The sequence below is a fragment of the Staurois parvus genome, unplaced genomic scaffold (genome assembly GCF_062004578.1).
Source record: "Staurois parvus isolate SC_StPar_1 unplaced genomic scaffold, SC_StPar_1.0 ptg000634l, whole genome shotgun sequence".
NCBI classification, from domain to species: domain Eukaryota; kingdom Metazoa; phylum Chordata; class Amphibia; order Anura; family Ranidae; genus Staurois; species Staurois parvus.
The window spans coordinates 15,214,343-16,367,775 of NW_028318430.1; the positions used below are offsets into that span (position 1 = coordinate 15,214,343).

General features: G+C 40.5%; 1 protein-coding gene and 1 long non-coding RNA gene across 2 annotated transcripts; both read left to right on the top strand.

Annotated features, from left to right (window-relative positions):
* The first annotated feature begins 114,513 nt into the window (after positions 1-114,513).
* NALF1 (NALCN channel auxiliary factor 1) lies at positions 114,514-662,613 on the top strand. The gene is made up of 3 exons (XM_089693604.1): positions 114,514-116,601; positions 641,254-641,425; positions 655,678-662,613. Exons 1-3 carry the CDS (start codon positions 115,864-115,866, stop codon positions 655,971-655,973), a joined length of 1,206 nt encoding a protein of 401 aa, XP_089549730.1. The 5' UTR covers positions 114,514-115,863; the 3' UTR covers positions 655,974-662,613.
* A 165,276-nt stretch (positions 662,614-827,889) lies between these two features.
* LOC149449289 (uncharacterized) lies at positions 827,890-833,186 on the top strand. The gene is made up of 2 exons (XR_016315442.1): positions 827,890-828,440; positions 832,203-833,186. It is a non-coding gene; the product is annotated as an uncharacterized LOC149449289 (long non-coding RNA).
* Positions 833,187-1,153,433: the final 320,247 nt, after the last annotated feature.

Consider the following 1,153,433-nt stretch of genomic DNA (forward strand, 5'->3'; position numbering starts at 1 on the left):
TAGCTATGGAGTGGGCACAATTGCATTCCAGGGAGCTTCAATTCTTCCTCCTATCCTCCTGGAACAGGAAAGAGAAGTTGCTGGATGAGAGGATTTCCCTCCCAGAGAATGTAAAGATCTCTTTGGGTGATGGCTCAAGCCCCAGAATTTGGGGGCAGGGACACCGTGGATGCAGTGGGACCCAGTTCGGGTAACCACAGATTCAAGCGAATGGGGCTGGGGGTCTTATCTAGAGGACCAAGAATCCCAAGACCAATGGGAGTCACGCCAAAATGGGACCTCCTCCAACTGCAGAGAGCTGTTGGTAGTAGGTCCTTTGCAACCAGGATCAAAGGAAAGTAATTCCAAATTCTGTCAGACAATATGCCGACAGTGGCATACCTGAATCATCAGTGGGGCACCAGATCCCAGAATCTCCTGGACCTATCACAAGTGTCTATAAGATATGCAGAGAGCAGAGTACTTTTGGTGTCGGCGGTCCACATAACAGGGTCGGTCAATATGAAAGCAGAATTTCTCAGCCAACAGTTAGTGCACCAGGGAGAGTGGGAACTCAATCCCGGAGTCTTTTTTCAAATAAGTCAGGTCTTTGGCTGCCTGGTGATAGACCTTTTTGCCTGCAGGAGAAACAGGAAGGTGAAACAGTATTTCCCATTGGCTCGGAAACAGGGATCCGAAAGCCTGGACACGTTAGCACAGGTATGGGATTTCGAGCTGGCATATGCCTTTCCGAATAATAATAAGTGAAGTCTTGTGAGCTGCTATGGTATCTTATTAAATATTAGTGCCAATCTGAGTGAATATTAGCAGATCGCTCGCACTATACACATACCCATACAAATGTGCAAATACTTATTAAATACAAAACTAGTGCCGCGCTCCACTGAACAAACAAATGTATAAATACAAAGCTTCCAAAATAATACAACTCTTCCAAAATTAAACCCAATGTCCATGTAACATTAGTGATATTTTTCTATTTCAAATGATGTTAACGGATCAGCTGCTCCTTGATTCACCTCTGGTGTATTAGCAAAACAACCACTTGTGCACCTTCACCAGTTGTGCTCTCACCTTGTAAATATGACCAAACCATTAAGTGAGGTCATATACAGCCTGTGTCCCTTATATGGACTGTGGGTGGATGGGATTGTATCCTATGATCTGGATTCCCCTCAATTCTCTAGTGGTCTTCCTCCATCGGTTCAGATGCCATAATAAATAATCATAACATAGTGTCTTATACTTATTTAAAACATTTATTTATACACTGTATTGCACTCACATATACTGTATATGATGTTAAAACACTGTTGCATAACAAAACTCCAAAACGACTGCTTGTGATTCTGTGCTGTAATCCTGCTGCTACCTCTCTCTCTATCCTGATGAGGATGCCTTTCCCCCCTCTACCGCTGATCCCCTGAGTACTCCAGAAGCTGGCGTGATCAGGTTGTAGACTGATCTTGCTAGCCCTGTGGTGGCAAAGAAAGGCCTGGTTCGCCACCTTGAAGAGGTGGGCCATGGCTCCTCCGCAGAGTCTCCCAGTCAGGAGCAATTTTCTCCTACAGGGGACAACTCTACACCCCAATCCGGAGTTTTTCCAGCTAATTGCTTGGCTCTTGAAAGAGAGATCCTTAGAAAAAAGGGGTGTTCAGAGAGAGTAATAGACACTCTCCTCCTTAGTAGAAAACAGGTCACCAGAAAAATATAGACCAAGGTGTGGAGGGTGTTTTCCAGTTGGTGTCAGGAACAAGGGGTTTTCCTTTTCACGGTCCCAGTGATCCTGGACTTTCTCCAAGCAGGGGTAGATAAAGGTATAGCACTAAGTACCCTAAAGGTGCAGGTGGCAGCCCTGTCAGTCTTTCTGGATCAAAGACTTGCATCAGAGCCACTGGTTAGGAGATTTCTGGGGGCCAGAGAGAGTGACCCCAGTTAAGTTACATGATTTTCTGGCTTGGAATTTGACCTTAGTATTAGAGGCTTTGACTAAGTCACCGTTTGAGCTAGTGGCACAGATTTCAAAAATGTATTCTTTAAGGTATCCTTCCTGTTAGCCATCACAACAGCAGGAAGGATAGGCGACCTTGTCAATCAAGGAACCCTTCCTGGTGGTGTTAGAGGACAGGGTGCTGTTGTTGGTGTTTACTGACATATTTAAATAGAGTAAGTGACTTCAGGAAGTCAAGTCACCTTCTAATTTTGTTTAACGGTCCAAGGAAAGGACAGCAGGCTTCTAATCAAACAATAGCTAGATGGATCAGACAGACCATATCCTTAGCTTATGAGCAATCAGGAGTCTAAGTACCCTCTCACCTGAAGGACTATTCTACTAGAGTGCTAGTGAACTCTTGGGTGGAAAGGGTCAGAGCCTCAATTGAACAGATATGCCGAGCAGCCACGTGGTCAAACCAGAACACCTTCGCGAGACACTGCTTTGTAGAGTTGTTACTTCAGGATCGGCATTCGGCAGGAAAGTATTACAGGCAGTAGTCCCGCCCTAAGGTAACCCTCAATTCCTGGCTTATCATCTCAGGTATGCTGTCCTTGAAGATGACTAGAGAAAAGTACCAGTTACACTTACTGGTTACTGTGTTTCTGGGAAATCTTCCAGGACGGCAGGCCTACTTTCCACCCATGTCTGATGTTGGTTATTTCAAGACAGATTGCCTTTCATGCACCAGGATGTGGAAATGCTCTTAAATAACTGAGGAGTGGACTGAAGGGTGGGGAATTTAAACTCTGTCAGTTGTTGATTGGGTTTCCTGTCAGGTGGAGATAATCATCTCTCAGGTGTGCCGTCCTGGAAGATTTCCCAGAAAGACCATTACCGGTAACTGTAACTGGTACTTTTTATTCAGATGGCGACTTATAGTGTGAGCTGACACAGTTGTACCCTGTGCTTGAAAGTCAGTTTGAATTTGTCTGGAAGTTGATCGAGGTTCTTTAGCCATCATTCGAACAATCCTTTGTTGCAATCTTTCATAACATTTTCTCTTTCGTCCACGTCCAAAGAGATTAGCTGCAGTCGGGCTGTAAACGTCTTAACGATGTTGCACACAGTGGAGATGGACTTGTAACCTTAAGATTGTCCATGTTTTTCCACAATATTTATTCTTAAATCCCCAGAAAATTCTTTGCTCCTCTTTCTCTTCTCCATGCTCCATGTGGTACACCAACACACATAACAGAAAGGTTGAGTCCATTTTTCACCATTTACAAGAGCATCACAAACTTAGAATGTAATTATTTCTTACAATTTTGAGAAGGTGCCAATAATTTTGTTCAGTCCAATTTTGGGGTTTTGCTTGGAATGTGTCAGATTTGGCTTTATGTTTCTCCATTTTTTGTGTCATACCAATACAAACAAAAGAAATTTAAGAATACCTAAACTTTTGTAATTGCCACATTTTTCTAGGAAAAGTGGTGCATTATCTAACAGAAATGCAGGGGTGCCAATATTTTTGACCATGACTATATACATGTACACATCTTCTTGCATTTCTACTTTAAACTGACTGGGTTGCTTTACAAGGTGAGGACTAACACATACTTTAAAGGGGATCTAAACCCATGTATTTAATTGTTTCCGAAAACAGTTACATTTAAGGCATGCTGTGCAGGATTGACAACCCCCCTGTGATCCATTTTACTGGCAAAACATGGAAAATGTACTGACAAAGCACATTTTTACTGACAACCTGAATCATGACAGAAACTTCCACTAGTAGCAAAGAGAATTTATATATTAACAATATGTAAAAATGAATAATACCCAGGACAAATAATCTGCTTTACAAATAAACAGCATGACTAGAATTATGGAAACAATGGAGCAAAAAAACAAGTTCTGTGGCATGCAAATGCACTGTGAAACATGGTGGTCATGGTTACACTGCACCTAACAGTGGGAGGGTTTTAAAAAAGGATGATTGGGGGTGTGACCTGGCACAGCATGGAGTAGGACGTGGGTGAACTGGGTTCCGCTGGTTATACAATCCTTTGTTCATCCTGCCACACATCCGATGACTTTACGGCCAGCTAACTCACCCGGAGAGCTCTCTTGGGCACTTGCACCATGTCTCCTCCGCGCATAGTCTCAGAAGCCAGTGCAAAGCTGTACAAATTCCACTATCAGGCCAGAGATCAATAGGAAGATGACCTTGAATACCACATGCGGTGCAATAATCTTCACTTTATTGGCCTTCCAGAAGGGTCTGAGGGTTCACAGCTTGCTATGTTCCTTGAAGATCTGCTTATAACCACCTATGGCTGGGGAGTAACATCCTCTGTGGCAATACCAGAGTTTTCCCCGACTTCTCCACTGAAATCCAACCACTTTACAAAGGTTTAAGAGGTGCCTTTGAGTACTGCTATGCTGTATCCGGCCTGCCTCCAAGTAATGAGAGAAGACAGGGCTCACTTTTTCAAGGATCCAGAAGTGGCTACTGACAGGCTGGATCACCTGGATTCCACATGAGTTATGAGTACTGTATTCCCCTCCAGTTATGTTATTGTGCTATCCCCCTGGCGATGTGCCATTACTTTCTCTGTCCTGAATGAGTACCTGTTGTCCCCCTATTGTCAGTGGGGGGTTTTATCACCCTTTTTTGGCCTATTGGCCACTCACACTCCAACTTATTTATTGGTGGACTTTAAAGCGGAGCTCCACCCAAAAGGGTAAGTTCCGCTTTAAGGACTGCTCCCCCGCTCCCCATTAAGGATTGGCACCTTTGGGGAGCAGGAGGTGAGCTGGTACCCGAATTTGACAGGTACCCACTCCCACTTCTGGTCTGATCGCCTAAGCGATCGGAAACGGAAGATGTCCTCCCTCCCTGTAGTCTTTTGGGACACGTGACGGGTCCCAGAAAACTACAGGACCATTCACAAAGCGCAGCGCTACTCGCGCATGCGCATTGGGTACCGGGCTGTGAAGCCGTAAGCTGTCACAGCCGGGTGCCCACACTGAAGATGCCGGCCTCCTGGAATACAGGACAGCCGGTGAAACGAGCTGTGGGGGACACACCACGGGACCGAGGGACAGGAAAGTGGCTGTTTTTTAAAAGTCAGCAGCTACAGTTTTTGTAGCTGCTGACTTTTATTTTTTGATAGGTCAAGTGGAACTCTGCTTTAAGACTCTTTGCTGGCTCAGTGCTTCTTTTGCTATGGCATTATATTTGTCTTTGCTCGAGTAGATTTTGGGCCCATTTTTGTTTACCACCGCTGGTCCCCTGCAGAAGGTCACCTGCTATCCTGCTGACTGCTTTGTTTCTTAGGAGGACATTCGTCCCCATAGTATATTGTATTGGACTATGTTTAGCTATATTACCCCAGCTACTGTTATCCTACTTTATTCTTGTGAAGTGGTCGAGTTGGGGTGTGTGCATAGATGAGAGGGGGGGTTTACTTTGGCTCTAATTGTGACTTGTTTCTCTATGCAATATTCAAGGCTTGTTTTTTTTCATCCACAATGACACACAACTGTAGATCCATTATTTCTTATGTATTGTATGGATTGTTAATCTTTACGCCCACTCTTGGAATCCACCCCCGCACAGCTGTCATGACCTTTCTCAAAGGTCAGCTGGCTGATATGGTCCTAGTGGACATATTGAGGGTCATTTGCAGCGAGCCCTGAAAAAGCCCTGGATCACTTTTGGCTTATCACGCCACTCACATTACTTACTCTAGAGGAGTGTCTATCCTTGTTGCTGAATCGGTCTCATTCAGTGGTGATGAATCCCCAGGGTCTGTATATATTTTTAAATACATGTATTTAAGGAAATCCCCTACTAATCTTAGCTTGATAACTGCCTCCACCATATAACTCTACCATACTAAGTGAGGGCTTTGATTATGTCTTGATATCCATCTGTCCCTGCAATGTGGTTGGCGATTTTAATACAGTTTTTAATCCTAGCCTGGACAGACAGGGATCAACCTCTCATTCATTTCACCTGGACAATGAGATTCGTTTTAGTTACCTATTAGCTGACTTTGCTCTTATTGATACCTGGAGACATCTATACCCTCAATAAAAGGCATACTGCTGTTTCTCCACCACTCAGTCTAAGTTTTCACGAAAATACTTTACTTTACCTTGCTGGTCCCTTGTACCTAGATTACAGGCTGCAGACTTCTGCCCTCACCTGCTTACAGATATCATGCTCCCTACAGGGTCTCTCAGGATGATTAATGGAATCTGAGCCTAGTTGTTGTATACACTGCACGCCTATGCCACAGTCCTTGTACCCAAAAATACACCTAATTACTGTGTCACAAATTTCACAAACACATATAACTCTTAAGATAAATGATCATTTCATAAAAATAAATTTTCAGTTAGAAATTATTTTTTGCACCCAGAAAGATATTGCAGGTGTTTTTTGGCACAGAGGGAAGGACAATGATCACTTCCAGGGGTGTCTCCTCTGTAGCATCTCCTTCCACGGGACTCTGCAGCTCTGCTAAGTGTAGGAATTTGCTGCCTTCTGCTGTCTGAATTTGTAAATGCCTTTATATATATTATGTATGCGCTTCCTGTCACTGTTTTGTTGGCTTTTAAACACCAGAAGGAGAAATTGAAGAGAGAGAGTCTCAATCATGTCTTATCCATGCTACTAACCTCTCTTACTTCTGGCTTTATTTCATCTATATAGGGGTAGAAAGTATCCATCCCCATTCTTTGTGCCACAGGTGACAGCCAAAAACAATACCAAACTGATATATATTGTCATAGGATTTTTTTGTGTTATTAGTACTTTTTTAATTTTTCTGTATATAACAAGTGCCAGTATGGCCATGTTTCAAGGTAAGGAATGGGATTCATGAATGTCAGAAAGTATAAAGATTTTGGCAAAAAGGAATCAATAGATACTTTATTTTTCCATTTAAAGAAAGTTGTGGAGAAAAAGGCCCTGCTTGTTTGGCATATTAAAGGAATCCCCCCCCCCCCACATAGGTACAGGTAATGCACATGGTATAAGCAGCAATCACACTGGCAATTCTAGTGGTGATATGTCTTTGGTGGTTGGGACTGTTTCTGTAGCCTCAAATGAGGCAGGCTTTACAACATTAACACAAACACAGAGTTTTTTTTAGGTCTAACCCGCAACAATTCACATACACCCAGAATAGGGAAGGAAAAGGCAATAGAGAGTTCTATGACAAAAGTGAATGCAGAATAAGTGGATTAAACATTTTGAATCTCCATAAACATGTCCTATCTCATGATGAAATTAGGGTCTTGTTGAAGGGCCTATGTTTTTTCCCCAGTCAGAATTTAGATAAATTTGAGGTCATCAAGCACCTCTAGCTTTTCACATGCAAGCTTGTCCTTAAAAGTTATACAATAAAACTAATGTTGGGCAGAGACCCTAGGGCTCTTCGGAACAAGAAGCCATAGACAAACTTATCTTTTTGATGGATCAGGACAACCAAGTTGACCTAATTGATTATTTGGACATTGATTCACTATTGAGACAGGAAGGAGAAGAAGCTATTGAATCTCCGAAAAATCCATCAACAAATTTCTGTCTCCCAACTTGAATCCAAATGTAGCGGCTTTTCTAACCCTTACGTCTTGAAAAATAAAAAGACTACGGATTCTATCAAATATTCCGCTGGCCTTATTTCTGCCCACCTGCCGGTGTTACGTCTGTTACATAACCCGTTATTCCCTCCAGGTCGGGACAACCCCAGGCATTTTACCTGGTGGCAGACGCATGGTTTTTATGATGTACATTCGCTCCTATCTCCCACCCGAATACTTACCTTTGAAACTCTGCGCTCTTCTTATAATATTCCTCTGCGGGAACACTTTGGTTACCTTCAACTTCTTCACTTTATTAATACACTAATACGTACGCATCCGGTACCTTATCGTCTGTCCCCCTTTGAAAGCCAGTGCAGACATAGACCTCATGCTCTGGGTTTGATATCCTTGATTTACTCTTCCATTATTTCTTATAGAACCCCTCCGGTTCGTTCCTATCATCAGCGTTGGCAGTCTGAATTAGGGGGGACTTTGGATCAACAGGATTGGCGGACCATGACCCAAGCATTATCTAAATGTTCTAGGAATGTAATTATTCTTGAGAATGCCTACAAAATTCTTTATCAATGGTATTATACGCCTGCTCGTCTAGCTAGTTTTATCCCTACATATTCCCCGGTTTGTTTTCGGGGATGCCAACAATTGGGTACCATGGCCCACATCTGGTGGACTTGCCCTAAAGTAAGCAGATTATGGATTAGGGTGTATGCCCTCCTCCGCACTATGCTTCACACAGACATTAAGCGTAACCCGTACGAAGCGTTTCTATTTAAACCACTGGAGGGCCTTCTCCGTTCTGAACGGCAGCTGGCATCACACTTATTTATAGCTACTAAATTGACAATTGCGGGAGCTTGGAAAACTCCTCTCCTTAGCTTCGAGGCTGTCAAAAACCGGATGAACTTCATAATGGTTAATGAAAAATTGACGGCCATATTGTTGGATACCCATACAAAATTTCTGCAGATATGGCGTCCCTGGTTGGATATAGCCCAACCATCAAGATTCGACCAGTCCCTTCTGTCGATATGAGGATGGATTCTGCTGTGATTGCCTCGGAGTCCCCTTTTTCTTTTTCCTCTTTGTCCATGTCTTTTCACTGAATGTCTTTTTCTAATCTCTTGTCTAATCTGTTCTTATGCATATTGTACTGATTATGCTCACTGTTCTATGTACTACACCTGCAATACTACCTATGCAACCTGGATTTCTTTATGAGCCCAAGGTCTGGAATATATATTATTACTTGGAGCGGTTTCTTCTCATGCCTCTCCTGTTTTCTATATGTTGATGTAGCAAAACTCCCTCTTAGAGTCTACATTATCATTGACCCTGAAAGGTTTATTAATCATTTCCTTCCTACCCCTCTCCCCATCTTCTCCTCCAGGGCACTTATGTAATAAGTTAAACCTTATGCCTCTACCAATACATGCCTTGAATTAGCTCCCAATTACACAGTACAATTCCTATTTGTTGGTCAATGAATCTGTGTTCCGAATGTTTGTTTATCTCTGCTTAATCTACAATAAAACTCTTTGTAAAAGAAAAATAAAAAGACTACAAGTAGGCAAATCACCCAGTACCATCACAATACAGGAAAGACAAGCACTACAGGAATTGAGCATATGCAGAGAATGGTGAGAAAGTGTATTGATGGAGTTTAAACAGTATAGGTCAAACCAAACAAATGGAAACCTCTGCTCTAACACAAATGTATATCCAAAACCATATATATTATGTTTCAACTCCTTGGTGTTTTGTGTTCAAACACCAATACAAATCAATATGGAAAACGTGAAGCACAATCATTTGTATAATCCAATATAAATGTGCAAAAAAATGTAAAATAAAAATTACAAATGCATGTATACACATTTTAGTTGCATACTTATACCTTCAGCATGAAGTTTTCTAGCAGGGCTTAATTTTCTGACTAGTTTTCCACTTTAACCATGGATGCTGATGCTGGCACCATTGTGACAGAAGGATGATGTCAGCAAAAAATGTAATGTAAGTGATTGCCTGATATCCAACAAGGTTCCTTATGTCCTTGTATAAAGAAATCATGTTCTGATATAAATTGTTTCATTTCAGACTTTTGACTACACCCCTTCTGTTGTGCACCCCTGAAGAAGGAAAGCAATTTTCTGAAACATGTCGGGTACTCCTCACCAGCAAAATGTGTGTTTATTCACATGGAGATGGATTAGAGAGGACTTTGAAGGCTGTGCACTGCAAGTTTGTTTTCGGGTATGCATGTAAAGCAAAAATGCCATCACATTTTCTTAAAAGTGGAATATACAAAATTTAACAAATACACATCCCCCCTTTTTTGTTTCTCTTCAAAACTTGATAAGCTTATTGTATGCATGATCAAGTGCCTAGGGAAAGTTTTGTCATGTTCTAAATTCTGTCAAGCTCCACTTGCTAATTCATGAAAGTGTGTAGTGTTGTTCAGGCTTCCAGATGTTTGTGACTTCTAGACATACCACCCAATGTAAGCCAATTAGGAGCAGTGTCTTGCCCGACCATAGGATCTTGAACAGGCACAAAGCTGCTCACATGATAAGTTTATCCATTCTACAGCCTTTAGGTTACTGATCCCAACTGGCTGTTGATTTGCACAGGATTAGATAGATTCAGGTCAAACTTTGATTTGATTGTTGGCTTGTCTATCTTCTCCCACTGGCCCCAGATGAGGGTAGTTGCCATTGCGTTTCTTTTTTGCATCACAAAAAGATTTTGCTGTGACCTGGAAGTTCTTGGGGGCTTAAAATTTGTCATTATGGTTAATGGATCACAACCTCTGGTCCTTCATTGTATGTGGTGACATCAGAGAGCTACAACTGGCTAAGCAGCGAAGTGAAGGAGCTTCAAGGGTCCAGTGAAATGGAGAGGAAGTCTGTGGGAACAAGAAATAAGGTAAACATTTCTACCTAATCCTTTCCCTCGAACCAAACAAACATTTAACCCAAGGTTTGTGTGTGTACATTTAACAGCAGCCCATAGTAACGTTTTAAAGCATAACTAAAGTATCTATGTGTCTTGTAGTTTTTCTAGAAGGTCTCCTTGCAGGACCTGGGATTTTGTTTGATGTATTTCCTTCAGCTCCACAGGCTGAACAGTCCATGGGTCATAGGCCCCTCCATTTCCTTAGTATGTTATTATACCTCTATATCTGCATAAGGAGCAGAGACCATTACTGCACAGAACAGTGTGACCTCTCCTAGTTCTGTCCTGTACTCTGACTTCTCATTTGTGGACAGCTACATTTAAAACAAGTAAAAAAGAGCAGGAGAGAGGGAGGATTGGTTGAAGATAAACCTGCCCTATTAAGTGTCATATTCTTGGCAACAAATAAAAACAATGTTCCTAAAGAGAACTTCCTCTAAGAAACTTTCTTAGATGGTATAACCCCTTTGTCGCCTCCAGGTAATGATGAAGAACAGACTAGGCGAGATGGCGTATGGATAATTTAAAATCTGGATAAAGCAAAAGGTAACACAGCTTTGCAAGTATGCATGCCTGACAATTTTTAACTCATGTTTTCAGAGTGTGCATTACAATTAGATGGGTAGTCTGATTACAAGAAAAGACAGCTCCCTCTGATGGCTCATACAATTCATTACATTTAATACAATAAAAACATAAAAGAGTAAGCATAGAAAAATATTGAATTAAAGCAGAATTAATTTCAAAGATGAAAACAAAATTGCTAGGGGGTAGGGATTTTTGGTCAAACAGACAAGCAAAGTTTTTCTGCCTAAAACATTCTCTTTCCTCTAGCAATTTTTAATTTTTTTTTTTAAATGTGCATTTGTTGTACAGTGTACCTTCCCACCTTATTCTATACATTTCTCCATGGACGATGTAATGCCTATGTGCATGTTACATCATTTTTGGTCACCCAGTGGCCAAAAAGAACAGCTAGAAACCTGGAGAAGCAGCATAGGAGATGGCCGACATCTGACAGCCGGATTGGTTGGCACTGGAGAAGGACAAATATGTAAAGTGCATATACCCCAATGTGCAGTTATGCTGCACATCTCTGCACATTAGGCTAAACTAGAGTGGAATGTGGGTGCCTTTCTCATATATGCAGGTTATAATTCTTGCTTCTTCTAGAAGGGGTTTTATTGAGTTCCTGTTCCTGTAGTGATGATTTGTTCCCCAAATTTACTATTCATCATGTCATCACGTTCTCATTGTTGTCACCATGTAGCATGTGGAACTAGCAGCCAATGCTGTCCCTGCATTTTTCATGATGACTTTGAGGGCCCATTCTGGGGCAGATGTGAAGAAGACCGGATGTCCATCTGCACTGTGACCGTGGAGTAAAGTAAGTATTCCTCATTATTCCTCTAGGCTAAATATAGCCTGCATATACAAGGTACCAATGTTTCATTTTGTTTAGTGACTGGAGTTCACCTTTAAAATTTTTGTAACCTATCTTCGGACTGTTACATACGTCCATAAAATCTCCCCCTCTGTACACAAGGCATCTCCTGTACATCCAGGAGACTGCCTGCAGTTTCTCCTCTTTCCTGCTCCCTCCCGTGCACAGTCCTGTAAGACCTGGTGTCTGTAGAAAGAGGAGGCAATCCTACGATTGACAACTAATCTGAAGCCTTCATCATTGAATGATCACTGTGACAGCCAATCACAGTGGTCATTCAGTGTAACATTTGTAAACAATAACAAAAGTAACACAGTATTGGCCTTATCTCCTCTGTTGCCTGACAGACAGCCTTAATTAACCCATACATGCCCTTATTTAACCTTTATTTAACTTAAAAATGAATTTAAACATTTATTGTAATAGATCACCCTCCGTATAAGCACTATTTTGCAGTTTCATCTCCTGTTCCATGTTTTCATTTTAAATTATTTGTTGAAAAAAAATATAGAATATGGTTAAAAAATATATGATCTAGTCTGTATCTGTTTTATTTTAATTCAGTAGGAACTTTAATTTTACCGATGCATTTTGAGAACAATGAAATAAATGCAAAAAACTTTATTTCTTTAGTAAATAACTTTAACATGCTTTGTACCAAAAATGTAAATGTAGTGTTGCAGTAAATAGAACAAGCAGCAGAATAAAATGTATAGGTTTCCCCACAGTAATGGTACTTGCGTTCAAAATATTGTTTATGAAACTCGAAAAAATTTAATTTTTTTCAAATATTCACTAATTTTTCCCCTAAAATTCAAAACATTTAATTTTCAGAAGACCTTAGGATCAAAAGAGAGTCTCATTTGTCTCTCCCCCCCCAATAAAAAACAAACAAAAACCGATATATGTATCAATTTTGTATCATAAGTGATTACAAAGTTGTAGACTCATGAAGAAACACATAGCGGAAATGTGAAAATATGGTCTGGTCCATAGGGGGTAAACAGATGTGAGAGCTGAAGTGGTTAAAAGAAGCCTGTCATGAGAAAATGTGAATGCTGCCATTATTGACCTCTCTTTTTGGAAATGGTAGCTGTATGGCTGACCCTTTTTTTCAATACTTTGAACCACTTACTTGGAACCTTTTGCGACGTGTTTCAAAATAATATTGAATCCAGAGGGTCAGACCAACAGGCCGGCAACTAACATTTTTATAATTTTTAAGTCAGTATTGGCAGACAACTAGCATTTTCATAAAAAAAACGCTTCTTGGAAATGAAAGACTATACATTCACGTTTAGATGTTCTCAGATATTTAATTTTCTTGATATCTAAATTGTTTAGTATTGTATCTGCTGTGTGAGTAAATATGATTAATCCAACTATGTGGTGTGTAGTAACATTAAATCTTTGGAAGGTCTTCTGTAATCCGTGTCAGTGTTTTATCCCACTATCAGGCTAGATTTGTGATCATTGGAGGACAATGAGCAAACTATGGAATCGTTCATGTGATCTTACATTACCTGCCACTTATGGAGTGATTTATTAATGTAATGCCAAGAGCAATGAGGCTGTGAAAAGTGTAGTAACCTAAGCATACTAATCAGATGTCGATTTACTAAAGCAGGATGAGTGGATGATTTCTAGTTGCTGCCTATTAGTTATTTGGCTTTGTGCTATGGTGCTTAATAACTAAAATATGCTGAAAAGACAAATGTATACGGACTATGAACATTAAACTTTCTTTTATTTCTTTATAATTGTTTTCCAAATTTGATTTTTGAACTAAGAAAAACTGACCTCTGTGCAAGAAGAAGAATTTTCTTGTTTATGCGCTTAGGCATCTTTACATGCCTATCCCCAACTTTACTAATAGTCTTTACACACAGTTATTTAACTCAGAGACTTTCTGTCAACAAGTTCTTGTGTAAACATCAGTAAATTATGATGCCTGTGTGCAAGGGGTCCGAGTCTGTGTAAAGACCTTGAGTCATGTTCAATACAGACATTTAACCACTTGCCTATCGGGCACTTATACCCCCTTCCTTACCAGGCCAGTTTTCAGCACTGTCTCACTTTGAATGACAATTGCGCAGTCATGCAACCTTTTACCCATATGAAATTTTTATAATTTTTTCGCACAAATAGAGCTTTCTCTTGGTGGTATTTACACCTCTGGGTGTTTTATTTTTTGGGCTATAAACAAAAAAAGATTAAAAAAAGTTTTTCTTTGTTTCTATTATAAAATTTTGCAAACAGGTAAGTTTTCTCCTTCATTGATGTGCATTGATGAGGCTGCACTGATAGGCAGCACTGATGGGCACTGATAGGTGGCACTGATGAAGTGGCATGGATAGGCGGCACTGATAGGTGGCACTGATGAGCTGGCACTGATGGGCACTAATAGTTGGCACTGATGGGCACTGGCTGATGGCACTGACTGGCGGCACTGCTGGGCACTGATGGGTGGCACTGCTGGGCGGCAATGATGGATGGCACTGCTGGGCTGCACTGATGGGCACTGGTGGGTGGCACTGGTGGGCACTGATGGGCACAAGTGGGTGACACTGCTGGGCACTGATAGGCACAGGTGGGTGGCACTGCTGGGCACTGATGGGCATATGTGGGTGGCACTGCTGAGTACTTGTGGGTGTCACAGGTGGGTGGCACTGCTGGGCACCGATCATCAGGGCACTGATCATCAGTGCCCTGATGATCGGTGCCGATCCCTCCTCTGACAACTGTCGGTTCTCACCAGTACTTTCCTCATGCTGTGACAGTGTGAGGAAAGTGCAGCCGATAACTGGCAATTGCATTTCCTGGTGATCAGTGTGTCATTGGACATGGCTGATCACGTGGATTGGCCTTTTACCATATCAAGTGATCAGCTGTGTCTGTAGGACACAGAGACACAGAGATCGCTGGGTGCGCGCGCAGGAGAGCGCGTTCTGGGAGGACATTATATGACGCCCTCCCAGAACTGGCAGTGGAGCCATCATTTGGCTATCTGCGGTTGGCAAGTGGTTAAGCTAAGAGAAATTATATTTCTGTTTTTTGGCTCTGTACTCTGCACTGTCTTACTGATCTTTACTCAACTGTGTGCAACTGTGTTCCATGGACAACAATGCATCTCATTTCAAATCAGTAAAAATAGTGGCATATTTTACTCCCGTATGCAAGCGGCCTAAATACGCATGTAAGCCCCTGTCCCTCTTCTCACAGTATGTACAGCAGAGGATCAGCCAGGACTGGAAAGAATGCAATAGGGTTGACTGAGAAGAAGGCTATTCCTAGAAATGTTGGTAGTTGTAAATGCAGGGGTTATGCCTGTGATACCCACGTTGGCACGTAAAGTGTTGTTTGCCCTCAGGAATGAGCATCCTTGGTTGACAACCATGCTCCTTTTAACTGGATGGTGTCAGTAGGGGAATGAATATGAGGCTGGACCACATTATTGATGTGGAGTTTGAGCAGAGCAGATATCTGTTTAAGGGAAATGGAAGGACAGTACAGAGAGCAGATATACTTTAGGAGGATACAAATCTGACCTTTTAGATACATTTTAAGCACAAACGTTTTTGTTCTCAAAGATCACAAGAAGAACTCTATAGTTGAGCTTCAGTCAGTTTCTAACAACTATGAAAAACTGTGTATTTACATTACAAAGCAAGTAGTGTGTATACATAAGTTTCACTGGCTCATGCAGCATACAATCTAAAAGGGAAGTGGTACAAGATGTAATGGATGTGGGGGATGGGCTGATGGATATAGTAGGTGACCATGGGGGTGTTTGTTTTTTGTAGCTGATAATAGGGATCTTGAAGCTGTGGTAGAATATTAATATAAAGGAATGTTATTCTGTGACCCTGAATAATTATAACTTTTTTTATAAAACACTATCATCTTCTGTGGTATTGTATGGAAATGATATAGAAAATGACTAATACAGCTAATCATGCATACAATATTTTTACTGACAAGCACCTGTTGTTGTATAGCAAAATATATGCAGCAAAAGATACAGATCTTTAATTTTAGGTGCAGTACTCTCAGTACCTATATGAAGAGCTTGTTTTCTGCTTTCGGGCATATGTCCCTGAACACATAGGGTCCTAAATACAAGTACCACTCAGGACAGCGTTAAGCCCCATCCAGCTGCAATGTGCCTGGATGCTTCCCCTGTCCCTCCTGGGTGCACTAAAATGCAGGGCAGGATGCATAATGGCTAGAAGCACACATGTGCAAGGAGCCTAAGATACAAAATGCCAGTATTTAGGCACAAAACTCTGTAAGGAGCTCTTGATTTTGATCAGCTTTCTACTGTGGAGATGGAAATTTAGAGGTGCCAAAATGCTGATTTCTGACTTCTGAGTGCTGGATAACAATAACGTGACCTATATAAACTATGGTTCAAATTTGGTACACATTTTTCTACAACACGGTGGTATAAGTTTGCAAAAGTGGAGTATATATCTCCACTCTTTTTATTTGAGTTTGAATTTCCCGTATAATAGAACAAGGCATATAATTGCATTTAGTTAATTGCTACTGCTGTTTTTCAAGATAATTTTTTTGATTTTATTTTTGCGCACCGTTAATGCCAGATATTCAGTGATGTATTTCCCAGCTCTGGGAAGTTCAGATAGATATCAATAATCACATCCACTACTTAGCACGCTATTTAAAATAATTTTTTTAGAAATATAACTAAAAGTACATTGTCAGGATAGAAAAAAAATGTTTATACTGAAACTGATCAAAAATATTTCTTTGTTTGATAGTCTATTAGGGTAATGTCGTACAGGGCATTCTTTAAAGACAGGAAATGTGCATTATACAATTTTGTCTTTTTAAAAGGATGATTGCTATCCTGTGACCATGAAAACATCAATTACCAATATGATTTTTACTATTTCAACCTTCCACAATACCAGTCAAGCATGCATTCAAAGTTTAAATGTCACTACTACCTCTGGTTTTCTTAAATGAAAATTCCACTTCAGTTTAAAAAAAAAATTGTAATTTAATCTTGTTAAATTTACCTTTATAATTCAGTTTCCTAAACTGACATATTTTGCTTACATACAGTAGAACCATAGCAACAGATTATTTGAAAGGTTTCTGTACACAGTTGGCTAGGGTCATATGATTGCACAAGATCATCCAGTGACCTTGAAATTTAATTTTCCATCCAACCGGTGTTGCCAGAGTCCCAGTAGGAGACCTGCAAAGTGAATAAATAAGCATGTCCCAAACAATGGATGCCATCTTCAGGTCAGAGCAACACTTTGCTTCACCCAACAAACATGGTTCAGATTAATATATGCTTTCAGACCAATCGGTTAGGAGAGTGCTTGGCAGTCATTAGAATTTTCTGTCAAATGCTATCTCTTAGAATCCATGTGAATCTAGATTAAATCAGCAAATCTGAAAATTGAATTAAGATATTACAGTAATTTTCCTGTCCTGACAAGCTCCGTATTGGCATACACATGAGAATACTCTGCCCTCCATGATCCTCATCTGTGGGCTGAGCTGTAGCTGTCAGAAAAATCAAAAGACCGAATTCAGATTCTGACTGCAATTTTCCTTTCCCAACCAAGTCCATGTCCTTATACAAATGAGAACAGAGAAGAGTAGAGTCTGTCTACTTGATATGTAGCTGTCAAGAAATTTCCTGCTTGTGTGATTATTTTTTGTCCCCAACTGTGCACAGAGATAAAAGTAAAAATTCAGGCACCTTGTCCTAGGGTTTGCTGTAGTACGCCTTTTGTCTTTAGTGACAGTTTGGCTATACATACAGTATTTAGGAGTGCTGGGGATGTAGCTTTTCTCTATTACAACACAAGGATTCATCAAATGATTACGGCAAGCAATGATTACGGGAGCACCCTCCCACTTACAGTGAGTTTAAGGAAATTATTGGAGTAGCCTATCTCCGTAACAAGAAGCAGGTAAAAAAAGAAGTTTACATAAATAATTGAAATGCAAGAACTTCCTGCGCCAGGAATGGGGCCCTATTCACCAAGCTGCTGACACAAAACTCTTTACCAACCAAAGTGAATGAATAAATATATATATAAAGTGCAGCGCTATCTCTAAATATACTAAATAATTATAAATATAAAGTGCAAACTGACTACTAAAGTGCTCCAAATATTACCACAAGTACTAAATTAATGTGCAAAAAATGTGCATTTACAAAAAAATTTTTTTTTTTTTGCTGTGCAACCCCGTGTATTCCAAATCTTACGGATAAAGTGCAATTAGTGACAAACTTAATCACTCCAACCATCTAAAAATATGATGATATGATAATAGATCCACAGAAAATTAATTAAAATGTCCAAATGCAACAAAAAAACTTTTTCCAAATCTTCATGCATGTGTCACACGTGACCACTCTATGTGAATCCAAAACTCTAGCCGTGATGGCCTCTCACCTCCTTGCCACGACCCCACAGGGTCAGCTCGCTTTTAAACAGGACACCACTTTAATAGCTCACCAGGACCTTCCTCGCCTCTTATACTCTATCAGCAGTCTCCTCCTCGGTTCATGTATAAACACAAGAGAGACTCACATAGTGTAAACCTGTTTATTTTATAAAATAGGTATGGAAAAGATTGCCCACTCACATTTATATTCATCTCCTCACAAGCCTTCAATACCCCATGCTATAAATCTCCTGCATGGGTATTTTGATACAGGGATTTCAAATATGGCCGCCACGCCGGAAATGACATCACCGCGCTCCCAGAATCCTCCTCGCGTACCGACGCGTTGCGTCACGGTAACACGTGACTTCCTCAGTTACCCTGAGGAAGGTCCTGGTGAGCTATTAAAGTGGTGTCCTGTTTAAAAGCGAGCTGACCCTGTGGGGTCGTGGCAAGGAGGTGAGAGGCCATCACGGCTAGAGTTTTGGATTCACACAGAGTGGTCACGTGTGACACATGCATGAAGATTTGGAAAAAGTTTTTTTGTTGCATTTGGACATTTTAATTAATTTTCTGTGGATCTATTATCATATCATCATATTTTTAGATGGTTGGAGTGATTAAGTTTGTCACTAATTGCACTTTATCCGTATGATTTGGAATACACGGGTTGCTAAACAAAAAAAAAAAATTTTTTTTGTAAATGCACATTTTTTGCACATTAATTTAATACTTGTGGTAATATTTGGAGCACTTTAGTAGTCAGTTTGCACTTTATATTTATATTTATAATTATTTAGTATATTTAGAGATAGTGCTGCACTTTATATATATATTTATACATAAATAATTGGGCCAGAAATATTTTTTATTATTATTGTTAATAATAATAATAATAATAATAATAATAATAATAATGGAATTCCATTTTAATTCATTCAAGGTTGCAAATGTTGGCTAGCTCCATGTATATCAGAAAACAGTGCTTCTGTAAAATAATGTACACTGATAAATACTATACCCACACACAGGATTACACTAGCAGTAATAGCAGCTGTTTCTGTGCATTGTATGATATACTTGGTTGTAGCTAGAGTTATTAGATCAAGCTGTTTTCCCTGGATACAGACACACACTTTTTGTGGGAAGGTGGTGGGGGAAAGAGTGATTGTTTCTTTTTACGTAACAATCTCAAACCTGGGTTAAAGATCTATATTTTGTAACATTTTACTGTCTGAATAAAAAGTTCAAGTGGCTAAGTTGTTGTGTTTGTCTTTCAGAAAAGTTCAGGGAAGAGATAATATAAGTTGCAAAATCACTGTGTGCAATAATGAGCACTCATGAGAGCTGGAAACCCTTGTTGACACCCTCCAGGGAAACCCTTCACAGTGAGCTCTGCACCCAGTCAGTTGCTGGTGCATTCTCTTTAAAGCTTGAATGTCTTATTTATTTTATTACCTATTAAAGGTATCACAGTCATAAAACTTAAAAAAAAAACAAAAAATTCCAATAAATTACAAAGATTACAATTAGAGATGAGCGAATTTCTCAAAAATTCGATTTGGCTGATTCGGCGAATTCCAGTATGAAATTCGATTCGATGCGAATTAATTAGCTACGAATTTAACTTATTAAAAGGGTTTCTAGGCTTCAGAGAGCCTTTAAATTAGTGCAGAACACTGTACCTTTAATTTAAATGCCCTTGGAGATGAAAACAAATGGAAACAAATAGATACAATGTTTCAACCGCTGTATGGAGTGAGTGTCCCAGAACTGTCATAAATAGTCTATTTCTGACAGTTCTATGACATTCCCTCCATACAGCGGTTTCAACCGCTGTATGGAGTGAATGTCCCAGAACTGTCATAAATAGTCTATTTCTGACAGTTATGGGACATTCACTCCATACAGCGGTTGAAACATTGTATCTATTTGTTTCCATAAATGACATTCTGCAGATACACTTAGAGGAGCGCTGCAGGTACACTTTTTGCCGGCTTGGAATTATTCTTATTTTCATCCTACTTCTTCTTCTTCTTCTTCATCCTCATCCTCTTCTTCTTCTTATGAGGATGAGGATGAAGAAGAAGAAGATGAAGAAGAAGTAGGATGAAAATAAGATTAATTCCAAGCTGGCAAAAAGTGTATCTGCAGCGCTCCTCTAAGTGTATTTGCAGAATGTCATTTATGGAAAAATATAGATACAATGTTTCAACCGCTGTATGGAGTGAATGTCCCAGAACTGTCAGAAATAGTCTATTTCTGACAGTTATGGGACATTCACTCCATACAGCGGTTTCAACCGCTGTATGGAGGGAATGTCATAGAACTGTCAGAAATAGACTATTTATGACAGTTCTGGGACATTCCTTCCATACAGCGGTTGAAACATTGTATCTATTTGTTTCCATAAATGGAATTATTCTTATTTTCTTATTTTCATCCTACTTCTTCTTCTTCTTCTTCTTCTTCTTCATCCTCATCCTCTTCTTCTTCTTCTGAGGATGAGGATGAGGATGAAGAAGAAGAAGAAGTAGGATGAAAATAAGATTAATTCCAAGCCGGCAAAAAGTGTATGTGCAGAGCTCCTCTAAGTGTATCTGCAGAGCTCCTCTAAGTGTATCTGCAGAGCTCCTCTAAGTGTATCTGCAGAATAGAGGAACTCTGCACATACACTTTTTGCCGGCTTGGAATTATTCTTATTTTCATCCTACTTTTTCTTCTTCTTCTTCATCCTCATCCTCAGAAGAAGAGGATGAGGATGAAGAAGAAGAGGAAGTAGGATGAAAATAAGAATAATTCCAAGCTGGCAAAAAGTGTATGTGCAGAGTTCCTCTATTTCTGACAGTTCTCTGACAGCTTCTTCACATGTACAGCGGTTGAAACATCTGTATCCTAAATGGAAACTAATAGATACAATGTTTCAACCGCTAAACATGTGTTCCTTCTGTCAGAGAACTGTCAGAAATAGCGGAGCTCACTGCAGGGGCACTTTTGCCGGCTGATCGGGAAATATTCGATTCGCGCACCCGAAGTAGGCAAAATTTCGGATTCGACGCGAATCGAATATTTCCTGAAATTCGACTCGAATTCCGGTTCGCCTGGTTCGATTCGCTCATCTCTAATTACAATATTTAGCCAAGTACACAATCAACCATATTGGTTTCAATATATCATCAAGTGAAAAGACATATCCAACAACTGCCCATTCTGGAATCTTGGGGTGTAAGTTCGAACTCCTTTTTAAAAATGATTCTCTTTGTCAGCAGCATTTTGTTCAATGATCCTTCTTTGGTTGGTCTGTGACCAACAACTTATCTAGAAGAGTATTTAGTTAACACTAGGATGGCAAAGAAATAGCACACAAGAATACTTAATTACAAAAAAGTGATATCAAATAACATTTGAAAATTACATTTACATGGCTAAAATAAAGCCCCCTATTCTTGTGTTAAAGTTTTATAAATTGAACCTTTAGGTTATTTGTTAAGGAGGAACTTCAGCTTGTTTTTTAATTTTTTTTCAAGTCAACAACTACAAATACAAAACCAGGTACTTACCAGTGCCTTGGGTCCAGCGATATATTTCCACAGCCAGTTCCTACTGTTGTGTGTCCCAATGCTGCCATCTTGGATTTTTCTGAGGAACCACAGCTGGTTCCCCTCTGCACATGCGCTAACTTGTGAAAAATTTTGTGTCTTGCAGCCTCTTGTCTCAGGAGGCTGCAGGAGGGGAGAGAGTGAGGTAAGGAACATACTTTTGCCTAGGCGAGGATTGCGGAAGTGGAAGTGGGTATTGATATAAATCGGTACTCATTTCCCTCCCCTCAGTTACAAGCTGAGGGGAGGGAGTGAACTGGCAGTCTTTGACTTTTTGAGTGAAGTTCCACTTTAACGTCTACCCTGCTTGGCTGTCATCAGTGAAAAGAAGAATGGGAATACTGCTTCTGAAAACTGCACATGATAAATTTGGCCTCAAAATAACTTGTACTGGGAAGTTTATCACACATCTCCATCTCTCCATTTAATATAAATAATTAGTAGATAAATACTCACCTTAATTTGGTTGATCATCTATTAGGAACCTGGTTATTGGAGCCAGATTGAATTATAAATATAATAATCATTTTAAAATGGGTATAAAAATTCATAACATTTCTACAAACTACACAAACAAGTGTACTAAGTAAGTATACTAAACGTTTTACAAACAAGTGAGTCCTACATCTATTTTTTGGTATGTTTTACATCATGTCTACAGTTTTCTTATAAAGTAACTATAGGAAAAATTGAAGGTGACATACTGTATATGATGTAATAGGGTTGATTTACTAAAGGCAAATAGGCTGTTCCTCTTACAATAGAATTTTCACTGTGCAAGGAGATAATCCCTTACCTTAGTGACTGTAAGAAAACTTCACTTGGCAAAGAATAACCAAATTTTTGCAAGGGAAAAAAGTATTTTTGCTTGCATATTATTGGATGATAGAAGTCAGCACAACTTCACCACTTTCACTAAACTAAAGGAAAAAGGCCCTTGCAAAGTGCAAACTGCCTTGTAACATAAACATCTTTGTCTTTAGTAAAAGAACCCCAGTCTGTCACTAATTTTAACACACCAGGTTTTGCTTTTCCAAGAGTCCCCACCCATAACATACTATTATTATCTGTTGATCCTACCAGTAAATCCATTATTTTTCTACCCTGCATGTGGTCCAGGACCCTCATCAGCATTTCCCGCATGGCATATTAGGACATAGTGGTTGTGTGTCCCAATAGAAATAAATGGGACACGAGCACGAGGATGCACGCAACACCTGTGCAACCTGGTGACAGGAAAAAAAAAATCTGCAGGGGGCCTGCAAGTGCCCCATATGAAAGAGCCCTAAGTATTTAAAAAAGTCAGTTGACATAATACTTTAATGCAACGGACATTTTCTAAAAATCTAAGGAGATTTTATTCCTACGTAATCTTTCTTAAAACAGGTTTATGACAGAAATGGTGTCTTTGCTTTAGGCAACATATCAGTGAATTATTCAGCAATCATCCCAGGTCAGCAATCATCCTATGTCATTTTCATCCCAGGGTAAATAACTTTTGTAAAGTCAGCTACAGCTATTGACTGAGAAAATGGTCATATACAGTTGTGTTCAAAATAATAGCAGTCAGACATCACTAACCTGATCAGTCACTGTTTTTGGTAGAAATGATATTTCTACATGGCAAATAATTTACTAGCAGGTGTAGCAGAGTAATAGAAATCCAACAGACCCAACAGTCATGACATGCATGCTGCTGATTCTGTGTAATTGAATCACTAATTGAAAGGGGCATGTTCAAAATAATATCAGTGTGGAGTTCTATTAGTGAGGTCATTCATTCTTTGAAAAACAGGTGGCAATTGTTGCCCTTATTTAAGGAAGGAAGGCAGCAAATGTTGTCCTTGCTGGTTACAGTGCATTTCTCTCTGAAATTCTGAGGAAAATGGGTAATTCCAGACATTGTTCAGAAGAACAGCGTACCTTAATTAAAAAGTTGATTGGAGAGGGAAAAACATATAAAGGAGTGCAGAAAATGACAGGCTGCTCAGCTAAAATGATCACAAATAATTTAAAATGGCAACCAAAACCTGAAAGACGTGGAAGAAAGCGAAAAACTACCATTCAAATGAATAGAAGAACAGCCAAAATGGCAAGGACTCAGCCAACAATCAGCTCCAGGAAGATCAAAGAAGGTCTAAACTGACCTGTGAGTACTGTTACAATTAGAAGACGCCTATGTGAAGCCAAGCTATCTGCAAGAAGCCTCCGCAAAGTCCCACTGTTGAAAAAAAGACATGTGCTGAAGAGGTTACAATTTGCCAAAGAGCACATTGACTGGCCTAAAGAGAAATGGCGCAACATTTTGTGGACTGATGAAAGTAAGATTGTTCTTTTTGGATCTAGTGGCCGGAGACAGTTTGTCGGACGATCCCCAAACACTGAATTCAAGCCACAGTACACTGTGAAGACAGTGAAGCATGGTTGCAAAAGCATCATGATATGGGGATGTTTCTCATACTACGGTGTTTGGCCTATTTATCGCATACCAGGGATCATGGGTCAGTTTGAATACATCAGAATACTTGAAGAGGTCATGCTGCCTTATGCTGAAGAGGAAATGCCCTTGAAATGGGTATTCCAACAAGACAACGACCCCAAACACACCAGTAAACGTGCAACATCTTGGTTCCAGACCAACAAGATTGACGTTATGGAGTGGCCAGCCCAATCCCCGGATCTTAATCCAATAGAAAACTTGTGGGGTAACATCAAAAATGCAGTTTCTGAGGCAAAACCAAGAAATAGAGAAGAACTGTGGAATGTAGTCCAATCATCCTGGGCTGGAATACCTGTTCACAGGTGCCAGAAGTTGGTTGACTCCATGCAACACAGATGTACAGCAGTTCTCAGAAACAGTGCTTATACAACTAAATATTAATTAAGTGATTCAAAGGAAAGCAAAATCTTCAAACATTTTTCAGTTTATATAGTGAATGTTTGCGTTTGTAAAGAAGAATACAAACACTGCTATTTTTTTGAGCAGTCTAATATTCACTTTTCTTCAATTTGTGTAACAACACAAATTTGATATATTTTTCTTCTTGTTTTGATTTGGAATAGAATGTGTAGTGTTCCCAATGCATTTGTGTGTATGGAAATAAAAGCTACTAGAAGGATTTTGAGCTTTATTCACTTTTTTCAACACACTGTTATTATTTTGAACACAACTGTATAATGAAACACTATAGCAAAATATATTGTATTCTTATAACTGTATCTTGCTAATACCTGAAATAATAGTGATCAGTATAATCATTTCACCAAACATGACTGCCGCGACTTGGGATCCGACTTGTAAGACCCCAAGTTGCATGACGTGAAATCGCCTGTTAGTCAATGAGAGCTGTCTTAATTAGCACTACTGAATTTGCTCCAACTTTAGAAAAGGTTCCTGTACTACATCAAGGTGACTTCTATCCGACTTATGCCCATAGACTTTAATGGAAGTCACCTTCAAGTCGTATCCTCATCTATATTGATGTGATTTAGATCCGACATTACAGGAAGATTACCCAGGTAATCCCTAAAAGTTGCATCAAAGTAGTACTCAAGTCGCCTGGCAAAGTCGCACTGTAAGTCTCCCGACTTTCAGGTCACAGTAATGTGAACCGAGACATAAGGGTTTAAACAAAACCAATTAATGCTGCTAACAGTCAGTTTGTATAGGATGAAGAGGACCAGGCAGGGGCACTTTCTAAAGCTAGGCTGTGAAGCTTTGGCCAGGGCTGCACAGTAAATATCACTGGATCACAGAGGAAGGTAGGTATTTCACCAGGTGGACTGCACTCAGGGATTTGAAGTCCTGCCTTAAAGGACAACTCATGCCAAAGGTAAACACACTAAAGGAACTTAACCTTCAATGGTGGGGGTGAATTGCACTGCATATTTGCACATTTTGTCACCTCCTAGAATCACTGATGATGATGGGTCCAGGTTCCTGTCACCACTTTGTTCTCTGCTGCCACTATTTCTACTTCTTCTGGACCCTCTAGAGCCTGGGTTGTACACTGCATAGTACCTTCACAAAACAGAAAAGCTCACCAGGAGCCAGGAAAATGTTTTTTGTCTGGCAAAAGAGACTTTGCATATCTTGTGTGCCAAAAAAACTCCATGTCCTGAGACTTTTTCATTTGTGGGTCTTTAGTTCCACTTTAAGACAGATTACATGTGAATAGGCTGCTAATGCACCATTCAATGCACCTGTACTATTTTTCCCAATGTAGCATATCACAATACATAACAGAGCTTTACCATGCTTTGCAGAGTGCTTTAAAGCAAGTCCATTTCTTTAGTGCATTGAGGTGCAAATAAGAATGAACAGCACCTCAATTCACTGTGCTGTGGTATGTGTTTTTAGTAGTAACCAGCTTGTTAACTCAACACATAGGTATACTGCCAGCCTAATATGTATAGTTTTATTATATATATTTTAATTCTTGTCTATTTTAAGGACTAGAAAAAAAATTTAAATATTTTTTTTTCTATTTTTTAAACAAGTAAATATATTATTGTTAAACATTTTTTTAGCCAGTTGGTGAATCTCATGGCTCATTTTAATGTATCTCTTTTTACATCATGTTTAAAAAAGCATGTTGCTCACACAGCTCAATAGCTCAATCTATAATTTACACACACAACAACTCATTACAGCTACTCATCCCTTATCAGCTGGCTGGTTCAATGCTTCAATCGGACAAGCAGAATGCATGTACTGTGCTGTTTCTTAAAGTATAACAAAAAAAATGACATCAAAGATTCAGTCTGTCAATAGCAATAGCATGAAAGTTTTTGTCCCTCCTGTAACATAGTGTTATTGCCTGTTGATCTTGACAGTAGATATAACATTTTTCCAATATCTTATAATAGTCGGCATTTAAACTGTTCGCAGGTGGGCCTTAATGCTGAGAGGCCACATATATGCATACCAGAATGTAAACACAGCTGTGTCGAGAGCTTGTGCCCTGCGCACTCCCAGCATAGCAGCTAACGGAAAGCTCCTGATCGCAATTAGTGATTGGGAGCTTTCTGATCATGTGACTGCTGTGACAACCAATCACGACAGTCACATGATCAGATACCCCTGCCCCACATCCTGGCATCAAAGACCCCTAAAGGGCCAGGAGGTGCCAGCATTAAGGGGTTAAGCATATAGCTTAAACCTTTTTCCAGATGAAAAAAGAAACTGTTGTTGTAGCTACTTAAAAAGTGTTATCTGAAGGTTAACTTAAATTGTTTGTCTTTTCCTTAAAGCAGAACCACCATCTGCAAAACCTACCTCCTCCCCTTGTCACTTATGAACTTGCCTGGCTTTATTCTGAGTTAGGTGTCCGTGGCTATCTTGATTTACTGGCCCAGGCTATGCAAAACTTTTTAGAACTCATTTTTTTTGTTATCTGTATATGTTAGAGACAGAATTTACTCTTGGTTAGTTGTTTCTTTCTAGAATACAAACAAAAGCGAGTAAAACTGTAGTAAGAAACCATCATGTTCCATTGATCACAGTGCATGAAAGTAAAGTCAGTTTGGTATGGGTTTTTGCATTTTGCTAATATATAATATTTTAAGTGCTTCCCTACTGAATAAGCCTGAAAGTGTAAAGCAGTAATTTCCTCACTGGAATCAGGAAGCAACCCAGTGTCACAGTTCTCACCTTGCTTGTGCTTTAAATAGAGAGAGAATATTTTTAACATCTTCACATTTAGTAACAGCAGTACTATCTCATGTCATAGCATGCAATATGTTTGTTGTAGTCTAAAGACATGCAAATGGTTCTTAATATAAAATGAAAGTTAAGTATCTTTTAATTTTAAGACCATGTTTGAGAATATTCATATCTATTGACTAGATGCTAGTCTTTTATTGTGAGTTGTATTGGGTGCTGTATTCCTTGCAGCAAATTCAGAAACGATTTAAATGCACTTTTCTCTTGTATGGAGTTATTTTAATAGTTAACATTAATGAAAACCCTTTTCTAATTGTGTTCTTTTCAGTCTAATGAGAAAATAATGTATCTTACCCCTGCATAGATTTCCAAGCACATATTTCCTTCCATTTCTCTTTCCTTGTGCTTCCTTTTTGAATTACCATAATGAAAGCCATTATTGCAGTCTGCAAATTAGCGATGTTAACTTGAGATGTACTCTGTTATACCAGATCCCACATGTAATAACTGTATAACTTGTGCCAATCAAAAATGCATCCTACTCTAATTAAACATAAATTTTGCATGTTAACCATATGTACTTCCATCTTTTTCAGCTCCTTGCTTTATTTAAACACCTTCTTCTTCACCCCTCCCCATCCCCCACCAGAGATGATGCTGTATTTGCAATAGTGATATCAAAAGTCTGGGAATGCTGTAGCTCCAAAATGGCATCCACTGTAGTTTGTTGATTTTCAGGCTCTTAAGTCTCTAGTCATTACTTTGTTAAATTAGAGCTATACAGTACTACAAGTACAAATTTGTTTCTGACTTTAGGCAAACCTATCATAAACGAAAAATCGCAAACTCCACCCTGGGATAGGAAGTATAAACCCTCTGGAACCTATATTCATTCTAGCTTTGCTCTCTTGTTGCTCTAATCCCTGCTGCCCCTTCAAATATCACTAGCAATTACGGTACTTATTATTGGCACTAACTGCTCACTCTATGACCTCATACACATGGATTTCTAGAGGCTTCAGAGTCATCCAGCATTATTCCTGGTGATTTTCTGGTCGAAGGGAGTCGCAGTTACCACATGCAGCTGCCCATACAAGTGCATGGCTATATTTGCTCAAACATTGATGTCCTCTGCATCAACATTTACCTAAGCTTGTGCAGCATATTTTTTCGAATGCACCACTTTTTTGTTTGGGGAAATACACTATGCACACATGCGTGGATAAATGCTGATGTAGAAGCCATTGACGTTTACACAACAGGAGACTTTGGATAAGGCCTATGGCAGTGCTAGGGCTCACTGACATATCAGTCATTTTCTTGTTTACTAAATACCAGGCCATTTCATTTTTGACTTGAGTAATCCTTGCTGATTAAAAAAACCAACCTCTAGCCAAAGTTTAAGCGGCCATAGAAAAAAAAAATGGATGGGGAACATCATATGAATTTTTTAATTTCTTCTACTCAAGACTGTATAGATCAATCGATAGACATTTCTCGATTTTAGAGAAGTCTCATCAGCCATGTTTTTATGTTTCCACTTCTTTACACCCTTTGAACTACTGATTAGATGTTCAGTCTTGGAACTTTGCCAGTATTTTTGCAACTAAATTTGATTCCACAAAGACTGAATTGATAGAGCCATGGGTAGTTACATTCCATATTTGTAGCCATTGGATTTAGGGACCAATACATGTTTTAATAAATTCAAGGGGGTAGTGGCAATTGGCTTCTAAGAGAGAGGCATTTAATAAGACACTATTCCCTTCTCATGAGGGGAAGAAATGATGTATTCTAAACAAGCAGTAACCTCTGTAGCTATAGGCATTGTGGATGACTTCACCTTCAAATTTACAACAGAAGCACTGAAATCACAACTTGCTTCTCCTTTACTATCCATGTAGTGAATTTTGCAGAACAAAGTATGCACATAAGGATCTCTTTAAGAAAATTCAGAATCAACTCTCTCTGTAGTATACCCAAAAAATGCACCCCCCCCCAAAAAAAAAGAAAAAAAACCTAGTTTACCATAGAGACCAAAACAACATGACATCCTCATGTTTGTGGGGGGAAGGGATGCAATGGAGTGAGCACTGTTAAGGTTGTATTTGGATTACAATCTTGAGATCCTCTAGGGAAAGGGCGCTCTCTTTTTTTTACTGTGTGTGAGGTTCATGCCAGACAGCGGGGAGGAGGAAGTTGCAGCTGCAGACCTGTGAGTGAAGCAAGGTTTCTATCTCCCCCAGTTTTAGGGGAGCATCGTTGGTCTGTTCTCCAGGGAAGTCTTTACAAACTCGATAGCGGGGACTGGGTGCATTTTTAATGTGGCACCCAAACTAAGTTATTGTAAGCAAATGTATGACAATACTCTATGTGCACTGGGTTTCTATCTTGCTGGAGAGAGGTTGAGAAAGAACATGTTGAATTGAAAAAACATGTTTTTTCTTATTTTTCTATTTACAAGTAAAGCCTTTTTCTCTATTTGAACCATTTTTGTCTAGACATTCTGTTGTTTATCAGCAATGAATTATGGGACTGTACAGAGTGAGAAAAGGGACCTTGTTTAGATATAGAGAGTGTAACAAGAACTTTGCAAACAGTTGCTGGGCCTGTGAGGGGCTGATTATGTGAATTCCAAGTGGGGTTTGAGGCATTATCCAGGACTTGTCCTCTGTGGCCACTGTTTGTGATTTGAGTTATTGTCCATGAAAGAACCTCTGTGTTGCTGCCCTGACACTCGAAGAGTCTCTGAGAATGTGACTTAAGAAATGTCCTCTGTGTCCTGTCTGTGATTTGAGAAGCTGTCAGCTTGTCCTCTGTGTCTGAGAAAGAGAGAGCCACAGAGTTCTATGGAAGAACTGCATAGTGGAGAGCAATACCATCTGCTGGTCCTTTTAACATATGATTGGACAATTTAAAGAGAAGCAGTGGACTCATTAACTTATCTTTCTGTCACTCTATCTACTCCTATTAGGATTTTCATTGTTGGCACATGAGTAGGTTTGGCTACAGTAATCTCTCTTTCTTATTCTAATTGCTGTTACATGTCAAATGCAGCTACAGTACTTACATTTCTTGCATTTAAAAGTATACATTTTCATGTATTCAGAGTTGCATTATTTTGTGTCTTTAATATCTGCCTGGAGTTTGGATTTAAGGCAGCTTTTCCTTGAGTTTTTTTCTAAAGAGAAAAAACTGCTTTTCACGCTCTAGCAGTATGACAGTCTGTTCATACCAATCTTATCCAGAAGGATAGCAGAATAATGAAATAAATATATGGGTTGGCAATTTTCTTTTCAAAATATAGCTATCTTAGGTCTTCCTGAAAGGAATGGTTGAGTAAAAAAAAAAGAATGCGTTTGGTTAACTTTATTATTTTCATGATGAGGTCCATTAGAGTAAGATCTCAGTTTAGCTTCTTGTCAGCCCATAAAGTGCAACAGTGACAAACCTGAAATGGAAACTACAGCGTGACATTTCATGTAACTGAAATCAATGGAGTAATGCTACTACGTGACAATGAAATCTTCATTGCTACGCAAAAAGATCTCTAGCAGTAGAGATAAAATCATACTGTTCACATTTAACTTAATTAAAATAAAGGGCAAGGAACATTCTTGACCCATGGGGCTGTGGACTTTCTAAATTAAAGTTTTTTATGATGGGATGGCATAGCATGCTTGCAGTGTTTTTCCATGCAGGTAATGATCACTCTTGCTTGCACATCCAAGCATATCCATGTACCCCCTAAGAACCCATTGGATCAAAGATATTTAATTTTTTCCATTTTCAGAAAGTAGCATTATTATAATGTTTACCTAAAAATATCTGAAATTCACACTTTTGCATAATATTTTTGTTACATTTAAGATAGAGAGATGACTGAAAGAACAATTTGTACAATTAATTGTTGTTCCAAAGAAAGAAATTAAAGATAGAAGCAACTCCAATTTGAACTTCAGTAACCTGTTACAAGCTGCCATAGTATGCCAGAAGCAGAGACACACAGGCCCAGGCACATCTATAGGTATGTGGGAAATCAATGGAACTGTACAGATGGCTCCCATGAAAGACAGCCATCTGGAAATTGCCAGAAGGGATGGCACAGCTCCAGACAAATGTATCCATGTTGAAGTGCTGACAGGAATACTATTTAATGGGGCATGGAGGAGATGCCCCCTCATGGAGAATGTTCAAAATACATTGAAGGCAGCCAAGATAGGCAAGATCATCATCCCTGTGCTGGTGCCATCAAGCAATGGGACAGCAAAGTGGAATGACACCCCTATCCAAGGTTGAATTGAAAATGTGGGTGAAAAAGTCATTGACCTGGCAGGTCATACTTTGTAGGGCTCAGGCAGTGGGGCATGAGGGTTTCCACAAACATTTAGTGATGTTGTGAAGGATCTCAGTATTGGTAAGTTCCTTGTCACCTGCTGAAGGTTCAGTCTTGCTACTGTCATTAGTACTTTGAGATAGAATCTCACTGACACTTCGATAAGATGATTTTTCTCATGTTGCTGCCATCGTTTACTAGAAGTTTCATTGTCAGAGTTGATATCTTTTTTGGGGAATTATTATTATTTCAGGTATTCACAATTTCCTGTAGCATGAGTTTTGATAGCTGAAGGCAGTGTCAAGAATTTTCTTAACAATTTTTCCACAAGTGCACACACTGTTTGAACTCTACTACTTAACGGAGAAAGGAACACCAATAATGACCCAACTTAAGTCAATCCTTTGGGAGCAGGCACTGTTGATACAACCATTGAAATGTTCCTGTATTTTGTGCACCTCTTGGATGTCTTTTCCCAGCAGAAGCTTGATTTTGGCGTTTTTGTTAAGTGGGGGGTTGTAACCAATCAAATCAATGTAAAGAACATGACGTGTCTTCTGGTGTAGGGATTGCCTGTCTGTCATTCGGTATTTGGCTGCATTCGATAAGTGTAGGAAGATTTATTTCTTTAGTTCTTTTTACGCCTGAAATAATAAATTCTTCAGCAGCAGCAACTCTGCATGTGTTTTCTACTGTGCCTGCTCATGTGTGCACTACAAATACTTCTCACTTTTCATTTAAACATGTCAAAGAACTTAGAAGTGGCAAATGAATAACTGCTTTGACCAGCAAGAAAAACACACATCTCCACAGCTTCACATAGTGTCATAGCTAGTGAAAAAGAAACAAACCATCTAGTACAACCAATAGGAAATAAATAAATAAATACATTGAAAAACTCCATGTACAAAACCCTATGCCCATGGGTGGACCAGAGGCAAGCAAAAAACCCTTAAAGCATGGTCAAAATTATTCCATCATGGTAAAAAAAAATCCTTTCTAATCCTCTATTAAAGGTGGATATTCCCTGGATCGATAATCTGTGGTGGTATTGCTTGTAAATGATAATAGCCAGTTATATTATGTGAATTCAGTAATGGATCTAGCATTTTATAAAACAACCAACTGAGCTGACTAGAACTAGCTCCTAAGGGAGTCTATTCCATCTTTTCACAGCTCCTACTATGAAAAAAACTCTTCGTAAGAGGAAGTTAAACTTCTTTTCCTCCAGTCACAAAGCGTGCCCCCTTTTCCAATGCAATAACCTTAAAGTGAATAGCTTTGCACCAAGTTTACAATATGAACCATGTGTATATTTATACATGTTGATCGTATTCCTCCTTAAATGTCTCTTTTCTAGGGAAAATAAATTAATCCAAGTTAATCTTTCCTTGTAGCTAACGTCCTCCATGTATCTAATGAACTTGGTAGCTCATCTCTGCACTCTCTTCAGTCCCCCAATATCGTTTTTGTGAACTGATGCCCAAAACTGAAATGCATATGCCAGATGAGGTTTTACTAATGATTTGTGCATGGCAAGATTGTGCCTCTCTCTCCCCCCTCTCTCCCTCTCTCTTCCCCTCTCTCCCCCCTCTCCCTCCCCTCCCTCCCCCCTCTCCCTCCCCTCCCTCCCCCTTCTCTCTCCCTCTCTCTCTCTCTCTCTCTCTCTCCCCCCCCCTCTCTCCCTCTCTCTTCCCCTCTCTCCCCCCTCTCCCTCCCTCCCCCCTTCCCTCTCCCTCTCTCTCTCTCTCTCCCCCTCTCTCCCTCTCTCTTCCCCTCTCTCCCCCCTCCCCCCTTCTCTCTCCCTCTCTCTCTCCCTCTCTCCCCCTCTCCCTCCCTCTCTGGAGTATATGCCTCTTTTAGTACAAGAAAGTATTTTGGTTGCTTTAAAAACTAAAGCTTGACCTAAATGGGTATCTAATCAGCCTCTAACTTTGAAGACATGGATGCTGAATATGAATAGAATTTTGCTTTTGAAAAAAGTACCCATCAGTCTGGGGCTTAACCTGAAAACACTTACAACTATGGTCTTGCTAGCTAGTTTACTGGTCTTCTCTATTGCTGCCTCTCTCATCTTGAGCACACAAGCCTTTCTGGGAGAAGCCAAGTTTAGACATTGTATTTGATCTTTGCATTTGACTTTGTTGATCAGATGTCCCACTGTGGCCTCAAAGTTTTGATATTGTCATTATATACAGTACTTGTTTGTACACACTCTTGGAACGTTATGACTGTATGTACAGTGATAGATCTTTGTTCCTCTCATACCTAGTCTAAATGTGTTTCTTTCTATCTGATTAAAAAAAAAAATTCAGGTCTGCTTGAAAGTTGGATACATCCTGTAATGACATAGCTTGGTGTCATCTACAAACACAGAAACGATACTATTAATCCCAAACTCTGTATCATATATGAATAGGTTAGAAAGTAAGGGTCCTAACACTGAACCTTGGAATACACCACCAATAACCTTAGACCTCTCAGAGTATGAACCGTCAATCACTGCTTTATGAATGCAGTATTTAAGTCAGTTTCTATAACTTTTAAAAGCCTATAGACCTTACACATTGGCTGTTTGTGGGGAACAGTGTCAAATGCTTTTGCAAATCCTAAGTATACCATATCCAGAGCCACCTCTTTGTCTAGGTTTTTGCTTAGTTACTCGTAAAAATAAAGCAGATTGTTTGACAATGTTGGCCTATCATGCTGATTATCACTTTGAATATTGTTTTCTAGCAAAAACTCATCTATGTGGTCTCTTATAAAACTTTCATTGGAGGACCTCGAAGAAACACTTTAGCCAGAGATATTTTAGAACTGGTTTTCTCTGAAAGTCCTTTGCTATATTGTTTGCTATATTTAGAATATAATCATAGGAAGCGATTGCTCATGGCTGTCCTCGTTATATTCTGACGTGTAATATCTTCATTGGATGTGGAGTCCCATTTAAAGTGGCCTCAATGTAAAGCATATACATTACGTGTCTATAACTGTCCCATTTTGAGCATTTAACTGTAGCTTTGCAATCTCTGGCTAAATGCCATACCTTTGAAACAAATAGCATGCTATCCTAGAAACTTAGTGGGTTTTATTTACTAAATCTGGAGACTGCAAAATCAGGCTCTGCATAGAAACCAGTCAGCTTCTAGCTTTAGCTTGTTCAGTTAAGCTTTGGCAATAAACCCTGGAAGATGATTGGTTTCTATGCAGAAGTGAGCCTGTTTTTGCACTCTCTTCCTCCTCAAAGGGCTTTCCCTCGAATGAACCATACTTTCAGAGAGGATGTGGCTCATCATTACTGACACAGTAGGAGCTTGTACCATTTTTCCTTATTTTGTTCTTTATAGTGGGTGTAACTTCCATCTTTCCAACTGCGACAATGCGGCTTAGCTTAGCGAATGAGTTGAAGAGAAGATTGCTCACTGTCTAACTGTAGTGGATGCACAGATTCTTGAAACATGTTATTTTGCGTGCAGTAACAGGTTATGCAGAAAATCAGGCTCTTATGTAGTGCAGAAATCAGACATAGCCTATCACAACACAACAATTCCAGCTAACACTAAAAATCCAGTTCTTGTTATTCCATAAGCAAATTTAATACACAGAAACGTAATGTATGCACAGCTTTCCAGACTGTAGAAAGATTTGATTCCAATAAATGAGAACAAACATATGAGAGTTTAGATAGCATACGGTAATCTGTTTCTCAGTTGCTAAAGGTAGTGTTATGCAAGAATATATCTTTCTATAATGTAGCCATGTACTCACTCAGATGACAACTCTCCTTAACCGCTTGCCGCCCTGCCACTGTATATATATGTGTGCAGGGGGGGCACTCAGGCGCAAAACCACGTTATAAAACGGGTTCCGCACTCCCGACGTTTTCGCTGGCAGGGGGCGCGCGCGCTGCCGCCGACCCGCGGGTGACACCATTCGATCCCAGAGGGATCAATCATTAGATTTCAGCCAGTGATGTCTGGCTGAAATCAGATGATCGGTCCCTGTCCTATCCTGTCCTGTGTTGACATTTACACAGGACAGGATATGATGTCATTCTTCTCTGCCTGGACACATTCTGTTCCAGACAGAGAAGAAGACATCCAAACAGTGAGTACAAAGCACTACACTAACAGTTAGAACACTCTAGGACACATTTAACCCCCTGATCGCCTCCCCCCAGTTAACCCCTTCACTGCCCTGTCACCAGTGTCACTGATCAGTGAATCGATTTTTACTGATCACTGTATCAGTGTCGGTGGCAACTTCCAATAGTGTTAGCGCCCCTCCCAGATAGCGCCAGTTTGCCCGCCAGTACACCAGTAATCCCGTTTAACCCCTTAATCTCCCCCCAGTTAACCCCTTCACTGCCCTGTCACCAGTGTCACTGATCAGTGAACCGATTTTTACTGATCACTGTATCAGTGTCGCTGGCGACTTCCGATAGTGTTAGTGCCCTCCCAGATAGCGCCAGATTGCCCGCCAGTACACCAGTAATCTCGTTTAACCCCTTGATCGCCCCCCCCAGTTAACCCCTTCACTGCCCTGTCACCAGTGTCACTGATCAGTGAATCGATTTTTACTGATCACTGTATCAGTGTCGCTGGCGACTTCCGATAGTGTTAGCGCCCCTCCCAGATAGCGCCAGTTTTCCCGCCAGTACACCAGTAATCCCGTTTAACCCCTTAATCCCCCCCCCCAGTTAACCCCTTCACTGCCCTGTCACCAGTGTCACTGATCAGTGAACCGATTTTTACTGATCACTGTATCAGTGTCGCTGGCGACTTCTGATAGTGTTAGCGCCCCTCCCAGATAGCGCCAGATTGCCCGCCAGTACACCAGTAATCCCGTTTAACCCCTTGATCGCCGCCCCCCCCCAGTTAACCCCTTCACTGCCCTGTCACCAGTGTCACTGATCAGTGAACCGATTTTTACTGATCACTGTATCAGTGTCACTGGCGACTTCCGATAGTGTTAGCGCCCCTCCCAGATAGCGCCAGTTTGCCCGCTAGTACACCAGTAATCCCATTTAACCCCTTAATCTCTCCCCCCCCCAGTTAACCCCTTCACTGCCCTGTCACCAGTGTCACTGATCAGTGAACTGATTTTTACTGATCACTGTATCAGTGTCGCTGGTGACTTCCGATAGTGTTAGCTCCCCTCCCAGATAGCACCAGATTTCCCGCTAATACACCAGTAATCCCGTCTAACCCCTTGATCGCCCCCCCCCAGTTAACCCCTTCACTGCCCTGTCACCAGTGTCATTGATCAGTGAACAGATTTTTACTGATCACTGTATCAGTGTCGCTGGCGACTTTCAATAGTGTTAGCGCCCCTCCAAGATAGCGCCAGTTTGCCCACCAGTACACCAGTAATCCCATTTAACCCCTTGATCGCCCCCCCAGTTAACCCCTTCACTGCCCTGTCACCAGTGTCATTGATTACAGTGAACAGATTTTTACAGATCACTGTATTAGTGTCACTGGTGACTTCCGATAGTGTTAGCGCCCCTCCCATTTAGCGCCAGTTTGCCCACTAATGCACGGGATTTTTTTTACCAAAAACATGTAGCAGAATACATTTTGGCTTAAATTTATGACTAACTTTGAGTTTACAATATATTTTTTATAGCTGAAAGTAGAAAATACAGTTTTTTCAAAATTTTTGTGTTTTTTTTGTTTATAGCGCAAAAAATAAAAAGCGCAGAGGTGATAAAATACCACCAAAAGAAAGCTCTATTTGTGTGAAAAAAGGACGTAAATTTCGTTTGGGTACAGCATTGCATGACCGCGCAAATATCATTTGAATTAGTGCAGCGCCAAACAGCAAAAAAAGGCCTGGTCATTAAGGGGGGTAAATCCTCAGGCGCTCAAGTAGTTAAACCCATTATGTCCAGATAGTATGACCCCTTTCTTACTTGGCAACATCCACTGTAAAATCCAACTTAAATTACAATAACAGTCTTTACAAGAGTAAGAAGACAGTGAAGACTTTCTACAACTTGTACCTGTGATGGCTAATACTGACTGAGAGAACAGGAAGGAAGCAGGGAGGGCCTAGCTAGGAATGAACTAACTGGATCTAAACTGGAGGGGAGAACAGAAAGAGATACCAAATACATAAGATAAACAAGTTGTAGTGGCACTGAACCATTACTAGATATCAGCATACTTCAGAACATCAATAAACATAATGCAGGTCAATGAAACAAAAACATAAAAATACATCATAGGTGGGACAAAACAAAAGCTGGGTTTAACTTATTATAATTTTAGATGTGTGCTTTATATTTCTATTTATTACATTACAAAGAGAAGCAAGACTTTATTTAACTTTTTCCTTGAAAGTTTGATGAGAATATTCACTTGCACCATGAAGCTGTTGTGTTAGCCTTCTCAGGTTATATTAAGTATAAAATAGCAAAGGGATCATAAAAAAAAAACAAATGAATAAATGAAGTTTTCTAGGCAAATAGCTATGAACAATGTATTTGCTTGAAGTAGAAATGATTCATTAGCATGCAGAAGACAGGGTCAGTTCTACATACCACACAACACAACTGTGAGAGACAGAAGGGCAGATTCATTGTTATTAAAATGAAGTGATTTATTATAATGCTGAGATGTTTCATGTACAAAAACAGAATTTAAAAATGGAACACTTTAAATCAAATCACTGTACAGATGATTTCATAGCAAAACTATGCAAAACTCTATGCCAAATAACCCTTTTGCTGCTGGGCACAGCATCTCATTTTTTTTTTACTTTTCACTCCCATTTTTCACTTCAAACTATATTTTCAATAATAATAGAGCACACAAATACAACAGGACTTCTTATTAAATCTTATCGACAAAACTTTATTAATGTTAAATAAAAATTTCCAAAATGTTGTTTATGAAATATGGGTCCAAGGAACATCTTTTTTTTTTGTTCAATGAGTGAGTTGAGTTGAACAAAAAAATTATGATCCGATTCCCCCATCCACACACTTGAGGTGGATGAGGGAATCACTCCGGCTGTGGCATTGTGTTTAGACAGCTGGGAGCCTTCCCTGTTGTGGGAATACAATGATCAGTGCTGTCACCTATAGTCAGTGGCACTGATTGATCAGAAAAAGCAAATTAGGCAGGTTGTACATAAGTCGATCTGCCAATCAACTTCTGTACAACCATGGTGCCCATATATGGAACAAAATTTGTCCGGCCCCAGCTAAAATTCCATCCATGTATAGCTGGCTTTTGAGTAATATTTACACTATATTGCCAAAAGTATTGGGACACCCCTCCAAATCACTGGATTTCATGTGTTCCAATCACCTCCATGGCCACAGGGGTATAAAATCAATCACCTAGGCATGCATATTGCTTCTACAAATATTTGTGAAATAATGGGTCGCTCTCAGCAGGAACTCAGTGAATTCAAGCGTGGTAGCATGATAAGTTGCTACCTGTGCAATAAGTCCATCCATGGAATTTCCTTGCTACTAAAAAATCCATGATCAACTCTTAGTGGTATTATAACAAAGTCAAAGCAACTGGGAACAACAGCAACTCAGCCACGAAGTGGTAGGCCATGTAAAATGGTAGAGCAGGGTCAGCGCATTCTGAAGTGCACATTCTGAATGTCCATAAAAATGCAGAGGAGGTAAAGCTTCCTGAGGTGACCTGCTTCAAGCAGTTCTGTTCCAACCCTTACGTCCATCCATGGCATAGAAAAAATAAAGCCTGACTCTAGCCAACAGATTTGCTTCTTGTTTTGCTTATCAGATTTGGAATGGTTTGAGCTTTTGTCAGGGTTCTATTGTTGTCTCTGTTAAAGAGATTTCCCTTCACTCCATATACTGGTGACCGGTACTCACCAGAAAAGAAAGTGAGGGCAAAAGCTCTATAATAGGAATACAAATAGTAATAAATGCAACACATTCTATCAGTTGCTCACTCTATCCATAGCTAAGAGGGAAAAATGTTGAACATACTAAAGCTCAACAAAATCATGAGTACAGTTGTGACAGGAAACAACAGGGAATATATCTATACTTCACTGACTTTGTCAAAGCATTTGATCAAGTTAAGCATGACATTCTCATAGAAACACTCTCGAAAAGTATGTGTATGTGAAAAAGATGTCAGTCTTTTAGCCACTATCTAAAACAAACAGCAGGAGTTTATGGATGCTAAACGCGAACATACAACAACAGTAGAAAGAAGCGTGTGCCAAGGTTTTGTCTTGTCTCCACTACTATGCAATGCCTATATAGATGAAGCTTTTCAAGGTATTTATGAATGTGTTGTAATTCCAGTATATACATCCAAGATCATACAGAAAAAAAGATATACAGACACTACAGTTTTGTTTGCAGAATCTGAGGAAGACCTCATAGGCTTGCTTAAATTGATTGCAAACGCTCACCTTGTAAAACAACCCATGCAGCTTAAAATAGAAATGAAAGACAAAACATTTGTGTGTAGATATAAAAAAAAAAATGATAAATACCTTTTTTCCTCTTTTTTTTTTTTAATAAGTGATCGCATATCCTCTGTTCTTAGCTGCATAAGAGCTAGGGGAAGAGAAACAGCAGTACACTGAACTTCCCAAAGAAAGGCTGTTGGGACAAGCCTGATCATTAGAGGAGAGCAGGCTGGGTTCCCAGCACAGCTAGAAAACTGACCACAGTGTGTTCTCCTGCCTAATGTGGTCAGTTTTTATTAGAAAAGCAGAGGGACTGGAAGGAACACCAGAGAATTCACACAAAATAAGCAATACAGAGAGACCAGGATACTTTTTCATACAAATACAGTACATGGTACAGCTGGCACATATCAGGAATATGAAATGTTGGGTTTACATATTATTTAATGAAATAGCAGCAAAGAACAAATACGTCGCCTTCCAAATAAACATTTAAAAGGCAAAAGCAAGGTTGTAACCACATTTTCAAAGGGTGGTGACCCTGGATGGTCTGTAATTTTACACTGGTCAAGATTCTTTTTGGATATGTATAGTACTTTACTACACCTATAGGTATTTTATTTGTTACATGTTAAAGTGCCTCTCACAGTGTTTGATATACTACAAGACTGTAGCCTTATAAGAGAAACACAATTACTCAATGTTTGATCAACTGGAGAGTTGGGTTCACTTGTACTGTATCTTCCACAGGATTTACACGCAGATTTTTCTTCACTCCCAAATTTTCCTGGGTGAGGAAAGCAAAATTCTTAAAGGACATCTTTGTTAACTATCAACCACTAAAGATAGTATATATAGAGATGGTTTTAATGTAAATTATAGTTTGTTTGTGTATGCTGCTCTCATAGTGCAAATGAGTATAAGCTATATTCCATAGATTGGATAGCTTACCAAAAATTCCACTGGACATCAATGGACAGGGATATTACAATGGCTTCCAATATAAGGGGTATTTCTTCACTGATAACCAATGTAAAGGGCCACTATAATGACTACCAATGTAAGGGGCATTTTTTTCCCTTGATCCCTAATGTAAAGCGGCATTCTACTCACTGACCACCAACATAGGGGGTCTTTCTCTCACTGGACCTTAATGTTAGTGGGCATCTCTTCCACTGATCACCAACATAAAGGTGCACAACACTGACCTCTAATACAAGAGAGCACTTTTCTACTGACCATCGATGTAGGGAGGCGCTTTCCCATTGACCACCAAGGCAAGAGGGCACTTTTTCACTGATTACGAATATAAACCTTTCACCAAACCGACTACTAATGTTAAGAAGAATTTAACAACTGAAAATCAATGCAAATTAGCACTAAAATGACCACTAATGTAACATCTGTTGCATATATTGACACTATATCACTGGAGAAGGATTAAATGTTAATCTCCAGGTAAAGAACTCTTAGATTGTAAACTCTAACAAGCAGGGCCCTCTGATTCCTCTTGTACCAAATTGTATTGCAACTGTACTTTCTGCCTTTTTGTAAAGCGTTGTGCAAACTGTTATATACAATATAAATCCTATATAATAATAACACATATAATGTAGAGTTGTAAGTTTGGGTATAATCCCTAAAAAAATGTATCCATAGTTCCTAGGGCATAGCTCATACTCTCTGCTTCTTGTTCCCCACTGTGGCTCCCTGGTTACTATTACCAGTAAAATCCAGCTGTTCAAATTATAGTCAAGACTCACTCTGAGTGACCAGAGTGCTCCTGTGTAAAATGATGCAGATAATATCTGCAAGTGTCATTGATTAATGACTGAAATTTAAAGGGAATTTTAAATAATCTAGGCTGCAACAACCATAAAAGTACCAAAGAAAAAGATTGTTTTTACTTAAATGTGTTCCTATTTCATCCCCTTTTAACTCTTAGTTTCCTTAATGAGCCCTAATTAACTTCCTCACCTTCTCCCCTCAGCTAATATTTTCTGCTGTTTTTTTTTTTATAACTTTTCCATTTATTCTTTTGTAAGATTGTTAATGTTTATACTTTTTTTGCATTTTTATTATTAAAAAAACAAACAAAAACACCCTGCATTTGATTTGTAAAGAGCTTATCTATGCCTTGTATTAGCAATTAGATTTCTGCATCATTTTAAAGAAGACAAATGGTAAAGTTAAATGCATACTTACTTTAAAACTCACACTTGTGAAAGTAGGAAAAGATACAATTTTCACATCTTTTCTTATAGGCAGCATAGAAAAAAAAAGACAATCTTGCAACCCTCCCCCCTCTTTAAAAAAAAAAGTGTATGCATTATCTTGTTATCTTACACTATGACAAAATAAACAGGCATAATTGTAAAAATTGCTGTAATCCTTTGGGGGTATACCGATGCAAGTGCAAAGGGAGTTAAATATATTTTTACTGTTTTACCTTCTACATTATTCTAATTCTTTTCATCAAATTTTGTGATTTGCTCACCTCTGATATACTGAGCATTCAGGAAGAGCACTCACTTACCCATTCAGCTTTCTACTTCTTGGACTGCTTCCATGTTAATTGAACAGAAGTAATGATACTGATTTATTGGTCGGTGTGGGCTGGTGGTGGAGAGATGACATAGGAAACTGCATGCTGAACCAAGAAGTAAGTGTTTTACCTACCTTACTGGCCAGTATATAAATGAGTTATGAACGCTTTGACTGAAAGACAGTAAACATATGTATTCAAAGTGTGCATTACACTGTGTTCTGAGGTTACACTTTAAACTCCTTTCAACTTGCTACACACATATCTTGCTTTATAAATGGAAAATTGAAACAACACTTGAGGTAGAGTCTAATGGATTAGCCTTGGTTGATATTTATTTTATATTTTGCTTAAAATATGTGTTTGTGTCATTTATGTAATTTGATTTGTGTGTCCATGTATTTCGTGTAATCAAAATGAGTTTTCTGGCACTGTATAATGTTGTGAGGTATTTTGATGTGTTCATGTATGACATAGTAAAGTGGGTAACAAATAGACAGCATTATTGTGTTTTATGTTTGAACAGAATGTCATTAGACAATGAATATCGGATACCAAAACAATTATCAAGAAGCAGATATACAGTGCATTTCACTATTATTCCTTTACCAATGTTTTACAGCTAAGAGAAACACATTATGCATTTTAAGCAATGAAACAAGTTATTTATAGACATCATCAACTGAAATAATAAAATAAGAAGGATGTCGCCAAGTGACAGCTCCTGCAGTAGATAGTAAAAGGGTGATGTCAAACATGTCTAATGCATTAAACTGCAGCATTGTCTTCCACCCCAAGGACAGTGCAGAGGGCTAGATGCATTAGTCTGATTATAAGGGAAAAGCTGAATTAACTCTACCAGCAGCTGCTTCCTTCTGCTAGTCTGAAAACTACTGTATTGGGCAGTGTCTAATTTTTTCTTTTGTAATTTTGACAGTTACTGTTATTTATTCTTTTTTGAATAAAATCAAACATTAATACCTTTTTTGAAGTACTACACAAGAGACGGCATATACAATGTACATAAAAAATACTGAATAACTTGTGCAATAAACAAAGTTTCCTCTAAGTGATTCAGTAGCGCAAAATATCATAAACATAAGTGTAAAGGTGAAGACTCATACAAGGGAACAAAGTCCAAGAAAAGTCCTTCTTTATCCCAAAATAATTCAGATTCTCCAAATAAAGTCACCACGTGTGCAAATAATATAGTGTCCCCCTCTCGGGTGTGCATTCACCACATGAACATGCCTCCCATTCTCATGGTTGGCTAAATCGCTTAAATGATGTTATCCACAAGACGTTCAACTTTCATACTTGATGACAATCGCCTCCTCCAATTCACCACAATCTCCCTTATTCCAAGGTATTCCAATGGCTTAGCACTGACAGATAGGTAATTGGTGTAAAGGAACCAATGATGGTATACAGCCAACTTCCTTCCTCCTATGTGAACGTCTCTCAGATGGTCATGCAAAAGACAAAACACAAAAGAACCCCAATGGTGCAGTACAAAACAACTCCTTTATTGCCTCAAATAGACAGCCACTTACAAGATAAAATTGATAATCAAGCCCAATGATGTTACAGATAAAGAACCAGATAACTGGACTAGGAAATCAATGCAGTGCTCTCACCACTGCCCAGTTCCACAAAATGGTGTTGCCTGCATCACTTCCGGTTCCGATCACGTCACTTCCTGGTTGCCACACAGTCCCGCCCTGACGCGCTTTATCATATCCGACTTACTCATAGGGGTGACTGTGCGGTGCGGCACTCCATCTTTATACCCCCTTCCATCCCGACGTCACTGCCATTGATAGGCCGATGGTAATCCTCACAAGCTCCCACCCGATGGTTGGTTCCACCCATAACCTGGAGGAACACTACCTCCATCTAAGCTGGATAAAAGGGCATAGCAAATGATTTAGCCAACCATGAGAATGGGAGGCATGTTCATGTGGTGAGTGCACACCCGAGAGGGGGACACTATATTATTTGCATACGTGGTGACTTTATTTGGAGAATCTGAATTATTTTGGGATAAAGAAGGACTTTTCTTGGACTTTTTTCACTTGTATGAGTCTTCACCTTTATACTTATATTTATGATATTTTGTGCTACTGAATCACTTAGAGGAAACTTTGTTTATACTGATTTATTAGAAGTGGCAGCAATAGAATATTATTTATTAATTTAACACATACTTTAGCGCAGTTTTTTGGTTTTCTTTAACTCGTAAGGATAGCTTTTCATGTGGAAATGTCCTTAAAAATATAAATGAAACATCAAAAAACTATGAGGGCAACATGCAAAAGCATTTAGCAAATTTACAAGCTGAAAATGTGCATTTATAGATGCTAAACAATGCAAAAAAGCATACATTGCTCATTGTGGGAAACTGCTATTACCCCTGCCCCAAGCCCCATGCTCTCTCAAATGCCAGAGCCCATGGAAGGAGTTAATCTCAATACAGAACAAAAACTGTGTCCTGAGTACAGCCTAGTCCTAGGTTCCAAGGGATGCCTCAGAAACCATTTTTTGGTGAAAAAATATGCAGTACTTTATTTTATATAAACTATATAAAAAACAAAATACGTAATTGGGGTATATTCCACCATGTACTGAGATGCAGCTACATTAAAATACAGTTTCAAACACAAAATAAATACCTTTGCTCTGTGGTATGATGCTAATGCATTGTGTGGAGCAAAGTTCCCTGAACCATCATGTCATGCATGGTGTCTCTTAACCCAAATGCATTGTGTGAATGCTAAGCTCCAACTGAAATACCTAGCAGCACAATGTCAGATGTGCATTGCCTGAGTTAAACCTGTCCTGCACATCCTACATGACACCATAGGAAATAAGTATAGCAAACCATACAACACTTCAAAACAATTCAACAAGCAACAGGTGTGATGGTGCAAAGGAAAGTGGGATAAGGGATGGGAAAAGTGTTCATAGACCTGAAGCTTTATTGAAAGGACAAAGGCACAAAACAGATAGGTATCTACTGTTACCAAAAGGTACCTATACCTTAACACTTTCTTACTTTAGGACAGCTTTTCTCAACCTCCCTACTATGGAGGAACCTTTAAAAATAATTTTCCAGTCCAAGAAAACCCTACTAAAATTACTATATCTACAAATCACAGTATATTAGCATGGTCTGTACATTGCAGATTTAATATTATTAATTTCTTTTTAGTCCTTAGACATTGAAAGGAGGAAAAGCTGCAAAGGCAGAGGAAAAGCTGCAAAGCATGCATGGAGTTCAGGAAGTTGTGGAAAGAGATGACGAGCAGAGAGGCAGCACTCCCAACATGAAAGACATTTTTTTCAAGTAGGCTTATTTTGTACTGGTAATTATAACTATTGTTTGTATTGTTATTAAAGTTCTGATATAATAAAATAAAAGTGTATGCTGTGACCATAGAACTCCTTTATATGGCCTAAACTGTGGAATTGCTATAAAAAGAGGATAAATAACTGATCATAAATACTGCCTGTAATTGCCCTCTACAACTGATCTTTTTGCTATTGCTGATTTACCATACTTTTGTCTGCACTGTTTCTTTGTATAGAGGCAGTCATTTTGAGAGGAGCTTGGCTTTGCTTCCTCATATCAGAGATGCCTCCTGTCCTAATGAGTGGTGATGTGATGACTGATAGATGACTGATTATCAAGAAGTGAAAGGAAAAGCACAGATCCACCGAATGGGTGAAGAAGCAGGGAGCAGTGAGCAGTGCAGTAGTCATATCACCAAATCTCTCTCCAAATCTCATAAGGAGAAACAGTACCTAAGATAATATCGCACTGCACATGTACAGATACATGCCTACAGAACGGAAGTGCCTACATAAGAAGTTTCATTGCTAGTTTTCAAGTGGGAATTCAAGACAAAAGACAGATTTTACAGGTCCACTAAGGGCTCCGTTTATGGGTTAGGGTTAGGAATTGCATTTAACCACTTGCCTACCAGGCACTTATACCCCCTTATTTACCAGGCCAATTTTCAGCTTTCAGCGCTGCCGCACTTTGATTGACAATTGCGCGGTCATGCAACATTGTACCCATATGAAATTTTGATCATTTTTTTCTCACAAATAGAGATTTCTTTTGGTGGTATTTAATCGCCACTGGGCGCTTTACCTTTTGCGCTATAAATAAAAAAATTGCAAAAAATTTGAAAAAAAAAAAAGTTTCTTTGTTTCTATTATAAAATTTTTCAAACAGGTATTTTTTCTCCTTCACTGATGTGAGTTTATGAGGCAGCACTGATGGGCACTGATAGGCGGCACTGATGGGCACTTATAGGCAGCACTAAAGGGCACTGATAGGCAGTACTAATGAGGTGGCACGGATAGGCGGCACTGATAGACAGCATTAATGAGGTGTCACAGATAGGCGGCACTAATATGCAGCACTGATAGGCGGCACTGATAGGTGACACTGATGATGGGTACTGATAGACGGCACTGACTGGCATCACTACTGGGCACTGACTGGCGGCACTGACTGGCACAACCCCTGGGCACTGACTGGTGGCACTGACTGGCAGCACTGCTGGGCTGCACTGGTGGGTGGCACTGGTGGGCAGCACTGGTGGGTGGGCACATGTGGGTGGCACTGGTGGGCACAGGTGGGTGTGCACAGGTGGGTGGCACTGCTGGGCACAGGTAGGTGGCACTTCTGGGCACAGGTGTGTGACACTGCAGAGTGGCACAGGTGGGTGCACTGCTGGGCACAGGTGGGTGCACTGCTGGGCACAGGTGGGTGATCTGCTGGGCACAGGTGGGCGGAGCTAGTGGGCGCACTGCTGGGCACAGGTGGGCGGAACTTTCGGGTGGCACTGCTGGGCACCGATCATCAGGGCACTGATCATCAGTGCCCTGATGATCGGTGCCGATCCCCGCTCTGACAACTGCCGGTTCTCGGCAGTACTTTCCTCACGATCTGACAGCGTGAGGAAAGTGCAGCCGAGAACCGGCACTTGCATTTCCCTGTGATCAGCGTGTCATTGGACACCGCTGATCACGTGGTAAAAGGCCGCTGTGATTGGCCTTTTACCACATCACGTGATCAGCTGTGTCCGTAGGACACAGCGACCACGGAGATCGCCGGGTGCGCGCCCCCTGGGGCGCGCAGGAGAGCGCGTTCTGGGAGGACGTCATATGACGTCCACTCAGAACTGGCCGGCCGCAGTGCATCCATCATTCGGCTATCTGCGGTCGGCAACTAGTTTAATTAAGAGTGTGTAAGTAATTATTACTTTTTCAGTAGTGATGAATTAAATTTACAGTGGATAGGTGTATAATACATTTGATTAAAACAATCTGTGCCTAAAATTTATGCACTGAGACTATGTCATGACAAACCTAACACGCCAGATTTTCAGAAACCAGCTTTCTGCTAAAAGAGTTTAAAGTCTAAGTTCACTTTTTTTTTTTTTTCTACATTCCAGCTCCTCTATGTACCAATATACCATTAATGTACCTCGGTTGCAGAGAAATAAAAGCTTTCTTTGATTTTGAGAACAAGGCCTTTCCTTAGCCCTTGCTTTATTTCTTAGAAAGCTTCATCACTTGCTGGTATGTAGTGTTAAGACAGAAAAAACAGTAAGGCCGGCCATACATGGGTCCATTTCTGAACGATTTTTCGTTCGAAAATCGGACCTAAGAATACTCGGCCAATTTTCGCTCAGTTAGTAGGGCAATGGCACCAGTCGATTTTCATGGTTCCTCCTCATTTCGTTTATTGGGCATGTTGGAAAATTCATGAAAAACGACTGATTTTCTAAATCATTGGTGGCACCATCGGATTACAGAACAAACTATGTTTTCGATTTTCAAATGAAAAATCATTCGGAAATCGACCCATGTATGGCCTGCTTTAGACAATGGAAGGATTTCATCAGCTGACCTCATTAGCAAACAGCTGTGGTTCCCTTCCTCCCTTCCAGCAGATCACTTCCACAGATGAACAGTTTTCCAATGCAGTGCAATTATTCAGTGATCACTGTTCTCACTTATTACACACCCATAACAAACGCATGCAGGAATGTGAGTTTTCGCTACGTGGAGATGTGAATGGAGCCTGACAACTGAGTGTCTCCATGCACTCCCTCCAATGTACTTGTATAAACATGGCCATACACTATGCAATATGATTCTACAATTGACCTTAGATGTACCAGAACTACGGAACAGGAGGACACACCTGAACAATCTATTCAATTTGTATCACATCAGACAGACCTTTGTACTACATACTGCAGCTGATGAGAGATCTAAAGAATACTGTACAATCACATTGTATAGGAAGGTAGTATTGTAATGAGAGAGGTTTGGTCCAGAGCGGTGAACACGTCCTATCACACCCTCTTCTGATCTGCATCAAGGAAGTGAAGGCTTCTGGGAGATGGCCTACAGGAAACAAATTCTGAAAGGTGATCTACAGGAAGTGATGGAATCTGAAAATCTTTTCAAAAATTCAAATAAACTGACAAGATTTTAAACCTCATGTGGATAAGGTAAATGAGAGAAAAGCACATGGCAGGGTCAGATATGGCATTGGAAAATGATTCTATTTATTATGAAAATTGAAATTCTGCCCAAAAAGGTGAACTTATCCTTTACCTCCCTGGCGGTATTCCCGAGTGTAGCTCGGGGTAAAGTTTCAGTACCATGGTGTCCGTTTATGACACAGAGAATAGCTGCGATTCAACGGATCTCAGCTATTCTCTGGTCATTCACAGTTTATGACACTCAGGAGATCATGTCAGCCCTTCACTGGAGATCTGTGTTCTCCCTCCAGATTCTCCAGCCCAGAGCTGGAGAATCGGAGGGACCGCAAACTAAGCAGAGATAATTTACCTCTGCTTAGTAAACTGATCTTTTACTGTAATCTCGCGAGATTATAGTAAAATCAGCCGTTTTCCAGAGTTTGTAGACCGTTCTCCAGCGTTCGGAGACCGTTCTCCCTTCGTTCGGAGAACTGCTTCATAAACTGCATTCACAGGAGAACTGTGTTCTCCGAGAATGCCGGAGAACTGAGCAGCGATCTATTACCGCTGGTTCATAAACGGACACCCAAAAGCGGTATCCCTGAGCTACACTCGGGCTTACCATGCGGCGTTGTTTAGGGATTCCCTGCAGCGCTTAACTTGTCCTTTGCTCCGGCGATGTCCCTCCTGCGGCGTCCCCGGCCATCTCCTCCGGCCGATGCCGGCATCCGGCTTCCGTGTTCCTGTCCCTGTGACGTCGGGCGCCGGAACCGGTGGCAAATTTACAGAAAAATTACAGTTTTTAAAATTTTTAAACGAATATTACATAGCAAAACATTGCTGTTTCAAAGCATTTCACATACATTTTGTCCCTACTGCTTTGTCCTGTGCCCTGCCTGCATTTTGACTGTTCTTTCTGCCTGGAAACTGGGAAAAGTCTATGGCATCCAAAAAGCATCCTTTTAGGTCAAAAGCGGTTTTAGACCGGCTACAGAACAGTGATAGTAAATCAGAACCACTTTCAGAATTAAGTGATAATGATTTGTGGGGAAATTCGTCATCAGACACTGGAAATGATTTTGCGACTTTGCTCAGCAATGTGCGAACTCGGCGCTATATTTCAAATTTCAGTGTTTTTGGTTTGATTATATTATTGAATTACATGTATTATTATTATATTATTATTTTTTATGATTATTTATTAAATTATAATTTATGCTTTCGTGTTTCAAATTTTATCATACTTGGAATGTTTACTAGACTCTTGTTCGAACAGATTTTAGTGAGTTATTCCTAAGAATTACAGGCCAACAATAAAAAAACTACATATTTCCATGCAAAATAATGGTACCGCTTTCAGCACCAAGAATCGGAAATAATCATACCACCAGGGAGGTTAAACTATATTTTTTTTATTATGCAGAGTTAATATTTAGATTTTTTTAACAAGAAAGAAAATGATATAAATGTATCTATGCATGTCACCATAGTACGTCCCATGGCAAATAGAAAATATTTTGTCAAAAAACATACATACATACTGTACATGCATACAGCAGAGAGAACTGATGCTTAAGGTGTGAAGGTGGCTTTCTTTCAAGCTCCACTTGGGATGTAAATGTGGCCTTGAATCCTTGTAACACAAATGTTTCATGTTTAAGAAACTGAAAGTTCTTTTTTTTTTTTCTTTTTTCACTTGCAGTTTTATGAACTGTGAAGTTTGCCTTCCTTTATATAACTCATGTTAAAGTACAGCATTCATCAGAATGAAGAAATGTTTGTCTTTCTATCCTGGCACTTATGTAAAGGTTTAAGGTTGACAGTTTCTGAAATGTTTCCAGAATTAATGGCTTAAAGATTTCACTACTGAACTACAGCAGAGCCTGGAACTCAAAGTGACACCGTAGTTACGATTAAGCAGAAAAATGTTGGCAGATGTCAAATACAAAACTCATAGGTCGCTGTATGTTTAGTTATCTTCTACTGTGCCATAAGAGCCTAAAACATGATGTGCTTAGTTAAAATGTGTGTCAGGGCAAAAAAAAAAAAATGCAGCACATCTTTGCAAAGCATGCACATTTCCCCATATTTCTTTTTCAATTTAAAATCCCTGAAAGTACAAACAAATACCAGTGATGTGCCAGAAATGCACAGTCTACACAAAATACTGTGTTGTCAGTTGTTTTTGGAGCTACGCAGTGTCATCCCTGCCCAGTATCTTTTGATAAACCATTTAGACTTCCTATCTGCACAATATAAAGGCTAATAATTCTGTAGTACCAAGGTAAGAATTGTCTTTGGTATAATGCAGTAAGTTATAATGCAGTAAGTGTGCACTATGAAGACAAATCCGCATAGGAGAACTGTTACCATATCCAGTGAAACCACACAAACATACCCTATGCACTAACTTCCAAATCTCCAAATTCTAAAGTAGGTCTGGAATAATCCCATTTGCTAGATTGCCATAAAGACTTGGATATCCTGCCATCAAGCTCCCCCAATCTGACTGCTGAACTTTGCACACGTTACATGATGCAGAGTACAGAGAATGGCCAGCTCCTACTAGCAGTGTGCACAGGGCGGTTGGAAGCTTTCAGTGATTACTTCTATTACTGGCCACTGCTGGATAAACACTATACCATCAAAGATAAGTGACGTCAACCATATATATATATATTTGGTCAATAATTTCATCCAAGAGCCACCAACCATTTACTCTGTACTCCTTACTCATTCACATGTGGGGGCTGGTTTCTGGATGGCCCCTTATTGTTTCTGATTTCTAATAAGCCCCTTGCCTGCAGACTCCCACCACCTCTAAGCCAGGGTTCTTCGAATCAGGCAGTAACCAGACCCCAATGCCATTTAACAATCCCTTGCCTATTAGACTAGAAAATGGCCATTACTGCTTTTTTTTTAACTTTCAGCAATTATTGACTTCAATAAGATTTGGATATGACACCCAAACTTTAGAAATGTTCTTTGAAAATGCACATCACTAGTTAGTGTTGGGGTAGGACTGTATATATGGCTGATGTAATGTGAAGGTGGAGAGAACTACATACACTGCTAAAAAAAATTAAAGGAACACTTTGAAAACACATCAGATCTCAATAGGGAAAATTATTATGCTGGATCTATACCAATATAGACTGGGTAATGTGTTAGAAATGTAAGGATGCCCCATCGTTTGATGGAAATGAAAATTATCAACCTACAGAGGACTGAATTCAAAGACACCCCAAAAATAAAAGTGAAAAAATGATGAGCAGACTAATCAGTTTTGCTGAAATTTCATATCAACAACTCAAAATTGTATTGCATTGTATGCATGCCTGACAATGTTGGGGCATGCTCCTAATGAGACGATGGATGGTGTCCTGGGGTATTTCCTCCCAGATCTGGACCAGGGCATCACTGAGCTCCTGGACAGTCTGAGGTGCAACCTGGCGGTGTCGGATGGACTGAAACATCCCAGTGGTGTTCTATTGGATTTAGGTCAGGCGAGCTTGGGAGCCATTCAATCGTAGCAATTCCTTCATCCTCCAGGAACTGCCTGCATACTCTTGCCACATGAGGTCGGGCATTGTCGTGCACCAGGAGGAACCCAGTACCCACTGCACCAATGTTGGGTCGGACAATGGGTCCAAGGATTTCATCCGATACCTAATGGCAGTCAGAGTGCCATTGTCTAGCCTATAGAGGTCTGTGCGTTCCTCCATGGATATGCTTCCCCAGACCATCAATGACCCACCACCAAAACGGTTATGCTGAACGATGTTACAGGCAGCATAATGTTCTCCATGGCGTCTCCAGACCCTTTCACGTCTGTCACATGTGCTCAATGTGAACCTGCTCTCATCTGTGAAAAGCATAGGGTGCCTAGTGTTTAATGGCAAATGCCAATCAAGCTCTATAGTTCTGGGCAGTGAGCACAGGGCCCACTAGAAGACGTCAGGCTCTCGGGCCACCCTCATGAAGTCTGTTTCTGATTATTTGGTCAGAGACATTCACACAAGTGGCCTGCTGGAGGTCATTTTGTAGGGCTCTGGCAGTGCTCATCCTGTTCCTTCTTGCAGTTCCTGGAGGATGAAGGAATTGATACGATTGAATGGCCCCATGCTCGCCTGACCTAAATCCAATAGAAAATCTCTGGGATATCATGTTTTGGTCCATCTGACACTGCCAGGTTGCACCTTAGACTGTCCAGGAGCTCAGTAATGCCCTGGTCCAGATCTGAGAGGAAATACCCCAGAACATCATCCGTCGTCTCATTAGGTGCATTCTCCGACATTGTCTGGCATGCATACAAGCACGTGGGGGCCATACAAACTACTGAGTACCATTTTGAGTTGTTGCAATGAAATTTCAGCAAAACGGACTAGCCTGCTGCATCATTTTTTTTCACTTTTCAGGGTGTCTTTGAATTCAGTCCTCTGTAGGTTGATTATTTTCCCACTGCCAGGGGAAGACTGAAGAGGAAGAGGGCCTTGCACACCACATGACTGGCCTGAAGAGGTCAGAAAATATATCATAATAAAATTTAAAAAAATGCATAACATACAAAGCAAAATAAAAATGTGAATAACCAATAAAACTTTTAAACCATTTTAAATTAGAGCAAAGCAGACAGAATTAGGTATTCAAGTATTTTATACATAGGAACATGCTAAAGAAACCACTGTTTGCTCACTAATTTATATTTTTTATAAATTAAACAAAAACTTCTGACTATAAAAATCACAGTGAAATCACACGGTAAAATGATATAAGTAATGTCAACATTAATGAATAAAATCACCAATACAGTGAAAAAAGTGAAACTGTATTCGAGAATTTTTATACAGTATTGTTTTACAAATATCGAATATGGTTTCATTTTTTTCACTATACTGGTGATTTTATCCATTGATATTGACATTATTTATATCATTTTACTGTTTGATTACATTGTGATTTTTCCAGTCAGAGGTTTTACGCACTCTTTTTGTTTATTATTTTGGTTTTCCCTGTATCTGCAACACACTGTGCAGAATTACCCTGTAGCACCGAGCGTGTAATTACTTGGTGGTTTATATTTTTAATATACTGTACATGTCATGCCTAAGCTGTATTATTAGTTTGGCATTTGAAATTTCCTTGTATAAATTACCTTAAAGGCACACTCCAGTCAACATTAAAAATTACCTGTGAAAGAAAGGTATGCAGCATTGGTCACCTGGCTAAGAAATATGCAAAACTATGGATTTTAATTTCCACAAAGTATCAGAAGATTTCTGTGAGGTTTTGTCTTTTTGTCAAAATGCATTGTAGACAATGAGGAAAGTTAAAGCTTTAAAGTTGTTCTTAAGGTTTATAAAGCAATAGGATTTAAAGCAGAACTTTGAGCAAAAAAAATTACATATATGATGCGCCATTAACCTAGCAGCTTTTGCTTTTCTGAGTCCTCCCTGTAACAGTCTTACTATACACTACTAGTCTGCACTGACAAAACTGCCTCTAAATAAAGAGTTTTAAAGCCTGTTGATGTAATTGCTTAAAAAACTTGGGCTGTAGCTTGTTTATCAACTACATTTCTTTGAAAACGTTCCTGTCAATATAAAACTATTCTCTCCATAGGGTTATAACCAGGGGCGAACTGACCATCTGGAAACTCGGGGACTGCCCGAGGGCCTGGGGTCAGTAGGGGACCCCATGAGATGCCCCTGGTACCTTTTTCATAGGTTTTTTTGAGTTTGGGCAAGGACACAGGGGCCCCATGATACCCTATTGCCTGTGGGCCCCATGAGTTGTCAGTCCGCCCCTGGTGACAACACTGCTTTGCGATCTCATTGCAAAAGGAACACTGAAGTGGAAATCACAGCTCTACTGACTGGATCAACAGGTAAAAAAATTGTATTACAGAGAACCAAAAACTATGATAATGCTAGCAACAGACTTCACCATATACTGTATGTAATTTTGTGTTTAATGTAACAATTGTGTGGTTTTGGTAGGGGGATATTTAGAGTGCTAGTGTTCTTTGCTTTTTTTTTGCATTATATCACAATGTGTGTTCTGCTGCTTAAAATGCTTAATAGGTTTCTATGGCACGCCAATGTAAACAGGGGGGCTCCCATGTCTTGGATGACTCTGATTTAAGGAGGATTCTAATATTCAATGCAAGATGGGACTGCAGTGTAAGGGGCTCTGATGTATGAGTAGACTCTAATCTAAGAGGGAACTCTGCTGTAAAAGGGGACTCTTGCTTTTATCAAATATCCCTCTATCATGAAAGAGGAGACTTTTTAAAAGTCTGTTCTTTGATGAAAGAGGGGACTTAGATGTAAGCAGAGACTCTTTTATAATGGCTGACTCTGAAGTAAAAGGAGACTCCTGATGTAAGGGAGAATTTTAATGTAAGAAGAGACTCTGATGCAAGAGGAAACTCAGATGTAAGAGGAAACTCTGATATAAGGGGTGACTCCTGATGTGAGTGGGGAATTTGATGTAAGAGAATACTCTGATGTAAGGGATGACTCCTAATGTAAGTGGGGACTGGCACATTTTGCTACAGTCTGGCCACAGTCAACAGTTGACATGGCATACTGTGTGCAATGCTTTATTACTGGGGATAGTTTTTTGGTTTGGGAGGAGGGCAAGGGGGTTTAAAAAATTGTACATATGAAGGTAGCTGCAGTATGGCATGGCATGGCTTTTTGCTCTGCATTGTTGAAGGCTCACAGTGAGGCCCAACTTGTGTTCTTACACATAGGCCCACTGCATTCAGAAAACACTCCTCCTCCAAATTATATATTCCGTCACTAAAGCCAGTAGGAGCATCAACAATACTGTCCCAGAACCCATTATGGTACCTGGGACATGAGGTAGGGCCAGCCACTGTCACCTCCTGGTAGTTGGGGGTGCCACAGATTTTTACAAGATTTGAAGGTGTCTCCTTCACTTTTGGAAAATTGATGTAGACACTATCAACAGTGTTTTTCACACCACAGTTTCCTGAGATCTTCATATATACTTATTAGAATCTCCAGAGGAAGAAGAATTCCCCCTCCACAATGTGTTCACTACCCACAGAAGACATGACAACACCTTTAGGCCATGTACTTTAGTGTGGGGCCATAATACATTCTGCTTGCTTTGTTTTTGGTACACTTTCCAGGAAGAGTATCTTACAAATAAATGCCCCGAACAACATATAGTTGTGTTCAAAATAATAGCAGTCAGACATCACTAACCTGATCAATCACTGTTTTTGGTAGAAATTATATTTCTACATGGCAAATAATTTACTAGCAGGTGTAGTAGAGTAATAGAAATCCAACAGACCCAACAGTCATGACATGCATGCTGCTGATTCTGTGTAATTGAATCACTAATTAAAAGGGGCATGTTCAAAATAATAGCAGTGTGGAGTTCTATTAGTAAGGTCATTCATTCTTTGAAAAACAGGTGGCAATTATTGCCCTTATTTAAGGAAGGAAGGCAGTAAATGTTGTACATGCTGGTTACAGTGCATTTCTCTCTGAAATTCTGAGGAAAATGGGTCGTTCCAGACATTGTTCAGAAGAACAGCGTACCTTGATAAAAAGTTGATTGGAGAGGGGAAAACATAAAGAAGTGCAGAAAATGATAGGCTGCTCAGCTAAAATGATCGCAAATGCTTTAAAATGGCAAACAAAACCTGAAAGTCATAGAAGAAAACAAAAAAATTCCATTCAAATGGATAGAAGAATAGCCAAAATGGCAAGGACTCAGCCAACAATCAGCTCCTGGAAGATCAAAGAAGGTCTATAGTTACCTGTGAGTACTGTTACAATTAGAACATGCCTATGTGAAGCCAAGCTATCTGTAAGAAGCCCCCGCAAGTTCCCACTGTTGAAAAAAAGACATGTGCTGAAGAGGTTACAATTTTCCAAAGAGCACATTGACTGGCCTAAAGAGAAATGGAGCAACATTTTGTGGGCTGATGAAATTAAGATTGTTCTTTTTGGGTCTAGTTTGTCAGACAACCCCCAAACACTGAATTCAAGCCACAGTACACTGTGAAAAAGAGAGTGAAGCATGGTTGTGCAAGCATCATGATATAGGGATGTTTCTCATACTACGGTGTTGGGCCTATTTATCGCATACCAGGGATCATGGATCAGTTTGAATACATCAGAATACTTGAAGAGGTCATGCTTCCTTATGCTGAAGAGGAAATGCCCTTGAAATGGGTGTTCCAACAAGACAACGACCCCAAACACACCAGTAAACGTGCAACATCTTGGTTCCAGACCAACAAGATTGACTTTATAGAGTGGCCAGCCCAATCCCCGGATCTTAATCCAATAGAAAACTTGTGGGGTGACATCAAAAATGCAGTTTCTGAGGCAAAACCAAGAAATAGAGAAGAACTGTGGAATGTAGTCCAATCATCCTGGGCTGGAATACCTGTTCACAGGTGCCAGAAGTTGGGTGACTCCATGCAACACAGATGTACAGCAGTTCTCAGAAACAGTGCTTATACAACTAAATATTAATTAAGTGATTCAAAGGAAAGCAAAATCTTCAAACATTTTTCAGTTTATATAGTGAATGTTTGAGTTTGTAAAGAAGAATACAAACACTGCTATTTTTTGAACAGTCTAATATTCACTTTTCTTCAATTGTTTTAGAGGAACAACACAAATTTTATATATTTTTCTTCATGTCTTGATTTGGAATAGAATGTGTAGTGTTCCCAATGCATTTGCATGGAAATAAAAGCTATTCGAAGGATTTTGAGCTTTATTTACTTTTTTCAGCACACTGCTATTATTTTGAACACAACTGTATATATATATATATATATATATATATATATATATAAAGCCAGTGCAGTCACTTGCATTTACAAGGTTCTTGCATGGAAATGGTGCTTCATTGTCATCTAGGATGGTTCTGTGCCCAACACAGGGGCAGACTGACCATTTGGAAACTCGGGCACTGCCCGAGGACCTGGGGTCAGTAGGGATGCCCCTGGTACCTTTTTCATAGGCTTTTTTGAGTTTGGGCAAGGACACAGGGGCCCCATGATCCCCTATTGAGGGCCTGGGGTCAGTAGGGAGCCCCATGAGATGCTCCTTGGTACCTTTTTCATAGGCTTTTTTGAGTTTGGTCAAGGACACAGGGGCCTCATGATCCCCTATTGCCCGGGGGTCCCATGAGTTATCAGTCCGCCCCTGGCCCAACATGTAACTGATTGTTAAGGCTAGGCTTCTCCTAGTGGCCAAAATAAGTCACAGTTGCCACCACCCCTTCCGGCAGGTTCATCCAAGCCTCAGGACTTTCTGCAAGGAGTACAAAAAATGGCCACTGCCCCAGTCTATAACTGACTTTTACAGCAAGGAACACATGGACAGGCAACGCATGTCAAAAAAAGAAAGTTCCCAGCTCAACTTGCCATCCAGCTTGCTAACAACTGAATTAACCTGTCTAACAGTATGCGTTAAAAACAGGGGTTTAGTTAGCAGACATTTGCAAATACATATGTAAGCCACAGAGCCACGTCACGGCACCCCGATATTCTGTGGTCCTAACGCTACAAATTTTGAGAGCCCCCATAATAGAGGCACATATTGGGGTGCCGTGATGTGGCTCTGTGGCTTACGTATGTATGTGCAAATGTGTGCTAACTAAACCCCTGTTTTTAAAGCATACTGTTAATTCAGTTGTTAGTAAGTTGGCTAGCAAGTTGAGCTGGGAACCTTCTTTTTTTGACAAGCATTTTCTAAAACCTTCAGATATAGGAAGGAAGGTAACCCAGGCCAAATATATGGTTTGCTATTGCACAATTCCACATTAGAATTGGAATAAACATCTTACATAACCTTTAGCTATTGGGTGATCCCAGTGACATGGGTGCTCAGTTAAGTAATCCTTAGATTATACGATTTTCTTTCCTTCCAGCACGGGTGGAAGGAAAGAAAAATCACTTGATTCCCTATCAACAAAGTCAGTGTTGATGGATAATTCCCTCTCGTAGTGCTATTGTGTTCTGCTTGCGGCGAGCCTTCCCTGCCAGCTGAACACAATGATCGTTGCAGGCTGCTACAGCCACCAGCAGTGATCACAGTGGTCTGGGAGGACTGTTTGTTAAAGTGAGTGCAAGACAAACCTAAACTAAACTTCTCAATTTTAAGTCCTGAAATGCACCCGAAGGAGTGGACTGACCCCTTGAAATGCTCTTTATTTGATGCTGATCCCCTCTTGTATCTGCTTGCCTTACAGTCCAAAGATGATGCTGATCCTGCTTTTGTAGCTAATGTTTTAAAGCTTCTGCAAAAAAAGAGAATAAATAAATACATCAAAATGACTTCAGTGCTACAAGCTGTGTAAAACATCAAATAAACTTCAATCGGTGTGCAAACTTTGTTCACAAATACAAATGTGTTCTATGTGCTTTGCCTGTTTGGTCAGCCATTTATTTCTAATTTGACATTGATTAGGGTTACTTGGAGATCTTTTCTTATTTTACTTTGCTATAAAATACACGGTAGTATTTTCTAGGTTTTGTATCTGCCTGTCATTTTCCCAGTGCCTGTGTTGCTAGTGGAGGCCAATTGGAGGCCACTGCACAGGGTGAGAACCTTGCTGACCCTAGAGAATGCCACTTTAGACACAATTCTAATTGAGTCAGGAACAGATATAGCATTGTCCTTTGTGAACAATTAAATTACAGCAACTTTAGAAGTTAAATACAGTACCTCTAAAGCCAAAATAATTGATGAATATGTGTGTATATTTTTAAACTTGTAGGAAAATTCCTTTTTAATTTTTAATGCAGATTATTTCGGGTGATTTTGATGGGCCTGAAAATTCCTTAGAGTGTTGCCCATGAAGAATAAGGTAATTTATACAAACTTTAATCTATTCTGATTCATCCTTAGACACTGATTTACATATCTGCCAGGCCTCAGTGACACTGAATGGGTTATACAAAATTTGCATGTATTTTTAAAATGCCATTGATGTATTTTTTATGCAATGCTCATTTTATTATTTGCATTAGGCATGTATGTTGAATGACTGACATCTCTTTAGGTTTCGAAAGTGTATAATCATAATTTGTTAACTCTTTCGACTATATAGTCCACATAAAATAGAGAGGAATCATTTGTTTCATTACAACTAATTTAATAGTGGATTATAACAAGATATGACAGGAAAAGCAACATGATTTCATAATTCATAGCTGATAGTAAACACACTGTAAACCTAACCATGTTCAAAATAAACAATTAGAAATGTTAGTAATGGCAGCCCAAGCAGTTATTGTGGTAAATTTATGAAAACCTGAGGAAAGAACAGTGACTGTATTGCTTGTAGGAGCTAGTCAGGCAATTGCCTTTACTCTGACTTGCGATAGGGAGATTTTCTTCCATACCTATGTTAATATAATTTAGATCCTAGATGTACCATTATGTACAACTGCATTGTCTCTTCCTTGTCCATTTGGTCCATACCACTCCAGCGGCGGACTGACCATTTGAGCACGTGGGCACTGCCTGAGTGCCCAGGGTCAGTAGGGGGCCCCATGAGATGCTCCTGGTACCTTTCATTGGCTTTTTCATAGGCTTTTTTGGGTGTGGGTGAGGACACGGGGGCCCCATGATCCCCTATTGCCCAAGGGCCCCATGAGTTGTCAGTCCGCCCCTGTACCACTCTATTATTTATTCTCAGAAATCTTTATAAACAATAATATAACTTTTGCCTGGGCTTCCAGTGTCCAGAGACAGTAAGGCTATTACCAAGGATAGAGCCAAAGCAGGCACTGTTCAGAGACAGATAGTCCATTCTCCAAAGCTAGAGTCTATGCAGTCAGCTTTGAGAGATAGGCAATCCCTTATTCAAAGCAAGAAGTTGGCAACAGTAGAAACAAGCAAGGTAAGTTAGAAAAAAATATGAGTTGGAGCAAGGCAGCTAAACACTATCACAAGCCCAGAGTTCTAGGTTTGTGATGCTTGAATAGAGTGCCCAAGCACCACAGTGGTTTAAGTTGACTGCTGCCTATCAACTGGGATGCTGTCTGTGACGGTGGGTCATCACTGGCTAATTCAAGCTGGGGGGGGGGGTGCCAGAGAAAAGTGACCACAGGCTGAACAGGAGAGTGACTCACTCTCCTAGCAGCAGCATGAGAGAAAGTGCATCTCTCTAAATGCAAACTTTCTTTTTTGTAGTTTGAGTGAGATCAGACTAAAACCCATGTTGGTGTATTTACTGTTGTCATGGCCTCCTTTAGAAAGAGTTACCTCCACACTGTCTCAGTGAAAATGGTTCCACCAGAAAGGAAGTGAGGAAAAGGCTTTAACTTGGGTACAGATGGAAATCTAAAGCTGACAGGCGTTCTAGTCTACCCCTACTTAACTAAAAGTGAAAAAAGCTTCATATGTTTTGCTGTGCACTATAAGAAAAAAGTTTTTTGATGAAGAATGACTACATATTTCACTACACAGGGCTTTGCCAGGTGAGCTTAAAGTGGAACTAAAGTGTAAAAACAAAAATCCAGACGGCAGGCTATTTATTGCCAAAGAGACATGATGTCTCATATGCAGTAAAACAAACTTACCTACCTATCTACAATCTTCTGTAGAAGGCACTGAAGGCCAACATTACCAGTGTGAAGGGGTGCTATATGAAATTACCTTACTCCAAGCCCACATTTAGGCTCCCTTCTCACACTTGGAGCATCATTCATTTCAATTGGCTGCCTTAGTCACAAGAAGTCTCTGACCATTTTACAAAATCTCACCACACTATTTAAATCCTGTATAACAATATTAATATTACCTCAGTAGACCCAAGTGCAAGGCAAACTAATGAGCCCCAAGCTGTGGTCACAATCTCTGCCCAGACTCCTCATTTTTTTCCTTATGCCAAAACAAGACATGAAATGCACTTGGAGCCTGCCCTCTCTACCCTAGACATCATGTTGAATAAGAGCATGGGGACATAAGCCATGTAGCCAATCTATATTGTATCCTACCCTGGAATGCTTGTGGTAGGTGACATCCCTGGGGATAGCTCGGTGTTTGTGTTAGGGTGTTGGGCTTGTGTGCTGTCCGCCATGTCCCTGAATGGGAAACAGAAGGGATCTACAAGTACGAGGCACCATAGACCGTGTATGCCATGAACTGGAGCATGAGGCCGGACAAGAGGTTTTGGTTGGCTCTGGGCAGTTTTGTGGAGGAACATTATAAGGTAACCAGGGGCTGAGAGAGAGAGAGGGAGGGAGAGAAAGAAAGAAAAGAAAGAAAGCGAATTGAAGCAATAGAATTGAATTTTTAGCAGCTTTCAATTACTGTTGGGGCAAAACACACTTTCTCCTTTTTATTCCTCACCTCAATCATTGCTGCAACTTCTTGGCAGAGCTGATCCACCACAGCCGCAACAACACAGGAAGTCCACGGGATAACTTTTGGGAAGTGATGGACACGGCATCCTGTGTACCCATTGGCTGGGAGACAGTGGGAGATGGTGCAGCCTGACTTCTGCTACCCCTTCAGCCAATCGGTAGCTAAAGTCCTCCTTTAAGTCCCTCTCTCTTGACTTCACCTGGAATCTCCCAAGTCCCCATCCAGCCAGCTAGCTTACCATGTGGGCGTGCCGGGATGACACATTTAATGTTGTGGACAATCTCATATTAATGGAGGATGGTGGAAACCCGTATGTACAGCCTGAATGCTGCGCAAACCTTAGGGGACCTGGGCTCAGGCAGGAGGAGGAAGCTAATGGTCGGGGGGGGCTTAAATCGGCCATACACAGAACATGATGGCAGAAGCAGTGCAACCTTTTTATGGGGCAGCAGACTGGCGTAGGGGTGATTTCTACTATGACCCCCAGCCCAGTCCACCTCTTAAAGTAACCATGGTGATGTCAAGAACATGCAGCCCTGGCCCACCAGGCAAATGCTCGGTGTCCAGACCTGCTTACAGCATGTTTCCATTTACACTTGTAGGATGTCCACAGTTCCTGACCTTTACTTCTAGCAGTCTGACAGTCTTATGTAGCATTACATATATTAAATATTATGTGCAATGTATTGGTGACATCACCAAAGGGTAAAATCTAGCTATTTCATTTAATTCTGATATTTCCATGTCTAAAAACTCTATTTTAAAAATGAATACATGTATTTGTATGATATTTTCTATACTGGTTATGATCCTAAGAAGTCCCTCACCACTTAATAAATTAAAGGAAACTGCAATCTGTTATGGCCCAACTCAACCAACACCATTAAAAAAACAAGACAAGACTTATGTCTTACAAAACAACAGGGACGTTTATTTTTGCCTTGCGAATCATGCAAACTGTCAATTGTTATTTGCATCAACTGTTTATTGCACATAATGAACATTGCTTCTTACATACAGTACATCCCTAATGTAATGTGTAACTTAATCACTTCATATCCTGTGGCTTTATGCCCCTTGTTACTGAGCTTTTTTTTTGTTTCAAAGATGCTTCATTTGTTTCTGTTATTAATTTTGCTTTTATACTAGCAAATAATGCATATTATTTTGAGGAGAAAAAAAAATGTTCCAAAGAGGTGCCCAAACTGCTGGTGTAACAATGTGCACTGCAAAGTCCAGACAATTTTTTTTTTTTAATTTACCTACAGTTGGGATGAGAACCTTTGTATTTGGTTTTTAGGAAATCCCCTCTATCTGGGGAAACAGACATAAAAACTTGACAGAGGTTCTGATTCCTCCCCAGAGACCACATAAGAAATGAGGAAACATATCCTCAAACGGTACAGATCTAAAAGCTATCTAAAATTTTACATTTAAAAGAATAAAGCCAAAGCCTTCAGCTTTTTACAAATTAGCCAAAGACAAAACACAATTCCACATTCCATGAACCCCCTCCCATCCCCATATATCAAATTATTCCCAAAATATTAAAAACACAAACTGTGTTGGTAGAAATTGACTAGCATCAGGGCAGTATTGAAATACACAAGGTAGGTTTTATATTGCAAGAAAAAAATCTGAGTCTGTTATCTGAGAGACAATAGCCACAAATACTGTTCAGTGGCTGGATAGTAAGTAAGCAGCTTGGTTAGGTCACAATATAAAAGGAGAAGAGGAGGCAGGTTTTATCTTGAAATCAACATTAGAGTGCATTATTTGAGTATTTATAGCAACAAATTATTTACAGTGGCTGGACAGTGCAGCTCCAGGTCATGCTTGCGTAATTGTTTCCCTCTCAGGCACTTAGCAGCTAGCTGAAATTTGTTTCTTGTTTATATAATCAATGAATTAAAGTCAGGGCACTTGGCTGCCCATCCTTCCACAACACAGCGGTAAGAGTGTGCAGCAGCAATGGGGGGGGGGGGGGGGGATAGGGTGCCACCCCTCCCCCCCAAAAGAAAAAAAATGAAAAGCAGGCATAAAAAGACAGGTAAAGGTGCTCCCAGCAAAGTTTCCATTTTCATGTATAACATTTGATTTTTTCTTCACTTTCATATATATAATGCACCCTTCGCCTCCTCCACGTTTACTCCTCAAAGGTGCAGAGCAGCCACTTACCTATAGGTGCTGCTAGTGTGCCCTTTTACCCACCTTCTCTTCCTCTACTCCTCAAGAATGCAGAGCAGCCACTTTCCTGCAAGTGCTGCTAATGCATCATTTTCCTCCTCTTTCACAGCCCTGCAAACTGTCTATGAGGTGTCTGCAGAATTTTTGGCCAGTGCTATACAGGTCTGGGGAGAGCGGGTCTGCAGTGTTTTGTGGGTTTCTTTGCCTTTGTGAGTTTTTTGGCCTTTTAAAAAATTCTATATTGTAAATCACCCCCATGTCAGGGTCTTAACACCAGATTTGTCAAACGAGCTGTGCTAACCACAGTAGCAGGTGTCCAGCTATCATTATATTGCTTATATTCCCCAATCACTATTATTGTGCAAAGAAATATATCACTGTCCTCCACCAACATGTGGAATGGAATGAGGCAGCAGAGGGTGGAGGAGGAATAAGAGGAGGAAGGTTGGAGTGCTGGCAGCAAAGAGGGGAGGACTGGTGTGCTGGCATTGAGGAGGATCACTGGGGTTCCGGCAGTGAAGATTATGATTGGGGCACAGGAGGGAAGGAGGGTTGAGGTTCTAGTTGTGAGGAGAAGGAGGGTTGAGGTGCTGGCAGTGAGGAGGAGGAAATAGGCGAGGCAGAAACCTGACTTTTGATAGTGCTGAGAGCCAAACAATGGTCCAGACCCACTCATTTTCCCACCTGCCAGTAATACACTGCTCAAAAAAATTAAAGGAACACTTTTTAATCAGAGTAAAGCATCAAGTCAATTAAACTCCTAGTATATTGATCTGGTCAGTTAAGTAGCAGAGGGGGTTGTTAATCAGTTTCAGCATCTTTGGTGTTAATGAAATTAGCAACAAGTGTACTAGATGGGCAACAATGAGATGACCCCCCAAAACAGGAATGGTTTTACAGGTGGAGGCCACTGACATTTTTTTCCCTACTCATCTTTTCTGACTGTTTTTCACTTGTTTCGGCTAGTTTTTGGCTAGGGTCAGTATCACTACTGGTAGCAAGAGGCAATACCTGGACCCTACAGAGGTTGCACAGGCAGTCCAACTCCTCCAGGATGGCACATGAATATGTGCCATTATCAGAAGGTTTGCTATGTCACAAGAGCATGGAGGAAATTCCAGGAGACAGACAATTACTCTAGGAGAGCTGGACATGGCCGTAGAAGGTCCTTAACCCATCAGCAGGACTGGTATCTACTCCTTTGTGCAAGGGGGAACAGGATGAGCACTGCCAGAGCTCTACAAAATTACCTCCAGCAGGCCACTTGTGTGAATGTCTCTGACCAATCAAGCAGAAACAGACTTCATGAGGGTGGTCCAAGGGCCCAATATCCTCTAGTGGACCCTGTGCTCGCTGCCCAGCACCACAGAGCTCGATTGGCGTTTGCCACTGAACACCACTGGTACCCTGTGCTTTTCACAGATGAGAGCAGGTTCACCCTGAGCACGTGACAGACATGAAAGGGTCTGGAGAAGACGTAGAGAACGTTACGCTGCCTGTAACATCATTCAGCATGACCATTTTGGTGATGGTTCAGTGATGGTCTGGGGAGGCATATTCATGGAGGGATACACAGACCTCTACAGGCTAGACAATAGCACCCTGACTGCCATAAGGCATCGGAATGAAATCCTTGGATTGTCAGACCCTACACTGGTGCAGTGGGTCCTGGGTTCCTCCTGGTGCACAATGCCTGGCCTCATGTGGGCGAGAGTATGCAGGCAGTTCCTGGAGGATGACCCCCACGCTTGCCTGACCTAAATCCAATAGAACACCTCTGGGATATCATGTTTTGGTCCATCCAAGAGCTCAGTGATGCCCTGATCCAGATCTGGGAGGAAATACCCACAGAACACCATCCGTCGTATCATTAGGAGCATGCCCTGACATTGTCAGGCATGCATACAAGCACATGGGGGCCATACAAACTGCTGAGTACCATTTTGAGTTGCTGCAAAGAAATTTCAGCAAAATAGACTAGCCTGCTGCATCATTTTCTCACTTTGATTATTAGGGTGTCTTTGAATTCAGTTCTCTGTAGGTTGATCATTTTCATTTCCATCAAACGATTGGGCATCCTTCTGTTCCTAACACATTACCCAGTCCATATCTGTTAGAACCCGCCAGGTGGTGCCCCTGGCTGCCCACTTGACAGACCTACCCAAAGCGTGGAGTCTAAGTCCCGGTCTGTGCTTTCACCAGGGCCCCTGATGGTGGGGATGGACTTGAAACAGACCGGGACCAGGTCACGACCTCCGAGCAGGCCCACCAGTGGCAGGGGCAACCTCCGGGGATGTATTGGTACCGGGAGAGCCAGATGTGAGGAGGACGGCAGGACCTAGCAGGATGGATCACGAGCGGGGGTTCCGTGGGGTAGGCGAGGTACAGAATTGGCAGGCGGAGAGTAGTCAGGTCACACGCAGGGTCAGCAGGATAAGTCAGTCCGTAGAGAGGTCAAAACAAGCCGAGGGTCAGGATGGGAGAAGGCAGAGTAGTCAGGTACAATCCGGGTCAACACAGGAGTAGGCAGCGTAGTCAGGGTCAATCAGGGTCAAAAACACAGGTACAGGACTCAGGAACTCAGATAGACCTTGCGGCGATTACTGACAGTGCAGGGCATCTTTAAATATTGCACCCTGCACTGTCATTGGCCGCTCGGGACGCGCCCCCGGGCTGTCATTGGCCGCCCAAGGCGCGCCCGCGGGTCCCACTGCGCATGCGCGGCATCCTGTCATCCACGGCTCGCCGGGACCTAGTGCCTGTGTCCCGGCGTGAGCCGTGGCCAGTGCGCATGCGCCGGCCGACAGGACGCCGCGATCCCTGACATTGCCCCCCCCCTATGGGCACCCTCCGGGAGCCCCACTGATCTCTCCACCGCGGGTGGCCACGAAAAAATTCCCGGATGAGTCTGGGGGCGTGAACATCCTGGACGGGCACCCAAGAATTCTCCTCAGGGCCATAACCCTTCCATTTTATCAGGAACTGCGTCTGGCCCCCCCTCTTTCGGCAACTGAGAATAGTTTCTACCTCATATTCCTCCTGGTCACCTATGGCGACTGCCTCAGGAGGTCTGGATTGGCGATCCGGGAAGGAATCTGGTCTGGATGGTTTCAGGAGAGAGACATGGAACACCGGGTGTATTTTGAAAGACTCCGGGAGCTCAAGTTCATAGGCCACTTCATTGATCACCCGTTTAATTGGAAATGGTCCTAGGTACTTCGGTCCTAACTTCCTGGAAGGACACAGCATTTTCAAGTTGGTCGTAGCCAACCAAACCTGATCCCCCGGCTGGAGCAACAGCTCTCCTCTTCTCTTCCTGTCGAACGCCTTTTTACTATCTTCTTGGGCCTTAGTGATGGCCTCCTGAATCGTTTTGTTATTGACAGAAAAGAAATGCAAGACATCTTGAGATGCGGGTACCGGACTTTCGGGCGTTAGGTCGGGGAGAAACGTAGGATGATATCCGAAATTGGTAAAAAACGGTGATTGTCCCGTCGCTGAGTGGCTCGAGTTATTATAGGCGAACTCTGCAGAAGGCAACAGTGTTAGCCAGTCGTCCTGGAGATAGGAGGTGTAGCATCTGAGGTACTGTTCCAATGTTTGATTGGTCCTCTCTGTTTGCCCGTTGGTCTGTGGATGGTAAGCAGATGACAGTGACAGTTTGATTCCTAATGCTTCACATAAGGCTTTCCAGAATCTAGATGTGAACTGGACTCCCCGATCCGATACTATGTCTTCGGGTATCCCATGTAGCCTTACTACTTCCTTGATGAATATCCGTGCAGTCTCCGGTGCCGACGGGGTTCTTTCCAAGGGCACGAAATGAGCCATCTTTGAAAAGCGATCCACGATCACCATTATAGCAGTGTAGCCTTGAGACGGTGGGAGTTCGACCACAAAATCCATGGCAATCATTTGCCAGGCCCGTTTGGGTATCGGCAATGGACGCAACAATCCCCAGGCCTTGCTTCTGGAGGGCTTGTTCCTTTGGCAGGTGGGACAGGTCTGGACGTAGCGTTCGCAGTCTTTGACCATGTTTGGCCACCAGAATGAGCGCCGTAGTAGCTCCAGAGTCTTCGCCACCCCAAAGTGCCCTGCCATTGGATGGTCGTGGCAGTGCCCCAGGACGAAAGTTTGAACTCCTTCTGGCACCACGATCCGATTTTCCTTCCAAAGCAGACCATCGCGGTTCTGGAGAGGCGACCCAGGCGGGACTGGCAGTCCAACGGAAGCGTCAATCAGTCTGGAGCGAAGTTCCGTTTGCAGGACGAGGAAGCTTCCGGATGGCAAAATTGTGTCAGGTAACACTGTATCGTCGGGGTCCTCAAACATGCGGGACAGAGCGTCTGGTTTTGTATTTTTAGACCCAGGTCGGTACGTTATATGAAAGGTAAATCGAGAGAAGAAAAGAGCCCATCTCGCCTGGCGTGGTCTCAGTCGTTTCGCCGTCCTTAAATACTCGAGGTTTTTGTGATCCGTGAATATTAGGATTGGGTGTGTGGCTCCCTCCAGGAGATACCTCCATTCTTCTAGAGCGGACTTGATGGCCAGGAGTTCCCGATTTCCAATATTGTAATTGCGCTCCGCCGGAGTCAACTTCCTGGAGAAAAACGCCACGGGATGCAGTAACTCCTTGGTACCACTCCTTTGGGAAAGAATCGCTCCTACCGCGTTTTCGGAGGTGTCCACTTCCAAAACATATGGAAGAGAAGAATCTGGATGGCAGAGAATGGGAGCAGAAGTAAACAATTTCTTGAGCATGTCGAACGCGGTCTGGGCTTCAGGGGTCCATTTAAAACGAGTCCCTTGTTTAGTCAGTTGCGTGATTGGGGAGACCAGCCCTGAGAAGTTCCTGACAAACTTTCTATAAAAGTTTGCGAATCCAATGAAACGCTGTACCCCCCTCTTATCGGTGGGTGTTGGCCAATCTAAGATCGCCGTGACTTTCTGGGGATCCATCGCGACCCCCGCGGGAGAGAGGACCAGTCCCAAGAACGTTATTTCACACTGTTCAAAACAGCATTTTTCTGCCTTGGCGTAAAGCCCGTGTTGGCGTAAACGTGTTAGGACCCTTGCCACATGCTCCCTATGAGCCTCCAGTGAGGGTGAAAATATCAGGATGTCATCTAGGTAGACAACCACGAAGACATCGAGGAAATCACGAAAGACATCGTTAATAAAGTGTTGGAAGGTGGCCGGTGCGTTACAGAGCCCGAACGGCATCACCAAATATTCGAAATGACCGAATCTCGTACGAAAGGCTGTCTTCCATTCATCCCCCTCCCTGATACGTACAAGGTTATATGCCCCCCGCAAGTCTAATTTAGTAAAAATCGCTGCTGACCCTAACCTCTGGAGGAGCTCAGGGACTAGGGGTAACGGATAGCGATTTTTTACTGTGATTTTATTCAGGTCTCGGTAGTCAATGCAGGGCCGTAACGATTTGTCTTTTTTTTCTACAAAAAACAACCCAGCCCCGGCCGGGGACGTGGACGGGCGAATAAATCCCTTCCGCAGATTGTCATCAATATACTCCCTCAAAACCCCTGATTCTAGTTCAGATAATGGAAAAATGCGACCGAATGAAATCTCAGATCCGGGTAGGAGGTCTATGGGGCAATCGTAGGAACGGTGTGGGGGAAGAATGTCTGCTCCTCGCTTACTGAACACATCTAAGAAATCGTGGTAGGCCGGAGGGATAACCTGAGACAGATCCGTATCACCATCCATGCATAGGAGAAACCGGGGCGGCACGGGCCCTGGGACGTGGCAGTGATCCCGGCAGTATGGTGACCGAAACTGAACCGTTCCCTTCTCCCAATCAACCCGGGGGTTATGGGCCCGCAGCCAAGGAAGCCCCAGAATGATTGGGAAAAGGGGGGATGCGATGGCATCCAGACGGAGGAACTCCTGATGATGGTCAGCCATCGTGGTAAAAATAGGGGGAGTCTCCTGATCCACCACTCCCGACTTTATGCTAGACCCGTCTGCCAGGAAGATGTTAAACCCCCTTTCTTTGGTCTGGAGGGGGATCTTTTGCCGGTGAGCAAAAGTAAGATCAATGAAACAACTACATGCTCCCGAATCAATGATTGCGGTCACCGACAGGGTTCCTCTGGGAAGCTGTAACGACACAGGTATTGCCAGGTAACTAGATAGGTCACCCCTTTCTGTAGGTAAAGGAAAACAGGAAGCGGACTTACTCATTTTTGCAGGACAGGAGCGCACCTGGTGACCAGCTTCCCCACAGTACAGACATAGGTTCTGCGATCGTCTCCTCTGACGTTCCTCGGCCGATAACGTGGAACGGGCCAGTCCCAGTTGCATGGGTTCTCAGGTGTCCCCTGCTTCCGTGCTCCGAGCATGGCTCCCTGGGGTTGGAGCTGCTTCTCTCGGTGGGATCCATGCCACCCTTTGACCCTGGCTACTCCTTTCCAGGCGACGCTCTCTCAGTCTGCGGTCAATTTGGATGGCCAACTCTATCAGTTTCTCAAGAGAGTCCGGTAGTCCTACTCGTGCTAATTCGTCTTTTAGAGACTCAGACAGCCCAATGCGGAACTGGTGACATAATGCCGCATCATTCCATCTGGTATCTCCCATCCAACGCCTGAAATCAGACGCATACTCTTCGGCCGCCCGGCGGCCTTGCCGCAGAGAGTATAGAGTAGCCTCTGCAGAGGCAGCCCGCTGGGGGTCGTCATATAGGACGGCCATGGCCTGAAAGAACTCAGTCACGGAATCGAGATGGGGGTCACGCTTCTCCATCAGGCGGTGAGCCCAATCCTGGGGCTCATCCTGAAGGAGAGAGATTATAAACCCCACCTTGACGGTCTCGACGGAAAACGTGCGGGGCTGCAGGTCAAAAAATAAAGTGCACGCGTTCCGGAAGGCCCGAAAACGGCTTCGGTCTCCACGGAATCGTTCCGGCAGGGGAACGCGGGGTTCGGGAGCTAGGGGTGCCGCAACTGCTCCGGATGCTGGAGCAGCGGGTGATTCCGCTGTTGCGGAACTTGGAGCAGGGGGAGTCTGGGTGGCAAACGACTCCATGCGGTCCTCAAGCCGGGTGCAGCGGCTGTGAAAATTCTGGAAGGCCTGGGTCAGAGTCGCCAGGTGCTGGCATATATCCTCTAGGGACGCCGGTCCTCTTCCTGGCTCTGTCATGGCCGCAAGGTACTGTTAGAACCCGCCAGGTGGTGCCCCTGGCTGCCCACTTGACAGACCTACCCAAAGCGTGGAGTCTAAGTCCCGGTCTGTGCTTTCACCAGGGCCCCTGATGGTGGGGATGGACTTGAAACAGACCGGGACCAGGTCACGACCTCCGAGCAGGCCCACCAGTGGCAGGGGCAACCTCCGGGGATGTATTGGTACCGGGAGAGCCAGATGTGAGGAGGACGGCAGGACCTAGCAGGATGGATCACGAGCGGGGGTTCCGTGGGGTAGGCGAGGTACAGAATCGTAGTCAGGTCACACGCAGGGTCAGCAGGATAAGTCAGTCCGTAGAGAGGTCAAAACAAGCCGAGGGTCAGGATGGGAGAAGGCAGAGTAGTCAGGTACAATCCGGGTCAACACAGGAGTAGGCAGCGTAGTCAGGGTCAATCAGGGTCAAAAACACAGGTACAGGACTCAGGAACTCAGATAGACCTTGCGGCGATTACTGACAGTGCAGGGCATCTTTAAATATTGCGCCCTGCACTGTCATTGGCCGCTCGGGACGCGCCCCCGGGCTGTCATTGGCCGCCCGAGGCGCGCCCGCGGGTCCCACTGCGCATGCGCGGCATCCTGTCATCCACGGCTTGCCGGGACCTAGTGCCTGTGTCCCGGCGTGAGCCGTGGCCAGTGCGCATGCGCCGGCCGACAGGACGCCGCGATCCCTGACAATATCAGTATAGATATCCAGCATGATATTTTTCCTCATTGAGATATGATGTGTTTTCAAAGTGTTCTTTTAATATTTTTGAGCAGTGTATTTTGTATGCTTTTTAATCATTATTTTGAGATTTACAATTTTCTTTTTTTTAGTTAGTTTTTTTTTATTACAATTTTTCTTTTTTTCTTGTATGGTTGTCTTTGACCAGGTAAAGTGATCATGGGCAAGAACAGCCAGCTGGCAACTAAAATGCATATAAGTGATCATACCCTTGGACTACTTGGTGTCAAGGAAGTAACAATGGCTGGAGATAGCTGAATTTGTGCTTGAGGTAACAGACTGGTCTGCTACATGTGTAGTGTCAGAGATGGCCTTCGGTGCAGTGTTTTTTGTTTTTTTTTTTGCAAAAAAAAAAAACAGCTCTTATCAGCAGGAACTGGATCTAATCACCCAAGCTAAAAGTTATAATCTAAACAAAATTAAGGGTAAGACCCCATTAAAGAAAAAAAAAAGGAGCTAAGGTGCTGACAGTTGAAGAGCAAGAATCATTTATAACTTTATAACCACCCAGCTTATATTAAGTAGGTCCTCCTTTTGCCACCAAAACAGCCCCTTTTGACACTCAAACAGACCTGACCTGTCAAGCCATGGATGCCACTAGACCTCTAAAGGTATTCTGTTGTATCTGGCACCAAACCCTCAGTAGCAGATCCTTTAAGTCCTGTAAGTTGTGAGGTGAGGCATCCAGGGATCCGTCTTGTTTTTCCAGCACATCCAACAGATTCTCAGTTGGATTGAGACTGAGAGAAGTTGGAACCTAAGTCAACACCTCAAACTCATTGTGCATTTCTCAAACCATTCTTGAACCATTTAGCAGTGTGGTAGGGTGCATTATCCTGTTGAAAGAGGTTACTACCATCAGGGAATACTAATTCTATGAAGGGTTGTACTTGGTCACCAACAATGTTGGTAATTGCGTAACAGTGTAAATGTCAAGTAATATCCACGTGAATGGCAGGACCCAGGGTTTCTCAGCAGAACAGTGCCCAAAGCACCACATTGCCTCCGTCAGTTTGCCTTCTTCCACTACTACGTCCTGGTGCCATCTCTTCACCAGATAAGCAAGACACATACACCCACCCATATACATGATGTAAAAGAAAAAGTGATTCATCACACCAGGCCACCTTCTTCCATTGTTCTGTGGTCCAGTTGTGATACTCATGTGCTCATTGTAGGTGCTTTTGCCAGGGGACACGGGTCAGCATGGGCACCCTGACCAATCTGTGGCTATGCAGCCCACACACAACAAACCTTGATGCCCATTTTTTCTACTTTTAACAAATCAACTTCAGGAACAAAATGTTTATTTGCTGCCTAATATATCTCATTGACTTTCAGATATCATTGCAATGAAATAAGCAGTTTTCACCTAACCTGTCAGTGGTCAGAAAAGTTATGGCTGATTGGTGTATGTAATGCTGACATAAAACTTTTCATATTGTACTTTTCACATCGATCTCGGCACTCAAGGGGCTTACAGTCTAAATTCCCTATATCACCCACATACATACATATACTAGGGCTAATGTATACATTGCCAAATAACCTACCAACACGTGTTTGTCCCAAACCTGAATCTTATCCCTAGTGTCAGATATGCTAGATCTGTCACCGGTATAATGGCCAAGAAATATGCCATTCTGCATAATGCCATATCTGCCATATCTGCACTGAGCACATATTGTCTGTGTATTCTGAAATTGTTAAAAAATGAAATGGAATTTTCTTGCAATATGGCAGCCTGGAGGTAAAATTACATTTTCTGCTGCATTACTGGCTCATTGTTTTTGTTTTCAGAAGTCTCAACCTAAATAAAAGCCAAATTTTAGGTATCTCTTGCAATATGAAATTTATTTTTGGTGAGATACTCTCTGTGGCTTATCCACTTCTAAAGTGAAGACATTTTTTTATCACAGCATTGATATTGTACCAGGTGGATATAATAATGCCTGACTTCTGTCCAGAAATAATGTGGTACATTCTTAAGAACAGAGAGAGGTAAGAAAGTGAAAATGTATGTTTAGGTCATTGCAATTAATATAGTTTACCTTGAGAAATTGTTTTTTTTTTCCTCATCAAAGCTTGAATTGCATTTTAAGTGCTCATATTTCCTACACTTTTATATTGCTGTCAAAAATACTATTGAAATGTACATGATGTCTAAGCAGAGTTTGTAGATATTGCAGTGGTTGAAAGAAAAAGATAGCAAGCTTTAGTGTGACAGATACTGGTGATCCTAAAAAAGGTCACTGCATGTGTTTGCAGAATATGCTAGCATAATGTGTATATGGATAGTGATAAAATGTAGGCATAGTTTAAATACCAAGCCGAATGTCTGAATCATAAGAATTTGGACCCAGGCTATAAAAGGAAGTATCCCTCAATATTTAGCAATAGATGTATATAACAATGTGTTTTTCTAATCATTTAAAATTTTGTATCTTAAGAAAGATCATGTAGAATGCACAGTTTGTACAGTAAAATAGTAGTAGAAGACAGCCAAGCATCAAGCAGGCACTCATTGGAAATAAACCTTACTTCAGACATTTAAAGATAAGAGATAATAGATAAGTTGTAGGTTAGTAGAAAAGTAATTCCTTTGCTAGAGGATGCTAAAATCAATAGTGACATTTTATGGGAAAAAGCAGACACATTTTGCAGTTGTAGGACACAGCTTAATGATGATGAGAATTTAGTACCAGATGAATGTACCACTGGCATAAGGAACTCTGGTTCTATGAGTTCAAAGGTTAAATGTATCTCAGCAAAAGGAGAGACAGATCAGAAGACTTAGTTGAATTCAGCTTTGATTCCTAAAGCCCTCTCAATAATAGAAGAATGCAGTCCATACTGAATAATCACTTGCAACAAAGGCATCTTGATTGTTTTTAGTGCAATAATCTTCAGTTATAACTACATTTTGCCTATAAAAATAAATGGATAGATAAACATAAATTTGAATTAGAATTAGTAGTAATATTATGGGAGATATCTGTATATCTCTTATTAAAACAATTTTGTCACATAATGCAGAGAAAAATTGTGTACATGTATTTAAAGGAAGCAAGATTCAGGTTCAAAGTTAACCAAGCTAGTGATTATGGTAGTGGTAATGGCAATGTATTTAAACATACAATATCTTACAACTTTTGAACATGAGAAATAGGGACACCTTGGTGTAGAGATATGCCAAAAAGCGTGGCGTACCAACTTGGTGTTGATTTAAAAGGGTGTGGTCATAAGGTGCATATTTTGACAAAATGGGACCCTGGGCAGAAAAGAAAGTAAGGATATCATTTGATTAATCTGAGTGCTGTGGGTGTATCAATAGAATGAGGGCCAAAAAAAAGTGAGTTTTATTTTCTATTGCATGCATAGTAAAATGTGTAGTAGGCAAAAAGTGGCTGTGCTTTTAATATTTGCAGCTAAATAGTGATAAATCTTTTAGCCTTACCTGAGCAGCTCAACACAGATATTTCAAAAAGGGACAGCACTTTATTGGATTAAAAGGAGGTTTGGTGGTGGAGAGTAAGTTTGCTTCAGCAATCAACAGCGTATTCAGAAGCATAACATCTCTTCAGCATACAATATTTCTTGCTTTAGCTGGTAATTGGGCCTCTCAGGCCAGCTATGAAATGTTAGACCAAAAAGGGAGGCAAATCTAGAGGAGCACTTAAAGTGGGTTAAAAATTTGTGATTAACAAGCAGACTACCATATCATAGGCACTTCTGTATTTGTAAAAATATATCCCTATAAAATGTAAAATGTTGCCAATTATCTTTAAAAATAATTTTATTCAGTGGTCATGTGACTGCAAGAACTCTGCTCAGATCCCTCTTCTGCATGGTGGGGAAGCATAGTTACAAAAGAGTTACCAGGCAAGTCCCTGCTGTCAAACAAACTAAACAGTGCTGGACAGGGGGCCTCAGCCAGGCAATGGAACTACATGAACGTGGTGCTTCCCATTGGTCTAATTAAAAGGATGCAAATTGTCCATGCTGGCACAGATCCACTTCCATATATAGCATGATCAGTATTTAGATTAAATTCTCTTTAGACATATTTGGAAACTAGTATTTGGATTATGAGGGACAGAGTATTGTAGTCCCAAAATGGTACTACAATAAAGAGGCTTAAAGAGGCATGCTTAAATAAGGTGTGAGCCTGCTTTATGCATATGCTGCAGACAACTTTAGCAGTCCTCGTACCTACACAAAGTTCCTTGATTATTGTGCTATGAGTAACATTTCATTGGACACACATAAACTGCAATACAAAGGATAATTTAAAAAAATTAAACCACTGTCCACATGCTTTTTCTGCACACAGAACATAGATATAGAGCTAACATTTTGTGTAAGCTTATCTTAAAGAGTAGCTAATAAAATAATTGAGGTCTATTTGGCAACCAGCAACTGTTAAGGCCATGGCTGTGCAGTACATTATATTTCTTTGATAAGGAATGTAATGCTCATCACAGTTTACAGAGTTAAAAAGTCAGGTCTTTGTAACATACATCACTATGTATTCTGTAAACATTACTATGTTGTATGGTATGCTGCAGTAGCCAGTAATATGTAACATTCAACATAGTGTATAGTGTGCAGAAATTAGTAGTTTGTAATGGGCTACATGGCATACAGAGGGCATGCATTGCAGTGGACAAAAGTCTGGAAAGATACTCATTATCCCAATTACAATGAGCAGATAAAAGGTCCAACGTTCATTTCAAGTGTGCTATTTGCATTTGGAATCTGTTGCTGTCAACTCTCAAGATGAGATCCAAAGAGCTGTCACTATCAGTGAAGCAAGCCATCATTAGGCTGAAAAAACAAAACAAACCCATCAGAGAGATAGCAAAAACATTAGACATGGCCAAAACAACTGTTTGGAACATTCTTCAAAAGAAAGAACGAACCGGTGAGCTCAGCAACACCAAAAGACCCGGAAGACCACGGAAAACAACTGTGGTGGATGACCAAAGAATTCTTTCCCTAGTGAAGAAAATACCCTTCACAACAGTTGGCCAGATCAAGAACATTCTCCAGGAGGTAGGTGTATGTGTATCAAAGTCAACAATCAAGAGAAGACTTCACCAGAGTGAATACAGACGGTTCACCACAAGATGTAAACCATTGGTGAGCCTCAAAAACAGGAAGGCAAGATTAGAGTTTGCCAAACGACATCTAAAAAAGCCTTCACAGTTCTGGAACAACATCCTATTGACAGATGAGACCAAGATCAACTTGTACCAGAGTGATGGGAAGAGAAGAGTATGGAGAAGGAAAGGAATTGCTCATGATCCTAAGCATACCACCTCATCAGTGAAGCATGGTGGTGGTAATGTCATGGCGTGGGCATGTATGGCTGCCAATGGAACTGGTTCTCTTGTATTTATTGATGATGTGACTGCTGACAAAAGCAGCAGGATGAACTCTGAAGTGTTTCGGGCAATATTTTCTGCTCACATTCAGCCAAATGCTTCAGAACTCATTGGACTCCAAAGACACCCAATAAAGGCACATTTGTTATATTTATATTTATTATTATGCACTGTTATGTGCTGCACTATACAGTATATATTTTTATGATTATTGCATTGTGTTGTGACACTTTTTTGTTCACTTATTTATTTATATATTGATTTTAGTTGGGAATTCATTGTTGATTTATAATAGGGTAGCACTGAATTAGTTTTTGGTTATACGTACAAAATACTTACAAAAAAAGTATACTTACAAAAAAAGTAAAAAAAAATGCAGTATAAATTTTAAAAATAGGGCAGACTCAATGGATCACTTGGTCTTTTTTGCCATCACTCTTCTATGTTTCTGTGTTTCTATAGCATCAACAGTTTTTAGGATATCCCCAATCTTTAACTTTTTTTTATATCCCCAATCTTTAACTTTTTGTTCTCACTTCATATGGATCTATACTGCCATCCTAAACTTCTGGTCTAGGAGGATGGGAAATGTGCACTGTAGCAGTCACATAAGCACTCACATCAGAACTACTTGGTCATCCCACTCATTGCACAGCGTATTCACACCCCCATTCCAGGCCTGACCATGACAGCTTTACATACCGTCCCTCTTACCCTTTGATAAAAATGCACATGTGCACCCTGTCCCCTGTTAAAAAGTATACACCTTAGTTATTATGGTTACATCCCTTGTGGCATAACAACATGGCACATGTGAGCCTTGTCCCAAGATGAAGTATGCATGTAGGGCTATTGGACCCTGCAAGACAGTGGAGCCACCCTCAAGATGGCAATGGAGAACAGAAAGGCATCTAGGGCAGAATGCAAATAAGTGACAGGTTTTATACAGAATGCAATAGCAAAAATGGTAATTCCTGTTGTATGGTGCTACATTTCCCATGAGATTTTACAACACTTTAAGCTGCTCGCAGAGATTACAGAGTTTTCACCCAGTCAAATCACATGGCATGTATAAATATACCTCTATCATTACCTCTACCTGCTCAGGCGAAAGTTGGTTGGTTGAGAGGGCTGAGACAGGCCAGAGACTGCAGCATTCCCTCTCATTCTCCCTAGCAACAAACAAATTTTCATGAAATATTGGCCATGTCAAGCATGCATAGCCAAACACTATATTAATCCATTAATACTGAGCCACACACATGTCACAGAAGTAGACCTTCTTCCAAGGCACAGCATATATATGCCTTTGATGTCTGATTTCAAAGTTCACTCCATAGCAGGCTCCCAGCAATGAGACCAAACTGTCACCAACAGTTCCTGGTTTAGTAATAGTAATCATGAACTGGAAGGGCTGGCTCATGACCACATGATCACTGTGATAGACTGTGTTTGGCTGTCACAGCGATCACTCAGTAAAACCCACCTTTGTACTGTTTTTATCCTCTGAATAGAAAAAAGATACAATTCATCTTTTTCTCCTAATCAAAGGAGAATAATGTAAAAAAAAAAATGTTTAAAAGAAAAAAGAAAGATAAAAAGGCTAGATGAGGGCTTTATATGGGTTAATGTCAGAGTCGAGGCCTAAGGCCAAGGTCAAAGGTCATGATCAAGGTCAAAGGTCATGAACAAAGTGTTTCAGGCAAAATTAAATTTTTTTTTGTTTCATTGTTTTGTGTGCTTAGGTAAAGTAAAAAAACAAACAAAAGGTGCACAGTTGCTTGGCTCTACTATGATGGACAACAAATTTACAGCTGCATCCAAGCCTTACATCACCAAATGCAATGCAAAGCGGTGGATGCAGTGGTGTAAAACATGCCGCCACTGGACTCTAGAGCAGTGGAGACATATTCTCTGGAGTGAAGAATTACACTTCTCTGTCTGGCAATCCAACAGATCTGGGTTTTGCCTGACTGCATTGTGCTACGTCTAAAGTTTGGTGGAGGGGGGATTATGGTGTGGGGTTGTTTTTCAGGGGTTGAGCTTGATCCCGTTAGTTTCAGTGAAGAGAACTCTTAAGGCGTCAGCATACCAAGACATTTTGGACAATTTCATGCTCCCAACTTTGTGGAAACAATTTGGGGATGGCCCCTTCCTATTCCAACATGACTGTGCATCAGTGCACAAAGCAAGGTCCATAAAGACATGGATGGGTGAGTTTCGGGTGGAGGAACTTGACTGGCCTCAACCCAACAGAACACCTTTGCGATGAATTAGAGCAGAGGCTGCGAGCCAGGCCTTCTTGTCCAACATCAGTGCCTGACCTCACAAATGTGCTACTGAAATAATAGTCATACATTCCCATAGACACACTCATAAACCTTGTGGACAGCCTTCCCAGAAGAGTTGAGGCTGTTATAGCTACAAAGGGTGGGACAACACAATATTGAATTCTGCAGACTAAGACTGGGACGCCATTAAAGTTCAAGTATGTGTAAAGGCAGGCATCCCAATACTTTTGGCAATATAGTGTATATATACACAGGGATTGGACAAAATTATGTAAACACCAGGTAAGAGGACAAAATCATTACTTAATAAGGTGTTTGACTGCCTTTGGCATCCAAGACAGTCTGAATTCTCCTGGGAATTGACAAATATAAGTCTTGGATGGTGGATAATGAAATCTAATACTGCTCTTCATGCAAAAATCGTTCCAGTTCTCGCAAAGATGCTGGAGATGGAAAACGAGCTTGAACCTTGTTCTCCAAAATTGACCATAATGGCTCTATGATATTGAGGTGCAGCAACTGCAGCTCCCGGGGGAGGTGCGAGACTTCATCTGCATGCTCAGCAAACCACAATTTGACAACACCAGCTATGTGAATCAGAGCTATATCATCTTGGTAAATGGTGCTGTCTTAGGGAAACAATGTCTGCACCATGGGGTGCACATGGTCGGCCACAATTTGTACATAGTCGCTGGTAGTGACTCTACCTTTCAAGGTGATGATGGGACCTGCAGAGTACAAAGATATGGTTGCCCAAACCATGATTGCACTGCCACCATGCTTTACAATTTGCACAAGACAATCCTGGTTGTAAGCTTGAGACGGTGTTTGCCCCACGTAAACACATCTGGTGCTTGGGAACAGTGTGAAGCTCATTTCATGATTTGTGGGTGTTGCACCACTCCCTCCTCTTCTAAACATTAATATCAGTCACAGGTGGTTTGGCAATTGCAGCTCACCCATTAATGTTTTGCTTATGGAGTTCCCTCCATACAGTTTGTGGACATGGGCTCTGGAAGATTGAGATTAGCTCTGCAGTCACATTGGCAGCACTTGTTTTCTTATTCTGTGTCACAATCCTGCGCAATGTCCTTTTGTCTCTTTTTGCCAGTTGACCATGTTGACCACGCTTATGCTTATCAGAGGACATTTTCCTGGAAACTGTATATGCCGTCATAACCTCTGATACTGTACCTCGCAACACGGCAAATAAATTGTCAACTTCAGTCACAGAGGCTCCAGCTAAGCGAGCACCAACAATCTGCTCTCTTTGAAGCTCAGTAAACTCTGACATGACTCCATATTACTAGCAGCACATGGAGTGAATGATGAAAGTGTGGCTTCCCACCTGTTACCTAGAAGAATGTTAAATTACTTTGCTTTCAATGTGAAACATGTTTTCACTTTCATACCTGCAAAATATAGTGTTTCCATATTTTTTCCAACTTCTGTATATATACTGTGTGTACTATATATATATATATATATATATATACACGTATATTTTCTTTCTTTCTTTTTTTTTGGGGGGGGCAGTTTTCATTTGATAATAAATCACTAAATGAAGGCCCAATTTGTTCTGCAGCAAACACGGTATAATTACACTGAATACACTAGTCGTTGTGGTGATATCAGGCGTTTTGCTAACACACAATGTAAAACTGTGTTCAGGTGTTAAGAATTGTTTTTCCTTCAGGCATTAGGGGGTTAAAGCATTTTTAAATCCAAAACCAAAATTGCAGTTTACCAATTCTAAGATATGGTGGCCTTGTTAGTTTTTTTTCTTGGCTTTTTTCCTTTATTACCACCTGGTGGTCCAACCAGTGAGTCTGTTATTTTTTAGCATCCATTTACAGACCAAGCTGTCCAGCAAAAGTGGCAGTATGTGGCTTGAGTCAAACCATTTAACACTGACAGGGGTGCTTGTGTAAAACCTTTATCCAAAAAAAACCTGTTGTTTTAACTGTTTAAAAAGTGTTACCTGGAGTTCAGCTTTAAAATGAAACTAAACTATATCTGAACACAACAAACTGAAAATGCTATTTAATTCATTTTTAATATTGAAAGAAAACTCACCCATCCATCCATGTCTCTATGCTTTATTGTGTTGAGAAATCACTTTTAACCCCATTCCCCCACACCCTGCTAGCTTTTTTTTTAGACTGGCCATCTTGAGCAAGGGCAGATGATACATGTATTTACTTCCTGGAATCCATCTGCCCATAGCTCAGGTCCATCCTCCAGATAAAAGAAAAATATACACATGATGACTCCTGGGATGTATGACATCATTTTGGCCTAAGTCATAAACCAAAAGGCAACATAAATTGGGCAACTGGTGAATGCCAGAGCATGAAACACCGTACTAGACATTTCACTTGTACATGTACACTTCCATTTACAGTATATATATGCCATAAACTGGGAGCATTCAACTATTTAGGAAGCCATAGATCTGTATATGTTTCTTAGTTATTCTATAATTTACTTGTTTAGGGACTTGAGTTTCTATGTATAGTCTACAGTATGTACAGTACTAGACTTGCTAACAATGTTTTTATGTTAGGAGCTGAACCATATTTGCAGAGTCACATACAGTACTGCATGCTACTAATAGCTGAATAAAATATGTATTTTTTCATTTCTTTAAAACCTGTCTGTAACTCTCTTGAGACATCTTTTCACTTCAGCGGCTTATAGAAATCTGACAAGGAGTTTTAGACACACAAGGGAACATTTATGTAAACTAGTGCTTGGACACAAGTAGCACATCTATAATTGTGCTGAAAAATGACCAGTTCTACTGTTCTATATTTCTAAAAATGTTGCACTGTTGCTACAGTGTGAATGTGCTATATGATGAACATAGCTTAACAAATGACTCTATCTACACAAAAATACATAGCACAGTAATGTGGAAACTCAGATATGAAAACAAGAACAGGCTAAAGTCCTTTTATTATTATATCAGATATAAATTAGTACTGACCTAAATGCAATAAAAAGGACACATTAAAGTGTATATAAACCCAAAATATATTTTTCAGTATGTTTGGCATCATGTTTTGGTCAATACAACTTTCTTAGCATTTAAATTTTTGTGAATCTATTGCTAAATTCCTTACTTGGAGCTCCTGCCAGTAAACATTTCCTATGGTAGTCTGACAACATTTACTGGTATTCCCTGCCTAGCAATTAGGGATGAGCTCAATCGTGTTTTAGACACTCCCTGCCCCACAGCCAAACTTATACACATGTATATGTGTGGCTGTGGGACAGAAAATCCCTATGCCGTCTATGATTGCTGTCGGTTTTGGCAGCTTCCTTGTGGGATAGCTCAGGAGGGTTCAGACTCATGTCCAAACATGCTTGAGTTCATCCTTACTCACAATTATTAGTTGTATTATCAGCCGTTATGCAAGCTTCTTCAGTTGGCCAATGGGCTGCCTACCAGGTGTATCAGATAGACAGCCATACAGCCACCAGAAGGAGCTCACAAGACAGGCTGACAAATCTGCTGCTAATTGCAAGGCAGTTTCTTAGCATTGTCAGCTTGCAACAATAATTGCTTTTCTTGACTAGGGATCCGACCAAACCTTGGCTATTTTGGACATTCGAATGCCCAAAAATGAACCCATTCAGTGCATGCCAAATATCATGTATAATAGCCGTATTACTACTGCTATCATACGTTACAGCTATAGAAAGTCAATGGTTGTCAAGGACTCTGGAAGGTGCATGTCCTTATCAACCTGTGATGCCACTGTTTCCATTCACTTACATGGCCAGGAATTCCTGGTGATGTAAGTAAAAGGCTGGAATGGTAGTGACATTACTGACCAAATATGGCCATGAACATAGATGAATATGACCATGTCCATATCTGGTCACAGAGTACATGCACAGCCTGTTTCTGGTGTTCCACATCTATAGGCTCCCTGTGGCCAGACTGCCCAGAGCAATCAGCATAACTGAAGAAAGAATAATAAGGACATACAGATAGAAAATAAGTCTTAAAAATGGGGCCCAACAATTATACAATTATTTTTTTAAACACTATAAACTATTTTTTTACACACATCTTCTTCTTACCAACAGGGACAGAACATTTTAAAGTAATAACTCTTCCATTCATCCTATAAACTTCCACACAACATACACATCCATTTTTTATAGCAAATAATCACTGTGTTAGATACAGAGGGTAAGCAATAGTTCATCAATTCCCTAACAGCCAAATTTGTCATTCAAAATCATAGGATTTGTTTTAACAAGTGACATGAAATTTGCACTTAAAATAAACATGTGCGTTTCATATACACTGTAAAGCAACAGATTCACTTTAATGACGGTCCCATAATCTGCACAAGCTATTCCTTTGTTCATCTTCTGAGTTGTTCATCTGAGGGCCAAGTAGTTTTCTCTCCACACCCTAGTGCTGTCTCATGGGAGAGGATCAAGTTGAATATTCCTCCATACCCAGCTAAATGGATGCAAGGGTATGAAGGGAGACTCGCTGTAGGTTTTTGGTTGGCTCACCATTATAATAAACCTGTTGCACAGATTTGATTGTATGGGTAAAAGGCAACCCATAAATTTAAATTATTTCCCATATAATGATAGTTTATTCTCATATGTTAATCTAAAACACACAGACATCAGGTTTTTACCATGATGATGAAATAACTGGATTTTTTTTGTAGATACTTATCTGTAGAATCCATTTCGTGGAGTACATTGCAGGCTATTCATGACTAAGTGGGCTTTATACCACCTATTGGTGAATAGACACTGGCTGACCAATCAGAGAGGAAGTCCTCCCCTATATAATCCCTCCTACACAGAAAGTACGTCAGTTTTTGTAGAAAACAATGAAATTCTAGAAAGAAAGGCAGGACCTCTGTGTCCTGTGATGTACTCCAAGAAATGGACTTTACAGGTCAGTATGTAGAAAAAAATACAGTATTCTTTATGATGCATTACGGGACACACATCAGGCTATTCATGACTATGTGGGATGTCTTAAAGCAATAAAGAAATTTGAGGAGAGAGTGACATCTTGATAGCCATCGCCAAAAATCCCTCAGGACCTACTCAGCCATTCGTAAAACACTGTGACCAAAGGCAGAATCTTCTGCAGCTCTGACATCCACCTGGTAGAACCTTGTGAATATGGGAACTGAAGACCATGTAGCGGCCTTGCAAACCTGAGCCACTGATGCCTGATGGCAGATCGCCCAAGATGCCTCCACACTCCTACTAGAGTGTGCCTTCACCTAAAAGGGTGGGACCTTACCTTTCAAACCATAGGCTTGAATGATTAGTTGACAGATCCAGTGTGAAATAGTCACCTTGGATGCCACCTGCCTTTTCCTAGGCCCATCAGGCAGCACAGACAGCGCATCTGACCTCCTAAAACCACTTTCAAGGAGACCCTTACCGCGCATACCACATCCAAGGTATGCAAAGATCTCTCTTGCTGAGTAAAGCCTAGGAAAGAATGAAGGTAGAACAATGTCCTGATTGAGATGAAAACTAGAAACCACCTTTGGTAAATAAGTCAGTTAGATCGCAACACCACCTTATCTTGATGCAAAAGAGCTGCCAGCTCCAACACCCTTCTTACAGAAATGATTAGAACTAGAAACAAAACTTTTCGAGTCAACAGGACCAGTGGAATCTCCATAATAGGTTAAAATCCCAAAAGTTCAGATCCCAAGGACATAAAGGCAACCTGACAGGAGGAGCAATATGCATCATTTCTTGCAAAAAATGCACCCTAAAGACTGAGACGTAATGGGCCTCTGGAAAAAAAAAAAGAAGCTAATGCTAAAAACTGGCTCCTAATGGTACCAACTGCCAATTTCTTTTCCAACCCTGATTGAAGAAACAACAGAATTTTACCAATCATATACTTTTGCGAGTGCCATTTCCGGACTTCACACCAGGAAATGTAAGCCTTCCAAGGTCTGTAATAAATGTTCCTGAAAACTATCTTTGTAGCGCTCAACATAATGGGAATAACAGAATTCAAATCCCCCCTGTCCTTCAGGATCTGGGTCTCAATAGCCATGCCATCAAAAGTAGTGACTGTAAAACTGAATGCAATATAAATCCTTGAGCCAGCAGGTCTGGCCAGCCCAGAAGAGACCGTCCACTGCCAGTTTTACTATGTCCACGTACCAGGCCCCCTTAGGCCAGGCCAGGGCAATCAGTATAACCTGAACTGACTCCACCTGCATAAGAGACTTGGCAGTAAACCATAAATTAGAGAAGGAATCACTAAGGCATCTACCCCTGCCGAACAAGGATCCCTTACCCTGGACACAAAATGGTTGACCTTGTTGTTGAACCTGGATGCCAACAGATCTATGTCTGAGCAACTCCATCGTGGGCAGATTGTTGCGAAAACTTCAGGATGGAAAGCCCATTCTCTTGGTACCAATCATTGGCTACTGAGATAGTCCGCCTGCCAATTCTCTACTCCTGGAATGAATACTGCTGACAAATGTGGAACATATACATTGGATTAAACAGAGTGCCTACTCTTATCATCCATCGATAAATTATTAGTGAAATGAATTCAATATATGTTAGCTGCCCCTTTAAAAAGTGTGTATACACTCAAAATCAAAACCATACAAAAGAAAGGTCCAGCGCTTCACATAAACCAAATGTGTTATATACCATTACCCAAAACAAACAATTAATATAATTAATATTGCAATAAAAGTCCCACATCATATAGTGTGCAAACAAAATCTTCTGGTGCTTAGGAAATTTCTTCATGCAAATCCACTTAGTGCTCCACCACCGTGTCCCAATATTATTGCACTCATCAACCATCCATGACCCATTAATTAAAATAAGGTCAAGTGTGCTTGTTCCACCAGGGCTTTATGTCTCAGTGGGTTCCTTCTCTATATTCTCCCCATGTTATTCCAATGTATCCATGTTGAATACATTTAAATACAATACAATAAATTCAGTACATTTGATCTTAGAAAGTGGGATGAGGGAAGGACCTGAAACTCCAGTCTTTACCCTAGAGGTATTGTGGAAATGACCCACTTGTCTTGGATAAGAGTCTTCCAGGCTGTTACAAAATCCAAAAGCTTTCCCCCCACCCAAACAAGTAGGAAAACCCCTTCATAAGGAGGCGGACTTTGGATCTGCTTTGGCTGACTTTTTCACCCACGGCCTCCTTGGGTTCTAACTCTGAGTCCTACCCCTAGAGGCTGGAGCCTGTGTGTGGCTATATGACTGTCTGGTAGATGAGGGGCCAGCAACCGAGGCCCCTGCTCTGTTAAAAGAAGGGCACTTGGATTTCCTCTTAAAGGGCAAAAGAGAACTTTTTGCCCCCAAAATCTTCTGGATATACTTGTCTAAATCCTCCCCAAACAGTCTCTCCTCATGAAAGGGAAACGTGCTTCTTGCATGGTAATTCTGCCAACCAATTCTTCAGCTACAAAACCCTGTGCATGTGTACTGATAAGAGGGACATGTGAGAAATTTGCTGGATTGAATCCTTAAGAGCATCAACCGCCAATATAAAGCAAGCGGAACATTGTCCAAATCCTTGGCCGAATAATCATCTTGCCCTGAAGACCTTGCAAGCAAATGCTTGACATGGTCAGAAAGACTTTGGCAAATGCCAATAGCTGCCACTGCTGGCTGTGTGGCAGAACCTGCTTGGGAAAAAGAGGCCTTAGGGAGAGATTCCATCTTCTTATCTGCTGGACCCTTAACCTCCCTGATTATGTCCATATTTCTGTGCTCAAAATGGTACTTTTTTTGCATGGAAATATGTAGTTTTTTTATTGTAGGCCTGTATTTTTTAGGAATAACTCACTGAAATCTGTCCGAATAAGAGTCTAGTAAACATTCCGGGTATATTAAAATTTGGAACACAAAATCATAAATTATAATTTAATAAATAATCATAAAAAATAATAATATAATAATAATAAATTTAGTTCAATAATATAATCAAACCAAAAACACTGAAATTTGAAATAGAGCGCCAGTTCGCACATCACTGAGAAAAGTCGCAAAATCGTTTTCAGTGTCTGATCACGAATTTCCCCACGAATCATTAGCACTCAATTCTGCAAGTAGTTCTAATTTACTATGACTGTTCTCTAGCTGGTCTAAAACCGCGTTTGACCTAAAAGGACACTTTTTGGACGCCATGGACTTTTCTCAGTTTCAAGGCAGAAAGAACAGTAAAAATGCAGGCAGGGCACAGGACAAAGCACTAGGGACTAAATGTATGTGAAATGGTTTGATATAGTAATGTTTTGCTATGTGATTTTAGTGAATTTAGTGAATGTCACTTTTAAAATTTTAAAATTTCCCGCCAGTTCTGTCCCCGTACGTCCTGATGTCGCAGGGAACGAAACCCTTAAGACAGATGCCGGCATCGGCCGGAGGTCATTGCCGGGGACACTGCAGGGGGGACATCACGGGAGCGCAGGACAAGGTAAGTGAAGAAAAGATCCTGAAGCAGCGCTGCAAGGTATTCCCGAGTGTAGCTTGGGGTTATGGCTTGTAGTGCTGAAACCTTACCCCGAATTACACTCGGGAATACCTCCGGGGAGGTTAAAGACCTGGACATTATCTATAGGACATGTCAATGGCTTATTCAGGTATGAAACAGCCGCATCCACTACAGGCATACCCCATTTCTTAACAAACTTCTCTTCCATGGGATACAAAAAGGAAAACCTTTTAGGCAGAACAAAAACCCTGTCTCAGTGATCCCTGTCAGCATACATAACTAGGAGAGGATATACTGGAAAGGCTTGAGTATTTTGTGGAGGTTTCAAAGAGCCCAGAGAAGAATAAGTAACCTCAGAGGTTTCTACTGGAAGTAGCCTGAATCCAAAGCACACCATATCAGTGAGGTCTTGCACCAATAACCTCTGAGATTTAGATACAGAGATCGCCTGATTATCTTCAGGCTGTAACCCCTCTAATAGAGATTCAATTACCTTACTTTCCTCCAGCTCCTCATCCTCTGGTTCCACCCATTCCAACTCCAGGATTGGTGGCTCTAGTGACGAGGACGTCTCCCGCTTCTTAGTCCCCTGTGAAACAGATGCAATCATCCCTGCAATCGTATCCTCTAATCCTGCTAAGGCTGAAGAAAGATTGTCTTTGGTTACATATGCGGATGCGGAAGCACCAGTCGTAGCCACGGTGCCAGATAACTGTAGTGGCTCAGACTGCCTAGTTGCCTCTAGCCTTTCAGAAGAGGATATTACAGTGGAACTTTCAATAGGCTCCTAAGGACTAACCAGCAGTAGATTGGTGACCCTTCCTGCCATGCCTCCCCCACTCTGCTTTCTGGAAGACATTACTTCACACATTACTTTACAAAACACTTTACCATGTGTAACAAAAAACAGTAACACAGAGACCAATACAGCTATGCAAATAGTGTGGCAATTAAACACTCACTGCAACCACTGCTCCCTGGGCCACCCAAGACAGCCTTCTGACTGACTGGCCTACTGCCCCCACCAAGGGGTGTACTCACATGTCCCCACTGAATAGCCTGCTTTGTGTCCCGGCCACAGCATCCAGCAGCAATAGCACAGCCACGAGTGCCCAGGATGCTGAATACGTAAACATGACTGACTTCCGTTTCTGGCCACTACCGGCGCATGCGTGCATGTTCCTCATGCGCGCATGCCTGTGGTCTTCATAAAAAAACGCAGGCAGGCATATTGGCATAAGTCCACAGCGAGCACTCCCCCTAGTGGTACAATGGCCCATTGCAGCAAAATTACACCTCTCCTTTCCCTCCAAAATTTCAGTTTGATTTTAAGAAGAGGCAGTTTACTAGTCCAGCCGCAGGCCCCTGATTTCCGTCAGGTACCAACCTTCACCCATCATGGCGGGCATTGTCATATAGGCCCTCAAGGACTCGGTCCACATTAAATGGGGTCACTGCCTCAGACCTGTACAGCACCCTACCAGAGAAAACACCCTGGTCAGTTTCCACTGCACAGGGTTCTGGTACGCAGGGTCCAGTGTTGTAAGGCTGCATTACTGGCAAAACTTTATTCAGTGAGGCTCGGGTACCAACCATTTTGGCTAAGCAGCTTTTCAATTAAAGTCCATGATTCCCCAGGGAACTCATCCAGACCTTAGGCATGCTCTTTACAGCACAAGCAACACTTTCAGTGACCTTCCACCTTACAGACACTGGCAAAAAAATGGAAGTACTTCCTTTGTAAGTGGGGCTATATAGGGGAAGATTGCCTCTCTGATTGGTCAGCCAGTGTCCATATAGGTGGCATATAACCCACATAGTCATGAATAGCCTGATCTGTATCTTGTGATGTATGATAAAGTAAATTAATTGATTGCAGGCATGCTCAGAAAATGGAATGTGGATATTGCTCTTCTTAAGTGATGTAGCAGTAATAAGAGGTTGAATATAGGAGTGAAACCCCTGTGCTACCTCAATAATGAGAAAAACCACATAAGCAGAAAATAAAATAAAAGTTGTGATGATAGTGGCTGCTGCTAACATCACATTTTGTTCCCACAATAGTAGAGCAAATGAAAAATAAATAAGTGATGTAGCACTGCTATATAATAGCTACAAAAAATTAAAAAGTAATATAACTGAATAAAATATATAGTGCTCACAGAACTCTGCCCAGAGCCTCTGATGAAGTCACGTGGGCGTGATGTAACGCGTAAGGGGCTTGGCTCTGGGCAGACATGAATAGTGAGTTCAGCTGACAACAAGTGAAGCCTGCATCTGATGATTTTATGGTATTTTATTCTTTTACTACATGTATGTGTATTACTGCTTCTTAATAAATTTATATACTAGTACATACTGCACCATGGGAGTGTCCTTTGTTCCCTCTTAAGGATAGAAATGTGTGACCTCCATCACCCTTAAAGGGACAGATCCCTGGCTCAGGTTTGACAATCTATTGAAAGCTCAAAGGTGTCTGATTACTATCACATGGTTATAGATTAAAAAAGCGAAGAATCCTTTAGTCTATTTGTTATTATAAAGTGCATTTCCATGTGCTGTGAGGTGAGAGTTCTGTGAGCACTGAGGTGGCACTATATGTTTCACTTGATGGTGTTTTGGATACCAGCACAAGAAGAAAACACATGAATTATGGAAGAATCTATATTACATAATATTAATTGATTGATTTTACATTTATGGACTCATTATGGACGTGTTATTCAGTTATGTCACGTTTTAATTTTTTTTAGCTATTATATAGCAGCGCTACATCACTTATTTATTTTTAATAATATGAAGTTCTCTTTTAAAAGAACTATTCATTTGTGCAGCATATACTCTGCTAATCGATTATATCCCTGTTATAGAGAAACTAGCATCAAAATATATATATATATATATATATATATATATATACTGTATATATATAATATAAAATATTTTTTTTTTTTTAATACAGACCAGCAAACATAATTGGTGTCTATTTATAGTTAAAGTACACAAGTACAGTTTTTATTCTTACCATCTATTACATGACGTTTAATAAACTTGGCACAGTTTACCTATGACAGGAAAGATCTCAAGCGATGACTAAAATGCTTTGGCTAGTATCCCATAGCTGTAACTTGTTGGACTGTTCTAGAAAGCAAATGACAAATAATGTTAATGCTTGAGTTCATGCATACAGTCTTTTAATATTTCATAGGTTTGTTTTTAACATTTTGGAAATGTTGCATATTTTATATGTCAGCCTAAAACAATGAAATCCATTCTTCAATGGTGAACACATGGGACTGACTCAAGACAAACATGAGTCTTGCTTCAGTGCTTCTTGCTTTTCTCACCATTCCTCCCTTAAGCTACTAGTGAATCTGTGCAGCATAAAGATGTATACACAGAGTGCAGAAGATTGCCACTAGGCACTATAGAGACACGATATTGTGCTGCCAGCTGATAATTCAATGAACATCTGAAAATACTTCTATTTTAGTGGCATTTTGCAAGCATTGATATTTCAAAATATTTTACAGATGCATAATACTGTGACCTAGTTCTTAAGTCTATACTAACTGCACAGTCCAAGGCTCCGTTTCCCAAGATGTGGCCTGGGGCTGCATGTGGTCCTTTGATACTTGTTGTGTAGCCCTTTTGGCCAGTGATTTGCTTGCCTAATTGTTTACTCAGGACTTTTGAAGAAACATAATTTTTTTTCAATAGATTGTCAGCAGCTTTAAACATATAAAATGCAGCTCTTACTGCAATACTCACCTTTTGTTCTCACCTACTGCCCCACTTCCCTCCCCCCATAGACTCACCTGCTCTACAACCCAGATTTGGATTTATAAGCACTGGATGAATACCAATACATTTAAACCTCATTAAGTTTCTTAGTTTCTTACCTCCTTTCACTTCACAAGAGGTAAGAACCCCAAGCTAACTCCAGCCCTGTTGCCTGTTTTATAATATATTAAATATATATATATATATATATATACTGCTTTGCCTCATGGTTGAGCTTAAGTGTGCTCACAGCAACTCAACCAGATGTCAAAGATAGGGTTTGACCTTTGTACTACTGCAAAGGCCACATAAATACAACCCATTAAGACTGCACAAGACAAAAACCTGATTAATGCTAAATGCTGCATGTACTGATTATTTGGAGGTAGGCTTCTTATTCTGCATTTCAGATGAGGCTGTGTGAATGACCTGTGGAGATAGCACTAGGGTCTGGAGTTTTTGGCTTGCAGAGTTGCTAAGCTACTTTGAGTGTATTGCGGCACAAGGGACATTACAGTTTAAAGTTCAACTCTGTGCTTATACCCCCAACCCCCCCCCAAACCCCCCAGTGCTCCATTTTCCTTCCTATGTTTTTTGCTTTTAATTCCTTAGGCAAAAATTAGCATTTAAAGTGTTACTAAACCCGCAGCGGTAAAATCAGTCTGTATATGCAGTAAAGCATGCTTGTTATTCTTGCTGTGAAACCTAAGGGGTTAATCCTCTGCATTGCATAAAAATAATGTTTGATCCTGTTTACTCTGATCCTCCCCTTTGTCTACTGTCCCCAATCCATCTGCTGATAGAACAGAGCCTTGGGGGCAAGCTGCACATGCTTAGTTTGGTGTGTATTGCTAGAGAGGGTTTTTTTGGTCTTGGGAGAGTTCATGTGATCAGCACAGAGCGAGTCCAGACAGAGGGTCAGGGGTCCTGCAGTCTCATAGGACAATCAGGGGAAAATGAAAACTCCTCCTACAAACTTTAGCCAGTGCTCTGCTGGACACTGATAGAAAACACAGGACTGCTCTAACTGCTCATGAGAAAAGGTATTTAGCAGTTTATATTTATATTAAATAATTGCATTTCCATGTTCTGTGTACTGTGGTAGACCAGATATAGTGAATGCAGGGTCATGGGTTTAGTAACACTTTAACTCTTGCAGTGTGGGTAATCCCCACTGGAGGGATTTTTCTTTTTCCCTGGAGTTCAGAATTGGAAAAGAAACTTTATAGATCGAGTCCCTTAATATATTGTCACTTTTCCCAATCTTCTTTCTGTCCTTTACTCTAAATAACCACTACTGCCTACTATCAGTTGAAGGCAGTAGTCAAAATAGCATCTCTTAGGTCCTAATCATAATGGCACTCCTGTGTTTAGCTTTCCAAATGCAGTTCAAGTCATCTTTAAAATATAAACAACTGTTATTGTTACATTAACCATTTGCTGCCCATCCACAGTACTTTTACTGCGAGCGGGCAGCACAGCCAGGCACAGCAATGTACTGGTACATTGCCTGGCACATGTGTACTAGCATGCCCCCTGGGGTGTGCAGCAATGCAATCCCATGACCTCTGTGTCCACAGGACATGGCAATCGGTACCCGGCCTCTGTAAGCTACTGGGGTATCAGGTGATGGTTATGATTGGTTATAGCAATCAAATGGTTATAATGTAAACAAAACAGTCATGAACGATTTCCATTCATGTCAGATTGCTTTATGTTGTAAAGCTGTGATTGGCCCACAGCTATCACATGGTACCTGACACCCTGTACCATGTGATTAGCTGTAGCCAATCTCAGCATGTCAGCAGAAAGCATGCTGTCATTAATAGAAAGCCATTCATGACAGGTACTGTAACTATTGCTTAGAACAGTGCTCATCTCTGTTATAAGCAATCACAGTGTAAAAAAAAAAATCCCTGATCTACCCCCTTCCTCCAGGGTAGAACAGTGTCACTATGGTGACACTAAACTTCTCTGATCAAAGTATGTAAAAAATCAATAGTACATAGCAAAAAGCAGTGCTAATCAAGTGATATTAGTACACAAACAAATGTGAAAATATACTCTCTGAAAGTGCCAAATCCCAATAAAGTGTCCACAGATTAAATGAAATATCCAGAAAAAACAAAAAAATTAAAATTCAATACAACTCCTCTTCTCAAAAATGAAACAATCCAATTAGGTGAAAGTGAGAGAATAACTTCTACCACTTGGTGCAATTTAGTCTGTCAGTATTGAAGAGAAATCTGCCACCTTTTACCTTGATAAAAAGGGCCTCTTACCAGGTCAGGTGGACCATTAGATTATAAATTGTCATAGTACACTCAGCACACCATAAGGGCATGGCTTATGTGTGACATCATCACGCAGCAATGTTGTGTGTATGTGTGGTTGCCAGCCTGACTTGGCGGTCTATTTGCTGGAGCCATCAGCCTGCCAGATTGATGCTTTTTTAATGTAAGAAAAACTTTTTACCATTACTTCACTTTTGCCTATTTGTGGATGTTAATAATTATTTTAATAAAAAGAGAGTTTCCAAACACACATCACTATGGAGGAATATTGTTTATCCACAGATGACATTGACTATTGAGTATATTGGTTTGCTGTGGAGGTGCTGTTTCTGATTATGGTGTGCTGAGCATATTATGACCATTTATAATCTAATGGTCCACCTGATCTGGTAAGATCATGGTGGATAACCAGGAGGATTTCTCTTCAATACTGCCTCACTACATTTCATCAAGTGGCAGAAGTTATTCTCTCACTTTCACTTAAATGGATTGATACATTTTTGGGAAGAGTTTATTGAAGGATGCTGTCAATTGTTTATTTTTAATTTTTTCTGGATTTTTAATTTAACCGCCTCCCTCCCACCCACCATATAAGGAAATGACAGGAGGGCGGCGGCTCCCTCGTTCTGGGAGGACATCATATCCCACTCTAGCTGCACATGTGCACCCCCAGGGGCATGTGGCACGACAATCGGTGGTGCACTGTGTCCCTGGGACACAATGGGTCACTGGTCGCAGTAAAGAGCCGATGACAGGCTCTATCATGTGATCAGCTGTGTCCAATCACAGCTGATCACATGTAAAAAGGAAATGTCAGTTATCAATACTCCTCTCCTCACACTGAGAGCCAGTAAGCAGCATTCCTCAGAGGGGACATCTACACTGATCATCAGTGCCCTGATTATCAGTATAGCCCCATCAGTGCTGCCTTTCAGTGCCCATAATTGCCACCTGTCAGTGCCCATCAATGCCACATACCAGTGCCCAACAGTGCACATCAATGCCATATATCTGTGTCCATCAGTGCACATTAATGCCACATATCAGTGCCCATCAGAGCTGCCTTTCAGTGCCAACTATCAGCGCCAGTCAGTGTCGCCTATCAGTGCTAGTCACTGCCGTCAATTAGTGCTGCCTATCAGTGCTAGTCAGTGCCCCTTTCAGTGTCCATCAGTGCTGCCTAACAGTTCCAATAAATGCTGCCTATCAGTGCCAGTCAGTGCCGCCTATCAGTGCCATATAGGAGTGCTGCCTTTCAGTGATGCCTGTCAATGCCCACCAATGATGCCTGTCAATGCCCATCAGTGCCACCTATCAGTGTCCATCAGTGCAGCCTATCAGTGCCCATCACTGCAGCCTCATTAGCGCACATCAGTGAAGGAGAAAAATTATTTATTTACAAAATTTTATACCCTAAACTAAGAAAAAACTTTATTTTTCAAAATTTTCAGTCTTTTTCAGTTTGTTTAGCAAAAAATAAAAACCCCAGTGGTGATTAAATACCACCAAAAGAAAGAAAGGGTGAGTGTAACTCCGCTTTAATATTTAGGTCTTAGTACATGCAAAATCTTATGTACTACATCTTTATTTATAAAGTTTTGTTACTCTTGGAGTCCAGCTTCACTGGGTTTGGAGCATTACAAAGCTACTACTGACCTAGAGCTATAATGTGATACCCATATTTAATTATCTAGCCAATCTATTCCATCCTTCATGAATACCCTATGATAAACACAGGTATGACTGTGACGGACGCGGCGTCAGACCCCCAGCCCTTCTCACCAACTTGTGACTGAAGGACTAGCCAATCTAAAACCGCGCTGTCACATGCGTAACAATGCCATGCTCAGCTGCACCCTGCATAAAGATTTTCCAGCTAATGGACCACAATCTATGTACCGCAGCCTGAGAGCGATTGTTACTGGGTCAGGTTAATTACGCAATTAACCCTTCACACTGCCATCACCGCCTTTTTGTACGGAGAAGGAGGAAACTCGCCAATCTCAGCAGTAACACTATGATATTTGAATAAGCGTTTGTATACACACTGTCACCGCAGGCAGATGTATTCAGAAGTTTAAAACACACAGTAGCGCTCTTCAGAGACAGGGATTTTTAGTTTGCATTAAAGAGCTTTAGAAACAGTTCAACACTTTTCAGATAATAGGATTTATAACAAAAAAGGTCAAAATGGTGCCAATAAAATATTTACAGAAAAAGATGTAGCCAATATATATATATATATATATATATATATATATATACAGAGAGATAAAGAAAGAAGTTTAAGAAGATAGAATACTTGCAGAAATCCTGGTTTAGGCAGCTTCAAGGGTCCTGAGCAAAAGGGTGCCTTTTCTCCCAAAGTTGGTTCCTGATGTTAAAAGGGAGATCTCTTCATCTTACTGCTCCAAGCATAACAGCTTTTCTAGGAACCCAGCAGGGTGTCTCCTTAAAGCATAGAACCAATCGCCTCATTTGGGGAGGGGTATTTTAGGTGGGGAACTCAGGCTATGACCAAATCCCTCCCAGTTTATATCATGGTCAATAACCTTCCCTAGGTACATGTAGTAGCCTAGCCACTAGTAGATTAATATGCAGAATGATATCCTGAACGTCCAGACATCAAATATGCCATATCTTACTATTTCAGCTAGAACTACAGTCATGGCCGAAATTGTTGGCACCCTTGATATTTTTCCTGAAAATCAAGTATTTCACACAAAAAAGGTATTGCATTAACACATGTTTTGCTATACACATGTTTATTCCCTTTGTATGTATTGGAACAAATATAAAACAGAGGCAGAAAAGCAAATATGACATAATGTCACACAAAACCCCAAAAATGGGCTGGACAAAAGTATTGGCACCCTTAACTTAATATTTGGTTGCACACCCTTTGGAAAACATAACTGAAATCAGTCGCTTCCTATAACCATCAATAAGCTTCTGACACCTCTCACCCGGAATTTTGGACCACTCTTCCTTTGCAAACAGCTCCAGGTCTCTCTTATTGGAAGGACACCTTTTCCCAACAGCAATTTTAAGATCTCTCCACAGGTGTTCAATGGGATTTAGATCTGGGCTCATTGCTGGCCACTTCAGAACTCTCCAGCGCTTCTTTGCCATCCATTTCTGAGTGCTTTTTGACGTATGTTTGGGGTCATTGTCCTGCTGGAAGACCCAGGATCTTGGACGCAAACCCAGCTTTCTGACACTGGGCCCTACAGTGCGACCCAAAATCCTTTGGTAATCCTCAGATTTCATGATGCCTTGCACACAGTCAAGGCACCCAGTGCCAGAGGCAGCAAAACAACCCCAAAACATCATTGAACCTCCACCATATTTTACCGTAGGTACTGTGTTTTGTTCTTTGTAGGCCTCATTCCGTTTTCGGTAAACAGTAGAATGATGTGCTTTACCGAAAAGCTCTATCTTGGTCTCATCTGTCCACAAGACGTTTTCCCAGAAGGCTTTTGGCTTACTCAAGTACATTTTGGCAAACTGTAGTCTTGCTTTTTTATGTCTCTGTGTCAGCAGTGGGGTCCTCCTGGGTCTCCTGCCATAGCGTTTCATTTCATTTAAATGTCGACGGATAGTTCGCGCTGACACTGATGCTCCCTGAGCCTGCAGGACAGCTTGAATGTCTTTGGAACATGTTTGGGGCTGCTTATCCACCATCCGGACTATTCTGCGTTGCAATCTTTCATCAATTTTCCTCATCCGTCCACGACCAGGGAGATTAGCTACAGTGCCATGGGTTGCAAACTTCTTGATAATGTTGCGCACTGTGGACAAAGGCAAATCTAGTTCTCTGGAGATGGACTTGTAACCTTGAGATTGTTGATATTTTGCCACAATTTTGGTTCTCAGGTCCTCAGACAGTTCTCGTCTCCTCTTTCTGTTGTCCATGCTTAGTGTGGCACAGACAGACACACAATGCAAAGGTTAAGTGAACGTCTCTCCTTTTTATCTGCTTTCAGGTGTGATTTCTATATTGCCCACACCTGTTACTTGCCCCAGGTGAGTTTACAGGAGCATCACATGCTTGTAACATTCTTATTTATCCGCAGTTGTGAAAGGGTGCCAATACTTTTGTCCAGCCCATTTTTGGAGGTTTGTGTGACATTATGTCGAATTTGCTTTCTTTCCTCCCTTTTTTTGTTTTGTCCCAATACACACAAAGGGAATAAACATGTGTATAGCAAAACATGTGTTAATGCAATACGTTTCGTGAGAAATACATGATTTCCTGGAGAAATATCAAGGGTGCCAACAATTTCGGCCATGACTGTATATGGCTTTCTACTCTCCTGTAGACTTTAACTAGGGGTGTAAGATATCAGGCGACTCACATTAAACTGAGCTATCCGAATATATGCTTTGTTCGATTGTATGTATTCCCTATTTTAAGTTATGAAAAGTGTTTTTTTAAATGGGGTGTATGTTTTACGGCTATTCTGGAATGTGTTTCATGTCCAGTGAAGGACTGGTTTATAGCTTTACGATCATCTCCGAGCGAGAAGCTAACAGACACCCGGGCACCAGCTAATTTGGGATTACAACCATGAAGTGTATCCAACTGTGCCTGATGTCCTTGGGAACCCAGCACACACACCACATTCCTGAGGGAGGGGGATTGGAGGGAGAGAGAATGATACAAGATGGGGAATCTTGAGCAAGATGGATGACCGCGTCCATATCTGCGTGCACAACTGCTACAATGCAATACAGTCAACTCATACATTTTTACTTACAGATTTATGGCAATGTATAAAAAACTCACACAGAGGAGATGAGTAAAAGTGGCCATACATGCATCAAACTTCAGCTAGTTCAGGAGGCTGCTTGTATAGAAGTTTATCTACTGTGTGACTTCTGTACTACCAACCTGTCGGGTTTTTGCCCAGACAATTAGTTCGAGTGTCTATAACCAGCAACACTGATCCATGTGTTCTGGCAGAAGGGAAGTTTCCCTGCTATCGAAATAAAATAGCACAACCAGAATAATTCTCCCATCGACCTTGAATGTGTGGATGAGGGAATCGGGTCCTAGTTCAAGTGCTGGTTGAACTAAAGAACTGATTAATGTATGACCAGCTTAAAGAGATCATGGTGCTAATAGTTAACAGATCAAGATCCATAACATTACTTAGTAGGGGAATTGGATACTTTTTCTTGTGGCTTCTATTTGGTTGGTCAGGACAGCACTCACAAAGCATCCTGCATACAATGTTTTAACATGGAGGTTGATCTGTCCATATACATACCCTGAACTAATACTCTCCCTAAAAAAATGAATGTTGTTAATAAAACACATAACTAAAATACATAACTGTTGCTACACTTGTAGGAAAAGTTATGTAATATGTAAGATTTGAATGGACTATTGCCTCAATATATGGTGAATTATAAGCAAGGCACTTGATAAATATTATTATTATTAATATGATTATTATTATTATTATTACAGGTACTTATATAGCGCCATCAATTTACATATATAATACAGTGTTTCCAGCCTTATAATATTGATACATGTTTTTACTGGGTATATTTTTTAAATAAGAAATAAATAATACATATAATTATATAAAGATTGAAAGCTGTGTACCAACTTTTTTATTTCCCTGATCACTTTTTACCACATTTAGATGTTCTTACTTTAGAGCAGATTTAGCCATGTTAAGCATATTTAAACCCATTTACATGTGTTTAGCCATATTTACAGTTTCTAATCAGATTCTAGATGCACGGAATTCTATTTTCTCTGACTGCAGCTAAAAAGAACACACTTAAAGTGGTGCTAAAGCCTAAACATTTTTTAATTTAATGTACTCCTTGCAATAATGTTAAAATGTTTAGGCATTAGTATCCCCTCGCACCCCCCTTTTTACTTACCAGAGCCCTTGTTTGGTCCAACTCTGTGCCTGTTTGCAACTCTTCTGTCCCCTCATTTCCTGGTATTTCTGGACTTGCTGAGGCAGCGGGAACCATTGGCTGTCAATCAAAGCCAATGAGGAGGGAGCAGGTGATGGGGTTGAGTCTTGCTATCTGTGCCAACAGATGCAGACAGCAGGGCTCGGGAGTGAGCCCACATGAGTGCCCCCATAGAAAGTGGCTTTCTATGGGGTCACTCTGTGGAGGAGAGGAACCAAGAGAGTCGGTGGGAGACTTGAGAAGAGAAGGAGGTTCGGGGGCCACAATTACATTGCATAGAGCTGGTAAGTATAAACCTGTTTTTTTTGTTTTTTTAAAGGAGCATTTACAACCACTTTAAACACAGGTAAACAATCAGTGCGAATGGTATCATGTAAAAATCATTACATGCATTTATATGCTTTTAGAAATGTCCTCTAAACACATATAAACATATAAACACAGGGGGAGATTTACCAAAGCTATAAATATATATATATATATATATTATTATTATACAGTATTTATAAAGTGCCAACAGTTCGCTCAGCGCTGTACATTACAAAGGGAGACAGAACATGTGACAGTACAATAACAGTACAATGCGATACACGAGGGGTTCGAGGGCCCTGCTCCTTGGAGCTTACAATCTAGGAGGGAGGGGATAGTGGTACAGGAGGAAATAGCTGTGGGGGATGGACTGGTAGGAAGAGTGGAGGAGGGAGGGAATTATTAGGGGGTGGAGTAGGCTTCCCTGAAGAGATGGGTTTTCAGGGTGCGCCTAAAGGAGAGGAGAGTAGGTGATAGTCTGATGGATTGGGGTAGGGAGTTCCAGAGTATGGGTGATGCCCTGTAGAAGTCCTGGAGGTGGGCATGGGAGGAGGAGACTAGAAAACTAGAGAGAAGGAGGTCTTGTGAGGAACGGAGAGTGCGTGTAGGGTGGTACTTGGATATTAGGTCGGTGATGTAGTTTGGGGCAGTATGATGGACAGCTTTGTACGTCAGTGTTAGGATTTTGAATTTGATCCATTGGGCAATCGGAAGCCAGTGGAGGGATTGGCAGAGGGGGGTGGCGGAAACGGAGCGGTTGGTAAGGTGGATGAGTCTGGCTGCCGTATTCAGGATCGACTGAAGCGGGGATAGCCTGTGGCTATATATATATGTATATATAGTGTATATATATACAATATATATATATTCACCAGCCACATTATTAGGTACACCTCACTACCCGATGTGGTCTTCTGCTGCTGAAGCCCATCTGCTTCAAAGCTCTATGTGATGTGTGTCCAGAGCTGGTATTCTGCATACCTTGGTTGTAACAAGTGGTTATTTGAGTTACTGTTGCCTTTCTATCATCTCAAACCAGCATGCCTATTCTCCTCTGACCTCTGACCTCTCACCTCTAACATCAACAAGGCATTTTCATCCATACAACTGCCACTCATTGGATATTTTCTCTTTTTCGGACCATTTTCTGTAAACCCTAGAGATGTTTCTGTGTGAAAATTACAGTAGATCAGCAGTTTTTGAAATACTTAACCGTTTGAATACAGTGTGATTTTACACCTTCCTGCCCAGGCCATTTTTCAGGTTTCAGCGCTCTCACACTTTGAATGACAATTGCGCGGTCATACAACACTGTACCCAAACTAAAATTTTAGCATTTTCTTCACACAACTAGAGCTTTCTTTTGGTGGTATTTAATCACCGCTGGGGTTTTTATTTTTTGCTAAATTAACAAAAAAAGACCAAAAATTTTGAAAAAAAAACACATTTTTCTTTGTTTCTGTTATAAAAGTTTACAAATAGGGGGCGCATGCGCGGCCGGCTCCCGTATGGACGTGTAATGTGAACCGCTCCGTCCAGCCGCCGGAACGATCGCGGCTCACACTGACCCCAGGGAATTCTGACATCACAGCGACCTGTGCGAGAGGTGCCCGATCCTCCCCAGATATGCCCTGCAGGAGGAAAACCCCGGGGAAACTCACACATTTCTTCCCTGCCATCACGGCAGGAATCCAAGATGGCGCCGGCGGCAGTGACATGAGGGACAGCAGGCAGCAAGGGGACTACTCTGCCCAGCAACAGGACCACAGGCTGAAATATCCACTGTATCCAGGGGACCCTGGTGAGTTGTCTCCCCCTCTGTCCCCCACCACAAGAAGCCCAGCTAAGTCCAGAATCAGACTGGACCCTGAGCAACAGCAGACATTCCAAGCCCTCAGTGATTCACCCCCACAGCTACACACAGACCTCCCTGTCATAGAGGCATTCCCAGCTACAGATCAACCAGTCACTGAGATATGCATGAAGAACATGCTATTATCCCTTAAACAAACCCTGCATAACGATTTATCATCATCTTTGGTTCACATTACTAACGTGGTCAAACACCAAGAGCAAAGAATACAACATATTGAAACCAAAATGGGCGACATCATTATAGCGCACAATGATCTGATTGACTCACACACCGATCATACCTCGGACATCGAACAAATTAATTTGAAACTAGCCGACCTGGAAGATCGTTCAAGGCGTAACAATATCAAATTTAGGGGTATACCTGAAAGCGTCACTAATGAGACATTGCTATCCTATATAGAACAGTATATAAAAATCCTCATACCATCCATCTCAGATCTAGAGCTGGCCATAGACCGAGCCCACCGCCTACCTAAACCAACATTCCTATCGGCCTCCATTCCTAGAGATGTCTTGGCCCGGATTCATTTCTACCACATAAAGGATAAAATTATGCTGGCAGCCAGGAATACATCTACACTACCACCGTCATATGCAAATATCCGGTTATTTGCAGATCTCTCCAAGACCACGTTGCTCAACCGCAAGAAGATGATTACCATTACTAAAGCCTTGAGGAATCATGGTATAGCATATCAATGGGGATTCCCCACGAAACTAACCGTAAAACAACACGGTAAAACCTTTGTCATTAAAAATCTCGAAGCAGGCCTAGACCTGCTTAAAACCTGGAAAATAATACCCGAAGACACACCACAAACTGCACCTACTCATTCTCAGAGTATGGAAGCTGATTAAGCATGTCACTACTCGCACCTACTATAGCATCAAAGTAGCACCTCAAAGATGTCATTTCCCCTCAATAATTTCTGGCGATCGGCCGAGTTTTCTTTTTCTGAAGTTCTATGTTACTAGAAACTGTTTGGCTTGACCTTTTTTACGGCCAAAGCCTGTTTGAACCCCCCACATCTGAAGTAGCAACACCAGCTACTCAGACCACTTGCATTTTCCGCAAGTCTTTTTTTCACACCCCTCCTTTTTCCCTTTCACCTCCCTCCTTGACACCATCACCAGTCGCTCAAATCCGCCTTATTACCTACAGTTTAATGATGAATTTTCATGGAAACTTCACTTTAATCCAGCAACCGAATCTAAACCGATTTCTCAGTTTCGATTACCTCCTCCCCCACATAGATATGCTCGCACAATTTCACATCCCTTCAAATATTACCTCAAACATTTCGCTTAGCGTTTCAAGACCTGCACAATGATCAACATCACATCCCTTAATGTCCGTGGCTTAAACTCTCCATTCAAGAGATCAATGCTCCAAAAAGAAACTAAGAAATTTCAGACCGATATAGTCTTTATCCAAGAATCCCACTTTGCTACAAACAAGATACCCAAATTCCACCTCCATCGTTTCCCAAACATCTTCATGGCCACGAACTCTAAAAAAAAAAATGGAGTCATTACAGCCATAAAAGACTCTATCCAGTTCCAACATAGCACCGAGAAAGACTTCACCTACTACTCCCCCTCACATCTTTCATACTCTAGAATCGATTTTTTCCTCACGGACAAATGGACACTGCAACATATATTATCAGCTACAATTGGCACAATTACATGGTCAGACCATGCTCCTATCCACATCTCAGTGGACGAAAACCAACGTTCAGCAATCCCGCCAATTTGGAGACTAAATTCTGCAATCCTGAAGAACCCTGAACACCAGAAGCATATTTTAGAAGCTCATAATCTATTTTTTGAGACTAATGCAACTCCGAACATGCCTATAACCACGCTCTGGCCCACCTATAAGGTTTACATGAGAGGTATCCTCATACAATTAAACTCCCACATTAAAAAACAAAGATCCCATCAAATAGATCAAATTCTTTCCTCCATTAAATGTAATGAGGAAATTAATAAAACCGCCCCAAATGCCACCATAGCCGCGACCTTGGCCTCTGACAGAAACAAACTACACACGCTTTTGTTACACGAATACGACCTTAACCTACAGAGAGCTAAATCCAAATTCTACGCACTTGGTAACAAAGCAAACGCACTCCTATCAAAAATGATTAAACAACAACGACTTAAAACAAAGATAGCCACGATTAAACATCCCACTACTCACGCACTACTAACAAACCCTCGAGACATATCCGACGCTTTCGCGACGTATTACCACACACTATACAACCTTAAAGATGATATTGATACGACCCAACCCACCACCACTACCATTCAAAATTTCCTAGACAATACCAACTTACCCCGTCTCTCAACATCCCAACTTACTTTGCTATCGATACCCATCAGCCCTGCAGAAATTGACCGTAGCATAAAAACACTACCCCTAAACAAATCCCCAGGAAATGACGGTTTTACCAACGAATACTTTAAAATAATGGCACCCAACCTTACAACACATTTATCTGAATTATTTAATCATGTTGCCTCTACGGGGATTTTCCCCTCTGAAATGCTACAGTCAGTAATTACAACCATCCCCAAACCAAACAAAGATCCCCAACTGGTACAAAACTATAGACCGATCTCTCTATTAAACACAGACATAAAGATATATGCCAAAATAATTGCCCAGAGATTACTCCCTTACCTTCCCACGCTAATCCATCCTGACCAAGTAGGTTTTGTCCCCGGTAGACAAGCACCGGATGCTACTAGAAGAATAATATCCCTCATCCACAAGCTTGAAATCACCAAACAGCCCTCATTACTACTATCTTTAGACGCTGAAAAAGCATTTGATCGAATCCATTGGCTTTTTATGAAACTCACACTCCAAAAATTTGGTCTTATAGATTGGATGTTATCGGCAATACTCGTCCTCTACTCCAAACCCTCTGCTACAGTTCTAACTAATGGTACACTCTCCAATCCCTTCCAAATTTCTAATGGCACTAGACAAGGCTGCCCCCTCTCTCCCATAATCTTCACTCTATTAATTGAACCCTTGGCCTCTAGACTTAGGAACGACCCAACATTCACAGGTATTACACATTCCAAAATGGATCACAAAATTAGCCTTTTTGCTGATGATATTATCCTAATGGTCACTAATCCCTACAAATCTCTTCAATCGATACGCATGCATCTTCACAACTACTCAGAAGTCTCCTACTACAAGCTCAATGAACCAAAATCCTCCATCCTAAACTTATACACCCCTCCTAAGACCCAAAATATGCTGAGCAAGCATTTCCCTTTTACATGGGAATTACACAACATTCCATACCTGGGAATAAAGCTTACGGCCTCAACTAACCAATTATATGAAGCTAATTATAAACTTCTACTTAACTCCATTCCACGAGAGCTCAAACAACTATATACACCAACATTATCGACAATGGGTAGAATAGCATCTTTAAAAATGTGCATATTACCTAAAATACTTTACATTTTCCGTACTCTCCCTATTCCAGTTCCTAATACCTTTTTTTCTAAACTCCAAGCGATACTAAATAAATTTGTGTGGAACAACAAAAAGCCTAGATGTACAACAAATCTACTAATAAGACCTCCTTCTAGAGGGGGAGCAGGCCATCCCCATTTAAAATCTTACTACAACGCTGTGCTCCTAGATCAGCTCTTCTTTTGGTGGCATCCTACAAAAGATAAATTGTGGACTCACTTAGAAATTCCGTCACATCTCCCATATACTCCTGATAATCTATTATTCCTCCCTCTAAATAGCCAAATTCTTCCATTCTCTAAGCACCCATGCATAAAAGCCTCTTTACAAGCCTGATCTGATCTCTTGTCCTCTCATTACCCAGACAATGACACAACAAAAATTCCTACTCCAATTTCTACATTGCACCTCATCATCCCATCACTAAACCTCACGCACTGGGAAAATCAAGGTATAACCCGTATTCGAGACTTATATACGGATCATAAACTAAAATCCTTTGCTAATCTCCAAACAAAGTTTTACCTCCCTGACAATGAAAAATTCACATACATGAGAATTGCCCATGCTTTACATACAATAGATATACCTATAGAACTAATAATTCCCTCCAGGGCACACCTCTTCTTCCAGAGATCTCATTACCCCAAGAAGGGAATCTCAACCTTCTACTCAATTATAAATCACACTCAGTTTGATATACATACTACTTCCCTGACTAACTGGGAAAAAATATTCCGCCAACCAGTCTCTCCTTACACTTGGTCGAAAACCTTCAATACCACATACAAGGCATCCAAATGTAATTCCCATTGGGAAGCATACATGAAAATCTTACATCAGTGGTATCTAACGCCTGTTAAGCTCAATCTTTATTACACACAACATTCGCCCAAGTGCTGGAGACACTGCGGAGAAATAGGAACGATCCTCCATATACTTTGGTCATGTAAATCTCTCACATCGTACTGGAACAAAATATTTCAACTGATCTCCGCCATATCGAAAGTTCCAACAAATCCAAGCCCAATTACAGCTCTCCTTCATATAGGAATAGAAAATTTCCCTGTGGACTCTCGTACTATCATAATTCATATACTAGCAATAGCAAAAACTAATATCACTAAATTATGGAAATCCACTACATCCATTTCGATCTCAACCCTCATTATAGAACTTAATCTCCATTGTGAGATGGAAAAGAGAACAGCTATCCAAAATTTTTCATACCACAAATTCTGCTTTCAATGGTCTCGGTGGCTTCAAGACCCTAATTTCTCTGTTAAGTGATAACTATAATAATATACCACCATACTGTAGTCAACATATTTGACTGGTGCCCCCCCCCCCCTCCTCCTCTCCCTCCCTTCTAACCCTTCTCCCCTCTATGGTTTATCACATTTTCACCCACACTAAGTTCGCAATCTCCTGAGCATACCTCTCAAGTATTCGAGGCCCTGCTTCATCATTCCCAGCTAAATAGTGGGAATTTGTTTTATCTAATATTCGCTTGTTTTTCTTTTGATTATACATTTTATTGTGAACATTGTTCGTACTATATCATGTAACACGTTGTGATAAATTGTTAAAAATTTCTTCAATAAATATTATTTGAATATAAAAGTTTACAAATAAATAATTGTTCTTCATAAATTTAGGCCGAGATGTATTCTGCTACATGTCTTTGGTGAAAATAACCCAAATTAGGATGTATTTTTTAGTTTGTAGGAAAGTTATAGAGTTCACAAACTATGGTATAGATCTGAATATTGATCAGTCCTGAAGTACTGACAGCCAATCTAATTTCTTGAGGTCCAAGAATGTCAGAATAGTACAGATATCCCCAAATGACCCCTTTTTGCAGAGTAGACAGTCCGACGTACTTCATAAGAGGCATGGCGAGTTTTTTGAAGTTGTATTTTTTGTCATAATTTTTCGGAAAATGAAAAAATTAAAAAAATTATTTTCACTATTTTTTTTTTTTACATACTGTCACCAGTGCAGTACAGCGTCTTCATATAACTGGCATGGCGGTGAACATGGACACTGACTGGTGACAGTATGAAAAAAAAAAATATATATATATATATTTTTTTTTATTATATTTAATTTTTTATTACATTTTTTTAAAGATTTTTTTTTCATATTTTACTATGACCAAAGTAGTACAATGTTACCATAGTAACATTGTACTACTTTGGGGGAGTGATCAGTATTTTTTTTTTTTTTTTTTTATACACAGTTTGCTTATAGCAAAGAATTACTTTGCTATAAGCAAGCATTTAGCTGAATGAAATCGATTCATTCATTTTTTTTTTTTTTTTTTTTTTGTGCTTAGCTGTGATTTGGTCACAGCTAATCACATGACATGTGCATGTGACCTGCTGTGACCATTCACAGCTAGGCACTAGTATACAATGGATGGCATCATGAATGAAGCCATCCATTGTATACAACTATCATGTGACCTGCTGTGATTGGTCACAGCAGGTCACATGGTACCAGCTACGGGAGCCGGTACTCGGATCTGTCATCGGCCGTGTCCGAGGTGCACGGCCCGTGACAGATCCCGCTGCTGCGCCGCTCTGCTGTGCCGCTCTGCTGTGCCGCAAACTGCGCATGTGCGGGAGCACGCCAAATGGCGTGCACCCGGAATACAGGAGCGCATTTCAAGCCGCCAAACGGCTATTGGCCGGGCGGCTAATGGTTAAACCAGCACATCTGACACCAACAACCATGCCACGTTCAATGTCACCTAAATCCCTTTTCTTCCCCATACTGATGCTCAATTTGAACCTCAGCAAGTCATCTTCACCACATCTACATTCCTAAATGCATTGAGTTGCTGCCATGTGATTGGCTGATTAGCAATTTGTGTTACCAGGCAATTGAACAGGTGTTCCTAATAAAGTGGCTGATGAGTGTGTATATATATATATATATATATATATATATATATAACTTTTTACATCAGTGCAGATTTTGTCTCATTAACACAGTGGGGTTAATATACTATAGCTGGTTCACTCAGAATCTCGTGCACTTCTGCGTGGAAACCAATCAGCTTCCAGGTTTTACTGCTAAAGCTTATTTGAACAAACTGAGGTTAGAAGCTGATTGGCTACCATGCAAATAGAACTTTCTTTCTGTGGTACTTGATCACCTCTGCATTTTTTTATTTTTGCTTTATAAACAAAAAAAGACCAACAATTTGACAAACTTTTTTTTACTTTTTGCTATAAAAATCAAATTTCGTCATAAATTTAGGACCAAAATGCATTCTGTCGCGTCTTTGCTAACAAAAAAATATTCCCAATAAGTGTATATTAATTTGTTTACATGAAAGTTATAGTGTCTACAAATGGCGGTATATATAGTGGAATTTTTATTTATACTAGTAATGGAGGTGATCAGCGACTTATAGAGGGACTGTGGGACTGTGGTGGGCATTCTGACACTGGTTGGGAACTGAATAACTGCCACTGACATCCCCAATGATACTAATACAGTGATCAGTGCTAATAAAAAGCACTGATACTGTACTAATGACACTGGGCAGGAAGGGGTTAACATGTGGGGTGATCAAAGGGTTAACTGTGTGCTTTGTTTTACTAGGGAGACATGCTGCTGTGTATTTCGCTGCTGTACAGAGAGATACAAAGCAGCATGTCCATGCTGACAGGAGAGAGATCTGTGTTGTTAACACCCACATCTCTCCCCTCTCAGCCCTACCAACGATCACCAGGTCCCAGCCAGGATCCGGTGATTGATATCCCCATCAGCCAATAGCGGCGCGGGTTGGACGTGTGCGTACACGCACGCCCCCTACCCAGAAATGCAAATCATGTATATATACGTGATTTTATGCAGCACTGCTGCCCTGTAACAGTACTTCTGCTATAGGGCGGAGGGCAAGTGGTTAATGAGACAAAATCTACACTGATGTGGAAAAAAAATTGATATTACATACATATATACAATCAGGGGCATCTTTAATGCAGGGCAAAAGGGGAAGCTGCCCTGGGCCCTGTCATTGTTGTGGGGCCAAAAGCAGCTGCTACTTCAGCCTATGCTGCCTGGGAACATCTGGAGCAGGGATCAGTGGGGGTAAAATTCCAGCACCATGCTACAGAGAGTGCATGTGGTGTGTCAGCATTTTCAGGCTGACACGATGGAGGACAGCCCGATCCTCTGCTCTGCCTATTACTCTATAAACCCTGCTCTGGACTCCGCCTTGTTCCTTCCTCCTGGATTGCTGCAGTTCCTACCTTGTCCTGTGGATGGAGAAGGGGGTGGTAGCCAGGGGCAGATTGACAACTCATGGGGCCCCCGGGCAATAGGGGATCACAGGGCCCCTGTGTCCTCGCCCACACCCAAAAAAAGCCTATGAAAGGTACCAGGGGCATCTCATGGGGCCCCCTACTGACCCTGGGCCCTCGGGTAGTGCCCAAGTTCCCCAATGGTCAGTCCGCCCCTGGTGGTAGCACTGCTGAAGAACATAACTCTGACAGAGTTTTTCTAGCCATGTGGAGTCGGGTCTGGAAAGCTCTGTGGTATGGGGGGCAAACAGCAAGGTAAGAACTGTGGCAAGTTTCTTATTTTGCTGACAGTGCTTTGCATCTCCTCTCCCAGCCCTGCAAAATAAATCTGCTCTCATGTGATGCTCTGCAGGGCTGGGAGGATGGAGACAGGCATGATGCTCTGCAGGACTAGAGACAGGTGTGATGTTCTGCAGGGCTAGGAAAGGGAAAACAGGTGTGATGTTTTTCAGGGTTAGAGACAGGTGTGATGTTCTGCAGGGATGAAGACATATGTGATGTTCTGCAGGGGTGAAGACAGGTGTGATGTTCTGCAGGGTTGGGAGAGGGAAGAAAGGGGTGATGCTCTGTAGGGCTAGAAGAGGGGAGACAGGTGTGATGTTCTGTAGGGCTGGAGACAGGTGTGATGTTCGGTAGGGCTGGAAACAGGTGTGATGTTCTGTAGGGCTGGAGACAGGTGTAATGTTCTGCAGGGCAGGAAGAGGGGAGACAGGCGTGATGTTCTGCAGGGAGAGGGGAGACAGGTGTGATGTTCTGCAGGGCTGGAGACATGTGTGATATTCTGCAGGGGTGGAGACAGCTGGGATGTTCTGAAGGGCTGAAGACAGGTGTGATGTTCTGCAGGGCTGAAGACAGGGGTGATGTTCTGCAGGGCTGAAGACAGGTGTGGTGTCGCCTTTTAATTCTCAGTGAACTACACTGGTGCTGTTGAGCGCTGTGGTAGTTAATTGATTCTTTCTGTCAGTGTCAAACTGCCTGCTCATACATCGTACAACATACACCAATAGTCTGAAGGAGACCTGCATGGCAACAGGCGATCAGCTGGTGCAATGCTTTCTGGGTTTCTAAAACAAAAATAGTAAATTCAAGGTTTTTTACCTGCAAAAAAAATGTGCATTTATTATTTTTTGTTAAAAGGTGAATCATTATCATTTAACAACCCCCCCTCCAATGTTTGCAGGGGGTCAATGTGTATAGGGAACTGTTTGCACAGAGGGGGCAATGTGTACCAGTGGAAGGTAGGGGACAATGTGTGCAGGGGACTGTGGTTGGGGGATTTGTTCAGAGGAAAGCAGTGTGAACAAAGAGAAATGTTTGCAGAGGAAAAGGAAGGCAGTGTGCAGAGGGTGTGCAATATGTAGGGAAGAACAGTGTGCAGGGGAAAAGGGGACTGTGTGTATAGTTGATGAATTTAATTTGGGCTATAAATCTCAGGTTTCTTCATTGTTTCTGTTCAGAATTTACATATTAAGCAATGCCCAATATTCATTTTAATCCAACCAAGCCCAAGAGGACAGTGGGGTGGGGCCAGCAAAATACACCTTCTCCTGTGTAGACAAAAATCCTTGCAATGGCCCTGCCTCTAGCAACCAGTCAGTGAACATTAGTGACCTGCTGTAACCTCTAGTAACCAATCAGTGAGTGGTAAAGATGTGCTGTAACCTCTAGCAACCTATCAGTGAACAGCAATGATCTGCTGTAATCTCTAGCAACCAATCAGTGAATAATAATGATGTGCTATAACTTCTAGCAACCAATCAGTGAGCAGTAATGATGTGATGTAACCTCTAGCAATCAATCAGTGAGTGGCAATTATGTGCTGTAACCTCTAGCATTCAATCAGTGAGTGATATTGATAAGCAGTAACCTCTAGTAACTAATGATGTGCAGCAACGTCTAGCAACCAATCAGTGAGCGGTAAGGATATGCTGTAATCTTTAGCAACCAGTCAGTGAGCCTGGACCGATCAGTGTGGACCAGTTCTTTATATTTACATTGTTATAATTTTGTGAGACAAGTCTATGTGTGTATATTTGTTTTTTAGGATGTTGAGGTGGAGAGCAAAATTGCATGTAAGGGGGCAAGAATATGAATGCCCACTGTCCAATCAATATTAAAGACAGCCCTGTATACAATATATATATATATATATATAGCTTTGGTGTGCCGCACAAATATGGTGTTCTACAGCACAAAGAATGATATAGGCCTCTTGCACACAGGAGTAAAAAATGCTAAGTTTTTTTTACTGATCTGGAATGAGCTACAGAGCTGCATTGTTGTCTATGGGATAATGCACACAGCTGAGTAAAGCATCGAGTACAGAGCTGTTATAAAACAAAAATAGAATATTTTACATTTGAGTGCAGTAATCTACAGTACATACATATGCACGTTCACTCATCTATAAGCATGTTTACATGAGTATAGTACAACAATGGCAAAAATGATGAATTTTACTCTTCTTTACACTAATGCGTCTTTACTTGACTATTCTCGACATTACTCAGGTCATTACCAGGGGCAGACTGACCATTTGGAAACTCGGGCACTGCCCGAGGGCCCGGGGTCAGTAGGGGGCCCCATGAAATGCCACTGGTACTTTTTTCATAGCCTTTTTTGAGTTTGGGCAAGGACACAGGGGCCCCATGATCCCCTATTGCCCGGGGCCCCATGAGTTGTCAGTCCGCCCGTGGTCATTACACGCAGTTTTTGTTCACTCAACAAGTCCCTGTGTAAACATCAGTAAATTATGACACCAGTCTGCAAGGGGCCTTCAATAAAACAACTTTGCATTTGTGTTTTCAACCTTCTTTGTCCTACGAGTTCCCACTGTATCTTGTTAAAAAAGAAGATAACGTATCTTTTTAAATAGAGTTATTTGATTATTGGAAAGGTTTTTTTCCTTGCCTTCTTGCTCACCTTTCATGACCTTTGGATGATGTATAAGGTCACTTCGGGGGTTTTAAAATGTTGGCTAACAGGAGGATGGTATAGTGCTGTATTGGCATGCCTGCAGTACGGGGGAGTACACCATGAAGCCTGGGCAATGTATGTAGTGAAGCTGGGAAGTCAGGAGTCATTGGCATGCGTATCAGAGCTGATTTAGAAATCCTCCATTCATGTAAAGCATAGTGATCAGAGCCTAATCACAGCTCCAGCTTAGCACTTGGGAGAAGAATGTGCATGAACAGCAGCAAGCAGCAGCGGAGCAATTTGTATTGGAATGCGACAAGCTGGGAGAGGGGCTTTCCCCTGCTCATCATTTGTGCTTTTCCTCTAATTTCCCCAGCGTTGTCACTCAGCCACTAATCTCTTTCATCAATAGCGTCACAGCAGAAAGAAAGTCAATCGGCTAGCCTGCTGCTCCTTACAAAGTGCTGAGGAAACAAACCTGTTAATAAAAAAAAAAGGAAGCCAAACACACACAATAATAGATCATCCTGACAACAACCACGCAGCAGCAGCAGTAGATCTCAGGCATGACATGAGGATGTCTTGCACAGCCCACCGATCGCCTTTCTCCTCCCGGTGATAGAACTGTTGCTTGTGTGTAGTAGTACTGCTGTTTTTTTTTTCTCCTGTTGATGGAACACTATGAGGCAGTAGAGAATTGGACTGCAGCAGCAAGCAAGCAGATGCTGCGGAAGTCTCTGGACAACTTGAAAGAAGGGAAATCTGTAGCAAAAATGACTTAGTTTTTTTATAGGTGAACTTAGCAGGTGATGTCCAGTTGTCACCCCACCCCCACCCCTGTCACCAGTGAAGCGGATCCATTCCATAATGTAGATTTATGAAGCTGCCTTTCCATCCATCATCCTTGTAGATGGCGTGTTTAATGGCACATCCTCCAGAGAGAGATGGCTTGGGAGCGCTCCCGAGGGAGCTGAAAACTTCTTGGCAGCCATGCATCTGAAGGCCAACGCTGCTGTAGAGCAAGAGAGTGAGCAGGCAGCTCCGGTCATCCGCCAGCCCCATGTCCGATGTGGAATAGCCCGATTGCAGCAAGTTGATGAGATGCGGCGGCTGCTGCCTGTATGATTTCTGTGCTGCTTCTGCTGCTACTGCTGCCTCCACCTCCTCTGCTCCTCTCTCTCTCTCTCTCTCTCTCTTGCTTCTCCCTCCAGCCCAGCGCTGCCAATGCGCCAGGATAGAGAGATCTCGGTGCCGGGGATGACGCAGAAGAGCGAGCTCCCCCCAAAAAGTGTTACAGGACGAAGATGGCGGCAACTTAGCACAGGACCAAGATGACTGTGACCATCGGAAGGCAAAAGCCAGGCTATTCCGCCAAGGAGAAGACGCCCGGCTGAAGGAGCAGAGCAGCAGCAGCCCAGCGTGCCGTGCTGCAATCTGTGTCAGGAGGAGGAAAGGGGAAAGGCTCTGCGGAAAAAGCGGAGCGCTCGGCACGGACAAGAGGCATGCAGTCAGTGGCAAGTAGCAGCATTGTGTGTCTGAGCGCTATGGAGAAGAAGCGCGATGTGCCCGTACCTGCCTTCCTGTCTTTATTCCCTCTAATTGGATGGATCTAGCTGATCAGCGGCACTGCGAGAAGAAGAAGAAGAACAAGTCCCATCGTGTGCCGTCGGCAAAACGCCGTCCAAGGCAGAAAAAACAAGGCAATCCATCCTCAAGTCAATGAATATTGGGGTCACACTGGCAAAGGAGCCGTCACGGTGGAGTCGGCCAGGGCAGCGCCTTCCCAAAATATGACCAGGGGTGCTTGGATGTGTCGGCAGTTTGATGACAGCTCCAAAATCTGCTTCGCACCCCGGGAGAACGAGAAACCTTTCACGGATTCCGAGAGGGCTCAGAAATGGCGACTGTCTTTAGCATCCCTCTTGTTTTTCACAGTTCTGCTCTCTGATCATTTGTGGTTCTGCGCCGAGGCGAAATTGACAAGGACCAGAGACAAAGAGCAGGGCACCTTAATGTCACCTACTAGCATGGCTGATCCATTGCCATCACTGGAAGGACCTTCACTCTCACCTACCATTCAATCATCTCAAGAGAGCCTTAGCCAAGGCAAAAAAGCTATTTTTCTAGGAAATTCTACCAAACCTCTGTGGCCGCCACAAGCCTGTCCCCCACATAGTCCATCTGGCCGATGTTTGGTGGTGGACGATGCTGAGTCTGTCTGTAGGAACTTGAGTGAGGGGCCATGGAAGGAGGAAGCCACTCACTACAACTTGAGTCATTTGTACCTACCCTTTTGTAATTCCTATACACTTTGGGATTTGTTTTCTGGCTTCTCCAATCCGGACACGTTGAACTGTAGTGGGGACCTGATGGAGAATGGGGATGTAGCTGGTTGCAGGCAATGTGTCCAGGCTTATAAAGGCTACGACCAGCACGCTCAGGAGAAATACCAAGAATTTGAAATTTTGCTACAGAAATATTTACAATCGGAGGAGTATTCGGTCAAATCCTGCTCTGAAGACTGCAAGGTAGGACAACTGGCTTCTCCTCCTTACTTCCTATAGGGGATGTAGCTGCTGGCCTAACGTTGAAGTTGGCTCTGGTTGAGGATGTCCAGGGACTGACAGCAGATACTTATCACTTGAGAAAGTCATTATGTACCTTCTCCTATTCCATATGGATGTGCTAGGCTTGACTTTGGCCTCAACTCAGCTTTTTAGCATGCATTGTTGTCATGGTCTGCAGAATCTAGACTGCCTTCTCAGTTCCATCCTATGCCATTTTAATGGATCTTCCATCATGGATTGCAAGTAATGATTCTGATGCATTGGTGCACTTAGAGGGCAAACTGCAGGTTAGATTAAAGATCACTGCACTGGTTTACAGGTGGTATGCTTGTGATTTAAAAAGATAGGCACTAGCTGTTTATGACTTTGGTTGTATTAGGGTCTGCCTTCACTGATTGTCTTCTCCTTGTGTATCTCTAGTGTGAAGAGCTTTAAAGAATGTATTATGATGATTAATAAACACAGGGACTTCTTGAGTGGTGGGTTTGCAGTGCTGCTCAATATGCGATATGCAGACTGTCACAATAGGTCTTGAACTCTATAGATCTGCTGTTCTGTGGATTTACAGTTCAGTGCTCCTGCAAGAAAAAAACTGTTGCAGAATTTCTAAAAGCTGTGATTTTCCTGCCTGTTGTAATACATGACTATGTGGCATTGGTGATAAGCAGATTATCCGAAATGTCCTTACCACCTATTAAGATCCTTGAGGTTGTCAGTGTTTTGATACAAAGGTGATAAGTTGGCATTTGTAATATAAAGGTAGTCTCAATTGTTTGCAGGATTCCTGTATTGATTGCGACAGCTGCGTATGTGTGTCTATGAGTAAACAGAAGCATGCACTCCTGTGTCACACTGGTGATCTAGAATGCACAGGCGGAAGGCCTGCTTACCAGAATGTGCTATCAAGCCTCATTGTAATTATAGGCACATATCAGTGCTTCATCAGACAGGCCTGTCTCTGGAGAAGTGTAGCTTACTGTGTGATTTATTAGACCGTTTCTATATAATTATAAATGACATTTTGTATTTGTTGATATTTTTCTATCCTGTTCTTTTAAGGTATTATTAGTATCTCGTATAATATTCCACAATGCGATATAACCAGTTCTCACATTTGCACTTGTTACCCATTACATATTTCATGCGTATTATTGCTATTTAACAGTTTATTGTGCAATTGGCCAACTAATGAGTGCGTCTAATCCAGTCCCCTGCTTATTGGAGCTCGCTCAATGTACTTGTATTGCTGCTTCTGCCGAGCGCTGTCCATGGTGCTGACAGGAGTTCAGGCAATGTGGTTGTATTGCTGAGCGCTGTCCATGGTGCTGACTGGAGTTCAGGTCATGTGGTTGTAGTGCTGAGCGCTGTCCATGGTGCTGATTAGAGTTCAGGCAATGTAGTTGTATTGCTGCATCTTCTGAGCGCTGTCCATGGTGCTGACTGGAGTTCAGGCAATGTGGTTGTATTGCTGAGCGCTGTCCATGGTGCTGACTGCAGTTCAGGCAATGTGGTTGTATTGCTGCTTCTGCTGAGCGCTGTCCATGGTACAGATTGGAGTTTAGTCAATGCACTTGTACTGCTGAGCGCTGTCCTTGGTGCTGAATGGTGTTCAGGCAATGCATTTGTGTTGCTGAGCGCTGTCTAAGGTACTGATTGGAGTTCAGGCAATGTACTTGTATTGCTGCATCTTCTGAGCGCTGTACACAGTGCTGATTGGAGTTCAGGCCATGTACTTGTATTGCTGCATCTTCTGAGCGCTGTACACAGTGCTGATTGGAATTCAGGCCATGTACTTGTATGACTGAGCGCTGTCCATGGTGCTGATTGGAGTTCAGTCAAAATACTTGTATTGCTGCTTCTGCTTAGCGCTGTCCATGGTGCTGAATGGTGTTCAAGCAATGTATGTATGTTGCTGAGTGCTGTCTAAGGTGCTGATTGGAGTTCAGTCAAAGTATTTGTATTGCTGCATCTTCTGAGTGCTGTCCATGGTACAGATTGGAGTTCAGTCAAAGTACTTGTATTGCTGCTTCTGGTTAGCGCTGTCCATGGTGCTGAATGGTGTTCAGGCAATGTATGTATGTTGCTGAGTGCTGTCTATGGTACAGATTGGAGTTCAGGCAATGTACTTGCATTGCTGCATCTTCTGAGCGCTGTACACAGTGCTGATTTGAGTTCAGGCCATGTACTTTTATTTCTGCATCTTCCGAGCACTGTACACAGTGCTGATTGGAGTTCATGCAATGTACTTGTATTGCTGAGTGCTGTCCATGGTCCTGATTGGAGTTCACTCAATGTACTTGTCTTTCCGCCTCTGCTAAGCGCTGTCTGTGGTGCTAAAAGTTCAGCCTATGAACTAAAATAAAGCTATCCATTATCTGGGAAGGAAGTGATCACTTTAGGTGTTTTATACTAATTTCCACCATAAGCAATAATTCAAAAGGTACTAAGGTTCTGTGGTAAAGCAGTCAAAAGCTGAAACCTTGCTTCACATTTCTAAACAGTTTTAAACAGGTTTAACGCTTTTATATGCAGATGTACTACATTTAAAGTTATTGTTGCTGCACCGTTGTCTGTTTTGCATGAAGGTGATGCTTAGTCTGCTTTTGGTTTATCTAATGCTGATTAATGAACATTGATGTCTGTTAATTTTAATGCACTAGATGACATTTCAATACAAATACCTCAATATTACAATTTTATTATTTTGTTTTGCATTGCTATAGGTTACTGAAAAGTAGTTTAGTCATGTGTGGGTCTTTATGTGTGCTTCAATTTTAAATGGGACTGCAATGAAGAATTGGATCATATACTAAAATGGCTACTTACTACAGTACAATACAACTTGTAAAATGCATCTGTAGGTCTCTTGCCATTACAAGAAGGGACACAAGGAGGTTTATTTACTAAAGCTGGAGAGTGCGAAATCAGTCTCACTTTTGCATAGAAACCAATCAGCCTCCAGGTTTTATTGCTAAAGCTTAATCAAACAAGCTGAGGTTAGAAGCTGATTGGTTTCTATGCAGAAATGAGCCTAATTTTGCACCCTCCAGCTTTAGCAAGATGTCCATTTTTGTAATTTCAAAGATCTGTTCCTTCCTCAGGTGAGGCTGCCTACTGAACTGCAACATCCTTCCTATGGGATTTTTATGAAATATTTATGAACATTTTATGAACTATTTATGCTACACAAGTAGACACCTTCACATACATCTAGGGGGTAGACGTTGATATATGTGGATAGTCCACCAGCACCGGTTTGTGCCATAATTTTATTTGTTGTTCGAGGTCTCTTGCCATTAAATCCCTTTGCTGACTGTAGTAACTCAGAGTGGCTCACATAAGTTAAAGACCACAGAATACTTTGTTAATGTGTGAAATGATCTTTATAAAAATATACAAACAAGAAATGATTATAATACAGGCCTCATCATTTGAAAAATACTTTTTGTTTTGCATTGGACTACAGTTGCATTTTTTCTGGTAAACAATAAACAGCTGATGCATGCCTGAACATATTCTACCTGCACAGTCACATGCAACATAAAAGCCTGCTGGTCCATTCATGCATAGAGCAGTAACTCATACTGGCCAGTTAGTAATCATAACTCAATGATTTCATTGTTTTAAACTGATAAAAAGCTAACATCTAATTAGCTGTTTTGTATTACTAAATTTTTCAATGTTATTTTTCTTCTTTGCACTGTTCTAGAAAGAGCCTGAGAACTGCATGAGAAATGAAAATAAGGAAAAATAATATGTAACAAAATATGTAATAAGAACTGTAGCCATGCCTTGGGCAAAGACTGTTTTCTGTTTATGATGTACAGCTTTTGCACGTTATTAAAAAAATCATAAATGCAATCTTTCTGAGATGCATTCATAATGCTGTTTTGGCATTCATACACCACCCTTTTGTGCTTGCCCTCATCTTTGGTTCCTTGTAATTATTTTCTAACTTTTTGTTGTATCCGGTGGCTTCTTTGAATGAATGTTGCTTTGAATTTGGATGATGTATGGAAAACAGTTATAGTAATTGCTTTTTTTTGGGTGGAAATAGTAAGTAGTGCAATGTAAATGTTAGAATGAAAGTCATTACAAAGTATATGGTGTCAGATGATGCAGTTTCAGCAGAAGCTGTTGCAGGTGACAAAATTTGGCGTGCTTTAAGGCCTCACTGTGTAGATTGCAGTTTTTATGGGAGTCATTTTCACAATGAATAGAACCTGTGTATTCTATAAAACATTAATTAATGTGCGGAGTTCCCTACATTTGTGTATACCTTTGTACACGATTGACAGGGAATACGCTCATTTTACCAGGAGTTAATACTATGATGTGCTTCTTTACTAAATCAAACCCATGCAGTACTGGACAACAGAGCAGTAAAATGAAGTTTCCTGGCATTAGTAAAGAGTTACTGCAACATGTCCTTGACTGTAATGACATAATTCCATTTCTTAAGTCTTAATTGGAACTACAGTTATATTTTTGCCAAGCAGTATATTATATGCAGGCAGTAATCATGTTAGAATCTCATAGTAGTACTAATGCTATCATCTATTTTTTTTTTTTGCTGTAAATGATATTGTAATATATGTTTTCTATCTCATAAAATTTGCATTGCTGTATTGTTAAGCCATGCTCATAGTCTCTTATGTCTGTGCACTCCTTCCACTTTTATCGGCTGAATGTATCATTACCACATCATAAAGCCATGTTTATCTAAGAGTTTGCTGGATAGTTGGGTAAACACACACACACACACACACAACATACAAATAATAAATTATGCTTGTTGGAAAAGGCCAAAGGGTACGTGTTTTTTTTAGAATATTTATCTATAAAGGAACAGTTGGAAAAAACATACTTAAAGGCTTTTCTGTCCAGCTGTAGATTAAATTTACTTACAGGTAATTTGTCTATAAAAAAGGGACAAGTATCCTGAAAAGCAACTCTATGGGTCAATTATCAGACCTGGATGGAGAAATCATTTAAGACCATTGCCTTACCTTTTTGGTGATGGTAAAGAAATATGTCAGTTGACGTACTTCAGATCTTCTACCATTGTGTATTTCCTTGTGAAAACTGTATACATATTTTAGCATCCCCAGTTCCTGCTTTAAAATATATACACCAGATTTGTTTTCTCCCTCTAAATAGAGATTTTGACTTCTACCAATGCACATTCTTACCACAGTGTGCTCCTTCACCACCGTAATTAGAAAAGTACAAAAGGAGAATAGAAAGTAGGACATGACCTACCATAATTAGGACAACCTTTCATAACCCACCACCTACTGAGGATGGTTAAAAGTCATTGCTAAGCAACTTGTACCATTACATATGAAGCACCACTGAGGAAAAGAAGTAGTTATGGCTTCGGTAGAGATGCTCCATTTTAGTCAAGTGCAAGATATTAATTAAACTATATGATTTTTGGTAGTATAACAGGCTAAAAAATAATTGCCTAGGAATAGAATGCTTTTTGATAAACAGTTAATACTTAAAAACCATTAAAAAATTGAGTTTAGCATACAAATATACTATGCTGTTAGGCCCAGAAAGTTTATCATTGCTGTAATAATTTCAATATCAATATATATAAAATTTATACAATAAGTCATAAGACTTATTTAAAAAATCTGGAAGAGAGGAAATATGATGTGCTATCTATGGCAACCAATCAGCTTGGACCCTCACATTTTTAATGGTAAATGTAATGAGTCATCTCAAAGTCCAGGACACACCAAATGAACAGTTTTAATTTGCTCCACACTATAAACAAGGCCTAACATTTAACAGAAACTGTTGCTTAGTGCTCTACTCTTCTTTATATATATATATAGATATGCAAAAAATGTATCTGTATTGTGGACATGATGTTACTCAGGGATTAGTGAGGACTAAATGTGCAGCCTTTATGAATTTAATCAGGGGAAATATATAATTAGTAAATTGTATAATGGGCACTTCCATTATAATAAATTGGAAGCTGATATAAAAATTATAGTGTTGATATTTTATATGCCAAGTAATTAAATAATATGGTGTCTCTTTAGTTCAACTCAAATTTGTGTAATTAGATTGATTCACAATGACTGATCCAGTTTGCTTCTTGTTAATATAAAATGTAGCTTTGTTTTATATCCCTGTAAAAATACTTTGTAAAAGCTTTGTATTAAGTAGCTGACACTAATGTAATGTATCCCTGTAAACAAATTATAATAGTTAATTATGTTATATTAGGATAACATTCTATAGTAAATGAGTTTTAAAAATGAAATCACAAATAGCAATATTTAGAGTGTTTTATTACAAATTATCTTTATTAGGTCAGAACTGTCATGGGATTTAGTCATCTATTCCTCTTAGCAGCCAATTAGTCATAAACTGGGTGCAGCTTATTTGAAGCAGTAATTTGCCTGTTGTGTTATGTGAATGTTTTATATGATTTAGAAACGTATGTTATCTGTATAACATATATAATGTTGGATTTGTATAACTAATGTGACATTATTTTTGAATGTGATGTTAAACCTGAAAATAACAACCTTAAGGCCCCTTTCACGTGGGCAGACTGATCGGGTCCGCCTATCAGTGTTTTATGTGGATCCAACTGGACCCTCCATTCACCTTTATGGAGCAGCGAGTGTAAATGGATATGTGTCCATTTGCACCCACCCACATTCAATCTGTCTTGCAAATTGGATGGCAATCAAGTGTAAATGGACAGGTAGTCTGTTTACATCCAACTACCCATAGTGGAGAGTGAGCTGTGCCTATGTCCACTCTGCATAGGCAGAGTGGACATTGTCCAGCCTTCCACCTGCTCAGCAGGGATTTGCAAACAGATCCCCTGCTGAGTAAGTTAACTCCTTGCAGAGTCTGCCCCATGTGGAAGGGGCCTTAGTTTAACTGTGGACAAAATTACATGTATGATACATTCTGGCACTAGTATTAACACAGCAGTTTTTGTTTTTATAAGTCTCCACCATAACATAGCCTAATCCTGTTGATCCTGTCAGTAAATCCATTATTTATCCATTTCCTTTAATTGGGTGACACCACTGTTCATTCTGCAATGAAATCACCAAGCAGCATTTCCACCTTATGAACAGGATAGTCTTAGATGGACATGTAAACAAAAATTGTGCAGCTTATTGTATAATTACCGGAGTGAGGATAAATTAACTCCTGTATGCATGTGTGGGAGTTACAACTACCACACCAGACAATCAAGATGACCGAAGACTACAATGTCAGCACAGACAAGGGAGCTTGCAGATGTCGCATCACTTGTGCAGAGATGAGTATAGGCATAATTTAATTTCACTATAAATGACAAACAAATTTAAGACCAACCCTCGCTAACATTTTTTAGGCACCTCCAGCGACTGTTTTTTTTGTTGTTTTGTGGAAAAAAGGTTTAACCACTTCCACTCCCTCCTGCTGACCCTTGAACTGAGCTTTAATGGCATGAGGCAGGACAGACTTCCCGATTACATGATCACTGTGATTGGCTATAACAGTGGTCAAATGATCAGGAGCCTGTTCCATCAGCTCTCAACCATACACAGAGAACAGATGCTGTCTTAGTGCTAGTGACAGACTGCAGAAAAAATTTACATTTTGATTTTGCCTATAGTTACACTTTAGGCCTCAGCCACATCAGATGTGGTGCGGCAAGTATTGTGCACAAACATGGTGTCTGGATGCTGGCTGTGAAATAACATATGACCACCAGCGGACAGCTGTGGCCACTGTCAGCCTGCCATTGCTTTGTATAGGCTTCTTGGCTGTGGCTGCCGCACAAACCTGGGCTCCTTGGTGCATTTGTTTCACAACATACTTGCTGCTCCACAGCCTATTTAGCCCTGTGAATGAGGCTCTAAAGCTGAGTGGGTCTATAGACAAGTAGCAACTCTGATAAAATACAGTGGAATGTGAGAATAAGTAGACTACTTATTATATCCACAACACATATGATGGCTTGGTGTATTGAATTGCCATTAATAAATAATAGCATTGTAGCACACAATACAGTGTAACATATGATCTTGCATGATGTGGGAATGCACAAGGCTAAAACACAAATTTGTTCTACAAATAATACACAATTTAGCAAAGTTCACAATCTCTCTGTATAACTGTGTTTCATTCGACGCACAAAAAATTCCATAAATCCACATCAAATGTGCTCCAACTGTGTTATCAAACATCACCTTCAGAAAGGCTCACTCAGCAGAAGGGATGTACCTCAAATTATTAATATTACTCTATTAAAATTGTATTTATACTTATAGCTTTCCCTCATTGAGAGAATTTAAAATTATAGAAAGATATCCTTTATAAAAATAATTGGGTATTCCTATCTGAATGTTTTTTCCCTATTAGGGATCTGGCGATAACAATGAAATTTTACATCTGACCTTTATAATTTGAAGTCCACCCCATCTGGAAAATGAGCCTTTCTGAAGGTGGTGATGGATAACACAGCTGTAGCAGATTTGATGTGGCGTTCAGAACATATGCAGTGCTGTGGATAATTTTACCCGGTTAAAGGTGGGGGATTTATTTCCAATGACATTGTTTGTAAGGTGTACAAAACACAGTTACACAGAAAAATGTAGTGCTGGTTGTGTATATGGATATAATATTATATATATTTAGTCACAGCTGCTTTCACATTATAAGGGTTTATAACAATTGATGATTTATTGGATAGAATGTTTGTAGAGGATATATTTAGGCTTCTTGGCTTTCACTTTGCATTTCTACCCATTCATAGCCTCCAAAATAATATTATATGCACATAAATGGAGCATTGAATAAAATATACCAAGAAATGCTGTGCTGCCAAGACAGCAAATAAATAAATATAAATATAATCACAACCTACTGTCATGTTTTGTATATTTTGTCTAATTATGTGTGGGAATACATGTTTAATGCTAACAGGAGCTGATAGTTTACACAGAATTATTCAAAAAGAGTTGGTATTTTGGCAAAATTTTATAACATCGAACAGTTTTTGTCTATGTTACACATTGTAGTTTTGAATGTATGCTGCTATATCTGGGATAGCAAGGAGCAGGCAGAGGGACATGCCCCTTTTGGTGACAATGACCTTACAGAAAGTCCCTGAACCTGGAACCAGTATTCAGATATTTTGTATTCTGACTTCACTACTTCACTTGTTGTGTGCTTCTTCTTGATCTGTTGCTTAGAAAGTATTATATCCAGAGAAGTGGGATGATTTTAGAAAAGGGTCAGAAATGGCGGTCCCACATTTCTCTTATTTCAAGTTCACAGCAATTACTCATGTTTCACAATGCAAACAACATGGGAAATCAGCTCTAATGCAGATCATGTGTGTTCTTGGACATATTCCCCAAGACTTAGCTGATTCAAACTTTACTGTTTGCTGAAGAATACACTGTAGCATTGTGGGTTCATGATGGACAATCTAGAACATATACAGTATATGTATTACAAAAATTGTAGGTTCAGCCACAGTTGTAAATGTATGAGAAATGTAATAGTAATAGATGTGCCATTGTTCAATGTTGTTAGAATATGTTATACACCCTATTTAGGGAACCTGCGGTTGGCAGTTTGGGGCCTACTTGATGGTTAGTATTGAGAAGTGTACCAGGAGAGCATGCATAGGGCTTATAAAGCATAACACAGCATAACACCCTTAGTCCTTTTTCACATGGACAGCTAGGGCATCAAAAACCATTAAATTTGGATTTACTATTCCCCTCACTGCTCACCTAAAACATAACATGGAAGCCAGAGGGTCTGTACACATGCGGCAGCTATGATGCTCTGCTTTTACCTGCAGCATATTTAACTTGGCATACTGAGTTTGACAGGTAGCATTAGCTTTCAAATGTTCCTATTTAAGTCAATGTGGCCCCATCAGCTAAATGGTTGCTTGTAGCATGATTTTTCTATACAAAAACACTACCGCCAAAGAAACGCAAAAAAAAAAAAACATGCATTCAAGAGAACACCTAGAAGCCACTGTTCTGCCACCATCTTAAAAGTGATTCATTACATACTGCTTTTCATGGGGTGCTAGAAACTGCCATCCATGTGAAAGAGGCCTTATAGCCTTGTTTATCACAATTGTGATGGTGTTAGGCCCTCCTTCTGTGCCAGTATAGGCAGAGGTTACACAGTATTCTCCAGGATACTGCCTGAGGGCCTACAGAGTACTGTGTCTGAATGGGGAAGACTGGGGTTTCAGTTTTCTCCAGGTTTTCTAAACCTGGATCAGTTTCTGGAGTTTGGAGAGATTCCTTACCCACAGGACTAGAAGAGTGGGGACAGCTGAGCAAGTCTAGAAGACTGAGAGAACTGAGGTGGCTAAGAGAATCTAGGGTACTGAGGGAGTCTAAGTCTTGGAGGAGCTGGGGTGGCAGGAGATCCATATTGAAAGGTCAGGGACTGGCCCTGTGCAACTGGATATAGTAACTAAAGGCTGAGAAGGCCACGAGAGCCCAAAGATATGGGAGAGCTACATCTGAAGGATCCTGGAAAGAGCAGTGGAGCTGCTGAAGAGAAAGCCAGGTAGCTTGGCATATTTGTTTCCTATTTTGTTAGAGAAAAACCCCTATTTTTGTGGAGTTTACTTTCATTTTGTTCATAAAAAGTGGTCTGGAAAGCCCTTAACTACAGTTCAGATAGGCATGGACACTGAGCTAAACAACCCCATATTACAAAAGATAGATGCATTGTTTGGATAAGCAAAAGTGAAAATCTTCAACTATGCTTCTAGTGGGGTGCCTCAAATTTTAGAACATTTGATTGATCTTTACAGTATTTGTATTCTTTCTTAATTAACTGATTACTCTTTTTTTTTATTATTATTATTATTATTATTATTATACAGTATTTATATAGCGCCAAAGGGTATGCTCAGCGCTGTATAGTAGCAAGGGGGACAGAACATGAGACAAGACAGTAACAAAACAGTACACGAGATGTTCGAGGGCCCTGCTCTTTCGAGCTTACAATCTAGGAGGGAGGGGAAGGTGATACAGGAGGAGATGGCTGTGGGGGATGGAGTGGTGGGAGGAATGGAGGAGGTTGTTAGGTGAGGTCAGGTGTTAGGAGAGGTTGGGGTAGGCTTCCCTGAAGAGGAGGGTTTTCAGGGTGCGCCTGAAGGTGAGGAGGGTGGGTGACAGTCTGATGGATTAGGGTAGGGAGTTCCAGAGGATGGGGGAAGTCCTAGAGAAGTCCTGCAATCGGGCGTGGGAGGAGGAGACCAGGGAGCTAGAGAGTAGGAGGTCCTGTGAGGAGCGGAGGGCACGGGTAGGGTAGTATTTAGGTATCAGGTCAGTTATGTAGTTTGGGGCGGCATTGTGAATGGCCTTGTAGGTCAGGGTTAGCAGTTTGAATTTGATGCGTTGGGCAATCGGAAGCCAATGAAGGGATTGGCAGAGAGGGAGGCAGATGTGGAGCGGTTGGTGAGGTGGATGAGTCTAGCCGCTGAGTTTAGGATCGACTGGAGTGGGGATAGCATTCGTTTGGGTAGGCCAGTGAGAAGGGAATTGCAATAGTCCAGGCGTGAGATGATGAGGGAGTGTACGAGTTGTTTGGTGGTGTCTGGGGTGAGGAATGTGCGTATCTTGGAGATATTGCGGAGGTGGAGCCTGCAAGATCTAGATAGCAGTTGGATGTGGGGTAGGAAGGAGAGGTGGGAGTCTAGGGTGACACCCAGGACTTTGGCGTGTGGGGTGGGAGAGATGGTGGCGTTGTTAGTAGTGATGGAGAGGATGGGGGGGCGTGGGGGGGGGAGACCAGGAGCTCGGTTTTGGATAGGTTAAGTAACATCTCAAACTTATCTCAAATGCAAACAGAATATGCCTGAAAGCAAGCTGAATGTGTCCATTGACACGCTCAAAGCCCAATTAAGCAGGCCCTCACTATGACTCTCACACTTAACCCCCACTTCTGAAATGTTCTGAAATGAAATATTTCTTTACATTTTCCTGTTGAGTTAAAAATAAAGTTTTAGATCCCAATATTAAAACCAGTGTGTACTTAAAGTTAGAGTTTGATTATAGACTTTGGCTTTTGGCTGTCCTAAACATACTTTATTTTGAAATTAGAAAAGAGTCTAATAATTTTACTAATATATATATATACAGTGGGGATCGAAAGTTTGGGCACCCCAGCGAAAAATTTGTATTAATGTGCATAAAGAAGCCAAGGAAAGATGGAAAAATCTCCAAAAGGCATCAAATTACAGATTAGACATTCTTATAATATGTCAACAAAAGTTAGATTTTATTTCCATCATTTACACTTTCAAAATAACAGAAAACAAAAAAATGGCGTCTGCAAAAGTTTGGGCACCCTGCAGAGTTAATATCTTGCACTGCCCCCTTTGGCAAGTATCACAGCTTGTAAACGCTTTTTGTAGCCAGCCAAGAGTCTTTCAATTCTTGTTTGAGGTATCTTTGCCCATTCTTCCTTACAAAAGTCTTCCAGTTCTTTGAGATTTCTGGGCTGTCTGTCACACACTGCTCTTTTAAGGTCTATCCATAGATTTTCATTTATGTTGAGGTCAGGAGATTGTGAAGGCCATGGCAAAACCTTCAGTTTACTCCTCTTGATGTAATCCCCCGTGGATTTCGAGGTGTGTTTAGGATCATTATCCATTTGTAGAAGCCATCCTCTCTTTAACTTCAGCTTTTTCACAGATGGCATCAAGTTACCATCCAAAATTTGCTGAAATTTTATTGAATCCATTTTTCCTTCTACTCGTGAGATGTTCCCTGTGCCACCGGCTGCAACACAACCCTAAAGCATGATTGATCCAACCCCATGCTTAACAGTTGGACAGAGGTTCTTTTCATTAAATTCTGTGCCCCTTCTTCTCCAAACGTACCTTTGCTCATTCCGGCCAAAAAGTTCAATTTTAACCTCATCGGTCCACAGAACTTGTTTCCAAAATGCATCAGGCTTGTCTATATGTTAATTTGCAAATTTCAAACGATGATTTTTGTGGTGAGGATGTAGAAGAGGTTTTCTTCTGATGACTCTTCCATGAAGACCATATTTGTACAAGTATCTCTTTATAGTGGAATAGTGTACCACAACTCCAGTGTCTGCCAGATCTTTCTGGAGGGATCGTGCAGTCAAACGTGGGTTTTGAATTGTTTTTCTCACAATCCTGCGAGCTGTTCTGTCTGATATTTTTCTTGGTCTTCCAGATCTTGCTTTAACTTCCACTGTTCCTGATGACTGCCATTTCTTAATTACATTCTGAACAGAGGATATTGACATCTGAAAACGCTTTGCTATCTTCTTATAGCCTTCTCCAGCTTTGTGAGCGTCAACTATTTTCAGTTTCAGTTTTCTAGACAACTGCTTAGAAGAACCCATGGTGCTGATTGTTGGGGCAAGGTCAGATGAGTGTGGGCATTTAAAACCTTTGAGATTGACATCACCTGGTCTTCCCAGACGATGATTGAGAACAATCCATGACACTGGCAGGTCTCAGCTTGGCAAAGGGGGCAGTGCATGCTATAAATTCTGCAGGGTGCCCAAACTTTTGCAGATGCCATTTTTTTGTTTTCTGTTATTTTGAAAGTATAAATGATGGAAATAAAATCTAACTTTTGTTGACATATTATAAGAATGTCTAATCTGTAATTTGATGCCTTTTGGAGATTTTTCCATCTTTCCTTGGCTTCTTTATGCACATTAATACAAATTTTTAGCTGGGGTGCCCAAACGTTCGATCCCCACTGTATATATATATATTTGGTTGTATGAACAGAGCATTTGGCAGTCAAGATGCTTAAAACCCTAAAATAAAAAAGCTCTCACACATGTCCTGATCCCTACCCACTTAATCCCTTAACTCAACCCTAAGGGCTTGTGTCAATTGGCTATTGTTCCTGTCAAAATACTTCTTTCCCTATACAAGTCAATGGAAATCCAGTATCGCTGCAGCTTAGAAGGAAGTCAACTGCAGGTCTAATGCATCTATCAGTGAACTCTGAATGATCTAACAAACATCTCAAACTTATCTCAAATGCAAACAGAATATGCCTGAAAGCAAGCTGAATGTGTCCATTGACACACTCAAAGCCCAATTAAGCAGGCCCTCACTATGACTCTCACACTTAACCCCCACTTCTGAAATGTTCTGAAATGAAAGCTAATGCAATGCATTACACTCTAATGTGTGTTGCATTAGGACAACACATTTATTTCAATGGCCTGCCCAAACACCACAACAAGATGAAAAATCGCACATGCAGCATTTTTGACAGCACAACACACTGCACGTTAAAGCCTTGCCACTTCTTCTACTGCACTGCAATACATGTGCACTGGGAAGTTGCTTTGGGGTGCAATTCAGAATGGCATTACCACAGTGTAATGGTGTGAATAGGCCTAGAATGTCATGTCCCTGGGTAGGACCAAGGATATTTCTTTCCTATTGTCAAAAAAGACAGCAATTAAAACATTTTTAATGCTGCTGGGAAGGTATAGAACTTACGTCAGGTTTTACTTATTTCTCCCATTAGGCAGATTGCAGTTACTTCCTGTTGCATCACCTGAACAAGTTAGGAGACAATTTTCCTTACATGGACATAGAAAGCAATAAAAACCTGATAGAGATGGTGCCTGAATTTAAAAATTTTTTTTTTAAGAAAGCCCAATAATAACAGAACCTGTATTTCAGAAACATTTACTGTATCTCATGCTATTTTGAACTGTATGTACATGGACAGTGTGAGGCTTAAAATCTGCTCTGACAATGTTTTTTCTCTGCCCAGAGAACTGCCACAGAGTGGCGTGTACAGTTCTCATCTATGGCTGGTGTTTGTGCCACCTGCAGCTCTCTGGGTTGGGGAAAATGCCCACATTTTATGCTGGATCAGATTTTGAGCCTCAGGCTCTTTATCCTCTGTCCATTAGGCTTAAAACAGCACCGTGTATACAAGGTGTTTCTTAACTACATGTTCTGTTATTATCAGGCTTTCTAAAAAAACAAATTAAAAAGTTAGGCGACACAGCATATTGCTGCACTACAATTTTGACACAGCTACTTTAAAAATTTACAGCATACTGCATCTAAACACAGATTTTAATGTTCAATCCATTTATGTGCATGAGATTTCCACATTCAAAGAATGTGTCATAAACGTATGCGTTTATTCACACCAATGCAGAAAAGTACATGCATACAGCCATTCGTTTCTGTGGGCAGCTGTATGAGCCACTTTTGGCTCCCCAGGTGGGAAAAAAAATGCCAGGATTTTATGCTAAGATTTTATGCCTCAAACTGTCCATGCCCATGAGGCCCTACACTAAAGAACAATATACCATTTCTCAGTAATGAAAGGATACAGGTATTCGCATTGGATTTCTACAAAGCGTACATATTTCTATAATATCCATATTATTTTCGCAATAAATTAAATATTGTATGTTTAGTAGACATAACAAATAATATGTTTACAGTATCCTATAAAATATATGCATATCCTTAGGCATGCAATTTATCATCATGTGGAGTGTAGTGAAGGCAGTTCTAATAGTATTTTATATTGGAATATGTACCTATCACTGCAGATAAAATATGTGTTTATATGTGAATTATTGTTGCAGAAAATATATGTGTTGCCATTAGAAAATTGCACATTGTAAGGAAATTTGGTCTCTGACACTATAAAATAAGGGGCATTTTAGAGGTCATTTTTGCATTTTCTTATCTTCAGAGGACTTCCCTGTGACCCTTATACTGTAGATATAGTTGAATTAAGAGGGCAAATAATATAAGCCTACTCTCCTTACTGTATATCATTAATGGTTACTTTTCTGCTCCTGAAACATGATTGAGTGTAAAAAGGGAGATCAATCTCTTGCATATCATTCATGCTCCACATTCACATATGTGCATACCATGGGTGAATGAAATCAAAAGCAGCCTTTGCAGTGCACACACACACTGCAAGGTTTAAATGCTGCTTCCCTAACTTTTGATTTTGCCTAGTGTTCAACTTTAAACCTAGAGCTAGCTATAAATCTGTTTGTATAAGTGTGGCCACTTGTACTTTCCTTACTGAATGTATGTGCATTGTGCACTCTCTCTTGGGATGAGCTCATTGGTTGTAACGTTGTGCATGTGTGGTCCAAAAGAACAGGATGGCTGTCCTTCCTGTGGCATTTGGGGCGCTGGTCCCAACAACTGCTCGGTCCCTATAATAACTGTTTATGGAGACATTGCAGACTGCAAAGAACTTTATGATGTTTCTTTTAAATGTGGTTTTGGACAATATTCTCTAAACAGAAAAGATTGGTGGTAGGTGGGTTTGGCACACTATGGTGCTATACTCATATAGAACAGCATAGCGTGCTTTTTGGTAAAGCTAAACTTACACTTTAACTTCAACATGCAGACCGTTTGCAAAATACTCCACACCAAAGTGAATAAGTGTTTTTTTTACCATTAAAATAAAGGAACAATGTGTTTTTGGTGTATTTTTTATTTGCAGTAAAGCATGCTTGTGAAAAGAGGTGTACTGTAAGTGGGCACTAATAGGGATCTGCCATAGAGCAAATACTTCTATGGGAAGCAATAGATATAATCTATGTTTTGACTCCCAGTAAGGTTATTTGTTTTAGGGTATGTACGCCAAACTGTGGGACTAATATGTGCCCCAAAAGTCAAAGAAAGGTAGTTCCATTTCAGGTCACCTCCTCCCATGCTCACCGCCAGGAAATCTCCAGAGACTATTTCCTACTCTGTCCACCTTTAGACAATCCACAAAAACTCATCTCTTTAGGGAAGCCTATGCCTCTTCCACCTAACAACAAAACGTTTACTCTCCCCCTTAAAGCAGAACTTCACTTTTTGTTTTTTTTTTTGGGGGGGGATAGGAACCTAGTTTCCACCTGAAGTTTGCCCTTTTTCCTCCGTGCCCCCAACCTTCTGGGACACCTCACAGGTGCCAGGAGACTGAGGGACCATTTACAGCTTGCACATGCACAGTGGGAAGCCAGCTTCTCACACTCAATATGGCAGGACATGGGACCTCAAGAGCAGTGAAGAACCATCCTAGGTTAGTACAGCACTGAATCCCTTGACAGGTAGGTGTCTTGTTAAAAGTCAGCAGCTACAGTATTTTTAGCTGCTGTCTTTTAGTTTTTTAAATAGTGCCCGAAGAACCATTTTAACTCATCCTCACACAATTACCTTTTTTATCACATTCCCCTTCCTTTTAGATTGTAAGTTCTCACATGCAGGGCCCTCCTAACCCTCTTCTTTTGCAATGAATTATAACTGTACTATTTTTATTTGTTAAAGCACTGCACACACCATTATCACTGTATAATTGCTGTATAGTAATAATGTATATTTTGCATTAGAACAATAGAGTCTAAATATACTACATACACTTTTTCTTTCTATTTTATTAAGGGAATATGATATAATATTTTTGTTGATAATTCTTTCAGTAGATATTTTGGACAAATCCAAAGCGTTCTTAAAATATATGTGAAAGCTTTGTCAGTGTCACACAAAGTTGAAGAATTTGTAACAGATGTGGGCATATTAATCATCTGCAGTTCCTGCTACATGATCTAATCTAGCTGTGCCTGTCAGTGGTGTGCATAATTTATAAAGTATTATTTCAATGTGCAATAGAATTGCATAAGATTGACAAGCAACTTAAAAATAAGGTGGAAAAGGTAAAGAATAGAGGTTATTAATTAGCAAGCATCTGATAAACAAAATAGGCTTCATTCTTAAAGAGACCCCTTTACCAAAACACTTAAATTGCATTTAACATATTTTGTTTGCCTGTAAAAGCATCACTTGTGTAGAAATCCAAAGCCCCAAAATGTCAGCAGGGTGCTACCATCTTAGATGTGATTGCAGCAGCCCCAGCCTTCTCAGAACTTCCACTTAGGTGACATTCTTTTAATTGATGTTGCTTCTTCTCCAGCAGCTACATACATTTTTGTGCAGGGGTAGAGACACTGGACCAGAACAGTGAATGAAAAAGAGTTTAAAGCAGTATTAAATGCCAAACCAAAAATGTATAATATTGCAGCTTACCAATTATTAGATGTGGTGGCTGCATCAGTTTTCTTTTCTTTGGCATTTTCCCCTCTGTTTTCACCTGGTGATCTGACCAGTAGGAGACCTCCTGTGTTAATGAGACACAACACTGGAGGAGTGAGGTAGGAGGCACAGCAGACAGCACCATTGTCAGTCGGGGGGGGGGGGGGGGGGCTGATAGTGTAAAATGTATTAGCAAATTTAGATACACTAACAAATGGAAGCCAAAGTCCAGCTCTCAGTCATAGCAAACAGGTTTTTTTTCCTTTTGAGATAAAGGTTTTGCATGAATATATAAAAGCCAATCATTTTACTCACCCCTGCCAGTGTTAAGTGATCTGTCACATCCATGTAAACTGATACATTCTGCTGGAGAGCTGAAAAACAATAGACTTGCTGACTGGTTCACAAGATGAAAATAACAGAAGGAAAGCTTAAAAAATGGGAACTGATGCAGCCATCACATCATCTAAGAATTGGTAAGCTGCAATACAATAATGTTTGGTTTGGGTTTAATACTGCTTTAGGGAAAGGGGAAATGCTGCAAGGAAACATTTAACATATTTTACTTAATTGTGCTTTTACCTGCATTTTGTAGGGCTGGTGGTAGGGATCTCTTTAAATGTACTGGCTGCCAAGCATAGAGACTGGATTGAAAGATATGTGTGAAGATGTCATTCCTGACAAAAGTTATGGTTGGGCATTGCTATTTACTTCTGTACATTGTTTACGCCATTGTATAATCCACTCCAAATGATATGTTATATCTGTTATACCTCTCTGTTTTAAAGAAGTATCACCACAGCATGAAAATATGTTCCATGTACAGTACTGCATTTGCATGCAACACTTGGTCCTCTTCTATTGGGACTGTGGTTGATCAAAAAAAGAACACTATTACTTTTGTTTGTGCTGGCTAACAGCTCCACCCCAGACTAGAGCCATATTTATGGGCAGTCATATGGTGGAGCTACAGTCAAGTCACTGTTCCCTCTCCTCTATGCTCTGTGTTTTCTTTTAAAAGTATTGTGATTATAGTCAAGTAATTCAGAACATACGCAAGAAGTACAGTGCAGATTGGTGTCCTGCTCCCCTCTGCTGTTGCATTAATAAATGGGAAGTCAAACATATAATCCACCTCCTCAGTTACTCTCCCTACTTCTCAATTCCTTCTTTTTCTCTTTTATTTTATCCTGCTGTCTCTCCCCAGCCCGCTACATACATTTTCCCCTTCATTCTCGGTTTCTCTAGCCAGCTGCAAATGTTTCCCTCTGTATTATTTTCTCTCCAGAAGGTTTCATACATGTGCAAAGAGGCCACCTTCAGCTCTGGCGTTAGTCCCCTCTGCTTTCTCCAGCAGCAAGGAACACAAGTGTATGAGTAGCACTGTAAGGAACTACTAGTGCTGACAATTCACTTTTCTCAACACAGGCAGGCACTTTTAGTAAGCAAAGAGCACACAAAAAGCATACACAGGAACTTTGCTGTGGCTGACAAGTCCCCCCCCCCCCAAGTCACCAAAATGACAGTGCCCATGTCCAGAGTGCTGCCAAGACAAGTGCTGTCACTCAAATCTAATAATATATATTTATAGTCGGACAGCAGTGTGAGGAGGAAGGAGGTAACAAGCGGTCAGCCATGCTACATTTACTTGGTACCCTAGGGGTCAAAAATGATTTTTTATGTTGTGATCATACTTTTTTAAAAGGTCATTATAAGTAAAAGCCTTGTAGACTTCAAAAAGTTTAACTGTTCTTGACAGACAAACCCTTGCGAGATAAATACATAGATATTTGTAACCAGTTCTACACCACCCTATAGCAGAAATACTGCTACACGGCAGCATGGGTGCACAAAATCACATATATATGTGATTTTGCAGTTCCAGTTTCATTCGCAGCCTCAGCTGTCAATCACGGGGTCCCGGCTGGTGATTACTCGCTGGAACCCAGTGATCGACAAGTATCTTTGATGAGGTAGAGACCTGTATGTAAACCTGTATGTAAAGAATACAGATCTCTCCCCTGTTAGCTCCTGCACAATGCTTTGTATGCCTCTGCATAGCAGAGGCATACAAAGCAGTGTGCTTACAGTGAAGCACACACATAGCCTCCATAGTGAAACAGCACACAGTTAACCCTTTGATCACCTCACATGTTAACCCCTTCATGCCCAGTGCCAATAGTACAGTGTCAATGCTTTTTATTAGCACTAATCACTTCATTGTTGTTACTGCTGATGTAAAAGGATGTACATTTCATTTGGGTTCAGTGTTGCATGACCGCACAATTGCCAGTTAACCTCGCAATGCAAATGTGCGGCCTCCTGGCATCTGGGCCTAGACGCCGAGCGGCCGCACATTTGTGTTCTATTAAGAAAAAATATGTGCTGAGAGCACGCCCTGCGCGCTCCTAGCACACACATTCGGTACTCACGGAAAGGTCCCGATCTCCTCTTTCGATTGGGACCTTTCCTGATCATGTGACTGCTGTGACAGCGAATCACGGCGGTCACATGACCATAAAAACCCGCCCCACCCCCCCAGCCTCTGGAACCCTTATAGGGCTGGGAGGCACCGGCGCCACGGGGTTAAAGTAATGCAGCTCCGTATTGCCTGGACAGGAAGGGGGGTATATCCTCTGGACGGCAAGTGGTTAAGAAGACTGGAGTTTATTTACTAAAGCTGGTTCACTCAGAATCTTGTGCACCTGTGTATAGTAGCCAATCAGCTTTTAACCTCAGCTTGTTTAATTAAGCTTTTGCAATAAAACCTGTAAGCTGATTGGTTTCTATGCAGAAGTGAACCAGCTTTAGTAAATAAACCTCAGTAAGTGCTGATATTTGAAGTGAAGGTAGTATATTGGGTTGTTATATTTTTTAGACACACGGCTATTAAGCCCATAGATGAAAATTTCACAACTCTTATATTGGTTAACACTTGAAAACATAGTAGTCAATGTAGAGCAATAGACTGCAAGGCAAAGTTTAATTTATATCAAGCTTATTATATTCTGTACAGGCACAGGAATACTGACACAAATAACAAAAAAATATTAAGCTGAAGTGTAGCAAGAAAAAAATGCTACAGCTGTAGTCACATAACCTACCTGTAACGAAGTATGTCCCATTCTCTGCAGGCTGATTGTTCTTGTAGAAACCGCCTTCTAGTGATGCCTGGTCCTCTTCACAGTGCTAAACTTCAGGTGCTGTGGGGGTTAATAGCTTTGGCTTCCAATGGCTTCCTGCCCCTTTCTGCCCTATTCACTATTGACAAAAGTGTTTGCATTGTTTTCACAAAACGTAACACATTCTGTGAATGAGGGACAGGTGAATGAATGGCAAAATTATCTCCTCCATTCAGGGAAGGTGTTGCATTCTGTGAAAATAAAGCAAGGACTTTTGTCGATGGAGGAAAAAACAGAATGGGGAGGACAGCCACTGGGGTCTTCTTCAATGTACCAAGTTAGACATGAATATATAAATCTCTGCAACACCAGAAGTTCAGCTCTGTAAAGATAATATTTTTTCTGTTGCTACTCTATTTATCTGATAAAAGATCTTTGTTCTTAGTACAACTCTGTGCACTGGCATGGAATGCACATATATCCAGTTTCACCTGTGTCAGACCTGTTTTACTAAGAAGCTTTGGAACAAGGCAGCACGTGCCATACTTGAGAAAAATATACATTATGGTCAGTTCACCATTTCTCTCTCATAACGACTGGAATTCATTAATTAGCAATTCCCAGCATTGCACGGAGATAGCAAGATGCTAGTAATTGGGTTTAGTTCCCTATGACGGCAGAGTAATTTTAGTTAATGACTCCCAGTGTCCTCTGAATTCCCTTTTGTATTGTGTTTATCTTTCTGGAATACATTTACAGGGGCACTCCACTTTCAGTTTAGTTTACAGTATAGTGCAGTAAACTGATGTTCCTTGTTCTTGTTGGGACACCGATAATTGGAAATGCATAAATACATCTATAAACATTTATGTGCATCTATAACTATGATCTGTCATAAATCACTGTATTAAATATAAACACATCTGCCCAAAGACAGCTTTTTCTACAAGCATATATGATATTTAAAGTAGATTTCCAAGCTAGGATACTATGCAAAAACAAATTCTCAGAGGCCAAAGGCAAACACACTAATATTCTTGGCTTAAATGGAAATTATAACATATTATCTTTGCAAACATAGTTAGATTTATTATTGCAGTGTTTGCCTTAAATTTATATGGGATTTTAACAAACTTTCTCTTTCTTATCTTTTCTTTGGTTTAAAGAAGGGCTCTAGCAAAAAAAGATCTTTTAAATATGCTAGGCTACAAATAGTTAAATCTCAGGAGGTGTATGCCACCTCCTGGATTGATGTCTGCCATTTACAATTTACACGTTCATTTAGCACTAATAGTATAACTTTTGAAAAATTTCCAGCACTCCAACAGCAGAATTTTGGCTCATATGGCTGCATATTAGGGAATGCCCTGACAGCAGCTGGGCAATGACAGCTTCCTTCTGAGTTTGGTCAAAGATGGGGCTAAATCCAATGTCAAGCCCATAATCCATAGAATCTGCTGATTCAGAGTGTCCAGGAAGATGACAATATTGATATGCAAAGAGGTTAGAGGCCATCTACAGGCACAAGTAAAACACAACCCTTGCAGTGGGTTGTCTGGTTTGTGCTTAGAGGTTGAGAAACAAGTTGGAATACTTACCGTATCCTATTCCTCACTCCAGCAGAGTCCCTCCAGTGGTGTTATCGGTCCTGCTTCTTTTTAAGACCCCAGTCAAAACTCCTGCCTGCTTTATGAACAATGCGGGATTAGTAGCTCTGCATTGTAAAAGATGAAGCAGAAGGATCACTCACAACCGAAAGGGCCAGAGTGAGAGTAGGAGAGTGCTGGAGTTGACCAGAGCACCTAGACTTAACAAACATTTAACCCTTGCAGTGCCCTGGGCCACTGCCGTGTTTTTTTTTTCTTCAAACCTGGAGTTGGGATTTAAATTGTCATTAAGGAGTTTGATCACAGTATACAATTTAATTTTTATAACATCAGTATTGTAATTTCTTGAATAACAAAACCTAAATTGACCCAGCACCACACTTGTGCTTCGCTGTGTATATGCAAAATAAATTATGATCACTAAATACATAAATATACAAGTAAGAAAGGTCCATGTATAGTTCCATTGTAAGAGCAACAAATATAGAAGGAAGTCCATGTGTTGTGCTTCACCAAATTACGCTTCAACTGCTTGATCCCTCAATTCATGCTTGTAATGAACATACTATGTGTCACATGTCCCACCAGCATTAGCAGCTATGGGCAATAGGTAATATACACCAATCCCTTTAAGGGCTGGAAGCAGATGTAGTTTTAAAAAAACACTCTCCTCTAGACCTGTTTACACCATGTATGATTGCCACCAATTCCACCAATAAAAACTCAGAGGTAAAACTAACAGACCATGATAGTGCTTTCCAAAAAAAATGCCATATTTATTAAAGTCTCGTATATAAAATCTCACTCACATTTAAAAGAGCACTGCTAAGTGGTGTACAACAGATAACTCGCATGTGTAATAATTTGGACCACCATATGGGGCACCACCATTAGATGCTGCAGCTTGTGGATAGATAATGCACCACTGTCCCCTTAAGGTTACAATCCTCCTCTCTACAAATACAGATACTGCCTATGCTTGGTTCCACCAAGTCTGTGCAAACGTCCTGCATCACCAACTCTGTCCCTTATGTGTTATGCCATGAGTGTGGCTTCTTCAGAGGGATAGGAATATAGGGATAGGTAATATCTAGAAGCCTAAGTTATTTTGAAATACTAATAAAGGCTTACTAGAAAAATCACCTTTCATTATCAAATAGCTGCTTGTCTGCTGGAAATCTCTTTCCACAACATTCTAGATTCCCTGCATGCTTTGCAGCTTCTCCTCTCCTGTTTACTTTCAATTTATAAAAACTACATTTCTCATTACACCTTGCTGTCTTCAAGTAATGATTCCTGTGCTGACTCCAACAATTGAGTACTGTCCGTGATACTTTTTTTATTTGCACTAACATACAATTTTGTTGACAAGCTTTCGGGGTATGTCCCCTTCTTCAAAGTCCAAACAGTACTATTACAAATCACAAAGTTTAAGCAGAATGTTAGAAGGGATTGAAAAAAAAAAAAAAAAAGAAGAAGAAGGCTACAGATAAGATACATCAAAAGCGAGGGGGGATACTACACTCACACAGAGGGGGTCAAGCTTCAGCTAATAGATAGTGTGCTGACTCCTAAAACTCCTCCTCTCAGCATAGCTCTAGTTCAGAAGGCAGACTTTGTGGAACTTGTGACACAACAGTGCATTTTCACAGAGCATAGTGAATATGTATCACAGAATTCGAAAAAGTAAATGTCTTAGGTTCTTCACAAGGTAAAATTTCAAGTTTCAGGATCATTCAGGTTAATAGGAGTAGGCTAGAAATAAGTGAAACTCAATGAGGAAATTAATATATTATTTAGCATTTTGACTATAGATACGCTTTATTTGAAGATGACTGTTGCAGACATTAATTCTTATATATATATATATATATATATATATATATACTACTTATTTTGTTATTTACCTTTTTCAGCATCTACCAAAAATTTAAATATCACTTTTAAATAGACACACCTGTCAAAACTGTTTAGAAAAAGTTACTATTAGTGAAGATTAGTATACAGTGCCATATGGCTAATATCACTTGTGCATTCATAATTACACTCACAGACCACTTTATTAGGTACACCTTGCTAGTACAGGGTTGGACCCCCTTTTGCCTTCAGAACTGCCTTAATTCTTCATGGCATAGAAGATGTTGGAAACATTCCTCAGAGATTGTGGTGCATATTGACACTATAGCATCACTCATTTGCTGCAGATTTGATGGCTGCACGTTCATGGGGCAAATCTCCCGTTCCACTACATCCCAAAGGTGCTCCACTGGATTGAGATCAGGTGACTGTGAAGGCCATTGGTGTGCAGTGAACTCATTGTCATGTTCAAGAAACCAGTTTGAGATGATTTGAGCTTTGTGACATGGTGCATTATCCTGCTGGAAATAGCCATCAGAAGATTAGTACACTGTAGTTATAAAGGGATGGACATGGTCAGCAACAATACTCAGATAGGCCGTGTCACTTAAATAATGCTCAGTTGGTACTAAGGGGCCCAAAGTGTGCCAAGAAAATATCCCCCACACCATTACACCACCACCACCAGCCTGAACCATTGATACAAGGCAAGATTGATCCATGCTTTCATGTTGTTTACGCCAAATTCTGACCCTACCGTCTGAATGTTGCAGCTGAAATCAGACCAAGCAACATTTTTCCAATCCTCTAATATCCAATTTTTGTGAGCCTGTGCAAATTGTAGTCTCCGTTTCTTGTTCTTAGCTGACAGGAGTAGCACCTGGTGTGGTCTTCTGTTACTGTAGCCCATCTGCTTTAAGGTTCAACGTGTTTTGCATTCAGAGATGTATTCTGCATACCTTGGTTGTAACTAGTGGTTATCTGAGTTACTGTTGCCTTTCTATCATCTTGAACCAGTCTGCTCTTTCTCCTTTGCCCTCTGACATCAACAAGACATTTTTGTCCACGCAACTGATGCTCAGTGGATATTTTCTCTTTTGGACCATTCTCTGTAAAACCTAGAGATGGTTGTGCATTCTAAAATTCCAGTAGATCAGCAGTTTTTGAAATACTCAGACCAGCCCACCTGGCACCAACAACCATGCCATATTCAAAGTCACTTTTCTTCCCCATTTTGATGCTTGGTTTAAACTTCAACAAGTCACCTTCACCATGTCTACATGCCTTAATAAATATGGGTAATTGCGAGCGCATGTACATAAAATAAGCAGCCAGCATAAAAAGGTAAACCTCTACACCTCTAAAAGTAAATAAATATGACAAATATATGCAGAGCTAAAAGATAAATATAAATAATATTATAAAATCAATCACAAAAAATTGTGAGCGCTAATAGAGCGCATATATAGTGATGAGGTAATATTAAGTCTAATGATGACGTATCAAAATATAAAGAAATCACATAAAGCAAATAATGTGACAGCTTAAACATAAAATATGCAGCGCTAAAAGCAGGATATTAAATTCTAAAAATACAGTATACATGATATACATATGCAAATGAGCAATAAGAGGCTTGGTGCGGAGACCAATGATGTAAAACTATGCTAAATATCCTGAAGACAAAACAAAGTGTATATGGTGACAATGGTGCCAAAGTCAATCTATCCGTTGGTGAAGCAAAATGATAAGAGAAATCCGTGACACCTGTTGTATAGAGAATGAATGTTGATTGCACTAACCAGATAGCAATAGATTGCGCCTTGGAGTAAATAAGACCTACTCCTGGTCACTGGATCCAAGACACTGCATGCAACATTAATGGTCATCAGGTCAGCAACCTCCAGGTACTCTGTGTCATCTCCAAGTATTCCGTCATCAGCCACCAGAGGGATGTTACACGCTCTCTTATATCAGGAATCACCTCCTGTCATCAGCCACCAGGGGGATGTTGCACACTCTCATGTGTCAGGAATCACCTTTGGGGGGCTCGTAGAATAAACAAGCCCAGGAGAGAGGTATCCGATGGTGTAGTATTTTATTTCAAAAGGTGCAATATAAAAACAAGTATTCAACTTACATAAATTTCCAAGATTCCCGCCGGTCAAACATAGGGACCATGTGGGCTAAGGTTACTGTGTGTGGGGGCACCTTTAGGGCTATTGCGCTATCTGGCTATTGCAATCAACATTCATTTTCTATACCACAGATGTCACGGATTTCTCTTATCATTTTGCAACACCAATGGATAGATTGACTTTGGCACCATTGTCACCATATACACTTTGTTTTGTCTTCAGGATATCTAGCATAGTTTTAAGTCATTGGTCTCCGCACCAAGCCTCTTATTGCTCATTTTCATATATATATCATGTATACTGTATTTTAGAATTTAATATCCTGCTTTTAGCGCTGTATATTTTATGTTTAAGCATTTTATAAGGAGGTCTTTGAGGTTTTGCCTTTTATGCCAGCAGTTTCATACCATTCATCACTATTTTTTATCCAGCACTCGTTTTACCAATTTTATAATTAATGTGACAGGAGTGAAATAGTTCATTCAAATAAACATATAGCAGATCCAGGAGAAATAATGATCGGTGTTCTGTGCTGGTGAGCTTCAGTGACGAGGACCAGTAAACGTATGCACTTACCAGAAGCTCATAAATAGTGCGCATGTATGTGTTGTATCCTTTAAAAGGTCATCTGGGTCTGGGCAGGGACTGCAGGGTCATCAAGCACAACGTGGACACACATGATGGTACTGCTTACACACAGGTCACACTCTGCTCATATCACCTCCAAAGACAGCTCCAAGACATCAGCCAGTATATAGCTCCAGACACTGGGATTTCCACCTTAAGGGGGCTCGTAAACAATGAGCCAAAGACAGATGGATGCCAATAGTGTAGTATTTTATTGATGATTAGGCAGAAATCCAGTAAAAGGTGCTTTGTAAACTCACATGAGATTTTTGGTGTAAAAAGATGGCCTTCCTCATGGCCATATTCGGCGTGACGTCACTCTGGTAGGCTCCTCTCTAACGTGTTTCGTGCACTAGCGTGTTCTCAAAGGGTGAGCCTACCCAGAGGACACCAGAACTTAAATAACTGACCGCGCATGCGTCTTATGTGTCCTATGAACCTTTTATCTTTTTACTGGATGTTTATTCGAATGAACTATTTCACTCCTGTCACATTATATGCTTATTGTGATTTCTTTATATTTTGATACATCATCATCAGACGTAATATTACCTCATCACTATATATGCGCTCTATTAGCGCTTACAATTTTTTATTATTGATTTTATATTATTATTTATATTCATCTTTTAGTGCTGCATATATTTGTCATATGTCTACATGCTTAAATGCATTGAGTTGCTGCCATGTGATTGGCTGATTAACAATTTGTATTACCAAGCAGTTGAAAAGGTGTACCTAATAAAGAGGTTGGTGAGTGTATGATGACTTTTTGTGATATCATTGCTTTCTTTTAATCTACTTTCTTACACTGCAGCTTGAAACAAATGCAGTTGTATGTTAGCTATACAAATAAATCTGGAAATAAACATTTTACCAAAATAACAGAAGTAACCTAGGGTAATATTTTTAATGGTATAGGCAGAGGAAATTATATTAGGCTTGCAAGGCACAAGGTCCCCTCATTTGCTAGTTATTAGTCAGATGAAGGTGCTTTGTGCCTTTGAAATCTTTCTATGATTTCCACTGCAGTTAGCCAATAAAGGCATTACCCTGTGCTTGATGAAGGTTGAATAGAACCTAGACAATGATGCAAATAGGGGACATACTGCTTTTATTTGAGCACTGAGTGTAAATCAGCAAGCAGTGTATTGCTCTTGCTGAGCAACTGTATGTTACTGTATGTAATGTAATATATATTATATATTATAATATATATTACAATCAGAAGCATAAATGTATTGTACTGGGATTTTATGTGATAGGCCAACACAAAGTGGCACATAATTGTGAAGTGGAAGGAAAATGATAAATTGTTTTTAAAACTTTTTACAAATAAACATCTGAAAGTGTGGCATGCATTTGTATTCAGCCCCCCTGAGTCAATACTTTGTAGAACCACTTTTCACTGCAATTACAGTTGCAGGTCTTTTTGGGTATGTCTCTACTGGCTTGCTCATCTAGAGAGTGAAATGTTTGCCCATTCTTCTTTGCAAAATAGATCAAGCTCAAGCATCTGTGAACAGCAATTTTCGAGTTTTGCCACAGATTCTCAGTTGGATTTAGGTCTGGACTTTGACTGGCCATTCTAGTCATGTACTTCACAAACCTGGCCTTTATGGAAGAGTGGCAAGAAGAAAGCCATTGTTGAAAGAAATCCATAAGAAGTCCCGTTTGCAGTTTGCAAGGAGCCATGTGAAGGACATAGCAAACATGAAGAAGGTACTCTGGTCAGATGAGATTGGTAGTGCAATCACCCTGAACACACCATCCCCACTGTGAAATAGGGATGGGGGGGGCAGCATCATGTTGTGGGGATGCTTTTCTTCAGCAGGGACAGGGAAGTTGGTCAGAGTTGATGGGAAGATGGATGGAGCCAAATACAGGGAAATCTTAGAAGAAAACCTGTTAAGGTCTAAAAAAGACTTGAGACTGGGGCATGAATTTGATCTAAACCATTCCATTGTAGCTCTGGCTGTATGTTTAGGGCTGTTGTCCTGCTGGAAGGTGAACCTCTGTCCCAGTCTCAGTCTCAGTGTTGTTTTTCTGCAACTCTCATCTGACCAGAGCACCTTCTTCCACATGTTTGCTGTTTCCGCACATGACTTCTCACAAACTGCAAACGGGACATCTTATGGCTTTCTTTCAACATTGGCTTTCTTCTTACCACTCTTCCATAAAGGCCAGATTTGTGGAGTGTATGACTAATAGTTGTCCTGTGGACGGATTCTCTGACCTGAGCTGTGGGCCTCTTGGCTGCTTCTCTGATTAATGCTCTCCTTGCCTGGCCTGTAAGTTTAGGTGGATGGCCATGTCTTGGCAGATTTTCAGACTATAAAGGTAAGTATACAGATCTTATTTTACACAGGATAGACATAATAGGTAGGAGGAGGGGGGAGGGAGCATTTTCAAGAATAGCCAGTAGCAGGCTTGAATTCCACTTTAAACTCCAGGCACAAATTCTTTAATTTAATATGTTCTTCAGTAGCTATACAGGATATAAATTCTTGTTCTGTGTACCAAATGCCTTTTCAAACCACAATATTACTTTGTACAAATAGCAGTGTTGGCTCTGATTGTGTTGTATGTAGCATGTGCAGAGAGCAGAGCTATGGGCAGAACCTGGCAACTCCACCTACTACAAGCTGCCTGCAGAAAATTACAGGGTGGTGGATACAAGACTGGTCAGTCTGCACAAGGAGAGGGAGCAGCAGTGATGTCTTTATTACAGGAAACTCAGGCACATAGGCAAAGTGCAGAAGTTCTTTCATGCTCAATTACTGCACAGATTTGGAAGAAATACAGACACCAAATTTCAAGTAAGAATACAAATGTCTCTTCTATAACATTTTGAAGCCTAGAGTTCAGCTTTAGGTTTGTTTTATATTGGTGTCCTGAGACCTCAGTTCTTCTTTGCAGAATGCCAAATGTGCCATTTTGTACAGCTCGACTCAGTACATTTTTAACCCTTGCAAGCCTCCTTCCTAGGGAATCTTCAGCTATCTTTGGAGGGAGGCAGCAAGCAGATTGGAGAGACAACTAGTGGTGTAGCTTTTAGTACTAAAGAGGTCTGGCTGTGACAGTAAACACATTAACAGCCATGATATCTTCAGAAAAAAAAGAGATAATTACTCAACAAGAGAGTGTGCGTGACAGAGGAGCTGGGCAACTGACTGAGAGCTGGCAGCTGGAGTAAAGTGAAAAACTGCATGAGGTATTCATTATAGGGCAGATCAGCCTACCGAAGCTGAGATGACACTAGTCAAGTTAGAACAGGGTATAAAAGAAACTGAAATATTGCTAGAAAAACCTTTGTTGTTCAGATGTGTTCTAACTGTATTTAAAAGCGAGCAAGAACATTTTGAAGAACTTTGTTGTTGGAAAGATCTGCAACTGAGTCTGTCTTCTCTGTAAAGAACTCCCAGGAGGTTTACATGATCCCTTAAAAAAAGAAGCCTGTCATAAGAAAATGTGTAGGCTGCCATTGCTGATGTCCTTCTAAAATTTCTAGTTGCCTGTCTGTCATGCAGTTGCTTTGGAGTAAATTCTTTCTGAGTCACTGACCTGGAACAAGACAGAGATAAGGAAATCTATTTTTTGTTTACTTTCTTTTGCTGTATGCTTGTTCCAGGTCTATGATCAGCTTAAACTGTTTCCGTTTAGACCTCCTTCCCATGCACAAATAAACATGGACACCAGGAAGAATCACTGGATTCTTGGCTGGGCTAACAGGTGGTTGTTGTTATTAGCTTTGGTCACTCAAATTGTATAAAGCAATGACAGGCTGACAGGGGTCACAGTGGTCTGTGGACCATTGCATGCACAGCAGTTACCTGCTGTCATCCATCCCTTGATGCATCTGTGTACGTCCAGAGAGGACATCTTTCCCTCAATGCAGGTAACCGCTGTGCAGATACATGTGAATATCTGTGGACAACCACCAAACCACCCATCAGCCCAGCCATAAAAATACTCTGATTCTTGCCACTGTCTGTACCTGTCCATGTCTATTTATGTGAATGAGTCCTTACTCTGTTATAATTATATTTAAATATGTTTGCTAAACAGTATGTTTAATGTGATTAAGATGTGGATAAATTAAAATGTATCTTGAACCAAAAAGCTTTTTTCTAATTTTGGATAGAGTGAGCAAGGGTTAAAGCCTCTGTCAGGTGTTTACTGTTATCCAGGGCTTAGTTAGAGAGATTTGCCACTACTTTTCTACAGGGAACAGTTTCACAAAACAGGAAGTTTGGGAAAATTTGCTGCAGGGCCACAGACAGAAGTTTACACTAAAGATACACTTTACGAAAAGGAAAAAAAATACATATATATGTATACGCTATATTGGCAAACGTATTGGGACACCTGTCCAAATCGTTGAATTCAGGTGTTCCAATCCCCTCCATGGCCACAGGTGTATAAAATCAGGCAACTAGGCAAGCAGGCTGCATCTACAAACATTTGTGATAGAGTGGGTCATGCTGAAGTGCACAGTACGTAGAAGCCGCCAACTGTCTGCAGAGTGAGTAGTTAAGGACCTCTAAATTTCATGTGGCCTTCAGATTAGCACAACAACAGTGCGTAGAGAGCTTCATGGAATAGGTTTCCATGTCCAAACAGCTTCATTCAAGCCTTACATCATCAAGTGCAATGCAAAGCGTCGGAGGCAGTAGTGTAAAGCACACCACCACTGGACTCTAGAGCAGTGGAGACATGTTCTCTGGAGGGACAAATCATGCTTCTCTGTCTGGCAATCCAATGGATGTGTCCGGGTTTGGCGGTTGCTAGGAAAATGGTACTTGCCTGATTGCATTGTGCCAAGTGCAACGTATGGTGCAGGGGGATAATGGTATGGGGTTGTTTTTCAGGGGTTGGGCGTGGCCCCTTAGTTCCAGTGAAGGGAACTCTTAAGGCATCAGCATACCAAGACATTTTGGACAACTGCATGCTCCCAACTTTGTGGTAACAGTTTGGGAATGGCCCCTTCCTGTTCCAATATGACCACGCACCAGTGCACAAAGCAAGGTCCATAAAGACATTCCCATAAATACATTAAATCTTGTGGACAGCCTTCCCAGAAGAGTTGAAGCTGTTATAGCTGAAAATGGTGGTCCAACTCAATATTGAACCCTACGGGCTAAGACTGGGATGCCATTAAAGTTCATGTGTGTGTAAAGGCAGGAATCCCATTACTTTTGGCAATATAGTGTATATATCTAAATGCTTCTAAATGTATATATCTATCTGCCTCTTTGCTGCTCAGTCATATGCTGTGGGCAGGGCAGTTTCAGCAGTACATTCCTTAGTAGTAGCACAGAAAAGAGTGTAGTCCTACTGATGTTTCTGTGTGACAGAGTTATGTGTCAGTACTTAATGGGTAGAAATGAAAATGCAGTAGCAAGCAAAAGCAGTTCCCTTATATACATTTCTTCTGTGTATTTAGATGTTTTCCTGGAGTTCAGCTTTAAATAGTACCCCTCATCATTTTAAATAGCCTGCGTATTCCTAATTTAAAAAAGCTCGGTCCATGTGGTTGTTTTTTTGTGATGTCATGACCAAATATAGAGTGGATCTCAGAGACTCAAAAAAGTGAAACCAAACTAATTAAAAAATCCAGGAGCATAAAAAAATATAGAAAGATAAATTTTCATTCATACACTACACAATCCATACTAAATAGTGGTAATTAATATCAAGAAAATGTCCTGTTATTTACAAGAGCAGATAACAGAATGTGGGGACATATGTATCCATTTTTCCAGGCACTCGATTGTTAGGTGTTAAGAATTATTTAAATAAATAAAGATACAAAGACATTTCAAACACCATGGCATTTATGTTTTGGCACACTCCATTCATCTAATGTGATATATTAACAGTGAGCTCTTTTTTTTAAGATGAAGTATACAGTTAGAGCTAATGCTAAATATAGGGTCTTCCATCTTTATCTGGTCTTCTTCCAGGTTCAGAGTCTTTGGCCATTTTGATTGGCCATGGCAGGATGACATACCTCCCATGTACGTGCACAGGGCTAATCTGCCCTGACACAGAATTATGCCAAGACTGTACACTGTGATTTATGTAACCAGTCACCTTTTGAATGCATAGAAACTTTCCAAGGTCAAAATTTCCAGTTTGCTGCATTAAGTTACTGAATGCTTGCCTTTTGTGGGGTATAATAAACTTGCATTGAACTGTCACTGTACAAGAGGCTGAATCAGCATTAAGGTGGCACCACCAGCTGTCAAAATACCCAAACAGTGTCTACATATAATTGGGTGCAGGCGCTATTCAGCTAAAAAAAATTTCCAGGCTTGTTTGATAACAGTAGATTGAACAATCAACTGTCATCAAACTGAGCAGTACCAGCAGGGCCATACATTGCTTAGATTTTGGCCAAGATACCAGGAATCAAATGACATTCAAGCAATGTATGACCTGCTTAAGGCAGGAGAGGCCCTCAGACATGGTAATGTAATTAGGCCTACTGGCCTTGAATTAACTATTTAATTGGCACTACTTGGCTCCCTGGACCAGTGTACCCACTATCTGATCTCATCAAGAGTTGTGCCATACTGGGCTGCACTTAATTACCAGATAGATGCTTGTGACATACAGTAGGAAAAAACATTTGCAAAGGTCAAATTGCTATGCAAAGTGAACCACCTATTTGACTTCAGTAAATTAACCCCATTGCCTTTATTGCATTTCAATTCCAAGCAGTGTTGTTACCCCAACCCATTTCTCCTCTGCTGGCTTACTAAACACATCCTTCAATCCTAAACATAAAGGTTAGAGAAGCTGTATAGTCCAGCAGAGAAAAACTCAAGCACAGCAATGCTTGAAATTATGATGCAGTAAAGGCTGCATTGTTAGCTTAGGAAGTTAGGAGCTCTCTGAATTTCTAGTAGATCAACAGAATTTTTTTGTACATTTATAACAAGAGACACATAGTAAAATGTGCATGCACTTTAAAGCAGTGACACCTTCATTAGACATGATTGTTTTTTGTTTTTAATTTTACTGCATATACATTTTACTAAGACTTCATGTGTATTTTTCACTTTAGCTGGTTACAGTCCCTATTAAGTAGCTGTTCACTAAACATCAAAGCTTTATGTGCTCAGTAAAGAGAATATGAACTTATGTGGTTAGAGTTTCTGAGAACAAAAAGGAAAATGTTGGTCTCACCTCTTTTGTTGAGACATAAATAAATGGACAATGACCTTTTAAACTAGAATTCCCCTCAAAATGATTACTTTCACAAGTGAAGGCTGAAAGTCTTTTACACAATAGAAAACATTTGTAGCCAGGAGTTGAAACAAAAACATCAGTACTGAAACATCAAAATTTCTTCTGAAGTTTTTATAAAATCACTTAAGTCTGTACAAGAGTGGATGAGCTAGCTTTCTCTATGAATAGTTTATCAAAATGTGACATTAGTAAATATGGCAGCTGCCAGTTTAGTATAAGCACATTTTATCTGTCTTTGATTGTCAGAGTTTATTATGAGTCTATCTTAGGCTGATCCGAGTAATGAAAAAGATAACTGTGAAAGCATCTTGGTGGATGCCGGAGAAGTAAAATATATTACAAGTTTATCATAAGCCAGAAAATAACGTGTGTCTAAAAAAACAATTCCATGAATAGGCAGGTATACGGTACTTTTATCTGCTTATACATAAATAAGACTGTTTTTTTTCAACAAAGCATTTTTTTGTTCACCATCAGTGATAAAGACACAAGGACGGAAAAGACTGAAAATCAAATTTGAATGCTGTCTATTAACATAAATAGTTTTTTTCTTAAGGATTCACAAACACGTGGCAGAAAACTGTGTTTTAAAATTGATATTGAATAAACACTGTGAGTCACTGGAAAACCAAACTTCAACAAGTAAAAGCAATGTGTTGACAGATTAATCAAAGGTTATCATTGGCAGTAAGCTTAGTGTATATCACTATTACAGTCATATACATAAGGTACAGTAGGTTCAAATGCATGGAGAATCTATCTCTCACTGAATTGTTGGGATTTAGGCCTGTTAGAATGGTACACTGCCCACATATTGGTTCTGTGAATGATAAATAATTTGTGCTAAGCCTTAATTTATTTTGCCATACAGACAGAATACAGTTTATAAAAATAGTTTTAAGTTTGCAAAGGTGGGGACAGTTTTTTACATTGATGCTATTCAGCAGACAATGTGTACCATAGTCTGTTGCATACAAAGCTGGCAGCCCTCCTCCTAGTGTCCTGGAAATAAACTTCATGAAATCTGTTCTGTGTAACCACCTTTCTTAACCATTTGCCGCCCGGCCAATGGCCGTTTGGCGGCTTGAAAGTTGCTTCTCCACTCCGGGTGCACGCCATTTGGCGTGCTCCCGCACATGCGCCGTTTGCGCTAATGCAGAGCGGCGCAGCGGCTCGATCTGTCACCGGGCGTGTACCTCGGACACGGCCGATGACAGATCCGAGTACCGGCTCCGTTGCAGGTACCATGTGACCTGCTGTGACCAATCACAGCAGGTCACATGACAGTTGTATACAATGGATGGCTTCATTCATGATGCCATCCATTGTATACTAGTGCCTAGCTGTGAATGGTCACAGCTAATCACATGCACATGTCATGTGATTAGCTGTGACCAAATCACAGCTAAGCACAAAAAAAAAAAAGCTGAATGAATCCATTTCATTCAGGTAAATGCTTGCTTACAGCAAAGTATTTCTTTGCTATAAGCAAATTCTGTAAAAAAAAAAATACTGATCACTTCCCCAAAGTAGTACAATGTTACTATGGTAACATTGTACTACTTTGTTCATAGTAAAATATGAAAAAAAATGAAAAAAATAAATAAAAAAAGTAATAAAAAAAAAAAAAAAAAAAAATTAAAAAAAAAAAATATATATTTTTTTTTCATACTGTCACCAGTCAGTGTCCCTGTTCACTGCCATGCCAGTTATATGATGACGCTGTACTGCACTAGTGACAGTATGTAAAAAAAAAATAGTGAAAATAATTTTTTACATTTTTTCATTTTCCGAAAAATTATGACAAAAAAAATACAACTTCAAAAAACTCGCCATGCCTCTTATGAAGTACGTCGGACTGTCTACTCTGCAAAAAGGGGTCATTTGGGGGATATCTGTACTATTCTGACATTCTTAGACCTCAAGAAATTAGATTGGCCGTCAGTACTTCAGGATTGATCAATAATCAGATCTATACCATAGTTTGTGAACTCTATAACTTTCCTACAAACTAAATAATACATCCTAATTTGGGTTATTTTCACCAAAGACATGTAGTAGAATACATCTCGGCCTAAATTTATGAAGAACAATTATTTATTTGTAAACTTTTATAACGGAAACAAAGAAAAACGTGTATTTTTTTCAACATTTTTGGCCTTTTTGTGTTAATTTAGCAAAAAATAAAAACCCCAGCGGTGATTAAATACCACCAAAAGAAAGCTCTAGTTGTGTGAAGAAAATGATAAAATTTTAGTTTGGGTACAGTGTTGTATGACTGTGCAATTGTCATTCAAAGTGTGAGAGCGCTGAAACCTGAAAAATGGCCTGGGCAGGAAGGTGTAAAATTGCACGGTATTGAAATGGTTAATGTTGACAAGGCATGTTCATACTTCTAAGGTAGGTTTAAGTTTCTTGAAATTTCTTTCCTTCAAAGAAATCAGCACCAGGGACAGTGCTTACCATGAATGAAGAATGTTCTGTGTGCTGGTGTCTACTTTATTCGGTTGAAATGTAAAGTCCTCTACCCCCTGATACCCTGCAGTGGAGATCTTATGATTCTGTAGGGGTTATTTTGAGTGACTGAACCTGTGACAGGCATTCGCTAAGTGCCATTTATGCTTGCCCTTTCCACCCAGATGTGCCATTCATAGAAGCTGTACTGTTGGCTAATTCTTTATCTCCAAGTGTATCTGAAGTTCAAATTTGAATACTTAATTATAGATGTTTTATTCTTTTTAATTCACTGTAAATTAAATGAAAACAATCAGGAAGAAAGCAAAACTTCATAAATAAAGAATGAACAGTTTTATTCATGTCCACAATTTTGTTTTTGATGCATTCTTTGGAAGAATGGCTAATGATAAAAATCAGATTTTAGTTTGTTATAAATTAAAGACCTTTCTTGAAGGAAAGCTAGCATTATATTTCAGACAAACCAAAGGCTTACTTGTGGCAGGAGGATGAGAATATTTTGGATAGTCCATAATATAAAAAGAAGGTATGAGGAGAAGCTGAGCAGGCACACCCAAAAACAATGCTAGATGTGTTGAGAATTCTCAGATCTGATAAATGGGGCTTCATAAACTCACACAAAAACAGGCACCAAGTAAATGGCAAGTCTAGGAGTTTTCTCAATTACACATTATGCAAAGGCATTTAAGGCATTTAATTTTAGTTAATTTAAAGAGCCACTGCATGCAGAGTCTTTATAAAGATATTACTAGAGAAATGGTGGTTGTTCTCTATGAACCAAGCTCACCTTTGCTTGACTGACAAATTATAAAGTGGAGATGTGGACTACATACATAAGGTGTTACTGGTACTTCAATTTTAAAGAGTCTGTCTACCCTAAACAAAAAATGTACTTGTAGATAGAATATAGTGGGTTGGGTGAATTTCTGGTTTCTTATATGTCTTTGATATTCCAAAAGAAGATCTGTTCATAATTCCAGGCTCTGCTACTGCCTATCAGGGAGTTGTGGGTGTTCTAACTCACTTTTTATGTTTTAGCTCCTTCTATTGTACTCTGCATAATATAAAATGCATAAAGGTCTATGTAAGAACCATTTATAATGGCCATAGCAGGTGTAAAAATACAGGAATTCACACACATACTGTAGAGCTCACAATTAGGGTCCCTAAGAGATATAAGAAATGACAGGTGGTATAACTTTTCAGCTAGACTGAAAAACTTTAACATGGAGGTGATTTGATCTACTCTTTTCGATCTTCATTTAAAGGCTTTGAATAATGTTGCCTTTTAGCACTATTTAACTGTTGCAGAAATCTATGACTAGGTTATTATTTGCTTCCATTACCCATATACTTGGATCTTTCTAATTTTGCTTAAAGTAAATCATATTTAAATGATGCTTACTGGTCAAATGTTTTGCTGTTTGAGTATATACTATACTATATATAACATATCTGTAAATAGTCTATACTATACTATATATAACATAATATCTGTAAATATTCTGCAAGTAGAGGTCAGTTAAACTGTATACTGAGAAGATATTTTATTCCTGACTGATGACATTAATTAACTGCTCTTGAGCTAGCACATCTTTTTCATTAAAGATTGTGGTTTGGGCTTACTGCGTATTCCCTTATATCATTAATTTTAAAGAAACATAGTGGAATTTTATAATGTACCTAAAATATGAACATTTCTGAATTTTATATGCCAATGGATTTTCCTGTACATTGAAATTCACATTTAGAATTCATTAGAGTCTAGGAGTATAGATAAAATGAACTCAGGTTCAGGTAAATAAAAATGAAAGTATTAAAGCACTTTATTCTTGGAAGAAATTGTAAGAATAATAATAAAAATAATAATAATAATCATTATTATTATTATAATTTGTCACCTCAGCTGATCTTCTGGTGCCTCTTTGCAGCCACTCCCTGCCTTTTCTTGGCAGTGACAACAGTGGTCTATGCCTGTACAATGTGCATTGACATGGCCACTTGTAGTTTGCATTGGTATAGCCAGTGCCCGGTTACAATACAGGAGCACAGTTGGACAACAGAAAGAGACAGTGTTATTAACCTAAAACAGGGCCTGTATAAAACCATTATTGGTAAGATCACCAGGTATTATTTAAATGAAACTAAAAAATATGTGAACAAGATGTTCATGAAAAAGCAGTTACATGTAAGGACAATGCCATAAACCAGCACATGAATAGTGTATAATATTTGGCACATTTTGTATACATATTTTGATATTAACAAAGCATTTACTGTATACACTGTTCATGTCTTGGTTTACTGCATTGTCCTTACATGTAACTGCTTTTTCGTGAACATCTTGTTCACATATTTTTTAGCTACATGGTTCTTTTGGTTACTGGACAGCACATATGCTGTGTAGCGGAACCTAATAACCCTTAAACCTCCTTCCATACTTTTTTAACCAGATTATTTAAATGAAAGCTGCAGATTTAAAAATATTGAAAATGAGAAGTTAAGTTTAAAATAAGATTTTAGTAATTGGTTTTACATATACTTTAAATATTAAGTATGGCCAAAGCTTTTTGGACATACTTCTCTTCTGGGTGAAAGAAGTGCACTTACCTGCTGTCAGCTGATGTCACAGAGCTGCTCCAGGCTCTGGAAGGATCTCAACTATATTGTCAGGATGCGCCCAACTGCCTGATTGACAGCTTGTGGCTGAGAGCTGGAGACAGCTGCACCTGCCCCTTCTTCTGCCTGGCACTCCAGTGACCTCTGAAGAAGCAGAGTGGAGAGTGGTGACTGACAGTCACAGTTTTCTGCTCTGAGAGGACCAAGAGTGGTCACTGGTCATGTGATTGCTCAGTTCCTGGTGTTATAGTCAGCATGGGACAGCTGCAGCATCACACTGATGCTGCAGCATTGAAGTGAGTATGTATGTTTGGTTTGTTTATAATGTTTCTTTAAGTATATACTAAAAAATAAAATTGATAATAAGATATTAGATGCTTACTGTTCCGTTTCAGCAATCAATAATTCCAACCATTTCACTATAGACATTGCCTCTATTTAGAGGATATTATAGTTATCTGTAACCATACCAGTATTGCTTAATTACGAACGTATTCATTATCCGCCAGCCTTGTCACTATGGGGTTGATTTACTAAAATTGGAGAGTGCAAAATCTGGTGCAGTTCTTCACAGAAGTCAATCAGCTTCCAGGTTTTTTTGCCAAAGCTTAATTGAACATGCTGAAATTAGAAGCTGATTGGCTACCATGCACAGCTGCACCAGATTTTGCACTCTCCAGTTTTAGTAAATCAACCCCTATGTTTCTTATCAAATTTTTGTGTCCCAGTCTTGAAGCATCTACCTGATGCTGAAAGTCACACTGGAAGGTATGATATTTACAGGATATCAGCATTATTCAACCAAATTTATGTGAGGCCAGAGCCAAAAGGCTCTACCCCCTGTCCTGGACTCATAGGACTCCAGTCCCTGCCATGGGCTTGGTATAAAATAATGACATACTGTTGCTCCCTGCAACTTGCTGGCAGATTTTCTTTTACTGGTTGAAATAGATGGTCTTGTGTAATTTTTTAACCTGACTATGTAAGAAAAGTGCAAAGTGGACATACATATAACTCCTTTTCTTCACTTTTTAAAATCTGGGCATTATTATTAAATCATCACAGTACCTGGTGTTAGATGGTAAAGTTATGTAATGGCTTTATACATTTTTTAATAAACTTGCTGATATGGCAGTGATTTTAAATACCAGCATTAAAACATGTTACATTATGTCATTTTTTTACATTTTCAAATGAACATTTTTATTCTTGTGAGCCATATTCTTTTTCACTGCTGCTACCATTAAGATACTTTAGCTATACAGCTCTCAGAATGTCATCACCCATAATGAATTTCAACACATATGCTTTGTAATAATCGTTATAAATCACAAGGGCAATGGTGCTTGCCACTGAATATCAAAATGTAAGGGCCAGATTGAATACCACAGTGAATTTGATAACTTACTACGTGCTACTCTGTAAAAAGAAAAATATATTAAAATACATATCTTATTGCATTATGTCAAAGAGGTTTTAGCAGAGCTGAAAAGAAAATGTAAAAGACATTTACTGTACATTTTTCACTGTTTGGTACTATAGAGAAACTTCAGGGAAATACATTGTAGGAGTGAGAAGCTTAACATTACCCCCTGTGATCTTTACTTATAGAAATCAGTATAGTAAAACTTACAAATCATAATAATGTCACAACTATAATAGCTGTAATTACTTTAAATAGTGAACGACAAGTGGAATACAAATCATAAGTCACACAGATAATTATAACCATAGATTTCAAGCAATAAATGTAAGATTTATGCTTTTTTTGCAACATCATAGCTATTAGCAAATTAAATAATATGAATGGGTAATTATATGTATTGTGATACTGAGGTGCCACTACATCTAGGTTTGTCTGCCTGTCTTCACCTTTTAAAAGAGCTAGGTAACCTATATATTAATCAGAAACTACCACCTCATTATTTCATTGAGTGAGAATACTGACATTTGTGTGGTCATTTTCTAGCCGAGATCTGTGCTATTAAGCATCTATTAAGGTTCACTAAAAGTGATGTAACTGTCCTGGAACTGAATTACCAAGGGGTTGAAGAGGGACTCCACAGTTAAAAGCTGCTCAGGTAAATATCACAATTACAAATTCACTTTAAATCCTATCTTGAGCCAACATTTTCTGTTTTTAAGTAAATTAGGGATGGGTAGAATCTCTGTCAGCAAGGCCAGAGTAAGACCAACAATCCTTAGCACAAACAAGCAATGATACCCTCTTTGCCCTTAACTCTATGTTCCAGGCAAACAGTTAAATGATCAGATGAAATACATTAGAGTTATTTTACTTTCCAAAGGATTTGGATTTCTGTCCTTCCTGTCTTGATATTTACACAACTCTCTCCTACAGCACCATCTTTTCTTGCAGGGGGGGGGAACATGGTCCTTTTCTTTGTCTACAGCAGTTTCAGTTTCACTTACAGGTCATAACCCCCATCCTGTTATTGCATACCACAGGGAGAAGCAGCACATTGATCTGCTAACCTCTCCTTCATTCTGATCTCTCCTCCTATCAGCTTCTCTCACTAGAATACATCTAACTGGCTTCAAGAGGTCGAAATCAAATCAATTTCAGATACTTACACTGCTTAAACACATTTAATAATGCATTAAATATTACAGAGCCACATTTACGTGTGCCTTTAACTTTATCAGACATTCAGACTCAAGGGCCGAAAGTGAATTACGAAACTACAAATTTAGTTTTCTACCCATGCTAGAACCACAACCACAACTATATTAAATTTCGCATTTTTTAATTAACTGAATTTATTTATAATTGAATGTCAATAAACTATATATGCAAAACAGAAAAAAATGTTAATTTTCAACACTTTTTTTCGTTAAGTAAACACAAATGTAAAAATTTAATGCAATTTTTTTAAGATCACCCTATTATCTCAAACCATACATGAGTTATTTATCATGTCAAAGATTTTTTCATAAATGCGGATAAAGGTAATTACAAAAACAAAATGACTAAGTTTGAGGGAAATGATGAGAGAGTTAGGGGAATGATAGCTAGGGAGAAATTCTGTAATGCTCCTCTACACTTGATGCCTAAGCACATACTTATCATGATAAAGGTTAGTCCAGTGTTGCATGTCTTTTTGTTATTGCTGTCCATGTGCTCATTGGAGAGATTCCCCCTCATGTTTTTTCCCAAGCGATAGGAACAGTATGTGATGAAAAATCTCTCTATTTTAGGAAGAGAACAAAAACAACAAAATGTACTTGTCCTGATAACACAAGAAATGTCTGACCCTAATGTCACAGGGACAAAGTGAAAGGGATGATCAACCCAATGGGGTTATAGTCAGCAGTGAAACCCTTACAGGTCAGTTTGCAAGACTGCATTCCCTCAAAGACCATCTTTGCTTCCAGAGCTGCACTGCACAGATGGAAAGACATGTTTAGCAATTTTATTATTATCAGGTATTTCAAAAATAGTCCTATAATGGCTATCCCCCTCGCTGGGGGTCTCCATAGGAGTTTTAGTAACCTGCTTATGTTTAATTATCAGCTTAAAATATTATAAAAGAAAAATGCAGGGTGAGAGTATTCTCTGTCAGAGACAGTCATTATTTGTGAGTTTTGGAGACACATTGCTTTACTTGAGGTAGATGGACAAGAAAAGTACAACCGAGGGCCCCATGACAACTCTAACACTGCTTGGTTACTTAGTAAAATACTTTAAAAATCATGCCATAAAGTGGCTTAGTGCTTTATGTGCGATCATCCACTTTAAAGGTAATGCTCAACACAAATAGGAAATGTTGAATGTAAGATATGGATTCATTACTCAAGAATGAATGCAGTAATTTTCAAACATTTATCAGTTTGCAGTGACTATATAAAAAAAGTAAAAATAAAATGGAGCCAGATTTTCCATCCAATTTTCAGAACTCATAATCTTATTTATTTTATTTCTTACATTTGATATTGGATATTTGCTTATTTTCTGTTTACCTGCATCTTACTTTTAACCACTTGTCTACCAGGCACTTTTACCCCCTTCTTGCCCAAACCAATTTTCAGCTTCCAGCACTCTCATACTTTGAAAAGCAATTGCGCGGTCACACTGTACCCAAACAAAATTTTTAGCATTTTTTTGAGACAAATAGAGCTTTCTTTTGGTGGTATTTATTCACCACTGGGGTTTTTATTTTTTGCTAACAAACTAAAAAAAAGACCAAAAATTCTGAAAAATTATTTTTTTTCTTAGTTTTTGTTATAAAGTTTTGTAAATAAGTAACTTTTCTCCTTCACTGATGGGCACCACTGAAAGGCTGCACTGATGAGGAGTCACTGATGGACACTGATAGGCTGTACTGATAGGCGGCACTGATGGGCACTGTTAGGTGGCACTGATGGGCACTTGTTAGGTGGCACTGAGGGGCGGCAATGATGGGCAGCACTGATGGGCACTGATAGGCGGCATTGATTCAACTGATGGGCACTATTGGCCGCACTGATGGTGCTACACTGATCACCAGGACACTGATGATCAGTGCCCTGATGATCAGTGTAGATGTCCCCCTGCAAAATGCCATTTACCGGTTCTATTCTCCTCATGCATGAGGAGAGGACTGCCGATAACCAGCATTTCCTATTTACCCTGTGATCAGCTGTGATCGGACACATGGTAAACGCGGCTGTGATTGGCCTGTTCCTTAGTCCTGTGATCAGCTGTGTCCAGGCCGAAGGACACAGCGATCACAGATCGCACACAGTTTATGCCCCAGGGGGCATGTAGGGGGTGTGGTTCTGGAAGGACGTCCATGGATGCCCTTCCCGAATTAGACGACCACTCTCTAGCCGTCTTTGGGCTATAGCATGGTCGGGAGTTGGTTAAACTGTATCAGATCTGTCTAAATTAAATTTTTTGAGGATATCCTATCTCTGCTATACCACCACCCCACCTGTCCCACTGATCACGGCCGCGGATGTCAGTCGCCGGGTCACAGCCGATCGTTACCAGCTGTGTCCCAGCGATTAGCGGCAATTACTGACAGAGAGCAGGGCTGCAGTAGCTCTGCTCTCTGTCAGTTCCCTGACAGCTCCTGACAGGCTGATCGGGAGAGAATAGTTTATCTCTCCCGATCAGCGGTGTTCCCTGCAGTACACACACCCGCCCCCTAGTAAAACACTCCTCTCACACAGTTAACCCTTTCACTGAATAATAAAGTTAATCCCTTCCTCCCTAGTGCCATTAGTACAGTGTCAGTGTTTTTTTTTTGCCCTGATCACTGTATTTGTGTCACTGGGGATGTCAGCGACCCCAAGTCAGTTCCCCCCCAGTGTCAGAATGTCCGCCGCAGTCCCGCAGTCCTGCCATAAGTTGCTGATCGCCACCATAAGTCACTGATCGCCGCTATAAGTTGCTGATCGCTGCCATTATTAGTATAAAAAAATTTAAAATCCCAGTATCTTTCCCGCCATTTGTAAACGCTATAACTTTCACGTAAACCAATTAATTTACACGTATTGGGGTTTTTTCGTAACAAAGACATGTCGCAGAATGTATTTTGGCAGAAATTTATGACTAAATTTGATTTTTAAATTTTTTTTTTACTGGACATGTTTTATAGCAAAAAGTCCAAAATATTGTTTTTTTTCCTCAAAATTGTCAGACTTTTTTTTTTATAGCGCAAAAAATAAAAAACGCACAGGCGATCAAATACCACCAAAAGAAAGCTCAATTTGTGGGGAAAAAAGGATGTAAATTTAATTTATGTACCTTATTGCATGACCGCGCAATTGTCCATTAAACTTGCGCAGCGCTGTATAGCATAAAAAAATGGCGTAAATTGCAGTATCTATACCATAGTTTGTAGACACTATAACTATCACACAAAGCAATCAATATACACTTATTGGGATTTTTTTTACCAAAAACATGTAGCAGAATACATTTTGGCCTAAATTTATAACTAACTATTTTTTATAGCTGAAAGTAAAAAATATCGTTTTTCTTAAAAATTTTTGCTCTTTTTTTGTTTACAGCGTGAAAAATAAAAAGCGCACAGGTGATCAAATACCACCAAAAGAAAGCTCTATTTGTGTGAAAAAAAGGACGTGAATTTCGTTGGATGCAGCATTGCATGACCGCACAATTATCAGTTGAGTTAGTGCAGCGCCAAGTAGCAAAAAGAGGCCTGGTCATTAAGGGGGGTAAATCCTCAGGAGGGCAAGTGGTTAAAGCTGAACTACACTGCACCACAAACCAAAAACAGCGTCTGATTATGTCCATATTTCTGTGCTCAAAGCGGTACATTTTTTTGCATGGAAATATGTAGTTTTTTTATTGTAGGCCTGTAATTTTTAGGAATAACTCACTGAAATCTGTCCGAACAAGAGTCTAGTAAACATCCCGGGTATGTTAAAATTTGAAACACGAAATCATAAATTATAATTTAATAAATAATCATAAAAAATAATAATATAATAATAAATTTAATTCAATAATATAATCAAGCCAAAAACACTGAAATTTGAAATATAGCACCAAGTTCGCACATCACTGAGCAAAGTCGCAAAATCGTTTTCAATTGCTGATGACGAATTTCCCCAGGAATCATTATCACTCAATTCTGCAAGTGGTTCTGATTTACTATCGCTGTTCTCTAGCTGGTCAAAAACTGCTTTTGACCTAAAGGGACGCTTTTTGGACGCCATGGACATTTCTCAGTTTCAAGGCAGAAAGAACAGTAAAAATGCAGTTAGGGCACAGGACAAAGCACTCGGGACAAAATGTATGTGAAATGGTTTGATACAGTAATGTTTTACTCTGTGATTTTAGTGAATTTAGTGAATGTCACTTTTTGACATTTTTAAATTTCCCGCCGTTCCGTCCCCCGTACGTCTTGATGTCTCAGGGAATGGAACCCAGAAGACAGATGCCGGCATCGACCTGAGGACATTGCCGGGGACACTGCAGGAGGGACATCGCGGGAGCGAAGAACAAGGTAAGTGAAGAGATCCTGGAGCAGCGCTGCAGGGTATTCCCGAGAGTAGCTCGGGTTACTGCTTGTGGTGCTGAAACTTTACCCCGAGCTAAACTCGAGAATACCTCCGGGAGGTTAAATAATTTTTAATATAAAAAGCAAACTCGCTTATCCATCCATGTCTCCATGCTTTATTTTTCTGAGAAATCACTTTCAAAAACACCCCCTAGCATTTCTGGCCATGGTCATCTTGAATAAGGGCAGATGATTCATGTAGGATTTACTTCCTAGAATTCATCTGCCCTTTGTTCAGGCATGGAGGCAGGAGGGTGTGCTTAACTAAGAAAACCTTTCTTTCTCTCCTGAAGACTCCTGGGATGTATGACATCATTTGCCTAGGGATGAATACCAGGAAGTAATGAAATAAATGCTAGCAGTATACGAATTGAAAGCTATCAATGTTTAATTGAGAGAGTGAAGTTCTTCTTTAGACTGTGAAGCTCAGTGAAGTACAGTAAAGTTATTTGAAGGGAACCTGTATTCACATCAAACATCCAGTTATTTGTGGGAAATTCAAATAAAAATTGAGCCTCCCATGACAGCATGTTATAAGGTGAAGTTATTAGAATAGAGATAGAATGTAACTAACAAAAGGTTTCCCAACACACTTACCGCTTAGCCTGCAAAAGAAAAAAACTAGAGTGTAACTACCTTAGCCACTTGACCTCAGGAGGATTTACCCCCCTTAATGACCAGGCCTCTTTTTGCTACTCGGCGCTGCACTAATTCAACTGATAATTGCGCGGTCATGCAATGCTGCGCCCAAACAAAATTCACGTCCTTTTTTTCACATAAATAGAGCTTTCTTTTGGTGGTATTTGATCACCTGTGCGCTTTTTATTTTTCACACTATAAACAAAAAAAGGCCAAAAATTTCAAAGAAAAACAATATTTTTTACTTTCAGCTATAAAACATATATAGTAAACTCAAAGTTGGTTATAAATTTAGGCCAAAATGTATTCTGCTACATGTTTTTGGTAAAAAAAATCCCAATAAGTGTATATTGATTGCTTTGTGTGAAAGTTATAGCGTCTACAAACTATGATATAGATACTGCAATTTACGCCATTTTTTTGCTATACAGCGCTGCGCAAGTTTAACGGACAATTGCGCGGTCATGCAATACGGTACATAAATGAAATTTACATCCTTTTTTTTCCCACAAATTGAACTTTCTTTCGGTGGTATTTGATCGCCTGTGCGGTTTTTTTTTGTTGCGCTATAAAAAAAAAGGCTGACAATTTTGAGGATAAAAAACTATATTTTGGACTTTTTGCTATAAAACATGTCCAGTAAAAAAAAATTTAAAAATCAAATTTAGTCATAAATTTCTGCCAAAATGCATTCTGTGACATGTCTTTGCTAAAAAAAAAAACAATATGTGTAAATTAATTGGTTTACGTGAAAGTTATAGCATTTACAAATGGCGGGAAAGATACTGGGATTTTTATTTTATACTAATAATGGCGGCAATCAGCGACTTATGGAGGCGATCAGTGACTTATTGGCGGCGATCAGCGACTTATGGCGGGACTGCGGCGGACATTCTGACATTGGGGGGTACTGACTTGGGGTCACTGACATCCCCAGTGACACCAATACAGTGATCAGTGCAAAAAAAAAAACACTGACACTGTACTAATGGCACTGGGGAGGAAGGGGTTAACTTTATTTTTCAGGGAAAGGGTTAACTGTGTGAGGGGAGTGTTTTACTAGGGGGTGGGGGTGTGTACTGCAGGGAACACCGCTAATCGGGAGAGAGAAACTCTTCTGTCCCGATCAGCGTGTCTTGGAGCTGTCAGGGAACTGACAGAAAGCACAGCTACTGCAGCTGTGCTCTCTGTCAGCGATTGCCGCCGATCGTCGGGACATAGCCGGTAATGACCGGCTGTGACCCGGCGACTGACATCCGTGGCTGTGATCGGCGGGACAGGTTGGAGCGGCGGCCCGCCTCGCACGCGCCCCCTACCTGTTTACAAAACACACGTTTTAAAATGTGCTTTTGCCCAGCCTTGCCGCCCTGCCGCCGTATTTATACAGTGGCTGGGCGGCATGTGGTTAAAAAATAAATCAACAAACAATGCAGGAAACAATGTACTGTATTATTATTTGTAATCAACTTTTTTTGCATGTTTAAAGATATATATGAGCAACAAGAAGGGTGGAAGTTCACTAATAAATGTTTTATAACACCTTTAAAATAAACAAATATTTAAGTGTCATCAAACTCAAACTAAAAAATTCTCATTACATGTTATATAATAGAGTGGTCATACTCACAAAGCCATTAAAGCATTTGTTTTGTGTAGAGTGAAATATACCTTTTTGTTCCCTTTGCAACCTGAGATTGTATAGACCAACTGTTGGCATCTACTGAGCATGCTCCAGTTTCAGTTTCCTTCTAAGCTGTTTATTTGCTCCTTTTTTTAATTTGTACAGCTCGAATGAGTATAGAGTCACATATGTGGGCATATACATAATAGTAAATGACTCTCTCCTCCCTCAAAACCCCTCCATGTCCTCCTATTACTAAACACTATGGGGGTGGGATATAAAATGATAATTGATTACATTCACTAAGAAACTTTAAACAGCTTAGTTTTAATGCAAATCAGTATTAAATGTGTAAAATGTAATTGCTAATACTTGTAAAGTATAAAAAAGTGCCATGGATGCAAATGCTGTCTAACCAAAATGAAAGCTAGTATCAATCATCTTTGATTATGCCTATACCATATTAATGCCCAAAAAATACACATTTGATGTTTTATAAAGATTTATAATAAGCTGTAAAATAGTTTTTGATATATATAATTTAATTTGAATTGCTCTTTTGAAACTGTTTATTTTAGTCATGTGACTGGCACAGCACCAATCAAGGTACTGTAGTCATACATTGGCAGAGTATTAGAAGCCCCTCCCAAAGATCTTCCCTGCACATGCAAAAGAAAAGGGAAAGATTATGTAAGCATGCAACAGCACTGCAGAAATAAGATACTTAGAAGATTAAAAAATGTTTTAATTTCACTTTAAAATAGTCTTTAGATTAGAAAGTCTTTTAGTCTTTTTCAGGTAATTGAAGTTCATGCATACCCATTTTAATAAAGGATTGCTGAATTCTTTTAAACAGCTCCAACAGCTTTGTCAAAATATCACATCAGCATACTATTAAAAAACACCACATACGTTATCATTTGTAAAAAGTTATTGCTCATACAATATATATGCATATGCTGTGAGTAAAAAGTGCCCTTGGCATATATAGCACAATACAAAAATACATTAACTTGTACTTCTGCAAGTGCTAAGCATTGTGGACCGGTTAGGCTGATAACATTTATGTACTGGAACTGCTGCCCACTTATTTGTATTTTGGAATCCATATCCAACATGTATAGGCTGTAATGACTTGTGCTGTCTTACTACAATATTTTTTATTACTCTTATTATTAAAATGAGGCTCAGTAGCCCCCAGGAGCCCACTAAAACAATCAGACAAGCCAGCTATTTTGGCAATGTAGACTTCACCAGATTGTCAGCCCCACTTGTGTGACTCTATAGTGAGAAATGTATCTCTGAATGTAATAAAGTTCAATAGTATAATCTGTAATGTAAAAATGTTGTTACTGGCAGACATATTGGTGGTGCATTTTAATATTCTAAAAATACAATAGTGGGTTTATTCACATGGGAAAATATGTATGTCTGAAGAGATATCATTTGACATCCAGTCCTCTGAGACACATCGCAAGCACATTCAGGATCGGCTGTTTTGCACATATAACAGTTTCAACTGACTCACACTGCATGGAGGATTCATTTGTCCACTGAAGTACTTTGCAGTTTTGCTCTTCACTTCTTGTATATAGCAATTTAATGGAAAACAAAATGAGCTACACTAAGAATCACATTGGGCATCTAATTGTATAATATAATAGCATGCTACTAATATTGTGGTCCAATACCTTTAATAGTATAGTGTAGTCAAAGTGATGGAAGATCATTTCTGATTGCATAGTTTATTCATTTGCACATTGTACATTTGCCCATATATGAAAATAGCAGATGTTCCTTCCCAGACTATCATTACAAAGGCTCACTCCAGCACAGGGAGATATACATTGTATGTCTGTATTGCACAATATGTTACTTCTACTTGTCCCCTTTATCCTGAAGTTGTGCAGCAGGTTAAATATGCAACATATGTTTGTGAAATGTGTATAAACCATAATTTCTCCCCATAAGAGTTAAACTTTCATACACGTGTCTAATTGTTTGTTGCCTTACTGAACAAAGACCTTACAGTGAAGTGATCACAAATGTTAAAAGAAAAGCAGAAGGCTTGTATTGAAAAATGAATAAAGGCAGGAAAATTAATATCTTGACCAATCATCTCTTTTGCATTTAATGAATGTGAGCTGCTTGATTAAGGCTTGTGAAACAGGCTGTAGCCAGCTTTACCGTACAAGGTCTGTAAGCATACAGATGCTGAAGAGAGCAAGAGGATGACCTTAGCTGTCCATGAGTGTGTTGCTTGTCCAAGCTGCATAATGAGGCTAGCTAAAGCTGTAGGGAGATCTCTGAAAAGAACGAGAGAGGAAAGCGACACAGATGCTGCACTTATTTGCATGCCCCAGTCAGAGTGTGCAACTTTGACACAGTAGTATGATTTAGAAACTGAAATTAGATTGGGAAACCTCAGTGAATGGTGCCAGGCAAACAATTATTCTAGGTAAACAAACCTGATTGCTATAGATTTCTGTGTGACTGACAATGACAATTTCCTAACCAATTCATTACTGGTTCAAACCTAACCTTGGATATTATTATAAGAATCTGAAATAAAATTGTGTACATGTTCATCAATTCATCATGGCATACAGGGTTAGTGAATAAGGCAAAGGGAGAAATAATACACAAAGCACAACAACCTATAGCAACCAGAGCTAACTTTCTTGGAGTTATGCCAGACAAATTTTGATTGAGTGCATTTTTCATATTCCTCTTTGTCCAATATTGATTTATTCAATAGAGTGCAGCAAGGATGGGCAGAGAGAAGTATCCCACAGCAACAGGTCCAAAAAAATTAAATCACTTACCGAACAGCATTAAAGCCTAATTCCACCCATATTTTGTTTCTTTTTTTATAGAGTGGGGAGGAATTGCATGTTTTCGACTGTGGCCCTAGTGGAAATACTTTTTCCTCACTGTCCCAGTGACAACTGTTGGCAAAATGTGTTTCTGTAGGTAAGACTTCTATCATTTCCTTTCCTGATGCTATGGTCATTGAAAGTCTCTGACCTGCTTTTATTCTTCATATTCTGCAGCAGCTGACCTGCTAGTTTCATCAAGATGGAAGGCTATCCTTTGCCTTTAAAACAGCTTCAGTCTTTGTTGGCATGCCATTGATGAACTATAGTATGCAGTGTTTGAATGAATTGTGGTCTGAAGACCATACTCCAGTTCTTTGAGAATGGAGAATGTAGAGTTATGTATGGTACAATGTCTTATAAAGATTCAGTGACTAGATTAGTTTATTTAAGAGGCCATGAAAAGCTTATGACTATCTAAATGGTGTCCATTAAACTTTAAAGGGTTTGTTCACATTTGTAACAAATTAGCCTATGCAGTACACATGCTCCAGTAGTTAACAGTAAACGTAACAGTTTTTAACATTCTTCTTTACTGCAGCTTTCATACCGCTAGGTCATTTGTGCCCCCAATGAATCCTGCGAGAAAAACTCTGATTATCCATTAGAGATCGTTACTGTCCTGTTTTCCTGGACTCCAGCATCATAGAGTGAGTCCTGTCCTATTTCAGAACCTCATGCCTTCTCAGTGTGCTCCCTCCCTGTTCCTCCCTTTCCTCTGTGTGCAGCTGGCCCGACCATGTGTGGGGGTCTTGGGCTATCTTTTGGAATGGAATAGCCTGGGAATGGAAGCAGGCGACGGTGGAAAGGGGGCCTCCTTCTGTGCCCTGTAAAAGTGATCAAGTGGCTGTAGAGCTGCACAGATCACAATTGCAGGAGAGCTCATCGCTGGCTGAAAATGATGATACCAGGATCATGATCCTTGTATAACTACTTCCTGACTAGGACATATATATATTTGTATAGTGGTTTGGAAGTGGTTAACACAGCATACCATAATGCACAGCATGTGTGCTGTAGTGTGGGTGTGTTGTGTGGTACTGTGATTGGGGTACCATTCTTAATTAATGGCACCACAACACATGCACAGCATTGTACATATTGCTGTGCATTTTTCCAATACACCTTACCATTGTTTTTTTAATACTAAGCTATTGTGTGGCCCTCTGGACAGGTTAGGCACCACTCTGGAAGTTCTTTATATTTACTAAGTTGACCACCATAGGTGTAAATGGTTGCAAAGTCCCAAAGGGCAGCCAAAACAGATGAATAGGAAATGCCATAATTGACTAGCATTACCTGTTATCTACTGTAGAAGTGAAGACAAATAAAATCTAGTTAGAAAAGCATTTTTGAATTATTATTGTTCGTATGCATAGTCTCACTTAGAGAAACAGAGTTCTGCTTCTCATTAGTTATTGGTGTGTCTTGTTTGTGTACATATATACTGTAACTGCCTTTTCTGTGTGAGGTACGTGACTGCCAGTCAGTAGAGGATTTTGTCAGTGTATGATTACATATTCATGTTCTATATTTGATAAACTATGTTGCAAGTAAAAAAAGGTAGTAGGAGCATTTTAAGACAAAGTTATCCACGCCTTTCACAGAACAGTGGTAGAAATAGGAGAACAGTTTCTTTTATTCTGGTAAAAATCTAGATGTAACAAGCATGTCGCAGCTTGTTAAGTAGAGACAAATAGTTTTGCAGAAGCAATTTACTTAATGCCATCTGCATTGCAGTCATTTCGAGTCATACTGAAAAATATTGTAGTATTTGCTTGCATAATAAAGTTTTCATGCTTTGTGCATGTCCAAAAAATATCAGCTATTATAGTATCGATTTCAGTGAAGGATAAAAATGTGTGTTATTCCATATATTGATCTTTGACTACATTACTGCACAGATCATTCCATGGAGGTGTAGTGTAAAGCCCCAGAGTTACAAAGTCATTTTTCTCCACTGTGATATCTATAAATTTTACCTCGAGCCACTATTCAATCATCGCAGAGACGGAAGTACACATTTATGTATGAATGTTTGTGTCATTCTGCTGGATGGTTACAATTTAATAGCCAGAGTATGTATCAAGCTTTCTACATACAATACATTCCATGGCTATCAGCAGACAAGATAATTGATGCCCGATATGGCCTTCATTGACTATCAATTGGCTACCCATGACCTGACCAAATACCCTTGGCCAGTCAGCCTCAGAGGAATAATCGGGAAGCTGCAATGGGTTTTCCCTGCTCATTACATCACATTGTTGTGATCTAGTATGTCTATGAATTACACTGGTTGGATCTTCCACCTGGTTGATATTCAGTATACTTTCTAAAGCAGAACTTAAGTTAAAAAAAGTTGTCAGTAAGTAGTGTATTGGTAAAAGAAACTTGATATGTATCTTCTGCCAAAAAACCTTTTTGGCAATGTATCTATTTCTGCACTGCCTGTGGCACATATGCAGAGATTTGTATACTGTTACTCCATTCCCCCACAGGCATCATTGGCTGCCAGAAATAATAAGAAATAAGACACCAGTCTTGAAGATTAGACCAAAAAGATGGCAACATCAGTGATGGGGTGGCAGAGAAAGTATGGAGCTGTCATCAATAGAGGAGGTAAGTCTGTATAACGTAACTGTTAAACTTCAAACTTTATGGGTTCAGTATAAGTGAATATAGGCCTAATGCATTAAGTTGCAGCAGTAGCTACGCTATGTGAAAAGTGTCAAACCAGGCATTATTGTAGCTGGCTATAGACACATGGGGGCATTTGAATATACAGACATACGTGGGTAAGTGTGTGGGTAAGTGTATTCCTACACATAAACTATTCACCAAAGTGTACGTATTTAGCCTATGGAGAGAAGTAATAAAAGTAATTGTACACCATGGGAATCTAACTAATCTATGTGCCTTTTCTATTATAATACTGTGAATACTGATTATTACAAGGCATATTTATTTTTTTTTTTCAGTCATACCTTCTTTCTTATACTTGTGTGCAATTGCAGTGGTGGGCCACAAAATGGTCTACCACAGGATTGTGACTGTCTTATCAGCAACAGGGAGAATCTTGGAAGATCCTGTTCACCAAATTTGCATATCCACAGGACAGTCCATATCAGGTGAACTTCATAGTATCTCCACTAGGAATGAGCTAGTGGTTCAGTACAAAGGTAGCAACCACTGGCTGTTGTCATTGGCACATTGATTTACATGGCCAAGAATTCCCAGCCAGGTAAACAAAGGGGAGGGGATAGTAGTGATGTTACTGTCCAGCAATGCTTACTTGCCATATTTAGGCAATGACATTGACTAGTTATGGCAATGGACATATTTAGGCAATAATGTTATCACTATCCCCACACCTTCCTTTATGTTTCAATATTTTTATTAATTTAAAAGAAATATAAGTATAACAAGGCATGGATATAACATTATGTGTCACTTGCCCCTTCCTTTATGTAGCTGATGACATCTCAGGGAGCTTTCATTCAATGAGGAGTATCATCCACATTGATTGTGTGCATATGTTTTTTCTGGATTTTTTCTTTCAGTGAATTAGTGGAAAACGGGATTTTATTTATTAATTTTTTTAAAGCACTTGTCAAACGGACCTGGTATAAATTATGGAGAAACTCCAACACCATTTTTTTGTGTGGGTGTCCCCCAATAACATCTATAGGGGGACACCAGTCCAGGATAAGGGTCTGGTAGAGATGACTGGAAATCCTGGCCATTTTTTTTACAAATAGAAGAAGCAGCTGAGAACTGTCATTTTGTCAGCAATTTAACAATCAAGATCAAGGCATCCATAAGACATGTTGTTTATCTCCCCTGGTGGTATTCCCGAGTGTAGCTCGGGGTTAAGTTTCAGTACCAGAAGCAGTAACCCCGAGCTACACTTGGGATTATACTGAAGCATTGCTCTGGGATCCCTGGATCACTTACCTTGTCCCGCGCTGTCCTCCCGCTGCGTCCCCGGCCATGTCCTCTGGCCAATGCTGGCATCTGTCTTCCGGGTTCCGTTCCCTGCGAGTGTCAGAATGTACGGGGGATTCAAAAATGTCAAAATTTTGTATACACATAATACACTAAAATCTGATAGTATTACATTACTGTATCAGACCATTTCACATACATTTTGTCCCTAGTGCTTTGTCCTGTGCCCTGCCTGCATTTTTACCTTTCTTTCTGCCTGGAAACTGAGAAACCTCCATGGCATCCAAAAAGCGTCCCTTTAGGTCAAAACTGGTTTTAGACCATCTAGAGAACAGCGATAGTAAATTAGAACCACTTGCAGAATTGAGTGATAATGATTCTTGGGGAAATTCGTCATCAGGCACTGAAAACGATTCTGCTACTGAGCTCAGTGATGTGCGAACTTGGCGCTCTATTTCAAATTTCAGTGTTTTTGGTTTGATTACATTATTGAATTAAATCTATTATTATGTTATTTATTATGATTATTTATTAAATTATAATTTATGATTTCGTGTTTAAAATTTTATCATACACGGGATGTTTAATAGACTCTTGTTTGGACAGATTTCAGTGAGTTATTCCAAAGAATTACAGGCCTACAATAAAAAAACAACATATTTCCATTGAAAACAATGTACCGCTTTGAGGACAGAAATACTGACATAATCAGACCGCTGGGGAGGTTAAAGGATTTTTATTTTTTTAATGTTTCATTTTAAGCGTTACTAAAATCATTACTCCCCACCAAACAAAATGTTCTACTTTTTTTTTTTTTGCTTTGGTACACTCCGATAAGGCAGTGCCTAATCCCTATTCCATTTGTTTGACAGTCCCTTGCCTATAAGCCCAGAAAATAGCCAGAACGTATTCAACTCCCATTGACTTAATTGACCCGAACTTTACTCATGTTCACTAAACACTGCTCAAACTGAACCGCTGTGCGTTTTGTATATGACTAATCTCCACAATTCTACACATTTCAGTTAATAGTGTGCAAAGCAGTTTTATTATATCTCAGTATAATCTCTTAAGGTCTTGTTTAAAAACGAAAAAAAAATTGCATAGCTGTTCATCCATCGAAGGTTAGTGTAAATTTGTTCTGTGTGAACGGGGCAAAATAAATGTTCTATATTATCTGCAATTTGAATATGTGAATGTGGAAAAAAGGCATTATGGCAACTACATGGCACAGACTTTCATAGAAAATAAGTATGCTTCTCAGCATCATCTTGTGGCCATAATGCAGTATTTTCCACATTTACACATTTGAATTGCAGAAAATGTATCCAGAGAACATTCAATTTTGCTCCGTTTGCATAGAATTCATTTAGGTGCAGTTATAATGGATGAATAGCTATACATATTTATATAAATATACCCCTTAGCTTTTCCAAATGGCATACTGCAAATTGACATCCCTATTTTGACTGTCACACATGAGAACTAGCTGATGCAGAGTAAAGAAAAGAATGATAAGCATGAGGAGTGTTCAGGAAATGATTATAGGTCCTTTGTTTTATCATCACTGAAGATACCTAACTTTTTGAGTTTCATATAGCACCTGTGGGTAGGGCTTTTGTTTGGTCCCAGATAAGGAACACTCTTACTAATAAAACAATAACCAGGGGATAGGAATCATGGAAACTTACTTATATGGAAGCATATTACTTCTGCACCTTGAGTACCTTCAGTGCACCACCAAATTGTTATGTTTGTGATGTGTTGTGTGTTTTGTGTATTAATTGTGCTTGGTAAATATTTTAAACAATACAAGAAAGAGAGAGCGCATAACCGCCCTAGTGTGATACAGTTTATTAGATCAATGAATAAAAACCTTCATCCAATGCACTCACATTTCACAAATGAATATACAACTTATCTGTGCCTTATAACAGCTTCCTACATGGTCACTGTAAGGTCTGATATGGTGTGAAGCCTCTAGGAAGCCCACTGTTGGCCAGAGTCTATGCCGAGGCCACTGCAACTGGACACCGTCGTGCCCTCACAAGTGCATATGCTGCTAGTCCAGCCACCGATGGAAGACTGCTACACAGACGAAGAGATGACAAGGCAGGCACACACATGGTGGTTGCTATGACAATACGTTTTGGAGGTGTGGCCTCCTTAAGTCAATCCCACTCTCTCTCCCTTGGAGATTTTATAGGGAGTATTAGCTCCTCCTAAAGTCTAGATCTTAAAGGGACCACACCAGTGAGGGCTAATTCATACACAGAATGGGAAATGAGACTAAAGCATCCTTTCAATACATATAAAGGATATCACGGTATCACACTAGGGTGGTTGTACACTATCTCTTTCTTGTATTGTTTCAGGCATGTTTCCACCCCCCAATGGAGTCTATAGAAGGCTCCAGTACCCAATGTTTTGGACATTGATTTAGAAAACCTTATAACCATGTTAGTGAATTAGACCAGCACACTAGCTAGTTTTGATTGTATATGCTTAGTAATAATTTGAACTAACAAAAGTTGAGTGTTTTTCTGAAGTTTGCTCATTTGTTAGTGAAGAATTCTGTGGGACACAACATAAAGCAGCACAGAAGAAGCCTTTTTTCAATCGATTTTGTTCAGTGTGTAGACTCCCTCCCTTTAAGCTGATCAGTGTACTTCAACAGACCAAAAAACTCTATCTTTGATTGACCAAAATTCAGAACATTGTTCCAGAAGGTCTTGTCTTTACCCATATCATCAATGGCCAACTGTAATCTTGCTTTAATGATCATTTTGTACAGCATTGGTGCCAGTAGTTGTAAACAATGACCAGGCTTGATGGCGGGGCAGACTGACAACTCATGGGGCCCCCGAGCAATAGGGGATCATGGGGCCTATGTGTCCTCACCCAAAGTCAAACCACACCCAAAAAAGCCTATGAAAGGTACCAGGGGCATCCCATGGGGCCCCCCACTGATCCTGGGCCCTTGGGCAGTGCCCGAGTTCCCAAATGGTCAGTCCGCCCCTGCTTGATGGTTACTGTCAGTGGTTAGCTAGAGAAGAAATACTGACCTAACCTTGGTATAAGTGGGGGAATACTGCCTCATTGCTTGTGTCACTGAAAGGAATAGTGCCCCTTCATTGGTGTCAATGATAAGAATAGGGCCTACTATTGGTGTCTGTAAAAGGAATAGTAGCCTGGGCTGCATCCAGCTGATTGCCCACAGTTTGGGAACCACTGCACTTAACAATGCACATGATCCTGTTTTTAATGCACCACAGCACAATGAAGAGATGGTTCACATTGGTACTCTGTGGTGAGTCAAAATTTACATGTGTTTAGATGCACTGGCAGAGTGCATTGGTGGTGCAATTTAAAAATAAATATTGTAGTGAGTGGGACTTTAAATATACCCCCAATGGTTATACAAATGAGTGATATCCATCATTAAGAAAAAATACATCATTTTTACATTTAAAAATATATAATTTCTTTAAAAATATAGTAGATTGCCAGTCGTGTCATAAACCAAATGAGAACTTTGAGATGTAGAGTCCTCGGAGATCATAAACATAGGTTGGCGCGTTTTGTGGGAAAACCCACTTCCTCAGGACCTTGGATTTCCGCCAAACGGGTTTTTCACCAAAAGAGTATCAAAACATACTATCAAAAAATACATACACGTATTGCATATTTGACAAAAACAACAGTAAATCAGCATTTAAGAAAATTATACATCAGTTCACCATAACAGAAATGATAATAAATCATATTAGTATATATTTAATATGATTTATTATCATTTCTGTTATGTTGAACTAATGTATAATTTTTGCAAATGTTGATTTACTGTTGTTTTTGTCAAATATGCAATATATATTTTTTGATAGTATGTTTTGATACTCTTTTAGTGAAAAACCTATTTGACAGAGTTCCAAGGGCCTGAGGAAGCAGTATTTCCCTCAAAACGCATTGATCTATGTTTATGATCTCTACATCTCAAAGTTCTCATTTGGTTTATGACAAGACTGGCAATATGCTATATTTTGAATGATATGGTATATATTTTTAAATGTAAAAACAAAGATGTATTTTTTTTAGTGATAGATATTACTCACTTTTATAACCGTTGGAGATATATTTAAATTCCCACTCCCTATAATATTGGTTTAGTACTATATCAGGGATGATACTCTCCAATGGCATTGTATAATAATACACCAGTTCTCTACTTCTACTCAACCATTTAATGCAATGCAGCACACTGCACAGCAATGCAGCACACAGATAATGCATTAAACCGCATTGCCATAATGCACAATAAAAAATGCATTTTACAGCACATTACTGTAAACCATTGTTAATGGGCACTTATACTATATTCACCATGTGGTGAATACACGATATGGTGACTGTTTTGCTTCATTGGTGAAGACAGACTATGGGTAGTTGCTTTATTGATATTGTTTGCCAAACACATTTTTTTACCAAAAAAAAAAAACAATTTATTGGAGAAGGCTAAATAGAAGAGGTACACATTTTAATTGCCTTGAAACATGCCAAGCCAAAAAAGAGAAAAGATATAATATATAAATTCACAGATAAATGTTCTAACAAATTGTCTAATTATGTTACCTTAGTGATTTGTAAGAAGCAAGCTGTTAAATACACACTTGAGTTCTAATCTGCAGTCTAATTCAAACATCTTTGAAACAGACTAAGTGAATTACATATGATGCTAAAAGACTAAAACTCGTGTTTTTCAAATCCAGCCTTTAAACATTCATGTTTACTGCACCTGTCTCTTGAAAATCCCTTTTGCTCGCTCAGTGCATGGCATTTGCTGTCATGTAAAACCTGGTATTAGCTTGGTGTGCTTTCATCGTCTCCTTAGAAACCTCTCTGAGTGATTTCCTGTAAAGGAAATTATCAGCCCACATTTAGTAAAGTACAGTTACAACTGAATACTGTTTTGACTGAATTATCAAAATTAAAGCATACTGCACAGCAGGACCATATTGAAGGGAGAAAAATCAGTATCCTGGGCACTAATAGACCATGAAGACCATGAGATCAAGTCGACTCTTTTCTTTAATAAAAATTATTAATGATGGTTCTTATGTTGGAATTAATAATACTGGGTATTTTTCATTTGAGCCACACTGGAAATCATTTTACTGTCACATATAAAGATGAGCACAAAATGTTGCAGTAGCCAAATATGACCTTATGAGTTGTATTTCATCCTGCTTAAGAGAGAAGCAGATTTGACATGTTATCCTGTTAGCCCTGGCTGATGTCTGCTGGGGAAACCTGTCTAAATCACTGGTTCTCAAACCATTCATCAAAAAACGTTAACAAGTTCTGACATAGCCCTCATAGAAAGCAGGTGACTTAGTTATAGCATGTCATTTAGATGGACTGAGGTCCTTTAAGTATGATCTTGAATCAGGTAATTTTATTTTGCATCATAATAATACATATACACAAATACAGCATATATATTTTATGTATACACAATGAAATCAGTTATAGAATAGTACAATAGTATGTATTGTGTCACTCACATCTATGATTACATCATCATTTCAGAACATAGGACATATTACTACATGTGAGAAAAAATAAAGCTGTTCTTATGATATATTGGTTGAATCCACAAACCTTAAAGTCTAGGAAAAGTATAATTTTTTTTGTAAAGTGACAGTTATTTTCAGCAGAGCCCAATGAGATTTGAAGATTTCAGTCACGTGAATGAAAATAAATTATTTTCCTTTTGTTAAGCTTTGTGAATTGAGCATATAGTGTTCTTTAGTGATTTATACTAACCTATATATTCCAATAGAAAATACCTTGGGTGTAACTTCAGTAGAGTAAGGTATATGAGCTTGCTGGGGGTATTTAACAAAAGCTAGAGTAAAGAAAGTGGAAGTGTTATCTGAGTGAGCAGTGATTATATTTGTTGTTTTTCTAAAGTCAAAGTTACCATCTGATTGGTTGATTTGAGCAACAACTCAATTTCTGCTATTCAGTTTTCTTTGTAATTGGTTTCTGGTTGGTTATTTTATGACTACTGACTTTTGCATCAAACTGGATATTCTCTTCAGCAATCTCATGCACATTACTTACATATGCAAAGTTTGTGCACATCTTTTCTTTGGCAGTTGATACCTAAGTGAAGAAAGAAGATTAGTGAAGGAAGCTAATTTTATATCACACCCATTATTCATAGATCTGACACAAATGGGGGAGGATTGATAAAACATTTGTGAAACAAAATTTGTCTGAACTTTGTCTCTGGAGAACAGACCAGCACCCTTCCTCTTTTGTAACCAACTTTTTTTTAAGAAATAGAAAATATGTTTTTAATACCCCACCTACTTTCTCTCAAACATGGCTTTCCCTTTCTTCTGGTAGTAATGCTGGTAGTATTTTCTATTTACAGAGCTTGTCTGGGTATGGCTGGAATCACAAGAAAAAAGAACCACAGCGCCCAGGACCACCTTCCTAACACACTCTTTACGTGAAATGCCACTGTACACAGGTATAAAACCACAAAATTATCAACTTAAAAAACAGCGCAAAACACAAAATCAATCAGTATATGTGAAAACAAATTATTAATAAATACCTTATCCTATAAATAATATTAATAAAAATAATACAATTTAATATAAGTGTCAAAAAAACAAAAAAGTCCAGTGACACATACAAAAAACAAAAAGTCCAGTGACACATACAAAGAAAAAGTCCAGTGACCCACACAAAAAAACTTATATTTTCATAAAATTCTTCAGTGCCAATAGTAATCCTTCCACCATCCACCAGTGCAAAACCAACATGAACCACACTCACCAGATATTTGGTGAGTATAATGCCTTTCAGGATTAATTAGGGCTCCTGGACCCCCTTTATAACCTCCAAATATTGCCACCTCTAAGTCTTGAGAACGCCCTGTGGGTGGAGCAAAACGCGTTGACGTACTTCCGGCTGGCCGTCCCAACGTCCTGCGTCATTTCCGGTGAGTGGAACGCACGCCGGGTGGTGCGTTCCAAGTGTCCATCTTGCTTAGTGGAGGAGGCTTTTTCTGAGGTCTGTCATCCTGCTGTGTACCAGGCTGTGAGGTCTTGCTACAGGAACTGTGGAAAATTCGTTCTTTATCTACAATAAATGCTGGTTATTACCTTTTAAAATGTGAGTGGTCTGGTTTAAAGCTAATTAAGAGTGAGAGTTATAACGGTATTACACTATTAGTTTTTTTCTTCTTCCTGGAATCTGGTGGAGTCGGCGAGGGGAGTAATCGCTGGAATCACCAATGACCCTCTTTTGAGAAAAGTGTTAAAACTCATTGAGAAACAGAATTTACAAAAAAGGATCTTGACTTCAGTCCATCCAGTTCAACCATTAACAAAAAAAAAAAATGGATGTCCATTTGGCAGCTCAAATGGTTTTTCCCTAGTGGCACACCATTAATTCTGTTTTTGGGAAATTAGTGCATCTCACTGGGCTGTAGGCTTCCTTAAAATGGGCATTGGAATCTGCAATCTTGTAAATATTTGTCTTCTGTTTACAAGTGGTATCCTGTCACACCATGAGCTACTAATGCTCTCTGTTAAACACAATCATTATGCTTAAAGCGGTTGTAAACCTTTACCTATACCTAGTGAAGTGACTGGCCTCAGTTGAAACAAATCCTCCTACAGCTGTATCATTTTTATCTGCAGATATTACTTCTCTACATCTGTTCAAATTCCAGAATTTATAAAAATTGTCTGTTTTTTCAGAAAACGGGGTGGAGAGCTGAAATTACACACTGCATAGCTCAGTCAAGAGGGCTGTGAGAGCTGATTGGAAGGGAAAGACACATCCCCCTTCACACAACACACAGGAACAGAGATATGGCTGTCACTCTGCTGGAGGTCCCTCCCTTGTCATCTTTTTTCTCTTGCTGTCAGGAAAACTTGTCAGAAATGGCTCTGCAGATAGCAGAGGCATGGGGCAGTAGACAGAAATGACTCTTAGTGCTCTGGATTGTGACACTATATTGGGATATACTTTGTTCATATTTCATGTCTGAGGTTTACAACCACTTTAAGTCAGAAATTTCAACGAATTACTTTAATCCCATGTAGAATATGCACACAACCCACTATTCCTGAAGTCTATGCAATTCTACTTTTTCTCCGTTTCCTTCATCACTAATTACATAATACATAATAATATACAGTATATTTAAAGGCAGGACTTTATGTGACACTAAACTCTGATTCTAAAAGATATTCTAATCAAGAATGTGTTCTGCATTCAAAAACATATTCTTTTGTTCTCAGACTTCAAATTTCCAAACTACTTTTTTTGTTTGTGCTGTAATCTAACTTCATGCTACAGGGTGGCTGTATTTTTTCTCCATGGCCCCATTGTATGTTGAAATGTAGCCCTCTCTTTCTCACTCCTAAAATTAACTAGGGATTATGGACTGTGGGATTTGTAGTGCACTATGGTGTCCTTTTATGACACAGAGAATAGCTGTGATTCAGAGGATCGCAGCTATTCTCTGGTCATTCACAGTTTATAACACTCAGGAGAACATGTTCAGCCCTTCACTGGAGATCTGTGTTCTCCCTCCAGATTCTCTAGCCCAGAGCTGGAAAATCGGAGGGACCGCAAACTAAGCAGAGATAATTTACCTCTGCTTAGTAAACTGATCTTTTACTGTAATCTCGTGAGATTATAGTAAAATCAGCCGTTTCCAGCGTTTGTAGACCATTCTCCCTTCGTTTGGAGAACTGATCTACATACAGTTGCAAGAAAAAGTATGTGAACCCCTTGGGATTACGTGGAGTTTTGCATGAATTGGGCATAAAATGTGCTCTGAACGTCGTCTAAGTCACAATAGAAGAACACAGTCTGCTGAACATAATACTACACAAACATTAGATGTTGCCATGGTTTAATTGCACATAACATGTAAACATTCACAGTGCAGGGAGTAAAAAGTATGTGAGGCCCTAGCTTAATGACTTCTCCCAGAGCTAATTGGAGCCAGGAGTGAGCCAACCTTGACTCCAATCAGTGTGATGATATTGGATGTGTTGCTGACAGCTGTCCTGCCCTTAAAAAACACACACCTGTTTTGGGTTTACTGGTTTCAAGAAGCACTGTCTGATGTGAACCATGCCTCGCAGAAAAGAGCTCTCAGAAGACCTACGATCAAGAATTGTTGACTTGCATGAAGCTGGAAAGGGTTACAAAAGTATCTCCAAAAGCCTTGATGTTCATGTGTCCACGGTAAGACAGACTGTCTACAAATGGAGAAAGTTTAGCACTGTTGCTACTCTCCCTAGGCGTTGTTGTCCTGTAAAAATGACTGCAAGAGCACAGCGCAGAGTGCTGCATGAGGTAAAGAAGAATCCCAGAGTGTCAGCTAAAGACCTACAGAAATCTCTGGCACATGCTAACATTTTTGTTGACACATCTACAATAAGGAAAACATTAAACAAGAATGGAGTACATGGGAGGACATCACGGAGGAAGCCATTTCTGTCCAAAAAGAATATTGCAGCACGTTTGAAGTTTTCAAAAGAGCACCTGGATGTTCCACAGCACTACTGGCAAAATATACTGTGGACAGATGAAACCAAGATTGAGTTGTTTGGGAAGAACACACAACACTATGTGTGGAGAAAAAAAGGCACAGCACACCAACATCAAAACCTCATCCCCACTGTAAAACATGGCGGAGGGAGCATCATGGTTTGGGGCTGCTTTGCTGCCTCAGGGCCTGGACGGATTGTTGTCATTGATGGGAAAATGAATTCCAGACTTTATCAAGACATTTTGCAGGAATCCGCAGAGGATGGGTGATGCAACAGGACAATGACCCAAAGCATACAAGTAATTCAACAAAACAATGGCTGCAACAGCACAGAATATGCCTTCTGGAGTGGCCCAGTCAGAGTCCTGACCTCAACCCGATTGAAATGCTGTGGCATGAACTTAAGAGAGAGATTCACACCAGACATCCCAAGAATTGGTTGAGGTTATTGCTGCCAAAGGAGGGTCAACCAGTTATTAAGTCCAAAGGTTCACATACTTTTTCCTCCCTGCACTGTGAATGTTTACATGTTATGTGCAATTAAACCATGGCAACATCTAATGTTTTTGTAGTATTATGTTCAGCAGACTGTGTTCTTTTATTGTTGTGACTTAGATGACGTTCAGAGCACATTTTATGCCCAATTCATGCAAAACTCCACATAATCCCAAGGGGTTCACATACTTTCTCTTGCAACTGTATGCTTCATAAACGGCATTCACAGGAGAACTGTGTTCTCCGAGAATGCTGGAGAACTGATCAGCGATCTATTACTGCTGGTTTATAAACGGACACCTTAGAGCAGTGCGCATGTTCACAACTAATGTGCACTGCTGGTTCCAAACAACTGAAGGTGAAAAGGAAAAGAAGTTCAGGGACTCATAGATGAAACTACAAGAAGGCATAAAAAAACACTAAGACACATTTTAATGAAAAATAGATTGCAGGGCCAATAAGTAGTGGATGTGTATTGATAGTTTTTACAGAATAAGGATATCATTCAGTGCCACTTTAATCTAATTTCTGGCTTTGAGAAACAGATTGTATTGCTGTTATGTGAGAAACAACAAAGAGTCCTATGTAATGTTCAAATGGCATGAATAGCTGGGTTACAGAATCACTCATACAAAAGGGAGTTGTGCCGACTAGTTTGGTAAAGTTATACTTGGATGAAAAACTGACCTGCTTAATGGGTAGGCTGTGCCTCTAATATGTGTCATTAGGTTTATTTTAAAATTTGACTGCAACAGCACTTCAGCAGAATCGACAGCAGAATTGTTAATCTGACTGCATAAGCTATTAGTGCCTTCTTGGTGTTGCTGAAGATCTCACCTCACCTTGCTTTAAGTTTCTGTTGCTTAGGAAGAAACACAATCCTGACACCTTGATTTGCTGATTGGTATGTCACACATCATGCATTGTATTTTGGGTTAGGAGCATTGTGGGATAGAAGGTTCGGAAAGTTAGGAAAGCATATGGCAGTTTTTAGGTGAGTTTCTGAAGAAGCAGTAGCTTTGTTCTGATGGTTTATGCGGCTATTTAATGCCACTATTAGATTGCAATTTTGTTTTGGCCACAGATTTTCTGTAATTACACAAGGTCAGTAGGTCATATTTGCATATGAATAAGAACACTGTTTTCAAAAGCTAACAATGTTTGTGTAGGCTCCATAAATGGACCTCCCCCACTCCCCTTCAGTAGCCTCCTGGGAAGCGTCCATTAATGTAATATTACCTATGTACAAATCGGCATACAATAATATAGGTTGTCCTGGGAAGTTTGATAAGGTTTGGCAACCCTGGACGGAGCAATGAACATGTTACTCTGTTGCTGTTTTGCTTTATAATTGGTTATAATGCCACTGACATTGCTGTGAGCCCTGCTCCTCTATGCCTGATAGGTTGCACTGATTAACCTTGTACCTTTTGTTTATGTCTTTGGACATTGTTGTCTCACTGTACTGCTTTGTACTACTTGTGTGTTGTTGTTATTGTACTATGCTATTGTTTCCACAAACAATAATCCTGGATGTCAAAGAAACAATGCTTGTGTAGGCAAACATATTGGATTAAATCAGCAAAACTATCACACGTATGCAAATTATCTTTCCCATTGTTTGCCGAAGTATTGTAACAGTTACTCATTTGCTGCCTGTGTTTTGTAAAGATTGCTAATGCATTGCCCATATATTGTCTAGATTACTCATTTGATGCCCACATATAACAATTACCCTTTTTTGCCCTTGTATTACAGTGATTTGTCAGTTTGTTGCTCAAATAATAAAATAAGTGACTGTTATCCACTTCAAAAATGCCCATTTGCAGCCCATGTATTGCCATTTGTTGTAACTGTGGTTTAGAGGAGCGTATTTCTATAATGTATTCCCCTGCAGGCTAATACTGTTAAAATATGCCTCCATTATCCCCATGCTTTGTAGTATACCATTATAAATAATTTTATATATATTTTTGATTGCATGAATGTGTATATGATGTTCAAATAAGAAAATGTTCACTATGTCTTTCTTTTCTGTCCATTGTTAGTAGTTCTTTCTTTTCTTTTTTTTACTTCTTTATTTAAGGAAAAACAAAGGCATACAATCCCAATCATAGAGCAGAGTATCTCAGATGCACCTGAGAGTTCCAGCCAAGTTACTGCATGGAGCAATGAGCAAGGAGAACTAATAGTATACACATAGAGAGACAATCAGCAATGGACAATGGTAGGATAAAAAGTCTCCCAAGAAGATAGCAGAGATCTCCTGTGCTTGCAAGATACCTGTGTTTATAAGCTTCTACTTTCCAAAAAGTTCAAGGTTATGATAAAACTAGAACAAGAGAGAAAGAGAGAGAGGTAAAATATGACAGGAGAAAAAAAAGAAAAAAAAGGGAGCAGGGAGAAGGACCAGGTTAGGAGGGCTTCAGAGGCTAGAGAATGCCGGCTTTTTTTATACAGCAAATATGCACACTTTGCCATGGGCTCGTATATTCACTTTATAATCCAATCCTGGAGGACAACCATTGGGTAACATCCAAGTTGTTTAAGTCACCTCTACATCAAAAGGGTGTAACAGCTCCTGGTATGCAGAAGAGCATGTACAAGCCTTCCAGGGTACTAAGTGTTACGCCAAAGAGAGATTGGAGGAATAATTGGTTGCTTCTACAGGGCTGGAATTCATGCCTTGGAAATGTTCAGGAGGGGAATTGGTAAAGAAGACTTACAGTATATTGAGTAAGCAGTACGGTTGTTTATTTTCATGATTATCACAAAAAATTGTTTTGATGCATGGGGGAGCGGGTGTTTAAAAAATCCCATGTCTCATATACAATCAGAACACCGGTACCTACATGCTTTTGAAAGGAAATTGTAATTAAATAATAAAGGCCAAGCTTTGATTGGTTGGTATTTAGTACTGTGCTGTTCACTATTGCAATTTATACAAGTTTATAAAGAGCAATCTCTCATGCAGTATAATATTTAATACAAAAATACAGTATATACAAACTAAAGATAAAGTATTCCTTGATTTTAGCATATACATTGCTGAGTGAGATATACATGATATGCTCCTTTATGTTCTGTCAAACATTAAAAAAATATTTTAAAATTAGGACAAGAAATTTAGCTTGCGGAAGTATAAGGCACTGTAAAGGATATTACTTTTCTCTAAAGTGAAGCAATTTAATGTGTATCACAGCATCACGAATTGTAGTGGGTGGTCAGCATGACTCATTGCTTGAGTGGTCTTCTCTTTACTCCCTCTTTTTTCTGATTTAATAGGGAAGAGTTTTCAAAATAGTTCATATAAAATTGGGTCATACTGTTACAGACAGAATTAAAACCACATATTTGGCAGTAGTTTAATATCTTCAAGTGTGGGTGGAGGATATGCATTAAGAAGACATTAGAGAAAGAGAGAGTATGTTTAATAGTACTACTGTGTCTCAGTAATTAGCTCACCTGTTGCAGTTTTGTATTTTTTAATTTAAATTCTGTTGTTTAGGTTGTTCCATATTTATTGTAGAATTGAATCATGCTATATAGTAATGAAAAAAAAAATTGAAGAATTGTACCTCTTTCCTCTTTCTGACAAATTAAATCCCTGGATAAAAAGGTTTGATACAAAATTAAACCTTATATAGAATTGAAGACTGACTGACCACCTTTGAAAGCAAATCATTCAGATCAAACTTTGTCAGGATAAAAACAAGTTGTGTGCTGAACTGTGCTAAGCATTTTATTTTAATTTTATTGAAAAAAGAAGTATGGACTTATTTTTATTCCTTTTATAATACTTAGTTCAGTGGACACAACATCGTCCCGATGCTGCATGTGTCCCCCACCAGCTCTAAGTGTGAAAACTCAGCAATCACAAGACCACTGATCGCTAAGTTCTCACAGCCACTCTGAGAAGAGAACGGTGACTGTCAGTCACCGCTGTCTGATATGCCCCCCAGCGCTCACTGGAGCACTGGGCTGTGGAGGAAGAGGGAACAGCTGGGCTGCTTGCTGAGAGGCTGAGCCAGGTGCTGTTCCAGACTCTGGGATGGATCCTGACTTTGAAGTTGGGATCTTTCCGCAGTCTGCACCAACTGAGTGATGTCAGCCCTGCAGCCCACTGTCAACTGAAAATGGGTCACAGGAGTGCAGAAAGAACTGCACTTCTGTGATCCACAGGAGAAATACAGCCAAAAGTGCTTTGGATGTACTTCTCCTTTAAACTTTTTATTAAAAAAAAACATTTTATATGTGCTTAGCTTTATGGTCATTATGGGATACAATTCCCTTTCTTACTGAGATCACCTACATAAACACAGTTTGTGAGTCAAATGCTTGGCTGGTGAATGTATAAACTGACTTTTCAGAGTTCCCTCCCTGAAGTGCAGTTGGAGCTGTAACAAATGTAGCATAGGTTGTCTGGACAACACAAAGGAATACATTGGTGATCTTCCAAGGAGGAGACTGGAAGGAGGCTGATCACTTAGCAAATTGTTTGTTTATACTGCAAAATTAATGCTAGTATAAAAAAGTGAATTTGTATTCACTTTGAATATCCAATAATGTGCAAGGAGAAAAGTTTGTATTTTTTCCTAGCAGATGATTGGTTACTGAAATGAGCACAGCTCTACCTTAGTTACTAAAACTTACTCTTTATAAAGTGAAAATTATTTTTGCTGAGTGAACCATCTCTTCTCCTTTATTAGTAAAGACCATCACCACACTATTTGGCTCAGGTACACTCACTAATGTACTTTTACTGTTTTTGATTTTTTTAATTAGTTGGAGTGCCTGTAGGTATGTGTATGTATGTATGTATGTATGTATGTGTGTGTGTTTCATATGTATTGTAGTTTTAGAATAAGCCAACATAAATGATTAAACCCTTTGTGCTAAATAGTGTGAATTCTAACAGTGCCATTAGCCTGTCTTCTATATTGAAGAATGGAACAAGCCTGGCAATTCATATTTTAATCCATCTAGAACAGAATAGATAGCGTCATTTGGCTTGGACTGTCAGGGATGGGGTAAGAATTTTCTGGCCGCGGTACTCCTTTGGTCAACCAACTGGGCTGGCAGTTTACTGGGCTAGATCTATGTTTCTATAATGATTGTCTCAGGTGGAGGGCTTTAAGAACATCTAGTTATTTATACAAATAAATACAATACGTTATTCATAGTTGAAGACTGTCTGATTGATTTTCTTGATATTCAGTATAAAAAAAGAGAATGTTTGCAGTGTTCATACATCTTGTTACAAATAAAAATGCTAAAACATTTCTATTTCTTGCTTGATCCTGTGGATATGCTGACCACCATTAAATTCTGTTAACGTAAACAATTATTGCAATAATTTTGCAGATTTATTAGGGTTGATTTTATAAAAGAGTAGAGACTGTTCACTTAGCAAAGTGAATGTTCACTGAGTTTAGTAAATAGGGTGAAGCTGTGTTCGTTTTAGTCTGCCATCATAGATTACCTTAGATTGTACATTTCTTGAGGGTTAGGGACTGATGTGAATGCACAATATATGCAAATCTCTGCGTAAACTAATGACACTCTATGAGTACCTGTAATAAATAAATAAATAAATAAAATGAGCACAAATCCATTTTTTCCTATTCCCCTTGTACATCATTGGATGATCAAAGTGAACAAAGATTTTTACTTTGCAAAGTGATTGCCAGTAAATTCGGTGAAGAATTTACTGGCAATCACTGTGCAAAGTAAAAATCTACTGCTCTAGTAAATCAACCCCAATATATTAAGAATTTCTTAGGGATAACACAACTTCTACATAGGTATCATACATCATTCAGCATGTAGTGTGCTTCTGGGATAGCACAACTTCCTTTATTAGCAGTAGAGGGACATTTTTCAGAGAGATTGATTGTTTAAATGTAGTGAATTAGCCACTGTTATTAAATTAGTAATTGGAAGTTTACAACTGATTTACAAATTTACCAGCTTTAAAAGTGAAAATTAAGTCAATGAAATAAAGAACATGCAGCAACAAAAAACTAAAATTTCCTCCACCTAAAGAGTTGTCTGTGTCATTATTTCTCTCTAATAACTACTTAGTCTGACAATTCCACTAGGGAAACAGTACTTTTTATCCAGAGGTTGAATTAGGAATCAGATGTTAGTTTTGTATTTGTAGGTTTTATTTATAAAAACAGACTATACTTTAAGAAAGTTATCTTTATTGTATGGAAGATTGGTCACTGCAGAACCTATAAAGTAGCTAAGAATCATACAATGTATTACTATCTGAAAACCCTGTAACAGGTACCATAAGCCAATACATAATTTTAAAGTAGAACAAAAGGCAAAGTGTTTTTTTTTTAATTTTGGATAGAGTAATCAGATCAGACAGATCATAGCCAGTCAGTTTTTTTCCATTTGTGTCCAATTGGGAGATTTCCCTTCTCTTCCTGTAACGTAGCCAAAAGAGGCAACCCCTTCAAAGCGAGGGAATACTTGGTTGCCACCAGAACAAGTGTCCCTATTGGACGATTACCCCTCTAATACTATTGTGGGATTTACCCAAAATTTGGGATTCAATATATTATAACTAAGATCTAATACAGCCTAAAACTCACCAAAATATTCCCTTCCCCCACTGTGATCTTTGTACTTGTATTTGATAAATAAAGCCAACAAGGCTTGTGTCCATCTGGAGCATCTTTTCACTTCCAGAGGGTGAATCTTCCTAACATTGTCAACGAAAGCAATGAAAGCAAAACCTGACACATATTTTAGTCCCCCATACACTCCAGGGCAGACAGCTACACTGACAGTCTGCAAGAACTTTGCATTGCACCTGTGATCTGCTGATCATGAGTGCAATGCTTTACAGGTTCAAAAAAAGGTGCAAAAATGTGCATTTATTAAGTGAACATAGCTTTTAAATCTACCATTTTGAGATGAGAGAAAATCTGCGCTTACTGCACAGTATAGTTACTATAGCCCTTTCCACCCACAGTTCCACCTTTTGTTTTTTTTAAACACATCATTATACATGATTGATATGGCTGAACTGATTCCCCCATCCACAGATTTAAAGTGGATAAGGGAATCCTTCCTGCTGCAGTATTGTATTTTGACAGTGGAGACTCCTCCGCTTTAAAAAGGCTTTAAGAATCATCACTGCAGTCAAATATTTTTCAGCATTCTTATTCGAGAGCAGTTGGTCCTTAGATTGGCTGCACTTGAATGGGAACGGCTATAGATGGTTCATATTTTGGCCAATTCCTGCTGAACCGGCCAAATTTCAATCCATCTATGTCTGGCTTAAGACATTAGAAGCACAATAGACATCTCTATAGACATCTATTGTAATGTAGCCACTATATCAGAAGGGAAACCTTTAGAGTAGTTCTAAAGCCTCAAGCTTTTTCACTTTAATGCATTGAATGCATTAAGGTGACAAACCTTCTGTGCTGCAGCTCCCCCGCCAGCTCCTACCTTTTTCTTACCTGAGCCCAATCCAGTGGTGTCATGAGAGCAGTGGCTCTTGCCGATGTCTCCATCCTCATTGGACAGATTGATAGCAATGGAGTACAATGGCTCCCACTGCTGTCAATCAAATGCTGAGACTCGGCCACAGGGCTGGGCCATCCACTCTGTGTCAATGGACTCAGACTCGGGGCGAGGGAGCAAGCATGCATGGGTACCCCCATGGAAACATTCTTTCCATGGGGGCACCCACTGAAGAGGAGGGGCCTGGAGCATCAGCGGGGACCCCTGAAGAAGGGGCTGCTCTATGCAAAAGCATTTCACAGATCAGGTAAGTATACACATGTATGTTATTTTAATAAAAAAACAAGGATTAATAACCCTTTAAACAAAAAAACTATAATAAGGTAATTCTGATCTCTAAACAAGATTAGCATGCCATACCCAATAGACATATGCAAATATAAGCAAAGACTCTTCAAGAATGTTTTGATTTTTTTAATATTTATATATTTATTAAATCATAGATTTACAAAGAAAAATATTATGGGAACCCTTTAAATATAAAAAACATGCAGCTTATTAGATAGTAAAATCTGGCAATGCTGTTGATGAAAATTTGTCTGGTATAGTTAAAATCATCATAATTGGTTTTATCTGTTAATTATAAAAAACAATCATAATTTGTTTTTTGGTGAATATTTACTGATAATTGCATTAGATTGAAAGCAGAGCTGAACTAGATGGGTCTTATTTGCAGTTACAAGTTACTGGGTTATGTTATGTATCTTACTGCTCCTTCAAGACACATAACAGCATACAGACACAGGGTTATCTGTAAAATAAGAGAAGGTCAGAGATAAAATAAGATATGACATTTTAATCTTATTGTATTAGAATGCCCTCTCCCACTGTAATGTGTTTGCATGGTAAAGCAAGATTTAGTAAATATAAGTATAGAAATGACTCTAATTGCAGTATTATTAGATTATTATATAACCAGTAATAATTAAATAAAAACAAATAATATAAAAGAATTGCTGTACTGAAAATTCAAACAAATAAAGCTATATTATTTGATTATCTTGATATAGCTCTATATGTTTAGAAATGCCAGCGACAAAATGTATCCACTTTGCAGACATGATGCTGTCTTCTAAAGGACTATTCTGTGCTGTTATTAACTACACAACACAAGGAAAAAAATATTTTCTTTTTTGTGCCTTGCATTTTAGACCTGTTCTTGGGATTATTTAGGGTGCTGATTCAGAAAATGTGCATTGGCTAGACTGCATCAGTTCTAGTTTCTTAGATATGGTCAAATATATGTAATTTTTTATCAGTTTTTGAAAAGATCTTGCTGATCAAAATGTTCTTCTGTTACCTAGTTTGTATTTTTGTGTACAAGTTGGCAGATATAGTGAGAGTGTTTATGTACTTCCAACTGTAATTTTACATTGGAAACATTGGATTCCAAAGTGTAAGTTATTAACCAGGGGCGGACTGACCATTTGGAAACTCGGGGCCCGGGGTCAGTAGGGGGCCCCATGAAATGCCCTGATACCTTTTTCATAGGCTTTTTTGAGTTGGGGCAAGGACACAGGGGTCCCATGATCTCCTATTGACCGGGGGGCCCCATGAGTTGTCAGTCCGCCCCTGTTATTAACTGTATTAAATGTATGATTGTATAGGAAGTGTGTGCATATTGCTACTCATATCATTTCATTTTTGCAAATCGAGCACCAGAGGGGTTATGACTACCTTGTTATGCTTTTGTGCTACAAGGACATTAAATAAAACACTACATTAAAATATCCTGATTTTTGACAGGCGACAGGAGTGAAGAGTGGTATATGGCATTTATGCTGCATCTAGAAAACTAGATAAGGATAGGGAAATATTGATGTCGATGCCATTTTTGGCAGCAGATCAAATATACTCAGGGACAGGTCTGGCAAAAATGATGCCAGTTCCCACTTCTTTCTAATCTGTGCCTAAGTAATGTATGAGTGGAGAAAATTAGAAAACGGCAGTGCATTTCCAGTAACTTCATTTCCATTGCCCTCTCCACTGCATACTTTTTTTCAGTCCTGTGGAGAGTTTGAACTTCATAAGACTAAGGATGGCCTGGAGGGGGGTGGGTTAGAAAAGTATATATAACTGAACTCAAAGTGCAGGTGCACTTTAATTTGTATGGGAGAGAAAAAGCAGTCTGCAAACTGATCCCTGGCTGACCTTAACTGATCTCAGATGCTGTGTACACTATGCCTTAATCAGACACAGTCTGCAGCCTATGTCTGTTTTCACCTCTTGCATTGTAGAAATAAGTATATTAAGAGTAAAGAAATATTAGACTATAATAATAATATACTAATGTAGATGTCCTAAAATTAGTTTGATTTCAGTAAGTCTAATTTTAAATGGCATAGTACAAAAAAATCTAATAATGGTAATATTATTTTATATATACAGTATGCCTGAATGTTTATTTGTCAAAATATTAGCATTTTTAGATTTGTATCTTAGATGTCTGGAATGGCACCTGACTCAGCCTCTCAGCAATCTGCTGAGAGCCTGAGCTAGCTGCTCCCTCCCCCACCACAGCCCAGCTCTCCAGTGAGCTCTAGGGGGACAAAGTAGATAGTGTTGACTGACAGTCACCACTCTCTGCTCAGAGCGGTAGGGAGAACTGAGCGATCAGTTGTGTCTGATCACTCAGTTCTCACTCTTAGTGCCAGCAGAGGACAGATGCATCATTGGATCGATTCTGCATCCACTTAGGTAAGTATGATTTTTTTTAAAATTCCCATACTTCTATTTTAAATTACATTATGTGAACAGCATCTGCACGTGATTGAGTATTCAAATTTAATGTGAATTTTTCGAATATTTACACAAATTTATCAAGGGAATATTCTTAACACCTTCAGTAAATCAGCCTGTCTCCAAATTATACTGTATATCATACACTATCCCCAAAATATGTTTTACACTTTTAACAAGATGCAGCTATCTAAATTCCCAAAGCTAGCATTGCAGGATAAGGATGTATATTAAAAAAAAAGATGATTAGTCCAATAAATTAAAAAAATTGCAGCCACTACATCTGAAAGTAAGGATCTATCTCCTTTGTTACAGCTTTGTGAGTTTAGCCTACTGTCTATAATATATATACTGTATATGTCACACTAGCAGAAGGCACTGTCTCTAATGCTGTTGTAAAGTTACCTTAGAAACCATTTGCTAAAGCTTTGAAAGCTCAAGCATGTGGTCATTAAATTAAATGGAACTATTTAGTTAAAAGATGGTCCACTTTGGGAAGCAGATATTTGTCACATGTGATGGAAATTCTGTACTAGTTACTCATGTTTCCGTTTTGTATTTTCTATTGTAATCACATTGAAGTCCCATTTTCTTTTGAAGTAGCCGTTTTTAGATAAGGTTAAAGTGTTACTAAACCCCAAAACCCAGCATTCTCTCTATCTGGTCTCCCACAGTACACAGAACATTGAAGGGCAAATATTTTAGTAAAATATAAACTACTAAATACTTTTTCTCATCAGCAGTTAGAGCAGTCCTGTTACTTCTATCAGTGTCCAGCAGAGCACTGGTTAAAGCTTGTAAGAGGAGTTTTCATTCTGCTCTCAGAAAATACAAGAACCCTGACCTCTGTCTGGATAGTGCTGATTGGCCCTGTGCTGATCACATGCAATGTCCCAAGAAAACAAAACCTCTCCAGCAATAAATACCAAACTGAGCATGAGCAGAGTAAGTCCACATATGTCTTATCAGGAGATAAGAGGGGGACACTGGAAGAAGGGGAGGATCAGAGAAGTCCAGATAAAACAGCATTTTTATGCAATGCAGAGGATTAACCCCTTAGGTTCCACAGTGAGTATAACAAGCATTCTTTACTGCATATACAGACTGATTTTACTGTTGTGGGTTTATTAACACTTTATGGTAAATATACTGTAATATACTTGATGAGAAGCATATAATAGAAAACTTTGTACTTTATACTTCCTATCTGATTAGAAGTATATGATAGAAAGCTTTGTATTTTATATTTATTAGCTAATTAGAAGCATATGATAGATAATGTGTATTTCACATTTATTATCTGATTAGAAGCATATGTTGGAAACTTTTATATTTTATATTTATTTTTTGATTAGACGCAGCAGGTAGGTAAGTATGTATGTTCATGTTTTTTTTTAACATTTCCACACTTCTCTTTTAACCACTTCAACATAGGGCACTTTTACCCTTTTCCTGCCCAGGCCAATTTTCAGCTTTCGGCACTCTTACAGTTTGAATGACAATTATGCGGTCATGCAACACTGTACACAAACTAATGTTTTATAATTTTTTTTTCACACAAATAGAGCTTTCTTTCAGTGGTATTTAATCACCACTGGGTTTTTAATTTTCTTTCTAAATAAATAAAAAAAGACCGAAAATTTTGAAAAAATGTTTTTTCTTTATTTCTGTTATAAAATTTTGCAAATAAATATTTGCTCTTCATAAATGTAGGCCAAAATGTTTTCTGATACATTTTGTAGGTGAAAATAACCCAAATTATTGTGAATATTATTTAGCCTGTAGGAAGAGTCCACAAACTATGGTATATATCTGAAAATCAATCATTCCTGATGTACAGACGGCACTGATCTAATTTCTTGAGGCCCAAAAATGTCAAGACAGTACAAATAACCCCTTTTTGGACAGTAGACAGTCTGCGGTATTTAGTAAGAGACATGGCGAGTTTTTTTGAAGTTGTAATTTGTTATCATTTTTTTGGGGGGGAAATGAAGAAATTAAAAAGAAAATTCACATTTGTTTTTTCCTCATACTGTCACCATGCAGTACAGCACCATCATATAACTGGTGTGGCAGTGATCAGGGACACTGACCAGTAATATATATTATTATATATTATATAAATATATATATTATATATTTTTAAGTTTGGTTTTCACTTTTTTTGTATGACATTATTTTTTCTTTTTTTTTAATAAAACACTGTTACCAGAGTAATGTAATGATACCATAGTAACATTATTCTACTCCGGGGAAGTGATCAGTATTTTTTTTTTTTTACACATCATGATTGTCTGTAGCAGTGAATTTCATTGCTATAGGCAAGCACTTAAATTAATGAATTGATTAATTCAGTGATTTTTGTTGTAATTAGCTGTGACTGTCCACAGCTAATCATATGATACAGATGGGCTGTGATTGGCCCAGTCTGTACATGCGATCACTGGGACCAATCACAGCTAACAACACAATTCTATACAATGGATGGTATCAAAGGAAGCCATCCATTGTTTACAATTGTCATGTGACCTGCTGTGATTGCTTACATGGTACTGGCAATGGGCCAGTACACAGATCGATCATCGGCTGTGTCCTATGGACACAGGCGGTAACAGATCTCTCTGCAGAGCGGCCTCATGGGCATACGCATATGACACCCTCCCGGATCTATGAGAGGCCCGCTCGACCATCATTCTTCTATAGGCTGGGTGGGAACTGGTTAATTTACCACGATAAATAACCACTGGGTTTATGTAAGTAAGCAGTAAATAGTAATTGGGTTTATATAAAAGACTGAATAATTCACAACATGCAGACAACACTTCAAAGTTTACCATAACTCAGTGTATCTGAAATAAAGTTTTTATCCTGGGAAACAGACATTTTTACAAGCGGCTGACATCCTCTGCCTAATATTGGAAAGGTACTAAAAAACTCAGCTTGATCTTCATTCTGCTGTGTACTAAAGCTAATTAGCTCCCATCTGCAGACCCTTTTTTGAAAACAATATGACCTCTGTCCTGATACTGTTTACATTACCCACTCTTAAGTATGGCCATCCAAAAGTATTGTAATTGTGTTCATGAACCATTACAAGAGGGAGCTGTAATGTTAGATTATGCTACACGGGGGCGTTGCTAGGATAGTGAAAGACATGAGATATTCTGGAGCACGTTAATGGGAGGAAATCTGAAGCAAGCAGTAGTCATTGCCATATTGCACCTAACAGTAGAATTGGCTTAAAGGATGAATAAATAGAGCCTGAACCTATTTTCTGTATAGACTGCACACATGTACTGCAGTCTTTGTATTCATAAAATGTTCCTTCATTAGTTGGTCACAGGAGACAGTTCCACAGCCACGTGTTTGGGGTTAGGTTCCGGTTCTTGCTTTTGTTCTTATCAGCAGTCACTTTTATCTTCTCTTCTGACCGTAGCAAATTTTTTTTTGCTGCTGCAAAAACGAAGTGCAAGAATAGTGTGCACCTAAACCTTTTTTAGCCAAGGTTCACACTAGTGCAGTTCCGTTAGTCAGTGCAATTTCATAGCGCAACATCAGTGCATTTAGGTCCATTTTTGATGTGTTTTTCATGCTGCTTCATTTTTTTTGTAGGAGAGAAACTCCTCGATACATAGATACTCGTTGATAAGGGACCATCGACCACCGGTATCCTAACAACCAGTGACTTAGGTCCTGGCTGACATCAGAATGTAAATAAAGGAGCATGTCAATAAAATAAAATTTAAAAAACCATCATAGTGGTACCTTCTGGTCTAGTATAGATTTTATGGGGAACCTCATGGCAAAAAAAATGGCATGAAGCCCTTCCCAAAATCCATACCAGACCCCTATTCAGGAATGCATCCTGGCTGGCCAGGAAAGGGGGGATGAATGTGTGCCTCCCCAAACCTACCAGGCCACATGCCCTCTACATGGAGGATAGTTTGCCGAATGGGGACCCTACCAGGTAAAGCACCTTGTCCCTCTGTTGATGAGGACAAGGGTCTCCTCCCCATAAGCCTGGCTCGGTACCATGTGTCCCTTACTCATTCACAAGGGGGAGTTAGTATCTGAGGGCCCTCTGATTGTTAACTGCAGGGGCCTCTGATTGTTCTCACTGCAGAGCCAACGGAGGACAGATGTAGCATCAGATCAATGCTGCATCCACCTAGGTGAATATAAATGTTTTTTTAAGTCCATACTTCTCTTTTAGTGAACATTTGTACCCATATAATATGGCATTGTTTTGCCTAGAAAAGGGGTGTTAAATTGCACCCCTCCTGCGGAACTACAAGTCCCATCATGCCTGTGCCTTTGGGAGTCATGCTTGTAACTGTCAGCCTTGCAATGCCTCATGGGACATGTAGTTCTGCAACAGCTGGAGGGCCACAGTTTGACACCCCAATCCTAGAGGTTTTTGATGGATATTATATTATTTAATTCATTCATTCATTTATTTTGCGGCTGCTCAGCTACTTCAAAGCCTACTCCCCCCCCCCTCCCCCCCTCCATTTCCTCAAAAGGGCCCAGGACCACTGAAGAAAATTTCTCTTTTGAAATAAACCTGTAGGCACCCAATTCTGAGCACTTCCAAGTCCACAGGAACAGCCAGCTGAACTGAAGCTGTGTATGGGCTGAACGACCATGAAAACATCAGGGGTCTACTCGAGCACCTGTCACTGCCTCTAATCTATCACATAGGGGGCGTGTCAAAACGTTTGTGCTGATAATGAAATTAAGTTAAAAAAAATGTTTTACAAAATAATAATAATTTAGAAAATGTAAATGCGTACCCAACATTCATGCATTTGGGATACACATACATATGTATATACCTGAAACATGTTGGGTATCCCTATGCATTACAGAGATAAAACTACTCTAAAGATAATTATTCAGATTGAACTATGATGAATGGCAAAGATTTTTTTAATGCTTTGCATGCTTAAAGTTTTGGATATTGTATTTTTTTTTTCTTTTTTGCTGTTTGGCAAGCACACCTTATATTCTGGCTAGATATTTGGTACCTATTATCTTGATAGTTTTGTATTTTATATTTAATTTGATATTAGAAATTATATTGTGTTTGTGTGCACTCAGAAATAGTGCATTTTGTTACTAAAAATGACTTCATTTGTGTAAAGTGTTCCCTTCTTACTGATTTAACACTGCTTTGTTTTTCAACCTTCCAACTGAAACGAAGATTCTAGGTAGAACTGTGGAAATGATTTGTGCTATCCCAGTGCCAGTGTGCCATAATATTCTGCAAAATGTTTAACATGTACAGTAGTTGCATGGCTAGTACTGAAAGAGATGCAGGTATTTGCATATCTTTGGGGAGAAAAACAGTTTTGCAATGACTGCATACACTGGTAGATAAAGCAATCATAGAAGCAATGTTTGCATCACTTCATCTTGGTATTTGAACAGATAGTGATCAGCTGTGGGAGCTGTTTCTATGCCATATGTGCAGTGGCAAGCACATTCATCTCTGTCTGGGGAGGGCTACACATTTCCATTGCTGAATGCATCTAATTTAGTGTATGCAGTGTCCATGATGTGTTCAGTGAACACAGTGCAACCAATGTATACTGACAGCCGAGGTCAAGGTAGACATCGGAGATATCTGACACAAACTTAAACTAGACTACATTCGGGATGCAGTGACCACAGCTTACCTGGACAAAGGTGAAGACTCGCTGCCTCTGTTTCACATACTGTGCCTTCAGCTACAACAGCTCAGCCTGCCAGAAAAATCTGACTATGCCTGTGTACCTAAAAGTTAATGTATTCTAAAGTATGATTTGTGTAAGCTGTTTTGTTTTCTCACACTGGCTCTCGTTAAATGCTATTTTATTTAGTGTGACTAGCTTCTAAAGATGCCACTTCAAGATAAATAATGAATGTGCCATATATAATATTCTGACTGGAGAGTTTTACTCACAGTCAAGGAAACCCAAGACTAAATGTCAGAGAATAACCACTATTGAGCCAAAACATATGTTACATCATTGCTATTTATAGTATTGCGCCTTGTGTATAACAAATGTACTGCTTACAGAGGAAAACACTGGGTATGATGCCAGTGGATTTAGTGAGTTGTGAAAGGTATTTCAGTTTAATATAGTTGGCTAAATCAGCAAGCTAAACATAGGCTGGATTTTCAGAATGATGTAAGCTCCACATATAATAATTGAAAGTGGAACCTCACTCTCTCAACCAGCAATGACTATATTTACTCCTTATGCTGCTAGCATTATTTTATTTTTTATATTTTGTCAATTACTTCCTGGTTTCCAGGCCTTGGCTAATGATATCATACATCCCAGGAGTCTTCAGGGGATTTTCTCAACTAAGCATACCATCCTGCCTGCACTCCTAAGCTAAGGACAGATGGATTCTAGGAAGTAAATGCTACATGAGTCATCATCCTTACCCAAGATGGCCATGGTCATAAATGCTAGGGGGAGTTTTTTTAAATTATTTCTCAGCAAAGCATGGAGACATGGATAGATGGGTGAGTTTGCTTTTAATGTCATAAATTAATAAAATAGTGTTTTTGATTTGTGGTGCTCTGATGAAGTGTAGTGTTGCTTTTATATCACTGGAGAGTGAATAAAAACAAGTCTTACATTGCAACAAACATCTGTAGCATTACTGTCTTAACAGATCACCATAAAGGCCCAACTTCAGCCATTTTTTTTAAGTTTTAGAAGCATTAGCATTTGTCAGGTCTTTAGTTCTTTTTGTAAACCCACTAAGGAGATTTTTCCTCACTTTTTACCCCTTTGTATGCCAGTACAAAGAAATCAGGGAGGCAACTGTCAGTGGGAAGGCATGGGCACCAATTATAGCTAAACCTGCCTTTGACGTTTAAATGTGGAGAGAGGGGAAGGTTCATAACAAAGTCTTCTGGAAGTATACTGCTACTGACACTTTGAGTGTACTCATTCTGCACTGACTCTACATTGACTCAGAACTCAGATTAAGGTACATTTTGGTTGCTTTACAAAGGGCTTGTTCACACTGGTAGCATGGTCCCCACCTACAAGTGATCTTCGGTGGATTGCTTTTCAGAGACAGTTGAATGGCAGTTTGCAGGTGTTTAGGAGGTGATATTGAAAAACTATGAATGTCTGTTTTGTTTCCAATCCCAAGTGAGATTTAGCATTCCAATACCATGTCACAACTGTGTACCAAGCAGTTGGAACATGGTCATATCATGGTCTCATCAACTTCCTTGGGAGTGTTTAGCAAGCAGCATCACCTCCTAAACATGTCACACCAAGTTAACTTTGCCATGCCGAAAAGCAAAACATCTCACCCATGGCAGTGGGAATTGACTTGAATAACTGCTATGTCATTTTTGGTAGGTGTTTGAGGGTGGATTGACCACCAGTTTTTACTGCCCCAGAGATGGAAATGTGAACTCAGCTAAAAAATAGTTGAGAATAACCACACAATAAACTGAATATTTATGTTGATTACATTTGGTTCAATGGAAATATGTGAATACTGCTAAAAGCATTCTATTTAACAAGTGGTGAACAGAGCTCATTTAATACAAAACTCCCGGTACATACTGGAAAAATATATAGTGGGCCTGCTTTATGATAATATATATATATATATATATATATATATACATATATATATATATTAGTTGAAAGGCTGTTATGGGCAACAACTTTACTTTGCTACAGCTTTTATAAAAAGCTTAGACAGTTAAATGGTAGCAACAAACTTGTACAGTATCCTGAATCTCTTTTTCCTTTAATGTAAAATATTTCTTGTAGTACAACAACCCAAATAAGAGATATGGTAAATTGTAACATGATTGAACCTGCATGCGATAACTGCATATCTTCAGACCATTGTATCAGCAGAAATGAGTGACCTTTATGCAATCATTTTTTTCAGGCCCTTTAGTGAATCAGTGGATCTTCTTTAAAAAAATACATATTTTATGAATTGAATACCTTGATCAAAAAGCAGAAATCATGCATAGAACAAGAAGATGAATCCCGCTGTTTACAGATGCATCACAAAAATCAAACGAAACATTAAATTGCTGCATCATGATGATAACATCTCTTAAATATGCATGTTTTATTTTTAGATGTGCTTCATAAAACTTATATATGGCACATTCAGATGTATGACCTTGTCAGTCACACAAGAATTCAGCAATTTCATTGTTGCTCATTACATGTTATAAAAACACAAGTTCATTGCCAGATTTCATATTTCAGTAGAGGCGTTTCAGAAACGAAAATGTTGTTACTGAGTGTGACAATCAAGTGACAATTACTGTCAGGTTTACTGTGACATGAAATGAAAATAATTTATCATTTCTGTGTCCAACGCAGAAGAGTAATTTATAAGCACAGAAGCATTTAAGCAAAGTTTCAGAAAGTATTAAAAGGGATTGCTTAGATTTTTCCATTGACATGTTTCATTAACTTTAAGCTTACTTAATGTGTCAAAGAGGAAAGTTTCAGAATTAAAGCGAAGCTTCATGGATTTGTCAATTCAATTTAAAGGTATGGCAGATGATGTAAATGAGAATCTTCTGTAAGGCAAGCCACACCAACGAAGATGAGTGAAATATATAATTCCTGTAATGCAGTTTCAAGCTACTGAGAGACACCTAAAGCTAATCTACCCAGCAGTGGTGGGGTGTCAGGGCCAGCAATGCCTTCTCTACCGGTATATATTGTAGACTGCCTAAACTCAGAATCACTGACTTATGTTTTAATATATTTTTTCCATGAATGTGTGTTAAATTATTCCTAATAATCTATTCTCTGCATAGCTCTTCATAGCTTTTCTCTTGGTTGCACTGCTTCCAGTAGTGTGTATTTATGTTAGGGCTTTTGTCCAATCATATTTCAGCCATGATAGTCATGATGTATTACCAGGGTCAAATAACTTGAGACCTTGAGAATCAACAGTGCTGTAGCGTACAGCAAATGGCAATGAAACTGTTGCTTTAACCAATCAGATTTAGAGTTGGCAACACTGGGGCCATGTAGCAGGCACACAATAACTCAAGGCAGATTTCTTTGACCCTGGCAACACAAGATGGCTATCATGACTCTAACATAAAACATACACTACTGGAAGCAGTGCAACTAATAGAAAAACTATGAAATGAAGTGAATAGACTATCAGGAATAATTTAATACACATTTATGGAAAAATATATTAAAACATAAGTATAAAACTAGACAGACTAAACTTTCAGCATTAGCCTCCATGGCGGCAGAAAATAACTTATTGTTGGAACTGAAACACACAGATACCCAGTACAACAAAGTAATGGAACCCTTATTGTGGAAAGAAGAAGGATGGATTTTGTATACAAATCAGTAGCTTTGGTGAGTATAATGCATTTTTGTTTACATCTTTATACAGTCAGCCCTGGTTAATCCAGGCCCTGCATTTTCCATGTCCCCATTTTTTCCATGCAGATATTTTTAAGGTTACAGCTAAAAATTACTGGAATAATTCAGGTAGGACATCACTGAAAGCTTAGGTGTGAAAAGTACAACTCACCACTGCTACCAAGTGAGATGTTTTTGCAAGATATAGATAAACCAGAGCTATGGCAGTTGATGTGAGGAGTTTGGCAACTATTAAGGCAAGAAGAGGAGTTTCTGGGTCATTTTCTAAAACCACGTTTTGGTTGGAAAGATGACATTTACTTTAGAGCAATGTTTAAATGGGAGTAAAGCTGCAGGTCCAGAAAACACAAGGAAAGAAAGCAGGGTATGCTTCAAGCAAAGAGGCTGTTCCCTTTTTGCAATGAAATTTTCACTTAGCTTTGTATTTGATCTGAAGTTCTGTTGATTTCCATGACTGAATCATCTGCAAACAAAAATACATTTTTTTTCTTGCATGTGATTTGGTATTCTTTGTTTAGTGAATTTTTACCACATTTCATAGGCTAAAGAGATAATCCCTTGCAAAGCTAAGGGAATAAACTTGCAACAGCCTACCTTCCTTTAGTAACTCAACCCCTGTGATTGTCATATTAAAGGTGACTAAAGCCAACTATACATGCATTTAAATTCAGCTGGTTCAGCAGGAACACCTGTACAACCAGCCTGTAGGATAAATACTAGCTATAGTTGTCAGTGCTGATCCATATATTCTGATGGCGAGGAAGTCTTCCCTTTGTCCGAATACAATAGCTTAGTTGGAGTGATTCCTCCATCCACCTCAAATCTGTGGATATGGGAATTGGGTCAGTTTTTTTTCATTCAACCCACTAGTTGAATAAAAAAAAATGTATAATGTATGGGCTGCCTATATCTGTGTTACATGAAACTATTTGACTGGTCCCATGTTACAAGAGATTATGAAGTTTATTTACTAAAGGCAAATAGATTGTAGTTGCACTAGAATTCCCAAGAGCTTAGTAATTTTGGTGTAGCTCTGCTGGTTTCCCTAACCCAATCACGTGCAAGCAAAAATGCAGTTTTTTTTTTATTTTCCTTGCACCTTATTGGGTGTACTTTACAAAGTAAAGCTCTGGGGAACATGAGTGCAACTATGTTTGCGATGTGTACAGTCTTTTGCTTTTAGTAAATCAACCCCTATAAGGCCTAATATACAATATATGAGCACCAAACATGGTTTCCTTTTAAAGTTAACAAATTTATAGAAGGAAACAATTTTAGCTTTTATATCTGGTCAAATCTTTTTTCAGATCATTTAAAATCGTAACTGGGAAAATGCTTCAGGCACAAAAAATATATCCGGAGTTATGCAGTAAAAAGTTGTACATGACATTCTGGACCAAGATTTATTACTATTACTGTAGAAGTGAAGGACCTGTCTGCGCTTTTTTATCAGGGTTATCTGAATTCTAAAACTGGCTGCAAGGACATGCAAAGCATTTAGGAGAGAAACATTACAGTGTACAATATACTGTATATATATATATATATATATATATATATATATATATATATATAAAATTATAAACTAGACATATCAACTGCGTAGTTGTTTTACTGGACTAAAAGAGGACCTTGGGAAATTATTATCAGGGTAGAAAGTGTCCATTGGGTTAGACAATTGTTCTATCTCCCTATTTCCACTCTGACACATAGAGGATAGTGTGCCAATTTTGAATCTTTTATATATATTTTTCCTTGATCAATCCCAAAGTGGATCAACTTGCTAAAACTGGTATGATTTGATACAATATGTGTATTTATGCAGAGGCAGGGCAATAAGTGTGTTTCAGTTATAGATTTTCTGCCACTACGCATTATCAACATAAATTGTGGATGTATGAAAATGGGATTTCCCAAGTTTTCAAATAGCAATGATATTCCTTTGTGCATTGTCTGCTTTACATGCCATAAGCAGAGAAATCACCATCTGTAAACAATACAGCCTGAAATGTTTTCAAAATAATTATAAAAGTAAGGTTGGAATTCCCTATATACGTCGGAAATAAAACCATTGTTACAAACAAAGAGAATAATTTGAGATAAGTTGACCACTATGGAGTGGTTATCTGTGTGTTGAAAACAAAAGACTGTGGAAACTGCTAACAAAGACTTGTTTCCCTGTGAAATTTATTTGAAATTGCCTTTTGGAAAATACCTTCAGATCTCTGTTTTTCAGCTCTGCATGATGTTGTCAAAGCTTGTTGCTGGCTGCAAAATGGAAAATTACTGAAGCTGTGTTGACTCCCTGTGCTGAGATGATTTTGTGCTTTTGGGGAAAAGTGTAATTTTCACCTCAGCAGCCATTTGTTGTAATTTTTCATAAACTAGAGTATCTTACCTTTTCCAGAGGGTGAAGGCATAGCCACTGTCTATCAATACAAGGTGGGGGAGCTTCATCTCTTTATTTTAATCTACTTGAAGAACATGAGAATTTTGTATGTGCATTAGGTAAGCAAAGCTGACTATAGAAACAGGATGATCAAATCCTGTAGTGTACGATGCAACTCTTCCTTAACCAATCCCATTCCCTTCCAATAGTACATTGGCTGTTCAGTGAATGATGCACCAGCTCTTCCATTATTATTTACTATAAGCAGAACAATATATTAGTTCTTGGTGAGTAGAAACAGACATTCATATATTTACAGTATAAAAATCATTTCAGATTCACATCTATGCATTTTTCTTCCTACGTGTTTTCCAGTTAGAAGGAAATGTGTGTCAGCGCACATCAAGGATGGATATCAAAGAACTAGAATGGAATTTCACACAATGATGGCATCTGACTGTATATGAGATTACTGCTCAACCACCTATAGCATTGCTTGCATTGTCTAGTTAGTTGGCTTTGGTCCTACGTTTTTTATGAATGGCAAAATCTGGCAAAGGCCCAGCCTCCAAGATGTCTTTATTTGAATATGTGGACAATGCGCAAACATTCAATAGTATTGCACTAAAATGACTCCACTTAACCTTTCGCATTTAGAAATTATACATACAGAGTAACTGTACCAATGCATTGCTGGTACATGCATGTATGTGGTATGAGTATCTTGCTGTGATAATTATCATTCACTCAGTTCTTGACAAGTTATAATCCTATTCTTTCATACATTCTTGCAATATCAAATACACATGCTCAGCTAAACCCACAACAAGAAAGATCCCTATAAACCATAGAGCAAAGTATCCGCTACGCTTTGTAAGCAACAGCAACTGCTCATGTATCTTATCATATTAAGCTATTCATTAATGTTTTCACCCACATATCACAAAATTGTTACTCAATATTGACACTTTTTTCAAATCATCAAAACTTGTGAATATTGTAAAAATCTTTGTGACTTTTGGGTAAAGTCATTGACAAATTGACTGTCAATAGTGTGTCTGTTTTCCTTCTATGAAGTTAAATTTGGCTTTGGCCACTAAATGTCTGAAGCAGTCCAATTTCACCATTTTGTGCATAGGTAAATCTGTGAGAGACTCAATCACCCACACGCAAGCATGATAAAATTAGGTGGCCAACTCTTCACTAATGTGAGCACGAAACAAGACAACCACTGTTCAACATTTGAAAGATGTGCATTTTTCAGTGGGGAGCTGCCTGCATCAATGATGTACAAGGGTTTCCTGAGCACAATGACAGTGTTGTCATTTGAACACATACAATTAAATCATCATGTAATTTTGTTAACGTCATCATGATTTTTGCATTGCTCTCAAACTTGTTAAATAAAACATGTATTAAATACATGCTTTTATTTTTCATTTTTATGCAAGGACATTTTATGGAAATTTGCATACCCTGTAGTATTGACCATTAGTCTTTAGATATCGAGGAAAACCTCAGTAAAATGACTAAAGTAATGCTGTTTATTTTCTACTGACAGCTGCCAAGGTGCTCCCAAACGCAGCTGTCATATTATTCCCTCTTTTTCAATGCATTTCCTTGTCATTCCCTCTATTTAGGAGAAAAAAAACATATCAAAGCATTCCCAGTGACTTGGTTATAATTGCACCCTCTGTTCTGTGTAATTGCTCATTCATTCAAAAGCTTTGCTGCAATATTTTGAAACAAATTGACATCATTCTAGTGCTGCAGTTAATCGACTATTCAGTAAAAACACAGCACAGGGATATCTTTCTGCATTACCAACATGCCTTGGATTATTGCAGATGTGTGATTTACAGGCAGCTATTTAACTTTTACTGTACAGCAACTTTAAACAATTCCTTTCCATTTGTGTAGTACTATTCATTGATCATTTTATTGTTAAGGTGATATCCATACAGTGCTGCATTTGTGTGTTGTTGACAGATTGATTCCTTACTATTTTGAATTTGTACACCTAATGAAAAGTAATCTGCATGTTTAAGCACTATCACTTCACAATAAAATATAAATTCCAAGTTCATGTAGCACTTGGTTCATTAGTTCCTGGCTTCTAATTTTCTTTTTTTAGGTTTCATGGGAGGGAGATTAAGTGCTGGAAATTTCAGGTTACATATTGTTAGAACAGATAACTTGCAAATGGATACATTTTTGTTGCCATTATATATTTGGCACTGACACTTTTGTTATGGGCTTATTTTGTTACAACTGAAGAAACATGACATCACACATGAAAAACTAATACCATATACGTTACTAACTGCTATTCCTAATCTGTAACCTTGGTTTATTACCAAACCCATTAACTTTACCAATTATTACATCAATAAATACTATCACAAGAAGATTATGTGAGCCTGCATCACTGAGCGTGCAGACCAGAGCATATACAAACTTACATACACAAAAACAAAGAAAAATAATTTTCTGAAAAAGGGGGTCTGTACCAATGCAGGATAATATATTATCAAGCCTTATCAATTAACTGGTAAGGCATAAAAAAAGAAAAAGATATGTCCATATGTTTATCTCTAACAGTTCTCCACATGGCACTACTCCACGGACAATAAAACTGTGGTGCAAAAATGCTAAAAACACACCCCCATCTATAGTATCACCAACTGTGCCTCAGTTTGCAAAAGTGTAACATACAGAATCAGAGAAGGACATGAACAGAACCATAATCCAGTGTTACTATGTCCTAAGAAATTTCTGAAAAAAACCCCAAAACAATACATAATTAATTACCTAAATAAACAAAATCTTATACAAAATACTAAATTCCTGGGCAAACTGGTATTGCCAGGGATTGCACCATTCTCCTTCTGTTACTCAGGATGTATTATCATTCACAAGAGATATATGTGCATATATTATTGGAAGGTTTGGAGTAGATACAGTATATCAGCTACTTTCAAGAACATGGTATTTTGTATCCATATACATTTACCTTATTTTCCGGCATATAAGGCGACTGGGTGTATAAGACGACCCCCTAATTTTCCTTTTAAAACCTAGGTTTTGGGCTATACTCGCCGTATAAGACTACCCCCCTTCCGAGGCAACACCATTTAAAAACATCAGATTTTTTTTTTGAAATGGTTATGACTTACCGGTACTTAAAATCCTTCAAAATCCTCATGTTCATCCTCTGACATCATAAGTTCATGAATGACATCTTGTGATACATTTGTAAAACAGTCATCATATGGATCAAATTCCAAGTCAGATAGTTACCGCTAGATGTGCGGTAATACGGTAGCTTCGGCTACATACAGTATATATACAGCCTGCTGGATGTGCAGTAATGTACATACAGTATACCGCGCTGAGCCAAGCTGGCTCAAAACAAATGTCCCTTTGACAGATTAATCTGTCAGCCCGCTGGATGTGCGGTATATACAGTATACTGAGTATATACCACTGTGGTATATACAGTATACTGAGCCAAGCTGTTTCAAAACGTAATCTGTCAGGCCGCTGGATGTGCGGTATATACAGTATACTGCGCTGAGCCAACATCCCTACTGTAATCAGCCCGCTGGATGTGTGTATGTACAGTAGCTGCAGCTACATACAGTATACACTAGGCCAATCACAGTGAGCGATGTATTCTACTAATGAATACATGCTCAGATTGGCTGAGGTTGTGACATCATCAGCTCACCTCTCTGACTCAGCCAATCCGAGCAGGCTTTGTATTCATTATTAGAATAAATCACTCGCCGTGATTAGTCCAGTGTATACTGTATGTAGCCGCAGCTACCGTACATACACGCATCCAGTGGGCTGATTACAGTAGGGACGTTGGCTCAGCGCAGTATACTGTATATACCGCACATCCAGTGGGCTGACAGATTAATCTGTCATAGGGACATTTGTTTTCAGCCAGCTTGGCTCAGCACGGTATACTGTATATACAGTATTACCACACATCCAGCCTGCTTGACCCAAACAAACTCAAGGTTCACATTTTATACCCCACATATAAGACGACCCCCAATTTTTGGGGTATATTTTTAAGTATAAAAAGTAGTCTTATACGCCAGAAAATACTGCACTTGGGTTATTCAACGTTGTGCGGAATACTATCACAATAGTAAAAGAGCTCAAACTTCTATCATGATGGATTCAGTAAAATATGATGGCAAAATGTCCACGCCCAAAAATATTTACAGTTATCTGGTTGTTGTACAACAGTCAACATTTTGTTAAATACTTAAAAACATGTCTACAATCGTAGATAACTTTGTTTTCATGGAGAGTACATCCATTATTTTGTGATATAACTGTAGAATTACATTTAAAGTGCCCGAGAAGCTATCAAACTCTCAGCAACATCACCTTCTAAGCAATGGCTTCACCTGTCCTATAGAACCAGTTCAGGCTCCAGGATCTAATATTTGCTAGTGTTTGCTCTACACTAGTATCTAATTTTCCCCATTCTAAGAAATTAAAATACCCACTATTAATAAATGTAATCTCTATATTTATAATATTCAATTTAAGAAAAAACAATATTTCTTTTAATATTTTTTCTGCAGCCATCACGTTTACAATGGGGCAACAAGATTAGAAACAAGCTCACAACTGCAATAGGAGCCATGAGCTGGTTTTAACATATAACGTCTGGCTTTCCTCTCTTCAGTAGAAGTGGTCTGGGCAGCTGTAAAGCCACCTAACCACCTTCTACAGATTTACAAGTAGTCAACCATTTTGTGTTTTTATTCTTTTATATTATTGTTGTGAAATTTATGGGGCTTAACATGAATATACATTTTTCTTTATAGCTCTGAATACAATTTTTATTTGCCCTACATTGTAGTACTTTATGGTGGATTTCATGTGCGTTATACAGTTTGATTTTATTATTTTTTTTTTATTATTTTAAATGTATCAAAATAAAATAATTTGCAGTATGCTATAACCATTTATCAGTATTTTAAGTTTCGTATGTAGTTTGAAGAGAATTACATGGGTTATTGTTTGAGCTTTAAGTGGAAAAACATTTTAGAAACATTTATCTATATCACACTATTTACTCTAATATGGGTTGAGTTATATATTTGTTCTGAATTATTTTTATTTATCATTTTCTTTATTCCTGTGTGGCCTTTTCCTAAGTGATTCACTAGAATGTTTGTATAAGCTATCCTAAGTTGTTATAGATAAATATGAAATCTTTTTATAACCCTATCAGATCACATTGTGGAGTTGATTGATGGTAAATTAGTACTTTCGAAGAGGTTAACAATTCCTTTAGAAGTTTTACAACTGTGCTAAAGCAGCAAACGTAAAGAAAATCACCATAATTATTATGTACTCAAGATTGTTTGTCACCACTCTAATAATAGGTATTTGCAAGACTAGTTATCTGGATGCTGATTATAACTAAAGCTGAAAAATAAAATATGCAAGAAAAATAAAATGTGACTTGTTTAAGCTCATGTAGTAATTTAATAAGTGTGCATTTTGCACATCATTAAATCTTGGTAGATACGTATGTGTGTCAACATCAAATCTCTTAGATATACATGCACTTTTCATTTTTATCCTATTTACTCTGATGGTTCAAATATATTTAATTAAAACCGAAAATGTAATTTATATTTCCATCATTTTGATAATTGTATACCTTGCACTCTTTCTTATTTTAGCTGCATCTTCCTTAAAAATGTTTTGGCTTAGACCAAAGTGTGGTTATGAACAAACATGACTGTTCAATGGCAGTGTTTGGACCGATTGGGCTTAAAAGTTTGCAGTTTTAGACTTTAAAATAAAATCAAAATGACTTGGGGTCCTGCTATTCGTGGTCTCCATCTAGTCATTTTACTTACCAACACAGATTAAATACAGAGGTTCTGTGGTTGAAGAAATCCAGATATCAAACTGTCTGAATGTGATTTAGTTGAGATTATTGTACTGATAGCTGCAAGTCAAGGAGAAGAGGCACAGAGACAACTTTAGCCCTTAAGGACTGCTGACCATAACTGTTGTGAATAGGCCTGCTGTCTAGGTTCCTATTATGAGTAGATTGGATGGTGTCTCAGAAACTACAATGGGCTCTGCAGTATGCATTAATGTTATATTTCTTTCAGTAAGAGCAGCAACTCATACACAGCTCATGTAAGCCATTGTGGGAGAACACTGCTAATCTGGAAAAAAAACTGAAGCGAAACAAAATTTATATTTTCAAAAGAAATGGGACTTTAAAGATGCCAGTAATTAAACACATTTTTCAACTGTTAAAATTATACATTATTACAGTTAATAATAAAACTCTTGTCAGGGTGATTGAATATATACAGTGCAGTATTAATATCACTTTCATCAGCTGGAAAAGCCTTAGGTATTGACTTCTACATGTTTTGCCTGGTCTGGCTTCATCAGGAAGATTTCCATTACCAGAGGTACAACTACACTGAAAGAATACTTTATAGTTGACCTTGTTGGTGGAACATTTTGATTTATATGATAGATATGGATATACTTTGGACACATTTATATTATATTTTTTAGAACTGCTCATCAGGCCATTGTGCCTTCTGCACAGTTTACCTTAAATCTGGATTTATTTATCATTTATCCCTGGTTTATTCTCAGTAGATCAAGCTCCAGGCTCCAGGCTTCAGTTGCTACTCACTTGTGGTGAGAACAAACCCACAATCTTGTTTTGAATATAAGATACAATGTATTACATTATCACAATATTTATATAATTTCTTTTCAATGTAGCTGTGCTTCTGGTAATGTAGAAGTCAATACCTGAGGCTTTTCCAGCTGAAGAAAGTGATATTCATACTGCACTGTACAGTTGTGGCCAAAATTATTCAACCCCCAATGCTGTAAAGGGGTTTAGGGACTATAGTGTACATTTGGAATTGTATTCAGAATCAAATCCTACAAGGACGTTGTAACTACCCAAATGCAACTAAAATGACATCAATTGTTTATGTAATACAGTAGTAAATGGTTCTTATGTGGTTTCTTCATTGCCACAATTATTCAACCCCTTAAAGACTACCACTCTGAAGAACAGAGGTTCATACAGGTGCTTTCCATCAGGTATTGAAAACACCTGTGGATGTCACCGAGCAGCAATCAAGCATAATAAGCACCAATTAGGCAGCTTTAAAATGACTGTGATACTCAGCTCCTTCTAGACATTTACTGGTGTGGTTACAAACATGGTGAAGGCAAGAGAATGGTCCAGGAAGACAAGAGAAGAGGTGATTTCTCTTCACAGGAAGGGCAATGGCTATAAGAAGATTGCAAAGATGTTAAACATACCAAGAGACACCTTAGGAAGCATCATTCGCAAATTCAAGGCAAAGGGCACTGTTGAAACGCTACCTGGTCGTGGCAGAAAGAAGATGCTGACTTCGACTGCTGTGCGCTACCTGAAGCGTAGAGTGGAGAGAAGTCCCCGTGTGACTGCTGAGGAACTGAGAAAAGATTTGTCAGATGTGGGTACAGAAGTTTCAGCCCAGACAATAAGACGCACACTGCGTAATGAAGGCCTCCGTGCCAGAACTCCCAGGCGTACCCCCTTGCTGTCTCCAAAGAATAAGAAGAGTCGACTGCAGTATGCCAAAAGCCATGTGGACAAACCACAAAAGTTGTGGGATAGTGTTCTGTGGACTGATGAAACAAAATTAGAACTGTTTGGGCCCATGGATCAACGCTATGTTTGGAGGAGGAAGAACAAGGCCTATGATGAAAAGAACACCTTGCCTACTGTGAAGCATGGTGGAGGGTCAATCATGCTTTGGGGCTGTTTTGCTTCTGCAGGTACAGGGAAGCTTCAGCGTGTGCAAGGTACCATGAATTCTCTTCAGTACCAGGAGATATTGGATGGAAACGTGATGCAGTCCGTCACACACCTGAGGCTTGGGAGACGTTGGACCTTTCAACAGGACAATGATCCCAAGCATACCTCCAAGTCCACTAGAGCATGGTTGCAGAGGAAAGGCTGGAACATTTTGGAGTGGCCATCGCAGTCACCAGACTTAAATCCGATTGAGAACCTCTGGTGGGACTTAAAGAAAGCAGTTGCAGTGCGCAAGCCTAAGAATGTGACTGAACTGGAGGCCTTTGCCCATGAAGAATGGGCGAAGATACCCGTAGATCGCTGCAAGACACTTGTGTCAAGCTATGCTTCACGTTTAAAAGCTGTTATAACTGTAAAAGGATGCTGTACTAAGTACTAAGATTGAATGTCACTTGGGGGTTGAATAAAACTGATAATGCTGTGAGCACAGAAAAGACATTTGTGGTTATTTCATTATAACTGTTATGTTATATTTGTCTGACCTACAAGTGCCTCTTTAATGTAAATGTAAGCAAGATGACTGAATGATCAAAAGCAATGTCAAACTGGCCAAAACACTCAATTTCAGTGGGGGTTGAATAATTTTGGCCACAACTGTATATATTCAGCCACCTTGACAAGAGTGTCTTTGCTTTTATGTCATTTTTTAAAATTAATTATAATAAAATATAATTTTAACAATTACATTTCTGGAACCTTTCAAATCCCACTTCATTTGTAAACATGAGTTCTGTATATCTAGGAATGTGGTGCCTTTTGGCTTTTCCACTATCCAATTTACCTTATGTCTAAACAAAATTTGTGTCACAGCGGCAATCAATAGTTATACTAAAGTGACTGTTGCCTCACCAAAATTATTTGAAGAATTGCTTTTTGAAATAGAAGATTGTCAATACTGGTCTTTCCAGCAGGAGGTGAACTCCAGTGTCTTCAGCAGTTAGAACATTCGGCAAAATCTTCAGCCTTTAACATTTCCTGGAGTGTTAAACGACTTCATCCTGCAAGTGTTAGTCCTGTTTTTCTAATGTGTGCTGTAGTGATGTAGGGACAAAAGGAGGAACACAGTGAGCCATGGACAACACAAACATTCAACACTCCTGGAAAGTGTTGAATGCTGAAGACTATTTTATATGGTTTAGTGACTGAAGTCAGAGTTAATTCTTACCCCAATTCTTCAAAATTTTTGGTGAAGCAATAGAATCGATTTTAAGTCATATCTAATCCCCCCCCCCCAAAAAAAAAAATGCAAGTAAGACACGTCCTTTCCTAGAGTGACAATGCTCAATCAGTGTACTGTACAGTATCTTTGATGGATCAGCATTGTCATTCTAGACTGCTCTCTTTGTTTGGATTACATACACCTCCTTCTTTCCTCACCTCCATTACATAGGAAACACTAGCTGCAAATCCAGGAAAATGTATAATTATCTCTTGCAATGGGGCTGTACCCACATTGCAAGGGTTATTTGCTTGTTTAAGTCTAGGGGGCAAAAGAAGAATTATTTATCTGATTCTCTGCACTTCTGTGATGCTAGACTGGTCCCCACAGCATCTTCTCCTCCACACTCCAGTGGTATAAGGTCCTAACTTCATTAACACCAATTCAGGCTTCAGAGCACTGCAATGGACATGATGAAGATGAGGATCAGTCCTCAGCAGGTAAGAAAAAAGTGTTTCTCTTCTCTCCTAAACAAAACAAACAATTAGAGTTGGGCTATAAATGTACCGTAAGTTAAAAAGAATACTGGCTTGCCTTAAGGATCAACAGGTATTGATCTGCATTTGCACACTTTTGTTTCTGGGTTCAGATACACTTTAATGTCTGGCACAGAGACGTATCACCATGGATTACAGCAAACCTCTGCTTTGTTCTTTTAGGGCAAAAAAACACAGACGCTGTCCCATAGAGGCACTTAGACAGCCTCGGCCCTATGTAAACTTGAACTATTGTGACTCGAAGCTTACTTGGGGCTTACAGTAGTTTCTTTTCTCCCAGCAGCTGAATAGAGTTCCAGAAATGGGAGCACTAAAGCAAACGTGTTGCTGAGCTCTGCATAAGAAAACCACAAGTTTGTGTTACATGTCAGCAAGCTCTGTTGTTCAGATATGGGTTGCAAAACCTGGTTGTTTCACACAAGATGCCTACATTGACAAGGGCAAACATAAAAGAGTAAAATTACTGACATTTTTGAATGATTGCTAGAAAGAACCTTTTACTGGCCTGTACCTTTAACATTTCTGTTGTGATCTTTTCTTTGCCATACTTCTCTATTAAAAAATCATGTAAAATCTCCAAATAGCACAATATGTAATCTATAGAGCTCTAGCTTGTTAAACTGTGTTCTATAATTACCCAGCATGAGCAAGAGTGAAACAAAAGCTCTGGTCCCAAAACACTCTTTGTAGTCCATTATGTGCTGCTCTGTCATTGGTTAGTACACACTGTATTGCAGTATTGCAGGGATTAACACCTGCAATGCACTGAAAGAAAAACACACTTTATGAGTAATGCTGTCAGTACTCACTGTTTTCTAATAAACTAGTAATCAAGTAATTTAATGATTCAATTTCATAACAAGAATATTTGTTCTTCCCCACAGAGAATGTGCCGATCAGTAACAGCAGTTATATTAACTTGTACATCAATTATTTCTTACCTGGTCTGAGCTAACCGTTAGTTATGACAAAACTGCTAATTAGAAATTAAAGGTCAACATTAATAATTGATTGATGATATAATTCTTTTCTAGAAACCTGTTAAAAAATGAGTTTTGTTAAAGGCAGAATTTCATGACTGCAGATCATGTATATGTATTTTGTTTGTTGTTTACAAAAATCTTGTGTTTTTAATTTGTACTTCTAAATTTCAGTTAAAGCGGTACTAAACTGAAAAACAAAAATGTATTTTTTTGCATTTTACAAATCCTTAACCTGTTCCTGCCCAGCCAATAGCAGAATAACGGCCAAGCAGGACTCTCGTCGATCTGGGTGGGCATCATTTGATGTTCTTGCTGGATCATGCCTTGCACATGCCCGCAGGGCTGCGCTTTGGCAAGATCTGTGACCGGCTGTGTACCTCAGACACAGCTGATGACAGATCTGTGTACCAGCCCATTTCCAGTACCATATGACCTGCTATGACCAATCACAGCAGGTCACATGACAATTGTAAACAATGGATGGCTTCCTTTCATGCCATCCATTGTACACAATTGTGTCACTAGCTGTCATTGGTCCCAGTGATCACATGTACAGACTGGGCAAATCACAGCCCATCTGTGTCATGTGATTAGTTGTCGCCAATCACAGCTAATCACAACAAAAAAACCTGCAGGAATCGATTTCATTCTGTTAAATGCTTGCTGATAGCAAAGAAATTTCTTTGCTATAAGCAATCATAATGTGTAAAAAAAGAAATACTGTTCACTTACCCAAAGTAGTAAAATGTTACTATGTTAACATTATACTACTCTGGTCACAGTGTAATATGAAAAAAAAAAGAAAAACAAATGTAATAAAAAATAATTTAAATAATTTAAATTTTCACAATGCCCTGATCATGAAGGGGGTAAAACTTTTTGGAGGTCAGGTGGTTAAAACAGCAGCATGAATGCCCTGTGTTGCGCTACACAGCTCAGTACATATTTTAATGGAATTCCCTTTCCCTTGTCATGTGAGCACAGGAGAAATATCTCTTTCTGCTGAAATTTTTGGAATATATAACCATCTTCCACCATTTTGTGACAGCAGAGTTCCCAAAAAAAGCAAGGTCACATGACTACTTTTCATGCAATGCCATAGATTGTATTTAGCATCATTGCATTAAAATACTGAGCTGATGATCACTGTATCTACTCAGTGCTGTTGTCAATAGCAAATGCATCTGATTAGTTGCTTTAGCCTGAGCAGCCAGTGAGTGCCTCCGCATAACACAAAGCCCACGTACAGCTACAGTGCAGACGTGAGGGTGAATTAGAGAGCGCGAGAGAAAGTCCACTCCATTACTCCATTATAGCAGTTATTACCAGCAAAACAAGTACTTTTACCATGACCAGACTAATGGGGCCCAGTGAACCTGAAGTCAGTTTTTGACTTTAGGCCAACTATAAAATATAGATAAAGTAGGGACAGTAATGCTCTCTCTTCCTGTATCTAAATCTATCTATCTATCTATCTATCTATCTATCTATCTATCTAAGGTACATCTAATTATGTAAACATTTTCTATGTGAGGTACAACGCACCATTAAGTAAGTTAAATACTAAGTTAAAGATGCAAGCCAGTTGCCTTCTGGCATATTTAAATTTGCAATTAAAGTGATTTTAGTCCTAAGATTTTTTTTTCACCTTAATGCATTCTCTGTATTAAGGTAAAGCATGTCCCAGTAGTAGTATCACCCTCCCCCTGTCCCAGTAGCAGTATTGTCATTGGCTCCTGCTTCTTCAATCAAATCCTATGAGCAGTGAGTAAGGGACAGGGCTATGCCGTGCTGTGTGTGTGTGTCCATAGACACAAAGCCAGGCACAGGAGTGAGTCACTTGCAATGGGAGCAGACACAGAAGAGAAGGAGCATAGAGCCCATCAGGGGATCCCAGAAGAAGGATCTCTGTGCAATAGAAAAAATACTCAATAAAAATGGTCTCCTTGCTCACCATACTTCTTAGTTAATATCCTAACCTCAAATACTGTGTATCTTAATAGATTAGCATCTCCTGACAGATACCATTACAAAATTCTTTACTGTACACACTATTGTACAGACACAAGACATATTGTTAAAATTAACCAAGTGCCCTCATTATCTAGTGAACATCATATCATGACCATCACAGTCCCTCTTTCATCATACACTGCTCAAAAAAATTAAAGGAACACTTTTTAATTAGAGTATAACTTCAAGGCAATTAAGCTCCTGGGATATTGATCTGTCAGTTACATAGCAGAGGGGGTTGTTAATCAGTTTCAGCTACTTTGGTGCTAATTAAATTAACAACAGGTGCACTAGATAGGCAACAATGAGATGACCTCCAAAACAGAAATGGTTTTACAGGTGGAGGCCACTGATATTTTTTCCCTACTCATCTTTTCTGACTATTTTTCACTAGTTTTACATTTGGCTAGAGTCAGTGTCACTATTGGTAGCATGAGGCGATACCTGGACCCTTCAGAGGTTGCACAGGTAGTCCAGATCCTCCAGATAGGCAGATCAATACCTGCCATTGCTAGAAGGTTTTCTGTGTCTCCCAGCACAGTCTCAAGAGTTTAGAAGAGATTCCAGGAGACAGACAGTTACTCTAGGAGAACTGGAAAGGGCCGTAGAACCCAACAGCAAGACCAGTATCTGCTCCTTTGTGCAAGGAGGAACAGGATGAGCACTACCAGAGCCCTACAAAATGACCTCCAGCAGGTCACTGGTATGAATGTCTCTGGCCAAACAATCAGAAACAGACTTTGTGATGGTGGCCTGAGGGCCCAACATCCTCTAGTGGGCCCTGTGCTCACTGCCCTGCACCATAGAGCTCAATCGGCATTTGCCATTGAACACCAGAATGGACAGGGCCACCACTGGTGCCCTGTGCTTTTCACAGATGAGAGCAGGTTCACCCTGAGCACATGTAACAGATGTGAAAGCGTTTGGAGAAGCCATGGAGAATGTTATGCTGCCTGTAACATTGTTCAGCATGACCGTTTTGATGGTGGGTCAGTGATGATCTGGGGAGGCATATCCATGGAGGGACGCACAGACCTCTACAGGCTAGATAATGGCACCCTGACTGCCATTAGGCATTGGGATGAAATCCTTGGACCCATTGTCAGACCCTACGCTGGTGCAGTAGGTCCTGGGTTCCTCCTGGTGCACGACAATGCCCGGCCTCATGTGGTAAGAGTATGCAGGCAGTTCCTGGAGGATGAAGGAATTGTTACCATTAAATGGACCCCCCACCCGCCTGACCTAAATCCAATAGAACATCTCTGGGATATCATGTTTTGGTCCATCCAACACTACCAGGTTGCACTTCAGACTGACCAGGAGCTCAGTGATGCCCTGGTCCAGATCTGGGAGAAAATACCCCAGGACACCATCCGCCATCTCATTAGGAGCATGCCCCAACATTATCAGGCATACATCAAGCACGTGGGGGCCATACAAACTACCGTGGACCATTTTGAGTTGCTGCAATTACATTTCAGCAAAATGGACTAGCCTGCTGCATCATTTTTTCACTTTGATTTTCAGGGTGCCTTTGAATTAAGTCCTCTGTAGGTTGATAATTTTCATTTCCATCAAACGATGGGGCATCCTTACATTCCTAACACATTACCCAGTCCATATCAGTATAGATATCCAGCATTATATTTTTCCTTATTGAGATCTGATGTGTTTTCAAAGTGTTCGTTTAATTTTTTTGAGCAGTATGTCCCAGGCACAAATGGAGCTCAGGGTTGGTTAAAATCAAACTGATTCCATCAGGGGATGTTCCCAAATGGGGGATTAACTTGCAAACAGGCAACAAAGTCCAAAGGACTGAATATATGATCATAGAGAGACTCTTCTTGTAAATAGAGTATTCCAATGACATAAGGCAAGTTATACCATAGCACAGAGCAGGTACGTATAACATGTTTGTTATTTTAGGTAAAAAACTGTTTTTTTTTAGAGTCAATTAAATCTAAAGGAAGATATTCCAACAGGAATAAATTACATTTTATGTGATGGCTGATTCTTTTCACAACACAAAGATGCAGCATGTTGAAAAACCTAAACATGCAGGGATCATTATTGTTTCTTTTGCAAACCAACTTAATCCAAAGAGAACACTAGGCCCAAGTAAATGATTATGTACACATTGTATTCGTTCTTAAATGTTATTTTGTGTGGGGTTTGCTTTTGACTATAATTTACTACCAGTACCAGTAAAGCATTTCATTTGTTGTTAATTTGTGTCTGGAATGTGATTACTTTCAATGTGCATAATCTCTTCCTTTCTACTTCAAGTGTCTCCATTTCTAATTAAATAACATTAATTAAACTGTAATAAGTGTCTGTAGTATCCATATTCTACAGGTTAAGTATTGCTCATTAGTACAATGTTTTGTTCTTTCAAAATTAAGAAATAAAGTCTTAAAATCATTTGATATTTAAAAATCAGTGGTGTCCTAATTATTTGAAACAAATGTATCCACTTTTCACAGACACTGTTTTCAAAGTCTTTGACCTAGCCGGAAGCATAGTTTGTCTAATGTAAAGGAAGAAGCATTAACATGCATGTTTTAATGGTCATGCAGATATAAAGCCAAATACAAAGCACATGAATGTATATTTATATTATTATTATTATTATTATACAGTATTTATATAGCGCCAAAAAATTTGCTGAGCGCTGTACAGAGTAGTGGGGGACAGTACATGAGACAATACAGTAACAAAACAGTATACAAGGGGTTCGAGGGCCCTGCTCTTTCAAGCTTACAATCTAGGAGTGTTGTTAACTTAGTATGGATCAGCTGCATTGACATGGAGGCTGAAAAGTTTTCAGAAAAAGAAAATGGAGTTCTGATTACATTTTTATTTAGAGGATATATAACAGTGACAGTATATAATTTCTGTCATTTACTGTATTGGTGACAAGGGTCATGGGGACAAACCGAGAGGGGGAAAATAGTGCAGACAGCAAAATGTAGACTTGGAAATAAAAAAAAAAGAGGGGCCTTCATGTTTTGCTTGTAATGGTGTTATGCACAGTACAATGGAAAACAAAATATGGTACAGCAAATGGTGAGAGCTCTACTTCAATCTGGAGGGTCAAATCTTAAAATAGAAAGAAATGGTTGAATGGTCCCTTCTTAATTGAAGTAGAGGACTTATCAATTGCTGAACCATATTTAGCAATAAAAACTTTAAAGGTGTCATTATCTTTTCCTACTTTAGCCAAAGCTGTAAAAATGTTTGACAATTCGTACACTTTCAGCCCCGCATTCCTGTGCAAATCACATGCGATTTCTGTGCAGTGTATTTTGAGCCATACATTTTGTATGGCTCAAATTGCAACACATCCCTACCAAACTAGTGCAGGACCTTGTTTTTCCACACCAGAATTGGATTGCATGGGTGACCCATGCGATCCGATTCTGCACATTGCACCATGTTTTTCGAACCGATTCCGGGGTGTTATTAACTTAAAATACACACTCACATGAACAGGGTGCAATTATGAGATGGAAATTGCGCAGTGACCGGTGCAAATTCTGCACCGCATCAGTGTGGACCAGGGCTAAATGACTTGTTTTGTCAATTAGGGATCCTTTTCAGCTTACAATTCTACTTTTTTTATCCAGCAGGAAAGTAAATAAAACATTTTCAGTACTTGCACCAAATCATTTAACTTATTTTATCAGTAGATTATTATATTAGCCATTTCAAATGAAGCATTGTTATATAATTACACATAGATGACACCCTTAACTGCCTGTTACTCAGAGCTTGAGCACCTCAATGAGATCTATTTCCCTAAACACACTTTAAAGCTGAATTCCAGGTATGGGCTTTTTGCTAATTACATGGGTCTAGTTTGGAACTAAGGGGTAGATTTACTAAAACTGGAGCACTCGGAATCTGATGCAGCTGTGCATGGTAGTCATACAGTTTCTATCTTCAGCTTGTTCAATTAACTTTGACAATAAAATCTGGAAGCAGATTGGTCTCTGTGCAGTTGCACCAGATTTTGCACCATGTAGTTTTAATAAATAACCCCTATGTAAGTATGTATATGCTATACCTGTGGTACTGCTGTGGAAACAGAGATTCACTGTAATAGTCAATGCTACTACAGTGACCACCTCTGTCTTCTGGGTCCCATGGCAGGAGGCTGTCCTGCTGCCTTGCATTGTTCTCAACGTAATCAAAGCATTCTCTGACTGGATGAGGTGGAGATTGTGGCATCGCTGTTCTTCCAGCACAGAACCCAGGAGACAGCAACAATCACTGGAGTGATTAACCACTTGCCCTCCAGAGGATTTACCCCCCTTCCTGATCAGGACATTTTTTGCAATATGGCGCTGCGTTACTTTAACTGACAATTGTGCAGTCATGCAACGCTGCACCCAAATGAAATTTACATCCTTTTTTTGGTAGTATTTGATCGCCTGTGGGGTTTTCATTTTTTGTGCTATAAAAAAAAAGAATGACAAATTTGAGAAAAAAACAATATTTTTGACTTTTTGCTATTAAACATGGTCAGTAAAAAAATATTAAAAATCTAATTTCATAATACATTTAGGCCAAAATGTATTCTGCTACATGTCTTTGCCAAAACAAAATCCCAATACGTGTAAATGAATTGATTGACATGAAAGTTATAGCGTCTACAAATGGTGGTATATATACTGGGATTTTTATTTTTATTTTAATTTCTACTAGTAATGGCGGCAGGAGTGGGGCTGCAGGACTGCGGCAGCATTCTGACCCTGGGGGGGAACTGACTTGGTGTCACTGACATCACCAGTGACATCAATACTGTGATCAGAGCTAATAAAAAGAACTGACACTGTACTAATGACACTGGGCAAGAAGGGGTTAACATCTGGGGCAATCAAAGGGTTAATTGTGTGCTGTGTGCTGTTTTACTAGGGGCTGTGTGTGTGCTTCACTGTAAACACTGCAGCACAGCCATGCAAAGCAGTGTGCACGAGCTGACAGGGAGGAGAACTGTTTTGTTGCATGTAAAAAATGTCCCAGTATTTATATCACTCCCTCACCTCCCTGGATATCTCTCTCTCGATCCAGCACTATGCCTTTCTTCAGCAGCACTGCTCTCTCTTCCTCTTCTCATTGGAACTGAGGCAGCAGTGAGAGCCATTGGCTCCTGCTACTGTTAATCAAATCCTGTGAGAAGGGAGTGGGTGATGGGGCTGAGCCACGCTGTGTGTGTCCATGGATGCATACAGCCCAGCTGGGAAGCAAGCCTGCACATCTACCCCCATAGCAAGTGGCTTTTACAGAGAAGAAGAGGAGCCAAGAGTGCCAGCGGGGGACCTCAGAAGAGGAGGTTTGGGGCCGCTATATGCAATACCATTGCACAGAGCAGGTGAGTATAACAATTTTTTATTTTAGAAAAAAATAGCCTTTACAACTCTAGCTTTACCACTAATACTGTATCATAAATGGTCTTCAATATAGCCAAACAGGGCTCTATCTCTGTATAATTTTCATTTGTATTAATTAGCCTACTGAGAGCTTATATTATTCTATACAGCCTAATGTAACCCTGCCGACTCAAAAACATTGTGAAACAGTCATTAAATTATCAGTGGTAATGTTCTCCTTAATATCTCTGCATCTCATTAAGTGTATCAAAAAAAGCTACAAGTTTAGAGACAACATTCTGGCAGACATGGCCTATTTTAGGCACTAAAGCTAAAGTCGGAATAACAACCATATAAAAAAAAAAACAGCTGCAGGGTTTGAGAATAACACTTCTATTATTTTTCACTTCAGCTTTTCTTGACAAAAAGCTTTCTGCAAAATTGAAACTCAGATTAGAATTATACTGGCATTGCTAAACTCAAGGGAATTTCTGAAAAGTAATATGTACATATGTACATTTATGGGAATATACCGGCATATAAAAGGATTGTTCTTCATATCTTTTCAGAGAATGAGTGTTTGATTTAATAACAGCACAGAGAGCAATCTAATGTAGTAGTCTATAGTAAACAGGTTTCAGCTCTCAGGTTTAGTGTAGTCATGTTAATAAACGTGGCTTTCTGATTGGTTGCGTTGGGCTACTGAACGCTGCCACATATCTAGCCATTTAATAAAATTGTGCTATATTTAGCTGCAGTATGCCGTTCTGATAAAATGTGCAATTCTTTGGTTGTTTAAAATAATAAAAAATAAGAATTAATAATACATGTGATCATTGTTTTATCCGTGGCGTGAGACATTCACTGTAGAAATTAATAAATACAATGAGAGCCTAGATTACTAAGTGTGAAATGTTGTTAAGTAACCCTTGTTCATTTCAAATGTCCAATCACAGGCAAAAGAAGCTGCATTGTTTTAAAATCTGCTGCACATGATTAACCACTTGCCCTCCAGAGGATTTACCCCCCTTCCTAACCAGGACATTTTTTCCAATATGGCGCTGCGTTACTTTAACTGACAATTGCGCAGTCATGCAATGCTGCACTCAAATGAAATTTATGTCCTTCTTTTAACACAAATGGAGCTTTCTTTTGGTGATATTTGATTGCCTCTGTATTTTTTATTTTTTGTGCTATAAACAAAAAAAATGGACAATTTTGAAAAAAAAACAATATTTTTGACTTTGCTATAAAAGATATCCAGTAAAAAATTGTAAAAATCAAAAAAAAAATCCCAATACGTGTAAATGAATTGGTTTACGTGAAAGTTATAGTGTCTACAAATGGTGGTATAAATACTGGAATTTTGTTTTTATACTAGTAATGGCGGCGATCAGCGACTTATAGAGAGACTACGGGACTGCGGCAGGCATTCTGACACTGGGGGGGAACTGACTAACTGCCACTGACATCCCATTGACACTAATACAATGATCAGTGCTAATAAAAAGTACTAACACTGTACTAATGACACTGGGCAGGAAGGGGTTAACATCTGGGGCGATCAAAGGGTTGACTGTGTGCTGTGTGTGTTTTACTATTTTGTCTGTGTGTGCTTTACTGTGTAAGCATTCTGCTTTGTATTGCTCTGCTATGCAGAGCAATACAAAGCAGCATGCTGGTGCTGACAGAGGAGAGATCTGTATTGCTTACACACAGACCTCTCCTCTGTCACTGTTCCTTGGCGATCACCGGGTGCAGGCAGGGACTCTCTGTCCAGGACTCAGTGATTGACAGCTGTAGTTGCCAGTGGTGGTGCAGACAGGGCGGAGCGCATGTGCGCTCCCTATGCGGTAATACAAATTCACATATATATGTGATTTTGCGCAGCCCTGCCACCCTGTAACGGTAGTTCTGCTATAGGGCAGTCGGGAAGCAGTTAAAGGTTTGTGTGAATGTTAATTCACCTCACTGCACTTCACCTCACTTCACACTTTTGTAAATCAGGTCCGAAGTAAGTAAGCCAGCATTTTACTCAATAGATAAACAGACAGATGCATAAATGTAGAGAATTTTACTAAATCCCAGTAAAATTCACTCCTTATATTTAATAGCTGTAAATGACAGGCAAATTTGTATTAAGTTTAATTGTATCATTTTCTACATCAATTTACAGGAAACCTAAATAAAATGCGGATGTTGTATAATAATAACTCCTTTACTCATTATGCACAGTATATCTAATGTTAAAACTTTTTTTTTTTTTTTTTGGAGAGGGTAGAGAATGGGTAAACTCTTTAACATGGTTATTTTTTTGTGAGTCAATGGGAGAGATTTTTCTTCACTTCCTGTCTCAGGACACAATAGGAAGTGAAAGGAGGTCTTAATGGTCATCAGGACCAGCAGGGGCACAAACAACAACTACCAGACACAGATTGTAACCCTTCTCTACTGTATCCAAGAAGGAACAGTTGGCTTTAGATACACTTTAAAGCCTACCTTCACGTTTGATTTGACTTTAATTTGTTTATTTTGACAAAAATGGTCCAAACTTACTGTTTACTTCACTAATACACGTGCTTGCTGTGTGTGATGTATAAACTGTACATATTATCAGCTATATACAGTATACATCACTCTGTTCAGGCAGCAGGAAAGAGACTTCCTATCCCACTCCCAGAACCAAACCAAGTCAGGCTGAGCTCTACACAGTCATTCAGGAGAAGCTTTGTATTTTATGAATGATTACAAGGCTTCCTCTGATTGACTGAGGTGGACAATGTGACATCACCTGACCAACTCTCCACCTCAGCCAATCAGAAGAAGCCTTGTATTCATTCATATAAATACAAGGCCTTCTCTGAATGGCTGAGCTGTACTCATCCTGACTTGATTTTGCTCTGGGCCCACATGGGAAGTCTCCATATTACTGCTGTAACACAGTACTGTATACTATATGCAGCTTATACAGCACTCACAACAAGCACATGTATTAGTGAAGTAAATAATTTGTTTGTATTTCAATGGTCTTTATTAAGTTTTAACAGTTTAACACAGGAGCAACAAATCACACCCACGCAGGGGCTATCAATTGCACATCAAAGTTAGAAAAAACAGTCCTCTAACACCAGTAAATAATTAGTTTGGACCACTCTGGTGCAAGTGACTTGATCAAAGCCAAATCAAACCCGAGTTTAGGCTTTATTATTGCATAAATTTAGAATATAACAACTGATAATGTATTATTTTGAATATTGTTAATACTGAATACAATAATAATAACAGCTCAACATATAATTATATAATCCAGTAGTAATATATGAAGCAAAAAAACTGAAAGATTCTTAAAGCCCAACAAAGGACAATTGAAAAAATCCCTTGCAGTAGGGCTGCACCTGCACTACAGGGGCATTAACTTGTTTTATCAAGGGGAGAGGAGAAACAGTTTTACTCACCTGACCCTCCCCTTCTCCAGCTCCCCCTTGATCTAGCTGTGGTCTGTCCCTCAGCATCCTCATATCTAGAGCAGGGTTATGCACCTTGTTCTGGTCTTGATGGCATCAGAACCCAAGACTGCTAGTGCATTGGTGTGCACAAGCTGCAGGGACAGATCTAGCTGCTGGGAGGATCGGAGGATTGGGTAAGTATATTTTCTTTTTTGTTCCCCTAGACCAAAACAACCACTTAACCTTTGCAGTGTGGGCACAGCTGCAGGGACCGGTCTATCTGCAGGGAGGATCGGAGGATTGGGTAAGTATATTTCCTTTTTTGTTCCCCTAGACCAAAACAACCAATTAACCTTTGCAGTGTGGGCACAGCTGCAAGGACCGGTCTATCTGCAGGGAGGATCGAAGGATTGGGTAAGTATATTTCCTTTTTTGTTCCCCTAGACCAAAACAACCAATTAACCTGTACTGTGTGGGCACAGCTGCAGGGACCGATCTATCTGCAGGGAGGATCGGAGGATTGGGTAAGTATATTTCCTTTTTTGTTCCCCTAGACCAAAACAACCAATGAACCTTTACTGTGTGGGCACAGCTGCAGGGACCGATCTATCTGCTGGGAGGATCGGAGGATTGGATAAGTATATTCCCTTTTTTGTTCCCCTAGACCAAAACAACCAATTAACCTTTACAGTGTGGGCACAGCTGCAGGGACCGGTCTATCTGCAGGGAGGATCGGAGGATTGGGTAAGTATATTTCCTGTTTTGTTCCCGTAGACCAAAACAACCAATTAACCTTTGCAGTGTGGGCACAGCTGCAGGGACCGGTCTATCTGCAGGGAGGATCGGAGGATTGGGTAAGTATATTTCCTTTTTTGTTCCCCTAGACCAAAACAGCCAATTAACTTTACAGTGTGGGCACAGCCCCACTACAAGAGATTTTTTTTTATTTGCCCTGAGTTGGGCTTTAAAGCACCAGTTCTGGAAAAAATTGTTAGCGTTTGACAGAACGAAGAAGTGTTAGAGCAATGTTTTTAAGTATTATTTGTTCCATCCTGTCTTGGTGAGGAAATCATCCTATATTTCCTGCACAGGTGTAAATGCCTACACAAAGTTAATATTCAGAAACAAATGTTTGACAGAATGGAGAAGTGTTAGAGCAATGTTTTTAAGTGCTGTTTGTTCTATCCTGTCATGGTGAGGGCATCATCTTCTATTTCCTGAACAGGTGTAAATGCCCACATAAAGTTACTATTCAGTAAAATGTTAAAAGTTGAGCTCCAGCCAAAAGTTTACTTTCTTTTGATAGAGTGGGTAGGGGTTGGGATGTTTGTCAGATTTTTTTTTACTGATGCTAAGCTCACTGGCAAACTCCCCCCTCACTTCTCGTACTAGAAACATAACAGGTGTGGATAATCCACATTGGACAACTTTCATTGAAACAGGTATCTCCACTTAGGGAATTCATCTCTACTGCTCTTTCTTTTGCATATTGCCTCTTTTTCTTTTATGGTAACTGCCATTAGGATAGAAAAGTGATCTCTTCAACCTCCTTACGTATAGTCATCAATAAAAACCAATCTGGCATTCTGACTCTTCCCTTATGCCATCTAAAATAAACAATTACTGGAGTTGGGCTTTTAGAATTTGCAGTGTACAAGCGGCATATGAATGTACTGTTCCCCCTTTTTTTGATAACAAGACAGTCGTGCATGATAAACTTGTATCAAGGCAGAGTCAAAGATAATGACGTATTCAGTGATTAATTGTTACAATTCTTTTTAATATATGTATCAATGTATAACAAATATTATTAGCAAACAAACCTTTAGTCTAGTAATTGTAATTAGAAATGAACAAACAATGCAATGAAACACCTGATGAAAATGTAATATAACACATACTTCCTATTAAAGAATTCATCCACCCAAAACAGACTTGGTAAACCATTGAAAAAAAATGGAACAAGGTTGCAAAGAACCAAGCAAAGTTGTAGTAGGCTTTGAGCTCAGCTGCTTGGTCTAAACTGCTGATTTCTGGAGATTTCAAGTGGAACTCATCTAGTTATCATCAGCAGGGGACTTATCTGAAGGTTTTCAACTTACACTAAAAGGAAAACACCTCTTTGATCATGACAGGGAAACCAATTCTGTTTAATGTTGTTCAAGAGTGAGAAAATACTGTATATGGGTTGCCTTTTTACATTTGGAATGACTGTATAATAATGGTTATGTGCATGCAAGTGTATGTCTGTGCTCTTATACTTGAACACCCAGAAATGTTCAAGAAAAAAATAGTCTGGTTAGACTAGTAAGGTTTCCTATTTGTTTGCTACATTTTAAATGTCTAATATATGAAGCAATTTGCATTCTGTCTGCTCTAAAGCCTACACTTTCTTCCTAAAGGAAAATCTCTATTTTTTACTTAAGTAAATGACCTTTAATAGCTTAATAATAAATAGATGCTTGCATGGAATTGCCTTTTTATCACTGAGCTCCTACACATTATCTAAAATTCCTCACCCCCTTCTTTCATTCTATAATTTCTTCCCACCTTCCTCCTAAATGTTATCTCTTTCCCAAGCTATGACTCATCGTGTCTCCTGGTATCAAACAGAATACTAAATTGACCATTTTGCACAATTATGTTTTGTTTGTCATGCATCTGTGCTTCCCTTCTTTATTCCATATACTTATTTGCTATTCTGTCTCTTACTATTTTCCTCTCTTAAAGCCCAACTCCAGCCCCACCTCATTAGATGCTCTTTCATAGCACATGCTATCCCGATTGCATTTATTTATTTCAGGTACTTATATAGTGCCGTCAATTTACACAGCGCTTTACATATATATTGTACATTCACATCAGTCCCTAACCCCCAAGGGGCATACAATCTAAGGTCCCTGACTTACATTCATACATACACATACATACTAGGGACAATTTAGACAGGAGCCAATTAACCTAGCAGCATGTCTTTGGAGTGTGAGAGGAACCAAATCACCCGGAGGAAACTCACACAGTCACAGGGAGAACATGCAACCTGCAGGCAGGAGGTGCCGTGGCTGGGATTTGAACCAGCATCCCCAGTACTGCCAGGTGGAAGTGCTAACCATTTAGCCACTAACAGTGAGCTCATTTATTCTGCTTTGCTCTCCTCTGCACACCTCCAAACTCCTGTATAGTTCATTGTGGTGTCATCATGTTGGCGGTGGATATTATTGCAGCATGTAGTTCTGCGTAATGCATCCAGTAATGCACACAACAAAGTTAATTGATGCTGCCATTACATCTGCCCATGCTACTACTGAGGCAGGTACAATACATTTCAGATTTCATAGTCCCAGAGCTGTGGTGCCTGAATTTGCTGTATGTGCACTATTTTAACTTACCCCTCTAGCTGATGCTGGGTAGGTGAAATAAGGAGAAATCACTGTCACATGACAGTGGATGTGACCATTGCAAAATAAAATTAAAAGAACATTTAAGAACAAAATTTTTAAATAGTGAAAGTGAAAAGGTGGACATGAAGCAGAGGGGTTAATTCAGTTACATACACCCTGGAATTGGGCTTTAAGGTGGCTATATTATGTGGTGATTTCCTGACCGCCTTAAAGATAATACATTCTCCAAACTAGATTAGATTTTGTGGCAAAACATTTTTGCCTTGACTTACATATGATGTCTCTGAATACCTTAAACTCTGATATTTACCCTTTGCAAACAACTCGCTATTCAGACATAGGTTTCACTGTTCTTTAGCATTTCATCTATAAACTGTAGTAACCCAAAAATGTAGCTTTCAGAAAAACTGCACTTCTTCCTTTCCTGATCTTGTTCTCATAAGCTCCCCCATACTCTTCCTTCATAAACAGACTCTTGGCTGCTCACAGTGGTCTGCTACAGCCATCTGTAAGAAAATAATTTAAAAAAGCTGAAAGAGCTCTAGTAAATCCCTACAATTATGTTATACAATATTTGTTATCGTGCATTTCAAGCCAATCCCATCAAGATGGGTTATCTTGTGTATCATACCACTTTGCAGTAACTGCCCCAGCTCTTTTAAAACCTATTAAATATTTGTTTTACATTGATTTCATACATGGTATTACCATCCACCATTTAAAACAAGTCAACTCTGCTTCCTAGTGCCGCCCAACTCTAACGTTCAAGCTCTATTACCTTCAGATCCCAAGGTGTGCCTTTGCCCTGATGGACCAGGATTAATGTCCTTTTGTCCCTTATATGAAACAACCTTGTCTTTTAGATCATTTTTTTACCATGATTTAAAAGAAGATGAACACTGAGCACAGGCAAATATTAGTTCACCTTTTTCCTGTAGTAATAGAGAACTATTGATTTTTGACTAGAGATCAGAAATTTTGTCTATGTTGCAATTTCTACAATATAACCAATTGCACATTTTCCCTCTGCTAAGATATTCTTTTCATCAATGTGTGTATATGGTAAAATATTTATTCTTTATTGATATAAAGAGGAAAATGTACAAATGAACCTTTGATCATGCTTTTAGTAAAAAAATAAATATATTAATAATAATTTATACATTTGATAGGTACAATTATTTTCAGCTGGAAATCTGTATTTTGTTTTGCAATAGAGACAAACCATACACCTGGTACTTAAACTATGTGACCCCACTTTCCCTCTTCTCCAGTATAACACAACTTGTTTTTTAATTGTTATAGAGCATTACTGAAACAATGTACTCATGCAGTGCAAGCCATGTGACAGATGTTAAAGATGTTAAAGCAAAGCATTGTGGGACTTATTTTTAGTTTTGAACATTTATAACATTCCAGACGTGGTACTGGCTGCAAAACATGTGAGGAACGATGATTATGCACAAATGAATGTGGCAGTAAATTGAATTGGAAAGTAGTGAAATTATTAAAAGTAGGGTTTCTTAAATCTAGAGTTTTCCTTTCATTGCAGATATTTTTAAGCTTTCTTGGCTTTGCTCACACACAAGCATTGTATTTTCCCAATCTGGTAATCCCTATATTACTTTGGATTGGATGTGTGCCTATTAAGAAATGGATAGCTTATCTTTAACACAGATACTATGTAATAAAGCTTTGTGGGAGCAATTATTTCTGAATGGTCAGCTAACAAAACCACATTTCAGCAGAATTTAGGACTTATCTTAAATTTTTTTTTAACAAATTATTATAGTATATTGATGTGTTAACAAAAATACCAACAGCTGTAATTACGTATTAGAAATTACATATTATAAACTTCAGACTGGCTACAGTGAACATATTTTTCCATCACAATTAGAGCCTCTGTGATTTTTTAAGGTTTAACATAAAAAGTTTAAAATGGATCTTAACAAGCTCCTCAATCTAGAGCAGTTGGCTGCAGTTGTCAGTCACTGGATGCTAATGCATGTTGTTGTACTTGCAGGTCAAGTCTGACAGAGGTGAGTAATGAAGCATGTCTGTATGATATCTTTCTAGGCTCATCACAATGAAACATTTACTTTCATGAGGTTATCAAAATAAAACTCCTAAACCTGATACAAAAATATAATAATATAGCTTTAAAATTTAATGAGTGCAAATCAACATTTGCCTTTAGGTATTTCATGAAAAACATTATCTAACAAAAAAGATATTTACGGTTTTTAATATTTAAAATATTATTAGGGTATATACTGTAGTTAAGGTGTTTGGTATATAACACCAATTTTTGCATATGATTATTTTTTGCTTCTATTTTTTGCATACATATTGGCCCAATGCCACTGTCATCAAAGGTGAACTAAAATATATTTTCAAATGTATGCAGTCAGCATACAAAATGGATAAATATAGTGCTATGTGCACCAAGAACCATTGCATTATTATGGTAAGCAGTATTATGTGTGTGATCATATATGCTGGGGTCATTGACTGTATACTTAAATGGAAGATAAAGTATCTTTGCCGTTTACATTTGCTTATCATTTCCAGCTACTCTCTGTGAACCTTTGGTGCTCATACACACTCAGTGCATATACTGTATCTCTTATTCAGGGTACTTGTCCACCAAATCAGGATCTACTCAGATAATGCATAAGTGGTATGGTAATCTTGAACATATGAGGATGATGATTTCTTTTGCTCTTTCATGGTTTAGAAGTTCAGATTGAGAGCTGAATATGTAGATACTACTACACAGGGTCATGGCCAGTCGGGTTGCACAACCAAATATGTTTCTGCATTACCAATCTGTAACATTTTCTTGAATATTTAATAACCTTATCACTGGAAAATGGATCTTCTGTAAAGAAGGTGGCTGTCAAACTGTAATTCAGAATTAAACTCACTGTACATCCAGTATATACTGTATTGTGTATGCTAAAATTAACTACTTCCAAATAAATACATTTAAAAGTTAGAATGGCATACATTATTATACAGGATTTATATAGCGCCAACAGTTTGCTCAGCGCTTTACAATATAATACATACCTACTGTTGCTGTCTTGTGATCTGAGAATGATGGCACTTTTGTCAACATTATAACAACATTATTAATAATTCATCTTCTGGATAAATTACAGTGGAAAAAACAGTAAACTTTTACCTACTATCTTTTCTTTTATTTCTCTTAAATTGTATTTAACCCCAAGAATAAAATGTAATATAGGACAGCTTGCTAGTTCGTAGCAATGCTGACTGCTTTTTCTTTCTTTTTTTAGTCCAAGTTTAATTTCTGCAAGCACAAAAAGTACCCAATGATCCTGTCAGAAATGTAATGCCTTTGTATGTTCTTGTGCACTGAGCTGATATCTCAAATCATATCATAAGCTATCCTGGCTATCTTCTATAAACTACAAAAAATGCCCCCTTATGAAATGGAGATGAGCAGAAGGGGGGTTTGCAGTTCAAATAAGGTGAGCGACTGAAGGTGACAGTGTTTTCCATAGATGCAGTGAGTAGGTGTTGTTAGCTTAGGACAGGAAAGTGTATTACTGGTAGGATCAGCATTTCAAAATAATGATAATAGACTACAAAAAGAGAATGTTTGCAGCCACCACATCTAAGGACTAGGAAGCTACATTATTTTTTATTTTTATTTTTGACTTTAGACACGCTTTAAACTTTTTCATTCTAATGGTTTTCAGTTCTTTTTAATCCTTTTAAATAAAATATAATTTTCTCCTGATTAGTTTGTATTACTTATTAAGAAAACATCACCATATTTGTTTTGTTCAGCAAATATTCATCTTATTTTTATTTTTTTTTACAATGATTACTTTTGAAGTATTGCTAAAGTCAACACTTTTAATACACATTAATCATGAGAAAAAAAGATTGAGGGAAGATGGTAATCTTAAGTGTTTACTAGTTGTCATAAGGATCACTATATCTTAAAATCTGTTTGCAGCATTATAGTTTCAGTATCACAGTTGATGATGATGACTATCATGCCTACTGTTAAAAATATAAATAATATCGGTCTATGGACAGTATTTCTTCTAGTTGTCAATTTCTTCAATTATTTGCATTTTTTCCAAAGTCAAAATGGTTTTCTAAAATTTTATTTAGGAATTGATTTGTTTAGGCTGATATAGACTATCCATAAATGAACAGATCTCTCCTAAAGGGCAATATACAATGGCAGAAGAGTTTCTTTTTCAACTCTGGATTGGCCTTTTCTGGAACCTTCCTCAAGTTTTCTTCTTAAGGGTCCTTTTACAGGCGTTCAGTTTTTTTTCATCAGTCACGTTTTTTCCAAGAACAAACGGATCAGTTCACATCAGTTTTTCATCAGTTTACATCAGTTTTCATCAGTTCACATCAGTTTTTCATCAGTTCACATCTTTTTGTATCAATTCACATCAGTTTTTCAGCAGTTTTTGTCAGTTTTTCATCAGTTTACATCCATTTCTTCATCCAGTTTTCATTCATTTTCATTCATTTTTCATCAGTTTACATCATTTTAATGTCTGTTTACATCTGTTTTCATTCGTTTACATCAGTTTTTCATCCATTTACATCTGTCTAAATCGATTTTTGTCTGTTTACATGCGTTTTTCATCTGTTTACATCAGTTTTTGTTTGTTCACATCCGTTTTTCATCTGTTCCATTTTTTTTAATGGAAGAAAAATAGGGTTTTCTTCCGTTCAAAAAAACAGATAATAGCAAACGTGGACATTAACGAATGTAAACAGATGATCATCCATTTACATCCGCTAGTCATAGAAATACATGGGTGTCCAGTTTTCATCCGTAAATGGACAGATGAAAAATGGACATATGGAACACCTATGTGAAAGAGCCCTAACTCTCGCAACATTCCTTCAGTGAGAATGGTGGTTATTCATATTTTGTTTGTTGCATGTTTTACTCTGGCAAAAGAGTGGAAATCCCCCCCTCATCCCCCCAAAAAAAATTTAGGCTGTTATAGCTAAACATATAATGTGTTTTTGAAAAGTGCTAGTGTATAAAGAGCATAAAGCTCACATTTTCCATAGCCACAGGGACATATGGAGAGGATGTTATAAGGCTTCAACACAAATTTGATCTAACTTTGGAATATTGAAGTTGTAAACTCTGGCTTTTTGTCATCTTTCAGTAATTTACAAAGTAGTCTATTATATTGTTGAACAGATGTAGCTAGAGGAAATCCTTCTTTCCTTGTTTTGATTGTCAAGTATTTTGTTTTCTGTTTATTATAGTTTTTTCTTTTTCTGTTTACCTATGCGGTAAAACAACTCAATCAACAGGACCCTCACTAGTGTTGCCGATGGGCTTCCTGCTAGATATGAAGCATGAGCCTGAACACAATGTGCATCCAAATTGGGTGACGGGCCTAAACCTCACTTAGAGGTTTTGTAATAGCATACCCAAGAGAAGCCTTTATGGTAGATGTTGTTGTTAATTACAAAACTTGTTAGTTACTAAACTTTTACCTAGTTTACTTTAAGCTTCCACAGTGATGTATTTCATCTATGGAACGCCATGAGAACAGTAAATTTTCCAGTATTTTAGAAGATCTCCTTAATTAGCACTTACATATTTATGCTGTTCGCAATCTTATTACTTATCATTTGCTGAGTGTTAGATTGGTAAATAGTTACACCAGATTCAGTCAGATTATAATGTGTAACAATTTGTTTTTGAGTATAATAGCCAGTTTGAAACTGAATGGGCTGGACAGCATGGGGTTGATTCACTAAAGACAAATAGATTGTTCACTTTGCAAAGAAATTTTTCCCCAGAGCTTAGTGAGTGAGGTACTTCCATTATCTGATCATGTGCAAGCAACAATGCAGTTTTTTAATTTTTATTGCATGTAATTGGGTATTTTTTCAAAGTTAAATTTACCCACACTCACTAAGCTCTGGGGAAAATTCAGTTGCAAAGTGCACTTTCCCTTGCAAAGTGAACAGCCTACTTGCTTTTAGTAAATCAACCCCATTGCATTACTATACATAGACAAATGCTGTGAACTGCAGTCTTGTGACCAGGGACCCTGTAAACACAGCTGCATGGTGCTATCACTACTAACGTATTCAAAAGGTCTATTAAGTCAAACACTAATGTTAAAATTAAGCCAGTTAAAAAAAAGGACAGGTTTATGAAAAAAAAAAAAAAGGGTCAGGACCGTTAGATCATTTATCATGTTTCCTGCTCATCACCACAGCAAGGAGGTAAGGGTTCCAGGCACTCAAGAAAAAGTAAATGAGATAAAAGTAATTTGTTTTATCCATGCCTTGCATGCCAACATTTTAGTTCTCCTGGGACCCTTATCATGAAGGATTCGCACCATGGATGCAATAAATTAAATTTATCCAATATATCTGCTTAATAGCATATCTAAGCAAATTTGACTTTTTATTGAACAGTTCATTTGACTCAAAAATGCCTGTTTTTCTATTAGACATTTAATTCTGTGAAGTAGTTATTAATTTGGTTTTATTATTCCATGTAAACATTGTCGCAGTCATTAGGAAGCAAGAGCCAGTTCGGCTGGTAATAGCAGCAGACTCGCTCATGCAAATATCACTAACCTATCATGGGATTTCTTCTGGATTACCTCCTAACAAATGACATTTAATTAGTCTATTGTTGTGGTGTACTCTGCATTAAATTACTTTATTAATTAAATACTACGATGACTTTACAGCCAGGGTATGTAGACATAACTTGAATTTCCTTTTTCTTTGAGTTGTTTTTATATTTGTATCACCAAACAGCAGGAAAAGAACTCATGTTGGAGAAAGCCTTTGTGTTTTCCCAAAAGTATGCGGTAGAAGAAAACATTTTTTTTATGCATATTAAAATGTTATCATTCTCTAGGAAATTCTGGAAAAGCCATCTTGAATGATTTGCACTGCTCATTGTGATATGAAAGGATCTCTTTTAGACCTGGAGATACAATAGCAGATTTCCTCTGCAGTGCCACCTGCTGATGAAAGCTGTTATTGCAGCCCAGTTATTTAGTCAAAGTAGCAAAGTTATGTTACTATATTTGGTTCAAACTGATGTAGAATGGTGGTGGTGCCTTGTAAACAAGAAGGTAAGAAGCTTTTATTGTGAAAGAAACAGAGGCATATTTATAAAGCAATAAATCTGACATTTACCAAACCTTAACCTGCAGGTGAAATTGCTGATTGTTTCACCACCGATAAGCCCCCCGCCCACATACCCCCACAACCACTGTCCAGGGTTGTGGGAAAGAGGCCCTTGTCCCCATTAACATAGGGGCTAGGTGCTTTTGGAGGGAGCCCATCTGCCTCAAAGCATGCTGCATGTGGCCTTATGTGGTTTAAGATGGAGGGCGCTCGCTCGTCCCCCCCCCTTTCCTGACCTGCTGGGCTGCATGTTCACATAAGGCTGTGATATAGATTTGGGGGGGGGGGCATGCCTTTTTTTTAATTTTGGCACAGGCGTCCCCCTCAAAATCCATACCAGACCCAAAGGGCTTGGTAAGGTTTGGGGGGACATGCCATTTTTTTTTGCCTAATTTTTAATTGCAAGCAATCTCTTTTTTCTACATTCAGCTATCAGCGGGGCAGCCTGCTGACAGCTGATGACTCATAGGTTGTTAAGGACATGGCAGCCACCCACTCCTTAACAACCATGACAGTTATTGACAGCATGTCTGGACCACTATTTGATCACAGCATGCATTTAATTATTTATTTCCTTCTGTGAATTGACTTTAAGGTCTTTTAATGTTATATTTACCAAGCGTTTTTGCTATATTCTGTAAATACTGCATACTAGCAATTGTGAATTGCCATTTTCAGTATTGTATGCGATATGTGGTCACGTCACAGACTTAACTTATACGATAACCTTTAGTGAAATTTCCCCACTATGACCAGCTTGTGTGTTTTTGTTGTCATAACTATAAATGATTACCCCTACATGTGAGTGTTTTGTGGCAATTTTTTTGTGAAGTGCATCTCAGATAAACTTCTCTACTCTATTCAAAGCGGGAAAAAAAATGTTTGAAAATGCAGAAGTGGCATTAGATCATAATGTGAATATGATCTTTGTACAGTGTTTCCTGTGATACTATCCATAAAAATGGCTTAGCAGGGACTGTGCAAATGTTCACCTTCACATCTTTAAATTGATTTTTAATATTAAATTTCCAGTTTTAAACTAATCATTAATATATACACTATATTGCCAAATGTATTGGGACACCCCTCATTGGATTCAGATGTTTCAATCACCTCCATGGCCACAGGTGTACAACATCAAGCACTTAGGCCTGCCGATTTCTTTTATAAACATTTGTGAAAGAATGGGACGCTCTCAGCAGCTCAGTGAATTCAAGCGTGTTACCGTGATAGGTTGCCACCTGTGCAATAAGTCCATCTGTGAAATTTCCTTGCTACTAAATATTCCACAGTCAACTGTTAGTTGTATTATCACAAAGTGGAAGCAACTGGGAACAACAGCAACTCGGCCATGAAGTGGTAGGCCACGTAAAATGACAGAGCAGGGTCAGTGCATGCTGAAGCTCACAGTGCGCTGAAGTCGCCAACTGTCTGAAAAATCAATACCTAAAGACCTAACTTTATGTGGCCTTCAGATTAGTACAACAGTGCGTAGAGAACTTCATGGAATGGGTTTCCATGGTTGAAAGTGTAAAGCACACTGCCTTTGGACTCTAGAGAAGTGGAGACGTGTTCTCTGGAGTGACAATTCACGCTTCTCTGTCTGGCAATCCCATCGAAATGTCTCGGTTTGGTAGTTGCCAGGAGAACGGTACTTGCCTGACTGCATTGTGCCAGTTTGTAAAGTTTGGTGTAGGGGGGATTATGGTGTGAGGTTGTTTTTCAAGGGATGGGCTTGGCCCCTTAGTTCCAGTGAAGGGAACTCTTAAGGCGTCAAGATGGCCCCTTCCTGTTCCAACATGACTGCGCACTAGTGCACAAAGCAAGGTCCATAAAGACATAGATGAGAAAGTTTTGGGTGGAAGAACTTGACTGGCCTGCACAGAGTGCTGACCTCAACCTGATAGAACACCTTTGGGGTGAATTAGGGCAGAGACTGCGAGCCAGGCCTTTTCGTCTGACATCAGTGCCTGACCTCACAAATGCTCTTCTGGAAGAATGGTCAAACATTCCTATAGATACACTCCTAAACATTATAGACAGCCTTCCCAGAAGTGATGAAGCTGTTATAGCTGCATAGGGTGGGCCAACCGATTATTGAACCCTACAGACTAAGACTGGGTTGCCATTAAAGTTCATGTGCATGTAAAGGCAGGTGTCCCAATACTTTTGGCAATACAGTGTATATATTTATGTGTGGGGGACTGATCAGTTTAATGTTTCTTTGATATCAGGTTAAGGAAGTCAAACTAAATTATAACATTTACATAAGTTCAGGTTATGCCCTATGTTTTTTTTAAGAATGCCTCTACTGAATTTTAACATCACATGCTTGCTTTACCCCATACTTGTCTAGTCTTAGTGTTGATCATTTTCAGGCACCCACTACAGCAGACATATTGTGGCAGGTTCATAATGTTATATGCTGGTATGTACAAATTGTACTATTAGTGCACATGGATCGTGTCTGAGCAAAGATTATTTCCTGATGCACTATTTGCACTGCCTTGACTTTTCTCTTGGTTCATGTATCCTTATGAATCATTCAACATTGGTTCAGCGTGTCTTTCCTCCTGTGTCCTGCTCTGATCTTTGGCTTGTGCATAGTTACTACTCTACTTTACAAACTCCCTAGTTTCTTTAGTCTTGCCAGTGGCCTTTAGTTGTAAAATCTGACAATTTAAACCTTAAAGTGTCAATTGTGCAGTCCTTCTTGTGCGGGACAAAATATCAGGTATTGCCATTCGTTTTCCAGTTTGCAATGGAAAAATTACTGTCTAGAGACATGATGTATATGTCTACTGCAAGAAATCTTTTGGTAAGAGTGACCGCGGATATCATACAGAGTGCTTTTTTTGACCTGTTTAACAGATAGGTCAAAAAAAGGAGGTGAGCAGGCACGCCTGGTGGGGGATGAGCACTGTGGTGGAAAGATTGTTCTGAAGAGTCATTTCACTTGGGGACTGAACATTGCTAGTCATTCACTATATGGACTAATATTTTTCATTTTTGCACCATCTACTCATGTTTGCTCTATGATTATTTTTTATCCTGAATATGTTTGATTGTCAGCCAGGTGTTTACTGTATTTTTATGCAGGTAGATTGGGGACTTTACGAATTGGGGGGGGTTCTTTTGAAAATACCAGTATTACTTACGATATATTGTTTTATTGTATTTGATTTTGCACTATTTTCCCTATATGGGTTTGTTGGTCATCCGGGTGTTTATTATTCTTAAATTGTGTCTATTCAGTGTTTTCGAACAGTTGTGAATTGGTGCACATGCACTATATTTTAATATATATTTTTAAGTTTAAAGAGGATTGATGGTCAGTCAGGTGTTTGCTGACACATCCATTTCTGCTTCACTTTATTGGTTTTTGATATATTATATACTTTCTTTTATTGGCCTTTGTTATTTATGTACTTATTAACAGCACCGCACTACACACAAAAAAATCCATTTGGTGTACTTTAGCAAGATTGAAGTGAGATTGCCAAACCCTGTGCAGAAAATTCAGGCCCATGCTAGTTTAGACACCCCCTCCCCCTTTTTATCTCCACCATACCCTTTTACTTGCTTTTCAGGGTTTAATTCACATGCTCACCTGCCTAATAAATCCAGCATTGTCCTGCTGTGATCTGCCAATCCTCTGCCACATCCCAGGCCCCACGCCATCATCTTTTTCTTTGACATTATTGGAGCAGACTGCCTCTTTCAGGTGCTATAGCTGGCCACCAATGTCATGCTTCTAGGTCCACCCACTGCCTGCTATGTGTCCCTGCTCCTGCAGGCTCCTGGGATTTGAAGGTGCCAAGGGTGAATGTCTGCTTTAAGTTGTGCATAGTTTTTTATGTAAAGCCACCCAAACATTAGAAGAACAAATAAAATCCATACAGAAAGTATGTGCACAGGGCACATTAACAGATTTAAACTTTTCGCACTTTCATGCCTGCATGTCTGTATCAAGTCAGTAACCAATAGGATGACAGTCCCTGGTTTTGAACAGTATGTACAGATTGGAAATAGCAGCTCCTTTTTTCTATCCAAAGATATCTTAAATATTAAGTAAATATGGTACTGTTCCTTACAATATTGGCATTTGGATAGAAGGTGTGTGTTGTAGGGTTCCTACCTTCCTTGATCCTGTGCCCAGCGTCACTCACATTTGAACCAGAATGATGAAGGAATCCTAGAAAAGGACAGTGATATACAGTACATATTTCCTTCATGTTATTAATATGTTGCTTGAATGTCATTTTAGAAAGTAAGAGCATAGGTCCAACATAGCACCACATCATTTATGCTTGCTTCTGTGTGTTTGTGCACACAGGGTTAACAGGTTTTGTTTCAGACACAGTTTGATTTTGCATTTAAAGGTCTGCCAGTGGCCAGTGACGTACATTTGAAAATTATTATTCACAGATTAGAGGCCACATGGAATATATTAGTGGAAATACAGTCTCTAGAGATATTGATTTACGCAAAAACCATGCAATTTTAAAAGAGAGGCTAAATGACAGATCAAAAACACTGAATGAATTTGAATCTGTGTGCTTGAGAAACCAGTTACAACAAGTAACTGAAAAATGAGGGATATTCAGCTGTTGGTAAATATGAGTGTTCAAGCCAACAGTCATATCTACACTAAAATGACCCACTTTTACTGAACTAGTGGGCAAAATAAAAATGAAATATACTGTATATACACATACAGTTTTTCTTTTTCTCAGAGAATAGGTGCAGGTGCTCCATTCCACCTTGGATCACCTTTGCCTCTGCCCCCTACACAATTCCCATTACTGTCCCTTGTCCTCACCCCTATCCATCTCCCAGCATCACCCCCTTTTAAATAATGAATCGACAGTAATAAAAAATGTTTCCAACAGCAATAAGAACTCCCCTAGTAGCAACAATAAATCCCCCAGAAGCAACAATATATCCCCTGCAACATCAATAAATCCCCTAGTAGCAACATTCACCCCCAGCAGCAATATCAGAAACCCCAGAAGAAACAATAAATCCCCCAGCAGCAACAATAAATCACACAGCAGTAGTAATAATAACTCCCCTGGCAGCGACAGTAAATCCCCCAGCAGCATCTATATATCCCCCAGTAGCAACAATAAATCCCCCAGCAGCATCAATAAATCCCAGAGCAGCAACAATAAATTCCCCAGCAGCAACAATATAGAGTACAGCAGTGTGGAGTAGGCAATATACAGCTTAGTATATGAAATGAGGGAGTGCAGAATAGGAAATGAACAGCATGGCATATGGGATGAGGCAATGTGGATTAGGGAATGAGGCAGTTCAGAATAGGGAATGCACAGCACAGCATATGGAATGAGGCGATGTGGGACAGAGAGCGGACAGCATGGCATATAGGATGAGGCAGTGGAGAATAAGAAATGTACAGCATGGCATATGGAATGAAGCAGTACAGAATAGGAATGTACAGCATGGCATTTTAAATGAGGTGTGTGGAAAAGGAATGTTCAGCATGGTATATGAAATGAGTGGGTGTGGAACAGGGAATGTACAGAAGAGTATACAGAATGAGGCAGTGTAAACTAGGGAAAGTACAGCATGGCACATGGAATGAGAAGGTATGAAATATAAAAATGTACAGCATGACATATGGAGTGAGCCAATGTGGAATAGGAATAGGGAATGCACAGCATGGCATATGGGATGAGGCAATGTGGATTAGGGAATGAGGCAGTTCAGAATAGGGAATGTACAGCACAGCATATGGCATGAGGCGATGTGGGACAGGGAGTGGACTGCATGGCATATAGGATGAGGCAGTGGAGAATAAGAAATGTACAGCATGGCATATGGAGTGAGCCAATGTGGAATAGGAAAAGGGAATGTATAACATGGCATATAGGATGAGGCAGTGGAGAATAAGAAATGTACAGCATGGCATATGGAGTGAGCCAATGTGGAATAGGAAAAGGGAATGTATAACATGGCATATGGGATGAGGCAATGTGGATTAAGGAATGAGGCATTTCAGAATAGGGAATGTACAGCACAGCATATGGCATGAGGCGATGTGGGACAGGGAGTGGACAGCATGGCATATAGGATGAGGCAGTGGAGAATAAGAAATGTACAGCATGGCATATGGAGTGAGCCAATGTGGAATAGGAAAAGGGAATGTACAGCATGGCATATGGGATGAGGCAATGTGGATTAGGGAATGAGGTAGTTCAGAATAGGGAATGTACAGCACACCATATGGCATGAGGCGATGTGGGACAGGGAGTGGACAACATGGCATATAGGATGAGGCAGTGGAGAATAAGAAATGTACAGCATGGCATATGGAGTGAGCCAATGTGGAATAGGAATAGGGAATGCACAGCATGGCATATGGGATGAGGCAATGTGGATTAGGGAATGAGGCAGTTCAGAATAGGGAATGTACAGCACAGCATATGGCATGAGGCGATGTGGGACAGGGAGTGGACAGCATGGCATATAGGATGAGGCAGTGGAGAATAAGAAATGTACAGCATGGCATATGGAGTGAGCCAATGTGGAATAGGAAAAGGGAATGTACAGCATGGCATATGGGATGAGGCAATGTGGATTAGGGAATGAGGTAGTTCAGAATAGGGAATGTACAGCACACCATATGGCATGAGGCGATGTGGGACAGGGAGTGGACAACATGGCATATAGGATGAGGCAGTGGAGAATAAGAAATGTACAGCATGGCATATGGAGTGAGCCAATGTGGAATAGGAATAGGGAATGCACAGCATGGCATATGGGATGAGGCAATGTGGATTAGGGAATGAGGCAGTTCAGAATAGGGAATGTACAGCACAGCATATGGCATGAGGCAATGTGGGACAGGGAGTGGACAGCATGGCATATAGGGTGAGGCAGCGGAGAATAAGAAATGTACAGCATGGCATATGGCATGAGGTAGTGTGAATAAGGAACATACAGCATGGGATATGGTGTGTACTCGCAGAAATATTTTTCTACTTTAATAGGATGATTCTGGCCAGTCAGACCTCCATCAGCATGGACTTGTCATTGATTGCAGTGATAGCATAACCTATTGATCCCCTGGATGAGAAGAGTTATTTGTCCTTTTAGTTAAGCTGTGTCCCATTCAGACCTCCTGTCAGCATGGCCCTGCATGATTGTGATGACAAGCAAGTCAGCTGATCACTGCTGTCACATGTAAACAAGCAGTCGGGGCACTCACTTCTTTTGTTAGGCTGTTTCAGATGTTGTCATTAGTCAGAATCAGGAAAAGGTAGAGAGTAGTGTAACCTTCCACTATCCACGGTCTCCGTTTACAGGTGTAACAGCAGCAATCTGTTGCGTTGTTTGTTACAGTAAATCCCTGCTGAGCGGAGGTCTGGCACAGATGAAAGGGGGCAAATATTGTTACTGTTCCTATATTTTGCCTATGGTTAGATTTTATTGATATGGAAAATAGGCAAAATACAAAAATGTATTATGAACTGTGTATTTCTTAATCCAAGTGTAGAAAATATAACACCTTCTATTCTTCTGGCAGCAGGTGACACATTTTCACAACGTTATAGTACATTAACTGATAACTTAGTGCTTACAACACAGCTTTTCTGCCCCATAACCTCCTGAACTTGCTAAATATCTTGTAAAAAGAACTGTCTGGGCATGATTACAGGCTTATTTTACAAAAAATAAAGTCCCCTACCAGAATTGTATTTAGAGACCATGCTGTGCTAGGCTCATGTGGGTAATAATTCCACTTCCTTTGTCTCTACAAGACAACCAATTTTGAACAGATTCCAGACATTTTTAAAGGATTTAGTACTTCTGTCTAACATCATGCTATGTGACATTTGGTATGAGAATGACATCCTAATTCTGCTATTGGTAGAAGCTTGCTGCCTGTGATTTATATACAGAGCTACCACTGGGCTCAGCGTTTGGCCTTCGAATAAGGAGAGATGGCTACGTGAGTTCATAACAATTTCTGTTATTGACTGCATTCTGAGCTGCCCTCTTCAATTCTGATGCCCCAGCTACTAACTCATAGTACTGGCATCTACAGTACATACTGGATGTATTGGCATATACAGCATTGGCCACTACTATGCTGTCTCCAGTTCCATAGTTTACTATTTTGTTCAACTGAGATACAAGAGCTTGGGGGAGAGAGTTGGAATAGCTTATACGTATATTGCCTAGTATGACCAGCTAACCAAAACAAATATATGCCGGACAAGGGTGTGTGTCCCTACGCACCATCCGTCCAATTGATGAATCTAAAATAGAACCTTTGTTCAAATATATAAAACGTATGCTAAACTGTAATTAATGCCTATTGGAGTGGAATGTACTGCGCACAACAATATGACTGGATACCATTGCAATTATTTACCTTACATCCAAATGGTTGATAACACCAGACCAGATCAAATACCATACCATTTTAGATGAAGTGACGGCATAAAGAAGACACTGTAGTTTGATCATAAGCCTATCAGATGGAATATGTAATCTCTATTAATTCCTTGGCACCAGCGCCTCCTGGCCCTTTAAGGGTTTCAGAAGCCAAGAGGCTGGTGGGGTTTTAGGGTCATGTGACTGGCGTGATTCGCTGTCACGGCAGTCACATGATCGGGAAAGGTCCCTATCACAAGAGGAGATCGGGACCTTTCCGTGAGTACCGGACATGTGTGCTGGGAGCGCGCAGGGCACACGCTATCAGCACATATGGTTTTTTCAATTGCACACAAATGTGCGGCCACTCAGCAGCTAGGCCCAGACGCTGAGAGGCCGCACATTTGCATGCGCTTGACGTGAAGAGGTTAAGGAGATAAAGTTACCCCATGGACAGAACTAATTGGATAATATAATCTGTCTTGCTACAGATATGTAATATGGGTACGCTCATCCACGGGCCTTAATGTCAGCCTCTAATGGACAAGCCCCATATATTGCCATATCCAGTCAAAGCATAAGGAGAGATGGCTACTTGAGTTCATAACAATTTCTGAAATTACTGACTGCATTATGAGCTGCCCTCTTCAATGCTGATGCCCCAGGTACTAACTCAAAGTATTGGCATCTACAGTACATAATGGATGTATTGGGATTTACAACATTGGCCTCTACTATGCTGTCTCCAGTTCCATAGTTTACTATTTTGTTCATCTGAGCTACTAGAGTTTGGGGGAGAGTGTTGGAATATTGCATACATATATTGCCTAGTATGACCAGCTAACCACAACATATGCCCATTACAAGCAAACCTATCACGTGCCTGTATACCAGCCAGGGGCGGACTGACCATTTGGAAACTTGGGCACTGCCGAGGGCCCGGGGTCAGTAGGGGGCCCCATGAGATGCCCCTGGTACCTTTTTCATAGACTTTTTTGAGTTTGGGCAAGGACACAGGGGCCCCATGATCCCCTATTGCCCAGGGGCCCCATGAGTTGTCAGTCCGCCTCTGATACCAGCATACCATTCTCTTTATGAATTATTAGTAAACATGACTGCAGGTATACTGAAATTACTCATTTTGGGCTTTATGTAAAGACTACAAGCATTGCAGCCTGAGGCATAGCTGGAGAGAACAACAGAGTTGCATATGAAAATATGCTTATGTGAATCTGCTAAGTAGGATTGTTAATCCTTCTTTCAGATTTAAAAGATTGTATTATAGTTGTGTTTTAACAATATTAAATATTTAGAGTGTCAGTGTGAAAGTGCATTTGTAATACTGAGAATGGTTTAAACAGCACTGAGAGCTGTTTTGTTTCAAGCTGGCTACCTAAACCTTCGTTCTCTGCTTTCTTTCACCTTATTAAAAGTTAATGTGTATTTTGCCTAGGATGTATTCATCATGTCAATCAACATTGTTCATTTTCAGGTTGATCAGTTATCTGTGGTATGATTATCTGTTGGGTAGTTGGCTAATGGTTAGGCACATTGAATGTTTTTAAAGCTGCTGTTAGGGATGCAGTGGTGTCCTGAAGCAGGTGCGGGGTGACCACACTGGGTGACACCGACCGCATGGGGTGACACCGGACCCGCACCACAAAAAGGTATGTTGTAAAGCAAGCTGAAGATCCCCACAAGATGGATATCGGCAAGATGTGACTCCCATGCAGGGGCATATCCACCGTGAGGCAAACAAGGCGTTTGCCTAGGGCGGCAATTTTTTGGGGGGCGGCACCGCCCCCCTCCCCCCGAAGAAGGGACCCTTTGAGCAGCGGCACACAGCAGGAAGATCGATGTGGGGGAGGGCAGTTGCAGAGCAACGATTGTGTACCTCTCCCTCCAGCACCTGACAAGCCAGGACCAGGGGAATGCCTGGAGCAGCGAGAGAAGCGCGGCGGAGGTGAGCTTTGTTGTCTTCTGTGGGCTCTCCCTCCTGTCATCCATCCAGCAAATTACACTGACACTGATCACTGACAGATCATATGGGACTGCACACACCCCCCCCTTCCTGCTGCACAGAGATCAGCAGCCCTTGGAGAGGGGGGAGGGGTGGGTGTGTGTGTGGTCCCATGATCTGAGGGAGGGGGGAGAGAAAGAAAGAGAAGAGAGGGAGAGGGAGGGAAGAGAGAGAGAGAGGAAAGAGAGAGAGGGGGATAAAGAGAGAGAGAGGGGGAGAAAGAGAGAGAGAAAGAAAGAGGGAGGGAGAGAAAGAGAGAAGGGGGAGAAAGAGAGGGGGGGGGAGAGGGGAGAGAAAGAGAGGGGGGGAGAAAGAGGGAGAGATAAAGAGAAAGGGAGAAAGAATCATATATACATACACACACTTATTGAACTCTCTCGCTCTCTCATTGGAGAGGGGGGCTCAAAATGTTTGTGTTGCCTAGGGCAGCACAAAGTCTAAATACACTACTGCTCCCATGTAGATATGTCCCCCTGAAGCAACTGCACATGCCCCGGTTTCAGGCACGATCAATCAATGCTAGAACTACTGCTATCACCGATTGATCGTGCCTGAAACCAGGACATGAGCAGTTGTACCGGACCCGCTTCAAGAAAAGGTAAGTTGTAAAGAAAGCTGACAATCCCCGCAGGATGGATTGGAGTCCGATCCATTATGCTCAATCCGCAGATCTGATCCATTCTGCGGGGATCATCGGAGGGGGTGTGACCAAGTGTTACCGCACCGGGTGACACTAACCCTAGGGGAGCCTCTGTAGGGATGTCTGGCATTTTTTTTCTGCCTCTAATGGTCCCTGCATGTGTCCATGCACACATAAGTATTTAGAGGCATTTACAGGGACGATTACAGGCAGAAAAAAAATACACTGCCAGTGCGTCCAGGAGCAGCAGCGTTTTGGCAGAAAACACTTGACACAGGTAAACACATCTACATGCTAGGCTCTAGGCTTGTCAAGTGCTTGAGCGTTTATTAATTTCAGTGGCCAGAATAAATTAATATTCTGACCAATGAAAAGAATCAATGCCCATGCACTTGATGCTCCTAAATGCGCCTAAACGTGCCTAGACGCGTTTACAAGATTTAAGCTTTTTTTCTGCCAAAAACCAGGATGAAAGGCATCAAGGAAAGATGGGCAAATGCCCTGTGTGCATTAAACTTCACTGACTTTTTCTGGCAACTGAGCCTGTTTCAGTGCTTCCTGGCTCTGCTTTTTTCTCCTCCAGTGGCCTGCTACTTAGCAAGTGCCCCAGTGCACACGTACACTTTCCTTGTATAACCTCAGGCATGACATGCCATTATCATTCTCAATGACTGCCCACTGCCTTCCTTAAAGTGTTCCTAAACCCACAACAGTAAAATTAGTCTGTATATGAAGTAAAGCATGCTTGTTATACTCACTGTGGAACCTAAGGGATTAATCCTCTGCATTGTGGAAAAAGGCTATTTGATCCTGTCTTCTGTTATCCTCCCCTTCTTCTACTGTCCCCAATCCATCTGCTGATAGAACAGAGCCTTGGGGGCAAGCTGCGCATGTGATGTCCATTGCTAGAGAGCTTTTTTTTTTTGGGAGAGTGCATGTGATAAGCACAGAGCTGTCCAGACAGAGGGCTAGGGCTTATGCAGCCTCATAGGACAATCAGGGGAGAATGAAAACTTCTCCTACAAGCTTTAACTAGTGCTCTGCTGGACACTTATAGAAGTCATAACACTGCTATATTCTGTTGATCAGAAAATGTATTTAAGAGTTTATATTTACTAAAATAATTGCATTTCTGTGTTCTGTGTACTGTGGGAGACCAAATATAGTGAATGCAGGAGCCTGCATTTAGTAACACTTTAAAGAATATGTCAACCCATTTCATATTCCTGATATGTGCTTGCTGTACCATATACTTGGATGAAGAGTGTGTTCTTTGTATTGTTTCCTTTGTGTGAAATCCCTGGTGTTCCTGTTAGTCCCTCTGCTTTCCTATTAAAAACTGAGCACATTAGGCATGAGAGCGCAGTGGGGTCAGTTTTCTAGCTGTGCTGAGATCTCAGCCTGCTCCCCTTCAATGATCAGACCTGTCCTGACATGCCCCCTTCTGCACAGCCATTCACTGGAAAGACCAGTGTGCTGCTGTTTCTCCACCCTCACTATGCAGCTCAGAACAGAGGGTATATGATCACTTATAAAAAAACTATTTAAATGAATGTATTTAGAATGTTTTTAATGTATACACAAATGTTTTACCGTTCATTTATATTTTAAACTGAATGGGTATTTTAAATGGAATGGTTTGTTTTACAAGGTGAGGGTTTATATATACTTTAATGGGCATTAGACTCCTGAGTCTAGCTTTCATTGTAAAGTGGTATAGTTTGGATGAGCTATTTTAATTCTAATTATGCTTTGCGTTGATGTCCTTGACTGTTCTGAGCAAACGTTGCTTAACTCTTCATTCTGAACTCTGTTATCATTTTTCTGCTCTGACTTTGAACTTTGGCTTGATCCTGAATGTGCTGTCCTTCTGCACTTCTTGACACTCTCCCAAAACTGCTGGCTTGACTTTTGGTTTGATCTTTAACTTCCCTCTTAGGACCCTCTCTTGTGTCTGATGTTCAAATAGTGACATTTGCACATTCTCAGTTTTTGGGAACGGCCAGTCGATTCTGGTCCCACAATGCATATGTCATACTATATTGCCATATATCTTTTTGGTACCCTTTATCACTAGTACTTCAAGGATCGTAGGGACTTAAATGCACTTCTAGTATTTGCTCTTTTCCACAATATTGCTCATTACCATAACCACAATGAATCCACTACTGCTTCAACTGTAAATAATTTACCCACCTACTCAGATTTTAAGAAGCCAGCTGTCACATTCACCACTATCACGGTACACTGCCAAAGAAGCCACTAGTTACTGTAGTATGAATATCACTGGGCTGATTTATGTCACTTTGTTGGGAAAATGTGCTTGATACATTCATTACATAGTAGTGAACAGCCACAGAAGTAATTATTCTCCTAATCTCTAAATGTAACTTTGTAATAGGTAAAATAAATGGAATAGTGTGAAATATAGTTTAACACATACCTACTGTCAGGGGCAGATTGACAACTCATGGGGTCCCCGGGTAATAGGGGATCAAGGGGCCCCTGTGTCCTTGACCACACTCAAATCACACCCAAAAAAGCCTATAAAAGGTACCAGGGGCATTTCATGGGGCCCCCTACTGACCCCGGGCCCTTGGGCAGCGCCCGAGTGCTCGAATGGTCAGTCTGCCCCAGCCTACTGTATATATAAATTCCCAATTTATATCTCTGGTGTATTATATTTGACTTAACCACTTCAGCCCTGGAAGGTTTTCCCCTTTTCCTGACCAGACCATTTTTTGGCTATTCGGCACTGTGCTATTTCAACTGGTAATTGCGTGGTTATGCAACGCTGTACCCAAATGAAATGTATGTCCTTTTTTTCACAGAAATAGAGCTTTCTTTTGGTCACCACTGAGTTTTTTATTCGTTGTGATATAAATGGAAAAAAATTTAAATTTTGAAGAAATATATATTTTCTATGGTTTTCTGTTATTTCCAATAAACTCAAATTTAGTCATAAATGCAGGCCAAAATGTATTCTGCAACATATCTTTGGTAAAAAAAAAAACAATACATGTAGATGAATTGGTTTGTGTGGAAGTTATAGCATCTTCAAACTATGGTATATATATTGGACTTTACACAGCTTTTACTTTCTGACTGCCTATCACATTTCTTGAAGTGCTAAAATATCAAGTGAGTGCTAAAAATAAGCTTTTTAAAAAAAATTAAAAGATGTCACTTATGCCATGGCCACATACAGGCCCCCAAAATCCATTGACCACCTTCAGGCTTTCAAAGGGCATATTTCATTATGCCACTTCCTCTCTACCTATCACAAGGGATGTTTACATTCCTTGTGATAGGAATAAAAGGGATTACTTTTTTTAAAGGGACAGGGTAAAAAAAATCAAAAATATGTAAGAAAATGTATAATAAAAACATTAAAGTGCTCTCGCCCCCCCCGTGCTTCTGTGCAGTGGTGAACATATGCATAGGTCACGCCCACATATATAAAATAGTGTTCAAATCACACATGTGAGGTATTGCCGTAAACGGCAGATGATATCAATAATTCTGGCACTAGATCTCCTCTGTAACTCCAAACTGGTAACCTGTAGGAATTTGTAAAGTGTCACCTATGGAGATTTTTACGTACTGTAGTTTGGCACTACTCCACGAGCGTGCACAATTTTAAAGCATGACATGTTGGGTATCTATTTACTCGGCATAACATCACCTTTCATATTTTGCAAAAAAAATGGTTATATAATGTGCATTGTTTTTCTTTTAATCCATTAAAGTGTGATTTTTCCAAAACAATTGCTTTTTAAAAAATCGCTGAGCAAATGCCATATGACATAAAAAATTGCAATGACCGCTATTTTATTCACTAGGGCCTCTGCTAATATATATATATATATATATGTATATATATATATATATATATATATATAAAATGTTTGGGGGTTCTAAGCAATTTTCTAACAAAAAAAACACTGATTTTTACATATACGAGTGAAGTGTCAGAATTGGCCCGGTAGGGAAGTGGTTGCAGAACAAAATGAAAGCGATATTGAAACAGCAGTCTAAAATAGATATATTAACTTTCCTATATGGCTATACTGTTTTAAGCTAATCTTAGATATACGTTTTCAGAAATACTGTATGCATGTATGAATAGTGTTAATGGAAAAAAAATGTAGTTGAGTTTATTTAATGCACTGTGTTATAACTTGCTGCTTATAATCTGCTGGTAGGAAGAAATAAAAAGCTCAAAATAGTAACTATTTTTGAAGGTTTAGTTGGAGAATAGGCTGAGTCAGGAAATATTGTCACTTATAGCTTGAAGCCAGTATTTATGGCATAAGAGTATGAGGACTACTAACATGTAACAACAGATCATTTCACATGTTAAAAGAAAGCTATTGGAGACTGCCTACATGTTTCTAGAGACCATTACATTTGCCATAGACTGGTGATATGTTGTTAGAGATTGTTGGAAACTGCTGGCACATATTTATCGACTGTTGACATGTTGAAGGACAGGTGAATATCGCCATGTCTGTTGTATTTAGAAATATATCTTTTTGTAAATGGCTATCATTAGAGGAATTTGGTAACATGAAGTATGTGAAAATCTTCTGCTGACCTGGGACGATAACAGTATACGATGCTAAAGATAGGCTTTGGGTTAATTAGGTTTGTATTCTGTAACATCTGATAAGATTTCTACATAGTACAAGGTCAGGTTCTTAGGTCAAAGCCTGTTAGAAATGTATAATAAGGATGTGGTTTGTTCCCTGATGTGCACCTGTCCAGTGGTCCATTTGACACCTCCCACAGACCTCTCATGATTTTATAAGGTCTTATAAAAAACCACCGATGTTGGGAAAGAAGCGCTAATATATTATTTGGTCTTATATATCCTTAAAATTGAACTTACTAGTGAGGTTTTCAAGTTATTAGTTTTGCTTCAGTGGTGTTATATCAGCTTCTAGATCCACCAGAACATTTCTGCCCCCTCTTAGCTAAATGATATGATGAAAGGATGCTTTGTGACAAGGACCTCCCCACCACTTAGAACACCTGTGTCCAGTTCCATCACCAGCTGATTGCTAACCAGCTTGCTGCGAAACCTGAGCATGGTCCAACATTTTGTTTTAGGTTTTTAGATCAGTAGAGCTGCTGTCTTCTATCTAGAATTCTGGGTACGTATTGATGTAGATCATTCAGTGTTTCCTGTGAGAAGAGGAAGAGAGGAGAGCAGTGCTGCAGCCAGGGACAGCCCTAAGTCATAAGAGAAGTCAGGTAAATGTTTAGGAATGGGGGTGGGGGACAAGTATTAGGGTGTTTTTACTGTAATGCAGAGAATGTATTAAGGTAAAAACACTTAGACTTTAAAACTACTTTAAAGCAGAGCTCCACCCAAAAGGAAAAATTTGACTTTAGGGACCTTTGGGGAGCAGGAGGAAGCTGGTACTTGATTTTGACATGTACCCGCTCACACTTCTGCTCTGACCTCCTAGGTGATTAGAAGTGAAAGTTGTCCTACCTTCCTCCCTACCCACAGTCTTCTGGGAAACGTGACAGGTCCCAGAAGACTACAGGACCATTCACAATGCGCAGCGCTACTCACACATGCACAGTGGGCACCTGGATGGGAAGCCACAAGCTGTCACAGCCAGTGCCCACATCTAAGATGTTGGCGCCGGGGAGAGAGAGGACGGCCAGTGAACCTGGCTGAGGTGAGTACACTACTGGATTGAGGGACAGGTGAGTGGCTGTTTTTAAAAGTCCCCAGCTACAATTTTTGTAGCTGCTGACTTTTATTTTTTTAGAGTTCACTGGAGCTTTGCTTTAAGGTGCACAACCCTGATTAATTTGAGAAGCAAAAACAGTGTATATGACCAAAACATTACTGTCTCGTGCCTATTTCAGTTAACTAGACCAATGGTAAGGTTATTGTATCCCTTTCTTTTTTTAATTTTCACGCTAGTTAATGTTGCATTACAGGAAAATGCTCAAGAATTATAGTACATAGAAAGTTGAACACTTCATCACATATTTGTACTTGTCACCTCACAGGAGTAAGCCCATAATTCATAGGACAGTGATCTGTAATGTTCTTTCTCTCCTTGCACTTTGAACCCTCAGTTCTAATTTAAAAACAACATAACTACTTTCCATTCTGTTCTAGGTCTGGACTGTGTTTACCAGACCCAAAAAAACAGTAATAAACTGTCAAATTCATAGGTGAGGACAGCTTGATAGGAACAAGAGGAGTAATCATAAATCATGTTGTAATTTCTCATTGGGAGTGATCAACTGCAATCACCCTGGCTTGTGACAGATAGGTACAACTCATATGTCCATGTTCTTTCCAAGGAATTAAACCTGGCAGCCAGTTTCCTAGCTCTACCAGTCATAGGGCACTAGGTAGCATTGCCTATATTATCTTACTACTAATCTGACCTTGGGAAGAATGAAAATGTGCACCACTGGACATGTTATTGGCGTCTCTTAAAAGAACTTAGAAGAAGTATGAAGCCCATTAGGAGACTAGGAAGGAACCATGGGAAACGCAGGTACTGTATGTTGAAATCACTGTGAGCGTGCTACTCTAGCACTGCAATTGACATATAATCCTAGATTTTTTATTAACACTAGACTCCTGTGCTTGATATCTGACCATGATTAAGACAATTCATATTTAGTTTATTTTGGATGTGAATTTCAGCCCTATCCATGTTTTCTTTTTTTATTTTTAAACAAAACTGGCCAGCTCAACATGCTAGTCACAAAGACAGGTAGCCCCATAGTAAAAGGATGTGAAATATTGCCATTTGCTATGTTGCTAGCTATCAACATGCCTTTCAAAATTGGATAGACAATTTAGTTGGGAAGTGCACAAACAATGGCCCCTTCTCGATACATATGGGTATTGACCATACCCACACCATTAGTATCCTAGGATGGTAGCCTGTTAATGTTAATCCTGTGAATTAGTGAAATTACTAAACAGTTTGAACAGGAGTACTGGAATGTAGGAATCTCAAAAAATATCATCTAGTTAGTTTTTGGGTTTATGGTAGAATCATTCATCCTGGGGCAAGTAACACCATAAATGTGTAGCTTTGTTCCCATAACTTCGTCCTAGGCAGAAATTGTAACAAAGAGGAGGACCAGTACAGGACAAAGACAAATGAAGAGCCTTCACATAAAATATTGTACTGCGGGAGTGGCTATTTTACAAGGAACCTTTTATTACTGATCTGCAGTTTTATTGGGAGAGAATGAACAGGTAAAAAGTCCAGTAGACTACATTGGATCAAGGAGTGGTAACTTGTCAGCTAGCAATAGGCTAGCACAGAGGTTGATTTACTAAAACTGGAGGGTGCAAAATCTGGTGCAGGTCTGCATATAAACCAATCAGCTTTCAGGTTTTATTGTCAAATCTTCATTGAACAAGCTGAAAGTTGGAGGCTGATTGGCGACCATGCACAGCTGCACCAGATTGTGCACTCTCCAGGTCTTAGTAAATCAACCCCACAATGTCTACAGACCTTCAGGCTCTAAAGCGTTAACCTTATTATATACTGTACGTACAATGCAGTGTTTATTTTTTCACATGGTGTGGTTAGTGTTTCATAGTATATTTTGGAGTGTATCTAATAAATCCCTTATATCTTTTGAAATGTTTATTATATCTCACAATGTTATATATGGCCATGTGGATTTTTTATGTGTTTATTGTTTTACATACTATAATATTTTATCATTGCTATAAAACACTAGTCAATATTTTAACATTTTATACATAGTGGTATCATTATTTTATTCAATAGGTTTTATCGAGTGGGCATTTCTAGTACTTTTTATCAGAGTTACATATTCAGATTCCATCATAGTGGTGTTTTTATATATTTGTAATTGTACAGATTCTTATAGGCATAGTCTCTAATATAACTTATCATGCTATTGTAAACCCAAGCCATATATAAGAGGAGAAAACAATCTATTTTTCTTTTTATTCTGAATAGTTTATTTTAATATGTTGGATTAATTGCTTGTGTTCTTCCAGCCTTATTAAACTGGGATGTTTGCAAAACACAAAACACATTTTGGATATTACATCTTGTGACATCTCGATTAAGGGCTAATAAAGTTATATGTTTGGTTTCTTTGTAAATTGGTGTGACACTCACTTTGTGCTCCTAGATATTTTGGGCTTTGAAGCAATGTCAAACTTGTTACACTATGCAGTTATAGAGCACAGCAGGAACTAAGAGATCACCAGAAAATAGATCTTTCAGCAGGTTGACTGGTTTAAACTGTATTTTAGCACAGTAGGATTGGATATTCCACAAAAGTATGTATATTACTTTACAGCTTCTTTGTCTGGTGAAGGAGTTCCTCTAAACACGTTTTAACTTCATAATTAGTTGTTTGGCCAGAACTGTCCTTTGAATACTGCAAGCGTGCTGTCTTTCAGAATATACATTCTGTGTGAAGAAAGAGAGATTTCAGCAAATTTCAATAATAAGGAATTTTTATATTCAGTGTCCTTAGTCTACACAGTGCTATTCAGACACTTTCTCATTTCACTTTAGCTGGCTCACTTTGCAAAGTTAAATATTACACATCACATACACCAGTGAAATGCTTATTCATTTCTCTTTTTGGTGGCATAGTCTGGGGAGATAATTAGATTCAGGTGGATTCTGTAGTTGCTATAGAAATATGCCTCTGAATAGGAACTGATTCCCCTTTCAATATATTTTTTATGCAAAATTACACAAAGCAAATAGACTCTGTGCAGCACTCATTGAAGCTCTATTCCTCGCTATAAGTTAGTGCGTGAGGAGGATTTTACTACACAGCTCTAATGTGTGACATGACTGGAAACAAGAATTCATTAGCTCTGGCTAATGGGAATGCTGATGTCACATTTAACATATGTTCTGTTGCATGGTAATGCATGCCTCTGATATAATATCACGGTATCTTCAGAAAAAAAACGTAATTCCTTACTAACAGCCAGTCATGTTTATAACTTTACTGTTTTGGCCACAAGGGTATATGGGTATAGTGTCTGATCGAATCCAACACTTCCCAGAATTTCCCTAGTGGAGGGGGTGGAACAAACACCTTCTACTGGTGCTATGTTTTTTTCTAACATTAGCCTTTTATGTGCCTATTGTCCCCAGTATAATGCCCCCAAATAATAAATTGGCTAAAAAGTGAAATACTTCCCAGTGTGCTTATCAAAACATAGTTTTGATCTATAACAGTTTTCCCAGTTCACATTTTAGGAACTGGACAAGTATGTGACTATTTTCTATGATCTATAATGAATGTGGAGGGAGGGGGTCTTCAGGCTTTTTTCCTTTGCAACAAATGCCATTGGGGCCCCAAAATACATATTAGACTATTTTTTACAAAGAGAAACAAGTAGGAAAATGTAATTTACCAGTAAATTAAATGGAATTTTTTTTTGTAAATGTCACTATTGCTTTAGTACATTGTATACATCTTATAGGTGCACCACTGCAAAATTAGGTTTTGGGCATCCCCAAGCATGTTGTTTAGAGGAATTGTGCATTTTTGATGTTTTGCTTTAAGCATTATTAAAATAAATGCCCCCTGCCAAACAGTATTTTGTTTTTACTTTCTTGCTTGTCCCCAGAGCAGTGCCCAGACTCCAATGCCTTTTGTTTATCACTCCCTTGTCTATTAACCTAGAAAATGGTCAGAATAATTTTAAAGATTCGGCTCCTATTTACCTTAGTGGGGTGTGGATTAATGTTTACAGTTTCAGCGCAGTACAGTGACTGACCAGTGAACCAAACCCAGGTTTGTTTGTCCCTACACTATATAGTTCTGACCTTTGTACATAGGTTGAAGTGTTAAGGACCTCCCACTGTTAGTACAATTTTGCCAAACTCATAATTCACTACAGTACACTGAGCATGCCACCTCATTCTTCTCCTCTGATTGTCTAAGGGTGCCTCCAAATATTATCAGACCTTGAGATGTCAGCTAGATAAGCTATCTTATCATTTCAAAGAACTTAAATTGCCACCTCCTCAGAAGGAAGAAAAATATTCATGGCCCCATCTCTCTTTTTATGAAAATCAAAAACTACTCACAAGTATTAAGGTATAATGTGAGGGCTCCCAGATGCCTGCACATAGAGCAATTTTCAGTACCTTTGTGCTAATGCTAGGTGATTCTGATAAACTAAACTCCAACACTTCCTGATAGTGACAAGGTTTGACACTACCATTCCCTCTGGCCCATCATTGTAGTCTGCCTCACTCGGCCAAAGCAGAGAGTACTAAAGCTGATACAGAAATTCAGGCATCTCTGGGTGCCTGTTTTGCATTCCTGTTAGCAGCATTTGACTTTCAAAAATGGCAGGGTCTTTTTAATTCTGTAAAAGCCATAGTGTCAAAATGTGTTGAAGACTTGTTTTGACATTAAGCAGATCAGAAGTGGCAAATTGTCTGCAATGTAAATTTCAAGAATTCCACTTATCACTGTCCATTCAAAATCTTGCCCAAATAATGAATATGTTGTCCCTGAAACAGAGGCTATACAAATGGCTGTGTTTGAAATTGTAATTTTTTTTTTTATTATACTTATTCTAAAAAATAAAGTCTAATGAAATAAGCTAAATCTATACATTTGACATAGCTAATCTGCTGATAGTAGTTGATCTTCAATAGCTTCATCCTTCATTTTTACATAGAGTGTTCTGAATATTAAACTACTGTAACATGTTAAGCACTGCTTGTGTAAGAGCCTTGCTGGATGACTGAGTGATTTATTTTTACCCAGCGGGTCATTTCATTTTCGTTTGAACAAGATGGCCAGTACAAAGTCTTTATGCATTGGCTTATGAAGCATGAAGACCTCTTCAGCCAAGCAAATCTCTATAATGTATGTTAGGCTTTTGCCCTAGTTTAATTTATGTCATGTATTTTATAAATTTGTAGTTTTTGTATTTAGCAAAAGGATAACAAATACTACTGTTGATTTGCATGTATTAAGGTATGCACTCCCGCAGTTTGATCTCTATGTTTATGTGATACAAACTGTATTTTAGTAGTAAATTTATGAGGTTCAAAGTGTATTTTAATATTAAATCTATGAGATTCAAACTTTGTTTTTTTTTTTCTTCAAAATTGTTACTTTCAATGGGTGTCTGCTGCATTTCATGCTACATCTTCATTTCACCTTTCTTACATTCCACCTTGACATTGCAACTTTTTCTGATTCGGAGAAAATGTGGAACAAAATAGTGAATGGTGCATGTCAATGTATCGTGGACTATGGTTTCATCTGAAAAATCTGAATGTTGTGAAGCTCTATAAATGTGGCAAAGAAAGAAAAATAGTAAGAGTGGCTTAAGCAATGACTAAAATATTAAATAGGCAACAACAATTACAGCCTATTAACCAGGGGCGGACTGACAACTCATGGGGACCCCGGGCAATAGGGGATCATGGGGCCCCTGTGTCCTTGCCCAAACTCAAGCCTATGAAAAAGGTACCAGGGGCATCTCATGGGGCCCCTCACTGACCCCGGGCCCGAGTTTCCAAATGGTCAGTCCGCCCCTGCTATTAACTAAACCAACATGATATCTTCTACAGCACAGTGGCTGAATGGTTAGCACTTCCACCTGGCAGTACTAGGGTTGTCAGTTCAAATCCCAACCACAGTACCACCTGCCTGGAGTTTGCATGTTCTTCCTGTGCCTGCATGGGTTTCCTCTAGGTACTCCGGTTTCCTCCCACACTCCAAAGACATGCTGGTAGGTTAATTGGATCCTGTCTCAATTGGCCCTAGTATGTGCATGTATGAATGAAAATTAGGGACCTTAGATTGTACACTGAGGGTTAGGGACTGATGTGAACAAGGACGGACTGAACATTTGGAAACTTGGGCACTGCCCGATTGCCCGGGGTCAGTAGGGGCCCCATGAGATGCCCCTGGTACCTTTTTCATAGGCTTTTTTGAGTTTGGGCAAGGACACAGGGGCCCCATGATCCCCTATTGCCCGGGGGTCCCATGAGTTGTCAGTCCGCCCCTGGATGTGAATGTACAATATGTATGTAAAATCACTGCATAAATTGACGGCGCTATATAAGTACCTGTAATAAATAATACAGACCCACTGTATATACCCTCAGCAGCCATTTAGGTATAGAAACCCAAGGATAAAAATCACATAGAAAATTATATAAGATTAATTTAAACTGAGAAATGATGAGATATTTGTTTTATCTTCAGCTCAGCCAACTTGATTTGGCTTCACAGCCCAATTTGTTTAAAGTAAACTTGTAGTGATGAAAATCATATACGTAGATCAGCAAACTACAGAATTGTAGGCAACATAAGCCCTGGCTCACACTATGAATTGCATATGTATTGCACAGGAATGTGCACCACATATCTGTGCAATTCACATGTGATTCAGTGCTATGAAATTTGAGCTCATTCATTTTGAATGGGCTCAAAATGTACCACATCACACCAAAGTCATGCATGCACCAATTTTAGAATGCGCTGCAACTGGATCTAATGGTTATTTTGTGTTTGCAACCTGCAATTGGGGTGTCGTTAACATTACATTGACACCCTCTGCAGATCTCAAGGGCAGTGCATGTTGAATGCATGTTCGCATGTTTCCCACACTGCATTGTAGTGTAAACCAGGACTAAAGCAGGAAACTGCACCTGTGTTTTTTTTTCAGTCCCCCTCTCCATGTCCCTAAAATAGTTTTGGGACATGGACACATGACAGCATTTGTTATCTACCTATATCTAATGTCAGGCATCAATGCTCTTTGTGCTTGTCTAAGTCTAAGCACACAGCAAGTTTCAGAAAGTCTGTATTTACATAGAAACAAATGCTCCAACAATGCTGCCAGAGGAATTTTTTCTATATGTTACAACTTTATGGTAACTACTGTTTGGTACTTATTTATCTTTAAACATTTGTTACCAATATGGTAGAAAAGGAGATCATTTTCCTTCTTCTGCACGAGATCATGTCATCACACAGTTCAGTTGTGCCATTGATCATAATGCATGTAATTCATCTTAAAAAGGCACTATAAAACTGTGTCTGTAAAATTATGAAGCAATTTCTCAGATTTCTGAGAGGTTCTGTTGAACCTCTTCCTGACCGGGCTATAGCCGAATGACAGCTACAGCACAGTCATCCAGTTCTGGGAGGGCGTCACATGACATCCTCATAGAACGCGCCCACCCCCCCCCCTCGCGCACCCCCAGCGGCACACACCCGGCGCTCTCTGTAATTGCTGTGTCCTTTTACCAGCTGATCAGCTGTGTTCAATCAGAGCTGATCACCATGTAAATACACTTGTCGGTCATCGGCAGTACTTTCATCACGTTGTCATAGTGTAAGGAAAGTACTGACGATAATTGGCAGGACTGAAAGGAGACATTATCAGTGCAGCCCCAAAAGTGCCCATCAGAGCTGCCAAACTGTGCCCAGCAGTGCAGCAAATCTGTGCCCGGCAGTGTTGCCAATCTGTTCCCATCAGTGCTGCCAATCTTTGCATATCAGTTCCGCCAGTCAGTGCCCTTCAATGGTGCCTATTAGTGTCCATAAGTGCGATCTATCAGCCCATCAGTGCCTATGAGTGCCCATTAGTGCCACCTCATCAGTGTCTCCTCGTCAATATGAACCAGTGCTGCCTCATTTGTGCTGCCTCATCAATGCAGCCTCTCAGTGCCCATAAGTGTTGCCTATCAGTGCCAACTCATCAGTGCCCATCAGTGCTGCCTATCAGTGTCGCCTATCACTGTCCATCAGTGCTGCCTATCAGTGCCCATCACTGCTGTCCATCAGTGCAGCCTTATCAATTTCCTGTTTGCAAAACGTTTTGTTTAGCAAAAAATAAAGCACCCAGTGGTGATTAAATACCAACAAAAGAAAGCTCTATTTGTGTGAAAAAAAATTATAAACATTTCATATGGATGAAGTGTTGCATGACCACACAATTGTCATTCAAAGTGCAACAGCGCTGAAAGCTGAAAGTTGACCTGGGCAGGAAGGGGCTGAAGGTACCCTGTAGGCAATTGGTTAATAACAATTCAATTAATAACAATGCAGATAACAATGCAGTAACTAAAACAGCCAATCAGAATCAACTTCGTACTGGTATGACTTCATTAACATACTGTATATTGTAATTCAATGCTGTTGGTTAGTGCATTTTTAAAGTGGTTCCAAAGCCATTGGCTCCTGCTGTTGTCAGTCAAATTGTGTGAGCAGAGAGTGGAGGGCAGTGTTTCTATGGACACACACAGCCTGGCCCAGGAGCGTGTCTGCACGTCTGCACCCGTAGCAAGTGGATTGCTATGGGGGTGGACACAGAAAAGGAGTAGCCAAGATTTGTGTCAGAAGGGGAATTTTGAGCCAAATACCATTGCACAGACCAGGTAAGTATAACATGTATAATACGTATAACATGTTTATTAATTTAATTAAACAAAAATGCCTTTACAAACACTTTAATTTAAACCTGCAAATATTTTGCACTGTTTATTAAACAATAAATATATAATTTTTGAATTTTAACATAAATATAATGTTACCATACTATCTCTGATATTTTAGTGTAGGGTGTCACTCAACAAACTCTGCAGCTTCTTGCTGTCTGCCATATTCTTCAGTTTATAGCTTTGTGGATCAATGTCTTTAATGTGTAGTTGCCATTCCCCACCCCTTTGTGACTATAACAACCTCGATTCCTCTGGGAGAGGTTTGTACATGATTTCTGAGTATATCTGTGGGATTTTGTGCCCATTTAGCCAACAGAGCATGTTTGAGTTAAAGGGCTATGTTAACTGAAAGACCTGGCTTGCAATCAGTGCTCCAATTGATCCCAAACGTGTTGAGTAACATTGAGGTCACAGCTCTATGCAGGTCACTTGAGTTCTCCCAGACCATACTCATCAGACCATGCCTTCATGTATCAGGATTTGTTCATTTGAACAATCATTTGGAGAGGTACTGAACCACTTCTAGTCATATTGTATATTTTATGAAAGTATGGAGGCTGCCTTTGCTGACTTTCCTATATGAAAATGCTACTTTCCTGACTGTTATGCTAGATTATTTGTTTCAATACTCTGAGCAGGGGTGTATTTACCACAAGGCAAACAAGGCATTTGCCTAGGGTGGCATTTCTCAGGGGGGGGGGGCAGCACTGCCCCTCGAAGGGATGGAAAATGGGACACACATGGCATGGGGACCTGGTGGATTTCCGAGAGAGTCTGTGGGTTTCATGACGTTTGCACAGACTGACTGTCGTTCCCGGGGATGGCTGGAGCTGTGAAGGTGAGTGTCTTTCTCTCTCTCGCCATGGGGGATGGTGGCTGGTGTATGGGGGCAGTGGTAGTGGAAGGCTCTCTCGGGTGGTGGGCAGGGGTGTTGTTGGTCAATGTCAGGCTCTCTCTGCAGGGGGGTGACTTTTGTGTTGCCTAGGGCAACGCAAAACCTAAATACATCACTGACTCTAGGGTATCGGCCCAGAAGACATGTGAAGATTAGTTGCTCTGAATTTATTTCAACTTTCCTTATCTATGTGCTTGTTGCATGTTAGCAACCTCAAAAAGTTAAGGGATGATTACTTTTACAACAAACATAGGCTACCTGAAAAAATGCATAACCAAAATATATCTTTTAAATGCTGTGAGATAATGTGCATCCTACAAATACAAAAGTGTATTCTTGTTTTGTTGTAAACGCAGTTTTGGAAATGGGAAGAAGAGTTCAGTAAGGACAAACAATTACATTTTATTACAACGTAATGTTTCCTATTTTAGAGTGAGACCACAATATTCCACTAATGTTCCCATGTGATCCTGTTCATTAATCCTTTCATCTTCTATGTGCACCGCCACATGTATTATTTTATACTGTTTGGAACAGCTTGCTGCAGAACAGACACTCCGATGGAAACAGTACTACTGAAATATGCATTTTATAGTACTTTTACTTCTGAATTAATTATGTGTGTTCTCCTTTCTGGGAGATACCTCATTCAAAAGTTATCATACCTCAAACCATATTTTCTAAGCTTTTGAACTAAAAGAATACAGCACAGTGATCACACAGAATGTACAGCCTGAATTTTTATCTCAGTTATCACTTCAAGTATGTATGATGCCCGTTGACAGTAGTAGAAGATGCTGACTCAGAGCCCATGGACTTCCAAAAGAAGTTGTGGACTGATTAAGGGGTGACATATGGAATGCTTACTCCAATACACACTGAGAAGGGATTGTAGACTCATTGAAGGGTGAGTTATTGGAATGCTTACTCCACCATTCATGGTAAAGAGATGGTGGAATCATTGAATCATTGAAGGATGGCATATTGGAATCCCCTGACAAGAGATTGTATGTATCAGAATATGGATGAATTCTTAAAAACAGAACAACATATATATATATATATATATATATATATATATATATATATATATATATTCAAGTCAAAATGGGACTTTTGAGTTATTATAATAAAAGAACACATTTCAAGGAGTGGATACTGCATGTATTTTCCAACATATTCCCCTGCTACATTTATACACTTATCCCAGTGTTTAACGAATTCCTGGAAATCTTTGCCATAGAAGGATTTGTCTGTGCACCTGAACCATCCTAGGACAACCTGCTTCACTTCATCATCATTGTGTTCACCGTTCCCACAGGAAGATTTGTCTATTGTGCAATTTCACAACATGTTATGCGCCGAGTCTAGGACAGCAATGGGCAAACTACGGCCCGCGGGCCGTATATGGCCCGGCGGACCTTTTAATCCGGCCCGCGGAGCTAGGCTCCTCTCACAGTCCGCCCTGAAGACTGGTGTAGCATGAAAATCTGTCTCCTATGAGGATCTGTCCCCCTCGACGTATCTGCGCATGTGCCGGAGATTGCCGATCGGCTGCTAATGCCTGAAACTGGCACATGCGCAGATACGTCGAGGGGGACAGATCCTCATAGGAGACAGATTTTCATGCTACACCGGAACGGCGCGGGAAGACGGCGAGAGGAACGCGCGGAGCAAAGGTAAGTGAATTGACACAGGGGGGACTTGGGGACTTAATATGGGGAATGAATTACTATGGGGGATGAATTACTATATGGGGGATGAATTACTATGGGGGATGAATTACTATATGGGGGATGAATTACTATTGGGGATTAATTACTATGGGAGATGAATTATTAAGGGGGATGAATTACTATGGGGGATGAATTACTATATGGGGGATGAATTACTATATGGGGGATGAATTACTATATGGGGGATGAATTACTATGGGGGATGAATTACTATGGGGGATGAATTACTATATGGGGGATGAATTACTATGGGGGATGAATTACTATGGGGGATGAATTACTATGGGGGATGAATTACTATATGGGGGATGAATTACTATAAGGGATGAATTACTATGGGGGATGAATTACTATATGAGGGATTAATTACTATGGGGGATGAATTACTATATTGGGGATGAATTACTTTATGGGGGATGAATTACTATGGGGGATGAATTACTATATGGGGGATGAATTACTATGGGGGATGAATTACTATATGGGGGATGAATTACTATGGGGGATGAATTACTATGGGGGATGAATTACTATGGGGGATGAATTACTATATGGGGGATTAATTACTATATGGGGGATGAATTACTATATGGGGGATGAATTACTATATGGGGATGAATTACTATGGGGGATGAATTACTATATGGGGGATGAATTACTATGGGGGATGAATTACTATAGGGGGGATGAATTACTATGGGGGATGAATTACTATATGGGGGATGAATTACTATAGGGGGGATGAATTACTATGGGGGATGAATTACTATGGGGGATGAATTACTATGGGGGATGAATTACTATATGGGGGATTAATTACTATGCTTACTATGGGGGAATATTACTATACTTACTATGGATGACACATACACATCATTCATCTACTCTTGGTCCGGCCCCCGGGTCAAATATATGAACCCATTGCGGCCCTCAAGTCAAAAAGTTTGCCCACCCCTGGTCTAGGAGCAGGAGTTCCACTTGCTGAATGTTCACAGGAATGACTGCTGTGGGCTGGGAACCACCACAGCCAGAATTGTCACTGATGGACGTATGGCCATCTTTAAAACATTTACACCATTCAAATGTCTTACTACGTCTTAGCGGCTCATTTCCGTACTGTGCTTGAAGTCTTCTGCAGATATCCATGGGTTTTATACCTTCGTTCACAACTTCATCACCACATGCAGTTCCATGCGTGCACTAAAACTTTTGTCTGCCAACTTGATTAACTCAGGTCTCTGGACTGGCCTACGATATGTGTGCTGCCTATCAGTAATAGAACACACTTGCCAGGTGCTTTAAGAGGTAGGATTAAAAAAACTGCCATGCTAGCATCCCTTTTTATACCTGCAAAATGAAAAGTTCTGGTTTGACTTGAACGCCATATATATATATATATATTTACATAGTTAGTATGGCTGAAAAAAAGACAAAACTCCATCCAGTTCAACCATTGAAAAGAAAAAAAAAAGTTATAATCCTATGCCCACAGTTGATCCAGAGGAAGGCAAAAAAACCCAGCAAAGCATGATCCAATTTGCTCCTGCAGGGGAAAAAAATTCCTTTCTGATCCCCCGTGAGGCAATTGGATATTTCCTGGATCAACTTTACCTATAAATGCTAGTATCCAGTTATATTCTGTGTATCTAAGAAAGAACCCAAGCTTTTTTTAAAGCAATCCACTGAGCTAGCCAGAACCAACTTTTGGGGGAGTCTATTCCACATTTTCACAGCTCTCACTGTGAAGAAACCTTTCCGTGTTGGAGATTAATAGTTATATATATATTGAGATTTAGCTTCAAATGCAGACCTTTCCATGGACTTAGTCTAGTCATCAGAATGAGTTTTAGGGCTGTTTTCCTACTTTGATTTATGTAAATCTCAGATCAATGTGTGTCTGTTCCAGACAGGAAGGAGAGAAGCATGGCCACATGACAGAACTTTTTACTAAGCACAACAGTTATGGTTCCTGCATAGTTACAATTTGATTAGAAAGTGTCTATAACATTGTAGGTTCACAATTAGTTTAAGCAGGTGCTTTAGGAGGTAGGATTAAAAAAACTGGAGCCCCTTTTAAAACATAAGCAGGCTGCTGATATGCTCCAGGCTCTTCTGTATCTTTAGTATCTCCAATAGTGTTGGAAATGTGGTGGTAGGGGTTATGTTTAACTTACCTGATCACCATGGAGGCAGCTACTGTACTTTGTAGTTCCTGTCCCGGTGAAAAACATTTTCTTTCTTTTTAAATAAATCATTTAAAACTTAGAACATGAAAAGTAGAGTGTGAACATTTTGGTTTAGAAACTCACAGCAAAAAGGATATAAGCTATTCTTAGCAACAGAAATACTCATCAGATTAAACAATCTAGAAGTGATCTATTGATCCAACCAACAATGGCAGATCTTCTACCTTCATCCTTCCTGTTTATAGCGCTCTTTCGGGAGATTTACTAAAACTGGTGCACTCAGAATCTGGTGCAGCTTTGCATGGGGAGCCAATCAGCTTCTAACTTCAGCTTGTTCATTAGGCTTTGATAATAAAACCTGGAAGCTGATTGGTTTCTATACAGAGGTGTACCAGATGTTGCACTCTTGAGTTTTAGTAAATAAACTCTTTTCTTTCTATCTATCTGTCTATCTATCTATCTATCTATCTATCTATCTATCTATCTATCTATCTCTATCTCCCTTACCTGAATTTTCTGGCATTAACTTTATATTACATACATTAAAGTATGGTTTAATATGTGTTTTTTTTCTAGTGTGGTGGTTTTTACTGACCAGTAAAGTTAATGTACTGATCCTTTTGCATTGAACTTGGGAATGACCACTCGTCTTTTTCTTCAGAAGGGTAATATCATATTATGTCACATGTTGACAAATGTCACATCATATCACATTCAATGAAAGAAGTAAAAGCTGCAGAGAAAATTGACTGGACATTTGAACATTTAAATTTACTTTTGGTATGGTACATAAACACTGCATGGATAAAAATAATTCTAGTTTTTGTAAAACTTTACTCTCAGCACATGAGAAAGCAGACAGGGATTCCTGTATTGTATACATAAAACATTTTCTAAGCATGTGTATAGAGTGTATAGTGCAACAGAACATTTTAGCAAGGACCTTTTTTAAGTTTTAACTTAACACAACAAATTGTGGGGTATGATTTTTTTTTTAGGGAGCCTGTAATAAGTATATTATTTATGGTAGCTTATGGTAAGTAATAAATTAACATGTGAAGCACATGCACTGCCAGTACATAGTATACCTCTAGAGCACCAAACACTTACAAAGCAGCTATGCAAATTGTGACTAAAAATGTTAAGTGGAATCTATTTACACAGTTATAGACATCTAGTCCCATCCACAGAGTAAAAGTTAAGGTTTATGAGACCATTAGTCTTCTGATGAAGGTAGCACAGGTTGTCCATGGTAAGCACTGGTAGAGCTGCACAGATCCTATAGCTAAAAGTGTGCGGTGTCAGCTAATGCTGTTAGTTGTCTGAAATTCTTGTTCACTACTTTAAGTTTAACCACGGGCTTGCTTGCTAACAAGTAATAAGCAACATTAGAGTGAACTTAGAACCTTTTATCTGCATATTTTTCCATGTCAATGACTTAGAAAGTGATACAGCATTGGGGCAAAAAGACAGCCAGGCAGCTAACATTTTCCTGAGATACAATAGCAACCTTTGTGTTTCTCTTAGCCAGGGGCGGAATGACAACTCATGGGGCCCCCGGGCAATAGGGGATCATGGGGCCCCTGTGTCCTTGCCCAAACTCAAAAAAGCCTATGAAAAAGGTACCAGGGGCATCTCATGGGGCCCCCTACTGACCCCGGGCCCTCGGGCAGTGCCCGAGTTTCCAAATGGTCAGTCCGCCCCTGCTCTTAGCACAAGTGTTCTTTAAATAAAGACTAACGAATGCCAAAGTGTCCTTTATATTTGTACATAAAATGTCTTTTATTCCATAGTTCTAACACATGGGAAGTAGTTAAGGTCCACCTTCAGCCAACACTTTATTTTTAATTTGAAACATAAGGGAAACATTTAGAACCTTATGCTCTTATTGCTCTTCCCCATTGGGAAGGGTGTCACAGAAAGTTATGGGAAATCATTATGATAGGGATCGAGACAGCAACAGTCACGTTTATTTAGTAGATTGGGGAGGATTTAGATCATTTCTTCCAGTACCTCTCATTTCTTATTCCTGTGTCACTAGGACAGGATGTGAGGGTAAATCTCTCAATAAAGTTTTGGCTGGAGCTGGGTTTTGGTTATTTTTAAATTACATTGTTATCGCTGTATATGTTATGTATTTTAATTTCTTACATGAAAGCTGCCCAATTGAAAAACCCATATAAACTTAGTTATATACAAGAAAGTTTTCAAAAATGATACAGCTGATTCAAATGTTACCTAAGATATATGGATAGCATTTGAGTCAATAAACAGTATGATGATACTAAGTGGTTGGTTAGAACAATATTGTTACAAAAAAGGAAATGACATGGATATGGGAGTTCTTAATGTAAAGGAGCTATTTACTTTAAACCATATGTCAATGTAAACAAAAATAATTAGTACATATCTGGAATACATACACATTTCCCTATGTTTTACCCGTATGAATGTGCTGCAAGTTTAGAAAAACAACTGTTGATGTGCTAGAAATATAGTGTGCTTCTACTTTTATTTATTCTACCTCTATTATAGGATAGCACAATGTATTCTATTCACTTTGAATTCCAAAGCACTGGGGTTTATTTACTAAAGCTGGAAAGTGCAAACTCTGGTGCAGCTTTGCATGATAACAAATCAGCTTCTAACTTCAGCTTGTTCAATTAAGCTTTGACCAAAAAACCTGGAAGCTGGTTTCTGTGCAGATTTGCACCAGAGTTTGCACTTTCCAGTTTTAGTAAATCAACCCCATGGTGTCAGCCCTGTCTGCTTAATTTCTGATGCATTAAAAGAACACAGATCTTGCCTTATATTTCTCCCCCTCCTCATCTCTATAACCCCTCCTTGAACTTAAGAAGAAAACAGGAAATGATCAGCTGGCAAAATCACATATATTTCTTGTATTTATCAAACAGATATAAGAAAAAGAATCAATTGTGTATTTAGCATACCAAAAGGGAGCAAATAAGAGAACTTCCTTGTTAAAGTTTACATACACATTAGGTTCTCTTTTTAAAAAATCATACTTACATAGGTGGATGCAGCATTGGTCCTACCTGCTCCAAGGGTAAGAACTCAGCCGCAGTTCTCACAGCCACTCTGCGCAGAGAGCGGTGACTGTCAGTCACCGCTCTCTGCTCAGCCCCCCCCAGCATTCACTGGAGCACTGGGCTGTGGAGGGGGAGGGAGCAACTGGCTCAGATTCTCAGCAGATCACTGAGAGGATGAGCCAGGTGCCACTCCAGACTCTGGGGTGTATCCCATCTTTGAAGTCAGGATCTTTCCCAGTCTGGACTGGCTGAGTGACATCAGCCATCAGCGGGCTTCAGCCCACTGTCAGCTGAAAACAGGTCACAGAAGTGCAGAACGAACTGCACTCCTGTGATCCACAGAAGAAGTACAGCTGAAAGAGCTTTGGCTGTACTTCTCCTTTAAGTCTTAAGATGAATAGCATAGTTCAAATGAGCAGGCTGTAGTGGATTATGTCTTGATGGTTATGGTACATCTATTCATTATTTTTATAAAGGGATTTCACTATGCTGTAAATGTTAAAATGGAGCTTTCCTCTTGTGGAAGTTTATGAATTCATGATATTATAATGATTGCAGGATCATGTTTTTAATGGTTTTATATGCAAGCATTGTTATGTGTGGGGTGGTTAGGAAGTTGCTCTCAGGTTAATTATAAGTGTAATTTTTGATCACTAAATAAATGTATTACTGTTATGTACCTGTTCATGGAGCCTAACATGGAGAGGAAGGCAATCTCTTACACCTCCAAGTCAGTACCCCTGGTAAAGTAACAGGAGGCAAGAGAGCCTGAAGTGGCTGGCAGTTCTGACAATGCTGGCTGCAGATGAGAAGTCTATGTGCACTCAGATGCAGGCTGAATTGTGACACAGGGCAGCAGGTACATCAGGCTGGTAGACAGGTAGCAGGCACTTGGCAGGCTGGCAGGTCACAAGCAGCAGGCACTTGGCAGGCTGGTAGGTCACAGACAGGCAGCAGCACTGGCAGGTTGAGGACAGGAGGTGCTTGGCAGACTGCAAGAGTAAGGATGACTAGCACAGGCTGGACACAGAGTGGGTCGAGCAAGTGGAGTTGGTCACTAGCAGGCATGTCAGGAACAGAGCAGCAGGCAGACGTGTAATCAGGTTCAGGCTGGAGTTGGTCAAAGAGCAAGCCAAGAGCCGGTTCAGGCAGAGTTCAGTTGTGGTCAGGCAGATCAAGCCTGCAACAGGAGATCAAGCACAGGAACAGGTAGCAGAACGCTGTAGACCATAAGGCAAGGTCCTAGTGCAGCAGAGGTGTTTAAATAGCCCACAAGAAATTCTGAAGGACCCTCTGCACACTGGTATATACCCTTTCCAGCAGACTTTGCAATAAAGAGTAGGGATATTTGGTTCACACATATTGCAATACATGTTTATGATGGCCAACTGTGTCAAAGTAATCCCTCTATGGTCAGTCCTACTCTGTTCTGCCTACTTAAATGCTACTGTGGACACAATGCCAATATAGGGGAAAAGACAAAGTGGGGGAGAGCTACCAGGTTTAGGTCTAGCTACTGACCCACAATAAAACAAACAAAATATACTTGTGCTTAAATCCCAATAGCTTTGATGCAGTTGGCCAGCTTAAACATGTACTGCAATATGTGTGAACCAAATATCCCTATTCTTTATTGCAAAGTCTGCTGGAAAAGGTATATACCAGTGTGCAGAGAGTCCTTCAGAATTTCTAGTGTTAATATGTGGTTACACCCCTTTAGCACCTGATGGATAAATGCATGCACTAGCTGTTGGGATTTGAGCACAGGTATATCTTGTTTGTTGTATTGTGGGTCAGTAGCCAGACCTAAACCTGGTAGCTCTTCCCCACTTTGTCTTTTCCCCTATATTGGCATTGTGTGCACAGTAGCATTTGCCTAGGCAGAGCAGAGTAGGACTGGCCTTAGAGGGATTGCTTTGACGCAGTTGGCCAGCTTAAACATGTATTGCAATATGTGTGAACCAAATATCTGATGGATAAATGCATGTACTAGCTATTGGGATTTGAGCACAGGTATATCTTGTTTTTTGTATTGTGGGTAAATAGCCCACAAGGTGCCAATCTAGTGGTGTCCGGCTAACAGAAATTCTCTGTCTGGGCATAATTATGCGCCAGGGCACATTTCGCCTTTCGTCTGACAATTACTTTTTTATGATTTTGTGCTAGTGGTGTGTTTATTTCCTTCCATCTCTATATAATTTTGCTTTTTTTATATGTTTAGTAGTAGCCAGAACACCCACCTAACTTTGCACCAGTCAGCTTAGATGAAGATGTAAAAAAACCTATCATATAATGTTTCTTTAAATGACCATTTGTTCACCATACCTTGTTTCCTGCCATGTGACCCTGCCCCCTTGAAAGCCACAGGACAAGTACCCACATTCTCCCAGGCTTCTGGCAATGGCCCTGCATATTCTTGCCCTGTGAGCATTATTATTTGTAGGTTTGTCCACTCAGACCTGGGAAAGAAAGGTGGGTGGAGCACCTTGTTTAGGCACTTTTTGCTATGGTGGGTTGAGAACACTATGTTCATGTCTACCAATGTTTCTTCTGTGTTTTCACCCTGTGATATAGTTTTCTGGAAACACACATTGCACAAACATGGCCCTACATAGCCACCATCAAGAATCCTTCCCTGAGTGCAGGAGATCAGCAGCACTGAGATGTAACAAAGAATAAAAAACAGGTGAAAACATGTATTTTACTTTTCCAAGAATGACAGTTGTTTATGATTTTGTGTGCTGTAAAAAACTAAATTTCATTAAACTTGAATCTATCTCTACCTTAACTTTTACAATTTTAGTAACTTATCGTAAATAAATGGAACATCTCAGGCTCTCTCATCTACTCATCTACTAAACATAGGTAAATGGTATTTTGTATTGAACCTTTCTAAACTGCTCAACTCTGTAAGATATAAAGTTCAGTCAATTTAGTGTGTTATAGTGGTAATCAGTATATTAAGTGAATACCACATTACACAGGGATAGATTAGGCAGGTTACCATGGCACCAAAAACATCTGCTAAACAAAGTCAAAGTAATAATAAACACATTTGAGATCCCTTTGTTGTTGATTTTTCTTCCAGATGCACAGAGCTATAAAAGAGCTATCAGTGAAGCTATCCATTAGTTGCCAATTCAAAATGATTTCATCAAGTTATCCCCAAGCCATTTCTAAAACCTGCCAAATGGAGTCCTACTTGAATAAAATTAAGCAGTCAAGTTTTCACTTTGTTTTGTTTTCCCTATTAATCTGCTGTGTATGGCAAACCGTGTAGATACCAGAAAGAAATGACAAGGACAACAGCTTTAGAGGAGGGGAAGATACTTTTTGATGCTGAATGCTTGATGACAGTCCAAGAATAATGATCAACAGAAGGAGGAGGGTAAATATAGAGGTTCTTAACTTTATTTATTAGAATTTTGGAGTTTAAATGATACCCTTCATTGGCTAAATTAAGTTATTAAAGATGCTAGCTTTTAAAAGGATTCTTCATCAAATGTGTGTTTTGAAAGCTGCCACCTTTAACAACCATCAGTGTAGAAAGTTTGAATTTTGGGATACTCTTTATTGGCTAAGGCTAGAGCTATGTTGGTGCCTTCTGACTGCACAACTGAAAAATTGTGTAACCATATTATTTTTATGTTCACAACTGTGCATAATCTCATGTGATTTTCAAAGATTTTTGTACTGGCAATCAATAACTTTAATAAAGTGCTCCAAACGAGTTCCAACACAAACAGTAGAAGCAATTGGTTTTCCACTCTTTTGAGTGGAATTCATCATTCAAGAGATTAATCACACATCTATATTTCAATATGCAATCTTACATATGGAACAATATTTTGAACTCTACACCCCTTTATTAAACTGAATTATCAATTGCAAAAAAAGTGGTCAATATTGGAAAATCACAAGCGACTATGCATGCTTGTGAACATTTTTTTGTAGCAGTGCACTCAAATGTTGCCTAGATAGCTTTAGATTCAGCCAATAAGGGATATCACCAAACTCAAACTTTATGTACTGATGGATGGCTTACATGCTACACTATCATGTATTCTATAAGCATTACATTTTAGGTAACTCTTCCCTCATTCTAGTATATCTTTTGTGGTAACTGAAATTAAATGCAGGTACCCTTTTGCCACAAGAACCCTAAAGACCAGAGCAACCTCAAATTTTGTCTGGCCATTCCCTTCCTACGCCCTTTTAACTACTTCTGGATGAGGAGGTCACAAATCAATTTGAAGAGCCAATAGAAGCTGTTGAAGTTGGTGCCAAAATTTCAATATTGTCTATATAGATTTTAGAGCCCTGCGTTTGTGGATTCTGATTTGCTTGTGAGAATAATAAAATGTACATAGTGTCTCCTTGAGAGTGCAAGCATTGTATTCCAGGTGTAACTTTAGTTGTATTGTAGTAAAGAAAGGGTTGCTTTTAAAAACAGTGGAAATTATAAATAATAAATAATAGCTTCCCTCATATGGCAATCATTACAAGTCTAACCAATACTGCTATTGTCACACGGGAGAGCCTATTCCTGCAACAACTCACTGGGGAATGAATTGCAAAGACAGCAAACAGAATATTCACCTGCTCCTACCTAAATACTGCCTTGATGATAGGAGTAGGTGAATGCTGACTTTAGTGATACTGTTGCTGGTGAGTTCTCATTGACATGACAGTGTGAATTATCAGAATTGTTTTGAGGACCTAAACCCACCATTAGAACTGAACAATGCTTCTGAGTTTCCTCTAAGTATACAAGTGATGCAGAAGTTCTAATGTGTTTTATATAAAAAAAAATGCAAGCAATGAAAATAAGCAGAGTAAATCCCCAAAGCAGAAACATCTAATGCTATAATAAATTTAGGCTAAGAAGGACAATTTTGTGTAGAAGACAGTAATCACAAAGTACAAGAACATAGATTTCATTTATTATCCAATACATGCTATCTTGATGCTGCATTATGGAGACTGATGGGAGATTTGATGATTTCACAGCATCTGCAGATAATGAATTATAAGAACATGTTGTCCTCTAAAATAAAGTTTTCATGATAATGTATTTTATTATAATTTATGCAGGAAATAAATAGATTTGTATTGTATGACAATAGTAATATCTATCGTTCTTTCTATCTATCTATCTATCTATCTATCTATCTAGTTATCTAACTATTATGCATACAATTGGAGGGTAAGCAGTGGCGGACTGACCATTTGGAAACTCGGGCACTGCCCGAGGGCCCGGGGGCAGTAGGGGGCCCCATGAAATGCCCCTGGTACCTTTTTCATAGGCTTTTTTGAGTTTGCGCAAGGACACAGGGACCCCATGATCCCCTATTTCCCGGGGGCCCCATGAGTTGTCAGTCCGCCCCTGAGGGTAACATTACAAAGCTAATGTTTTTCCTTTCCGTTTTCAAGGAAGTAGGCCTTAAATATCAAATAGATACATAACTATACTATAACTCTGACTTAATACATTATGGTTCAAACATGTGTCGTGAACGTCTCAGAAACTTTTAGGTAGCTAAAACAAGCAAGCTAAGAATGTTTTATGACATGACCACCTGGAAACATATGTCAATGGTTGCCCTGCACCTTGTTTGTCATCTATTTAGACTGTGACATGCCATACTTTGTAATGTATTCCAAATTAGATATGGCGACAAGCTGCTAGCTTCTAACAATGTTGACCAACCATGTTTGTGCCTCTTACACAGTATAAATAACCATTGTAAAAGAGTAACAGGGCCAGTTCTCCCCTGGAGGACTGGTCCATGCACGTGTATGTGTCAATAAACACTTCCTTTTGTTCAGCCTGAGATGAGTGGTGTGACTAAATTCCACAACAGTTTTGGTGGAGAATGCTTGGGCACTTATATTACTTTCTGGTCAGTCCAGAACAGGGAGATTTGCAGGACAGGCTAAGAAGAATGGTGCCAAATGTGGTTTTTACCTTTAAGTCTCTCCTTACCAAGTCTCTTTGGGATGATCCGTTGGTGTGACAAGTGGCTCAGTCTCTTGACGGTGGACAAATGTTTTGTTTCTTTGTTTTTACTAATTCCCTGAATGTGTATGAAAGTTAGTTTAGATTGTGTGAAATATAAAGTCTTATTTCAAGGCTTGAATGCATAAAATTGTGAATCCAGCCACAAATAGCTTCAGCTAGAATGCAAGGGCGTCACAGTTGGACACGATTGTTATTTGTTCAATGTGTGCAGTGCTTGATTGGGAAGTTCTATAAGGGTACACAGTGGCCCCAGATTGGAATCATATCTGGGTGGCATCTCTAGGAAGTGCTTTGTGGGGCTCCGGTCCACCTGTACCTCCTGTTGTGCTTGAATTTTCCCAAGGTCTGTCACATCTGATAAGATTGCTGAAGAGAGTGTTTAGGGATTGAATGCAAAAAATCTGTTATGCCCTTTGCAGGTCTAGCAGCAGAGTGAGTACAGAGTGGCCTCATGACAAATACACAGCACACACATGTGTGTTCCCCAAGTGGGGAAAGATTGGCTGAGATCCCTCAGTGACGCCATGTTCTGTGTTTATGAAAGGCCTGACACGATTGTGTGTGCAAATGTGGAATATTTCCTTGTTTTACATAGTTACAAAATTACATAGTCTAGTTTAAAAAAAGACACAAGTCCATAGTTCAACATTTAAAAAGGGGGAAACAAAATTATACAATCCTATATACACAATCCTATACACACAGTTGATCCAGGGGAGGGATCAAGCCAATAAAAGGCCAAAAAAGCTTGATCCAATTTGCTCCAGCAGGGAAAAAATTCCTTCCTGATTCCCCAAGAGGCAAACTGATATTCTCTGGATCAACTTTACCTATAAATATTAGTATCCAGTTATATGTACATTTAGAAAATAATCCAGGCCTTTTTTAAGACAATCTACTGAGCTGCCCAGAACCAGCTCTTGAAGGAGTCTATTCAACATTTTCTTTGCTCTTACGGTGAATAAGCCTTTTCCGTATTTCCTCCAGACGTAAAGAGCATCCCCGTGTCCTCTGTGATGACCATAAAGTGAATAACTCTACACTGAGTTCACAATATTGGCCACCTATGTATTTATACATGTTGATCATATCCCCCTTTATCTTCTCAAGAGAGAATAAATTCAGTTCCTCTAATCTTTTCTCATAGCTGATCTCCACCATGCCTCTTATCAGTTTGATTGCCCTTCTTTGTACTTTCTCCATTTCCCCAATGTTATTTTAGTGAATTGGTGCCCAAAACTGAACTGCATTTTCCAGATGAGGTATTACTAATGATTTGTACAGGGTAAATTTATACAGTATCTCTCTGGAGTCCATTCCTCTCTTAATACAAGAAAGGATTCTGCTCTCTGGAAATGGCAGCTTGACATTGCATAGCATTTTTAAGCTTATGATCTACCAGAACTCCCAGATCCTTCTCCACTATTGATTTCCCCAGTTGCACTCCCCCGAGTATGTAAGATACGTACATATTCTTAGCCCCAAGTGCATAACTTTACATTTATCAACATTAAACCTCATTTGCCACACAGTTGCTCAATTAAACAGTGCACTGACGTCAGCTTGACAGATATTTTGGTCTGTCGAATTATGGGAACTTTTTAAAAATCTGTCAACTTCATTGTAGTAATTGATAATTAATGGTTGTGTACAATAATCATCAAGACCTGATATACAGACTGAGAAAGTGTACATATCATAAAACATGGGTAAATTGTTTAATTTGTCAATGTGTACAATTTACAGAGGAAAGGTCAAAATGATTATCAAGAAATGTATCCTTTCCAGAGTTTGCTAAAGGGTTTGATTCACTAAAATGGAGAAATTATTAAGACACCACAACTCATTTTATCTCATTCACTTCACAAACAAAAATGTCACCAATTAATGTGGTTAGCGATGGGCTGAATATCCTACTGTTCGGTTCACGGTCGAACATTCAAACCTACCGAAAATTCGACTGTGAACTTCGAACAGGGACAATTTACTGAGCGGTATCTTACCATTCCTGAGTATGCAGTAGGATACTGCTCAGCTAGTAAAACACCAGTTATATTATTAAGTCATGTGGTATTTTAGTAGTGAAACATTCTTTCATGTTTCAGCCCTTTGGGTCTGGTATAGATTTTGAGGGGAACTCCCCATGCCCAAAATAACATCCCACTAAAATCCATACCAGACCCTTATTCGAGTATGCAGACCGGCAGGTCAGGAAAGGGGGTGATGAGCGAGCAACCTTCCTCCTGAACCAAACCAGGCCATATGTCCTCAACATAGGGGGGTGCTTCGGGGCAGGGGAGCTCCACACCAAAGCACCTTATCCCCATGTTTATGGGGACAAGGGCCTCTTCCCCACAACCCTGACCAGTGGTTGTGGGGGTCTGTGGGCGGGGGGCTTATTGGAATCTGGAAGCCCCCTTTAACAAGGGGGGCCCCCAGATCCTGCCTCACCCATGTGTATGAATATATGGTACATGGTACTGCTACTCATTCACAAAATAAATGTAGTGTAAAAAAAGACAGGAGACAGTCTTTGACAAGTCCTTTATTAAAAATAAAAATTAAAAAAAGTCCCACAAAGTAGATTCAGTGTCAATCACAGTGTCTGCTGCCACTGCCGACCCAAAAAAAGAAGAAAATCTGCTCTGCCCTCAACACTGGCTCCCGCTGTCCGACAGCTGCGCTACGATGACAGTTCTTAAATAGGGTGATGACATCACAAGGGGGTGTGATCACTCCACCCCTTTGTGACGTCATCATGTCCTGTGATTAGCCAAAGCATGGCACCTGACCTGTGGTCAGGTGCCATGCTTTGGCCAATCACAATGCACTGCCAGGGCGCAGGGCATTGTGGGGCATCGTGGGCGAATAGCCCGCCAAACGCCCAGATCATTTGTGTGTTCAGTGAACACACGAACTGCCCATGTTCAAATTGAACTTACATTCGACTCGAACATGTAGCCCATCACTATATATGGTCATTATTCCCACATAGGGTGAACATTCATCTATTGAGAATCTTATATTTTTTTGTTATTGAAGTTTTATTTCATTGCTTTATTGAAGTCAGTGTTGTTCTAAGGGCTGACAACTCTGAGTGGTAAACATTCTAAACTGACCTTGACATTGATTCATGAGGGCCAATGGAATAACAATGATAGTAACATAGTTCAAGTGGTATTTTACCTATACGAATAGGCTTAATACAGCAAGTTATGTTTTTTTGTGCGAATTTAAATTTAAATGATATGAGGTATTAGGAAGATTGATAGACAACATATGACCATCAGCAGTAAGACATTGCTTGATAGCATGTGATAGCATGTGAAAGTATGAAAAACTGTGAATACTGATTATAAAGGACCCTGATTGAATGCTTGTATAATTTAAATGGTGAATTTCAATCAGGTATTATTATTTTTATGAAGTAAAATTGTCCTTGGCAGTATTTAACAAATGGGGCACAAAGTTTGTGTTCTTCTCTCCATCTTACTTGCACAATTTAGTAAATTCATGGGTGAAAGCGGGAGGATGAGAAAGGATTAAAATGCATGTATATGTGCTAGTTGTCGATACTTTGATCTAGCCATGCCCGGCTGATGTTTGGGTACATCTCTGAGTGTTCAAATGACCACACCAGTTGTCACTTACAGAAGTCAATTTGCTCTTTTTGTCAATGCAAGATGTACATGAGCCAATCACAAAATTCTCCAGTACGCTGGAAATTTATTGATAGGTACAATGGTCATGTGCAGTTTGTGTGTGGTCTGTTTACAAACTCAAATGTTGGGCTCGGTTATCATGAATGATGCATTACTCTTTTCTCATTCCTTATGAGAATCACCCAGGGTACGGCAAGTATTGATAGTGATCCCCAGTCAGTGTTTCCTCTATGTTTATTCTGAAAGTTATGTTGGGCATGCTCTTCATACATATACAGTATATATATAAAGTGTGTGTGTGTGTGTGTATATATATATATATATATATATTTATATAACAAAGTAAATGAGATTTGGTATTGGGAAGTAATGCAAGGAAATGAGAATGCAACTCTATAAATTAGTACAGTTTCTATGACTATATATGTGCGGTGTATGTGTGAGCATTTTCCTGGGATGGGAAGAGTAATTTACAACTTAGGATGTAGTAGCTGAACCATTAGAAAAGAGTGGGGAGTGTTTAACAGTATTTCCCAAATGTGTTGTCCACTCCAGAATAGTGAGAAAGGTGACAGATACATTGCTACTTTGAAAAGATCAAGTTGCTAAATCTATGAGTTGCAGGAATGAAAATGGACGGATGCACTGAGACTAACACTTATCAGGCACACACCTAGGAAGCCTTTTTACTTTTAGAATTACCTTTTGACAAAGCACCAGAGCCTGACATAACTGACATCTTTTTAAGTTTTGAGTGGATTTGTAATGCATTTGTGTCATGCTCTAACTGACCTGCATCCCCAAGTGCTTTGCCAGATCCTGAGCTGAGAGACATTCTACAGTGTCACAGTACCAAGACTGAGAAATGGTCAAGCAGCACTTTGCCAAGCCTCTGCAGGCTCATTTGAGAGAAACCTCACCAGAACCTGCTGACTACTGCTGTGTAAAGGGGAGAACTGGCCAGTATGGCACTTTGGATATGTTTGAAAATTACTATTAAAATGTTATCTTATAAAGCCTTAATCAGAAAAAATTATTTCTTCCATAAACCCACTAGACTACCCTATTTTCTGTCAGCCAATAGCAGGTTGTAGTTTTAGGGCCATTGAGCCAAAGATCCAGCAGCTACGCTTATTAGCTAAAGTCATCCCATTAAAGCTTGAGGTTTTAGAAGTGTGCTTACTGCCCCTGTTCTGACTGTCAGCTGTATACTAGACAATTTAAAAATAGAGAAAGACCTGAAAATGAGGACATTTGAGGCACAGCATCAGTATAAAAACATTATTGTATATCAAAATACAACATATTCTGGATTTTGATATAAAATGAATAATGTTTTTATACTGATGCTGTGCCTCAAAAGTCCCCACTTTTCAGGTCTTTCTTTATTTATAAATATATATTATTAAGGAAGTGGCACCAATATATAGTTTAACATTGTTGTACTCTAGACGAATTTTCTTTTTTTTTCCAGTGACCTAATGATTTAAATAGGGCGCAATCTTGGTGCCACTTAATCCTCATGATTTGCACCAATTGTCATGATTTGCATCACTTGGCCCATAATTGATTTAAACTTTAATCCTGCCTGTCAGCTCACAAGGAAGGATGTAGTTGGTGTCTGATAAGGCCATGCGAGTACATACAATGGAAAAGGGGCGCTTCTCTGTATCTGTTGCCATCCAATGTCAATCAAAGGGATGGATGGGTCAAATTGCTACCTTTCTTAGTCCCCTGTTCTTCTTTAATCTTTCTCTGATTTGCTCACTTGAAACTAGGAAACATTTGTAGTAAAAAAATTATTGAAATCCACAAATTTGTATGGCCAGCATAACACATAGTGGACTTAAAAACAACAAGGCAGGCACACCCCCTATGACTATGTGCTAGAGCACGAAATGCGTCGGAGAGGAGCCGCAGCATCCTGACGTCACACCGCCGAGGCCCCTTGTAGGTCTGGGGGCCATCCTTTCTTCAAGTATATGGTCAGTGTTGTGATTTTCTACTTTGTTACTTACCTGTGATTGGATTAATAAAACCCTCTGACGCAGTATCAGAGATTCTGGCATCCTTTCTTGGGGCTCTTGATGAGCCTTACCACCCACAGAGCCTATTACAGGAGGAGGTGAGAGGTGCTGCATTCCACTGATGACCCAGAGGGGAGTCCATACCAGGATATAGATGTCCATAAGAGGATCCAGCTGACCCACTGAGATATTATGTTCTCAAATGCGTGATGTTATTGCGCATCTGCTGAGTGCGTAATTCTATTATTTATATATCACCAGAAGACATAAAGAGGATCACCTTTAGCTGAGACTTCACGTTTATTGATATACATATGGACTTTGTCACTTCATTATCACTAATATTCACTTTATTTGGATGATTTTTTACACTGTGTCACTTTATATATCTGCCAATGCAGATTGACATATCACTTTACTTAGCACTATCTTCACTTTAGAACTAATAAGTTTAATAATTAACTTATTACTGGTTCATGATGTTATATAAATGGTGATTTCATTGCACTTTATTGTACTCAGAGATCTTACGGATTTTAGCGCTGCACCTTGCTTTGTTTTATTTGGTCTCACAAGGTTTTTGGTGCCTTTTTGGTGTTACAGTAACTGATGTTACAGGTTTTTATCACTTATTCATGTAATTGTGCTTACATTTTTTTATATCGCAATCAGATCTAAAAATCTTTTTTGCATTAAAACAATCCAGTCTTAAGCTAGTGTATAACTGAATCTGACTGAAGAGCAAAAACGATCACAGTCAAGGGATTCTGGAAAGTGTAATGCATGAATGAAAGACAATAACATGAAGTTCTGTCAAATACCAAGTATGATAAGCCATAAGTCTTGGAGAATATGCTTTGTTGAGCTGTCACCTTGCAGGGCAAATAACAATGGAAAGGGCATCCCTGACTTCCATATCCTCACTTTATATGCACTCCTTACTCCTCTGCAACTGGTGCTGAGGTTGGCTGTATCACTGACCTGAAGGAGCCATTGCCTGCTAGGCCTGGGTACCTTCACAGGGGAGCAGGTTACATGCGCCTTAATACCTGGTTGTCTCAAGTAGTGTCTGCAGCTATGGAGGAGTAAGCAGCTGTAAGGGGGTATGGGTAAGATTAATATGATGGTGGTGGAGGATGCCTTCTCCAGAGACATTGTTATTTTGAACCTGCATGGTTCTCTTTCAGAACCACATTAGATAGCGAATCTGCTGCTGGAAGCACCATAACAGTAACAGTATTGCTAAAAATTTCAACTTACATTATCCTAAGGTGTGCATGTTTACTGCTCAGACCAATCATAAATAGCTATGCTTTTATTAGTAATTGAGTGTCAGCAGCATTTCAGGCTGAGACAGAATGATGTCCACTAGTGATAATGAAAATTGAGTTTCTGTGATTCTGCTGCATGCAAAGTGTCATGTGACCCTTGATTTGGCCCTTTTTCCAGGCTGCTATGGTTCACTGGGTTTGTAAAAAAATATATTCTCCTTGTACATTGCCAATTTAGACTGTTATTGCCCTGGATCTTGCAAATAGTCCATGGTGACGGTACAGAATAAAATGTCAAAACATGGTGTGAAGATATATGTTCATAATTTTCTGAAACTGTAAATCTGTGAAACTATATTTCTAATTAAATTATTCACCCTATTTAGTTACCAAGGAACAATGTATTGTCAGTGCTTCATGATATCAGGTTTTTTTTGTAGAATATAATAAGCTTTCCCATCCTCCTCAGCTCTTCCCTCCATCCTGTTATCGTAGACGGCCACTAACTCAACTTCAGAATAGTGAATTGCAATTTTTCAATTAGGCTCATAAGTGTGCTTAACTAGATTAATGTTCTAACATGAGAACAACAAGATTTCCTCTCCAAATTTCATTTCTGAAGGATGCTGCAAAAGAAAATGCATTCATAAAAGAAAACTGAAGCATAGTGCATCATCTATTTTATGCTATTTACTGTAAAATGAGAAGTTTGCTAAAATAAAAAGAAAAAAGTAGAAAAAAAATTAGGATTGAGGAAACCAATAGCAACCAATCAGATTCCTTGTCAAGTTTTAAAGGTGAACCTGATTTGTTGCTGTGGGCAATTGGTATAGTTAACTTTATTTTCTCTTGCTCTTCACTGTGCACAAAAATGCAGTCATTTTTTTCAGAAACAAAGATATGTGTTCATTAAGCCCAGTTTGGAGCACAGTGCCCTCAGTGTTCTATAGAGACGTTAGTTAATCAATATCCTACAAATGATAACACAGAGAGAACATAAGAGGATGCTCTGATGCAGAGGGACAATGTACCATATGTTTGTACTAACAAATCAATATTTCAGTGTCGGGGGTATAATAGAGTCTTGTTTAAAATACAACACTTTTGTCTCCAATAAGCTATATAAAAATATTTTGGTATATGATACCAAATAATACAGCTGTTCTGGAACTTGTAGGTAAACGCCAGGCAAAGAGCTAAATACACAGATGATAAAATATATGGAATTTGTGTTGACTGCTTGAAGATTTGCATTTCTGTCTATCCAGTCCCGAGTTTCACACAGCTCTGTCACACATTATAGTCCTGTCTGACAAGGCATGAGACCTAGTTTGCTCTGCTGCAGCTCAATAAGACTTACAGGCCATGTCCCTCCAAAACCTGTGACTGAACAGTGAAATGAGAAGTAGCATGCGGATGAGCTCATCTCTCTTTCACTCTGCACTCTATTCCTAATCAGCCTGTTCTACATTAGCAAATGATCACTGTAGCACAACTGACTTGCTCCTTGTTCTGTTTCTCCTCCTACAAATCTGAGTTCTGATGTACAGGGGATTTCATGAGAGTGACATGAAGTCAAATTCAGCTACCTAAAATACATTAAAATATAATGTCTGGACGTTAAAATATAATGTCTGGGCTACACCTGCACTGCAGGGGTTAATTGCTCATTTAGGTCTAGAGGGTATAGAAAAGAAGATCTATTACCCAATCCTCCACTCCTTCAACCTGCATTCCTTGCCCTGCATTATCTTCTCCCCCATGCTCTGGCGGTCCTGACGTTATCAACACCAATGCAGGGTCCATAGCCCTTACATCAGTGTAACAGAGCTGCGCTTTCTAATAGAATAGTGAATAAATCAAATGTGCAGTAATAATCAAAATTGTGAATGAATCAAATGTCCATTATTATCAACATTTTCTTCAGTTATCTTTGCTTTGTGAAATATCAATATCCTTTAAAGCAATACGCCCATCTGTGCTTGTAGCTGTACCACTATTTGACTGTGCCACCACCAGATGGGCTCTTACCTGGAGCCCATGGCCTTACCATAAATGCAGGGTCACAAAGCGCTTGTGCCCCCCTTATGTTGTTCCAGATGTTTTTCCAGTCATTGAATAAACTTCTTCCACACTATAGTGACATCATATACTCTCCTAGGAACGCTCCTCCAATCTGCAACAGGGAAAAAATTACCAAAATAGTGCTTTATAGTTAAAACTATTTATTTCCCACTACCACTGCAGAAATATACTCACATTAAAGAGGTGCTAAATCGCACCTGATATTGCCTGCATTAAAATAACATGTACAGTTTGCAAATACATCAGCGTTCTCTGGTCTAGTTACCAATACTCTGAATACTATGAGCGACATCATCCAGCACCTCCCCTACACGTTACGTCACAGGGAACACGTGACTTTCTCAAAGGTACATAGCCCTGTTTGGACATGATGACATTGAGGGACAATCCACTGCTAGAGCATGGGAGACTGACATCAGCTGGGGGGGCAGAGGATCAGGAGAGTTAAAGTGCTTCTCTAAGTAGTTAACTTTTGCATTGTAGGCACAGCCCTATTGCAAGGGATAGTTTCTAAATTTCCCAGAGTTGAGCTTTAAAATAGAGTTTTGTAAGAGACGTACATGTAGTAAACACATGCAGATTGGTGTAATCTGTTTTGCCTATCCTTTTTACATTTAAAAACTGTAATTATTTACTTACATGCTAATACTATAATTTAACTGCTTAAGGACCGCCCTATAGGAGATATACTGCTACAGGGCAGCACCTGTGCGCAAAATCATGTATATATATGTTCTTTTGCATTTCTGGGTAGGGGGTACTCACGAGCCACGCACGTGCCCTACCCGAGCCGCCATTCACGGCCGCGGATTTCAATCACCAGGTCCCGGATGGTAATTACCAGCCGGCACCCGGTGATTACTGAATATCTTCGATGGGGAGGAAGATTATTTTGCTAACAAACAATCTTCCTCCCTGTCAGTGTCAGAATGTACGTAGCAGTCCCGCAGTCCTGCTAAAAGTCTCTGATCTCCATTACTAGTAGAAAAAAAATCCCATTATCTATACTGCCATTTGTAAAAACTATAACTTTCATGTAAACCAATTAATTTACTTGTATTGGGACTTTTTATTAGCAAAGACATGTCGCAGAATACATTTTGGCCTAAATTTATGCCGAAATTTGATTTTTAATTTTTTTTTACTGGACATGTTTAACCTCCCTAGTGGTCTGATTATGTCCATATTTCTGTGTTCAAAGCAGTAAATTTTTTTGCATGGAAATATGTATTTTTTTTATTGTAGGCCTGTAATTTTTAGGAATAACTCACTGAAATCTGTCCGAACAAGAGTCTAGTAAACATCCCGGGTATGTTACAATTTGAAACATGAAATCATAAATTATAATTTAATAAATAATCATAAAAAATAATAATATAATAATAATACATTTAATTCAATAATATAATCAAACCAAAAACACTGAAATTTGAAATATAGCGCCAAGTTCGCACATCACTGAGCAAAATCGCAAAATCGTTTTCAGTGTCTGATGATGAATTTCCCCACAAATCATTATCACTCAATTCTGCAAGTGGTTCTGATTTACTATCACTGTTCTCTAGCTGGTCTAAAACCACTTTTGACCTAAAGGGATGTTTTTTGGACGCCATGGACATTTCTCAGTTTCCAGGCAGAAAGAACAGTAAAAATGCAGGCAGGGCACAGGACAAAGCACTAGGGACAAAATGTATGTGAAATGGTTTGATACAGTAATGTTTTACTATGTGATTTTAGTGAATATAGTGAATGTCACTTTTTGTCATTTTCAAATTTCCCGCCGTTCCATCCCCGTACGTCCCGACGCTCGCAGGGGACGGAACCCAGATGACAGATGCCGGAATCCACTGGAGGACATTGCCGGGGCCACTGCAGGAGGGACATCGGGGGAGCGCAAGACAAGGTAAGTGAATAACAGATCCCGCAGCAGCGCTGCATGGTAAGCCAGAGTGTAGCTCGGGGTTACTGCTTGTGGTACTGAAACCTTACCCCGAGCTACACACGGGAATACTGCCAGGGAGGTTAATAGCAAAAAGTCCAAAATATTGTTTTTTTCTCAAAATTGTCGGTCTTTTTTGAGAGTGCAGCATTGTACTCTCAATGCAAGACAAGAAGAAAACATCCCGTTTGTCCTTCCACTTCACTGCGTGCAATTCTTCATTTCTCAAGCAGGCTTTTTCCCCTTTCTAAGACGAGTATTTACAAGCCGTTGGGGGAAGCCCCGGCGATTAGGTCGCACAGTGCCACATGCGCCAATTCCAAGATTGTACAAATGTCTAACTAGTGGCATGCTTGACTAAAAATTGTCCACGTATAAGTGGTACCCCATATGGAAAAAAGGATGACTCCAAGTCCCAAACTATCTTGCCACTGCTCTCCATGTAGTCTGGGCATCTGGGGGGCTCCACATGACTATCTTTTTCCTTGTAAATCCGAAACTTATATGTAGAGCCTGTTGCCCTCTCACAGGTCTTATACACCTTGACCCTATATCTGCACGCTTACTGGGAATAAACTGTTTGAATGCAAGGCGGCCAGAAAAATGAATGAGGGACTCATCGATGCAGTTGTTTTGCTGGGGAGTATACACATCTGCAAATGTTTGGTTAAAATGATTTACGAGGGGCCGAATTTTGTGGAGCCGGTCAAATTCAGGGTCACCCTGAGGATGACTGAATGTATTGTCGTTGAACATGTCTGGCCATGGCAGCAGAGAACACGGACATATGATGAATTGGGTCTGTGGACCAATACAACTGCAATTCATTTCTTTTAGAAATACCCATGTTGAGGGTTAGGCCCAAAAAAACGTTAAATTCGGAAACCGTAATGGGTTTCCATACGAATGGTCTGGCAAGGTTTGAATTTGGGTTGGAGGCGATAAATTGTCGTGCATATAAATTGCTTTGATCCACAACCAATGCATAAAGATCATCTGTGAAAAACAGCTCCAAAAAATCAAGGGGAGTATTTAAATTTGCTGTTTCCACCTGAATTCCAGGTTGGGCAGTGAATGGGGGAAGTACGGGTGCTGCAGAATTTGTGGGCTGCCAATTGGGATTTGCAAGCACATCTGGAAGGATACTAGGGGCTCTACGGGCCTGTGTGCAAATTCTTGGTGGCTGCAGGACACTACTTCTGCTCGCCACTGCACCAGCTTGTACTGCACTTATGGGACAAGCCACATCACCAAGTGATACTGCAGTGCTGGTATGTATAAGACCAGGACGTACTAGGCCGCTGGTGCTCGCCAGTTCACCAAAAGGTAGTGTGGCACTAGCACTGGCACTCTGCTGCATATGAGACTCATCATGCGTTTGTACCACCTCAGCAACCTGGAAATGGGGTCAGGTACGCCTGATCTTAGCAGGGACCTCTCTCCATCATCTGAGCTAATTGTCATGGTGCCGCTGCTGTCTACAGGTTCATATTCTGAGGCGGATTCTGTCAGTGAGTCTTCCCCTTCACTCTCACCTGACATGCTCAGAATCCTGTAGGCCTCTTCAATAGAGTACCTTTGCTCGGACATTTTGACCACTAAATTTATAGGTACCTAGTGCGACTCACGGGAAAAAGAGCGTCTGGTTGTTAGGGACTGCTTGAACCGCTACAAAAAATTTACCGACAAGTGCTAACAGAGATCAGGCCTGATTCTGTGAACACTGCAGTTTTGTGTGTAATGTATCAAGTGACAGTTATCTACTGACACTGCACTTGCTCGGGGAGAAGGGGGGGGGAGTAGGGGCTAAACACAGGTGCTAGAAGGTGTCTGGGCTGATCCCGCATTTTTGGGGACACTATACTAATGTGAACGCTGGTATAGTGCTGATCTGATCAAAGATATTGATCCAATCAGACACTATACTAGCAATGGAAGTTTAGTGTGCAAGTGAGCGTGTTCCTGGCAATCAAGGGGTTAAATGTGATTACTGGTGTACTAGCGGGCAATCTTACGCTATCTGGGAGGGGTGCTAACTGACGCTAACTGACGCTAACACTATCAGAAGTTGCCAGTGACACTAATACAGTGATCAGTAAAAATCCGTGCACTGTAAACAATGACACTGGTGACAGGGCAGTGAGGGGGTTATCGGGGGGGGGGAGGGATCAATGGGTTAAATGTGACATAGGTGTGTTTTGTTAGTGTAGTGCTTTGTACTCACGTTTTCTGTGTCTTCTTCTCTCTCTGGGTTGGAATGTGCCTAGGCAGAGAAGATTTACATCATATCCTGTCCTGTGTAACTGTCAACACAGGACAGGATAGGACTGGGTCCGATCATCCAACTTCAGCCAGACATCACTGGCTGAAATTGAATGATTTCCCCCCCTGCCTGCGAAAACATTGGGAGCGCAAATGGCGTTTTAAAACGTGATTCTGCACAGCGGTGCCGGCCTGCCGCAGTATATATACTGTGGCTGGTAGGCAACCGGTTATGTAAACCAAACATTTGATATTCCTGATATGTGCCTGCTATACCTTTTTCTTGCAGGAAAAAGTATCCTGTTCTTTTTGTATTGCTTCCTTTGTGTGGAAACCCTGGTGTTCCTGCCTGTTCCCCTGCTTTTCTATTACAAGCTGACCACACTAGGCATGAGATCACACCCTGGTCAGTTCTCTAGCTATACTGGGACCTCAGCCTGCTCTCCTCCAATGATTAGACTTTTCCTGACATCTCCACCCCCTGGCCTTTCACTGGGAAGATTAGTGTTCTGCTCTTTCTCCTCCCCCAGCTCTTATGCAGCTGAGAACAGAGGGAATGTGATCACCTATAGAAAATGGAAAAAAGTATTTATGTTTTTTTAAAATGTGTATTTTTTTTAATTTGTACTTTAAACCGAATGGGTTATTTTGCAAGGTGAAAGTTTAGATATTTAGAAGGCATTTTAAAGGAAAAATCAGTTGGGAATCATAACATGCAGTTACACAGAACTCTAAAAAGGAAATAATTATGAAACCCAACCCCTCCACTGTTATTTTTGCTGCTCAGTTTGGTCTGCATGTAAACATAAAGAAGACTTATAAAGATACAAAAAAAGAAAAAAGTGGATAAAGACACTAAACCAGGGGCGGACTGACTATTTGGAAACTCGGGCACTGTCCGAGGGCCCGGGGTCAGTAGTGGGCCCAATGAGATGCCCCTGTATGTTTTTCATAGGCTTTTTTGAGTTTGGGCAAGGACACAGGGGCCCCATGATCCCCTATTGCCCGGGGGCCCCATGAGTTGTCAGTCCGCCCCTGCACTAAACACTATCATTACAAGCATTACCTGAATGTGGTTCCAAAAAATAGGTTCACAATGGTTGTTCCTTAAAGTCTAAGTTTAGTTAACAAAAAAAAATGAAATATCACATAGGACAGTACTTGCATTCGATGCAAAGTGTCCATTGTGCTGCTGGCTGTTGAAATCCAAAGTCCTCTGCCACCCCCAATACCACTGCAGCCATAATCGTCCAGTGTTGTGGGAGTTAATACAATCACCTGGACCTCATCAAGAGTGCCAACTATGGCCACTCTTTCCTCTCCCTTCTACAATCATATACTATATACTATGTACTATTATACTATAGCTTACATCAGTGAAAAGCGTTCTATCAGTAAAAGACATGCGGGTGAATGAAATGTCCTCCTCCTCCATTCATAGATTGCTTATCATCGAAGTAAGTTGTAATACAATTTATATGAATGGAGGAGGGTGTGGAAAGGGCAGACCATTGTATTAAACTTGAAGTATATGGCTGTGGGTGTATGGGGAATGCGGGGGTCAGAGGACTTCTAATTTCTGCTAAGAAAGCAGCTAACAATGCAAGGGACACTTGGCATTGAAAGCAAGTACTGCCCTCTGTGCCGATTTAAGGCTCATGTACACTGCAGCTGATAAACTCCTGTTTAGGAGCTTTTCTGCATTTTTTTCAGCAGCCCCTGAACTCTCCCTAATGTTTTCCTATGTGTCCATGTACACATCGTCGTTCACAGTCGTTTACAGGCAGTTGAGTTTACAGTAGTTTTTTTGAACGTACCAAACTTGCGTTCAGGAGTAGATTTTATCAGCGTTTCAAAAGCCAAACACTTGTGAACACGTGTAAATGTGGCTAACCGTGTTTATAAACATTTGCGTTTGGAAAATTTTTTTAACTCTTCCATTTCCAGATGCTGTCCAGAGCCTTTTTTCATCATGAAAAATTAATGCAATGCATTTTCCCCCTACACAGATGGACCTGGTACACCATACTTTGAGGTTTCGCATGAAAGAAAATATGTTAGACACTGCTGCAATAATTTCTGCACAGCAACGAGCTGGAACACATCCAAACACCACCAAAAAGACAGCCAATCTCAACAAATACTGCTCTCTCTGCTTCTGCTCTCTCTATTTCTCTCAAAATGTCTGAAATAGTAAATTTGTTACTGTTTTTCAGTGCATTGTGGACATTTGGGAAGATCTCCTGAGGTTAGCTTTAAAAAATGCTCATAAACGCAGTATGCAAACCAGCTAAACAGACATTTTTTAACCTACGTTTTCCAGCAGTCAGTTTCCATCGTTCAGAAGTGTCCCGTGTACATGGAGCCTATAAATAAAATTACTAACCGTAGGTTTTTAGATTTTGTGCTGCTGAGCAGGCATATGTTGGTTTTGTCTTGCTCTGCTGCCTCCAATTTGCAAACGTTTAGTTAATCCCCCAAGTAGCCCCTAAGGCTTGGTTCACATCTATGCAGATTGCAGATTGTGCGATTTCACAGTGCATTTTACAATGCGTTTTGCTTTTTTTAACACGTTTTTGATGCATTTTGCATTTTTTCTGCCAATAGGAATGTATTGACTTTGATGCAACTTTGGATGGGTGCAACTTTGATGAAACGTGTATGCAACTTTGCATGGGTGCAACTTTGAGGCAACATGAATACGACTTTGGATGGGTGTAACTTTGATGCAACTTGAATGTGACTTTGATGCGACTTTGAGGAGGTGTGACTTTGATGAAACTTGAATGCAACTTTGGATGGGTGCAACTTTGATACAACTTAGATATGACTTTGGATGGATATGATTTGATGTAACTTGAATGTGACTTTGTTGCGACTTTGGGCAGGTGCAACTTTTATGTGACTTTGATGCAACTTCGATGCAACTTTGGATGGGAGCTACTTTGATACAACTTAGATATGACTTTGGATGGATGTGACTTTGATGCAACTTGAATGTGACTTTGATGCGACTTTGGGCAGGTGCAACTTTTATGTGACTTTGATGCAACTTCGATGCAACTTTGGATGGGAGCTACTTTGATACAACTTAGATATGACTTTGGATGGATGTGACTTTGATGCAACTTTTTTTTCTAACAAAGTATAATAAAGTATAACAGTTCTGACATGTAGTGCAACTTTAATGTGATTTTGATGGAACTTTACACTCACACTTACGTTTTTGGCGTGGGTTCATTGAAGTCTGTTACATGTAAAATGCAATCTGCTATGGGGAAAAAAGTCCCTGACCCTTTCCAAAAAACGCACCGACTCAAAACGTTTAGGTGGGAATGTGTCCCATAAGAAACAATGTTAAATGGACTGTAGTGAGTTTCTGCAAAATGCAAAAAGCACTAAAACCGCATTAGTGTGAACCAGGCCTAGCATAGTTTTTTTTCCATCCTGATGTTCGGATCATTGCTGTACACATGGTCATAAATGTGTACTATATAATATAATCATTTGATCTTTGCCCGAAACACAGCACCAATTCCAGAGTGAAAATGCAGTTGTTTCTTTGTAGAAACTGGTACACTGAGGTCATGATTGTCTTCATAGAGCCAGTAGGTTGGAACAAATCAGATCAAACATATGAATTGTCTTTTATTTGTTAGAAATATATCTTCAATGTTACCTCTTTGATTGGCTTTTCAATATCTCTGAGATTACTTTAGAAATGAATCAAATAGCATTCCCATTATGTCTGTGGATATTATTGTTTACGTTTCAACCAAAATTGTAAACGTTCAGTTTGACTTAGTCTAAGGTAAAAGGATTGTTTATGAGACGGAATCAGTTGAGCAATAGCTTTGTACTTATTGCACCTGGAATTGTGGTGCTATTTTGGGAGATTAAGTAGCAGTTTATAAATAGAAAGGAGCAAATTACTTTTCTTACTCTAACTAACTGCTATTGCTAGCTGAACTGTCTGCTTTCAGGGTTTTCAAGGAAAACAAACTAACAGTGAATATTTAAAGCCCAAACAAACCTTCCATTTAAATTAGCCAAACGTTACAGGTGCATAAAAAGAAAAGGTGTTTTAGGTCTCTTTCTCATAGGCAACCAGGGGGTTGAGCCACGGTCTTACTACCCTCAAGTCTAACAATACAGCCAGAGAGGGCTGTTTACATGACACAGTCAGTTTGCTATGGGGTTTATTTACTAAAGCTGGATAGTGCATAGAATCCAATCAGCTTCCAGGTTTTATTGCCAAAGTTTAATTGAACAAGTTGAGATTAAAAGCTGATTGGTTTCTATGCAGAAGTGAGCCTGATTTTGCACTCTCCAGCTTTAGTAAATAAACCCCGTTGTGTCATGGCTACAGAAAATTTGGAGCAGCATGTTGAGTAGTCACTGCTTGTCAAACTCAAATCAATGGGATGGCTTGGCTGAAAGTTTCCATGCATTAGTTGAATTTCAAATTTGCAAACCCCCTCCCCCCAAACATTCAGGAGGCAGCAAGATTTCCTCCTGAATGTCTGACAGTGGCGTAATCTCACTGTAAAAAGCAATCCACCATGGAAGCCTTTTCAGAGAATGGGATAGTGTGAACTTAACCTTAATACCCTACAGTAGAGGAGATGTACTAAAACTGGTGCACTCAGAATCTGGTGCAGCTGTGCATGGCAGCCAATTAGCTTCTAACCTCAACTTGTTTGATTAAGCTTTGACAATAAGGCTCAGATCATACTGCCTTCGACGTGGGATCCGAATTGTGAGACCTCAAGTCGCATCACATGTGAAATCCAGTATTAGTCAGTGAGAGCTGTCTTAATTAGCACTACTGAAGTTTCTCCGACTTTAGAAAAGGTTCCTTCTTCATGGTAACTTCTATCAGACTTGTGCCCATAGACTTTAATAGAAGTCTCCTCCAAGTCGGATCCTCATCTGTATTGATGTTATTTGGATCCGACATTACAGGAAGATTACCCAGGCATTCCCTGTAAGTTGCTTCAGAGTTGCTTCAGATTTTCTTCAAAGTCGCTTCAAAGTAGTACTCAAGATGTCTGGCAAAGTCGCACAGCATGTCGTGCAACTTTCAGGCAGCAGTAGTGTGAACGGAGACTGAAACCTGGAAGCTGATTGGCTTCTATGCAGCCAAGCATTCTTCACAGCCTGATTAGAAAAGATTTTTTTTTTATTTTCCAGCATGATGTAAAGAAGGATCCTTGCTCTCTTTATGGAAACAGTGAGGTTCACCCCCCTTATAAATCAGAGCTGGAGATCTACAACCTGTGGAAAGAATAAGCTGAGTTATAAGTCTGACTCACTGGGGGTGAAAGGGGGTGTCAGACCTCTGCAGTGAAACCAATGCTGTAGAGCACAATGTTGGCAATGAACAGGCTTCTCTATTCAGGTTGTAGCTGCTTTAGAGAAAAAAAGGGAACTGTAAGAACCTGAACACCTTTTGTTTTGATTTTCCTGGATCGTGATGAGCTAAGGTTCACGCCAAACCCAGTTCGGCCTGAACCATGGGAAGCTCTCACAAGATAACAGGCCATCTAGGAATTTCCCATCCCGCATCCATATATAACAAAGTAGCAAGAATGCTGGCTATATTGTTGACCTAATATGACCATAAACTGTTTAATGGTGTAGAGAATTCCTTTGCTGCATGATTGAGTTGGTGCCCTGCTATTATGTAACAGTTTCTCATGGGTACGGCTGAACCTTAGGTCATCAGTACCCCTAGAACATTTTTAACCAGGTTAAACTGGAGATCCAATTGGGCTTTAACCTATGTTTGGTTTACCTTATGTCAGTAAAATGTCCCACAAGGAAGAAAAATATATTTTAAATATATTGTAAAAAAAAATATTCTTCCCAAATATATTGACAAATATTTGAAATACTACAATTTTGGCCGTATTCAATATATTTCAAAATAATATTTCAATATATATATATATATATATATATATATATATATATATATATATATATATATATATATAGTGTATGTTGAAATGCATTTTTATTACAAATTATATGAAAAATATTTTTAAAAATAAATTTTCAAATATACTGTATATATATACAGTATGTATACACCATATATATATATATATATATATACACTGACACTAATTGCAATTTAAAAAGCCACAGATGTAGGACATTAACCTCTAATTGTCATTTTAACCCATATGTGTCACCTTTTATGTCTGTATGTTTACAAGGCCAAACATTCCAGGGTATGTAAACTTTTGATCATGGCCATTTGGGTGATTTATGTTATCATTATGATTTAAAAAGGAGCCAAACAACTATTTGATAATAAATGGCTTCATATGATCATCATCGTTCAATAAAAGAGCATTTTTTGGCATGATCAGTCATATTTTCAATGCCAAAATGTCACAATTTCTGCCAGGGTATGCAAACTTTTGAGTACAACTGTATATATTGAAATATATTTTGAAATATATTGAATGCGACCAAAATTGTAGTATTTCAAATATATGTCAATATATTTGGGAAGAATATTTTTTAAATATATTTAAAATATATTTTTCTTCCATGTGGGGTGACAGGTACTGTCACACCGCAGTCATGGTAAAGACTTTTGCATTTTAAAGGAAACCTTTATGGACCTATCCGGCCTGCCTTCACTGACCTCCTTCTAAAAATGCTAGTTGTCCATCTTTATTCATTAAAAGTCAGAAAAATATAGTCACAGTGAAGTTAGCTTGAATCTCTACACTTGATACTTTTTCAGGTACTGAGAAATTACAAAAGGAGTCAATATCATTAAGACAGCCAAAGAACTAGCATTTTCAGTAGATGTGACAGCCCAGATGCTTCTGTCAGAACAGGGGTCCTTTAATTGTAAGAGGTCTTGGCTATTTGACTAGCCAGGATGTGACTTCTACTTCTAATTTTTTCTCAAAATTGGTTTGATATGATTAAGGGCTCAACAGTAGTCCTCACAGAACTATTGGCACCAAAACAAGTGTACATCCTGCCCCTCCTTTTATTGCCCCATGGTGAAAACTGCCTTTAAGTCTTCGGTCACATTGTATCCAACTTGATGTTACATGATTTCAAAGTCGGATGTTAGTGCAACTTCAGGTGCAACTTGAAACACATCTTTGCGACTTGTGTGTGACAGATGTTTATGCAAGTCACATCTGAACTTGCAAAAAGTAGTGCATGAACTACTTTCAAAATTGGTGTGACTCTGACAGACTTATAAAAAAGGGAAAATATAAGAATAATGTTTTTTTCATTTACAAACTGTTTATTAAGAGGAATACAGTAGTAAGACCAGTGATGTATACAAAAGCATGTAAAACTGGTTAAAAAAGATTGAATACATGGCCAAGAAATGTATATATGAATAACAAAGAAATCAAAATACAAAAAGAAATCTAAAACCATACATTGAAATGACTGTGTAACAGAAATTGAGGCATATAGGAGTCAAAGGGACCAAGCACATTTATGCTGTATGTTATAGAATCCACAAAATAAGGAAAGTAGCAATATAATTAAAAGACTTGGTCATGGATAGCAGTTCAAGGGTCCCATTTAGCATCAAACTTCAGGATTGTATTATATAAGATATGGAACATACATTCCATCATCATGATGGAGTCAATTCTAGCCAGAATTTTTGAGAATGGGATCCCAGGAGCTCTCTAGTTGGCAGATATCGCCCATAAACAGGCTACACAAAAGGTATGGATAAGCTTTGCATATAAAAAGGGACTCCTGTGATAGGAACAAACAATAAACAATTAGAGGGTTTCAAATATATAAGCTGACCTACCACCTTAGAGGAGACATCACTAATCTGTTGCCAAATTGGAGTAATCTTATTGCAGTCCCAAAAGGTGTGGATAAATGAGCCAAGCCCTTGAAACAAGTGTTAGATACTGTAGGGAACATAAAGTGGAGGTGGAGAGGAGTATAATTCCAGCAGGTGGTACGTTTTAGGGTTGTTTCTCTGATAGACATAGACCCAGTGCATTTTCATAGATTTTCTAGCATAATATTCCAATCCTGCTCCAAAACCTATTGGTTGCATTCCTCTTTCCATTTTAAAAATGGGGTAGGGGGGGTTGCTGGAGGTGTAGGAGCATAGGAGCTGTTTGTAAAGCTGAGAGATTAGTCCTTTACCTCTAGGGGTTTTGTTGCATATGAGTTCATATTCAGTGGGGCAGAGGACAGAGGAACGGGAGGCAGAGAAGGTGGAGGCAAAAAAGTGTGTGATCTGTAAACATCAGAAATATTCTTGCCTCGGAGCTTGATAATGCTGTTGTATTTGTGAAAAAGGGATAAAACTAGAGTTTGCACATAGCGACATAAGTGTGGTAAGGGAAATAGAAATCCACCACTGAAATCTATCAGGGTTAGAAAATGCAGGTTCATCCAGATATGATGCAGCTGGTGGGGACTGAATATGTATTTTTACAGGTAGCCCACAATCGGAAGGATTGTGAAACAATGGAGTTCAATTGAATTAGGTCCCTATAAGAAGTAGATTTAGACCACAAGAGGCCGGTAACGTGGAAAGGTTAGATAGAGGCAGCTTCAAATTTGATCCAAGGCACTTTGGCATTAGAAATATTCCACTACGCTGTTTTGGCTGAAACATTTTTGAAAAATCTGATGTAGGTTAAATGCCTAAATATGGGATAGCGTCTGGAAACCATACAGTATAAATTAAAAAGAGGTTTGCAGAGTTTCGCACTGGGACCCCTATCAGCATAGCCATGGGTTTCATGAAATTATCTGAAAGTCTAGCAAGGGTGGCAAATTTATGCAGCAGTGAGTCCAAATTAGGCATTGAAATGAGAGGCTATGTGAGAAATAATACGACGCCGTCTGCATAAATGCAAAGTTTATAGGAAAAGTCTTTCTTAAAATAGTAAGGGTGAAAGTGGACAGCCTTGTCTTGTCCCCTGTTCCAGCACAAAAAGTCAGCAGCCCAGAACTTTTATTCTGGTTTTGGCGGAGTGATAAAGTGCATTAAATCCATGTAAAAACCTGCAGAAGTCATATTGGGGTAAAAGGACTGACAGATATTCCCATGTTACCCTGTCGAAGGGCTTCTGAATAAATAATGTTTTTTTTAAAACCACTTGCCTACTGGGCACTTATACCCCCTTCCTGCCCAGGCCAATTTTCAGCTTTCAGAGCTGTCACATTTTGAATAACAAGTATGCAGTCATGTGACACTGTACCCATATGACATTTGTATCATTTTTTTCACACAAATACAGCTTTGTTTTGGTGGTATTTACTCGCCACTGGGTATTTTATTTTTTGCGCTATAAACAAAAAAAAAGCAAACATTTTGAAAAAAAAAAGTTTTTCTTTGTTTCTATTATAAACTTTTGCTAACAGGTAATTTTTCTCCTTCACTGATGTGCATTGATGAGGCAGCTCAGATGGGCACTGATAGGTGGCACTGATGGACAGCACTGATGGGTGGCACTGACTGGCAGCACTGCTGGGCTCTGACTGGCGGCACTGCTGGGCACTGCTGGGTGGCACTGCTGGGCACATGTGGGTGGCACTATTAGGCACTGAAGGGGACATGTGGGTGGCACTGCTGGGCACTGATGGACACAGGTGGGTGTCACTGATGGGCACAGGTGGGTGGAACTGCTGGACACTTGTGGGTGGCACTGCTGGGCAAAGGTGGGCTGCACTGATGGGTGGCACTGCTGAGCACTGATCATCAAGACACTGATCATCAGTGCCCTGATGATTGTTGCAGATCCGTCCTCTGACGATTGGCAGTTATCGGCAATACTTTCCTCACGCTGTCACAGCGTGAGGAAAGTGCTGGCTATAACCGGCAGCTGCATTTACCGGTGATCTGCTGTGTCATGACTGATCACATGGTAAAAGGCTACTTTGATTGGCCTTTTACCACATCACATGATCAGCTGTGTCCGTAGGATACAGCGATCATGGAGATCGCCGGGTGTGTGCCCCCAGGGGAACACGGGAGGGCATGTTCTAGGAGGATGCCATATGACACCCTTCCAGAACTGGCCAGACACGTCTATCTGCAGTCAGCAAGTGGTTAATATGTATACAGAAATGTTTTGCTTTCATTTCTATTTTAAACTGAATGGCTTGTTTTACAAGGCTTCCCTGCCTAAACCCAGTACAAGATGCACTTAAAACTAGGAAAAGAATACAATCTTTGAGAAAAAACTGTTGAGAGCGGTTTTACAAATCACAACTGTGGTCAGCTGTTTGCACTGGATTGACTACACTATTTTGCATGTTAACATGAGGGGCTATCAAAGGGTTAACTGTGTGCTGGGAGGATTTTACTGTAATCACTGTGCTTCACTGTAGTCACACTACTTTGTATGGCTGTGCTGTGCACAGCCATCCAAAGCAGTGTGCCCAATCTGCTTGAGATCCTCGGAAATCACCAGGCACCGGCGAGTAATCACCATCCGGGACCCGGGGATTGACAGCAGCCACGGTCGCAAATGGCAGCCTGGGTAGGTTCCGTACCCGGAAATGCAAAATCACAGTTATATACGTGATTTTGCACACTCGTGCCGCCCTGTAGCAGTATTTCTGCTATAGGGCGGTTGGGAAGCAGCTTCCTACCCAGTGTCATTAGTACAGTGTCAGTGCTTTTTTTAGCAGTGATCACTGTATTGGTGTTACTGGAGATGTTTGTGACACCAAGCTAGTTCCCCCCAGTGTCAGAATGTCCTCCAGAGTCCCGCAGTCCCGCTATAAGTCGCTGATTGCCGCCATTACTAGTAAAAATTAAAAATATCCCAGTATATATACCGCCATTTGTAAACACTATAACTTTCACGTAAACCAATTAATTTACACATATTGGAATTTTTTTTTAGCAAAGACATGTCGCAGAATACATTTTGGCCTAAATTTATGACAAATTTAGATTTTTTTACATTTTTTACTGGACATGTTTAATAGCAAAAAGTCAAAAATATTGTGTTTTCTCAAAATTATTGGTCTTTTTTTATTGCGCAAACAGTGATCAAATACCACTGAAAGAAAGCTCAAATTTGTGGGAAAAAAAGGACATAAATTTAATTTGGGTGCAGCATTGCATGACCGCGCAGTTGTCAGTTAAAGTAACACAGCGTTGTAACAGAAAAAATGTCCTGGTCAGGAAGGGGGGTAAATCCTCAGGAGGGCAAGTGGTTTAAGAGGAAGGTTTGTTTACCCCTTTATTCTGTTTTCATGGAAAATTCATGCTAGGTTACCTGAAAATGACACGTGGAAAGCTACTAATTTATGATATTGCATTTTTATTTGGTACATTTAAGACTAGAAGTTCATGCAACATGTCCATGCACAGCACGCAATCTTACTCTTTTTAGTTTTTACCAGCAGCAACATAATGCTAATGTTATAGCAGTACAATATAGGTTGTAGCAGTAGGGATGATTTACAAAACTGGAGAGTGCAAAATCTGGTGCAGCTCTGCATAGAAACCAATCAGCTTCCAGGTTTTATTGTCAAAACTTAATTGAACAAGTTGAAGTTAGAAGCTGATTGGCTATCATGCACAGCTGATTCAGATTGTGAGCGCTCCAGCTTTAGTAAATATTCCCCAGTGTGATTTTATTACTTCTGTCTACCAGTGTAAACACTAGTAATTAAATGAGAAGTGCGGAAATGTAAAAAAAACAAACACACATACTCACCTAGATGGCTGCAGCATTGTTCTGATGTTGCAGCTGTTCCCTGCCAACTTTACACTGAGAGCTGAGCAACCATAGACCTCTGATCACTCAGTTCTTCGCTCTGAGCACTGAACAGTGACTGTCAATCACTGCTCTGTGCTCTGCCCCTCCAATGCTCACTGGAGTACCAGATTGGGGTGGGGGTGGGAGCAGCTGGCTCAGGCTCTCAGTGGCTCACTGAAAGGCTTAGCCAACTGCCGTTCAGACATCTGGGGAGATCCCAACATTATTGTCAGGATCCCTGCAGAGCCTGGACTGGCTCTGTGACATCATCCAACAGTGGACTTTAGCTTGCTGCGGCTGATTCTGAGTCACAGCATTGCAGAACTTCACGCACTCCCGTGAGCCACAGAAGAATCCCTGTATTGTCTTAAAAAGAAATGTAAATCGAAACAAAAAGAGATGCGCACCAACCTTGCGCATTACCTCAGTAACCAAAGTTTATTAAATATAAAATAATACTCACAAACAGTGAATTAAATCAGGCATGTAAGTCCTCAAAGGGACCTGAAAGATAAAGAGCCAGCGCGGATCCCATCATGGGGGTAGATACTCAGTACAGCTGACGCGTTTCGAAGGGCATCCCTTCTTCATGAGCTCTGATGAACGCTTCTCGTTTTTGTTTCGATTTGCAGTATTTGTCAGGCTTCCCCAGCCTTATTTGGAGCTGCACAACTCTACATGCATTGGTGGTCGATCTTTCCAGGTCTGGTTCCATCTATTCGCCACCCGCCTGAGTCCTTGAGTGCAGGAGATTTCGCTTATTAAACAGAAATGTGCCAGAGAAACACCCTCTTCTCTGTTAGGTTCCTTTTTCACTTGAGGTGGTGTCTACCATTCCCCAAAATGTGATCTATGGTGGATCACATTTCATAGGACAGGGAAAGGAGTTTACAGGCGTTCAAGAGGTGATACTGCTGCCTTTTAATACCTGTTTTTGTTATTTTGTTTTTGTTTTTTTTGCTATGTAGCAGTTGTGCCTGTGGGAACACTCTGTAACTGTGAGCCAAGCATTTGGTGTTGGAGCATTATTCACTTACATGGGAAAGTTGACAGGCGGTGCTGCGGAGCCAGGAACCAGAGATTTTACAGTTTGGGTTCTGTAGATCAATAGAGGGCTGCTGGCTGCACCAGTGTGTGTACACACCACTTCAAATTTGTTAGGTATTTGACAATATTCTGCCTTGTGGAAATGTGTAAGCAGAGTGAAGCTTTTAATTACGTCTTTAATTATCTCTTGTCCAATTCCTTTTTCTATATTTACATAACTATTATTTCTGAATATAATATAGCTCATAACATAAGTATTCTTGAATGACTGTCCAGCTCGTTACATGCTAAGTGTAATAATACTTCAGCTTAGATAATATCACAGTATACTCTCTGAGGATTGTACAGCAAACCCACATGGTACTGGTCTACATATTTCCAATCACATTTTTAAATATTATTGCAAACATTGTGCCATATAATGATGCAGAGGGCCTGAATTAAAGTATGCCAAATTTTAATAAGGCAATGTATTTCCTATTCTGCGATCCTTGAGAATAAGAATAAATTATTCATTTAGATTATTATACATTTTCCTGTCTGAGTGATGATCTCCGTAGCTGCACCATACTTGATTTCAGTTCACTGCCTCAACTTCTGCACTGAAATATTAAAGAAGCCAGTCATAAATATACTGCAGCAAGTTACAAAAAAGGGCTGGAGGCAGTTAACCACATGGAAAAGTCCTTTTTGTCATTTGTATGGTGATATAAGAATGAGAAAAAAACTATTTCACAGTTTAGTGAAGGTTACTCTTTGCATAATTATCACATCTATTAAAAGTTAATGGAGGGAAGGAAATAGGGACGTGCTGGTGCAGTATATAATGTGGGACTCAGCTTCAAGGTTCTAGAGTCTCCATGTACAAGTAATATGAGCAGTGAGTACCAGTCTTAAAGAGTCTGAAGTTCTACAGACTCCAACTTCCAGAGTTTGGGTAGAGCACAATACAAAGTAGTTTTTTTTAGTTTTGAAATCTTTACTGAAAGTAATGAAGAAAAGCAGATGTGTTTCAGGAGAATGCACTCTCTTCATCAAGGCTAAAGTTACATGCTTTGGAATTCCCTACCCCAAACTGTCCGACTAACTCCTAATCTCTCCACCTTTAGATGATCCCTGAAAACCCTTCTATTTAAAGAATCCTATCCTTCTTCTAACTAGTGCACTGTGTTTTTACTTTCTCCAACAGTTCATCCCCCACAGCTATTATCTTTTGTATCACATGACCCTTCCTCTTCGATTGTAAGCTGTAATGAGCAGGGCCCTCTGATTTCTTTTGTACCAAATTGTATTGTAACTGCAATGTCTGCCCTTATTTTGTAAAGTGTTCCACAAACTCTTGGTGCTATATAAATCCTGTATAATAATAATAAAAGGGGGGGGGGTACCAAAAATTATAAGAAAACTTTCAAAGTGAATTCATCTATGATTATATGTAAAAATGTTCTGAAGGGAAGTATGTAAAAATATGCTAATGAGAGAACTTGAAGTTAAAATCTTGATAATATGCAGTACACTGGTAGATATATGAGATAACTGTATTTTGAATCAAAGTCAGCTTTATTAGACAATATGTACAGGAATACAAGGAATTTGTCCTCAGTTTATAGTTTAAAATGGCTCTCAACTTACTTTGTGTGTATGTGTATATACTGTATATATAAACACATCCACAATGAAACAACAGCATCACAATATGCAAGTCTTAGAATTATAGTTATTATATACAGTATACGTGACAATACGATATCACAGACAATGATTCACAGTTAGATCTGTAAAAATACAACTGCCAAAGTACTACAGAGGAAAATGGCAGTTGTGCAAGTGAAGATTTAGGTATTCATGGGTGTCATACCTTAGGGAAAGAAAATGTTCTTAAAGTGGTATTAAACCCAAAAACAAAAAAAATGCAATATTTTGTAGCTTACCAATTCTTAAATGTGGTGTCAGCATTCATTATTTTTTTTTATTCTCACCTGGTGATCCAGCCTGCCACTTTTGCTGGAGAGATTGGTCTGTTAAAGGAAGGTGAAAAATAACAGACTTATTAGTTGGATCACTGGTTAAAAAAAAGGAAAAATACATAAATATGAAGACTAAAGCAGTCATCACATCTAGGAATTGGTAAGCTGTATTTTAATACATTTTTGTTTTTGGATTTGATGTCTGTCCTGACTAACAGTGATCTGTAATGCTTTCCAGAAAAGGCACCGTTGAAACAGATAATGTCCAGGATGTTGGCAGTGATCTCCTCTGTCTGTTCCTTGACTCAGAAGTTGTAGAAATTCTGGATTACAGGAAGGTCAGCAGCAATGATTTTTTTCTGCTGATCCATCTGTCTACTGTAGTCTGCTCCTATCCTGTTGGAAGATTAGACCAAATCAAAAGGTGATGGAAGTGCAAAGAACAGCCTCAATTACAGCTATGTAAAATTGTATCAGCAAATCTTGAAATGGGTTGAAGTTCCTGACCAGACACAGAAATAACATACTTTGCTGGAATTTTTTTGAGGAATTTGCAGATATTGGATGTCCACTTAAGGTCCTGGGAAATTATAGATCCCAGGATTTTGAAGGTGTCCATAGTCAACACAGTACTGGTGAGTATGGTGAGAGTGGGCAACAACTGTGAAAGAGGAGGGGCTTCTCCTGAAATCCACTATCATCTACATGGTTTTGAGGGTGTTAAGCTCCAGGATGTTAAGACTGCACCACAAGGACACCAGATCAGCTTCACACCTATATGCTGCTTTGTTGGCATCTCAGATGAGACCGATGATGATTGTGTTATCTGCATAATTTACGCCTTAACACATGAATTCTCTGAGGTGCAGTCATTGGTATAGTAGTTGTTAGAAAGTGTAAACATGACATTGTTAGCACATACAGCTTTCATAAGTATTTGTTTTCTTCCATCAAATGGTGTTTGGAGCTGCTGTAAATTCTCTCTATTTCCTCACAGTGGTAAAGATGTATTGCCTGTTGCTCTAGCAATGCCCAATACTTGCTCAGAAGACCATTTCCACATTGGGGAAAGTGGAGTCAATGACTTTTGAGAAAGTCCCAATTTGCACTGCCAATTCAATATGGCTGTAGGCAGAACTGGGGATGGGAAGGGGGAGGAATAAGTGTTTAGGTTGACAATTTCTGCTGTCAGCTAATTGTTTTAGCATTTACTTTAGTTTTAATACTTCACACAGTGCCCCAGCAATGAAACATGTATGTAACACTTGTGTCCATTTACAAAACATTTCTCAATGTTTTCATTTCATAGCAACTCATTTCTCTGACATTCCTTAAATAATTTGTAGTTCATGGTGCTGTTTATATAGCTCGGATGCAATTTTGACACTATACTCACTTTCTGCATCAATATTTTCCTCTCCTCTGCCATCAAGTCTTGAACAGTTTGTATATGAACCAATACTGCTAACATAACCAAAGGATATTTTTAGGATGAAATTTTCCTGGTAGCATCCAGTCTTATTAATTCAGTTTTGAATATTGCCTCGAGAGCAGGCTGTCAAATGTCAAGCTGAGATATATGCTGTAGTAACATTTGCCAAGTTCTTTTTAACATTTCTGTATTAATTAGTCGACATTCATATTGCTATAATATTTGTATTTTTTCTCTAACTATTATGTTGTGAAGGAGTGACTAGCTAATATGACTATAATAAAATACTTAGTGCACAAACCAATATAATTTGATGATCTGTCTATGTACTTTGATTAAGCATACCGTGATTGACTGTATGGTCTGTCTGTGTGCTCTGACTAAATGTTTGGCCTTTCTGTGGGCTACAACTGAGCGTGTGGTATGCCTGTGTGCTGTGATTGAATGTGTGGCCTTTCTGTGGGCTATAACTGAATGTGTGGTCTGTCTGTGTGTTGTGACTGAATGTGTGGCCTTTCTGTGGGGTTAAACTGAGCGTATGGTCTGTGTGCTGAAACTGAATGTGTGGCCTTTATGTGGGCTATAACTGAATGTGTGGTCTGTCTGTGTGCTGTAACTGAATATGTGGCCTTTCTGTGGGATATAACTGAGCATATGGTCTGTCTGTGTGCTGTGACTGAATGTGTGGCCTTTCTGTGGGTTATAACTGAGTGCGTGGTCTGTCTGTGTGCTGTGACTGAATGTGTGGCCTTTCTGTGGGCTATAACTGAGCGTGTGGTCTGTCTGTGTGCTGTGACTGAATGTGTGGCCTTTCTGTGGTCTATAATTGAGCATGTGGTCTGTCTGTGTGCTGTAACTGAATTTGTGACCTTTCTGTTGGATATAACTGAATTTGTGGTCTTCTGTGTGCTGTGACTGAATGTGTGGCCTTTCTGTGGGCTATAACTGAGCGTGTGGTCTGTCTGTGTGCTGTGACTGAATGTGTGGCCTTTCTGTGGGCTATAACTGAGCGTGTGGTCTGTCTGTGTGCTGTGACTGAATGTGTGGCATTTCTGTGGTCTATAATTGAGCGTGTGGTCTGTCTGTGTGCTGTGACTGAATGTGTGGCCTTTCTGTGGTCTATAATTGAGCGTGTGGTCTGTCCGCGTGCTGTGACTGAGCTTGTGGCCTTTCTGTGTGCTGTTACTGAACAATGCAGCCTCTTGTGGGCTGGGACTGAGTGTGTGATCTCCTTGTATGCTGTTACTGATTATGCAACTTTTCTGTGGGCTGTGACAGAGTGATTGGTTTGTCTGTCTGCTTTTACTGAATGTGCAACCTTTCTTTGGCCAAGCTGCTGTTCACCTGTGTCAGGTATCTATATATGCAAGTGCGGTTCAAAAAACAGCTCCTATCAGCTCCTACACATCTAAATGAATAAATATATAGCTGGCACCCACTGTAGCTCTAGTGATACTTTATTTGCTGGAGGGAAAACAGCATACAGTCCTCCAGACTCACGCGTATCAACCCTCAGTGGGTCTTATTCATCGCCAAAATGATTAAGACCCACTGAAGGTCGATATGCGTGAGCCTGGAGGACTACATGTTGTATTCCCTCAAGTAAATAAAGTATTGCTACAGCTACAGCGGGTAACCTTTCTTTGGGCTGTGACTGAGCATGTTGTCTGTTTGAATGCCATTACTGAACGCGCATCCTCTTGTGGGCTGTAACTAAATTTGTGGCCTTTCTGTGGGTAGGGACTGAGTGTGCAGTGTGTCTGTGTGCTGTTACTGGATGTTTGGCCTTTCTGTGTGCTGTCTGTCTGGTTTGTCTGTGTGTCCTGTGCATGTATGTTGTTTCTGACTCTGCATTTTCTCAGTGTTTGTGTGCACTCCATTTTATGTGTTCTATAAGTGGGGTTCCTTGTTTCCTTGGTGTGTAGAGCCAATGACAACAAAGAAGTAGAGTAGTAGACACTCTGCAGGAGAATGTAACATTGAGGGCTTGTTCAAATGTTTTCACACGGTGACCTGTTAAACAGCCATTCAAAATGAATGGACTGAAACACACAATGAGGTGCTTCAAAATAGAATTATTATCACAGACTAATGCAAGGGACAAAATGGCTTGAGTCCAGCTGCATTGTGTTTCAGTACACAGGTGTTTTGGAGATGTGCTGTGGTGCCCACACAATGAATGGCTCTGCAGCAAGCCAACCCATGTGACATGCATTATCAGTGCAATGGCATGAATGGACCCTTATGAGGAGTGTGTATGGGGGAGTGCAAAATTGAGGGGGAGAGCAGAGGGAGAGAGGTGTGAAGCTGAATAGGTGAAAGATGCGTTCTATGCATGGCAGGAAACAGGGAGTGTTCTTCTCTGACAGATAAGATATTAAAAGATATCTGTGTAATGGATTTGCCATCTCACTGCAAGCATGGGTAATAGGAAATGTGGTGTGTGTGTATAGGATACAATATGATAGGAAAGGAAAGGAAGGTTAGGATAGTGTGGCATAGGACAGGATAAGAAACATAATAATATATATAATCTCACTCTGCCTAGGTTCCTTTGTAGGCACCATTCACACCTTCTGACACCATTGGTTAGCAAACAAAGGCAAATGTGCAGGATCTAAAAGGTTAAAGATATATATATATATATATATATATATATATATATATGGAATTTTTTTATGCAAGAAATACACAGGTATACATGTACACATTTTCAGACTTATTGAAAGGATGGAACAGGTGTAAGCATATTAGTAGAGAGGCATTAGGCTGAAGATAGTATAATGAAATGTTGTTAGAAGTGCACCATGCTGTGCTTTGTGCAGTAGCAGCAGTCTGTCTCATTTACAAACACTTATCTTTCTGCAGTTCAGAATTCCTTGCTGAGTTTATATATTTCACCCCAGTCCTGTTTCAAAACAAGAATTTTTATATATATATATGGTCCAGTGGCAAACCATGTCCAAGCAGCATTGCTCTGCACTTTTTTTTCAGCAAGGCAGCAATAAAACACTGTTTCAATGCAGAAGAGAATTTCACAGCATAGTAAGCATATTCTAGCCCAAGCAACTAACTAAACTCAGGTCAGTTTCTGAGTGTCCAATGGGTTCCTAAAACAAACAGGCAGCATGTGTACCTTTTTAGTATTATATCAGTAGACAGCCTTTTCTCCAGCAGCAGGCTCTTACAGAAGAGAGAGAGAGGGGGGGGGGGGGCAGGGACCCTGAGCTGCTTAATATGAATATTTTTTAAAGTACATTTTCAGATTTGCTTTAAAGGACTCATTGGGAAGATCAGCAGGTAGTAGATGGGAGACCAAGTCGAAATGTGCATGCAGCTCTCTCTATCTCTGGATCGACTGAAGATGATTTCAGAAAAAGTAATTTCTGTGTATGCTCATTTTCATTGTATGCTTAAATTGTCAGGGATTATGACAAGACAGACTTACATTAAATTATCATCATCCCCTTCACATGAACTTAAATTTCAGTTTAGGATGATGATGAAAAGTCCTGCATAACATTTAAATGGAAAGGAAAAGAAACAATTCAGGAGTAATTGGCAAAAAAAAAAAATGCAGTTTCTCCTGTCAGCAGCCATATCATAGTACATGCACTTTTCTCAACAGGAACAGGTATGTACATAACATGTAAAAGGTCAAGCAGAGTTGACATTTCCTTTGAAAGTCATTTCAGCTTCATAGAATGAGATTCTCAGTCATCTGGTAAAGGCAGCCATATTGCATTTGCAATTAGGGCATCTCCTAAATAAATTATTTATCTATTGCTACATACTGTATGTTGTTGATTTTCTCTACATACAGTATAAAATAAAGTAATAATAACTTATTTAAGAACAAAGCTCATATACAATTCTAATAAAAATGTAAATAGAACATCATGAATTATGTGCAATAAACTGAACATTCTGCAGCTGGTACAGAGAATCTGTAGTTTTGTGACAGTAGCTGAATGATAACTCTCAGCATGTGCTGGCAGGGAACAGCTTGCTCTGAGCTTGAAGTGAAGTATAACAAATGTTCTTGGATGCTACCTGTAAGGTAAAAATGAGTTAGCTTCACATACACATTTTTTCTTAATGATGTAGTTAGTACTTGATTACTCACCCATGGTGACAGCATATTAGCAACTATAATTTTATGCATGGCATTATTTTACCCCCACGGTGCTCCAATTCGCTAAAATCCTGCTGCCATTAATTTATCTTCTACATGCCCCTGTACGTGTGGGAATGAAGTTTAAATCTAATCATAAGAACCTCATTATTCATACATCCTAACTACTGGGTTCCTGACTTCGGATTGGTATGACACAGCAGAGAGGAAAACTGCATGGATTTGCTGCAATAGCATGTCTGAAACCATGGGAATTGGTGAGACATTTTATGTTAGAGATCTATTGTAAAGAGAAAGCCTACTTAAAACTTAAATTAGACACTCCAACAGCAAGATCTTCCTGCCATAGTTACTGTTCACCTGAACATTTTTGGTATTCTCACCTACCTTTGCATGCCCTTGCTCTTGTATTTGAATTCTTTATATTATGAAAACTAAAGAAAAAATAACAGGAGGCCCCAAAAGAAGCAAGACCCAGGAACTCAATCTTAACAATTTACAAATAGTTATAAGAAACAGGTGGTTTAAAGTTAATGTATCATGAAAGAACAGTGATGTTATGAAAAATGCCAATTGCTTGTCTGTTATGGTGACATTTTTTGCTTTTAAAACTTCATTTAACCTAGAATGGTATGAAAAAATGGAGAAAGCCAGAAGTTCTCTTTTGCATCCTTGTTGACATGAATTTAAAGTTCTGTATATTCACCTCCCCTCCAACATCTGCAAGCTCCCACTCCACCAACAAAATCTTTGCCAGTTTTCTTCCGGATTCAGCATCCTCAGTCACCTTGTTTGGCCAGTGTAGGATGATGTAAATCCTATCCATAAGCAGAGGAATTAATTCATTCCAGCACCAAGGCATGCCAAGAATGTACAAGTATACTGCACTACACATTCTGAAGAATTTTACAAGCTTAAAAAGCCTGCCTGCTTTCAAATTTCCTTAAAGTAGAACTATAGGCAAAACATTTTGGGGTTGATTTACTATAGGCAACTAGACTGTGCACTTTACAAAGTGCAATTGCATTCTGCAAGTGCAGTTGCTCCAGAGCTTAGTAAATAGTAGAACTATAGGCAAAACATTTTGGGGTTGATTTACTAAAGGCAACTAGACTGTGCACTTTACAAAGTGCAATTGCATTCTGCAAGTGCAGTTGCTCCAGAGCTTAGTAAATGAAGTAAAGCTTCCCTTTTCCAAGAATACCCAATCTCATGCAAGGAAAAATAAAAAAAAAAACAGCATTTTTGCTTGCACGTGATTGGATGATGGAAGTCAGCAGAACTTCTGTTCATTTACCAAGCTCTGGAGAAAATGCACTTTCATAGTGCACAGTCTAATTGTCTTTAGGAAATCAACCCCTTTTTTTCATTTTGTATAGAGTAAGGGAGGGTTATAACCCCTGTTAGATTTTTTTTTTCGCCATCTGCGTCCTTTCCTGTAGCCAAACAATAAGTGAGAGGAAATCTCAGCAAATTAGGAAATTCCCTAGGGACTCCCAGGTCACCAGAACTAGTGTCCCCATTTGAAGATTTTTCTCTTTTCTTGGGGCAACCCAATATTTGGGATTTTCTATTACTTTCACTTTCAATTATGGTAAACAGGACAAGTAGAGAGGGAAAATCTCCTTAACAGAGGGCCAGACAGCAACAAAAGCTGATAAGCATTCCAAGCCCTCTGCACTCTATCCATAACTAAAAAAAAAATGCCTTTTAGTGCACTTTGTGTGAAGGTGGCCATCTTGGTCGAGGCATGGCTTTGCTTTCTCATGTCAGAGCCTCCAGCAAGGAAAACAATGAACAACGCAGAAGTGAAAACACCACAGCTTGCTCTGGATCTTATGAGATTAGCAGTCACCAGGAAGTTCATTCCTCTTTTTAAAGAAGACAAGAGTTCAAGACAAATAGTAGACTTTTCAGGGTACTGCTTTGCCACAATTAACATTTCCAAATGTTTATTATATTAGCAAATCTTCACTTTTTTTATTCAGATCCACTTAGAGTTCCAGAAGAAAAGCTACTTTCAGGTCTTCTTCCTGAATTCAGGACCCTCATAGATTCTTTCATTCATTAAAAATATAATATTTACAAGTGAGATAGGAATCCTAGATTGTAAGCTACTTGAGGGCAGATAATGATGTCATTGGACAGTATATAAAGTGCTGCAGAAATTGCCATTCATACATCAGAACTTGTAATAAATATAGTAAATGTTAATATAGAGACAGGTGATTTGATGGGGAATGAAATACTCTTTTTGTTTGCAGACACAATTAACCCTAATTTGCTGTAAATGTTGAACCTGATGGAGTTATTTTCATATACCTGCTCATGTTTTTGGCACAGACAGAGGAAGAAAAAGTATCTTTGTACACTGCAGGAAGTTGTGTTAGTAGTTTTTTTCTAGTATATCTCAACCTTCATACCTCAGAAGAAACCGTTTTCATGTCTCAGGGAACCGTTGCAAAAAATCATTAAACTTACAATTCAGGATACATTAACATGATCAGTAAGTTGTTGACAATTTTAGATAAAAGAATAAAGAATGTGGCCTACTAAGTGTATTTTGACACCCCGGGTAGATCATTTTTTACCACTCCCTTGCTCTATACAACAAAATAAATATTAATAATAATCTTGAAATGAAAATAATTGTGCTGCCTCCCGCATTAATGGTCAATGTAGAGGTGACCCCTTGCATTGGTGATTAGTGTAAGTAGGTTGAGTTAGTGTAACCCTGATTGAGTAATGTTGTTCTAGAACCATTCCACAACAAGCACTACCGTCATTTAGCTGGTAAGAAATGTAACCTATCACAGCACTAAATATGCTATAGAAATCATAATAATGTTGACTATGTAATTATATATTACTTAAGGAGGACCAAGCACCTCAGCTCAAAATTTCCCCTATCCCTCCCCAAAATGCTACAAAAAAGTATCTGTAGGAGGAGATATATTAGGTAATATAGTCAATTTTGTCTGACTTCCATAGGGCAGGTGGTGACATCAACCTCCTTCCAATAAGATCCTTGCAGATTCAACGTAGTGCAAATCTCTTTAGAAGATACTGCAGCACAGTGCAGGTTCATCTTCTCGTGAGATTTGGGCTGCTCAACATTCCCTGAGATGAGACCAAAAGCAGGGTGACATCACCCTCCCCTAGGCACTGCAGTCATAAGTTGGAGAAAGATAAGTATACTTTCTAATATTTTCCCTCCCACAGGTAATTCTCTACAGTCTTTTAGGGAGGAGGAGGGGAAACTTGAATAAGTGCAACTTACAACTGAGGTGAAAGGTCCATTTTAAAGTGTATGCATAGCCAACACATTTTATTAATGTTAATGAGCTGATGAGGGGTTATAACTTCTGTTAAATTATTTCCTGTCTATGCCTCTTCTAGATATGTCTACTGTGATGTTATATTTGATGTTAACATATGGTAATCCACAGGTTTGAAGGAAGGATGAGATGGCCTAAAAAACAGAAGGGGTGTTCCTTCAGTAGGGAAAAAAAACATATTAATCTGTTATCTTTCCTGTCAAAGCTAAACAGTAACTTCTAACTAGCTTGAGACACAAAAATACTCTCACGACATGAATAGATATCTTTACATTGAGCCAGCAATTAATTCTACAGAACATATGTATGTTTACTGCTTGACATTTGCTATTAGCCCAGCATAATTATCTAAATACCGATTGGAAAGTGGTGCCTATGATTTCCACAGCAATGACAAATGACAAGATGTTATCTCAAGCTGTGATATAGGAGGTAATTTTGCTTTTTGTAGAACACTATTGTGTTTCTGAATTAGTTGTTGAACTATATGTCACATATTGTTACATATATCACCTATTTCTTCAGCTTCAAAGATGGGAATTCAAATACATTTTTTATCCCCTGGAAACATACAGTACATATAGTATCCAGGATAGAATTATTTATATGTAGAGTGTCTGAAAGAAGTAATTAGGTCATAGCTGTAGAGTATTATTTATCTATAAAAATAGTATTTAGGACTCACAGAACAGATAGATGGTCTAGAAATAGAGCAGTCTGGGTGACATTATGGGGCTGATTTATAAAAAAAACTGAGCCACGAAAATCAGAGCAAAACTAAAGCAGCTACCCATAGCAACCAATCAGACTTTTCACTTTCCCTGACAGAAAAAAAAAATATTTTGTAATATGGGTTAAATGGCATGACACTGACCATTTACTGCTGTAGGCTACAATTCCAGGATTCTTCTGAGGCAGATTTGATAAATGAGCCCCATCAGAACTCCTGTTATAACTGAAGCAGTCTGAACAATAAGCAGCTAACCTGAAAGCCTATAATAGCACCCCTCTAACACGGAAGCACATGGCAAAATAAATAATCCTCAGTGAGCTCTGGAGACTCCCCCAAAAGCCTTCCAAGATAAATACTGTATATACTGATGGTAAAACTATCTACCTAACAGTGTTCATGTGTGTTTGCCTTTATACCAAAAGACAAAATGTACTTTTAATGACCATTTCACTATTTACTAAATCCTGTCAATGTCACAATGTAACTCTTTTTTTGGGGAGGAAGATGGCACAGCTTTTCAGATATCTGTATATGGAAGTGATGGTTAAATTGGATCCTGGTTTTGGTTTCCAGCAGAATTTATTTGGGATATGTTTGGACATTTTTCCTAGATTATTTTGGTAATGGCCACTGTAGCCTTAGTGTCAGTTGATACCAGAATTGCACAGAAATGCAATCCATGTTACTATGTGATTCCTGTGCATTCCCCTCCAGTGTGATTTGGCAGCCCATTAATTTGAATAGGCTGCAAATCACCACAAACCACACAAAAACTAGTGCATGCAACCCTACTGTCCTCCTACTAACAATCTCATTTGGCTGGTGGCAATCTCAGTGAAGTTGATTACAGTGAATTCAGATTAAAATGAGCCAGTTATCAGTGGACTCATGTAGGTTTTAAAGTGGATCTTGCCCCAAAATCAAAGGTCAACATATGGGGTTACCCTTCACCTCCTGCTTTCAAAAGGCTGCATTACATATTTAAAACCAAATAAACTTTGTGAAAAAATTGTTTTTTACTCCCAGACTTGCAGTGGGCTCACTTAGGTGAGGATAAAGGCTGTGGGTCCTCTTGAAGCATCTTAGGAAAACTAAGAGTCCTGAACCCTGCAAAAATACACTCCTGCACTATACTTTCATTAAGATGTTTCATGTCTTTCATGAGAATTGAGATCCCGAGCTTTCCCAAGATCTTTCTGTGAGGCCCAGTGATGTCAGTGGCAGAAAGCAGGGAGTTGCTGGAACCCAGAATTAAGAGTCCTATCACACTAGTATGCTTAAAAATGTTGTATACATTTTACAACAAATTCATATTTAATGTGTTGTCAAGTAAATAATCACAAATCACATAATGCCTGAAAGGTAAGACTGCACTGTTTTATATAGTAAGTGTTGCCTAAAATTGCTCTTTGACTGACAGAAACTGAGATTGATTTTTTCTGCTGTGCACCACCCTCTTTAACATTTAACCAGTTCATTTCCTTGTTCGCGCCACGGTTGTAAAGACTGAATATTTGAACAGTTATGGACTTGCTACTTTGAATTAATCTAGAGATTCTAGAAGTGTTTCCTCTAGGGATACGCCTATGACCTATGTCATTAACAAGGTGTTTTGCCCACGACATTCACTGAATTATGTTTGCACATTCTCTGTAAAATTCTTGGGACTCATAAATAAAAATTCCAAGAGATTGCTGGTTTTCTGGGGTGCCAGAATTGACAAGTCTGGCATTAATAATCATTCAATGGTAAGTTTTTTATGCTCATGCATTTTCCATATTCTGATCTTTGGGTGAAAAACAACTTAACTAGTCTGCATTATTTAAATATTGAGTTACAGTCTTATCATTTGCTGTTTGGCTTTATTAATTAATGAGCAGTTTTATCTAATAAAGGTAAAAGTGTATAAAGTCTTGTTCCCTATTAAATGTGTGGTGTTAATAATGATGTGAAAGGCTATGAGAAATACACTTCCTGTTTGCCAAGCAGCGCACCTCTTATTAACTAAGTTAGTAAATTAATTGATTATTACTGTAATTAGGATTTGTATTACATTAAAGCAGAATTCCAGAAATATGCATTTTGTTCAACTATGTATTGGTTAAACATCAATAAGAGCTAATTTACACTTCAATATGGTGTGATAATGCACATGTACTAATGTACAGTATGTGTATTGCATGAAGGCAGATCAAAAATCACAATTTACTCTTTTTTAGCAATGCAGAGCACTACAACACAGCATGTAGATGCATGGTACCGCTTCCAGACTGTAAATATGTTTCTAAGACCCCATGTGATCCCGCATTGCAATGCAGGGTGCCTGCATTCCACTATAGAATGCACAGAGAGCAGTCTTTATTGTTGACTTAAGAAAATGCAAAGATTGCACACTGCAGACACCTGGAATATAGAGCCCTCATTGCCAATTGAACCATCAGATTTTCATGCAAGTCAAACTCATCAGTACCTTGCAGTGCCAGGTTTGCAGATATGTACGTTTTAGACCTGTCACCTCTGGTGACATTTACATTAGAGATATAGAGTATTTCAATGGTTTTTGGGCAGTTTTATTTTATATATAAATAAAAATTTACTGGTTTATATAGTGATGTTTTTCAACATTTGTACATCTTTAAATCTTTAATTTTACAAATAAACATTCCATACAGGGTGCTGTCTTTATTCTCTCTACTCCATTAAGAAACCCTAGCACTAGCTCTAAAGGAAAAAAGAAAGGCTACTTCACAGTAAGAGCTGGTTCTGGCCAGCTTAGTAAATTGTTTTAGAAAAGACCTGGGTTCTTTCCTAAAATCACATAATATAACTGGATACTAATATTCATAGGTAAAATTGATCAAGGAAATATCCAATTGCCTCTTGGGGAATCAGGAAGGAATTTTTTCCCTTGCTAGAGCTAATTGGATCATGCATTATTGTTTTTTTTTTGCCTTCCTCTGGATCAACTGTGTGTATAGGTGTCAGGGATCTCCTCGATCCCCGCCGCGATGGTCCCGGCGCAGGCGCAGTGCACCGCCCTGTGCAGGGACACGGGCACCAGGTCCGGGCCGGCCGCGGCGTTCGAGTTCGCGCATGCGCAGCAGAAGCCGCGGCCGCCCGCTGGGCACCAATGGCAGCGCAGGGCGGGATATTTAAATGGCCCTGAGCTGTCATTCAGTGCCTTCTGGTCTTCCCTGCATCCTGTGAACCTGTGAACCTGTACCTTGTAAGTTTTGACCCGGATTGTACCTGACCTTGCTGCTTTCTCCTATTCTGACCCTTGCTTTGCCTGACCTCTCTCCTGAATGCCCCTGATTGGATTTGACCTGCTGTTGCTGACCTGGCGTGTGACCCGACCATTCTATGCCCGCTGCCTTGTACCTTGCCGTCCTCTCTGTTACCGACCCGGCCCGTCTGACCTTGCTCATCCATCCATCCATCCCTTGCAGTGGGGTCTTCTGACCTCCTCACATCAGACTCTTCCCCGTGGGAGCCCTTGGCGCATACCACTACCACTGACGGACGCACCCAGTAGCCACGACCTGGTCTCGGGGGGCTCCAAGTCCATCCCCACCATCAGGGGCCCTGGTGAACAAGCACCCTGGGACTTTGATTCCGTGAGCTGGGGACGCCTATTCAGTGGAGTGCTAGTGGTACCGCCAGGCGGTCCCTTACAGTTTTAAAGCATGTCATGTTTGGTATCTATTTCCTCTACATACCATCATCTTTTATATTTTACCAAATAATTGGCTAACTGGATGGACTTGTGTCTTTTATTCAACCAGATTACCTAGCTCTGCTTGTTCAGTGTTCCTGCAAAATAAAAACCTTTATGCCTCGCCTCTCTGCTAGTAGTGAAATAGTTGGGGTTGGCCTTAAAGGAGAAGTAGAGCCAAAGCTCTTTGGTTCGTTCTGCACTCCTGTGACCCATTTCCAGTCAACAGCGGGCTGAAGTCCACTGTCAGCTGACATCACTCAGCCAGTCCAGGCTGGGGAAAGATCCCGACTTTAAAATCGGGATCCACCCCAGAGTCTGGAGCAGCACCTGGCTCAGCCTCTCAGCAAGCCACTGAGAGCCTGAGCCAGCCACTTTGTCCTCTTCCACAGCCCAGTGCTCCAGTGAACATGGGGGGGGGGGCAGAACAGACACAGATCTGCTCACAGCAGTGGCAAGAACTCAGCGGTCAGCAGTCATGTGATCGCTAAGTTCTCACACTTAGAGCCGGCGAGGGTCAGATGCTGCATCCACCTAGGTAAGTATAATTTGGGGGGAATAAGGCCAAACTTCTCTTTTAATCTGACTTCTTTAGCTGTTCATATATAATGTAATATGCTGCATCTCAGATTTACTTACAGCCCAGGATTTTCAGTTCATAAACAGCATAGCAGTAAAGAAGCTTTCTTAAAATGCCATCACTTGCACCACTTGTTGGCTGTAAGTGATACACATAAATATAAAACAGTATTTTTATATTTAACCAACTAAAAGTACTTTTTAATAGTTGTGCTCTTTAGTCCTGAATACAATCTATAAATAAAATAATTAAATGCAGGACTTCTATATATTCTATCTCATACATAATATTCTTAAATATTCAAAGTAGTATGGCAAAAATAATGCTGAATGCAAAAATTCATAAGCACATAGTCTATAATTGATTCATGGCAGCTACAACAGCACTAAGGTTAGTATCTTAAAATGTAATATATTTATCACCATTTATCCAATAAACTTGTGTGAAGTTTACTAATAATAACTTATCATGTAGTATAATGAATTTGTAAGGCTCCACTATTACATTTGAATCTTGATTTTCATTTAATGAAAACATTCAGTCTTCATAGGTTTATAGTAGGTATGTGATACAAATTGTTTTAGATTATTCCAAATGGCTTTGTTTCCCTCAGAGCTTGTATCATCCCATATGTATTCAATTGATGTTAATACAAGCTTTCACACCTTTCATGGGTATTATAAAGTGGAAAATATGATATGTGTCTCTTTCATCTGATCAGTTTACGGTTCATATCTTGCCCTAGCTTTAAGCAGCTTGTGCCATTCAAGTTCTTTTCCCTTGGATAAAACAACAAAGACCAAACTGCTGCAATAAGTGAAACAGTTGGAGTGGAAGATAATTAGTCTCGATCAGTAAACACCTCTGTTTTTTTCAGACATCTGACAGCACCCCAGAGCTACAAACTTCATGGTTTGCTTTGTGAAATGATAACCTGTATAAGGTCAACCCTATGAAATTACTCAGTAATGAAAGGATCATTTTTTTAGACAAAACTTTAAGTCATTCTCTAATTAGAAGTCTATTTCTGTATGAGGATAAGCATTCTATCAGGAAGAATTATATACAGCTGTTTGACAACATTAGCTACATTTGATGAAGGGAGGTTTTTTAGGAAATAATCCAATCACGAAAAGCTTTTCCTACAGGTATTAGAAAGTACTTTTCTTTTTAATTTTAGTACATACATACAAATAAAAATCTCCCCTGCACTTACCATCATCTCCTTTTCCATCTTCCATGATTGCTTATAATGATTCAACTTAAAGTGCATCTAAACGTAAAGTTTAGATCCACTTGAAAAAATAGTGAGATGGTATGTTCCTTCCACCATAGAAAGCACATTAGAGATGCTATTTTGTCCATTCAGTCCAAGGTTCCAGTGTCACGGCCTGCCAGCACTGACTGATTCTTTAATATTGTGAGTGCTTGTGCTGTGATCCAAGCTGACCCCTCTCCCTGCTGTGCTAAATAATCTGTTCATCCCCTTCTGAGTAGCATGGTTAAACAACAGTAGGTGGAGGGGGTGCTGTTGACCACAATAGCTCAGCCACCACAGCACAGTTTAGAATGGTCCTGTTAAACATCCAATAAGGTTTTTTTAAGTTGTGGTAATATTTCTCCTTTAGCTGATGCAATACCGCAATGTTTAAAGGGTACCATTTGACAGTGGGTTTAGAAGACAGTCACTAGGACTGAGTCTCCTGAATTAGGGAGTGACATATTTTCTCCCTCTATGCTCCAACAGTAACCAACACCAGGAAATTTGGTGGCATCACACTAAAAGAAAGCCCTATTTGTGTGAAAAAAATTATATAACTTTAATTTGGGTACAGTGTTGCATGACTGCCCAATTGCCAGTTAAAATAGTGCAGTGTCGAATAGCACAAAAACCCCTGCTCATGAAGGGGGTAAAACCTTTCGGAGCCCAAGTGGTTATGTTCCTTATTTAATCTCCTAGATTGTAAACTTGAAAGAGTAGGGCCCTCTAACCCCTCATGTGCTGTTTGTAGTTGCTGTACTGTTTCATGTATTGTCCCCCCCTCTATTGTACAGCGCTGGGCAAACCCTTTGGCGCTATATAAACTCAATGTAATAATAATGTGTTAACGTGCATTGTGTTAAGGCAGCTTATTAATTTTCAATTGGATGCAAGTGCACATGAATACACACATAAAAACACATGCATAAACATGAATCGTTTTCCCAATGCAGAGCATGACAACATACAAATATTTACCATCTGTGCATTGTTAGGCAATGAAACAAAAATATGCTGAGGTACACTGGCAAGGTGTGGTGGGATGCCTTTGAAATGAATGGCATTGCAAATCACCAAACTGGGGGTTGTGTGCAACCACAATGCACAGGTGAGCAGACAGCCTCAAGGTTTTTAGTTCAAGTTGACGTTTTAGGTTTTGCCATTCTTTAATTTTTACCATTTTACAAAAGGCACAATATACAATTTACAAATATTTGGTACCTTTATACAATTTTGTCTTTTAGATATAGTAAGTTTTTTTTAAAGTTAGTTTTGTTTTTGTCTTCTAATAATATTTTTAGTGTATTTTAAAAATATAGTTTTGATGAACATTTGCGCAACTACCATAGGATGTAAAATTAGTAGAACCATCTAAGTTGATTAAAATCTACAAGTTCTGTGCTTTCAGAAAATACACTCACCAGCCACTTTATTAGGTATACCTTGCTAGTATTGGGTTGGACCCCCTTGAGCCTTCAGAACTGCCTTAATTCTTCATGGCATAGATCCAACAAGGTGTTGAAAACATTCCTCAGAGATTTTGGTCCATATTAACATGTTAGTATCATGAAGATTTGTCGGCTGCACATCCATGATGCGAATCACCTGTTCCACCACACCCCTAAGGTGCTCTATTGGATTGGGATCTGGTGACTCTGGAGGCCTTTGGAGTACAGTGAACTCATTGTCATGTTCAAGAAACCAACAAACACAAACAGCCCAAAAGATGGGTACAGTGGTTACTACTTATGATAAATTTTCTCTGGGCTGGTATGCCACAAAAGCAGAACTAAGTTCAGAGTGTAATCAAACAAAAATGTTTTACTATTAAATATTGGTGAACATAACCACCAATGTGGATTCCACACAACTGCCACCATAAATACAGCAATAATTAATCATGAATAGACAAAAAGGACAAGACAAACATAAAATAAACTTCCAGATGCATATAGAATCACACACAAAATCTGTATCACAGAATACACTGAATATTGATGGAGATCTCATATATACCCTGTGAACTGAATAGTGCTATAAGGCATCAAGAGCATTAAAGTATATAATAATTAACAAAGCTAATAGAGCATGCTCAGTCTATGTAGCAGGGCCCTGAGTGAGTCAGTGCACCGCCGGACGTCCAGACGAAGCTACGCTACTGTCTAGCAAAATGCATTGACGTCACAAGCAACGTCACGTGACACAGTCTCTCAATATGGAAACCCAGAGCTGACGGTGTCCAAAGGAACCAGTGAAGAGTAAGGGGAGACATGTGATATGCACCAAGGCTAAGGGAGCAGCAGCCATCTTCAGATATATATCTGAAGGACGAGCTGTGAATGTTGGGAGCAAAGTGGAAAGCTGCAAGAAGTGGTAAAGTATCAGCAGCCTTCACTGTGAAGCAGTGCAGACCTATATGGACACTGGACCACTTAAGCACTCCCCATACACAGGGTCAGTTTGGACAAGGAAGAATATGGAGTAAAGATCCCATTCTGTTATCCATAATTTGGTCTTATACGGTTTGCTGACTTTGCTCTATACATATCTCATACCTGTGCTATTTACAGTTGACTTTACAGCTTTTGGTGATGCTGCTCAATGTACACTTAACACTCAAGCCTACTATCGCATATGATCTTCATAGTCTCCCCTCTTCCAATATCTCACATAAGGATCTCCTATGTGGGAAAAAGTTTAAGTCCACATGGTATCTAATCAATGAATGGATGAACTTGTAAATAAGGACAGATACACCGACTCACTCAGGGCCCTGCTACATAGACTGAGCATGCTCTATAAGCCTTTTTAATTATTATATACTTCAATGCACTGAATACCTTAATCCACGTTGGTGGGTCCATCCTCAGTCCATCCCCTTACGCCAGGGTACTAGGTGTAATCCTAGACTCCCATCTGTCCTTCCAGCCCCAGATCCAATCGCTGACAAAATCATGTAGACTTCACCTCTGCAACATCTCCAAGATACGACCGTTCCTAACCCCGGAAACCACTAAGCAACTTATTCACTCCCTTGTTATATCACGCCTCTACTACTGTAACTCCCTCCTCATTGGCCTACCTCATCATAGACTATCCCCCCTCCAGTCTATCATGAATGCTGCTGCCAGACTCATCCACCTCACTAACCATTCCGTATCCGCCTCCCCTCTCTGCCAATCCCTCCACTGGCTCCCAATTGCCCAACGGATAAAATTCAAAACTCTAACAATGACATATAAAGCCATCCACAACACTGCCCCAACTTACATATCACCCAAACTGTACACTCCGCTCCTCGCAAGACCTCTTACTCTCTAGCTCCCTCATCTCCTCCTCCCAATCCTCATCTCCAAGACTTCTCCAGGGCGTCACCCATCCTCTGGAACTCCCTACCCCAATCTATCAGATTATCACCTACTCTACTTGCCTTTCGGCTATCACTGAAAACCTTTCTCTGCAGGAAAGCCTATCCTGCCCCCTGCTAATTCTGGAATCCTCTACTCTTCCAACCACTCCATCCCCCACAGTGACTACCTACTGTACCATTCACCCCACCCTCCTAGATTGTAAGCTCCAGGGAGCAGGGCCTTCAAATCCCTCTTGTATTGAACTTTATTGTTACTGTATTGTCTCCCACTATAATGTAAAGCGCTGAGCAAATCGTTGGTGCTATATAAATCCTGTATAATAATAATAATATTTAAGAATAAAACATTTTGTTTGATTACACTCTGAACATAGTTCTGCTTTTGTGGCATCCTAACCCAGAGAAAATTTGTCACCAATAGTAACCACTGTACCCATCTTTTGGGCTGTTTGTGTTTGTTGAAGTATTTTTTGGTTACGATGACAACGCTTAACTTAAGCGATGGTGTGCTTGTGTACTAATTTATTGTTTATCAACCTCAAATGTTCTTTTGAGTGATATTCAAGAAACCAGTTTGAGATCATTTGAGCTTTGTGACGTAATGCATTATTCTTCTGGGAGTAGCCATCAGAAGATGCGTACACTATAAATGGATGGACATGGTCAGCAACAATACTCAGGTAGGCTGTGGCATTTAAATGATGCTTAATTGGTACTAAGGGGCCCAAAGTGTGCCACTATGGTCAATTATAGAGAACAAAGTTAAAGCTCGGTTATGGCCTCAAACAGAACTGGAATGATTTTTGCACAAACAGTGGTATTAGATTCCATTATCCACCATCCCAGCCTTATATTTGTCAATTCCCAGGTGAATTAAAGCTGTCTTGGGTGCCAAAGGTGGTGCAACGCCATATTAGGTAAAGATTTAGTTCTTTTACCTGGTGTTTCCATAATTTTGTCCAACCCGTGTATATATGCTCTTAAAAAGAAGTATTGCGTAATCAATCTTATAAAAGGAATTTACATTTACAAAACATTTTTATAGGTGTGAAATTAACTCCTTTATCTAGTTTATCACATTACAGTCTTTACACACTCCGAGTGCATAGGTAATCGAAAAAGCTCTAGATTTCTGTTTTAACAAATAATTCTCTAAAAATGATTTGAAGGAAGACAGTATGATAATACTGAAATATTATCCCTCCAGGCTTCTCAGTCCTCTTGCAGGCTGGCTTGAAGCTCTATTCCCAGGGCTCAGCCAGAGAATTCAAACATTCAGTACATTTACAATAATAGGATAATGTCATGGCTGCTCTATAATTTTTGAAAAATGATCCCTGTAATGTACTAAAATTCTGTGTTCTTTTCCAACATGTAATGTGGCACATAGTTCCAGATTGTAGTATGCTTATGCATGTGGCTGGAGGTCTATTTAATAGGTTATCTATTTTCTGCAGCATATATAATACAGATGATAGGATAAAAATGGTATTCCCTGGGAAATTGAAGAGCAACACATTTATTTAAATGTCGGTGTTCAACAGTGCTGCTTGGGCAGACTGTTCTTAAATAAGGTGGCCAATAATCTCCAAGTTTGATGTTTTGATTTACTTCTTATTTCATGAAATACTAATAGTATTTTACTGTTATGTTTGGTGGCACTTAAGGCACTGGCATCAAATAATGGCTAGTTTTATATCAAGGAATACCAAATACTTCATGTATAAAAAGGGTCCCAAAGAAAAAATGCGGTTGACCCCTAGTAGCAAGTCGGATACCACATCCTTTCTTGTGCAAAGTTTGAAAAAAACTGAAAGGTTGCTCAGGACAAAAAAACAATGTTTTCTACTTAGATATCCCCCTAAATATGCCTTTTGTGAGAAAGAAATATAAGCCCCCTAGCATTTGTCCTTTAGGATCATTCGTATTTTTTGGCGTGATGCATGCAAAAATGCTTCTTATATGTTTACTGCAGTTTCCAGCAAAAAAAATCATGTTCTGTAGGGATGAAAGGCACATGTAAAATGTTTGTAAAATGCAATGGCAGAGTTATGAATGTATCCTTGAGTTCCAGCTATTAATACAGATATCCACTGTGTTGAGAACCTATCATGTTGCAATAGCCTGGTAGGACACATTGTTTTAAATGTCATGTGTCCTTCCTTTTTTCAGAGTATCTTGCATTTTTAAATAAATTGATTACTTCTTTGCTTTATTCTACTACACTTTTATATGTGAGAAATCTCTATTATTAATTGTATTATTATTGGTAAATGTAAGCAAATTTCCAACTTTGAGCAAGTTTCCAGGAATACATGCAATTTAAATATATTATACACATAAAAAAAAAAATTCTTTTTTTTCCAGTTATAACGTCCAGATATTCCCACATTTGCATTATTCTTCAGCTAAACTGCTCTGGGCCTAATTTTACATGTGTAGAAGTGCCTTGTAAAATCTCATGATAAATAACGGTTTTCTTTTCTTTTTTTTTTTAATACAGTGCTTTCCCTAAACAGGAATAATTTATACAATAGAAAACAAAAGTTTGAGTTTGAAATTGTTTTTGAATAATGAACTCTATCATGAGGATGTCATGGAATTGTCAGAAAAGACAAAGCAATAATCAGGGCCAAACATGAGATTCGGTACACCCATTTCCACCACTAAATACCCTGTCATTGCATATCTACATCAGTTATTGAAGCATCACGTTATGAGACATAGGCTGCATTTGAACATGTGAAACTTTCTGTGGACATACAACATTTGCTATGGTTAGATTTTGTTTAGAGCATAGGCAAACCAACTCCTACTTCTTTGTCTGTCTGGAAAGTCTCAGGCCTGGTGATCGGTTATAAGGCATTTAAGCAGTGCATTGTGGGATGAAGGAGGGGTATGCCTGCTCTTCTCATATTTTGCAGGCTGAAGCTTTTCAGGAAGCCCTGACAGCACTGACAGAGGAATTTACTTATAAAAGGTGTACATTCAAGTGTTTTATGATGGCTATTATTGAGCATATAGTTCATCTTTGAATTTTATTACCAATACAGGTTTACTTCTATAATTTTATATTTCAGTAGAATGATCGAAAAAGTTATCTCTGTTGTTTCAGCTATTGGACATAGTGTAAAAGAAATGTTACATTCTTGAAATGTTCTTTATGTTTTGATATTGATTAACTGTCATGCTTTAATGACAAAGTAACAGAATCCAACAAAATTTAGTGTGCAGCTGCAAGACAAAATCACAGTGAATAACCTTTTTTGTCACGTTAAGGGTTAGAATTTTTCTATCTTGTTATTAGTTGATTGACATAATTGGTAGAACCGTTGAATCTGTAAAAAAAAACACTCATGTCCTGGACAGTACATTGTATCTCCTTTGTGCTCTTTTCTGATAGTCTGGGGGATTGCATTGACCCTTTAGGATAATTTACTAAATTACTCATTTTTTAACTAGCCTGTGTTCCTATAAAATCCAGACAAGGTTCTGGAGAAATAAGTATTGTTAAAATATCTGTTATGAGGTATTTAATGTGAACATAAGCCAATAGTGATACTCTGTTAGTAAATTGGCATTTATGAGCTTTAAACATACATTTAGAGAAGTATGGTACCTGTCATCGCTGACCTTCTTCCTGTAAATGGCACTTGACTGGCTGTTATTCTGACCTACCATATTCAATATTTTCTGAGTCATGGCCCCAGAACAAGTATGCAGATCTGGAAAATTTGAATGCAGTCAGAAGTCCCTAGAAGTCCTCAGAAGTTATTAAAACTGGTCCTGGACCAGTAACCCAAAATATTAAAGGATGAGTTCACCTTTAGTAACATGTTACATGTTACACTCATATTTTGGGTGTAACATGTAACATGTTACCAGCCAAGCAACCCCACTCACCTCCTGATCCCCAACTGTGACAGCAGGTGGAGGATCCTCTCTTCACACCAACTGTTACATTTTTAAAACCAGCAGGGCTGTATGGGGCTCCGTCCTCACAGCCATATTATTACTTCACGTGATCTGCTCAACAGCGTCCTTGTAGTTCACTGACACTTCTTGCATCTGAGTAACTGTCTGCCCGTATGGAGATACCTGTCAGGAATGCCTACCATTGTGCCCATGACTACAAAAAAGTAAACCTAGCCTTTAAATCCAAAAAGAAAAACTTTTTTTTATAAGTCAGTATAGTCATCAACCATGTTCATTCCATGACAAACTTCCATTAATGCCTAGGTTTACTTGTGCTTACAAAATAAGCACAATGGACATTTCCTACCTTTGGTGTGAAGTGGCGCTTATGATTGCGTCTTCTAGTTCAGTAATAATTTTTCTACCTTGATGCCACCATCCCTGCTGTCATCATTTTTCAGTACGGCAGGAGATAATGGAACTAAAAAGCTGTCATGTGCATTCCTCAAGAGTCACTGCCCTTTCTACCCAGCTCCTCCATTCATAGAAGCTGCGTTACAATTTCTGTGAATGAAACATGATCTATGAATGGAGGATAGATGATTAAAAGGTCTGCCTCCTACATTCATAGATCATCTCATACTGTAGTAGTATTGATATATTGAAATTTTGCACATTGTACCTAGGAGCTCTAAATGCTGAAATACTTTGCCAGCCCTTGGCATAGTGGCAAGAATTTTTTGGGACAAGTCCTCATGCTTAGTATCGACAGATTACAACCCTTTATCTAAATTATAGTTTACTGGTTTTGCACTGTACTCAAAGGGGTCATTTATTAAAGCAGAGCTCCACCCAAAAGGGGAAGTTCCACTTTAAGGACTGCTCCCCCGCTCCTCATTAAGGATTGGCACCTTTGGGGGGCGTGGGGGAGCGGGTACCCGAATTTGACAGGAACCCGCTCCCATTTCCGGTCTGATCGCTTAGGCGATCGGAAACGGAAGGTGTCCTCCCTCCCTCCCTTCCTGTAGTCTTTTGGGACACATAATAGGTCCCTGAAGACTACAGGACCATTCATGAAGTGCAGCACTACTCGCGCATGTGCAGTGGGTACCCGGCTGTGAAGATGCAAGCTGTCACAGCCGGGTGCCCACATTGAAGATGCCGGCCTCCTGGAATACAGGACAGCAGGTGAAACGGGCTGCGGGGACACTCTGCGGGACCAAGGGACAGGTAAGTGGCTGTTTTTTAAAAGTCAGCAGCTACAGTTTTTGTAGCTGCTGACTTTTATTTTTTGACAGGTGAGTAGAACTCCACTTTACATAGCTATATAACCTAACCACAAGCACTGCTGTTCCAAAAAGAAAACAAAAAACACACTTATTTTAGCTAATTTATAAAGCATGAGTATTTACAAACTGCTTTGCTTGTTTAGCCTGGTCAGCGGCCCCTTCAATGTGGAAGCCGCACAACCAGATCTTTTTGGGGCCATACAGCAGTTTGTTTCTCTGCCCTGGTCATTTGATTGACAGGTCAGTGGCAAATGGGAGAAAAAAGGACCTTGGCTGCATCAGGGGCTGAACTTAGCTCTCTCAGATGTCACAAGATCGTGAATGGCTGCCAGAAGCCTAAGAAAATTAGAGTGGCAGGAAGAGAGAGGAGGACAGTGTGGTGTGTGAGCAGGGGTTGTGGGGAAAGCCACTAGGCACTCAGCAGAGGTGACCAGAGACCCCAGGACATAATCCAGGAGCCTGAGAGTGTACTAGAGCAATGAGAAAGAGAGTACCTGATTGGATGGAGTGTGACACAAGGGAAGGAGGAAGTGTGACTTACTCATCATCTGCTTTTCTCTAATGTGCAGGAACTGCACAATAGAGGATAGACTGCATTTGTGAGGACAGCTTCTGAATATTGGTGGTGGTCTTCCTTGTATGTGCTGAACTTTTCCTGTACCTGCAGGGACACTAGTTCCACTGGCAGAGCTTTAATTAAAGGAGGCCATACCATCCTTTTACTGTCAGCTGCTTGGGGCACTTTGCATACTTTTCCCTCGTGGATTACAAATACTTTAAAGCACTCCATCATTCGCTTTAAAGTGTCCCACTGTCCTCAGAATGTTTGATATATTTACCAACTGGCCAATGGTTAGTCAGGATCTAAAGAGTGTAGTTGGGCCCAAATAGTTAACCACATTTATTTCAATACATATTGAGGATATTTCTGTCAATAACACTGTTCAACAGGTAAAAAGTTTTGGGCATAAAATTAGCTAATCTTACATAATTTTGGGGTGCTGAAAACGAAAATGACCCTAAAAAATGTTGATTGGCTCTAGTTTCCATGATATATTCACCCATCTAATGACGTAAGCCATTCAAAATTATGATGCAACTTCAGCTGCATATTGCGCAATTGATACTGGTGACCAATAGAAAATTGCATGTATACTGAGATGATGCAATATTAGCCTTTAATTGCATCACTTCACTGCATAAAAGCTGCAGTATCTGTAGCTGATTGTAGTTCGACAGCGTCTTTACATTTCGTTTTATGCTTATATAGGCTACTCAGTAATGCCTCCAACTTGTGTGAATAAAGCAGATAATTTCTGCTATATCTGCGGTGAAATAACTTTTATCTCACAAAAAAGGAGGATAACAGGAATGATTAAGAAAGCCTACAACTTGTATTTTGGCTGCAAGATAGGAGACCAGGACAAGAGCTGGGCACCACATATATGCTGCAATTCTTGTGGGACGGCACTGGAGCAATGGTTGAATGGAAAAAAGGCACCTATGCCTTTCGCTGTGCCAATGATTTGGAGAGAGCCAACAGATCATGTTAGTAATTGTTACTTTTGTATGGTGCCTCCAATTGTAAAAGGGCTAAATAAGAAGAAAAAGTTATCTGTGCACTATCCAAATATTCCATCGGCAATACGTCCAGTTCCTCATGGAGAGGGGCTACCAATTCCTAAAGCACCAGAATCCTTTGTGGTTGAGTCAAGTGAGGAAGAACCTGAAGCGTGTAGTCACGTGCAGTTGTAAGAGATAGCCCTTTCCTCGAATACAAGAGAAAAGCCAAGAGAAGCAAAACCGACACAAACTGAAGACAAAACTAGTGAGAATCCTAAGTATTAAAATGATTCAACTTAGCTTATGGCTATAATTTTTCTTGGTAATCCTATGCAATATATTATGCCATTTAGGCTTTGTTATGTAGTCAATATCACTTGCTTTATATTTGTGGAAAGACATCTATCTATAGAATTATTGTGCATTATGTAGTCATTACGCCTATAGTAGAAAACTTTCCGTTTACAGAAAAACTAGAGCCAATTGACAAATTTCATTGTTATATTTGAACTCAGAATGTGAAATTCATTAAGAAATGGATCCTTTTGTTTCCAAAACTGGCAAAAAATAAAAATTTGTTGAACAGTATAATTGTTGTTTTTTGTTAGTTGCAACATCATTCTCCAGTTCAGTTCAGGCATAGCTTCTCACTGGTGGTAAAGATAATGAACATCAGCTCTATTTTCCTCATTGTACCATTGCATACCACCACTATTGAACTGTTGCCTTTAGTTTTGTCAAACCTGTTTTTAAACCTGTACCATTCTACAGTGCTTGTTTCTGCTTTAATAAAGCAGACCTAATGCATCTGAAAACTACCTTTCATGGCAGAGACTTTGCACACCTGTATCCCAAGAGGTGACTATCTCCATAAAAGCAAAGGGGACCCCTAAAAGACCACTATTTTAGTTTGTGAATTGAATAACTAATAAATAACTATACTCCCTCTAGTTCTTGGCAGACACTAGTGCAGGAATATTTTCTTTTAACATTTAGCATATTTTCTCTTTGACACAGAAGGAAATTTTGCTATGTAACTCATTTGTCTCCAAGGCTTCCTGAGAATTCCCCATTGAGCTCCATGAAACAATGATTCCACCTGAAATCGGCTCTGTTGATTTCAGTGAATGTTTCTTGCCTGATTGTTGCTATGGAGGCTTAACAAATAACCTTCTTTCATCACCATTTGGACTTTGGATATGTAATTAAAAGCTACTGTTTCAGTCTTTGTTTGCACAAGCTTAGCACTTTCAACTTTACATATTTCACTGCTTTGTAAACTTTATTTGGCCATTGATTTCCTGATAAATACAATGAAATAAAGCTTTGTCTACATGGCTTGTCAGCGGAATGAAAATTCATTTTCTGCGCAAACAATGTTTTATGATGTTTTATGAGTTAATGAAGTAAGGTATACACTTCCTATAATAATAACTGTTTTCTCAACTACTGTTTGTCTTATCTTCATAGTGACTAGGATCTGAAAAAGTACATGCACCCATTTTTTATCGAAAAAATATACTTGCCTGTTTTACCATAGAACATAGTAGCTATAATAATTTTTTTTAACATAGTCTTAATAACCACACATAAACTTACTATAGATGTCCTAAAACTGCAAACCATGCATGTTTGTGTTTTAGGTATACTATATTGCCAAATGTATTGGGACACCCCTCCAAATAATTGGATTCAAGTGTTCCAATCACCTTCATAAAATCAAGCACCTAGGCATGAAGACTGCTTCTCCATACATTTGTGAAAGAATAGGTCACTTTCAGGATCTCAGGGAATTCAAGCGTGGTATCATGGTAGGTGGTTGCCATCTGTGCAATAAGACCACCTGTGAAAATTCCTTGCTACTAAATATTCCACGGTCAACTGTTAGTGGTACTATAACAAAGTGGAAGCAACTGGGAACAACAGCAACTCAGCCACAAAGTGATAGGCCACATAAAATGACAGAGCTGGGTGAGTACTTCTGAAGCGCACAGTGTGCAGAAGATGCCAACTGTCTGCAGAGTTAGTAGCTAAAGACCTCCAAACTTTGTGTGGCCTTCAGATTAGCACAACAGTGTGTAGAGGGCTTCATGGAATGGGTGTCCACGGCCAAGCAGCTGCATTCAAACCTTACATCACCAAGTGCAATGCAAAGCACCAGATGCAGTAGTGTAAAGCACATCACCACTGGACTCTAGAGCAGTGGAGACATGTTCTCTGGAGTGACAAATCATGCTTCTCTATCTGGAAATCCAATGGACATGATTGGGTTTATCAGTTGCCAGAAGAACGGTACTTGCCTGACTACATTGTGCCAAGTGTAAAGTTTGGTGCAGGGGGGATTATGGTGTGGGGTTGTTTTTCAGGGGTTGGGCTTGGCCCCTTCTTTCCAGTGAAGGGAACTCTTAAGGCAAAAGCATAACAAGAAATTTCATGCTCTCAGCTTTGTGGGAACAGTTTGATGAGGGCCCCTTCCTGTGCAAACATGTCTGCGCATCAGTGCACAAAGCAAGGTCCATAAAGACATGGATGAGCAAGTTTGGGGTGGAAGAACTTGACTGGCCTGCAGAGAGTCCTGACCTCAACCCCATAGAACACCTTTGAGATGAATTAGAGTGGAGACTGTGAGCCAGAACTTCTCGTCCAACATCAGTGCCTGACTTCACAAATGCACTTCTGGAAGAATGGTTAAACATTCCCATAGACACACTCCTAAACCTTGTGGACAGCCTTCCCAGATGAGTTGAAGCTTTTATACCTGCAAAGGGTGGACCAACTCAATATTGAACACTACGGACTAAGACTGGGATGCCATTAAAGTTCATGTGCGTGTAAAGGCAGGCATCCCAAGACGTTTGGCAATATAGTATATATATATATATATATGATATCTTACAGAGGTAACATTATCATTAACCAGCAATATCAAAGTAGAACTTGCTCAATACAAACACTACGTAAAACCACACATTTAGTAACTTAAATGGTAATTACAGTGGGGACTTGAAGTGCTCATTAAAAGTTGTAAAATTAGGATTTGTAATAGTGTGGAAATGTTGTTACACTTATTTATTGATATTAACCACTAGGGGACTGCTCGCAGTACATATACTGCTACAAGGCGTCCCCTGTGCGCAGGATCACGTATATAAACGTGATCCTGCATTTGCCGCAGATGTCAATCACCGGGTCCTGGTCGGTGATTACCCACCGGACACCCGGTGATTGCCGGCAAACACTGACAGGGAGTAAGACTGCATTGTTTTCAATGGAGCTCTCCTCCTTGTCAGTTTTCAGGATCGCTAAGCTCTGCCTTCCAGAACAGTGTGTAACAGAGAAGTACACACCCTCACTCCCTAGTAAAACACTCCCCTCACACAGTTAACCCTTTGATTGCCTCCAAATGGTAACCCCTTCCTTCCCAGTGCCATTAGTACAGTGTCAGTGTTTTTTTTTTGTTTGCACTGATCACTGTATTGGTGTCACTGGGGATGTCAGTGATCCCAAGTCAGTTCCCCCCCAGTGTCAGAATGTCCGCTGCAGAATGTCCGTAGTTGCTGATCACCACCATTAATCTCTGATTGCCTCCATAAGTCGCTGGTCGCCACTATTATTAGTATACAAAAAAGAAATCCAGTATCTATACCGCATTTGTAAACGCTGTAACTTTCACGTAAACCAATTAATTTATACGTATTGGGATTTTGTTTAGCAAAGGCATCTCGCGGAATACATTTTGGCCTAAATTTATGTCGAATACATTTTTTTACTGGACATGTTTTATAACAAAAAGTCCAAAATATTATTTTTTTTTCTCAAAATTGTCTGTCTTTTTTTATATAGCGCAAAAAATAAAAAACGCACAGGTGATCAAATACCACCAAAAGAAAGTTCTATTTGTGTGAAAAAAGAACATACATTTTGTTTCGGTACAGCATTGCGTGACCGCGTAGTTATCAGTTGAATTAGTGCAGCGCCGAGTAGCAAAAAGAGGCCTGGTCATTAAGGGGGGTAAATCCTCTAGAGGGCAAGTGGTTAAAATTATTTTCAATTTGTTTACTTTAAAAATCTTAAAACAAATGTTTTTTTAGGTACACAATACATAAATGGTTACTAATGTTTATGAGAGATAACATTCTACAATGTTGACTAGAGTTATTTAGTTGTATTTGGGGATCAAGAAGGATTTTGGTACACACTTTTACGTTTTTTTTTTCTTTTTGGTTCACTGTGGGTTTTGGATTTTAAAGTTGAACTTCATGGACATGTGCTTTTTTATCTTTAGTGCATCAAGACATTGTGTGCTCGAGATAGAGCCATTTAATAGTCACAGACAAGCAGTTGCCTCATGTTTCAGAGGCCATACATCAGTGTCTTCATCTCTTCATCAGGCAACAGTTATAGTGGGACCATCTGCTTTGCATCATTAGAGCACTCAGTTTTGTTTGACTGGAAAACTGTTTGGAGTGTACCATATTTCCTGTATTTTTTTACTGACACAATGGGTCTGATTTACTAAAATACAAGAAACAAAATCAGGGATAAACTATCAGTGCGTGCTTGGATTATAGGCCCACATGTGCTCACAGACTAGCGTGCATGGCAAATCCCCCCCTTAACAAAACATATAGCGGTTGATTTAATAAGGGCAAATAGACTATTCACATTGTAAGAGTATTTTAACTGTGCAAAGGTTTTCCCTTAGCTTACTGACTGAGGTGACTCTTTGCTGACTTCCATTGTTCAGTCATGGTTAGGCAAAAATACTGTTTATTTTTTTTGTTTCCTTGTGCGCCATTGGGTAATTTTTGTAAAGTGGATTTTCACCACATTCACTAAGCTAAGCGAAAAGTACATTGCAAAATGTACAGCATATTTAGCTTTAATAAATCCACCCCAGGGATCTACCTATTTATACATAGATGTCAAATGCCTTTGTCTTGTTTTGCCATGCACATTAAAATATTTCCTTTGTGCTGTCTGTTTCTATAAGTCAATGCGTATATTGTCAGAACATCATGGATCTTCAAGATAACATCCAAATATTGATTAGGGTGATCACATCACAGCGGTAAATTGCAATGATTTGGAGGCATGCAGGACCCAGCCGGCAGTTGCTACACCACCCACTTGCCTCTTGTCTTTTCCAACAGCATGTGCAATAAGAATATTGTACGTTATTCTGTTTCTATAAGGTGCACCACAGAATACACACATAATGACAGCTCTAATGTGACCTGAAGTTACCCATCTGATTATTAGTATAAACATAATAATCCATTTATGTTCCTTTTTTTATTTGATGTTAAAATAATTTGACTTTTAAATGATCCAGTATCTGGTCTTATAGTGTCTTATAGTATCTGGTCTTATAGTCTTATAGTGTGTGAGCCCTTGTTTGCCATCTATCTGATGAATAGCTAATAGTTTTTTCCACTTCCTAAAGTGTATGTATAGCCAAATCTTTTTCTGTGTTTGTATGCAGTGAGGGATTAAAACCACTGTTGAGTTCCTATTGCTGTCTGTGTCCCAGCTGGTGTGAATCTCTTCATTTTCCAGTTGACTTTTGTCACCGGGACAAAAAGCAATGGGAAATCCAAACCTGTAACCAGGAAAAAAAACTGAGGGTGAAGTGAAATTTCACCACTGGAACACTGACAGGAGTTTTAACCTTTCCCTACTCTTTACAAAACTAAGGTGTCCATTTATGAACCAGCAGTAATAGATCGCTGCTCAGTTCTCCGACATTCTCAGAGAACACAGTTCTCCTGTGAATGCCGTTTATGAAGCATATGTAGATCAGTTCTCCAAACGAAGGGAGAACGGTCTACAAACGCTGGAAAACGGCTGATTTTACTATAATCTCGCGAGATTACGGTAAAAGATCAGTTTACTAAGCAGAGGTAAATTATCTCTGCTTAGTTTACAGTCCCTCCGATTCTCCAGCTCTGGGCTGGAGAATCTGGAGGGAGAACACAGATCTCCAATGAAGGACTGAACATGTTCTCCTGGGTGTCATAAACTGTGAATGACCAGAGAATAGCTGTGATCCTGTGAATCGCAGCTATTCTGTGTGTCATAAACGGATACCTAAAATAGGAATTTCACAGAATGACCATCTGCCTTCAGGCCAACAATTCAGCATCTCCTAAATGAAAATTAAATTGGTTAATTATGTTCTATTCAAGTATGTATTCTCAAAGTAGAACTATAGGCATTTTTTTTCATTTTGTATAGAGTAAGGGAGGGTTATTACCCCTGCCAGATTTTTTTTGCCATCTGCGTCCCATTGCAGAGATTTACCTTCAATTCCTGCCCATAGCCAAACAGGAAGTGAGACTAAATCCCTGCAAATAAATAGCATTCCTTGGGGACCCCCAAGTCACCAGAACTCGTGTCCCCATTGGAAGATTTCCCCTCTATTTCTTTTCTGGGGACAACCCAAAATTAGGGATTTTCTTTTACTTTCACTTTCAACGATAATGGTAAACAGGACAAATAGAGAGGGTGAATCACCCTAAAACCTGACATGCATTCTAATCTCTCTCCACTCTATCGAAATTAAAACAAGTTTTGCCTTTAGTTATACTTTCATTGAAAAAAAGTATTTTCTATTGCTCTCAGACTGCTCCAAATTTATTTTCTTTTTTTTTTTGCTTTTATGATCTGACTTCCTGTTAGAGGGTGGCTACTTTTGTTCTTCACTATTCAACTGTATGTAGGAATGTGGCCAACCTCTTTTGCTCACTCCTGAGATGGACTATGGGCTATGGATTACTGGATGTGTAGTGTACAGTAGGAAAAGTTTTCATGATGAAAAAATTAAAGGGCCAATAAATAATTTCTGTGCATGGATTATTTTTTGGAGAATAAGCGTATTGTTTTGTGTCATTTTAAACTTAGACAACTATTCATGTAGTATTCATATCTGTGTTTTTAGCACTGCAGCTTGACACTGGACTCAATAAAACAAACCATAAAAATGTTATCTGAAAAGTCACAATGGGGGTCATTTACTAAAACTGGAGAGTGCAGAATCCTATGCAGCTCAGCATTGAAACCAATCAGCGATTGATAGCATTACCCTACAATTTATCATGTTCTCCTAGCCCCCTGACCCCTCTTACCCTGAATCCAGAATTTCCACCTGGGATTCCCTCAAGACTTACATTGCACAAAGCTGATGGCGAGCCTTTGCTAGCAAAAGATTGCTTTCATTCCCGCTTATTGAAGTCCCAAACTGAATTACAATTGGCTCTTAGAGAAGTAAAATTACCGTTTTAGCTGTTCTTTCAAATACAGAACTACGTAGTGAATACTGGTCATAAGAGACTGTTCTCTCGCCAGCTTACCCCATTTGAGAAATCTTGCTGGAGAGGGGAGGAACTCAAAAGGGTCACCTCAGTGGTGTATTCCTGGCTTCGGTTAGGATTTCTACAGGGGACAGACAGGATACAATCACAACGGGAGCGTGACTTACACATGGAAATTTCTGATGATACTGTATATGGCAAAAAGCATGTGTCTTTGTGCACAAAAGTTCTTTGTGCATGTGTAAGAAAATTCATACAAGCTTCCTACTAGATGGTATGCAACTCCAGCCAGAATCCATGGTGGGTATCCACAGGCGTCTGAGCTTTGCTGGAGATGTGACATGAGAAAGGAACCTTGATGCACATTTGGTGGCACTGTTCCTTAATTGCTCCTTTTTGGACTGAAATATGCAAATTAATTCTCCATATAATGGAGACTACTATACCTCACTATACCTCACACCAGCATGCTGCCTTCTTCACATGTTCACTTGCTCTTTCAAAAAGTACAAAAAGTAATTTACCATACATTTACAGTTGTGCTCAAAAGTTTACATACCCTGGCAGAAATTGTGAAATTGTGGCATTGATATTGAAAATATGACTGATGATGCCAATAAATGTTTTTTTATTGAAATATGATGATCATATGAAGCCATTTATTATCAAATAGTTGTTTGGCTCCTTTTTAAATCATAATGATAACAGAAACCACCCAAATGGCCATGATCAAAAATTTACATACCCTGGAATGTTTGGCCTTGGTACAGACACACAAGGTGACACACATGGGTTAAAATGCCAATTAGAGGTTAATGTCCCACATCTGTGGCTTTTTAAATTGCAATTAGTGTCAGTGTATAAATAGTCAATGAGTTTGTTAGCTCTTATGTGAAAGCACTGACTAGTCTAGATACTGAGCCATGGGGATCAGAAAAGGACTGTCAAAAGTCCTGCGTAACAAGATAATGGAGCTCTATAAAGATGGAAAAGGATATAAAAAGATGTCCAAAGCCTTGAATATGCCAATCAGTACTGTTAAATCACCTATTAAGAAGTGGAAAGTTCAGGGATCTCTTGATACCAAGCCAAGGTCAGGTAGATCAAGAAAGATTGCAGCCACAACTGCCAGAAGAATTGTTCGGGATACAAAGGGAACAATTGTTCATCATGTCGTGATACATCAGGACATGATGAAGTCACGAGGTCACGTGACGCAACGCGTCGACGGCATTCGCGTATGACGTACTTCCGGCATGGCGCCATTTTTGAATTCTATACAGCGCTTTTTCTTTATGCAATACACCTTGCACATTGGATTCTACCTTGATAACGACTGTACACCTTGCTCATTGGACTGTACCTTGATAGATTCAAGCTACATTTATGTGAGTGCACTTCTGGTTCTTTATTATATGCCATTAAACAGTATTACACTATGGGATTGTGTTCTCTCCCCTGTTCTAAGGGCATATGATCTATGTTACCTATGTGAGTGCTAAGCTGCCTGGTGACCGGTCCAGTGGAGTGAGGATGACCTATTACTGGTGACAACATCTGGTTATCAAAGGGGTACCTTGAGGATCCAGAGGAGAGGTTTATTTGCTTTCTGGCCCTGCAGGGTCATGATGTGGAGGTGAGAGGCCATTGTAGCCATTCCTTTTGGGTTCACAAGGAGGGTGTGTTGACATCCACATCGAGCATGAGAAGATCACTACACTATTTATGGACTTGTTGTACACTTTGTATATGTTATGTGTTTCACATGGTGTTTTTTTTCTGATTCCAAAGTAGGGACTCATGTTTATATTTTCATTGTGTCCCTAATAGGACGCTTGTGGGTCACGATTTATTATATCCCCATGTGGATTGAGGGCACGTGTGTTGTATGATTACTGGCTGGTCTACTTGTTAGATCTTTTATTTATACCTTATTTATACCCAATATTGTTCTCTGTATTTGGATTAGCGCTGCATCATCTATGTGTGTTTATCACATCTGTTTGTTCTCTCAACCAAACTATCAAACCATGAAATAGTTGGAGTCATAAATGATCACATGTGCAGTTACAGATCAAACAGAGGCTAAGGTGGCAGCTTCCATGACTCAAAAGATAGAAGGGTTTAGTTCCACTTTAAGCCTGAGATCAGCCTGGAATCAACCGTTTTAAGCCCAACACTGCTCCAATAAACAGTGCTCTCCATTCCTGATTGGAGCAATATTTGGGGGTTTGGGAAAGGGGGTGTCAGACAGCTGGAGAGCTGGGCAGCCGCTTTGTGTAAGACCTGCAATCTGACTTTCCTGTGTGCTTGCAGCTCAGGGCTTTTTAATCCTTGCTGTAACTGTTTACACTGTAGTGTAAAAACAGTGATAGAGACCATTGTTTATTGCTACAGTATATATGCAGCCTGGCTCCATTGCAGTAATCATTAGTGAGAAAAAAATAAAAAGGATAAAACAGTCTCAATAAAAAAATAAGGCAATCAGCTTAGTGTAGAAAAAAATCGCTCCCCGCAAATGTGTGAGTTTAAGGCCTCGTTTACATGGGCAGCAAAGGGGCACTAAAAACAGGTGGCTGATCCACGTTTTTACTGCCCAATGATTGCCCACCTAAAGCCTAATATGGCAGCTTGGTACACATGGGTTGGTATGCATGTTTGTGGCTGTTATGCTTTGCAAGGAATTTTGCAATACTTAAAAAAAAAAGAAATCCCTATTTTTTTGAAAACCTGTGTATGGTAAATTATTGAGCTTCTACCTGGAAAGTTGAATATTTCCTTTACTATGAGCTGTTTTGTTAAACTGACAAGCATTGCCTGGGGATAATCAGCAGCCTTGTATCTTTGTTCTTGACATCAATAATTATCTGATTATTGAATCTATTTTAGAACTGATAAACTGTTTAAATTGATTTCAGAGTTTATTTTCCAGAGGTTTTCTTCACTGGAAGATAATGAAAAAAATAGTGGGAAATCTAATAAAACTGTGGAAAAATGCATTAAGGGATTTTCGAAAATATAGTATGATAAAATTGTTTTTTAGGACAATGCTATTGTAACGAAGGAATAAACACGTGTGTGTGTGTGTGTGTACAGTGCTCAGCGTAAATGAATACACCCAAACAGATTTGTTAGAAAACCTTTACTTTTCTTTCAGAATCAACATTTTCTATGGGACACTATACTATAAAATGCTCCCACAAATGCAGGCCATTGATTGCAAACAAGATTTGTTCATTTGCACAGATGAAACATATTTTTCATAACAAATTCTTTCAAGACCATGTTGCAAAAATGAATACACCCCAATGAAAGTCTTAGGAGCAAAGCTAAATTTTAGACAACTAAATCCTAATTAACAAGAATTCAACTAATGGTGAGTCTAATTATTAATTAAACAGGTGTCCAGCAGACAGTTGATTATAAAAAGGCATTACTTAACCACTTCAAGTCCAGACACTTTTACCCCCATTGTGCCCAGGCCAATTTTCAGCGCTATCATACTTTGAACGACAATTGCGTGGTCATGCAACACTTGTACCCATATGGATTTTTTAGCATTTTTTGAGACAGATAAAAATTTATTTTGGTGGTATTTATTCACCACTGGGATTTTTATTTTTTTGCTATATAAATGAAAAAGTCCAAAAAGTTTGAAAAAAAGTGTTTTTCTTATAATTAAATAATATTTCTTCATAAATCTTGGCCAAAACGTATTCAGTTATCTTTCTAGTAAAACAAAAAAAAAACAAATTAGTTTATAACCAAAAGTTATAATTTTTTACAGTGTCACCATAGTGACACTGTACTACTTGTGCGGGGTGATGAAGATTTTTTTTTTTTACACTGATTGCTTTTACACCCATAAATGCTGTAACAGCAATCATTTCTCCTTCTCTCTGACTGCATTCTTGCAGCCATTGAGAAATACTGTGCAAGCTGTGATTGGTCACAGCTTGTCACACATGGTACAAGGCTGTTGTGAATAGCCTTGTACCATGTGATCTCTGTGATCATTCACAGATTTCACAATCAGTGACCACATGTTCTGGACCTCACATAGAGGTCCTGTACAGCGATCGGTGTTCTGCTGTGTCCGGAGGACATGGGCCAGACGGGAAGTGGTTAACAAAGAAGACCCCTTCCCATTTCATGCTGTCAGCAATGGCACCACATGAAAGAGAAATGTTACAAGGCCTGAGAAGAAAGGTGAAGGCTACAAGAAGATCAGCAAAGCTTTACTTATCAGTCAGAATATTGTAGCAAAAGTGATACAAAAATGTAACAAAGATGGAACTGCAACCATCTCACAGAGTCGCCCAAGTTGTCCACGGACATTAAAACCTCGCACCTGTGTACAGTGCAGAGGAATGGCTTGCATGGCATGCATGGGTGTCATCCATGAAGGAAGCCTTTCATAAAGCCCATGCACAAAAAAGCCCACCTAGAATGTGCCAGGGCTCATGCTGAAAAAGAAGAAGACTACGGAGATTCTGTAGTCTGGAATGGTGAGACCAAGATAAATGTTTTTGGAATTGATGGCTTCAAAACTGTATGGTGTTGCAAAGGTGAAGAGTACAAAGAAAAATGCATGGTGCCTACAGTGAAACATGGTGGTGGCAGTGTCCTTCTGTGGGGCTGCATGAGTGTTGCTGGTGTCGGGGATCTGCATTTCATTCATGGTATCATGAATTCACAGATGCACTTCTTTATATTTATTTATATGTATTTATATAAAGAGAAGATGCTACCAACACTCTGTGCTCTTGGTGGATGTGCACTTTTCCAACATGACAATGATCCAAAGCAAGCATCCAGGCTCTAAAAGAGGTCGTTCTTCAAGAATGAAAAAATATAGATGTTGCAATATGTTGCCAACTTGTTCATTCCATGCCTAAAAGACTTGGTGCTGTCCTTACAAATCATGGAGGTCATACAAAATACTAGGTGTAGTAGTTTTTGTTGTGGGGTGTATTCATTTTTGCATCAACTAATTTTAGTAAAACTGAAGATTTTGTAATCCAAGTTATTTTATTACCCTTACTGTCATGTAATGAGCTAAACAAATGTTCTATAAAACTCAAAATTGTAAAAATTTTGGAAATTGTTCTTGTGTTCATTGAGATATTGATTAAAATCTTACTTTTAAAAAGGGGTGTACTGAGCATTTAATATCACATAGTTGTTTGGCTCCTTTTTAAATCATAATAACAGAAATCACCCATGGGGCCCCAATCAAAAGTTTACATACCCTGGAATGCTTGGCCCTGGTACAGATGCACAAGGTGACACAAGGGTTCAAATGGCAATTAAAGGTTCATTTCCCACATCTGTGACTTTTTAAATTGAAATTAGAGTGTGTTTATAAATAGTAAATTAGTTTTCTAGCTCTCACATGAAAGCACTGAGCGGACTAGATACTAAGCCATAGAGAGCAGAAAAGAACTGTCAAAAGACCTGCGTAACAAGGTAATAGAACTTTATAAAGATGGAAAAAGAAAAAAGATATCCAAAGCCTTGAATATACCAGTCAGTACTATCCAATCACTTACTAAGAAGTGGAAAGTTTGGGCATCTCTTGATACCAAGCCAAGGTCAAGTAGACCAAGAAAGATTGCAGCCACAACTGCCAGAAGAATTGTTCAGGATACAAAGAAAAACCAACAGGTAACCACAGCAGAAATACAGGCTGCTCTGGAAAAAGACGTGCAATTTTTTAAAGGACTACAGTACAGCAATACATGAATAAAAAATGAGTCGAGGTGCCAGAAAGCTTTTACTGCACCAATGCAGCAAAAAGCCCAGTTACAATATACCCAACAACACCTTGACATGACTCACCGGGCTTTTTTTGTGGAAAAGGGAAATTTTGGAGGCGTTCGTAAATTCCTGGCACTTTGAATTTGCTATAGTTTACAACAAGAAGTAAAGGAAACTGTTTTTTTTTTTTCAAAATTGCTGCTTTTTTTCCTTTTCATAAATAATAAACAATAGTAAATAATACAATAAAAACCCCAATGGTTAATAAATATCTCCAAAAGAAAGCTTGGTCTGTATCTTTTGTGTCAAATCATCACAGTGTTGAAAACTGAAGAATTCCATGTTTCTGAAGGTGTACTCTAGTCTGGCACTAAAGTGATCAAAGCTGTGTTAAGCCCAAAATCAAATATTGAAGCTTACCAATTCTTAACTGTGATGCTTGATTTTTTTTTGGGCATTTTTAACTTCATTTTCATCTGGTGATCCTGCCAGTAGCAGACAATGGGGTTAATTTACTAAAGGAAAATATACTGTTCACTTTGCAAGTGCAGTTGCTCTAGAGCTTAGTAAATGAGCTTCACTTTGCAAAGAATACTCAGTCACAAGGAAAGGGAAAAAAAACAAAAAACTGCATTTTTGCTTACACTATTGGATGATGCAAGTCATTGTCCTCATTTATTAAGCTCTGGAGCAACTGCACTTGCAGAGTGCAACTGAGATCTGAAAGTGCCCTTTGTGTTTTAGGGATCAATCAGATGGACACTGAGACCCGTCCTCTGTTCTGAGCCGCGTTCTGCTACATCTGCATCTACCTCAGAGCTGCACACAGGCAAGCCATAGAAGTGGATGCTGATGCAGTAGCAGCTGCCAGGACACAGTCCCATGTCAAAATGTGTCATGCGGGGAGGAGCGGTGCATGGGTCAAACACAGACACTATGCATTCAGATATGTGCACTTGCTCATGCCCACATGTCAAATTTTGACATGGGACTGTGTCCGTGCATCCACTGTGTCATAGTGTGGTCCACTCTGGATGAAGGTTTTACAGACATTCAGAGCATTGCTATGCTCATACGAAATGGCACTAACCTTAGCATATTTTTGTCTGACTTTTGTTTTCTTCATACATTATTCTGGTAATATGTGGTTTTGCTTAAAGTGATTGTAAAGGATTTTATTCTTTTTTTAATAACAAACATGCCATACTCACTTGCTCTGTGCAATGGTTTTGCACAGATCAGCCCTGACCCTCACTTTCTGGGGTCCCCCACTGATACTCCTGGCACCTCCCCACTGCTAATTACACCCATAGCAAATAGCTTGCTGGAGTGCACTTGTGCGGGCACCCCCATTCTCTTATAACTGTATTTGACTGACAGCAACAGGGGCCACCAGCTCCCTCTGCTCCCACTAAGTCCAGTAAGGAGGGAGAGAGAGAGAGGCACTGCTGCTCTTAGGCACAACACTGGATCATGATCAGGCTCAGATAAGTATTTGGGGGGGTGGTTAGATGGACTTCAGTTAAAAGATTTTTTCCTCAATGCAGAGAATGCATTAAGGTATAAAATAACCTTTAGCCTTTACAGCCACTTTAAGTTACATCCTGATGATAAGGACCATTTCAATCTAAGAGTTTAGAACATTTTCTTTATAATGTTTATTTCTCAATACATTTAACAACATAATTAATGAATTGTTAACATCCTAACGTGCCTAAAATACACCTAAAATGTATTATTAATGATCATGGGAAATAAATATTGGATGTTTGCCAAAAAATAAATAGAAACTGCAATACAGGCACTCTTATGTCCATGCCAGTTTGTCTAGCATTATGCTATATTTGGGCACACCTTAAACCTTCTCTTCTACGATAGGTATGGTATTGAATTTAAAATCCCCTACAGCAAAAGCAGCATTGTAATTCTGGGGAGAGTGTAGCAAGATGTACTAGCAGATTTGGATGGACTTGACTAACAATGTAAAGCTGAACTTCAGGTAACACTTTTGATATAAAGGTTTTATATAAATAAATAAAAGCACACCTGTCAGAATTAAAGAGTTTGTTTCAACTGTTAAGTTAGCTGGACAGCTTGGTTTGTTAAAGAAAGTTGAAAAATAATAGACTGATTGGCTGGATCAGGTGAAAATAAAGAAATAAAAGACTAATAAAACCCAAAAAACAAATACAACCACCACATATATGAATTGGTAAGCTGAAATATACTGTATTATGTTTTTGTGTTTAATACAAATTGAAATCACACTGATAAAATAATTTACATTAAGATGTTCTGTTTCATCAAATATGTGTACAGTACAAAAGGCATTTAAATCAATATTATCTAAAGTTGTTTACGGGACTACATTAATTAGGATTATAGCGCTGAACAAATTTAAGTGGAATTCTAGCAAAAGCTTTTTCTTAGCTTTGCGGTGAATGTGAAGTAAGGTGCACTGTCAAGTCATTCATATCCATACATGATTTAAATTACTTCTGTTTATTACCGTAACCACTAATACAAAGTAGATCTGAATCAGTAGGTTTGAAAGGCCATAAAATGCAGTAACTCAAAGTAAAACATGTTTTTTTCTTGCACATTATGATATAGTCCTAAAGAACCTCCAAACAACATGAGACAAGAACATATAGTAGGTATTGTGCAGCTGTTAATTTTTTTCAGGTCAACTTTCAGTAAAGTATGGCTGTGAGGCATCTGTCCATTAGCGAAGGTTAAAAGCAATTTTACCTGTTCTTGGAAAAGGGCACCTGATTTTACCATCACTGCAGTCCACTGATCAGAAATGGGAATGAACAGCCCATTTCTCTGATGATATAGAACTATAGACTCCAGTAAAGTTAGAAGAGGTAGCTAGGCTAGTTGCATGTGTAAAAGTGCTCTGTTGCTTTTCATTTGTAATTATATGATAAAAGTATGTTGGCTTTGTCACATTAAAAGATGTTAATGAATCTCTACTGTACATCACTCTTTATATTTAAAATATAGGTCGATTTTCAAGCGTTAGTTCTTTCATTGTCCTTATATAACTGATTTGCTGTTCAACTGTGGCTCAAATGTATGAGAATTAATCATGATATAGTTTAATTAATTTGCCATTCACCAAATGCCAAGTTGCAAGCAAAAGGTTAATTAAGTGTATCTGTACTCATGTTTAATATGAAGCTGTGTTACTAGGCTTGCTGGGTGGACACATAATGAGTAATATAAGGATCGATGTATTTAATTGTCCTGGAGAAAATGCTTCTCTAGGTTCCCTCCAATGCTGACCACATGAAAAATGTAGTTATTTGGTAATGTAATCTCCAGTGAAGGGAAATATTACTGTACAGTATATTAGAGTTTGACTAATCCTCCCCTTCAGTGGAAATCTTTCAGGTAACATGGTATTCTGGTATTCCTTGGTGCTTGGTCACAATATTTGATTAGCACTGGAATAAGCCATGATCCACATTTTTACAAGTAAAGGTAAAACTTTAAGGCCATGTATTATTCTTTATTTATCCATCCCATGTTAACATACATTTTCTGATCTTTATCTATTCATTCACTGAAAACATATTTTAAAGGGCTTGTGCCTACCAGATGCTTTCAGGTGCAATTTTGAAATGCAACCTGAATACATGCATAGTAAAATGAATGTTTTTCTATCACTCTAGTTTACAACATTGTACCCAGTTCCAGTGAAAAAAATATACAGCAACATGCATTTTTTTTCCAGGAACATACATATAAGCTAGCATACTTCAGAAATATAAATATTTTTTCAAATTAAAAAAGGGGAAAATGCACTGAAATGTAGAAAAACACACTGAACTTAGGCTGATGAGCTTTGGCAGTGCAACACAGGCAGCAAGTGGTACATGCTTAGGTGACGTCTGTAGTTCTACATCTGTTCTGCAATAGAGCCTTCTTAACTGCCACCTTGCAATTTTCCTTAGAATGTGCATTATGCTGCATATGTGTGCAGTTGTGGGAGTTCCATCATCTGGGGCCAGACAATCAAGATAAATGATGATGCCAGAAGACTGAAGACTGATCACGGATGTTGCATCACTGAAGGGGAGGTAAGTATTAAGGAAATTCAAATTCCACTTTAAGTCGGTTACATTGAATGAAAATTGGGGCTTGTGGCATCCTTTTCATTACATAACTGTTTTGTCAAGAAGCTGTGAAAATATTTTTGCTAACATATTACCTTATATAAATATCACTTTACTCTCATTTGAGCTAACGACAATCAGTATTTTATAATTGTAGTGCCTAAAATCCTCTTTGACTTTATATGGCAATATGTAATGGGAAATTGAGAGTTCAAAGGCAAAAGGGATGGCACATCTTCAGCTTGTCATTGTCCTTGAGTATATCAAACAGATGGCAATGCCTTTGAATGAGGTTACTGGAAGCATGAAATCTGGTGTAGGTGATGATAAATGATTAGTTATTTCCAGTTTTAAAAGACTGTCCAGGAGGCTTAGTTGAAATGAAGAGATCAAAGAGCATTTCAAGATTTTACTACTTCTTTTTCCATTTTTCTGGCTAGATCTAAGATAAATTATTGTAGCAAGTTTGTTGACTGGCTTCTAATTTTTTTAAGTAAAATACCTTGTGATCATTGTACTTATGAATAGTTGTACAGAATAATGAGCCAGATGAAAGTGTTTAGTAGAAATAATAAATACTGTCAACATTGTAATTTGGTTAAAGGATTTTCACTCATCTGTTATCTTTTCCCTATTTCTTTCTATGAAAATTAAAGCAGAATCTTCTTTTCCACTTTGTGCCACCTCTAAGCTCATCCCGTTTTGCAGTAGTATTGCAGACCTACATATTTGAAGTGCTTTCAAAAAAGAGACATTTGGCAATCTTTAAATTATTTTAATGGACTGTGCATGCACATTCATGGAGCTAGGCACAGTCTGTTCTGGATCAACTGTGGGTATAGAATTGTGTAAATGGAGGTTTTCTATATGTTTTTTTCTTTTTTTTTTCTAATGGTTGAACTAGATGAACTTTTTTTTCAACCTAATTATAATAGGTCGCAGATCTCAAAAATCATTTTTGACTTTAACCTGCTTGAAAGATGCTAGTGTCATGAGTCACCATGGCAACTTGGAGGTGGACTTGTTACTGTAAGTTTGGACAATGAAGCATCCAGGAGGGCTATAGATGGTGCTGACTTCGACAGAGGTGAAATAGGGAAGCTACTGATTATGTCATACAGAGGAAATTTTGGGTCAATTAATAAGTGTGTTCAGTTTAATTTAGAATATACTTTACAGCTTTGTCAGTTATTGGATTTTTATTCCTGGCTTCAGTTAACTTTAAGCTAAAAAAAACCTTTCCTTTTTTCTCCACATTTATGTATCAATCCAGCATGCAAGGCATAATGGGATTGTATCACCTTAGTAAAAGCATGGTGAGAGCTTTAGTAATGTCTTTTTGTGTTTTCTTTAGTGCCGTGTTCTTGCTTTAAAAAAGAGGCTTAAAAAATGGGAACTTTATCCCTAAACATTAGAGCTGTGCCTAAGAGCCCCATGTTCTTCCATACCACCCTGTTTTATGTTTACTTTCAAGTACTGCAAAGTTAAGGTATCACTAATGGCTAAATATATTTTAGATCTGGATAGAGTGGTCAGGGGTTAGAACCACTGGCAGGTTTTTAGTGCTGTCTGTGTCCCTGTTTGCTTCCTCTAATTGTTTTGATCACCATTGTCATTGGAAATAAAAGTGGGATTGAATCCAACATTTTGAGTTGCCACCTAAACAGAGGTAGAATAGAAATCTTGATGAAAACTGTCTAAAAGGGGATTTCTCTCACATTGTAAAACAACTCTTGGTACTTGCCAAAATTATATCTATATTTGAAATACACAGTGAGTTATTTAGATACTCATATGTTATATATTTGAAGGATTTTAGAGTCATATTCTAGATTCTTAAAGTATTTCTAAAGCTAAAACCTTTATTTTAATTTTTCATAATGTAAAGATGAGTTATAAAGCACATTTTATTTTCTTTTTTTGCCATCTGTGTCTCATCTATCCAAATCTAGAAAAAAAAGTTTTGCTTTTAGCTAATCTAGGAGAAATTTTATTGTATTAAAAAGTAGAAAAACGCATCTGTATGCCTATCAAAGTTATTGAAATGAAGACTGTTGTGTATAACTACTGTCTTTTTCCATGTGTACGCTGCGTGACAGTATTCATTCCTACCTTTACTGGTGACCCTGTTGATCAGTCATTAAATGTGACAGGACATTAGTTCTCCCATACCAGCAGTGACACTACTAAAGAAGATATAACTGTGCAGCCTAGGAATTCCTTCTGACTTGCCAGAATCTAATAGCTGAGAGCACATTCACAATCCCAAATTCATCTAAAACACATCTTCCTTTAGCTTAAAGGCCACATAGCCCAGACGATATAAGCTATGAATAAATATACTTTTATGCACAATTATTGCTAAAAACCTCACTGGTGTACTCAGTAACATGTGCACATAAAATATGCATCATTGCTTATACAATTCCCTGTAAGTATGTTGCACCCTTTAGTTGCCTATAGATGTAAGACATCTGTGCTCCAGCACTGAAAATTTCAACAGCTTTAGACAACTTGTAACTTATCAATTAAGTACCAAATACTGCAGAAGATATTTTCAAACTAGGAAAGTGTATAATCTGTATTCCTAGCTTTCAGCATTGTCTCTGCACCACCTTCTGATTATCACTCTTTGCTTTGCAAATAGCTCATTCTGTAATGCACACCTGTCCTAATAAGGCATGCCTAAGTGGGCTGCTAGACATTAAGCAATCTGTCTGCTCATGCCTTGGAGAGACGTCTGTTTCTTGACTTCTGTCTGTCCGTTCATGTGCTTCATTTCTCCAGTGATTGTTAAGGTTGTTTTTATACTCAGCTTTCCTGTGCTTACCCTGAACTTCTGTTACCTCTGCTACTGTGAGTCTGTGTGTGGACTGACCCCAGCTTTGAAAGTTTGTTTGAAAACTTAGACTGATCTAGCATATGTTCTGCCTGTTAGTTGGCTGTCCATTGGTGACCTACTAGGTCCACCAAACTCTATGCCATTTTCTGGCTTTTTATCTTATAGTCCACTGTACTCAAGGGCCAGGGTCTGTTTAGGAGACTGGTGGGCAGAGGTTGGGGATGTTTAGGAGAAATGTTTACCAATTCTGCATACCACAAAGTTGAAAACTAACAAACCAAAAGTTGCAAAGTCAGGAAACATTGCAGTGAAGAAGACCTCTATCCACAGCCAGAATTTATGAAATCAAATGAAATTCTGTGGTTTATTTGAGTTTAAGGGATTGCACAAATCAGAAAAAGTGTTTTCAGTATTTTGATGAAAGATGTTATGCATGTATTCAAGTTGAGGTTTTAAAACAATTAAATAACTATGAATTAATCAACATCATTTAATTCATTTTAAAGGTTATCTCTATGGCATGTTCAGTATGGATTAATTTGTGCTATTTATTGAAGCCCGGATGGATAAAACAAATACAATTAGAATTATATGAGCAAATGCTATTTCTAAGACCTTCTAGAAGAAGGAAATAGCTTTATAACAAAATTACATAACAGCTGTTATTGCTAGGGACCAGCACAATAATATTTTTTTTGTCTTTCCGTCTGTCTCTGTTTCCAGAGAGAATGATTTAACCGAAGTGACTTCAAGGATATGAGCTATCGAAGCAGGCAGGGAGAATGATTCTGAATTGTCTCCTATATAATATACAAATACATCTATCAGTATAGAGCACAGAAAGTAAATAACAGATGGGATGTTATGATAGGTTGTCCTGCACTTTTAAAATAGAGTCAAATATTACCTATCCTTTTTCTTCATTTATCATCTGCAAGATTTCATTTCGCTATAGACCTGTCTTTGTAAATATCACAGCAAATGTAAAACAATGTCTAATACACAGCAAAGGTAGAGGTAGATTAGGTTATGTGTAGGTTACAGTGTATCATGGTCATGTTCATGTAAAGATGTGAAGGTTCAAAACAACCTTAAAAATAAACAAATAAATACACTATATATATATATATATATATATATATATATTTGGGCTTATTACATAAGGTCATGCAAAGTGCATTGGTTATACGTAGGCTGTGCATGTACTATTTTAAATGTTTTATATTTAAGAATAGTCCTGATTTCAATTCAATATGCTCACAGATAAAATACAGTATATTGGTGATAACAGTGATCATTTCAATTCAATGATCCTTATAAGTATGTTGCATATCTACTAGTATGTATTGAGTATCTTGTAAGCAAGACATCTGTATTCCATGCATGCATTCTTTTGAATGTATAGTGATGTATAGTGATGTCAGCAAAGCCAGAATAATGTTGTCCCAGGGGTTAAGGCACCAAAAGGTACCTAGGTACTACAGTGAGAGCTTTGCAGTTGTCTACTCTGAGCTCGCCTGCCCCCATAGAAACCGACCAACACCAAACCCCCCCTTCCCGTGGAGAGAGCCTGACACTGACCAACAACACCCCTGTTCCCCACCTAGGAGAGCCTTCCACTACTTAGAGAGAAAGACACTCATCTTCATCTCCGGACATCCCAGGGAACGAGAGTCGAGAGTCAGGCTCTACATACACCATCAAGCAGCCTGCAGCCTCTCTCAGATCCCACCTGGTTCTCTTGGCGCATGTGTCCCTTCTCTCGTTCCTTCTTCTGGGGGGAGGTGCTGCCCCCCTGAAAAATGCCACCCTAGGTAAGTGCCTTGTTTGCCTTGTCACTGTTTCCTATTGGAACCTGAGGACAGGCTCATGATAATTAATATGTAATAGGCTTACAAAGGGTTAATTAATATGTAACTGTATTATTGGTGTTTTATGTCTGCCTAGATTTCAGTCTTAAAGCCTCAACAGCCAAAAGGAAAAATGAAACCATTGCTGTAACTGCTTAAAAAGTATTAGCTGGATTTTGGTTTTAATTTGTAGCACTACCGTCTTAGGAGTCGCTAGAGATTTTTGTCCCCCTATAGTCCTGTACAGCGAGGCAACACACATTTCCTTCCAGATTTGCACTCCAAAGGCAGTAAACAGACCTTGAACTTGTTTTTTTTTATTCCATTAAGGGTATTTGAACTTGTATGGGGATGAAGGATACATGGGATGCCCAAGAAACTGCAAAACTGAGGACAACTTCCTGGAACTATGTACAAGTATTCATAAGGATTTTCTCTTCTTCTCTTGGAGAGCTATCCAGCCTCTCCTTGTGTACCACCTCAGACCCCAAATTAAGTCTCCTCTTCACACAGCTTCCCGAGGGAATCCCTGGCCAAGAGGTCCCAGAAGCTGCCACTTTAAATGAAAGCCAGATGGGGGCTTGTCAGGTTTCCCACTCAAATGCCCTTTCCCCTTATCCAGCACAGAGGGTGTGGGATTACTCACTCAGTCTCTCCTGCAAGCTTGTGGGTTGGTGGTTGCCTTTAGGCCTTATGCTGGGCTGGCTCCTTCCCTGCTTCCCTGGCTGTTCTCTCGACGGTGACGGTGAGGCTGAACAATCCTCTCTTCCTCTCATTCAGCTCCTCTGCCTGCAGGTAGGCCCCTCTCCTGGACCCCCTCCCAGGCTCCACATACCATCCTGCTCAGTCCATCTTCCACCTGAACTCTCCTGCTGCTGAGCAGGCTCACTCACACTGACCCCATGCCAAGCCTCCTGCTTGGGGATTGGCCAGGATGCCTTGAGAGTGCAGACCAGCTCTTCCAACCCCCTGCCTCTTGAATTCTTGGCACTTCACTGAGTCTCTAGATCAGGGGGAAATTCCAAAGAGCTGGTCTAAAGAGCCTCTCAGCCCAGACCGAAATTTGACCCCTCTGACTATTCCACCAGGCTGCTATTCAGCCTCAAACTAAAAAACAATCAGCTAGCTCCCCCTAACTACCTAGGAGGGTGCTACAAACTCTTTAGTCAACTCATTTAAATCTGCTAGGTCATCCAACACAACTCTCTATCCACATTGACAATGCTGCTGTTCAAAAGTGTCTCTGTTGGTCTTCCATCCAGAGTGGAGAAACTCTAAGGCAGGTGGTGACAACTCATGGGGCCCCCGGGCAATAGGGGATCATGGGGCCCCTGTGTCCTTGCCCAAACTCAAAAAAGCCTATGAAAAAGGTACCAGGGGCATCTCATGGGGCCCCCTATTGACCCCAGACCCTCGAGCAGTGCCCAAGTTTCCAAATGGTCAGTCCACCCCTGGGTGGTGTGTTATGGGACACATCACCAAATGAAAATAAAGGGGAAAAAAGAAAAAAAAAAGAAAATGAATGCAATCACCACATCTAACGACTGGCATGCTGCAGTATATTATTTTTTGGGTTCAATGTCGCTTTACCATACTAGGCATAAATTGCTGTATTTCTAAACATTAATAATTGTCAATAGCAAAAAAGAACATAAAGCAAAATATATTTGTGAATTTTTTTGGTTTTGCTGTCCAATGCAACACAACTTTATCATCTTTCTGGAGTTGAATAAATGAAAATAAACATCTGACCAGTTGATGTGAGCAAATCACTTTTTTACCTTTATTTGTTAAATAAAGTGTTTCTAAAACATAAAAACAAAGATTTGTGTTTTATATTGCAGTGTATTGATCCTTAGATGTCATGGCTTCATTTGTTTTTATTCCATTTATTTTCACCTTGTAATGCTGCAAATTACACACTTCCTCTCCCTTCATGGCTTTCCCACACACGCTGGATTTAAATAATGTCTGCCTTTGTTCAGCTATATTACACAGAGAATTAGATTTCATTACATTGAAAGTGGTAAGGACATTGCTTGCAAGATCAACAGTAATATCTGTACTTGCGAAAAAAGGTTCTTAGCATGGCTTAGGGGGTCAGCATTTCTGCCTTGCCTAGATTCCTGGTTTGAATCCTGGTCAAGATGCTGTCTGCATGGAGTTTGCATGTTCTTCCTGTGCTTGCGTGGGTTTCCTCCCACACTCCAGATAAATGCTAGTAGGTTAAATGGCTCCTGTCTAAATTTGGCCTTAGTAGTTGTGCATGTGAGATCAGAACCTTAGGTTGTATGCTACTTGAGGGCAGGTGATGTGAATGAACAGTATGTAAAAGTGCTGGATAAATTGCCAGCACTATATAAATACCTGTAATGAATAAATAATTAAAACTAGGCAGCCACAAGACCACTAAGTACTGGTAAGTTGCAATATTTAAAATTTTTATTTTTGGGCTTTGTTATGCTTTAAAATAAGATAATTTAGAATAATGGTTTCTAAGACAAATTTAGGAGAGAAAATATGTGATGGGTAAGTATTTGTACAGACCTATAGAAATTATATAAAAGATGGACAGCTGTGTAGGAAATGGGGACAGAGAAATTTGATCTAAAAGAGTGTCCTTCCAAAGGATAGACATCAGAAAGTTACTCCGCTGTTTACTATGAGCTGTGTAGTTACTTAAAGTACAACTATAGGCAAAACTTTTTTTTTCCATTTTGGATAGAGCAAGTAAGGGTTATAACCATTGTTAGAATTTTTTTCGCCATCTGTATCCCATTGCAGAGATTTCCCTTCACTTCCTATTCCATAGCTGCACAGGGAGTGACACGAAATCCCTGCAAATTAAGGAAATTCTTTGGGGACCCCCAGGCCACCAAAACTAGTGTCCTCATTGGAATATTTCCCCTCTATTACATTTCTGGGGACAACTCAATATTTGTTTTTTTTTACTTTCACTTTCAATGATAATGGTAAACAGGGCAAATAGAGAGGGAGAACCTCCTTACCAGGGGGCACAGACAGCAATAAAAACCTGGCAGGTCTTTCAATCCCTCTTCACTCTATCCAAAACTGAAACAAGGTTTTGCCTTTAGTTATATTTTAAAGTGGAACTTCACCTAAAAGGGAAGCTCCACTTTTCCCATCTCCCAATTTTGGATGTTTATTTTTTTCTTTCTTGGAGTGGGAACCTATTTCTGTTAGGTATCCACTCCACTTCTGCTCGGATCGTCTATGCGATCCAAGTAGAAGTTCTGCCCCCCCCTTCACGTCACAGGTACCAGGAGGCTGTGGGTCCTTTGAGAAAGCACAGCACAAATTGCACATGCACAGTGGGAAACCAGCTGTGAAGCTCCAGGAAGTCACAGCCAGCCTCCCACATCCATGATGGCAGTGCCAGTGAACCGAAGATTGACAAAGAACCAGCCTAGGATGACAGCACTGGAACCATGGACTGGTAAGTGCATGCTTATTAAAAGTCAGCAGCAACAGTATTTGTAGCTACTGACATTTTTTTTTTCAAGGGTGAAGTACCTTTTTTTACTTCATACTGTAAACTCTGTAGTGCTCAGTTTGTTCTAAAGGCTCTGTAGCCACTACACTGTCTACATATATACACTATATTTATAGTGTGATATAAATTAATTTGGAAAGTACGTGGGATTGAATGATATATATTTATATAAGTATTTAAACTAATTTTATAATATTTTATGTTCCATTCTTATATATAAAAAAAACAGCATTTGTATTGTTCCTAATGGTGGAATAAGCCCTGTGAGTATTCTTTTTCTGGGTTGATTAGATAATGGAGAAATTAGCCAACTTGATCGATTCATTTATCTTGTTACCTCTAAAAGAGATAATTATAGCACAGCGGCAATCTCAGCACTTGGATGAGTTAACAGAAAGAAAGATGTCTAGTGCAACACCTGTAACAATAATAAAATGAGAAAAAAAAACCCTGCTAATTGAATTAAGATAACTCTCTATGCCATTTGCTGGCCTATTGTCTCTAAAGCTATGTTAGGTATTCTTGACTACAGATACTACTTCAGACATTCCAGATCAATGCTTGGCATTCCTGTATTCTAATACTTTAGTTACTCTGCTATTTATGCATTCTACAATGCTACACAACTGCATTAAAATTCTGTCCTTGCAGTCAAGCTGATTGTGTATTCTACAGGAGCAAGGACCTTCACTCCACTTCACAAATGGCAATATTTTTCATTATGCCCTTACATTGCAAGCAGCAGAAGAGAAAGCCACCCAAGCACCTTGCAAAACAACCAACAGAAATTTATAAAACACAGAACCTATGCCAGAATTATTTTCCTTCCATAACCAAAATCAAATAATGTATGAGATTTGTTAGACACTATGCTTGTTTTGCAATGGCAGCTTCCTGGATGTAAAATATTTTTTTATAAATAAAACATTACTAAAGAACTTAACCTGGTTAAGAAGCTAGTAGGCTAAATACCAATTGAGTGGCCCACACAGCAATTAAATTTTTTTTTAGCTTTCATCTGTTAGGTCAGAAAATGTTATCAATACCTATGTAATGTGAAAGCTTACTTAAACTATTATTTAATTTTTGCTAAATCAGGTAGTCCTCCACACAAAATTGTTAGTGGTAGAGTTTAAATCTAAAATATAGTGTATGGCCAGCTTAATTTAGTTAATTTGATCACTAACAGGATAGTAGTAAGTTTTAGTATTATAAATTTAATATGTGTCAGGATTGTGTATAAATAGGATCAGACTGTCCAAGCAGATCTTCGGATTCAAAATGTTTTCTACTTGGACCCTCAGTTTATACTACCTTGTGCTGTATCAGTGCTGCTAACTACCTAACAATAGTGGATTTTTGCCTAGCTCTTGTGTTTATTTACTGCACTCAGGGCTGAAAGTTAAAGAGAAGACAGGGAACTGTGATGCAGTGCCACAATCAGGGGCGGACTGACCATTTGGAAACTCGGGCACTGCCCAAGGGCCCGGGGTCAGTAGGGGGCCCCATGAGATGCCTCTGGTACCTTTTTGATAAGCTTTTTTGAATTTGGGCAAGGACACAGGGGACCCATGATCCCCTATTACCCGGTGGGCCCCATGAGTTGTCAGTCCGCCCCTGGCCACAATGCATGGAGAGTGACCTCCTATGGCAGCCCATAAGGAGGCTGACTTTCCCTTGAGAGAAGTAGTTGGTACTGGGTAGCCATCTATTGTGATATTGTCTCACTTATGTTTCTTTGTGTGAGGTTGAGACAAGATGGTTACAATGGACAGTTTCAGAATGCTACTAAAGGTCTGCATACGGAGCAGTGGAGCCAAGCGAGAGTCATTTAGTCTGCTGTGCATTTTACTTATATTTGTTGTAGGCATCAGATAGAAACAAGGGGGCTTTGGCCTTCAAGGATTAAGACTGAATTTGAGTGACTTGCTGCTTCTTAGCATACTATTTTTAATGTTATTCTACTCAGCAACAGCACTTTTTTTGAACTGAAAAAAGAATGTGCAAACTATAATTGCCAAGGTGGCACACGCTGGCAGCAACAGGATGATGTGTTAAAAAATGTAATGGCACATTTTTAGATCACCTCCATGCAGCAAGCTCAGTCTGGCTTCTAGGCATTTTCAGGCATTTTTAATTGTCATTTTGCGTGTGTATACAAGCATTTTAGAAGTGTTTTTCAAGGATTTTACATGTGTATTCAAACTTCAGGCATTTTTGTTTCAGCAGATGGAAAGCAACGGGGGCTTAGTTGGGGGGAGGTTACGCACTAGATATGTGTCTGAAAAATACTCACAAAATGCTCAATTCAAGCATTTACATTTGTTCTCATTGAAGTCTTTGTGGCAGGACTTGCTATTGGGACATTATCCAAAAACAGTAACATACTAACAGGGTTGCAGGGGCTGCAATACACAGCACATGCAGGCTGACCAATCCTGGACGCAGACAGTTTGCACCCAGTGTTGGTCATCTGTTCTTAGATAGATATCTTTAGGATGTTCAGATATATTGGATATTGCCAAATATAGCTTTTCCCAAAGTGGCATCTTTCACCAGTAAAGCAACTTCATTCTGTGCTACTTTGCAAACATGTTAAACCACACAAAAATGCAGTTCATACCTCATAGGGTGGTATCGGTCCTAAGTGGTCAGGGGGATTTTGGGGTTCAGGTTTCATCAGATCACTACTTGTTTTATTTCACAGTTTTTTGATAATGCTGGTAACGTTAGCTGTGTAAAGTCACGTTAAAAACGTGAGTTTTTCAACGTTTTTGCACTAGCGTTTTGCTGCATTTTTCTGCGTTTTTAGTGTTTTTTAGCATTTTCTTTTACCCCAAAAAAATTTTTTGGGGTCCAAAAACGGCGGTTTGCAGTGTTTTATCACGTTTTTCAGCGTTAGAGCATTTTTACAGCTAAAAAACTCCTCTAGAAACCCACTAGTCCTGGGAGTTTTTTCCAACCAAAAAAACGTTCCAGCCAAAAAATGTTGATTACAGTCAATGTGTGCATGGACACATAGGATAACATCCTGGGGGATGGGGGTTACTAGCTGTAGGAAAAAACATCAAAAGCCAAAAACAGCCGCTGTAAAAATGTCCAGTGTGCATGAGGAATTAGAGTAGAAGTAATTAGAAATACAATTTCTGGTTGTGCTGTCTCTTGTACTACTCTGAAGGAAAAGTGCCCACTAACATTTTTAAGGTCTTTTAATGGAATGTTTATATACAATATGCTAGATATATGCTGCTTTAATGCATTTGTAAAGATATATTTTTGTTAAATTAAAGTAGCATACATGTTATACTTACCTGCTGTGCTATTGACACACACAGCATGGCTCAGCCCCCTCCCCCGCTCTCTGTTCAGAAGATTTGATTGATTGCGGTCTCTGTGAGCCACTACAGATGGGCACAGTGCTGGATTAAGATATGACCCAGGTAAGTGTAAATTGGGAGAGGGGGAGATATAAACACTGGGATATTTTGTACCCAAATACAGGGAAAGCAATAAGGTAAAAAATGCCCAGGCTTTAGAAACACCTTAAAGTTTGAAACTAATATTCAGGCATTTGAGCATTTCTCTTTCTTGAGAGAGAGCGTTATTATGTATAGTAGCTCATTTCTTTGGGTACATTCATTCGCATGAGATTGTTTGGAATTATTTTCACTGTTCAGTTGTTAGGTTTTGAGATGTGTACAGAAAACACATTTAACATCATAATTATGCACTTACAGTTTATTGCAACAAAAAAGAATTGTCATTTTCATTCTAAGTAACAGTTTGTACAATCGCTTTCATAACTTCATAATTAGTATTACAAATCTAAATAATAACAGAAAAAAACGAACAATGAGTTTAGAGTGTGATTTACATTTTTATTTATCTGGCTTTACTTTATTCTACTTAGATTCTTTAAACTGGTTTAATAAAGGGACTTAAACTGTATTCAAACCATAAAATGATGGGATTTGTGCATATTCATTTTAAGACCATGTTCACAACATAACGCATGTGGCAATGTAGATTGAGGTCATGCAAGTTAAGGGATCTTCCAAAGATAACATATTTGATATGTTTTTTAATCAAATGCCTAATGCAGTGTAAGGGCATTTTTATCTGCATTATTCCACATTTTTCTTACATTGCACATGTGGGGTAATGTTATCAATCTGAATGAGCCCTGAGCTTTCTGATATGCTGGTAGGGATAATATTGAACTCTTAGGTTGTTGTTAGGTTACTGCAGAAAACCTTTAGGGCCGGTTCACACTATAGAAATGCAGTCCAGATGCGTTCCGGATGTGTTTCCACATGCACGGTTTTTACGCATTCCGGTGCGTTTTTGATGTGTTCCAGTGCTTTTTTTATGCATTCCAGTAAATTTTTCCCCCTCTCTTTTTCTTCAATGTAAATAGGGACGTGTGTGTTCCAGCGCATTTTTAGTGCATTCCAGTGCAATTCCGGTGCATTTTATGTGTTTTACCAAGATTCAGTACAGTTCTGTGCAGAAAAATTGCAGCATGTTCTAATTTTTTTTCCTGCATTCGCAGGAACTACAAGCACTTATGTAAACTATGACATTGACAACCATATAACCTACTTTCTGTGCGTTTTAAATGCAGAAAAAAGGAACTGAAACACATGTAGTGTGAACTGGCCCTTACAGAGAGATAACTATCAGTCCAATCAAGGAGCTCTGTGTTTAAAGATATATCTCACCTGGGCTCCTGTACTGACAGTCTGACAAGTGGGCTAAAAATAATGCTATATACACTTTAAATATGGATTCATATTTCATAAAATTATTATTGTTTTGAATTATTGTATTCAATTATTTATTACATTACACTGAATTATTGTATATCACTTAAAAATGGCGTCCTCTCTTTCTCTCTCTCTCTCTCTCTCTCTCTCTCTCTCTCTCTATATATATATATATATATATATATATATATATATATGTGTGTGTGTATATACTGTATATATATACTAGGTCTGTACAGTATTATTCGATTTAGTTCTGATTCAGTGTGGATTGAAGCTCAGGTTTCACTGCTAATTCACAGGTTTACATCAGGTTCAGGACAGGTTTACATCAGGTTCAGGTCAGGATTTTATCCTGTTAAAAACTGATGACATGTGTGGTTTGGAAATGGTTCCCATAGAAGTCAATAGCCTGTAATCCACACCTTAAGTGGACTCCACTGCTCAGGAATCTGACATGACTCTGTTTCAATCCACATTGAATCCGCACTGAATCATCACAGCTAGTGCACATATGTGAACAGGCACTATAAGAAGCAATGTTATTTCACATGTCATGAGGATTGGATGCAGTTCAAACCTGTATTGTTGTTGAATTATGCAAATTTGGTAATGCTTGAGGTGTTATCATTTATATTCATCCTCTCATTTGTTTTAGTGCCAGTGAAAATTCAAACCTTTCAGGTATATCAATGTGTCTGCACAACTATGCTGTCAACATGAAAGCATTTTGAGGTGTGTGCAAGTAGCCTTGATTATCTTCTTATTCATTTCCATGTGCTTGGGGAGAACTAAATTTATATACATGATCATGGCTTATGTCCATGTTGAAGATACTACAACTTCTTGGAGCTAAGTGTTACCACCAACTCTATGTAGAATTTTAATGCACACACTTATGTTTCTCCACCGAGGAAATGTCCTCCTATTTCATGTTTTGACAGGAAGTGAGACAACATCGCTCCAGTAAGGAAATAGCCAGCAATTAAAGTGATTGTAAAAGTTAGATTTTTAGAAAAATAACAAACATGGTATACTTACCTGCTCTGTGCAATGATTTTGCACAGAGCTGCCCCCCCCCCCCACCCTGCAGAGTTCCCCTATAGCAAGCCGCTTGCTATGGGTGCACTCATGCAGACTCAATTCTGGGCCGTGCTCTGTGTATCCATTATTAATATAATTATTATTATTATAATACATGATTTATATAACGCCAACAGTTTGCACAGCGCTTTACAATATAAGGGAGACAGTACAATTACAATACACTTGAGTACAGAAGGAATAGGAGGGCCCTGCTCGTGGAGCTTACAATCTAAAGGAAGGGGGAGGTGGTACAAAAGGTGATAGTTGCAGGGGATGATCTGATGGAGGTGGCTCAAGTACAGTTCTTAGGTGGAGGTGGGGTAGGCTTCTCTGAATAAGTGAGTTTTCAAAGATTGTCTAAAGGCAGACAGGGTGGGAGTTGACTGGACATACTGGGATAGGGAGTTCCAGAGGATGGGAGAGGCTCTGGAGAAGTCCTGGAGGTGAGCGTGGGAGGAGGTGACGAGGGAGCCAAGGAGTGAATAAGTTGTTTTGTGGTGTAGTTGGTCAGAAAGGGGCAGATTTTGGAAATGTTGCAGAGGTTGAGTTGGCAGGATTTAGCTAGTGATTGGATGTGGGGCCCTGAAGGAGTGGTCAGAGTCTAGGATTACACCTAGCACCCTGGCATGTGCGGAGGGACCAATGGTTATGCTGTTGATCTTAATGGTAAAGTCATGAGTGGGGGATTGGGGAGGAGGAAATATTACAAGCTCAGTTTTGGAAAGATTGAGTTTAAGGTAGTGGTGTGACATTCATACTGATATGTCGCTTAGTAGATTTGTGATACGTGAGGAGATTTAGGGGGTGAGCTGGGGAGTGCAGAGATAGATCTGGGTGTCATCAGCATAGAGGTGGTATTGGAAGCCATGGGAGGTTATCAGTTGGCCCAGATAGGAGGTGTACAGATAAAAAAGGAGGGGCCCAAGGACAAAGCCTTGGGGTACCCCAACGGAAAGAGTAAGAGGAGCGGAGGAGTTGTTGTGTTTGGCACTGAAAGTGTGCTGAGAAAGGTAAGAGGAGAACCAGGATAGAGCAGAATCACGGAGGCCAATGAAGTGGAGTTTACTGAGGAGAAGAGGGGGGTCAACTGTGTCAAAGGCAGTGGAAAGGTCAAGGAGTATGAGTATGAATTAAAGGTCATTGGTTTTAGCCATTAGTAGGTCGTTACTGAGTTTTAGTAGGGAAGTTTCAGTGTAATGTTGTGGTCAGAAACTAGACTGTAGATGATCCAGAAGTTTGTTGTCAGTGAGGTAGCAGTGCATACGGTTGTGAACAAGGCGCTCGAGAAGCTGGAGGCAAACGGGAGCAGGGAGATGGGTCTTAAGTTATTTAAACAGGTGAGGTCCAGCGAGGGGTTTTCAAGTATGGAGGTAACCTGTGCATTCACACACAGTATGTGGATTGGTCCTGCCGCACACTCTACTCAGTGGCTGTGATTGACAATTTGTTTGTGTTGATGAGGAGAATGTCAGGTTTGTTGCATTTGACCCCATGGTTGAACATAAAAAAAAGAAAAAGTAACATATATATTCTGCTTAAAAGTGACAAAAAATTTACTCTAGGAGCCACAGTCACAACCCCCCCTCCCCCACAGAAAATATGAGCTCCTGTTCACAATAACGGAATTAAAACTGCTTTTAGTATTGGCTATGCAACCACCCCAACCTTTAACTAGTCATTGCAGCAAGGAGCAGATGGAAGGGCAAAACACATCAAAAAGAACAATTCCCAGCTGACTTACCAACTAGCCAGCAACAAAACCAAATTGACCCTAATAGTTCACGTTAAAACAAGGGGTGCCTTAACATGGACACTGTGGCTTACACATATATTTGCAAATGTGTACGACTAAACCCCTTGTTTTTAATGTGAACTGTTAGACAGGGTCAATTTGGTTTTGTTGCAGGCTAGCTTGTAAGTGAGCTGGGAATTTTTGTTTGTTTTTTATTTTGGTATTGGCTACCTGGCTTTTGTGATTTGTAAAGTTCTGTTTCAAATATTTGGATAAAGGGTCATTTGGACGTTTTTAAATGATTTTGGGCTACTACATTTATGTAATCAATCAATTAATATTCAGTGACCCTGTGCGAAGTTTAGTAAACTGTATCATGTTATTAGTAATCACCCGTACAAATTTAAAATTGGATTTGTTGCTAGAAGCAACTGCACTTCTTTCATGCTCATTTCATGTTCTAATTTCTTACAAATACCTGAATGAATACTATAGGACAGAGGAAGATCCATATGTAAATTTTCAGCTATATCTGCTTCGTGCAGTTGCAGAGCAGTGTCAGAGCAGTAACACTTGCAGGGTATATGTCAATACTGTAGGTTTACAACTTTCTTTGGTTTGCCTAGCTTGTTCCATTTTGTGGCATGACCTCAGAAATCTGACACATTTCTGCACACAGCTAGATATGGTACCAGTTACTTTATGGTATTTTCACATAAAATCAGCATGCATTTTAATCTTGTTCAGGGTCATGTTTGAAATTAGCATAGAGGTTTCTGACCTGCAGTAGGAAATATAAAAAAAAACAGCACAAAAATTATAATCATTTCTAAGTACAGTGATATCTAAGTCATGCTCTGCCCTTTTTGAACTGTAAATCTCAGTAAAAGAAAACCATGGAGGGAGACAAATATTCCATTTCAGCAGGCTGTCAGATCTGCTTAATCCCAAATCTAAGCTTGCCCCTCCTTGCTGCTTCTTCTTAGATCTTGATCAACTCTGAACTCTCTTTAGCCCCTGTCATCAACTTCCTACATTACTTTTAGACAGATCGTCTGTATGTTGTAATAGAAGCAAGTGGATTCCACACAATCAGGTTTATTAAAAATATATACTTTCTTATATTGTTTTTATTTTTTTTTAAGAAAGTACTTTTTCTAACAGGTACTTTTAACCACTTGCCCTGCAGAGGATATACCCCCCTTCCTGACCAGGCCATTTTTTGCGATACGGCACTGCATTACTTTAACTGACAATTGTACGGTCATGCAACGCTACACGCAAATTCAATTTATGTCCTTTTTTCCCACAAATGGAGCTTTCTTTTGGCGGTACTTGATTTCCTGTGCATTTTTTTATTTTTTGTGCTATAAACAAAAAAAACTACCATTTTGAAAAAAAACCTATATTTTTATCTTTTTGCTATAAAATATATCCAGTAAAAAAATTTAAAAAATCTAATTTTGTCATAAATTTAGACCAAAATGTATTCTGCTACATGTCTTTGCTAAAAAAAAATCCCAATACGTGTAAATTAATTGGTTTACACGAAAGTTATAGAGTCTAAAAAAAATCCCAATATGTGTAAATTAATTGGTTTACACGAAAGTTATAGAGTCTATAAATGGCGGTATATATACTGAATTTTTTTTTCATACTGGTAATGGCGGTATTCAGCAACTTTTAGCGGGACTGTGGGTCTGCGGAGGGCATTCTGACACTGGGGGGGTAACTGATTAACTGTCACTGACATCCCCAGTGACACTAATACAGTGATCAGTGCTAATAAAAAGCACTGACACTGTACTAATAACACTGGGCAGTAAGAGGTTAACATCTGGGATGATCAAACTGTGTGAGTTTTACTGTGTGCTGTGTTTTATTTGGTAAGCACACTGCTTTGTATTGCTCTGCTATCCAGTGCACTGGAGCTAACAAGGGAGAGATCTGTATTGTTTATATACAGACCTCTCCTCTGTCAGTGTTCCTGGGTGATCACTGGATGCCGGCGGGGAATCTCTGGCCAGGATCTGGTGATCGACAGCCGTAGCGGCGGCGCAGTTAGGGCACGTGCGCACACCCCCTATCAGGAATACAAAATATATATAAATATGTGATTTTGCACAGCCCTGCCACCCTGTAGCAGTAGTTCTGCTATAGGATGGTTGGGAAGTGGTTAACATTGGTTCAGGTGTGAGTATAAACTGTGATACCCTCATTAGGCTGCTCAGTTTGCATGGATGACCAGAAACTCTCTCTTAGATTCCATAAGGAAGGAACACCTGAAACTTTCAAGGGGAATTGCAGCAAATTGTCTATTACCTCCCAAGATGGAAATCCCTGACTGTTCACCCACATTCTTCACCAAGAAATAAAAAAGACCTCTCACTTCTCAGGTCACTGCTACACTATGCTACGCCATGCACACACGTGTACGCTTTTATTTCTGGAGAAACCTGCTAATTACATCCTTTCATTAAGAAAAAGTATGGCCTCCCATAAGAAGTGCTGCAGAACTAAATTATCAGTGCATGGGTGCCTAAAATTGTCTATGCAAAGTCACAGAAATACCTGTTATCTTGCCAGTGAAATATACCCGATGCAGTTTCCAGGACAGGATGGCAACAATGATGCACTACTCATAAATTCAGGACAGAGATATCATTTTCATGTAGACTGTGCCTGCTTGCACTACAATAGGGTTTCTGGAAGGGTGAAGCTCACATGAAAGAGCATTTTGCTCACACAGAGGAAGTAAAGAATGATTTTTGTTTACTTGAGGCTTGTGGATGACGTAACTGGATTTTTGAGTTTTTTAAACTGTCATACAGGTACTTTAGGGTACCTGTATGACATCCCCTGACATCCCCTTAACCACTTGGGAACCGCACTACAGCCAAATGATGGCTACAGCGCAGTATTCAAGTTCTAAGACGGCATCATATGATGTCCTCCCAGAACGTGTCCTCCCACGCGCCCCCAGTGATCTCCGTGATTGCTGTGTCCAATGACACAGCAGATCACCAGGTAGATGCAGTTGCCGGTTATCGGCTGCACTTTCCTCACGCTGTCACAGCATGAGGAAAGTACTGCTGATAACTGGCAATTGTCAAAAGAGATATCAGCACTGATCATCATGACACTAATGATCAGTGCCCTGATGATTAGTGCCCAGCAGTGCCACCCACCAGTGCCCAGCAGTGCCACTCACCTGTACCCAGCAGTGCCCCCCATCAGTGCTGCCCAGCAGTTGCACCCATCAGTGTCCAACAGTGCCACCCATCAGTGCCCATCATTGATGCATATCACTGCAGCAGCATCAGTGCCAGCTCATCAGTGCCACCTATCAGTGCTGCCTATCAGTGCACATCAGTAAAGGAGAGAAATTAGCTGTTTGCAAAATGTTATCATAGAAACAAAGAAAAACTTTTTTTTTTTCAAATTTTTTGCTTTTTTTTGTTTATACTGCAAAAAATAAAACACCCAGTGGTGATTAAATATCACCAAAAGAAAGCTCTGTTTGTGTGAAAAAAATAACAGTTTTATATGGTTACAGTGTTGCATGACCATGCAATTGTCATTCAAAGTGCAACAGTGCTGAAAGCCGAAAATTGGCCTGGGCAGGAAGGGGGTATAAACGGTTTGTTTATCTGTCGATTTTTCGTCCGAAAGAATAATCAACCGATTTTCACACTGTTAGTGGGGCAAAGGCATCCGCCAATTTTCTCGGTTCTTCCTCATTTCTTTTATCGGTCATGCTGGAAAATTTGTGAAAAACGGCTGATTTTCGCAATCATTGGTGGCAACAGAACGACCGATGCTTTTCGGATGAAAAATCGGCCGATAAACGAACCGTCTATGGCCTGCATAAGTGTCCATTAGGCAAGTTGTTAAAGACTTCATAACACATTATGGGGTTGATTTACCAGAGAGTGCAAAATCTGGTGCAGCTGTGCATGGTAGCCAATCAGCTTTTAACTTCATCTTGTTCAATTAATCTTTGACAAAAAAAAAACTGGATGCTGATTGTCTTCCATGCAGTGCTGCACCAGATTTTCCACTCTCCAGTTTTAGTAAATCAACCCCTTTGTGTGCGTGTGTGTGTTGATGTGATTATTAACCGCTTCCGTGATGCTCTATAGCAGAAATGCTGCTACAGGGCGGCATGGGTGCGCAAAATCATGTATATATACTTGATTTTGCAGTTCCGGAGCTGCAATTCGTCCCGGCCGGTGATTCCCCACCGACACCTGGCAATCTCCAAGAATTACTGAAGAAGTAGAGACCTGTGTATAAACAACACATATCTCTCCATAGTAAATCAAACACGAATTCTCCTGCGCTCTTGTCAGACAGGTGGTGAATAGATGGAACCAGGCCTGGAGAAATCGTCCACCAATGCATAAAGGGCTGTGTGGCTCCAAAACAAGGCTGGGGAAGCCCGATCAATACTGCAGAATGAAATGAAAACGAGAAGCGCACCAACCTTGCGCATTACCTCAGTAACCAAAATTTATTAATTGTAAAAAATATACTCACAAACAGCGAATGAAATCAGGCATGTAAGTCCTCACAGGGACTTGAAGATAGCGTGAGTCCCATCAAGGGAATGGGTGTTCAGTATAGCTAAACTGAGCACCCATTCCCTTGATGGGACTCACGCTATCTTCAAGTCCCTGTGAGGACTTACATGTCTGATTTCATTCGCTGTTTGTGAGTATATTTTTTACAATTAATAAATTTTGGTTACTGAGGTAATGCGCAAGGTTGGTACGCTTCTCGTTTTCATTTCATTCTGCAACATATCTCTCCATGTCATCTCTTGCACTCTGCTTTGTATGGCTCTGCATAGCAGAGCCATACAAAGCAGTGTGCTTACAGTGGAAAACACACACACAGCACACAGTGAAACAGCACAGTTAACACACAGTTAACCCTTTGATCGCCCCACATGTTAACCCCTTCCTGGCCAGTGCCCTTAGTACAGTGCCATTGCTATTTATTAGCACTGATCACTGTATTGGTGTCAATGGAGATGTCAGTGGCACCAAGTCAGTTCCCCCCCCCAGTGTCAGAATGCCCACTGCAGTACTGCAGTCCTGCTATAAGTTGTTGATGGCCGCCATTGCTAGTAAATACAAAATTCCAGTATATATACCGCCGTTTTATGCGCTATAACTTTCACGTAAACCATTTAATTTTTTTAGCAAAGACGTGTAGCAGAATACATTTTGGCCTAAATTTATGACTCAAAATTGTTGGTCTTTTTTGTTTATAGCATAAAAAATAAAAACCGCATAGGTGATCAAATACCACCGAAAGAAAGCTCTATTCGTGGAAAAAAAAGGATGTAAATTTCATTTGGGTGCAGCGTTGCATGACTGCGCAATTGCCAGTTAAAGTAACGCAGTGCTGTATCACAAAAAATGGCCTGGTCAGGAAGGGGGGTAAATCCTGTGGAGGGCAAGTGGTTAATTTTCAGTACCCACTACATGCTTATTACTTATCTATTGTTTGGTGCATGCAAAAACAGGTTATCGCTACAATTTATTGATGAGAGTCTGAGAAAAATTCATTTCAGCATTTTAAATAAAACTGTGACAACTAAGCCACGTTTCTTGAGACTGCTGTAAAATACATGCATATAGTAGCTCTGCAAAAAGAAATAAAAATACTTTTTATATTGACCTCTGCAGTTCACAAATGTGGAATGTACACATTGTAATCTGTACTTTATTTCTCCCAGGAGAGAGATTGATTTTTATTAGGCCTTCAAGTTCTGCTTCTCGTATAATATTTTATAAAATACACAGCACAGAGACAGCAGTAGTTAGTGACATAAAATTCTAAAGAATAGAGACAAGGAAGCCTGCATAACCTGAACAAACTAGGATGCTTTGTTACTAGCAGAATGCATACAAACAACAGGAGCTGACTGTGAGCATATGTTTCATTCATATTCTGCCCTACTGCACGGAAAGACAGAGTGCATTCAGATAACTTGACTCAGAATTCTATGTGTTCGGGTTTTTTTGCTGACTGATTAGGGCTCTGCAGCCATTCTCATGATTGTAGATGCCAGGTCCTGCCAGCTGAGTTGTATAAAGGACTGTAATGTAGCACGTCAGTGAGTAGAAAGAAGATTTTTATTTTATTGTAGTTTCAAGAGAATGTGGCTGTAGTATCCAGGCTTCTCCAACAAAATTATGCAATGCTGCTTTTCTAACTAACCTTCATACTGTTGCTGGTCATTGTGGTGCTCAGTGATTTTTTTAGGACAGAATGTCATCCCTTCATATAGTCATATTCTTTCTTCATAAGAGAATGATGACGCAGTTGCATAGCAGCCTGGAATCACGGAAGGTCTGAGAGGTGTACATTTCTCTTGTTTGCTGCAGTGCCATAATGCAGACTTCATGTCTCCATCCAAATAAATAAACTGTTTCCTCTCAATGCTGCTTTGAAAAGAAAAAAAAAAGAAGAAAGAGAAAACTGGAGCCTAATCTGTTAAGGCTCCATGTACACTGCAGCTGATAAACTCGCGTTTAGGAGCTTTTCTGCAATTTTTTCAGAAGCCCCTAAACTCTCCCTAATGGTTTCCCATGTACACTATGGTGTCCGTTTATGACACAGAGAATGGCTGCGATTCAACAGATCTCAGCTATTCTCTGGTCTTTCACAGTTTATAACACTCAGGAGATCATGTCAGCCCTTCTCTGGAGATCTGTGTTCTCCCTCCAGATTCTCCAGCCCAGAGATGGAGAATCAGAGGGACTGAAAACTAAGCAGAGATAATTTACCTCTGTTTAGTAAACTGATCTTTTACTGTAATCTTGTGAGATTATAGTAAAATGAGCCGTTTTCCAGAGTTTGTAGACCGTTCTCCAGCGTTTGGAGACCGTTCTCCCTTCGTTCGGAGAACTGCTTCATAAACTGCATTCACAGGAGAACTGTGTTCTCCGAGAATGCCGGAGAACTGAGCAGCGATCTATTACCGCTGGTTCATAAACGGACACCTTAGTCATTTACAGTCATTTACAGGCAGTTGAGTTTACAGTCGTTTTTTTAACGCACCAAACTTGCATTCAGGAGTAGATTTTATCAGTATTTCAAACGCCAAACGCTTGTAAATGTGTGTAAACGTGGCTAACCACGTTTATAAGTGCTTGCGTTTGGAACATTTTTTTAACTCTTCCATTTCCAGATGCTGTCCAGAGCCTTTTTTAACCATGAAAAATGCAAAGCATTTTCCCAGTACTCAAATGGACCTGGTACACCATACTTTGAGGTTTCTCATGAAAGAAAATATGTTAGACACTGCTGCAATAATTTCTGCACAGAAATGCGCTGGAACACATCCAAACACCAAAAACAAAAAAAAAAAAACAGCTAATCTCAACAAATACTGCTCTCTCTATTTCTCTCAAAATGTCTGAAAATTTTTACTGTTTTTCAGTGCATTCTGGGCATTTTGGAAGGTTTCCTAAGGTTATCTTTAAAAAACACTTCTAAACGCAAACGCTCATAAATGCTAAACAGACTTTTTTAACCTACGTTTTCCAGCAGTCAGTTTCCATCATTCAGCAGTGTTTTCCAAAATGTCCCATGTACATGGAGCCTAAAAGTATTCTTTATGTCCTCATGCTTTAACGGTCTGATTATGTCCATATTTCTGTGCCCAAAGCGGTACATTTTTTTGCATGGAAATATGTATTTTTTTTTATTGTAGGCCTGTAGTTTTTAGGAATAACTCACTGAAATCTGTCCGAACAAGAGTCTAGTAAACATCCCGGGTAGGATAAAACTTGAAAAATGAAATCCTAAAGTATAATTTAATAAATAATCATAAAAAATAATAATATAATAATAATAAATTTAATTCAATAATATAATCAAACCAAAAACACTGAAATTTGAAATAAGAGCGTCAAGTTCGCACATCACTGAGCAAAGTTGCAAAATCGTTTTCAGTCATTACCACTCAATTCTGCAAGTGGTTCTGATTTACTGTCACTGATCTCTAGCTGGTTTAAAATGGCTTTTGACCTAAAGGGACGCTTTTTGGACGCCATGGAATAAGTTTTCAGGCAGAAAGAACAGTAAAAATGCAGGCGGGGCACAGGACAAAGCACTAGGGACAAGATGTATGTGAAATGGTTTGATACAGTAATGTTTTACTATGTGATTTTAGTGATTTTAGTGAATGTCACTTTTCAAATTCCCTGCTGTTCCGTCACCGTACGTCCCGACTCTCGCAGGGGACGGAACCCAGATGATAGATGCCGCATCCGCCGGATTACATTGCCGGGGACACTGCAGGAGGGACATCGCGGGAGCGCAGGACAAGGTAAGTGATAGAGGGATCCCCGAGCAATGCTGCAGGGTATTCCTGAGTGTAGCTTGGGGTTACCGCTTGTGGTACTGAAACTTTACCCCGAGCTACTCTCGGGAATACCGCCAGGGAGGCTACAACACATGCACAGGATTTTAATGTAATTCTTACCTGCTTTTTTTTTTTTTTACTGAATTGACATGTTTACAAAGCTTCCCGTACTAGGAAAAGAAAAGTGATGTGATGCATCAGTATAGACTGAGACATAATACATTTTCCCTCATCTATGAATCAGGCTTGTTAAACTTTGTGAAATAATTTTAGTTACTTACTGTGTTCTTGACAGAATCTCTCAACGTGGGTTCTGTGGAACCCCAGGAATCCTTTTGAGATTTCTAGGGGTTACTTGAGCAATAAGCAGATAAGTAACAACAGAAACACATATTCTTATTAGTTGTCTGTAAAAGTGGCATTCTCATTGAGCACCTATGTAAGGGGGCCAAAAAAATGATTTATATCGATTGTTAAATATTCTAGGGATGTCACATTCTTTATTCTTTAGTTTGTTAAATCTACAATATAGTGATAATACACTGGGAACTGCAGATGTATTAATTTTAGTAGAGGTTCCCTGAGAATATTATTTTGGGGTTCCTCTGGGGTACAAATGTCAAAAAGGCTTCAGTAGACTTTCTGTTATATTTTAGAAAAGCTTTAAGATGCTAATTCTCAGGTTTTATCTGGCCCCCTTGGGCATTCTCTAGGCTCTAGTTTCTAGCCTAGTTTGCCTGGTAAATGATCGATGCTTTGTACCCAGTGTTTTCTTTTGGTATTTGATGTCTTTCACTGAGGAAATTTATTCAGGTACCTTAAGAAAAGCTGTAGCATTTTCTGGATCTCTGTTTGCTAAACTGTATTGTTATACGATTTAGAATATAATAGCATGACTCGCTATATGTAGAAAAGATTCATTGTAGAATGATTCTGTAAAAAGTTTTCTTTTATTTCTAATTTCATACAATCACATCAGAGACTGGTAGAAAAACCTTTGTTACCCAACAATCACTAACAAAAGTATGATTTAGGCATGGGAGGGCTCATGATCATCTAAGTCACCAAATACACACTTTATTATTCCCACTGATCCCCTCCTGTGTTCAGAAAAGACACACTTTTGCTACTTTATAATAAGTAAGTAGTTTATGATACGTAAAATGTAATATGTTTCAGGCCATACATAAAAAAAAGCTGGTAACTTCGTTATGCAACTTGAAAATATGCCCATGCCCTCTGGGAGTAATGTAATATTCCAATTCAGTTTTAAATTACTTTAATTATAGTTTAAATTTGTATGGCATATATTAAACTAAGTTTCCATTAACATTTATTAAATATTATTATATAATATTTTTTTTTAACGTTAGAATTTATAATGTTGCAGTCTGCAAGCGTGTTAAGTCCATGTCACAGTTAACATTTATGTATCCACTAAATCTTGCTGTGTACTCCACATCCGTATGTTCCTGATATTTGCTTGTCAGCCATTTCGATAAATCTATAGAAAGGATCTCTGTAGGTGTGCACAAATGGTGTCAAACAGGTATAAATGAACGTGTATGCAAGCACAGTTTGAAAAGTCTGGCTCCATTGAAATCAATGAAGTGGGCAGCCAGCAGTCAAATCAATCAAGTAACAAAAAGGTTATTGCAGTGATGCCAGTTGGTATTATTTTTACTTCCAGTAATTTAATTTGTTAACACATAGGAAACTAAAGTACATTTTTATCCAAAGAATTTACTTATTTTATTTCACTACAATAGTACAATACTTGGCTTTTCTGCTATTAACTATTTTGTTCACCTATAACAAGCAAGAATATATATTGTATATATATATATATATATATATATATATATTTTTTTTTTTTTTTTTTACTTTTTATTTTGTCTTGACCAAGTCCAGTCAATACACAGACACAGCCCCAGCTACTGCCTACATGGCATGGGCAGATTACTTTTAGTCCAAGCATAAAGACATAAAGAACAACATGAAAACCAGGTAGTGGATTATGCACATTTATACTAGGTGCAACAATTTAATTCCCGAAATGGACTGTAAAAAGAAAATACCAAACACCTCTGCATTCTGAAATTTGAAGACAACATTCTTTGTGTTATTCTGTCAAGATTCAAGGCACCATCTTTGCGGAAATGTTTTTCATTCCCAAATCCTTCATTAGAATCTGCCACACTGTTTTCCTGTTGATGTTCAATTCTTCTGCCATCATTTCCACACTCAGTCTTAGATCTGAGTGTACAAGGGTTCACACTCTGTCCACATTTGCATCCGCTCTTGTGTTTTTAGCTGCCCACTTCTTGTGTCATCAAGGACATCTTGCCACCTTGTATGTAAACAGCCTATGTGTTTGAAAAACACTTGATTTCTTTGTGGAATGTTCACATATGCTTGTTGTAACAGAGCTAAAGTTTCACTTGCACTTTTGCCAAGTTCTACACAAAATTTGATGTTAATCTGCAACAGCACAATGCACACACATTATTTCTTATACTACTCCGTAAAGACTGAGTCAACTGGTCTGCAACCCAGGTGAGTTAGAACATGTCAAAACACACTTAAGTGCAAGCGACCGTGTGACTCACCATTACAATGCTACACTGCAGGCATTCCGGGAATTAACTTGTCACACCTTGTATGTGACCAAACTGTGGAGATATGCCAAGGCCTCTGAAAGGCTTATTTTCTATGATTCCTAGCCCTATATTTTATGAATGAATTAATGCATAAAATTAGACCTACAGAGGTAATAGAAGGTGAACATTTACCTTTGCCCAATTCACACAGAACAAATTTACCACCCATTCTGTGTGATGAATACACAATACACATTTTTTATATAAATAAACTCTTAGGCAAATCTCTTCATGTTACATGGTTACATAGTTTATACGTTTAAACAAAAGACACAGGTCTACCCAATTCAACCTATGTGTGTGCATGTGTATATTTTTTTTTATTCTCCAGCTATTCCCATAGCCCTGTATACTCTTCTTCTTTAACCACTTGCCTACAGGGCACTTATACCCCCTTCCTGCCCAGACCAATTTTCAGCTTTCAGTGCTGTCACATTTGAATGACAATTGCGTGGTCATGCACCATTGTACTAATATGAAATTTTTATTATTATTTTGAGACAGATAGAGCTTTCTTTTGGTAGTATTTAATCATCTCTGGGTTTTTTATTTTTTGCTAAACAAATCAAAAACAACTGCAAATTTTGAAAAAAAAGTTTTTTCTTAGTTTCTGTTATAAAATTTTGTAAATAAGTGATTTTTCTCCTTTACTGATGTGCACTAATGAGGCTGCAGTGATGGGCACTGATATATAGGCTGCACTGATGGGCACTGATAGGCGGCACTGATGGGCACTGATGAGGAGGCACTGGTAGGTGGCACTGATGGGCATTGACAGGCATCACTAATGGGCACTGAAAAGCAGCACTCATATATGGCACTGATAGGTGGCACTGATAGACGGCACTGACTGGCACTGTTAGGTGGCACTGACTGGCACTGTTAGGTGGCACTGATAGGTGGCACTGAATGGCACTGATAGCTGGCACTGACTGGCACAGATAGGCGGCACTCACTGGCACTGATAGGTGGCACTGATTGGCAGCACTGATAGGTGGCACTTATTGGCACTGAAAGGTAGCTCAGATGGGTACTGATATGTGGCATTGATGTGCACTGGTAGGCACTGATATGTGGCATTGATGTGGCACTGATAGGTGGCATTGATGGACACTGACGGGTGGTACTGAAGGAGTTACATTGATCATCAGGGCACACTGATCATCAGTGCCCTGATGATCAGTGTACATGTCCCCTCTAAGTAATGCCGATTGCTGGCTCTCCTCTCCTCACGAGCTGTCAGCGTGACAGCTTGTGAGGAGAGGAATGCCAATAAACAGCATTTCCTAATTTACATGTGATCAGCTGTGATTGGACACAGCTGATCACATGACAGAGCTGCCGTCATCGGCTCTTTCCATTTAACGGTGATCCGCTGTGTCCCGTGGGTGCGCACACACGATTACAGTGGGAAGACGTCTTATGACTTCCTCCCAGAATGAGAGAACCGCCTTGCGCCCATCATTTCCTTATATGGCAGGCAGGAGGCGGTTAATAAGATGTCAACACTTTTTTTTGGCTTGTTAGCACTCTCAGCTACTACCACTTTCTGGTGGAGGAGGTTCCACTTTGCCAAACTTTTTTGAAATCAACAATGTCTTTCCTGAGCATTGGTGATCAAAACGAACATATTCAAGATTAGCTCAGACCAGTGTTTTGTTAAGGGATATAATTATTGATTTATCTCCTAAATGCATTAACTTTTACATGTATGACTGTATTTTGCTAGTTCTGTGAGCTGTGGCTTGGCATTGCATGCTATTGCTAAGTCTCTGATCCAAAAGGTAACCCCTAATCCCTTTCAAACACTGATCTCCTAGGGGAGCCCATCCTAATGTGCATTTTGCATGTGTATTTTTGCCACCCAAGTGCATAACTTTACATTTCTCAATACTGAACCTCATCTGCCATGTAGCCCAACCCCCTATACTATCAAGGTCTTACTGTAAAGATACTATATCCTGTAAGATACTATGTCTCCGCCCGTATCACAAGCCTACTGAGCGACATATCGGATTGGATGTCACTCCACTTCCTCAAACTAAATCTTTCCAAAACTGAGCTCCTAGTTTTCCCCCCAGCCCGTGCCCCCCCCCCCAGACTTCTCCATCAAGACCAACAACACCACCATCAGTCCCTCCCCTCAAGCCAGAGTACTAGGTGTCATCCTAGACTCCAATCTGTCGTTCCAGCCCCAGGTCCTTTCGCTGACAAACTCATGTAGACTTCACCTCCCCAACATCTCCAAAATATGTCCGTTCCTAACCCCGGAAACCACTAAGCAACTCATTCACTCCCTCATTATATCACGCCTCGACTACTGTAACTCCCTCCTCATCGGCTTACCTCACCGCAGGCTATCCCCGCTTCAGTCTATCTTGAATGCTGCGGCCAGACTCATCCACCTTACTAACCGCTCCATGTCTGCCACCCCTCTCTGCCAATCCCTCCACTGGCTTCCGATTGCCCAACGGATAAAATTCAAAATACTAACATTGACGTAAAAAGCTGTTCATAATACTGCCCCAAACTACATCACCGATCTGGTATCCCTATACTACTCAAAACGTACTCTCCGCTCCTCACAAGACCTCCCACTCTCTAGTTCCCTGGTCTCCTCCTCCCATTCCCATCTCCAGGACTTCTCCAGGGCTTCCCCATCCTCTGGAACTCCCTACCCCAATCCATCAGACTATCACCTACTCTCCTCACCTTTAGGCGCATTCTAAAAACCTATCTCTTCAGGGAAGCCTACCCCGCCCTCAGCTAATTACTGAACTCCTCCACTCTTCCTACCACTCCATCCCCCACAGCTATTTCCTCCTGTACCACTATCCCCTCCCTCCTAGATTGTAAGCTCCAAGGAGCAGGGCCCTCGAACCCCTCGTGTATTGACTCGTATTGTTACTGTACTGTCTCATGTACTGTCTCCCATTATAATGTACATTGCTGAGCAAACTGTTGGCCCTATATAAATCCTGTATAATAATACTAATAATAATCCTGTTCAAAATGTATTTCCCTTCATAGTTTGGTATCATTAGCAAATACTGACCTTGTGATCTTAATTCCAATTTCTATATCAATGATAGACAAATTGAACAGCACTGGCCCCAACACAGAACCCTAGGCCACACCACTCACAACTATGACTATCCAGAGAATTAGACAAGCTGACTGTTCTTCAGTTTCCTGGTATACGTCCTGACCCTTTTTGTAAGTTGGTACCACATTTGTCATACGCCAATCAGTAAAGTGTCCTTAAAATGTATAAATAGCAGCTTGAATACAACTGAGATACGTTCCCTAAGGACATATAGACCTGGTGATTTGTTCACATTAGGCTTCTCTTGTCTCTTTTGTATCTGGTTTTCTGTCAGGCACAGAAGTACTTTTGGTGAAACATCATTAATACTACTGTTACAACTATCAAACCTGTTTTTTTCATCTGTAAAAACTGATTTGATGTGCCTTTTCCATCTCATTGTGACAAGATTCCCATGTCATCTGTTATGGTCATCTGTTATCTCTTCTTTCATAACCTTTTTCAATAACTATGCTACGTTAGTATAATGAACATAGGTGAAGGCCCTCAATTAGCTTATTGCATATTAAGCAGCGTCTATTCTATTACCGGTATGTACACATACTCTTAGACCTGTCATGTCACCTGATTTTTCCAAACTCATCCTTGCCCGTCCATCTTCAGATATCATCTCTCATAATCTTTACTTCAAGGCTTGTTAGATAAGAGGAAAATAGTAAAGTTGTTACAAAGAATAACGTTTGGTGCACACTATGAAGATACATTTATCTTTATAGTTGATATTGTAACATTATTTTCAAAAGTTAAAATATCCTACTATATATTTTGGCTAAACTTTAGTAATCTGCATTATCTGCCTGTCATCAAAACTTCAAAATAATTCATATTATGAAATACTTCCATGTTGAAAACTGAATATGTTTACGTAAACCTTCTCCTTTGATTATCCAGCACATGGGAAGTATTTAAATTAGTTTGTTCAGGAAAGCATAACTATTCCCTGATCGTTACAAAGTAGTTAACATTTGGTAAAATAAAAGGAGAATTTCCACAGTCTGCTTTAATCACATATAAAGTACTGAATGTCATTAGCAGAGCTAATTTGTGTATTTATAATATTTTAGCAATAATAATGTATAATAAGCATGATATCAGTAAAAAGGAACATATAGATTCAATTATTTAAAAAAAAAAAGACTGCAAAACCTTACATTTTTACAATCATGACTCCTAAATGTGATCTCAGTTTAAAATGGATCTTTCAGTAACTTGACATGTCTGCACAAATAAACTCTTGGCATTAAGGTATACAGATCAGGGCCATACACTAATGACATCATCCATTCATCAACCATTTTTATGACAAATTAATTGGCTTCTGTACATTTCCCCGCCCCCCCCCCCCCCTTTCCTCAAGCCTTGATATTTGCCTTGGCACTTATGTGGAGAGGGATGTATTCCTTCTCAGACCAGCACCTAGGGTGCCCATTGAACCGAATACACAAGAAGCTTGGAGTGACGCTGTCTTGTTCTTCTGAACTTCTGACGTGTCACAAGATACTGCAACAGTATAAGCATTCTGCTTTAAATCATTTCAAAAAAGCCCTTGAGCCAAGTGACTTTGCCTACCCTAATACAATTTCATCAGTCTGCTGCAGACAGGAGAAAGTGATTCCTCAGTCACCTCAACCCTATTAACCAGACTGTATCTCTTTAGCAAGTCACAAGGTTAGAAGCTGTAATGGACTGATCTGTGTCAGGCATTTGTGAACCCTGCCAAGAATTCACAAGCACCAGAAATGACATGCCAGCTTTGGTAATCTCTGAGCTAGCATTGCAATTTATGAAGTAGATGCTGACCCTGGATAATGTTTGAACAAAGATGGTGCCATCCTGTTGTTGACAAAAGTGGATGAGGGCATTGTCAAGGGGAGTACTGTGATCTCTGTTAGAGGTAACACGTAACTGTAAGTGTAACACCTACATATTGCTTAGCCTTGGCATGTATACATTTAACATGAATATACAGTATGTATTGAAGGCTAGGTCAACATTAATCTCAGTCATGTTAATAATAACAGTGTTTTTTAAGAAACACACTGAATTTTTGTTGAACAAATAGATTAAACAATACAAGTAAAGCATGTGAGATTCTAGAAAAATTACATTTTGAAAACAGGAGAATTTCAGATCAGCCCAATTCAGATTTTAAAGGATTCAATGTACCATACCATGTTAAGTAACATAGAATACAACATTTCATAAGGTCAACTGAAGTACAAATAGTTAGTTACAAGTGAGACCAGTGATTGTGGGATGAGTTGGGAATGTATTTTCCATTTCTGTGTGTCTGGTTTAGTTGCTAATAAAATGTAAAATGTATGTAGAGCAATTGCTAGGACTACTATTAAATTAAAGAACTATTAAAGAACTACTATTACTATTAAATTAATTGATCCAGCATCTCACACTGGCAGAGGTAGGGGTTTCACTCTGACTTAATTAGGTCTTTCTTTCTTTGCACAGCGCTGACAGTCTTAAGCTGGGTATAAACGGATCAAAAATCATCTATTTCAGCAGGAACTGGAAATATATCTGTGTGTGTGCCCTTGTCTGTTCAACAGAATCCTGTGTTTAGCCAGTGGTGTCTGTTGTATGGTTACTTGAAAACCAGCATTCAGTCAGCACTTGCAGCAAATGGCTGCAGCACTGATCTGTGTATTCTGACTTGGTGGGAGTCCCTGCTGTCAAAATACATTAGTACAGTTGGGTAGATCCTTGCATCCACATCGCCTGTGAGTTTTTTTTTTTTTTCATTTAAAGCTCTGGTTGAACAAAAAAAAAAAGTAATTGTCCGTGTATACCCTGCTCAACTCATTAAACATGCCTACAGGAGGAATCAGCAGGCTGGGATGGGTTCTTGGTCAAGCTGTGCTGCCTAGCTACTTTGTAGGCAAAGGATCTTGGCTAGATGTCTGTCATGGATACCCGGATGACAAGACTGGCTGAAAAAAAAACTTTTCACAGGTAATATACATACATATATATGTATCTGTATTGTATTTAAGAGATTTGTCTGGGGTTTTAGCTTTAAGAGTCCCTATATTTGCATGTTTAATACATCTGATATCCTTCCTTTTCATAAAGCTGGTCTTAGTCAATAGATGACAGTCAGGGAGTTGCAAACTGTACATAGATCAGTGGGTATCTAACATGGCAGGGTGACATTGGCATGGCAATTTAACATGGTAACGTATGCCTGGCATTTCAGGGGAACATTAGCATGGCAGTCTAACATGTTAGTGTGTCACTGGCATGAAAGGCTCTTTAAACATCAATTTGTCTTGAAAACAGAAGGACTTGATAAGGGTTATCTAGTATGACTGTCTCTAGCATTGCAGCATGTGTCTAATAAGCACAAATTCACCTTGCAAATTTACTAACCTCTCATTATCCATTAAAATGTAGTTTTGTGGCCATTCGCAATAAATACATTTACCAATAAATACATCACTAAAGCTTATGAGCAAACATCCATTTATGTAAATAATGTGAAAATAAAATTTGATTTGATCATTACCAATAATCATCTATTTTGCATCCTTAATGAAAAATTCTTTGAAAATGAAAAAGTATTTTTTTTTTAAATATCAAACATGTCATACTTACCTGCTCTGTGTAGTGGATTTGCACAGAGCAGCCTGGCTCCTCCCTCCTGTCAGATGCCCCCATAGCATTGCAATGGGGGCTCCCATGCACACGTGCTCCCGCTGCATGTCCATTCACAGGCAGAGCCATGGTTCAGCCCCACCCCCTCCCTTTCCTGATTGACTCACTGGCTGTGACTGAAAACAGCAAAGACAATGGCCTCAGCCAATCAGGAGTGAGAGTCCCCAGAGAACGAAGGCTCTCATGGACATTGCTGGATTGGAGGGGCATTGATAAGTGTTGGGAGGGCTAGGGGCTGCTACACACAGAAGGTTTTTTTATCTTTATGCATACAATGCATGAAGGTAAAAAACCTTGAGCCTTTACAACCACTTTAAATTCCTTGACCTAACTACTGCCATAAGGATCTCCCATTCCCATTTTCCTTTCCTTTAATTCCAATATACTTTAACCTTCATTCACCATTTTTGTTGACCTCCCAACCCTTTCTATCCTTTATCCCTTTCATAAAAAAAACCTATAATTCATGCCATTTTCTTTATTTCTTTCTGATGGGAACTACACATAGGAATTAAATCTTGGATACCATCTTTAAAGCTTCCTCCTGCTATGACAATATATCTTTTTTGGTTCATACTTTTATCTTTCTTTTTTAATATTATAACCTGTATGCAATTTGACTTCTGTAATCATAATACAAATTATTGTATTGTTGTACTTAAATAATAAAAACCTTTAAGATAGATAGATAGATATATAGATAGATAGATAGATAGATTTATAGGTTTGTTTTTCATTTTTGGAAACCCTACTCATTTTTCATAAACTACAGAGAATCTCCTTCTGTCTTTTGCAAGAGTACAACAGCAGGGGAGTCTATAGAGATGACAGTGACATGTGAAAGTAGAGTTTGCCAGCATTTTATCTCAATATTTTAATCTCCTGCCGAGCTACAGTACACTTTGACACTCAGTACAGTCTAGTCTATAATGATACAGCAAAGTAGGGCATAGGTTGCTTACTGTATATACACAGAGATATAAAGACATGTTGTTATCTGTTATAAAAAGCACAAAATATTATTTGCTTAGCTGAGAAAGCTATACTATTATTTTGCATTCTACGGAATGTAGAGGAGTTTATTTAAAGGAAAAAAGTAACACGTATATTATGAGGCTTTATGTAGACATAAAAAGGGAAATAAGGTGTCCAGTTTGGGCACCACATTGTAAAAGGACATTGTAGTTTTGAAGAGTATTCAGAGATGGCCAGCGAAATATATACAGGAAATGGAAAACCTTTCATACAATGTAAGGTTGGAAAAAGTTGGCATGTTCAGTTCAAAACTGAGATCTTTTTAGAGGTGACCTAATTAACACATTTAAACGTATCCATGGCCAGTCTAGATTTACCAAATGAACTTATTCCAAAGACTGTAGGATAGGGGTATATCAGTTTCTTAAAAAAAGAAAAGAGATTTTACCATCAATTTGGAAAAGGATTATTTAAATTGTATGTACTTTACCTGTGGAACAAATTACTGCATGAGCTAGCAATGGCAAAAACATTGGAATTTTAAAAAAGGACTGGATTATTTTCTTTCATGTTTGCATGTTCCCCCTGTGCCAGTGTGGGTTTCCTCCAGGTACTCTGGTTTCCTCCCACACTCCAAAGACATGCTGGTAGCTTAATTGGATCTTGTCTAAATTGGCCCTAATATGTGTATGTAAGAATGTGAGTTAGGGACCTTAGATTGTGTACTCCTTGAAGGCAGGGACTGATATGAATGTGCAATATATGTAAAGAGCTGCGTAAATTGCTGACATTATATAAGTACCTTTAATAAATAAAATATATAAATAAACTAGCAATACTTAAAATACTCATAATTACTGAAGGTTAAAATATCAATATTTATCCAGAGAGTGCTCATTGTGGGGTTGCAGAAAGACACTTTTTCATCCTGTGTGTCTACATTTGCCTTCCTCTGGACCAAAATATAGGAGTTATGAGAAGCTCAAACTAATTGCCATGGATTTTTCCCCCCAAACTGATTATTAAATATTTCTGCTTCAACTGTAGTGAAAAATGTATGACCACAATTTATATTATCCCAATTATTCTGCCAATTTGTCTAAATATGGCCATATTTGGGCAAATATATCACCACTATTCCTGCCCCTTCCTTTATATAGATGACAGATCAAGGAGTCGTGTGCAGTAGTTTGTCTGGTTTTTCTTTTTTGGCAAGTTGGCGGCAGTTAGGGGCATCGTGATTCACATTAAATTTACAAGGAACTTTTTGGGGGGAATTTTTGTTTTTTATAAAGAGCTTGTCAATTGTTTTGGCATATTTATTACTATGTACCCCATACTCATTTACATTGGGAGGGGTGGTATCTGGGGAGTTCCTTTTTATTAATGGGCTGCCAGATTCAGATAAACCCCCCACCCATAGAACCTCACAGCCACCTGGCAAAGGTTTTAGAAATTAGGCTGAGGGCATGTGGCCTGTCACTGTTGAGGACGTGGCCTGGTATGGTTTGGGGAAAAGGGGGGATACACACTCACCCCCCCTTTCCTGGCCATTCACGCTGTTCAGAATAAGAGTATTGATGTTTAGAGAGACCTCACCCTATTTTTTTCCTAGGGGACCTCATGCATTTTTTTTGGATGAGGTACCCCCTAAAAATCTGTACCAGACTCTGTGGGTCCAGTATGCTTTCATTCTTGCTGTAGGATGTGCTACAGCAGGAATTACATTTACATACATTTATTTGATTTCATGTTCTCCATCTATATATATATGAGGGGCGTCCAAGTCAAACTGGGACTTTTAATTTTCCAGGTATAAAAAGGGATGCTAGCATGGCTGTACTACATGCAGTAGTAAGTGGCAAGTGCGTCCTATTACTGATAGGCGGCTCACATGTCGTGGGCCAGTCCAGTGACTGTTATTCAAGATGGTAGACAACAGTGTTAGTGCATGCATGGAGTAGCATGTGGTGATGAAGTTTGAACAAAGGCATAAAGCTCACAGATATCTATAGAATATTTCAAGCACAGTGCAGTGATGAGACGCTCAGCCGCAGTAAGACATCGGAATGGTGTAAACATTTCAAAGATGTCCATATGTCCATCAGTGATGATCCTGGCCGTAGTGGTTTCCAGCCCACAGCAGTCATTCCTGTGAAAATTCATCTCATGGAATGCCTGATCCTGGATAATTGATGCATAACCTGTTGTGAAATTGCACAATCGATGAATCTTTCTGTGCGAGTGGTGAACACAATGATGATGAAGTGAAGCAGGCTGTCCTAGGATGGTTCAGGCATACTGACAAATCTTTCTGTGCTGAAGCTTTCTAGGCATTAGTTAAATCCTGGTATAAGTGTATAAATGTGGCAGGGGAGTAAGTAAAAAATAAATGCATTTTCACTCTTGAAATTTGTTCTTTTATTATATAAACTCAAAAGTCCCAGTTTGACTTTAACGCCCCTCGTATAATAAATTATCATGAAATAATATGGCAGAGGTAATATATGAATCTATATATTCTAGGTGGTCCATTCTGATCTTTAGAAGATGTTAATATTCTTTCTTTGATTCCTGTTAAATAAATAGATATTATTGGAGAAAGATTTATAAAGAAATGGTACCCACAAGAACAGATTGTAAAAAAGATTAAAACAGTTGGTGATATAGAAAATGAAGCACTTCTGGTCAATAAAAATAAGGATGACAATGTTGGAGAGCAGGTTGCCATCATTTTAGATTTTAACGCACATTACAAGAAGGTTGAAAAGATATTTAGAAGATACTGGCCTATTCTTAAAGCAGACCCTATTTTCAATAATTTAATATCAGAACATCCCAAATTTATTTATAGAAAAGCACCTACATTAAGGATCAAAATAGTTAGAAACGTATTAGATCCACCCATTAAAGATAAGGTGGTAACATTTCTGGATCAGAAGGGTTGTTTCCCATGCACATTATGCTATGCTTTCAGGGAAACGAGAGGACATAATTATAAACGGAAATTGTTTGTGGCTAGTAGTAATGGAGTTGAGTTTAATATCAATGACTTCATTTCATGTAGGACGGAAGGTGTAGTGTATGGACTCCAATGTCAATGTGGCCTATAATATGTAGGCAGACCCAAAAGACCACTGTGGAAAAGGATTCGGGAACATGTACAAAATATAAAAAAGGGCTTCTCGAAACATAGCGTGTCAAGACACTTTTCCATATATCATGATAAGGACCCTTCAACATTACAATTCTGGGGAATAGAAAAAGGCAGGAGTCACTGGAGAGTAGGGGCGGACTGACAACTCATGGGGCCCCCGGGGAATAGGGGATCATGGGGCCACTGTGTCCTTGCCCAAACTCAAAAAAGCCTATAAAAAAGGTACCAGGGGCATCTCATGGGGCCCCCTACTGACCCCGGGCCCTCAGACAGTGCCCGAGTTTCCAAATGGTCAGTCCGCCCCTGCTGGAGAGGCAGTCACAAAGTGCGCTCTCTTATTCAGGCGGAGTCAAAGTGGATCTACATTATGCAGACGCAGGTCCCAAGAGGCTTAAATGTAGACTTCGACCTGAATTGTTTTATTAGTGATTTTTAATTTTAGGATGATATTGGAAGGTAGTTTTATATGAATATATTGATTATTTATTTTTTAGGTTTTTATTAATATGATTTTATAATATAATTTAATTATTTAATATATTTTTAGATTATATTTACATGTTCAATTTTTTATTTTTTATTCTATATATTGTAAATTTATTGGTATGTACTGATCAATCATGATGTGTATATATGGTATTTATATATATATTTTAATTTTATTATTATTTTTATAGTACATGGTTTTAATATCTTATTATGTAAACTGATGTCATGGGTTCACATTGTATTTAATAGGGAGTTAGTTTTAGATTTATTTTATTTTTGGCGTCGCTCCATTCCCCTCGGTATTAGCCTGATTGGGTTTATATCTATAGGTATTTAATAATGTAATATTACCTTTTAATTCTTTATTTTTTCTTTTTCATTCATTAATCAAGTTATTTTTAAATAGTTAGAGTTACCAATATTATCATCAGTGGGCCATTGGAACATGGCCCATGTTATGCTATTATATTGTTTTTAAGCTTAGCCTGGAGTATTTTTGTATACATTACTTACTCCATATATAGTTCCCCATTATTATATTCATATATACATTCAGCCATTTTTCATTGTAGTGGATTGAGTTGCAAGTCAATTGCCGATTCATGCCAGTACTGTTTACATTATACTACACCGGGCTCCAAGAAAATGGCCACCGGGGGTTGTCTTTCACGATGATTGATGCCCAGGCCGCCTATATAAGGCATCCATGTCACCATGGGCGTAAACCCTGAAGAAGTCACGTGGTTACCGTGACGTAACGTGTTTGTACACGGTGACGTCATTTCTGGCGTGGGCACCATCTTGGGACACCAGGAAACCCATGCAGTACACCCATTACATGAGGTGAAAGGCTGATTGCCATAGGATGAATATGTGAGTGGGCATTCTTTGGCGTTTTTACTCATATTATATTAAATTGGTTTACACTATGGAGGATCTTTTTGTTTTATAATCATGATCCTCTGATATGAGCGGCATTGCGAGTGTATCTATATTTGGAGTGAACTCAGGAGGAGTAATTGGTACCACTGATGGGATGCAGTGCGGTCATCTTTCCAGTGACGCGTTAGTTCCTGTGAGGATCGTGGTTGATCCAATAAGAGAGCTGGCCTGTTTGGTCACTATAAGGAGGTGAGGGGGCACTCAGGCCCTTTAAGGATTTTTTTCATCACGGCTGCTGGGATGAGTTTCACATTCATCACGTGCATGATCTTTGTTCGTGTTCATGTTCACACAAGTTTTTTGTATTGGACTTGTTTAGATGGACTGAACAATAATATTATTTTATATTTATGTATTTGTCACTTATTGTTTGATGTGGCCAAGTGTTTGTGACACATATCACTTTGGATTAGATTTATCCCCTTGGTAGGGGTCTCACTTAATTTTCCCCATATAGGGGATTCACTTTTATTCACTGATTATATTTATTGGTTTATTGATCCCCCAGTTGGGGATAGGGGGTTATATACCTGTGTTCCTACTTCACAGGATTTTTGTGTTACACTATTCAGTTCAGATTTTCATTATTTATTCGTTATTTGAGTATATTTATTCATGCTTGCGGTATGTACTATTATGTAGTAATTTATTATTTATGTATTTATATTTATTAGCGCTACACCATTTTATATTTATTTGTGTTAAATGACATGAAAAGATGGTTGGAAATAACTGCCATAGCTATGTGGGACCACCCATTTCTGTGACACAATAATAGCATATTTATGCATCACTACTGTAATAGGCATTTACTAAAAACAGCAGCATATTTAAGTCTACCAAAGGTATTTATATGTCATGGTTCTTTGTGGGAGCCTTTCGTTTGCATAGACCTTAATTCATCTACATGCACTAATTTAATTAAGCTAATTGCCTATCAACTCATTAGTATTAGCACAGTATGCTGTTCTAGTATAATACCAGTAAGTCACTAATGAGCCATAGTTCATTTAAAGAACACAGCTCATACAGACTTTTACCATTACTATTATTCTACAGCCATGCAATCTGTGTGAGATCATGGCATGACAGTCTTTTTGGAGTATTACAGGTGATACTGTTTGCAGAAAATGTGTTATTCATTTGGATAAACTACACAAATGTTATATGGTTCATTTTTAAATATAAGGACTACTTTTAGGTAAAAAAAAGTATATGTTACAGAATACTATATCTGATAAATAAGAAATAAAAAATGTTGATGTTTCAATATCTTTTTAAAGTTTTGCATAAAGAGAACTTTGAAAAACTCAAAATGTGCCCTCGAGGGTTGTTTTATTGGAATACCTCAGTCCATATATTCTTGGATTCTCTAAACAAGACGATGAATATATTGTGCTTTAATATGTGTGTACTCAAGTGAATGGTATCTTCTTTTAGTTGAACTGTGAAGCTACCCACTGCCTCTTATAACATCATAGTCATTGAGCTATACAAACAGAAAGATAAAAGTATAACAATTAAGTCAGAATTTACTAACTATGCTGCAGACATCTGCCTTATTTCTGAATAAATCAATTGATGTTTGGATTTTTTTTTGTTTTTTATAGGGCTCCAATGAATTGAAAGGTGCAACCTTTTCCATAGGTTTCTTAAATGTACAAAATATAGTGATCTGGTAATAATAAGAAAAAGTCAATATCCCTATTGATTAGATATAACCATATTAAAAATACATTGAGACCAAATACTATTATTATTATAATTATAAACTTGTATTACAATAAATTTGAGATTCAATAAATGTTCTTTTTTTACAAAGGTACAACATCAAAGCACATAAATGGAGAAAGGGAACACACTGTACAATAAAAGCTGGGAAGCCCGAACACAAAGATTAGGTACCAGCAAGAGCAGGTGAGGCTTCCCCTGCCACCATTCCCAATAATAATCATAAACAATGAACAATATAGAAGGCCCTGCAACTGGAAGAGAGTAGGGTTCATGGTCTACCAAAAAGGGGGCCGGTGAAAGAGCCACAGTAAGGAAAAAGATCCACAGTCAACTCAAAAAATAGCATAGATGTGTGATTACATATCTACCCAATCAGAGCTAGAGGGTAGAAAGGGAAAGGAAAAACAAAAACAAAAAAAAGGGGGGGTGCTATAGGAGAAGAGAGAGCAGTGGTGGGGGAGAAAAGCAGCAGGGAAAGAAGAGAGGAGAAACCACAAGAGAGGAGAATGCCACAACAGGTCCCCCATGTCATGCTCCAGTATGGGGGTAAAAATCGAAGGTGTAATGCCCTGTTCATCGATACTACCATAAATTTGAATTTCTTTAAGATTCATATATCTTTCAATGCATACAGATTGTTTACAATTTTTACAATATTTACATTTTCATATAAAAACAATAGTGAACACAAGATTTCATCTTTATAACATAATAAATACTATATATTCCAAATTGTAATTATCATTTACAGTCATATTGTCACAATTTCTACACTCTATACTGATAACCATGCAGGAAAATAGGTTCACTGAATAATTGTTTCCAATTTTGCAGTGAGCCCTATCATATCGCACAGGATCTAAAAGACCCCAAATTTCTCAGTAAAGTGTACCTGTCACCGCCCATACTATTACAAGGAATGTTGTTCATCCCTTGTGATAGTAATAAAGTTGATAAAAAAATTAAAATGACATTATGAAAAAGTTTTAAGTAAAATATATAATACAATTAAAAAAGAAATGTAAAGTGCCCCCCGTCATCCTGTGGTCACGCACAAATGCAAACTCATACCTATGGAGATCTTTAGGTACTTTAGCTTGTCACCATTTAGCTTGTTTGGAAGTGGGTATTCCAGCATGAAACAGATCTACATTTTCCTATATGCAAGGGTTTCCTATACTGTATTAAAGGCCAGTCTTTGTGAAGGGTGACTGGTCTTTTTTCCTCCCCTTGTAGTTTTCTGCAGGCAGACAGTAGTAGACGGACATGCTGGGTCTCTCCCATAGCTCAGCATTCTGCAAAGGCTATGTGCAGCACAGCAAATAATGGTTCTCCTTGGTATACACCTGTAACTTGCTGTTTTGCCAAGCATAGTGCAGAGTATCTAAACATTTTATTCAATAGAAAATTATTATTTTTGACTGGAGCCATTAAATAAAAATTGGGTTTCACTGTTAAATAGCACTGATGCTGCCATTACATAGGGGTCTGGCTTCCCCTGCTAGTTTTTACAAGTATTTTATATTATAAAAATATAGCAGTAAGAGTGATATGATAAAAACATAGATTGTAAAGGTAACAATTCATAGTAGTAGTTGAACAAAAGCCTAGACGGGCTTAGTGACCAGGTCTTCTCTCATAAGCTCCATAGTCAGAAGTACTCAAATGGGCGGTCTGGGAACCAGTCCCAAGAAGATAAGGAAAAATGCTTGGTCCCCAGGGCATCAGATTAGCTTGGCTCATAAAGGAAACTGTGACTTTGATCCATTATACTGCAGGATGGCTAAGGAACAGGTTTTTGGAATCAAGTTTGAAAAGCAAGGTAATTAATGCACAATGGACTATTTAAATTTCATTTTTTCCTGGAGTTTAGCTACAAACTGCTTGCAATTAAAAATCCATCAAAGTAGTATTAAAAACTCAGTGTTTTAGCTTATCACATTGAACATAACAAAATATACATTCTCCATTAAACAATTTGTTAAAATCCTGAACCCAGTACTTGTTTACAACTTTCAGTGCTTTGACTCCTGCTCTCTCAGTGATTCTGTGAACTTCTGGTATTAACAGGAAAAAGTTAACAGTGGATGGCGCGGTCTTCATTTAGTCTTTTAGCTGGAGAAGAATAGTGGAGGAGGAGGAAGATGCAGGGGAGTACCTTGCCATTTTAGGTTATGGGGCTGCGTGTTTCTATTGATGCACACAGTTTAGGAAGAAACAAGTCTAGTTCTTGCATGCAAGGGTGGGTCCATAGGAAGCTGCAAGAGAAAGCAGCCACCCTGAAACAGGAAACCTAAGGCAGCTAATCATGTCACCAGCTTAAACTGGAAAATAGGTAAGAATTAAGAGATGAAAAAGCTGCATACTCAGTAAGTGAATAAATCAGATACTGAAAGTACAAAAAAACTGAGGGTTTAATATAATTTAATGATGCATAAATTATTACAGAGCTGCATTAATTTGCTTATTTTTTTATATATTTTAGCTTTATAGTGTATTTTTATGCATTAACCACCTCCTGTCCGGCCGTTGTATATAAACGGCCGGACAGTGGCATATAAATATAAATATAAATGGCCTCCCTGCCCCCTGCTTGTGCGCACTCCCTTGCAGCGTGCAGCACCGCGATCCGGTGCCCACTGTGTCCCGATCGTCGTACGGGACCTCTGTGCGAGGTCCCGATCATGTGATCACTGATTGGCCAATCAGTGATCACATGCAGAGTAGTAAGCAAGATGTCACTTCTGCCATCATTGCTTACTACGTGTGAAATCTGTGAATAATCAGAGGTGACATGGTACAAGGCTATTCACAACAGCCTTGTACCATGTGACAAGCTGTGACCAATCACAGCTCACACAGTATTTCTCAATGGCTGCAAGAATTCAGCCACAGAGAAGGAGAAATGATTGCTTTTACAGCCTTTATGGGTGTAAAAGCAATCAGTCTAAAAAAAAAAAAATCTTCATCACCCCCCACAAATAGTACACTGTACTGCTAGGGTGACAGTATGTAAAATAAATAAATAATAATATATAAAAAAATAAAAATGTAAAAAAAGTAAAACAAAATTATAATTTTTGGTTATAAACTAATTTGAGTTATTTTTTTTTACTAAAAAGATAACTGAATAAATGTTGGCCAATATTTATGATGACATATTATTTATTTGCAAAATTTTATAAGAAAAACACTTTTTTTCAAAAGTTTTGAACTTTTTCATTTATATAGAAAATAAAAATCCCAGTGGTGAATAAATATCACCAAAATAAAGCTTTATCTGTCTCAAAACAATGCTAAAAAATTCATATGGGTACATTGTTGCATGACCGCGCAATTGTCATTCAAAGTGCTGAAAGCTGAAAATTGGCCTGGACAGGAAGGGGGTAAAAGTGTCCAGACTTGAAGTGGTTAAAGTGGTTCTAAAGGCAGAAGCTCTTTTTTTTATCTTAAAGCATTATATGCATTAAGGTAAAAAAAGCCTTCTGCATTCAGTTCCTCCCCCCCAGCCCCCCTAATACTGACCTGAGCCCAATCGTGATCAAGTGCTGTGCACAATAGCAGAGGCTGTTTCCCTCCTCATTGGTTCAGAGACAGCAGTGGGAGCCATTGGTTCCTGCTGCTGTCAATCACAGCCAGTGAGGAGGGAGCGGGGGCATAGCTGAGCCCCACTCTGTGTGTTGCACTCTGTGTGTTTATGGACACACAGAGCAGGCTCAGGAGTGATCACGCATGAGTGCCCTCATAGCAAGCAGCTTGCTATGGGGGCACTTGGAAGGGGGCAGGAGCCAGAAGCGCTGGAAGGGGACCTGAGAAGAGGAAGATCTGGACTTCTCTGTGCAAAACCACAGCAAGTATGACATGTTGGTTATTTTAAAGAAAAAAAAGATGCTTATAATCACTTTTACCATTTTATGGTATGGATAGTAGCGTCAAGCCTTTCTTTTTGTTCTTGATCAGTTATTATGACTCATACCAGTCAAGATATCTGTTACAATGTAACAGGTAAATGGATACAGAAAAGTCACACATATTAATTAAAAAACTGTCACTCTTTAACAAAAACTGTACATGAAAAGCATATCAGAACCCTTTAGCATTTAAAATATTTTAGTTTGTGGCTTACTATGCCTTGCAGTTTGTTATATGTTTCTCATGGTTTGACTTTTAGTACATAAGGACTGATTTCAAGGGTTTGAAAGATAGTTGTAGCCAGGAGCAGACTGATAACTCAGGGGCCCCCCGGGCAATAGGGGATCATGGGGCCCCTGTGTCCTCGCCCACACTCAAACCACACCCAAAAAAGCCTATGAAAGGAACCAGGGGCATCTCATGGGGCCCCCGACTGACCCCAGGCCCTTAAAACAAATTGTACTAGAAGGAATGAGGAAAACTGCTGGTTTGTCTTGCATGTTGATATTCCAAGGTTTCACACAATTAGTACATTTATTATATCTGGAGTTACATTCCCTAATGTTGTTATGCAACAAAACAAATTGCACATTCTCCGGATGTCTCCGCATCTTGGTTAATTCAGCAAGATAAATGAGTTAACTGATATTGCGCTACACCTCTACCTAAAGCACTATATTAAGAGCACTTCTCATTTTCAGTAAGTAGGCCTCCAGGAAAATTTTTAATCAATTATAATAAGCATTAAATTGAAGCCAAATGCTCTGTCAACTCTGTGAGTCACATGTGCTAGGTTGGTTTCAAGTTAGAAGAAATTTTTTTTTTAAAAGTACCTGTACATACAGAGAGCTTTAAATTAAACTGATTACTCTGTATATGTATAGGTATATTGTTTCATCTGTAGATACCTGTTCTGTATATAGATACTGTATATTCTGGGCAGCACAGTGGCTAAATGGTTAGCACTTCCTCCTGGCAGCACTAGGGTCGCTGGTTCAAATCCCAACCACGGCATCACCTGCCTGGAGTTTGCATGTTCTTCCTGTGCCTGCGTGGGTTTCCTCCGGGTACTCCGGTTTCCTCCCACTCTCCAAAGACATGCTGGTAGGTTAATTGGCTCCTGTCTAAATTGGCCCTAATATATGTGAGTTAGGGACCTTAGATTGTACGCTCCTTGAGGGTTAGGGACTGATGTGAATGTATAATATATATATGTAAAGCACTGCGTAAATTGACAGCGCTATATAAGTACCTGAAATAAATAAATATTCTGTATGCAATTAGCCATCTTCTTGGATGTATGTGAATATGAACGTGTATAGACAGGGATGTGGTCACTGTTCTGTGGAAAACTGTACAAATATTTGTCAATAAAAGTATCTGAAGCCAATAAAAATGTAATAATTTGCAGTTTACCCATCCTTAGATATAATGGCATCAGTTTTCTTTTTAGAGTCTTTATATTCCTTACTTTCACTTGGTGAGTTTGCTGGTAACACATTTTATGTTCTATGATGACAACTTTTATTCACTGTACACATGTAGATGTAGCAAGTAAATGAATAAACCTCCCAGTAATGCTACTACTAGGCTGTAGCTAGAGGGATTTGTAGTGTGACTTTGTGAGATTAACAATCAACAAGCTCATATTACATTCAGACTAAGCAAGTGAGCAATATGTGTTTTCTGTTCTCCTCTTGATACAGGTTACACATGGTTTATACTATCTTTGTTTAGTTTTGTGTTCTGACATTCATTTTCTCTGTTTAGTATCCTATATGTTAGTAATGGTAACTCTCTAATACAAATTGATGTGCTGTTTATATGTGGCCAGTGCTGCCAATATAAAAAAAGTAATAATGTGATCCATTTCTGTTTGACATATTAAACTCAGTGTGAGCAAGTGAGCAACATGTGAGCTTGCAGTTTGTTAAGGATAGAACACCTCCACCATGTGTCATTTATTAGCTGTTAATTGAACGATCGCCAAACCTCCCCCAGTCCATCCAAATATAAATTCAGTACAGTCCTTGGGACTACTGGCGAGGGGACAGGCTGGACATTCCTTGCGCAAAGTACCATTCCGGTGCTAAGTGCATGGCACTTTGAACATGGCAATTTAACTAAGGCACCTTAACCTTAACTAAGGCAAGAACAAACATTAGTGCTCCACTCCAAGTAGTCTGCAAGTGCTCTTTCCTCTACCATATTTTTCCCTCAGTCTTCCTTTGTTATATCGCCTCACTCTCCAACATGCTCTTACTAACTTTCTTTTTTGCTATAATGCCCTCTCTCCTCAAACTCTCTCTTCTTTACCCATCTTCCCTACCCCACAACCTGTACATATCACTTTCACTTCTGCCTTCTCAATATCATTGCACTTATCACCTCCTGCTTTCTCTTAGCCCACATAATGTCACTGCTCTAAAATCACTGTGGCATTTGCCCTCATATAAATTCCACTCCCACCTCACCACCCTCACCCTCCTACTATTGCTAACTTCCGGAGACATCGCCTGGCCTCCACCATGAAACTCCAACTCACAGAAGCATCAGTCTTCCTTCTCTGGCATCAGCCGCAACCCTCACTCTCTTATCTCAATTCCCCTACATCCACATGCAGGCCCCTCCCTCTTATGTGCCCTCTGGAATGCCCGCTCAGTCTCTAACAAACTTTCTACTATCAATAACCTCTTCCTCTCCCACTCCCTCAACCTACTTGTTATTACCGAAACCTGGCTCCAGGAATCCGAATCCGACTCTTTCTCCTCAGCTGCACTCTCCCATGGTGGCCTTCTCTGGACTCCCTCGCCCAGACCCAGTGGATGAAAAAGGAGCGGAGTTGGACTTCTTTCCCCACAAAGCATGTTTCAGGTTCTTTCTACACCTTGCTCTCCGTCCCTCGGCTCTTTTGAAGTGCACTGTATTTGTCACTTTTCTCCTATTTGTCTGAGGATCGCAGTCATCTACCGGCCTCCTGGCTCAGTTTCATGCTTTCTTGATGACTTCTCGGCATGGCTACCTTGCTTTCTCTCCTCTGAGGTGTCTGCCATCATTCTCGGTGACTTCAACATCCCAGTAAATGTTAACACCTCAGCCACTTCTCAACTACTTAACCTAACCTCCTCTTTTAACCTAACACAATGGACACAAACCACAACCCACTCTAATGGCAACATCCTCGACCTTTTATTCTCCCACCTATGCACTCCCAGTAACCTCTCTAACACCCCTTTTCCTCTCTCTGATCACAACTTTATCAGGGTCACACTCTCTCTGTCGCCTACCTCCCATGCCTCCAACCAGAAAACAGTTACCCGCAGAAACCTCCACCTCCTCAGCCCTGACCTTCTTCACTCTGCTACTGAGTGCCTTTATGATAAAATTGCACCCCTGTCCTGCCCAGACCTGGCTACATCTGCCTACAACAACTATCATCCTCACTGGACGCACTTGCTCCTCTCTGTACACAGAGAACCAGGCCTCGCCTGTCATAACCTGGTAAACAGATGACACCAGAAGTCTCAAGAGACTCAACCATGTTCTTGAGCAAGCATGGTGTAAAACTAAATCCCTACAAGACTTCATCCTCTACAAATCTGTCCTACTCAAATACAACTCCGGCCTCCACACTGCTAAACAAACCTACTACAACACTCTCATCAAGACCCTCTCATCCAATCCTCATCAACTCTTTTCTACCCTTAATTCCATCCACAACACCACCCCCAGCTACATCACCAACCTCATCCGCACATATCGACCAAATCGCCTGTTCCGCTCCTCCCAAGACATCTTGTTCTTTAGCTCCCTTGTCACCTCCTCCCACACGAACTTTGAAAACTCACTTATTCAGGGAAGCTTATTCCACCTCCACTTAAGAACTGTACTTGAGCCACCTCCTTCAGATCATCCCTCACAGTTATCACCTTTTCTACCACCTCCCCCTTCCTTTAGATTATAAGATCCACGAGCAGGGCCCTCCTATTCCTTCTGTACTGAAATGTATTGTAATTGAACTGTCTCCTTTATATTGTAAAGCGTTGCGCAAACTGTTGTTGGAGTTATAATTATCCTGTATAATAATAATAATGCGTTTTCTGTTTTCCTCTTGATACAGACACTATAGGCTGCATTTTTGTCATACCTTGCACTCAGATCACCGATAATCCTGTACCATAGAAACAGCATTGTTATCCTATGGCAGAAAGTGTGTTAGGACTACAGAACACCTGCCATTACCCCCAGCTCTATAACATAGATGAAAGTGTTCTATAGGTCTGTAGTTGTCAATTTACTACACGAGGTCATTAGTTCACTGGATTTCTGACTGGATTAACATGTATGTATTTTATTGCACTTATTAATCAGATTTATCAAAACAGTTTCAAATGAGTACTTAACGAACAGAAGGGAGATGAGAGAACTTCATAAAAATATTTACATATATTTGAAAGCAAATGTGTTCTTTAATCCCCCAACACGAGCAGAATATATTTATCTTTTCTTCAGTTCCCTGCTCTGTTTAATGCTCTGTTTAGAACAAGGAATCCAAAAGCATACAGTACTTTGTACTTCCCGGTATGGAGGAACACATGACTTAGCCATGAGAGAGCAGTGTACCAATCTTTATTGCTGTCACAGTGGACTACATAGCCCTCTGTGAGCTCCAACTTCAGTCAATCATAGTTTGCCCAGGGCTTTAATTTTGCTTCTGTTGGCTGAACATAGCTCTGTGGGAGGGAGGGTAAGGTACGTACATGCATCTGAAGAGGGTTTATTAAAAAAAGACACATTGGTTTCCCCTTTGTGGGCAAAGCGCAAATTCACTTTCTAGTGAAATGATTACAAATGAGCAGACATTTTTCAAAACTACATTCCATTTTAGTGCTACTGGGCACTCTTTAACTCCCAGGGAAAACTAGCTGCCAGTAAGCCATCGCACCCATGAATGATACCTACTGCTATTTAACAGTAAAATGTACATCTCAGCAATGTTTTCTGCACAATACATATTCCCTTGTATTGTGTGTCTGAGTGATCATATTTTGTTAAGTGTCACATGAATCTAATTTAAATAATTCCTTTTACAAGTTCTTGTTATCAGTAAAATAAAGCTATCTTTAGAAAAATGCTGCCTAATACTTTCCATACCCTTTTTTCTTGAAGAATGTTGAAGTATTATTGGTGAAGCATAATTTTAGGAAATATAGAATTATGTATCTGCTTTACTGATCAATGACAAGCAATGTACTCGTGAAGAGTGAAGGAATGTTCTTGGAGAAGTTCTTTCATTACTGTTCAACCCAACAACTTACTTTTTAGTTCAGAATGTCATAAAAGAATAGGAATATTTAATAATTAATCAAAGGCAGTAAATCTTTCTGGCTATTTGATGCAGGTGCATGACTCTCTGACTGATATATTTAATGCATAAATTGAGCAAATGTATATGCATTTTGTCGCTGTATAAAAACCTGCTGGGATGACAGAAAAACACAAGACTTTTAAAACAGACTTGACAAATGTATAATTCATCCACAGGGGCCCTCTAATGAAGCTATAGCATGTATCTCTAGGGACCTGTAAATGCTATTAATCTTTGCTGGCATTATCTGTTGCATGCATTTTCAGCTATATGTGACTTTGGGGCTGCAAGTGTTCCTGCAGATCATGTCACTTCTGTATATATTTCCTTTTATAACCCAATACTGGAGCAGTAAACAAATCACAAAGAGGTAATTGAAATAAGTGCAGTTCCTAAAAGATGGCAAAACAATTATGGTAAAATAAATGCATAGTAAAAATACACCCTCCTTTATAGAGATATTTCATTCTTGAACTTGAAGCCAGCCAGATGAAGAATGTTACAGTAGATGGCTAGATTAATACTGTAATTGATTGGCTTTGATGTCATTCTCTGATTACCTTGGCCAGACATCAGCCAAAAGACAGGCAAACCCTGACTTGTAGGTAGAAATTAGCTCAGTTCAGTTAGAACATAAGTTTGAAGTAAACCCAAACTTATGTTCGCAGTTATGGAAAATGGCTAACTAATGCATCCATTTTCCCCTATAGCAACCAATTGCTGACAGTCCATCCAATAGATTCTTTTGGCATCCTTTGAATGCAAAAAAAATGCAAGATTATTGTTCACATATACCACCTCCCATACTATCAAACAAATTCACAGCACTCACTAACTCCATAGATAAAATAAAATTTAAGCTACACTGGCTAGGCCTATTATTTCTGATTAAAAAGTATCTGCTGCTGGTCAGTTTTACATTTCTGTATCATCTTTGGTATCCTCAATTTTTTTTTTTTAATTTATAAACATTTACTAGTAGGTAAATTAAAACAACAGTAATAGGACATGACCCAATATTATGTAATTATTTAAAAATTATTTTCAAACAGAAAATTCAGTAGCTGCCTTAACACACTTGGGCCTTACACAATAAGCTTCATAAATGCATACATTATGTTTTTTTCCCCCAGAACAAAACAAGGTGATTCTGCTCCAAGGATTGGATTGTTTATCTAAACTCAGCTGATGCATTCTCATTGAATGCTTCCATTTTTAAAGGCAAGGCAGTAACATCTGCTTTGACAGTCAGAAAATATGCATGAGCTTTGATATGTTTGTTCACCATGTGATCACCACAACAAAGTAAACAGAATAGAAGACATTTTGCATTGGCATCCACATCAATACTCTTTGGATTTGAAGTTCCATTTAGGATGAGTGAAATATCTTTGTTACAAATGTAAAGTCATAGCAAGGTCATTCCATCACTAGACACATCTGTGGCAGCAGAAAAAGTCTGTTTTGTCTTTAATTCAGGAAATATGATCACTTGAAAGCATTTTACTTATGGCCTTGCCCTCCCAGCCTGACTTGTTTGCAGGCAGAGATGGCCTTAAAAGGAAAAATAAATAAATAAAAAATTGTACCGACTGGACCAGCATTTGGCTATTGGCACTACCATGTCTCTTTTTTCTGCTCTTTTCATCTTGTTTTAAAGATTGTTGACCTCTCACTCCTTTTAATAGATAATCTGTATCACAGATCAGCTGTAAAGCGGATCTGCTGCTACCTGTGTTCCTATACACATGTGGTTTCTCCTTTCTTTCTACAGTATGCTTGTTCCGGGACGGGGAGGTGTAGGTGTCACCTGAACTCACTTGCTGGTTTAAATGCCACCTGCAGAGTAAGTTCCCACCTAGTTTGTCGGTTACTTAGCTACTTACGTTAGCTGTGCTCAGACCAGTACATATTGCTTGAGCATTAGGTTCATTTCCTTGCCCTGATCCATGTTATTGCTGTTTCTGATTCTCTGTTTAATGACTAGCTTGTATCTGACTGTGCTTGTATTCTAGCTGCCCTGACCTGTTGTCTCTCCGTGTTTCTGATACTGCATGTCGACTGTGTACCACATTTCTTTTTCTGTTCAGCTGCCACCTGCACAGGTGTATATGAGGGCTGCAACCTGACACACATACTTCTAATGTTCATTACTCCTTGTGAAGTGCTCTGGAGAACATCTGCTGTGTGTGCTTAGACTTTTTCTCCTTTTAAACAACATCTGCAGTAAGTTAAAAAAAAAACAAATACTGTAGCTCAGGGATGTCAAACGGACAACCCTCCAGCTGTTGCGGAACTATGATTTTCAAAAACTAGTCTGTGAACTAAAATCTGCATTTAGGTGTCCTTTTATGAAAAAGGGATCAGCCGCGATCCAAAGGATCGTTACTGATCTCAGATCATTAGTTGTTTAGGAAACAGAGATGATCAGAGGAGAACATGTTCTCTGCTGATCATCTCAACACACAGACTGCCAGTGTATGAAGGAGTGATGTCAGCCCTTCACTGGCAATCTGTGTTCTCCCTCCAGATTATCCAGCCCAGAGGTGGAGAATTGGGGGAGCCGCAAACGAAGCAGCGATTATTTACCATTTCTTAGTAAACTGTGTTTGACTGATCTCTTACTGTAATTTCACAAGATTACAATAACAGCAGCCGTTTTCTAGAGTTCAAAGTGTTTGTAGATTGCTTCTCTCTTCATTCAGAGAAGCGATCTACAACGCTTCATAAAAATGAACTGAGCAGCGGTCATTTACCACTGTATGATAAAAGGACACCTTAGTTAGGTAATCTTACATACTTTAGGTCAGAAGGTTTTTGTGGGCTGAAACTGGCCAAAGGCTATTGTTCTTGGCTTCTGAGGATGAAGACACTTGGCACCTTAACTTAAATGAATTTGGTCTTACAGCCATATGTGACATTTAAAAAATGTACTAAGTTTGTGTATATAATATGTGTTATTGTTAAAGATGTGCATACTAGTCCACACAAATCTGAATTAATCGCAGAACACTGTGATTCCTTTCCTGGTAAAGGATTAATGACTGACTGGAATTTCAATGATTAGGTCACCTCTGTGCATATATTTTAAAGGCTGCATAAATTGAGTGGCCAGAAAAAAATAGAAACACTGTAGAAACGGGCTTACCATTTCAGTTTGCATATGTGGAGCTACACAAACAGAGAGATTCAACATAAGCTTTGCTTTGCATGTAAACCAATTACAATTAATAGGCTTGGAAACCTTACACATTTAGGCCTGCTCATCAGAACTAGGCATGCAGTCTTGGTTATCACCTAACAGGTGAATTGTAAGATATTAGTTGGTATGGATAAAGTGGGATTTATTCGGGAACAGTAATAGTCACAGCTAATTTACCATTAGGCAGAGTAGGCAAGTGCCTAAAGGTGTCAGATGCAAAGTTGGAATGAACATGAACACAGCACTCATAGAAGAAAACATACACCCATGAGCCCTACAATTTCACAGTGCACTGAATGCTACAGGACCCTTGTGGAGTTGCTATAATCACAGACCAAGCTAACTTCATGTGCTATTCGTAGGCATCATTTATAACTGAAAAGCAGAGTTATAATCTTCAAAGTGCCTTCACTGCATCCTAGGAATGTTTTGGGTTTCCTGAAGACATTAAAGTGTTACTAAACCCACAACAGTAAAATCAGTCTGTATATGCAGTAAAGCATACTTGTTATACTCACTGTGGAGCCTAAGGGGTTAATCCTCTGCATTGTGTAAAAAGGCTGTTTGATCATTTCTTCTCTGCCCCTCCTCTTGTTGAAGTGACCACTTGATACAGACTAAATCCATAGTCAAATGCACATGCTCAGTTTAGTGTGTATTTCTAGAGAGGTTTTTTTTTTTCTTGAGAGAGTGCATGTGATCAGCACGGGCCAATCAGCACCGTCCAGACAGAGGGTCAAGGGTTTCACATCCTCCGATAGCAGAAAGAAAACTCCTCCTACAAGCATTAACTAGTGCTCTGCTGAAGTCACAAGATTGTTCTAACTGCTAATGAGAAAAGGTATTTAGCAGTTTATGTTACCTAAAATAATTACATTTCCATGTTGTGTGTACTGTGGGAGACCAGATATAGTGAATGCAGGGTCCTGGGTTTAGTAACACTTTAAGGTTGATTTACTAAAGTCAAGTTGACTATTTGTAAGGAAAGTTGAACTTTGCAAGGGAATGTTCTTTAGAGCTTAGTGAATGGGGTGAAGCTCTGCTGGCTTCCATCATTCAATCATGTGCAAGCAAAAATTCATTTTTTTTCTATCCTTGCATGTGATTGGTTATCACTTTGTGAAGTGAACTATCAGCACTCTTTGTCAAACTCCCTTGCAACTACCCTTATGAAGTGAACAGCCTATTTGCTCTTTTGTAAATCAACCCCTTGCTGTCTCATGATACAGATGTTGTAGCAACTAATTGAGATGAAAGGTGGTCTAACTCAAAAAAGGTGGTCTAACTATAGCAGCTTCTCATGAGGGAGGATGATGTCAACCCCTGCACTATGGTGATCAGGGATAGATGAGCATACTATGTAACTATTTTCCTCACACAGTTACTTTTATACTGCGTTTTAGGGCACCCTGAACAAGTGCACCTTATCAGTGAGGTGGAAAGTCTACTTAAAGTGGTTCTAAAGTAAAAAATGACGCAGTAGCAGTATGTTCTCCCCCCCAATACTTACATGAGTCCATCTGTAGTGGCTCTTTCCTCTGCTCTTGTGAGCCAAGAGCAGGGGGTGGGTGAGCAGCACTGTGTGTGTCTGATGATGCACACAGCCCAGCTTGGAAGCAAGCCACTTTATCTGCCCCCATGGCAAGTGACTTGCTACTGGGGCAAACACAGAACAGAAGGAGAGGACAGTGCTATGAGTGATCCCACAAGAGGAGCCACCATTGCACAGAGAAGGTAAGTATAACATATTTTTTTTTATTTTCGATAAAATAAAATTCATCCTTTAGAAGTACTTTAAATAAAGTTTGGGAATGAGTATGAACAATCTAATAGGAACTTTACATGGTCTAATAAGAGGTGCAAGAGCTGCGTGTTGTTAGAGGTTTAGATGTGTTTCAGGCAGTCTGTTCAGGCCAGATCATAGCTTCTCTTATCAGGTGTGTATAAGTGGCTGCATGTGTATAGTGGAATTACTGTATACCTACAACAACATGCTGGGCTCAAAGGCTTATGTGTGCGTCCATACTCAGGAGAGACCATGTGTAATATTTACAGTGCATATGTTCATACAAATGGCAGAGTAAGTGGGTGCTGAAGCACCTACTAGCTGGAAACCAATAACATCATAAGCTGAAACATTTATTAAAGTGATCACATCAGATCAGTAAAGGTGCAATGTTTTGGGACTATGCAGAAACCCTACATTAGACATGTGATGATGAGGTTCTATGTGGCCACAAAACATGCATGCTTCCACAGCTGGCACTGCTCATGTTCTTTGCATGTTCTCATGCATATTTATACCAGTATAAGCAAAAAACATATTATGTGCAGTCTGTACTGTAGTATGCCAAAAGTGCTCGCTTGGTGGCTGCAGAGCAATGGTGACAATATAGATTCCAACACTGTTACACTCTTGTGCACTGTAGGGATTTGTAAGGCACAGCTACATGAGCAAAGAGGCAGTGTTCTGTCATATTAGTACTGACACCAATGCAAGAGGGCTGATCTAAAGTCTTAAGTGTATGGATTGAGGCTGATCTGAGGTCTGAAATGTATGGATTTAGGCTAATCTGAGGTCTTATGTTTATGGACTGGGGGTGATTTGAGGTCTGAAGGATTGGAGGCAGTGGCTTCCCTAGGTGGGTGCGGGGGGTGCGAGCCGCACCAGATGACACCAATCGCATGGGGTGACACCCAGGGGCGTATCTGCCACAAAGAAAACAAGGTGTTTGCCTAGGGCGGCAGTTTTCAGTGGGGCAGCACTGCCCCCAGGCAGAAGGGTCAAGGGACCAGGGCTTGGCAGGTAGGAAGAGCTTGACATGGCTCGAGTGGGAGGCAGGCTCAGGCGGAAGGCAGGGTTTAGGCAGGGGGGCAGGCTCAGCAAGTCTTGAGCAGGGAAGGTGGGCTAGGCTTATGCAATCCTGAATTAATGGCAAGCCGGCTGTCTTACCCTCTCTGTGCCTTCCCGGAGTGCTGATTCCCTGCTGCACCTACTGACTTTGTTAAGATCCAGCAGGAAGCCCAGGTCTGGACTGACCATCGCAGCTATGCTCCGCCCACCTGGCCTCTCTGCAGCCAGCCGGCCGTCTATTCTATTCACTGCATAGGGCCGGAGGGCGGAGCCTAGAGGTCAGCTGACCTTGAAGAGGGGTTGCAGGAGATGAGACCATCACTGCATGTCAGGTATCAGTACAGCCACAGACACCACGGACCCCAGATAAGTGCTCCATTACTTGTCAAATAGAGTCTCTATCTCTCCCCCCCCCCTCTTCTTCCCCCCTTCTCTCTCTCTTCTTCCCTCCCCTCTCTGTCTCTTCCCCCCCCTCTCTCTCTTCTACCATTCCGGGACTCTGGGAGGTACAAAGGGGACACAGAGAGGGGAAGAGCCCAGCCAGGCTGTGTGTGCACGACAGGGTACGCCTACCTCTGGAGGGGTGACACCACGTGTTACCACACCGGGTGACACCAACCCTAGGGATGCCTCTGATTGGAGGTAATCTGAGATCTGAAATGTATAAACTGGGGCTGATCTGAGGTCCAAAGCGTATGGATCGTGGTTGATCTGAGGTCTGAAGTGTATGGATTGGGGTTGGTCTGAAGTCTGAAGTATATGGATTGAGCCTGATCTGAGTTCTAAAGTGTATGGACTGGGGCTGATATGAGGTCTGAAGTGAATGGACTAAGGTTAATCTGAGGCCTGAAGTGTATGGATTGGGGATGATCCCAGGTCTGAAGTGTATAAATCGGGACTGATCTGAGGTCCAAAGTGACTGGACTGGGGCTGATCTGAGGTCTGAAGTGTATGGCCTGGGACTGATCTGAGGTCTGAAGTGTATGGACTGGGGCTGATCTGAGGTCTGAAGTGTATAGATTGGGGCCGATCTGAGGTCTGAAGTATATGAAATGGGCTGATCTGAGGTCTAAAGTATATGGACTGGTTCTGATCTGAGGTTTAAAGTGTATGGACTGGGGCTGACCGAGGGCTGAAGTGTATGGATTAGGGCCCTTCTGAGGTCTAAAGTGTATGGACTGAGGCTCATCTGAGGTCTAAAGTGCACGGACGGGGCTGATCTGAGGTCTGAAGTGTACAAATTAGGGCTGATCTGAGGTCTGAAGAGTGTGGATTGAGCCTAAGATTCTAATTTAACAGAATAACATTGTTATTCATGTTTTAATGCTGTCCTGGTTTGCAGTACCTCCATTTAATTACTAATAATTCATTTTTGTGATTGAGAGTGCAAAGTAGACAATTTGTTTTATACATCTGACACTCTCAATTTGTTACAGTTTTTGGAACACTAGCCTCAAACGGTTGCTTTAGGCCTAAATGATAAAAATTCAAGAAAGATATACAAATGGTATAACTTTGCTATATATACGTATGCCTTAAATTGAAAGTATTTTCTTGTTACCTACTCGTGCTTACAGAAGAAGTGATTTACTTGACTACACACTTTAATGTGAAAGCTTCACAGGGAAGGAAAGGGTTAATGCAAACAGTGTCTATGCTTATCATGGTGATAATAGACAGATTTACAGATTAACCTTTTATGCAGACTGAAGATAATTTTTGACCTTATGTTGGAGCAATACTGACATCTCATCAGTCAACAGCAGGTGAAAAAAAATTTCATAGTAATAAGCATAATTAATTACTTTTTATTCAAAGGTTTTTTTATGAATTAGTTGCTGTTATAGACTGCGCTTGGTGACTTCCATGTCCTGTGACAAATTGGATACACAGCTGCTATGAAGCCGATTTATATGAATAAAAATGCAGCACCAAGCAATAGTTAGTAAAAATATTTATTTCACCGACTAGCTTAGGCCAGTAACGCCAGAGTATTATGGGCACACTTCTCTCTTAGGCTACTTGTAGAGATAACACTGTAGTCTGATGGACTTTGCTGTTCTATAAATAGCAAATTATTTTCTTCAACAAAATGTTAAAAAAATACATGTGCAATTATGCCATTTGATAATGAAACAATGTTTCCAGGCAGGAGGCATAAGAGGGCCATGACAAAAATCTCATGGGTGGGTCCCAGTTCCTGCAGGGAAACAGGTAACACTTTCTAAAACTAAAAACAAAATAGTGTGTTGCGCTGCTGTCACAAAATTAATAACAATACAGTATATAATACATTTACTTCCAACTGAGTCTGTGTCCTGTTTTTTCCTTGGGTACTTCCCTGTGCCTCCAAATCCGGTTCCCATAACTCATTTACTTCCACCGTTGGAAGTAAATGAGATTTGGGAACCAGATTTGGACGCACAGAGACATACCCTAGGATAAAGCGGGACACAGGCTCATATTGACTATGCAATAAAAATCCTGGTCATTGATACAGGAAGCAGAAGAGAGAAGGCGACTCAAAACCATTGAAATGCCTGTATTGCCCCCCAGGGAAGGGAAAAGCATTTATTGATCTGGTCTAACTAAATAGGTCAGTACTGGAAGGTGAGAGTCCATCTTTAAATCACAAATGTGATGAAGCACATTGATGTGAATTTTTTCAGCACCAGGAAAGTGTGCTCACTTACCAGTAGAAGGATCTAATTGTTTTGGACTTTTCTTCATGTTTGGAGCAGGAGTGTTTTTGGGACTATCACCTTTCACAGACTGTATTTTTATGTGGATTCATATGTGATTTTGCAAAGTAATTTTTGGTGGATGTTTTATATTTTCACATATGTTTGTTATTTATTATATACTTTATTGTTATTGATTTTGTGACTGTAGTGCAATACACACTATTTTTTGTTTTTAGGTTTTCACAATTGTGATTGAACACATAATAATTGTGAATAGACCAGGGGTCTCCAAACTTTCTGAACAAAGGGCGAGTTTACTGTCTTTCAGGCTTTGAGGGGTCGGACTGTGGCCAGCGTGAGGAGAAAGTGACCTGGTGTCAGTTGGAGTTATGAAGGCCCCATTATTGGTATCAGTGGGAGGAATAGTGCCTCATCAGTGGTGTTAGTGATAGGAATAGTGACCCATCATTTGTATCATTGGGAGGAATAGTGCCCCATCATTGGTATTAGTGAAAAGAATAGGGCCGTGCCGTTGGTGTTAATGGAAGGAATAGTTCCCCATCATTGTTGGTATTGGGAGGAATAGTGTCCTATCATTGGTGTTAGTGGGAGCAATAAGGGCCCCAGCATTGGTATCAATGGAAAGAATAGTGCCCTGTTGTTGGTATCCATAACAGGAATTATGCACCATTGTTGGTGTAGAAGCAATAGTGCCTTGTATTAGTGGGAAGAGTCCCAAGGGCCTGACAAAGGCAAGCAAAGGGCCACATCGGGCTCCTGGGCCGCAGTTTGGAGACCACTGCAATACAACCATCAATGATGATTATATCATTATGCATAATATAGTTATGCTTTTAAATGTATGATATCAAGACTAAATTTAAAAGCATACAGATACACATCTTTTATAGATATACGCACATGTTTATTTATTTCAGGTACTTGTACAGCGTTGTTAATTTACGCAGTGCTTTACAAATATATTGTACATTCACATCAGTTCCTGCTCTCAAGGAGCTTACAATCTAAGGTCCCTAACTCACATTCATACTAACACATACTAGGGCCAATTTACCTAGCAGCATGTCTTTGGAGTGTGGGAGGAAAATCCACGCAGGCACAGGGAGAACAAACAAACTCCAGGCAGGCAACACTGTGGTTAGGATTCAAACCGACATCCCTAGTGCTGTTAGGCGGAAGTGCTAATCACTTAGCCACTGTGCTGCACTATATATATATATATATATATATATATATATATATATATATATATATATATATATACAGTTGTGTTCAAAATAAGTGAATAAAGCTCAAAATCCTTCTAATAGCTTTTATTTCCATACACACAAATGCATTGGGAACACTGCACATTCTATTCCAAATCAAAACATGAAGAAAAATATATCAAATTTGTGTTGTTCCTCTAAAAAAAATTGAAGAAAAGTGAATATTAGACTGTTCAAAAAAATAGCAGTGTTTGTATTCTTCTTTACAAACTCAAACATTCACTATATAAACTGAAAAATGTTTGAAGATTTTGCTTTCCTTTGAATCACTTAATTAATATTTAGTTGTATAAGCACTGTTTCTGAGAACTGCTGTACATCTGTGTTGCATGGAGTCAACCAACTTCTGGCACCTGTGAACAGGTATTCCAGCCCAGGATGATTGGACTACATTCCACAGTTCTTCTCTATTTCTTGGTTTTGCCTCAGAAACTGCATTTTTGATGTCACCCCACAAGTTTTCTATTGGATTAAGATCCGGGGATTGGGCTGGCCACTCCATAACGTCAATCTTGTTGGTCTGGAACCAAGATGTTGCATGTTTACTGGTGTGTTTGGGGTCGTTGTCTTGTTGGAACACCCATTTCAAGGGCATTTCCTCTTCAGCATAAGGCAGCATGACCTCTTCAAGTATTCTGATGTATTCAAACTGATCCATGATCCCTGGTATGCGATAAATAGGCCCAGCACCGTAGTATGAGAAACATCCCCATATCATGATGCTTGTACAACCATGCTTCACTGTCTTCACAGTGTACTGTGGCTTGAATTCAGTGTTTGGGGGTTGTCTGATAAACTGTCTCCGGCCACTAGACCCAAAAAGAACAATCTTACTTTCATCAGTCCACAAAATGTTGCGCCATTTCTCTTTAGGCCAGTCAATGTGCTCTTTTGCTAATTGTAACCTCTTCAGCACACGTCTTTTTTTCAACAGTGGGACTTTGCGGGGGCTTCTTGCAGATAGCTTGGCTTCACATAGGCGTCTTCTAATTGTAACAGTACTCACAGGTAACATTAGACCTTCTTTGATCTTCCTGGAGCTGATTGTTGGCTGAGTCCTTGCCATTTTGGCTATTCTTCTATCCATTTAAATGGTAGTTTTTTGCTTTCTTCCACGTCTTTCAGGTTTTGGTTGCCATTTTAAAGCATTTGCGATCATTTTAGCTGAGCAGCCTATCATTTTCTGCACTTCTTTATATGTTTTCCCCTCTCCAATCAACTTTTTAATCAAGGTACGCTGTTCTTCTGAACAATGTCTGGAACGACCCATTTTCCTCAGAATTTCAGAGAGAAATGCACTGTAACCAGCATGTACAACATTTGCTGCCTTCCTTCCTTAAATAAGGGCAATAATTGCCACCTGTTTTTCAAAGAATGAATGACCTCACTAATAGAACTCCACACTGCTATTATTTTGAACATGCCCCTTTCAATTAGTGACTCAATTACACAGAATCAGCAGCATGCATGTCATGACTGTTGGGTCTGTTGGATTTCTATTACTCTACTACACCTGCTAGTAAATTATTTGCCATGTAGAAATATAATTTCTACCAAAAACAGTGATTGATCTGGTTAGTGATGTCTGACTGCTATTATTTTGAACACAATTGTGTATATATATATATTATTTAAAAATTATTTAATATATTAGACTGTTGGGGGAGTTAGTGTGTGTGTGTGTGTTTCTCCTGCTAGCTAAAATCCTCTTCTCTTCCCGTTCATGTGATGTAGAGGAGGATTGTAATATTTTTCCTGACGGATGGGCTGCAGAAGAGAGGTCAACCCTTTTCCTATTTATAAACACGTATAACTGCAGTTTTACTGATCTGGGATCCAGGCTTCAGAATTTAGATAGCATAGGGTCTTCTGGGTGACCCCATGACTAGTAGAACCGGCATCTGCTGTTGTTGCCCTTGTTGTTAAAGTGGCTCTGCTTCAATATATAGTAAACATGCATACATAGTGAATATGATAGCTTAGTTATCTAATGAAAATGACTCCCCAAAAAATACAGCTCTTAATTTTTCTTTTCTGACATTTCTTTAAATAAGATATAAAAAATGTACTCCACATTGACTTGGCCTGTTGCAGTATTCACAAATGGCAGGTAACAATTTCTTCTGCAGTTTGCTAAAATCCTTGCAAACCAAATTTCACTTTTGGTTGAGATTTGTTTTTAATTTCAACCCTTTTTAGAATGGTATGAGTTTTAAATTTCTGATGATTTCAGCCTGGGATTGGAATTGGGGGGATTTTGCATCATTTCCTGACCCTATCACTCAAGGAAAAAAAACGGGGTAAACAGTCATCACTGAGTTTCTATACTCTTTATCACTAAATTAATTTAACTCAGTTGAATAGTTTTATCCATTTTTTTTCACCAATTCTGTCCTCGCAAGACATGAGGGAAAATCTTTCAAAAGAAAAAAAAAAAACCCAGACAGCAAACCAAAAAGAAAAGTAGTTGTATTCAACTGGATTTGTTTTATAATGTTAAAGACATTTTGCAGCTCATCCAAGTTGAAACAGGTTGAAAACATCTTCGACGTTCAGATGAATGAGACTAACGTCTACCAGGTGTACCATGACCTGGATAAATAAATACTTTCTCATTGGTATGTTATTCTATATATAACTGCTGCTGCCTGAAACTCGTATTTAACTAGCAGTGCAAGTCAGGTTCTGAGCTGTGCAAGGTTTTCTGTTCAACCACTTGCCTATCGAACACTTTCCCCCCCTTTCCTGCCCAGGCCAACTTTCAGCTTTCAGTGCTGAATGGCAATTTTGAATGACAATTGTGTGATCATGCAACACTGTGCCCATATGAAATTTTTATCTTTTTTTTTTAGACAGATAGAGCTTTCTTATGGTGGTATTTAATCACCACTGGGATTTTTATTTTTTGCTAAACAAATGAAAAAAAACCAACAATTTTACTTTTTATTTCTTTCTGCTATAAAATTTTGCAAATAAGTGTTTTTTCTCCTTCACTGATGTGCGCTGATAGGCTGCACTGATGGGCACTGATAGGCAACACCAATGGGCAATGATAGGTAGTACTGATAGGTGACACTGATTGGCACTGATAGGCGGCACTGATGGGCACTAATAGGTGGCACTGTTGGGCACTGATAGGCAGCACTGATGAGCACTAATAGGCAGCACTGATGGGCACTGATAGGGGGCACTGATAGGCGGTACTGATGGGCATTGATAGGTGGTACTGATGGGCATTCATATTAGGCACTGATGGGCACTGATAGGTGGTGCTGATAGGTAGCACTGATGGGCAGCACTGATGGACACTGATAGACAGCATGGATGGGCACTGCAGGGGCTGCACTGATTATGAGGATGCTGATAATTAGTGCCTTGATTATCTGTGCACATCCCCGTCACACTTGCTGATTACCGGCTCTGCTCTCTCCATGCTGTGACAGTGCATGAGGAAAATACTGCTGATAATGGGTAAGTGTGCTTACATTGTGATCAGCTATGATTGGACACAGCTGACCACATGGTAAAGAACAGCTGTAATTGGCCCTTTACCATGCTATGTGATCAGTTAGGGCCAAAGGACACAGCAATCACAAAGCATGCCAGGAGCGCTCTACAGGGGCCGTGGTTTTTTGAGGATGTCCATGGACGCCCTCCTGGAACAACAGAGCTGCATTGTAGCCATCTTTTGGCTATGATGCAGTAAGAAAGTGGTTAAAGTGCATTGTTGTTTCAAGTACAGTATATACTTTAATACAAGGAGACAGCCCAATACAAGTAATAGCAGAGCAAGGTAATGCATTGAAACTACAATCTATAGTACAACATAGTATTTTGTGGGGGCTTTGCTTGCTGTGAGAGGGCTGTGTGTGGCTCTCTGTAAAGTATAGTTCCACAATAAAGAGCAAAGTGAAAGGGAAATTTACTAAGACTGGAATAGCCAGCCTGTGGTGGAGCTGTTCATGACAACCATTCAGCTTCTATCTTTCATTCTCAAAGCTTAACTGAATAAACTGAAGTTAGAAGCTGATTAGTTAAAATGCACAGCTGCTCCAAATTCTTTAGTACATTTCCCAACATATCTTCCCAGATTGGTAATGTGATGCAGTATAGGGGAGGGTGGAGAAATTAAGGAGATGGGATCAGAGGAAGATAACTGGGTTACAAATAGAAGACAGAGTATAGGGAAAAGTGTCAGAGAGGCTAATCCTGAGCTGATACATTCCAAAAAATATGCTTATTTGCATCATATTGGAGATATCAGTTCAGGAGCAGCATTGCTGAAGCAAAATACCTACGCTAGCACACAGGGGACTTACTGCTGTATTAAGCATGGGAACAGGTGTGTAGGCAAAAAGAGACAGATACTTGTAGTAAGTGGTGGACAGGCTAATCTGTCACAAAAACCATGATCGCCAAATATTTTGCTGTTTAGCGGTAACTCAGGTTTGACACATTGCAGACGGGGTTGACAGATTGTTGAGTGGGGCTGGGGAAGACCCAGTTGTAATGGTACACATTTGTACAAATGACAAAGTTATAGGCAGATGAAGCATCTTAAAAAATATTTCAGAAATTTAGGTACAAAGTTAAGGAAAAGGACCATTATGTTACTATTGTCAGAAATACTTCTTGCGCCATGGGCCACACCAGTGAGGCAATGGGAACCTATGGATTTGACCGTGTAGGGAACCTATGGATTTGACCGTGTAGTGTAAGATAGAGGATTTTAGGCTCCTGAAGAACTGAGCTGAATTGTCAGTTGGTTACTGACTTTACAGTAGGGACCGACTGCATCTAAATGAGGAGGGTGCAGCTCTGTTGGGGAAAAATGGCTAGAAGTCTGGAGGAGTCTTGAGACTAGCATCTGGGAGGAAAAGCGGATCAGAAAAGAATATGCTAAATGGAGAGCAAGGGTCTATGAGGGAAAGGGTTATAAAGAGGGTGGAATAGTGGGGTGAGCAGGGCTCAAACTAGACAGCAGAGGAATTGCATCACTACAAAAAGAGTCACGTTACAGCTCTCAAATTAGTAACGATAAAATATCAAAGCTGATACAAAATTAAAAGGTATGTTCACAAATGCAAAAAGTATAACATCTATTATTCGAGGAGCACTTTGATTTTTTGAGAATATTGAAAGCCTGGTTGGACAGCTCACATGACTGGGCTGTACATTCTATTTCAGAGGGACAGAATTGCCAGAAGAGGTGGAGGGGTAAGTATGTATGTATGTATGTCACTTCCCCCCCTTTTGGTCTATACATTTATAGATATTTTCAAGCATAGATAATATGATCTTAGAATATGTAATGACTGAACCATAAAAAAGATAGCTTCTCCTGATTCACAAAGATACAAGAACAGATTTGTTTTCCACTAGGTTTCAAAATATGCATATGAAGAACTCTATCACACTACAATGTACATTTTTGATACAATTTAGTATTTTGTGAAAGTCTGTGATATTTTAGGACATTAAGGAACAATGTACCTTTGTGAAGTAGTGAATCTGTGTCCAAAATGTATTGTGTATTGTGCATTGTGTATCAAGCAAGTGTTTAACCTCATGAGCTATCCATAGAGTTAATTCATTGGTTTTTATGTTCACGGGCATTGGAACCCTTATAAAAGTGTAGCTCTCACCATGTGATCTTCACCCTATAAATTAGCTCTGGTTAGAGTGAAACTCATCGGATTTCCTGTGAACAAAACTTTTCAACATGAGTGTCTGCCCCTATTTGAAAGTTTTTTGGATGGATTCTTTTGAGGGAGTAACTATATGAATGTCCAGTATCTCAGAGAAGTGAGTTCACCCCTCACATTTTTGTAAATATTTTATTATATATTTTCATGTGACAACACTGAAGAAATGACACTTTGCTACAATGTAAAGTAGTGAGCTTGTATAACAGTGTAAATTTGCTGTCCCCTCAAAATAACTCAACACGCAGCCATTAATGTCTAAACCACTGGCAACAAAAGTGAGTACACCCCTAAGTGACAATGTCCAAATTGGGCCAAAGTGTCAATATTTTGTGTGGCCACCATTATTTTCCAGAGACCTTGCGCTCCTCCACCTTCCATTTGAGGATGCCCCACAGATGCTCATCTGTGAGATACTATATATATATATATATATATACAGTATATACTATATATATATTTATATATATAATATTTTTTCAAGTAAATGGTCATAGCTCAAAGCCAGAGTTCTATGGAATTCAGTGTTCATTATATCTGAGTCTGACATGTCTGGCCTGACTTGCATTAGAAAATTGCTGTATTTTAATTAGTTTTTATGGTGAACACAATCACTTCCCATTATACATTCTTTTCGCTAGCAAAGAATACATTTACAGGTCAGCCAAATGTCAGTGTCTCCGACAGTGGTGTTTTCATCTTATGTTTTACGTCATGGAAACATAATGATTTTAAATGTTGCAATTATATATTTTTTCCTGAGGTAAATCCATGCTAACAATGTCCATTAATTTTTACTTTTTCACACTGCATTATCGTTGCAGGGAATATACATACATTTAAACCTTGGGCAGAAGACAAGCATGCAATGCAATTATTTTCTATGTATTCTAATTTTTTGTTTTTTACAAAACCAATAAAATGCCAAAAAACTATAATGGGATAATTAGGTACTTCCCTTTATGCAGTCTTAAAGCAGACCAAGCTTTAGAAATTAAGGATCCTTTATTCTGCATTTAAAAACACTAGTTAAAAACACATCTTAAAAAAAATCACTTGTATTAGTTGAACCATGGCTTTTGCACATTTTACTAAAGGAAGATGATATCACTCACCCTCATCGCAGGATCCTGAGGATTTCAAATTGCGAGGTTGCGCACATGAACAAAGATTCACCTTATTTACTAACATTGACTTTGAAAAGTAAATATACACTTTACAAATTGAAAATAGCAATGTGAATGTTAGCTTTGGTAAGGGTATGTCTCCTTTGCAAAGGGAACCTCAGTATGTAAGGTTTGCGCACTATGAATACCCAAGAAGTGCTTAGACAATTGTTAATTTCCCTCACATCTGATTGGCTAATCAAAGGAAACACATCTTTACCTTTTTTTTGCTGTCTGATTTTCTCCCTTGTAAGGAAATAGATGACAATTAAAAACATTCAAACGGTTCTAAACCTTCATCACTGCAGTTCTTACAATACAGTGAACAGTTTCTAAATTGTTTTGTAAAACAACCCATTTGCATTTTAGTATTGCTAGAAAATGGTGTAGTTGATTTACTAAGCAGTAGAGACTGTTCACTTAGAAAAGAATAAAACTGGGCCATATTCATATTTATAGTTAGGATCCATCAGATACAACTTAAACCAATATTTGTATTCAAAAACACTGAAAGATATATTTATATTAAGATATTTATGTTATGACCTACAAGCTGCAGCACTTAGAATTGAACTCCTCCATACAGTTATCTGCTAATTATGTTTAGCAGCATTAGCAATAATATACAGGGCATATTGGTAAAAGTATATTCTTCTTTGTAATCAGTTGATTTCTAAGGTTACTTGTTGTTTGTCTGCTGTAAATCTCTTGTGCTCCACTTTATAGTATTTCTTTATTAGAAGTCTATAGGGAGCCTACATTTTGCATCTCTTTAAGCCGAAACTAGGTTAGGCTAAATATGCCACAAAATTCATTATTTTGACAACTGTACAAAGCATTTCTGGGATGATCTTTTTGAAGTGTGACATTACTGTAATCCCAATCCAGTTTAAACATTACTTAACTGCAGCATGTTTAAATGTCCTAGCAAACTAAAATCTTAATATTTTTGTGAAATGCAGTAGAAAGTGATTTATTTACTATAGATACTTTTAATAATAAAAGCAAAACTTGTGTATAAGAGGGTGACAATACATATTTAATACAATTACATAAAAATAAAACATGTTGATAAAAATTGTGAAAAAATTACAATTTAAGGAGGATTACTCAAAACCCGTTCAGTGAAAAGAGAGTTTGGGAAGGTGGGTCCAATACCTCATGCCTCAGCTCTTGCTGTTTCACATTATGAAGGTTCTGCTGTGTGGGCCTCAGGCTTTATAAGTCACGTGCCACTCTGCCAAGCAAAGACTTCTGATCCACACAAATAAATAAAAGAAAAACTTTTTTATGGTACCCAAAACGAATAAGAACATGAATAAACATAAAGAATCCTAAAGACATATGATAATTACCCAAACAGATGAAAAACTCTTTATGCACCAGAAAACTGGTAAATAACAAAACAACCAAAAAAGACCTATGTATATATTCTGGATAAATGAGTTCCAGTGCTGTTTGGTCATTATATCTGGTTTATCCAGCTCAAAAATTATACCAGTGTATCTCCTGTATTCATAACCACAAGAACGTGTTCTTCATGCAGTTTAATGTTACCGGTTCAACTTTTATAAATTATGCAAAAGTGATTATAACATAAGCAGCACCTCCCTGTGTCCACAATGAAATTGTTCCATGCATTGGTATTCTCTCCAAGAATATTAGACATTTAGAGGTCTGTTCACCACTCAAATTGAAATTGTGTTACTGCTTTTCTTCCCAACTTTAGCATTCAGCACCTTATGAAAATCATGTTGATGGTTATTCATCCTCTCTTTTTATCTCAGTGCTGCTGATTACCAGCAACCTATCAGCCACTTTCTGTCTACATGAATGCACTCCAGCAGACTACATGACATTTCTCAGGACAAGACCTTCGTAATGTGTGTTAAAATCATCACTTTTAGTCTCCATCAGATGAACATGCACCTTTGGGAGAAAAAGGACAGAGCATTGTCCCCCTTTAACAGGAGGTGCCTTTTTTAATGAAAGCTGAAAATTTAAAAATATTAAAAACTGTTTTTGAAAGTAAATGGCCATGTTAAAGCCTATATTAGATTTTATACACTTTATCCGCTAAAGCAGTCCTGTCATCAAACTAAAAGTTCCCATAAAAGATGTGTCTGTAAATCAGAATGTAAAGTATATACTTACCTTTACTGCTGCTTGTCACTCAATTTAAAGTGATACTAAACACCCACTATTTAATTTACATGTTCCCTTCTATTTCTTATGGGGATGATGGTACTCTAATTATTTGAATAAAAAAATATAGCCAAGTACCTTTTTCCTAGTTGTTATACAGCTGTCACATGAACCAGATCTTTCCCAGCCTGTCTGCAGGGAAACAGTGATAGGAGGAGCTTCTAGTCTTCTGCTGCTGTTCCAAAACAACCTTTGGAATGCAAAGGAACTGAAAACTGAGCATGTGCAGAGTTGCCACTACAGCTGCAAAACCCCTAGTTGAATTAGGGACATTAACAAAAGGTGGAGATAGAGAGCAGCAGGATCAACCAGTTTTTTTTTTTTTGCAAAATACATAAAACAAATCTCATAGTGACTGCGTAAGTATGAATAGCATGTAACACAGCATTTATTGATAGTTTTTATGATGTGGGTTTAGTAACACTTTAATAGAAATCTTCAGGTGGCGATACAGGACACATTGGTAATGTATTGGAGAAACCTATGAGTGCAATGAAAGACACAAAAAAATTGACACTCACTGGTCATTTCTCTTCTGTAGAGCAGAATTTGATGGCACAGGCAACAGGAGAGTATATACTTTGTTTTACATACATATTTTATATATGGGGACTTTTACTATGGTGACATTCTTTGCAAAAATGTCTTTTTTACCATTCATAGGCAGTTAACAATCATAGGTCTTGCTATTCATACTTGTTCTTTACAGTGCCAGGTCAATATTGAGAAAACATTTTGAAACAAACAGCATGTCTTATGAGAAAATTCATATTCCATCCAAGACAGGGATGAATACATTCCCGGGGCCCATGGATAGATAGGTAGTTGCTGGAAAAGGTAATGCATTTCATATCACATTCTACAAGTGAATGGAGGAAGATAGAAGTCTATTTGCTACTTTCATGACACACTTAATCTCTATGGAGTATCTAACAAGCAGCCTATCACATATTCTAAGAAAATGTACATTACCTAGCTTTGAGCTATTGATCTGAAACTTCAGAGGAAGGAATAACTGAACCCATTAGCTCTATTTATAACACAGTGAGCAGTAAGAAAATATTTCAGATCTGTGTTGTTAAAACCTAGGATTTTTACTGCTTGATTTCCCACCTAGCACAATGTTACCAAAATCAAATAGAGTTTTTCATGCCATTAAAATAATAGGTTAGACATTTCCCTAATTTAAGAATTTAAGAAAACGTGCTGATCTCCTGCTGAAAATGCTACCTGCCTGATTTTCATGGTGATACAATGCAGATAAGGATTTGTGAGTTTGCTATGTTCCATTTAGAGATTTCCCTCCACTCCTTTTTACAGAGCCACGACAAGAAGTGAGGGAACATCTCTAAAGTAAGGGCAAATCTCATCTGATTCTTTTGACAGTTTTTACCAGATCACAGCCAGTCAGCCAATGGGGAGGGGGGGGGGGACACAGTTTTACCAGGTCACAGCCAGTCAGCCAATGAGGAAGGGGGGTGAGTCACTGCACTGTGTGTGAATGGACACACACACACAAAGCAGTGGCTCAGGAGCAAGCCTTCTTGGGCACCCTCATAGAAAGCTGCTTGCTCTGGGGACACTTGGCAGGAGAGAGGAGCCAGGAGTACTGGCAGGGAACCTGAGAAGAGGAGGATCTGGGCTGCTATGTTCAAAACCACTGCACAAAGCAGGTAAGTATTACATGTTTGTTTGTTTTTGTTAATGCCTCTAATACCAGTTCAATATCTGTTTGGGGTTTAGCTTTAAAAATAAACAATTCAGGCCCACATTTTTTTTCTCTTTGATACTATAGAGTTAATATAGATCTTCAATATTCCCTGACAGTTATTCATACAGAGCTTCATTATAGTACCAGGAGCTGGTAACAGCATTTCTTGTTGAGTAAATGAAAAAAATATTGAATAACAGAGCAGGGACTGGAATATTTCAGCTAATATAATGAATGTTTATGAGCTTTTTTCTTTATGTGATTAGAAACTCCAAAGCCTCAGAGCAAAGACACCAGTGAACCCTGATAGGGGACAGTGAAGATTGACCCTTAAAGGTTTTTTTTTAAACTCTTTGAAGGAAGAAGTAATGACTTTTTAACCCAGTATCCAAATAGATTTCACTTTTTAAACTTAAGTTCAATAAGGGAAATACTTTACCCTGCCATTATGTTCTTCAGGCACAAGGTAGAAGAGTCATCTGCATTATTTGGTGTTTTTGAGAGAGAGTCTGTTTTTATTGTTGGTCTTCCTGTTGTAGAAATAAAAACATGTTTTTCTGGTGGTTTGCTGGACTGGTACCAATGGGCAGAGCACACTTAATGAAATGCTAGTGTGAGTGAGCCACATTAACTAACTAGATAGACCTGTTTCAGGTTTATCTGTGCCATCTACACCAGTTTCTTTTTCAGAGTGAAATATAAACTAGCACAGGTCCATGCAGAAATATGCTGCAGATTCCTGCTAGGTGTGATCTGTTGTATGGGATGTGAACTGTCAGTAGACCACTGGTATGCCCCTTTCTGCTCATTCAGTGATAACACTATCTGAGCAGAGCTTACAGGGTTAAACCTTTCCTTGCTCTGAGCTGATCTGGGGGGGAGGGGCAGGGGCAGGCATAGAGATTGGAGCTTGCAACTCCAGCTCTCGTGTTCTCTGTGCTGTGTCTATCAGACATGGATTGCATCCCTTTATTAATTAGGATCAGCATCTGCTCCATTTCTTATGTTTAGAAGAGTGAAGCAAGCATTGTACTTGCATCACTCTTTGTTAGTTCCTCCTCGCATGTCTGCAGTTATTTCATGTATTATAAAGTATATCTTTGTTAGACTGGGCACCTAGGATGCCTGCACATTTATCATTAACCCGCTGCCCTTCTGTACAAATCTAAAGTGTGCTCTTGGACAGAGCCTTCGGATACGGACATATAAACAAATTTCAACAAATTGAACAAAAATCTGTCAAATTAATATGTAGTAATAAAACCATCAACAGCAGATTCACATCATATAAACATATACTTTCAATTCAAAAGCACATATTTCCACCTTTTTAACCACTTTCCCTGGCTGCTCTTGTATGTAGAGATCAGTAATATATGACTGTTATTGAATTGCTGCAATGTCTTTTACATGAATTTTGGGATTGACAATTTGGCATTCCTTTCTTTGTGCTGTGTGAAAGGCAAGATGGCAATGTACAAATTTAAAATAACTGTCTCTCTGGGGACAGACTTAAGCTGAGTTTTTGTGCATACATGTGCTTACAGCCCAAATAAATCTCATTTAGCAGCAGTTTTTGTAAATAATGCAAAAAACAGGGTATGAAGGTAGTTTCCTTCTACGCAAATTATATCAGTTCTTGAAATGAGTTCTGAAAGATTTTCTTTCCTGTAATAATTGTGCTCATTTACATTTAAACTCTTTCTAACCATGTAAATGCAATTTGTTGCAAGGCACATTCGACTTTGCTGTAGGCAACAGAGATTCAGACCTGAGATCTAAAACCACAAACAACACATTGGTACTATTCATTTGGGAATATACAGGACATGATGCCGCTGTTTCAACACTTTTGGCACAAAATAAATAGTTAACTACATCAAACTGGCAAAAATCATAGAGATAAGCATTCTGTAGGACGAACAGAAGTATTAATATTCATAGACACCTAGCTGAGCACTGGAAGCAACTTATCATTGCAAGCACTGTTTCACTTCCAAAGCTTTGACCAGTGTCAGTCATCAAAGACACCCACCTCTGTTTTAAAATACAGTTGCCTTTAATGAATCCTCAGTGTGGGTGTGTGTAGGAGACAAAGGCAGGCACAATGTTGAAATCATGTAAGTCAGAACATTAAAAGTTAAGGCTTGTCATTTATATAGGGAGCACAACCTACCTGCACAGTATGATATTATCATACATGAATTGTTGTAAAGCACATATGTTTGATGCTTGGACACCATGATTGCTGTCTCTCATATACGAAAACCATATATAAAAAACATTTCTTACACCAACAAATTAGATTCAATCCTGCTCAAACACTCTTGGCATTGTTTCCAAACACACAAGCACTATGCAGACATCCCCTTGCCTATATGCTGCTCTGTAATGAAGTCAGCTGAAACCCTTGTCCTCCTAGGTGCCTCCCCTGACATCACCTTTTTTGGATGCATGGACCACCAATGCAATTTTAAATACCGTATTTTTCGCACCATAAGACGCACTTTTTTCCCCCCCAAAAAGGGGGGAAAATGTCAGTGCGTCTTATGGAGCGAATGTAAAGCGGCCGGTCCGGTATTTCTGCCGCCACCATGTCAGAATACCGGGCCGGCCGCTCAGCTCTTCTCTCCTGCAGGGCCTTACCTGTTCCTCGCTCCAGCGCTGCACAGTCTTCCCGCGCTGGCTTCTGTGACAGCCGGGTGCCCACTGCGCATGTGCTGCGCTTTGTGAATGATCCGGTGTCTTCTGGGACACATGAAAGGTCACAGAAGGCGCCGGGCCATTCACAAAGCGAAGCGCTTCTTGCACCTGCGCAGTGGGCACCCGGCTGTCACAGAAGCCGGCCCGGGAAGAAGAGGGAAGGCAACTCCGCGGAAGTGGGAGCGGGTACCTGTCAAATTCAGGTACCCGCTCCCCCTCCCTCCCCAAAGGTCAGCAGTCTCTGGTCATCCCCTTCACTGTCTGCAGTCTCTGGTCATTCCCTGCACTGTCTGCAGTCTCTGGTCATTCCCTGCACTGTCCGCAGTCTCTGGTCATCCCCTGTACTGTCCGCAGTCTCTGGTCATCCCCTGTACTGTCCGCAGTCTCTGGTCATCCCCTGTACTGTCCGCAGTCTCTGGTCATCTCCTGTACTATGTCCGCAGTCTCTGGTCATCTCCTGTACTGTCCGCAGTCTCTGGTCATCCCTGTACTGTCCGCAGTCTCTGGTCATCCCCTGTACTGTCTGCAGTCTCTGGTCATTCCCTGTACTGTCTGCAGTCTCTGGTCATTCCCTGTACTGTCCGCAGTCTCTGGTCATTCCCTGCACTGTCCGCAGTCTCTGGTCATTCCCTGCACTGTCCGCAGTCTCTGGTCATCCCCTGCACTGTCCGCAGTCTCTGGTCATCTCCTGCACTGTGTCCGCAGTCTCTGGTCATCTCCTGCACTGTGTCCGCAGTCTCTGGTCATCTCCTGCACTGTGTCCGCAGTCCCTGGTCATCTCCTGTACTGTGTCCGCAGTCTCTGGTCATCTCCTGTACTGTGTCCGCAGTCTCTGGTCATCTCCTGTACTGTGTCCGCAGTCTCTGGTCATCTCCTGTACTGTGTCCGCAGTCTCTGGTCATCCCTGTACTGTGTCCGCAGTCTCTGGTCATCCCTGTACTGTGTCCGCAGTCTCTGGTCATCCCTGTACTGTGTCCGCAGTGTCTGGTCATCCCTGTACTATGTCCGCAGTCTCTGGTCATCTCCTGTACTGTCCGCAGTCTCTGGTCATCCCTGTACTGTCCGCAGTCTCTGGTCATCCCCTGTACTGTCTGCAGTCTCTGGTCATTCCCTGTACTGTCTGCAGTCTCTGGTCATTCCCTGTACTGTCCGCAGTCTCTGGTCATTCCCTGCACTGTCCGCAGTCTCTGGTCATTCCCTGCACTGTCCGCAGTCTCTGGTCATCCCCTGCACTGTCCGCAGTCTCTGGTCATCTCCTGCACTGTGTCCGCAGTCTCTGGTCATCTCCTGCACTGTGTCCGCAGTCTCTGGTCATCTCCTGCACTGTGTCCGCAGTCCCTGGTCATCTCCTGTACTGTGTCCGCAGTCTCTGGTCATCTCCTGTACTGTGTCCGCAGTCTCTGGTCATCTCCTGTACTGTTTCTGCAGTCTCTGGTCATCTCCTGTACTGTGTCCGCAGTCTCTGGTCATCTCCTGTACTATGTCTGCAGTCTCTGGTCATCCCCTGTACTGTGTCCGCAGTCTCTGGTCATCCCCTGTACTGTGTCCGCAGTCTCTTGGTCATCCCCTGTACTTTGTCCGCAGTCTCTGGTCATCTCCTGTACTATGTCTGCAGTCTCTGGTCATCCCCTGTACTGTGTCCGCAGTCTCTTGGTCATCCCCTGTACTTTGTCTGCAGTCTCTGGTCATCTCCTGTACTATGTCCGCAGTCTCTGGTCATCTCCTGTACTGTGTCCGCAGTCTCTGGTCATCCCCTGTACTATGTCTGCAGTCCATTGGTTCAGAATATTTTTTTTTCTTGTTTTTCACCTCTAAAACCTAGGTGCGTCTTATGGTCAGGTGCGTCTTATGGAGCGAAAAATACGGTATGTGCTATGAGTACAATCTCAAATATTTTTTTGGGTACCGATAGCAACAAGGCTGTGTGTGTTTGGAGGTAGAGGGAAAGGAGAGTTGTAGAACAAATTCTCTAATAACTATTGAAGGCTTAAACCAATGTAGGTACATTTTTTTGTTGTTGTTGTCTGTGTCCTTTTGCCAATATTAACCTTTTTTCTGTTTCGGAGACACAATGGAAAGTGAGAGGAAATCACAAAAAAATGAGAGGAATTCAGCTCTTCACCTGTTGCCAAGGAACCTGTATCACCATTGGAAGAATTCTCCACACCTCTTGTATTGGTGACAACTGTAAAACTTTAAATGCCCTATACCTTTTTATCTTGGTAATAATTAGAGTTGAATATAACTAGTGAGGGTACAGTCAACAAAATAAAATATGAAAAAACAAAAACTAATTTTTAGCTGTACAAACACATACAAATTGGTAACATATTATTGTCTGAATTAATTTGATAGAAAAAAAAAAGAAAAAACACCAGTGCTGATAAATATAGATATTAGTGTGAAAACACCTATTAGATACTAAGTGCAGAGCTCACAACAAAAAATATAATTTATGCAGAGAAGGCAATAAAATTCCACTTAGTGCTCCAAAGATTCCCACATGTGTGACGAACTTGTAACAAAGTGTGCTCCACTTCACCACATGCCAATATACACCGCATTCATCAGAATTAGTTGAGTCCTTGTTTGCACATGAAAGTTAATAAACGCCTGTTGTAATATATGCCTCCATGGATGGAAACAATGCCACTGTAATGCAGGAATTATGTATAATCATCAGGTAAGTAGCTACAAATGCTGCTGGCTGCCAACTTTGCTTGTCTTCAAAATCCTCCAAGAGCCACTAGTTATTTAATAAAGGAATCATCAAAGAGGAAAGGGTAAGACTCCCATAGTGAAATACTGTTTATTCAGAGCACAAAACAAAGTAAAACCACACTTACAATGTATAATATACATATATAATGGATCAGGCATTCACATTAATGTATCAGGAAGCGCTGCTGGCATTCCACAGAACATAAGTGACATAGCCGGAAGTACTGTCTAATGTGTTTTGGCGTCCGGATGCAATGTCTGAACTCCTGAGGACATTGAATCAGAATGACGAAATGTGTTGGGCGGGACTTCTAGGTACATCACTTGCCTGATCTATTTTTATAGATTGTAAGTGTGGTTTTACTTTGTGTTATGCTCTGAACAAACAATATTTCCCTATGGGAGGCTTTCCGTTTGCTCTTTGACTTATTTGCATAACTGATATTTTTTTGGTGTGAGTGCTGTTTAAATCTGTTTTGATTTGAATTTATTTGCTTAATTAAAGGAATATGGGGAATGTTTTCTTTCCAGTTACAGCTTGTAAGGTTACTACAGGTAGTGTTTGTGCTAGTTGTGTTTGCAACATAATTGTCTCTAATGATCTTAGTTGTAGACCATAACTCTGTGGAGCAACACTAGTTCACAAAGTGAGTTCAGTCTCCCTGGTCCTAAACACTGAATTGGGCTTGAGCTGCTGTGCCCCTTGCACTATAAAAGTGCCTTTTTTTGTGCCTCCAGATACTAAAAAAGTGCTTGGGGAACATTTCAGTACCCCCTGCTTTAAGTTATGCCCTTAGTGATGTCATATAATATCCTATATGACATATGAAGGCTACTTATGGTAAAGCTCTGCCAGAAATAGCATACTAATCATACTAATCAATTTGTCAATCATTGTGCTTTATGTACCCAGAAATCAGATCATAGTAGCTGTCAGTATGGCATTGCTAAGTGCTGTCATTGACACATTACTGATTTAGCGAATTCATTGCCTAGAAATGCACTGTTTTAGTCGAACACCAGATATAACAAATGAACAAAACAGTGGTGCTTCTCATTCTTCTACATAATAAAAGACATACATTATTTAGTTTCATATATATCAATTTTGACAAACTATTTAACCAATTACCCCACATACTCTACAGTTCGTACAAAAAGAATTCATAATCTGCCTTGCTTTGAAGTTCTAGCTGATGTTCTTGATTATGAGCACATGTGATTGCCTGTGCCTCTGAGTGCCCTGCATGAAGCCATTGTGATGATCATCATTCAGAGGCCTATACATCAGGATAGGTATTCGTCAAAATACAGGTCATATTCCATATAAGATGAAACTCTTTCTGTACATTAAATCGCCTTTTGATATGTTAAAAGCACTTTCATATCACCTAACTGCCATATCATTAAGTCTTTTATATACAGATGCAGATCTCATTATGGCTGTATCACTTGCAGAATAAAATGCAAAATTCAAGAATAGTAGAACAGGCACTTTTTCTCTTGTCATTGCGCATTTTTCTGTTCCTTTGGACTTACCTTCCCTTTTTCCTTTCCTTAAAGGGACACTAAACTCTGGCTTAAAATATACTCAAGTATGCATTCTTAAGTCAAAAAGTACATTTGATTGCTCCCAGCCTTCCACAAATCTCTAAATTCCTATTTTTATTTTTTTTTGCTGCTGTGATCTGACTTCCTGTTAGAGGGTGACTACGTTTGCTGTCCATGGTCCCACTTTATGTAGGAACAGAGACACTCTCTCTTGCTCACTCCTGGGATGCATCAGGGACTATGAACTATGAGATTTGTTGTGTGCATTGAGCAGTAATGTACATATGACCTCAACTAATGTGCACTACTCATTCCAAACGAATGGAAGTAATATTAATGAACCAGCTGAAGTTAGAAGCTGATTGGCTACCATGCACAGTTCAACCAGATTTTGGACTCTCCAGTTTTAGTAAATCAGCCCCTGCGAGCCTTTCAGGTTCTAATGACCTGCTCAGTTTTGTCAATCTAACACTGGTCACATTTGAGATAGGTGAAAAGAGCTGCATGAACAAAGTGACAACCTCTGTGGTCCAATCTCTGCTATTTCACCATCCAAGCCTCAGGCTGGGTGCTGGTAAGGGATCATGTTAGATTGTTTAAATGCACTGAAAAAAAGGGTGGTCACCAACTTGGCTGTATTGTTCTGAGAGGTGCCTGGATCACAAGACTGGCTCATGTTTTGCACTTCTGCTGCTGAATGAGACATTGCAGGACATCTTTGGAGATCTTTAGGAGCTAAAAAAAGAATATGTTGACTAAAAACTAAAAAGAGCAATACATAAACTGTTAATGAATGCTGGACAGGGAAACCTACATGATGGAGGAATTGCAAGGCTGCTCACTGCTCCATCGCTATAGGGATACCAGCTTGCATAACTGGTGTGTTTGGCTGGTTAATTTTGGAGCAGGGGAGACACGCTAATTTCTATGACATTACATAAATGTAAAAAGTCACAGTTAATACTCCTAGTGCTGAAACTGTGTATAAACACAATTTTAGCACAACAGATACCTATTGCCAGCAGATTGACATACAAGGTAACACCTCTTCTTTATATGTATGGTATAAGTAAGATTTGACAACAGTTCACCAACTGCTACGTTCGCTTGGTGTACATTCATCTTATTTTCAGTAGGTTGTAGTATGCCAAGACTATGAAATATCAGGACTGTGGAATGCCAGGCAAATGCCATTAAATCTCACATGTACAGTGGATGAATTTGCCAATTAACCTTTCATAAATATACCCCTTAATATTATTCAGTACTTTTAATCAAAATTTGTCTGCATTATTTGATGTTTTTATATCTGCTTGGAAATGGTTCTGCTTGGGTGAGCTCAAGTTGGCCAAGTCAGATTAAAGTTCACTAAACAAGGAGTTCATGTCAGTGGACTATAGAGTAAAAGACATTCTTACCAAAAAAGGACAATACAGTACGTTTATTACTGAAATATAAGTAACAGCTATAAAATAAAAAAAATCTGACTGTTCTATTAAATTATTCTGTTTGTTTAATTAACCTTATGCAGTACTTTGTGTAAAATGGTAAGACTAATGACATTTTATAATTCCTAGAAATACATGGGATTAGTGATGCGCTGAGCATGCACTATATTGCCAAAAGCATTGGGACACCCATCCAAATCATTGGATTCAGGTGTTCCAATCACCTCCATGGCCACAGATGTATAAAATCAAGCCAAACAACAAAAAAGAAAAATTCCCAGCTCCAACTTGCCAGCCAGCCTACAAAGAGACCGAATTAACCTGTCTAACAGTATGCGTTAAAAACAGGGGTTTAGTTAGCACACATTTGCAAATACATGCATAAGCTACAGAGCCTCAACATGCCATTGAAGTACTCTGTAGTTCCTAACTCTCCAATTTTAAGAGCCCCCATACTAGAGGCACATGTATTTAATGGATAGACCAAGGGCAGATGAACCTGAGGGAGCCCACCCCTCCTTAAAGGTACAGAAGCACACTGGACACCCAGAATGTAGAAAAATGACAGCTAAGTTGTCCATTGCGCCCCCTCGACCAACAATTTAACAGTACAAAAAAAAATAAATCATTGGATTTAGGTGTTCCAATCACCTCCATGGCCATAGGTGTATAAAATCAAGCACCTAGACACGCACACTGCTTCTGCAAACATTTGTGAAAGAATGGGTCGCTCTCAGGAGCCAATCAGTTTCCATTTTTTTTTCATCAAAGATCAATTGAGCAAGCTGAAGTTAGAAGCTGATTGGCTACCATGCACAGCTCCAAAACACCAGATTTTGCACTCTCCAGCTTTGGTAAATCAACCTCATTGCACAGAGAAGCTTTATTCTGCTGGGCACAGCCTACCTTTATCTGGGCTTTAGTTCTCTCTTTAGCTAACCCATTGTGCTCTAAGAATCCTTTATCAGCCCTTACATCTGGAAATGTTTATTAATATTTCTGATATTATTAAATTGATAGTATTCAGGATTTTCAGTAAGAACATTTTTAGTTATTTTATATATATTGCCAAAAGTATTGGGACACCCCTCCAAATCATTGGATTCAGGTGCTCCAATCACCTCCGTGGCCACAGGTGTAAAAAAATCAAGCACCTAGGAGACTGCTTCTATAAACATTTGTGAAAGAATGGGTCGCTTTCAGGATCTCAGTGAATTCAAGTGCGGTATCATGATAGGTCACCACCTGTTCAATAAGTCCATCCGCAAAATTGCCTTGCTACTAAATATTCCACGGTCAACTGTTAGTGGTAATATAACAAAGTGAAAGCAACTGGGAACAACAGAAACCCAGCCATGAAGCCACGTAAAATGTCAAGGAGGGGTCAGAGCATGCTGAAGCGCACAGTGTGCACAAGTTGCCAACTGTCTACAGAGTAAATAGCTAAAGACCTCCAAACTTTGTGTGGCCTTCAGATTAGCACAACAGCAGTGTGTAGAGAGCTTCATGGAATGGATTTCCATGGCCGAGCTGCTGCACCCAGGCCTTACATCACCAAGTGTAATGCAAAGCGTCAGATGCAGTGGTGTAAAGCACACAACCACTGGACTCTAAAGCAGTGGAGACATGTTCTCTGGAGTCACGAATCACGCTTCTCTGTCTGACAATCCGATGGATGCGTTTGGGTTTGGCAGTTGCCAGGAGAACGGTATTTGCCTTACTGCATTTTGCCAAGTGTAAAGTTTGGCTTGGCCTCTTAGTTCCAGTGAAGGAACTTGTAATGTGTCAACATACCAAGACATTTTGGACAGAGTCATGCTGCCAACTTTGTGGGAACAGTTTGGGGATGGCAAGGTTCATAAAGACATGGATGAGTGAGTTTGGGGTGGAGAAACTTGACTGGTCTGCACAGAGTCCTGACCTCAACCCGTTATAACACCTTTGGGATGAATTAGAGTGGAGACTGCGAGCCAGGCCTTCTCATCCAACATCAGTGCCTGACCTCACAAATGTGCTTCTGGAAGAATGGTTAAACATTCCCAAAGATGCACTCCTAAACCTTGTGGACAGCCTTCCCAGAAGAGTTGAGGCTGTTATAGCTGCAAATGGTGGGCCAACTCAATATTGAACCCTACAGACTAAGACTGGGATGCCATTAAAGTTCATGTGTGTGTAGGTGTCCCTATACTTTTGGCAATACATTGTATCTGGTGGGTGTTCAGGGTGGGTTTGGTGAACATTAGTGATGTTTGGATGCCAAACCTGCAGCGGGGGTATTTGTGAATTAAGTGCTATTTAAACTATTAGCAGACATTATTTTTTAATTAAAATTGCATTGACTTTTATATAAAAAAAGTAATGGTTGTGTAACTTTTTAAACCTTTTATTTCCAGTCACATGCATGCACACTCTCCCTTCATGTTCATCTCTCCAAAGCAGTGGGTGTGTCTCTTCTAAAAGGTGAGAAGAGTGACAGGCTAGTGGGTGGGCAGAGTGATATCACAGAGTGACATCACATTCCCTGTCTGTATGCACTTTCAGCTTTAAGAGCAAGGCTCCTGCCAGTATCTGCAGTCAATTGACACAGTAGGGTCGGGGTGGGGGCGTAGCAGCTAAACTGACTACAGAGCTACAGGCAGTGCATTGGTGTGATGTCCGGTATCTCCTAAGAGGAACAGGAGATATACAAACTGACCACATCAGCACAAATGTTTGTATGATTTGTATTTTGAAGTAGCATACAGTTCAACCGTTTGCAGTGCGGGTGCAGCATTGCTGCAAGGTAGAACTTTTCATTTTCCTGGAGTTCAGCTTGAAGCATGCAGATTCACCTTAAGGTGGAATGAGCAGTTGATTTACTAAAGGCAAATAAACTGTGTGCTTTGTAAGGACACTGCAAAATGCAATGGTTCCAGAGCTTAGCAAATGAGGAGAAGCTCTGCTGACTTCCATCTTCCAATCATGTGCAAGCAAAACTGTTGTTTTTTATTTTCCTTGCATGTGATTGGGTATTCTTTGCAAAGTGATGCTTAACCTCATTTACTAAGCTCTGGTGCAACTGCACACAGAGTGCAAATGACACAGAGTGCAAATGCACTTGCAAAGTGTGCAGTTTATTCCCGTTTAGTAAATCAAAACTTCTTCTTTTGGGTTCAGGTGATCCATATAGGATAGGATTCTATAAACAATTGTCCTAATAAGACATTTTATGTTACAATAGCTACCGTTCAGTGGATACCACCTAATGGATTTTCATTGGTCAGTTATGCTCCCATATACACCACTAAGGATTATTTTAATGTACATACAATGTCCTTGTTGCTGATAAGAATATCCTCAGGGGAGCAATGACTATTATTCTTTAATATATGGACTAAAGCTATGATCTGAAGTGAATGTGCTTTAATATCACTATGATGCTATTATAGGTTATATATAGAGAGAGCAGATAATGCATAAATGTTTTTATACATCTTGATGGTTTTTGATGTAGAAGAGAAGGGGTAAGGCTACAAAATACATAGTGGGTTCTGGGGGAGGGGGCAATTTATGTATGTCGTTTTGTAAAATAAATGGTATTTAAGGGGAGCTTTAATGCAATTTCTTTCGCTGCTTATTTTGTTATTTGTATATTAGGCCAAACTGTATTTTTTTTCTTTAAAATTGTATGTTATTTATACTGATGCCTCCAACCTTATTTTGGGGGGTTTAGGTCATCAATTCACAGACTTTGGTAGAATGTATTATAAATATAATTTATAATAGGCCAACATGATCCTTGTATTCATGGGCACTGTAGTCAAATACATCTAATGATGAATATTACGTTGTGAAATATAAAGTGTGGCTATGGGGTTAATTACATGTGATTTATGGATGCAAAAGGATAATGTAAGCTAGTAGAAATCCACTCTCACTGACTCACTGTTTGGTATTTAATTATTAATGTTCTTCTTTTTAATTACCTTATGGATATATTTAAGTATAGTTAACATATAATGAAATTTGGGACTTGTGCTAAATAATATCATAATTAATTTCAGTCTCAGCCATACAATAACAACCTCTAGAGATATGCAAATCTTTATTGTGAAAATCAGTTGTTTGCTGTGATTTGACATTAACTTTGCTCTTTAAGAAGAACAAGGCACAGCATATGACACAATCATTTGTTAGCACAATAAAATCAGATATCAGTGTATTCCGCATGACCCATACTACTGTCAGTTATCCACTTAAGACCATTTTGAATAAAATTGTGTTGACATGCTCTGGCTGACTCCCACAGTGGTCCACATGAATCCTTCAACACATGTTATCTTGAAAAGCGGCATTCCTTTCCTGTCAGAAGCTGATGCAATCAAGCTTCTCTGCCACTAGCACAGACTACCCACTTCCTGTGCAAGTGATGGAACACGTACATTTATTCAAGCTCATAGTCTGAATGCATCATTGTCATACACATCTGTCCTTGAACAAGGTAAAAGCTGCATGTAGCATTGCTAGGTAAAAATATGTTTTCAATTCACTGGGAATAGGATTTATTTCTAAAACCATACTTTAATGTTTAAATACTGGAGTAATGTGCCTCTTTAATGTGATCCTGTCAGTATTAAAAAAAAAACAATAAATTTGTCCTGGAAAAGAATAACTATTAGGCCCCTTTCACATGGGCAGCTGTTCTGGCGCAGGTAAAAGCATGATTTGTTTTTTTGAAATTCCAAGACTCCAGACACAGCAATCATTTGTGGTTGTAGATTGCAATTACCTGCAATTACTTGGGTTTACATGTGGCTACGTTTAGCTGCAGTGGTACATTCTTGCCATTTCTATAGCAAGTGACCTTTTTTGGCCCCCTGACAACCCATTGTGCATTTGTGCCCTCCCATTTCCTGTGACCGTGTTCAGTGCCTGTTTCTCTGTTCAGTGAGAGGACTTCGACCTTTGTTGAGGTGTGATCATTGAATATAGATTACAGAAACAATTTGATTGCTATGCTCATTTTGCTGATAAGGATGAAAAGGAGGAGAAAGATGGATCTGAATCATTGGAGGAATTGTCATCTTTACTGGGTACATCCCTTAACCTCCCTGCATTCATCTATTGGCTACTTTGTCCTCATGCTAGATTGGCCTCATGAGATATATCATGGGCATTCCCAGGAATCCCTTGTGATGCTGATGTGCTTCCTGTTGTTTTTCCTTCATTTCTTGCCACAGCTATCTGCAGATGAAACTGTGCACTGAGATTACCTGTGGTTATGTACAGATAATTGAGGTACATCAATCCTGGATGCAGTCAACTTTATTTTCTCTCTGGACAAAATTGCATGTAATTAAACTGTCGCTAAATGCAGTGTGTGAATGGGCTATAGGAATGAATAGTCTGAGTATAGCTGCAGTAGATTACTTTATCTATTCGCAGCTAATAGCTGAATTCTATCCGCCCATGTGAAAGGGGCCTTACACTCACATCGTGGAGATAAAGCATAAAAAATCAGAGTACTCATAGTGAGAGTCCAGAATAAAAACAATAGTTTTCATGACAATGTAAAACAGTTTATTGGAACAATAAAACCAAATCACCATAGGGATGTATCCATAAATGGATGTCATACAGGGATCGGTGCAAACCATAGACTGAAGGAACCATGGGAGCAGCTTACTTTTGTGTAGACATGGCAATGAAAAGCCTGGGTGGTGAGCTCTGTGGGTAGAACATGGGAGAGCCACAATGGATGGTGTGAAGATGTCCAAGGCCAGCGGACTAAAGAATCACGACTAAAGGGATGAGAGGAGCAGACAGGACTTCCTTGTTGTGCCAGAGATTGCGCACCGGAAGTGACATCACGGAACAATGGAAATTACCTCAATGGAACGCAAGAAAGCCAAAAAAAAACATTGAAGACCCTCAGTGGGAAGGAGACCAATCGCAACAAGTCCCGGTTACCATGACGACGCACTTTGCACAGTTTAGTGCTTTGTCACTGTCTATATCATGGAGATAGTGGACTTTCTATATCATCAAACAAATGTAGGCCCTTGAGAGGGCCAAGGCATAGCATCTAAGGAACTGCCTGGTATGCACCAGAGCACCCTGTGCTCCCAAATTACTGCCCTTGTTTATGCTCACAATGTCTGACTGCAGGTAGAAGTGAAGCATGATACAAAATCTGAAGTCGTGGTTGTGGTCAAACAGGCAAAAGGTAGGAACTGGCAGACAACAAAGATCGCAGAGAAGCTGATACAGGTATCAGAACTACGAGTGAGGTAACAGGACCATGAGCTTGGTAACAGATTCTAAGTCATACAAAAGAGTAATTGAGCAAGTTTAAGAAGCTTTTTCAGATCTCAGAGGAAGTGTCCAGCAGCCACTTAGCAATAAGAAGGTCACCTTTGTTTGGATTTTTTTTCCTTACAAGGTTCCTTAAAAAAGATGTTTTTTATTACACAGTGGAAAGTTCAAAAACTTGACTTTGCTATGACTGAATCTTTATTATTTTCAAACCAATAAATTTATTGCACATATAACTGCCATAATTTGCCATGTTGTGGCAAAGGATTTATGACTTAATTTAGCTTGTGATTTACATACCATATGTGCCATAATGAATAACCAGGCAGCTGACTCCACTTTTTTCTACTTTAATTTCTTACTGTGTAACCTGTACTTTTTTGGACAAAAAAATCATTTGTGTAATGAGGCTAATCTGTTGTTTACTGAACTGGCCAATGACACAGGAAGATGCAAACCTAAAATAGAAACATTTTAGCCTTACCTATATATCTACGCAGTATGACAGGAAAGGGTTTACCTTCAGTTTATGTCTCATTGACAGTAGTCACCAGGGGTGGAAGTTAATTGTTAATGCCTCCCTTTATTGGTTAGGTTAATTATTAAGGCTAGTGGGTTCTAAGTATTAAACAGCAGGTTGGGAAATTACGCTTTGGAGGTTATGGGCTTAGTTTAGGGGTTACATTTTATGTTAAAAGTTCAGGTAGGGGAGAATTCAATGTAAGTAGGTTCTTTACAAACTATTTTACCATGGAGGAACCCTTAAAGTAATGTTTTGGACTCAGGGAGCCTATGCTAAATATTAATATAACAGCAAATGGTACATTAGTTGCACCAAATTGTGGGTCAGTAGCAGATGGTGCCCCTTACTTTGGTGGACAGTGGGAAAAGGCTCCCCTTACGCTAGTGGTTAGTAGAAGGAATGGCCTGTTACATTGCTGGTCACTGCCTCTTACATTGGTTTTCAGTGTTGTATTCTGATGCCATTCTGATAGTTTTGCCAAGTTACATTCCAGAATTTTGAAGACACCATCAAGCAGAATCAGTGCAACACTGCTCACCACTCTAGTTAAACCTACCAACCTTTGGAAGAACCCTGGGGTTACACAGAGCTATAACTGACAAAGGCTGGTGTAGGGGATACTTTAATGGTTTAAATGCACTTGACAGCTACAGTTTGCATTCTATTTCCTATTGACAGGAGTGTACCAAAAACCTTCCATCACCAGACTCCAAGCACCAAGCAAAATAGTGCTAGCTTGAAAGATTGAGTGGTTATACTCATTATTGCACAGAGCTGTTATCTTAACAGTCACAAAGTCTAGACTCTCAGAACAGTGACAGCTTTACGTTGCTCTGTGTTAACTGGAATACATTTCAGCTTTCCTCAGTAACTACTGAATACACTAGATTTAATTCATAACAGAGCACATTTTTATTTAAACCTCTTGAATGGTCAGAATTAATAGATTCAGATGACCCTGATATATGTTATAGTTGTGACAATGCTCCTTTGATGATAAATGATCAAGGGACATTTAGAGCAGGCGCGTTTATAATCAAAGATTCACAAAGTAAAGTACTTGTTAAAGTAGAGTGTCATATTCTTTGACTTCTAAAGCACATTTAAACATCACAGTTCATGTACATTCCTTCTATTGAATCTGAATTGTAGCATCGGTTTTCAGTCAGTATTTTGTGTGCTATTATGGTAAGGATTATTTTTAACAGATTAGCTAGTAATTACTGACAATATTAGGAAAATAGACACACCTATTCCCTAAGAAGAAATATCAATCCAATTTGAATTTTCCATGGGCAACTTTCCAAAAATCTACAGACAACTTAAAATGTTTACAGACACATGTACATGACACAACTCCGATTGACCCACAATGATTGAGAGGCCTGCTGCAGCTTTCAGATCTGCTGGCTGCAGGGAGATAGGCCACTAGTAGAGAGACCTTTGCAACCTATCAATATTTTTTGTGGTTATGAAAAGCCCAAATTTATAAATACTATACATTGCTTTCCATGGTTAAAATAAATAATGCATATGATTGGTTGTATGAAGAAATGTTTAAATAATGTACATATGTCCTTAAAAGACTTGTGATATAGAAGATTTATTAACATTTTGGTATTTCCAGGACTAAGCATAACAACATATGTGTATCACATAGTTTTGTAGAAGTGTGAGGATGTAAAGTGTCTGCCAAGTCTAAATATACCTATAGAAATTATGGGTCCTGATGGCTCCTCCTAAAAGCAAATACTTTTAATTAAACAGTACAAAGGCAGCTGTTTGAAATTCAATAATGGCGCATATTCGCGTGTCCCAATTGCTAAAAAATAAGAATGCTTAGGTAATCTATCTGTATGTGTTTTTCAGTTTAAACAGTTAAACCTGATCTCTACTATTTGTGGACATTTGCTATGTAAACATAAGTTATCTCTAATAACAGGTGTCCCATGTGTGGATGCTGCTGCCTTAGTTAAAAATTTTAGTTTCTTCATCCTGTACACTACTGTAAGCACTACTGAACTAGTAAAACAATCATAGTGGGCGTCTCACTCTTCACCTCATCCATTCACAAAATGTCATATAGTCTTTGCACAGTCTACATCACGTTCTGTGAACGGAATATGGGAGAGGAGGAGTCAATGAATGTCACAATCTCTCTTCATCCATTAACAGAATGCTTTGTATTCTTTGAATGTATTAGAAGAAGTTTCATGAATAGGGGAGGAGAGTGAATTACCCACTACCATTACTCTACTAGACCCACAACTTTAAGTTTTAGCACTGACATTTTTTGCTTACAGTAGTAGATGAATGAAACTAAGGGGTTGATTTACTAAAAGTAAATAGACTGTGCACCTTGCAAGTGCAGTTGCACTCTGCAAGGGCATTTTCTCCAGAGCTTTGCCAATCAGGTACAGCTTTACTTTGTAAAAATACCTAATTATGTGCAAGGGAATAAAAAAACAGCATTTTTACTTGCACATGATTGCATGATAGAAGTAAGCAGAGCTTCCTTTCATTTACTAAGCTCTGGAGCAAATGCCCTTGCAAACTGTCTATTTGACTTTATCTAACGCAGGATCATCCATATATGGGATACCCATCAGTAGAGGTAATTTAATTTTACATGTCCAAAAATTATTTTCCCAGACTTCAGTTTACCTTTTAACTGATAGAGAAAGCAGCATATGTGTTCGCAAAAACCCGTCAACTAACCTGTTAGAGAGTTTTCAGAATAAAGTTGGGAGTGTGGGTCTCCTATAAGCCTGGCATTTGTGAGTGGTAGCTACCTGTCTATGTGTTTTCCTGAATCTGAGTGTCAAGGTCCTACCTTTCCTCAGGGCTTGTGCTGCTCCATGTGCTGGCATCTATCTTAGGTGTCTGCAAAGCATTGTGGGATCCTTTATGCTTTCAGCCCTCTGCGGCTTCTCCCCCAGGAGGTGGCGGCTTATCACATATAAGTCTGCTGGTTGTAGCTGTCCATTGCATTCGTGTCCTGTCTGTTGCACAGCAGCAAGCTCCTGTTTAGTTTCTCATTGCTCTCCTGGATACCGACTCAGTTTTGGCAAGACTCCTTCCTGGCTTCTGACCCCGGCTCTGGAGACCATCCTTCCTGGCTTCTGACCTCGGCTCTGGCGACCATCCTTCCTGGCTTCTGACCCCGGCTCTGGTGATCATCCTTCCTGGCTTCTGACCCCGGCTCTGGCGACCATCCTTCCTGGCTACTGTTCTACCAAGTCACAATAAACCTACCTTTAATTGCACCTCATTGTGTGTCTGGCTCCTCGCTCCCTGACACTGAGTGGGAGAATGTGATATATTTTTTTTTAATTACAACTTTCCCCTTTTTTTCCTTTGCTTCATCATGCCTATTCATGCTTGTGACAATCCTCCCCCCCCCCATAGCATCTGTATATACACCCTAATTACCACTATGCCTTACAACAGCCAGGCATAAAAGTAAACATCAAGGCCTAAGTGAACTTTTAGTTTACATCAGCTAAATACATTTCAGGTGCATCAGAACAAAATCTGTACAAAACTTACAGTTTGATCAATGGTAGCAGTAGTCTCTTTGTAGAGCTCCAACACACTCCCTGCTGAGTCACGTATATGTCTCTGCAGCTGGCAAAACTCATAATCCCTGCTGATTGGAGAACTCTAGCTGTAATTCAGCAAGAGGTATATCAGACCATCGCAGAAACAAAACTTTCTTCCACACACAGATCAAGGTTCCTCCTTTGTTGACAGGGGGCAGGGTTTTCTATTCAGGTTGTCACTGCTGATTTAAAATGAATGTTTACTTTACACTTTCACTCTTATATACATGTATGTTAGATAAGTGAACGGCTAAATGTTGTTAGACCTCTGTGCATTGTGGGCAGAGAGTCACCAGGACGAGGGAAATTATCCTTATAAAATGTAAGTTGCTTTGTAGCACACACTAAAACACCTAAATTTTGTCCAAAACCTTAATTTGCTGTACCCTATGTTCACCACCTTACCTAAAATTTTAATTAGTACCTCTAGATGCCATTCCTTCCCTATTCCTGAAAGATTTCTGGCTGAGAGAATTAGGTGAGATACCGTTGACTGAGATGTCCAGATGTGTTGGCTAAACCAGCAACAAACAAGATGTTGTAAAGACACCTAACTATATTTTGGGAGGAAAGCATAATTTAAAAGTTTTCTTCAGTCAGCCAAAAGGATAAATAACAGACTTACAGTATGTAAATCTGTAGGTTATTTAAGCCCAGAGTTTTCTAACTAGGCCCTCAGGTACCAGTAAAATGTTTATTTTGATTTCATAGATTCACATATGAAATAAGTAGTGTGCTTTTGCATTTTAAAATTTGATTTTTAATTCAAGTTGATAATTTATTTTTTATATTGTGTTGTATAGTTTTATTCTACAAGGTGGATTGTTATATAAAGTTTTTTTCCTGAACATGTACTTCAGTTTTGTGGACCAGTCTGGATAATTGTCTCCCGTTGAGTTTTCCTCTAGCCTCAGGGACATGAATTGATTTCTAAAGGCACTTCACAGTGTGTGCAACATAATCCAGAGCTTCAGGGCTTCCAGCACAAACTATGATTCTTGACTCAGCTGGAAATGCTGGAAAATGAAATATAGCCTCAAGAGAACAGTAAGCCGTGAAATAATACACTCATTAATATCACTTTGATGGCTTTCTTTGAGTCTTGTGAAAAATGATTAAGGTAAGTTTATTATTGTTTTGGTGCACAATTTAGTGTTGTCTCAGGTTTTCACTTTAGGCCCGAACATTTAGGACTTTAATGTTATCCAGCAAAGTAAAATTTTATAATTGTAAGATTTTTTTCTCTAAAGCTCAATTCACAGGCTATTCAAAAACAATCTTAGATGCTTGACTAGAAATTGCTTTAGACTGAACATCCATTTCTATGTTCACTAGCATGTTGCGTTTCTGTTGACCTGTATTGTGATTGCTTGAGGATGGTCCACTAGTGGTTGAGCTCAATTCTACAAGCATGTGTTATTATAATAGAAGTCAGTAGATAGTGAATTGGTCCATTAAGTTTGCACACAACTTATAGAACATCTCCCCAAAATACTGCATTTTGGATTGAAGACCAAACTTTGGAAAAAAACATACAGTGGGGATCGAAAGTTTGGGCACCCCAGCTAAAAATTTGTATTAATGTGCATACAGAAGCCAAGGAAAGATAGAAAAATCTCCAAAAGGCATCAAATTACAGATTAAACATTCTTATAATATGTCAACAAAATTTAGATTTTATTTCCATCATTTACACTTTCAAAATAACAGAAAACAAAAAAATGGCGTCTGCAAAAGTTTAGGCACCCTGTAGAATTTATAGCATGCACTTCCCCCTTTGCAAAGCTGAGACCTGCCAGTGTCATGGATTGTTCTCAATCATCGTCTGGTAAGATCAGGTGATGTCAATCTCAAAGGTTTTAAATGCCCAGACTCATCTGACCTTGCCCCAACAATCAGCACTATGGGTTCTTCTAAGCAGTTGTCTAGAAAACTGAAACTGAAAATAGTTGACGCTCACAAAGCTGGAGAAGGCTATAAGAAGATAGCAAAGCGTTTTCAGATGTCAATATCCTCTGTTCGGAATGTAATTAAGAAATGGCAGTCATCAGGAACAGTGGAAGTTAAAGCAAGATCTGGAAGACCAAGAAAAATATCAGACAGAACAGCTCGCAGGATTGCGAGAAAAACAATTCAAAACCCACGTTTGACTGCACGATCCCTCCAGAAAGATCTGGCAGAAACTGGAGTTGTGGTACACTATTCCACTATAAAGAGATACTTGTACAAATATGGTCTTCATGGAAGAGTCATCAGAAGAAAACCTCTTCTACGTCCTCACCACAAAAATCATCGTTTGAACTTTGCAAATGAACATATAGACAAGCCTGATGCATTTTGGAAACAAGTTCTGTGGACCGATGAGGTTAAAATTGAACTTTTTGGCCGGAATGAGCAAAGGTACATTTGGAGAAGAAGGGGCACAGAATTTAATGAAAAGAACCTCTGTCCAACTGTTAAGCATGGGGTTGGATCAATCATGCTTTGGAGTTGTGTTGCAGCCAGTGGCACAGGGAACATCTCACGAGTAGAAGGAAAAATGGATTCAATAAAATTTCAGCAAATTTTGGATGGTAACTTGATGCCATCTGTGAAAAAGCTGAAGTTAAAGAGAGGATGGCTTCTACAAATGGATAATGATCCTAAACACACCTCGAAATCCACGGGGGATTAGATCAAGAGGCGTAAACTGAAGGTTTTGCCATGCCCTTCACAATCTCCTGACCTCAACATAATTGAAAATCTATGGATAGACCTTAAAAGAGCAGTGCGTGACAGACAGCCCAGAAATCTCAAAGAACTGGAAGACTTTTGTAAGGAAGAATGGGCAAATATACCTCAAACAAGAATTGAAAGACTCTTGGCTGGCTACAAAAAGCGTTTACAAGCTGTGATAATTGTTAAAGGGGGCGGTACAAGATATTAACTCTGCAGGGTGCCAAAACTTTTGCAGACGCCATTTTTTTGTTTTCTGTTATTTTGAAAGTGTAAATGATGGAAATAAAATCTAACTTTTGTTGACATATTATAAGAATGTCTGATCTGTAATTTGATGCCTTTTGGAGATTTTTCCATCTTTCCTTGGCTTCTTTATGCACATTAATACAAATTTTTAGCTGGGGTGCCCAAACTTTCGATCCCCACTGTATGTGCATCAATAATATTACTCTCCTAGACTGTAGTCATATTGCCTTTCCATAAATTCAAACCTATATACATTCCAGAAAAGATTCATGCTGGTTCTTTCAGTTCACATTACTGCAAACCTATTTTGGCATTAAAAAGTAAAATAGTGCTGAAGTACAGCTACATTGTGATACTGGAAATACCCCTGTTAGTTTGCAAATTGAACATTGGGTGCCTAAGAAGCCCTCTTGGATCTTTGGCCCAAGTGATGCACAGGACCTTGGTTCTATTCAAGTATAAATTAAAGTTTATGTAAACCCAAAACTGTTTTTTTTTAGTTTTGAGTAGGCAATAGAGTAGGCAACCTGTCAGGCTCTTAGTGCTGTCTGTGGCCCCATAAATGAGATTCACCCCTCTATTTGTCCTAGATACCATTTTCACTAGAAAATAAAGAAATGGAAAATCCTAGAAATTAACTAGAACCGGAATACATAATAAATCTTCATGGGCACACAAACTGTGGTGACAGCTTTCTGAAAGGGGATTTCCCTCACTTTGGAGAGTTTTTCTCTAAGTTCTAGTTGTAAAGAGGAAATTTATGGAAATCTCCTCAATGGATGGCAAAAGTCTGTTGAGGATTTTAACTATTTCCTGCTGTATTCAAAATAAAAAAATGTTTTGGCATTAGATATACTTTATGCCCCACTCCTTTCAGCTGATAATCCCACTCTATCATTCAAAAGTCAATAGCCAGAACCTTTACTGGCCACTGAGGTTCTGGCATTTGACCAACTTTATAGAACCTGGGTCCAGGATCTGGGTTCCAAAGAGACACAAGGTAAGATCTGAAGACAACATAGGTTTTTGCACTCTTCACATGTGCCAACACTATTGTTACAATGAGTTTGATTTACAAAAGGCAAATAGGCTGTTATTAGTTAGAAAGACTTTCAGTGGCCCATTGTTTATATCATTAGCTGTTTTCTAATGTTTTCTTGTTTTTATAAAGTTACAAATACTGTATGGCATCCAGAAGACACAAAACTTGTCAATTTCTTGAGAAAGCCAAAGTGGTGATAAATAAATCTGTAGCTTGTTAACAGGGAAACTGTCCCAGCCTAAAAAAGGCCTAATTGAGTTGATTTACTAAAGGCAAATTGGCTGTTTACTTTGCAAAAGAATTTTCCCCAAAGCTTAGTGAATGAGGTGAAGCTCTGCTGACTTTCATTATCCAATCATGTGCAAGCAAAAATATTATTTTTTATTTTCTTTGCACGTGATTGGGTATTCATATGGGTAAATATCTATAACTGTTAGATTATCATTCTAAATGCATAATTTGGCACTTTTAGGACTAATATTATATTTATGGCAAACTTGCAAAATATCTGTTTTTTATGATTAATCATAATTAATATTGAAATGTGTGATTGGCCTTGAGCAAGTGATAGTGTCGAATTCTTCAGTTATAGCTGAGCCAGAAAAATGTCAAAAGAGTATTTCTGGAGTTAAGTTAATTAGGTGGAAACAAGTTTACATAAGACATTTCAATAGTTTTCATAGGACATTTCTGTAGATGGTCATAGCTGGCTGGAAGATCTCTGGTGCAGGGTGTCATAGGAGACAGGTGTGAACCATAATAGATAGAATTAGTGTACTAGAGAAATAATATATCCATACTGTTAGTTAGAAATTAGTATGAAATAGTATATTCTAGTAGTATCTGTGTTTATTTTCTTTATGTTTTATAAGTTGGTAATATGTGTTACATAAGTAGATTTTTGGTTATACAATTTTATTGAGACATTATGTTGTAAAGAGATTCTTAGTTATAATAGAGAGTTACATATGGGCTTGTCAATCAGAAGACCACATATGTAGTATCCCCTCCCTTCAATGAAATCACTGTATTAAGTAGAATTTTTTGCCATACAAGGTTCTGATTTTTGAGAATTATGACGTATACATCTAACATAAAAAGGCTTCCTAAGAGATGGAAAGGGACTCACCCATCCGTCTATTCATACACACACACACGTGCGCGAACATACGCACAGGTACTCACGAGGAAGGCATGAAGACACATTTGTACAGTTATTCACATACTGACAAGCATAAACAGGTGCATTCTCTTTCAGCCTATGAGATGTAATTTCCCTTACACTTGGGATGCTCAGACATGTTACTTGGAGCAGAAGCACATGGAGAGGCACACATGCATTCATAAGCTTCTTACAGTTTTATAACTTCTGTTTTTGTTTCTTATATTTTTGTATTACCTACACTGAGCTGTTATTTATGATACTTTTTACATTGTATTTTTAACCCTTTGTGTGATACAATAAAATCACAGTTTATTTTTATTTTGCCAGCTATTTAATTATCTGAAATCGCCTAAAGACACTAGACATTATTAAATGTATCACAGAATATTCTACAATAACACATATTGTGCATACATAAAAACGCAATTATAATAAATATATTTGTTGACCATCTAATAGGAGAAAAGTAATGCATGTTCATATATACAGTATAAGTGTAATGATTTCCTCAGACTGTTTGTCTTGGTTCCCCGGACCTCTTTTTGTATTGTTTTGCCAGCTCATGAAGTTCAGTTTGTTTAATCTCTCTTACTTCTTCAAATTTCACATCCCTGGGGTTGCAGTAATGCAGCTCCCCATATGCCATATCTTCTCTATCATGTTGCCTTTTCCTGTGCTTAGTAATGAGAGGTCTGGCACACTTTTTCTTTCCCACTAGCAGATCATCATCAGAAATATCAAACTTTATCTCCTTATCCTCACTATCATTTGAGGAGAGCACCTCCTCACAATCCCAGTTTTGGAATGTGACAATGGCACGTACCCTGGCTTTACTAACAGGTTTACGGCCTTTCTTTTTCCTTAAGGCTTTAATTGATTTGGTCATGAGGTCTGCACACCGCTCTTGCAAATCATCAGCTCAACTAACAGTTGAACATACACACTCCAAAGTAACTGCTAGCTGATCTTTTAATTCCTTTATTTTTGCCTCTGCCTTCTCCCTTCTTTGTGATTCAGTACAGAGATTATGAAGAAAGTACCAGCCCACTCTTGACACTGTCCTCTTCTCTGCTTTACTTAAATCAAACCCTAAAGGATAAAATCTACAACATGATCTGAGACTTTATCACCCCAAGTCTTATTCAAGGGCAAAGCATACTTTACAAATTCTTTACCAAGAGGCTCCCACTCATTATTTCTGGCCCAGGTCGGAAGAGTGCATGCTGCCTCCTGGTCACCAGACACCTCTGCAGCCTTGTTTTTCTTAAACAGCTTATGCAGCATTTTTAGTCAGCACAAGCCACAGAACACACCACAGAAAACAGGTCTGCTTCAGCTGAACTTAAATGCAAATCCTGGACAAGCCCCCAATTGTTTTGCTTGGTGTCTAGTAAAAGTTACTTGGGCATTATAAGCAAGGTAACATATATCTCTGTAATGTATTAATGTGTGAAAATGCTGTACATAGACACAATTATGGGAATACAATACAAGACTGACAGATATACCTATAACAAGCAAAATGCTACCTACTACCTAGCAAAACTATGCTCTGTACACAATAGTAATTTGCCTAAAAGGTTACTTAACTCAGGTTAGAGTGGGTTCACGATCTCCATAGACAATGTGAGCATCCAGGCTTACTCTACAGCAATTGCAGGAGATTGGGAAAAAAGCTTCTTTTTCTGTCAGAGATCTTCCTTGGTGTTAAGTCATCTTAGAGTTCCACTTGTTAGTTTCTGTTATTGCCATTTATTTATAAAGTGTAGATAGCCAATCCCATATGGGTGTTGTTCCTCTCTACCTTATTACACTGTCCAATTATATAGTTGATACATTCTCCAATTCGACATCAAGATGGCACTGTTGTATCATGCTTGCCATAGGTCATATATGTTAGAAGGTCAAGCTATTGGTAACCATGGCTACAGAACAATCAGAACAAAAGCCAACTATCAACTGAAATGCAACAATGGTATCTATGTTACCATTGTATCCAGCGGCATTTGTTTGAGAAGCATCTCCTCAAACTCCCAGAAACTTGATGTCTGTCTCCAAGACAGTCGGAGGAAAAGTGGTGTTCATTGATTGACATCACCGCGCTCATGGTGTTTTACCCACTGCATGAGCTCAGTCATACCTGACTTCCCATGGCACAGATCCAGGAATCTCAGGTTTATCTATAATAACAGAGATTGATTGTAGCTGCTGCGATTGGGTACCCTTTACATTTCAGTGTGCAATTCATTTACTTTGAAATGTTAAAACGCTTTAAAGTTTATGCACTATGTGGAGTCTTTTGTTTATGAGGTGATGTGATAGTTGGAGTTAAATTCTGGACGAGTTGTGAATGATAGCTGGGATCCATCAAGTTGATCTACAGAGTCCATACTGGGACCAAAAGCACAGTTGAACCAAACATAGTATTATGTGAGGTTATATTGCTGAAGGTGAGCAGACATCTGGTGGTGGAATAATACATATTTATGCTTTGGAGCACTTGGTGGTCACAGAAGGATGGAATCATTCTAATGAAGACGAATGGATTCATTTTACACATAATTTTGTGATTTCATCATATATTGTAGCTCTGCACTGATCACTAAATTTTTTAGGCAAGCCCCGTAGCTTCTGTTTGTAGAAAATTTTACTTAGAGGTGAATTAATTTTTAAATATATCCAACGTTAGTATAAGGTTTCAACAATTTATCTTTTTATTTTATGGGCTGTACAAGGGAACATAGGTTGAGCATTGTTAAAAGAAGATTTTACCTTCATACTGGAAAGAGTATTTGTTTTAGTTGTGAAATGCTTTACTGCATGGTCAAAGGTCTAGATGACTTTCTCACAGCTTGCGATATCCACAGATATTAAAAGGCAATGTAGAAATATTTTTTATTTTTGGACCTAATCCTTTATCCCTTGTGCAGTATTTCCCTCTTCTGTTACATACTTTTTAATAGCAGGTGCTCTGTAAGGTTGGTGGGCGTTGTTTTTTTTCAGTCTACTTAAAGGAAGAAAACTTCCGGGGAAAAAAAAAGCAGTGGGATTTATTTACTAAAGCTGGAGAGTGCTAAATCTGGTGCACTTCTGCATAAAAACCATTCACGTTCCATATTTTATTGCCAAAGCTTAACTGAACAAGCTGAGGTTAGAAGCTGATTAGCTACCATGCATAGCTGCACCAGATTCTGAGTGCACCAGTTTTAGTAAATCTACCCCTGTGAGTCTTAGGTCTATGCCTTACATATATTGCATGTTTTAGCTTGCTTTTATAACCCTCATCTTCCTTGTTCCAGAGGTTCAACAACCTGCTTTCCCTTAAATTAGTGTTAGTACCACTAACCCATCTGATAGGTGACTATATAAAACTAATGGCTGTAGACAATCTGCATCCCTAAAGTGTATGTAAAAACTAACAATGAACTTTTATATTTGTTAATATACTGTATGTTTGACATACAGAACAAGCCCTCCCAGTTTTTTCTTGGTACAAAGCACATGCTCTCAATACTGTGAAGATGGGGAGAGGGGCAGGGATTCAGTAGTTTATAAAAAGACAACTGAACAGGACTGACACTATTTTTTGTAATTTCAGTCAACAGAAATATGTGTGTTGTCAGTCTAAAACAAGAAAGTAGTAGCTGCATTACATTTATGACAGATCAACAGATATTTTCTGTACTTGCAATATATGTAAAGGGATACAACATGGGGAACATATTATAAAGATGTACTACCTTTTTTTTTATTTTGCACTTTAATCCACTTTGTTTCTCTCCTAACTTTCCAATTGGGTGGTGAGGATGTGTGATTTCTTCTGGGATTAGGTCTGCAGGAAGCTAATGTAAACACATATTTAGGTTTTTATACTAGACTAAAATGGAGTGAACAACATTTCAAAGTATACATAGCTAAATTAAAATGTGTGTTTTCAAATATTTGCCAGCAGTTCATGTTTAATTTTGCACGCATAAGACCATCCTGTCCATCACCTAAGAAACCACACATACTGTATGAATAGTAAAAAAAAAAAAAAGGTTAAAAAAAGATTAGCTGCTAGACTCCTTTAATTTATTTTTATATCCATGTCACAGTATAGATTTATTAGCATGCTGCAGGTAGTTTAGATAAGATATGATCATTGCAGTTTGCACTGCCTAATTAATAACTTGATCATTTTTGTAGGATAATGCAAGATAATGCAAGACTGGATGTGTTTCAAGAGTCTGGAAACAAATCCACCTAAAAATAGCACTGGCTACTTTATTCTTGAGGTGTTTCTATTACCAATGGAAGCATATTTGCTCGGTTCACATTACACGGTCTTGCATATGAACTACAGAACTTTGTATACCAATGTGTTTTTTTATCCTGTTTCATGTATAGGATAATGGCTGTATGCATCTAGAGCAGGATGAGTTCTAAAAATATTGGCAAAGAATTGGAGATATGTAGTTTTTCTGAAGCTCATTAGATTATTTCTTTCTTTCTCTCTTTTTCATTTAGGCCTTGTAATATTCATTCTCTAAACATGCTGTAACTTTCCATTTTTCATAACTATGTATTATATATATGATGTTTTAAAGTTGACATAAACTTTACCTTGTTGATTTTTTTTTCATAAAATGTTTTAATTTTTTTCCCTCCTTTTTGCATCTCATTGCTGCTGATCTCTTCCAGCCTTTCAGACACTTAATTTCTATATGCCTTTACTTCATCATCGGCTACACCATATCATTGCTCAGGACTGGCTTTGCTAATGGTAACAATGGAGGGCCATGCCCATACAGTGTGTGTTGGTATGGCCAATTGTAGTCTCAGCCGGGGGACAGTGGTCACTACACAATACAAAGTGCCAAAGCAAGGACATTCCTTCTTTTAATGAAAGCTGTAGAATTCAATAAATTGATTGGGGATGTGTTGATGCAGCAAGCAGAGTTACTGTAGGAACTCTAAATCTCTAGATTTCCAAACTGTCTTTATTTCAGATGGTGACAGAGTCTCTTTAATAAGAAAATGTTTAAACATAAGGTAATTTAAAACTACACGTTGATCATCATTTCACAACCTTAAATTCTTCCTATCATTTCAAATTGTCTTTGGAGGTTATTATTTATATCAGTCTTGGCCAATGTAAGTTTTCTGCCAGTAATAATTATAGGTCATAAGTGCTAACTATAAACCTGAATAGACTATTAAAGAGTTATTCAATGTACCATAAAGATGCTTGCCAATATTTTTGGCATTCAATCAGTAATTTGATTTAATCTCTATTTTTGACGCATATGGAAATCCTATAATATTGCAGTGAAGTTTATCTTTATGAAAAAGTGTTAACATATATGCACTTTTAATTCCTTGATGCCTGTGTTATAAATATGGTGGTAGCATACACTAATACGTTTCCCTCGACACATGCTATGAGATTTATATTTTAGCAAATACAGCCTTGAAATGGTTTCTTTGTTAAAAAAGGATCAATGAGGTTGCTACTACATCCCGGCTCTGTGGAAATCCCCCTCCCCTCTGACAGTACAACATTGGCTGCGCTGTGTTGAGGATATTAATAATTAAAGATTTGACTAGTTCCCTTTAAAGGCCAGGACACCAAGTTTTGAAACAGTTGGTTGTATTGGTTAAAATTTTAATTTCCAGATGAATTTAAAGAACTCTTGGTTGGCTGACTCAGATGTGATCATCTTTCTGCTAACCTTTCCTCCTTCTGAACCTTTTAGCAACAAGCCTGTTCCTGCCCATTTTGTTTTTCTAGTTACATTACCCCATACCCAGATATATCTCTAAGCACTGTTCCTATACCCTTTTTACCCTCCTTTTTAGGTTTAAAGTAATTAAAGGGATAGTTCACTTTAATCAAAGAACTGCCTATGTAGGTTAGGGGCAAAAAAATTGGAGAAAAATAAGAGGTTTAAAAAAGCAGCAGATAGTGAAACAGAAAAACAGTTAAGAGGGGAGCACACTAAAGCTGAACTATTTTAGACAAAACAACAAAAATAATGTGTGGATTCCCCCAAACATACTAGGAACCTTTAAGGGATGTCAGGTTTGTGAACTATTAATAGGATTCAGACATTCAGCTGGATATACACATTATTGGAAATAACACAAAAATCATCTCCGTATTCCTCAACTTCTTAAAAAATAATCATACTATGTAACCCTCAGTGAAATGTTGTCCTTATTGCCATGCTTCAGATCTCTTGTTCCTTCCCAAATTTCATCAAAAGTTAAAAGCAAGTACGCTTTTCTACACAAAAATTATATTTCACTTTTGAGTAGATGTATTTTGCTTGAATTATTGCCATATCCAGCAGCAACATCTCCTCTCAGGAGTTCCAGACTCTCATCCAGGTCAAAGTATTACTGAAGCCAAGCAAGGAGTTTCTCTTTGGGGCATTTGATTTGTAAAAATAAATTACCTCAACTGATGTCTGTCCTACATTTGGCTGCTGCTAATTTCAATAAAACTTTTACTTTTCTTCAGCCCCCACAGTACTGTAAGCATCACATTTTTTGCCCTGTGACGTGTAATTCCTGCTCCAGTACAATTATCACACCAGGTCGCTCATTGTATACCTCCTCCATGCAGAAAAGTGCTTGTATTATTTTCACTGAATGCAAATCTGTCTTTGATTTGAAGAAGGTAGAATGTGACATCCACCATCCCCTCCTCTAATCACAGATAGTCTTGCATTCAGTGAAAAGAATAAATAGCTTTTTCTGAATGGAGGAAGTATAAAACATGTGACATGCTATGATCAGGGTACTGAAGCCAGAAATACAAGTCTCGGCATTTAGCAGTTATAGCACTGAAAAATAGAAATAGCTTTACCAAAATTGGAGCAGAAAATGAAAATAGGATAGGCATCAATAAGAGGTCATTTTTTACAAAGCAAATAGTTTTTTTCCCCTGATTTCAGCTAGAATGTGCATAAATATATGCAATCTTTGACAGATTTGAATCTTATCCCAAGGACTGTACAAAAGACTAAAGACTAAAAAAAAAACATTTTTTTTGGTCAGCACAGTAACCAAATAGATTTTACGCAATTGGAATAATGATATAGTTATGATAAGTAAAAAAAATGCATGCCTTTTAAGTTTGCGAAGAATTACTTGTTAGAAGGTTATTTCATTATTTACAAGAGTAAAATACTCCAAGCTAGTATAGGACCAGTGAATTGATAGCTATATATATACTTTTTGGATGTCTGGAGACAACAAAAGCTATAATAGAGAAACAAACACAGTGGTATCTCATACACAACCTTGCTGCTTGCAGTCTTGTAAGACAGCTCAGGTTCTAAAACAAAACAAAAGACCATTAGCCTGTACTGGCAACATGAAGCAAAAAAAAAAACCTTTATTACTATACAGTACACTCTATTAAAAATGCATTCACAGTTAAAATAGCTAAAATAGCTTTTTTTTTCTTGTAGTCCCCATGTACAGGGGTTCACTGTTTGTGACCAGCGTATGGTAGCTTCTCATCTAGTCAGGATTGGCAGTAAGACTGCTGGGGAAATGGATTCACTTAGATGTGCTGTCATTTCAGTGCCTCCTCCCTCTTCAGAATGCCATCAGATGCTCTGCCTCCTTTTTGCAATATATGTCTGCATTAATATATTTTTGGCATGCCACATGTCACCAACAGTATAAGTTTACAAAATGCTCTATCATCATCTTTAAAAAGTAGTCCTTGAGTAGTTCAATGACTTTTCTTAGGTTGAGATGACGCCACCAATCTGATGCAGGCAGGAGAAAACATTTCCGTGGTCTCCTATGCATTTGTAGTAAGCCGCAAAGTGAGAGTCTGATCTGTGTCAGACATTTTTGAACACAGAAGTAGATGCTGGATGAGGTCTGAACAAAGATAGCATCATCCATAGGAACAGAAAAGCAGATGAAGTAATTGTCAAAGGTAGATCCATGATGTGAATTAATAAATACTAGTTTTACACTTACACAATCAGGGGCGGACTGACAACTCATGGGGCCCCCGGGCAATAGGGGATCATGAGGCCCCTGTGTCCTTGCCCACACTCAAGAAAGCCTATAAAAAAGGTACCAGGGGCATTTCATGGGGCCCCCTACTAACTCCGGGCCCTCGGGCAGTGCCCGAGTGCTCGAATGGTCAGTCTGCCCCTGTACACAATACTTAGCAAGCATGTTTTCTGTTTTGGCCTCTCTATTTGTTCTATTACCATTATCACTGAGAGTGAAAGTGAAAGAAACCAAGTAACCAGAACAGGTTTAGAGGGGAAATCTTCCAATAGGGACACTAGTTCTGGTGATCCTGGATCTCTGCTCGCTTCCTGTTTTGACTGTAAAACAGAAAGTGAATGAATAGTGAAGGAAACTCTCCCCAATGGGAAACAGATATAAAACATAAAAAATGGCATGGATTATAACCATGCTATACAAAATATGAAAAAAAATCTGCCTTTAGTTTTATGTTAACATGACATAGAACATTTAATGCTGGGTTCACGTTAAGAAAAGTGATGATGGGTTAGCATCTCTGTCAGAAATACTTTTCTCTGTTTCGATAGTCTCCCTTTTCCGTGTACCCATAGGACAGGAAGTGAATGGATTTCTCCTGAACTGGAACACAGACAGCAATATTAGTCAAAACCTTTTAAAGCTATAAAAAAGGGGCTTTGATTAGAGTTCAGCTTTAACTGCTGATTTTTTTAAAACTACTAATACATTGCAAAATGCTTTATAGGAGTGGCAGAAGATGCAATATGAACAGTGTGGCAAGCTTCCCTAAATAAATCTCAGTTTTTACAAATTCTAATAAAGGTTTGCTTGGCTGTTGCTTTGTTACACTCATAATATTGACATATCTTTCCAGCTGTTCCATATTCATGTCACTGAATTAACATAATGACTCAATCACAAATTTGTGATGTGCATACACAGGTTTCCAGCATATGAACTTTTCACAACAGACGCTGCAACAGAATAATAACAATCCAGAGTGTATCATTTACCAACAGAACAATAGTGCAAATTTACACTGCTTTGTAAAAGTCTCTTAAGAGTACTGTGAATTTTGAATGAAATGATTTACAGGGAGGAAAAGACATAGCAATGATCCTAGCAAAATATTTCTTCTTACAGTAACCTCTTATACTTCCAAAAATGTAGCAGCTTGTCCTTTGTGACTGCAGGGAGTACCACATTTTTCAATGTGTCATGAGAAAGGTACAATATATAAAACCTTTCAAAAAGGACCTTGATAGGCCTTTTGTCAAATAGTAAGTACAGCAGGAAGGAAACTCCATTAACAAAGAACATAGCGGAATAACCAAAGGCAAGGCGTTTCTTGAGCTACATTAAGCTGTTATTTAACACAGTACCATAAAAGACATATTGCAGTAGATCACCAAACTGGAAAGTAAGGTTTATTTAATATAATAGTTTATAAAATGGTGTGTAGACAATTGCCTGGTATTTATTTATTTATTTAATTTGAACGTTTCATGGCAAGCCAAATAAAAGGACCTTTAAGGTACCCAACCAAACTGGGTAAAATCTATATGAATATAGAGAGTGGATAGGTGTGGGCTGGAGATAATTATAAATATTGAGGCAATGTAATATATTAATGCATACTGTAAGTAATGTGATTTTACTATATTTTATTGTGATATTTATAAAAGCTAATTGATTTTATCTGTAAATGTTTGCTTGTGTACCTTAAAGGTCAGATTTGGTTTGGTTACCCATTTAAGGTTTTCAGATTCTGTGTGGCACCCCTAATATATTAGCCCACTTTTCTAAATAAATATTTTACCCTTTCAGCAAGAAATCCATTTTAAGATTCTGATTTGGAATTTTTCACCAAATTTTATTGAAAAAAGCCTTTAACCAAATAAAGACCCTTGCTTCACTATTCTCTTCTTTAGAAAAAAAAAACATGCAAAAATACTACTGAACTGTACCTGACCAAGGGTTCATAGCAGATGGCCATGGTCTAGTACAGTGGTCTCCAAGCTGTGGTCCAAGGGCCAGATGTGTCCCTTTGCTTGCTTTTATCTGGCCCTTGGATCACTATTTAATCCACTGACACAAACAATGGGGCATATTTCCCCCCAACTGACACCAATTAAGGGGTGCAATTCCTCCCAATGACACCAATGATGGGGCACAATGCCTCCCAATGACACCAACAATGGGCACAGTTCCACTCAATGACACCAACAATTGGGCCCAATAACTCCAATGATGGGGCAAAATTCCTCCCACTGGCTCCAATGATGGGGCACATTCTACTTACCTTGTGTATATACAAACAAAGTAGTGTGTCAACAGACCGACAATGGGTTCCAAAACATGATTATGCCAGCTGTAGCCCCTTTGAATGCATTTTGTCATAGAAAATAATTTTTCAAGGGGATCCTTGAAAATGTCTTTCTATGATGAAACATTTTGGCTTGGAGCTACAGCTGACATCATCACTGAAATTGTCACGTTCCAGGACCCACTGTATATATATATAAAGTAACGTGAATACAATTTAAAAAAATTATGCAAATAAAATAGTTTTTGCAGTTTTACACTATGTGGTTGTTGTGATCCATCTTTTAGGAGTCAGCTACACATCCCCTGTTGTAGTGGCCTGTGGTTCTCCATGCTTGGTCCATATGGGAGTATAAGGTGTACAAAGATTTTTTGAACAAGTGCCATTAGACCTCCTATAATCTGGGGTCTAAATCTTTGGTAACAGTCTGACATTTATGTGTGGTGGAGGAGTCACAAACTACAGAAGTACTGTATATGTCTGCTTGTTTGAAAACTTTTCAGCACAACTCCATGGCTTCACATGAAAAATGTGAATCTGTGTGATTTCAATCAAACACACCTTCATCTTATTCACTAGGTTAAATGAACAGTCTCTACAGCTTTACTATGTCAGCCTCATGGCTCCAACCTCACTACAAGTTACCCTATGGCCTGGGTACAACTTGACATGCAGCTAAACCCTCCATTAAACCAGACTATGTAAATACATCTTGAGGCATTATTGAAAAGAAAGGGGTGGGAACAACTGAGAAAAAAAGAATAAACATACATACAAAACATATTTAATATAACAAATAACAGAGCTACTGATAGATGTCACACATAAAGTACGCATATAAGTCCAAAGCTCACAAGTGATGCTGCTATTAGGCTTCCATTCACTCTTAGCATAAGCATAGCCAGGCTGTTTGGTTGCTTTTTTTATGGAGCCAAAAATGTGAAAATCTGCTCCAAAGAAACTTTTGTACTTTTTGGAGCTTCATGCAACAGGCAACAACCGACACAGATGTGAACGATCCCATTAGGAATAATGGGATTCTTCATCTTGAGCATTGCTGCACTTCAGGAATCAAGTGATAAAACACTCATATGTGAATGGTGGCTAAAAGGAGACACAGGTGTTTTTCACATGAGTGCCTCATCATCCACATGAGCACAATCATGGTGACTAGACTTCTAGTTACTTCTAATTCCAATGAGTACAGAATCCTGAGAGATATGGAGTCCTGGTAAGGTCAAACACTGCTAAAACAGCATTATAAATCAACAAAGGATCAGTGCTGTTTAGTCACTGGGGGAGCCTAAGACAAAGTCAATAAGAACAACCACCAACCACATAGTATAATTAATTCTCCATGCAGGAAGCTTCACACCCTTTAAAAATCGCAGTAGAATGTATACTAAAACTCTCCTGTAGAGAAAAGTGAGAATATATACCGTATTTTCCGGCGTATAAGGCGACTGGGTGTATAAGACGACCCCCTAATTTTCCAGTTAAAACATAGGTTTTTGGGCTATACTCGCCGTATAAGACTACCCCCCTTCCGAGGCAACACCATTTAAAAACATCAGATTTTTTAATTGAAATGGTTATGACTTACTGGTACTTAAAATCCTTCAAAATCCTCATGTTCATCCTCTGACATCATAAGTTCATGAATGACATCTTGTGATACATTTGTAAGACAGTCATCATATGGATCAAATTCCAAATCAGATGGTTACCGCTGGATGTGTGGTAATACGGTAGCTTCGGCTACATACAGTATATATGCAGCCCGCTGGATGTGCAGTAATGTACATACAGTATACCGCGCTGAGCCAAGCTGGCTCAAAACAAATGTCCCTATGACAGATTAATCTGTCAGCCCGCTGGATGTGTGGTATATACAGTATACTGAGTATATACCACTGTGCTATATACAGTATACTGAGCCAAGCTGTTTCAAAACGTACCGGTACATCCCTACTGTAATCAGACCGCTGGATGTGTGTATGTACGGTAGCTGAGGCTACATACAGTATACGCTGGGCCAATCACGGTGAGCGATGTATTCTGTTAATGAATACAAAGCCTGCTCGGATTGGCTGAGGTTGTGACATCATCAGCCCACCTCTCTGACTCAACCAGTCCGAGCAGGCTTTGTATTCATTAGTAGAATACATCACTTGCCGTGATTGGCCCAGTGTATACTGTATGTAGCCGCAGCTACCGTACATACACGCATCCAGCAGGCTGATTACAGTAGGGACGTACTGGTACATTTTGAAACCGCTTGGCTCAGCGCAGTATACTGGGTATACCGCACATCCAGCGGGCTGACAGATTAATCTGTCATAGGGACATTTGTTTTGAGTCAGGTTGGCTCAGCACGGTATACTGTATATACCGTATTAACACACATCCAGCCAGCTTGACCCAAACAAACTCAAGGTTCACATTTTATACCCCGCGCATAAGACGACCCCCAATTTTTGGGGTATATTTTTAAGTATAAAAAGTAGTCTTATACGCCAGAAAATACTGTGTGTGTATATATATATATATATATATATATATATATATATCTACCTTAACTTAGCTTTTATATTGCAAGAATTGATGTCATTATCCTGGCAAACTTCTTGGGAAATGCTCAGTATCCCAAATCTTGCAAAATGACTCTTTTGGTACAGGGTTTTCCCATGAGACTTGGCATCCTCATCATTCCCAGGATCTTGCCAAAAGGCATAAGGACATCACCCTTGCCTAGGTATGGTGGGCAGAGACTGAAGATAAGTACAGTATGTATTCCAACTTTTGATTCTCTATTGATGCACTTTTGTGCATATATCATATGGCAATTCAAAAATGGGAAATAACCCTGATACAATGAGCTGACCTTACTGGTGTAAGGCCCACTATAAAGGCACATTTTTCATATTTGACTTAAGGGCATGTTTACTGTGTTGAAACAAATATAAGAAATCCGGTCATGATTAGGTATTTGTAAAAATTTCAATATTTAATTTCAAATGAGCCTACATGTGCTCACGTAAAAATAAAGTCGTATCTTTTTGCTTTCTTTATTCATCCTGATGATTTTAGGCCACTCGAATAAAAGGGAAGGGTCACTCAAAGTGTTCTCTGCTAACTGTCTACCCTTGTGCTGATAACATAGCCTTTTTTTTTTGCAGTAATTTCCTAAGGTTATGATAATTAGGTACATAGAGCAGTTATTGAACTGTATTATCATATATATATATACACAGGTGTACCTCAGGTTATGAACGCCTCAGTTAACTTAATTTTCAGTTTACGAATGAAAATCCATTGAATATAATGCCTCGGTCTACCTTTTTTTTTTCACAATACGAACGGATTACATTGGTTTTCAATGCACTTACGAACTGTTTTTTTTTATCATGTCTCTGTACAGTACGATGCCTTTTTGAAGAGTTTTGAACAGATAAGACTTTTTTTTTACTTTTTTCTGACCTCCAGAATGGATCAATTGGTTTTCAATGCATTTATGAATTAATTTTTAATCATGTCCCTGTACAGTATTTATGCCTTTAAAGTGCACTTTATAAAGAGTTTTGAACAGATAAAAGACTTTCTTTTTACTTTTTTCTTACCTCCGGAACGGATTAATTGGTTTTCAATGCATTCCTATGGGAAACTGCGAATTACGAATTTTTTGCAATACCAAAAGTCCAGCAGAACGAATTAAGTTCATAAACCGGGGTATGCCTGTATATATATATATATATATATACTGTATATATATATATATTATGACATACTGTATAACAGATTTATTCTGTGTGTTAACAGTGGTTATATAATAAGTCTTTAGTGTACAGTATATATATAATATTTTGTATAGGTACTATATAACAAAAATTGGGTGTACTGTTACAAATACGCTACCCTTCTTAGCAAGTCATGGTTTGCAAAGTATTAAGTGTTTGCTAAAGTATACCTGTCAGAAATATGGTACTGTCAGTGCTGAAATTGTTTTTAAAAAGCTACTTGCCTGTCTCTGTCTGGCTTCATTGCTTATGTGTGTCTGTCTGTAGCAAACATTTCCTTAACAGAATTATTATCTAAGTTTTATTAATGATTAAAACCTAACTCCCAGCTTCCCCTTCCAGCTTCCTTGTGTTTCTTTTCTCCTTTCCACCCTCTGAGCTGTATTTTTTTCTTTACTTTTTGTATTAATGGTCCATGCAGGGCTCTCTTCCTTTCCCCTTTTTCTCTAGCAATAGTTGGCCTTCTGTGATGCAGAGAGTGGCACTGATATTATTAATTCGGTGTCGCACACTGCATCATTGCATGTGTGTACTGCGCATCATGATGAGGTCCCCTAGGGGCTGTTTCTTAAAGCCTTGTACTCACAGGATGCCTTCAGTATTCCAGATTAGATGACAATAATCATTGAATCTGGAAGTCTGAAGATATCTAATGACAGAAAGTATGTACTGTGAAGGACAACACTGGAAAGCATGTGAATATTGCAGCCAAATCTGTTGTTGTTTTTTTTTAACACCTACCTTAGCACTTTTTTTTGATTGATTTTACTGAGTTTAGATTTGACTCTAATGTCAAAAAGTGAAAAAGTTCAGATTATGTTAAAAGCTGAAAAGTTTTGTGGATGGAGCATTTTGAACAGAACTTTTAAAAAAGGTAATAGATATTCACACTACTTGTGTATTCATAAATTATGCATTCTGAGTGGAGTTCCCCTTTAACCTTTACTAATCCATACTTAGCCACCAAAAAGCAATGGATTGTTGATTTTAAAGTTCTGTTAATGCATAAATTATATCCTTTTCAGCCCACTTGTTTTCACATTTAGAGCCAAATCACAGCTAATCATACATTTTTAGAACATTTTCTCCTACTCTGTTTTCTGTTTAGCAAATAGAATATTCCACCTGTTCAAAAATATTTTATTAAACTTGTTCAGTATTTTACATAAAATAGCACCTCTGCTAGCACTAGTGCCAATTTTCTTGCCAAGTATGCCTATAGATTATTATTGGATTGTACAGAGATTTACAGACTATTAGAACTTTTGATGTATATTAAAATTGTAGCAAAATATTGTTCTTAAAATGAGCATGTTATGTGTGAACATCAGAAATGTGAAAAATGGCAGTCAGTCAACAATTTTCACAGTTCTAAGTTTTTATAAGACTTTTGAAAACAGAATGTAATACCATTAATGCACAGCACTTAAACTGTGATGTTTGCAATCTTCTGTCGATTTGATGCTAAAGAATTTAAAGTGGAAAAATACTCTTGGCTTCTAAGAAGGTTATATTTTACTTGCTGAGGTTTACAATCATACGTGACTATGTAGCTGTTTTTTTAAATCAGAAGAGTTGCAGAGTTTCCATTTGTATCCAGTGCTGACAGACACATAACAAAACAAAAACACTACCTGTGCTGGATTCTGTGAGCTGAAGACAAACGATGTTTTATTGTGGATCACTAAGACTTGTATGGCAAGAGACATTCAAATGTATGTCTGGGCAAAATATTTTCATTTGAGGTGAAAATACAGTACCCTGATGCACCAAAGTTCAAACAGTGTTGTCTGCCCTTCCCAGTTGTCATATGCTGGACTACAGTACACCTCCCCTTCTCTTCATCTCCATTACATAAGAAGAAGATATTCCATAGTCTAGGAAGGACAAATCAGGCAGGGCTGATGAGACTGGTTGGGATTCCAGTGCAGCAAAGGCACTGTGTCATCAATCGAATAGAAAATGGGGAGCTCCTTGTATTGCTGATAGGATCAACAGGTATTTTTCTGTATTTGCAGCATTTAAAGAGACAAAAGATGAAAAATATGCATGTATTGAAGATATGCACTGCACATTTTTTTTTTATTTCCCCAGGCATACAGTTCAACAGCTCTGTTCGGCATGAAATTGCGAAGTATTAAAGCATTCTGAATAGACCACTAACTCTTTGGTACTGGCTGTATGCGGACATGTTATGTGCTTTAGCTAGGGATTCTTGCTATGCACTAATGAGACTCCCTAACCACTACAACTTGGCTGCAGGGGCGGACTGACAACTCATGGGGCCCCCGGGCAATAGGGGATCATGGGGCCCCTGTGTCCTTGCCCACACTCAAAAAAGCCTATAAAATAGGTACCAGGGACATTTCATGGGGCCCCCTACTGACCTCGGACAGTGCCCAAGTGCTCAAATAGTTAGTCCGCCCCTGCTTGGCTGCCAACATCTTAACCACTTGCCTACAGGGCACTTGTACCCCCTTCCTGCCCAGGCCAATTTTCAGCTTTCAGCACTGTACCACTTTGAATGACAATTGCGCGGTCATGCAACATTGTACTCATATGACATTTTTATAATTATTTTGAGACAGATAGAGCTTTATTTTGGTGGTATTTAATCACCTCTGGGTTTTATTTTTTGCTAAACAAACCAAAAACAACTGAAATTTAAAAAAAAAACATTTTTTCTTACTTTTTGTTATAAACTTTTGTAAATAAGTGATTTTTCTCCTTCACTGATGTGCGCTAATAAGGCTGCACTGATGGGCACTGATAGGCTGCACTGATGGGCACTGATAGGCAGCACTGCTGAGCACTGATAGGTGGCACTGATGGGCACTGCTGAAGAGGCACTGGTAGGTGGCACTGATGGGCATTGACAGGCATCACTGATGGGCACTGAAAGGCAGCACTCATATATTGCACTGATAGGCAGCACTGATAGGCGGCACTGACTGTCACTGATAGGTGGCACTGACTGGCACTGTTAGGCGGCACTGATAGGCAGCACTGATGGGTACTGATAGGTGGCACTGACTGGCATTGATAGGTGGCACTGAAAGGAAGCTCAGATGGGCACCGATATGTGGCATTGATGTCCACTGGTAGGCACTGATATGTGGCATTGATGTGGCACTGATGGGCACTGGCAGGTGGCATTGTTGAGCACTGACACCTGGCATTGATGGACACTGACAGGTGGCACTGCTGGGGCTACACTGATCATCAGGGCACACTGATCATCAGTGCCCTGATGATCATTGCACATGTCCCCTCTGAGGAATGCCGATTACCTGCCCTCCTCTACTCTCCAGCTGTCAGCGTGACAGCTCGTGAGGAGAGAAATGCTGATAACAGCTGATCACATGACCGAGCTGATGTCTTCGGCTCTTTCCGTTGAGTTTTTTTTTTCCACCACCTCAACACTGGACACTTTACCTCCCCTTCTAGCCCAGGCACATTTTCAGCTTTCAGCGCTGTCACACTTTGAATGACAATTGCACAATCATGCAATGTTGTACCCAAATTAAATTATCATTTTATCCCTCTTCTATTGAATTGTACTGTTGCTGTATTGTCTCCTGTTATATTGTAAAGCCTTGAGCAATAATTTTTTTCACACAAATAGAGCTTTTTGCTTAATATATGAAAAAACACCCGAAAATTTTTGAAAAAAAAAGTTTCTTAGTTTCTTTTTCAAAATTTTGCAAATAAGTAATTTTTGTTCATACATTTTTATACTGCTGCATTTCTTTGGTAAAATAACTGAAATCAGTGTATATTATTTGGTCTGTGTGAAAGTTAGAGTCTTCAAGCTATGGTGCGTATCATTGAAAATTGATCACGCCTGATTTATTGACTACCCGTCTCATTTCTTGAGGCCCTAACATGCCAGGACATTACAAATACCCCCCAAACTTCCCAATGTATATTCTATGAGGCATAAAGAGTCTTTTGAACATGTCATTTTTTTCCCACAAGCTTAGGAAAATGTGGGAAAAAATTTTTTTGCACAAAGCTGTCAATTTATAAGATATTTCTAAAACACAAGCAAGAATTACATTCCAAAATACATTCTGCTACTCCTCCTGAATATAAAAATACCACATGTTTGAGACTTTTTCACAGCCTAGCCACATACAGAGGCCCAAAGTTCAAGTAGCACCTTCAGGTGTTCTAGGGCTATAAATTATGCATCTAATTTCCTGACTACTTATCACAATTTTGAAGGCCCTGGAGCACGAGAACAGTAGAAACACCCACAAAATGACCCCATTTTGGAAAGTAAACTACCCAATGTATATTCTATGAGATTCTATGAGATATAATGAGTCTTTTGAACATTACATTTTTTCCCACAAGTTTTGGGAAACTGTGAAAAGAAAATGAAAATTGTTTTTTTTTTTTGCACAAAAGTTGACAAGTTATTAGATATTTCTAACACTCAGAAACACTTTCTGATACGCCTCATGAGTATGGCAATATAACATATCCAAGATTTTTTCACAGCCTAGCCACATAAAGAGGCACAACATCCAAGGAGCACCTTCAGGTGTTCAAGGGACATAAATTATAAGTAATTACACATGTAATTTTTTTCTCACAAGTTTTTGGAAACTGGAAAGAAACATTTATTTTTTTTGCACAAAGTTGTCAATTTATAAGATATTATAACACACAGGTCACATAGCAAGAATTACACCCCAAAATACTTGCTGCTACTCCTCCTGGGTATGGAAATACTATGTGTGTGAGATTTTTCAGAACCTAGCCACATACAGATGCACAACATCAGGGGGGCACCTTCAGGTGTTCTAGGGATATAAATTACACATCTAATTTCATGACTACCTATCACACTTTTGAAGGCCCTGGAGCACCAGGACAGTGGAAACACCCACAAAATGAAAGTAAACACCCCAAGGTATATTTTATGAGGCATAATTAGTCTTTCAAACATGTCATTTTTTTCCACAAGTTTTTGTAAAATATGGAAAGAAAATGAAAAAAAAAATGTACACAAGTTTGTCCATTTATACGATATTCCTAACACATAGCATGGACATACCGAGAATTACACCCCAAAATACATCCTGCTACTTCTCCTGAGTATGGTGATACCACATGTCTGAGACTTTTTCACAGCTTTGACACATAGAGAGGCCCAACATTTAAAACGCACTTTTAGGCATTCTAGGGGCATAAATTACATATTTAATTTCCTGACTACTTATCACATTTTTGAAGGCCCTGGAGCACCAGGACAATAGAAACACCCAAAAAATTACCACATTTTGTAAAACAAACACCTACCTGTGGTTTTAGTAGTGCAATTGTCGGCAAAGGATGAGTTGGACTGGTGTCTCGCATGGTCAGTACAAATAATTGGTCAAGGCAGCAAGCTGGAACATGTTTCATACAGTACAGGAAGCAGGCTGAAATGCAGGAAGCAGGCAAGAGCATGGTCCATAAACAGTGTGGCGTCCAGGCAGCAGGCAGAGGCATGGTTGGCCAGGGTCAGATGACAGCTGGCAGAAACATTAGGCTTAGGGACTTGATCCAGTAAGACCTGGACACGGGTAAAGTCTTCTTCTCACCCAAATCTCATCAAAGCCTCCGGCCTCCAGACCCTACGGGAATTACAAAACCCGGAGAAAACCAAAAACTTAGTTTTCTTTACTCTGGAAAACAACTCTGGAGCTGCTCACATACGTGAGACCTCCATTTTATCTTGAATCCCAATAATACAGTGACAGAGCAAAGGATTAGTTCAGGAGGCAGGCAAAAAGCATGATCAATCATGTATGCACTTGGGTTTTTGGACATGACCTTGACTTGTTTGAAGTTCCACCGAGGTATGATTGTTGATTGAGGAAAGAATTTAGGGTTTTCCTTATTCTTTCCACTTTAGAAATATTATCTCTTCATTTCGCAAACTGGTTTACTCACCCCTTTTGAGTTTTGTGACAAATTTTTGTGGGAACTCCTGGTGATTGACCCTCGCTGTCCCACAGGCCACAGTTTGCTTGCAATATTGATGGCAGAATAGTGGGAGACTTGTGTAGAAATTATCAATTTACAGAGGGTAACCCTTCTAGAATAACGGTTCTACAAGTTGCCAAACAATTTTGTCATTATTCCCCATATAGGTAGGACATCCAAGGGGGGTCTAGCTGACTGTTCTTTTTCACATATATTTTGAAGTTATATGTATATCCAGTGACCCTGTTGCATACCTTGTGAAGTGAAGTGGACAATGGACTCATCCACACAAATATTATTGTTGGGAGTAAGCATTTCTGAAAACTTGCAGGAAAAAAATTGACTGAGTGGCCAAATTTTGAACAGCTTGTCGTAATTAGGATGATTGAGAGGAGGGCACTGGATATTACCGTTGAAGTGTAAAAACCTCATTTTCATCTCATAGTAGCATGTTCTGGGCATAGAAGAAGAAGAAGAATAGACCGGCATGTGATATATAGGTTGAGTGGACCAGTAAGCATGGACTTTGTTTGTTTGCAAGACCCATATTAAATATACATGCAAGAAAAACATTAAATTCCTCCATGGTGAATGCTTTCCACTCAAATGGCCAGGCATATGATAAATTAGGAATGTTGGCAATGTATTGGTTGGCATATAGATTACACTGCTCCACAATGTAATTCAGCAAATCATCACTGAAAAATAAATGAAAAAAAATTAGAGTAACATATTCTGTTTCTATCTGAGGGCCTGGCTGTGGGATTGTAGGTTCTGCAGAATTAGCAGGCAGTCATGTTGGACTTAAAATTAAGTCTGGGATGCTAGTATGGGCCCTAACTTGTTGTTATGGATGGTCCCATTACTAGTACCTGGCATCTGGAAGTTCTCTGCTGCTTGTTCTCGCCATTGCACCAGGATTTACAGTACTACTGGTGGATGCCTGCTTCTCCTCAGATTACCAGAATCTCTTTGTTGGGACTCTCTTCTCCTCAGAATCCCATACTGACCCATCGCTTTCAACTGGCTTATACTCAGAATCTGAGTCTGACAGAGAGAGTTCTACTCTACTCTTGTCCGTCATACTCTTTATCTGGAATGCCTCCTCAGTGTTGTATTTTTTAGACATGGCGTTTGGATATTTATTGCTGCACTGCTGATATTATGACAAATGTTGATGCTGCTCTGCTGATACTATGAAAGATATTTATGTTGCACTGCTGACACCATGACAGATGTTGATGGTGCCCTGGTGATATTATGACAGATGTTTGTGCACTGGGACACTGACAGATGTTGATGGTCCACTAGGACACTGGCAGATGTTGAGTGTGCACTAGGACACTATAACAGGTGTTTATGGTCTACTGGGACACTATGGCAGATGTTGTTGGTGCACTAGTACACCAACAGATGTTGATGTCCACTTGGACATTAACAGATGTTGATGGTCTACAGGGACACTGACGGATGTTGATGGTCAACTTGGACACTGACAGATGTTGATGGTCCACTATGGACACCAACATATGTTAATGTTGCAATAGAACACCACTGCCAAGTGTTGTGCACTGGTACATTGTGTAAGATTGATTGAACACTGGTACACTGTTACAGATGTTGATGGGGCACTGTGACACTGTGGTGCACACTGAGGACACTGGCTGGGTGATCAGTGTGTAAAAAGCAGTTATAATGCTGTATAACTCACTGATCCCTGTCTGGCAGGCACAGATTGACTCTCCTTCTCCTCACACTGGCTCTGTGTGAGGATAAAGAGAGCTGATCAAGTAAACACCGACGTGTGTTTACATTACATGATGACTGTGATTGGATACAGCCATCATGTGATCAGATGGGTCAATTGCAAAGACCATTTGTGGATCAGGGATGCTCTGTGTCCAAGGGACATGGACACCGCGGGAGCATGCCACTGCATGGCCATGCAGCCGCACGTATATCCATGTTCAAAATGCCGCTTGTCCCACCTGGCCATTTACTGTATATGCAGTGGTTGGATGGAAAGCGGTTAAACAAACATGATATATTTACCTCTTCTGTGCAATAGTTTTGAACACAGAAGCCTCAATACTCCTCTTTCAGGGTCACCTGCCAGCTGTCCTGGCTCCTCCCCCCACCAAGTGTCCTCATAGCAAACTGCTTGTTTTTTATCTATTACTTTACCGACAAACATATCTGTTGATCCTGTCAGTACTATGGGAGGGATATGGTTTGTCCTGTATATGTTTGACAATGCTTTATACAGTCATACTAATTCTCCCCAGAACTGTCACTCTTATGTTCAGCCACAGCTGAACTTAAAGGCTGTGTGGCAATGTAGCCCTATCCCCAGAAGCAAGGTGCTCCAAGCTCTACCTGCAACAGAGTTGAATTAAAAACTAGACTGTGTGGTAAATGTAGTACAGCAAACAACCAAAACATCACACAATGCAATTGTATGGCTTCTATGCTGCCTTCCCACTGACCCAGCAAGTAAAATAGTGGAATTGGTTATTTATCAGATTCCAACAAGTAGGAAATAGGGTATGTTTGACAATTGTAACATTAAAACAATTATTAGGTACTGTGTATTCTTCCCTGTATTAAAGAATGATTTTTAAATGGATTTGCCTATTGTTATAATGAACCAATCCAGCACTGTAAGCACATTGCATGAACCTTTGAGTGCCTGTATGTGAGGTCCTTCCTCAAAGTAAGCACTCTGGTGCCATGTGCTCTGAAATACATTTACTTCCTTACTTCTCATCTCACTGTTGGCTTGTGGGATTGCCCATCAAAGCAACGCAGCAATAGCGAATCTCAGAAAATGAGAAGTGTCAAGGCCAGGCTTTCAATCCATCAACCAAGGAGGGCATTGGATATCACAGCCCTCTCTATATTGGACACCAGGGGTACTTACACATGTCACCTTGAGGTAAATCAAGTCATCACTGATTCCTATAGATCACAAAGCAGTTTGTGATCCTTATGAAAATCCCAACATATGGTCTACATTTGTAGGGCCACAAACATTTCTTACTCCCTTCTCATGCACATTTTGGGCATGGAAGGAGAACGTTCAGACTTTGAGATTGCATTGTAGGAGAGTTAATCTCCCCACATCAGGAGAACAGATTTGAAAAGACAGAAATAAACTTTTAAAACAGCATTTTATGAGGCTGTAGTGATTGGGTTTAGATATACTTTAGTAAAAATATGTGATTTGGTAAGCTCTATAATCTCTTGAGGTCTATGAAAAGCACTTTTCTAAATTTCCATTGTGCTAAATTAAAAATAAAATCACTGCAGGGATGGGGACACACAGAGTCACCTGGGCAGCACAGGAAATGTATGGTGCACGGGGAGGGTAATAGGTACGACAAGTTTGCAATTACTGGAACTGCAGAGAGAGCCATACTGGGGATCAGTTCCAGTAATTTCCCCCTGCCATGCCGAATATGCTCCCTGTTCAGATCTGATTCACTCAGCTACCTGGGCCTCCCTTCCAGCCTGGGCCCTGTACAGGAGGACTGGTGGTACCCCCTTATCCAAGTCCCTGATTAAAAGTGATGATACAGCTCCGGGGAAAGTATTTAAAAAAGGAGTTATCAAGGTGTTTGTTGCTTAGTTCTGAAAGGCAACTGTCCATTTCACAGACTTTAAATCAATACAGCAAACAATAAACATTATAACCCACAGTACTGTAGGAAATGAAAGTCATGAGATGATTGAGCAGAAAATGCAGAGTGAGATTGTAACATGGAATTGGATTCCTTGTTAATACCTTGTCACAACATCTCCAGACGCTGCTATAATCACAGATGACTGATCATTGAATGCAGACTATGGTGATTATCTTACACTGTTAGCAAGAAGTGCACAAAAGCAGAACACTGTGGATGGTTTACCTATACCTTGCTGTACTACGGACTATCATTCTATCATTGGATTGGCAGTTAATGCATCCATCCTTGTAGCAGAAATATAATGGATGTCAACTGACTTCTCCCTTTAAAACCTATATACGTATAGAGTGTCCCTCTATGTTTTTGTTGTGTAATGCTATACATTTGTTGTTTCAGTTGTTATTATTCTACACATCTGCATAACTCATTCTATAATGTTTACTTTGCTTACTTAATCCATTAATGGGAATGTTTGTTTTTTATATTTAAGATACACTGTACATACACATAAGATCAGATATAGGCCATACTCAAAAAAAAAATAAAAAAAATTATATATATATATATATATATATATATATATATATATATATATATACATACACACAGTATATTGCCAAAAGTATTGGGATGCCTGCCTTTACACACACATTAACTTTAATGGCATCCCGGTCTTAGTCCGTAGGGTTTAAGATTTAGCCGGTCCACCCTTTGCAGCTATAACAGCTTCAACTGTTCTGGGAAGGCTGTCCAGAAGGTTTAGGAGAGTATCTATGGAAATGATTGACCATTCTTCCAGAAGCGCATTTGTAAAGGTCAGGCATTGGTGTTGGACAAAAGGGCCTGGCTTGCAGTCTCCGCTCTAATTCATCCTAATGGTGTTCTATCCGGTTGAGGTCAGGACTCTGTGCAGGCCAGTCAAGTTACTCCACCCCAAGTTTGCTCATCCATGTCTTTATGGACCTTGCTATGTGCACAGATGTGCTGTCACTTTTGAACAGGAAGGGGCCATCCCCAAACTGTTCCCACAGGGAACATGAAATTGTCCAAAATGTCTTGGTATGTTGACGCCTTAAGAGTTCACTTCAATGGAACTAAGGGGCCAAGCCCAACCCCTGAAAAACAACCCCACACCATAATCCCCCTCCACTAAACTTTACAATTGGCACAATGCAGTCAGGCAAGTATCGTTCTCCTGGTAACTGTCAAGCCCAGACACGTCCATCGCTTGCCAGACAGAGAAGCATGGTTCGTCACACCAGAGAACACGTCTCCACTGCTCTAAAGTCCAGTGGCGGTGTGCTTTACACCACTGCATCTGACATTTTTCATTGCATTTCGTGATGTAAGGCTTGGATGCAGCTGCTTGGCCATGGAAACCCATTCCATGAAGCTCTCTACGCACTGTTGTTGTGCTAATCTGAAGGCTCTTCCATTTTACGTGGCCTACCACTTTGTGGCTGAGTTGCTGTTGTTCCCAGTTACTTCTACTTTGTTATATTACCACTAATAGTTGACCATGGAATATTTAGTAGCAAGGAAATTTCATGGATGGACTTATTGCACAGGTGGCGACCTATCACAGTACCACGCTTGAATTCACTGAGCTCCTAAGAGCGACCCATTCTTTCAGAAATGTTTGTAGAAGCAGTCTGTATTCCTCTAGGTGCTTGATTCTTTACACCTGTGGCCATGGAGGTGATTGCAACACCTGAATCCAATGATTTGGAGGGGTGTCCTAATACTTTTAGCAATATAGCGTATATATGTATATATATATATATGTATATATATATATATATATATATCATATATGCATACTGCAAAAATAAATAAAAACGTGTTTGCTGAAAATACTGTATACTATCACTTTAATAATATCAGTAATAACAAAAAACATTTGCTGATGTAAGGTCTGATAAAGAATTCTTAGAGCTTAGCTAAAGAGAGAACTAAAACCCAGATAAAGGTAGTCTGTGCCCAGCAGAATAAAGCTTTTCTGTGCAATGGGGTTGATTTACCAAAACTGGAGAGTACAAAATCTGGTGGAGCTATGCATGGTAACTTCAGCTTGTTCAATTGAGCTTTGATGCATAAAATCTGAAAATTGATTGGTTTTTGTGCAGAGCTGCACCAGAGTTTGCACTCTCCAGTTTTAGAAAACCAACCCCAGCGCACTGTATTTGCCTTAAAATCCTTGCACATGCCCACCTTTACAAGTGTTAGTGTTAGAATATACTGTGTGTATATATATATATATATATATATATATATATATCTCTCAAAAAATTAAAGGAACACTTTACTGTACTGATATGGACTGGATAATGTGTTAGGCATGTAAGGAAGCCCCATTGTTTGAAGGAAATGAAAATTATCAACCTACAGAGGACTGAAAATCAAAGTGAAAAAATGCAGGCTAATCCGTTTTGCTGAAATTTCATTGCAGCAACTCAAAATGGTGCTCAGTAGTTTGCATGGCCCCCACGTGCTTGTATGCATGCCTGACAATTATTATTATTATTATACAGTATTTATAAAGCGCCAATAGTTCGCTCAGCGCTGTACATTACAAAGGGGGACAGAACATGTGACAGAACAATACCAATACAATGCAAAACATGAGGGGATCGAGGGCCCTGCTCTTTTAAGCTTACAATCTAGGAGACAATGTTGGGGCATGCTCCTAATGAGAAGACGGATGGTGTCCTGGGGCATTTCCTCCAGGATCTGGACCAGGGCATCACTGAGCTCCCTGGTGGTGGTGGTGTCAGATGGACTGAAACTTGATATCCTAGAGGTTTTCTATTGGATTTAGGTCAGGCAAGCATGGGGGCCATTCAATGGTATCAATTCCTTCATGCTCCAGGAACTACCTGCATATTCTCGCAATATGAGGCTGGGCATTGTTGTGCACCAGGAGGAACCCAGGACCCACTGCATCAGCGTAGGGTCTGACAATATTTCCAAGGATTTCATCCCAATACCTAATGGAAGTCAGGGTGCCATTGTTTAGCCTGTAGAGGTCTGTGCGTCCCTCCATGGATATGCCTCCCCAGACCATCACTGACCCACCACCAAAACGGTCATTCTGAACGATGCTACAGACAGCATAATGTTCTCCATGGCTTCTCCAGACCCTCTTACGTCACATGTTCTCAGGCTGAACCTGCTCTCACTTGTGAAAAGCACACAGACCTGCCAATTCTGGTGTTCAATGGCAAATGCCAACTGAGCTCTATGGTGCCAGGCAGTGAGCACAGGGCCCACTAGAGGACGGCGGGCCCTCAGGTCACCTTCATGAAGTCTGTTTCTGATTGCTTGGTCAAAGACATTCACACCAGTGGTCTGCTGGAGGTAATTTTGTAGGGCTCTGGCAGTGCCCCCTCCTGTTCTTCCTTGCACAAAGGAGCAGATAGCGGTCCTTCTGATGGTTTAAGGACCTGAGGCCCTTTCCAGCTCTCCTAGACTAAATGCCTGTCTCTTGGAGTCTCCTCCATGCTCTTGAGACTGTGCTGGGAGACACAGCAAACCTTCTGGCAATGGCACATATTGATGTGCCATCCTGGAGGAGTTGGCCTGCCTGTGCAACCTCTGTATGGTATAAAGCACATTGGAGTATACAATTTGGACTATAATCATATGGACACTTTTATTTCATTTAATTAATTTTATATTTATTATTATTATTTTTTATTAAGATTTTTCAAAATGAATTGTCTTTCATAGGGGGAGGTGCAATGGAGTTTCATGTTCACTGGTATATTGCAACCCACTTTTCTAAGGGGGGAAGTGGCCTGCAGTATTTTCATTGCATTATATATAGTACTGTCCTATTTTATTTTTATTGCATTGTTATTGCATTGTTTGTTCTGATTTATCATGTATGCATGGTGGTATATGGGGGAGGTGCATTGTAGTTCCAAATATTAGGTACTACTCACTTATCCCATTAGTACATATTATTCACGGTTTTGGATTTATTAATATTTGCTGTATAAGAGGGAGGTGGTTTGTAGATCCACACTCATTTTTGCACTGCTTGCATTGCATTGGCAAATCCTAGGTACTACCCACATATATCATTCATGGTTGAAACATTTGCTTTACAAGAGGGAAGTGGTTTGTAGATCCACCCCTTCATTTTGCACGGTTTGCATCTTTAGTGTGCCACACTTGGTCATCTAAGTAGGTAGGTGGCTGATAGGAAGGAGGGATCCTCTTATCCATCCTCCTACATTTATCCATCTTCATGGGAATAGATAGGGGGGAGGCGTTGTATAGCACGTCACCAGTACATAGCACTTTGATCAACTTCACTATATATCAGGAACAGCGCTACACCCTAAGTTTAATGTTTCTACACATTCCCATTAGAGTGCGGTAGGTGTTAGCAGCAGTCCCATATCATTGTGCAGAACCCATTCTATTTTTTCATAGATAAGTACTTTTTGACTGCATTCCAAATTTATATGTATCCACAATTAAGGAAAATATCAGCTGGGCTTTAAAGCGGTAGTAAACTCTTTGATTAAAAAAAAGTGTCCCCCCCTGGTGGTTTAAGCCATGATGTGCAGTATGCACCACATATTATTACATTATGGCAGGCTTACCTTAAAACGAAGCCCTTCAAAGGCGTGCTGTTACCGCTGACAGGGCTTCTATCTTCAACCTACCTTACTTCTGGATTTGAGGGCTCCCGCCTTTTGAATGGCTGAGCCACAATGATGGCACTCCCTCGTATGTGCACTAGGTACAAGTTCAAAACCTGAGTTTACTATCACTTTAAAGACTTAGACTTGTATTTATAACATTTCAGAATTATTTTTCATGTGAAACGCATGCACAAGTATTCTGTGTGAATGGGGGCAAAAGCAAATGTTAATAGGTTATTTTATCTACAGGTTGAATGTTATATATGGAATAATAGTTGAATAGAGCAAATCAGGAAAATACCACACTATGGCATACACACTGATTTACTACACCATTAGCTCTTTCTAGTGGCCATAAAGTGGAATTTTCCTAATTCCCTTCTCTATATGAAGACTAACATTTGACTCATTGAATGACTCTCAGGAACACAGTGTGAGATATAGGCATCCCTAGATCCTGGCACTCAAAGTATGTACCCCTGATCTCTGTTCCTGAGACCGAAAACTGCCTGTGCATTTCAATTTGCAGCTGTCAGCTTCTGTCTCCACAACTCATCAGAGCTCAGATTTGGTGGATGTAGTGCTCAAAAAATGTCAGGGCAATGAGCAGCACAGGAACTCTCTGCAGCAGCTAAAGGATCCCCCTTGTTTTTCCATGATGCTGTCCTGTATCTTTTATGCTGCTGAGTGGACACTCCATTGCTTCAAAGAGCTATGCTCAGAAGCAGCACTCAGTGCAGCAAAACAGGAATCACTAAAAGTACACCAGCCATGGTAGCCTCAGTAGCAGAGGAAGCTTTCCAGCAGACCTAAGCATAGTAAAGCATGAGTCAGGTATTCAGTCTCCCATTGAGCACCACTACCCCTCCTACCACCAGCCTGCTTCCAGCCTGCCCCCCTGTCCTCCTCATTGAGAACAGCCCCCTTGTCCACCCACTGCCTCCCTTTTCACCCTACTGCCCCCTGCCTCCCTTTGAACACCTCTTCCCCTGTCCACACCACTGCCCTGTCTCGCTCACTGAACACCAGTGCCCCCTGTCCACCCACTGTCACTTTCTCCATACCACTGCCCTCCATTGCCCTTGCCCCCCCCTATTGTGCACATCTACCCCCTGTCCACACCATTATCCCTCACCCTCAGTTAAAACCCCTGTCCATCCCACTGCCTACCTGTCTACCCCACTGAGTACCTCTGCCCCCTGTCCACACCACTCCCCCCTGCCCATCCCAATGCACCTCCCATCTTCCCCAATGCCCCCCCCATCAATCCTACTGAGCACAACTTAACCTCTGTCCATCTCCATTCCCTCTATTGTCCCTTTATCAACCCCACTGAGCACCACTGCCCCCCATCTTCCCTCCTGAAAACCATTGCCTCATTGTTCACCCTTCTGCTCCCCTGTGCCCCCCCAGTCCCACTGCTCTCCTATTCTCCAAATAAGAACCTGCAGGGAGTCAGTCCCACTGAGAACCACTGCCTCCTCTCCCCACCACTGATCACCAGTGCTCACTCGCTCACCCCACTGTGCCCTGTCCTCCTCACTGAACACCGCTGTCTCCCTTTAATCACTTTATTCTCTACAAGAGCTGTTGAGTTGCTGAACTTTATATAAACTGTACAGACTAAAAGTTGTACCCAGCTAAATTAATTCATACATCATTTTAATTATGAATAATACCTTCTTGGTTGTGTTTCTGGCCTTATTGTGATAAATTGTTCTTTACTTTAATATTAATCAGTAGGTTAACAATATGCCTCTTGTAGGACCATGCCAATTTTAAATGAATACCCTGGCCCTGGAAATAACAAAGGTGTTCCTGGAAATTTTTTTAAATCTAGACAATTATGCATGTGGGTTCACAGGAACAATAGCTCTACATTTTTTATAAATACACTGCTTTGTGTATTATTATTATTATTATTACTATACAGTATTTATATAGCGCCAAAGGGTTTGCTCAGTGCTGTACATTATAGTGGGGGACAGTACATGAGACAATACAGTACAATACAATACACAAGGGGTTCGAGGACCCTGCTCTTTCGAGCTTACAATTTAGGATGGGCAAAAGTATAAAGTCTGATTTGTTATTTCATCTGCTGTGCAGTTTACATTCAGAATACTATTTTCTTTCAAGCAGAAATAATGTAATGTATCTTGAGTATCACTATGTCAAACCAGCCTTTTTCAACCAGGGTGGTGTGGAACCCTAGGGTTCTTCCTGAATCACAAATTGATCCCCTGCTTATACTGACCACCAATGTGAGAGAGCACTTCTACGCTGACCACTTATGTTAGGGGATATTACAATTTTTCTGTGTGTCTTTTCTGGTATTATTATGGTTCATGTAATTTCAAGATTATTACAAAAATGGTGTACAGAGCAGATTATCTGCCCACGGTGTCAAATATTCTAAGTATGCCATATTACTTATTTTTACATATAAAATGTTTTACAATTTAGTGATCACTGTAGGTATATTTATTTTTAGCAGGGCTTCTCCAAGACCTGAAAAGAATATCAAGGGTTTCTCCAGGGTAAAAAGGTTGAGAAAGACTGTGTTAAACTGTGAACCGCTCAAATTGTTAGAGTTGCATGAGTCATCCCAGTCTGTGCAAAGTGTAGTTTAGTTGGCTAGCTGTAGAAAAAAACAAGTGTTCTGATGTCTATGACTTAGTTACCAGTGTCATACACTACATATTATAAGGTCTATAGAAGTCATTTGTCCTCTAGATTTTTTATGTTACAATTCTAGACAGCAATGCCCTAATTTGCAATAAAAAAAATAGCTTTTATATCCTTTTTCAGTAGATCCTATTAAAATCCAATTGTGGTTGAAAAAAAACCCCCTGTGTTTTAAATAGTAATTAATAACCCTGTGCCATGCCTTATAGCACTCTAGTTTAGAAAACTGTCACTTCACATCTGATGTAATGTTAACTGAATACATGCCCTAGTGAGTATTTCCTGTTAAGCTATTCATTGCTTTTCCTGATGGCAAAGCTAAAGAGCAGTATGTCAACCACAAGCATTTTGGCCAACATGCCTCTTAGCGTGAGCCCTGTGTTATTTACAACCAAAAGGAAGTTGAACAGAATGTAATGTTCCGTACTGGGAACTGCTGTTAAGCCATTGTATAGCATACTATACAGAAAAATACAATTTGTGCAGCTTCTACTATAAAATGCTTTATATTTCATGAGCAAGAATAGACCTTTCAATTAAAAAAAAGAGATGTAATTGTTTTAAAATTTAATACGAATATGAAGTTCGCTTTAATTTTATATGATTATATAATGCCATTTAGTCATAGATGTTGTATAGGAAAGGTCTAGCCATGCTAGGATGGCATAGTGTAGTAACTGTTTGCATTCTCACCTTTACCTGTGGCATTCATAGAAAGCACTGGCAATAGTGATGATATTCTTGCGCATTTTGGTACAGAATTTGTCATTGTCTTCTCCACTTTTCCATCCATTGTTATTATGTAAATGCCTCACATATACTGAAATACCTTGGAGGAACTGTAATCACTGTAGTGGGCACTGCATCTGGATGAAAATCTACTCTATTCTCTTTCTTTGTTAATACATGCACAAAGGAGGGGAGGGGTGAATATATTGTAACTATTGAATTATAGGTTGTACCCATGATCTGAACGATTTCAAAATCCATGGGGGCAACATCAAAGGTGAACATTTCACCCAGATGTAAAAACAAGCAATGGAAGAAGCTTTGTTTTACCAACTCAAGCAATTTTTAGACTATTCAGCCATTTTTATTTGACAAAACCTTTAAAGTGAAAAAAAACTTTGTAGGCAATAGGTAAAAATAAGGAATTGTTGAGGGAAACATTAATTGGAACATAAAGTTTATTTTCTAGCAGACATAAGATGTTGTGTTACCATAGACTTTTGAACATAATTAAAAACTGCAGTGGGACATCTTTGATCCTATGATATTTTTTTCAAATGTATACATATAATTTTAAATCAGAACTGTAACAGGACAGCAGTGAATGTGATATTGATTTGCATTATAACAAAAACATGCTAGTAACTCCTAATTTATTACTGCAATTTTTGTGCATTTCTTAAAGCGGCATTACACCCAAAACCAAACATGTAATATATTGCAGCTTATATGGTGGCTGTACTAGTCTTCTTTTTTAGTTTTTTTTCCCCTCTGTTTTCACCTGATGATCTGGTCAGTAACACACCTCCTGTATTATTAAAATTTTGCAAATAAATAATCTTTCTTCATAAATCTTGGCCAAAATGTATTCAGCTATCTTTTTAGTAAAAACAAAATAACCTAAATTAGTTTATAACCAAAAATTATAATTTTTTAATTTTTATTTTACAAATGTATTTAAATTTTTTATATTATTATTTATGTTTTTTTTTTAACATACTGTCACCTTAGCAATACAGTATCACCATAGTGACACTGTACTACTTGTGGTGGGTGATGTTTTTTTTTTTTACACTGATTGCTTTTACACCCATAAAGGCTGTAAAATCAATAATTTGTCCTTCTCTCTGGCTGTATTCTTGCAGAAATACTGTGCGAGCTGTGATTGGTCACAGTTTGTCACATGGTACAAGGCTGTTGTGAATAGCCTTGCACCATGTGACCTCTATGATCATTCATAGATTTCACAAGTAGTAAGTAATGATGTCAGAAGTGAGATCTTGCTTACTACTTATCATGTGATCACTGATTGGCAAATCAGTGATCACATGATCGGGACCTCACACAGCGGTTCCGTATAGCGATTGGTTTTCCGCTGTGTCAGGAGGACACAGCGGGCACCGAATCACGGTGCTGCATGCTTGTAGGGAGCGCACACACGCAGGGAAGCGGGGAGGACGTTTATAAGCGGCCACCCGCCCCTGCACTGCTCCCATCCTACCGTTTATATACATGGGCCAGATGGGAAGTGGTTAAGGATCACCAACCTATTTTACATAAACAAATAATGTAACTGCTCAGAGAGAATGTGTAATGCTTCTGGAAACAGCTCTAAAATATATACTGTATATAAGTTTAAAATAATGAAATCTGTGTACTGTGATTCCTCATTGTATGATTCTGAAATGGTAATCCTTGTGCTTTCTTACTAATCAACAGAAAACTGCTGTGTGGTGAGTTAGAACAAAATTAATCATTTCATGCCTGGCTAATCAAGCTACATGTCCTAATGTAATCACGAAAGCAGCATTCTAAAAGGTCTGATAAATTCAGTGTTAAAAAAGACCAACAACAGAGTAAAACAATTTTACTTCTCATCTTAAGTGATTGAGGAAGACTGTATTTAAACCCTGTGTTTTTTTTCTCCTTATTTGAATGCATATATTAGTGTTGCATTTTTATGTATGCATGCTGCATGTAAGGCAAGAAGATAGTGTGGCAGAGCCGAGGAAATTTGTTGCATCTTCTGTTTAGTTCTCCCTCTCTGTAGCAGAAAGCTAAATAGAGTTGAGAGCTCATGCCAATGCTACTGTCTTGGTGACAGATCTACTTTAAAGCAAAATTGTGTTTCTCTCATTTAAGGAAAAGCAACAGCTTTACTTAATTTTCCTACATCCTCAGAAGAACATATTTACCTTTGCCCCTTTGAGAAATAGTATATGTGGCGAGAATGCGGAAAGCTAATGATCAAATTTCTATAAGTGCAGTGCTGTGATATATATATATATATATATATATATATATATATATCTCAATCTATTTATAACATCAGTTACTCAGTGTATCTATCTATCTATCTATCTATCCAGTCATATCTGACCCTTGGCAATTGCATGGACCGTCTCTCGTAAGCAACTTTTTCCATGAATTCTCTTAGTAATTATTTTACAGGGTAGGTTGCCAGGTCTTTCCCCAACCCCTACCATGCAGGAGATCCCGCATGGCCAGGGATGAAACTAGGACAATTTAGACAGGAGCCAATTAACCTACCAGCATGTCTTTGGAGTGTGGGAGGAAACTGGAGTACCCAGAGGAAACCCAAGCGAACACAGGGAGAACATGCAAACTCCAAGCAGGAGGCGCCATGGTTGGGAATTAAACCCATGACCCAATTACTGCAAGGCAGAAGTACTAACCACTAAGTCACTGTGCCGCCCACTCAGTGTATCACATATAACCAAATATTGTGTAGGTGAGCGCTAGGTATTATGAAATATATAAATTAGAATTGTCGAATGAATGCTCTGAGAATACAAAGAACCAGCAAACACAAATGCTCCTGCGCTTGGTGATGGACTCGATGCAGGCTACAACCACATTAGGAATGTCCTAGAACATGCACACCTTGCTTCCCTCAAATAGAGCGGGGGAATCCAATTATACTGAATGAGGAAAGAACAAACAGAGGGCGCACAGGCCTAGTGCATTACCATAAAAAATGTTTAATAAGAAATAAAGTAGGTGTTCTACTCACAAACGACAATAAAGTCAAGGCACATAATAAAGAACAGCTGGGTCAACACCGCGCTGAGTAACAGTCCGCAATAGGGAGTGTAGACATCTAATAGGCTGACGCGTTTCGAGGACTTGCCTCTTCCTCAGAGCCACTCTGCACTAGGCCTGTGTGTTCTTTCCTCATTCAATGCTCTGAGAATAGCTGTCAGCAATCTGGATATCAACAACGCTCTCAAAATCAACTTCAAAGGTATAAGTGCAGCACTGTAAACGCATGTAACATAAATATCATATAATAATAAAGTGCAGAGACGTGCATCAAAAGTGCAACTAAGTACATCAATATGCATCCATGACGACTGTAATAATAGTTCAGCAGGCAATAAAACCTAATAATGTCCTTTATGGAAGGATAATTATTCCAAGTGCCAAAGTGCAAACATGCAGTTATTCATGATGTGCAGACGTGTAGAAATTCATGAAAGGAATCCACCACTTGGGACGGATGTACACTCACCAGACAGAAAATGTTAAAGCGCATTTGTTTATATCACACATCTGGGGGTGCAGTGGTCTACTGATAGCTCCAGATCTAATGCTGTAGCTCCATCCATCCATCCATTGGGACAGGTCTCCTGTGATCCTGGGGGGGGGAATCAGCTCAGCCACAGGAGCCAAAAAGTGCTTTATAGCACATTGCTATATAGCAAGTGCTTTATAGTGCAACATTTATTACAAATCATGTATCAGACATAAAAAATATCCTCCACGTGGAATAATACAAATCAAGGAAAAATGAAGGAAAAATAATCATGTACCAAGATGGCCGCCGCTTCTCAATAGCGGCGGCGTGACGTCAGCAATGAGGCTCCACCCAACGCATTTTGTGCGACAGCACAACCTCAGCTAACTGCACTCTGGCTGGTAATATTTCATTAACAGATGTGTGTTACATTTGTGGCAGCCCCTATGATCTAAAATGGCAACTGGTGAAAACATTTAGTGCAAACGGCAGTGATACAGTGCAAAAGCCTATGTCAATCCATCAAGTTTAGAACTTTTTGGATTTTAGATTGGATTTTGAATTTTTGGTTTAAAGACATTCCAGGGGTAACAAAAGCAAATAAGGGCGCACTCTCATCGTGCATTACCGTGGTACACCACGTATTTATTGTGTAAACAAAAAGATGTATACTCACAAACCAAAGATAAAATAAAAAGCAGAATATGTAATCTGCAATGGCAGTCAACACAATGCTGTGTCCTATTTAGGGATAAGCTGACGCATTTTGGGAGATGAACCCCCTTCTTCAGAGCTAAAAGGATTGGATTTTGAATTTTTGGTTTAAATACATTCCAGGGGTATCGAAACAAAATATAAATGTACAAAGTCATACAGTTTTTTTTTATTTTATTTTAGGAAACAGTTACGACCAAAGTAGAAAAGTATGTCCACTATAGGCATGCTAAAATGAAAGTATCCTTGCTATGTGTGTGAAAAAAGTGGTCTCTCTGCAAAGATCCAATGCACCCCCTGCTAAGTCAGAACAATAGCTCACCAATCAACATGGATCATGAATAGGGTTGCCACTTGTACAGCACTGACCTGGAAAGTCCAGGTTTTGACACTTGTGCCTGGATTTCTTTTCACTTGAAACCCAGACACAACAACATACCTTCAGTCATGCAGCCAACAGCCAGTGAGGGAACTTAGTGGGGGTATCGTTCCTAGCTTCAATCAAAGTGATTCCTGTCAGCAGTCAGCCTTGCCTGTCGGTCCTGTGTCCTTTTCTCTCCGCCTTCTCCCCCGAGGCTGTGGCACCCCCCCACCCATTGTTCTAGCAACCAATGATGCTTTAGCCCAGCTGCTGTGCACACATGGGATTTTCTGCCCTAGAGTGGTTCCACCTCCCAACTCCACCCCCTACCTCCGGCTCCCACACAGCGCTGAATGCTCTCTTTGTTTGCAGCGGCTCCGCTAGAATCCTTGTCTATCTTGTCGGTAAGAGTAACACATCTAATAGAGGGAGGGGGGATTGATAAAAGGGGGATTTCTCTCTAGTGGAGGTCTGGAAATAGGGGGACAGGGCACTGATATTAGGGGACTGTAAGCTAATGGGGGTGTGTAAGACTGGTGCTGATATAGGGGACTTTGATAAAATGGTGTCTCTAAGGGGGGATGCTAACTGTTAATATAATGGTTGCTGACCAACCATTAAATCAGCTGTCAACACCCCCCATTAGAGACACCATTTTATCAAAGTCCTCTTATATCAGCACCTGCCTTATACAACCCCATTAGCTTACAGTCCCCTCATATCATCACCTGCCTTACATGCCCCCATTAGATCAGAGTATATCATCATCCTCCTTACACACCCCCATTAGATCAGAGTATATCATCACCTGCCTTACATGCCCCCATTAGATCAGAGTATATCATCATCCTCCTTACACACCCCCATTAGATCAGAGAATATCATCGCCCGCCTTACAAACCCCCATTAGATCAGAGTCCCTTTATATCAGTTGGTCTCTAAGGGGGGTTCACTTATATAAAGGGACTCTGATCTAATGACGGTCTACAAGGGGGGTGCTGATATCCCACACCTCAAAAAACTAAAAATGTTTGAACATTTTCAAAATCCCTCTATAATTATATTAACTGCTTCCCACCGTCCCACAGTACATTTACTGTGGGTGGTTGGCACGAGCAGGCTGGATAACTTACATGTACGTCATCCAGCCTGTTCTGGGTTAGGGGCGTGCATGTATTCACTCCCTGCTGATCTGCACTGACTCTGGCTACAGCAGGATTTTGTCAGCAGATCCTGGCCAATGATTTTATGTCCGAGCCCTGCTGATCAGCTGCAGCCATAACCAAAGCTGTAGTCTTTCAAAACCAAAAATAGGTCTATTTTCTAAAACTGGAGAGTGTAAAATCTGGTGCAGCTGTGCACAGAAATCAATTAGCTTCCAGATTTTATTGCCAAAGCTTAATTGAACAAGCTGAAGTTAGAAACTGATTAGCGACCATGCACAGCTGGACCAAGTTCTGACTGCTCCAGTTTTAGTAAATCTCCCCCATAGTGTCTTTTTACAGCAACTTATTTGGAAAGTTGTGATTAACTCCATATGATTAGAAATGGTATTTAATCACAAAATATGTGCATAGTGCATACTACAAAAAGAAAATTGGCATTTGCTGCTAAAATGTTCGGGTTTGGCTTGAAGAAAAGGTGGCAACCCTAAACATGAACTTTGCTGAATTCAGAGCTATAGATCTGACCACTACTTTCACACAGAGAGCAAGAGTCCTTCTCTGATGCATGTTGGCAGGAGGCAGACATTTCTTCTCAGAATGTGGCTGTGTTTAAAAAACAAAAAAGCAAAAATAAAACACAACTGTAAGACTTTGAACATATTTTCTTTTAGAGAAACCTGGAATGCATTAAGTTGCTTTAAACTAAATTTCAATTGAACTTTCAAGTTACTGCAATCTGCTAAAAAGTGATTAGAAGAAAGTCTTGATGGCTGCACTGAAATACTTAAATCCACTTTTTAAACCACTTGCCCTCCAGAGGATTTACCCCCTTCCTGACCAGGCCATTTTGTGTGACACAGCGCTTTGTTACTTTTAACTGACAATTGTGCGGTCATGCAAAACTGTACATAAATAAAATTTATGTCATTTTTTCCCCACAAATAGAGATTTCTTTTGGTGGTATATGATCACCTCTGAGTTTTTTATTTTTTGCGCTATAAACAAAAAAAGACCAACAATTTTGAAAAACAATAATTTTTACTTTTTTCTATAAAACATAGGCAATAAAAATTTTTTAAATATTTAGTTTCTTCATAAAGCTAGGCCAAAATGTATTATGCTACTTGACTTTGCTAAAAGAAATCTCAACAATTGTATAATAAGTGGTTTATGTGAAAGTTATAGCGTCTGCAAATGGCGGTATATATATACTGGATTTTTTTTTTACTAGTAATGGTGGCAATCAGTGGTTTATAGTGGGACTGTGGGACTGCAGGATGCAGGACTGTGGTGGGCATTCTGACACTGGGTGAGAACTAACTAGCTGCCACTGACATCCCCAGTGACACTAATACAGTGACCAGTGCTAATAAAAAGCACTGACACTGTACTGACGACACTGGGCAGGAAGGGGTTAACATCTGGGGTGATCAAAGGGTTAATGTGTGCTGAATGTGTTTTACATTGTTTTCTCTGTGTTGTTTTACTTGGGAAACATGCTGCTTTGTATCTCTATGCTCTGCAGAGAAGTACACAGCACCATGTTACTGCTGACAGGAGAGAGACATGTGTTATTTACACGCAGTTCTCTTCCCTGCCAGCTTTGCCAACGATCACCATGTGCCAGCCGCAAACCGCCGGCCGGGACCCAGTGATTGACATCCCCAGCTGCCAATAGCGGCGCGGGTAGGGCAGCGCTGGCACCCCCTACCCGTAAATGCAAATCACCTATATATGTGATTTTGCAGCTGCGCTGCCTTATAGCAGCACTTCTACTATAGGAGAGATGGCAAGCAGTTAATTCTAAATGAACCACCATTTGTGTGGTGTTTTTATGTCATTTCATTCAGTATGAATAAAGCCTCATGCACACAGGAGTTTTTGCAGCCACTTTTAGGACATCAGATTTTTTTTTACAGATTCCAAATGCCTCTCCATGTCAATGCACACATAGAATTTTAGACGCTCTTATTGGCAGGGGCTTTTAGGAGCTGTACAAAAAACCCACTGCGAGTGCATCTGGGAGCAGCAGCGTTTTGGCAGAAAAAACACTTTGCACATATAAACGCGCACAGACATGCCTAAACGTTCCTAAACGCTAGGCACATTTAGCGTTTTAGCATTAAATTATTTCAATGGCTAGAATAAATTATTATTCTGGCCAATTAAATTAATTAACGTCCATGTGCTTGACATCTGTAAACATGCCTAAATGCTTGTAAAAGCATTAGACACTTTTACAAGTATCAGGCGTTTCTGCCAAAATACTGCTGCCAAGAGGAGCAGCATTTTTAAAATGCCCTAGGTGCATGAGACCTTAAGTGGAGTTTAGTGTTTCAGTACAGTCATCTGTACTTTCTTGTAATCTCTACAAAAATGTGTGAATTGGGCCAGCACACACAGTAGAGGTGTGTGGGTTGTTGGATGGAGTGGACCTATCTAGAGCAGCACTGCCTCTCTTACATTGGTAAAAAAGTGAAATATAATAGGTAGAAGTGGGTCACTGTACTTAGCACATTGGTCTCGGCCCTAAAAAGACAAAAATCACTTCTACAATAACTACTACAATTGGTAACGTTTCCTGTCAGGTTTTAGGTTTGCTCTTCACATCCTTATAAACTTCTGTTTCTTTGAAATACAATACATTCTGAGCTGAAATATGCCTTTCATTTCTGAAAAAAAACTATTACTAAGCTGTAGGATTTTCCAAATGGGTTCACTCTGCAAATAGTTTTAAAAGCCATTCACTGTTTTTAATATTGTATTACTGTAGAGTGCAAGTAAATGAGATACTTGCAAAGTAATTAGAAATCATTGTATTGAAGGTATTAGTGAAGGCATTAAAATATACTGAGATTTTCTGAAAATGAGAGAGTATCATCTCTGGCTAGAATGGATTTCTGTAAAGCTGAGAAAATATTGAAATGAGATTTCTGAGATGTAAAATAACGTATTTGCCATCTGAAGTGTTTACTGATAATGCCAAGAATATTACATTTGGAAGCAGCTTTAAAATATTACATGGGCATTACATCATTTATACAATTAGGAAAATGTCACAGTACAGTTCTCATGGCATGAAGCATATAATGTATATAGTTATAATGTATTACTCCTCCATCTCTGATAATCAAACCTGATGTCACCAGTAGTATGTTTGTGGTTCCATGGAAGTCCATGAAATGTCCATTTTTATGCACGATGCCCTGAAAAGATGTATAGGTTTTACCATGTAATGCTATTAAGTCATAACTTTCAGGTTCCCTGGCAAGTACAAGGTTGAATGGCAGACCCATTAAGTGTAGAATAGGTGGGGCAGGTGTTGTGTGAGAAGAACAATAACGCACACACGTAAGGAATGGCAGTAGACAAATCAGAACAAGCAAGGACAGTCAGCAAACAAATTACAAACTCCAAAACTAGAATAGCAACAAAACTAGATTACTGTAACGAATCACAAAAGGTGATAAGAAACTCTTTTGGGTAGACACAAATGTGAGCAGTTTCCATTATAACCACTAAATTGTGATATAACAAAGCAAAGTAGTGTGTATGGGTCCAACCACTGGAATACTGGATTAGTGTGAGTTGGGATGAGACAGGAATGGATGATAGCTGTCCAGGCAATGTGTTTTGTAGTTGGTGGTTAACTATAGCATAATAAGTACAGGTTTAATTAATTGTAGATGGAGACCAGATTATTATATATCAAATATAAATACAGAGATGTTCTTCAAAGCAGAACTAAACCCAATCAATTAACAGTTAAAAAATATAGTTATATCTATGGCATGTTGGGAATGCTAACTGTCCCATTTGCTTGTGTTCTCAACCAAACTGTCAAACCATCAAATAGCTGATGTCATAACTGATCACATGTGCAACAACATGGTAATTACAGATTAAACAGTGGCTAAGATGGCAGCTTACTTGGCTGAGAAGGATAGGGGGGTTTAGGTCCGCTTTAGAGGCCTCATAGCAAAATTCTGATGGCCTTCCCATCCACTTGGTGTCCTATTTCCACAGTACCCAACATGTTGACAGATTGTTGACATTTGTGTTTAGTAGAATTGCCAGTGTACATTGACCTTCAATTAAACTATTGGATATTTACTAGTTTCTTGCAGCATTGCTCCTATACATTGGTGTTTAGTGATGGAAGGGTCCCTTTTTCATTGATGTTCAGTGGTTGAAGAATCTACTTTACATTGGCTCAGAGTGAAATTGCCCCCTTTACCCAATGGTGTTCAGAAGTGGAATGGCTTGCTTTACAGTGAATAGGGTTCAGTGCTTTAAAGGGCCCTCTTTACGTTGGTGTAGTGGAATAGCCCCCTTATAAATTGGTGTCTAGTAGTGAAAGACTTATCTTTCTAGACAGTAACCTTTTTTACTTTGGTTTTAGTGTGGCTACTGACTTTATGCTTCACAGTGGTCCTTTTTATGGCTAGTATGCCTATGGTCAGAAAGTACAGTAGGGTTTACTGAATGACATTGATGCAGCTCTTAGTTAATGAAACTATGTTGACACAGGCAAACAGATCAAACCATAGAAAAGTACTCTACCTGTCAAGCCTATGCCAACAGTATGTCTGTGCCAGGACTAGATCCTCCAACACACAAGGCAAGGATGCCAAAATGTTTCTCTTCCCTTAGGAGTTGAGAATCATTTGGTTGAATAGTGATTAGAGGAATTTGAAAAACCTTGTCTAATAACTATTTTTTCATTGTCTGTAGTTATTGGTGTTTGTAGGCTTAAATGTGAATTGCCGCACATTGAAGATAGCAGGCTTATGTCCACTAGTGCAGTAATTGAGCCAGCATAGTGTATGTAGATAACAGCTGGTAGACCAGTTGGTATTTACCAGCCATAGAATTGCCACATTTTGGTCAATAAAAAAACAAGCAGTAGGAGGATGTTGAATGGGGCTCACCAAAAGTGTGCTTTAGTCATAATGACAAAGGTAAAAAGACTCATATTATAACATGATGACAACCAACATTTTTTTTGTTCCAAATTGGTACTAAAGTAAGCTATTCTGTGATTAGTCCCTTAAAGCGCTTAAATTATATTTCCAGATCTAATTCCTTCTGGTTCCTTCTCTCCCATAGACTTTCTTTTTCTCAGTCCTCTCCCTAGGATTTATGATGGTAGTTATGCTGCTGATGAAAATACATTTAGTCATTTCCTTATGGCCCATACTTTACACCGTATATTTTCAGTGGTTTAGCATTGGTTTGAAGTAGCAATTTAAGAGCTGCCTTGGGAATCAACAAACCTCAAAACATACCCCTATGATTATTATGGCTGGAAAGAATGTTATTTGTTGGGTAGTTTCAGTCAATTCAAGAACATTGTTTGTACTGGTTTGATATATTTAAGGACAGGGAGTTAGACAAAAAGACAAGAACAAAGTGCATAGGAAAATGATATGCTTCTCAACAAAGGGACCAATTATTTCAACAAATCTTAATCTCTAGTGAACAGGGTATGCAGCTGCAGTTCATGCTGGTAAGACACTAGTGCAAATTAACATACACCATCACACAGCGACATTGACCTATGGAACCATAGTATTTTCAGAAGGGAGCCTAAGCATATGTAGAGACTAAGCTGTCCTCTGAGATACATTGCATTCATTTCAACTGCTAAATATTTTACAGTGTAATGTCATAGTATTAAATGATTTATCATGAAATAACTAAAGCGATGCTCATGTCATGGATGTTTAATATCAGATTTTGTTATACTTTAAGCAAACACAGGGGGTGGACAAAACAACAGAAATGCTTAACAATATATTACTATCAGGGTCTAACAACATGACCATATTTTTCCTTCGGAACACTTTCTGTTCTCTTAGTCCTAGGTGAAGTTGGTTGTTTCATCATTCATTAAGAAGAAAAGCCTCCAGATATTTAAAATCTACTCCACATGATGCATCCCAGAATTTATCATAAAAGTTTATGATATTCAGATATGATTTTTGAGTAGGCCATGGATGATATAGGACTTTATCTTTTCTTCCCTCTTGAATATATTTAGTAGTTAGCAGTAGATATGGGGGGCATTATCACTGAATTGAATACAATTTGGAGGAAATGTAGTAGGGAAATGCCTATCAGGTTTTTACTGCTATCTGGGGCTCCAAACTGATACGAGGCATGGAGGAGCTCAGCTATGAGGAAAGATTAGAGGAACTGAGTTTATTCTCTCTTGAGAAGAGGAGATTAAGGGGGGATATGATCTCCATGTATAAATACATCAGTGGTTCATATAGTGAACTCGGTGTACAGTTATTCACCCTGAGGTCATCACAGAGGACAAAGGGGCACTCTACGTCAGGAGAAAAATAAATGTAATCTCCAAATACGGAAAGGGTTCTTCACAGTAAGAGCTGTGAAAATGTGGAATAGACGGCCTCAAGAGTTGATTCTGGCCAGCTCAGTGGATTGCTTTAAAAAAAAGGCCTGGATTCTTTCTTGGATAAACAGAATATAACTGTATTCTAACATTTATAGGTAAAGTTGATCTAGGGATTATCAGATTGCCTCTCGAGGGATCAGGAAGGAATTTTTTTCCCCTGCAGGAGCAAATTGGGTCATGCTTTGTTGGTTTTTTTGCCTTCCTCTGGATCAACTGTGGGTGTTGGATTAAACCTTTTTTTATCGTTGAACTGGATGGACTTTTGTCTTTTTTCAGCTAGACTATGTAATTAAAGAGATATTGCATACCCTCATTTCCTATGGTAACATAAATATATTTTATCTGTAGAATAGGGGAAGGCTAGAATTCCTCTCAGTTTTTTTGTTTCTGTCCATGTTTCTGTTGCAGATGTTCCCTCACTTTATGTCTGATGAAATTGTTGTCAACAGGACAATAAATGAGGGGAAATCTTCCTGACATAGGCCAAATATTAGTAAAACCTGACAGGAGTTCTAATTCTTCCCTAGCCCATTCAAAGATGGAAAAAATATGCCGTACGTTTTACCTGATTCTGTAAATTAGTTTTTCATAAAACGTCTGACTTACTGTAGCTGCCCAAAAAAGATTTTTGGCCATACTTCTCGTTTGGGTCTCAGGAGTGCATTTACCTATGTTTGCCTGTGACTCAGCTAATAATAGGCTATTGACTGATGGGGCAGAGCTGCCCCAAGTGTGGAAAGAATGCCAACAATATTTTGGGATCAACACATCTGCCTGACTAACAGCTGACTCTTCCTTTGAGGGCATGGCTGAGATCTGGAGCCAGCTGCACCTGCCACCTCCCCAGCCTTGTACTGAAAGAACCACCCACCTGAATAACACCCAAATAAATGGTTCAACAAGGTTTTGCTGAGTCCGCCGTTTGGGTATTTTTGTGGGTGGTTTGAATCACCTGATATTTTTACAGAGTTTTTAAAAAGTATTTAAGACCTTGAAACAGTCCTCTAATAGTTTAAATGGAGCACTGAAGGAGCAGAGCAGAATGACTGAGAGCAGAGTGACTATCAGATGCAGACCATGACCATGAGCTGACTGATCAATGATCATCTGATTGTTCAGTTCTCAGTCACACAGATGCTGCAACATAGAGGAGAGTATGTGCAGTATGTTTGTTTTTTTTATGCAGAAGGGGTAGTTAGTGTTGTGCAAAGACATGTCAATAATGTAATTCTGCAATCCGTGCACTCTTCCTGTTGCACAGTTCTTATCATAGACTACTAAAAAATTCTTCCTCTTAAGTTGGGAAGATGAGGATATTGGAAGGACCTCAGTAGTTTAGCAAAAGACAACTCCAGAAAAATGATGGTGTGGTCAAGCAATAACAAGAAATTAGGAGCTTAGTGCATTTATGGCAGATCAACATGCAAGAGGGGGTTAATATCACTTTCAGGATGGTCTCTGCCCTGTCTCCAGCCAACTTTGGCTGGAATTCCTCTCCCTGACTAGGGTATTAAAAGTGGGAGAGAATCTGCTTTGAAAAAGACAGCCATGAATGACTATTGTTTATGGTGGTAAGACAGCCATATGTTCTCCTCTCTGTGACCTGTAAAGTAGACCTAAGAGTGAAGGACTGCAAAAGAAATTTTGTAGAGATTCAGATTTAAAATGCTGGCAGCCAATTCCTCTCTTTAGGATTGTATGACTTCTTATGGAACAGGCTGCTATGCCACAATCAAGACCTTGTATATTAATGGCTGTTAAGTAAAGCATTGAGAAAATCCAGTGCTGGATTGGATATTGTGAATGAATCCAGAGTGTTACTGTATGCCTAATTTTCATAAGCATTAACATACCCTGAAGAGCCTGTAATATAACTTGGGTAGGAGACCAATATTCGATCCTGGCAGCTCTGTGATTGCAAGATGGCAATGAGTTCTGCAACGGGTAGGGAGGATCGGTAATACAAACCCCCTGTGTTCCTTGGTTCTGCAGAAGGTAAAGTGGTGCTGGAGCTGTTTTAGCAATCTACCACTTGAGGGCCCTCCTACAAACAGGTATGTTTTCTGTACTTGCATTTTATTTAAAAGGGCAAAACATGAAAGTGTGCATGTATTGCACTAACATACAAAATAATTAGGTTTGCATATTAAAGCTGGTATACATAGGAGTAATTTATAAAGCAGCTGCTTAATTTGACAGTTCAAGTGACACTCACTAGGACAACCATGGCACTTACGATACACAATGGAAAATTAAAACCTATACTTTCTGTAAGTGTTGCTTATATGGACCCAGCTGATATATATATATATATATATATATATATATATATATATATATATTGTGGGAACTCGCTTCAACGTGGTAGAGCTTTCAAACGCAAACAGCTACTCGCTTTCCTTTTCAGGGCCTTTTTAGCCCACTTTTATTTAAATGAAAGTTCAAACATAATGCTTCCCACGCAGGGGTATCCACCAACAAAACAAAGATTCAGCCTCCTGGCTTACACATAGTTCAATGTCTGTCTCCTGCAGACTCTTCCCAAATTATAGCCCCTAGCACACAGCTAGTCTGGCTTCCACCTCCCCTAGGTGAAGCCCACCTGACTCCTATCTGCTGGGGTGGAGCCCTCCTGACTCCGTCTGCCGGGGTGGAGCCCTCCTGGTCCTGACTCTATGAAGAGGCCTGCACACACCTGTGCAATCAGTCTCCTGGCCATTCCCAAAACCTGGTCCCAGGATTGGAGATTTCATCCCTCCCAGATCTCTTTGAAATCTCCAGGCTCCAGATCCCAAAACAGACCTTACAAACAAAGGAGGAAAGTGAAAAGCCACTTTCCTCCTTATCAAACCTTTACCCTGGAGCCCCTCAACCTGCCTTGTTGAGAATCCAGGGTGACAGATCACCACACTGTCACAATATATATAGTAATTTTTTAAATTCTTTCCATTTCAGGCCTATACTGTTGAAGTGCCTCACATTGTGAGTTAAGATTATGAAATTGGTCATACTGCACTGTGTTCTTTTATATTATATGCCTATTATTAGAACTTGCCAAAAGGCAAATTATCACAGAACATGGGTTTTGATAAAGTCAGGATCTGTTAGCAGCAAGCTTTGCCCACCTGTCCTGCTTAATCCATTATATTAAATAATTCACATTTATCTAGCTTATTGTATATACATAACTTGATGCTATGATGTGACAGCTGAGAGCAGAAGCATACTGCAGTTTTTTTATTTCTAAATTCACTTAAACATTGATTATGATTTAGTTGTTAAGATGGTGATAATACTAATACTAATAAAATGTTGTTAGAAAATAAGGAGAAACAGGGAGAAATTATACAACAATTAATGCAATACGTCAGGGTTTTTTTTTAACAATATATCACAAATCATACACATATATCATAAACAATTGTATTGAAAAATAAATTTTGTAATGCTATTGTAATGTAACTCTGCACAGTAGATGTTGTTAAAAATGTAAGCAGATACAAAGTAGAAGATTTGTATTACTTTAATCCACACATCTTGACCACAGCAAAATCTGACCAGACTCTGATTAGGATAAACCAAGATACAAAATGTTTATGGTGAAAAAAACTGCAATTTTTGCAGAGCTTAACAGTTATGTGTGGAAAAAATGGACCAAAGAGTTATGGGGATAGTTTGGAGTGACACTCTGGTGAAATGGACAGTGGGAAACTTAAAGTGGTTGTAAACCCTTACATACAGTGAACACAGTGAAGTCACTAGCCTCAAATAATACATGAAATTGAAACAAATCCTTCTACATAAGTTGTACCTGTTTATCTTCAGCTCTCTATCCTATAAAGTTGTCCAAAACACACATTTTACACAGCATCTCTCAGCAGTAGAAAGCAGGGGGCAGGGACCTGAGTACACAGACATTGCAGAGCTGGAGCACAGCCCTGAATCTAATCTGACAGTTGATTGGAGGAAAGTGACACCCCCTACTCCCCTCTTCACAGGCTCAGAGAAACATAGAGCACAGGGTATAAGTCATCTGCTGTGTGCTGGGTGGGGTAGACCATATACTTGGAGGTTGGGGTGTCATCTTAATCTATTACGAGTGAGTCATGCAGAGAGCAGAGAGAGGAGAGATCAGACAGGAACCAGACTTTTGGTTTGGATTCGTGGTTATTGCACACTATAGTGGGATGTGCTTTGTTCATTTTTCATATCTGAGGTTTACAACCACTTTATGTATTAACACTCTGTTTTGACAGGTATAGCTATTTTATATTTTTTTAAGAGTCACTTTAAAATTTTTATGAGAGGCATATTGTTGCTGAGGAGTCAGTGATGTAGTTAGTAAATGAAAAGCAAATTTTTCAGCCACTATGTTAGGCGTTGGTGAGTTATTTTAACCGCTTCAGTGCTCGCAAGAAATTAGACCAATGCAATTTTTAAAATTCAGCTGTGGTCCTGTCTATTTGGTGATAAATAAAATAAATGTCATTTCTTAAGATAACTAGGTAATACAAATATTATATTTTTTGGGGGGCGGGGCATGGACAAACTAGACTTTCTTTTGGCAATCTTTTTTTTTCTTCCATAAAGAGTTTATTGACATAAAATGCAGTACAGGCATAACAAAATACAGTCAGACAGCGTTTGTGCACAAACCCTGGACACAGGGTTATTAGGACCAATATACTGCAAACAAGAAAATATACAAAAACTCAAAACCTGTTAAAGGTAAACAGAAGCGACTGGAGATAGAACTCCAGAACCGGTAAATAGTGAGTGATGTCCCATCAGAGCCCCACTGAAGCCATTGTCAATACTGGGGTGTGTCTCAGGGCCGCTGGTAGGACAAAGGACCGGCAACAGAACACATAAGAAATAATAAGAAAAGGCATAGGAAGTGAGAAAAAAAGAGATCGGAAAGGAAAGTTGTCAGTGAGGGACAGAAAATATAAAAACATGGATTCTCCCATCCCCTGCATATATGAGCCGAAACAAGGGACAGCCATGACGAGTACCGTTGTGGAGTTCAAAGGCATTCAACACGTGGCCATTGACTCTTACCGTAGCAATAGGGCTGCGGTAGAGGGCCCGGACATATGCACACATGCGTGGAAGAAGACCCGTGGAGCGCAATACTGAATCCATGTAGTCCCAGGCCACTCTGTCGAATGCCTTTTCCACATCCAATGAGAGAAAAAAACCTGGTTGTGATTGGGAGGACAACCAGTGGTGCAAATTCAGGGCTTTTGTGGTATTTTCCTGACCCTCCCTACCAGAGATAAAGCCCACTTGGTCCGTGGAAATTGAATATGGAAGCAGAGGAAGCAGTCTATTGGCCACATTCATTCAGGAGGGAGATCGGGAGGTAGTTAGTGACTTGGGTATCAGCTTTGCCTTCTTTTGGAATTACTACAATGTGGGCCTCCAGGAGATTCGATGGGGCCTATGAGGGAGACGTCAGGGACCGGAAAGCCTCAAGAAATCGAGGCTTGAGATCATCGTAAAGGTTTTGAAGTATTGTAAAGTAAGGCTGTCAGGGCCTGGGCTCCTACCCGGTTTCATGTCCTTTTAGTGCTTGGTCAAATTCTTCTGGAGAAAGAGGAAGCTCCAATTACATGCTGCCATGCATGATATCGGTTTAGGGCCAGGGGTGGAAGAGCTGGAGGGAGGACGTTTATAGAGCTCTTTATAGAACCTCTCGAACTGCGCCACTATCGATTAATTCAACGCATGAAGCCCCCCTTTAGCATCTCGTATTTGGTGGATCGTCCAAAAACCAAGCTTTGCTTGCACTGCTCTAGCTAAGAGGCGGCCACACTTGTTGCCGTGTTCATAAAATAGCCTACTTTTACAAAGAAGCTGACATTCCTGGTGAGTAGTTACCGCCCTGGTTCTTTTGTGCCAGCGTTCAAGAGTGCTAATTCAGGATAGTAAGCCAGAAAGTAACGCTTGATGTTCCTTTTTTCCATTTGGGCGCCAATGCAAGAAGTTTGCCCCCTAATTACATACTTGTGAGCCTCCCATAGTGTAAGGGAAGTGCTTGGAGTGTCATTTCATTCAAAAAATCGTGCACACAGGATGTGAGGAGTTGGAAGCCAATGTAATCGTTCATGAGGGTGGCGTTAAGTCTCCAGATTTTGGATCTAGAGTGTAATTCTGGAAATACTAGGGTAAGCGTAATCGGGTTGTGGTTGGATAACACCATTGGGTCAATTGTGGCCTGTTGTAAGAAGGGGAGGTCTGCTTGTGAGAGGACGAAGTAGTCAATTCTAGAATGCTTCCGGTGTAAGGCAGAAAAAAAGTATAGTCTTTGTCGTGTGGGTGCAATAAACGCCATGAGTCGTGGACGCCCAGGCCAATAAGTTGGTGTTTGATTTGTTTCAGGGCTCTAAAGGATAATGCTGAGGAACCTGAGGACGTATCCATGAGGGGATTAAGGGGAACATTGAAATCTCCTCCGAGGATGAGCAATCCAGATGCAAAATTTGTTAAAAGGTCACTGATGTGGCAAAAAAAGGTCACCTGTTTGGAATTTGGGGCATAGATATTCACTATGGTAACTGGTCGAGCTCCAAGACTGCCCTTTAAAAACAAGTAGCGGCCCTCGAAGTCCTCTAGTTTGTCCTGCAATTGAAATGGGAGTCAGTTAGATAGGAAAGTAGATACACACTTTGTTTTGGACGTCGCATTGGAGGAATGGTATGCCAAGGGATAGAAGCCATCTTGAACCCTGAGGATAGCTCCAGTTTTGAAGTGTGTCTCCTGAAGCAGGATAACATGGGCTTTGAGCTGACGGGACTCCCGCAGGACTTCTCCTTTTAGGTACATTTAACCCTTTTACATTAAAGGATAGTAATTTTATATACATTTGTGGGGGGGGGGGGCAGTTAAGACATAGTACATGACTGGCCTTAAGCGTTACAATGAAACTCCCAGGGGATGGGAGCATGGCAAAAAAGGGGGGGGGGAGAACAATAAGTGAGTGAGAAACCAAGAGGAGGAGCAGACAGGGAAGAGGTAAAGGAGAGAGATAGATAAGAACACAGAAATGTCCGGAGGTGGAACTAGACTACTAGGCCACCTATAAGAAGTAGAGAGAAGGATGGCAAGGTCAGTGGACTCAGCCAAGTCTGTTGTGTGGGTGCGTGGGCAAAGACGACCAGAGGTTGACAAGCCCGCCGACCACAGAGAAGAGTATGTTGTACAGAGGAGAGGAGGAGGTAAAACACAGGGATAATGGGGGGGGAGAAGGGAAGGGAACAAATTGGGAGGGCAAGGAGGAGACACGGGAACATGCGAAAGGGACCGGAAACAAGCAGGGGTCAGGCGTAGGACACAGACACATCTAGTAGGTCCATGGGGGGAACCACAAAGATATAGGCCCTCCCGACCGTGCTCCGACTGGACAACACCACTTGCAAGATAAGGTAGGGAGGCTACCCCATCCAAATCCCCATAAGTTACTTATATAAGGTTTGTGGTACAGATATTTTACCAGCTATACAACATTACACAACATAACATAGACATTGATGCAGACTGTATAACTGAGGAAGGAGAAATCCAGCCTGAGAGCATCCCTGTTAGACTGTTAGAATCGCTTGAGAGGGGATACACATCTATGAGCTGAAATCCAGCAAGTTGAACAAAACAGTAACCAGAACAGTGCAACAGAATAACATTGCTAAGCCACCAGAATAAAAACAGAACTGCTAGCGGCTTACGTCCCTCAAAAGCGACAGTGGTCATGGTGTTGAAGACTTGAGAGTGAAGACTGAGGGGTTGGTGTCCCATGATGTACACAGAATCAAGAACCAGGAGGGGTACCCCAAAACAGAGTAGTCTCTTGCTGAAGGCGTGAGGAGTCCATAGGCCGCAGGGTGGACAGGAACCAGAAATTCTGGATGAAGCTCGTATTGCAGATTAGACAGACCATGGTGATGCTAGTCACTGTGTTGGGCTCTCCTGTGAGCTGGGGAAGCAGTCGGGCTGGTGTTGTTCAAGTCCCTGTGGTGACTCACAGATGGGGAGTCGAAAGGCAGCGAGCGTCGGGTATGGGAACAAGGGGGAGGGCCCGGTGACTCCCTAGGGATGGTCTGTTCCAGGACTAGGGGGCGGAATGCACTGTACCAGTTCGGCAGGTCGGGCGTCAAAATATCTAGGCATTTGCAAAAGTGGGATAAGTCCTCCAGCACTTGGAGCAGAGCAGTGCGGCCCCTGGAAGTGGCCGATAGACAAAAAAGGAACTTCCACCAGTACGGTATCTACCTAGCCCATCGGAGATCCAGTAAGGGATAGAGGTCTCTCCTTTGTTGTAGCATAATGACGGAAAGATCTTGAAATAGTTAAAGCTCAACCCCATTGGAGACAATGCGGCGCCTGTTCCTGGTACTGCATAAGATTTCTGCTTTGATAGCAAAGCTCACTAAACAGCAAATGACGTCCCTCGGGGGGGTCAGTATCCCTTCCCCGAGGTTGGAGTGCACGGCCAATGTGCTCCATTTCAATAGAGGCCTCCGGATCTCAGTCTAGCAGATTATTGAAGATATGAAGAACTGACTTAGATAACTGTTCTTTCTCTACCGTCTCGAGCGATCCTCTGAGGCGTAGGTTGTGTCGACGTCCCCTATTATCCAGATCCTTCAAGTTTCGCTGAAGATCTCTCATCTGCAGTGTATGGGAACCAGCAACACATGCCATACGTTTGATAGATGCCTTATGGTGTGAAGTTTGGTGCTCCATCGATTGCAGGCGGGTAGCCATAACATGTATGTCCTGGCAAATATCTGTAATCGCCGCTAACAAGGTATCTTTTACGTCTACTGCTATGTCCTGCAAGTCAGCCGGGATAGGGGCTTGTGAGCTGTGTAGCACTCTCATGGCTTGGGCTCCGGTTTCCAGAGATTTTGGTGTGCAAGGCCACGGCCTGGGAGGCTGTGGGTGCAGCCTGTGGATGGGTCCGGAATATCTCCAGAATATTCCGGCTCAGCTGCATCCCCATCTCCCTGGGGGAGCGGGACAGCGATGCGGACCCGCTGCGGTGAGATTTCCCCATGTCAGCTGCGGGGATCCTCCGGGATGGCTGAGGGTTTCTGTCTGGCAGCGGGAGCTCTGAAACTAAGCGGCCATCACGGTCAAAGTCAGATCACGCCCCCCTCTTGGCAATCTTGCTTTCCAAAAATAATTTTATTTTCTATGCAGGGCAGACTGACCATTTGGAAACTCGGGCACTGCCCGAGGGCCCGGGGTCAGTAGGGGGCCCCATGAGATGCCCCTGGTACCTTTTTCATAGGATTTTTTGAGTTTGGGCAAGGGCACAGGGGCCCCATGATCCCCTATTGCCCGGGGGCCGCATGAGTTGTCAGTCCGCCCCTGTTTCTATGTAACCTACAGTATAGCCAAAAACACTTAAAGACACTCCTGTATCTAATCTGAGTTTAATAAAGTTAGTATTACAGTAGCTAAAAGCTATTCATTTTTATTGTATAATTTGCCGCATTTATAATAACAATGAAACTACATTTTCATTTTAAAAATGGAAATAAAAATAATGCTGTAAAATAATTCTGCAGTGTTACCCAGTTAACCAGCGTGGACAAGAGAAGGGGATGTTTTCTGTAGTCCTAGCATGCTTTTAATCCTGGGGTGACAATGGTGCTTCCCTATAGGTACAGTGAATGAGCATTGTCACCCTAGGACAGGAAATCTAAAAAAATGGAAACTAATACATCCATCAGGTCTAAAGTCTGTGTGTGTGTGTGTGTATATATATATATATATATATATATATATATATATATATATATATATATATATATATATATATAGTTAATCTAACTGCACCTTAATTAATTTATGTTGTTAAAATGTTTTATATAGTCCTACGCATTACAGGTAAACAGAAAAGTGAATCCAGCTATTGTTTCTGCTAAGCATGGCATGCAAGAGCAGGCTGCATTAGCTTTGACATTATTTATTCAAAGAAATAATGCTTGTTTTTACTGTATCTAATAAATGAAAAAAAAAAGATTGTTATCCACTCATACCCTCACTAAGCTGGTATTTGAGCTTCAGTTTATGTATTTGAACTCCTCAAATCATCTTTCATTCATCCTTCTGGTTGCTAAGCAACTGTTACAATGTTGTTGCTGAAACAGATTACATATTAGGCACGAGTTATTGATGCATTTCCATTTTTATTTTATTTGATAATCAATATGTGTAAATTGGGGTGAAAAACTACATAATGATTTTTTGTATTCTTAAAATGAAATTATTTGTACAGTTCTGCAATGCAGAATAGTAAAATGGATTAATAGTACAGTACTGCATATGTAGTACAGGCAATTAAGAGATGCATAGGATTCAAACAGTTGATTTACTTTTTCACAACCTTTCCCAAATATAATGGTTTACTCTTATTCTTCATAATCTACACCCAGATGTAGTACCTAATAAGTGTAACCACACTTTCCAATTACTATGGTATTAGTGCAGGAAACCCAAAAAGGGTTTAAAATAGTATTTATCATATATCTTGTTGATGTCCAAATACTTGATTTTGAAGGACCGTTTCTGAAAATAAAGGATTTAGGTTGTAGCTTAGTTACTTTCCACTCTTATAGCAATGGCAACTTTTATTTTTTGAAATAGCTATCTTAAAAGGTCAGTCCCTCCAAAACCGATACCTCCATTTTTCTTTTTTGTTACACGCTGAAGAGTTCTGTTTGTATTATCTCTTAGTTATTCTAATGGCAAAATCTTTGGACATAAATTTCCAGGATTCTGCATCTGTGATCAGGGGCGGACTGGCAACTCATGGGGCCCCCGGGCAATAGGGGATCATGGGGCCCCTGTGTCCTTGCCCAAACTCAAAAAAGCCTATGAAAAAGGTACCAGGGGCATCTCATGGGGCCCCCTACTGACCCCGGGCCCTGCAGTGCCCGAGTTTCCAAATGGTCAGTCTGCCCCTGTCTGTGATAATATATCAGAAATATATGCAGATGGATTTTTAATTTTTTCTCTTATTGTATTATTTGTATTGATTATGTAACGTGCAACAGGTTTGAACACCACAGAGCGAGTTTTAGTGCTAATAAATACATTTTAGTCACCTAGTCAATTTATTGAATTTATTGTAGTAGTTTGTCATTAAAAGAGAAGTACAGGAATAATTTTTTTTTTAAATCACACTTACCTAGGCAGATGCAGCATTGGCTCTAAGTGACCACTACGTGACTGCTAATCGCTGAGTTCTTACAGCCACTCTGAGCAGACAGAGGTGACTGTCACTACTGTCTGCTCCCACCACCCCCCTCCCTCGCACTCACTTCTCCTTTAAACACTTTGGTTAGGAACAGACTATAACTGCAGGATACACACAGCAAAAGGATGTTCAAATTTAAACATATTAATGCTTCTTGGTGCAAATAAAGGCTAAGGTTTTTGAATAAATGCTACAGAGAGATTGTCTACAAGGCCTCAGACTTGAATATACCAGTAAGCCCAACTTTCAGCTTATGAGCCCCTCTCATTGTCAAACTGGAGGAATAGTGTCCCATCATTGGTGTCAGTGGGATTGAATAGTGCCCCATCTTTGGTGTCAGTAGGAGGAATAGTACGTCATTGGTGTCAGTGGGGGGGAATAGTGCTCCGTCACTGGTGTCAGTGGGAGGAATAGAACGTCATTGGTGTCAGTGGGGGGGAATAGTGCCCCATCATTGGTGTCAGTGGGAGGAATAGTGTCCCATCATTGGTGTCAGTGGGAAGAATAGTGCCCCATCTTTGGTGTCAGTGGGAGGAATAGTACTTTTTATAGCTTTGGATAGAGTAGGAACAGGTTAAACATCCCTCCTAGGTTTTTTTTTTTGCTGTCTGTGTTCTGACAGGGGAGATTACAAGGATTCCCATCTCAAACACTCATTACCAGAACAAATGTCCCCGTTGGATGATTTTTCCTCACCTCTTGGTCTGGTGACACAATTTTGGTTTTCCTATTTTTTTCTGTCTTGGTGACAGTCAATACCATGACAAGGAGGTGGGTAAGTTTGCCTAACAAGGACATTCCTGTATATAGCAAAAACAATTTACAGGTCTAAACCCTACACTTATTATCTATATCCTTTACATATACTTTTAGCAATAGTAGATAAACATATAATAGACAGATAACCCCAGATAGCTCAGTGTTGGGAGATGACTTTCATACAATTTCATCTCTGGAATGCGGTCAGATTGAAATTATCTACCTATGGTCAACATTTATTTGTGAACATACAATTTAAAAAAATATTATTTATGTTTGAAAAATGTTTAACATCCTATTTTACTCCATGAAAACTTACATAGGACTGAAATAAAATAATGAGACAAGGGCAGTCTGCCTAAAAGGTCTTAGCTCCTCTGGCTTTTCAAAACATCTAAATTTGCTTGACAAGAGATATTTGACCTACAAAGAGCAATATCCAACTACCTCCCTGGTGGTACACCTGGGGGTATCATTAAGAAAGCGGGTTCAAAGTCACACCTTGCATTCAAGATGGCACCAAGTTTGCAGATACTGGCCTCTTACCCCTTCCTAGCCTGTGTTTGGCACTACATTTCCAGATGCTGCCAATTTACTTTTTATTTTCGAAGGGTTTGTATGCACCGGAATGCGGTGAGAGAAAAATACGCCAAACCGCGTTTCTAATACAATGGGTGCGCGATCTGCTGTGAGTGAAAACAGATTCCTAAACCAAACGAAAATCACAAATGCAATCTGTTTGCATGCAGCAGGTCACATGGCACTGCAATACCATGCAATCCATTTACAGTGCATTTTTAAAAGTAGTGGATACATTACTTTTGGTGTGATCCAGTGAGATTTTATTCCATTTAAATGAATGGGCTGAAAATTGTGTTGCACTGAATCATACAGGAACACCTTTTTTTAGATCTGTTTCTCAAATATAAATATGTTCATTATCTGAGAGAAAAAAAGTGCAGTAACATTTGGCATATTGGCAAAAAAGCAGTGTATACTAATGGAGACAATTGCTCAGCCACAATGAAATATGAAGATAGCTTCTGACAAGTTGATTTATTACTTCAAAGGCAAAGTATGTGGTGTCATGAGCTCTCTAGTGGTTATAAAAGAATATTATCGTTATGTTTTGTAGTATAAGTAACATCATTTTCATTAAATATCATTTAAAGCTTAATGCCAGCAGATGCATTGTTCTAATATTCTAACTGGCCTTCAGATCATTTTAATTAGTGATTAGTTTGGATCACTGGAAGGTTAATGTTGTTCTTATAATTTATTGCGGCTAGTTAGCAGACCTTTATGTTGAAAACGACGGGAACACCAGTGGCTTATTTATCAAATGGGGCTGAAAACAAACATCAAAAATTATTAAAATATTTCTAGCATACTGTTTTGGAACACATAACATTACCGGTACAGTCACTACACTTCTAACTGCAATGTATATTTAAAGCACACTGGCTGTTAAAGGGAAAAAATAACCCTAGAGCAGAAGAACAGACACGCTCTGGGGCCACATCTTACCCTTTGATTGTTTGCCTACATCCCTATTGCAGCCTTCCTAAGATTTCATGCAAATAATGACTTTCAGAAAGTCAGTACTTGGTACATCATAGGGTTAATGTTTTTATGAATATGTGACAGGTGGTTTGCAACAACATTGTGTAATTGTTTGTAGGACATAGGAGGGCACTACTTTTTACTGTTGACCATTTAGACCTCTAAAGAGAGACTCCCCTACAGTAACCAATCTCAAGGAAAAGCTAAACATTTAAATTTTTTTTTTTACAATTCCTTGTAAAATAGGTAGGACAAAAATGACATGAATACATGAATAACTGCAAACTTCTTCTCTGAGATTATGTAAAAAAACAACACAATCTTGCAGAAACCTCTTAAATTAAAGTGATTCCAAAGTCTATAATTTTATTTTTTAAAATAGCAAACAGGTTTATACTTAAATGAAATTGAACAAAGCAGCCCTGAACCTTCTCTTCTTGGGTCCACATGCTGGTGCTCCTGGATCCTTCATTTCTTGGTGTACCACCACAAGAAGCCACTTCCTATTGTGGCACACCTGTGTGCTTCATCCTAAACCCTGCTGTCTGTGTCAATGGACAGAGACAGCAAGGCATGACCCCACCCCCCCACTCACTCATCACAGGAATTGACTGACAGCAGCGGGAACCAATGGATCCCTCTGCTCTCAGCTAAGCCTGTGAGCGAGGAGAGAAGAGGAGAGAACTGCTGCGGATGGATACAGTACTTGATTAAATTCAGGCTCAGGCAAGTATTGGGGGGTGAGGGGGCGATAATTTAACTTAAAAATGTTTTACCTTAATGCAAGCAATGCATAAATGTAAAATATATTTAGGCTTTACAATCACTTTAATTATTTTCTGAGCTGATTAAAGAGGTGCCTACAACAGAGGGAAGTGATACTGGGGTTGATTTATAAAGCACAATAGACTGTCCTGCTGACTTCCATCATACAATCATTTGCCAGCAAAAATGTATTATTTTTATTTCGATTGTACGTGATTGAGTATTCTTAAAAAATTCACATTCATTAAACTCAGGGGAAAATAACATGCTTGTGATATGGCTAAAAGCTGTGCATGTTATTATAGAACAGCATGATGGATGATGATAAGTCCCTCCTACACACATTGCCATGTGCTTTTTGCAGGACAGGATGTAGTCAGGAGGCTTTTGCCACTCAACAGTGCACAGGGTGCATTTTAAAAGCATGGGCGTGTCCACGTCCCCTTGCAAAGTACCTCCAAAATGTAGAAAGACATGATGTGGCCTAGTCTGTTTCAAAAAGTGGGGGAATGCACACTCACTGACTTCCATTACCTGCCAACCCAGGTTGTATGCGTGGATAAGGGCCTGATTGGAATTCTAAAGGGCACCCAATGTCAATTTTTTTGTTTTTTTTATTTGTACTGTCCCTTAAAAAATAGAAAAGAAATGGTGTAGGGTTCCCTCTAATGTTCCAGCAAGCCCCTTATTCAGGGATACTGCCTGTGTGTCCAGGAAAGGGAAGGTAGGGAGCATATAGATCCTCTTTCTGAACGAGGCCAGATTACTTTGATCACATCCCCAAAAAAGGATGAGTGGGTTTGTGGAAAGGGCCTTATAATAAGGGGGCCTCTTTTTATTAACCCAGATACCAGCCCCCTCCTAGAAGAATAGCTGAAGGAGTACAATAGTACTCCTTATTACTCATTTCTCCAAATAAGTGAAAAGTTAAGATTAAGTGCAAAAATCCATTATTAGTCAAAGAAAACAAACAAAAAAAATGAATGTCCCCTGATGTAAATCTAGCATCAGTTACGGTGGTTATAGATGTAAATTTATTGTCAGTCATGACGAACCACCACCCATTGATGTTTCCCCACCGTATGATGATGTTTACCCACCACAATAATGGCAGAATCTATTGTAGAACACTCCTGGAAAGGTGCTAGGATTAGATAAATATAGTTCTGGCTCATTGTATCAAGCTGAACTGCATTCTTGTTAGGTAAATTTAGCTTTAGCTCACTGTGTCCAGTGGAGCTACATTCAGGGGCGGACTGACCATTTGGAAACTTGGGCACTGCCCGAGGGCCTGGGGTCAGTAGGGGGCCCCATGAGATGCCCCTGGTACCTTTATCATAGGCTTTTTTGAGTTTGGGCAAGGACACAGGCACCCCATGATACCCTATTGCCCAGGGAACCCTATGAGTTGTCAGTCCGCCCCTGGCTACATTCTTATCGTTAGGCAAGTTTAGTTTGGCTCACTGTAATTAATGTCACTGTTTGTGATTGTTTAAAACTATTCAGTGTTTCACAGGCTGCAGGTTTGATTACTCCTGCTTTATAGAACTTGCTGGACGATACTGGAACATAGGTATGGAGTAAAGCGAATGAGCAGCATGAATATTTATTCTCTCTCAGCCAATCCCTGTGGAAAGACTGCACAGAAGGGGCTGGGAAGCTGCATAAATTGTTTAAGACTTGGAACGGTCTTGTCTTGTCCCTGAGCAGGCTGATTGCCCCCCAGGCCACCTGCCTTGTGGTTGCTGATCATCGCGGTCCCAACTGTTTGAGCTAGGGGGCCAGGTTTTGCGGGAAACTGAGAATCGTCTGAGAATCTAGTCTAGTATCACAGAGAAAAAGTGCCTGGAAGGAGGAAGCCAATTGTCTGAAGACACTGTGAGTACAGGCAGTGTGAGAGATCTTAGAGACTGTGTGCTGTTGCCAGCCCTCTGGTACTAGAGAATCAACTGTGTGTTTAAAAGGGACAAAGTGTTCAGTGTCCTTAAGAGCTGTCTATTAGATTCTTAATGAAAGTACTTTTTTTGGGCTGTCCATAGAGGAAGACTAATCTCCTCAAGATACTTCTACAACACTTGCACTCTTTTACTTGTGCAAAAACTTGGCTCACAGTTCTACAGAAATGAAAGTGTCCTCCTATTTTATACATAGTTCTGGAGTATCCAACTAAATTCTGCATGCCTATCCAAGTTACCCAAAAATAAAAACACCAAAAAGAAAACCCTTGAATATCATTCAAGCGACTTCTAGGGGGGTAGCGCTGCACTATATTTGGTGAATGACATCTACTGACATCTTCAGCAGTTTGTTTACAGACAGCAGCCAGAGATTCAGGTGGGAAAACTGACCAATTTTTGGCTACATATTTTGGCCGATCCTTGAAAGGTGAACAGGCTAGATTCAGGTTGAATGTGGAATTTTTCATATCTAATGTCGAGCCAAACACTGTGGGGAAGGATTAAAACCTTTGGTTTAAAGCTACCTTGGCCTTCATTAGAGAGGTTTATATCCACTTTATGTCCCAGTGACAATGTCTTCACCAGACTGTAACTAAGAGAAAATCTGCAATAGGGAAATAAACACAAATATAAATCTGACAGAGATTCTGACTTTCCCCTTTTGTTTAAAATGTGTTTTTATGTCTATCTGTGTTGGTTTTGTCAAATTCTCCTCACTTCGTGTTAGTAGGGGAGTATATAAGGAAATATCTTTTTGTGTGGGGCTATGGATAGCAGGTGGGTTTTTAACTCTTTCCTACTCACACTAAGAAAAAACATTTGATTGAACATGCACTGTAAATAAGATTTCATGCACAAGGGAGAGGCCTATATTACATATAGGTTACCATAACAGGGCCTACTTGCTGCTTTATACACAGTGGTTGTACTTCACTGCAACATCTTACAATGCAAGTCTATGAGATGGCTGACTTGATAAAAACAATGCACTCTCTATGTGGCTAATATAATGTCCCAACAGTTGTTAAGCATAAAAGCTTAGTCCATGCAGAGCCCCCTCTAGTGGCTAATATGAAAATGTTGTATATCTACTGCAAACGCAAAAAATAACAAGCATGTTTAAATGTGAAAACCATGGTAAAACTAAGTTTAGGTAGACAGGCAATCAATAAAAATACACTATAATTTCAATGTAATTGTCTAACGATTGAGCTTGGCTTTTGATAGCAGTATTCAGGGATAGGCTTCTACAGGTAAAGCGGTTTCTTTCGGGCTGTGTCTCTCTAGGGCAGGGTGACTGTCTAAGGACTGGGCTTGGATTTCAGGGCCAGATATATACTTTCTGCCCTTTTAGGCCAACTGTGTTTTGCTTCCCACCCCCACCCCTGTCTTTTGATGATTTTATATGTATTCCCTACTTAAACACACCTGCCCCACCTAACGTATGTAAATGTTGCGCCAATATGGACAAACTCTTCCTTCATTACTCCCAAGCCTCTGACTGCATGGAACATTGGGTCTGACCATGATTCTCTTATTTTTCCTGTTTATGTTATTGAATGTAATAACATATTCAGCATTGTCCTTAATATGGCAAAATACCTACTATCGTGATTATTCTTATTATGATGTAAGTAGCTAACATGCACAGAGATGCCTTTAAACTGTTCCCTGGACAAAATTCCAAGCTCAAGTCTGGGAAGTGAAGAAGGAAAGCTTGAACTTCATGTCTATGTAGTCTGGCGGGGATTTAAAAATATATTAGTTAATTAAGTCTAATCCATCATAAATGTCAGGTACGTTTGAAATATTGTATGTAAACCGTTTCCCATCCGCACTATAGCAGAAGTACTGCTACAGGGTGGCACGGGTGCGCAAAATCACGTGTATATATACTTGATTTTGCAGTTTCGGGTAGGGGGCTCGAGCGCGGACTACCCGCTCTGCCATTACCGGTTTCGGCTGCCAATCACTAGGTCCCGACGCTCAGTGATTGCCAAGCATCTCCGACGGGGTGTCAGTGACACCAAGTCAGTTCCCCCCAGTGTCAGAATGCCCGACGCAGTCCTGAAGCCCCGTTATAAGTTGCTGATTGCTGCCATTACTAGTAAAAAAAAAATCCCAGTATATATACTGCAATTTGTAAATGCTACAACTTTCATGTAAACCACACTTTTTTCAGAAAGATGTGTAGCAGAATACATTTTGGCCTAAATTTATGATGGAATTAAATTTTAAAAAAAATTTCTGGACATGTCTAATAGCAAAAAGTAAAAAAAATAGTTTTTTTTTCTCAGAATTGACTTTTTTTTGATAGCGCAAAAAATAAAAACCGCACAGGTGATCAAATACCACCGAAAGAAAGCTCTATTTGTGGGAAAAAAAGACGTACATTTCATTTGGGTACAGCATTGAATGACCGTGCAATTGTCAGTTAAAGTAATGCAGCGCCGTATCACAAAAAATGGCCTGGTCATAAAGGGGGGGGGGTAAATCCTCAGGAGGGCAAGTGGTTAAAATTTAATTTACCACTTGCAGCTAGTAGTTGGTTATCTCAAGGCAACAGAACTACCTTCTTTTCCAGGCTGACTTAAGCCCTACCATTGGGACATTGTATTCAGAATACACTGATGAGTGTCCAAACTTACACTTGCAGTGAACAATGATCTTACGCCTATACATTAATATCCTATAAAGAGGTCTAAATTAAATGTGTGTGATAAATTTGTTGTATTATCATTACATTATCATATGCAGGGTATTTGTGAACCATGATATTATATGTAACAATAGTGACATCACATTGCAGTGGAACGTGTATGATTGCAATATTAGGCCTGAATTGGCCTTCTGGCACCTCTGACATTTGCAGAAGTTTGCGTCTACATTCAGATGATAATCTTCTACAGATGAAGCTGTTTTCTTTTAGACTGTCTCTCTCTAAGGAGTATAAAATTTACAGTTTGAATATTTCCTTTGCTTACTGAACAATGTAAGTGGCACTATGTTCATTTGATGTGTGTCACAGTGCTGGACACATAGAAGTGAAAATTGGTTCTGATGTATATAACGTAAAATGATTTTTCCTTCAAAGAAGCAAATCTGTGATTGAAATTTAGTATGGTTGGGCCCTGTTCTTGTCATAGGCTGCTACTTAGATAGTAATGAATAGCCAAATAATACAATACTACAATAAGTAGCTTTTGCAGCATTTATTAGCATCAAATATAACTAATGCATTTCAGAGAAAAAAATAAACTCTTCCCCCTTCGTCAGGGCTTGAGCTGTTGATGTTAATAAAATCAGGACAGAATGCAATAAGTGGCCCATGATAAGCTATCTCCAGATGTTTTTTCCTCACTTTAGGGAGATTTCTTCCTGATGTGTCTACAGTAGATGTAAAGAAAAGAGAAATCACTCAAATGAGACAAAGACAGCAAAACATAAAAAGGACTGGGGTTATAACCCGTACATACCCTTTCCAAAAAAAAAGCTTTAAATTTAAAATACATTACGTACTGTACATCTAAATCCTTTCAGTCATCTGTTAATCTTTGTCTGGAGCTCCTTCTTTTGGCTGGAAATGAATATACAGAATATTCATTTACAATGTTTGTTATTTAACTGAGTAGTTTTCCAATATTTTATTTGTATTTTTGAGTTGTGATCAAAATAAATAAACAAATCAATAAAGAAATAAAACAGGAACCGAACTACAGATTCCCTTTTCTCCAAGACTAGATTTAATATATTTGTAGATCACTGTACATATTTACAATCCCACCTAACATTTTGATTAGTTTATATTCTGTCAAAAAATTCCTCAGAAAGCTGATAACTGCCGTAGCTGATATTCACCTAAGGAGCATCCCTTTTCCTGTTTCACTGTCATTTCACGTCTAACAGAGCTGTCACAAAGGTGTTCCCTTGCAATTAAAAATTATAGTCCATCAGTGACCGTTGCTTTGAAAGTAGTAGGCTAATGAAGCTGGAAAATAAACTGAAGTGTATAGATGAAGCCACGTATTTATTTGTCAGCCCTTCATTAATAATATCCCTGTAATTCTGAACTCCTCATTAGATATGACAAGAGGTAATAGCTGTGTGTCTGGGAGGAAATGATTATGTGCTCAGGGAAGGATGTGGGCCAGGGATTTTCCATCTTTTGTGCACTCATGATATTTAATTAAGACATTCTAAATAAAAAAAATAATTATTCCAAATTTGTATAGCAAAGGATTGATTTCTGTTTTGATTCTGGGACAAAAGTAAACAGAACAGATTTCTTTATCTGACTAAGCTAAACAGCCTTCATTTTTGCAAATGGGTGTCATAAAAAAACGTTTTTAGAATTTATAAAGGAACTAGGGAGGACTTTTCAGCTATAATATAAATAAGAAATTGGTCTAGCAGTGGAGATAGCGGATTAACACTTTTTATCTGCCATTGAGAAAATACCTATTAAGCAACCCAGTACCTGAAACCCTTGAAAATAATAGGTTTGTGTCTATTGCTTCCACCACATCATGCTGATAGACAGCACAGCTTAAATATAGCAAAACATTGAAGCACTTATCACATTGCTTGGGCTGATTCAGAACCTGCTCAATTGTGAAATGATGAGGAGGAGTGGATTCTCACCTGAGCATTTAAACGTATCCATGTTTCCTGGCAGCTCGAGGCATAGGCAACTCTGGGAGTTCGATATAGCAAGCATTGATAGGCTGCTGTGTTTTATTTAATCCTCAATGAGGCTTCAAAACTGCTCTTCAATACATTGCATGTCTATTACTTATTGCCATAATCCAATAATTCTAGTTGTTATACACATGCAGATCCTTAGAGCAGTTGAAACTGTTATTCATGCCAATGTTTTACCCTAGGATAAAGTACCTTTCGTCCTAAAATGTTAATAAAGCTATATAATTTTATTATGTTAGAATATGTTTTATAATTAATAAACTTACTTTCTGGCATTTTTTAGTACCCGGGTCAATGGGATTTGGGCTTGTGTCGATGGCAACAGTTTGATGTTAGTTTAAGATACCTCTGAGATCATTAAGAATTCATTGACAAGTGCATCTGACCTGCAGTTCACCCCCTTCTGACCTACCCTGACCTATAGATTTGTATGGGAATGCAAAACTTGTTTGACGCAAACAACCCCTTCAACATTGTGTTGTATGAGGATGTTAAGAACTTGTGTAGCCTTGAAAATTTTACTAATTTACTAAATTATATACAGTATATACTTAGTGTATAATGTGTTTCATGATTTTTCCTATTTACTATTTCAAATGTATATGAAACACACAGCTAGTTAAGAATCATAATGCATGATGCTTTTGTTGCTCAGTATTCACCATGAAGAATTTAGCAGCAGTGTGCACAAATGGTAGTGAATGATCTTTAGATCAGCATGAATGTTCAACCTTTTGAGGGAGGATTAAACTTTTTATATTGCTGATTGGAACTCAGTGATAAGGCCTCTGTCAAGCATTGGGTAACTGAAGCCTCCAGATTCCTGCTGCGAGAATCGGTGGATTCTTGCTGCTGGAATGCTTGGAGTAATACGACCAGCAGTTGTTCACATGTAGCCACACACAGAGTGTTTAGCTGACTAGGTACAGATGTCTGAGCCTGAACACAGCTTGCATATGTCCCCAACCACAGCTATCTACTCTGTATGCAGCTACATGTGAACAACAGCAGCCATTGTCAGCCCACCGTTAATTTAAATGGGCTGCTGATCTCATAACCTGGTCATTGTAGGAGCAAGAACCAGACGATTCTTGCCAAAGGAATCCAGTGGTCACAGCTACCCAGCCATGTGAAAAAGGCTTAATAATCTCACTTTTAGTTCCCTTAGCTGACAGCTGAGAAAATCCTAGGATTTGGTTATTACTTGAAATATCATTGATTTTGAACTCAAATCTGCCAAATCATGTTACTTTCAGTTTGTCACTCTCTTAATATTATCTTGGCCTTTTAAAGCTCCACTCCAGCCAAATATATATTTTTTTTAATTTTGGAGGAGTGTTAGAGAGTTTGTTGGGTTTTATTGTGGTCTGTGTTTTTGATATGTATCTTAACTTCTAGAGCCCTGACAGGTGCAGACTCTAAAGACTGGTCATACCAGAACTGGTGCAATAATTTCTGTTGGTACCAGAGGCATACTGAAATAAACGTAAAGTGAAATGGAACTGGGTGTCGGGTTTGACAATAAAGTGTTGTACTTATAGGCGGTAGGATTGATACATGTACTGGGTTGTTGACTAATTGTATAGGTTCTAGACAATTTTCTGCATGGCCTAATAATGAGTATAATTATGACAAATCATCTATATTTGAATTTTCCTTCTACAAGTTGCTAGAAGTCTTACAGTATATGATTAAAAATAAGTAAAACAAAAATACCAATATTGGTATGTGTTAAATCAGAATCATCATTCTCCCCTGTGCTTACACTCAGACTGATTACAGCTTATATAAATGCAAGTATTATCATGACTGTTAAGCAGAACTGATGCAGCATACTAATTTATTCATTAAAGTGTAAATGAGCAAATTATAATCTAAGGTAGTTGCATGTTATTTCTTGTCAGTATCCTTGTAGGAAGCTTGAGTATTTTCCCAGGCTATTATTAAAAGATTGCACCAACCATGGACAAGCATTACAATGTTAGGAAAATGAAGGCATAATAACAAATCTCTTTGCTCTCATCAGTAATCATCTAAATCTGGTACATCCATTAACATTATCATACCTTGCAAGATGTTCAATTTGATATTTTTTTTTCTTTCAAGTAATTTTTGAAGTGATTGCTTCATTTGTGAGTTACAGAAATACTCATTGGGGCAGATGCATGACTAGTTTGTATTGCCAGAAAGTAGGAAAACCAATGTTTATGACTGCCATGTATGTATGTTGTTGTGGGCCTGAGTATATAAATTCTTCTCTCCCAGCTTATTTTACCAGATTTGAATTGGATAGTATAGTCTTAGTATTAGATGTCTCTTTTAATAATGTACCAAAAAAACAAATGTGTTATATATCTTTTTTCATTATATTTACTACCCATTTGTCAAATGCTTACATGAACCAAAGAAACTAAGGCATTCCTATTATTGTCAGAGCTGTATTCAGATCACTTTTTTTTTTAACAAAATTTAAAGTACAACAAAGGGCTTCTGTATGAAAGTCTTGACTTGGGGCAATTAGCAGCATGTTCTGTGCAGAACCATCTTTTTACAGGCATGGGGATGCACGGTGTTGCGTGCATCCCTGTGCCGGTGTCCCATTGTTGTCTCTTGGGGCATATGGCTGCATGGACACAGCTGCTGTGTCCTAGTATGACACCTGGTGCATGTGGTTGCTGGTCCCCGAATGCACTCAGGTGAGTTTGGAGACCCCCACCTGCATGTACCCACATGTACCCACATGTCATGTTGCGAGACAGTGGCTGTCTGTCTGTGCAGCTGCATGTCCCAATAGATAACAATGGTATGCCATCACAGGGATGTACGCAACAGCTGTGCATCCCCATGTTAGTAAAAGGTGGCCCTGCAAGGGGCATGCAGATAATTTTTTGATTGAAAAAGATACTTTATTACATAAGTATAAAAAAAATGATACTCGTTATCGGGGTACATCTCACCCTATACTGCGACGCAGCGCGCCACATTGCAAATATAGTTCCAAGCATACCATAAATACATTCAATATATAAATACATTCACTCAGCGGTATGATGCCTGACGTGATGTGCGTGGCAGACGAATCCCCAGACCAACACGTCATGCATAACGCCGCTTACCCCGAAACCATAGCATCCTAAAACAAAGTACATATCCTAACATTACGAAGTCATACAAAAAAAAAAACGGATGTTACACTTTACAATAAGCATCGGGTGTGTGGGGGGGGGAGGGGAAAAAGAAGGGGACACAGGCCCGAAGCTTTATTGAAGGGACAAAGACACGCAAGGGGGAGTAGGGGGAAGGGGAGATCTAATTGCCCCATGTGAATGGGCCTAAAGTTCTAAATCCAGTTACCATGTGATGCACAAGCCTCCTAAAGTCCACAGAACTCCCTTTACCTTCACTGACTGAGTTAAATTCTTCTTCGGTTGTGTAACTAATGCTCTCCCTCCCAAACACTGCAACTCACAGTAGGATGGTTTCAAGGGCACAGTCAGTTCCACCAATGCAGAAAGCAGTAGACAGAGCTAGTTGTAACTGGATGCCAGTTGACAAGCTACAGGCTTTAGCATTGTAACTCTGCATGAATACATTATTTACCTGTCGCAATATACAACAACAAGATTGCTTTTCAAAATTTGTCCACCTTTAATTCTAAAAAGCAGCCCCTTGCAGCTCTTGAACTCCAGAAAAGTGATTTTTGCCTAGGTTTTGAAGTTTTGAGGCTTTGGGTGGTGCCATTAGTATGTTGCAGATAGGATGAGCTGGAATTCTACGACTTGTGTAAAATGTCAGTATGACTTTTGTCATCTTCAGCTATGACAGTGTTAAACTCTGATACCTAAAAGGACTGTTTTATAGTTATGTCTTTGAAAATCTTGGGCCTGTGAAAACACAGTGCTCCTTTACTTGCCTCCCAGTGTTTAATGAGCTAGCATTGTAATATCAATTCATGAATACTATGATTTACTTTTAGAAATATGAATTCAAGTGTTAAGATGTCAGGTGGTATGCATTATACACTGCTACCCTACTCTGTTACTTACCTCTTAAACAGATTGACTCACCCTATTGCCTTTGCTGGCTTTGCACAACCTCTAACCCTTTAAATGTTACCCCCCCCCCCCCTCAGTTTTCATAGAAACTGCATTGAATACAAAATGTGCATCTAAAGAGGGAATCTGATCCAATGGTGCATCTTTCCCTGCCACTTCAAAGACCAAGAACTGAGCGATCAAAGACAGCTTATTGCTCAATTCTTAGTCTTCAGTGAGCAAAGGGCGGTGACTGTCATTCACCAGCTCTCTGCTCTGCCTCTTCAACACTCACTGGAGTGCCAGGCTGTGGATAGGGTGGGAGCAGCTGGCTCAGGCTCTCAGCGGCTCACTGACTTAAAGTTGGAATATTTCCAGAGCCTGGACCTGCTGAGTGACGTCAGCCCACAATGGGTTTTAGCCCACTGTTGGCTGAAAATAGGTCACTGGAGTGCAGAAGGAACTGCTCTCACGTAATCACCAAGAGAAGTAAAGCCAAAATAGCTCTGGCTATACTTCTTCTTTAAAATTGGACATGGGTAGAATTCCATACATCTGTGGAGATCAAATCTAGTACCTATTTCTGCAAGATCACTAGACCACTGAGCTTCCAGCATGCAGTATAACAAGTCAAGAAGCTTGCCTGTATTGTTAAAAATAATGTATCCAATTTTTATATAATAACAGAATGAGGGAGGTTGAACTGGAATATTGTGAAAAACATATTCCTGTCTGTGGACCTGCTTGTGTAAATATAGGCATTGCATCTGACTAGATTCATATTTATCTTTTTCATATTAAATACATTAAAATCAATGTAATTATAATGTTGTCTACTTTTATATCCACTTGAATTTGGACTATGTTAACCTATTTGCAATCAACACAAAGCTAGTTTTTCGAACATATGTATATACAGTATGTGTGTGTGTGTACATATATTTTATATACAATGAAAATAGAGGGAAGAGGAGACAACACACATCATTAGTATTTTTAGCATATGTGATGTCATTTATAGAACAGACATATCACTAAATGCTATCAGATCTTCTAAGATCACCTGCACTTAAACAGTTTGTAAATGGAAATGTGTCAAATCACATTACATATGCTATATTTAGCCTTTCTTGTCACTTGAATGATTAAATTGGGAGTGGAAGGATGGTAAGGAACTGTCTGATAAAGTCAGTTCTAGTATGAATATTCAAGAACAGAGAGGCTGCTAATCATTAAAGTCAATAAACACATCTGGGGAACATATTTTAACCTCCGTCTAATTAGGAAAATAAGTATAAATTGTAAAACTGCAAAACAAACAAAAGTTAAGTAAAAGATATTTTATCAATGCTGGTTGGTATATTAACATTATTTGAATAAGCAGACATAATATTCCAGAAGCTAAGCTTTTTCTAATATGCAGTGTCTGTAAGTAAAAAGTCAAGGAATAATATTTATAAAATGAAAACAAAATACATTCCTTTCCTATTCACTCATTGTATGTGATAATGTCGGAGATCCTACAGGCAATGAAATGGCAAAGAGAAACGACTTTGGGGAACAGGTTGCCCAGCTGAGAGGAAGTCTGTGGAAGCGAGGCACAGCATAGGTATAACTGATGCTTGTGTTCTTCCTAGGCAAAAGCAAACATTTAAAATGTAAATTCTGTTTTTCAATGAGGATACTGAGAAGCAACACTTTGGCTTATAGCTGTTGATTCATGCTATAACTATTTTGGGTGCCATCATGGATTGCCTACCCATGTTGAATCTGCTTCCTGTTTGTCCCTGTGGGTTCTTGCTGAGTCACACTTCCACAGTGCCCAGGTGAGACTACCCTGGTGATCACCATTTGGAAATACTGTCATATCTATTCTTAGCTGATTTATATTATACATGCATCTACTTCTGAAGAAGTGAACAAAGAGTCATGAAATGCATTGAGTTTTTGGATGTAATTTTAATCATGTATTGACATCTGGATTGTATATGGTCAACAGTATTTTTAATTATGTCTGAAATGCATTAAAATGGATTCATTACAATCAGTTTATTACCATTTTATCCTCTTTTTGTATGTAATGTTAAGTCTGTTTATTCATTTATTAAACAACAATGTTGGAAAGTAGTTATTCATTGGTTATGTGGGTTGTGCCTCATTTAAAGTCCCAGAACAAATAAATTGGTTGTGTAAGTTCTAATTTTGCCCATAGTTTAGCTTAGAGGCTGACATTTATATTTAAAAAAAATAATGCAGCCATGTATTCACTAAATAAATCATAGGATAGGAACAGCCATGCAAATCATTCCTTTATTCTCCTCAGTTGTATTGTACAGACACATTCTAATATAATGCAGCCATTTATTTTGAACACCATATAGCTGTTTCAGGCTACTTATGCTTCTATAGAATAAAGTTTATGGACTGACACAATGGCACAACCTGACACTAAATGAATGGGGTGGTTTAAAGGAAGCCAAAAAGACCCATGCTTAATAGAGCCACTTTAAAATAGAAATTATTTATTTGTTTCATATTTGCTTGTTTTACTTCCTTCATAGATCCAAAAAAGAAGATATGTATTCTTCAATTTGTATAGTGGGTGAAGCCATACAACTCATGGGCCCCCAGGCAATAGGGGATCATGGGGCCCCTGTGTCCTTGCCCAAACTCAACAAAGCCTATGGAAAAGGTACCAGGGGCATCTCATGGGGCCCCCTACTGACCCCGGGCCCTCGGGCAGTGCCCGAGTTTCTAAATGGTCAGTCCGCCCCTGCATGCAACTCATTCCTATCCCTGTGGTCAAATGTGCATCCAAAACCCTTGGCTTATAGTACATATACTGTTAGGTTGTATCTGTATTATAAGCCTCTGTTTCTGGATGTACAGTACATTTGGACACAAGGCCATATTGAATACCCTCCTAAAATGAGGTATAAACTCATAGATGGAAGTTTGATAAGTAAATACCTTCTGTTTTAAGAAGAATATACTGTGTTTATTACAAGCAGGGATGTTTTTGGTTTCTTTTTGCCCACCTCACTGTACTGTATTTAGGGGTGCCATTAAAAAACAAAACATGAAATTTATTTTTAAATTCAAATGTAAGTACCTGAATTTCAGTTTTTATCAGCCTATTTTAAACCTTTTTACCAAAGCACTCATAATAGGAGAGGAAAGGGCACTATTAGGTGCCTGTCACTTGTTCTGAAATGTAATCTGCAACGTATTCAATTGTTTATTTTTTGATATAGTTAAACGTCAGATAACAATTAAATGGAGACTTTTGTTTGTTTTGATTTAACATATCATTTTCCGTGTAAGCTTGTGTTGGAGACTGTGCTGGACTGACTTGATTGGTCCCTGGTCCTGTTTACTTATTCTTATATTTTTTACATATATATTGCTATATGTAAATTTTATCCACCCTTTGTTTTGCTTGATTGCCCTGAAGAAGGAGGAGTCTATTCCCCCGAAACGTGTTGGCTTGATGTACATGTTGCTACATTTTAATAAACATCTATGAACCATACTTTACATTTCTCTGGACACTTGTTATTCCTTTCTTTTCATCCAAGAAAGGAAGGAATAGTATTGCAATAAACTTTATGCTACACTTATGCTCACCTTCCCTGCACCTTCTTGCTGCTTCTTTTCTGTACAGTGCTAACCTTCTGTTAACTTTATGTTGAATGGTGTGAAAGCTTATATAAGGATTTAAAATGTAATCCCCTCCCTCACTTGACAGTGTTTGGACCTGGCGATTAGCCCTCAGGCATGGTTACTGATACAGGAAGGAGTTCACATGCTCCTCCATGGTCTGGAGCACCAGCCAACAGATCATCAGTGGGAGCATGGTAAAGCTGAGTATAAGTGGATCAGAAGGTAGGCTAGTAAGAGACCATGTCTCTTTGCCCTGAATAGGAACATTGACAGAGTCTCTTTAAAATATATATATGTCAATTTGTTTATGTCTTTAACTTCTTCAGCTATTGAGCATTTTATTTTTTCATTTTTGTACACATGAAAAAATAAACATTTTTGGGCATAAATTTGTAATCTGTATTTGTAAAAATGTAAAATTTTTTATGTTGCATGATATTTATATAACTGTTTATCAAAATGCATATTTTCAGGAAAAAGATGAGTACAATGAATTTTAGTGAATGCAAAAACAATATACTGCCCAATTTTTGTAAAATATAAAAGACGGGGTAGCATCAAGTAAACAGATACCAAACATGTCCATTCCTAAAATTGTGCATGCCTGCAATATTGCAAAAAACTACGGTGCCACAAAAAATCTCCATTGGTGAGGCTATAAAAGCCATTGATCAGTTTAGAGCTAACTGTGAGCTCTGGTGCGAGAATTATTGCTCTCATTCTGATGTTCGCAACAATACCTCACAGAAACTTTAACTAGTTGTTGATTTTGGTTGTAGACAATACACCTTAAAAATCCTTTCTACAAATTTCCTAGGTCATATCTCCTACGTACTGGTTTTCTTGCCCAGATGCAACCTCCTAGTTGGGACTTTCTGTGTATCATACGATTGGCTGCAGTTGCTGCTGTATAATTCAATACTTCCATGTCATATATGTACAGTTTATGTCCTGTGTGTTTAGGTGTCATAAAAAAATGCAATGTGGCATTGTTATTTTTATATACTATTTACACTGTTTCATCATTAGTTAGATTCGATTATTAAATTGGTATTGTCCTTCTAGTTCAACCAATAGGAAAAAAAATACATTTAATATATAAATAGAATACTAAGAATCCTACAGCCATAGCTGATTCAGAGGAATACAATTAAACAATACAATGTATACTTTTTTATCTACAGCACCAGTAGTCTTTTTGAACCTTAAAACTGGTCAAACAATTAAAAAAGTGTTTCCATTTTGATATGTCTTTTTGTATATAGACTGCATAGAAAAAAATAATTTATGCAAGATATCAAGGCACAAATTTGCGTATTATTACATTGTCCTAAAGGTTAACTAAACCCAAGAACAAAGAATGTGTGTCCTTTGATATAGTTGCTGCATTCGTTTTTCATTTCAGGCTAATAACTTTTTGTTAAACTGCCTTGTCTCTTCCTAACAGATAAACTGAAAGTAGAAACAATTTTATTTTATTTTCAATTTTTTTTTGTTTGTGTAAGTTACTTGTCCCTTCACCCCCATATAATGGAAATGGGCAATGAGTAGTCGTGTTGCCTAAATGGCAATCATTTCTCCTTCCATAGATACCATGGAGGAATGAGCATAGCCACCCAGGTACCATAAGTGCATTATCTGCAGGCATACCAGATAAAAATGGAAATGACCTGCTGCAATATATTAGCTTTTGTTTGTGATTTTAGACATGTTTTAGTTAATGGCATAGTTATTGCCAAATCAATAGGCCCATAGCAGAAAAGTAAAAATTGCTCAGGCCCATTAGGAGTATATACTGTACTGTAGATTAATTGGTTAAAGCCCACCTTAGCTACAACTTTTCTTTTATTAGTTCAGTGTAGGAACCGTTAGAAACTCTTTCAGGTTCTCATTGCTGTTTACTGTATGTAAACACTGGTCAGCGAAAAAGAAAGTGAGCAAAATCTCTCCAATGAGGGCAAAGACAGTAAGAAAACACTGCCAAAAGGTTAGAAGCTCTTCAACGTTTGTGTCTTTTTCCCATCAGAAAGTGAAGAAAAATCTTTCCAAAAGGAACACATGCAACAATAAAAAACCTTTCAGAAATTTTAAACCTTTGCTGGTATACCTAAAAAAGAAAACTTTTGTGCGCAGATGGGCTTTAAGCCAAGATTGACCACTTGCTCTCTAGAGGATTTACCCCCCATAATAACCAGGCCTCTTTTTGCTACTCGGCGCTGCACAAATTCAACTGATAATTGCATGGTCATGCAATGCTGTACAAAAATGAAATTTACGTCCTTTTTTTAAAAAATAGAGCTTTCTTTTGGTGGTATTTGATCACCAGTGCGCTTTTTATTTTTTGCGCTATAAACAAAAAAAAACGAAATTTTGAAGAAAAACGATATTTTTTAATTTCGGCTATAAAGAATATATAGTAAACTCAACGTTAGTTATAAATTTAGGCCAAAATGTATTCTGCTCAGCTACAGACTAACCATTTGGAAATTTGGGCACTTCCCGAGGGCCCGGGGTCAGTAGGGGGCCCCATGAGATGCCCCTGGTACCTTTTACATAGGCTTTTTTTGAGTTTGGGCAAGGACACAGGGGCCCCATGATCCCCTATTGCCCGAGGGTCCCATGAGTTGTCATTCCACCCCTGATTCTGCTACATGTTTTTGGTAAAAACACCCCAATAAGTGTATATTGACTGCTTTGTGTGAACGTTGTAGCGTCTACAAACTATGGTATAGATACTGTAATTTAGTCCATTTTTTTGCTATACAGTGCTGCACTAGTTTAACTGACAAATGCGTGGTTATGCAATATGGTACATAAACAAAATTTATGTCCTTTTTTCACACAAATATAGCTTTCTTTTGGTGGTATTTGATCACCTGTGCGCTTTTTCATTTTTGGCGCTATAAACAATAAAAGATTTGAGAAAAAATTTTTGGGGAAAAAAACAATATTTTCACATTTCTGTGATAAAAAATATCCAAAAAAACTAAAATTTCATCATAAATTTAGGCCAATATGTATTCTGCTCCATGTTTTTGGTTAAAAAATCCCAATAAGTGTATATTGATTGCTTTGTGTGCAAGTTATAGCGTCTACAAACTATGGTATAGATAATGGAATTTACACAGCTTTTACTTTCTGACTGCCCATCACGTTTCGTGAGGTGCTAAAATACCAGGATAGTACAAACACCCCCAAATGACCCCTTTTCAGAAAGTACACACACTAAGCTATCTGCTGAGAGGCATATTGAGTCCATGGAAGATTTTTTTTTTTCCACAAGTTTCTGGAAAATGACAAAAACCTTTTTTTTTTTACACAAAGTTTTCATTTAAATTATATATTTCTCGCACAAGCCATGGGTATATGTGGAATTACACCCCAAAATACTATCTGCTACTTCTACTGAGTATGGGGATACCACATGTGTGAGACTTTTTGGGAGCCTAGAGCCTGAAATCCAATGACCACTTTGAAAGCCTAAAGGTGGGTAACTTCCTCATTTCACTTCCTCCCTACCTATCACAGTTTAGAAGGCCCAGAAATGCCAGGATAGCACCAACCCCCCCAAATGACCCCTTTTAGGAAAGTAGACACCCCAAGGAATTTAAAAAGAGGCATGGTGAGTATTTTGCAGATCTCATTTTGTCTCACAAGGTTTTGAAATATAAAAAAAAGAAAAGAAAAAATATGTTTTTGTTTTTTCTCTTCAATTTCAAAAACTTGTGGCAACAAATGAGATCTGCAAAATACCATGCTTTTATCTAATTCCTTGGGGTGTCTGCTTTCTAAAAAGTGGTCATTTGGGGGGGGTTTGGTGCTATCCTGGCATTTTAGGTCCTCTAAAACTGTGATAGGTAGTCAGGAAGTGTAATGAGGAAATAAAGCCCTTTAAAAACCTAAAGGTGCTTATTGGATTTTGGAGTCCTGTACTTGGCTAGACTGCCAAAATGTCTCTCACATGTGGTACCCCCATACTCGGGAGAAGTAGCAGAAAGTAGCAGAAAAAAAGTTTTGTTTGTCATTTTCCAAAAACTTGTGGTAAAAAATAAATTCTTCTATTGATTTAACATGCCTCTCAGCAAATTGTTTGGGGTGTCTACTTTCCAAAAAGGGGTCGTTTTGGGGGGTGGGGGCATTTTATGCCCAGCATTAGAAGTTTATGCCACACATCACTCACTCTTCTAACCACCCGAAGATCAAGCCTTTTCTGACACTTTTTGTTCACATGAAGAAAATCAGTATTTTTTGCTAGGAAATTAATTTAAACCCCAAACATTATATATTTTTTAAAGCAAACACCCTAGTGAATAAAATGGTGGATGCTGCAATTTGTTATGTGACATAATACCATTACATAGCAGCAAACAGATATTTGAAGCTGCTGGTGCCTCTGGAGTCCCACAGACATCAAGGTGTAGAGTCCTCCAGAGTCTTGCAACTATGCATAAACCTTCTATTCGGCCAACAATAACCAATGCTCACAAGCAGAAACGGCTGCATTGGGCAGAAAAATACATGAAGACTAATTTTCAAACAGTCCTGTTCACTGATGAGTGCCATGCAACCCTGGATGGTCCAGATGGATAGAGTAGTGGATGGTTGGTGGACGGCCACCCTGTTCCAACTAGGCTACGACGTCAGCAAGGCAGTGGTGGAGTCATGTTTTGAGCTGGAATCATGGGAACAGAGCTGGTCAGCCCCTTTAGGGGCCCCGAAGGTGTAAAGATGACCTCTGCAAAGTATGTGAGTTTATGACTGACCACTTTCTTCCCTGGTACAGAAGGAAGAACTATGCTTTCCGTAATAAAATCATGTTCATGCATGACAATGCACCATCTCATGCTGCAAATAATACCTCTGCATCAATGGCTGTTATGGAGATAAAAGGAGAGAAAGTCATGGTGGCCTCCATCCTCCCCTGCCCTTAATCCTAGTGAGAACCTTTGGAGCATCCTCAAGCAAAAGATCTATGAGGGTGGGAGGCAGTTTACATCCAAACAGCAGCTCTGGGAGGCTATTCTGACATCTTGCAAACAAATTCAAGCAGAAACTGTCCAAATACTCACAAGTTCAATGGATGCAAGACTTGTGAAGCTGCTATCAAATAAGGGGTCCTATGTTAAAATGTAACGTGACCTGTTAAAATGTTTAAAAAGTTAAAATGTTGTTAAAAGTTTGATTAAAATAGCTTTTGATTTCAGTAAATATGCTGCAAACACAACAAATGACAATTTTCAGTTCTTTACAACCTATAAAGTGTTTTGAAACTTACTGTACGTAATAATTTGGAACAGTGCATTGTAAGTTTTTTATGTTTAACAAAAATCCTGTTATCATTAGGAGGTTTGTTCCATAAAATTTGAATTGTACTCTTAATAGTTGATAACATGAGAATTATGCTGACTGTTATTTACATCAATTATTTAGGTAAATGAGAAAAATATAATTTGCATAATAATTTGGAACACGGTGTATCTTTTCCCTTGTAAATCCAAAACTTATAAGTATAGCCTGTTGCCCTCTCACAGGTCTTCTGCATCTTGACCCCATATCTGGCCCGCTTGCTGGGGAGAAATTGTTTGAATGCAAGGCGGCCAGAAAAATTAATGAGGGACTCATCAACGCAGATTTTTTGCTGGGGAATATAGACATCTGCAAATGTTTGGTTAAGGTGATTTGCGAGGGGCTGAATTTTGTGGAGCCGGTGAAATTCAGGGTCACCCCGAGGACGACAAAGTGTATTGTCGTTGAAATGCATAAAACACATTATACTCTCATATCTATGCTGAATCGCATATGATTAATCGGGTCTGTGGACCAATACAACCGGAATTCATTTTTTTTTGTAATGCCCATGCTGAGGGTTAGATCCAGGGGTGGACTGACAACTCATGGGGCCCCCGGGCAATAGGGGATCATGGGGCTCCTGTATCCTTGCCCAAACTCAAAAAAGCCTATGAAAAAGGTACCAGGGGCATCTCATTGGGTCCCCTACTGACCCAAGGCCCTCGGTTAGGTCCAAAAAAAATGTAAATTCGGAAACCGTAATGGGTTTCCACGTGCATGGTCTGACAAGGTTTGAATTTGGGTTGGCGGCAATAAACTGTTGTGCATATAAATTGCTTTGATCCACAATCAATGCATACAGATCTTTCATGAAAAACAGCTCCACAAAATCAAGGCGAGTAGTTAAATTTGCTGCAGAATTTGTGGGCTGCCAATCGGGATTTACAAGCACATCCAGAAGGATACTAGGGGCTCCACGGACCTGTGTGCGAATTCTTGGTGGTTGCGGGACAATACTTGTGCTCGCCACCACACCAGCTTGTACTACACTTATGGGACTTGCCACGTCACCAAGTCATACTGCAGTGCTGGTATTATTATTATTATTATACAGGATTTATATATTGCCAACAGTTTGCTCAGCACTTTACAATAAAACGGGAGACAATACAGCAACAATGCAGTTCAATACAAGAGGGTTAGGAGGGCCCTGCTCCTTGGAGCTTACAATCTAAGAGGTATGTGAAAGTACAGGAAGTACTAGGCCACAAGTACTTGACAGTTCACTAAAAGGTAGCGCAACACTAGTACTGGCACTCTGCTGCATATGAGAGTCATCAAAATTTACCGACAAGTGCTAACAGAGATCAGGCCTGATTTTGCAAACACTGCTTTTTTTGTGCAATGTATCAAGTGACAGTGACTTACTGACACTTCACTTGCTGGGAGAGAAGGGGGGGTAAGAGTAGGGGCTAAATGCAGGGGCTGGCAGGTGCCGCGGCTGATCCCCCTAACGCTGCATTTTTTGGGACACTATACTAATGTGAACGCTGGTATAGTGCTGATGTGATCAAACATATTGATCCGTTCCGACACTATACTAACAATGGAGGTTTATTGTGTATGAGTGTCTTCCTGGCGATCAAGGGGTTAAATGTGATGACTGGTGTACTGATGGGCAATCTGACGCTATCTGGGAGGGGCGTGAAAACCACGGGAGTGCGAATCATGCATATATATGTGATTTTGCGCACCTGTGCTGCCCTGTAGCAGTATTTCTTCTATAGGGCAGTCAGGAAGCTGTTACATAAGCGGTTTGTGTTATGGCGCTGCGTCACTTTAACTGACAATTGCGCGGTCATGCAACGCTGCACAAAAATAAAATTTACATCATTTTTTCCCCATGAATTGGGCTTTCTTTTGGTGGTATTTGATCGCCTGTGTATTTTTATTTTTTGCGCCATAAAAAAAAACCCGACAATTTTGAGAAAAAACAATATTTTGTACTTTTTGCTATAAAACATGTCAGTAAAAACAAAATAGAAAATCAAATTTCATCATAAATTTATGCCAAAATGTATTCTGTGACATGTCTTTGCTAAAAAAAATCCCAATAAGTGTAAATTAATTGGTTTACATGAAAGTTATAGCGTTTACAAATGGCGCTATAGATACTGGACTTTTTTATACTAATAATAGCGGCGATCAGCGACTTATGGCACAATCAGTGACTTATGGCGGCGATCAGCGACTTATGGCGGGACTGCGGCGTACATTCTGACACTGGGGGAGAACTGACTTGGGGTCACCGACATCCCCAGTGACACCAATACAGTGATCAGTGCAAAAAAAAAACCACTGACACTGTACTAACACTGTACAAATGGCACTGGGGAAGAAGGGGTTAACATTTTTAGGCAATCAAAGGGTTAACTGTGTGTTTTACTAGTGTGCGGGGGTAGTGTACGTCACTGTTGCACACTGTCCTGGAAAGCTAATCTCTGCTCTCCGGGACAGTGTGCTGGGAACTGACAGGGGGCAGAGCTGCATTGAAAACAATGCAGCTGTGCTCTGTGTCACTGTTTGCCGGCAATCGCCAGGATCCGGCAGGTAATCACCGGCCGGGACCCGGTGATTGACACCCGCGGCCGCGATCGGTGCTGCGGAAAAGGCGGTCACGGTAAACAAGGATCACATTTATATATGTGATTCTGCCTACAGGGGCCGCTTTGCCGCAGTATATCTACTGTGGGTGGTCCCCTAGTGGTTAAAGATGATTTTAATGATCATCTTCATACCCACAAATTTGCAATTGCATACACTATAAAATAATGTAAACTCAATTTTAGTTAAAGTTTAAAGTGGTTGTAAAGGCTTAAGATTATTGCCTTCTTGCATTCTATGCATGAAGGCAAAAAACGTTCTGTGTGCAGCAGTCCTCCCCCAGCCCCCCTAATACTTACCTGAGCCCCCTCTGGATCCAGCGATGGGGGATCCCCCTCCTCATTGGCTGAGACAGTGGCAGGAGCCATTGACTTCTGCTACTGTCAATCACAGCCAGTGAGCCAATGAGGGGAGGGAGGGGAGAGGCCTAAGCCATGCTCTGTGTGAGCGAGTCTGCTTGGGTGCCTCCATAGCAAGCTGCTTGCACAACCACTGCACAGAGCAAGTAAGTATGACATGTTTGTTATTTAAAAAAATCATTTAATATCACTTTAAATATCTGCTTATATGTTGCTTCCCTTGTTCCCTCCTTCTGCCCTCATCCACATTTTCTTTCCTTTTACATTACATACCTTATTTTAGATGCAGTGATGTCATTACTTGGCCTCTGTCCTTCTGTTTGCATTGCAGGCAGATTAGGAATAGTGGGAGGGACCACCAACATGCTGGACATGTCTACATGAAACCATCACTGCATTCTTCCTCGGTAATCCTCTCAAGAGTCCTCAGCTCTTGCGCAAACATTGGGCTGGCTCCTGGGAGAGGTTATGGAAATACCAAAATACTTTGATGGGTGGATGTCAGTATGGTGGCGTAGGAGTAGCCAGGCAGGCTTTATTTACTTGCTGACAGCCCTGGGAACAACACCTTCATATGACAATGAGCCTCCATGATTGAAAAAACGTCAATCCAATGAAAGAAAGGGGCAGACCAAGTTAGTAAGGGTGGAGAGGAAAAAGCTAGATGATGCTGAATGTCATGTACTACAGAAATGCCTTGCTGCAGCTTCTAATAAAAACCGAGAAAAGCTTACAGTATGCAATGAAATCAGACGAAGCAATTTTATTACAGGAGAGGAGTCTATACATCTGTGCAAGAGTGAATTTATAGGTGGAGATCAGATTAACGTCATCTGGTATGTTTATCAACTATTAAAATCTGCTCCACCCCTTGTTTTGTAAGTGAGGAGATACAGAAGAGAATAGTTGAATCCCAAGTTGTTTAGTTCAGCCCACAAAAGCAGATATCATCTTGAAGATGCAACTGGCATACAGTAAACTGTTTGTATAACATTAAATGAATTCTGTTTATTGGAATATTCCATGTTATCATTTTTATAGCATAAGACTAAGTGATGTTTACCCTTACTATATGTTTCAGCAGATGTATAGGACTTCCGAAAGCTGTCTTAATTAATAAAAACTGAAGCTAGTTAAAGTGGTTTAAAAGTGCCCTGTCGTCATCTAGCCTTAGGTAAAGACAATACATCCTTTCCTAGGCATCTTGTTACAATGTTGAGTTTGCTATGTATTTACCCTGCAGGTGGACAGTGTGTAAAAATTTCTGGTAATAATTAACATTTTAATTAAGAGTTTTTTAATTGGCTCTATTCCTTTCTCAGCAGGTTTATTTTGATCCTTATCCCCTTCAGGATGGAAAGAGCTATTTAGTATGACTTCACAGAATGCCTTCCAGCATTCATTCATTCATAGCATACTAAGACAGGCCCCATCTACTTTCATTTGTGTATTTCAGACTCATCATTAAGTATGTTATTGTGTTGAAAAGAAAGAGGGTTATTTACTCAAGCGAGGACAGTTTTTGCCAGTCCTCTGAATCCTTGTTTTCTAATAAATTCAATCTGCATAAGGAGTTATTCATTTTTTTAGGTCTTCAATTAAACTTGTGGCTAAATATTTGAAGAAATACTGACACACAAACTTTGCCCAGGCTTCATTTCATAGCTGCTGACTGTAGGAGTGCCCTCTACCTACTCCTTACATTTTTGGCCAATAGCAAGCACCCTGACCACCCTTTTGCACATATGAATCTTCAGTTAGACGAGATGTGCATTTCCTTCAATTCCTGATGAACTGTTTTGTATGAACTGTATTGTAAAGCACTGAGAAAACTGTTGGCGCTATATAAATCCTGTATAATAATGATAATAATAACTGGCCCAAATGTGCTCCATAGGTTGCCCTGCTAGCCCCCTTCCACCCTATATCTTTCGATTTAAAAATCAAAGGAGCTAGACAGAAAATTTCAATTGACCGACAGCTGCATCCAATCACATAGCATGGATGTTTAGCATGGATGGAAGAGTCTAATGTTTGTATTTTTTTCATTCAGCTCACAGACTTAACGAAAAAAATCTTACAGTGTATGACAAGCTTAACTGTGAGTAAACAGTGCTGGTCTTTCAGCAGAAAGCCCAGTATTCCCTGCATTTTGTGTACCCTATAATAAAGTGCATGTAACAGTTTCTGCATCAGAGCAGTTTGCCTCTTTGAGAGGTGTAGGTGCTTTGCATAGTACCAGAAAGTGTGTGCGGTCATTTTGGGTGCCCATTTCATTATGTAAGGCATTATAGACATGCTATACAGGTAGAGATTACTTTAAACCCACAACAGTAAAATCAGTCTGTATATGCAGTAAAACATGCTTGTTATACTCACTGTGGAACCTAAGGGGTTAATCCTCTGCATTGTGTAAAAAGACAGTTTGATCCTTTATTCTCTGCCCCTCCTCTTGTTGAAATGACCACCTGATACAGACATAGCCTGTGGTCACATGCACATGCTCAATTTGATGTGTATTACTAGAGAGGTTTGTTTTTTTCTTTGGAGAGTGCATGTGATCAGCACAGGGCCAATCAGCACTGTCCAGACAGAGGGTCATGGGGTTTCACATCCTCCTAGAGCAGAAAGAAAACTCCTCCTACTAGTTTTAACCAGTGATCTGATGAAGTCACAAGATTGCTCTAACTTTTGATGAGAAAAGGTATTTATCAGTTTATATTTACTAAAATAATTGCACTTCCATGTTCTGTCTACTGTGGGAGACCAAATAGAGAGAATCCAGGGTCCTGGGTTTAGTAACACTTTAAGTTTTCTCTTAGCTGTGAGCAAATGTCATCTAATAGGGGATGCATTGGCTATCTGAACTCAAGAGTCTTTTTCAAGTACAGTTTATGATATCTGCTGCTACAAGCATGCTTTTCACAATTATTAAAGTGATTGTAAACCTACAGTTCTTTTTTAAAATAACAAACATATTATACTTAGCTGTTTTGTGCAGTGGTTTTGCACAGAGTAGCCACGAATCTCCTCTTAACGGGTCCCCCACTGGTGCTCCTGGCTCTTGGCTGGTCCTCCCCCCTGCGAGTGCCCCCATAGAAAGTGGCTTGCTATGGGGGCACTCATGTGGGGGCTTGCTCCTGAGCCACACTCTGTGTGTCCATTGACACCCTGAGCATGGTTTGCCCCTGCCTCTCCTCACTGTCTGTGATTGAAAGCAGTAGGAGCCATTGTCTCCCACTGCTGTCTCTGAGTCTATGAAGAGAAAGAGAGCGGAGAAAGCCACTGTCTTGTGCACAGTGCTGGATCAAGATTGGGTTCAGGTAAGCATAAAGGGGGCCTGGGGAGAGAGCAGAACACAGAAGATTTTTTTTACCTTCATGCAGAGAATGCATTATGGTACAACACATTCTAGCTTTGCAACCGCTTTAAGATTCATTGGGTAATGCTGTGTTTTATGCGTTTATATTGGATAGTGGCCTTGTGGGAAAAAATTATACCATATGGACTATCTACATGGAATTTGTAAGGCTTCTGCATATTTATGTGGTTATCTCGATAAATCTTCAGTTTCTTTCTACAACCCTCAAAAACGAATTCCTTAGTTGGTCTCCACCCAAGCTGATCTTGCATGAAAGTAGTAGTGACATAAGACTGTAATCTCCTATGTGGGTAGGAACTGATAAGAATATTTGTCAGTATATATACGCTGTACAGTGTTGAATAGTTTGCAGACATAAGTAAATGAATAAAATAAATCACCCTTTGCACTCATATCATTCATTTTACCTCTGTGTGATTATCTATTTTATGTTTCTATCACAAATTCAGAGAGGTATTTTTTTTTTGGAAGAGTGCATGAGATCAACACAGGGTCAATCAGCACTGTCCTGACAGAGGGTCAGGGGCAGGAGCGGACTGACAATTCATGGGGCAATAGGGGATCATGGGGCCTGTGTCCTTGCCCAAACTCAAAAAAGCCTATGAAAAAGGTACCAGGGGCATCTCATGGGGCCCCCTACTGACCCCGGGCCCTCGGACAGTGCCCGAGTTTCCAAATGGTCAGTCCGCCCCTGGTCAGGGGTTATGCAGCCTCATAGGACAATCAGGGGAAAATGAAAACTACAAGCTTTAACCAGTGCTTTTTTGGATACTGAAAAAGTCACAAGACTGTTATACACTGCCGATGATAAAAGGTATTTAGCAGTTTATATTTACTAAAATAATTGCATTTCCATGTTCTGTGTACTGTGGGAAACCAGATATAGAGAATGCAGTGCCCTGGGTTTAGTAACACTTTATCGTAGCTAGCAAGCGATACATCGATGTTTAGTGCCTGCGACGTGGTTCCAGTTGATCATACAAATAATGATACATTAGTGCTTCATATAGATAATGATACTTCCCCGCCTTCTATTGAGATAAGCTGTTTAAAGGAACATACTGTATGTGCTGGTGTTTTGCCAAAAATAGGAAATTATATACTGTAATGTTAATAGAGAAAAAAAAAAAATCTCACTATGCAACAAAATATGCATGCACAAAGCAAAGCAGCATGTCAAAAAACCTGTATGCCGTTTTTATTGGAATCACCTCATTACTTAGCTAGGGTATGTTCAAACGCTAAAGCATGCACTCCATAGAAAGCCACACTTGTTATTAAATTCACTGTATGTATGCTGGTGTGTGTGTACACACTCATTGTGGGTCCATAGTGAATATAGTGATGAAACATTTTGCTTGTCTGCATAAAACAAATACACTATATACATAAGATTTAATATACCACACTGTATTAGCAGCAAAAGTTCCTTAGATGTGGTTCGGCTTCTTTTTTATTGTATTTAACATCGATGTGTATAATGATCTAACAACTTGAGAAAATATATTATTATAACCTAAGTGCTACTTTAATGCATATCAATATGAGGTGGTAATGTGCCAGTGCTTTCAGTAATGATTATGGGTAATATCTTCCTAAGGTTTCAGTAGTATCACAGAAAAACTGTGTGTCCGTTAGCTGCTTTTTTTTTAAAAAAATTTCTGTAAATCCTTTTTAAAGAATTTTAGTGCTTAACACGAACAGGAAAAGTTGCTTGCGACTTCTGTACTGCAGCTATAAATTATGTTTTGAAGTGAGCACAAAAAAATTTAGCTATTGTGTTTTTGTTGTTTTCCAGTTTGACTGATAAAGTATAATTGCTTTCTCCACTGACAGAAGATAAGTGCACTCATACTTTCAGTCACTTTACAGTTTAGGAATAATGGCTAGCAGCAGCTGCAAGCTTGGTGTCCAGACTCTGCTGTTTGTTGCACTAGTAAGCTGAAAAGCTTGGATGATATCAAAATTTGCATTTTCATTGCTGCATCTCTTTTAATGAAATATGGCACTTTTGTTCAAACTTTAACTAGAATATTTTTAGCTAAATTGTATGTTTTGTTCTGTATAGTATTATGCATAATTTGTATTCTATGTACATAGTATTTACCCACTTTAGCTGTTGCACCTGTATATCCTTATGGACTAGAGCAATTTTTATATTTCCTCTATGGACCTAATCATTTGTAATTTCTTAAGACAAAAAACATAAGAAGTGCTTTGTATGCTGTATGCATGTAAGTTAAAAGTAAAATGTAAATGAATACAAGCAAGCAGTGTATTGGATGCAGGTAAATACTGCTGTTGCCACTTTCCATCCTGCTTTGTTAGGATGCAGGCAGCTATTGATGCCTAGCATCCCTTGTTGCTAGGACACAGGCAGCTATTGACATCTAGGGGTTGGTTTACTAAAACTGTAGAGTGCAAGATCTGCTTCTAAATTCAGATTGTTCAATTAAAGCGAAGTTCAACCCATTGGATAAAGAGAAAACAGGTGGCACACACACCTAGTGCATTATCCAAGGTTTATTGTGAGGAGTGAAAAAATAAAAACATACTCACAGACGAAGCATGTATGTAAAGCGCATAGAAAAATGACGATGGCCACAATGACAGGCAAGGTGTTCTCACTGTCAGTGTGGTCAAATGGCTGACACATTTCGGGGATGAACCCCTTTCCTCAGAGCTAATGACCAGCCTCTGATGCAGATGTGTAATGAATGGAAAGTGGGAAGCTTGCTGGTGATGCCTGAAGTTCCACCCATGTTTAATACTTTACCTGCGAAATAAAGCACAATTTGGATATTTTTTTTTAATTATTATTATACATACCTTTTAATCCACTGAAAGTCTGCAGTTCCGGTCCCGAGTGCCTAGGCGATCGTAAGGCGATTTGCAAGGTCTCCTGGGATGTCGTTTCCTGTATCCCAGGAGTCCTTTGGTTTCCTGTAATCGTGGGACTTGGAAACCGGAACTATCGCGAATGGGAGGTGTTTCGCGCCATTTTACCGGAGTCCATGATATATTCTCTTCCTTGCAGTACAGTGTGGTACAGATTGCCTGACGGGGAGTGGGAACTTCATCCGTCCCCACCATTGTTATAGCAACCTGTACTGCACACGTTGCGCTGAGCAGTGTCTGTACTGCGCATGTGCAAGAACTAGTGGTGCATGCTGGGATAGCCAGCAGCATGATTCCAGGAAATAAATACCTGCAGGCTTTAGATGCCCACAGCCATCATGGCGCCTGCCTGCTTCCAAGATCCTGGTAAATGTTTACAATTTTCTAAGTAATTACAATGCTTTAAAAATTGAATTATTCCAATTGTTAATGCTATTTGTAAGGTCATCGTGGATCTGCTTTTAACACATTTTTTTAGGGGGCTGCAGCTCCGTTTAAGCTTTCACAAAGAAATCTGGAAGCTGATTGGTTTTTACGCAGAGCTGCACATGATTTTACACTCTCCAGTTTTAGTAAATCAACCCACTAGTGTCCTTCATTGCTAGTACACAGGCAGCTATTGTCACCTAGCTTCCTGCGTTGCTAGGATGCAAGAGGCTATTGCAGCCTAGTGTCCTCCATTGCTAATTACATAATGAATAGTTAGTCAAGTTGAAAAAAGACACAAGTCCATCTAAAAGAAAAAATAAATAAACAGAAAACCACCAAATACAGAACAGTTGCTAAGATGCATGTGGCTCGTGTACGCCAATAGAGTACATATATCTGGTGCGCTCTACACGTTATGCATGTAAATGTTAGCACAAATGTTTACATGTCTACAGTATAACTTATAGTTCATACACAGAACCTCAGATGCAGATTTTCTTTTAGGTATCTGAATACAGCACAGGTTTACTGAACTTTACACAGCTGCATGCAGGGGCCCATAGAAAACAACACACATGGAGTCAGGTCCATTAACCACTTGCCTATCGGGCACTTTTACACCCTTTGTGCCCAGGCCAATTTTCAGCTTTCAGCGCTGTTGCACTTTGAATGACAGTTGTGCGGTCATGCAACACTGTACCCATATGAAATTTTTATCATTTTTTTCACACACATAGAACATTCTTTTGGTGGTATTTAATCACCACTTTTTTTTTTTTTTTTTTGCACTATAAACAAAAAAATGTTTTCTTTGTTTCTATTGTATAATTTTGCAAACAGGTAATTTTTCTCCTTCAATAATGAGCATTGATGAGGCTGCACTGATAGGCAGCACTGATGGGCACTGATAGGCAGCACTGATGGGCACTGATGAGGTGGCATGGATAAGCAGCACTGATGGGCACTAATAGGCTGCACTGATGAGGTGGCACTGATGAGGCAGCATTGGTGGGCATTGATGAGGAGGCACTGATGATGCTGCACTGATATGCAGCAATTATGATCACTGATAGACAACACTGATGGGCACTGATAGGTGGCACTGATGAGCACTAATAGGCGGCACTGATAGGCGACACTGACTGATGGCACTGACTGGCAGCACTGCTTGGCACGAATGGGCCGCACTGCTTGGCACTGATGGGCACAACTGCTGGGTAGCACTGATTGGTGGCACTGGTGGGGGGCACTGATGGGTGGCACTGCTGGGCACTGATGGGTGGCACTGCTGGGCACTGATGAGCACTGGGGGAGGCACTACTAGGTACTGATGGGCACTGGTGGGTGACAGTGCTGGGTGGTACTGCAGGGCATTGATCATCATTGGACACAGCTGATCACGTGGTAAAAGGCCACTGTGATTGGCCTCTTACCTCATCATGTGATCAGCTGTGTCCATAGGACACAGTGATCATGGAGATCACCGGGTGCACACCGCTGGGGGTGCTACGGAGGGCGTGCTCTGGGAGGACGTCGAATGACTCCCTCGCAGAACTGGATAACCGCACTGTGGTGTAGTGTGGTTAGCAAGTGGTTAAAAAAAAGTTGCTGCAAAAAACAAAAATGCTGTATTTTTGGCAGCTGTGAGTACGGGGTCTAGTTTTCCAGTTGTATTCATTTTTAATGCAACATTAATAAATAACTTACAATATTAATAAAAATGAAAAAAGCTTCAATAATGTTGGTATTAAAAAAACTAGAAATAGAAAGAATCAGCAGGACAGACCTTGCTAAGAAGATAAGGAGGGGTATGAGTTATGCAGGGATGATTGGGTTTTTTCATTTTTATGAAAGCATTTTTTAAATTATATTACCTATATGGTTTCTTTAACTGACATCATATGCCGGTCAGATTTCACCTCTTTGACCTGCATATGAATAAATAAGAATTAAAATGTAACAATAATTTTACATTGTATTTTTATATCGAGGTCCTGAACAGTACATATAAACAGTGTTCATAAGCTTTGTTTTCAAATAGCAGCCACACCTCTGTTAGAGAGTAAATCCTTCCTGTCATTTTGACAGTTGCTGACAAAAGCAGGAAGAGGGACAGTACATGATAAATATGCCCTAGGTACTTCAATTAGGCTTTTGGGGAGTATGTAGCATGCCTAAGATCTTCAACCTATTCATGAGTAATAAAACCCCAGATGTCCGTAAAGATTATTATTATCCATGTAATTGTATAGGTAGTAGCAGTAGTAGTTAGTCACATTCAATTAGACTTGTAATTTTGAACAGCAATATGGAACAAGTCCAGGTAAAATATTATCAAAGGCTCACTTTCTCTCTAAAATAAAAAAGGTATAATACGTATCTGCCCTGTGTGAGGATAATGCACAGAGTGGCCCCTTACCTGATCTTCTGGAGTCCACTGCCAAGGCTGCCTGCTCCTCCTCCTACAAGCTATGTGCTATGGTGGCACACATGTAGGAGCTCTCCCAAACCAGTCTGTGTGTGTCGATAGATAAACACAGTGTAGTACAGCCACATTCCCCCACTCCATCCTAACTGGATTTGGCTGGCTTGTGAGAGCAGGAAGAGAGAGCAGCGCTGCTAGAGATGGGTACAATACCGGATCGAGAGAGGACCCAGATAAGTATTTGGGGCGGTCGGGGGTCGGAAAAGAAACAGCTAGTAGAATGTTTTTTTACTTTAATGTAAGTAATTCATTAAAGTAAAAAGACTTTTCACTTTAGAACCACTTTAAATCTCTAAATATGGCTTGCAAAACCCCCAGTTATTTGATTGTCAGTCACGTGGGGGTTTTACCTTTAAAGAAAAGGTTTACAACATTCTACAATCATACCGCACCATTGAGTCTATTTTGTTTTTCACATAATTCTTGAAATTAGGGAGACATTCAATACAATTTACATTTGTAGTGCTGAATAATTGCTTTTTTTAAAAATTTGAGCCCATGCACATTGGTACCACCGTGAGGTAACAAGCAGTTGCCATTTTTAAGGTAAACAAGGTCTAACCTAATGTTTGCAAAACCAACTGGCGTGGTCATAGTACATATTGTAAAGACCAAGCTAGCATATTTCAGAGGATTAGTATTCTCTCCCTGAATTTCATTAGTGAGTTACTGTTCATTTGCAAATAACTAAATAAATAAAATGAGGGTTAAAGAGTAAATGATTATAAAAATCATTTCATGGCTGGTTGATAATTACGGTGAGAACTTTGATAAGTTGATATCCTTGTCATGACCTGACAATTTTATCTCTAATTTACACTTGCTATCTACAACTATTATGAAGTTATTCAACATGTCCAGGCACATCAGTTTATTGTGAAGTCTCAAATATTCTATTTTTATTGTTCTAGTTTTGCACTTGTTTTCAACAGAACTCTCATAAGGGTTTACATAATTTAGACATTACAATTTTCTAAGCAGCCTACTCTAGCGAAAACAACAACCATCAATGTTTTAAATAAAAGCAACTTAATAGAAATATAAAATAACATGCAAAACAACTGTGTACAGTCTACATACTATAGCACAATTTAAACATATTAGGGTTGATTTACTAAAGTAAAGTATGTTTATTTTGGATATATGTTCGCGTAGAATAGTGAAACTACTGTATATTTACATATAGCCAATCATGGGCAAGGGTATTTAAAAAACAGATATTTGTTTGCAAGATTTGATGAATGATGTTAATACATCATTCTATATGTTAATCTACATGAAGCTTCACTTTGCTAAGAGAAGAGCCTCTAATCCTTTAGTAAATCATCACTTTATAAACCAATCTATAGCTGAAAGGCAAGCAAGTGAAGCATATGCAATTATTCACCAAATTAAAAAGCAGATGTAAAATTGCATAAATGATAGCTAAAATATCCACCCCGCCAATATCAAATTCTTCATAAATTACAAGATATAATCCCAATAGAGAACGTGCAGTGATATGAGAATCTGAAGGGTCACTCAAATCCCAGGCATGTCCAGACAACATGGTTGTTGATGTCCAGGCAAAACTGAAATATTACCTTTGGAGGTACTTTGCCCTTATTAAGAAATTCTAGACAATTTACTTAAAATTGAAATCTTTTTTAGCTGCACTTTTAGGGTCACAGGAGTACATTTGCTAATGTACTTTGGTGACCCTGTGTCAACTGATATTGTTGTATTGCCTGCTAGAAGCTAATGGGACAATGTTTTGACTCAGGAAGAATCCCTACAAAATTGTTGGAATGCACCTGACTATCTGATTACAAATGGCTCCACCTTTCAGTGAATAGTTGAATGCTGGAGCCAGTCACACCCACCCCTCCCTCAGCCTGTCAACCTGGTGCTCCAGTGAGCACAAGAGGAACAGAGAAGAGATCAGTGATTGACAGTCACTGTTCTTTGCTCTGAGCACACCAAAAGCTGACTGATCAGTGGTCATGTGATTGCTCGTTTCTCAAACCTAAATGATCTATTTACCCTAGTTTAAACCTATAAAAAAGTAGTATTTCATCTACACAATTAATTATTACTTTGGTTTAATTTAGGGACTTAAGTTTGTTCTGACGGTTGATGCATACTTCATCTGATGGACAAGATGGAGTCCTGATCTGGTCAAGCACACATCAATGGCCATTGGTTATCACCAAAAAGCCACATGGTCAGGTGAACTCTTACCAACTTGAACACTTCCAGTTCAATTCACCTCCTGCCAACATCATTTTTTTTTAACCTGCCTTTTCAGATCAGATAGGCACTTTTATTAGCATTTATACAGAGGCTACTTACTGTGTGAAAAAGAAAAATACTATTAATACTTAGCTTTAAAATGGAAGCTAAAATAAATGGATATTCACCATTTTCTACAAAATCATTATAAAAATGGACATGTTGCACAGTTCACTTCTGGATATTGTAGTATAATATAGGAAAATCAAAGACCAGCAACTTAAGTCACGATACTCACACAAAGCTATTAAATCCTGCTGCCTCAACCTCTGCAACATTCCAGAATTCAACCCTTCCTGACAAATGACACCACAAAGCACCTTGTTCACTCTTGGGTATTTCCCACCTTAACTACTGCAACTCCCTCCTTACTGGCCTTCCTTTACACAGGCTATCCCCCATTTAGCCTATTATGAATGCTGCTGCTAGACTAATACACCTTACTAACCAATCCATGACTGCTGCCCCTACCTGCCAATCTCTTCACTGGCTTCTCCTACCCGATCATATAAAATTCAAAATGCTAACCACAACATACAAGGCCATCCACAACATCATGAACCTCATCTGCAGATATTGCCTAAATCCTCCCAAGACCTGCTGTTCTCTAGCTCCCTTGTTACATCCTCCCATGCTTGCCTCTAGGACTTCTCCAGAGCCTCTCCCATCCTCTGGAACTCCCTGCCCCAGTATGTCCGCTCAGCTCCTTCCCTGTCTGCCTTTAGGCAATCCTTGAAAACCCATTTATTCAGGGAAGCCTACCGCAACTCTACCTAAGAAATATACTTGAGTCACCTCCATCAGATCATCCCCTGCAGCTCTTACCTTTTTTACCACCTGCCCTTCCCTCTATTCCTTCTGTATTAATCTATATTGTAATTGTACTGCCCCCTTTATATTGTAAAGCGCGTAAACTGTTGGCACTATATAAATCTTGTATTATAATAATAATTATGAAAGCTCTTCTCAGCAGCTGAGTACCTTTGTAAAATAAACCCCTGATTATGTTATAGGGAGGGTAATATTTCCTTTTGTTCTCTGTATATTCTAGGCAATTGGATTTGTTTCTGGAAAAGTGAAAAGAATAAGCCTCTGTCTCTCTGCTGCCTTGGAAACACTGGATGCTGCTGGTCAATATTTTCAGCATGGCAATCTCTCACCACATCCAAGGCTCCTCACCGACGTGCTTCATCGTCCCATGACTTTCTCAATAATATCATTTCCACCCCAAACGAGGTGGGAATTACAACTGATAATCCATCAAGTGATCTTCAGAGTCCTTTGTGGAACCAAAAGTGCAGTCAGACCAAAACATAGTACTATGTGAGGTCGCACTGCTGGAGGTGAGCTGACATCTGGTGGTGGAAGGATACACTTTTGTGTTTGGAGCACTTGGTAATTATAGAAGGAAAAGAGTGTCACTAAGAAGAAAACATATGCGCCTGGTTATTTTGCTAAGGCTATACTAACCTGGTCTTCTACTGTGCTTTAAATGCACCTGTATGAACGTGCATTGTGTCACAGATTTACACACATTGGGGTTGAATTACTAAAACTGGTGCAAAATCTGGAGCACCTGTGCATGGTAGCCAATTAGCTTCTAACTTCAGCTTTTTAAATTTAGCTTTGACAAAAAAAACTGGAAGCTGATTGGTTTCTATGCAGAGCTGCACCAGATTTTGCACTGTTCAGTTTTAGTAAATTAACCACATCATGTTTGGGTAGCGTATTCATTGGAATGGGCTGCCAAATGCACCACAACAGACCAAAAATGTCCATGCAGCATTTTCATCAGCACACAACAATGCACAACAGGTGATTTGAGATTGTGTGTTGCGATGCCATTCAGAATGATTGGTTCTGCAGGGCAACAATGCATGTAATGCTCTACTGTGCATTGCAGTAATGTTCACATTAGCATAGCACAATGGTGTGAATGGATCCTTTTTCCTTTCATTGTCAGTTTTGTGTTAAAAAAAATTGTCTCTTGAAATTTGGTTATATGGAAGACAAGAGCGCAATGTTTTTTGAGAGGGAAACATTGTTGATGCATGTTGCTGCTCATGGCCAAGGTTAGCTGACTGTGGCTAGGAGAGTATGTATCCCGTTATGCAGTCAACAAACTTGTGTTGGGGCCCATGTATGTGCGCCTGTACAGCCAGATGTCAAAGTGTACCAAAACAACTCTATAATCTCACCAGCACTAACACTTATTTGTGAGAAATTTTACTTGCATCATGACTTCATCTGAATGCGGATTGGACCTGTTTATCCTGAACTTTGCCTTTTTATGTTCTCATCTTTTGATGGTGAGTCTTATACCTGGCTATTATACATCTGTATCTCTTATCTCGTATCTAACCGTACTACTGGCTTCTCCTCTGCTTCCTTGTACTGATCCTAGCCAAGACCTGACTCTTCTTATCAGTGAAAATTACCCTATGTTCTAACCATTGTGTATTCATTCTGGGCTGTTTGACTCTGCTTCTGCTCATAATCACCACCTCCTGCATCTCAGTTCCAAAATGTTCATGTTAGTTACTAAAGATTTTACCCTTGTGGTTGCAACCTGAGCAATGTCATAAGGCTAAATTTCATCCTCACCATCCTCAGAATTTGTTTTTTTATTTTGAGTTTTATATATGCTTAAAGGAGAAGGGAATGATACCTGCATGGGTTGAAGGATCAATACTGGAGACAAGGAGTGTTCATAAGTTAGCAGCAGAGGCCAGGGCAGCAGCAGAGACAGCAGACATCTAAAATGTAGAGTTTGCAGGAGCTCTGGATCAGATATGTGTATCCTGTACATCTAAGATACTGTCAAATAGGGTTGATGCTTTAAATCAATCTTTTCCTCTTTGTTCTCTAGCTTTGACTGAATTCTTAGAAATAAAACAGGATAAAAGACCATGCTTGCTTTTTGTGTTTCAGTTTCATGAACATGTAGTGGTACACTGTGTTTAAATGTGCAAGTATAAAACTCTTAGTGGATCTCTTAGAAGTATTTCAGTAAGAGAGCAAACTGTATCATTTTCCATTCAGACATCAATTTTACGTTACATGCTTTGCTATGTGCACATCAGCCTTGGAAATAGAAAAAGTAAGTAACAATCTCCCATTCAACACAAAGATCTGATTGTACCATCACCTTTTTTTTATTCTACTATTGTGTAAAATTGGATGGGAGAGTCAAGTGCAGACAGAGATCCTTTTCCTTTCATTTTTTTGTTTCTAGTTTTATTTTCTGACATAATTGTTTTCAGACATTTTAAAGACTATGATTCACTGCCTCAATATCATTTGAATTTACTCTTATGGAAGTGATTTACATTTATTCTATTATTAACAATGTGTTTCAATATGTTCGGCATCATGTTTCACAGTTTTTTTTAGGGAAATCATTTTTGTGATTCTGCTGCAAAGTTTCTTTCTGAGAGGTCCTGCCAGTGATAGCACTTCCTGTTTCAGGCTGACAAAATAGGCTATTGCCTTACAAAGAGGGATGTGCCGATTGCACCTGATTTGGTTTAAGGCGGGTTTGCAGTACATCAGTAAATTTCAAGTGCTGAATACAAACTCCATTGAAGTGGAAGGTTAAAAACTGTAATGACCATTTTCTAGGCTAATAGGCAAGATATTGTCAAATTGCATGGAATGCTCAACACTGCTCTGGGGAAACATATACCACAGCAAAAAATGTTCTTGAAAACGTTATTTGTTGGAGAGCAGTGATTTTAATAATGCTTTAAGGTCAACTTTTAATGCAAAATTTATTTTAATCACATTCCTGGGGGATGCCCTTAACCTGCCTCTGACATGGCACATCTGTGCAATGTATACGACCTACTACAGCAAAACCAGTGTTTACAAAGAAAAATAATACTGTATAAATTGCAGCTTTGGATGCTTTACTTTTGCTTGTAAACAAATCTCCAGGAATGCAGTGATGTTCCCTCTAAAAATACTGTACCTTATCCTTGATGAGGGTCTGGTATAGAGGTCAAGGGGGAACCCACACACAAAAAAAAAGAATGGCATGAGTTTGCCACCAAATTCCATAGCAGGTCCATTAGGTCTGATATGAATTTTAAAGGGGAGACCAGTGCAAAAAGAAAGAAAAAAAAGTGGAGTCCTCCCCAAAATTGCTTACTAGACCCTTATCTAAGCATGTGGGGGGTTAATGAGTATACGCCCCCTCCTCCTGAACTACACTAGGGCACATGACCTCAAAATGGGGTAAGGTTAAAGCACCTTGTCTCCATGTTGATGAAGACAAGATCCCATTTCCCATAACCCTGGCCCTGGTTGTCTATTGATGCAGACCTACTGCAATCACCTCAAACAATGCTTTCCAAAAGAAAAAATATCCTGCCAGCTGACAAATGCATCCTAACACTGACTGGCATCAAATGACATATACCAAGCTCTGCCACTAAAAGTAAATATAAGGGTAATTGACCAAATATGACCATGGCCAAAATTGACCAGTGTCATTGCACAAATGGGGCTTATGTTGCCAAATTTGGTCAGTGATGTCATGGTAACCTTGCCCCTTTGTTTACATGGTTAAAGATTCCTGGACAGTAAATAATGGGGCATGTCAACATCACTGGTTGCTAAGAACACCACTTCCTTAGCAGCCACTGACAGCAAGGAAGTGGTCTTGTACAGTAGCAGTATATCTTCTGCTTTTTTACATGATGTTCATTTCTAGCTGAAGGAGTAAATAGTCCAAGACAAACACTTAAACAGCCAAATCTCAGTTGTCAGCCTGTTGCACTCTCTTTCAGTTGGTTGATGGTCTACCTATCTCGGCTAGATGACTGATGTGAATAAAGACTCACTGAGCTTTAGAAAAATCTGGTTGAAAAAAGCAAGGGCGGGGCTTATTTGACAAAATACCAGTCTAGTATGGCAAGAGCAACAAATTCTTCTGAACCTCAGGATCCTTGGTGGAAGTTGTTTGAAAGGAACTGGGCTTTGCAATTCCATTACAATGTACATATGCTACCTGTTTGTGTGAACCACAGCATATAGAGCTAATCTTTTTCATGGCAGATGCCATCATTAAAAGCTGGCCCAGTGTGTCTAGGTTCTTGCATATAGATGCAAGATTTGTTAGATTTTTCTTTACACTTTTATTTTTGCAAAATAAATATTTGTTTTGCTTATCTATATTTGGCTCTCAAGCACTAGCTTAATTATAATGGGCACAGTGGATAAAGCTACTACTAAGCTGACCTTCTACACATAAATCTTGGAGTTTCTAGGCATAAACTTCTGTGTTTGAAGCGACTGCTTTTGAATACGGCAGTAGTGTTCTTTTTACTAAGTTTACAGTCTTCACTTCTTTATTATATCAACCTCATATAGCACAGGTGTCAAACACAAGGCCCAAGGGCCAAATCAGGCCCTCCAAGCCATTTCATGTGGCCTTCAGACCTCTCCTGCAGTTGTGACACTCCCTTGTCTCCACCTTGTCTCAGTAGTCAACAGAAGAGAGGAGGACAGATCTCCTCCCCCAGATCCTGCTCTTCTCCATGCAGCCACAGAGAGGCTCATTTCTGAAACCCCCCACCTTTGGTCTCAGCAATTGGCAGCAGAGAGGACAGAACTCCTCCTACAAATCCTGCCTTTCTCTGTGCAGCCGCAGCACCCCATTGTCTCCACCTCCCCTGCAGACTTCAGCAGCTGACTCCAGCCCTCCTTTGGTCCTTCTCCAGACTCTGCACTTTCTCTTCCCAGCTCTGCCTCCAGCGTCTTCCTGGTGGCAGCACAAGGTAATGGGGGTGCACAGTGATGTAAGGAAGGGTGGGGGACTCTTGACTTCTGATATGGGGGGGTGTTCTGGACATCTAGTCTTACAGATACAACTGGCCCTTTGAGGACAACCATAATGCTGATGTGGCCCACTATGAAATTGAGTTTGACATCCCTGTCATAGAAATGTGAAAAAATAAGACTGCGCTAGTAACAGATCCAGTATATACCATAGCATTGACACATGAAAATTTTAAATCATATCAATAAACAAATATTAAAGTCCCAAAATATAAATCAATATTTGAAAGTCCCCCAAAAAATATATATGTGATAGTGAAAAAATAAAGATGCAAAAAAATCCTTTTTTGAAATAAAATCCACCAAGTGAATCCACCACCAAATGAACTGAATAAACTCACCAGAGCAATATGCTGATTATTTTATAAACCAGCATACGCGCTTTTTTGCTCTGGGAGCAACGATCTGCAAACAGTTGAGACACAGCTTAGGTTTGGAAGAGATGATTTCATAGAGCAATACTCTGCAGGAGACTCTGAAAATCCACTTTATTCACATCCCATCTTGTTTTAAGAGGTATTGGAATGGCCACTCGGAATATAAAAAAAGAAGCTCATGGTGCAGTACTTCTTAAAAACACTCTTTTAATAATGACAAAAACGCACTTACAAAAAATGGTGTCCAACCTACACCAGCATATTCAGCATAGACAGAAGCCAAGGAGTAGACCCAGCCACAACACATATGCGCTCTTGCGATGTTAGGAGCGCGCTGACGTCACACACTCAAACCACGCCCAATGGGTGGTGGATTCACTTGGTGGATTTTATTTCAAAAAAGGATTTTTTTGCATCTTTATTTTTTCACTATCACATATATATTTTTTGGGGGACTTTCAAACATTGATTTATATTTTGGGACTTTAATATTTGTTTATTGATATGATTTAAAATTTTCATGTGTCAATGCTATGGTATATACTGGATCTGTTACTAGCGCAGTCTTATGTTTTCACATTTGTATGCACTTTTACAAAGGATAGATCTTGCAGCTGGTTTATTGATTAATTTGGGTCTATATTATTGTTTACTAAATTTCGTTGTCTGGCGCCAACTATATTTATTCTTCACCCCTGTCATAGAGCAAATGAACAAGAGCGGGGGTAACCGCATCCAATCCGCATGACATGTGCAATGCCATTGCTTTCTGTGTTGCTTGTTCACATATGTCCGGTGCACTGCCAGTGCAGATTCAGTGCATATTGAAAAAGAGTGCTGTCTGATTTCTGAGCAGTGCAGCCCGTTTCAGGTGCAGGCCATTGACTTCTATGGGAACCGTTTCTAAACTGCACATATATGAACAGGATAAAATCCTGACCTGAACCTGTCCTGAACCTGATGTAAACCTGACCTGAACCTCTGAACAACTACTGTGTCAATTAGCTGTGAAACCTAAGCTTTAATCTGCACTGCACATGTGTGATTCAGCTCTATAACATATATTTTGTAGCCTAGTTACAAAATAAAAAAATACAAAATAAAAAAACAATAACATTTTGTAATTATTTCCACATATTGGTCACATTTTTATAAATTCTAAGCAATAAAATTTAAATATTTTCCAAAATAAGTTATTGAAAACATACAGATAAATTTACATCCTTCTAGATTGTACACAGTACATTTGTGCACTGCACAGTCTGTTTAAAAATATGGTATTCTACCAATATATGGTAACATTAGAATTTTATAGGTTTTTTTGTTTTGTAAAGTAAGAAAAATATTACTGCTCCTAATTTGAATAATATAGATTTTTAATGGAGAAGAAAATGTCAAGGCTTTATTTTGCTAAAAGGGGTTTTCTAATTTAAAAGAAAACCTCTGCTTTTTTGCATTTCAAGCTCCAGCCAACTACTTTTTAAAACACCTCCAAGAAATCATATTTCGTCAACCATGACAACTATACTCTTTGTATGGAATATCCCCATAAATCCCACCAGTCGTCTTACTCCGTTTCAAAGAAACCTGCCAAGTACTTTAAGTTAAATTAAAGGCATTCCCTATAGTAGGTGTTATATTTTTTTTTTTTAAAAACATTGATTGTCATAATGTCAAACCTTCCTACAACTACTACTAGCTGTCAAATTCAAAAAGTTTCAGTAAAACAATAATACAATCAGATAAGCATTTTAAATAATGCAGAGGTAGGCACTTCTTTGCACTTCAGCTGTTGTGAAACAAAAATCCCATGAGTGCCGTGAGGTATTGCAAGAATCTGACAGCCCCAGGCATCACTCCTAGAGGCAGAGGCAATGTGTATAGTTCTTCAAGATGAGATTGTTTTTTTTTTTTTCACAAAAGCTACTCATGACCTCCTTGAACCTCTTGATTGATAACGTAAGGGTACAGTGCCAAATGGATTATGTTTTTTCATGCTATCATCACTGCTTCATTGATATAATTTAATTTTACCCAAAAGGATTGTATGTAGATCATATTTTTTTTCTTTTGGTTTCCAAGAAAACAGATCACAATAATGAAGGTCATAAGGACAAACATTGCAGAATACTAATGTTACTCATAGAGAACAGTGAGGAGATATACCCTTTATTTTACTGTAATCAATGTGCTTTTGAAAGTACAGGACCTATACAGTAGTGACTTTATATTTCACAATACATTTAGTATAAAAGATGCTTCATACATTTAGAAAGGTTTTGCCTCTGTTTTCAGGTTTCTAACACAATCATCTAGAGAAGGTTAAACTTACTTTAGTGTAAAAATTATATACAGGTTATTATGGAGATATATTTGTCATCATATCTTATGCTGGTATATTTATTGAAAAAATACACACAAGAAAAAGGAAATATATGACAAAAAATAAGATACTTGCCTTTTGTTTTATATGTTTTATTAGAATTAAATGAATTTCCTATCCCAGCCACAGCACCACCTGCCTGGAGTTTTATGTTCTCCCTGTGACTGCGTGGGTTTCCTCTGGGTACTCCAGTTTCCTCCCAAACTCCAAAGACATTCTGGTAGGCTAATTGGCTCCTGTCTAAATTGGCCTAGTATGTGTATGTATGAATGTGAGTTAGGGACCTTAAATTGTACGCCCCTTGAGGGTTAGGGACTGATGTGAATGTACAATATATGTATGTAAAGCGCTGCATAAATTGACGGCACTATATAAGTACCTGATATAAATAAATAAATATTACAGTATTAGTATTAGACAGTACAGTATTAGTCTGGAGCCTTGAAATGCGTAGGTGCAATTTTATACATTAATAGTCTTTGTAAGCAAAGCTTTGATTTAAATCTAGTTTGTTGGCTCAAATTCTTAGCTATGTATGTGCTACGCATGTGCTTTTTAATTTATGTGTGTGTGTATGTATATATATATATATATATATATAGCTGCAGGGAACAGTAGCAATGTGTAACACAATGTGCAGTATGGTAATACTATGAATCCCTGGCTACCTGTGACTGACATCTAATGGTGGAAAATAGTTCATGTAGGAGCAGCTTCAGATTAAAGTTGATTTATACTGAAAAAAAAGCGTTTTGTTATTTTATTTTATCTTTGAATGGGCTATGTTGTTTGTTTGTTTGTGTTTGCTGATTTCTGTTTTAAAAGGTAATGATAAGATATATATTCACCTAGGCAAATGCTGAAGGTTACCATGGGATGAGTGAGCAAAATTCCACTTTTCTGACAACTAATCAAATGAGAACCAATATGTTCAACTTCACCTGCTCCAATTTCATGTTTCCCTGATTGTGATTGAATGAAGAATAATGAGTGTCATGCTATGTTTCTTTGTATTACAATGGCTCTTTTCTACTCTGTGTTTAGAATAGTTAGCTGCGTTATGCCCGTACATCCATAAGTATTCTTGTTAAAGTGGACCTTTCTTGCCCTATCCCAAAAAGTCCTGGTGCATGCACTCTGCATGCTGGTCTAAAAACATCTTGTCCACATTTAAAGGAAATATATTTATTTTTATACTTACATTTTCCCACTTTCCTGAGTCATTGGTAATATAGCTAAGGCATGAATAATACCTCCTATCATCGGTGTCTTTCTGGGGGATCAAAAGTGTAGATCTTGGGGTAAAGACTTTTTTAATTTTTGCTATTTTTCATACATTGCCATGGCTTCAGCAAACTGAGTGTCGACTGGAGTGATGAAGTGCATGTAAAATTAGAGAGCAGTAGCTTTGACATGTTTTATTGTTTGAAAAAACATATAGCAGGGTACTTGTAAACATGTAAAATCTTGTAAAAATTGTTATGTATCATGATTTTGTACTAATATATTGTAATGGACAACTTTTTATTATAAGAGTATTGTAGTTTTAATAAATGGTGTTTCTGCCTTGAAAGTCCCATCTATACGAGGGGAATCTATTTTTGTATATTCCTTAAATAGGGATGTTGGCAGGTGTATGGGGGTCTTCCCTTACCTAGTATAACTGCTTCACAAAGGGTTAAAGGAGTAGAGGCTGGGCTTCTTGTGTTGTATGTTAATGAGTGAGCCATGACATCTCCTCCTCAGAATCAACTAAAAGCTAAGAAATATGATGTAGTTAAAAAAAATGTAGACATGCTGTGTGAAAAGGAATACATATCTAACACATTTTTTTTTCAAGTAGAAATCATATTTAAGGAAAACTCACCTTTTCCTTCTGTACTATAGCCACACGTGAGGCCAGCTCACAAGCATGGTGCAACTTTCAATTCCTCTTTAATCCAGTGAGGGTAATACTACAGATGAACAAAACAGTAGATAGAGATTTGTAGGAGGAAGGATGAAGTACATTCAGAGAATTCTGTGTACACTATCAGCTTGAACATACCACTTTTAAAGAGAAGGTAGCAGCTACTGTAATTTCATTAATCATGCGGCTGCTTATTGAAGGGGCCATAAGGGCTCTTCCTGAGCTTCCAGAGTAAAGTGGCGGCATGTTTTGCAAAGATCAGACTGATGGGCAATTACCATTAGGCTAATGCAGTTCTCATGATAGACAGGGTTTGTGTTAAGGCATACTGCACAATGCCAGTTTAGATTGTAGCTCCATGAGCAGGGCTCTCCTATTCCTTCTGTATTGAACTGTATTGTAATTGTACTGCCTCCCATTATATTGTAAAGTGCTGCACAAACTGTCTGTGCTATATATGTAAATCCTGTGTAATAATAATAATAACGGACCTACTAAAAATATGAGCCTGAATATATTGAGCTGCAGTGCAGTCCAATAGCCTTCTTCTTTTTTGTACATTTTTTTAAAGCATGGTTCCACATTTACATTGCATTTTATAGGTGTGCTTCTAACCTTGTACCTAAAGAATGTAGTCAAATGATCAATGAAAAACTATGATCTTATATTAAAGTGAAACTAAACCTTCTTATCCTTTTCAGCCAAGAAAGCTGCCATCCTAGCCTTTGTTTGATCAGCAACTGTTATAACACCAACCATTTGATGTTTCACAGTTTGGTTGAGAACAAAAGAAAATGCCAGGAATGTAACTGTTTTTTGAAACTGGTAACTCAATAGGGTTTAGTTCTGCTTTAAGTGTCAATCATTATATCAGGTGCCAATCAGTGTCAGTCCTTTGTCATGAGATCACATCATGAGGTCAATCAATGGAAAAGGGATTTATAAATAAATATTGTATCTATCTTCCTTCTATGAAAAAATAGATAGTTGCTACATTTGTGTTACCAGGAGGCAAAAATAAGCCATTGAATTTAAAGTATACATATGCTGCAGATAGATATAAACCATTTAATTGTTTTGTATTAATTAAAAATGTTTATAAGAGAAGTATGGCTTTTTCTCCCCCCATTTATACTTACCTAGTTGATGCAGCATTGGTCCGATGCTGCATCTGTCCCCCACATGCTCTAAGGGTGAGAACTCAGCGGTCACATGACCGTTGATCACTGAGTTCTCACAGCCACTCTGGTCATTCACCACTGTCTAATCTCCCCACCCCCCTGTGCTCACTGAAGTGCTGGGCTGTGGAGGGGGGGGGTACGGTTGGCTCAGGCTCTCAGCAGATCATTAAGAGGCTGAGCCAGGTGCCACTCCAGACTCTGGGGTGGATCCCAACTTTAAAGTCTGGATCTTTCCCCAGCCTGGACCAGGTGATTGATGTCAGCCAACAGCAACTGAAAACAGGTCACAGGAGTGCAGTTAGTTCTGAACTGCTGTGATCCACAGGAGAAGTACAGCCAAAAGTGCTTTGGCTGCACTTCTCCTTTAAATTTAATTTTTCAATCAATTAATCAAAATCAATCAATCAAAATCAATCAGTCTGTCTTTCCCAAGGTCACCTACAGTATAATCCCCTGTACAGCAACATTTGGACTGGGGTAGCACTGCAAGCCAATAAAGCTTTTCTTTATTCCACAATGCAGTCTAACCAATGGCCATGGCCAGGTCTTTGTATAATGTCTGGCAATGGATTATTGATTAAAAAGCTGGCTGAAAAAAATATCATATTACATATTAACCGTGGGTTTAGTTGTATGAATGTACTTTTATGAGTTCAGACATGTTTTTCCTATACTTGGATCATATTTTCTTGCATCAGAAATGCTAAATATGATCAGCATGTAGACATTATTTTGAGTTAAATCTTACATTACCAGCACAACATGTCCTCTGTCTGAAGGCAGACAGTAGTTTCCATTTAAGAAAGATTTTTGCTTTGAAGTCAGATCCTGATATCCACTTAGAAATCAATACTTCTGGGGATCTCAATCTACTGGGTCAATCGTAGCCCTCTGTTTCTCTCTCTGACTTTACAGGACATGGTGTCCATGGACAGAAGCAGTGAGAACTTAAGGAGATCCAGTATATTTATACTCCTGGAAGGGTTGGTTTCCCAGTTGACCTCGGGAAAGGACTTCATAGCATTAATATATCTTAAAGGGAAACTATTGTCTACCACCAGAGAGGCCATTTTTTGCTGCTATAGTTAAATTTCTATATGCTGCCATTTTTGATGTGAGAAAATATGATTCAGGTTTCCCAGCAGACTTTGGGGGGGGGGGATTTCACAGGTGAAATTTACAGCTTTCTTTTACATGCAATCTGTTTTTTATATATATATATATATATATATATATATATATATATATATTTTTTTTTTTTTAAATTCTTTTTTTTTTACTTTTTTTTGTGACAGGATCACTGTAAATAAAGCATATGGACATGAATGGCAGGGTGATGGTGGGGTTAATGCAAATAAATGCTCAATACATGAAAACTTACTTCAACCTATTTCCATATTGAGATAAATTAGGTTTTAAATTATAATTCTGGCAGTAATTCCTAAGCTCATATCAAATTACCTACAGCTGTTGTTGTGCCAACAGTTTTTAAATGAAGAGAACTAATATACTTGGCCAGCCTTTCTACTCTTGAATATCATGTGAAAAGGCTGTAACAAATTTCAGTGAAAGACCCAAGACAGTTCTAAATTGAGTTGTAAAAATATTGCCTAAGGATAATAGAGTCCACCTGGTAGTTCACAAATTCATGCAAAAAAGAAAGATCGATTTCAAATGTGTAGGTAAATAATTGAGTAAGAGAAACACACACATTGCTGAACGAATGTTATGACTAGGGAATTTCCTAAACTTTTCAGAAGCGTGGATGAATATTCAAAAACATATTTTCATAAAAACACTATCTTAGAAACTCATAATATTTAGTGATGAGAAAAGCTGTGGTGGTGCCTGCTTTGCAAATAGAATCAAACATATTGCAATTAACATTGAAAAAAAAAATTAAACAGTTAATATTTTGTATTGTGATGTTTTCACGTAAACACTCAATGCTTAAGAAAGAACAATTCATATAATCACCTTTAGGAGGGTTAAGTGTACTCGCAGTGATTGATAAACTGACAGCAGCAGTTAAAGTGGGGGCTGTTATTGCTATATTCTTTTAGTACATAAGAGGAACATGTATGTGTAACTGAAGATAAGACTAGAGTTAAGCGTGTGGGGCTAAGTAAGTATTTGACGTCAGGGCCTACATTTTAAAGCTTAAGATAGAGGTTATGCAGTAGGTTAAATCAAAAGGGTTTTGCTCAGGATTTAGGTGTAAGGGTTCTGGTTGATTAAGTGTCAAATTGACGGTTACAGCCTAACTACAGCCCAGCCATTTTTCTTTTTTAGTTTTGGATTGACTAAGGCTGCATTCACATTATAGCATTTATGAATGCCCACAAAATCACACTGTTAAAGTCCAGAATTCATACAGCTTGTCTGAGCTTTTAGAAAACAGAAAAAAATTACACACTGCAGAGCTCAGGGAGGAGAGCTGAGAGCTGATTGGAGGGAATAGACACACCTCCCTTCACATAGCACACAGGAACCAAGCTCAGTCTGTCAATCACAAGCTGTGTTCTGGAGGTCAATCCCCTGTCACCTTTTTTACTTCTTGGTGTCAGGAAAAGTTGTCAGAAGTGACTCCTGATAATACAGATAGCAGAGGAAGGAGGCAGCATACAGAAATCACACTTAGTACTCTGGATAGAGACAAGTACATACTAGAGAGGGATATGCTTTGTTCATATTTCATGTCATAGGTTTACAACCACTTTAATCAATGAATGCCACCACAAGCATGACACATGTTTTTTGCAGATTTCGGAAATGTTCACAAAATACTCTAGTCTAAATGCAGCCCTAGGAAGAACAAAAAAATTAAGGCAGAGGTTAGTAATATTGAATGGACAGAGATTCTCACTCTTCCACATTTTAATAAAAAAAGTTTTACTATATTCAGTGTCTTTACAATCAGGTCACAGACCACAATAAACCACTGACAGGGTTTCTGTTACTTCGCCACTTTGTCCAAAATGAAAAACTGTTTTGGCTACAGTTGGACATCATGGTTATTGAGAGGAATAGGGTTAAAGTGTTACTAAACCTACAGCAGTAAAATCAGTCTGTATATGCAGTAAAGCATGCTTGTTATACTCATTGTGGAACCTAAGGGGTTAATCATCTGCATTGTGTAAAAAGACTGTTTGATCCTCTCTTCTCTGCCCCTCCTCTTGTTGAAATGACCACTTGATACAGACTTAACCTGTGGTCACATGGACATGCTCAGTTTGGTGTGTATTGCTAGAGAGGTTTGTTTTTTTTCTTCGGAGGGTGCATGTGATCAGCACAGGGCCAATCAGCACTGTCCAGACAGAGGGTCAGAGGTTTCACATCCTTTTAGAGCAGAAAGAAAACTCCTCCTACAAGCTTTAACCAGTGTTCTGCTGAAGTCACAAGACTGCTCTAACTGCTGATGAGAAAAGGTATTTATCAGTTTATATTTACTAAAATAATTGCATTTCCATGTTGTGTGTACTGTGGGACACCAGATAGAGTGAATGTAGGGTCCTGGGTTTAGTAACACTTTAAGTAATAGGGTCAGGTTATTTATTAGAGATAGGCCATAAATGAGGGAAATTTACATTTGTATTTGCCCCTGAAAAATTATATTGTGTTGTACTGTATTTAGAGAGTACTGGAAGAATGATACAGAATTTAGGGATTACTTGAGAAATGGGATGACATTACTTATGATCACTGGCTGTTTGTTTACATTACAGCAGCTGGGGATTCGGATAGACAAAATTGGACAGTTTTGACCAATGACTTTGCCAGCTTCACAAACATCAAAGTCAAACAACCTGGGTTCCTTTTGAAAAAAGGTTTGATCTAAACCCAAATGTCATCCCTATTGCAAACTCTAGTTGTGAGACAAAAGGTTTTGAGTGTTCCTGTCCATCTTTGTATCTTTCAGCTCCACATGTTGCATTTTCCATAATATAGAATGAATAAATAAAGCCAAGGAGAGTGGTAGTCTTTCATAATGGCCAGAACAGGTGTACAGGCAGAGGAACTGCAATGCAGAGATCTAAACCACAGTATCCCAGAGAGATATAAAAAATTGTCAGATGGTTTAATTCTTCAGCATCTTCTAATACCTGAAACATCGGTTTTAAACTGACCCTTTTAAAAAGAAAATCAAGTGTACAAGAAAGTGCATTCTCCTAGATATCAAACAAATCTAGTCCTAATACTGAAACAAATACAATTGTGAATTGTACCGAGTGGCTCTTTAAATAATTATTGTATCATATTGGTTTACTTACCATTTAAAAGTGAAAAAATGTTATGTTACAATTCAAACATATGGCACACAGAGAAAGGATGTAAGATTTTGTAATCCGTAGGGTGAGATTATCATCAATATTTAGTATTATATATTAAAGGAGCATGTCAGTGAACTTTTAATCCTGGAATTGTAACATCTAACTGCTTGGATCTATCAATGGAACTAGAGCAGCAAATAAAAGAAAAGAAGATTATGCTGAAAGGAATTCATCTTCAAGGATTTCATTGGCATATCATTTCCATGTATGACATTGTCACTTCTCTTTCTGCTGAATATTGTCACTTGAAACAAAACAAGCATTTAGGAATCATTGGAAGGGAATAAATGATCTCTATGAGCAGAAAGGATATATTAACATAGATGTTCAAATGTATATCTCTTACAAATGATAAAAGAGGGTAATTTTTTGTATCTTTCAGTAAGGGTAATGTTGCATTGCTTGACCTTTTGGCTAATATCAAGTGAAGTATCTGTTTTCTCAATGTCCAGAAGTGATGCTCCACCGTCATTCTGGCCTTTAGGCTGGGATGGCTGGCTGTATAGTATCTCTGCTGGGATGATGGGGGTGCTGAGGGATCTCCTTCATGGGAACAAAAATCTGATTCAAGCATCTGCCATGTAATGTAGGGGTCAGTAGTAGTTCCTTAGTGTAGGGGACTCTAAGGGGCCCAGTGTCTCCTGATTTGAACAGTGCTACCTTGTCTGAACAGGGGTTGGGAAGGCAGAGTGCCTTTGATGTAAAGTGCTCCATTGTAGTGCTAACCCACAGGTGATTTTAGTGTCACTATGGGCTTGGGACCCCGCTGTGAGAAATGAGAGCATGGCCACAACGCCTCTTGATTTTTATGCACATCACCTCATGGGCTAGGCCTTTTGGCTAAGACCATGGCAATTTTTATTACCAGGCTGCAAGGCCTAGCCATTGTGCACACATTGACATTTTTTTATTTTTTATTTATTCACCTCTCATGTTTTGTTACTGCACTTTACATATGTGCCTTTTTACATTTGCTGACAGATGGTAGGGTGTGGGTCTATGAGCCTACCCTAAAGTCTAGGGGGAAATGTGGGTTCCTTCCCTGCCTCCCTGTCTCCTTCTCTTTTCAGGAAAGTACTCATTGGTTGCTTTTGGCAGATCATTAGGAGTGGGGTCTGCTGGGCCTTTTTTCAAGGTGAACCTAAGACCCCATCAGGAGTCTTGCACCCCAAGGGGTGAGAGAGGGGGTCATTCCTTTTCGGGAGTGAACCAACAACACACCTTAAAGGCATTTGTTTGTTGTTTACACATTAACATGCAATTTTTTTATTCACTCCAGTGAGCACTGGGGGGTGGGGGGCAGAGCAGAGAGCTAGAGATGACAGTCCTGGCTTTCTGCTCAGAGCAGCAGGGAGAACTGAATGATCAGTGTTGTCTGATCACTCAGTTCTCACAGTTGAAACCAGCGGGGAAGAGATGCAGCATTGGATCGATGCTGCATCCACCTTGGTAAGTATAGTTTTAAAAAATCCATACTTCTCTTTTAATGCTGATAATTTATATCTTGACCTTACTAAACTAAAGGACTAAAGCATGGTTATTGAATTTTTTTACTTATTTTAGTAAATTAAATGAAAGTAAAAATTCACTGCAAAGATTGCTCAATCATGTGCAAGGACATTTTTTTAACCACTTCAGTCCCAGGCACTTTTACCCCCTTCCTGCCCAGGCCAATTTTCCGCTTTCAGCACTCTCTCAGTTTAAATGACAATTGCATGGTCATGCAACTCTGTATCCAAACTAAATTTGTATCATTTTGTTCAAACACCTAAAGCTTTTTTTGGTGGTATTTAGTAACTACTGGATTTTTATTTGTTGTTAAATAAATAAAAAAATACCAAACATTTTGAAAAAGTTTTGAAAAGTTTTTCTTTGTGTGTGTTATAAAATTTTACAAATAAATAATTGTTCTTCATAAATTTAGGCCAAAATGTATACTGCTACATTTCTTTGGTGATTATATGGTAATAACCCAAGTTGGTGTATATTATTTAGTCTGTAGAAAAGTTATAGAGTCCATAACTATGACTGCCTATCTCATCTCTTAAGGCTCAAAAATGCCAGAACAGTAGAGATATCCATCAAATTCCTCCGTTTTCTAAAGTAGACAGTCTGCGGTATTTAGTAAGAGGCATGGCAAGTTTTTTGAAGTTGTAATTTTTTGTCACAATTTTTTTGGAAAATGAAGAAATTTAAAATACAAATTCACCTTTTTTACATACTGTAACCAGTGCAGTTCAGTGTCATCATATAACTGGTGTGGAGGGGTGATCAGGGACACTGACTGGTGACTATGTAAAAAAAATATGTATTTTTTTTTCATTTTTAAAAAAATGTTTCTTTTTTTATTTTTTTTACATTTTTTTTTTTAAAACACTGTGACCAGAGTAATATAAAGTGACCATAGCAACATTGTACTACTCTGGGAAAGTGATCAACCACACAGGCGCGTGCATGGCGGTGGTCCGGGAGGACATCATATGATGCCCACCCGGATCAACGAAAGTCTCACTCGGCTGTCATTTTGTTATTGGCCAGATGAGAACTGGTTAAAAACTGGATTTTTGCTTGCACATGTTTGGAAGATTAAAGTCATCACTTCACTCACTAACTATAGTGAAAAATTCCCTTTGTAAAGAGAGAAATCATGTAGCTTAGTGAATAAAGTGATATGATGTGTTGGCTTCAATCATCCAGTCATGTCTCAGCAAAAATCTTTTTTTTTTTTTAACATTTTCTTTGCATGTGATTTCTCTGGACATAAATTTTAAGTTTGTTTCATCTCACTCACTAAGCCATGTGAAAATTAATTTTGCATGTTCTCTGCTGCTTTAGGAAATCAATCCCACTGTATACCAGGTTCACCAATTTGCATTAGATACTGCATTATGTATATTTTTGTTTTGGTGCATTTCAACACTTGTGCAAAAGTATTGTTTTTTCTATTGTACTGATAGAATAATAAAATTACCAATGGTAAGATTTTTTGTTGATATTGAGAGTAAGGATCCTTTCAGACCTATAGTTTGTCCCCTGTTGCCATGATGCATTTCCCACAGTGAGGAGCATTGCAATGCCCTTCATGTAGAATAGCACCCCAATGCTCAACTTCAGACGCTGACAATGCGTCAATTCTGCTGTGCACCACAACTCACATGCTGTGCATTGTTGTGTGATGCATTAAACAAATGTCAGTTTTTTTTGTATGTTAGGTGCACTGCCAGCCTATACAAAATGAATGGGCTGCTTTGATGCAACACACCTAAATGTATTATAAAACGTTCTGTTAACAAACATGCATTAGGAAAATGCATAGTATGAATGCACTCTTAGAGTCGGGGATAGGTTGAGGTTAAGTAAGTCTGAGGTCTACAAGTAAGATTGAGGCAAGTAAGTATTATAATTTTTGGACGTGACAAAGTAACTTTTTTGGTGCAATAAATGTACCTGTGATAAATTCTTAGAAATAACACTTACTATAAAAGTGTTAGTGTTAAATACAGTTGCAAGAAAAAGTATGTGAACCCCTTGGGATTACGTGGAGTTTTGCATGAATTAGGCATAAAATGTGCTCTGAACGTCATCTAAGTCACAACAATAGAAGAACACAGTCTGCTGAACATAATACTACACAAACATTAGATGTTGCCATGGTTTAATTGCACATAACATGTAAACATTCACAGTGCAGGGAGGAAAAAGTATGTGAACCTTTGGACTTAATAACTGGTTGACCCTCCTTTGGCAGCAATAACCTCAACCAAACGTTTCCTGTAGTTGCAGATCAGACCTGCACAACGATCTGGAGTAATTTTGGACCACTCCTCTTCACAAAACTGTTTCAGTGTAACAATATTCTTGGGATATCTGGTGTGAATCGCTCTCTTAAGGTCATGCCACAGCATTTCAGTCGGGTTGAGGTCAGGACTCTGACTGGGCCACTCCAGAAGGCGTATTCTGTGCTGTTGCAGCCATTGTTTTGTTGAATTACTTGTATGCTTTGGGTCATTGTCCTGTTGCATCACCCATCCTCTGCAGAGCTTCAGTTGGCAGACAGATGGTCGTATGTTTTCATGCAAAATGTCTTGATAAACTCTGGAATTCATTTTCCCATCAATGACAACAATCCGTCCAGGCCCTGAGGCAGCAAAGCAGCCCCAAACCATGATGCTCCCTCCGCCATGTTTTACAGTGGGGATGAGGTTTTGATGTTGGTTTGCTGCGCCTTTTTTTCTCCACACATAGTGTTGTGTGTTCTTCCCAAACAACTCAATCTTGGTTTCATCTGTCCACAGTATATTTTGCCAGTAGTGCTGTGGAACATCCAGGTGCTCTTTTGCAAACTGCAAACGTGCTGCAATATTCTTTTTGGACAGCAATGGCTTCCTCCGTGGTGTCCTCCCATGTACTCCATTCTTGTTTAATGTTTTCCTTATTGTAGATGTGTCAACAAAAATGTTAGCATGTGCCAAAGATTTCTGTAGGTCTTTAGCTGACACTCTGGGATTCTTCTTTACCTCATGCAGCATTCTGCGCTGTGCTCTTGCAGTCATTTTTACAGGACGACCACGCCTAGGGAGAGTAGAAACAGTGCTAAACTTTCTCCATTTGTAGACAGTCTGTCTTACCGTGGACACATGAACATCAAGGCTTTTGGAGATACTTTTGTAACCCTTTCCAGCTTCATGCAAGTCAACAATTCTTGATCGTAGGTCTTCTGAGAGCTCTTTTCTGCGAGGCATGGTTCACATCAGACAGTGCTTCTTGAAACCAGTAAACCCAAAACAGGTGTGTGTTTTTTAAGGGCAGAACAGCTGTCAGCAACACATCCAATATCATCACACTGATTGGAGTCAAGGTTGGCTCATTCCTGGCTCCAATTAGCTCTGGGAGAAGTCATTAAGCTAGGGCCTCACATACTTTTTCCTCCCTGCACTGTGAATGTTTACATGTTATGTGCAATTAAACCATGGCAACATCTAATGTTTGTGTAGTATTATGTTCAGCAGACTGTGTTCTTCTATTGTTGTGACTTAGATGACGTTCAGAGCACATTTTATGCCCAATTCATGCAAAACTCCACGTAATCCCAAGGGGTTCACATACTTTTTCTTGCAACTGTACCTATTAGGGGTGAAAATGTATTCATGCAAGGTGTTGGGCCCTGTACAAATGAGGATAAAAAAACCTAATGTGCTGAACCTCTTTCAATGCACCAGAGATGTTCAGTCCTCACATACATAAAGGACCACCCATGATCCCCTTTATTTGGTCATTCCAGGTACCTATTGTATTCATATGTACAGTCTGTCTTTCTTCTTCTTTTTTTATACTGATTCTCTTTTATGCCTTTATTTTTCTTTGTATTACTGTTTCTTCTTAACTGTGCTGTTCCTTGTTTCTTAGCAATGGAAAGCTATCTTAATTGGTGCAGATAATGCATGAGCAATAGACTTTTACAAACTATGCAGTTGAGTAACCAGGACAGGGGTCACTGACACAAGAATTTATATTAAAAATAATTTCCTGAAGTGAAGTTTTCATGCTTTTGGGTATTATTCCATACATATGTAATTCATGTGCCCTGGTTTTGTTGATTAAAGCAGAGTTCCGCCCCCCCCCCCCAAAAAAAAATGTAAAAGTCAGCAGCTACAAATACTGTAGCTGCTGACTTTTAATATTAGGCCACTTACCTGTGCAGGTGTCCAGCAGTGTCCTTCTTCAATTGGATATTGGATGCTGATGTTGCCATCTTGACTAAGGGAAACGGACAATGAAGCCTTGCAGCTTCACAACCGGTCTCCTACTGCACATGCGTGAAATGCGCTGTATTTGTAAATGGGACACAGTCCTCTGGGACCTGTGGAGGGGGCAAACTTCTAAAAATAAGGTACCCACTCCCTCCCAAAAGATGACAAATGTGGCAGTGGAGGAGGGGGGGGCAGATTGGATGGAGCTCCGCTTTAAGGGGTCTGTTTTATCCTCAAAAAGCCAAAGTGCTGTACATTCTGTCCAGAAGAAGATGTCACTACTGAAGAACTGCTTCTCTTACTAATATATTCTGTACAGGTGTTTCTTAGCATTTCAAAATGGCCATGAATGCATGCTGTACAGAATGACTTAATATTTGTAAAAGGTATCTGCAACAGTAGTAACTAACATTATTACTCATCTTTTTTCTGAGTTTCCATAGGGCAGGCCATACAAATTTCCATTTGGCTGACAACAGTGTAAAAAATGTCTTGGCTTTGGATACAAAATAAGTTCCAACATCACGGGGTCATCAGTGGAAAAAAAGAATGTCCCCAGGCTAGCTGAGTGTGCAGAGGATTACTCAGAACTCAGGCTAAAGTAAATTGACTGAACTTTGTGACTTTAGTACAGTTGCTGTGATTATAGCATTGTTAGCTTGCTGAATGCTTTTACTGGTTGCCTGGAATTGCTCTATAAGCTATCAGATATATTTATACAACAGTAAATACTGAAATCCTATAATTTTCTAGTGTTTGACCCATTGTAAATAACAGTACAGCACTGAAACTCTTCTGTAGGATTATTGTTCCACAAACAAGTGCATGTTTGCTATTTCATTTTGTAAACTGTTACTGCAAAACTGTAACTGCAAATTTCTCTAACATCAGAATTAAATAATTATTTGACTTGAAGTTGGTTGAAACTATATAAGGTAGATGACAATAAAATTTTTGAAATGTTTGTAGCAGTTCAGTAAGTAGGCTGTACAAGATACATGATAAAAAAGAGATCCATTTACAAGACAGGCATCAGTAAACAATCTGAACTACATTTAAAGTGGTTGTAAACCTCAGGCATGAAATAGGAACAAAGCACATCCCTCTATAGTGTGTACTTGTCTCAGTCAAAAGCACTAAGTGTCATTTCCTCTGTTGCCTCATTTCTCTGCTATCTGCATGAGTAACTTCTGACAAGTTTTGCTGACACCAAAGGAAAAAGGTTGACACGGGAGGGCGCTGCCTGTGATTGAAAGCTTCAGTTCTGCTGTGTGTGAAGGGGTGTTCCTTCCCTCCAATCGGCTCTCACAGTTCTTCTCACTGCATGTAACTTCATTTCCCTGCCCCCTGCTTTTCAGAACTGGGAGATTCTGTGTAAAATCTGCAGTGTGAATAGATGAAGGGGACAGATGGCTGTAGATAACAGGTAAAACTTATGTAGGGTGATTTCTTTCATCTCTTTGTATAACCTGAGGCCAATGACCTCTCTGGGTATATGTAAGGGTTTACAATCACTTTAAGCACACTGTGGCCATCGTCTGAAATTCTCCTGAAAAAGTGGTTGCTCAGTGCCATTAAATGTGTTGATGGTGTCTTAAAGCAAAATCTACTTCGAATTTCACTTCATTTATATGGGAGCCCCTGAATTACCAAATACCCTTTAAACAGGTGACTATGCCACACCTGTCATAGAATATTTAGTCTTTTAAATAAATAGATAGAAAAAAAAGTGTGTATATATATATATATATATATACAGTGAGCAGCATAAATAAGTACACCCCTTTTGAAATTTCCAATATTTTGACAAAACTGAGCTCTATAGAACATTTCTTTAGCTCATTACATGAAAGTAAGGTTAATAATATAACTTAGATTACAAAATCTTCAGTTTTACGCAAATCAGTTGATGCAAAACTTAATACACCCCACAACAAAAACTACTGCAGCTAGTATTTTTTATGACCTCCATGACTTGTGAGGACAGCACCAAGTCTTCTAGGTATGCAAGGAACAAGTTGGCAACATCTATCTTTTTCCATTCTTCAAGAACAACCTCTTTTAGAGCCTGGATAAAGAGTGATGCTCAACCTGTCTCTTCAGAATTCCCCATAGGCAGGGGCGGACTGACCATTTGGAAACTCGGGCACTGCCTGAGGGCCCGGGGTCAGTAAGGGGCCCCATGAGATGCCCCTGGTACCTTTTTCATAGGCTTTTTTGAGTTTGGGCAAGGACATAGGGGCCCCATGATCCCCTATTGCCCGGGGGCCCCATGAGTTGTCAGTCCGCCCCTGCCCATAGGTGTTCTATTGGGTTTAGATTAGGAGACATACTTGGCCACTGAATCACTTTCACCCTGTTCTTCTTCAGAAATGTAGCAGTGACCTTAGATGTGTGTTTTGGATCATTGTCATGATGGCAAAGTGCACGACGGCCAAGATCATGGAGTGATGGTAGTATCTTCTCTTTCAATATATTCATGATGCCAGCAATGAAATGCAGCTCCCCCTGACACCAACAGCACTCATGCAGCCCCACCGAAAGACTCTGCCACCACCATGTTTCACTGTAGGCACTATGCATTTTACTTTGTACTCCTCAATTTGTGATGCCATACAGTTTTGAAGCCATCAGTTCCAAAAACATTTATCTTGGTCTCATCACTCCGAGTACAGAGTCCCAGTAGTCTTCCTTTTTTCAGCATAAGCCCTGGCAAATTCTAGGTGGGCTATTTTGTGCATGGGCTTTAGGAGAGACTTCCTTCGTGAATAACACTCATGCATGCCATTCCTCCGCAGTGTACGCCATATTGTGTCATGGGAAACAATCACCCCAATTTGGCTTTCTACTTCTTTAGCTAACTACAGTGAACTTGCATGGCGATTTCCTTCAACCCTCCTCATCAGAAGATGCTCCGGTCGAGGTGTTAACCTCTGTGGCCGGCCTGGATGTCTCTGTAAAGTGGTTGCAGTTCCATCTTTGTTACATTTTTTTATCACTTTTGCTATAGTATTCTTACAGAGAAGTAAAGGTTTGCTGGTCTTCTTGCAGCCTTCACCTTTCTTGTGTAAAGAAATTATTTTCTTTCTCAGGCCTTGTGACATATCTGTTCCATGTGGTGCCATTGCTGACAGCATGAAATGGGAAGGGGTTTTCTTTAAGTAACGCCCTTTTATGCTCAACTGACTTCTGGACACCTGTTTAATGAATAAATAGTTGCATTCTTGTGTAGGATTGTGTTGTATAAAATTTAATTTTGACCTTAATACTTTCATTGGGGTGTATTCATTTTTGCAGCATGGTCTTGAATGAATTTGCGTAGGAAAAAAAAATTTTTGTGTGTGCAAAGTAACAAATCTTGTTTGCAATCAATGGCCTGCATTTGTGGGAGTATTTTGTAGTATAGTGTCCCAGAGAAAATGTTGACTCTGAAAGGAAAGTAAAGGTTTCCTGAAAAATCTGTTGAGGTGTACTTACTTATGCTGTACATATATATATATATATATATATATATATATATATACATATATACACACATCTTTTATAAACATATAGAAGAGATTAGCTTGAGGTTAATATGTGTATTAATATTTTTATTAAAAATCTTTTCTATGTGTAGTTCATAATTCTGTGTGTACATGGGGGCAACCATATTTGCTCATTACATTTTGAATGCATCCTGCTCTGAGTTGCAGTCCTATGCAGTGGTTGTACTTTGGATGATTCATTGAAAACAATACACTCCCTGTGTAGCTGACATCTTAACACTAAAAAAGATAAGAAGCAGTAAGGAACAGTGATTGTAAAGTGATTGTAATAAGTTATTAAAGGTTTTTCTTGGGGCTAATTCATACATGTTTACGTTTAATGAAATATAAAATAAATGTAAGTGAAAATATTAACATGAGATGAAAAATACTTAAAGGTAAACACAAGCAATACTAACTTAACCCCTCCATACCTTAGTAACCCATATGTGCAGTGGCAAAAAGCTGGGCTTTAATGCCCACATGCCACACTTATGCTTTGCTGGTTGGGCAATGTTTATGGGCTGGGAGCACACCCTCCCTGCACTCCCAGCACAAAAACAGTAAACATCGGTAACTGGCAGGACTGGCTTCTGACAATGTGACCACTGTGACAGCCAATCACAGTGGTTACATGATTACAGATCCTTTCCATATCCCTCTTGGCTTTAAGAACTTTAAGGGGGATGCCAGGGTGGGTGGGAAGGGGTTAAACATGTGCTAGCATCAATAAATAGAAATTAATGGCTCTCTTAAAGAAAATAAATACTTCGCAATATGTATATAATGTATATACAGTCATGGCCGAAATTGTTGGCACCCTTGATATTTCTCCAGGAAATCATGTATTTCTCACGAAACGTATTGCATTAACACATGTTTTGCTATACACATGTTTATTCCCTTTGTGTGTATTGGGACAAAACAAAAAAAGGGAGGAAAGAAAGCAAATTCGACATAATGTCACACAAACCTCCAAAAATGGGCTGGACAAAAGTATTGGCACCCTTTCACAACTGCGGATAAATAAGAATGTTACAAGCATGTGATGCTCCTGTAAACTCACCTGGGGCAAGTAACAGGTGTGGGCAATATAGAAATCACACCTGAAAGCAGATAAAAAGGAGAGACGTTCACTTAACCTTTGCATTGTGTGTCTGTCTGTGCCACACTAAGCATGGACAACAGAAAGAGGAGACGAGAACTGTCTGAGGACCTGAGAACCAAAATTGTGGCAAAATATCAACAATCTCAAGGTTACAAGTCCATCTCCAGAGAACTAGATTTGCCTTTGTCCACAGTGCGCAACATTATCAAGAAGTTTGCAACCCATGGCACTGTAGCTAATCTCCCTGGTCGTGGACGGATGAGGAAAATTGATGAAAGATTGCAACGCAGAATAGTCCGGATGGTGGATAAGCAGCCCCAAACATGTTCCAAAGACATTCAAGCTGTCCTGCAGGCTCAGGGAGCATCAGTGTCAGCGCGAACTATCCGTCGACATTTAAATGAAATGAAACGCTATGGCAGGAGACCCAGGAGGACCCCACTGCTGACACAGAGACATAAAAAAGCAAGACTACAGTTTGCCAAAATGTACTTGAGTAAGCCAAAAGCCTTCTGGGAAAACGTCTTGTGGACAGATGAGACCAAGATAGAGCTTTTCGGTAAAGCACATCATTCTACTGTTTACCGAAAACGGAATGAGGCCTACAAAGAACAAAACACAGTACCTACGGTAAAATATGGTGGAGGTTCAATGATGTTTTGGGGTTGTTTTGCTGCCTCTGGCACTGGGTGCCTTGACTGTGTGCAAGGCATCATGAAATCTGAGGATTACCAAAGGATTTTGGGTCGCACTGTAGGGCCCAGTGTCAGAAAGCTGGGTTTGCGTCCAAGATCCTGGGTCTTCCAGCAGGACAATGACCCCAAACATACGTCAAAAAGCACTCAGAAATGGATGGCAAAGAAGCGCTGGAGAGTTCTGAAGTGGCCAGCAATGAGCCCAGATCTAAATCCCATTGAACACCTGTGGAGAGATCTTAAAATTGCTGTTGGGAAAAGGTGTCCTTCCAATAAGAGAGACCTGGAGCTGTTTGCAAAGGAAGAGTGGTCCAAAATTCCGGGTGAGAGGTGTCAGAAGCTTATTGATGGTTATAGGAAGCGACTGATTTCAGTTATGTTTTCCAAAGGGTGTGCAACCAAATATTAAGTTAAGGGTGCCAATACTTTTGTCCAGCCCATTTTTGGGGTTTTGTGTGACATTATGTCATATTTGCTTTTCTGCCTCTGTTTTATATTTGTTCCAATACATACAAAGGGAATAAACATGTGTATAGCAAAACATGTGTTAATGCAATACCTTTTTTGTGTGAAATACTTGATTTTCAGGAAAAATATCAAGGGTGCCAACAATTTCGGCCATGACTGTATACATATATATAGTTATTTTTTTGTAACTACCTTACATTTTGATAGTTATTACCAGTTAAAATAAATACAGAATGAATCATGGATGTGGGTTTCAAAGCTGAAAGTTTTTGCAAAATACAAATACTAACAGGTAGACAAAACAAGCTGACTTTTCTTTATAGCTTTGGGGAAAACAGTTGAAGTTCTAAACACTGAAGGGTGGTGATTCATAGTCTTTTAATTAATCCTAGTGCATAATGCAAAGTCACAACATTCCCAGATAAAAAAATATTACATTGTGGTGATCTGCCTTCTACAGTGTTAAATAAATATATGATTTATGACCATTTTTCAAGAACATTATTATCAGCAAGTCTTTTAGTGTAACCATGGGGTGGTACCAAGTGTAATTAATAGTGATACAATGTGCCATGTCCTATAGATTAAAGCATAAACATAGCTACAAAATCATTGAATTTTTAGGAATAAAAACACAACATTTATGTAAAAGCGTATTAATTTTATTCAATATAATTTAACATTTTATAGATCATAAAAAAACTATAAAATATTGTTCCCCAGGGGTCAGACTAACTCCCAACTATTGATGATAACCATTCGTGTTTTATCAAGGTTGTACAAATGAAGAGTCAGGGAATTCCATGACCCAGGAATGCTTGACTCAACATATTTTGCGACTACATGTTTCTTCAGGAGCTTAGAGAAATATCTGAATAGACAATATAAAAGCTTTGACTTTACACATTCACTTTCAGCACATTATACTTTATAGCCCATTAAAGGGACAGTGAATGCAAAAGATATTTGGTAGATGCTGGAGAGTTAAACATTCCAATAGAGTCTTAAATCTGTGAGAAACTCTGGTGCTTCCATCTCTCTTCTGAGTTTTCAGGTCTGAATACTTGTCGTCAGCTTTAAGGATGGGTTCAGCTATCCCTGCTGGATTTCTTATTATATACATAGTACACAAGCAGAATACCCTACACTCCTAACATAAGCAGACAAGGGCGCACTCTCATTGTGCATAACCGTGGTATACCACATATTTATTGTGTAGACAAATGGATGTATACTCACAAACCAAAGGAAATTAAAAGCAGAATATGTAGTCCACAATAACAGTCAATGCAATGCTGTACCCTTAGTAGGAATAAGCTGAGGCGTTTTGGGACACGAACCCCCTTCCTCTGAGCTAAAATGTATGCCTGCTGGTCCAAGGACCTGTTATTGTGGACTACATATTCTGCTTTTAATTTCCTTTGGTTTGCGAGTATACATCCATTTGTCTACACAATAAATACGTGGTATACCACGGTAATGCACAATGAGAGTGCGCCCTTGTCTGCTTTTGTTCACCAGTGTCCAGATTTCCCGGTCTTTGAAGGGCAGCACCTCTCCGTTTGGCATTCTGAATTTCTTTTAGTCTGCATGAAGATTTGAGCGCTGGTTTCGTTTGTTTGTCTTTACACTCCTAACATGGCAAAAACAGGGTCTGAAAATATGAAAGAAAGATTTTATGGCTGTAGGCACTAGGAGATATGTGATGCCTACAAGTGACTCAGCCCCACATGTGTAACCTATAATTAAAATATCGGTTTTGTGTGGACTGGCCCTTTAAGAATGGGTTTCTACTTCTATCCACTTTATTTTACTTAAAATTTGGTTTTATCTTGTCAGTTATACAAATAGTTATAAGTAGATGGAGACTAGGTCTTAGACTGGCATTATACCATTCACAAACATATATAAAAGTTGTGATTCATGTCACTCCACAGTAATCAATTAACTGCCTTTTAAAGGGCTGTCTCCTTTGTCACTAAGCAATGGATGAATAGGCATTTACAAAGTCTTGGCTGAGAGTCCTGCCTTTAACAAGTGTATTTGATGAGACATGGATGTGGTCCGTTGGCTGTCTCTGTTCCTTCCCATCTGTTTGGATGGCAAGATGCCAATGTCAGTTAATTTACAAGGGTAAGAGGGATGGAGAACTGCAATTTCAGCTGCTTACTTTGAATAATGAAAGGCATGCATTGCATTCTTCCAAAACTCAACATGTGGCATTATATAATTATACAATTTGATAACTATTATTTTTATCAACTTGTGTATGGTGCCTCTTTCTCAAGGATCTTGAGACCCTAATGATCATCCTAGCATCTTGCATTTAAATTTAAATCCTTCTACATATGTAGTGATATGTTCTGATGTTCTGAGAGGATCCATAACTACTGATATTTTATATATTAATATATATTTATATGCATATATATACTATATTGCCAAAAGTATTGGGACACCCCTCCAAATCATTGGATTATGGTGTTCCAATCACCTCCATGGCCACAGGTGTATAAAATCAAGCACCTAGGTATGCAAACTGCTTCTACAAACATTTGTGAAAGAATGGGTCGCTCTCATGAGCTCAGTGAATTCAAGCTTTGAACAGTGATAGGTTGCTACCTGTGCAAAAAGTCCATCCGTGAAATTTCCTTGCTACTAAATATTCCATGGTCAACTGTTAGTGATATTATAACAAAGTGAAAGCAACTGGGAACAACGGCAACTCCATGTAGGCCATGTAAAATGGCAGAGTGGGGTCAATACATGCTAAAGAGCACACTGCGCAGAAGACGCCAACTGTCTGCAGAGTCATTAGCTAAAGACCTCCACAATTCGAGTGGCCTTCAGATTAGCACAACAACAGTGCACAGAGAGCTTCATGGAATGGGTTTCCATGGCCAAGCAGCTGCATCCAAGCCTTACATCACCAAGTGCAATGTAAAGCGTCGGATACAGTGGTGTAAAGCACGTTGCCACTGGACTCTAGAGCAGTGAAGACGTGTTCTCTGGAGTGACAAATCACGCTTCACTGTCTGGCAATCTGATGGAAGTGCCTGGGTTTGGTGGTTGCCAGGAGAACAGTACTTGCCTGACTGCACTGTGCCAAGTGTAAAGTTTGGTGGGATTATGGTGTGGGGTTGTTTTTCAGGGGTTGAGCTTGGCCCCTTAGTTCCAGTGAAGGAAGATCTTAAGACATCAGCATACCAAGACATTTTGGACAATTTTGTGCTCACAAATTTGTCGTAACAGTTTGAACAATTTCATGCTCCCAGCTTTGTGGGATCAGTTTGGGGATGGCCCTTCCTGTTCCAACATGACTGTGCACCAGTGCATAAAGCAAGGTACATAAAGACATGGATGAATGAGTTTGGGGTGGAGGAACTTGACTGGCCTACACAGAGTCCTGACCTCAACCTGATAGAATACCTTCAGGATGACTTAGAATGCAGATTGTGAGCCAGGCTTTCTCGTCCATCATCAGTGCCTGACCTCACAAATGCACTTCTAGAATAATGGTCAAGCATTCCCTTAGACACACTCCTAAACCTTGTGGACAGTCTTCTTAGAAGAGTAGAAGCTGTTATAGCTGCAAAGGGTGGGCCAACTCAGTATTGAACCCTACGGACTAAGACTAGGATGCCATTAACCTCCCTGGCGGTATGATTATTTCAGATTTTTGGTGCTGAAAGCGGTACCATTATTTTGCATGGAAATATGTAGTTTTTTTATTGTAGGCTGTAATATTTAGGAATAACTCACTGAAATCTGTCCGAACAAGAGTCTAGTAAACATCCCGGGTATGATAAAATTTGAAACACAAAATCATAAATTATAATTTAATAAATAATCATAAAAAATAATAATATAATAATAATACATTTAATTCAATAATATAATCAAACCAAAAACACTGAAATTTGAAATATAGCGCCATAATAAGTTTGTACATTGCAGAGCAAAGTCACAAAATCGTTTTCAGTGTCTGATGACGAATTTCCCCACAAATCATTATCACTCAATTTTGCAAGTGGTTCTGATTTACTATCGCTGTTCTCTAGCTGATCTAAACCGATTTTGACCTAAAGGGACACTTTTTGGACGCCATGGACGTTTCTCAGTTTCCAGGCAGAAAGAACAGACAAAATGCAGGCGGGGCACAGGACAAAGCACTAGGGACAAAATTTATGTGAAATTGGTTGAGACAGCAATGTTTTACTATGTAAAATGTAAAAAAAAAAAATGACATTATTTAAAATTTTTAAATTTCCCGCCGCCGGCGGCGGCGCCTGTACGTCCCGACGTCACAGGGACAGGACACAGAAGCCGGATGCCGGCATCGGCCGAAGGAGATGGCCGTGGACGCTTCAGGGGACACATCGTGGGAGCGCAGGGTAAGGTAAGTGAAGAACTAATGCCGGAGCAGTGCCGCATGGTATTCCCGAGTGTAGCTCGGGGTTACCGCTCTTGGTACTGAAATGTTACCCCGAGCTACACTAGGGAATACCGCCAAGGAGGTTAAAGTACATGTGCGTGTAAAGGCAGGCGTCCCATGGCCTTATGGTCATGAAATAAACATAATTATTGACATTAGTAAGTTGTCAATTTAAAATTATAGAAATCTTTTTGACCCTTTGTACTTTATTTCATAAGCAATCCTGATACGAAGACCTGAGCAATGCTAAATAAAAAAATATGGACCCCATATGTGGTGACCACTTATGTTCCTCCTTACAGAAGCTTTCCATTATTCTTATATATTTTTATAAAGAAAGTCTTAGGAGCAAAGTTAAATTTTAGACAACAAAAACCTAATTAACAAGAATTTAACTACAGGTGAGTTTAATTATTCATTAAACAGGTGTCCACAAGACAGTTGATTAAAAAAAGGGCGTTACTTAACAAAGACAATCCCTTCCCATTTCATGTTGTCAGCAATGGCACCAAATGGAAGAGAAATGTCCCAAGGCCTGAGAAAGAAAATGTCTTTAAACAAGAAAGATGAAGGCTACAAGAAGATCAGCAACGTTTTACTTATCAATCAGAATACTGTAGCAAAGTGATACAAACATTTTACACAGATGGAACTGCAACCATCTCACAGAGATGTCCAGGCCATCCATGGAAGTTAACACCTCGACAGGAACATCTTCTGAGAAGTGCTGAAGAAAATCACCATGCAAGTACACTGCAGTTAGCTAAAGAAGTAGAAAGCCAAACTGGGGTGGTTGGTTCCTGTGACACAATATGGCATACACTGCAGAGCAATGGCATGCATGGGTGTTGTCCACAAGGGAAGCCTCTCCTAAAGCCACCTAGAATTTGCCAGGGCATATACTCAAAAAGAAGAAGACTACTGGGACTCTGTACTTTGGAGTAATGAGATCAATATAAATGTTTTTGGAACTGATGGTTTCAAAACTGTATGGTGTCGCAAAGGTGAGCAGTACAAAGAAAAACGCATGGTGCCTACAGTGAAACATGGTTGTGGCAATCAAAGACCACTGGTCACTCAGTTCTTAGGTCCACTCGAAGCACAGAATGGTGACTATCAGTCACCATTCTGTGATGGTGCGCCAGGCTGTGCAGGGAGCTGGAGCAGCTGGTTCAGGTTTTCAGCAGTCAGACATTTGGATGGACCCTGACATATCGTCATGATCCTGGCATTATTGTCATGATACCAGCAGAGCGTGGACTGGCTTAGCCCATTGTCAGCTGAATCTGGGTCACAGGAATGTAGAACTAAGTGCACTCCTGTGACTTACAGGAGAAGTATGCCCAAAGAGCTTTGGCCATAATTCTTTAATTTTTTCCTAATTATTTCTAAGGTGAAAAGAAAGAAACTTGGAGGTGTCTTTTATCTGTGTACCAGGTTTCTCCTGCTGTAGGACAATTAAATTCTTACTGATGACTATGCAAACTATTCACGAGTTCTGAATTATTCAGTGAAGTATTTTCTTGTCAAACTGTTAAATTCACAAGTCACGTGACTTGCTGTGCTACTTTGCCAGGCAACTTGAGTACTACTTTGAAGCAACTCTGAAGCAACTTTCAGGGAATGCATGGGTAATCTTTCTGTAATGTCGGATCCAAATCACATCAATATAAATGAGTATCCGACTTGGAAACGACTTCTATTAAAGTATTTTGGCACGAGTCAGATAGAAGTTGCCTTGAAGTAGTACAGGAACCTTTTCTAAAGTCGGAGTGACTTTAGTAGTGCTAATTAAGACTGCTCTCATTGACTAACATGGTATTTCACATGTCATGCGAGTTGGGGTTTCACAAGTCAGATTCCAAGTCAAGGCAGTGTGAACCGATCCTTAGAAAACTAGTTGGAAGTAAACAAGACCAATTCAATTTGCATGTAATGCTTTCATTGATTTCCTTTCAGGCAATTTTCAATTCATTTTATTTGTGATGGAAGTGAAGTAAAGCACTAAGGTAAAACCTTTAACCAATTATGGAGTCAGTGTATGCTCCTTGTATATATTTAGTAAAGTTTAAATTTGCAAATTTTTCCTAACAATAATATTCCTAAGTGCGTTATAAAACGAATACAATAGTTCTTTTTTTGCATACTGTCAAATACATGTATGCATTCAGTAACTGTGGATTAGGATTTTATAAACTATATTGTTGCACAATGAACTAATCCTGTAAAGTTTATTGCTATGTAGCCCTATATAATAAACCTACTTGAAATTTCACCTGAAAATGAGGAATTGCCCTATGAAAAGGTCTCCTGGATCCAAGAGTTTTGTTTAACTGTTTAATTACTAATTGATACCAAGCTTCTGGTTCCTGTGTATGTATAAACATTGCAAACATTTTCCATTCAGTGTTTCTGAAGTGATGAATGACATATTTTGCATTAAATGCTGTTATTGCTATCTATAGCTAAATACATTTTTTACTTTATAAATGTTCTACTATATATAGTCTTTAACCACTTCAGCTCTGGAAGATTTACCCTCCTTCATGACCAGGCCATTTTTTGCTATACGGCGCGGCATTACTCTCGTTGACAGTTGCATGGTCATGCAAAGCTGTACATAAATCAATTTTTTTTCCACAAATATAGCTTTCTTTTGGTGGTATTTGATCATAACTGGGTTTTTTTATTTTTTGCACTATAAATGAAATAAGACAGAAATTAAAAAAAAAAAAAACACTATTTTTTACTTTTTGCTATAAAACATAATCAATAAAAAAATGTAAAAAATAAAATTTCTTCATAAATTTAGGCCAAAAAATCCCAACAAGCATATATTGATTGGTTTGCAAGAACGTTATAGCATCTACAAACTATGGTATATATACTAGAATTTTTTGGTGTATATTAATGGCGTAATGGCAGTGATCAGTGATTTATAGCGGTATTGCAATGTTGCAATCTGACACTAACTGACACTTTGTGGAAACCAATGACACCAATACATCGACAAGTGATAAAAATATACACTGTCACTGTATTAATGACACTGACTGGGAAGGGGTTAAACATCTAGGGTGATCAAAGGATTAACTGTGTGCCTAGCTACAGTATGTGTTTTGTGTACACAGTGTGCGATTTTACTAGGTAATCTGCTAGATTTTATTCCCTGCTTTGCAGGGAAAGGCAGTCTAGCAATTCGCCGCTGACAGGACACAGCTCTGCCTTGTTTATATAGGCAGAGCTGTGTCTTGTCACTCTTCTTGATGATCAACAGGTGCCAGCCCTCATCCATTGGCTGGCACCTGTTGATCAGCTTCTGCTGTGTCTAATCACAGCAGAAGTGGTGCTCTAGTGGCTCGCGCACTCCCTACAGTGGAAGTGCAAAATCACATTTATATACATAATTTTGCACAGACCGGCTGCAGTAAATCTGCTATAGGGTGGATGGAAAGTGGTTATGCTAGTGTATTTTTTGCCTCTTGCTATCTGCATGAGTGAGGTCTTTATTATAAAAGAAACAGAGACTGCATGCTTATACATTCAGTTTGTATCCAAACATTGCTGTTATTCACCAGTTCACCCCACATTCTTCTTCTGGTAATCTGGACATCTGGGTATTTGTATTGCTTACCTGTTTGTAATGCAGGGGATAAATTCCCAAATAATCCCTGCGGACTCTTAGCAGTCTTTCACATAGAGCAGCTTGACATATGAATACATCAATACTAAGCCATTCTCAGAACCTGCAGTCAGATTTTAATTTTAAAACTAATTGTTGAGGCTATAGACAGAATGAAAGGAAGTGATACTACAAAGGCTTCAGAAAACAGACCCAGCCACACCACATGTAATGGTTTCTCTGGAATCTGGCTTCAGAAAATTACAGATTGAAGTTGATCTAAAACCAAAAGCAGTGACAGTGCTAAAGCACTGCATATCATAAACAAATATCATATTATAATCAATTGGCAATTTTTACTTAACCCATTCCTGCCGGTGCCTCCTGGCCCTTTAAGAGGTTACAGATGCTGGGAGGTGGAGGCAGGCATTTTGGTAATGTGACCACCATGATTGGCAGTCACAGCGGTCACATGTTTGGAAAGTTCCCAATTGCAATTAGCATCAGGAACTTTCTGTTACCCACCAGTAACCGTGTTGGGAGTGCACAGGACGTGCACTCTCAGCACAGCATTGTTTACATTTTGGTGCGCATATATGCACCCGCTTGGTGTTAAGGCTCACCCGCTGAAAGGCCAAATATGTGCATACGGCCAATGGGAAGATGTTAACATACTATTTGTATTTCAGTGGTACTGATCACCACCAGCTCTTTTCGTCACTCCTTTTCTACATGCAATTCCTCCAGCAGCAGCTGACTGTCATTTCTCAGGGTCAGTTACCTGACATATCAAGGAGCCTTGCCTTCACATTTTAAATCCATGAAAGGCACATGGGACAGGGTGACAATGCAAGAACCAAATGGCAGACAGTTTTTTATAACAGTATGTGCCTAAACAAGTACTTCTATGGCAGGATCACCAAGTACCATTTTTAGGAAAACTGGCACATTTAAATAAGATTGAAAACAGATTTTGAAATTCAGAATTCAGTGATTGTATTTAGATATACTTTAAATTAATTGAACCTTCTGATATTAAGCATTGTTGCATCATACTGAACAGTTATGGGACATGTGCATAAGTGTTTGTGAGTATGTGTTAAAAAAAATACAGTTTAAAAAGTAATCAAAGGACAAGAAGCTAAAATTTAGAATGAAATACACTGCTCTGATTATGCTGTAACAGTATTGATTTGAAACTGGTTGAAATCTCTAGCTTATTAAACAAATCAGGAAAATGTTTTTTTCCTTTTGAAAAAATGCTGTAAAGTGGTTCATTGTTTTTTTGTTTAATGCCATTAAAAATATTTTCCTGTTGTTTTTATGGATAGCCATAATGCTAATAATGTATTCCTTTAAAAAGCATGTTAGCAAGAGTAGTTAAGGGTCACTGAAGCAATTTTTATTTGCTTCTGTAGATAAGCCAAAAGAAGGCCGAAGATATGAAGAAAGGGATGTGAGTAAACCTAATATTTTTTTCCATTAATTTTTATAATACTTTTTGCAGTCCATGTGACAGACAGGTTGCTCTCAGATCAATAATTACATTATTTTTTTTGTCAAGCACTGAATTATCCTGTTGACTATGTAAAAGGGAAATACATTTACTCCTGGAAAATACTGGCATTGCAATCCCTAATGGATAATATCAGGCAAGAAAAAAACTTTAAAGCAAACATTTCCATTTTTTAAAGCTGACAGACTGCCAGGGTGGATGAAGTGAATATACCCACTGGGGTCACCATGCACCTGTCAATAAGTGTAATAGTGCTGCAGGACCCTGAAACTCCATGGAGGTGATTTACTAAAGGCAAATAGGCTCTTCACTTTGCAAGGGACATTTTCTCTTAGATTAGTAAATGAAGCTTTGAAGCTTTGAATCTCAAAGCATGTTCAAGCAAAAATACTGTTTTGTTTATTTTCCTAGCACATGATTGGATATGCTTTGCAAACTATGTTCTACCAAACTCACTCAAGTTAAAAGAAAACTATCTTGAAAAGTGAACATCTTATTTGCTTTTAATATATCAACGCCTATATCTTTACTTTCTCATCAAAATCCAGTCAACTCTTCCCCTCCGACATCTGATTTTTGGAGCCTACCAGTTTAAAAAACCAATGTGGAGTAACAGGAAAATTTGATGGGCTATTCATTTTGCTTTTACGTAGAAAGTAAGGAGTTGCATATCAGATAAAATAAGGGAGTCTGAGGGCCTGTGCAGCAATGAAAAATGCTTCTTTTTATTAATATAATAATTTAAAAGTTTTTAAATTAATTTTTTAAAGGGAAAATATGTTTACTAACTGTCTCGGCTAGATACAACCCATCTTTGACAACATTCTCCTTTTATATCACTGGTCTATATACAGTGCAGCCATGTCTTAAAGTTGACAATTGGCCACACCAAAAACTTTTATTACAACCTGCCCCCCGATGCTGGGAGCAGCTTTGTAACCCTCTGTTTGGCTTTTACTGCAGCTGACAGACAATTGTAAAAGACTAAGTTCACATAACAGACATTTAGACTTGCTGCTGACTTTTAAACTGTAATTCTCCTTTTAAATATTTCATGCCTAAAGCTTACATTTCTGTGCATGCCAACTGTGTCACACATGTGCACTTGGGTACTATAGCTTTTTTTTCTTTTTTCTTTTTTTTTACAGTCACCTTTATTAAAATCTATACCTACTTTATTCTGTATTGTCCGTGTTAGTGAATTTGCCGTATGTACATATCTATGATGTGTGCGTCTTGGCCCCTATAGTAAGTACTAGGAAAATATGATTGGGTTGTAAATCTTGTTTTGTGAATGCAACAATCTGACAGTGGACCCACATATTATTTAGTAAATCAGACTGTATACCTCTTAATATACAAAGTATCTTAATTGTTGTAGAAGCTGCAGATAGACATTTATTGGTAAGCCAAATTCTTCCCCATCGTTGACCTGCAGAGTTTTAACCCTTGAAGATTAAATCATGCATGCGTGTTTTTAGCCCCAAAGTGCATAAATCACGTTCATCCACACAGTACCTCATTTGCCATATTTTCCCATTTAAACAGTGCATCCAGATCGTATTGTAAGTCAGAGATCTCTTGTAAGAAATAAATTCTGCTACATAACTTTGTATCATCTGTGAACATAGTACTTTTAAACTCTAAGTAATTTATAAGCAGGTTATTACTATCTACATTTTAGTCGAAGGGCACACTTTCATCAATAATAATAGAGTGATTGTAGTGATAATTTATAAATGGCTCATTTGAATTATGCTGTGAAAAATAAAGAGTTTGTATAAGGAATCCTTACATAAATATAAGAGCATTCAAAGCCTAGATGTACTTGAGAAACACTTTTTGTGGTCTAAGTACTTGGATTATTTGAGGTGTATTACATACATAGAAAAAAGTATGAAATACATGTGTACTACCTGTTTGCCACAGAGTATAAAGGGATTAATTTACTAAAGGCAAATAGACTGTTCACTTTGCTAGGTAATTTTTCCTGTACCTTAGTGAATGTGGTAAAAATTCACTTTGCAAAGAATATCCAATTATGTGCAAAGAAAATGTAAAAAAAAAATTTTTTTTTGCACATGATTAGATGATGGAAGTGAGCAGCATTTTTGCCTCTTTCACTAAGCTAAGGGGAAACTACAAAGCACAAGTTCCTTTGCAGAATGGGCAACCTATTAGCCTTTAGTAAATCAATCACTAGGTGATCAATACAGTAATTCAATCACAATCTGATCAATACAGGGTGCATTAGTGAATATGATCTGTATTTTAACAAAATGCAAATGAATGCATCTAAATGCAATGCAACACAACGGAAAGTAAACATGGTATAAAAAACACATTATTAGCCTTTTGACCATTCCAGGGACCTGTCACTTCACAACAAATGATCTGAAAATACATGCCAGTGTGCATAAAAATATAACTTAATGCAATGCACATAAAAATGCATGTTAAATGCACATCATCACACATGCATTTTCAATGTGTTGCAGTGAGTTTTTATGTGCAATATGGTGTGAAAGAATCCAGGAAAGAAAAATAAATTAAACTTTAAAATGATAAACTGGTTTGCAGGAAGAGATCAGACACATTAAGGGTTATTTACTAAAACTGGATAGTGCAAAATCTGGTGCAGCTCTGCACAGAAACCAATCACCTTCCAGGTTTTATTGCCAAAGATTAATTGAAGAATCTGAAGTTAGAAGCTGATTGGATACCATGCACAGGTGCACCAGTTTTAGTAAACACCCCATTGCTAGCAGAACCAATGTTACGATATTCTCTCACCTCTGTTTAGGGCCCTAGTTTAGAATACCCACTTTGTTGGCCACAACAAAGATTTTATACTTTCTCTGAATACTTCTGAGCACATAAAAAATGCAAATAAATCAGTCACAAGACAAAAGAGCTGCATGATTAGGCTTCTTAAGTCTAGTGCAACAAATCTCATTCCAGAGCAATGAGTGTGAATATGTTTAGCTTCATTGCCCCATAACTGGTATGTAGCACATGATTCAAGTAATAGCTGCTTCCATAGAAACCTAATAATAAATAAAGAGGAAAGGAAACAAACTCTCTTTAAAGTGACACTGTGGGTAAAAAAATCAGCACTGAACACAGTAGCAATTGCTGACCACAAACGTTATCTGCATGTGCCTCTCCCTGCAGCATTGCTTGAGTACGATTTAACAAACTGTGGAAATAACAGCTTTCTCAAAGTCACACTTATTGGGTCTGTTGATTTTGCCCTTAACTACCAGCTACATCTATGCTGTGCCTTTTTTTCCATAGGTTTATTTTAAAGTGAGTACATGGCCAGGCTATGGGCATTCGAGTATTTACTTTACAGAGTATTCTTAACAAGCAGTAAATGAGATTGGAAGACAAAAGATGGAAATATTGCACACCGGAACCCAGCCACTATATAGAAAAGTAAAGATATGGCTGCAGCCTTAACTCCTCCTGGCTACGCTCCTCTGACATGTTTTGCCCGAGGCTTAATCATAGAGATGAGACGGCAACCAAGATAGCAGGCTTTTATACATCATCAGCTGCATGAACAGTTAGCGACACACAGACATACAAACAGAAAAAAACTGGTCTGGAGCCAAAACAAGGCAAGTCATAACTGTTAAAGGGGAAGCTCAGCATTAAAACAAAAACAAATGCACTGCAATCAAAAATTGAAAATAGGATGGATGATAAAGTGCTAAAATGTTGAGTATATGTAGTGACAGAACAAATCCCATTATTGATTGATTAATTGCCAGCCCAGCTAAAAATTATACAAAAATCTAATACATTTTTTTGAAAAATAACTAATAGATCATATTAATCCTGAAAGCCTGGACCCATAAAAACCAAAAATATTTACTATTACACCAAAAATTGATAAAATCATTCTAGAAATTGTTGTAGAATATTATATGAATATATAAATGTATACACAGAGAATGGTCTCTTTCTACCGAACTGTCCGGGGACATCTGTCTCCACTAGGTGATGCTGAATGTGAATCTGTTTTCATCCCACTTCAACAACAAGCTGGACAGGTTTTTGGCCAGGATCAGGGATCCAAGGGTCTTTGCAGTGGGATGATCACCCTGTGCCATCAGTTCCAGCTAATATACGCCTTCCCTCTGCTATGGATTCTTCCTCGCCTGCTTTGCATGATTGAGATAGAGGATATCCAAGTGACCTTGTTGGCACCAAACTGGTCCAGAAGGACTTTGTATTCTAACATTCATTAACTCCTTGGTGACACACTGTGGGCATGTCCCAAATGACCTACCTGCTTTCTACCAGTCTGCCATCCTGCTTCATGGTCCTGGTTTGGCTGTTAAAGCCCAAGTCCTGAAGGACTAGGATTTCACTGACTCCATTATTCATGTGCTTCCTAATTCTAAGAAACAGACTCTCATAAAGCCTGTAATCACATTTAGAAGACTTACTGTGCATAGTTCATTTGGCATTGAGTACTCTGAAGGGTCAAGTCTCTGCCTTGGCTATTTGTTTTTTTTAGACCTCTGTCTGCTAATTTTCTGGTAAAGCCCTTTTTCTATGGAGACTTACATAGCACCCTCAACCCTCTCCCCACCCCCCAGTTTGTTCACCAGTCTTGCTATTGGGATCTTAATCTGGTCCTGTCAGCTCTACAGAAGACTCCCTTTGAGCCCATTCAGGTTATTCCCTTGACCAACCCTACTTGAAAGGTGTTTTTTCTCCTGGCTATCTCATCAGGAAGCTTGAAACTGGTTCCTTTATCTCTTATCTTGTAAATAATCCTTTCTTGTTCTTCATAGGTACACGGTGGTTTTGATGCCTTGGGCTTTCCTTTCTCTTCAAGGTGGTTTTCCTCTTTCGACCTTCATTCTGCCATCATTTTGCCTCCTCTTTGTTCATCTGCAAAGCATCCCAAAGAGAGTTCTCTACACTGTTTGGATGTGGTTTGCACAGTATGAGTTCACCAGTTGCCCACAACTTCTGTCCAAAATTCTAACTCTCTTTTTATCCTGCCTGCAAGTTCTCACAATGGATGTGCTATGGCTTATCTTACTATTTCTAGGTGGATTGGACAGGTTATCACTAAGACTTATGCCTTGAAGCACAGGTCTTCACTAAACTTGTTCAGTCAGTACCTCTTGGGCTTTTTAGCAGAAACACCTGGTTCTCTGTTCACAAGTTTGTTATTTTGTACCAGGTGATTGACCAAGCATCTGCTGATGCCAGATTTGGCCATGAGGTCCTTCAAGCCAAACCTTAAGTTTGAGTTAGTGGAAGCCTGTGTCTTGGACTGCATGATTAAAGGATAATTTCACTTTTGGGAACACATTTTTAGGGTGGAACATGTAACATGTCCCCACCTCTGCATCTGCTGCCTAATTCCCCTATGACAGCAGTAAGGGGAACATTTCCCTGTACTAGCTAGCAAAGCCATGCGGGACTTCACTCACACAGCTGTGTCATTCATTCACACCTTTGCAGGTGTCGGCTTGTAGTTCTCAATGAACTACTTGAACTGTTGAGCGCTGTGGTAGTTCATTGAGTCCTCCTGTCAGACTGTATCTGCTTGCCCATAAGGGATGTATGGGCACACAGATTGCTGACAGTTTGCAGGAGTCCTGCATGGCACCAGCAATCTGCTGATCACTGGTGCAATGCTTTCCAGGATCCACAAAGAAATTGTAAATGCACATTTTTTTACCTACATTTTTAAAGTGATTTTATTCTTTAAACAAGAATTTGGACTTCTTTGTAATATCCTTTTCTTGGAGTACAGTACAGGACACCCACCCCTCTGTCCTGGCAGTGGTATTACTGTATATAATGGTTAGATTATGGAGTGTACGTTTTATGTTTCAGTTCATGCTGTTAACATCCCATAGCTAGTAAATTGATGCATCCTCCAAGCAAAGCAAAGGACAAAATAATCTAGCTTGTTTCAAATAATATAGATATTTATTTCTATATAATTTTTAAGGATTTAACCATCTATAGTCTTCTTCTGAGGATATCATATTTAAAAAAAAAGCAACAAAAGGGAAGCACAACCTCTCTCCCTCCTCTTATATAGCAGCCAAGAGCCAATCTGTGTCTTAACCCTCTCAAAGCCAAAAAAAACAACATCCATGTGCCCTTCAGTCCATCATCTACTGATAGAACACAATAAATTACAATGTATGTAAACGTGTTAAATTTTTTATACATGGGCAAAAACAATCATAAATACATAACATGCTTTCATAACATTAAAAAATCCTACTTCCTCCTAGCATCTCACTATTCTCTTAATATCTTCTTTGATGCTCATTATTAAAAATAATAATAATAATAAAGGAGATAATATAAATATATGTAAATAGGATATAAACATGGCATTATAGAGAATGTATCGTGGTTTCGTATATATTTAATTTGCTTATTATGGTCAGGACTTTGAAAAAATGCTTTCAATCACATGTTTACTTGTTTATACTTAGCTGCTCTACTGAAAGTCACAGTTTTTTAAAGAGTTAAATAGCTCAAACTGCAGGTTAGACATCAAAATTAATAATCAGAAGAGACCACTCCATTCCTGATCTGAGAAAACACACAATGCTATGTGAATCCTGGTCATATAAATGTGTAAAACGAATATATTATTATGATAGTACAACATATAAAAAATAGAAGTAAATATTTTACATACAACTGACCCAATGTCATTGTAATATCCCTATAACTGGTTTTGTAAATATTACTGACAGTACAATATATCCCTTGACAATTACATAAAGAATGGAACATATTAAACCCTTAATGCGCCAATATTCTTTTTTGGTTCTTTATTTAAGTCTACACATACAGGACCTAGTAGTAGTTAGTCACATACAAATGGACTTATTATTTCATGTTGAAAACATTTTGCAGCTTCTTCAGGACATTTCCTCAACTCTGATGAGATTCAGAAAGACAATCCAGCATTTAGCTATACAAGTATTACAGACACTTTAATCCAATCACCATGGAATGCGTACATGTTAATTGTCAAAGAACAGGATGATAAGAGTGAACATTTTGGAACCACTTTATTCTTGTTACATAATGCCATCCTTGGAGTCAAAAAGTCTGAAGTCCGAGTTAACTATTTACACACGATCCATGTAAGTTGAAGAATTAAAACCTATGCAATTATCTTTTGTTATGCAGAACAGCTTGACCCTAAAACTTTTATGTTATAAAATAATATGCTATAATAATCCTGTGGGATAAGTAAAATATTTACTTTCAGATCTACAATAGCCAACCAATCATTAAAACAATGTTAATTCTCTACAGTTAATTAAAGAAATAACTGTGTTGTAACAAACCTGTAAAATAAACTCAACAAATGCAAATAATTTTGAGAAACGCTAAAAACTAACAATAACAGACAAGCTTATTATATTGTCAGAACATAAAAAAAAGTAATTAGTGGGGCGAGGAGGCAAAAGTTCACAGTTTATTAATCAGTGAAATTTATTTTTACGGTTAATTATATTAATTAATTAATTAATATACAAGGATAAAACCATTATCATTGGGATAAATAAAAGGTTATCTTATAAAATCCTGAAATAAATGTATCATACATTATGCATGATGTTGCACAATTTAGCTGACTTTCAAAAAGCCTCTTTACATTTTTGCATACCATTTATATTATACTAATTAGGCAGGCATAAATGGCTATAACTTTAGTTTTTTATATTAAGTACCTAATTTTAGTGAAGTTTATGGATAAACACTATTTGGAAATCCAAGGCTCTCTAAGTAATGATTGTTTGTAAATAACCATTTCTTACTGCATTGGTATGGCACATGTGCCATGCCATGTACATTGGGGCTCATTATCAGCACGCTGGCAATACAGTCAGGTGGCAGGGATGATGCAACTCCTGCATGCAAAAAAGGAGCATCACAAGACTGACAAAGCAGAGGGACAGATGACAGCAGTGGCGAATGGACTGGTGACAAAAGGATCTACCAGTTACTACTGGAAGAGGGAACACTGAGAGCTGATTCAAACATGTGACATTGACAGACGTATTTATTAATTCAAATCTATCCAAAACTTAAAAAATAAAACTATTTTTCTGGAATTGGGCTTTAAACAATTTTCAAAAATAATTATTTATGGGGTTGATTTACTAAAACTGAGAGTGCAAAATCTGGTGCAACTCTGCATAGAAACCAATCAGCTTCCAGATTTTATTGTCAAAGCTTATTTGAATAAGTTGAAGTTAGAAGCTGATTGGTTAATATGCACAGCTGCACCAGATTTTGCACTCTCCAGTTTCAGTAAATCAACCTCTATGCCTTTAAATACCTGAATATACTTTTTTAGACCTATTTTCATAATATTTATTATTTATTATAACAAGAAGCTGCTATTCTTAATTTACTTTACTGTACCAAGCATTTCTATTTTCAGAAGCTGTCAAAATGACTTCAGAGTTTAATACTCTGGTGTTTGAGAACTTGTGTTGCATGTTACCTTTAGCCTGCAGTGTCACAGTGACATCTAGCTAAAAGAAAGCTGGAAGTGTGGGGCATTGGGGTGGTGATGGTTTTTATTTATTTATTTTTTACTTTTCAGTAGTTAGAAATTCAAAGCTTACAATATAACATAAATTCACACATTTTCAACATATTTTTTATTTGTTTGACAAACTTCCATGTTTTTATGATTTTACATTTAAGCATTTTTAATTGGCTTAACATATTAATTTACCAGAGAAATAGTAATATGTTTTACTTAGATCGAACATCAAGTAAAAGGCTGTTAATACTGCATATTACTTATTAGAATGTATATGGTGATTAAATGGGCAAGTTCACCAAAGGGCTTATGCAAACCTCAAAAACCAATTTATGGAATGGCTTTGTATGATTCAGTCTAAAAATACTTTACAAGATAGATAGTGTCCTAGATTTCAGTATTGCATGCTCATGGGAATTTTGTAAATAATCTTCTGTTCTAAATTGTGTTTGTTTTATTGAATTGCATGCTATTTAATCGCTACATTGAATTCATTTTTGGATTAATATTTGTATTTACAATTACCCCTCTCCATATGTATTTGTGTCAATAATGTAATCTTAGTGTAATAAAATGTATGTCTAGTCTATTGTGGATAGCAGATACCAACCACAGCTGTTTAGAAACATTAAACGACAGAATACATTTGGACATGTAATCGAATGCTTATAGCACACAACACAAGGCATAAGTATACAAGTATATTGACCATGCACTTCAGTTATTAAATATTATTTGCTTTTATTTAAGCTTGTGTTTTATGATATCAGTTATAAAATGTTGTGTAAGAATATAGAAAGCAGATGGGCTAGGGTTATAATTTGTAGGTGTTTCCCATGACAATGTAACAATTATTATTTTATTACATTGTTACATTTATTGAAATCAACTAATAGCTTATTATTTTATTTTATAGAGAATCACTCTGTATATTGTTTAATATATACTTAATATGGTTAAAATATTTCTCTATTAAAGTTGTTTATTTTAAAGGATAAGTTCACCTTTTGGACAAAAATAATAATTGCACATTTTGCAGGTAAAAATATGTGCATTTATTATTTTTGTCCAAAGGAGCCTGGAAAGCATTGCACCAGCAACCAGTAGTTCGCTGGTGCCATGCAGGTCTCCTGCAGACCTGTCAGAATATCCGCTTGCCATACGGGATGTACGGTCAAGCAGATATACTGATAGGAAGCTTCAATTAACTACCATGGTGTCGCTAAGGCAGTCAGGACTTGTAGGCACTCATTCACAGAACTCTGTGAATGAGTGAGGCGGCTGTGTGGGCGGAACCCCGCACGGCCACGTTGTTTTCAAATCTGACAGATATACGGGGAAGCTTCTCCCTGTTATATCTGTAAGAGGGAGGGGGGGGGGTTGATGGGAATGGCTGTAACATGTCCCAAAGGTGAACTGTACATTATGATGGTCACACCTGTATCACTTTCAGATATTGTAATACGTGAATAGAAGTAAAAAAAATGTCAGAATGCTTCACATTTATTGTAAAGTCTATGATTTTCTCAGCTTGTAGGGTTTTCCATGAAAACTGTGGAAGCAACAGATTCTGGAAATGATTCCTAAAGGAGCACAGGATAAAGTATGCAGAACAAATTCAACAACACAACAAATTTAACAAACAAATTATGGAACTAGGAAAAAAATATTTTTAAGTATAAATTGAGTGTATAAATATATGTACACAGTACAATTTTATTGTAGAAAGATTTTTTATAGCAAGGTCAGCTTGCAGACAAGGAAGCCCAGAATGGAAATGTCATATAGTTCTATATGAGCTAGAAAAAGTTGCAGGTGATGTGAATAGAGCTGAATAGCAGGATAGTAAATTGTAGACTTTTCACAGCTTATACTAAAGGGATTCAGTAAACCAAAACTTTAGCCTTGATTTCACAAATGGCTGGCTGCAAGTCTTAAAGCCCAAGTCCAACTTGGACACAAACAGAAAAAATAGATTCTTCACTGAAAGAATCAAAGAAACAAAAAAATGTTTCAGCTGCTACACTCCCCCCGTTTTCCTATTTCCTCTGCAGAATCTACCTGCACTAATCTAGCAATGCTTCTCCTCCATTAAAAAGACAGACAGAATCATTCAATTTATTACCAATGAGCCCAGGGCATTATCGACTTACAGGAGAATTCTGCAGAGAGTAAGGCATTGTTATTAAGTAGCAATCAGCAGCATGTGGGATCTGCCCACTGCCAGAGGAAGAAGATAGAAAAAATGATCTGTGATTTCAGAGGAAAATGGGGTATGTGTAGAGGTTTTTTTGGTGTTATTTCTGTTGAGATGATCCATATTTGCAGTTGTAACCCTCACATGAAATATGAAGCATATCCCTCTATAAGGTGTTCTTGTCTCAATCCAGAGCACTAAGTGTAATTTCTGTCTACTGCATCATGCCTCTGCTATCTTCTTGATTTGCTTCATCAAGAAGTAAAAAGGTGATAGGGAAAAGACCTGCAGCACACAGCATGTGATTGACAAGCTTAGCTCTGTTTCTGTGTGCTGTGTGAAGAAGGTGTGTCCCTTCCCCTCAATAAGCTCTCACAGCTCTTCTTACTCAGATCTGCAGAGTGTAACTGCAGCTCCCCACCCCTTGTTTTTTAAAAGCGATTCTAAAGGTTATTTTTTTTTTTTTAAATAACAAACATGTCTATACTTACCTACTGCGTGCAGTGGTTTTGCACAGAGCAGCCTGGATCCTCCTCTTCTCGAGTCCCCCACAGGCTCTCCTGGCTCCTCCTTTCTGTTGGGGTGCCCCCACAGTAAGCAGCTTGCTATAGGGGCACCCGCTGCTTCGTGTGTCCATTCACACACGGAGCCGTGGTTTGACCCCATCCCCTCTCTCTCCTCATTGGCTGACTGGCTGTGATTGACAGCAGCGGGAGCCAATGGCTCCCACTTGCTGTCTCAGCCAATTAGGAGGCAGAGACCTGGGACAGCCGAGGCTGTCATTCACATCGCTGGATCACGATGAGGCTCAGGTAAGTATTGAGGTGGCAGGGGGAGCAGCTACACACAGAAGGTTTTTTATCTTCATGCACAGAATGCATGAAAGTAATAAACCTTCAGCCTTTACAACCACTTTAAAGCTCAGACAAGCAGTATACATTCTGTACATACAATGGCTGCAGAGAAGAGAGGGCTGCAGATACACCGGCACAATTTGTGTAGGAGGATTTGTGTATCATCTGAGGCCAGTCACTTTACTGGGTATATGTAAGGGTTTACAACCACTTTAAGGCAGAACTAAACTGTGTCTGAGTTCCACAAACTGAAAAAAATCTATTTTTTTTTTTTTTATAAATATTGAAAGCAAACATGCCCATCCATCCATGTCTCCATGCTTTATTTTGCTGAGAAATCACTTTGAAAAACACCCCCTAGTATTTCTGGCCATCGCCTCCAGGAGTAAGGGCAGATGGTTCATGCAGTTTTTGAAAGAAAGAAAAACACTATACATTTTCTTTAACTGGTTTCTGGTGACATTTAACCTAGAATGAGCATATGTGTGTGCTTTTATGACTGTGGTAGGGGCATTCATTTGCAACCTACTGTGGAAAGAATATAAGTGACTACTCTATACGTCTAAATAAAGTAAAAAAAAAATTCTGAATATTCTGATAGGACTAGGAAAATCCTTGAGTTTTTCAACACTCAATGCAGACGTTTCTATTTTTATTTTAGATCCAGAATGTGTTTCGAAAATTTTCATGTGTCTGGTAAACACACTGGGGGAGATTTACTAAAACTGGAGCACACATAATCTAATGCAGCTGTGCATGGCAGCCAATAAGCTTCTAACTTCAACTTGTTTAATTAAGCTTTGGCAAAAAAAAACAATATAACTTGGAAGCTGATTGGTTTCTGTGCAGAGCTGCACCAGATTTTGCACTTTCCAGTTTTAGTAAATAACCCCCATTGCTCATATTAGTATTGGAATATTTATTTTGAATTCTGTATAATCTACAGACATCACCATGTAAGCAAAACTCCACTTATGGACTGAAATGCCTGTTATAAAAGTTTTGATTTACAAATGCAAGCATGTAGGATGTTTAAAGTGTTATGATGGTGTGCAAAGTGCAGTAAGTCCCTGTTATCACTGACTCTGTAATATGTTTATATGAAAATGTCAACAAATCTTGTCAGTTTGCAATATATTAAAAGTACAACTGAAAACGTGAATGTATTCCTGGAATAGTGCAGCCTAATAAACCAGCGACAGCTTGCAGTATTCTGCCTGCTGTACCCTATAATTCATATATATCTACATTCATGTAATTGCAATCCTTGCTATAGAGTAAGCAATCTAAAAATGTGATTCACCTTAGTAATGTTTATAGACCATTGCACACTCTTTCTGATGAGGGTAATTTAAGACATGAGTGTGAAAGCAAATCTTATTGGAGTAACATCCCTGTCACATCAACAAAGACAACACAGAAATCTTATTTGAAAAGACAGGGATAAAATAAACTGACAACAATTCTCTGCTGGAGAGACCTGAAAAGGAATTGTGGATCAGATTAATCCCTAAGGCCCCTATTGAAGGGTTTCCCTGTATCATACTGTAGGAAGAAATGTGCTGAGCAATTTCTGCTTGTGTATATTTGCCAAAGGCAGTTTTAAAAAGTCCCGATGTGTAACTGAGAAGCATTTTAAATGGCTTTAGTTTAAAGCAGGAATGCACAGCTTTGGCATTCAGGAGCAGGATGTCGGCCAGAGTTTTTGGATTCCATTAATTTATCAGAGGTAATGAAAGAGTCAGAGTGACCTATTTATTAACTCACTTTGTTCAGATTTATGAAAATGGCTAGAAAGACACAGCCAGCTTTTGGGCTCTTTGGACCAATCTGTAGCACCTGTGTACATATAATAAATGTATATCATGTAAATACTTGTTTTTGCAGAAGTTATTGTATGCACTGATAGTTAAAAGAAAGGCCTTTTACAGTGCTAGCTGTTTTAAGAAGAAATAAATTACATAATTAAATGTATCCCTGTCCAATATTTTTGTTTTGGATTAAGGAAAGCATAACATTTTTTTTTGCCCCCACTAAGTCATATTCAGTAGATTTGCCTTTATTTTGTTTTTGTGGCATGAAGTGAGAGAAAATATCCAATGGGGACATAAGATGGACAGATGTGTCCAGCTACTTTACAATTTTTGTACAGTATATCCCAATGTTAGCTAACAATGCTAACAACCGGAGGTGATATTTTTAATATAATTATTATTATTATTATACAGGATTTATATAGCACCAACAGTTTGCTCAGTGCTTTACAATATAATGAGAGATAATACAGTAGCAATACAGTTCAATACAAGAGGGATAGGAGGGCCCTGCTCCTTGGAGCTTAATACCAATACTGTTTCCCTGGTTGCCTTGGGATGTGTACAATGGTGAAAATCATTATTTGATCCTCTGCAGAGTTTGCCCACTTACAAAGAAATCAAGAGTCTATAATTTTTTATCATAAGTGTATTTTAAATCACAGAGACAGAATACCAACCAAAAATACAGAAAAAAAACATGATACAAATGTTATACATTGAGTTGCAGTTCAGTGAGTAAAATAAGTATTTGATTCCCTACCAATTAACAATAATTCTGGTTTCCGCAGACTGGCTATTTGCTCATATGGTACACAAGTTAGTCCTGCCAATTTAAGAAGGTACTCCTAATGACAACTTGTTAGGTGTATAAAAGACACCTGTCCACAGATTCTCTTTCTTGGGCACCACTATGGGCAAGACTAAAGAGCTGTCAAAGGATGTCAGGGACAAGATTATAGATCTACACAAGGCTGGAATGGGCTACAAGACCATCAGCAAGAAGAGTGGGGAAAAGGAGACAATTGCTGGAGCAATTATTCACAAATAGAAGAAATACAAAATAACCATCAATCACCCTTGGTCTGGCACTCCAAGCAAGATTTTGTCTCATGGGGTAAGAATGATCATTAGAAAAGTGATCAGCCCAGAACTACATGGGAGGAGCTTGTGAATGATCTCAAGGCAGTTGGGACCACAGTCACCAAACAAACCACTGGTAACACAGTACGCCGCCTTAGATTGAAGTCCTGCAGCGCCCTCAAGGTCCCCCTACTCAAGAAAGCACATATACAGGCCTGTCTGAAGTTTGCCAATTACCATCTAAATGATTCAGAGAAGGATTGGGAGAAAGTGCTGTGGTCAGATGAGACCAAAATTGAGCTATTTGGCATTAACTCGACTTACCGTGTGTGGAGGAAGAAAAATGCTGACTATGTCCCTAGGAACACCATCCCTACAGTCAAGCATGGAGGTGGAAACATTATGCTTTGGGACTGTTTCTCTGCTAAAGGTTCAGGCTGACTTTGCCGCATTGAGGGGCCAATGGATGGGGCCATGTATTGTAAAATCTTGGATGAGAACCTTCTTCCATCAGCCAGAACACTGAAGATGGGCCATGGATGCATCTTCTAGCATGGCAATGACCCAAAACATACCACTAAGGCAACAAAGGAGTGGCTCAAGAAGAAGCACATTAAGGTCATGGAGAGACTTAACCAGTCTCCAGACCATAATCTTATAGAAAATTTATGGAGGAGCTGAAACTTTGAGTCACCAAGCAACAACCAAGAAACCTTAAGGATTTACAGAAGATCTGTCCTGAGATGTGTGCAAAGCTGGTAACCAACGACAAGAAACGTCTTACCTTTGTGCTTGCCAGCATGGGTTTCTCCACCAAGTACTAAGTCATGTTTTGCTTGGGGATCAAATACTTATTTTACTTACTGAACTGCAATTCAATTTATAACATTTGTATCGTGTTTGTTTCTGGATTTTTGGTTAATATTCTGCCTCTATTATTTAAAATACACATATGATAAAAATTATAGACACTTCATTTCTCTGTAAGTGGGCAAACTTCCAAAATCTGCAAGGGATCAAATAAATATTTTGTCCACTGTATATGTGCTGTTCTTCTCCCTCCTCATTAAGAATGAACAAGCATATTTATAAAATGATCTTTAAAAAAAAACCTTTAGCAAGTGGATTGTGCCTGAATATTGCACCACTCTTTATTGCCTACGGCTTGCTTTAGTTTGTCTTGCTTGATATAATTTAATTTGGATATCCTACTAGGTATCGTAAAATGGATAGCTATATCTACTGGTATAAGAGTGAGTGACACATACAGTCAGGTCCATAAATATTGGGACATCAACACAATTCTAACATTTTTGGCTCTATACACCACCACAATGGATTTGAAATGAAACAAACATGATGTGCTTTAACTGCAGACTGTCAGCTTTAATTTGAGGGTATTTACATCCAAATCAGGTGAACGGTGTAGGAATTACAACAGTTTGCATATGTGCCTCCCACTTGTTAAGGGACCAAAAGTAATGGGACAATTGGCTTCTCAGCTGTTCCATGGCCAGGTGTGTGTTGTTCCCTCATTATCCCAATTACAATGAGCAGATAAAAGGTCCAGAGTTCATTTCAAGTGTGCTATTTGCATTTGGAATCTGTTGCTGTCAACCCTCAAGATAAGATCCAAAGAGCTGTCACTATCAGAGAAGCAAGCCATCATTAGGCTGAAAAAAACAAAACAAACCCATCAGAGAGATAGCAAAAACATTAGGCGTGGCCAAAACAACTGTTTGGAACATTCTTAAAAAGAAGGAACGCATCTGTGAGCTCAGCAACACCAAAAGACCCGGAAGATCACAGAAAACAACTGTGGTGGATGACCAAAGAATTCTTTCCCTGGTGAAGAAAACACCCTTCACAACAGTTGGCCAGATCAAGAACACTCTCCAGGAGGTAGGTGTATGTGTGTCAAAGTCAACAATCAAGAGAAGACTTCACCAGAGTGAATGGAGAGGGTTCACCACAAGATGTAAACCATTAGTGAGCCTCAAAAACAGGAAGGCCAGATTAGAGTTTGCCAAATGACATTTAAAAAAGCCTTCACAGTTCTGGAACAACATCCTATGGACAGATGAGACCAAGATCAACTTGTACCAGAGTGATGGGAAGAGAAGAGTATGGAGAATGAAAGGAACTGCTCATGATCCTAAGCATATCACCTCATCAGTGAAGCATGGTGGTGGTAGTGTCATGGCGTGGGCATGTATGGCTGCCAATGGAACTGGTTCTCTTGTATTTATTGATGATGTGACTGCTGACAAAAGCAGCAGGATGAATTCTGAAGTGTTTCGGGCAATATTATCTGCTCATATTCAGCCAAATGCTTCAGAACTCATTGGACGCCACTTCACAGTGCAGATGGACAATGACCCAAAGCATACTGCAAAAGCAACCAAAGAGTTTTTTAAGGGAAAGAAGTGGAATGTTATGCAATGGCCAAGTCAATCACCTGACCTGAATCCGATTGAGCATGCATTTCCCTTGCTGAAGACAAAACTGAAGGGAAAATGCCCCAAGAACAAGCAGGAACTGAAGACAGTTGCAGTAGAGGCCTGGCAGAGCATCCCCAGGGATGAAACCCAGCGTCTGGTGATGTCTATGCGTTCCAGACTTCAGGCTGTAATTGACTGCAAAGGATTTGCAACCAAGTATTAAAACGTGAAAGTTTGATTTATGATTATTATTCTGTCCCATTACTTTTGGTCCCTTAACAAGTGGGAGGCACATATGCAAACTGTTGTAATTCCTACACCGTTCACCTGATTTGGATGTAAATACCCTCAAATTAAAGCTGACAGTCTGCAGTTAAAGCACATCTTGTTCGTTTCATTTCAAATCCATTGTGGTGGTGTATAGAGCCAAAAATGTTAGAATTTTGCTGATGTCCCAATATTTATGGACCTGACTGTACATTCTAAAAAGCAACAGATAGGTTTTAACTACTGTATGTAAAGTTGGGTTCATTTGTTTAAAAAAAAGTTGCAAAGAACTTAAAGAGTAGGGATGAGCCGAACTGTCCTGATTTCGGTTCCAGCAGGGTTTTGCAAACTTCACAGAAGTTCTGAAGCTGAACATGAACCTAACAACACGAGCCGCATCTGTAAAATTAAATTTCCCATTTTGTGGGCTAATAAGCAAGGAGGTGTCATAAAATAGCATGGGGTGAGCACTGCAATTCAGCCTGGAGTAGTGATGTTTTTAAATGCCTAAACTGAAACATCAAAAATGCCATTTCCTATAAATAACATGCTTGAGGGGGTGCCCAAATCCTGCCTGTGAATGGATACATCTTTGTGGTTTCCAAAAACATTAAAACCTGGAAGAGATTCTCATCCCCAGCCTATACAAAATGCAAAACAAAATTGACTTAATGTGGTAGTAAGGGTTACATTTTTTTTCTAAAATAATAAACATGGTATACTTACCAGATCTGTTCAATGTAGTTGCACACTGCATTTCCATACAGTCTCTTCTGGGGTCCACCACTGGCGCACTTGGTTCTTCCTCTTCTGTGTGGCCCCCTCTTTAGAGTCAATATAGCCATCTTGAAATCCTAAAGCTTAAAACAAAACTAAACAGACATTTTACTCTTCTAAAATCTTTAGACTCATGCCATTCCATGTAAAAAGTGAGTTTACTTCCTTTCATAATATATCTCTGAAGAATGTTTTCATTGCATCCAGGATGAATAACCACAGACAGACTTTTAAAGGTAAAGTAAAAGTTGATGTTTGCAGAGATTTTACAGCTGCTATTTAGAGGTTGCTAGAGGGTGCAATAAAGAGCTTACAGCCTCCAGGTACAGGCACTGATAGATGGGATAGCATAAGGAATGCCATGGTTCACTCTAACTAGAGTAAAACATACAGAAAATGTGATATATAAATAGTAGTTATAAAATGATAATGCTGAAAATTGGCAATGAACTGTGACTGAAATGTTCTCAAATACTGTAAACTGGGCCTTCAACCCTATCAATGTTACGTGTTTTTCCTCTCCAGTACAATCCAGCTTTATGAATTATATGATAGTATACAGCAAATTAATTCCAATAATCAGGACACATAAAAGCTTCAACCTAATGTGATGGCAATATTTTATACAGAGATTTCTGTTTCTAGCAACATGTGTGGTTTAATTAGGAATAGTGCTACTAAAGTAAGCCTGTAACAGAATATAGACTTTGCTTTGCTTTCTTTCCTTCATGTCATTGACATACTACACGGGTAGGTAAGCAGATGTGTTTGCATTACTTACTGTACATGACAGCCTGTGTGGTAGGGTTTACATACTGACATTAGACTTGTAGCTGAGAATATATTGTTGGTTTGGGTTGAATGATGGGATGAACAAGTGCTTGGAATAATATCCAATCTGTCACATCCCAGCTGGGTGGGAGTATTGAAGAAGAAATTTCCTAATAATTATTGAGTAATGAGGTCTTCAACCTTCACAGACTTAATATAAAACACATTCTGTAAAGGAAGCCATCAAAATTCAAGTCAGAGCAGCATATATAGTGTATGAATGACTTGGGCATTCTACTAAATGCATTTAAATCTGAAGAAGAATGTAAAATCTCTCAGAGGCAAAGGATGCATTGCTTATTTATTCTTTCTAAGATAGCCTTAAATAGGTCAAACATCCATTAACATTGGGAAAATGTAAACAGAATGCAATATGTAACTAGGAAGCTTATTGCAGTGTTTACTGTTACAAAAATAAAATTAGTAAGGAGACTGGAGTGGGAGTTTAGCTTAGTCAAAGAGAAACTGCACAGGGAAATGTATATAATAATACCTAGTATTATTTTATTTTTAAAAAAAGTTGTTATTATTAAGGTTGGTGTGCAATGTTGTTTTGTTTGGTTTTTAGTGTTTAAAGACACATGCTAAAAAGGAATTGGTCCACTTTCCATGTGTCCCATCCTTATTTTAATAGCTACTTCAACATATAAAAAAAAAACAAAACAGAAATAGATTTAGATAAAATACTGACCTTTCCAGCAGATTCTAGGTGAGGGCGACTTTATCCTTCTTCTTGCAAAACCCGGTTCTGGCTTTGCACCTAAGAACTAGCTCTTTAGAATGAAAAACTCTTTTTCTTTTGAATAGGGATTAAAAAATAAATAAATATTAAAAGTTAGAGAGAGAGAGAGAGAGAGAGAGAGAGAGAGAAAGAGCGAGAGAGAGACTTCAGCACCACTATATTTGCCAGTACGCTATTCTTTCTAGATTTTTCTTTTGCTAAATACCTCTTCTAAAATTGTCCCCTTGTCCCCTGTTTGTTTTTCCACCCTGCACAGGGACCCATGGAGACACATCTGCATGCAATCTTCAGCTGGCTTATACTTGCCCATAGGAAAGCTAGCTGGCGGAAAGCCACATTCCTTTTCCCCCATACACATTCCCCATACACAGGGTGCACACTCCCCTAACTGGTAGTTCAGGGAAGCGGTACTTCAGAACTGGCAGCAGAGATCAGGATCAGCAGATAAGCGTTTGGGCACACTGAGACTGGAAGTTACTGGGGAGTTTTTTATCTTAATTCTAAGTGTGCACTAGGGTAAATAATACTAAGCCCTTAGGACTACATTAGTAGTCTGATACTCAGCCCAAACAAAGGGAGGAAACAGAGTGCCTTTCAGAATTGTTTTTGTGAATACAGGTATTATGACCATGAATACACAGTGTAGTTTGGCTAAACAATATTACTTACCGTATATTTTGTGAGTAATTTGTTGTTTGGCTGGGGGTTTGTTTTCTGATTTTGATTATTCAGCTTCACTGCCAAAATAGGGCTTTGCCTGTTAAAATGGAATAAAATATAAAGCTACCAAAAACATTATTATAGTGTCTTTCTTGAGTATAAGTAGTAATGGGCACCAAAATAGTTAATGTATTACTTCACTTCATATTTTTTCTTACAGTTTTATGATGGCATCTCATTTTAAAACTTCATAATTTGTCTATGTAGCTAATGATGTCACATTCTTTTACAATCTTGTAATAATTACAATTAAAATAGAATTATATATTGTAATTGCTTTGTGATTAACAATAATAAGGTGACAAAATACTATAAACAGATGTTGACAAGTGTAATTACAGCTTTTTGTGATGACATTAGAAGGCATACTGTACAAAAGAGAACTATTGAAAATACATTATGAATAAAGTATAAATAAAGAGTATTTTGCTTTAATAGGACCAGTGCATTCACCTAATGCTCAATGACAAATAGATAGATAGATAGATAGATAGATAGATAGATAGATAATAGAGTATTATAGAATAATACATTTGCAGTGTGGTAGAATATTTTGGATGTTTAAATAATTTTCATAGAAATCATTAGGTTTTAATTAAGAACGGAAAGGTTCCTACATTACAAAGTTTTCCCCACTCTCTGAAGTAATTAATCTGTAACTATTTACTCATTATATTCATATTAATATTTATGTATCTGTCTGTATCTGGGGTCTGTTTATGAAGGACTCACTGGGAAATACATAGTTACATAGTCTGGCTGAAAAAAGACAAAAGTCCATCCAGTTCAATTATAGAAAAAAAAAAAGTTATATTCCTATACCCACAGTTAATCCAGAGGAAGGCAAAAAAACCCCAGCAAAGCATGATCCAATTTACTCCTGCTGGGAAAAAAAATTCCTTCCTGATCCCCCAAGAGGCAAACGGATATTCCCTAAATCAACTTTACCTATTAATGTTAGTATCCAGTTATATTCTGTGTATCTATGAAACAATCCAGGTCTTTTTTGAAGCAATCCACTGAGCTGGCCAGAACCAACTCTTGAGGGAGTCTATTCTGCATTTTCCCAGCTCTCACTGTGAAGAACCCTTTCCATGTTTGGAGATTAAATTTCTTTTTCTCCAGACACAAAGAGTGCCCCATTGTCCTTTGTTATGACCTCAAGGTGAATAGCTCTACACCGAGTTCACTATATGAACCACTGTTCTATTTATACATGTTGATCATATCTCCCCTTAATCTCCTCTTCTCAAGAGAGAATAAATTCAGTTCCTCTAATATTTCCTCATAGCTGATCTCCTCCATGCCTCATATCAGTTTAGTTGCCCTTCTCTGTACTTTCCCCAGTTCCCCAATATTCTTTTTGTGAATTGGTGCCCAAAACTGAACTGCATATTCCAGATGAGGTTTTACTAATGATTTGTACAGGGGTAATATGATATCTCTCTCTCTGGAGTCTATACGTCGCTTAATACAAGAGAGGATTTTGCTCGCTTTAGAAACCGCAGCTTGGCATTGTATGCCATTATTAAGCTTGTGATCTACCAGAACTCCCAGATCCTTCTCCACCACTGATTGCCCCAGTTGTACTCCCCCTAGTATGTATGATGCATGCATATTCTTAGTCCCCAAGTGCATAACCTTACATTTACTAACATTAAACCTCATTCGCCACATAGTTGCCCAATTAAAAAGTGCATTGAGGTCGACTTGTAAGTTGAAGACATCCTGTAAGACGTTATTCCACTGCACAGCTTGGTGTCATCTGCAAAGACTGAAATGGGATTTTTAATCTCAGAACCTATATCGTTTATAAATATATTAAAAAGTAAGGGTCCCAACACTGAACCCTAGGGTACACCACTGATGACCCCAGATCATTCAGAGTATGAATCATTAACCACTTTGCTTTGAATATGATCTCTTAGCCAGTTCTCTATCCATTTACATACAGATTGTTTCAAGCCCGTAGACTTTATCTTACACATTAGCCGTGTGTGGGGAACTGTGTCAACGCCCAGCGAATGTTTCACTGCTGTTTACCCAAGTGTCATTTAATAGCATTTGCCTGGCAAGTAACAGTCACATTCAGCCTATTTACAGCAGAATGACAATAGAGTTTAATGCGTATCAGGAAAATACAGCAGCAGGTGAAAACCATCAAACATCATTTATACAGCAGCTGTAAACAAAGGCTGATAAAGTATATTATTATTATACAAGATTTATATAGCGCCAACAGTTTGCTCAGCACTTTATAATATAACGGGAGACAATACAGCAACAATACAGTTCAATACAAGAGGGATAGGAGGGCCCTGCTCCTCGGAGCTTACAATCTAGGAGGAAGGGACTAGTGGTACAAAAGGTAATAACTGTGGGGGATGGACTGGTAGGAAGAGTAGAAGATTCCATTATTAGCTGACGGCAGGATAGGCTTCCCTGAAGAGATAGGTTTTCAGAGATCGCCTAAAAGTGAGCAGAGTAGGCGATAGTCTGATAAATTGGGGTAGAGAATTCCAGAGGATGGGGGAAGCTCTGGAGAAGTCCTGGAGACAAGCATGGGAGGAGGAGACAAGGGAGCTAGAAAGTAGGAGGTCTTGCGAGGAGCGGAGAGTACAGTTTGGGTGATATTTGGAGCCAGATTGGTGATGCAATTTGGGGCAGAGTTATAAATGGCTTTATATGTGATTGTTAATGTTTTGCAATTTATCCATTGGGCAACGGGAAGCCAGTGGAGGGATTGGCAGAGAGGGTTGGCTGATACAGAACGGTTAGTAAGGTGGATGAGTCTGGCAGCCGCATTCAGGATAGACTGAAGAGGGGATAGCCTGCGATGAGGTAGGCCAATAAGGAGGGAGTTACAATAGTCAAGGTGAGAGATAATCAAGTATATGACCAGTGATGTCACAGGGAGTTTCATAGGCACTGAAAATAGTGACAGTGGGGATATTAGCCTGTATGACTGAAGTTCAAGTTTGCATTGTTCTAGGAGAAGGTCAACATTTTTTTTCATAGGACAAAAATATGTAAAAAAAGTTTCTGAAAAACAATCAGTGCAGTCATAAAATAATTTTACCAAACATCATGATTGCTGCTAAAACATCTGTGGTTTTCACTACACCTCTACATACTATACATTTAGATGTAGCGCAAACCAAAAAATAAAACTAAAAAACATAAAAATCAAATGGCACGTCATCAAATATCACAAGTATTCATAAATGTGCTGTGATCTTAATTCTTTCTGTCAACTTTACCTGCAAAAAAATGTGCATTTATTATTTTTTTCTTAAAAATCCCATCCGGGTGTCACATGCATCCACCCTGTGGTCATATCATACACTCACCTTCCTTTATTGACCCCAATAATATTTTAACCCCTTGATGCCGATCGCACGCAAATATGCGGCCTCTCAGCATCTGGGCCTTGATGTCGAGTGGCCGCATATTTGTGTGCAATTAAAAAATACATATGTGCTGAGAGTGCGCACCCTGCACGCTCCCAGCACATATGTCTGCTACTCCTGGAAAGGTCCCGATCTCCCCTTTCGATCGGGGCCTTTTCCGATCATGTGACTGCCGTGACGGTGAATCACGGCGGTCACATGATCCTAAATCTCCTCCCCGCCTCCCGGCTTCTTAAAATCTTAAACGGTGCCAAGATGTTGAGGTCATAGCATACTTCTTTCCCCACCATGGGCTGTTAGGCATCTGCTCTGCTTCTGGCTTTTATTCTCTACCAGCAATACTCCACTCTCAGGTAGATATGCATGCAAAAACAAAATGAGACCAAAAATGGTGCTCTCTGTATAATCCATTTTTAAATTAAAACTCCCAAATGAATAAACTCATATTAAAATAGCACCCAAAGTGCTATGATAACAGCATAAAACAACATGGGTTATGGCCAATGCATCCACATATCCATAGCAATATATCTCACCAGTGTGGCTCCTGCTCCTAGGCAGAAGAAAAGCAGATGCCTATTATCCCATGGTGGGGCAAAAAACATGCTATGACCTTAATATATCTTTAGGGTCAATAAAAGAAGGTGAACATATGATATGACCACAGGGTGAATGCATGCGACACCTGGAAGGAATTTTTAAGAAGTTAAGAGAAATCATTAAAGGATAAGTTCACCTTTTGACAAAAAATAATAAATGCACATTTTTTTGCAGGTAAGAAAATATGCATTTACTAATTTTTGTTGTTGGAGCCTGTAATGTATTGCACCAGTGATCAGCAGATCGCTGATGCCATATAGGTCTCCTCTAGACCTGTCAGTATATCTGCTTGCCTGTACAGTAATAATTAGAGATGAGCGAATTATTCAAAAATTCGATTCGGCTGATTCGCCGAATTTGCGGAAGAAATTCGATTCGATGCGAATTTATTCGCTGCAAATTTAACTTATTTAAAGGGTTTCTAGGCTTCAGAGAGCCTTTATATTAGTGCAGAACACTGTACCTTTAATTTAAATGCCCTTGGAGTCTGCTGGGGAAGAGAAATAATACTGTCAGTCAGTATGACATGCAGATGAGTGCCGTCGATCTTAGAATCACCGCACACTTCACTCATTTGGGCAGTCACGGGGCACGACGAAGAAGAAGAAGAAGAAGAAGAATGAAAAGAAGAAGAAGAAGAATGAAAAGAAGAATGAGAAGAAGAATGAAAAGAAGAAGAAGAAGAATGAAAAGAAGAATGAAAAGAAGAAGAAGAAGAATGAAAAGAAGAAGAAGAAGAAGAATGAAAAGAAGAATGAAAAGAAGAAGAAGAAGAATGAAAAGAAGAAGAATGAAAAGAAGAAGAAGAAGAATGAAAAGAAGAAGAAGAATGAAGAAAAGAAGAAGAAGAAGAAGAAGAAGAAGAAGAATGAAAAGAAGAAGAAGAATGAAAAGAAGAAGAAGAAGAATGAAAAGAAGAATGAAAAGAAGAAGAAGAAGAATGAAAAGAAGAATGAAAAGAAGAAGAAGAAGAATGAAAAGAAGAAGAAGAAGAATGAAAAGAAGAATGAAAAGAAGAAGAAGAAGAAGAAGGAAAAGAAGAAGAAGAAGAAGAATGAAAAGAAGAAGAAGAAGAATGAAAAGAAGAATGAGAAGAAGAATGAAAAGAAGAATGAAAAGAAGAATGAAAAGAAGAAGAATGAAAAGAAGAAGAAGAAGAATGAAAAGAAGAAGAAGAAGAATGAAAAGAAGAATGAGAAGAAGAATGAAAAGAAGAAGAAGAAGAATGAAAAGAAGAATGAAAAGAAGAAGAAGAAGAATGAAAAGAAGAAGAAGAAGAATGAAAAGAAGAAGAAGAAGAATGAAAAGAAGAATGAAAAGAAGAAGAAGAAGAATGAAAAGAAGAAGAAGAAGAATGAAAAGAAGAATGAAAAGAAAAAGAAGAAGAATGAAAAGAAGAAGAAGAAGAATGAAAAGAAGAATGAAAAGAAGAAGAAGAAGAATGAAAAGAAGAAGAAGAAGAATGAAAAGAAGAATGAAAAGAAGAAGAAGAAGAATGAAAAGAAGAAGAAGAAGAATGAAAAGAAGAAGAAGAATGAAAAGAAGAAGAAGAAGAAGAATGAAAAGAAGAAGAAGAATGAAAAGAAGAATTCCAGTACAGCAAAAAGTGTATCTGCAGAGAGCTCCGCTATTTCTGACAGTTCTCTTACAGTTCCTTTACATTTACAGCGGTTGAAACATTGTATCTATTTATTTCCGCATAAAAACATCTGTATCCTAAATGGAAACAAATAGATACAATGTTTCAACCGCTGTAAATGTGAAGGAACTGTCAGAGAACTGTCAGAAATAGCGGAGCTCTCTGCAGGGACACTTTTTGCCGGCTGTAGAAGGGATGAAAATCGGCCGATCGGGAAAAATTCGATTCGCGCATCCGAAGTTTGCTAATATTCGGATTCGGTGCGAATCGAATTTTTCCTAATATTCAAAACGAATTCCACTTCGCCAAGTTCGATTCGCTCATCTCTAGTAATAATCAATGAGCTACCACGACACCATGGTAGTCCATTGAGAACTACAAACTGACAACCATTAAGGACTTGTAGTTCATTCATTCACAGAACTCTGTGAATGAATGACACGGCTGCTTTGTTTTTAAACACTGACAGCTAGTACAAGGAACTTCTCCCTTTACTGCTGTCATGGGGATGGGGGGGGGGAATCAGGCAGCAGTTGCAGCATTGGGAACATGTAACATGTTCCACCCTAAAAACGGGTAGAACATGTAACATGTTCCCAGAGGTGAACTTATTCTATAAGGTCATGGCACATTGCTGGAGGACTTTTATGGACACTTGTGATATAATTTGATGATGGGAAATTTTGTTTTTTATCTAAATGTATAGTATACTGTATGTAAAAAAACAAGAGAGGTATTTGGCGTACTAGGGAAAAAAAGACAGATGTATTATAATGATAGCTAGTATATTAACCACACAAGTAAAGTCCTTAAAGTCCAAAGATGGTTAAGGGATAATCCAACAATACTTGACTCAGTGGCAGCCAATTTAGAAGGAGCTAGAAGGGACTCTGTGGATCCACACCAACCAGGAAGTACTGGGAACCACCCACACAGCCAAGGACAGTGCATTGGAGACCTGCCTGCAGCGGGACTGGCCAGGAGTTGCACAGCGGTTGACACCAGTTTGATTAGTGCTCATTTGACTACTACTATTGTGAGTTGCCAATTTTGTGGAAATAAATTATTTGTGTTTATTACTGCACTTAGTTGGTGCTGCTTCTCTTCTTTTTATATGTAAAAAAAAGTTACCTATTGAAGTGCTAAACCTGCACTCAAAACACAAGTTCAGCATTCTCCATAGACACTAATTGCACTCTGAAAAAGCAATGATTTTATAGCTCAGCTAGGCAAATTTTAGTTAAAAACAGCTTGGGGCAATGTGCAAAGAATGTAATATTGACCCTGTTTTAAGATGTGATGAATGTTACAGTAAAGACCTTTTCTTAATTAGAAACAGATGTTGCCGAATGCCCCAGAAAGTAATTCAGATTCAGAATATGTTATTAATCCTGAAGAGAAGGTATTACATTTTCACTGGCTGAATGTTGGGCGGATGTTTACCTATTTGATACATAAGTTGAACTTTGACCAAGTAATTTTTGGGAAGTTTCAAGCAAATTTCTCACTCAATCTTATGTAAATAGACCTATTGTTGAGTATTTTGTATTGTCTTATTATAGCTAAACGTTTGTATGCTGTTTAGTCACCCTCGTTAGCTAGCAGCTGAGCAGTGTTTTCTGCATTGGCCGTGTGAATTTTTTTAAAGGTAATTTGAGCCAACATCACTCTATGAGTAAGCAGGCAGTCCCATGATACACATTATTGAATACCAGATTTATTAATAAAGTACTTTGGTCTGAGTAGCGAGTATGGGGATCCATTTCTTTCATAATAGTCCAGAAACCTTTCAGATAAAAGAAGCACAGAACACTTAAAGTGTACCTATGGTAAAAATGTTAAAACCATATATTCATTTACAAAATTGTATTTAATTTATTTTAGCTTACTTCTATTAATCTGCATGATCCTGAAGTGTGTAAACTTTGTAAAGATTTACTTCCTTGAAATCTGTTACATGTATTCATTATGCCCTGTGAGTAGGGTCTGCTGTGTCACAGAATTCCTGCCTCCTGAATTACAGGTTTCAAGAGGCTGCACAGTACAGGAATCACTGCTAGCATGCAGCAAAGTACCATGCTACACATGTTTACCACTTCCTGATATACTTGTGTAGAAGTATTGATGCCTGAATCTAACAAACCTGGATTTGTACAGATACTTTCATTTAATTTGTGCTTTTCTACCATGGGGTGCTTTTGGCCTCTCTTGTCAATCTACTGAATTACTTTTTCTCTTGGACTTCTACAACTTGCCTATTTTTCTGGTGAAGATGTTTAATGTCTAGAAAAATACCCTTGCTAATAAAATTGCTCTGTAAGCCCCTTATGCTTATAGAGGTCACATTTAGTGCCATGGGGTGCCCCCACTCCAATCCCTGTCTGCTCTGACCTCTAATTCTATGCCACTGACCACTATTAGTATAATTTTTGGATATGCTGTAATGATTGTGCATTATTTCCTAGTTTTGTATGTGTTTCCTTCTCAATTCATAAATTCGGTTTGTGAATTGTTATAATGTTAAAGCAAATTTAGTTTTTCTGGAGTTAGACCTTTTGTCAATTTTTTTATTGCTGTTTGTGTTCCTGCTGGGCAGATTCACCCATCTATTTGCCCTGGTGTCCAGTGTATTCAAGAAAAATTAAAAATTTTTGTTGTTTTTTTAGACTAATAGGTGAGGGAAAATTCTCCAATGCAGAAACTTCCTATAACAACTTTCTAAGATGCTAATTATTTTCTGTTCCTGTTATGTCTCAAGGACAGGAAGTTGAGAGAAATTTCCCCAGCTTGACATAGACCCAAAATAATTTGATAGGGGTTTAATATTTTCTTACTCTAAAACAAAACGAAAACAGTGTTGACTTTACTTTCAGTACACTTTAAGGAGTTTGGGTGTGAAACATATAAAAAAAGGAGCTGAGTTTGATGGGGGCCATTATTAGCTTCACTTTTTGTGAAAGCTGACATTCAGTAATGTGGCTTGTATATATGCTTTAAGCAGTGCTGCTAGGAGATAAGACCCTATGAAATATCTATGCAAGTAACATTAAAAATAGAACAATAATGGCCAAGACATTAAAAGCCACGGAAAAAAAATAACAAAGAAACCCATATACATTGTGTCCAGAAAAAGGCCTACAGAACTTATGAGTGCTTTTATTTCCTTAAAAATATGGGTGCACATTGTGGTTTAGCTAATGCTGTGATGAATACATACATTTGTAATATTTGCTGGTAAATATAAAAGAAAAATGACATCATACTAATGTTGATAGTGAGTAGCAAAGTCAAACAATATAGAGCTCAATGTACAACTTCTGCTCTTCATCCACATTCATGGAGTCAAGTCAAGGTGGATCATACATAAATCTCATAAAGAATAGCATTTCCACCAAAATGATTTTCAGAGCTTTCCAACATGACAGGCAATGTATTATGTGACATGATTTGTTACAGTATGTTTAGCCATATTCTTCAAGGTGTCTTAAATCTCCAAAATGATTTAGTTTAATAACTAAATGGCACCACTGATTCCCTTTCCATAGATGCTGACAAACGGATATGCCTTAAGCTGTTATCAAATCTCAATGGGCTTTTTAAGGATAATGAATTCACAAGTGTGGGCCTCAAAGAATTGCAGCAATATTTCATTATCAGCTCTGACTGTATAAGTGGAAAGCAAAATCACATTTTTATTTACATTTATGGAAGACGTTGAAGGCACTGGTATGTGTGTATTTAATGATCCATTTTTAAGCTGAGTATTTAATATAGCTTTGGTGTAAGAGGGAAGGATTTGGGTTTCTAGAGCACTAGGCTGACTTTTCATTGGGGTGCAACCTATATGCTAGAGGTGGTTTGCACCTAAATGGAAGGGGGTCTGCTGTGCTGGGGGAGAGGTTTATGGGGAGGCTAGAGGAGTATTTAAACTAGGATCGAGGGGGGAGGGAGAATTAGATTATAACGAGGTAGACAGATCAGACAGGGGTCAGTACTTATTGGTGGGTGGAATGGGGAAAGATGGGGGGAAGGCTATGACAGATGATAAGAAGGTTCCCATGTTACAAGCAACCAGTGGAATTGGTACCATTTGTATATAAATAAAAAATATGTAAAATACATGTGAACAAGGTGTCAATGAATTAAAGTGTTTGTTCACCAATGCCAGAAGTCTGCCAAGCAAAATAGATGAGTTGGAAGCTTTGGTGCATGTAGAGAACTATGATTTAATTGGTATTACTGATTCTTGGCTTCATTCTTCACATGACTGGGCCATTAATATTCCGGGCTATGTTCTCTTTCGGAGAGACAGGGTAAAAAGGAAAGGTGGTGGTGTCTGTCTTTATGTGAGAAGAGATCTCAGCGGGTGTGAAAGAGGACCTAGTTGATGGAGAGTGTGATGAGGCTGAAGTATTATGGGTGGAACTCCACATGGGGGTGCTCACTACAAAGGTAATCATTGGAGTTTGTTATAGGCCTCCCAGTGTTAATGAGGAGGTGGAGACTCAGCTCTTTGCACAGATCGAAAGGGCTGCAAGGGCTGGGACAGTGCTAATAATGGGGGATTTTAATTATCCGGAAATTGACTGGAGTAATGGTAGTGCAGGAACAGTTAAAGGGCAACAATTTTTAAACCTACTACAGGACAATTTTATGGTACAGTTTGTAGAGGCCCCAACTAGGAATGATGCTCTGCTGCACCTGGTAATCTCAAACCATGCAAAGATTATTACGAATGTCCATATAAAAGAACATCTGGGTAGCAGTGATAGTAACATGATTTCATTTATTGTTAGCTGTAAACAGCAAGCACAAACGGGAAAAATAAAAAAGCTTAGTTTTAGGAGAGCTAATTTTCCAAGGCTGAGAGATGCTCTCCAAGACTTAGACTGGGAGGGAATATTGGCATCAATGAACACAACACAGAAATGGGAGTTCTTCAAAAAGACTGTATGTGAACACACTGCAAAATATATTCCCATGGGCAACAAGTTTAAAAGGCTAAAAATCAAACCTATGTGGCTTACGGCCAAAGTTTAAAAATGTATAGATAATAAGAAAAGAGCTTTTATTAAATATAAAAATGAAGGAATGCTATCATCTTTTAAACACTACAAAGTATATAACAGAATATGCAAAAAGGAAATAAAGGCCACAGAAACTGAAAACGAATGACAGATTGCAAAAGATAGCAGGACAAACCCCAACAAATTCTTCAAATATATTAATAGTAAAAAGTTCCGGTCCGAGCATGTAGGCCCTGTACAAAATAATCTAGAGTGGGTGACTGGGGACAAAGAGAAGGCAAATTTATTAAATATCTTCTTCAGCTCTGTGTATACAAAGGAGCATGGGGGAGGTCTTGTCCATAATGGGCATGGTATTGACACAGCTCCAGATGATCCACATTGGCAAACAATTGATATTATCCAAAAATACTTAGACATAATAAAGGTGAATAAAGCACCTGGACCAGATGGCATACACCCACGGGTCCTTAAAGAATTGAGCTCTGTCATTGTTTCTGATTTTTAGGGCATAGTACCACTGGATTGGCGTAAGGCCAATGTGGTGCCAATTTTTAAAAAGGGGTCAAAATCTTTACCAAGTAATTATAGACCTGTTAGTTTAACTTCTATAGTTGGGAAGATACTGGAGAGTTTAATAAAACACCACATAGATGAGTTCTTGCTGGAAAAAATCTTTTAAGCAACAGACAGCATGGATTCATGAAAGACAGAAGTTGTCAAACAAATCTGATTTCTTTTTATGAGGAGGTGAGCAAAACCTTGGACAGAGGGGTGGTGGTGGACGTGGTATACTTGGATTTTGCAAAAGCGTTTGACACAGTTCCCCACACACACGGCTAATGTGTAAGGTAAAGTCTATGGGCTTGGAAAAATCCATATGTAAATAGGTAGAAAACAGTGTAAAAGATTGTATTCACAGAGAAGTGGTTAATTATTCATACTCTGAATGGTCTAGGGTTGTCAGTGGTGTACCCCAAGGTTCAGTGTTGGGACCTTTACTTTTGAATACATTTATAAACAATATAGGGTCTGAGATTAAAAATACCATTTCAGTCTTTGCAGATGACACCAAGCTGTGCAGTGGAATAACGTCCTTACAAGATGTCTCCAATTTACAAGCCGACCTCAATGCACTATTTAATTGGGCAACTGTGGGGGAAATGAGGTTTAATTTTGATAAATGTAAGGTTCTGCACTTGGGGACTAAGAATATGCATGCATCATACATACTAGGGGGCGTACAATTGGGGGAATCAATGGTGGAGAAGGATCTGGGGGTTCTGGTAGACCACAAGTATAATAATGTCATGCAATGCCAAGCTGAATTTTCTAAAGCGAGAAAAATCCTCTCTTGTATTAAAAGAGGTTTAGACTCCAGAGAGAGAGATATCATTTTACCCCTGTACAAATCATTAGTAATACCTCATCTGGAATATGCAGGTCCGTTTTGGGCACCAACTCACAAAAAGAACATTGGGGAACTGGAGAAAGTACAGAGGAGGGCAACCAAACTGATAAGAGGCATGGAGGAGCTCAGCTATGAGGAAAGATTACAGGAACTGAATTTATTCTCTCTTGAGAAGAGAAGATTAAGGGAGGATATGATCAACATGTATAAATACATCAGTGGTTCATATAGTGAACTCGGTGTACAGTTATTCACCCTGAGGTCATCACAGAGGACAAAGGGGCACTCTTTATGTCTGGAGGAAAAGAAATTTAATCTCCAAACACAGAAAGGTTTCTTCAAAGTGAGAGCCGTGAAAATGTGGAATAGACTCCCTCAAGAGTTGGTTCTGGCCAGCTCAGTGGATTGCTTTAAAAACAGCCTGGATTCTTTCTTAGATACACAGAATATAACTGGATACTAACACTTATAGGTAAAGTTGATCCAGGGAATATCCAATTGCCCCTCGGGGGATCAGGTGCAAATTGGATCATGCTTTGCTGGATTTTTTTGCCTTCCTCTGGATCAACTGTGAGTATAGGATTATAACTTTTTTTTTAATGGTGGGACTGGGTGGACTTTTCTCTTTTTTCAGCTAGACTAACTATGAAACATTGGCAGTTGAAATGGGTATGCAATGATCAACAGTTGCTTCTTACATCTGATAAACCTCTCTTTTGCACTTCTGGCTCTATTATCCATTTCCCATACATCATGCTCTTCAGGATATATACATTACTGTAATCTTTGGGGCTTAATCTAAACCTTTATCTGCACAACGTTTCACCCTTGTAGGGTTATGTATACCATATGCAGCACTGACATGCACAAGCGGCCCAACCACATTTAGCATCATTTGCACAGACCTGTTATAAACAGAGAAATTTTAGTTATTCTGTATTTCTTTGTGTTTTAGTGTACAATTTACCTGAATACTTTTTCACTTGATTATTTGCTTTTATTCAAATGTTCTGTACACTTTCCAAGATAATATTTCTCATGATAGCAATAGCAGCAATTTGTACTGTTTTAACCATCGGTTATTGGATAATATTTGGCATTTAAAGTGTTACTAAATCCACAACAGTAAAATCAGTCTTTATATGCAGTAAAGCACGCTTATTATACTCACCGTGGTACCTAGGGGTTAATCCTCTGCATTGTGTAAAAATGCTGTTTGATCCTGACTTCTCTGATCCTCCCCTTTTTCCAGTGTCTACTTCTTATCTCCTGATAAGGCAGATCATGTGGAGACACTGCACATGCTCAATTTGGTGTGTAATGCAAGAGAGGTTTGTTTATTTTCTTGGGAGAGGGAATTTGATCAGCACAGGGCCTATCAGCACTGCCCAGACAGAGTTCGGGGGTTCTACATCCTCCTAGAAAAAGCTCCTCCTACAAGCTTTAACTAGTGCTTGGCTGGACACTGATAGAAGTCATAAGACTGCTCTAACTGCTGATGAGAAAAGGTATTTAGCAGTTTATATTTACTAAAATAATTGCATTTCCATGTTCTGTGTACTGTGGGGGACCAGATATATTGAATGCAGGGTCCTCGGTTTAGTAACACTCTAAGTGCTTCCCTTTATTGGCTAGCTTGAGTTTTTAAGGCTGCAAGCTTCAGGATGCATTAGTTCCCTTTTTCATGCTTTATACAATTCTAAAAAAAAGATTCCTAAACCAACGTATTAGTTGTAAATTAAAGCATATAGTATTTTTAAATAGTTATATTTAAAGTGATAATAATCCCTCACATAAGCCCACTAAAGTGACTAGCCTCATGTGATACACAGCAATGAAGCAAACCTCTTAAACTGTACCTGGTTAGCCACAGCCTTCTCTTCTCCAGAGCTGTTCAAAGTAAACAAATCAAAGGGTGGGGATCAGACGTCAAACACTGTACAGCACAGAGCACAGAGCACAGAGCATAGAGTTGAGTGTAAACTAAGAATTGAGAAGAGGGAATGGACACACCCACCCCCCCACACAGTCTCATAAGGGAACATGCACAGTTGAGGCTGTCAATCATCTTCTGTGTGCTAGAAGGGGCAGGGCCATCTCCCAGGATTGTCTGGTGGTAAGTTAACCTATCACAAGTGACTCATGCAGACAGCAGAGAAAGGAGAGATCAAGCAAAAAATCACACTATGTTCTTTGGATAAGGAGTACACATTATAGAGGGTATGATTTGTTGAATTTTTGTTTCAGGGGCTTACACTTTAATTTCTCCTCCTTGTAACTCTGTGAGTAATATGTAGTTTCCAGAACCATTTTCAATTGAATAAAGCCTAAAGAGGGGATCCAATTGCTTGCATTTTTTTTCATGAAAACCCTAAGTTAGCCAATAAAGGGTATCACTTTAACCTCAATTGGTCTGCATTGTGGTATTGAAAATACAGATCTGCAGGTGTGTTATTTTCTATCTATATACCAGACAGTACAGACATCATTCGTGCTAGAGACTAGAATAAAGTGATTCTAAGGCCAGGACTTGCATTGCCTGCATTAAGGTAAAAAATGTTGCAGTAGTTATATCATACCCTTACCTCCCTATATACTTGCCTGAGTTTTATCTCAATCTAACACTGTACCAGTCTGCAGCACAGCTTGTTTGTGTTCGTCTTCTCACAGAACATAGAAGCAGCAACAGGAACTATTGGCTAATGCTGCTGTCAATCAAATCCTGTGAGAAGGGAGTGGGAGGCAGAGCCAAGCTTGAGCCATGCTACATATGTCTATGGACGCACACAGCCCAACTTGGGAGCAAGCCCAAAGTCTGCCCCTACAGCAAGCAGCTTGCTATGGGGGCACATACAGAAGAGGAGGAGCCGAGAGTGTCAGCGGGGATCCCAGAAGACCAGAAGAGGAGATTCAGGACTGCTCTGTGCAATAAAATTGCACAGAGCAGGTAAGTGTAATATGTGTGTTATTTTAATAAACAAAAAACTGTTTGCAACCACTTTTTAAATCCATGCATTTTTGGATTGAAAAAGATCCATGCATTGTCCCAATTTCCACTTTGGACATATTTATACACACTGTACCCATGTTTACTAAAGCCTATCTCTTTCAAAAAATCTCAGTGGAATCAGAACTCTTGGTGGGAATAAGAATGCATATTATCTTCCAAAGGGTATGTAACATTAGCAGGTAAATGATTTGAGCAATGGCATTCACACTTGCCATTTATGGGGTTCTAAAGCCTGAACTTTGTTTATCTTAGTGCATTCTATACATTAGGGTAAAAAACCTTCAGTGTGCTACACCCCCCCCCCCTCCCCCCTTTCCTCAGCGGCTTTTATACTTACCTGAGCTTGATCTTGGTCCAGCAATGTACACAAGAGCAGTGGCTCCTTTGGCTCTCTGTCTTTTCACTGGACAGCGAGGCAGCTGCTGTTAATCACAGCCAGTGAGGAGGGAGAAGAGGGTATTTGAATATAGATGAGTTTGTTTGCCGAAGTTATACTTATATAGGAGGAAATAATATATACTGTTTGTACTGTATATACATTACATATTCAAATGCACAAAAACACGCATATGCAGTATGCATATAAAGTTAATGTGTGTGTGCAAAATATTCCTCAACACTCAGTCCAACTAGTCAGCAAAATATTAATATCATACTATCATATAATATCAATGCATACCGTACATGTGCATGTACAACTTTTGTAACATAACATAAATCAACACTAAATTGTAACATATGTTGCCAGTAGATACTGGCCATGCTTTTAGATATGTATCTATTTGCCTAGCTGAATTTATCATTAAATGTATTTCACTAAGCCATCAATCCATGGGAATTGTATTAAACTATGTCTCACCCCATGATCTGCCTGCTATGTTTCACTAGATGCTATTGCTCTGATTGAGCTGATTAAAAGCCATTTAGATGCTTGTTATACTAAAAGATTCAACCTAACTACTGCATGGCTTGAAGCCAGCATATCTCTGTATTTTGTAGGTCTGCAGTTATGCTGACAGTGAAATGCTGAAGGGGAGCATTAGGATATGATGCTGTAAGTGTTTATCTGCATGCCATGTATAAACGCAGTGATAGAGCAGAACAAGTCATGTCTCCAGGGATAATAACAAGCAGATGAGGCATGCAGTATTTCCCAACAAATGGTAATGTTAAGCTGCCCATGGGTGAGAAATACAGTTTGAAGTATTAGCTGGTTTCAGGTAATTGATTTGTATCTTGTGCTGTAGAAGTAATGAATTGGAATCACTGCTTCAGTCCTGTATACCGCAACTTGGAAAATCACACAGAACAATGTGGTGGCGGGCACGGAAATAAATATATATATTAAAGAATTTTGCACTGCCCTTGTTTAGTGACTGCATTTATAAGTGCATGTGTGTATTATATAAAGATGAAACAGTAGACATTTTTTTATCAACACTATGCCGTAAAAGTAAAAAAAATTAGTTCACATAACAATTAATAATAACAAAGTTCTGTTTCATGATGACAACACAGACCACATTTTTTGCAAATATTGCATTAAGTATAACCATTGCTAGTGAAACGGGAGAAATATGGAGTCATATTGTGGTGCCATAGTAATAATAACAATAATAGTGATAATGAGGGCTTTTAACAGCTGACTGCTTGTTATTGTCTTAATTTTTCAACACATTTCAAATAATGAAGGAAGTGTTTTGCATATCACACATAAATAGAGTCAATCTTTTTTATCAAGAATAGAAATAAATGTTTGTATATTGTATAGATATGGTTATACAGTATAAAAATTTGATGTCCTACAATATCATACTCATATCATGATAGTTGTATGGATATTATTGATGTACTGTATGTAAAATGAAGTTTTATGATTTTATATTAGGGAGGAATATGTTCCTAAGAAGTATACTTATATATTAAAATGTAATTGTACTTGTAGAGTTTAGAAGGTGTTATATGTTAATGTTGTACAGTATATACATTAATAGTTCCATCCCCTTCTGTATCCTTTTCTTCTATTATTAAACCTGGTGTCAAGGTAAGATGCATCTAGTGAGAAAATAAGACTGATGAAGTATAAAATCCACTTGGAACAATAAAGCTGGCCATACACAGGGCTTTTCTTATTTTTGGTTGTTGTTCAATCAGCGAGTTGAATGAAAAAAAAAAAAACTGACCAGATTCCCTCTTCCATACAGAAGGGACATTCCACTGCTGTCAGAATACACAGATCAGTACTGCAGTGAATTACTTCTGTTCAACCACAGTGGCAACACATGGATGAAGATGGGGCCAGTCCCTGCTGAACCAGTCAAATTTTAATCCAAGTGTAGCCAGCTTAAGGTTTTATTGAACGCTGAAAAATGCAAGGTGTGGCCTGCATTTGTACTTATATTTTCCAACTAGTTGGAAACAAGAAAAGTAATAGTTCTTTGCTATCCACAGGAAAGCGAACAGCCAGTGTAAGTGAATGTCATCATTGGAAATGTTCTCTCTTTTTTTCTGGTGCATATCCAGGCTGAACTATATATTAAATTTCCTGTTTCTAGGAAAGTATTTATTTCATGTGACTGTGGCCCTTAAAGTTGTTATAGGAAATAAGAAGTTTTCCCAAAAAAAAATTACTTTTGCCAGAGGGACAATTATAAACTGCAGCTAGTTGGAGAAAAGAAAAGTAATGGTTCTTTCCTATCCACAGGAAAGCGAACAGTCAGTGTAAGTGAATGTTTATGGTATGCTTTTTGGCACATACCTAAAAAAACCTGTTTTTGTTCCCTATTGGATAGAGTAGGAATGGTTAAAATCATGTTTTTTTGCCATCTGTGTCCCATTGAGAAAAGCTCTCTTCATTTCCCATCCTGTTGATGCAACATTAAGTGAGAAGCAATCTCTCCAAAAATAGGTAAACCCTCTCTTCGATTTTGATGTAATCATTGGAAATGTTCTCTCTATTTTTCTGGTGCATATCCAGGCTGAACTATATATTACATTTCCTGTTTCTAGGAAAGTATTTATTTCATATGACTGTGGCCTTTAAAGTTGTTATAGGAAATAGGAAGTTTTCCCAAAAACAAATTACTTTTGCCAGATGGACAATTATAAACTGCAACTTGAGGTTGTGAAAATAGTTTTGTGGTAACCTACATCTGTAATTTTTAGGTTTCGCATCAATGCATGGTTTATTTCAATGGTTTTTACTGAAATGTATGAAATTGCATTAAAATCTATCTGGCTGCCATGTGATGTGTAACTCTAAGAAAGTAGCTAGAAAGGTATTTGTTTATAGACCTAAATATTGTACTATAACTTCTTATTTGCATTCAGTTACCTAAGGTATGACATTTTGCCAGCATGTAAGATTTTACATTCGATGATCTCTGTGAAGGAGTGTAAAAGTAATGTAGGGAATACTAATAGAATTTCAGAAACAAAACAAAGGAAACACCAGCAGAATGGAAATGTGGCAAATTGATTCAAGGCATCTGCTTGAAATGCAAGAATGATTCTTGTATTACAGACACAATAAACTAGTTAATAAGAGAATTCAGCTCCACAACAAATGTGTAGAACATAGACAGTGAAAGCCAAGCCTGACGGTAATGGATTTGATGCAACAAGGAAAAAAGGTGCTACCTTGACGGCTGTTCACTCTAACACAAGAGACTCATTAAAAATGTCATGTCACACAACCAGAAGAATGGATAGTACAATCTATTCACAGCAGTTGTGGATATTATGAATGGAACTGTTCTACTTAAAGTAAACCATGATCCTGGGCAATTTGAACCAAACATAAGATAAAAACCTATAAGAGAGGGCTGCCTAATAGAAGACTGTGTCAGAGCAATTAACTGGTCTATAGTTTAAAAGCAAATTTGATGTTTCCTGCAATCACATTTGCATTCCCAAGATTCCCTATTGGCTTATTAATGTGAGCAATAACCTCACTGACCAACAACCTCACTGACCAACAAGGATGCTCAGGATGTAAGAAAGATATTAGTCCAAATTTACTAACTTATGCATATGTTTAGTTTTAGTTGCCAATTTTAGTGGCAGGTCTGCTTTAGCTTGCCCAGTTTCAGAAACTGGAAATTCTGCAATTATATAAATAAGACTCATGTATGTCCTAGAGAATAGTGTATTAAATATACACACAAACAGACTCCATGTATAACCAGTCTATAGGTCCCCTTCTCTAATGTCAGAAGTACTGTATTCCTTCTCATAAACACAGTTGCAGGGTGCTTTCTAATCTTGTACACTTTTTGCCATCAGTGTTAATGTAGTAAAATAACAAAAGTGACTGCACCTTATATGCACTTGAATATGGTGCTCTACAAAATCTGCAGCTCTTGTTCCCATTAAGTGGAAAAGTGAGTTTATTGAAGGCCCATATAATGCAGAAGATAATGCATTGGTTTCAGACACTGCTGTTCCTGATGTCTTTTCAGGTTAAAAAAAAAAACAAAGCAGCGATGAAATTTTTATGATAAAGGAAAAAAGCAAGAATGAAGACTAAGGTTGTGATTAAATAAAATGGTGCTTCTTCCCACTTTTCGGATATGTAAATCAAATTATTTTGTCTTGTTTGCGGTTTTATATTTTCTTTTTTAATCAGTTTTCTTTGTGTCTGTCTACTACTGTACGATTACTTTATTTCTTCTTTTGCTTTTATAATCTTTTTTACATGTTTGAAATAAACTACCACTACTACTACTACTAGGGTCAGTTCACAGCAGAACGTGATTCGGGAAATCCGTGTTAAGGGCATATTTCCTGCACCTCTTTTAAAACACACTGCATTTGTAATTTGCAATGGGTGTCAATGCATGCTAAAGACATCCCACACACAAGTAGCAAACACAGTGTATTCAAATGAATAGGCTGAAATTGCTCTGCATTCTGATCGCTTGTGAAACAGTGTGTTTCTGTGCAACTCATAGTGTGAACTGGCCCTAAGATAATTGTTTGTAGGGTGGGTGAACTAATATTCCCAGATGTTTTCTGCTATAAAATATCATCCAAGAATCAAAATGTGCCTTGGTAGAGATCGTCTTGTGTGACTAAATACATTAAAACATGATTAATGTATCAAGGGTTATCAATTTATTAAACACATAATTTCACCACTAGCTTAAAAAACAAACAGGTAAAAACCTTAAAAACATTAGTCTGTAGAACATTCTGGAATAGTAGTTTGTTGTTGTAATAATAATATGTATGTTAGAGCATATTGCCAAATCAACATGTGTATATGCTCATATACGTATAGTCCACTGCTTCAAGTACCGCAAATCACCGCTGATCATATGCCCAGTCAGCTGGGTACACAAAGGTGTACTCTGTAACTACCACTAGTAATTCACATAACTGTCACACTAGGAAGTAATTTATTGTAATCCACACTTGATGTAAGGTGAAAATATTAACAATATATATATACAGTGCTCAGCATAAATTAGTACACCCCAAAAGATTTGTCAGAAAACCTTTACTTTTCTTTCAGAATCAACATTTTCTATGGGACACTATACTACAAAATACTCCCACAAATGTGGGCCATTGATGGCAAACAAAGATTTGTTCATTTGCACACACAAAAAATGATTTTTCCTAACAAATTTTGCAAAACTGAATACACCCCAATGAAAGTCTTAGGAACAAAGCTAAATTTTAGACTAAAAAATTCTAATCAACATGAATTCAACTACAGGTGAGTCTAATTATTCAGTAAACAGGTGTCCAGCAGAAGGATGATTTTAAAAGGGCGTTACTTAACAAAGAAAACCCTTCCCATTTTAGGCTGTTAGAAATGGCACCACGTGGAAGAGAAATGTCACAAGGCCTGAGAAAGAAAATAATTTCTTTACAAGAGAAAGGTGAAGGCTACAAGAATAGCAGCAAAGCTTTACTTATCAGTTATAATACTGTAGCAAAAGTGATACAAAAATGTAACAAAGATCAAACTACAACCATCTCACAGAGAGGTCCACGCCATCCACGGAAATTAACACCTCAACAGGAGTGTCTTCAGATGAGAAGAGTTGAAGAAAATTGCCATGCAAGTTCACTGCAGTTAGCTAAAGCAGTAGAAAACCAAATTGGAGTGATTTTTTCCCGTGACATAATATGGTGTATTCAAAAAGAAAACTCTTCTAAATCAACACCCAAGAAGAAAAGTCACACTTTCACCCTGGAAAGTACAAATACAAAAACCTTTTCTTAAATACCTATAACCAACTCCTACAAGTCCTCACACTAAAATTCCAAGAAATTGTCCAAAACAAGTCTTCAAATAATCCACACACTGTCCGTTTCCATTCGCCACTTCAAATCCAGAATACCTCAAAAAAAATAAACTAAATATAGTGTATTACCCTTATAATCTTAAGTATTAATACGTGATACATGCAAAAACACTAAACAATAATCCAGTGAAGAAAGCACACACACAAAAAAAAAATAATATAAAAATATAACTAAAATATATGCACACAGTACTCTGTGAGTACAAATATCAAAAGTGAATAACAGCACATCCAAAATAGATAAGTAGATAACTTTCAGTGAACACTCCGTGACACCCCACACTAGTGAAGTAATAATAACAAACTCCACAGCATGTGAAATTGTGTACAATCAGTGGTGCCACACAATAGTGGGATTCAAGGCCATTACCCTCTTGCAGCATAGACCAGCATAAACTAGCTCTTCTTGCAGCATCAAATAGTATATACCAGCCCTTCAGGGTTTGTATTGCCAGCTTCCCCTCTGCAGGTATGCTTTGTTCCCTCTCTCCAAACCCTCATGAGAGTAGATAACAGAAATCAACAGTGGAGTGTAGAAGGTAATAAACACATTTTATTAGTATCTTACATTCAAGATTTGGGAAGTCCAACCATCTGTCCCATCAGTTCAAACGCTATATCTCCAATAACCAATATGGCCACGCCGCTCCTTCCAGTTTTGCATCTGACATCACGCTTCTGATGCGTTTCGTCACTTCCGACTTCGTCTCGAGGGATCCTGATGTCCGGGAAGCGGCTCCTCTTATCCTGCTCTATATTACTGGCAGGAGGGGAGTTGTGGTTATGGATAGAAGTAGTTATGAAGAAGAAATGGAGTCAATTTTAAGTGATAAAGATACTTATAAAAAAATACAGAAGAATCCAATACATACATATAAAAAACTGTTGCAAATAAATAAAGCCAAGGAAGATAAGATCCTCAATGAAACGGAAGCAAAATAGTTAGTTCCTGGCCATTGTAGAGTGCCATTTATTTATATACTACCCAAAATGCATAAGAGCCTTACGAAACCCCCTGGAAGGCCTATCATAAATGCTATTGGTTCTATTCATTCAAGGATTGGAAAATATGTAGATTATTTCTTGCAGCCAGTGGTAAAAAAACATGTCCTCATATTTGAAGGATAGTCAAGATGTGATCAATTTATTAGAAGGGATGGAGGTATTGGAGGATACATATTTAGTAACAATTGATGTAAACTCCTTATCAAGCAGAATGATGGCATTGCAGCCATCAAATGGGACTTGAAAAATTACAAGGACTTACATATTAAGCAGAGAAAATTAATTTTGCAACTATTAGAATTTAGTATGAGAAAGAATTATTTCTGGTACCAAGGTGAATTTTAGGAGCAGACAAAAGGTGTTGCAATAGGCACAAAATTTGCGACCAGTTTGGCTAATATTTTTTTTTGTAAAATGGGAATCGAATGAAATTTATGGAAGAAAATGGGAGGGGTTGAAGATATGGAAAAGATACATAGATGGCATCCTGTTAATTTGGGAAGGAACAGTGGATAATCTTAATTTATTCTTGGAATTTATTAGTAAGAATGAGTATGAACTAGGATTCACACAGAATATTAGTAACGATTCGGCAAATTTTTTAGATCTCAATATTTTTAAGTATAATAATGAATTATATTTTAAAACTTTTTTTAAAGAGACCAATAGAAATGGGTTTATCCCAAAGAATAGTTGCCATCACCCACAATGGATTGAAGGAATACCTAAAGGGAAGTTTACAAGAATTATGAGGAACTGTTCTAGGCTGGAGGATTATATTGTACAATCCGAGGTAATTAAGAAAAGGTTTATCCAGAAGGGTATGACCCCAATAAATTAGAAAAAACCAGGTACAAAATAAGCCGAAATTATTTGGGTGAAGGAAAGATTAAGAAAAATGAGGTCAAAAAAGAAAAAACAAATAAAGTAGATTATGCTTTTATCTCACGTTTTCATTGTCATTTTAAAGAAGTAGAAAATATTTTTAGAAGATATTGGCTGATTCTGAGAAAAGATAAAATTATAGGACCTGTCCTCCCAAAGAGACCACAGTTTATTTATAGAAAAAAATCCAAATTTAAGGAGTAGTCTAGTTACAGGTATCATTTCACCTCCTAAACAAAAAATTATGATGTTTGATTTTAAAGGTTTTTATCCGTGTAAAAAATGTAGGATATGTAGAAATACGAATACGAAAAATAGAGTTATTTCTGGCTTTGAATCGCACATAACCGGAGACAAATATGAGATAGAAAAATTCATTACATGCAGTACAAAATATGTGACATATCTGTTAGAATGTCCCTGTAAACTCCAATATGTGGGCAAGACTAAAAGACCCCTTTTCGAAAGATCGAAGGAGCATGTAGGAAATATCAAAAAAGGGAAAAAAGATCATAGTGTGTCGAGACATTTTAAAGGATTTCACAATTCGAATCCCAGCAAATTGAAATTTTGCAGGATTGACACTGTAGAGGCCCACTGGAGAGGAGGGAATAGAATACAGATGTTGTCGCGAAATGAGACGTTCTGGATTTATCAGCTACATACTTTAAAGCCTGGAGGCCTAAATATTGAACTAGATCTTAATTGTTTTATTTCAGATTTTGAATAGGGTAGTAATTAAGGAGCAATACTAAATGTATCTTTTCAGTATTTTAAAGTTAAAAGTATAAGAAAATTTTATATTGTAGGTTGTATTATTTTATGATTTTTAGTATATGGAGGGGTTTAATCTGACTCTATTTCGACTTTATTTATATATTCATTTATTTATTTTATTTAGTAGGAATTAGAACTTTAATATGACCAATAGAGGGCGCTAATAACTATATTAATTAATTATTTATGAATTTAGAGCATGGAGTTATTAATAGATTTGTAATAGGTACCAAGTCTAGGACTTATACAGTTTAATGAGATCATGCCTATATAGTTTTATGAGATATATTTATCTATTCTATTCTATTTACCTATCTTTGGTTTAGATAGGTAATTTATTTAAAATTTATTTAATGGATTGAGTAGGAATTAGAACTTTTAATATGACCAGTAGAGGGCGCTAATTATTTTATTAATTTATTATTTTATGTATTTAGAGCAAGGGGTATTTATTAGATTTTAATAGGTACCAAGTCTAGGACTTATATAGTTTAATGTGACCATGCCTGAAATAAGGTGTTAAGATATGGTATAGGGTACTGGAATATATACAAAGTTTATGAAGTATTAGACTGTATTTATCTTTGTGTGTTATTGTGTATAAGGGTATATGGGAAATTTAGTGTTAAATGATCATGCCATCAGGGAAGAATTCTGAAGTACGATAAGTTTTCAATAATTGGCAGCGACTGCCCTAATGTAAGATGGCGGCGGTTGCCTCATGCCAGTAATATAGAGCAGGATAAGAGGAGCCGCTTCCCTGATGTCAGGATCCCTCGAGACGAAGTCGGAAGTGATGAAACGCATCAGGAACGTGACGTCAGACGCAAAACTGGAAGGAGCGGCGCAGCCATATTGGTTATTGGAGATATAGCGTTTGAACTGATGGGACAGATGGTTGGACTTCCCAAATCTTGAATGTAAGATACTAATAAAATGTGTTTATTACCTTCTACACTCCACTGTTGATTTCTGTTATGTACGTTCATGAGGGCTTGGAGAGAGGGAACAAGGCATACCTGCAGAGGGGAAGCTGGTAATACAAACCCTGAAGGGCTGGTATATACTATTTGATGCTGCAAGAGGAGCTGGTTTATGCTGGTCTATGCTGCAAGAGGGTAATGGCCTTGAATCCCACTATTGTGTGGCACCACTGATTGTACACAATTTCACATGCTGTGGAGTTTGTTATTATTACTTCACTAGTGTGGGGTGTCACGGAGTGTTCACTGAAAGTTATCTACTTATCTATTTTGGATGTGCTGTTATTCACTTTTGATATTTGTACTCACAGAGTACTGTGTGTATATATTTAGTTATATTTTTATATTATTATTTTTTTTTTTGTGTGTGCTTTCTTCACTGGATTATTGTTTATTGTTTTTGCATGTATCACGTATTAATACTTAAGATTATAAGGGTAATACACTATATTTAGTTTATTTTTTTTGAGGTATTCTGGATTTGAAGTGGCGAATGGAAATGGACATTGTGTGGATTATTTGAAGACTTGTTTTGGACAATTTCTTGGAATTTTAGTGTGAGGACTTTTAGGAGTTGGTTATAGGTATTTAAGAAAAGGTTTTTGTATAACATGGTGTACACTGCAGAGGAATGGCATGCACGTGTGTTGTCCACAAAGGAAGAATCTCCTAAAGCCCATGCACAAAAAAGTACACCTACTATTTGCCAGGGCCCATGCTGAGAAAGAAGAAGACTACTGGGACTCTGTACTCTGGAGTGCTGAGACCAAGATAAATGTTTTTGCAACTGATGACTCCAAAACTGTATGGTGCCACAAAGGTGAGGATTACAAAGAAAAATGCATTGTGTCTACAGTGAAACATGATGGTGGCAGTGTCCTTCTGTGGGGCTGTATGAGTGCTGCTGGTGTCGAGGAGCTGCATTTCATTGCTGGTGTCATACAAAATACTAGATGTAGTAGTTTTTGCTGTGGGATGTATTCATTTTAGCATCCACTCATTTGAGTAAAATTGAAGATTTTGTAATCTAAGTTATATTATGTAACTTACTTTCATGTAATGAGCTAAACAAATGTTCTATAAAACTCACTTTTGTCAAAATTTTGGGAAATGTTCTTGTGTTCACTGAGATATTGGTTAAAATCTTACTTTTTAAAAGGGGTGTACTCATTTATGCTGAGCACTGTATATATATATATATGTATATATATATATATATACAGTATATATACACACGCTATATTGCCAAAAGCATTGGGACACCCCTCCAAATCGCTGGATTTAGGTGTTACAATAACCTCCGTGGTCACAGGTGTTTAAAATCAAGCACCTAGGCATGCATTCTGCTTCTACAAACATTTGTGAAAGAATGGGTTGCTCTCAGGAGTTCAGTGAAATTAAGCATGGTACTGTGACAGGTTGCCACCTATGCAATAAGTCCATCTGTGAAATTTCCTTGCTACTAAATATTCCACAATGAACTATTAGTGGTATCATAACAAAGTGGAAGCAACTAAGAACAACAGCAACTCAGCCACAAAGTGGAAGGCCAGATAAAATGACAGAACAGGGTCAGCGCATGTTAAAGCATGTTAAAGCGCACAATGCCCAGAAGTCTCCAGTCTCTGCAGAGTCAATAGCTAAGGACCTCCGAACGTCATGTGGCCTTCAGATTAGCAAAACAGTGCATAGAGAGCTTCATGGAATGGGTTTCCTTGGCCAAGCAGCTGCATCCAAGCCTTACATCACCAAGTTCAACGCAAATCGTCGGATGCAGTGGTGTACAGCACGCTGCCACTGGACTCTAGAGCAGTGGAGACGTGTTCTCTGGAGTGCCAAATCATGCTTCTCTGTTTGGAAATCCGATGGATGTGTCTGAGTTTGGTGGTTGCCAGGAAAACAGTACTTGCCTGACTGCATTGTGCCAAGTATAAAGTTTGGTGGAGGGGGGATTAGGGTGTGGAGTTGTTTTTCAGGGATTAGGCTTGGCCCCTTAGTTCCAGTAAAGGGAACACTTAAGGCATCAGCATACCAAGAAATTTTGGACAATCTCATGCTCCCAATTTTGTGGGAACAGTTTGGGGATGGCCCTGTCCTGTTCCTACATGACTGCGCACCAGTGCACAAAACAAAGTCCATAAAGACATGCATGAATGAAATTGAGGTGGAGAAACTTGACTGGCCTGCACAGAGTCCAGACCTCAATCCGATAAAATACCTTTCGGATGAATTAGAGCAGAGACTGCGAGCCAGGCCTTCTCGTCTGATATCAGTGCCTGACCTCACACATGCGCTTTTGGAAGAATGGTCAAGCATTCTCATAGACACATGCCTAAACCTTGTGGACAGCCTTCCCATAGGAATTGAAGCTGTTATAGCTGCAAAGGGAGGGCCAACTCAATATTGAACCCTATGGATTAAGACTGGGATACCATTAACCGCCTCCCTCCCCTAAGGAAATGATGGGTGCAAGGCAGTTCTCTCATTCTGGGGGGACATCATATGACATCCTCCCACTCTAACTGCACATGCGCACCCCCGGGTGTGCGCAGCGTGGAGACCGGGGGTGCCGCTGTGTCCCTGGGACACAGCGGATCACCGATCAGCAGAAAGAGCCAATGACGTTGGCTCTGTCATGTGATCAGCTGTGTCCAATCACAGCTGATCGCATGTAAATAAGGAAATGCCGGTTATCGGCATTTCTCTCCTCACGAGCTGTCACGCTGACAGCTTGTGAGGAGAGGAGAGCTGGTAATCGGCATTCCTCAGAGGGGACATCTACACTGAACATCAGGTACTGCCTTTCAGTGCCCATCAGTGATGTCTCTGAATGCTCACCAGTGATGCCTGTCAATGCCCATCAGTGCCACCTACCAGTACCTCCTCGTCAGTGCCCATCAGTGCAGCCTACCAGTGCCCATCAGTGCAGCCTACCAGTGCCCATCACTGCAGCCTCATTAGCACACATCAGTGAAGGAGAAAAATTACTCATTTACTAAATTTTATAACAGAAACTAAGAACAAAACTTTTTTTTTAATTTTCAGTTGTTTTTGGTTTGTTTACAAAAACAAAAAACCCAGTGGTGATTAAATACCACCAAAATAAAGCCCTATCTATGTCAAAAAAAATTATAAAAATTTCATATGGGTACAGTGTTGCATGACCGCACAATTGTCATTCAAAGTGCGACAGTGCTAAAAGCTGAAAATTGGCCTGGGCAGGAAAGGGGTGAAAGTGGCCGGTAGGCAAGTGGTTAAAGTTCATGTGCGTGTAAAGGAAGGCAGCCCAATACTTTTGGAAATACGGTGTATATACACATACATACAGTATACTGTATGTGCTATGTGTTAAAATAGCAATATCTGCTGTAGGGTCTATAAAAAAGACAAAATTATTATCACCCTACTTGTTACTATTTATGAGAGGGAGAACAGCCCATTGTACTAGCACAAAGCAGGTTTACTGTACTATGGAGACTATTTCTGTGGCATTTCAATGATTTGCTGGCAGACTGGGGAATCAAGTAATGTAAATAAGAATATTAATTTGCTAATCCACTTGAATATGTGTGTGCTATAATATGTAAACTGTAATGGATTAGTAAAAAGGAACTGAAATCATCAGGAAAAAGGCATAGTTCAGTAGAGATACCCCCATTATGTGCATTTAATACTTTCAAATAATTAAAAATAGTTTGTGAAAGTACCATAAAATTGTCCTCTAAAAATAGGTCCTGATTCTGCTGGAGCACTTTCAATTTTAAAATATGCAGGAGGATGGATTGCTACAGAGGCTCTAGTTTTTTATACATGATTTAGTCACATGATACTGGGAGGCAATTTGCTCCAAAAACACCCAGTAGGTAAAACACAGGGAAGTTTTTTGCTGTCAGTCATGCTTTATGATATTGGGAAGGGTTGGGATGACAATGGATGGTTTCACCTCCAGTACACATTCTGAGCCATGTTTTGAGTAACATGGCTCATTTTGATAACAGTCAAATTAACAGGATTAGATGACTGAAATTAACACAACTTTACTCGAATAACCCATTTGAAGAACATTCACCTTACTGAGGGAACACTCCCAATGTTTGCTTGAATTATATGGTCAAACAATCGCGCTATTATATAAGTTAAAACATATTTGATGTCTTTTTATCATTACAGGAGGTCTTAAACAATCAGTTTGATATATTATGATTTTTTAAAGTAATATAAGTAGTGGCTGATAGGAAATTGGATACAAACCGAAAAGAACCACAGGGCTTACTTTTGGTGCTTTAAACAAACTGCATTATCTCTAAATAAACTGTGTATAGTAAACACATACACCTTTAGAGCACAATGTATTCTGACTGGATAGACACTTTAAATTGATTTAGACAGCTATTGAATGTTTGTGTATTGTAAGAGCTGATTACAAAAAATAGTAATAAATAAAAAATTATGCTAGTTTGGTGTTGAACGGGCCAGAAAAACATTGTACATAAAGTAGGTGGAATCCTGTGTATGTGTGTGTCTCAAGAGAGACAGATCAAGCACTAAAGTGATCATTTATATGAAATGCCCTAGCATTGTTTTAAAAATTCATATAACATATTTAAATAATCTATATGGTTGAAGGCTATCCTAAACCACCATGGGTGCTACAAGTACATCATCTACTTTCTTTTACACATCTCAGTGCAGTTTTGCTTAAGGATTATGCTTTACCATGTATTTGCTTGAGAGGGGGCTTGCCTGCTTAACTTAAAGGCCTAGTCCATCTTTTGCAAAACTGAATGGGTGCAATGCACAGGCTTCTGCAAACTCTTCCCCCAGTCCAGAAATATGAATCTTCTGTTCTGTAGCTGGAGTATATAAAGCTTGGATTACAAGTGCAGTGAAGTCACTGCACTTGTGCTCAATTGGATTCTATGGGTCCCTCTGCTATGGTGGCAAATAGGACTTGTAGTCCTTCACTTCATAGATTGATGTGAATGGATCTGTGAATGATACGGTACAAGTGCTTCAGCTTCAGCACTTCCATTGAGGTAAGTGGAGGGAGGCAATTTGGGGCTTGAGGATTTAACCTTGTTTTATGTTACACCCTAAATGTGAAAGTAACTAAAACATGGTCACAAAGATTTAACATTCAGTGGATCTTTCAATAGTTTTAAAAATCTTGTACAATAAATTCCTAACATGTCACAATATACTGTATAGCAACATTTTAATGTTTAAAAAATCTTCACCTTTCAGAATCCAGAGTTTTAGAGCTGTGACTAAAAGAAAAATTGAGGTTAAATCATCCAGTGGAGATGGGCTTTCTGATTACATGTTCGAGATGGGAAATCCCCTCACTTTCGAAAGATTTCCACTCATTTTCTTTTGTTTCTGCACAACAGAAACTGAAGGAAAATCTCTGCAAAATGAGATGATAGAGTGTTTAACCCCTCCTTACCCTATCCAAAATGTAAAAAAATAAAAAAGTTTTGTCTTTACATAGTGTTTAAAAAACAGCTAGTGATCTTAAAGGCAAGTGACTTTACCTTGTGTTATTTAATTTTTTTATGCCTTTTTTTGTAGTTTGTAAAAAAAAAAGACATGCTTAAGATATTAATTTCCAGGTGATGTCTTTATAGTTTATGGAGGATGGTTAAGTTGTTGAGTAGGCATGTTGACATGCAGGTTTGAGTAGGCATGTTGGTGGATGTGCTGAATCTATATTTGTGGGTTATCTGGAATTGTTGCATTGTATCCCTTAGAGACGTATGGGTGCACTGATAGAGAGAGACATCTCTTTTTGCCTGGCTATCTTGGCCTCTTGGATGCTAATGGTGCAATTTATCTGCGAGACTGTGGGGCTACTAAACAATTGGATGGTTGATCTTAGAGTGACGGATATCTTTAAGGGATATTATCTCTATTTCTAGCATTGATTTAGATTCTTCCTCAGTCACCGTGCTTGAGCTGCTCCTGGCTCTCCGTGCATGCCTTGGCAGGTCTGTTTTTTAATTGTATTTCATCCTACACATACCCATTATTCCTCCATAGGGTTGGTCCGGATATGTAAACAGTCATCAGTATGGTGTTTTCCCCTGGTGTTTTGAACCCCTGAAGAAGCCCACCCGGTGACAAGCGTTGAACCTTTCTCATCACCTCTCCAACTTGAGACCACATTATTACAGTATATACCAACAAATTATGTCATAAGTATTCTGCTGAACAAATGTTAGGAGAGCTACTGGGGCTCACTGTATTGAAGGTTTGTCACAAATTTCTTTTAATATTGTAAGGGCGGATCTATTTATGCCTCCGTTTTTATATTTTTTTTAATAACATTTGATATTTTTACATATTTGTATATTCTGAACATTTTTTTCTAAGGATATTATGAGCGCCTTAAAAATCCCACACATTTCCTTATTTTGTTTTCTCTTGATGGATTTAGAATATGGATTGCAAGTCCTGTTGCATACATTTACAGGGAGATTCCAACATTTTACAGTTGACCTAAAATCCCTATAATTTGCTCTTGATCATTTATAACTGCTGTATGTGCTCATAAGTAAAATTTCATTGCATACAGTTTTGTAAACTTCATAGAAATTCCAAGATTTTTAATTTCTATTTTAGTTTATATTTCACTACGTTGTCAGTCAGAATTATTTTGTGTTGTCTTAAACAACAGATCCATCCAAGTCTCCTGATAGTGGATACCAGCTTCTTGCAGGTATAAGAGAAGTGAACAGAATACTAAAACTGTTAAATAATAGAGTGGTATTCCAGACCACAGCTTGCTTCAATGACAGACAATATTTGGAGTCGAAATGCTTCCTTGATAGTTTGAAACATCCCCTTAGGCACATAGACACTGATTGTATAACTAGAAGCATGTCTTTGCTCTGGAGCAGCACCCATATGAACCTGGTCATATAGACAGCTTGCGGATATAAGCAGACTTCTTTCCTGGATGTGAATATGAATTTTAGAAATAGAATGGTGGTATAGCAGTATACGATACAGCAGATGGGGAATCTGCAACCTTTGCTCTAGCATGATCAGCTTCTCCTGTTTAAAAAAATCCATCACAGCCTAAAGACAATGAATGCTTACTCTAATCCCCTTCTGCCATACAAATGGCAATGAAGTCTTATCATAATAATATTGTGCGTGGATTTGCAGAGTATTTAGTTGTTTTAGTACCTGTAGATATCATGTAAGACAATTATGGTTAAAGTGAATGTAACATGTCTAAAAATATATTCCCTGTAACTGTTATGTCGAAAGTGATATATAATGCACACAATATTATGCAGATATCTACATAATTCACACCTAGTAAAGTATAATGATCTCTATGTTTATAAAATATTATGCAGAGAGTATTTTCACCACACTTATTAGTCTCTACCCAGAAGGAACTTAGAATTTCCAAACTCTGATATCATTCATCCTAGGATAATATTACCATGGTTACAATTCTTTGAGGAGTTTCCTTTTGTGCCTTCAGGTAGAATGCAAGTTGTTCAAGAATTGATTGCATATACAGTGTATATGTACAAAGTGTCTTGTGTTTAGTGCCTGTGTTTATAAACTATGTTATAAACAGAAAATGGATGCTCAATGTAAAGCAACCCATAGATGACTCAATTTTATTTCCTTCCACCATAGGTGGAAGGAAAGAAAATCATTTGATTCCCCCTTCAACACAGTCAGTCCCTCCAAAACACTCACCTGAGTACTGTATTGATCCAACGCTATGGCTGGCCGCAGGTCTTTTAACCTCTTTTCCTGATATCACAGGCTTTGTTGAGAACAACAGAAGCCATTGGCTCCTGCTGCTGCCAGTCAAATCCAGTGGGCAGGGAACAGGGGCATGGCCAAGCCACAATCTGTGTGTCACACATAGCCTGGCTTGGGAGTGAGCCCACACATTTGCCCCCATAGCAAGCGGCTTGCTTTGGGGGCAAATATAGAAGAGGAGGAGTGAAGAGCTCCATTGGGGGACCCCAGAAGAGGAGATAAGGGGTGGATCTGTGCAATGCCATTGCACAGAGAGGGTAAGAATACCTGTTTATAATTTTAATTTAAAAAATAGACTTTACAATCACCTTACCTGCCTTCCACTTCCCTCTCATCACCATCACATAGACAAGAATGCACAGGTGACATAAATATTCATGTTAATATTGCATTCATGTTCAGTCTGCAAAAAGATGTACAGACATGTTTGGTTCATGCATATCATGTCTGACACTTTCTGCATAACTAATAGGATTCATCAGTAGACTGACTGATATAAAGAATGTATCTGACTGCCACTGACTGGATCAAGGATTGAGGACTTATTTTTTCTTCTTCGTCAGCATTTCTAGAACATTTTTAGAACAGCATTAGGATTAAAATGGTTTGATATAGACTTTAGGATATTACTGCTATATTATGCTATTATGTTTATTGTTAAAGTGTTTCAAGTGCAGATACAGTAAAATATTATAGTTTGATTAATTGCTAGCTTTCAATGCATGTGGAATATGCAGTATTTCTTAGAAATAAGTACTTAGCCATGGTAAGGTACAAATATATCCCCTCAAAGGCTTCATAGCTCTTGTCTAAAACCATAGATCAATTTAATAAGATTTTTTTACTCTAACTTATGGCCAAAATGTAATTGTGCATATGTATATTTTTCATTGTTTGCAGGTATGTCCAAACAATATAAAAAGTAATTTAATCTGCAAACAGGTATACGATTATAATTGTGGCTTTGGGTTTGTATACTTCTGCTACATGCTTATCGGTACAAGTGATATGATATCTATGCTAAAAATAACACAAGTATTAAAATGGTTCGAAAGTCTATTTTTTTTTACCTTAATGCATTCTCTGCATTAGGGTAAAGGATACAACCCCCTCCTACCCCCATCCTTAAGAAAAAGCAAATTTGAGTGTGAACTATCGTGTGCCTGGCTGCCATTTGCCTATCAGCAAATGGAAAGGATAAAGGATACAACCCCCTCCTACGCCCATCCTTAAGAAAAAGCAAATTTGAGTGTGAACTATCGTCCGGGGTATGTGCTACAAACGTTTTAACAACTTTTCACTTTCTTATGATAGCGTCACATGTGTATTGTAGCTCTACCCTCTTTCAATACTTGTCCTTACAATATCCACCCTCCCTTATGCTTCATCCCTGCATTAATATAATATTTCATACCCCACCTCTTGTGTTCACCACATAGTGAACTGCAAATAGCATTTTCCTATAGGAGAATTGGCAATTTTTATATTCTGGAAATACTATAGTTAATCACTTGTGGAATTTTGAGCACACTTAATTTTACTGTGTTAAATGTTCATATTTCTTTAACTACCTACAGACCTGCTTTTTCTTTACAATGTGCTCTGCCAAAATGCAGTGCAGACTTCTGCCCCTGTAGTCACTAGGTGTGGAGGTAGTTTACATGTATCATATATGGGAATAAATATGTGGTACAAAGCAGCAACAAACTTTGGAAATGAACAGGAATTCTAAGGATGAAGGATGAAGAAGGCTAGATGTAGTCTAAAGATGAAGGATGCAAATAAAAATTGACTCAAGACAAAATAGCACATGCAGACATTCTCAAATATTTTAGCGTAATATCATCTGACCACTAAATTTAAAATGACCATTCTCACTGCATACTGGATGTCTCTTCCATTGGTCTTGTCCTAGACTCAGTCCTGACTATATAATACATAGTATATCTTATTGCTTCCTGGATATTGTGTGTCAATTATTTATTCATTTTATTGTACATTGTTTCAGACATGACAATTCATTGCGCTTATAAATCATAGCTTAAAGTAAATGGACAGCTAAAGTCCTAGTGATCAACCTTGAAAAATTAAAAATGAAACTTAAGGCATTCTTCTGTACATTGTAGAGACAGTGAATTGGCATACCTGCCTAAGGCTGGAAGTTTAACTTCTTTACAGCATTTTGAAAAAGTTGCAAACACTGGGGTTGTTCAGCTTAATTAAACAAGCTGAACTTGGAAGCTGATTGGCTACCATGCTGCACCAGATTTTTCACTCTCCTGTTTTAATAAATTAACTCCAAAGAGTAGAACTAATAAAGCACAGAAACGCAGTCTAAGCCTAAGTATAATGTTTCTTTTTATTTAGTGCCTGATGTAGAAAACAGTTTATAACAAGTTTTCACATCTGGCTTAAACCTGAACTCCAGGCAGTATAAAGGACTCAATTCCTGGAATTCATTCAAAACTGGGTCAAACAGATTTTGCGAAAATGCCTCTCTTGTGTTCTAAAATTGGTGCAGAATGTGCCAAATTCATATACCTGTCTAGAACTTGTGCTTGAATTTGGTCACACTGTGCTACTTTTAGAATGCACTCAAGACACTTTGGCAAAATCTGTCTGAGCCAGTTTTTCTCTATACGCCAAAAGAGAGTTGGTCTTGGGCAGCACAGTGGCTAAATGGTTAGCACTTCCGCCTGTCAGTACTAGGGTCGTTGGTTCGAATCCCAGCCATGGCACCACCTGCCTGGAGTTTGCATGTTCTCCCTGTGCCTGTGTGGGTTTCCTCTGGGTACTCCGGTTTCCTTCCACACTCCAAAAACATGCTGGTAGGTGAATTGGATCCTGTCTAAATTGGCCTTAATATGTGTATGCATGAATGTGAGTTAGGGACCTTAGATTGTATGCCCCTTGAGGGTTAGGGACTGATGTGAATGTACTATATATATGTAAAGTGCTGTGTAAATTGACGGCGCTATAGAAGTATCTGAAATAAATAAATAGCTCCACTTTTACATTTGGCACAATCAATGAGACACAATGTAAAAGTGGCACATTTTAGAACTACCTGATTTTGGTGCACGAGTCCCTGTCAGCCCCAAAAATTTGGCACAATACATTAACAAGAGGGATTGGCTCCAGAAAGTGGTGCTGCCGCTGCAGTTTTATTAAATTCCCACCAATCAATGCAGTCCTGTATTAATTACATTTATTTTTTAATGCAAACACTGTAAGTACCTGAAATTGACCTGGTTTTAGCCTCCTGATCCTTAATGGAGGAAGGGCAATGCCAGTAAGCAATACTTACAGTAAGGCATTAGAAAAAAAATAAGTTCTTCTGTGTATGAGTTATGGCAGGGCTGTGTAAATCTCAGAACTGGATTAATGAAAATACAAATTCTTTGAAGAGTAAGACAGCTCCTATATTGGCATTTTTTTTATCTGTACATTAAGCTGTTTGCCTTAAGTTCTGCTTTAAGATATGCTGAGCCTCTGACTGCAGTAAAAAATTACAGGAGTTCCATTCCTTCCCAACTTTATCCAAAACTAGAAAAAAACTTTAAAGTGGTTGTAAATATCTGACATGGAAAATTAACAAAGCATATACTTCAATAATGTGTACTTTCCAAAGCACTGAGTATGATTTCTGTCTGTAGCCAGGTTCCTCTGCCATCTACATTAATCATTTCTGGCAGGTTGTGCCAAAACCAGGGGATCAAGGTGGACATTGGAGGGGAGCTCTAGCACATAGCTTGTGATTGACAGCATCAACTGTGCATGTTTCCCTAGGAGACTGTGCATGGGAGGGTTTGTTCCTTCCCTCCACTCAAGTCAAGTCTTACATACTCAGTCTTTTATACTCAGCTCTCCTCTCTAACCTGTGCAGTGCATGACATAATTTCCCCACCCCTGCCTCTAAAACCTTAGGAAAGCTGTGTAAGCTCTGGTCTTAAAACAAATGTGAAGGAGAGATGGCCAAAGATAAACAGGTACAACTTATCTAGGAGGATTCTGTCATCTCTGTGCATCATTTGGCTAGGGTTTACAGCCACTTTAATTGTAACATCTTTTTTATCTGGTCTTTGTGGGGGTATGAAAAATATAAAGTTGCTTTATAAATAAGCAAGGGAACAAAGAAGACAATTTTCCCTCATAATTCATCTTGTTAGTTGCTGTTACCATGCCCAGATTAGTACAAACACTTGCCTCATAATCGCCTCCACTGAAGGATCAGTAATTTGCCCCCTACACAACTTGCAATAAAGATCAAATATTGTCCTCAAGTCCCAACATGATTTTTCTGCTAACAGACATTACAGGCAGTCATCTTTAGCCTGCTACGTGTAAATTAATGCTAGGAAATGTTTAATCCTATTAATTTTAGCAAATTGATCCCTGGTGAATACAACATGTAATGATGGTCAAATTATCAGTATCATGATGATAACCCAGACACACTGAACGAAGAAATCGGCAAGAAGATAAAACAGATTTTTCTTTAATTAAATATTATCAATTGCTGTAAAATGTATCTTTGAAAATCTATGCACCAACTGGTGAAAGAGTTATCTGTGTCCGCATGTGAAGAAAATAATTGCATTTACATCATAAAAGGTAAACGCAAATGTGTTTCTTTGCAGTCACCAAAAAAGTATTTAATTGATAGAAATTGATAGCAAATTCCTTAAAGATTTAAAGCTTCCAGAGCTTAGAGGTGCCTTATTCAAACAATTTTGGGCTGAGAGGTATCATGTAATACAGTATATGCAAATTATAGTTACAATAGCTGTCATAAGAACTGGAAGAAAAGATATTGAAAGTGTTGTTGGTAGCCATTGATCAGATGCTTGTTTTCTCTTTTTGATATGTGCTGGAAAATGACAGATGGAATGTGATTCTTTCCACAGAGTTATTTTCACCTCTCCAAACTATATCTCAGCTGAACAGTGTTTTACATTGAAAAATAGGTTTTACCGGCTTTCCGCCAACCCACAGTATTTCTTCTGCAGGCGTACGGCAAAGCTAGGCTAGGCAACATACCCGTACATCGCAGCCTTGCTTTCGGGCGCGTGCCCCCTGCTGATCTGTGCTATGATTGGACCCAGCATGCGTTTGTCTTCAGGTTTCAGCCAATGATTTTGCCTGAAATCTACTGATTGGCTATGCCCAATCACAGCACAGAGTTTAAAAACACACAGATCTCCATGTACACAGAACACTGATCTGGCAGTTCCTTCTCCCTAAAAAACAGGAAGAAAAAAAACAGCCAAATCTGTAAGTTAAAACAGCACACATTATACTTGCTAAGCACACAGTTAACCTCCTGATTTAGGTCCCAAATATATCTTCCTGACGCCCTGGCAAACCCTTTATGGCTGCCTTCCAGCTCAGGACCAGCTTCAATCCTACCTTTCACCGCACAGCCAGGTGTGCAGACCAATACTGAACATTTTTCTGAAATAGATTTTTTTTTGTTGTTTTTCCCTGCCGATTTACTGGAATACATTGTAGACCAAACAAACCTTTTTGCTCAGCAGTATATTAATAACAATCCCAGAACATCCTATGCTCATACTTTTCTATGCAGACTTCTCACAGTGGAGGAGTTCAAATTGTTTTTGGGCCTTATGTTTGACATGGGGCTTAAAAAAAAATTAATTGCATGCCTACTGGTCCACCAATCCCATCCATCATATGCCCATCTATTCTGCTGTAATATCCCGGTCACGATCTGATCTGATCATGCGATTCCTGAATTTCAATGACAACTCACAGTGCCCTGCCAGAGATCATCCCAACTATGACAAGCTATACAAAATCCGCCCCCTAATAAATTCTTTTGCTAAGAGATTTGCGGAACTTTATGTCCCTGAGCAACAAATTTGTGTGGATGCATCCCTTGTCCACTTCACTGGCCAGCTGTGATTCAAGCAATACATCCCCAGTAAAAGGGCCAGGTATGGATTGAAGCTGAACAAGCTCTGCGAAAGATCTACAGGATATGTGCATGCATTCTGCATGTACGAAGGCAAAGACTCCCAGCTCCAGGCCCCTGAATGCGCAACCTACATTGGCACAAGTGGCAAAATTGTCTGGGACCTAGTATTCCCACTGTTCCAAAAAGGTTATCATATCTATCTTGATAACTATTTTACCAGTCTGCCCCTTTTCCGGCATCTGTACCGTGAGAAAATGTTAGCCTCTGGTACCATCCGAAAAAATAGGGCTTCCCGCAAAGTATAGTAACTAGAAGACTACAAAGGGGGGAATTCGCAAGTCTGAGAAACGAGGAAGTGTTGGCCATGAAGTGGAGGGATAAGAGAGATGTTTACATCCTGTCCACTATCCACAATGACACCTCGGTGGAAATTCATGGAAGACACAGTTCCATCCAAAAACCTGAATGTATCCACGATTATAATCGGTTCATGGGGGGGGGGGTAAATCACCAGATGCTTCAGCCCTATTTGTCAACAAGAAAGTCCCTCTTCTGGTACAAAAAAGCTGCAATTTATTTTTTCCATTTGGCCATTTACAATGCATTTGTCATCTATCAAAAGTCAACAGAAAGACCCACCACCTTCCTCAAATATATGAAGAAATTATCACTGCCCTGATCTATCAGCAAGGATCCCTCCAGAAAACATTTGCTCTGATTGTGTGAGCAGACTTCATGAGTGTCATTTTCCAGAAAACATTCCACCCACAGAATCAGGAAGAAGATGTAAAAAAAAATTTGGGTATGCAGCAGAAGAGTAGTTAGGAAAGACACCAGTGTTAATTGTCCTGAATGTCCCTCCCAACCAGGCCTATGCATCGAGGCTGCTTCCGATGTTATCACACATCACTAAAATATTAGTTCCCCTTATTTTTAACAGCCTGCCATTTCCCAGTTTCTAAAATCCGTGCTGATCATTTGCCTGCTGCCTTGACTGACCATGCTTTGCCGTCCATGTTAACTGACCCTGGCCTGTTTAACAACGATGCCTCTGCCTGCCGTCTGGATTGTTTCTAAACTGCTTTTTTGCCTTCCACCTGAACTGACCCTGGCCTGTTTACCGACAATGCTTTTGCCTGCCATCTGGATTGTTTCTAAACCACGTTTCTGCCTTCCACCTGCACTAACCTCGGCCTGTTAATCGATCATGTTTTTTGCCTTCCGCTTGAACTGATCTTTTGCCCTGCTACTGTAGTAGTGGGATGCAAGATAACACAGGGGTCTCACATATGTGAGGGGCTTCAGAGTAGAGAAAAACAGTTTTTGGTTTTCACTGGGTTTTGTTATTCCCGTATGAGGGTCTGTTAGTCAGGAAGCTTCAAAGAGATTGGGTGGGACAAAGCGTCTACCCCTGTGGCCAGGTCTTACCTGACTGAGGCCCTAAGCCTTATGTTTCTTCCCGCTGCCTGGACCAATACTGTGCTGACCACAACTCTTCCTGCTGCTTCTAATGACTTTTTCTGCCTGCTATCTGAACCAGTACTTTAGCTGTGCTGACCATATCTCTGCCTGCTGCCTGTAATGACCCAGGACTTTTTATGGACCATGTTCTTGCTTGCTACCTGAACCATTACTTTGGCTGTGCTGACCATATCGCTGCCTGTAATGACCCAGGACTTTTTTTTAACTATGTTCCTGCCTGCTGCCTTGACTATTCCTTTGGCTATTGCTATAGTTACATAGTTAGTCTGACTGAAAAAAGACAAAAGTCCATCCAGTTCAACCATAGAAAAAAAATTTATAATCCTATACCCACAGTTGATCCAGAAGGCAAAAAAAACCCCCAGCAAAGCATGATCCAATTTGCTCCTTCTGGGAAAAAAATTCCTTCCTGATCCCCCAAGAGGCAATCGGATATTCCCTTGATCAATTTTACCTATAAATGTTAGTATTCAGTTATATTCTGTGTATCTAAGAAACAATCCAGGCCTTTTTTGAAGCAATCCACTGAGCTGGCCAACTCTTGAGGGAGTCTAGTCCACATTTTCACAGCTCTCACTGTGAAGAAACATTTCCGTGTTTGGAGATTACATTTCTTTTCCTCCAGACGTGAAGAGTGCCCCATTGTCCTCTATGATGATCTCAGGGTGAATAGCTCTACACTGAGTTCACTATATGAACCACTGATGTATTTATAAATGTTGATCATATCCCCCATTAATCTCCTCTTCTCAAGAGAGAATATATTCAGTTCCTCTAATCTTTCCTCATAGCTGATCTCCTCCATGCCTTGTATCAGTTTAGTTGCCCTTCTCTGTACTTTCTCCATTTCCCCAATGTTCTTTTTGTGAAATGGTGCCCACATCTCTGCCTTCTTCCTGGACCACTGCTCTCCTCTGCAGACAACTTCTCTACTACAACCACAGGTAATCTTCTGTTTACCCTTTGCTTAGCTAGGTTTTGAAAGAGTCTCATGCATGTGTTATCACCATACTCAGGAGGAGTAGCAGAATGTATTTTGAGGTCTAATTCTTGCCCATGCTGTGTTTTTAGAAATATCTTATAAATTGACAACTTTGTGTAAAAAATAATTTTTTTTCACTTTCTTTCCACATTTTTCAAAAACGTGTGGGAAAAAAATGACACGTTCAAAAGACAAATTATGCTGAATAGACTATACGTTGGGGTGTTTTCTTTCCAAAATGGGGTCATTTTGTGGGTAATTTCATTGTCCTGGTGCTCCAGGGCCTTCAGAAATGTGATAGGTAGTCAGGAAATTAGATGTGTAATTTATGCCCCTAGAAAGCCTGATGGTGCTACTTGGATGTTGGGCCTCTGTATGTGGCCAGGCTGTGTAAAAGTCCCACACATGTGGTATCATTATATTCAGGACATGTATCAGAATGTATTTTGGGGTGTAATTCTTGGTATGTACATGCAATATGTTAGAAATGTCTAAATTGACAACTTTTTGCAAAAAAAAATGTTTTCATTTCCTTTTCACATTTTTCAAAAACTCCAGCAATTAAAAGTGTAATTTATGCCTCTAGAACACTTGATGGTACTACTTGGATCTTGGGCCTCTGTATGTGGCCAGGCTGTGAAAAAGTCTCACATATGTGGTATCACCATACTCAGGAGGAGTAGTAGAATGTAATTGGGGTGTAATCTACTAACAGCTAAAACCAATGGCCACTATTTCGTACTCTTACTAATTGACCTCTCTGCGGCTTTTGATATGGTTGACCATCCCCTCCTCCTCAAAAAACTCAACTCTCTTGGCCTCAGAGATTCTGCTCTCTCCTGGTTCTCCTCCTACCTATCGCAGCGCTCCTTCAGTGTTACCTATAACGCTGCCTACTCCTCTTCACTCCCTCTTTCCAAGGTTCTGTCCTTGGACCCCTTCTCTGCTCCATCTACACCTCCTCCTTTGGTCACTTGATAAACTCCCATGGCTTTAAGTACCATCTCTATGCTGATGACAGACAAATCTATCTTTCTACCCCTCACCTCACCCCTTCAGTCTCCACTCGCATTACTAACCTACTAAGTGACATATCGGCATGGATTTCACTCCACTTCCTCAAACTCAGTCTTTCCAAAACTGAGCTCTTAGTATTCCCTCAAGCCCATGACCCCTCCCCTGACTTCTCCATCAAGATCAATAACACAATCATCAGTCCCTCCCCTCATGCCGGGGTACTAGGTGTAATCCTAGACTTCCATCTGTCCTTTCAGCCCCAAATCCAATCGCTGTCCAAATCTTGTAGACTTCGCAACATCTCCAAGATACGCCCGTTCCTAACCTCGGAAACCACTAAGCAACTTATTCACTCCCTTGTTATATCTCGCCTTGACTATTGTAACTCCCTCCTCATTGGCCTACCTCATCGCAGGCTATCCCCTCTTCAGTCTATCATGAATGCTGCTGCCAGACTCATCCACCTTACTAACCGTTCTGTATCTGCCACCCCTCTCTGCCAATACCTCCACTGGCTTCCCGTTGCCCAACGGATAAAATTCAAAACACTAACAATAACGTATAAAGCCATTTATAACTCTGCCCCTAATTACATCACCGATCTTGTCTCTAAATATCACCCAAACTGTACTCTCCGCTCCTTGCAAGACCTCCTACTCTCTAGCTCCCTTGTCTCCTCCTCCCATACTCTGCTAACTTTTAGGTGATCTCTGAAAACCTATCTCTTCAGGGAAGCCTATCCTGCCCTCAGCTAATAATGGAATCTTATACTCTTCCAATCAGTCCACCCCCCACAGTTACTACCTTTTGTACCACTATCCCCTCCCTCCTAGATTTTAAGCTCCAAGGAGCAGGGCCTTCAAATCCCTCTTGTATTGAACTGTATTGTTGCTGTATTGTCTCCCGTTATATTGTAAAGTGCTGAGCAAACTGTTGGCGCTATATAAATCCTGTCTAATAATAATAATAATTGCAAGTATGCATATGTGTGAGAAATAACTTGTTAATATGACAATTTTGTGTTTAAAAAAAACTATTTCTTCATTTTCCATGAATTGATGGAAAAAATGACAACTTCAAAAAATTCAACATGCCTCTTATTAAATAGCTTGGACCATCTACTTTCCAAAAAGGGGTCATTTGGGGGGTACTTGTACTTTACTGGCATGTTAGGGCCTCAGGAAATTAGATAGACTGTCAGTGTATCAGGTGTGATCAATTTTCAATGATTGGTACCATAGCTTGTAGACTCTATAACTTTCACACAGACTAAATAATATATCCTGATTTGGGTTATTTTTACCAAAGAAATGAAGTAGTAAACATTGTGGCCTAAATTTATGAAGACAATTAGCTTATTTGCAATTTTTTTAATAGAAATGAAAAAAAAATGTTTTTTTAATGTTCGCCCCGTTTTTTTGCTTATTTCGCAAAAAATAAAAAACCCAGTAGTAATTAAGTACCACTAAAATAAAGCTCTATCTCTGTGAAAAAAATTATAAAAGTTTTGTTGAGATACAGTGTCGCATGACTGAGTAATTGTCATTCAAAATATGAGAGCACTAAAAGCTGAAAATTGGATGGGGGTCAAAGTGCCCTGTATTAAAGTGGTTAAAGTATCACAGTGCTGAATAGCAAAACATGCCCTGCTCATGAAGGGGATAAAACCTTCCAGAGATCAAGTGGTTAAAGAGCGCTGTTGGTGAAATGATGTAGGAGTTGGTATTGCTTACTTGCTTGTAAAGGTGTTTGCTCTAATACTGAGATTATGATTATAGCTTCAAAACCTGACCTGAGACAAATACACAAGAAAGTGTGGACATTTTAGGATCCAATGGCTACAGGATGTTTTCAGGTCAATGGCTTGCTAGGTAGGAAAGCCATGATCAAAATGAAAATCTCAGAATATGAACCTAAAAAAGACAGTTCCAACATATTTTAGCATATTTATATTTTAGTGTATATATATATATATATATATATATATATATATACATACAGTATATTAGAATCACTTCTTCAGTAAACAGTTCAGGACACTAACAGCAGATACTTGTGCTTATCTTCATCAACAGTATCCCTCCCAGTGACATTCAGGGTAGCTCTGGTAACCAAGGTGAACAGCTGGAGGGATCTCTTGCCTAGGGACACAGAGTGGCCACCCCATGGCATCTGGAATGTAGCATTTGGTGTGTTGCTCCTCATAGTAACTTTGTTTTCTGGAGAAGCTGCGTGCTGTTAGTCTGCTGCCAACACGCCAATGCTGACAGTGGAGGGCCACTCACCTGGCTGTAGGTCATTTGCTCAACTACCTCTGTCTCATCAGGTGCGGCCTCTCTGAACTGCTAGGGGAGGGAAAAAGAGAAATGTATTTTCCATGCTACTGTATGTCCAGGAACCCAGGGAGTTGTGTGAAAATCCATGTACATCTTAGGCCCATGCTGTCCTGATATTCATTTGCCAAATATCAGAGTCTCAAAGGCCATGAAAGGCATAAGGAAATTAGTTTTCAGTACCTCAATTACAATGGCATATTATTGTTTAGGCAAGTTTTTGCAAAGGACCTTCCCCCCAACTCCCTTACGCTCACTTTGTCTGTCCTTCCTTGCCACTCATCTCTGTTGCTGATGGTTCTAAAAATCAACCCTGACAATAACCCAGGGGCACAGTGACATCACTCCCTTAGTCGCCATTAGTTGCTAGACCTCAGTACTGTCACTGGAGAGCAGGTCACATGCTCCCTCATACCTGGAAGCTTTGGGTAGTATTGCCAGCTGCAACCGATGAAGGAGTGACGAGGGAGTGCAGACTAGCTGAGTAAAAGGATTTCAGGGGGGCCCATTGCAGAGACGCTGTCTTTTTACCCTGCATGGGTAAGGTGACATTGTATCTTTAAACAAGCCAAAAATATGATGAAGAAGCTTTAACCTTGCAGAGACATGTTGTGAGTAAGCCCAGAATATTCATCATCTGCCATTTGAATGAAAACCACATATTTAACTGCTGTGTCAATCTCTTTTTTAAAAGAAATATATTGTTACATATTTGAAAAGCATAGCTTGGCAGATCTCTGATTTGTACTGTATCCTACATGTTTGATGTCAACAAATCAAACAGAGTAAAGCAGTATAACACACAAAACATAAAAGGTAAATATTACCTCTTTGCTAAAGGATATACATAAATTCTGACATTTATATAACACACAACATGCAAAACTCCTCATTGTAGTCAAGAGCTTTTTAGTGCTTTAAGCAAGCTAGTTCCCAAAGGAAGAACACAATTTGCAGCAGTCACTGTCAGATTAAATCACATCTAGACTGTCTTGCCTTTCAGTGTTTTAATAATGACATATTTGTACAGAGTGTGCAGTTCATTTGTAAGCTTTGTACAGAAATATATTGTGGGGTATATGACATTATTCTAGGGATCTAACAAAACATTTGCAAGCCCAAAGTTAAAGGTGATGATCAGAATTCAGTAATGGCTTGGTGAATCATTGTCAAATACTGATGTTATTTAGGGAATATATTACAGTGGAATTCCAGTAAAATACTAACTAAACCTACTCCCACCATATTCTAAGCCTATTCTATCTCCCCAGTGAAAGGAAAGATCTGTATACTTACCTATTCTAAAGGCCACTCCAGTCCGGTCAAAAGAGCGGGTCCCAGCACCAGATTCAGTGTAGTGGAGGGACAGCTAACCATAGATGCCCCATAGTAAGCAAACGAGTGACATCTGATGACATCCTGACATCATCAGAGCTCTTTTGACAGATTCTCCTCTTCACTGAAGCTGGCCACTGGAGAAATCGTGTGGCCAGATAGGGTCTCCCTCAGCATAAGTAAGTATAAACTTCTTTACTTTACAGGGTAGTTATAAGAGGTTTAGAAAGGGAGTGAGAGTAGGTTTAGGCATAGTTAGTATTTGACTATACTTCCTGTTTAAGTATAAGTACCGGTATTCAAAAGCACTAATTAATCCTTTAAAATATGCTTGTCTTGACATTTTCAGGGTAAAAAAAAAAAAAATCAATCGGTCCACTTGGACTTTCTCATTTAGTCCCCAAATGTACTGGAATTAGGTTCTTAGCTGGACTTCTCAAATTGCCGTGGATCCAGGGAAGTTTGGTATCTCAATTAATGCAACAAATGAAATGGAAATGAACTAGTATCATTCATATTTGGTGTTTGCAACAGATGCAGGACTGCGAAGTTGTATATGTTGCACTCTTTACAAGTTTGCCCACTATTCATGTTGGGCGCTGTAGTGAATTGGCAGATGGTGCCACCATACAATAATATTAAAATGATGATCTTCAGCAGCACACCTTAGTATATTGATAATCTTGTTCTTTATTCACATCAAGCAACAGGCATCACAGGCTGTAATTATATGCAATAGGATCTCTTTCATCTCTAACCCAAAGACCATCCCTCTAGTGTGACAAAATACTAACTGTGTTCATAGCAACTAGTCCTATACTATTTATACTCATATATTTAATCAAAATATATTTCCAGAATTATAGTGCGAATAAGTGAATAAATACTGGGTAGCATGACTGTGCTATGTCCCTTCTGCATATGGACTCCATAGCATTCACATGGTCTGCTGTGTCTAAAGTTACACGCTTGGTCAGTTGATTTTCTTGATTACTAAACATAGAAACCATCTGACACAAAAATGGGCTGAAACTAGATTTACTTTGTAATGAATGTATTATAGTTACTGGGATCAAAAGGAAGGTTTGATGAACTGCTTACCTTTGTAGGTTTCCTGACTCGTACTCTGCCATAAATGCACATGTGGAGTGCATTCCTTTAACCAGGAAAGCATACAGTATATTGGAGCTGATATTAGTCATGTAATTTCACACTATCACTGATGTGATACAGTGTTCATAAAAAGATACTCAGTTTGACTTTTCCTCTATCTGTTGACTTTTGTGGTAAGATCATATGCCTTCAGTTTCACAATGTCACAAAAAATGATTTCTCTTTTCTTTGCATTTTGTCTTTGTGTTGTGTACAGGGGCGGACTGACCATTTGGAAACTCGGGCACTGCCCGAGGGCCCGGGGTCAGTAGGGGGCCCCATGAGATGCCCCTGGTTCCTTTTTCATAGGCTTTTTTGAGTTTGGGCAAGGACACAGGGGCCCCATGATCCCCTATTGCCCGGGGGCCCCATGAGTTGTCAGTCCGCCCCTGGTTGTGTATTTACTGTATCTGCTGTATACATTTTGCAAAGCTGGTTTTGGAATCTCATAGCATTCACAGGTCTTAGTTTAGATGTGGAACTCTGTACGCTTAATTGACAAGATCCTTTATGTACATTTACACACATCCTTCTGCATTGACTGTGTTTGGCCTTAGCTACAGTATATTGAGCTAAACTGAATGACCATAGTTGTTTATTTCTGACCAATAGAAGAGCAGCACGTGCACCAAACAAATATTGCTACCCAATATTGTTACTACAAAACACCCAGAAGTTAATATGTAAGAAATGGACCACGGACATATAAGGCCCCTAACAATGAATAGGCATTAGCATTGATCTTCTGGTGGCCACTAGAAAAGTGGCACATGAAATTAAACTGGTTGTAATGGACACATTTCTTTTGCTAGTTTTTATTACTGCTCTGACTGCTGGAACATAATGGATCAATATTGCTTTGTTTGTATCATGGTCTGCTGAGAAACCCATCCATGTGTAATCCAAATAATACTTAAGTATTTAATGTGAAATTGCTGAGCGTCAAAACAAAAAAGAGCAGCACTCATAGGACATGTATGTTGGCATATATTTGACAACAAGCTAGTTTTCATGATTTGAAGCCTGTGAGGGAGCAGATGGCAGAAAGTGGTGACTACCTGCTGCTGACAGGTGGTTAGCATAATATGGTTGCTATTACTTGACTGCTGCACCCTGGAAGATACTTATTGTGGGTCTAGGCTCTGCTGGCTATAACATCACAGTACACAAATGAATACATAATGCTTTGTATGCAATGTTTGGATTGCTGAAGTAATGTTTATATTGTATTCACAGTTTCAGCATAAGCATACGTTGGAGAATTTGTAAACTTGTGCTGAGAATAGCATTTTATCACAAAATTAATGTGCCATTAAATAATATCGAAAAAACAGCCTTTCATAGAACTATGGGTCTTTAATATGATATGAGCCTACATTCTATAAACACCACAATATGGGTGTCAAAAACAGGCATAGTAGCTAAATACATATTGGTGTGGTAAGGTGCTCACTTTGCTTTTTTGATTTGCTGTATCAATTTGAACTGTGGCATCTGACCTTATTTTACAATGCAATCCAGTCCATTTGAATTGATCCTAGCTGAATGTGAGGCGACAGGGTTTGGATGCATTTCTTCTTCTCGTGCTATATGTTATTTTCTGAAGAGCAAATCAGTAAAATCGTGTTGATTTTAGTAGCTTCCCTTATAGTGTAAACCTTATAGCCACTCTCCACTTTTCTGGAAATTGTGATATCATTAAGCAGCACTGCAATCAAATCAACACTGAAAACCGTATTCATTATCTGTCTTGTTCCTTTATGTTTATGTGGGCTCTTATCCAGGGTAATTTATGGGAAATAATTACATTTGCTTGTTGTGGGGTATTTGTAGACACACAGGACCTGAGTTACGAAAACACAAACTGAGGCGAAGTCCCTTTCACATGTCTATAGTTATGGTTACAGCCCTTCATTTGCCCACTTCATTGACTGCCATTTCACCTTTTACTGCCATTTTTTTAAATATAATATTTTTGGAAAAGTGGAGCTATACTCTAATTGTGAATTAAATTTTAATTATTTGTGCTGAATGACCATAACTGCTTGTTATGCTTTGTCAGGGACTGTTGGTATCGGTATGTTATGTGGCATACTTCCAATGGCCATAGAGTCTCCTGTGTAATATGCAAAATAAATGTGGATCAAACAGTTGCACTGTAGTAGCCATTAGACTCATTAAATTAATGGATATGCAGTATCTGTTGCACTGGCATTGTATGTAGACTAATATATCATGTAAATTAGCTGATATTCCAGAAGAGAAATACAATTAGTTAAAGCTCTAAATTGCACAGTGGACATGTCAAAATAATGATTATTATAAATCCCTTGTGTGATGATTACTTATCGTTTTTAAAGCTTAGCTGCATTAATGTATTTATAGTTAAAGTAAACAAAATAAATTGCTATATAACATTACCTTTTTTTTTTCCTTTTCAGACTGTCTATAAGTCCTGGCTGTGTTCCCAGTATTTTCAAGTTACACAATTCGAATGCAGTAGCAAAATTCCTTGCAAGCAATACTGTTTGGAGGTTCAAACGCGGTGTCCGTTTATATTACCAGACAACGATGATGTCGTATATGGTGGACTATCAAGTTTCATTTGTACAGGTAAGATACACTTACTTAAGCCCTAAATGAATAAAGCCATTCTAACTGATGACCCTTTTATTTTTGCAAACACTAATTGCCCTGCTAGACCTCATACTTTAGCACTGCTGTGCAAAATGTGTCAAGGCATTTTGTGAATAATCATTTTCATCAGAATGATGCTTTGAACAAAAACACACTGGTCTCTGCATCTGGCCATGAATTAATAATTTATTTTATACTCTGGTATACTATTTATAATTTCTATTTCAATGGTTTTTATAAATTTTTTAAACAGTATAAAACAGAGACAATAAAACACGCCCACGCAGGGGCTATCAATTGCACAGATAAAAAAAAAAAAAAAGCAAAATAAAAAAAAGGAAAAACAGTGCTCTAACGCCAACAGGGCAAAAGGTACGCCCACGCAGGGGCTATCAATGGCACATAAGGTACAAAACATTAATGTAACTGACTATAACAACTAAATGCAGCTGTCCAGTCACACCAAAAACAGAGAGAGAGAGAAAAAGGAAGAAAGAGAGAAGAGAAGAAAAAAAAAAGGGGGGGGGCAGAGAGCAGGGATCCAAGAGCGCCAATACTGAACGCCATTACATCCCCAGACTAGCCGGGGGGGAGTGAGGGAAAGGCATATTGCAACCACGGCTCCCATTTTTTCAAACATTTACATTGGGAGTCATTGCGGATACTCGACATCTGTTCGTTGAGCATCATAGTGGTCACACGATCCCGCACCCCCTGAAGAGGGACAAACGGACTCTTCCAGGCCTGATCAATTGTTCTAGTGGTGGATAAAAACAGATAGGAAGCCAACTTCTGCTAGTGAGCCAAGAGGCCCGGTATGGGGCAATGAAGCAAAGCATACCGAGCATCCCGGCGTATGGAGAGATGGAACAAGGTGAAAAGGAGGCCAAACACACAAGACCAAAAATGAAACAGTCTCGGGCATGACCACCAGATATGCAATACATCTCCACGATGGCCACAACCCCAAAAACATTGATCACTACAGGCACTATTTATAATTTCTTATACTATTACAGACAGGCAAAGGCTAAGGCCGAAGCTAGTACTAGTGGGGATTTGTGTTGGTTCCCCCAAGCAGTGGTAGTTTTTCCATTGAGTCTGTTATTTATGGGAGTTTAGGAGCAGCAGCATCCCTATTTCCCTCAGGAGATGTTTTTTGTTTTAGTTTAAGAAAGTAATGATAATGTAAATTAATATTACATATACAATATAGCGGTATTGTATATTATAAGTGATACTGATTAGTAACATTGCTTTTAGTATAAGCAGTTTCCTCTGTTATTTTTGCAATGCAACAAAGGAAAATTAAAGGGATTATCTAGTATAGCATTAAAAACAATACTTGCTTCAGACTTATTTAATGCTGAAGCTCATTATTCTTAGTATCCATTTACATCTAGGGCAGCACCAGTTATGTAGAGCTGCCTTGCTTTGATACTATATAACAATATACGTAAATATTTAGTTCAATAATGTTTAATTATTTTGTACTGAGGTGCATGTGTGAATGATACACCCTGATAGGCAGCCTATTATGTTATGACTGATATGACCACAGATTTTCATGGTAACACTTTTCTATATCTTTCACATGAATTTGATGCAATATTAATCTTTATTTTTTCAAACCTGCAGGACCAAATAAGAAAGTCTGATTAACTGAAAAAATGGCAATGCTTTTCCGTCTTGATAATATGCCTTTTATTTTTAATAACCAGGCTTAGAAGTGCAATCAGTACCCAGTTTAGTTTGGAACCCCCAAGGCCGATTTTATTGCAGCACCCCATGACAATATCAGTTGTTTAAGTCATAAAAAGGAAATAAAGTTATTATGAATTCAAGTTAATGTTAATATATTGTTGTTTTATTACAACTTGAGCACATGGGAAATCAAAGTAAAAACAAGGGACAGTTTGCCACGTGTTGGAATTGTCCTCCCTCAGTCCTGACTATTGCACACTTTCCTATAGTCTAGGCCTGGACAGGGGCGTATTTACCACAAGGTAAACAAGGCACTTGCCTAGGGCAGCATTTTTCAGGGGGGCAGCACTTCCCCCCAAAAAAAGAGATGTAAGAAAGGACATGCATGCCATGGGAACCAGGTGGGATCTGAGAGAGGCTGCAGGCTGCTTGATGGTGTATTTAGAGCCTGACTCTCATTCCCGGGAGCTGTGAAGATGGGTGTCTTTCTTTTTATCACTGGGGGGGGGTTAGTAGAAGGCTCTGACAGGTGGGGGGCAGGGGTGTTGTTTGTCAATGTCAGGCTCTCTGGTCGGTGTCCGTGGGGCAGACAATTTTTGTGTTGCCTAGGGCAGCACAAAACCTAAATACACCACTGGGCCTGGGTGTACCATGGTATTTGTCACTAACATCAATTTTCACAGATAAAGTACTGTGCCATCAAAACATTCTACCAAATTAGTTTAGCAATTTCAGGAGAGTGATTCAAAAATAGTAGACACTGAATGATTAATCTTGCTCTGAGCACTAAACCTCTTGACCATTATTCACAAATATTTAACCTGTTTTATACAGTGGGGAAAAAAGTGTAAGAGTACAGGTGCAAGAAGACTTTTCACTGTGATCTTTTTTTAATGAATGGAGGGGCAATCTAATGTTATTGTAATTGTTGCAGTCTTTCTTTCACTGTAAAATGGAGCAAACAGGCACTGCTTGGGGAGATGACAACTTTAAATGATGTTGCTGTTAAAGCATTATAATTACTTTCTTGTACAGCAACATCTCCAAAGCTGCTATTGAGCATGTTTTTGAACAGTGTAGTTCTGGTCTTACCAAGTGACTGGTTACTCTTCTCTACTATTTTCCACATGGTAGCTACTTTAATATGGTGTGGTGTAGCATCATGTTAGGGGTGATGATAGGATTATGAAAGATCTGTACTACTCCTGGGTGTTACAAATCTAAGGGTCCATAGCAAAAAATTAAATGGAGCTTCCATCCCTGTTGCACCCCCCCTCCTTTCCAGTCATCTAATTTTACACTGCTAATGAAAGGTTAATTTTATTTCTGGTGGACAATGACCTATATTGACAACTATTATACCTTCTGTATACTTGTGCTCCCTGTTTTGACTTATACACTTATATATGCTGTCTTAGCCCTTTTACCTTCATTTCAAGTGGAGAACCCACCCCCCAAGTAAAAGCCCCATGTGCATTGATGGCCAGAAAAATACTGCACATCTCTGGTCAATGTTATTGTGCCAGTTACCTTAGTCATTAATGTAATAACCCCAGTTCTATTGGTGTTCAGTGTATACAGTAATCCCCCTATAGCATAGGTAGAGACTGTAAAGGACACTTTCAGTTCTGGTATTCATATACCAGTCAGTCATCAATGTGATAACCTTGAGTAAGGGTTTTCAAGTGCTAAACACATCCAGGTGTTTATACTGTAATTGATGATTAACTGTTTCTCCCTTGTAAGCTGTTAATAAACTCATGATCGGGTATTCGAGTATTACATTTTCTGAAGATACTATAGCATTTGCACAGTAAAAACAATTTTGACTTGGCTCTTGAAATACTCAAATGTATACAGTATATATATATATATATATATATATATATATATGCAGAGAGAGAGAGTATTTCTTCCATTTACTACATTTTTGTATTCATTAAAAATATAATAATCAATTTACTTTCTTATATTCTATCCTCTATATATGTGGCAAAAGCCACATTTTGCTTAAATTGTAAGATCAGATTCTGGCGCCACTCTCTGACAGGGATAGCTGGGTTAGAACAGTCACTGAACAAAATCACATATTTTTGGCAGGTAAAGCAGGTCATACTTACTTATTCAACTGTGCATTTAGCCTTTTGCATTACTTCCATTTTATTGTATTATAATTATTCATCCATTAAAAAGTGATGAGGAAGCAAAATCTGTATGTATTGAAGAATGCCTCATGTGCTGAGTGCTATGGACAAAAGACCATCTTGCCACCAACATGACTGAGACACAAAACAGATAAATGCTGCTGACTAAATTCTGTTCTGGCTGGTGTATATGAAAAACTAAAACAGGATGTGAAAGAGTAGTTTCGCTGAATAAACTCTTAAACAGAGCTGGACAAATTCCATGACCCAGATAGCAAATACAGCTTAAAAAATACAATTTATTATCAATAGAAGCACATAGACCTTGGCACATAAAACAGCCTGCTGTTTCTTAGATCAGGTTGATCTGTCACTGTGGTCTACATTTATTTGTCCCTATACCCAGAACTAAAAGGTTATATTGTGAACATCGTATAAAAGAGCTTTTGATAATATGTAAACATGTGTACACAAATGCAGTTATTTAGCATTTAAATCTGAACTCCAGGTGTTTCTAAAAGTTTACCTAAACTGCAAGGGTTAAATACTCTTTTTGTTTAGGTTGGTTAGAATAAGCACAATACTGATCTAATTCATTGCTCCCCTGTCAATCGGCAGTCTTCTTCACTCTCTGACACTCTTTGGATGTGACGGCACTCTTGGTGTCCTAATGTACAATGTAGGACTGCTGGGGCAGCACCATAGCAACTACAGATTGAAAAAAGAGGTTAAGATGGCACCATCCTTGGCAGATAAGAGTATAGGAGAGTTTATTTCTGCTTTGATAATGAATTTATTGCTTTGCACTGCATAGCACAGATTCATTTTAACCACTTGCTGCCTGCTAACAGTGCATATACTGCTAGTGGGAGTCACAGCCAGGCCATGTGACATACTGGTATGTCGCCTGGCACACTCACACTAGCGGGTCTGTGGTTACGCCAGTGAATGGCTAGGTTATCATGTGTTCACTATGACCAATCATAGCAATCAAATGATTACAATGTAAACTAAACAGTCATGAATGTTTTCCATTCATGACTGCTTGCTTAGTGTTGTGAAGTTGTAATTGGCCCACAGCTATCACATGGTACCTGACACCCTGTTCCATGTGATTAGCTGCAGCATGTCAACAGAAAGCAAGCTGTCATGAATGGCTTTCCATTCATGACAGTTAACTACTGCTTATAACAGTGATCATGGCTGTTCTAAGCAATAACAGTGTTGAAAAATCCCTGATTACAACCCCCCCACCCCCTTCCCTAGAGTAGTACAGTGTTGTTATGGTGACACTGAACTGCTCTGATGACAGGATGTAAAAAAAAAAAAAAAGAAATAAAAGCTTAAAAAATTTAAACTTTTTTTTTACATGCTGTCACCAGTCAGTATCCCTAATCACTACCATGCCAGTCATATGGTGCAATTGTACTGCTCTGGTGACAGTATGTAAAAAACATTGAAATAATTGTGGGGGAAAAAAATAAATTTAATTTAATTTCTTCATTTCACAAAAAACTGCTAAAAAATGTAAACTTCTAAAAACTTGCAATGCCTCTTACTAAATACCTTGGACTGCTTATTTTCCAAAAAGTGATGATTTGGGGGGGGGGGCATTTTAAGGCCCTCAAGAAATGACATAGGTCATCAGTACATCAGGATTTATCAATTTTCAAATATTTATACCAAAGTTTGTAGATTCTATAACTTTCACACAGACTAAATAGTATACACTGATTTTTTTTTACCAAAGAAATGTATTAAATTACATGTTGGCCTAAATGTATGAATACATAATATTTATTTGCAAAATTTTAAAACAGAAAGTAAGAATTTTTTTTTCAAAATGTTTGGTATGTTTTAATTTATATAGCAAAAATAAAAAACCCAGTGGTGATTAAATACCACCAAAAGAAAGCTCAATTTGTGTGAAAAAGAATTATACAAATTTCATTTGTGTACAATGTTGCATGAACAAGCAATTTCCAGTTAAATTAGCACAGTACTGAATAGCAAAAACATGCCCTGGTCATGGAGGGGGTAAACCCTTTCGGAGGTTAAATGGTTAAGTACAGACTTTACTGTTATAGTTTGTAATAGTACGTGAGCAGGAACATTTTAGACAATATCTTGTTCCACTAACAGCTTAGATATTGTTCCAACACTCATAAAGTCCCAGTGCTACAATTCTACAATTCTTATTTTTTGATTGATACACCTCCTTCAGTTGAGTTATACATCACATTTCCTGCATTCCATTATTCCTTTATAAAATGTCAAGTCTAACAGAAATACAGCCTCATGCTGGGTTGGAAATAATCCCATGGTCCAGTTTGGAATACAAATGAAGGATTGAATATATACCATATATATATATATTCTGTATATATATATATATATATATATATATATATATATATACACAGCATATAGTGATTGTGCTGTAATCCAGGTAGTCTACTTTAGTAAAATAGTAATTACTACCAGCTGTGCCTTGCAAGTTTTTTCCTTAAACTCCTAATTTTCCTAACTTGGTAATCTAGAATTTTTAACACATCAAGATACACACTAATCCTTCCATAGGTAAAAGAAGATATTGTCTTTTTTTGACCGCTGGTCTTTATGGAATTGTATTTTAATAATGAAACCACTCTTATGAACCCTTAATGAAGTAATCCACTAAACCTCAAAAAAAGTAACAAAAAGAAGGTAGCTCTTGATCATCACATTATGTTAAATATAATGATTATAAATAAAAGGCAGTTTTGGCAATTCACTTCATTGTCACCTTTCCTGCAGTACAGCAGTCTCAGATACCGTATATACTCGAGTATAAGCCGAGTTTTTCAGCACATTTTTTGTGCTGAAAAACGGCCCCCTCGGCTTATACTCGAGTCAACGTCTGCAGATGGCTCCCCCCCCTTCCAACAGAAGGGAAACTACGGTAAGTACAGGGGTGGGCAGGGGGCTGCTGTCTCTTACCTGGCTCCGGTCCCACGACGATCCAGTCCAGGAAGTGCGGCTGCTCCTTCATTCGGTCCGTCCACTTTTTTTTCTTCGGCTGCTCGGCTCCGCCTTCTCACCGGTGATTGGCCGCCAGAACTGTAGCTCAGGAAAGGCACACAGGCGGCCAATCACCGGCGAGGAGGCGGAGCTGAGCGGCCCCGCGAAAATCGAGTGAAGGAGATGCAGGTAAGTGTGCCGTGCTTAGGTTCTGCTGCAACCACATATGCTGGCTGCAGCAGCACCATACTGGAACAGGGGTCAGCAAGTGTCAGTGGGAGGAATAGTGCCCCATCATTGGTGCCACTGATACCAATAATGGGGCATTATTCCTCCCACTGACACCAACGATGGGGCACTTTTCCTCCCCCCCACTGACACCAATGATAGGGCACTATTCCCCCCCCCCCACTGACACCAATGATGGGGCACTATTCCACCCCCCACTGACACCAATCATGGAGCACTATTCCACCCCCCACTGACACCAATCATGGGATACTATTCCTCCCCCCCACTGACACCAACGATGGGGCACTTTTCCTCCCCCCCACTGACACCAACGATGGGGCACTATTCCTCCACCCCCTCCACTGACACCAATGATGGGATACTATTCCTCCCACTGACACCAATGTTGGGACACTTTTCCTCCCACTGACACCAATGATGGGACACTATTTCTCCCACTGACACCAAAGATGGGGCACTATTCCACTGACACCAATAATGGGGTGCTATTCCCCCCACTGATACTAATGATGGGGCACTATTCCTGCCACTGATACCAATGATGGGGCGCTATTCCTCCCACTGACACCAATGATGGGGCGCTATTCCTCCCACTGACACCAATGATGGGGCGCTATTCCTCCCACTGACACCAATGATGGGACACTATTCCTCCCACTGACACCAATGATGGGGCACTATTCCTCCCACTGATACCAATGATGGGGCACTATTCCTCCCACTGATACCAATGATGGGGCACTATTCCTCCCACTGACACCAAAGATGGGGCACTATTCCACTGACACCAATAATGGGGTGCTATTCCCCCCACTGATACTAATGATGGGGCACTATTCCTGCCACTGATACCAATGATGGGGCGCTATTCCTCCCACTGACACCAATGATGGGGCGCTATTCCTCCCACTGACACCAATGATGGGGCGCTATTCCTCCCACTGACACCAATGATGGGACACTATTCCTCCCACTGATACCAATGATGGGGCACTATTCCTCCCACTGATACCAATGATGGGGCACTATTCCTCCCACTGACACCAATGATGGGGCGCTATTCCTCCCACTGACACCAATGATGGGACACTATTCCTCCCAACGACACCAATGATGGGGCACTATTCCTCCCACTGATACCAATGATGGGGCACTATTCCTCGCACTGATACCAATGATGGGGCGCTATTCCTCCCACTGACACAAATGATGGGGCACTATTCCTCCCACTGATACCAATGATGGGGCACTATTCCTCCCACTGATACTAATGATGGGGCACTATTCCTCCCACTGATACCAATGATGGGGCACTATTCCTCCCACTGATACCAATGATGGTGCACTATTCCTCCCACTGACACCAATGATGGGGCACTATTCCTCCCACTGACACCAATGATGAGGCACGATTCTTCCCACTGGTGTTCCCACCCTCGGCTTATACTCGAGTCAATAGTTTTTCCCAGTTTTTTGTGGTAAAATTAGGTACCTCGGCTTATATTCGGGTCGGCTTATACTCGAGTATATACGGTACTTCTTCCACTTTCTCAGCCTTTTGATTCTAAGATCAATCCATGCATTTAATCATTCAAGTGCAGCATCAACAATGGCTTTAAGGAATGTGACACTTTAAGGGGGTCTATTTATGTGTTTTAACCAAGATGTACACATTTCTAATCTGGATGTTAAGTGTGAAGCTTAAGTAAAATTTGTGTGAATCCTGTGTGAAAAAAAATGTATAAATAGACCCCCTACTGTGCCTGCTTCTATGTTGCACTGTAACTTGCCAACACCTTGCTGAACTTGTGATGTTCTGCAGGTGAAGCTTCTGGTGGAGTATTGTATAATGGGCAGCTGTGTTGACATTTCCATATGGCTGCACTGTAACATAAGGGCATATCATGCATGGCTAGTTCTCATTAATGCCAATCTCTGTTCACAGACTGTCTCAGGTATATAAATGAAGGGTCTGCTATATTGGAAGTACATTAAACACAAGTTAAAAGCTGAGCAAAATGTTACTGCAGCATGGAAGGTTGTGATGCCAAGATCTGGATAACAGCTTCAAAGCCTAAAAACAACAACTGCTATAGTGTTGTCATCATAAGTCCCATTAATGTTGGAATCTACGCAGATACTGTGTATAAACATAGAGTTAATTCAGTTAAAAAAATGTAAACTGTATTTTTTAAATATATCTTACTGCAACAAGATTATATACCTAAACTTGTCTTGACTTTGGCTCATGTAGTGCCCTGCACAGCTTCACTCAGATTAGGAGAGGGAGGGCCATCACTTGAAACCAGTCAGACTCTCCCATAATGCACATGTGCCAACAGGTAAAAAAGCTCATAAGAATAGACAGCAGTGTGAACTGAGGAATGGCCTTATAATTGTACTACTTCATTGTCCAACCTCGATCCTGAGGGAGTTCTTTGATTAGTGTTCATGACAGCTGTTAAGCTGCAGTAGTAGAATTTTAGGATCTGGTTATGCTTTGGAGCCATTAACATAGAACTAGCTGCAAATAATTACAAATCATGTGTCAGATAAAAATGTATATATTTAAGCTGTGCATTTTGCTGCTTGGTTGGCATTTTCACTAGTTACAGTTTCAATGTTTACAAAAGTAACAATAATGGGGAATGTGGCTAACCATCCATGTGGTTGGGTGCATACTGCAGAGTTCCTGCTGCTGATTCTGATCTTGAGCCTTCCACCGCTGCATTGATCCTGCTTTGTGGGCTCCCATCTACATAGGAACTCTTCCTCCTGCCTACCAACATCTTTGCTCCATATTACTTGAGAGAAAGAAAAACTTTGGAACTCCTCTGCCGCAGACCTTGTATCCCAAAATGACACCAGCTCCGATGTCATCAACAACAAGGACACTGCAATCCTGCTGGAGCACTTTGCCTGTACACCTGCAAAGAAGGAGGCATGGGCAAACATGTAAATACACAATCCTCTGTGCCCCCAGAATGCCCTGTACATATAACTGAGGAACCTGCACACATACCATTGGGGTGAGTGAAACAAAACGAGGGGCCGTAAGGGTCCTCTATTGGGTAGCTTAAATATGCTGACATTTATCCTGCCTGGGCCATTAATGCTGCCCATGCTGAGCCAACTTTGGCAGAAGTCCTGCTCTCAATTAAAAAGGTGGGACTCCTCTTCTCTGGAAGGTATGGTGGGAGCAGGGGCGGACTGACAACTCATGGGGCCCCCGGGCAATAGGGGATCATGGGGCCCCTGTGTCCTTGCCCACACTCAAAAAAGCCTATAAAAAAGGTACCAGGGGCATTTCATGGGGCCCCCTACTGACCCCGGGCTCTTGGGCAGTGCCCGAGTGCTCGAATGGTCAGTCCGCCCCTGGGTTGGAGATTTAGAGGGCAATGCTATACCCTTAAAACAAGATGTGGCTCTGCTCAGATCAAACAAATACACATGATATCAAAATGGGAAGATCTGGAAAATAGACTCAGATGCAAAGAATTTCAGATTTATTGGTATTTCAGAGCATGCAGAAGGTACACATCCCACTGAATTTTTCGAGACTTGTTTACGCAAAATACCTTGGCAGCAAACATCTCTCAGTTTGCAGTGGACAGGATCCGTGGTCGATGGTGCTGTTACACTGAGGTATAGAAACAAAGAGTAAAGTTCTTGTATGTTAAATACAGATTGTGGAATTTCCCTCCTCATAGAATGTTAAAATGTTGTTCTGACAAGAACGGTCTTTCATGAATAAATATTAGTTGCTATTAATGATACAATTTTCACAGGAAAATTCTTGGTTATGGCCCCTTGCAATTTTCCCCAATACTTTACATGCTATTGATGTTAGGCTGACTGATCTGTAGTTTCCCAGTATACATCTTGGTCCTTTTTTGATTACTGGTACCATATTTGCTTTTCTTCACTCAGTTGGTACCATCTGCCCTATGATGTTTGAAATAATCAATGCAAAGGAGCATTATTTCTCGTCTCTGGCTTCAAACATTTGACACATGAAGTTGACCTACAATATGCCCAAAAAATGACAAGCCCCAGTTTAGTATGCAGTCCCATCTACCTAATCAGTATCAGGATAGTTGAAGTCCCCCATATAATTATCATTGCCCTGTTATCCCACCATTTCTAATTCACTTTCAGATTGGTACCTGACATACTTCACCCCCTCTTCTACCCATCCTGTCAAAAATGTGACAGCTTCCAGCACAGGCTTTATCCCTAGCCCTTTCAGCTGTTGGCCAGAAGATCCCTTTGTTGACAGCTAAAGGTAAACAAAGGGACTTGGGATATTGGTGATGTCATTACCCAAATATGGAAATGCTCATATTTGGGAAATGACAAGTCACAGGGGAGGTGGACCTAAGTCTACACAGTCACAGTGCCTGTTGGGAAGGCAGAGCCTGATGGGGAGACAGAGAGACTAGTTACTCATCAGGTTTCCCTTGCTTTTAATTGACAGCACACGGCAGTGGGCATGGAATCCACAAACTGCCATGTGCTATCAATCAAAAGCAAGGTTGACCCCATGGGCAACTGGTCTCTCAGCTTCCCCATCAGGCTGCACCCCATCAGGCTACCCCACTACAGTACTGCTTAGTCATGCACCTGTATGAGTTCCCGCCTGACAGATTCATTTACCTGTTTATGAGTGGTACATAAATCTCCAATTTCAGGGTTAGGACCTGATGGAATTCAAATTCTTTACTAATTCCACAAACTATGTTTTGTTCTGTTCTTTTTCTCTTTCTCATTTTTCTGCAGAACAAACCATGAAAAAGAAAAAAAAATTTTTATTTTCAAATGAAAAAAAAATAACAATAACATAAAATATAGCTGTTATCAAATGCATTATCAATATAGATTTATTTGAATTGACTGGCCTAACACACATCTCTTTTCCCCATTTTAAATGTTTCAGTCTTTTATTCCAAAATCAAACTACATATGTATGTAGCACCACCTTGTGGCCAAGGGATGATATGCCACACTAGATGAAATGCATTTTGCACATAATCAAAAACAAAAACAGAAAATCTAGACTACATTTGGAATCATGGATCTGTAACATGTTATTTAGCAAATAGTTTTAGATCTTGGAGGTTGCAGTAGCTACCTTTTCTTGATAACTCTTTCAAGAAGATGTGTGCTTTTGTTTTAACACAGGATTTATTCTGTTTTTTTTGCTTCAACTGCAGAAAATTGTAATTCCGGCAATAGATGGCTTGCATCTCGGCCAGTTCAGTAGGGACTGGCTGAGATTCAAACCATGTATGGGCTGGCTGAATGTACCCCAAGCTGACTGATCAACTTGGGTACAACTAGCCTGCCGGATTTTACATGCAACTATTGCTAGCTGCTATTATAGGTGTCAGTAGTAATTGATTTGTTCTCTCAGCAGGGAGGGCTCCCACTGCCCCCCCCCCCATCGCAAAAACACAGTGGCTTCCACAGAGGTAGTCAGTCAGTGTTGATGGGGGAATCAAGCTATTTTCTTTCCTGCATCCATCTATGGCTAGATTTAATGTTCATTACCCGTAAAGATACTACTAAATACTATCTAAAGCCTTTTATCTAAAGCCAGTATCTAAAATAATTTATTTTTCTTGTTGGATAAAATAAGGAAGGGTTGATATTCTTATCAAAATATAGCCAAAGGCAACACTTTTTTTGTTTTTGTTTTAGACAGAGCAAAGAGGGGTTACAACATCTGTCAGGTTTTTATTGCTGTCAGTGTCCCATATGTCCTGGTGACCCTTATGGAAAATGAAAGTGAAAGAAACCCCACATTTTAGGTTGTCATCAGAACAGGAATAAAGAGGAAATCAACCCTCCTTACACAGAAATCCCCCTTACGCAGGGTAATTAGAGCTGTAGGGTCATGTGACCGGAACACAGTGGATTATAAAGAGGTAAGTGAACAGATATTTTTGTGCAGGGTATGCAGGATAGGTAGGAGGAGGGGGGAGGGAATGTTTTTATAAATAGTTAGAGTTAAGCTTTCCATAGATGGATTGGGAATCAACTAATTCAGCAAAGACCAGACAAATTTCAGTCCATCTATGGCCGTTCCCACTTGTAGATCTAATGATCTGCTTCTCTCAAATGAGAATTTTGGAAAACTTTCACTTGATCAGCTCAAGCAGACAACTGTTCAGTGTATTCTGACAGCAGAGGAGTCCCCTCTGTTGGAATATAATAGCACAGTGGGAAGGATTCGCCCATCCACCTCACCCACTGGTAGATTAAAAAAAAAAACAATCAATCTATGGCCAGCTTAGACTTTTCTTCCACTTTAAGACAGGAATTGAAGATAAATGTCCACATAGGGCACAGCAACCTGGCAGTATAGACATATGCAATGACACTGAGTTAGCTAAACCTTAAAAGATTTGTAAAGGCTCAGATGTTCTTTTTTAAAAAATAACATGTCAACCTTTTTGCACAGAGCAGCCCCAATCCTCCTCTTCTTGAGTCTCCTGCTAGTGCTCCTGGCCCCTCCGCACTGCTGAGTGCCCCTAGAGCAAGCTTCTTGCTCTGGGGGCACTCATACGTGCTTGCTCCAGAGCCACCTCTGTGTGTCTATGAAACACACAGAGCATGGCTCAGCCCTGCTCCTGCTCCTTTCTCACTGTCTGTGGTTGATGGCAACAGGAGCCAATGGCTGGCCATACAGGATTACAACACTGACATATCATCTACTCAATGCCTGTAAAATGCTCTTGGTGGATGACTTTTCAGAGGCACATTAAGAGCTGCTGCATTTCCAAACTTAGCCTAAATGTATACAAATACAAATCCTTTGGCAGGTAAGATAGTTCCCATATATGTATTATATGTTTATTTAGTGGTTTGCTTGGAGTTCAGCTATGATTGTGACTGCCTGTAGAGCTCTTCCAGTTGCTTGGTGTACAGAACACAATATTGAGCACAAAAGCTCAATAAACATTGAAGTGCTCATTGAAGTGCTTTGTTGCTGCCATGTCAAAATAGCCACAAGCTGCATTGTTTATCCATATCCAGTTCCAGCAGGGAAAATATTTTTTTTTCGACTTAGACATGAAATTGTTTTTGTAAATAATAAGCACTGATTATTGTTATCTTGCTCTACAGGGCTGTATGAAACCTATCCAACCAATGCAGAACCAGAATGCTGTGATGTCAGATGGGAATTATCAACAGATAACCAATCCAAAGGGACTAAAAAATCACATGATTCAACGTTGTGTCACAGGACGTCACTCACAGCTTCATCAGCATCCAGACTGTGTAATAGCAGACTTAAACTGTGTGTTCTTGTACTGATACTATTACATACCGTACTAGCAGTCTCAGCAGCACAAAACTCAACAGGACTGGGTTTTGAAAACATAAGAATTTTGGAAGACCGTTCAACAAATGAGGAATAGGATTATGGAAGTATTCAATTGGATAGACATGCCACTGGCCCACTCCAGCAAAACGCTACAGTCACATGTAACAGAAACGAGGTGCTTGTACCTTACAACCAATTTTTACAAGTTAGTCCGAATAAAAATGTCAAGATGGGCCAGACTCCAAACTTCAAGGACAACATGGGACAGCTTTTTATTGACTAAAAGGCTGTATGGTGACTTAAATTTCTCACACCATTTTATACACTGTGTTTTAATGTATGGATTTTTTCTTTTCTGTTTGATTTTGCACTTGTTAATACAGGATTTTATTTTTTGGGATGGTTTCTCAAAGCTATACTGAGTCTTTTCACTGTCTATATATTTCTAGTCATTGTACTCATCATTTATGTCCTGTCAGTTTCTACTCCAATGGCAGTGCTATGAATGCAAGCATAGCAAACAATAACAGCACCAATATCCATTCTGCCCATCTGTAACATTGTTATACCCATCTCTTTAAAGCAAAAAAAAAGAGAAAACCGTAAAAAAAAATGTAGGAAACAGCATAGTTTCAACTGTTTATTTGTAAGCAATGGGCGCACTTACAGTAGGGTGTCTTTTTGTCATTGTAGGATCAGACAACTGAATGAGGAAACTACGTGTCTTAGGGCTGGATGATGGTGAAAACAGTGAGACTAATGCTCTCCTTAAAGAGTTGGGCAATTATCCCATTTTTACGTGAACCTATAACAAACTGTGTTGTTCCAGGTCCCATCTAAGAAAAATAAAATGTCCAGTCTCTTTGCTGGTCAGTTGAACAGGAGCAGCCTTTTGATTCAGTACGTTGAACCAGTTAAGCTCAGTGAGTAATTTAGTTGAAGGCCTTCACATTGGAGGTAAATTTTGGCATTCATTGTGAATTAAATTTTTATTTCTGCTGTAGTTGCAGTTTTTTTTTAATCAAATGTCAATATATATTAGTTTACTGTAGATATGATGAAAACATATCAAGATGGGAAGTCTTGCCCAGGAAAACCCTGAGGCTTATTTAAATTACAATTAAATTGTTAGAACAATGAGGATTAAACTTAATGTGTTCAGCAAAAACAGCTTAAAAATGCTAATTAGCTGTTATTTCTGATTCGGTTGACTGAGTGACTTGTTTGTAGATTTTACTGCCCTCCCCCCTTAAAGGGAACCTGTACTGAAATAAATATGGAAACTTCCACTGCTGATGATTTATTCTGACAATGCTGGTAGCTTGGTTTTCTTGCTGAACCAATGGACTCAATACCAAGAAATAATGACCCAGACAAATATGAAGATCAGAAGTTTTGACTTTGCTTTGACATCCCTGGCTGCCTACCAAGCTACTTGAATTTTCAAAAGGAGGTCATCATTGGAAGTTAATATATTTTGCTTAGTCCAGGTTTCTGTTAAAGTGACAATGTCAGGATTTTTTAAGACCTGAAACTACCAGCTCTCTGTAAAGCAAAGTGTTGATACTTGTTTGGCTGCCTGCACTGCCAAATTCTGTTGCAATGAATAGGGAAGCTTATCAAAAGATTTTCTACGTATGACCCATCTCAAAATTCCAAATTCAGGGTTCTATCTTTAGATCCCTATGTCAGTACAGGATTCAATATTGACGTAAGGAATGGCAGAATAAACCACAGAGTGTAGAGAGGAATGAGCCATTTGACACATCTGGAAATTTGAAGAGCTTTAGCAAGCTTCACTTTTGAATGCAGTTGAGTTTGGCGGTGGAAGCAGGGGGGCAGGTAAGAGTAAATTGTTTGCTTTGCAGGGAGCCAGTTTCAGGATTTAAAAATCCTGAAAAGGTTGTTCTAAACAACTATTTATACCCACTATATATCTATAAAATTGAAATTAAAGTTACAAACTGCCAAATCTGGCCTAGTAATTACCCAAAAACCCGAATGACCCCTTGATACAGTGTAGCAAGCCTTTTATAAAGTAATACATAGAGTATGAAAAACAAAATGAATCAAATTAACTCTTTATTAAAGCTTTTTTGCGATTATCTTGCCATTCTCTGGCAACACTAGTGATCTGATATTTTGTTAAACACTGGTGACTGACCCATCTATATGTTTCTGTGAATGTTGATTTTCATTGTAACTTGAAAGGCTCAGTGCATTCTTTCAGAAAGAACATTGTGTAGGATTTTTATGTTCCTGACTAGTAAACCATTAAATTTACATATTTATTAGTATTGCTACCATGTTAGGTATGTTGTTTTAGGTTGTTTATTGTTTCCAGTAATAGTAAAGGAAGGAAGATATATAAGGGCTGTTAAAATAAATAAACTCAGTTTCCTTCCTATTCTCTTTCTACACTTGGGAAGTGCACTTCAAAAATGTTTGCTGTGTAGCAGGGATACGAAGGAAAATACTTTAAAGCAAACACCGCTTCTTTGCTAAAAGGCATCCCCTTCTTAAGACTTAGTCTTTTCTTTTAGTCTCTGCCTCATCTATTACCTGAGATTATGTAGAAAGGACCAATACTATGCATTTATCATTTTAATTCCTCTCCTGATTTTTCATAAAAATGCGCTAATAAACATAAAATCAAAGCATTTGCACATAATAGCGCAATATTAAGAAAATGCACCAGTAAAAAAAATGTATATTTATATATAACGTTGTCCAGTGTTTTATTTTCAAGAACAGCTTTATGTTTGGGAATACATGGTGCTTTTTCTTGGTGTTAGAATACATTGTAATTTTATTTACACATTGCAAAAATAAGACTAATAGAATGAATAATTATAAAAAGCCTTAAATAATGGTAGAATGTAGATTTTAGATAGGTAGAATATTTAAATATAGTGGAGCAATAACTGGGTGGTACACTAGTTCTTTAGAAAAGAGCAAAGGGGGAGCAATGTATAAAAAGCACTTACTGGCTGAGCTCTTGTTCAACTGATCTACTGTTTAAGTACCTTTATGTATGGTCAGTAAACAGTTTGTTATAACCTTTATCTACCTCTGCTGGGCAAAGGCCATTCAACGTCTTTTCTTTCTGTGTTGTGCTGTGTATATTATGTGTCATATCAGTTTCATGTTCATTTACCTTTTTACATATTGCACCATGACAGTAGCAAGGTTCTTATAAATTCATATCAATAAATGGTATTTTGGATTGTCAAAAGACAAATATACTTTTGAATACTATGGAACTGCTGTATATTTCTATGGTATTACTGGTAAATAAGACTTTACTGGAATTTTTAATACACTTTTTGCTTCTGCTAAAAAATGTGAAACATTTTGTCATGACATTGCAAAAAGTATCTTATATTTAGTGTTTATTTATTGACTTTTAATTTAATTATTTTAATAGTACTAAAAAAAAAATAATAATAATAATTCCTCCCATATACACGCTAAACTACAAAAGAGATTTATGATTACCTGGATGTAAAACTGCATACTGACTGCTGATGTTTATGACTATCCAAGTTTGTTTGGTGATTTGAGTACGCTGTGGTTCATGCTCTATGCTTCTGGTCATCACATGGCTGTCTTTTTATTCCCCCAGCTGAATTCTCCATAGGGGCCAGCAAAGGAGATCTCATTTGCCCATGAAATTATTAGTAGCTAAGGAGTGTTTCAATCCATATAATCAAGAAAAAGTGATCAGTTTTAGTTGGCTGCATGTTAAAGTTGTAATTGTACACATAAAGCGCAAAAAAGCAAAATCACCCAACAATCTTGTGAAAATGCAGATAATCAACTGGTATGTTTAAGTTTTGATGAGATTATTGGTATGACATTTTTGCTAAGTAACAATGGAATTTTGACAATGTAAGAAATCAATCATGGTACCAGATGAATACAACTTGCAAAGTCACATAGCAAAAAAGACAGTTACTTTCAAAGGATTACAATCACTATAGCACTAGATCAAAAATGACTTGTGTGTACTAGCCCTTTTTTTCTGCAATCTGCCTTTCATGTGACTGCTGAGCACTGTTCAATAGATGTCAATCAGTTGTCAATCAAATTGGTAAAACTGCTTAGAAAAAGATGAAGTAGATACAGTAACTAAAGTTTTAAATGGGCTCTGATATTTTTAAACCTCTAAAGCAAAGAACTATACTGTATTCATGAATGTAAACACTATTTTGTCTAGACGTGTTTATTATATCAAATATATTTTATATAATAGTTTAGATTAACCAACAAAATTAACTTTTAATGGAAGTAAAGCTGCTTCTTAAATTCCTCACAACTTGAAACAACAAAGATGAGTCTACTACAAAAAGAATAACTACATATAAATAACAAACATTCAGTACTGGGTGAAGTTTAAAGAGCTAAATAACAAAAAAAAGTAAGGAAAAAAAAATACACTTCCCTCCGTGGCCTTGTTCTTAGAATCCGCTGCTGTGGGGGGTTGCATATTAACAAATATCATTGCATTGAGTAGGATATGGTTAGCAGTTACAGTTTATGTAATTGTGTTTAGTTAGATGAAATTTAGAAAATATTTTTGTATGAAAACATAAATCAGGTTCTATCACCTACAAGTGATGTGTTTTAGGATATATAGATTACATGTTGCTTTTAAACATACGTTTCCTCTTGCACTTATAGTTAGTGCAGATTTCAATTTTTGAGAGAAAAATAATAATGTATTTTTATACTATATATAAATATATAAGAAAAGGATCATCTTTTTCATGAGCACATCTTTAAATTGTGGGTGTAGTTACAAATAGAATTGGCTATGTATGTCACACTGTATACATAGATCATTTTATATTTTGTAAAGCTCCTAGGGCAACCAATCTACTTATATCAGTCAAAGTTATTCTTTATAACAGAGATGTAATGTGCTGTTTATTATTTATTTATTTTTATCTCTGTAGAAAGTTTCAAAATATACATTTGATATAGCTATATAAAAACCTATTTGTAAATTATAGAGTACATATAATAAGGTTTACATCCCAGACTTGCGGGGGGGTAGACCTTTTTCTGATTTATTACACTGCTATCAGATTTAAAAAAAAGATTCCAAAGAAATTCTCTGTCACTGCTGGATGGATATTTCTCCAAAGATCATTTTAACATACTTTGAAGTTGGGCTTGGTCTGAAGTATATATTGAAAGCATAACTTGTATTTCTAACTTGTAACCCAGCTATGCTGCTGCATAAGCATATGCATTTCTCAACCTGTGTCTTGCATGCATGCCTTATAACACAGTGAGGTTGCCAAAGACAGGGCAGCATACATCCATTCTAAATAAGTAAAATTAACTGTCTAAAAGTGAAACAAATAATAATTCATTGCAAAATACCAAATGACCTATGCAGCAACCTGAAGGCATTACAGCTCACATCACAAACCTAAGTAATACAGAATACAGTTCTTAAATTGGCAGTAAGCCACAGTTACAAATTGGTTTATGCAACAGATTGACTACTAATATCAACAGATGTTTTTCTTTGGTGAGAATCATTTGCACATACAGTATATGTTAACCTTTGCCTATATGTTTGGTTTTGTTCCCTTTTTTACACAAAATATTTTTTTTAGTTTATTGGGCCTTTAATTTCTTTTGCATATTTTATATGTCTAATTCTCTTAGATTTGATGCATAACTTGGTAAAGCATCATAATGCAATATTCAGTTACCTTGCTAATTAGAATGCAGATAACCTTAACCTAGACATAAGGCAAGAAAAGAAAGATTGCATCATATCAGTTAATTTATCCTACTTACCTAGCTTAAATGAACATTCCCGCAATTTGGAAGCACTTTTTTAATTTAATTTCACTTTAAAAAAGGTTCCAATGGGCTCTAATGGAAGCAGCCATTCCCAGGAACATGTACCAAATGTTAATTTTGGATGAGGGAAACTGGAACTGAGCACTGGGATACTGTCCCTTAACTAGAATGCATTCAATATAATTTAATGTGCTTAAATCTGATCGTCAGTGCATATACTGACTTGTTTGCTCTTTAGCTACTAACATCCCGCCTCAGATATTGTTTTTTTCTGTGTTGAAACATTCCTAACAGTGAACTAAGCTATATTGTAAAAATAGTATTTCAACAGAAGCCAATAGTGTTCATAGTCTTATTTACCAGTTGTGATTTGTCATACTATATGTTATGCCTAATGCCTTTTATGTCAGATCAACAATTCCTTCTGTATCTTTAATGCTTAAACTGAAATTGTATGTCTTTTTTTCCTGTTCTGTCTTTTTACTTTGGATCTGTTAACCCGGAAATGTTTACTTTTTTCATTGACGTTAAAGGAATGGCTACTGCTTTATAATGTGTTCTCTTTTAACAAAGTACTTCCAGTGTAGCAGTGAGACCAGCGCCTTTCTTTGGGAGATGGCTCTAAAACTGCAAACAGACAAGTACCTGCATTTGAAATGAAAAAAAAAACAATAATCATGTATGATGCAGATCTCATTCCATCCCTTTGCCATCAGTAATATTTGTATGGCACAGATTTGAGCATGCTTGTGTTGTGTGCATCTTACTTTGCCAGAATGAATTTGCATCTTGCCACCATTGTAACCACAATCCTTTTCCACTTCCCCTCATGCTGTATGCCTATACATACATGATTAAAATGGTTAAAGAAATCAAGAAACAAAATACAAAACAATATTTCTGAAACAAAATCATAATAATGGTTTTTATTTTTGTATTTTTGTGGTACAGATTATTGCCAATGTCTCTTATGTCTTATTTTCAGCAATAGGGAAAATCCACATTTTGTGCAATATGTTAAAACTGCTAAGCCAAATGTCATTCTACACAATCAGAGCTATATGTTATTATTACTTATTGGCATTCACATTGGTATTACATTATACTGGGAGTTTTGTCCATTAAAGAGACAGTATTCATTTTTCAAAAAAATGGTAGCTGAAGGGTGTCCTTCCTTACAATGAAAGTAGAGAACTGGACTTTGTGAATTAATAATATTCAGGCTTATTGGAGGAGTTTCCCATATTGGCCCTATACATAAAATAGTGCTTTAACCCTGACACTACTGTACACATATTCTTGTAAAGGACAGTAAATAACAGTGCAACTCTTATCATTGCTGTGATGAGTGGTGAACAGTTGCCTGTCAGCCAAGAATTTTCCTGTGATGACATCCCTTCAAAGTTGAGGAAATAACATTGTTTTGTCATTTAGGTAAGTGAAAATCACAGCTCTGTTTTAATGTGCACATAATTAGGTTAAGAAGCTAATCAATTAGCAAAGTGAATGTTCACTATGAATACACAATCATATGCAATGGGGAAAAAATGGATTTTTGCATGCACATGAACACAAATTCACATGATTCACTAAACTAGTTGAACATTCAGTTATCTGAACAGTCTCTACTCCTTTAGTTAATCAACCCCAGTGTCTTTTGGTAGGTTCCCCCCTTCCCAAAAAAAAAAAAAGATTACTTGATAGGGTTTATAAGTAGGGTGAGTGGATTGTAGATCGTAATCCACGGAATCATCAAAAAATGCACATGGGAATCCCAAATGAACACTGGAAAAATGTCCTTGTAATGTGCACTTTATACTGTTAAGCCTGCAATAATCTAAATTGGAAGTCGCAACTGTATAGACATTCAGTTAACGTCAGAACAACATCCTGCAGTATAAATCTCATAACAAGTTGAGATTCACTGGAGGATTGTTAGATCACTTCTCTGCTCACACCTAATAACAAAGTCAACAAAGTAAGAATCTATTTAACTTGTATAGCCTTTGAAGTGAATAGAGGTTCAATGTACAGACATAAATGATGTGCACTTTAGGTAAATTGTTTCTTATAAAGACATTGCAAAGCCAAGTAATTAGCAACTACCCCTTTCACATAACTAAATATAGCATTATATACAGTAGATAATGCAAGTGACAACAAATGACCAGATAAACCTTTTGTGACTAGCACAATGAAAATGAAATGTTTATATAAAACCACATAACACATACTTTATATAGCCACACCAATGATAATAAAAACAAACTGTCATAGGACTTGTCTATGAAACCTCAGAAAGAAGCTGCCATGCTCTGATTCCCATGTGAGTCTGGTTGCAGGTAAATTCACAGCTTGTATTGCACAGAATGCCAACTACAAACAACCCCAGCAGGAGAGCACCGCTTATGGTAACACTCACAGTTCAGTTCAATGCAGAGATACAGCAAAGATGCACCAACAGCATCTGTCTTCAGTGGGCGGAATATGGAATCCTGTTCCAAAGGGGAGGCTTCCATGAAGGGTTGAGTCCCTGATCTGTCTCTACTCATCTGAAACCATTCCCTGCTGCTATAACTTTCCCTGACAGATGGGTGCTCTTGCCCTACTCTCGCCACTTTGCAAATGCGTGACAAAACCTGGAGGCAGTGACTTATAAAGACTCTAGTGACCCCAGATTGCCACCAGGGGTCATATGCATGCAGCGTAGCCAAGCGAAAAGCTGTCTTCAGGTACCCAGAATCCACAGAGAAAGCATGTTTCCCCTGACCTCCTCTCTGGGCTGTGGTACTGCTCAAGTTGAGCTCTACCTACAGTGGAGGAAACAGACTGCACCTGCCTACACCCAAATTGGAGACTTGTTTATGGAGACTGAAACTGACCTATTCAGCTTCATTACAAGTTATGTTGATACTGTTTATCATGTGACAGGTATATGGACTGGTATATGAACAGGACATGATATTTGCAGAATGAATCTTTGTTTTTCTCTATTTATGTTACTATGAAAGTGTATGCATATTCTACAGTACAATGTCTAAGCCCCCAATCTGTCATTTTTAGGTTTGCTATATTTTTTTTTTTAGGAATGAAGGTCCATCAAAAAAATTAGCCAATTAAATTGTTCCTTCTTTACACATTGTTCCAAATTGTCATGATGCTTGAAGTGATTCTAAAGGTATAATTAAAAAAACAAACAAACAAACATGCCTAAACTTACCTGCTGTGTGCAGTGGTTTTGCATAGAGCAGCCGAGATCCTCCTCTTTTTGGGTCCCCTGCAGGTTCCCCAGGCTCCTCTCTTTTGTCAGGTGCCCCCTGCTGTGGCAATGAGAAGAGGGAGTCCTGAGATAGCCGAGACTCCAGTAAACATCTCTGGATCAAGAGGGGGCTTAGGTGAGTATTGGGGGGGCTGGGAGGGATACAGCACACAGAAGGTTTTTATACATTCATGCATAGGATGCATGAATGTAAAAAACCTTCAGCCTTTACAACCAGTTTGAGTCTCTACTAGGAGAAACTACTGCAAAAACCATTCCACTAAGCCACAAGCAGAAATGCATGGATTGTATATAATATTTTTTTGCACTGATGAAGGTTTATCTTCTAGTTAATTTGTATTGGTGCAACACTCAGCACATCCCATAGAACCTTTGAGTTATATATCATCATGTAGACATGCAGTTATACTAAAAAGTCACAAAATCTCTATTTTTACGGCTCATGTTAGCAGTAGATAGGTGTGAGAAACCTCCTCACTTTTCCAAAAGAGATGCACTGGGGAAATGGTACAGTCCACATCTCAATCCCATTTAGGGTTACTTTTACACTCCTGGACCAATGAAGGACTATTACTTGTTTCCTCTAAGGGCTTGTTACAGATTTTGTTAGCATTTAACAAGAATTATACAAGAAATGTGGCAGTCAAGTCTTGGAGGACTACCCTGTGCCACAGAAATTCATTACAGAGTGATTTAGAGCTGGGGGCTCAATGGGAGGCACCTAGAGCCATGCTATGAATGTGCTACAAGGAGCCAAGGTAAATGAGGTGAAGGGTGTCCATGTGTGTCTGGTTGAAAGGATGTACAACACTGGCTTTGCTTCATGCGCTTTTGAATATGAATGAAAGTAAGCAGTCAGAAAATATTGTAGTGCTAGCATTCATACTTCCAAAAAGGCACCCCAAGAGTCAGACTCAAAATAAAAATGTAATGATTTAGTGTTAAGATATATACAATATACAGTGCTCAGCATAAATACACCCCAACAGATCTGTCAGAAATCCTTTACTTTTCTTTCAGAATCAACATTTTCTATGGGACACTATACTACAAAATACTCCCACAAATGCAGGCCATTGATTGCAAACAAGATTTGTTAATTTGCATACACAAAAAAAAGTATTTTTCCTAACAAATTTATGCAAGACCGTGTTGCAAAAATGAATACACCCCAATGAAAGTCTTAGGAGCAAAGCTAAATTTTTTACAACAAAATCCTAATTAACAAGACTTCAACTACAGATGAGTCTAATTATTCATTAAACAGGTGTCCAGCAGACAGTTGATTATAAAACGGTGTTACTTACCAAACAAAACCCCTTCCCATTTCATGTTGTCAGCAATGGCTCCTCATTGAAGAGAAATGTCACAAGCCCTGGGAAAGAAAATAATTTCTTTACACAAGAAAGGTGAAGGCTACAAGAAGATCAGCAACGTTTTACTTATCAGTCAGAATACTGTAGCAAAAGTTATACAAAAAATTAACAACTTAACTTAAAAAGTTAACAAATTAACTGCAACCATCTCACAGAGACATCAATGGAAGCTAACACCTTGACAGGTGCATCTTCTGCGGAGAAGAGTTGAAGAAAATTGCCATGCAAGTCCACTGCAGTTAGCTAAAGAAGTAAAAAGTCAAACTGGAGTGATTGTTTCCCATGCCACAATATGGCATACACTGCAGAGGAATGGCATGCATGGGTGTTGTTCACGAAGGAAGCCTCTCATAAAGTCCATGCCTAGCATTTGCCAAGGCCCATACTGAAAAAGAAGAAGACTACTTAGGCTCTACACTCTGGAGTGATGAGACCAAGATAAATGTTTTTGAAACTGATGGCTTCAAAACTGCATGGCATAGCAAACATGAGGAGTACAAAGAAAAATGCATGGTGCCAACCAGTAACACATGGTGGTGGCAGTGTCCTTCTGTGGGGCTGCATGAGTGCTGCTGGTGTCAGGGAGCTGCATTACATTGATGGTATCATGAATTTGCAGATGTACTGCTCTATATTGAAAGAGAAGATGCTACCATCACTCCGTGTCCTTGGCCGTCGTGTACTATTCCTACATGACAGTGATCCATAACATGCATCTGAGGCCACTGTTGAATTTCTGAAGGAGAACAGGGTGAAAGTGATTCAGTACCCAAGTATGTCTCCCGATCTGAACCCAAATTGAACACTTATGGGAAAGTTGAGCATCACTCTCCATCTAGCATCCAGGCTCTAAGAGGTCCTTCTTGAAGAATGGAAAAAGATAGATATTGCAATATGTTGCCAACTTGTTCATTGCATGCCTAGAAGACTTGGTGCTGTCCTTACAAATCCTTACAAATCATGAAGGTCATAAAAAATACTAGATGTAGTAGTTTTTGTTGTGGGGTGTATTCATTTTTGCATCAACTAATTTGCGTAAAACTGAAGATTTTGTAATTTAAGCTATATTATTAAGCTTACTTTCATGTAATGAGCTAAAAAAATGTTCTATAAAACTCATTTTTGTTAAAACTTTGGAAATTTTTCTTGTGTTTATTGAGGTATTGATTAAAATCTTACTTTTCAAAAGGGGTGCACTCATTTGTGCTGAGCACTGTATATATAATAAAATATCACTATAACCAGAACAGAAGAATCCTACATAGGATATAAGGGATAGGGTGTAGGAAAGTTTAGTGGTACCCAGAATCAAAGTCACAGTGTCAGATATGTCATCAAGTTAAAGTTAACAACCTTCTTGCTAGTTATAACGCACTGCTACTTTGTGAGAAAGAAACAACAAACCTGTCTCTGCTGGTGCATTCCTAATGCTCCCATGGACTACTACAACTAAAATGGAAAATTAAAATAAATGGTGTTGTGGTAGGTCTGTTTTCCAGAAAGCAAATCTAAAGATGGATTCTTCAGTGCTATTGAGTTGATAAACCATAAAAGAAGCAGGTATTTAGTAACCATACTACTCACCTTGTTCCTATAACATCTTCAGTCAAAAACTGTCTCTGAGACACTAAAATACCATTAAAGATTCCAGCCGAGTTATTTCTTAAATTTGTTTCAAGTTTTGTGTCTTCCTTAAAGTGCATCTAAAGCTATATTTTTTTTTTCATATATCGTGTGGAAGGGTTAAAACTCTTGTGAAGTTTTAATACTATCTGTGCCCCCCCCACCCCCGATGTGGAGATTCACTCTCTTCTTCTGTCCTGGTGACCACTTTTACCAAGAAAAAATAGTAAATCCAGAATTGTACAGCTGTCCCCAAAAACAGACAGAGGGGAATCTTCCAATGTGGATATGTGTTCTACAGATTACGGCCTAAAAGGGAATTTTTTGCTTACTTTGGGGAGGGAGACAGACGCTAAAAGATCAGATGCGGATTTTAACTGTTCCATACTTATTTTTTAACCTCTTCCTGCCAACAGTATGCAGATATGCGACCTAACGGAAGTGGGTCTTTATCCGTAGATCTTCATATACACATACATGTCTTTGTGCTGGGAGCACACCACACAATCTCATACTAATGTTTGAGACCCGGGACTCCCAGTAGCCACTCACATGATCACTGTGATAGCATCTGATTGCCCATCACAGTGATCAGTCAATGTATAGCCTGCCTATGTGTTTCCTTTCTCTTCTGAATGGAGAGAAAGATGTAAAAATTACAAAAATATAAAAAATAAAGAGAAATAGCTAGATCAAGGTTTGATCTAGGTAAGTGCCAAGGTTAGTGTTACTGTCAAGGTCAAAGGTCAATGTAATTGTCAAATACCACGGTCAAAGGACAAGATCAGTATATTTTGGGTGGGATTACAAAAATAAAATAAAATCAGTAATAGCGGTACAAACAACAAATAATATTGTCAGGATCATAAAAATTATTTTTGACTGTTCTTTGGTGGTAAATTATGGTCATCTTAAGAAATATATAGCTAAAGAAAAGTTTTCCTATGATGATAAAAAAAGGCCAGATATATTTATTATTATTTGAGCATTGAGCATTGCTGCCAGAAGTTACAGTAACCGTCAATTAGCAAATCTGGACTGTAAAGAATTATGATAATAATGCTAAGACACTTAAAGCATGGCAGATCCCTTGGACAAGGTAGGTGGCCACAGGGGAGTATGGGTTGGCATGCAAGTCAGCATGAGGAACTCAGGAAGAAAAATAATTGAAAATAGTACTTATGGATATCCACATTTGGCAGAACCTATAATGGTCCTACCTAATGGCAAGGTTGAGTGTTAGGATCTGAAAATAAAGGGTTAACATAACTAAAAGACAAACAGTATGTGCCTTCACATGAAAGGTACAACTCTGGTGGCCATGCTGGGTTTATTTGCTCTACAGAGACAGAAGGAACATAAAGCAACCCCAATGTGTTTTAGCAGAAAAGAAGACATGGGGAATCTGATTGGCACTCAGACAATTTACTGTTTAAAGAAGTAGCTCGTTGAACTCATAGCTGTGCAGCATTGATGTGGGCTACAGGTTACAGCAAACTCATATGGGTTTGTCTAATATCTGCTCACTGAGGATGGCTGTACTGTATCCTTAATATTGCACTGTATTCTGAACATTGGGTGTGATCAAATGAATATTTATAGACCAAAGTAAGTGGCAAAGTACCAGACTTGCATATGTTTGCATGGTTTCATAGCATACACATGTGTGTAAGGAGTGATTAGTGGAGGCTGACCCAAAAAGTGTAGTGCTATCATGATTTCACAGATTTTAGAGAACCACAACTAAATATTTGAAAGGTAAGACTGCTGTGTTTTACAGACTTAATGAGTACCCGGTCTTTCTTAATTTTTAAAGAACTTCATCCATGGCTTGTTTATGCACACCTCTGGTTACTGGGCTATTTTCAATCCTTGTATCTATCCATTGGCTGAATTTGGAAAACGAATGAGGCAAGTTCTACAGGCATTTAAAAGAGAAGTGTGGTATATTAAAAACAAAACAAACACACATACCCACCTCGGTGGATGCAGCTGCATCTGTCCATCATTGCCTCTACACTGCGAACTGAGTGATCAAAGACAACTGATCGCTCAGTTCACAGTTGTCAGTGAGCAAAGAGCTAGTGACTGTCCCTCAACGGCTCTCTGCTCTGCCCCTGCAGTACTAACTGAAACTGGGTGGATCCCAATATTAAAGTAAGGATCTCTCCAGAGTTTGGACTAAGCCTAAGGCTGAACAAGGGTCACAGGAGTGCAGAACAAAGTGCACTACTGTGATCCCCAGAAGAAAAATGGCCAAAAGAGCTTTGGCTCTACTTCTCTTTTAAGTCCTTTCAAAATGAGAAAATGTACAACATAATGTTTCAAAGATAGGATGATTTCTTACCATGCAATGTTTTCAGTGTGACTTCCGCCCATCAATGAAAACCAAAACAAATTTTTGTTGAATTGTGTGATTTGATGTATTATTATACATTGCATTATTATAGTCATTATTAGGAAAAATTGGCAAAAAAATTCATCTTGGTGTGGAGCCAAAGAGAAGTTGCAGTTTTTTTTTCTAGAAATCATACTTACCTAGGTGGATGTAGCATTGCTGCATCTGTCCCCTTCTGGCTCTAAGGCTGAGAACTGGGAGATCAAAGATCGCTGGTCACTCAGTTCTCAGTGCTCCATGACTGTTAGTCACCGCTCTCTGCTATGCCCCCCACTGGAGCGCTGGGCTGTGGAGCTGGAGGGAGTTGCTGGCTCAGGCTCTCCACAGATCACTGCGAGCCTGAGCCAGGTGCCAGTCCAGACATCTGGGTGGATTCCAACTTTAAAGTCAGAATCTTTCCCCAGTCTGAACCGTCTGAGTGATGTCATCCAAAAGCGGACTTTAGCCTGCTGTCAGCTGTCAGCTGAAAACTGGTCACAGGAGTGGAAAATGAACTGCACTCCTGTGATCTACAGGACAAGTACAGCCAAACATGCTTTGGCTGTACTTCTCCTTTAATACTGAAATCAAAGTATCAAAGGGGGTCACACATTTTGTATGTATAAATATTCTTCACATAGGAGAGGGTAGAATAATAGGATACTACAATTGTGCTCAACAGTTTGCATACCCTTGGAGAATGGGTGGTATACAGTATGCACCATTTTTAAAGAAAACATGAGTGAGTGCGCAAAAAATATGGGATTCATATTAAACTTTAGCTTATAGCAGAATGGCACAATAATAAAACAAACATGGGGAGAGATTTACAAAAATTGGAGCACTCAAAATCTGGTGCAGCTGTGCATGGTAGCCAATTGGCTTCTAACTTCAACTTGTTCAATTAAGCTTTGCCAATAAAACCTGGAAGCTGATTAATTTCCATGCAGACCTGCAGCAGATTTTGAACTCTTCAGTTTTAGTAAATGACCCCCATGGCAACAACTAAACAAATGGAATGACCCCTGTTAAAAAGTCTGCATACTCCCAGTTCTTAATATTTTAAATTGCCCCCTTTAGCATCAATGATGGTATGCAGTTTTTTGTAATAATTGTCTATGAGGCCCCAAATTCTTTCAGGTGGTATAGCTGTCCATTTGTCTTGGCAAAATGCCACCGGGTCATGCAAAGTCTTGGTTGTCTTGTATGAGCTGCATGTTTGAGATCTCCCCAGAGTGGCTCGATGATATTAAGGTCAGGAGACTGTGAAGACTACTCCAGAACCTCCACCTTTTTCTGCTGTAACCATTAGAGGGTCAACTTGACCTTGTGCTTAGAGTCATTGTCATGCTGGAAAGTCCAAGAGCATGCCATGCGCAGCTATCGTGCATGAATGCAAATTATCTGCCAGTATTTTTTGATAACATGCTACATTCATTTTGCCATCAATTTTCACAAGATTCCCTGTGCCTTCAGAGTGCACACCCCCCCCCCCCCCAAAACATCAGTGAGCCTTCAACATGCTGTGCAGTGGGGATGGTATTCTTGTCACTATAGGCCTTGTTGACCCCTCCTCAAACATAGCACTTATGATTGTGACTATAAAGCTCTATTTTGGTCTTGTCATTCCAGATTACAGTGTGCTAGAAGCTGTGAGGCATGTCATGGTGTTATCGGTCATATAAATTTTTTTTTTGCATTGGCACAGCAAAGGCTCATTTCTGACAACTTGACCGTTCAACTAATTTTTGTTCAAGTATTGTCATATTTTGCTCCTTGAAATAACCACACTGTCTTTTTCCAGAGCAGCCTGTGTTTCTCTTGAGGTTACCTGTGTGTTTTTCTTTGTATTCCAAACAATTCTTCTGGCAGTTGTGGCTGCAATTTTTCTTGGTCTACCTGAACTTGAACTGGTATCAAGAGATCCCCAAATTTTCCACTTCTTAATTCGTGATTGAACAGTACTGACAGGCATATTCAAGTCTTTGGATATCTTTTTATATCCTTTTCCATCTTTAAAAATCTCTATTACCTTGTTATGCAAGTCTCATGACAGTTCTTTTCTGCTCCCCATGGCTCAGTATCTAACCTGCTCAGTGCATCCAGTGAGAGCTAATAAACTCATTGACTATTTATATACAGACACTAATTGCAATTTAAAAAGCCACAGATGTGGGAAATTAACATTTAAAGCAGAGTTCCCCTCCCAAAAATTAAAAGCCAGTATCTACAAATACTGTAGCTGCTGACTTTTATTATCAGGGCACTTACCTGTCCTGGGATCCAGCGAGTCCTCACCGATTCTTTAACTGACAGTGAAGCTTCACAGCGGTCTCCTACTACACATGCAAGAAGCATGCTGTGCTTTGTGAATTGGCCCAGAGGGCTGCAGGGGGAAGGAGGAGGGCCGAACACCTGGGTCAGTTCGTCGTGGCAAACAGAGCCGGAAGTGGGAGCGGGTACCTGTCAAAACCAGGTACCCGCTCCCCCACAAAAGGTGCCAAATGTGGTAGTGGATGGGAGGTGGGAAAATAAGTGGAGCTTCCATTTTTGGGTTGCCATTTTAGCCTGTGTGTGTGTCATCTTGTTTACCTGTACCACGGCCAAACATTACAGGGTATGTAAAGTTTTGGTCAGGGCCATTTGGGTGATTTCTGTTATCACTATGGTTTAAAAAGGAGCCAAAAAACTATGTGATAATAAATGGCTTCATTTGATCACTATTCTTGAATAAAATACTTTTTTTGGCATTATCAGTCATATTTGCAATATCAATGCCAACAATTCACGATTTCTGCCAGGGTATGCAAACCTTTGAGCACAACTGTATATTTACCAAATGTTATTATAATACCCTCTGCAAAGTGCAGGAAAGTTTGTAAAACAGCCTCCTAAATCTGTCACACAATCAATTCTTGAACTTATTCCAAAAATTGCACTTCAAAACAATAAAAAGTGTGATTAGTTGTGTCCAGGTGGATACTTGACTAGCAGTGCATTCACTTTCAGGTGTTCTATCACAGTTTGGCAATTACCTTTTTTTTTTTTTTTTTTTTTTTGCAATTTGATCAGCATGGAGCAGTTAACTTATAAACAGGGATCTTTACATGTAAATACTATTGTGATGACTACATAAATATAACACCATATTTAAAACACAGCAACATTTTATTAAAATAACAAAACAGTATTTGCACAGTAGCAATACGCCATGGGACTACAACAATATAACAAGATTAAAATATATGAAACAATGACCTAATTTATTATTCAATACAGTAGAACTGTTTCCAAATCCTTGTCAATGTGGCATTTACTATGAAGACCTCCTCTAAAATCTCTCTACTGCGCTCACTCATCTCCTATTCCATATCACAACAATGCTAACATAGGGGAAAGGAAAACAATTGGACACATTTGTTTCACAGGAAAAAAAAATCCATCTAAGCCCACATGACAGACAGTAAGTCAATTCCCTGCATCAGAAGTTTTCATTACTGCCACCTGTGCGATGCATGTTATAAAGAACCACTAAAGTTTTAACACAGTCGCGTTTTTTTGGTATGTAACTGAAGTTCCATTTTCCCTTTAACCGTTCTTGGCATAACAACTTAATCTCCCTAATATTTGATTTCTAGGTATATTAATGCAACTTAATTTTTTACAAACCAAATAAACCCAATATCCTAACTGCCAGTGCTGAAGGCCATATATGCTGCTATCAGCGTAGTGGACTGCTAGTATGTTTGCAGCCTTCCAGCCATGTCTACACTCATTGTGCTAGTCTGATATCTTTTTGGGGATGCAGGCATTTCTCACAAAGTTTTATTGAGTTTTCAGCATAGAAAATTACATCGATACTTGTAAGCCTCCAACATTCCATAGAAGTAATAGCATTAAGGCTAAAATATCAGGGAGAAAATCCTGATAGAGAGGTTACATCTGTTAAATCAGTCATTAACCACTTGCCTACCGGGCACTTATAACCCGTTCGTGCCCAATCCAATTTTCAGCTTTCAGTGCTGTTGCAATTTGAATGACAATTGTTCAGTCATGCAACATTGTACTCATATGAAATTTTTATAATTTTTTTCTCACAAATAGAGCTTTATTTTGGTGGTATTTAATCGCCTCTGGGTGTTTCATTTTTTGCACTATAAACAAAAATCAAAACATTAAAAAAAGTTTTTCTTTGTTTCTATTATAAAATTTTGCAAACAGGTAATTTTTCACCTTCACTGATGTGCAATGATGAGGCTGCACTGATAGGCAGCACTGATGGGCACTGATAAGCAGCACTGATGAGGTAACACGGATAGGCAGCACTGATAGGCTGCACTGATGAGGTGGCAGTGATGATGCTGCACTGATATGCAGCAATGATGGGCACTGATAGGCGGCACTGATGGGCAGCACTGATGGGTGATACTGAAGGGTGGTGCTGACTGGCATCACTGACTGACAGCATTGACTATTGGCACTGACTGGCGGCACTGATGGGAGGCACTGATGGGGGGCATTGAAGGGCACAGGTGAGTGGCACTGCTGGGCGGCACTGCTGGGCACTGATCATCAGGGCACTGATCATCAGTGCCCTAATGATCAGTGCTGATCTGTTCTCTGACAATTGTCGGTTATCGGCAATACTTTCCTCACGCTGTGACAGCGTGAGGAAAGTGGAGCCGATAACTTGCAACTGTATTTACCCCATGATCTTCTGTGTCATTGGACACAAATGATTACGTGGTAAAAGGCCGCTGTGTTTGGCATGTTACCATATCACGAGATCAACTGTGTAGGACACAGTGACCACGGAGATCGCCGAGTGCGCAGTGCTGGGGGCACACAGAAGGATGCGTTCTGGGAGGACATAATTTGTAATGTACAGCGCTGAGCAAACTATTGGCGCTTTATAAATACTGTATAATAATAATAATATGACGCCTTTTCAGCACTGGACCACCGGGCTGTAGCCATCATTCAGATATAGCATGGTGCCAAGTGGTTAAAGACCATTGATAATAGTAACAAGGTGTGATCAAAATGATAGAAAAGCAACAGAGGTGTAAGAAAAGTGAACACAATACATGGAGATCAATATATTTCATCTGGAGAATCCAAAAAATGTTTCAGTAAACCAAACGTTTTAACCAAACGAGTAATTAGCATATTCCATGAATATGCTGGTATATCAATAAACAGATACCATTATAATGATCTAACAGAAAGAGATAGAGAAGAAAGAAAAGGGGCTGAAATGAGGAGAAGGAGAGAAGACTGCATATAAGCTTATCCTTGAAGATGTCCTATAGCTCCTAGCTAGATAAACCCTTAATTAATGAAAGATAATGACTTCTTGTGCCCAGGGCTCCGAGATACTCTCAAACGGTTTAACCTTATCAACCAAAACACTGACAGTTTTTTCTTGCAGCATAATCCAAGTGATTTTCCACCTTGTGGTTTTAAGTGACACAGAAGGTTGTTTCCACGAGTGGGCAATAGTCAGCTTTGCTCCCAGGATAATATATCTCTGTTTGTTTTTGGGTATGTGAACCACTGGCATATTGAATATAGCAAATTGTGGGTTCTGGAGTGCAACACAGCCTTTAACTTTGCGAATCAGAGAAAAAACCTTATTCCAGAATGCACTAATCCTGGGATAGGACCACCTTGTGTGGGGCATAGAACCCAGGAGCTCACATCCCTGAAAACATAGAGGGGCTGTCCTTAGGTAAGTCTTGGCAAGATGTGTGGGTACTAAATACCATATAGATATATGTTTCAAGTTTGCTTCTATCAAGGAAACATTTAAAATACCTCAAAAAGAGCAAAGGAAACACATATGCCAGTCAGCCAAATCCCACTCTTCTGACAACTCTCCCTCCCATTGCAACATATAGGGAAGCTTATGTGGGTTCTTAGCAAGTGACATATAAATGATAGAGATCCTCCCTCTCTGTTCTGAGTTCTGAGAGGAACATTTTTCACAAGGCGAGATTTGTGGAGGATTTAGTTTGTCCATCCAAATTGAGTGTAAAAAGTAAGAAATTTGAAGGAATCTGAACTTCTCCTGTAGAAGCATTTCAAGAGAATTCCAGCAAAAACCCATAGTGAGAGGACCAGAGGAATTCAAGAAATGGCCAATTCTGTATAATCCTTTGTCTAACCACCATTGGAAAGCTTTAATATTTAATACGGGGGAAAGAGGGGATTATAGCAGAGGTGAGCCAAGGGGCAGAGGGAAGAGACTATAGTAGAATTCTTCCAGTGGAAGTCCCATAGGGTCATGGAATGAGATAAAGTGAGGGCAAAAATTGAAGGTCTGCTCTTTGATGGGCACCATAGCAGGAAACATATGGTGTGGGGAGGGACCTCTAGTCTTTCCATGTGAACCCAGTCAGGAATATACTATGGAAAACTGGGCCAGTTGTGCTGAATGACAATACCACAAGAGGTTCAGGAGACAAAGACCTCCTTGGGACTGAAGCTGGTATAGGACTTTTTTGGATAGGCATGCCCTTTGCCCCAAAAAATATAACAGACCATCTTGGTCTGGAATTTTAGTAAGTGTGATCTGGAATTGGTAGGGAGTGAAAGAGATATAGTAAGCAAGGTAACAGTGTCATTTTTACAGTATTAATCCCACAAGAGCTCATATTTTGACCATAGTTGGCTATCAGCCTCACGTTTTATGAACATAGTGAGAACATTAACTCTATATAGTTGATCGATGCCAGGGTGAGATGGACACCCAAATATGGAATGGTTGTGAATGGAAAGTGAGCTTTCAGGTATTTGACCTGCTCTTTGGGAATAGTAATACTCATGGCCAAGGACTTGGACATGTTGACTAGAAGACGTGACAGCCTGCCAAACTCCTGTAGGAGATTAATAACAGCTGGTGTCGAGGTCAAGTTTGACGTTAAGAAGAGGAGGAGATCATCAACGAACATTGCACATTTCTGGGTTTAGAGGCCGACACTTGACCCCATGTATATCAGGATGCTGTATGATTGCAATTGCGAGGGCTTCTATCACAATTGCAAAGATCAAAGGGGACAGCAGACATCCTTGCCTGGTGCCTGTCACAATGGTTATTGGTTTAGAGTAAAAGCCTTGCAATCATGCCTGGGCATTAGGGCAGGAGTAGAGGGCTCTCAAAGACCTTGTAAAATGAGGACCAAAGCTCCAGCGGTCCAGGAGTGAAAACAAATAGGGCCAGGAGATTGAGTCAAAGGCTTTATGAAGATCTATTGTTAAGAGGAAACCCTACTGGTAGTAATCACCATCCCAGCCCAACTTTAGTAAGGAAATTATATCTATTGCCCTACGAGTTTGGTTGGGGCCTTGACGACTCGGTTTAAAGCCCACTTGATCCTTGTGGATATAAGCGCTAATAAATGAAGGTGATTATCCATGATTTAAGTCATAATTTTGAGATCATTATTTATTAAAGAAATGGGCCTGAAGTTGCTAACATCACCCAGGTCTTTCCCGGGTTTAGGGATGACTGTAATAAATGTTCAGGGCTGCCTCCAGAGGGTTTTTATCCTGGAGAGAATTAAAGAAACAGGTCACATGTGGGGCCAAGGTGGGGCCAAAGTTTTTAAAACAAATTACCCAGTTGATGGGAAAGGGCCTTCTGGGCCATTCCTTCAGGCAAGACGGGTTGCCTCTGGTCTTACCCCCATTCCATTGTGTCCATAGTGGCTCTATATAAAAAAATTAAAAGAAGAATGCATAATTGCTGGAAACAACAATCAGAACCTAGCAGGTCAGATAACAGAAGTCTATCCAGTGAATTGCCTCTCACTCATTTGGAGTCCATTAGTGACACTACATTAGTGATGGGCCAAACACCCCCGTGTTCGGTTTGCAATTTGACCATGAACTTCGAACTCAATGCAAGTCTTTGGGACTCAAACTTGTAAATTCAAAAGTGCCCATTTTGAAGGCTTACATGCCATAAAAGGGTATGGGGACTTAGGTACTGCCCTGAGGGACATAAACCAGAAAAACACTTTAAAAAAGTACAATTTTAAAGGTGCAGTCATTATTCATTGCTTAAAGTAAAAAAAGAAAAAAAGAAAAATTCCTGTAAATATCATGCATGGGGGGGGGGGGGGGCCTTAAACTACCTGCAAAGTAGCACATCTGTACAATGTAAAGAACTTGCTGCAGCAGGACTGACATTTTTTAAAAAAACAGCGTTCCAACAGTAAAAAATGTAAACAATTGCATGGGGTTCCCCCTAAAAGCCATACCAGACCCTTTAGGGCTGGTAGGACTTTTATAGGGGAACCCCACCTCCCACAAATTGGGGGGAAAGTGCATGGGGTTCCACCTAAAAGCTCTACCAGGCCCTGTTGTCAGGTGCATTGCTTTGGGCAATTATTGTTCTCACAATGTACTATAAGAGCGCACTGCATTGCGGGGTGCTCGGCAGGTGAACAGCAGGCTGAACGCCTTTGCTGCTCATGTGTTCAGCGAACACAAGAATGGCCGATGTTCAAGCCCAATACACTATGGACAAAACAAAAAAGAGAAACCAGGGAAAGAGATCCACTGGCATAGGGGCTCCAATGAGAACAACCGCGGTTGAATGAAAAGCCAATTTTATTACAAAAATATAAAAAATATTGAACAAAAATAGAATGAAAATGTCTTACACCCTCACCGAACACAGAAAATAAAAACCGGAAAACATAGAAGAAAGTAGCCCATGCTCCAAGATCCCGGCACCCCTGTCATGCACCTGGAGAATGAAGAGACAAAGTTGATAGACCTGGATAGAGGTGGTAAAACGTGACAGATGGGAAAGAGGATTCAATAATATAGTAATTAGCACAACGATGTATCATCAAGGTATCAACATTAGTTAGCATCTAAAAGACAATATAGGTGAATTAAACCATATATGATGGCATGATGTGTCCTCAGCAATCTAGAGATGGATCCACCCAACACTACTCTACATCAAAAACAAAAAGAGGATTGCTGGATTCCATTGGATAGTTGGCATATGAAATACCAATATATTTATTAACAAGTATCAAATACCAACACAACACTAGCCATATCCCTCTATTAAGACCATCTATTATACAAAAGTAAAAAATACCAAGATATAACAAGCCCCATTAATCCCACCCACCAAATTCCCTGCTTGAAAGAGACCTCTGCTATTAACAGTGATGGCTGTTGGAGTCTAAGCCTTAAATTTGGTGGTCTTAGGCTTGTGGGCAATTTTAAGTCACTAATATGCCAATATGAAACCTGGATTACAGCAGCAAATGGCATAGGAGAACTCATCTGGGTTTACCCTGAAGCTAAATGGGGCATTTTAGAACAATATAATGCCTCATTTTGCTCCAGCTATGGAGGCTATGGACTATCATTTTCTGTTGTTATATAGCCATTGATACTTTTAGTGGGCATATTGGACATGATCTTCCCATCTTTAGTGTCATCCCAAAGGGGGTATTTTTCAGATTTGTAGGGCATTAATAAGAGAATATGTTTTTCTCTTGTTTAGTGGTATTATTATGTATGTGCACTTTTGATTGTATTGACTCTCCTTCCATGAGAATTAATACCCTAATATCCTCTTTTCCAAGACAGTTACTTGGACTGTCTAGGGAAGTTGGATTGACAGTATCGTCAAAATTGTACACAGGAGAGTTCTCCTTCAGGCAGGGAATCTGTTGGATGGTAATTTCATGGGGGTTGTCACACCTTGTTTCTTTTAACTTTCTGTACAATAAATGGTTTTAAGATGGAGACAGGGTTAGTGTAGTGTTCTCATTTCATATTTGTTATTAATTCTATTGTTATTTCATATGAAAACTGTTCATTGGAGTCTAGCAATAGTTTTTTCCTCTTTTGGCTTTCAGTTTTCTGAAGTTCTCTATTCATCTCTACATGGCATGGGAAAGGACTTAAGAAAATCTGTTATCATGGCAGCCTGTTTTGATGAATAATGTCTTGACACTGTACATAACAATGTATATGTCTAACATTGATTTTAGGATTAATGTGGCTGAATATTATAGAGTATGTGACTGTCACAGTTGATCAATGAAGGGTTTTAAGATGGTGCCAAATCCAAGCAGCACATTTTTACAATAAAAAGAGATTATGAGAAAAAAACCACAGAAGTCATAGCTAAGACGGCTTGCAGGATTGAAACACATCTATTGTTAAAAGAGAAGTTTGGCCAAAGCTGTCTCTTGAGAGTCACAGGAGTTCACTTACGTTTGCTCTCCTGTAACCTACAGTCAGCTAATAGTGAACTATTGTCCACACCAGCTGATGTGTTAGAATGGCTCTAGGCTCTGGAAGGATCCCAACAATATTGGCAGCTGGCTCCATCTCTCAATGTGTGGCTAAGAGTAAGACAGCTGAACCCAATCCATTCCCTGTCTGGCACTTCAGCAAGTGCTAGAAGAGCAGAACAGAGAACAGTTATTAACAGTCACTGCTTTACGCTCCAACAGATCAAGAGCTGAGCGATCAGTGGTCATGTGATAGCTCGGTTCTCGGTCTTAGAGCTGATGTGAGACAGCTGCAGCATCACACCAATGTTGCATCATGGAGGTGAGTACGTGTGTTTGTTGTTTCTTTTTTCAATCTACATACAGTAATTCTCCTTTAAATATAGTATTGTATCCGTGCAATCTTACATTTATGAAATGGTAAAATGTTCCAAAACACGTTTTATTGATTCCTGCCTCTTAGCTTCCTTGTGATACTTTCAGAGTTTTGTTGTTTTTAAACAATTGTGTAATACTTAACCTCCCGAAGATTTACCACCCTTCCTGACCAGACCATTTTTTGCGATATGGCGCTGCGTTACTTTAACTGTCAATTGCGTGGTCATGCAACGCTGCACCCAAATGAAATTTACATTCCTTTTTTCCCACAAATTGAGCTTTCTTTTTGTGGTATTTGATCGCCTGTGTGGTTTTTTTTGTGCTATAAACAGAAAAAGACAGACAATTTTGAGTAAAAACAATATTTTTTACTTTTTGCTATTAAACATGTCCAGTAAAACAATGTAAAAAATCAAAGTTCGTCATAAATTTAGGCCAAAATGTATTCTGCTATGTCTTTGCTAAAAAAAATCCTAATACGTGTAAATTAATTGGTTTACGTGAAAGGTATAGCGTTTACAAATGGCAGTATATATACTGGAATTTTTTTTATACTAGTAATGGTGGCGATCAGTGACCTATAGCGGGAGTGTGGTGGGCATTCTGACACTGGGGGGAACTGACTTGGTGTCGCTGACTTTCCCAGTGACACCAATACAGTGATCAGTGCTAATAAAAAGCACTGACACTGTACTAATGGCATTGGGCAGGAAGGGGCTAACATGTGGGGCGATCAAAGGGTTAACTGTGTGTTTTACTAAGTGTGCTCTGTTTCACTGTAAGCACACTGCTTTGTATGGCTCTGCTATGCAGAGCCATACAAAGCAGTGTGCAGGAGCTGACAGGGAAGAGATCTGTGTTGTTTATACACAGGTCTCTCCCCCTTTTGGTAATTCTCGGAGATCGTCAGGTGTTGGTGGGGAATCACTGGCTGGGATCCATTGATTGACAACCGTGACCGAAAATTTGTGATGCCGCGCTGTAGCAGTATTTCCGCTATAGGGCGGCGTGGAAGCGGTTAAAGATACAGTTGTAAATATGTGATTTATGAGAAAGTTTTTATTGAAATGACACTTAATATTTTCTTAATGCTATAAATGTTAGGCCATTTTTTCTACATACCTCTATTTTACATGCATTTTTGTTAGCCCTGCCTCATTACAAAATGTTTCTTTTCCTGCTACAAATCTTTGTTATTATTGTTGTATTCCCATAATTCTGCCTCCAAGGAAAGCACTTTCTGACATTCACAAATCTCTATTCTATTAATATCACCTAGGACCCCCTGCATACCTCTATTACATATCAGGGGTCTGCTAAACCTACCTGATACAAATCTGTGTTATCTTTTGCTTTCTTCATAGTTCAACCTTCAAGGAGAATTCTGTCTGACCTACACAAATCTCCCTACCAGGGGCAAACTGACAACTCATGGGGCCCCCGGGCAATAGGGGATCATGGGGCCCCTGTGTCCTTCCCAAACTCAAAAAAGCATATGAAAAAGGTACCAGGGGAATCTCATGGGGCCCCCTACTTACCCCGGGCCCTCGGGCAGTGCCCGAGTTTCCAAATGGTCAGTCCGCCCCTGCTCCCTACTATCTCTTAGCAATACTCTCTCAAGCCTTTATTTATTTCTGTTGTGTGTGTGTGCTAACACTACCTTCTCACAAATTATGGTTGCTCTTGTTTCATTCTCATTAACCTGCTTCCAAGGAAAACTATGTCTGACATTCAGAAATCCCTTTATTTTCTTCTATCTCTGTCTGACCTGCTTCACACTCATTTTACCCCTAATCCTCCCTCACAAATCTCTCCTCTTCTCTCCTAGAAATGTTCTTACAAAACTTTCTCTTGCCTGTTTCCCCTAAAAAGCTCAGTCCAGTTTAATAGAAAAGTTCATTTTAATCTTCTCCATGTCTCTTTGTTGCCTTTTCACTGCCCATTTCTGTACTTCCCATCCTGATTTTCCTTACCCCCAGCATCCTATGTTTCTTTCCATTTTTTTAATGATTGCAATAAATTAAATACCTTAGGTTTGTGGTAAGTAATTTTCATTTAAATAAATGTAGTATAACAAAGAACATTTACTAACATACTTTTGGGTCATAATTCACTGTTTTGAGAATTAAGCATTTTTCGTAATTGCCTATTTGTACTCAAGTAATTATGGAAGCATTTTCTGTACACATTAGCAATAATACCAGGAATGAGCTGACATAATCACTAGCTATAAACACATACTTTTGACAGCAAAAATATTTGTAATTATACTAATGCATAGTGAAACATAGAGTAGTCACTAATCACAGGAAACAGCTCTCTCACTGGAAACTGGTATTTAAAAAGCTTTAGCTGCCATTTAGAATGAACTAGAACGTAGCCCATTTGAGGTAAAGTTGCTGGTACACTTGATAGCCCATCACCTTCATTGCTGATACTTAGCTTCACTTGCTCTTCTTCCCCCCTGCCATAGCCAAGCCTGGTGCTCTCACAGTATTTTGGAGGGGGCTGTGATGGGTGAACAGGTAAGGGAGAGTAAGAGATAGTAAGGCAGATAGGTAGAAGCACCGAGGCCAGGGGTTGGCTGTCTAAAAAATCTGTTTATCTGCCCAGAAAGGGTGTGGATCAGGTTTGCTTTAAGACTGCATAATTGTTTTGAAAATTGTGTTTCATCTACCTCTGTGGCAAAGAACGTTTTAATACTCACTGCTAATGGAATGAAATACTAGAACCTCCTGTAGTTCGGTGTTTTATCTACTTCTATGAATAAATCTTGGATCACGTGACTAATTAACATATCACAGAGATACAGCAAGTTCCAGGAAAGGTTTTGCAAGGAAAAAAGAAAGAAAGTCTTCCAAAAAGTAGAAACAGCATCTAATTCTGACAGTTCATATAATAGGTGTATAGGTATTATCTTTTATCAGTTGACACCAGACACTAGAATCAGCAAACCAGTCATGTTGGACTGAACAGATTATTATTGGAGTGTCAGGGTTACTTTGAAAGGGGGTCTGTTATCTCAACACATACCTTTGTGAGACTATTAGACTGCAGCAGCTGTCTCTGATCTCCAAGCAACATAATAAGTTAACCCTTGAAACTGAATGCACCCATGAGAGGGCAACAAACTATGGTACCAAAAATCGTACATAGGTGATGCTTTAAAAGCCTTCAGAGATCATCAATTTAGAGTTAACCATGACCCTAGAATTATTGTTCTTACTCTGCCATGCACAGGGATGTCTAATTTGTGTAGTGCAATTGTTTTCTTATGTAGGTGCACCCAACGCACACATGAGATATTCGTGCCTACATTCATATGTGTCTGTAGGTGGGGCAGGGGGACTGTAATTTTAGTTTTTTTAGGGTTTTGTACTTGAAGCTTTAATTTTTAAAACTTTTTTAACTTTATTGCTATCATTAGGGGGCTGACAATTTCCACTTGAATGCACTGAATCAGTGTGCATAAATGCTACTGCCACTGCCAATGTAAGCCATACATTGGTGGAAATAAAAAGGTTAATAGCTTCAAGCGCACAGTTTACTTAAAGAGTAAATATACTTTCAAAGATAGCACACGAAGGCCTCTCTCAGATGGATGTTCCGATCGGGTCCTCCATTCTCCTCTATGGAGTACCGGGTGTAAACGGACATGTGTCCATTTACACCTGCCAGCATCTAATCTGATCCAATCCACCAAAAGTGGACAGATGGGGATCCAATTCCCCTTCTGTCCATCAGATCGGGTTGGATGGAAACAGATGGTTCATTTTCATACGACTGCCCATTGAAGAGAGCGAGTAGCTCTGTGTCTGCTCTGCACCACTAGGTCTGACTACTAGGAGTGACTTATCAGATTTCCTTGGACTGAGTTTGCTGATCTCTTGGTTCTTTGGAACTATCTAACAATCTGCCTTAGCTTGCTGCTAGCTCACTTCTGAATCTTCCCTGGATCACTGGACCTCTTTCCTTGCCCTGCACTGGAACTGTTTTTCACAACTTGCCCCAGCTTTCTGCTGACTCACATCCAAATCTTCCCTGGATCACTGGACCTCTTTCCTTGCCCTGCACTGGACCTCTTTCCTTGCCTTGCACTGGAGCTCTTTCCTTGCCCTGCACTGTGGACAACTGGACATATTCTTTTCTTTTACCCTTCTGTACCCGGATCTCTCAGTCATAGTGCTTAGGTACACTGCACTGCAACTCTTTCAACCAAAACAGAACACTTTTTTGGCTAAATGTGCATATGATCTCTGCTGGAATATTGGGATTCTACAACCAAAGAGTTACATGCATTGTGGCACTGGATACCGTCTCTTCCCTTCAAGTACCTGTGCTGTCTCAATCCCTGCTTATCAGGGTAAAACTGCAAGACCATCCCGCACTGGTGCCGACCTCAAATGCCTACTCTCACTGACATCCCTCACTCCACTCTGATTCCCATGGATCCTCCAAGGAAGGCCAGATCGGCGCTCCTGAACACTTGCTCTGTTAATAACTAAGCGCTAGTTATTTTGGACTTTCAGACTGTAAACAATAAGTTGGACCTTCTGTGCTTAACTGAAACCTGGCAAAAACAAAAGGATGGTATCTTTTTCAAACCAACTCACCCCTCCAGGGTACGATTTGCTTGACCTCCCATGTCTCTCGGGCAAAGGTGGAGGTATAATTGTTACTTACAGCTTGTTGTACACTTTATTCCCTGTTAACCTCTTCCATACAGAACACTTTTCCATACAGATACACCTCCTTCCTGCCCAGGCCAATTTTCAGGTTTCAGCGCTCTCACACTTTGAATGACAATTGCGCGGTCATACAACATTGTACCCAAACTAAAATTTTATCATTTTCTTCATACAACTAGAGCTTTCTTTTGGTGGTATTTATTCACCACTGGGGTTTTTATTTTTTGCTAAATTAACAAAAAAAGACCGAACATTTTGAAAAAAACACGTATTTCTTTGTTTCTGTTATAAAAGTTTGCAAATAAATAATTGTTCTTCATAAATTTAGGCCGAGATGTATTCTGCTACATGTCTTTGGTGAAAATAACCCAAATTAGGATGTATTTTTTAGTTTGTTGGAAAGTTACATAGTTCACAAACTATGGGATATATCTGAATATTGATCAATCCTGAAGTACTGACAGCCAATCTAATTTCTTGAGGTTCAAGAATGTCAGAACAGTACAGATATGCTCTAAATGACCCCTTTTTGCAGAGTAGACAGTCCGACGTACTTCATAAGAGGCATGGCAAGTTTTTTGAAGTTGTATTTTTTTTGTCATAAATTTTCGGAAAATGAAAAAATGAAAAAAAATATTTTCACTATTTTTTTTTACATACTATCACCAGTGCAGTACAGCATCATCATATAACTGGCATGGTGGTGATCAGGGAGACTGACTGGTCATAGTATGAAAAAAGAAATTATAATTTTTTTATTATTTTAAATTTTTTATTACTTTTTTTCTTTTTTTTAAGATTTTTTTTTCATATTTCACTATGGCCAAAGTAGTACAATGTTACCATAGTAACATTGTACTACTTTGGGGAAGTGATCAGTATCTTCTTTTTTTTTTTTACACAGTTTGCTTATAGCAAAGAATTACTTTGCTATAAGCAAGCATTTACCTAAATGACATTGATTCATTCAGGGTTTTTTTTTTTTTTGTGGTTAGCTGTGATTTGGCCACGGCTAATCACATGACACAGCTGGGCTGTGATTGGCCCAGCTTGTGCATGTGATTGCTGTGACCATTCACAGCTAGACACACAAGTATACAATGGATGGCATGAATGAAGCCATCCATTGTATACAACTGTCATGTGACCTGCTGTGATTGGTCACAGCAGGTCACATGGTACCGGCAATGGGGCCGGTACTGAGATCTGTCATTGGCCGTGTCCGAGGTACACGGCCGGTGACAGATCGTGCCGCTGCGCGGCTCTGCAGGCGCACAAACTGCGCATGCCCGAAAGGACACACCCAGAAAGGTGAGTGTTTTTGCCGGCCGCCATTCGTCCATAGGCCGGGCAATGTACCCTATTTCTCTTCATTTGAATGCCTTGTTCTCAAGGTCTGTGCTTCCCACTCATCTGTTATTGTTACAGTTTATCGACCACCCAAGTTTTGTAGAGCATCCTTAGCTGAATTTTCTGATATGCTTTCATTTTTATGCCTTAGTTTTAAGAGAATAATTATCCTTGTGGATTTTAATATAGACACTGACACTTCCAGTTTAGCTAAAGTTTTTTTGGCTTTCCTTGTTGTTTTGACCCAACTCAATTTGTTTGCACCCCCACACCCTGGACCTTATCATAGCTAATGGCTCTTTTGTCTTTGACTGCACTTCTCTTGATTTAGGACTGACAGACCACCTAGCTATTTTTTCAATTTGGAATTAGCAGCTCCTAACACCTCCCTGTCTCGATCTATTAATTATCGCACCTGGGCTACTATTGATCAGTCCAAGTTTGCAAATTTTGACACTTCCTCTCTATCTGGCATTTCTTCCTCTAACACCCTTATTGACAAAATAGATGCCCTTAATCAGGCGCTTTCATCTTCCCTTGACACCGTTGCCCCATTAAAAACTTGAACCCTCTCATTCTCTCACCTGACTCCATGGTATAATTCTCACTTATGTTCAATGAAGGTAGTCCCATGGACACTTGACCATTGGTGGCACTGTTCTGGCTTGACTGTTCACTATCAGGTTTGGAAAGATCATTTGTATGATTGTATGATAAGGGTCAAATTGACGTGGCTAGATGATTATTATTATACAGTATTTATAAAGCGCCAATGGTTTGCTCAGCGCTGTACATTACAAAGGGGGACAGAACACGTGACAGAACAATACCAATACAATGCAAAACATGAGGGGATCGAGGGCCCTGCTCTTTCGAGCTTACAATCTAGTAGATCAAAATATTTCTCCCATTAGCAGCCTCAACGCAGTTTTGTAACACATTCTTAGATTTTTTTCTTCTCAAAAATTGACAAAAATGAGGCATCAAACTCTTACCACATGGTTCTTCCATATCACTTCCTGACCCACCCAGTTTTACTGGTTCTTCTCTATCCCAGTTCTCTCTACTTGACTCTGCACCTCTGATTACATTGGTCTCTAATATGAAATCTTCCACCTGCATACTTGATCCTACAGTATTCCCATTCTTTCATTTAAATCCTGTTTTAGTTCTCTATGCCCCATTATTCTTAATATCATAAATTACTCCCTTAGCACCAAATCTGTACCAACGATCCTTAAAACTGCTGCTATCACCCTGCTGCTGCTATATGTTTTTGGTAAAAAAATCCAAAAAAGTGTATATTGATCGCTTTGTGTGAAAGTTATAGCATCTACAAACTATGGTATAGATACTACAATTTACGCCATTTTTTTTGCTATACAGCGCTGCACTAGTTTAACTGACAATTGCTCGGTCATGCAATACGGTACATTAATTACATTTATGTCTTTTTTTCATACAAATAGAGATTTCTTTTGGTGGTATTTGATCACCTGTGCACTTTTTATTTTTGGCGCTATAAACAAAAAAAATTTTTGAAAAAAAAAATGTTTTTTTTTTTTAAAAACTGTATTTTCATATTTCTGTCATAAAAATATCCAAAAACCTCAAATTTTGTCATACATTTAGGCCAAAATGTATTCTGCTACATGTTTTTGGTTAAAAAATCCCAATAAGTGTATATTGATTGCTTTGTATGAAAGTTATAGCATCTACAAACTATGGTATAGATAATGGAATTTACACAGCTTTTACTTTCTGACTGCCCATCACATTTCTTGAGATTCTAAAATACCAGGATAGTACAAATACCCCCAAATGACCCCTTTTCGGAAAGTAGACACCCTAAGCTATCTGCTGAGAGTTATATTGAGTCCATGGAAGATTTATTTTTTTCCACAAGTTTCTGGAAAATTACAAAAAAACATTTTTTTACACAAAATTGTCATGTAGATGATCTATTTCTCACACAAACCATGGGTATATGTGGAATTACACCCCAAAATACATTCTGCTACTTCTCCTGAGTATGGAAATACCACATGTATGAGACTTTTTGGGATCCTAGCCTTATACAGGAGACTGAAATCCAATGGCCACTTTGAAAGCCTGAAGGTGCGTAACTTTCTCATTTTACTACCTCACTACCTATCACAGTTTCGGAGGCCCTGAAATGACAGGATAGCACCAATCCCCCCCCCCAAATGACCCTTTTTTGAAAAGTAGACACCCCAAGGAATTTAAAAAGAGGCATTGTGAATTTTTTTCAGATCTCATTTTTTCTCACAAGGTTTTGAAATATAACAAAAGAAAAGAAAAAATGTTTTTGTTTTTTTTCTTCATTTTCCAAAACCTTGCGGCAACAAAAGAGATCTGCAAAATACTCCCCATGCTTCTTATCAAATTCCTTGGGGTGTCTACTTTCCAAAAAGGGGTCACTTGAGGGGGGGGGGTTAGGTGCTATCCGGGCATTTCAGGGCCTCCAAAACTGTGATAGGTAGTCAGGAAATATATGAGGAAATAAAGCCCTTTAAAAGCCTGAAGGTACTTATTGGATTTTGGGGTCCTGTACTTTGCTAGGCTGCCAAAAAGAATCTAAAATGTGGTACCCCCATACTCGGGAGAAGTAGCTGAATGTATTTTGGGGAGTAATTCCACATATACCCATGGCATGTGTGAGCAATACATCATTTAAGTGACAATTTTTTGTAAAAAAAAAAATAATTTTTGTCATTTTCCAAAAACTTGTGGTAAAAAAATAATTTCTTCTATTGATTCAACATGCCTCTCAGCAAATAGTTTGGGTGTCTACTTTCCAAAAAGGGGTCGTTTTGGGGGGTGGGGCATTTTATGCCCAGCATTAGAAGTTTATGCCACACATCACTCACTCTTCTAACCACCTGAAGATCAAGCCTTTTCTGGCACTTTTTGTTCACCGGAAAACAAAATCTGTATTTTTTGCTAGGAAATTAATTTAAACCCCCACACATTATATATTTTTTTTTAATGCAAACACGCTAATGAATAAAATGGTGGGTGCTGAGCAGCGATTTTTCAAACCCAAATTTAAAAAAAAAAAAAAATTTTTTTACTTTTAATGCACAAAAACACAATATATTGGCCAATTATTTTGTAAAATATAAAAGATGATGGTATGAGTAAACAGATACCAAACATGACATGCTTTAAAACTGCGCATGCCCCGTGCAATGGCGACAAACTGCATACGTTTTTAATATCCATAGGCAACGCTTTAAAAGCCTTTACAAGCTACCGTTTTAGATTTACAGAGGAGGTCTAGTGCTAGAATTACTGCCCTTGATCTTACGTTTACGGTGATACCTCACATGCATGGTGTAACCGCTGTTTACATACCGGTAGGTATGTGAGTGCGTGGGGGGGCGTGGGTGCTTTTTTATTTATTCATTTATTTTTTTAAAGTTAATTTGATTTTTTAAAATTATTTTTACACTGTTCCTTTCATTTTTTTAGCACTTTTAATGCTATCACAGGGAATGCAAATGTCCCCTATAACTTTAATGGGCATTGTCATCAATTCTTTTTTGAGAAATCTGGAGTCTATCAGACTCTAGATATCTCCTCTGGCCTTACATTATCTAATCAAACCAAGATCGGTGTTATCAGATGCTTTTCCAATTTACAAATGACGCTGTTTATATCCTGCGAAACTGAAGTGATGACATGCTCGTAGCTTCTGATTTCTTAGACTATAGAGATGATTGGCACCATTCCATTCTCCAATCAACTGTATAGTCAGCTGGCAGAAACACTGGCTGCATTCTCAGGTTCCCCAATTGCATGTGACTGCCCCAGAAGGCCATGGAAGGCAGCGGGGGAGGGGGTCACATCTCGCACTGCTTGTAAAAGCAATCCTGCAGCTAATTAGCCACTAGGATTCATTTTACATTAAAGCCAATCACTGGCTGAAAAAAAAGATACCAGGATGATGCCTGCAGCTGTAGGCATCATCCTGGTATAACCATTCAAAGTCCAGGGATGTACCAGTACGTCGCTGGTCCTTGTTGGGTATAAATGCTATGTTCTTTTTTTGTATGCAGCCTGTGGGCTGCATGAAAAAAAAAGAAGAAATCTCTGCCAGAAAAAGTGTGTGGTATGCCCACCATTAGAATATACCGCCCTGCATCCACCCACTTCTAATGTTGGGCACACATTAGGTCGCATGGTGCCACATGAGCCAATTCCAAGATTGTACAAATGTATAATTATAGGCACGTTTGAATAAAAATTGTCTACGTATAAGTGGTACCCCATATGGAAAAAGGATGACACCAAGTCCCAAACTATCTTGCCACTACTCCCCATGTAGTCTGGGCATCCGGGGGGCTCCACGTGACTATTTTTTCCCTCGTAAATCCGAAACTTATATGTATAGCCTGTTGCCCTCTCACAGGTCTTATACATCTTGAGCCCATATCTGGCACATTTGCTGGGGAGAAATTGTTTGAATCAAAGGCGGCCAGAAAAATTAATGAGGGACTCACCAATACAGATGTTTTGCTGGGGAATATAGACATCTGAAAAGTTTTGGTTAAGGTGATTTATGAGGGGCCGAATTTTGTGGAGTCGGTCAAATTCAGGGTCACCTCAAGGATGGCAGAGTGTGTTGTCATCGGAATGCATAAAACACATTATACTCTCATATCTATGCCTGGCCATGGCAGCAGAGAACACCGACATATGATGAATTGGGTCTGCGGACCAATACAACCGCAATTAATTTTTTTTTTTGGAATGCCCATGTTCAGAGTTAGGCCACAAAAAATTTTTAATTCGGAAACCGTAATGGGTTTCCATGCTAATGGTCTGGCAAGGTTTGAATTTGGGTTGGCGGCGATAAATTGTTATGCATAGAAATTGCTTTGATCCACAATCAATGCATACAGATATTCCGTGAAAAACAGCTCCAAAAAAATCAAGGGGAGTAGTTAAATTTGCTGTTTCCACCAGAATTCTGGGTTAGGCAGTGAATGGGGGAAGTACGGAGGCTGAAGAATTTGTGGGCTGCCAATCGGGATTTGCAAGCACATCCGGAAGGATACTAGGGGCTATATGGGCCTGTGTGCGAATTCATGGCGGTTGCGGGACAAGACTTGTGCTCGCCACCGCACCAGCTTGTACTGCACTTATGGGACTTGCCACGTCACCAAGTGATACTGCAGTGCTGGTATGTGAAAGACCAGGATGTACTAGGCCATTGGTGCTCACCAGTTCACCAAAAGGTAGTGCGACACTAGTACTGGCACTCTGCTGCATATGAGAGTCATCAAAATTTACCAGCAAGTGCTAACAGAGATCAGGCCTAATTCTGCGAACACTGTGGTTTTGTGTGCAATGTATCAAGTGACAGTGACCTACTGACACTGCGCTTGCTGGGGGAGAAGGGGAGGTAAGCATAGGGGCTAAACGCAGGTGCTGGCAGGTGGCAGGGCTGACCCCGCTAACTCTGTGTTTTTGGGGACACTATACTAATGTGAACGCTGGTATAGTGCTGATCTGATCAAAGATAATGATCCGTTCAGACACTATACTAGCAATAGAGGTTTATTGTGTATGAGCGTGTTCTTGGCAATCAAGGGGTTAAATATGATTACTGGTGTACTGATGGGCAATCTGATGTTTCTGGGAGGGGTGTGAAAACCATGGGAGCATGAATCACGTATATGTGATTTTGCGCACCCGTGCCACCCTTTAGCAGTATTTCTGCTATAGCGTGGTCAGGAAGCGGTTACAGAAGTGGTTTGTGTTACGGTGCTGTGTTACTTTTTTTTTGTTTACAAATGATTTTATGTTTCAAGAAATAGACTGTAAAGTGACATTACAGCTTCAAACAGTATGTAAGACAGAAACAAGGCACAACTGAAATGTACATTTCAGAAAGTACAATCATGTAGAGTAAAGAAGGAGAGAAGAGAAGAGAGAAAGAGAGAAAAGAATTTAAGTACATGGGCAATATAATTAGAAAGGTAGGCAGAATTATACAGCTACCGGCAGAGTAAGTCTTAACAATCCAAACATGGGTGTTCCTTAATCATGTAGTAAATGTCTGAGTTCTCCAAATTTCCCATTTTCTATCGAATAAGTGCATCTTGTTCAGTAACGTGTAATGAATTCTTTCCATGAGAATCACAGCATCAACCCTATGCAGAACAGAGGCCAATGGTACTGTGAGAGATTTCCAGTGTAGGGCAATAGCCCATAGGGTGGATATACAAATGGTGTGGATTAGTCTCATAACCTCAGTCTGAACTCCCAAGATATGGGCTCCCAGTAGGCAGGACTGCACAGTTACAGTGGGGATCGAAAGTTTGGGCACCCCAGCTAAAAATTTGTATTAATGTGCATAAAGAAGCCAAGGAAAGATGGAAAAATCTCCAAAAGGCATCAAATTACAGATTAGACATTCTTATAATATGTCAAAAAAAGTTAGATTTTATTTCCATCATTTACACTTTCAAAATAACAGAAAAAAAAATGGCGTCTGCAAAAGTTTGGGCACCCTGCAGAGTTAATATCTTGTACTGCCCCCTTTGGCAAGTATCACAGCTTGTAAACGCTTTTTGTAGCCAGCCAAGAGTCTTTCAATTCTTGTTTGAGGTATCTTTGCCCTTTCTTCCTTACAAAAGTCTTCCAGTTCTTTGAGATTTCTGGGCTGTCTGTCACGCACTGCTCTTTTAAGGTCTATCCATAGATTTTCAATTATGTTGAGGTCAGGAGATTGTGAAGGCCATGGCAAAACCTTCAGTTTATGCCTCTTGATGTAATCCCCTGTGGATTTCAAGGTGTGTTTAGGATCATTATCCATTTGTAGAAGCCATCCTCTCTGTAACTTCAGCTTTTTCACAGATGGCATCAAGTTACCATCCAAAATTTGCTGAAATTTTATTGAATCTGTTTTCCCTCTACTCATGAGATGTTCCCTGTGCCACTGGCTGCAACACAATCCCAAAGCATGATTGATCCAACCCCATGCTTAACAGTTGGACAGAGGTTCTTTTCATTAAATTCTGTGCCCCTTCTTCTCCAAATGTACCTTTGCTCATTCCGGCCAAAAAGTTCAATTTTAACCTCATCGGTCCACAGAACTGGTTTCCAAAATGCATCAGGCTTGTCTATATGTTCATTTTCAAAGTTCAAACGATGATTTTTGTGGTGAGGACGTAGAAGAGGTTTTCTTCTGATGACTCTTCCATGAAGACCATATTTGTACAAGTATCTCTTTATAGTGGAATAGTGAACCACAACTCCAGTGTCTGCCAGATCTTACTGGAGGGATCGTGCAGTCAAACTTGGGTTTAGAATTGTTTTTCTCACAATCCTGCAAGCTGTTCTGTCTGATATTTTTCTTGGTCTTGCAGATCTTGCTTTAACTTCCTCTGTTCCTGATGACTGCCATTTCTTAATTACATTCCGAACAGAGGATATTGACATCTGAAAACGCTTTGCTATCTTCTTATAGCTTTCTCCAGCTTTGTGAGCGTCAACTATTTTCAGTTTCAGTTTTCTAGACAACTGCTTAGAAGAACCCATGGTGCTGATTGTTGGGGCAAGGTCTGATGAGTCTGGGCATTTAAAACCTTTGAGATTGACATCACCTGGTCTTCCCAGAGGATGATTGAGAACAATCCATGACACTGGCAGGTCTCAGCTTTGCAAAGGGGGCAGTGCATGCTATAAATTCTGCAGGGTGCCCAAACTTTTGCAGACGCCATTTTTTTGTTTTCTGTTATTTTGAAAGTGTAAATAATGGAAATAAAATCTAACTTTTGTTGACATATTATACGAATGTCTAATCTGTAATTTGATGCCTTTTGGAGATTTTTCCATCTTTCCTTGGCTTCTTTATGCACATTAATACAAATTTTTAGCTGGGGTGCCCAAACTTTCGACCCCCACTGTAGATGCACCGGAACACCCGCCAATGCAGAAGCTACCTCCAAGATCCTACGCCACATCAAGGAGAGGCCTGGACAGGCCCAAAATGTATGGAGAGTACCAGAGTACCAGCAAGGCCACAGCCACAGCCACGAAAACATAGGTGAGACGTGTCTGGATACAAGACATGTAGTCTGGATGGGGTATAATACCATCTTGTTAATACCTTGAGGGCTGTCTCATGGACAGAAAGGGATCTGGAGCTCTTACATATGTTATCCACCATGGAATCCCAATCCTCATCCGAAAAGGTGATACCACTATCAATTTCCCATTTTTGTCTATAAAGAAGGGGTATGGGAAAAGAACTAACCAAAAATTGGCGGTACAAATCTGAAATAAGACCCCTACTCCTAGGAGAGTCACAGCTAATATGTTCGAAAAACGAAATTGGAGATGAAGGTATAAGACCAAAATGTGAACCAAAAAAAATCTGATCTGTTGATAATGATGATATTCATGAAGCGGGATATCAAAAAGTATGCATAGCATCTCAAAGGTGATATAAGAACTTCCTCTTTGAAAGTCAGATAAGCTAGTAAAGGATCCATTGTACCACCAACGGAATGCCTGTGGAGATGAAAAAGCAATAATAAAATTCAGGTCACCAAAAAATGATGATCCTGGAGAGACAGAGGAGACCAGATTTAATCTAAGTCTATATCGAGACCAAAGCCTCAGTGATTGGGCCACAATAGAATTATGGGTCCATAACGAGTGGGGAGGGGGGAATTTTAGACCACAATATGCCTGGTAAATAGAACGGACGTATAGACTGAGACTCAAATCTGATCCACAGGATCTGGGAATTAATAGTCGCCCATTGTGATAATTGTGTGAAATGGGCCGACGGGTAGTAAAGCCAGAAATTGGGGAGACCGAGATCTCCCGCCCGTTGAGACCGGTATAAGACCGATGAAGTAAAACGACAATTAAAATTGTTAATCAACCGTTGAAAGCGATCTAGGAACATTTTTGAGACAGGGATTGGGAGTGCCCTAAAGAGATAAAGTAATAGATAAAGTAATTTAGGCAAGACATTCATTTTAACTGCCGTGACTCTGCCCAAGAGTGAGATAGGGTATCCATGCCAGATTTTCAACAGAGCAGAGAGGCATGATATACATGGTGGGTAATTAGCAGCAAATAATTTTGAGTATCTGGGAGTGAGATTAATACCGAGGTATGAAATCCGATCTGTGGCCCAACGAAATGGAAAAGAATTGCGGAGAGATGCACTCAGGGAATCAGGAACATTGATAGGCATAACTACTGATTTAGTAAAATTTACAGTAAGACCTCATACTGATGCAAAGTCATTCAACACTGTGCATAAATTAGGCAATGATAGTAACGGTTTAATAAGGAAAAGCATAACATCATCAACATACATACATATTTTGAAATGAGAAACCAATCACTGTTCAACAAATTTTTATTTTTTGCCAGTTTTGGAAACAAAAGGATCCATTTCTTAATGAATTTCACATTCTGAGTTCAAATATAACAATGAAATTTGTCAATTGGCTCTAGTTTTTCTGTAAACGGAAAGTTTTCTACTATAGGTGTAATGACTACATAATGCACAATAATTATATAGATAGATGTCTTTCCACAAATATAAAGCAAGTGATATTGACTAAATAACAAAGCCTAAATGGCATAATATATTGCATAGGATTACCAAGAAAAATTATAGCCATAAGCTAAGTTGAATCATTTTAATACTTAGGATTCTCACTAGTTTTGTCTTCAGTTTGTGTCGGTTTTGCTTCTCTTGGCTTTTCTCTTGTATTCGAGGAAAGGGCTATCTCTTACAACTGTCCAGCAATAGTCAGCAAGCATTGATGGGCTCCATTTACCTTGATATCTTCTTTCCATAGCTGCAATGTCTTGATGGAAGCGCTCTCCGTGTTCATCACTCACTGCTCCACAGTTTGGTGGGAAAAAATCCAGATGCGAATGTAGAAAATGAATTTTTAGAGACATGTTGCAACCCACATTTCTGTAAGTCTGGATGAGTTTTTCTACCACTTTCTTGTAGTCTGGTGTTTTATTGTTTCCAAGAAAATTTGATGTCACTGATACAAATGCTGTCCAGGCAGCCTTTTCCTTTCCACGCAACAGAGAAAGAAACTCATCATCATGAATAAGTTTACGAATCTGTGGCCCAACAAAGACTCCTTCATTTATTTTTGCAGCACTAAGTGCTGGAAATTTGCTAATCAGGTACTTGAAACCTGCTTTATTCTTGTCCATTGCCTTAACAAAGTTTTTCATTAATCCCAACTTGATGTGTAATGGAGGTAATAAGATCTTATTGCTGTCTACAAGTGCTGGATAGTTAACATTTTTTTCTCCAGGCTGCAATGACTGGTGTAATGGCCAGTCTCTTTTGGCATAGTGCATTTCTCTCGCACGACTGTCCCACTCACAGAGGAAGCAGCAGTACTTAGTATATCCACCTTGAAGTCCAAGTAGGATAGAAATCACCTTCAGGTCACCACAAATCGACCATTGATGTTCATCATAGTTGATGCACCTTAAAAGCTCTTTCAAGTTTTCATACGTTTCTTTCATTGAAACTGCGTAAGCAACTGGAACTGATGGCAGCTGATTGCCATTATGGAGCAAAACAGCTTTAAGACTCACCTTTGAAGCATCAATGAACAGCCTCCACTCATCGGGATCATAGCATACGCCGATGGCTGAGATTAAACCATGAACATTGTTACATACAGCAATATCACCTTCCTGGACGAAGAATGGGATCAGATCTTTCTGACGATGACAGTAGAAAGACGTACGAACATCACTTGCTAGGAGATTCCACTGTTGTAGTCTTGACCCCAAAAGCTCTGCCTTGTTCTTCGGAAGATCCAGGTCTCTGATAGGATCACTCAATTCCACTTGTGTAATGAGGTGTGGTTCAGTGGGTGTGGATGGAAGAAAGTCTGGGTCATGTGAGGTTGACGGTTGATGACTACACGCTTCAGGTTCTTCCTCACTTGACTCAACCACAAAGGATTCTGGTGCTTTAGGAATTGGTAGCCCCTCTCCATGAGGAACTGGACGTATTGCCGATGGAATATTTGGATAGTGCACAGATAACGTTTTATTCCTATTTAGCCCTTTTGTTGGAGGCACCATACAAAAGTAACAATTACTAACATGATCTGTTGGCTCTCTCCAAATCATTGGCACAGCGAAAGGCATAGATGCCTTTTTTCCATTCAACCATTGCTCCAGTGCCGTCCCACAAGAATTGCAGCATATATGTGGTGCCCAGCTCTTGTCCTGGTCTCCTATCTTGCAGCCAAAATACAAGTTGTAGGCTTTCTTAATCATCCCTCTTATCCTCCTTTTTTGTGAGATAAAAGTTATTTCACCGCAGATATAGCAGAAATTATCTGCTTTATTCACACAAGTTCGAGGCATTACTGAGTAGCCTATATAAGCATAAAACGAAATGTAAAGACGCTGTCGAACTACAATCAGCTACAGATACTGCAGCTTTTATGCAGTGAAATGATGCAATTAAAGACTAATATTGCATCATCTCAGTATACATGCAATTTTCTATTGGTCACCAGTATCAATTGCGCAATATGCAGCTTAAGTTGCATCATAATTTTGAATGGCTTACGTCATTAGATGGGTGAATATATCATGGAAACTAGAGCCAATCAACATTTTTTAGGGTCATTTTCGTTTTCAGCACCCCAAAATTATGTAAGATTAGCTAATTTTATGCCCAAAACTTTTTACCTGTTGAACAGTGTAATGGGTAACCAGAAATGTCCGAATGTGATCTTATTGCAATTGCCAACACTAGCGCAAATAATAAGGGCGAAAGAGGACAACCCTGACGGGTGCCCCTGCCCAGTGTAAAAAATTCTGAATTACAGCCTGGAAGCCTTATTCTTGTTTTGGGGGAGTCGTATAAGGCATGTGCACCAGAAAGAAATTCTGCACTAAAGCCCATCTTCTGCAGTAATGAAAACAAATAGGGCCAGAGGACACTATCAAAGGCCTTGTTAATGTCCAGGCTCAGCAGCAAAACCTCTTTAGAGTGTAAATTGGCACCCTGAATAACATTTAATGTGAGACGAATTTAATAAGTCTATCTGGGATAAATCCCGACTGGTCCGGAGGGACCAAAGAGGAGATAATAGGGGCCAACCTATCTGCCAGAATGTGGCTGAATATTTTCAAGTCATTGTTCATTATCGAGTTTGGTCTATAGTTTTAAGGTAGATGATGGTCTTTTAGTAGTTTAGGTCAGGGCTTCAAATTTTGAGTTCAGACCTACTAGCCAGGCACAAACCTTACTCTCCACCAGTTGCCCCACCCAACCTTGCCCAGGTCCGCCTCCAACCCCACCCCTGGCCCATCCCCCAACCCCACCCCCTGCCCTGCCCCCAACCACACCCCCTTAAAGCTTATGAAATTACATTTTTCTCTAGAATAATGAGTCCAAAATATAAAAAACTGCAATTATAACATAGCTTTATTATGTCAATTTAAACATAACAGCAATAGCTTAATAGCAATAGGGTGTAATCAAAATATCAAATTTTACAGCTTTAAACCTGTAGTGAACATTTTGTATTTTTTTTGTTTATCTCCTGCATCTTTAAAAAGAGACTTTAATAACTAAAGTCTCTTTTAAAAGATGTAATTTTAGTTTAGAGAAGTATAGCATAAGAAAAAGTGCTTATTTTGATGCCAAAAAACATGGAATAATAGTTACTGTAAACATGTTGTATTTTTTATTTCCAGCAGGGACCTTAGAGAAGTGTGGCATTAAGAAAAAAGAAAAAAGTGCCTTTTTTGATGGCCAAAAACATTGCATAAAATAAATAACAATAGTAAACATTTTGCATTTTTTTATCTCCAGCATCTTATTAGAAGAGAGCTTAGAGAAGTAGTGCATTAAGAAAAAACAAAAAAGTGCTTATTTAGATGCCAAAAAAATGGCATATCAATAGTAAACATTTTACCAAAGATGTGCTTATATAGCAGCCATGGTTTGTGTTGTGTTGTGGATGCCAAAAAGCAGTAGGAAGCCAGTTTCACATCAAGATTTGCAATGGTTTTCGTTGTACAGCAGGACCAAGACTTGTGTAATACCCTTTTTCTGATGCAAAATACCACTTCAATGGCTGTGTTTGGATTGCATTCTATTCAATTAAGAAAAAAAAACACCAAAAAATGATTTTTTTGGATGCCAAAAAGCAGTAGGAAGCCAGTTTCACATCAAGATTTGCACTGATTTTTGTTGTACAGCAGGACCAAGACTTGTGTAATACCCTTTTTCTAATGCAAAATACCACTTCAGTGGCTGTGTGTGGATTGCAATCTGCTCCATGAAGAAAAACCACCAAAAAATGATTTGTTGGATGACAAAAAGCAGTAGGAAGCCAATTTCACATCAATATTTGCTATGGTTTTCGTTTTACAGCAGGACCAAGACTTGTAACGTCCCCTTTCTAATGAAAAATACCACTTATCAATGGCAGTGTTTGGATTGTAATCTTTTAGTGGTGGTCCATTAATGGCAATCATCATAAGATCATCCAAAGTCTCCAGTGTCAGTGATGAACGATAGACCGTCTTTATTCTGTTTTGGTAGCTAAAGCCACGTTCATATGAGGCAGTTGTTGGGGGAAGTACGGCACAGAAATTGACCAGAGGGAGTATGTTGCTGAATCTTTCTTTCTGCTGATTCAATCTTTTCAGAGTCTCATTAAAAAAGAGTCCATTTTGAATAGAGAGTTTTAGGTCAGCCCACTGTGCTTCTAACAGGTCAATTTTGTCTTCAAACTGATTATCAAAAACATGTTTTGCGATTCTGTGCAACTCAGTCAATCCAAAGTTGATGATGTGTGCTTTGTCTGGCCAAGACACGCTGTTAAATATATTGAAAGATTGTACAATATCCAAGGAGAATGAAAAAAGCCTCAAAATTAAATATCTTTCTGCTTTGGCCAATACAGATTGGCGTATAGACTGAAATTCTCTGTCACCAGCTTGAAGGTTGGTCAGCTGCAGCCCATGTAGTTTTCCATCTTCTGTAAACTTACTAAGTTCAAGTTCGTTTTTTCCTTTCCCATCAGAAAGATCCTGAAGAGTTTTAACTGCATGTTCTAGTTTGTTTTTTACCTGACAGATCATAAGTTCCTTTTTCTGAAGACCCTCTGACAAAGGTTTCAGCTTGCTATAAAAATTGAATAGGAAATGCAAAAGATTCACAGCTGTTTCAGGTCTTTCAGGATGCCTTTAACTTTAGCAGATTCACATGATCCCTCAGTTGATATCTACTCAAAATGGCTCACTACTGTCTTTCAGTTTTGCAGAAAAGCATGCAAGGCCTCAACTTTGCTGCAAAACTAGCGCACTGTGTGTACATCTTTAATTTTCAAGATTTCCTCACTTAAAGTGTTTGTGAGATCTTTAAGTTGCATAAGGCATTTTGCTGAGCAATGATAATATTTGAGAACACGCCACACCACCTCATCGAATGTTTGTAGGTATGGCATTTCCTTGCAAACATCCAAAATCACAAGCTGCAAGCGATGAGCCACACAATGTATGCTGATCATCTGTGGGCAGACTTCTTTCATCTGGACTGCTAAACCTGACTTGTGGCCAAGCATGCTTGCAGCTCAGTCTGTTCCCAAGCCTACAACCCATGAAGAGCCTCTGTAATTAAGATGCAAATTATCCATAAAGGCAGTCAATCCTTTGAAATAACCTTCGGCAGAAGCATTTTCTATCACAAATGTACCCAAAAAATCTTCTGTGGCGTCTCCTTCTAAAACATAACGGACATAAATGTTTGCATGTTCACTGTAGGTTCAATTTGTAGATCCGTCAATCATGATGCCAACAAAAGTTGACTTTTTAATATTTGCCACAAGACTTTCTCGGATTATTCTTGCAATAAAATGAATGAATTGTTTGCATTGAACATTACTTTCATATTTCTGCAGAACTGGCACATCTAGTTTGGCACTCAATGTTACTAAATCAGGGAAATCTAGAAATGGCTTTTCACATTTAGCTACGTAATAAGCAATGTTATACATGTGTGTCATGTGCTGAAACATTGCTGCGTCCATTTTTCTGATACACATAGCTACAGGTCTTTCTTCAGGGTTGTCTCTAGCCTTTGCCTTATCAATATTCTCTTTGTGTTTATTACATTTGTCATGCCATACAAAAGTTTCCCTTTTAAATGGAGCTTTCTCGCCATTTGCCCATTTTTCATGTGAAATTTGGGGGAACAGACTGCAAACTTTACATATAACTGTATCATTTTCCTTGGAGTAAGCAAGCCATGAAAACTTATCCAGCCAATGTGTACAAAAAAAAGCGTTTTTTCACAGTCTTTCCAGCATCACCATCATTTGTCTTTTTAGTTATTACGGCAGTGGAAGTTTGTGGCAAACTACAACTAGCAACTGAATTAGCTATTGATTCATTCTCTTTTTCTATAGGGTTTGACTGGGACTCCACAATAGTAGGATGATCTTTTTCTGTAAAAAAAAAATCTTAATTTGCTCTGTTTCATGTTGCAATGTAAACAAGGAGACCAAAAAAAAAATAAGGTAAAACTCACAGGCATGAGATATGGGTTGAATACTGGAAATTAGGACCACTTTTTTGTATTACGTCCACAGATGGCTGAGAAAGATCCTCCATGACATGTGATCATGCTAGTTGCACTGTCAAGGCCAGTCTTGGCTGCCTATAGGCCTTTCTGCTGGCTGAGCCTATTAAACGCTGGTCTTCTGGCTGGCTTGATTGATGGCTGGCTGGCTGGCTGGCTTGATTGATGGCTGGTCTGATTGATGGCTGGTCTAATGGCATGATTAATGTCTGGTCTGCTGGCTGGTCTGATTGATGGCCTGATTAAAGTCTGGTCTGCTGGCTGGTCTGATTGATGGCCTGCTCAAAAGGCTGGTCTGCTTGAAGGCAGATTAATGGCAGGTCATCTGAGCGGCAGTTCAAATTAATGGCAGGTCAGATTAACAGCAGTTCAGCTCAACGGCAGTTCAGATTAAACAAGGCAGTTCAGGTCAACGGCAGTTCAGATTAATGGCAGTTCAGATTAAAGAAGGCAGTTCAGTTTAATGGCAGTTCAGCAACGGCAGTTCAGATTAAGCAAGGCAGTTCAGATTAAACAAGGCAATTCAGATCAACGGCAGTTCAGATTAAACAAGGCAGTTCAGCTCAACGGCAGTTTAGATCAAAGGCAGTTCAGATTAACAGCAGTTCCGCTCAATGGCAGTTCAGCTCAATGGCAGTTCAGATTAAACAAGGCAGGTCAGATTAGGCAAGGCAGTTCAGATTAGGCAAGGCATTTCAGTTTAACAGCAGTTCAGATCAAAGGCAGTTCAGATTAACGGCAGTTCAGATTAATGGTAGTTCAGTTTAAACAAGGCAGTTCAGCTTAACGGTAGTTCAGCTCAACGGCAGGTCAGCTCAATGGCAGGTCAGATCTAACAAGGCAGTTCAGTTCAACGGCAGGTCAGCTCAATGGCAGGTCAGATTAAACAAGGCAGGTCAGCTCAATGGCAGTTCAGATTGAACAAGGCAGTTCAGCTCAACGGCAGGTCAGCTCAACTGCAGGTCAGCTCAACGGCAGGTCAGCTCAATGGCAGTTCAGATTAAACAAGGCAGTTCAGCTCATCGGCAGTTCAGATTAAAAGCAGTTCAGATCAACGGCAGTTCAGCTCAATGGCAGTTCACATTAACAGCAGTTCACATTAAAGGCAGTTCACATTAAAGGTAGTTCAGATCAACGGCAGTTGCTCAGCTCAACGGCAGTTCTTCAGCCCAACGGCAGTTATTCAGCCCAACGGCCGTTCAGCTCAACGCCACTTCAGATTAACGCCTCTTCAGATTAAAGGCAGTTCAGATTAACGCCACTTCAGATTAAAGGCAATTCAGATTGAAGGCTGGCCTGATTGAAGACTGGTCTGCTTGAAGGCTACTCTGGTGGCTCGGTGTGTCTGCTGGCTGGGCTGCCTTCGAGGAGCAGGGTAGAGCACAGCTGCTTGCTTGATGGGTCTGTCAACGCATTACAATTGTGAGGGACCAATGGCGAACCTAGGAAAATAAACAGGGTGCATATAAAATACCACAGTCAAAACTGGGAGGGCACTGATAATTTTCACCACTACCATATGAGGATGTGTTCCTATGCATAGTCAGCTACCAATTTTATTTTTATTTTGAATTAAAATTTGTAGCTGATTGTGCATAGGTGTGCTGTGCTTTTTTTTTTTTTTTTTTACTTTTTGAAATATTTAGGCCCCAGAGAGCAGCACTAAAATGACATGGTTGTTTTTTTTAAAGTTGTTGGTGTTTTTTTTTGTACTCTTTTCATAATCATTTTGCCCCCAGAGCACAGCACAAAAAATGCAATTGACCTTAAGCTGGCGGGTGTAGTGATGTGCACCGTTGGCGGGTCTATTCTTCACTGTCCCCCATGCCAGTGTAGAGCGGACCTCTCCTCGTGTCCCCCAAGGCAGTGTAGAGCGGGCCTCTTCTCGTGTCCCCCAAGACGGTGTAGAGCAGTCCTCGTGTCCCCCAAGATAGTGTAAAGCGGGCCTCGTGACCCTCAAGGCGGTGGAGTGCAGGCCTTGTGTCCCCCAAGGCGGTGTAGAGCAGGCCTCGTGTCCCCCAAGGTGGTGTAGAGCGGGCCTCGTGTCCCCCAAGGCGGTGTAGAGCAGGCTTCATGTCCCCCAATGCTGGGTAGAGCGGGCCTCGTGTCCCCCAAGGTGGTGGAGAGCGGGCCTCGTGTCCCCCAAGGTGGTGTAGAGCGGGCCTCATGTCCCCCAAGGTGGTGGAGAGCGGGCCTCGTGTCCCCTAAGGTGGTGGAGAGCGGGCCTCTCCTTGTGTCTCCTGCGGCGAGGGAGAGCGGACCTCTCCTCGAGTCCCCCACGGCGGTGGAGAGGGTGTCTCCTCTCAACGGAGGAGAGCGGACCTCTCCTGCACCTGTCCCCTCAGCGGCGCTGCCAGTGTAATGGCGGTGCCGAAGAAGCTGGAAACCGGAAGTTGGAAACCGGAACTCTTCACAATGAGGCTCGAAACGCAGGTGAAGCCGCTCCATCCATCATCTGTGCTCACCACTCACTGCCGCTCAACACACAGGAATTTCTCCTCGCATTTGGCGAGCGGGCGAGCAGCTTTTTCAAGCCCTGGTTTACGTAATAGAGACATCTTAGCCAACAGCATCTCCTCAGGAAACCTATCTCCCTGCAAAACATAATTGAATAAGGACATCAAAAAGGGAGCCACTGTAGGGGCAAAATGTTTATAATAACTGGATGTAAACCCATCAGGGCCCGATGCTGTGGAAGTTTTTAGTGTGCTAATCGCACAGGTTCTTTCCTCCAAAGTGCAAGGGGCATTGAGAGAGGATATCTGAGAGGGTATGAGAGCAGGGAGGGGTATAGAATCAAGCCATGAGCCGTTTGGAGAAGCGGCGGTTGGTTGTGGGGGCGCTAATAGGGTGGAATAAAAATTTTCAAAAATTCCCAGGACTTCACGGGGAAGAGAGGAGATACTGCCAGATTTAGTACGTAACTTGTAGAGATGTGGGGGTCGTATAGAGTGGTTTAATTTCCGTGTGAACATAGTAGAGGCTGAGGTACGATGTAATAAAAATGAGGCCTTCGACCAGCGCAGAGCTTTTTCAGTTTTCTCGGAAAGTAAAGTATTCAGTTCTAGGCGCTTTTGCGATAACATCGTTTTATTAAGCAGAGATGGGTTGCCAACATGGGCTCTATAATGTGCTTCCAATTCTCAGGTAAGTTTCTGAATTTGTTTCCACCGCTCTCTATTTTTAGAAGAAGCCATGGATATAAGGTGGCCTCGCAGGGCCGCCTTATGAGCTACCCATAAAATGGCTGGGGAGATATAAGGAGTTGTGTTTGACTGAAATTATTCTTGAATTGAGGTAGCTATTTCTTGGCGAGAGTTAGTATCTGTATGCATAGAGTCGTTAAGTCACCAAGAATAAGGAGTAGGTGCTAAACCTATGAAAGTGATAGATAGCGCAATAATATTATGATCTGACCAGGGGCTTAAGTGAATGCAAGCTTTCCTAGCATTAGCTAGTAGAATGGGGGAGCAATATATATAATCTAGTCTAGCATAAAAGTCATGTGGGTGGGAGTAAAATGAATAATCTCTGGCTCCTACATTATGTGCCCTCCAGGAGTCTAACAGTTGAAGTGTATCTAATTTTTTGGTAAGGGATTTTGGGAAGGCTTGGGCGGATGTTGAGGATGAACTTTGGTCTAAGAGGGGATTAGCTACCAAATTAAAATCACCTCCCACCAATAAATGAGGGGATAGAAACCCATCAAGAATTTTGAAAAAGTGGGAGAAAAAGGATGCTTGCGCCGAATTTGGTGCATAGACATTAGCGATTGTGAGTTCACGACCTGAGAGGGTGCCTTTAATAACGATAAACCTGCTCTCAGGGTCGTGATAAACATGCTGAATATTAAAGGGAAATGAGTTGTGTAAAAAAATAGCCACGCCTCTACTTTTAGTGGAGTGTAAGGTGTAGAACCCCTGTTTGTAGGATCTATGAATGTATGTTGGGTGTTTAGTGGCTGCAAAATGAGTTTCCTGTAATAAAATAATTTTTGCCCCTAGGCGCTTATACTGAAGGAAGGCAGTTTTACCCTTGTTTGGTGAGTTGAAATCCTGGACATTATGTGAAATACACTGGATTACCATGGCAAACAATAGTCACATTAATCAGCGTTATGGTATTCATCCGACAAGTATCCAATATCATTTGTCTAGTCAGTGGAGCATCCGGATCCACATCAGATAAGGCAAAATCTGTCAGTATCAATTTATGGAGCATCCAAGTCACAATATGGGGGCCAGGACGTCCATAAATTGGTGTATAAACAACATCATGTACCAAAATTGTCTCAAAAATAGAAACATAAAGCAATATAATCGGAGCTCCTACAACTAAAGAAATCGCAATCAACCATGGATAAGGTAGGCTATCTGCCCTTCCTGAAAAGACAGAAAAATTAAACATCAAAAGGCCAATCGGGCCCAAACTCTGCCACCGTAAAACACGGGAGGCGGAGCTGCCACCACGCAACTGTGCCATGCTAGGCGGCAGAGTGGGGTCACGCGTCCAAGAGTCCCACAGCACCAGCATAAGGGCATTAAGTAAAGGCCTGATGACCCTTGCTGAACTTTTGCTGAACTTTTTCTCGTCCATATAGATGAAAAGGAGGTCAAACATAATATACATCTATAAGTATAAAGAGATCGCTGCCTTGTCCAAAAACCCATCCAAAGAGTGAATGACATGAGCAGAAACCTTTCATCCTGGTTCTTGCCTGACTCTCCTCCTTTCCCTTTGTGGAGATAGAGTGTGCCAAATTGGAGATACTTGAGGAGTGGAAGGAGGGCGTCGAGGTGAAGGAGCATCCATCAGGCCTAATTTAGCCAGAATTTCACAGCCTTCAGGGAGAGATGTAGCTATGTATGTGCTACCATTGTGTGGGACTATCAGCTTAAAGGGGAAGCCCCATTTGTAGCGGATACGAGCTGAGAAAAGGATGGATATTTGCAAAGTTGAACTTTCAAAAGTGATCGTTAAAGTATTGCAGGCAGCCCTGAGTATATCTTCTTTGATCAGGAAATCTTTCATACATAGGACAATGTTGAAAGGTGGGTTATTATTAGGAGGTTTTGGGCGCAGGGCTCTATGGATGCGATCACAAGCAAAGGACCCAGTATCGTGGCCTGGAAGGAGGGACCTGAATAGCTTGGTTGTGGCTTCTGAAAGGTCAGTGTCAGGCTCCGCCCAACGGGATCTCTAGTGGCCCACGGCACGGGGTTTCCCAGGACGCGGAGTCTAAGTCCCAGTCTGCCTTTTCACCAGGGCCCCTGATGGTGGGGATGGACTTGGTGCAAGACTGAAACCAGGTCGCGTCCCTGGGCACCCCTGGCGGTGGCAGAGGGGTCCCGCTGAGGGTATGTGCCCGGGTTGAGCCTGCTGTGAAGGGGACGACAGATCCCGATCCGAGCGGGATGGATGGGATGACAGATCCCGATCCGAGCTGGATGGATGGGATGACAGATCCCGATCTGAGCGGGATGGATGGGCAACTATCAGGAGTAGGCGAGGTCAGACTAGCCGGGTCGGTATTGTGCGGGCAGCGTGGTACAGGGGGAGTAAGCGGAGAATGGTCGGGGTCACAAGCCAGGTTCAGCAGGTAGCGGGCAGCGCGGTACAGAGGGTCAGGCAGAAGGATGGTCAGGGACGAGCCAGGGTCAGAGCAGGAGAAGGTCGGCATAAACAGAACAGGCAGAGTTTGGCAACAAGGAAGCGTACTTACAGGACAGGAACAAGACCTTGCGGCAACTTGGAGATGCACAGGGCAGCTTTAAATAGAGCGCCCTGCTCTCCCATTGGTGCGGCCGCGATCGCTACTGCGCATGCGCGGCCGCCGCGATCGCCGAGGACTCTGCGCTCGCTGGCTGGGACGGATCGGCGGTCTGCGCATGAGCGCACCGCCGAGGACCCGGGATCCCTGACAGTCAGTCACAGTCTCTGGGACTCCCCGAACTCGCAGATTATTCCTGCAGTTGCGATTGTCAAGATCCTCAACCTGCGCCTGCAACTGCGTAAAGGCCATCTGTAAATGATCATGATCTCTGGCCAGCTCGCCATAAGCTAAGATGAGCTCATCATGTTTGGTTTCTAAATGGTCAGTTCTGGAGCCCAACGCAGCTATTTCCTGAGAGAGGATGTTTGTACTCTTGTGGAGTTCTGATTGGAATTTAACGGCTAACTTGGTGTACATAGTTTCCAGGCAAGATTCCAAATCCCCCTTTGTAACTTGCTCTGCGTACTCACTGTCCTGAGCTGAAGGATGGGCTGCGGTATCTTGTGTGGAACCCGATGGAGATGCTTGTTCTGTGATATCTTGAGACATGCTGCAAATCTCATGCATTTTCATTAAATATGTCGTAAGGGATTTTTGAGCATTACCCCTACTTTTCTTTTTGGTGGATGGCACGCAGGAAGTCTCCTAGGGGTGATCAATTGAATATTGTATAACCAAGGGTAGTAATGTCCCCAGGGGACCCATAACGCCTGGTACCCGTGCAAAAAAGTAGTTACATAGATGCAATCAGGCAGCAATTTCCATATTGTAAAAATGAAATTCAACATGAGGAAGTTAGGGATGGGTATCAGCTGTGGTAGTTATGTGCAAAAGGAGCTAGGGAACCAGATGCTGGCCCAACCTCTGTTATGGGGTCAGATAAGGCACAAGGGACTACAAGGCATGGGATCTCCTGGGTTCCAGGACCCAGAGCCGGACAGATAGTGTGTAGGGAGTCCAGATGTCTGACTCCCTGGCAATTGCAGGCCACCGCAAGCCCCCAGGCCAAATAAAGGCCGAGCTGGCAATGTCACAGACACCAACCACTGCCACCGGAGCACCCATCAGCTGACTGTACTCACGGGGGGGATGGATGACCTCCAGATCTGGGCCAGGTTGTGTCGTGGCAGGCCGCGGTAGGCCTCACCAGGCCGAGTTCATCCGCCGCGACCGATGGGGGACAGACCCACTCCAATCCCCTCCTCCAAGTGTGGGCAGGGTTGTAGAGGCCAAATGGCAGCGGATTGTATCGTGGTAGGCCACAGCAGGCCACGCCAGGCCGGGTGCCGCAGCTGCCTCGGAGAGAGGCCAAAGTTGCACCGCTCCCCTCCTCCACGTATGGGCAGGATCGGGGAGACCTCCGATGCCCGCTAATTGCCCGCTGTTGCCTGCATGGCAATGGATTAACTGTCAAGGTGCCAGAGCTGTGGATTATGCGGCCGCTCATGTCGCCATCTTGGACACGCCCCCCGGTGCTGCGTTACTTTAACTGACAATTGCACGGTCATGCAACGCTGCACCAAAATTAAATGTACATACTTTATTACCCACGTATTGAGCTTTCTTTCGTTGGTATTTGATCACATGTGCAGTTTTTATTTTTTGCGCTATAAAAAAATAGACCGACAATTTTGAGGAAAAAAAAAACAATATTTTGGACTTTTTGCTATAAAACATGTCCAGTAAAAAAATTTAAAAATCAAATTTAGGCCAAAATGTATTCTGCGACATGTCTTTGCTAAAAAATAAAAAAAATCACAATACGTGTAAATTAATTGGTTTACGTAAAAGTTATAGCTTTTACAAATGATGGTATAGATACTGCATTTTTTTATAGTAGTAATAGCGGCAATCAGCGACTTATGGCAGGACTGTGGAGGACATTTTGACACTGGGGGGGGAACTGACTTGGGGTCACTGACATCCCCAGTGACACCAATATAGTGATCAGTGCTAATAAAAAACACTGACACTGTACTAATGGAACTGGGAAGGAAGGGGTTAACATTTGGAGGCAATCAAAGGGTAAACTGTGAGGGGAGTGTTTTACAAGGGGGTGGGGTGTGTGTGCTTCACTGTAAGCACACTGATCAGGGCAGCTGTGCTCATTCATCCCGAGCAATGTGCCCAAACTGACAGGGAGGAGGGCTGCATTGTAAACAATGCAGCCGTCCTCCCTGTCGGTGTTTTCCGGCAATCACCTGCTGGGACCCGGTGATTGACTTACGCGGCTGCGATCAGAGGCACGGGTAGGGCTGTCGCATGCTTTGCGCGCCCCCTACCTGGAAATGCAGGATCATGTTTATATACATGATCCTGCACACAGGGGCCGCCTTATCACAGTATATTTACTGTGGGCGGTCCCCTAGCGGTTAAATAATCTATTTGACTCCTCCAATCTGGCTTCTGATTCTGGCTCACTATTTTTATTATACTCGATCTTAGTTCTGCCTTTGATACTGTAGACCACAATCTTTTACTTTCTCACCTTGAAATCATATTTGACAGCTTAGAATTGGCTCTGGATACGAGATAGTAATACTGAATAGTAATATCTCTTAAAATCTGGTACACCTAAACCCCCATTTTCCTTATCTCTACATAGCACCTGGTACCTTATTCTCGGTTTTTTATTCCCCCTAAATATACCTTATTATCATTTTTTTATTATTTTAAAGTACATTCTTGGAAGCTGTATAGGCAACATGTGGAATTTATACAGAATTTTTGGAACAATTATCATTTTTATGAAATGTATTTGTCCTATCCAAGATAGGGATCCTACCACTAGGCTCCTTAATTCCTTAATTGAGAACTGATCTCATTTATTAATGGGATATAATTTGCTTTATATGGGTTCTTTAAGGATGCAGTTACGTTTATTCCCAGGTATTTTAGTTCTCTTTCCTTCCATAAAAAGGAAAATTCTTTTTGTAAAACTTTCTTCTCAGTTTTGTAACGTTAGCTCAATTATCACTTCTATGCTGACGACACTCAGATATACTTCCACACTAAACCGGATTCTACTTTGGCTGCTTCTCTCCTATCTAATTATATTTGTGATATAAAAACTTGGATGGCCCATAATATCCTTCAATGAAACTGTGATTAGACTGAAGTCAGGCTTATTGACACCCCCCATCAATTGTGTAAGGCCAGTCCTGGTAGCCTATCTATTGTTGACGCTGTACTTGAGCTTCAGTCTTAATTGAAAAATCTACGGGTGATATTTGATGCTATCTTGATCTTTGATCCACATGCACAAAACGTCTGAAATTTTATCAATTTATTCACCCCTCGTAACCTCCTCCTCAAATACTGGTCTTATGGTTGTCCCCCCTACTCACCTACGCTCGATGGGAGACAGAGCTTTCTCCTGCTATTCCCCAAAACTCTGTAATTAACTTCCAAAGAACATCAGAGATTCATCTTCTCTAAACTCATTCAAATCAAATCTAAAAACTTTTTTCTTTAGACAAGCTTTCACCTAATGGTCCCTTTTTTTCCTTCATTTTATCCTGTCTATTTCTTGTTCTTTGTAAAGCGCTTTCAGAAGCTACCTTTAAAGGTGTTATATAAAATAAAGTTTATTAATATTATTATTTTTATTATTTTCATATTAAACAACATTTCATCCTACTCATGAGGAAAGAATTTCATTAAGACACTATTTTTTAATTCTACATACAATTATTATTATTATTATACAGGACAATATGCTTGTCTCACTTAGAGACTGTAGCCTATTCAATAAAGACTTTAAAGGTGTGTTGCAAATCTGTGCAATTTTTTCTTTTAAATGTAGAACAGACACTTTTTTTTATTCCAGATGCAAAATGCCTGTTTAATCCCTAAGAAACTGCAGCCTGTCCAAAAAAGGCTAAAAATCCATGGTGCTAAATTTTAAGTGTTCCCTCTTCAGTTTCTGCAACAATAAATTGTTATTTTATTTCCAGATATAATATCACCACTCATTCTCTCTGAAATTGCAGCCTGGTCACTCACGCTTAATATCTGTAGTACTAAACTGTAAAATTTTGGCCTTGTCAGTCTCAGCACAATCATTTTTTTTATTTCCAGATGTAATATACCCACTCAATAGCTTTTAAATTGAAGCCTGTGCATACAGACTGAATATCTGTGGTGCAAATCTATAACATTTTCCATCTTCAGTTTTCTAAAAAATACATCATTTTTTTATTATTTCCAGTTGCAGCATCTTACTTGTTTAATCAAGATGAAAATAGCCTGCTCTCTCCCTCTGACATAGGAACTTGCTTGTGGCTCTGGAATATTTCACCCTAATTTAGTTACATATAATACCTGCCAAGTATTCTATTGTGGCGTAGAAAACACTTACTTGGTGTTCAGATTGCCTGTGAAATACACTGATGAAAAAAATTAAAGGAACACTTTGAAAACATATCAGATCTCAATCGGCAAAAAATATGCTGGATATCTATACTGACATGGACTGGGTAATGTGTTAGGAATGTAAGGATGCCCCATGGTTTGATGGAAATGGAAATTATCAACCTACAGAAGACTGAATTCAAAGACACCCCAAAAATCAAAGTGAAAAAATGATGCAGCAGGCTAGTCCATTTTGCTGAAATTTCATTTCAGCAACTCAAAATGGTACTCAGTAGGTTGTATGGCCCCCACGTGCTTGTATGCATGCCTGACAACGTTGGGGCATGGTCTTAATGAGACAACAGATGGTGTACTGGGGTATTTTATCTCAGATCTAGACCAGGGCATCACTGAGCTCCTAGACAGTCTGAGGTGCAGCCTGGTGGCATTGGATGGACTGAAACATGATATCCCAGAGGTGTTCTATTGGATTTAGGTCAGGCGAGTGTGAGGGCCATTCAATGGTATCAATTCCTTCAACCTCTAGGAACTGCCTGCATACTCTCGCCACATGAGGCCGGGGATTGTCATGCACCAGGAGGAACCCAGGAGCCACTGCACCAGCGTAGGGTCTGACAATGGGTCCAAGGATTTCATCCTGATACCTAATGTCAGTCAGGATGCCATTGTCTAGCCTGTAGACGTCTGTGTGTTCCTCCATGGATATGCCTCCCCAGGCCATCACTGACCCAACACCAAAACAGTCATGCTGAACGATGTTACAGGCAGCCTAATGTTCTCCATTGCTTCTCCAGACCTTTTCACGTCTTCCACATTGTTCAGAGTGAACCTGTTCTCATCTGTGAATAGCACAAGGCTCCAGTGGTGGACTTGCCAATTCTGGCGTTCAAAGGCAAATGCCTATTGAGCTCTTTGATGCTGGGCAGTGAGCACAGGGCACACTAGAGAACATCGGACCCTCATGACACTCTCATGAAGTCTGTTTCTGATTGTTTGGTCAGAGGCATTCACACCAGTGGCCTGCTGGAGGTCATTTTGCAGGGCTCTGGCAATGCGCATCCTGTTCTTCCTTGCACAAAGGAGCAGATACTGGTCCTGCTGATGGGTTAAAGACTTGAGGCCCTGTCCAGCTCTCCTAGAGTAAATGCCTGTCTCTTGGAATCTCCTCCATGCTCTTGAGACTATGCAGGGAGACACAGTAAACCTTCAGGCAATGGCACGTATTGATGCGCCATCCTGGAGGAGTTGGCCTGCCTGTGCAACCTCTGTAGTGTCCAGGTATCACCTCATGCTACCAGTAGTGACACTGACCCTAGCCAAATGCAAAACTAGTGAAAAAAGTCAGAAAAAATGAGTAGGAAAAAAAATGTCAGTGATCTCCACCTGTAAAACCATTCCTGTTTTGAGGGTTGTCTCATTGTTGCCCATCTAGTGCACCTGTTGTTAATTTCATTAACACCAAAGCAGCTGAAACTGATTAATAACCCCCTCTCCTACTTAACTAACTAGATCAATATCCCAGGAGTTTACTTGAGTTGATGCTATACTCTGATTAAAAAGTGTTCCTTTAATTTTTTGGAGCTGTGTATTTCTGACTTTTGACTGTGCCAAATAAACTGATTTTTGTTTTTGTTTTTAGAATAACATGTCTCACCTCTTCCTCTAATATAGTGGATAAGTATTAATGCTTGCATAATGTGCAGTGAGTCTATGCAATATTTATGGCTGCTGTCATTGAATTATATCTTGAGTTTCCCTTAAAAACGTGTCTTATCTCTTCTTTTTACAATGTTGCCCCGGGCTCCAATCAAACTTTTTACATATTTTCCAGCCACTGTGCCATATATTTTGCTGTGTTGTCATGGAAAGTTGGCATTGTAATATTTTTAGTTTGCCTTAATGTGATATTAAAGGCATTTTTTTAAATAACAAACATGTTATACTTTCCTGCTCTGTGCAGTGGTTTTGCACAGAGATCCCCAATCCTCCTCTTCTTGGGTCCCCTGCCAGTGCTCTTGGCCCCTCCCTCCTGCCGAGTCACACATAAAGCTGCAGCTTGGCCAGGCCCCTCTCTCTCCTCATTGGCTCACTGACTGTGATTGACAGCAGTGGGAGCCAATGGCTTTTGCTGTTGTCTCAGAAAATGAGAAGGGAGCATACCCAGAGAGCCGAGGCTCATGTGCACATTGCTGGATCGCGATGGGGCTCAGGTAAGTATTAAGGGGTGCTGGGCTGCTTCACACATAAGGTTTTTTACCTTCATGCATAGAATTCATGAAGGTAAAAAACCTTAAGCCTTTACAACCCACATAAAAACTGCATCATCTCTGGAGTGTAGGTGTTTGGTCTTGAGATGTTTTGGTACATTCTGGTTTTGGTAATTTGTACTGAAAACAAGATCACATGCTATGCTGTGTGATTGTTTTGACAATGTTTGGCAATTTATATAAATGTAGTCCTTATTCACACTGGCACTGTCAAACCTGCATTTACTGTATATACAGTACATTTAGAGAACATTTCTAAATGCAAATAAATAGAAGTAATGAGTTTTCAATAGTGTCATTTACACTGTGCATTTACCTGCATTTATGTGTGGTCAGGTTAGCTGCTTTATAGAAAACATAATTTTGTGCATCCAACATCTGATTAGTAACTCTAAACATGGAAAAATGCATGTAAACACATGTAAACATACCTAAACCTGCTTTAAGGCTAAGTTCACATTAGTGTGGGTTGCAGGAAGGTGTATAATCGCATGCCTTCCAGCATCTGCAGAGAAAACACAATCCAGTTTAGGAGATGCGTGGGGGTATACATTAACCCTAATGTTACCCCCGCTCACTGGAAACCACAGCATGGTTTCCTGCACTAGGAACTGCACTGCACTAAATGGTTTCCCTGCGGCTGAGTTTTCTGAAAAGGTGCAGGGACCTTTTCCCTGCGTTTTTAGTGGGCACAGCAGCCAATTCAAATGAAACCACATAGATGTGAACCTAGCCTAAAGCAGGAAAAAGTGATCTGGGAGACATAAAAGTTCCCAGCTGATGTTGTCTGTGTTTAAAAAAAAGCTAGAAAAAGAAAGAAGTAGCAGTGTGAATGAGTCCTTAGCTTTATTTTTTTTCAAAGTATATGGTATCATTTGGATAGATTTTATCTATATCATCTCTGCTACTTCCAGCAATCTAGTATGGTGTCTCACTGCTACACCAAACAATCATTGTCTTTGAAAACACTATTTGACCACTTGAACTCCAAAAATGTTATCCCTTTCATGACCAGGGCATTTTTTGCTTTTCAGCACTGCGCTAACTTAACTGGCAATTGCGTGGACATGCAATGCTGTACCCAAATGAAATTTATGTCATTTTTTTTCACACAAATAGAGCTTTCTTTTGGTGGTATTGTATTACCACTGGGTTTTCTATATTTTATAATATAAAAGAAAATTTTGAAAACAAATTTCTACATACATTTAGGCCAAAATGTATTCTGTACAAAAAAAACCCCAGTAAGTGTACATTAATTGGTTTGTCAAAAATACAAAAACACTTTCAGCGCATAGAGCTCTGCCTCAGAGTCTAGTGCAGTGGATCATCAAAAGCAATGGAAGAATATCATTCAGGTATGCTTCGTTATTGCAGCCCTTCTTAAATTGGGGAACCTTGTAGATAACTGTAAAAGAGCACACAGTAGGGCACACATGTCTAGTGCATTACTAAAGGTTTATTGTATAAAAATAAAACATACAGCCAAATAGATATTCACAAAAATAAATGTATACATGCTTTGCATGACACAAATTCTCGATCCAGTAAGGGAATAACATGGCCAAACACACTGTAACTCTACACTAACAAGCTGACAGTTCTTCAGAGCTAATCCCACCAGCACAACCACTGCCATATATATACACTACAGTTGGAGACACCCACAGATGGGGCAGTTATACAGCCTCAGACAGGGTCAGATTGAACTAAAATAAAAAAGGAGAAACCTACATCTTAAACCTTGGTATCTGTGTACAAATTAACCACCAAAATGTTTCCACAATATCAGTAAAAGAACACATAATGGTCCCAATAATATAAATAATAAAAATATAAACATAATAAGGATACTCAATACATAAAGCCTTTGACATTAAGCGTATTATAGGCCAGTATTGGAGCATTGTCCTTCAACATCCTCTTTCTTTTGAAAAGCAACTATATTGCATTTCTGTTGCTGTATGAAAACCAAGGATTAACAGAAAAGTGAACAAAATTATTGCACATGCAATTTATGTGATACTAAAATACAGTGTTGCTGCTGCTGTCCCTGAAAATTATAATTCTATGTGAATTCACATACAGCTTTAAGGCATCCCACAAGTATATAATTTGAAGGGTTTTTGTATTTTCAATGTTGCCCTTTAAGCTGCATGAAAAGACTTTTTTTCTATGGAATGATAATTAAACAAAAATCCATTGGTACACATTCCCTAGCTCTAGCCTAGCTCCCTATGTCCTTTGTTTGACAATCCCTTGCCTATTAGCCCAGAAAATAGCCATTGCAGATTCTTAAAATTCATCTCCCATTGACTTCAATAGGGTTTAGATTCAGGATATGAACGTCGGTTTTGTTTGCCGAACCTTCTTCAAACAGAACCTGGGTACTTTTGGCTCATCTCTAATTACGTCTAATCAGTCCTAATTTTCTCCCCCCCTTCTTCCCTATTATTTGTCCTGTTATTGTTACTTTTCAAACCTTTTTAAAACATAAATATATACACACTATATTGCCAAAATATATTTCCACTATATTGCCAATATATATATATATATACACACTATGTTGCCAAAAGTATTGGGACACCCCTCCAAATCATTGGATCCAGTTATTCCAATCACCTCCATGGCCACAGGTGTATAAAATCAAGCACCTAGGCATGCAGACTGCTTCTACAAACATTTGTGAAAGAATGAGTCACTCACAGAAGCTCAGTGAATTCAAGCTTCGTACCGTGATAGGTTGCCATCTGTGCAATAAGTCCATCTGTGAAATTTCCTTGCAACTAAATCTTCTTTCAGATTAGCAAAACAACAGTGCATAGAGAGCTTCATGGAATGGGTTTCCATGGCTGAGCAGCTGCATCCAATTCTTACATCACCAAGTTCAGTTCAAAGCATTGGATGCAGTGGTGTAAAGCATGCCGCCACTGGATTCTAATTTTTCAGGCATTGGCACCTTAGTTCCAGTGAAGGGAACTCTTAAAACGTCAGCATACCAAGATATTTTGGACAATTTCATGCTCCCAACTTTGTGGGAACAGTTTGGGGATGGCCCCTTCCTGCTCCAACATGACTGCGCACTAGTGCACGAAGCAAGGTCCATAAAGATATGGATGAGCGAGTTTAGGGTGGAGGAACTTGACTGGCCTGCACCTCACCCCAATAGATCACATGGATGAATTAGAGCGGAGACTGCTAGCCAGGCCTTCTTGTCCAATATCAGTGCCTGACCTCACAAACATGCTTCTGGAAAAATGGTCAAACATTCCCATAGACACACTCCTAAACCTTGTGGACAGCCTTCCCAGAAGAGTTGAAGCTGTTATAGCTGCAAAGGGTGGGCCAACTCAATACTGAACCTATGGACTAATATTAAAGATCATGTGTGTGTAAAGGCAGGCGTCCCAATACTTTTGGCAATATAGTATATATATATAAACATAATGGGGTTTATTTACTATAGCTGGTTCACTCAGAATCTTGTGTACTTCTGCATGGAAACCAATCAGCTTCCAGGTTTTAGTGCTAAAGCTTAATTGACTAAGGTGAGGTTAGAAGGTGATTGGCTACCATGTACAGGTGCACAAGATTCTGAGTGAACCAGCTTTAGTAAATCTCCCCCTATATGTTCATTGCAGGTGATACTTCCAGGTCCATGTGTTTTAAATGACAGTCATTGATTTACCACCAGTAATTGTTTGGTGAAAGTCCCATTCACTGCTTTATAAATATGCCCTTAGTTGTACAGCACATGAACATTACATCTAACACAAAACACATTACATTGTTGTATAGCACTAGAGCTCCAGAGTGTTATACCCCCTTCATGACCAGGTCATTTTTTCCCCTACCGTCTTTCAGGCCAGCACTCTGAGAGACCTTGGCTCCTCCCCATCTGAGGAAACACCTCCACCTACAATAAAAAAGCTCCACTCCCCTCTGACCTCAGTTCAGGTGTTTCCTCCGGTGGGGAGACACGAGGAGGCGCAGGAGGACGATAGGGGAGCCGAGGGCCGGATAGCCGGCTGTGAGGCCCGACGCAGCTGGGAGTGAAGGCCGGAGTGTCCGGCTGCATATCCTCCCAGGGCAGGCTGCCAGCAGTGAGAGTGCATCCCGGGGGACGGGACAGGGCACTTACCTGCTCTTCGCCCCCCGACCCCCTCCGGCGAGGGGGGGTGTCGGGGTGGCCGTGGTGAGGTCTGGGGAGGATCGGGGGGAGTTCCGCTCCTTCCCATGCTGGCGGTCTGAGGGCTTTGCCGGGCCGGACGTCGGGAGACGGCGGTTTCCGGCGGAAGGGGCGGGGCTTCGCCCAGGGCCGCGACTTCCGCTTCCGGTCGCGGCCTTCACACCACGGCGGCGCGAAATTCGAATGTGGCGGTGCGGTGCACAGCGGTCTGGGGGACAGACCTGCACCAGGCGACCACCCTCCGGTACGGGATGTCGGAGGCACCGGGACCAGGAGATGCCAGCACCAGCCTGTCACAGGTAAGGTGCCTCAGTGGAGGCCTCCCCTACCTGTGGGCCCCTAGCAGGAGGTAGGGCAAGGGGTCTGCGGTTTTTCAGGCCCTTGCTGCTCTGCCGGGAAGCAGGGGGGGGGGGGGGTGTTTATTGTCGGACTGATTGGGTTTCCCTCCTCCCCCCTTTTTCTTTTGTGTCTTGCAGGGCAAGGCCCGAGCTAAACTTAGGCACCAGGAGCCCAAGCGGAGATGCCCTTCCTGTAAGGAAGTTTTAAAAGAATCTTGGCGAAAGGTTCTTTGTGGCCCATGTATACAGGGGTTGGTGAGGGAGGAGAAGCCGGAACAGGGGGACCTAGCTAGGTCAGTGAAGGAGTTGGCTACCACCTTCGACTCCTTCAAGTCCCTCATGGAGAGGTTTGCCCTCCCATTACCTACACTTCCCCCCCCCCCCCAGGTGGCTTCGGTGAGTCGTCGGGAACCCCTTATGACTGGGGAGGAACCAGTGGGGGACTCCCAGTCTGAGGAGGAATCAGCGGGTGAGGGTCCCTCGGAGGAAGGGAGGGGCCCCTCACGGTATAAGTTGACCCTAGAGGAGGTTGATGAGCTCCTGGGGGCTATATACGAAACCCTGGACATTAAGGAGGAGGTTAAGGCCTTATCTCTCCACGACCAAATGTATCAGGGATTGGAGGAGCACCAGCACAGAATGTTTCCTGTGCATGACATTTTGGTAGACACGATTAAGAAGGAGTGGCAAGACCCGGAAAGGAAACCGTTCTTCTCAAAAGCATTGAGGAGGAGGTTTCCGTTTTCGGAAGACCCGGAGGCGGTCTGGAACAAGAGCCCCAGGCTAGACGCGGCCTTTTCCCAAACAACCAGGAGAACTGACCTAGCGTTTGAGGACATGGGGGTCTTACCGGACTTATTGGACAGAAGGGCAGAGTCTCTCCTTAGGAAGGCCTGGGACTCGACCCTGTACAACCTGAAACCGGCCATGGCTACGACAGTGGTAGCCAGGAACTTAGAGTATTGGCTTACGCAATTACAGGCCCATATTGTGGCAGACTCTCCCAAGGAAAAAATCTTGGCCTCTTTTGAGACCCTTTTGCAAGGAGTGGGGTATATTGCGGATGCTTCCGCAGAGTCGGTGAGATTGGGGGCCAGGTCTGCTGCCCTGACCAATTCAGCCAGAAGGGCGCTGTGGCTAAAGACATGGCAGGGGGACATCACTTCAAAAGTTAGGTTATGCGGCATCCCCCTCACAGGAGACTGTCTGTTCGGCCCGGGGTTGGAGGAATTATTGGACCGGACGGCTGATAGGAAAAAGTCCTTCCCCCTCAAGAGGAGAATGCAGGAGGGGGGGACACGGAAGGCCCGCCCGGCAAAGAGGCTGAGCCTGCGACCGCCTGGTCAGGGTAGGTCGGCTGGACAGAGAGGTAGGGGAAGAGGGGGGGCGATTTTTCGCCCTCCTGAGCAGCCCCAAAAACCAAGGTGACTTGGTTCCTCCTGTGGGGGGAAGATTGGCGGCATTCCTCCCACAGTGGGAAGCCGTGGTCACCAGCCCCTTCATTTTGGATGTCATCCGAAGGGGTTACCGGTTAGAATTTCTGAGACCGCCACCCGAGACTTTTCTAGTGACGACCCGTCCAAGGGATCCGACGAAGGACGCGGCTCTGGTGGGCGCTTTGGAGATTCTGGAGTCCCAGGGGGTCATCTCCAGGGTTCCGGTAGCGGAGCGAGGGAAGGGAGTTTATTCCCATGTGTTTGTGGTTCAAAAGCCGTCTGGGGCGTTCAGACTGATTTTGAACCTGAAACCCTTGAACAAGTCCGTACGTTACCGGAGGTTCCGCATGGATTCCATTTTTACAATCAGGTCCCTAATCCCACCAGGTGCATTCATGGCATCCATAGACTTGAAGGACGCCTACCTACACGTGCCCGTGGCGGAAGCCTCTCAGAGGTTCCTCAGGTTGGCAGTGGGGGGGGAGGAAGGAATTCGACACTGGCAGTTCAGGGCTCTTCCATTCGGCCTTTCCTCCTCGCCAAGAGTATTCACCAAGGTTCTGTCGGAGGCACTGATTTCTATCCGCTTGAGGGGGATTTCAGTGGTGGCCTATCTGGACGATTTGCTGCTCTTCGCAGATTCAGAGGCTCACTTACGGCAAGACCTGGTTATAGTGAGGAACCATCTGGAAAGCTTGGGGTGGGTTTTGAATCTGGAGAAGTCCTGCCTGGTGCCTTCTCAGAAGGTGATTTACTTGGGCTACACTCTAGACTCGGTAGACCAAAAGACCAGCCTGACTTTGGAAAAGGTCACCAAGTTGGAGGCCGGAGTCAGATTGCTGCAGGGGAGCAGGTCGATGTCCGTAAGACAGGCCATGTCGGTACTTGGATTGCTGACAGCGTCCATTCCGGCGGTTCAGTGGGCAGGTCTGCATATGCGTCCCCTCCAGTTGTGGATCCTGAGGGTTTGGGACAGGAAGTGTCACTCCCTAGAACGCAGGGTCTTGGTGCCCCCCAGTGTGAAGAGGTCTCTATGGTGGTGGAGGAGATCGTCCAGCATAACTCAGGGGCTGTTGTGGTGCTTTCCGATTTCCGCGGAGGTCACTACGGATGCCAGCGCCAGGGGCTGGGGAGCCCACCTGGGAAATTTGGTGACTCAGGGGGAATGGTCCTTAGGGCAGAAGGACAAATCCTCGAATTGGAAGGAATTGAGGGCAGTGTGGGAGGCTCTGCACTCCTTCCAGGCGGGGGTCACGGGCCAGCACGTGCGTGTCCTGACGGACAATGCCACGGCAGTGGCTTATATAAACAGGCAGGGAGGGACGCGGAGCAAGGCCCTCGGGGCCTTAGCGGCGACACTGTTGTCCTGGGCAGAGCTGAATTTGGCGTCCCTGTCTGCGATACACTTAAAGGGGGAGCTGAACCAGAAGGCAGACTTCCTGAGCAGGACTCGGCTCAGGGAGTCGGAATGGGCCTTGAACCCCGATGTCTTTCAGGAGATTGTGCGAAGGTGGGGATCCCCGGATGTGGTCCTTTTTGCCTCCGGAAGGAACAACAAGGTCCCAAATTTCTTCTCTCTATCCCGCTGGGACGGGTCCAGAGCGGTGGACGCATTAGGTCAGAGGTGGGACTACCGGCTTTGTTACGCCTTTCCCCCGCTTCCTTTGCTCCCCCTGGTCCTGAGGAAATTCAGGACAGAGGGGACCTCGTTAATCCTGATAGCTCCCTTCTGGCCGCGGCGGGCGTGGTTTGCGACCCTGAAGAGTTTGGCCTCTCGTCCACCCTGGGAGCTGCCACCAAGAGTGGATTTGTTAACACAGGGGCCGGTTCTTTGCCCCAGCGTAGGAAGATTGCGGTTAACGGCCTGGTTTCTGAGCAGCAGCTCCTCTTAGAGAAGGGGTTCTCGCCTAGGGTGGTGGCGACATTACTGGCCAGTAGGAAGGAGGAGACCCAGGCCATTTATGGTAGGGTCTGGGGTTGCTTTACAGCCTGGTGTGACCGGACAGCTGTGGCAACCCATAGTTTGGTTTCTGTGTTGGAATTCCTGCAGGCGGGAGCGGACAAGGGATTGTCTGTCAGCACGCTCAAGGGCCAGGTCTCGGCCCTCAGTGTGTTCTTGGAGACGCCCCTGGCCAGGGAGGCGTTGGTGAGTAGGTTTTTCAAAGCTCTGGTGAGGCAGAGGCCTCCGAGGTCCAGACCATTTCCAGTGTGGGATTTGGCCAAGGTGCTCGGGGGGATGACTAGGGCTCCGTTCGAGCCCTTGGAGTCCTGTCCGATAGGTGAGCTCACCATTAAGACTGCTTTTCTGGTGGCGATTACCACGGCGAGGAGGGTGTGTGAGATGGAGGCCCTCTCGATCAGAACACCCTATCTCCGTATTTTTTCAGACAGGATCGTTTTCAGACCAGACCCGTCCTTCATTCCGAAGGTAGCTCGGAGTTTCCAGAGGGAACAGGACATTGTCCTTCCCTCATTTTTTCCTGACCCGGTGGGGGTAGATCAGGAGAGGTATCATTGTTTAGATGTCAGAAGGTGCGTTCTCCAGTATCTAGAGAAATCTAGGGAGTTCAGAAGCACCGAATCCCTTTTTGTTTTTTTTAAGGGGGCTAGAAGAGGCAAGAAGGCGTCTAGAAGGACGCTGGCCAGCTGGCTGCGGCTGGCGATTACAGGAGCATATCAGGCAGAAGGCCTGGAGGTCCCGGAGGGTATCAAGGCACATTCCACCCGAGCTGTGGCGGCTACCCAGGCAGAGTTAGCAGGGGTTTCCCCAGGGCAGATTTGCAGAGCGGCAACATGGTCCAGCTATGACACATTTGCCAAGCATTACAGACTGGACCTGGTCTCGGTGCAGGAGCAGGACTTTGGTCGTAAGGTCTTACAAGCAGTTAGCCCGCCCGAAGGGTGAGTACTCGCTTATCCTCTCAGAGTGCTGGCCTGAAAGACGGTAGGGGAAAAACCAAGTTACACTTACGGTAACGTCTTTTCCAGGAGTCTTTCAGGCCAGCACCGGTTTCCCACCCACTGTTGATATTGGTTATGTGAAGATGGCTTATTATGATTATGTTGTCTCGCATTGTGTCTCCCCAGATGACCGGAGGATGCTTGGAGAACTGAGGTCAGAGGGGAGTGGAGCTTTTTTATTGTAGGTGGAGGTGTTTCCTCAGATGGGGAGGAGCCAAGGTCTCTCAGAGTGCTGGCCTGAAAGACTCCTGGAAAAGACGTTACCGTAAGTGTAACTTGGTTTTTTTCTATTCAGCGCTGCTCTAATTTAACTGGTAATTGCATGGTCATGCAACACTGGGCTCAATTCATGAAGAGTTATTTTCTTCTTTAAGATCTGAGGTAAAATAATTCATAGCATTTCTCAAAACATTTTTTGCAATTCACAAAAAAATGCTACTAAAATAAGGCATGCAATATTTCATTAAAATGTGCGGTATTTGTGTAATGAAACCATTCGGTATTTTATCTCATGATGTGATATCCAGTGGGATGAATACTGTAGAGAAGCATTACAAACCCTGTCAGTTTTTATTGCTGCCTGTGCCCCTATTGGGGAGATTCACTCTCTCTATTGTTACTGTTTCTCCTTATCGCTGAAAGTAAAAGATAAAGAAATTCACACATTTTGGGTTGACATTGGATACTAATAATGGGGAAATCTCCCCAATGGGACAGACAGAAAAAAACTGCCAGTGGTTCACACACTCCATTACTCTATCCAAAATGAAAAAGAAAGTTTTGTCTTTATTTACACTTTAAAGTAATTTTTGCTGTGATATTTTGGAGGTTATTGCAATATCTTTGGACATGTCTGTTTTGTCTTGTTAGAGAATAACTATTGGCATTCTCTGATACTCTTGAAAGTGTCACCCTGGTATCCATCTGTCAAACCTTCAAACTGATGACACCACTCTCCTAACAGCTCAAGTTCCACACCTTGGTAAAAAATACTTGTCTAGTCCTATTCTGATTCTGTCTTGCAAATACTTGTACTAAAGATATCTCTAAAAATAATTGTGAAAAGGTAAAGTATCCCCACTACATATGACAAATGTTCTCACAAGGGATTAGGCCATTGTGATATGCATGTACACTGGATTATGTTTGGAGTGATTGGGAGGTTTATGTAGCAGCTAATGTAAATGCTTGTAAAAAAAAAAGTCTGAAAATTTGGTGAAATTACAGGAGAAAATAGTTATATAGTGGGTATAGAAAAGAATCACCCCATTTAAAATAATTACATTTTGTTGCTTAGTAGCCTGAAATGAAGACAGACACAGTTTTGGTTTTAACCAGCTGTATTTGCTCAATTTATAACATCCAAGTGAAAGATATAACACCAACATGTCAGAAAAAAAAGAAAACAAATTAGAAACAGAATCACTGAGGTGGAAAAGGGATCACTCTCGTGTCAGTATTTTGTTGAACCACCTTTTGCTTTCATTACAGCCTTTAGCCTGTCTGGATATGTCTCTACTAACTTTGCACATCTAGACTTATTTGCCCACTCTTCTTTGTAGAACTGCTCAAGTTCAGTTAAATTTGATGGTGACCGTTTGTGGAGTGCAGTCTTCAAGTCATTCCACAGATTTTCAATGGGGTCTAAGACTAGGCTCTGACTAGGCCTTGCAAGGACATTCACCTTTTTCTCCTTCAGTTCTTCTTGTTATATTTATATTTATTTCAATTATTATTTATAGGGAAATATGTATGTGTTTGCTTGTCTAAAGAGCCAAACTACTGCCAAAAAATCAGCTGTTAGTATAATGTGTATAGAAGAAGGGGTCAGGGGCAGGTTTTATTCTGTTGCAGTGCATATAATGTTCATGTGCCTTATCTCAACATTGGTCCTTTGTACTGCCCTGTAGGTAATGGAAGGGAATGTGCATGCATTATCAAGTAAGCAGCAGTATTGTTTTTTATGCGTTCATACACATATACAATCATTAGCTTAGCATTAGCTTTAAATGATGTACTGAGATAGTTTGATTTGATGAGTTATTATTTTTATAAAGCAGCATGGTTCTTTAAAATATCCCAAGCATTAGGTTATATACAAAAGCAAAGATTTTCAAGGAGCTGCAACTCTCAAATTATAAACAATGGTTTCTAGTTCAAATGCTAGCATAGTTAACCACTTGCCCTCCAGAGGATTTATCCTCCTTCCTGACCAGACCATTTTTTGTGGTCCAGCGCTGCGTTACTTTAACTGACAATTGCGAGGTCATGCAATGCTGTACATAAATACAATTTATAGCATTTTTTTCCCACAAATAGAGTTTTCTTTCAGTGGTATTTAATCACCTCTGCGTGTTTATTTTTTGTGCTATAAACAAAAAAAGACAATTTTGAAAAAAAAAACTATATTTTTGACTTTTTGCTATAAAACATGTCCAATAAACATTTTTTAAAAATCTAATTTCTTCATAAATTTAGGCCACAATGTATTCTGCTAAATGTCTTTGCTAAAAAAAAATCCAAATACTTGTGAATTAATTGGTTTAAGTGAAAGTTACAGCGTTTACAAATGGCGGTATATATACTGGAATTTGTATGGTTTTTTTTATACTAGTAATGGCGATGATCAGTGACTTATAGTGGGACTGCGGCGGGCATTCTGACATTATTCATTGCTAATAAAAAGCACTGACACTGTACTAATGACACTGGGCAGGAAGGGGCTTAACCTCTGGGGTGATCAAAGGGTTAACTGTGTGCTGAGTGTGTTTTACTATGTGCTGTGTTTTACTAGGGAGACTAGCTGTGTTTGTACATCTGCTGTGCAGAGAGATACAATAAAGCATGTCATGCTGACAGGAGAGAGACCTGTGTTGTTTTCACACAGGTCTCTCCCCTGTCAGCTTTACCCAATGATCGCCAAGTTCTGGCTGGTGAATGCCATCCCTAGCCACCAATAGCGGCGCGGGTAGGGCAGCACGCACGCCCCTACCTAGAAATACAAATCCCGTGCGTATATATATATATGTGATTTTGCACAGCCCTGCTGCCCTGTAGCAGTACTTCTGCTATAGGATGGCGGGAAATTGGTTAATCAACTTTTATCCACAGTCAGTAGCAGGGGTGGACTGACCATTTGGAAACTCGGGCACTGCCCGAGGGCCCGGGTCAGTAGGGGGCCCCATGAGATGCCCCTGGTACCTTTTTCATAGGCTTTTTTGAGTTTGGGGAAGGACACAGGGGCCCATGATCTCCTATTGCCCGGGGGCCTCATGCGTTGTCAGTCCGCACCTGGTCAGTAGTAAGAAAGAGCTTTAAACTCATTATATGTTGCCTCACATTTTCTACTGTTTATACAATATGCACTGGCAACTGTTTTTGCCTTTAAAATCGAATTATTATTATTATTTATTTTAAACACATACATATTTATAGCAATACAAATGAACATAAATGTATTTGGACAGAGTTATTAGGAAAAACAATAACTTGCAATTTTGCCTTTTCTGTAAGAAAAAAATGGAATGTGTCTTATGATAAATAGAACACTAGATGGCAGTATTGTATTGCATAAACCTTCTACCTTATTTGACTGCAAATTTGTAAAATCACACAACTAAAATAGCTCAAATGCAGAAGTAATTACCAGCTACAACTTAGATATGCAGAGGGATATGGATACATTGTGTAAATGAAAAAGACATTTTTAACACTGATTGCATCAGATACCATTTCGATAAAGTTCTCTTGAACTGCCTTTGTTTTAAACTTCATTCTACCAGCAAAAGTATTAAAGGCTTTGCAAAGCTGGAACTTTAATACAATTCAGATTAGAAAATACAAAAAACATTTTCTCTACAAGATCTTACCTACTTAACGTTAATGGACCTAAGGGTCAGTTCACTAAAGCATAATGTATGCAGTGTTTTCACTAACATGTTCATTTTAAGAGTGGAAAATAATGTTTTCAATTCACTAAATGTTTTATTGTGTATTTTTAATGGAATGCCTACTGAAAATATTTTATTACTCATGAAATAGTATATTTTTTCAAATAAATCAATATTTTATATCCACAAAAATGAATCTTTTCTTTGTTCTTCTCTATAGACACTTCACAGAACCCTACAGTTATTGCCAACCAGAAGAAAGCAATGGTGTACTGAAAAAACATTGGGTAACACTTTTATGTAAATTTGCATATTGGATACTGAGCAATTTATTAAATAATTAAAATAATGATACATACACTAAGGCTATACTTATACTAGTGAAGCTGCGACTTCACTTGATCCTTTTTTCCTCTTCCCCACAAATCTGACCTGATGGTTGCAGGGCTCTGTGGGCGGGGAATTTATTTGATTCTGGAGGCCCCTTTAACAATAAGAGGACCCCCAGATACGGCCCCTCCATGTAAATGAGTAAGGGATACACAGTACCCCTAGCTTTACATAAAAGAAAACCTCAGTGATAAATAAAAACACAATTTTTGACAAAGTACTTTATTTAAAAAATTTTAGAAATTGCCCCATTGTATGTTATACATCCATCATCAATCACATCATCCAGCAATGCAGACCCACATCAATCACAATGAACATCAGCCTCCGATCTGTACAAAAACAACTCACCACCCACCCACACCCCACCAATTATGTGGCTTGCCATCCCCAACTTCTCACTGCCATGTTGTTATTATTATTATTATACAGGATTTATATAGCACCAACAGTTTGATCAGTGCTTTACAATATAACGGGAGACAATACAGCAACAGTACAGTTCAATACAAGAGGGTTAGGAGGGCCCTGCTCCTTGGAGCTTACATTCTAAGAGGGAGGGGCTAGTGGCACAAACGTTAATAACTGTGGGGGATAAACTGATAGGAGAAATAGAAGATTTGGGTATTAGCTGAAGGCAGGATAGGCTTCCCTGAAGAGAGAGGATTTCAGAGATCACCTAAATGTGGCAGGAGTAGGCGATAGTCAGATAGAGTGGGGTAGAGAGTTCCAGAGGATGGGGGAGGCTCTGGAGAAGTCCTGGACATGAGCATGGGAGGAGGAGACAAGGGATCTAGAGAGCAGGAGGGCAATTGTTGGGCAATGAGGAGCCAGTGGAGGGATTGGCAGAGAGGGATGGCAGATATGGAATGGTTGGTAAGGTGGATGAGTCTGGCAGCAGCATTCATGATAGACTGAAGAGGGTATAGCCTGCGATTAGGTAGGCCAATGAGGAGGGAGTTACAATAGTCAAGGCAAGAGATGGGATTGAATAAGTTGCTTAGTGGTTTCAGTAGTTAAAAACAGGCATATTGGGCATAATGGGAGATGTTGTGGAGGTGAAGTCTACAAGATTTGAACAGTTATTGGATTTGGGGCTGAAAGGACAGATGGGAGTCCAGGATTACACCTAGTAACCAAGCATGAGAAGAGGGACTGATGGTTGTATTATTGATCTTGATGAAGAAGTCAGGGGAGGGGACACGGGATGGAGGGAATATTATGAGTTCAGTTTTAGAAAGATTGAGTTTGAGGAAGTGGCGTGACATCCATGCTGATATGTCATGCGCGTGGAGACTGAAGGGGTGAGGTGAGGAGTAAAAGATAGATTTGTGTGTCATCCGCATAGAGATTGTTCTTAAAGCCATGGGAGTTTATCAAGTGACCAAGGGAGGGGGTGTAGATGGAGAAGAGAAGGGGTCCGAGGACAGAACCTTGAAGGACCCCTACAGAAAGAGGAAGTGGAGCAGAGAAGACGCTTGCGATAGACAGGAGGAGAACTGGGAGCAGAGTCTCAGAGGCCAAGAGAGTGGAGTTTTTTTTTGTGGAGGGGATGGTCAACAGTATCAAAAGCTGCAGAGAGGTCAAGTAGTAAGAGTATGGAGTAGTGGCCATTGGTTTTAGCAGTTAGTAAATCATTAGTGAGTTTTAGTAGGGCAGTTTCAGTGGAGTGACCATATATGATCATGTCCTTATATGGTCAATGGTGCCATAAGGGGGAAGGGTCAACTTTTAATAAAAGACTTGTAAGCAAGTGCCCACAGACATCCCACAACCACCAGGCAAGGGTACAAGGTACTAGCCAGGAGATATCCCCTGAGAACATGTAGCCTGGATTGGCTCGGGGGGGGGGGGCACCTGTTCATCCCCTGCATGCTTAAAAAAGGGTCTAGTATGGATTTTGGGCCACACCATTTGTTTTTGTTTTTTTGATGTAGTGTCTCCCAGACTTGAAGGACCTGGTATAGATTGTGTGGGGGCCCCCATGCCATTTTCTATTTTTTATTTGTAATGATAGCTTCTTTGTTTACATTCTGTTGTCAGCTGGGAATCCCTGGCTGACAGCATGGATGAGTTCAGTAGTTTTTAAGACACCAAGCAGGTGTCAGCTCCTAACAACCAACAAAAAATACTTGCAAAAACACATCAAAAATGCATGTACATGCATTTCTGGTGCATTTCCATTGAAATCTATGGAGCTAAAATCGTGCAAAAACATCACCAAAGTAGCACTGCCACCTTTTTCAAACACACGCCATGCTGTGCTGCATTGATGTGAGCAAGCACCATAGAAAATAATGTGATTTCCATTGCCATGTGATCCTACGCAATGCATGTCTCATCCAAAAATCACACTAGTGTGAACCAGGTCCAAATTAAACTAATGTAATCTGAAAAATAATGGTTAATAACAACAAATACAAGTAAAATGATGCATGCCTCTTAATTAATTGACCCTTTATTTAGTAGTGAAAGAGTAATTATGAATAAAGTACAAATATAGTAGATAGCATCACCAAGGAATCACTCCTAAACATAAGACAGGATTTACCAGAATTGCAAAGCATCTTTTCTACAAATCATATTCTTACAGAAAGTAATAATTGAGTAATAAGGGATTGTACCCAAAATGTTTATGCAGCGGTGTAAGATATCAGAATGATGCTTCCAAGGGCTGGGCAAAGCAATTGGTTCACATTATTGGTTGCCCAATCAACAAGTTAACCTTCCCTTCCACCTTTCAGCTCCATTTTAACCCCCCACATTGTATAGTATATACTGTATACTATCCTCATTATTTGAATGATTTACAGTCAAAAAGCTAAATACTCAGAACATATACATTTATGGAAGTTATTTTACCTTCCAAAGGATTTGTATTTCTGTCCACCCAGACCTGACATTTACACAGCCCTGTCCTGGATTTGCCAGGACAGTCCTGTGTTTAAGTTGTTCCTTGAATGTGGTGTCCCGGGATCAAAGCATTGTGTTGACTAAGTCTGTCTGTCTCTACCTCTGCCCAGCAGCCCTCTCCCTGTTACACTGTGTACACAGCTCATTAATATGCAAATTCAGTAGTGGCTCATTGATATGTAAATGTCATAATCGCTTATTCATATGCAAACCCATGAGTGGCACATTCATATATTTATCTTTCCCTGACTCCAAGGCAATTCAGCCCAGTCTGTGCTTTTGTGTAGTAGTGGTGGTGGGGAGGGGGGCAGTGCCTCCTTAGGGTTGAAATCTGGTTTCTGGCCTTGTTCTGGAACTGCCCTGAGAGGGGTAAGCAGTGAAAGAGCTAGTGAAAGGGAGAGAGCTGAGATGCTGCTTACCCACCTTGTGCACCCACACAGACACCCAGGCATTAGGAGTCCTCTTTATAGGGAGGGCAAGAAGGACTAGCCATTTCAGGATGGATGGTAGGGAGGACTATCACTCTACTCTCCTCATGCCACCTTTCGGACATATGGTAAGGATGTGTATTTAGAGTGTCTCTTTACTTGGGCCTTACCTCAGCCGGGGGCATGTGCCAGGGGCCCAAAGATTTATTTGCTGGAATGGCTATTTGAAAAATGGGATGAAAAAAAAGATCTTGCTGAAGAATGTCAGAGAACAAAATGGGTAGAAACTGCCATCTAGACATTGTAAGTAGGATTCTTTGCCCACAGAGCAAGGTATCTTTGACTGCTCTAAAAAGGTCAAGGTCCAGATTTAGTAGAAAGAGATCCACTGCAATGTAAGAAACACTGTGACTGCTCTAATAAGGCCAAAGATCTGGATGACTACTCTTGCAGGGCCAGCAATTACTGCTCCTCTTAAAAGACATATTGCTGTTACTACTAGTTTTAGAGTGTCTGTCCTATATTTTGGGCTCTGTTTTGGGTATCCTGCACTCCTAAATCCTTTTTCCTTGTTTAGAGTTCAGTAGTGAACAGTAAAAAGACTAAAGTGACTAGGACTCAACTTATTTTCTGCCTCACCATACACTAGACCCTGATATGAAAATATTAGCCCATCTTATTACCTGGGGGTCATTTCATACTGCCTCAAAGGGTGGGGTGCTATAATATGGTGCATATTATACTTCTTATCTCTGAACTGCATGTACTATTTTGTACATTATACTCCTGGCCCTTGCACTGTATACACTATGTTGTATATTATATTAAACTGAGCAACAGAGTCATAACTAGTTTTATTACACAGGATTTTAGCCACCTACAAAACTTTCAACCCATCAGCAGCCACGACAGGCAGTGCAGCACTCAGCAGAAAGGTCAGCGTCAAATGATGTTTTCTAAATATTTTATGCTAAATGTGTTTTCAGTGTAATTGGTGTTTATCAATCTACAGCTCAGCAAGAGCTGTTGGGTTGCTGTGCTTTAAATAGACTGTACAGGCTAAAAGTTGCAACTGGCTAAACAAATGTATACATAATTTTACTAATGAACAATAAATTATTGGTTGTGTTTTTGTCCTTATTATGAGAAATAATTTTTAATGCACAGGATGTTAAAAATAAATTGTACAACAGGTTAAGTACTATATGCCTGTTGTTAAATGAATCCACTATCCCTATTTAACCACTCGCCAACCACGCTATAGCCGAATGATGGCTACAGCGTGGTTGTCCAGTTCTCCCGACACAGCTGATCACGTGATGTGGTAAAGGGCCAATCACAGCGGCCTTTTACCACACGATCAGCTGTGTCCAATGACACAGCAGATCACCTGGTAAATACAGTTACTGGTTATCGGCTGTACTTTCCTCATGTTGTCACAGCGTGAGAAAAGTACTGCCGATAATCAGGCAATTGTCAGAGAAGAGATCAGCACTGATCATCAGGGCACTGATCATCAGTGCCCTGATGATCAGTGCTCAGCAGTGGTGCCAGAAGTGCCCAGAGGTGCCACCCACCAGTGTCCAGCAGTGCCACCCAGCTGTGCCCATCAGTGCCACCCATTAGTGCCCAGCAGTGCCTAGCAGTGCCACCCATCTGTGCCCAGCAGTGTCTAGCAGTGCCACCCACCAGTGCCCAGCAGTGTCACCCACCACTGCTGTCCAGCAGTGCCGCCAGTCAGTGCCCAGCAGTGCTGCCAGTCAGTGCCCATCAGTGCAGCCTATCAGTGCCCCATCATTGCTGCCTATCAGTGCAGCATAATCAGTGCTGCCTATCAGTGCAGCATTATCAGTGCCCATAAGTGCTGCTTATCTTTTCCACCTCATCAGTTCCCATCAGTGCTCCCTATCAGTGCCCATCAGTGCTACCTATCAGTGCAACCTAATCAATTCACATCAGTGAAGGAGAAAAATTACCTGTTTGCAAAATTTTATAATAGAAACAAAGAAAAACTTAATTTTTTTTTCATATTTGTTGCTCTTTTTTGTTTATAGCGCAAAAAATAAAACACCCAGTGGTGGTTAAATACCACCAAAAGAAAGTTCAATTTTGTAAAAAAAATGATAAAAATGTCATATGAGTACAATGTTGCATGACCCCACAATTGGCATTCAAAGTGCGACAGCGCTGAAAGCTGAAAATTGGCCTGGGCAGGAAGGGGGTATAAGTGCCCAGTAGGCAAGTGGTAAAGTAAATCTCTACCTACAATGACTTGCCGGACACAAAGCAAAAAAGAGCGTCCCAGGATTTTTTTTCTAAATGTTGGCAACTATGGCAGAGCGTCTTTTTAAATTATTCGCCTGGGTTTCCTTTTACTTTTGCTACTAGTAGAAGTGCTTCAGTAGAATGTAAAACCACCTGATCACTTCACAAGTCACCAAATCATTGAACTATTATTTTATCTTCTTTGCACAAAATTAATCTTGAAGTGCTAGGCTTTCCACATTTGGAGGTAAAACGCCTTAGTAAGTCAGTTTAAAAATCATCAGTTGAAATATGAATATCAATTCCCAACACAGGGTGGTTACTGTGGGGACATAAACATCGCTCCAAAGTGCTACGTCCTATTTAAATAGTATTGGAGAAACAAAACACTTATGGACTTTTTAGGCACTACAACAATGGTTCATAAAAGAATATCACTTTCTTAAGCATACATAAACATACAATGATACGTACAATTGTAAAATTATTACAGAGTGTAAACCACCCCTGTAACATACAGCTATATATAATCAATGCAGATACATGTACTATTAGTAGGTCCCACAGTAAGAAATACCATATCCCGGCAAAGGCTAAGAGAATATAATTTGATAGTGGTAAGTACAATAGATCCAGTGGTGTATTTTGGTTTTGTGCTGCCCTAGGCAAGACTAAAATCGGGCACCCCCCGCATCTAAATTTGCCCTACCCCTTCCTGTTTAAGACCCACCCCCTCATCTGTAAACACCACCCCTTCCTATTTAGGCTCCACCTCTTCCTATTAGAGCTCCACCCACTGACAACGATGGAGCGCTATTCCTCCCACTGACACCAATGATGGGGCACTATTCCTCCCACTGACACCAACAATGGGGCACTATTCCTCCCACTGACACCAACGATGGGGTACTATTACTTCCACACTGACACCAATGATGGGGCACTATTCCTCCCACACTGGCACTAATGATGGGGCACTATTCCTTCCACACTGACACCAATGTTGGGGCACTATTCCTCCCACACTGGCACTAATTATGGGGCACTATTCCTCCCGCACTGACACCAATGATGGGGCACTATTCCTCCCACACTGGCACTAATGATGGGGCACTATTCCTCCCACGGACACCAATGATGGTGTCCCATCATTAGTGTCAGTGTGGGAGGCATAGTGCCCATCATTGGATTGGTGTTAGTGGGAGGAATAGTGTCCCATCGTTGGTGTCAGTGGGAGAAGTAGTGCCACAACATTGGTGTCAGTGGGAGGAATAGTGCCACATCACTGATGTCAGTGGGAGGAATAGTGTCCCATCGTTGGTATCAGTGGGAAGAATAGTGCCACATCGTTGGTGCCAGTGGGAGGAATAGTGCCCCATCATTGGTATCAGTGGGAGGAATAGTGCCACATCATTGGTGTCAGTGGGGGGGGGGGAATAGTGCCCCATCATTGATGTCAGTGGGGGGGGGGGGGAATAGTGCCCCATCATTGATGTCAGTGGGGGGGGGGGGGAATAGTGCCCCATCATTGATGTCAGTGTGGGGGGGAATAGTGCCCCATCATTGGTGTCAGTGGAGGGGGGAATAGTGCCCCATCATTGGTGTCAGTGAGGGGGGAATAGTGCCCCATCATTGGTGACAGTGGGGGGGGGGAATAGTGCCCCATCATTGATGTCAGTGTGGGGGGGGAATAGTGCCCCATCGTTGGTGTCAGTGGGGTGGGAATAGTGCCCCATCGTTGGTGTCAGTGGGGGGAGGAATAGTGCCCCATTGTTGGTGTCAGTGGGGGGAGGAATAGTGCCCCATCATTGGTGTAAGTGGGGGGAGGAATAGTCTCCTATCGTTGGTGTCAGTGGGGGGAGGAATAGTGCCCCATCGTTGGTGTCAGTGGGGGGGAAATAGTGCCCTATCATTGGTGTCAGTGGGAGTAATAGTGCCCTATCATTGGTATTAGTGACACCAATGATGGGGCATTATTCCTCCTACTGACACCAATGATACTTACCATGCTGACCCCTGCTCCAGCCTGGGCTTGCTTTCTCCCTCTCCCATCTACAGCCAGCATACCTGGCTGCAGCAGCACCATCTGCACGGACACTTACCGGTCAGCTGTCTTCCTTCTCCGGCCGCTCTCCACCTCTTCACTCGCTCCGGCAGCTCCCTCACTCGATCTTCTTTAATCTTTGCGCTGCCGCTCGGCTTCTCCTCTCCAAGCTTCACCTCTTCGCCGGTGATTGGCCACCTGTGTGCCTCTCCTGAGCTAAAGTTCCGGTGGCTAATCACCGGCGAGGAGGCGAAGCTGTTGAGTGATCCCGGGGGTGTGGCCAGATGACAGGGGCGGCATGGCGTCCCACCCACACCTCGCAGTCCAGGGAAATGAAGACATCGTACCCGCTGGACAACCTCTCTACCCCTCCTCCAGCAGCACCTCATGGACCGGATCGACGTGGGACTGGGGCACCGAGTCGTGGACCCAAGTAAGACACAGCAGCCTGAACCTGTACTAAGTGTCCCTTCCGTGGGAAAGGGGGCGGTTCCGCCGCACCGCCCCCCTAAACAGTGCCGCCCTAGGCAAATGCCTTGTTTGCCTCGTGGCAAATACGCCCCTGAATAGCTAAACATGTTTCGTGATAATATCGCTTCTTCAGGAGCTGTAAGACTTCTTAAGGTATATGCATCTGCATGAGTGCAATGGAAGGGAGCGTCCGGCCATACCATGATGGGCCAATCATTGAAGGGAGGGGAAGCCTCCTGCCACCTGCCCCGCGTCAATACCTCTCCACTAGTTGGACGTAGTATGTGGTGGTGTTGGGCATTTCCAGGCAACATTGGGACCCTTTGCATGACACTGTGGTGGCATTTTAGACTCCTGGGTGGTCCTGGGGTCACTTGTGGTCAAGATACATCTGCATCTCCTAACAGATTGACACGTGATTGTTGGGGAACATATGCTGCCCGGAAGAGCCACTATTCAAATCAACAAGCTATACCAAAAAGAATATTGTTATACTGTCACTACTAGGAAGTTCACCTAGGATCACTGATCTACCATATGACAGTAAGGCACATACTACATCCAACTAGTGGAGAGGTATTGATGCGGGGCATGCGGCTTGCCCCCCCAGCATTGTGGGGATCCCCTCATCAATTGGCTCCTCATGATATGGCCAGACGTTCCCTTCCATTGCTCTCATGCAGATGCATATACCTTAGGAAGTCTCCTTACAGCTCCTGAAGTAGCAATATTATAAGCGAAACATGCTGAGCTATCGCACTTACTACTATCAGATTATTTTCCCTTAACCTTTGCCGAGATACGGTGTTTCTCAATTGTATTGTAACTGTAATGTCTACCTTCATTTTGTAAAGCGCTGCGCAAACTGTTAGCGCTATATAAATCCTATATAATAAATAAAATAATGACTAAGCCTTATGGATGAAACATGTTAGTGGGGTTTACCTGATGGGTAGCGAGCCTGCTGAACCCATTTTGTGATCATTTGTTATGTGATTCATTATATTGATGTGCAGTTGTGGGAAACATTTGTGATTTTTAAATTGTGCCTTAATATGTATTTGTGTTTTTGTGTTTTTCTCCTGCATTAACCCTAAGAGATTAAGGAGCAACTTTATAGACAATTCAGGCTTATTGCACTGTACATTGTTGCAACACTAACACATCTTGCCGCCTGCTGCTGCCCTGACCAAACTGTATTGATCTCACTGCAGTGGAGAAAAGAAAATTGTCAGGCTGGGTTATTTGGGTTAGAAACCCATATGAAAAGTTTTGTATTTTGGCAGGTAAGGCAGTTCAGACATATGGATTTTAACTGTGTTTTCAGCCATTTGCCTTCATTTACAATTAAAGCAAAGCTTCACTCAAAAAGGGAAGTCCCACTGGTTCTCTCCTTCCCCCCAGCCTGTAATTGAGGTACAGTTTTTTTGGGGGGTGAGTACCAATTCAGTACCCACTCCCACTTCCGCTATCCTCACCTATACATGTCCCAGGAGGCTGCAGGGCCATTCGAAAAATTCTATGTCAGCTTGAGCATGCACAGTGGGAAGCCAGCTGTGGTTCCTCAAAAAGCCACAGCCAGCTCCTGTATCCAAGATGGTGGCACTGGTGGCCCACAGCGTTAAGAAGAAATTGCTACAGGAAAACAGCACTGGACCCCAGGCACTGGTAAGTACCTGATTTTCAAAAATAAGCAGCTACTGCATTTGTAGCTGATTACATTAATAAAAATCAAGCAGAAATCCTTATTTCAGCTCATTCACAAGAAGTCTTTTCAGGACTGAACCTTAAGATCTACATAGTCCAGGTTGCACTAGTGATGCTTACATTGGTTACATCTCTGCAGGAAGTCTGGCCGTGTGTGGTTGACCTAAGTCAAGAAGATTTGAAACTTAGCTCTTTTTCTCTTTGTTACAATTTTAGATTTATTACATCTCTTAAAGAGAAATTATGAAAACACTGACCTGCAACAAAGGAAAACACACAAGTAAAATAATGACATCCAGATATAGGCCACTGCATAGGGGAGAAGGTCAGCAGTTTGGAAAGATTAAACTCTTTGATAATTCAATTACAAACAAAAAGTAGCTTTATTGTGGTATCCAATTACAGATATACTAACTATGTAGAATTACTAAAATAACCTGTGAAAACAGTTTTAGGATTTCATAAGCTGGATCTGTCATAATTAATTAGATTTTTGGGATTCAACAATATAATACTGTGCATTCACCTGTGGAATTCTCATATATACGTCTGTAGTCTTTTTCGTTGAATTTTTGCAAGCTGCTGTCACAGAAATTATTTTTTAAAAAGCAAATTCTAGAAAGGAGGCCCATGTTTGTAAGAAATCACAAGTCATTCATTTCTTTCTAATTTTCTAATGTATTTCGTTTTTATCAATTCAAGAATTAGTAAATGCGCAATCAAAGTTTTATTTACAAAAATGTAAGTGCATGTGTCAAATACTCATGAGAAGGAGAAACTAACATTTTTTTTAAATTCCTCTGCTCATGCTTGGATATTTGATATGAAAAAAAAACTTATCTATGTGTCAAATATTCATGAGAAGGAGAAACTAACATTTTTTTAAATTCCTCTACTCATGTTTGGATGTTTGATATGAAAAAAAACTTATCCTAAGTAACCCCCACAAAGTAAAAACTGTCACCAGCATGTGTAGCAAGCAAGCAATATTTTTAATATGTATCCATGTAAAAAAAAAAGGTTTGAGTTGTAATCCATAGAGAATTTAATTTCCTCTTTAAAAACACAACTGACAATCTTTTAGGCTCAAATAACATAATCTAATGCTATTAGCTACTTGCTTTGGTCATGTGACCACAGATGGTAAACAATTAAAAATGTAGAATGTGTTCTGCCCTTTCATTTAAGTGGAACTTCACCCCCTCAGTCAACACTGACTATTTTCAATCTTTATGCTGCTAGCATTGGTAAATAGATAAGAAAGTATATAATATATATATATCGTATATCACTCACTGGCTAAATCCTGCCACCTCAACCTCCAGAACATTTCCAAAATCCTCCCCTTCCTGACCAATGACACCACAAAACAACTCATCCACGCCTTGGTTATATCCCGCCTCGATTACTGCAACTCCCTCCTCACTGGTCTACCGTTACATAGGCTATCCCCCCTTCAGTCTATTATGAATGCTGCTGCTAGACACATTTACCAACCGATCAGCAACTGCTGCCCCTCTCTGCCAATCCCTCCACTGGCTTCCACTAACCCAACATATAAAATTCAAAATACTAACCACAGCTTACAAAGCCATCCACAACACTGCCCCCAGCTAAATCACCAGCCTCATCCACAGATACCGCCCAAATCGCCCACTCCGCTCCTCCCATGATATCCTCCTCTCTAGCTCCCTCATCACCTCCTCCCACGCTCTCCTCCAGGACTTCTCCAGAGCCTCTCCCATCCTCTGGAACTCCCTACCACAGCATGTCCGGTCAGCCCCCACCCTGTCTGCCTTTAGGCGATCTTTGAAAACTCACTTCCTCAGGGAAGCTTACCCCACCTCCACCTAAGAACTGTACTTGAATCACCTCCACCAGATCATCCCCCACAGCTATCACCTTTTGTATCACCTCCCCCTTCCTTTAGATTGTAAGCTCCACGAGCAGAGCCCTCCTATTCCTTCTGTACTGAAATGTATTGTAATTGTACTGTCTCCCTTATATTGTAAAGCGCTGCGCAAACTGTTGGCGCTATATAAATCCTGTATAATAATAACAATAATATCATATTTACTTGTTTTAATTTTTTTTTTTGCACTTCCTGGCCTCCATGCCTAGGCAAATGATGTCATACATCCTAGGAGTTTTCAGGGGGGGAGGAGGGGTTATGTCAGCTAAGCACACCCCCTGCCTGCATGCCTGAGCTAAGGGCAGATGGATTCCAGGAAGTAAATGCTACATAAATATTCTGCCCTTTCTTAAGATGGCCACAGCCAGAAATGCTAGGGGTGTTTTTCAGTTGAGATTTCTCACAAAATAAAGTATGTAGACATGCATGGATTGGGGAGTTTGCTTTGAATGAAAATGAATTAAACAGCGTTTTTGATTTGTGGTGCTCAGGTGCAGTGAAGTTATTACTCGGTTCTTCTCTAAAAGTATAGAGGTTGCCTGTTCCCACAAGCCCCAGTCCATTCACACCAGCTCCAATAACACAGTCTAGGGGATGTCCGTTTAAGATTTATTGCTTGAAGAAACTTTAACATGAGTGGGGTTAGAGCATGGGATGCTCCAAAATGATTAATACTTAGGAATTAGAGGATAGTCTTCCCCTCATGCATTTGTGGGTGTTGGAAAGTCTGTTGATTCACAGCTGGGGACCATGAGGCAGGTTTATGTGATTGAAGGCCTCACAGCTGAGCTTAATGAGGCAAGTCTCTTTGCATCTGGTTACCTTTGCGCAAATGCACAATTTCTGGTACCCAGTGTAATATTCAGAACTACACAGTCACAGGGATCAATTTAGAATCTTTAAGTAACCCATGTCAGCTGCCACATTACAGCTTCCTCCAGACACAGTCCAATGAGTGAAACAATCCTACTTCAGACCAGATCATTTGTCGTGAGGTCCAGCAATCAGCTTCTGACAAGGTCTATGCAGGTCTTCAGCCCTGGAACCAATGAGGCCTTTAAGGAGCTGCATAGTCCCTGGACTGACTAAAAGTAGCAGCCCCTCAGGCTCTGGAACCCTCCTGTGGAGAGAGAACCCAGCTCTCCACTGCTTCAGACTATTTGTCACTTTTCCAGCACCCTTTTGGACACTTTTCTCCTTTTTATTATGCCTGGAGCATAATAAATATTCAGGCTGGTTATTTTGCATCTTCCTGCCTAAGCTCTGGAAGCTTCTCCCAGAGGTAGAGGTAAGCAATCAAACTTCCACTCTGTGAAACTCTGAACACACCAGAACAAACAATCACTTAATCGGAGCCCCAGTCTCCTCTGAAAAAAATTAGTCAATAGCTGCAAAAACTGTAGCTGCGCATTGTGAATGGTCCTATAGTCTTTCTGGGCCTGTCCCAGAAAAGTGTGGGTAGGGCGAGCAATTTTTGCTTCCAATCGCCTGGGCAGTCGAAGCGGAAGCAGGAGCAGGTACCTGCTCCCCAAACGTGCCAATTTTTTATAGGGAGCCGGGGACCAGTACTTAAAGTGAAATTTCCCCTTTAATTTCAGAAGGAGCCAAAAATTAAATTGACCTAGCATCCTATAAAACGCTTATTCTATCCATTTACATTATATTTTCCATCATGTTAAGCATTTTCCATAAGTGTTGAATTCTCAAACTCACATTTACATTTCTAAATACAATTTTCATTTTTATAGTGTCAGCTTAGACTATACAAGCATGCCAGCACATATATTTATAAATTATGTATACCTAACTCTTCTAGCAAATGTGCTGGTTGTCTCTGGTGGATTTTAAGCTTGCTGCATTTTCATTTCCTTAAGCTGTATATTTGTTAAAAATGTTAATTAATATATTAATACAATAGATAAACAAAATATATATCCATACACAAATAGCTATAGTGCAGTAGGCCTTACAAACCAATCCACTGTCATATTACTGCAATCAGATTTTGACTGTTTGCCATATGTTAATGGACTTTGTATATTTAATTTTGCCTTCTTAATGACCTTTTATGTACTTATATTTATTATTTAAAGTTAACAAAAAAAATGGCTAGAGTGCCATACTGCAGTAAAGAATAAAAGTGAACATAAGAAAACACTTTTTAGATTTTCTTTTTCCCAGTGCTGCCGTAGTGATAAATCTGGGAACGAGTAACGTAAACATGTTCAGATAGGAGATACTGATAAAGCAGCCATCCACCTATGACATAACTGTTATTTGATTTAGTACCAAAGCCTGACATTTATGTTAGCAACATGTCAAGCAGCAGCCAAAGAATTGAAGCTGAGCATGCCTACATTTTATCCATGTACAATGCCTGGCAGATGTGTTTAATAAGAATTCCGTACTTTGTTTCTAATGTTCCCTGAAAAGCCCACATACTTATCAGATGTGTAGAATGAAGTATAGTATGGGGATTCAGTATTCCATTTAACTCCTGCTGTAAACTGAAGAATCTTCTGCAATTTTCTCACAAATAAAGAAGTCCTTGTAATTAGCAGGAATTCCCTATTATAAGACACAGCATGAGTGTTGTTGAGATGAACATGTTAAAAGTCCTCCTGGCCCACATCATAACCACAAAATCAATAGTCTAAAACCATGCTATGAAGTTGTTGTGCTAATTATATAGAAATACTGTCTGTTAGATGATACAATAAGAAATATTTTACCTAAACTGACAAAAACAGTGTTTAGGAAACATGTTAGTCCACAGTTTTGCCTATGTTAAGCCAAAAATGTTTTAGTCTTGGATGGGGTAGGACAGAATTATAATGTTATGTTTTTGTTTCCACTGTTTGTAGCTCCATTAGAGAAATTTCTCCTTGCTTGTGAAGGGAACTCTCCAGTAGCAAGAAGAAAACACACAGAAGAAAAATCTCTAAGGAGTACTAATTCCCCTACTCTACTAATAAAATATTTTAATTCATGTTGCTGTTGAATAGTTTCCTTTACCTCCTTTCTGGTGAAACCATTGTCAGCAGGAAAGGAAGTGGGGGAAATTTTTTCTAATGGAGCCCTGTATACCAGTAAAACCAGACAGAAGTTCTAATCCTTCCCCATGCTACCAAAACTGGGAAAAAAAAGGCTTTGTCTTTACATACACTTTGAGAATAAGCAGTGTTAATTAGGTAAAACAAACTTTTTAGAACTATAGAATGTTTTTAGGAGCTGCAGGAGATGTTGCATTTGTCATAACACAACAAATAGTAGGAAAAGTATCTCCACTTTTAAATCTAGTGATAACAGGTAGGCAGTTTGAAGTAAGAGAACTTTTATGTTTTATACTAAAAAAATTGCTTCTCTATTAGAATGTGGATGTGGCTTACAGTATTTAGGGATGAATAATCAATAATACAGCGCTAGCAAATTATTTTAAATGTGACAAAATCCAAAGTACCAAACAAACAGTGCTTTAATCAAAAAAATGTATTTTGTGTCCAAACAAGAAGTGTTCTATAAGTGGTGTCACCCCACAGTGCTCCACGATTACCTTCTAATACACTCCACACTCACCAGATTCGATGGACTCCTAGCTTGTGTGGCTTAAGAGTCAAACAGGCTTAACTGGTGAAGTGTGTTCTCGGGCATAACCATGGCTCAGATAGGCGGACTCCGGATTCTATACACTTCCTCAGTACTTAGACATGGTCCTCATGCATGCAGGAAAAGTATAAGAAACAAGAGGGACACACATAGTGTATCTCTGTAACACTTCTTTATTAAAAGCTTTCAACTGAACAATAATCCACGGTCCCCACATCAATATACTGTTAATAGGCAAGGAAATGGGTCTGGAGTGCTGCTTACATTGTGCGCTCCACTCACCAGATGTGACATCACAAAGGTAGACAGGAACCAGAAATTAGCTCGATGCGTTTCACCCCTCCTCCATGGCTTTATCAAAGACAACAATCTCCGGTTCCTCCGTACTAGATATACGCTGCCTCCACTCCTCCCACCTTCATACCTCACTTCCCATAAGGTGTACAGGCTTCAATTACATACATGCGTAAAGCACTTCCTGGTGTACTCGACTTAGATCACATAAACTGATGGGATCCCACTAATTAAGAACGTATTAAACTTCAAAACCCGATATATGGGCAGAAAACATTTAAGTCCAAATAAAATTGTTTAAAATTGTATAAAATAAAATAAAAATGAATAAAATAAAATAGAATATAATTTAAACATATTATAGACACTAAAATATTATTCCCCCTTCTGAACAATAATTCTTACCAATTAGAAAGAAACTATTTAAATCATTACCTATATTTAACCCTTAGGAGTTAGTGTCAAGTCTAAGGATCCATTGGGTTTCATTTCTTCATATCTCCACCACACCAGTGGGGTTCTACTTTATCTATCCCACAGAATTTCAAAAGGGACGGATCCCTACTATGAAATACCCTAAAATTAGGAGAGAGACTATGGTGTTTTAAACCTTTTTTAATTTTCCTAATATGTTCACTAAGATGCACAGCCAGCTTTCTCATGGTCCTCCCTACATACTGTCATTTGCAAGGGTACACTAAAAGATAGGTGATATGAGTGCTTCCACATGAGATACATTTTTTAATTTTGAAATGTTCTCCCTTTGGATTTTGTCACATTTAAAATAATTTGTTTGTGCTGTATTGTTGATTATTCATTATTTAAGGTGTTTTCACTTTATGAACAGCAGCAACATATACTTTTTTAACTGTATATATATTAGTGCAGGTATTTCAGTTTTTGTTTGATTTTCCAGTATTTAGGGATGACCTCTCGGAAGAGACCAAAAGAGCATAAAAAAACCAGAAGGGTAAAGAAGATTATAGTGTTTGAAGTCAAGTTGGTTCATTACTGGGACTTAAAAAGCTTCAAATCTATTCAAACTGTGGGGGTACATTGGAGAGCAGAGGATCACCTTAAAAGTGTAGGCCAGAAGGATGGGCAAAGGGTTTTTAAATTTAGGACTTCACACACTAAAGATCTTAAATTCATATTTATTAACCATTTGCACACCTGAGGATTTACCCCCCCTTCCTGACCAGCCATTTTTTGCATTACGATGCTGCGTTACTTTAACTGACAATTGCACAGTCATGCAACACTGCACCCAAATGAAATTTACATCCTTTTTTCCCATGAATTGAGCTTTCTTTTGGTGGTATTTGATCGCCTGTGTGTTTTTTATTTTTTGCACGATAAAAGAAAAAAAACTGTATTTTTGACTTTTTGCTATTAAACATGTCCAGGAAAAAAATAAAAAAAATAAAATTTGGGCATGAATTTAGGCCAAAATGTATTCTGCGACATGTCTTTGCTAAAAAAAAAAAAAAAAAATCCCTGGAATCTACCTTGAAATGCAAAATCACCTATATATAGGTGATTTTGTGCACCCCTGCCACCTGTAGCAGTATTTCTGCTATAGGGTGGTGGGGACAAACAATGGTTTTGCACAGGGCAGCCTCGATCCTACTCTTCTGGGGTCCCCCTCCAGCACGCCCAGCTCCTTCCCCACTTCAACTTCAGAGTGCCCCATAACAAGCCACTTGCTATGGGGACACTTGTGTGGGTCCGATCCTGAGCTGTATATCTATTGACGCACACACAGAGCACAGCCTAGCTCCACCCCCCACTCCCTCCCTACAGGCTGTAATCAACAGCAGCATGCTTCATGTCTAGTGAGGAGAGGGGATAGAGCTGCTCTTGGGCACAGTGCTGGATCTAGATCCGCTCAGGTAAGTATTGGAGGGCAAGTACAGTTGCTCCAGAGCTTAGTAAATGAGCAGAAGCTCTGCTGATATGCATCATCCAATCAAGTGCAGGCAAAAATGCTGCTTTTTTTATTTTCCTTGCACGTAATTGGGTATTCTTTGCAAAGTGAAGCTTTACCTTATTTACTAAGCTCTGGAGCAACTGCACAGTTTATTTGCCTTCAGTAACCAGTACAACCTATGATTAAACAAGCACAATCAGAGTTCAAGTTCACAGTGAATAATCCATAAAGTTCACAAAGTAGATGGATGAAATGGTTAGCACTTCCGCCTGGCAGCACTAGGGTCATTGGTTCGAATCCCAGCCACAACATGTTTCCGAGGTCCTTCCTCCTTTTTCAAGCTGGCCCGCCTGGGAAATGAATGGGATTTAAGAGCTGTCAGAGAGGCCGGCTACAGCCAATTAGCTAGGAGTAGGCGGAGGCAGTTGGGGAACTGCTGACAGCAATGGGACAACAGATGAGTGTAGAATGTCAATGTTAAGCATGGAGCAAGAACCAAGTAAGGATAAATAAATGGCCATGCAGCCACTGGATCGAATCCATCCTTACACGGAGATATGTTGTAGTAACAAGGCAAAGAACAAAAAACAAAATAGCAAGAATACAGTATTAATAAACTGAAATAACAATGTATAAACAATTAACATTTTGTAAACAGATCTACTGCACATGTAAAATATCAGATATTGAAAACAATAAACAAAATTAAGGTAATAAATAAACTGGTATATGAACCCTCAGATAAATATATATCTACACCAAGAAAAGAAAGAAATTCTGAAAAACATGTGTTTTTATCAATATAACGCATATAAAAAATATGCACATCATAAAAAAATACACACATCATAAAAAAGGGGAAAATTATATATTTATAAAACAATTAGTAGAAGTTAAAATAATCCAGGATATTATACAGTATAATAGTACTAATCTCTAATTCTGCTTTTAAACCTCTGGGTGCCAAGGTGTTCAGGGTAAATATCCAAAAAGTCTCCCTATTGCAAAGCCTCTGGAACCTCTCTGTTGGGGAGTCAAAAGGTGGAATAGACTCCACTGCGCAGACACTAAGACTGTCTGTGGATATGTCATGATGAATGAGGACGTGTCTGCTAATACTGTGATCATCCCTGCCCTCCTCAATGAACCTCCTGTGCTCCCAAAAATGGGCCCTCACAGTATGCACCGTGTGACCCACATAGAGGGGACCACAGGGGCAGGACAAGCAATAGACCACCTGTTCAGTGGAAAAACTGTGGAAACAGTTTATGGAATAGGTTTTACCAGAGGAGTCATGGAATATCTTTTGGCGATTTTGCACAAATTGGCATATTTTACACCTTATTTTATTTACATTGAAACATGCCAGTTAATTTACAAATTGTAGCAAGGGGAGTTGGGAGCTGAATAGTTAATCCTGCTGGGAGCGACTATATATATAACATTTATTGACCTCCTATATATTATCCTGGGTCTATCTGCTAAAACTGTGCCCAATTTGAGGTCTTGTAATAAGATACCCCAATGTCTTTTTATAATTGTTTCCTTCTATTTATGTCTGGAGTGGTATTGGGTGATATACATGACCTCAGTGCTAGTCACAGGTGTTGTGTGACCATTTCTGGGGGCAATGGACTGACATTCTTGGAATGATCTGGTGACCAGTTCTGGATCATATCCCTTGTCCAGGAATCTGCTCCTCAGGATCTGGCTTTCTTCGGTGTAGTCATCGTCCAGGGTGAAGTTTTTTGGGGTGGTGGCAGCTTTCGAAATGCATGTAGGAAGGTTTAAAATTGGTCTTGGATATGATACGGCATTAGTTATAGGACAATTCTAGATCTAGAAATACCAGAAATATATATACAGGTATTTTCCCCTTTTTTATGATGTGCATATTTCATATTTTTTATGTGCGTTATATTGATAAAAACAGGGAGTGAATAAGTTGCTTAGTAGTTTCAGAGGTTAAGAATGGGTGTATCTTGGAGATGCTGAGAAATTAGTTAGAAAGAAGTTAGAAATGGAATGAAAGTGTTGTTTTTAACCATACACTAATCTGGCACCCTGCTCTGTTTCCTTTCTTTGCCATTAGTAAATCAACCCCAAAGTGTTTTAAAAAGTAACAACTGTATTTTAACATGACATAACTATTTTAGAGTAGAAGGGAAGGCTTGTTTTCAATTACCGCCATGCAATCAGTTACACCATACTAGTGCATTGATATATGCTACATACAGAAAATATGTTTTATTAGAGGGATTAGAGGCACCCCTACAGCTCTCTGTCTATCCTGCAAGCCAAAGCAAGGATTAGAGGATAGGAAGAGCTGAAGCTCATGTTCTCATGAATGAGGATGGTGCTGGGCTGGGCAGGATTGGGGTAGAGCTAGGAGGGAAAGGGGCAGGGCCAGACAGGATGAAGGTGGAGCCTGGTGGGGCAAGGGCAGATCTGGGTGATACAAGAGTGGAGTCATGCAGAAAGGGGCGGGGCTGCTCAGAGCTGTGCTGTGATTCCTACACAGATACTGACAATGGTTTCAGGAAGTGCCTGTAAGCAGCCACATTTGACTGCACAGGCATACCATTGTCAGTGAAGATCAGGAGGGTAGCTGACTATTGTTCCTAATTTGACAATCAGCAATTACAATAATGCATAATGTAAATGTTTCAGTTATTGTACATACTAACCAAGGACAGGCTTTCTTTTTTAACTGGTATTCCAATTTAAATTGTAAAGTGTTAAATTGTATTACTTCATGTTTGAATTTAAGTCAGCACAAGAAAGATTAAGACTATAAGAAATGAGTGGGCAGAATAGTTCTAGGACTAAACTAAGGAAAATAGAATGGGTAGCCTTTTTGGTGAAGAACTATCCCGCCTGACGAAGAACTTCTTATTCTAAACACATTGAAAGAGTTTGTAAGTCAGTACAAGAATTAAGAGGAATAAATGGGTGTCTAGCATCAGCCAGTCAGCAAAGTGTGCTGGCTCTCAACAGTGATACCCTGCCTAAGAAATACATATAAAACGATGGAGTTGTGGTCACTGTGATGTAAGCGTAAATGAGAGGGGCTTAAAACACAAAAAGAGGAGTGGGTAAGGTAAGAGTGAAGATGAGAAACAAAATACAGGATGAAATCAACAAGGAAAAACTGCAGAACTAACTTGCAAAGTGTATGGGGATAACAAAACATTATAAGGGAGAGAATGATGTGCTTGATTGTGTTTGTTTTACAAGTGTGGTAAGCTGTGTGAATTTGAACTGAACATGAAACCTTTTTACGCTTCAATAGACTGTGTATCTGAGATTGTGTGTTAGAAGCTCCAATTCCACTAGAATCCAGGCATCATAACCACTTAACTTCTAGAACTACTTTTGCATTCAGTATTTCTATCTTGCTATGAAGCTAATGTCTTAAATGACTGGTATATTAAAATAATTTTTTCTTAACCACTTGCCTACCAGGCACTTATACCCCCTTCCTTACCAGGTCAATTTTCAGCTTTCAGCGCTGCCGCACTTTGATTGACAATTGCGCGGTCATGCAACATTGTACCCATATGAAATTTTGATCATTTTTTTCTCACAAATAGAGCTTTCTTTTGGTGGTATTTAATCGCCACTGGGCGCTTTACTTTTTGCGCTATAAATTAAAAAAAGTGCAAAAAATTTGAAAAAAAAAAAAAAGTTTATTTGTTTCTTTTATAAAATTTTTCAAACAGGTATTTTTTCTCCTTCACTGATTTGCGTTGATGAGGCGGCACTGATGGGCACTGATAGGCGGCACTGATGGGCACTGATAGGCAGCACTAAAGGGCACTGATAGGCAGTACTAATGAGGTGGCACGGATAGGCGGCACTGATAGACAGCACTAATTAGGGGTCACGGATAGGCGGCACTGATATGCAGCACTGATAGGCGGCACTGATAGGTGACACTGATGATGGGTACTGATAGACGGCACTGACTGGCATCACTTCTGGGCACTGACTGGCGGCACTGACTGGCACAACCCCTGGGCACTGACTGGTGGCACTGACTGGCGGCACTGGTGGGTGGCACTGGTGGACAGCACTGGTGGGTGGGCACAGGTGGGTGGCACTGGTGGGCACAGGTGGGTGGCGCTGGTGGGCACAGGTGGGTGGGCACAGGTGGGTGGCACTGCTGGGCACATGTAGGTGGCACTGCTGGGCACAGGTAGGTGGCACTGCAGAGTGGCACAGGTGGGGGCACTGCTGGGCACAGGTGGGGGCACCGCTGGGAATGGGTGGGTGGGGCTAGTGGGCGCACAGCTGATCGGAACTTGCGGGGGTCACTGCTGGGCACCGATCATCAGGGCACTGATCATCAGTGCCCTGATGATCGGTGCCGATCCCCGCTCTGACAACTGCCGGTTCTCGGCAGTACTTTCCTCACGATCTGACAGCGTGAGGAAAGTGCAGCCGAGAACCGGCACTTGCATTTTCCTGTGATCAGCGTGTCATTGGACACCGCTGATCACGTGGTAAAAGGCCGGTGGAATCGGCCTTTCACCACATCTCGTGATCAGCTGTGTCCGTAGGACACAGCGATCACGGAGATCGCCGGGTGCGCGCCCCCTGGGGCGCGCAGGAGAGCGCGTTCTGGGAGGACGTCATATGACGTCCACTCAGAACTGGCCGGCCGTGGTGAAGCCGTCATTCGGCTATGCGCGGTCGGCAAGTGGTTAATTAGAATTAAGAAAATAAAATAAAGAAAAACCCAGCAGAGCCGTTTTGGCATGTATCAATCAATTTTAGTGGACATCCACTAGGTATGAATCAGCCTGGTGTGCTGCAGATCTCAAACCCAACAAACTTGTTCATTCATTTCTGTTACCAAAATGAATTTTGGTAATTTCAGAAAATAGCAATAGCCATTTAAAGATAAAGCTTTAACCAGTTCTAATGTAAAATACCACAGCAATGTTAGTGCATTTCTCAGAATACCCAAAGGACATGTAAAACCTGCATTTTTCAGATATGTGGCTTTCCATAAGCCATCAGAAGAGAAATATATTGTCCACCCCAATAATACTGACTAAACAACTAATGAACTAATAATACAGGGCTGAAAAAAGAACTGCTGACCAGCAGAACAAGAAGATTTCATTCTTATCATGTCCAAACATTACCTGTATGTTCAAGAATGTATCTGTATAAATTGTAAAAATGACATCAGTATACAGAAATGTCTTGAATTATATTACTTTGATTCAGGCACTTGCCGTTAGTGTGACATGTTAGGACAGATTTATTAAGGGGATTTAAACATTGCTGCAAATGTATTTACTATAGTTGGATTCCACCATGTGAGTTTCTATTACTATTTTTTATACTCTGCATTTCAACAATTGCTAATGCAGTAACATTACTTTTTCTGCTACTGTGAGTACATCTGAAATATGCATTGTTAACTTTGTGTATATGTCATATTGTTATTTATGGAATCATAATTTTCATTAGACTACAGCCTACTACAGGGTAATCTAAAAACAAAAAATGTATTTATTCTAAAGAGGTAATACAAGCTTCTTTTTTTGGATATCTGAGAAACTCAGACTGATTGTAATCATGTCTGTCTCTTTTTCCTTCATCCCCTCCTCACCTTTCAACAAGTGATCATCATCATCCTTCCCAGAGAACTCTGCACTGAATGATCATTTCAGGTAAAACGGGTCATCATAGACAATTTAGCAAGAATGAGGTACAGAAGAGTACACTGTGTTATGATTATGGAGATCTGAAACATTGTGATTGTCTTGTTTTTTATTCATTTGAAAAAAACATTGATGTCAGCCTATCAATGACATCCTTGAAAAGATTAGCAAGGTCCTACAAATGCAATGTTATGCAAATTGCAGTAACCCATAGAAAACAATCAGGATTCGTGTGACTATTGTCATATAGGTGAAACATTATGACTTACCAAAGAAGTTGGCAATGTTTGCCTGAACAAACACATTTATGAAGTGAAATGCATATGGATATTGTATAACTGGGTGTTCAAGGTGATCAGAAATTATCACCTGAGTTGGTAATTTAAGTGAATAGCCACACATTTTTCAGTGATAATTCTCAACTATTTTCTAAAGCTACCTTTATATGTGACTTACAAATGGCAAAAGTGAATATATAGAATATGTCAGTACCTGTTTATTGTAAAGCACCTGTAGTGCTTATCCCCGAAAGGTGATGATAGGTCTCCTATTGTGCCACTCCTAAAACCACTCAGTCGCCACTGACACACCCAGTTAGAGGTGGAGGACCACTCACACATTGGGAACTACAGCATTAGTAAGATGTACAAAAATGCACGGAAATTAAGAGTACTAGATGATAAGTTAAATAAATGTATTATATCAAAGCAGAAAAAACAATACAAGAATAAATTATTCAAAGTTGCAGAACTAATAAAGTGAATTTTGGTCTATCACAAGGAAATGCCTAAACTGTGTCACTGTTAGTGCAAATTTTAATTGAGATAACTATTCGTGAGCGAATCAGACCCAAATAACTCAATGATAATGTTATTGACTGCACAGTGATACCCCAGATACAAATATCCGTAGTTGTTCCAAAGAGGGGTACTTCTATTTGGTGAAGCAAAGCAACTGGTGCCTTAAGATTAGTATTGGTCAGCTTGCAGTGGGGCCCTTCTGTCTTTGGCACACAAGTCTGTTTCTTTAAGAGTAGGTGGTGTATACCTGCAGAGATGCTAAGTAAGGAGCATGTGGAACTAAGTGTAGCGTTGCGCTAAATGTGGGTTATCCTCTCATAAATCCTGGCAGGTGACAGGTCTCATTTCACACTCTTGGAGGTTAACAGTCCCAGTGTGTAGTCCTGGAGGCTCAGTCTCTCACCATTAGATCACACACTTGCAGTCTCTGGCAGCCTCTGTAGCAAGTTTGTCCTCCCTCTGAAGTAGGCCATCCGGCTCCAGTAGCAAGTTCCCTCTGTGTGGCTCTCTCTCTCAGAAGTGCTTGTGGGACACAACCTGCTGCAGCTCCTCTCAGCACAGCTTCCCTCTGAAAAAGGCTCCCAGGATATCTCTTTTTCCTGGGAAAAACAGCTTTGTCTCTCCTTCCCTGTATATAAGGATGTTGACTCCTGTAGTTTAGAGTCCATGTGTCCTCTATACACTTGTATTGTGGTCTCCTCCCTCATGGAAAACTACAAATCCCAATGTCCTTTGTGGCAGTTACATCCTCACCCTGATGCTGATTGGATCTGATCCTGCACTGCCAGAAGTAGGGGTGAGAGCAGAGAGTGAGTGGTTAGTTAGCTGCCCTAGGAGAAGAGAGAGAAGTTGGCTGCATCACACAGCCCAGTACTTCTTCCATGACATGCAGTGTTCCAGTGTCACTGCTCTTAGTGGGGGGGGGGGGTGTTTGAGACAGGGACAGGATGTGCATATACAGCTGGCAGAAGAGGGGGGGGTAATGCTGGAAGCAGGCAACAGTGAATAAAGCAAACCTGTATTAACACTTGCAACAGGCTGCCAACAGTCTGGGGGTGGGGGTGGGGAATCAAGACCTATCATGAATACACAAAAACAAATTGAAACTATGTCAGATCAGATAGCATTCTATTCACTTTTACCTAGCATGCCCAAGCTGCTTCTGATAATGATTGCTGAGATTGGAGAAATTTAAGGTAAGTCGGACTCTTGCTTAGCTTTACACTGTCATGTATAGCTCTGAAGCATAATGCCATATGAATGTTTTTTTGAAGCTAAAACTTCTGTCAGGTTCCTATCCCTCTGACCCCTTTGGGGAAATTTTACCTCAGTTGCTGTCTCTGTGACACCCATGGCTATGGCAAAATTAAACCTAAAGAAACCACTTGAAGACTGCAATACATATATAAATGTTGAAGGTTTCAAGTGATTACCGGGGTTATGGCTGAAGAAATCATGCATGACCCCAGTACCATTTTATTCAGTGGACATCCGGCTTTCACATGAATGCGGTCCTAAAAGCTCTTAATCCACTGGATCACTTTCCATAGTGGCGGGAGGGGGCTCCTAACTCCTGCAGCTTGCCAGTGGTTCTCGGGTTTGCCATTAATGCCGGCTGGCCCGAGAAACAATCCAATGGTGCGGCCTCCTAAAGTTGGTGGTGATGAAAGATGCTATGGTCTTTGTCATGATGTCACATCCAGTTGTCAGCAGAAATATTTTTTTTTCTTTTTTGTAATGCAAAAATTAAAAAAAAATGTTTTTAATCATTCACTCTTAAAGAGGTTTGGGGTCTTTTTCTGTTTCAATATTTTTATTAAGAAAGTTTTGTTTTAAGAATACAACAAGCTCAAGATACGCCTGTGACGGGTGCGGCGTCAGACCCCAGTCCTTCTCACTAACTTGTGACTGAAGGACTAGCCAATCTAAAATCGGTCTGCCACTTGCGTAACAATGCCACTCTCAGCTGCACCCTGCACAAAGATTTTCCAGCTCACTGGACCCCAATCTAGGTGCCAACAGCCTGAGAGCCATTGTTACTGGGTCAGGTTAATTACGCAATAAACCCTTCACACTGCCACCACCACCTTTTTACAGAGAAGGAGGAAACTCACAAATCTTAGCAGTAACACTATGATGTTTGAATAAGCATCTGTATACACACTGTCACTGCAGACAGATGTATCCAGAAGTTTTAAAACACACAGTAGCACTCTTCAGAGACAGGGATTCTTAGTTTGCATTAAAGAGCATTAGAAACAGTTCAACACTTTTCAGAAAATAGGATTTATTACTAAAAAGGTCACAATGGTGCAATAAAAATATTTATAGAACAGATGTAACAACTATATATATATAAATAGAGAGAGCAATAACACAACAGAGAGATAACAGAAAGAAGTTTAAGAAGGTAGAATACTTGCAGAAGTCCTGGTTTAAGCAGAGCTCAAGTGTTCTGAACAAAAGGGTACCTTTTTTCCAAAAGTTGGTTCCTGATGTTAAAAGGGAGAATCTCTTCATATCCCTTTCTCCAGGCATGACAGCTTTTCTAATGTCCCACAAGGGGGTGTCTACTGAAGCCAAGGGCCAATCGCCTCATTTGGGGAGGAGGGGTTAGGCGGAGATTCAGGCTGTGACTCAAATCCCTCACAAGTTTATAACATGGTCAATAACCTTCCATAGGTGCATGCAGCAGCCTAGCCACTGGCAAGTTAATATGCATAATGATATTCTGAACGTCCAGACACCAAATATGACATATCCGGCTGTGACGGATAACAAGATATCGCTTTCTACTCTCTGGTAGACGTTCTCTAGGGGTGTAAGGTATCAGGTGACTCTCATTAAACTGACCTATCTGAATATACAGTGGGGATCAAAAGTTTGGGCACCCCTGCTAAAAATTTGTATTAATGTGCATAAAGAAGCCAAGGAAAGATGGAAATATCTCCAAAAGGCATCAAATTACAGATTAGACATTCTTATAATATGTCAACAAAAGTTAGATTTTATTTCCATCATTTACACTTTCAAAATAACAGAAAACAAAAAAATGGCGTCTGCAAATGTTTGGGTGCCCTGCAGAGTTAATATCTTGTACTGCCTCCTTTGGCAAGTATCACAGCTTGTAAACGCTTTTTGTAGCCAGCCAAGAGTCTTTCAATTCTTGTTTGAGGTATCTTTGCCCATTCTTCCTTACAAAAGTCTTCCAGTTCTTTGAGATTTCTAGGCTGTCTGTCACACACTGCTCTTTTAAGGTTTATCCATAGATTTTCAATTATGTTGAGGTCAGGAGATTGTGAAGGCCATGGCAAAACCTTCAGTTTACGCCTCTTGATGTAATCCCCTGTGGATTTCGAGGTGTGTTTAGGATCATTATCCATTTGTAGAAGCCACCCTCTCTTTAACTTCAGCTTTTTCACAGATGGCATCAAGTTACCATCCAAAATTTGCTGAAATTTTATTGAATCCATTTTTCCTTCTACTCGTGAGATGTTCCCTGTGCCACTGGCTGCAACACAACCCCAAAGCATGATTGATCCAACCCCATGCTTAACAGTTGGACAGAGGTTCTTTTCATTAAATTCTGTGCCCCTTCTTCTCCAAACGTACCTTTGCTCATTCCGGCCAAAAAGTTACATTTTAACCTCATCGGTCCACAGAACTTGTTTCCAAAATGCATCAGGCTTGTCTATATGTTCATCTGCAAAGTTCAAACGATGATTTTTGTGGTGAGGACGTAGAAGAGGTTTTCTTCTGATGACTCTTCCATGAAGACCATATTTGTACAAGTATCTCTTTATAGTGGAATAGTGTACCACAACTCCAGTGTCTGCCAGATCTTTCTGGAGGGATCGTGCAGTCAAACGTGGGCTTTGCATTGTTTTTCTCACAATCCTGCGAGCTGTTCTGTCTGATATTTTTCTTGGTCTTACAGATCTTGCTTTAACTTCCACTGTTCCTGATGACTGCCATTTCTTAATTACATTCCGAACAGAGGATATTGACATCTGAAAATGCTTTGCTATCTTCTTATAGCCTTCTCCAGCTTTGTGAGCGTCAACTATTTTCAGTTTCAGTTTTCTAGACAACTGCTTAGAAGAACCCATGGTGTGATTGTTGTGGCAAGGTCAGATGAGTCTGGGCATTTAAAACTTTTGAGATTGACATCACCTGGTCTTCCCACGATGATTGAAAACAATTCATGACACTGGCAGGTCTCAGCTTGGCAAAGGGGGCAATGCATGCTATAAATTCTGCAGGGTGCCCAAACTTTTGCAGACGCCATTTTTTTGTTTTCTGTTATTTTGAAAGTGGAAATGATGGAAATAAAATCTAACTTTTGTTCACATAAGAATGTCTAATCTGTAATTTGATGCCTTTTGGAGATTGTTCCATCTTTCCTTGGCTTCTTTATGCACATTAATACAAATTTTTAGCTGGGGTGCCCAAACTTTTGATCCCCACTGTATGCTTTGTTTTATTGTACCTTGTTCCTGCCAGGATTTATGAAATTGTATGAAAAAGTGGTTTCAAGTGGGATGTATGTTTTACTTCCACTCTGGAATGCTTTCGTGTCCAGTGACTGACGAATTTATAGCTTTATGACCAGGCCAAGGCAAGGGTTTGACAGACATCATGGAACCAGCTAATTGGGTTTACAACCATGAAGTGTATCCAGCTGTGCCTGATGCCCTTGTGACCCCAGCATACACACACACCACATGCCATTCAAAAAAAAGGGAGGGGGAAGACTGATTTGGAGTGAGAATGATATTTGCAGAGTATGATCCAAATTATGGTTGTCATTGTCCATATCTGAGTGGACAATTTTCACAACGCCCGCGCAGGGGCAGAGCAGAAAAAAAACACATTAACAGATACATCCAGCTGACTTGTATTAGTCAAATAACGAAGCAGGGACGGCAAAAAGCCGAATCAGATATTATCATCAGTAATACAACATATTACTGGAAAAAGAAGATGAAAGAAAAAAGGTTAGAAAAAGAAAATGATACAACAAAAAAAAGGAGAAATCAGAAAGAAAACATGGAGGAAAGGGAAGCTAGAAGAATCACGGATCCAGGGCTAGCACAGGCAGTGACTATAAGAGGCCATAACTAGTAGGAGGCAGGGATGGCAAGGAATAATGTATCCAAGGTTCGGTTTGGGGTCTTTTTGACCCCCAAATCTCTCCTAAAGAGGACCTGTCATGCATATTTCTATTACAAGGGATGTTTACATTCCTTGTAATAGGACTGAAAGTGATTTAAAAAAATTGAAGGGATTCACAGAACACCAAGATTTTGTTTGAATCTCAAGAAGGTCCTGCCAAAACTGAGATGGCTGGGAGGTATGGATTTGTAGCAGAAGAGGAGAAAGGATTTGTGTTTTGGGGTAGATTTGGGTGGAAAGATTTGTGATAGAGCTGGGGAGAGGATTTGTGCTGGCGTGGGGGATTTGGAGGGTTAGGAGGAGTTGCGCTGGAGAGGACTAAGGGGGGTTGTGTTTTAAGTGGGAATTAGAGAGAATTTGTGCTTGTAGGGGGGATTTGTGGGTGGGGGATTTGTGCTGGTAGGGGGGATATGGCGGTGGAGGATGTGTGCTGGGAGGGGGGATTTGGGGCAGAGGATTTTTGCTGAGGGGATTTTTAAAAGGAGGAAGTGGGGATTTTTACTGAAAGGGTACAGTGGGTGAGAGTATTGCTTATGGGAGGAATTTTACTCTCTACTTACCCCTACACTTTATGTTACACATCATGACTCCTTTTTTTTGTTTTGTACTCCTGCTATGCATCATACATGCCTGTCCCCTGCATTCTGTCCATTACTTACTCCTTGACTGCGTTCTCTGTCATGTACTCCTAAACCCAAGGCAGAATACAGCACTCTGTGCATTACATACTCTTGATCCTTGCACTCTGTGCATTGCACACCCTCATCCCCTGCACTCTGCCTTACAGACTCTTGCACTATATACACAATACTGTACATTACATACTTCTCACCAAAGTGTTAATTGCCTGAACAGTTTCTGGTTGCTTTGGAGTTCCTGAATATTTTAATGAAGTTCTTCTTTATAGTAGGCCCAGGCAAACTAATAGCTCTCTGTATATTTTCAGTGTGTGCAAAGCCATATTTAATGACATTTTTTTTTTTTTAAGAAAGTTTTATTTGAGTTTTGACAATATATAATGTAATACATTATCTGGGTAATTGAGGCAGTATTAACATCCCAAATATGCTTTCAGAACCAAGAAAAAAGAAGCATTCACATAATATCGAGACATTAAGATTGAGAATATCAAAGTTGAACTAACAAACTCTTGTATTGGTCTAGACCAGTGGTCGGCAAGCCGCGGCTCGCGAGCCACATGCGGCTCTTTACCCAGTCTAATGCGGCTCTTCTGTGTGCCGGGCGCCTGCTCCCCTCCCTCCTCTCGGTCGGCCGCTCCCCTGCCTCCTCTCGGTTGGCAGCCCCAAAAGTCCGCGCGGACCTTTTAATCCGGCTTGCGGATGTGGCTGTCAGGATGTGTGTAGGCGGGGCAGCGTGCCGAACGTGAGGGGAGGGGAGCTAGGCTCCTCTCACAGTCCGCCCTGAAGACCCGAACGGCGCGGGAAGACAGCGAGAGGAACGCAAAAGGTAAGTGAATTGACACGGGGGACTTGGCTTACTAGAAGGGGGGGGGGGGAATAGTACTGTGGGGGATGAAATACTATATGAGGGATGAATTACTTTATGAGGGATGAAATACTATATGGGGGGATGAAATACTATATGGGGGATGAATTACTATATCAGGGATGAATTACTATATGAGGGATGAAATACTATATGGGGGGATGAAATACTATATGGGGGGATGAAATACTATATGGGGGGATGAATTACTATATGAGGGATGAAATACTATATGGGGGGATGAAATACTATATGAGGGATGAAATACTATATGGGGGATGAATTACTATATGAGGGATGAATTACTGTATGAGGGATGAAATACTATATGGGGGGATGAAATACTATATGAGGGATGAAATACTATATGAGGGGATGAAATACTATATGGGGGGATGAAATACTATATGGGGGATGAAATACTATATGAGGGATGAAATACTATATGAGGGATGAAATACTATATGAGGGATGAATTACTATATGAGGGATGAAATACTATATGGGGGGATGAAATACTATATGGGGGGATGAAATACTATATGGGGGGATGAAATACTATATGAGGGATGAATTACTATATGAGGGATGAAATACTATATGGGGGGATGAAATACTATATGGGGGGATGAAATACTATATGAGGGATGAATTACTATATGGGGGGATGAAATACTATATGAGGGATGAATTACTATATGAGGGATGAAATACTATATGAGGGATGAAATACTATATGGGGGGATGAAATACTATATGAGGGATGAAATACTATATGGGGGGATGAAATACTATATGAGGGATGAAATACTATATGAGGGATGAATTACTATATGGGGGATGAAATACTATATGAGGGATGAAATACTATATGGGGGATGAAATACTATATGGGGGATGAAATACTATACGGGGGATGAAATACTATACGGGGGATGAAATACTATACGAGGGATGAAATACTATACGGGGGATGAATTGCTATGGGGGATGAATTACTATATGGGGGATGAATTACTATGGGGGATGAATTACTATATGGAGGATGAATTACTATATGGGGGATGAATTACTATATGGGGGATGAATTACTATGGGGGATGAATTACTATGGGGGATGAATTACACTATGGGGGATGAATTACACTATGGGGGATGAATTACTATATGGGGGATGAATTACTATGGGGGATGAATTACTATATGGGAGATGTATTTTCAGTTTTAAAAATGTGGCTCTCAAAATAAATTTCAATCATGGTTTTGGCGAGATTTGGCTCAGTTGAAAAAAAAGGTTGCCCACCACTGGTCTAGACAATAAGATAGGGAAATATCCAGAAATGAGGAGATGGAGATGAGATGATGGAGGAGAGGGTTTAGTGGGACTGGAAATAGGGTGGGGTAAAAAAACAAAGGGGGGGGGAAATAAAAAGGAATAAAGGAAGAAAGAAAAAAAAGGGAAGCAAAACATCTGTTATTAATGGTGGGGGTAGCAACGTCCATCTTCTCAGGATGGCTCTCCTGTCAGCCATTAAGCAGGTAGCTAACCAAGGTTTGTGCTTGTTGACGAGTAAATAGAGATGGCTATGAGGCTGGATTACATGGCTAGTTAAGTTCCCAAATAGGAGAAAGAGAGGGTTCATAGATGGGTGCAGGCCAGTAATTGATTCTATCTACAGATCTACATGAGACCAGAACTTTAAGATAGATGGACACGAGCAGCATCTATGAAGAAGAGTAGGCTTGTTGAGTGAGCAGTGGGGGCAGGATTGAGTTGACGTGGGCAACTTGGAGAAGCTGTATGACTTATATGCACGATTAACTATTTTGAGCTGTTGTTCCCGCCAGAACTCGTGTATAAAGGAGCATGTGTTGCTGAAACCTGAGATTATTTGTTCCACTGAGAATGTATTGTTAAAGTCTTTCAGCCAAGAAGCCGTAGACGTTGATTCCAAAGTTCTGCAGAAGTATAAATTTAGTGGAGTATATACATCCAATATTTTTAATTGACCACGTGCCAGAAGAGTGTCAATTAATGAAGTACGAAATCTGAGAACTTTATCTGGGGCAAGTTTTTTTACAAAGGTTTGAACTTGTAGAACATATATATAGCATGGTGAGGAGGTAGATCATATGTCGACTTAATAGTCAGGAAAGGTATAGGAAGACCTGAAGCGCCATTAAAAAGTTGTACAATTTTTTCAAAGCCATGAGACACCCACCCAGCATAGGCTGAGTATTGTTGAGAGTGGGGAAAAGCAGGGTTATTGTGTATTGGTAAATGTTGAGATATCCAAGGGTACACCCCCAATTTGCACCTAATTTCTCTCCATGCTATCAACGTATCTCGTATTAGCAGATTGTGTTTTAGCAGGGGAGGTAAAGAGTTAACATTACAGTGTAGCAAAGCCTGTAGCCTGAATGGGTGTACCATGTCTCTTTCTAAGTTGTAGTTTGAATATCTGGATGCCTGGACCAGCCAATCCAGATACACCCTTAACAGACATGAAAGGTTATAAACTCTGACATTTGGTAATCCTGATCCCCCCTCCTAGGGTGATGCAGTTTATGAAGGGCTATCCGGGAACGGCAGCCCTGCCAGAGAAAATTAGAAATCTCTTTGTTTAATTTCAGAATGACAGCATGGTGTAACAAAAGAGGAATTGTTTGAAGAGGGTAGAGGAGCTTAGGAAAGCTGACCATTTTGAACAAATGCAATCTCCCCAGGAGCGATATTGGTAGCATTTTCCACATGTCTAGTTCTCCTATAATTTTATTTATGACTGGGGTAAAATTTAACTGGTAAATGGATGATGGGAGTTTCCCTATTTAGATGCCCAAGTACGTTATGTGATCTTTGACAAGAGTGAAGATTGTATTATGTGTCCATGGGGGGGCGACGATTGTATAGAGGTAAAATTTTCACTTTTCGTGAAGTTGATGCATAGGCTTGAATATTCTTTAAATTCTGAGAAAACTTCAAAGATATGTGGCATGTCAGCAATGGGATTAGAAGTAAAAATTAGAATATCATCTGCAAACAGGGCAATGCGAAGGTCCTGTTGACCAATTTTGACTCCATGGATTTTGGAGTTAAAGATTAAAAAACGTGCCAGGAGTTCCAAAGCTAGGTTAAAGAGGAGGGGGGACAGAGGGAAGCCCTGTCTAGTGCCCTTGCCCTTATTTAGGTAAATGGGGTTAGAGATGCGGCCAGAAGCAAATACATTTGCCGTAGGCGCAGTGTACATGGCTGTAATCAAATAAGACAAGGGGCTGGAGAAGCCAAATTTATTAAGTACCATGTGTAGCCAGGAAAAATTGACATGGTCAAAAGCTTTTTCTGCATCTAACGAGATTATGGCTTTGTCTTTACTTGGGTTAAGTTTTGCATGTTCTAATACCGCCAGGACTTTTCGAATGTTGGAGGCCGCAGAGCGACCTTGTGCAAAACCCGCTTGCAAGGATTAGATGTGCGAGGGCATTATGCGGGCCAGTCTGTTGGCTATAATCTTGGTTAAAATTTTTAGCATCTAAATTTAACAAAGAAATTGGATGATAGGATCCTGGGTCAGATGGATCCTTCCCTGTTTCATTATTAGTTTTATGTGGGCTTGAAAGCCGTTTGGTAGATAGGCAACCCCCAATTGTATGGTTTGATATACTGATCAGAGAGTTGGTGAGATGAGCTTATCTGTCAGTTTACAGAATTCCGAGGTAAATCCATCTGGGCCCGGCGCTTTGCCACCTGCCAGAGAGGTAATTGCAGTATGAATGTCTTTTGAGGTAATGGGAGCATAAAGAAGTGCCAAAGCAGCCGGGTCAACCCGAGGGAGAGAGACAATCAAGAAAAGAGCCTGCGGATTGTGGATCAGGTCGGGGCCATATAACTGAGCATAAAACTGTTCTAAGGTTCTGATTATCCCTTCCGGGGTGTTGTGAACAAAGCCATTTGGATCTCTAAGGGAAGTAAACTGTGTGAGCGAAAAGGGTTTTTTGCATAGTCGGGCTAGTAATTTTCCTGGCTTATTTCCGAACTTGTGGTAATGAAGATCTGAATATGATTGCTAAGTGATTTCCTGGGCTTTGGACCACTAATCAAATATACTTTTGGCTTCCGACCAGAGTTTCCTATTTTTGTGGGTATTCCTATCTGCCAGGTTGGACTGAGTGATCCTCAGGCTGTCGCTTGCCACACGAAAGTTAGGAGAGAGATGTTTTTTATAAGAAGCTGTGAAGGCAATTATTTTACCCCCCACCACTGCTTTGCAGTTTCCTAGAATAGGTTGGGCTTGGACTTGTGGGCAGTATTGGTAGAAGCAAAATCTTGCCAAGTGTCCGTGAGCACCTGAAGGAGTTCCTGGTTATTTGCTAGGTAGGAAGGGAAACGCCATATTTTAGGGGACTGGTCAGACTCCATGTATGCTAAGTATATAGATATTGGAGCATGATCCGAAATAGCTATGTCATGTATTGCTGAACTATTAATGGAGTTGAGTTTAGTAGCGTTACAAAAGAGATAGTCTATTCTGGAAAGGGTATGATGAACTGGGGAAAAAAAAGTATACTCTTTACCATCTGGATGGAACAACCTACAAATGTCAGTTAGTTGTTACGCCTCCGTAAAGTGAGAAACCAAGGCGGTATTGGGCAATTGACCTATTGAATCTGTAGTGAATTTGTGTGCAGCTGCTTGTCTGTCCTCCCTCCCGTTCATGAGGGAATTAAAATCACCACCCAAGACAAGAGGGAAATGTAAAAATCTGGATACCCTGGATGACACCAGTTGGAAAAATGGCTTAGTGGGCAAGTTGGGGGCGTAAATATTTGCAAGAACTAGTGTGTTGTGCCTATTTTGACATGTAAGACGATCATACGGCCATCTTCATCGGTTTCTGTAGTTATAACATCTGCTATTAGACGTTTGCTGATAAGTATATTTACCCCTGCTTTACCTCTAACTAAGGGGGAGCCGTGAACCTGACCTACCGAAAGTTTTTTCATGTGGGCAAAATCATCCTGGATAAGGTGTGTTTCCTGCAAAAGTGCTATGTCTGTTTTAAGCCTCTTCAGTTGGCGAAGTATCGCCATTCGTTTGTGGGGGGATCTCAAACCCTTTACATTCCAAGAAGTAATTCGTACTATTAAGTGAAGTCATATACAGATCTTTTAAAACTGTGACATAATACTAAACTTGTCATCTCCGCCCTTTTCCGCCTCCAACCCGTAGCCTTGGGGGCTAGTAGCGGTTTGTTAAGTAAAATAAATATTTCCCGGTTAAAACGAGATGAAGAAGAGGGGGGGGGGGTGAAGAGGGGGGTGAGAAAAAGTAGAGGCTCAACAGGGGCGACAGAGAATATTAACATATAAGAAAAGCCATTGTGGTATCATGGACTTCACATTTTTCTTGTTCAAACAATTTTTATTAATAGTAAATCAGAGTAACATAAACTGGGAGACATTACCATTATACATTGGACATTGTAAACAGAAAAAGTGAAGATCACGATACAGATGTCTATATATTTCCAAAAAAAACAGGTAGTCAAGAATTTATGACAAATAACATTATATCGTTGGTCAATCAGGGTAATGGCTCACAAGGGCATTAAAGAGGGAGGGAAGTTTAGAGGGGGATCAAACAGGGGAAGGGGGGCAGGGGAGAAGGAATAGCAACAATGACTCCATGAGCTTTATCGGGTGTACGACAGCCCCTATGAGCTACGTATGAAGGGCTATTAACAATACCTAAGGGGCATAGCACACAAATCAAGGAAGGAGGAGTGATTCGTCAAAGTTAGGTGGAAGGAAGCGCTCTACCCAGGGAGTCCATATACACAAGAATTTTGGGATCGTGTCAAGAATTGTGGCTTCCACCTTTGCATGTATCATGGCTTGTGTTAATTTGGTTTTGACAGCCGCAACACTTAGAGTAGGGGATTTCCAGGATTTCGCTATAATCTGCTTAGCCGCCGTCGTGACTTGCATAAGGAGCTTGAATTGCGAATTGGAGATGCCATGGGGGCGTTGATTGAGTAGGGCTGTTGCTGGATCAGGTCGTAGAGTGATAGTACTGAGTGTGGATAGTATGGTGAAAATTTCAGCCCAAAAGATTTGGGCTACTGGGCAGTCCCACCAAATGTGATAATGTGTTCCTGGGTCCGCACAGCCTCTGAAACAGTTGGGTGAATAGCTAGGGGTAAATTTTGCAATTCTCGCCGGGACTAAGTACCAGCGAGTTAGGACTTTATAGTTCGTTTCTAATGCTATGATGTTCTGCGAAGATGATTTTGTGTTGGCCCAAATGTGGTCCTAATCTGATGAGTCGAGTCCCTTACCCAAATCCTTTTCCCACCTATGGGTGTAGGGAGGGGGGTGCGCAGTAACCGAAGTAGTGAAGAGTGAATATAGGCATGAAATAAGACCACGCCTGTGAGGGTCTTTACAACACGCCCGTTCAAAGAAAGACATGGCATCTGGTTGATTGGTTACTGTCGCGTAAGGGGCGTAAAAATGTTGTAGCTGCAAGTATCTGAATATCTCAGAAGCTGGAAGACTATGCCTTTCCCGCAGCGAGGCAAAGGATTTAAACTTATTCCTCTGTAGAAAATGATGTGTACGGAGCAGGTTAGCAGAGGTCCAGGCTTGGAATAATAGGGGTGTCTGCCAGGCTGGGGGAAAAGCTGGGTTTCGGAGAAACGAGAGCATGGAATTATGTGGTGATTGGAGGAGATAACGGGCTTTCAGTTTGTCCCATAGGGATAAGAAGTGGGATGTGATGGGGTTGGTTATAGAACGGCGGTCTATTGGCCTCAACCAGAGCAAGTTAGCTGTAGATAGGGGGTCGCACTCTATCGATTCGAGGGCAACCCATTGAGGGATTTCAGAGGTTGCGTGATACTTAGGTAACTGGGCTAAATGCGCTGCTTGATAGTACTTGCTAATGTCAGGTAGGCCGAGGCCTCCATTAAGCTTAGGGCGATATAGGGTGGAGCGAGGTATACGAGGGTGAGTATTGCCCCATACGTAGGAAAAGATGCGACGCTGCAATGTGCGGAGGTAGTGAGGGGGGACTGGGACTGGGAGGACTCTAAATAGGTATAGGATTTTTGGGAGAATTGACATCTTAATAACTGTTATTCTGCCTAGCCATGCAAGGGGAAGGGAAGACCATTTAGTCAGCAGAGCAGAAAGATGGTTTAGCATCGGTAGGTAATTAGCTGCGTAAAGGTCTGATAACTTAGGTGTCAGCTTGATTCCCAAGAAGGGGATATGACACTGTGACCAAGGGAATGGTAGGATCTGCTTCAGATGTGCCAGCTCTGTAGGGGGGAGAGAGATATTAAGAGCAGTTGATTTATTAGGATTTATTATTAAGTCAGAGAGCGAGCCAAACGCCTCGAGAAGCCGGAGTAGGCAAGGAGAGGAAGTCAGTGGGGATGTGATGTGAGGAAGAGCAAGACGTCATCCGCAAAGAGACATAACTTATGATGTATGCCTCCTATCTCGAGTCCCCTGACATCCAGATTAGCTCTGATTAAGAGGGCCAAAGGCTCTATAGCCAGAGCGAAGAGCAAGGGGGACAGAGGGCAGCCCTGTCTCGTACCTCTGGAGATCGGGAACTGGGCTGACCTGTGCCCCAAATACCTAATTCTGGCCGAGGGCTCTCGATACAGTGAGAGAATCCAGGTTAAAAAGTGTGGGCCAAAACCCCAGCGGTGTAAAATGTAGTTGAGGTACGGCCATGAAACTGTATCAAATGCTTTCCGGATATCTAAGGACAGGAAACAGGCGGGAATATTGCGAGACTTCGCTAGATTTGCCAAGAGAGATGCACGTCTGACGTTATCTCCTGCTTGTCTAGTTGGGATGAAGCCCACTTGGTCGTTATGGATTAGAGAGCCAATATACATATTAAGACGTATGGAAAGGATTTTTGCTAACAATTTGATATCAATGTTCAGGAGAGAGATTGGCCTATAATTGGACCATTGCGTGTCATCGGAGTTTGGTTTCGGGATCATTGAAATGTTCGCTTGTACTGTTTCAGGATTGAAGGCTTGGCCAGATAGTAAAGCATTAAAGGCATTAGTAAGTATGGGTATAAGGAGATGGGCAAATTTTTTATAGTAGGTGGCTGAGAAACCGTCCGGTCCCGGGCGTTTACGCAGTTTTAGGCTTTTAATAGCTTCCAGGGTTTCGGCTGGGGAGATGGGTTGCTCTAGTGTCGCTATTTGGCACTCTGAGAGTTTCGGGAAAGAAATGGAGGTTTAAAAGGGTATCAGCTTGTGTAGAATCAAAAGGTGTGGAGGAAGAGTAAAGCTGTGACAGATGGAAAGTCTGTAGTATGTGCTCAGGATTACTAGTGAGGTTACCAGAAGAGGTGCGTATCCGGATAGGTCTAGTGGGCTGGTCCAGCCTGCGAAGTGAGAGGGCCAGGAACGTATTGGGTTTATTTGCCTTAGTATAATACTTGTGCCTAGACCTACGAAGTGAGAGTTCCGCTTGGTCCGTGAGAAAGAGATCCAACGCCAATCTAGATCGCTCTAGGACCTCACGGTTGGCAGGTGAAGGGGTCACCTGGAAGTCTTGGTGGGAACGATCATAGGTCTGTTCCAGTGAGAGATGTTGTTGTCTTTTGGCTTTATTTAGGAAGGATGCTTTGCTAATGCAAAACCCTCGCAGTACCGGTTTATGTGCTTCCCATAACAGGAGAGGAGAAATATCAGGCGATTGGTTAAGAGAGAAATAGTCCATGAGGGCAGCCTCGATTTCTAGACAGTGCGCTGGATTTGCGAGCAAGTTATCATTAATGATCCAAGAGAATTCTGTGGGGGATGGGGCTAATGAGGCCATGGACGTATGTACGGCGCAATGGTCAGACCAAGGGATTGGAATTATTTCAGATGTCAGGAGCCGGGGAGAGGAGGCGGTGGTAATGAAAATATGATCTATCCTGGAGAATGACTGGTGGGGGTGAGAATAGAAAGTGTATTGGCGTTTAGCCGGGTTGAGTTCCCGCCACGTATCTATCAACAATGACGTTGTAGTATGGCTTGGAAGGTGTGTTTAGAGGTAGGGGCAGGGGAGGGATGAGGAGATTTGTCAAGAAAGGGATATATTACACTATTAGAGTCTCCGCTGACAAATAAAGTGCCGCGCTTATGATGGTCTATAACTGAGAGTATGTGGGAGAGGAATGGTAAGGGATCTTGGTTTGGGGCATAGTATGCAACAATAGTGACATCCACATCTAGGAGTTGCCCTACTAGCAGAAGGTAACGACCCTCCGGGTCTTTGATTTCGGTGTGTAGCATGAAAGGTGTTGTGCGATGAAAGGCTATCAGTACCCCCCTGCGTTTGGTGGTTGCAGAGGCTGTGTAGACCTAAGGATAACGGGGACCGAAAAATTTGGGGGTAGAGTTGGGGATGTAGTGTGTTTCCTGTAGACAGACGACGTGAGCTTTAAGCGTAGCAAAGGTTCGGAAAGCCTTATTACGCTTCTGTGGGACATTAAGGCCCTGTACATTCAGGGTGAGGATAGTTAGCGAGCCATGGTGAGAGTGCGTAATGGCTTGAGTAGTGTGGCATCACCAGCTGGGATGGAGCCTGACGATTACTGTGGGAGATGAGAGCATTGCGGAGTATGTTGCGCAAAGTCATGGAGTCATGTTGGGGGGAGGGAGGGGGGTTACGGTATGGGAAGGGTAACATGGAGAAAGGGGTGTAGGAGGCCAGTTAAGGCCTAAAAGGCGTGTTCCCAAGGACACCCTGAGTCAGGATGGGCAAGGGAGCAATATTAGCCCAAGTGTTATGAAATAGCCAATAACACAGGGGCTAGTGTGGAGTGAGCAGGTACGTGGACCGTAAGGATGACAGCTATATGGTAAATAAATGGTGGTGGGGTCCCGGTAGAAAAAACAAGCACAAAAAACATCTGAGGAAATCAGGATGCCCTAGGCTGAGACGGCTCCAGCAGCGCTGGTGCGACCCCTCAGGCGTGGAGGTACAACAGCGCACACCGTCAACGCCCAGGCTCCCGAATGCAAACCAAAATAGGGCCCAGAGAGGGAAGGCCAGGATAATCTCCAGATTATGTGGCAACCAAAATCCAACAGGCAAAGGGAGAGATGGCATCTAGGGCACCAGCCGCATAGACAAGAGAGTACACCGCTTGGCGTGTAGAACAAAAAGAGAAAGCGTGGGACATATTTCAGTCCATAGTGTCTTGTGAAGGGAGGCCCGGTGACGAAAAACGCCCTCTTTTGTGGAGGCTGAGTTGACCTTCAGATGCACGTGAGGGGCAAGACTTCCGTGGCGAACAGGATGTGGACCTCCGCTTAGTGCTCTCTGGAGGCATCGCTGGGGAGAGTAGTTGTAGAATCCGCAAGGTATCTAGTAGGTCTTTGGTGGCGGAATCGCACAGCAAAGGGGAAGCTCCACCTATACGGTATGGCGTGTTGTTGAAGTACTTGTAGGTGGGGTTTCATAGCCCTGCGCTTGGAGATAGTTGTGGGGCACAAATCTTGGAACAATTGGTAATTATGTCCCTGGAATTGTAAAGATTCTGCGTTACGGGCAGCTTGTAGAAGTTGCTCCTTAGTACGGAAAAAGTGGAGCTTGGCTATGATGTCACGTGGCAGGCCATCTGAGCGTCGTGGTGCTAACGCCCTGTGAACTCTATCCAATTCCAGTCTTTCGATTGGGATAGCTGGGGCGAGCTCTTAAAACAGAGCTGTTATCGTTGATTGAACGTCGACGATGGTTTCCGGAAGGCCACGGATACGTAGGTTTGAACGCCTTGCTCGGTTCTCAAAATCCTCCAGTCGTGTCAGCAACGTTGCGTTTTCGTCACACAATAGGTCAAGGTCTTCAGTATGTGTCTGAAGCAAAGCATCAAGACCGTCCACTCTCTGTTCTAGGTCCGCAGTGCGCTGTCCTAATTCACGGATTTCCCTAGATAGTGTGGCAGTGATGCGGTCTGAGGTTTGCTTCAAAGCTTTGTGTAGCATTTTTTCGAAGCGTGATAGTAGGTCTAGGGGCGTGAGGTCAGGCGTCAGGGCTTGTGCAGGGACATCTGTTTCAGTGTCAGACCTACCCTCAGATGTGCAGGGATGGCTGGGCTGCGGATCTTGCAGGGCTGCGTATCTCCCTGCAGCTTGCTTGCCTCCATGAGCTGGGGTGGCGGCCATCTTTGTGGAGGCCTTCGCCAGGGCCTCCTTAATTGTTTTAGTTTTAGTTGGAGGGGGAACCTGGTGCCGGGGTGCCCCTTTAACCATTTTGCTGCTTGTCAATGAGGGGGGGCTGTTGTTCAGGTCTCAGCCCCCCTGTTCTCTCTGCAGCCTCAGATATGTGCTGGCTTTCGTGGGCGTGCCTGTATGTAGCACACTATGGGGATGGAGTCCCCTGTTGGATTTCTCCGACTTGCTGCAGCTGATCCGCCGTTGATCAGGGCGGATCAGACCCTGGAGAGGTTGCCTTGCAGGTCGAGTCCCCCTGGGCTGGATTGCGGGCTGGGACCCGCTGCTTCCCGACACTTTTGTGGGCGGGCCTGCGGGTGATTCACTATGGGGACGGAGTCCCCTGTCGGATCTCTCCGATTTGCTGCATCTGATCCGCCGTTGAGCAGGGCGGATCAGACCTTGGGAGGGTTGCCGTGCCAAGCGGGTCCCCCTGGGCTGCGTTGCGGGCCGGGACCCGTTGCTTTTCAGCGCTGTCACCCGATGGGGAGACGGAGCCTCTTCAGGACATGTCCGTCCCGCCGGCCGTGTATGCGCACTCCCGGACTTCACATTTTTCAACATGTAACACTTATTCTCATTCAGCATTATCGACTTGCCTAGCTGATGAAGCATCACTGAGAGACAGGCAGGAGAAGCCGGTCATAATTGGGGGGTCCGCTGACCCCATATAAGGGGAAAGGAGGGTACCAGCTAAAACTTCCCAGGGGATGCTGGATGAGCTAGGATGAAATAATCCTGGGAGGAGGGTACAGACCGTCCATCTCATCTATCGTTATAACGTTTTATCATCAGAACAGCCAACAAAGGTCATAAATGTATACCAAGCTATCATATACTTGCGTAACATTGATGCATTTGGGTTGCCTTAATTCTGCAGTATAGAGTACTTGGTAGAGAGACTAGAGGAGTGTACATTGCTATAAATTAGGGGTGAGAGTTATAGCGGCCTGAGATTCCCTGAGGTGCGTGTTGTACATTGGCGTTTTGGTGGGTCCTTGCGTGAGCTGCGTTGATCTATAGGTCCCGGGGTATGAAGAATGTTTGTGCGTTCCTCGCGTGACATGTAGATGAGTTTGCATGTATTCCAATACTTCTTCCAGGTGGACAAAAGATTTTGGCTCTCCTGGAGGTGTCATCAGCTTCAATGTGGAGGGATAGGCCAGAGTGACTTTTATACCATGTTGGTGGAGAGTTGCACAGATTGATTGAAAAGCCTTACGTTTTCGCGAGACTTCCTGTGAATAGTCCAAAGAGTAATCATTTGAAACCATCAATTTGAAGTGAGCGGGAATTGCGAAAAGACATGAGGAGAGCCACTCTATCCGCATAATTGAGATATTTAGCTATTATCGATCTTGGTGAGCGTCTATCGTTAGATGTCGAACCCAGGCGATGAGCCCTTTCTACTATGCAGGGAATATTTAGGCCTAGTGCAGCCAGGATGCGTACTGAGCAGAGATCCATCAGGGAGCCAGCATTATACGATCCAGGAAGGCCAACAATTCTCACGTTATTCCTGCATGAGTGATTTTCCAAATCATCTATCTTTTCCAGGATGTGCTGCTGTGTGCGTGCCAATTGCAGGGCTCCTGCATGGGACTCGTGGGCCTTGTCCTCTAGATCTGATATATGGTGTTCAGCCTCTGACAGGCATCTGGCATGATCCCCCAGCTCTTTCCTTATTTGATCAATACCTGAAGATACCGCCCAGTCTACTGCAGCTGTAATGGTGGCTACTGCCTGCGCCATGCGATCATACTGGTCTTCTGAGGAATGCAGATCTAAGGGTTCCAATCCCAGCTGCAGCACCTATGTAGCAGTGCATGTCTCCATGCTGTCGGCCATCTTGGCTGCAGCAGGGGGAGAGTCGCTTGTGTCGGGTCCCGGAGAGAGTACAGGACCGGAGGGTGTCGGTACCGCTCCATGAGTGGCAGGGTGTAGAAGACAGGAGGGGTGTCTAGAGGGGTGGTAACGGGCGTCTCAGGAGCATGGAGCAGGCTTTGTATGCTGTGTACACCGGAGCTGCCGAGTCTTCCTCCCTTACATGTGGCGCTGGAACCGGAAGTGAAATTTTTGTTTTTAATCATACCCCTTAAGCTTCTGCCACTGTTAACAGTTCAGTCACACCAACTTTTTGCTGCAGCACACTATGTGCGCCACCAGTCACTACCTTTTTTAGATGTCCATCATTCTCAAGTTCAAAGTATGCGAGAACCGTGACATAAAATATAGTTTATATCATATACAAGCACCTGGTTCTCACCCGCAGGTCTCTGTCTGCCGCAAGCAATCTGGGACTCTAGGGAGTGACACCAACTGAGCAAGATTCTCTGCCCTCTCTCCTCCCGGACCAGTCCTCCCTTCAGCCTCACCGTGGCATTGGTGATAGCTGCCTTAAAATAACCTGGCGGAGGAAGACAGAAAACAGAATGTTATGTGATGTGCATAGCAGATTTGTTTTCTACTTCAATATCATGTTTGGTTCTGGCCTCCAGGGAGGGACTGTGACATGGGCAGGAACTTACTCCACTTGAAATTTGTTTAAAAAAAAAACAGTCTGGACCTGGTTCTGCCAGCTGCTCTTGAAAGTCCCAAGTCACCCAATGGAATCTGTCAAGATCTCAATCTGAGCAGCTTGTCGTCTTGCAGACAGTTTTGCTGCTGGCCACTGTTTGTGAACCCCACAGCAAATTTATTCTTGAAAAACAGTTTACACCATTACAAAAGTTGAGCTTTTGCTTTCGCTTTCCACTCAGGAGTAATCACGTTTCCTTCACTTTCCACTCAGAAGTAATCAGCTGTCCCTGTTTTGCCAGAATCTCCTCTTTGGTTCCCCCTGCCGGATAAGATGGTGAGATAGGATATTTGGATTTGCATTTGCGTCTGTAGCATTCCCAGGGAGTTAGTAGCATAATGGACACTGCCTGGAATTCTCTGGGGGTGTTTCCATGCTCTTGTTGAAACTACAGTTCTACATCCCTGTCTACTCCCTGTGGATCACCTTCAAAAATAACATAAAGACCTAGCTTGCCCCACTGTACATGATTGAAGCTCACAGATATACCACTTCCCTAGCTGTAAAACCTTCTGTCTTTTTTATCTTCCACAATCATCCCAACTCCTTCTGGGGCTCTCTGTTTCTGCACAAGTCAATGGTATACCATCTGTAGCATGGGTTGTACACCCTCAGATGCAGTGCCACTATTTGAGAATGAAAAGTTGACTGACTAGGTCAGTATTCATCTGCATAATCAGGGAGCTCTGGTTTGAGCCAGTCGGTTGGGGAAACATGATGGACTGAAAGTCTATGACTGTCCAGCAATAGAGGGGTCAAATGCCAGCCAGATTGGCAGATAACTGTCTTATGGGAACTGTTTGGTTCTGATAACTCAGATCTCTAGATCTTCCAATATCCACAGGAATAGGTGCTTTCGTAAAAGGTACTGTAAAACAGGGTCACTATTGCACCTGATTTATGTTGATGAAGATGTCTTTTGCTTGGACAGGCACAATGGAAGAAGGGCCTACTAGCTCATCTGGAAGTTTTTTCTGATTGACAAAGGTCGCAAATCTATCAGTCTGAGCATCTTCCTTTCCAAGGATATTTCCACTGCTGTTCTTCCTTGTGTTTTGGTAGCTTACTTTTGAATAAAAGTGGGCAATAAGCTCTGAAATATACTTCACTGGCTGGAATGAAGTTCATAAAAGGTACTACACTTGAGTGAACTCCACACAATATATATACAATTTAGTGAGAAATGCAAAGACCTGTTGAAGGTGCTTTCTTATGCGTCAAGGTACATCTAAACTGAAGAACAAAAATGTTATATATTGCAGCTTACTAGCCCAAAGATGCGGTGGCTGCATTAGTTTCCTTTATTTAAGGCTAAGTATATTTTCTTCAAGTACAGAAAATACCTATCCATTCAGAAATCTTGTGTCTTTGTAACTTGCTGTGAACTGAAATCAGTTTTTATCATCTTTCTTAGTTAGCTTTTGTGAACTACAAATCAATGATTCTTTATGTTATGGAAATGAGGAGAGAGGGAGGTGTTTGTAATTCACATCAGTAGAGCAGCCTATGGTGGCAATGTTGCTCTTCCATGGATAACAAAAACCATCTTTGGATCTATAATTCCAGCAATGCCTGAAGTCTGCAGGTGAAATATAAAATACTGTAAATTAACAGTGAGGCCTGTTTATGAGACTGCAGTGGAGTACAATATACATACAGAAAATGTGTATATCAAACCTTCTCTCTTTCAAAAATATATATACTATGAGAACTGCATCCTTGTGTCAAACCTTTTATTTACTCACAAACAATCAAATTACCATGATATTACAACTCCCTTTAAAGATAATACTTCCCATTGTGTCCACAATGTCATATTATTTTTTTTAAACAAGGGTTGTCCAATACACCCTTTTTTAAACACTGGAGAACAGCAGTATATGGAACTACCCTTCTGAGCCAGAGTGGGACCAGAGACCCAATCTCATAGAATATTCCCAGTAAAATAAATTTCAGAATATCCCTGTTGCCCAGATGTATCCAACAACATTTTTAACAGTATTAACTATTAGAATAGTAATCTGAAAGTCAGTGAATCCTTTCAATCCTAAATATTTGCAATAAATACACATTTTGGTGCAAGTGCACACGCTTTAAATGTTTGATCGTACAAAATACTTGCAGAGAGTCATCCTCATCAATATATTCAGTAAATCATGACCACAGCAGCTTGCCCTGGCCAATATGATGTCAACAATTTAGGCACAATAACCTTCTCCTGGGAATGATCATATACTGTAATTGATTGAGGCCAAGTTGATAAAAGGACTTCCGTTACACTGCCCAATACACCCTGGAATTGATTGCAGAGTGTAGCAGGATGAGGAGTGGCACAGGTGCCTGCAGTGGGTCCCAACACAGCAGATGATCTGAAGACAATCTGGATACTGCTAAGATGATTGTAGAAATTTGAACTGGATCTGTGAGGAATGCTGGCTTGCAAATTGGGTATGGGAATACACAGGAGCAGGGGGCAGAAATCAAATTCTGGGCAAGATCATACAGGCAGCCAAGGTATGGAAGACAGAAGGCACATCAAAACACAAGCCACTGTCAGCAATGGGAGATACAAGTATGAACAGAGTCAGAAGGCAAGCCTGGTAAAACACAGGATAACAGAAGTGCAGGGATAAAAGAAGTGCAGGTCAGGTCACAGGGAGAGTTGGTGACCATTCAGCAACTCAAGTAGGTAGTGCTGAGTTTTAAATATGGGAAATGCCATGCTATCTCCAATAATTTATCTGTACGTACTAACCAATGTCTGTGATCTTCTGTTCTATGTACACTATGTTGCCAAAAGTATTGGAAAACCTGCCTTTGCACGCGCATGAACTTTAATGGCATCCCGGTCTTAGTCCGTAGGGTTCAATATTGAGTTGGCCCACCCGTTGCAGCTATAACAGCTTCAGCTCTTCTGGGAAATCTGTCCACAAGGTTTAGGAGTGTATCTAGGGGAATATTTGACCATTCTTCCAGAAGGGCATTTGTGAAGTCAGGCACTGATGTCGGACGAGAAAGCCTGGCTCACAGTCTCCACTCTAATTCATCCCAAAGGTGTTCTGTCAGGTTGAGGTCAGGACTTCGTGCAGGCCAGTCAAGTTCCTCCACTCCAAAGTTGCTCATCCATGTCTTTATGGACGTTGCTTTGTGCACAGGTGCACAGTCATGTTGAAACAGGAAGGGGCCATCCCCAAACTGTTCCCACAAAGTTGGGAGCATGATTCTGTCCAAAATGTCTTGGTATGCTGACGCATTAAGAGTTTCCTTCATTGGAACTAAGAGGCCAAGCCCAACCCCTGAAAAACAACCCCACACCATAATCCCCACTCCACCAAACTTTACACTTGGTACAATGCAGTCAGGAAAGTACCGTTCTCCTGGCAACTGCTAAATCTAGACATATACATCAGATTGCCAAACAGAGAAGTGTAATTTATCACTCCAGAGAACATGTCTCCACTGCTCTAGAGTCCAGTGGCGGTGTTCTTTACACCATTGCATCCGACGCTTTGCATTGCACTTGGTGAAATAAGGCTTGGATGCAGCTTCTCGGCCATGGAAACCCATTCCATTAAGCTCTCTATGCACTGTTGTTGTGCTAATCTGAAGACCACATGAAGTTTGTGGCCACTTCTGCATACTGTGCGCTTCAGCATGAGCTGACCCAGCTCTGTCATTTTGCGCAGCCTACTACTTTGTGGCTGAGTTGCTGTTGTTCCCAGTTGTTTCCACTTTGTTATCATACCACTAACAGTTGACCATGGAATATTTAGTAATAAGGAAATTTTGTGGATGGACTTATTGCACAGTTGGCAACCTATCACGGTACCACGCTTGAATTCACTGAGCTCCTGAGAGCAACCCATTCTTTCACAAATGTTTGTAGAAGCAGTTTGCATGCCTAATTACTTGATTTTATACACTTGTGGCCATGGAGGTGATTGGAACACCTGAATCCAATTATTTGGAAGGGTGTCCTCGAACTCAGGCAATAAAAAACAAGAAAACAACAAAAGCCCATATAATCTCAAATGCAGTAGTCTCATACAGCTTAAAATATATATTGCTTCTAGGTAAGTGCTGCAAGAATGTTCAAGTAGAAAAACACCACTACAACACAGGTCAATATGCACCCCAACACCAGAAGGACTCCTTTCCTTCTTAATCAGAAAGGACTCTGACTCTTGGGGGACCACAGCAGCTCAAGAGGGTGGATGGATGATTCAATGTGTATTTACATTTTAAACACAATGAGAACCTATATAGTGCTCAATGTTATTTTATATTAAAAAAAAAACATAAAAATAGAAAGCCACTCACATTTAGTAAGATCAGACATGAGCATACAGTATATAGCTTTAAAACGTTCCCATCTGAAACCATCAGGGTGGATGGCAATGGATTGGATCCTTCAATGTAAACCTGTGTTGTTAACTTGATCTCTCTCTCAGTGCCATGACCTTTCGTGGTAATGACAGGGGGCTAGGCTGAGCCATCACACGAGAGAAACATTTTTGATGCACACTCCCTTTCCATTGTGTTATCTCCCACTTGGTATAATGAAGATGGTAAAAATACAGGATCAGCACTGCTGTTACAGAGGATTCATGACATAGCTGAAAAGACTCTTTCTACACCAAAAGCTCTTCTGCCTGTGCCGACTCTGTACAGCTGCTACTCTCGATATTCACAACACATTAACCCATATATTGCTGTATTATGCCATGTACATACATACATGTGTTTGTGGTAATCTCAGATAAACCTAATAAAATACCTAATATTATTATTATTATTAAAAAAAGTCTGCATTAGCAACTATATAAAATACAATAAAAACAACAAAATAAAAACTGTAAACAAAATGGTACAACTTTAGATACAATAAACAGCTTGTAATGTTGAATTCCTGGATGCTTATGACATCAAACACACAAAGCCTACAGCACCTGGTATACCCAGGCAGTCTACCGTCCAAGTACCAACCAGGCCTGACTCTGCAAGATCAGACAAAATCGTTCACGTCCAGAATGATGCAGCCATAGGCAAGGGCTCAAAAAATTTAAACAAGTAAGCAGAATATGACAAACATAAAGCAACATCAATAACTATATTAATTTTACAGATAACTAAAAAAATTATTTATATCTAAATCTGCATTGAGACTGTTAGCTCTATAGATCCAAAAAGTATCTCTCTTAGACAAAATCCTTTTGAGATCTCCACCTTGCCATTGTCTCAAGGTCTTTTCAATCCCCCCAAATTTGAGACCCCTAGGGTCTTTGGTATGATATAATCAGAAATGCTTTGATAATGAAGGGTCTTTAAAGCCCCTTTTTATAATATATACAGTATGTGCTATCTGACTCAGACAAGAAATAAACTGTTGAATTTCTACTTTCTCTCTACCATTTCTAAGTATAAAATCTCCCTATCTCCTTCCAGGGGAGGGCAGGAAGTGTGCTATTTGCAGGATTAATAAAATAAAAGAAACCTAAAAAAGGAAAACAAATGCAGCTGCCACAACAGGACTAGTAAGCTCGTTATATAAGCTATCTATATATTATATTTTTAGTTTTGAGTTTAGATACACTTAAAATCTAATCTATAAAAAGTTACCACTAAATGATGCACATTTGCAAGCTTTTCTGGGGGATATTACTATTGTTCTGTGACCTTTAAATGTGTCATAACATTCACATTCGCAATATATTATAACTTGAAAACTTGTGATAAAATGTATATACTTATAGCTCTTTGGTATTCAATGAGTAAATTATGTACAGAGCATACTGTATATATGAAAGCCATAGAAGATTGAAACACCATGGACCTATCTAGTGATAAAAAGTGCTTATGTTTTCATCACCCTGAAAAATAACACAGAATCTCTGCATCTCCTGCTACTTTCCTATTGACTAATGGACTGTACATATTGAATAATATACATGTCATGCAAAGGAAATGCTTTTATCATTGGTATGTTCAAATACATTTAAAGCCAGATAAAAGCATATCACGTTTTTGTTTGATTATACTTTAGCTTTTAACTGTCTCTGTAGCTGATTTTCCTGACATTTCTACATTAATTTTTCAGACAATTATTATAATAATGTCATCTCCAGTGCACTGTATAGATTTTTTCCAACATTTGTAAACAGGAAAACAAAAGAAAGTAATACAAACGTCTATAAAGTTACCCCAAAAAACAGTTGTTCTTTTTTAAATGCTACTGCTGGTACTGCTGATTTTGCCAGGGGTGGGCACAGGTGGGCAAAGGAGGCACAGTTGTGATGTAGGGGCCGTTGCATAGACCAAGCACCCAATCCACATGGAATGGAGCTCCACCCAGAAGATTTTCCAGCAGTAGTGTCTCTTCAAAATAGCAAAGGCCAGCAGTGCAGGCAGCTGGAAAAATAAGTATTAAAGCCTACTTTTCCAGGCACATGTTTAAACCCCTTTAAGGTGAAGTCAGAATCAATTTAAAATTGGAGAATGAAAAACTAGTTCACAATTGGAGCTGTTGCTCATAATGGCCAATCACTTGTCTTATTTAATTATTTTTATTATTATTATTTTTTTAATTATAAAATTAAAGGTGAAACCTATTAGAATGCTTACGTCAACTCCAATTTTGTGTCCAAGGTTTAGCAATGCCCCATCTGTTTTGAAGTTGGCAATTTTATAGGTAAAGAAAGTCATGATTTTCTATTACACAGTTGACACTGTTATAACACTGTTACACTGTGTTGACACAGTCAACAAGTAGGAAAATCATTCCTGAATCACCTACAGCTTTCAATATCATTCTAGATTCACTCCAGATTCTTACCCTCTGTAACTAACCAAAATGAATCCTGTCTAACCTTGCTGAGTGTTTTTGTGAGAAAATGTCTTGTCACCATGCCTGATTTACAAGAACGATAGGAAATAATGACCTGCAGCACTGCCAATTAGCAAATATTGGTCACTGACCATATAGCAAAAATGAAAAAAAAGTGACTGATGCTGCTGCAAGCACTGCTAATATAGTGAGGATGATGATTATTGGATAGTACTGTGATAAGTGGTGGAGGACATGAGCAGTATTACAACACTGAGATGTGATGAGAGTGGAAAATGTTGAACAGATTGATGAACAGATGCTTTTAAATATTGGTTGTGCTCTCATCCACAAGCTTTCCTGGAAGAAAAGGTAGGAAGGAGAGGCAATCAAAGTATTATAGGAGCTAAAGTGAGGATCAAGAAGCTAAAATGGCGTGGACCACTAAACATTTGTAAATACAGTATATCCATTTCAAGAAAATCTGAGTGGAACCTTAAATACGATTAATCAATTTGCTTGTCTGTAATAATCATGTGTTTCAACTTTTTTAATGTGAAAGGTATGGTATTATTACTAAATAAGCATGTTCTGTTTTAAGCATGGATTCTACAAGTCTAATAAAGGTTAAAACCTTGATGACCCCTTTGTTTAACTTATAAAGGTGAGAAAGATATTCAGTGAACCATTGGTGTAAAGGCATCTAGCACAAGGTGATAAGGAATGTGAAGAATATGATTATGTGTCAGCTCCTATTTCAAAAGCTTCCAGTCTATGACTTTCTAAAGTATTTCTCTCCTCCCCTGACAGTATGCTCTGTATCACACAGGAATGTCTGAAAATACATATAAAAAATAAATAACCTTTTTTATGCTGACTTAAATAGGTGCATTCTTCGCATAGTGTATGCAGTCCTGAATGTTGGGTCATTTGTGCTCTGCTGTTGATAGAATTATAAGCATATAATTATTTCCCTTCAGTTGCTAATGGGTCACTTACTGTATCAATGCTTGACAAAGAATCCTGCATCTATCAACTGTATCTAGCTTGGAAATCATTAGACTATTTGACTTCTGTTAAACACAGATAACATTATTCCATATATGTTAAGTAATATACAAAACATGCTTCATGCTATACCAAAGTGAACCCGTGTTTTGTCCTTGTAGGCCAAAAGGTAACAGGTTACGTTTTCTGTCGGCCTCTCCAGGTGCACATATTTACTTTCTTGTTCCTCTGCTTCTCCATTCTGCTGCTGAGGGTGAGGAGGGGAAGTCCTGTGTAAGTGTCAACTTACCTTTGTGACAATGCTAGATATCTGAGAGGCCAATCATCAGTCACATGCTTCCTCACTCAAAAGTACTTGCTTTCATATCACTACTCACAGCCAGCAAGACAGCATAGGATCGAAGGTGTTGTGAGTATGTGTAGCTAGGAAAGCATGTGATTCTTTTGTGTTACCCAGCATTGGAAAAGAACAGGTTCTCTTTACCTTAGACTTAAAGTAAACCTGTATTTTGACCAAACTAGGAAAAGTAACAGGATCACTTCTTAGGAGGTACAATAGGCAGATAATATTTACTATCTCAACACTCCCTCTTAACCCCAATCAGTTGCCAGACCTCCATTACCCAATACTTCTAGATATGAGTGAATATTTGACATTGCCCCAAGCCTTCAAAGACTTGAGTTAAGCATGATGATGAGGGTGAGTGGTCAATGTAAACATTGCCTTATTTGTTGCTGAGGGGTCAAATTTCTCCCTATACTTGTAGGTGTGTTTTAATAAACATTAAGTAAAAATAGGCTTCACCAGCATGTGTCAGGCACCTAACATAAATACTTAAAGTAGCCTAAAGCCATAGACATTGCCTTATTTAAGAGAAGGCCAACCTTTGCCAACTTAAAAGAATCATCGTAAGTTTCAAGAACAAAATGACCTTTGGATGGATCTAAAGTTGGCCAAGCCAGACCCCTATCTGCCAGTTCTAAGCTACTTAAACACTGGTAATGGTGTAAATCTGGTTGTGTCAAAATTGCCATATAGAGCGCAACAGAAGTGGGAAGCTCAGGATGAAAACACAAAAAGACAATAATGTATCCTTCCATTCTCCATCCACTCTCATTTTTTGCAGGTTCATCAGTGATCAAGACCAAAAAAGAGATTTGTGAAAAGAGATTCACAGGAAAGCGGCTACATTATGAACAGAATGCGATACTCAGAAAAATTTCCAAAAATTATGCTTTATTACACATTAATGATTGACACTCGGGCAATCGCCCTGGTTTACCATCACCCCAGTATGAGACAATACACACAGACCTAAAACCAATAAAATCACACCAAGACCGGTCTGGATATATGTGCTGCAAAAGCATCTAGATAAAGCATCATAATGTCCCCATCCTGTAATAAGACAAACGATATAAGAATAGTCACTTTAAGTGCTCTCACTCTATTGTATATATAATATAAATTCGATTTCGTTTGTCTTATTACAGGATGGGGACATTATGATGCTTTATCTAGATGCAAGGCATACTACATATGTTGCAACAGGCGGAAAATCTATTGGGCCTCATTCTACTTCAAATATTAAAGTGGTTTGCAGTCCACATGTTGTGGTGAAGAAACCATACAAAGCAGGCCTCTGCTATTTGCATCCATTTCTCCATCAAGACATCAACAGGGACTCTTTCATCTATAGGAATCCTTGCAATTATTCACGTATATTACAGATAAATGGGCCCCAACCACATGTGCCTCTACAGGGTTGTACTGCATGAATCCATTATCATATCATTAGGGTGATTCCCCCCCTTTTTTCATTCAATGTTTTACCCACATTGCCTTATATAGGCTTAGGGTCATGCTTCTCTCCAGATGGTAACTGTATCTATCTTTTTTGCTTGCATGTGATATTATATACCCATGGTACAATTTTTGGAAAAAATCTCCTTCAGGGAGTGTAACCTATATGGTAACAATATTTGCTTTTATATATAGCATGTGATATTACATACCTATGGTATAATTTTTTGAATACACCTCCTACAGGGAGTGTAACCAATGTGCAGGTGCTGCAAATGCTTTAGACTATGGTGGTCATAGCTTTTGCAGCACATATATCCAGACCGGTCTTGGTGTGATTTTATTGGTTTTAGGTCTGTGTGTATTGTCTCATACTGGGGTGATGGTAAACCAGGGCGATTGCCCGAGTGTCAATCATTAATGTGTAATAAAGCATAATTTTTGGAAATTTTTCTGAGTATCGCATTCTGTTCATAATGTAGCCGCTTTCCTGTGAATCTCTTTTCACAAATCTCTTTTTTGGTCTGCATGTTTTTTGGCTTCTTGGATGGAAGCCATATATTGGGTGATACAGTAATTTATATTTGAACCTCTAAAACCTATCTTTTACTCATCAGTGATCAAGCCTGGACAAAGGCTTTAGTCTGAGTAAACTCAACTTTCCAACTTCATTGTCACCAATGTATGATAATACACAGGAGCTAAACATATAAACTTACTTGAGGGACCGTGGGCTCCAATCACAAAGCAGTATTTTCCTATTTAAAATTTGTGGTAGAATACCTCATAGCATTTTTCTAAATGTTTTTTGACATTCACAAAAAAACACCACTAAATTAAGGCATGTGCTCTTTGATCGAAATATGCAGTATTTATCTCATGTGTTATCCAGTGGAATGGATACAGTGTAGAAGAATTAGAACTCCTGTCAGTGTTTATTGCCAATAAAGAGGTAAAATGGTTTAAACTGTAGAAATATGCCAACTCACTAAGTTAGTGCAGTCCCTGCAGTGCATGTATTAATACAAAAGAAAAAAGGTGACTGGAATACTATTCAAAGGAAAGCTGCTTTCACATTACACCCGTGGTGTATCAAAAACAACTAAGTTCAATTAGGTATATACAAAATATCTTTGTAAATGTCAAATGAATGAAAATAGTATCAGAAATCACACACAAATATTTATATACTTCTTCTTCAACGTTGTCTTTTTTTATTGGTTGAAGAAGGTTATTTATATATGTGGGTGTGATTTTTTTTTATACTATTTTCTTTCAATATTTGACATTTAAAAAATATTTTTTGTATTTACTTAAAGTTGTTCTAAAGACTCTAGCCAACCCCCCTAACACTTACCTGAGCCCCATCCCGATCCAGCGATGTCCATGGAGCCTTGGTTCTCTGAGGACTCTCATTCCTGACTGGCTGAGGAAGCAGCATGAGCAATTGAGCCAATCAGGAGAGGGAGGGGGCTGTGTGTGAATGGTTGCTTGCTGTGGGGGCACCCAACAGCAGGGAGGGGCCATTAGTGCCAGTGGAGGACCTGAGAAGAGGAGGATCTGGGTTGCTCTGTGCAAAAAAACACTGCACAGAGCAGGTAAGTATGATATGTTTATTATTTGGAAAAAAACAAGTCTTTAGTATCACTTTAAAGTATAACTAGGGGGCGCATGCGCGGCCGGCTCAGTGATGGACATGCAGTAGTGTCAGCTCCATCCACCCGCCAGCGATAACTCGGCACTCACCGACTCCGGGGGAAACGAACGGCACACAGTGATAGCCGCAGTGTGCCCGCAGCCCACTAGACATGCCCCGCAGGAAAAAGAGCCCGGGGCAACCAGGGAAGTTAACTAACTTCTTCCCGGCCGTCAATCCAAGATGGCGCCCGCATCACAGGAGTGCAGGGAGGCAGCAGCGTATCTGAGGAGGACTACAGAGCCCAGTGTGTGGATCCTAGGCTGCAGCAACAGCTTTACCCAGGGGACCCTGGTGAGTTGTCACCTCCCTTATCTCCCACGACCAGCAGCCCGGCCAAATCCAGGCCACGACTGGACTGTGACGATGATACTATATTGCAGGCCCCAAACCTCCCACATCAATTACCGCACATGGCTATGCCTAACATAGATGCATTCCCTGCGTCCGAACAACCACTCACAGAGATAAGCATGAAAAATATGCTTGCGTCTTTGCGGCAAACCTTACACAACGACATATCTGCTCCACTTAATCAGCTTACCACCCTAGTGCAACGGCAGGAACGTAGAATTCGCCACATTGAAACCAACATGGGAGACATAGTCGCAGCACACAATGATTTGATTGATGCCCATGCGGATCATGCGTTCGACATCGAGCAAATTCAACTAAAATTAGCCGACCTGGAAGATAGATCACGCCGTAATAATATAAAAATTAGAGGGATCTCTGAAACAATTACCAATGAGGCACTGCTGCCATATCTACAACACTTCCTCAAACTGCTGATACCAGCACTCTCCGAAGTAGAGGTCACGATTGATCGAGCACATCGACTTCCTAAGCCCTCATTTTTATCGGCCTCTATCCCTAGAGACGTGCTTATCCGCATTCATTTCTATCATATCAAAGAGAAAATTATGTTAGCGGCTAGAAACCCGCCACCGCTCCCACAGTCTCATGCGAATCTACGCTTATATGCTGACCTATCCAAAGCCACACTGTCAAACAGGAAAAAAATTATATCACTCACTAAAGCTTTGAGAAATCATGGCATTGCCTATCAATGGGGCTTCCCCACTAAGCTATTAGTACGGAACCAAGGTAGAACCTATACTATCAGGAACCTAGAGGCCGGCCTAGATCTCCTTAAAGCTTGGAGCATTTTGCCCGTGTGAAAATACGTCCAGTTCCATCCAAAATATGGAGGCGACCTAAAGGGTGCGAAGGCACACACCGCACCTATACTCTACTATACCTTCCCCCGGAGGAAATATACGGATTCTACAACCTCTGGCGATTGGCCTACATTTAATGTTTTCTGTTCTTCAAGTTTGCTACAGACATAACCCCCCTGGAGGTCAGAACTTGTTCATACCCCTCCTTTTTGACGTAGCGATCATAGCTACATTGGTTACTTGCGCTACATGCAAGTGTTTTTTTACTGTTGTTTCTCCCTCTCCCATCCTCCCTCTCACATGGCACCACTGACTAAACAGTAGTATCACAAGATTTGAAATACAGGACTTTATATGGAATACGCTTCCTACAGTTCCTATCGAGACTTACCTGTTCTTTAGTCATTTTACCACTATTCTCCCTGGAGTGGAACCTCACACGCTTAATTACTACCAAACAACAACCCAACTAGATATGTACTCAGGAAATATTTTCAATGATCACTATCACTTCTCTTAATGCTAGAGGCCTCAACTCCCCCTTCAAAAGATCGATGCTCTCCAGAGAAATCCGGAAATCTCGAACTGACTTATTTTTTATACAAGAATCCCACTTCACTACGTAAAAAACCCCTAAACTATATCTTAACCGCTTCTCTCAATTATTTATGGCGACTAATGCTAAGAAGAAAAACGGAGTAATTATTGCCGTTAATGACTCTCTAACATTTAAACACACCTCTTCCATAGTCGACCCGCAAGGGCGATATATTATATTGATATGCCAAATTAATGACATTACCTATACCCTGGTGAATGTATACGGTCCGAACAGCAAACAACTAAAATTTTTTCGCAAACTCTTCAATCTCATCTCTAAGCACAAACAAGGTAGACTCATTATTGGGGGAGACCTTAATGTTGTCAATAACTCATATATGGATTCATCTTCCAACAAAAAAGCCGCAAACCTCGACATCAACCGCGTTCTACATGACCATGACCTATACGACATCTGGAGATGCCAACATGGCTCTGAAAGAGACTACACCTATTTTTCACCACCGCACCTTTCGTACTCAAGAATTGATATGTTCCTCATGGACAAATGGACACTGCAACACGTATCATCTTCTAATATTGGTACCATAACCTGGTCTGACCATGCCCCGATCAGCATATCCCTGGATGACAGCCAACAGTCGGCAATCCCACCCATATGGAGACTTAATTCTGCACTCCTGAAACTACCGGAAAACCAGAAGTATATAATGGACGCCCATAATCTCTTTTTTGAAACTAATGCCACCCCAGATATCTCTATCACTACACTCTGGCTGACATACAAAGCATACATTAGAGGTATCCTCATACAACTAAACTCCCGTATTAAAAAGCAGAGATCCCAACAAACAGACCAACTATTGACCTCTATACATGAAAACAAAGAAATTAACAAACAGAATCCGAACCCTTCCACATCCGCGGCCCTAAATAGGGATAGAAATAAATTACGTACTATTTTACTACACACCTATGACACGAACCTTCTAAGAACAAAAACATAATTCTATGCACTTGGTAATAAAACAGGTTCTCTTCTCGCCAAAAACATCAAACAAAAAAGACTTAAAAACAAAATCTCCATAGTCCAACACCCAGACTCGCGAACCCCATTATCAAACCTACAAGACATAGCTAACGCATTTGCATGCTATTACCAAACTCTATACAACATAAAAGATGATCCGGATACAGTACAACCAACGAATCCCTCCATTGAAAACTTCCTAAGCCGCACGGCTCTTCCTCGACTCACCTCTTCCCAACTTGGACTGCCTCTCTGTGCCGATTTCACCCGCAGAGATTGAGAAAACTATAAACAGTTTACCCGTGAACAAATCACCAGGAAATGACAGTTTCACTAACGAATATTACAAATCGTTCGCACCCAACCTTAAGTCGCATCTCTCCGCCCTTTATAATCACGTTGCTTCGAAGGGGGAATTTCCCTCTGATATGCTACAATCAATAATTACCACTATCCCAAAACCAGGTAAAGACCCTCAATTAGTCCAAAACTACAGGCCGATCTCATTACTTAATACAGACCTAAAAATATACGCCAAGATAATAGCTCAACGACTGCTCCCATACCTTCCTACATTAATTCACCCTGATCAAGTGGGATTCATCCCTGGGAGACAGGCCCCAGACGCGACCCGACGAATTATATCACTACTGCACCACCTTGAATCTGATAATAAACCCTCACTCCTACTTTCACTTGACGCGGAAAAAGCATTTGACCGAATCCATTGGCAATTTATGACACTTACACTCCAGAAATATGGAATAACAGACTGGATGCTGTCAGCGATTCTCTCCCTATACTCCAAACCTTCTGCTAGGGTACTTACGAACGGCACGCTCTCACAACCTTTCCCAATATCCAATGGCACCAGACAAGGATGCCCTCTTTCGCCCATAATTTTTGCGTTACTTATCGAACCGCTAGCGTCCAATCTCAGACACGATCCAAATTTCACACGAGTTAATTTTCTTAAGTGCGAACATAAAATTAGTCTCTTTGCGGATGACATTATTCTAATGATTACAAACCCTAACAAATCGCTTACAACAATTCGCACCCATATTCATGCCTACTCAGCAGTATCATACTACAAACTCAATGAACCCAAGTCTTCCATCCTAAACCTCTATACACCCGTTGCAACCCTGAAACTACTCACTAAACGGTTCCCTTTCAAATGGGAAAAACATAACATACCCTATTTGGGGATCAAACTGTCTGCCAAAACAGGCCAACTCTATACAGCTAACTTCAAACCATTACTTGACACAATCCCACAAGAGCTCAGAAGCTTCCGCACAAATACCCTTTCAACACTAGGCAGAACAGCAACTATAAAAATGTGCATACTGCCCAAAATACTTTATATTTTCCGCACGCTTTCTATTCCAGCCCCCTCCACCTTTTTCTCCAAACTTCAAAAAATCCTAAACAATTTCTTATGGAATTCCAAACGCCCTAGATGTACTACAAACCTCTTAATACGTCCGCCTGCCAGAGGTGGAGCAGGTCTCCCGCATATAAAATCGTATTATCAAGCCGGTCTATTAGACCAGCTCTTCTTCTGGTGGCACCCGTCCCCAGATAAAACTTGGACAATCATGGAGGCATCCATGCACACACCAAGTTCATTAACAGATGCCTTGTTTGTGCCTCGTACGGCCTGGAATAAACCTCTACATACACACCCATGCGTGCAAGCTTCCCTGACGGCTTGGCATGACTTCTTAACCTATACTTGCTCCCATAAGGATAATCTTTGAATTCTTACACCGCTTTCATCCTTACATTTCGTATCCCCGCATCTGAACCTGGCCTCATGGAAAATGCTTGGTATACAATATATCCAAGACCTTTTCAGCACCCATAACCCAGATACATTTCAGACTCTCCAGAAGAAATTTCGTCTTCCTGATAAAGACCAATTCACCTATATGCGAATAATCCATTTACTTCACAAAACAAACATACCACTTAAAATAGAAATCCCAGCTACTGCACATCACTTCCTGAATAGGACCATATATCCAAAGAAAGGAATATCTACTTTTTATACACTTCTAACCGTAGCGCAATTCACAACTTCTACTTCATCCTTGACTAATTGGGAAAAGACCTTAACACTCTCGACAAGCCCACACCCCTGGGAAACGACGTTCAACATTACTTATAAAGCGTCGAAATGTAGCGCCCATTGGGAATCATACCTGAAAATCCTCCACCAATGGTATCTTACCCCCACTAAATTATCTCTCTATTACCCTCAACAGTCCCAGGCGTGCTGGAGACATTGTGGAGACACTGGCTCCCTCCTCCATGTGCTTTGGTCATGCAAATCTCTCAAATCTTACTGGAATAAAGTCTTCCAATTGATCTCTTCAATCACAGACACTCATGTGACTCCAGATCCTGCCCTAGCCCTCCTTCATATAACTATAGATAAATTCCCCTCAAACTCACGCATCATTATCTTACACATCCTCGCGGCGGCAAAGATCAACATCACCAAACTCTGGCGATCCACATCCTCTCCTCTGCTGTCACGCCTGGTGACTGACCTCAACCTGCAGTGTGAGATGGAGCGAAGAACGGCCATTCGAAACTCTATGTACCATAAATTTATATTACACTGGTCTCGATGGCTAAACCATCCCAACTGTTCAATTACCTGATTACTAATTTCAATTTTTTATAGGATACATACTTCTAAGATAAAGATAACGGTGCCTAATCCCCCTCCTCCCCCCTTTTTCCTATTTCTTTCTAATCCCTGTTTAAATTTATATTTCAATTTATATCCACCTTTAAAGATCCTTTTACTCCAACATGGTTCACATATGAATGAGCATACCTCTCATGTAAATATGAATACGATATTCAGTTCCCCGGCCACATGGTGGGGACTTGCAACATCTTCCTCTTCTTTACATGTTGTCAGTCTGCATATGTGTACCTTTCTACTCTAATGGTTATATATTTGCATTGATGTTAAAAATCTTTTCAATAAAAATTTATTTGAAAATAAAGTATAACTAAAGGAAAAAGCTTCAAATAGTGTGGAGAGGTATTAGAACACCTATTAGGTTTTTATTGCTGTCTATTCTCCCATGAGGAAGATCCACCCTCTCTATAAGTCCTGTTTACCATTAACATTGAAAATAAAATGAAAATAAAATCCCAAATTTGAGGTTGTCCCTAGAAAAGTAATAGACGGGACATCTTCCAAGACACAGATATTAAAAAATATAAAAAAAACTGACAGGGGTTATAACCCTCCCTTACTCAACCTTTTCAAAGCAGAGGAATCCTTGAAATATTCTCCAGTTTCAGGAAATCCCTGCTAAAAATGACTATATCTACAACTCATGATACATTAGTGTGATGGTCAGTGAGAAGAAATACTCCCTTATACTGCAGATAGCTCAAAAGATCAATGATGTCAGTGGGAACATGTCAGTGGGAAGATATCCCTAAAAATAATTATGAAAAAGTAAAGTATCCCCACTACAAATGAAATATGTTCTAACAAGGGATTCGACCATTGTGATATGCATGTACATTGTATTATCTTTTGGAGTGATTGGGAGGTTTTTGATGTATGCTTGTATATTCACAAAAAAAGTTTCTAAAAAACTGGTGAAATGACAGGATAAAATGAAAATAATTAACACATATATTGGTGTGGATTTCCTAAATAAATAGGGTTGATTTACTAAAGGCACATAGACTGAGCACTTTGCAAGTGAAGTTGCTCTGGAGCTTAGTAAATGAGGGGTGCTCTGCTAACTTCCATCATCCAATCATGTGCAAGCAAAAATTCAGTTTTTTTCCTTGCATGCGATTGGGTATTCTTTGTAAAGTGCAGCTTTACCTCATGTACTTATCTCTGGAACAACTTGCAAACTGCACAGTCTATTTGCCTTAAAGTAGAATTGTAGGCAACACTTTTTATTCATTTTGGACAGACTAAGGGAGGGTTTGTGATTTTCTTTTCATTTCACTTTCAATGATAATGGTAAACAGGACAAATAGAGAGGGTGAATCTCCCTAATGGGGACACAAACAGCAAACAAAATCTGACAGGTGTTATAATCTATTTCCACTCTATCCAAAAGTAAAAAAAAAAAACCTTTGTTATTCTTTAACCACTTCCAGACCGGACACTTTTACCCCCTTCCTGACCAGGGCAATTTTCAGCTTTTAGCGCTATCACACTTTGAATGACAATTGCGCAGTCATGCAACACTGTACCCAAATGAATTTACCATTTTTTTGAGATAGATAAAGCTTTATTTTGGTGGTATTTATTCACCACTGGGATTTGTATTTTTTTTGCTATGTAAATGAAATGTCCAAAAATTTTGAAAAAAAGTGTTTTTTTTATAAAATTTTGCAAATAAATAATATTTCATCATAAATCTTAGCCAAAATTTATTCCGTTATCTTTTTAGTAAAAAAAAAAAAAATCCAAATTAGTTTATAAGCAAAAATTATAATTTTTAAACATTTTTTTTTACATTTTTATTTTATTTTTTTATATTATTATTTTTTATTTTTATTTTTATTTTTTACATACTGTCACCCTAGCAGTACAGTGTCACCATTGTGACACTGTACTACTTGTGAGGGGTGATGAAGATTTTTTTTTTTTTTTTTACACTGATTGCTTTTACACCCATATAGGATGTAAAAGCAATCATTTCTCTTTCTCTCTGTGTGCATTCATGCACTCATTGAGAAGAACTGAGTGAGCTGTGATTGGTCACATCCTGTCACATGGTACAAGGCTTTTGTGAATAGCCTTGTACCATGTGACCTCTGTGATCATTCACAGATTTCACACGTAGTAAGCAATGATGTCACAAGTGACATCTTGCTTACTACTTTGCATGTGATCACTGATTGGCCAATCAGTGATCACATGATTGGGACCTCGTACAGAGGTCCCGTCCGACGATCGGTGTTTCACTGTGTCCGGAGGACACAGCGGGCACCGGATCGCGGTGCTGCGCGCTCCCAGGGAGCGCCCACAAGCAGGGTGCGGGGAGGCCGTTTATTGACGGCCACCCGACCCTGCAGTGCCACCGTCCGGCCGTTTATATACAACAGCCGGTCGGGAAGTGGTTAAGTAAATCAACCATATTTCTATATTTAGAATTCTTTGAATTACTTTTGAGAGAACTGATCCAAAAAGGCAGAAACTACTCAAAATTGCCTATTATATTTCTTAACTACTTTCCAACAGCAGATAGCCGAATGACTGCTACACTGCGGCCGGCCAGTTCTGGGAGGGCATCATATGACGTCCTCCCAGAACGCACTCTCCTGCGCGCCCCCGGGGGCACGCACCCAGCGATCTCCGTGATCGCTGTGTCCTACGGACACAGCTGATCACATAATGTGGTAAAAGGCCAATCACAGCGGCCTTTTACCACATGATCAGCCGTGTCCAATGACACGCTGATCACCGGGAAATGCAATTGCCGGTTCTCGGCTGCACTTTCCTCACGCTGTCAGAGCGCGAGGAAAGTACTGACGAGAACCGGCAGTTGTCAGAGCAGGGATCAGCACCGATCATCAGGGCACTGATGATCAGTGCCCTGATGATCGGTGCCCAGCAGTGCCAATTATCAGGGCTGTCTATCAGTGCCGCCTATCAGTGTCACCTATCAGTGCAACCTATCAGTGCTGCCTATCTGTGACACCTCATTAGTGCTGCCTATCAGTTGCGCCTATCCGTGCCACCTCATTAGTGCTGCCTATCAGTGCCCATCAGTGCTGCCTCATCAATGCACCTCAGTGAAGGAGAAAAATGACCTGTTTGAAAAATATTATAATAGAAACAAAGAAAACGTTTTTCAAATTTTTTGCACTTTTTTTGTTTATAGCGCAAAAAGTAAAGCTCCCATTGGCAATTAAATACCACCAAAAGAAAGCTGTATTTGTGTGAGAAAAAAATGATAAAAATTTCATATGGGTACAATCTTGCATGATCGCGCAATTGTCAAGCTGCAACAGCACTGAAAGCTGAAAATTGGCCTGGTAAAGAAGGGGGTATAAGTGCCCGGTAGGCACAAAGGCGGACTGACCATTTGGAAACTCGGGCACTGCCCGAGGGCCCTGGGTCAGTAGGGGGCCCCATAAGATGCCCCTGGTACCTTTTTCATAGGCTTTTTTGAGTTTGGGCAAGGACACAGGGGCCTCATGATCCCCTATTGCCCGGGGGCCCCATGAGTTGTCAGTCCGCCCCTGGGTAGGCAAGTGGTTAAATACCACATGCCTGGACCACTATTTAATTACTGCATTTAGTTATTTATTTCCTTTTGTGAATTGAGTTTATTGCCTTTTCACGTGGTATTTACCAAGCGGTTTTGAGAGTTTTGTGGTAAAGACCGTAAAATGATATAGTGAAACTGACTGATTAGATTGCTGCCATGGACATGAATGATACAATTTTGCTATCTTGTCGAGAAGAGACCTTCACAGAATGTGTTTTTGTCTGCAGTGCCATGGTCCTGTCAATGCCCCTATTGCACAAAGACTAGATCTAGGCTTTGTAATAGTGGGTGATATATATTCAGACAAAATAAGCAAATCAGATGTGGTAAATTCCTTTAAAACTTGTGTATTAAGAAATGGATGTAAAACTCATTTCAGACTATGCTCCCATCACTAGTGCCCAGTGTCACTCTGATTCTTCATGACTTAGTGTGCAAAAGTGTTTTGTTGCACAACAAAAATAGCCCTGTCAGCTGAGGACAGAGAATTCCACAGAATAATGGACAATTCATTTTTCAAGAATAACAGCTGGGTTGCACGCTTACCCTTCCACAAAGTAAGAGTCAAGCTAATCAGGGCAGCATTTGACTCAAACCCCAAATATCAAGATGTATCCCTGAATGACTCTTCTCATTGGTACTAAGCTTCATCTGATTGGCTGAGGAGAATAGTTGGGCTGATGTCATCACAAATGCTGCCCAAGCCAATCAGGCTAGGCTTTGTATTCATTAATAGAATACAAAGCTTCCTCAAAAGTGTCATGTGTATCCTTGAGATAAGCTGGTGTCTTCCTAACTAGTGAATGAAGGAAAAAATCAAGATATATTCCTGCCTGGGCAGTAACTGACTCAATACCTTATTATTGGTCCTCTGGGAGGGTGCGCCAACGATTATGAATCAGTAGTAAATAACTGGTACTCAATAGATAACAGGTACTAGGTGGGCTTTTCTCTTCTTTTTAGCCACTTGCCTGCCGGAGGATTTACCCCCTTTCCTGACCAGGCCATTTTTTGCTTTACGGCGCTGCAATACTTTAACTGACAATTGCACGGTCATGCAATGCTGCACCCAAATGAAATTTACGGCCTTTTCCCCCACAAATAGAGCTTTCTTTCTGTGGTATTTGATCGCCTGTGCGTTTTTAATTTTTTGCGCTATAAAAAAAAAAGTCCCACAATTTTGAGAAAAAAAAACTATATTTTTGACTCTTTGCTATTAAACATGTCCAGTAAAAAAAATCAAAAAAATCAAATTTCATCATAAATTTAGGCCAAAATGTATTCTGCTACATGTGTTTGCTAAAAAAAATATCAATACGTGTAAATTAATTGGTTTACAAATAGCGGTATATATACTGGAATTTTTAATTTTTTTTTACTAGTAATGGCGGCAATCAGAGACTGATAGATTTGAGTATATACCAAAGTTTTTCAATAGGGTTGAGGTCAAGGCTCTGTGAAGGCAACTCAGGTTCCTCCACACCAAGCTCATCAAACCATATCATTTTTGACCTGACATTTGGGCACAGTCATATCCTAAAACTGTCATCACAAGGTTGTTAGCACATATAGTATGTGAGATTATCAGGTGTCCACAAACTTTTGATAATGTAGTGTATTTTAATCATTCTCTCAATGTTATTTTTAAAATGCTGAGTGGGGTCCTTCTTTACCACCTATAGGTCTTTTAGAGGGATAAAGTTGTCTCCATTTTCCTTGAGTAATCATATTTGCTAAGCAATTCAATCCCTCCTCCTTTATCTGCAGGGTGAATAACTAACTGCTTACACTTGCAAAGAGAATTGATATCTTGACTATCTTGTTGCACATAATTTTTGGATCTATTGTTAAGCTCATGCAGATCTTTCAAAACTAAGTCTCTAAACACAGTTCGACTAGGAGCTAGGGTATACAGGGGATTAATTGAAGGAGTGTTCCATAAATTCGTATTCACCACCCCGTCAGGGACTCCCAAAAAAATGCCTTTTGATGCTAAGTCAGTGTTTCTCAACTCCAGTCCTCATGGACCCCCAACAGGTCATGTTTTCAGGATTTCCATTATTTTGCACAGGTGATTTGATCAGTTTCACTGCCTTAGTAATTACCACAGCTGTTTCATCTGAGGGAAATCCTGAAAACATGACCTGTTGGGGGTCCATGAGGACTGGAGTTGAGAAACACTGTCTAAGTATACATGTGAGCTTATGAACATCAATAAAAAATATTCAAATTTGTTAAGATTGGATGGGGTGGGGGGGGATAAGGCATATTTCTGGTCCTTATTAAGTAGGGTCAAGTAGTTAAGTTAAGTAGGCTTAATTCTTAATGAGTAAGATTCATTGCTAAGGTTAAAAATATGATTTTTCTTTTAAAATGTTCTCATTTTTACATTTATACTTTTTACTCTTTATTTTATAGTAAAACGATTTTTTTCTGCTGATACATTTTTGTATTTAAGGTATATGTGTTCTGTGCACCTGCTTGTGTTGGTAATCATATGAGTTGGAGCACCCTGTCTTGATATTATTGTAACCTATTTAGGCATTGATGTGTTGATGTGATTGTTGCTACTCCTATGCACCATGAAGTTGTCCTCTGCAATAAAATGCATAGGGCAGAGCTAAAAGTGACATCATCATGTCCATTCGTCACAAGTGACGTGGCTATCTTGAGATGTTTGCTTTCGATTTTACTGTGCGAGTACCCTTTGGTGTTTTCTTAAACTGGTGTTTTACAAATTACACTATGGAGAGTTTTTATTTTAATTATATGGGACATCTTTGAGTGCCTTTCCTTTGAGTGACCATGTTTATGGGTCTGAGTATCTGGTAAGCAATTTGTATTATCAGATGATGATGGTGCACTAGATTGATCTTCACAGGAGAAAGCACACAGTTGGACTTTCTGGATTGTTATTTTTAATGACTTTTAAGGGGACAGTGCAACATATATATTTTTTCACCTTTTCTTTTTGATATTTTGTATCTTAATATCATATGAGTGCTGCTGTTCTGATTCACATTGGATGTACACCGAGCGCAGGTTTATATATTTTTATTTTGATATACGGTAACGTATTAATAACTAAAACTGATCAGAACAGACACTTCTGGAGATCTGTGAGCGCTGGCATTCTTATGGAATAAGAAATTAGAGATACATATAAGGTGATATGACTATGCTGGCAGCTGCAAATAAGATTTAGCAGATTTTTGACCATTTCTGTTTTTGAATGTTACATTTATTACAGGTAGAGTGTTGGCACAATGATTTGCAATGAAACATGCCTTACATACATTTACCAGACATTATACAGTTGCAAGAAAAAGTATGTGAACCCCTTGGGATTACGTGGAGTTTTGCATGAATTGGGCATAAAATGTGCTCTGAACGTCACTAAGTCACAACAACAGAAGAACACAGTCTGCTGAACATAATACTACACAAACATTAGATGTTGCCATGGTTTAATTGCACATAACATGTAAACATTCACAGTGCAGGGAGGAAAAAGTATGTGAACCTTTGGACTTAATAACTGGTTGACCCTCCTTTGGCAGCAATAACCTCAACCAAACGTTTCCTGTAGTTGCAGATCAGACCTGCACAACGATCTGGAGTAAGTTTGGACCACTCCTCTTCACAAAACTGTTTCAGTGTAGCAATATTCTTGGGATGTCTGGTGTGAATCGCTCTCTTAAGGTCATGCCACAGCATTTCAATCGGGTTGAGGTCAAGACTCTGACTGGGCCACTCCAGAAGGCGTATTCTGTGCTGTTGCAGCCATTGTTTTGTTGAATTACTTGTATGCTTTGGGTCATTGTCCTGTTGCATCACCCATCCTCTGCGGAGCTTCAGTTGGCGGACAGATGGTCGTACATTTTCCTGCAAAATGTCTTGATAAACTCTGGAATTCATTTTCCCATCAATGACAACAATCCGTCCAGGCCCTGAGGCAGCAAAGCAGCCCCAAACCATGATGCTCCCTCCGCCATGTTTTACAGTGGGGATGAGGTTTTGATGTTGGTGTGCTGTGCCTTTTTTTTTACCACACATAGTGTTGTGTGTTCTTCCCAAACAACTCAATCTTGGTTTCATCTGTCCACAGTATATTTTGCCAGTAGTGCTGTGGAACATCCAGGTGCTCTTTTGCAAACTTCAAACGTGCTGCAATATTCTTTTTGGACATCAATAGCTTCCTCCATGGTGTCCTCCCATGTACTCCATTCTTGTTCAATGTTTTCCTTATTGTAGGTGTGTCAACAAAAATGTTAGCATGTGCCAGAGATTTCTGTAGGTCTTTAGCTGACACTCTGGGATTCTTCTTTACCTCATGCAGCATTCTGCGCTGTGCTCTTGCAGTCATTTTTTCAGGACGACCACACCTAGGGAGAGTAGCAACAGTGCTAAACTTTCTCCATTTGTAGACAGTCTGTCTTACCGTGGACACATGAACATCAAGGCTTTTGGAGATACTTTTGTAACCCTTTCCAGCTTCATGCAAGTCAACAATTCTTGATTGTAGGTCTTCTGAGAACTCTTTTCTGCGAGGCATGGTTCACATCAGACAGTGCTTCTTGAAACCAGTAAACCCAAAACAGGTGTGTGTTTTTTAAGGGCAGGACAGCTGTCAGCAATACATCCAATATCATCACACTGATTGGAGTCAAGGTTGGCTCACTCCTGGCTCCAATTAGCTCTGGGAGAAGTCATTAAGCTAGGGCCTCACATACTTTTTCCTCCCTGCACTGTGAATGTTTACATGTTATGTGCAATTAAACCAAGGCAACATCTAATGTTTGTGTAGTATTATTTTGAGCAGACTGTGTTCTTCTATTGTTGTGACTTAGATGACGTTCAGAGCACATTTTATGCCCATTTCATGCAAAACTCCACATAATCCCAAGGGGTTCACATACTTTTTCTTGCAACTGTACTTACAGTATTAAGTATTAAGCTTTTATTAAATATAAACATGAAGTAATGCTATCATTGTTTAAACATTACAAAGAATATAACAGAATATGCAAAAAGGAAATAAGGCAGCAAACATTGAAAATGAGCAACAGATTGCAAAAGAGAGCAGGACAAACCCCCAAAAATTCTTCAAATATATCAATAGTAAAAAGGTCAGGCCCAAGCATGTAGGCCCTTTACAAAATAATCTAGAGTGGGTGACTGAGGACAAAGAAAAGGCAAATTTATTAAATACCTTATTCAGCTCTGTGTATACAAAGGAGCATCGGGGAGCTCTTGTTCATAATGGACATGGTATTGACACAGTTCCAGATGATCCACATTGGCTCACAATTGATATGATCCAAAAATATTTAGACAGAAGAAAGGTGAATAAAGCAACTGGACCAGATGGCATACACCCATGGGTCCTTAAAGAATTGAGCGCTGTCATTTCAAAGCCATTGTTTCTCATTTTTAGGGACTCTTTAATGACTAGCATAGTACCACTGGATTGACGTAAGGTCAATCTAGTACCTATATTTAAAAAGTGGTCAAAATCTTTACCAAAGTAGTTTAACAACTATAGTTGGAAAGATACTGGAGAATTTAATAAAAGACCACATAGATGGGTTATTGCTGGAAAAAAAATATTTAAAGCAACACACAGCATGGATTCATGAAAGACAGAAGTTGTCAAACAAACCTGATTTCTTTTTATGAGGAGGTGAGCAAAACCTTGGACAGAGGGTTGGCGGTGGACGTGGTATACTTGGATTCTGCAAAAGCTTTTGACACAGTTCCCCACACACGACTAATGTGTAAGGTAAAGTCTACGGGCTTGAAAAAATCAGTATGTAAATGGGTAGAAAACTGGCTAAAAGACCATATTCAAAGAGTAGTGCTTAATGATTCATACTCTGAATGGTTTAGGGTTGTTAGTGGTGTACCCCAAGGTTCAGCTTTGGGACCCTTACTTTTTAATATATTTATAAACAATATAGGGTCTGGGATGAAAAATACTGTTTCAGCAGATGACACCAAGCTCTGCAGTAGAATAATGTCCTTACAGGATGTATCCAACTTACAAGCTGACCTGTTTAATTGGGCATCCATGTGGCAAATGAGGTTTAATATTGATAAATGTAAGGTTATGCACTTGGGGGCTAAGAATATGCATGCATCATGCATACTAGGGGAAGTACAACTGGGGGGAATCAATGGTGGAGAAGGATCTGGGAGTTCTGGTAGATCATAAGCAATGCCAAGCTGCAGTTTCTAAAGTGAGCAAAATCCTCTCTTGTATTAAAAGAGGTATAGACTCCAGAGAGAATCATTTTACCCCTGTACAAATCATTAGTTATACCTCATCTGGAATATGCAGTTCAATTTTGGGCACCAATTCACAAAAAGAACATTGGGGAACTGGAGAAAGTACAGAGAAGGACAACTAAACTGATAAGAGGCATGGAAGAGCTCAGGACGTAGAGGAACTTGAGAAGAGGCGGTTAAGGGGGGATATGATCAATATGTATAAATACATCAGTGGAACATACAGTGAACTCAATGAGTTATTCACCTCTGTACACAGGGCACTCTGTACGTCTGGAGGAAAAGAAATATAATCTCCAAATATGGAAAGGTTTCTTCACAACAAGTGCTGTGAAAATGTGGAATAGACTCCCTCAAGAGTTGGTTCTGGCCAGCTCAGTGGATTGCTTTAAAAAAGGCCTGGATTCTTTCTTGGATACTCAGAATATAACTGGTTACTAACATTTATAGATAAAGTTGATCCAGGGAATATTGCCTTCCTCTGGATCAACTGTGGGTATAGGATTATAATTTTGTTTTTTTTTTTGGTTGAACTGGATGTCTTTTTTTCAGATAGGCTAACTATGTAACTATATAGTATGTAACCCATGTAAACGGATATGGTAAAATATCAGTACTTTTCTTGGCCACCAAAGCCAAGACTAACAGAATCTTAGTATGACCCATTTTGCAAACTCCAGTGGAAAGATATTACATTATTTTTGTTTGTTTATTCTGTAAACCATAGTCCTGATTTGCTGCTCTGTTGTCAGCAATATTCACCTCCCACTCCTTCTAGTGCCACATCTGCCTCTGTGATGCATGGCTGCACACATTTCTGGGTTTTACCCAAAGTGTTGTGGCCATGACCATGGCTAATCAGCATGTCTTCTAGCCTTGGCCAATCAGTGCTTGGCTCTCCTCCTAATGGCAAACAATCAGCTTTTTCCTTCTGACTGGGATATTTAAACTTGGTACAGTGCCCAGCTTGCTGTCTGAGTAAGGCTTGTTACTAGCTAGCTGCCGAGCCCTGTGATGAGCATTTCTGCTGTATCTAGCCTGCATTCTTTTGTCTCCTGTGTACCAATCATTAGCTTGTATCCTGGCTATCCCATTCACTGTCAGCCCTGTCCTCTGGCTAGTATCCTTGTTATCTTTGTCCTCTGTCTGCTTTAACGTCTGGCTTATATCCTTGTTATCCATGTCCATTGCTTGCCCTGACATCTGGCTGCTATTCTGGTTGTCCTGGTCCACGGTATTGTTATCTGTTCCAGTCCATTGCTACCTGGTGTGCTCCTGATTTACATGGTCTGTGTTGCGTAGAGCAGGTTGAACTCAGGGGTTGTGAACTGGGGTCATCAGACAGCTGATGAGTCCAAACACCTGTGAGGGAGTCTCTGGTGAACACTGGCTAGCCCTTTGATTCCACACCTTGGGGTATCCTGTGTCATCTGCTCTCACATTAGACCATCCTCCAGCACCTTGGTATTACATAAATTTAGCAAAGGGCCATGTATTGCATCTCCAGCTATCAGAACATTGCCCCTGTGCTCAATTCTCCTAAGAGCAAGCTGTCGACCTACACATCTCAGGTATACCTCTCCTTCCCTGTGGGGTATTCTGTACACTTTAATTAAAGGTCCCCCTATAACAGTGTGACACCTCTGTGACATCTGTGGTTGAATGATTCACATTGTGAAATTCTGTCATGGCATCAGTTCTTTATACCAGCTTGATAAGAAAGATTCTCCTTGTACAACCGATGACATCATATATTACTGGGTCTGTATAATGCACTGAGGCTGAGACTAGCCAGTATACTCTCACTTAGTCCATAATGCTGCAACTCATGAAGAATGTTGACCTTCTGTTTTTAGGTTTAGAAAAAATTCCCATTTTTACAGAATGGAGCTAAAACCCCAAGCTCAACCTCCAACTTGGACAACCAAGGTATCTCATTTTGTTTAAGCCATTCTCTAAGACCTTCTCATTAACAAATCATATTCAATCAATTTTACTTATGTCAAGAATATGAACCAAGAACTCAGTTTTGTCCCTTCCAGAAACAAGACACTTGTGTCATAGCAGCAAGAGATAAAATGTTGTACACTGCACTGTTCTTGCTGCTGAATAATATCTTTATGGTAGAACCAAGAAACATACTCATTAGAGATGAGCGAATTATTCAAAAATTCGATTCGGCTGATTCGCCGAATTTGAGGAAGAAATTCGATTCGATGCGAATTAATTCGCTACGAATTTAACTTATTAAAAGGGTTTCTAGGCTTCAGAGAGCCTTTAAATTAGTGCAGAACACTGTACCTTTAATTTAAATGCCCTTGGAGATGAGGAAGGAGAAGGAGAAGGATGAGAAGAAGGAGAAGGATGAGAAGAAGGAGAAGGATGAGAAGAAGGATGAGAAGAAGAAGGATGAGAAGTAGGAGAAGGAGAAGGATGAGAAGAAGGAGAAGGATGAGAAGAAGGAGAAGGAGAAGGAGAAGGATGAGAAGAAGGAGAAGGAGAAGGATGAGAAGATGGAGAAGGAGAAGGATGAGGAGAAGGAGAAGGATGAGAAGAAGGAGAAGGAGAAGGATGAGAAGAAGGAGAAGGATGAGAAGAAGGAGAAGGATGAGAAGAAGGATGAGAAGAAGGAGAAGGAGAAGGATGAGAAGAAGGAGAAGGAGAAGGATGAGAAGAAGGAGAAGGATGAGAAGAAGGAGAAGGATGAGAAGAAGGAGAAGGATGAGAAGAAGGATGAGAAGAAGGAGAAGGATGAGAAGAAGGAGAAGGATGATAAGAAGGAGAAGGATGAGAAGAAGAAGGATGAGAAGAAGAAGAAGGATGAGAAGAAGGAGAAGGATGAGAAGAAGGATTGAAACCGCTGTATGGAGTGAATGTCACAGAACTGTCAGAAATAGGCTATTTCTGACAGTTCTGTGACATTCCCTCCATACAGCGGTTGAAACATTGTATCTATTTGTTTCCATAAATGGAAACAAATAGATACAATGTTTCAACCGCTGTATGGAGGGAATGTCACAGAACTGTCAGAAATAGCAGAGCTCTGCAGATACACTTAGCGGAGCTCTGCAGATACACTTTTTGCCGGCTTGGAATTCTTATTTTCATCCTACTTCTTCTTCTTCTTCATCCTCATCCTCTTCTTCTTCTTCTGAGGATGAGGATGAAGAAGAAGAAGAAGAAGAAGAAGTAGGATGAAAATAAGAAGAATTCCAAGCCGGCAAAAAGTGTATCTGCAGAGCTCCTCTAAGTGTATCTGCAGAATAGAGGAGCTCTGCAGATACACTTTTTGCCGGCTTGGAATTCTTCTTATTTTCATCCTACTTCTTCATCTTCTTCATCCTCATCCTCAGAAGAAGAAGAAGAGGATGAGGATGAAGAGGAAGAAGAAGAAGAAGTAGGATGAAAATAAGAAGAATTCCAAGCCGGCAAAAAGTGTATCTGCAGAGCTCCTCTATTCTGCAGATACACTTAGAGGAGCTCTGCAGATACACTTTTTGCCGGCTTGGAATTCTTCTTATTTTCATCCTACTTCTTCTTCTTCTTCTTCTTCTTCTTCATCCTCATCCTCAGAAGAAGAAGAAGAGGATGAGGATGAAGAGGAAGAAGAAGAAGTAGGATGAAAATAAGAAGAATTCCAAGCCGGCAAAAAGTGTATCTGCAGAGCTCCTCTAAGTGTATCTGCAGAATAGAGGAGCTCTGCAGATACACTTTTTGCCGGCTTGGAATTCTTCTTATTTTCATCCTACTTCTTCTTCTTCTTCTTCTTCTTCATCCTCATCCTCAGAAGAAGAAGAAGAGGATGAGGATGAGGATGAAGAGGAAGAAGAAGAAGAAGTAGGATGAAAATAAGAAGAATTTCAAGCCGGCAAAAAGTGTATCTGCAGAGCTCCTCTATTCTGCAGATACACTTAGAGGAGCTCTGCAGATACACTTTTTGCCGTCTTGGAATTCTTCTTATTTTCATCCTACTTCTTCTTCTTCTTCTTCATCCTCATCCTCAGAAGAAGAAGAAGAGGATGAGGATGAGGATGAAGAGGAAGAAGAAGAAGAAGAAGAAGTAGGATGAAAATAGGAAGAATTCCAAGCCGGCAAAAAGTGTATCTGCAGAGCTCCTCTATTCTGCAGATACACTTAAAGGAGCTCTGCAGATACACTTTTTGCCGGCTTGGAATTCTTCTTATTTTCATCCTACTTCTTCTTCTTCTTCTTCATCCTCATCCTCAGAAGAAGAAGAAGAGGATGAGGATGAGGATGAAGAGGAAGAAGAAGAAGAAGTAGGATGAAAATAAGAAGAATTCCAAGCCGGCAAAAAGTGTATCTGCAGAGCTCCTCTATTCTGCAGATACACTTAGAGGAGCTCTGCAGATACACTTTTTGCCGGCTTGGAATTCTTCTTATTTTCATCCTATTTCTTCTTCTTCTTCATCCTCATCCTCAGAAGAAGAGGATGAGGATGAGGATGAAGAGGAAGAAGAAGAAGAAGAAGTAGGATGAAAATAAGAAGAATTCCAAGCCGGCAAAAAGTGTATCTGCAGAGCTCCTCTATTCTGCAGATACACTTAGAGGAGCTCTGCAGATACACTTTTTGCCGGCTTGGAATTCTTCTTATTTTCATCCTACTTCTTCTTCTTCTTCATCCTCATCCTCAGAAGAAGAAGAAGAGGATGAGGATGAAGAGGAAGAAGAAGAAGAAGAAGTAGGATGAAAATAAGAAGAATTCCAAGCCGGCAAAAAGTGTATCTGCAGAGCTCCTCTATTCTGCAGATACACTTAGAGGAGCTCTGCAGATACACTTTTTGCCGGCTTGGAATTCTTCTTATTTTCATCCTACTTCTTCTTCTTCTTCTTCATCCTCATCCTCATCCTCTTCTTCTTCTGAGGATGAGGATGAAGAAGAAGAAGAAGAAGAAGTAGGATGAAAATAAGAATAATTCCAAACCGGCAAAAAGTGTATCTGCAGAGTTCCTCTATTTCTGACAGTTCTCTGACTTTCACATTTACAGCGGTTGAAACATTGTATCTGTTTCCGAATAAAAACATCTGTATCCTAAATGGAAACAAATAGATACAATGTTTCAACCGCTGTACATGTGAAGGAACTGTCAGAGAACTGTCAGAAATAGCGGAGCTCTCTGCAGGGACACTTTTGCCGGCTGATCGGGAAAAATCCGATTCGCGCACCCGAAGTAGGCTAATATTCGGATTCGACGCGAATCGAATTTTTCCTGAAATTCGAATCGAATTCCACTTTTCCTGGTTCGATTCGCTCATCTCTAATACTCATGTTTCACACTGTCATGCTTAGTCATTGAGCTACACGACATTAAAAACAGAAGGTTATGCACTGTACACAACCAATTATAGCTGAAACTCTCATGTGTCACATAATAAAGCAACTGATTTAACCCTTCATATAAAACTACAACATCATTCACTCTAGCTGTTATATCATGTTTATAAAAGACCTTGACTGCAAATGGCAACAACTTATCCTTAAACTATTTTAAGTATCATAAGTACTCTGAAAAAGTTACTTTAACCAGTATGTAGGTGATATGCCAAATTTAAGCGCAAGTTGTGAAAAGTTCAAGGACAATGTTCTTATCAGCAACTAACACTTTTTAGGAAATTCTTTTCTCCCTGAGCTTTATTTATTATAAAGCATGGTCTTTTGATCCAATTGATTTATTCAATGTTGCACGAAAGTTATCTTTTTTATACATTTGTATACTTTTGTCTTACCAAGTGTTGCTCATATAGAAGTCCAGCTTGCTTTATCTGAGCCAAAATCAATACTGCAAATGGAATGAAGTAGGAAATAGAGAGCTGCTATCATCATAGCTAAATATCCTGGCTGACCACTTTAGAAGTAATACTGTTAACAGTGCCATTCAGTGTCACTTTTATTCATAGCAATGCATTTATCAGTTGATGGAATTGCTACTAATTGTTCTCTGAGATGGCTGAGACAATGACCATTGGTGTACTGAATTGCAAACAGTAGATTAATCTCAAAATAAGATCTTAGGTAGATTGCTTTCAGGTGCTTTCCTTAACCTTGTTCTCTGCCTGAGCTTTAATTGCTAAATATATTTTCTAAGATGCTACAGGTTACATTCAAAATAAGAATTGTCTGTAAAAGATAAGAAAACAAATACCGTAATTACATTCTGTGTTTAATATTTTATTTATAAGAAAGGCTAGAACCTATTTGTTTTGCTCTCATATATAGACTTAAAAATGTAGTGTGTTAGGATTTCTGAAAGATGATGAACATTGAATATTATAACCGAGGACATTGTTTAATCTTAAAAAAAGATTAAAAATGTATAATTTAATTGAAATAGGTCCTTTTGTAATTTGTTTTTTGTTAGTTCTTTTGACATAGAGTATCTCAATTATAGGTGATTCTATAATGTGAATATTATGTAACTGCATGATTGCCAAAAAAATTCAAACAAATTGTAAACTATAGAACAAACAGTGAAACAATAGCTGCACTCAAAAAACACCAATACAAAAACTCAATACGGGCTATTCAGTTCTTGTTGCACTATTGATATCCAGTTATTGTTATCAATGGTGCAACAATAACTGGATATCACATAGGTGTTTCTATGTAACAATAGACATGGCACTTTCATAACTATGCACTTTTTATTGGTTTGTGAAGAAAAGAACATTAATAGATACAAGGGGTGAGGTTCGGGTTCAGGTCTGCAATTTGTTCTAAACCCTTACTGAATGTTCTGTAGGTAGCAAAATGCTGTGTATTTCAGAGAATTTTGGGGTTAGGAAGGGAAGGGTTTTTATCTTTTTTCATCCTTTGTTTTATCTTAGTTTTGCTCATGTCCTGCAGCTTCTGTATAGAGTGTTCCTGTCCACATACACTGCAGTAATAACAGCTTGCATTTGTTCTTTCATGGGGCACATTTTCATATGGTTGTGGGCTACAATAATGTTTTTAAATCGAGACAACATTGGAGTATTACTTGATATCATGTACCTGGTGAAGACTGGAATGTTGTGGAGGCCTCTCTTGTACCTCTTGCCCAACACTCCTGAAGGTGGAGACAGAGAGTGTGATGGCAAGGAGTGGCACAAGTGCTGGAGTAGCTGGCTAGTGAAGTCCACTCTGTAAGTGGATAGAGCTGGTAGTCGCAGTCCTTGGAAAAGGATGCAGGAGCAGCTTGGCACCACAGCAGAAGACAGAAGCAGAGCCAGGAGGCAGGCAGTGGTCAGTAACAACCAGGCAGTGAGGGACCGAATCGGCAAGTAGAGTAAGTCTAAGAGGCTGGCCAAGGTCAGTAACAGCTGGGCAAAGCAGTACAAAATCAGCAGGCAAAGACAAGTCCAGTAAACAGTCTGGGGTCAGAGTTACCACATAAACAGAGCTGAGACAGGAGCAGAAGAAGATTCCAAGGGTAAGCTGGGTCATACACAGATAAGCAGTTACAGTTACGGTACTTAGGTCTCAGGAGCATGGGAACAAATTGAAGACAATTCAGCAACTGCTCATAATAACAGACCAGTTTAAATAGGCCACTGGGTGCCAAGGAAGCATGCTAATTGGTATGTCCACACGCACATGTGTGCACACATGCATGCATGATGAACTGGCACAGTACATTTAACATTGCTGGAGCACAGGTCCACACTGGTTTTCTAGAGCTGGGAATTCAGGTTACCTTACAGTTGGCATTTTGCATCAGCATAGAAGCTTATAGTTTCCTTTGGGAGAGCATGTGACAAGCTAATTTACAGGCAGGAGATTTTGGGAGACAGGTGCAGAATGTTGTTACACCAGGCACCCAAGCAAGGACCTTAATATCAATATCATCAGCTAATATTTTTATTAAAGTTAGAAATTAAAGCTCATCTCTTGGGAAAGAAAAACTGCTTCCTTGCAGTGGGGCAGCCCCTGCACTGCAATGGTTAAATTCGCATGTATATCTAGTGAAAAAGGAGCAGCAGTTTTACTTACCTGGTCCTCTACTACTCTACTACTTCTATTTGTTGCCTATTTGTTTTTACTAAACACTAACCTGAAGATTATATTTTGAATGAGATTGTGGATTTGACATGTTTTTGTTGACTATTTTTAAGCATTTTATTAAAAATAGTCAATGGTTAATTTTTAAAAGTAACATTTTTTATAGATTTTAGACTTTTGGTAGTTAAAACATAAAAAAGCTTTTTTGCTCCAGCTGAAATGAAATAAGAATGGGGTAATGCTTTTGTATTTAAGCAAAGATAAATGTGAAAGTTAAAAAATCAATTATACATCCAAAATATGTGATGCTAGAAAATTATTAAATGCCCCCAATGACAGTGCTTAGCCCCCACTGATCTCTCTTTTAATATATACATACACCAAACAGTTGTAGCATTAGTGATCACTCTCCTATCCTTTACACAAACTGTTCACTCAGATTTTTATGCTCAAACAATGGAAACATTTTAAAAAATGCTTCTCCTTAATGTGTACAGTTGCAAGAAAAAGTATGTGAACCCCTTGGGATTACGTGGAGTTTTGCATGAATTGGGCATAAAATGTGCTCTGAACGTCATCTAAGTCACAACAATAGAAGAACACAGTCTGCTGAACATAATACTACACAAACATTAGATGTTGCCATGGTTTAATTGCACATAACATGTAAACATTCACAGTGCAGGGAGGAAAAAGTATGTGAAGCCCTAGCTTAATGACTTCTCCCAGAGCTAATTGGAGCCAGGAGTGAGCCAACCTTGACTCCAATCAGTGGGATGATATTGGATGTGTTGCTGACAGCTGTCCTGCCCTTAAAAAACACACACCTGTTTTGGGTTTACTGGTTTCAAGAAGCACTGTCTGATGTGAACCATGCCTCACAGAAAAGAGCTCTCAGAAGACCTACGATCAAGAATTGTTGACTTGCATGAAGCTGGAAAGGGTTACAAAAGTTTCTCCAAAAGCCTTGATGTTCATGTGTCCACGGTAAGACAGACTGTCTACAAATGGAGAATGTTTAGCACTGTTGCTACTCTCCCTATGCGTGGTCGTCCTGTAAAAATGACTGCAAGAGCACATCGCAGAATGCTGCATGAGGTAAAGAAGAATCCCAGAGTGTCAGCTAAAGACCTACAGAAATCTCTGGCACATGCTAACATTTTTGTTGACACATCTACAATAAGGAAAACATTAAACAAGAATGGAGTACATGGGAGGACACCACGGAGGAAGCCATTGCTGTCCAAAAAGAATATTGCAGCACGTTTGAAGTTTGCAAAAGAGCACCTGGATGTTCCACAGCACTACTGGCAAAATATACTGTGGGCAGATGAAACCAAGATTGAGTTGTTTGGGAAGAACACACAACACTATGTGTGGAGAAAAAAAGGCACAGCACACCAACATCAAAACCTCATCCCCACTGTAAAACATGGCGGAGGGAGCATCATGGTTTGGGGCTGCTTTGCTGCCTCAATGCCTGGACAGATTGTTGTCATTGATGGGAAAATGAATTCCAGAGTTTATCAAGGCATTTTGCAGGAAAACGTACGACCATCTGTCCGCCAACTGAAGCTCCGCAGAGGATGGGTGATGCAACAGGGCAATGACCCAAAGCATACAAGTCATTCAACAAAACAATGGCTGCAACAGCACAGAATACGCCTTCTGGAGTGGCCCAGTCAGAGTCCTGACCTCAACCCGATTGAAATGCTGTGGCATGACCTTAAGAGAGCGATTCACACCAGACATCCCAAGAATACTGCTACACTGAAACAGTTTTGTGAAGAGGAGTGGTCCAAAATGACTCCAGATCGTTGTGCAGGTCTGATCTGCAACTACAGGAAACGTTTGGTTGAGGGTATTGCTGCCAAAGGAGGGTCAACCAGTTATTAAGTCCAAAGGTTCACATACTTTTTCCTCCCTGCACTGTGAATGTTTACATGTTATGTGCAATTAAACCATGGCAACATCTAATGTTTGTGTAGTATTATGTTCAGCAGACTGTGTTCTTCTATTGTTGTGACTTAGATGACGTTCAGAGCACATTTTATGCCCAATTCATGCAAAACTCCACCTAATCCCAAGGGGTTCACATACTTTTTCTTGCAACTGTAATATATAACAACAACATCAATCTTTATCTAGAAATGCACTCACAGCCTTTTCTTTCATTCACATATCAACCTGAGGACTTATCCATTCAGATCCACTGATAAAGGCTACCACAATATCACCTTGAACCCTGCAGTCTGTTTAGATTTATTATAAAAATCATGACCACAAGTACTATTGTACGCATAGATAATTGATATGTTTCAGACACCTCCTGTGTCTATCCTCTGAAAACAAGTAATCTATATGTTTGTTAAATCTGCATGTTTTTTTGTGAAGATATAATCAGTGGTTACTTTGAATATCTGAAAAATCACAGTACACAGTGCTGAGCAAAAGGTAAGGCGATTGCTAAAGCTACAGGTGGTATTATTATTTGTAAAGATATTGGTTACTTTGTGAATATAAGCAAGAAAATGTGCATGAACAAAGCTGTGTAAAGGATAGTAGGGATTATCACTAAAGCCACAAATGTTTGGTGTATCTGCATATAGGAGTAAAGCATCGACAGAGTATTGCAGCAATTGCATCAATCCCTAGGGGTGTGCACTGTCATGTACAAATTACATTGGTATGTATTTCCTTTTGAAAATAGCTTGATTTTTAGCCTCGAAAATTGGCAGAAATTACTATCAAGATTCACCCCCAAAAAAACTTTAATGGGGTTCACAGATTTCAAGCAGAATGGAAATACTCCCATTAATTGAACCCAAGCAAATTTGATCATCCCCAATTGTTGCCATACATTTTGCCTCACACTGAGTGTTCTGACCTAGATCACTACTATTAAAGAGGATGCACATCCTGAAATGCTTGTTGGGGCATTACAGTGGCTAAATGGTTAGCATTTCCACCTGGCAGCACTAGGGTCGAATCCCAACCATGGCACCACCTGCCTGGAGTTTGCATGCTCTCCCTGTGGCTGTGTGGGTTTCCTCCCACGCTCCAAAGACATTCTTAGCTCCTATCTAAAATGACCCTAGTATGTGTATGTATGAATGTAAATTAGGGACCTTAGATTGTACACTTTTTGAAGGTTGGAGGCTAATGTGAATGTTATATATATATATATATATATATATATATATATGTAAAGCGCTGTGTAAATTGACAGTGTTATATAAGTACCTTTAATAAATAATAAAAATAAATATAAGACAATAATTCATAACCCCACTGCTGCCATACTTGGGATACACTCACCACTTTAATAAAAGTACTGTCATCTGGTCACTTTTAAGCACTGCCATTTTGTTTTTACAGTGTCATAGCTAGTACAGATAGCCAAACTACTATATTAAATGTATTGAGCATGTATTTTCTCTACAGAAGGATGTTGAATGACTATTTTTACATAACGTAGTGTGTTATTAAGCAATAATCTGACCTACAGCCTTTTCACACTTTTCAGGAATCATTTTTAAAGAGAGCAGACTACTAATCTTTAGGGATGAGCTCAGTGTTCAGTCCGAACATTCAGAATGGATCAATATGACAGCTCTTGGCTTCCAATGGTTGCTAAGGAAGTAGAGGGTGCTTGCACCCACCACATCCTCACCAAACACTGACATCACCCATACATTCACTTGCATGGTCTAGACTCCCTGGCTATTTAATCAAATGGACAGGGAATGTAGCAGTTACATAATTGCTTAAATATAGCCACATGACCATATTCAGATAATAATATTGTCCAAATATTTCCATGACCATATTTGGGCAATGATGTACAACCCTACCCCATCTTTATATAGCTGATAACAGCTCAGGGAGCTGTCATTTGGCTTTGTGTAGCATCAGGATCTGTCATGTGCTGCAAGTCTTCTTTCATTCATTGAAGCAGTGAACATCTTGATTGTTGATGGATTTACAATGAGGGCCTTTTTTTTTTAAAACAAAGGACTTGCCAGATGTTTGGGTGTCTTTATTTCTAGGTGACATTTTTTTGTGAAATAATAAGGGCACTATATACCCCACACTCATTCATGATGGGGGGTATCTGGAAGTCCCCTTATTATTAAAAAGACTTTAAGATTCTAATAAGCCCCCTGCCTACAGACCCCTACAACTACCAGTCAGGGTTGTGGGGAAGATACCCTTGTCTGCATCAACATGGGAACAAAGTGCTTTACCAGGGAGAATCCCCATGTTGAGAGCAAGTGGCCTGGTGTGATTTGCAGGCTGGCATGCTTATCCTCCCTTTGTTCTTGGCCAGCCAAGCTGCATGCTAGCATTAATGGTCCGGTATGGATTTTTAGGGGGCTTCACACATTTGTTTGTTCATTTACATGGAGTCCCCCTTAAAACCTCCCTTAAAAAAGCAACAGTGATATTTACAAAGAAAACACATGACATAGTTTAAATTGCTGCAAACAACTTAATTCCTGACTCACTAACAGGCCCTTGATGGTTTGCTTTGTATTTTTGGGGGACATTTGGGGTTTGTGTGTTACTATTTCCTTTCTTTTTTCCTTTATAAATGTCAGCGCTTTAAAGAATCATCTGGGTGGATTCACAGCCAAAATTCTCCTTACAGCTATAATTGAGGAAACATAGGAAAAGTTATGATACTACTGCACAATAGCACCATTTGCATCTTAGCATACATGATGTTCATCAAAGTAGGCATACTAACAATAGCATACATTGTTAGTATTTGTACATTCTCTATTATTTCTTCATATATATTATCTAAAAACACAGAATGCACACAAACACGAAACTTATGTATAAATTGTAATTTAATAAAACATACTTGTACTATATTATTATATTTTATGAATTTGTATGTTTGCATAGTGATGCCAATTAGCGAAACAAAAAAGAATGAATATCCTACCAAAGAGATCTTTGTTACTTTGCACACTGTGAGAGCATTTAACTTACTGAACATTTTATAAGCCTTAAAATCCCTGTGTAACTAAATAAGTTGCAAAATCATAATATTTTTCAGTACATTTTCTTTCAAAGCAAACATCTGTATAAATCAAATTATAGCCATTGATATGCTACATTTCATACACAGTTATGAAAAGAGCAGTTCTTGAGCATGTTGAACCAGGTCTCTTCACAGAATATTAATTTGATATCAGTGTTAACAGCAGAATTGCATAGGTCACACTTCATTACTAAAAGACCATGGAGGCCTTCTCTCTGTAAATCTCTTTGACTTGTTCTTGTCTTACGACACAAAAGCCCTATTTGTACACATATAAGTATGAATTTAAATACATAGAAAAAGAAAACATCATAGGCAGTCCTGAAAAAGCAAAAACCTCTTCTCTTAGGGTAACATCATTTATAATCATAAATCAAGCTGAAGCCAAGCTTATTTACTTCTTTCCTAAACTGGATCTGAGGGGAAATGGAAACTAACTGTGGTGTTATAAAAATAGAATTTTCTTCTACTGCTGTTTCTAAGAAGAACAAAGCTTCAATTAATCAAATGACTTGCAGTGGATTTGACATTTATTTGTAGAAGATTGCAGAGTAACGCTGGCCATGCTTATTAGACTAAGTATGAGTAAACTGTGATCTGTAGTTCATGAGGATTGTTTGATCTGGCATTAGAATAAAGCTGGGAGGGCATAACAGGGATAGTTGTTACCCAACAAGTTGTCAGTCTTGCAATCTTTAAGCACTTGCCTATCGGGCACTTATACACCCCTTCCTGCCCAAGCCAATTTTCAGCTTTCAGTGCTGTTGCACTTTAAATGACAATTGCGAGGTCATACAATACTGCACCCATATGAAATTTTTATCATTTTTTTTTCACACAAATAGAGCTTTCTTTTGGTGGTATGTACTCACCGCTGAGTGATATTTTTGTGTGTGCTATAAACAAAAAAAGAGCACAAATTTTGAAAAAAAAAGTTTCTTTGTTTCTATTATAAAATTTTTCTCCTTCACTGATGTGCGTTGGTGAGGCTGCACTGATAGGCAGCACCGATAGGCACTGATAGGCGGCACTGATAGGCACTGATAGGTGGCACTGATGAGGTGGTACTGATAGGCAGCACTGATGAGCTGGCACTGATATTTAACAATGATGGGCACTGATAGGTGGCACTGATGAGCCGGCACTGATATGTAACAATGATGGGCACTGATAGGCAGCACTGATGGGCACTGATTGGCAATACTGATAGGTGGAACTGATGAGCTGGCACTGATATGCAACAATGGTGGGCACTGATGGGTGGCACTGACTGACGGTACTGACTGGCGGCACTGCTGGGTGGCACTGCTTGGCAGCACTGATGGGTGGCACTGCTGGGTGGCACTGCTGGGCACAGGTGGGTGGTACTGCTGGGCACTGATCATCAGTGCACTGATCATCAGTGCCCTGATGATCGGTGCCGATCCGTCCTCCGACAATTGCCGGTTATTGGCAGTACTTTCCTCAGGCTGTTACAGCGTGAGGAAAGTGCAGCCGGTAATCGGCAACTGCCCACAATCCGGTGATCTGCTTTGTCATTGGATACGGCTGATCACGTGGTAAAAGGCCGCTGTGATTGGCCTTTTACCACATCACGTGATCAGCTGTGTCCGTAGGGCAGCAGCTACAGTTTTTGTAGCTGCTGACTTTTATTTTTTGTAGGGTTGACTGGAGCTCCACTTTAAGTTTTTTTTTTTCGAAATTTGTAGAACACCAAATTTATAATCATTTTATTTGCTCCAATATTGGATGTTTCATATCATTTCTTCCCATATATCACCTATAGAACAGACAACATAATGTTGATGGAAAGAATTTTTCACACACTTTATGACACTATGGGTTGGGTTATACTAAAACTGGAGAGTACAAAACAGGGGCAGGCTGACAAGTCTTGGGGCCCCCAGGCAATAGGGGATCATGGGGCCCCTGTGTCCTTGCCCAAACTCAAAAAAGCCTATGAAAATGGCACCAGGGGTATCTCATGGGGCCCCCTACTGACCCCAGGCCCTCAGGCAGTGCCCGAGTTTCCAAATGGTCAGTCCGCCCCTGGTACAAAATCTGGTGGAGCTCTGCATGGAAACCAATCAGCTTCCAGTTTATTTTCTCAAAGCTTAATTGAACAAGCTGAAGTTAAAAGCTGATTGGCTTTTAGTAAATCAACAGATAAATGGTATCTATCGTCTTCTAACAGACATGTGACAGACAGACTGATTCTGTATACTACCATTATTAAGGCTTTATTTGTCTTTCCTCTTTTGTTGTTGATATAATCACAAGGTACATACTGTATACACAAGGTTTATAATGTGAGCTTTCTGATTGTATTACCTCTCTATCAAAAGTGTAGTTTTTCTATACCAGTAAAGAGTGATATGTCCGGGATGCCAATTTTATGATACTGTTTTTTGTATGTCTACACTGTACCTTTTGTGTGCTGCTATTGAAATGAACACTTCATAAACAAAATAAAATATCATTGGGTTATGACTGTGAGGCTCTATAATGAATCTTTTAGGAAGAGCAATCAAAGCAACAATCTAGTGAAGTAAAATTCTAACTAATGTGAATAGAGCATCTCAAATAAATTTATATAATAGAAATAAGCATTAAAAAAACATTTAAACTTTGATTAAAATATAGACTGTGGTTAGGATAAGTATACCTCCACACTCATAAAGGCTGAGAACTGACAACAGCTAGTGTCAAAGAGAAGTATTACTCCCAAATTGAATGACTCTTCTCTACCCCCCTACAAAGATGCCCACCCAATAATGTTACAGTGCCCCCCACTCTGGCCCGTGTCAGGTACCAGTTTTCCATCTTGATTCATTTTTGCTTGACTTTGGAGCATGTTGTAATTGTTAAAACAATGCATAATGTTTCATTGCAATTTAAATGTGCTACAACTGCTAGTACCAGACAGTATGGCTGCTTTTATTAAGTTAGTGAGGTCAGAAAGGTCAGAAAGTGAAAAAAATCATGAAAATTATTTGTTTTATGCCAAACCAATGAAAAAAAATTTAAACCAAAACTAGATCTATTTAATTCTATCTTTCATTAATATCTATGTTAAATTGTTTGTCATGTAAAGGAAAAGAAAGCTACACACAAGCCCTCATGCAGACATCAGACTTAATTCATTATAATAGAAGGAAAATTATATTTTTATTACTGTTTGTTATTTCCTATTTATTTTTTAATTTAAAAAGGTATTTTCAAATAAGCAAAGGCCTTATTGCATTGATCAGTTGAACTTACCACTTGCATATTAAAATAATGATTGTTGGGGATATTTTGTATTTAACTGCTTGCCCCCCACCCTATAGCAGAAGTACTGCTACAGCAGTGGTTCTCAACCTTTCTAACGCCGCGACCCCTTAATACAGTTCCTCATGTTGTGGTGACCCCCAACCATAAAATTATTTTCGTTGCTACTTCAGAACTGTAATTTTGCAGTGGGAGGAATAGTGCCCCATCATTGGTATCAGTGGGAGGACTAGCGCCCCATCATTGGTATCAGTGGGAGGAATAGTGTCCCATCGTTGGTATCAGTGGGAGGAATAGTGCCCCATCACTAATGTCAGTGGGAGGAATAGTGTCCCATCGTTGGTATCAGTGGGAGGAATAGTGTCCCGCCATTGGTGTCAGTGGGAGGAATAGTGCCCCATCATTGGTATCAGTGGGAGGAATAGTGCCCCATCATTGGTATCAGTGGGAGGACTAGCGCCCCATCACTGATGTCAGTGGGAGGAATAGTGTCCCATCGTTGGTATCAGTGGGAGGAATAGTGCCCCATCGTTGGTGTCAGTGGGAGGAATAGTGCCCCATCATTGGTATCAGTGGGAGGAATAGTGCCCCATCATTGGTGTCAGTGGGAGGAATAGTGCCCCATCATTGGTGTCAGTGGGGGGAATAGTGCTCCATCATTGGTGTCAGTGGGAGGAATAGTGTCCCATCATTGGTGTCAGTGGGAGGAATAGTGCCCCATCATTGGTATCAGTGGGAGGAATAGTGTCCCATCATTGGTGTCAGTGGGAGGAATAGTGTCCCATCATTGGTGTCAGTGGGAGGAATAGTGCCCCATCATTGGTGTCAGTGGGAGGAATAGTGCCCCATCATTGGTGTCAGTGGGAGGAATAGTGCCCCATCATTGGTGTCAGTGGGAGGAATAGTGCCCCATCATTGGTGTCAGTGGGAGGAATAGTGCCCCATCATTGGTATCAGTGGGAGGAATAGTGCCCCATCATTGGTGTCAGTGGGAGGAATAGTGCCCCATCATTGGTATCAGTGGGAGGAATAGTGCCTCATCATTGGTATCAGTGGGAGGAATAGTGCCCCATCATTGGTGTCAGTGGGAGGAATAGTGCCTATCATTGGTGTCAGTGGGGGGAGGAATAGTGCCCCATCGTTGGTGTCAGTGGGGGGAGGAATAGTGCCTATCATTGGTGTCAGTGGGGGGAGGAATAGTGCCCCATCGTTGGTGTCAGTGGGGGGAGGAATAGTGCCCCATCGTTGGTGTCAGTGGGGGGAGGAATAGTGCCCCATCGTTGGTGTCAGTGGGGGGAGGAATAGTGCCCCATCGTTGGTGTCAGTGGGGGGAGGAATAGTGCCCCATCGTTGGTGTCAGTGGGAGGAATAGTGCCCCATCGTTGGTGTCAGTGGGAGGAATAGTGCCCCATCGTTGGTGTCAGTGGGGGGAGGAATAGTGCCTATCATTGGTGTCAGTGGGGGGAGGAATAGTGCCCCATCGTTGGTGTCAGTGGGGGGAGGAATAGTGCCCCATCGTTGGTATTAGTGACACAAATGATGGGGCACTATTCCTCCCACTGACACCAATGATACTTACCTTGCTGACCCCTGCTCCAGCCTGGGCTCGCTCTCTCCCTCTCCCATCTACAGCCTGCAGAAGCAAAATTTGCACTTACCTGTCAGCTGTCTTCCTTCTCTGGCCTCTCTCCTCTTCACTCGGTCCTGCAGCTCCCTCGATCTTCTTCGATCTGCGCGCTCTGCCGCTCGGCTCCTCCTCTCCAAGCTCCACCTCCTCGCCGGTGATTGGCCGCCTGTGTGCCTCTCCTGAGCTACAGTTCCGGTGGCCAATCAGCGGCGAGGAGGCGGAGCTGTTGAGTGATCCCAGAGGTGTGGCCAGGTTACAGGGGCAGCATATCATCCCGCCCACAGATCGCGAGACAGAGCAGCGGTGTCTCGGTTCCTAAGACCATCGGAAATATGTTTTCCGATGGTCTTAGGCGACCCCTGGGAAATGGTCGTTCGACCCCCAAAGGGGTCGTGACCCCCAGGTTGAGAACCGCTGTGCTACAGGGTGGCAGAGCTGCACAAAATTACGCTATATATGTGATTTGCATTTCTGGGTAGCGGGGAGTGCGCCCTACCCGCACTGCCATTGGTGGCTAGGGATGTCAATCACTGAATTCCGGCCAAAGATTCCCTGCTGGCAACCAGGGATCATCAGGGAAAGCTGACAGGGCGGAGACCTGTGTGTAAACAACACAGGTCTCTCTCCTGTCAGCAAGGACATGCTGTGTTGTATCTCTCTGCAAAGCAGAGGGATACAAAGCAGCATGTCTACATAGTAAAACACACACAGCCAAACACACACAGCACACAGTTAACCCTTTGATCGCTCCAGATGTTAACCCCTACCTGCCCAGTATCATTGGTACAGTGTCAGTGCTTTTTATTAGCACTGATCACTGTATTAGCATCACTGGGGATGTCAGTGACAGTTAGTCAGTTCCCACCCAGTCCCGCAGTCCCGCTATAAGTCACTGGCTGCCCCCATTACTAGTATAAAAAAAAATAAAGTAAAAATTCCAGTGTAAACGCTATAACTTTCACATAAACCAATTGAATTAAATTACACAGATTGTTTTTTTTTTTTAGCAAAGACGTAGAAGGATATATTTTGGCCTAAGTTTATGTTGAAATTTGATTTTTAAAATGTTTTAATTGGATATGTTTTATAGCAAAAAAGTAAAAAATATAATTTATTTCAAAATTGTCAGTCTGTTTTTGTTTATAGCACAAAAAATAAAAAACACGGAGGTGATCAAATAACACCAAAAGAAAGCTCTATTTGTGGGGAAAAATTACTTAAATTTCATTTATGTACAGCATTGCATGACCGCCCAATTATCAATTAAAGTAAAGCAGTGACGTATTGCAAAAAATGACCTGGTCAGGAAGGGGGGTAAATCCTCTGGAGGGCAAGTGGTTAAAAGTCCATTCATAGAGGCTATTGCAGAAATCCAGACATATGTACCATACAGTACAATCCAGTGATTTATTTATTAAAAACATTAAATGGTATTTTATATACAGCCACCAAAGTTACCTGTTATTGTATTATTTTAGCTTTATATAATTCCTTGCTCAGCAGCACTCAGGCTGGGAAAGGGGGATCAAGCAGTGTCAGCCAATAAGATTCTACTACAGGTCACAGTCCTGTTCACAATGACAGGAAGCGATGACCTGCTTATAGCTACCTGTGTCATCTGTCACTGGTGCCTGGATAGCAAGAGTGGCTGAGCAAAATCATGAGTCCTTTTGTATTTATTTAGTAGTGTATCAGGTCTTCAGCTTTGAAAAACATACTGATCAATAAGAAATAGTAGTGGAGGTTTAAGAACTATTGTTACATATTACATGTGAGAATATAAGAATTCTAAACTATTGTAAGTACACAAAAGAGTTGATCTACTAAAGTTAAAACCACTGTTCGAGGGGACACGGCCTGCCGTATGGAGGCGTAGGACGCTGAGATTCGCTGCTTCAGCTCTGACCGGCTCTATCACGGTGCACAGTGCAATACTCCGGAATCCTTCTGAGCACACATGGGCAAGTGCAGCTGCAGTGAGGGTCGCCGACCTAGAGGACCCCCTCAAGGAAGTGAAATCAGCTGCTTTTTCACTAGATCCAGCTCACATTGCCAGGGTTCCCCAGCCTTCAAGATGGCGTGGACCCGCTCCTCCAGCCACCATGCAGCCTCACAGGTGAATACCGGACACCGCACACACTCACCTCTGGAGTCAATTATTTGCTTCATCCGAGGGCAAATCTGCGGTCTATTACACTATGGGAGACCTTCTTGCTTTTCTCAGAGCTTTTGAACTACCTCAAATATCTTTACCTGACTGGCCACTAAAGTCGGCTACTCCTGGGCTCCCGTTGAAGACCGGCTGGCAACCCCACCTCAAGAAGAAGCGCCCCCGCTCTGCAACCTCTAAATCTCCAGCAGGTTGAGGCCTACCACGGCCAGCTTCGCTTTCCAATGTTTCTGGCTCCTTGCCCAATGCTCTCCATGTTTACCCTTAGCTCTTGAGAAGCACGCCGGACTTGATTTTGTGTGTTTCTGATGCTGCATTATATTTCTAACATTGTGTTTGCTTTTTTATTTTTTTGGCAGTGCTGGTTTTACACCTATTGTATTTGTAGGGGTGCCACTCTGAGGAGGAGCAGATTTTTGTATTTTATTTCTTTTTTTTCCGCCTGTTTACACGGATGTCATCTTCTCGGGGCGGTCTTGGGAGGGGATAGGGTTTACAGCCCCCTTTGCTCCTAATGTCTACCCTTTCAGTTATTGGCTGGTTGGGGCAGGTTGCACTATGTGCCACCCATATCTCCCACATTAGGGTTTTCAATGCCTTTCATGGGATTGATTTTGATGCTTAGCATAGTATGGTACTGTGGGACCTTGAGATTTGACCTTTCTCTCTCGGTGTCTGTGCAATATGTTACCTGCTCTATTTGGGAGTTAGTTGTAGATCACAGTGTTATTACAAGGTCTTATGGTCATTTTTACATATGGATCTCCTTCTTTTTTCTTTAACTTTTTCTCCATATTGCTGTTTTTATTTTTTTGTTTCTTTCCCTTGTTTTGTCTGGGCAGGGGACTTCCTCTACGTAGCTGTTTTCTCACCTGCTGGTCATTTATTTTGGCAACCTCCTTAAGGTTAAGGGTATCCTCCCTCAACTGTAGAGGGTTTAACACTCCTGAGAAGCGTAGACAAATTCTCTATCACTTCCACAAAGCTAAAACCCAAATTCTCTTACTTCAAGAGATGCATTTCCATTCAGGCTCTATTCCACCTTTAGTCAACAAGTATTTTCCTGTTTGGTACCATAGTACCAACCCCCTGTCTAGATCCAAGGGAGTCTCTATCGCATATCATCACTCATTTTAACCCTGGGGTATTAGACTCATCCATAGACCCATCACGTCATTACATCTTTTTAAAACTGAAGTATATGCAATTGATATTTAATGTTGCTAATGTTTACTCTCCTAACCAAGAACAACTGCATTTCTTCTCAGTTGTAACGGACCGCCTGCAATCCTTTGCAACTGCTAATTTGATCTTGGGGGATCTTAATGTGCTACTGATCCCAAGACTAGATTCCTCTACTGGTAAGTCAACTATCTCACCAACACACTTGTCTAAGATTCGTTCTCTTCTTTCCCGATTTGCACTGACTGACATCTGTCAGATATTGAATCCGACCACCAGGGATATACTTATTTTTCAGCTGCACATACCTCCTATAGCAGGATTGATTACATTTTCGTATCCAAATCTCTTTTGGACCTTGACTCGTCCGCCTCCATTGGTGTTAAACTGTGGTCTGATCATGCTCCGATACATTTCTCGTTAGGCCGGCTCCCCACAGTGTTCCAAGGTTACTCTTGGAGACTGAACCATAATCTCTTGACTGACCCTGTCTGTACGCAAGCGATATCCCAAGCTATCAGGGACTTTTCTATGTTCACAACCAAACTCACCCAACCATACAATGGGAAGCGCTGAAGAATGTCTTACATGTCATATTTAGCCAGAATGGCTCTAGTTAAAACGTGAACGTGCATCTGACATTCGCCGTTTACTTCTTCTGATTTCCACCCACAAATGCACTTTGCAGCCTGACATATTGCTGCAACTTTCCAATGCCCATTGGGAGCTCCTTAGCTTGTTTACGAAGCACTCGCTAATCGCCCGGGATAAAATGTGGCATGTACGATATTCCCAGGCTAATAAATGCAGTAAACATCTTTCGCTGGTTATTCGCCCTAGACTTCATAGACAAACTATCCCTTAACTTCTTTCCGCAACTAATGTTAAACTACACAAAAACTCTAAAATACTCTCTAAATTTACCTGATATTACTCCGCATTATATAATCTACCCCTTCCACAGGGCTTAGACTCACCCACTGGACAGTTAGATATGCAGGCCTACATCAGGAGATGGCTTTACCTGCTATCCCTGCTATCGAGGCAGAGGACTTGGATGCCCCTCTACAACTTATATTTGAATTCTTGCAGACCATTAAGGGCCTTAAAAACAGAAAGTGCCCAGGCCTTCATGGGTTCTCTCACAGATTTTATAAAGTATTCGCCCCTCTCTTAGCACCCATGTTAACGAAAGCTTTTGAAGCTATTGACAACTCATACTCTGCTTCCTCACAATTGCTTTGAGCCCAAATAAAGGTCATACCCAAGACGAGGAAGGATCCCTGTATTTGTAGCAATTATAGACCCATCTCTTTGCTTAACATGGATCTAAAACGTTTTGCTAAAATCATTGCTATCCGTTTATCCCCGCTTTTACCTGACTAAATTCATAAGGATCAGGTTGGTTTCGTTCTTGGTAGGGAGGCAAAGACAACACCACTAAGACCCTTCATCTTATATCTTATGCTCAACGCCACCATGTTCCAGCTTGTTTACATGTGTGTGATGCCACAAAGGCATTTGACAGGGTCCGTTGGCCTTTTCTTCATCCCTCATTGGTCCAATTGGGCTTGGGCCCTAAAATGCTCACTAGAATTATGTCCCTTTATTCCTTGCCCTCAGCTATAGTTCTGGCAAACAGGACCCAATCTGACAAGTTTTCCATTGCTAATGGTACCAGACAGGGGTGCCCCCTTCTATTTGCTGTAGTCGTAGAACACTTAGCCCACGCAATATGTAACAATGAGGCTATAAAAGGTATCCACATTCCATCCTCTCACTGCAAATTGTCTTTATATGCGGATGACCTTTTACTTTACGTAACTCAACATCAGTATTTCTTCTCTTTTACATGAACTTCACAGATTTGGATCATTTAGCAAATTTAAATTGACTATTGCAAAAACGGAAGCTTTGAACATATTTTTGCCCGACCCTGTCCTTTCCTCTCTTAAGAGTGACTTTTCCTTTAAATGGCAAGCTAAGTCTATCACGTACTTGGGTACAGAGATACCAGTGCACACCCATGATCTTAATTTTAGTTCCCTACTCACCAAAATCAGACGATCTTTAGAATCTTGGCATCATCTAAAAGCTTCTTGGTTTGTGAGACTAAGTTTGTTTTAAAAATGGACATATTGCCTAAATTGTTGTACCTATTGCAGAGAATACAGAACAAACTTTCGGTAGCTTTCTTTCGGACCCTTCGTTCTCTTGCCATAAGATTCATCTGGCAAAATCATCCATCCAGATTGAGACACAAACTCTTATGTTACCCCAAACCTGATGGGCCTCCCAGATTTTGAGCTATATCACGTATCAGCCTTACTCTCCCGAATCTTGGAATGGTTCCCACGTCCCTTGGTGAAATCCTCCACACTTATTGAAGAAGATATGTCCCCGGTTGATTTACAGGTGCTGTTGTGGGGCTATGGTGCCACTTTCCAATCCATGTCCTAATTTTTGCCTTTGACAGTGGCCTCTCTTTCCCTCTAGTACCATCGCCGAGACTCGTATTCCCTCTCCACTGACCTGTGTCCCCTCACTCCTTTATTTGATAATCCGGCTTTACCGGAGAGCAGAGACGTTTTTAACTATGGCTCGTATGATCGACTTTCTTGGCCAACAGCACATACTTTTTTACATCATACATCAGGCTCCTTTCTGCCATCTGGCAACAGTGTCTCTGGACTCATGGACTGGCTGACATCTTACCGCTTATCTCTGTACTGTAAAATTATACACGACTCCAAACAGATACTCAGACCCTTAACAGAATTTGAAAAATTCTGTCTTAGCGCAGAACCGCTTCATCATTCCCTATCACAGATTTATAAAATTGTTTTGCACCACACTCACCAGGTTTCGCCCACCTATTCAAGACTCTGGTTGAGGGATCTGGCGGTTGAGATTTCCTCTGAGGAATGGCAAACAGCTTTTTTGTTTATACACAAGTCTTCCGTTTCTGCCTACACTCAAGAGAAGAATTATAAATTGATCTCTAGATGGTACCGAGATCCAGTATCTATTCACAAGATTTTCCCCTCTTCATCCGATATATGCTGGCGCTGTCACGAGGAAAGGGGGACATACCTCCATATCTGGTGGGATTGTGGTCAAATTTGTCCATTCTGGATGCAGGTATTTCAGATATTTACTGAGATATATGATGAGTCTCTTCCCTTTTCCCCCAAAATAGTATTACTATCTGTCCTACCTGGCACTGTTAAATCTCAAAAGTCTAGTCTTTTGCGATTTATTCTATCAGCTGCAAGATAACTTGTCTCTAAATTTTGGAAAACCACAACTACCCCACCACTAAATTTTTGGGTAGATACCATTAATGATATAATGCTGACAGAGGAAATGCAGGCTAAGGAAGCAGACACACATAGGGACAGACATAAGAAATGATGGTCTCTTTGGGTACATTATTCTTCTTTGGATAAACTCCATAATAGACTCCCCCACCCACGGTGTTTGAGTTGATTTCATCCTTTTAGCAGGTTTTCCCTCAGTCTACCCCCCTTTTCTTTTTTTTTTCACTTTTTCATTTTGGTTTCATTTTACATTTCCTTACAGGGGGAAATGTCTTGCCCATTGGTTTTCCACCCCTCCTCTTTCCACTTGGAAGTCCTCATGCCCAATAATATTGTTCCCCCCCCTTTTGTTTTTTTTTCTTCTTCTTCTTCTCTCTCTTTCATTATTCCTCTTTTCTTCTTACACTGTATATATCTTATCATTTGCACTACATGATTATATAATTTGTCACTACTTGTGCTCCTGAGGCTGCATTTATGTACAGTTGCAAGAAAAAGTATGTGAACCCCTTGGGATTACATGGAGTTTTGCATGAATTGGGCATAAAATGTGCTCTGAACGTCATCTAAGTTACAAAAATAGAAGAACACAGTCTGCTGAACATAATACTACACAAACATTAGATGTTGCCATGGTTTAATTGCACATAACATGTAAACATTCACAGTGCAGGGAGGAAAAAGTATGTGAACCTTTGGACTTAATAACTGGTTAACCCTCCTTTGGCAGCAATAACCTCAACCAAACGTTTCCTGTAGTTGCAGATCAGACCTGCACAACGATCTGGAATAAGTTTGGACCACTCCTCTTCACAAAACTGTTTCAGTGTAGCAATATTCTTGGGATGTCTGGTGTGAATCGCTCTCTTAAGGTCATGCCACAGCATTTCAATCGGGTTGAGGTCAGGACTGGGCCACTCCAGAAGGCGTATTCTGTGCTGTTGCAGCCATTGTTTTGTTGAATTACTTGTATGCTTTGGGTCATTGTCCTGTTGCATCACCCATCCTCTGCGGAGCTTCAGTTGGCGGACAGATGGTCGTACGTTTTCCTGCAAAATGTCTTGATAAACTCTGGAATTCATTTTCCCATCAATGACAACAATCCGTCCAGGCCCTGAGGCAGCAAAGCAGCCCCAAACCATGATGCTCCCTCCGCCATGTTTTACAGTGGGGATGAGGTTTTGATGTTGGTGTGCTGTGCCTTTTTTTCTCCACACATAGTGTTGTGTGTTCTTCCCAAACAACTCAATCTTGGTTTCATCTGTCGACAGTATATTTTGCCAGTAGTGCTCTGGAACATCCAGGTGCTCTTTTGCAAACTTCAAACGTGCTGCAATATTCTTTTTGGACAGCAATGGATCCTCTGTGGTGTCCTCCTATGTACTCCATTCTTGTTTAATGTTTTCCTTATTGTAGATGTGTCAACAAAAATGTTAGCATGTGCCAGAGATTTCTGTAGGTCTTTAGCCGACACTCTGGGATTCTTCTTTACCTCATGCAGCATTCTGCGCTGTGCTCTTGCAGTAATTTTTACAGGACGACCACGCCTAGGGAGAGTAGCAACAGTGCTAAACTTTCTCCATTTGTAGACAGTCTGTCTTACCGTGGACACATGAACATCAAGGCTTTTGGAGATACTTTTGTAACCCTTTCCAGCTTCATGCAAGTCAACAATTCTTGATCGTAGGTCTTCTGAGAGCTCTTTTCTGCTAGGCATGGTTCACATCAGACAGTGCTTCTTGAAACCAGTAAACCCAAAACAGGCGTGTGTTTTTTAAGGGCAGGACAGCTGTCAGCAACACATCCAATATCATCACACTGATTGGAGTCAAGGTTGGCTCACTCCTGGCTCCAATTAGCTCTGGGAGAAGTCATTAAGCTAGGGCCTCGCATACTTTTTCCTCCCTGCACTGTAAATGTTTACATGTTATGTGCAATTAAACCATGGCAACATCTAATGTTTGTGTAGTATTATGTTCAGCAGACTGTGTTCTTCTATTGTTGTGACTTAGATGACGTTCAGAGCACATTTTATGCCCAATTCATGCAAAACTCCACGTAATCCCAAGGGGTTCACATACTTTTTCTTGCAACTGTAGGTTGCCTAATGGATAGAAGTGCTTTGGCCCTCCCGTATTTACATTGTTCTTAACATGGTTTATGTCTAAGGATAAGAGCAGTTGTGATGTAATAGCCGATTTCTACTTCCTGTTCTTTGAATTATTCTCACTGTATTTGCCCCTCCCCCTATTTTGGTCTTCCCCCTATTTTTTTCTGTACCCCACTTTCTATGTTTCAATAAAAATATATTCAACATAAAACCACTGTTCAAGGAAAATTTTGCTTAACTTAGTGAATGAGGTGAAGCTCTGCTGACTTCCATCATCCAGTCATGTGCAAGCAAAAAAAAAAGTTTTTCCTTTCACGTGAGTGGGTATTCTTTGCAAAGTGAATTTTCACTGCATTCAATAAGCTAAAAGAAAATTACTTTGCAAAGTGAAAATTCCCTTGCAAAGTGAACAGCATTTTCTTTTACTGAGGCAACCCCAATTGTCCTGGGTGGTAATTTTATGTGATTTTATCTCCTGGAACGGTAAACTATATATAATAGGGGAAGTAATAGTGAGCGCACCAAATATTCATTGAAGTAAAAAAATGCATTGACATAAAAATTATGCACAGATGACCTTACAGAATAAAGAATCCATATTCTTCAATACTAATTATTTAGCATGATATGATTAAGCACCTGTAGCAACCAACCAGAATTTAAACTGCTGAACACTGACAAGATTGCTTCTTATTAGATGCTATAGATTTTTTCACCTAAAGCTGAACTCCATATTTAGAGCTGATTCACACGTGATTCAGATTTAAGCTCAGGTTTTACAGCTAATTGATACAGCGGTTCATGCCAGGTTTACATCAGGTTCAGGATAGGATTAGCTCTCAGGTTTAGAAACAGTTCCAATAGAAGTCAATAGCCTGTAATCAGCACCTGAACCGGACCACACTGCTCAGAAATCAGGCATAACTCTTTTTCAATCTGCACTGATTCCGCACTGCCAGTGCACCAGACATATGTGAACAGGCACCATAGGAAGCAATGTTTTTTCACATGTCATGCGGATTAGATGTGGTTCAAACTGCATCCAATCCGCATATATGTGGACCGTCACTCAATTTAACTTTTAATGGTTGGTTTGGTCGAAGCTAGTCCAAACAAATGATTTCCTTCACTAACACATGTACTCCTTCAGTCCTGTATACACTGTATGCCCTCTTCCCAGAACAAAAGCTCTGCTCAGCCATTCACATGGTTGGTATTTTATAAATGAATACAAGGCTTTCCCTGATTGGCTGAGATGGAAAGGCAGGCAGATAATGTCCTGATCTTCACCTTAGCCTATCACAGAAAGTCTTGAATCCATTCCAAAAATTCAGATTTTAAAGTTTCCCGTGAATGGCCAAGTAGCATTCAGCCCAATATATATATATATATATATATATATATATATATATTGAAATATATTGAATATGGCCAAAATTGTAGTATTTTAAATATATGTCAATATATTTGAGAAGAATATTTTTTAAATATATTTACAATATATTTTTCTTCCATGTGCGACTGATGGTCTATCTCATTTCTTGGGGCTCTAAAATGCCAGGAAAGTACAAATTACCCCCAAATTACCCCTTTTTGAAAAGTAGATTGAAAGGATTAAATGGAATATAACTGAATCCATTTTGTATACACTAATACAAGATGCTAGTTTAATATACATATATGAGATATGTGCACACTAACAAAACTGTCTATCTCAGCTTCATGTAGAAATGAGTGTTTTTGCAAACCCTTACAAAAAAGCAGATAAGGTTTACTCTCACTTCTGAAAAGTTTTAACCACAACTTGGGTGTTAGGTCAGATTAAAGCCATGGTCTGGGCGATAGAGCAGATATGGTATGATAGATAAAGCAGAAGAGTGAAAATGCAAACCTCATACAAATAATTGTTGAGTTAAGGTAAAATAATGTACATGTATCTGATTGGATGGTCTGAGGGTGTGTTTGCCTAAAGACTACAGTATAATAACCCTGATGTTATGCCAATAAAACTGAAGTGTTTGCAATCGCAACTGAGGTGATTTGAGTGCATTCACTTTCCGAGATCTCGTAGCTGTGTCCAGGTGTGACCGTTGGTATCTTGAGGGGGCCCCCACGGAACAGGAAAAAGACCACCTACCTACTTTCAGTGGTGTCAGAAGTGGGATAATTGCCAAGGTAAGTGAGAGTTTTATTTTTTAATGCTTTCTTTACCGAGGTAATTATTCTGAACTTCAGGGAAATTTGGTGGTTGGAGTTTTAGGAGCGAGACTAAGGGATTCTCGGCTCGGGGAATAATACCAGGACACACCTGGCACAGCACTTTGTATTATTTGTAAAAAGTGTGTTATTGTTGTTTTTTTTTTTTGTCTTGTTTGTTAGTTTACTAATTTACTGCTATGGGTAATTCCTTCAGGTAAGGAGGAAGGACCTTGTCATGTGCTGCCACAAAAGTTGATTAAGTTGTTTAGAAAAACTAGAAAGCTGAGGGGAAAGAACACATCTACCTTAAATGAAACTTGTAAAGAATATGTAGCAAGGGTATCTCCTTATGATATTTATTATGTTAATCCCTAGGTGGATAATTTAGTGGGATGGTCAAAAAGACTGGGTGGAGCTAGTTTTCCTTGTGAAGGGGGAAATGACACTATGTGTATGGATATGATTAGAGGAATGTGTTTGCATGAACAGCCTCAGGTAGGTATCTGGGGGACTGGAAATCCAGATTGGGACAAGAATTATATGTATGAAGGGGGTAAGAATTGGTTGAAGTATGCACCAGGCTATAAGACTCTAATTGTAGCAAATGATTTCACACCACCACCGCCATACAAACACAGCGAGGCACGTCCTGCCCCTACAGCTCCACATGCAGCCCCATTATACCCAGCACTCCCACAGGTAAAACAAGTAGATGAAGATGAAGAGGTTCTTATTGCTGCTTCCCAGATACATACAGGGGAGTCAGAAGAATCTAGCTCAGATGGGGAAACTGGGAGTGTTAGTCTAAGGGATACTGAGAGGGGTAAAGGGAAAGTAAAGAGGAAGATAAAGAAGGTAGAAAAGAGTGATAGAATTCTTAGGTCAGCAGAAAGTAACAAGGGGGAAGTTAAAGATGAGACAGCTAAGCTAGATATGATGAATTCAGCCTTTCCATTCATGATGATTGGGGAGCAGCTGATTTTAAAGGCAATAGATCCCAAAGAGCTGGATGCTATAGTACAGGGATGCCCTAATCCAAGGAAATCCCTACTTGCATTACACCTCCCCTCCCGGTACAAGCAAAAGATGGACAGGTTTGGTATCATAAATTTCATGTGCTCCTGCATTGCCGCTGTAGTCCCAGATATAACAACTTTGGTAAATGCTATACCTGCCAATGCCACACATTTTACAGTAATTGATCTGTCAAATGCATTTTTTAGTGTCCCAGTTGACCCGGAGACACAGGTGTTGTTTACTTTTTGTTTTCAAGGGGAGAGGCTAACCTGGACCCATCTCTCTCAGGGCTACTCGCCGGTAGCATATACCATGGCCAGTAGATCCATGCTCAATGACTGGGTACCCACCCATGGTTCAGTACTTATCCAATACGTGGATGATTTACTGATTAGTTCTGTGAGCGAGAAGGCGTGTCAGGCTGATTCATTATCATTGTTACGGTTTCTGGCTGATCAGGGACAAAAAGTCTCTCGCAAAAAGATGCAGTTTGTGGCACCACAAGTTGAGTACCTAGGATTTGTATTGTCTGAGGGCCAGAGGGGGCTGAGCCCAAGGAGAGTGGCAGCAATATGTCAACAACCAAAACCAGAAACTAAGGTTCAGATGCAATCCTTCTTAGGTATGGTAAACTATTGTAGACAGTGGATTCCTGACTGTTCTTATTATGACAATGTATTACGCCAAGTGACACTGAAAGATCAGCCAGACCGTATTGAATGGATGCTGCCATTGGTGCAGGCATTTGAATATTTGAAGACAGCACTGGTCTCGTCTCCCGCATTAGGGTTACCGGATTATACTAAATCTTTTCATTTGTATTGTCAATCTGCATGTAAAACCATGGCTGCAGTACTAGCTCAAGAGCACGGAGGTGCCATGAGGCCGGTAGCATATTTATCAAAAACAATGCCCATCCCGGTCCAGGGCATGCCGGGGTGTCTCCAAGCTTTGTCTGTGTGTGCCTTGGATGTGGAAATGGCATTTATCATAGTTTTGGGAAACCCATTGATATTACACACATCTCATCATGTCCTACATGTACTGAAAAACATTAACACTCAACACATGTCAGCACAACGCCTGGCGGGATGTGAAGTAATTTTGACATCCACCAATAATCTCACAGTTAAATACAGCCCATCTACATCAGGACCATCTCTTTTATTGTCCTCCCTGCTTAATCTTCACAACACAAGGTAACCAGAATTGCAGGAGGAGCACAATTGCCTGGATGTTATCCAAGCTGACACTTCTCCGCGACTAGATATGTTGGAGACTCCGATTCCTGGAGCCCCTGATGTGTTTGTCGATGGATCTTGTACACGCCCTAGTGATGCTACATACATCATAGGCTATGCAGTAGTAGAACCACCTCTTATTATTGAAACAGGTTCCATCCCCTACCCCAGTGCACAAGCAGCTGAATTAGTGGCCCTAACACGAGCTTGCACTCTTTATCAAGATCGAGATGTTAACATATACACAGATTCTAAATATGTCTTTGGGGTTGTACATGATTTTGGCCGTATTTGGCAACGCCGTGGTTTCACTACGGCCGATGGCAAGTCAATATCCCATCATTCTTTGATCCAGGATTTGCTTGCTGCACTCCAACTTCCAAGAAGGATAGCGGTCATTAAAGTGCGGGCACATACTAATGCCAAAGACCCAGTCACAAAAGGCAATGCTATGGCAGATGCAGCTGCAAAAACTGCAGGGCAACTGCATAATCGAGCAGATATATCTATGGTAATGTTGTCCACTCCATCCCTACTGTCAAATGAGCTTTTAGGTACACTGCAGGCACAAGCCTCTGAGAGTGAAGTTGATTTTTGGGCTAGCAGAGGTTTGACACAAGACAAACATGGTCTTATGTCAAAAGAGGGGATTGTAGGACTTCCACAGGCAGCTGCTGTATTATTCATTCAAAATTTTCATGGTGTAGGTCATAAGGGAAAATAGTTAGTGGAGAAAGAAATGCGCAAACAGTTTTGTGTATGGTTTCTCTATGATTTGGTGGAGGAAACATTGGGTAGGTGCCTTACTTGTTTACAAAACAACCCTGGGCATGGCCAGCATGGGAAACATGAACATTTAACACCCCCTGAGGCACCATTCACACATCTACAGATAGATTTTACACATCTCCCTAAATCAAAAGAAGAAGATAAGTTGTTGGTGGTAGTAGACAGATTTTCAGGTTGGCCAGAAGCTTTCCCATGTAGGAATGAAACAGCAGAGACAGTGGTCAAGGTTTTGTGTAAGGAAATCATCCCTAGATGAGGTTGTCCTTTGTTCATAGAAAGTGATCAGGGACCAGCTTTTACTGCAGCAGTGACTCAGGGAGTCTCAAAGGCTTTGAGTATTCAATGGAAGCTCCATATTCCTTATCACCCTCAGAGTTCTGGAGTAGTGGAAAGAATGAATAGAACAATTAAGGATAAATTAGTGAAAGCCACGGGAGGGACTCTGAAGAATTGGCCAGCTGTGTTACCTGCTATACTAGCTGAAATAAGGATGACACCTCATAAACGGAGTAAGTTGTCTCCCTTTGAGATACTAATGGGCAGACCATTCCCTACCCCTTGGACTAGACAGCAACCCCCTCTGTGGTAGAAAGGAGATTTAGAGGTGATACAGGCAGAATATGTAAAAGCATTGTGTGAAAAGTTGAATAGCGAACAAAATGATGCTGCTGTTTTTTTCTTTTATCCGCAGATCAACCAACCCACCCCTTCGAGGTAGGTGATCAAGTGGTGATCCGAAGACTGGATCCAAGGGTGAGACCCCGGTTTGGAGAACCTACAGTGATCGTGGCCATTACACGTACAGCTGTTCTTACTGAAGGATCAGGCACCTGGATCCATGCATCAAGAGTCAAAAGGATTTCCCAAGATGAGAGACACAATCAAGCTGATCAACCAACAGAAGAAGGAGTCAAGAACATTGCTATCCAACCTATTGGATCCCCGTGAGGACTGGATGAACTTGATTATTATCTTATCAATAGTGACTATTATCATCGTCCCACTATGGTTTCTATTGGAGATTTCATATGATAGAAAGGAGCCAGTGGTTCAGAAACCCTCTGGGAGTTCAGGATGAGTGAGGGGTTACCTCATCACAACTGAATGATCATGTGTATCAAAATGAGAATTAATGAGAAGGAAAGGGAGGAAATGTTTTTGCTTCAACAATATGAGGAAATGCATGGGATTGAGACGATAGGGAGAGTAAGTCAATGAAAAGTGTTATCACTATGTGATAAAAGAGGGGACTGAAAGGATTAAATGGAATATAACTGAATCCATTTTGTATACACTAATACAAGATGCTAGTTTAATATACATATATGAGATATGTGCACACTAACAAAACTGTCTATCTCAGTTTCATGTAGAAATGAGTGTTTTTGCAAACCCTTACAAAAAAGCAGATAAGGTTTACTCTCACTTCTGAAACGTTTTAACCACAACTTGGGTGTTAGGTCAGATTAAAGCCATGGTCTGGGCGATAGAGCAGATATGGTATGATAGATAAAGCAGAAGAGTGAAAATGCAAACCTCATACAAATAATTGTTGAGTTAAGGTAAAATAATGTACATGTATCTGATTGGATGGTCTGAGGGTGTGTTTGCCTAAAGACTACAGTATAATAACCCTGATGTTATGCCAATAAAACTGAAGTGTTTGCAATCGCAACTGAGGTGATTTGAGTGCATTCACTTTCCGAGATCTCGTAGCTGTGTCCAGGTGTGACCGTTGGTATCTTGAGGGGGGCCCCCACGGAACAGGAAAAAGACCACCTACCTACTTTCATAGATAGTCTGAGACATTTGGTGAGAGGCATGGCGAGTTTTTGAATTTGTAATTTTTTTCACAATTTTTTGAAAAATTAAGAAATAACATCTTTTTTAACTTTCTGTCACCTGGAAGTACAACATCATCATATAACTAATGTGGCAGTGATCAGGGACACTGACTGGTGACAGTAGATTAAAAAAAAAAAAAATGTTTAACTTCATTTTTTTAATTTTTTTAATTTTCTGCAATTTTTTTTTTTACTTACTTTGCCGCTTTGTTTGTTTGCTGGTGCAATGAAAATCATTGTAACAGCAAAGTTTTCAACTGTCATGAATGGAATAACCACTCATGACAGCTGTGATCATTAGTGATCTGTGATGGGCTACAGCTAATCACATGGTACAGGGTGCTGTGATTGGTCCAGGTACCATGTGACACCTGTGGGCCAATCACAGCCCAGGAAACACAGCTGTTGTGATTTAATTAATTCATAACAACTTTGTTGACACTGTGATCATGTTGACACTGAAACCTGGAAACCCGGAGGGGGGAGGGGGGGTACAGTGCATGCTCATGAACCAGTCGAAATGGTGTGATTTTGCCTGAAGCTGCCAGCCAGCAGTGGTATATGTACTGCGGCTGGTCGGCAAGTGGGTATAAAGTGGTTTAACACATTTGATAAAAATCACGACCTTGAGTCATGATAGGTTGGTTGAATGTTCAGGACAGATTCCAAATGTGAAATGTCATTAATACCCTCTTCATTGGTTAGATATTTTTATGCATAATATCTAGTCCTCCAATACCTACAGCATCTTCTCGCTTTTAAACAAACTAGAACAAACAACATTTATATGCTTCAGTCTACTGTATTCTAGTCATAATGTAACTAATAAATAAATAATAAGAATTGTAAAAAAAAAATCTAAAGATCTAATGACCATATAGAATATTTTTTTCTAGACTTCCACTTTCAAAAAGAGGCCTTAAACTGTTCCACAAATCGCCACTGTAAATGAGAGTAGAGGCAATTGACAATTGATAACATACTTCTTCAAAAAGTACAAAGAGTTTTCAGATCCACATGTAGCTTATAAAATGTTACCATTGAGTAAAGATTATGCCAGAAGCGTATACTGAACTTTAAATGCATGCCAGATTAATGTCGATAATTTTGTGTTGTATTCTGAGAAGTTATTTTTTAAACAAATAGCATGAACCTTTACATCTGCTAAAATATCTAGTTTTGGGTTTCAGCAGAGGAATCTGCAAACCACAAAATGGTAAGCAACTCTTCCAGTGTACCAAGTCCTGCACATCTAAATCTTAATACTGCACATTTTAAAATTAATGAACTCTGGAACTTATAAGAAAAAGATTAGTATCACTCCCTGCTCTAAACATGTAGTCATCATTAAAACCAATTATTTTTTGATACTTGAACAACTCATGGTTTCATTAAGTTGAAACTATAAGGCTTATGCAAAATAGTGGAGATAATCCCTAAAATAGCTTTAATCTTATTAGTGCTATAAAAAGCATCCAGTATGGCACAAAACACAGACAGATGTAAAATATAATTAATTAGAAAAGCTTATTGGTAATGTTTTTAAGGTACTTATATGTTGCAATTTACAAAGGGTAAATATTAGATCATGCCTATTATTTAGGTTTATGGTTGCCAGTCGATAACTATTGGCATCAGGGAGAGAAGACAATTGGTCAAGTTAAATTCTGTCAGACCAGTCACTACAGTTTGTCACACATAGAGCAAAGCTGGGGACATCTTCAAGGGCTATGCTAATTATGTGAATATCCACACTTAGAAAATGTGTTCTGATGTTTTAAAAACTGATTATTCAGCAGTTGATTCATGTCTTCAAATTTGACTGCCATGTTACATCAATGCAGTGACAAAGTACAGTAAATTAATAGCAACAGGTCACATTCCACCTTTTAGTAGTATGAACACATAAATGTGAAATCTGAAATGAGTACTTAATGCTTCCTTCCAGTTAAACAAAATTAAAAAATCTGAAGTTAGTGGCTGTTGAAATTCACTTTGGTAAACATTTGCAGTCTGCCCCATAAACTAGTAGAAAGGATATATCAGATTCCTTCCTGCACCTAAACTCTGGTCCTGAGGGATGAGGGGTGACGGATTATGCTATGAATATACTTGCATGCAATTACGGCACCTAAAAATAGTGGGGTTGATTAAATAAAAAGCAAACAGACAGTTCACCTAGCAAGGGAAGTTATACTGTGCAAGTAAATTTGCCCCAGAGCTTAATGTATGAGATGAATGTCTATCATCCAATCATGTACAAGCAAAAATTCAGCTTTTTTTGTTTTCCATGTGTGTTATTGGGTATTCTTTGCAAAGTCAAATTTCACTATATTCAGTAAGTTCTGGGGCCAATTCCTTTGCAGAGTGCAACTTCCTCTGCAAAGTGAACAGTCTATTTGCTTTTAGCAAATCAACCCAGTGGATATTGTGCGATGCATCTGTTACCAAAATGAGAAAATTGTAAGTGCACTATGTTACATTCTGTATTTAATAATGCTCTTTATTTTATTATTTTCTCTGTTATTTGTTTCACATAAAAAATAGGTGTCTTTTATTCCCTTGAAAGTGGCTTGGAAAAGAGCAATCACAAACACAAGTCATGTGTAGTGCTGTGCAACAGAATGAGAAGCTGAGAAGCTGTCACTAAGAGTTGGCGATTCCAGCACTGAATGAAACAAAACTAATACTTATGTAGTGCTACCCTCTTGAGCGCCACTGAGTTTTTGGGTCCCCCTAATCTCTGCACAGCCAGGCAACATGCATTTTCCACACTTTCATCCAGAGTCAGTAAGCAAATCATGAGCATGGTTTTTGTTGTTTTTTGAGGGGTTAACAGCTTGGATGGAATCTAGGGGTATATGGCATGCCCAATAGAACTGAACAATTTGGAGGACATACTCCATCAGGAGTGGCACTTCCCTTCTGACAAATTCGCACACAGCCTTTGCAAGGAGCACTTGGTCCCCTTAAGTGAACCTCCTCAGACCCCAGATGAAAAAATCCTCATCCATCTGGCTGTCTTGAGAGTATCTCAGGGCAAGGGATTTTGAGACACAGAAAGAATTTAGACCCAAGGAGAACTAGTTGGGTATTGCACCTGACCCCCCTCTTCCATCTTTGGCCTGGGGAGTGTAGAAATACTCACACTGTCCTGTTCCCGTAGCTTTAAAAGTTGAAGCTGCTTTCAGGCCTTAAGCTTGGCTGGACCCTTCTCTGCTGACAGGCTGCCTTTCCCCAAAAGACTGTGGGACAGTAGAGGTCCTTCTGTCCAGCTTCAGCCTATAGGCAGATCCCCCTCCTCTGGGGTGTCCTCCCAGGCTCCACACCAGCAGAACTTCCTCGCTCCATCTTCCACCCGATTCCCCTGCTTAACAGGCTCTCTGGCATTTAGGGGCTGACCTAGCTTTGACGGAACATGGCGCCCAACCCCTGCCCTTCTCACCAACTCATGACTGAAGGACCAGCCGATCTCACACCACGCTGTCACTTGCATAACAATGCCACTCTCAGCTGAGCCCTGCACAAAGATTTTCCAGCTCGCAGGACTACAATCTATGTGCCAGCAGCCTGGGAGCGATTGTTACTGGGTCAGGTTAATTACGCAATTAACCCTTCACACAAATAGGAGGAGCTGTGCAGAGCGTGACGTCATTCCACCGCCGGAGCCACGAGGAAGCCCGGCGGTCATCATTACTGGGGTCAGTACTGCTGCATATCTTTATTTTCACCAGATGTTTAGTATGCACACTGACCTGTTTATATGAATAAAGATTACTTTTCTGAAAATACTACACTATCTCTGGCATCTGTTTTCTGGGGCTCCTTCTTGGAGCTATCATCCCCACAGAGAAAGCACTTTGCCATCCTGGGAGGAGGTTTTTTGTATGGAACACCTGGCTGACCTTAAGGGGACCCCTGGACCAGATTAAAAAGTCTGTGATGACCCACCGTGAGGGAGATGCCTGCTGCCTAACCTCTGATGTACCCACTGCCTGTGATGCATGATCACACATGCGCATATTCCATGCGTTTCTGGTGAGTGCACATTTCTGTTATCTGACAGAGTGGATGTCGTGGGAATTCGTATTTCTCCAGTGAATCACTGTGGATGCTCGATTATTACTTTATTGACTTTTTCACCTTGTTAAGCGCTGCACTATGTTGTTTTAAGATTATATTGATATTTTTGAGGCATTGTGGTTGCCTTAAGTGTTCTAGCTGCTGATATTTATGAGAGCGCTCACTATCTTTTATATTAACCCTTCACACTGCCACCACCTTTTTACAGAGAAGGAGGAAACTCACAAATCTTAGCAGTAACACTATGATATCAGCATAAGCGTCTGTAATAAACACTGTCACCACAGACAGATATATTCAGAGGATTATTACATACAGTAGCACTCTTCAAGAGACAGGGATTCTTTAGTTTGCATTAAAAGCTTTAGAGACAGTTTCAACACTTTTCAAAAAATAGGATTTATTACTAAAAAGGTCAAAATGGTGCAATTAAAATATTTACATAAAAAGATGTAACAAAGATATAAAGAGAGCAATAAAACAACAGAGAAATAAAAGAAAGGAGTTCAGAAGACAGAATACTTGCAATGTCCTTGGTTTTAGCAGAGTCCAATTCTCTGAACAAAACAGGTTGCCTTGGCTCTCAAGTCTGTTAGATGTTTTCTGAAAGATGTTAAATGAGAGGCCTGTCAGTCTTTTTCTATCATATTAAAGGGGTGTCGCCTGAGAACAAATGACCAATCATCCAGTTTGGGGATGGGTGTTAGGCGGTAACCAAGGTTATGAGCAAATCCCTTACAATTTCATACTAAGGTTAATAACCCCTGCAATAGGTACAGGTAGCATCCTAGCAACTGGCAGATTAATATTCAGAATTAGATTTAAAACACAGGGATACTAAACACAGCGTACACTTGTCACACAGGAGGAAAGAGACTGCTTCTTCTCTCTCCTAGGTGCCAATATAGTCATGTAAGGTCTTGTGTGACTCATATTAAAATGATCTATCCAAATATGTACCTAATATTAATGTGCCCAGTTCCTGCTAAACTTTATGAATTGTATGAAAAATGTCTCATGTGGAATGTACGTTTTATGGCACGCTTTAGCCCTAATGACCTAACAGGTCATGACTGAATGAGTTTTATGATCAGTCAGAGGAAAGTGGTTTTCCAAGAAGACCCCATGAACCAGACTAATTAGCAGTTTACAACCTTTATTTAGCTGTGTTTTATTTAGGGTAAGAGGCTCTTTTGACCTCCGTTCAACTTACAGCTATACATTCCATTCAAAAGGCAGAAGGGGGACAGGAGAGAACATAGTTGAGACTTAACAAAATGGCTGTCACATACAGCGTCCATGTCTCTATTGTGCACAATTGTCACACTAGTCACCATGCCAAGCCTTCTGCCTGGAGATTGGCCAGATTCCCCTAAGTATGCAGATCAGCCCCTCCTCACTACTGCTTCCAAAAGCTTCTCCAAGTTTCTAGAGCAGGAGAAGGTATCAGAGAACAGACCAGCTTTAACCTGAAGTAACCTTGCTGACTCATTCCTGCTGACTCCTACCCAGGCTTCTAGCAAGAAAACTAACTAAACACAAAAAAACCTATGTACGCTAGAGGGCATTACACTTATAAGATAGCTCCCCCAATCTAAAATCACAAATCATGTTGCATGTCTGATAAAAGCAGATTTCTTTGCCACTATGTCTAAATTCTGTGAAAAACTCCCTTCAGAAAACCTTGTTTTCAGAGGCCAGAAATGCTACATATTAGCTTAAGACCAAAAGAAAACAGATTTAATGACCACCTTGCCCCAACTTTAGAAACAGGAAGTGGTTGTACATGTGATTTTTTTAAGGTTTTTATTAAAAACTATTCATTGTCCCAAAGCCAAACGGGCATCTGCCCAATACTAGACTTAAAATCACTAAACAGATTTCTTTGTGTACCATAGTTCCAGATAGAATAAATTAAATCTGTCAAGCTTGTCTAAAACCAGGGGAAGTTCTGATATCAGTAGACATACAAGATGCTTATCTGCAAATTCCCATTTTCCCCTCATATCAGTATTTTCTGTGTTTGGTGTGGGAGACCCACATTTCCAATGTGTAGTGCTACAAACAGGGCTCACCTCTGCACCCTCCGCATCTACAATCTTAGCTACCAATACCCAGCAGATGGTTCAGTTCCTTTAAACTTTTTGCTGGAAAATACATTTATGGCTGGATAATAAACTTTTCCAAAGTCTGCTCTCCAGCCCTCACACCATCTGGAGTACCTGGATCTAAAACCAAAATTGTATTTCCTTAAGACAGTGTTTCTCAACTCCAGTCCTCATGGACCCCCAACAGGTCATGTTTTCAGGATTTCCCTCAGATGAAACAGCTGTGGTAATTACTAAGGCAGTGAAACTGATCAAATCACCTGTGCAAAATAATGGAAATCCTAAAAACATGACCTGTTGGGGGTCCATGAGGACTGGAGTTGAGAAACACTGCCTTAAGAGAAGGTTGCTTGCCTAATGTCCCACACAAGAACCCTCAGGTCATAACGACACTCCTCATTTTGCTTCTGCATGAGGTTCTGGGCTTGATGGTAGCTTCTCTTTACCCAGTTTCATTCCAGACCTCTTCAGTGCAACATACTCCTAATGTGGGACAATCCAATCCTAGATTGTCCAATGCTTCTGTCCAGTCACACAAAGCTTTCCCGGAGTTGGTGTATCTCCAATTCTGCTCTAGAATTGGGAAAATATTTCCTTCACATGCCCTGGAAGATGGTGACAATGAATTCCAGCCCTACAGACTGGGACAGTTTACAATTTCCTGACTGTCCAGGAGACCTGGTACCCACAGGAATTGATCATTCCCATCAACATCCTGGAACTAATTGCCAACAGATTTTCTCTACAGCACTGGACCTCCCTTCTGCTACTGTAAGTCACCCAGACAATGCCACAGCAGTGGCTTGCATAAACTAATGTGGGTCACCAGAAATCAGGCTGTCCTAAAAGAAACACATCCCTAGACTGGACAATTGGCAGGCAGACTTCCTAATCTTCTAACACCTATACCCAGAGGATTGGCCCCTGCATTCAGAGATCTTTCAGACTCTCTGTCAAAGGTGAGGAAATTCATATATGGACATCCTTAACAACAAGCTGAACACATTTGTATTTTAGACCAGGGATCCTCTAGCCTTTACAGTAGAAGCTCTGGAGATTCATTAGGCTAAATTCAAGATATTATGACATCCTTCTTTTAAAGATCCTTGCTTGACTGCTGCGTAAGATAGAGGAGAAAAGGTTCAGATAAATTTCATCATACCAAATTGAGCCAGAAGAGCTTGGTACACAGGTGCACTCAGACTTCTGGTGGTTGAGCCTTGGCCTCTTCCAAACAGACTAGACCTACTAGCCCAAGACCCCCTTTTCTAGCCTGCTTCTCAGTCCTTCCTCCGTGGTTTTAATGGCACGGTTGTTGAAACCCAAGTTCTGATGGAGGTATTTCTGACTCTGCTATCCTTTACTCAGAGCAAGAAAATTCAACTCCTGTAAGATCTACTGTTACACACAGAAAGCTTACTTTCCCTGGTGCAAGGTAAGGAAGATGCATACCAGGGAATACTCTTTCACATGTATTTAGGCCTTTCTTTACTCTAGTCTGGACCAGCATCAGGCTCTGAATACCAACAAGGAATAGGTTTCTGCTTTATCCATCATATTCTAGAAACCTCATGCCTTACAATCTCTCATTAAGATGGTTCCTCGAGGACCTGCCAATATAAACTCTCCGATCCAAACTCCTGTGTCTCCTTGGAATCTCAGCCTGGTGCTCTCTGTACTTAAAGTGGTTGTAAACCTCAGTTATGAAATCTTAACAGATCACATCTATCTGCAGTGTTTACTTGTTTCTCTCCACAGCTCTAACTGTCGTTTCTCTCTGGTGAGTCCTTCCTCTGTTATTAGCATGTGTCACTTATGAGAAGTTTTCCTGCCACATGAGATAAATTTGTGTTGGAGGGAGGGGGTGAAAAGAACTCAGTAGACAGCTTGTCTATTCAGAACAAGGCTCTTATGTGATGTGTGGAGGGGTGTGTGCCCTTTCCTACAATCAGCTCTAACTGCAGCTCCCTGCCCCTTCCTCTGTGATACTGAGAAATGCAGAAGGATTTTATCTAAAATCAGCACTTTTAAAGGGATGTGCAAGAGAGAAAACTGCAAATAAACAAGCAAAACATATATAGGAGAATTTGTTTCACCTCTGTGTATCATCTGAGGCTATTCACTTCACTGGATATATGAGAGGGTTTACAACCACTTTAAGATAACTGTCACGATATAAGGTCAGGTTCAGAGACCAGTTGCTACAGCAGTTGTAAGGCTTACCTGAAACCAGCAGGATTGGTACACCAGCGGCCCACCCTGGGAATGCTCACCTGAGGTGCGGGGTCTAAGCATCCACCGGTCTTCCCCAGAGCTCCTAATGGTGGAGATGGATTTGGCTGCGTGTGAATGCCAGGTCGCAGATCTCAGGATCACCCCACCAGGGAATGAGTAGGCTGTAAACCAAAAGCGGATCAAACAGTTCAGGGATCAAACAGAAGCGGAGTCAGTCACAAGCCAAGGGCCGGTCACCAATGGTAGTAGATAGGATGAGGCAGAATCGTAGTGTCAGGGCTCCCAGGTATGACCAGAGGTGTGTGACTGACGCAGGGAAACGCAGACTTCAGATATGTGATAAACAATATAATTTATTAACACTAACAATACAAACATAAACGCAGTGCAATACTAAAACATAATACAGTGCAAACAAACCAAACCAACCACCCACAGATAACAGTACATACAAGCAAGCGTCGTCAGGCAGGCCGGGTCAATATCAATAGGGCAGGTAGGTACAGGGGGAGCAAGCGGAGATGGGTCGGGGTCACAGGCCAGGTTCAGCAGGTAGCTAGCAGCGTAGTACAGAGGGTCAGGCAGAGGGATGGTCAGGGTCACAAGCCAGGGATCAGAACAGGTAGCAAGCAGCGTGGTACAGAGGGTCAGGCAGAGGGATGGTCAGGAGCGAGCCGGGATCAGAGCAGGAGAAGTCAGCAGCGGTTCAGATCAGGCAGGGTCAGCAAAGCAACAGAAACAGGATGCAGGACAGATACAGGGCCCAGGACAAACACAACACCAAGGCAGAGTCTGCAAGTCTGGCCATCCCTTAAATACACCAGTATAATCAGTTCCAGGTGTTAGCTGGCTGAAAGGTTGAGTCTCTGATTGCTGGGAGCACCCGCTGGCCAGCCCTGGTACTGCAGATCAAAAGGCAGGTGAGTCCCACCATTGCTGGCCAGTCCATTCCTGACAGTACCCCCCCCCTCAAGGAGCGGCCTCAGGACGCTCCAAACAGTCCTAGCTGGGCAAAATGTTCCACCGCCCGGGTCTGGTAACTGGCGGGATATCAAAGACTGGCAAACCGGGCAGGACTCCGGGCAGCGGCACACCGGGCTGGACTCCGGGCAGCGGCACACCGGGCTGGACTCCGGGCAGCGGCACATCGGGCTGGACTCCGGGCAGCGGCACACCGGGCTGGACTCCGGGCAGCGGCACACCGGGCTGGACTCCGGGCAGTGGCACACCGGGCAGAGGCACACCGGGCAGAGGCACATCGGGCAGAGGCACATCGGGCAGAGGCACATCGGGCAGGACTCCGGGCAGAGGCACATCGGGCAGGACTCCGGGCAGAGGCACATCGGGCAGGACTCCGGGCAGAGGCACATCGGATTACCAGGTGAAGCAGCAGGCAGCGGGCCACCAGGCGGAGCAGCAGGCACCGGGCCCCTGGGCGGAGCGGCGGGCACCGGGCCCCCGGGCGGAGCGGCAGGCACCGGGCCCCCGGGCGGAGCGGCAGGCACCGGGCCCCCGGGCGGAGCGGCGGGCATCGGGCCCCTAGGCGGAGCGGCGAGCGCCGGGCCCCCAGGCGGAGCGGCAGGCATCGGGCCCCCAGGCGGGGCGACAGGCATCGGGCCCCCAGGCGGGGCGACAGGCATCGGGCCCCCAGGCGGAGCAGCGGGTGCCGGGCCCCCAGGCGGGACGACAGGCATCGGGCCCCCAGGCGGGGCGACAGGCATCGGGCCCCCAGGCGGGGCGGCGGGCGCCGGACCCCCAGGCGGGGCGACAGGCATCGGGCCCCCAGGCGGAGCGGCGGGCGCCGGACCCCCAGATGGAGCGACAGGTCTCGGGCCCTCAGGCAGAGCGGCGGGCGCCGGACCCCCAGGTGGAGCGACAGGTCTCGGGCCCTCAGGCGGAGCGGCGGGCGCCGGACCCCCAGGTGGAGCGACAGGTCTCGGGCCCTCAGGCGGAGCGGCGGGCGCCGGCCCCCCAGGTGGAGCGACAGGTCTCGGGCCCTCAGGCGGAGCGGCGGGCGCCGGCCCCCCAGGTGGAGCGACAGGTCTCGGGCCCTCAGGCGGAGCGGTGGGCGCCGGACCCCCAGGTGGAGCGACAGGTATCGGGCCCTCAGGCGGAGCGACAGGTCTCGGGCCCCCAGGCGGGGCGGCGGGCGCCGGACCCCAGGCGGAGCGGCGGGGGGTGCCGGACCCCCAGGCGGAGCGACAGGTCTCGGGCCCCCAGGCGAAGCGGCGGGCACCGAGTCACCAGGCACGACAGTGGGCTCCGAGTCAACTGGCATGACCGCTGGCACTGGGTCAGACATTGGATCGTCTGACTGGACAGCGGGCATCGGGTCACCAGGCATCAGGTCATTTGGCTCGACAGCGGGCACCGCGTCATCTGGCAAGGCAGTGGGCTCCGAGTCAACTGGTATGACCGCGGGCACTGGGTCAGACATTGGATCGTCTGACTGGACAGCGGGCATCGGGTCACCAGGCATCAAGTCATTTGGCTCGACAGCGGGCACCGCGTCATCTGGCAAGGCAGTGGGCTCCGAGTCAACAGGCACGACAGTGGGCACCGGGTCACCAGGCATTGGATCGTCTGGCTCGACAGCGGGCATCGGGTCACCAGGTATGACAGCGGGCCCTGGGTCACCAGGCATCAGGTCATTTGGCTCGCCAGCGGGCACCGCGTCATCTGGCAAGGCAGTGGGCACCGAGTCACCAGGTACGACAGCGGGCTCTGAGTCAATTGGCACGATAGCGGGCACCGGATCAGGTACCGGATCATCTGGATCAACAGCGGGCATCGAGTCAACTGGCCTAATAGGATCGTCAGGCTGGATCAGTTCATCATGCTGGGTAGAGGCATCAGGCTGAATGCCGGCGTCCGGCTGAGTAGAGGCTTCAGGCCGAGTAGAGGCTTCAGGCAGAAGAGAGGCTTCAGGCAGAAGAGAGGCTTCAGGCAGAAGAGAGGCATCAGGCTGCGTACAGGCATCAGGCTGCGTACAGGCATCAGGCTGAGTACAGGCATCAGGCTGAGTACAGGCATCAGGCTGAGTAGAGGATTCAGGCTGAACCACGGAAGGCAGGTTCACCGGTTTGGATACTGGCAGGATGGTATTGGTTGGAAAGAATTTTCGCTTTTTTCTGGTTTTAACTACTGGAGCACTGCAAGTAAACGCAGGTCTGCAAACGAATGGAGCAGCTGGAGACAGAGAAGAACCGGAGGATGGAACAGGAGAGGGAGCAGTTGCTACAGAGGGCTTTTTTACAGGGTTAAAGGCAGGATAGGTGCAGCGAGTGGGAACAGGGTACTGACATGCGGTAGATAGCCAAGTATACTGGGCTGTAACTGGGGGAGTTGTTGGGAATACAGGAGTAGAGTTTTGAGGAAATAGCTTAGAAGCAGGACTGGGTTTTTGTAAGCTGACTGAGGCTGGGTGTAACAAATCTGTCCATGTCTGCAGTATGGGTTGAACAAAGCTGAGCTTACACAAAGCCTGTCTGACCAAAGACTGCACTGCGTTTATACAATCTCTTAGTACCTGTGGTGAACATGTGGAATAACGCTCCAGAAAGTAACCCACATCATCCTCTAATAACCACACCAGGGACTCTACCTGGTCTGCACTAAATGGTGGCAAAAATTCATCCCTGCATTCGGGGGAACCAGATGAAACCAACTCAACACAAACCTTAATCAATGGCTGCACCATAGAGAAATCTGTGCCCTGATCTACTAGAACATGAGCGAGCCGTATACATTCTAGCAGTTCATCCCGGGGATACTCCTTCAGAGTCTGATAAGCATATTTTCTGTCATCAAGCACTAGCAGAGATAAATACTCAACCTCATCCAGATCCATCCTTCCCAGCAACAAGCCAAGATGGCTTCCCTGTGCAGCCACTTCTGGTCAGGATTGGCCTTGGTGTAATGTCAGGGCTCCCAGGTGTGACCAGAGGTGTGTGACTGACGCAGGGAAACGCAGACTTCATAAACAATATAATTTATTAACACTAACAATACAAACATAAACGCAGTGCAATACTAAAACATAATACAGTGCAAACAAACCAAACCAACCACCCACAGATAACAGTACATACAAGCAAGCGTCGTCAGGTAGGCCGGGTCAATATCAATAGGGCAGGTAGGTACAGGGGGAGCAAGCGGAGATGGGTCGGGGTCACAGGCCAGGTTCAGCAGGTAGCTAGCAGCATAGTACAGAGGGTCAGGCAGAGGGATGGTCAGGGTCACAAGCCAGGGATCAGAACAGGTAGCAAGCAGCGTGGTACAGAGGGTCAGGCAGAGGAATGGTCAGGAGCGAGCCGGGATCAGAGCAGGAGAAGTCAGCAGCGGTTCAGATCAGGCAGGGTTAGCAAAGCAACAGAAACAGGATGCAGGACAGATACAGGGCCCAGGACAAACACAACACCAAGGCAGAGTCTGCAAGTCTGGCCATCCCTTAAATACACCAGTATAATCAGTTCCAGGTGTTAGCTGGCTGAAAGGTTGAGTCTCTGATTGCTGGGAGCACCCGCTGGCCAGCCCTGGTACTGCAGATCAAAAGGCAGGTGAGTCCCACCATTGCTGGCCAGTCCATTCCTGACACGTAGTCAGTAGCAAGCCAAAGGTCGGTAACATAGATGAAGACAGCAGCAGGAACAGTAAGCAGGATATTGGCTGGTAAGGCACAATAATCTGGCAACCAGGAAGTGCAGAGACATGGCTTTTATAGGAAGTTCATGGGAGGAGCAAGGAGTTCAAGGTTCAAGACAAAACAGGGCAAAGGCAGGATCATCCAAAGAATTGTCAAGGGAGCTGTCCAGCATTCCAGGTGGCTCAGTGAGAAGAAACGCTGTCTCTCACCACAGAAGGCCCAGGTTTGATTCCAGGTTCTGACAATAACTCTCTTTCAAACAATCAGAGATATTCTGTTGAAAGACCTCGTTTGTAAGGTTGCCTTCATGGTAGTCATTACATCTGTTAGGTGTGTTTTTGAGCTGGCAACTCCTAAACTGTAACAAGTAACACTTTTAAACAAGAACAAAGTGGTTTTGATTCAAAAACCTTCCTTCTGATCGAAGGTGGTTTTTTCTTTCCACCTCACCTTACCTTTGTCCTGCCCCAAAACATAAGGAAATCTCCCTCCATTGCCTAGATGTTGACATTGTTGTCAGGGTCTACTTTAAATTTGTATCCTCTCCTAACAAGGCTGAGTCTCTCTTTGTTCTCTCTGTGGGCCCTCGTAAAGGCCCATTCTACCATTGCTAGGTGGATCAGGCTACTACTTTCCAGGGCATAGACCCTTAGGGACAGAGTATCTCCTTTTGGTATTAGAGTCCATTCCACCAGGGCTGTTGGTGTCTCTTGGACTTCTTAGCATCAAGCATCTGCTTCCCAGATGGACCAGGCCACCACCTGGTCCACTGTTCACACATTTTCAAAGATACCAGATAGATGTTTAGGCCTCTTCTGGTTCAAACTCTGGGTGCAAGGTGCTTCTAGCTGTTTTTTTTCAGGGTCCTTTAACCTTTCTCTACTGTATTGTACTGCTTGGTTTGTCCATACAGGACAAACACTTCAGCTCTCTGTAACTTGATCACTCCTTATTGCTTGCTAAACTGCAGTCTTTTTGGAACCTGGAAGCCCCCCTTAACAAAGAGGGGCCCCCTGTTCCTACCCCCCCATGTAAATGATTATGGGATACACAGAATCCTTACTCATTCACTAAAAAAACTCAAATGTAAATAAAAACACTAAACCATTTTTGAAAAGTTCTTTATTAAAAAAGTCCCCCAATGTAAATCCATCAGCAATCACATTGAAAAAAAAATGTCACCCACTGAACACGACTGCTCCCATCGATTGACACGTGCTGAATGACATTGGTAAGTTAACAAAGGGGTGGGGTGACCTGACCCATTCCCATGACATCCCTGGATGCTCTATGATGTAATGGGGTGGGGACAACTGATGATATTACCAGGTGACTCTGCCCTGGGTGGGGACACCCAGCGATGTCACCTGGTGACTTTGCCCCATGACACCATGTACTGGCCCTCTGAGACCCCATTCTATGATGTGATAAGGGCAGAGTCTCCAGGGGTATCATGGGGGTGGGTGTCAGCTCCTAATAACCAGCACAAATCGTGCACAAAAACACAGGTAGATTTTGATGCATTTTCATTGAAGGCATCAAAGTAGCACAGGATTCTTCCCCAAAGTCATATTCCAGCTGCGCTGCATTGATGTTATACAGGCATCAATGGAAGCAGTGTTTTTCCATTGTCATGCAATTCAGTGCAACCCAAGTCGCATCTGATATTGCATCTGAGTAAACTGGGCCTAAGTGTAAACATACATAAAAACAAAACAAACATTTGATTCAATTTTAAAAATGTAAGTTGAAGGTGCTACTTTATAGTTGTTATGTTTTAGGTGAAAGGTACCATTTAAATTCAAATCAGCATGTTAGCTTGGTTTTACCACATAATACTTTATATGTAAAACTGGATAAGTAAAACAAATCTGACATTTCAGATTGTTTTTACTGATATATTAACAGAGGACGCTGGACCAAATCAAATGTTATAACAAAAAGAAAAAGGTTCAGAGCAGCATTCAATAATCCCCTCTAGTACATAAAAAAATCCTTTAATAAGATTTATTTTGTTATACTTCAGTAGAGATAGATTGAGTATTGCTTTGAACATAATTACATTCTTATATATAAAAGGAAAGTGAGCAAATATATTAATATTTTAAATTTACATTATTTATTGTACATTTATATTTACTTTTAACAGAGTGTCTGGAAAATGTGTTGAACTTAATGTAATGGGTGGGGGTGTTTTGTAGGGTTATTCGAAATAACCTTACAACTTAGTTTTTTTCTGACAACTGTCCCTGTTTTCACAAGGTGGTACGTTATTATTTGGTGGCAAGTGCTAACTGTGGAGTGTAACAGGAGAGAATCAAATTATAGCTTACTGTGTGTCAGGTACAATTTTTCAACATATAATCTATCCAGATGTGTAATTAAAAGGTGAGATCACAGGTCAAACCCAAACCTTATATTGTGGCCTCAACAGTATTAACACCTAAGAGATTTAAAGTGCACCGTCTGTATGCAAGCTAACAGTGGTGCTTCAGGTTGTTGTGTTATCTCCAGAAATCAGCTAGTTTAGTTTAATTATATACTGCCCAAGTAGCTTGCATAGCATGTAATACAAGTCACAGTAAATATCAAAGGAGTCAAACATGGGTTATTTTATAAAGGAAATTCAATTTCTAAATCATGTGATTTGCATAACATACAGTAGGTATCCCTTGTACGTATTTCATTTATTTGATCATATGAAAAAAAAAAAGTTTACTGTTATATATTCCGATAGATTTTTTATCCACATTGGTCAAGATTTAAGAAACAGTCACAGATTATTAAATGAGTGAAGGCAAAAACTATATTTTATTAAATGTGCAGTAACTATGCAATTGTTACTTAAAGTAAACAACAGATACAGCTGACCTCAGATCTGTTAGATGTTAAACTCAGTAAACTCTTCTCAGCACATTTGCAACATTTCTCAGAATATACATAGTATGGGTTTATGAAATCTAAAAAAGCATTGCATGTCTCTGCATGAAAAACTCAGATTAGTTAACCGAGTTACTGTTCTCAAGTCCATTGAAAATAAATATGACAATAGTATAGCAACAGACATATCACAATTAGGAATTCCCACTAGGCTCATGGCTCAGGTAGTCTCAGCTCTAATTAAGGAATATTTGTCTCTTCCTACATTTTTCATCAATGCAACCATCTTTCCTGTATGTTTATAAGATCCTGGACCTCTAGTTTACATTTTGCATAAGACCAGATTCAAGTGTGGCCATTAGCCTAAATTGTGGTAAATTCATCTTTTTTTCCCCTAAATTAAAATTGTATTCTAAGTTCTCATAGCATTGCCACACATACTTTAGCACTAACCTGTCTTAAAGCTTTCACTTTCAAGTTCTGAATATTCATGTGTAAGCTGAAGAGAAGGCCAAAAATAATGATTTTAGCAGTTTCAGGTCATTTTGACTGCCTAATAGCTGGATGTAGATATAATTATATTTGAATGCTCTGACATTCTACAAGAATTTAAAGTAGAATGAAAGAGAGGGGAAAAAATCTGCATTTTTAGAAAGGCCTTTTTCAGCTCAATTATAGTCAAGCTCCAGAATCATTCTATTAACATTCCCATTGGGAGGTTTTGTTTAGAGTAGCATTGCTGAGTTAATAGTGTAAAGACTGATAGCTGGAGATGTAGAAAGCAGAATCTGATCTGGATTGTGTTGATTAACTGATGCCTAGTACACACAATGAGAAAATCATACAGAAAAAAAATTGCATTTGGAACAATTGTCTAATCTGATTGTTAATACACAGCTTTTGAGAGCCAAGCACTGCAGTTAATGCAAAAGTATCCGAAGGGACAAGCACGAAAATTTTGCTTGTCAGATTACAGAAGGAAAAATTTTTGTATAATTGGTATAGTATTTCTGTGAAAGAAATCGAGTGACCAAGATGGCTCATGCTTAGAAACAAAAGATCACATTACAATACAGTACAATACATTTCATCACTTCCAAAGTTGTATTGTGTCTTATGAGAACTTTTGTAACTTTAGTAACCTATTCGTTTTCAATATAAGACTAGCAGAGAAAAAAAAAGTGATCATCCATGCTATATTCTCATTGTGTGTTCTAGGCTTCATGGTGGATATCCCCTTTTCAGTTTTTGCTTACCACACCACTTGCTTCATTGAATTACTTTCTCCTCTTTGGCTCAAATCAATAGGACAGGGTTGTGTTTTCTGGAAACTGAGAGCAACTATTTTTTTTTTCCACTAGCCTACAGGGCACTTATACCCCCTTCCTGCCCAGGCCAATTTCCAGCTTTCAGGGCTGTCACACTTTGAATGACAATTGCGCGGTCATGCAACACTGTACCAAAATGCCATTTTTATCATTTTTTTGTGACAGATAGAGCTTTGTTTTGGTGGTATTTAATCACCTCTGGGTTTTTTATTCTTTCTTAAACAAGCCAAAAACCACTGAAAATTTTGAAAAAAAAATGTTTTTTCTTTGTTTTTGTTATAAAATGTTGTAATTAAGTGATTTTTCTCCTTCACTGATGTGCGAAAATAAGGCTGCACTGATGGCCACTGATAGGCTGCACTGATGGACACTGATAGGTGGCACTGATGGGCACTGATGAGGAGGCACTGGTAAGTGGCACTGATGGGCATTGACAGACATCACTGATGGGCACTGAAAGGCAGCACTCATATGGCACTGATAGGTGGCACCTACTGGCACTGTTAGGTGGCACTGATAGGCATCACTAACGAGCACTGATACGCGGCACTAATGCACACTGATAGGAGGCACTGACTGACAGCACTGATAGGTGGCACTGACTGGCATTGATAGGTGGCACTGACTGGCACTGGTGGGTGACACTGAAAGGCAGCTCAGATGGGCACTGATATATGGCATTGATGTGGCACTGATGGGCACTGAAATGTGCACTGATGTGGCACTGATGGGCACTGGCAGGTGGCATGGATGAGCACTGAGAGCTGGCACTGATGGTCACTGACAGGTGGCGCTGCTGGGGCTACACAGATCATCAGGGCACACTTGTCATCAGTGCTCTGTTGATCTGTGTACATGTCCCCTCCACAGAATGCCTATTACCGTCTCTCCTCCCCTCACGAGCTGTCAGCGTGACAGCTCGAGAGGAGAGAAACGCCGATAACTGGCATTTCCCTGTTTACATGTGATCAGCTGTGATTGGACACAGCTGATCACATGACCGAGCTGACATTTTCGGCTCTTTCCGCTGTCCGAGGGACACAGCACACTGCAGATCGCCGCACTGCGCGCTCCGGGAGCCACGCATGCGCGGATAGAATGGGAGGATGTCATATGATATCCTCCCAGAACGAGAGAACCGCCTTGCATCCGTCATTTTACTATATGGCGGGCGGGAGGCGGTTAATGAGAGAATGCACTTATGCTGGACAGCTACTCTTAGTAATAGGTAGTGCCATAATCAGTTACAGATACAGCAAATTTGGGGCTGCTCCCCAATGTGCTAGATTGTTATCATCATTTATCAAATTGTCCTAGATGTGGGTAGTTTTTCACATCTTCATATTCCATTCTTTGTCAGCAGTTACAGGGTTGCTGTCACATTACGTAATACACATAAGCCAGTAGCAGATGTTTGATTATATTTAAGCATGTGTTAGTGAGAGGGCCAGAGTTAAGTTGGCCATATATGGCTAAAGTTTTAGATTATTCCTGTAAATCAGAGGCTCTGCTGACACCACTCAGCTTCACAAATTTCAATTGAAAAAGTGAAGGAGCTGGGTGGAAAATATTGAGCAGAACACTGACTGCAACCAATCAGTTGCAGCCACAGTTTGGGTATTCTGACAGTTACAGGTGCCAGCTGTCAGAATACGATTGCCAGAACAGCCAGAAAGTCATCTATTGAAAGAGAAGTATGGGTTAACAAAAAAAAATAATATACTCATCTAGGTGAATGTAGCATCAATCGATGCTGCATCTGTCCCCCTACTAAGTTCTCAGTGTTCTAAGAGCAGAGAGCCGGTGACTATCAGTCACCGGCTCTCTGCTGTGCCCCTCCAGAGCTCACTGGGGCTAGCTCAGGCTCTCTGCAGATCACTGACAGGCTGAGACAGGTACCGATCCAGGCTTCTGGTCAGGATCTTTCCAGAGCCTGGACCAGCTCTGTGACATCAGCCTTTAGCGGGCTTTAGCCCGTTGTTGGCTGAAAATGGGTCAGAGGAGTAGGAGAAGTATCTCCAAAAGGGCACTTCTCCTTTAATGTTGCTTGGAGTCTATGGAAATCTTTGTGTTTATGGCCAGCTTTAGTTATGATGAGGACAGAGCTAGAAAATTCAGTCCTAATTTGTTGCTTGTTATTTGTGTGGTACAAAAACTCTGTCAACCTTTACTATTTTTATGCTATACTAAATAACATTAACTGACTGTAAAAGTAAATGGCATTACCTAGCTGTATAATATTTTCAAAGGTGATGCAGTGACATAAGTGATCTATTCCATTCTACATCTTTTTTCCTCTCTAATTGGTGTGTAAAGTTTTTACTTCATCTCCCCACTCGTGGGAATTTAGATAGTTCTTTTGCTCTTGGTTTTAAAATCACTCTCATTGGAGAAATTTGTTCTAAACCCTAAGGTATTGATCCACGGGAATATTCCTTACTAGTAATTTGGGTTTGGCATGCACTGCATGTAAAATAGTTTAATGTAGTTAAACAATCTTTATACAACACAGTTGGCCTTCTATTCTTAGCTGTTAAGAATTGTGTATTTTTGAGTTAATCACTTATAAATATTGCATTTTTTTAGTTGGAATCTGTTCTTCCACAGCATAATCAGTCATCCTAAAAATGCACTGTATATCTTTTAAAATATCAGCAGACAGCAGTTTCCAATACCAATCAGAATTGTTGAAAATGTCAAAACACATCTTTTTATATTGCTAATTATGAAGTATAGCCACATTTCTACCTTTACCTGATGGTTTTACTGAAATATTAACATTTTTCCATCAAAATGGAAGGCTTGCTTATTAATCTATTTCCTTATTGGCAGATGGAACCTTTTTCTGTCCTCCTGGGCGATGCAACTTCCATGACATGGTAATTGTCATTCATTGTTTTCTCTCTCTCTTTTTTTTGTGCTAACTTGAAAAACCACAAATATTGTGACATTTAGAAATTGAATACCTATGTGTGTGTGGCCCCTGGGGTTTGGAAGCTCACTTTTTGTATGTGCCAATATGCAGCCTGCACACTCACCCTGACAACATAATTAATGTAAACCCTTTCACTGTATGCATTTTTATTATGTGCTGTTTTTACTTTTATCAACAGAACATAATCCATCTGTTCCCTGAAGAAGCCCTTTGGGTGAAAGGCATTGGAATTTTTCCATCCATCCACAGTACATAAAATCTTTTTTCCATTAATATCTCATAAATTAAGCCAACTGGGAATGGTGCAGTGGTTTAAGTATTCTCCATAGGAAAGCTGGGTCAAAGTATATAGTTATGGAAGGATTTTTGGGGGTTTATGTCCCAATGTTGGCATACAACTTAATGTGATGTGTAATTGATTTAAGAAACACTGGGGATGCTGTGCCCTTTTTTTAATTTATATGTAAAGCATATTTATTAATGTATTTGTAGTTGTGTGAGATTTTCTGCGAAAGACCACCCACCTTAGAAATACCACTTTATTTATTTCCTTGGTTTATCTGGGGTCAGTTTTGCTTTATCATACAACCAGTTATTCCACCAAAACAGCTACACTGTGCACCGACATCCACCACTCCCTCACAATGCATTCATCCAACCTACCACCACTTGCTCCCTTTGATTATATTCTTGATGGGTTGCAAAAGAACACGGGATGCATAGGATACAGATAAGTATGTCCTAAAAGTAAAAACACTTTCAGAGTATAGTAGAGGAAATAAACCTAACTACAATGTAATTATTAGCCTTTTCAGAGCCAGAACACTTTTGTCCTAAAAAATGTGGCTTCTCACTTCGAACATCTAGAGCGCGGGTGTCCAAACTATGGCCCTCCAGGTGTTGAGGAACTGCAAGTCCCATGAGGCCTTGCAAGACCTTGAAATCCACAGGCAAGACACCCAGAGGCAGAGGCATGATGGAACTTGTAGTACTTCAACAGCTGGAGGGCCATTGTTTGGACACCCCTGGTCTAGAGAGTGAACCCAGTATTTCTTTCAATATTGTGAAGGACATTGTGGGGTTAGTGAACAAAAACTACAAAGGACAATGTCACTTTACATATACTCAATTCGCCAAGGGAGATGCTGAACTTACCTTTCCACTGACATCCTAGTGTATTCAAAGAATGTCTCTTCATGTGCATGCAGGTCATTGTACATCACCCAGAACTGGCCTCTTGGATCCAGTTTCTTTGCCTGTTCTTTCCCTTTTTTTCCTTTTCCACTCAACAATGCAGCAGTTGCTGCAATTACTACCACAAAACATGGCATAGTATCTATGTAGCATGAGCTCCAAGAGAAGAAGTCAACATAACATCACACTGAAAACCAAGAATAAGATAAAAGGGAGAAGAGGACATGTGAATTCACAGATATACTATTTTTCATTGGCTTCAACAAAAATGCTGCAGCTTGAAAATATGTGTGAAAATTCTCTACCCTATACTATCCAAAACAAAAAGATAGTTTTGATTATACATACACTTTATCCCTTTAAATGGATAGTAAAATAAAAATGGATGGTCAAATTTTAGCAGGGGTCTGGGTGAATCAGGGCCACAATGACAGAATTTACCCCACTATTTGGTCTTGAAAGATCATAAGAGCTTGTGCACAAAGTTGCTGAATAATGCAGAGCATCCAGGGTTGTATTTCATGGGCGTTTTTTTTTGTATGCTCTCCAGATTCTTTACTCATGTGCTGATCAGTGGCCAAGCATGACCTAAATGCTGGTTACGGGAAAGAAGCACCTGTCCTCATAGACAAGGGAACAAGGTGCTTTGCCAGAGGAGTTCCCACTGACAAGGTACACCCAATGTTGAAGACCAGTGACCTAGTATGTTTGAGGAGGGGGGGCACACTTGCCCCCCCCCAATGTGGCCTAAAAAATGAATCATCCCACCTCCTATTTCAATTATTGTGCTAAAAAAAATTTTTGTGCCAGGTACATAGTTGGACGGTCATGAAAAAAATCAAAATTACCTGAAAATTGTATATCTGTGTGAGCATTTTATGGCTTCATCTTGGGGTTCTACATTATTCTAAGCCAATCTCTACATCTCATTACAGAGTTACGACTAAATTGATTGCCATTAACATTATTTATGTTATGCGTTTTTTTTCTTTTTTAAACAGTCCTGCATGGTACAATAAAGAACGGGTTAGACTTTCATACTGATCTTTTGATTGCTTGCATTACTTCATGTCAGGAAAAAGTTCATCCTTTCATAGATTGAACCAAGATTTCTATCTGAAGCATAAATAAGAAGATTCCCCTCATAACTTTGGGACATCTAATGCTATCATTTGTTATTATGTCTGGAAAATGTCTGTCTCAGTCTGACATAGACCACCTTCCTGATTTATACATTATTATCGGGCTAAGCATCACTGAGTTAGAGCTGCTACAAAGTCAGAATGAGCAACTTCTTTGTAATCTCAAAACTAAGCTACATGACATGAATCTATCAGTTCACATTAGCGCAATCAGTGAAGACTGATAATAATCCATCAAAAACATTTTACTGACATCCTGTAAAAGTAGCTGGATAGATTAAGGATTAGTTTACTTCTAGCAAAAATGCTTATGTAAGACAACATGTTTCAATAAAGAGAAAAAATGCATATAGCAAAAAATCATTGCTGTTGGGAGAAATATACAATTATTGTCTGTTGCCTATAGACAAGCATACCTTTAACTGAGAATATCCAGTATTAATGGTCTGGTTACACTTCAAGGGGTAGATGGCTACTATACATTAATACCCTGAATAGAGTGACCATTATGTTTGAACTTTAAAGGTAAACTAACAGCTTTGGGTTAAATTATTTAAGGTTTATTCCTAAACTGTTTTTTATACTATGTATATACAATCTATATTTTACAAAAAAAATGTAAATAAAATGGTTCTAAAGCCTTAAGGTTTCTCTGTATTAAGGTAAAAACCCTTCTGTGACCAGGATCCCCCCCAACCCACCCTTTATACTTTCCTGAGCCCAATCATGATTCAGTGCTGTGCCCATGATCTGCAGTTCTGTCCTCTTCCTCCCTCTTACAAGGCAGATTGATAGCAGCAGGAGCCATTGGCTTCATAAAAAGTGGCTTTCTATGGGGGCACTTGCCAAAGAGGAGAAGCTAGGAGTGGCGGCGGGGACACCCAGAATAGGAGGATTGGGGCTGCTCTGTGAAAAACTATTGCACAGAGAAAAGTGAGTATAAAATGCTTATTATTTTTTAAAAAGTAAGGTTTAGAGTCACTTTAATGTAAGATGCATTTATACATTATTACATTGTTGCAAAGCATTGTGGGTTTTTTAAAACACATCAGAAACTGTTTCTTTTCAGACTGACTCCACACAGCCTGTATGAACAGAGCCAGTGGGAAGGGGATGGTGGGTGAGCCATCTATGACTCATTTAGTTGTGTTTGGAAATTTTGTCTAGATCTACTGACCTCAGAAAACAACAAATGAGTCTTGTAAGTATATGAAAAGAAGCTTAGATCTCCATCTGTTGGATGAAATGTATATTTATGTGCATTATATCCTATTTTACTGATTAGAAACATTAAAACATATATAAAAAAAAAGTTCAAATGATTAAATAAATTGTAAAACACTTTGAATTACCTTTAAGCATCCACAGTTATCCACTTACTTATATGTGTTTTTAAATGTCATTAGGCCACTGCTTTCTTATCTTTTTTTTTTACAGTAAATTTTTTAACAAGTTTTTGTAGTGAAGTAAGTGACATAGATCACAATATTCAAAAGAAAAAACAATTACAAATAAATTTGGACGAGGTCGTCCAAAGAAATACAATCTTATAATACTTGAAACAGAGTACATTTTATATAATAAAATTATGTAAGTGTCTGGTACCAAAATTCAAATTCAACGTGGCATAGAAAGACTCAATGTTAGCTTAGGTATGGTATTATAAGGCAAAAGAAAAAAAAAGAAAAAAAAAGGGGGATGGAGTATTTAAATGGACAACACAAGTCAAAATTATATGGCAACATTAAATCTCAATGGTTGATAAAATAGTATGATACAGAGCATAAATTAAAGTTATCTGTATGTAATGCCCCTCTAAATAGCCAGGGTGAGCTAGCTAGGTTTTTCAGTTAGAGGCTGGATAGCAGCCTGGTATTAGTCAGCCTGGGATGAGTCCGCCAGGTAACTTTAGGTCAGGACTAGGCTCTGCAGGTCAGTTTCCTGATACCTAACCCTGCTCTGGAAGCTTCAGAAGTTTCTAGAAGGCAGTGGGTGGGAGTGAGGAGAGGCTGATCTGCATACTCAGGGACTCTGACCAATTCCCAAGCAGGAGGCTTGGCATTGTGTCAGGACAGCTCTTAAGTATGGGAAAGCCTGATCAGGAAGTGGTCAGTGTGGGTGGACGATGGAGTGAGAAGGCTGGAGTATGAAACCTGAGTGGGGGGAACAGGGAGAGACCTACCTGCAGGCAGGAGCTGGGAAGGAGGATCTCTCAGCCCCAACCATCCCCTGAGAGAGGACAGCCTGGGAAGCAGGGAAGGAACCATCCCAGTGTAAGGTCTGAAGGCATCCACCAACCAAAAAGCTTACAGGAGAGGACTGAGTGAGTAATCCTGCACTCCCTTGGCTGGATAAAGGGAGAGGGCAGTCAGGGGGAAAACCCAACTAACTCCTCATCTGGAGCTGCTTTAGTAAAGTGACAGCGTATGGTTCCCCTTGCTCAGGAATTCCCTCAGGCAGCTGGGTGAAGAGGAGAATTCATCTGGGGTCTGAGGAGGTATACCAAAAGGTCTGGAGAGCTCTTAAAAGGAGAGACTTTCATTCTTTTTGTCCACATCTGGAAATAGTTGCTAAGGAGTTTGTCCTGAAGTTTCTACAATTTCTCGGGCATCCCATATACCCCTCAACCCCATACAAGTTCAATATCCCTTACTAAAACTACAAAAAACAAGCTCAAGGACCGTTTACTATCTCCAGTGTGCAAGTGTGGAAGAAAATGCATGTTGCCTGGCTATGCAAAACCATAGGGGACCCAAATACTCAGTGACTCCTAAGGGGGTTGTGCTACATATATGAAAAAATAACTGAGGATTAATACCATATTATTAATATTACTGTCAACAAGAATTGTTTCAAATACCCATTAAAAGTTTATATTCATCAGAATAAATAAAGATAAACCAGATATGATCATCTGACATTTGACATTTCTATAGTCTCCTCCATAGAGTGGATATGGTCAGTCTCATAAAGCCTCTCCTTGATTGATGGGATGGAAATAGTTTCCCAAAACCTAGGAATCAAGGCTTTTGGCTGCATTTAGCATATGTTTTACCAGAGAATGTTTGTATTAATGGAGAGATTGAAAATAAATGTGGAGTAAGCAACAAGCAGCGTCAAACTTCAGGGTGGTTGGGGTGATTTTCAAAATTGAGTTACAAACCTGCTTCAAAGATGTAGTAATTAAAGGGCATTGCCACCAAATATGAAGCATTGTGCCTCTGCCTTGTTTACATCTCCAACCTAGGTTACTAGCTTGTGGATACCATCTGTGAGGTTTGTCAGGAGTAGCATACCAGTGCATAATTACCTGATATGATGTCTCTTGGAGTCTCATACTAATGGAACATTTGTGTACCAATATGCAGGATTTTTTCCATTGATCATTCAAGATACTTGTACCAAGAGTTTGTTCCCAGTGAGATTTAAAGGTGTGTTATTTGCCTGTTGAAACCAGGAATGCACAATGAAGTGGTTTTCTGTACCTATGTGGCTTTAAGACGGAGTGCTTCAAATTGTGTAGGAGCTTTCAAAAAAGTATGCTTTTGCTTGTGGTTAATAAGATAATTACGCAGCTGTAAATATGCCCATTGAGGAATCAGATGGCCACGACAAACCTCTTATAAAGCTTCTCTAGTTCTCATCCCACCATTTTGTATACAATATTAAGCTAATGAGAAGAGCCATTTGTTGTAACAGGTATCAGTCTACTTTGCATACCTAGAGCAAATTCTGGATTGTTAGCTATTGGTGTGAGTGAGCCTGGAACTAAAGGAATATTGTAAGTAAGGAAAGCAGTGTGGAACACCTGAAGGGTATCTCTAACAAGTGGGTGTTTTTTTTAGCTTGGGAAGATAGTGAGATTGCTGTATTCATGGAAGAGAATGACGTGGTAATGAAGTGTAGGAGTTTTCAAGTGCTATCCAATATTTGTTCTGTGTGTAGCAGTTCCAATCTATCAAGGTGTATGGCATAGTAATAATGTTTAAAATCAGGAAGACCCATCCCACCAGCATCCTTTAACCTTGTAATCTAGAAAAAGTTAACCCATGGTTTCTTATGGGCCCAGATGAATTGGCATTGAATAGACTGTAAACATTTGAAGAAACTAGTTGGAATCCTAATCAGGAGAGCATGAATATAGCACACATAGAGTTCCAGTTTTTTAAGTTAGTTTCAATATTTCTTAATAAAGGTAAGACGTTTTGGCTGCATAAGTCCTCTAGCTTGTGGATAAGCAAAAGGCCTAAATATTTCAGAGCCTTTGGTCCCCATTTAAAAGAGCAGCATTGTCTTATCAGATTAACTATTTCCGTTTCAGTGCATCTGATTTGCTATAGTTATTTATGTTTGAAATATAGCCAAAATTTCAATTACTCCTTTAATAGGTTGGGGATGGATGCACGAGGATGTATTAGAAAAAACAATAGGTCAGCTGCATAAGCAGCTATCTTAAATTCTCACCCTGCTGCTGGAAAACCATGTATTGATTTGTTTTGGTTTATTGTTCTGATAAAGGGTTCTAGAGTTAAGATGAATAGTAAGGGAGAAAGGGGACTTCCCTGTCTAGTGCCATTTTTAATGTACTGTATATTGTGTCTGAAAAGGTTCCATTAATTTTAATTTTACAGTGGGAGATCGACAGAGAGTGGAGATCCACAACAACATTTTATCCCTTAGGCCTATATGGGCACATGTTGTGAACATGTAGTCCCATGTCACTCGATCGAAGGACTTCTTTGCATCCACGGACAGGAGAATACCCTCGATTTTTTCAGTTAGGTGAATTATAAATTAAGTTGAGAGCCTTAGTGATGTTATCTCTTGCTTCTCTTTCAAGCATGAAACCCACCTGTTCTGGCCCAATAATCTTTGCTAACGATCAAACGATTTGCAAGAATCTTAGCCAGTAATTTTAGATTGATATTGAGAAGAGATACAGTACTGGCCTGTAATTTGAGCATTCAGTTGGATGTGTATTTGCCTTTGGGATTACTGTAATGTGGGCTATGAGGAAAGAGTCAAGGATTTTTTGTTTTTATCTAGAGAACTGAAGACTTAGAGAAAAGGGGTTTGCAAAGGGTTTGTAATATTGTGATGTTAGGGCATCAGGGCCTGGACTTTTGCCTGATTGAAACTCCTTAAGAGCATGCAGTATTTCATCTTCCTCAATAGAGCATTCTAAATGCCTAACAACTTTGTTTGAGAGAGTGGGAAGATTACTTTGTCCTAAGTATTCATCTATAGCAGTGTTTCTCAACTTTTTTCCAGTCAGGGCGCCCTTGAAAAGTATTTTTGGTCTCGAGGCACCCTAGTCTAATGGTTGGTTACCATTACTGCGTGTCGGGGAACACGTGTAAAATCATGCGTGTTCCCAACACACAAACATGCTGCTCTGCAGATCTTCAGGGGTGCCATTAATTCTTAATGGTACCCCCATGCACTGGCAAACCTGGTGATTTTCTTTCAGTGTAGCATGATTTTTATTAAAGGGTTGGTGACTTTTTCCCCCGTGTTTCTGTGGGTAGGGAAGCCCATTGAAATTAATAGGCTGTCTATTATGCCCTTGCACCGATGTGAACAAAGGGCTCATTCACACATGATATTAGGGGCAGTAAAACCCCGGGTTTGAACCACAATTTTACTACCCCCATCGTCTCCCCCTTAGCAGCCATGTTCGTATACATGCTGTGGCCACGGCAAGAATATACCACCAGGTGAAGGGGACTACACTGCAACTTCCCTGCAATCATGTACACTGTCAAATTCCTCTGAAAAGTGATCCATCAAAGATTGCTTTTTAGAGAAGCATCAGTTTTTGCCACCATTTTGAATGTGCGCTAGAAAAGCAATTCTGATTGTACAGGATTAGGGATCAAAATTAAATGTAAGGTACATACATGCATATAAACATACTGTACATTCATATAAATACATTCTGTATACTGCTGAGAAGGGAATTAGAAGAGTGACACAAGACAGTTATCTTAGGAAGGGGGGCAAAAGTATAAATCTATCCCTGTCAGTAAGCAAATACACGGCTTCTCTGTGACTTTCCCCATTGTGAACCTCACCTGGTGCAGACCACTGATGCCATCTAAGTTGGTACTGGTGCTATCATTGATCACCTTTTCGACATCACTCTCTGCATCTCCCCTGCCTTCAGCAGATCTCCCGCAGTACAGGACGCCAGGAACTCCATTCCCACAATCAAATTGTGCCCAGCATCCCCATCTACCCGGACATCTCTATGCCAAATGCCTCCCAGACTTCAGTGGAGTTCAGCCTCTTCCTGTTTGGTGCAGGACTCATCCCACCGGCAGAGCTGCCCGTTCTTCCTGCCCTGATCGAGAGCTCGTTGTGCCGATCTACACTTTGGCAGATCTGTGGGAGCTGAGTCAGATCTGAACACCATTCTCAAGCAAGATGCCGCTGTACCCTTGACGACCTCTGACGGCACCCCGGTTGAGGAACGCTGATCTATAGTATGCCTTTTGCCTTGTAGCCCCAGGGGCTTGTGGTGTGAGGGAAGATTATAAAGTTTAATATAAAAGTCATGGAATTGTAAGGCTATTTGATCTGTTGTATGTTCTATTCTACCTGTCAGGAATGGACTTGCCAATAGTGGTGGGACTCACCTGCCTTGTGGGCTGCAGTACCAGGGCTGGCCAGTGGGTGCTCTCAACAACCAGAGGCTCACTTCGGCAATTAGCCATCACCTGGGGCTGATTGCAGGTGGTGTATTTAAGGGATGGCCAGACCTGCAGTCTGTGCCTTGTTGTACTGTTTGCTTGGCCCTGGTTTCCTGATCCTGTTTCTGCTGTCCTGACGCTGCCGGAACTCTGCCTGTATTGACCTCGGATAGTCCTGACCACTCTCCCGCCTGCTCCTGGTACTCCGTTTGCCCGTTTACTACCGACCCGGCCCGCCTGACTACTCTTGTATCGTATGTTTGTTATCTGTTGGAGGTTTGGTTCAGTTTGTTTGCACTGTGTTATGTTTAGTTTTGCACTGCGTTTGTATGGTTAGTCTTAATAAATTATATTATTTACTATATCTGAAGCCTACGTTTCCCTGTGTCAGTCCACACACTTCTGGTCACACCCGCATCCCTGACACTACCATTTGCGTTTTTTATACTGAATATATTTTCCAGCATCTATGAGTCTTTCAGGGCTCTAGCTAGAAATGTTCCACTCTTTTACTGTGTTCACAATAAACCTATTTTTTTTTAAAAATATGTATCTGGCCAGGTGACCCCACCCCCTTGTGACGTCATCGACAAAGCATGCCCTGGGCGATGATGTTACCAGGGGGAGTTGTCACCCAGTGATATCACCGGGTGTCCCTGCCCCTTAGTTATTTAAGAATTGTTAGGCTGGTGGAGCTGTCAGAAAACAGGAGCCAGAATCAAGAATGGTGCCTTTTCTTTTTCTTTCTACAGGTGGCGGCAGGCATCGTGATTGACGATGGATCTACACCAGGGGACTTTTTTTTATTTTTGTATTTTTTAATAAAGGACTTTTCAAAAACTTCCTCCTTTGTTTTTTACACTATACTTTTTTTTTAGGTGAATGAGTAGAGGTACCATGTGGCCTATACTCATTAATGTAGGGGGAAGGCCAGGATCTGGGGGCCGCTTTGATAAAGAGGCTTCTAGATTCTGATAAGTCCCCCACCCGCAGACCCCCACAACCCTGACCAGTGGTGGAGAGGCCCTTGTCAACATGAGGACAAGGTGCTTTGGGCGGAGCTCATCCCCCCTTTCCTGCCCTGCTGGGCTGCATGCTCAGATAAGGATCTGGATTTTGGGGGGATCCCCATGCCAAATGGTAAATAATCAGACAGTAGTTAGGTGGCATGGCAAGTAAATATTACGGGGCTACAAAACCCCCAGAGTATTGGTGCCATAAGATCAAGGAGATTGGACTAAAATGCAAAAAAAAAAAAGTTGTGAAGACACTAACTCCAGTCTATGGAGGGGTACAAAATAAAGCATACTGGACTGCTCATATAGCAAAAACATTTATTAGACAGCATAAAATTAATATGTAAAAAAGGAAAATCTATCCACACAGCCAATGGTAGCATATAGAAAGAAACATTACTAGTCCAAAACGTCACCCAACATGTTTTGAGCAATCAGCCATCATCAGTGGCTTCTCCTTTGAGAAGGGGTGCTTTGAAATGCACACAATCTGCTAAAACAAGAGCCAAACTTTGTGAAATTGGCCATATTGTGTAGTGTAAAAAGAGAGCAATAATGTCATTATCCTTTTTCTGCAGAAGTAGGCCCGGTGGATAGGATTCTGTGTATTCGATTCAGTATAAATACTGTATGTCACCCGATGGATTGTCTGAGAGACACAGACCCAACAAGTCACCTAATGAGGGTGTCTTATCCGCAAAAAATTAAATGTGTGAAGGTAAATTTAAGGATCAAAAGTGTACTATGTATTTTACAGTCAATACAAGGTGCTGTAGCTGTTGAAGAATATAGCTCAGATAGTTATGAGAAATTCAGAGTTTTGTCTAGGTTTAAAAGTAAATAACCCCTCCACATAACTATATAAGATACCTGTCAAGGTTGACTAATTGGTTTACTTAGGAGGAAAAAAAATCACATTCTTCTAGATCTTGTGTTTTGGAAGCTGTCAAAATTTCAAAAGGCAATGTAACTGAGAAACTGTCTCTGCTAGGCTTAATGCCAGGATCACTGGTTATCAGTAAAGCTGCAAACACACTATACGAACTTTGACCAAAAAAGGAATCAGGCTGAAAACTAGCAGCCGAACAGTAGGTGCACCCATTTCAATACAATCGCTGTTCAGGCATCCTGCCAGGCTCCAGCTTTGGATGTCAGAATGAACTAGCCACAGCTGAGGATTCTTTCATCTGCACTGTACAGCATGTCTAGCCATGTGTGTATACCCAGCAATGGTCCAGGGCTAAGCCCCCCACCCGCAGACCCCCACAACCACTGGCTCTCAGAATGAACTAGGCACAGTGGAGGATTCTTTCATCTGCACTGTACAGCATGAGTAGCCATGTGTGTATACCCAGCAATGGTCCAGGGCTAAGCCCCCCACCCACAGACACCCACAACCACTGGCTGTCAGAATGAACTAGGCACAGTGGAGGATTCTTTCATCTGCACTGTACAGCATGAGTAGCCATGTGTGTATACCCAGCAATGGTCCAGGGCTAAGCCCCCCACCCGCAGACACCCACAACCACTGGCTGTCAGAATGAACTAGGCACAGTGGAGGATTCTTTCATCTGCACTGTACAGCATGAGTAGCCATGTGTGTATACCCAGTAATGGTCCAGGGCTAAGCCCCCCACCTGCAGACCCCCACAACCACTGGCTGTCAGAATGAACTAGGCACAGTGGAGGATTCTTTCATCTGCACTGTACAGCATGTCTAGCCATGTGTGTATACCCAGCAATGGTCCAGGGCTAAGCCCCCCACCCGCAGACACCCACAACCACTGGCTGTCAGAATGAACTAGCCACCGTGGAGGATTCTTTCATCTGCACTGTACAGCATGTCTAGCCATGTGTGTATACCCAGCAATGGTCCAGGGCTTACCCCATGGGTTGATTGATTCAGAAAAGCAGCGCAACACAATGTTTTGCATTGTAATTAAAGTATATCTAAACTTTTAAACAAACAATGTATATATTGCAGCTTATCAGTCCATAGATGAGGTTTCATTTGTTTCATTTTTTGCAGACTTTTTTCTTTTATTTTCAGCTAATCCTGTTAATAACACACTTCCTGTTCATGAGTAGCTATGCCCATTCTTCCACTATATCTATGGAGGGCAATGTTTGCCACTCAGGCTGAACTTCAAACACATCTGACTTTGATCATCTCATGTATATATCATTTGTCATCCAAGATTGTTTTCTTTTTTATTACTAAAATCACTACTTCCCACCAAGTGGAATATAAAAAAAAGAAAACTTTGTGCTTTGTTAAAAGTCTCCCAGGGCACTGCCCAGTCCAGATGCCATTTGACAGTGCTTTGCCTATTGATATAAAAATAGCCATGAATGTTTTTTAACATTTGGCTCCCACTGACTTAAATAAGAGTTTGTATTCTACACCCCAAACTTTAGTAATGTTCACCAAACCCCCACTCAAAACAAACCCAGGTATGTTTGGCTCATCATTAGCAGCCAGCACAACTAAGGGCTGGTAAGCTGTATTATATAACATGTGTGTTCTCGTGTTTAGTTATCATTTAAAAGAAAAGTGTCTTGAACGTTACTGCTACTTCCTATGAGCTTCAGCAACCATCTTTACATGGGGATCGAGTCGACTCTGCCCTTTCTACCAATGGAGCAAACATTCACTACAACAGTGATCTGTTACTTGTTGATAACATCAAGAACAGATTACTATTACAATCTTTTTGCTGCAGTGAAGCATGATGAGGCCAGATATGGATTTACTGCTATCATAAATGTGGGCAAAATAAGTGAATCTTGGTCTTTTAATTTGTGTAACTGGGGTTCTTTTTATAAATAAATTAGGTGTTCTGTGTACAGTTAGTTTATTTTTCTTTAAATTAGTATTAGAATTTTGTTCAAACAACGTAAGATTGTTGTGGAACATACTGTTGTACTGTTTTCTTAATTTAGTACAATTAAGATGATGAGCTATTCATACCCTTTTTATGTTTCTCTTAATGAAAACCATGCTGTATTGACTTTCTTAGTACAAAAATGGCTACATTAGTTCCTTGTAATTTGGTGTCAGTTCATTTACCATAACAATATACTAGCAAATCTGAACTAATGAAATAACATGGTTTTTAACAATAGCATAACACTGAATTTCCCCAGCTCCTCGTTAGCCCATAAATGATGTCAATTTTCAAACATGTGTTACAACACCCAATCAGCAAAGCCAACAACGAGTCTATAGTGATTTCCTGCTTCATAGCTGCCTTAGAAAAGTCAGGTGCATGTCTCATTTAGCGCATTATGACAAGACATGCTAAATCTTTTTATTTGTTTTGTCCTTATGTTCCAGTAATTAAGCAGCTGCAAAAAGAACCTACGGTAATTGTCAGTACTGCACAAAACATTTTGCAATAGAGGGATTTCTATGAATGGTCCAAGCAATGCTTTTTATACAGTTAAGTATAGCAAAAAAGTCAGAACTTCACAATGACCTTTTGATGGACTGTAGCTATGTTAGTAAAAATTAACTTAATTATATTATTGCCTAAAGAGTGCCAGCAAGAATGTTATGTTTTGATTGGGGTATATTTATAAAATGTAGGCTGTTACAACTTATTCCGTGCCCCCTTGTCACAGGCATGCCAGCTCAAATGCAATGACCACCTTAGCCTGGCAAATGTTATTTTAAGTGTCTGTGTAGTGAATGTGCTAACACCAGCTTGCATGCTTTTCAGTACTGGGGGTATGCTTGTAGACAGGTGCTCCAAAAACAGGCTACCTTTCCCATAGCACCAGTGCCAATGTTGATGAGAACTTGACTCTTCAGTGCCTCCAAGAAGTAGCACCAGCAAGAAGGGTTTACGTGTCATCTGCTTGGCCCCTTAGTGAACTGGTTTTATAGCTGCATCAGAACCTTAACCAGTTCATTGTGCTTTGGACCTCTAACAAGTTCAGCAACTGTAACTGTAACCATTACATTATTGCTCATATTCAGACTAATACCAAATATAGACGTACAGTGAGTCACAGGGAACTCCAGCGAGAAAGCAGTACACCAGGAAACTATGAGGATCAGATAGGACTCACATTAAGTAGGTCTCACCTTCAGTATTGAGCTCTGGGGTGTGAAGAGCAAAGTCAATATCTACATTGGCCATTGGCGCTTGGGAATAAGTACTCCTTCTCTCCAGTGCTGAATGATGGCATCAGTTGGAAGGGACCTGCAGGTTTTAGGCATGACTTTTCACACGAATATCGGCCCATATGCTTGGCATGCCAGGCTGGTAAGGTCTTGTGGTGGGTGTAATCAATGTATAGTCTTTTTTCAATGGAGGAAGAGGGGGAGAACCGGCATCAGATCTTTTTCGCTGCAGCTCTCAGAAGACTCAGAACTAGAAAATCCCTTAGTGCTGGATGTATTCTATATGTGAGATCATCTGTCTTCTCTATTAATATCAATCACAGCAATGGCATGATTAAGCCATGTTCAAACAAACTGCATCCTTTCCTTGCAAAACTGTCTTTCCCAGTGCTTCTCTCACAAAATGTAAAAATCCAATTCTCCTTTTACAAAGGAGCCTGATGCATTTCCTGCAATTTGTGAATTGGTAAGTGATCATTGGGTAAGTTGTATATAAGTAACTTGTACATGGGTTTAAATTTATGTGGTGAAAAGCCCAATGGCACCACTATACATACAGTGAACAGCATGATACTTTACATTTCATTTGGATACCATCCATACTGCAACTGACTGCAGTAACTTATGACTAATGGCTGATGCCATTGCCAGCTGTTTAAAGTGATCCATTAACTGTAGTTAACATCTACAACTAAACCTTTTCCTATATGTTCCTGCAGGCACTGCTGTACCAAAGGGAAATCTTGAGCACATTTTTAGCAGGAAAAATAAGCCCAATGCAGAAGAAGAAAAACTTTATAACAGGAGGGACTACATGAATGGAGGAATCACATAGCAAAAAAGTTGAATAGTGAAGAAGTGGGTTACACAGAGGACATTTACCTGACTGATTGGATGGGAGATAGGAAGAAGGGGACTCTAAGGGTGGTCTAGAGTTAGAAGTGAGGCGAGTTCAGTTTGAAATCTGTAGACAATGAGAGAGCTTCTAACCCACCTCCCCTATACTATAGTACCTTCTTCACCAGTTACGAAGTCACAACAGTTTGTCACAACACAGCAGTACACAGTTTACACAACATTTCTTCGCTTTCAGAAAGCAGGGAGCAGGGATCTTATGTCACACACTGCACAGCACAAAACAAAAGGCTGAATGTAAGATGAGACCTGAGGGGAGGCAAAGTACATACTCCCCTCTACACAGGCTCACTGGAAAACATGCACAGGTGAGACTGTCAGTCCCCTGCTGTGTGCTGGAGGGGGGCAGGACTATTTCCCAGGATTTCCTGGTGTCAAGATAAACTGTCAGAAGTGGTTTATGAAGGTAAGAAACCTTCTATGTGCAGCTCCCCCCACAGTCCCCCAATACTTACCCAAGCCTAAGCTCAGTGATGTGCATGGGAGCCTTAGCTCTCCTGGGTCTCTCCCTTCTCATTGACTGAGACACAGCAGTGGGAGCCATTGTCAATCACAGCCAACGAGGAGCAAGTGGGGGGGGGGGCAGGACTGATCCATGCTTTGTGTGTCCCATAGACACACATAAGGCAGCTCAGGAATGAGCACACACAGGAATTCCCCCCAGAGAAAGCAGCCTGCTCTGGGGGCACTAGGCAGGGGGAGGGGCTATAAGCATTGTGGAGCACCCAAAAAAAGGAGGATTGGGGCTGCTCTAACCATTGCACAGAGCAGGTACAGTAGGTATGATGTAATTATCATTTAAATTTTTTTATAAATTGAGCCTTTAATATCACACAGGTAGACATACAGGTCAGACAGGAACCTGATGATGAGTCTTTTCTGTAGCTAATTCTTTTACTTTTATACTTTACCGTTTTATTTGCATTAAAGTATCCGGAAGATGCAGCAAAGGTTTTTTCTTATTCAACAAATTATGAAGGTGGCAAACAGCAATGATTTATTCCTTGTGTAGTACTGCCAAATAAATAAAACATGTTTGTTTTCATTGTAGATTTCCATGCATATAATTTCACTATGCTATGCCTTGTCATGCAGTGACTATTGTATTCAATATTTTACAGTGAAATACCACTGGAAACTGTTATAATGTCTTCCTGATTTTTAAACGAGAAAACTATTATCAACTTTGATATTATACAAAGGAATCCAAAATGCTAATTGTAAAAATAGCTTACAATTAGGGTTGATCAAACCTGGGTGGGTTTGGTTTGAGCAAAGTTTGCTGAACCCAGCAGGAAATCCATAAACCCCCTAACATAGCACTGAACCGCATTAAAGTCTATGGAAGACTGAACTAGATATTTTACTGGTCTTTTTTAAGGCTAATCTTCAAATGGGAAATTACATTTTTCTATGTGTGCCTTAAAGTGTATACAAAGCCAAAATGTTTTGTTTTAAGTACAACAGGGACTAATAAACTGAAACACCTGTTCTGGTGATAACTGCCTAAGAGGGAAATTCTTTTTACTTTGAGGAACTTTCCTGTCACTTCTGCTTGCGTCCCTGTTACAGGAAGTCAAGGGAAGTCTCCCCAAAAAGACACAGATATAGAAGAATAAATAGATAAGACTTTAACCCTTATCTACTCTACTCAAAACCAAAAAGTTTTGATTATACATACACATTAAGTTATCCATACATAAATCTTTTCATTTCAAAATAAGCCCTTGAACTCTTCCCTTTCACCTCAACATGTACTAAACCCTAGACTCAGAAAACACTTCTATATCTTAGGTTTCTGCAGCACACATCTGCTCCAATCAGGAAAGGGCCTAATAAGACTGCTGGACATTTGTCCTCTGTGTGATTAACTGGTTAATCTGTTTGCTCATGCCCAAATAAACATCCGTCTAAATCTGACATATGTTTGACCCTTCATGCTCTAGATTATGTATGTGAATTGTGTGGGCTGTGTTTGTATTGTGTGTCTGTCTTTCTGTCTGTCAGGACTATTTGTCTGTGCTTGAACTCTGGAGTCTGTTTTACAATCTCTTTGTATATGCTAATTCAGCCTGCTGACTTTGCCAACTTTCTGCTCTCACCACCTGTCTGCAGATTTTCACTGCTCAAGTGCCTTTCCTGCCTGTTGGTCAGCTGTCTTCCCTGGTGATATAGGGGGGCATCCATGGCAGCTACCTAAGCCAGACAGGTCAAAGATATTTGGTAGCTAATCTTAATAAAGAACTGCAGTGGGGTGGGGTGGTAGACTTTATAAGAGTGGTAAACAAACCTCCAGAAGAAATAACAAGGAGAGAACATTGCTGGTCTCCAAAGAAATGGAGGCTGATCAAGAAGGTCGTAATGGGGCAGGACTCTGCTGCATGCTGTTGTGGTGAGTGGGATCATTAAAGCTGAGATACCTGCAGAAGGACCTCACCATGAAGGAAAGGGAGCATCACTAGTTGGCTACTTTTTAGGATCCTGAATCCTGAAAAGGAGAAAATGACAGACCTCATGGTGCCATCTAAGAGGGAGCAACAAATGTGCCACTTAGAAGAGGTGCTGCAGAAGAAACTCTTGGCACAATTTTTCTCATAGCCAATGTGTCTCTAATCCTCTGATTGCTAAAAGTAGGAGATGCAGTGGTTGCCTCAACAATGCTTTTAATTCATTTTTAAGAATACATTGGCCAGAAATAGCTGCTGGATGCAGTCACAGACAGCACTGTAACTACATGACCTCAAATTACCTGGGATCCAGGGTGGATGCAGACACCCTTTGAACCAAGGAATCCATGGACTTTGTGTGCAGGCTAGACCACTGGCTGGAGCTTTTACAGTATGTGATGGAGCGGTTTGCTCGCACTGCTGCCAATGTGCCATCAAAGAGTAAATTCAGTGCAGTGTGCAATATAGTGACAGAGTGTCAAATCTGTCTGTTCCCTGACATGGTTGACAGGCTCAATTCCATAAAAATAAATCAGTCCTCGATCACTAATGATTACAAAACCCTTGCAGCTGATGCTAATGACTAAAATTGTGTATGTAATCCTCCCCCAACATTTATTATGCCTTACACCATTACCATCTCCTGCCACTATTGCTGGCCTGGCAGCATTGCCATACACTGTCATCTCTGCTGGCCTGACATCATTAAAGGATAAGTTCACCTTTGAAAACATGTTACATGTTCCATCCATCTTTAGGGTAGAGAAGTCTCCCCATACTATCTGTCAGATTTGACAATAATTCAGCCGTGCAGGACTCCACCCACACAGCCGCTTCATTCATTCACGGACTTCCGTGAACAAATGAACTGCAAGTCCCGACAGCCAGGCTGTGGGCTTGTAGTTTTCAATTAACTACCACGGCACTGTGGCGTGCCATTGTAGTTCATTCAAGCTTCCTGTCAGAATATCTGCTTGGCCATACATCCCATACGGCAAGCAGATATTCTGACACGTCTGCAGGAGACCTACATGATATCAGCGATCTACTGATTGCTGGTGCAATGCTTTATAGGCTTCTTTGGACAAAAATAATAAATACACATTTTTTTTATCTTTAAAAAAATGTGCATTTATTATTTTTGTGCAAAAGGTGAACTTTTCCTTTAACATCTTCTTCCCCTGCTGTTTGCCTGTCATCATTATCAGCTCCTGCCACTGCTACTGGTCTGCCATTATTACCAGCTTCTGCCACTGCTATTGCTGGCCTGCCACCATTACCAGCTCCTGTCACTTCTTGTGGCCTGCCCCCATTATTATCCCCTGCCATTGCTGTTGGCTATCCACAATTACCATATCCTACTGCTGCTGCTGGCCTGCCACCATTGCCAGCTCCTGCCCCCTCTGCTGGCCTGTTACTATTACCTTATCGTGCCACTATTACCAACTCCCTCCACTGCTCCTGGCCTTCCCCATTACCATATCTTGCTGGTCTGCCACCATTACTCTGTCCTGCAAGCATTACCAGTTACTTATGCATGGAAACATGTCCCCCATTGCAGTGCCAAATGCCAAATGTCCTTTGGTTGAAAAGTCCCTTGCTAATAAACTTGAAAATTACCATAACTGGTTTTAATTGATTTTCAAGACTTGCACCCCTCGCCATAGACCTCATTCTAGTTTGGATTAGAGTTTGCAATTTTCAGACTTCAAGGTGGTTTAATGAACAGCTTGCAAATCAAACACAGACCAATTTGCCTGACTGCCCTACTCATCATGTGAAAAAAAGAAAGTGAACGCAGATAGAGAATTCAAATTCTTGAATAAAAATTCATATAATTTATTGCTTCCCGCCTTGCCAATGGGCAATTAATGGCAGGACATTTGCCATTCTAGGTGGACATCATATAATGTCCTCCCCAGAATGCACCTTGCATGGGCCCACGGCCTGAGCTCCAGCATGATCTGTCACCCTCTGTGTCCACTGGACACAGTTAATAACAGACCAGTGTACTGTTCTGCTGCTGGCACCATGTGATCGCTGTGACCAATCAAAATGGATCACATGACAATTGTGCACAATGGATGGCTTTCATTCATGCCATTATTTGTGTACTTACGTGTTGCTTGCTGTGATTTGTCACAGGGATCACATGGTACAGACAAGGCCAATCACAACCCATCTGTACCATGCGATTAGCTGTGGCCAATCACAGCTAATCGCAACAATACACACTTAATGAATATCAATTTAATTCAGTAAAAAATGGTTGTTTATAGCAGTGCTGTTCACTGTTATAAGCAATCTTGATGTGTAAAAAAAAAGTTGTACAGTGTTAATATGGTAACACTGTATTGCTCTAGTCATGGTATGTAAAAAAATAGAAAAATAGAAAAAAAATGTATGCCTCTTACTAAATATCTTGGACTAATGTCCAAAAGAGATCATTTGGGGAATAGGCTATCAGTAAATCAGGAATGATCAATCTTCAGATATATATACCATAGTTTGTGGACTCTATAATTTTCCTACAGACTAAATAATATACACTAATTTGCGTTATTTATATCAAATAAATGTAGCAGAATACATTTTGTCCTACATTTATGAAGGAAGATTATTTATTTACACAATTGTATAGCAGAAGCAAAAAAAAGTGTGTTTTTTTCATTTAATTGGCGAAAAAACATGTGGTGATTAAATACCACCAAAATAAACCTCTGTTTGTGTGAAAAAATTAAAAAAATCTCATTTGGGCACAGTGTTGCATGACCGAGCAATTGTCATTCAAAATGTGACAGTGCTGAAAGCTGAAAATTGGCCTGGGCAGGAAGGAGGTGAAAGTGCCTGGTATTAAAGTGGTTAATTTGGTGCAAATTATGCTAAACTCTTTGCATCCAGCACAACAGTAACAGAAAACACCATTTAGCAAGCTGAGGAAAAATAGAGCATCAGAAAATGAAAACATTCACAGTGAGCTCATAAAAGCAGGTGGTGAAAACATCTATTTGAAAATCCTTGCCCTTAATAAGTAGTTATTAGTACAAGAAACACTAAAAGAGAAATGGAAAAAGGTGTTCTTGATTTTCACAACTTAGCATTTTCACAGTTTTACTGCTGGCAATGTACTCCATAAACGGACCTCGTCAGACACACCTCTCTCTTGCTCTTTACAAGTCTGCTTAAGATGTCTTTGATGTAGGGTTTCACTCATATATGCCAGCATAGAGCAGAAAGTTCATATACAGTAGAACTAAGAGAAGAGAAAAGAGAATTTCTAAACAAAATCAGTTCAAATTATATAAAATGCTGACAACACTCTAGAGAGAGAAAAACAGTGGTGAGATATCAAACGTCTTAAAAGCAGGCCTTGCAAGGAAATGCAAGTTCCACTTACTTCAGAGCTCCCCACCCAGAATGCCAAGTAAACCCTTCAAAAATGTAAAAAAAATTAAATATTTGAAGAAAAAAGGAAGCAAGTACATGCCTTAAAAAGTTTCAGAGAAGTTGTCAGGCATGTGTAACAGACTGACAATTTCTTTCAGCCAATTAGTTAATGAGTAGGCCTGAAGAAGGAAACAAAAGGGGGAAAGTGCTCCAGCATAGTACAATTAAATTATTACAATTTTTGGGGGGACAGTAAAAAGTCATATGCATGCAAAACTTTGAGCAGTAAGAAAGGGTATCACAAGCCCCAGAAAATAAACCAATGGCATCAGTTGATGGTCCAGAATTCAGACTGTAGACACAAGACTGCATGTAACCTGGTGGTGACATACTTACTTAAAGCTTGTGCCTGGAGTTTGGGGACTGCATTTCTTTTTTTGGTGGGGGGGACGACTTTTTTTCACTTGGTGATATACAAGCACTTTAATTTTACATAAAACCAGATGTGGCCAGCTTAAAGTGAACCTGTCAGATATTCTGATATAAATCCCAAGATGTTTTCAGATCTCTGTTTGAGGGACTTGGCTTAATCTAGGCCAAAATCTAGTTTGCTTATCCTTGTATTCAACCTAATGCATGCAGTTATAATGAACCTGTCATAGTCAAAATAAATTCAACCTGGTCTTTTTCAGATATGTTGCTGTTATTGCTTCCAGCAAAAAATATTGTTTGTAAGACTAATTGATTATATTAATGTGATTGCTAATGAGGGTAGTTAGATGGCACCATGCAGAAACAGATACTTTAACGGCATTTATTCTTATTACTGTAACCATCATTTAGCCGCAGATACAAATCTATAAAACAGTTGCCCAAGGGAATATAGAATGCCATTTAAAGCAAGTTAATTTATATCTGCATGCTATATTATTGAAAAACAGCATGAGAGCAAATCAGTAATATAATGAAATTTATCGAGTGTGTAGCATAACAAATAGGCTGTTTTGTTTATTTTGTAGCAATCACTTATTAATTAACAGGTTTTTTTTTACATTTTTTCTCAAAACCCAATAATAATAGTTTTGAAAGTAAAAGTTATTGGCAAAGGTCAGAGGAAGGCTGATTACCATAGTCCAAGGGGTGGGAAAGAGGCAGGCAGATTTCACTATCACATGGTTTAGAACTAGGTCTAGAATATGGAATCCATTTAAATAATACATTGTTTAGGAGCTCTATACACCTTGCTGGACAAGGAAATGGGGATACTGGAGATATGGATATTATTTAATGATCACCATTGCCCTACATAAATGAATATCTGGTTTTTGTAATTACAGCTAAAGATTCTAGTATAATGGACGGAAACAAAGTGAATCTGTATTTATACATCTAAAAAAGTTGTTTAAAGTGACACTATACACACATTGTTTAATTCACATTATCCCTTCTCTATCTGTATGTGGGTGATGGCATTGTAATTGTTTTTCTAACAAAATATAACTACCATTGGTTGCCAGAAAGAAAATCACTCAATTGTGTTCTGCCAGTGAGGAGCCTTCCTTGTCGACAGAACACAATGATTACTGCGGGAGAATCCCTCTCTCAGCGCTGTTGTATTTTGCCAGCAGGGAGCCTTCCCTGCCAGCAGCACACGATTACTGCTGGGTGCTATAGCTGCCAGCAGTAATCGCATTTAAAAAAATCTAACAGGCTGGTTGTACTGAAGTCGATTGATGGATCAACTTCAGTACAACCAGCTTACCCACAGATGGATCAAATCTTGGCCAGTCCCTGCTGAACTAGCCAAGAGTCGGTCGGTCAATCTATGGCTGGCTTAGCTCATAGATACAGTACTGGGCAGGGGCGGACTGACCATTTGGAAACTCGGGCACTGCCCAAGGGCCTGGGGTCAGTAGGAGGCCCCATGAGATGCCCCTGGTATCTTTTTCATAGGCTTTTTTGAGTTTGGGCAAGGACACAGGGGCCCCATGATCCCCTATTGTCCGGGGGCCCCATGAGTTGTCACTCCGCCCCTGGTACTGAGACTGTTTTATCTTTACATGCACATGAAATATCTATATTTATTTGCCTCAACAGCCTACATAATGGGACCTCTCTCCTACCCCCAGAGTTAAGCCACACATGTTCACTGGATCAGATGCCGTTTCCATAACCCTACTGACTTGAACATTTTAACTTGCTGCTTTTTTGATAGAATACAGCGCTGTATTTTAAGATAGTATGACATTGAATTTTTTTGCAATAAAGAAAAATGTATTAATCATGTTATGCATGTTACCTGCAAGTAAGTTGCAAACTTCTATAAATATATAACATAGTAAGCCATCTTCACTAACTTGCTTTGTAATGTTGGATGTTCTAAATTCAAAAATTGTATAAATTAATTTACATTTATTGAAAGCCTTTTGTTAAATGCTGTACATATAAGCAGAACAATTAATCATTTGTCCCAGTGAAGCACTTTCTAATAACAAGTAAACCTATCCTACACATACATATGATACATTTTTGTTAAAAGTAAAACCAAGCCTTGCCTCTATTTATCCATTGCAATACCTATTAGTCACAGAACTGGTAAACAGATCGCTTTATAGCCTCTCAACAAACAAATAAAAAGACAGAATACATCAATTAATAATTCCTTACCAAAACATGTACTTAGATTGTTATCTGATGGTGATACCCAGGTTTCCTTGGAAATTGCTCCTTGCACAGAAGGTTATCTCTTAGGGACTTAAAAGAATGTGTAATAATTTCCAACTAGACATTTACAGAATGTTTACCTAAAGACTTGTGTATTTAAGATTAACTCTAGTGATCCGGTACAAAGGAAAGACAATAAACAATGATGGGGTGTTGATGGCTATCGGCTTCACCAACCAGTCTATGCAAAAAATATGTGATCTTTTATCTTCCCAAAACCAAGGGCACACGCCATAACAATAAGACTAGATATGATACATTATGGTATACAATGAAAAAAAATGTGCAGCTATGTAAATATTCACAAAAAGTTAAAATCTTAACAGTCTGTTAATGGTTTGCAAGTGCCAACATCCCTTTGCATGTAAGATCTACATTTTAGAAAATTTGCCTACACCATAGGTGTACATGATGAGTTAGTTCTGACTACATTGATACCTTTATGAATCATTATGTAATCCTTGTGTTTGCAAACTCAGGTCTAATATGGGCATATTAGTTTTATGTAGGCAATGATATATATATAAATTATAACAACAAAAGAAAAGTAATAAACCAAAGAATGGATTTTTGTTGAGATATAATGATCTTGGTAAACTGTGGACACTTCACATTACAGACAAATAATAAGCAGCACTCCAGACAGCAAACATTTCCAGCTAACCACTTGCCCTCCAGAGGATTTACCCCCCCTTCCTGACCAGGCCAAATTAAATTTACGTCCTTTTTTTCCCACGAATAGAGATTTTTTTTTGGTGGTAATTGATCGCCCGTGCATTTTTTATTTTTTGCGCTATAAAAAAAACCTGACAATTGTGGGGAAGAAAATATTTTTTAATTTTTGCTGTTAAACTTGCCCAGTAAAAAATTTAAAAAAAATCAAATTTCCTCATAAATTTAGGCTAAAATTTATTCTGTTACATGTCTTTGCTAAAAAAAAACACAATACATGTAAATTAATTGGTTTATGTGAAAGTTATAGCATTTACAAATGGCAGTATATATACTGGGCTTTTATTTTTTAAATTTTTACTAGTAATGGAGGCAATCAGCGACTTATAGCAGGACTGTGGGACTGTGGTGGGCATTCTGACACTAGGTGGAACTGACTTGGTGTCACTGACATCCCCAGTGACACTAATACAGTGATAAGTGCTAATAAAAAGCACTGACCCTGTACTAATGGCACTGGGGATGAAGGGGTTAACATGTGGGTTGTTCAAAGGGTTAACTGTGTGCCATTTTATAATGTGTGCTGTGTTTGTGCTTCACTGTAAGCACACTGCTTTGCATGGCTATGCTGTGCACAGTCATGCAAAGCTGTGTGCAGGAGCTGACAGGGAGGAGAACTGTTTTGTTTACTAACAGTTCTCAACCCCCAACAACCCCCCCCCCCTCAGCAATCACCAGGCGTCGGCAATTAATCACTGGCTGGGACCCGGTGATTGACAGCAGTGGCCATGAATGGCGGCGTGGGTAGGGCACTCGTGCACCTCGCCCCCTACCTGGAAATGCAAAATCACGTATATATATATGTGATTTTGCACACAGCTGCCGCCCTGTAGCAGCATTTCTGCTATGGGGTGGAGCTGAACCGGTTACATATAATTATGAAAGGAATCATCATATGAACGGCAGTGCAGTGGCAAAGTGGTTAGCACTTCCACCTAGCAGCACTAGGGTTGTCAGTTTGAATCCCAACCATGGCACCACCTGCCTGGAGTTTCCATGTTTTCCCTGTGCCTCTGTGGGTTTCCTCCCCCATTCCAAAGACATGCTGATAAGTTAATTGTCTCCGGTCTAAACTGGCCCTAGTAGATGAATGTGAGTTAGAAACCTTAGATTGAATGCTCCTTGAGGGCAGGGACTGATGTGAAGGTATATTAAATATGTAAAGTGCTGCATATATTGACAGCACTATATAAGTACCTGTAATAAATTAAGACATAACAGTAAATTGTAGTACATGCACAAAATCTCTCTACAGTTCCTATATCTAGACAAAAGGCAAATTCTGAGCTAAAAGCATACATTTTCATTAAACCAGGGAGGAGATCCAGGCCAAAAGTACAGCAATCAATAAACACCAATACACATAGATAGATACCAAAAACAACCTTCAGGACACTAAGGATTAGGTGGACATGGGAATCACAACATTTCAGAGTAAAAAGCCCTTTCTAAAGTAAGATTCACCTTCCTGCATGTGGCACCAAGCCATTTTAAAAATACACAAATGGCTTCAAAACTCACTAATCCCGCCTCTTACCCCTGTCCGGAGTGATGTCATATCCAATGCGGGAAGTCACACTTTCATGACATCACTTCCAGTTCACAACCTCTCGGATTCAGCCTGCCAATCTCTGAAGAGACACATTCCATCAATTAAACATATAAAAATAAACAGCAGAGTGGGGAAGTGGATCTTAAATCCCAGGTGAAATCATTCTGGGGAAGAAGATCAGCACAGCACGAAGAGCCATCAAAAAAACAAAAGAAAATTGTGACAAGAATATATACACATAAATAAGGGAAACCACATTAACCATAATCACCAATATCTACATAAATGCACATATACAGAAGGATACTGTATATTAGGAGGATCACATGAACCACATCATACTGAGGTACAAAAATGGGCAGCACAGCGGCTAAATGGTTAGCACTTCCGCCTGGCAGTGCTAGGGTCGTTGGTTCGAACCCCAACCATGGCACCACCTGCCTGGAGTTTGCATATTCTCCCTGCACCTGCGTGGGTTTTCTCCGGGTACTCCAGTTTCCTCCCACACTCCAAAGACATGCTGGTAGGTGAATTGGATGCTGTCTAAATTGGCCCTAGTATGTGTATGTATGAATGTGAGTTAGGGACCTTAGATTGTATGTCCCTGGAGGGTTAGGGACTGATGTGAATGTACAATATATATGTAAAAGCACTGTGTAAATTGACAGTACTATATAAGTACCTAAAATAAATAAATAATAATAATATCCAGGAGCATATACATCACATTAATACTGATAGATCCTTGTCCTCATTTATTCCTTTAGGGGAGATCATATCCAGTTTATAGATCCAGAATAATTTTCTCTGTAACATTAGGAAAACAAAGTTGCCACCTCATTTGACAGTGTGAACCCCTTCAATAACTGAAAATCGAAACTAGATGCAGTTATGTCCCTTCAACCAAAAATGTTTTGCCAGAGATGATGTAAAATCAACCATCCTAATGCTGTTTCTGTGTTCACCTATAGTCAGTGTTCATGGGTGAATGCCTCCCAGAGAGCTATTGGGAGGGAGCCTTCTCGGCCAGCAGAACCCACAATGATTACTGCTAGCTGCTATAGCCATTGGCAGTAGTCGAACGTAAAAAAATCCAATAGGCTGGCTGTACCCAAGTTGATCAATGGATTGGCCTGGTACAATCAGCCTACCCATACATGGATCACGTTGAGTTTTGATCCATGCATGGCGGGCTTTTTTCTCTAGAAGTACCCATAGACACTAAAGGGCATTTAGATTTGCAGTCACAAACATCTGCCTTTTGTTGTCAGATTGAAATTGTGTGTTTATTGCTATTAAAAGGGGAAGATGAGCAGAAAAACAATAAAAGTAGTTGGAGAGAAAAAAATAATATAGGAAGTGGTATTTCTCACACCCTGGGCAGCATTAGGTTAGCTTTATGTAATGACAAACAGGTGTATAGTGAAACACTGTACAAAGATTTATAGTATGTAAACATGCTATACATGCAGCCCTTATGAACTGTCAAACATTACGTTAGAATTTAAATGTATACTGGAGAAGAAAACAAGAAGTGGACTTCACTCAAGAGGACTTCACAGATAATTATTTGCCTTTAGTTATCCAGCCCAGCAGGACAGTTAAAGTGGTTGTAAACCCTTACATATGCCCAGTGAAGTAACTGGTCTCAGGTGATACACAGAGATGAAACAAATCCTCCTACATAAGCTGTATCATTTTATCTGTGGACTTCTCTACGTTCATTAAAAGTCCAGAATTTACAAAGCTTGTCTGAGCCATCAGAAAACAGGGGTGGACACTGAAATTACACAGTGCAGAGCTCAGTGAGGAGAACTCTGAGAGCTGATTGGAGGAAGGGGACACACTCTCATTTACACAGCACACAGGAACAGAGTTGAGGCTGTCAAACACAGACTGTTCCCTCCCGTTACCATTTTTCTCTTGGTGTCAGGAAAACTCAGATGGACATGTCAGCAGGCACTGGATGGAGACAAGTACACACTATGGAGGGATAGGCTTTGTTCACATTACATGTCTGAGGTTAACAATCACTTTAACATATATTTATACTAACATTTTAGTAGACGGCTAATGTAGATATTCTTAGATTGTAGATTATGGTGATCTGTTCAGAGATTTGACCACAGTTTTTGTCTTATCTATTTAAATCCAACAAAAGCTTGTTTTGGGAACAAGTCTACAAATAACTTAAGCTTTAGCTTAAAGCTCAATTTCATCTGGAGCAGAAAAAAGCCAAAATATAGTCCCTAACAGACATTTCAGAATTCAGGGCTGTTCTTCTTCTGAGTTAATTGACTCCAAGCATCATTTAAAGAACTTCCTGTAAACCCAGTGCACAGTAGAGATGTGCATGACAGAAATATTTGTTTGGATTAATTCGTCAAGTTAGTAATTTTAGAATGATTCATTTTCAGAATTAGTTTTATATATTTGTATTTTTGTTATTTTCAAATCGATTTGAAAGTAAATTTAGAAATTCAAATTTGAATTTCTGAATTCTAAATTTGAATTTCAATAGACTGCATTTTTTGTTCTTTTTTTTTCTACTCTATTCTAAACTATTCTATTTTTCTATTCTATTCTATCCTATCCTATTGTTTTATTTTCTCTCTTATATTCTGTTCTATTTTATCCTATTCTATTCTGTTTTATTTCATTCTATTCTTTTCTATTCCTTTAGATTGTATTGTACTCTTTTGTTTTATTCCGATTCTATTCTATTAAGCAGCCTAAGTAGGAATCGTCATCATATTACACTTTTATACCTTACTACATTTCTATACAATATGTTTCTATTTTGAATTTGAATTTATTTTCAAAATTGGAAATTAATTTTTTTATAATTTATTTTGTGTACATTTGTATACAGTTTGTATACAGTTTGTATACAAATATATACATTACATCCTTATATATACAAATGTCCGAGTAATGAAAATGTACAAATTTCGATTCATAACTAAATGAATCGCACATCTCTAGAACACAGCCAATCTGAGATTATATCTCCCAATAGGCAGTGAATCTATTAGAACTAAAGGGATCATGTTGATAACAGCCAGGCTGTACAAGAGGAGGTGCTTGTAGCTACCTATGACACAGCTGCAAATGTTCAAAAAGCCATTCAGTGAATGTGGACTTCCCATCATTGCTGTGTGCAAAAGAAGGAGTGCTGCAGAACATAGTAAAGTAGTAAAGCAGAATAAAATGAGATGAGTTCCTCATTTTCCCAGCTGCTCTGAAATTGAGTTTGTGTAAACATGCACATGGTTTTCAGATTTAAAATACACCTGCCATGAAAGATGAGCTTTCATTGCCTGCCTCCTTTTGCCATGGCTAATTGCTGGCTGTGTGTGGCTTTAATGCCTCTGAATCTCAAACCCAGCACAAACAAGCATGCAGCATATAAAAATCAGAAAAAAGTCAGAAATCCTTATTACTATATTTCTTCCAGGTTATTGACTCAGAAACTGTTGGAGCCAAACCATCAGCACGGCAGCCAAGCAAATAACATCTTCATAAAGAAAGTTTACAAGGTGCAACCTACACATTTTCATATGACTGATTTACTTTAAAGTATAACTAAAGACAAAATAGAGTGGATAGAGTGGAAAGGGATTATAACCTCTTACAGTTTGAACCCCTATCAGTTTTGATGTCTATGATATGTGTGTTATGGTGGCACCTGTGCCAACATGGACCCTCTAGCTACACTGGGAGGGGAACCCCAATAGGAGATGGTGGGTTTTCCCAAGTAGGGTAGGCAGACAGCTGGTTCACATTAAATCAGGGCACCACAGGGCAGATCAGACCTGGGAGTAGGATCAGGACTCACAGAAGTAGGCATATGCCCCAAGTGAAAGCGGGTAACGTGGGATCCCACATGGCATGGATTCTAAGTGCCAGCCAGTGTTGACCAAAACCACCTGATGATGAAGATGGAAGTGTTCACAGTTTGTGACTCTCAGGTTCACCTTTTTTAAGGCCAGGGACTCTAAGACAAGATGGTATCAGGCAATAGGTCTGGAGTAAAGGGGTACACTGCACTGTCATTCCAGGACATAGTTGGTTGAAAATACAGTAGGGCAACAGCAGCAGGATAACTAAAATACTAAATAAGGGTGCATGCAGCTGGAGTCATCCAATGGAGCCTGGTATCAAGGAATGCAAACAAACAGTGGACTGCGCAAAGCAAACCTCTATGAGCCTCAAAATGGTTATAAGGTTGCAAAATGGAATAAACTGATACAACCACAAAAGTGCATAAATATAGAAAGTGGTAAAGTTCTCTGTAAAGTGGACAATTGTAGTCTGTTGGATCAATAGGATCTATTGAAGACCAAGCCGGTCTGTCTGGATCAGTGTCTCTTCCGTGCGCTTGACATTCATACACTTCTCTGTAAGCATATCATGAAGTTCTACTGCTGGACAACATGCTAATGAGCTTATGATTGTTCCAATTTCTCAGAAAGCTGCAGCTCTAAGGCTCTGCAAGCAATCCACTGTGGTTCAGAAGGCAGTAGGCAACACTGCCCTTGTGAAAGAGCACTTACAGAGGCATTTGCGTCAGGTCAACAGAAAAAAGATCACTGAAGCTTTTAAAGTGTTTAACCATGAAAATAATAAAACTGTTTTAATAATTGTAATAATTATTCTTTACATTACCTTTAACTATGTTTCTGTAATAAATCTAAATAGCTCCACATATAAAATAATATACAGTATGTTATAGGAAGTTTAGTCTTTGTTTTAATAAAATATGTGGTTATATAAATATTTCACTTTAGAAGTTCTGCTCCATAACCAGATATAGTAGTGCTACAATACAAACGGGTGATGAAAAGTTATAAACAGTGACACTAACATCATAGCACTCCCCAAAAGCACTGGTAGATTGAGAAGGCAATGATGGGTAGAGTGACAAGTATGTGTCACTGTAAGGTCTGATACCTCATGGACCTTAATTTTTGGAACATTTGCAGCATTGAAAGAAACCTGGAGAAATACAGTCTCTTGGCCTTAGTTTACACTTGTGGCTGGGAGGCAGGAAAAACAGGTGCTTGAGTCACAGTTTTATCACTCCCTTGGTGGTTGAGCCACCGTTTTATCACCCCCTGACCAACCTCCTTAACCCATCACAGCAGCCTTAGAGGTTTATGCAGGTGCTGTGGCGAGTCTTTGATTTGTAAAACAGTTGAGAACTCGACCCATTTAAGTGCAGGCTTACAAGGGTAGAAAAGACAGTGAGGAGCAACATATTACTTCCAAATTGTCAATGAAACTCCCTCTGAAAAGCAATTCAACATGGGTCACTTTTCGGAGGGGTGAAAAGGGCTGTCACAAGTCTAAATGAGCCCTTACAGTCTCATAATTTTATGGATGTGCACCTATCACCATTGCATATATTGTGTTCTCTGATCCTGAAGTTCAGCTTTAAACCCCCATCTCTTGTCAAGCATACAATGAAATAAAAAGCAGAACACACAAAAATAACTTACAGCATTGAAATGTGCGAGTCATTTTGCTGTGGGGTAATGAGACAATAAACATATAGACATATCATAGCAATTTTAAGAAACGCACAATACAATATGGCCATTCAGTATATTCATAGAATTTTTATGAAGAAATCTCTGCACGGTTCTTAGCTATGGGTCTGGTACCATAAATTGTAAAGGATCATTAAAACATATACAGTGTTCCATTTGTTTTGTATTAGGGAGCATTACATTTCTTTATTCATTCAGAACAAGAAGGGAAGTCACAAAACAGCTTGCAGGTGATTCCAATTTAGCAAGATAACATAATAGCTGTGTATCCACGGTTCTGTTTAACTCCTTAATGACTAATCCCTTGTTAAGATACAATATATAAATATGATTTGTGAAATGCTGCTTTCCAGTAATGAAGTAATCATCTGGAAGTGTAAGGTTATGCAGAAGGTTACCACCTGAATATGAGCTGTAAAAAATAAAAAGACAATACTTTGGCAATGCTTCTGGAAAACAGACTGAATCATAAACATGCCACATAAACAGAATTCATAGGCCGTTAAAAATGGGAGTGAAGATACAACTTATTTTACCTAAGGGTTGATAAATACAGTATATACACAAAGTATATACTGTATATATATATATATATATATATAAATACTGTATGTATATATATATATATATATATATATATATATATATGTAACATGTTTTATGATATATAAAAATGGGAAAAGATCAGTGCTGGGTTCCCTCTAAAATTCCAACTATTCCAGTTCTGTCCAACCAGGTCTGACATTTGCATCAGCTTTGTCAGACAGCTGGCGAGGCTGGTGACCTAACTTTTTTTAAGCTGTAATTAATCAATAAGGTTGTTCCCAGGCTGTGATTAGACAAAAATGAATGAGCAATATACTGATCACATTATTGCTTTGCTTACTGTGCTGTATCCTCCTGTCCTAACTGACTGCCAGTGCTCCCTTTCATTCTCCGAGTCTAAACTCTGTTCTACAAGGGAATGGAAGGGGCTGAAATCAAATTCAAATTTAGGTGTGTACAATAGATGCACTTAAAAATTAATTTAAAGATTTTTAATGAATATATAACTGTATTATGTGGTGGTTTCTTGATCTCCATCCAGAGTGCAGCTTTAATGTTTAAAATAATAAAGTCTTCCACAGGGGTGGACTGACAACTCATGGGGTCCCCGGGCAATAGGGGATCATGGGGCCCCTGTGTCCTTGCCAAACTCAAAAAAACCTATGAAAAAGGTACCAGGGGCATCTCATGGGGCACCATACTGACCCCTGGCCCTCTGGCAGTGCCCGAGTTTCCAAATGGTCAGTCCGCCCCTGGTCTTCCACTGTATCTTCAGCTTAGGCTGCATTTACTCTTTGGAAATACTTCACATACTCTTGTACTGGTGGTAAAAGGAGCTGAGTAGGCAGACCAATTAGCATATGTTGAGGGACAAGAACCTCTTTCCCATATCCTATCCCCCAAACAAGATGTGGAAGTTTCTGAGGGGGGAGGCTTATAGGAATCTCTAGGCAGCCATCTTTAGAATAAGTTGTCCCCCAGACATCTGCTACCTCCTAGGGGAACAAGGTGTTTATAATGCTTCAGATACACTTGAGTGTTTTGTTCCCGGGTTTAAAGAAAAAAAAATACTCTTCCAAACACGATGTTATAGCATTTATTCCACTAAATTTTTGCCCTCCTAAGGGAGTTTTAATATCCTTCTGTATATTTCGGTGATAATTTAAGTATTTATCAGTATTTATTTATTATGAGGGGGTGGCTTATAGGAATCTCTAGGAAGTCCGCTTTAGAATAAGATGGCCCCCAGACATCTGCTTCCTCCCAGGGGAACAAGGTGTTTATTATGCTTCTGATACACTTAAGTATTTTGTTCCAGGGTTTAAAGAAAAAAAATCAAAATACTCCTCCAAACGTGATGCGATAGCATTTATTCCACTAAATATACCGTAGGTCCTATAGGGGAGTTTTAATATCCTGCTGTATATTTGGGAGATAATTTAAGTATTTATCAGTATTTATGGTGCTGCAGGTAACAAGTACTTACACTTGTTCTATTTCTGACTTGGCATCCTATAAAGTGCATAGACAGAAAAACTATATCAGTATTTTATGTACCAATTATTTGCCTTTACTATAGCATCAATTCTCCCAGGTTTTCTTAGGATTTGTCAGGCACATGGCCCAATGAATAATTAAACAATCATACCAAACATGTGCAATGATCAATAAGATAACGCAAAGCTGTGTGAGGAAAAGCTTTGCTCTACTGCCAAGTTGTGGTCTGAAGACAGGTATTTCTATGTGTGCTGCCCAATGTCTTCTTCAGAAGCACAAAAAAAGACAATGGTGAGGCCTAAAAGTACAAAAAAAAGTGGAAAAATAAGGAAACTTAGTGCAGGAGATGACCTACACATGCTGACTTCCCTTTGCAATTGAAAGAGGTCCAGTGACACCAGTGAAACCAGTGGGACCCTGCTATACCCATCTACAGTCCATAGAGGTCTGGACTGATGTAGTCCTCAAGGAAGACTTGTGGCTTAAAAGCCATACTTCTAATGTGAAACAAGGTCAAGCAACTTGGTTATGTATGGAAACACAAGAACCGGTGTGCAGAAAAATTGCAATAGGTGCTCTGATCTGTTGATTCCAAATTTGATTGTAACAGAAGACAATTTGTTTGCTGAAAGCCTGGTGAGCATAGCAAGGATTAATGTTTACAGACAACAATCTAGCATGGTGGATGTTTCTTGCAGATATGGGCTGCATTTCTGCACTTAAAGTTAGGATTTTGGACTGTTCAATGCTAAAAAGTACAAGTAGATACATACCATATCCATCATGCAATAACATCAGGAAGGCATCTGATTGGTCCCAAATTCATTCATAAAAAAGACAATGACCTCAGACTTGCAGCCAAATAAAAAATACCTATCTTCATTTAAAAAACAACATGGAATCTTGGGGAGGTGGTATGGGTACTACATGAAGAGACAGAAGCAACTCAAATAACCTAAATCCACAGAACAATTGTGGTTAGTTTTTCTAGATGTTTGGAGCAACCTACCAGTTGAGTTCCTTAAAGTGATATTAAAGGCATTTAAAAAAAATAATAAACATGTTATACTTACCTGCTCCGTGCACTGGTTTTGCAAAGAGCAGCCCCGATCCTCCTCTTTTCGGGTCCTCTACCGGTGCTCCTAGCTACTCCCTCCTGCCAAGTGCCCAAGTGCCCTCAGTGCAAGCAGCTTAGGGGCACCCAAGAAGGCTTGCTCCCGAGTGTAATTTGTCACACAGCCCTACTCTGCCCCCTCTCTCTCCTCATTGGCTGTGATTGACAGCAGTGGGAGCCAATGGCCAATGAGGAGGGAGAGTCCTGGAGAGCTGAGGCTCTCCTGCACATTGATGGATAATGATAAGGCTCAGGTAAGTAATGGGAGGGCTGTTGCACTCAGAAGCTACTTGGTTATGTACACGCATGAGGATCTGGAGATGCCGACCATTCCCCATGACCAACCCTGAGAGCCCCCATAACAGAGCACTTTGGCTATGCCAATCAAAGTGCATAAAATGCAAGAAGGTAAAAAACCTTAAGCCTTAACAATCAGTTCAAAACTGTATGCAACTGTGGTTGAGAAGAAAGGACACCACTCTGACCGCCCGTATAATCCTGTGTATGGGGGATGGCCTCAGTCGTCACGCTGGCCTCAGCCCTCTGATGCGCTTCACCCCACCCACCGGGCTTGATACACCAGTGTATGCAACTGTATTAGGAAAATTGAAGCTGTTTGAAAGGCAAAGAGTGGACACAACAAATATTGATTCGATTTGATTTTTCTCCACTTTGTAGTTTAGTTTTTCTCCACTGCACTAGATTGTTAATCAATAAATAAAAACTATTCATTAGATTTTTTGAAAGCATCCTCACTTTATAGAATTTTTTGGTAACTAAACTTTTGCATACTGTGTAGGTATTGAAAAAAGATAGTTGTCCTTTAAGCTTGGATGTTGTGACTTTCTCTAAGCAAGCTTATTCATCTTTATACAACTGGATTTTCTATTATCCAGAGCGGGTATTGATCAGGAGTGAATATTGATCCAGAGAGCAGGTTGTTTCCTAAACATCTATTAGCTATTTATTATCAGATTAGGTCTAACCTGTCAAATAATCATCCCTTGTATGGATTTCTTAATTTGTATTGGCATTTGAGATTTGCTATGTAGTTAGTTTCCTTAAATAGATATGCCCTTTTGTGATCATTTGAACTAACCTAATTTCTGAGTTGCTCTGATCATTTTATGAAAGGAATACAAAGCGCTATTTATATGACCTGACACATAATAGTGAATGGCTTAATCTTCAAACGATTATGCAAGCACATTACCAATTCATGCTGAATAAGATGTTTGACAACTATACTACCTTTCTGGATTCACCAGGAAACAAAATAGATGTGCAATAATTGCCTACAGGTATCAGGGCAATCACCATGTAACAAGATTTTACATCCTGTATAACTGATATCCAGACATACAATGTTTGAACAAGAGAGCCATTAAACTTCATACACATGTGGTTTATTGAGATGTTTTGTCTGAAAGAAGATAATATTCCCAATAACTGACTTATACACTCACTGGCCACTTTATTAGGTACACATTGCTAGTGCCAAGAAAATTTCCTCCACACCATTACACCACCACCAGCCTGAACTGTTGATACAAGGCAAGATGGATCCATGCTTTCATGCTGTCTATGTCAAATTCTGATCCTGTGAATGTCACAGCTGAAATCGAATGCCCATTCTCCTCTGACCTCTGACATCAACAAGGCATTTTCATGCAAACAAACACAATACACATGGGTTTTGTAAAGTATAAACAAAATAGTATAAAATTGTATAAATAGATACAAAACATGTCAAGATTAAAAATGATGTATGCCCATGAAATGACAAAAAACTGCTGTATCTGAAATCTCAATAGGCAAAGTTATAAAAGCCTTTATAGGTTACCAGTTTAGAGTTAAATGTGAGTTCTGTTGCAAAATTTTTTTTATTTTTTGTTTATTTTATTTAAATGTATTTTTTACACTGTTTATTTTTTTTTCAACTTTATTGTTATCACAAGGGATGAACAACAGTGATAGATTATCTTTATTGAGAGATTAGGGATCTTACATCCCTCCTCTATCCTCCAAAACATCCGATCAAACTTAGATCAGTTTGATCAGATGCTTGTCCGGCTGTTAGCAGTGTATAAATAACAAACTGAAACTGGAAGAGACAAAATCCTTGTTGCTTCTGAGATCAATTGTCACAGAGGAAGAGGAAGAATGGATGTTCCTCTCTGCCCTCTTTCTGCAGCTGGCCCAACCATGTGTGGTACTCTCTGGCTCCCAGTTAGAATAGGAGAGTCTAGGAACAGAGGCCGGCGACATCAGGTGGCCCCCTAAAATTCATCCTGCTCCTTATGTTTACCAAACTGAGTTTTGTGTTATGCGTGTGGCAGGGGCGGACTGACCATTTGGAAACTTAGGCACTGCCCGAGGGCCCAGGGTCAGTAGGGGGCCCCATGAGATGCCCCTGGTACCTTTTTCTTAGACTTTTTTGAGTTTGGGCAAGGACACAGGGGCCCCATGATCCCCTATTGCCCGGGGGCCCCATGAGTTGTCAGTCCGCCCCTGGTGTGTGGTATTTCATATCTGCTTTTTCATCAATGAAATGAATGATAAACTTGAACAACTGCCATTTGTATGTAAACTTTTCATTGCCTCTGGTTCTCTGAAGACAAATTTTTTTATTTCAACGGAATCTACAGATTTTCATCGTTTTAGAACATTTGTTTGCAATCACTGCTTACCCATACATGCAATGATTATTGTAACAAATACCTGAATCTAGACCAACAAAAAATATTCCTTTTAAAGCTATAATTTTAATAATAAATAACATTTAATACATAGAATTAATCAGTTATGACACTGAAAACACATCAAAGGGCTGACTGGAAAATGTTATATGCTCCAGTTTTCATTTCAGTTTAGTTTGTTGAAAATAGTAATGTTTCAAAATGAAAAAGTATAGCATATATATATATGTGTGTGTTTTTTTGTTTTGTTTTGTTTTTTTGTTTTTTTTTTACTAAGCAATTTAAAAGTGCATTTTGTTAAATAACAGAACTCCATCATACTTCAGAACTCTTTTCATCTCAGTTTAAGAGAGTCTGTTTAGTATACAGTATACTTTGGAAAAGGTGGGACAAAACTCTTCAATTGCTTTGGCTTTACTGAATTTTGCTGCATCCAATGCATGCATGTTCATAGCCCCAGAGACACCAATATTTCATATAACTTTTTCTGTCATAAAATATATTGGGGGTGATTTACTAAATAATTTACTAAATGATTAAATCCATGTTCACTTAGCCAGCCTTAAGCAAGGATTTGTTTTCCCCCCATAAACTGTCCTACATATGATTGGGTACTCAAAGTGAATGCAGCTTCATCCTATTTATTACAATATGTTCAGTTTGCTAAGTGAAAGTGGTTCTAAAGCCTAAACATTTTTTCCTAAGTGCAGTGTTAAGGTAAAAAATGTTTAGGCATCAGTATCCCCCCTTATACTTTATGAGTCCTTCTATCCAGGGCTGTGCACGTATTCAGCTCTTCTCTCCCCTAACTTCCTGGTCTCATTGGCTTTGCTAAAGCAGCATGAGCAAGAGCTAATGCCAATCAAAACAAAAGACTAGGGGGTCAATATACACAGACAGCGAGGCTCGGGAGCAAGCCCTCATGAGTGCCCCCATAGAAAGCAGCTTTCTATTCAAGCATTTAGTGTAGAGTAGAGTAGAGGAGGTTTGGGGCAGCCCTGCGCAATTCCTTTGCACAAAGTAGGTAAGTATAAACCTGTTTGCTATTTGTTTATAAAAGCATTTACAATCACTTGGGCACTCTCTACTCCTTTAAAAAAAGAATTTCAATGGCTTAAATACATTTAAATATTCTATATTTATGGTATGATGTTGCAATAAATTATTTGCAGATTCATTTGATAGTAATGCTTTTAATTTACAGTGTGGTATATTTCTGAATACCCAATATTGTCTACCTTAATTTATATTGTGTTTGTTAGTTAATTCATTATAATATATTTTTTAATGTCAATATTTTTTATTTGCTTACAATATGTATGTATTTGATATATATTTTAAATTATTTGCATAAGAAAATGTAATTGTTTGTATACAAGTACTATTATCTTACATTCTAGCAGGCTGTATTAACATACTATTTAACCACTAGCCTACAGGGCACTTATACCCCTTCCTGCCCAGGCCAATTTCCAGCTTTCAGCGCTGTTGCACTTTGAATGACAATTGCGCAGTCATGCAACACTGTACCCATTTTTATCATTTTCTTTGGACAGATAGAGCTTTATTTTGGTGGTATTTAATCACCTCTGTTTTTTTTATTTTTTCTTAAACAAACCAAAAACCACTGAAAATTTTGAAAAAAAAAGTTTTTTCTTAGTTTTTGTTATAAAATTTTGTAAATAAGTGACTTTTCTCCTTCACTGATGTGCGCTAATGAGGCTGCAGTGATGGGCACTGATAGGCTGCACTGATGGACACTGATAGATGGCACTGATGGGCACTGATGAGGAGGTACTGGTAGGTGGCACTGATGGGCATTGACAGGCATCACTGATGGGCACTGAAAGGCAGCACTCATATATGGCACTGATAGGTGGCACTGACTGGCACTGATAGGCAGCACTGACTGGCACTGTTAGGTGGCACTGACTGGCACTGTTGGGCGACACTGATAGGCAGCACTGACGGGCACTGATAGGTGGCACTGATGCACACTGATAGGAGGCACTGACTTGCACTGATAGGCGGCACTGACTGACACTGATAGGTGGCACTGATTGGCAGCACTGATAGGTGGCACTGACTGGCATTGATAGGTGGCATTGACGGGCACTGATGGGTGACACTGAAAGGCAGTTCAGATGGGCACTGATATGTGGCATTGATGTGCACTGGTGGGCACTGAAATGTGGCATTGATGAGGCACTGATGGGCACTGGCAGGTGACATGGATGAGCACTGACAGCTGGCACTGATGGACACTGACAGGTCCCACTGCTGGGGCTACACAGATCATCAGGGCACACTGATCATCACAAAGAAAACAATTTTATCCTATGCGTACTTGCAGTGACCGATGTTTATTCAGTGCAGAAACACCAAAGTCACTGCACATATTGTGAATAAGCTCTAATAGGAAATCCTGATCTTCAAAGTCACTGTGATAACTCACTGGATCATCATTCTACTATGCTGTTTCTTATAAATGTCACTAGCAACATATTTTCTTTTTTTAGAAACACATCTACTGAATATGTTAAAATAAACCACTGTGGAAAATGTTCCCATAATTCCTGAGCACATTCCATATGTAAGGGTTACAGTTCTTTTTGTGGTGATCTTGAAGAGACACTGTAACTTTGCCCATGTCACCATGACTGATCAGTCAGCAGATAGATGCTCTATGGTTGCATTTTTATGACAATGCAATTTATTGGCGTGTATGAGTGCCTTTAACTCAGAACCCATTAGTTCTAATCATAGCACATGAACTTTAGCAATGTAGTGTTTTCTTCTCAGTATTGCTAACTCTTAATTATTATTCATCTTTTGGTTATTAATAAGTTTGATTGGCTTATTACAGGATAATATCACTTGGGTATAATTAATGAATTTACAGTTCCTTTCAAATTTTAATGAAGCAAAGCTATGCTTTAAAAAGCTGTTCATCATAGAAATACATTTTTCTTTTCTGTGTTGGGAAGAAAATAATTAGGTTATGGATTGACAGGTTAAAAAATAAATCTTAATTGGAAGTGCGAGCTGAGACGGGATCTTCCTCAAGTGGAATCAGTGACAAGCGTTATAAAGATACAATTTGTGTAAGATGAGAAGAATCCTTTGTTTATTTAACCCATCCTTTATAGGGAGGTGAATCAGTAACTTAAGCTTTATCCCTTTTTATAAACACATTTTCTTTGAAAAGAGAACTCCTTTATTTATGCTATGGATTGTTGCTCCAGGCATTTCAGCTTATTCTATTTGCTTGATTTAAATCCCATTTGGTGGAAGTGGTTTTTTAAGTGCTCCCAATCACACTCACATGCACAAGAGACACATCCCTCTTTCATGTATAACACTCAAAAAAAGCCTCCAGCAAACAGGAAATATTTAGAGGGTTTCAGTCATGCTGTATAGGGCAAAGTGGTGGTGGTGGGGGGGGGGAGTTTTGAGAGGAACACAAATATACATGCTAAAAAGCCATTAACTAATACCAGTTTCAGCCACTGTGGACATCAGTCATGGCAGCATGTCCTCCTTCCTTTAATAATGGTATTGCATCCATTAGTTTCTTTTAAAAAGTCGCAGTTGTCCTATTCAACTTTTAACACCAGAAGTTTTGGGTGTGTTTTATTTTTAATTTATGTCAAGGCAATTTAAAAAAAATATGCAATGCCCCCCTATACTATATTCACATTTTCTATGTTTTCTCCCTTCAAATCTCTTTAAGACCCTTTAAGCACAAAAAAATACTTGCTGATCTTACATAAATGCACACCGCTCCTTATTTCTTCTTATGAGCTTACAACACAATCTCTAAAATTCATAAAGACCGGTGCAGACAGATTTTGCTAAAGTGTTTTGTGTATTCAAAAAGTGAAGCAAAGCACACCAAATTCATGTATTCCCCCACATCCTATACTTGAATTTGACACATGCTGCATCACTATTTAGAACGCATGTGCGACCATTTTACAAAATCTGTCTGCGCCAGGGTCTCTCTGTATGCCTAAAGAAAGTTGGTCTTAATTAGCTCTACTTTCATAAGAAACACACTGACAATATTTTATTTTGAATTTGTAGCAGGTGCTGCACCACAATGTAACAGGGGTGCATATTTAGAACTACCTGAATCTGGCGCACTAGTCCCTGTCAGAAGCAGAAGTGTCACAGATGCTTCATGAATTTGGACCCACTGAGATCTATGCATTGCAGTACCCCACAGTAAACTATGCATTTTACAGTGCAATAACACAATACATGGTGATCCTCATACTGCAATGCATTGCATAGTGGCACCACAATGCAATAGTACAGTAGCAAGCTACGTAGCTGTACTGCAGTACATTTTTCCCTATGTTGCTGTGCATTCGTAGCCTATTCAAAATTAATGTTCTGCTTTACCACAACTCACATTAACGTGTGACACAAGGCACGTTACATTGCATTTGTTAACCAACTTCAACAAAGAACAAAACCAGCGCTCAAGTCTTCATGCTACACAGGAACACGATGTTTGTCACTCGATGCGGTGCGGCCCTCTATAGATTGGGGAATCTTGATACTAGCAGAAAACAAAACAGGGCGCACTCCCCTCATGCATTACAGTGATAAAAAGGAATTTATTGTAAAACAACAAGTGCATACTCACAAGCCAAACGGTCATAAAAACAGAGACAAAGAACCAAAGGTGTGAGTCCCAGATAGCGGAGGTCCAGTAGAAAAACTAACGCATTTCAGGAGTCGAACTCCCTTCCTCAGAGCTGCTAGCTTTCAGCTTGACTTCCAGAAGATTTACCCCCCTTCCTGACCAGGCCATTTTTTGTGATACGGCGTTGCGTTACTTTAATTGACAATTGTGCTGTCATGCAACGCTGTAATTTGTCCCCATAAATAGAGCTTTCTTTTGGTGGTGTATTTTTTACTTTTTGCGTTATAAACAAAAAAGATCAACAATTTAAAAAAAAAAACCCAATACTTTTTATTTTCTGCTATAAAACATATCTAATAATAATAATAATTAGAGATGAGCGAAGTATTCAAAAATTCGATTCGACTGATTCGGCGAATTCGTGGAAAAATTTCGATTCGAGTCGAATATATTCGCTGTGAATTTAACTTAAAAAAGGGTGTTTCTAGGCTTCAGAGAGACTTAATATTAGTGCAGAACACTGTACCTTTAATTTAAATACCCTTGGAGTCTGCTGGGGAAGAGAAATAATACTGTCAGTCAGTATGACATGCAGATGAGTGCCGTCGATCTTAGAATCACCGCACACTTCACTCATTTGGGCAGTCACGGGGCCAAAACCAGAGTGTGGAGCCACAGTGTGGCGGTGCAGGCAGCAGCAATGGGAGGCCATACAGCACCCTATGACAAAAATGGAAACCACCAGCAGTGTGAGGAGACCTGAAAGTGGCACATGGCAGAGTGTGGCGATAGAGACAGCAGCAATGGGAGGCCGTACAGGGACCCATGACACACTCTGGACCTGGCAGCAGCATGAGGAGGCGGTACAGGGGCCCATGACAGATTACGGGCCTGGCAGCAGCATGAGGAGTCGGTACGGGGGCCCATGGCAGATTACGGGCCTGGCAGCAGCAATGGGAGGCCGTACAGGGACCCATGACACACTCTGGACCTGGCAGCAGCATGGGGAGGCGGTACAGGGGCCCATGACAGATTACGGACCTGGCAGCAGCATGAGGAGGCGGTACAGGGGCGCATGACAGATTACGAGCCTGGCAGCAGCAACTTGGACAGGAGGACGTTCAGCTTCTGCACCGTCGGGTGCGTGCTCGCAAACTGTTGTCTCTTGGAAACGGATTCCAAGAAAGACTGCTGACGGAATCCGTGAAGAGGAGTAGCAGGAGAAGGAGCATCTGAACGAGCGGAATAGCCCAACAAGCGACAACAGGGGCCCATGACAGATTACGGGCCTAGCAGCAGCATGAGGAGTCGGTACGGGGGCCCATGGCAGATTAGGGGCCTGGCAGCAGCTATGGGAGGCCCGTAATCTGCCAGCACCCTATGACAAAAAATGGAACCCACCAGCAGTGTGAGGAGACCTGAAAGTGGCACATGGCAGAGTGTGGCGATGGAGACAGCAGCAATGGGAGGCCGTACAGGGACCCATGAGAGACTCTGGACCTGGCAGCAGCATGAGGAGGCGGTATAGGGGCCCATGGCAGATTAGGGGCCTGGCAGCAGCTATGGGAGGCCCGTAATCTGCCAGCACCCTATGACAAAAAATGGAACACACCAGCAGTGTGAGGAGACCTGAAAGTGGCACATGGCAGAGTGTGGCGATGGAGACAGCAGCAATGGGAGGCCGTACAGGGACCCATGAGAGACTCTGGACCTGGCAGCAGCATGAGGAGGCGGTATAGGGGCCCATGGCAGATTAGGGGCCTGGCAGCAGCTATGGGAGGCCCGTAATCTGCCAGCACCCTATGACAAAAAATGGAACACACCAGCAGTGTGAGGAGACCTGAAAGTGGCACATGGCAGAGTGTGGCGATGGAGACAGCAGCAATGGGAGGCCGTACAGGGACCCATGAGAGACTCTGGACTTGGCAGCAGCATGAGGAGGCGGTATAGGGGCCCATGGCAGATTAGGGGCCTGGCAGCAGCTATGGGAGGCCCGTAATCTGCCAGCACCCTATGACAAAAAATGGAACACACCAGCAGTGTGAGGAGACCTGAAAGTGGCACATGTTTGGGGCATGATTCATGGCGGATTTAGTCAGTTGTGTCAGGAACTGGTGGTTTGAAATCCAGACTAATCCACGCCTGATTCATTTTCACAAACGTGAGTCTCTCCACACTTTGGGTGGACAGTCGTGTCCTCCGCGGAGTTGCAATACCTCCTGCCGCACTAAACACGCGCTCCGATGCCACGCTACTGGCCGGGCATGACAGCCTTTCAAGGGAAAATTCAGCTAGTTGGGGCCAAAGGTCAAGTTTCGTTGCCCAGTAGTCAAGGGGATTGTCTACCTCGGTTGGCAGGGTGCTGTCCAAGTAGGCCTAAGCCTGTTGTTTGAGGTCCTGCTCCAGGTCCACCTGATGCTGCTGCTGCTGCTGCTGCTGCTGCTGCGGCTGGTTAGTAGTTTCCTCACTGCGCTGGTGAAGAAAGCTACTCATCATCGACTGCAGACTGAGGCAGCCGCTGCTGGTGGAGCTGCCACTGCTCCTACCACCCCACCCCTCCCCTGCTGCCATGGCAGCGGAACGCGAGCGCACAGGGCCCACAGTGTCTGAGGATGGACGTTGGCGCAGACAGGCAGAGACCAGCTGACTACATAGGTGGTTTTTATAGTACGTTATTTTGGCCTCCCTCTCAGCAGGTGTGAAAAAGGCCACCATTTTTGAACGGTAGCGAGGGTCCAACAAGGTGGACAGCCAAAAGTCATCCCTCTGTCTGATGGTTATTATTCGGCTGTCGCTACGCAAGCAAGCGAGCATGCTATGGGCCACTTTTGCCAAGGAATGCGAGGGACTCCCTGCCTCCATCTCCACAGCATACTGCCACGGTGCGTCTGGGTCCTCTGTCTCCTCTTCCTCCTCCTCTACCAGATGCTCCTGCTCCTCCACTCCTGTCCGCTGAGTGGAAAAACCACCCATTTCACTCAATAATTCCTGAGCACCAATGTCCTCCTCTACCTCCTCCTCTTCTTCCTGTCCTGCCCCCACAGGGGTCATGTGGCGTTGAGATCTGTGCGCCACGTCTACCGCACCCTGACCAGCCATTGTTAACAGCATTTGTTCCAGGACGTGCAACAGAGGAATGACGTCGTTCATCCCATAGTCCTGCCGACTCACGAATAGCGTGGCCTTCTCAAAGGGCCTGAGCAAGCGCAGGTGTCACGCATGAGCTGCCAATGGCTGACATCTAAGTTACACAGGGAGTACCTTTATCCGCTTTTAACATCAGGAAATCTGTGATGGCCTTTTGCTGTTCGTAAAGGCGGTCTAACATATGTAGGGTTGAATTCCACCATGTTGCAACGTCACAGCATGAGGAGTCGGTATAGGGGCCTATGGCAGATTAGGGGCCTGGCAGCAGCTATGGGAGGCCCGTAATCTGCCAGCACCCTATGTCAAAAAATTCAACACACCAGCAGTGTGTGAGGAGACCTGAAAGTGGAACATGGCAGAGTGTGGCGATGGAGACAGCAGCAATGGGAGGCCGTACAGGGACCCATGAGAGACTCTGGACTTGGCAGCAGCATGAGGAGGCGGTATATAGGGGCCCATGGCAGATTAGGGGCCTGGCAGCAGCTATGGGAGGCCCGTAATCTGCCAGCACCCTATGTCAAAAAATTCAACACACCAGCAGTGTGTGAGGAGACCTGAAAGTGGCACATGGCAGAGTGTGGCGATGGAGACAGCAGCAATGGGAGGCCGTACAGGGACCCATGAGAGACTCTGGACCTGGCAGCAGCATGAGGAGGCGGTATATAGGGGCCTATGGCAGATTAGGGGCCTGGCAGCAGCTATAGGAGGCCCGTAATCTGCCAGCACCCTATGTCAAAAAATTCAACACACCAGCAGTGTGAGGAGACCTGAAAGTGGCACATGGCAGAGTGTGGCGATGGAGACAGCAGCAATGGGAGGCCGTACAGGGACCCATGAGAGACTCTGGACCTGGCAGCAGCATGAGGAGGCGGTATATAGGGGCCTATGGCAGATTAGGGGCCTGGCAGCAGCTATAGGAGGCCCGTAATCTGCCAGCACCCTATGTCAAAAAATTCAACACACCAGCAGTGTGTGAGGAGACCTGAAAGTGGCACATGGCAGAGTGTGGCGATGGAGACAGCAGCAATGGGAGGCCGTACAGGGACCCATGAGAGACTCTGGACCTGGCAGCAGCATGAGGAGGCGGTATATAGGGGCCTATGGCAGATTAGGGGCCTGGCAGCAGCTATAGGAGGCCCGTAATCTGCCAGCACCCTATGTCAAAAAATTCAACACACCAGCAGTGTGAGGAGACCTGAAAGTGGCACATGGCAGAGTGTGGCGATGGAGACAGCAGCAATGGGAGGCCGTACAGGGACCCATGAGAGACTCTGGACCTGGCAGCAGCATGAGGAGGCGGTATATAGGGGCCTATGGCAGATTAGGGGCCTGGCAGCAGCTATAGGAGGCCCGTAATCTGCCAGCACCCTATGTCAAAAAATTCAACACACCAGCAGTGTGAGGAGACCTGAAAGTGGCACATGGCAGAGTGTGGCGATGGAGACAGCAGCAATGGGAGGCCGTACAGGGACCCATGACAGACTCTGGACTTGGCAGCAGCATGAGGAGGCGGTATATAGGGGCCCATGGCAGATTAGGGGCCTGGCAGCAGCTATGGGAGGCCCGTAATCTGCCAGCACCCTATGTCAAAAAATTCAACACACCAGCAGTGTGTGAGGAGACCTGAAAGTGGCACATGGCAGAGTGTGGCGATGGAGACAGCAGCAATGGGAGGCCGTACACGGACCCATGAGAGACTCTGGACCTGGCAGCAGCATGAGGAGGCGGTATATAGGGGCCTATGGCAGATTAGGGGCCTGGCAGCAGCTATAGGAGGCCCGTAATCTGCCAGCACCCTATGTCAAAAAATTCAACACACCAGCAGTGTGTGAGGAGACCTGAAAGTGGCACATGGCAGAGTGTGGCGATGGAGACAGCAGCAATGGGAGGCCGTACAGGGACCCATGAGAGACTCTGGACCTGGCAGCAGCATGAGGAGGCGGTATATAGGGGCCTATGGCAGATTAGGGGCCTGGCAGCAGCTATAGGAGGCCCGTAATCTGCCAGCACCCTATGTCAAAAAATTCAACACACCAGCAGTGTGAGGAGACCTGAAAGTGGCACATGGCAGAGTGTGGCGATGGAGACAGCAGCAATGGGAGGCCGTACAGGGACCCATGACAGACTCTGGACTTGGCAGCAGCATGAGGAGGCGGTATATAGGGGCCCATGGCAGATTAGGGGCCTGGCAGCAGCTATGGGAGGCCCGTAATCTGCCAGCACCCTATGTCAAAAAATTGAACACACCAGCAGTGTGTGAGGAGACCTGAAAGTGGCACATGGCAGAGTGTGGCGATGGAGACAGCAGCAATGGGAGGCCGTACAGGGACCCATGAGAGACTCTGGACCTGGCAGCAGCATGAGGAGGCGGTATATAGGGGCCTATGGCAGATTAGGGGCCTGGCAGCAGCTATAGGAGGCCCGTAATCTGCCAGCACCCTATGTCAAAAAATTCAACACACCAGCAGTGTGTGAGGAGACCTGAAAGTGGCACATGGCAGAGTGTGGCGATGGAGACAGCAGCAATGGGAGGCCATACAGGGACCCATGAGAGACTCTGGACCTGGCAGCAGCATGAGGAGGCGGTATATAGGGGCCTATGGCAGATTAGGGGCCTGGCAGCAGCTATAGGAGGCCCGTAATCTGCCAGCACCCTATGTCAAAAAATTCAACACACCAGCAGTGTGTGAGGAGACCTGAAAGTGGCACATGGCAGAGTGTGGCGATGGAGACAGCAGCAATGGGAGGCCGTACAGGGACCCATGACAGACTCTGGACTTGGCAGCAGCATGAGGAGGCGGTATATAGAGGCCTATGGCAGATTAGGGGCCTGGCAACAGCTATAGGAGGCCCGTAATCTGCCAGCACCCTATGTCAAAAAATTCAACACACCAGCAGTGTGTGAGGAGACCTGAAAGTGGCACATGGCAGAGTGTGGCGATGGAGACAGCAGCAATGGGAGGCCGTACAGGGACCCATGAGAGACTCTGGACCTGGCAGCAGCATGAGGAGGCGGTATATAGGGGCCTATGGCAGATTAGGGGCCTGGCAGCAGCTATAGGAGGCCCGTAATCTGCCAGCACCCTATGTCAAAAAATTCAACACACCAGCAGTGTGAGGAGATCTGAAAGTGGCACATGGCAGAGTGTGGCGATGGAGACAGCAGCAATGGGAGGCCGTACAGGGACCCATGAGAGACTCTGGACCTGGCAGCAGCATGAGGAGGCGGTATATAGGGGCCTATGGCAGATTAGGGGCCTGGCAGCAGCTATGGGAGGCCCGTAATCTGCCAGCACCCTATGTCAAAAAATTCAACACACCAGCAGTGTGTGAGGAGACCTGAAAGTGGCACATGGCAGAGTGTGGCGATGGAGACAGCAGCAATGGGAGGCCGTACAGGGACCCATGAGAGACTCTGGACCTGGCAGCAGCATGAGGAGGCGGTATATAGGGGCCTATGGCAGATTAGGGGCCTGGCAGCAGCTATAGGAGGCCCGTAATCTGCCAGCACCCTATGTCAAAAAATTCAACACACCAGCAGTGTGTGAGGAGACCTGAAAGTGGCACATGGCAGAGTGTGGCGATGGAGACAGCAGCAATGGGAGGCCATACAGGGACCCATGAGAGACTCTGGACCTGGCAGCAGCATGAGGAGGCGGTATATAGGGGCCTATGGCAGATTAGGGGCCTGGCAGCAGCTATAGGAGGCCCGTAATCTGCCAGCACCCTATGTCAAAAAATTCAACACACCAGCAGTGTGTGAGGAGACCTGAAAGTGGCACATGGCAGAGTGTGGCGATGGAGACAGCAGCAATGGGAGGCCGTACAGGGACCCATGACAGACTCTGGACTTGGCAGCAGCATGAGGAGGCGGTATATAGAGGCCTATGGCAGATTAGGGGCCTGGCAACAGCTATAGGAGGCCCGTAATCTGCCAGCACCCTATGTCAAAAAATTCAACACACCAGCAGTGTGTGAGGAGACCTGAAAGTGGCACATGGCAGAGTGTGGCGATGGAGACAGCAGCAATGGGAGGCCGTACAGGGACCCATGAGAGACTCTGGACCTGGCAGCAGCATGAGGAGGCGGTATATAGGGGCCTATGGCAGATTAGGGGCCTGGCAGCAGCTATAGGAGGCCCGTAATCTGCCAGCACCCTATGTCAAAAAATTCAACACACCAGCAGTGTGAGGAGATCTGAAAGTGGCACATGGCAGAGTGTGGCGATGGAGACAGCAGCAATGGGAGGCCGTACAGGGACCCATGAGAGACTCTGGACCTGGCAGCAGCATGAGGAGGCGGTATATAGGGGCCTATGGCAGATTAGGGGCCTGGCAGCAGCTATAGGAGGCCCGTAATCTGCCAGCACCCTATGTCAAAAAATTCAACACACCAGCAGTGTGTGAGGAGACCTGAAAGTGGCACATGGCAGAGTGTGGCGATAGAGACAGCAGCAATGGGAGGCTGTACAGGGACCCATGAGAGACTCTGGACCTGGCAGCAGCATGAGGAGGCGGTATATAGGGGCCTATGGCAGATTAGGGGCCTGGCAGCAGCTATAGGAGGCCCGTAATCTGCCAGCACCCTATGTCAAAAAATTCAACACACCAGCAGTGTGAGGAGACCTGAAAGTGGCACATGGCAGAGTGTGGCGATGGAGACAGCAGCAATGGGAGGCCGTACAGGGACCCATGAGAGACTCTGGACCTGGCAGCAGCATGAGGAGGCGGTATATAGGGGCCTATGGCAGATTAGGGGCCTGGCAGCAGCTATAGGAGGCCCGTAATCTGCCAGCACCCTATGTCAAAAAATTCAACACACCAGCAGTGTAAGGAGACCTGAAAGTGGCACATGGCAGAGTGTGGCGATGGAGACAGCAGCAATGGGAGGCCGTACAGGGACCCATGAGAGACTCTGGACCTGGCAGCAGCATGAGGAGGCGGTATATAGGGGCCTATGGCAGATTAGGGGCCTGGCAGCAGCTATAGGAGGCCCGTAATCTGCCAGCACCCTATGTCAAAAAATTCAACACACCAGCAGTGTGTGAGGAGACCTGAAAGTGGCACATGGCAGAGTGTGGCGATGGAGACAGCAGCAATGGGAGGCCGTACAGGGACCCATGACAGACTCTGGACTTGTCAGCAGCATGAGGAGGCGGTATATAGGGGCCTATGGCAGATTAGGGGCCTGGCAGCAGCTATGGGAGGCCCGTAATCTGCCAGCACCCTATGTCAAAAAATTCAACACACCAGCAGTGTGTGAGGAGATCTGAAAGTGGCACATGGCAGAGTGTGGCGATGGAGACAGCAGCAATGGGAGGCCGTACAGGGACCCATGAGAGACTCTGGACCTGACAGCAGCATGAGGAGGCGGTATATAGGGGCCTATGGCAGATTAGGGGCCTGGCAGCAGCTATAGGAGGCCCGTAATCTGCCAGCACCCTATGTCAAAAAATTCAACACACCAGCAGTGTGTGAGGAGACCTGAAAGTGGCACATGGCAGAGTGTGGCGATGGAGACAGCAGCAATGGGAGGCCGTACAGGGACCCATGAGAGACTCTGGACTTGGCAGCAGCATGAGGAGGCGGTATATAGGGGCCTATGGCAGATTAGGGGCCTGGCAGCAGCTATAGGAGGCCCGTAATCTGCCAGCACCCTATGTCAAAAAATTGAACACACCAGCAGTGTGTGAGGAGAACTGAAAGTGGCACATGGCAGAGTGTGGCGATGGAGACAGCAGCAATGGTAGGCCGTACAGGGACCCATGACAGACTCTGGACTTGGCAGCAGCATGAGGAGGCGGTATATAGGGGCCCATGGCAGATTAGGGGCCTGGCAGCAGCTATGGGAGGCCCGTAATCTGCCAGCACCCTATGACAAAAAATGGAACACACCAGCAGTGTGTGAGGAGACCTGAAAGTGGCACATGTTTGAGGCATGATTCATGTCGGATTTAGTCAGTTGTGTCAGGAACTGGTGGTTTGAAATCCAGACTAATCCACGCCTGATTCATTTTCACAAACGTGAGTCTCTCCACACTTTGGGTGGACAGTCGTGTCCTCCGCGGAGTTACAATACCTCCTGCCGCACTAAACACGCGCTCCGATGCCACGCTACTGGCCGGGCATGACAGCCTTTCAAGGGCAAATTCAGCTAGTTGGGGCCAAAGGTCAAGTTTCGTTGCCCAGTAGTCAAGGGGATTGTCTACCTCGGTTGGCAGGGTGCTGTCCAAGTAGGCCCAAGCCTGTTGTTTGAGGTCCTGCTCCAGGTCCACCTGATGCTGCTGCGGCTGGTTAGTAGTTTCCTCACTGCGCTGGTGAAGAAAGCTACTCATCATCGACTGCAGACTGAGGCAGCCGCTGCTGGTGGAGCTGCCACTGCTCCTACCACCCCACCCCTCCCCTGCTGCCATGGCAGCGGAACGCGAGCGCACAGGGCCCACAGTGTCTGAGGATGGACGTTGGCGCACAAAGGCAGAGACCAACTGACTACATAGGTGGTTTTTATAGTACGTTATTTTGGCCTCCCTCTCAGCAGGTGTGAAAAAGGCCACCATTTTTGAACGGTAGCGAGGGTCCAACAAGGTGGACAGCCAAAAGTCATCCCTCTGTCTGATGGTTATTATTCGGCTGTCGCTACGCAAGCAACCGAGCATGCTATGGGCCATTTGTGCCAAGGAATGCGAGGGACTCCCTGCCTCCATCTCTACAGCATACTGCCACGGTGCGTCTGGGTCCTCTGTCTCCTCCTCCTCCTCCTCTACCAGATGCTCCTGCTCCTCCACTCCTGTCCGCTGAGTGGAAAAACCACCCATTTCACTCAATAATTCCTGAGCACAAATGTCCTCCTCTACCTCCTCCTCTTCTTCCTGTCCTGCCCCCACAGGGGTCATGTGGCGTTGAGATCTGTGCGCCACGTCTACCGCACCCTGACCAGCCATTGTTAACAGCATTTGTTCCAGGACGTGCAACAGAGGAATGACGTCGTTCATCCCATAGTCCTGCCGACTCACGAATAGCGTGGCCTCCTCAAAGGGCCTGAGCAAGCGGCAGGTGTCACGCATGAGCTGCCAATGGCTGACATCAAAGTTACACAGGGGAGTACCTTTATCCGCTTGTAACATCAGGAAATCGGTGATGGCCTTTCGCTGTTCGTAAAGGCGGTCTAACATGTGTAGGGTTGAATTCCACCTTGTTGCAACGTCGCAGATCAGGCATGCTGTGCAATTCCGTTCTGCCGATGCAGCTCAAGGAGGGTGTGCTTTGCGGTGTAGGAATGGCTGAAATGCATGCAAAGTTTACGTGACATTTTAAGGATGTCTTGCAGTGGGATGGTGGATTTTAGGAACCGCTTGACAACCAGATTGAACACGTGAGCCATGCATGGCGCATGGCACAACCTTCCTTGACGCAGAGCAGACAACATGTTCTTTCCGTTGTCGGTCAACATGGTTCCGATTTTGAGTTTGCGCGGAGACAGCCATCTGTCGATTTCTCTGTTCATTACACTGAGAAGTTCCTCCCCTGTGTGACTACGTTCGCCAAGGCATACCAGGTGCAGCACAGCGTGACACCGTTGCGCCCTGCACATGTGATATGCCGGTCGGGTAATGGGACTTGGCATGGGGGTGGCGGCTGAGGACACGGCGGAAGAAGAGGTGGTAGAGGCGGACATCTTTGCCGGACCAAGGACGTGCAAACGTGGAGGCAAAAGCGGCGTGACCTGTCCAAGTTGCTGGTGCGGCTGTGACGGCACCACGTTCACCCAGTGGGCCGTAAATGACATGTACTGTCCCTGACCGTAGTTACAGCTCCACATGTCGGCGCTGCCGTGCACTTTGGCAGAGACCGACATGCTCAAAGACTGGCCCACCATCTCTTCTACATGTGAATGCAGGGCTGGCACTGCCTTTTTGGCGAAGAAATGACGGCTTGGCACTCTCCACCGCGGCGCGGCACAAGCCATCATTTCTCGGAAAGGTGCTGAGTCCACCACTTGGAAAGGGAGGGACTGCAGCACCAGCAACTTGGACAGGAGGACGTTCAGCTTTTGCACCGTTGGGTGCGTGCTCGCAAACTGTTGTCTCTTGGAAACTGATTCCAAGAAAGACTGCTGACGGAATCCGTGAAGAGGAGTAGCAGGAGAAGGAGCATCTGAACGAGCGGAAGATGCCAACGAGCGACAACTCCCCTCAGCAGAGGTGTTGGAGCCTTGACTGGCTGATGGAGGGCGATTGACGTCAGGTGACGGAGCAAGTAACGGAGCGGGTGATGGAGCGGGGGCTGGGGCGGGCAGAACCGCCGTATCTTTATCACGGTTTTCCCAGGCCACCAAATGGCGACGCTGCATATGCTGCCGCAACGCTGTAGTCCCAACATGAGCCCCCTGGCCACGCTTGACTTTCTGGCCACATAGTCGACATACGGCTACGTTTACTTCCTCGGGCGGCTTGACAAAAAATTGCCACACCGCCGAGTAGGAAACTTTGCCCCCGATACTCCTCACTGGCTGACTGCTGCTTCCTCCGTGCACACCGGCACCACTACTGGCCGTGGTGGTAGGCTGCAGTGGAGCTGGTGCTCTACTCCGTGGCCGTTTGGCTCCACTGACACTGCTGCGACCCTGCTGCTGTCTCCTGGGCAACCCACCGACTGTTTTGCTCGCTGCCAAGCTGCCACCCTCTTCTCCTGATGATGCGGAAGAAATTGCCTGATGACGACGAGGCTGCCAAGTGCGATCAACCTCCTCATCATCAAGTAGGGTCTCCGCCTCACTACTAACCCCCTCGGCTGCGTGTGGGTCAGGAGACAGACCTGTCTCTAGACCGGCTACCGAGCCACTCTCCTCGCCACTACTTCTTCGCCTGGCTGCTGAAAAGGCGGATGTCTCCCCCCGTTCCTGACCGCCCTCTGTTAGCTCTTCCTCACTGTACAGTGGGGCTGAGCCCACAGCATGCGATACTTCGCTTGGTGAGGGAACACCAAAGGACAGGGGCAGGTAGAGGACACGTGATTTCAGTGGGCTTGGTCCCGGGCCATGCCAACTAACGGTTGTGTCTGACGTACCCACCGACCGTTGGCTGTAGGTGTCAGAGGTGACCTGGGAAGAGGAAGACGACCGAGCCAACCAATCGACGACGGCAGGGTTGTCGGTGGAGACACGACAGCTGGATGACACCGGGAGCACTGGCCTCTGGCTGCGAATAGTGCTGCCTCGACCCCTTCCTCTGCTGCCACGTCTGCTCGCTCCTAAAACATTGCCTCCTCTGCCACTCCTCTGCATGTTGTCTGACATACTCTTTAATTCAACGATTCTGTGTCCCTGAGTAACAATTCTGTGTCCCTGAGTAACAATTCTGTGTCTGTCCCTGAGTAACAATTCTGTGGCCCTAAGTAACGGTTCTGTGGCCCTCAGTAACAATTCTGTGTCCCTCAGTAACAATTCTGTGTTCCTCAGTAACAATTCTGTGTCTGTCCCTGAGTAACAATTATGTGGCCCTAAGTAACAGTTCTGTGGCCCTCAGTAACAATTCTGTGTCCCTGATTAACGTTTATGTGGCCCTAAGTAACGGTTCTGTGGCCCTCAGTAACAATTCTGTGTCCCTGAGTAACAATTCTGTGTCTGTCCGAGTAACAATTCTGTGGCCCTAAGTAACAGTTCTGTGGCCCTCAGTAACAATTCTGTGTCCCTGAGTAACCTTTCTGTGGCCCTAAGTAACAGTTCTGTGGCCCTCAGTAACAATTCTGTGTCCCTGAGTAACAATTCTGTGGCCCTAAGTAACAGTTCTGTGGCCCTCAGTAACAATTCTGTGTCCCTGAGTAACAATTCTGTGGCCCTAAGTAACGGTTCTGTGGCCCTCAGTAACAATTCTGTATCCCTGAGTAACAATTCTGTGTCTGTCCGAGTAACAATTCTGTGGCCCTAAGTAACAGTTCTGTGGCCCTCAGTAACAATTCTGTGTCCCTAAGTAACAAATCTGTGGCCCTAAGTAACGGTTCTGTGGCCCTCAGTAACAATTCTGTGTCCCCAAGTAACAATTCTGTGGCCCTAAGTAACGGTTCTGTGGCCCTCAGTAACAATTCTGTGTCCCTAAGTAACAATTCTGTGGCCCTAAGTAACGGTTCTGTGGCCCTCAGTAACAATTCTGTGTCCCTCAGTAACAATTCTGTGTCCCTCAGTAACAATTCTGTGTCCCTCAGTAACAATTCTGTGTCTGTCCCTGATTAACGTTTACGTGGCCCTAAGTAACGGTTCTGTGGCCCTCAGTAACAATTCTGTGTCCCTGATTAACGTTTCTGTGGCCCTAAGTAACGGTTCTGTGGCCCTCAGTAACAATTCTGTGTCCCTCAAGAAACAATTCTGTGTCTGTCCGTGAGTAACAATTCTGTGGCCCTAAGTAACGGTTCTGTGGCCCTCAGTAACAATTCTGTGTCCCTGATTAACGTTTCTGTGGCCCTAAGTAACGGTTCTGTGGCCCTCAGTAACAATTCTGTGTCCCTCAGTAACAATTCTGTGTCTGTCCCTGAGTAACAATTCTGTGGCCCTAAGTAACGGTTCTGTGGCCCTCAGTAACAATTCTGTGTCCCTGATTAACTTTTATGTGGCCCTAAGTAACGGTTCTGTGGCCCTCAGTAACAATTCTGTGTCCCTGATTAACGTTTCTGTGGCCCTCAGTAACAATTCTGTGTCCCTCAGTAACAATTCTGTGTCTGTCCCTGAGTAACAATTGTGTGGCCCTAAGTAACGGTTCTGTGGCCCTCAGTAACAATTCTGTGTCCCTGAGTAACAATTCTGTGGCCCTAAGTAACGGTTCTGTGGCCCTCAGTAACAATTCTGTGTCCCTGATTAACGTTTCTGTGGCCCTCAGTAACAATTCTGTGTCCCTCAGTAACAATTCTGTGTCTGTCCCTGAGTAACAATTCTGTGGCCCTAAGTAACGGTTCTGTGGCCCTCAGTAACAATTATGTGTCCCTGAGTAACAATTCTGTGGCCCTAAGTAACGGTTCTGTGGCCCTCAGTAACAATTCTGTGTCCCTGAGTAACAATTCTGTGGCCCTAAGTAACGGTTGTGGCCCTCAGTAACAATTCTGTGTCCCTCAGTAAAAATTCTGTGTCTGTCCCTGAGTATCAATTATGTGGCCCTAAGTAACGGTTATGTGGCCCTCAGTAACAATTCTGTGTCCCTGAGTAACGGTTCTGTGGCCCTAAGTAACGGTTCTGTGGCCCTCAGTAACAATTCTGTGTCCCTGAGTAACAATTCTGTGTCTGTCCCTGAGTAACAATTCTGTGGCCCTAAGTAACGGTTCTGTGGCCCTCAGTAACAATTCTGTGTCCCTGAGTAACGTTTCTGTGGCCCTAAGTAACAATTCTGTGGCCCTCAGTAACAATTCTGTGTCTGTCCCTGAGTAACAATTCTGTGGCCCTAACTAATGTTTCTGTGGCCCTAAGTAACAGTTCTGTGGCCCTAAGTAACAGTTCTGTGGCCCTGAGTAACGTTTCTGTGGCCCTAAGTAACAATTCTCTGGCACTCAGTAACAATTCTGTCTGTCCCTGAGTAACAATTCTGTGGCCCTAAGTAACAATTCTGTGGCCCTCAGTAACAATTCTGTGTCTGTCCCTGAGTAACAATTCTGTGGCCCTAACTAACGATTCTGTGGCCCTAAGTAACAGTTCTGTGGCCCTCAGTAACAATTCTGTGTCTGTCCCTGAGTAACAATTCTGTGGCCCTAACTAACGTTTCTGTGGCCCTCAGTAACAGTTCTGTGGCCCTCAGTAACAATTATGTGTCTGTCCCTGAGTAACAATTCTGTGGCCCTAACTAACGTTTCTGTGGCCCTAAGTAACAATTCTCTGGCACTCAGTAACAATTCTGTCTGTCCCTGAGTAACAATTCTGTGGCCCTAATAACGTTTCTGTGGCCCTAAGTAACAGTTCTGTGGCCCTCAGTAACAATTCTGTGTCTGTCCCTGAGTAACAATTCTGTGGCCCTAACTAACGTTTCTGTGGCCCTAAGTAACAATTCTCTGGCACTCAGTAACAATTCTGTCTGTCCCTGAGTAACAATTCTGTGGCCCTAACTAGCGTTTCTTTGGCCCTAAGTAACGATTCTGTGGCCCTCATTAACAATTCTGTGTCCCTGAGTAATGCTTCTCTGTCCCTAAGTAACGTTTCTCTGTCCCCAAGTAACGTTTCTGTGGCCCTAACTCTGTCCCTAATACAGAGCGGTCTGCCTCTCTTGAATGACTGGAGGCAAATGAAGAATTCTAAAATGGCCGCTATTTATAGCTCGACCATTACACAGTGCTGGCTGCCTGGCTGCTGATTGGCTAATGCGATCACATGTCATTAAGGAATGCATTATGGGTCAGCGCGCCTTGTCTGCGCACCTTCCCAGACATCCCCGCTCCGTCGCCGCACATGTCCGCCGCCATTTTAGGAAAAATTTCGTTTCGCGTGTCCGAAGTAGGCTATTTTTCGGATTTCCAATATTCGACTCGAATTCCACTTCGCCTACTTCGATTCGCTCATCTCTAATAATAATAATAAAAACATATTACTTCATAAGTTTAGGCCAAAATGTATTCTGCTACATATTTTTGGTAAACAATATCCCCATAGGTGTATAGTGATTAGTTTTAGCATCTACAAACTGTGGGGCATATACTGGAATTTTTGAATAAAAAAAAAATACTTATAATAGCAGGGATCAGCGAATTGTAGCGGGACTGCAATATTGAGGCCCTTATTTACAGCTCTGTTCTTTGTCCTGCCCAACAAAGAAGCAGAAGCGCAAAATTATGTATATATACCTGATTTTGCAAAAGAGCACTGCCCTGTAGCAGTAAAACTGTTATAGGGTGGACCTTAAGTGATTGATGCACTGTAATGCCTAGATGTGAATGCCATCAAAGTGTCAGGTCAAAAGCTGTCTGAAGACCTTACTGGGACAGTAAATCCACAGGTGGTTTTAAAAATTAAGCTCCTGTTTTAGGAGATGAGATGATGTTAGGCAAGTGTAGGCCTGTATGTGATGCATAACATACAGAGCCAGTGATACAGAAGCATCAGCATACCAAGACATTTTGGACAATTTCATGCTCCCAACTTTGTGGGAACAGTTTGGGGATGGCCCCTTCCTGTTCCAACATGACTGCGTACCACCGCACAAAACAAAGTCCATAAAGACATGGATGAGCGAGTTTGGAGTGAAGGAACTAGACTGGCCTCAACCTGACAGAACACCTTAGGGATGAATTAGGGGAGACAACGAGCCAGGCCTTCTTGTCTGAGACCAGTGCCTGACCTGACAAATGAGTTTTTGGAAGAATAGTCAAACTTTATGTTTATTTCTATAGTCACACTCCTAAATCTTGTGGACAGCCTTCCCAGAAGGGTTGAAGCTGTTATAGCTGCAAAGGGTGGGCCAACTCAATACTGATCCCTACAGACTAAGGCTGGGATGCCATTAAATTTCATGTGCGTATAAAGGCAGGCCGACCAATACTTCTGGCAATATAGTGTATGTATCTCTATTTTATATCATCATACATCTGACCTTGTTTATATTCGTATATGTATGTGAGTATCTTAGCTTGTGTTGCTTGCTGATACTTTGTCATGTTGCAATGTAACTGACTCAGCTATATAAGAATTCTATATTCCATTTAATTAATGTTTTCATTCCCCCAAGACCAATTAGCAGTAGTAAATTTATGCAGGGATACTGTGAGGAATTATTTGTGTGGACTGATTGCTAGAAAATCTAGCTCATATGTGAACCACATGTGCCCAGATTAGTGTATGTCTCAAAACTCCCTATACATTATTTTACAATAACGTTTTAGTTTGGTCAAACACCTAAATACAATTGCAAGACACAGGCTGGATAATAAATATTAACATAATTTACATTTAGCAGGTTAGTAGAATACTCATGAAAATAGATATGGTTACTTTTCATTTAACAGGGATTGACTGTTTTTATAGTCCCTAAACAGCTGGATCCACTGAATTATCATGCTCGTGTGTGTTGTTTGGAGTCTTTCCAATTGCATTTTGAGTTTGTGGTCTTCCGCTAGGAACGTGTAAAGGTAATTATTATATACTGTAAATATGTTTTACAGAATATTGCAAGTACCAGAATGTGGCAAATATTAAGTATATATCTATAATAGAAGACGTAAGGTGTTTATGTAGTAATAAGGATTATGCAAAAAAAAAGAGAACATGTATTCAGATGCATAATTACCTAGCACCAGGTTTTTTTTCTCAGAGAATAGGTGCAGGAACTCCCCCATTCTGAATCACTTCTTGTCTACACCCTGCTATCCACCTTCAAGCACAGTCCCTTGGATCCACCCCTACCCATCTCCCAGTACCATTCCTTATGTAGAATACACAACCAGGTATCGTTATGTGGTAATCTGTATAGAATTTGTTAATGATAACAAGAAAAGCAGTAAAATAGATACCCCGCAGCCAGCAGCAATAGACCCCTCAGCAACAATAGATTCCCCAAGCAACAATAGACCCCGCCAACAAAATACCACCACAGCAAAAATAGACCCAGAGCAGCAACAAAGGATCACCCAGCAACCAGCATCATTAGGCTTTCCAGCAGCCAGCAACTATAGACCCCTCCCTTAACAGTAGATACCTTCCAGAAACAATAAATCCCCAGCAGCAACAACAGACCCTCCACCAGCAACAATAGATCTACCCAGCAACAATATACCACCATGCAAAAATAGATCCCCTCCAGTGACAATAGATCCCTAGAAGCCAGCATCAATAGACTCTCCAATACACTACAGCACCCCTTGTCATTATATACATTCATTGCTGGAGGTGCCGGAACTGCATTCCCCCATGTTCCAGCTGAAAAAAAGCTCTGTCTAGCACAGGGGTGGGCAAACTTTTTGACTTGAGGGCCGCAATGGGTTCATATATTGGACCCAGGGGCTGGACCAAGAGTAGATGAATGATGTGTATGTGTCATCCATAGTAAGTATAGTAATATTCCCCCATAGTAAGCATAGTAATTAATCCCCCATATAGTAATTCATCCCCTATAGTAATTCATCCCCCATATAGTAATTCATCCCCCATATAGTAATTCATCCACCATATAGTAATTCATCCCCCATATAGTAATTCATCTCCCATAGTAATTCATCCCCCATAGTAATTCATCCCCCATATAGTAATTCATCCCCCATAGTAATTCATCCCCCATATAGTAATTCATCCCCCCTATAGTAATTCATTCCCCATATTAAGTCCCCAAGTCCCCCCTGTGTCAATTCACTTACCTTTGCTCCGCGCGTTCCTCTCGCCGCGTTCCCGCGCCGTTCCGGTGTAGCATGAAAATCTGTCTCCTATGAGGATCTGTCCCCCTCGACGTATCTGCGCATGTGCCAGTTTCAGGCATTAGCAGCCGATCGGCGATCTCCGGCACATGCGCAGATACGTTGAGGGGGGAGGCAGATTTTCATGCTACACCGGTCTTCAGGGCGGACTGTGAGAGGAGCCTAGTGGGAGCCTACCGGGAGCCTAGCTCCGCGGGCCGGATTAAAAGGTCCGCCGGGCCGTATACGGCCCGCGGGCCGTAGTTTGCCCATTGCTGGTCTAGCACCATTGTCTACAATGGCTACAGCGATGTTGTAGCTAAGGTTGTCTGATGGCACTCTTCAAACTCTTCAGCAGCAAGATCATGTGAATAACAGTAGATACTGCAATTAGTGTCATCACAAGTGGATCAGAGGTAATGCTATCACATATCACAAAGTAATTCTTTGCTATAAGCAAATTGTGTAAAAAAAAAAAAAATACTGATCACTTCCCCAAAGTAGTACAATGTTACTATGATAACATTGTACTACTTTGGTCATAGTAAAATATGAAAAAAAAATCTTAAAAAAAAAGAAAAAAAATTTAATAAAAAATAATAAAAAAAATAAAAAAAATATATATTTTTTTTCATACTGTCACCAGTCAGTGTCCCTGATCACCGCCATGCCAGTTATATGATGACGCTGTACTGCACTGGTGACAGTATGTAAAAAAAAAAAAAATAGTGAAACTCATTTTTTTAATTTTTTAATTTTCCGAAAAATTATGACAAAAAAATACAACTTCAAAAAACTCACCATGCCTCTTATGAAATACGTCGGACTGTCTACTCTGCAAAAAGGGGTCATTTGGGGGATATCTGTACTGTTCTGACATTCTTGGACCTCAAGAAATTAGATTGGCTGTCAGTACTTCAGGATTGATCAATATTCAGATCTATACCATAGTTTGTGAACTCTAGAACTTTCCTAAAAACTAAAAAATACATCCTAATTTGGGTTATTTTCACCAAAGACATGTAGCAGAATACATCTCGGCCTAAATTTATGAAGAACAATTATTTATTTGCAAACTTTTATAACAGAAACAAAGAAAAACGTGTGTTTTTTTCAAAAATTTTGGTCTTTTTTTGTTAATTTAGCAAAAAATAAAAACCCCAGCGGTGAAAAAATACCACCAAAAGAAAGCTCTAGTTGTGTGAAGAAAATGATAACATTTTAGTTTGGGTACAATGTTGTATGACCGCGCAATTGTCATTCAAAGTGTGAGAGCGCTGAAACCTGAAAACTGGCCTGGGCAGGAAGGTGTAAAATTACCCGGTATTGAATTGGTTAAAAGCTTGCAAGTTGATCATTTGTATATAGGAGATTTACTGTACAAGATACACAGTTGCACAAAAATACAAAAAAATAGATGTGCTGTCCCTTTAAGTACTTACATTTCAGTGCAAAAAAAATAAATATCAAATCATGTGCATAGATTCTTTCATATCACAAACCAACCATAAATAAAGTGTTCACTGTCAAAGAAATAAATAAATTGATAGTGTATGAATATAAATATTAAATAATATAAATTGTTGGTGCATAAATATAAAATTATATAAAATAACCCAAAGTTCATGCCAAAAAAAGTCCATACATCACTGTGCAGTACTGTGTTAGGCTACTGCAAGTCCTGTGGTCCTCCAAGTGCTCCCACACCTCCTAGTGTGCACAGACATCTTACCAGACAAAAAAGGCTTCTAAATTATAGGAGGTCATCACAGCTTGTAAAATATAAAACATCAATCTTCACCACTTTGGGGCTCCAATACATCTAGGAGTAGCCCACACTTTCTCTCTGAAATGTTTGTACTGGCATGTGAGCACTTAAAGGATCAGCACACCTATTTCAATTTATTTTAATCAATGGATAAAGAAAAAGGCTAAGTGAAAAAGGAAATGGATGACATGACTTTGAAAGTTTAGGTGACAAAGTTATCCTCCTCTCTTCTTTCTTCTTGGCTGCATAATGCAACAAAAAGTTCAATAACCATTACAGATTCCATTCCAAACTTTTGTTTTTATAAGTGATTTGTAAAATGCAAGCACAGTGTGCAGAAAAAAACTGCATTGTCCTAAAGGGAGTAATTAGTGTCCCCTGTTATAAACAGTCCTCAAGATCAATATTGATTATGGTATAGCCCATATTAAACATAAAAAGGTACCACGGGGCATTGCTGTGATTGAAAAGACCCGGGGCACCCTGAGAAAAGCAGTGATGTTATGCCCTTATCATGCTGCATCAAATGGTGTATGTGGCTAAATTACACTAACAGTGGGATATGGTTAAATAAAACCACTCAATGCATACATAATAAAACATACCACAGCCCTTCAGTAAACGCTCCTTAAAAATAGTCAGGAATTGCACAGCAACCAAAACTGTTGCGACAATAAATATTTTGGTCAGGAGTAGGAAATTAAAATATCTTGAAAACAAAGCAAGGATTAGGCGTATATAATGTACTTAGTATAAATGTCGAGCATATGTAATAAACAACATAAGTTTATGGTGATGGAGTCAGGAATATGCAATGAACAAAGTGCAGTGGTCAGGAGTGCATAACATACAGAGTGCAAATATCAAGAGCAAGTAATGTACATTGCATAAGGGTCAAGAGTATGTAAAGCTCAGAGCACAAGGGTCAGGAGTGCTTGAGCCAGGAGTATGTAACACACAAAGCACAGGGTTTAGGAGTATGTAATGCACAGAGAACAGGGGTCATAAGTATGCAATGCACAGTCCAGCATACAGTTTGAATGTGTTAGGTGTTTGTAATTTGAAGCCCAGTGTACAGAGTGCAGGAATCAGGGTATGTAATGTACAGAATGCAGCAGCAGATTTTAGCACAATGTACATAGTACAACAGTCAGGGCTATGTAACATACAACACAACATAAAGATTATGGTAGTCTGGGGTATGTAGCATACAGCACAGTATACAAAGTATTATGGTAAGAAATATGTAATGCACATCCAACATTACATATTTATGACCACTGCTCTTTGTAAGTTATGCTGCATGTAATATACTCTTGACAGCTGCACCCTGTACATATAGTAATACATTGCATACTCCTGGGCTCTGTACTTCCAGCATACAGAGTGCAATAGCCATGCTACTTAACACACATAACAGACTGCAGTATTCAGACATGTGTAGCTTAGAGCCCTGCTTACTAAATACAAAGTACTTAATATACAGCTATCCAACCAGCAATTTCATTCCTCTCTCAACCACCCCAGACCAAATATTTTAACCCTCAGAGCACATATTTCTCAGACAGACCGACCCTCTTCCTGTAAGCTAAACTCTTGCCTCCTCCCCCAAGCAAAATCCCCTTTACAAAAAATTCCCAAACACCGCCCCCAGAAAAAATCTTCCTGCTTATTAACCCAAACAAATAATTCTACCCCACAGAAAAATTTACCTTGAACAAATCCCTCTGCTCAACCCTCTGCAAGTAAAAAACTTCACACCCAGACAAATTCCCCTCCCTACTCAACCCTCCTTTGTTTCAAGCTAAAATTCAATCTGCAGAAGGAAATTTCCCAAGAACAAATCTTGCTCACTCCCCTTTCTCTGCAAACAATAATTCCATCCAAGAAGAATATGTCCCATATCCCCCCCAGTATAGATCTTCTCGCTCAAAACCCCCACTCCCTGCAAAGAAAAAGTCCACCCCCCCCCCCGAAAAGTATCTTTCCAGAAATTTCATGACTCAGTCCCCCGAGAGAAGATTCTGTGTTCAGAAACTCCCACCCAATCCTCTCTGCACTCACCAGACCTCCAGGTGGGGCAGTGCCTGCCAGAGCAAAGTTAAGTACTCCTAAGCTTCTCCTTGACTGTGCTACATGACACATCAGAGCATATGAGGGAGTTTGTAGTGCTTCTCTAAGCTCTGGGTTGCATCTCTGACAGGCAGGTCCACTTTCCTCCACAAAGTGAAGGAAATTCCAGGAGAACCGTCACTGGAACAATTGACCCTCATCAAAAATATCTCCTCGACTCCTGTTCCAGTGAAAACTCAAAAATTTTAAATATTCCCTCACTTTCTGTTCTGGTGGCAACAGACATTGAAACAAAGAAAGAGGGTTTCTTAAAAGGAATTCAACATGCCCCGCAACTTTGTCAATGCTAATATACTTTATTTCAGTGAACATTAAATAACTGTTGGGGTTTAATAATTTAGGATTATATGACTACAGTAACAATGATAGAATAACCAGTAGGTTCGGCAGCATTTGTACTTTGAGGCTGTATGTTACTCCCTTAGTGCTTAACACATTAACCATTAAACACAATTTTATTCTTTATTATTTATTTTACTCCTTTATTGCATTCTGAACTGTACAATTTATTTAAAAAAATAATAGGATCCCGTTTTTTTGGTAAAATATAAAAGGTGAAGGTGGACTGAGTAACTAGATGCTCAACATGTCTACCCAAAGTGTGCCCATGAAATGACAACAAACCACAGTACTCTAACTTTTTCATAGACAATGCTTTAAAAGCCTCTTCCACGTGGTGGGGCTCAATATTTTTTGGGTGGGTTTTTAAAATTTTCCACTTAACTTTATTTTTATAAGTCATACTATTTTAGTGTAATGGGTTCTCTTTAATGGGTCTTTATGGGTTTTTAAGGACCTCTGATACCTCACCTGTCCTCCACTGAAGCTAATATAGCTAGTCCACCTCCCCTTCTACCTGATGGCATCCTCCACTTCCTTGCCTGGGCTTGAATAAATGACAATAGCTCTGGATCGTTATTGCTCATTTACCCCAAGCATACAAGCTGCAGCATTGCATGGCAGCATTTTGCCAGGGAGGTTGCTTAGCCTCTGAGGCTCCTATGGGATCTGCTGGTCCTAAAGCCTTAAAAGACGTAGAGGATGATGAGGGGGTAGATATCATGCAGTTGACACGAGCTCCCATTAAACAATGAGGTGGCACCGCAAAGTTGAGTGGTTTTCCCTTGCTACATCTATCCCTTTTCCAGGTACCACCATTTTAATCCAGTGTACAGTGAACAATACATAGTGTTGCTGTCCTTTCTTTCTGGATCATGTGTCTCCAGTTATGTGTATCCTGCTGCCAACAACGTGGTCCAGCGACAGAGACATACTTTCCTCAAAGTGAAGGTGGAGATCAGGCTGTTGAAAACTGTAACTGTGGCTGAGCTTCCAACCACTTCATTTTCTTTGTAAACAAAGATGCATGGCATGTGCACATCCCTCATTTGACAATGCTTGGACCTGCAGAGAGGTCACTCAGGTCCAGAAAATGCTTTGTATTATAGGAGAGGCAGAATGCATGTTGTTTACTTCTAGAAAAGAGTGAAAAAGTGGCCATTCTTCAGATACTGCTTAAAGCAACAGTAGGATTATGGTCAGTTTTCTGCTCCAGTTGGTTATTTAGTATTGTTGCAAGGCTTTGTTCATGTGAAAAGATTTAATTGTTATCTATTACTGCAAAGCTCAAAGTACATTGTACTTTCAATTTTGTAGCTTGTTAAAGTGGTTGTAAAGGCTAAAGGTTTTTCCCCTTAATTCATTCTCTGCATTAGAAAACATTTTATGTGTAGTTCCCCTCCTGCTCCCCTGAATACTTATCTGAGCCTGATCTTGATCCAGCAATGTGCCCGAGAGCAGAAGCTCTGTTCTCTTTCCTCACTGGACTCAGTTTAGAGGAGAAGAACATACGCAGACTGTCATGGAGTGGGGGTGTCCCATTTGCACCATGTTACATGTTGCACCCTAAATATTAATGTAGCATTCCAAATGTTGGAATTAGCATTTAAGAGCTTAAAATTGCAGTATCATGATATAGTAACCCCTTCCTGCCAAGTCCTGGCATGCCTTTAGCAGGATCTTTACGACCAGGGAGCAGGATCATGTGGATCATCTGACCACTGCTGGCTTCCGATCATCAATAAAGACTGGAAGTTGTTTTTGAAAGCTTTGTCACTGTTTTGAGAGCATGAAGTGAGCACGCTTTCAGTACAGAAATCTTGGCCCCCCCATGCACGCATTTGTGCAACCCAAATGGAGTGCATAAGTATAATCTTCTGAAATAACGAATTAAACGTTAAGACGAATATAGCTGTTTTCTGAAATTCAAATCGAATATGCTAACCGAATCAGAATATGTGAAACGAATACAAATATACAAAGCTAATTCCAAAAATGAATCATTCTAACATAATGAATATGACAAAATTAATATATTAACTTAACAAACAAAACCAAAACAAAACTCATTTTTCCATCATGCACATCTCTAATGGGCATTAAAGCCCACCCTCTTTGCCTCTGCCAATAGGCATTGTGTGGGTGGCAAGAGATTAAAGTGAACCCAGTGGTCTTGGTTTGAGACACGCACTCCAGAATTAAATCTCTAATGCCAGCCACCACATTTTGTTCATGACAAGAGCATCTGAAGTTCAAGAGAGGTCAGGTGACTTCACTTCACCTGAGTTTGTTGAAATTTTTCTCCATCAATCATATGTATATGGGTTATATTTTCAGCTATGTTATTCTGCTGGTTGTTTAGTATTCTTTTCCCTCCAGCGGGTTTCCTTTCAGTTTGAGATTAAAAACATAAACATGCATCTAGTTATAATTTTTATGCAAATCTGTAAATAGTTGATGTTTTATTTAAGGTTTATCAAACTATTGAAACTGTTCCTCCTTCACCCAGCTTAATGTGTATTTAAAAAATATTTATTTATAGAATTAAAATAATAAAGTAAAGGCAAACTGAAGCCAAGCAATATGGATAAAATATGAACTTTTTGACATATTTGCTGGTTTTGATAAACTGGCAGATTTCAGAGTCACCAGCTTTTTAAAGACATTGTACACTTTCAAATGTTTTTTGTTGTTTTAACTAGGTATTAGTGTAATTATATTATCTGTGTTTGCATTACTTTGTAATCATGGACTTAAATGGTGGATCAGTTCCCCATGTCCATGTATTTATTCATCTAGCTTGTTCCTTTTCACTGAAGGGACAGACAACTTCTGACCAGGGGCGGACTGACAACTCATGGGGCCCCTAGGCAAAAGGGGAACATGAGGCCCCTGTGTCCTTGCCCAAACTCAAAAAAGCCTATGAAAAAGGTACCAGGGGCATCTCATGGGGCCCCCTACTGACCCCGGGCTCTCGGGCAGTGCCCGAGTTTCCAAATGGTCAGCCCGCCCCTGCTTCTGACTCACCATTTCTTCTGTGTTGAGTCACAAATGTGGGAGTGCTAATGTGATAAAAAAAAAACACATCTCTTCCAGCATGGTGATTTCTATGAATGTTCTGCCTGTTTGTGGCAGTGTCAGATCTAATTATGACAACAGTGCAAGAACGAGAGATGCAGGGATTGTGGGATATGTAGTTTCTACACAGAAAATGTCAGGTTTTAGATTACAGACAGTAGGTATGCATTAACCTGTTCAGTGATGTGCCACATGCCTCATGTTTTAAAGGATAAATTAACCTTTCAAAAAAAATAATACATGCACATCTTTTTGCAGGTAAAATATGTGCATTGTGCCTGTGAAGCATTGCACCCACTGTGTACAAAGGCCAACAAATGACACCATAAATCTGCATGATCAAAGCATATCTTGCAGGTGAAAGTACAAAGTGTTGTAAGGCTTATAATGCCTTTACAGAGTAACTCCACTTTTGTTGAACAAAGAAAAAACTCCTTCTGGGTGATCAATAATATACATTGCAGGGAGTCCTACTTGTTTGTGTTCTGAAGAAAAAAAGCTGTGTTGTCAGCAGATTGAATCTGAATGGGAGTCACTTTTTCATTATTCATCAGCTGATGCACTTGCAGTCTTCTAATAAGGAAAATGCAGGGTCTGCATCCCTGTGGAAGTGAATAACCCTTTGGGGGTATCTCACCAAGAATGATTTTTTGTTTGCCAAGGACGTCTAAAATGTGACTTTTATGTTAATACAGATTTCAAGGAAAATCAGTGAACCAATCACACACATTTCTTGGGGGAACACATGCAGGAGAACACCTTCATTGCCATATTGCAATTAATTTTACAGAAAATTACAGCACTGTGGATTGAAAAGGAAAGGTAGTTTCAGTTATATTATGGCTTTTGTGGCAATCATATATGGTATATTATTTTCTTACTTTTCTATTTCTCCCATGAAAGTGGAGTTTTTTTAAGGGTTAAAATTAACCTGTGCCCATCATGAACATTAAAGAAATTACAAAGGCCATTTTATGAATCCCTTAACAGCCCACCTAAAGTACTACCCCACACTTAATAAATACTGTACCTTACATGAATGTAAATTATATAGGTGTATTAAAAATTATAAAGTTAGCTGGCCTCCCCCTCATGTTTTCAGGTCTTTTAACTCAAAAGTCACCCATTTGCTGCCTTTTGTTTGCTTTATTATTGCGCACTTTATGTCTTTAATTTTGTTTTTTAGTTGTTTTAAAGGCAGTGGTCACTTTAGCAAACAACTTTTTTTTTGCTGCAAGGCTTTCCTTGTGAAAAAAAGGGGGGAGGGGGCATTTGAGTTTTTAGTTATCATGGGGTATGTTAATCTTGTCTTATGTAGGCCTTTTTTTTTTAAAATGTGGAATGCTCAACATTCACTTAGTGCTGTTCATCTGTTTTTGAACCTGAAACAGTAAGAATAGTGTGCACCTAAACTACCTCACAATGTATCACTCTCACCCTTCCACTCACCCCCATACCAAAAATAAAAGTCTATCAGATTCTAAAAGTCCAAGCATAGTCTCTCTAATAATAAATAAATTCACCATTTTTTCCTTCAACCACTGTGTGGTCATTTTTGCTTTGGGTCATTGTCATGTTGGAAGGTAAACCTTCTTCTCATTGACAACTTTCTGGTAGAGGGCAGCAGATTTTCCTCAAGAATTTGATGTTATTTTACCCATCCATTTTTCCTTCTATTCTGACAAGTGCTCCAGTCCCTGCTGCAGAGAAACACCCCCATAATAGGATATTACCACCTCCATGCTTTACTGTAGGAATGGTGTTATTTGGATGGTGAGCTGTATTGGATTTCCGCCAGGCATATTATTTAGTGTTAAGGCCAAATAAATCAATTTTGGTCTCATCTGACCATGACACTTTTTTCCATGCAGTCTCTTCAAGGCAGCATAGCTCAGTTGTGACTGCATGTTGCCTTTCTTGAGGAGTGGCATTTTTCTTGCAACCTCCCATACAAGCCACATTTGTGGAGTTTTTTTTATATTGTTGTCACATGCACACAATGGCCACTCTTTGTCACAAATTCCTGCAACTGCTTCAGAGTTGCTGTATGCCTCTTGGTAGCTTCTCTGACCAGTTTCCTCCTGGCTCTTTCATCCAGTTTGGAACAATGTCCTGATCCAGGGACTCTGTGTTGTATCAAATACCTTCCACTTCCTAATAAAAGACTTCACTGTGGTTCTAGGCATTGATAAATTGATTTTAGGCATTAATTTTTATTTTTTTTATCCATGCCCTGACTTGTGCCTTTCCACAACTTTATCCCGAATATCTTTGGACAGTGCCTTGCCATCCATAGTTGATTGTTTACTTCAGTTGTTTGCTTCAGGGACTGAAATACTCCAGCAAAACTCTTTTCATGCTGAGCTAATCAAAATGACCACATCTGATAACAGTTGAAAATCAAATGGCTTTGTGCGCCATTATAAGGTGAATTAGCTACACCTGATTAAGTTTACAAGTTATTTTTAAGAGAAAGGTGATCCTTTTTCTAGCTCAATAATTATTTTTGAATTTGTTTAATTTTTTTTTGAGATGTAGGCGTTATATCGTTCACTTGGATGTTACAAGTTGCACTCAGTATAGCTGGATAAAACAAAAACTGTATCTGTCTTCGTTTCAGGCTGCAAAGCAATAAATGTGATTATTTTAAAAGGGGGGGATATATTTATTTATTTTTTTAAATTTGTATACATACTGTAGGTACTGTATGTGAGGCTAGCACATATATTTGAGCAGAAAAGCTGCATTTTACATATCAAAAGTATTGACTCTTTACTGTGTTGAGTCTATGCAAGAGGCAAATATTTTACCTTGGTATCTGTGGGTCAACCAGCAAACCTCTGAGCATGATGCACATGCTTTAAGGAGGGATCTAAATAAACCTCCTCCCCTCAAAACCCTACTTGATGCTGATGAGCTATGAGGTCTTCAATTTTATCTATTTAACCCCTTCACGCCTAAGGGTAAAACAAATATAAATGCCTAAGCACAATTCTGCAACGTTGACATGTGATAGTAAAACCGTACATATCATCACAACTGCTTTGTACATCCAGGTGGATTATACCTTGATTTTTTTCAGGACAAATTGGGCTTTCATTTGGTGATAAATGGTAATGGATAGCTCCAATTTTTTTTTTATTATCAAAAGAAAACTGGCCCAAAATAGTAAAAAATAAATTGTTTTTTTTCATTTAAATGTGTGTTTCTTGTTATGACCATAATCTACCATCAAAGAACAACCCAAAATAAATTCTCCAGCTCTTGACGATCGCAGCGATACCATATATGTGTATGTTATTTGTTGTTTGTACCTGTAGTACAGCCCAGAAACAATAGTGCGCATTTTGTTTTTGTCTTTTTTTTACCTAAAAAACACTGACACTGACATTTACACAAACTGACACTGATACAAATTTGTTTTAAATCCTGACCTTTGACTCTGACCTTTGACCTTGACCTTTGACCCTGCCCTTGACCCAAACACTAACCCTGGCACTGAACTAGATCAAACCTTGATTTAGTTATTTTTCTTTATTTTTTCTTTTCTTTTTTAATATTTATTTATTTATCTTTTTTTTTTTTTAACAAACATTTTTTGTCTCTTCTCCATTCACAGAGAGAAAAAAAACAAGGGGGCCGGGCTGCACAGTTACTGATCACTGTGATAGCCAATCAGAGGCTATCACAGTGATCACGTGACACGGAATCGGGAGTCCCGGGTCCCAATCGTTAGAACAGGACCCAGGGCTCTCAGTGACACTGTGGTCTCTGTGCTGGGAACGTGCCGAGCAGCGCGCTCCCAGCACAAAGACAGGTACGCAAATATGCGGCCCCACGGAAAAAAGCCCAGTTCCGTGAGGCCGCATATTTGTGTTCCATCAGCGTCAAGGGGTTAAAGACCTTGTAAGTACAGAAAAATACCAGTTAATCTGTCAAAAATGCACTCAGCTCCCAATTTACTCTTGTGATATGACACCACATGCCATTTTGTGCAGTAAAACTGCAAGAACTGGTGTCAGCCCTTCCCAGTTGCCTGTTATTAAACTATTGAATCCATCTAAGTTTTCAAATCTCCAGAGCATAGGGATACAGGACACCACTGAATTATCGGCACAATCAATGAATATAGCAGATATAGCAAAACAATTATAATTGTATATTTAATAGGCCAAACAGGAGCAAATAAAAACACTGAGCTCATAATTTTTCCTCCCTCCACGTGCCTCTTCCCCTGAGGATCAATAGCATCACTATCAACCCATCCCCACATGACGAGGTGCTAGGGATAACCCTGGATTCTGAACTATCCTTTCAGGCCCACATCCAATCCCTGTCCAAATCATGCCACCTCAACCTCTGAAACATCTCCAGAATACGCCCCTTTTTAACCAATGATACCACAAACAGTGATAATGAGCCACATAAATAATAATTAAAAATAAATAAAATTATGTGTGTAAAAACCCAAATTGTGATCTGAAAATGAATCTTCTAAATAAATCCAAAAGGTCACTAAAAATCATCCAGTGTCCAAAAAATATTTTTCTTATGTAGTGAACTGTCCGAAGATATGCGTAGTCAAACAGTTCTTCCTTGTTCCCATATTACCTCAAAATAAAGAAATAAACATAGTGCATTATCATTATAACTTAATATGCCTACAAAACACCTCAGTGTACCCGTGTGGGAAAAATATATAAATAAATCAACACACTATGTGCTACCAGCACTAAATGACTGCAAACATGAAAATATATCACAGCAAGAAAAAGTGAAAGTGAATGCACAAACAAAACAAAAACCCAAACACACGATCTCCAGTCAATCGATGTACCTTACCAAATTGACAAAAGAAACCAAGTACAAAACATGCTGCAAATCCTCCCTTCGATTGCAAACAAAATGGATGATGTGAACTCATACACTCAAATAATAGTGAAAAAGGTGTCTTCTGCGATCCAAAACCTGTCATCCAATGCACCTTACCAGAGGACAGGTAAACAGAGCTTAGAGTAGACCACCAGCTATCCTTGATCTTGTCTTCATATGCTACGCACAATAATGATGGTACCACAAACAAAAAAATAAAGCAATAGTGCAAGACCTCCAAAGAACTTAAAGGCACTTTAATAGAACTGCTTACATTTAAAATTACAGAGTTAGCACAGCTAAAAACAACCAGCAGCAAAAGTATAAAGCTCACTATCTCCCAGATGGATAAACCACTTTCAAGATGGCCAATTTAGAACATCCGGCTACGTCGTCTGACATCACTTCTTGACATGTTTCATCATTTCGACTTGTTCCTATGAATAAGTCAGTTTTTGCATGCATAATTTTATTTATTTATTTTTTTTATTAATATTTACTTGGCTCATTATCACTGTTTGTACTTGCCTTTCTGGGGTGGAAGGTGTTACATTGAGTCATTGGGATTTAGATAACTCAGTGAGAAGGAGTGGTTTTTACACATACATATAATGATACCACAAAGCTCCTAATACACTCCCTGGTTATCTCTCGCCTCAACTACTGCAACTCCCTCCTCATTGGCTTATCTTTACATATGCTATCCCCCCTCCACTCCATCATGAATACTGCTGCCAGGCTCATCCACCTTACCAACTATTCAGAGTCTGCTACCCCTCTCTGCCAATCCCTCCACTGGCTTCCACCACCCAACGAATAAAATTCAAAATACTAACAACTTACAAAGCCATCCACAACTCTGCCCCCAGCTACATCACTAACTTGGTCTCAAAATATCTACCAAACCACTCTCTTCTATCCTCCAAAGACCTTCTGCTATCTATTTCCCGTGTCACCTCCTCCCATGCTCACCTCCAGGACTTCTCCCGAGCTTCTCCCATCCTTTGGAACTCCCTAGCCCAATCTGTCCAGCTATCTCCTAATCTATCCACCTTTAGACTATCCCTGAAAACCTTTCTCTTTAACCGTTTCAATACCGTGCAATTTTACACCTTCCTGCCCAGGCCATTTTTCAGGTTTCAGCGCTTTCACACTTTGAATGACAATTGCGCGGTCATACAACATTGTACCCAAACTAAAATTTTATCATTTTCTTCACACAACTAGAGCTTTCTTTTGGTGGTATTTAATCACCGCTGGGGTTTTTATTTTTTGCTAAATTAACAAAAAAAGACCAAAAATTTTGAAAAAAAAACACATTTTTCTTTGTTTCTGTTATAAAAGTTTACAAATAAATAATTGTTCTTCATAAATTTAGGCCGAGATGTATTCTGCTACATGTCTTTGGTGAAAATAACCCAAATTAGGATGTATTTTTTTGTCATAATTTTTCGGAAAGTGAAAAAATTAAAAAAATTATTTTCACTATTTTTTTTTTTACATATTGTCACCAGTGCAGTACAGCGTCATCATATAACTGGCATGGCGGTGAACAGCGACACTGACTGGTGACAGTATGAAAAAAAAAAAAAAATATATATATATATATATTTTTAATTTTTTTTTATTTTTTTATTATATTTAATTTTTTATTACATTTTTTTTTTTTTTTTTTAAGATTTTTTTTCATATTTTACTATGACCAAAATAGTACAATGTTACCATAGTAACACTGTACTACTTTGGGGAAGTGATCAGTATTTTTTTTTTTTTTACACAATTTGCTTATAGCAAAGAATTACTTTGCTATAAGCAATCATTTACCTGAATGAAATCAATTCATTCAGCTTTTTCTTTTTTTTTTGTGCTTAGCTGTGATTTGGTCACAGCTAATCACATGACATGTGCATGTGATTAGCTGTGACCATTCACAGCTAGGCACTAGTATACAATGGATGGCATCATGAATGAAGCCATCCATTGTATACAACTGTCATGTGACCTGCTGTGATTGGTCACAGCAGGTCACATGGTACCGGCAACGGGAGCCGGTACTCGGATCTGTCATCGGCCGTGCACGAGGTGCACGGGCGGTGACAGATCGCACTGCTGTATTACTGTATTGTATTACTTTTTCTGCAGTTTTGTTGGAATTTCACATATATTGAACATAATCTCCTAGATTGTAAGCTCCAAGGAGCAGGGCCCTCAAACCCCTTGTGTATTGTATTGTATTGTTACTGTGCTGTCTCGTGTATTGTCTCCCATTATATTGTAAAGCGCTGAGCAAACTGTTGGCGCTATATAAATACTGTATAATAATAATGGAAATCACACTGCAAATTGCAAAAAATCATTGAAAATCTTCACAAGTAGCAAGAAAGTCTTCAGAAATCGCACCTGAAATCACCCAATTTTAAATCGCAGCAGTGTGACCGTTGACTTTAAGAGAATCTCTGCATTTCTTGGGTGGAAATTCTCCTGTTGGACTAACAAGTTTTTCATCCCTTCTTCCCCTTAGGAAGGGAGAAAACGTTAATGTTCACTGGAAATTATATGCACGCAGGCTCAGTTGCAGGCAGCGACCATTATGAATTGCATTCTTCCTTTTTATTATTGAAATGCGACACATATCATCATCAAAGGCATTTTCTGACACTTTGTTAGCGTGATGCTTTTTTTTACTAGCTACCATGGAACAGTTTTAGTACCATAGTAGCCATTCCCATTAATATCCATTCCCATTAATATCCAGACATCCTAAGTTCAGCTTCATTAGCACAGTGGTTACATTTACAAAACAAGCATTATTGTTTTTGGAGCTTGGCTTACATTTTCCTAAAATATGTGATATTCATTTTTTCCTTTTTATTCATTTTTTCCTAATTTATGCCTAAATTAGTGATATTTATATAAGATTGCTAAACTTTTATTGTACATTACTGTAATTTCACAGAGCATATACATCAGCATTATCTGTTAACAATATTCACTGCCTTTATTACTAATACAGAATACACTTAAGTAGTCATTTAAATAAATTCAGCAAGCTGTAGCTAAAATGTCTAATTCTTTTTACAAGGATTACAACTTATTATCATATTACAAGAAAACATATTGTTTTGGTATTCACAGGCATATCAGATGCAACTTCCTTAAATCAATCCACACAGCCATTAGGGAAAAAGAATAGGACAGAATGATAATTAGTATAAGTGCATCAACCATATGGCAGCTTTTATGATACTAAAGATATTCAATAATGTGTGGTTAAGACAAATGCTGCAAGACAGCTCTACTTTCAACATGAAAAGACTGGGGAGTGCATAAAGCCTTACAGTATAATTTATGTAGCAAAACCAAATCATTTTGCGGCATATGCACTTTATACGGGCTTCCAGTAGACAATTTATTCAAGAAAACCTGTCAGAAAAGAAATGATGGGTTACCAGAACTGACCGACTTCTTAAAGTACTAGCCACCAAGTTGTAAACTAGTCCACTGGCTTCTATACTTTCATATTCACCAATCTAGAAAAAGTTTAAATTTTTAAGCAGAAAAAGTCTTTATCTAGAAGCTTGTTCTGGTCATTTCAAAAGATGCAATGCAGACATGATCCACAGTTCTCACCATCAAGAAACCCCTTGCATTGTTGGAGTGCATGCATGTATACGAAATGGGGAGATTTATTAAAACTGGAGCGCTTGGAATCTGGTGCAGCTGTGCATACTAACCAATCAGCTTCTAACCTCAGCTTGTTCAATTAAGCTTTGACAATAAAACCTGGAACCTGATTGGTTTCTTTGCAGAGCTGCACTAGATTTTGAACTTTTCAATTTCAGTAAATCTCCCCTAAAGTGACTTTAAAAAGCCTGTAAGAGGTCAGCAGCATTGAGATGCAACAAGGGAAAGCAGTGAATATAAGTGTTTTATTATTAAAAAATGTGCAAATGCATCTTTATGGCACATAGTTTTAGCAAACTAAATGTCATTCAGTTAGTGTTTACATCTACTTTAACCCTTTAGTGACTAAGGGTAAAACAATTGTTATTGCCCGAACACAATTTTGGAACATTGACATGTGTTAGTAAAACTGTACATAATGTCACAACTACTTTGTACATCCAGGAGCATTTTACCTTGTATCTGTATTTTTCAGGACAAATTGGGCAGTAAATGTTGGACAAGTTGGTGGTAATGATATTTTTTTTATTATCAAAGGAAAACTGGCCCAAAATAAAAACATTTTTTTAAATTTACCTGTAATGTACCTACCACAAAGAACAACTCAAAATCAATTCTGCTGCTCTTAGTGATTGTAGTGATACCACAAAAATGCTTTTTGTAAAAAAACAGTCCTGCCCCCCAAAATACTGACCATGACCTTTGACTCTGCCCTTGACCTTTGACTTTTATTCGGCCCAACTACTAACCCTGGTACTCAACTAGATCAATATTAATAAAAGAAATTGGCTGTACCAACCTAGTGCATTACAAAATACACCATTCATTAACATTTATAAAAAGTATGTAATCTAATCACAAACACGTTATATACAGGCCTATAGTAGGATGCAGGCATGACTTGTCTACATCCTACTATATGTCTTGTCTGCATCCTACTATATGCCTGTATATAAGTAGATTACCTACTTTTTATCAATTTTAATAAATGGTATTTTTGGTAATGCACTAGGTCAGTGCGCCCTCTTTCTTTTTTATTATTTCAGATAGTGAGGACACCCACAGAACTGAAAGGGCAGCAAGACTTTTGGCACCATACCAATTAGCCAGACAGGTGGACTACACCCCTATGCACTGCACCTGTGCATAGGAAGTTGTTTTTGCACTGACCTAGATCAAACCTTGATCTAGCTATTTTTCTCTTAATATTTTTTTTTTTTTACACACATTTGTTTGTTTACATCAGGGGTCTCCAAACTATGGCTGAAGTACTACAAGTCCCATCATGCCTCTGCATTGGGGAGTCTTGCCTGTGGCTGTCAGAGTCTTCCAAGGCCTCATGGGCTTGCAGTTCCTCAACACCTGGAGGGCTATAGTTTGGAGACCCCTGGTTTACAGCTTCTCCCAGCAAGAAGAGCGTATCTCTCTTGCTCCATTCAGAGAGAACATAAACACCGAAGAGGGCTGTACAGTAACTGATCACTGTGATAGCCAATCAGAGGCTATCACAGTGATCAGATGACCCAGAAATGAGAGTCCCAGGTCTCGATTTTTAGAATGGGACCCAGGGCTCCCAGTAAGAGCCCAGTGTCAGCACAAAGACAGATACGCATATATGCAGCCCCATGGAAAAAAAACAGTCCAGTGAGGCCACATATATATGCATACAGTCGGCTGGAAGCGGTTGAGCATAATAACCCAGACTGGCATACACCTACACTTTGGCTGCAAACATAATTTGCATACACCCTGGTCACACCATCCACACAAATTCCTGTCTAACATAACGGCATATCACTATGCTCTTTGGATAGAGTAGGTAAGGTTTATGCCCTTCCAGTCTATTTTTGTTGACTATGCGTCGTTGAGGACATTTCCCTTCACTTCCGATCTCAGACACTTAACAGGGAGGTAGAAGAAAGCTCCCCTCACATTCCTTCTTGGTGACAATGGTCATCAGTACAAATAAAGGGAGTCATGAACAGCATTAAAACAGGATCCAAAAAAATCCAGACATATGCTTCACTAAGTTGCCCTGATAAAAATGGTTTCGGTTTTATCAAGTGGCTGACATTTTTTTGTCTGAAATGACAAAGTTCAGTTTGCATAAGAAAACTGATAAAAATATGCATTCTTTGTAGTGACCCAGCAACGGATTTGTTTTCCATGCTGATTGTTTGGGACCAAAATAGCTTAAACAGTAAATAATGCTTGGTGCCAGTTTGAGAACACTGGTTGCTGAGGCTGTGTATCTGTAGTGGTAAGAGTACTTTAGAAAGTACAAAGTGTTCAACATGAAAGCTGTCACTAAAGGGGTCAGATTGAATAGACCAATCAGTTAGATCCCATTGTCATAGTTAATGTCACCATATAAGCACTGGGAGAGAAAATGATGTATGTATGTGAAATATCATTGATCTCTATGCTGAACAGAAGATCTATACACAAGAATAACTATGACAGAGCACTGATGCAGCATGCAGTAATTTTCTCCTTCGATGCACCCATTTTGACAACTGTTTGTGCTGAGCAAGCCTTTAATATAAATTTTAACAATCCTATTATTAATCTCCTGTTCTATGCCAATCATCAAGTTTTGAAGAAATACAGCTGAAATGGAACTGAAACAAAGTACATTATAGAAATCTTTGATTTAAAAAACAAAACTTGCTACTTGCCTATGTGCGATGGTGTTAGAACACAGGGTACGGGGGTTGCAATCATACACAGACCCAGAAGTAATAGAGTGTAGATATGGTGAACTCATATTCCACACCATTGCTTATTATTATATATTACCACTTGGTTTCCTTTCTTACTTACAGCTGTCATTCATTGCCATAGTGACAGCTGAGAAATTTAATAGGATCCTTCATACTAAGTCAAAAGGTGCATGTTTACAAGATTCAGGATTCAATAATGACCGTGTAGAGTGTATTTCTTAAGTGCTAATTGACAGATAAATGTCATTAGTTGTGGTGTTAAGGGCAGCAGGTTTTCCTATAGTACATAAAAAAAAACAGCAATATACGGAAATCATTAGCATTCTATTTATACTTTTTATGGCCTTTTCTTACAAAAGATTTTACTAATGGTTCTACATTTAAGCATTGCCAGTTTGTTTGGAAAAAAGATGAACTGCTGGCCAGATTGCAAAAAATGTCAGAAGCTGGGGCCTAGGGAGGGGAGAAGTCAAGACAGGGAGGTGGGGTCTATCAGTTGGTTGTTAGCTTTGAAGAACCTCATCTCAGGAACCCTAAGTATATACTATACTCATTTTAACATACCAAATCAAAAAGGATTATGGTAAAAAGATTGGTCATGGTGCCTGGCACAATAGTTGAAGTGGAGTGTACGGTCTGGATGTAGTGGTTGCTAGATTGACATTAACTCCTGTATCAGGAATAAGCTGCACAGCTGTTAATATGTCAAATCATGCTGGCCCCATGGCTCCATAATATTCTATTATTCCTACACAAACAATTGCAGCTTTTTACAAAATACAGTATATTACATTTTACAATGATTTGGCCACTTAAAAACATACAATATTGTATAAAAAAAATGAGCAAACTATACAAAATATGTTTGTTTCTTGATGTACATGTTCATTAATTAGGGTGATCCAGGAGAAATGTCTTCTGCCAGATTGCTCATTTTTATCTACTATAATCGATGGCTGCATGAACAAAACAATCATTGCTCATAGAAATGTTCCAACTCATTCACAAACACATTCACAAATAAGGTACACAGCACATCCTCTTGTTTGTTATTCTTAAAGAGACATCTAACTATTTAGGCCAACGTAAGGCTAGACATAAAAAAAAATCTCTTATTAAGTAGAGCTGAATGTGAGAGTTTTGCACATTTTATTAGATAACTGCCCTAATAACACTATCCATGACTCGGTCATGATCATGGCAGACTCATTTGATTGATTTTTTTTACTATAACACCAATGTTTTGGACAAGGCTGTTGCTGTGGACATAGCTTACAGTTGCAAGAAAAAGTATGTGAACCCCTTGGGATTACGTGGAGTTTTGCATGAATTGGGCATAAAATGTGCTCTGAACGTCATCTAAGTCACAACAATAGAAGAACACAGTCTGCTGAACATAATACTACACAAACATTAAATATTGCTATGGTTTAATTGCACATAACATGTAAACATACACAGTGCAGGGAGGAAAAATTATGTGAGGCCTTAGCTTAATGACTTCTCCCAGACCTAATTGGAGCCAGGAGTGAGCCAACCTTGATTCAAATCAGTGTGATGATATTGGATGTGTTGCTGACAGCTGTCCTGCCCTTAAAAAACACATACCTGTTTTGGGTTTACTGGTTTCAATAATCACTGTCTGATGTGAACCATGCCTTGCAGAAAAGAGCTCTCAGAAGACCTACGATCAAGAATTGTTGACTTGCATGAAGCTGGAAAGGGTTACAAAAGTATCTCCAAAAGCCTTGATGTTCATGTGTCCACGGTAAGACAGACTGTCTACAAATGGAGAAAGTTTAGCACTGTTGCTACTCTACCTAGGCGTGGTGGTCCTGTAAAAATGGCTGCAAGAGCACAGCGCAGAATGCTGCATGAGGTAAAGAAGAATCCCAGAGTGTCAGCTTAAGACCTACAGAAATCTCTGGCACATGCTAACATTTTTGTTGACACATCTACAATAAGGAAAACATTAAACAAGAATGGAGTACATGGGAGGACACCACGGAGGAAGCCATTGCTGTCCAAAAAGAATATTGCAGCACGTTTGAAGTTTGCAAAAGAGCACCTGGATGTTCCACAGCACTACTGGCAAAATATACTGTGGACAGATGAAACCAAGATTGAGATGTTTGGGAAGAACACACAACACTATGTGTGGAGAAAAAAGGCACAGCACACCAACATCAAAACCTCATCCCCACTGTAAAACATGGCGGAGGGAGCATCATGGTTTGGGGCTGCTTTGCTGCCTCAGGGCCTGGACGGATTGTTGTCATTGATGGGAAAATGAATTCCAGAGTTTATCAAGACATTTTGCAGGAAAACGTACGACCATCTGTCCGCCAACTGAAGCTCCGCAGAGGATGGGTGATGCAACAGGACAATGACCCAAAGCATACAAGTAATTCAACAAAACAATGGCTGCAACAGCACAGAATATGCCTTCTGGAGTGGCCCAGTCCTGACCTCAACCCGATTGAAATGCTGTGGCATGACCTTAAGAGAGCGATTCACACCAGACATCCCAAGAATATTGCTACACTGAAACAGTTTTGTGAAGAGGAGTGGTCCAAAATTACTCCAGATCGTTGTGCAGGTCTGATCTGCAACTACAGGAAATGTTTGGTTGAGGTTATTGCTGCCAAAGGAGGGTCAACCAGTTATTAAGTCCAAAGGTTCACATACTTTTTCCTCCCTGCACTGTGAATGTTTACATGTTATGTGCAATTAAACCATGGCAACATCTAATGTTTGTGTAGTATTATGTTCAGCAGACTGTGTTCTTCTATTGTTGTGACTTGGATGACGTTCAGAGCACATTTTATGCCCAATTCATGCAAAACTCCACGTAATCCCAAGGGGTTCACATACTTTTTTTTGCAACTGTATCTTGACCTTGAGCTCCCCATAGTGATCCCATAAATAACTGTGCAAGCTAGGACTTAAGATTTGGTGGTTACAGTGTGTACACAGTTGGCTAAAGGATAGATACCAGAGTGTGGTTGTCAGTAGCATTTATTGGAACAGAGACCAGTCACTAGTGGTGTACAAGGCTGTGAATTAGGTCTGTTCTATTTAACCTGTAAGTGATATAACTGAAGATTTGGTGGGCAAGGTATATCTTTTTGCTAATGACACAAAAGTGTAATATGGTTGATATTCCTGGAGGTGTCTGTAACATGTAACATAATTTGGTCTTTAGGAAAAAAGAATATTCTCATACAGTACTGTACAATACTGGGGTACAATATTGGCCAGAACTACAGAGGAAAAAAAATTGTTGGTGCCTAACTTCAGATTATTGCAAATAAGCAAACTATGGGGCCTTGCACTGTGGAAAGTAAAAGGAATTCAATAAGAGTCTGATTAAAATTAAGGAGAGCAGTAGTTTTTAATATAACGCTTAGATCAAGAACACAGGGACATGAACAAGCTGCAAGAAAGTTCACAACTAATTAGAAAGAGTTTTTTTTACTGAAAGATTAGTTGATGTTGGGGCAGAATTCCACCACAGGTAGTGAGTCAGTCAAAAGTAACTGAATTTAACCCCTTCCCGCTCCCTCCCAATGGAACATTATCTGGGTCTCAACACCAGGAGGTGGGATGAATTCTCAATAATGTGATCACTGTGACTGGCTGTAACAATGGTACCATGATGAGGAGCTCGTGCCACCAACTTATGATCATTAACAGAAACTTCAGGCTGTCAGTGACACTATGTTCAGCACAGAAACTTGGATCACCATCAGTGGTGGGCCTTCTCTGCTGGCCTAAACACTGCCTAAACTATCAGAATTTCTAATTTATTTTTTCCATTAATGTGTATTGGGCAGAACAGTGGCTAAATGGTTAGCACTTACGCCTGGCAGTACTAGGGTCGTTGGTTTGAATCCCAGCCACGGCACCTCCTGCCTGGAGTTTGCATGTTCTCCCTGTGCCTGAGTGGGTTTCCTCTGGGTACTCTGGTTTCCTCTCACACTCCAAAGATATGCTGGTAGGTGAATTGGATCCTGTCCAAATTGGCCCTAGTATGTGTATGTATGATTGTAAGCTAGGGACCTTAGATTGTACACCCCTTGAGGGTTAGGGACTGATGTGAATGTATAATATATGTCACACTAAAACACAAACAAAAAATAAAAAATGTGTAGAAAAATGTCCAATGGGTGACACCACTACTGCAATTGCAAGCACATGTGATCATAAAGTGACTCCAGGTGCAGAAACTCCAACACATGGCTAGATTAGCCTCTCACCTCCCATTGGACATTTTTCTACACATTTTTTATTTTTTTGTTTGCGTTTTAGCTTGACATTTTTTGCACTATATTTGCATGATTGATCACAGTTTTATTATTACAATCATTTATTGCTTTCATGTGTTACAAATTTTCACAAGATTGTTAATACACTGTGTTTATACACTATATTTTTTTTATGATATTAGTTTTAATATATCTTTTGATCACTATGACTACTTGATTATTATATTTATATTCATCTCACGGGGTTTATTGTATATGTTATATATATTTAGAAATTTTCTGATTAGTATTTTTTAAGTTTTATGAGTAGCGCCACATTTTTTGATTTTTATTTTCTTTAGATCATGGGTATTTGATGTAGTGTTGGCGGCTTCTCTCTTTAGTTCATTGAATACAATTTTTTGGTGTTTAGTAGTGTGAGAGGTTCACACCATCCCTGTTAGTTCATATTATTTTTCATATTTTATATTTTTTGGTTATTCAGTAGCGCAGGAGGTTCACACCATTAATGTATAATATATATATGTAAAGCGCTGTGTAAATTGATGGCGCTATATAAGTACCTGAAATAAATAAATATTAAATTATTCCAACAGCCTATTCTCTTCATTTCTTAGCTTTCCTCTTGGTTGCACTGCTTCCAGTAGTATATGTTTTATGTTATAGTTTTTATTCAATCAATTTTCAGCCATGATAGCCATTATGTGTTGCCAGAGTCAACAAAATCTGCCTTGAGGCCTTCAAAATCACCAGTGATGGCTCCTGTAGCTTGTAGTAAATTGAAATGAAGCTGTTGCTTTAACCAATCATATTTTGAGCTGGTGACACTGAGGCCATCTAGCAGGCATACAATAACTTATGCCGTAGGCCTCAAGGAAGATTTCTTTGACCCTGACAACACAAGATGGCTATCATGGCTAAATTATAATTGGATAAAAGCTCCAACACAAAACATACACTACTGGAAGCAGTACACGCAAGGGAAAAGCTATGAAATTAAGAGAATAGACTATTGGGAATAATTTCATACACATGCAAAGACAGGAGGAAACATTCAGAATGGGTATTTTCCAAAACATGTGATATATGCATTTCAGTATGTTCGCTTTTCATTTTACCAGAACAACTTAATGCATATGCACAAAAATGTTTTATATTTTGAAATATTTCGAAAATTCAATAAAATGCAGCACATACATTGTATTAACTACTTAGGAATTGGATTTCATTTACGTGAAATAGATTGCATGTTTTGTACTGAAGGGAAACAGACAAGTGTAAACAAGTACTTAATGATCGTTATCAGTAAGCACTATCCATACTGAAATTCATCAGAGGATTAGGCTGTCTTGATGTTGCTCTGGAAAGTTGTTAATAATGGTGTACATGAAGTATTCTGCAGTATGTGCTATCACCCATTCTTTCTGGGACATTATACACCATGAAAAAATGTGCTCAAGGGCAAATACAAGTCTTTTTTTTATACAAAAGTATATAAAACACAATGTACAAAGATCACACCATAAAAAGACATTTTAAAAAATGCCAATTTCAAAGCATTGAATTACAGATCAACAAACACAATTTCTAAGCTTTCAAAGGTAACTAAAGGGTGGGTTTGCATCAAATGAAATGCTTATATTCTATGGGTACTACCCTTACTTTCAGTAAGTGCCAACACCCATTCTTCTTGAGACATTGTATACTATGAAAAATGTGCCCAATGGTAAATACAAATCTTTTTTTAATACAAACGTATATAAAAGCACAACGTACAAAGACCAGCACCTAAAAACCATAAAAAGTACCTCCAAGAGAAAAACATTTAAAATACAAATCAACAGAAACACATTCCCTAAGGTTTATGGCCTTATTCAATTAGGGAAATGTATATCTCCTGACTCGACGTGGAGCTGGCTCTAAAAATGATCAAAATCTGTAAACATACAGAAAAATTTAATAATTAAAGACAAAATAAATGTCCACTTTTGTAGATGTTGTGTAATGTGATGAAAAAGCAGAAATGTACTGATAATACAAGAAGAAAGCAACAGTGCAGTCCAGAATGAACAACAAATGAACGTGAAATGGAGTATAGAGGTTATGTCTGTTTAGAGGTACCCCAAGCTAAGAGTTTATGTGAATGAGAATCCTATGATAAAACATGAGATGGAAGAAAGAAAGTAACACACAGAATACTCAACCTAATGATAGATTAAAGCCAGGCAGGGAGTCATAGTATGTAGGCAACATGGGGAAAGGACAAGAAACCCCTCAAAATGTTCAAATTGCTAATAATACATTATCCCCTGTTGCCCAAACTGGTTGTATATTTGATGCTACCTTGCTAGTGTTTGAGTTTTAGGCAGTGAGAAAGCAACTTCTACATGTGATAATATAAGTTACATAATATCATTTTAGTCTGACAAAGCCCTTACTACACCAAGAGATTTTCCAAAACTCAATGCAAGCTGGTCCCAATCATTGGTTTGCTTATTGGGGAAAAGGGTGAAGGATCCATGTGCATCACTGGAAGAGTATTACAGCAGATCCCACCACTGTTGAAGGTATGTAAGGATAAGCAGATAACTTTCTGTCTGGCATTTTGGTGGATTAATTTTGTCCATAGCATGGTTTGGCCTTTTACAATAATCACTATGTGGTTTAAGAAGTCAAAAGTGCCATACAGTGGTACATAGTAGTAGGTTATAGGAAAGTTACAGTAGGGATCATCCTACAATACGATATTGCAAGACTCTCATCTCAGAGAAGACTGTTCTACTTACCTCTAGGTCTTGCTTACATGGTGGTAGATAGACGGTAAAAAAAAGTGATTAATCTGCGCTTCAACCTGATTGCCTGCTGGCAAGTTAACATGTCTAGCAGATACATGTATGTAAACAATTGATGCCCCTTGCCAGCTGTGCCTCATTGAAATCAATGGGACTATACTGCAATGGCTAAGGCATGTGGTTGCGATCCAGAGGGATTTCAAAGTAAAATCCACAGTAAATAATTTTTCAGAGGTGTTTAAAAACCTGCCACAAATGTGAACGAGTCCTTACACTGGACACTGACTTAGGGTAACAGCAAAGTATGGCACAAGATTATTATCTTTTTGATGTTGACTGTGCTATACTTATGCATTAACAAGGAACTTTAGTTTACATTAAAAAATGATCAGATCCTCAACTTCCACTGCAGTAACAGCAACAGTTGGTCAAGGATCTACTGCCAGTTTGCTGATTTATAAGGAAAGATCAGCAGCACACTGATAAGGTCCTCGCTCTGTTCACCCTGCTTTCTCCTTGTGCTAGTATGCGGAAGAGTGCACTGTCCAGACAGCTGATATAAAGTGCTGGAATTAATTTTTTTTTGTCTGCTTTCCTTTGGGCCTTCATGACCAGATGTGTCCAGTAATATCTGTATGGCTTGCATTTTTATGGATATTGATGTTTGTAATATGGTTGCCAACATTCCTACTTAACAAAGGAGGTTCTGTGGATTATTGGATCATAGATTTATATATGCAAATGTTTTTAAAAAACTCTACAAACAATATTTTTGGGGGATTGTGCTTTAAAGAAAATGGTACAGCATGATTTTGATGTATTCGATGTTCCTTCTAGTAAGAAGGAGATGGCACCGCTTGTCTGCATTGTCAGTATTTCACATTTTTGGAGTATAACAAAATAAATAACCAGCAAGCCAAAATGACATACATATACCGTATATACTCGAGTATAAGCCGACCCGAATATAAGCCGAGGTACCTAATGTTACCACAAAAAACTGGGAAAAACTATTGACTCGAGTATAAACCGAGGGTGGGAATCATTGGTATCAGTGGGAGGAATAGTGCCCCATCATTGCTGTCAGTGGGAGGAATAGTGCCCCATCATTGGTGTCAGTGGGAGGAATAGTGCCCCATCATTGGTGTCAGTGGGAGGAATAGTGCCCCATCATTGGTGTCAGTGGGAGGAATAGTGCCCCATCATTGGTGTCAGTGGGAGGAATAGTGCCCCATCATTGGTGTCAGTGGGAGGAATAGTGCCCCATCATTGGTGTCAGTGGGAGGAATAGTGCCCCATCATTGGTATCACTGGGAGGAATAGTGCCCCATCGTTGGTGTCAGTGGGAGGAGTAGTGCCCCATCATTGGTATCAGTGGGAGGAATAGTGCCCCATCGTTGGTGTCAGTGGGAGGAATAATGCCCCATCATTAGTATCAGTGGGAGGAATAGTGCCCCATCATTGGTGTCAGTGGGAGGAATAGTGCCCCATCATTGGTGTCAGTGGGAGGAATAGTGCCCCATCATTGGTATCACTGGGAGGAATAGGGCCCCATCGTTGGTGTCAGTGGGAGGAATAGTGTCCCATCATTGGTGTGAGTGGGAGGAATAGTGCCCCATCGTTGGTGTCAGTGGGAGGAATAGTGCCCCATCATTGGTATCACTGGGAGGAATAGTGCCCCATCGTTGGTGTCAGTGGGAGGAATAATGCCCCATCATTAGTATCAGTGGGAGGAATAGTGCCCCATCATTGGTGTCAGTGGGAGGAATAGTGCCCCATCGTTGGTGTCAGTGGGAGGAATAATGCCCCATCATTAATATCAGTGACACCAATGATGCGGCACTATTCCTCCCACTGACACCAATGACACTTGCTGACCCCTGTTGCAGTATGGTGCTGCTGCAGCCAGCATATGTGGTTGCAGCAGCACCTCTGCACTGCACACTTACCTGTCAGCTGTCCTTCTTCACTCCGGCCTCTCCCTCACTCGATTTTCGCGGGTCCGATCGGCTCCGCCTCCTCGCCCGTGATTGGCTGCCTGTGTACCTTTCCTGAGCTACAGTTCTGGCGGCCAATCACCGGTGAGGAGACGGAGCCGAGCGGCAGGAGTGAGGGAGTGGCCGGAGTGACGGAAGGAGCAGCGCTTCCTGGATGGATCATCGTGGGAGCCAGGTAAGAGACAGCAGCCCTCTGCCCACCCCTGTACGCGCCCCCCTTGACGGAGCCTCGCGCCCCCCCTGCAGACGTTGACTCGAGTATAAGCCGAGGGGGCCGTTTTGCAGCACAAAAAATGTGCTGAAAAACTCGGCTTATACTCGAGTATATACAGTACGTGATTTTGTATTTCTGAGTAGGGGGTGCTCGCGAACCCTACCCATGCCTCTATTTGCGGCCATGGCTGTCAATCACCGGGTCCCGGCAGGTGATTACCAGGCATCTCTGACGGGGAGGAGGACTGCTTTGTTTACTAGCAGTCCTGCTCTCTGTCAGCTCTGGCACACTGTGAATCACAAACACACCGCCCCCCAGTAAAAAACTCCCAGCACATAGTTAACCCTTTGATCGCCCCTCATGTTAACCTTTCCTTGCCCAGTGTCATTAGTACAGTGTCAGTACTTTTTTTAGCACTGATCACTGAATTGGTGTCAGTGGGGATATCAGTGACACCAAGTCAGTTTCCCCCAGTGTCAGAATGCTCACCGCAGTCTCGCAATCCCACTATAAGTGGCTGATCACCACCATTACTAGTAAAAAAAAACATTCCAGTATATATACCACCATTTGTAAATTCTATAACTTTCACGTAAACCAATTAATTTACACATATTGGGATTTTGGGATTTTTTTTAGCAAAGACATGTAGCAGAATACATTTTGGCGTACATTTATGACAAAACAATTTTTTACTTTTTTTTACTGGACATGTTTAATAGCAAAAAGTAAAATATGCTTTTTTCTCAAAATTGTCAGTCTTGTTTTTTCATAGCGCAAAAACTAAAAAGCACACAGGTGATCAAATGCCACCAAAAGAAACCTCAATTTGTGAGGAAAAAAGGATGCAAACTTCATTTGGGTGCAGCGTTGCATGACCGGTCAATTGTCAGTTAAAATAACGCAGCGCCGTAATGCAAAAAATGGCCTGTTCAGGAAGGAGGGTAAATCCTCAGGAGGGCAAGTGGTTAATTTCAAAATACTAACAACAACATACAGAGCTTTACACAACTCTGCCCTGAGCTACACCACCAATCTTGTCCCCAACTATCTCATGTTCTCAGCTTCCTTGTCTCCTCCTCCCATGCTTGTCTCCAGGACTTCTCAAGAGCCTCTCTCATCCTCTGGAACTCTCAACTACCTGGAACTACCTCAATCTGTCTAGCTGTGTGCTAATCTGGCCACCTTTAGGCAACCCCTATAAACTCAGCTCTTCAGGGAAGCCTATCACTCCTTTAACTAAGTGAACTCTTAACTCTTCCATCAGCTCATCCCCCATAGCTAAAACCTTTTGTACCACTTGCCCCACCCAATTATATTGTAAGCTCTTATGAGCAAAGTCCTCCTAACCCTCTTGCATTTTATTGTATTGTAACCTGTCTCCTTTTAGAATGCAAAGCACTGCACAAACTGCTGGCACTATATAAATCCTGTATTATGATAATAATAGTAGGTTTTCAAGTATTTATCCATCTCTTCTTTGATTAGTAAGTGGCATGCCCCTATAATGATAGACATGTTATAAGGAGTAAATAAGTTCAATGAAAGATAAACACATACACTTTTTGATGAATGTAATGATGACAGCACTTGGTACATATCTTTAGTGTGCTGTAACTTTTCAGGCTGTTCTTCATTTACAAAATCTATAAAGACATTTTCATTTGTTCACATTTGCATGCCATCAAAGTTTACAAAAATCAATAAAGGCATTGGAAAAAATAGTAAAGGAATAGACGACCGCAATCAATAGATGTAAATGTTGTTTTAACGTTGTAAATGACTTTATAATTTTCTGACTATTTGCTCTGCCACATTTAAACTTTAGCAAATTCTAAAAATCACTCTTTGTCTTAGATTAAATTAAATAAGTGTGTCTGTTGTGGATGATACAGACTGACTTCCTTAGTAACACAAAGAGCACTAATAAAAGCATTCAGTAAGAATTCAGCTTTTTCTAGGATGCTCATTTATGAGAAAATTTCCTTGAAGTGTAACTAAAGGCAAAACTTTTCTTTTTAGCTGTTGATTGACTGGAGGGGGATTAGAATCCAGTCATGTTTAACTGCTGTCTGTGCCCCTGTTAGGGAGATTCACGGCCTCTCTATTTGTTTGTTTACCATGAAAGTAAAAGGAAATGCCAAATTTTGGGTTGTCCCCAGAACAGTACTAAAGGGGACAACTTTCAATGGGGACATTAGTTTTGGTGACCATGATAACACTCCGGGAATGTATCAATTTGAAGGAATTTCATCTCACTTTCTGACAGGAAAGTGAGACAAGAAGTGAAGGGAAATCTCCCCTATAGGAAACAAATGTCAAAAAAAAACTTGACGGGTTATAACCTTCTCTTACACTATCCAAAATGAAAAAAGAAAAAAAAAGTGTTGCCTTTAGTTAAACTTTAGGGTCAAGAAGGGATCTAGCTTTATCCTGATTGTAAACCCTTTAAACATGACAGAACATATTGTCCCAAACTGTTATTCTGCACCAAGTTCTTATTAGCCAGAGGGAGGAAGAGTTAGATCCTTTGTTTTTTTTCTGTAATTAAAAACAATAGTATTTTGTGGGACTTTTACAGTACTCCAGAAAAAAAACACACACATAAAAAATATATTTTATTGGTACAAAAAATACACACTACATGTACCATCACATAGAAAATATATTGAAAATGCTTGGTACATAAAGATAAGCTTCCAAAATATATTTTATGAAAGCCAGTTCACAAAATATAAAGCACTATTTCACCAACTACAACATGGTCAGCACGTTTTGCTCATATTTATACTTCCTTAGAACCAGGGATGAAGTAGCCAATGTACAGTCTACATAGTCACCAACAAATGTTATGGTGGTAAGATTATATGGTAAAAAAGCACCTTGGGCATAAAGAGACTTACAAAAATTCCCCATTAAGGTAAAAGCCTTAAAATATACACACTAGTTGTCAGGACAATCCCATGGGAATGGTATGGGGACAAATGCAGTATTACAAAAGTGGTATATTTGCTAAACCTTTCTTAACAAAAGTTTTGGTGGGAATTCTACTTTAACCTATTTGATGTTGTAGTGCCCCTCTGGTTAGCTAGCGGGAGCTAGCTAGTTTTTTTTTAGAAAGAAATGATGAGCAGCAACTTGGGTATGAGTCAGCCTGGGTTTGAGTCAGCCAGGTCACCTTGGGTCAGGGCTGAGGGCTCTTCAGTTCAGTTCCCTGATACCTCCCCCTAATTTAGAGGCTTGGAGAAATCTCTAGAACTCAGTGGGTGGGGTTGAGGGGGGATGATCTGCACAATTAGGGGATTCTGGCCAATCCCCAAGCAGGAGGATTGGCATGGGGCCAGGGCAGCCCTTAAGTGTGACTGAGCCTGCTCAGCAGCAGGGGAGTTTGGGTGGAAGATAGAGTGAGAGACTGAGATGCAGGAGCCTGGGAAGGGGCCCAGGGAGGGGTCCACCTACAGGTAGAGTTGCTGAACAAGAGGATCTCTCAGGCTCACTGTCCCCTGAGAGAGGACAGCCTGGGAATCAGGGAAGGAGCCAGCCCAGTGTAAGGCCTGAAGGCAGCCACCAACCCACAAGCTTACAGGAGAGGACTGAGTGAGTAATCCTACACTCCTGGGTCAGATAAAGGGAGAGGGCATTCTAGTGGGAAACCTGACTAGCTCCTCACCCGGGACTGTTAATTTTTAAGTGGCAGCTTCTGGATCCCCTTGCCCAGGGATTCCCTCAGGCAGCTGGGTGAAGAGTATAATTCATCTGGGGTCTGAGGTGGTACACCTGGAGGGCTGGAGAGCTCTTCCAACAAAGAAATGTTGCTGTCTAATGAACTTTTACATAGGAGTTTGTCTTCAGTTACAGTTCCTTTGGGCATTCTATACACCCCTCAACCCCATCCAAGCTCAATACCCCTTAATAAAACCTAAAACCAAGCTCAAGGACTGTTTACTGTCTTCAGTGTGCAAGTGTGAAAGTAAATGTGTGTTGCCTGGCTGTGCAGAACTATAGGGGGACCCAAAACTCAGTGACTCCTAAGGGGGTAGTGCTACACTGTCAAGGCCAAGAATAAAATTGTGGTAGTTTCCAATTTTTATGTCACACGATATTAGTCAAAGAGTTTATAAAGTGCAAAATTTCTGTAATTAAAAAATACATGAACTCTTTTACTGCCAGGTCTGAATGGCATACGGGCCTACAACACCAATTCCAGCTGGCAAGCTATGCTGTATGGACCTGCCATTCCTCCTTCTGCTATAAGGTCAAGGTCATTTCAGTGATCATGAGCTTATATCCAAACTGTTAAAATGCCCTCCCCTTATAGTCCCTTTCCTCCACTGCACCTGTGTCCCTCAACACCAATTTCCACCCACCAGCAACCCCCCCCCTCCCCCATGAGACCTGAACATGATCCAGAAATGCTGCCCATTTAAAATGGTCTATTGTAAAATGGAAAACTGTTCTGTGATCAGATGAATCGAGATTTGACATTCTTTTTAGCAACTATAGGCTCTGCATCCTCCAGACTAAAGAGGAAAGGGACATCCCGGCTAGTTATCAGTGCTCAGTTGGTATGGGGGTGCATTAGTGCATATGAAATGGACAGCTTGCACATCTGGAAAGGCAACATCAATACTTTAACCACTTGCCCTCCAGAAGATTTACCCCCCTTACTGACCAGGCCTTTTTTTGGGATACGGAGCTGCATTACTTTAACTGATAAATTAAGTTTATGTCCTTTTTTCCCACAAATAGAGCTTTCTTTTGGTGGTATTTGATCACCTGTTTGTTTTTTAATTTTTTGCACTATAAACAAAAAAAGACCCACAATTTTGAAAAAAAAACTATATTTTTTACTTTTTGCTATAAAATGTATCCAATAAAAAAATTTTAAAAATAAAATTTCTTCATAAATTTAGGCTCAAATATATTCTGCTATATCTACAAATGGCGGTATATATACTGGAATTTTTATTTTATTTTTTTTATATACTAGTAATAGAGGCGATCAGCGACTTATTGTGGGCTTGTGGGATTGCGGCGGGCATTCTGACACTGGGTGGGAACTGACTAACTGCCACTAACATCCCCAGTGACACTAACACAGTGATCAGTGCTAAGAAAAAGCACTGATACTGTACTAATGCCACTGGGCAGGAAGTGGTTAACATCTGGAGCAATCAAAGGGTTAACAGTGTGCTGTGTATGTTTTACTATGTGTGCTGTGTTGTGTTTTACTTGGGAGACATGCAGCTTTGTATACAAACAGTACATACAGTATATCCAGGTTTTAGAGCAGCATATGCTCCCATCCGATGTCTTTTTCAGGGAAGGCCTTGCATAATTCAGCAAGGCAATGCTAAACTGCAACCTGCATCTATGACAACAACATGGCAATCCTAGATTGTAAGCTCTAACGAGCAGGGCCCTCTGTTTCCTCTTGTACTAAATTGTATTGTAACTGTAATGTCTACCTTCATTTTTAAAGCGCTGCACAAACTGTTGGTGCTATATAAATCCTGTAAAATAATAATAGGAAATATTTGGCACACCTTGAAATGAAAAATATTACAAAAAAGATCCAGGAATGTGGAGGCCTATATCAAGGAAGAATGGGACAACATTCTTCTCCCCAAATTCCAGCAACTGGTCTCCTCAGTTTTCAGAAGTTTTCAGAGTGTTTATAAAAGAAGAGGGGATGCTACACCCATGGTAAACATGGCCCTGTCCCAACTTTTTCGAGATGGGTTGCTATCATCCATTTTGAAATAACCTTTTTTTAAATGGTATATTTTCTCAATTTAAACTTTTGACATGTTTTCTATTGTGAATAAAATATGGGTTTATTAGATTTGAAAATCATGGCATTCTGTGTTTATGTAGACTTTACAAAGAATTCCAACTTTTTTGAAATTGGGTTTGTACATGTGTTTATGCCGTATACGTAAAATTAAGTCTGTAGTAGTCGCATAGACAGGTAGGAGATCATTTTAAATACATTTATTTCTGAGTAACTCCAGGCTCAATATGTAGTGGTACCTAACACCTCTGGTTGTGAGTTTCTTATACAGTACTTTTATGTAGTTTAAGAACTATTGTGTGAATATAAGTGCCATATAATTATTCCCAGTAGGAAATCAGGCTGTCCAGTAACTGTAACATTCAGACATGAAATGTTTTAAATTGTTGACAACTACTTCTATCAAAATATCCATGATGTGTCCCAGTAATCCCTAGATCCTAGACAATGACAATCTAAATCCCTTTTAAGAGAATCTGATCAAATATCCCAGAAGGCACAGGTTTTGTCAGCTCCTCAAACTCATTTCCACACGTCTGCAAGCTTTCACGTTCCTCTGTATTTAGCAAATCCCAGAACTGTTTTTTATGTCACCAGTACGACATAACAGCATTCTATCCAGTTATTTATCTGAAAATGCATTGTGTTACTACCCCATACAACAATTGAGGATATAAATCAATACTGTGCAGTACTATAGTCCTCCTAGTGATATAAGATCATAACACTAAGAGGTGAAGATGCACATAATAGAAAGATTAATGAAGCTTTGCTGAAAACCTTCAAATGGATTAAGATAAAAAAAGATTCAGTTTAACAGCAAGTTTCCAGATATAACAAAAAATGACTACAAATGTAAAAAATATCCATCTTTCTTTTTCTGTCTCTATAGCTATATATATATATATATATATATATATATATCACCGGGCATTGCTTCAAGCTTAGCAATTTCATTTGGACCTTAACAGGAATGAGTTTACCTTTTGCTTTAATATAAAAATCACTCATGTGTCATTATAGCTATAAGATGATTTACGTTCATTTTTGATAGTTAATACAACAATGAAAATGGACCCCAAGGCAGCATGAAGTAGAGCCCTATTCATGTTTGACTATATTAGTAGTGCAGGCATTTGGCTTCCAGCACAGTGAAGTTTATTATCGCTGACACATCCAGGGGGAATCTACACATGCCTGAAATCCTCCTTGACTCCTCACCAGTCCAGGCAGTTTTCCAAGATATTCTTATATATCACCACCTGATTACAGTACAGAAATGCTTCTATTCGACATGTATAGTTACTGTGCAATATTGAAGTTAATAGTTATATAAGAAATATAGACCATACCAGTGTATATGCTGTTAGAAAGCAGTTATACATAGATTAAAGTATATACTGTATCAAGGCAACATTGAAAAAAAACATATTCAGTAAGTCTCTGTAATATACACACTTTTTCATGTTTTATCTCTTTAAACATGTAAGTACAGAAATAAAATTATTGATGATCTGAAATAACCACTTGCCAACTGCATAACCTAGTTAAACGGCGGCATAGTGGCTCTCCTGCACCGGATCACATACCGAGTACGTGGTCAGACACTTCCAGGTATAGGGTGAGCGCGCACTTCCGGCGACTCGTCTTTGTTGTGATTAGACACAGCACAAGTCGATCAGCGGCTGCCGTCTAAGAGATGACTGCCGTCACCCATTCATCGGCAAGGAGAAAGACAAAACAGAACTCTCTGTCCTGTCAGCGAGGATGTGCTGGATTTTGTGTCCTTGCAAAGCAGGAAATAAAATCCAGCACATCCTTCAGTGAATGCACCACACAGTATACACAAAAACATTGGTTAGGCACACATTTAACCCTTTGATTGTCCTAGATGTTTAACCCCTTCCCAGCCAGTGTCAGTGACAGTGTTTATTTTTAGCACTGATCACTTTATTAGTGTAGCTGGCTCCCATAAAGTGTCAAAAGTGTCAGCTATTGTCAGATTGTCCCCTGTAATATTGCAGTCGTGCTGTAAGTCACTGATTGCCGTAATTATTCATATTCCATTATATATGCCATTGTTTGTAGACGCTTTAATGTTCGCATAAACTAGTCAATATATACACTTATTGGGATTTTACCAAAAATATGTAGGTAGGATACATATTGGCCAAAATTTACAAAGAAATTTGATTACATTTTTTTATTAGATACGTTTTTAGCAGAAAGTAAAAAATATTGTTTATTTTTCAAATGTGTCAGTTTTTTTGTATATAGTGCAAAAACAATTTAAAAAACCCAGTGGGGACCAAATACCACCAAAGAAAGCTCTACTAACAACGCCACCATCTCTCCCACCTCACACGCCAAAGTCCTGGGTGTCACCCTGGACTCCCACCTCTCCTTCCTACCCCACATCCAACTGCTATCTAGATCTTGCAGGCTCCACCTCCGCAACATCTCCAAGATACGCACATTCCTCACCCCAGACACCACCAAACAACTCGTACACTCCCTCATCATCTCACGCCTGGACTATTGCAATTTCCTTCTCACCGGCCTACCCAAACGAACGCTATCCCCACTCCAGTCGATCCTAAACTCAGCGGCTAGACTCATCCACCTCACCAACTGCTCCACATCTGCCTCCCCACTCTGCCAATCCCTTCATTGGCTCCTGATTGCCCAACACATCAAATTCAAAATGCTAACTCTGACCTACAAAGCCATTCACAACGCCGCCCCAAACTACATACTTGACCTGATACCCAAATACTACCCTACCCGTGCCCTCCGCTCCTCACAGGACCTCCTACTCTCTAGCTCCCTGGTCTCCTCCTCGCACGCCCGATTGCAGGACTTCTCTAGGACTTCCCCCATCCTCTGGAACTCCCTACCCCAATCCATCAGACTGTCACCTACCCTCCTCACCTTTAGGCGCACCCTGAAAACCCTCCTCTTCAGGAAAGCCTACCCCAGATCTCACCTAACACCTGACCTCACCTAACAACTAACCTCCTCCACTCCTCCCACCACTCCATCCCCCACAGCCATCTCCTCCTGTACCACCTTCCCCTCCCTCCTAGATTGTAAGCTCGAAAGAACAGGGCCCTCGAACCCTTGTGTATTGTATTGTTACTGTCTTGTCTCATGTTCTGTCCCCCTTGCTACTGTACAGCGCTGAGCAAACCCTTTGGCGCTATATAAATACTGTATAATAATATTTGTGGTAAAAAATTATATAATTTTTTTTTGTGTACAACGTTGCATGACCGTGCAATTGTCAGTTAAATTAACACAGTGGGGTATAGCAAAAAATTGCCTGGTCGTGAAAGGGGGTATATCTTCTGGAGGTCAAGTGGGTAAAGTATGCACCTACCGTTGTGGGGTTGGTTTATTAAACTTGAAGAGTGCAAAATCTGGTGCAGCTTTGTGTAGAAACCAGTAAGCTTCTCGGTTTTTTTTTTGTCAAAGCTTAATTGAACAAGCTGAAGTTAGAAGGTGATTGGCTACCATGTACAGTTGCACCAGATTTTGTACTCTTCAGTTGTAATAAATCAGCCTCTTTGCATTTTTAGCCCTGAATTTCCAATCAAGTGGTGTTAGCCATGCCTACTTCATTTCTGAGGGATTACTGAAGTGAAGAGTCAACCAAAAAAGTGTGATTTGCTGAGCATTCACCGAACATTTGGAAAAAATCTGAAAATCCTACATAGGGTCTGAACCCCATTAAAGTCTATTGAAGTATATGGGGAGGCAAATCTTTTTTAGCTTTTTTTCCTGGCCTTTTAAAGGCAGGTTTGCAAGCTTTTGGTGAAAATTGTAGCTATACACTGCCACTGGGTACATGTATCAATGCAAAAAAAAAATATATATATATACATATATATATATACTGTATATATATATATGGCTAAAAGGGAAATGTTAAAAATACACTATTCCTTTAACCACATGCCTGCCGAGCACTTTTACCCCCTTCCTGCCCAGACCAATTTTCAGCTTTCAGCGCTCTCATACTTGTCAATTGCATGGTCATGCAACACTGTACCCAAACTAAATTTTTATAATTTTTTGAAACAAATAGAGCTTTCTTTTGGTGGTATTTACTCACCACTGGGGTTTATATTTTTTGCTAAACAAACAATAAAAAACCAAACATTTTGAAAAAAAAAGGTTTTTCTTAGTTTCTGTTATAAAGTTTTGTAAAATAAGTAATTTTGCTCTTTCACTGATGGGTACGGAGAGGCTGCACTGATGGGCACTGATGAGGAGTCACTGATGGCCACTGACAGGCTGCACTGATGGGAACTGTTAGGCGGCACTGACGGGCACTGATAGGTGGCACTGATGGGCACTGTTAGGCGGCACTGATGGGCAACACTGATGGGCGGCACTGATAAGCACTGGTGAACGGCACTGATGGTCACTGATTCAACTGATGGTCACTGATTCAACTGATGGGCACTGATGGTCACTGATTCAACTGATGGGCACTGATTCAACTGATGGGCACTAATGGTCACTGATTCAACTGATGGGCACTGATGGTCACTGATTCAACTGATGGGCACTGATTCAACTGATGGGCACTAATGGTCACTGATTCAACTGATGGGCACTTATTGCCAGCACACATGGTCACTGATGGGGCTACACTTATCACCAGCACACTGATGATAAGTGCCCTGATGATCAGTGTAGATGTCCCCCTGCAAATTGCTGCTTACCAGCTCTCCTCTCCTCATGAGCTATCAGCGTGAGGAGAGGACTGCTGATAACCGGATTTTCCTATTTACCCTGTGATCAGCTGTGATTGGACACAGCTGGTCACATAGTATTAGTGACTGTGATTGGCCCATTCCTTAGTCATGTGATCAGCTGTATTTCGAAGGACACAGCGATCACAGATCGTGCACAGTGTGTGCCCCGGGAGCGAGTGGGGGTGTGGTTCTGGGAGGAAGTCCATGGATGCCCTTCCAGAACTAGCTGACCATGCTATAGCCATTTTTTGGCTACAGCGTGGTCGGGAACTGGTTAAATATCATGTTTGGGGGATGACTTAAACTTGCACATGAAGTGGTGCACTTATAGAATGTACTACAGCAAAAGGAAAATAAAAATAAAACTGACATTTCCAGTCCACGGCCTCATTTTCTTTGTAAACAAAGTGATGTCATTGTCCAAATAAAGCCACGACCATGATGGAGATATATAAATAGTAATTTATGATGGGAGTCTGTTGAGAGAGCTAGTCAAGGTCATTGTGTTCATGACGTTTTAGTCAATTTATTTTAGTGAATGAGTATCAAGGGGTACTACACACCATATACTCATTTACATAGGGGGAGGGCTAGACCTGGTGGCCTCCTTAATTTAACTATTTTGTTGCCTCCGACACAGAGATTGCATCAACAGCAGCAGAAGCTTTTGAGCATACTCCAAACTGCTATAGCAATTGAGACAATGTTTACATCGGTCGATTGTCCACTTTATTTTGGAAGTGATTCACTTGCACACACTCCTGAAGTTACTGCCCACCTGACTACCCATGCAGGAGGGGCCTTGGGTATCATCATTAGAGCAAGAGAATGAACCCAGAAGCAAAAAGCATTTTGTCTCTTCTGGGTTCGGACCTGTTATTCCAGCAGTGCTAGCCAGGGAAAGAGCTAATCAAACACTCTTTGTGCTTGATCAGCTTTGATGGAGTCCAGAGATGATATTCAGGGTTTAATAGACTCCTGATGTCTACTTAAAGAGGACCTGTCATTTCAACTATGCTATCACATGTGAAAAATGGTAAATACACAATTCATTAAAAAATTTAAAAGGCCGAACCACCACATATGCAAAAATGCCGGGTGCATCTATGTAAAAAAACTATTGCTGCCCTACACATATTAGGTATCACCCCACATGCTGCGGTAAAAGAACGACACTAAATGAATGACTTCTGACTGCAGCTTCTGGAAGGTTCAGGCGGGCAAGCAAAGTGACTATATCTGGCCATTTAGTTCACCTCTTTGGCGAACCATAGACAGTTTGGGTTCGGGTTGACAACTCGCAAGATTTCTGGTGAAATCAATAGGTTTTTTTGCACATATCAAACAGACATCATATTATTAATATACAGGATTTATATAGGGCCAACAGTTTGCAGTTTGTTTTACAATATAACGGGAGACAATACAGCAACAATACAGTTCAATACAAGAGGGATTTGAGGGCCCTGCTCCTTGGAGCTTACAATCTAGGAGGGAGGGGCTAGTGGTACAAAAGGTAGTAACTGTGGGGATGGACAGGTTGGAAGAGTAGAAGATTCCAGTATTAGCTGAGGGCAGGATAGGCTTCCCTGAAGAGATAGGTTTTTATAGATCGCCTAAAAGTGAGCAGCGTAGGCGATAGTCTGATAAATTGGGGCAGATAGTTCCAGAGGATGGGGAAAGCTCTGGAGAAGTCCCAGAGACGAGCATGGGAGGAGGAGACAAGGGAGCTAGAGAGTAGGAGGTCTTGCGAGGAGCGGAGAGTAGGGTTTGGGTGATATTTAGAGACAAGATCGGTGATGTAATTTGGGGCAGAGTTATAAATGGCTTTATACATTATTGTTAATGTTTTGAATTTTATCTGTTGGGCAACGGGAAGCCATTGGAGGGATTGGCAGAGAGGTGTGGCAGATACAGAACGGTTAGTAAGGTGGATGATTCTGGCAGCAGCATTCATGATAGACTGAAGTGGGGATAGCCTGCGATGAGGTAGGCCAATGAGGAGGGAGTTACAATAGTCAAGGCGAGATATAACAAGGGAGTGGATAAGTTGCTTAGTGGTTTCCGGGGTTAGGAAAGGGCGTATCTTGGAGATGTTGCAGAGGTGAAGTCTACAAGATTTTGACAGTGATTGGATTTGGGGCTGAAAGGACAGATGGGAGTCTAGGATTACACCTAGTACCCTGGCATGAGGGGAGGGAATGATGATTGTGTTATTGATCTTGATAGAGACGTCAGGGGAGGGGAACGGGCTGGGGGCAATACTAAGAGCTCAGTTTTGGAAAGATTGAGTTTGAGGAAGTGGAGTGACATCCATGCCAATATGTCACTTAGTAGGTTAGTGATGCGAGAGGAGACTGAAGGGTTGAGGTGAGGGGTAGAAAGATAGATTTGTGTGTATCATTATTATATTTAGCAGACTTAAAACATTGTTAGAGAGCAGCTCCACCTTTGTCGAGAAATAAGTTATTCCCTCTTGGTGATCAGTGTACATTGTAGTGTACACTGCAACTTTGTTGTAGATTTCTACCTATTTCTGTTCTGAAGAAAAATCAGTTCTTTAATGTCTTTTAGACACTGATTCCGAATGGGAGTGGCATTTGCATTATATTTCAGCTGATGCACTTGCAGTGTTCTAATGAGAAGAGTGACAGAGTCTAAATCCCATTAGAAGCTATTAACCCTTTAGGAGCATTTCACCAAAAACTGAAATTTTTGTTGCAGAGGATGCCTAAAATTTTAATTGCATCTAAATGTAGATACCATTTACAAATTACAATATGGCTTGTGTTGCAGTTGTAAATGCTACACTATTATTTTTTTATTTGCAATATTTTTTCCCAAGAAAGTGGAGCTACCCTTTAATATTTACATACCCTCTTTGATTTTCTTAGAACCCTCTTTTGATTAGTTCATTATTTAACTGGCACAATTAGCACTCATGAGCCTGAAGTGCTGACTAGGACCAAAATTGCCCCTTGTTCTTTGGTAACGGGTTTTGAAGCCTTTATTTTCTGTTGCTCAGCAAACCTCTGGTGACTTACCAATAATTTCTCAAGTAGAAAAAATTAATAATTACTAATAATTCTATTATGATCACATGTCCTGAGGGCAACTAAGACAGGAGCTACAGTCAGTAGTATATTTATGTTTTGTGCTGCCCTAGGCAACACAAAAAATCTGCAAGGTTTCCCAGTGGAACATTGCCCAAAGCATCACACTGCCCTGCCAGTTGCCTTCTTCCCATAGTGTATCCTAGTGCCATTTCTTCCCCAAGTAAGCGACGCCCACATGCCTGGACATCCACACAATGTAAAAGAAACATGGTCATCAGACGAGGTCACCTTCTTGGTTCATTGCTCAGTGGTCCAGTTCTGATGCTCACATGCCCAATGTAGGTGCTTTCAGCTGTGAACACAGGTAAGCATGGGCACCCTGACTGGTCTGTGGCTACGTAGTCCCATGCATAACAAATTGCAATGCACTGTATGTTCTGACACCTTTCTATTGGAACCAGCATCAACTTTTTCAGCACTTTGAGCTACAGTAGCTCTTCTATTAGATCTGAATACATGGACCAGCCTTCGCTCTTCATGTTCATCAGTGAGCCCTGGCTGCCCATGACTCTGATGACTACTATAGGTGACCCTACACTAAGCTATTTTCCCTGACCCATATAAAGGGGACCTGACACATATTGAGGGGGACCATGACAGTACATTGGTTTTGATACAATTGGTTGATTAGTATGATACACAAGATACATTGTATGGTACATATTCAGTCCAAACAAGAAAATGTCTAGTACATGTAGTATCACCATACTCAAGAGCAGTAGCTTAATGTCTGTTGGGTTGTAGTTGTAATATTGCATATTCTGTGTTTCAAACATAGCTTATTAAATTGACAACTTTGTGTAAAAAAAATTCATTTTCTTTCTATATTTTCCAAAAATTTGTTGCAAAAAAAGAAGTCTTCAAAAGACTCATCATTCTTCTAAAATACCTTGCAGTGTTTATTGTCCAGAATGTGGTCATTTTGTTGGTGTCTCTACTGTCCTGGTGCTCCTGGTCCTCAAAAAATGTAATAAATAGTCAGGAAATTAGATGTGTAATCTACGCCCCTGAAAAGCATAAAGGTGCTTCTTGGATTTTGTGCTCTTTATATGGCTAGGCTGTGAAAAAGTCTCAGACATGTGGTATCGCCTTGCATGGAAGGATTAGCAGAATGTGTTTTGTGGTGTAATTGCCTATAATGTATGTTAAAAAATATCTTATAAATTGACAACTTTGTGTAAAAAAATACATTTAAATTTTTCTTTCCTGTATTTTCCAAAACTTGTGTCAAAAATAAAATTTTCAAAAGACTCATTATGCCTTTCAGAAAAAACCTTTCTTTCCAAAATGTTATCATTTTGTGGGTGTTTCTCCTGTCCTGGCACTTCATTGACTCAAGAAATATGACAGGTAATCAGGAAATTATACACATAATTTATTCTTCTTGAAAGCCCCTTGGATGTTGGGCCCCTCTCTAAACTGGGAAAATATCTTACACATGTGGTATCCCTATTCTCAGGAGGCATAGCAAAATGTGTTTTGGGGTGTTATTGCAAGTATGCCTATGCTGTATGTGAGAAATAACTTTGTGAAAAAAAAAAAAATCTGTTATCTGTTTTCCAAATTTTACAAAAAATTACAATTGCAAAAATCTTGTCATGCCTCTTATTGAAAAAACATTGGAGTGGCTACCTTCTAAAAATGGGTCATTTGAAGGGTATTTGTACTGTCATGGTATTTTAGAGCCTCATGAAAAGAGAGGAGGCACTGGCAGTCAGTATATCAGGGGTGATCATTCAATAGTAATTACCATACTTTGCAGACTCTATAACTTTCACGCAGACTAATTATTATACACTGATTTGGGTTACATTTACCATAGAAATACATTTGGGCAAAGGTTATGAAGAAAGATAAACAGAAAAAGCAGGTATTTTTCAACATTTTCATTTTTTCCTTTCATATAGCAAAAAAATGTAAACAAAAACAGTGGTGATCAAATACCACCAAAATAAAAGTCTAGTTTTCTCAAAAACAATATGAAATTAATTTGGGTACATTATTGCATGATTGAGAAATTGTCATTCAAGTGAGACAGTTCTGAAATCAAAAAATGTCCTGGACCGGACAGTCTTGAAGTGGTTATGCAGCAGTCTTAGACTAGGCACTTGTGATGTTTGAACCTGGAGACCTTTTATTATGCTTCCTTACAGCTTACCAACATACAGATACACTCCATTCAGATAATCTGGCTAGGCTCAAACTCAGGATCTGAGCACTGCAGGCCAGCAGTGATAACTACCATCTTGTTTATTTAGCCATTTCCCACCTTTATGGAATTTGTTCACATGAATTTTTTCACTTGTGTTTTCTAAATTAATAATATTCACCAAAGGCTTCAATGAATGTAATATGACACTGTTCTTTGGTATTTTAGCTCAGCTCACATTTGATTCATTGCAAGGCGATAAATAGACATTATTAGGATTAAACTCAGCTGTAACTTCACATGTTATAAAGCTAAAATACACATATTACTTGGCCAAGACAAATACAGAATGGTTATATTTATTTTAGTTAATCATAGATTAATTATACAAGAACAATAAATCTGTCAGCAAGCTGGAACAGGCCTTGTATAGATTTCCCAGAGCTGCTATTATAATAAACTGGGAGTTTAAATAAATGATCTGCTAAATCATTTGACTATCACTCACTGATATCATATAATTTGATAAAAATCAATCTTTAGCTGATAGAGGCATATTAAGATACATTGTGCTGACAAAAAAGCCCTTGTTTAAAGTGAACTAGCATAGAACTAGCATAAATTATAAAATGTGTAATAAAATAAAACATAGACATGGAAGTATATGAAGTATATTATGTATTTTTCTATGGCAATAATAAAATAAATAAGTAAAATATAGAATAAACAGTGCCTAGCTGCCTTTGCCCTTGATGTGCTGGCAATGTCAAAAAAATCTTTGGCATTTTCCCACAGCATGATAGGCGTACTCAGTGAACCCAATGTGAGATAATCCAAAACAAAGCTGAATCACAAAGGTTGTTGAAGTCTTCCAAAAGGTGAGAGCTTTGAACATGACCATCTTTGATGTTGTTCAGATTAAAAAAATACCGCAGATCATAAAGCCTAAATATTTGTACTGAACCTACTTAGTCGTTTTCACAATCACATGTACACATTTGAAGTACAAAGCTGACTGAGAAACTCCTGAAACTTGTTTTAGGTTTGTTAATCACTACATAGTAACATGTAAAGAAATGTCTTGTACTTTTGTGCCTATTCCAAAAAATTTAGATGAATTTACATATACATATCTATATAAACATATATACAAAATTAATAGTTTATGTTTAATTAACAAGCTAGAGAGTGCCTAAACAGGTAAAAGGCAAATCAAATGAATAATGACTGTGTTCACCCTTTGCCTTTAAAACAGCATCAATACTACTAGGCACACTTGCACACAGTTAAGGATTTCGCAGGCATATGGTCAGATGCATATGTAAACAAATACTGTAGACAAAATGTAGTGTAAATAATCAATAATATATAATTTTAAAATACACTGATCACAGTTAGAGTAAATTTTAAACAATGGGGCATCCTTACATTCCTAATACATTACCCAGTCCATATCAGTATAGATATCCAGCATGATATTTTTCCCCATTGAGATCTGATGTGTTCTCAAAGTGTTCCTTTAATTTGTTTGAGCAGTGTATATATATATATATATATATATAATATTATATTATATCATATTATATATATTCAACAGCCTTCCAAATGTACCACCAAATCTGTCTCTTCCCCTCTGGAGCATGTTCCAGAATATGTTTTTTAACTTTAACAGTTTTTTTTCTCTTTCTCATTTTCATCAGGCTTGTAAATGTCATGCAGGTGCAGCAGATGGAAACTCAGTTTTTACTGATGTGGGGAAGCCCCTAGAGCTACACCTCCCAAGAGCACTTTCCTTACACACATTGTAGGGGCGGGCTCTTGAGAGCCTTTTATGCTGGGAAAGAAATTCATGTATGTATGTATATAAGTATATGAAGGATGAGAAAGGGTGGTGGGGATAGGCAGAGACCCACGTGGCAAGGGTAACATTGAAGCTTAGGATTTTAGTCCAGCAAAAGCATTGTATCCTCAGTCCATACCAAAAGTTAGAAGCACACTAGATTTCTGGCTGATCAACAGGTATTTTTGTGCACGTGCAACATTCTAAAGGGTTAAAACATAGGGAAGAGAGCATATATTGCAGAGATGTGCACTATTTTACTGTTTTTTTTGTCCCAATATACACCAATCAATTCTTATCCAAACCCTTCTGCAGTGCAAGAATAACACAAAAGGCATCTATTGTCAGTGGATACTGCAATAGTTCCAACTTAGTACCTGACCCTCACAGTACCTAGTTAAAAGACCTAAATGCATAAAGGTCAGACAGTTTCATGTAACATCAGTGTCCTAGCAATATAGTGATTCCTGCATAGAGGTTCACAACAAAAGATGATGTGCGTATGTGCAGAACAAGTGGTAATTATTTCTAGGGCTAGTGTTGGACTGAGGGTAAAATTAAGCCTATAAAGGCTCACTAAAGCTGATCATACAGGGCTGAATTTTGTTTGTTTATCCAGTGGGCTGAACGAAAAAAACTGAACTGATTCCCCCATCCACACATCCGAGGTGGATGTGGGAATTCTGCCCAATGTATCATTGTATTCTGACAGTGGAGGAGTCAGTTGGACTCCTCCGCTGTCAGAATACACTGATCAGTGCTGCGGCCTATTGGCTGCAGCGTTGATTCACTAAACCTTTCCAGCAAGCCCTTCATGAGTAGTTGATCAATGGATTGACTGCTGTTACGTACCTTGCTTGTGAGCCTGACGGCAGGGGAAGGCCTCTCATACAGCTCTGGCTCAGGGACCACTGAAGGTGGAACAGCAACCACAAGAGCAAGGCGGGGTATGAGTGCCTGGTCAGTCCTGCAGTCTTTGCAGGAATTGTTGGCACTTTGCTGGCAGATCGAACAGCTGGACCGGCTGGCAGCAGAGCAGGCTGGTAGCAGGCAGACATCACGGCTGGACAGGCTGGTGGCAGAGCAGGTTGGCAGCGGGCAGACGTCACAGCGGGGCAGGCTGATGCAGAGCAGGCTGATAGTAGAGCAGGCTGGTAGCAAGCAGATGTCATGGCTGGACAGGCTGCTGGCAGAGCAGGCTGGCAGCGGGCAGACATCATAGCAGGGTAAGCTGATGCATAGCAGGCTGATAGCAGAGCAGGCTGATAGTAGAGCAGGCTGGTAGCAAGCAGATGTCATGGCTGGACAGGCTGCTGGCAGAGCAGGCTGGCAGCGGGCAGACATCATAGCAGGGTAAGCTGATGCATAGCAGGCTGATAGCAGAGCAGGCTGGCAGCGGACAGATGTCACAGCTGGGCAGGCTGGTAGCAGATCAGGCTGGTAGCAGATCAGGCTGGCAGCAGAGCAGGCTGGCAACGGACGGATGTCACAACGGGCAGGCTGGTAGCAGAGCAGGCTGGCAGCAGAGCAGGCTGGTAGCAGGCAGACATCACAGCAGGACAGGTAGGTTGCAGAGCAAGGCAGCATGCTGTATGCAGTAATGGATAAACAGATCAGGCAGAAACGGCAGGCAGAAGAATAGTCGGGTCACAGGCCAAGGTCGGGTCACAGGCCAAGGTCAGTAATGGTGGGAGCAGATCAAGCAGAGACAGAAGGCAGGAGGCAGAGTCCAAGAAGCAAGCTGGGGTCAATCACAGGTATCACTCACAGGAACAGGCACAGGAAAACAGGAGGGGGAGCTGCAGATCAGATTAGACAGCACAAGCTAATAGTGCTGCTGGGTTTAAATAGTCTAATTGGAAGTTGTGGGTACATGCATGCGTGAACGCAAATGCACATGACTATGCACAGCAGAACGGGCCCTTGCACATCTGCGTCTGCACCGTTGTGTAAGCCCAGAGACTTCAGCCGCATGGCGAGCATCTTCCTGGCAACTTCTCTCGAACAGGATGGATTGAAATTTGGCCTGCTGAACTGGCCTACTTTTAATCCATCTATGATTATCTTTAGTTGCTAGAGATTAAGTGCTGGGGGTTAGGTGTCCAGGGATTAGTTAACTAATCAGCTTCAAAGTAAGGGCTAGGGTTAGGGGGAAATTTCAAGAGACTCTGTCAGAACTAAAAAATGCAGATAAACACACAGAAAAATCAAGAATTTTTTTCTTTCCCACAATTTTTTGTATTCACTTGCAATGTGCCTTTGAACAGGGGGTGGACTGATCATTTGAGTACTCGAGCACTGCCCAAGGACCCGGGGTCAGTATGGGGCCCCATGAGATGCCCCTGGTACCTTTCATTGGCTTTTTCATAGGCTTTTTTGGGTGTGGGTGAGGGCACAGGGGCCCCATGATCCCCTATTGCCTGGGGGCCCCATGAGTTGTCAGTCCGCCCCTGCTTTGGACTTGCTAAAAAATGTGAATACATCAGGAAAGCACAGTCTCCTTCCTCCTTGCACATCATAGCCCTCTCCTCTTTTCAGAGAGTCCAATTACTGTCTATGCTGGCCCAGCATTTCTATCCCTCACCTCACCCCCCTAAATTACATTTTATGTAGCTGCCTGGGGAGCAGTGAGGTAAGGTAAATACTATAAAGTGTCACTTGAGTGACAGCTCAGAGTCTGCTGGGGCTGCTGACATTACATCCAAGATAGCATCGCCCAGGCAAAATCTTTGGAATATTGGATGTCTACACAAAGAATGCTTTCACAGGTATATAACATGCATAACATTTGCTTAGTGAACATTTTTTTTTAGATTTTTGATTAAATAAATGAACTGGTGACAGGGTCTCTGTAAGTATTAGGTGAGGAGAGGTTAGCTGCTAATCACACATTCACATCACATAGAGGTTAAGGTAGTCTGGGGGGAGTAGATCACTTGTGGGATAGTTAAAGTAGTTCTAAAGTCTTAAAGTGTTACTAAACCCACAACAGTAAAATCAGGCTGTATATGCAGTAAAGTATGCTTGTTATACTCACCGTGGAATCTAAGAGGTTAATCCTCTGCATTGTTTAAAAGGTTGTTTGATCCTGACTTCTCTGCTCCTCCTCTTGATCAAATGTCCACATCCTATCCTGATAAGACAGACTGAACTGTAGCCATTCTGCACATGCTCAGTTTAGTGTGCATTGCTAGAGAGGTTTTTCCTTTGTTTTTATTTTTTACTTGGGAGAGTGCATGCAATCAACACAGGGACAATCAGCACTGTCCAGACAGAGGTCAGGAGTTTTGCATGCTCCTAGAGCAGAAAGAAAACTCCTCCTACAAGCTGTAACCAGTGCTCTGCTGGACACTGTTAGAAGTCACAAGACTGCTTTAACTGCTGATGGGAAAAGGTATTTTGCAGTTTATATTTACTAAAATAATTGCACTTCCATGTACACACATCTATCCATGTCTCCATCCTGAGAAATCACTTTGAAAAACACCCCCTTATCATTTCTGGCAGTGGCCATCTTGTGTAAGGGGAGATGATTCATGTAGCATTTACTTCCTGGAATCTATTTGCCCTTAGCACAGGCGTGTAAGCAGGAAGGCATGCTTAATTTAGCAAAACCCTTCTCCCCTCCTGAAAACTCCTAGGATATATGACACCATTGCCTAAACCTGGAAACCAGGAAATAACTGAAGAAATGTAAAAGAAAAGCTTACAATAAGTAAATATGATATACTTTCCTATCTCTTTACTAGGGCTAGCAGCATAAGGATTAAAAATAGTCAATGTTGATTGAGAGAGCAGAGTTCCACCTTAAGATTTGTTACCTTATTGTAAAGCACAGGATTTTTTTATGTTCATTAAAATAATAAGCATGTCATGCTTACCTGCTCTTTGCAATGGTTTTGCACAGAACAGCCCCAATCCTCCTCCTTTCAGGTCCCCCATCCTGGAGCTCTTGGCTCCTCTCCACCACGACTGCCCCCCATTAAGAAGCTGCTTCCTATGGGGGCACTCCTGCATGCCTGGCTCGGCCAGGTTCCCCCACTCTCTGCTTACAGGTTTTGACTGAAAGCAACAGGAACCAATGGCTTCTGCTGCTCTCTGCCAAGCCTGTGAGATAGGAAAGAAGGGAAAAAGTTGCTACAGACATGAACAGTGCTAGATCGAGATCGGGTTCAGGTGAGTATTAAGGTTTGGTGGGGGGAACTTTTATTAAAAGTTTTCTCACCTTAATGTATTCTTTGCATAGGGCAAAAAAACCTTTTGTGCCACAGGATCCCCCCCAGTCCCTCTTTATACTTACCGGAGTCCAATCTCGATCCAGTGCTGTGCCCGAGAGCAACGTCTCTCTCCACTCTCTCCCTCCTCACAGGGCAAACTAATAGCAGTAGGAGCCATTGGCTCCCCTTGCTGTCAATCAAATTCTATTTCAATAGACACAGGCACATGGCTCAAGATTGAGTTCATATGAGTGCCCCTACAGAAAGCAGCTTTAGCCAACTATTAGCCAAACAGGAGGAGCCAGAGCACCAGTGGAGGACCCCAGAAGACCCCAGAAGAAGAGGATCAGGGCTGCTCTATGGAAACCTATTGCACCGAGAATTTAGTATGCCATGTTTATTTTTTTTTATTTAAAAAAATCCCCTTTACAATCACTTTAAGTGTTGCATTAAGAATAGGTTTAGTTTGCAACTTTCTCACATTTTGTGAAACTTTCCTATTTCACTTCAGTTGCAGCTCAGTACTCCTGGTGAGGATTACCAACTTTCCAGTGTCAAGAAACATTTTCAGGTTTCAGTTATTTGCTAGATCTAAACAACATGTAATTTTAACCCTACTGACTTTAAACTGCTTGGCACACTTTCCATTGATTTCACAGGTTGATTGACAGTTCCATGCTTTTTACTTAGTGGGAATGCAATTCAATTTAAATTCTGGGCAATAACAAGCACATTCAACTTCACAAACTACTAATTGTTTAGATCATATACATCTGTTTTTATATTTATTTATTCTTTTTAATACATTTAGTGAACTACATTACAAGACATACTGCAATATATATTACAATGACCTAAAGGTATTGCTTACCAATAACAATCAAATATAACTGCGTATGGCAGTTTGTTCATTAGGTTGTGTCGTTCTAAGAGTTTACATAAATGACAGTCCATTTTATTTCAGCATGTTATAATGCTGTATACTCTGCTCAGGCTAATCCATACAAACCTAAAGACATATGTATTTAAACTATTTTAATAAATCTTTATACCAGACTATGTTCTAGCCTACAGTATATGCTATTTGCATATACTCTTGTTATCATGACTTCCTATGATTCAATTTCAACATCATTATTGTTACTTACAAACAAGCAGCTCTCATTATTAAACAACAATATAACCACATTAGTGACAGACTGATATTTGGCAGTTGACAGGAAATGAGTTGGTGGTCCCAGCCCAGTGTGTCTAGTGTCTACATTAGAACAGAACATAATTACTTATGATGTTCCAATTGGCAGTCCCTGCGCAGATTAAACCAAAGTGATGAATAATCCTATCACTTTTACAGACAAACACTTCCTAATGTTTAATGGGCAGCGTGGGAAGTTTTTAGTTTTGTGCCACAGATCATTCTTTGCAAACATAAAAAGGACCGAGTAGGCACAAAACTAATGATAACAAATTAGGGGGAACAACACAATGTGTGAACATTCAAAAACAAGGTGTTTGTTGTTTGATTATTTGATTACTAAAGCTTATAAAATGAAAAAAAGTAATATTGTATAGTGCAGCTTCCCAGTTCCTTGATTTAATGTTTGTATTAGTTTTCTTTTTTTTTATTTTCACTTGGTAGTCTGGACAGGGACATACTTTCTATCTTAAGGTGGCTACACTCACTCTTTCACTGGATCTTAGGAGGAGAGGTGTTAAATGGTTTATCTCAACCCTTTAACTGCCATTTTTCCTGTCTGCTTGGTCTATTAAAGGAAGTTGAAAAATAACAGACCCACTGGCAAGATCAACAAGAAATACTAGTATGTCATGGGGGGGGTTCAGAAAAGCAAACACTGCTGTGTTAATTCCATTTGACAGACTGCATACTATATTTCATTTTTAATTTTTCCCTTAGTTGCACTTTGATTGCCCTGATTAATTATTTTGTGGTTCACCCATATTCATCTGCTCATATTTCAACCGAAAAAAAGAGGCAGGCATCCAATCTAAACCAAGGATACACACAAGTAAAATAATTCATTCCAAATAAAAAATTAACTTCAGCTTGTGAATGGTGAAATTAATGAGAATTTATAGCAATATACCCAAATTATGAACTGTGTGATCTTTCATTAATTGTGCTGAATAATTAGTTGTTCCATCTTGAACTGGCAGTGTCTACATTTATTCAGTAGCATAACTTTGTGCCTAATATATTAGTTTTCTGCTGATTAATAATGTGCTCTGGAGCACAATGAAGTCTTGTAATCCCCTTCTCAACCAAAATAATTGAACTAAAAAGAAAAATGTTTAACATATCCAATGGAAATGACCCATATCAATCTCCAAGAGGCATGACAGACTGTCTGCTGCTTCTGAAAATCGCATTATTCTGTCAGAATTTATTTTCACAGCTTTATCTCTTGATGTTTTTATATCTTAACAACATCTGATTTGTAGTAAGCTGTATTAAGGGGAATTAATATTTTTTTTAGATAAGTATGTGAGAAGAATAAACTCAAAGTGTAACTCAAAAACTCTTTTTTAAGTTTTGAAAGTGTGAGGAAAGATTAGAAACTCTGTCATTTTTTTCTCTGTTGTTTGTGTGCCTGTCTGTGAAATTTCCCCTCACTTCCTCTCCTGTGATGGGGATGTAGACAAAAGTAGAAAAAACATGCAGATGTTCTATTTCTGACTCTTCTCCACTAAAAGAAAAATTTTTTTTTTGCTATTTGTGCTCCTAGTGGAGGAATTTCCCCTTCACTTCCTATCTTGAACACCACTGCTTCTTGCAATGGTGACAGCAATTGTAGAAAGTCCTCTTTAACATTTTAAAAGACAATAATAAAACCTGGAATGTCCTGTTATCTTAATGTTTCTTCAATAAAGCTGGTCATACATAGATCAAAATCCATCTGGTTTGGCAGAATTGGCTGAATTTCGATCTATCTATGGGCACGCTAGTTGTACTGAAGTCAATCTATTAATCAACTTCAATACAACCAGCCTGTCAAGGTTTTTTTGCCTGATCATAGCCATCAGCAGTGAACATTGTATTCTGTCCATTGGGAAGGTTCCCTGCACTCCCCGCAGCCAGAACACAATAGCACTGCATGAGGAAAGTCCCCAATCAACACTGTCTGTGTTGATGGGGTATCTCTCCTGCGGAGCTATTGTGCTCTCCTGGGGGGGTCATGCACAAGGGGGAGCCTTCCCTGCCAGGAGAACACAGTAGCTATAGCCACTGGCAATATTCCCATGAAAAATCCAACAGGCTGGTTCTACCCAAGTTGTACAACAATCGTATTTAGTACAATCAGCCTGACCATAGATGGTTCGAATCTCGGCCTTTTCCTGCTGAATGGACCAATTAGGGTTCATTTTCACCATAACTCCTATTATAACACACATCAAGGCATGGCCTATAATGTGCATTGCCACAATGCATTACAGTTGATTTGCCATTTAAAGTTAATAGCACCCCAATGCACAACTACAATGCACTGCAACGCACCTGGACAAAAGCTTATTATAGTGCATTCCTCTGAAAAAAATCATGTAGGACCTATTTTTTCTTGCATTAATGTGCACTAATATCCCATTTACTAGGATTGGCTGTCTAACACTATTCAGATCAAAAGATGAAAACATGTGTGCTGTGCCACATTGCATTATAGTGTGAATGGGACTGAGTCTCCTTGTGCCTATCACAATGCCAATAGTGATAAAATGCCAATAATGGTATAGGTAAAGTTGTTTTTTTACTGATATACCATTGCAGATAGGAGAGTGACAGAAGTGGTGCTAGATTGCCTGCTCTGGAAATACTATAGACATGTTTTCACATTGCATCATAGGATCATGCATGTCTAATCAGCTTCTAGAAGTAAAACAGACTTTCAGATTTTCAGTCTGCATCTGTTGTTCTTGAAAATAGCTTTTGCCCCCAGGTTCTGGGGCATGTGGTTCTGTGGGTAAAGTGACAACCTTCTTGTTTCCCTTTTCTATTTTATCTGTGCATATGATCAGCTTGTTGTGTTCACAATGTAGCACCTTCTTGTGTACATAGTTTGTAAGTGTAGTTAGAAGCTTGTTAGATGTCTGGGTGTGAGTAAGTGAGTTTACTTCAGGTTGGGTTGGAGTGCTCTACATATAAGACCTCTGGAACCTCCCCCTGGTTCTAGAAGCTTGGAGAAGTTTCATGAAAGCTAGTGGGTGGATGCCAGAAGGTGCTGATCTGCTTATTCATGGAATTCTAACCAATCCCAGGCAGGAGGCCTAGCAGTGTGGCAGAAAGGCCCATACATATGAGAGAGCCTGGCCAGGGGAGTCAGAGTGGAAGATGGAGTGCTGAGGAGTGCTGCTGTGTAGCCTGGGAAGGGACCTCGGAGGGGGGGGGGGGTTCTGCCTCTAGGCTTAAGGTTAGAAGAAGGGGAGAAGGAAGGTGACAGAGGGAGCTCCACTGCCTTGCAGTCCACTGAGGAAGGATAGCATGTCAGCCTGGAAGGAAACCAGCCCGACAAAAGCCTGAGAGCAGTTTTTCCAAAGCTACAGGACACAAGTACAGTGTGAGTACCTCTGCACCCCTGGGGCCTACAGGAGAGAGGTCTGCTTGGTGTTATACCCAGCCAGTTTTCCCTGGGACAGTGCTGCAAGCCTGTACTAGAATCTCTTGCTCTGAGATACTCTTCAAAGACAGCCAGGTGGATGGGTAGTTTCTAGCTGGGGCCTAAAGAGGTTCACTTTGATGGGACCAAGTGATCCTCACAGAGACTGTGTTTCTGATCCATCAATAGACTGATGCCAGTCCGAAGGGAGTAGAAAGTCTAGGATCCTACAATTTTGTACAACATTTAGGAAGTTTGTCCTCAGAATATTGGTTTCATGTCAGGTTGGGCATCCCATATACCCCTAGACCCTATCCAAATTGTTTAAGCCCTAAATAAAACAACAATAGCAAGCCCATGGACTGGTTACTGACTCTGAATGAAAGTTGGAAAATGCATGTTGCCTGACTGTGCAGGTAATAAAAAGGACCAAAAACCAGCGGCTCTCAAGAGGGTATCACTACAACTATATTCTAATACAATTAGTGACGGGCAACACTTGTCCTGGGAGGTCTCAGTTGCTGTAATTACAGTAGTGAAAGCATGTTTCTGGTGTTGGGAACAGTAGTGTGTTGCTTGATAAATGAAAACAGCTCATAAATGTGAAAAACAACCTTAAACAGACTTGTAAAACTACCAAGATTGCACTTTCCCATGTAAAATAAATAGTCAAAGTTGGCACAGTAGGGACAAAATTGGAGAAGAATTCCTATATGACTTGTTACTCTTGACAAATATACCCTAATATGTTTATCTTTTAGATTCCAAAGAAATAGGAGCCAGTGTTGTTATATATATTATGTTTAAAGTAAGTTTAAAAAAAAAAAAAAAAGAGACAATTTTTTCATCACTCTGGTATAAAAAAGCTTAATTTGTTATTTTTCTCAGATTGCAAGTAACAGATCAAAACAGATAAATACAAGAGAAAGTAAAAAGGTGAATAGAAAGGGTTAAATTGGATGAACAACTATTGACTACTACTTTGTGTGAAACATATAAAGCAAAAAAAATACATTTATTGAGTGATATACTGTACATAAAGTTAAAGCTAGAAAAGATGTGCCTATTGTTTCTTTAATTTTCTTGAAGAGCACACATCTGTTCAAAAGTACTATTCAGTATTAATGGTAGTGAAACATGAATCATATAAGCGATATTATCTAAAGGAAGTGGTCAGACGTAAGACAAAAACCTCCCCTTCTCGCTGAAATAATCTTTCAGGTGCTGACGAGTATCTCATCTAAGACAAAGGAAGAATGTTGAGTATTGTTAAAAGATTCAAGCAGTTTATCTGCAATAAGATCTCTCCTATGAAATTGATCTTCTGCTTTTGTGAATGTACCTGAGTGTCTGCAAGAAAAAAAGTGTTGAAATGGATGAAGGGAACATGCTATGTTTTATAACTTAATCTCCAGTTAACTATTTTAGTATATAATGACAAATTTGATTTGGCCATGCTAATCCGATGTAATCCTCTAAATGAACAACTTTCCTTGAAAGAAAATGATGACAAGATTACTGTTTACTTTCACTTTGTGGTGTTTTTAAGGATATACAGCTGTTACCACATTGTCTAGTTATGACATCAAATTCAAGGCCCGTTATATAAAAATCAAAATAACGTATGGCAAATCAGTGCTAACACATGCAAATAACCTGCAGCTAGCAAAGGGTAAGTATACAAAAACCCCTCAAAACATGCATTGTAACAGAAAATTGCAGTGCCTTAATAAACAAAAAAAAAATGTATTATTATCCATCTACTAAAAATAGTTTAGTCCACTAAATAGAGACAAGTAGAGAAAAGTCCTTCCAAAAATCTTGCTGTCCGAGTGTAACTTTCACCAGCCAGGAAAGAGAACACCACCACTTGTGACTGAAAAAACCACTGCACTCAACAACTCCAAAAGCTATGCCTGATTGTTTAAATGCACTATTTGCTGCACTGTCAACTTTTGGAATTGGTGAGTGCAGTGTTTTTTTCAGTCACAAGTGGTGGTGTTCTTCTCTTTTCTGGATGGTGAAAGTCACACTCGGACAGCAAGATTTTCTGAAGAGCCTTCTTGTCTCTATTCAGTGGACTATTCTGTTTTTAGAATATTTCTTGGTTTGTTAAAGTGCTGCAATATTTTTTAACATAAAAGTCAAAATAAGTCACACTCACCTGTTGCCCTAAAGAGGTCCTCTTGCTAAAATACAATTGTAAGCACCCAAAAGATGTATGTACAAAAACAAAGTAGTTCTATGTCCTAGAGAGAGACAGTTACCTTACATTGCTAGAAGTCATACTAACTAATTAACCCACTGAGATTGTGGGGATATTTGTATATAGATACATGATGACTAGCTAAGTTGATCTGCCCCAATTATGCCAATACCACCTTATAAGGCTAGGAGAATATTGTATGTATCTGCCATAAACTTTTATAGATTACTCTATAGCAAGCCATCATGTTACTGGTCATTATGTGTACCAGCACATTTTTCTCTCATATTCTTGGATTTTAACAATCATCCCAAACTTTATCAAATTCCTCTGCCATCAAAGAGAATTGGATGAGAGGTTCTCTTGAAGGAACAACTACTATTTATGTTCAGGCTTTCCATGCCAGCTTACAGTAATTAAACCAATAAAATTTAAATGACAAAGTAATGCAAATGCATTGAGGGCTGAGAGAAGTATATATATATCTTTGTATTAATCTGCAACACAGTTGTATTGTTTGGACTATGGCATGCTACCATGTTACTTAGTGCCAGCACAACTGGCTGCCATATTGGTAGCCCTCAACAATCAGCCCATTGTTAATAACTGGGCAGGTTGCCATCTGTGAACAAGATAGGAGAGGATGTTGGTAACGATGAACTACTATTTATGTTCAGGCTTTCCTTGTCTTCTTGCAAAAATGAATGTAAAATTTAAAGTAATTGATATAACAAAGTGTTAGGCACTACTACCACATGAAGTAACAAAGTTCTCTCGGAGCTAGCGAGTGTACGATCCTCAGTTGCATGGCTGCCAACAATATCTTATAAACAAACGATCTGCACCTCCATTCATTGCTCATAAAATCATCAATTTACTAATAAATTCACAGAGTACATGTCCAATACAGCAAGTTGACAGCCTAACAGACTTTAGTCATAACAAATAACGTACATGAAACAGCACATAAAGTAGTGGCAAGATTAAGTAATCTAAACACCATTTTGAGAACACATTACAATCAAGACATAGAAAAAAAAATCAGAAAATACATATATACTGTATGTAGGCTGAAACTTGCTATATTGAACATGTACATTTTGGATTTATTAATAAATGGAAGATCAAAGCAGAAACAAAAGAACAAGCATAAGTAACCACATCTAAGCATAAATGGAGAACTATCTATCTATAAAAAGGGACTTTATATGTAGCTCACAATAGGATAAATATACAATAAAAAACTATAAAAAAATTATATTTATTAATCCATTCAGTTAAAATAGACATTTTACATAAAAACAATGAATATCAAGGTCTAGCACCATCATACAGTGGTGTAAATTTATGATGAACAAACAATAAGCGTATAGGATTGACGCATTTCATTGCATTTACTTCCTCAGGATCCACGCTTGAGATGCAACACTAAGCCATATCAGATCACCTAGCACGAAAACATTGAAACAGTATACATCCTTCCTTGTGGGGGAGAAGAGGATCACATTATCTAAACAGAACCAAATGGGAAATATTGAGCAAAGAGTGGGATGGAACTCTAATCTGGCTCTAAATGAGGGAGAGCAGGGTTTAGCTGGTAATTAGGTACATAACACTCCAGGCTGTTCCCATACGACTCCTATGCTAGATCCAATTACACACTGCTCATATACCTATGGCTAGGGCTTTTTTTCTCATAAAATCGGTACAGGAACCCACCCTTCCCAGTAAACTCCCCACCCCCAATCCCTCCATTCCTGGGGAAAGAGAAATAAATGGTGTGGTCAAGGATAACTTTCCCTCCCCCCATCCACGACCCACCTTCTCCCTCCCTGTCCACAGCTCAGCACTCTATCCACAGGTCACGTTCTCTACCCCCATTCACAGGTCACCTTCTCCCCCCATTCACAGCTCACCCTGCCCCCCCATATCCACAGTTCACCCTCCCCGATATCCACAGCACACCCTCCCCGCCACCCCCATCCATAGCTCCCTTTCTTCCGCCCCCATCCACAGCTGCCTCTCCCCCCCAGCTCCCCCTCTCCCCTCCTCCACAGCTCACCTTCTCCCTCCCCATCCACAGCTCCCTCTCTCCCCAGCTCCCGCTCTCCCCTCCTCCATAGGTCACCTTCTCCCTCCCTATCCACAGCTCACCCTCCCCCTGTCCACAGTTCATCTCTCCACCTGCCCCCCTATTCACAGCTCACCCTCTTCCCCCATCCACAGCTCACCCTTCCCTCCCCTGTCCACAGCTCACCTTCTCATCCACAGCTCACCCTCTCCCCCTGTCCACAGCTCACACCGTCCACAGCATTATGTCTATTTGACAACCCCACCTCAAGCCTCGATCTTCAGAACCTAGGAAGGTCTTTCACTGACCAACTTGCCCTTATGTTCATGATCATTTAAACTCCAGTGGGGCATTTCTAGTATTGCTGCACCTAGTAAAATCCACAGCTCACCCTCTCCCCCTTGCCCACAGCTCACCCTCTTCCCCCTCCTGTCCACAGCTCATCCCCCCATCCACAGCTCACCCTCTCCCCCCTCCTGTCCACAGCTCATCCCCCCATCTACAGCTCACTTTCTCCCCCTCCTGTCCACAGCTCACCCCCCATCCATAGCTCACCTTGTCCCTCCCCCACATTCCACAATTTACCTTAGCATGTACCCCCCCATCTACAACCCCCCTTTTTACCCTCTGTCATCATGTCACCTCTGCACGCCCCCTCATCCACAGCTTACACTTCCAGTTTAAAATCACCTCTGCCCCCTACCCACAACCTATCTCCCCCGATCCACATTTTAATGCTGCTCCCCTATCTACAGCTCACCCCAATCCACTGCTCTCAACCTCTGCACCCCCAGCTCCCCCCACAGCTATCCTAACTCTGTACAAATTCCCCTCCCCTTACCCACAGCTCTCACTTTGCACAATCTATAACCTCCCCCCCCCATTTTCTCCAGCTCTGACCTCTGCAGAACATCCACAACTTCTCCACAGTGTCGCTGTACAACAAGCCCTCCTTCTCCCCCCTTAACCCCAGCCGTTATCTCACCTTCAGTTGCTTCAGAGGCTTTAAATTAGAGCAGTGAAGCCCACTCTGTTTTATCTGGCAGAGCGGGCTTTTTTCCCCCTTAGTCTATTGCATTCTCATCCATGCAGCTCTGCCTGTCAGATGTGTGTAGCACAGAGCCAAGGAGGAGATTCAAAGCTAAACACATCTGACAGGCAACCAGATGAGAGTAGAAGCTACCTATGGAATCTATTATACAGACAGTTTTGGTGTCTAGACCCGGTTACAGAGCACATATCAAGTAGATGTGGGGCAACTACTAGCCGCCACTAGCACACAGAAGCCGGTGGAGGAAGTGTGTGGTATAGAAAACATCCTCTACCTGCTTATGTGTTCTGTGACAGTCTGAAGAGGACAGGGCTGCCAGAGGTGGCAGAACGGCATTGTGCCACGTTCCAGCAGAAAAAAACCCCTGCCCATGGCTGTCCAAAACTCACTATCACAATGTTACCCACAAGTATAAGATCAACCAAACCATTAGCTGGTAACTGCCAAATCTGCATAGACCATCAACCAAAGAGACCCTCCTGCTCCTGCTGCTGTCAGTCAAATCCAGGAAGAATGGAGTTTGGTAGGGGTCAAGCCACACTGTGTGTATATAAATGCACAAAGCCTGGCTCCGGATCAAGCCTGCAAGAGTGCCCCTGTAATATTTGGCTTGCTAAGGGTCTCTCAGAGAAGAGGAGGAGCCTAGAGTGCTGGCAGTGGATCCCAAAAGACGAGTTTCAGGGCTGCTCTGTGCAATAATATTATACAGAGTAGGTAAGTGTAACATGTTTGTTATTTTATTTAAAAAAATAGCCTTACAATCCTTTTAAATTGAATATATATTCAGTTTTCTTGGGGCCATTGATCAATATATAGTGAGTTTCTTTTGGGTTGTTACAAATTAATTTAAAATAAAATTTTAGGCAAAACCTTTTTTCTTTCATTTTGGAGTACGGGGGGGTTAAAACCCCTGTCAATTCTTTTTGCTATCTGTGTCCCACAGGAGAGATTTACTTTCACTTCCTGTCCCATAGCCTTACAAGAAGTGGAAGGAAATCCCTGCAAATTAAGAGAATCCCTTGGGGCCCCCCAGGTCACTGGAGCTAGTGTCCCCAATGGATAATTTTTCCCTTTATAACTTTTCTGGGGATGACCTAAAATGTGGGATTCTCTTTTACTTTTACTTTCGTAAACAAGACAAATAGAGGGTGCATCTCCCTAATGGGGGCACAGACGGTAATAAAACCATCTCTGTTCTTATCCATTTCTTCTCTATCCAAAACTAAAAAAAAAAGTTTTTCCTTTAGTTATACAGTATTTTAAGATGAAAAGTGCCAGGTAATTGTAGCTTATTTCATAGTTTAATTATTAAATTAAGAGTCGGAAACATATACTGTATGTGTTATAGGTAGTGTGATTACACACATGCTGCTGTGAGGTAGTCTTTGTTTAAAGGGTAGATGGTATTGAGCTTCATTCCTGGGAGTTCAATGTGTAAAAATTGCCCAAGCTCATACATTAAAGTCATTACCCATCCACTTTAGAGACAGAGTAGGATGACCATGTCTTCATGTAAGAAAAAAAAGCTTGCAGCTAAAAGTTTAGTGGGATATGTGTGTTAAAGTTCCACTTTAACCTCATAATAGCTTTATTCTTGTATGTGTTGTCATATGAAACATTGAAAAGATGGTGTTGTCTTGTCTGAATTGAGATGTGGCTATTATGCATTATTTCAGAGTAGCTAAACAACTGGCAATACTGATCGAAATGTAAGTACTGTATATGGGTGTTAAAAAATTTAAAGTGTAACACCCTGCTAATAGGATGCAGGATGTTAAAATGAACACAGGATGACAGTGTCCTGCAGAACAGTGGCGTTAACATTCTGTGGAGCAGCCCGATGGAACTTACAGTATATACTGAATCGCAGGACTTTGCTAAGGAACAGTGTAGTAAAGAACTAAATTTTCCAGAGGAGATGGTGTGTGGGCGAGGGCGTATATATATATGAAACCCGTGAGATAAGAAAGTAAGTAAGTGGGGAGAGATCTTGAGAGAGGAGTGCACTGACTGAGAGGACCGGACCAGGTGATGGAAAGAGGGAAAGAGAAGAGGCAAGGAGAGTCTGCTGATCGCTGACCTCGCCGCATCGTGGAGAAAGTTAATCTGCTGGCAGATGACATGATGGGACACTGCAGGAGGGAATGGAGAGTGTGTGGAGGCTTTATCAAAAGGAGAGAGAAAGACCTCCAGGATTAGCCAGACGCCATCCCTTGGGTCAGAGAGTCTCAAGCATTAACAAGGACAGGAAACACTGATACCTGTTCTACCTTTGTTATTTTTCTGCACACAGTTGAGGACATTGCACATAGTTATTAGAAGTTGCAGCCTAGTTCCTTTAGCCCCATTGTCTGACTACACTTAGCACAGCCTTATCATCAGAACTGATAGTAGGACAATTGGTCCACAGTTAGAACCACTGCTGTAGCACCATCATCAATTCACTCTGCTAAGGATGCCTTTTCCCTATTGTGCCAAAAGTCTTGTAGCCCAAAGAAGAGTTGCCCTGTGCCAACAATCACTTTTTCGCTAGTGACTAATGCCTTAAAGGAGCACTACATCTGTAAAATTGCTGCTGACAGGGGGAGTGTTATTCTTCCCTCTCTTTATTACACTGTTCCCCAGAGAATTACAGTTCACCCTATGCACCAACAGTGCCCCATCACGCTCACAGAAGACTCTTCACTGCCTTTAAAGAATATTGGTTGTTTATGGGTACAGAGTTCTTTTCCTTATTTCAGGCCATCAGGTCCTGAGTGCCCAAATTGAGCTAGTGTACCATTTTGATAGTCCTAGTTGCTCACTGGGGACTGTAAGACCACCTCAGGTTGAAGGTATTGGGTTAGTTCCTGAAAAGCAGACCTGCTAATACTAATTGAGATTCTGTGATAAGTGTTTTGTTTTCCTCAATTTCAAATTGACACAAGTAACAATTGATTTTACACATTCCGATTCTGTTTATGCTGTGTAACCAAGCCATATTGGAGATTGCTATAAACTTCTTACTGAGTTTACTGCAATCTGTGTGTGAATTCACTTTCTGGTGGTGATTTATTTCAGTTAAGAGTGTACTGTGGTATCAACAGGGGTTGGGCTTTCAGAGTGGGGTCCAGATCCACAGGGAACCCGAAAACAATTCAGCAACTCCTAAGGGGATAGTGCTACAAAAGCAATGGAAAAATTTAAATCCTACTGTACTGAATGACTTTACACTCTGTCTCCCTGCTACTAGTGAGAGGGAGTCTAGAAAAAGACAGACAGTTGCAGACAGACAGGAGATAATTATAAAAAGGCAAATATCGTTACTCCCTTGCCTGAAAAATTGAAGTGTTTGATGAGAATGCACTAGCTGACTTTAACAGAATAAGCTTTTTGTTGTGGAAAAGGAAAGTAAAAAAATATTTTATACTCTATAGTATATATATATATATATATATATATATATATATATATACAGTTGCAAGAAAAAGTATGTGAACCCCTTGGGATTACGTGGAGTTGTGCATGAATTGGGCATAAAATGTGCTCTGAACGTCATCTAAGTCACAACAATAGAAGAACACAGTCTGCTGAACATAATACTACACAAACATAAGATGTTGCCATGGTTTAATTGCACATAACATGTAAACATTCACAGTGCAGGGAGGAAAAAGTATGTGAAGCCCTAGCTTAATGACTTCTCCCAGAGCTAATTGGAGCCAGGAGTGAGCCAACCTTGACTCCAATCAGTGTGATGATATTGGATGTGTTGCTGACAGCTGTCCTGCCCTTAAAAAACACACACCTGTTTTGGGTTTATTGGTTTCAAGAAGCACTGTCTGATGTGAACCATGCCTCGCAGAAAAGAGCTCTTAGAAGACCTACGATCAAGAATAGTTGACTTGCATGAAGCTGGAAAGGGTTACAAAAGTATCTCCAAAAGCCTTGATGTTCATGTGTCCACGGTAAGACAGACTGTCTACAAATGGAGAAAGTTTAGCACTGTTGCTACTTTCCCTAGGCGTGGTCGTCCTGTACAAATGACTGCAAGAGCACAGCGCAGAATGCTGCTTTAGGTAAAGAAGAATCCCAGAGTGTCAGCTAAAGACCTACAGAAATCTCTGGCACATGCTAACATTTTTGTTGACACATCTACAATAAGGAAAACATTAAACAAGAATGGAGTACATGGGAGGACACCACGGAGGAAGCCATTGCTGTCCAAAAAGAATATTGCAGCACGTTTGAAGTTTGCAAAAGAGCACCTGGATGTTCCACAGCACTACTGGCAAAATATACTGTGGACAGATGAAACCAAGATTGAGTTGTTTGGGAAGAACACACAACACTATGTGTGGAGAAAAAAAGGCACAGCACACCAACATCAAAACCTCATCCCCACTGTAAAACATGGCGGAGGGAGCATCATGGTTTGGGGCTGCTTTGCTGCCTCAGGGCCTGGGCGGATTGTTGTCATTGAGGGAAAATGAATTCCAGAGTTTATCAAGACATTCTGCAGGAAAACGTACGACCATCTGTCCGCCAACTGAAGCTCCGCAGAGGATGGGTGATGCAACAGGACAATGACCCAAAGCATACAAGTAATTCAACAAAACAATGGCTGCAACAGCACAGAATACGCCTTCTGGAGTGGCCCAGTCAGAGTCCTGACCTCAACCCGATTGAAATGCTGTGGCATGACCTTAAGAGAGCGATTCACACCAGACATCCCAAGAATATTGCTACACTGAAACAGTTTTGTGAAGAAGAGTGGTCCAAAATTACTCCAGATCGTTGTGCAGGTCTGATCTGCAACTACAGGAAACGTTTGGTTGAGGTTATTGCTGCCAAAGGAGGGTCAACCAGTTATTAAGTCCAAAGGTTCACATACTTTTTCCTCCCTGCACTGTGAATGTTTACATGTTATGTGCAGTTAAACCATGGCAACATCTAATGTTTGTGTAGTATTATGTTCAGCAGACTGTGTTCTTCTATTGTTGTGACTTAGATGATGTTCAGAGCACATTTTATGCCCAATTCATGCAAAACTCCACGTAATCCCAAGGGGTTCACATACTTTTTCTTGCAACTGTATATGTATACACACTATATTGCCAAAAGTATTAGGACACCCCTCCAAATCATTGGATTCAGGTGTTCCAATCACCTCCATTGCTACAGGTGTATAAAATCAAGCACCTAGGCATGCAGACTGCTTCTACAAACATTTGTGAAAGAATGGGTTGCTCTCTGGAGCTTAGTGAATTCAAGCGTGGTACTGTGATAGGTTGCCACTTGTGCAAAAAGTCCATCCGTGAAATTTCCTTGCTACTAAATATTCCACAGTCAACTGTTAGTGGTATTATAACAAAGTGGAAGCAACTCAGCCACAAAGTAGTGCGCAGCATAAAGTGCCAGAGCGGGTTCAGCACATGTTGAAGTGAACAGTGCACAGAAGTCACCAACTGTCTAAAGAGTCAATAGCTAAAGACCTCCAAACTTCATGTGGCCTTCAGATTAGTACAACAGTGCATAGTATCATGGAATGGGTTGCCATGGCTGAGCAGCTGCGTTCAAGCCTTACATTACCGAGTGCAATGCAAAGCATCGGATGCAATGGTGTAAAGCATGGTAAAGTTTGGTGGAGGAGGGATTATGGTGTGGGGTTGTGTTCCAGGGGTTGGGTGTGGCCCCTTAGTTCCAGTGAAGGGAACTCATACGGCATCAGCATACCAACACATTTTGGAAAATTTCCTGCTCCAAACTTTGGGGGAGCAGTTTGGGGATGGCACCTCCTGTTCCAACATGACTGCACACAAGTGCACAAAGCAAGGTCCATAAAAAAATGGATGAGTGTTTGGGGTGGAGGAACTTGACTGGTCTGCACAGAATCCTGACCTCAACTCTCTAGAACACCTTTGGGATGAATTCGAGTGGAGACTGCGATCCGGGCCTTCTCATCTGACATCAGTGCCTGACCTCACAAATGTGCTTCTGGAAGAATGGTCAAACATTCCCATAGATACACCCCTAAACCTTGTGGACAGCCTTCCCAGAAGAGTTGAAGCTGTTATAGCTGCAAATGATGGGCCAACTCAATATTGAACCCTGCGGACTAAGACTGAGATGCCATTAAAGTTCATGTACGTGTAAAGGCAGGTGTCCCAATACTTTTGGCAATATAGTGTAAATATATATATTGCCTGAGGCATGGTAGTCACACCAAACCAAAAGTTATAATCCAAATAAAAAATAAAGAGAAAATACCCAATTCAATAGTAAAAAGTAGATAAGGAGGTGTTCACAGTTAAAGAGTTAGGTATGTTATAGATCAACAGTAAAAAGTTTACCCTCTCTATTTTTCATGTATACCATTCTCACCAAACATGAAACTAAAAGAAAATCATGAGGAATTATGCCTGTTGACCCAGTTCATGGGGGTTTGGGTCCAAATCCCTTCTTTTTGGGGGAGAGTTTATGCTTTTTTTCTTGTTTTTTTTGCATGGGGTTCCCCCTTAAAATCTAAAGAAGATGTAAAGGGACTTGTATGGGATTTGGGGTCTCCCTTTACATCCATAGGAGACCTTCACCAACAATATGTCTGAAATGTATTTTAGAGGGAACTTTATACTTTTTTGCAAGTCTCCTTGTCTAGGTTAAAGGTCTGGTATAAATTAGGAGAATCCCTGGCCACTTTGTTTACAAGCAGAGTAAAGCAACCAGGAGCTGTCAGTTTCCAGCAATTTAAAGAGCCTCTTTTTCTTTGTAAATGTCTCTTTTGCCACAGTAGGTTGTATACATACAGTAATACAGATGAGCCATTTCACAGGCAGGTTCAAGGCATCTGAGAAGCATGTTATTTATTTATACTTTTTGCATTTGTAACCACTTCCCCTCTAGAGCATTATTTTCATTTTTCATACACATGGTAAAATCTAAATGTTTGGCTAGAAAATTACTTAAAACTTCCATAACATTATATAATTTCTGAAAGTAGAGGCATTATAGAACAAAAAGATGGCAGTTGCATTTTTATGTTGCACAATATTTGTGTGACTGTATATCAAATCTATTTTTTTAACAATGAATTTTAGTGTACAAAAATACAATTTCATCACCATTTTTTCATACGAAATAAAAAATGATATAGCTTACAATAAATATATACCAAATTTGTCAAGCCTCAAAACTGTGTGTCCGTGAAATTGAGAAAAATTTGGGTATTCAAAATTATCCATAGGTGATGCTTTAAATGCCTTTACAACTCATAAGTAAACCTGTAAATAATTGGGCAGCTCCACAACCACCCAGATTTCTTGTAAATTAAATCCAAAAGCCCACTGATAGCAATTAAAACAAGCTCATAGCTACTACTGCAGTTGTAGGCTTGTTTTAACCTGTACACATTTTGGATGTACCTGACATGTCCAAAGAGGTGAACTAGTTAGACATTAATAAAATTGCTGCTTCCTGCTAAATGGAAGTAAAAAATAAATGTTTTGCTTTGGTATATATCTCCCAGTGTATTGCCAAGCTTACCATGCCCTTTATTTAACAATCCTTTGCATATTAGCCTAGAAAATGGCCATTGCTGATTTCTAAAATGTTGCTTTCTTTTATTTTAAGGGCATCCAAACTTAGGTAAAGTTTGTTGAACCTACCCTGAACAAAATCCAGGTATGGTCAGCTAATCACTAATTAATATAGATTTTCATATTGCGTTGGATAGAACTAAAGTCAGAAAGATAATTCACAGAGCAACATTCCTGTAGTACAGAGCACAAAAAATAAGCAGTACCCGATCTGACCAATCAGTTCAGGTAAATATTCCCAAATTTAGGAAGACAGAGGAAACTGGCAAGTTTGACCCTTAAACACTTTGTATTGTAACTAACAGAGAACATAAAGATAAAAACTGACACCAGTGCATATCAATTAAATGTAACATTGTCAGTGTATAAAAGATGATTTTCAAATATGCTTGGACTCAAAATATCATTGATGATCTGTCTTTCTTGATGACTAGCTACATTCATCTCTGTTGTCCCTGAACAGTGAATATTTCTAACACTTATCTTTTATTTAGTGCGGTAGAGTGCCACAGATGAACAATGCTATAGCGATGAGTGACATATTATACAGGCATTATGAATTGCCATCAATGACAACATTCAGGTTTCTATTGTTCTTTTTAAAAAAACTTATACCAAAACAGAAACCTGAGATTTCCTAAACCATGAAAAAGAATGGGAGTTGATTGGTGACTGAAAACGTCTTTTCCAGGCATTCTGAAACCTGCAGTCACTAGGACTTGACCTCTAGATTCATTCTGGCAGACAGGAAATTTAATATCATAGTTTCAGTTTATAGCTGTCTGATATTATGTAGTGTCATTAATAACATTTATTGATTTTGTTAAGAATTGTAATAAAAAAGTGTCCGGATACAATAAAAACCCAGTGTTCACGTTTACAGAATTTGTAAGATAACAGACCTCAAGTGACTTGGTGACAAAGTGAGCACTTCTTTCTTACACAGAAATTGTGTTAAATGTATCATATGTAACACTAGGTATTCCTGTAGAAGTTCACTGAGAAAAATTTCAGCTCAGGAATACAAACATAAGATTAAATTTCCTTCCATAGACATTCCTTAAGAAAATCATTTCCTATGCCCATGGTTATGCTGATAGATGAACGTGGTCTAATATATGGGCAGATAATACTATACATTTCCTAATTATGTGTTAATTGTTAAAGACCAAAATGATATTGATTAATTTTGGAGGTGACCACAGGTTATGTTGATTATAAAAACAAACTTTAACCTGACATACAATGTAAGCTGAGAGCCAAGCATCATCATGAAAAATCCTTAATTTTATTGAAAAGATATCTTGTACTCACAAAAGCACTTGATGCAAGCACCTATAACATAAATCCATACCATTGATCCATCCAACAAATAGGTACAAACTACAGACTGTGGAATTCACACAGCAAATGTAGACACTATCTGAAGCATGCATGATGACTTACCCATTTCAAGGGAGCAGCCTATGCATCAGAGCCAACTCAAGAATACAAAACCAGCCTTTAAATAAGCCTTCTAACTGAAGCCTGATGGTATATAGAAGGATTATTTAAAGACTGGGTTGGTGTTCCCTGATGAAGAGGGTACACCCTTGAAACATGTAAGCCAACATGCGTGTTTGAGACAGTTTTGCTGTGAGAGTTTGGCAGTGGTCTTTAGCTATTGGTCAGTTGATATGAATTTCTATGTGCTTATATCAAGCTCTTTCGTGATTACAATATATATATTTTAATAAAATAAATTAAGGTCATTTTGCTCTGTGTTTATGTTGTAGAGCTGTTTGAGGATTTCCCAGTCTTGAAGGAGCTAAGGGCCATTGATAGCCTTCTGCAATCAGCAGTTACTGAGAGACAATCCAAGTGGATTCTTGGATATTAATAACTTTAACAGTTTTTATCCTTTTTTTATGTTTGAGTGCTGAAGGTTGTATTCTTATTTATTAACCATACATAAGTAGAAGAAATACTTGGTCCCACTGCACTTGAAACACTAAAGCAAATTGATTAAAAGATCTAGGTAGATCTTAGGAAGCTTCCATTTAACACTATGGCAGCACCAAAACATAAATATACATTCTAGTCTTGTCTGAATAACTAGAAAAATGACAAGTCCTCTAGGTATACAAAATGCCTTCCAGTTGTAACTGATATTGCATAGGTGGTTTTACTTTAAATTTGCAGTTAATGTCTACAAGGTTTGCTGTTGGCCAATCAACTCACACCTTAGCTATATGCCCTCATTTTGGGGGAACTGCTAACTATTGTAATTTCATTAAGTTTATACTATTTTAACCACTTAAGCCTCAGTGAACCCATGCGTAGCCTGGTTAAAGGGGTTATACTGAAATGATGCCTTCATCTAGAGGCATCATCCTGGAATCTATTTTTTTCAGCTGGCGATGGGTTTTACTGTAAAAGCAATCTTAGTAGTTAATTAGCCATTGGATTGCTTTTAAAGGGGTCCCCCCCTCCCGCTGCCTTCTGCCGCCTTCTTGGGCTCTGAAGCCAGCAGTTCTGCTGGCTGACCATAGAGAGGTCTAAGGACCACAATGTCCCCAATCATCTCTATGGTCTAGGAAAAGGAAGTGATGAGTATTTTGTCGCTTTTGGTTTTGTCTAATGTAAACAAATTGTGACCAGTCTGTGAAAGATCAGATCAAACCGATCTGGATTTTCTAGCATTTCTACAAGAGATGCAATTGTCAGAATTGGACTGGGGTGATGAATATTTTGTGTACGCATGGCCAGTACCTCTTATACCTGTGTCTGCTTCAGCTGCCACTGAAACTGAAAGACATTAAGTAGAAATTGTATTTTATGTATATATATATATATATATATATATATATATATATATATATATATATATGTTATTTTTTTATTTCTTTGGCAATAAAAAAACAACAGTGTCCAGTAACCTTCCTGCTTCATTAGTAGATAGAGGTATTTATCCTTTACTGTTCAATGTGTCTTTAAATGTGTAGTTCATGCAGTTGGTGTAGATTTAACTTTGCCAATTCAAATCCATCATATTTTTTCTATCCCATCCTTTTAGTATAATGTCTGACTGCTACTTTCACCTTGTCACCACCACACACATTGCATATTGAATAATGTTCCTGTCTTGCTCAGTGAGCTCCAACACAAGGAGTGGCTTTTAAAGTGCCGCCTATAGAAAAGATAGGGTACTGAAGTTTGTCTCTATTTCATGGGTGCACACAAATTTAAGGTTTGACATGTTATCTATTTACTCGGTACAATCATTATTTTATTCTCTAGGGTGTCTTCTTTCAGAAAATGTGTAATGTTTTTGGGGTTTAAGCAGTATTCACCTGCAGCAAGCAGGTTAAACAATACCTTTTTTGGAATAAATCTGCTTTCATTTGGTCTTTAATTCTTATGCAAATGTTTATGTAAAAGGTGAACCTCAGCCCTGGATAATATCCAAACTGCACTCTTACTATGCTGAGCCAAATAAGATACAGCATCACATCCTATTGTTAAGGGAAGGGGATTTCAACCATAATGAATATCTAAAGGTTACTGTATTCCCACAATAGAAAACTCCTTTCTTGGGGACTAACCAGGAATCACAAATTCAACACACATGAACAGGGTTTGTTTCCTCCTGGAAAAAATATATCACAATAAGATTCTTTTGCTTGCCTGTTTGAATGGCCCTGTAATGCATTGGCTGTACCAGTACATGGTTAAATCTGGAAAGCTCAGATGCTTATCATCTCTGTTCATAAGATGTTTGCTTCTTACCCCTGTACTCATCTTGTGGCCCTACAGTAAATTTAAGATGAATATTGTATGCAGCGATCACATCATCCCTCCTGCAGGAGATTTCTGCACCATAACTGGTAAAATGTAGACTCTTACATGTACCCAGCATCTTCCACACCCAGAGATACTGTACATTGAAACATAGTACTGCATATTTTTTTTGTTTTTTGCCTTATCCTTTCAGGTTTACCCCATCCTCTTTGTTCCACAAAGTTTCTAGGCTTCTACGTACAGTCTGATATATTAGAAAATAGGAGGGTTTAGCTGCATGCCAACCTTCACAGAGACCATGGGATAAGAACACTTCCACTCAGGGCTGGATCTAGCTTGTCTGATCTGGTAGTGCAAAGTATCAGCACACTTTTGTTTTATCCTTGTGTCTATGTGCACCATGGTGGGTGGGCTGGGCTTCGGTGCCTTGTTATACAGTCCACCCTGTTGATGCCACTGGTCCTGGGTACTGGGGGTGGCAAGATCAAAATCTGGGGAAGGGGGGGCATTTCCCACCACAGCATCCCCCTAGATCTGGCCCTGCTTCCACCTCTAATGAACCAGGATCCACTGCAAAGTCCCACAAATACCTGTTGAGCCTGACTATAAAGTCCACCTTATAAAGCTTCATATGATGGAGTGGCAACAATGCTGCACTGCTCCTACAATTAGAGCAGCATTGCCACTCTCACATTAGCTGTGTCTGTTTGCACCACAGTGGGATGGAAAAATGTTACAGGGGTGTGTCCTAGTAGCCTGCGATTAGGACCTCATTAGACTGTGATAAAAGAGCCTGCACAGGTTACCACTGCAGCAATTATACATAATAATTCAAATTACTATACATTTTACCTAAATATAAGTTTAAATTCCCAAGAAATTAAAATTATCACTGTTTGTGATTGTGTACATAATATAAAAAAAAAAACAGTCTCTATACAGAAATCTATTAATCTACACAAAATACTTATTTTCTTCTACCACCTTGTATGTGAGTCTTCAATCATCTTCACCTATGCTAGTTCCAAACCCACTAGAGTTTTATGATCCTACTTTACTTTGGATAACATGCGCTTTGTGGGAATACTCCTCCTTTAAAGTTACATTAAAGGCAATTTTTCTTTTCTTTTTAATATAACACACATCTCATACTTACCTGCTCTGTGCAGTGGTTTTGCTCAGAGCAGCCCCAATCCTCATCTTCTTGGGTCCCCTGTCTGCACTCCTGGCCCCTCCTTCCTGCTGAGTGCCCCCTGAGCAAGCTGCTTGCTATGGGGGCACCTAAGCCATTGCTCTGCGTGTCCATTCACACACAGAGCTGAGGCTCGCCCTCTCTTTTTTCTCATTTGCTGTGATTGACAAGCTGGATTGCGATGGGGCACAGGTATGTATTAGGGGTATGCTGCACAGAGAAGGTTTTTTACCTGCATGGATAGAATGCATGCAGGTAAAAATCCTTGAACCTTTACAACCACTTTAATTGATTCTGCTTCAACTCAATCTCAATCCTGTATTGTACACACCAATTTTTTTCCAGGTAATGTGTAAAAAACATACAATGCTCCAAATAGTGTTAAATCATTAAAACAAACTAAATAATACCAAAAACAAGGCATTAACAAATACACTCACATTTTCAGGTGCAACAATTTGCATCAATATATACATATGTACATTATGTGAGGATCCTATGCCACTCTATGTTTCACCACTGTGCCACTCCAGTTGTTTTCCACTCAGTGGTACCAATCATAGTCTGCAGCACTCTCAGTTTGCTATAGGTGTCATCAGTGCATGCCTCAGCTTCTCCTATTGATGCATTTAATCACATAGGGCTTTGATTCATGTGCATGCAGAGAATCCTAGATACATCCCACATGTGATTCTGAGCCTCCAGGATTGAAAGTCTTGACATGCAATGAATGACAAGGAAGGGTAAAGTACAAGCAGGCTAGCTTGCTAACTGATGCTGGATACCCTCCTGCCAGGACATGAGGCAGTACAGTGGCTAAATGGTTGGCACTTCTGCCTGGCAGTACTAGGGTAATTGGTTTGAATCCCAGCCACAGCACCTCCTGCCTGGAGTTTGCATGTTCTCCCTGTGAGGATTTCCTCCAGGTACTCCAGTTTCCTCCCACACTCCAAAGACATGCTGGTAGGTTAGTTGGCTCCTGTCTAAATTGGCCCTAGTATGTGTATGTATGAATATAAGTTAGGGGCCTTAGATTGTATGCCCCTTGAGGGTTAGGGACTGATGGGAATGTACAATATATATATATAAATATGCAAAGTGCTGCATAAATTTACAGCACTATATAAGTACCTGAAAATAATAAATAATATGATTTGATGCAGAATCTAATGCACACTGTGAGAGTAACATAGTGTGCAGTGAAATCTGAGCAAGCAGTTTCAGTACAGAAGAAGAGCCTGTACAACTGTACAAGACTTGAGGTAAAGCTGGAGTTCAACTTTAAAAAATTTTGCAGCGGTGTATTTTAATTACACGTAGCACCTTGCAAAGTATTAGTGTCACGTACCTGATAGGAGAATGAAATGACAAGGTCAACCTCACTTGTGTCACTAGCCCTGACCCCGTTGGAAGTGGAACAGAACGAACCTAGGGACCAGGGGAACAAGAGTGCCAGCAGGTGTTGCCTGAAGAGCTTGCAGCTGGAGTCCTTAAGAAACTGGTGAACCACCGGTTCAGGAACGGTAACGATGTTTCGGAATCCCACCTGGGTTAAAAGGGCACTCCGCTTGCACAACTGGATCAGGATGGGTGGCCTGTCAGATCTCCCAGCAGACTTGAAGCAGGAACAGTTTATGGTGTGCAGAGCTGGTATAGTAGACAGCCAGGTGTGCACTTGAGCAAGGCAGGAAGCTGGGATTGGAGACAGGAGCAACATCACATGAATAGCCAGGGTCATCAACGGGTGGACAGTGAGGTACCAAATCATAAGCAAGCTGAAGTCAGGAACAGAGCCGGGGTCAGGAACGAGCATCAAGGCAGGAGAGGAATCAGAAGTCAGGTCAGGAACAAACCGGGTCAGCTACAAAGGGATCATACAGGAACACAGCAGGACACAGGGAAACAGCTGAAGACCAGTCAGCACTAAGCACAGGCAGAGGCATCCTTGAAATAGTCCGTCTGGCACCAAGATTCGCTGTGTGTGTGCATGTGTGCGTGCTTGTGCACGATCGCACATTTCTGTGTGCATGCGCACGTCTGGTCACTGTTCTGCGGATATTTCTGTACGCATGCGCATTTCTATTAGCCAGCCTTCTCACAGGAATTCCCTTACAATTAGTCCTGATTTTACTCACTGGAAAGGGCAGTAGTTCAGTCTGTTAAGCTTTTAAAATGATCAAGGCTTTTTTCAACTAAAACTTTTAAACTACCTATGAGCCACAAAGCAGTGTTAGAGGACCATGTGTGGGCCAAAAAACATTAACAATAATAAACTGATACCTGATTGGCTGCTATAGGGTATTGAATCTCATTTTTCTACTAGCTGTTTGAAGGTTAAATAATCCAAAAATGCCTCATAAGAAAGTGTCTTCTTGTACAGTATATGGAAAGCTTGTCCTACATAGTCACATCCTTTTCATATCATAACAGATGTGATAGAAAAGTTTTTTCGCTGCGTGTGGGCAAATCCATCCATCAGTCAATCAAATGGAACACTTGCTTACTGTAAGCATAAACTAACAGCTTACACTGACAGTCTCTAAATTTCACAGAATTTATGGTTTCTGTTCTATTTCTGATGTATGTACAACAGTTACTGCATATCAATCTTTTTTTTTTTGCATTGCACACGCTGCAGTGCAAGCAAGTATTGCATGTGGAAATAACTTTTAATCCAAAGACATATGTTACGAAAAATGACACAGTTTTAGACACACACAGCATGATGATTTGTAACCAACCTAAAAGCAATGATGGCTGGAGACTAGAGGTAACTGTATTAATCAAGTGGGCTCAAGGTTCATGGCAGATGTGACAGGCTTGCACCCTATACATATGGTATCTAGCAGCAAAGCACAACCCCCCAGTGGGGGATATCATTTCCTAACCCTTACCTGATGAATTTGTAAAGGAAGATATTTCTGTCATTTATTGTTAACCCTAAAGTGGAACACTTTGTGTAGTATAGCAAACCATCCCTTCCTTGAAAGGACCACTTGTTCCCAGTCCTCCCCTAAATAAGAGCTGCTTAACTTATAGCAAGTATTTGATTTTGCCAGGGCAGTCCCTCTTTTTATTCAGCTGTCCCTTGAAGGCTGTGTCCCTGGGTCACAGCATGAAGTATGCAAAGACCTACCCATTTAGGTTGTTTGCAGGCTTCATTCATAGTCACATCTAGTGAAAACTCATTAATATGCAAATCCCATCACTGCTCATTCAAATCCTTCTGCCACTTCAAGGCAATTCAGCAGATTGCTCAATCTTCACTTGTGTGTGGTGAGGGAGCAGGTAGTGCCTCCATAGCAGGTGAAGTCTGTCCTGGTCTGGCACTGGAGCAGCGCTGAGGAGAGGAAACAGTGATATAGCTGTGGAGAGGGAGAGAGCTGAGATGTTGCTCGCCCACACTTTGCACCCGCACCAGGGGCGGACTGACAACTCATGGGGCCCCCGGAAATAGGGGATCATGGGGCCCCTGTGTCCTTGCCCAAACTCAAAAAAGCCTATGAAAAAGGTACCAGGGGCATCTCATGGGGCCCCCTACTGACCCCGGGCCCTCGGGCAGTGCCCGAGTTTCCAAATGGTCAATCCGCCCCTGACCCGCACAGATACCTAGGCACTGGGGGTCCTCTGTGGGATAAGCAAAGGGGGGCAAGCTAATTTAGGATGGAGATAGGGGAGTTCTACTACTCTACTTTCTTAAAACTTCAGGACATATTTTCTCCCACTGACCAGCATTAAGGAGCTCAGTATTATTGACCACTGCACACTGTACACAGTGCTGTATCCTACATAGTCCTGGACGCTGCACTGTATTTACCATGTTGTACGTTATACTCCTGAACCCTGCATGGCACTTGCTATCCAACACAACAAACACTTTACTCCTGTGCTAGGAAAGGACTCAGTAGACCCAATAGGAATGTTCTGGAATTTTCTGGAATATTCACTGCTTGCTGCCCTCAACAGACCGGGGTGGTCCGAATACACTGGATACAAATGGAGAAACAGAATAAGGGCGCACCGACCTAGTGCATTATCGTTTAAAATAATTTATTAAAGAAACAAAAATAGGTATCATACTCACAATGGACATAATAACACAGGCATTTCAAACTGAACAAGATGTATGATCCAAACAACATCTGAGTCCATACGATGAAACTCTGGATGACCAACTGTCTAACGCGTTTCGAGGACACAACCTCTTCCTCAGAGCCAGGTTGGCTCTGAGGAAGAGGTTGTGTCCTCGAAACTCGTTAGCCTGCAGCTCTTTTTCTGTTTCTCCATTTGTATCCATGGCACTTGCTATGTTGTACATTATACTCCTGACCCCTGCACTGTACATGCTATGTTATATGTTATAATCCTGACTCAAATGCTGCATTCACTATGTTGTACACTTTCACTATATGTTGTACATTCTACTCCTGACCTCCACACTGTATACACTATGCTGTACATTATACTGCGGTGGCCAACAAAGTCCTAACTATTTTTATTACATTGAATTTTTGGCACATACACAAACCTTCAACCTATCAGCGTGCCAAGTGATGTTTTCTAAATATTTTATGCCAAATGTAATTGCAGTGCAATTGGTGCTTATTACTGTATTCTCTGCAAAAGCTGCTGAATTGCAGCACTCAAAATAGACTGTACAGACTAAAAGTTGTAGCTAGCTAAACAAATGCATAAACCATTTTATTAAGAAACAATACCTTCTTGGCTGTATTTCTGTCTGTGTTATGAATGTTCTTGCTGTATGTACAGAATTTTCAAATTAAATTGTACAATAGTTGAAAGATATGCATCTTGTGCAATTACACCCATTTTAAATGAATTTCCTCCTAATTAAAGTATATTTTCTGCCTACAATTGCTTGTTTTGGTAATGTTGGTAATGTGAACTACAATATACACCTATCACTAGGACCGCACCTTAAAATTCAGGATAACAGATTTTCCTATGTATGTTGCTGATATGCACATTTGAACGTTAGTTGAAAGTGTTATGCGTTGACTTGTATAGTGTGTCAATGCACTGAAAAGACTTCAATACAAAATTAAAAGCAAACAAGATTTTTTTCAGAAAGAAGCTGGTAACACGACAAATGTGCTTTTAGTTCATCATATCGTACATCTGAAAGTACAATGAGAGAACATAGTCAATACATTGACATTGCCCTCCACTGCTGGCTCTGAGCATAAACCCTGCTGTGTTATGAAGCATTACCATTCAGTAGCAGAATTAATAATACACATTCATTTCTTCACTTCTCAGTGGGATGCCTGTATAAAGTGGTCATTCTCAATGGAAGGTATATCCTGTGGATGCATGAAATTAATCATTGCCGCTGGATGTCAGAAAAGCCCATTAGGTATTAAAGATTGTCTTCCTCGGTATAAATCAGGAATCTTAGCTTCCTAAGAAAGTGGGGATTTTTCTTTCTTTGAGCAACTCATTCTTTTTATTTATGGACCATAACAAATAGCTTTAGTAAGTTTTCAATTGCTTTACAACAGGTTTTCTCTGCTAGTTGGCAGCATAGAAGCATGGCATTAATATGAAGAGGTGAATTTTATAGGCTAGTGTCTATTTTTACAATAAGCTGCCTAAAATATAGTTTAATGTGAGGCTGAAGGAAAAAAAATGCCAGTAACTATCTGTCAAAAAGTGCTGTGACAGGTCCTTGGACAAGAATGCCACCGTTATATGGAGCTCTTATTGGGAACAGACATGATTAGGCTACTGTCTACACAGGGTCCTAGGAAGGAAGTCTCCTGAGGTTGGATAAACGAGGACTCTTTCACAGATTACAAAGCGCACAGGAGTAGGCAGGACTTCGACCCTGTGAGAATCAATCTAAGGAAGCGAAACGCCATAGAATGGTTTCCTGTGTACTGCGTGGGAAAAACAACTAAGTGCAAATTCAAGGCAACAATGAGACAATTAAAAATGATAAACAGGAAAATAGCATGAGATCACAAAATCAATAGTGTGAGTTTGCAGCAAACAGGCAGACCTAACAGAAGGAATAAGAATCAGAACACTACATGTAATCCAAGTCTGTAATGCTGCTAATGGCAATGACCGCCCTTTCACAAGCACTAGTACATTGTGTAACATTGTATAGTTACCTATTCTATTTACTGGGCTAGGAGGAGTTCAGTAACTATTCAAAAAGGGAAGACTTAATTGCAATTACAGAGCAAAGCTCTCTCATTACACTGTCTCCCAAAATTACATTTTAAGCACTTGGTACTTAAAGGAAAAGCACTGAATAATTAAAAGTAATAATGTGTGGCTGCTTGACACCTGCACAGTCATTTAAACCCTTGCTAAGTGTGTGGCGGCAGAATTAAAAGTATAAGAAATACTTGTAATTGCTACAGAGTGTAGAATGGTGACCACATTTAATGTGTTGAAAAGTGGTCAATGAAGGACATCTGTCACAGTAGTTGGAAACACAATCACAGATCTTATTTCACCTGTAGTTTAAACCACACGTATGCTGGCCATATGTGCTGTTGACCCTGCATAATCCCCTATTCACCTGACATACACATCCATTAGCAGTTTCAGGAGGGGAATTGTCCAACATAAATATTCAGTGTATGTTCAGAGCATGCTGTGGAATCTTCCATTACTGTTTATACAAGTAAGTACATGTGGAGTTGTATAAGTACAAATTAAAGCCTACTGGGCATCAATTTGCTGTTGAATTGTGATGAACTTGTTAAATTGTCTGTGTCATGCAATTCCTTGCCAGCCATAGTTTTTTTTACACAAGCCTAGATACCAACAATAAAAAAAAAAGGTTTTCTCTTTCATTATTTTTAAGTTCCCTTAACGCCGATATGCGGCCTCACAGAACTGGGCTTTTTCCGCGGGGCCACATATTTGCATACCTGACTTTCTGCTGGGAGCGTGCCGCACTGTGCTCTCCCAGCACAAAGACCAGGGTGTCACTGAGAGCCCCGGGTCTTGTTCTAATGATCGAGACCCGGGACTCCTGATTCCGGGTCACATAATTGCTGTGATAGCCTCTGATTGGCTATCACAGTGATCAGTCACTGTACAGCCCGGCCCCCTTGTTTTTTTTTTTCTCTCTATGAATGGAGCACAGAGAGACATTGTATCTCTCTAACTCCTGGCATAGAGGGAAAAAAATGTTTGTAAAAAACAAAAAAAAAAGGTAAATAAATAAATATTAAAAAATAAAATAAAAAATACCTAGATCAAGGTTTGATCTAGTTCAGTGCCAGAGTTACTTTTTGGGTCAAGGTCAAAAGGTCAGGGTCAAAGGACAGGATTTAGAAAAAAAATTTGGTGTCCCTGTGTTTTAGGTAAAAAAAAACAAAAAACAAAATGTGCACTATTGATTCTGGGCTGTGCTATGGGTACAAACAACAAATAACATACACATATATGGTATCGCTGCAATTTTCAAGAGCTGGAAAATTTATTTTGGGTTGTTCTTTGATGGTAGGTTGTGGTAGTAACAAGAAACACACAGCTAAATTTAAAAAATTATTTTCTTTTTACTATTATGGGCCAGTTTTCCTTCGATAAAAAAAAGAAATGAGGAGATATCCATTACCATTTACACCAAATGAAAGCCCAATTTGTTGTGAAAAAAATGCGGTATAATTCACCTGGATGTACAAAGTAGTTTTGATGATATGTATGGTTTTACTAACACATGTCAACTTTGCAAAATTGTACTTAGGCATTTAGATTTGTTTAACCCTTAGGCGTGAAAGGGATCCAATGAAATGATCTCCCTGCCATAGTTCCTGACTCTGTTCCCACTCATTGTGAAGTTTTAGGTGTTCCCATCCATCTTTGGATGTCCTCACTCCTTTAGTTGCACCCTCGCAAAATACAAATAAATACAGAAATTCAAAAGAATCGCCTTGTTCATGATGTGTGCAGATATGATAAATCAGGTGAGATATAAGAAATCAACAAGGTGATGTCAAGCCCAACTGAACTTTCATTTTAAAGACTGGTTCACATTGGTGTGATACGAAATGCTATTTGAATCACACCGAATCAGATGAAAATGGTGAAGTTGCATTCTGCAAGGGCAGCTGCTCCAGAGCTTAGTAAATGAGGGGAAGCTGTGCTGACTTCCATTATCCAATCATGTGCAAATGATGTGTAAAGAAAAATGCTGTTTTTTTATTTTCCTTGCATGTGATTGGGTATTCTTTGCAAAGTGAAGTTTACTAAGCTTTGGAGCAACTGCACTTGGAGAGTGCACAGTCTATTTGCCTTTAGTTAATCAACCTCAGTGTTTTCAATAGTGCTCGTTCCCATCAATGTAACGCAACACCATTCTGGTACTATTTTGATGTGATTCCAGCATGATTTTGGCCCTATAGAATATGCAAATCATATCCAAAATGCAACCAAGTAGCAATAAAGTTGCACTAAAAAACTACGCATTGAAAATCAAATTAACATTGGACCCGTGTGTTGTAAAAAAGGACCCTTGCTCCCTTTGTGGAAGCATTGGTCTTTCTGCAGAACCCCAAGAGTACCCTGCTGAGTCAGAACTCTCCAGTCAGCAAGGAGCAGGAGCTTTATGAATGACTGCTCTATAGGACTGACTCAGCAGGAGCATACTGGACTTCTGCAGGGAGGTCACTGCTTCTACACAGAGATTAAAGCTGGCCACAGATGGATCAAAATTTGGCCAGTTCAGCAGGGACTGGCTGAATTTTTATTCACGTGTAGTGGACCTTGTTCATCATAAGTCACTCTTTAGGTTGTCTTCTGATGAACAGAAATGTTGGAAAACCTTTGTTGATTGGCTGCATCCACTGAGTGTATTCTGACAGCAGGACTCTCTACAATGTTCCATCAAAGGGAATTCCTCCATCCACCTCCCTTGTGTGGATGGGGAAATTTGTTTCTTTCTTTTTTTTTATCTTGAACGGAAAGAAACAAATTATCTATGGCCAGTTTAAAGTGTTAATAAACCCACAACAGTAAAATCAGTCTGTATATGCAGTAAAGCTTGCTTGGTATACTCACTGTGGAACCTAAGGGGTTACTCCTCTGCATTGTGTAAAAACACTGTTTGATCATCTCTTCTCTGATCCTCCCCTTCTTCCACAGTCACTCTGCACATGCTCTGTTTGGTGTGTATTTTGCTAGAGGTTTTTTTTTTGGGGAAGGGTGTATGTGATCAGCACGGGGACAATCAGCATTGTCCAGACAGAGGGTCGGGGGTCCTAAGAGGCACTCTGCACATGCTCTGTTTGGTGTGTATTTTGCTAGAGAGGTTTTTTCTTTTTTGGGGGAAAGGTGTATGTGATCAGCACGGGGACAATCAGCATTGTCCAGACAGAGGGTCGGGTTCCTGCAGTCTCTTAGGACAATCAGGGGAGAATGAAAACTACTTCTACATTTCCATGTTGTGTGTATTGTGGGAGACCAGATATAGCAAATACAGGGTCCTGGGTTTAGTAACACATTAAGGGTCTTCCTCTGCAACATGCTGGTAGGGGATAGACTTTTCTACTCTGGCTACTTTCTAAAGAAAAGAACTTCTAAAACAACGCACACATTTTGATTTGATGCAGCTGGATTGTAGCTGATTTACTGTAAATTGTTGGACTTTTACTCTTCAGCATCTACCAACCACAGAAATATCAGTTTGGGGCAGATTGGGCTAGAAACATAAATTTATCTTTGAAAAGAACCCAGTCTTAAGTTGGCCATACATGGACCGAAATTTGACTGGCTCAGAAGGGATTGGCCAAATCTGAATCCTTGTATGAGCACCCTGGTTGTACAGAAGTCAATCTACCGATTGATTTCTTTGCAACCAGCCTGTCAGGTTTTTCCTAATTGGTCAGTACTACCGGTTATAGCCCTCAGCACTGATCATTGTATTCTCATGCCACAGAGGGATCCCCACCACCACAATGCAATAGCACTGCGGGAGGATTCCCCCATCCACTTAAAATGTGTGAATAGGGAAATCTGATTTTTTTTCCCATTCAACACACTGGTTGAATAAAAACAAAATCATGAATGTATGGACTGCCTTACTTAGGCCCTGCTGATAGCACAAATCAAAGGAGTGCCATTGTTTTCAGTTCTTTCCATTCTATGCTATTCATTCTCCTGGACTGTAAAAAATATGATTTTTGTAAATCAACCTCTATTTTCTTGATCTGAGGGGATAAACATTCAACTTGATGAAGGACAAATACAGCAGTATGCTCCTAAAATAATTCCATATACCGTAAATAACTGTGTGTAAGTCTTCCTTCAGAGTTATAGTATGCAGTCAAGAAGGAATTTAGTATATGCACTATACAGAAGTAGAGGCATTCCAGAGTGCTTATATTATCTGTACTGTCTGCCCCCCATATCGTAAATTCTTTAAGTGCCCAGATAAAACTACACAGTAGTACTGATGTTGCTGGCAGCGTTAACGTAATGGAATAATCTCAGATTTTTTCTTTTTAAAGCACCCTGGTAATTAATTCATAAGGCAAGGCTCTTGAAATAGTGTCTGAAAACATTTTCACTTCAATTTAAACTGATACACAGAAATTGTACAGCAGCCTTGACCTGGGTATCCCATAAGGGGGGATTGTTTGTCTTTTAAATCATCAGGGAATACAGTGGAGCTATGAATTATGGCTAATATATTTATAGAAGCCTGACACCGAAAGATAAGTTGAAAGTGATAATGTGCATACATATATGTTATCAGAAATAATGATAGATAAGCTTTCTTCTATGATAAGAAGCCTGAGGGGATTGCAACAAAGATCTTGCAGTCAAAACAAGTGTTTAAGAAGGGTGGGAATATGTTTCACAGGCATTACTTGCTAAATAATGGTTTCCAGGATGGCTAGTGTTGTCTATAGAGTTCAATTAAAAATGAAAAGCTATTTTTATTAACCATATTTAACTGATATCAAGCGTCAATAACCAAATGTTATTTTAATGCTATGTAAGCAGATAGATAGGGAGTAAAAGAAAGCTTCAAATACTTACTCTTAGTGGAGAAAAAGGCGCTGCAGTTTTCCATTAGTGCTGGTTATATGAGCAAGAGCTAAGGTCTTTGGTCACGTGATCTCTGAGCCAATCACTCTGATTCTTCTGATGTTGAGAAGAAACACAATCCTCTCTGGGTGATGAATGTACATTGATAGGATTTTAACAAACTTTGCTGCAAATTCTTTCTTTTTTCAGGTACTTATATCGCTGTCAGTTTACGCAGTGCTTTACAAATATATTGTACATTCACATCAGTCCCTAACCCTCAAGGGGTGTACAATCTAAGGTCCCTAACTCACATTATTATTATTATTATTATTATACAGTATTTATAAAGCGCCAATAGTTCACTCAGCGCTGTACATTACAAAGGGGGACAGAACATGTGACAGAACAATACCAATACAATGCAAAACATGAGGGGATCGAGGGCCCTGCTCTTTCGAGCTTACAATCTAGAAGGGATGGGATAGTGGTACAGGAGGAGATAGCTGTGGGGGATGGAGTGGTAGGAAGAGTGGAGGAGGTCAGCAAGTTAGCAGGGGGTGAGGTAGGCTTCCCTGAAGAGATGGGTTTTCAGGGTGCGCCTAAAGGAGAGGAGAGTAGGTGATAATCTGATGGGTTGGGGCAGGGAGTTCCAGAGGATGGGTGACACCCTGGAGAAGTCCTGGAGGCGGGCATGGGAGGAGGAGACCAGGGAACTAGAGAGAAGGAGGTCTTGTGAGGAGCGGAGTGTGCGTGTTGGGCGGTACTTGGATATTAGGTCAGTGATGTAGTTCGGGGCAGTATGGTGGACAGCTTTGTACGTCAGTGTTAGGATTTTAAATTTGATCCGTTGCGCAATCGAAAGCCAGTGGAGGGATTGGCAGAGGGGGGTGGCGGAAATGGAGCGGTTGGAAAGGTGAATGAGTCTGGCAGCCGTATTCAGGATCGACTGAAGCGGGGATAGCCAGCGGCGAGGCAGGCCAGTGAGGAGGGAGTTGCAGTAGTCGAGTCGTGATATGATGAGGGAGTGGATGAGCTGTTTAGTGGTTTCTGGGGTTAGGAACGTGCGGATTTTGGCGATGTTGCGGAGGTGGAGTCTGCACGAGTTTGTTAAAGATTGGACTTGGGGCTGGAAGGATAGGTTGGAGTCCAGAATGACACCCAGTACTCTGGCCTGCAGAGCGGGTTTGATATTGGCGTTGTTGGATGTGATGTAGAAGTCAATGGGGGGTGGGGTTACATTCATACATACACATACTAGGGACAATTTAGAAAGGAGCCAATTAACCTACCAGCATGTGTGTGGAGTGTGGTGGGAAACCGGCGTATCCAGAGGAAGCCCACGCAGGCACAGGGAGAACATGCAAACTCCAGGTAGGTGATGCTGTGGTTGGGATTCAATTAATGACCCATGTACTGCCAGGTGGAAGTGTAAACCATTTATCCAGTGTGCTGCCCAGCTGCTTACCTTTTTCTGCTCTGAAGAAAGAGATGTTTGTTTTTCTGTGTCTTTGGATATTTGAATGGGAGTGAATTTTTCGCTGTGGATCAGTTGCTGTACTTGCAGTGCTCTAATGAACAGAGTGGCAGGATTTGCATCCTTTTAGAAGTGATTGAAGTATATATAACTCCTCACCTTGTAAAACACCCTATTCAGTTTAAAATAATAATGAAAGGCAAAATGTTTGAATATATATAGTATATATCATTATAAATACCTTTTTTTATAAGTGATCATTTACCGTCTGTTCTCAGCTGCAGAAAGAGCTCCAAAAGCTAGGGAAAGAGAAACAGCAGCACACCAATCTTTCTAGTGAATGGCTGTGCAGGAAGAGGGGGTGTCAGCACAAGTCTGACCATTGGAGGAGTGCAGACTGAGTTCTCAGCACAGCCAGAACACTGGCCACACTGTGCTCTCATGCCTAGGGTAATCAGTTTTTAATAGGAAAGCAGAGTAACTGGCAGGAACTCCAGGAATTTCACACAAAGGAGGCAATACAAAGAGAACAGGAAACTTTTTCATACATTTACATGGTACAGCAGACACATATCAGGAATATAAAGCATTGGGTTAACATATTCTTTACCCCTCTAGGAGTATCACACCAAAAATGAAATTTTATTTGAGAATGCCTAAAATCTGACTTGTATCTTGCTGCAGACTTCTGGGAAAATCAGTAAGCCAATAATACAAGTAGGAAATTGTATTGTTGGAATTGTTCCGTACACAAATTGTGTACAGAATGACTCCAGGTTGCCATAATGCATTGAATTTTACAGAGAATTACAGGGCTGCAGACTGAAAGGGAAATGTGAATTTTAATAGCATTGAATTACAATGTGGCTGTGTTGCAATTATATATATATATATATATATATATTATATAATATTTTTTATATTTTTGAGAACTTTAAGAGGATAGCTAGATTATATTCATGATGTTACATTTTACTTCATCTATGAACATGAATGAAGGAGCTAGCACCTAGTCCCACAACCCATCCAATACCCATATGTGTACTAGGTCTTTTTATTTCTGAAATTAATGGCATGGCCAATGTAAACTGAAGTCAACTGAATAATTTACAAAGGATAACATTTACATGCTGACAATATATCTGATTAGTTAAACAATATAATTATTACAAATAAAGTAAAGGGATGTATTCACAAATCATAATTTTTATTATTGACATTCTGATTTTCCACAAGTATTTTAGTACTTTTCTATACATATGTACATTGTGTTGGAAATAATGAAGGATCAATTATGTCCTGGAAGTCTGGAAATTCTTTGGCAAGTTATATTGTAGAGGTTGTCCAGCATGTCTTTGTTCAGGCATGCTAACATTCACAAACAGGAATGCATGAGCCACCATCATTATTGTGCTGAGAAAGCAAACACTGCTCATCCTGACTGGCAGTATGGGCTCTATGTATAATCAAAGAAAAAATGGTGAGCGCAAGACAAAAAAGGAAAAGGTAAAGCAGCTAGCACAACGTGGCAAAAACTCTGTCTCCACCAAAACAAAACACTATAATATCAATGTGCAGCACTAATAAAAATGTGTGTAATAATCAATGATGACCAGTGTGATAGTAAAAGATAAAGGAAATATCATAGAAAAAAATAGAGAATACTGAGTACTTCAATGAAGAAACAAAATGGATGGTATAACAAATAACAAATGAAAATATGTAAGTCCTCTAAATATCATAATAGTCCCAAAAATAGTGATGTGATCAAATCAACAAAATGTAGTGACTTCTGTGACTTCAGCACTGCACCTCCACCATAATGCACTCTCCAGAAGTATGTAGAAAGCAAGCCCAGAGCAGAATGACACTAAGGGGTGTTCCTGCTTGTTCCTCCTGTCGGTGACCCGGTTGAAGGTGGGATCTCTCCAGAAGCCAGTGATACACCAAATGGACAATCAAAAGTAGAGTAGCCAAGTCTCCATCTCCAGCCCACGGTGAACCAAGGAAAGGGATTCCTCCTAGAGGGTAAGCTCATAGACCATAGAGACAGTATCATATAGTGTAGTATGTTAAAAAGATAGCAATCACATGGAGCATAAAATCGTCAATGGAGAAAAAGCACTTACAAAGACGGCCGCCGGACAATCACGTGGATGCAGCGGCAGAACGTCAGCACGTAGGCTCCTCCCTGATGCGTTTTGTGTGCACGCACGTTCTCAAGGGGATCCACCCGGGCTCTGTTTTAGCAATATATACCCAGGATACTTGGCCTGCCTTGGGTATCTCAAACCTGTGCACTTTGCCTGCTATTTGGATGTATTTCTAAAGGCACTCAAAGCACAGCTAAAATGGCAATTAGTTATTTCCATTCATTCTTATTGGCCCATTCACCTGTGTGTAGTAGCGTCCACTACATTTTTTGAAACTACTACACTCACACAACAGTTTGACCTCATACAAGAAAATTATTTGTTTTTACATCCTTTAGTGTTTTTCATGTATTTTTTTATGAGAAGAAAACAATTATGCAGCTAGTTAAAAATACATACTGCTTTAAAATGCAAAAATACAGCAATGAGCAAGAACTCACTATATGAGAACAAACATAAATGCGTTTTAAATACCATTGGGGTGAATGGGTTCTAATACCTGCACCTACAGCTCCAGTATATACAGACTTAAGCAGCCCATAGAGGAGACAGGTTTTTTTTGTTCACCTTTTGTTCACACATTTGAGGTTGATGGAAGAATCCTCCCCAGTGAGCTATTGTATTCTGACAATGGGAAGACTTCCCCACCATCAGAATACACTGATCAGCATTGCAGGCTATAGCCTGCAGTGCTTATCAAATGGAGAAAATCTGACAGTAGATTGACTTCTGTACAACCTCCCTGTCCCTGAATTGAAATTCAGCTGGTCCTTGCTGAACTGGCCGAATTTTCGATCCATGTATTGTCAGCTTTTAATCTGCCTAGAGAATTAAGATGATTGCCAGCCAGGTGAGATTTTATGAGGCTACTGAACGATCTTTCCCTTAAAATATCAATATACAAGTAATCATATTCATAGTCACAAAGCATGTCTGGTGTATGGATGAGGAAAGGTGTGCTAGCTTATTTTGAGGGGAAAGTCATACAGACTGACTAGTAGAAATCCACCCAAACTATTGCTGTTTCCAGAACAATACTCATCAAGGAGATGTCTGCTGGAATGAGAGAGGGTATACAGGCAAAATATCTCTACCTGGTGTAATTCTAAGATTGCCTATGTCTGTAGAGGGGAGGATTAGGCAGTGGGGGCATTTGCCCCATGGGCCAGTATAAATTACATATGTTGGGCTAATGGTCTTGAGTGGAAATACTCTCCCATTGAGATCTCAGTAAGAGCAAGAGCTGTGGTCAGTGACACCAGGTGGGCATTCAAAAGCTATCTGCTCCCTGGTTAGACCTCAGATTACAAGGCATGGTAGAGAGAAATCTCCAGGCATCAGTTTTCTTTATGGCTCTGAGATATTATGTGACCATATGTCGAGAGCTGTGAAATGTGTTGTTCTCATTTGTTTTTGGAAGTGGAATGACAAGTATCATTTATGAAGATTTTATTTCATATTTTTGCAAGGCGAGTTCATAAATCTTCACAAAGCAGCAGTCACCTTGTACAGTTCATAAGGTTTTTCTTTATTTACAATTCATCTCTTACAGTCCTCCATTTTTAGCAAATGTATGTGAAAAGGAGCTTTACAATCAACAATGTTCTTCGAGGCAACATCCATCTTTCACCATGGCTACCAATCACTGCAACATCATGGCATACTTTGGGGTTGATCAAGCAAATAGGCTGTTCACCTTGCAAGCGAAAACCCAATCTTAGTACATGTTGTGAAGTTTCACTTTGCAGTGAATACCCAATCACATACAAGAAAACAAATGCATTTTTGCTTACACATGATTGGATGATGGAAGTCAACAGAGCTTCACCACATTCCCTATGCAATGGAGCAAATTCCCTTGCAAAGTGAACAGTCTATTTGTCTTTGGTAAATCAACACCTTTGTGTGATGCACTTTCTTCAGCCTCCATGAAACTGTCCCTACCATGAGAAGGTCAAAGGTTCCCCATCCTCCACCGTGTCTGTAGGTATCTTTAGGTAACATTGCCTAAACACAATCTATAGTTCATGAATTTTACAAGTTCCTTATTTCTGAAAACTGCCCAGGTAATTACATTTCTTTGAAAGATTTAAACTAGAAACAGTCTCCAGAGTGAATGGGGTGTTCAAAAACAGTCTACAGACTATTCTATTTTAGAATTGAAACAGTATGTTTATAACAAAACTATTAAATCCTATCAAATCCTTCAATGCAAGTGCAGTTTACTGAGTTAGGGCATTATCTCACTACCAGTTAGAAATCATTACTGACATAAAATACTTTGATTTTTTCATTGTTTTTATTGTTTCCCAGTCGGGGGAATGTTTCATACCATAACACTGACTGATTTACTTTCAGATTTAAATACAGTTTTTGAGGCAATAAATTGAATTGTGAAGTAAATGACAGATGTTCACAATCACAATGCTAAAAAATGCATATTTGTCTTTTTTATGATAGAGATCGGCAATAAAGAGCTGAAAAGGCAAGTTATATAATGATTCAGTGGATGGTTTATAATACGGATTTCTTACATTTGAAGACAGCTGCAAATAAAATGTATTATGATCTGAGGAAAGTCATATTTTATATGCAGATATCGGTAGTTCCAACTGTATTTTAGTAATTCCAGGCTTTGATTTCCATGGAAAGGCTGTACCAGTTCACCTTCAAAGTCAAGCAGAAGGATACAGCAAAGACAAGAATCTATCATGTGGAAAAGATTTATATTTTCACATTTTTATTTGGTATGCGCCACTTACTTAGTATCCCAGTAAAAACCATTGATCTGGTTTACATGCTCGTGATTGACTCACATCATAGCAGGAACGCTATAGAATTACAGGTCTGGTAAACCACTGAAAGTGAAGATTAGATTTGCAGACATATGACAGGTAGGCATATATTCTGTCATCAAAACCACACCTGTATATTTGATATCGTTGCACAATACTGCATAAAGAGATGGGTTTACAGTTAAAATGGAATGTTTATAAAACGTCTATATTTAAATGGAGTCTCTGGTATCATCTAAAACCTGGGAAAGCACATGGCGGTTTAAAATAAAGGCATGCTTTCCTTTCATAACCACCTCTTAAATAACTGCTGAACCACTATCTTGCTGTTTTTACAATTTGCTAGGTGGACGTAGCCAAACTTTGAAATGAAAAAATGCTCATATAGTATCATTACATATCAATAGCTAGCTACAGTAGTAGGTGGTACTATAGGTGCTAACTGAAATAAAAAAAATACTGGACCCAGTAAAGTGTGGTAGGTAAGAAATGGGAGCCTTTATTGTAAAATATGGATGGGTGATAGGCAGTTACATTTAAAGTGTATCTAAACTTAAAGTAATATAACGTGCCAGTCCTCAGTGGGACATTAGCTTTTTTTCAATCTTTTTTTAAAATTCATTTTCATTTGGTAGTCTTGCCAGAAGCACGTGTCCGGTGTCCTAGGATGCCACTGTGCTCCATCTATGTAGTTGCAGCATTTTTATCCTAGGCTTCTCAGATCTGGTTTGGACTACAGAACAACACACTCTTTCCCTATCTTCATAACGGGGGGTGTTCTGTAGTCCACAGAGGACAACTTTGTATGGCTGATCACACTGCTTGCAATTTCAGTGCAGCTCAGGCAGAGTGCACAGACCCTTTTCAAGCTCTCAGGATTTCTAGCAAGAGCAACTGATATTTTTTGCACGTTTCTATATGTCCTTTATCAACCAACTTTTGCTCAGATAGGTTTTTTCGTTCCCATATGACTCTACAGGAATTCAAAACTTGCTTGGAGGAGCTCAAATGCATTCTAAATGTTCTCAGAAATATCTTAAACCAATGCCAAAGTGATGTCATATGATACAAGCTCATAGACAAGAGCCCTAAAAGTGACAAAACATATAAAAAAAGTGCATGCACAGAGAAATGTACTAAATGTGTTTTTCTTATGCCCTCGTAAATTCTTGTAAGCAACATTATTTTAAAAAATATTTTGCATTAGGAATATTAAAATACACTTGTATGAACACTGGATCAGCCTATTACATTCCAAGATTATAGCACCATGAGCAAAATAAGGGCATAAGTGCCAAAAAAAAGTCAGAAGGAATATCTTCATGACGAATCCATTCTGCTCTTAGGAATAAAGCAAGTAGAGTTGAGCGAATTATTCAAAAATTCGATTCGGCTGATTCGCCGAATTTCAGGAAGAAATTCGATTCGATGCGAATTTATTCGCTACGAAGTTAACTTATAAAAAGGGTTTCTAGGCTTCAGAGAGCCTTTAAATTAGTGCAGAACACTGTACCTTTAATTTAAATGCCCTTGGAGATGAGGAAGGAGAAGGAGAAGGAGAAGGAGAAGGATGAGAAGAAGGAGAAGGAGAAGGATGAGAAGAAGGAGAAGGAGAAGGAGAAGGAGAAGGATGAGAAGAAGGAGAAGGATGAGAAGAAGGAGAAGGATGAGAAGAAGGAGAAGGAGAAGGAGGAGAAGGAGAAGGAGAAGGATGAGAAGAAGGAGAAGGAGAAGGATGAGAAGATGGAGAAGGAGAAGGATGAGAAGAAAGAGAAGGAGAAGGATGAGAAGAAGGAGAAGGATGAGAAGAAGGAGAAGGAGAAGGATGAGAAGAAGGAGAAGGATGAGAAGATGGAGAAGGAGAAGGATGAGAAGAAGGAGAAGGAGAAGGATGAGAAGAAGGAGAAGGAGAAGGATGAGAAGAAGGAGAAGGAGAAGGATGAGAAGAAGGAGAAGGAGAAGGATGAGAAGAAAGAGAAGGAGAAGGATGAGAAGAAGGAGAAGGATGAGAAGAAGGAGAAGGAGAAGGAGAAGGATGAGAAGAAGGAGAAGGAGAAGGATGAGAAGATGGAGAAGGAGAAGGATGAGAAGAAGGAGAAGGATGAGAAGAAGGAGAAGGATGAGAAGAAGGAGAAGGATGAGAAGAAGGAGAAGGATGAGAAGAAGGATGAGAAGAAGGATGAGAAGAAGGAGAAGGATGAGAAGAAGGATGAGAAGAAGGAGAAGGATGAGAAGAAGAAGGATGAGAAGAAGGAGAAGGATGAGAAGAAGAAGAAGGATGAGAAGAAGGAGAAGGATGAGAAGAAGGAGAAGGATGAGAAGAAGAAGAAGGATGAGAAGAAGAAGAAGGATGAGAAGAAGGAGAATTCCAAGCCGGCAAAAAGTGTATCTGCAGAGCTCTGCTTTTTCTTAGGCTATTTCTGACAGTTCTGTGACATTCACTCCATACAGCGGTTGAAACCGCTGTATGGAGGGAATGTCACAGAACTGTCAGAAATAGCCTATTTCTGACAGTTCTGTGACATTCACTCCATACAGCGGTTTCAACTGCTGTATGGAGGGAATGTCCCAGAACTGTCAGAAATAGCCTATTTCTGACAGTTCTGTGACATTCACTCCATACAGCGGTTGAAACATTGTATCTATTTGTTTCCATAAATGGATCCATTTATGGAAACAAATAGATACAATGTTTCAACCGCTGTATGGAGGGAATGTCCCAGAACTGTCAGAAATAGCCTATTTCTGACAGTTCTGTGACATTCACTCCATACAGCGGTTGAAACATTGTATCTATTTGTTTCCATAAATTGATCCATTTATGGAAACAAATAGATACAATGTTTCAACCGCTGTATGGAGTGAATGTCCCAGAACTGTCAGAAATAGGCTATTTCTGACAGTTCTGTGACATTCACTCCATACAGCGGTTGAAACATTGTATCTATTTGTTTCCATAAATGGATCCATTTATGGAAACAAATAGATACAATGTTTCAACCGCTGTATGGAGTGAATGTCCCAGAACTGTCAGAAATAGGCTATTTCTGACAGTTCTGTGACATTCACTCCATACAGCGGTTGAAACATTGTATCTATTTGTTTCCATAAATTGATCCATTTATGGAAACAAATAGATACAATGCTTCAACCGCTGTATGGAGTGAATGTCACAGAACTGTCAGAAATAGCGGAGCTCTGCAGATACACTTAGCGGAGCTCTGCAGATACACTTTTTGCCGGCTTGGAATTATTCTTATTTTCATCCTACTTCTTCTTCTTCTTCTTCATCCTCATCCTCATCCTCTTCTTCTTCTTCTGAGGATGAGGAAGAAGAAGAAGAAGAAGAAGAAGAAGTAGGATGAAAATAAGATTAATTCCAAGCCGGCAAAAAGTGTATCTGCAGAGCTCCTCTAAGTGTATCTGCAGAATAGAGGAGCTCTGCAGATACACTTTTTGCCGGCTTGGAATTATTCTTATTTTCATCCTACTTCTTCTTCTTCTTCATCCTCATCCTCAGAAGAAGAAGAAGAGGATGAGGATGAGGATGAAGAGGAAGAAGAAGAAGAAGAAGAAGAAGTAGGATGAAAATAAGAATAATTCCAAGCCGGCAAAAAGTGTATCTGCAGAGCTCCTCTATTCTGCAGATACACTTAGAGGAGCTCTGCAGATACACTTTTTGCCGGCTTGGAATTATTCTTATTTTCATCCTACTTCTTCTTCTTCTTCTTCTTCATCCTCATCCTCTTCTTCTTCTTCTGAGGATGAGGATGAAGAAGAAGAAGAAGAAGAAGTAGGATGAAAATAAGAATAATTCCAAGCCGGCAAAAAGTGTATCTGCAGAGCTCCTCTAAGTGTATCTGCAGAATAGAGGAGCTCTGCAGATACACTTTTTGCCGGCTTGGAATTATTCTTATTTTCATCCTACTTCTTCTTCTTCTTCTTCTTCATCCTCATCCTCAGAAGAAGAAGAAGAGGATGAGGATGAAGAGGAAGAAGAAGAAGAAGAAGAAGTAGGATGAAAATAAGAATAATTCCAAGCCGGCAAAAAGTGTATCTGCAGAGCTCCTCTATTCTGCAGATACACTTAGAGGAGCTCTGCAGATACACTTTTTGCCGGCTTGGAATTATTCTTATTTTCATCCTACTTCTTCTTCTTCTTCTTCTTCATCCTCATCCTCTTCTTCTTCTTCTGAGGATGAGGATGAAGAAGAAGAAGAAGAAGTAGGATGAAAATAAGAATTCCAAACCGGCAAAAAGTGTATCTGCAGAGTTCCTCTATTTCTGACAGTTCTCTGACAGCTCCTTCACATGTACAGCGGTTGAAACATCTGTTTCCGAATAAAAACATCTGTATCCTAAATGGAAACAAATAGATACAATGTTTCAACCGCTGTACATGTGTTCCTTCTGTCAGAGAACTGTCAGAAATAGCGGAGCTCTCTGCAGGGACACTTTTGCCGGCTGATCGGGAAAAATCCGATTCGCGCACCCGAAGTAGGCAAATATTCGGATTCGACGCGAATCAAATTTTTCCTGAAATTCGTATCGAATTCCGGTTCGCCTGGTTCGATTCGCTCATCTCTAAAAGAAAGTTGCAATGCCCATGTGCCTGATACCAAAATAGCAGATGTATAACTATTTGAAATAGAATTGAAGTACCATCTGTAAATGTAATTAAATGCCTAAGAGGGAGGCAGAGCAAAGAGTATGATTTCCAGTTGCCTCCCCCCCCCCCATTTTCTTTAATGTTGAGGTTTGGTAAATATATTTTTAAATAAATGTGTATGGAATGGGCATCGCTGTTAAAGTAAACATGTACTGAAACAATACAAAGGCTGCTATTGCTGGTCTCCTTCTAAAAATGCTAGTTGCCTGGCTGCCAAAATGACCATTTGGCTTCACAGCTTTTTGAGTCATTGACCCATAGCATATATGCAGCTAGTAAAGTCAAGGTGAGGTAAAAAAAATCCTGATTTGTGGAGCTATTCCAAGTTGATGGTTCAAAGACTATTAAATCCAGCCAACCAGGCCACTAGCATTTTCGTAAGGAGGCTTGCCATGGCATACTACATACTGTGCTCAATAAGTTTTCCTTAAAGTGGTTGTAATCCTCAGTCATGAAAAATTAACAAAGCACATATATAGTGTGTACTAACCTGAATCCAAAGCACAGAGTCTAGTTCTTCTCTTATTTTTCTCATTGATATCTGCATGATTCACTCCCGATATATTAAACTGAAACCTCAGCCTCCAGGGAGATAGCCATCCCCCTCCAGCACACAGCAGATGACTCATACACGCAGCTCTATGTGTCTTTGAGCCTATGAAGAAGGATGGTGTCACTTTCTTTCAATCAGCTCTCAGATTACACCCAGCTCTGTGCTCTAGCTCTGCAGTGTGTGTGACATCAGATCTCCACCCCTGCTTTCTGCTTCTGAGAAAAATGCTTTTATCTGTGTGTTGTCTAAGGCTGTACAGGACTGTACAGATGTCTGCAGACTAAACAGGTACCACTTGTTCAGGAGTGTTTGTTTCATCTCTGTGTATCATCTAAGGTCAGTTACTTCACTGGGTATATGTAAGGGTTTACAACCACTTTAAAATCAGCCCAGGTTTACAAAAATACTGTATGATTGCACACAATGCTAAAAAAAATTTTTCTAGAACATTATATGTTTTAGGCAGACTTTAAGAAATTGATAGGCTGAAAACCACAAATATCTCTAAGGGCAGTTTATCCTTCACTGGATAGCACATAATGAATGCAAGCTCATGTTTGTTCTTGGTCTAAGTAATCAGGTTACTATCAGTTAGGATCATTAAGATTTAACAATATGCAACTGCAAATAGTGTATGACACTTACAGACACTACAAATAAATGCAGCAAAATAAAATAATAAATAACCTTCTTCTTATTTATGTACTATAAAATACTGTAAAATACTGTACTGTATTCAGCAGCTTTGGAAGATAGGCAAACTAGGATCAGCTTCATGCCATTACTTATGCTTGCATCACTCAGCTCTCAGTCATTCTGAGCTCCAGGACTGACATTCAGTAATGGTAAATGCTAACTAGTTTACCAAAAGACATGAGCTGCTTTCTCTACTGATACTGTATGTAGGATCATAGCCACCCTCTTGCTCATTCCCGTGATGCACAATGGATTATGGGATTTGTAGTGTGCATAGAGCAGTGTGCATGACTACAATTAAGGTGACCTACTCATTCCAAACAAATGGAGGTAAGGGGGAAAAGGAAAGATCCAGGATCTCATGGAGGATGTTACAAGAATGTAGAAAAAACACAAGAAACAACTACAAGAATAATGGTTTACAGAGCCATTAAGTAGTGGATATGTATAGATTATTTTCGGAGAATAAGAAAAATTTAGTGTGATGAAATGATTAGACCTTCTGTCTTGCAGCACTGTTGTCCCTGGCTCAAAACCCAGATCTGCATGGAGTTTATATTTTCTCCCTGTGCCTGCATGGGTTTTCTCTCATTCCTCAAAACATGCTGTAGGTTAATTGGTTCCTAAAACTGTCCCTAGTACGTGTATGTTTGAATGTGAGATAGGGCAGGGGCGTATTTGCAGCGAGGCAAACAAGGCATTTGCCTAGGGTGGCACGGCGGCAGCACCGCCCCCCCCTTTCCCACAGAAGGGACACTTGGATGGGAAAGGGACAGGAGCTGCTGTGTCTTACCTGTGTCCACAACTCCGTGTCCCACATCGATCCGGTCCACAATGTGCTGCTGGAGGAGGGGTGCAGAGGGTGTCCGTCTGGTGTCTTCATCTTCCTGGATCTTGATCGCGATGTGGACGGGATGACAAGCCATCCCTCGAATCTGGCTACACCCCTGGGATCACTTGGCAGCCTATGGCAGCCTGTCCCTCCCTGTGCAAACTCCGCCTCCTCGCCGGTTATTGGCTGCCATATCTGTAGCTCAGAAAAGGCACACAGGCGGCCAATCACAGACGAGGAGGTGGAGCTTAGAGAGGAGGAGCTGAGCATCAGCACGAAGATTAAAGATCGAGTGAGGGAGCAGCTGGAGCAGGTGAACAGGAGGAGAGCGGCTGGAGAAGGAAGACAGCTGATGGGTAAGTGTCTGTGCCTGAAGGAGGGAGCCCGGGCTGGAGCAGGGGTCAGCACAGCAATGTAAGTATAATTGGTGTCAGTGGGAGTAATAGTGCCCCATCATTAGTGTCAGTATGGGAGGAATAGTGCCCCATCTTTGGTGTCAGTGGGAGGAAGTGCCCCATCTATGGTGTCAGTGGGAGGAATAGTGCCCCATCATTAGTGTCAGTGGAAGGAATAGTGCCCCATCATTGGTGTCAGCGGGAGGAATCGTGCACCATTATTGGTGTCAGTGGGAGGAATAGTGCCCCATCATTGGTATCAGTGGGAAGAATAGTGCCCCATCATTGGTGTCAGTGGGAGGAATAGTGTCCCATCATTAGTGTCAGTGTGAGGAATAGTGCCCCATCATTAGTGTCAGTGGGGGAATAGTACCCCATCATTAGTGTCAGTGGGAGGAATAGTGACTCATCATTAGTGTCAGTGTGAGGAATAGTGCCCCATCATTGGTGTCAGTGGGAGGAATAGTGTCCCATCATTGGTGTCAGTGTGAGGAATAGTGCCCCATCATTGGTGTCAGTGGGAGGAATAGTGTCCCATCATTGGTGTCAGTGTGAGGAATAGTGCCCCATCATTGGTGTCAGTGGGAGGAATAGTGTCCCATCATTGGTGTCAGTGAGAGGAATAGTGCCCCATCATTGGTGTCAGTGTGAGGAATAGTGCCCCATCATTGGTGTCAGTGTGAGGAATAGTGCCCCATCATTGGTGTCAGTGGGAGGAATAGTGCCCCATCATTGGTGTCAGTGGGAGGAATAGTGCCCCATCATTAGTGTCAGTGGGAGGAATCGTGCCCCATCATTGGTGTCAGTGGGAGGAATAGTGCCCCATCATTAGTGTCAGTGGGAGGAATCGTGCCCCATCATTGGTGTCAGTGGGAGGAATAGAGTCCCATCGTTGTCAGTGGGTGGAGCTCTAATAGGAAGAGATGGAGCCTAAAGAGGAAGGGGTGGAGTTTGCAGATGAAAGGGTGGGACAAATTTAGATGCGGGGGGGTGCCCGATTTTAGTCTTGCCTAGGGCAGCACAATACCAAAATACACCACTGAGATAGGGACTATAGATTGTAAGCTCCTTGAGGGCAGGGACTGATGTGAATGTACAGTATGTAAATGCTCAATAAAAGGTGTCAGCGCATATAAATTTTTCTGATAAATAACCAGAGTTTCGTGGAACTCTTTGGCACTTATAAGGTGTTGCCCTATGTTTCAAAGAAAAATGGTCCCAGAACAATGATCATTAAACATCATATTGGAGAGTACAGGAACACCGGCATCTATGAAAGGTAGTAAGAATCTTCAGACAGGTCTTCGGCAATAACAGAAGTAGGAGAATTAGCCATTCACAAATGTTTGGTTTGCTTGAATATTTGCTATCAATATAACTAATATTTGGAGTGTCACACATTTCAGGGAAGCAGACAATTACAAGACAGGCTAAGGGTGTTACTGGTATCATCAGTGTTACTTTAAAAAAGCTGCTGTACATGCTGGTAATGTGTATTTTGCTTGTACAGCTTCAGTCTTCCACAGCAGAGCTGAGAAGCGTGACAGTGCTATGCCACATTGCGGGCACCTGTGTGAGTGTTGTCACCTTAGAAGATGAAGCTCAGTGTTCACAGTTAAAACTGGCAGAATCACAAGGTGATAATTATTGTATTAAAGTGCAAAACAAGCAAAAGCTTATGCTGTGCATCCATAAAGGTCTGTGCCCTACTATTTTCTGGATTTATACTTTCTGATGTACATATACTTAAATATTTAAAAACCAGGCATTTCATTGATAGGATAGGAGTAAGTCATTAGCTCATAGAATAAAGAGGAGGTGATTAAACTTGTACAGGATTCTTATAATGGTTGACAGCTAATTATTTTATTTTATTCTTAATTGTTTTGTAACTGCTTATTTATTTCTGCTCATTTCTTACCTTTTGGATGTTTTTAATGGGAATGTGTCATGGCTGATTCAAAAAATTGTGTCCCTGTCCCCACATAGAGTGAGCTATATCTTATTAACATACAATGCAAGAGGGTGCTTTTGAAATTTTGAACCTTTTGTTAGGACAGACAGAGGGAAATTTACTAAAACTGGTGCACATGGAATCTGTTGCAGCTGTGCATAGTAACCAATCAGCTTCCAAGTTTTATTGTCAAAGCTCATTTGAACAAGCTGAAGTTAAAGCTAATTGGTTAAGATTTGGTCAAGAGTGCACCAATTTTAGTTAATTTCCCTAACAGTGTTAAAGTCTAAAACAAATGAAAGTGTTGTGCTGCTAGCATAAATCAATACATCTTAGCCTTGGTTCACATATATATGCGGCTGTGCAGGCCAAGTTTTGCACGGACATGAGAGCCCATTCATTGAATGGACTCCCGTGCCCTCTAACATGCAGGGAAGAAGTCCCTGCACTTCTTTGGAAAACGCAGCCCGCACAGGAACCTAGGTACCCAGTACGGTTGCATTTTACAGTGCGGGTGGCGTGTCCCCCCTTATGAATCACCACTGGACCTTCACAAATGGCACCTGATTTCAGTACAGCCAACTGTGGATAAAGTTCGACAACCACAAAGTAGACTATAGTGCAGTAGGCTTCTTTAAAAGGCATATATTTATTAAAGCATATGAACTCATATGATAATAGTGTTAAAAACGCATGAAACAGCGTTCAGAATCAAACAATGGAGAGCAAGACCCTGCCTGTCGGAACAATGTAGGAGCTCTGAAGTCACCTGACTTCTCCCTCACGCGTATCGTCACACACCATGTGACTTCATCAGAGCTACCTAGATGTCAAAGCAGGGAGTGGTCGTGGGTGGGGAGGGGGGGCAGTCTGATCGTAACATGTTACAAGTTATACCCTGAATATGGGTGTAATATGTTACAAAAGGTGAACTTATCCTTTAATGGCCCATACACATGAGAAGAAAGTCACACTAAAATTGTCTATACGAAGAACTCCAAAGACATGCTGGTAGGTGATTTGGCTCCTGTCTAAATTGGCCCTAGTATATGTATGTATGTGTGTAAGTTAGGGACCTCGATCCTACTCTTCTGGGGTTCCCCTCCAGCATGCCCAGCTCCTTCCTCACTTCAACTTCAGAGTGCCCCATAACAAGCCACTTGCTATGGGGACACTTGTGTGGGCCCGATCCTGAGCTGTATATCTATTGACACACACACAGAGCACAGCCTAGCTCCACCCTCCACTCTCTCCCTACAGGCTGTAATCAACAGCAGCATGCTTCATGTCTAGTGAGGAGAGGGGATAGAGCTGCTCTTGGGCACAGTGCTGGATCTAGATCGGCTCAGGTAAGTATTGGAGGGCAAGTACAGTTGCTCCAGAGCTTAGTAAATGAGCAGAAGCTCTGCTGACATCCATCATCCAATCATGTGCAGGCAAAAATGATGCTTTTTTTATTTTCCTTGCACGTGATTGGGTATTCTTTGCAAAGTGAAGCATTACATCATTTACTAAGCTCTGGAGCAACTGCGCAGTTTATTTGCCTTCAGTAACCAGTACAACCTATGATTAAACAAGCACAATCAGAGTTCAAGTTCACATTGAATAATCCATCAAGTTCACAAAGTAGATGGATGAAATGGTTAGCACTTCCACCTGGCAATACTAGGGTCATTGGTTCGAATCCCAGCCACAGCACCTCCTGCCTGAAGTTTGCATGTTCTCCCTGTGCCTGTGTGGGTTTCCTCTGGGTAATTCGGTTTCCTCCCACACTCTAAAGACATGCTGGTAGGTTAATTGGATCCTGTCTAAATTGGCCCTAATATGTGTATGTATGAATGTGAGTTAGGGACCTTAGATTGTACGCCCCTTGAGGGTTAGGGACTGATGTGAATGTACAATATATATGTAAAGCACTGCGTAAATAGACAGCACTATATAAGTACCTGAAATATATAAATAAATAAAACTATCGGTCAAATCTGATCATTGCTATAGTGTTTACAACAGCTAATTCTGATGGTTTGAGGGTGCGAGCTAAAAAATTTTTATCGCACGTGAACACACTTTTTGATTTTCATGAATGTGTACAGTAATTGTACGGAAATAATCGAAAGGAAACAAAAACTCATGATCAGAAGCAAAAATGACCCTGCACTTCCTCTTCTACTACACTAACACCAACATTTGCCTTTGTTGGCTGAGAATTTTCTTAAAAGTCAATACCATTCCCACTACATCATGGTATGCACTTTTGTGGAAAACTGGACTATCGGACGTCCGATTTTATCATAGTGTGTACTTAAATCTGGCCATACATGGGTCAAATTCCGAAAGAATTTTCTTTTGAAAATCTTTTCTAAGAAATTTCATTCAAATTTCACACCATTAGTGGGTCATAGAAATTACCGATTTTTGTGTGACCATCGAATTTGAGTGATCGGGCATGTTGGAAATTTTTTGAAAAACTAACAAATTTCGAGTCAATGATGGGAGAATCGTGCTGGAAATATAAACGAAAAAGAAATGAGCTGTGACCTGGAAAGAAAAGAAAATTCTTGGCCACGAAAATTCTTTTCTGTAGCAACATGAGGGGAAATTGAAGGCTTGGTTGGCAGAATTTCAAAATCAATGGTGACACCATCGGATTACAAAATGCATGAAAATTCAGATTTTTTTTAAAGAAAATTTGTTCAGAATTTGGTAAACAATAACTAAAAAGTCTCCCTGCGCTGATATCATCATATTTCGTCTTTTCATTGTCCCATCTATTTAATATTATTTTATCTATACTATTCATTTTTACTTATTCACCAATATAGTGCTATATGTACTTTTCCTTAATACATCACCCATTTATGAGTTTAATTTTTGTCCCATGCAGACATTTTATATAGATTATATAGCCTGCAGCTAAGGGGTTGCTATGATATTATTGGTGTTATTCTCCTCCAATTTTTCCTTCGTTTTTATCCAGTCATTCATTACCCTGCACTTGCATGTTATTAGTCCTGCGGTATTTTGTCTTCTATTCCGCTTGGACTACATTATAATGGCCGCGACCATCCCGCCCAGGGGCGGTAGCATGTTAATTCACCAGCCTATATAAAGGAACACCGCCGGCCAATCACGCAGTCCTGAAGAAGTCACGTGTTAACGTGACGCAACGCGTCGACAGTACAGTGTGGTGACGTAGCTTCCGGTGTGATGCACTTCCGGCGCGGTGCCATTTTTTAATACCCTGCATTTCATTCCAATACACCCTTATATGGGTAATGCCTACTGATGTCATCCCAAATGTGAGTGCAATTGTTTTTATCGGTTTCTATTATAAATAAAACAGTTTTACACTATGGAGGTTTATTCTTCTATTGTATGGGCCTGCTGATTTGAACTTTATCTGAGTATTGTTGTGCCTGCCTGCCCATTGACCTGGAGGGGTTTCCAGTGAAGACACGATTTGTTTAAAGGTCCGGTTCAGCCCAGACATTAGACAATCAGGAGTTCCTATACTAGAAGGATCAAGGAGAGATCCATAAGGCTTTGTTGCCCCTAGGGGTCGCTGAGTGTAGGTGAGAGGCCACTGTAGCCATTTTTTGAGGAGCACTATTGGTGGGTCACGGTTGTTCTTGCATGATCCAGTGTGTCTACACTTTTTGCTTATTTTTATTGGACTATGTTATACGTGTGTTTATCTTTGTGCATATGACGAGCACCTATCCCTCTACAGGAATTCACGCTTATATAGGTTGAGTCCTACCTGTGGGGACAAAGGGGCACTTATACTTTGATCCCCCAATGGGACTGGGTTCACTATATGTTAGACACTCACTAGGTCTGCTATGACCTTGGTTGTTTTGAGCACACAGTGTCACCTATTTTTCATATATTTAATATATGCGTTGTGTTATTTATTCATTTGCTATTGAGCGCTACACCACTCTTTTCAGTCTTGTTCAGAATTTGACCCATGTATGGCCTGCATAAGTCTATTTTATCTTTCTGCAGCTCTGAAACTGACAGGTACGAGCATAGATCTGTAGGAAGACTGCGCAGGAGTCTGACCTAGTACCCCTGATCCACTTATTGTGGTGCAATGCTCTGCAGGCTCCCAAGAAAACCGATAAAACATGCCCATTTTTTACCTGCAAAAATATGTGCATTTATTAATATTTTTAAAAGTGAAAGCCATTACATTTTACTCCATAGCCCCATTATAAATTTCACAAGACAGGGGAAGTATGTAGGGATTTTTTTTTAGTAAGTAAAAGCATTTAAAAGGTTAACGTTGCAATTTTAAAAATATTTGTTCCTACGTTTATGCGAACATGTAACAAATATAAAGTAGGTGTTATCCCAGTTCAGCTGAGAGTGGAAATACTGGTTATGTAAAAATGTTTGCTGATTTTGCTCTAATGGTGCCCGTATTGGCCGCCAGATGGCAGTATGTCACACAAAATTGATCTTGGTGCAGGAAAACTTGCCATGCCAACCTTTAACAAAATGCTTCCTAAAAAAAAAAACCCTCTGCAGTAAAACATTCTTTCTTTCTTACACAGAAGACAGAAGAAACCTCCTACTTACTTGTGTTGAGCAATTTACGTACTATATAAAAAAGAATGAATAAAATGATCTTCACTCTGTTGCTTTAGTTACCTAGGTGCATTTTTTTTTAAAGAATTTGAATTTTCAAGAATAAAAGAACATTTTGTATGACATGAAGACGATGCTTGGATAATCTCCAAAACATCTTGAACATTATAGAACAAGTTCAGTTAAATATGACTATCTACTTGTAACTATACATGTTGCATGAGTAATCGCGTTGGTATTCGCACTCTTTTAAGGTAATATTTAAAGGTTTTTGAAAAGTAAATAGCGACAATAGCATTCATGACACATAGGCTTAATAAAGTGATGTATGTGTAATGCTTTCAGGAGTTTAGTCAAAACATAGGCAGACATTTTAGCATGAGTCACAGGCTGAAGGGAATCCGGCCATGGTGCCTTTGTTGTACTCACTTATCTGTTCTACATTTCAAAGACAAAATGTTTGGCTTCTGTGTTCACAGATTCAAACTAAGTGACTTGGAAATGACAAGGGACAAACATTGCCTCTTGCTGTAAAAGAACATGTTTCCTGATGCAGGTGATTGGCAGCTGGGTGATTTCTGCATTAATGGCTCCTGAGGGAGGAAAGCTAGTCAATAATAGTATCAGAACCCCAGAACCTGGCAGATGGGGGGGTTTGATGAGAAGCAGGGACTCACCAGGGCTCAGAAGGGATATAGTCATTCACAAAGATAAAAATAATCCCCTCTCACTTCCCCTTTCTCTGCTCTTCTGTTTGTTTATGTCTCAGTGAGAAATGTTTTATGGGGCGGTTTTTTGCACTTTTCTGTCTAGTCTTTATTCTATGGGCCATGGCTGCTGTCCGGCTGTGTGTTTATCTTGTTGATTAGGATCACATTATGTATGGCTCTCCAAAGCATGCATGGATGTTATGGGTAGTGTCAGGTAAGCTGGATAATGTCAGCACATTCCAGGACTGCTGGGACTGTGTTCAAGAGTGCATTTCAAACAGTGACAATCAAGTCAATTTTAATATCTAAGGACCTTTGCAAGTTAAATGGAATGGATCACAGAAAATATCCAGCATTCTGGTAAATTTGTGCATTGAAGGAATTGTTCAATAGCATGCAGAGATGCAAAATTTGGACAGGAAAAATCAGTGCTGAGAGTTCTATATATTTATACACACTATATTGCCAAAAGTATTGGGGCACCTGCCTTTACATGCACATGAAATTTACTGACATCCCAGTCTTAGTTCGTAGGGTTCAATATTGATTTGGCCCACCCTTTGCAGCTATAACAGCTTCAACTCTTCTGGGAAGGCTGTAGACATGGTTTAGGAGGGTGTCTATGGGAATGTTTGACCATTCTTCCAGAAGCACATTTGTGAGGTCAGGCACTGATGTTGGATGAGAAAGCCTGGCTTGCAGTCTTCGCTCTAATTCATCCCAAAGGTGTTCTATCAGGTTGAGGTCAGGACTCTGTGCAGGCCAGTCAAGTTCCTCCACCCTAAACTCGCTCATCCATGTCTTTATGGACATGGTGCACAGTCATGTTGGAACAGGAAGGGACCATCCCCACAAAGTTGGAAGCATGAAATTGTCCAAAATGTCTTGGTATGCTGATGCCTTAAGAGTTCCCTTCACTGGAACTAAGGGGCCAAGCTCAACCCATGAATAACAACCCCACACCATAATTCCCCTCCACCAAACTTTACACTTGGCACAATGCAAGTAAGTACCGTACTCCTGGCAATTGCCAAACCCAGACACGTCCATTGGATTGCCAGATAGAGAAACACTCCAGAGAACACGTCTCCAGTGCTCTAGAGTCCAGTGGCAGCGTGCTTTACACCACTGCATCCTAAGCTTTTCAGTGCACTTGGTGATGTAAGGCTTAGATGCAGCTGCCTGGCCGTGGACACCCATTCCATGAAGCTCTCTACACACTGTTGCTGTGCTAATCTGAAGGCCACATGAAGTTTGGAGGTCTTTAGATATTGACTCTGCAGACAGTTGGCAACTTCTGCGCACTGTGTTTCAGAAGCACTGACCCCACTCTGTCATTTTACGTGGTCTACCACTTTGTGGCTGAGTTGCTGTTGTTCCCAGTTGCTTCCACTTTGTTATAATACTACTAACAATTGACCGTGGAATATTTAGTAAGAAGGAAATTTCACGGATGGACATATTGCACAGGTGGCAACCTATAACGGTACCATGCTGGAATTCACTGAGCTCCTGAGAGCGACCCGTTCTTTCCCAAATTTTGTAGAAGCAGTCTGCATGCCTAGGTGCTTGATTTTATACACCTGTGGCCATGGAGGTGATTGGAAGACTTGAATCCAATGATTTGGAGGGGTGTCCCAATACTTTTGGCAATATAGTGTGTGTGTGTATATATATATATATATATATATATATATCCCTAAATGGGATCTGCATTAAGGTAAAAACACTTCCCACTACCGATCCTACTCACTCCCTAAACACTTATTTGACTCCTCTCACTGATCCAGGGCTGTCCCTTCTGCAGCACTGTTCTCCTCTCTTCCTGCTCTCACAGGAGACACTGGAGGCAGCAGGAGCCATTGGCTCTTGCTGCTGTCAGTCAACTTCCTATGAGGAGGGAGAAGGGGCATGGCTTACTGGTGTTGTGTGCGTCTATGGATGCACACAGCCCGGATCAGAAGGGTGTATGCATCATTGCTCCCACAGCACCCGGATTGCAAAGGGGGCACTCAGAGGAAGAAGGTGCAGACCATCGGAGGACTGCCAAAGAGGAGGTAAGGGTCTGCTCTGTGCAATATTGTTGGCATAACTTCTTTTTTATTTGAACACAAAAAATACCTTTAATATCACTTTAACTCAGAAAGTACCTTTTATTGCTCTCAGCCTCTTCCAAATCTCCAAATTCCTTTTTTTGCCACTGTGATCTGAATTTCTGTTAGAGTGTGGCTATATTAGTTCTCCATGGTCCTGCTATATGTTGGAACCTAGCCACTCCCTCATTCTCGCTCCTTGGATAAACTAGGGACAATGGGAGGTGCGTGTACATAGAGCAGCCCACATGACCACAACTAATGTGTACTGCTCGTTCCAAGCAAATGGAAGTGAGGTGGAGAAGGAAACCGTTTGGGAGCTCACAGAGGACAATACAAGGAGAAGAAATACTCAGTGAGAAATAAATTCATGAAAAATCATTTACAGGGCCATCAAGTAGTGGATGTGTATGGATTATTTTTGGAGACAAAAGAATATATTTAGGGTTACTTTAAAGCATACCTTCTCCCTCTTCCTGAACTGCCCCCCTCCACCAACAACAAAAAATTATAGGTGAACACAGCTCTGCATGCGCATTTTCAAACACAATAAAGTCAAATGTAGAGTAAAAGATTTTTTTTTTGGAAAACTTTTTCATTTTTTTCACTTGCTTGTTTTTTGAGACACTGGTGACGAAGCATATCTTATGATCCAAGAGATGATCTTAATGTCAGTTCAGTTAAAGTTCATACTTCCCAAATTTCAGTTTCAGTTTTTTTTTACTTCTGTTTTTTATGAATTAATCATGAAATGTATCTTTCAACGTATGTTGTATGCATTTTTGTCCCAATTAACATGTTTATTGTCACAAAAATAATACAATTTGGACTGTGTATATATATATATATATATATATATATATATATGTGTGTGTGTGTGTTCTGACCATAAAAAATTGCACATGCTTTAATCCATTACCTCGCAAAAAATATTTATTTGATTTTCTTTCACAGAACATTGCATTTGTTCTATATTTGATAATTCGAGATTTGACAAAATTAAAGCATTGGGCACAAGCAGGAAGGAAAAATTACAGTTGTTTTCTGCATTTTTTAAGGGTGCAGTTGGCTTTAAATGTTTCCTGATGACTACAGTAACTAATCTGGATCTGTTCTTGTGCTCTTCTTTAGCCTCATTATGTAATTTTTTTTTTCAGAATAAAGTATACATCTCCAAAACATCCCCTACATAAAGAAATAAATATTACAAAAAAAACACAAAAAAGCCATTTTTAAGTAAAGTTAAGGAGAGCAGCTAATTTTTAGAAACTGAAGTTCTGCAGATTAAAACATTTCACTGCACAGCCAGTTCACAGATCTTTTTTCATTCATTCTTGTTAATATAGTATATTAACAAGTATTATAAGTATATTTGTTACATTAAAGTTTTACTTCATGTTCTGCAGATGAAATGGTAATTCCACTGCAACGCCAGTTCACAGATTTTTGTTTCATTCATTCTTGTTGATAGTATAATTATTTAATGAAAGTTTTACTTTAAAATTATGATTTGCATAGGTGCTCTTAGCTATTGAGTATAAAACACGCTGTTTATTTCAAATATTGGCTTAAAAACAACACAAAACATAAAATACAGCTTAAAATTACAATTTAACCTTATCACTATCAAGTAGATGTTTGCAGTGTGATATTTTTATATTTGAAACATTAGTATGTAGTGTGTACCTCATTATATATAAGAAAGAAGATGTCTGGCACAATCACACTTTTGGAATTTCCATATTACATGAAATTCAGGCACAAGCGTTTCCTATGCTTGCTTTTGGCAGTTTAAGTGCTTTGTGATATAAAACGTGGTAGAAAAAATGTCAGTGCTTTAAACTTTGTGAATGCTGAGGTGACAACACTACTTAACAGTGAGAACATTTGCTTTCATGAACCATCCCAGAACTGAGAATGCAACAGCCAACTTGACACCATTTTGTTGGCTGGGTGAGAAAATGCAATAACAGGACTTACAAATCTTTTCTTCATTGCAATTTGCCATAGTTGTCAACATCTGAGTGAGGGGCAATTTGCTGTCAGGCAGGTGTACCCAGGCCTGTTTGTTCTGGATGTCAGATAGGCTTTTGTGCCAAATGAACATTGTCCACATCATACATCACAACCACTGATACTTGTTTTTGTTTCTTATAGCCATAAAAGTGTTTTCAGTCTCTTGCTCCATAGCTGCTGACATTTCAGGGATAAGAGGCTGACTCCTGTAGCTGAAAAAAGGTTTGTTACATAGCAACATTACAGGCCTATTGGAAGACCGTGATTTTAACCCCTTCATGCTAGCGCCTCCTTGCCCTTTAAGGGGTTTCTGATGTTGGGAGGTGGGGTTTACGGAAGTCACATGATCGGAAAGGTCCTGATCTCAAGGTGAGATCGGGAGCTTTCCGTGGGACACCGACACGTGTGCTGGGAGCGTACAGGGCGCGTGCAGGGCACTCACTCTCAGCACGTTTCTTTACAAATGGTACGCAAATATGCGGCTGCTCAGCGTCAAAGCCCAGAGACTGAGAGGCCACATATTTGTGTATAGTCGGTGTGAAGAAGATAAAACAAGCTCTGATCCTAGGTTAACACCAAGCGTTTTTCGCAGCATTTCGCATTTTTCAGAAACGAACTAATGGGGCACGTTCACATCTCTGCATTTTCTCCCGGTGCATTTTTTGGAAAGGGTCAAGGACTTTTTTTAACAAAAAAAGTTGTGTTTTTGGATAGATGTGAATGGAAATGCTGCAGAAAAGCATGCCGTGCATTTTTCCTGAGTTTTTCATGCATTTTTGCCACGTTTTGCATGTGTTTTTAGTGCGTTTTGCATTTTAAATCTGCTTAGCAACAAGAAAAAAGTTTTAAAAATGAAAAAAACCCGCAAAATGCATAAAAAATGCGGCAAAAATGCATGTGCAAAAATGCAAAACGCACTGTAAAACACAATGCAGAAACGGATCAAACACAAACTGCATAGGTGTGAACCTAGCCTGAGGCTCCACGTACAATGGCTTAAAAAAACACCAGTGCCCTTGACAGAAAAACATGCTAATTTTAAGCATTTTTGTACTAACATTTAGGAGCGCTTAGGAGCATTTATCAGCATTTAGGAGCATTTGGCAATTTTTTTCTGCCAGAAAAATGCTCTCAGAAACACATAACAGAATAGAAATGCTCTCAGAAACACAGAACAGTGTAACAGTCTCTAAACACTGAGCTTAACCACTTCCCGACTGCCCTATAGCAGAACTACTGCTACAGGGCGGCAGGGCTGCACAAAATCACGTATATATACGTGATTTTGTATTTCCAGGTAGGAGGCATGCATGCGCCGCCCTACCTGTGCTGCTTTTGCAGCTTCAGCTGTCGATCACCGGGTCTGGCCGGTGATCGACACTGAGGAACACTGATAGAGGACAGGTCTGTATGTAAACAATACAGATATCTCCCCTGTCAGTACCAGCACACCGCTTTTTATTGCTCTGCATAGCAGAGCAATACAAAGCAGCATGCTTACACCGTAACACCTCGGTCACATCAAAGCCGATTTTTTAAATCGTGCGACTTACAGTGAAGTTGCACAATTTCAAAGTCAAGTGACTTTCTGATTTGCGGTGCAATTTGCAAGACATCTGACACAGATGTCTATGCAAATCACACCAAAAGTAGTGCATATACTACTTTAGAAATCGGTGCATCTCCGACCAAGTCTGAACCGCACCGATATGACTGCTCTAATAGCAGACAATAGGGTGTGACTTGGCATATGATTTGCAAGTCGCATAGCGTGCAAATCACATGCCAAGTCACACCTGATGTGACCGGGGTGTAAAGCACACACAGACAACACAGTAAAACAGCACACATTTAACCCTTTGATCGCCCCAGATGTTAATCCCTTCCTGCCCAGTGTCATTAGAACAGTCTCACGGCTTTTTATTATCACTGATCACTGTATTATTATCACTGGGGATGTCAGTGGTAGTTAGTCAGTTCTCCTCCAGTGTCAGAATGCCCGCCGCAGTCCCGCAGTCCCGCAGTCCTGCTATAAGTCACTGATTGCCACCATTACTAGTATAAATTTTTTTTTAAAAATTCCAGTATGCTGTATATACTGCCATTTGTAGACTCTTTAACGTTTACGTAAACCAATTAATTTACATGTATTGGGATTTTTTTTAGCAGGCATGTGTCAGAATATATTTTGGCCTAAATTTATGACAAAATTTGATTTTTTTAATTCTTTTACTGGATATGTTTTATAGCAAAAAGTAAAAAATATTTTTTTTTTTCAAAATTGTTTTTTTTGTTTGTAGCTCAAAAAATAAAAAATGCAGAGGTGATCAAAGACCACCAAAAGAAAGCTGCATTTGTGGGGAAAACAAAGGACATAAATTTCATATGGGTGCAGTGTTGCATGACCACGCAATTGTCAGTTAAACTAAGGCAGCGCCATATGGCAAAAAATGGCCTGGTCAGGAAGAGGGGTAAATCCTCTAGGAAGGAAAGAGCTAACTGATGCTGAATACCCTCCAGCCAGGAAAGGAGGGAGCACAGTGGCTAAATGCTTAGCACTTCCACCTGGCAGTAGTGGGGTCATTGGTTCAAATCCCAGCCACAGCACCACCTGCCTTGAGTTTGCATGTTCTCCTTGTGCCTGCATGGGTTTCCTCTGGGTACTCCAGTTTCCTCCCACACTCAAAGACATGCTGGTAGGTTAATTGGATCATGTCTAACTTGGCCCTCTTATCTGTATGTATGAATATAAATTAGGGATTTTAGATTGTATACCCATTGAGGGTTAGGGACTGATGTGAATGTACAATATATATATGTAAAGTGCTGTGTAAATTGACAGCACTATATAAGTACCTGAAATAAATAAATAGAGAGCCAGTGGTTAAAAAACACCTCTAGACTACCTAGTGTGCTTGCACACATAGGATAACATTAGTTGCCTCTACAGACTAAACTCCTCTAGGAGCAGTGTTTTTTTAAGCCAGTGTGCATGGAGCCTAAAATAAAATAATATTAAGCCAATCAAAAAAAGTAAATATATACAAAGGACACCAACTCAACATTAGGTAATGTTATGGCTGATTGGCATATACTATGAGAAGGATGGAAAAGTCCCTGGGAGCATTGTGTACACTCACAAGGTGCATACTGTGAAGGAAAATTGTAAAATGTTTCAATAAAAGTCATAGTATATATATATATGTATATATATATATATATATATATATATATATACTGAACTTTGGAGGTTGTAAAGACCTTTCAGGTTGCCTGCAGAGAAAGCTTTAACTATCATGGATGCTGCCTTCCACATTGTCTAATATCATTAACTGGGTAAGTCACTAAGGGAGCTATTGTTCCCTCTTAATCAAGTGATTCTGTGTTCATTTCCTGGCAGATAATAAATACTGCACACCGCATTATATGTTTAAGAGGCAGGCACCATTACTATAGAATAAATAATAGAAAATGAAGGATACATGGGGGGACATAATTAAAATGGCCATATGGCTGCTGGGCTACAGTCACTGATAAGTCAACTTTTTTCTATGCGGCTTCTTTAATTTTGCAGTTTAAGTTTGTTGAGACAGATGTTGTCGGCAGAGCCACCCATGGGTTGAATTTTGGCTGATTCACTGGAGTCTGCAGAAATGTGAGCCAACCAGATTTAGTTTGGGGGGCTTTGCCCCTCATTGCCTCTCCATGATGCTGACTCTGCAAATACTGTTCATAGTATACTTATTCCTAATCTAATCAACTCATCAAATTTTCACTTTTTTAAATGAGAACCCAAGTCTAAACATATTCTTTAAGATCCAAGAGCTGTTTAGATATCTAAATATAACCTATCAAGTACAGTCATTTCTTTCACTTGCTGAATGTAGAGTGGCTGTTCATATGCAAATCAGCTAATCTTCTAAACCTTGCACTTATTTGTCATCTGTGACTGGCCCGCTTTAATATCATCCTGAGTTAGGGAAAGGTATGCTGTTTCTGTGCCTGGGTCACCATTGTATCATGATGATTGGCACGTGAAGGGCAGTTTTTATTGGATCAGACTGTTTCTTTCCTTTTGATTTAGACCTACTCATCTATGACACTATGCTACTTTTTTTATCTCCTTCATATCTAAAAATGTTAGCGCAAAGGAGAAACCATAAGAAGTATATTTTGGTTTTATAGGATTAGATACGTGGTTTTCTGAAATTACAACAGAGCTATGCTATGTGGTCACTTTTGATCCAAACATTGCTTAGAAGGCATTCATATCTTCCTTACTTGGCTTATGTTATTGGAAGCATAACAGATGCTACATAGTGTGGACATTTAATATGTGTATTAAATATTCTCTAGAAGCTAAAGCCACTGTGTTTTCAATCTGTAAAGCACATAAAAGTAATGTCAAAATGGCAGGTGAAATGTTTAATATATGTTTTCTTTGTGACAGAAGAAAAGTATCCACGGTGCCCTTCTCAGCATGTTGTTGAAGCTGACAGCAGTGCATAAGAACTCTTTTAGGTACTAGTTGTCACTTACTTCCCAAGCCCTGGAAGGGGAGGATAGAGCTGTCATTTTCTCCCACCGTGCAGTAATTTTAACTGCTGATCTTTCCACTCACTGTCACACCTGAGATTAAGCTTCTAGACACGCAAGGGAGTTGAATTCAACAAGGGAAACGGACTGTGATAGATGAAAGCAATGTGAAGACATAAACCATAAAGAGTGTATATAGGATATGCAGGGCAGCCCAAGTTTAAAAACAAAATCAGGAAGAATGGATTTATAAACCATGGCTGCTTTACTTGTGTCCCCAACACATGCAGTTCAGTGAGGCAACTAAAGCTAATATGGTGGCCAAAAATATATGTGCTCATTTAGTAGATCATTCTATGGTATTAAGGTAATCAAACTGAAAATACTATAGTGAATATAGTGATCAATGACATGATCATTTTTTTTTATTGTTTCTTATAGGTTGTATTTTTTGTTGATATTGTAAGTCCAATGAAATGTGCAGAACAATAGAGCTTGTGTTGCATTGTTCAATTATTTTAAAAGGTGATGCATCTCTTTTAACTAGTTTTTCTATGCAGTCTCATGAATGTAAAGCTCCGGCTAGTCTGTGTACTGTGGAAGGTTGACAACTCTGCTGAAACCAAAAGATATAGGACATAACCTCACCACTGTCCAGATTGTAAGCTCGAAAGAGCAGGGCCCTTGAATCCCTTGTGTTCTGTTTTGTTACTGTATTGTCTCATGTACTGTCCCCCACTATAATGTACAGTGCTGAGCAAACCTTTTAGTGCTATATAAATACTGTATAATAATAATAATAACTCCAAGCTGTTGTCAAGGTATTGTCAGCTTGGAGAACGTTTGACCCCCACCGCATGGAGAGAGAGAGAAATGAGTGCCAGAGCTTTGCCGTCATGTGAAAACCTAGGTATTCACAAAATGATTAGAACATGCATACAGGTGGACTGTAGCAAGGTGGTAGCAACATTTGGTTTATTGTGTAACCTTTCCATCACCTTCAAATTCAATCCTCACTGAAGTCTATTGAAGAGGGGGCAAATCTTCAAAACTAATTGTCCTAATTATCAGTGCAGCCTCATTAGTAAAGCTTATCTGTGCCCATCAGTGCAGCTTATCAGTGCCCATCAGTGCAGTCCATCAGTGCCACCTCATCAGTGCAGCCTCATCGGTGCCTCCTCATCAGTGCCCATCAATGCCCATTGGTGCAGCTTATCAGTACCCATTAGTGGTGCCTATCAATGTCCATCAGTGCCACCTCATTGGTGCAGCCTCATAAGTGCCCATCAGTGTAGCTTATCAGTGCCATCTCATCAGTGCAGCCTCATCAGTGCCCATCAGTGCAGCCTCAGCAGTGCCCATAAGCACAGGCTCAGCAGTGCCCATCATGCAGCCTCATCAGCACATATCAGTGAAGAAGAAAAATTACTTATTTGAAAAATTTTCTAAAAGAAACAAAGAAAAAATGTTTTTCAAAATTGTTTAGCAAAAAATAAACAATCCCAGTGGTGATTAAATGCCACAAAAAGAAATCTGTCTCAAAAAATGCTAAAAATGCCATAAGAGTACAATGTTGCATGACCATGCAATTGTCATTCAAAGTGCAACAGAACTAAAAGCTGAAAATTTGACTGGGCAGGAAGGGGGTGAAAGTGCCTGGTATTGAAGTGGCTAAATGAAAGAGAAGGTCCTAAGGAAAATCCAATAGATAGCAATAGGTGTGCCACACCAATAGTGATAGAGTATAGAGTAGTACTTTATCAATGAAAGAGTAACAAGTGAAGAAAACAAAACAATGTGTTTCAGGGGTTCACACCCCTCCCCCTTTATCAGGGCTTATATGTTATGTCACTTCAGAAATGCCTGGAATCAGGAAGGTTTGAACGTGTTTGTAGATTTCACATCAAATGTTAACACCAGCAAGTAGTACAGTGTAAAGCTCCATGGACAGGGTTACACTCATAACTCACACACAATTAACAAATGGTCAGAGGAATGTTTTATATGATTGAAATATTTCTGAGAGGTAAATGAGAGAATATTTGAATTAAGCTGCGATCTCATTGTAAGTCTGTCTCCTAATTTGTCTCAATGCTCACTGTCTTTGCTATGCAGTAATACTGAATTATCTGTTCTAATCTAATCTAATACCAATGATGTATAAATAAATAAATTTATAATGCTACAAAAACATTATTATTATTTTTATGATCTGTACTAAAATGAACAATACCGCAAGAGCTTATTTTTATTATTTTCTATAAATCTTTCCTTATTATTTTCTATAACTCCCTAAAGTAATAACCATTCAATCTGCCTATCAATCCTAATAATATTAATTACACTGTTCATGTTTTATTTTAATAATGCCACAATGTTTGCTTCTTTATATGTAATAATTATCTATCATTTGTGGATCACTTCCAAAACAACCTGCTCCTTATCTTGACTCTGTTTTATGCTATTCTTGTATTACATTTTTAAATATACTGTCTGAAAGTGCAAAGAACAGTGACTTTAAGAAGAGCAAAGTCTTGCTGACTTTACTGCTTGACCTAAGATGGTCTTGTGATCAGGATATTAGTGAAGACTCTTTGACTGATTGCATCAGTCAGAGGGCACTGCAGCCGATGGACTTCTTACTGCGTAGATGCTCTGTTTTATTCTCAAGTACATTTTAAATCAGTTTTGTAAAGGAAGGATGAAAGGGCATATTACCTTTTAAAATCACATTTAATGGTTTTTGTCATACAGTTGTCACTTTTACTCTAACTATCTCATCTTCCTCTTATCAGAAATGGTAGCTCAGGGTGAAGAGATCGCCAAAACATTATAACTATGAAATGTCAGATTACTGTGATTGTCTAAAGCATTAGAAACATTTCTACTCACCTTTCATTGTTTCTCTCAGCTCACATCCATAATTTTTCTCATCATTAAATGTTTGATATTATAAGGAACATTTTACAGCTATAGTCTGGTTACAGAAAACATCACTCCACCCCCACAACACACACATATATACATTTCCATGGGTCTTCCACCTAGCCGTGTGACATCAAATTACTGCTGCTTTGAATGTCACTTTTGTATTGATGTGTGAGTTTCATTCAATGCAGTAATATTCTGAGCCCTGGCTACATAGTGACACCTTTATGGGAGGTAAGTCCTTGACAGCCTGGGTTCAGAGGAAGAGGAAACCAAAAGACTGAGAACATCTAGTGCCAAAAAGAAATTATTGTAGAGGACAACCCCAGATTGAAGGTGAGTATAGCAGCTGTTATTGCTGATCTGTTATATTTTTTTATTGCCAAAGTTTGAACTTTGTTGTCATTCTTTTGTTCATAAATAAAGTAGTAGAAACGTTTAATAATATGATTGAGGGATTCAATGGGGTTAATTTACAAAAACTGGAGTGCAAAATCAGGTACAGCCCTGCATAGAGGCCAATCAGCTTTTATAGGCAAATTTGTCTTTATTCGGTTTTGCATTAAAGCAAACAAAGCACAGTGTAAAAGAAAGAATTATGAGAACATCAACAGTGACAAGGGTGGGGAAGAACAATATTGAGGGAATTAGCGTAGTCTGTGGATTAGAGAGATATGGATTCCCCCCATAGTTATAAAGGGGGCATCCACAATCAGGTGATAATCAAAGGTGTTACAATAATTCCTTGACATCTAAATGAGAAACCCTTGTAGAGAATAATGGAGCCGCTCAGGAGAGAGCGGGGGAAGTAGGGAGAGAAGGAGGAATGGCGGAGAGTATATTTGATCCATTGTATTAGTGTCTCTGTGGTGCCCCAGTGCGCCTCCTCCATGTTTGGTGGTTAGGGGGCTGCAGGGCCCCTGATTGTCCCTTTTTCCCTGTGTGGGGGAGGGGTAGTGGGGCTCCTGAGGGTCCCGGGTCTGTTGTGCAGGCAAGGGTGGTGCCAAGGGGTCCCCAGGGCTGGCGGGGGAATCAGAACCCCGTGGGCTTACCTGCCCCTCGATTCCAGGCTCCAGAGTCCTCCTATCCCCGCGTGCAGTGGTGGCTGCAGCCATTGGCGCCATCTTGGATGCCGGGGCGCTTGCTTCACAGTCCTGTGGTCGGACCAGATACTGGCTCAGAGAGCCACCGGATCAGTCCCCGATCAATCCCCTGGGGGTGCGGTGAGTTCTTCTCCCCATAGCCTGTGCCTTGGGCTCCGGGAGAGGGCGGATTTAGCCTGTAGACTGGGGCTCGGGCCAGGAGCTGAGCAGATGTGCTGCTTAGCTGTCCATGCACCTCGCCAATCAGCTTTTAGACTTGTTTGTCAAAGCTTATTTGAACAAGCTGAAGATAGAAACTGATTGGCTACTATGCACAGCTGCACCAGATTTTGTACCCTCTAGTTTTAGTAAACCAATCCCATGTGTTGCACAGAGTACTAGCAGGGATTCATAAGCTAAAAGACTGATTCAAGCTCTTGTTTGCACGCTGTCAGGGAGTACTGGTGCTAGGATTCATATGTATTCCAGTGCCTGCATCCTCAACCATTTTGGCTGTGCTATCAATCCCCACTGGGAAGCTAGCTAGTTGAAGACAGGAGACTCTCATCCATGTCCCAGATGGTTACTGAGGCAGTTTACTTAAAGCGGAACTTTACCCATAACAACTTGATAAAAAATAATGTTTGTTATCAGGGAGCATACATTCCACATTAATATTTATGCTACCAAAATTAGTATGTGTTGTAAATTGCCTCCAGCATTGCTCCTGTTTCTTCTTGCTGGAGGTTGCCATTTTGCTGAAGCTCAGAGCCCCTGAAAACCAGTAAATCATAAAGTGGAACAAAACCCATTGATTTAATGGTTTCAAAAACAGTTAAATTCTTGGAATGCCAGAATTGATAACTGTCACATTTGCTTGCATCCTCAACCAAACTGTCAAACCATCAAATAGCTGATGTCATAACTGATCACATGTGCAGCACAATGGCAGTTGCAGATCAAACAGAAGCAGCTTCCTTGGCTGTAAAGGATAAGAGGGTTTAATTCCGCTTTTGGGCTCTCAGCAGATTGGCCTCTACAGATTCAGCAGTGCTTACAAATGGAGAGAAATTGAGCATGTGCAGAGCAGATTGAGACAGCATATTACTGGATTTTAAAAAGTATAGACACTTATTTCTAATGTTTTACATAGCTATACCTGCAAAAGGGGCCAGCCTGAAGTGATCTGGCAGGACTGAATTTTCTGACTAAAGTTGCACTTTAAGCAATGGATGATCTAAAGATCATGACTAGAGATGAGCGAATCGAAGTATCCGAAGTGGAATTCGAGTCGAATATCGGAAAAATTTCGATTCGTGCCGAATCCGAAAAACAGCCTAATTCGGACGCGCGAATCGAAATTTTTCCGAAAATGGCGGCTGACATGTGCGGCGACGGAGCGGGGATGTCGGGGAAGGCGCGCAGACAAGGCGCGCTGCCCCATAATGCATTCCTCAACGACATGTGATCGCATCAGCCAATCAGCAGCCAGCCAGCCAGCACTGTGTAATGGTCGAGGTATATATAGCGGCCATTTTGGAAATCTTCATTTGCCTGCAGTCATTGAACAGAGGCAGACCGCTCTGTACTAGGGACAGGGACAGAGTTAGGGCCACAGAAACGAGAATTGGGGACAGAGAGAAGTTACTTAGGGACAGAGAACCATTACTCAGGGACACAGACTTGTTAATGAGGGCCACAGAATCGTTATTTAGGGACAAAGAAACGCTAGTTAGGGCCACAGAATTCATACTCAGGGACAGACAGAATTGTTACTCAGTGCCAGAGAATTGTTACTTAGGGCCACAGAAACGTTATTAGGGCCACAGAATTTTTACTCAGGGACAGACAGAATTGTTACTGAGTGCCAGAGAATTGTTACTCAGGGACAGACAGAATTGTTACTGAGTGCCAGAGAATTCTTACTCAGGGCCACAGAATTCATTCTCAGGGACAGACAGAATTGTTACTCAGGGACAGACAGAATTGTTACTGAGTGCCAGAGAATTGTTACTCAGGGACAGACAGAATTGTTACTGAGTGCCAGAGAATTGTTACTCAGGGACAGACAGAATTGTTACTGAGTGCCAGAGAATTGTTACTCAGGGACAGACAGAATTGTTACTGAGTGCCAGAGAATTGTTACTCAGGGACAGACAGAATTGTTACTGAGTGCCAGAGAATTGTTACTCGCACAGACACAAAATTGTTACTTGCACAGACACAGAATTGTTACTCACACAGACACAGAATTGTTACTCAGGGCCACAGAATTCATACTCAGGGACAGACAGAATTGTTACTGAGTGCCAGAGAATTGTTACTCAGGGACAGACAGAATTGTTACTGAGTGCCAGAGAATTGTTACTCAGGGACAGACAGAATTGTTACTGAGTGCCAGAGAATTGTTACTCAGGGACAGACAGAATTGTTACTGAGTGCCAGAGAATTGTTACTCAGGGACAGACAGAATTGTTACTGAGTGCCAGAGAATTGTTACTCGCACAGACACAAAATTGTTACTTGCACAGACACAGAATTGTTACTCGCACAGACACAGAATTGTTACTCAGGGCCACAGAATTCATACTCAGGGACAGACAGAATTGTTACTGAGTGCCAGAGAATTGTTACTCAGGGACAGACAGAATTGTTACTGAGTGCCAGAGAATTGTTACTCGCACAGACACAAAATTGTTACTTGCACAGACACAGAATTGTTACTCGCACAGACACAGAATTGTTACTCAGGGCCACAGAATTCATACTCAGGGACAGACAGAATTGTTACTGAGTGCCAGAGAATTGTTACTCAGGGACAGACAGAATTGTTACTGAGTGCCAGAGAATTGTTACTCGCACAGACACAAAATTGTTACTTGCACAGACACAGAATTGTTACTCGCACAGACACAGAATTGTTACTCAGGGCCACAGAATTCATACTCAGGGACAGACAGAATTGTTACTGAGTGCCAGAGAATTGTTACTCAGGGACAGACAGAATTGTTACTGAGTGCCAGAGAATTGTTACTCGCACAGACACAAAATTGTTACTTGCACAGACACAGAATTGTTACTCGCACAGACACAGAATTGTTACTCAGGGCCACAGAATTCATACTCAGGGACAGACAGAATTGTTACTGAGTGCCAGAGAATTGTTACTCAGGGACAGACAGAATTGTTACTGAGTGCCAGAGAATTGTTACTCAGGGACAGACAGAATTGTTACTGAGTGCCAGAGAATTGTTACTCGCACAGACACAAAATTGTTACTTGCACAGACACAGAATTGTTACTCGCACAGACACAGAATTGTTACTCGCACAGACACAGAATTGTTACTCAGGGCCACAGAATTCATACTCAGGGACAGACAGAATTGTTACTGAGTGCCAGAGAATTGTTACTCAGGGACACCTAATCGTTGAATTAAATAGTATGTCAGACAACATGCAGAGGAGTGGCAGAGGAGGCAATGTTTTAGGAGCGAGCAGACGTGGCAGCAGAGGAAGGGGTCGAGGCAGCAGTATTCGCAGCCAGAGGCCAGTGCTCCCGGTGTCATCCAGCGGTCGTGTCTCCACCGACAACCCTGCCGTCATTGATTGGTTGGCTCGGTCGTCTTCCTCTTCCCAGGTCACCTCTGACACCTACAGCCAACGGTCGGTGGGTACGTCAGACACAACCGTTAGTTGGCATGGCCCGGGACCAAGCCCACTGAAATCACGTGTCCTCTACCTGCCCCTGTCCTTTGCTGTTCCCTCACCAAGCGAAGTATCGCATGCTGTGGGCTCAGCCCCACTGTACAGTGAGGAAGAGCTAACAGAGGGCGGTCAGGAACGGGGGGAGACATCGGCCTTTTCAGCAGCCAAGCGAACAAGTACTGGCGAGGAGAGTGGCTCGGTAGCCGGTCTAGAGACAGGTCTGTCTCCTGACCCAGACGCAGCCGAGGGGGCTAGTAGTGAGGCGGAGACCCTACTTGATGATGAGGAGGTTGATCGCACTTGGCAGCCTCGTCGTCATCAGGCAATTTCTTCCGCATCATCAGGAGAAGAGGGTGGCAGCTTGGCAGCGAGCAAAACAGTCGGTGGGTTGCCCAGGAGACAGCAGCAGGGTCGCATCAGTGTCAGTGGAGCCAAACGTCCACGGAGTAGAGCACCAGCTCCACTGCAGCCTACCACCACGGCCAGTAGTGGTGCCGGTGCGCACGGAGGAAGTAGCAGTCAGCCAGTGAAGAGTAGCGGGGGCAAAGTTTCCTACTCGGTGGTGTGGCAATTTTTCCTCAAGCCGCCCGAGGAAGTAAACGTAGCCGTATGTCGACTATGTGGCCAGAAATGCAAGCGTGGCCAGGGGGCCCATGTTGGGACTACAGCGTTGCGTCAGCATATGCAGCGTCACCATTCGGTGGCCTGGGAAAACCGTGATAAACATACGGCGGTTCTGCCTGCCCCAGCCCCCGCTCCATCACCCGCTCCGTTACTTGCTCCGTCACCCGACGTCGTCAATCGCCCTCTATCAGCCAGTCAAGGCTCCAACACCTCTGCTGAGGGGAGTTGTCGCTCATTGGCATCTTCCGCTCGTTCAGATGCTCCTTCTCCTGCTACTCCTCTTCTCGGATTCCGTCAACAGTCTTTCTTGGAATCCGTATCCAAGAGACAACAGTTTGCGAGCACGCACCCGACGGTGCAAAAGCTGAACGTCCTCCTGTCCAAGTTGCTGGTGCTGCAGTCCCTCCCTTTCCAACTGGTGGACTCAGCACCTTTCCGAGAAATGATGGCTTGTGCCGCGCCGCGGTGGAGAGTGCCAAGCCGTCATTTCTTTGCCCAAAAGGCAGTGCCAGCCCTGCATTCACATGTAGAAGAGATGGTGGGCCAGTCTTTGAGCATGTCGGTCTCTGCCAAAGTGCACGGCAGCGCCGACGTGTGGAGCTGTAACTACGGTCAGGGACAGTACATGTCATTTACGGCCCACTGGGTGAACGTGGTGCCGGCACAGCCGCACCAGCAACTTGGACAGGTCACGACGCTTTTGCCTCCACGTTTGCACGTCCTTGGTCCAGCAAGCATGTCCGCCTCTACCACCTCTTTTTCCGCCGTGTCCTCAGCCGCCACCCCCGTGCCAAGTCCCATTACCCGACCGGCATATCACATGTGCAGGGCGCAACGGTGTCACGCTGTGCTGCACCTGGTATGCCTTGGCGAACGTAGTCACACAGGGGAGGAACTGCTGAGTGTAATGAACAGAGAAATCGACAGATGGCTGTCTCCGCGCAAACTAAAAATCGGAACCATGTTGACTGACAACGGAAAGAACATGGTGTCTGCTCTGCGTCAAGGAAGGTTGTGCCATGCGCCATGCATGGCTCACGTGTTCAATCTGGTTGTCAAGCGGTTCCTAAAATCCACCATCCCACTGCAAGACATCCTTAAAATGTCACGTAAACTGTGCATGCATTTCAGCCATTCCTACACCGCAAAGAACACCCTCATTGAGCTGCAGCGGCAGAACGGAATTCCACAGCATCGCCTGATCTGCGACGTTGCAACAAGGTGGAATTCAACCCTACACATGTTAGACCGCCTTTACGAGCAGCGAAAGGCCATCACCGATTTCCTGATGTTACAAGCGGATAAAGGTACTCCCCTGTGTAACTTAGATGTCAGCCATTGGCAGCTCATGCGTGACACCTGCCGCTTGCTCAGGCCCTTTGAGGAGGCCACGCTATTCGTGAGTCGGCAGGACTATGGGATGAACGACGTCATTCCTCTGTTGCACGTCCTGGAACAAATGCTGTTAACAATGGCTGGTCAGGGTGCGGTAGACGTGGCGCACAGATCTCAACGCCACATGACCCCTGTGGGGGCAGGACAGGAAGAAGAGGAGGAGGTAGAGGAGGACATTTGTGCTCAGGAATTATTGAGTGAAATGGGTGGTTTTTCCACTCAGCGGACAGGAGTGGAGGAGCAGGAGCATCTGGTAGAGGAGGAGGAGGAGGAGACAGAGGACCCAGACGCACCGTGGCAGTATGCTGTGGAGATGGAGGCAGGGAGTCCCTCGCATTCCTTGGCACAAATGGCCCATAGCATGCTCGGTTGCTTGCGTAGCGACAGCCGAATAATAACCATCAGACAGAGGGATGACTTTTGGCTGTCCACCTTGTTGGACCCTCGCTACCGGTCCAAAATGGTGGCCTTTTTCACACCTGCTGAGAGGGAGGCCAAAATTACGTACTATAAAAACCACCTATGTAGTCAGTTGGTCTCTGCCTTTGTGCGCCAACGTCCATCCTCAGACACTGTGGGCCCTGTGCGCTCGCGTTCCGCTGGCATGGCAGCAGGGGAGGGGTGGGGTGGTAGGAGCAGTGGCAGCTCCACCAGCAGTGGCTGCCTCAGTCTGCAGTCGATGATGAGTAGCTTTCTTCACCAGCGCAGTGAGGAAACTACTAACCAGCCGCAGCAGCAGCAGCAGCATCAGGTGGACCTGGAGCAGGAGCTCAAACAACAGGCTTGGGCCTACTTGGACAGCACCCTGCCAACCGAGGTAGACAATCCCCTTGACTACTGGGCAACGAAACTTGACCTTTGGCCCCAACTAGCTGAATTTGCCCTTGAAAGGCTGTCATGCCCGGCCAGTAGCGTGGCATCGGAGCGCGTGTTTAGTGCGGCAGGAGGTATTGTAACTCCGCGGAGGACACGACTGTCCAATCAAAGTGTGGAGAGACTCACGTTTGTGAAAATGAATCAGGCGTGGATTAGTCTGGATTTCAAACCACCAGTTCCTGACACAACTGACTAAATCCGCCATGAATCATGCATCAAACATGTGCCACTTTCAGGTCTCCTCACACTGCTGGTGTGTTTAATTTTTTGACATAGGGTGCTGGCAGATTACGGGCCTCCTATAGCTGCTGCCAGGCCCCTAATCTGCCATAGGCCCCTATATACCGCCTCCTCATGCTGCTGCTAGGTCCAGAGTCTCTCATGGGTCCCTGTACGGCCTCCCATTGCTGCTGTCTCCATCGCCACACTCTGCTGCCATGTGCCACTTTCAGGTCTCTTCACACTGCTGGTGTGTTTAATTTTTTGACATAGGGTGCAGGCAGATTACGGGCCTCACATAGCTGCTGCCAGGCCCCTAATCTGCCATGGGCCCCTATATACCGCCTCCTCATGCTGCTGCCAAGTCTAGAGTCTCTCATGGGTCCCTGTACGGCCTCCCATTGCTGCTGTCTCCATCGCCACACTCTGCCATGTGCCACTTTCAGGTCTCTTCACACTGCTGGTGTGTTTAATTTGACATAGGGTGCAGGCAGATTACGGGCCTCACATAGCTGCTGCCAGGCCCCTAATCTGCCATGGGCCCCTATATACCGCCTCCTCATGCTGCTGCCAAGTCCAGAGTCTCTCATGGGTCCCTGTACGGCCTCCCATTGCTGCTGTCTCCATCGCCACACTCTGCTGCCATGTGCCACTTTCAGGTCTCTTCACACTGCTGGTGTGTTAAATTTTTTGACATAGGGTGCAGGCAGATTACGGGCCTCACATAGCTGCTGCCAGGCCCCTAATCTGCCATGGGCCCCTATATACCGCCTCCTCATGCTGCTGCCAAGTCCAGAGTCTGTCATGGGTCCCTGTACGGCCTCCCATTGCTGCTGTCTCCATCGCCACACTCTGCTGCCATGTGCCACTTTCAGGTCTCTTCACACTGCTGGTGTGTTAAATTTTTTGACATAGGGTGCAGGCAGATTACGGGCCTCACATAGCTGCTGCCAGGCCCCTAATCTGCCATGGGCCCCTATATACCGCCTCCTCATGCTGCTGCCAAGTCTAGAGTCTCTCATGGGTCCCTGTACGGCCTCCCATTGCTGCTGTCTCCATCGCCACACTCTGCCATGTGCCACTTTCAGGTCTCTTCACACTGCTGGTGTGTTTAATTTTTTGACATAGGGTGCAGGCAGATTACGGGCCTCACATAGCTGCTGCCAGGCCCCTAATCTGCCATGGGCCCCTATATACCGCCTCCTCATGCTGCTGCCAAGTCTAGAGTCTGTCATGGGTCCCTGTACGGCCTCCCATTGCTGCTGTCTCCATCGCCACACTCTGCTGCCATGTGCCACTTTCAGGTCTCTTCACACTGCTGGTGTGTTTAATTTTTTGACATAGGGTGCAGGCAGATTACGGGCCTCACATAGCTGCTGCCAGGCCCCTAATCTGCCATGGGCCCCTATATACCGCCTCCTCATGCTGCTGCCAAGTCCAGAGTCTGTCATGGGTCCCTGTACGGCCTCCCATTGCTGCTGTCTCCATCGCCACACTCTGCTGCCATGTGCCACTTTCAGGTCTCTTCACACTGCTGGTGTGTTAAATTTTTTGACATAGGGTGCAGGCAGATTACGGGCCTCACATAGCTGCTGCCAGGCCCCTAATCTGCCATGGGCCCCTATATACCGCCTCCTCATGCTGCTGCCAAGTCTAGAGTCTCTCATGGGTCCCTGTACGGCCTCCCATTGCTGCTGTCTCCATCGCCACACTCTGCCATGTGCCACTTTCAGGTCTCTTCACACTGCTGGTGTGTTTAATTTTTTGACATAGGGTGCAGGCAGATTACGGGCCTCACATAGCTGCTGCCAGGCCCCTAATCTGCCATGGGCCCCTATATACCGCCTCCTCATGCTGCTGCCAAGTCCAGAGTCTCTCATGGGTCCCTGTACGGCCTCCCATTGCTGCTGTCTCCATCGCCACACTCTGCTGCCATGTGCCACTTTCAGGTCTCTTCACACTGCTGGTGTGTTAAATTTTTTGACATAGGGTGCAGGCAGATTACGGGCCTCACATAGCTGCTGCCAGGCCCCTAATCTGCCATGGGCCCCTATATACCGCCTCCTCATGCTGCTGCCAAGTCCAGAGTCTGTCATGGGTCCCTGTACGGCCTCCCATTGCTGCTGTCTCCATCGCCACACTCTGCTGCCATGTGCCACTTTCAGGTCTCTTCACACTGCTGGTGTGTTAAATTTTTTGACATAGGGTGCAGGCAGATTACGGGCCTCACATAGCTGCTGCCAGGCCCCTAATCTGCCATGGGCCCCTATATACCGCCTCCTCATGCTGCTGCCAAGTCTAGAGTCTCTCATGGGTCCCTGTACGGCCTCCCATTGCTGCTGTCTCCATCGCCACACTCTGCCATGTGCCACTTTCAGGTCTCTTCACACTGCTGGTGTGTTTAATTTTTTGACATAGGGTGCAGGCAGATTACGGGCCTCACATAGCTGCTGCCAGGCCCCTAATCTGCCATGGGCCCCTATATACCGCCTCCTCATGCTGCTGCCAAGTCCAGAGTCTCTCATGGGTCCCTGTACGGCCTCCCATTGCTGCTGTCTCCATCGCCACACTCTGCTGCCATGTGCCACTTTCAGGTCTCTTCACACTGCTGGTGTGTTAAATTTTTTGACATAGGGTGCAGGCAGATTACGGGCCTCACATAGCTGCTGCCAGGCCCCTAATCTGCCATGGGCCCCTATATACCGCCTCCTCATGCTGCTGCCAAGTCCAGAGTCTCTCATGGGTCCCTGTACGGCCTCCCATTGCTGCTGTCTCCATCGCCACACTCTGCCATGTGCCACTTTCAGGTCTCTTCACACTGCTGGTGTGTTTAATTTTTTGACATAGGGTGCAGGCAGATTACGGGCCTCACATAGCTGCTGCCAGGCCCCTAATCTGCCATGGGCCCCTATATACCGCCTCCTCATGCTGCTGCCAAGTCCAGAGTCTCTCATGGGTCCCTGTACGGCCTCCCATTGCTGCTGTCTCCATCGCCACACTCTGCTGCCATGTGCCACTTTCAGGTCTCTTCACACTGCTGGTGTGTTTAATTTTTTGACATAGGGTGCAGGCAGATTACGGGCCTCACATAGCTGCTGCCAGGCCCCTAATCTGCCATGGGCCCCTATATACCGCCTCCTCATGCTGCTGCCAAGTCTAGAGTCTGTCATGGGTCCCTGTACGGCCTCCCATTGCTGCTGTCTCCATCGCCACACTCTGCCATGTGCCACTTTCAGGTCTCTTCACACTGCTGGTGTGTTTAATTTTTTGACATAGGGTGCAGGCAGATTACGGGCCTCACATAGCTGCTGCCAGGCCCCTAATCTGCCATGGGCCCCTATATACCGCCTCCTCATGCTGCTGCCAAGTCTAGAGTCTGTCATGGGTCCCTGTACGGCCTCCCATTGCTGCTGTCTCCATCGCCACACTCTGCTGCCATGTGCCACTTTCAGGTCTCTTCACACTGCTGGTGTGTTAAATTTTTTGACATAGGGTGCAGGCAGATTACGGGCCTCACATAGCTGCTGCCAGGCCCCTAATCTGCCATGGGCCCCTATATACCGCCTCCTCATGCTGCTGCCAAGTCCAGAGTCTGTCATGGGTCCCTGTATGGCCTCCCATTGCTGCTGTCTCCATCGCCACACTCTGCTGCCATGTGCCACTTTCAGGTCTCTTCACACTGCTGGTGTGTTAAATTTTTTGACATAGGGTGCAGGCAGATTACGGGCCTCACATAGCTGCTGCCAGGCCCCTAATCTGCCATGGGCCCCTATATACCGCCTCCTCATGCTGCTGCCAAGTCTAGAGTCTCTCATGGGTCCCTGTATGGCCTCCCATTGCTGCTGTCTCCATCGCCACACTCTGCTGCCATGTGCCACTTTCAGGTCTCTTCACACTGCTGGTGTGTTAAATTTTTTGACATAGGGTGCAGGCAGATTACGGGCCTCACATAGCTGCTGCCAGGCCCCTAATCTGCCATGGGCCCCTATATACCGCCTCCTCATGCTGCTGCCAAGTCCAGAGTCTGTCATGGTCCCTGTACGGCCTCCCATTGCTGGTGTCTCCATCGCCACACTCTGCTGCCATGTGCCACTTTCAGGTCTCTTCACACTGCTGGTGTGTTAAATTTTTTGACATAGGGTGCAGGCAGATTACGGGCCTCACATAGCTGCTGCCAGGCCCCTAATCTGCCATGGGCCCCTATATACCGCCTCCTCATGCTGCTGCCAAGTCTAGAGTCTCTCATGGGTCCCTGTACGGCCTCCCATTGCTGCTGTCTCCATCGCCACACTCTGCCATGTGCCACTTTCAGGTCTCTTCACACTGCTGGTGTGTTTAATTTTTTGACATAGGGTGCAGGCAGATTACGGGCCTCACATAGCTGCTGCCAGGCCCCTAATCTGCCATGGGCCCCTATATACCGCCTCCTCATGCTGCTGCCAAGTCTAGAGTCTGTCATGGGTCCCTGTACGGCCTCCCATTGCTGCTGTCTCCATCGCCACACTCTGCCATGTGCCACTTTCAGGTCTCTTCACACTGCTGGTGTGTTTAATTTTTTGACATAGGGTGCAGGCAGATTACGGGCCTCACATAGCTGCTGCCAGGCCCCTAATCTGCCATGGGCCCCTATATACCGCCTCCTCATGCTGCTGCCAAGTCCAGAGTCTCTCATGGGTCCCTGTACGGCCTCCCATTGCTGCTGTCTCCATCGCCACACTCTGCTGCCATGTGCCACTTTCAGGTCTCTTCACACTGCTGGTGTGTTAAATTTTTTGACATAGGGTGCAGGCAGATTACGGGCCTCACATAGCTGCTGCCAGGCCCCTAATCTGCCATGGGCCCCTATATACCGCCTCCTCATGCTGCTGCCAAGTCCAGAGTCTCTCATGGGTCCCTGTACGGCCTCCCATTGCTGCTGTCTCCATCGCCACACTCTGCTGCCATGTGCCACTTTCAGGTCTCTTCACACTGCTGGTGTGTTTAATTTTTTGACATAGGGTGCAGGCAGATTACGGGCCTCACATAGCTGCTGCCAGGCCCCTAATCTGCCATGGGCCCCTATATACCGCCTCCTCATGCTGCTGCCAAGTCCAGAGTCTGTCATGGGTCCCTGTACGGCCTCCCATTGCTGCTGTCTCCATCGCCACACTCTGCTGCCATGTGCCACTTTCAGGTCTCTTCACACTGCTGGTGTGTTAAATTTTTTGACATAGGGTGCAGGCAGATTACGGGCCTCACATAGCTGCTGCCAGGCCCCTAATCTGCCATGGGCCCCTATATACCGCCTCCTCATGCTGCTGCCAAGTCTAGAGTCTCTCATGGGTCCCTGTACGGCCTCCCATTGCTGCTGTCTCCATCGCCACACTCTGCCATGTGCCACTTTCAGGTCTCTTCACACTGCTGGTGTGTTTAATTTTTTGACATAGGGTGCAGGCAGATTACGGGCCTCACATAGCTGCTGCCAGGCCCCTAATCTGCCATGGGCCCCTATATACCGCCTCCTCATGCTGCTGCCAAGTCCAGAGTCTCTCATGGGTCCCTGTACGGCCTCCCATTGCTGCTGTCTCCATCGCCACACTCTGCTGCCATGTGCCACTTTCAGGTCTCTTCACACTGCTGGTGTGTTAAATTTTTTGACATAGGGTGCAGGCAGATTACGGGCCTCACATAGCTGCTGCCAGGCCCCTAATCTGCCATGGGCCCCTATATACCGCCTCCTCATGCTGCTGCCAAGTCCAGAGTCTGTCATGGGTCCCTGTACGGCCTCCCATTGCTGCTGTCTCCATCGCCACACTCTGCTGCCATGTGCCACTTTCAGGTCTCTTCACACTGCTGGTGTGTTAAATTTTTTGACATAGGGTGCAGGCAGATTACGGGCCTCACATAGCTGCTGCCAGGCCCCTAATCTGCCATGGGCCCCTATATACCGCCTCCTCATGCTGCTGCCAAGTCTAGAGTCTCTCATGGGTCCCTGTACGGCCTCCCATTGCTGCTGTCTCCATCGCCACACTCTGCCATGTGCCGCTTTCAGGTCTCTTCACACTGCTGGTGTGTTTAATTTTTTGACATAGGGTGCAGGCAGATTACGGGCCTCACATAGCTGCTGCCAGGCCCCTAATCTGCCATGGGCCCCTATATACCGCCTCCTCATGCTGCTGCCAAGTCTAGAGTCTGTCATGGGTCCCTGTACGGCCTCCCATTGCTGCTGTCTCCATCGCCACACTCTGCCATGTGCCACTTTCAGGTCTCTTCACACTGCTGGTGTGTTTAATTTTTTGACATAGGGTGCAGGCAGATTACGGGCCTCACATAGCTGCTGCCAGGCCCCTAATCTGCCATGGGCCCCTATATACCGCCTCCTCATGCTGCTGCCAAGTCCAGAGTCTCTCATGGGTCCCTGTACGGCCTCCCATTGCTGCTGTCTCCATCGCCACACTCTGCTGCCATGTGCCACTTTCAGGTCTCTTCACACTGCTGGTGTGTTAAATTTTTTGACATAGGGTGCAGGCAGATTACGGGCCTCACATAGCTGCTGCCAGGCCCCTAATCTGCCATGGGCCCCTATATACCGCCTCCTCATGCTGCTGCCAAGTCTAGAGTCTCTCATGGGTCCCTGTACGGCCTCCCATTGCTGCTGTCTCCATCGCCACACTCTGCCATGTGCCACTTTCAGGTCTCTTCACACTGCTGGTGTGTTTAATTTTTTGACATAGGGTGCAGGCAGATTACGGGCCTCACATAGCTGCTGCCAGGCCCCTAATCTGCCATGGGCCCCTATATACCGCCTCCTCATGCTGCTGCCAAGTCTAGAGTCTGTCATGGGTCCCTGTACGGCCTCCCATTGCTGCTGTCTCCATCGCCACACTCTGCCATGTGCCACTTTCAGGTCTCTTCACACTGCTGGTGTGTTTAATTTTTTGACATAGGGTGCAGGCAGATTACGGGCCTCACATAGCTGCTGCCAGGCCCCTAATCTGCCATGGGCCCCTATATACCGCCTCCTCATGCTGCTGCCAAGTCCAGAGTCTGTCATGGGTCCCTGTACGGCCTCCCATTGCTGCTGTCTCCATCGCCACACTCTGCTGCCATGTGCCACTTTCAGGTCTCTTCACACTGCTGGTGTGTTAAATTTTTTGACATAGGGTGCAGGCAGATTACGGGCCTCACATAGCTGCTGCCAGGCCCCTAATCTGCCATGGGCCCCTATATACCGCCTCCTCATGCTGCTGCCAAGTCTAGAGTCTCTCATGGGTCCCTGTACGGCCTCCCATTGCTGCTGTCTCCATCGCCACACTCTGCTGCCATGTGCCACTTTCAGGTCTCTTCACACTGCTGGTGTGTTTAATTTTTTGACATAGGGTGCAGGCAGATTACGGGCCTCACATAGCTGCTGCCAGGCCCCTAATCTGCCATGGGCCCCTATATACCGCCTCCTCATGCTGCTGCCAAGTCCAGAGTCTCTCATGGGTCCCTGTACGGCCTCCCATTGCTGCTGTCTCCATCGCCACACTCTGCTGCCATGTGCCACTTTCAGGTCTCTTCACACTGCTGGTGTGTTAAATTTTTTGACATAGGGTGCTGGCAGATTACGGGCCTCCCATTGCTGCTGCCAGACATGTAATCTGCCAATGGGCCCCCGTACCGACTCCTCATGCTGTGACGTTGCAACAAGGTGTAATTCAACCCTACATATGTTAGACCGCCTTTACGAACAGCTAAAGGCCATCACAGATTTCCTGATGTTAAAAGCGGATAAAGGTACTCCCTGTGTAACTTAGATGTCAGCCATTGTCAGCTCATGTGTGACACCTGCGCTTGCTCAGGCCCTTTGAGGAGGCCACGCTATTCGTGAGTCGGCAGGACTATGGGATGAATGAGGTCAAATCGGCCATGGGCCCCCGTACCGCCTGTTCACGCTGATGCTGGTCCCACAGTGTGACCTGGGTCCCTGTACGGCCTCCCATTGCTTCCACTCTGCCATGTGCCACTTTGAAATCTCCTCACACTCCTGCGGTTGTCCATTTTGTCATAGGTTGCTGGCAGATTACAGGCCTTCCATAGGTGCCACCAAGCCCCATATCGGCCATGGGCCCCCGTACCGCCTGGTCACGCTGCTGCTGGGCCCATAGTGTGACCTGGGTCCCTGTACCGCCTCCCATTGCTCCCACTCTGCCATGTGCCACTTTCAGGTCTCCTCACGCTCCTGCTGGTTTCCATTTTGTCATAGGTTGCTGTATGGCCTCCCATTGCTGCTGCCTCCACCGCCACACTGTGGCTCCAAACACTGGTTTTGGCCCCGTGACTGGCCAAAGGAGTGAAGTGTGCAGTGATTCTAAGATCGACGGCACTCATCTGCATGTCATACTGACAGACAGTATTATTTCTCTTCCCCAGCAGACTCCAAGGGCATTTAAATTAAAGGTACAGTGTTCTGCACTAATATTAAGTCTCTCTGAAGCCTAGAAACACCCTTTTTTAAGTTAAATTCACAGCGAATTTATTCGACTCGAATCGAATATTGTCCACGAATTCGCCGAATCAGTCGAATCGAATTTTTCATTTCTTCGCTCATCTCTAATCATGACAGTTGAACTTCTCAGAAAGAAAGGAAAATGAGCTCTGGTGCTAAAGTAGTGTGAGAAGTAAAGGTAAAGAAATGTAAAGGTAAAGATATACAGATAAATGCAGAAAAGCAGACAAATAACAGGGGAAGGCAGACTAAAGATGCAAGTTGACTAAAGAAGGTAGATGGTGAATAGCTGAAGTTAGTGACTGCTATGTGCAAGAGTATGCAAGCATGCTGGGTAGAGTACAGACCAGAAGTAGTAAGAGAAGTTTTGTTATCAGTGGCATATTATAATTAGATTATAATGGACAGATGCCCCCAGGGCCTTAGACTCCTATAAGAATGCTAAAAAGTTGTATTTCAGAGCTATGTATAGTCTATATTTCAAAAGTAGTTATAAACAAACCTCACACCCGTTCCCTGTAACTGGATTTATCATTTGTGATAATATCTTCCACCACCACATGTAACATTTGCAAAAATACAATATTTTTTTCCAGCAAGATAAATTTTTTTTGGTAGAATTTTCCTACTGACTTTTTAATGTGGTTTTTTTTTTAGGATTTATGCACATGTGTATCAAACTTAAAAGCAAACACAGAGTGCAATCTGTGTTTTCAGTGAAAAATGGCAGACATCTGAAATCAGTCTAGGATCAGACTAGGGAGAGTTTAAGATCGTTTCCCATTGTATGTTTGAAAATGAGCAATGTAATGCAATGAAAAAACAACAATAAATGCCAGTGTATACTGTTCTATTATAAAAAAATAAAATATCAGACAACACATTCCAAATCCTTTCTTTATGCATGATGATCTCATTAAATGGGGTAAACTGGGTGGGGGCAGAGGAATGACAGTAAGATCAAAAGAGAAAGAGTAGCTGGGTTTGGTTGAGGCAGTTACCAAATGTATCTGGGCTTTTCAGAAATGTTCAGCTAATGCAGGCCATAGATGGGTCGAAAATCGGCCGATTTTTCGGCCGAAAATAAAATCGGCCGATTTTCAGATCGTTAGTGGGCTAATTGTTTGGCCGTTTTTCGGTATTTCGTTAGATTTTTTTATCGGTAAAGTTGGAAAAAAATCGGCCGATTTTGCCAAACGGCCGATTTTCGCGGCAATGATGGGCAAATCGGCCGATTTTTTACCGATAAAAAAATCTGCGCATAAGCAGTGACCTGCAAGAGGAAGACAAAAAGAAGAAGAAAATGAAAAAGAGGATGAAGAAGAGGAAGAGGAAGAAGAGGATGAAGAAGAAGAAGAAGAAGAAGAAGAGGATAATGAAGAAGAAGAGGATGAAGAAGAGGATGAAGAAGAAGAAGAGGATGAAGAAGAAGAGGATGAAGAAGAGGATGAAGAAGAGGAGGAAGAAGAAGAGGAGGAAGAAGAAGAAGAGGAAGAAGAAGAAGAAGAAGAAGAAGAAGAAGAAGAGGAAGAAGAAGGTATGAAGAAGAGGATGAAGAAGAAGAGGATGAAGAAGAAGATGAAGAGGATGAAGAAGAGGAAGAAGAAGAGGATGAAGAAGAGGAAGAAGAAGAAGAAGAAGAGGATGAAGAGGAAAAAGAAGAAGAGGATGAAGAAGAAGAGGATGAAGAAGAGGATGAAGAAGAGGAAGAAGCAGAAGAGGATGAGGAAGCAGAAGAGGATGAGGAAGCAGAAGAAGAGGATGAAGAAGAAGAGGAAGAAGAGGATGAAGAAGAGGAAGAAGAAGAAGAGGATGAAGAAGAGGATGATGAAGAAGAAGAGGATGAAGAAGAGGATGAAGAAGAGGATGAAGAAGAAGAAGAAGAGGATGAAGAAGAAGAAGAGGAAGAAGAAGAAGAAGATGAAGAAGAAGAGGATGAAGAAGAAGAGGATGAAGAAGAGGAAGAGAAGAAGAAGAGGATGAAGAAGAAGAGGAGGAAGAAGAGGAAGAAGAAGAATAAGAAGAGGATGAAGAAGAGGAAGAAGAGGATGAAGTAGAAGAGGAAGAAGAAGAAGAAGAGGATGATGAAGAAGAAGAGGATGAAGAAGAAGAGGATGAAGAAGAGGAAGATAAGAAGAAGAAGAGGATGAAGAAGAAGAGGAGGAATAAGAGGAAGAAGAAGAAGAAGAAGAGGATGAAGAAGAGGATGAAGAAGAGGATGAAGAAGAGGAAGAAGAAGAAGAGGATGAAGAAGAGGATGAAGAAGAGGAAGAAGAAGAAGAGGATGAAGAAGAGGATGAAGAAGAGGATGATGAAGAGGATGATGAAGAAGAAGAGGATGAAGAAGAGGATGAAGAAGAGGATGAAGAAGAGGATGATGAAGAAGAAGAGGATGAAGAAGAAGAGGATGAAGAAGAAGAGGAAGATGAAGAAGAGGAAGATGAAGAAGAAGAGGAAGATGAAGAAGAGGAAGAAGAGGATGAAGAAGAAGAAGAGGATGAAGAAGAGGAAGAAGAAGAGGATGAAAAAGAAGAGGTATTCCAGTCCGGCAAAAAGTGTCCCTGCAGAGAGCTCCGCTATTTCTTTGACAGTTCCTTGACATTTATAGTGGTTGCAACAATGTATCTATTTGTTTCCGAATAAAAACATCTGTATCCTAAATGGATACAAATAGATACATTGTTGCAACCGCTATAAATGTCAAGGAACTGTCAAAGAAATAGCGGAGCTCTCTGCAGGGACACTTTTTGCTGGCTGTAGACGGGATGAAAATTGGCCGATTTTTGTTACCGTTGCTGGTAACGTCGGCCGCTTGAACGACCGTTTTTTGTTTTTTTAAAAGAAAAATCGGCCGATTTTCGACCCATCTATGGCCTGCATAAGAAGGAAAAGTTAAAGTGTATCTAAACCCCAGGAAAAGAATTCCTACAGTGTACCTTACCAGTCCATGGATGAGTATGCATAAGTTTCCCAATAACTTTGTAGTTCATAGTGGTGAACAGAGCATGGTTAATAGTACTACCTGAGATTTCAGTACAGCAAAGACTGAATGCAGAAGAAGCATTGACTTTCTTAGAGTCACTTTTGCCTCATGATTAAATGAGGCCTTGAGCTATACGTTTTTTCTGTAGCTCTTAGACTCACCTATTTACTATATGTGGTGCCATTTGTTTATAATGTTGTTAAGGGTGAATTCACACTAGAATGGACAGCTGCTGGAGAGCTCCTAACTGCAGTAGGGAGCGGTGTGGTGAGCAATTCAGTGCATCACAAACAGCACTGTTTTTTTTTTTTTATTTAGTACAAACTTTATTTGAAGTGTAAAAAAGTACACTTCATTCATGTTCCTGTACAGCAGCTCAATGCTCTGCACTGCTGTATGCTGCCATGGGATTTTGTACCGCATGTCTGCATTTTGTCACACCACACTGCAGCACAGCTCCAAGCTGCGTTGCAGTATGAATGGGACACACAGAAAATTATTGTTTTCTGTGAGCCCTTGTGGTGACAGGTTTTTTTACAGTGTAGTAAAACACCTGTGAATAATTCACCCTAAACTCAAAATGTCCACAGTGTCTAGAATTAAATAGTTACATCATGTTTTCACAATGTCCTTTGCTTTGATTAGAGGGGCTGTTTGATATCCAAAAATAAATATTCTTGTTTTGATTTCTACATTGGCTTCCTATCCTTGCAACTTCTACTAGGTGGCACTGTTACCCCCCTTTCATGGTTTGATGGCAAACCCAGAGACACCTATGACCGGGGGCCTCCTCAATTGAAGTGATGGGTAGGGTCTCCTGCTCATTCACTCAGCCATCTCTGATTGTGGGCACTCCGGTGGTTTCGGCCCTGCATATTCGTATGCTGGTGGGGGATGATATGTTTTAGTTGAACAGTTTTGGTTGGCTCTCACATTTTGGATATTGCTAGGTGAGAAGTGGAATGATGTATATGTTTTACTTTTAGATGGAAGGATATGTTGTGTACTGACCCCTGCCTTGCTACCTTACTATGGGTATAACTATTAGCTGTACACTGTGGGGGTTATTTACTAAAACTGCATGATGGAAAATCTAGTGCAGCTCTGCATAGAAACCAATCAGCTTTCAGTTTTTTATCGCTAAAGCTTAATTGAAAAATCTGAAGTTAGAAGCTGATTGGCTACCATACACAACTGCACCACATTCTGAGTACACCAGTTTTAGTAAATCTCCTCCCTTGTGTTTATGGTTCCACATTGTGTAGAGGGGACTGCAACTATATCCCCCCCCCCCCAAATACCATAGGATGGCTCTACCAGTTTATTTTTTTTTCTTCCTACTTTAGTGATTATGGCATTTATTGAATCCCCTTTGGGGCCACTTTGAAACCCTCTCATGGAGAAACTCTGGAATACTCAAGAATAATGATGGCACCCATTCATTCTTAATTGTTGATAATAGATATGCTGAAAATGTCAGACTCTGACCTCTTAGATGCCCCTGTGCCTGCTACTGTGAGGGAGTATTTGGCCACACCACTGGTACTGGGCCTTTTGATTAGACAGCTGCTGTACATAAAGAAATATTGTTGCAAGAAGCATAGTTGTGATTGCAAACAATATGTAAACTTTGTATTAAATACATGCTCTGTGAACATTTTTTTTTCAATGCTTTGTGATTTATTATAGATCTTACCTTCAATTACGCTAATGATGAAGCAGTACTACTAACAAACTGTGAAATGTGTTGAGTCAAGCTGTCTCAATCTAACTGTAAAATCAACATCAGAATATGTTTTTGACACGTATACTGTATCGAAGATGTGATAATATGCATACTCTGTGATAGCTGTGATAAACACTGAGCCTCAATAAATGGAGGTTTTTTAGCTGTTGTAACATTCAACCTAAACACAAAGATATTCCATGGTTTTAAATGGGTATTTTATCTATATTTAGCTATTTTAATGGATGTTTAAATACATTTATTTTTAAACATTTCATATGTTGTTTGTGTGGTGCCTCAAAAGTCCAAATTTCTACGATTTCTATTGATTTAAGGATGCGGCACTTTCAACAACTGCATGAATTATACGCAATTACTTACAATACTAGATTACATTTCATTGCATTACATCTGCTTGGAGTTCTTGAAAGGCCATCTCCAGAAAGATTTTAAAAACTTTTAATCAAGGTAATGCATTAGTTAGAGATCATTAAATGTACTTATTAATATTACCAAGATCATTAAATGTACATATATGTTTATGTGTATATATATATATATATATATATATATATATAGTGAAGGAAATAAGTATTTGATCCCCTGCTGATTTTGAATGTTTGCCCACTCACAAAGAAATGATCAGTTTAAAAATCGAATGGTAGGTGTATTATAACACTGAGAAACAGAATAGTAACAAAAAATTCAAAAGAAATGCATGTCTAACAAATTATGCACTGATTTGCATGTTCATGAGGGAAATAAGTATTTGATCCCCTATCATTCATCAGGATTTCTGGCTAACAGGTTTCTTTCATACAGGTAACAAGCTGAGATTAAAAGCAGTCTCTTAAAGGGAGTGCTGCTAATCTCAATCAATCAGATTCCAAACTCTCCACCATGGCAAAGACCAAAGAACTGTCAAAGGATGTCAGGGACAAGATTGTAGACCTACACAAGGCTGGACTGGGCTACAAAACTCTCGCCAAGCAGCTTGGTAAGAAGTTGACAACAGTTGGTGCAATCATTCACAAATGGAAGAAACACAAAACAACTGTCAGTCTCCCTTATCAGGAGATAAGACGTGGACATTTGAACAAGAGAAGGAGTAGAGAAGTCAGGTTCAAACGGGCTTTTTACACAATGCAGAGGATTGATTCCTTAGGTTCCACAGTGAGTATAACAAGCATGCTTTACTGCATATAAAGACTGTTGCGGGTTAAGTAACACTTTAAGTCATGCAGTATTTTAGTAGTAAAACATTCTTTCATGTTCCAGCTGTCAGTGGGATTCCCTGCTGACATCTGAATGTCAAAAGAATTGTTGGCATTGCCCGACAATTAAAAAAAATGGCATAGGGCCCCCCTCCCATCCATACCAAGCCCTTTGAGTCTGGTATGGATTTTAAAGGAGAGCCCCCATGTCAAAATTAAAAAAATTGGTGTGGGGGTCCCCCCCAAAATCCATACCAGACCCTTATCTCAGCATGCAGCCCGGCTGGTCAGGAAAGGGGGGGAATGAGCAAGCATCCCCATTTTGAACCATACCAGGCCACATGCCCTTAACATGGAGGGGTGTTTGGGGCAGGGGGCCCCTTAAAAACAGCCTGTCCCCATGTTGATGGGGACAAGGGCCTCTTCCCCACAACCCTGGGCTGTGGTTGTGGGGGGTCTGCAGGCAGGGGGGCTTATTGGAAATTTCCGCCCCCCATGTGAATGAGTATGCTGTACATGGTACCACTAGCCATTCACAAAAAAAAAGTGTACTGTAAAAAAGACAGGAGAGTCTTTGACAAGTCCTTTATTAAAAATAAAAATTAAAACAAAGTCCCCTGGAGAAGAAACCTCAATCACGATGCCTGCTGCCGCCACTGAACCAAAAAATAAAAAAAAATCCGCTCCGCCCTCGACGCTGGCTCCCACCTTCTGACAGCTGCACCGCAATGACAGTTCTTAAACAGGGTAATGATGTCACCCCTTGTGACGTCATCATGCCCTGTGATTGGCCAAAGCATTGCACCTGAACTGTGGGACAATCACAATGCACTGCCAGGGCTCAATGCATTGTGGGGCAGGGTGGGTGAATAGCCCGCCAAACGCCCGTACCATTTGTGTATTTCACAAACACATGAACGGCCCATGTTCGAGTCAAACTTACATTTGACTCGAACATGCAGCTCATCACTACTGTGAAGTCACTCTTTTCTATCAGTCCATCCAAGTTTCTCTTGTGCTGAGCCCTGATAAAGGGGAACTGGTGTTGTCCTGAAACACATTGGCTGTTTTTATATGATGTTTTTACCAACAAATAAATTTTTTTGGACTCTTTTATCTGATTTTGGCCTGGTGTTCCTTTCTGTATTTCTATGGTTTGAGCTACTGTTGGGTACCCATCGTGGGAAGCCTTGCTGTGTGGAAGCTGCCTTCACAGAGCTATTCAGCTTCTTTGAAGTTTTTCTTCCTGCAACTATACTTCTAAGTAAAATTCCCAGCACCTCTTTGAGTATGTTGTTCTCTTGTTTCCCCAACCCCCGAACAGATCAAACACAGATTTTAACAGCAGAAAGTCTGTTTAGGGAATCTGAAGTAGCAATAGTTTGCCCTTCTCGATATTCCATAAGTGATTATTTGCTTGAATAACTCACATTGCTAGCAGATATGACTAGCAGCAGTGTATGACTGGCCTTTATAATTTGCACTCATATTTTACCTATTTTTTTATTTTGCTTTTTATTTTCACTTCATTTTTGCAGTATTTTTTTGCAAGAGTTGCTGATAGATTCCATAAAAGTAAACAGTCTTGCACTGGACTTCTCTTGTCTCTTGTGCTCATATCTCCAACTCCAAGGAAGAACTATTTTGACTTAATATTCTGTATATATTAACTTAAACTATGGTTGTCTGTCTTGCTATAATTTTCTTCTGTATTTCTGCATTTGTACCTGCTTGTGTAAAAATGATTAATATTTTTTTTTAAATCTTGCAAACTGCAATTATAGTAGCTGGCTAGTCTGCAATGTGAATATCAAGAGACACAGAATAGAAAATAATTGAGAAACATTCCACAACTAATGGTTTCTGTAAGAAAATAAAACAAGGGCAGGGACTGCTATAGAAATAAAATGTAAGCAAGCACATAAACAGATCACTAATATCTTTGTAGATAAATGGTTGTCAGTGATCATGGAATAAGTTATTTTCAGACACACACATTTAAAACCAATTTGTTACGCATGTAAATTGCTAATATGTTGTCCTAATAAAATAGGTGACGTCCTATAGCAGCTATATAAGTAGATACCAACCCAGAATTGTTAGTAATCATTTAACACCCTTTCCATATATTCGTAGTCATCTCCAAAAGCTTTAGAGTTTTTATCAAATTTAATAAAAACTAATGGATGAGTATAAATTATGCAGCCAGCTCCATCTCTAAACCTTCCACATGCTCACGTTTTTAGAATACACTCTCTTTCTAAGTTAAATGAAGGTTGTTTTTATTCAAGCTCTTTTTTCAATGGCATTTTATTTCATTTATGGTGCTGCAAATGACAATTAAGATGCATAGCATATAAATGTTTGGTCTAATGGTCAGTGATAACCAAGACAATATTTCATGTTCTTTATAGCTGTACCATTCTGTACACCTCAGGAAATGTGACATAATGTTAGTTTCTTAATATTTGTGTCCTTGAAGACTTAGAAAGAAACATAGCTTAAAAGACCTCGAAAGACAGTCTTCCATTACCTCATCAAGTTAGCCACCCTAGGCCACAGTTTTATGTCACCGCCCATAAATCCTGATAATTAGCAGCAACAGGGTATGCAAATGCTGCACAGCTTACATTTGTAATAACTATTGGTTATATAAAAGTTCAGCTCTCAAAGCTTATTGGATACATTTTAACTCTTTAGATCACTGCTCATTTTGGCCAGGTAATAACTAATAGGTTCTAAGAACTGTCTCTTGAGTAGAGCAGAAAATGAAAGCATTAGAATTTATGATAAAATACTTATTCATGAGTAGGAATGGGGGCATTTGGGCTGAAGGATAAATGATGAACAAAAAAACCTATCAAGGGGTGAAAAAGCTTTGTTTATAAATAGGGATGGACTATTTGCGCAGAACTTGAATTCAATAAGAATTTTGCCTATTTGACATTTTGTGAATGGCAAAATTAAATAGGCTCTCAATCAATCCTTCAATGTAGCAGCTTCCCATTCATGCTGACTGTTAGGGAGGTGTCAGTCGCTACTGTTCTAACAACTAGTGAACCATCCCCACTAGCTTTTCAGCTGTCCGATGGGTATATTCAATTAACAGGTAAATGTAAACAAAGGGGCGGGAATGGTGGCTGCCCAAATATGGCCATAAAGATAATTCAGCAAATGGGTATCTTTTATTCAGTGCAAGTCTCATTCTGGATTATTTGTCTTGGTGGTTGGCATGTTTTTTGATTTTTAGTATGTTGATAAGTGTTGTTCAATGTGTGTTTTGTGTTACTTTTTCTTTGTGAATGAGTAGGGGGGCTACGTACCTTTTACTCATTCACATACAGGGGGCCAGTATCTGGGGGTCCATTTATTTTTAAAAGGGCTTCCAGATTCTGATAAGTCTCCCAACTGCATTTGTCCACAATCACTGGGCCAGAGTTGTGAGGAAGAGACCCTTGTACTCATCAACTAGGTACCCTCTGGAAAGTTACCTTCATGTTCCCGCATGTGGCTTGGTATGGTTCAAAGGGGCACACACTTGTCCTCCCCTCTCCTGGCCAACCAGAATGCATGCTTGAAAAAGGGTCTGGTGTGGAGTTTGTGGGGGATCACACACACACCATTTTTATTCTGCGTGGGCTCCCCTTTGACATTCATACCAGGCCATCATCATGGATAAGGGTCTGATATGTATTTTTTTCACATGGGGTAATTAACATTTGTACCAGACTCATATAGGATAAGCATCTAGTTTAGATATAGGGTCTTTTTACATTCAGAACTAATTGGCCAGGAACTGTTATTTACCGGTATTATCAAATTCTTTTCTTTAGAAATTTTCATTTTGTTGTTGTATGGTGTAAACATCGTACAGATGTGAAACTTCATAGGCAAGTTCAGGGAATCCTGTAAGTTTATTATTTAATAGAATTTTGAAATTATAATGTTTAATTTTAATTGGTACTTCCTTGACATGATCTTTGATCGAAACGCATCGAGATTAGATGACGCAACTTTCGCTGACGTCTTTTCCAGCCTACGGAACACATGCCACTCCAAGGAGTGCTTAATACAGCGGCTTCCATACACACAAGTAAGGCTGAGTGCACCAGGTGCCAGGCAAAGGCACAATATTTGTGAGTGTTTTTCTATATATTTATTCTACAATAAAATAAATTGCGGTTTTACACTATGGGATTCCCCTTCCTGTTCTTTTTGTGATTTATCTATTCCGATATTGTGTGAACCTGGAGATAATCAACTTAATTGAGAAATGCCCCACAAGCGCTGTAGACCACTCTAGAAATAGATGGTCATCTGCTGAGGGTGAGTTTTAGTCCACGTGGGGCACCTTTGAGTACTGTGGAGCACTTTAAATTAGCTGAATAAGTGAAGCACCATAATCAAGTTGGAACACAAGCATGGGCACTTGTTTCACCATTTGGGACTTTCATTAATGGCAATTATGCTGTGAACTACTGTGATGGTGTGAAGTTTGATTTATAGATATTATTAATTTTTCTGAAAATATGTAGAGGATATGCACATAGGATATGTGTAATCTAGATACACGGTCCAAACACATATATAAATGATTAATTTTAGGCATTATTAAATTGCTTTTCCCTGCCAAAGGGAATTTTCTTTTTACATTGGATATGTGACCCATATAAATACCCAGAAATCCCTTGCCTATTAGCTTTGAAAATGATCAGAACTGATTTTGCGTTTTTGAGTCCCATTGATTTCAATTGAGTCCAGATTAACATTTAGAACAGCACAGTTCATCAAACCTCTCGTGAACAGAACTGAAGTACGGTCAGAACATCCATATTTCTAAACAAAGCCATGTCAATGCAAGCATGAGTGCATGCAAGGCAATGCCAGCAATGTGTGACATTATTAATAAACAAAGATATTCCAGATCCTGTTGCCTTCTGATATGGTTTTGTTGATAAACAAACTCATGTCACTGGCAAACAATGGTTTGTTAACATCATTATACACTATATATGGACTTTTGCATAGGGTGGCAATTCTCCATCCCTACAAATTACCAAATAAGCTAACAAAAAAACTAAAATTATATTTGGTAGCTTGTTAACATCTTCTCCACACTAGCATAGTAATCCCATGGCTTTGTTTTTTCTTTAACAAAAGATTGAGGTCATTATCTATCTCTTCTTATTCTCAACTTGTGTGCAATTTTTGAAACAAGAACAGGTACAGGTTACCTGAATGGAGCCAGGTTAAAAACACTACATTCTTAAAAACCACCAAAACACCCTTTTAAGCCCTTCAGATTGACTACAGTGCATTTCTATACATGGCAACATTTGCTTGTAAGGTTTCCAATTTTTAGTGAAGCGAAAACTCACAATTTTCCTCATCCCTATTCTGCAGAAAATGATGGATGCATGAGAATAATGGATTGCATAAGTTAAGCAGCTATATGAAAACATAACATTTGCACACTTATGCAGTATTTATATAGGTGAATTAAGCATTTTCCTATTAGGAAATGACTGTGAGATAAAATAACAAACACAAGTAAAAGAACTCATACATCTTAGTGACCTGACTTCAACAGAAGACAGGAAAATACAAAACATTAGCTCCACTTTTGATTTACCAAAAATATGGCATTTTTAGTGCAGATGCTCCTCTTCTTCAATTAAATTTTCTTTAATAGTTTTGGTAAAGGTAATATTTTGTTATTAATTTCAGATCATTATATAGCACTGACTATTTACACTGTGCTTTACATATTGTGCATTCACATACATATTGCTCAAAGTATTTATTTTTCGATCCATTTTTCATTCCATCCTAAACCACTGTATGTTTTCTGATTTTGTTATTTTTAGTGGAGCATTTAATGAGTATGAAGAATAAATACCTACAAGATGCTAATTGGAGAAAAAAATAACCAATCAGTTAACTTATTTTCCCAGTTACTACCAGATGAATCAATGTTTAGAGTCTACTAGCAAGTGAAAATCCACATAAAATTGTTGCGATTTTGGTTGTACTAGGGTTAACATCTAAATGAAAAAGTCAAATTTACCCACAGAGGAGTGAAGATCCAATCAATGTACCTCTTGGCAACTTGCAGTATTTAATTATATTATAGGCTAAAACAAAGTCTGGTACTAAATAATTATTATGTAGTCATTGGACTAGAACAGTTCCCACCGATCACACCAGTCATTAACACTGTAAACTTGTTTTCTATTCACAAAAATACAATCAACTCAAGCTTGTACAGCTTAAAAACAGAACACAGTCCTAATGCCTATGTAATAAGAATACGACACTGACCTAAACACAAGGGGTATATAGTTTCATTGAGACAGACACCAGGCACCTGGTAAGTATAATGTTATCTTCAATTCTTTACAGGTAGTCATGAAAATTTTCATGAAGGTTTTATTGTTGCCTTTTAGAAAAAGTATTACCCTTAGTGAGTTAGCATATTCATTGATTGTAATTTTGTTTGCTTTGTTCAGCTACAAAAGAGTTGTCTTCCTATCGTTATGAGTGCTCAGTCTTTTAAACAAATTGTCATTTATATAGAATATTTTTACATTAACAAAAAATAAACTTAAGATCATAATTACCTAATAATTTGTCTGCAAAATGAACTCATGATGATGCCTGATAATATCATGCAGATGTATTGTGTATAACGGGAAAAATAGCCATGCAAAAAAGTTGTTAATGTCAGCTCAGTGGTTTTTCTGACAGCTTTAGTCTACTAAAGATGTTTTTATTGGATGACAAGCATTTAACATGAAGTTACCCCTTTCTCCACACCATCTAATATCTATTAGTACAGTCTAATATAAAAAAATAATTTTTTTAAATAAAAGAGAAAAGGATCGCCACTATGTCTGACCAGCCCAGATGAACAAATGACAAGGAGCTGCCTCTGTCTACATAGGGACCCTAACTAAGCCCTGTTGGGCATGGTGAAATGCATCAGGGTGTGTGATGTGGTGGAGACATGTAGGCTAAGGCTGTTCCTTATCGATTGTTCACCTGGGCTGGTCAGGAGTAGCGGTGATCCTTGTTCTGGAACGCAAGAATATGCTTTCACCTCTACTTTGAGCAATGCCAAAAGCAATATAACAGTTCACAATGGAAATTTTTGTTAGAAATATTTGGCAAGATAATTTTTGAGTATCAAGGGGATATTGGTACAATCTCTTTTAACCACTTCTTGACCTCGCTATAGCTGAAAGACAGCTACAGTGAGCTCTCCAGTTCAGGGAGGGTATCAATAAATGTCCTGCTAAAACAGCACCTTCTGTATGCCCCCGTGAGGCACAAATCAGGTGCACTCTGACTGCTGTGTTCTGTGGACACAGCTGTTCATAGATCATGATAAAGGTCCTTTTCCATGTGACCAGGTGTGTCGAATCACAGCTGGTCACATGCAAACAGACCAGTTATCAGCAGTCCTTTCCTTAGACACTGTCTCCGTGTGAGGAAAGGAGAGCCGATAACCAGCAAAGCTGACAGTACATTGTTTACACTGTTAATCAGGGCACTGATCAATGACCTGATTATCAGTGCAGTCTAATCAGTGCCAATAAGTGTCCATCAGTGTAGCTTATTAGTGCCACCTCATCAGTGCCCATCAGTGCAGCCTCATCAGTGCCCATCCGTTCAGCATATCAGTGCCCATAAAAGCAGCCTCATCAGCACACATCAGTGAAAAAAGAAAAATTACTTATTTGCAAAATTTTATAACAGAAAACTAAAAGAAACATTTTTTTCCCCAAAATGTTTTGCCTTTTTTCATTTTTTTTTAGTAAAAAAAATTAAAAACCCAATGGTGATTATATACCGCCAAAAGAAAGCTCTATCTGTCTAAAACAAATTAGAAAAATGTAATGGGTACAATGTTGCATGACCACACAATTGTCATTCAAAGTGCGACAGCCCTGAAAGATGAAAATTGGCCTGGGCAGGAAGGACGTGAAAGTGTCCAGTATTTAAGTGGTTAATAATATTGTATATAGAAGTAGTAATTTACTATTAGCACTACCAGAGTAGTAGCAGTAGTGGTAGAAAAAGCAGTAATACTAACACCAGCTGAAGAAGTAACAACTGTTAGATACTCTGGGTCCCATTTTCTGAGTATCTGAAAAAAGGACCTTATTGCCTACTGCAGGGGTCTCCAAAGTTTTCAAACAAAGGGCCAGTATACTGTCCTTCAGACTTTAGGAGGGCTGGATTAGGGCCAGTGAGGATATAAAATGTCTTGGCCCCAGCATCAGGGAGAATAACATGGCCTCAGTGTTGTTGGTCAGTAGGAGGAGGAGTAGTGTCCCACCATTGGTATTAGAGGGAAGAATAGTACAGCATCATTGGTTTCATGGGAAGAAGTACTGCCCCATTGTTGGCCTCAGTTGGAGGAATAGTGCCCCGAGGGCCAGATAAAGGGTAGCAAAGGGCCACATCTGGCCCTTGGACCGCAATTTAGAGACCCTTGGTCTACTGTAACCAATCAAATGACAACCAACCAAATCAGAACCTTTCATGACATGGCAGTAGGGCTCCAAGTAGTGGCACATGGCCAAAAACACATCATGGTGCTGACTGCTATTAACACATCACTGTGTATAATAAATGGTTCTAGACTGCCAATCTGCTTGTCAGTGCAACATCAAGATACTCCAGTGACACTGCCAGATGCTGGAGTGTCCCTAGTAAAAATTTTGTATTGGCAGCTAGGATGTAGCTGGTGGTAAAAGATGTACAGTATGTGTGTAGGGTCTAGTCCTTGCCTCCCAGACCTGCTGCCCAAAGGTCTTCTCATGGGTCCTGGGACTAGGTCTGAAGAATCTGGAGTGGTCTGTGCTAGGCAAAAAGGTGGCTGCCAGTAAGAAGCAGAGGAGTCTGCTATGCAGAAGAATGTCCAAAAGAGTTTGCGGTCAGCTGCTGCTGGATGTACAAAAAAAGAATACCACAGCAGCATATGGCTCTTGTATACTAAAACCAGTATATTTAATTATATTTAAGTGTAAAAACAGATCAGTTGTTTTATATAGAGAATACTGCAGATATATCAGTGAGAAGTCTGTGCTAAGTATTTCCAATATAATGAGATTATGAAACATTACAAAAACCTTCATGATACTACTTTGTATTGCAGTTTATCTTCAGTAAAAGGGGCAGAGACCCAACAAAGTGTCAAAACCAGCCAACAATAAATCTGACTTGTAGAGTGTATTTCCCAATGTTTAGTTAGATGACTGTTATTCTGCTTTTATTCTATAATGCTTCCCTTTTAATTCACTTCTAAGATGATGATCTGGACAGGCCTCTGCAAGTATAACCTTCTATGTGTGTTTTTAGGCTTAGTCTTACTTTTGTGGCATTTAAACATATTTATTGAGAAAAGTAGTTGATAGACAATTATGGCAACATCTAGCAATCTGTATTGTTCAGAACACAGGTGGTCCCCAGCACACAATCAAGCTAGTCAGCAAAGAAACTAGATAATTTGTGTAACAGAGGTTTTAGTTACATACATTTGCAAATAGATGTGAAAGCCACACTACCTCTAAACTATCTGAAATAGGAAACATACTAGAGGTCAGTTTACACATGTACCTTTCCCGTACTGCACTTAAATGTGCTGTCCTTGCTAAACATGCGTAGGTGCCAATAATTGTTAACACTGCATTTGCAGCCACCAAACTACATGGTACCGCAGTACCATGCAGTCTGGTGTGGGGCAAATCTGAAAAAGTAGTGCTTGCTCCCGTGTGTTTGGCAGTTCATTCAAATGAAAAGGGCTGTCAAAATAGACTGCACAGGAAAACATAAGAAAATGTATGTTCAAACCAGGGGCGGACTGACCATTTGGAAACTCGGGCACTGCCCGAGGGCCCGGGGTCAGTAGGGGGCCCCATGAGATGCCCCTGGTACCTTTTTCATAGGCTTTTTTGAGTTTGGGCAAGGACACAGGGGCCCCATGATCCCCTATTGCCCGGGGCCCCATGAGTTGTCAGTCCGCCCTTGGTTCAAACATATGCATTTCAGTGTGGACAAGCCCACAACATCACACCATAAATCCAGACATCACGTTTACAAGGCAGCTGAAGACTTCCACCATATGTCTGAATCAAAATAAAAAAGCAATAATGGTAGCCACTCCAATGTGTTTAAAACTAGCACAACAGGAGTCCACAGCACATTTTCAAGCAAGTCAGCAAAAACACAGGTTTTGGTTGCATTCATTTGTAAATGCACGTGGACACCACCCTGCTGCATCTCAAGCAAACTTTTCAAGAATCCTGTGATGTGCAACATTTTATTTTGCTCCTTAAAGTTGACAGGTAAATACACAGACAAAATAAATATTACATATGTATTACAACTACCGAACGATCTGTAGTTCTGTCCATACAGTTAAGAGCGTTATACAGCTTTGCCAAACAGCACAGGACTATCTGGTATGTGATATACATCAACACAGTAATATTGTGCTATATATTCCGTGAAGGGTACAATCATAAATCAAACAAATAAATAAATGTTCCAAACACTTATGTGTTTGGCCCATTAAATATGCCATCACGGTCATGTGACTTCTTCAGGGATCCTGAAGAAGTCACGTGACTGTGACGACACATGTTGGGTGGAGCCAGGTAACGAGTCCCAAAACCGGTATTAATGTGGAAGCTGAGGCCCCGCTCTCTGTCATATTTTGGCTATCAATGTTGGCTATGTAAGTGCAATATCATTTATTAAAGTTTATTTTTAAATCTACTACACTATGGGGATATCCTTTGTTGCATGAGCTTTATTACAGAGTGGGAGGCGGATACTTTATTGCATAAGTATTTGGAATACAGCGTATATGTCCTGCAGCATCAGCTGGAGTGACAGTCTAGTGAAGCAGAGCCTGTGATTGTCCCCAGAGAGGGAAAAGCACTTTTAGACCTGAACACACTCAGGTCTCATCTATTGGTGAACGCATATGTGAACGGTGGTGGGACACACTGTATATGTCAAGATTGAACCATGGATGGTGAATTTGGTTGGAATTTACTGGATATCACCATTTTTAGCACAACACTTATAAACTTGGACACTGCACATTTTTTTTTTTAATTGTCTGATTTTTGATTGTACCCATCACTGAATATATAGCACAATATTTCTGTGTTGATGTATTTCACATATATGGTATTGATACATAATTAGAGATGAGCGAATCGAACTTGGCGAAGTAGAATTCGTTTTGAATATTAGGAAAATTTCGAATCCGAAAATTAGCAGACTTCGGATGCGCGAATCGAAATTTTTCCAAAAATGGCGGCGACATGTGCGGCGACGGAGCGGGGATCTGTGGGAAGGCGCGCAGACAAGGCGCGCTGACCCATAATGCATTCATTCATGACATGTGATCGCATTAGCCAATCAGCAGCCAGACAGCCAGCACTGTGTAATGGTCGAGCTATAAATTGCGGCCATTTTAGAATTCTCCATTAGCCTCCAGTCATTCAAGAGAGACAGACCACCTGTCTGTATTGAGGGACAGAGTTAGGGCCACAGAATCGTTACTTAGGGACACAGAACCGTTACTTAGGGACACAGAACCGTTACTTAGGGACACAGAACCGTTACTTAGGGACACACAATCGTTACTTAGGGACACAGAACCGTTACTTAGGGACACAGAACCGTTACTTAGGGACACAGAATTGTTACTCAGGGACAGACACAGAATTGTTACTCAGGGACAGACACAGAATTGTTACTGAGGGACACAGAATTGTTACTCAGGGAAAGACACAGAATTGTTACTCAGGGACAGAAACAGAATTGTTACTGAGGGACACAGAATTGTTACTGAGGGACACAGAATTGTTACTGAGGGACGCAGAATTGTTACTGAGGGACACAGAATTGTTACTCAGGGACAGACACAGAATTGTTACTGAGGGACACAGAATTGTTACTGAGGGACACAGAATTGTTACTCAGGGACAGACACAGAATTGTTACTCAGGGACAGACACAGAATTGTTACTCAGGGACAGACACAGAATTGTTACTCAGGGACAGACACAGAATTTTTACTGAGGGACACAGAATTATTACTGAGGGACACAGAATTGTTACTGAGGGACACAGAATTGTTACTGAGGGACACAGAATTGTTACTGAGGGACACAGAATTGTTACTCAGGGACAGACACAGAATTGTTACTCAGGGACAGACACAGAATTGTTACTCAGGGACAGACACAGAATTGTTACTGAGGGACACAGAATTGTTACTGAGGGACACAGAACTGTTACTGAGGGACACAGAATTGTTACTCAGGGACACAGAATTGTTACTCAGGGACAGACACAGAATTGTTACTGAGGGACACAGAATTGTTACTCAGGGACACAGAATTGTTACTCAGGGACACAGAATTGTTACTCAGGGACAGACACAGAATTGTTACTGAGGGACACAGAATTGTTACAGAGGGACACAGAATTGTTACTCAGGGACATACACAGAATTGTTACTGAGGGACACAGAATTGTTACTGAGGGACACAGAATTGTTACTCAGGGACACAGAATTGTTACTCAGGGACACAGAATTGTTACTCAGGGACAGACACAGAATTGTTACTCAGGGACAGACAAAGAATTGTTACTCAGGGAGGGACACAGAATTGTTACTGAGGGACACAGAATTGTTACTGAGGGACACAGAATTGTTACTCAGGGACACAGAATTGTTACTCAGGGACAGACACAGAATTGTTACTGAGGGACACAGAATTGTTACTGAGGGACACAGAATTGTTACTCAGGGACACAGAATTGTTACTCAGGGACAGACACAGAATTGTTACTGAGGGACACAGAATTGTTACTCAGGGAAAGACACAGAATTGTTACTCAGGGACAGAAACAGAATTGTTACTGAGGGACACAGAATTGTTACTGAGGGACACAGAATTGTTACTGAGGGACGCAGAATTGTTACTGAGGGACACAGAATTGTTACTCAGGGACAGACACAGAATTGTTACTGAGGGACACAGAATTGTTACTGAGGGACACAGAATTGTTACTCAGGGACAGACACAGAATTGTTACTCAGGGACAGACACAGAATTGTTACTCAGGGACAGACACAGAATTGTTACTCAGGGACAGACACAGAATTTTTACTGAGGGACACAGAATTATTACTGAGGGACACAGAATTGTTACTGAGGGACACAGAATTGTTACTGAGGGACACAGAATTGTTACTGAGGGACACAGAATTGTTACTCAGGGACAGACACAGAATTGTTACTCAGGGACAGACACAGAATTGTTACTCAGGGACAGACACAGAATTGTTACTGAGGGACACAGAATTGTTACTGAGGGACACAGAACTGTTACTGAGGGACACAGAATTGTTACTCAGGGACACAGAATTGTTACTCAGGGACAGACACAGAATTGTTACTGAGGGACACAGAATTGTTACTCAGGGACACAGAATTGTTACTCAGGGACACAGAATTGTTACTCAGGGACAGACACAGAATTGTTACTGAGGGACACAGAATTGTTACAGAGGGACACAGAATTGTTACTCAGGGACAGACACAGAATTGTTACTGAGGGACACAGAATTGTTACTGAGGGACACAGAATTGTTACTCAGGGACACAGAATTGTTACTCAGGGACACAGAATTGTTACTCAGGGACAGACACAGAATTGTTACTCAGGGACAGACAAAGAATTGTTACTCAGGGAGGGACACAGAATTGTTACTGAGGGACACAGAATTGTTACTGAGGGACACAGAATTGTTACTCAGGGACACAGAATTGTTACTCAGGGACAGACACAGAATTGTTACTGAGGGACACAGAATTGTTACTGAGGGACACAGAATTGTTACTCAGGGACACAGAATTGTTACTCAGGGACACAGAATTGTTACTCAGGGACAGACACAGAATTGTTACTGAGGGACACAGAATTGTTACTGAGGGACACAGAATTGTTACTCAGGGACAGACACAGAATTGTTACTGAGGGACACAGAATTGTTACTGAGGGACACAGAAATGTTACTCAGGGACACAGAATTGTTACTCAGGGACACAGAATTGTTACTCAGGGACACAGAATTGTTACTCAGGGACAGACACAGAATTGTTACTCAGGGACAGACACAGAATTGTTACTCAGGGAGGGACACAGAATTGTTACTGAGGGACACAGAATTGTTACTGAGGGACACAGAATTGTTACTGAGGGACACAGAATTGTTACTCAGGGACACAGAATTGTTACTCAGGGACAGACACAGAATTGTTACTGAGGGACACAGAATTGTTACTGAGGGACACAGAATTGTTACTCAGGGACAGACATAGAATTGTTACTGAGGGACACAGAATTGTTACTGAGGGACACAGAATTGTTACTCAGGGACACAGAATTGTTGCTCAGGGACACAGAATTGTTACTCAGGGACAGACACAGAATTGTTACTGAGGGACACAGAATTGTTACTGAGGGACACAGAATTGTTACTCAGGGACACAGAATTGTTACTCAGGGACAAAGAATTGTTACTCAGGGACAGACACAGAATTGTTACTGAGGGACACAGAATTGTTACTGAGGGACACAGAATTGTTACTCAGGGACACAGAATTGTTACTCAGGGACAGACACAGAATTGTTACTGAGGGACACAGAATTGTTACTGAGGGACACAGAATTGTTACTGAGGGACACAGAATTGTTACTCAGGGACAGACACAGAATTGTTACTGAGGGACACAGAATTGTTACTGAGGGACACAGAATTGTTACTCAGGGACACAGAATTGTTACTCAGGGACAGACACAGAATTGTTACTGAGGGACACAGAATTGTTACTGAGGGACACAGAATTGTTACTGAGGGACACAGAATTGTTACTCAGGGACACAGAATTGTTACTCAGGGACAGACACAGAATTGTTACTGAGGGACACAGAATTGTTACTGAGGGACACAGAATTGTTACTGAGGGACACAGAATTGTTACTCAGGGACACAGAATTGTTACTCAGGGACACAGAATTGTTACTGAGGGACACAGAATTGTTACTCAGGGACAGACACAGAATAGTTACTGAGGGACACAGAATTGTTACTGAGGGACACAGAATTGTTACTCAGGGACACAGAATTGTTACTCAGGGACAGACACAGAATTGTTACTGAGGGACACAGAATTGTTACTGAGGGACACAGAATTGTTACTGAGGGACGCAGAATTGTTACTCAGGTACACAGAATTGTTACTCAGGGACACAGAATTGTTACTCAGGGACACAGAATTGTTACTGAGGGACACAGAATTGTTACTGAGGGACACAGAATTGTTACTGAGGGACACAGAATTGTTACTCAGGGACACAGAATTGTTACTGAGGGACACAGAATTGTTACTCAGGGACACAGAATTGTTACTGAGGGACACAGAATTGTTACTCAGGGACACAGAATTGTTACTCAGGGACAGACACAGAATTGTTACTGAGGGACACAGAATTGTTACTGAGGGACACAGAATTGTTACTCAGGGACACAGAATTGCTACTCAGGGACAGACACAGAATTGTTACTGAGGGACACAGAATTGTTACTCAGGGACACAGAATCGTTGAATTAAAGAGTATGTCAGACAACACGCAGAGGAGTGGCAGAGGAGGCAATGTTTTAGGAGCGAGCAGACGTGGCAGCAGAGGAAGGGGTCGAGGCAGCACTAGTCGCAGCCAGAGGCCAGTGCTCCCGGTGTCATCCAGCGGTCGTGTCTCCACCGACAACCCTGCCGTCATCGATTGGTTGGCTCGGTCGCCTTCCTCTTCCCAGGTCACCTCTGACACATACAGCCAACGGTCGGTGGGTACGTCAGACACAACCGTTAGTTGGCATGGCCCGGGAGCAAGCCCACTGAAATCACGTGTCCTCTACCTGCCCCTGTCCTTTGGTGTTCCCTCACCAAGCGAAGTATCGCATGCTGTGGGCTCAGCCCCACTGTACAGTGAGGAAGAGCTAACAGAGGGCGGTCAGGAACGGGGGGAGACATCCGCCTCTTCAGCAGCCAGGCGAAGAAGTACTGGCGAGGAGAGTGGCTCGGTAGCCGGTCTAGAGACAGGTCTGTCTCCTGACCCACACGCAGCCGAGGGGGCTAGTAGTGAGGCGGAGACCCTAATTGATGATGATGAGGCTGATCGCACTTGGCAGCCTCGTCGTCATCAGGCTATTGCTTCCGCATCATCAGGAGAAGAGGGTGCCAGCTTGGCAGCGAGCAAAACAGTCGGTGGGTTGCCCAGGAGGCAGCAGGGTCGCAGCAGTGTCAGTTGAGGCAAACGGCCACGGAGTAGAGCACCAGCTCCACTGCAGCCTACCACCACGGACAGTAGTGGTGCCAGTGTGCACGGAGGAAGTAGCAGTCAGCCAGTGAGGAGTAGCGGGGGCAAAGTTTCCTACTCGGCGGTGTGGCAATTTTTTGTCAAGCCGCCCGAGGAAGTAAACGTAGCCGTATGTCGACTATGTGGCCAGAAAGTCAAGCGTGGCCAGGGGGCCCATGTTGGGACTACAGCGTTGCATCAGCATATGCAGCGTCGCCATTTGGTGGCCTGGGAAAACCGTGATAAAGATACGGCGGTTCTGCCTGCCTCCTCATGCTGCTGCCAGGTCCAGAGTGTCTCATGGGTCCCTGTACGGCCTCCCATTGCTGCTGTCTCCATCGCCACAGTCTGCCATGTGCCACTTTCAGGTCTCCTCACACTGCTGGTGGGTTCCATTTTGTCATAGGGTGCTGGCAGATTACGGGCCTCCCATTGCTGCTGCCAGGCCCGTAATCTGTCATGGGCCCCTGTACCGCCTCCTCATGCTGCTACCAGGTCCAGAGTCTCTCATGGGTCCCTGTACGGCCTCCCATTGCTGCTGTCTCCATCGCCACACTCTGCCATGTGCCACTTTCAGGTCTCCTCACACTGCTGGTGTGTTCCATTTTGTCATAGGGTGCTGGCAGATTACGGGCCTCCCATTGCTGCTGCCAGGCCCGTAATCTGCCATGGGCCCCCGTACCGACTCCTCATGCTGCTGCCAGGTCCAGAGTCTCTCATGGGTCCCTGTACGGCCTCCCATTGCTGTTGTCTCCATCGCCACACTCTGCCATGTGCCACTTTCAGGTCTCCTCACACTGCTGGTGTGTTCCTTTTTGTCATAGGGTGCTGGCAGATTACGGGCCTCCCAATGCTGCTGCCAGGCCCGTAATCTGCCATGGGCCCCCGTACCGACTCCTCATGCTGCTGCCAGGCCCGTAATCTGCCATGGGCCCCTGTACCGCCTCCTCATGCTGCTGCCAGGTCCAGAGTCTCTCATGGGTCCCTGTACGGCCTCCCATTGCTGCTGTCTCCATCGCCACACTCTGCCATGTGCCACTTTCAGGTCTCCTCACACTGCTGGTGTGTTCCATTTTGTCATAGGGTGCTGGCAGATTACGGGCCTCCCATTGCTGCTGCCAGGCCCGTAATGTGCCATGGGCCCCTATACCGCCTCCTCATGCTGCTGCCAGGTCCTGAGTCTCTCATGGGTCCCTGTACGGCCTCCCATTGCTGCTGTCTCCATCGCCACACTCTGCCATGTGCCACTTTCAGGTCTCCTCACACTGCTGGTGTGTTCCATTTTGTCATAGGGTGCTGGCAGATTACGGGCCTCCCATTGCTGCTGCCAGGCCCGTAATCTGCCATGGGCCCCTGTACCGCCTCCTCATGCTGCTGCCAGGTCCAGAGTCTCTCATGGGTCCCTGTACGGCCTCCCATTGCTGCTGTCTCCATCGCCACACTCTGCCATGTGGCACTTTCAGGTCTCCTCACACTGCTGGTGGGTTCCATTTTGTCATAGGGTGCTGGCAGATTACGGGCCTCCCATTGCTGCTGCCAGGCCCGTAATCTGCCATGGGCCCCCGTACCGCCTCCTCATGCTGCTGACAGGTCCAGAGTCTCTCATGGGTCCCTGTACGGCCTCCCATTGCTGCTGTCTCCATCGCCACACTCTGCCATGTGCCACTTTCAGGTCTCCTCACACTGCTGGTGTGTTCCTTTTTGTCATAGGGTGCTGGCAGATTACGGGCCTCCCACTGCTGCTGCCAGGCCCGTAATCTGCCATGGGCCCCCGTACCGACTCCTCATGCTGCTGCCAGGCCCGTAATCTGCCATGGGCCCCTGTACCGCCTCCTCATGCTGCTGCCAGGTCCAGAGTCTCTCATGGGTCCCTGTACGGCCTCCCATTGCTGCTGTCTCCATCGCCACACTCTGCCATGTGCCACTTTCAGGTCTCCTCACACTGCTGGTGTGTTCCATTTTGTCATAGGGTGCTGGCAGATTACGGGCCTCCCATTGCTGCTGCCAGGCCCGTAATGTGCCATGGGCCCCTGTACCGCCTCCTCATGCTGCTGCCAGGTCCAGAGTCTCTCATGGGTCCCTGTACGGCCTCCCATTGCTGCTGTCTCCATCGCCACAATCTGCCATGTGCCACTTTCAGGTCTCCTCACACTGCTGGTGGGTTCCATTTTGTCATAGGGTGCTGGCAGATTACGGGCCTCCCATTGCTGCTGCCAGGCCCGTAATCTGCCATGGGCCCCTGTACCGCCTCCTCATTCTGCTGCCAGGTCCAGAGTCTCTCATGGGTCCCTGTACGGCCTCCCATTGCTGCTGTCTCCATCGCCACACTCTGCCATGTGCCACTTTCAGGTCTCCTCACACTGCTGGTGTGTTCCAATTTGTCATAGGGTGCTGGCAGATTACGGGCCTCCCATTGCTGCTGCCAGGCCCGTAATCTGTCATGGGCCCCTGTACCGCCTCCTCATGCTGCTGCCAGGCCCGTAATCTGTCATGGGTCCCTGTACGGCATCCCATTGCTGCTGTCTCCATCGCCACACTCTGCCATGTGCCACTTTCAGGTCTCCTCACACTGCTGGTGTGTTCCATTTTGTCATAGGGTGCTGCCAGATTACGGGCCTCCCATTGCTGCTGCCAGGCCCTTAATCTGCCATGGGCCCCCGTACCGCCTCCTCCTGCTGCTGCCAGGTCCAGAGTCTCTCATGGGTCCCTGTACGGCCTCCCATTGCTGCTGTCTCCATCGCCACACTCTGCCATGTGCCATTTCAGGTCTCCTCACACTGCTGGTGTGTTCCATTTTGTCATAGGGTGCTGGCAGATTACGGGCCTCCCATTGCTGCTGCCAGGCCCGTAATCTGCCATGGGCCCCCGTACCGACTCCTCATGCTGCTGCCAGGCCCGTAATCTGCCATGGGCCCCTGTACCGCCTCCTCATGCTGCTGCCAGGTCCAGAGTCTCTCATGGGTCCCTGTACGGCCTCCCATTGCTGCTGTCTCCATTGCCACACTCTGCCATGTGCCACTTTCAGGTCTCCTCACACTGCTGGTGTGTTCCATTTTGTCATAGGGTGCTGGCAGATTACGGGCCTCCCATTGCTGCTGCCAGGCCCGTAATGTGCCATGGGCCCCTGTACCGCCTCCTCATGCTGCTGCCAGGTCCAGAGTCTCTCATGGGTCCCTGTACGGCCTCCCATTGCTGCTGTCTCCATCGCCACACTCTGCCATGTGCCACTTTCAGGTCTCCTCACACTGCTGGTGTGTTCCATTTTGTCATAGGGTGCTGGCAGATTACGGGCCTCCCATTGCTGCTGCCAGGCCCGTAATCTGCCATGGGCCCCCGTACCGCCTCCTCATGCTGCTGCCAGGTCCAGAGTCTCTCATGGGTCCCTGTACGGCCTCCCATTGCTGCTGTCTCCATCACCACACTCTGCCATGTGGCACTTTCAGGTCTCCTCACACTGCTGGTGGGTTCCATTTTGTCATAGGGTGCTGGCAGATTACGGGACTCCCATTGCTGCTGCCAGGCCAGTAATCTGCCATGGGCCCCCGTACCGCCTCCTCATGCTGCTGCCAGGTCCAGAGTCTCTCATGGGTCCCTGTACGGCCTCCCATTGCTGCTGTCTCCATCGCCACACTCTGCCATGTGCCACTTTCAGGTCTCCTCACACTGCTGGTGTGTTCCATTTTGTCATAGGGTGCTGGCAGATTACGGGCCTCCCATTGCTGCTGCCAGGCCCGTAATCTGCCATGGGCCCCCGTACCGACTCCTCATGCTGCTGCCAGGTCCAGAGTCTCTCATGGGTCCCTGTACGGCCTCCCATTGCTGTTGTCTCCATCGCCACACTCTGCCATGTGCCACTTTCAGGTCTCCTCACACAGCTGGTGTGTTCCACTTTGTCATAGGGTGCTGGCAGATTACGGGCCTCCCATTGCTGCTGCCAGGCCCGTAATCTGCCATGGGCCCCCGTACCGACTCCTCATGCTGCTGCCAGGCCCGTAATCTGCCATGGGCCCCTGTACCGCCTCCTCATGCTGCTGCCAGGTCCAGAGTCTCTCATGGGTCCCTGTACGGCCTCCCATTGCTGCTGTCTCCATCGCCACACTCTGCCATGTGCCACTTTCAGGTCTCCTCACACTGCTGGTGTGTTCCATTTTGTCATAGGGTGCTGGCAGATTACGGGCCTCCCATTGCTGCTGCCAGGCCCGTAATCTGCCATGGGCCCCTGTACCGCCTCCTCATGCTGCTGCCAGGTCCAGAGTCTCTCATGGGTCCCTGTACGGCCTCCCATTGCTGCTGTCTCCATCGCCACACTCTGCCATGTGCCACTTTCAGGTCTCCTCACACTGCTGGTGTGTTCCATTTTGTCACAGGGTGCTGGCAGATTACGGGCCTCCCATTGCTGCTGCCAGGCCCGTAATCTGTCATGGGCCCCTGTACCGCCTCCTCATGCTGCTGCCAGGCCCGTAATCTGTCATGGGTCCCTGTACGGCCTCCCATTGCTGCTGTCTCCATCGCCACACTCTGCCATGTGCCACTTTCAGGTCTCCTCACACTGCTGGTGTGTTCCATTTTGTCATAGGGTACTGCCAGATTACGGGCCTCCCATTGCTGCTGCCAGGCCCTTAATCTGCCATGGGCCCCCGTACCGCCTCCTCATGCTGCTGCCAGGTCCAGAGTCTCTCATGGGTCCCTGTACGGCCTTCCATTGCTGCTGTCTCCATCGCCACACTCTGCCATGTGCCACTTTCAGGTCTCCTCACACTGCTGGTGTGTTCCATTTTGTCATAGGGTGCTGGCAGATTACGGGCCTCCCATTGCTGCTGCCAGGCCCGTAATCTGCCATGGGCCCCCGTACCGACTCCTCATGCTGCTGCCAGGCCCGTAATCTGCCATGGGCCCCTGTACCGCCTCCTCATGCTGCTGCCAGGTCCAGAGTCTCTCATGGGTCCCTGTACGGCCTCCCATTGCTGCTGTCTCCATTGCCACACTCTGCCATGTGCCACTTTCAGGTCTCCTCACACTGCTGGTGTGTTCCATTTTGTCATAGGGTGCTGGCAGATTACGGGCCTCCCATTGCTGCTGCCAGGCCCGTAATGTGCCATGGGCCCCTGTACCGCCTCCTCATACTGCTGCCAGGTCCAGAGTCTCTCATGGGTCCCTGTACGGCCTCCCATTGCTGCTGTCTCCATCGCCACACTCTGCCATGTGCCACTTTCAGGTCTCCTCACACTGCTGGTGTGTTCCATTTTGTCATAGGGTGCTGGCAGATTACGGGCCTCCCATTGCTGCTGCCAGGCCCGTAATGTGCCATGGGCCCCCGTACCGACTCCTCATGCTGCTGCCAGGTCCAGAGTCTCTCATGGGTCCCTGTACGGCCTCCCATTGCTGCTGTCTCCATCGCCACACTCTGCCATGTGCCACTTTCAGGTCTCCTCACACTGCTGGTGTGTTCCATTTTGTCATAGGGTGCTGGCAGATTACGGGCCTCCCACTGCTGCTGCCAGGCCCGTAATCTGCCATGGGCCCCCGTACCGACTCCTCATGCTGCTGCCAGGCCCGTAATCTGCCATGGGCCCCTGTACCGCCTCCTCATGCTGCTGCCAGGTCCAGAGTCTCTCATGGGTCCCTGTACGGCCTCCCATTGCTGCTGTCTCCATCGCCACACTCTGCCATGTGCCACTTTCAGGTCTCCTCACACTGCTGGTGTGTTCCATTTTGTCATAGGGTGCTGGCAGATTACGGGCCTCCCATTGCTGCTGCCAGGCCCGTAATGTGCCATGGGCCCCTGTACCGCCTCCTCATGCTGCTGCCAGGTCCAGAGTCTCTCATGGGTCCCTGTACGGCCTCCCATTGCTGCTGTCTCCATCGCCACACTCTGCCATGTGCCACTTTCAGGTCTCCTCACACTGCTGGTGTGTTCCATTTTGTCATAGGGTGCTGCCAGATTACGGGCCTCCCATTGCTGCTGCCAGGCCCGTAATCTGCCATGGGCCCCTGTACCGCCTCCTCATGCTGCTGCCAGGTCCAGAGTCTCTCATGGGTCCCTGTACGGCCTCCCATTGCTGCTGTCTCCATCGCCACACTCTGCCATGTGGCACTTTCAGGTCTCCTCACACTGCTGGTGGGTTCCATTTTGTCATAGGGTGCTGGCAGATTACGGGCCTCCCATTGCTGCTGCCAGGCCCGTAATCTGCCATGGGCCCCCGTACCGCCTCCTCATGCTGCTGCCAGGTCCAGAGTCTCTCATGGGTCCCTGTACGGCCTCCCATTGCTGCTGTCTCCATCGCCACACTCTGCCATGTGCCACTTTCAGGTCTCCTCACACTGCTGGTGTGTTCCATTTTGTCATAGGGTGCTGGCAGATTACGGGCCTCCCATTGCTGCTGCCAGGCCCGTAATCTGCCATGGTCCCCCGTACCGACTCCTCATGCTGCTGCCAGGTCCAGAGTCTCTCATGGGTCCCTGTACGGCCTCCCATTGCTGTTGTCTCCATCGCCACACTCTGCCATGTGCCACTTTCAGGTCTCCTCACACTGCTGGTGTGTTCCTTTTTGTCATAGGGTGCTGGCAGATTACGGGCCTCCCAATGCTGCTGCCAGGCCCGTAATCTGCCATGGGCCCCCGTACCGACTCCTCATGCTGCTGCCAGGCCCGTAATCTGCCATGGGCCCCTGTACCGCCTCCTCATGCTGCTGCCAGGTCCAGAGTCTCTCATGGGTCCCTGTACGGCCTCCCATTGCTGCTGTCTCCATCGCCACACTCTGCCATGTGCCACTTTCAGGTCTCCTCACACTGCTGGTGTGTTCCATTTTGTCATAGGGTGCTGGCAGATTACGGGCCTCCCATTGCTGCTGCCAGGCCCGTAATCTGCCATGGGCCCCTATACCGCCTCCTCATGCTGCTGCCAGGTCCTGAGTCTCTCATGGGTCCCTGTACGGCCTCCCATTGCTGCTGTCTCCATCGCCACACTCTGCCATGTGCCACTTTCAGGTCTCCTCACACTGCTGGTGGGTTCCATTTTGTCATAGGGTGCTGGCAGATTACGGGCCTCCCATTGCTGCTGCCAGGCCCGTAATCTACCATGGGCCCCCGTACCGCCTCCTCATGCTGCTGACAGGTCCAGAGTCTCTCATGGGTCCCTTTACGGCCTCCCATTGCTGCTGTCTCCATCGCCACACTCTGCCATGTGCCACTTTCAGGTCCCCTCACACTGCTGGTGTGTTCCTTTTTGTCATAGGGTGCTGGCAGATTACGGGCCTCCCACTGCTGCTGCCAGGCCCGTAATCTGCCATGGGCCCCCGTACTGACTCCTCATGCTGCTGCCAGGCCCGTAATCTGCCATGGGCCCCTGTACCGCCTCCTCATGCTGCTGCCAGGTCCAGAGTCTCTCATGGGTCCCTGTACGGCCTCCCATTGCTGCTGTCTCCATCGCCACACTCTGCCATGTGCCACTTTCAGGTCTCCTCACACTGCTGGTGTGTTCCATTTTGTTATAGGGTGCTGGCAGATTACGGGCCTCCCATTGCTGCTGCCAGGCCCGTAATGTGCCATGGGCCCCTGTACCGCCTCCTCATGCTGCTGCCAGGTCCAGAGTCTCTCATGGGTCCCTGTACGGCCTCCCATTGCTGCTGTCTCCATCGCCACACTCTGCCATGTGCCACTTTCAGGTCTCCTCACACTGCTGGTGGGTTCCATTTTGTCATAGGGTGCTGGCAAATTACGGGCCTCCCATTGCTGCTGCCAGGCCCGTAATCTGCCATGGGCCCCTGTACCGCCTCCTCATTCTGCTGCCAGGTCCAGAGTCTCTCATGGGTCCCTGTACGGCCTCCCATTGCTGCTGTCTCCATCGCCACACTCTGCCATGTGCCACTTTCAAGTCTCCTCACACTGCTGGTGTGTTCCAATTTGTCATAGGGTGCTGGCAGATTACGGGCCTCCCATTGCTGCTGCCAGGCCCGTAATCTGTCATGGGCCCCTGTACCGCCTCCTCATGCTGCTGCCAGGCCCGTAATCTGTCATGGGTCCCTGTACGGCATCCCATTGCTGCTGTCTCCATCGCCACACTCTGCCATGTGCCACTTTCAGGTCTCCTCACACTGCTGGTGTGTTCCATTTTGTCATAGGGTGCTGCCAGATTACGGGCCTCCCATTGCTGCTGCCAGGCCCTTAATCTGCCATGGGCCCCCGTACCGCCTCCTCCTGCTGCTGCCAGGTCCAGAGTCTCTCATGGGTCCCTGTACGGCCTCCCATTGCTGCTGTCTCCATCGCCACACTCTGCCATGTGCCATTTCAGGTCTCCTCACACTGCTGGTGTGTTCCATTTTGTCATAGGGTGCTGGCAGATTACGGGCCTCCCATTGCTGCTGCCAGGCCCGTAATCTGCCATGGGCCCCCGTACCGACTCCTCATGCTGCTGCCAGGCCCGTAATCTGCCATGGGCCCCTGTACCGCCTCCTCATGCTGCTGCCAGGTCCAGAGTCTCTCATGGGTCCCTGTACGGCCTCCCATTGCTGCTGTCTCCATTGCCACACTCTGCCATGTGCCACTTTCAGGTCTCCTCACACTGCTGGTGTGTTCCATTTTGTCATAGGGTGCTGGCAGATTACGGGCCTCCCATTGCTGCTGCCAGGCCCGTAATGTGCCATGGGCCCCTGTACCGCCTCCTCATGCTGCTGCCAGGTCCAGAGTCTCTCATGGGTCCCTGTACGGCCTCCCATTGCTGCTGTCTCCATCGCCACACTCTGCCATGTGCCACTTTCAGGTCTCCTCACACTGCTGGTGTGTTCCCTTTTGTCATAGGGTGCTGGCAGATTACGGGCCTCCCATTGCTGCTGCCAGGCCCGTAATCTGTCATGGGCCCCTGTACCGCCTCCTCATGCTGCTGCCAGGCCCGTAATCTGTCATGGGTCCCTGTACGGCCTCCCATTGCTGCTGTCTCCATCGCCACACTCTGCCATGTGCCACTTTCAGGTCTCCTCACACTGCTGGTGGGTTCCATTTTGTCATAGGGTGCTGGCAGATTACGGGCCTCCCATTGCTGCTGCCAGGCCCGTAATCTGCCATGGGCCCCCGTACCGCCTCCTCATGCTGCTGCCAGGTCCAGAGTCTCTCATGGGTCCCTGTACGGCCTCCCATTGCTGCTGTCTCCATCGCCACACTCTGCCATGTGCCACTTTCAGGTCTCCTCACACTGCTGGTGTGTTCCATTTTGTCATAGGGTGCTGGCAGATTACGGGCCTCCCACTGCTGCTGCCAGGCCCCTAAGCTGCCATGGGCCCCCGTACCGACTCCTCATGCTGCTGCCAGGCCCGTAATCTGCCATGGGACCCTGTACCGCCTCCTCATGCTGCTGCCAGGTCCAGAGTCTCTCATGGGTCCCTGTACGGCCTCCCATTGCTGCTGTCTCAATCGCCACACTCTGCCATGTGCTACTTTCAGGTCTCCTCACACTGCTGTGGGTTCCATTTTGTCATAGGGTGCTGGCAGATTACGGCCTCCCATTGCTGCTGCCAGGCCCGTAATCTGCCATGGGCCCCCGTACCGCCTCCTCATGCTGCTGCCAGGTCCAGAGTCTCTCATGGGTCCCTGTACGGCCTCCAATTGCTGCTGTCTCCATCGCCACACTCTGCCATGTGCCACTTTCAGGTCTCCTCACACTGCTGGTGTGTTCCATTTTGTCATAGGGTGCTGGCAGATTACAGGCCTCCCATTGCTGCTGCCAGGCCCGTAATCTGCCATGGGCCCCCGTACCACCTCCTCATGCTGCTGCCAGGTCCAGAGTCTCTCATAGGTCCCTGTACGGCCTCCCATTGCTGCTGTCTCCATCGCCACACTCTGCCATGTGCCACTTTCAGGTCTCCTCACACTGCTGGTGTGTTCCATTTTGTCATAGGGTGCTGGCAGATTACGGGCCTCCCATTGCTGCTGCCAGGCCCGTAATCTGCCATGGGCCCCCGTACTGACTCCTCATGCTGCTGCCAGGCCCGTAATCTGCCATGGGCCCCTGTACCGCCTCCTCATGCTGCTGCCAGGTCCAGAGTCTCTCATGGGTCCCTGTACGGCCTCCCTTTGCTGCTGTCTCCATCGCCACACTCTGCCATGTGCCACTTTCAGGTCTCCTCACACTGCTGGTGTGTTCCATTTTGCCATAGGGTGCTGGCAGATTACAGGCCTCCCATTGCTGCTGCCAGGCCCGTAATCTGCCATGGGCCCCCGTACCACCTCCTCATGCTGCTGCCAGGTCCAGAGTCTCTCATAGGTCCCTGTACGGCCTCCCATTGCTGCTGTCTCCATCGCCACACTCTGCCATGTGCCACTTTCAGGTCTCCTCACACTGCTGGTGTGTTCCATTTTGTCATAGGGTGCTGGCAGATTACGGGCCTCCCATTGCTGCTGCCAGGCCCGTAATCTGCCATGGGCCCCCGTACTGACTCCTCATGCTGCTGCCAGGCCCGTAATCTGCCATGGGCCCCTGTACCGCCTCCTCATGCTGCTGCCAGGTCCAGAGTCTCTCATGGGTCCCTGTACGGCCTCCCTTTGCTGCTGTCTCCATCGCCACACTCTGCCATGTGCCACTTTCAGGTCTCCTCACACTGCTGGTGTGTTCCATTTTGTCATAGGGTGCTGGCAGATTACGGGCCTCCCATTGCTGCTGCCAGGCCCGTAATGTGCCATGGGCCCCTGTACCGCCTCCTCATGCTGCTGCCAGGTCCAGAGTCTCTCATGGGTCCCTGTACGGCCTCCCATTGCTGCTGTCTCCATCGCCACACTCTGCCATGTGCCACTTTCAGGTCTCCTCACACTGCGTGTGTTTTCCATTTTGTCATAGGGTGCTGGCAGATTACGGGCCTCCCATTGCTGCTGCCAGGCCCGTAATCTGCCATGGGCCCCCGTACCGACTCCTCATGCTGTGATGTTGCAACAAGGTGGAATTCAACCCTACATATGTTAGACCGCCTTTACGAACAGCGAAAGGCCATCACCGATTTCCTGATGTTACAAGCGGATAAAGGTACTCCCCTGTGTAACTTAGATGTCAGCCATTGGCAGCTCATGCGTGACACCTGCCGCTTGCTCAGACCCTTTGAGGAGGCCACGTTATTCGTGAGTCGGCAGGACTATGGGATAAACGACGTCATTCCTCTGTTGCACTTCCTGGAACAAATGCTGTTAACAATGGCTGGTCAGGGTGCGGAAGACGTGGCGCACAGATCTCAACGCCACATGACCCCTGTGGGGGCAGGACAGGAAGAAGAGGAGGAGGTAGAGGAGGACATTGGTGCTCAGGAATTATTGAGTGAAATGGGTGGTTTTTCCACTCAGCGGACAGGAGTGGAGGAGCAGGAGCATGTGGTAGAGGAGGAGGAGGAGACAGAGGACCCAGACGCACCGTGGCAGTATGCTGTGGAGATGGAGGCAGGGAGTCCCTCGCATTCCTTGGCACAAATGGCCCATAGCATGCTCGGTGGCTTGCGTAGCGACAGCCGAATAATAACCATCAGACAGAGGGATGACTTTTGGCTGTCCACCTTGTTGGACCCTCGCTACCGTTCAAAAATGGTGGCCTTTTTCACACCTGCTGAGAGGGAGGCCAAAATAACGTACTATAAAAACCACCTATGTAGTCAGTTGGTCTCTGCCTTTCTGCGCCAACGTCCATCCTCAGACACTGTGGGCCCTGTGCGCTCGCGTTCCGCTGCCATGGCAGCAGGGGAGGGGTGGGGTGGTAGGAGCAGTGGCAGCTCCACCAGCAGCAGCTGCCTCAGTCTGCAGTCGATGATGAGTAGCTTTCTTCACCAGCGCAGTGAGGAAACTACTAACCAGCCGCAGCAGCAGCAGCATCAGGTGGACCTGGAGCAGGACCTGAAACAACAGGCTCGGGCCTACTTGGACAGCACCCTGCCAACCGAGGTAGACAATCCCCTTGACCACTGGGCAACGAAACTTGACCTTTGGCCCCAACTAGCTGAATTTGCCCTTGAAAGGCTGTCATGCCCGGCCAGTAGCGTGGCATCGGAGCGCGTGTTTAGTGCGGCAGGAGGTATTGTAACTCCGCGGAGGACACGACTGTCCACCCATAGTGTGGAGAGACTCACGTTTGTGAAAATGAATCAGGCGTGGATTAGTCTGGATTTCAAACCACCAGTTCCTGACACAACTGACTAAATCCGCCATGAATCATGCCCCAAACATGTTATTATTTTTAACATAGGCCTCTGTATGGCCTTCAATTTAAGCTGCTTACGCTTTGCCACTCTGCCATGGGCCCCTGTACCGCCTCCTCTTGCTGCTGCCAGGTCCAGAGTGTGTCATGGGTCCCTGTACGGCCTCCCATTGCTGCTGACTTCATCGCCAGACTCTGCCATGTGCCACTTTCAGGTCTCCTTACACTGTTGGTGGGTTCCATTTTGTCATAGGGTGCTGGCAGATTACGGGCCTCCCATTGCTGCTGCCAGGCCCGTAATCTGCCATGGGCCCCTGTACCGCCTCCTCATGCTGCTACCAGGTCCAGAGTGTGTCATGGGTCCCTGTACGGCCTCCCATTGCTGCTGTCTCCATCGCCACACTCTGCCATGTGCCACTTTCAGGTCTCCTCACACTGCTGTGGGTTCCATTTTGTCATAGGATGCTGGCAGATTACGGGCCTCCCATTGCTGCTGCCAGGCCCGTAATCTGCCATGGGCCCCTGTACCGCCTCCTCATGCTGCTGCCAGGTCCAGAGTGTCTCATGGGTCCCTGTACGGCCTCCCATTGCTGCTGTCTCCATCGCCACACTCTGCCATGTGCCACTTTCAGGTCTCCTCACACTGCTGGTGGGTTCCATTTTGTCATAGGGTGCTGGCAGATTACGGGCCTCCCATTGCTGCTGCCAGGCCCGTAATCTGCCATGGGCCCCCGTACCGCCTCCTCATGCTGCTGCCAGGTCCAGAGTGTCTCATGGGTCCCTGTACGGCCTCCCATTGCTGCTGTCTCCATCGCCACACTCTGCCATGTGCCACTTTCAGGTCTCCTCACACTGCTGGTGGGTTCCTTTTTGTCATAGGGTGCTGGCAGATTACGGGCCTCCCATTGCTGCTGCCAGGCCCGTAATCTGCCATGGGCCCCCGTACCGCCTCCTCATGCTGCTGCCAGGTCCAGAGTGTCTCATGGGTCCCTGTACGGCCTCCCATTGCTGCTGTCTCCATCGCCACACTCTGCCATGTGCCACTTTCAGGTCTCCTCACACTGCTGGTGGGTTCCATTTTGTCATAGGGTGCTGTATGGCCTCCCATTGCTGCTGCCTCCACCGCCACACTGTGGCTCCACACTCATCTGCATGTCATACTGACTGTCAGTATTATTTCTCTTCCCCAGAAGACTCCAAGGGCATTTAAATTAAAGGTACAGTGTTCTGCACTAATATAAAGGCTCTCTGAAGCCTAGAAACACCCTTTTTATAAGTTAAATTTGCAGCGAATATATTCGCATCGAATCGAATTTATTCCTCGAATTCGCCGAATCAGCCGAATCGAATTTTTGAATACTTCGCTCATCTCTATACATAATCACTAAAACAGGGTGAGGGAGGGAGCAGCAAGATTTATTTATTCTAATTTTGTAGATTGTAAAACAATTTTATTTGTTTTCAGTCCCCTAGTACACATTCCTCCACACAAGGAGGTAGAGTTAATAAGTTGGTGATATCACCTGTGGTAGCGTGGGATAATTTGCTTTTTCACTATCTGGTATGGCAAGATATCTACATTTTCTCTGTTCCAGTTACTGCAAGTAACGCATATAAGTCTTACTTTCTCCCTGTAACTGGATGATTCTATGGGACAGCTCTCTGACACAATTGCTGATATGGTTGAAGGCTTTTTACAACATAGGTTGCCTGGTCCTTCCTTGAACTCTTCCCAATTGTTCAGGCTTGGTACAGGCATGCAGAATATAACACATGTGCATAGCCATTATGAACACAAACATTCGCGCCAATTTAGGCAAGTTCCAGAGCAAACTCAAGTAAGCATATGAAGGACATGCAAACAACTTGCAGATAATTCCCTGGCTGATATTCAAACAAAGGATTTCACTACTAGAGGTCATAAGTGCTAATGTTGAAAATACTGTGCCATTCCTATACACTATATTAATTTTTTCTGAATTACAGACCTTTAATCAAACCAGTGACTCTGAACTTAATAAAGCCACGGTATTAGTATGATTAACCAGGTATTTTCAGAGTGAGAGGTTAGAAATAACAGCCTCCTTATGTTTTCAGACGTGTGTTCAATGGCACCCTACGGCACATAGATGGAGTAAAGAAATGAATCTGTCTCTGAGCTCACCACAACACATGTAATATCGAGCCAATGCATTGACATGAGATTTTCTGAAAAAAATGAGGCAGGTACATTTATATGACCTAATTAATGGCCAGCTTAAAGATGTTAATTTTTTTCCTAATTGAAAAATTATTCTGTATCTAGACTCCAATACTAAACAGAAGCATAACACCATGAGCTAGTGTTTGTATATGAACTAATTTGATTGTTCAGCCTTGGTTAAAACTCACAGAAGCTGAACATCATCCCATCCTGTTACTTGCACATGGTCTCCATATGGCCAAAAGTCTCACAGAAGGTCTCATATGTTTGAAGCAATCGGTTCCTCTAATGCTGCAGGCAGTATGCTATTTACATATTGATTGACAATATGCTGGCGGGGGAATATATTGAGTAACACTTCATTTCTACAAATAATAGGTCGTATGTAGGAAAATGTCTGAAAGAAGACTTGTCTCTGTTGTATGCAGCATTCCCTCTTCATTCTTTCAATTTAGGGTAGAAATTGAAGTGGAAAATCTAAGTGATGTGTATGGACAAAGCAGAAAATCTTGTTTCAATGTTCTTCATAAGCCTAAAGGTGTGATAATGTGTCTGACAACTCACTCAATTTATAAATTGAAGACATGCACCAGAATTCAATGAAAGACTTCAAAGTTTTATAGCTCTTTATAAGTGTTCATATCTAGACAGGTAGGGGATTTCCTTGACGATGTTAACTATTTTAGTTAGCATTAAAGTGATACTAAACACACACTGTTTAATTTACTTTGTCCCTTCCCTTTCTATATGTGGATGATGACACTGTGATTATTTTAATAGAAAAAAACCCATCTAACTACCTTTTTCCTAATTGATATACAGCTGTCACATGACCCGGCTCTTTCCCAGTCTGTTTGCAGGGAAACATAAGAAGGAAGAGCTTCTAATCCTCTGCTGCTGGTCATATGTTAAAAAACAGCCTTTGGAATACAAAGTAAAAATAAATAACTAATATCAATAAACTGTTTTAAATTGTCATACAAATACTGTATATATTTTAAATCAAATCTTTATTTTTTTTGGCGATAACATGGTATCACACCCCTCCAGCTTAGAATAAGAGAGGGATGAAGTCTCCATCAGTCTTCATTTAATATCCCACCCCCCCGTTGTGTTTAACTGGTTAGTATAACTGGTTAGTGGGCATGGAGGAGGAGGGAGGGAATGGGCTGTCATTTACCACTGTGTATACGCCCACATGTGTAACTCTATAGTTACATGGGCTGCTCAGATGTGCTAGGGAGAAAATGCTCAGCATAGAAACTCACTGAAAACTGAGCATGTGCAGAGCTGCCAACACTGCTCTGAAAATCCCCAGCTGCATTGGGGATATGGATAGAAAGGGGAGATAATGAACAACAAGATCAACCCGGTTTGTTGCAGAATACAGAAAATTAATCTCACAGAGACTGAGTGAGTATAAACAGCATGTAATACAGCATTTATTGATAGTTTTTATGATGTTGGTTTAGTGACACTTTAACACAATGGCCTAGGAAAATGGATGACTAAACTGATGTGCCCAAAGAAGAGTTTCGCATGAGGCAGACAACCTCATGTTTCAAACACTTTGATTTATCCTTTCAGTATGTAGAAGCTAGGATGCTTCCTCTTACTCCAAAAGGTGTATAGTGCAAAGGCACTACCCCATCAGGGGCGGACTGACAACTCATGGGGCCCCTGGGCAATAGGAAATCATGGGGCCCCTGTGTCCTCGCCAACACTCAAACCACACCCAAAAAAACCTATAAAAGGTATCGGGGGCATCTCATGGGGCCCCCTACTGACCCCGGGCCCTTGGGCAGTGCCTGAGTGCTCCAATGGTCAGTCCGCCCCTGTACCCCATATCAGAATATCAGAGTGCAAAGAAAGGTTGCATTTGGGTTTAGGAGGGGGACAAACACTAGCTTAGATTAGTGGTTGCTGCTGTTCATTAGCAATGCCTGCTCTTTGGCATTCAGCAAGTGTCAGTGATAGTGAAATGATTTACATTTTTCATAACTCAGAAATGCCTACAATACTAAAAACAAAAATACTAAATACAAACTAGAGATCAATTACCCATTTTTGAACTTTGAACCAAGATTTATATTTTCTAGCAAGAAACATTTCACCTAATTTGGCTAAAACCCTTATTATCTTCCCTGGCTAGAAAAGATGTAGCTCCTTTTAGGTAAGTTTTAGCATAAACACTGTCTCTCAGGCTACATTTACAGAGTCTCTTTATCAGATTGTACAAAAGTATTGTGCTCATGTGGCCAATATATTTTTTTTTTTCTTTTTCTCAGATTTGGAGTTAGTAAGCAATTTTAAACCCCTATTTCTTATTTATTCTTTTGTACTGTTTGTGAAGGTTTTTGCTACTTCCTGTTAATAAATATTTCCAATGTGAATGGAATTTCCATTAATGCCAATTGTCAGTAAAACAGATGTTCTCACTGAAGATTTTTCAATACCTTCTGCTCTAATGACAACCATGACATTTTGGATGTTCCATCACCTTGCCAGTGGTTACCATGACAAACATAGGGATTGATTTACTAAACCTAGAGAGTGCAAAAGCTGGTGCAGCTGTGTATGGTAGCCAATGAGCTTCTAACTTCAGCTTGTTCAATTAAGCTTTGGCAATAAAACCTGGAAGCTGATTGGTTTCTATGCAGCACTGCACCAGATTTTGCACTCTCCGGTTTTATTAAATCAACCCCAGAGAGTGCTGATCCCCAAAAATATACCAAAACGGGTATTCTTAGTCAATAGACTACAGCAGACAGCTACTATATAATGCTCATGAAATTAATATACAATATATAAACAAAACAAACAGGAGCAGTGTTCCCTTTGGTGTGTGACAATTCATTGTTTAGTATTTGGTGGTGCACAATTCTGTGAGACCATATACATTCACACTGAATAGATACAGTTCAAATTTTATATGCCTAGCTGTGCAAACTTTATTAAGTGTTCTTGCAAGAACACTTATTGTTATCTCACATATATATTCTTATTCTTATTATTATAGCCAAATTTACCACCCTAACTCCTCCCACAGTTTTTACACTACATAGACTAAACTGCCATCACTCCCTCATTTTCAAGCCCACCTACACAAATCTTATATCAAAACGTTCAGCTATCCCTGCTGCCACTAAAAATGTCCACGGCTAAGCCATAGTTCTGACAGTTTTCACAATATGACCATTTGTTTGCAACTCACGCCGCCCATTGACATTCATTGAAACTCCACTCTAGCCACCTCAAATTTGAAGGGCAATTTCTAAACTGCGACTGTGCTTTCATTTTTAATATTTCAGAGACATACTATGCATCAAAATGTAGGTCTGGGTCTTGTGATTCTTACAATATAAAGCTCTTCAGTGTAGGATTTATAGTTTTAAAACTACAACCATTTGAAGATGGCAACTGCCAGTGAAGTGAGCAAGTTGGAGCAGTTTGTTTTTAACCTCTCCTCTGCCCTTGCTGTAGAGTGAGTTGCCATAGGAACCCAGGTGTGTAAGCAGGCAGCAGAGTGACAAAAGCTACTCCGCCCACTCCATTTGCACAGTACTGGAGGAGGCAAGAACACTTCACACAATTTCCCCAGAAATTGTAGATTTTCTAGTTAATATTATTATGTTACATAAAATAAATATCATACTGTATATATCTAGCTGCACAGTACATATATGACTAGAGAAACAAACTGTGTATGGAAAATATAATGCTACAATCACTAAAGCATTCACTGTAAACATTAAAATAATATTTTTGTCTTGAATGCTTACATATTTTTAACATTACATCATGCAATTTTCTTATGTGCTTTTTATATGTTTATTTCTGTTGATATGTTTCAATTGTTTGGAAAAATTGGAAGCTTTGCTATAAAAAAGTGTTTGTCCTTGTTAGAATTCTTAAAATACTTAGTGGGGTATTTGCATTATTCTTATACATTCACTCCTTGGGCAGGCTAAATTTAAAACTGGGCCAAATTTCCTTCTGTTATTATCACATATGTATCTTGGAAAGCACTGTGAGATATGACACTATGGACTCTTTAGGAATCAGCATTCTGGCTACATACTTTGAGAGAGAATCCTTTTCAGATAGAGACTTAACTATTGAATGCTAAACACTTCAATAAGCCTTTATTTTTTGCCTGCCAGTAGCGATAATTATTTAAAGCGGTCTTACACCCAATTTTTTTTTGAAAATAAATAGCGAAGTAAAAAAGTTGCTCAATTAAAAGGTCTGTCTGTACAAAGGGAGTATTTCAGGTAGAGAAATTCGCTGGGCTGAGTAACCTATTGCAAACTTATATTTCCTTAAGACCACAGAAGCAAAATCTCTCTTCCCTCACTCCTTATTTTGGTCCCACCCACCTGACAGAACTGGCTATCCCCGGCCATTGTGGGCTGTTCTCGCACATTTTGTTGCATATTTCATTCTGTAATATAGGAGAAATTAGAAGGGATGATAGGACCTCCTTCTAATGATCAATGCAGGTTTGAAGCCTTGAGAATTCATACGAACAGCTTGGAAACAAGGCATACAGTGAGGAACAGAAGTATTTGAACACCCCACTTAGAAATCATGGAGGGGTCTGAAATTCACATTGCAGGTGCATTCCCACTCTGAGAGACAGAATTAAAAAAAAAATTCAGGAAATCACATTGTATGATTTTTAAAGAATTTATTTGTCTTGCATTGCTGAACATAAGTATTTGAACAGCTAAGAAACAGCAAGAGTTCTGGCTCTCAAAGACCTATTACTGTGCCTTTAAAAAGTCCACCTCTACTCCACTCATTAATCTAACTTTGTAGCACCTGTCTGAGCTCTTTAAAGACACCTGTCCACCCCACAGTCAGTCAGACGCCAACTACTACCATGGGCAAGACCAAAGAGCTGTCAAAAGAAAGTTCCAAATCCATAGTTTCCATGTGAGTTAGTGAAAATAAGAAGCCACCCACAGAAAGAAGCTGTGTCCCAGGATCACACCACAATGGTTATGAAGATCACTGTACTGGCCTTCTGCAGATACCATGTGATCACTACGACCAATGACAGCAGATTACATGACAATTGTAAACAAATAATGACAATTGTAAACAAATAATGGCTTCTTTTAATGCCATTCATTGTGAACAATTGTATTGCTAGCTGTGATTGGTCACAGTGATCACATGGTACAGACAGGGCAAATTACAGCCCATCTGTACCATGTGATGAGCTTTGGCCAATCACAGCTAATCAAAACAATACTTAATACTGAATGAATTGATTTCATTTAGTAAAATGCTTGCTTATAGCAATGAAATTCACTGCTATAAGCAATCATAGTGTGTAAAAAAGAAAAAATCCTGATCACTTTCCCAGAGTAGTACAATGTTAATATAGTATCATTGTATTTCTCTGGTCACAGTTTTTTAAAACATATAAAAAATGTAAAAATAAAATAAAAACAATTAATATTTTTTTTGTACTTCACGAGTCAGTGTCCCTGATCACGCCATGCCAGTTATATGATGATGCTGTATTGCACTGGGGACAGTATGTAAAAAAACCCCAAACATATATATATATATATATTGGGAACATTTTTTTTTTTAATTTCTTAATTTTCCCAAATTATTGGCCAAAGCAATGCACCTGAACACAGGTTAGGTGCAATGCTTTGGCCCATCACAGCGCAAGAAGTCACAAGGGGATGGGGTAACCCAGTTGATGTCACCGGGTGGCCCTGCCCCATAGATATTTAGGAACTGTGAGAGCGGAGCTTTTGTTTTTTTTTTTCAGGTCGCAGGGCATTGTGATTGATGTTGGATCTACTTTGGGGGACATTTTACTTTATTTTTGTTTTTAATAAAGGACTTGTAAAAGACTGTCTTCTGTCATTTTTTACACTACAGGTTTTTTTTTACGCGAAAGAATAGGGGTATCATGTACCCCATACTCATTCACATGGGGGGGTTGGATCTGGGGGCCCCCTTGTTAAAGGGGGATTCCAGATTCTGATAATCCCTCCACCCGCAGACACCCACAACCACCAGCCAAGGTTGTGGGGAAGAGGTCTTTGTCCTCATCAACATGGGGACAAGGTGCTTTGGGGGGAGCCCCCTGCCCCAAATCACTCCCCATATTGAGAGCATGTGGCCTGGTATGGGTCAGGAGGGGGGTGCTCGCTCACCCCCCCCCCCTTTATTGACATGCCGGGCTGCATGCTCAAATAAGGGTCTGGTATAGATTTTGAGGGGGAACCCCACACCACTTTAAAAAAGGGGGTTCCCCTTTAAATCCATACCAGACCTGAAGGGCTTGGTATGGATTGGGGGGATTCTGTTAATTTTTTAATTGCTGGCAATTCTGTTTTTCATTCAGCTGTCAAAGGGGAACCCCGCTGACAGCTGAAACATTAAAGAATGTTTTCACTACTAAAATACCTCATGACTTCATAATATAACTCATACGGTATTTTAGAAGCTGTGAGGTATCTTACCGCATCCGAGAATGCGGTAAGATACCGCTTAGTGAATTGTCCCCTCTGTTTGAAGTTTGCGGTCGAACTTTCCTTAGGTTTGAATGTTCGACCGCAAACTGAACAGGGAGTTGTTCAGTCCATCACTAATATATGCCATAGTTTGTGGACTTTTCTACAAACTTAATAATAGATTTGGGTTATTTTCACCAAAGAAATGTAGCAGAGTACGTTTTGGCCTAAATTTATGAAGAACAATTATTTACTTGCAAAACTGTATAACAGAAACAAAGAAAAATGCCTTTTTTCAAAGTTTTATGTCTTTTTTGTTTATTTAGCAAAAAATAATTAAATACCACCAAAAGAAAGCTGTATTTGTGTGAAAACAATGCTAAAAATGTAATTTGGTTACAGTGTTGCATGACTGCACAATTGTTATTCACAGTGCTGAAAGCTGAAAATCGACCTGGGCAGGAAGAGGGTGAAAGTTCCCAGTAAGAATTAAAAAAAATATATAAATTTGTGCTATGCGCAAAATCAATACTCTAGAGAAGCTCAGGGACAGGGGCGGACTGACAACTCATGGGGCCCCAGGGCAATAGGGGATCATGGGGCCCCTGTGTCCTTGCCCAAACTCAAAAAAGTCTATGAAAAAGGTACCAGGGGCATCTCATGGGGCCTCCTACTGACCCTGGGCCCTCGGGCAGTGCCCAAGTTTCCAAATGGTCAGTCCGCCCCTGCTCAGGGATGGCCAGTGGCAGCGCACAGCCTTCAATGCCTTATGTAACACAAATGTCAGTAAAATATTTCTGTGTATAACAGTAGGTTCTACAGTGTCAACCAGCCATCCAGTGCAGAATTGTGGGATCCTCTACTGTTCCCGTGCAATTTTACATTTTCTTTTTTTTTTCGTTATCTTGTGCTGTGTAATTTTAATTCACCCAATCTGCTTGCAATGTCTTACACCAAACAGCTAACAGGGTACAACAGCAGCTAATATTCTGTTAGCTCTAGTATTACTGATGAAGAGTGGCCACACAGTCTCTTGAGCTTTTTAGCCTCTAACCTCAACGTAGTTTGTGTGTCTATAATGTCAGACCATGTTAGTGTTATACTAAGCCTCGCCAGTTGACTGGGGGATGAGGTGTGTGTGTGGGTTAAGGCACTGGACAGTCAGTCTAGAGGAGCAGAAGCTAGAAATCCAGCTATATATTGTTTTTATGGGTATTTAGGTTATTTATAAACTATGCATGTGAGCATGGTTTTGCTTCCTTTTTCCTTACCTTTATATATAATAAAGTTAGTACCTCTAAAGTCAAGACATGTTCATGCCATAAAATGGAACTAAGACATTATCCTACAGTCTTTACAACTAAAATATCAGTGTACGTTTACATTTTATACAGCACACTCCAGAGGTTTCTCATACAGTGGTTGTTTTGTGCAGTTCAGAATTAAGACAGTTTGCCTGGCATGACAAATGCAGATACACATCTACTCTTCTCCAGTACATCCTGCAAAATCAAAAGTAAATACATTTGGCTAAGATCATGAGGAATTTAAGAGGCTCACTGAGGAAATGAACCTGCAAGCAAATTTATTCAAGCCTGACACTTTAACCACTTATTACTGGGCCCCTTGTGAGTAAACGTTTTTTTGCAAAATAGATGAGATTGGCATGCGGCTGACTCACAAAGACAAATCCCACTGGTGAAACTAGAGATAAAGGGTTCCAACTTCATATTTACTTTTTCTTTTCTACGTGAGGTTTCACAGTAAAATATTATTTATGCTGGTAGGCACTGTGTAATTGTATTTGTGTAACATCACCAATGTTTTCTCCATTTACTCTTGTTGTTTATGAAGAGGATTACCTGGGAATTTTTGGAGGAACCTGTGAAGTTATATCATTTTGTGCAATGTAGTCTTCTCAATATATCCTTAACTTGCAGTTTACCCAGATGGACTGCTTGATTGGTCAGCTACATGGCAAAAGTTTAATAATAAAAAATATGCATTCAAAAGCTAAAATAGGCAATCTGAGGGAATAACGTTTTGTGAATAAGTGTAAAAACTGGGTGAAAATTAAATATACTGTATATTTTACCTTTTATCTCCCAGTGTTTTTTTTTTATTTTTACAGGTATAATGCAGTGCCATGGAGAACCTCAGCTATGTAAATCAAATAGAATGTATTCTCCATATTTGAGGATCGGGAAGGGTTTTTAATTTTGTAAAGCAAGTTTAGAAACGATTATCTAAAAAGCAATATTTTTTATTAGTGAAAGGTTACCTGTCTGCTTAGCACAACACAAAAAAGGAGAAAAACTTCCTCTAAAATTGTGGAAATTCCTTTTATAAGCATCTCCTTTGGAAGATTTCCTCATTATTCTTGTTCTAATGCAGTTTACAATTTTGGATATTCCCCTAAATTTCTGTCCCACTCACAATGGTCAGATGGGTGAATCTCCACAGTGTAGACACAGACATGGTGAAAATGTGATTTCTAACCACATCCTACTTCACCTAACCCTAAGACCCCATTCACACTTATGCAATTTGTCTTGCAACTTTGGTCATCAAAGTTTCATGACAAGTTGTACCCCATGTTTTCCTATGATAACGTTCATTTAAGTGTTGCAGAGACTTCAAAGTAGTTTATACACTACTTTGGTCTGACTTTCATGCCACAGACTTAAATGTTAACCCTCAAATGTTGCATGAAAGTCATACCTGAATGTTTTAGATGCAACAGTGGTGCAACATTAGGTCCAGCTTTGCAAAGGGCCAAGTTACATCCAAGTTTAACCCATCCAAAAAAATAGGTGCATTTCTTTGCCCAAGAGTCACAGGCGCAGTGTACAGCTGTGGACAGCCAGCCTATTCAAATCAAAGACAGAATGACAGACTTTGCCAATGGATAAATACAGATATCAAAATGATTACATATGTATATATTGTCTGCATTCAGGGCATTGTATGTGTCCCTATATGCAGGTAACCACTCTGATGTCCATATTTATCTGTACATTCAAAGCAACTGTCAACCTGTCATTTAATTGAACAGATTGGCTGTCCACGGCAGTACACTGAACCTGTGACTCCCAGGCAAAGAAATTTTCCAAATATTTATGCTGTATAGCCTATTACATCTCTGTGCATGAGCCCTAAAATATTTGTGTATTGTTAATGTTGCACTTTGAGCCGCATTAACAGACTACCTACCAGCTGAATGATTATTTTGAAAAATGTGTTTTGCAATGCTATGTGTCTATCATGGCAGTGCCTAGCTACCCATGCAATTTATTTTAACAAAATGCAAATCAGTCTTTAAAAAACAATAATCAGGATTCATTTAGGAGTCTATATCTCCCCTGACCCTGGCAAACTTTGACCTACTGTTGCTTCCATTGGAAGCTGATCTCCTGCACTGGCACTCGCTCACTCTAACCTGGTTTGGCCATTGCAGTGCTCTCAAGATGACCATATTGCCCAGAGTGCTCTATCTACTCCAGGCCCTCTCCATTCACCTTCCCCAGGTGTTCTTTAAATGGGTTCTTTAAACTTCTTCATCTGTCAAAACATCAGAGAAGAATTGGCCTCCCAGACATATGGGCCTATTATAGGGCAACCCATCTTACCAGGCTGGTCGACTGGCACTTTCATGCCAAGGTGAAACACTGGGTGGCCATGGAGTTGGAGGACTTTAATCCCAGCAAAGAGCTAGCCCTGGATTCTCTCTTCTTTTCCGAAAGCTCTTGGCAGCACCCTGTAGGTAGCCAGAAACACCTTTTGGAACTCCTTTGTGTCCGAGTTGCCTTCCCCAATGGTCCTTATACTGGGAAATCCAGAATTTGAACAAGACCTTCAAAAACCGCACTTTCAGCAACTGCTATTGAGTGGACTCCTCCATTTCTGTGGTTTCTTGGGGTCCGATAGCCGGCTCTCCTCTACTGCTGGTGCGACTGCCACTTTAGACTTCTGGAGTAGCCACCAGCTACAACATTTTCTCCCCCAGGTATCTCCCACCAGCTTATGGAACTGGAAAACATTTGCCACAGGAGGGATCTGTCTCTCCATTATCTATGCATCTTTGATTTGACCAGCTACAGACTATGCTACCGGGTTCCTTTCCAAATGGGAATCTGACCTTGACACTCATTTCACTCCCACACAGAAGGAGAAAATTCTCCACTTTGCGCAGATGTCCTCTATAAATTCCAGAGTCCAGGAGACTAATTACAAGATACTGAAAAAGTGGTATAGGGTACCTTCACTATTTCTTTTCCTAGCTCCCCAGCACATGTTGATGGTGTGGTGAAGAGGGAGGCATGATGTTGTATATCTTCTGGGATTGCCCCAAAATCAGACCTTTTTGGTGTGAGCTTACCTGTACTATCAAACATTTGACCAGTGTAGACCAGGAGGGAAATCCTGCGGCATGCCTGCTACATCTTTCTGAATGGCCAATTAAGAAATATAAGACCTCTGTTACAATCCAGCTTCTGAATGTGGCTAAGGCATGTGCACCTCGGTACTTTTACTAACCCAGGTTGCACTTTTTAAGTCACTGGATGTATGTTGGAGGTATCTCCTGAAGCTCTTCTGTGTGACTTTTATTTTTTGCTATATGATATCACACTTGATGTCTGCAGTGCTTTATGTGCTCATTAGAGATGAGCGAATCGAAGCATCCGAAGTGGAATTCGAGTCGAATATCGGAAAAATTTCGATTCGTGCCGAATCCGAAAAACAGCCTAATTCGGACGCGCGAATCGAAATTTTTCCGAAAATGGCGGCTGACATGTGCGGCGACGGAGCGGGGATGTCGGGGAAGGCGCGCAGACAAGGCGCGCTGCCCCATAATGCATTCCTCAACGACATGTGATCGCATCAGCCAATCAGCAGCCAGCCAGCCAGCACTGTGTAATGGTCGAGGTATATATAGCGGCCATTTTGGAAATCTTCATTTGCCTGCAGTCATTGAACAGAGGCAGACCGCTCTGTACTAGGGACAGGGACAGAGTTAGGGCCACAGAAACGAGAATTGGGGACAGAGAGAAGTTACTTAGGGACAGAGAACCATTACTCAGGGACACAGACTTGTTAATGAGGGCCACAGAATCGTTATTTAGGGACAAAGAAACGCTAGTTAGGGCCACAGAATTCATACTCAGGGACAGACAGAATTGTTACTCAGTGCCAGAGAATTGTTACTTAGGGCCACAGAAACGTTATTAGGGCCACAGAATTTTTACTCAGGGACAGACAGAATTGTTACTGAGTGCCAGAGAATTGTTACTCAGGGACAGACAGAATTGTTACTGAGTGCCAGAGAATTCTTAGGGCCACAGAATTCATTCTCAGGGACAGACAGAATTGTTACTCAGGGACAGACAGAATTGTTACTGAGTGCCAGAGAATTGTTACTCAGGGACAGACAGAATTGTTACTGAGTGCCAGAGAATTGTTACTCAGGGACAGACAGAATTGTTACTGAGTGCCAGAGAATTGTTACTCAGGGACAGACAGAATTGTTACTGAGTGCCAGAGAATTGTTACTCAGGGACAGACAGAATTGTTACTGAGTGCCAGAGAATTGTTACTCGCACAGACACAAAATTGTTACTTGCACAGACACAGAATTGTTACTCGCACAGACACAGAATTGTTACTCAGGGCCACAGAATTCATACTCAGGGATAGACAGAATTGTTACTGAGTGCCAGAGAATTGTTACTCAGGGACAGACAGAATTGTTACTGAGTGCCAGAGAATTGTTACTCAGGGACAGACAGAATTGTTACTGAGTGCCAGAGAATTGTTACTCGCACAGACACAAAATTGTTACTTGCACAGACACAGAATTGTTACTCGCACAGACACAGAATTGTTACTCAGGGCCACAGAATTCATACTCAGGGACAGACAGAATTGTTACTGAGTGCCAGAGAATTGTTACTCAGGGACAGACAGAATTGTTACTGAGTGCCAGAGAATTGTTACTCAGGGACAGACAGAATTGTTACTGAGTGCCAGAGAATTGTTACTCGCACAGACACAAAATTGTTACTTGCACAGACACAGAATTGTTACTCGCACAGACACAGAATTGTTACTCAGGGCCACAGAATTCATACTCAGGGACAGACAGAATTGTTACTGAGTGCCAGAGAATTGTTACTCAGGGACAGACAGAATTGTTACTGAGTGCCAGAGAATTGTTACTCAGGGACAGACAGAATTGTTACTGAGTGCCAGAGAATTGTTACTCAGGGACAGACAGAATTGTTACTGAGTGCCAGAGAATTGTTACTCAGGGACAGACAGAATTGTTACTGAGTGCCAGAGAATTGTTACTCGCACAGACACAAAATTGTTACTTGCACAGACACAGAATTGTTACTCGCACAGACACAGAATTGTTACTCAGGGCCACAGAATTCATACTCAGGGACAGACAGAATTGTTACTGAGTGCCAGAGAATTGTTACTCAGGGACAGACAGAATTGTTACTGAGTGCCAGAGAATTGTTACTCAGGGACAGACAGAATTGTTACTGAGTGCCAGAGATTTGTTACTCGCACAGACACAAAATTGTTACTTGCACAGACACAGAATTGTTACTCGCACAGACACAGAATTGTTACTCAGGGCCACAGAATTCATACTCAGGGACAGACAGAATTGTTACTGAGTGCCAGAGAATTGTTACTCAGGGACAGACAGAATTGTTACTGAGTGCCAGAGAATTGTTACTCAGGGACAGACAGAATTGTTACTGAGTGCCAGAGAATTGTTACTCAGGGACAGACAGAATTGTTACTGAGTGCCAGAGAATTGTTACTCGCACAGACACAAAATTGTTACTTGCACAGACACAGAATTGTTACTCGCACAGACACAGAATTGTTACTCAGGGCCACAGAATTCATACTCAGGGACAGACAGAATTGTTACTGAGTGCCAGAGAATTGTTACTCAGGGACAGACAGAATTGTTACTGAGTGCCAGAGAATTGTTACTCAGGGACAGACAGAATTGTTACTGAGTGCCAGAGAATTGTTACTCGCACAGACACAAAATTGTTACTTGCACAGACACAGAATTGTTACTCGCACAGACACAGAATTGTTACTCAGGGCCACAGAATTCATACTCAGGGATAGACAGAATTGTTACTGAGTGCCAGAGAATTGTTACTCAGGGACAGACAGAATTGTTACTGAGTGCCAGAGAATTGTTACTCAGGGACAGACAGAATTGTTACTGAGTGCCAGAGAATTGTTACTCGCACAGACACAAAATTGTTACTTGCACAGACACAGAATTGTTACTCGCACAGACACAGAATTGTTACTCAGGGCCACAGAATTCATACTCAGGGACAGACAGAATTGTTACTGAGTGCCAGAGAATTGTTACTCAGGGACAGACAGAATTGTTACTGAGTGCCAGAGAATTGTTACTCGCACAGACACAAAATTGTTACTTGCACAGACACAGAATTGTTACTCGCACAGACACAGAATTGTTACTCAGGGCCACAGAATTCATACTCAGGGACAGACAGAATTGTTACTGAGTGCCAGAGAATTGTTACTCAGGGACAGACAGAATTGTTACTGAGTGCCAGAGAATTGTTACTCAGGGACAGACAGAATTGTTACTGAGTGCCAGAGATTTGTTACTCGCACAGACACAAAATTGTTACTTGCACAGACACAGAATTGTTACTCGCACAGACACAGAATTGTTACTCAGGGCCACAGAATTCATACTCAGGGACAGACAGAATTGTTACTGAGTGCCAGAGAATTGTTACTCAGGGACAGACAGAATTGTTACTGAGTGCCAGAGAATTGTTACTCAGGGACAGACAGAATTGTTACTGAGTGCCAGAGATTTGTTACTCGCACAGACACAAAATTGTTACTTGCACAGACACAGAATTGTTACTCGCACAGACACAGAATTGTTACTCAGGGCCACAGAATTCATACTCAGGGACAGACAGAATTGTTACTGAGTGCCAGAGAATTGTTACTCAGGGACAGACAGAATTGTTACTGAGTGCCAGAGAATTGTTACTCGCACAGACACAAAATTGTTACTTGCACAGACACAGAATTGTTACTCGCACAGACACAGAATTGTTACTCAGGGCCACAGAATTCATACTCAGGGACAGACAGAATTGTTACTGAGTGCCAGAGAATTGTTACTCAGGGACAGACAGAATTGTTACTGAGTGCCAGAGAATTGTTACTCAGGGACAGACAGAATTGTTACTGAGTGCCAGAGATTTGTTACTCGCACAGACACAAAATTGTTACTTGCACAGACACAGAATTGTTACTCGCACAGACACAGAATTGTTACTCAGGGCCACAGAATTCATACTCAGGGACAGACAGAATTGTTACTGAGTGCCAGAGAATTGTTACTCAGGGACACCTAATCGTTGAATTAAATAGTATGTCAGACAACATGCAGAGGAGTGGCAGAGGAGGCAATGTTTTAGGAGCGAGCAGACGTGGCAGCAGAGGAAGGGGTCGAGGCAGCAGTATTCGCAGCCAGAGGCCAGTGCTCCCGGTGTCATCCAGCGGTCGTGTCTCCACCGACAACCCTGCCGTCATTGATTGGTTGGCTCGGTCGTCTTCCTCTTCCCAGGTCACCTCTGACACCTACAGCCAACGGTCGGTGGGTACGTCAGACACAACCGTTAGTTGGCATGGCCCGGGACCAAGCCCACTGAAATCACGTGTCCTCTACCTGCCCCTGTCCTTTGCTGTTCCCTCACCAAGCGAAGTATCGCATGCTGTGGGCTCAGCCCCACTGTACAGTGAGGAAGAGCTAACAGAGGGCGGTCAGGAACGGGGGGAGACATCGGCCTTTTCAGCAGCCAAGCGAACAAGTACTGGCGAGGAGAGTGGCTCGGTAGCCGGTCTAGAGACAGGTCTGTCTCCTGACCCAGACGCAGCCGAGGGGGCTAGTAGTGAGGCGGAGACCCTACTTGATGATGAGGAGGTTGATCGCACTTGGCAGCCTCGTCGTCATCAGGCAATTTCTTCCGCATCATCAGGAGAAGAGGGTGGCAGCTTGGCAGCGAGCAAAACAGTCGGTGGGTTGCCCAGGAGACAGCAGCAGGGTCGCATCAGTGTCAGTGGAGCCAAACGTCCACGGAGTAGAGCACCAGCTCCACTGCAGCCTACCACCACGGCCAGTAGTGGTGCCGTTGCGCACGGAGGAAGTAGCAGTCAGCCAGTGAAGAGTAGCGGGGGCAAAGTTTCCTACTCGGTGGTGTGGCAATTTTTCCTCAAGCCGCCCGAGGAAGTAAACGTAGCCGTATGTCGACTATGTGGCCAGAAATGCAAGCGTGGCCAGGGGGCCCATGTTGGGACTACAGCGTTGCGTCAGCATATGCAGCGTCACCATTCGGTGGCCTGGGAAAACCGTGATAAACATACGGCGGTTCTGCCTGCCCCAGCCCCCGCTCCATCACCCGCTCCGTTACTTGCTCCGTCACCCGACGTCGTCAATCGCCCTCTATCAGCCAGTCAAGGCTCCAACACCTCTGCTGAGGGGAGTTGTCGCTCATTGGCATCTTCCGCTCGTTCAGATGCTCCTTCTCCTGCTACTCCTCTTCTCGGATTCCGTCAACAGTCTTTCTTGGAATCCGTATCCAAGAGACAACAGTTTGCGAGCACGCACCCGACGGTGCAAAAGCTGAACGTCCTCCTGTCCAAGTTGCTGGTGCTGCAGTCCCTCCCTTTCCAACTGGTGGACTCAGCACCTTTCCGAGAAATGATGGCTTGTGCCGCGCCGCGGTGGAGAGTGCCAAGCCGTCATTTCTTTGCCCAAAAGGCAGTGCCAGCCCTGCATTCACATGTAGAAGAGATGGTGGGCCAGTCTTTGAGCATGTCGGTCTCTGCCAAAGTGCACGGCAGCGCCGACGTGTGGAGCTGTAACTACGGTCAGGGACAGTACATGTCATTTACGGCCCACTGGGTGAACGTGGTGCCGGCACAGCCGCACCAGCAACTTGGACAGGTCACGACGCTTTTGCCTCCACGTTTGCACGTCCTTGGTCCAGCAAGCATGTCCGCCTCTACCACCTCTTTTTCCGCCGTGTCCTCAGCCGCCACCCCCGTGCCAAGTCCCATTACCCGACCGGCATATCACATGTGCAGGGCGCAACGGTGTCACGCTGTGCTGCACCTGGTATGCCTTGGCGAACGTAGTCACACAGGGGAGGAACTGCTGAGTGTAATGAACAGAGAAATCGACAGATGGCTGTCTCCGCGCAAACTAAAAATCGGAACCATGTTGACTGACAACGGAAAGAACATGGTGTCTGCTCTGCGTCAAGGAAGGTTGTGCCATGCGCCATGCATGGCTCACGTGTTCAATCTGGTTGTCAAGCGGTTCCTAAAATCCACCATCCCACTGCAAGACATCCTTAAAATGTCACGTAAACTGTGCATGCATTTCAGCCATTCCTACACCGCAAAGAACACCCTCATTGAGCTGCAGCGGCAGAACGGAATTCCACAGCATCGCCTGATCTGCGACGTTGCAACAAGGTGGAATTCAACCCTACACATGTTAGACCGCCTTTACGAGCAGCGAAAGGCCATCACCGATTTCCTGATGTTACAAGCGGATAAAGGTACTCCCCTGTGTAACTTAGATGTCAGCCATTGGCAGCTCATGCGTGACACCTGCCGCTTGCTCAGGCCCTTTGAGGAGGCCACGCTATTCGTGAGTCGGCAGGACTATGGGATGAACGACGTCATTCCTCTGTTGCACGTCCTGGAACAAATGCTGTTAACAATGGCTGGTCAGGGTGCGGTAGACGTGGCGCACAGATCTCAACGCCACATGACCCCTGTGGGGGCAGGACAGGAAGAAGAGGAGGAGGTAGAGGAGGACATTTGTGCTCAGGAATTATTGAGTGAAATGGGTGGTTTTTCCACTCAGCGGACAGGAGTGGAGGAGCAGGAGCATCTGGTAGAGGAGGAGGAGGAGGAGACAGAGGACCCAGACGCACCGTGGCAGTATGCTGTGGAGATGGAGGCAGGGAGTCCCTCGCATTCCTTGGCACAAATGGCCCATAGCATGCTCGGTTGCTTGCGTAGCGACAGCCGAATAATAACCATCAGACAGAGGGATGACTTTTGGCTGTCCACCTTGTTGGACCCTCGCTACCGGTCCAAAATGGTGGCCTTTTTCACACCTGCTGAGAGGGAGGCCAAAATTACGTACTATAAAAACCACCTATGTAGTCAGTTGGTCTCTGCCTTTGTGCGCCAACGTCCATCCTCAGACACTGTGGGCCCTGTGCGCTCGCGTTCCGCTGGCATGGCAGCAGGGGAGGGGTGGGGTGGTAGGAGCAGTGGCAGCTCCACCAGCAGCGGCTGCCTCAGTCTGCAGTCGATGATGAGTAGCTTTCTTCACCAGCGCAGTGAGGAAACTACTAACCAGCCGCAGCAGCAGCAGCAGCATCAGGTGGACCTGGAGCAGGAGCTCAAACAACAGGCTTGGGCCTACTTGGACAGCACCCTGCCAACCGAGGTAGACAATCCCCTTGACTACTGGGCAACGAAACTTGACCTTTGGCCCCAACTAGCTGAATTTGCCCTTGAAAGGCTGTCATGCCCGGCCAGTAGCGTGGCATCGGAGCGCGTGTTTAGTGCGGCAGGAGGTATTGTAACTCCGCGGAGGACACGACTGTCCACCCAAAGTGTGGAGAGACTCACGTTTGTGAAAATGAATCAGGCGTGGATTAGTCTGGATTTCAAACCACCAGTTCCTGACACAACTGACTAAATCCGCCATGAATCATGCCTCAAACATGTGCCACTTTCAGGTCTCCTCACACTGCTGGTGTGTTTAATTTTTTGACATAGGGTGCTGGCAGATTACGGGCCTCCTATAGCTGCTGCCAGGCCCCTAATCTGCCATAGGCCCCTATATACCGCCTCCTCATGCTGCTGCCAAGTCCAGAGTCTGTCATGGGTCCCTGTATGGCCTCCCATTGCTGCTGTCTCCATCGCCACACTCTGCTGCCATGTGCCACTTTCAGGTCTCTTCACACTGCTGGTGTGTTAAATTTTTTGACATAGGGTGCAGGCAGATTACGGGCCTCACATAGCTGCTGCCAGGCCCCTAATCTGCCATGGGCCCCTATATACCGCCTCCTCATGCTGCTGCCAAGTCTAGAGTCTGTCATGGGTCCCTGTACGGCCTCCCATTGCTGCTGTCTCCATCGCCACACTCTGCTGCCATGTGCCACTTTCAGGTCTCCTCACACTGCTGGTGTGTAGAATTTTTTGACATAGGGTGCTGGCAGATTATGGGCCTCCTATAGCTGCTGCCAGGCCCCTAATCTGCCATAGGCCCCTATATACCGCCTCCTCATGCTGCTGCCAGGTCCAGAGTCTCTCATGGGTCCCTGTACGGCCTCCCATTGCTGCTGTCTCCATCGCCACACTCTGCCATGTGCCACTTTCAGGTCTCCTCACACACTGCTGGTGTGTAGAATTTTTTGACATAGGGTGCTGGCAGATTATGGGCCTCACATAGCTGCTGCCAGGCCCCTAATCTGCCATGGGCCCCTATATACCGCCTCCTCATGCTGCTGCCAAGTCCAGAGTCTGTCATGGGTCCCTGTATGGCCTCCCATTGCTGCTGTCTCCATCGCCACACTCTGCTGCCATGTGCCACTTTCAGGTCTCTTCACACTGCTGGTGTGTTAAATTTTTTGACATAGGGTGCAGGCAGATTACGGGCCTCACATAGCTGCTGCCAGGCCCCTAATCTGCCATGGGCCCCTATATACCGCCTCCTCATGCTGCTGCCAAGTCCAGAGTCTGTCATGGGTCCCTGTATGGCCTCCCATTGCTGCTGTCTCCATCGCCACACTCTGCTGCCATGTGCCACTTTCAGGTCTCTTCACACTGCTGGTGTGTTAAATTTTTTGACATAGGGTGCAGGCAGATTACGGGCCTCACATAGCTGCTGCCAGGCCCCTAATCTGCCATGGGCCCCTATATACCGCCTCCTCATGCTGCTGCCAAGTCCAGAGTCTCTCATGGGTCCCTGTACGGCCTCCCATTGCTGCTGTCTCCATCGCCACACTCTGCTGCCATGTGCCACTTTCAGGTCTCTTCACACTGCTGGTGTGTTAAATTTTTTGACATAGGGTGCAGGCAGATTACGGGCCTCACATAGCTGCTGCCAGGCCCCTAATCTGCCATGGGCCCCTATATACCGCCTCCTCATGCTGCTGCCAAGTCCAGAGTCTGTCATGGGTCCCTGTATGGCCTCCCATTGCTGCTGTCTCCATCGCCACACTCTGCTGCCATGTGCCACTTTCAGGTCTCTTCACACTGCTGGTGTGTTAAATTTTTTGACATAGGGTGCAGGCAGATTACGGGCCTCACATAGCTGCTGCCAGGCCCCTAATCTGCCATGGGCCCCTATATACCGCCTCCTCATGCTGCTGCCAAGTCCAGAGTCTCTCATGGGTCCCTGTACGGCCTCCCATTGCTGCTGTCTCCATCGCCACACTCTGCTGCCATGTGCCACTTTCAGGTCTCTTCACACTGCTGGTGTGTTAAATTTTTTGACATAGGGTGCAGGCAGATTACGGGCCTCACATAGCTGCTGCCAGGCCCCTAATCTGCCATGGGCCCCTATATACCGCCTCCTCATGCTGCTGCCAAGTCCAGAGTCTGTCATGGGTCCCTGTATGGCCTCCCATTGCTGCTGTCTCCATCGCCACACTCTGCTGCCATGTGCCACTTTCAGGTCTCTTCACACTGCTGGTGTGTTAAATTTTTTGACATAGGGTGCAGGCAGATTACGGGCCTCACATAGCTGCTGCCAGGCCCCTAATCTGCCATGGGCCCCTATATACCGCCTCCTCATGCTGCTGCCAAGTCTAGAGTCTGTCATGGGTCCCTGTACGGCCTCCCATTGCTGCTGTCTCCATCGCCACACTCTGCTGCCATGTGCCACTTTCAGGTCTCCTCACACTGCTGGTGTGTAGAATTTTTTGACATAGGGTGCTGGCAGATTATGGGCCTCCTATAGCTGCTGCCAGGCCCCTAATCTGCCATAGGCCCCTATATACCGCCTCCTCATGCTGCTGCCAGGTCCAGAGTCTCTCATGGGTCCCTGTACGGCCTCCCATTGCTGCTGTCTCCATCGCCACACTCTGCTGCCATGTGCCACTTTCAGGTCTCTTCACACTGCTGGTGTGTTAAATTTTTTGACATAGGGTGCAGGCAGATTACGGGCCTCACATAGCTGCTGCCAGGCCCCTAATCTGCCATGGGCCCCTATATACCGCCTCCTCATGCTGCTGCCAAGTCCAGAGTCTGTCATGGGTCCCTGTATGGCCTCCCATTGCTGCTGTCTCCATCGCCACACTCTGCTGCCATGTGCCACTTTCAGGTCTCTTCACACTGCTGGTGTGTTAAATTTTTTGACATAGGGTGCAGGCAGATTACGGGCCTCACATAGCTGCTGCCAGGCCCCTAATCTGCCATGGGCCCCTATATACCGCCTCCTCATGCTGCTGCCAAGTCCAGAGTCTGTCATGGGTCCCTGTATGGCCTCCCATTGCTGCTGTCTCCATCGCCACACTCTGCTGCCATGTGCCACTTTCAGGTCTCTTCACACTGCTGGTGTGTTAAATTTTTTGACATAGGGTGCAGGCAGATTACGGGCCTCACATAGCTGCTGCCAGGCCCCTAATCTGCCATGGGCCCCTATATACCGCCTCCTCATGCTGCTGCCAAGTCCAGAGTCTGTCATGGGTCCCTGTATGGCCTCCCATTGCTGCTGTCTCCATCGCCACACTCTGCTGCCATGTGCCACTTTCAGGTCTCTTCACACTGCTGGTGTGTTAAATTTTTTGACATAGGGTGCAGGCAGATTACGGGCCTCACATAGCTGCTGCCAGGCCCCTAATCTGCCATGGGCCCCTATATACCGCCTCCTCATGCTGCTGCCAAGTCCAGAGTCTCTCATGGGTCCCTGTACGGCCTCCCATTGCTGCTGTCTCCATCGCCACACTCTGCTGCCATGTGCCACTTTCAGGTCTCTTCACACTGCTGGTGTGTTAAATTTTTTGACATAGGGTGCAGGCAGATTACGGGCCTCACATAGCTGCTGCCAGGCCCCTAATCTGCCATGGGCCCCTATATACCGCCTCCTCATGCTGCTGCCAAGTCCAGAGTCTGTCATGGGTCCCTGTATGGCCTCCCATTGCTGCTGTCTCCATCGCCACACTCTGCTGCCATGTGCCACTTTCAGGTCTCTTCACACTGCTGGTGTGTTAAATTTTTTGACATAGGGTGCAGGCAGATTACGGGCCTCACATAGCTGCTGCCAGGCCCCTAATCTGCCATGGGCCCTATATACCGCCTCCTCATGCTGCTGCCAAGTCCAGAGTCTCTCATGGGTCCCTGTACGGCCTCCCATTGCTGCTGTCTCCATCGCCACACTCTGCTGCCATGTGCCACTTTCAGGTCTCTTCACACTGCTGGTGTGTTAAATTTTTTGACATAGGGTGCAGGCAGATTACGGGCCTCACATAGCTGCTGCCAGACATGTAATCTGCCATGGGCCCCCGTACCGACTCCTCATGCTGTGACGTTGCAACAAGGTGGAATTCAACCCTACATATGTTAGACCGCCTTTACGAACAGCTAAAGGCCATCACAGATTTCCTGATGTTAAAAGCGGATAAAGGTACTCCCTGTGTAACTTAGATGTCAGCCATTGGCAGCTCATGTGTGACACCTGCGCTTGCTCAGGCCCTTTGAGGAGGCCACGCTATTCGTGAGTCGGCAGGACTATGGGATGAATGAGGTCAAATCGGCCATGGGCCCCCGTACCGCCTGTTCACGCTGATGCTGGTCCCACAGTGTGACCTGGGTCCCTGTACGGCCTTCCATTGCTTCCACTCTGCCATGTGCCACTTTGAAATCTCCTCACACTCCTGCGGTTGTCCATTTTGTCATAGGTTGCTGGCAGATTACAGGCCTTCCATAGGTGCCACCAAGCCCCATATCGGCCATGGGCCCCCGTACCGCCTGGTCACGCTGCTGCTGGGCCCATAGTGTGACCTGGGTCCCTGTACCGCCTCCCATTGCTCCCACTCTGCCATGTGCCACTTTCAGGTCTCCTCACGCTCCTGCTGGTTTCCATTTTGTCATAGGTTGCTGTATGGCCTCCCATTGCTGCTGCCTCCACCGCCACACTGTGGCTCCAAACACTGGTTTTGGCCCCGTGACTGGCCAAAGGAGTGAAGTGTGCAGTGATTCTAAGATCGACGGCACTCATCTGCATGTCATACTGACAGACAGTATTATTTCTCTTCCCCAGCAGACTCCAAGGGCATTTAAATTAAAGGTACAGTGTTCTGCACTAATATTAAGTCTCTCTGAAGCCTAGAAACACCCTTTTTTAAGTTAAATTCACAGCGAATTTATTCGACTCGAATCGAATATTGTCCACGAATTCGCCGAATCAGTCGAATCGAATTTTTCATTTCTTCGCTCATCTCTAGTGCTCATCTTTATATTTTCATTCATTACTCTCATATGATCCTGATTTGGCTGTAAGACTGTAACTATTACCTCATTTATGTTGTTTTCATGTATGTTTGTAAGCTGTAACTTTTTGAAAATAAAGGAAATACAAAAAAAAAAAAGATTTGGCTGCCATATACTTCAAAGGAATTTGGTGCTAGGTTCAAAGTTCATACATTTTTAAGCTGGGTTTGTCTAAGGTCCAGAAAACTGAACCTTTCCTGGTTCAATCATCCTAACTGAGGATTATGTATACTGCAGAAACAAGGAGAGTTATGAGGCAGATCTATTAAAGGATTGGTAAATGTACACACAATAAAATATGCAAAGATTGACTTCAGTTATCCAATATTGTGAAAAGATTGTGTACATGACAGCAGTATTAAAGTGAATCCTCACACAGTTTGTTATGTGAACATTCTCTAATTCTTTAGGAAATTGCCCTGTATGTCTCCTAAAAGTCCGTCTGAATTCAAGGAATCTTACTGCTGGAATTCCCAGAATTTTAACCTGATAACATCTAACTAAAACCAAAATGTCATTTTTAGATGGATTGACAATATAATTTGATTTCACACTAACCTTACAATACAGGTCATCAGTTTGAGGTACTGTTTTCTTTCTGGTCATAGGACAAGGTTGGGAGGACATTCTTATTCCATCTAGGTTGTTTTGATACAATGGCTAAGTGAAACTTGCAGTAGAAATTGGTTAATGGAGAGTGATCATTAACAGCCATTATTTAAATTTTACCGTATTAAGAGACCCCTTTCTAAACATTATGTAGCACCCTGTGTGTTTGTTAGTGATTAGTTTCCATCCTACATGTAAGACATCTATCCATCGCCTTTCTGTTGTGTTCTATATCAACTTCATGCCAGCAACCCAGGATTAATCACCATGACTAATTGTGTTTAAAAACACCTTTTACAAGGAATGTTGTCACTTAATTAATTATTTATAGGCAATGGCTATATGTTTTTCTACACTATGTAGCTAATTGAAGTAATTTCTAAATCTCTGTATCCATACATGCCTTTTTTACTACTTAAAAGAACTCTCCTTAATAGTTCATGGTGGATGTTTATAACACATACTACATATGGCCCACAAATTATAAAGATCTAAAATCTATTTAAGCCAATCTGAACTCTTCATGATTTTATCTCTGCATAATCCTGTACAAACACGTCATCATTTTTGCTTTGGAAAAAAAATTGTAAAAATACCTTTTTTAGGCTAGCTTACTGCCTCCACACTCCAGGTTGTAGAAGACACAATTTTTATGACATGCGTCCTTACGTTGACTTACTGTATATTTTAGAAGACGAGAGAGGGTTTGTCAGGTTCACAAAAGGTAATTGATTATATTAAGACACCCTGTCCAACTACAGTAATAGGACAGTGAAACTAAGACTATAGAAGTTAGGGATGTTATTCTGATGTTAATGATGTTGTTAGTCTACTGTAAATATAAAAGTGGAAGCCCTCTGTGGATAAATATACCATCCCCCAGCTTTCAACACTTTCAATAAACAAAAAGGGCTTCCAATAAACCCATAGGAAAACCAGAATATGGGGAGTTTCTGTGTGCCAACACAACAAATAAAATAAATACAGCTTTATTTGTACATTAAAATACAGGAGAATTAAAAGCAATATCCTTTAAAATCATCAAGTCAGTTGTGCAATATACATTCTAGAAGTCATAGTGGACCAACTTGTTTCCCATACAAGGTGAATCCTCAGGATCCACTTATTTTTGTTGTCTTAGGATATGGTAGGTAACATAGAATCTTTAATGGATAAAACATCATAATATGTTCAATATATTCAAACAGGCCCAACAAAGGGGCCAATACAGAGAAAAAAATACATAGAAAAAGAAACATACATGATTCAATTACATAGTGCCCCAGGAAAGGTGGACAGGGGAACTAAAACACCCACCATACATCTTGCATACAGCTACCGACTCTCCATCTGACCACCATGTCTATCTCACTACATAGTTATTTCTATGACTTTATAGTGTCATTAAAACCAAACATTTTCTGAGGGTATTTTTCTTTTGTAGGTTCTGTAACTTTTAGCAGAAGCTTTAGATGTTGCAATTTGTCTACAATAGTAAATACCTGGCTGAGCTTGCCATTTCCATTCACTTCCTGATTGTGAGACAGGCCATAGATTATGCAATTTTCTTTCCTCCCACCATGAGTGGTGTTGACTGTGTTGATGGGGAATTCCTCCCTAAGCACTACTGTGTTCTGCCGGCAGGGAGCCTTCCCAGCTGGCAGAACACAATGATTAATGTTGCTGGCTATAGCAGGCGGCACTAATCATTTGGGAAAAACCTGACAGGTTGGTTGGACACAAGTTGATCGATAGACTGCCCATACGTGGATCAAAATGCAGTCCCTTCCTGCTGAACTGGCTAAATTTCAGTGCATGTGTGGCCAGCATTCATGGCAACACAATAGCAGTCAGTCCTCTGCAGTGGCTGGCAGGAGTTTAGGAGGAGCTACTGCTGCCTCCTGGCACTTTTTTTTTTTTTAATTACCGACTGCAATTTTACAATATGGGATCATATCACAACTGGGAGCCAAACATTTTGATCACATTTGAGGTGTGGCCCACCTTAATCTCAATGGTCAAGTTTTACAGGTAGTGCCCCCCTCAAACTCTGCAGCCCAAGGTAAAATTGTCACAACCGCAAAACAAAGCATTGTGGTCCTGGCATTTGTACAGCTCTGTCAGACTGTAATGTCAGAATTGTGTTGGGTTGCCAGGGAAGATGGTAAAACAGTAGCATCTGTACAACTCTGTCAGCCTGTAATATCAGAATTGCGTTGGGTGGCCAGGGACGATGGTAAAAAAGTGTCTCAGTCACCTGTTTTTACCACGCCCCCACCGCCAGTGTAAAAAAGCCCTACCTGAGCTTTAAGATTCTCACTTCCTTATTATGCTTTGTTCTGTTTAAAGAAAACAGATCAGGTTAACTAGAGATCCACCTAGAATTAATTAGTAGTCATCTACTTTTAATATTTTAAACAAAGACAGGCATACCTGGAAACACATACAATCACTATATCATTTATAAAACAGAATGGATGCGAGGATCCTTTATGGGTCATACTGGGCTTTTCTATTTATCTGAAATCTCAAGATAGACTGTCATGTAGAAAGGAATTGAGTCTATCATCTGCTAACATAAGAAAAGACTGCAAATTGATGAGAGACATTGATTTGGCCTTAGTCTTCAAGCTAAATGAGTATATGATTGCTATACGAGCAATTCGGAACCATTTGCTAGTCTAATCAGAATCATTCATGGGTGTTCTTCATCATAATGTGTTTGAACTATAATTTTTTTTCTCCATCATTCCATCTGTGCAAGAAAAAGACTGGAGAAAACACAGATTTAACTCTGCTAAACAAGTAAGATAATTGTCAGCATGAAACAGGGGCTGCTATTTATTCAAATTGCCATCTGATGGGAGGATGGACAGTTTAGAATAACAAGCATTATTGCATTACAGTTTAAGAATGGAGATTTAAATGGGTTTGCACAGTATGGTGTGAATTGCTACCAATAGTTAGTCCTTTTGATCTCACACAAGACCAAAGGCATGTTATTTGTAACCTGAGTAGGTCTCAGGCAGCTCTCAATAGGTGAAATACTAGTATGTTTGCCTAGGGGAGCACCTGGCTCTTAGACAGCGAATGTTTGAAAAAACCACCTTTAAAAATATTGTGCTGAGGCAAAGCCGTGTTTGTGGACTTAGCATTAGTGAGCTAATGCTTGGCATCTGTCATCTGTATTATTGTGACTCATTCATTCCCCTCTGCATAGCTAAACTACTTACCTTGCTCTGTGTGTACACACTTTCAATTTTTTTTCTCTTTTAAGGGGAAAATATAATTTCACTCTGCTGCCTGTTGTAATTACACTGGAAATGGAGCTACGCTGGGGGTTTATTATGGTTAAGTATACATACAATTATAGCATATAATTAAAACACAAAAGGGCTTACAAGAAGAGTAAAGCTAAGTGCAAAAGTTTTAATTAAAATGTAAAATATACACCTGATGTACAAGCGCAGTAACATCAGATCAGTGAGAGAAGGATCCTGACTGGTTCATATGGGCTGATGCACTTTGTGCAGAGAAACACGGTTGTACAACTAAACATATGAATTGTGTGTTATTATTGCACCTAGTGTGGCTCACACTGGCCAATGCTCTGAACAGTGATCCATGATGGATCCGTTTTCAAAGTGCAGCTAAGCAAGCAACTGCTGTCAGGCATTTAGGTTGCGATCCTGCTATTTTTTTTGGCAAATGAAACATTTTAATAGGGCTAATGCACCGCAACTTAGAGCCAAATGTTTGGCTCACATTTGCAAAGTGACCCCATTGTCTTTGTTTGAAAGTTTGAAAGCATGCAAAGCATCATGGCTGCAGCCAGGAGCGGACTGACAACTCATGGGGCCCCTCTTGCAATAGGGGATCATGGGGCCCCTGTGGCCTTGCCCAAACTGAAAAAGGCCTATGAAAAAGGTACCAGGGGCATCTCATGGGGCCCCCTACTGACCCCAAGCCCTCGGGAAGTGCCCAATTTAGGTGGGTGGAAGGGGGGGCTTAGCCATCTGTGTTTACCACCCTCCCAGCCTGCCATTTAAGAGGCCCTAAAAACTTGTTTATGTGATTTTCAGGTTTTTTGTGGGGTTTTTTTCATCCTTGCTCTCATATACATTGTTGTTTTATTTAAAATATAGATTTATACACTGCTCAAAAAAATAAAGGAACACTTTGAAAACACATCATATCTCAATGGGGAAAAACAGCATGCTGGATATCTATACTGATATGGACTAGGTAATGTGTTAGGAACGTAAGGATGCCCCATCATTTGATGGAAATGAAAAATGATCAACCTACAGAGGACTGAATTCAAAGACACCCCAAATATCAAAGTGAAAAAATGATGCAGCGGGCTAGTCCATTTTGCTGAAATTTTATTGCAACAACTCAAAATGGTACTTAGTAGTTTGTATGGCCCCCACATGCTTGTATGCATGCCTGACAACATCAGGGCATGCTCCTAATGAGACAATGGATGGTGTCCTGGGGTATTTCCTCCCAGATCTAGACCAGGGACTCACTGAGCTCCTGGACAGTCTGAGGTGCAACCTGGCAACATCAGATGGACCTAAACCCAGAGGTATTCTAATGGATTTAGGTAAGGCGATCATGGAGGCCATTCAATGGTATCAATTTTTTCATCCTTCAGGAACTGCCTGCATACTCTTGCCACATGAGGCCAGGCATTGTCATGCAACTGGAGGAACTCAGGACCCACTGCACCACTGTAGGGTCTGACAATGGGTCCAAGGATTTAATTCCGATACCTAATGGCAGTCATGGTGCCATTGTCTAGCACATAGAGGTCTGTGCTTTCCTCCATGGATATGCCTCCCCAGACCATCACTGACTCACCACCAAATGGTCACGCTGAACGATGTTACAGGCAGCATAGTGTTCTCCATGGCTTCTCCAGACCCTTCACGTCTGTCACATGTGCTCAGGGTGAACCTGCTCTCATCTGTGAAAAGCACAAGGCGCCAGGGGCAGACTTGCCAATTCTGGTGTACAATGGCAAATGCCAATTGAGCTCTATGGTGCCGGGCAGTGAGCACAGGGCCCTCTAGAGGACATCGGGCCCTCAGGTCACCCTCAAGAAGTTTGTTTCTGATTGTTTGGTCAGAGACATTCACACCTGTGGCCTGCTGAAGGTTATTTTGTAGGGCTTTGGCAGTGCTCATTCTGTTCCTCCTTGCACAAAGGAGCAGATACCAGTCCTGCTGATGGGTTAAGGACCTTCTACCGCCCTGTCTAGCTTTCCTAGAGTAACTGCCTTTCTCCTGGAATATTCATCATGCTCTTGAGACTGTGCTGGGAGAAATAGCAAACCTTCTGGCAATGGCACGTATTGATATGCCATCCTGCAGGAGTTGGACTGCCTGTGCAACCTCTGTAGGGTCCAGGTATCGCCTCATGCTACCAGTAATGACACTGACCCTAGCCAAATGCAGAACTAGTGAAAAACACTCAGAAAAGATGAGTAGGGAAAAAAATGTCAGTGGCCTCCACCTGTAAAACTGTTCCTGTTTTGGGGGTCGTCTCATTGTTGCCCATCTAGTGTACCTGTTGTTAATTTCATTAATACCAAAGTAACTGAAACTGATTAACAACCCCCTCTGCTACTTAACTGACCAAATTGATATTGCAGAAGTTTAATTGACTTTATGCTATTACTCTGATTAAAAAGTGTTACTTTAATTTTTTTTGAGCAGTGTAGATTAGCATCTAGAGTTGCTATCATAATGCCTGTATTGTTAGCTGCTTCCCAACTGCCCTATAGCAGAACTACTGCTACAGGGCTGCACAAAATCATGTGTATACATGTTTTTGTATTTCCGGGTAGGTGGCATGTTATTATTATTATTATTATTATTATACTGGATTTATATAGTGCCAACAGTTTACGCAGCTCTTTACAATATAAGGGAGACAGTACAATTACAATACTTTCAGTACAGAAGGAATGTGAGGGCCCTGCTCATGGAGCTTACAATTTAAAGGAAGGGGGAGATGATACAAAAGGTGATAGCTGCGGGGGATGATCTGGTGGAGGTGATTCAAGTACAGTTCTTAGGTGGAGGTGGGGTAGGCTTTCCTGAAGAAGTGTGTTTTCAAAGATCGCCTAAAGGCAGACAGAGTGGGGGCTGACTGGACTTGCTGTGGTAGGGAGTTCCAGAGGATGGGAGAGGCTCTGGAGAAATTCCAGTATACAGTATATATATCGCCATTTGTAGACACTTTAACTTTCATGCAAACCAATTATTTTAAATGTATTGGTATTTTTTCTATTTTTAGCAATGAGATGTAGCAGAATACATTTTGGCCTAAATTTATGACGAAATGTAAAATTTATTTAAAATTTACATTTTTTTTACTGGTTTTTTTTTAATAGCAAAAAGTCAAAAATATTGTTGTTTGTTTATAGTGCAAAAAATAAAAACTGCAGAGGTGATCAAATACTACAGAAAGAAAGCTCCATTTTAGGGAAAAATAGGACATAACATTCATTTGGGTGCAGCATTGCATTACCGCGCAATTGTCAGTTAAATTAATGCAGTGCCATATCGCAAAAAATGGCCTGGTCAGGAAGGGGGTAAGTCCTCTGGAGGGCAAGTGGTTAATAACTGTTTTGATATCGGTCAAACAGGGAGTGCATTTTTTTTTCAATCACTCAACTGACTTGCATTGTTGGAAGGAGCACTAAAACACAACCATTGCAAGGTAGAAAAGAGAGCCTGTATATGTAATGAATAACATGACTGCCTGCATATTCCTATATACTGTAATTTCAATTTCCCTTTAACATAGAATAACGTAGAACTATAGGCATAACTTTTTTTCATTTTGGATAGAGTAAGGAAGGGATATAACCCCTGTCAGTTTATTTTTGCCATCTGTGTCCCATTGGGGAGATTTACCTTCACTTCCTGTCCCATAGCCAAAAGAGGAAGTGTTTAAATCTCTGTCAATTAACAGAATTCCTTGGGGACCCCCTTTTCACTAGAACTAGTGCCCCCCCCAATTAATTTTCTGGGGATAACCCAAAATGTGGAGTTTTCTTTCACTTTCAATGATAATGGTAAACAGGACAAATAGTGACGAAGAATCTCCCAGACAGACAGCAATAAAATGTTCTAATCCCTCTCCACCCTATACAAAACTAAAGAAAATAAAAAGTTTTGCCTTTAGTTATACTTTAAATATATTCCCTGAAAGTCTGGTGAAAATCATACGGATCTAGCAAAATGTCACGACTATGGTGAAATGCATTGGAGTTAAAAAGGAAGGCGCATGTAAGGCTTTGTCAAGTTTTAAGGGTGCAATGAGCTTTAAATGGCTCCTCGAGATTACAGAAGCTCCTTTCAACTATTCTAGACCTGTGCCAAAGTTGTCTCACATTAGTGTCATTATTTTATGTTTCTTTTCACAGAATGAAACAACAGACAGTGGAAAAAGTAACACGTGACAATCAAAAAACAGAATGAACACACTGATCTTGTGCAATAAAACCAGATACCATTTATTAGATAGAAGAACAAGGTGGCAACTCCCATTTTCACAGCTTGGGAGTTTTCACAGCACATTTTCACAGCACATCAGGCTAGAGGGAGACACCCCAGCTGAAGCCTGCATGCCATGGCCAGTGGCAGGGCTGGGAGGATGCTTTGAGGCTGTCACTAGCAGTCTTGGTTTAAGGCCTTATGCATAGGCATTGTATGCTATTGATGTCTTTCTTTCCTACAGTTTACCAGAAGCAAAATAGCGGAGAAAATCAGTATTTTGAATGCACGTTAATGTGCATTTAAGTGCATTAATGTGCATTCCAGCATCTGGCATTAATACATTCTATTGGCCAGAATTCATTAACCTCCCTAGCGGTCTGATTATGTCCATATTTCTGTGCTCAAAGCGGTACATTTTTTTGCATGGAAATATGTTTTTTTTTTATTGTAGGCCTGTCATTTTTAGGAATAACTCACTGAAATCTGTCAGAACAAAAGTCTAGTAAACATCCTGGGTAGGATACAACTTGAAACACGAAATTATAAATTATAATTTAATAAATAATCATAAAAAATAATAATCTAATATTAATAATAAATTTAATTCAATAATGTAATCAAACCAAAAACACTGAAATTTAAAATAGAGCGCCAAGTTCGCACATCACTGAGCAAAGTCGCAGAATCGTTTTCAGTGTCTGATGACAAATTTCCCCAGAAATCATTATCACTCAATTCTGCAAGTGGTTCTGATTTACTATGACTGTTCTCTAGCTGGTCTAAAACCACTTTTGACCTAAAGGGATGCTTTTTGAACACCATGGACTTTTCTCAGTTTCCAGGCAGAAAGAACTGTAAAAATGCAGGCAGGGCACAGGACAAAGCAGTAGGAACAAAATGTATGTGAAATGGTTTGATACAGTAATGTTTTACTATGTGATTTTAGTGAAGGACACTTTTTGTCATTTTCAAATTTCCCGCCATTTTCCTCCCCCGTACGTCCCAATGGTCGCAGGGGACGGAACCCAGATGACAGATGCCGGCATCCGCCGGATTACATTGCCGGGGACACTGCAGGAGGGACATCGCGGGAGCACAGGACAAGGTAAGTGATCGAGGGATCCCAGAGCAGCTCCGCATGGTAAGCCCGAGTGTAGCTCAGGGTTACCGCTTGTGGTACTGAAACTTTACCCCGAGCCACACTCAGGAATACCGCCAGGGAGGTTAATGCGAGAATGAGCCTAATGTCAATGTGTGTTAATGACCATAAAAGAGTGTTTCAGCATTTTTTTATGCTCAAAGTTCCTCTCCTGAACGCACACATGATGTTTTTTTTTCTACCTCTAAACTCCCCTGCCACTAAACACCTGAAAACTATATTGTGCATGGACACATAATGGATGATTTACTAAAACTGGAGCACTCAGAATCGGGTGTAGCTGTGCATGGTAGCCAATCAGCTTCTAACTTCAGCTTGTTCAATTAAACTTTGACAATAAAACCTGGAAGCTGATTGGTTTCTATGCAGAGCTGCTCCAGATTTTGCATTTTGTTGTTTTAGTAAATAACCCCCAGAGGATAACATGGAGAGGAATTTACAGGCAGAGGGAAAAAAAAAGTTCAAACGCTTATAGAAGTAGTTTTTGTCTTAGATGTGGTGACTGCAAAATGTATTTGTTTTTTAAACATTTTTTCCTATATTTCACCTGGTGATTTGGCCAGTTACACACTTCCTGTCTTTGAGTGTCTCCACTCTAGTTGGGGGAGCAGTGGAGACACCTATGAACAGAATCATTGTTAATGTGGAGAGAGAGTAGTATTAGATACATTAGCAGATTATGGTGTCCGTTTATGACACAGAGAATAGCTGCGATTCAACGGGTCTCAGCTATTCTCTGGTCATTCACAGTTTATGACACTCAGGAGATCATGTCAGCTCTTCACTGGAGATCTGTGTTCTCCCTCCAGATTCTCCAGCCCAGAGCTGGAGAATCAGAGGGACCTCAAACTAAGCAGAGATAATTTACCTCTGCTTAGTAAACTGATCTTTTACTGTAATCTCAAGAGATTATAGTAAAATCAGCCGTTTTCCAGAGTTTGTAGACCGTTCTCCAGCGTTTGGAGACCGTTCTCCCTTCGTTCGGAGAACTGCTTCATAAACTGCATTCACAGGAGAACTGTGTTCTCCGAGAATGCCGAAGAACTGAGCAGCGATCTATTACCGCTGGTTCATAAACGGACACCTTAGATGGACTTGACAAACAATTAAAGCTGAACTCCAGCTAACACCGTTTAAGCAGTTACAACATTTTTTTTCTTTTGGGATAAAGATTTTACACAAATGAAGAAAATCTGATCATTGTAAGCATCTCTGTCAGTGTTAAACAGTTTATCTCAATTCACTAAATGACACTTTTTCTGGACAGCTTGGTGTGTTAAAGTAAGTTGAAAAGTGACTGACCCAGTGGCCAGATCACCAGGTAAAAATAGAGGGAAAAAAAATACAAAAAAACACATGCAATCACCATACCTAAGAATTGGTAAGCTGCATTAAAATATGTTTTTGTTTTTGGATTTAACACCATCTAGCTATTCTTTCTGGGAAATTAGTGCAGGCTGTGTCTACTGGGTGTCCAGGAGAAGTAGGCAATGGTTGATATACTAAAGGCCAATAGGCTGTGCACTTTACAAGTGCAGTTGCATTAATTTTCCCCAGGGTTTAGTGAATGTGTTGAAGCTCTGTTGATACCCAACAACCAATCATGTACAAGCGAAAATGCTTTTTTAAATTTTCCTTGCACCTAATTGGGTATTCTTTACAAATTGAAGCCTAACCACATTCACTAAGCTCTGGGGAAAATGAGTGCAACTGCACTTGCATAGTCAGTTTTCCTTTAATAAATCAACCCCAAAGTGTTTTAAGGTGTAAAGGTGATTGTAGCAGCATTAGTGCACTTGTGACAGAAACAACTGAGTACTGTCTGTGATACTTTTTTTTAATTTGCACTAACATACAATCTTTCAGGGCAAGCTTTCTGGGTGTATCCCCTTCTTCAATGTCTGAGAAGTACTGCTTAGACCTTGAAGAAGGGGGTAAACCCTCAAAGCTTGTCCTGAAAAATTGTATATTAGTGCAAATAAAAAAAGTATCACAAACAGGACTCTAAAGAGCATTTATTATAAAGCCATGAATGTAATATCCACAACACATTTACTGCAGGTGAATCCATACACTGGGAAGATTGCACTAATGTTTGATTATTGTCACATTTAGGCTCCATATACACTGCAGCTGATAAACTCACGTTTAGGAGCTTTTCTGCGTTTTTTTCAGCAGCCCCTGAACTCTCCCTAATGTTTTCCTATGTGTCCATGTACATTTCCTATTTTTTCCTATGTGTCCATGTACATTATGTCGCTTACTGTCATTTACAGGCAGTTGAGTTTACAGTTGTTTTTTTGAACGCACCAAACTTGCGTTCAAGGGCAATTTTCTCAGCGTTTCAAACGCCAAACGCTTGTAAACGCGGCTAACCACATTTATAAGTGTTTGCGTTTGGAAAATTTTTTTAACTCTTCCATTTCCAGATGCTGTCCAGAGCCTTATTTCATCATGAATAATGCATGCAAAGCATTTTCCTGGTACTCAAATGGACCTGGTACACCATACTTTGAGGTTTCGCATGAAAGAAAATATGTTAGACACTGCTGCAATAATTTCTGCACAGAAATGAGCTGGAACACATCCGAACGCCAAAAAAAAATAAATACAGCTAATCTCAACAAATACTGCTCTCTCTGCTTCTACTCTCTCTATTTCTCTCAAAATGTCTGAAATAGTTAATAATTTACCATTTTCCAGTGCATTCTGGGCATTTGGGAGGTTCTGTGCTTCTGTTTAAAAAACGCTTCTGAACGCAAGCGCTCACAAATGCGGCTAAACATGCATAAAAGCGAATAAATAAATGCGTAACCTCTTAAATCCCACCAAAAAGTCACACTTTCTCCCTAGAAAGTACAATATAATAAAAAAACCTTTTTGTGTAAAATTTAAATACAATTAAATAAAATAAAATAATATGAAATTATCACCCAATACAATTATAAAATGTCCAATTCAAATATTTTCAAACTAAATGTGTCCAACAAAATCCAAAAAGTCCAAATTCCAAGCTTCCATCCAATACGAAGGATAATAATCCTAATTTTCAATGAAACACCTCAAAACAAAGAAATAAACTATAGTGCATTACCCTTAAATAAATAAATAATAATACTCTAATTTGTGCAAATCACAAACCATTGTAAGTTGCTAATAAATGTATTTCTATGCCTTGATGATCAGTCTAAAAGAGCCTTCTTATCTTTGTGAGGACCTCAGAAATCTAATCCTGGAAATGAAGGAATAAGAAGAGTTTTTGATTCCATAGTATTGAATATGCATACAAATACTCACAGAGGATTGAAGACTGAGTTACTTCATTGTTTTTATGTTTAAAAACACTGTTTCTATCTGTTGTTGGACCTTGGAAATTTAATCCCAGAATTGAAGAAATGAGAAGAGTTTTTGAATCCATAATGCATACAAATACTCATAGAGGGTAATACAGTTGTGTCCAAAATTATTCAACCCCCACTGAAATTGAGTGTTTTGGCCAGTTTGACATTGCTTTTGATCATTCAGTCATCTTGCTTACATTTACATTAAAGAGGCACTTGTAGGTCAGACAAATATAACATAACAGTTATAATGAAATAACCACAAATGTCTTTTCTGTGCTCACAGCATTATCAGTTTTATTCAACCCCCAAGTGACATTCAATCTTAGTACTTAGTACAGCATCCTTTTACAGTTATAACAGCTTTTAAACGTGAAGCATAGCTTGACACAAGTGTCTTGCAGCGATCTACGGGTATCTTCGCCCATTCTTCATGGGCAAAGGCCTCCAGTTCAGTCACATTCTTAGGCTTGCGCACTGCAACTGCTTTCTTTAAGTCCCACCAGAGGTTCTCAATCGGATTTAAGTCTGGTGACTGCGATGGCCACTCCAAAATGTTCCAGCCTTTCCTCTGCAACCATGCTCTAGTGGACTTGGAGGTATGCTTGGGATCATTGTCCTGTTGAAAGGTCCAACGTCTCCCAAGCCTCAGGTGTGTGACGGACTGCATCACGTTTCCATCCAATATCTCCTGGTACTGAAGAGAATTCATGGTACCTTGCACACGCTGAAGCTTCCCTGTACCTGCAGAAGCAAAACAGCCCCAAAGCATGATTGACCCTCCACCATGCTTCACAGTAGGCAAGGTGTTCTTTTCATCATAGGCCTTGTTCTTCCTCCTCCAAACATAGCGTTGATCCATGGGCCCAAACAGTTCTAATTTTGTTTCATCAGTCCACAGAACACTATCCCACAACTTTTGTGGTTTGTCCACATGGCTTTTGGCATACTGCAGTCGACTCTTCTTATTCTTTGGAGACAGCAAGGGGGTACGCCTGGGAGTTCTGGCACGGAGGCCTTCATTACGCAGTGTGCGTCTTATTGTCTGGGCTGAAACTTCTGTACCCACATCTGACAAATCTTTTCTCAGTTCCTCAGCAGTCACACGGGGACTTCTCTCCACTCTACGCTTCAGGTAGCGCACAGCAGTCGAAGTCAGCATCTTCTTTCTGCCACGACCAGGTAGCGTTTCAACAGTGCCCTTTGCCTTGAATTTGCGAATGATGCTTCCTAAGGTGTCTCTTGGTATGTTTAACATCTTTGCAATCTTCTTATAGCCATTGCCCTTCCTGTGAAGAGAAATCACCTCTTCTCTTGTCTTCCTGGACCATTCTCTTGCCTTCACCATGTTTGTAACCACACCAGTAAATGTCTAGAAGGAGCTGAGTATCACAGTCATTTTAAAGCTGCCTAATTGGTGCTTATTATGCTTGATTGCTGCTCGGTGACATCCACAGGTGTTTTCAATACCTGATGGAAAGCACCTGTATGAACCTCTGTTCTTCAGAGTGGTAGTCTTTAAGGGGTTGAATAATTGTGGCAATGAAGAAACCACATAAGAACCATTTACTACTGTATTACATAAACAATTGATGTCATTTTAGTTGCATTTGGGTAGTTACAACGTCCTTGTAGGATTTGATTCTGAATACAATTCCAAATGTACACTATAGTCCCTAAACCCCTTTACAGCATTGGGGGTTGAATAATTTTGGACACAACTGTAGTATTTAGCACTACTGTTTGCTGGGTCACAGAGTGTACACAGTGTTGGAATGTTCACGGAGTGTTCACAATTTGTGTATTATATATAAATATATATAATAATTTTTTTTTTGTGTGTGTGTTTTGCACATTTTTGAATGGTTTGTGATTTGCACAAATTAGAGTATTATTATTTATTTATTTAATGGTAATGCACTATAGTTTATTTCTTTGTTTTGAGGTGTTTTGTTGAAAATTAGGATTATTATCCTTCGTATTGGAAAGCGGTATGCAAACACAGCAAAACTGACGATTTTTAACCTGCGTTTTCCTGCTGTCAATTTTCAGCTTTCAGAAGAGTTCTCCAAATGCATTGTGTACATGGCGATTTACTTCTGTATAAATATATCCCTGAGCGAAGTAAGGTAACTAATAGAAATACACCCCCCCCCTCCAAAAGAAAAAAAAACACGAAACAAAAACAAAACAAAACAAAAACACACACACCTTCTAAAAAAGAAAAGAAACAAATGTCCCCTCTTAACCAGTTCAGTGAGCATAACTGCAAGTTTTTTCTTTAGCAAATATTTACTGACAACAAAATTGGCTGTAATTTTGTGCCACAATCAGTTTTGCAGAAATTCCTCATCCCTATTAGCTAACTGCTCGATGTTTGAGCCAGCGGCAACCTTTTCAGTGTGTTTTTACTATATTCATGTTATTTTTGCTGTGATTTGGCAGAGTGGGAAGAAAAAAAGATTGGCTAAGCCATACTTATACTGTACATTGAGCCAGCTGCCTTGACGTGGACATGACCTAGGCATCAATCTCTTAATAGGTGTGGCTGGGGCACTATTACTTTTTTTGCTCTGTAGCTTTGCATTGAACACAAAGCTTGTCATCCTCTCATCTAAATTTCAAACAGTTGTGATGATCTGATAACCATTCAGGATAGTCATCAAGGTGTGTCTGGAGTAGTTTAGCAGTTTTCCAGTTCACAGAGTTGAAATGAGATACTGACAGTCTGAAAGTATCCTTGAGGCTGTCTCCTATCTCTCTCTATTTCTCACTCTTCCTCTCTGATACCAAGATCTTTTCACAGTTTATATTTCCTTTGGGCTTTGTTTTGTTATGCAGATTTTCAGATGTTTTCAGTGAGTTGCTACAAGATTTGCAACTGAATGCTGCTGCAAATGAAAACATCAGGGTGCTGCACCACATCCAGTAAAGGAAATGTTAAGGTTGGGTGATTCACAACATAACTACCTCCTCCATTTCAATACTGTGAAGAGGAGAAAAGGAGATAAGAAGAAACATCTTCCTGTTTAACTTACAATGGTTTCACAGCCCTAGGTTATAGTGTTGAACACAGATCATAGGTTACCAGTGAACATAAGGCGTGCCCATCAGACAGGCCAATGCATCCATCCTTCAGTTTTTTATGTCTGTTCCATGAACACTAATTACATGTCTCATACGTTAGCGAAATATACAATTGGCATTAGCAGACCGTATTGAAATGATACAGCATTGAAACAAATACAGTGTCAGACCTGTGGAATGATTATACAATAGAAAATGGTTGAAACTAGTGATGGGCCGAACACCCACCCACCCTCGGTTTGCGGTGGAACAGTCGAACCTAATGAAAGTTCGACCACGAACTTCAAACCAAGGGGACAATTCACTAATTGGTATCTTACCGCATCTGAGTATGTGGTAACATACCGCACAGCTACTAAAATACTGTATGAGTTATGTTATGAAGTCATGCAGTATTTTAGTAGTGAAGACATTCTTTAATATAAAAATAAGTGCCATAATTGCCCGGAAATTAAAAAATGTAAAACAAAAATGTGTGGGGTCCCCCGCCCCTCCCATACCGAGCCCTTTAGGTTTGGTATGGATTTTGAAAGGACCCCTCATGCCAAATTGTTTTGAAAAATGGTGTGGGGGACCCCCAAAATCCATACCAGATCCTTATCCGAACATGCAGCCTGGCAGGTCAGGAAAGGGGGGGAAAGCAAGCGCCCCCCTCTGAACCCTACCAGGCCACATGTCTTCAAAATGGGGGGGTGTTTTGGGACGGGGGGCATGTTGATGGCGACAAGGGACTCTTCCCCACAACCCTGGCCTGTGTTTTTGGGTGTCTGTAGAGGGTGACTTATCGGAATCTGGAAGCCCCCTTCAACAAGGGGGCCCCCAGATTCCGGCCTCCCATGTGAATGAGTATGGGGTATATGGTACTCATTCACAAAAAAAGTGTAGTGTAAAAAAAGACAGTAGATAGTCTTTTACAAGTCCGTAATTAAAAACAACAAATAAAGAAATGTCCCCCGAAGTAGATCCAATGTCAATCATGATGCCTGCTGCCAGAGTCGACCCTAAAAAAGAAGAAAAAAAACGCTCCGCTCTTGACACTGGCTCCCACTGTCTGACAGCTGTCTGTCTGACAGTTCTTAAATACTGTGATGATGTCACAAGGGGGCGGGGTCACCCCTACCCTCTTGTGACGTCACCATGTGCTGTGATTGGCCATGTGGTCAGGTGCATTGCTTTGGACAACCACAATGCAATGTCATGGTAGGCGAACAGCCCACTGAATGCCCTTACCGTTCATGTGTTCGCCAAACACACGAACGGCTGATGTTCGTGTCGAACTTATGTTTGACTTGAACATCAAGCCCAACACTAGTTGAAACATTGAAAATTTCAACAGGTCAAATATTTTGGTGATGTTGGTCTATCATGAGACACTTTATATTTAAAATTCCCATGTTTTCTTCCTAATATATAAGCAATCGTTCACGTATTACCATGCCTATCAATGGTTTTTTTTAGGTGACGTAAGGTACTTAACGGTTAGAGATATAAAATACAAGCTGTCTAGCTAATATACACAAAAATAAATTCCTGCCCAGACCAATTTCCGCCTTTCAGCGCTGTCACACTTTGAATGACAATTGCATGGTCATGCAACACTGTACCCATAGGAAATTTTTATCATTTGTTTCACACAAATAGAGATTTCTTTTGGTGGTATTTAATCACCACTGGGTTTTTTATTTTTTGCACTATAAATTAAAAAAGACTGAACATTTTGAAAACAATGTGCTTTTCTTTGTTTCTGTTATAAAATTTTGCAAATAAATCTTTCTACAGAATTTTAGGCCAAAATGTATTCTGCTACATTTTTTTTTGTGAAAATAGCCCTCAAACTATGGTATATATCTAAAAATCGATAAATCCTGATGTACGGATGGCCTCACAATGCCAGGACAGTACAAATACACCCCAAATGACTGCTTTTTGGAAAGTAGACAGTCTGAGTTATTTAGTAAGAGGCAAGGCAAGTTTTTGAAGCTGTCATTTTTTGACATGATTTTGTGGAAAATGAAGAAATGAAAAAAATGATTCACAATTTTTTTTTACATACTGTCAATGTCATAATCTAACTGGTGTGGCCATGATCAGGAACACTGACTGGTGACAGTATGTAAAAAAAAAATAATATTAATAATAATTAAAAACATTTTTTTAATAATTTTTTTTCTACTCCTGTGACCAGAGCAATACAATGTCATCATAATAACATTGTACTACTCTGGAAAAGTGATCAAGATTTTTTTTTACACTTTATGATTGCTTATACCAACAAATTTAATTAGTATAAGCAAACATTTTTACTGAATAAAACTGATTCATTCAGTAGTTTTAGTTGTGATCAGCTGTGATTAGTCACAGATGATCACATGCTACAGATGAGCTGTGATTGGCACAGTTTGCACATGTCACCACTGTGGCGAATCACAGCTAGCAGCACAGTTGTAAGCAATGAATGCCATGAAATGAAGCCATTCATTGTTTACAACTGTCATGTGATCTGCTCTGATTGGTCACAACGATCACATGACATTGGCAGCAGGTCGGTGTAGTGATCTGTCATCAGTCATGTCTGGTGGACACGGCCGATGACAGATACCATCGGAGTGTGGCCCGTTCCTGGGAGGACATCATATAATGTCCTCCCAGGATAATATGGATCACGCTCGGCCGTCATCTTACAACAGGCTGGCAGGAAAAAGTTATTATTATTATTCTTAATATACAGTGCAGCACAGTACAGTATATACAACACACAGGCAGCACAGTGGCTAAGTGGTTAGCACTTCCACCTAGTAGCATTAAGCTCATTAAGGCGACAGCACTACCTGCCTGGAGTTTACATGTTCTCCCTGTGCCTGTTTTTGTTTTTTTGTTTTCTCCCACACTCCAAAGACATGCTGGTAGGTTAATTGGCTCCTGTCTAAATTGGCCCTAGTATGTGCATGTGAGTAAGGGACCTTAGATTGTAAGCTCCTTGAGGGCAGGGACTAATGTGAATTATTAATACATATGTAAAAAAGCCATGTAAATAGACATAAATACCTGTAAAAATAAAATAAAACAATATAAACAGGATTTAAACAGTTTCAACAGTTTGAGAGGCACTTTGGAAAATTAAGTTACCAGACAACTTGAAACAAGAGGATTAGGAGGGCCTTGATTGTGGGAGCTTACAATCTAAAAATCTAAAAAGGAAGGGGCAAGTGGTACAACAGATAATAACCATGACAGAGAAGTACAGATTTTGGGTGGATGCAAGATAGGCTTCCCTTATGCAGGCCATAGATGGGCCATAGACGGGCCATAGACGGGCCATAGACGGACCGTTTATTGGCCGAATTTTTGGCTGATAAACGAAAAATTGGTCGGCCCCATTGCCGATGCTGCCACCAGGGGCGAACTGACCATTTGAGCACTCGGGCACTGCCCGAGGGCCCAGGGTCAGTAGGGGGCCCCATGAGATGCCTCTAGTACCTTTCATAGGCTTTTGTGGGTGTGGTTTGAGTGTGGGTGAGGACACAGGGGCCCCATGATCCCCTATTGCCCGGGGGCCCCATGAGTTATCAGTCCACCCCTGGCTGCCACCAATGTCCACGAAAAATGGCTGTTGTTTGTGGATTTTCCAGCATGAAAAAAAAATAAATGTAAAGACCAAAACGGCCAAAGGGCTGGCCCCACTAACGGCTTGAATATCGGCCGATTTTTCACGCGGACGAAAACCTGTCTATGGCCTGCATTAGAGAGGTGCGATAGAAGTTCAGGCCCTTGGGGAAATTATTTAAATTTTTGAGTTTGTTCGATAATTCGGATTCATTTGTAATTTAAATTGAAATTGTAATTGTCACAGTCAGTCAGTTCAGTTCCACAATCTAATGCAATTCTTAGGTTTGAAAAATGCGGAGCTGCCAAATATAGCATTATAGCATTATTTATTCCGTTGCATCCGAAAATATCAATTAGTTTTGATATATGAGTAAAGAATTGACCTGAAATATCAAAACCAAAAGCTAATATATAGTAATCTTTAGAAAAACTGCAAAATGTTTCAAATTCCACCCAGACCAATGAATATACAAAACAAGTGCTAAAGATACAAAACAAACTCCAAAAATCAAAATTCTTCAATGAATGAATGCACCCGAAACAAAACAAACATTTTCAGCGTGCACATGTATAGTATTCAGGGATTGCTGAAAGGTGGACAGAGTTAGAAATACCCATACAGATTGGTAGGGAGTTCCAGAGGAGGAAAGTAACTCTGGAGAAGTTTCCTAAAATAACCATTCAGAATTCTTGCTAATTGTTTTGCATAAAATTACAGGTGAATGCTAAATGGAAGCTATTGACAACATTTTTACTATTATACTATATGTCTATACTCCTGTTTTAATAAACCAGCCCTTGTACATTGATTACAATACCAAACAATGATATGCTCACTCCCTGTGTTTTATTTCACCATAGAATGATGGACAATGGATCAAAGTAGGCACCTTTGCAACTGAAGAGGTATTTGTATACAGAATGATGAAAACACAATATCAACAAAAATAAAAGCAGCAGTAATAATAATAGTAATAAATATTAAGATGTTAACTGACTATATACAGTATGTTTTGAATTAAAAAAACATGAGTTCTATTTCACTGTTTTCAACAGTATAACTCGGCATAACAAATAACCAATTTATGTTGAATGACTCTTAATAACAAATCATCCTCCAATGCTTGGGTTTACTGGTAAAAGTAATGTCACAAGTTTCCTCTTATGTCTTTTATATATTCTTAAAACAAGTGCTAACAGCATTGGGATGTTAAAATTAGAACATACAATTTCCCATTTTCATCTGGCATTTGCGACCTTAGACCCCAAATTGTACCATCTTGATTCAAACCCCCTGCTGCGTTTCTATTTGTAGAAGCTCAATCAGGAAAGTGATTGAAGGAAGTCAGGAGAACGTTCAACTGCCAACCATCTATCATCCATCCACTTTAAAAGTGAACAAGAGGGCTACCCCTAGAGCTAAGGCATGTCAAAGAGAAAGCCGTGGCAAGATCTATGAGCTCAGCTATTATTAGCATGACACAGCCCTGGCAAGAAAATACAAAAGGTGAAGATGGATGTATAATGTCATATTCCGGAATTAATGATAACATGAATGTCTAATCAATAACAATTAGACCTACAAAGAACCCTCTATAATAGACAAACTAGGGCACCTGTCAATTAGAAATAGCTGAAATTAGTGCGACACAAAAGCAGACCTATGTAAGATTGACATCGTTTAATTCCACAGAGACTAGCCTCCATTTTAACCAATTCTTTGCCTTATATGTAATGTGTATTTGTGCTTTTATAGTGACTGTGAATTTAGGTAAATACAGTGTTTATAATGCTTATACAGAAAAAAAACCAAAGTGGAATGTATACTATATTAGTTTTATTATATGAGTTACATAAGATTACTTCTGAGAAAGTAGCTTAAACCTTTTTTTAGTTTTGGATAAATTGGTGAGGGGTTAGAGCACCTGCTGAGTTTTTATTGCTGTCTCTGTTCCAGTTAAGGAAGATGTAGCCTTTCTGTTGGTCTTGGTAACCACTGTTTCAGGACTGAAAGTGAGAGAAATCAAAAAATTTTAATTGTCACTGAAAAAGAATGGAGGTGAAATTTTACAAAGGGGACACTCTTTCCAGTGACAACAAACCAGTTGGGAATTTTCTTACTTTGGAGAAACTTCCTACTGTGTTTACATGACAGAAGGTAAAATTATTATTATTTTATTATTATTATTATTATACAGCATATACGTATATAGAGCAAGCAGCTCTTTACAATATAAAGGAAGATTATACAGCAGTAATACAATTGAATACAAGAGGGCCTTGCTACTGGGAGCTTACAATCTAATAGGGGGAGGCAACTGGAACAAAAAGTAATAACTGTGAGAAATGAACTGATGGGAGAAATAAAAGATTCAGTTGTTAGTTGAAGGTAGGATAGGCTTACCTGAAGACAGCAGTTTTCAGGGATCACCTAAATGTGGACAGAGTAGGAAATAGATGGACAGATTGGGGTAGGGAGTTCCAGAGGAAGAGAGATGCTCTGGAGAAGTCCTGGAGATGAGCATGGAAAGAGGAGACAAGAGAAGTAGAGAGCAGGGGGTCTTGGAAGGAGGGAGAGGATGGTTTGGGTGATATTAGGTGACAAGACTGGTGAAGTAGCTCAGAGCAGAGTTGTAAATTACTTTTTATGTTGCTATTAATATTTCAAATTATATTCATTTGGCAATGGGAAACCAGGAATTGGCAGAGAGGAGTGGTAGACACTGAATGGTTGGTAAGGTGGATGAGTCTGGCAGCAGCATTCATGATAGACTGAAGAGGGGATAGACGGTGAAAAGGTAGGCCTATGTGGAGGGAGTTACAATAATCAGGCAAGAGATAACAAGGGAGTGAATAAGTTGCTTAATGGTTTCAAAGGTTAAAAGGGGTATATTTTGGAGAAGTTCCAGAGGTGAAGTCTGCAAGATTTAGACAGTGATTGCATTTGGGTCTGAAAGGACAGGTCAGAATCCAGGATGACACCTAGCACCCTGGTATGAGGGGAGGGAATAATAGTTGTATTATTGATCTTGATGGAGATATCCCAAATACATTCAATTACTAGAAAGCAATGTATTAAATATCAGGCACACAAAGTACAGTTATGATAACTAATTAAGCTTTGACTGGAGTTGGACATTAAACCATACAAATATTATTAAGCATACATGAGTTCGGGGTTCATCAGACTTTGAAGGAATCACCATTGAAACAAGAAGAGGATGTATGAACAATTTAATAAATACAAGGTTGAAGGTCTTTTCACACTGGCATGTCAAGGGTGTATTATTAAATATGAATTCTAAATAGAGATGAAATACAATGAAACTATGAAAAATACAAGTTTATGCAGCTGTGTAATAACTGTTATCATTATACATAAACACATTTTTAAAAGCAAGCCTGAATTTGACCAGGTATCAGTCTGTTGAAATCCCTGTATAGCAGAGCTGTAGAAACAAAGAAGCAGAATAAAGAACTAATCACTTTGTGTGCTAACAAGAAGAATGCTGATATGAAGAGAAAGGAGAAGGACAGTGAGACAAGCTCATCAATGTGATGCTTCACCTTTCTCTGTCCAGTCACAGGCAAGGATGGATGACACAGGCACATTCTTGTATGACCTTGACTCAGACATATGCATAGCTGATACTGGCCACCACTCTGAGCACATAGCAGAAATAGCAGAAAAAAGTACTAGGTGGGAAATCTCTGGAGTTTTGCTTTTATTTACAAAAGTAAAAGAATTTCATCAAATAATTTGCTATTTGGAAGGCCATCATTTCAGAATGGACATGGGAGATATTGGAAGGTCTGAGCAGTAACAGCATTCCATCAGTCTACATTACAAAATCAACATCAAAATACAATCTTGGTATGCAATGACCAGTATGAGAATGCACTCTGAATCTCACAATGCATGGGGTATAGAAGCATTTCTGGTGGGCTAAAGAACATCAGCATTGGGTCATCAGTGGCTCCAAATAACCTATCAGCAAAGCAGGGGGCAGGAGGAGCTGCAGATCTAGATCACATATACAGTATATTTTGACCAAAGAGCAGCAAAGAGACACCCCCATATATTCAGCAAAGAGATGATCCAATCCAGTAAAGAGACATCCCTATATATTCAAAGAAATGGGCCAATCCAGCAAAGAGACATCCCCATATATTCAGCAAAGAGACGTACCAATCCAACAAAGAGAAATCCCCATCCACCAAAGAGATATCCCCATAAAGAAAAGAGACATCCAAACCAGTAAAGAGACAGCTTCATCCAGAAAAGAGACAGCCCAATCCAGCAAAGAGACATCTCAAATTATCAAAGAGACAGCCCAATCTTGCAAAGAGACAGCCCCATACAGCAAAGAGACATCACAATGCAGCAAAGAGACATCTCCATATAGCAGGGAGACAGCCCAATCCAGCAAAGAGAGAGCCTCATATAGCAAAGAGATATCCCCACATAGCAAAGAGATGGTCCAATCCAGCAAAGACAGCTCCATATAGCAAACAGACAACATCATAAAGCCAAGAGACAGCCCTATCCATCAAAGAGACATCTCCATGTAGAAAATAGACATCCCAATCCAGCAAAGAGAAAGCCTCATATAGCAAAGCAATAGTCCCATGTAGCAAAGAGACAGCCCAATCCAGAAAAGACAGCTCCATATAGCAAAGAGACAGCCCCATTCAGCAAAGAGACAGCTTTATTTAGCAAAGAGACAGCCCCATATAGCAAAGAGATGGCCCAATCCAGCAGAGACAGCTCCATATAGCAAAGAGACAGCCCCATTCAGCAAAGAGACAGCTCCATTTAGCAAAGAGACAGCCCCCATATAGCAAAGTGATTGCCCAATCCAGCAGAGACAACTCCATATAGCAAAGAGATAGCCCCATATAGCAAAGAGACAGCCCAATCTGGCAAAGACAGCTCCATATAGGAAAGAGACAGCCCCATTCAGCAGAGAGACAGCCCCATATAGCAAAGAGACAGCCCCATTCAGTAAAGAGAAAGCTCCATATAGCAAAGAGACAGCCCCATATAGCGAAGAGATGGCCCAAACCAGCAGAGACCACTCCATATAGCAAAGAGACAGCTCCATTAAGGAAAGAGAAAGCATCATATAGCAAAGAGATGGCCCAATCCAGCAAAGAGACAGCTCCATATTACAAAGAGACAGCTCAATCCACCCCAAACAGCCCCACACCCACAGATGCAGAGTGGGACTGTTTGGCTCACCTTCCTCCACTGTGCAGCTGACACTGTGTGCCAGTGTTAGGAGGAAGCCCACCATTGAAGCTGCAGGTGCTTCCTGTGAGGCATTGACTGGGGCCTTCTCTCCTGCACTCCAGCCCTGCTATAGGAATGGTTTTATAGTGGGAGGTGAGAGGTGGCCTGGATGGGGGGATTGTGGCATGGGTCTTTGTGTTTGTGGATCATCACATGATTGATCAATTGATCTATATCACTGAATGACATACGTGGTGTTAGATTTACATTCTGGGCCTTTTCTAATAAAATACATTTTCCCTGTGTTTTTAATTACTTTGTCAATTTTTATTATGCATGATTAATAAGGGATACTAAATACTCCATCCCATACTTATTTACATGGCCTGAATATCTGGGGGCCCCCCTTATTTTAAAGGCTCCCACCATAGATCCTCACAGAGCCAGGGAAGTGGGGATGAGTCCTTTCCTAGGGGGGCCTCACACATTTTTGTATGGATCCCCTTAAAAATCCATATAGGTTCCCTATCTAGGATAAAGGTATTGGTATTTTTAAAAGGACCTCAGGCAGGTTTTTTTTTTTTTTTTTATTTGTTTATTTTGTGCAGAGTACCTCCAATGCCAGTCATGTGATCCAGTGATGACTATCCATCATCAATCACAACAAGCAATTCCCTGGTGATTTTTTACCAAAAACGTGCAAAGAGGCCTTGAAAAAGTTCATAAAAAAATTTACAAGATTCAGTTATAATAGATTATAAGGGTATTTCAGTGCTATGTTCAGGGTTTGCAGATATTTTTCAAGTGCTCAGGGAACATCTAGTGAACCAGACTTTGCTCAGCTCACTCATTACTACCAGACACCAACCCTTGCTGAAAGAGGTTAACAGTGGGATCCTGCTGACTGAATCTACTCTTTCAAAAATGTACAGTATATTATAATAGAGAAATGTTAGAAAACATTAATGGAATGTGTTGATTTGTTTGTAATTTATATGGCAAGTAATTACAACCTACTAGTACAACTAACTGTTCAAGATAAAAGCTAACACTTCTGAGAGTAAAAGCGTATGTAGGAGAGCTTAGAACATTCAAAGATTCCCAAATAACACCACTATGTGGATTCCTTTATAGTCCATGCCATTTTTGTCAAGGGAGCAGCTGCTACAAATTAGTGCCTTGCCTTCCTTTTGTCTAACATATGTATAAACTGTGGTAATACAGTTGTCAGAAAATCTGTGTTGCCATAATGCCTAAAAAAATAGAATCTATTTTAAAAGTCCTCAAAAGTGTGAGTGCCTTTCATAAGTTAGAGATGGAAAAAAGAGAAATATGTTTAGAATGTGTAAAACTTTTTCCAGATTGTTGGAAAACATTTGGTGACTGTAAATGCTACTTAACATAGAGTGTTCAACACAGTAGAAGTATTTTTATACGGAAACATACAGGTGTGAGCAAACTGAACAATTTGTATGGCTTGTGTTGATGTTTGCAACACGTCATCTAACTATTCTAATAAAATCTCTGCCATCCTTGGTATGAGATGATCACTTATAAAATAAACTACAGTACTTTACACTTATTGTTACAAGTAAATATACTGTAGGTCAAACAAATACAAATAAATATGTACAAATATTGAAAGGAGAGATGCTGCATACTATACAGTTTCAGGATACCACACACAATTAAAATATATTAAAATTTAATTTATAACCATCACAATATTACAAATTAGGTGACATATAGTGCTTTTCACCCAGTGCAATAATGATCCACATATGAATCAAACAGTCCATATAATCAGTGAACCATATTTGTCAGCAATCTGTACTGCAGATTCAGTGCTCCAACACTACAGTGGTGCTTGTGTACAGGGCAGGGGCGGACTGACCATTTGGAAACTCGGGCACTGCCTGAGGGCCCGGGGTCAGTAGGGGGCCCCATGAGATGCCCCTGGTACCTTTTTCATAGGCTTTTTTGAGTTTGGGCAAGGACACAGGGGCCCCATGATCCCCTATTGCCCGGGGGCCCCATGAGTTGTCAGTCCGCCCCTGGTACAGGGCAATGTCTGACAGCCACCAGGTAGCCTTAAATTGGTAGTAAACTATTGCTGTTGATTTTTACTTATAGATAAGTTTATATTAAGGCTTACCTATAGGTACAGTAAATATCTCCTAAACATGCACCATTTAGAAGATATTTACTTTAGCAACCAGTGACATCGCTGGTGCATGAGCATTGGGCTCTGAATGGACTGTGCCGTCCATTCAGTTCTGTGTCGCGGCCATGATGCATGGCATATGTGTGGGAATGCCATCATCACAGCTCAGCCATTCATACGGCAGAAGCCCACAAACCCAGAAGGAAAATTGTGTGAAGATGGAAGCGTCTACAGCAGTGACAGCTCTCCGCTGGAGGGCTTCATTTTCAGGTAAGTCTGTCATAATGTGCTAGTGTGTGGTGCATACTAGCACATTATGACTTAATGTGCTCAGGAGTCCAGTTTTTTTTTTTTACTACTGATTTAAGATGATTATGTCAGCTACATGGCCCTTTAGCCTCAGTCACAGCCACAAGAGCCTTAGATGATAAATGCTTTAGAGCAGCAACCAACTCCCACCAGTTATGGCTCCAGTGAACCCCAAACAGCATAAGGAAGAGCAAAATGACTATAATGCATTACCTTAAAACACCTTCTTTATTTAATAAAATTGTACTTATAAAGGACTAAAAATTAACAGCATAAAACTTAAAACTAAAAGCATGACACTCGATCAGGCACACAGGCATGATGATGTCAGCACCAAAGCTCCGTCCCAATGCGCTTCATAAACATAGACTTCTTCAGGGGATAGCAATTGGAGGCTGACACCCAGAAATGTTAATAATATATATTATGCAGAAATGGCAAGAAGGAGAATTCTGCCCACAAAAGAGTGAAACTTCAAATGATGTCAGTACTTACAAACATAAAATCTGATCTTTAGTTGGCATATATCACACAATATGAATATAAAAATGAGCCAAGTAGTAAAATATTCATAAATCAGGCACAATACCATTATTGCGAAAGGAAACAAAAAGATGTTGCCTACTAATGTTTAAATTATGAAGTACAATGAAGAACAGCATGATAAAAGATATTAAAGGAATTTCTCTCTAAGTCAATGCAATCTCATGCAACAACCTTTACAAGACACAAAACATATGTAAGTAAACAAAGAAATTTCAATAACTCATATAAAAGAAAATTCATATAATAGTCTTATAAAAACAATTATGCAGGATTTATATAGGAATCGCATATAATCTTTCCATCATACATTAAAATGCAAAAATAATGGATTCTGTATAAAAAAAATTATACATAAAAGTAAAACAGCTGCAACTATCAGCAAAGAAGACAAAAGGAGAGAATAATAAAAAAGGGAGGAAAGGGAAGTAGTCAACTATTAATGATAAAATATTTAAGATCCTATTTGATGTTAAGACCCAATGGATGGAAGAGAAGTCTTCATCTCATAAATCCACAGTTTCCAACTGTGAGATCTCTCTTTTAACACTACTTCCCCTCCAGTGGGGGGGGGGGGGGTAATTTATCTATTCCAGGGACTTTGATCTGAGAGGGATCCTTCCTATGACATAAGGAATAATGCCTGGATAGATTGATTGTGCCCTCTGAAGCCTTTCTTAATGTTGATTATACGTTCTCCATTTCCAGTTTGTAGTGCTCTTGTGGTTCTGCCAATGTATTGCAGACCACAATGGCACTGGAGAAAATACACCACATTTTTAGTACAGCAAGCAATAAATTCTTTGATATTATAATTACTGTTAGTGGTATACCCCACATCTCTTACATGGGAAAAATCCAGACAATCCCCCAAATAAAGACGCTTTACTGCGCTGTTCTACGAGATTCAGGGAAATTCTGAAAAAAAACATTAGGGTGGTCCGGAAGGTGGGTACCAATTAGCTTATCATTCTTTAGTATATCCCAATGTTTTCCTAAAAGTTTTTTCACAATATAATGTTGGTCAGAGTAAGTGGTGCTGAAGGACCATTCAAAACCACTAGAATTTATCTTAGTAATTTTCTGTTTTGTTTCCTTTTCAGATCTGAAAACAACTCTATATTGCCTTCCAAATGTTCTACATAGTAACTCTGGTTAGAAACTGTTGCTTAAGGCTTTCTACCTGTGTCCTATAATCCTCTTTCTCGGAAAAATTCTGTTAATTACACAAGAATTGCCCCTTTGGGGTATTGTAGCAATTCCCCAATGGGGTATACCCATTAGTATACCCATTACTATCGGGGGGGGGTTTTCACATAATTTTTATTACGTTTTCAAATAAATCCGTAATAAATGCACTAAAGTTCAAACAGAGTACAAGTAAGATACAAGTAAGGTACATATGATAAGTAATGAGTAACAAGTAACAGCAACTAGTGAGGTGTGCCACATAGGGCCTATGATTGCAATCCAGCATAAAGTATATAAAACATACAAATAAAATTCAATTGTGTGAGTATCATCTGAATATAATGAGTACATACCAACAGTGTGTATAATCACATATACCAATCAATCCATACTTTCCAGTTCGTATTGAAGGATTTGCAAGAGGCTGATCTGACAGCTCTCATAGTGGTAGTTAAGGTTGACTTGTGCCAAGACTTATGAAGGGTTTGGGGTGGAATTTTATTTCCAGTGTCTAGCAATAATCAGTTTGGCTGCCGTTAAAATATGTATGACAACTATTCAGCAAGACATTCTATACTTGTCTATGCCTAAGTGTAATACCCCAAGTGCTGGGTCTGTAGACAGCAACATGCCTGTAATGTCTGCAATGATGCTGAATAATTTCCTCCAGTAGCTGGTCAAGTTTTGACATGACCAGAAAATGTAGAATATGGTTCCAGGATGACCACAGTCTCTCCAGCACAAAGGAGACAGGGAAGGGTTATATTTTGCTAGTTGGTGTGGAGTTCTGTACCACTTGGCCACTATCTTTTGGGTAAGTTCCCAATGGTTGATGCAATGGGAAGTGGCATAATTATACTGGAATGCTGTGGCCCATTGTTGGGGGTCAAATACTTTATTTAGGTCTGTTTCCCATTGTAGCATAGGGGTAGATTATATTAGTTGTTGTTGTAGAACGTTATACAGTAGGGAGATACCTTTGTTGATATGGGATGTGTAGATAAATTGACTTGTTTTAGGAATGCTGTATTAAGCGGGCAGCGATGCTAAAAGTAAAGGTTTGGACCCCTCTGTCTCCAACAGAGAGATAAAGGAGGAGTATCTCCAGGTTTCTATAGGTAGCCTAAGCCTGACTTTCATAGGATCTTGCTTGGATTGATGGAGGAGAGTCCTCCAAGCCAAAATCGTAGCTTGTGTCATTTGGGGGAGATTAGACAATGTTAGTGGTTTCCAGGAATCTGCTAATAACAATAAGTTCAGGTTAGCAACCTGTGCACAGGATGCTTTTATTCCTACCCGCAAAGCTTAAGAAGGGGTTTGTGAGTCAATGTTTAACTTTAGACAGTATTGTAGCTAAGTAGTAGTCTTTTATGTCTGGGACACCTAGTCCTCCTGCTTTCCTATGTTGAATAAGGTGTCTTTGAGCACATAAAAACTCTGTTTCCTTGCCATATAAGGTTTTTAAGGGTTTTTTTAAATCAGAGAGATGGGAGGGTTTTAACAGAATTAGAAGTGTGCAAAAAAGTATAGTATTTTTGGGAGTATAATCATTATACATTTTTTCCCCACCCAGGATAGTTCCATTTTTGATAGGCGGGATATTTCATGACGTATGTCGTTAAGAAGTGGTTTAAAGTTGGAATCATCTAGGAGGGACATTTGGTTAGTTATACTGATGCCAAGTTAAGGTATGGATTTTTCCCCCAGGGGTATGGGAGATGGGCTTTTAAGTGAGTGCAAGCATGAGAGTTGACTCCTAAGTCCAATATTAAAGGTTTGGTAAAGTTAATTTTGTAGTACGATAGGGTGCTGAAATGAATAAGAACTTCATGTGCAAATGGCAGCAAGATGGTCAGGTTAGATAAAACGAGTATGGTATCATCTACAAATAGATTTATGACATGGGATTGCTAGTGAAAATTAAAACCTTATATATGAAGATGAGTCTGGATAGCGTCTGCATCATCAGGTTAAAGATGGAGGAGATTGTGCAGCCCTGCCGAGTGCCATTGGAGATTGTAAAAGTTTTGGATAGGATGCTGGTGGTGAAGACTTGTGCTGAAGGATGGGAATATAAGACAAGGATGACTGATAAAATTGGACCTTGAAAGCTATATTTTTTAAGAACAGCTAAAATATAGCCCCAGTGTACTCTGTCGAACGCCTTCTCTGCATCAATTGAGAACAGCAGAGAAGGCATTCTTCGAGTTTCTGAGTAGTGCATAATATTCAATATATGACGGGTTGTGTCAGCTGCCTGTTGACCTTTTGTGAAGCCTAGTTGGTCAGGTTTCCCCAGAGTTGGGATGATATCAAACAACCTCTTCGCTAAAAGTTTGGAATAAATTTTGATGTCCGCATTTAACAACGATATGGGATGAAAGTTGGATGGTGTGTCAGGGATTTGCCTGGCTTGGGAAGAGTAACTGTATAGGCTTTAAGCATTTCTGCTGGGAATGCGGCTGATGAAATTGCTTCTTGGACTACCAAAAGGAGATATGGAAATAATGTGTTTTGAAATGTTTTATAATATTCATTGTTAAGGTCATCTGGGCCTGGAGACTTACCATTCGGTAAGGAAAGGATAATATGCTTTATTTTGTCTGGGGTTACTTTATTGTTGAGTGTCTCCAGATGAGATGCTGATAGTAAAGGAAGCTGTAGTGTAGCTAAGACGTTTCGGAAAAGAGTATCAGAAGGCTGGGGAGTATTGGTGTTGTCCTTTAGATTAAAGAGTGAGTGATAGTAATCAGCAAATGCATCAGCTATCGCCTGAGGGTTTTCTAGCTTAATTTCAGTGTTAGGGTGTGTGATATAGGATATTCTTTTTCTCGCTTTTTGTACCTTAAGCCTATTAGCCAGGAATTTGCCTGCCTTATTGTTATTCGCATAATAATTTAGTTTGAGTTTTCATAAGTAATCGTGTTGGGGGCATAACAGTTCTCTAAGATTGTGACGGAATTTGATAACTTTATGGTCAGTACATTAGAAGGAGCAGATTGGTTTTGTGAGTCAAGGGTTTGAATCTCGGACAGGAGAGTGTCTAATTTAGATGTATGGATTTTTTTAAATTTGGAGTTAAGTTTTATGAGGATACCCCTTATATAAGCCTTGTGAGCGTTCCCATTAATAAAGGGTCCCGTAATTTGATGTTCATTAAAATGAAAAAAGTCATTTAACTGCCTAGTAATCTCCTCCCATGATTCTGGGTTTTGTATCAGTGCATCATTACAGCTCCATAAACGTAGTGTGACAGGCACATGGCTGGATCATTTGATGTCTTTTATTGAGGAATCTGATATTCATTGCAACTACAGTTTAACCTCTAATTAAAAATCAATGCAGGAATAAGAGTTATGCCTTGAGGAGCAGTAAGAGAAGGTTTTCTCATTGGCATGTTGACACTTCCAAACATCATGGAGTTCTTCCCCATTAATGAGATCGCGTAAGGAGGAGAAGTAACACCTGAATGGTGAGGTAGTATCCAGCTTACAATCCACAATCCTATTAAAATTGCCACATAGTGAGATGTTTCCAGCTCAAAATTAAGAGATCTTTTTGAGTACTTTCTGTAGAAATCTCAGTTGGTGCATGTTGGGAGCATATAAGTTCATTAAAGTAAAAGGTAGATTATTAACAGTGCAAACCAAAATAATATACTGACCCTCTGGGTCAATGATGGAAGTCTTGAGGTTAAAGGAGACCAAGTCAGTATAGCTTTTAGAACTCCTCTCTTTTTGGCTGAAATGGATGCTGTGAAGACATGAGGGTAGTTGTTATGGGAGCATTTAGGGGAGGCATCCTTGCAAAAGTGAGTTTCCTGTATTGCCAGAATGTCTCCTTTATGGTGCATAGCTTCTTACCGTCCATATCTTCTCTTAGCCAGATGTTTGAGGCCTCTTGTGTTCATCAATGAATAGAAACTTAAGACCCATGGTAGGATTTCAAAACAATGTGGGTAGCCAGTGGAGTGGGTTGAAAACATTGGATCCAATTAAGGTAAGTGTGACTGTGGTAATTAGCTGGATATGTCAAGGTGAGGTTCAAGAAAACCGAGTAGAGCAGTATGGGAAATCGTAAGCGATTCAGTAGGGCTATCATGAGTTTACTTTGACATACCTTCTAGGCCAACATGAAGTGATGAGAGGCACAAACTGAGTGCAGAACATGGACTGAAGCATCCTAAACTGTAAAGAGCCAAGCTCTGAAATACACAATCAATTAAAAAAAAATAAAAATAAAAAATACAAATATTTTAAGGAAAAGGACCAATGTGGACTAGGCAGTATATACTGCCAATACTATGGGGGTCTTTGCTACGGTGACATGTACCTCTGACACTTGGGGAACCCAACTGTTGTAAGGTAGAAACTTGTAAGGAGCCTCATGATTTCTTTGAGGAAGATTTGCGTTGTGGCAAAATTTGCCAGTTTGGTTGAACATGAGCTGGAGGCAATGCACTGTAGTCTATTTGCTCTTTCATATGTTGTATGGGGTTTACTGGAGCCATAACTGGTGTGAGTTGGTCTCTGCCATGAGGCATTTATCACCTTGAGCCATTGAGGCTTTAACTGGCGGCTGTCAGGCATTGTCCTGTACACAAGTTCAACTGGCCTCCTATCTTTGAAGTCAGACCCTCTTTTAAGCAGGTCGAGTATATTTGTGGTGTTGTAGCACTGGATCTGCACTACAATTTGCTGCCACATGTAATTCACTGATTATATGGACTATTTAATTTATAAGTTGACCATCATTGCTCTAGGTGCATAGCACTTGATGTTAATGGGGTAACTTTACTAAAACTGGATCACTCAGAATCTGCTGCAGCTGTGCATGGTAGCCAATCGGCTTATAACTTCAGCTTTTTCAATTAAGCTTTGGCAATAAAACCTGGAAGCTGATTGGTTTCTATGCATAGCTACACCAAATTTTGCACCCTTCAGTTTTAGTAAATCTCCCACAATGTGTTAATGAGATGATCATTGCCCAATCTGGCTGAATTTATATTGAGTGGCTGCAATGTGTGGACACCAGCATTTCAGAAGAATACAGGAGCGTGCACAAAATGGCCTAAGGTGAAAGGTGGGTACAGATAAGTGTCCCAAGATGCCAAGTGAATTCCAACACCTCTATAACACCAGGGTTTTTCAACAGGATGTATATAAACAGAAATACAGTATATATTATGTGAGATGGGGAAAAAGCTCTCATTGTTTGAACACTGTTTGTGTGGAAGTAAATTAATGTTTTGACTGACATTCTGCGGTTTAGCCACAAGATGTCACTGTTTTTCTAACACAGCCTCAGACTGCATAGATATTTGTATATTCATGAAGAGGTGGGGTTTTGCACTCAGAGTTGGAGAGAACAGGAAGGAGAGAGAGAAGCCATGTTCTGGAGAATGGTGAATGAGAGGGGCCGTGTGAGCTGAGAATCTGATGACATCCAGATGTGAGAGCGTCCCTCCGTAACCACAGCTGCAGCTAAGTGAAGCTGATGAGATTGCTGCCAGGAAGCTGATGAGATTGCTGCCAGGAATGCTGATGAGAGCAGAGGAACTACGCAACATATACTGCGAAACCGCATGCTTGTTGGAGAAACATTTGTTCTGTTCACAGTCACCAGCGGATGCAAACCAGACCTGGGTCGGTAAGATCGTGCACGCACCTCATTTCAGTGTTGGCGCCTAGAGATTGAGGCCAGGCCTATAGTTAGTTAGTTAGGGTCTCTGTTTGTGTCAGGCCAAAAGTGTTGTTACTGATTATTGGAAGGACTCCACAACTTAAAGTGACATTTCGCATTGGAGAGCTGATAAAATCCCACAAACTCAAGCCAGACTGGTGTTTTGCTCAGAAAGAATACTCAGGCACGTGCTACAGGACCAGTTATGGGAGGGGGAATACTGTAGAGTTGTGTAAGATTGTAAGCTATTGTGCTGCACCGCAGGCTAGCCCATACCATACACCCATACACTGATTCTTGCTCTTTTAGGGTAATAACAGGTAAGGTGTGGCAGCTTAGTTGTGCCCGCCAGTAGGTAAATTACTACACTTTCTACCTTCATCCATCAGAAGGTGCTGTGCTGTGAAGCACAAGGGTCTCAGCCTTTGGGCTGGGTGTATGTAAATTTATTGTATGTTTCCAGCATTTGTGGTAGTGTTTATTTGCCACATCTAAGTAAAATTCTGTTGTGGCAAAAGCTGGTGTTGGGGTTGCTTTCCTCGTTCGTGACTTCACTGTTTCCTGGGGAGCCCACCCCGGTACACGGCTTACAATTACACGCTGACTCCAAAGGAGGATGGAAAATATAAATAAGCTATATTTCATATTTATCTGATTAAAAACAAAATTTGAAACTTTTTGCCATGGCCATAATACATTGAAGTGATTCTAAAGGTTGTAATTTTTTTTTAACAAACATGTTATACTTATCTGCTCTGTGTAATGATTTTGCACAGAGCAGACCCAATTCTCTTTTTTTTTGGGTCCCCGCTGGAGATCCTGGCTCCTCCCCCAGCTGAGTGCCCCCAATAGCAAGCCTCTTGCTATGGGGGCATTCAAGTAGGCTCACTCCTGAGCTGTGCTCCTGTGCATGGCCTTTGTCCATTCACACACAAAGCGCTGCTCAGTCCCAACCCCCACTCTCTTCTCATTGGCTCACTGGCTGTGGCAATGGCTCCTTCTGCTGTGTGAGCCAATAAGAAGAGAGAGAGATCCAAGAGAGCTGCGGCTCTCATGCACATTGCTGGATCAAGATGGGGCTAAGGTAAGTATAAGGGGGAAGAGGGGGGAGCTGCACCTAGAAGGTTTTTTACCTTAATGCATAGAATGCATTAAGGTAAATAACCTTCCGCCTTTAGAACCACTTTAAAAACAAAATGTACAATACTAATACATGCTCTCTTTAAACGTTAAGCTACGCTTTAACAATGTCTCTTAACTTTTTCCTAACGTAGCATAAAAATACCTACATCATTGTTCTTAAAATTTGTCACATGACCACAAAAGTTTAACATCTACGGGTCTCTGTCTTTTATGATAGTAGGAGGACCATGTAAAGCTTTCCCTTATGTCCCTGTTTTGAGCTTTTCATACAAAACTGCTGCTTAGTTTACATATAAAACATTTGATTTATTCATAAACAGCTATTAGCATTTACCAGCTCAACATATAAAAAACATGCCTTGTATTTTATAGAGCTTAGGGAGCATTGACAAAGTACAGTTGAATAAATGAAATGGGCCAAAAAAAAGTTATTTTATGCTGAAGTTAACAACACATGTTAAGATCTGTTGATACCACGGGCTTCCCAATCATGTGATCACTGTAATGGGCTGTCACAGAGATCGCATGAATGGAAGCCCATCCTAATGGTAATTGGAAATACCACAACACAGTAACACATACTGTATATGTGGCAGCATGAAATAAGACCCACCTCTGTGGTGCCAGATATATGTGTACAGTAAGAGATAAGGGGTTAAATATCTTAATTTGCATCAGATTAAAAAAAAACTTTTGGATTATAAGTGTCAATTTAGGATATTGGGCCAGAAAGCAAAACATAAGTAAAAGATACAACAACGGGACAATTAAACTGCTATAGAGAATTCTTTAGATAAAAAAGAGAATAAAAAAATATATATATACAGTACTGTGTATATATCTTTCATGACTTGATCACCCCTTATTTTATAAACATAACTGTCACTTTAGAGATAAAGGTTTCTGTGAAGAGGACTGGAAATTGGGAAATAATTAGTAGTGTCTTGAGAGCAGTAAAAATTGCGGTTAACCACAGTAATTAATGGACTTCTGAGCATAAGCTACTTCACATTCACTACTGCTTCGAACAAGAGCCCATCTGAGTGCTAACCACACATTCATTTGACTCTTTTGAAAGTATAATCTCATAAATAATAGGTATTATATTCCATGGAAAACATGGTCATTGACAATAAAAGTATAGAACACACTTAATTATGAAACATTATGCATTGTACTAAATGCAGAGGTTAGCCAAATGATTAATCAAATTGATAAAGTAACCTGGTATGAAATCTTATCCCTGCTCTTTATATTGAGCTCTAACACGATTTTTTACAGAATAATTAGAATGGGCTTTTTAGTAAATGTTTAAGAAATTCACCACCCACAATACACATAACTAAGGCAACGAAAAACAAAGGGGGTGTCCCTCCTACAGAGTTACAATTACAGTAAACAGTACTGTAGTTATTGTAGATTTGGTAGTTCCTAGTTGACAGCTTGATGAATGTGTTTAAATTTCAGACCAGAAGGAGATGATCTATCACAGACTGAGATTTTTTCCCATACACCCCTCAGTGAGTGACAATGGCACAGGACCTGGGTATCCCTCCTTGATGGGAGTTTAAACAGCAGACGGCAGATCTAGTAATGTGACTGGTGCACAAAGAACTGCATTTAGTGTGTCACAGCCTGTGTGCTTTTGTGCATTACAAACTCAAAAAACAAGACAGATGACTGAGAAAAAATGGTTTGGTACATTTCCTAAACAGAACCTGTCACCAGATTAAAAAGTGCAAGTAAAAGCATAGAAAATTCAAGTGTTTCAATTCATAACTTGCAGTGTGTTTCCTTTCAATAAATGTTCATTTATGTTTAATGTCTGTGCTGGCCCAGCATCTCCATTCCTCACCTCACCTCCTACACCCCTACACAAACTTTTATGTAGCTGTTGGGGAGGAGAAAAGGGGAATACTTTAAAGTGTCACTGGAGTGGCTAATCTCAGTATGCTGGGGCTGCTGACATTACATTCAAGATGGTGTCTTATAGGAGCAGCCTCAGGGCTTTTGGATGTGAGAGGAAAGAGAGGAGAGCAGTGATGAGCTTGGGTGTGTTTGGACTAGCATCTGAACCCATATGTGTGGACCCCGCAATCATCTGCATCAGGGCATTGCCTGTCCCACAGCCGCAAGTATACAGGAGGTGTCCATATATGCAGCTATGGAGCAAGGAATGCCACCAATAAATGTCTCATACAAGTGATAGCTTCCCAGCGGACTTGCACATGTGAGATTGGATCCTAGTTTGAACATATCTGAGCTAGTGAACACAAGAGTGGTAAATGATATGTATAACATATGTTAAATGCACATGCAAACTTATGGGATTTGTTTTTTAATTAAAGTTTTGGCAATAGTGGCTTTTTGGGTTTAAGAAAGCCAAAACCTTTTGGCTTGATCAGAGCTCCTCTTGGGTTTTCATTTCTATCTAGGGCTCCTATAGAGGGACTTCCCTGTTGACAATGGTTCCTGTGTGGAGAAACAATTGTCACAGGCAGTGGCATCCCGAGGCAAGTGCAGGTGTGCGCGCTGCACCGGGTGACACCTACCACACGGGGTGACACCGGACCCACTCCACGAAAAGGTAAGTTGTAAAGCAAGCTGACGATCCCCGCAGGATGGATCCGATCCATCCTGCGAGGATTGTCGGCTTTCTTCACAACCTACTTTTTCGTGAAGCGGGTCCGGAGTCACCCCTTATAGGTTGCATGCCGACGATCCCCGCAGGATGGATCGGATCTGCGGATTGGGGAGCATAATGGATCGGACTCTGATCCATTATGCTCAATCCACAGATCTGAAACATCCTGCGGGGATCATCAGCATGCAACCTATATGGGGTGACACTGGACCCGCTCCATGACAAGTTAAGTTGTAAAGAAAGCCGACGATCCCCGCAGGATGGATCGGATCTGTGGATTGGGGAGCATAATGGAATGGAGTCCGATCCATTATGCTCAATCCGCAGATCCGTTCTGCCCTGCATGGATCGTTGGAGGGGGTGTCACCAAGTGTTATCGCACCGGGTGACACCAACCCTAGGGACGCCCCTGGTCACAGGAACCGTAAGTGAAAGGAAACCTTTCTAGCATAGCCCCAATAGTTATGAAAATCAACAGGTGTTGTAATTTTCCCCACCCTATCCAAAAAAAAAAAAGTTGCTAATTGCTTTCTAAAGTTTGTTTTTTAACTACTTTAAAGGCTAAGTTCAGCTTTAAAAAAATTATAAATACACATTTTCTTGCAGGTAAAAAATGTGAATTTATTATTTTTTGTCTTAGGAGCCTGTAATGCATTGCACCCGAGATCAACAGATTACGTGCGCAATGCCAGGCTTCTGCAGACTGTCAGTAGAGCTGTCTGCCTGTCTGATATGGGCAGGCAGTTAATGAAGTCCTAAAAGATCAATGAACTACAAGAGCACTCATCAGTAGTTCATTGAGAACTACACGCTGTCTGCCACAAAGGCTGATATTACTTGTAGACATTCATTCATTGCTGTTTTTGAATTGTGACAATGGGTGAGGGGAGGATCCCCCGCCTACTGTCACAATTGGGGTTCAGGACGGGGTGACAGCAGGTGATTTCGTAACATGTTACCCGCTAAATTTTAGTGAAATATGTGTTACTAAAAGTGAACTTTTCCTTTAAAGCATTTAAAAAGCCAGCCTGTGTTGATATTACTGCCAGGTGTTTTATGAATGGGAAAAGGGCATATGGAACAGACATGAGACACCTGCACTAGTGTGATCATAGCTGGAATTCTGGTGTCAACAAGGGAAAGGAAGTACATTGCAAACTGTACCAACACACAAAACTATCAGATTCATTTTTTATGTTGTTGGAAGAAAAAAAAAAGTAAACTGCAGAGGTTAATCTCCTTGGCGGTATGATTATTTCCGATTTTTGGTGCTGAAAGCGGTACCATTTTTATGCATGGAAATATGTAGTTTTTTATTGTAGGCTGTAATTTTTAGGAATAACTCACTGAAATCTGTCCGAACAAGAGTCTAGTAAACATTCCGGATATGATAAAACTTGAAACACGAAATCATAAATTATAATTTAAAAAATAATCATAAAAAATAATAATATAATAATAATAAATTTAATTCAATAATATATTCAAACCAAAAACACTGAAATTTGAAATACAGAGGCAAATTCACACATCGCTGAGCAAAGTCGCAAAATCGTTTTCAGTGTCTGATGACGAATTTCCCCACAAATCATTATCACTCAATTCTGCAAGTGGTTCTGATTTTACTATCGCTGTTCTCTAGCTGGTCTAAAACTGCTTTTGACATAAAGGGACGCTTTTTGGACGCCATGGACTTTTCTAAGTTTCCAGGCAGAAATAACAGTCAAAATGCAGGCAGGGGACAGGAAAAGCAGTAGGGACAAAATGTATGTGAAATGCATTGAAACAGCAATGTTTTACTAAATAATAATCATTTTTAAAAAAATTACATTTTTTTAAAATTTCACATTTGCCGCCAGTTCCGGCGCCCATACGTCCCGACGTCACAGGGACCGGAACACAAAAGCAGGATGCTGGCATCGGCCAGAAGAGATAGCCGGGGACGCTGCAGGGGACACATCGCGGGAGCGAAGGACAAGGTAAGTGCTGCAGGGACTCCCTGAGCAACGCCGCAGGGTAAGCCCGAGTGTAGCCAGTGAGTGGATGTGGGGCCCAAAGGGGAGGTCAGAGTCTAGGATTACACCTAGCATCCTGGCATGAGGGGAAGGATCAATGGTTGTGCTGTTGATCTTAATGGTAAAGTTGTGAGTGGGGGATCGGAGAGGAGGAAATATTACAAGCTCAGTTTTTGAAAGATTGAGTTTAAGGTAGTGATGTGAAATCGATGCTGATATGTCGCTTAGTAGATTTGTGATATGTGAGGAAATTGAGGGGGTGAGCTGGGGAATGGAGAGATAGATCTGGGTGTCATCAGCATAGAGGTAGTATTGGAAGCCATGAGAGGTTATCAGTTGGCCCAGGGAGGAGGTATAGAGAGATAAAAGGAGGGGCCCAAGGACAGAACCTTGGGGTACCCCAACAGAAAGAGGAAGCGGAGGAGGAAGAGTTGTATGTGACACTGAAAGGTGTCACATAAAGGAAGGTAAAGGTAAGAGGAGAACCAGGAGAGAGCAGAGTCACGGAGGCAGATGGAGCAGAGTTTACTGAGGAGGAGCTGGTGGTCAACTGTGTCAAGGGCAGCGGAAAGGTCAAGGAGTATGAGTATGGAGTAATGGCCATTGGTTTTAGCAGTTAGTAGGTCATTAGTGAGTTTTAGTAGGGCAGTTTCTGTGGAATGTTGTGGGCGGAAGCCAGACTGTCGGGGATCAAGAAGGTTGTTGTCGGTGAGGTAGCAGATCATACCGTTGTGAACAATGCGCTCGAGAAGCTTGGAGGCAAACGGGAGCAGGAAGATGGGTCTTAAGTTATTCAAACAGGTGGGGTCCAGCGAGGGTTTTTTGAGGATGGAGGTAACCAGTGCATGTTTGAGTGGGGTTGGAAAGGTGCCCATAGAGAGTGAGAGGTTGAAGATGTGGGTTAGAGAGTTTAGGATAGAGTAGGAAGGAGGGTGCAACAGTCGTGAGGGGACAGGATCCAGGGGACAGGTGGTGAAGTGGGCCTTGGAAAGGAGTTCGGTAACTTCCTCAGTGGTAACAGGGTCGAAGGAGGAGAGTGTAGAGTTTGGTGTTGGGCCTGGTATGTTGGTTAGAGGAGGAAGCTTGACACTGGAGATCTCATCACGAATGTGTGTTCATCACTAGGCCCAAAACAGAACCATGCCCCTGCTCACTCCACCAAAATATCTTGGCCAGGGAGAATCCCAGCAGCCACACAAGGCAAATAGTCACACACAATTTTAAAATAAATAAATAAGTTGTATTATGACCAATAAAAAGAAGGTAGGTAGTTTAATGGTTAAAAAAGTTTCACAATGAAACAAGGTGATGCAGCACAGAAATCTGTCAATACAGTACAAATATATTTATCAGCAAGACCACTTGTCCTGAAAGACTGAAAAGATAAACCTCTACCCTCTTACTAAATGATTACTCCCCAAGTGGGACATGTATCAAGAGATTCAGGCTAGCTCATTTATAGGCCGTCAAACAGGAGAGTCCTGGCTTAAGCTCTAGGAAATGTGTCAAATCTCCTGCACACCAGTACTTCTAAGATAGTCCTTGAGCACAAACAATCTGGAAGGTTGATTCTTCTGCCGGTTAGCTGGGGTCCTTATGTTAGCGCACAATGAAAGATGTAGTACCCTTAAGATGTGGAAAAACAGGGTAATTCCCTTTAAGAGGCAAAGTGGTTAGCAGAGTCCTCCTTAAAAGGTGAAGTTGGTGGGAAAGGTCACTTTAGGATATTGAATTGTAAGCAAGAGTCACTTTAGTGATTGGATTGCGGGCAATGGGCAAAAAGGGGGGGATTGAGAGGTGTGTGTCTTCTTGAGCTTAGATGGATGCAGCTATCAGGGGGCCAAGGGTTAGCTCAGTTCAGTATCCTGCAGGCTTTAATAGTGATAACAGTGTAAGGATGACAGTCTTTAACAGCGAGGGGCTCTGGTGCATGTATCACTAGTAGCGACCTATTCTAAAAAATGTCTGGCCACAGGTGTATAAAATCAAGCACCTAGGCATGCAGACTGCTTCTACAAACATTTGTGAAAGAATGGGTCGCTCTCAGGAGCTCAGTGGATTCAAGTGTGGTACCGTGATAGGTTGCCACCTGTGCAATAAGTCCATCCGTAAAATTTCCTTGCTACTAAATATTCCACGGTCAACTGTTAGTGGTAGTAAAACAAAGTGGAAGCAACTGGGAACAACAGCAACTCAGCCACCAAGTGGTAGGTCACGTAAAATGACACAGCAGGGTCAGTGCATGCTGAAGCGCACGGTGTGCAGAAGTCGCCAACTGTCTGCAGAGTGAATAGCTAAAGACCTCCCAACTTCGTGTCATCCAACACCAGTGCCTGACCTCACAAATGCGCTTCCGAAAGAATGGTCAAACATTCCCATAGACACACTCCTAAACCTTGTGGACAGCCTTCCCTGAAGAGTTGAAGGTGTTATAGCTGCAAAGGGTGGGCCAACTCAATATTGAACCCTATGGACTAAGACTAGGATGCCATTAAAGTTCATGTGCGTGTAAAAAACAGGTGTCTCAATACTTTTGGCAATACAGTGTATGTACAACCTCTCCACTCCTATATATAAAGCTGGCCATTCATGGATCGAAATTCGGCTGGTTCCCCCATCCACATCAAATGTGTGGATGAGGGAATTACAGTAGGTGTTTTTTTTGTTCTACTTGCCGGTTGAATGAAAAAAAAAAGACTCATATATGGCCAGCTGTATTTTCTTTTATCCTTTAAATCTCTGGAATCTTAGCCATATATCTAAATGTTTATGAAAAATTGAGTACTTCAGGAAAAAAACATAATTCATAGCAGATACTTTAACATAATATGAGTAATTATATGGCCATAGTAAATATATTAGATAGTATGCTTCTTTGGGGACAAGGATTGATATCAGTGGTTAAATGTTCAAAGCAGAACATATTGACATTACAAATAATTGCAGTCTTTCAAAGCTCTTGTAAAAGTATAGATGAGCCCATGTGGCTTATCCACAAATCCAAGCCTGGTTGTATGTGTTAATAAGGATTGTTTCTTAGAAAATAGCCACTACATATTCAAGTCATACAGTAATGAAAGCAGGACTTTCTAGGAATACAAGACACAACACAGTACTGTTTATGTGATTGTATATGAGTTGTATATGTAGACGTGAGCAACAGATTGAAACTACCTTTGGCACTGAGCTTTGCACTTATCCTCTTAATTATTACCATCCTTTGTGCTTGACAGCACACAGTAAAATTAACGTTCCAGAATACTTTTTTCCAGTATAAACTGTTGTTAACACCTCTCATTCTTAACAGTCTGTTCCAAATCTACACATTTCCACACCAAATATTTCAAGATAACTTTACACCCTGGATAACATTTATAGATTTTTCTCTAACCAGTTTGTGTAATTATAGTAATAGAGTTATTCCATATTTAATATCTGTCCATTCTCTATAATATAATTAACACCACAAAATATAACCTGTGTTCAGGGCTGGTACAAGGATTTTTGTCTACACAGGTGAAGCTGCATTTGGCACCCCTGTACACATTGCCCTGCCCTCTCTACACACTGTCCCCCTTCCTGCAAACACTGCTTTCCTTTAAACTTGCACATTGCCCCCCCTCTCCTGCACACACTTCTCCACTTTACCCTACACATTGCCCCCCATGCACACACTGCTCCTTTTTAACCCTACACATTGCCCCCCTCTGCACACATTGCTCCCCTTTACCCTAAACATTGCCCCCCTGCACAAACTGCTCCCCTTTAACGCTGCACCCTGCCCCCTTTCCTGCACACACTGCTCCCATTTATCCATATACATTGACTCCCTTTCCTAAACACACTTCTCCCTTTTATTTATACACATTGTACCCCTTCTTAAACACACTGCCCTTCTTTACCCATACACAGTGCCCTCTTCTTAAACACACTGCCACCCTTTATCCTTGCACATTGCCTCCACTTCCTAAACACACTGCTCACCTTTCTCCATACACAGTGCCCCCTTCCTAAACATGTTGCCCCCCTTTATCAATATACATTGCTCCCTCTTCCTAAACACACTGCGCCCCTTTATCCATACACATTGTACCCCTTCTTAAACACACTGCTCCCCTTTATCCATACACATTGCCCCTTTTATCCATATACAGTGCCCCCTCCTTCTTAAACACGCTGCTCCCCTTTATCCATACACATTGCCCCCCTTCCTAAACACACTGCTCCCCTTTACCGATACACATTGCCCCATTTGTAAACACTCTGCCCCCTTCTTAAACACACTGATCCCCTTTAGCCATACAAACTGCCCCTCTTAAGCCATACACACTGCCCCCTTCCTAAATACATTGCCCCCTTCCTTCCTGCAAACACTGCTCCCCTTTATCCATACACATTGCCCCCCTTCCTAAACATACTGCCCCACTCCCCTTCTTCCTGTATACAAGGGGATTATAAAGAAATGTGGTTGATTAGGTTAGACTTCTATGACAAGCCGAGGGGGCGGGACCCTTAGAAAACTATGCACGGGGAGTGAATTGCAGTGTGTGGATGGAGATTACTTATTGTGTGATGTGGATGAAGAGCTGTGAGAGGCTGTGAGAGGCTGTGGGAGGTGGACCTGGTGAGTGCCAATGGCAAATTCATGAATGTGATCAGTGATGATTGAACAGGTGTGACTTAAAAAGTGACATACGGGGGTGGATCAATTTACTGTACTTTAAGGTGATTGGAGATCAGTGATGAAGGGGGAGTGGCTGAGGAGAGTGGTTGCTGAGAGTTCTGATATCAGCATCGTGTGCTGGAACAAGCATCTGAACACCCGGCACTGCAAATTGGTGTGGGTCTGCGGGACACAGGGATTTATTTGCAATTAAGTCCGATGGAAATCAGAATGGTTGGTAGGTATGCCTAATTCCCAGCAAGTGGCTGGGGATTCCAATTTTACCAACCACCCCGTGCCCCGCAATACTGGTGCCCTAAGGCATCTGCCCTGCTGGCTTATGCTGGTGCCGGCCCTGCCAGAATTAGCAGAGTAAACAACTTTTTCTAGTTTTTTGTCCTTGACATTTACTTTGAAACTACTGTTCATGCAGTGCTAGATGCAATGGGGTTGATTTACTAATGGAGCAGATCATGTTCACTTTGAAAAGTACATTTTTACTTAGAGAATGAGGTGAAATTAAGTGAAAATGGTAAAGAATACCCAATCATATGCAAGGAAAAATATAAAAAAAATTAATTTTGTTTATGCTTAACTGGATGAATAAAGTCATTTTGCAAAGCAAACATGCTTTGCTTCTTAATAAATCAATCCCTATACATTCTAATGAAAATGGAGACATAGACGAGCAAATTGGGCAAGTGCAGGGCTGTATTTGCCATAATGGTACAAATTTACCAATGACTAGAAATAAGAGAGATATACCTGGTATACGCTAACAATTTTTTTTTCAACCAGGTGGGCTGAACTAAAAAAAACTGAAGAGCTAAAGAGCATCTTGCTGTACTATCTTATTTTAGTACAACGATCTCCCCACTGAGCTATTGTCAGAACACAACAGTCTGTGCTTACAGCCATTGGCTGCCAGCACTAATCGGCGGCTGGTCGGATGTTGGTTTTCCAGCATGCCCTGTCCACAGAATCCAAACAGGCTAGTGTACACATGAGTCGAATTTCCAGATGATATTCTGCCTTTGTGTGCGACACTTTAGAGGAGACAGCACCAAAATGAAGAAATTGTAATAACTATGGCTATTTTTTTTTCCCTTTTTGTTAATTTATGAATATTTGTGGTAAAATGTAACAACAAAAATGTAGGATATTGTATGTACTCTCCAGCGCCTCAGGATATGCACAGCCAAAAGGGAAGCCAAGGGTATCAGGACAGCGAAAACCAAAGGAAATGCTTCAGGGGTGCAGCCCTCCTCAGACGGGTAAATCAGCCACTGGATAGAGAGAAAACAGGTGGCGCACACACCTAGTGCATTATCCAAGGTTTATTGTAAAGAGTAAAAATAATAAAAACATACTCACAAACGAAGCATGTATCTAAAATGCATAGAAAAATGACGATGGCCACAACGGCAGGCAAGGTGTCCTCACTGTCAGTGCGGTCAAATTGCTGACGTGTTTCAGGGACGAATCCCTTTCCTCAGAGCTAATGACCAGCATCTGATGCAGATGTGTAATGGATGAAAAGTGGGAGCCTTGCTGGTGATGCCTGACATCACCTGGTGGAGGCATCACCAGCAAGGCTCCCACTTTTCATCCATTACACATCTGCATCAGAGGCTGGTCATTAGCTCTGAGGAAAGGGATTCATCCCCGAAACGCGTCAGCCATTTCACCGCACTGACAGTGAGGACACCTTGCCTGCCATTGTGGCCATCGTCATTTTTCTATGCTTTTTAGATACATGCTTCATTTGTGAGTATGTTTTTATTATTTTTTACTCTACAATAAACCTTGGATAATGCACTAGGTGTGTGCGCCACCTGTTTTCTCTTCAACAAAAATGTAGGGGTAAGGGGAAGCTGGGGATGTTGAGAGGAGTATGAAGGCTCTACTATCTCTACTTACTCTTGTTTGGTGCTTTGTGCTGTTTAAACATACATCTATGTATAAGGAAAACCTAGTTCTGCCTTCATAAGCATTGATTTTACTCAAGAAATAACATGGCACAAGGGTTATGGCTTGTGCAACATCAGCATACCGGTGTGCCTGGAGCAGCATAATGTCATTCCTCTGAGTATGCACAATTCTAAAATTTGAACATGCTAGTTAAGCCTTGGTATATGTAAGTACCCCACAAATGAAATGATATTCCTCTTTGTGTAATTTTTCAGTTACTTACATAGGGCCCCACCGTGTTATTTTCTGAGAAGTAGATAACAAAGAACACAGTATGAACCCAACTTATGATGGGTGCATTTCATTCATGGGCTCTTGTGATTCTTAGCTAGTTTCAAGATAAGTGTACAAAACAAAAGCAAGGGTTAAAAAAAATATCTTGCAGCTTCTCATTATTTTATGCTTTTTTTCCTTAAAATGTATTGAGTATAGCTAGTATAGTTAACAAGTGTTAATTTGTAATCAAAAATTGGTGGGCACTGAACTCAACGAGCCCCAGTGACGTAAAACAACATGTACCCTCATTCTGTGCCTATAAGTTCAGCCACTTTTCTAAGTTCCTATTCTATTGGTTTCATTTCCTGAAATGAAAGCAAAAGCCCTACTTATTAACCCCATCTGTGATAGATGTACCCTCAACGAATGAA

Bases quoted from the DNA above. Each gene is read 5' to 3' on its own strand.
- NALF1 (XM_089693604.1), top strand. From the start codon at position 115,864: ATGACCAGGGGTGCTTGGATGTGTCGGCAGTTTGATGACAGCTCCAAA. The intron at 116,602-641,253 runs GTAGGACAACTG...TTTCCTTTTCAG, and splicing joins CCTGCTCTGAAGACTGCAAG to ACTGTCTATAAGTCCTGGCT. The intron at 641,426-655,677 runs GTAAGATACACT...CTTGCTCTACAG, and splicing joins ATCAAGTTTCATTTGTACAG to GGCTGTATGAAACCTATCCA.